The 924,683-nt window shown below is 36.8% G+C and overlaps 6 protein-coding genes, 1 non-coding gene and 2 pseudogenes across 16 annotated transcripts; 6 read left to right on the forward strand and 3 right to left on the reverse strand.

Annotated features, from left to right (window-relative positions):
• The first annotated feature begins 102,524 nt into the window (after positions 1 to 102,524).
• TAS2R16 (taste 2 receptor member 16) lies at positions 102,525 to 103,524 on the forward strand. The gene has a single exon (XM_012473979.2). It carries the CDS (start codon positions 102,591 to 102,593, stop codon positions 103,467 to 103,469), a length of 879 nt encoding a protein of 292 aa, XP_012329402.1. The 5' UTR covers positions 102,525 to 102,590; the 3' UTR covers positions 103,470 to 103,524.
• A 79,954-nt stretch (positions 103,525 to 183,478) lies between these two features.
• LOC135274501 (small nucleolar RNA SNORA61) lies at positions 183,479 to 183,607 on the forward strand. The gene has a single exon (XR_010342323.1). It is a non-coding gene; the product is annotated as a small nucleolar RNA SNORA61 (small nucleolar RNA).
• Positions 183,608 to 194,548: 10,941 nt separating this feature from the next.
• On the reverse strand, positions 194,549 to 221,687 carry LOC105732053 (large ribosomal subunit protein eL8-like). Of its 2 annotated transcripts, none has more exons than XM_064373946.1 (2): positions 220,269 to 221,687; positions 194,549 to 194,614 (listed from the first exon to the last, which is right to left on the reverse strand). In XM_064373946.1, exon 1 carries the CDS (start codon positions 221,619 to 221,621, stop codon positions 220,821 to 220,823), a length of 801 nt encoding a protein of 266 aa, XP_064230016.1. In that variant the 5' UTR covers positions 221,622 to 221,687; the 3' UTR covers positions 194,549 to 194,614; positions 220,269 to 220,820. The 2 variants fall into 2 exon arrangements, with proteins under 2 accessions (XP_064230016.1, XP_064230019.1); XM_064373949.1 differs by lacking the exon at positions 194,549 to 194,614 and having other exon boundaries at positions 219,278 to 220,369; positions 220,556 to 221,687.
• Positions 221,688 to 223,900: 2,213 nt separating this feature from the next.
• On the forward strand, positions 223,901 to 803,366 carry CADPS2 (calcium dependent secretion activator 2). 8 transcript variants are annotated; one of them, XM_064373909.1, is made up of 30 exons: positions 224,024 to 224,377; positions 364,685 to 364,798; positions 436,028 to 436,360; positions 475,070 to 475,150; positions 482,347 to 482,583; positions 489,367 to 489,485; positions 521,065 to 521,176; positions 548,170 to 548,309; positions 593,624 to 593,690; positions 615,156 to 615,264; positions 616,280 to 616,480; positions 632,087 to 632,223; positions 635,021 to 635,208; positions 654,654 to 654,755; positions 667,053 to 667,116; positions 670,154 to 670,277; positions 672,246 to 672,266; positions 693,100 to 693,203; positions 701,629 to 701,785; positions 714,934 to 715,075; positions 715,201 to 715,320; positions 719,698 to 719,853; positions 721,554 to 721,701; positions 722,427 to 722,441; positions 729,587 to 729,661; positions 757,703 to 757,786; positions 757,896 to 757,928; positions 775,423 to 775,530; positions 796,154 to 796,258; positions 801,474 to 803,366. In XM_064373909.1, exons 1-30 carry the CDS (start codon positions 224,024 to 224,026, stop codon positions 801,645 to 801,647), a joined length of 3,924 nt encoding a protein of 1,307 aa, XP_064229979.1. In that variant the 3' UTR covers positions 801,648 to 803,366. The 8 variants fall into 8 exon arrangements, with proteins under 8 accessions (XP_064229992.1, XP_064229997.1, XP_064229999.1 ...); XM_064373910.1 differs by lacking the exon at positions 722,427 to 722,441; XM_064373916.1 differs by lacking the exon at positions 715,201 to 715,320.
• LOC135270489 (transcription factor p65-like) lies at positions 257,133 to 265,734 on the reverse strand (annotated as a pseudogene).
• RNF148 (ring finger protein 148) lies at positions 399,807 to 400,739 on the forward strand. Its single transcript, XM_012474048.2, is given in 1 exon segment — positions 399,807 to 400,739. A coding segment is annotated over 1 exon segment (933 nt).
• On the forward strand, positions 402,970 to 404,331 carry RNF133 (ring finger protein 133). Its single transcript, XM_012474047.2, has one exon. The coding sequence runs from the start codon at positions 403,173 to 403,175 to the stop codon at positions 404,298 to 404,300; it is 1,128 nt and encodes a 375-aa protein (XP_012329470.2). The 5' UTR covers positions 402,970 to 403,172; the 3' UTR covers positions 404,301 to 404,331.
• A 13,892-nt stretch (positions 803,367 to 817,258) lies between the features above and the next one.
• FEZF1 (FEZ family zinc finger 1) lies at positions 817,259 to 820,616 on the forward strand. Of its 2 annotated transcripts, XM_012473966.2 has the most exons (5): positions 817,498 to 818,000; positions 818,151 to 818,372; positions 818,614 to 818,748; positions 818,994 to 819,126; positions 819,570 to 820,610. In XM_012473966.2, exons 1-5 carry the CDS (start codon positions 817,572 to 817,574, stop codon positions 819,926 to 819,928), a joined length of 1,278 nt encoding a protein of 425 aa, XP_012329389.1. In that variant the 5' UTR covers positions 817,498 to 817,571; the 3' UTR covers positions 819,929 to 820,610. The 2 variants fall into 2 exon arrangements, with proteins under 2 accessions (XP_012329388.1, XP_012329389.1); XM_012473965.2 differs by having other exon boundaries at positions 817,259 to 818,372; positions 819,570 to 820,616.
• Positions 820,617 to 873,089: 52,473 nt separating this feature from the next.
• On the reverse strand, positions 873,090 to 873,493 carry LOC110568923 (large ribosomal subunit protein eL31-like; annotated as a pseudogene).
• Between the last annotated feature and the right edge of the window lie 51,190 nt (positions 873,494 to 924,683).

Consider the following 924,683-nt stretch of genomic DNA (forward strand, 5'->3'; position numbering starts at 1 on the left):
TGCTGATATTCTTCACTTAACATACTTTACCTAAATATACTGTTATTAATGTAACTATTTCAACTTTATAATTAGTTTTAGCATGAGTTATCTTTTTCTATCCTCTTATTTTTAACCTATTTGTGTCTTTTTAAAGTGAGTTTCTTACAGACAAATGTCTTGCTTTCTCATTTTTCAATTAATTCTGACAGGCTCTGCCTTTTAATTTGTGTGCTTAGGTCATCTACGTTTAATGTGATTATTGATATGACTGCTATTTGTTTTATCTGTTCCAGGCTTTATTTTCCTCTTGTACTGCCTTCTTTTGGACCAATTAACTTTCTTATGATTTTATTTCATTTTATTTGTTGACTTGCTGAAATTTTTTTGGTTGAGAGTTTATAGTCTTCAACCTTTACTTATTACAGTTTAATTTTAGTAATACATCATTTTATGTATGATATAGTTTGGATATTTTTTCCCTCAAATCTCATGTTGAAATGTGATCCTCTATGTTGGAGATGGGCCCTAGTGGGAGATAATGGTGGTGGATCCTTCATGAATGGCTTGGTGCCCTCCCTACAGTAATGAGTGAGTTATTGCTGTATTAGTTCATGCAAGAACTGGTTGCTACAAATGGCCTGGCACCTCCTCCCCATTCTCCCTTGCTCCCTCTCTCATCATGTGACATGCCTATTCCCCCCACTTCAACTTCCACCATGATTGTAAGCTTCCTGAGGCCTCACCAGAAGCAGATGCCAACACTATGCTTCTTGTATAGTCTGGAGAACCATGAGCCAAACTAAACCTCTTGTCATTATAAATTACCTCATTTCAGGTATTCCTTTATAGCAATGTAAAATGGACTAAAACAATGTATAAGAGTCTTACAAGACTCCATTTTCTTCCTCACAATTTTACCCCATTGGCACATACCATGTTTGTATCATAAACCCCAGGATACATTGCTATTGTTTTTGCTTTAAACGCTCAATTATATTTTACAAAGATTTAAAAATCCAAAAATACCAAATATCAAATACCAAATATCAAAATGTTTTGTTTATTTCTCCTCGTTCTTTATTGTCTTTGGGTAGGCTTGTTATTTCTATTTCCATCTCATCTAATTTGCATTGTTGTTTTGTTTTGTTTTTATTATACTTTAGGTTCTGGGGTACATGTGCAGATCATTCAGGATTGTTGCATAGGTACATACATGTGGCAATGTGGTTTGCTGCCTCCATCCCCTCGTCACCTATATCTGGCATTTCTCCCCATGTTATCCCTCCTCAACCTCCCTACCCCCTGCTGTCCTCCCCGGTTCCCTCCAATAGACCCCAGTGTGTGATGCTCCCCTCCCTGTGTCCATGTGTTCTCACTGTTCAACACCTACCTATGAGTGAGAACATGTGGTGTTTGATTTTCTGTTCTTGTGTCAGTTTGCTGAGAATGATGGTTTCCACATTCATCCATGTCCCTACAAAGGACACAAACTCAACATTTTTTATGGCTGCATAGTATTCCATGGTGTATATGTGCCACATTATCCTTGTCCAGTCTATCATTGATGGGCATTTGGGTTGGTTCCAAGTCTTTGCTATTGTAAACAGTGCCACAATGAACATGCTGTGCATGTGTCTTTACAATAGAACGACTTATAATCCTTTGGATATATACCCAGTAATGGGATTGCTGGGTCAAACGGAATTTCTATTTCTAGGTCCTTGAGGAAGCACCACACTGTCTTTTACAATGGTTGAACTAATTTACACTCCCACCAACAATGTAAAAGTGTTCCTATTTCTCCACATCCTCTCCAGCATCTGTTGTCTCCAGCTTTTTTAATGATTGCCATTCTAACTGGCATGAGGTGGTATCTCAATGTGGTTTTGATTTGCATTTCTCTAATGACCAGTGATGATGAGCATTTTTTCATATGTTTGTTGACCTTTATATGTCTTCTTTTGAAAAGTGTCTGTTCATGTCCTTCGCCTACTTTTGAATGGGTTTGTTTTTTTCTTGTAAATTGTTTTAGTTATTTGTAGATTCTAGATATTAGACCTTCATCAGATGGGTAGATTGCAAAAATTTTTTCCCATTCTGTTGGTTGCCGGTTCACTCTAAGGATTGTTTCTTTTGCTATACAGAAGCTCTAGAGTTTAATTAGATCCCATTTGTCTATTTTGGCTTTTGTTGCCAATGCTTTTAATGTTTTAGTAATGAAGTCCTTGCCTAAGCCTAAGTCTTGAATGGTTTTGCCTAGGTTTTCTTCTAGGGTTTTTATGGTGTTAGGTCTTATGTTTAAGCCTTCAATCCATCTGGAGTTAATTTTAGTGTAAGGTGTCAGGAAGGGGTCTAGTTTCTGTTTTCTGCACATGGCTAGCCAGTTATCCCAACACTGTTTATTAAACAGAGAATCCTTTGCCCATTGCTTGCTTTTGTCCGGTTTGTCAAGGATCACATGGTAGTAGATGTGTGGCATAGCCTCTGAGGCCTCTGTTCTGTTCCATTGGTCTATATCTCTGTTTTGGTACCACTATCATACTGGTTTGATTACTGTAGCCTTGTAGTATAGTTTGAAGTCACATAGTGTGATGCCTCCAGCTTTGTTCTTTTTGCTTAGGATTGTCTTGGCTATACAGGCTATCTTTTGGTTCCATATGAAGTTTAAGGTAGTTTTTTTCAGTTCTGTGAAGAGGATCATAGGTAGCTTGATGGGGGTAGCATTGAATCTATAAATTACTTTGGGCAGTATGGCCATTTTCACGATATTGATTCTTCCTAACCATGAGCATGGAATGTTTTTCCATCTGTTTGTGTCTTCTCTTATTTCCTTGAACAGTGGTTTGTAGTTCTCCTTGAAGAGGTCCTTTACATAATTCACATTCTTTTAGCTTTTGTAAGTTTGAAAAATTCTCCATTTTGCCTTCATTTTTGAAAGATATTTCACTGGACATAAAATTATAGATTGACAGTGTTTTTCATTAGAGATTTAAAGATGCTTTTTCATAGTCTTCTGGTTTATATGCTTTCTGATAAGAAATATGTTTTCATTTCTTGCTCTGTTTTTCTTATGGAGTTTTGTTTTTATTAATGATTTTGAGCAATTTAATTGTGAAGTATCTTGACGTAGTTTTATTTGTGTTTCTATGTGTTCAGGGTACCTTAAGCTTTAAAGTGCTTATAGAGTTTTAAAAAACAAATTTGGAAAAACCTTATTCCACTATTTCTAAAAGTATCCCCTCACACCTCCTTTCCTTCAGAGAGAACTACAATGACACATATATTTGCCATTTGAAGTTGTTCCAATGTACACTGAATCTCTGTTTATTTCTGTTTTCCGGTCACTTTTGTCTCTGTGTTTCATTTTGTATAGTTTCTATGACTTTAGTTTCAAAAGTTAATTCTTCTGCAATGTATAATCTTCTGTTAATTCAATTAAGCATTTTTCATCTCATATATTATTTTCAACACTAGAAATCTGATTTGGGGTTTTAGTGTTTCAAATTAGCAAACTTTTTGAACTTTACCTTCTCAAACACATGTAATATAATTTTAATAATTGTTTTGATGTTCTTGTCTAGTAATTCTATCACTTGTGTTATTTCTGCTTCTATTCCTATTGCTTGATTTTTCAATTTTTGTGTCATATGTTTTCCTACCTTTTCTTCTTGGTAATTTTTAAAATTAGGAGCCAGATATCCCAATTTCAGATTTAGTACTAGATTTATTTTACACCTATGTATATTTTTGAGTGTTATTCTAAGAGTACCAAGTTATTTGGAAACAGTTTAATCTTTTCAATGTTTGCTTTTAAGATTTATTACATAATAGTAAAGGGTTCAGTTCAACAAGAAGTTCTAACTATCCTAAATATGTATGGATCCAACACAAGAGCACCCAGATTTATAAAGCAAGTAATTAGATACCTTCATGGAGACTTAGAATCCCACATAATAATAATGGAATTATTATTAATCTCATTAATAATTCAACACCTCACAGTATTATACATATTGTCAAGGTAGAAAATCAACAAAGATATTCAGGTCCTGAACTCAATATTGAACCAAATAGATCTGATAGACATCTACAGAACTCTGTACCCCAAAACAACAGAATATACATTCTTCTCATTGCCACATTGCACATATTCTAAAATCTACCACAAAATCAAACACAAAACAATTCTCAGCAAATAAAAAAATAATAATACCAACTACTCTCTTGAACCTTAGCACAATAAAAATACAATGCAATGTGAAGAAAGTCTCTCAAAACCATACATTTACATAGAATTAAACAACCTGCTCCTGAATGACTTCTGGGTAAATAATGAAATTAAGATAGAAACCAATATGTTCTTTAAACTAATGAGAACAAAGATACAACATACCAGAATTTCTGGGTCACAGCTATGGCAGTGGAAAGGGGGAAATTTATAACACTGTATGCCCATATCAAAAAGTTACAATGATCTCAAATTAACAGTCTAACATCACAAGTAAAAGAACTAAAGAAGAAAGAGAAAATCAACGCCAAAGCTAACAAAAGACAGGAAATAACCAAAATCAGAGCTGAACTGAAGGAGACTGAGACACCAAAAGCCATTCAAAAGAGCAGCAAATCCAGGACCTGACTTTTTGAAAAAATTAATTAGATAGACCACTAGCTAGACTGATCAAGAAGAGAGAATATTCAAATAAATACAATCAGAAATGACAAGGGGGATGTTACCACTGACCTCACAGAAATACAAAAAAAGCATCAGAGACTACTATTAACACTTATATGCACACAAACTAGAAAATCTAGAAGAAATGGATGAATTCCTAGACACATACAGCCTCCCAAAAGTGAATCAGAAAGAAACTGATTCCCAGAACAGACCAATAATGAGCTCCAAAATTGAATCAGTAATATATAGCCTACCAACCAGAGAAAGCCCGGGACCAGATGGAGTCCCAGCCAAATTATATCAGATGTACGAAGAAGAGCTGGTACCATTCCTACTGAAACTATTACAAAAAATTAAGCAGGCAAAATTCATGCTCAACTCATTCCACAAGGCCAGCATTATCCTCATAACAAAACCTGGCAGAGACAACAAAAAAATAAAACATTAGGCCAATATCTTTGATGAACATAGATGCAAAAATCCTCAACAAAGTACTACCAAACCAAGTCCAACAGGATGGCAAAAGGGTAATCCACTACAATCAAGTAGGCTTTATTTCTGGGATGCAAAGTTGGTTCAACATATGCAAATCAATAAATGGGATTCAACACATAAATAAAACTAAAGACAATAACCACATGATTGTTTCGAAAGATGCACGAAATGCTTCCAATAAAATTCAACATTGTTTTATGTTTAAAACTCTCAATAAAGTAAGTATTGAAGGAACATACCTCAAAATAATAAGAGCTACCTATGACACACCCACAGCCAACATCATACTGAATAGGCAAGAGCTAGAAGCATTTCCCTTAAAAAAAAAAACAGAAAAAGACAAGGAGGCCTAATCCCACCACTCCTATTTAACATAGTACTGAAGTCCTAGCCACAGCCATCAGGCAAGAGAAAGAAATAAAAGGTATCCAAAGAGGAAGAGAGGAAGTCAGACTATACCTGTTGGAGGATGACATGATTTCCTATCTAGATACCCAGTAGTCTCACCCCAAAACCCCTTCAGTTGATAAACAAATTCAGCAAAGTTTCAGAATACAAAATCAATGGACAAAAATTACTAGCATTTCTATACACAAATAACAGCCAAGCCGAGAGCCAAATCAGGAATTCAATCCCATTCACAATTGCCACAAAAAGATTAAGATGCCTGGGAATACAGCTAACCAGAGAAGTAAAAGATGTCTACAATGAGAAGTACAAAAACAATACTCAAAGAAATCAAAGATGCTACAAACAAATGGAAAAATACTCCATGCTCACAGATAGGAAGAATCAATATTATTTAAATGACCACATTGCCTAAAGCAATTTACAGATTCAATGCTATGTTCCTATTAAACTACCATTGACATTCTTCACAGAACTAGTTAAAACTATCTTGAGATTCATATGAAACAACAACAACAAAAAGCCTGAATAACCAAGGCAAACCTTAGCAAAAAGAACAAAGCAAGCATCATACTACCTGACTTCAAACTATGCTATAGGGCTACAGTAACCAAAACAGCATGGCTCTGGTTCAAAAACAGACATATAGACCAATGGAACAGAATAGAGGGCCCAGAAATGACACAACCCTACAACCATCTGATTTTCAACAAAACTGACAAAAACAAGCAATGGGGAAAGGACTTTTCATTTAATAAATGGTGCTGGGATAACTGGCTTGCCATATGCAAAAGATTGAAGCTGGACCCTTTCCTTACACCACATACAAAAATCAACTCAAGATGGAATAAAGACTTAAATATAAGTACCAAAACTATAAAAAGCCTGTTATGCAACCTAGACAATACCATTTTAGACATAGGAATGAGTAATGATTTCATGATGACAATGCCAAAAGCAATTGCAGCAAAAGTAAAAATTGACAACTGGGATTTAAACTTAAGAGCTTCTGCACAGCAAAAGAAACTACCAACAGAGTAAAGAGACAATCTATAGAATTGAAGAAAACATTTTCAAACTATATATTCAACAAGGGTCTAGTATCCAGCAGCTACAAAAAACTTAAACTAAGTTTACAAGCAAAAAGCAAACACAATCTCATTAAAAAGTGGGCAAAGGACATAAACAGACATTTTTCAAAGCAGGCATACATGCAGCCAATAAGCATGTAGGAAAAAAAGCTCAATATCACTGATGATTAGAGAAATGCAAAACAAAACCAAAATGAGATACCATCTCACACTAGTCAGAATGGCTATTAATAAAAAGTCAAAAAATAACAGACTCTGGCAAGACTGTGGAGTAAAGGGGATGCTTATCCACCATTGATGGGAGTGTAAATTAGTACAACTATTGTGTAAAGCAGTATCTCAAAGACCTAAAAAGAGAACTATCATTTAACCCAGCAATGTCATTACTAGGTATATATCCAAAGGACTATATACCATTTTATCATAAAAACACATGCATGCATAAGTTCATTGCAGCACTGTTCACAATAGCAAAGACATGGAATCAACCTAAATACCTAGCAATGACAGACCGGATAAAGAAAATATAATACATACACAGCATGGAATACTATGCAGTCACAAAAAAGAGTGCAAGATCATGTCCTTTCCAAGAACATGGATGGATCTTGAGGCCATTATCCTTAGCAAACTAACATGAGAACAGAAAATAAAATACCACATATTCCTATAAGTGAGAGCTAAATGATGAGAACACATGGACACAAAAAGGGAAACAACAGACACTGGGGCCCACCTGAGGGTGGAGGGTGGGAACAGGGAGAGGATTCGAAAAAATAACTAATGGGCACTAATGGTGACAAAGTAGTCTATACAACAAAACTCCATGACACCGTGACACAAATTTACCTATATAACAAACCTGCATGTATACCTCTGAACCTAAAATAAAAGTTTTTAAAAATAAGTAAAACCTGAATAAAATAGTAATTTTTGTTTTTTTTAAAAATGGAAAATTGGATGCTACCTCATGATCAGAGAGATAATTTCATGACTGAAAGCCACCTAGAAGGTTTGCCAAGGGGGAGAAAGTTTGGGGTGGTAACATAGTTTGAATGTCCCCTCCAAATCTCATAATGAGATGTAATCCCCAGTGTTGGAGGTGTGGCATGATAGAATGTGTTGGGTTATGAGCGTGGATCCCTCATGGCTTGGTTCAGTCCTTGCGACAGTGATCTGGTTGTTTAAAACTGTGGCACCTCCCCTTTCCCTCTCTTGCTCCTGTTCTGGCTACGTAATGTGCCTGCTCTCCTTCACCTTCTCTCACGAGTGAAAGCTCCCAGAGGCCTCCTCAGAAGACAAGCAAATGCCAATGTTATTCTTGTACAGACTGCAGAACTATGAGCCAATTAAACCTCTTTTCTTTAAAGAACAAAACTTAAAGATTAGTTGGGTAAGTCCGAAACCCTCAACAAATTAGGCATAAAGGGAACATACCTCCAAATATTAAAAGCCACGTATGACAGACCCAGACCCACAGGCAACATCACACTACATGGGCAAGAGTTGATAGCATTCCTCCTAAGAACTGGAACAAAACAAGTATTCCTGTTTTCATCATTTCTGTTCAACATAGTACTGGTAGTCCTAGCTAAAGCAGTCAAGCAAGTGAAAGGAATAAAGAACATCCAGTTTGGAACAGAGGAAGTTAGGCTATCCCTGTTTGCCAATAATATGATTGCATACCTAGAAAACCCTAAGGACTCCTCCAAAAGACTCAGAGATTTGATAAATGTATTCAGTAAAGTCTCATGTTACAAAATCAATGTACATAAATTAGTAGCACTGCTATATACCAAAAACAAACAAGCTGAGAATCAACTCAGTGCCTTTTACAATAGCTACAAAGAAAATGAAATATCTAGAAATACAGCTAACTGAGCAAGTAAAAGATTTCTACTAGGAGAACTACCAAAAACTGCTGAAAGAAATCATAGATGACACCAACAAACGAAAATACATCCCATGCTCAAAGATTGGAAAATGACCATACTATCCATAACAATCTACAGATTCAGTGCAATTCCTACCAAAATACCAAGATCATTTTTCACAGAATTAGAAAAAAAAAATCCTAAACTTTATATAAAACCAAAAAAAGCCTTCAAATAGCCAAAGCAATCCTAAGCAAAAGGAGCAAAGCCAGAGGAATCACACCATCCAACTTCAAATTATACTAAAAGGCCGTAGCAGCCAAAACAGCATGGTACTGATATAAAAATAGATACATTTCAATGGACAGAATAGAGAACTCAGAAATAAAGCTAAATACTTACGATTAATTGATCTTTGACAAAGCATGCAAAAAAGTAAGTGGGGAAAGACACCCTATCCAATACAGGGTGCTGGGAAAAGTGGATAGCCACATGTAGACAAATGAAACCAGATTCCTACCTCTCATCATATACAAAAATAAACTCAAGATATATTAAAGAGGCCATGCACGGTGGCTTGCTCCTGTGATCCGAGCACTTTGGGAGGCTGAGGCAGGCAGATCACTTGAGGTTAGGAATTCAAGACCAGCCTGGCCAACATGGCAAAACTCTGTCTCTACTAAAAATACAAAGGTTAGCTGGGCATGGTAGCATACACCTGTAATCCCAGCTACTAGGGAGGCCGAGGCAGGAGAGTTGCTTGAACCAAGGGGGTGGTGGTTTCAGTAATTCTAGATCACGCCACCTCTCTCCAGGCTGGGTGACAGAGTTAGACTTCGTCTCAAAAAAAAAAAAAAGTAATTAAAATTTAAAAAAAGATAGATTAACAAACTTAAATCTAAGAAGAAAACCTAGGAAAAGCTCTTCTGGACATTGGTCTAGACAAAGAATTTATGATTTAAAATCTCAAAAGCAAATGCAACAAAACAAATATAAATAAATGAGACTTAATTAAACTAAAAAGCTTCTACACAACAAATAATAATAATAAACAGAATAAACCCACAGAATGGAAGAAAATATTTGCAAACTATGTATCTAACAAACAACTAATGCAGAATCTATAAGGAACCCAAACAAATCAGCCAGAAAAAAACAAATAATCTCATCAAAAAGTAGGCAAATGATATGAATAGACATTTCTTGAAGGTATTCAAATGGCCAACAAATAAATGAAAAATACTCAACATCACGAATCATCAGGTAAATGCAAATGAAAATGAAAATGAGGTACCATGTTACTCCAGCCAGAATGGTCATTATTAAAAAGTCAAAAAAACAATAGATTTTGGTGTGGACGTGGTAAAAAGAGAAGGTTTATACACTACTAGTAGAAATGTAAATTAGTACAAATTCTATGGAAAACAGTAGGATATTTTGCAAAGAAATAAAAGTATGTCTACCATTTGATCCAATGATCCCACTACTGGATATCTACCCAAAGGAAAAGAAGTCATTACATCAAAAACACATCTGTATACATATGTTTATCATAGAACAATTTACAATTGCAAAGATATGGAATCAGCTTAAGTGTCCATCAACCAAAGAGCAGATAAAGAAAATGTGGCATATATACACCATGGAATACTCCTCAACCATAAAATAAGAATGAAATAATGTCTTTTTCAGTAACTTGGATAGAGCTGGAGGCCATTATTCTAAATGAAGTAACTCAGGAATGGAAAGTCAAATGCCATATATTCTCACTTATAAGTGGAAGCTAAGATACAGGTATGCAAAGTCATACAGAGTGGTATAAAAGACATTGGAGCCTCAGAAGTGGGGAGGGTGGGAGGAGGGAGAAAGACAAACTACTACTGGGTACAATGTACAGTACTCAAGTAAAAGTTGCACTTAAATCCCAGTCCTGAGCACTATACAATTTATCCCTGTAACCAAAGCACTTATTCCCCTAAAGCTATGGAAATTTTAAAAAACCACACATACACAACTACAGCCTTTAGTCTGGGCTACATTTTCCTGACTACTGATGTAATACTCCTCTGAGTATTGTGCCTGATTTCCATAAATTTTGAGGTTTTTACCGTGGCTAATGGAAACATGAATTATTTCCAGTCTTGTCTGAGCCCTTAGAATTGTCTCATCTGATAACTCTAAGTGATTATTTTTCGACTGTCAGATAGTTCCCTGACAGACATGTGTTGATCAGTATTTGACAAAATAGAGGACAGGAGGGGAGCAGGGGACTCTTCAGATTTCTGGGGCTCTCTCTGTGTATTTCTTTACTCTCTGGTTCTCTGCCCTGCAAATTCTAGCCACTTTGTCCTCTGACTTCCAGCTCCATCTGTTCAACTCAGGATGATCACCAGGATCACCATTATGGGGAAGCAATTGCTTCACATCAGGATTGGGGACCACTGGGAGTGATCTGTCCTGACTTCAGGGACTCTGGTAAGTTGCTCAGGGATGCCCTCACCCTCCTTCGGACTGAACTGCATAAAAAGTTCCCCGTATGAGCTGCTACATGTAAGCTCTCCCCATGCTATAAGCTGCAGCCATCACAGAATTCATTTATTTCCTCTCTTTCAGAAATCACTGTCCTGTGTTACCCGATATTCAATGTCTGAAAACCACTCGTTCATATTAGTTGTCTTATTTTTAGTTGTTTCAGGAAGAAGAGTAAATCCTAATGCTGCATCTTGCCAAAAGTGAAAGTCTCTAGAAGAGTTTAATTTAATTGTGATCCTTTTTATTTTCCCCAGTACAAATTGAATTAACGGGATGGTTATGAAATCTCCAATTTTAATTGCTGATGTGTAACGAAGCTCTTAAATGAGAGAATAAATACTTGATGAGGAGCGTATATGATGGTGTTGGGATGTGCAGTTACTTCACAAGTACAATTTGAAATTTATTCATTATCTATGCAAAAAATCTAAAGGAAATAACTAATAGGCATGTAAATAATTCAAATGTGAAGCTGAAGACAGCGGTCAGACCTACATTTCTAGTTTAAAATATACTGATTATACTGGATGAAGTAAACTGAGAACATTCCAAAATGCTTAAGAATACTCCGTTTTCTCTTCAACTTCAGTTCTATTATAGCTAGCTAATAGACATAGCTGAAATTATTTTATTAGTTTTTTTTCTAGATTTTTGAGGTATAATTGTTATACAAAATATACATATACTAAATGAATACAATTTGGTTTGGACATACATATGTACTATGTCCCAGGATCTAGATAGTAAACATATTCATCTAGAGGAACAGACACCTCTATAGACAGAAAAACAAAAACAAAACAAAGGGACACAAACTTAAGAACACACCTCTCTGAGTATCCTCGTGTTCCTTTGTTTTTATTTTTCTGTTCTCCATCTCAGATGGGGACATAATTGCTTTTGGTCAGATTTGGGGCCCATAGGGAGTAATCAGTCCTCCCTTCAGGGAATCTGATAGGTTATTCAGGGTTGCCCTCTCCTCTTTCAGCCTGAACTAACTCATGAGTTCTTTTTAGACTTCAAATAGGATCAAAATCTATCATCAAAGCTAGGACTTGATATTCTCTTATTGCAGCTTTTTTCAGAACTATATGAGGGATTTCATGTGCTAAATAATTTATACTTGGGTCAGGCACGGTGGCTCACACCTGTAATCCCAGCACTTTGGGAGGCCGAGGCAGGTGGATCACTAGGTCAAGAGATTGAGACCATCTTGGTCAACGTGGTGAAACCCCGTCTCTACTAAAAATACAAAAATTAGCTGGGCATGGCGGCGCAGCCTCTAGTCTCAGCTACTCGAGAGGGTGAGGGAGGAGAATTGCCTGAACCCAGGAGGCGGAGGTTGCAGTGAGCCAAGATCGCACCATTGCACTCCAGCCTGGGTTATAAGAGCGAAACTCCATCTCAAAAAAAAAAAAAAAAAAAAATTATACTTTGGGTTAAGGCCACTTAACTAGTTAAAATATTTTCTTTTTAAATTAATGTCATAATTATATATATTTATTGGGTACTTAGTGATGTTTCAATACATATAATGTGTAGTGATCATATCAGTATTATTAGCATATCCATCATCTTGAACAATTATCATTTCCTTGTTAGAAACATTCAAAATTCTCCTCTTAGCCAATTAAAACTATATTATTCATTATAGTCATCCTAAAATTCTGTAGATCACTAGAACTTATTCTTTCTATCTAGCTGTAATTTTTCATCCTATAACAAATCTCTCCAGTGGGATTCTGAAAGTGTTTCTGGACACACACATTGGCCAGGCATATCTTGAGCACTTTAGTGTCAGAGATGTTTTGTATTACTGAAATGGCAAGAGTAGCTGAAATGTGAGAGTAGCTGTAAATATATTCTTTATATTGTTCTAAGGTTTCATATTACAAATTATAAATTATAGTTTAAAAACATGCAGATAAAGTTTGGGACAGAAAATGTCAAAGGGTAGTGCTGCTGATAATGGGCTCTTAGAGGTACAGTACAGCAACATTCCAGCTACACCTGAACTTTGGTGAACCAAGAAGACAAATGCAACAATTTCTGCATGTGCAGGAGTGACATTGAACCTTGTTTTCCTGTCCCCATTTTTATTCTTCACAATCCATCTGTTTTTCATTCCTATTATCTGAATGACTGATGAAGTACCTTTTTAAAACACTCAGAATGTCAGCAAGTGAACTGAAAGATGCATCATACCATAATCTCACTTTCTCTAGGAATTTTCACATTGTTCATTTTTATTCAAGCCTGATTAAGTGCCTCAAAAGAGACAAAGTAACATTATCTGAATTAACAAAGTAGTCTTTGCCAGCATTACTTCTAACTCGTTTCCATGAAGAAATGTCAGCTTGTGAATTAGAAGACTTTACATAAATCACTTGTTGACATTTTCTAATCTCTCTTTTTATTCTATTAGACTATATATATATATATATAAAACAAATGATAATTTAATAGTGCTTGCTCTCAATTATTATCCCAAGTTTCTACGAATATGTATAGACATTCTCAGGAGAGTTGGAAATCAGCTATTTCTCCTCATTCAGAAGTAAGAATTTGTCACAGACTGATTCAATCCACTGTGCAAAGCATTATTTAAAAGCAAGGCTCTGATGGGTTCTAGCTCTTCATGAGAATGCACCATTGTAATAAACATTCCAGCCACTCTAAGAAAAAGAAAATCAAAATTGCCAGTGGTCTTCTGAAGAAGACCATTTATTCCACATTTTGACTTGATGAGTAAAGTAAAGATATTTGATTATGAAAAGCTCATTGATCAGTTGATTCTAAGGAATTTGTGACCAAGTAGTTTTGAAGGTTTGAGTAGAATTGTGAAAGCCTGGGGGTGGAAAGGTAAGATGAAGAGAGATTTCTTAAAAGGGTACAGTAGAAAGATTTTTATAGAATATTATCTAACATTATATTACATGTAGGCTATTTGCTAGAGTACTATTGTCTAGTATAAGATGAGGAAAGTCAAAAGTAAATGCCAAGAGCCTTGCTCTGGAGTTAAAAATACCAGGGCTTGAATATTGCCCCTAGAAAGTTGCATAACTGTGATCCAATATTTAATTAATTCTTACAGCCCTAGTTTCACGGTCTGAAAAATGTCATAATAATAATAGCATTACCTCATTAGAATTATAAGATATAGTACATGTGTTTAGTTTTAGGACTCACTTTAAAATAATACTATCTTGTTATTGTCTATAAGATATGTTTTTGCTTACATGGATCACTGATTTTATGTAAGAGAAGGATTAAGGATTCAACTCCTCTTTAAAATCCTGTTGATAATTTAATTTTTTGTTGTTAATGCTTAATTAACTAATAAAGATTATATATATTCAAGATGTACAATGTGATGATTTTAAATACATATGCATTGGGTAATTATTACCACCAGTAAATTAATTAACATATCCATCACTGCTCATACTGTATAATAGATCACCAGAACTTGATTATTTTGCAACTGACAGTTTGTGCCTTTTGACAAACATCTCCCTATTTCCCTCACCCCTCGGCTTCTGGTAACCACTGTTCTGCTCACTGTAGTTATCAATTCAATACATTTTTAGACTCCACATATAAGTGAGATCATCCAGTTGTTAGCTTTCTGTGTCTGGCTTATTTTACTTAGCATAATGTGTTCCAGGTTCATCCATATTAATGCAAATGACAGGATTTTCATCATTTGTATGGCTACATAGTATTCAGCCATCAATAGAATTTAGGTTGTTTCCTATCTTAGGTATTGTAAATAATGCTGTAACTAACATGGAGGTACAAATATCTCTGAGATATTTATTTCATTTCCTTTGGATGTAAACTTAGAAGTAAGATTACTGTATTAGAAGGTGGTTCTGTTTTTAATTTTTGAGGCACCTCCATACTATTTTCCATAATGGCTATACCAACTTACATTCCAGTCAACAACGTATATGAGTTCCCTTTTCTCTGTCCTCAACAACATTTTTTATCTTTCATTTTTTTTATAATAGCCGTCTTAACAGGTGTGAGGTAACATCGCATAGTAATTTGCTTTGCATTCCTCTGATGATTAGTGATGTTGAGCATCTGTTTATATGTCTGTTGGTCATTGTACGTCTTCTTTGAATAAAATAAATATTCAGTTTTTTTTGTCCATTTTAATTGGGTTATTTATGTGTGTGTGTGTGTGAGATTGAGTGAGCTCCTTATATACTTTGGACATTACCCCTTATCAGATATATGAATACATCACATAAATAGACTGAAGGATAATAATATGATCATCCTAATAAATTCAGAAAAAGCATTTGAAAAAGTTCAATATCTTTTTATAATAAAAAGTATCTCAACAAAATAGGCATAGGAGAAAAGTATTTCAGCATAATAAAGGTCATTAATTACAAGTCCGCAGATAATTTTATACTCAATGGTGAAAAGCTAAAAGTTTTTTCTCTAAGGATAAAAACAAGACAAGGATGCCCACTCTTACCAGTTCTATTTAACATGGTGCTGGAAGTCCTAGCCAGAGTAATCAGGCAAGAGAGAGAAATAGAAGGCATCCATCCAAATAGAAAAAGAAGTTGAAGTGTCCCTATTTGCAGATAACATAATTTCATATATAGAAAACCCTAAAGATTTCACCAAAAAATGTTAGAACTAATAATCAAATTTAGTAAAGTTACAGGATACAAAATCAATATACAAATTGTAGTAGCTTTATATACTAATAAACTGTCTGAAAAAAAATTAAGAAAATGGTCTCATTTGTAATAGCATCATGATTAAAATATTTAGGAATGCATTTAAGAAGGTGAAGGATTTGTACAATAAAAACTATAAGACACTGATGAAGGAAATTAATAATATGAATACATTAAATAAATACATTAGATATTCCAAGTACAAGGACTGGAAGAATTAATATTCCTTAAATGTTCCTAGTACCCAAAGTAATCCACAGATTAAATGGAGTTCATAACAAAACTTCAAAGACATTTTTCACAGAAACAAAAAATACTATCCTAAAATTCATTCCACAAAAGACACTGAATTGCCAAAAAAATATTGAGAAAGAATTAAGCTAAAGTCATCATACTCTTTGACTTTAAAATTAATCACAAAGCCAGAATAATCAAAATCAATGGCATTGTCATAAAAACAAACACGCAGACAAATGGAACAAAATAGAGAGGCCAAAAATTTTCTTACATGTATTTGGTCAACTAATCTTTGACAGGGGCACCAAGAATACCTAAGGGGAAAAGGAAAGTCTCTTCAGTAAGTGGAAATGGGAAAACTGAATATTCATATGCAAAATAGTGAAATTGGGCCCTTACACCACATACAAAAATAGACTCGAAATGGATTAAAGATTTAAATGTAAATTTGGAAACTAAAACTTCTAGAAGAAAGCACAAGAAAAGGTTCTTGGCCTTGATCTTGGCAAGTGATTTTTGAGATAAGACACCAAAAGCACAGGCACCAAAAACAAAAGTAAACAAGTGGGACTACATCAAACTTTAAAAAAAAAAAATTCTTTACAGCAAAGAAAACAATCAACAAAGCCAAAAAACAACTTATGGAATGGTAGAAAATATATGCCATATATATATTTTTTGAGACAGGGTCTTACTCTGTCACCCATGCTACAGTGCAGTGGCACAATCATGGCTTAATGCAGTCTCAACCTTTCAAGCTCAAGCAATTCTCTCACCTCAGCATCCCACATAGCTGGGACTACGGATATGCCTTTTTTTTTTTTTTTTAATGGAGTCTCGCTATGTTGCCCAGGCTGGAGTATAGTGGCATGATCTTGGCTCACTGCAACTTCTGCCTCCCAAGTTCAAGCTATCCTCCTGCTTCAGCCCCGCTAGTAGCTGGGATTACAGGCACTCACCACCATGCTTGGCTAATTTTTGTATTTTTAGTAGAGACAGGGTTTTGCCATGTTAGCCAGACTGGTCTTGAACTCCTGACCTCCGGTGATCCACCTGCCTCGGCCTCCCAAAGTGCTGGGATCACAGGCGTGAGCCACCACACCCAGCCCAGACATGCCTAATTTGAAAATATTTTTGTAGAGATGGAGTGTCACCATGTTGCCCAGGCTGGTCTCAAATTTTTGGGATCAAGATATCCTCCTGCCTCAGCCTCCCAAAGTGCTGAGATTGTAGGCATGAGCCACTGCACTCAGCATTCTTTCTTTTTTTTCTTTTTTTGTTTTTTAGAAAAGGAATGATCATTTATTTTAATCTTTATATTTTAAACTTATAACCTGGACATCTTTCCAAGAAAAATTTCAATCATACTGCAGATATTACAATGAACAGGATTTTTAAAAAACAGAGAAAGAGTGTAGGGAAAATCAGTTGAAGCTGAATGTAATACAGAACATTAAACATTGAATACAGAATACTGTATTACTTTGAATGTAATACAGAACTATACATTTTATATATTCCTGTGGCTTCTCACCATGGTAATATAAAAGAATCTATCTTTAAATACATTAATGTGGGTTTTTTTTGTTTGTTTGATTGGTTTGGTTTGGTATGGTTTGAGACAGGGTCTCACTCTATTGCCCAGGCTAGAATGCAGTGGCACCATCATGGCTCACTGTAGCCTCAACTTCTTGGACTCAAGTAGTCATCCTGTCTCAGCTTCCTGAGCAGCTGGGACTACAGACATTTGCCACCACACCTGCCTTTTATCTTTTTTTTTTTTGAGATGGAGTCTCACTCTGTCACCAGGCTGGAGTGCAGTGGTACGACCTTGGCTCACTGCAACCTCCACATCCCAGGTTCAAGTGATTCTCCTGCCTCTGACTCCTGAATAGCTGGGACTATAGGTACACACCACCACACCCAGAAAATTTTTATATTTTTAGTAGAGACAGGGTTTCACCATGTTGGCCAGGATAGTCTCAATCTCTTGACCTCCTGATCTACCTGCCTCGGCCTCCCAAACTGCTGGGATTACAGGTGTGAACCACTGTTTCCTGGCCCACACTTGGCTGACTTTTATACTTTTTGTAGAGACGAGATCCCACTATGTTTCCCAGGCTGGTCTCGAACTCCCTCAAGTAATTCCTGACTTGACCTCCCAAGAAATGGCCATTTTAACAATATTGATTCTTCCTATCCATGATAATGAAATGTTTTTCCATTTATTTTGTCATCTCTGATTTCTTTTAGCAGTGTTTTGTAGTCCTCATTGGAGAGATCTCTCATCTCCTTCATTAGCTGTCTTCCTAAGGATTTTATTCACTTTGTTGTGGCTTTGTAAATGGGATTGTGTTCCTGATTTGGTTCTCAGCTTGAACATTATTGGTGTATAAAGATACTAGTGATTTTTACATACTGATTATGTATGCTGAAACTTTACTGAAGTCATTTATTGGTTCTAGGAACCTTTTAACAGTCTTAAGGTTTTCTAGGTATATAACAGTCTTTAAGATTTTTCTAGGTATATAATAAGCCTTTAAGGTTTTCTAGGTATATAATTATATTGTCAGTGACTTCTTTTCTATTTGGATGCCTTCTTTTTTTCTTTCTCTTGCCTTAATTGCTCTGGCTAGAATTTCTAGTACCATGTTGAATAGAAGTGGTAAGAAAGGGCATCCTTGTCTTCTTCCAGTTTTCAAGGGGAATTCTTCCAGATTTTTCTTATTCAGTATAATGTTGACTGTGAGTTTGTCATGCATGACTCATTGTTCTGTGACATGTATCTTGAATGTTTAGCTTGTTAAAAGTTTTTAACAAGAAGAAATGTTGAATTTTATCAAAAGCCTTTTCTGCATCTATTGAAATGATCATAATGTCTTTGTTTTTTATGTGAGTCACATTTATTGATTTATTGATTTGTGTATGTTGAACCAATCTGGCATCCCAGCAATAAAGTTTACTTAACTGTGAGGAACTACTTTTTAGATGTACTGCTGGAATCGGTTTGCTAGTATTTTGTTAAGAATTTTTGTGTCTATGTTTATCAGGGATATTGGCCTGAAGTTTTGTTGTCATTGTTGTGTCTCTGCCAGGCTTTGGTATCAGAATGATACTGGATTCATAGGATGATTTAGGGAGGAGTCTTCTTCCTCAGTGTTTTAGAATAGTTTTATTCTACTCTATAGATTAGTTTATTATTCAGTAGGATTGGGGCCAGTTTTTCCTTGTATTTCTGGTAGAATTTGACTGTGAATCCATTTGGTCCAGGGTTTGGGTTTTTGTTGTCATTGGTTGGTAGGTTTTTTAACTACTGATTTAATATTAGATTCCATTATTGATCTACTGAGGGTTTCAATTTTTCCTGGTTCAATCTTGGGAGTTTGTATGTTTACAGGAACTTAGACATTTCTTCTAGATTTTCCAATTTGTGTACAGAGATATTTATAATTGTCTCTGAGGATTTTTTGTATTTCTGTGCAGTTGATTGTAATGTCACCTTTGTCATTTTTTATTGTGCTTATTTAGATCTTCCTTTTTTATTCTAGCTAGAGGATTATTAATCTTGTTTATTCATTCAAAGAACCAACTTTTGGTTTTGTTGATCTTTTGTTTGGATTTTTGCATCTCAATTTCATTCAGTCCTCCTCTGATTTTGGTTATTGCTTTTCTTCTGAGAGCTGTCTAAATTCTCAATGTAGGCATTTAGCACTATAAACTTATACTGCTTTAGCTGTATCCCAAAGATTCTAGTATGTTGTTTCTCTGTTTTCATTAGTTTCAAAGAATTTTTAAATTTCATTCTTAATTTTTTTCTTTGCCCAAAAGTCATTCAAGAGCAAGTTGTTTAACTTCCATGTAATTGTGTGGTTTTGAAAGATCTTCTTGGTATTGATTTCTATTATTATTGCACTGTGGTGTGACAGTGTGGTATTATTTTGATTTATTAGACGTGCCTTATGGCCAAGGATGTGGTTGATCACAGAGTATGTTCTATGTGTACATGAGAAGAATGTATATTTTGTGGTTATTGGGTATTCTGTAGGTATTAAGTCCAATGGATCAATTATTGAGTTTAAGTCCAGAATATCTTTTTTAGTTTTTTGCCTCAATGGTCTGTCAGTGGAGTGTTAAAATCTCTATTATTGTGTGGCTATCTAAGTCTTTTCATAGGTCTATATGAACTTGTTTTATGGTGTTGCAATGTTGATGTTGTTTTATGTTTTATGGTGTTGCAAATATATGCAATATGCATATATTTTTAGCATAGTTTTCTTGCTGAATTTAACCGTTTATCATTATGTAAAGGATTTAAAGTTCTTTTTGATATTTTTTAAAACTTGTTTTATCTGATATCCTTGCTTCTTTTTGTTTTCCATTTGCATGATAGATTATTCCCCATCTCTTGGAGCCTCCAGGTGTCATTACATGTAAGATGAGTTTCTTGAAGACAGCAGACAATTGGATCTTGTTTCTTTATCCAACCTACCACTCTATGCCTTTTAAGAGGAGTGTTTAGCCCATTTACATTCAAAGTTTTGTTGATATGTGAGGTTTTTATCCTGTCATTGTATTGTTAACTGGTTGTTATACAGACTTAACTGTGTAGTTGCTTGATGGTGTCTGTGGGCTATGTACTTAAGTGTGTTTTTGTGTTGACAATTATCATTCTTTTATTTCCATGTTTAGCACTCCCTTAAGACTCTCGAGTTAGGCATGTCTAGTCATAATGAATTTCCTTAATGTTTGCCTATGTGAAAGGGATTTCATTACTTCTTTGCTTATGAAGCTTAGTGTAGTGGGGAATAAAATTCTTGTCTGGAATTTCTTTTAAGGATGCTGAAAATAAGTCCAAGTCTCTTCTGCTTGTAAGGTTTCTGCTGATAGGTCTGCTATCAGCTTGATGAGGTTCTCTTTGTTAGTGATCTGTTGCTTCTCTCTAGTTGCCTTTAAGAATTGCTTCTTTTGCATTGACCTTGGAGAAACTGATGACTGTGTCAAGGGGAATAGTAATCTTTTATAGTATCTTGCAAAAGTTTTCTAAATTTCTTGAATTTGCATGTCAACATTTCTAGCAAGATTGGGAAAATTATTATGGACTACATCCTCAAATTAGTTTTCCAAGTTGCTTACTCTTTCTCCTTCTCTCTCAGGAATGCCAATGAATTGCAGGTTTGGTCTCTTTTCTCAATCTCGTATTTCTCAGAGGTTTTGTTAATTTTTTCATATTCCTTTTCCTTTATTTTTGTCAACCTGAGTTGATTCAAAGGAGCAGTCTTCAAGCTCTGAGATTCTTTCCTCAGCTTGGTCTATTCTGTTGTTAATGCTTCCAATTATATTACAAAATTTCTGTAGTAAATTTTTCAATTCCAAAAGTTCAGTTAGTTTTTGTCTTTAAATGGCTATGTCATGTTTCAACTTGTATCATTTTACTGTTTTTGTTTTTCTGGATTTGGTTTCAACTTCCTCCTGTTTCTTGTTCAGCTTCCTTGCCATACATATCCTGGGGATTTTTGCCCAGGAGACAGCTGTGGGAACCACCCACCTTGCAGTCCCTCAACTGGGTCTTCTTCCATTGATTGCCCTAGAATTTGGTCCCATTAGCTAGTTTTCTCCCAAGCCTTTTTCACCCAGATTGCTGAGGTGTTAGGTGTTCCAGGTCATGGGGCTCCCTCTGAGAGTGCGTGTGGCTAGCAGGCAGGTCATACCTCTACTGGACTGACCTTGCAGACAGAGGCACACCCAACTCCCTTGCCAGCCCACAAACCTCTGCCTCATTCTTCCCAGTGCTGCGAGAGTGAGGGCTCTTCCTCCACTAGAGTTCTGACAACAGATGCAGCTCAGTACTCCTGGGCTGTGTGTTCTACTGCTTGGGGGCTGGGACTAGGCCCATGGATCTGTTCTCTGGCCCCTCTAGGTCAGGCCCCAGCTGTGCTGGGGTAGGCAAGGTACTCCCAGACTGCCAGCAAAAGCCTACTGGCAGGGCAATGGAGCTTGCATGTGCTGTGTGCCTGCTTATATGGGAACAACCAGGCAGGGATCCTGTAAAGGCAGAGATCATGGGTAAAGTCAGGGGTGAGGAGTGTGGCACAGATCAGACACACCTTCGTCCTGTGGGAAAGACAGTCCTTCTCTCTCCAGATCCAGCAGTCAATAAAGGTTAGAGAATTTTAGAGTGATGGTCCCCAACCATTTTAGCACCAGGGACCAGTTTTGTGGAAAACCATTTTTCCACTGATGGAGGATAGGGGTATGAAACTGTTCCATCTCAGATCATGAGGCATTAGATTCTCATGAGGAGCGTGCAACCTAGGACCCTTGCATAGTTCACGATAGGTTTTGTGGCCACCGCTGATCTGACAGAAGGCGGAGCTCAGGTGGTAATGCTCCTTGCCTGCCACTCCTGCTGTGCAGCCCAGTTCCTAACAGGCCATGGACCTGTCCCAGTCTGCAGCCTGGTGGTTGAGGACCTCTGTGTTAGAGTAATATGAAGAACAGTGAGGCATGGGCACATATGGCCATGTTTTGTTGTTGCTGTCCTGCACAAAGTCACTTGGACTTCATGTAAGTTCAAGCTCAATCTCAGCCAACTCTCTGGGCAGTTCCCCTTGCCAGCTCAAATGTACGTGAGGATAATGGGGTTTCCTGGAGCTAGGATGCTGTAGGTTCATAGTGAGAGTGAGCTGCTCCATGGTTATCTTATTCAACACTTCCTCAGAAGCTGTTTAGGGCCAGGGATAAGTCCTGGTGCTCAGCAACCCTGTGCAGTGTTCCCAGCTACCTCCCTCTTCAGCCCTAGTATCTGCATCATCTCTCCATTTACTTGCAGTGTTTTCTCTCAACAGATCTGTTTGAAATTTGCCAAGTTACTCTACATTTTGATCTCTCTCCCTGGGAGAGGCTCTTCCTGGCTGTGTCTAGTCAGCCATCTTGTCTCACAAATTAATTTTACACAATGTCTTCTGACCACAATTAGTGCTTAATGGCAAAAAGATCATTCAAAACAGCCCCCATATACTCTGAGACTGAAAAAAATTATAATAGATTTTAACACAATGTGATTTGTATATTATGTTGTGTATGTTATATATGTTGTATGTATATATTATTTGCCATTAAAATCAACTGTGATCACAGCATTTATTGCTACCAACAATTTGTGGTTATATCCAATATGTATTTTTCTTTTGTACTACATTTGTTCAAGACTCATTTTGTCCTTTAATAAGATGCTGAAGTTTTATTTTTATAGTTATTATGCTCATTTTATGTTACTAATGTTATCATTGGAAGAATAAATACTTTTGAACTGTGTGAATTACTGTTTCTGTGGGATTCCATACAGAGTTCAACCAATTTGCTATACTTAGTACATGCCTCCTTTCACTTGTCTTAACAGGACTAAGCCCTGTCATCCCATCTGTTCTTGTGGTGAGAAGCATGTGTCACTTATTTTTATTACTCATATTTCTGTTCCTATTCAGATTACTTATTCTTTTTCTGACTCTGAAAAGAGGTTACTTGAAGAACATTTACTAGACACATAGAATGACAATTGTTCATTGCAGTAACTGGTATTGGTATTTTAGAAAAATATATTCCTCTTATCATTGAATGGGGTTTTCCCTGATATTTTCCCCTGATGTTCACAATCAGCAACATAAAGTCTTCCAGACTGAGAAGAATGTACTTATGCCTTCTTCATTTGGTTAGTCGCAAGATACTTATTCAATTTAAAGCAATATTGGGACCCATCCTTAATAAAAATAGTAGCTCATACTTATTGAGCGCTTACTGTGTAACAGGTATGGTTCTAGAGGATTTATATAGATTTACTAATACAGTTTAGATGTGGATATTTTATTTCAAAGTAATCATAAACAACATTTTACACTTCTTCCTAGAGTGAGATAGGCTTGCTGTTTGTCTCATTAATTTGTTTAAGGTGGAAAAATTGGTTTAGTTCAGATTAAGTGTTAGGAGAGCTAGTGATAAACAAGTTTTCAGCATTTTCCTCTTGCCTTCATTGTTATGATTAAGATTGTCACAACACATTAGAATAGTATAATTTCAGTTATTATTTGCATAACTATGGAAAAATATGCAAAGTCAGTCAAATGTAATATATTATTTGGCCTTTAATACACTTAAACTCTTGCCATTTACTGTAAGAGATTATAAATAATTCTTGCATTTTAAAAAATTTCCCTTCTCTGTTCATTTGATGCTATTTATGAAAGCTATATCCACTGCCTTTGCATGCTTAGTTTTTACTATTGTTTAGATAGATGAGGGGAAATTACATACACAGTTCTCATATACTCTATGGAGACAGGATCTAGCCTTATTATGTTTTCATAAAACTTATGTCTCCTATAGACAATTATTTGCAAATGTAACTATTCACTTGTACTTTCTTTTTTAGCTACATAATGTATCCAAAGGTCACAAAACCAAGAAATTCAGATTTTAACTCTCTTTTGATGCAAACACTTTAGGCTTGCCTTTAGTCTTCACTATTCTTGGCAAAAAGTTCATCTTTCTAATCACTAGATAGTGTTTGCCCTCAGGCAGGATCTACCCCACATTTATTCCTTTGTAGTGAATAGAACAGGGGTACTGCTACCAAACTCTTGCTGAGGGAAAGAAGTAAATCAAATAAGCAAAACATATAAGCTTTTAATATGCACTGAAATAGTTTATTTCAGGAGATTCTAATTTCTGTTATGTATTTGCTAGCTTAGAAGAACTAACTTGCTAGTTAGTTTTGAATGTTCATGTTTCATTTTTCCTCTTCCTTCAGTAAAATTGGTGTTATTTGGCATTTTAGTCCAGATAAGTCTTTTTTGTGTGTGAGGAGCCTGTCCTGTGCATTATTAACATTTTAGTGCAGATAAGTCTTTCTTTCTGTGTGAGTAATCTATCCTAGGCATTGCAGGATATTTAGCAGCAGCAGCCCTGGCCTCTACCCACTAAATGCCAATAGCAGCCTCCCTTCTGTTTTGATAACCAGTCATAGCTACGGACCTTGCCAAATGTCCCATTAGAGGCAAAAGTACCCAGAATTGAGGACTACTGTTTTATGTTATATTTAATTGTACATATTTAATTATGATCATAGATAATATTGATCTAATATGTAGAAATAAATAATTACAGAAAGTAAAGGTGGTTATTCTAACAAAATGTTTTCAAAGTCTGTATTTAAAAGCAAGTACAGTTTACCTGAGAACAACAGAAGTTTGAACCACACAGGCCCACTTACACTTGGATTTTCTTCTGCTTCTGCTACCCCTGAGACAGCAAGACCAATCTCCTTTCTTCCTATGTCCAAGAACATTGCATTATGGCCACCAGAGCAGAGCAGCTAGCTGTTAGGCCTTTTGTATGATAGTGACTGAGATACACTACTCATTCTTTCATTCAGCAATTTTGGAATGATTACTCTGCCCTAGAAACTGTGCAAAGAGCAGGAGATACAGAAATGGAAAAACAGCATCATTGCCTTCAGGTAAAATGTTGTATGACAAATAGTTTTTCTGAAGATATAATCTTTATAAACTTAAGAAATAGGATGAAGTAGACATTAAATAAAAGTTTAATTCTACATTTTTTCAGTTTTTGCCAAATTATTGCATACTTTTGGAGGTTTCCATAAAAAGTAATTTTTACTAATTTTAGTCAGTGAAAGATTGTTGTATGTTATCCAAAATCTAATAAACTTTTTTTTTGCCTTTTCAATAGTCAAACAATATTAATAAGAACTTTGCCAATTAGAAATTTTAAATATCTATTGCCATTACTCGATAAAAATTATTTGAAATTGATTTGTCATTTGTTTATGTTCATATACTTGTTTCAACTTGTGTATTTCTCTTAACACTGTATATACAAGATATATCATAGAAAATACATGTATCTCATTCATATACAATAAATGTAGAAAATGTCTTCATAAAAGTGTGCTATGCAGTATTTGCATTTGCCCCACTGTCTTAGTTCATTTTGTGCTGCAATAACAGAATACCCGAGATTGGGTAATTTATAACAAAGAGAAACTTATTGGCTCATGGTTCAGAAGTCTTGGAAGTTCAAGATTGAGGGGCTGGCATCTAGTGAGGGTCTTCTAGCTCAGTCATCTCATAGCAGAACGCAAGAGGGTGAGACAGAGAACAAAAAGGGAGCCACACTCACCTTTTTATGAGAAACTCAATCCCACAAAAAGAGCATTAAGCCATTCATAAGGGCAGAGCTGTCATGGCCCAGTCACATTTCATTAGACTTCACCTCCCAACACCATTGTATAGGAGATTAAATTCCCAACACATGCTTTTTTGGGGAATGCTTTTGAAACCATAGCATTGACTGATAGACACTGAAATCATTTCCAGTGGTTCCTTATTGCAAATGATACTACCATGAAAAACCTTATTTGTGATTTCTTGTGCACTTGTGTGAGAATTTCTGTACAACACATATCTACTGCTACATGTACAACTTTACTCTATATTCCCAAGTAGCTCTCTAAATTAGTTATGGCAATTTCCATTCCCAAAAAAATTCCTGATAGCTTCTATTTACCCTCATTCTTTGTAACAGTTGATATTATCCCTTTTCTTATAATCTGGGGCAACTTGATGGATGTATAATCATCACATCATGATTTAAGTTTGCATTTTCTTGGTGATTAACAAGAATGAATTTTGTTATTTCTTTTTCCAAAATTTGCCTGTTCATATCTGTTTCCCATTTATTTTTCTATTGAGTTGTTCGGCTTCTACTTACTACTCTGAAGAATTTCTTTATACTTGTATATACTCCTTTGTCATTTGTCTAAGTTGCATATATTTTCTCCTGGTGAATTACTGTCTTTTCCATTTGTTTATTTGTTTTTTTATCAAATTGAAGCTTTTAGCTTTATACCTTTATTAACTTTAAATTCTTATTAATTTCACCAAATTAACCCATTTCCTTTTAAGTTTTATTCTATGTGTATTTTATTTAAGAAAAGCTTTCCCTACTCTACTATTATAATTATTCTTTGTGATATCTTTGAAAATGTTTAATTTTTGCTTTTCACATTTGTTTTTAACCCATCCAAAATGTATTTTTGTAGAGACTGACAATAGGAATATATTTTTACTCTTTTAGTATGCCTAACTCTATTCCTCTAATAATATTATTTGAGAAATTTAGTATTTTCCAATTGATTTGTAAAACTACATTCCTCATATGCCAAATTTCCTTATAAGAATAATCCTTGTGAATGGATTACATCCTCTTTCATGGACTCATTGGTCCTAGTTTTCTAAAATAAAGTTTTAATAAAGTTTTTAAAAATAAACTTTATTTTTTAGAACAGTTTTAGATTTTGCAAAAATCTAAATTGCAACATAGTACAGAGTTCTCACATATTTCTTTTCTTTTGTTTCTTTTTTTGAGACAGAGTCTCACTCTGTTGCCCAGGCTGGAATGCAGTGGCAAGATCTTGGCTCACTGCAACCTCTGCCTCCCAGGTTCAAGCGATTCACCTGCCTCAGCCTCCCAAGTAGGTGGGATTACAGGCATGTACCACCACGCCCAGCTAATTTCTTTTTTGTATTTTTAGTAGAGACGGGATTTCACTATATTGATCAGGCTGGTCTCAAACTCCTGACCTTAAATGATCCACCTGTATTGGCCTACCAAAGTGTTGGGATTACAGGCATGAGCCACCACACTGGGCCCAGAGTTCCCATTTTCCACCTAATTTCCTCTACCATAATATATTAGTATGGTGATTTGTTACAATTTGTGAAATAAATTAATACATCATTATCTCCAGTCCATTCTTTAGTTATATTTTCTTAGTTTTTACCTAATATCTTCTTTCTGTCCCATGATCTCATCCAGAAGATCACATTACATTTAGTTGTCCTATCTTCTTAGGCTCCTCTAGGTTGACAGCTTCTCAGACTCTCCTGGTTTTTGATGACTTTCACAAGTTTTAGAAGTGTTTATCAGATATTTTATAGAATATCACTCCACTGGCTTTTGTCTGATGTTTTTCTCATGATTAGACTGGGGTTTTAGGTTTTTGGGCCCACTTCAGTTCCTGACATGCTCTCTTCAGAAAGCTTTAATATGTGAATAATAAAACTTTACATACGTTTTTGGTGCATGAGACTGACATCTGAACTAATTTTTGGGAGGAGGGGATAGTCAATCCTGTCTCATTAGGGTAATGTATTAGTCCATTTGCATTGCTATAAAGGGATACCTGAGATGAGGTAATTTACCAAAAGAGGTTCATTTGGCTCACAGTTCTGCAGGCTGTACAGGAAGCATGGCACCAGCATCTCCGTCTGGTGAGAGCCTCAGGAAACTTTTAATCATGGCAGAAGGCAAAGGGGAGGTGGCATCACATGGCAAGAGAGAAAGAGAGAGACGAGGAGGTACACCAGGCTTTTTTTTTCAAGCAACCAGATATCATAGCAACTAAGAGTGAGAAATTCATTGATGCTAGGATGACACCAAGCCATTCATAAAGGATTTGCTCCCATGACCCAAACACCTCTCACCAGACCCCATCTTCAACGTTGTAAATCAAATTTCAGCGTGAGATGTGGAGGGGACAAACATCCAAACAATATCAGGTAGCTACAACAATTACATTTGTGGAGACAACAGTGACTCCATCTTGGATGCTCTCTGCCATGTAGATTTTTGATTAGCCCCAGTCCCATGAATGCCTCCTGATTCTTACATTATTTGCTGTCCCTAGTGTAAGAATGTGTCAACCTTGATATTATTGCACAAGTTACAGGCTACACTGCACATAGCATTCTTACCTGTTCTGGCGGGTTGCCTTTAATTGTCCTTATATCACATATAACCTTTCTCTATGATATTTAAGCCCTGAGTCTGGGGATTAACAGTTTCAAGATCTACCTGTCTTGCTGTCACCCAAAACCATGCTTCTGTCTGTTAAGTTTTCCTCAATAAAACACCCTTTGCCAACAAACTGGATTTGTTTGCCTTGTTCTTTGGTTTCTGAGCTCCTTGGTATTTGGGGACAATTTTGCATACATGGCCCTTTAACATAACACATTGTTCACTGAAACAAATTTAAAAATCTTTGAATTAAGCTCTAAGCTATATCCTAGTGAATGCAAAATAACAGATTGTTCTTATAAATTTCTCCACAGGATGTCAGTTATGAATCTGTGGTGATAGTCTGTGAGGTGTCTGATTTTTCTCCTATAGTCTAACATGTTACCCTTCCTGAGATCAATTACCTTTTTTTTTAAGGCTTTACAACTTTGCTTTTAATATTTTAATATTCAGTATAGCTTGGATGTATTTTTTGCTCTTTCAGAAAAAGGTATAATTTTATTTTTTATGGACAATCAATTATGCCAATACTGTTTGTTGAATGCTCTGGTCTTCCCCCATTGATCTGAAAGACTCTGTCATAGAAAAGGGCCTTCCCATATGTTTGTACAATACCACTCATAGCCTCCAGAAAGGAGCCTCTGGCTTAGGATGCATACTTCAAACAGTCTAATCAGCTCTTCCTCCTGCCATATCACTTCATATAGTAAAAAGAGACTGCAAGACTAGGAACATTTCCATTCAGAACCCATGCCTCAGTTTTAAACCTACTTGGTGACACCTGGATGCTGGAATTTCCTGCCCAAATAATTCTGTGCTTACATATAGGACCTGCACAATCTGTTTCCCCTGAAAGAAGACCATGCCACTAATAGGCAAACTTTTAAGTGTGAGGTCTGGCCAAATGGAGGCTATTTTGGAGTGTGTGTGTGTGTGTGTATGTGTATAAAGAGCTTAGATATATAGGCTAGAGCTCTGGTGCCCACACATAGGTGTGCAAGAAACACTTGGGAATAGGAAGATAACAGGGTAGGTGAAGTCTCAGGAATGGTAGCCAGAGACTACCAATGTCTAAAGATATTTTTTATTGTCACAAATGGAGGTAGAGTTGCCACTAGCATCTAGTGGGTAGAGATCAAGGAGGCTGCTAAACATTCCAGTTCACAGGACAATATCCACAACAAAGAATTGTCTAAACCGAAATGTCAATAGTGACGATTTTAAGAAATCCATCTCCAGATAACAAAGGGACATGCAAAACTCATTATGAAACGTATGTACACATAAGTATATGTGTGTATACCTTTGTATGTGTTTGAGTATATTGTAATCACTATTTAGCTAACTACTTTCTTACTCTATGCCCTTCATCTGAGATTCTCAAAGCAATTTACCAATACTACCTTGTTAATCTCGGTCCAATGCTCTAGGATACATGACAACATGATTACCCTTGTTTTATTAATTCAGAGACACAGAAAGATTAAGTGTTTTACCTATGTTCTTTATAAGAGAAAAACTATTGAAAAACACATTTCACTGTCTTCTGTATCAACCATTATGTGATAATTGATAGTTTCTTCTTTTCTTCTGCTTATAAAATATGGTGACTTTTTTCAGATAACAAAACATTTTCTACTTTTCAAAATGCTATTGAATTCTAAGTACCTGATTCTAAATCTAATTAGAAAGGAATCTATTTTTTTTTTTTTGTCCCAAACTGAAAAATACCAAACAGTCCATCAAAAGAACAGACAATTAAATTCTGGTATATTTATATAATAGAACAACTTATACAAAAAAGCAGTAATGAGAGTGAATGAATTACAGTTACTGCATATTTAATCTTCGTGTGTGTGTGTGTGTGTGTGTGTGTGTGTGTGTGTGTGTGTGTGTGTATCAACAGTTAATTTTTTTAAATTATACGTTAAGTTCTGGAATACATGTACAGAATGTGCAGGTTTCTTACATAGGTATACATGTGCCGTGGTGGTTTGCTGCACCTGTCAATCTGTCATCTACGTTAGGTATTTCTCCCAATGCTATCCCTCTCCTAGGCCCCCAGCCCCCGACAGGCCCCAACTGATGTTTCCCCTCCCTGTGCCTATGTGTTCAACTCCTACTTCTAAGTGAGAACATGCAGTGTTTGGTTTTCTGTTCTTGTGTCAGTTTGCTGAGAATGATGGTTTCCAGCTTCATCCATGTCCCTGAAAAGGACATGAACTCATCCTTTTTATGGCTGCATAGTATTCCATGGTGTATATGTGCCACATTTTCTTTATCCAGTCTATTATTGATGGGCATTTGGGTTGGTTCCAAATCTTTGCTATTGTGAACAGTGCCACAATAAACATACGTGTGCATGTGTCTTTATAATTTTTTATAATCCTTTGGGTATACACCCAGTAATGAGATTGCTAGGTCAAATGCTATTTCTAGTTCTAAATTCTTGAAAAATTGCTACACTGTCTTCCACAATGATTGAACTAATTTACACTCCCATCAACAGTGTAAAAGTGTTCCTATTTCGCCACATTCTCTGCAGCATCTGTTGTCTCCTGATTTTTTAATGATTGCCATTCTAACTGGTGTGAGATGGTATCTAATGTGGTTTTGATTTACATTTCTCTAATGACCAGTGGTGATGAACTTTTTTTTGTATGTTTGTTGGCTGCATAAATGTCTCCTTTTGAGAAGTGTCTGTTCAGATCTTTCACCCACTTTTTGATGGGGTTGTTTTTTTCTTGTAAATTTGTTTAAGTTCTTCATAGATTCTGGTTATTAGCCTTTTGTCAGATGGGTAGATTGCAAAATTTTTTTCCCTTCTGTTGGTTGCCGGTTCACTCTAATGATAGTTTCTTTTGCTGTACAGAAGCTCTTAAGTTTAATTAGATCCCATTTATCTATTTTGGCTTTTGTTGCCACTGCTTTTGGTGTTTTAGTCATGAAGTCCTTGCCCGTGCCTGTGTCCTGAATGGTATGGCCTAGGTTTTCTTCTAGGGTTTTTATAGTGTTAGGTCTTATGTTTAAATCTTTAGTCCATCTGGAGTTAATTTTTGCATAAGGTGTAATGAAGGGGTCCAGTTTCAGCTTTCGGCGCATGGCTAGCCAGTTTTCTTAATACCATTTATTAAACAAGGAATCCTTTCCCCATTGCTTGTTGGCTTGGTTCCAAATCTTTGCTATTGTGAACAGTGCCACAATCAACATATGTATGCAAGTGTTTTTAGAGTAGAATGATTGGTAATCCTTTGGGGATATACCCAGTAATGGAATTGCTGGGTCAAATGGTATTTCTGGTTCCAGACCTTTGAGAAATTGCCACACTGCCATCCACATTTTAAAACTTTATTTGGGTAGATATAAATATTTTTGCGCTTGAAGTGAAATCTAAGGCAAACTTTTATAAAAGACTAAAATGGTTTAGGGATTTAGAATTCTCACAAAAACTAAGTGAAGAAATAGACCAATCAGGACAAAACACCACCATTACATCTTAGACTTAATATTTTAAAGCAAATAATTTTAGAGTCATTCTGAAAAGATTATTACTAAAATCATTGATTTTTAATGAATCATAAATCTATATGTGGCTCTTAGAGGATATTTCATGCTGAGGGTATCAGTTACAAGGGCAAGTCTGTCTTTCTCTAAGAGCCAGTGGGATTATTATATTTGAGTATGTAATAAAATGATTTATTAATTATGTATAAACAAGGTAAAGAAACATGGATTCATAAGTACAAATCTTGGTCTAAGTGGGATTGTATATAGTATTGAGTAGCCAGCCAGTTCCATTCTCTTTTATCCAGACAATTGGTTTACACACTTTTCCATCTTCTCTACTCTCAGATCCCATACAAGTGCTACACGCATCACAAAAATGTTAAAATAAATATTACCTACCCAATTCTCCTTTCCTTTCTGGACATGTGGCAAACTAAAGTTTCTAGGAGTTATTTCAGTAAGGCAGGCCAGTGTGACCAGTCCTGGCCAAAGAAATGTGAGGAGAAATAACATGTCACTTCCAAGCTGAGGTTAAGAAATACAGAAACAAAAACAAAAAAAAAACCTGTGCAATTCTCCAGTTTCCTTTCTCTGCTACTGCAGCAAACCCTAAACCTCATGTTGAGATGTCAGTTCCTCCCTTAACCAGGACCCTTGGCGACTGTAAAGCAGGGCCTGTTCTGTGCTTCTTTGACCATGTAATAAAGCTTTGTTGTATTAAACCACTGAAATTCATGAATAATGTTTTACTACAGCATAACCTCCTTTATCCTGACTGATGTATATGGCAACACTTCTTTGCTACATAAATACTAGAAAAAAGGCTGGTTGCAACTATATCTTTATGAAGCATGATTGTCTTCTCTAAAAGGATAATAACATGTAGAATACAAACTTAATGTAAGTCCTAATATTAGCACTACCACTATTGTCTGATACTACAGCTGAATTTAGATTTAAGCCTGTTCATGTGTATAGACATTTGCCCAAATCATTTAAATTTCCATGCCACTATTTTTTTTTTAACCACAATAGTTATAAAAATTAAGAAAAGGGGCTGGGTACAGTGGCTCACACCTGTAATCCCAGCACTTTGGGAGGCTGAGGCGGGTAGATCACCTGAGGTAAGGAGTTCGAGACTAGCCTGGCCTACATGGTGAAACCTGTCTTTACTAAAAATACAAAGATTAGCATGGCATGGTGGCAAGCACCTATAATCCCAGCTACTTGGAAGGCTGAGGTGGGAGAATCACTTGAACCCAGCAGGAGAAGGCTGCAGTGGGCTGAAATTGCATGACTGCACTCTAGCCTGGGTGATAGAGTGAGACTATGTCTCCAAAAAATACGAAAAAAAAAAACGAAAAGGGAAATGAATCATTTTAGAACATGGTAAGTGAGCTTCTTAGGGAATTTCCTTAAATAACAGCATAAAGTTTATTTTATGCTGATCTTCCAAGAGACATGCCAATCAAAATGTGATGATTATATAGTTTTAGATCCATAAATATATCATAGTGATATAAATTGACATTATGTGACTTAGTTCTTTTTTTCTACTTTCTGCCCTGCTATAAATTATCAGACACAGAGATATCATGATATTTCTCTATTTCCTGAGCCAGCCTTTACACTTACATGGAAAAAAGGATTTAATTCTCAAGAAACAACAACAACAAACTTTAAAGCTCAAACTTAGCAGCAACAGGCACAGCATCTTAGTCACTTGTATTGCCAAATGACTGGCAGATCATTTTGCAAACCCCTCTTCAAAATCTGAAAGTTGTTTAATGAGAAAGTAATAAATGTGTCTTACTTTCTGGATGCAAACTCTGAATCTAAAAATTACTAACTTTGTCATCCTAAACAAGCCATTTAATCTCCATTACCCTCAATTTCCTCGATACAAAAACAATTTCATAAACACGTAATTTATATGGTTGTGTCTAGCACTTAATAATGATTTAAAGTTATTTGTTGATAGAATAAGTACAGGAATGAATGGGTGGGTGGTAGCTAACAAGTTTGATTAACATAATGTTTGTAAAAATATTTCAAAAGGATTGTGTTGTAAAGATATAAGATATTATCAATAAAGTATTTAAAAATATAATTTTTAAATGTATGTTAGATATTAACCTAAGTCATGTTAATAACTGACTTAGGTTAACAACGCAGAATAATTCTTATGGACCCCATAAACATTGAGTGAACTACTCAGAAATTGGGGAAATCCCTGTCATTACAAGTGAACAGAAGGCAGCTCCTGTGTGCTGCCTTCACCTATCTCTGGAGATGCTTGTTCACTAAGCTTGGACTTCCTAATGGGGTGGAGTTTCTGTACTAGAAAGATAATATTTGTCTTTTGTTTTTAAATTGAGTCAGAAGTAGTTTGTGAGGGACCAGATGAAGAATGCCTTTAACCCTTAACCTTTATATTCACTTCTCAGACAAGAGGGGCTACCAGGATAATATCCACTTCTGTGGGCTCCAGAAGGTCAGTAAATATATATGAAAAACATTTGACTCTGAAATGTTGCAGTGATTAGTAGTGCAGTGATCTGCAGTATAATTTAGGACCTTGATATGATGGAAACCTCCAAAAGTTGAAGTGCTTCAAACCAGATCTTCAAAGAAAGCCTCTAGTGAGCTCAACCTAAAATACCTCAAAACAGTTGCAGACTCTGACATCTGTAAGTTCTGAAAAAGATCAATCTGCATCTGGTTCTGCTTTGCCACTGACTTAAAGAAAATGCTTTCTTTTTCCTTAGGTATCAAAACTTACTTTCATCGTAACCAGGAGTTTCCCATCTCTCACCACATAGACCCTAATTCCAACTTCATAGCCTCCTCCATTCTTTCCATAATTCTGAAAGTATTTCATCGTCAAGAAAGACTAACTTACACTTTCACTTTGCTTACAACTTTAGAGGCGTTAGGTAATTTACTGTTATATGTGAAATTGAGCTTCAGGTATTAATTTGTGCCATTATTATTTCTAGGAGATTGGGGCAGCCCAGTTAGATGATGGCTGGTGATTACAATCTTACCACCTTTTTTTTGTTTCAAACTCCACTCCTCTCCCAACTCTGCTCCCCTCTGCAATACACACACAACCCACCTCTTGGGTTTAATTATCATCTATGGGGATAGTTTGTAAGACAAACTATATAGTCCCAAGAAAAATAATGATGTGGCTAATATTTCCACGCCTCTTTAATTTTGTTTCTAATAAATTTTATGGAGTTCAATTCATAATAGCCACTGGAGGCCTCTAGATGGGTACAATCTTCTCTAAGTCCAAAGATGCTTCTAAAAATAGCACTCCTAATGTCATTATATTAAGTCAGAAGCAATTAAGGTGAGGGTAGGAAGTTCCTCCTCGTTTACACCACCCACCTCCAACAACCAGTATGATGTGGAATGTGGGAGACACAAATATTTCTTCCTCACCCCAGCTAGTAACTTTCCTGTAGGAAAACAAAACAGAATGCATTATTAACAGCAGAAGCTGTCAGGCTACTTGTGATAAAATAACTACACAAATAAAATTTAATTCATGATTTTATTCTGCTAGTTTCATTAAGATTAAATATATGAAGTGACAGAGACCTACCACTACCTCCAAATAAATTTTTTCCTCACCCCAATCTATCCCTGTCCTCCACTAAATGTCCTCCTAGTCACCTAATCTTACTGTAGGACTTATGATGTTCCATAAGAGGCTTTCATGCCAAACCACAGACGTTCACATTTGGGTGCCTGTCTAAGTCAGGTTCTTGGTGAGGGCCCTCTTTCCTGTTATCACATGGTCTTCTTGGTGTATGCACTGGAGTTGGGGGATGGGGCAGAAAGTGTTTTCTAGTATCTTTCCCTTCATATGAGAACACTAATGTAATCATGCAGACTCCACCATCATGACTGCATCTAAACCAAATTACCTCCCTAAGATTGTACCTTCCAATACTGTCACACTGGAGGTTAAAGTTTCAACATAGGAATTGTAGGTGGCGGGGAGCAGGCACAAACATGCAGTCCATAATTGCCAAAGCAAAAATTCTACCAAAGTTAAAACAAATAAGGAAGCCTTTACTCAAGGCTATTGCAACAGGTAAGAGACATCAGGGCTGAGTTTGAACTCAACTGCATTGAAATAAAAGGTGGGAACTTTTGTTTTGTTTGTTTGGGTGTTTTGGGGTTGTTTGTTTGTTTGTTTTGTTTTGTTTTTGAGAAGAGTATCACTCTGTCACCAGGCTGGAGTGAGTGGTGCAATCTTGGCTCACTGCATCCTCCGCTTCCCAGGTTCAAGCGATACTCCTGCCTCAGCCTCCTGAGTAGCTCGCACTACAAGTGTGTGCCACCGCGCTCACCTAATTTTTGTATTTTTAGTAGAGATGGGGGTTTTACCATGTCAGCCAGGATGGTCTCCATCTCTTGACTTCATGATCCGCCCACCTCATCTTCCCAAAGTGCTGGGATTACAGGGTTTTTAAGTGCTGCTGTGAGCTAGCGGAAGACTACTGGAGGACATCAGTAGCATAGAATGTGATTAATGCAATGTGTGCAGTATATTTATTCCTGAGTGTGCAAGTGTTTTTCTCTATGATAAGACCACAGGTGTTTGCTAATAGGCACCCATCGAAGTTAAACTCCTACCCTTTCCATAGAGCCTGGGTTGATGAAACTTTCTCTTTCTTGAGGATTACATTTCAAAAGGATAGCTTCAGGGTTCTGGAGAAAGACATTCTTGACTTGTAAAACTGGCAGGAGGCTTTTTAAAAGATTTACATCTCAAAGGAGGAGAAAGAGAATTCACATGTCTTCTAAAGTAAATGTTCCAAGAAAAGGGAAGTCAAGAGCCTGGAGTCAGAAAGAATCTTATCTAAAGTTAGGCAAGCTTACAGAAATGCCTTGGTAATGGGTCTTTTTCAGTTTCTGCTGAACCAGAAATTCTCTGCAGTATGATTTGCTACAAAACAAAATGTTGTGAGAAATGAATTTAACTTTATACAAGAAGGTTTAGCAACAGAATGGCCTCACTGGGAGAAGTTTCCCCTCTAAAGCAGAACTTTGCCCAAGCTTGCAATAGGAACTGTGTGATATCAATATAGTTTTCCAGAGCCTTACTGACTGTTGTGATTAAAGTGTAAATCTTACTTCCAAATGAAAACAAATTACCATGTCATTCAGGTGACCTGAAGAAAGAGTAATTCATTTCTGAGCACTTGCTTTACCCTCAAACATAGAAGAGAAATCCTTAGAAAATTTTTTAATGAAATGCAATAATGCTGGTTCTTTCCTCCCTCCCACACATCACAGAGTATATTTTATCATCAAGAATATGAGACTGTAGTTTTCATTCCTATCCAAACCCTCCTCCACTTCCACCCCTGGCACTTAATTTTTTGGGGTGACCAGGGGAAGCTGAAAAACTTAACATTTTGCTCTTAAAATATTGTTTGAATTATGTTTTTATAGGCACCCAGAAGCCAGAGGCCTCACATAAATAAAATTAACTGCAGTTTGAACCATGCTGTAAGCTGGTTAACAGAAACTGAGATAAATTGTTTCTGAATAGAAATCAACTATCATCCCTGCAATTGTTAACGCTTATCCCAATAAATAAAAGGACTATATTGTTTAAAGAACAATTTTCTGTGTATAAATTTCTCTGTATGTTTCTGATTCTACTTGTTGTCATACAAGCAAAGAAAAAATTAGAAAGAAGCTCACACTGCGGTAACATGGTCTTCATTTCTTAACACCACCCGCTAAACCTCTGTTGGAATTAATCACCCATACCTGCACAAATTGTTTCCCATAATATTTTTTGCTTCCACCAACTGTCATCAAAAATTACCCAAACTCTGGGCTAGAATGTTGCTCTAATTGCAATAACAAATTGTTCAATGCCAACCACCCATGGAACAGCTTTTTAAAAATAACTAACTAAATAAATAAAAAGACATATGGTTTCTTAGTATTCTCATGTATTTTCTTCAGAAGAAATTCTCTTCCTTTAGTATATGTTTGGCTACTTAGTCAAGGTAGAGGACACATGTTGCATCTTTTTAAAAACACTGATTGTCCACATTTACCCTTAATTCAGGTCTTAACATTTCTATAGTCATGATGGTAATGGCCATCTAACCAAAAGAATATAATTCAGCTTCACTTCTGCAGGGTATATGTTTGAGGCTGTTATGCTTTGCACTTGCAGGGTGCAGGGTTTCTGTTTTTACTTGCCTCTCATCCACCCATGTTTTCTTCTCAGTGTGTTGTCTTATCCTCACTTCTTTTATCTACTGTTTTGCAAAGTTTATGAAGGTTTGGTTTTACTTTATTTAAAGAACACACAAAAAAAAATTTTCTAAAGTTTCTTTCTGCTTCTTCTATATGGGTAATCTTTTTCCTCCCTCAGAATATATGTTTTCTACATGAGTGTAATGTTTTCCTCACTCTTATTTTGTTAGAGTAAACAGGCTTTTTCTTTTTTTCCAATTATTTATCCAGCCCTTATCCTATACTAACTTTCCACTTGATATTACTAACACTGAAACTTCCTGCTTGGTGTAACTAAACTTGGATTTTTGGTTGAATTTATGTTGAATACAGGATACATTAGTGTTAAATGGTGGCTAATTAGGGTCTAAATGATGTCAAATCCTCAAAAAGTGTGGGTTTCTGAAGGGTCCCCTTGATTTTGTTCCCATTGATGCTGTTATGTCTCAGAATAACCAAGGCAATTTAGCAGTTCCATCCAGTAGGTTTGCGTGGATGTTTCTGACACATGGATGATACCTCTTCCTACTTTCTAACACAGCTACAGGTTTTAATACTATTTAAACTTCCTTGATTGTTTTAATAAGCTGGGAACATAAAAGAAAAGTGCCTTTGCTTCTCCCATCCAAGTTCACATGGAAGTTTTATGGTTTACTTTTCTATTTTTGTTTTCTGGAATTGAACTTTAAAGGTCACAACAAAGGCACCTTTCATTGTTTTGTGGGAGTAAATTATGTGTGCATGTGTCTATATATATATACATATATATGTATATATGAATATATATATATGTATGACATACATATATATATATGTATGAATCATATAACTATGATTCCTACAGCAACTCAGATTCTAATTGTATTTACATGCTTTGGTTATATATATTTTTTCTGTCTTTGTAAACCTTGCTGGAACACTGTATAGACTCCCCTAAGTAGTACAGCAGCGGATGTGCAATGTCATTTATAAGTATGTGTGTTGCTGGAAATAGACATTGTTCAGGTCAAGGAATCCTGTGATGATGGTAACAGAAAATCTGTCTAAATAAAATATTTTCAGCAAAGTTATTCAAATAGTGTTTATCCTAGTAAAAGTATAATTTTGTCATCTTGCCAGGGAGAGCAAGACTACAAAGGTGATTTCTTGAATATCTTACAGTTTGTCAAACTACTAACTCTAGGAAATCTTAGTCATTATGTAAACTCAGCATGAACCTTCTGGCCTCATCATTTCTAATAGATTCTAAGAATTTCTCTGAGCCATCTCAAGCCCCCTTGCCCTTCGGGCACCCTGACTTGCAAACCCACAGCCACATTTGAAGAAGGAGAGTGGAATTTGAGAGTGGTAAAAGAGGAAGCTCATAAAGAGAGAACTTCATGCTATTTGGTTTTTAAAAGTTGAAATCTATAAAACAAAAGACAAAACTTGAACTGAACATTGAGGGGCACTGGATGGACACAATCTGCAAGGAAATTACCATACACTGGATTATTAGGTCCTTGAGGGGAAGAATTACATAGTGTAAACTGCTGTGTCAGAGCTCAAGAAAATGAATAAATCGCTTTAATACTTGTTCTTTAATAATTCACATTAAACCTAAAAATAAAGCTAACTCAATAAAAATGTTTTCTTGGACAGTTCTTGATAGCAACTGCTAAAATTTTTTTCTTTGTTTAATATCTACCAAATACATGTGTTCAAAGAGTAAGAAATAAAAATTAAAAATTTCTACTCCATTCAAGTGGTATGATAAGTAGATTCCATTGTACACAACCCTTGAGTTTTTAAAACATTTTAAATGATCCTCATTATATGTTTAAAAGAACCATATAAATAAACAGATAAAGTCATGATCCCTTCACCATCGTGGATCATCAGATAGAGAGTTGAATTATGCAAACTGATAAGTTTGAAAACCCAAGCATCTTATAATGAGATCAAAATAATCTGTTGTTAATTATCAGTGACAGATATTTTCTGATACCCACTATGTTTCTGGTTCCTTTCCAGAAACACAAACTAAAACAAGTTAAAGAAACAAAACAAAAAATCTAAAGCGGTAATTACTAGCAAAAATTTAAATACTAATAAAAAGTAACTACCTCCAGAAATATCATTTGCTCTAGCAATCCCATTACTGGGTATATACTCAAAGGATTATAAAAAATTCTATTATAAAGACACATGTGCATGTATGTTTATTGTGGCACTGTTTACAATAGTAAAGACTTGGAAGCAACCCAAATGCCCATCAATGATAGACTGGATAAAGAAAATGTGGCACATAAACACCATGGAATACTATGCAGTCATAAAAAAGGATGCGGTCACATCCTTTTCAGGGACATGGATGACTCTGGAAACCATCATTCTCAGCAAACTGACACAAGAACAGAAAACCAAACACCACATGTTCTCACTCATAAGTGGTTGTTGAACAATGATGACACATGGACACAAGGAGGGGAACATCACACACCAGGGCCTGTCAGAGGATGAAGGGGACTAGGGGAGGGATAGCAGGGGATGGGGGAATTGGGGAGGGCTAACATTAGGATAAATATCTAATGTAGATGACAGGGGGATGGATGCAGCAAACCACCATGGCACGTGTATACCTATGTAATAAACCTGCACGTTCTGCTCATGTACCCCAGAACTTAAAGTATAATAAAAAAAAAGGAAAAAAATAAAAAATTTTAATGCCAATAAAAAAGTGTTTATCACTTAGAGATGTAAAACAAAATATTGTAAATGAAATTATAAGATTTTGTTCAAAATAAAATACTAAAGACAAGAAAAAAAAAGTATCTAGCTCCAATTTATCTGATTTGAGACCTAGTTACATGATCGTCATTTTATTTTTATGTGTGGGCCCTATGTTATATACTATATTATTATTTCCTAACCTGTGCTGTCTAACAGAAATGTGGTGCAAGCTACGTGTGTAATATTAAATTTTATACTAGTATAAGGAAACAAAAAGAAACAGGTAAAATTAATTTCAACAATATATTTTATTTAATCAAAAATGTTATCATTTCATCATGTTGTATTAGCCATATTTCAAGTGCCCAACAGTGAGATGTAGTTGGATAGTACAGATCTAGATGGCTAAATATGGTAGATATTGTGCCATATTCAGACATATTTCTCCATGCCCAGCATAGGTCTTTGCACAGAGGTAGCACTTTACAAATGTTAAATAAATTGCCAAATTTGTAGCTGAAAGAATATCCTACTTGAAGTCAGTATGTTTCTTGGAGATTTAGGTTTCCATTAAGTTTGAGAAGTATTTGGCCACTGTTTTCAAATAGTTTCTTCTTTCCATTCTCATTCTTTTCTTATCCTGGGACTCAAGTAATATGTTTGTTACACTATTTTATGTTGTTACACATATTTCTGAATGAGAGTTGATTTTTTTCTCATTATATTCTTCTGACTAGAATACATCTGATATATCTTCATGATCACTGACTCAATTTTCCAGCATCTCAAATCTTCTGTTAAGCCTACATAGTAAATTTTTTATCTCAGATACTTTATTTTTCTGTTCTAGGATTTACATTTTAAAAATATTTTCCATTTCTTTGTTGAGATTTCTTATTTGTTCCCTCAATAAGAAAATATTTGTCCTTAGTTATTTGAACATATTTTCCATAAATTTAGAAATATTTTTGTAGTGTGTCTTTAAAATGTCTGTTTGCTAGTTTAACATATGGGCTGTTTTGTCAGGGGCTGGATCAGGGGTGTTGATGGCTTTTTTTCTTGACTTTGAGTAATGGGTTCCTGTTTCTTTGCATGTCTTGTAAGTTTTTATTATACTTGGGCTTTAGGGATGATTAATTATAAAGACTCTGGATTCTGTTATCTTCCTGTGAACACTTTTTGTAGCAGTTTAGTTATAGGTCAATTGCCTTGAACCTGAATAGCTTTGCTTTTAAATGTTGTTTGGCATATATGTAGGATGTCCAAAGTGCTTCCTAGGCCCTTCTGATTTGGTGGGTCTGGAACTCCAAAGGCTGTTTTCCTGATGCCACTCTTTCTACCCTATGGAACATTTCTGTGCAACAGCTAGGAGGACTTACACATTAAAACACAAAAGAGACCATACCACTTTCCTGCTTAAAACTCTCTAGTGTCTTCTCGTGGCTGTGAGAATAGAAGCCACCTATTATGGTCTATAAGCTTTGAGTGATTTGGTTTCCTCTACCTCTTCGATTTTAACTCCTCAATTCTCTCATTTATTTTCTACTCTCCAGTGTTTCTCTTAGTTCTTTATAAAGTTGAACCTCATTGCTGCCTCAAATGTTTTTCATGTATATTTCCTCCAGACACTTGCATGGTTGGAGTCTTAGCATTTAGATTTCAACAACATTGTCTGCAAGATCATGTCTAACATTCCAAAACTCACCTCTAAACATTCTCAAATATATTGCCCTGTTTAATTTTTCATAGCAATTACTGTCACCTAGAATTAATTTGTTAAATTATTTATTTCATGTCTCCCTAAACTTGAATATAGATTTCATGAGAGGAGGTAAGTACTGTTTGATGTTTCTAGCATCCAAAACAGTATCTGAATCACTGAGAGTGTGTAGCAAATATCTGTTCAAAAAAAAGAAAGAATAAATCTTTTCTTACCTTGAAAATTACTCATACTTGAGATATATATTATGCTATATAATATATATAGTGAAATAGACATTTATTGCACTATATATGTACAACACAAGTATAAATATATGTACATATAGTTTATATTTGAATGCCAGGAAGACTGTGCATGTGTGAGGTTAGAACTAGCATGAAAATGAGCCTACTTCAAAACTGTAAAACTGATAACTATTCAAAAAATCAACACAGAAACATCAGAATTGAATTATCTCTCCCCACTGTCCCATAGGTCTTGGCTCCTTCCAAAGGAGAACGAAGGGGTATTAACATTTTTTAATCCTTATGTTACACTCTGACATCAGGTGTCCTTCTTCACTGAAGCTTAAACAAAAAGGTATTTCCTTTTCTGGAGTTTGGGTACTTCTGGATTTATTTCTGAATGTCTCAAACACACTGATCTCTGCAAAGTGCCAGAGGACTTTTGCTGAAGTTTTATCAACAGTCTTATTTGGGAAACAATCTACTACTGAGAAAGCAAATTTGGGGGTGAATGGTAACCAGATGCCAAGATAGTTGGAAAGTGCTGACTCAGGTTAAGGATTTACCTTTTCCTGCTCACCCAGAATTTTCTGGCTGGGGATCTGACTTCAGGTGCCTGATTTGTACCTGCCTCACCTCTGGGCCTCCAAGTATACCCTAAAGTTCTAGTCACAATTTAGTCAATGGCACTGTTTTATTTTTACACTTCATGAGTAACTTCACTAATAGCAATAATTCAAGGGTTCTGGGGAAAATCTAAGTTCAGAAGAAATTGTTAGTCACCTTTCCGAGCTACATTGAATAATACAGGTGTTTCTGTTTCACTAAACTGCACTTTAGGTGTCTTGGGATCCCACACAGGAAGCTCTCTTTTTTTTTTTTTTCCCAGATTACCTTGAAGTACTACACTGGTACACACTTCTGAAACTGGAGTACAGTTTCAACTCTGTGCAGAGAGGACGCATGAGAACAGAATCTCTTTGGGACATCTTTCTGGAGCATCAATGTTACTACAGGATTTGGAAGAAAAAAATTAAATAATTTCCACGGGTGATAATCTGTACCACCTGTCATCTGAGCGTACTTCAGGCCATGACCAGCTCCAGCACCTCCTGATTGGCAAGGCATCAGAACTGATCCCGATACCTTCACAGCAGTAGCCTAATCCAAACAGCCTTTGCAAAAAATAAGGCCACCCAGACCATCCTGCTACTAAGTATGATTTTTTTTCCCTCAATTTTGAAAAGTTGGAGGGAGCCAAGATGGGTAACTGGATGCAGTCAGGAGGAACATCTCCCACCAAGGGACCAAGACATCAGGAAGACTGGCACACTCTGAGCAGACCTTTGAAGAGAAGGCATTGAAGGTGGATGTAGACACTGGACTGAAGGGAGAGAAAACTGGGAACCCTGTGCAGGGCTGCTGAACATTGGAACCTGCCCTTGGCTTCCAGTAACTCCTGAGAAAGGGGTGAGTTGAACAGATGAGGAGTGGCCTGATCTTGCCACTCACCACCGGAACCCTTCATGCAGGAGAGCCCAAGACACCCACGAATGCTTGAGCTGGCAGAGAGGATCACTTAGAAAGGTGGCAGGGGCAGGACTCCAGCCTGTATGGAGCCCAAAGGTTTTGGCGTGAGAACAGCTGCAGTGGAGTATTGCTAGGGACCTATACCTCAAGGATCCCCATGCTCCTCTAGGACACTTTAGCCTTAAGGTTAATGATAAAGCTTGACAGACAGTCTTACCTGTTGGACGAGGCCAGTCCAATCTAAGCACCCCCACTAGTGGCCTCTCCTGGGGCCCCAGCCTGGCTGTGCCTACTTGCCTTACGGCCGCAGATACCCAACTAGGGTGCTTCCCTCATGGTAACTCGTTCACTGGCAAACTCTGCCTAACCATGGGAGAGCTCCTGCAGACCAGTCCATGCTCATATGACCAGACCAGGCCACTTGCAGCTTCCACCCACTGCAGCTACCCCACCACTTTGCCGACATGCACTCGCCCATAGATCCCACCAACCACTTCACCAGTGCACACATAGTGGATCTCACTCCCCTTCCCCAATGCCGTGCATGGGTGCAACACCCAGCTGCCACACTGGTGTTGGGCATGCAAGCACAGCTTACAGCCTTACTTGCCCCAGCTGGGGCCACCACCACTGCCAGTACAAATGTGTGCACATGCTGAAACATCCATCTCTGCCATGCTGCCCCTGCCACCTCTGGCACAAGTGTGTACACAGACACCGAGCACCCCCACTAGTGCCCCACCACCACTGTACTGCTGTCACCTCCAATGTGGGTGCCTGTACAGACACTGGTGGACCCATCACCACCCCACCACCACTGGTACCCCAGTCCTGCAGGTGCCCCACCCCAGCCAATGCATGTGTACCATACTGCACCACCACAGCTGCTGGCGTGCCTCAGCAAGCATGGATCCCACTGCCACCACCCTAAGTGCTTTGGTTGGCATCCTCCATCAGAATTTTGGGGTCAGTGGAACAGAAACATTTTAGCCCTTTCAGGGAAGCTAGTTCCTAACCTTAAGTGGCCAGGGAACAAATTGGAGCTCTTAGTACCAGACTCCTAAAGTTAGAACATGCAGCCCAGGAATGCTGAGCTGAGCCTCAGCCCCTTGAAAACATCTATAATCAGAGTCAATTGAACGAACCCACCTTATACCACAATCAAACTTCCAAGGCACAAAGACGACAAAGGCCAAAAAACCATCCAAATTTCATCAACTTCAAAGATTAAAGGAACATCAGGCCACATAGATGATAAAGAACCAGTGCAACAACTGGCAACTCCCCAAACCAGAGTGTCTTGTTACTTCCAAAGGACCAAACTATTTCCCTAGCAATGGTTCTTAACGTGGCTGAAATGGCTGAAGTGACAGACATAAAATTCAGAATATGGATACGAATGAAGATCATTGAGATTCCAGAGAAAGTTGAAACCCAATCCAAAGAATCAAAGGTATACAATAAAATGACACAGGAGCTGAAAGGATGAAATGTTCATGTTAAGAAGGAACCAAACTGATTTGATAGAGCCAAAAAACACACTACAAGAGTAACATAATATGATTGCAAAGAGCAGAATAGACTTAGATGAGGAAAGAACCTCAGAGCTCCAAAAACAGTTCTCCAAATTTACTCAGACAAAAGTAAAGAAAAAAGAATAAACGAAACCTCTGACAAATATGAGATTATGTAAAGAGACCAATTCTACAACTCAGTGGCCTCCTTGAAAGAAAAGGAAAGAGAGTAACTTGGAAAACATACTTGAGGATGTTGTCCATGAAAAGTTACCTAACCTTGCTAGAGAGGTCAACATTAAAATCTAGGAAATGCAAAGAACCCCTGTGAGGTACCATAGAAGACAACCATCCCCAAGACAAATAGTCATCATATTTTCCAAGGTTGACATGAAAGAAAAAATATTAACAGCAGCTAGAGAAAAGAGGCAGGTCACCTACAAAGAAAACCCCATCAGGGTACACAGTGGACCTTTCAGCAGAAATCCTACAATCCAGGGAGGACTATATACAGCAGTCTTAAGAAAAGAAATTCCAACCAACACTTTCTTTTTTATTTTATTTTATTTTATTTTACTTTAGGTGTATACCATATCCAGCATTTCTCCCCAAGTTATCTCTCCCCACCCTCCCCTCCCTCCTCACCCCCCAACTGCACCCAGTATGTGATGCTCCTCTCCCTGAGTTCACCTGTTCTCATTGCTCAACACCCACCTATGATGAGAACATGTGTTGTTTGGTTTTCTGTTCTTGTGTCAGTTTGCTGAGAATGATGGCTTCCAGATTCATCCAAGTCCCTACAAGAGACATGAACTCATCATTTTTATGGCTGTGTAGTATTCCATGGTGTATACGTACCACATTTTCTTTCTTATCCAGCCAAACTACACTTCATACATGAAGGAGAAATAAGATCTTTTTCAAACAATCAAATGCTAAGGGAATTCATTACCACCAAACCTGCCTTACAAGAAATCTTTAAGGGAGTGCTAAATATGGAAATTAAAGACCGTTTCTTGCCACCACAAAAACACACATAAGTACACAGACCATAAAGCAACCATGCAATCAAGTCTTCATAAAAACCAGCTAACAAGACAATGACCAGATAAAATCCACACATATCAATATTAACCTTGAAGATAAACAGTCAAAATGCCACAATTAAAAGGCACAGAGTGCAAGTTGGATAAAGAAGCAAGACCCATTGGTTTACTGTCTTTAAGAGATCCATCTCACATGTAATAACACCTGTAGGCTCAAAGTAAAAGGATGGAGAAAATCTACCAGGCAAATGGAAAACAGAAAAATAGCAGAAGTTGTGATTCTAACTTCACATTAAAAAAAAAAAAAAAAAAAAAAAAAAAACTTTAAAGCAACAACAATCAAAAAAGGATGAAAAGGGGCATTACATGATGGTAAATATTTCAATTCAACAAGAAATAATAACTATGATAAATATATATGCACCCAACACAGGAGCACACAGATTAATAAAATAGGTTTACAAAGAGACTTAGATAACCACTTAATAACAGTGGGAGACTTCAATACATCACTGACAGTCATAGACAGATCATTGAGGCAGAAAACTAACTAAGATATTCAGGACCTGAACTTGACCAAATAGATGTAACAGACATCTTCAGAACTTTCTACCCAAAAACAACAGAATACACATTCTTCTCATCTGCATATGGTGCATACCCTAAAATTGACCTTACAATTGGTCATAAAACAATTCTCAGCAAATTCAAAAGAAAAAAATTACACCAACTACATTCTTAAACCATAGCACAATAAAAATGGAAATAAATAAGAAGACCATTTAAAACCATACATTCTGGAAATTAAACAACCTGCTACTGAATGACTTCTGGGTAAATAATTACATTAAGGCAGAAATTCTTAAAAATTGTTTGAAACTAATGAGAGCAAAGATACTACATACCAGAATATCTGGGACACAGCTAAAGCAGTGCTAAGATGAAAGGTTAGAGAATTAAACACCCACATCAAGATACAAAGATCTCAAAGAAAAAACCTAATGTCACACTTTAAGAAATTAATAAAACAAGAGCAAACCAACCCCAAACCTAGCAGAAGGCAAAACAGAACCAGAATCAGAGCTGAACTGAATGATATTCATATGTGAAAAAACATACAAAAAGTCAGTGAATGCAGAAATGAGTTATTTGAAGAAATTAATAACATTGAGAGACTGCTAGCTAGAATAAAGAAAAAACAGAGAGAAGATCCAAATAAACACCATTAGCATTGACAAAGGTGACATTACCACAGTCCCCACAGTAATACAAAAATACAAACAAAAAATCCCTCAGAGACAATTACAAACACCTCTATGCACACAAACTGGAAAACTTGGAAGAAATGGATAAATTCATGGACACATACACCCTCTTAAGACTGAACCAAGAAAAAATAGGAACTCTGAACAGACCAGTAATTAGTTCTATAATTGAATTGTAATAAAAACCTACCAACCAGAAAAAGTTCAGGACTCTACAGACTCACAACCAAATTCTATCATATGTATAAAGAGCTGATAACATTCCTACTGAAACTATTCCAAAATATTGAGGAGGAGGGACTCATCCCCAGCTGATTCTATGAGGATAGCATCATTCTAATACTAAAATCTGGCTGACACAAAACAAACAAACAGAAAAAAAGAAAAAAAAAACTTCAGGCCAATATGTTTGATGAACACAGATGCAAAAATCCTCAACAAACTACTAGCAAACTGAGCAGTAAACCTGCAGCACATTAAAAAGCTAATCTGCCAAAATCAAGTAGATTTCATCCCTGGGATGCAAGATTCGAACAACAGATGCAAATCAATAAATGTAACCCATTATATAAACAGCACTAAAAACCAAAACCATATGATTATTTCAGTAGATGCAGAAAAGGCTTTTGATAATGTACACTTCATGTTAAACATCACTTATGTTAAAAACCCTCAACAAACTAGGCATTGAAGGAACATACAACAAAATAATAAGAATCATCTATGACAAACCCACAGTCAGTATCATACTGAATAGAGAAAAGCTGGAAGCATTCATCTTGAAAACTGGCACAAGACAAGGATGCCCACTCTCACCTCTTCTATTCAACACAGGGCTGGAAGTCCTAGCCAGAGCAATCAGGCAAGAGAAAGAAATAAAAGGCATCCAAACAGGAAGAAAGGAAGTCAAAATATCTCTTTTGTAGAATATATATACGTGTGTGTGTGTGTGTGTGTGTGTGTGTGTGTGTGTGTATTTATTTAGAGACGGAGTCTTGCTCTGTGGCCCAGGCTGGAGTGCAGTGGCACAATCTCAGCTCATGGCAACCTCCACCTTACAGGCTCAAGCAGTTCTCCTGCTCTCAGCCTCCCGAGTAGCTGAGATTATAGGCGGCCACCACCACACCCATCTAATTTTTGTATTTTTAGTATAGATGGGGTTTCACTATTTTGGCCAGGCAGGTTTTGAACTCCTGACCTCAAGTGATCTGCCCATCTCGGCCTCCCAAAAGTGCTGGGATTACAGGCATGAGCCACCACACCCAGCCTGAAATGATTTTATACCTAGAAAACCTCATAGTCTCTGCCCAAAAGCTCCAAGATCTAATAAACAACTTCAGCAAAGTTTCAGGATATAAAATCAATTTTAAAATATCAGTAGCCTTTCCATACACCAACAACATCCAAGGTGAAAGTCAAATCAATAATGCAATCCCATTCACAATAGCCACCATAAGAAATGCCTATGAATATGCTAAACAAGGAAGTGAAAGATCTCTATAACAAGAATTACAAAATACTTCTGAAATAAATCAGAGATGACACAAACAGATGGAAAAACTTTGCATGCTCATTGATAGAAAGAATAAATATTATTCAAATAGCCACACTTCCCAAAGCAATGTACAGATTCAATCCTATTCCTGTGAAACTACTAATGGCAGTCTTCACTGAATTAGAAAAAAGCTATTCCAAAATACATGTGGAACAAAAACAAAGCCTAAATAGCCAAAGCCATACTAAGCAAAAAGAACAAAGCTGAAGGCGTCACATCATCTGCAAGGCTTCACACTATACTGCAAGGCTACAGGAAAAACCAACAAACAAAAACAGAATGGTACTGTTACAAAAACAGACATATAGACCAATGGAACAGAGTAGAGAGCCAAGAAATAATGCCACACACCTACAGTCATCTGATCTTCAACAAAATCCACAAAAACAACCAATGAGGAAAAGACTCTCTATTCAATAAATGGTGCTGGAATAACTAGCTAGCCATATGCAGAAGATTGAAACCAGACCCCTTTTTTACATCATGTACAAAATTCTATGCAAGATGGTTTAAAGACTTAAATGTAAAACCTAAACTTATAAAAAACCCCTGAAGAAAACCTAACAAATACCATGTGGATTCGGGTCCTGGCAAAGATTTCATGACAAAGACACCAAAAGCAATTACAATTAACAACAAAAATTGACAAATGGGACCTAATTAAACTAAAGAGCTTCTGCACAGCAAAAGAAACTATCAACAGAGAAAACAGACAACCCACAGAATGGGGGAAAATATTTGCACACTGTGCATCTAACAAAGGTTTAATATCCAGAATCTTCAATATCCAGAAACTTAAACAAATTGACAAGCAAAAAACAAACAACCCTCTTAAAAAGTGGGCAAAGGACATAAATAGACACTTTTCAAATGAAGACATACATGCAGCCAACAAGCATATGAAAAAAATGTTCAACATCACCAATCATTAGAGAAATGGTAATCAAACTCACATCAGTAAGAATGGCTATTTTTAAAAAGTCAAAAGTAACAGATGCTGACAAAACTGCAGGGAAAAGGGAATCTTATACACTGCTGGTGGGAATGTAAATTAGTTCAGTCATTGTGCACAGCAATTTGGAGATTTCTCAGAGAACTCAAAGTGGAACTACCATTCAACCCAGAAATCTCATTATTGGGTATATATCCAAAGGAATAGAATATTTCTACCATAAGCCAGGTGTAGTGGCTCATGCCTATAATTCTAGCACTTTGGGAGGCAGAGGCAGGCAGATCACTTGAGGTCAGGAGTTCAAGACCAGCCTAGCCAATATGGTGAAACCCCATCTGTACGAAAAATAGAAAAATTAGTTGGGCATTGTAGCAGACACCTGTAATCCCAGCTACTTGAGAGGCTGAGGCAGGAGAATCACTTGAGCCCAGGAGGGGGAGGTTGCAATGGGCGGAGAGCACACCATTGTACTCCAGCCTGGGTGACAGAATGAGACTTCATCTCAAAAAATATAAAAATAAGTAGACTGTTCTACCATAAAGACATTTGCACATATATGTTCATTGCAGCACTATTCACAATAGCAAAGACACAGAATCAACCTAACTGATCGTATTATTCTGTTTTCACATTGCTATAAAGAAATACTAAAAGCTGGATAATTTATTTAAAAAAAAAGATTTAACTGGCTCACAGTTCTGCAGGCTGTACAAGAAGCATGGTGGCATCTGTTGGCTTCTGGGGAGGCCTCAGGAAACTTCTAATCACAGCACAATTTGAATGGGGAAATAACACTGCACATGGGTAGAACATGAGGAAGAGGGTGGAGGTGCTATACACTTTTAAACAACCAGATCTCACCAGCACTCATTCACTCTCTTGGCAACAGTAACAAAGGGGTATGGTGCTAAGCCATTAATGAGAAATCTGACCTCATGGTCCAACCAGCTCCTATTAGGCCCCACCTCCAACACTGGAGATTACAATTTGATATGAGATTTGGGTGGGGATGCAGACCCAAACCATATAAATGCCCATCAGTGGTAGATTAGATAAAGAAAATGCGGTGCATCTATACCATGGAATTCTATGAGGCACAAAAAAGAATGAGATCATGCCATTTGCTGCAATGTGGATGAAGCTGGAGGCCATTACACTAGGTCAACTAACACAGGAACAGAAAACCAAATACCCCAATACTGCATGTACTCATTTATAAATGAGAACTAAACATTGAGTATATGTGGATACAAAGAAGGGAACAATAGACACCAGGATATACTTGAGGGTACAGGTTAGTGGATGAGAGGAGATTGAGGTTAAAAAACTACCTATTGGATACTGTGCTTATTACATGGGTGACTAAATAATCTGTACATCAAATTATTTGAGACACACATTTACCTATATAAGAAACCTGCACATGTACTGAAACTATAATAAAAATAAAAAAATAAACAAACTGCACTTCACACCATCTGGTTAATTGGAACCCTGTCAATGTCCCCTAAGCACATATGTAGGGCATAGGACAACCTCTCTCTATATGCACATACGATTCAGTGTACGAATCCAGCAATCACACCCCTTGTTTTAAGTTCTTTCTATGATCCATGATCATTCTTTTACACAATTCAAGGTAGACATAAATATTTCCTAATGCTGAACCCTGCTAACTATCCTGTTAACTCTCTGCTTAGCCTCCAAGATCTATAAGCCCTGATGTAATTCAATGCATTTTCCAACCATTAAGCAATGTCTTCTTCCCTCATCTCTGACATGATGATACCTGTGAAATTCCTGGGGTCAAACAACTTAGAGCAGTGGTACCCAAACCTACTTGATCTGGGTAGCCCTGTCTCCATGAGACCTAGTAGCAGCTATTAAAAAGGTCCCATCTATTTATGAGTTCTAGAGATTTTGGCTCCCTTTCCAGGAAGGACTCTAATACTTAAATGCAATGCTTCTCAGGAGGCAAGATAAAAACTTATTTCCAGCCTATAAGTTTAAAATAGAATTTCTTTTACTATTTCATTCTGGATATCTCACATAACATTTCCTAAATCTAATTCTGCCATGTGGGAAAAAATAAAAATATGGACTAGGAAATTTGAACTATGGTTTTTGTGTGTATTCTAGAAAACAATGAGAGCATCAGCCAGAGACTAGGGAGCGCCAAATATTTCTTGACATATGAGTGTGCAGTTCAACCCCAGGGCCCCCCATATATACCCCTAGGAAATGTTTTAGAATCCACAGTGTAGGGTGAACTTTTAACCAAAAGAACAAACCTCATAATGCTACCACATTTCAAAAGAGATTCAAAAGTATGCATTTTAAAAGAAAGGAAACTAAGATAATCAAAAGAATAAAAGATGAGATTGACATTGAAGGTCTATGAAAAGGTTTTAATGGATATTCAAGGAGGTAAACTATTAGGGATATTTTAAAATTAAATTTTTAACTTTTAGAAAGTGTGACAAAAGTTCTGTTGATTACAGGAAGCTTAATTTTATCTTCCGTTCATTAATACATCAATTTCCAGGTTGCATTCTCATAGAAGTTGTAACTCCTATTTCAGACTAGTTTACAATCTTCTTATTCTAAAATGGTTGCCTTCTATTCTTTTAAAGTCATAAATCAAGCATCCTGGAAAATGTGAAGTCAGAGGCTACCAACTAAATCAAAGTTGCAGGTAGGCAACTCTAATCATAGACCTTTTTTCTTTTTATTTATTTACTTATTATTATTTAGAGTCAGAGGATACATGTCCAGTTCATATTGCGTAGTGGGAAATTCTGGGCTTTTAGTGTAACCATCACCTGAATAATGAGAATTGTACTCAGTAATTTTGAAGCCCCCCCCCCCACTTCGCCCAGCTTCCTGCCGTTTGGAATCTCCAGTGTCTGTTATTCCCCTAAGCATGTTCATATGTACCTAGTGTTTTACTCCCACTTATAAGTGAGGATATGCAATATTTTATTTTCTGTTTCTGAGTTATTTCACTTAGGATAATAGCCTCCAGCTCCATCCATCTTGCTGCAAAAGACAATTTTATTCTTTAAAAAATCATAGATCTTAAATTTTAATATGGCCATAATAAAACTGGGTCACCTGGGGACTCAAAATGATAATGCATCAGAAAAACACACTTACACACCCCAGAGATCTGTTTAGATGTTTCTCTTTCTCCATACAGTTCTACTCTTGGACATAGCTGGCCAGAAATTGGGGAACTTTCCTCAAAAACAAACAAAAACAGCCTTGGAATTCCTCATCTTAAATGTACAGACAGAAGTTTGGATTTAGACTCTGCCATCCAAAGTCAACTGCAAAGCCTCTTCTTACTGCCATCTTAGGATATGTGGAGAAACCCATTCACTCCTGCCTCCAGGCCACTCTAGTTCTAAGTAGGAATATTTTCTTCTCACTCAACTGTGTTTTATAATAGCATATCTGTAGTGTAACCACTTTCTTTTCTTTTTCTTCTTTGCAGTGAATAATTTCAGGGAAAATAAATAAAATAGAGTATTATTAGATAGGGTAAATAAATAAGTCTAAAGATACAAAATTATATTCTAAAGTTTCATAGTTTGGCATCCCTTGCTCCTAAGTGAATTACGAAGTTTAATTTCTGACTTGGGTTTTCTAGGCTCCCTGTATCTTGTCTGTTATCTGATTCTGGTTCTCAGAGAAGCGGTGGTTTTGAGGGCAGGCCATGAGACTCCTGACTGCACACTTATTGGCAGGTTATTTAACCACTCTGTGCCCCATTTCTGTATGACAGATGATGATCAGTGGGAGGTGTTGGCAGCAGGACAGCTACTCAGCTGGCTGTGATGTGTCCGGAGATCCCTCTTTCCCATTTGTCTGTAAGATAGAGCCTCATCACCAGGTTTACCTGAGCACATCTCTTCTTTGCAATTTTGAAGATTCTAAGGCAAACTATTCTTCACATGAGAAAATCTGGAGGCTCTCAGTCTCTAGTTATTTTTTTAATGTTGGAAGGCACTTTAATTGTGCACAGAACAGTTCCAAAACATTGATCAAAAAGTAAATGAACTATACTCAAAATAATCCTAATGTTCCACCAAGTGACTTTTAGAAAATATAAGTACAGATTTATCTTTTTTTAAAAAAAAGCTAGAAAGTGATTTCTCAGTTCCAAGAGTTTTGAAATTTCATTCTTTGAGAAATTCTACGTATCTTAAAGGGGATAGTTATAAGACTTTCATTGAAAGTTTCTATATTAGTCAAAAGGAACTAATGCAGCTTTACTTCCTGAGATTTTTAAAATATATTATCCTTTTTATTATATGAAGACTTTGTAAAGAAAAAGCCAAAATAGCTAGAAACTAGCTCACCAACTTTCCTCTTCAGAGCACATACTTTTAGTGCCTTCTACAATGTCTTTTCTGTTCTATATTACTTTTAGCAAAGGTTTTTTAATTTGATGTGTAATTCAAGATAGGCTTGTGAACTATTTTCACTCTTAGATCACATATGAATAGACTTCCAAAGATATTATAATTAACAAATGGTATTTAGATGGCATTTTTCAATAGTAAAATAGAAGGATATGATTAATAGCCATTATTGAAATGTCAAAATATGAAAACACTGTTCTCACATTCTGTAGTCTATGATTATCCCATTTGGAGAAAAAAAATGTGTTCCTGATATGTTGCCTTTGTTTTCCAAATTTTCCAAAGATTATTTGAAATTATATTAGTTTCAACTTTCTGTTTAAGTGAAATTATCTCAAAGATTAGATTAAGTAAGATATCAGATGGCTGTCTGGAATGGGATTTTGCCAAAACAGTGTCTGTTTATCATGCCTTTTAAATCAATCTAACTCAGTGGTGTCAACTGCAAGCATACATTAGAGTCACCTGGGAAGGCTTAAATGTTTTCAGTATTAATAGAGGAGAACCCTTGAAATTTTAACTGAATTGTGCTGGAGTGGGGCTTCTAAAAGGAGCCAAGGTTTGTACCACTGATTCTTCCTAAAAGGGAAAATGGAAAAGTCAGGGGGAACTGTAGAATCAGGGGTGTCTGTTTGTATATTAGTTGATATTGCTTTATTCCATGAAAGATTTAAGGCTAACCAATCGTGCAAAAGTTTCTTATCTCCTTTCATGTATTTGCTATTCCTATATATTTTCTTAAATGTGATCTACCCAAGTTTTTGTAGGACCTTTATTTTTTAACAGGCATATGGAAGAGATAAACTTCACAGAAAAAACAAGAATGAGCCACCTAACTTTACATGTGAAGCTCACAGACAGGCTTCCTTACATATAGATACGAGGGGCTCTTTAGACAATCAGCTCAAGACTTTACCCAGGAGGGTGTAAGAGCTTGTAAAGGGTGACATGCCTCCGAAAACACTATGATTCTAAAATTGCAAGGCTGGAGAGGTTATGTATAATCTTCTGCTGATGCAGAAAACAATAGAAAAATCTTTAAAAATAAGAGTTCTTGACTGCGCCCAGGGATGTGGAAAGCCTGGGGAGAAATACGTACTCCTTACTTCCTGAAGTATTGAGTTCAGTAGCATTTTGCTCATCTGATTGACACCTCTCTGGCAACATCCCTCACTCCTGGCATATAACAGGTGCTCTGCAAATATTGGGATTTGATTAGAAAAATGGCAATATTAAAATGCTGAGTCCATGAGGACAGGAAGTCTTCTTCTGAGCCTCATATAAAAGCTTATTGATTTAAAATAATGTGGAAATGATTGACTTAGTCTAATAAACTAGGTCATCTTTGTACCTAGATTACATGAAACAGCCTTTTAGAAAGACCAACAGGACTGTTGTGCTAAATGGTAGTGCTGAGAAAGAATGGCTGATGTAAGATGCAGAGCTAGAAAATATAGAGTTTCACTGCAATCACAATAAAACCTCAAAAAATCAACTTTATCGTTGGGACTTAGCGGAGTAAGAGAAGTTTATATTTTGTTTGAAATACTCTGTGTAAAATGTAGGGAAATACTGTTATACATTTAAAAGATGTGGCTTAGATATCTAAATGGCTTAAGTATCCCAGTGAATAAATTCTAGGCCTCAATTGTTATAAAATTTTAATTATGGGAAACAACCCATTTTCTGATAAAGCTAAATAGATAAAATAATAGCCATTTTTTTCCTTTATGAAATTAAGACTCATGGTCCTAGAACAGATACATACACTGCATGCCCTCACTAAAACGCACACTTAATTGTCACGCTTTTTCTTATTACAGTTCTAGCAATGGATTCCACACAAGTCAATGTTAGCTACTGACTCCTGGGGGCTTCTGAAGCTTGCATGCTGACTCTGTAATTAAAAGTCTGTGTGAGGAAGCAACTGTCAGCTCAAGCCTAAACTCCTACTGTTGGATGTCTGTCAACTCAAGGATTTATTTTTTTAATATGAGAAAATGTCAGTTACCGTCTGAAATAATTTTTTGATGATTCAAGTAAACATTGAATTTCTGATGATTAAATAAGAAAAATATAAAAAATACACCATTGGTTTGAAAGCAACTCTTTGTTACATTTGGAAAATGATTTTACTTAAGAACTCAACATATATTATAAATGTTACATATTCCCATTTTATAGATAAAAGAATATATACGCATACACACATGCAAATATATGCACATATGAATATTCTAGGTTTAGAATTCTTTAATTGAAGAATTTAGAAAAACTTGGGATTCTTTTATCACTACATCTGTTCCTGTAAGTACAAAAACATTCTTAGTAAGAAAATACCGTGGAGCTTAGTTGCAAAGATGATATTTATTCATTGTGAACTTTAACACTTAATCAAACAACAGTATGCTTATTCTGACTACATGCCAAAATAGCAAGATAATATTTTTTGATTCTGAAAAAGTAGCTAGTTGGTATGACATGAATATATGCACATGGTTGTATTTCTTTACTGAATTCATTCATGTAAGTTTGAATATGCCTTATCCACATTTATTTATAACCACCAACCCTATGATTTTGATGAGAATAGAGTAATGTTAAAGCTCATTTTGTTTCTGTTAAACCTGTCAACTAAAACTTCCAGCTCCTGTAGATATACGTTAATGGTTTCTGGGAGTCCTATGAATCTCCATTATATTCCAAAACAATTACAATTCTGCAAGACATCATAACTGCTCCACCACATTTCTTGCCATTGAGATCTTCTAGAAAGGACCACTGGGACCACGGGACACTAACATTTTCACAGAAGGGTGGCTGCACCATTTCATGTGTTCATTCTTCTTTTCTGCACATCCCTTCTCACACAGAAGGTTTGGCTACAGCTATATATCACATCATCCCCTGCACTTTCTCCTTTTCTCTTCCTTCCTTTCTGAGCCCTTTTGGCAATTTTTCCTTCCTCTATTGTCATAAACAAAAGACTTGATGCAAAACAATTCATAAAAATCAATCCCTTTAAGATATATCCTAAAGTGCTTACTGAAACCTTAAGTCATAAGGAAGGATAGAGCCTACACATTCTTTTCTTCAATAAGCATTTATTGATATCTTTCAAGAGTTCCAGAGCATCATTAGAAGTACCTATACAGGATAAAGAGTAATGACAGGGTGTTAAGCACACCAAGATAAGAAAAACATGAAGTTCATTCCTCTTCCTAAACTAAATGAGTTCCTAAACCAGATATAGGTGTACATGTGTGGTTATATTCAATACCTGCTTTTATGAATTGCCTTTAGATGACTTTCATTATAAACCTTAACACCAACAATTCCATCTTTATTTCATGGTTTTATGACTATATCTAGAGGCCTGTTTGAGGAGTAAACTCAATAAATCCTGTTAACAGCTCATAACTCTCTAAGATCACTCAATTGCTTAAAGACGTTTTATTCATAGGCACTAAAATAAATGATTACATTCTTATTCCACACAGCTAGAAGTAGAGATTAGGAAAGATGCTAAACCCCGTTACTAATTTCTTTCTTGCAATCTATAAATACATTTTGACCTCCCACTGTATCTGAGAATAGTAGATATTTTGATGCATTAAAAATAAAAATAACCAATGACCTGAAGATACACAGAATCTAGTTTTGGAATACATCATATTCCAAATTAGTAGAATTGACAAAGTTATGGAAATTTAGAGTTTTCTTATATAACATGAACTTCTGACTAGTAACTGTTCAGAGAAATTTTCTGGGCTTAATCATTTGTCACATATTTTTTATGCAGCCTAGCAAAACTGACTAGTTGAGACTTTGTCATAGACATGTGAACTTTATTCTTTTTACATAGAAACCTGGTTTCTTTGAAATTCTTTTTGTTGTTGTTATTATTTAATAGATAATGCATGCACTTGGTAGAATATTCACAAGGTAAAGTGTATCAACAGTGAAAGGTAAATCCCAATCTCTTTTCTCTTCCCTGGTCATCAGGCCCTTTCCTCTGAGCCAAGACTTTAACCATTTTCTTCTATATGTTTCTAGAGAAATAGTGTGCCTTTGCAAACTATATATTCATATTCTAATTTTTAATGTAAATGACAGCATAATATAAACCCTCTTTTGTACCTTTTTTCTTCACTACATATATTAAAGGTCTTTCCAGATCAGTCCATATAAAAGTGAATATACCATAATATATTTAATCTATTCCCTATTGAAGGACATTTAGTTATTTTTCAAATTTGCTTGAACAAACAATGCTTCAGTAAATTTCCTTGTACATGTTACGTTACACATGAAGAGTAATCGCTAGGTAAAAGGCGATTTTAAATTTTGATACATATTAAATTTTGATAAATACTACCAACTGTTCTTCAGCAATACATTCTTAAATGGCAAATTACTTGAGACTAGCAAATCCATAGAAGATACATCTACCTTGGTATAATAAATCTTCTTGTTTTTCAGGGATATAAAGATCCTTGTCTTAATGAGCGGAAGTAGTTAGGATGCAATAGGTTCCTTGGAAATTACAAAAAGAATTTTATAAAGGGAGAAAGAAAGTCACTGTTCCCATCTATTCTATAAAAGTTAATTAACTAAACATGCAGATGTTTTTGTGACTTATCAAACTCTTCCTACTTTCACTCTAATTCCAGAGCATTGTAGTTACTGGGATGGACTGAAGATTTTAAAGCATTGCCAAATGATTTTACAGAGTATCAATAGTAAAGCTTATGGTGTTCAAAAAATACCAAACACCATGGACGTGTAGATCTTCAAGGAAGCCAAATATCTGTTTCCTCAAATAAGAGCCAAGTGGTGTCAAGCCTTATATTATACTGTAAGACTATAGCTATAACCAGAGTGATAAAACAAAATTTATTGAAGAACGATTAAAAATTTAAATTTTATATTAAAAATTAGCCACAGAGATGGGACTGGAGGAGCAAGATGGCCACATAGAAGCTTCCACCAATCATCCTCCCAACACAACACTAAATTGACAAACTATTCACACACAAAAAACACATCTTCCTGAGAACCAAAAATCAGACGAGTGATCACAGTACCTGATTTTAACTTGATATGACTGAAAGAGGCACTGAAGATGGTCGGAAAGACAGTCTTGAATTGTCACCACCACCCCATCCCCATTTCCTAGCAGTAACGACACGGCACAGAGAAAGAATCTATGTGCTTGGAAGAGGGACGCACAGTGATTGCGGAACTTCTCATTGGAACTCAGTGCTGCCCTGTCTCAGCGGAAAGCAACACCAAGCAGAACTCAGCTGGCACCTGCAGAGGGAGCATTTAGATAAGCCCTAGCTAACGGAGAGTCAGCTGTTAGAGCCTGGGTTCCAGCAAGCCTTGCCACTGAGGGCTAAGTGCTCTGGGGTCCTAAATAAACTTGAAAGGCAGTCTAGGCCACAAGGACTGCAATTCCTGGGCAAGTACTGGTGCTGTGCTTGCCTCAGAGACAGTAGACTTGGGGGGCACACAACCTAGTGAAACATCAGCTGCGCAGCCAAGGAAGTGCTTGTATTAGTCCGTGCTCATGCTGCTAATAAAGACATACCTGGGACTGTGTAATTTATAAAGGAAAGAGGTTTAATTGACTTACAGTTTCACATGGCTGGGAGGCCTCACAATCACAGCGGAAAGCGAAGGGGAAACAAGACACGTCTTAGGTGAAGGCAGGCAAGAGAAAGCTTGTGCAAGGGAACTCTCGTTTATAAAATACTCAGATCTCTTGAGACTTACTCACCATCGCGAGAACAGTAGAGGGAAACCAGCCCCATGAATCAATTATCTGCACCTGGGTCTCTCTCATGGCACGTGGGACTTAAGGGAGCTACAATTCAAGATGAGATTTAGGTGGGTTCAGAGCCAAACCATATCAGTGCTTGTGCAACCCTCACCCCCAACCCCAAGCAGCATAACTTGGAGCTCTGGGAGGGACTCTTTCTTTCCACTTGAGGAGAGGAGAAGAGAGAGTAAAGAGGACTTTGTGTTTCAACTTGTATACCATTCAGACACCGTAAGATAAGGCAACAGGAAGAGTCCTGAGGCCCCCATTCTAAGCCCTATCGCCTGAAAACATTTCTAAGCCCACCTTAAGCCAGAAGGGAACCTGCTGCTTTGAAGGGAAGGACCCAGCCTGGCAAGATTAATCACCTGCTGACTAAACAGCCTTGGGCACTGAATAATCAACAATGATAAGCAGGCAGTACTCCTCCAGGGCCTTGGAAGAGACTCAGAGATGTGTTGGCTTCAGGTGTGACTCAGCACATTCCCAGCTTGTTGACTATGGGGAGATCCCTTCCGCTTGAGAAAAGGGGAGGGAAGAGTAAAGGAGATTTTTGTCTTGCTGCTTAGATACCAGCTTGACAACAGTGGGGTAGAGTAGCGGTCCCCAACCTTTTTGGCACCCATGACTGGTTTTGTGGAAGACGGTTTTCCACAGACTGGGGTGAGGGGGATGGTTTCTGGATGAAACTTCTATCACAGATCATCAGGCACTAGGTTCTCATAAAGAGTACACAACCTAGATCACGCACATATACAATTTGCCATACGGTTCATGGTACTATGAGAATCTAATGCTGACACTGATTTGACAGGAGGCAGAGCTCAGACTGTGATGCTTGCTTACCTGCTGCTCACCTTCTGCTGTGTGGCCCAGTTCCTAACAGTCCATGGACCAGTACCAGTCCATGGTTCAGGGTTTGGGGACCACTGGGGTAGAGCTCCAAGTGAGATCTTGGGGTCTCCAATTCCAGGCCTTGGCTCTTGGATGGAATTTCTGGACCTGTACTGCATCATAGGAGAGCCCACTTCCCTGAAGGGAGAGACTGAGTACTGGCAGCATTCACCACAAACTGAGTGAAGAGTCCTCATGCATTTAGAGAACATTGACGTAACCAGATAGTACTCACTACAGGCCTGAGTGGTGGTGGCCACAGGGAGAGACTTCTCTATTCGTGGAAAGAGCTGAAAAGTGTGGGAAGAGCTTTGACTTGTGGCTTGGGTGCCAATTCAGCCAAGGTAGAATAGAGAATCAGATCGACTCCTAAGGATTTCAACTCCAGGCCCTGGCTCCTGGACAGCATCTCTGGACCTGCCCTGGGACAGGCGGATCTTGCCACCCTGAAGAGGGCATAAGCCTGGCTGGCCTCACCACCTGCTAATTATAGAGCCCTGGGGCCTTGAGTGAACATAGGCAGTAGCCAGACAGTGGTTACCACAGGCCTTGAGTGAGACCCAGTGTTGTGCTGGCTTCAGGTTTGACCCAGTGCAATCCCAGTGGTGATAGCCACAAGGATGCTTATGTCACCCCTCCCTTAACTCCAGGCAGCTCAGAAGAAAGAGATTCCATTTGTTTGGGAGAAAGTAAGGAAAGTGAATAAGAATCTCTCCTGGTAATCGAGGAAGTTCTTCTGGATCTTACCCAAGACCACCAAGGTGGTACATCTACAAGTGTACAAGTGCCACAGAATTACTGGGCTTGGAGTACACCCTAATGCAGATATGGCTGTAGTGATAAAACAAAACAAAACCAAAAACTTAGATCACAACACCAAAGCAGAATCAAGCAGAAATTCTAGAGCTGGAAAATGCAATTGACATAGTAAAGAATGCACTGGAGTCTCTTAATAAAACTAATCAAGCAGAAGAAAGAATTAGTGAGCTTGAAGTCAGGCTATTTGAAAATGCACAGTCATAGGAGTTACAAGAACAAAGAATAAAAAACAATGAAGCATGCTTACAGGATCTAGAAAATAGCCTTACAACAGCAAATCTAAGAATTCTTGGCCTTGGCTGGGGAGTAGTGGCTCCTGTCTGTAATTCCAGCAATTTGGAAGGCCAAGGCGGGCTGATCACTTGAGATCAGGAGTTTGAGAACCCCTGACCAACATAGAGAAACCTTGTCTCTGCTAAAAATACAAAATTAGCCAGGCATGGTGGCTCATGCCTGTAATCCCAGCTACTCGGGAGGCTGAGTCAGGAGAATCACTTGAACCATGTCATTGCGCTCCAGCCTGGGCAACAAGAGTGAAACTCTGTCAATTAAAAAAAAAAAAAAGGAAAAGAAAAAATAATTTTCTGCAGAGAAATTCAAGTTGGCTGCAGAAATTTTTGTAAATAACAAGGAGTCAAATGTTAATCACCAAGACAATGGGCAAAATGTCTCCAAGGCATGTCAGCAACCTTTGAAGTAGCCCCTTCCTATCACAGGCTCAGAGGCCTAGGAGGAAAACAATGGTTTCCTGGGCCGGGGCCTGGTTTCCCCTGCAGTCTGCAGCCTAGGGACTTGGTGCCCTGCATCCCAGCCACTCTAGCCATGGCTAAAAGGGGCCATGATACATCTCGGGCCATGACTTCAGAGTGTGCAAGCCCCAAGCCTTGGCAGCTTCCATGTGGTGTTGCACCTGCAGGTGCACAGAAGTCAAGAATTGAGGTTTGGGAAACTTTGCCTAAATTTCAGAGAATGTAGGAAATACCTCAATGTCCAGGAAGAAGTTCACTGCAGGGGTGAGTCCCTCATTAAGAGCCTCTGCCAGGGCAGTGTGGAAGGAAAATGTGGGGTTGAAGCACCCACACAGAATCCCCAGTGGGGCACTGTCTAGCTGAGCTGAGAAGAGGGCCACCATACTTTAGACCCCAGAATGGTAGATCCACCATGACAGCTTGAACCATGCAACTAGAAAAGTCATAGACACTCAATGCCAACCTGTGAAAACAGTAGGCAGGGAGCTTGTACCCTGCAAAACCATAAGGGTGAAGCTGCCCAAAGCCTGTGGGAGCCTACCTCTTTCATCAGCATGACCTGGATGTGAAACATGGAATCAAAGGAAATCATTTTGGAGCTTTAAGATTTGACTGCTCTGCTGAATTTGAAACTTACATGTGATCTTTAGCCCCTTTCTTTTGGACAATTTCTCCTCTTTGGAATGTCTATATTTATGCAATGCCTGTACCCCCATTGCATTTAGAAAGTAACTAACTTATTGATTTTATAGACTCATAGGTGGAATGGACTTGCCTTGTCTCAGATGAGACTTTGGACTTTCCAGTTAATGCTGAAATGAGTTAAGACTTAGGAGACTATTGGGAGGGCATGATTGCTTTTGAAATGTGAGAACATAAGATTTGGGAGGGGCCAAATTTCTGGAAACAAATGATAATGGAAACATAACGTATCAAAACCTATGGGATACAGCAAAAGCAGTACTAAGAGGGAAGTTTATAGCTCTGAGTGCCTTCATCAAAAATGTAGAAAAACTTCAAGTAAATAATCTCATGTTGCATCTTAAAGCACTGGAAAAAGAAGAGCAAACCAAACCAAAGATTAGTAGAAGAAAGGAAATAATAAAGATCAGAGCAAAAATAAATGAAATTAAAATGAAGAAAACAATACAAAAGATCCACAAAACAAAGACTGATTTTTTTTGAAAAGAAATAAAATAAAATTTTTATTTTATTTTTAAATAAAACTGATAGACCTTTAGCCAGACTAAGAAAGAAAAGGAGATAAGACCCAAATAAATAAAATCAGAGATGAAAAAGGAGATATTACAATAATATCACAGAAATTCAAATGATATTAGAGGGTATCATTAACAACTTATACTAACAAATTTGAAAACCTAGAAGACATGGACAAATTCTTAGACACATACAACCTACAAAGATTGAACCATGAAGAATTCAAACCTGAACAGACCAATAATAAAAGTGAAGCCATATTAAAATGTATCATTTTATTATGAAGCCATAATAAAAATGTATCTCAGCAAAGAAAAGCCTGAGACTTGATGGCTTCACTGCTGAATTTTACCAAACATTTAAGTAACTAATACCAATCTTCAAATCATTCCAAAAAAACAGAGGAAGAGGGAATGCTTCCAAACTTATTTTATGAGGCCAGTATTACCCTGATACCAACACCAGACAAAGCCACATTTAAAAAAGAAAGCTGGCCGGGCGCGGTGGCTCACGCCTGTAATCCCAGCACTTTGGGAGGCCAAGGCGGGTGGATCACGAGGTCAAGAGATCGAGACCATCCTGGTCAACATGGTGACACCCCGTCTCTACTAAAAATACAAAAAATTAGCTGGGCATGGTGGCGTGTGCCTGTAATCCCAGCTTCTCAGGAGGCTGAGGCAGGAGAATTGCCTGAACCCAGGAGGCGGAGGTTGCGGTGAGCCGAGATCGCGCCATTGCACTCCAGCCTGGGTAACAAGAGTGAAACTCCGTCTCAAAAAAAAAAAAAAAAAAAAAAAAAAAGAAAGCTACAGACAAACCTCCCTGATGAACATTGATGCAAAAATCCTCAACAAAATACCAGCAACTGAATTTAACAACACGTTAAAAAGATCATTCATCATAATCAAGTGAGATTTGTCCTGGAGATGCAAGGGTGTTCTAAAAGTTTAACACCCAGCAAAGCAAAAATTGCTTTACTGACTGAGAAATAGTGATGCCATTCATTGAGTTTAATAATAAAAATGAGGAAAAAAAACTTCTGTGACAAGGATAAGTTGAATTGTAGAGTCCCTGCATGTGAGATGCCAGTGGGACATAAAACATTATATGCGATGCCAGCAGAAGTATCAAATATTATCATTGGATATATGAGTACTTAAAATCCAGTAGTAAAAAGTATAGACCCTATCATTACACCAGTTTAGTTAGCAACATGCTCACTGTTAATAACAAATATGTGAAAAGTATATTTTAAAAGATAGGGATTTTTTTCCCCCATGTAACATGACTAATTTGAATTTGGATATTTCAGGGCTTGATGCATCAGCTCTAGGATGTCATGAATGACCCAGGCACCCTAGGCCTTTCCAGTCTTCTATCCTTTCTGGTGGTTTGTAATTTTAAGGTCACCACAAGGTCATAAAGTAGTTGTTTTAGTTCTAACCAAAGCATTCACATTCCATGAAGGAAGAAGGAGAAAGAGAGCAGGACAAAGGTTATATGCTAGTAGAATTTAGTCCTTCTTCTAAGGAGATTTTCCAGAGAACCTACCCAATAACTTCTATCCATACCTCTCTGGTCGAAACTATGAAATGCGGCTGCTTTTATCTGCAAATGAGTCGTTTGTTAGGCACTTTGCTATTCCAACTAAATTAAAGTTCTTTTAGAGCAGAAAAGCAAGAAATTAAATGCCGGTTGCATTACTAGCACTGCCTGCATTGTACCCTATGTTCAACCTACATATATTTAAAAAAGAAAATTTCATTTGATGGCTTATTTTAAGGATATGCTTTTCACCATTATATAATTTTTTTTGCACTTTCCAAAGCACTTTTACCTATATTTTTCTCATTTGGTCTTCACAACAACCTTATGAAACCAGTGGACACTAAAGTTTTCCCAGTTATCTTAAAGAAGCACCAGAAAAACCAGGATAGTAAGCAGTGAAAATAAAACTAGAAGCCCAATTTTATAAAATCAGGGCTTTTGCATAGTAAAAAGCAACAATTCTAATTTTTAACAGAATTGACAGGATGTTTTTAATATTACATAAGGACAGTTTTTCTACCCTTCAGAAAGTACAGAAATTATAACAGTTTATTTCAAAATTGATATTAAAAAAAGTCTTACAGTTTGCCTAAGTCACTCAAAAGCCAGTATTAGAAAGACATCCAAAGTCTCTTCAAGCAGATGCTAATCAAATATGTTTGGGAGTAAGGGGAGAGCCAGAGAATGCTCTGTTCCCTGTCACTCCTTTATTTCCACATACTCCTTACTGTGATGAGGAGGGTCTTTGGTAAGACAGAGACTTCATTTGCTTCCTAACATGTTACCATGAGATGAAACTGAACATGTTAAGGCCCAGTACGGTGGCTCACACCTGTAATCCCAGCACTTTAGGAGGCTGAGGTGGGTGGATCACATGAGGTCAGGGGTTCGAACCAGCCTGACCAACATGGTGAAACCCATCTCTACTCAAAATAAAAAATTAGCCAGGCGTAGTGGTGGGTGCCTGAAATCCCAGTTTCTCAGAAGGCTGTAACAGGAGAATCGCTTGAATCTGGGAGGCGGAAGTTACAGTGAGTTGAGATCGTGCCATTGCACTCCAGCCTGGATGACAGAGCAAGGCTCCGTCTCGAAGGAAGGAAGGAAGGGAGGGAGGGAGGGAGAGGACAGAGAGAAAGAGAGAGAGGAAAGAAGAAAAAGAAAAGAAAGGAAGGAAGGAAGGAAAAGAAAGAATGAAAGGAAGGAAGGAAGGGAACATGTATACGGTAGATGGTCCATTCTGAAGAGACTAGATAAAAGGAGCCTCTTGCTTTGAGGAATGATAAGAACCTATCACTCTCTGACATGGGAATTTTAAGTAACCCTGATCTCAGAGATCCTGAAACTGCCTCCAGAATGAAGGTGGATCTTATAAGAGTATCAGAAGGCTAGAGAAGACAGAGGACAATCTGGAGGAAGAGGAGAGCAGAAACCAGAGAAAGAGGATATCTTCATAGAAGACTGACTGACTCTGTATCTAACAGTAAGGCAATTTGATGTCAAGTAATTTTACTCACCCATATAGCTCCATTTTCATCTGTATCAGCTAGTCAAAGATTTGCTTTCTTTCTCATAATGGACTGTGCCCAAATTTATTTCTGGATGTTGTGAACAGGAATAAATCTATTTGTGACAATAAAAGAATAAATTTATGAAAATAGTTTTGAAGTATTATTTGAATTATAAAATTTGCACTAGCAGTCATACCTATCTAATAATGCCTCCTTTTCATAGTTCTGGACATCATAATATATATATTATATATTTAAATGGAGAGAGAGAGAGAGAAAGAGAGTACACATTTCAGTTGAAGAAGGAAATAGAAAAAAATGGAATATTTTGCCCTCTTTGCTGACCATGGGACCTGGATTCTTTTTGGTTTGCCACATGTTAGTGACATTAATCTGCAGGTCTATGGTTATAACCACCTTGTCATGCTACCTGCAGATTAGAGGTCCCTTCCAGCTGATGATTAATTTAAACATCTCAATATAGCTTGGAGAGTTCTTTAAACAAATCAAGACATGAACTTGTGACAACATAAGGAGGCACAGATGAGAAACGGAACTAGAATATTCTCCACTGTCTTGGTCAAATTAGAGCTTCGATATTTTCTACAAAATTTTTCAGAAGTTCATCAGCATCCATAGGTCAGAGAAAGTTAAAACAAAAAATAAAATAGAGAAGTATTGCTTGGAGGTCTTTTGGTTCTAGGGGAAAAAAAAGCAATGTGACTATGGATGCAACCTCTTTTCCTGTTACCCATTTCTTGAGCTTGCTAATAAATATGCTTTGTGTAAGTCAATTATCTTAGTTTATACTTTTGTCATTCTCATGACCAAATAAATGTTAGTACAATGACAAAATTTGCTACATATTGCATTTCCACCCAGAAAACATTTTGATATTCTTTGCCTAAGCAATTGCCCATTATAGAAAAGTCATTTATTAAAATAATGATTATATAAACTGATCAACTTTTGACATTTCTGCTTTAAAAACATCATTCCCACCAATCACTGTACTCCTTTCAACATTCCTCCTTTTGTAACTCATGTTTCCTTTTCATTACCATTCAATTTACCTTTTTCAATTAATACTTACTGAAAAATTAAGTGCTATGACAATGTTATAAAAATAATTCCACACGAAACCTTTAAGAATTATATTTTCCATTAAGCTCCATTGTGAAAGTTGTTTTCATCTTTTGAGAAAGGCAAATTTATCAACCATGAATCAGGGTGGTTTAGTAAACGGAGCCATTTCTTGTATTTGTATGCGCTATCTCAGCTCAGAAACAACACAACCCGGACTTCTTTGAGGTGACCACATCTCAGTGGACGGTTGAGTGCATCACAGCCTTTGCCCTTCTACAGTTCTTTCATTAATAATGGTGATTATGTTTTTCAAGTGGCAAATATTCTTGGCAACTCAGGTAACATTTCATATTATATATATATATATATATATATATATTTGCTACTTTGGGCAGGAATTGAATTATCTCTTTTGGGTTTATCTGTTCCTTCTGCCTTCTATTATCTTTTCCTACTTCCTTCAGCAGGAAATATAGAATTTGTCTTTTACTTTCATTTTCAAACTTTCAGTTTTTCACAAAAGCAGAGAGAAAAATGTCTGAAGTTAATGAAAGGCAATTTTTTCCTTTACCCACTGGGAAAATTGAAAATATGACCTCCCAAGAGACATACTGAGAGACAGCTTAAAGTCTGATAAAAAAAAATCTATTTCAAATTAAATGATTCCCCATCCCATATTGCTCATCAAGTAAGTTAGTGTGCTCAGTCAAGATTATTCAGGAGCCAGACTATCTTGTGCAATTTACAAATACTCTCTCCCTTGTCCCTGTGAAACATACCTTAGTTTCAGCCCCATTACTTCTTTCTGTCATTTTTCAGCTTTCATCCATTAGCTGATCAAATTCCACATAAGACACTGATAACCGTGAACACCAATTTCAAGCATAGCAAGTTGAAATGAAGATGCTCTTAGCAGTGTCTCCTTTACCTGAAAAGAACATCTTCATTTCTATGCTAAGAAGAAAATCTGTGCCCTATACTGAGTTTAGCTATGACTAATAATTTAACCGGCAGTTCATCTAATTTTTATATTTTAAAGTAGGGATGAATAATACTTTTAAAGTAGATATGAAAATGGAGAAGTTTCCTATTATATTATCAAAAAGGTTAAAATAGGAATATAATAATAGCAAGTAAATAACTGTCTAGGACTTTAAGCGATGCAAAAGGGTTTCACATGCATTTTATTTTTATATAAATATAAAACAAATTTTTTTATATTTATTTTTTAATTTGACATCACAACACACTAAAAATGTGATAGCTAATCAATAGTACAGTTGAGGAAACTTAGAGACTTTAATCAAAGTCACACATTTAGGAGTAAGTAAAACCTTTACTAAAACAAGGTCATCCAACACCACTCCTCAATGTCATTTGATAAATTAAAAATAAATAAATAAATAAAATTGACGTTATCTAAATGTTTTTATCTTCATTCATAAAATACTGCTTGTTTAATCAGTGAAAAATAGACTCTTTAAACCTGAAATGTCTTATAGCCCAGTCTCTCACCCCATCTAAAGATCTTTTCTACAATGTATCAGACAGAGGGTCCTCTGGCTTCCCCCCTCCTCCCCCCAAAAATAAATAAATAAATAAATAAAATACAAATACAAATAAAAATAAACTTCAATATCAGGGAGCATTCCACTCTATATATGACAACCTGTTCCACTGTTAGTTTGAGTTGTCATAGTTTCTGTGGAAACAGTATTTTCTTCTCTTTAGCTGCAAAGCACCTATACTATTTGCACTCTCTGTACAGTACCCAGCCTGGCACTTGGTTATGTTTTCCAGACCCTCTTACTCTGGCCCACTGGAAAACATAGCTCAATGATGGTTCTGCATATATTTTAAAACATGTTTCTCTTTGGTTTTCTCTTCTCTCAGATATATTTCTCCAAATCCTCTTTCGAGATAGTTACCTGGTTTCTCTCTAGACTTAGCATCTCTTTCTTTCCTAATTGTTGAAAGAACTTTGGGTGAAATTTTCAGCTCTCTTCTCTGTGAGACACGTGAAGATTCCCCTAGACATTTGAAAGCTTCACAACCCTCTTCTGCGCTCATCAGGGCTGAGAAAACGGAAGCCCAGCACTGTAGATGAGAACACTAAGAACGTAGAATCGTGGTGCACAATTCCTGGATGGATTTCAGTAAATATTGTCCTATCATTATCATGTTAATGATATGCAAGTTCTTAAACTTGCAAATATGAAATGTTAAAAAGTCTGTAGAATGTTAACAATCACTGAAGCAATGTGTTCAGTTGATTCTGTAGTTAAATTGTCATTTGATATACCTATTTCTTGGGGCTATACCTTTTTGATTTATTAAATGGAATTTGTCTAAGGATCTTCACAAACAAATCCCATCTTCATCCAGCTAGACATATCAGGTATTAGAAACATGTATCTAAATTCCAAGTCTATTCCACTACTTAAAAGTTGTGTGACTAAGGATGAGTGAAACTTCTCAAAGACTTAGTTTCTTCAGCAGTTGAATAGAAATACTAGTATTATTCCCCTGCTATTGCTGAGGTAGAAATGAAATAATGCATGTAAGTTTAGTTAAGTGTTTGGCATATGCTTACCTCTCAATAATCTAGCTATTATTAATGTAACTTGATTAGCTAACTTCTAGTTCAAAAGAAAACAGGTTGAGAAATATTTCTTTTTTGAGGTGCAGTATAGGGGAGTAAAGAATGGTACAAAGATATTTAAAAAACATGGGATTTACAATTCTAAAGATCAGAGTTAGAATCACATTTCAGCCCCCTGAAGTTTACTGACACAGCAGATTAAACGATCTGATACCTCCCTCATCTGTAAAATAAAAGTAATAATAATATCTATATGGCATGGGTGTTTCAAGAATTAACTGAGATAATAAATGTATTTAAAATGCCTAACTTCAGTGCTTAGCACATAGCAAGCACTTAATATATATTAGTTATTATCATTTGTTATTCTTGATTATATATCTTCATGGCCAATGAGGTGAGCTGGACCATCTATTTCTCAAGTGAATAAGTGTAAATTATTATGCCTAAAGCTTTCATCATTAAAACAGTATTGCTCAGTCCCTTCCCTTGTTGTTACTTGTAACTCATGTATACAGTAGTCACAGCTGTATACATGAGTTATCCTCACCAGAGTCAATTTGTCTTTTCCTATGGCTTCATCCCTTTCTTCTTAAAATTGACTTCTAATCTGCTAGATGCTTGGCAACCAGATATTCAAATTCAATCCAATTGTATATAGAATAAGAAGAAATAAATTGTGAATGAGGAGCTGAGAGCATTCCCTACACAGATGGATGAGCTAGAGTATCAAGACTTCTATGAAATTCATTTCATTCCCCAAAGGGCCTATTTACCTATTTCCTGACTCTGCAATATTTCCCCCATCAGAGAGCTGAGCCTCAGCTGAGATGTAGTTGTTAACTGCAGTCCTGTGTATGTAGAAGATGCCAGTTAAGGGTAGTTAATTGAATAAAGGGAAAATAAGTTGAATTTAATTAACAATATGGCCCCTCTCCTTTCAGGATAATATAGACCAAATGGTTTAGAAATCTCAACATTAGGCCAGGTGCAGTGGCTCATGCCTGTAACCCCAGCACTTTGGAAGGCCGAGGCGGGTGGATTGCCTCATGTTAGCAGTTCGAGACCAGCCTGGCCAACGTGGTAAAACCCTGTCTCTGTTAAAAATACAAAAAAAAAAAATTATCTGGGCATGGTGGCATGTGCCTGTAGTCCCAGCTACTAGGGAGGCTAAGGCAGGAGAATCGCTTGAACCTGGGAGGCACAAGTTGCAGTGAGCCGAGATTTCACCGTTGCATTCCAGCCTGGGCAACGAGAGCAAAACTCCGTCTCAAAAAGAAAAGAAAGAAAAAAAGAAATGTCAAAATTATTTTATTTCTATCAATCACTTCACATATCTGATCATGTGTCTTTAGTAACTTTGATTTTCTATACCAACAGAACAATGGAAAGGTTTGCTAGACCCGTTGCGTCCTCTGTGAGGACCCATTTCTGTGTCTGCTTTGACAAGCACTGGCATAAAACCTGCCTTTAGTCATGGCAAACATTATCTCAATGCTTGTTTGGCTTTAAAAAGGTTTGTGAAGTGTAAGTCTAGGTATTGTCTGCACTTCATTTTCCTTCTTTTCTAAGTGGCATTTAATACTAGACAAAAACTGATCAGAGGTTTAGAATTATCCTTGGCCTATTGTGTTTCCATGGTTACAGGTCTGTGTTGTTCATCTTCTGAATTCAGCCTCAATGACTTACCCTGCCTTTGTGACCCATGCTTATTAGTTCTTGATTACCATGTTCCATCTGTGTTGGCCTCTTACTTACACACCACAATCATTTCTAAAGGAGGCAGTCTTCCTGCGTTGTGATTGAAGCACCTAAACACAAACACCATTTTTTTCAATATTTCTCCCCTCACATGACAAAATCCACCCTAAAATAACTGACCCCTTTTCAAGCTACTCTTGCAACATTTCTTAACCTCTTTTACCAATGTTATTACTTTTCACTTCTCTGCAACATATGATCTATTTTTCTACCTTCTTCTGTAACAAAAGTATGACTTGTTTGTCTTGCTACCAGGATGATGAATGGATTAATATAATAAATGAAACAATGAGGTTGTGCTGCCAACTAAAATATTATAGCACTAATTAATAGCAAATATTTTGAAAATAAAAATGTAATTCAACTCATTTGGAGTGCTTGCTGCCCTTTGTGATTAAAATTTAGAAAATATTTAATAAGTATGTACATAAAGTTGAGAAAATTGAATTCTCAAAGGAAGTTAATTGAAAAGCATCAATGTCAGGTAAGCTTTGGCACCTGGTATGTAACTCTAGCAACAACAATAACAAGAAGGCTGGGCACAGTGGCTCATGCCTGTAATGCCAGAAACTTGGGAGGCAGAGGCAGGAGGATTGCTTGAGCCCAGGAAACTGAGACCATCCTGGGCATTAGAGTGTGACCTCATCTCTACAAAAAGTTTTAAAATTAGCCAACCATGGTGGCCTGTGCCTGTAGTCCCAGCTACTTAGGAGGCTGAGGCAGAATGATTTCTTGACCCTAGAAGATTGAGGCTGCAGTGAGCCATGATCATGCCATTTCACTCCAACCTAAGCAACAGAGTAAGATTCTGTCTAAAAAAATAAAATAAAATAAAACAATAACAAGAAAAATAACAATATCCTAAATAAAATAGCTTATTTCTCTCATAAAAAGAACCTAAAAGTAAGCGGTCCAGGGGACAGCAGCTCCATTGTCATCGGGCTTTTTGTACCTTGCTGCCACCAAATCCTTAGCAGACTTATTCAAGATCCAGTATAGCTGCTGAAACTCCAGCTCTCAAATCCACATTACAGGCAACAAGAAAAAAGGGGACTCCTTGTAATTTCATTTATCATTTGTGCTATTGGTCAGAACTTAGTTGTGTGATCACAAGTAATTGCAAAGTATCCTGGAAAATGTTGTCTCTTAAATGGGCTACAAGGTGACTGACATAGTTTGGCTATGTCCCCACCCAAATCTCATCTTGAACTGTAGTTTCTAAAATTCCCATGTGTCATGGGAGGGAACTAGTGGAAGGTAATTGAATCATGGGAGTGGTTACTCCATGCTGTTCTCATGATAGTGAGTGAGTTCTCATGAGATCTGATGGTTGTATAAGAGGCTTTCCCCCATTTCACTCTGCACTTCTCCTTGCTGCCACCATGTAAAGAAGGGTGTGTTTGCTTCCCCTTCCACCATGATTGTAAGTTTCCTGAGGCCTATCCAGCCCTGTGGAAGTGTGAATCAATTAAACCTCTCTCCTTTATAAATTTCCAGGTCTCCGGTATGTCTTTATTAGCAGCATAAGAATGGATGAGTATAGTAAATTGTTACCCATAGAGTGGGGTGCTGCTACAAGGATATTCAAAAATGTGAAAGCAACTTTGAAATTGGATAACAGGCAGAGGTTGGAACAGTTTGGAGGGCTCAGAAGAAGACAGGAAAATGTGGGAAAGTTTGGAACTTCCTAGAGACTTGTTGAATGACTTTGACCAAAATGATGATACTGATATGGACAATAAAGTCCAGGTTGGAGTGATCTCAGATGGAGATGAGGAACTTGTTGGGAACTGGAGTGAAGGTCACTCTTGCTATGCGAGCTAACCTTTTGAAGTGGTTATAATTATATTCCCATTTTACAGAAAACTAATTTAATGAGGTAGATAACTTCACCAAAGTCATGGAACTATTAAGTGGTGAAGCTAGGATTCTGATACACTCACTCTGAGTAGGAAGTTTTTCTTATCCCTATATCATTTAACCTCTTTACTTACTGTATTTATTTTTTGTGCTAATTTTGTATAAATTGCTTACCCCTTACTTTATGCTTTTCCATCCAATTACATTTTTTCTATCAGTTTTCCAACCAACACTAAATTAATAACGTAGCCTTTCAACTTAGAAGCAATCTAGGGTGAGTTGGTGTGTTTATTGTCTTATATTCCCTCTACACTGCCTAATATATTTCCTTGCATAAAGTAGGTGTTCACTAGATAATTAAGGGAAGACTAAAGGAAGGCTAGAAGAAGGTAATTGGTGATGCACTGGCAAGTGGTTTCCTCTGAGTGGTTTCAGGCAAATGGGGAGAAATAGCTTATAAAATGTGAGCATAAATAAGCATAAATGTTGACTGAGTCTATACCCTTGAGTTTTACATTAAAAGATCAGCAGTTAAAGACCATAAGGATTCTCAAGGCTTTGTGCAATTTTGGTTCTAATTGTTTGGTTTTGTTTTGATATTATCATTTGGGCATATTGAACACATTTCAGGATAGAAAAATCCTAAGAAGGTAGAGAGAGAGATACGTTTGCGAGGAAGAGGACAAAACATGAAAATAGTCTCAAAAGAAGTGCGACAGTATAGGATGAGGGTGCACATGTTGAACAGAATCTCAGCGAAAAAAGAAAAATCAATTTTCCTGAGTTATATGGAAAGAGAGATGCAGGAAGAATGATTAGCCTTCTTCACAAAGACTTAGGCACTATTGTTAGTTGAGGCATTGAAGATAGGAGATAAAATATAAATGAAAGTGAACAAAAGAGAAAAAAAAAGTTGGTGTCCAGCCAAGATGTGACTCATGGCTGTGGACTAGAGATGAGAAATTAAAGTATAGAAAAAAACATCAAGCATATTGCTGAAGGTGGGGAAGTCAGTATGGTAGCAAGAGTAATACTGAAGTAACTGATCAAGAAGTCACAAGGGTAAAGTGAGGCTAGTAATGTGAAAGGGAGCAAGAAAAATGGATGAAGATAAAGGGTTACTGGAAGCAGGGTTAGGGTATCTGGAGAAGGAAACTGGGGTGAGTGGGGAGATGAGAGATAAGTAGATTTTTTCTCTGATAAACAGTCTTTAGTTAGGTCACTGTATTCCAAGGTAATTTGAAAATAAATGTGCTATTTTAGTGATGACAACAGAAAAGAGAAAGAAGAACATCCTGTACAGATTTAATCTTTGAAGTTATTCAAAGCAACAGCATATCGTTTATTATCATATTTCATAATCACAGAGTCATTATACCCAACTGACATTTTTCTCAAGTACTCCTGTTTTCCTCACCAGCACTACATTTACTTCCATGATCCTGTTTACAAACTTACCTCTTTGGTTAAATTAAATCTTGAAGTATTGCTTCAAGAAATAATGAATGAATCAGTATATACTCCAGACACAAAGCTAAACTGCCACCAGTGGTAACATTTAGTTGTGTTAATGCAGATGCCAAATTTCTCCATGAAGACATTCCTATGTTTTCAGCACAATTATAGCATTTCTGTTGAATCATTTCCCCAACATGGATGGATTTTCAATCATCTGTCCACATTCCCTTGTCTGGTCTTCTTTGTAGTAATAAGCACACATTTTTAAGAACTTAGAAATAGCCCTAGGAAAGCCTAAGATAACATTATAAAACTTCAATAGACAATTCCATAAAATGTTCCCTAGGCTCTCATTATGATCTAAACACTTGAGGGCAGTGGAGATAAAATAGTGCACAAAACAAGATTTTTGTCCCTGTGACACTTATATTCTGATACATAGAACAGATACACTAAATAAATAAGTTAATATACAGTATTTCAGATGATAATAGGTGTCACGAGCAAAGTAAGAACAGAAAGATAGGTCTGATGAAGCAGGAATGAGGAGGGAAAAAACTATTATTTTTTTTTCATAGAGAATGTGAAGGCCTCCTTGTGAAGGTGATATTTGAACAAAGATTAGGAATCAAGACAATAAACTAGATACCTGGTGGAGGAACTTAAGTGGGGCTGGGAATAACAAATTAGACTGTAAGAGATCCTGAAGTTGGTCAGAGAAATGATAGGATGCGAGAAAGGAAGCTCTTAAGATGGGAAGCCATTGGAGGATTTTGCACAGAGAAATAACATGTCTGAACTACATTGTAAAAAGATTGCTCTTGGACACTGTGTTGAGAAAATACAGTGGATCGGCAAGAGTGAAATCAGAGAGACAATAGAAAGGCTATTGCTATAGCTTTGAGGTGAGAAAGGATGGCAACTTGCTCCAGAATAGTAGCAGCAAAAGAAGTAAGAAGTGATAGATTTCTGGGTATATTTTGAATATCAATATTTGCCAATAGGTAGACTATCAGATATAAAAGCAACAAGAAGTCAGAAATTATGCCAATATTTTGGCATGAGCAAATGAAAAGTTGGAGTTGCCATTTGCAGCAATGAAGACGACTGCAGGAGAAGCAAGTTGATGTTTTTCTATGGATAGAAAATTATCCTTTTAATCTGAGAAAATACATAGTTGAAAAAATCAATTTGAATTTAAGAAACACCACACAATTTTTCCAGATGGCTTGAGTTACCTAGAGGAATAAATACTCGAGGACATTTTATCCTAGCCTAGTTAAATACTCAGCAAAATTGAATACTCATCAAGCCTAAACTCTTGAAGCAAAGGCCAATTTTTTTTTTGAGTCAGAGTCTTGCTCTATCACCCAGGATGGAGTGCAGTGGTGCCATCTCAGCTCACTGTAACCTCCACCTCCCAGGTTCTAGGGATTCTCCTGCCTCACCTTTATCTCCCAAGTAGCTGGGATTACAGGTGCACACCATCATGCCCAGCTAATTTTTGTATTTTCAGTAGAGAGGGTTTCACCATGTTGGCTAGGCTGGTCTCAAACTCCTGACTTCAAGTGATCTGCCCCACTCACCTCTCAAAGAGCTGAGATTACAGACCTGAGTCACCGCTGCAAAGGCCAGTTCTTTTTGTTCCAAAGAACAAAGTAGAAGAGAAAAGCCCCAACCCCCCACTCCACCTCCTCTATCTGTCACTTGTGGTTTTATAAGAGCTTTCTCTCTCAGGTAGGGTGTCTTCCCTCAGGCTGAGGGACAGGCACAGTGGAAATAAGGCTCATTGTTCCTCTTGGAATGGGATTTTATTATGATGTGATTCAATAACATTTTCAAAGCAAGAGTAGACGGTGAGTAACCAGAAATTGGAGATGACTCTCAAATTTTTATTGAAACAAAAATTTTTAGAATCTTTTTTTCCTCCTGCTTCAGCATCAGAAATAAGGATGTGCACCTTGTTTGTTGCATCTACCATCACCTTCCATCCAAGGTTGTTCATTGGTAGCAGGAGCTCATTTCTAATTTGCATATTGATGTCTAAAAAATTAAATTCTGATAGAGAATTCTGAGAAGATGGCAGAGTAGAAAGCACTAGAAATCTGTCTCCTTACCTAGACAGCAATTTTACTGGAAGAACCTCTCTGATATAACTATTTTGAAATTCTAGAGTCTATGAAAAGCTTGCAACTTCCAGGGGATGACTGGGATGGTAATTTGTGGCTAATTTCAGTCCATTTCAACTCTAAATACAGTAGCAGCTACCTGCACCCCTCATTCACATAGCAGGCAGCTGTGTGTTCCTGGAGTTTATAAACAGCTTGCTGGAGCCAGAATGGGCCAAAAAAGGGACCCTTTCTCCAAATATTTGGGATCTGTGCTCTGATTGCTAATTGTTGCTTCTGATCACAGAGATGCAAAGAGACAGATGGCCATCGTTGTTGTACCTCCCCTCATTGTTACAAGCTCCTTTCCCTTTCACTGAAGTGACTTACAGGGAATTTACAAGGCTGGTGCCCTTTCTCCCACCCATCTATTTTTTTTTTTTTTATTTATTGTCTTTTAAAAGCCAGACTAAAGACTAGGGAATTTTTAAAACACAACTGCATATAGGGAAAATTAGAGAGTGACCATGCATGCCCAGGGAAAGACTAAGGAAAGACCTGAGAGGACCTTAAGTTTACACCTCAGGATAATCCTTAACACAAGGATCACCTACAAAGCAATTTAAAACTAAAAAGAGTTAACAAAACCATAACAAGACCCAGCAAACCTTAGGGAATCTGATTTCTGGAGTTGCTACATTATTAGATTCAGACATCCAGTTTTGACTGAAAAATGATAAGGTACACAAAGAAATAGAAAAATATGGCCCAGGCAAAGTGGAAATAAAAAATGAAATAAATAGAAATCATCTCTAGAAAAGACCTGATAGTAGATCTACTAGACAAAGAGCTTAAAACAACTGCATTAAAGATGCTCAAACAAGTAATGGAAGATGTGGAGAAAAAAAATTATAAACAAAAAATTGAAGTATCAATAAAGAGAGAGAAAATCTAAAAGTAAATTAAAAAGAAATTCTAGAGCTGAAAAGTCCAATAGCTGAAATGAAAATTTCACTAGAGGGATTCAAAGGCAGATTTAATCAGGCAGAGCAAAAACAGAATTCGTGAACCTGAAGATACAACAATGAGAAGTTTTCAGTCTGAGGAACAGAAAGAAAAAAAAATTGAATAAAATAAATAGAGCCTAAAGAACTTGTGGAACACCATCAAGTAGACCAACACACATTGGGGAAATACCAAAAGGAAGAAGGAGAGAAAGAGGCAGAGAGAATATTGGAGAAATAATGACTGAAAACTTCCCCAAATTAATGAATTACATGAATTGTTTAAGTACATGAATGTAAACATCAAGAAGCTCAACAAACCTCAAGGCGAACTCAAAGAGAATCAAAAAAGCAGCAAGATAGAAGTGCCTCATCACATATAAGAGATCCTCAATAAGATTATCAGCAGATTTCTCATCAGAAACTTTGGAAATTAGAAGGCAATAGCCAATATAGTCAAAGTACTAAAAGAAAGAAAAAAAAGCTTGGAAAACAAGAACCATATATCTGGCAAAATTTTCCTTCAGAATGAGGGAGAAAGTAACACATTTCCAGATAGACAAAGACTGAGGGAGTTTGTAACCACTAGAGCTGCCCTGCAGGAAATGCTCAAGGGAGTCCAGCAAAGCAAAATGAAATGACCCAATATAGTCACTCAAAATTTATGAAGAGAAAAAGTTATTAATAAAGGTAATACATGAGCAATCACAAAAGCTAATTTTATTGTAAAAATGCTTTGTAACTCTACTTTTTGTATTCTGGGTAATTTCAGAAACTGGGGTATTTAAAAGAATTATTAGCTTATGTTCTGGGGTGCACATTGGGTAAATATATAGTTTTGTGACATTAATAACAAAAAGGAGTGGCAAGGAAGCAATAAAGGAACAGAGTTTCTGTATGTTATTGAAGTTAACCTGGTAGAAATTCAAGTTAGAATGATAAATCTCATGATAACCAAAAAGAAAATAGTTATGAAATATACACAAAAGGAAATAAAAAACTTTAATATGTTACACCAAAAGAAAATCAATTAATGCAAAAGAAAATGAGGGACAAAACAGCTATTTGGCATACAGAGGACAAATAGTAAAATAACCAAATCCCTTCTTATCAGTAATTACTTGAAATGTAAATGAACTAAAAGAGATTGAAAGAATAGATATAGATACATGATTCAACTATATGCTTTCTATAAGAGACTAACTTTAGATCCAAAGACACAAATAGACTGAAAATGAAAGGATGGGAAAAGATATTCCATGCAAATTGTAATCGAAACAGAAGAGGTTTCATGTAAATTTTAAGATGGATTTTTCTATTTCTGCAAAAGACATCATTGGGATTTTGATAGGGATTGCATTGGATCTGCAGGTCATTTGGGGTAGTATTGACACCTTAACAATATTAAGTCTTTCAATCCATGAACACAGAATGTGTTTTCATTTATTTATGTCTTCTTTAATGTCTTTCAGCAATGTTTTATAGCTTTCATTGCACAACTGTTTCACCTGCTTGGTTAATCTTACTATTTTATTTTTTTGATGTTATTGCAAATGGAATTGTTTTCATAATTTTCTTTTCAGATTGTTCATTATTACTGTATAGAAATGCAATAACTGATTTTGTGTGTGAATGTAAATTAGTTTAGTCATTGTGGAAAGTAGTTTGGTGATTTCTCAGAGAACTCAAAGCAGAATTACCATTCCACCCAGAAATCCCATTTGGGGGTATATACCCAAAGGAAATAAATTGTTCTACCATAAAGACACATGCATGTGTATATTTATCACAGCACTATTCACAATAGCAAAGACATGGAATCAATCTAAATGCCCATAAACAGTAGATTGAATAAAGAATATGTGGAACATATACCTCATGGAATACTATGCAGTCATAAAAAAGAATAAGATCTTTGTATAAGGTGTAAGGAAGGGGTCCAGTTTCAGTTTTCTGCATATGGCTAGCCAGTTTTCATAACACCATTTGTTAAATAGGAAATCCTTTCCGCATCTTGTTTTTGTCAGGTTTGTCAAAGATCAGATGGTTGTAGCTGTGTGACGTTATTTCTGAGGCCTCTGTTCTGTTCCTTTGGTCTACATATTTGTTTTGGTACCAGTACCATGCTATTTGGTTTACTGTAGCCTTATAATATAGTTTGAAGTCAGGTAGTGTGATGTCTCCATCTTTGTTCTTTTTAATTAGGATTGTCTTGGTTATATGGGCTCTTTTTTGGTTCCATATGAAATTTAAAATAGTTTTTTCTAATTCTGTGAAGAAAGTCAATGGTAGCTTGATGCGGACGGCATTGACTCTATAAATTACTTTTGGTGGTATGGCCATTTTCACAGTGTTGATTCTTCCTATCCATGAGCATGGAATGTTTTTCCATTTGTTTGTGTCCTCTCTTCCTTGAGCAGTGGTTTGTAATTCTCCTTGAAGAGGTCCTTCACATCCCTTGTAACTTGTAATCCCAGGTATTTTATTCTCTTTGTAGCAATCGTGAATGGGAGCTCAAGATGGATTAAAGACTTAAACATAAGACTTAAAATCATAAAAAAAAAAAAAAAAAAAAAAAAAAAGCCCTAGAAGAAAATCTAGGCAATACCATTCAGGACATAGCCATGGGCAAAGACTTCATGACTAAAACTTCAATGTGCAACAAAAGCCAAAATTGACAAATGGGATCTAACTAAACTAAAGAGTTTCCACACAGCAAAAGAAACTATTATCAGAGTGAACAGCAACTTACAGAATGGGAAAAAATTTTTGGAATCTATCTGTATGACAAAGGACCAATATCCAGAATATATAAGGAACTTAAATGAATTTACTAGAAAAAAACAACATTCCCATCAAAAAGTGGGTGAAGGATATGAACAGACAATTCTCAAAAGAAGATATTTATGCAGCCAACAAACATATGAAAAAGAGCTCATCATCACTGGTTTAGAGAAGTGCAAATCAAAACCACAATGAGATACCATCTCATGCCAGTTAGAATGGTGATCATTAAAAGGTCAGGAAACAACAGATGCTGGAGATGATGTGGAGAAATAGAAAAGCTTTTACACTGTTGGTAGGTGTGTAAATTAATTTAACCATTATGGAAGACAGTGTGGCAGGGGATTCCTCAAGGATCTAGAACCAAAATACCATTTGACCCAGTAATCCCATTACTGGATTTATGCCCAAAGGATTATAAATTATTCTACTATAAAGACACATGCACACTTTTGTTTATTGCAGCACTATTCACAATAGCAAAGAATTGAAATCAACCCAAATGCCCATCAATGATAGACTGGATAAAGAAAATGTGGCACATATACACGATTGAATACTATGCAGCCATAAAAAGGATGAGTTTATGTCCTTTGCAAGGACATGGATGAAGCTCGAAGCTATCATTCTCAGCAAACTAACACAGGAACAGAAAACCAAACACCACATGTTCTCATTCATAAGTGGGAGTTGAACAATGAGAACACATAGAAACAGGGAAGGGAACATCACACACTGGGGCCTGTTGAGGGGTGGAGGGCTATGGGAGACACAGCATTAAGAGAAATATCTAATGTAGATGATGGGTTATAGGTGCAGCAAACTACCTTGGTATGTCTATACATATGTAACAAACCTGCATGTTCTGCACAAGTATCCCAGAACTTAAAGTATAATAAAAAAGAAAAAGAAAAAGAATGAGATCATGTCCTTTGCAATAACAGGGATGGAGCTGGAGGCCACTATCCTAAGTGAACGAACACCGGAAAAGAAAATCAAATACAGTGTGTTCTCACTCATAAGTGGGAGCTAAACATCAAGTACATATGGACACAAAGAAGGGAACAACAGACACTAGGGCCTACTTGTGGGTAGAGGGAGGGAAGAAGGTGAGGATTGAAAAACTGCCTATCAGGTACTATGCATGTTACCTGGGTGGTGAAATAATCTGTACAACAAGCCCCCATGACATGCAACTTATCTATACACCAAACCTGCACATGTACCCCTGAACCTAAAATAAAAGTTTCCAAAAAAAAAAAAAAAACATACTGCTAAGCCTTCACATTTACTGTTTCCTTTTTTCTCACTTTGACTTGAGTTGTAGAGCATCATAAAAAAAGGATAGTGTGAGTCAAGCAAGACCCTGGAGAGTCTGGTCTGGATAATGATTCCTCAGAAACCCTGTTCATGCTGCCATGGGATTAAAATTTTATTTATAAACTATTAAGTGACAGCAATTTCATCTAAGCTGTGCACCCTTACTCTGCATTGTGTAGGAGGGTACTTTCTCCTCTTTACCTAGATGCAAATAAAAAAAAATAAGATGATGAATCATACCCAAAATAACAGATTAATCATAGAAACCCAGGAAGGGATATTGAAACTGGCTTGCTGTATATTTTAACACAATTTGACTGAATCACATATATATGATAATATTTAAATTAATTTGTATCTTTTTGCACCCAATATCTTTCTTGAGGAGGAGACTAAAGGTAGATATAAGAGAATAAATTTCAAATATCCATATATATGAAAAAAGGAGAGAATACAAAACAAGTGAAAATTTATGCTGATTGACAGTCAAAATATGTTACTAGTTTGATATGGTCTCCAAAGACTATATGATTTGCTTGCTTCATTTTCTCTGTTAATAGAAATATTGTAGTATTTATAAGCTAATGAAAGATTGCAAATTACAGGTGGGAAATCTTGTCTTCAGAATTTTATTAGATGTTATACAAAGTCTTTGCTTTTACTAACATAATAGAAAGAATTTTTAAAAATTTTATATTTTTAAAATAAATATATTCTTTATATTTTCACGTATATTTTCGAACAAAACTATACAGAAACTCTTAGATATCGAGTCTAAAAACAATAAAAAAAGATTTCACATTTTAGAGACTTATTTTTATGCTTCTTTTTGTTACACCTCACACTGTTAAAGAGGATTTCTGGCAGAAGAATAGGTATTTCAATAATTTCAGACACTTTCATCATATTCTTAAATGCTTGTAGGTCATAGGCTACAATAGGAAAGAGCAGAGGCTCTGAGCCTGAATCCCCCCACCTGTACTAGCTAGGCAGCAGCTTCCTCTTTGGTAATCTAGAGTTAATGACAGTACCTATCTCATAAGATGATTTAAAGGTTATGTGAAAATACTTACAAAGTACTTAAAAGGGTCGCTGGCACATACATAATAAAGCATCCCATTTGTTAGATTTTATTATTTTTGATGTGATATTTTATTTACACAGAGTAATAAAGATGTCTGTCTCTTCCAGGCAAGTCAAATGGATGATGACAAATCATGACTGCATAGGTTGAATAATGGTTCTGCATTGAATGTATAAAATATTAAATATGTGCTTTGTTATTAAATCTTTGAGTTGTGATGATGAGGTAGGCAACCACTTATGTAAAAATAGCCTAGAGAAAACTACTGTAAAGAAGCCTAGAATGGCAAAATTTTTCCACAAAATAGGAAATACCTTAATCCATCAAATGAGCATATGCAAGTTGGGGAGAAAACTGAGAAAATATTTTTTTCTCTCAAGGCGGGCAAATATCAAAACTCACGTAGCCTCTTAATCATGATTTCTCTTTAATAATAAAAAAATTGCTAAACATTCAGATAAAAAAATAAAGTCTTCCATATTTTAAGCTCATTCTACGCAAGGCTAAAGCAAAGGGAAAGAATTGCATACCTAAAGACATAAAAAAAAAAGAAAGAAAGCTCATCGGTTACATAGATCTCATTTTATACAACAGTTATTACTGTTATGTTAACAAACAAGTATTCTCTAGACAAGCAAAACTAATTGATTAAAAGTTATTCCCTTATTCTTCTTTTGATTTATATAAGACTTAAAACTATGGTTAACTGAACATTTTATCTTTGCTGACAATGTCTTTCCCTAGTAAGTTTACTAAATAATCTCCTGTTCCCTCAAAAAAATCCCCTAAATCCCTCAAAAAAGATTTAGGTAACCATAAGTATTTGATATATTCTCTTACCTCTATTATGCCAGCATCTACACTCATTTTAGATTTTTAATTACCATTGTAATCTCTAACCTGCAACTAGGATTCTCTATGTATTCCCTCCTGCCACATAGTGTAAATTCAGCCTTACAACCTCCTGATTATCAGAGTCAATTACTCTGGCTGTGATGATGATATCTCAGCTATTGGTTCTTAACACAAGCAGTGTAAAGTGCCCTAGTGGTAGCTAAGTATTACAGTTCAATGGGACAGAAACATGCCCTTATTGGGATTTGGCCCTCTGACCCTGAAGAACCCAGAGTTGCAGGTATGTGAAGCACAGAATTCCAGTAGATTTTTTGGAATAATATTAAGTGACATCACTTCTGCTTTGGCTTCCAGATCCACATATTCTTCCTATTTGTGCAATTATGCCATAGAGAAGTCTCTAGTTTCAGGTATATACTACCTCCCAAATGATGGCATTCCATCCTTTCAAATTCTTGCCTCTGAGCTGACTCTGCAACTCTATCCTTAGAAGTCTATTTTTCCTGGATGTTGTGATATGTGATCAGTGGATCCCATGGTCATGGGTCCATTTCTGTACCTCCTTTGCTGTGATGTGAAATCTCCCGGTTGATTTAATTCTGTGCTGTACAAGATTCTGTACACGTGAATCAGGCATTTCGTTGTTTTCTACAGGAAAGCTGCTGTCATTCCTTTTTTTTCCCCCTCTATACTTATTGCACCTTTTTTCTCTGGCTAGTTTTAAGATTTTTTCTTTAGTCACTGATTTTAAGAAATTTGATTATAATATAATTTGGTATAATTCTCTTCATGTTTCTTGTGTTTAAAGTGAGCTTCTTAGACCCATGAGTTTATAATTTTTACAAAATTTGGAGATTTTGTCTATTATTAAGTGGATTTTATGTTTTAGAGCAGTTTTAGCTTCACAGCAAAATTAAACAGAAATTAGAGTTCTCTTATATCTCCTCTCCTCAAACATGCACAGCCTTCTCCATTAACAACATTCAGCACCAGAGCAATACATTTGTCACAATTCATTAATTTACACTGACACATGATTACTACCCCAAATCCATAGGTTACATTAGATCCACTCTTGACATTGCACATTCTATGGGTTTTGACAAAAGTGTAATAACATATATCTACCATTATAGTATCATACGTAACAGTTTGACTGTCCTAAAAATCTTCTGTGCTCTCCCCAGCCCTTGGTACCTACCGATTTTTTACTGTCTCTATAGTTTTCCTTTTCAAAAGGTCATATAGTTGGAATCACAGTATATAGCCTTTTCAGATTGGTTTCCTTCACATAGAAACATGCAGTTAGGGCTTCTTCATGTCTTTTTTGGCTTGATGGCTCATTTTTTTTTTAGCACTGAATAATATTTCATTGTATGGATATACCACAATTAATTTACCAACTGAATATACAATTTAAAAAAATCTTAAATTTCTTTTCTGTGCCTTCCCCTCATCTTGTCTCCTTCCTGTACTCCGATAATACATATATTGAATTTGCTCTACAGTTCTGTTCTCTTTTTTCTCAGCTCTTAATTACTCTGAGTTTTGTTTTGGGTAGTTTCCATTATTATTTCCTCAAGTTTATCAATCTTTTCATCCATAGATCTAATCTGCTATTAATCCACCTATCTAATTCTGTAGTTTCTTTTGTGATTGATCTCTGTCTCTCTTTTTTTTTTTTCTTTTGAGCCGGAGTTTCGCTCTTGTTACCCAGGCTGGAGTGCAATGGCGTGATCTCGGCTCACCGCAACCTCCGCCTCCTGGGTTCAGGCAATTCTCTTGCCTCAGCCTCCCAAGTAGCTGGGATTACAGGCACGTGCCACCATGCCCAGCTAATTTTTTGTATTTTTAGTAGAGACAGGGTTTCACCATGTTGACCAGGATGGTCTTGATCTCTTGACCTCATGATCTACCCACCTCGGCCTCCCAAAGTGCTGGGATTACAGGCTTGAGCCACCGCGCCGGGCCTCTCTTTTTTTTTAAATCAGGCCTGTCATGTCCCCATCTAGATCTTGCTGTGATTTAACCTTTGTTATCAGCCTGCCACCCAGGAGAGAAGACAGGGCAGCTGCTGTGGGTTGCATTTGGTGCTTTTTAGGGAGAGTATTCTGTAGCATCTCTTAGCATGGAAGATGTGCTAGCTCTTATAGTTGAAATACTTTTGAAAGTTCTGAGTGTTCAGTCGTGTTTGTATAGCCAACATTTTCAGAAGCAGACATTCAGATATCTTTTCATTGCTCAGTTGTGTCTACTTTTTGTTCTTTCACTGTGAGAGAAAAGAGCTCATTGTAAGCTGCCAAACATGCCTGTCTCTTACACTTGCCCTTTAACTGCTTATCAATGGCCCTCAGTTTCTTTTCATTCCTCTACAACTTGTATCTTTGAAATGACTGAAGCATTTTAACTGCATGGACAGTTCATTCAACTGGGATGTTTTCCCAGGCCATCACTTGTGTAATCTTCAGCAACTAGACCATAAAATTGTGTGAGAGACTATTTCTGTACCAGATAGTACTCAGATTGAGGTCCTCTTTGCCTAATGGGATAAGTAAGTGAGTTCCTAAGCCCCATCTTATCACCTGTTTTTTTTAGACCACTCCTGGTACTACTTGGAAGAACAGACTTCCAAGAAGCAGACACCAGAACAATATTAGATGTGCAAGAGGTTTATTGAGGAAAGTCATGCAAAACAAAAAGGGGAAGAAGCTATAAAAGGCAGAGATAGAATTCAGATTAATGTGCAAACTTGACATCTCTAAAGGAGAAGTGGAGGAAAGAAGAGTAGGTAGAAAGAATCTTAAACTACAGTTTTAAGAAAGTTTCACCAGGCTTGATAAGATTGCCCTAGAGCCAAACTCACACAGTTGAGGAGTTCCCCATCTCCCAGGAATGGACCTGCATTAATTCTCCTTCTACTCACTGTGCTTAGTTAATTACTAGGTGAGAATAGACCACAGGGAGCATGGTTTTTGGTGCAAATATGTTTGTGAATCTAGAATACCAGAAGCCGGGTACACTAGTAAATCAAATCTCCAACAACAGGGAATCTGACCAGCACATTTTCATAGGCAGAGCTGCCACCACTTCCTTGCTGACTAGTCTATGTAAATGCCACCCTCTAGAGTTCTGCAACACACAATCCCTAGGCATCTCTGACTTATAAACATCTACTGTACAAACTAATCTCTCTTTTCAAAATTTCAAGTTTCATCCCTTCCTTGTTCTCACTTAGTGGGATCTTGCTTTCTACTGTACAGAGAAAATAGGCACCATAAGAAAAGAACTTCCACATGCTATCACCATGTGTGTATGTCTTTTTCTTGCTACTAGGAGAAGAACAGGATTTTATACAACAAAGGCCAACTCCTTCTCTTGCCTACTCAAGGTCAAAGTCTCTCTCTCTCTCTTTCTCTCTCTTTCTCGTATCATCAATCCTTGTCTGTCTTGCATCATCAATCCCCCTACACTAGATCTCAATCACTTCCATCATATACAAATATGCTGTTGCTAATCTTTAAAAATGTTTACCCCCTTTCCCTTCCAGGAACAAATCAATATATCTGTTTCCCTGTACTTTTTTCCATTTCCTATCCTTATATTCTCTCTTGAGCCAATCAGACTACTAGTCCAGTCAGTGTACTAGTCCCACAATTTTTCCAAGACAGCTCTTTTCCATGGTGTATTAGTTATCTAGGGCAGCTTTACAAAGTACCACTGGGTAGCTAAAAAACAAACTTACTTTCTCATCACCCTACAGGCTAGAAGTCCAAGAGAAAGACATCAACAGGAGAGGTTTCTTCTAAGGCCTCTCCCTGTCTTACAGATGGCCATCTTTTTCTGATGGGTTTCCTAAATATGAGTACATGTCTGTGTCCCAATTTTCTCTTTTTATAAGGATACTAGTCATATCGGATTAGGGGCCACCCTAATGAACTCATTTTAGGTTAGTAACCTCTTCAAAGACCTTATCTATAATACAATGCAATTACATTCTGAGGTACTGGGCAATTAGAACCTCAGCACATAAATTTTGGGAAGACATAATTTACCCCATAACACATGGTTATCAATAACTTCCTTGTTGCTAAAATCCAATGGTCAGTTCTCAGGGGTCACTTTACTTCATCAATCAACTACATTTCATATAGCTGGTAACTCAGACCCCTGTGAAACACTCTTTATTTTCTGCCCTACTGGGCATGCCTTAGTGGTCTCCTTTGCTGGTTCTTCATCAGCTTGATCACGAAAGATTGAAGTATGCACAGGCTCAGTCCTCAGAATGCTTCTTTATCTACACTCATTCACTAGGTGATATCATGTAATCCCACAATTTTAAAGAACCTCTAGACATGCAGAGGAGTCCCAAATTTACATCTTCAGCCCAAACCTTATCCTTGAACTCTGGATCTGTATACTCAACTTCCAAAATAATATCTAAAATAGGTATCTCTAATTTAACATCCACAAATTCCTTCTCCTTTCCCTTCCCCAGAGCCCAGAAGAGAGCCAGAATTATAATATTTATAGATGCTTGATAAATATTTGCTGAATGAATAAATAAATAAACACGATTATGACTTACATAGATTTCCCTTTCTGGAAGAAATTATCAGACTTATGAAGTATATTAAGACCAGCTAAATTGTGTTTGCTTCCTTTTCTAGTTTGTGAAATTGAAATAGTAAGAAGGAACAGAATCCTCTTTGTTTCCAGCAACATTACCTGTATGGATCCTATTGTTAAACTTGGAATTTGTCTTTTATATAAGAAGAACTTTTTGAAAATTGTGTTCCATATTTGCATTTTAGAATTTTTTCATTATTGTTTTCATGAAAAGGCTTATATGGGTACATACTAAATCTTTCTAACCCTATTGACAAGCTTGTACCTAATGCGCATTCCCTTGTCAAATTGTTTTTTGGTTTTAGGGTTTTTTTCCTTGAGTGTTGTTTTTATTTATTTATTATTATTATTATTATTTTTTTTTTTGAGACAGAGTCACATTCTGTCACCAGGCACCAGGCTGAAGTGCAGTGGCGCAATCTCCGCTCACTGCAACCTCCACCTCCCAGGTTCAAGCAATTCTCCTGCCTCAGCCTCCCGAGTAGCCGGGACTACAGATGTGCGCCACCACACCCAGCTAATTTTTTATATTTTAGTAGAGACGGGGTTTCACTATGTTGGCCAGGATGGTCTTGATCTCTTGACCTCGTGATCCACCCACCTTGGCCTCCCAAGAGTGTTGTTTTTATTATTAGCTTTAAGTCATGTCATGGGTGGGGTGATTTAACTTAAAAACATTGGGTCCCAGACAAGACATTTGCCTGATAATTTTCAGCCTTCAAATTTTTGAGAAAAGAAGTGACATATCTATCAGATAAGATTTGATTAAAGGCAGTTTACACTACTGACACACTTTTTTCCTGCTGTGAAATTATTAACAGCTTCTATTCTTCTGTTATTTGTGTGTTTGGGTACTAAGGTCTGAGGAGTGGGAGATGGGTCTAGCAGGAAAATGGCAGGTGCCTGGCATTTTTACCCTTGAGAAGTGATTGTTTCAAACTCTTCTGGTGGAAAAGACATCATCCTTTGGTGCAGGGACATCATCCCAGCAGAGCCTTCCTTACCTCTGCACAGAGGTTGAGGCAGCCTGTGAACGACTCTGAATAACTAGGGTGGGACAAAGATAAGAAGTCTTGGGGACTCGTCCTCTTTCTCTTTCTCATTTCTTACTCTTTCCCTTTTCTTAATATTTATTTCTCTCCTTCTTGCTCTTCTCATTTGCCTGTTCCTTCTTACGTCTGCATATCTTTTGGGTCACACCAGGGTAGCCAATGCATCCAAGGCATCCATGAGGGCTGGCACCCAGGGCTGATGAGTCATCAACCTGGTAATTGAGAAGGAGCTGGGAGATAACCAGGGGAAGGTTTCTCACAGCTCCTCAGCAGCCCAGGTCCCTCTCACTCTTCGTTAGTATGTATTCTTAAGTAGGGATTTATTCAAAAACCTCTCTTTAGGCAGCTGAGTTCTGAAAATGTCTTATTTCCTCAAAATAAGAGCAAGGATATTTTCACAATAGGGAAACATTTTTTAAAAAAATAATTCACCTCAGCCAGCATGGTGGCTCATGCCTGTAATCCTAGCACTTTGGGAGGCCAAGGCAGGCAGATCACTTGAGGTCAGGAGTTGGAGACCAGCTCGAACAACATGGTAAAACTCCGTCTACAGTAAATATAAAAAATTAGCTGGGCTCGTGCCTGTAACCCCAGCTAGTTAGGAGGCTGAGGCAGGAGAATTGCTTGAATCTGGGAGGTGGAGGTTGCAGTGAGATGAGATCATGCAACAGCATTCCAGCCTGGGCGACAGAGCCAGACTTCTTCTCAAAAAAAAATACACCTCACTTCTTTTATATGTTTGGGGGAATCTCAGCTTGGGCCCCTTGTGTCTTCCACAGGAGTCAGACAAATCTATTTATAACAAGAACCTCCTGAGAAATAGCCTGAATGTGCAAGAACTGAGTCATCCCAAGTCCAGAAGGAACTAAATAGAGTGTTTTTGTATCCATGATTCTCAAATTTTATCAAGCATAAAAATCACCTGGAAGGTTGTTAAAAGTCAGATTGTTGGTTCAATCCCCAGAACTTCTAATTCAATATGTCTGAGACAGGAGCCAGGAATTTATATTTCTAACCATTTTTCAGGTGATACTAATGCTGTTAATCAATGGGAACCACTGCTTTAGACCTTAAACAAGAGAGATGTTTCTGAGGTTATCATTCTGTCCTAACCCCTCCCAGCCTCACAGACTTGTACCCTCTCCCTGGGAGAAAGAGGCAAAGTAAGTGAAACCGCTCTGAAGCTTGAGGGTGGGTGTTGGGCATTGGTAACCCTCTAACGGAATATAACCAGAAGGAGGAGAGTACTTCTCTGCCACCTTCCCACAGATCACCGAAAGCTCTGCATCTTCAGTGTTCAAAGATTTCAGGCCATCACGGATAGTGCTTGGTGAGAATGATGAAAGCAGGGGCAATGCCCATTGGGGTTACATACATCACCTGAATCTTAGATGCTTTGTTGTTGGTGGTGGTGGTCTTCAGCTCTTTTTGGTCAGAAGTTACCTAAGGATTTTGGGTGACTTCATTTTAGTATTAAGTTATAGTTCTTGTATTTTCTATAATTTGCAATTTGCCAGTTGGCTAGGTACCTGCTCCCAGGGTTTCAGTAATGCATACATTCAATATATTGGAGATTAAACAAATTAGGGCCATGATTCTTATTTAAAGAATGAGATAAAATGCAAAGAAAAAAATGTCTTGCTGCAGGCCACACAGGTTGGTGGCAAAATTAGAAATAGGAGAAAGAATGTTCTTTAATCTCATAGTTGAACAACCTTGCCTTTTAGTTACTATTAGATTTTTTTTTTAAATGCAGATCATTTGGGAGCCATTGCCACATGAAAAAAAAATATCAGTTCTGATTGTTATTGAACGCTAGTAATTCAGGAAGAAAATGTGTTTGCCTAATTGGAAAACATCTGAATCCACTGTTTTGTTTTGTTTCATAAATCCGTGATCGCTTTAACAAGGGTCAAAAGCACAAAACTTCATGACAGGCCTGCAGGGGAAAGGAGTTCCAATTTTCAGGAAGGGGATGTAAAAAGGGGAAGGCAGATAAACAAAATGTGCTGTTCCTTCTGAGGTAAGGATCAAATAGTTTTTCCCACAGTCTTGAAGGATAGTTGCAATCTTCTTCCACAGAACAGAAATATGTCCTGGGAAAAATGAGTCTGAGTCACAGGCTGAAAAGAAGCTTCTCCTACTATATGTAGAAGCAAGAGTAGATTTAGTTATCTCTAAAGCTGAATTATCTCTGGATTTATGTAACATGGGGTGGCTAAAAGAGACATACAGAGTGTAAATTTTCATAGGCTCTTCAGAGGAGAAGACTTTGTTTAGAAGCCATGGCTCTGCATTTGCATAATGTGCAGGCTCTAATGCTCTTAGATAATTAAAGCACACATGGAGTTGGTGAATGCTTTGAAAAGATTGAAGTACAATATACAGCAGTAAAAATTTCATTTGAAGTCACAGAAAAGGTGTAGCTTTTCTAGAATAATTAAGATATGGTATTTGGAGATGATATCAGAAGATTCTGATCCATCCTCACAAAATTGGAGATTCACATTGCAAGTATGAACTTAGGGATAAAACTGTATTTAAAGAGGGTCATCTTCATAGTATGGATCAACAACAATAAACAAATATTTTGCAGAGAATTTGACACCCCTGTATTTCTTCCAACTGCTAAAGTCACAAAATTAAGAACTCATTCTTCCCTACAGATTATTTTCATGGTAAAAGTATATGTAGCGTTTTTTAAAAATGTTTTCACCACCCATGCAGGGATGTTTTTTCCCACAAGGGTAGCTCTAAAGCAGTGGATTTGAAACTGAGCTGCCCTTTAGAATCAGGTGGAGAGAAAAAGGAACACTTACACATTGTTAATGGGAGTATAAGTTAGTTCAGCCATTGTGGAAGACAGTGTGGTGATTACTCAAAGACCTAAAAACAGAAATACCATTCGACCCAGCAATCCTATTACTGGGCATATTCCCAAAAGAATATAAATAATTCTATTTGAAGACACATATACATGTGTGTTCACTGTGGCACTATTCACAATAGCAAACACATGAAATCTAAACTCATCAATGATAGACTGGATAAAGAAAATATGTTACATATATATCATGAAATACTATGCATCCATAAAAAAGAACAAGATCATGTCATTTGCAGGGACATGGATGGAGTGGAGGCTGTTAACATTGGCAAACTAACACAGGAACAGAAAACCAAATACCCTATGTTCTCATTTACAAGTGGAAGCTAAATGATGAGAACACATGGACACGTAGAGGAAAACAACAAAACAACACGCACATACACTGGGGCCTTTCAGAGGGGGGAATATGAGAGAAGGAAGAGGATAAGAAAAATAACAAATGAGTACTAGGCTTAATAGCTGGGTGATGAATAATCTGTACAACAAACCCCATGACACAAATTTACCTATGTAACAAACCTGCACTTGTACCACTGAACTTAGAATAAAAGTTAAAAAAAGAAAAATTTTAAAAAAAATCAGGTGGGTGATTTTTAAAATCCTGATACCCAGTTACACCCCAGACAAATCAGAATATTAGAGACTGGATCCACACCTCAGTTATTGTTTTTGAAACTCCCTGGTTGACTTCAAAGGGCAACTCTGACACTTAAGTGCCTTTCCAGTGAGACTCAAGTATATAATAAATAGTTGCTAAACGACCTATCTTTTTGTGTAACCCAGTTTGCCTCAGTAGTCTCAGTCTCTTCTGTCTACTGTCATTTCCCTTGTGTAGGAACTCATTACTTTCGTAGTTACTCAGTATAGGTGCCTATAAATTACAAACAAAGTAACAACTAGAGTTTGGTTATCTGGCTCTTAGAGTTGGTATGTGTATTACTTTCCTACTGCCACTATAACAAATTACCACCAACTTAATGGCTGAAAACAATATAAATTTATTATTTTACAGTTCACATCTGCAAAGTCTCACTTGTCACATATGCTACGTAGTCACGGGTTTGGGGGATTAGTATATAAACATTTAGAGGAACCATAATTATTTTGTCTACAACAGTGTAAGGAAACTAACGTGTAATGGGGTCATGACCAGAAAGAATGATTGAATTCAGGTTATGTAATTTGACACATCCATTTTACCCATCTCATTGGTCTAAATACTGCTTTCTAATACACATTTCACAGCAGTGCAGATCATGGGAACCACTCTTATCATAACGCTACATAATGATCTATGATTTAGAAGAACTTATACTCACCATTTGTCTTGTTTAGTTTTGATGTATTTGTTCAGATGAAATGCCCCAAAATGTACGTTTCTCTCTAAAAAGAAGCCAATTTGGGCACACTTATGTTTTGGCATCTTTGCCAATTTCAGTTATTAGAATGACTTAGGAATATAATTACATGTAATAACAGTGCATGTTTCTCTACTATGTTAGGAGGCTTGTTATATGATTTTCTAGGCCCTTGCTCTTGTAATATAGTAAGTAGAATATAGAGTTCTCCAGTCTGTTCTCCTTGTACTCATCATTCATTCAACAGATAGCACCTACTCTGTGCTACCATGTCCTAGTTGCTGAATCAAGAGACCTATGAACACCTATTTTTGTAGCACTTCACCTTCAAACCAAAAATTAAACCTGATTGTTAGTGTTCTCAGTAAAAGCCATTGGTCTCTTATCATTCATTGAGCTTAAGCAAATATTTTAATTTCTATATAATTAATATATAATTTACCTTATATATTTTAAAATTCAGATCATTTGGGAGTCACTGCCACATGAAAAAATATCCATTCTGATTGTTATTGAATGTTAATAATACAGGAAGAAAATGTGTTTGGCTAATTGGAAAACATTTGAAAACTAGACTTTGAGGGAGCAGGGGAAATAAAGCTCTTTTTGTCTCTTTATCTCTTTAAGTCTATATTTTCATGTACAGTTTGTACAATTTTGTTATAAATTATTCTCCCTATGATTTCCTTGAACTAGGCCTGATCTTTAAATTTTTACTCCACAACAAATTGTAGAATCTTTTCAAGCTCTAAAACTGGTTAACACATGGTTAACACATGTGTCAAAGAGAGCTCTTTTCTTTACCTGTGGTCAGCAGTTAGACATACATGCTATCATATGCCAGTTGGAGTACTATTAGGTCTTAATCTACGAAGATCACACAGGGAGACCTGTACAACTGTGAGACCACATGTAACTCCAATTTTCCCTTGTATTCTCCATCTCTGCCAATGCTCCTGCAACATTTCAGTGGCTCACTCCCTTACAAACTATAGAAATGATCCCTGAAAGTATAGTCTTCCACTCCCTTACAACTTAGCATTTACCTCTCCAGTCGCTGGAACTCCATTCCATGACTATGTCACCGACTTCTGGTAGAAGAAGTGGCTCAATGCCCCCAAGGAAAGGGTCCCCATGGTTTAAAAATTGGCAAGCCAAAGGAGGATAGTTAACACCAACTTCCAGATTGTGTTTTAAAGAAGGAATATTTGAGACTCTGACAAATTATCATAGACTTGTGGGAAAAGGGGAACATTTGTATACTGTTGGTGATATTATGTTGGTGCAAAAGTAATTGCAGTTTTTGCCACTAAACGTAGTGGAAAAAAATCACAATTACTTTTGCACCAACCTAATATTATAAATTAGTATAGCCGTTTTGGATAACAGTATGGAATTTCCTTTAAAAAACTAAAAATAGAATTACCATATGATCAGCAATTCCACTTTTGGGTATACATCCAAAGGAATTGATATCCCTATGCTAAAGAGATGTCTGAACTTCCATGTTCATTGCAGCCTTCTTCACAAAAGTCAAGAAATGGAAACAACTGACGTGTCCATAATGGAATACGATTCAGCCTTTAGAAAGCAATAAATTGTGTCATTGATGATGACATGGATGAACCTAAAGGACATTATGCCAAGTGAAATATGCCAGGCACAGAGAGACAAATACTGCATGATCTCACTTCTATGTGGAATCTGAAAAAGTTGAACTCATAGAAGTAGAGAGTAAAATGGTGATTACCAGAGGCAGGGGAAAGCTGGGGAGTGTAGATGGGGAAAGAAGAGACATTAGTCAAAGGGTATCAAGTTTCAGTTGACAGGAGGAATAGGTTCTGGTGATCTCTTGCACAGCATGGTGACAATAGTTAATAATTATGTACTGTACATTACAAAATAGCTTAAAGAGTAGATTTTAAATGTTCTCACCACAAAGAAATAATAGGTATTTGAAGTGATGGAAATAATAAGTATTTGAAATGATGGATATTTTAATTAGCCTGATTTGATCATTACACAAAGTAAATATGTATTAAAACATCACATTTTATCTCATAAATATATATAATTATTTTTAATCAATTAAAAACAAAATGGGACATGAAAAAAATCTCTTAGACTAAGTTCATCTAGCTTTGTCTGAAATACCCTAAAAATCCAAAACAATACCTCTCTCATTCTGTAATGTTGTCTGAGCATTTCTGTTCATTTTGTCTGACTCTGGAATAGAATTCTAAGAAACATTCTGGCATGGTTCAGCTTGGCTTTCACTCCTCTGCACGAGTTTGTCAGAAATCAGAAATATTTACATTGTACTTTGGGTCATCCATCCTAGGATAATTTAATCCCATATATAGTTGGTTACCCTTGTAAAGAAACCAAAAATATAGCTCAATCATCACATGAGCCTTTGAGATCCGGTAAAGTTTGACTAAAATCCCAATTCTAGACTTAGGGCAGTCAGCTTTTCCAACAAGACCCGCGCCTCACTTTCTCAGCTTTTCAAGACTACACTCCTGAGTCCACAAGCATTTCTCAGTAGTTCCTCTCATCAGAACCAGATTCAGAGTCCCTTCCCTTTACAACTCAAAAGTATTGATATTTACATTAGTCAGGATCTTTCTCGTAGGTTTCCTGAGTTGAGCAGAAGAATCACATGACAAAAGGCACATTTCTATTTCTTGCTGGCAAACATTTCTCTGGCCTCTCAGCACCCAGTGCTCCCTCTGTGATGTCCTCCCTCCACGTGTAGCTGGGTAAAGTGTGATCCTGTTCCTTGCTCTGGCTGCTTTACCTTCTGGGAATGACCAGACACATTGATCTACTTTCCCCCAAATAAGTTAGAATGCTGGTGAATACGTTTCTCTTTATATTGTTTTAAATTTATATATTTTTACTGAACACATGATTATGAGCATATGAACACATTTACTACCTTATCTGCATATTATACTCTATGTTCTTAGTGAATCTTGGTGATCATTTTTATCATTCCTTATGTTTTACTTGTGGAACTGAGGTACACAGAAATAAGTTTATTCAATTAATTATACTCCTGAGTGAGGGGAAGATAGTATCAAATAAAACACTTTCTCTTTCTCCCTCTCAGTGTTATCTCACATGCTCAGTCCAACATGCTAGTTGTAAGTGGTTTAAACTATCAGGGTATATTCTGCTCATGTAACAATACTTCAGAGGTACTTCAGTCCAGAACTAATAAGCATTCAACAAAACCAGGCCCTGTGTTGGTTTCTTTGCAATTTTCCTTGCTTTCCCCTCAGAGTCACAAAATGGCTGCAACAGATCCAGCATCATGCACAATACAGAATAACATCCAACACAGGATGGAAAGGAAAGAATCTCTCCTCATGAATCTCTGTTCTTATCAGACAGAAATGTTTGTCACAGAAAGTCTCAGCAGATTTCTCCACTATACCCAGTGCCCAGAATTGATTCTCATGCCCAAACTGAACAAGCAAAGAAGACATTAAAACTAAGAGTCTAGCATTTTAAGCCTCTCCAGAAAGAGATAGGGTCTGCCTATAAGGGAAAAATGTAGCAAACTAGCTTGGGGGAGCCAAACATCTACATGGGTTTAAGCCATCATATGATTATTCCACATTTTATCTGTTACTTAACTGATAGTCATGTACATAGTTTTCAGTCTTTTTGTATTACAACAATTCTGAAATAAATAGATGAGTAAATTTCTTTTTTTGTTATATATGTGTAAGGATTTCTCTATAATATATCATATATATCTAGAAGTAGGATGCCTGTAGAGTAAGGTCTATACATTTTCTATTAAATATGACCAAACTGTTTTCTAATGTAACTATCTTAATTCATTTTCCTTTCAGTGATTCATAAAGACTCTGATTTTTTCATATCTTCACTTAGAGTTAATAGTCAAATTTTATTTTGTTTTTGCAATGTTAAAGCTGAAAAGTGTCTACTCAGTATTATTTGTGATTTTCTCATTCCTAGTGAGGTTAAGCATCTTTTTATGAGGTTATTGTTATTATTGTCTACTCTTTGGTGAATTGCCTGTTCTTTTATTTTCCTGTTTTTAAAATTTATTAATGAAATACGCACACATACACACACAAAAATTAGTATCTAGAAACACCTTTATTTTATATTGATATATATAAAATGTTTGCTTGATAATAGTAAAATCTAGAATTGAGCAGGTTACTCCTTCCAAATTTGCAAATAAGATACAACAGTCTGCCTCCCTCAGGGGGAAGTAAACAAAGTATTAGAGGAAACTAGGAGTATGCTCAGGGAAACCAGGAATGAGAAAAAGACAAAACTCTAATAGTGAAGATTGGAAGATTGTAGATGCCTATAAAGATAAATTGGCATTCCTTTTTCCAGTTGGACATTAGGAAACAAACTGGTGGGCCTTCCTTCACGTCTGTCTGAGAAGGGAGAAAGAGAATTAGGGAGATGACAGAGTAGAGAGGGGACACAGCATGGGCGAGCCCACTGTTTATCATTTTGACTGACGAATGCCTGAGTTTGCCATAGATCAAGTGTACACTGCAGAAGGCAGCTGAGCTTCAGTCACCTTGACAGCACCTGATCAACCAGGACTAGTTAATCAGCAACAATCCCGTCTGATAAGGTAAAGGGGTGTACTAAAGGAAAGTGGAAGAAGGCAAACCAGAATTGGGATCACTGCAATGAGGAAACCCCAGAGGTGGCCCCAGAAACTTCACATGCACACGTGATAAAAGAGCCAGACTCCTAACTCCTAACCCCAGGGAAAATCAATCACCATTCTGTGGACATCTGTATGTCTCATTTTCAAACTTTCCCCAAAAGAGTATCTGGGTTATTTAATCAGCCACTAGCACATAGAAAACACTCCAATGGAGCAGAGTAGTGCCAAGCCATCTCTCATGCTTCAGGCCCCCCAAAGGATCATGTGGGGATGCTTTGGACAGAAACTCATATCTGGTCATACTGTTGTGGCTGGCATCCAGTCATGAGGGGTCTAGTATGGCAGCCACACTTTCAGAACCCCTCAGACAGAGATTGAGGGCATCACAGTCCTTCCAAGTTTACTCAGAATGGAGCAGTGTATATAGCAGGCAACATACTTGGTATATTCAGGACATAAGACAGATGTTAATGCTATTATTGCATATTTCACATATGAACATTTCATATCTCATCTTTCTCCCTTCTTATGTCTGGATACATCTCAACCAATTTATCTTTTAATAATAGATATTGTTTTGTCATCTCAGCTTTTTATTTCCTGTTTCTTGCGTTTTATTGAGAATGCAAAGCAGATGCTTTCTTACACTTAATTCTGTTTTGGTTGTAATTTTTTAAGCTATTGCTTACCTTTCCATCATGAATTCAGTAGTTTCTTGTTTTGTCTTCAAGAATTCTAAGATTCATGTTTGCTTGCTTCTATGTTGTCTTCCTTGAATGACTAAAAGTCAGTACAGACTCCGAGTTTATCATGCGTAAGATCAATGACTTTCACTTTGTCTCCCTCACTAACTAGCAATTATTAGAATCATCTCTCATTTCTGAAGCCACTTATTAAATATTCGGTGTCTATTTGGAAGAGTTGTCCTGAACTGAAGGAAAATGTATTCCTTTTCTAGCCTGCTGGTACAGCTATGAAATGATTCCTGTACATTCAGAAGAAATGTGCTTTACTAGTGGTAAGAGGGTCCTCTTTCAATTCTTCCCAAGTAATGGGAGCAGTGACAAAAAGAACCTAGCCATGTAAGAGAAACAACAACAACAACAACTACAACAGTGATGCTAATAAGACAAGAATAATTTCCGAAAATATGTAGGGCATATGCTCAAAGCATTGGAATTGGCAGAAGAACAATAGCTAACAGGGGCTGTGTGCAGTGTTTTCTCTGCAGTTTGATTTCTCTGAGTGGGGGAATTCAATGGCAGTTATGAGAGTGGCCTGCATTGGATGGAAATACTTGAAGGTCTGGGGTTCCACCAGTTTTGTGGAGTTTCAGAGGAAAGACTTTTTATTACCATTTTTATTTACTCTCACACTTTGGTTAGAGCATCCACCACTGGCTGCCATGAGAAGGGGGAAGATAGGGCTTCTGAGATTCCCTTTCGTACCTCACTCAACACAGCAGAAACATCATGCAGGACATGAATGAACAGGGAAGGATTCATCTTTCCTGTAGCTCAAATTTTAGGTTAAAAGAGTGAAGATGTCATTTAAACAAGATTAAAAAAATAAGCTAAGTGCACCTCAGACAAAGAGGAAATAAACAACAGGGTTATGAAATACATATGCCTTTTTTGGAATAATCAAATCACCTCAGGAGCAGAATCCACATTTAAATAATATTTCCCTATATTCGGATGTAATAGCAAACCAGCAAGCAAAGCATTAACAAATTCTATAGATAGGAAAATGGCAAAATTAAAAAAAGAGCTTGGGAAAATTTGCTTCCAGAGGGAGGTGTTTTTTGAACCAGACACTGGTGGAATCAGGAACTCATTCTCTACCTGGAATTTGGTACGGAGATTCAGAGTCTTTGTCCAGGAAGATACTTTGGAGTAGAAGAATGATATCCTTCCAACTCACTGTCTTCTTCATGATCATCTATGTGCTTGAGTCCTTGACAATTATTGTTCAGAGCAGCTTAATTGTTGCAGTGCTGGGCAGAGAATGGCTGCAAGTCAGAAGGCTGATGCCTGTGGACATGATTCTCATCAGCCTGGGCATCTCTCGCTTCTGTCTACAGTGGGCATCAATGCAGAGTAATTTTTGCTCCTATTTTAACCTTAATTTTGTACTTTGCAACTTAAAAATTACCTGGGAATTTTTTAATATCCTTACATTCTGGTTAAACAGCTTGCTTGCTGTCTTCTACTGCATCAAGATCTCTTCTTTCACCCATCCCATCTTTCTCTGGCTGAGGTGGAGAATTTTGAGGTTGGTTCCCTGTCTATTACTGGGTTCTTTGATAATTACTTGTGTGACAATCATCCCTTCAGCTATTGGGTATTACGTTCATATTCAATTACTCACCATGAAGCATCTACCCAGAAACAGCACCGAAATTCACAGACTTCAAAAGATTCATCAGTATCTGTTCCAGTATCATAAAGCAGTCTCGTTGGTTGTTCCTTTTGTCCTGTTCCTGGCCTCCAACATCTTGCTCATGGCATCACTGACCAAGCAGATGCAACATCATACTGCTGGTCACTGCAACCCAAGCATGAAAGCGCACTACGCTGCCCTGAGGTCCCTTGCCATCTTATTTATCATGTTTACCTCTTACTTTCTAACCATACTTATCAGCATTATAGGTACTCTATTTGATAGGAGTTGCTGGTTATGGGTCTGGGAAGCTTTCATCTATGCTTTGATCTCTATGCATTCCACTTCACTGATGCTAAGCAGCCCTACACTGAAAAGGATTCTAAAGGGAAAGTGCTAGGCCTAGAGTTTGCCTGAGGCACAGAGTACAAGACTCCTGTGCAATTGATATAATTAGTATCAGTAAAGAGTATTGCTCTTATCAATCAATTCATTGTGAATCACCATGAATGCAGGCCTCATTCTCTTCCAGTTTTACAACCATCTATTTCTAAATAATCAACCCTTTCTCTCTCCTTTTTCCACTGCTTTTCTTTCCCTTTCATAATCCTCAGGTTGGTTCCAACTTCCTCAAGACCACCCCATCTTTCCTTCGTCTTTGCCAACTTTGGAATCGTACACCTGGTATATTCTACACAAGACAGTCAAAATCATGGGGTCTACACATTACTTTAACCTTCCTGTGACTGCCAGTTACTTCACACATGAATATGAATACCATCCCACAAAAACATATTGTTTGTACCCTGAATGCTTCACATACTAAGCCCTCAGTTAACTTCCTTTAGTCAAGGGGTCACTCTCTCTCTCTCTCTCTCTCTTTCGCTCTCTCCATCTCTTTCTTTTTCTCTCTCCTCCGGCCTCTTCTGGACTTTTGTCTAATAATATGAATTTTCTTATTTGTTTTTCTTACAGATATCATATCTTTATCTCTTTACAACTCAGGTCAAAATTTAACTCCTTCTCCATTTCCATTCACCAAAACATTGTACTCTTCCCCAGAATAGCAGACAATTTACCCAATCCAGATTCATCCTTAATACCGCTCCAAATATTGACAATTTAATTGTGTCAACTATAAATGGTTTCCATTGGCTCAATTTTTGCCTCTCTATTGTACTATAAGTTGGAGTTAATTTGATGGAACATCTCCATATTGAGACATAGTTGGTTTTTTTCCCATATACAATCCAGATGTCATCTGAGAACCATGCTTACCTCATAACATCTGAATGGCATTGGCTTACATTTTCTAAATCTTTTATTCTGTCCAAAGCCAAAATGAATAAGAATATAGGAATCACACAGTAATCAATGAAAAATCACTTATAAGACATACTCATTCTTTTGACATTCTTTCTGCCTCCCTATCTGACAGGTTTCTCTCATACCTTCTTCCCTTGCAGGATCCCATGTTGTCTTATCTCCAAAGCATCTCGCTCCTCATTTACCTCCTCTTCACCCTCACCTACTAGCAGCTATGTGTCTTGGTAATGTCCAACCACTAGGCCTTTGGGTCTCAGCCTCTGTCTATCCAAGATACTTATTAAAGTATGTTTCCTAAAGTCAGTTGCATCTCTTACACCATTCTGGTACCAAGAGTTAATAATATGATGTTTTCCACCATTTGAATATATTGGGCTTGTCTGGTGAACTGATCTTCAGTCTCTGCCATTAGAAGATTGAAACACCTCCTGGAAGCAAACCAACCTATGGAGGAAAGGCTGCAAGTATCTCAAGCTTGACTGTGAAAGAATGGCTTAGTCCTGGAAAGGAATGGAAATTCTGATCTGCTCGTGGGTTTATCACTCTGATTTTTCTCTATGTCAAATTCATATTTGAAACTGAGGGTGTGAACCATAAGTAAAAACTGAAAGACCACTTTCACCAAAGACTCTGTGCCATTTGGCATATCTCAGCAGCATTCCTACTGTTGCATAGGGAGGGGAGTGAAGCATGCTGTCCCACTCCACAGCAGCACCCTGTCAGCCAGGGCGTCTCCCCAGCTCCAATGGTTCCACTGCAGCAGAAGGTGGGACAAAACCTGGTGGATGCAGTAATGGCTGGGGATCAGAGTCCTAACCAGCTAAAATGGGTCCGAGAAGAAAAAAGGAAAAAGAAAGGTAGATATTGGCATTGAGTTATCTGACTAGAGGCTCCCAGGAATGCTTAGGAGGCTGGTGGAGACGTGGGTTACAAGGGTTTGGAATCCTGATAGAATAGATTGAACAAGAGCCAGTGAAATTAGGATTCTATTGCTATTTGCCATTTGTATCCACATCCAGATGAGGTCTTGCATGTTCAAAAACCTCACATAGCTGAAAGAAATAGAAACCATTCCCCTAATATGTGTATAAATAAAGAACAGGAAAAAAAGAACACCCCCTCTCCCTGTAGTCACATACACAGACACTATTCCAGAAGCTGTTAAATATTTTTAGTACTCTCACTGTCTTCTGAGTAAAGTGCAATGGAAAACTTATCCAGGATATGCATGAGGTGGGAGTGTTAGAAGCAGTTGAGGGGGTCCAGAAATCAGAAAAAATAAAATACAAACAGAAATAATAACTAACCTTTATATTAATGGCACCTAATTGGTCACAAAAAGATTTTACATACATTTTCTTATTTTGGACTGCAAGACAAGTCAAGATCACCTGATCCAAACTAGCTGCAAAATAAACCTTGATTTTCTTAGATCAAGTGATTTACCTAAATTCACACTGCTAGTTAATGCCAAATCTGAAGTCAATGGAAGACAGAAGGCACTAAGAGATAAATTTTAAAGGAACAATAATTTAATTTGGAAAAACGTATGATTTAAAAAGCAGATGCTGTGGGTGCGGTGGTTCACACCTGTAATCTTAGCACTTTGGGAGGCCAAGGTGGATGTATCACCTGAGGTCAGGAGTTCAAGACCAGCCTGACCAACATGATGAAACCCCATCTCTACTAAAAATACAAAAAAAATTAGCCAGGCATGGTGGTGGGTGCATGTAATCCCAGCTACTTGGGAGGCTGAGGCAGGAAAATGGCTTGAACCTGGGAGGCAGAGGTTGCATTGAGCTGAGATTGTGCCACTGCATTCCAGTCTGGGCAACAGAGCAAGACTCTGTACCAAAAGAAAGGGAGGGACAAGGAGGGAAGGAGGGAGAAGGAGGGAAGGGAGAGAGAGGGAGGATTAAACCAAAGGCCAAGGAATTTAGACAGACCAACATTAAATGTGAGGCTTCATCACAATACCTTTCTATACCTAGGAAATTTTAACATAGAGTTTTCCGTTCTCTTTCCGTTCTGGTGTTTGGGTTTATATTTTGTTAATGGTGTTTGTTTTTATTGTTCTTGTATTTTTATTGTAAATTATGGCAAATGCTTTTTGTACTTGATCTTGCTGCTTTAAAAAGGAGATGAAGAAAGAGCAAAAGAAAAGAAAGACTATCAAGGATAATGTTATGAGTAGCACTGCAGCAATAAAACAATAATGGCATAATTAAATGATAAACGAATTTTTTTAATTATCCAGATTTACTTTTGTTCCAGAAATGCATATTAAAGGACAGAATTTTGGAAACACTTATAAAGTTTAGAGGAGTGTGCACTTACAATTGGTGTTATTTAATGATTTTGTGTCTATGAATATTGCCAAAATTCTCCCTAATAGAAGGGAAAATGCATCTTCTTTGGCCTTTCTACACACAGCTTTTAATAGAATCCCTGAGATGCATTTACAACCCATGAGCCATGTCTCAAACTCCCAAAGTAACATTTATTTAAGACCACTTTTTCTATTTTTAATAAACTTACAAAACTGATGCCAAGTGTAAACTGGCTTTTTGCTAGTTTGGATAGCAAAGATATAGTACGATAAACTCAATTGCCAAGTTCCTTCAAATCATTTATGGGATATAAAGTTTATAAAAAAGTGACAGGCTATATTGGTTGAATAAGATAAATTTTGTATCATATAGTTTTTCTTCAAATTTTAATCTAAATGCTGAATTCTTAAAAAATAAACTTTTATTTTTAAAATAATTCAAACACAACCAAAGTGCAGTCAAAATGACTGAGAATAATCGTTCGCATTTGCAGGGGAAAGTAGATCTTAAATTTTAAGTTTAAAATTAGAGGCAAGATAAATTTCACAGGCTTCATTCTTATGGCCTAAAGATAGACTGTGTAGGTAGGTATTTCTTGAGAATCTTGGCAGATCAGTGTTGTCAGTACTTGAGGGATTGAATGAGGCTTACTCCAAGAACTTGGAAATAAGATTGTCTTTTGATGGGTAAATCAGGAAATCAAGTTGCCTTCCTACTTCTGCCCTAAATGAATCAATCTAAGAATTAACCAGAAAATGGGTGACTAGAAGGTTTTCCAGTCAAACCTTACGACTTAGGTCAAAACAGAGTCCAGATTGTAGTAAATTACCTAGAAGGAGAAGTAAAGCATGTGTTAAAAAAAACTTTAACAAGCAGATAAAAATGTAATAAGTTTGAACTTCATCGTGCTCATCAAGACCTGCGTAGGGTAGGGGGATGTTGGGTCAACCAACTTGAAGCTTTCTAGTCCTACTGCCAAGTCCTTCGAGCTGTTTTCTGAGGAATTTGTCACAGGGTCATATAAATTCCTTCATCTTTTACCCTGCATGCCTTCGCCCACTCATTTGATTATGATTTGGCATTTCATGTTGTGATTGTGTCCAGGTAAATGGAGGATGCAAAACACACGTGCATACGTGAGGATGGCACAAGAATTTTGGGGCCCAATTCAGGATGTTAGGACTGGTGGCTGATCCCCACACAGACCGCTTTGTCCCCATGCTGAGAGCCACCTTTGTCCCCATGCTGAGAGCATCCTGTGAAAAACCGAAGGGCCACATTGCAAAGCTGCACTCACTGTGCCTCCGTTGTTATGTTTTTGATCCTTGTATACATTGATATATTGGTGTCTGTGAGATTCCTTTTGGCCATCTTCACACTCAGTCCCAGTTTTCCTGACCTAGGCTTATGATCATGTAGGTGGAATTGAGGCGGAAATTTCCCTGACATCTCGACAATTTAATTAATTCATGGTTGTGTCCACTTCAGTCTTTTTTTTTTTTTTTTAGGACTTCAGCTTCAGGCATATGCATATGTTTCTAAACCTGATCATCCTGGAGAACAATAAGAATGGGTTTCTAGGCCCATAAAGGAAAGAAGCAGACCTAGCATGTGGCAGCATCATTTTGGTACTCATTGAGATATTATTTTGAAAATAACTCTGCTGAGATATAGGATTATTATTCTCACTGCCAAGGTCACAGTTCTTAGTTGTAGGTAATGAAATCTGGTCGAGATGCTCTGAGGAGAGAGAATCTACTACATATTCTTAGGCAGCATATAAAATTTCAGAAAGTACTAGGAAAATGGCAGAAGCAAGGCAACCAGAAGAAATGCCCACCCATACCACTGTGTGCCAGCAGCACCATCTGCCACTTGGCTTCCGTGACATTAGGGAACAGGCTGCAGAAGTTGCATCACAGCTGCTCCAGGGGTATCAAATGCCTCTGACCCAAGATCACACCTCACCTGTGCAGCCACTACCCTACCTTCCTAGCCACTTCCTCTGTGACTCCAATGGGTGCCTCTGCTTGGCTGAACCTAATTCACATATAGAACCTTAGCTCTTCTGTGTGTCTGAAGAACGTCGTGTTACCTTTCCAGCTTCCACTGAAGGCTCCCAGGACTGGGGCAAATATGGAGCAAAGTGAGACGAAGAGCAATCTCTCCACAACTTTCTTATGCAAATACTTACAATCTGTAAATTATAGGCTCTGGTGTACATCTCACATCTATCAATATTGTTCACTCACTTAAAAATTAGGTATCATAAAAATGTTTTTATACCTAAAATGGATATGAAAATAAATCATGAACATTCTCAAACAATTAGTACTGGGGAAAAAATCGAAAAGAAACAAGGATAATTAAATGTGGCTACCTTGGCAATTGCTATAATCAAGGGCCCTGAACTCTAATAATTTCAGGGCTGGTAACATAAATGCAGAAAGACCTGTAAGACAGCAGTGAGCCTGACACCTTCACTGTGGCTGTACTTAGCAACTCTCTTCTGAAGAGCAGAGTGCAAAAAGAGAGGAAAAAAACTATAGTGGAGAGCCTTGGCAAATATGTCAGGTGATCAAAATTAACCTTATCAGTGATATGTCATGCTGATAGAATGCACCATTGGTATGATGGAAGGGGAATGACACTTTGCTTCTGTGGTCTTCCCCCTAAAAACCCAGTCTAACTATGAGAAACACATCAGACAAACCCACATCGAAGGATGTTCTACAAAATATCTGACCAGTATTCTTCAAAACTGTCCAGATTATTGGAAAGTCTAAAAGTTATCACAGACCAGAGCAGGCTAAGGAAGCATACTGGCCTAATGCAATATAATAACTTGGGAAGGTTCCTGGAAGAAAAACAGGACATTGAGGAAACATTAGTAAAATATGAATAAATTTTAGAGATTAGCTAGTACTAAAATACCAATGTTGAAGCCTTAGTTATGACAAATGTACTATATATATCTCTCTCTCTTTATACACACACACACACACACACATGCACACACACACAGAATACATATATATATATACACACACACATATAGTACATATATATATATCCTAATTTACAGTAAAAGAACCAGGTGCTAATTCTCTTTGTATTATCTTTGCAACACTACTTTAAATCCAAAACTATTCTAAAATGTGAAGCTTATTTTATTAAAAAAAATTAAATTCCCTAATATTTCCAACATGTGGACTTTATTTTTTTGTCTCTTGAGAGTAGGTTTATTTTTCTTACTTCCATATCATATAATTTTTGGTTCAATGCCAAACATCTTGTGTAGACTAGTAGCAGCTAAAATAAATTATATTTGTGCCCAGAGGCCAGCAAGCCATTTCTCTGTCAGGGTGTATGTATGGTGGCTGATACCTCCACCCGCTTGCTCTGACACAGGTGATCAGTTCTACTCATCTCTTCCCCTTTTGAAGGAGGTTGGCCCTCCATGGATTTCAGAGGGCTCAGTGCCCTGTGTCCTCAGGTACCTGATGAGTTCCAGAAAAGTTATACTTTTTGTCATTTATTCATCTCTTTCTCATTTAGAGATGAGAGCAAATTCTTTTCAACTTTCTACATTCTAAGAGCAAGCAGAATGCCAGAGATTTTTTTTTTTCTCCTTAATCTGATATACACAACCATTGTGTAGGAGGAAGGAAAATAATTAGAATAATATATTTTAAAACAAGATATTTTAAATGTTTGAAAGCTAACAGAATCTTAATGTTGGAAGAAATATTAGAAGACATCTATCTTAGTTTTAAAATATTTAAACCATGTCCTCCTTTGTTAAAACTAAATTTTATTCCTCATCTTCCCTTCAAGAGGAGACTGCTTCTAGTTAAAAATGACTATGCCTTCTGCATATCTCCACTAATCAAAAAAATATTTGTTTTACTTTACCTTCAGCTGAAATCATGAAAAGCATAGAAATAATTGCTTCATTTTACAAATAAAAACTTATAATATTGAGAATGTTTTCAAACTATACATCCCTTTCCTGATTCTGGTTAAAAACACCATATGGAATTTTCTTCCTCCTCAGTTTGAAAATATTTCACCTATTCCAAACACCCACCAACCAGATTTTTTTTGGTCTATATATGTACCTATAGAGAGAAGTTTATTATATATCAAATTCTTTATATAGACACTGCATTATAAATATAGTAGTCACAAGGATGAGGACATATAAAATAGACAGAATGGGGGAAGTTAGGTTTAACCTTTTTTGCAAGGAGAAGGTTAAAAGATGGATGGTATAAAACAGAACTAGGCCCCGTCTAAGAACTCAGTGCATCTGAGGCAAATGTTACAAACACCAAACAACCCAAGTACTGAGGTGATGACACAGATTCAAATCAAACATCTGTATTCTCCTACCAGAGGCAAAAAGCTATGTGAAGGAGAAATAAGGAGCATGTACATGCTCACCTTATTTTTCTGTAATTCTCAAGAGTCAGAGAAAAAAGCCTGCAATGATTACCATTGATTAGTAACATCTAAACTTCTAACAGTGTTTTCTAAACTTTCCTTATAATAGGAATCATCTGAATTTTTATTAAAAATACAGATTCTTGAGATCCAGTCCAGATTAACAAATTAGACTCTCTGAGAGAATTGCCTCAGAATCTGTATTATTAAGCAAAGCCCATGGTATTTCTAAAATCAAAATCCTTTGGGAAAAAGTCTTAGAATACAGTCTCTTCACAATTTCTTGTCCTGGACAGCATTTTCTTATTAGTAGCTAATCATTTCTGATGATCAAGGCATGATAATACTGGTGCTTAACACTAAAATATTAAATACTAGGAACTGTTTTTGTGCTTGTTAAACTGTAATTTCCTTTCTGGAGGTATGAGCAGAAGAAACTCAATATTGAATACAACTTACGGTAAGTAAATTTTAGTGAAAAGTTGATAGCAAACTAAACAATTATTCTATTTATTTTTTCAAAGACAAGAGATAAGCTTTAAAAAAAACTATTCTAGTGCACTTTAAATTATGTAAGCAAGAACAAATCCAAATTTATTCATGAACACATGACTGGCGAATAGTGAAATCATTGCTATAAACCTCTTGAGAGTATGTCTCAAACTGAATCTAGTTTCAGAGCTTCTTTGTGAAATTTACAGGGCTATACTTCAATGGAAATATATTTGTTTTAGATGAAAGGGAGAGTGTCCAATGAGGAGAACTTTGTCTTTTGTAGGAAAGACAAAAAGGTACTGAGTTTTGGTTTTAATTTGGGAAAAATGGATGAAAATACTACACAGAGCTCTTTGAATTTTCCTACAAACTACCTCTTATGCCTTCATTCTTAACTCTTCGGCAGTGTTTATCAATGTTTGGCTCAAGATTATCTGATTACTTAAAGTGTTTAAAATGCTAAACCTCCATGAATTTACTGAGATTGATATTTCAAAAAAAAAAGGACTCTATATTTTTAGAAAGGATACCGAATGATTTAGATAAAGTGGGAAAATGAGTGCCAAAAGGACAGGTCAGCAAACTTTTTCTGGAAAAGGCCAAAGAGTAAGTATTTTAGCCTTTTTGGGCCATACAGTCTCAGTCACAACTACTGGAATAAATCTGCTACAAATCTACAAAGCAGCCATAGACAATATATAAACTAACAAAAAATGATTCTATTTTAGTAAAACTTTATTTACAAAAACAAGCAACCAGCCAGATCTGGTCTTCCTGCCATAGTTTTCCAACCCCTTCCCTAATGGATGAATCCTTGCTCTTTCTCACACTAAAGTCTGATAAAAGAAAAGTGAGAAGAGAGATGGGTTAGGGTTGTTGAAGGAATGGGGGAAATGGAACCATTATAATCCCCTTCTCTTTCTTTCTTGATCACTTAGAATAAGTTCTAACTCTGGCATAGCTATCCAGGAGAAGGGGTCTTCCTTGTGGATATAACCAGCTGTCATTAAAGTCTCTTTATAATGAAAAACAAGTCACTCAGCATTCTCTACCAATCTGTTTCCTGTCTTCCCAAGCAGCAGACAATAGGAGAAGGAGACAAAGAAAACATATCAACTACCCCCAACCCACACACAAAAATCTATACAGGTAGATAATGATCAAAATAATAACACAATTACAGTTAGTTTTATGTTTATTTTCCTGCATGTAATACAAAACAATTTCAAATATCTGTTTTTAGGAAGATAGAGTAAAAATGACTACTTCTCTTTTCTCTATTAAACTATGCCAAAACATCAGGGAGAATAAGAAGCTGAAATTGAACATTCATATTTGATAAAATTATGATTAAATTAAAAATTGTAAAACCTTAAAAAGTTTATTTAAGGAAAGGTAGAAAAGCACAATAAAAATCCAGCCAAGATAAGTTTAGATATCGAGACACCACATATATCTCAGCAAAAGCTCACAGAACCGAGTGTAGTATCCTATTAAATAAACACTTAGGATGACAAGGGCAACAAAATTGGATTATCTGGGCTACTTATAGAAGCCTCCCTGGTAAATATCTTTATATATCTCATCTTTTTTCAATTTAATAAAAAGACTAAACAAGCTCATCTATGCAGAGTCACAAAATCTATAACATGAAATCCATGTTATGAGCTAGATAAAACTTTTGCTAGCTCAGACCACTAAACTTGCTCCTATCACATACAAATCTCCTATAAATAGTTAATCCAGGTAGAACTCAACAGTATTCAATAATGGAAAACAATTTAATAGAAACCAATATCTAACATATGCAAAACACACAAAAATAAAGGAAAGAACAAGAATATAGATGAAGATTACACTGTTGCAAATGTCTCAATGCAGAAGATTAAAATTATGATAAAACGTATTTTAAAAAACTAGAAGAAAGCCATGAAAATATCCTTTCTATAAAACAAAAACTCAATAAGAGATATGAAACATTAGAGAAAAAAATATAGAAAAGTAAACTTGTGAAGTAAATGAGGACAATAAAATCACTACAGCTAAAAGAAAAAAAAATTTTAAAACTGCTGAATACAAACTAAGAAATATGGCAAACAGACTTGAGATAAGAAAACAAAATGAAATTGAAAAGAGAAAAGAGTTTAAGTTAGGACAGCCATTACTTTTGGAAAAGTAGAGGATTTGATGTGTTGAGTAATGTTTCATTTTTTGAAGAATAAAAAAGACAGTAGTTAAACAGATAAGTTCCACTATCATTACTCATTGACTATGCATTTATAATTTGTTCACTTTTATATGAAAGGTATACTTTGAGAAAAGTGAGTTAAAAAAAAGAGAAGAAATAACATCATAAATATGGAAGGAGATCCAACATATGCATTATTGTTGCTTCATGAGGAAGAGAAAAATCACCACTGGAAAAAATATTTTAAAACATAATTTAAGAAAATTGTTCTGAAACTAGAGAGATCTGAAACTACAGAATGAAAAACTCCAATTTTGAGAGAAATGAACACAAAACTTTCAACAATGAGGCATATTCCAGGAAAATTAATAAATTTTGGCCAGGCACAGTGGCTCATACCTATAATCCCATCAGTTTGAATAGCCAAGGCAGGTGGATCACAGGAGGCCAGGAGTTCAAGAACAGCCTGGGCAACATGGCAAAATTCCATCTCTACTAAAAATATAAAAATTAGCCCAGCATAGTAGTGCACACCTGTAATCCCAGTATTCGGGTGGCTGAGGCAGGAGAATCACTTGAACCCAGGAGGTGGAGGTTGCAGTGAGCCAGGATCATACCACTGCATACCAGCCTGGGTGACAGAGTGAGACCTTGCCACAAATAATAATAATAATACATTTCATGTAGAAAGAAAATGACCAGCAGAGAGCATTGAATTTTCAAAACATTAGTTGAAAAATAAAACAACCCTGAGGAAAATCATTGAACAATTATATTTATGTTTTAAACTATGCTGATATAGAAACAATAATATAACTAACACATTTCTGTAGTTAATGGTGAAATAAAATTTTATGTATTATATAAAGTTAGTTACAAAGGTAAATATTAGCTAACTATGTACAGGTAATAAGCTTTTCAAATTATTAGACTATAAATGCATTTACAAAAGTCAAGTAAATGTAGGTCATATATCAAAAGATAAAAAGCAAAAGACCTATTAAAATATAATGTTCATCCAAAATATATCAGAAATAAAGTCAAATGTATGTGTTACATCAATGAATTTAAATAAACATCTACTAAAAGAAAAAGTTTATCAGATTTGACTATAAAGCAAAATAAATTATATGTTAAAATCAAGAAAAACACCTAAAATTAAGTGACTCATGAAGTGAAAAGAAGGGTATGTTTGTAGTAAAATTCTATAATTTGCTTTTCCAATTTAATGATAAATTAAATAGATTAAAAACTTGGTAAAAATTAATAACATTTCCATGGATCATTCACAAAAAGTGATCACATTTAAGCAACCAAAAAAGCTTCTGCAAATTTCAAAAAGAAATAGCACAAACAGCATTCTTTTTTCTAGAATTGTAATGCTAGAAGTTAATATTAAAAACAAACAGCTCTACGAGATGGTGAAATTTTATTAATCTCTTCAACAATATTTAGTACAAAAGGAAAAGCAAACAAAAATTCTGTGACAATAGAGAAAATAGTAATAATAAAGTACTAAACATCAAAAACCAGGATATGCCTAAGGTGCACAAAGGTAACCACAAATATAAATACTTATATTAATAAGAAAAAAATGAGTATATAAGTATCCAACTCATTAAATTGAAGAATTAACTCTTAAGGAAATTATAAGGGAAAGATAAAAATAAAGTGAAATTAATGAATTTAATAAAATGTTTTTAGTTGACAAAAATAAAGAGCTATTTACTTCAAAAATAGAATACAAACATCAGGAAGTGACTGAATTAAGATAAAAAGGAGAAAGTACACATAAGTTTTATATGAGTAATCTTTAAAATGCTGCTGAAGAATGCAAAAGAAGACTTAAATGAAGGCAAGGGCATTTTCAAATCTTGGACAAAATGACTCATACAGATGTTGATTCTCAAATAAATAAATGTAATGATTTTTCTTTAAGAATGTTGTCAACTTTTTAAAATAAGATAAGCATTTTCTAAAATTTGTGTAGAAACATAATATGCAAAAATAAGTTCTAATAAATTATGAGAGTGAGAGGAGTAATAAGAGGATATAGTCCTCCAGATTTAAAAAAAAAAACCCACTATAAAGCTATAGTAATTTTTTAAAAGTGGTACTGATCCATCAATATAACATAAGAAACAACCCCCAAGATCATTTTAATGAAAAAAATAGAGTTCAATGAGCACTTATAATATATTCTCCTGTGTCTAAAACACTTAAGGCCATGTGATCTATCTTCAACTATGCAGAAACTACCTCTGGAAGATAGCACAGATTGTTTCTGGGAAGACAATGGAAGATTAAGGCACTGGAGTGAGGGTGAGGTGATTTACTTTTCACTACATATCTTATTATTTGTTTATTTTAAATTTCGTGTTATGATTACACATTAAGATTTAAAGTAAATAGTTAATTACAAAAAGTAAAGTTTCAATTACACAGGTTCATTCTAGAAAATTATAAAATTTAGGAAACCTTAAAAATTAAAACCAAAATTAATTGCAATTTTGTTAACTGTGGAACATATTCAAGATACAGCACCAAAATACGTTATGGCAATGAATCCATACAGGTCTGCAGTGAACTTAATTCTTCCCCCCTCAGAAGAAGGAATTCAACACAGGTGCATAAGGCAGAAGGAGAGATGGAGGCAAATTTTAAAGTAGGAGTGAAAGTTTATTAAAAAGGTTTAAAGCAAGAAGGAAAAGAAGTAAAGTACACGTGGAAGAGGGCCTAGCAGGCAATTTGAGAGATCAAGTGCACGGTTTGATCTTTTGACTTGGGCTGTTATACATTGGCATTCTTCCTGGGTCTTGCATTCTTTCTCCCTTGATTTTTCCCTTGGGGTGGGTGAACTCATGCTCACTAGTCAGCTAGCACCTGGGAGGGAAGCACGCACACACAGTGTTTCCTGGATTTGTTGGCATGCTCACCTTAGTCGTTCTTCCCTTACCAGTTGAATGTCCCTAGAAGGTCATATACCAATTAAACTCTGACATCTTGCCCTTCAATATACATGCTTGAGCCTAGGCGCCCAACTCCTGAGATCTTTTTGGGAAGCTGCTCATCACAAGTTTCAGGTGTTTCCAATTACTGGGAGACTGCCTCTTCCTGGTGCCAGCTGCAACCCATTGTTTTTTAAAGAGATAGTTAACCACCTGATCATCACCTGATGATTGCTGGTTTGTGGGTGGGGGGTGGGGGGGCTGGTGGGGGGCCCTCTCCTGCCTTACTTATGTCTGACTTGCTACCTACTGTAACAGTTTCATCATGAGGAGTTAACTACTGTAAAGATTTTCATTTGTTCCTCTTTACTCTTTCGTTTATGTGTGTTTAATACAGGCAATATTTCCTATGCGTGAGTGTGCCAAAGAGGCAGGAGATGAGCATTGAGAAACTGTGGTTCTAGATAATAAACAGCTAGGAATGAGGGAGAATGAGAGGGGAAAAAAGACTCTCTGGCCAAGACTTGAGGTTTGGAATATGTGCGACTGGAGTAGCTCCAGAGTACAAGAGAACTGAAGGAAATAAAAATTTATAGGCTGGGTGTGGTGCCTCATGCCTGCAATCCCAGCACTTCGGGAGGCTGAGGTGGGTGGATTGCTTGAGCTCAGGAGTTGAAGACCAGCCTGGGCAACATGATAAGACCGTGTCTCTACGAAAAATACAAAAATTAACTGGGCATGGTAGTGCATGCCTGTAATCCTAGATACTCAGGAGGCTGAGGTGGGACAATCGCTTGAGCCCAGGAGGTCAAGGCTGCAGTAAGTTGAGACGGCACCACTGCACTTCAGCCTGGGTTACAGAGTGAGATCCTCTCAAAAAAAAAAAAAAAAAAAGAAAGAAAGAAAGAAAAAAAATTTATGAGAAGGATTGCTGTTGGCTATCTGTTGGGGCCATTACATACCATTTAAGAAATATAGGGAATTATGTAGAGTTGCCTTTTTAATAAGTTGTGGTTCTAGGTCATTCTTCCTTTAAAATGACTCCTTATGTAGGCTGAGCCATGTGGAGCCCTGCCATTAATCACTTATTTAATGTAAAGCGTGTGTGTGTGTGTGTGTGTGCGTGCGTGCATGTAGGCATCTCTTCCTTAATAAACATTTATATAACTTTTTTTATTTTTAATCGTGTCTTAGAAGTATATATGCCTTTGCTCTTCCCACAGTTAAAAAATAATTTTAAAAGGATGGATGCAGCAAACCACCATGGCATGTGTATACCTATGTAACAATCCTGCACGATCTGCACATGTACCCCAGAACTTAAAGTATAATTAAAATAAGAAAAAAAACTTAAAAAAAAAACAATTTTATAAAATCACAAAGAAATGAAACCCTTAATGGATCTAATATTGTCCACTAGGGAAAATGTCCTATCTCAGAGAAAAACATGGAGTTAACATTGATGCTTAGCAAGAATTCCTGCAGCAAGGCCCAAGCGGTACTAATGCTTATGTGTAAAAAAAAGGTCACTCTTTGTAAGGTGCTACCAATGTGCCATTCTAAAAGCTCTTCACCTACTCCAGCCAGCAAACCACAATCTCCCACCCAACCATTTAGGAATCTGAGACATTTACACATCTACACATATCTAGTGACACTTTAGAATCGGAATTGGAGTGTGGTCACAAACCTATGATTCAGGAGTCACAGTCATTCATCTCTTCCAAACTTCCTTCTTTGTTGATTTCTCTCAGGTTGTCATGATAACTTTCTGTTCCATCCAGCCTCAACCCACCACTCAATCTCTAGTAAGTGCAAGTTGCCAAAACTAAATTATTTTGGCTCTTGGTTGCTTCAGAAAGTATGTGAGTGTTAGAGAGAGCTAGTAAGAAAAAGTTGGAGCATTTTGTTTTTTGCTGGCTTTTACAGCTAGCAAAAATGTACTGTAGAATGCAATTAGCTAGAGGGATAAACAAAATTGTACTTCTACCCAGAACATTTTTGTGTTGCTTACCTTTAAAACATTTAATTATTCTAATTACATTTTTAATAAGAAAAATCAGAAAATCTAGTAATATTGTGTTTATTTTATTTTAGTTTATTTAGAAAATGGCTATGACTTTTGAAGTTCTGGTGACAAAATATAATGTTCCCCATTAAAATCTCCACTCGAAGTCTTTTTGCCTGATGTCCTTTCACCGTATGACTTTAATATTGTTAAGTAGAAAATTGATAAATGTACTGTACTTTTACCTTTTTTAAAAAACGTTTATATCAAATATAAAGTTATAGAGTTTCGTATGCTTTTTTCTACATAATGTGGTGAGTGCTTTCTAATACCATTAAAATGCTAAAAACTATGATTTTTGATAACCACTAATTGCACAAAATAAGGTTCTTCTTGTACCCTCCCCCATCCCCAACATTAACCAAGTTTCAGGACAAATTTCACAAAATCACAGCATATAGGGAAGAAATAGCCTTTTTTTTTTCTCTTTAAGAGAAGGGAAACTTACATAGGCTATGGATCAGTAAGAGGAGAGAAGAAACAGGGCACCCAATCCTCCCATCATTCCTCAAGGACCCCTACTGGGTCTGGTATACTAAGGTAAGTGTGCATTCCAATGGAGCATACCTTCATGGAAGTTCTTGTTTTTTGTTTTTTCTAGAAAAAGGATAAGAAAGCAGGCTCTCAGTGTGAACATAAGCTGCATGCCAGCCATTCACAGGCATTGTCTGAGAACGACAGCAGCCAGGCACCTTGAGACCTGAAGACCATGGGAAATTGCAGTTCTGCCTGCCAGAGAAAGTACCCACCATCTAGTCTGTGGGGAAGAGAGCTTGGCTGCAGCCTCTCCTTCTGGGAGGAGAACAGAAATCCCAGGTACCAGCTGGTTAGTTGTCTAGACAACCCAGAGTGACTCTCCAGGACTATTTTCAGCAATCCTGTTCATTATGCTACAAAAGCATAATAATTCATCATATGAACTATCATAGTTTTATTTAACCTTTCTTCTGATTGTTGCTATTTAGGTTATTTTTCTATTTTTCACTTTTATTAATAATGTTAAAATGAACAACTTTTGCATAAATCTTTGTGTGCATTTCCAATTGTCCTTTAGGCTAAATTCATAGAAGTAACATCGCAAGGTTAAAAGGCAACAATTTCATTAAGATTATTTATCTCTCCTGCCAATTTGCCTTCTAAAAAGATTATGCCAATTTATAATTTAATAAACAGTATATGAAAGCGTCTGTTTCACCAATTCTTCTCCGATGGGGTATTATCTTTTTAAATGTATTCTCTATTTTGATAGATGAAATATAGTATCTTACTAATATTTATTTAGCGTTTCTTTCATTACTAGTGTGAAATGAATGTGGTCTTTAAAAATCGTTTGCTTACTAATTATGTAAGTTCAAATTGCCTGTTCATGATCTTAGTTTACTGTTCTATTTGGATATTAATGTTCTATTATTGATTTTGAAGTGTTCTTTGTATATTAAGATATTAAACATTTTTCTATTCTATCTGTAGCAAGTATTTTCCCAGTTAATTTACATTTTAATTAAAGATATAATTTATATTATTCCTTTGAGAGCTATACAGTTACTCACTGACTTCTGATCAATTATTCCTCATTTCAGACATGTTTGATATTATGAGGAATTTGAAGAAGGGGATATATATTTATATTTGAAAGTGATTTTTGTGTGTGTGTCTGCATATAATTAATAGTAAAATCAACTGCAGCCTTTGAAGAGAAAGAAAATCCAAGCAAGACATTTTAAACTCATTTACTAACATTTCTAGGAAAATATTTTGCCAATGTCAAAAGTAGTCTTTCTAATCAAATTTCATCTGGTTTCCAAATATGCACTCTGATTTTCTAGTTTGAAAGATATATAGTATGAAGCTTACTTTTATTTATTGAACAAGAACTGCATATGTAGTAACAGTGGAGAGAGGAAGTATTAAGAAAAGGCATACCTTGTGATTTATCAACTAGATAGTACGAACACAACACTTCTCAGAACCTAAAAATCAAATTGAGGCAATTTTTCTCACATTCATTTACCTTAAGCCTGAATTGCTATCTCTGATATTTGAGACCTGTCAAATTATGCAATTGGTAATTCTGTCAAAATCGTTTAAAGCTGGCTTCCTAATTTACTTTTTTCTCCCAGAAGGTGCGGAGGAAAAGTAAGTTGCCACCTATGTAGTTAAACAAACTGTAACTTTTCTGTTTCCACATATTAATTCTTTGTCAAGAGTTTGCATTTCTGAATTACCTATCCTAAACAAAGTCAGATGCTTAATTATATTCTACAGTATAGAGAGTCAGCTGCCTATAACTTTCTATGTCCAGTATCAAAACGCTAGCAGCATCAGCTTTACTTTTATTTCATACTTAAAAAGTAGGCTGGGCGCAGTGAGTCACACTTATCATCCAGCATTTTGGGATGCTAAGGTGGGCAGATCACTGGAGCCCAGGAATTCAAGACTGGCCTTGTCAACATAGTGAGATTCCCCATCTCTACAAAAACATACAGAAATTAGCCAGGCATAGTGGTGCACTCCTGTGGTCTTAGCTACTTGGGAGGCCAAAGGTGGGAGAACCACTTGAGCCCAAGAGGTCAAGGCTGTAGTGAGCCGTGTTCATGCCACTGTACCCCAGCCTGGATGACAGAAAAGGTTCTGTCTCAAAAAATAAACAACAAAGCACTATGTTCAAGAAGCCTAAAATGCTTTTCAGAGGCAAGCGTTTTCATACCAAAGGTCTTCATAAATACTAATGGTTCCTAACCATTGTATATTCCCTTTTTGCCTTTGCTATTCCTATTCTTCACTCATCTCTCTATCAACCACACCCGTAGATAAACTCACACTGACAGACACTGCACAGTCTCTCTTTTTTCACAGACACCTAATCACTGTTACCTGGATTTTGCCTACTTCATAATTAAATGTTTGCAAAGGAGAAGATTTAACCAATAATAACAGGGAAATAGGAAGGAAATTGAAAAGAATAGAAAAAGTATTGGTTGAGGAAAGCAATGAATGAAGTAACTGCATAAGAAAGGCATCTGCATATAAATCTCTGCCCTCATGAGCTTGAAAGAATCTGACAACATGAATGTGTTGATACAGATTTGAGAGCTAAGAGAAATGTTCAAGTCCTTTATTCCAAAGACTTTAGTTAGCAGATAAAGGAAAAACAGGATCAGAAAGTGGGTGACTTGCTTCAGAAATTCAAGTAGCTGTTGGTAAAACTAAAATTAGTACCTAAATCTGTCAGTTTTCAATTGAGATTTTATTTTTTTTCTATACATACAGCCTTAACAGAGTTTATTAATCTGAACCCATTGCATTAGGATTCTCCAGAGGGACAGAACCAATAGGATATATGTATAGAAATATAAAAGGAGTTTATTAGGGATAATTGGCTCACATTATTACAAAGCAAAGTCCTACAATAGGCCGTTTGCATTTGCAAGCTAGGAAAGAGAGGAGCCAGTAGGGGTTCTGTCCAAGTCTAAAAGCCTCAAAACCTGGGAAACCAACAGTGCAGCCTTCGGTCTTCAGCTAAAGGCCTGAGCGCTCCAGGGAAGCCACTCATGTAGGTCCAAGAGTGCAAAGACTGAAGAACCTGGAGTCTAAAGTCCAAGCACAGGAGGAGTGAAAGCAAGTGACCAGCCCAGGAAGAAGGAAGACAGCCAGAATTCTCAGCAAGCAAAGTTATCCCCCTTCTTCTGCCTGTTCTATTCTAACCATGCTGGCAACCAATTGGACGGTGCTCGCTGACATTAAGGGTGGGTCTTGCTGTCTCTTCCAGTCCACCAACTCAAATGTCAGTCTCCTCTGTCTACAGCCTCACAGACACATCCAGAGACAATACTTTACCAGCCATCTGGGCATTCCTCAATCCAGTCAAGTTGACACATAATGTTAACCATCACCCCCATGAAAGACAAGACTGATATTTTCATATCACTTCTTCCAGGATCATCATAAGCAAAGTATTAGTGGCAATGGAGTCCCCATTACTCAGGGTTATAGGAACTTCATTATATTCAGTGCGCTCATGCTAATTAGTCTTGGCTTATTGGATCAAATTATAGGAAAGTAAATAAAATAGTGAACAGTATAGACACCCTATAGTACTTCACAGAACACTGGAAGGTTAGTAGATAGAAATCCTAGCGACTCAATGTTTTTCGTTTCTATTCAGTGACAGGCATCCCTTATTCCCTACTCCAGTGTTTCAATATGATGTTGACTCAGCTAATTTCTAACTATAATGCTCTTGTTTTTACTAATAGTAGATTGCTTTTTCTATGTGTGTAAGTGTCTAATAACCAACTTCCTTAGAAAAATAGCAGTCATCATTCAATATAGAATAACCCAAACAGGCCAGAACACTTGTGTGTGGCCACTTCAAAGGCAATGACTTAACCCACAGAATTCATTCCTTTGAACTGGATGCTCATCTCTGCTTCAATCATGTGGGGCCTGGGTAATGGCACAAAACATGGCATCCTGTGACCTACGGATTCTTCAGTGGAAGCTATAGATATAGCAGCACTGCAGTTTTCTGAAGAGTTGTAACTGCAAGCACCTCACATGGCCTAGTCTGTGCAGAAACAAACTTTGAAAAAATAAACATACACAATGAATTTGTAGCTAATATGTATGTGTAATATGCATAAAGTGGAAAGTTCTGGCTGAAATTGAATGTGCATAGCAATCACTGCTTCCTCCTGAAACCACACTAAAATGATAATAAAAGTGGCAGGGTGGAGGTGGGGAGCATAAGCGTATACAAACAAAGAGGAAGAAAGAAAAGAAAACAAAAACAAGAGTTTGGAAGGTGGAAAGCAGATGTTTGGTAACTGACTTAGCATTATCGAGAAAGTCGAATCCTAAACTGGCAATATGAAAAGCCAGGAAACGAGTTTTTCATACCCATGAAAGAAACAAAGAACCAGGCACCTCTGGGAGTGAAGGTGAAGTCAGAGCAAGAGGTTTTTCTAAAGTCTATTTAAGCAATAGAATCCACAGTTCCCCTGCCTCCTCTGGCAGAACCTGGAGGTTTATTCTCTAGAGAGGATCAAACAGAGGGTTCCTGAAATGGAGGACACTGGCATAGCTGAGACAGAGTACTGTACTAAAATCTGCCTCTATCAGGACTCAGCGTAGAGAATCTTAGCAGCCAAGTTTATGCCTTCCAGACAAGAGATTTCCTGAAGAATTTGACAAAAACAAATGACCCAGCCAGACAGCTCTGCAGCTAATCCCACCTTTAACAAGCCGCAAACTGTGCCCAGAGCTTCCAATCAGCCTTCTAATGCTATACCTTTTCATACCATTAAACAGTTATCTCCAGGTATTTGAAGAATCTCCAGATATTTGAAGAAAGCTTTTAACAGGAAAGGCAAAGAAACAAGAACACAGTAAATAGGAACTTAGTAGAAACAAAAATTAAAAATAACTTTGCAATAAGTATGACCCTAAGAAATTGTATTTTTGTGGTCACACACTTTGCCAGAGTATATTGCTGATTCTCCCATCAACCATCATTTCTTCACTCCCTTGAATCTGATATAGCTTGTGTGCTTCAACAAGTGGACTGATGGTGGAATGAGAGTTTGTCTACCAAGCCTGTCAGCCTCTGCTCTTGTACTCTTGCAGCCCAGAGGCTGCCCAGCCAACCCACAGAAACAGGAAAAACAGTGAATAGTTGTTTCAACTCACTGATTTTGGCATGTGTTCATTTTTGTTTGCATGACAGTCATGATATTATCTTTTTAAAAACTCTACTATAGCAATAGCCAAATGTTCATCTTTCTCTAATCAAAGGATAATGCCTAAAATTTATTTTTATTTATTTATTTATTTTTGAGACAGGGTCTCACTCTGTCACAGGCTGGAGTGCGGTGGTATGATCTCAGCCTACTGCAACCTCTGACCACCCTACTAGTCCCTGACTCAAGCAATCCTCCCACATCAGATTCCCAAGTAGCTGGGACCACAGGCATACACCACCATGCCGGGCTGTTTTTGTGGGGTTTTTTTGTTTTGGTTTTTGTTTTTTCACCACTATGCTGGGCTATTTTTGTGGGGTTTTTCTCTTTTTCTTTTTCAATAGAGAGGGGTCTCACCATTTTGCCCAGGCTGGTCATGAACTCAAGCGATCTGCCCTCCTTAGCCTTCCAAAGTGCTGGGATTATGGGTGTGAGCCATAACAAAAATGTCTTTAAAGGCAAAAACAAGCATGTTACTTAGAGTAATGAGGTTAATATCAAGAAAATCCATTAAAACTTGAAAGTACCATTTCTCTTAATAAATTTTGTAGAACTCTTGTTCTTTTAAAGCCTTGTGCATGTATAAAGTGGATAAAAACTAAAACTAAGCTACATTTTGAGATATAAAAGCCAAAGAAGAAAGATTAATAAGAAAATACACCAAAATGTTGATTATATTATTGGTTGTCTTAATGGTAGTTTGCAATTGATTTTTGCAAAAAATCTTATCTTGCCATTTCTCTATTTTCCAATTTTTCAACAATAAATATTTATTACTTACATAATTAGAAGGTGGGGGAAGAACTTGGAGAAACAGAGAAAAAATATATGAAAAGAAAGCTCTCTTGACCAGTTTTAATTCCCAGGCTTTCTAATGCCCCACATTCTTTCCTATTAATTTTTAGTCATTTGAATGTTTTTGTGTCTTTCTTAAAAACACAATCAACTACTCTATGAAAGTAGAATTTATTCTAGGTTCTAGGTTATTCCTGAACACATGGTTTCTCTAAAAAATAAACTGGCCTATATATTTCAGCTTTCTTTGATTTCTAAAAAAAAAAAAAACCTGTGTTTCTTTTTTGCCTCTAGCCTATCCTAACCAAAAGCTACCTGGCTTTGCCTACCTATTCTATCCTCCTCTTCCCCTACCAGGAGATACAAACCTCAGATCCTCAATGTTCATGATTTGAAAAGCAGGTTAAATCGTGATTGAACATATCTGTGTGGAATTACAATCTATTTTCCCAGGCTGTTTTCCTCACAGTCTAGCTGATGTCTGCCAGAGGAGTGACAGAACATTCACTGTCTCTGGTTGAGGGGAATGAGACATTGAATGTCATTGTTCACCCTGTAATAGTGTAGCCCAAGCCCCCCACACTGTTGCCCAGGTTACAAGTTGATTTGCATGAAACATATAATATCCACGAATCTTAGTATCCCGCAGAGCCAATCATTTATGGAGACAAACCATATAAGAAAAGAAAGCTGTTTGTAGGGTGTTTGTGCTTTCATTCTTAGAAGAAAGGCTAATTTAAAAACAACAGCCTCGTGGAGACAGGGAAGGTGACAGGAAAGGGCAGATAAGGATTTGTTTTTACTAAAACATAAATATTTTATATGTGAAAACTGAAACCAGCTTCTGCTCTGGTGTTTGGGTTTTATTCTCCAGCTAACATTTGCTTTTTCAAATTTTAGCAGTAATATTATAATACGATAGCATTTCCTAATATTGCTACTATGGCCCACTCAACTATCATGGATCACCTCTTTAAATGTTGCTTCACTTACATATATACTCATTATTAATATTTCAGACATTGGCTTTATAAATTATTTCCCATATTTGCATTCTTAGTGTAACAAAATACTCCCTGGTCCTCTTTTCCTACCTATTATGGGGGAAGGATGGGGATCAGAGAGAGAAAATTATTATAAGCTAAGATCAGGATCACAAGTAAAGTATTCATTCCACTCTGAAAAGTATATTTCAGTCAATTGTTCAGTTAAACAATTCTAAGAGCATAAAAAGGTCCCTGTATTTACATAGAGCACAGCTTGTATTTATATACAGTTTAAGGTCTTGATGTGTAAACACTAGAAGCTGATGCAGTCTCTCCCTCAGGAAATAACACCTACTTCCTTTGTGCTGAGGAACTAGGAAGCTCTCTAGTGTGAAAGGAAAAAAATCATTCAAAGGAAGTGTATTAGGTCACTCTTGTGTTGCTATAAATAAATGCCTGAGTCTAGGTGATTTATACAGAAAAGAGATTTAATTGGCTTATGGTTCTGCGGACAGTACAAGTATGTGCCAGCACTGGCTTCTGATAGAGCCTCAGGAAGCTTACAATTACAGTGGAAGGCAAAGGCAAAAGTAATCCAGCATTGGGGATTACTTTTCAACATAAGATTTGGAAGGTACAAATATCCAAATCATATGAGAAAGGAAGATAAGAAAGAAAAAAGAAGGATTATGTAGTCATGGAGTGAGGGGCAGGGGAGTAGAATGACAGGCAGACAGGCTACTAATTTAAAGTCATTAACCAACTTTGAACCACAAAGAAATCTGAAGAAATAGTGACTTATATTAAGAAAAAATATTTTTAACTATTTGCGGGAGTAGTGGGGAGCAAATATTAGGTGTGTGGTCATATCAAAAAAGAATATTAAATTCTATCTTATAAAGCTGTGAGCAATCACAATATATACTTGAGACTTTTTTTAAAGACATAAAAGACAGTAAAAGACTGAAAAGAAAATTAAATCGATATTGTATCTCCTGAGTCTGTGGAACGGCCAACTGTGCACAGTGCAGCAGGGGCTGGAGTGGATGGGCACCGGGTCAGCGTGGGAGAGGTTGGTTATAGCACACTTGGATTTAGAGAGCTTTTGGAAGATGACAATCTGGTTTTGTTATTTTTTAGTTTTTATTTGTCAGAATGTCTTAAATGTTTTTAATTTTATGAAATAAAGTCAGACAAAGAAAACTGAATGTGATAGAGCTTAAGATATTAAAAGAATATCTATAAAGACTGGGAGTGGGATGGGGAAGTTAATTACCAACATTCTGATTCTTCTACCTATATTTTATCAGAGCTCTTGGATCTCATTTTAAACACACCTTTTCTTTTCCTTGTAACCTCACTCCAAATTTTCCATATTTTCCTTCCAACTTTTAATATTTTTCCTTCCACTTCTTTTCATCCTTGTTTTCCTCTAATTCCAATTTTTCTTTCCTTAATATAAGAGATATGCAAAGTATAGAACAAAACGAAAGGATCATTTTAAAATTAGATGGAGAAAAATTTGCAGCAACATGGCAGAACATTTGAGGTATCAGTTCAATTCTGTTCCTGCTCTCCTTTGCAAAAGCAGGACCAAAAAGAAGGAAAAAGAGGAGAGAAGAAGGTGGAGAAGGAAAGAAATGAAAAGGAGGAAGGGTAGAAAAGAAGGAGACGAGGAGGAAGAGGAGGAAAGAGAAGAAGAAGAAAGAAGGAAATTTCTACAAATAATATCCAGTGACCTGAGTTTGAAATACTCAGGAGTAACACAGCCAAATTGTTCTGCCTGGGAGTCAAGGGAGAAGAATAAGAATGAGTGGCAATGAGGAAGGCAGGGTATAGTATTACTGTTGAATATAAAACAAAGAAGACAATGTGTAAGTTGGATTGTTAAAATATATAGTCAATGCTTTTAGTGATGAAAGCAAAAGTAAGATAATCAATTATAAAAGTTCCTTTTTTGCCCATTGCTATCAAATGGCATACTAATTAGAAAGCAAATCATGGTGAAGTGCCTTGCTTACAAAACATGTTTGTAACAATTTATAGTACATATAAATTCTTAAATACTGCCCACACAACTTTTAATAATTCAATTTAGCATGTAGCTGCTAGTTCAGATAAACGGTTTCAGCATAGTTATTTATTAAATAACGAAAGACCATTTATTAAGGCTGGAAGTGGCTAGAAACATATTCAAGTTGATTTCTTTTTATATATTCTTATAACGAATGTTAAAATCTGGTAAGTTTAAGCAAAGATGAGATTTGCAACCTATTGGAACACCAAAAACTAAGGGTTGTAATATTGTCAAACATTTATTTTCACTCCATATAATGCCAACACTATAAGGCTTCACATTTTTTAAAATTCGATGATTATACCCCCACAGATTTTATGATCATTATGAATCCAATTGTCCTGTGGAATTTCTAAAGAATAAATTTTTAGAGAAGTGGAAATATAATCATTGAATAAAACATACTTTAGAATACATAGTGAAGCTATCAGTAAACTCAATTTCTATTAGGAAAACTCCGAGGGCAAACTACTTAAATGGTTCATAAAGAATAAATGTCTTTTTGAAATATATTCTCTAATTCAATCAAAATTGAAGACTCTATATCAGGTATTAAGGTAGATTAAATGTAACAGGCAAGAAAGAAATCCAAATAATTACAAAACCACACTTGCTTTTATGAATGCTTTAATAGTTCAATAGTATAAAGGGAGAATGGGTGTGGATGAGATGAAAATAATATTGGCAAAATCTGGAAAATCACCATGGAGAAGCAAGACTCATGCAGTACTTTCCACTGACATTACAGGAAAAGCAAATTTCAAGAAGACAGAAAATAAGGGCAAAGTCCCCTAAGTAGAAATGCTTTTACATCCAAAGTTTCTTCACTGTATCAATCTGAAATTTGTTCCCCTGTGATCTCAAGCCATTGATACTTCTCCTCTCTCTGGGATCATGTGCACTAAAACTATTCATTGCTTTAAAAGAAAAAGCCATTGCGACATCTTGAGCAATCTACTAAACCTTTCTGTTTCTCACTTTATCAACAGAATCAGGATAATAATAGTATTTACCTCGTAGGTTTGTTTTGAGGTTTGAATTATTTTTCATGTTGCATACTCAATATGGTTCTTGACACATTTCCTGAGTTCATTTATGTTATATACTCTGAACAGTGCCTAGGTCAGTAATGTTAGCCGTCATCATTATTATCATTATGTTCGTCATCAAAAACAATAATAAAAAGCCTATTAAATAAGAAAGCCTTTAATAATTGCTGATTGTATCGCTGAGTCTTCTGTAAATACAGACCAAATTTTTCTTGTTATAATTTTTTTAAACACTCATTTTTTTCTTTTATTTTTATTTGACACATAAGTATACATATTTATGGGATAGAGAATGATATTTCAATACATGTATGTAATGTGTAATGATCAAATCAGGGCAATCAGTATATCCATCATCTCAAATATTTATCATTTTTTAATGTTATGAGCATTCAAAATCCTCTGTTCTGGCTTTTTGAAAATATACACTAAATTATTATGAACCATATTCACCCCACAGTGCTACAGAACTCTAGAACTATTCCTCCCATCTGGCTGTAACTTTATATTTCTTAATCAACCTCTTCCTATCTTTTCCTCCCTACACGCTTCCCAGGCTCTAATAATCATAATTCTACTATTTTCTTCTATGAGCTCAATTTTTTAGCTCCCACATATAAGCAGGAACATATGGTATTTATCTTTCTGTGCCTGACTTAATTCACTTAATATTGTGTTATATAGGCTCATCCATGTTGATGCAAATGACAGTATTTTATTCTTTTTATGGCTGAATAGTATTCAATTGTGTGTGTATATCTCACATTAAATTAAACTTTTAAGTGTTTCTTAGCTGTCAAAGTTCTGAATCACTTTATTATCTTTATTATTTTCTTTTAAATCTGTTCATTGATCATCATAGTTCAAAGGGGGTTTGCAAAAAGTCTTTTTAAAGATGATAAGTAGGCCAGGCATGGTGGGTGACGCCTGTAATCTCAGCACTTTGGGAGGCCAAGGCAGGTGGATCACTTGAGGTCAGGAGTTCAAGACTAGCCTGGCTAATATGGTGAAACCCCATCTCTACTAAAAATACAACAATTAGCCCGTGTAGTGGCTCATGCCTGTAGTCCCACCTACTTGGGAGACTGAGGCACAAGAATCACTTGAACCTGAAAGGTGGCGGTTGCAGTGAGCCAAGATCACGCCACTGCACTCCAGTCTGAGCAAAAGAATGAGACTTGGTCTCAAAAAAGAAAAAAAAAAGATGGTAAAGCAAAACTGGATTGCAACACCTCCTGCTCCCAAGTGCAAATTAAATAAACAACAATAAAAAAATGACACATTTATTTTAAACAAAGAGAAAAACAGAACATTCTGGGGAGTTGGTATATGGCTTCAAACTTCCAAGAAGTGTCACTGAAGGAAAAAGTAAATTGATGAAATCCTAAGGATTTTCACTAATACTGTCACTGAGAAGAGAAATGCACTATAGGGTGAACAGAGAGCAGGAGAAACGGAAAGGGAAAACTTGGAGAGTAGAAGTCAATAGGACTTACTCCTTTTTAATCTGCCACAGATATTCACTTGGCTGCAATTCAGAACTTTATACCTGATTATTATCCCAATGTACGTTAGAACAGAGCTGCTTTTAATGACCTATAAATATGAATCACCAGGACTACAAGTTAGGGTACTTTGTCTATAGTCCTGATTTAATGATTAAGTAAATCAATAATCTTGGACAAATCATTTGAACTCTCTGAGCCTCAGGTTTTTCATCTGTAAAACACATTTTGGATGATTTTTATTAAGAGGCATGTGTCTTTTTTCTTTAAGTTTGGAGAGTTCGGCCTGTAGAGATGTTGATGCTAAAGTCCTGGAGAAGAGGGTGGAGAGGGCATGACTCTCCCTCCTGCTTGTTGTGTATTGCGGGAAGGTGGTGATGTGTTGCATGGGCTCGTGCAGATGTCAGGTAAATGCCTGGTTTAGACAGTCTCCGGTTCTGTTTCAGCCTTTACAACTATCATCTGTAACCTGATACTTTTGATCATATCAAGCTGCGTTTGTTTAGAGACTTCCTCAAAATATCAGTGGATTAACACAATAAAAGTTTATTTCTTGCTCACATGAAGTCCAGTCACTGAGAGGAAGGGGAGCTATTTATGTTCTGTAGTTCCACCATCTCCTCAGAACTCACAGTCCTCAGCTGAATTCTACAACACTAGAAGGTTGACAGAGGAAGAGGGAGACAACAGGGAAGATCATGCAGTTGCCCTTATGGGCTAGACCAGGGTGTTCAATCTTTTAGCTTCCCTGGGCCACATTGGTAGAAGAATTGTCTTGAACCAAACATAAAATACACTAACGACAGCTGAGGAGCTGAAAAAGAAAAAATAATCACAAAGAAAATCTCATAATGTTTTAAGGAAGTTCACAAATTTGTGTTCAGACACATTCAAGGCTGTCCTGGTCCACATGCAGCCTGTGGGCTGTGGGTTGGACAGGTTTAGACCAGAATGAAAGTGGCATATAACCCTTGCATTCCATTTACTAGGCTTCAGTTACATAATATCCCTCAAGGGTGAGCAGCGAGGTCTATCTGTGAGCCCAGGAACACAGGGAAATAGATTACTGTGAATACATAGCTATCTGGAACATAGGATAATCTTTAAATCATGGTGTTTTTCAAATCCAGATAAAATCTAAATGAAAACAGAAAAGAAAAATTTTTAATGTTTCTTCTGTGAGGGATGCATAATATAAAGTGCTAGATGAAGAAACTTAACAAATGAAACTCACACTCCTTTGGTAAGCGCTATGAAAAAAGACTGTTTTGTGAATGCAAAACTTTAAATTACAAGCAGAAACATTCATAAGATGTATTACAGATGTTGAAATGCTTCAAAACATGCTCAAGTTTCCTGTTAATGACAAATCTATGCCAATAAAATTATCAGATCTTTTTTGGTAACACTGCGTGTAAGAGAAGCCCTGTTGGGAGGCTCATATAACATCTGCCCACACCATATTCCTTTTTATAGAAAGCACTCTTATGCCTCCAGTTTTGTAGGCATCACATTTACAGGCCATTTCAGCAGTAGCACATCATTGTATTCTCGCAGTTTCAAAACAAGAATTACTCAAAGGTTTGGAAAGTGCTCTGTAATCAGACACCATTCAAATTAAACAAATCTGTATTTGCTTGTAAAATGACCCACTCTCTTTTCATCTTGCTCTTTAATGATGCTCATGATTTTCATGTACAAGGTTAAATGTCCATTCATGCTTAGCCAGTTTGCTCCTGATATTCATTTCACGCTTATACCACAGTGATGTCGGGATTTTACTCTGGGAATCACAAATTGGTTAGCTGAAGTTACTTATTAAAATTATGTAATGTCTAGTTCAAAAGCAAAAATTTGAGAAAATATAAAAAGCAGCAAGGACTGCTAATGTTCAGGTAGTTGACTACCTTCCCATTTACTTTCAGAGTGATGGATTATGTAGGAAGACAATAAAACAATGCTACATGCTAGAACTGTAATACCACTGACACATCCGTCTCCACCATTTTTCCGATCATTATTGTCTCTTATTTGTTTATGAAAAAAAAGAAACAACAGCATTTTCTGAACTGTACAATGTGTAGTCCTGAATGATTTTAGGTTTCATGAAGCATTACATAAAATTTAATCAAACAGATATAAAGATTTTCCCTTTTAATTATCTTTCAATTGATTACATAAAAAAGAAAGTTTCAACTTCTTGCTAGCATGTCTTAAATATGCCTCTAAATCTTTCTCTTTTTTTTTTCTTGAGACACAGTCTCACTCTGTCACTCAGGCTGGAGTGTAGTGGTGCAATCTTGGCTCACTGCAAACCCTGTGTTCCAGGTTCAAATGATTCTCCTGCCTCAGCCTCCTGAGTAGCTGTGATTACAGGTGTGCGCCACCACACCCAGCAAATCCTTTTTGTATTTTTAGTAAAGATGGGGTTTCACCATGTTGGCCAGGCTGGTCTCGAACTCCTGACCTCAAATGATCCACCCACCTTGGCCTCCCAGAGGATTGGGATTACAGACGTGAGCCACCACACTCGGCCTAATACGTCTCTAAATCTAACTGATCTCTTCAAATAGATAGAGATAAAGCCTCAGGTCCAAGGCCTTTGGCAGGTAATAGCAGTTTGTTTTAATTATTGTGTGATTTCAACACATTGATTTTTATAAATAATGATGTCTAATCCAAGTCATATAAGTTATTTAAATTAGTTATATTGGGCCAGGGAGGTGGCTCACACCTGTAATCCCAGCACTTTGGGGAGCCAAAACCAGAGGATCACTTGAGGCCAGGATTCAAGACCATCCTGGGCAACATAACATGACCCTGTCTCTACAAAAAATTTAAAAATTAGCTGAACGGTGTGGCATATGCTTATAGTCTCAGCTACTTAGGAGGCTGAGGTGAGAGAATCACCTGAGCCCTGGAGTTTGAGTCTTCAGTGAACTTTGATCATGCCACTGCACTCCAAACTGGACAACAGAGTGAGACTCTGTCTCTAAAAACAACAACAATAACAACAACAACAACAAAAATAGTTATCTAAAGTCAATTTTTAAACAATATTAAATCAATAATATTAAAAGCAGACATGGATCTAATAAGTATAATGAAGGTCGTATAAGACTGAATGAACTTTGGAAAATAACGCAAGGGGAAATTATGCGCTTATAGACCTATTCACAATATCTGAGGTTGTCATTACCATGAATAATACAAAGAAAGAGGCAATATCATTAAAGGTAAGTTTTTTGTACTAAATCTATCATATTTATATTTTGTATTATTCTTCATGGGAATATTCCATCCTAAAGAATAGTTAATTACATGTGTAAAACCAGATTGCATTATAATATGGGTTGAGCGGCTATTACTAGTAACTAAATTTAAAAACGGCTCGGATGTAGCCAGGCGCAATGCCTCACACCTGTAATTTCAGCACTTTGGGAAGCTGAGGTGGACGGATGACCTGAGGTCAGGAATTCGAGACGAGCATGGCCAACATGGTGAAACCTCATTTCTACTAAAAATACAAAATTTAGCCAACAGTGGTGGCAGTCACCTGTAATTCCAGCTAATTGGAAGGTTGAGGCAGGAGAATCACTTGAACCTGGGAGGCGGAGATTGCAGTGAACCAAGACGGCACCATTGCACTCCATCCAGCCTGGGCGACAAGACTAAGACTCCATCTCAAGAAAAAAAAGGCTCGAATGTGAAAGAAATTTTTTTTTTCTCCTGTAATAGGCATATTGCAAGTAGCCCAGGAAATTCTCATTTTTCTTTTTGTTCCTCTCTCATCCCTGGAGAATCTACAGATTCAAAGATACATTCATATCCTGTCTACATCCCAGGTAGCAGCAGAATGAATGAAGGAGGAGGCCAAAACAGAGAAAGCGCTCACCCTTTAAATGACAAATCTTGGTAAGAAATAATTCACATGGCCGCATTTAAATATCATGGAGACTGGTTGGTCAAATGGCTTACTGAAAATTCCATTAACATAGAAAAAGAAAGGAAAGCTTATTGATGAACAAATAGAAGTCTGCTTAAAGCTCCAAGGGATTTCTCAACCACAGAAGCGATCAAATTATATTTAGTATACTGTTATCATTACATTTTATGATATCTTTGTTCCATTGCATACCAAATTAAATACAAACCCCTTGACCTAATGTTCAAGTCCCTTCACAATTGTCCACAATATAAAGATATGACATTAAGCTGCAAAGACAGTTTGAAATGTCTAGAGCCGTTTCTTTTAAAAACCTGCACAATGTGACTGACTTTATCTAGGAAAGTCTGATAGTTAAGCAAGATGGGAATTTGAGCAATTAAGAGCATGTATTTAGGGTTTTCTTCCTGAAGATAATAACTGACACTAAAGCCTAAAATGGTATTCTCATACTTTTAGCTCTGCTAAATGACCAGCAGGTCATAGAAGGTAAATGTAAGACTCCTACAGAAGATGCTGACACTGACAAATGAAAATGAGGCTAAACAGAGTCATTATAAAAATCCCTCTGGTAAAACTTCAGACAAACAGAAGTTAAAGCCAGATTCCTCTATCACCCAGCTCATCCAATTTAAGTCTACTCAATAATCGATAAAGTTCTATTCTGAAATTTCATAGCAGGAGGCTTGATTAGCATTTGTCAGTGCTGGGATAGTTTTTAGGAGGTACCCCAAATCGTATCACTTCAGTTATGAGAAGTCCATGAAATATGTCCTAGATATAAGAATCTTAAATAACATCCATCAGGATATCACCATTGGGAAAATAACATCATACATTCCAATAACCTGGAAGCGACTGTGACGTGTGACAAGCAGAAAGCTGACAGATTCCTCCCCAAAAAGTAACATAAATTCCATTCCAATATAAAAGTGAAAACAATGATTACATAACTGGAATAACAGTGCTTATTACTCAAATGATACCAGAATGTAAGAATTCACTTATATTTCTGGACAGAGCATGTTCTCATTCAAACATATTTGACTCAACACCATTTCTTTTTCAAATCTTGGAATATTTTTAAGTGTGAAAAAATGTTTCTATCTATTCTTCAAAATTAGTCCTGAGGCCAGGCATCTGTAATCCTAGCACTTTGGGAGGCTGGGGAGGGTATATCACTTGAGGTCAGGAGTTCAAGACCAGCCTGGTCAACATGGAGAAACACTGTCTCTACTAAAAATACAAAAATTAGCTGAGCATAGTGGTGCATGCCTATAATTCCAGCTACTCGGGAGGCTGAGGAAGGAGAATTGCTTGAACCCAGGAGGCAGGGGTTGCAGAAAGCCAAGACTGCACCACTGCACTACAGCCTGGGCAATTAGTGCTAGATATGAGGACCTCTGCTCAATTGTCATTGGATATAGTTCTAAGCAAAATTGCAAAGTAGGCAGAGCCTATGTCTTCACTTCCAGCCTGGTTGTTCTACAGTTTCATCTTCTTGTTGGCCTCTTCTCCTAATCATTCAAGAAACTCCTTATGGTCTCTCCTACTATGTTCTTGTACTTCTTTCCCCTGTCCTAGCCTTGAATCTGCACCATTCTAGTCTAGTCCTCAGAAAAGGAGCTTATAGATAATGGTAACAGTATAATATATGTTATATTCAACTTTGGAGAGAAAAGACTGACTATAGACAGGGTAACTGGATATGTGTTTGATTTCATTCCTACCTCTTCCACCAACAGACCCTGATTTCCCATGAAACAGTTTGCTTTCCACTCATTCTTGGTCATGTAATTTGCTTTGGATGGAACCCCATCCCCAGCTCTAGGGATAAGCCATGAGATCACTTTTTGCTATTTGGAGACAAGTGCCTATGGAAGGTCAAAGTTTTAGTGGAAATAAAGAGTACAAGAATTATGAGATTGGTTGGTTGCTTTTAAGGAAAGGAAGGAAGAAAGAAAGAGAGGGAGGGAGGAAGGAAGGAAGGAAGGAAGGAAGGACGGACGGACGGAAATAATGAGGTTTGGGGTATGACAGATCTTGTCACCCAGGTACTGAGCATAGTACTCAAGAGTTAGTTTTACCAGCCCTTACCTTCCTCACTACCTCCTCTTCTAATAGTTCCCAGTGTCTTACTGTTCCTAACTTTGTGTTCACTTGAACAACAAAAATTTAAAAAAAAAAATGATGAGCTTTCAAGTCCCAGCTCAAGATATAAGGAATAAACCAGAAAGCTTCAGCTGTCTTCCTTCAAAAAGTCCTATATCCTATAGCTAAAGGGTTGAGATTTTTGTAAACAAACCCGAAGTCCAATCCTTCAGGTGGCTACATTATAATGTACATAGAGTTCACAGCCACAGATTCTCCGATGTTAAAGCAATGACATTGACTGGACAAAAGTGAGAACCATGAAAATTGCCATGAGGGCATCTGGGCACATTCCAGAGAAGCTAGGCACTTTGAACCTCCAAATTTCACTGTGACTGCCTTGCCATAAAAGCATCCCATTCTTGCAATCTAAGGAGATTAGATTCCTTTTGCCCAAATAATCTGCAGTATCCCTTCCAAGACAGTTGTCTTGCAGGAAAATCTTAATCTTCCTCTTCTCATTACTCCTAACATATAATTATATTAAAATCTAGAGTATTGAGCACAAAATATAAACTGTGAGGAGGTAGCTTACATACTAACTGCAAGATTTTGCCAATATACATGAACTAAAACCTGGAGAATATTTACCATAATGGATTCTAAGAGTTTCAAATCAGGTAGAAAAAGTGGCCAAATTGAATGATACAGTGGAATTCACCAGATTTCATTTAATGTGTTAACTAAAGTAGTGTGGAGTGGCTCTGTCGATTCAATTGCTTGACTGAAACTCAGAACTAAAGATGGTCTATAAGGACGGAAATTGAGAGATCAGAATTACCTTGGTAGTCTGTAGAAAAAGTTATCAAATATTTAGGGAAATTGAATGCTATAATGACTTTATAATGTATAACTGACTTACTCATCTTCTAATTATATATCCCAGGAAGTATACTTATACTGGAAGTGGAACACCAGCATCCTTGAAGTCCTCTGCAGTAGCTATTCTCTAGAGGCCAGAAGTAACAGTGGGAAATGTTGCTATTAAAATAAGTTATCTAAATTCAGTTTGGCATAACACAATCCCAGTATAATAAGAGCCAAGTTTCAGATCTTAATTGCCAGAGTCAAAGTATGTATGGTTATTATAATAGGAAGCAGACTAGTTTAAACAGCAATGATCTTTGGTACTGGTTTATTGATTATGACTATCTTAATTCTAAAATATATGACAAGGAGAATCTCTTGAACCCAGGTAGTGCAGATTGCAGTGGGCAGAGATCATGTCACTGCACTCCAGCCTGGGTGACAGAGCAAGACTCCATCTCAAAATAATAATAATAATATAATAAAAGTAAAATATATGGCAGGTTGCAAATGTACGTTATTTGAATAATCAGAACAACTCTTATCATAGTAAACAGAAATCTAACTTAAATAATCTCCATAGAGAGTCCTGGTCCTTAAACCAATTCCCAGACTTGAGCCAGTTTATAGACAGGCCTGGGTTTCCTTGAGGAGCGACCTTCCTACGTGGCCTAAATTTATCTTGTAATTTTTCCTCCTAGCCTTCCCCAAGGGGACTATGGACATTTACCAAAGGAAATGCATTGAAGAAAGGAAAACACCAAACTCTGAGGTAATTTTTGAACCCTAACTCTAAATTAAATCTAATTCGGGAGGAGTAAAAGCCCACTTCTTGTCCACCGGTCCAGACAGTCTTATTGAAGCCAGATGATACAGCTTTGATGTATGTCTGTCTGACAGTGGCTCCAGTAGGCCTTCTATTCACCACGCTGCAATAATTTCTTCAGTCCCAGAAAGCAAATTTTAAATAGATATATTTAACAATTGGCAGAGTCTTCAAAGCCGTTTCCTGGCTCATTAAGTGAGGGCCATTATAGTAGCAAAGGCCAAGTAGAAGCCACTAGAAATGTGAATGCACTGAATTATGATAAATTTAATCAGATGGTAACTCCAGTTGCAGCAACTATTCCAGATGTGGTTTCTTGACTAGAACAAATCAACATAGCCCTTGGTACTTGGTATGCAGCAATTGAACTAATGGGTGAATGGGTTTTTTTCCTTTTCACTTGCTTGTAAAGATGACCAGGATTAGTTTGTTTTCAACTCTTTGTCCTTCTGTCATTTTTCCTTTTCAAGCACTCTGATAACCTCTTCATCCCACAGAACATGATGCTGATCTAGAACAGTGACATCACATTGATTGGAACTTTCTGGTGAGCAGGAAATGGAAACATTGGTATGATATATGTAGATCAAAGGGCGGGAAATAACTCTCATGAAAATTCAGGGATCTCACTCATGAGTGAAATTTCTAGGAGTCCAGTGATCTAGGCACATTGCATTGGCCCTTATGGTGAAAAAGCCTCTCCTACCATGAAGAAAGAGACCTAGAGGTTTCTTTGTAATTTGGAGGCATCAACTAATTTGAGTGTGCTCTTTCAAACCATTTACTAAGAAATGTGAAAGGCTGCATGTTTTGAGTGGGCCCAAAGCAAAAGACAACTCTGCAACAGTTCCAAGCTGCTTCGCAAGTTGTTCTGAAGTTGGGTCATATGACCCAGAAGATTCACCAGTGTTTGAAGTGTCTGTGGCGTATATAGATGCTGAATGGAGTCTTTGACCAGCCACTACAGGTGAAATATAGCATAGACCTGTAAGATTTTAGTGCAATGTAATGCTATCCACTGTAGACAACTATTTCCCTTTTGAAAAATCGGTATGGCTTACCAGTGAGGCTAAATAGAGATGAAATATCTATCATTGGCCCTAAAGTTACCATGTTTTCTGAGCTGCCCATGATGAACTGGGAGTTATCTGACCTCCAAGCTATGAAGTTGAATGGGCACAGCAATACTTCTTCATCAGGAAAAAGTAGTAGAGATGGTATCAGGACTGAGTAGGTCCTGAGGTATGAGTATAAGCAAATGTATCCAACTCCTGTAGCTCCACTAGAGCTCTATTTCCTCTCTCTCAGTCTACACCAGTCATTTTATGAGACTTTCACTGTGACCAGTTGAATGATAAAGAAAATATTCAGATGAAGAAATTGTACTCTGCAAAATATTCTGGCATGACCTAAAAGTGAAGGGCTGCAACATTACAGCCCCACTTCAGGGGTATCCCTAACGGATGAAAGGAAAGCCTTCCAGTAGGCAGACTTTAGAACAATACTCCTGATTTTTCATTTTGCTTAGAAAAAGAGATGTTTTAGTATGTGGATCTACACAGATTCATGGGCATTGATAATGGTTTGGTCTGATGTCAAAAATTTCGATGAACACGGTTAGAAAATTAATGACAGACAGGTTTGGGGGTGAGATATGTGACGCCTCTGAATGGGCACAGATAGTAAGAATGTTTATATCATATATAAATACTCACTAATGAGCAGTCTCAGCAAAAGAGGAACTTCATGATCAAATGGCCCAGATACCTCATTTCTCGCTGTCACTCAGCCTCTTTCCACAGCCGACTCCATCCTTAGCAGTATGTTCATGCACAAAGGAGTCATGGCAGCAGGGGTAGAGTTTTTGCTTTCACTCAGTATCATGGCCTTCCACTCACTGAGACTTTACTACTTCTGAGTTCCCAGTTGGCCAACAGCAGAGATCAACACTGATTCTCTAAAATAACTCCCTGGGAGACAAATGGCACCACTCCACTATGAAAAAGAAAGCACTATGTTCTCATTGGAATAGGCACTTATTCTGGGTACGTATTTGTCTCCCTTACCATTAATGCTTCTAACAAAACCACCATTTTTGGATTTATGGAAAACTTATTTATCATTAAGCTATTCCACAGAGCGTGGCTCTCTACCAAGGAACTCATTGTAGAACAAATAAACTTCATCATTGGACTTACGCTAATGAAATCTACTGAGCTGGCCTGATACTATGATATAATGGACTTTTGAAGGCTCAGTTACAGTGTCAGCAAGTTAACAACATATTGTGAGGTTGGATAATGTCCTCCAGTATGGACTTATGCTCCAAATCAGAAATTAATACATGATAGTGATTCTCTTGTGGTAAAGATTACTGGATCCAGAAATCACCAAGTGAAAATGAGAGTGGTTCCTGCTATTAGTACTTCTAAGAATCCCCTCACAAGTATTTTCCTTTTTGTCACCACAACTTTAAACTCAACTGGTTTAGGTCCCAAGGGATGAATACTTCAATAAGGGAACACAACAAGTGTTCTTTAATTTTGAAGCTGAGAATGTGACCTGACTATTTTGAACTAATTATACAACTGAACCAACAGGCGAGAAAGAGAGACAGAGAGAGTGAGTGAGAGAGAGAGAGAGAGAGAGATTACAACATTAACTGGAATTTTTGATTCTATCTACCAAAGAGAATTTGAGTTATTACATGATGGGACAGGTAGGGATGCAGGAGATCTTTGGGGGTATGGGTCAGTTTTGATCATGCAGAAACAGATGCTAATTCAAAGAAGTATGAAAGAATTAATGAGGTATTTCCTGGAAAAAGTAAAGAGAGAGGAAGCAGAAATACATAGCAAAGGCCTTCAAACTAAAGGCAGTTCTGATACCTGAAAAAGGAGGAGCAAGGAAGGAAGGTTGCTAGATCAAGCCTACGCCTGTGAAGCCCCTTGAAAAAGTCTAGGTTGGCCCATTGAGGATCTTGAGCCAGGTCACCCACAGAGGAGTTCCACATTAGGCCAAAGTAGTTCCACATTAGGCCTAGTATTCCCAACATGCTCAGTTATTGGCTGGGAATTGCCTGGAAGAGCAAGATCTTAGCTTGAATGCTTGTAGAAAATTCTGAAGGTATCTCAACTGGAGGCTGTCAGCTAACTGTACTCCTTTGGCAGGTTGTCTCCTGAAGGAGATCAGAGTGGTACACCCCATGGCTGCAACAGTCTTCCCTCTACACTGTGCAGATCCACTTCTTCATACATACTCAAGAGAAATTCCTCCATGGTTCTGTTGGATCTCTATCTCTAAAAGGAAACTTATTAGTGGGATAAATGATAGTCCTCATCCCTGAAGTTTGTCTTGGGTCTGCAAATAGCACTCAGTGTCTTTTCCTTACACAATGTATTCTAAATATTTTTTACCCTTAGCCATCATCTTGACAGTTCTTCTGACTTACTGGTAGTGTGACTTATACTCACATTCCTAAGCAGTCTGTGCCTCATTCCAGAGGGTTCTGTCCCTATAGTCATCATACACTTCAGATGTGGATTACTTCACTTGTCCATTGACAATACAATAAGACAAGAGGCATCTAAGTGTATCACCTGAGTTCCACAATTATCCTACCTACCCCTATTGTTTCACTGCAGCCCTTCTTCCTTTTTCTGACTGGTGTCAATTACCCCTGCTAAGATGTTGACTGCTCTTCTCTCTGACTTGTGCATAGATGCAAGGACTCTAAAGTGCTTGGGTAGCAGCAAGGTTATACTTCAACGTGACCTTTGCTGTGTCTCCTATAAAAAGTGAGCATAATTTGGAGACTAGGCCATTTTACCTTGTAGAACAAACACAGAGTTGTGGAGATGAGAAGGACAAAGTCTCTCAGTAGGTTATTGTGATTGATAGTAAGAGCAGCTAATCCTGCATCCATTCCTTGGTTTCCAGACCTATGTATTCTTATTACTGAATTCCTATGCCAACAGGAGACAACTGGGCCTCTAAAAGCTTCATGATGTGTTCAGTTCCTTAAACTTCATAGGATTTCTCTCCTATCTTCTAGAGAGTGTGTGTTTTATTAAGGCCTTCAGCATGCTAGCACATTGTTGCTTTTTCTTTCCAATGATGTCATCACTGTAACAAATCATGTGCTCTTCTGCAGGTTGTACTTGTGGTCAACAATTCTGGCTGGAAGGGACAAGAGTGCTTCATTATTGCTCCCCACATGGCCTCCCTGACACATGAAAGAGGTGACCTCAATATCAAAGGTCAGTGGTAAAAGTCATTACTGTCCATTAGCCCTCCCTGAACACCAGCCCAGCAGTGAAAGGAAGGGATACCTCTTTACTGCTGGATGGGGCAGAATCTCTTCTACCAATATGGTATCCAATGACACTGTGGGGTGGAGGTCTCATTATTCCCAGTGGGAATGAAAGTTCTCACTCTCTATTGACTTTCTCTGACACTCTCCCAGCAGGGGAATTGGAACATTTCCTTACAGCTCGGCAATCAGTGGTGGAAGTCTAGGCCTTTACTAGTGTAGGAGGTGGGGAAATGAAACCACAGTTTTATTCCTGTGGCCTTTGTTAGGAGTAGAATAGCTATTGTCTAAAAGTTTTCTGTCTTACTTAGATGCTCATTTCATTGACGTTTGTCTAGAGAGAGGTGGCTTTCTTTGGGGCTATTTACGTCTGTGCCTATTGGCATATTCTGTTTGCTGACTTCTTTAACTATATGGCTAGCATATACAAGGCAAATTTAAACCTTAAGAATTTACCATCATGTTGTTTCTTGAGTCCCAATGTTCCTAGACTGTCAGCCTTATCTTCACCTTTCAGTGTTTTCTTATGTTTGCTTCATATATAATATCCAGGATTTTGAGTTACCTGGGGAGTGTATTTAGCAGAAAGAATAGGGAAAAGTACATTAGCTTCATCTTTCTGGAAGAGAAAGTCCAGTTTTTGTCCTTTTAAAATGTAACTCCTATCATTACATCCCATACATTAAGCTCTTCAATGATCTCCCTTGATATCTAAAGTAGAGTAAAACTCTTGAGTCCTGACAATGCTAAACAACAACCTACATAAATTAGCTACTTTCTTGCTTAACATTTTCCTCCTCACTCAATCTCTAGTACTTAGAAGAGGCCTTGCCCAAAATAAATAATCCATAAATACTCTTGGATTAATAAACTGAGTAAGTTATCTCTTCTTAATATTGAAATCAAACACTTGGCCTGATACCAGGAACTGTGAGTATGATGACATATCATACACATGAATATGGCACATTGCATGGTAAGTGGGACCTTGTAGAGGTAATTGAGGTTACTAATTAGTTGACATTAAAATGAGTGTCATGGATTATCCGGGTGATCACATCAGCCCAAGCAGCAGAAGAAAGCAGATGAGAAAGACAGAAATATGAAGCATGAGAAAGACTTCACATACTGGCTAATATGGAGGGGGCCATATTCAACAGAGAGTGAATTAAGAAGTTGAAAGAGGTCTCCTGGCCAAAAGCCAGGAAGAAAACAATGACCTCAGAGACTTCCAATTGAAGTAAGGCTTCCGCTTCTCGAACATTTTCCTTCCACTTCATTATTCTTATTTGCAACCTAACAATTCAATATACTTTTAACATACTTTGAGTTTATTTATTAGTTTCATTAATTTTTAAGAATTCCAAGAGATAGTAGAAGAGAAGTACTTTTCAAATTTCTACACTAATGCTGTCTTCACCGAACCACATTCAACTGGGAAGTACCTAAGTCTCTTACTGATGTGCATCTTCCTGGAAAAAAAAAAACTTTAAAATTCTAAAGAAATGTTCCATAAACATGCTCAGTGCATGATATCCAAGTGTAGAGTTTTGAGACTATTTTTTCATACAAATTAGAATTCTGGTTTTGTAATTTTTGCTTTGTTACTATTAAAAGAGAGCAGAAATAAACATAACTGGTCATTAGAGACCTAGATGTTTTTATAAAATGGAAATAGCTTTGTTTCTTTTACTGCTGGTGTCTTTCCTTTTGCTGGTCCTGAATAGCAAACTATTAAATTAGTTTTTATACAATTCTTTGTTGAGCTCTCTGAAGCTGCAAGGGAAAAACAAGCCTAATGAGATAGTAGCGGCTTATTGGAAGGTTGCGTGGGAAAGTAAAGCTTGAGAACCATCTCAGCGGCTTGACTCCTGTTCAAAGGTGCATCACTCAAATCAAAACCACAACAAGATACCATCTTACACCAGTCAGAATGGCAATGTGACTCCTGTTCAAAGGTGCATCACTCAAATCAAAACCACAACAAGATACCATCTTACACCAGTCAGAATGGCAATTTGACTCCTGTTCAAAGGTGCATCACTCAAATCAAAACCACAACAAGATACCATCTTACACCAGTCAGAATGGCAATTGTTAAAAAGTTAAGAAATAACAGATACTGGCAAGGTTGTGGAGAAAAGGCAATGCTTTTACACTGTTGGTGGGGATGTAAATTAATTCAACCATTGTGGAAGATAGTGTGGCAATTCCTCAAAGATCTAGAGGCAGAATACCATTTGAACCAGCAATCCCATAACTGGATATATACCCAAAAGGAATATAAATCATTCTGTTATAAAGATATATGCACTTATATGTTCATTGCAGTACTATTCACAATAGCAAAGGCATGGAATCAACCCAAATACTCCTAAATGATAGACTGGATAAAGACAATGTGGTATGTATACCCCATGGAATACTATGCAGCCATAAAAAGAAATGAGATCATGTCCTTTGCAGGGACATGGATGGAGATGGAAGTTGTTATCCTTAGCAAACTAACACAGGCACAGAAAACCATACACTGCACATGTTCTCATTTATAAGTGATAGCTGAACGAGGAGAACACATGGACACATGGGAAAGAACAACACACATTGGGGCCCGTGGCAGGGGGCTGGGGGGATTGGGGGAGGGAGAGCATCAGGAAGAATAGCAAAAAGATGCTGTGCTTAATAGGAGAATAAACCACCATGGCATATGTTTACCTGTGTAATAAACCTACACATTCTGTACAGGTACCCCAGAACTTAAAATAAAAGTTGAAGAAAAAAGAACAACAACAACAAAGGTGCATTACCTCCAGGACTAGGATTACACTGAGCTCTATGAAGAACCAGAACAGGCACCAATTTTTAGCCAGGATATTTCAAACTAGGAAGTGACTTCTTATTGGGGCAGTCTCACATTGATGAAATCACCCATTATGAAACACTCCAATTGTGCTGAATTTTGTAGCAGGTCATCTCAGTAGCAGATGGCATACTTTTATGTTCATCCCTTACATGTTTACTTTATGCAGGCCACCTATCCATTGGTGGATCCATGGGCAGCTGTATTATATAATTTCTGCACCTTAAATAAACCATAGTGACTTAAAGCATAAACTCATTTTTAAAGAAAGTGTCTGAAGGATGCACTTGTCCACAATTCCTCCATGGTATCGCTGTGTCTGTAGGTAGGTATTTTCTAAATAAAACATCAGTTCCCAAACATGGGTAAGATCAGCCTGTGATGTTTATTTATTTGTTTTTATTTTATTGAGGTGGAGTCTCACTCTGTCATCCAGGCTGGAGTGCAATGACATGATCTCGGCTCACTGCAACCTCCACCTCTCAGGCTCAGGTGATTCTCCTGCCTCAACCTCCTGAGCAGCTGGGACTACAGGCACCTGCTACCACACCTGGCTAGTTGATTTTTGATGGTGGTGTTTCAATTTTTGTTTGTTTGGGGTTTTTTTTGGTGTTTTTTTTTCTTTTTTTTTTTTTGCATTTTTAGTAAAGATGGGGTTTTGCCGTATTGGCCAGGCTGGTCTCAAACTCCTGACCTCACTTGATCCGCCTGCCCCAGCCTCCCAAAATACTGAGATTACAGGTGTGAGCCACTGCACCCAGCTTGTGATGCTTATTTAAAGTGCAAGTTTCAATCCCCAGTGCTTAGATGTTTTGATTGAACAGAGTTAGAGACCAACACCTTCATTTTTATAAACCACCTTTAATGTTCTGATGAAGGTGGCAAAGGATCATTCATTGAGAAATTCTGTATAGAGAACATTAAGAAATTGATGTTTTCTCAGTGTGCTGTGCTTTATCCAGAGTTACTTGAAACTATTTAGAGCTTTAACTGGCCACATAATCTTGCACTAAGTTTCTTTAAATTCTGCTTTTGTGTAGGACCAAGACACCCAGAGAGTGAGAAGAGAACTCATTAGAGAGAAAAGACACTTTTAGATGTTACCTATCACATCAAAACAAGAAGCAACGCTGTATCAAAGATTACTTTATGCAAAGTGGCTATAATTCACCACCATCATCATTTCCATGCTGTTAGATGCTGTCAAAATAAGGGTCATTAGAAGACCCTACTCAGCTGGGCTTGGAAACCTGATGAGATCATAGCCCAGTAGCAGGTGGAAGCAGGGAAAATGGAGTGAAGCACAACTCATCATAGAAGGAAATGAGGATTCATATTGGGAGAAAGTGCACCATAATCTTTGGCTAATCAATAAGAAACTAAGTTTAGTTAACTAAGATTATCTAAGCTTTCAGTATTATACAAGTTGACCCTTGAAAAGTATGGGTCTGAAACGTGTGTCCACTTATATGTTGATTTTTTTCAAAAAGTTGTATTGAGTGTGCCTGTCTCTCCTGCCTTCCCTTTCCTCCTCCTCCACCTCTTCTGCTTCTACTACCCTGAGACAGCAAGACCAGCCCATCTTCTTCTACCTCCTCCTCAGCCTACTCAACATGAAGACAAGCACAAAGAATTTTATAATGACCCACTTCCACTTAATAAATAGTAAACACATTTTCTCTTTCTTATGGTTTTCTTAGTAATATTTCCCATTCTCTAGCTTATTTTATTGTAAGAATACAGTATATGATATACACAATATGAAAAATGTGTGTTACCAATTGTTTATGTTTTAGGTAAGGCTTCTGGTCAACAGTAGGCTGTTAGTACTTAAGTTTTGGGGGAGTTAAAAATTACATGTGAATTTCTGACTGTGAGGGGTTTAGTACGCCTACCCCCAACATTGTTCCAGGGCCAACTGTAATATGAGATTTTAGAATCTTTGCAAAAAAAGAATAGATCATTTCTTTTATAGAGAACTTAAACATAACCGTGTGTCATCTTATATTGTTTATTAGAGATTTTTATTTCCAAACCTTTCTTGAAATACTTTTTAATTGACTAGTTCTCTAATAGGCAAGTGTTTTTGAATATGATTAGAAAGAAACATAAAATGTCACTGGAAAATGTTGCTGCTAGGTGACCATGTGAAATGTATGAACTACTTTATTAGAAAGCAGTAGAGGTGAACTCTTCCCAGCACGTACTTCCCCAGAAAACATTAAATAGGCAATACTTCTAAAATACTCTGGGAGAGTTGTTTAAAACTACATAATTCAGCATCTAGGAGTTGGAGAAGCAGTGCCAATAAGCAAGAATGAGAAGATGAGCTCTGTAGGAACACCAAGAAAAGTTAAACATGAAAGATGCTGGGGTAAGTGAGGAACCAAGGCAGCACAGGGTGAGGTGCCAGAAATGCAGTGGTTGAAAGCATGGAAATTTTTCCTTTTCCCTTTTCTTGCCTTGGTTTGTAATCCTAACTCTTCCATTCACTAACAGCAAGTTTTGGGGCTTAACCTCTCAATGCTTCAGCTTCTTTATCTGCAAGTCAGGATAATGGTAATACAGTAATATCAATTGCCAACCATTTCACTTTCTGCATTTTCAGTTACCCACCATCAACCACAATCCAAAAATATTAAATGGAAAATTCCAGAAGCAAACAATTCATATGTTTTAAATTGCACACCATCTTTAGTAGTGTGATGAAATCTCACTCCCTCCTGCTCTGTCCCACCTAGGACATGAATCATTCATTTGTGTAGTGGCAGCCTAGCCACACTGCACACTATTACCTGCCCATTAGTCACTCAGTAACTATCTGGGTTATCAGATCAACAGATCACAGAAGAAGAGTGAGTACAGTACAACCAGATATTTTGACAGAGAGAGAGAAAGATCACATTTACATAACTTTTATTACAGTATATTGTTATACTTGTTTATTAATCACTGTTGTTATTGTCTCTTTATGCCTAATTTATAAATTAAACATTATCACAGGTATATATGTATAGAAAAAACTATAGCATATATAGAGTCCAGTACTATCTGCAGTCTCAGTCATCCACTGGTAGGCTTGGAACACATCCTCCATGGATAAAAGGGGACTACTGCAAAGAGTCAATGAGTTAACATAGGTAAGCGGCTTAAGGCAATCCCTGACACATAGTAAGTTCCACGTAGCTCTTAGCTCTTATTAACTACAGGAGGTTCATGCTACTCTAAGATAGAAAGGTTTAAATAATAAAACCTTGCCATAGGTAAGCCAAATCCCTTCTTCTCTTTCAATTTAAACTCATATTATCTTATTCTGTCATTCATGGCAATAGGGAAAAGTCAGATACTCTTCTCTGCATGATGACCCTTCACAAGCTGAAGGCTTTCATGTAATCGGAAACATTTGTGAATGTAGAGCTCTTCAGAGAAAAGTGTGTCCCAATCTAATTTCACAAAGTAATGCCAGGAAGGAAATAATCAATGATGTTATACCAAATCAAAGGACTTAGAGAAAATCTTTTAATCCATCTTTAGTCCAGCAAAACGTGGAGAATCACTGATGTCCAAAAGATGTGTAGGGAAGGATTTTTTTTCACTTCTATACTTCTTACTATGATCTAAGGCTAAAATCAAAGGTTAGGGAAAGGTCTAATCTATTAAAATCAGAATAATTTAGAGTCAATTTCTACGTTAAGATATCAGAGTATTTATATTGATTCTTGAGTTTTATAACACACAGTTTATTTTAATTTTGATTTAACTTTTAATAGCAACTTAAAGGCAGTGACATCACCTACATATATGTGGACTCTCACAAAGCCTATCATAGGTATTCATTAAATATTATTGCTCATTGAGTTCACAGAAGTCAAATTAGAAATTTAGGAACTAACAATAATGCCTAAATGTGTTTATTGGAAATTGCAGCAATTGGCAAACATCAGACAGTAATATAAGCATCCCATATATACATGTTTCTTCAAATAGTGCAGACAAATAGGAAACAAAATGTAACTTTCATTTTCTTTTATGTTATTTTAGGAGATTTTTTAAAGGTAAAAACTTGACTTCTGTTAACTTCTCCAACTTAAAAGAATATAGTGAAGATTTTCCAAAGCAGGACAAAAATCAGGACACAAGGTATAATTTTAAAAATTATTTTCTGGTTTGGATGTATTTTCTAAAACTGTTTTTAAGCCACACTCAAAAAGTTGATTATTAGCATTTAAAACTAAATGCAAATTAATCCTTTAAAAAAATAAAGTTAGAATAATTTTAGAGGAGTTCCACCAAGATGGCCAAATAGAAACAGCTCTGGTGTGCAGCTCCCAGTGAGAGAGATGCAGAAAGCAAGTAATCTCCGCATCTCCAAATGAGCTACCAGGTTCATTTCAAAGAGACTGGTTGAACAGTGGGCATAGCCCAAAGAGGGCAAACCAAGGCAAGACAGGGTGCTGCTCCACCTGGGAAATGCATCTGACAGGAGGATCGGGGGACTCCCCACTCTGGCACACCAGTCCAGATACTGAGCTTCTCCTGAAGCCTCTGCAACCCATAGACCAGAAGATCTTTGCCGGCTGAAAAGTACCTGAGTTACCTGCTCAGAGTTGAATAGTAGCCCCAGCTGGTGCCACAGATTGTCGGCACAGATCTAGGTGGATGCATTGACTGGCAGGGAAAGCCTGTGGAATGGAGCTACTGGCCCCCCAGAGAGAGGGGGTACTAAAAGCAGGGAGACAGGCGATAAGTGAGGTGGGTCCATCCACCAACAAAGCCCAGCAGGATGAAGCCCTCTCGCTTGAGGGTTTCACAGCCAGCATTTCAGTTAGATCTCGACCCAGAAAGAACAAGCTCAGTGGAAGGAAGGGCATCCACCATTATAGAGGTGGGCCTAATCTCACCGTGTAAACAAAAAACATAGGAAGCCTACTCAGCAGCCGAACTGAGTCTGTGGCAGGCCAGCAGCACCTCTACAGGTAGATAAAGGACAAACTGCATCATCAAATGGTTCCCTGAGATCAAAGCTAGATAAATATACAAAGATGAGAATAAACCAGCACAAAAAGAATGAAACCATCAAAGACCAGAACACCTCTCCTCCTCCAAGGGATCACAACTTCTCACCAGCAAGGAAACAAAACAGAATGGAGAATGAATTTGACGAATTGACAGAAGCAGCCTTCAGAAGGTGGGTAATAACAAACTTCTCTGAACTAAAGGAACATGTTCTAACCCAATGCAAAGAAACTAAAAACCTTGAAAAAAGGTTAGATGAAATGCTATGTAGAATAAATAGCTTAGAGAAGAACATAAATGACTTAATGGGAATGAAAAACACAGCATGAGAACTTTACAAAGCATACACAATTTTAATAGCTGACTCGATCAAGCAGAAGAAAGGATACCAGAGATTGAAGATCAACTCAATGAAATAAAACGAGAAGGCAAGACTAGAGGAAAAAGAGTAAATTCAATGAACAAAGCCTCCAAGAAATATGGTATTTTGTGAAAAGATCTAATCTATACTTGATTGGTGTACCTGAATGTGACGGAGAGAATGAATCCAAGCTGGAAAACACTCTTCTGGATATTATCCAGGAGAACTTCCCCAATCTAGCAAGGCAGGCCAGCATTCAAATGCAGGAAATACAGAGAACACCACAAAGATACTCCTCAAGAAGAGCAACCCTAAGGCACCTAATCGTCAGACTCACCTGGGTTGAAATGAAGGAAAAAATGCTAAGGGGAGCCAGAGAGAAAGGTCAGGTCACCCACAAAGGGAAGCCCATCAGACTCACAGCAGATCTCTTGGCAGAAACCCTACAAGCCAAAGGGAGTGGGGGCCAATGTTCAACACCCTTAAAGAAAATAAATTTCAACCTAGAATTTCATATCCAGCCAAACTAAGCTTCATAAGTGAAGGAGAAATAAAATCCTTTATGAACAAGCAACTACTGAGACACTTCGTCACCACTAGACCTGCCTTACAAGAGCTTCTAAAGGAAGCACTAAACATGAAAAGGAAAAACAAGTACCAGCCACTAAAAAATGTACCAAATGGTAAAGACCAACAATGCAATGAAGAAGCCGTGCAAACTAATGGACAAAATACCAGCCAGTAACAAAATGGCAGGATCAAATTCACACAGAACAATATCAATCTTGTGTAAACAGTCTAAATAGCCCAATCAAAAGACAGACTAGCAAACTGGATAAAAAGTCAAGACCCATTGGTGTGCTGTGTTCAAGAGACCCATCTCACATGCAATGACACACATAGACTCAAAATAAAGGGATGGAGGAAGATTTACCAAGAAAATGGAGAGCAAAAAAAAGCAGGGGTTGCCATCCTAGTCTCTGATAAAATGGACTCAAACTAACAAAGATCAAAAAAGACAAAGAAGGGCATTACATAATGGTAAAAGGATCAATACAATAAGAAGAGCTAACTATCCTAAATATATACGCACCCAATACAGGAGCACCCAGATACATAAAGCAAGTTCTTAATGACCTACAAAAAGACTTAGACTCCCACACAATAATAGTGGGAGACTTTAACACTTCACTGTCAATATTAGGCAGATCAACCAGACAGAAAATCAACAAGGATATCCAGGACTTGATGCAGATCTGGACCAAGTGGACCTAATAGACATCTACAGAACTCTCCACCCCAAATCCACAGAATATACATTCTTCTCAGCACCACATCACACTTATTCTAAAATTGATGACATAATTGGAAGTAAATCTTCACTCCTCAGAAAATGCAAAAGAACAGAAATCATAACAAACAGTCTATCAGTCACAGTGCAATCAAATTGGAACTGAGGATTAAGAAACTCACTCAAAACCACACAACTACATGGAACTGAACAACTTGATCCTGACTGTCAACTGGATAAACAATGAAATGAAGGCAGAAATAAAGATGTTCTAAGAGCAAAGACACAACGTACCAGAATCTCTGGGTCACATTTAAAGTAGTATCTAGAGGGAAATTTATAGGACTAAATGCCTGTATGAGAAGCGAGGAAAGATCTAAAATCGACACCCTATTGTCAAAATTGAAAAAGCTACAGGAACAAGACCAAAAACACTCAAAAGCTAGCAGAAGGCAAGAAATAACTAAGATCAGAGTGGAACTGAAGGAGATAGAGACACCAAAAACCCTTCAAAAAATCAATAAAATCAATAAAACCGAGAGCTGGTTTTTTGAAAAAATCAAAATAGATGGTCCACTAACCAGACTAATAAAAAAGAAAAGAGAGAAGAATCAAATAGATGCAATAAAAAATGATAGGGGATATCACCACCAACTCCACAGAAATACCACCATCACAGATTACTACAAACAACTCTATGAACATCAACCAATAAATCCAAAAGAAATGGATAAATTCCTGGACACTTACACCCTCCCAAGACTAAACCAAGAAGAAGTTGAATCCCTGAATAGACCAATAACAAGATCTGAAGTTGAGGCAGCAATTAATAGCCTACCAACCAAAAAAAGACCAGGTCCAGATGGATTTACAGCCAAATTCTGCCAGAAGTACAAAGAGGAGCTGGAACCATTCCTTCAGAAACTATTCCAAACAATACAAAAAGAGGGAATCCTCCCTAAATCATTTTATGAGACCAACATCATCCTGTTACCAAAATCTGGCAGAGTCACAACTAAAAAAGAAAAACTTCAGGCCAATATCCATGATGAACATTGATGCAAAATCTTCAATAAAATACTGTTAAACTGAATCCAACAGCACATCAAAAAGCTTATCTATCACAATCAAGTAGGCTTCATCCTGGGGATGGAAGGCTGGTTCAACATATACAAATATGTAAACATAATCCATCACATAAACAGAACCAAAGACAAAAACTACAGGATCATCTCAATAGATGCAGAGAAGGTCTCAACAAAATTCAACAGCACTTTTTGCTAAAAACCCTCAATTATAGGTATCGATGGAATGTATCTCAAAATAATAAAAGCTATTTACAATAAACCCACAGCCAATATCATACTAAATGGGCAAAAACTGGAAGCATTCCCTTTGAAAACTGGCACCAGACAAGGGTGCCCTCTCTCACCATTCCTATTCAACACAGTATTGGAAGTTCTAGCCAGAGCAGTCAGGCAAGAAAAATAAATAAAGGGTATTTAATTAGGAAAAGAGGAAGTCAAACTGTCTCTATTTGCAGATGACATGATTGTATACTTAGAAGACCCCATCATCTCAGCCCAGTGTCTCTTTAAGGTGATAAGCAACTTCAGCAAAGGCTCCGGATACAAAATCAATGTGCAAAAATCACAAGCATTCCTATTCACCAATAACAGACAAACAGAGAGCCAAATCATGAGCAAACTCCCATTCACAATTGCCTCAAAGAGAATAAAATATCTAGGAATACAACTAACAAAGGATGTGAAGGACCTCTTCAAGGAGAACTACAAACCACTGCTCAAGGAAATAAGAGAGGACACAAAAAGATTGAAAAACATTCCATGCTCATGGTTAGGAAGAATCAATATTGTGAAAATGGCCATACTTCCCAAAGTAATTTATAGATTCAATGCTTCCTCATCAAGCTCCCATTGACCTTCTTCACAGAACTGGAAAAAACCACTTTAAACTTCATATGGAACCAAAAGAGAGCCCACATAGCCAAGGCAATCCTAAGCAAAAAAACAAAGCTGGAGGCATCAGGCTACCTGACTTCAAACTAAACTACAAGGCCAAAGTCATCGAAACAGCATGATACTGGTACCAAAACAGAGATATAGACCAATAGAACAGAGACATAGACCAATGGAACAGAACAGAGGCCTCGGAAGTGACACCACACATCTACAACCATCTGATCTTTGATAAACCTCACAAAAACAAGCAATGGGGAAAGGATTCCCTGTTTAATAAATGATGTTGGGAAAAGTGGCTAGCCATGTGCAGAAAGCTGAAACTGGACCCCTTCCTTACACCTTACACTAAAATTAACTCCAGATGGATTAAAGATTTAAACATAAAACCTTACACCTTAAAAATCCTAGAAGAAAACCTAGGCAAAACCATTCAGGACACAGGGATAGGCAAGGACTTCATGACTGAAAGACCAAAAGCAATGGCAACAAAAGCCAAAACAGACAAATGGGATCTAATTAAACTTAAGAGCTTCTGCACAGCAAAAGAAATAATCATTACAGTGAATGGGCAACCAACAGAATGGGTAAAAAAATTTGCCATCTACCCATCTGACAAAGGCCCAATATCCAGAATCTACAAAGAACTAAAGCAGATTTACAAGAAAAAAACAAACAACCCCATCAAAAAGTGGGCAAAGAATATGAACAGACACTTTTCAAAAAAAGACATTTATGAGGCTAACAAACATGAAAAAATGTCCATCATCACTGGTCATCAGGGAAACACAAATCAAAACCACATTGAGATACCATCTCACGCCATTTAGAATGGCGATCATTAAAAAATCAGGAGATAACTGATGCTGGAGAGCATGTGGAGAAATAGGAACACTTTTACACTGTTGGTGGGAGTATAAATTAGTTTGACCATTGTGGAAGACAGTGTGGCAATTCCTCAAGGATCTAGAAATAGAAATTCCATTTGACCCAGCAATCCCATTACTGTGTATATACCCAAAGGATTATAAATTGTTCTATTATAAAGACACATGCACATGTATGTTCATTGCAGCACTGTTTACAATAGCAAAGACCTGGAACCAACCCAAATGCCCATTGACGATAGACTGGACAAATAAAATGTGGCATATATACATCATGGAATACTATGCAGCCATAAAAAAGGATGAGTTCATGTTCTTTTTAGGGACATGGATGAATCTGGAAACTATCATTCTCAGCAAACTGACACAAGAACAGAAAACCCAATACTGCATGTTCTGGCTCATAGTAGGTGTTGAACAATGAGAACAGATGAGCACAGGGAGGGAAGCATCACACACTGGGGTCTGTTGGGGGTGGGGCTAAGGGAGAGACAGCAGAGGGTGGGGAGGTTGGGGATGGATAACATGGGGAGAAATGCGAGATATAGGTGACAGGGATGGAGGCAGCAAACCACCTTGCCTTGTATGTACCTATGCAACAATCCTGCAAGATCTGCACATGTACCCCAGAACCTATAGTACAATTTAAAAAAAAGACAATAATTTTTAAAATTTTGAATACATTTTTGATCTGTAATCAATCAATCAATCAATCAAGTTATGTGAAACTGCTTGCCTATAGTTTGGTTTGGTTTTAACTGCTACACAATCACCTTTTTTTTTTTTTTGCACTAATGATCATGTTTGCTTTAGAGGATTTCTGCTGCCCTGGAAATATTAGAGTAGTGAAAGCCAAGAACCAAATGATGAGTGAAGAATCTGGTTAGGTATGACCTAAGACACTTGTCAGCTGTGAACTGCTGCTAGTCTCCCCTCCATGGGAATAAAGAGGCCAGAAAAGTCGGTTAAAGTATCCATTCCCCTCCCCTCCCCAACTGCTGAGTAAATACACTTCTAAAGTTGATTCCAGAAAAACCCAAAGTTTTTCCAGAACATATCACAGGCAAGACTTTCCCAACTTGTCTAGGTATGAGCCTGTGCTTTTTGACTTATCTGAGTTACATTAAAACCAAATTATTTTTCAACTGTCTTTATACATATTTAGGAAGCATATTTTTCATCTTAATTAATTCAGGATAGTTGGGTGTAGGGTATTCACTCCACAAGAATTTAGGTAACTCCTTTTTTAATATAAAACATCCAGAGAACATGAGGGAGAGGGAGGGAGATAGATACCTTAGTGAGATTTCAGAAAATTTAAACACAAAGTCTTAAAAACCAGCAGGCATAATATAGCATACTATCATATGACTATGCCATAACTTATTTAACAGATATCCTAATTTATGATATTTACATCGTTTCTGATTTTCTATTGTGCTAAATGATCTTATGATGGTGTTGTAAATAAAACTTTATGTATGTCCCTTATTATTTCGTTGTAATAAATTATGTAAATTAAATCAATGTGTCAAAATGTTTGCATTTTCATACATACATAAAGGCCTTCATACATATAACCTAATTGTCTTCTAGAAATCAATTTATACTTACTGTGTATGATCATTCTCATCTCTTAAAAAAATTGTAAAACATACTTTAAATTGTTACATATGTACTTCATTATTACATATCCAATGTCAATCAGTATAATAAACATTTATGTTAGCAATTTCACAAACACTTATGTGGTCAACATTTGCACCGAATTGAACATATTTTGTACCAGCTTTTAAATGTATCTTCCCTTAAGTATATGACAATAAATATAGATCTATTTCAGTTCTTATTACTTTGCCTTGTCCTTCTCCCTCTCTGTCCTTTGGAAGAATCTCCCCAATAAATATCTTTCATGTCTATTTTGTATATTTTGTGATATGTTTCTATAGATGAAAAATGTTACCATCATATACATTAATATGTTTTTCCTTGATACTTTATTGTGGAGTTTGTTTTGAGGCTTATGTTGATTATCACTTGCTCCAACAATTATTGTATTTATTTTTTACTTTTATTTTCTGCCAAACAGTTGAAGGCACTACACGTAATGGATGTGTGGGCTGCAAATCCATCTTGGGACCACATTTTGGCTATCAATTTTCTAAGGTGATATCCCTGCCCACTCAACCTAGAGCCAAGTTTTGTTACAATAAATTTTTCTCAGCAGTCCTATTTCTGAGTTTCCATCTTGGCTTCTTTTTTATCTAAGCTCAACAATGCATTTAAAAATTACAAATAAGGGGACCAGGTGCAGTTGCTCACGCCAGTAATCCCAGCACTTTGGGACACTTAGGCAGGTGGATCACCTGAGGTCAGGAGTTTGAGACCAGCCTGGTCAACATGGTGAAACCTCATCTCTGCTAAAAACACAAAAATTAGCAGGGCATGGTGGTGCGGGCCTGTAATCCCAGCTACTAGGGAGGGTGAGGCAGGAGAATCACTTGAATCCAGGAGGCAGAGGTTGCAGTGAGCCAAGATTGCAACACTGCATTCCAGCCTGGGTGACACAGCAAGACTCTCTCTCTCTCTTTCTCTGTCTCTAATATATATATATATGTGTGTGTGTGTGTGTGTGTGTGTGTGTGTGTGTATGTGTGTGTGTGTGTGTGTAATGCAAGTAGCATTTTATCCAGAATTTTAACTGTTTTGGTGACCATGTCAATCAGGGTACTAGCCTTCCATATTGCCAAAAATAGAAGTCATATTTTATTTAATGATTCAATTTTGTTGCAACAATAATGACATGAAAATTATGCACAGTATATTTGAAGTACAAAAAGTAGTATGATATCAGTTATGTAAAGTCTACAAACTATAGTAGAGAGTTGTAATATCACAGGTTTGGGAAATAAATGAAATTGTAAATCTGATACTCTTCAGTTTGTGACTTGTGGCTAGTGTGGGAGTCACAATGTGTTGCTCAGACTTGCTTTCAAGAGAATTTGCTTTGAGGTATGAAGTTGGCTAACAGCTGCCCCATCATTAGATCTATCCCAAATTTTACTATGACAACAGTTTCCCCAGGTGGCCTCCAGACAGTATAAATGCTTGTTGTAGTGATTGGCATTGGATATGTAATAATGAGTATATATGTAACAAGTGAGTATGGCTAGAGAATGAGAGCCAAGCCATTTCTCCCAAAGGCAGAATTCTCCTCTAAGAGGCAAACTTTGCCCCAGAAGACATCTCTACACCACCTCCACCTAGAGCCAAGATTTGTGACAACCTGGCTGAGATTTTTCAAGAGCTGCACTATGGTTTGAGTTTCTTCCTGTACAACCATCCTTCCTTCTCCTCCCTTTTCACAAGTGCCTGAAGGCTCTCCATGCCTTCCCCCTTCCCTTCCTCCCTGGATAGTTCACAAAAATCTCCCCCAATAAATCTTTTGCATGTCTAATTCCATCCCAGGGGACCCAAATTAACACAATAATTTACCTAATTTCTTTATTTTTCAGTTCCATTATGTATAACTGAGGATAATAATACCTATGTAGCTGAGGTTTTTAAAAATTGAAATAAATAATTTATTTAAAGCACTTATCACAGGGCCAAGAACATAAAAAGTACTCAGAAAAGGATGCTGCTGTTATAATTATCATTGAAAAAAACAACAGAAAAAAAAATACAAATTGGGTATTAGATTGGGGTGATTTTTGTTTTCCCTCTACTTGCTCCTTCTCATATTACCTAAATTTTTTTCAATAATTTTTTAAAAGGTAAATATAGGCTCAGATATTAGATTTGGGTGACCTTAAGCTCAGGATTTTTTTGCTAATGAATTTGGTAAGAAATTTTCAACTAACTGTTACAGACATGATAGATTAAATATTTACAAATTTGCCCTGACAAAATTTTCCATTTGTATCCATACCCCAAAACAGCTTTTTAAATCAAAACAAAACAAAACACTATCAGGAAAACTATGTTTCATAAGTAAAACACATTTGAAATGTTACCCAAAGGCCTTATGTTGAAAATTTTACACCTAAAGTAACGAAGAAGATTTAAAAACTATGTAAACTGTAACTCCTTAAAGGATTCTTCATAATGTTTGTGTTTAATGTATTTGCTGCAAAGGTAGCATCTTTCTATTAGTAAATCATGTTCTTAGAATTCAGGGGATTACACTTTTGGTCGTCCTCATTAGAAAAATGTACATGCCTTTAAGTTTTGAGATTTGTCTCAATTTTTTCTTTCATTTAGGGCCTACCACATGTTACTATCTTCAGAAAACAGTTTTGTTTTAAAACTATCAAACCATTTTATAATTTTTGTGAAATTCTTAGGCTTCAATAATCATATACTTGCCAGTGGAAACTAAAAAGAAAATAAAACTCTAAGAAATAGTCATATGAAGATTTCTGTTTATGAATTTTCATTTTTCAAGATGCGTCATAGTATGCAGCAACTCTACAATTGCTAACTACTACTTTTTGTCCCTCTTTTTCTTTGCCAACAGATACCTAATTTTATTAATGAAGTCAATGTGCTCAGGTGAAAACTCACTTCCCATACTCCTTTGCATCTAATTGTGTTTATGTGACTGGGTCCTAACCAGTAAGATTAAAGCAAAAATCTGCAGGCAGGGAAAAGAGGTGGACTAGGAAAGTCAAAGCTTTCTTGAGAAAAGGGTGACAAACAAAGACAGCTGGTGGTACTCATCCTCTCTACTTCCTAGAATTTAAATGTAAAACCTTGAGCTGAAGCAGCCATTCGTGACATGAGGTAAGAAGCATAGGAGGAAAACAAAGGCGCAATATAAGGGTGGAAAGATCCTTGTTCTTGATAGCATGTTAAACAACTGAAAATATTCTCTACTTTTTGAGACAGGGTCCTGTTCTGTTATCCAGGCTGGAACACAGTGGCACAATCATGGTTCCCTGGAGCTTTCACCTTCCAGACTCAAGGGATCCTTCCGCCTCAGCCTCCCTAGTAGCTGGGACTACAGGTGCATGATGCCACACCCAACTAATTTTTATTTTTGTAGAGAGGGAATCTCAACATGTTGCCCCAGCTAGTCTCAAATTCCTAGGCTCAAGTGATCCTCCTCCCTGCCTCTGCCTCCCAAAGTGCTGAGATTACAGGTGTAAGCCACTGCACCCAGCCTGAGCATATTCTTAACTGATACAGATTCCTCCCTAATTAAGAATTATACTTTGTACTGATGCAGCTTCCTCCCTATTTGAGAACTATACTTTGTTTCCTATGTTCTAGCATCATCTGTCTGCATTGAACCACTACCAATCTCAGGCCTTCCCAGACTTAATTCTCATCAAGTCTGAAGTTGTTTCATTAGACTACTCTAATTCCTATAAGATAAGTCAGAGTCTTTGGCAATAGCAAGAGTTCTTTCTTTCAAGTAGTGCCAGGATAAACATTGCATGTGATTCACTTGTTGTTCACAAGACAGAATTGGAAGATATATAACAAAAGAGAATCAGAATGTTTTGGAGTGATTTTTTCCTAAGAAGCCTAACATATTTTTTAATGTTTTGTATTGCTGGTATTATCTCTGCCACACGTACAAGGAAAATGGGCAAAGGGCTTTAAATTACTTGAGACTATGCAATGTGAATATAAAAAATTAGAAAAGAATGACTACAAACTATTTGAATTACAGCTTTGCAATAATCTTCCAGTAATTGCATAGGCTTAAAATGTTTCCCTTGCATTTTGAATTCTTTAAATTTATGCTTATTTTATATTTCATGTTCTATAGGATTTTACTTTGCTTTTACTTATATTTGTTTTCATTTTCTGTATTTAAAGTTTAGCCAATTCTCTACTGAATTGTCATCTCCAGATGAGCTTGGTGAGTGACTGCTGATGGCATTTGAACAGTAGAGAACATACAAGTGCCCAAAATATGTCTTACTTGCATAAACTTTATGAATTTTTATATTAAAATATTTAGTCTCCAGAAATATCCTGTTAAATTTAAATGTGATACTTGGAATAAATATTTTAGCCCTTATCATTCACTAACACATCTTGTAATCAAATTAGTTAATATACATAGTTCATTGAACCTTAAGTAGATAAGCTTTATAACTAATTCAATTCCTCTGTTCATGAATTTATTATTTTTACTGATGTTTATTAAGTGATCTGTATTTTAGCTTTTGACCACACTTACAGAAGGTTAATGTACAATTCCTGATAAGGTAATGAACATTTCTTTCAGTGATAGAATTTTTTTTTTTAGCTAAAATAGGAGATTAGGAGGTGAAGGGAGAGAAATTAGCTTAAACCTCGGTTGTACTTACAAAGTTAATATAATATGAACTTTCAAAGTTGATGGGTTCAAAGATCAAACATTAAAGCTTAAAATGAAAATTGAATATCTTCTCTTACTGCTACAAATTACACAAGTAAAGAACAACTAGTGGAAGGGGGTAACTCATGACCAAAAACTGTGGTCAACAAATATTAATAATTAATGACTAAATATTTAAAAAGAAAATATACGTGAAAATACCAATAGGACATTAGGGCTGTTTACTACCTCACAAGTTGCCATATATTAAAAATTGATAACAAATACTGTGTTAAAAACAAAAAAACAAAAACAGATAGTGCCTTATATTGATGGGGGCAGTGTTAATTGATATTGCCTTACTGGCAACTGGGTGATATGTAAGCAAACTTTCTGGCAATTAAAAATTATATGTCAAATATCTTGAAGTATATATAGATTCCTAAAATTATTTTACTGAGGAAATAATTACTAGTATCTATAAAAATGTAACTACATTATTAAGGACTGAAAATGTCCAATAATCCAGGATTGGTTCATTAAGTAACTGTGCTTTGTAAATTATTGAGTAGTTCTTTTACAATGAAATTCTTAAGACATGCTTGTTGACATGTAAAGTTATTCAAAATAATTGCTAATAGGAAAACCCATCTTGTAAAGAATTTTTAAAAACAGTAAGATTTACATATGAATCAATGTAATTTTGGTAATATATATCAGTGTGTCAGTTTGTGTGAGATCTATATTTTTTATTTCCACTAATCTATATTTATAATTTTGTGCAGTGAACATGTACTTAACAAAGTTTTTTTTTAAGTGATCTAGTAACTATTGTACACAATGGATTATGCCTCAAATATATCCTCCGAAAAATCTTAAGGTTTGATCCCTTTTAATTTAAAAAAAAAAAAAGGAAAACAGAAACTCTTTGAACTGTACACACAGCACAAAGTTTCTCTCTCTGACCACTGCCCTTCTTTACCCCAGTGAGGGAGAGCAACATCTGTGTTTGTAAGGACTGTAGGTGGTGAGGCCAGGTACAGACATTTCTGCAAACAGGAGCACTCAGGGTCTCTTTCCTCCTATCTGAAACTGGGCTTCCAATTAACTAGTAAGCATCATTTGACCCGAAAACAAACCCAGAGCAATGATGTGTTGTGATATAAAGGTGAAGAAACTTACTACTAAGAGACTTTTTTTTAAGGTAAGGAAATAATAGAAAAGGTGAGAGACCACATAGCTTCAGAGAAACAAAAAGGAATAACCTTAGTTACAGGCTCTTCTCCAAAGCTTACAAAGCCAAATTATACGTCCTGTCCCAGGATTCCAGGGGAAGCCTATATTTTTATGATAAAGTCTGTTTTCTTCTTAACCCAGTTAAAGTAAGTTTCTTTTATTTGCAAAAAAAAAAAAAAAAAAAAGCATAGATTAAGAAATGTTCTATCAGTCAGAAAAGCAGAAATCACACCAGTGAGTTTAACAAGAGAATTTAATAGAAAGGAGTGTGTTTAACAGGCACTAGAAGATGAAACAGACAAAAAAGGAACACTGAAGTATCATAAAAGTGGCAACTACAGTAAGCAAGTTACCACTTCTAAGGCTGGGGTAATAAAGGGCTGAGTGTGGGAATACTAAAAACTAGTAGTTTGAGGAGAGATTGCCTGGCAGTGCTTGTAATTCATGATCTTAGAGGAGAGGCCTCAGGGAGCCAGGATTCTGAAGATAGGATGTCAGCCAACTGCTGCTAGTCTCTTTAAGAAGGCAAAATGAGGCTGGTTGTAGGAATTTGGGGGAAATAACCGAAACCAATTGCTATTGTTACTATCATTTCCAGGGTGAAAAACCATTGCTCAGGGGATACTGACAGTCGAAGGAAGGAAATCAGAAAAGCTTTATGTCCTTTTTTCTTCCTCCAGGACTCCATTCTTCCTTTAGCATTCACTATTGTGGAAGCCTAACAGGAAGGCAGCTGAAAAGGTGGAAATGCAGTCTGCAGAGCCCCAGACCCCCTAAGACAAGGCAAAATATAACAGAGTATGTTTAAAACTAAGTGACAGTGGCTTAAAAACAGGCACATATGATAAAAGTAAGTTTTGTTTTACTTCTTAATTTCATGTTTTACACAGTGCAAAAAAATAGTCTCAAAATGAATAAATAACATTGTAGAGAAACCACAGGAACCCCTCCATAGAGAAGTTAAGTTCAGAGGATGTTTGCTATTTTGGCAGCCTGTCTCATACTAAAAAAGTCTTTTAATTAGCTTTGCTTAGTTCTAAATATAATTAAGTTTGTGAATTTAAAAGGAATTTCATGTTTTGGTTGAAGAAAAAATGAAAAATTAAGTTAGTGTATTTCTTTGTTCAAACATCAAATTTTGATAGTATTTGCAGGTTAACATTCTATCAACTGAGATGTATCAACTAAACAATTTTATCTTATTAAAGTCCAAAAATAAACACACAATAACACTTAAATAGCATCACAGGTTTGTAACTGTGCATGGAGTTCTTGCTCCAATAGCAAGTCTTGCTATAGTAGATAGCGGTGGCCTAGCAGTCACCACCAACACACCTAAATGAAAAAACAAATGAATTTCAAAAATTATACTTTTAAGAATGTTTATGCTCTAATAGGAAGAACCTAAACTCTGCTGTTCTTAGGTAGGGTGTTCTGTAAATGTCTACTAGGTCCATTTAATCTAAAATCCAATTAAGTTCAGGTTTTTTTGCTGATTTTCTGTCTCCAGGATCTGTCTAGTGCTGTGAGTGGGATGTTGAAGTCCCCCACTATTAGGCTGGGCCACAAAGCAAGTCTCAATAAATTTTTTAAAACTGATTTTGTGTTCTTGTGTCAGTTTGCTGAGAATGATGGTTTCCAGGTTCATCCATGTCCCTACAAAGGACACGAACTCCTCGTTTTTAATGGCTGCATAATATTCCATGGTGTATATGTGCCACATTTTTCCTGTCCAGTCTATCATCGATGGGCATTTGGGTTGGTTCCAGGTCTTTGCTATTGTAAACTGTGCTGCAATGAACATTCGTGCGCATGTGTCCTTATAGTAGAACGATTTATAATCCTTTGGATATATGCCCAGTAATGGGATTGCTGGGTCAAATGGAATTTCTATTTCTAGGTCCTTGAGGAATCGCCACACTATTTTCCACAATGGTTGAACTAATTTACACTCCCACCAACAGTGTAAAAGTGTTCCTATTTCTCCACATCCTCTCCAGCATCTGTTGTCTCCAGATTTTTTAATGATCGCCATTCTAACTGGCGTGAGATGGTATCTCAATGTAGTTTTGATTTGCATTTCTCTAATGACCAGTGATGATGAGCACTTTTTCATATGTTTGTTGGCCTCTTGTATGTCTTCTTTTGAAAAGTATCTGTTCATATCCTTTGCCCACTTTTGAATGGGCTTGTTTGTTTTTTTCTTGTAAATCTTTTTTAGCTCATTGTATATTCTGGATATCAGCCCTTTGTCAGACGGGTAGGCTGCAAAAATGTTTTCCCATTCTGTTGGTTGCCGATTCACTCTATTGACTGTTTCTTTTGCCGTGCAGAAGCTGTGGAGTTTGATTAGGTCCCATTTGTCTATTTTGGCTTTCGTTGCCAATGCTTTTGGTGTTTTGGTCATGAAGTCCTTGCCTACGCCTATGTCCTGAATGGTTTTGCCTAAATTTTCTTCTAGGGTTTTTATGGTGTTAGGTCTTATGTTTAAGCCTTTAATCCATCTGGAGTCACAAAATCAAACACCACATGTTCTCACTCATAGGTGGGTGTTGAACAAGGAGAATACATGGACACAGGGAGGGGAGCACTATACACGGTGGTCTGTTGGGGGGGAGTGGGGGGGACAGCGGTGGGGTGGGGAGTTGGGGAGGGACAGCATGGGGAGAAATGCCAGATATAGGTGAAGGGGAGGAAGGCAGCAAAGCACACTGCCACGTACGCACCTATGCAACAACCTTGCATGTTTTTCACATGTACCCCAAAACCTAAAATGCAATAAAAAAAAATAAAAAATAAAAAATTTTTTAAACTGAAATCATACCAAGTATCTTTCCAAACAAGCAGAATAAAACTAAAAATAAATCAAGAGGAACTTTCAAAACTAAAAATACATGGAAATTAAACAACAGGTTTCTGAAAAATCTTTGGGTCGATAAAGAAATTAAAATGGAACTTTTTTAAATGTTTGAAATAAATAAAAATGGAAATAACATATCAAAACCTCTGGGGCACAGAAAAAGTAGTGCTAAGAGGGAAAGATTATAGTGCTAAATGCCTACATCAAAAAAATTACAAATCAATAACATAATGTCCCACCTCAAGGAACTAGGAAAACAAGAACAAGCAAAACTCAAAGCCATCAGAAGAAAAGAAATAACAAAAATCACAGCAGAACTAAATAAAATTGAGACCAAAAAGCAAATAAACAAACAAAAAGATTGCTAGATACAGTGGTTCACACCTGTAATCCCTGATCTTTGGGAGGCCAAGGTGAGAGGATTGTTTGAGCCCAGGAGTTTGAGACTAGCCTGGGCAACATAGGGAGACCCTGTCTCTACAAAAAAAAAATTGAAAAATTAGCCTGGTGTGGTGATGCATGCCTATAGTCCTAGCTACCTCGGGAGGCTGAGGTGGGAGGATTACTTGAGCCCAGGAGGTCAAGGCTACAGTGAGCCATAATTGCACCACTGCACTCCAGCCTAGGTGACAGAGCAAAATCCCATCTCAAAAAAGAAAAAGAAAAGGATCAACAAAACAAAAAGTTTGTACATTAAAATATCAACAAAATTGATAAACTGCTAGCTAGACTAACCAAGATAAGATTTCCCCCCACCAAAAAAAATAAGAAACTAAAAAGAAGACATTACGACTGATAATCACAGAAATTCAAAAGATCATCAGAGACTTTTACAAACAACTCTACACTCACAAACTAGAAAACCTAGAGAAAATGGTTAAATTCCTGGAAACATACAAGGTCCCAAGATTGAGCGAGGAAGAAATAGAAATCCAGAATAGACCAAAAAGAAGTAGTGAAATTGAATCAATAATTCAAAAATCTCCCAACAACAATAAAAAACCCAGGACCACATAGATGCACAGCCAAATTCCAACAAATGTACAAATAAAAACTGGTACCAATCCCCTTTGCACTGTTTCAAAAATTGAGGAGGAGGGAATCCTTTCTAACTCACTCTACAAAGCTAGTATCTCCTGAACACCAAATTCAGACAAAGACACAACGGGAAAAGAAAATTACAGACCAATATCCCTGATGAACATAGATGCAAATATGCTAAACAAAATACTAGAATATTAGAAAACCAAATCCTACAGCACATAAAAAAATACATCATAATTAAGTAGATTTTATTCCGAGGATGCCAGGATGGTTCAATATATGAAAATCAATAAATATGATTCATCACATTAATAGTATTAAAAATACACATATATGATCATCTCAATAGATACAAAAAAAGCACTTTATAAAATCCAACATCCCCTCATGATAAAAGCCCTCAACAAACTAGGCATCAAAGAAAGATGCCTCAAAATAATAAAGGCCGTGTATGACAAACCCACAGGCAACATTATACTGAATGGAGAAAAGTTGAAAGTATTCCCCCAAGAACTAGAATAAGAGAAGAATGCCCACTTTCATCACTCCTATTCAACATAGTACTGGAAGTCCTAGCCAAAGCAATGAGGCAAGAGAAATAAATAAGGTATCCCAATTGGAAAAGAGTTAGTTAAACTATTTCTTTTTGTTGATAATATGATCGTTTATCTAATAAACCCTAAAGATTTCTCCAAAAATCACTTAAATTTGATAAATGAATTCAGTAGAGTTTCAGGATGCAAAATCAACATATGAAAATTAGGAACATTTCTTTTTTTCTTTTTATTTTTAAGACAGAGTCTCGTTCTGTCACCCAGGATGGAGTATAGGGGGCAATTACAGATTACTGCAGCCTTGACTTCCTGGGCGCAAACGATACTCCACCTTAGCCTCTTGAATAGCTAGGACAACAGGCATACACCACTATGCCCAGCCAATTTTTTTTTTCTTTTTGGTAGAGACTGGGTCTCCCTATGTTGCCCAGGCTGGGCTCAAGCAATCCTTCCATGCTGGCCTCCAAAAGTGCTGGAATTACAGATATGAGCCACTGTGCCCAGCCAATAATAACATTTTTAAACACCAGTAACAGTCAAGCTTAGAACCAAATCAAGAACCCAATCTTATTTATAGTAGCTACATAAAAATAAAATAAAACACCTAAGAATATATTTAATGAAGAAGGTAAAAGCTCTCTACAAAGAAAGTGTAAAGGACTGACAAAAGAAATCAGACGTAACATAAACAAATGGAAAAACATACATGCTCACTGTGGGAAAAATCAATATTCTTAAGATGAGCATACTACCCAAAGCAATCTACAGAGTCAACACAGTTTTTATCAAAATATCAATGTCATTATTCACAGAATTAGGGAAAACAATCCTAAAGTTCAAATGGAACCAAAAAAGAGCCCAAATAGCCAAAGAAATTCTAAGCAAAAAGAACAAAGCTGGAGGCATCACACTACCTGACTTAATCATACTGCAAGTCTATAGTAACCAAAATAGCATGATACTGTATAAAAATAGACACACAGAACAGTGAAATAGAAAAGAACACCCAGAAATAAAACCACATACCTGCAACAAACTGATCTTTGACAAAGTCAACAAAAACAAAAACTGGGGAAAGGATACTATTATCAATAAATGGTGCTGGAGAAATGAATTGCCATATGCAAAAAAAATTAAAATAAAACTGGACATCTATCTCTCACCATATGCAAAAATCAACCTAAGATGGATTAAAGACTTAAATGTAAGACATGAAACTATAAAAATATGTTAAAATAAAACTAGAAAATACTCTTCCAGACATTGGCCTAGGCAAACAATTCATGACTAAGACCTCAAAAGCACAAGTAACAAAAATAAAAATGGACTAATGGGACTTAATTAAACTAAAAAGCCTCAGCATAGCAAGAGAAATAATCAACAGGATGAACAGATAATCTGAAGAATAGGAGAATATAATTGTAAACAATATATCCCACAAAGGACTAATATCCAGACTCTGAAAGGAACTAAAACAATACAACTACAAGAAATGAATAACCCTATTAAAATTGGAGCAAAGGACATGAGTAAGGATTTTTTAAAAGACACACAAATGACCAATAAGCACATGAAAAAATGCTCAACATCACTAATCATTAGAGAAATGCAAATCAAAACAATGAGATTATCTAACACCAGTCAGAATGGCTATTATTAAAAAAGTCAAAAATTGATGTTGGCAAGGATATGGAGAAAAGGGAACATTTATATACTGTTGGTGAGAATGTAAATTATTACAAGCTCTATGGAAATCAGTATGGATATTTCTCAAAGAACTAAAAATAGAACTACAATTTGATCTGGCAATTCCACTACCAAGTTTCTACCCAAAGGAAAATAAATCATTATATCAAAAAGATACTTGCACTTGTATGTTTATTGCGGCACTATTCTTTTTTTTTTTTTTGGAGATGGAGTTTCTGCTGTTGTTACCCAGGCTGGAGTGCAATGGCGCGATCTCGGCTCACCGCAACCTCCGCCTCCTGGGTTCAAGCAATTCTCCTACCTCAGCCTCCCAAGTAGCTGGGACTACAGGCTGTGCCACCATGCCTAGCTAATTTTTGTATTTTTAGTAGAGACAGGGTTTCATCATGTTGACCAGGATGGTCTCGATCTCTTGACCTAGTGATCCACCCGCCTCGGCCTCCCAAAGTGCTGGGATTATAGTGCAGCACTATTCATAATAGCAAAGATATGGGATCAAACTAAATGTTCATCAATGGATGATTGGATAAAGAAAATGTAGTATATATGCACAATAGAATACTATTCATCCAGAAAAAAAACAACAACAACAATGAAATCATCTTTTGTAGCAGCATGGATGGAACTGGAGGCCATTATATTAACTAACTCAGAAAGAGAAAGTCAAATACCACGTTTTTCTTATAAGTGGGAGTTAAGTATATGTACGCATGGAAATAGAGTGTGCAACAATAGACATTGGCGATTCAAAAGGGTTGGAAGGTGGAAGTTGGTGAGAAATGATAAACAACTTAATAAGCACAATGTATATTATTCAGGGAATGGCTACGCTAAAAGCCCAGACTTCACCACTGCAATATATCCATGTAACAAAACTGCACTTGTACCTCTTAAATGTATACAAATACAAATAAAAATAGCATACTTTTAAGAACATTGTTTAATCAATGAAGACCATTTGATTTAAAATATCAGAATAAAAATCTCCCTTCATTGCTAAGCTGACAGTCACCAGCTATTTTCTCCCCAAAAGACATTTGCCAATTCTGGGAATCCGTTGCAGATTGTTTGCAAAAATGGTCATGATAATGCATCCCATTCATGTATGCATGCCGTTGGCAATGTGACATTGACACTTCTTCCATCAAGAAGTAGAATCTATTTCTCAATCTCTTGAATAAGGGCTGGCTTTGTGAGTTGTTTTGAACAATATATTGTGACAGAACTATAGTTGCGAGTTCTGGAGCCTAAGACTCCAGAGGTCTTTTTTTCTCAGAACAATGACCGGAGACTGTGATATAACAATGTCTAGTATATCCCACTAGATTATGATAAGCCAAATAAAGGAGAATGGAGATGTCCAAGTCTAGAAGCTGCACCATGTCCCAAATATGGGAATGAGGCCCTCTTGAACCATCCAGTCCAAACTGATCTGAAGGATGGTCATAGCTGCATGATGATTCCAAGTGAAGCCAGTCAATAAGTCACCTAACTGATTGGAGCCCAAATTGCTGACCCACAGAATTACGATCAAATAAATGATTGCAATGGGTTGTTAAATAACAGATAACTGATAAAATTGTATATGACCTAGGCAGAGGGACTCTACTGGAAGAAAGAGTAACAAATGAAATTTTGATATCCATGGGAGCTGGCATGATGGATTAGAATCCTGAAGATCCCTAAATATATTCCCATGTTTCCTTATGGGAGTTTCTGAGGGATGGGTGAAACAGGAAGGTAGGGTGTGGCTAAGCCAGACACTTCTAAGAACAGAAAGGAAATTCTCACTATCTTCCAATGCTTAGAAAACAAAGTCTTGCCAGTGGGAGAGAGTTTGTGTCAAACACATGTACAGTATCATACTCAAGATTTTGAAGCTACATAATGTGGAAGGACACAAATTTAAACTTCTGAAAGTGCAAACCTACATTAAACTTCTGAAAGGCAGCCTGCATCTTTTATATGCTTCATGTCTGAGGTCACAGAGGACTGCCAGCCTCTTCATCAAAAACCCAGAAGCCCTATGCTCAATAAAACAGATAAATCAGAAGTAAACTGAGGCTTAATAAAGAGCAACTCAATTCAATCTTTGATTAGATTGAGGTTATCAGTCCCTCACAATTTCTACCTAACAAAACCAAGGACAAAATCACCCTTGGAAAAATAATATCAACTGTAGCCTCTGTAATTATTTTCTACATAGTGTCTAACATGAAGTAAAGTACATCAAGGCTTTCAAAGAGTCAGAACAGGACCAATAATAAAAAGGATATAGCAGAGAACAGAGGCAGACCTACAGGTAATCCAGATATTGAAGTTGGTAAATGACAATTTAAAAATAATTGTTTTAAATAAAACATTCCATAAAATGGACAATAAGTTGGAAATTTTTCAAAAGATAATTAAAATTTATAAAAATAATTAATCAAAAAATCTAGGATAATAAAACATATTATATACCATTAAGAAGTTACTGAATGTGCATAACAGTAAACTGGACACAGCAAAAGGTACTATAGGACAACAGAAAATATCTAATTAGAAACACAAAGAAAAAAGAATGGAAATAATAAAATTCATTTATAATAAACATATGGGAGACACATTGTCTAAATCTGAGTAACGGGAGAAGCAAAAGGAAAAAAGAGGATAGAAAATAGGTAACATTTAAAGATAATGGCTGAAAATCAGCCAGGCGTGGTGGCTCATGCCTGTAATCCCAGCGCTTTGGGAGGTTGAGGTGGGTGGATCACCTGAGATCAGGAGTTCAAGACCAGCCTGGCCAACATGGTAAAACCCCGTCTCTACTAAAAATACAAAAAATCGTCAGGCATGGCGGTAGGTGCCTGTAATCACAGCTACTCAGGAGGCTGAGGCAGGAGAATCTCTTGAACCCAGGAGGTAGAGGTTTCAGTGAGCTCAGATGGTGCCACTGCACTCCAGTCTGGGCAACAGAGTGAGACTATCTCAAAAAAACAAAACAAAACAAAAAAAAAAACACTGAAAATCTTATAAAAACTAATGAATGATGTGAGTCCACAGATTGAAGATGCTTTGTAAAACCTTCACAGGATATCACAAAGAAAACTACACAAAGGCACATAATAATAAAACTGCTAAAAAAAAAAAAAAAAAAAAAAAAAAGAGGAAAATTTATATATAGGTAGAGAAAGATTATGTATTTATTTCAGAGAAACAATAAGAATGATGATTGACTTCTCAACAGAATTGCAGAAAGCCAGGAGACAACAGAATACCATCTTTAAACTGGCAAAAGAAAAAACAAATTTGTAAAATATAATGAAGTGACCATTCTAAAACCGGAAAAAAAAAATGAGTATCTACAATTAGAAACTTGTTCTAAAAATTTTACAGCAGACTAGACACAATACAAATTATTATGTCAATCAGAAAATTAAACAAAAAAAAAACCGCACATAACCTAAAGCACAAATAAATAACTCAATGGAAAACACAGAAAAGTGTATAAGAAGCATTGAGAAACAGGTAAAGGCCTAAAATATGTATAATCAAATTTCCTGTAGGGATGGAGATAAAAAAAGAGACAGATGCAATATTTGGAGAGCTAGTAAGAAAGAATTCCCCAAAATAGACAAAAGAAAGTAACTCACAGATAAATAAGCAGAATAAATACTAAGGCAACCTCATTAGGCATGACAGAAAAAGAAAAAAGAAAAATTGAAAAGCATCTAGAAGGAAAGGCACACTACATTTACAAATATCACAATATGGCTGCAAGTGCCTGTAATCCCAGCTACTCCAGAGGCTGAGGTTGGAAGATTGCTTGAATCTAGGAGGTCAAAGCTACAGTGCACTCCAGTCTGGGTGACAGAATAAAACTCTGATTCAAAAAAAAAAAAAGCATAACACTAAGACTGTTAATATACCCTTATCAAAATGATAGAAACCAAATGACAATGGAACATAATCTTTAAAGCTTGGGGAATAGAAGAGGATAGCCAAAGTAGAATTCTATATTCAGCAAAAATATTTTTCAAAAATTAAAACAAAACAAACGAGAATTCATTACAAACCTAAAATAAAAGAAATAGTTATTTAGATAGAAGAAAAATTATTCTATGGAGAAAAAACTAGAGGAAGGCATAAAGGATAATACTATTGGAAACTGGGGGATAGGGCATAAATAGAAAATAGTCCTTTACAAAACAACATTAGTAATGTCACTGGGGCTTTACACACATGTAGAATTTAAATTTATGTCAACAATGATTCTAAAAGCATCATTATAAAAATTATCAATATTAGAAATAAAAGAGCCCTACCAGAACCAAAGACGTAAAAGAACATTAGAAAAATTTTACATTAATGAATTTGACAACTTAGAAGTAATGAGCAAATTCCTTGGAAAATACAATACACCAAAATAAGTACAAGAAAAAAATATAAATAAATACTCATAAATCTGTTGAAGAAATTAATCAATTATTTTTTAAAAAACAAAGAAAACTATTTTCCCCAAAAGCTTCACTAGTGAAAATTTTCAAATAATTAGGGAAGAAAACACGAATCTTAGACAAACTCTTTCCAAAGAATTAGAGAAGTGCATATTTTCCATTTTATTTCATACATACATGGATATTACAAGAAAAATAAATTACAGGTCACCATCTCTTATGAATATATACATGTATGCAAAGATCTTTTAAAAATTTTATCAAATCAAGTATAGCAACATATTACAAAGATAATAAATGCATTATTACTAACTGGGGTTTATCTCAGGAATGCAGGGTTGTGTAGATTGATTGATGCAAAATCAATCAGTATAATTTGCTATATTAATAGACTAGAGGAGAAAAAGACATAATTTTAATAAATGTGAGAAAAAATGTTTGGTGAAATTCAATACCTACTCATGATTTTAAAACAAAAATTATTGACATACTGGGACCAGAAAGGAGCATGCTTGCTCTTATACTAGTTGTCTGTGAAAAATCCACAGCTGACATTGTACTAAACAATGAATAAGTAAATGTTTTCACCCTGAAGCCAGGAACAAAATTCTCACAATTTCTATTCAACATTGTATTAGATGCCCTAGCATGTATAATAAAGCAAGAAAAAGAAATAATGGGTAAAAAAATTAGAAGTAAGCAAACTGTTTATTTGCAAAAATATGGATGTGCATATATTTTAAAATACAGAAAAGTGTATAAGGAAACAAACCAATAAATGGATTTGTCAATGGTGCAGGATTAACAAAGTTAATATAAAATATCAATTATTTTTCCATATGCCAGCAATGAATAATTGCACTGCAGGGGTGGAAATGGCCTGTAGTCCTGTCTTCAGAACCCCTGGTGGTGCAGAAGGGGCCTTGGCCATGGTGGTCAGGGGCAGGGTGATGCCCAGGCTCCTGATGGATTGCTTGTGAGTGTGACTTTGGTTGTGCTGCAGTCCTCCTGCTGGGCAGGCAAGGTAGCTGCCAGTGGCTGGGGATTTAGCCATGTTGCAGCGGCAGCCTGCAGCCATGGCAGGTGTGGGTGGGGTAGGCTTTCCTCAGAGCACCTGAAAATGCACAGCCACCCTGTTGCTGGGGGGACAGGGGTCGCCGCTAGGGTCTCTGGCTTTGGCCCTGGAAACACTGCCAGCAGGGACATTGGCTACCAGCAGAGGATGTCAGTAGGGCTACAGGAATGTGGAGATGCAGGAGGTGTAGGACCTTAGGAGAGGATGCAGTCTGGTGAGGACTGGACTTTCAAAATGGCACTGTGCTAACTGGGGGTTAGGGAGATACTCAGTGTGATCTCCCTCTCTGGAGCAAAGCCCTTGTACTGTTTTCAGGCAGCTCCCTAAGTCTCAGAGGCCCAGAGGCTAGAGGGGCTCTCCTGTGTTTAGCATTGCAGGAGTCCACCCTGGGAATCCAGACCGCTGGAAGATCTCTCACCTATCTTTTTTTTCCACACTGAGAAGCCTCTCTGGGCTCCTAGCAATTCTGACCAAGTAAGCTACCTCAGTTAACTACTTCCTTGCTTCAGGTGTTTTCTGTCGCTTCTCTGTTGAATTCCACTGTTCTCTTTTAGATGATCTATTAGACATATGATTATATACTCCCTATTTGGGTTCTTCTTTGTGGAGGAAGCAAATTACAGCTGGCCCTCTAGTCTGCCATTTTGAGGTCCCCAGATTTGTATTTTTATTTTCTATTGTTTTATTAATTAATATTTTTGATTTATGGTTGGTTGACTACACACATTTGAAACTCACAAATACAGATAGCCAATTGTGCTTTAAATACCATCTGCATTTCTCCAAAAAGTCAAAAAGACCATAGTTGGTATTTGTGATTTCTTTCCTTCATTATCTATTCAATGTTGCCTTTGCCCTTAGCCACCAACTCATCTGATCAAGGTTTTTTGACAGTGAAGGAGAACCAAATTTTATTCCTTAATGAAGTGACCCCTTGATGACCCTGCCTGAATGGATTTGCTCTCATATGCCATTAACTCTAGTGGACATGATAATACAAGAGGGCACTAGGAGATCACCAGATTTCAGCTATAATCAGCTCAGCACTTATTGTTTATTTTGCTACAATATACTCTGCAAATGCCTTCTGCTGCTTTTTATAATCTTAAGAAGAAAGCAAAAATACATATATGAACACAAAATTGTCTTTAGACCACATAAATAATATGACTTCCCTACTGAGACATTACTATTTTTCAAAAATGTGTAGATGTACTTCTGATTAATAACATTCAGTTTTGTTCTCACATATAAGTAGGTTAAATAATGAGTACATGAAATAATAGACATTGTAGACTCCAAAAAGTGGGAAGATAAGAGGGGGGTAAGGGATGAAAAATTACCTATTGGGTACAATGTACACTATATGGATGATGAGTATACAAAGAGCCCAGACTGCTGCTGTGCAGTTCTGTTACCCAGATAACAAAACTATTGTATCCCCTAATACTCAGGTAACAAAACTACACTTGTATCCCCTAAATCTACAAAAATAAAAATCTTTAAAGCAGTTTATTATTTCATTCATTTAGCAATTATTTATTAAGTACACACATGTGATATTTGCCATTAGGCACTGTTGTTACAGCTGTCTACATAACACACACAAAATATAACCATAAGCAAAATAAAAACAAATAAATCACATTTATGCTATACCATATGTTGTCAATGCTATGGAGAAATATCAAACAAGAAAGACAAGTGGGGAGGGCTGGAGTGGGGAAGATCAATTTAAATAGGGTGCCCAAGAAATTCCTCGATGAGAATGATTTGGGCAAAGACCTATAGAAGAGAAGGGAAAAAGTCATTGCAGTTGTCTAGAGGAAGCACATTCTAGGAAGAAGGGAAAGCAAAGGCCTTAAGTGGAAATGTGACTACCATTATTGGGAAGCAGCCAGGGACTCTCAATAATGATGGGAGACATGGTATCAACAGTGAATATCATGAGCATAGCCCCTTGCCTTGCTTCTGGCACTGTAAAATGAGTTCCTTGGATGGAAACAGTGTTGTGCAGACTGCCATAAAGTAGGTCACCTATGCATAATGTTGTTTATAAGAGCATGGAGTCAGGAAGTCAAATATAAATCCATAACATTTATGTGTTGCATTGAGGACATAGGACTTCTTTCCCAAAATAGAAAGGATCTAAAGTAATAAACTTGTCACACAGTGGCTCCCCATTGAGGGGAACAGCTCCCTGTTGACACCCAGCAATCTTGCACTCATCTACAAAGGTCATGTGAGCAAGGCAGGAACCATGGCAAATCTGAGACTCAGCAGAATGCCTATGATCCTCCTGGAATATTAGAGTTTGAGAAGCTTGTGAGGAGCTGCTACATGACCATTTTTCTCACTCAATTTCTTATCTACCAAGGAGACTATCACCAGACAGTTTCTCATACTTCTGGGTTCTGATAAGGAGTGAGGTTTTTCTGTCTTGCTCTTTCTAGGCTTAGCTGCTGGATGTAGAACCCCTTAGTTGCAGTCTAGAATGAACTCTTCAGCAATGCATGTCCCACACCTCATCTTTCAGTCATGCGGCCCCTTTGGTCTTAGTGCCATCTTTTTGGTGTGTGAAATAAGGACTGTGGGTAGCTGACATCTTTGGCTACCTTTGCTTTTGCTGTCTATGTATGTCATAAACTTGAAATCTAAAAAGGGCTCACTCTTATTTGACTGCCCAAATCTGCAGTCTGGGCCTGGCCTTGCTTTGGTGCATGGCACTTCCTGGACTCTGAATGTATGGATTGATGGAGGAATAGCCATGTGAGAGTAGGCGCCTTGGGGATGCAAACTACTTTCATGAGCCTTCCTTCAGCCTTCATGACCTGCCTGGTCCAATCACATTGCTGGACATGCTAGATGAGTGACTTGATGAAATAATAACATAAAATTTACAGTAGGAATCTCAGGCCTCTAGAATATATGAGACCCTGGGGAAATATTGTTTTGCTGGGACCATCTCTATATAAATAATTTCATTAAAAATATATCATAAAATAAATGGGCATAGTGAGGTACAGTGTCATAAAAAAGAAGAAGAAATACCTACTTATTTGTTTATTGTTGAATCAGTAGTTTCCAGGTAATGACTTTTCCTGGTCCAGCCTAGGAACCCTTTTCAACAGGCCCTTTTCATGTTTGTTTTTGTCAAATGTGCCATTCTTGTCTAATTTCACATCTCCCACCACAAGGTAAAAGCAGCAACTATTTATTATTCACAGGGCCATGTCTCTTTAGAATTCACTATATTGAAACAATATAGATCTTCATGCCTCTGCAATCTCCTAATATCTCCTATTAGGGATGGTTATATCATTACTTATGACACTGTGTTATTCATCTAACTATCCCTCAATGCAGGCTCCCAATAATTTTCTTAAAAATTGTTATTGTGCTTTACTGATAATGACCACAAATGCAGGTATTAACCACAGCATGTGGGGAAATATGAACAATAATTTTCTTTCTGATTATGTTAAATTTACTGTTTAGGATTTTATAGTTATATGTTTATGTAAACATATAACAACACATCTTACAACAATTTCTTTTTTTGAACTCCTTAAGCTGTAATTGCTGCATTCTTAGATAACTTTGTCTGTTGATAGTGAGCTCATTCCTACCTTTCATAAGACAACAGTGGGGAAAGATATATAAAGGGACCTTGGGCAGAGTGAGAATAATGTTTCTGTGTTCACAAGGACTGTCCATCTTTCAGCTCGCATGGCCTAAGACTGACTCCCGGCCGGGCGCAGTGACTCAAACCTGTAATCCCAGCACTTTGGGAGGCTTAGGCAGGTGGATCACGAGGTCAAGAGATCAAGACCAACCTGGCCAACATGGTGAAACCCCATCTCTACTAAAAATACAAAAATTAGCTGGGCGTGGTCGCGTGCGCCTGTAGTCCTAGCTACTCGGGAGACTGAAGCAGGAGAATTGCTTGAACCTGGGAGGCGGAGGTTGCAGTGAGCCCAGATTGTGCAACTGCACTCCAGCCTGGTGCCTGGCGACAGAGTGAGACTCTGTCTCAAAAAAAGAAGACTGACTCCCATGAATACAACCTCATCACATTGATCAGGGGAAAAAAGACATGAGCTGAAGGGGCTTGTGAAAGTTGCAAAGAAATAGCCTTGGAAGACTTTAGATGAGACAGATGTAGCCACTTGCAAAGGACTGCCTGACACCTGGTACAGAGCCTTAGGAGGAACTGAGTGCCAGTGGCGGGGGTGGGGAAAAAAGGAGGGTACACAAAGAATAACTGCCATCACTCTTACTACCCTTAGATGCCACAGACCAGACACAGTACCACATCAGCACACAAACGGATGAGAGGCAACACATGGGCATAGACACGCAACTCAAGAAACAGCAGCTGACTGTCAATAGCCCAGACCCCTGTGCTTGTTCTCTGTCCAAAATGAAGGTCACCCAAAATCAGCACATCAGCACTATTCTGTCTTCAATTGAATCTTAAGGGGTCTTATGAAAGAAACACTGTGTCAGCTAGTAGGAATGACTTGCTCACAAAGCCACCTTCCTGTAACCAGCACCTGGCTACACAACCATAGCATGAATTTGGAGCTTCTCAGGGCATCTGGTAGATGTGGGGCAGAGGGTTGTGGAGCACACCAAAGATTAACAGGAAATGGAGCACAGAAATCCCTTTCCAGACTCAGAGCATACCACCCAGATAACACTACAAGCTCCAGCTAATTACAGACAGCACAGGGGCACTTAGAAAATATGAAGAAAAGCAGTCCGAAGTGTGGCCCCCAATTCCTGAGGTTTAGGGCACAGCACAAAGGCCTGCTTACCTAGATCTAGGAGAAGCATGCTCCTGGAATCCTGTGATCCAAACTTTGGTCTTTATCAGAAGCCAGCAACAAATGAGAAGCTGTTTCTTAAAAGAAAGATATTTTCCAGAGACAACATAAAACATGCTGTTTGTTTTACAGCATAGTTGAAAAAAAAGGTAGAGGTTTGTGCATTATTTTCTTATCCCACAGATTTCATAAGTTTGCCAAAATTTAAGTGCCAGTGCATCTGCTGGGTCATGTGTGCCAAGAGAGAGTAATTTGCACTCCATTCTCAACCAGGTAAAGAGACTTTTTGCTCCACATCCCACTCAAAGCAGAAGTCTTATGGGATATCTGCTAAATATGTTAGAGTAACTTACTCAAATAAGATACCAATGGTTTCCAAACCTCAAAGAGGTTCACTAAGCATTGTGCCTCTTTCTTAACAATGAGGAGTGCAAATTACAGCAACTTTTAACTTTGGAGGGGCTATTTCAACTTGTTTTTGATTACTGAACACCAAGAACATCATTGAGGTGGCAGGCTACTGTACTTTTACAGGCTGTGTTTCCCATTCCCTACATGCGTGTGTGTATCCATGACATCTGCAATACCTGATACCTGCTCTGATGATGTCAGCAATATAGTGGCCTAGCATGCTATCATGTAGGATAATGAGATGATTGAGGTTCTTGTGGATTAAACTGTAGCTTAAAGCAAGGGAGTCGATATTGTTTTTAGGTAGGATAACAATGTTATGTTGCTATGTTTGCTAGATAAAAGCAAACTGCTTTTGATATTCTCTTTGTTGGAAATAGAGTGCAATTGTTGCCAGCTAAATTGCTTCACAGAAAGCTTTGTTGATTTCACCACATAAAGAGAATATATCTACATCAGCTGTATTTGAAGTCATCACCTGATGAAATTTACAATTATATTCTACCATTCTCTAAGACCCTGCTGTTTTCTAAACAAACCAAATAGGCAAATCGAATGGGGATATGATAGGAATCACCATCCCTGCATATTTCAAATTTTAGATGGTAGAACTAAACTTTGCAGTTCTCCTAGAATGAGTTTGATTTAGGATTCAAATTTTGGTAAGGGGAAGGAGTTCCAGAGGCTTCCATTTGACCCTTCCTACAACAGTCACGACTTCATGTGCTAGGCAGCCAACACAGCAATTCTACCAGGTGTTAAGTATATCTATTTGAAACACACACACATACATACATAAATACATGGAAGCACTTGGAAGAAAAACCAATAGGCCCACTGTGAGATGGTTTTATCCAAAATTCCTTTTATCGCCCTGTGGCCTGGTTGAGAAAAACATTCTGGGTCCCCAAGAATTGGAACTGGCTCATTATTGGCATCTAATTACCTCTCCCAACGAAGTTTTTCTCTTTCCCAGCATACATTTTTTTCTCTTTTAGTAAATGTTATTAATTTCTTTGGATTGAGCTGGGAAAATTTTCTGGTACATTTTATGATGGTATTGCCTACCCTTAGTTAAGGTGTTTTAGGTCTATGAAATGCATTAAGTGCGTGACCTACCTTGAATCTAGTAATAAGGTGAGGGACAAGGTTGGGACTGGAGTGAGGCAAGAGAGATACCTAGAGCACAAAAATTCACTCTGGTTTGTGCAAGTGCTGTTACTGCATCAAACCTTGAATCTTAGATGATTTTCTTACCTCATCCTATTCCCAGCTTTTCAAGCGATAATGGTTGCTGTGGTCCCTGTGGTTGAATGTGTCCCTGAAAAATTCATATGTTGAAATCCTAACCACCAAGGTGATGGTATTACAATTTAGGGTATTTAGGAGGTGATTTGGTTATAAGGACAGAGCCCTCATGAATGAAATTGCTCTCCTTATAATAAGGCCTCAGCGAGACCATCACCCTTTTCATTATGTGAAAACACAGCAACAAAACACCATTTATGAACTAGAAAACAGGCCCTTGCCAGGCACCAAATCTGCCAGTGTCATGTTCTTAGACTTTCCATGCTTCATACTGTAAGAAACAAATTTCTCTTATTTATAAGCCAACTAGTCTGTAACATTTTTTATAGCAGCCTAAATGGACTAAGACGATGGTTCTTTTATTATGCTTTTTTTTTAATTCAAGTATTTTTTTGACAGACCTAGAGTGTTGTTTTTGTTATTATATAGTTCAAATGAAATGTTAATAGATTGCCCATACAATACAATTTAGTCTTAAAGATCTCATCATCAATAAACCCTATGTGTCAGATAATATTGATTATCTCTACAACTATTGTCTTAGATTGGAGAAATGCCAGTTCTCTTTCATGTATGATTTTATAACCTTCACAGGAGAGATTTGCTGAGACTATAAATTCAAATGAAATTACAGGCCAGGCATGGTGCCTTATGCCTGTGATCCCAGCACTTTGGGAGGACAAAGCGACTGGATCACTTACTGTAAGGAGTTAGAAACCAGTCTGGCCAAAATGGTGAAATCCCATCTCTATAAAAAATACAAAAGTTAGCAGATGTGCTCGCTTGAACCCAGGAAGTGGAGGCTGCAATAAGCTGAGATCATGTCACTGCACTCCAGCCTGGGCAACAGAGCAAGACTGCATTTCAAAAAAAGAAAAGAAAAAAGAAAAAAAAATTACAATCTTAATAGGTTTTAGGATCTGAGTTTTCTGCTATACCAATTAAATTACAAGAAATCCTTTTAGAGCAGTCATAGAAATTCCCTGATACTTTGACTAAACCTTAAACAAAAACTTAACATGTGACTTTGTTGTTTTCATTCTTTCTTTTCCTTTCTCCACTACAGTTAGAAGCAGCCTTACAGTCTCTCCACGCTTTATAAGGGTCAACAGGCACAGACTTTTCTGTCTGCAAAGCCTTACCTTCAGTAGGCACTTATCTGTTGAGCACAGATGGTAATATAAGTAACTTTTCATAACAGAAGGTCATGGACGTCTGGAGCTTCTTCATGGTCACTGGATCCTTGCTATTCTAAAATTTAATCAAGTAAGATAAACAGTCTCAACTTCACTTCCTTGAGGGTCCATTTCCTGCTGCCACTTCTGGTACCAGTAAATGTATTAGTCAGGGCCCTCAGTCATAACACAGTCTACTATCATGAGTCTAAGTGAAAAATGAATTTAACAAAGGACGAGTAAGCTAATTCACAGACTCTCCAGAAGGGCCGGGGAGCCACACCCTGAAATCACACAGCTGGAAACAAATGCCCATTCATGCTGTGCAGGCTGTGCTAGACTTGATACAAATGAAGCTCAGAAAGCAATGCTCAAAGCTCCTCCAGTACCACCCCATAGAATAAAACATAATTTCCCCACATCCAGCCATTTCCTCACATTATCCACATGTATACATCTAATTGTAGAATCTAGTCAAAATCAACACGTTTTTAGAAGGCAGTCTAAGATTATGAGTTTTCTGTTTTCTGTCTTGGGAAAGCACAATTCATGATAGATGGAAGTGATCAAAATAAAAGGAGAGTATTTTAAGAAGTTGGGCAATCATAACTGATACATATCCAGTAGTTTCAGAAGCTAGTGATAAAGTAACAGTTTATCCCATCATTACGTACATTTTCATTATTTTCCAGAGGATATTTAAAATTCTTTTTTGAAGCTAGTTTCTGTATCTATCTATCTATCTATCTATCACCTATCTATCTACTTACCTACCTACCTATCTCTGCACGTATCTTGTGCTCTCTCAGAAGCAGAAAATATGTTTTTCCTCTTGGTATCTGACATAGCTCCAACAATAGCACCTGGCCCATAATAGGTTGTCAACACCTGTTTGTAGAAATAATGAGTGGATGGAACTATGTCAGATTTATCAGAGTCATGGCATAAAAGCCATTCTAAAGTATGGGGATTATTTATTCCTCCAAATTATGCCATTTCCTGTACCTCCAATTATCCCCATTACAGTCCTCTGCACTTTTTTGGAAAATCTTTTAAAACTATAAGACGTTCCTCCTGTTCCTTTTCCATCGGATCTGAAAGTTAGTCTTGGTGGTCGTGAAAGGAGGAAAACTAATACTGAAGCTGGCCTCAATGTTGTAATCTGGTATATAGCATGTGGGCTAGTTTCAAACAGGTTCATAGAAAATAAAATAAATAAATAAATAAAAAGAAATAAAGGAAAAATAAAAAAACCTATAAGAGGTTTTATCACATTATTGCTTATAATAAAGAGACATTAACTGGCAAATTGGATAAAAAGTGAAGACTCATTGGTGTGCTGTATTCAGGAGAACCGTTTCACATGCGAAGACACAAATAGACTCAAAATAAAGGGATGGAAGAAGATTTACCAAGCAAATGGAGAGTAAAAAAAAAGCAGAGGTTGCAATCCTAGTCTCTGATAAAACGGACTTTAAACCAACAAAAATCAAAAGAGACAAAGAAGGGCATTACATAATGGTAAAAGGATCAATGCAACAGGAAGAACTATCCTAAATATATATGCACCCAATACAGGAGCACCCTGATACATAAAGCAAGTTTTTAATGACCTACAAAGAGACTTAGCCTCCCACACATTAATAATGGGAGACTTTAACACTCCACTGTCAATATTAGACGGATCAACAAGACAGAAAGAGAGAGAAACTTAACAAGGATATCAAGGACTTGAACTCAGATATGGACCAAGTGAACCCAATAGACTTCTACAGAACTCTCCACCCCAAATCCACAGAATATACATTCTTCTCAGCATCACATCGCACTTACTCTAAAATTGACCACACGAGTGGAAGTAAATCACTCCTCATCAAATGCAAAAGAACGGAAATCATAACAAACATTCTATCAGACCACAATGTAATCAAATTAGAACTCAGCATTAAGAAACTCACTCAATGAGAACACATGGACACAGGGAGGGGAACATCACACACTGGGATCTGTTGGGGTTGGGGGGCTAGGGGAGGGATAGTTGGGGGTGGGGAGGTTGGGGAGGGATAACATTGGGAGAAATGCTTGGTGTAGGTGACAGGGGGATGGAGGCCGCAAACCACCATGGCACGTGTGTACCTATGCAACAATCCTGCAAGTTCTGCACATGTACCCCAGAACTAAAAGTATAATTTAAAAAAATAGAAACATTAGAAACAACCTAAGTGTCCAATAATAGTGAACCAGTTTAATATGTTTATGTATATTATCTCAAACAACTGACTACTATCTAATTATTAAAATTGTCACAGTGATCATCTCATTTTAACTGCCACGAATTTTTCTTTCATTTAATAGTAGTATCCCAATTTTTCTTTAGGATAATATCCCTGCTAACATTATACATAACCCTGATGGTGACCACCTTTCCTTGGTCCAATGGTAAGCCAGGATTGGATAGATGTTCTGGGCATACAATTTGAAAGACAAGAGCTCTGAAGTTGCAATATTCATTCTATCTTGAATAAATTATGTATTGCATTCTTCTTTCTCGATTCATGAAGCAAGATGATTCCTTAAAACTCTTCTTTATATTTCCTTAAATTTTGCAAATTTCCCTGCATTGTACACGTAAATTATTTTTCTGTTTAGGATAACTAGAGCTGGTCTTTTGCAAACAAAAACCCTAAATGATAAAATTGGGTTTTAGAAAAACATTTTGTTGACCTGGAGAAAGAGTTACAACAAATTACTCCATGAATAAAGTAACTTGCAAAACCATGTAATGTACAAACCATTCATGTACAAATTAGTACATGAATACATGTATATAGAAAACATTATAAATGCATCTGTAAAAATATAATTAGTGTTTCTAGGAGATAGTGTTATTAATTTTTATTGTCTTTTTTAATTCTTCTTTTTCAAATATGTTAGAATACCTATATATTACTTTGTCAATCAGAAACATACTTTGAAACAGAAAAAAAAACTCTCATTCTTGATTTTAAATGTCAATTACTTAATTAAAAAACTTAGGAAGAATGCTAAATTAATTTAAGAACCAAAGGAAAGAATAAATCTTAGTTTGTTTACTCAAATAAGAACCTGAAGCTTCAACATAGAGTAACAAGTTGACCATAGCCAGTGTACTTGGTTTGTGACTTAGGCAGGCCTGAGGTAAGTGGGGAACGTGACTAGCTCTTTTGGAGGATTTAATTCTACTGCTAACTTTGAGCATGGCTGATGAAATTCAAATATTCCTCACAATAGCCCCCTAAATTCTTTCTGTGTCTTCAACTCTTATATCTTCTCCTTTTTTTATTACTTCATTACAACTTGCAATAAACCCAATTCAAATCTCCTTAAGCAAATAAATAAATAAATTGGATTTATAAACTACAGCAATAAAAAAGTCCAAAGATAGAAAAAACTTCATACATTCAAATTATATCTTCAGGAGTCAATCTCTGGATATTAAATCAGTTTTCCATTGTGTTGGCTTAAAATATATAAAGGCACTCTTGGTGATGCCCCAGAAGCTCCAAATCTATGTGTTTTCTGATTAAGTATAACATATAAGATATTTTTGTTTTCAACAATTCAAAGTCCCAAACTGAGTCTTCTGGTACAATGAGTCATGTGCCCATCTATGAACAAATCACTGTTGACCAAGGGATTGTGATTGACCAGGCAAGACTCACCTACCCATTGGGCCAGAAGGGGAGTAAGTCTATTCCATTATGTGGAATAAGAGCAGGGGTATTCCATTATGTGGAATAAGGTAGGTGAGTGGATGCCCAAGGGAAACACTAGTTCTGTTACCAGGAGGGTAGTCCATTTGGAACAGGCAAAACTAGCAAATATTTACCTCGCCATTTCTTTTTAAGATCTATACAAGTGTGAGAAGATAAGAGTGAGGACTGAAGTTTTGAAATTTGGCAGTTCTTTGCTCTTTGAAGCTCTGTTACAAAGAAAATGACCACCATAAAATAAAAGAATGTCAGGAAATCTGAGCTTTGCTCTTAGCAATATCAAAACAAGCTTATTAAATATCTCTGAGCATCGGTTTTGTCATTTGAAAATTGTGGGAGGGAGGAAAGGGAGTAAAAGAACAGTAAGATGTGCTCTGAAAGGCCCTTTTGACTTCGTTGTTTGGCTTTAAATTACATTTCAAAACTTTTTTGTCTTCTCTCTTGTATTAGCCTCGAAACAGACTTTGAAATTCTTTGTGTCCCTCCTTTCCCACTAGGAACTCCCTTGTACTGCGCTTGCTTTCTATGTGCTTGCTTAGGAAGCTAATCTTAAAATAAAACAGGCATGAAGACCTAGCTATGCAATTCTCCCCATCTAGAGATTGCCTCAAGGATGTTAATCTACAACCAGCCATTGTCAACATGTCATCAGCACACACTGGAGGTGGACAATAACTCAAGACAGCCATTGGAACAAGACACACAGATGTGCACTCTGCCCCACTCCTGCATGTTTCACACACCAGTTTGCCCTTTTTAAATCCCTTTGTTCAGCCTAAACTTTTGAGATGGTTCTTTTGAGGCCTGCGCCCAGCCATCTCCCAACTGCTAGCACCTGATAGAGTTGTTTTCCTTTCATCACACCTTACTTCTCCTATTTTGGCTTTTCAACAGTGAGCAGCCACACCTGAGTTCAGTTATACCATCAGTTCCAAAATTCTATCTTCGGCCAGACCTGATTTCAGTTAAGATTCTTGATTGATAAAATCTTTGTTTTTTCCCTTTAAGAAAGTGTTATTTCTAATACATCATGCCTTATTTAAAAAATATATATATATATATATATACACACACACACACAGCATGAGAATAAGCTTATTGCTTGACGATCAGGTTTTGAGTAAAAACAAAATGTATTATCTGATGACAAATATGTAAGGAACATTTTTTATAAAAGCATGAATATATATTTTGATGGGATTGCTTTTCAGATCTAACAGACTAACACATGATTTGGATGCTTTTGCAGGAAAAGGATAATGTGTTAGGAACAAATTAGAGCTTGTTATGAAAACATGGTGCACTAATACCAGGTACAGAAATTATGCCATCAGAGTCCAAAGAGTGCCCAGCAAATTATAATTTTCATTTCTCAGTGCTCTCTAAAGAGGATACTATAGAAGCTTTGATAGAAAAATTTGAGCTATCCTTTATTGAACATCTGCTATGTGTGTGTTCTCCTTAACACTCTATTATAAAGCATATTGTGGCATTACGTATAGTGACTACAAGGTAAAATACACATATGAGAAAATTAAGGCTCAAAGAGATTAAACTTACTCAAGCTCATAAATCGGGTAATCAGCAGAGATGGATATGTTCTCAGGTCTCTTGCACCGTCTGAATGTGTTGTTGTTTTAACTTTGAGACCATTCCTTTTTGTAATCTCCAAAGAGAGAGTGCCTCACAATCTTGCCTTGTATTTGGAAAAGTGTCCCCTAGAAATATCTTTGGCACATTTGAATTTCAAGCAAATGTATACCAATTGATGGACAGTCTATAATAATGCAAGAGGAGTTACAGCTTTTTTCTAAATTGCTATTATCTAGCAGAGAATACAAAACTTTGAGTTTAAAAAGAGTGAATTAGCTCCTATTTCTAAACCCAGACATGCAGTTAGTAGTGATCTTACAGAAACTGTATTACTAGAATGTCTTGCAGAAACATTACATTTGGTTGCTAATGTAGGATCTGTTTTTTAATATAGCAATATTAATTTCTCTTTGTTTTTCATGTTATCCTTGGCAAAATAAATAATAAAAATAAAAATAAAACCCTCATTTGAAGGAACATGCCTCTGAAGCAAGAAGCACAAACAAACTTAGCAGCTGAAAGTTTCTTATTCTCTTAAGAATGGTGATTGTTTTTTATTAAATCACTGGACATAGGTCAGCAGAGCTGCCTTCAATGGTAATTTTGGGTGAATCGAGCCCTAAGGCAATCAAGGCAAAGATTTCCTATGTGCCTGTTAATTTGAGTGTCTCACAGTGCCAAAGGCAGTAGCAGAACCCACAGCAAAGAACATGCTAATAAAGTAGCTAGATAGTTGTACAGGGAAACAGAAGCTGAATAGGTCACTAGTCTTAGTTCAGCCACAAGATTTCTTTCTATTCTAAATTTTCATAGCAAAGTATTATACAAGCTCAGGTAAATCTCAAGAGGTTAAATAATGATTCACGAGCCAATTGGAATGTTTCCATTTTAGATGTAGTCATTATTTTGGTAATGTCATTGATTGCTTTATTCTGCTAGTTTCTTTAACAGCAAAGGGAAATGGAAACCATTCCTGTAATTGCCAATATACAGCTTTACACAGAAACCAGTTGAACTGGAATGAAACCTATGCCAGGCTTTCAGTCAATGAGGTTTCTCAATCAATCCTCAATTGTTGCTGAGTGCCTGCTCTAGGGTACTCCAGGTAAATTCTGTGCCGTCAGAATTTTTTATGTAGTACTATATAAGAACTTGGAGGAAAAGGAAATGAGTTTGCCTTAAGAGACCAACTTTGAAAATCAATGTATAAAGCATCAGTAAGCAAATTTGCCTCAGATTGAAGAGCTCCCCCGGCTAATGGTAATCTGATTGAATGAAACATATTAAAGGAAGAATGTGTTAATGGATGGAAAAGTGAATTTCCTGGTGGTGAGTGGGGAGTGGTTGTAAGAGACTAAAAAGCAAAGGTAGAAAGTAAAAATCCAAACATCTAGAAGGAAATCCAGCCAACTCAAGTATGATGCAAATTCAGCACTGGAATACCCCAACTCTAAGGGCAAATACAAATTAAAAGAAAGAGGCTTAACTTTCCCTGTTAAAAATAAGAGAGGAGACTATTCTCCCTTTTCCTTTTCTTCAAGTATTTACTTTTAAAAGCTTGTAAACTCTTTCTCTTCTTTTTATAATATATGTGTGAACCCTTTGACAAATTTAATAAGCCTCTTGCCAGCCTAATGACCCAAAAATGTCTTTCTCAAGGACCTCAGAACCATCTCTTTGAAATGTAATCTTCAAGGAACATAGCGTCCCTACCTCCCAGTTTCTGTAAGAAAATGGGAGCTAACATCAGTGGAAGCCTCATTCCAAGTTGCAAAACTATCTCCTGTCATAAATATGTGAGAAATTGATTTTTCTTTTGAATAAAGCCAATAAGCTGACACAGAGTCACCCCAATTACCAAGTGAAATGAGGACAAACCAGGTGTGACAAATGGTGCTGTTAAGTTCTCTCACTGGAAACCTAGTTATTCTTCATCTTGAGAACATGTATGGAATGGACTGTAACTGTTGGCTATATAAGAGGGTGAGATCTCTTTTTGCCTTTGCAGGCTCTTTAATAGACTGCCTGTGATTCACATCACATTGTGGTTTAATGCATTGTCAATAATAAACTTGTTTTCTTTCTCTTTACATCTTTGCAGTAAGGTTTTCTGGATTGGGCAGAGGTTTTGTTTCTAATTATATTTTACCAACACAACTTCCTTTCCTATGGTCCCCAGTTTATTCCAAACTTCTGATTATAAATGATTTTTCCAAAAATGAATGTGTCCAATGCATTACATAGGTGCAAAAATGTTGACTTGCACGATTATTCTTTTTATTAGAAAATAATAAGGCTTTATATAGATCAGCTTCTATGAGTTTGATTATTGTCAATACATTCTTAAGAGTTTGTTCTTGATATGCTATCAAATTTCTATGTTTGTAGGTCTGAGAACCAGTCTCCAGTCTCTGAAATTGCCAAGGTTAATGATATTCTGTGAGGAATAAACAACCAACAGGCTTCCCTAGTGAATTTAGACATGCACATTTTCAAACAAAATTTCTTCAGAAACAAGAAGATATTAGATTGGAAAAATTGTCTACCTATCAGGAATTGATAAATGTTCAAACAAATGTTATCTGGTCAGGTGTTGCTCTTACTTAGCTTTGGACTGAAAAAAGGTAAACATTGGTGAGCCTTCAAATTTCAATCTAAGATACCCAACTGAATTTACCAAGGTAGAAAGAAACAGGTATTCTACTAAGGAATAAAGAGAAAATAAACTCATTATTGTACAGTGTTTCCTTCCTAACATCTCAGATACAGGGATTGGTAGACAGCAGATGGAGGATACCACTTTATTTTGACCTTAGCATTACTGTCCACTGTTTCATGTGTACAAAAGTGTTGTGTTTTTGGTTTTGTTCTTTAACTCAACAACCTCACCACTAGCAGAATGTGATAATCTACAATTTATAGAGGTTTATGTTATGTACCTATGGAAATGCCTGAGAAGTGTGCTTCAGTATCCATACTCTTAAGTAGTGCTGAAAGAGAAAAGAAACATCAATTTTTTGAGATACTTCAAGTTCCACTGATTATCTGGAGCTGACATTTTAACTTGATCACATATGTGGCTTCTTCACTTGAAGCCCTAATGAAAAGCTCTCAATTTCATTTCTTCTATACTCATTTTGTCATCTAGCCTCTTAAAATAGTAGCATTCCTTTTACCAGAGCAAGTTGATCTTAATATATCAGTTTTTCTCTGTTGACAAAAAAAAAAAGCAAAGTCCGTACATATATATATATAGGTTTATTCTGAACCAAACCTGAGTGACCGTGGCCCAAAGCACAGTCTCAGGTGGTCCTAAAAACATATGCCCAAGGTGGTGGGGTTACAGCCTGGTTTAGCACATTTTTTAGGGAGATATAAGACATCAATCAGTATATGTGAGGTATACATTGGTTCGGTCCAGAAAGGCAAGACAACCCAAAGAAGGGGGGATGCTTCTAGGCCATAGATAGACCCAAAGATTTTCTGAATGACAATTGATTGAAAATGTTAAGTTATTTTCTTAAGACCTAGAATCAATAAGAAAGGAGTGTCAGGGTTAAGATAAGGGGTGTGGAGACCAATATTCTTGTGAAGTCTCATAGGTGGCTGCCCTTAGAGACAATAGATGGCAAATGTTTCCTATTTATACCTTTAAAAGGTGCTAGATGCTAGATTCTCGGTTCATCTCTTTGGGATTGGGAGGGCTTAAAGAGGAAGCATCTAGTTATGTCCATAGAGATCTTTACAGATGCAACTGTCCCCCAAAAAAGATGACTTTGCAAGGCTATTTCAAAATATGGTCAAGAAACATATTTGGCGGTAAAATATATTGATTTCTTTCATTATCTGTCATGGGATGTTATGCCAGAGTAATGCTGGAAAGTAAGACATGCTATATAGGGATATATAAAACCCATCTGATAAGATATTACGGTTTGCAGAGCATGACTCCCCAGTCCCCTTAGGAATTTGAGCAAGAGAGAAAAAAGGTCAGAGTTTAGGCCTCATTTCTATACTATATATAACCTAAACCTATGGATATAATTTCACCTAGGCATACCCAGGCTGGACACCTATGTATTGCTTAAGATAAAAAGCCACTGAAATTTATTTTTATTTGAAGTTTGAGGTACTTAATTTAGATTCTAGAGTATCTTACTCTCCAGCTTTTCAATTACTGTTTTTTTTTTTTTAACTAAGAAATCTTTTAGTTTATGAATTCTTAGTTTTATATTAGCTTAAATTTTGGTCATGAAACATTTTGGTGGTGTGCCATGGACTAAATTAGATTTTCAAAATTATTATCCATTTGAACTTTAGCCAGAAACTAAAAATATTAATGAATATAGTGGCTGGTTTCATTATAATCTCATCCCTAGTTTCCATGCTTTGTAAGAAAAAAGGTAGTAGATGACCAGGATAATAATCTCTAAGACTTACTCCAACTTCAGTCCCCAAATGCATAACATATATAATCATTGTTCATCATACTCATCAAAGAAGAAAAACAACAAATATAGAGAAAACGGCCATTTGACAATGGGAAGAATAGTCTATACACTTACTTCAATCTTCCATATGTTTTTAAAATGAAAATTAGGCAGAGGGGAGAATGAATGAGAATGAAGAATATTAAAAACTCACTCTGTATTTCTAGTCCTAAATTAAACAGAGCTTCTTAACTTCACCATAATACCTGTTTGTCTATCTATCCATCCATCCATCCATCTACTTCTATATATAATCACATGAAAATACATACAACATATGTATGTGCACACATACAAACACACTTAAACTCACATACACAAGATTTCTCCTTTCTTTTCTGAATTACCCATAATATTTTGTACCTTGCTTGTAATTGAGATCCATATTTGAAGTTTCCTTCCTAGAGTTTTTTAATAAATTCTTAATCTTTTCAAAAACAGTTTTTAAAACGTTCTATTTTATCATATGTTGTTACAGGAGTTAAGAAGAAATTACTGGTGGGGTGCAGTGGCTCATGCCTATAATCCTAGCACTTTAGGAGGCTGAGGCAGTTGGATCATGAAGTCAAGAGATGGAGAACATCCTGGCCACCCTTATGGTGAAACCCCATCTCTGCTAAAAATACAAAAATTATCTGGGTGCAGTGGCACGAACCTGTAGTCTTAACTACTCAGGAGGCTGAGGCAGGAGAATCACTTGAACCCGGGAGGCGGAGGTTGCAGTGAGCCGAGATCACACCACTGCACTCCAGCCTTGCCACATAGAGAGAAACTGTCTCAAAAAAAGGAGAAGGAGAAGGAGAAGTAGAAGACCTGCAGCAGCAGCAGCAGCAGAAGAGAAAGAAGAAATTACTTAGGCAGATAGTGAGGGTACAGAAATCCTCAGTAAAGTTTTCCTTTTAATGAAAAGCAGCTCCAGATAATTTTTCTTTCTAACAATGAGCAGCTTATAAAGTCGAGCTGCAGACATAGATGCTGGCAGTTGTGCCAATCATGTTCAAAATGGCAGTCCCATCTTCCCTTCTCTTTATCAGCCATGTGTACAGTAAGGAACAGACTAGATGGCGCCAGCCATCGGGTGAGTTCATTTGCGTAAGATTATGGCCAGTCTTTCCTTCCTCCACCTCCTCCAACTATGTAAATGTCATACCTGTGGGCCCTACATACATCAGACACCTCCTCTCCTCTATCCTGCTTATAAAATCTGCTGCTGTCCAGGGCCCTCTCCCTTTTTTTGGATGTCTCCCTCTCTCTGGAAAGGAGCTGTTCTCCTCGCTCCTTTCTTCTGTCCATTAAACTTTCAGCTCCTTTAACTTACCCAAATGCGTCCCTGTCCTAAATTCTTTCTGGCATGAGACAAGGAACCCCAGGATATATACCCCAGACAATGTAGCCACTTCAGTGTTGGGTACTAAGATGGCCTTTTGCTTCACTGTAAAAGGTCACAAATCTCATTTTTTTAAAAAAAGTGTATCCCTATGTTCACTTTCCAACAAATCCACCTGATTTTTAGTTACTCTTCAATTGTAAGAACTCTTTTAATAGTAGCCTTAATTATCTTTTTATCTTACCCTTTTCAGTGCTAATCAAGCAAATTATACATAGAAAATGTGGCTATTACAATTAAAATAAGATCTTTATACTATTACATCATAAGGATGTGATTTATTCAAGAAGTATAATAAAATTTGTGATTTAAATAACTAGATTATGATTCAGCAGTTAAAATGTCATTTTATCTCATATTCTAATTGGAATGCTCCATGTAATCATCAAAACAGAAAGAAAAATTGGGAATTAAATTGAATTCTGATAAATAGTAAGGTTCACTGACATTCAGTAATACCTAACTAAGATGCCATGAAAAGTAAAAGATCAATTTTTTAAAATGTTATTTTAGTATACCTGGGACTCAGTTGCAAAGAATTAAAATAATCATGTCTGATTACTTAAGCTTGTTTCTGTGCTGGCTGAGTAATGCCAGAAGAAGTTACTGAAATAAAGCAGAGTATGTTATGGTCTTTCTTAGGACCAGGGCAGGTGGTTGGTTATGCACAGCTCTAAGGGGGTGCCATTCACATTCACAGTTGTCCTGGACTTGTGTATTTATTACTATAGAGACAGGAGACAGCCAAGGGTCTGTGGCAAAATTCTGCTTTCAAGCCTAAAACAGTCATAAGTCTGAAAAACCAGATTGCTGGTCCTGGATGAAGCCCCTCTGTTGGTCCTGAATGAAGCCCCCCTTTCCTGACCTATTCTTTCTGAATAATGCCCACCTGTGCACTGGGAGGAATGGGTGGAGTCTCAGGAATTTCAAGCCGTTTGCAGCGGGGGGATGAGCTTGGCCTCTTCAGTTCCAGGGTGGTGACCTGCAATGATTCAATAGGTGAGGCAGGAAACCTGCTAGCAGGACTCTCTCTCACTTTGCTGAGAATTATTTTTCCTTTTTTCCTTTCACCCAATAAATTCCATTCCCCACACCCTTCAATGTGTCTACATGCCTAACTTTTCTGGTCCTGACACAAGAACCCAGATTTAGCCGAACTAAGGGGCAGGAATTCTGCAACATTACCATCATTGTCTGTCAGGTAGCTGTATGTGTCTGGAGAAAAAGGAGGCTTTCTTCCAATATAAACAAAAGCACTGTTCAGGCAACAGTAGAGCTAGACTCTGAATCTAGATACACATGGAAATACAACAAGCTGAAATCTCTACCTGCCTACATTACAGCTTCAATTAAGCCTTTATTCCTTGTGAAAATATATGGAAATTCAAATGTAATCTTTCCTCAAGAAAACTAGTAACAATCAATGAGAATACTATATTCTGAAATAAAATAATAAAAATCGCATAGCTTTTATAGTTAAAAAAAAAAAGTAGAAATCTAATGAATTATTACTTGTTCTTCTCTGTTGCAGTCAATAGTTCTCATACTTTGAACACCATGACCAAGAACTTTGAACATTACATGGAATACAATTAGGCAAAATACTGAAAAAATTTTAATGAGTTATGTATTCAAAAAGTAATGTAAGAAATAAGGTGAAAATAAAAGTACAACTAGAAAAATAATAGTATTTTGAAATACTTAACAATATTATAGAGAAAAAAGTAATTGTCCATTAAGTGCTGTTAAAAAGAATTATATAACAAATAACTTGAACTCAAAACAGTATGTTAATAAAAAGCTATGAGGAAAGGTAAAATCCATACATTAACACTTATTCTCTGATTAAGAAGATATAAAAATGAATGTAACAAATGCCCCCAAACAGAAAAAGGACAGTTATAAATAGGACAGTTACAGATGTTCATAATAGACAGAATAAAATATGTGGTAGAGAGACCTTGAATAATAGAAAACCAGTGGAAAACCGTCCTGTGGTCAAAAGATCTTTGGGGAGCTCACTGCAAAAGATAGACAATAATGAAGGCATCAGAATAAACCGCAGAAGTAAGAAGTAAGGAAATAGTGGACAGGAAGGAGAAAAGAGTAGCCCCCAAAGTGAGGAGGAAAGTATTCTATGAGTTAGTAAGGTATAATTTGAAATAAGAGTATAGTCTTCACATCTTAGCTCACAGTTAAGCTGCCTATGTGACTTTGGGCAAGCTACCAGCCTTTAAGGTTTAAATGTATATATAGACACACATATATATATAATTTACTTATTTATATGTATTTATAAATTATTATTGTTATTTTACTGTGTGGTAAGAAAAATAATGGCCTCCTAATGATGTCTACATCCTAAATGCTGGAATCTGTGCATATGTTATGTTACCTAAAGGAGAATTAAGGTTGCCAATCAAATGATGTTAAAATAAAGGATATTATCCTAGATTATCCAGGTAGGCCCACTGTAATAAAAAAAAAGGTCCTACAAAGTGGATAAGGGAAGTTTAATGGTGATTGTCAGAGTGATTTGATGTAAGAAAGATTTTATTTGTATATATATGTATATGAGAGTTTACTATATATATATAAAAGGAGAGTTTACTAAGTATTAACTTACATGATCACAAGGTCCCACAGTAGGCTGTCTGCAAGCTTGAGGAGCAAGGAGAGCCAGTCCAAGTCTCAAAACTGAAGAACTTGGAGTCCAATGTTTGAAGGCAGGAAGCATCCAGCACGGGAGAAAGATGTAGGCTGAGAGGCTAGGCCAGTCTCGCCTTTTCAGGTTTTTCTGCCTGCTTTAAATTTGTTGCCAGCTGATTAGATTGTGCTCATCAGATTAAGGGTGGGTCTGCCTTCCCCAGCCCACTGACTCAAATTTTAATCTGTGGGGATCGCTCCAGTGTCGAGACCACTCAGTGTCCCCGCCATAATGGAGCTTGAGCCCGGACACGTTTCCCACCCCCTGGAGGCAGTCGAGACCAGTGAAAGAGAGATTTAATAGAAGTTTGAGTTTGCAGAAGCCTATTTCTGGTCCACCGACCTAAAGGCTGGGTGAAGGCTGTGTGGTTTTACTAGGCATTGTTTCTTGAAGTACCTGCTCTGGGCTAGTTTTATGACATTGTTTACTCTCTATTGATGGGTCCCGTGCTTTTTCCTGTGACTGCTATTTGCAAAGTTAATGGATCTATCGCCTCTCTGACGACTTGCATAGATCATTAACATTTTAACTATAGGTTTCCTCACCCTGATAATGAGACCCACCTGCATGACTTGATTGTACCCATTGTGTGTTTTCCGCTGCCTAAGCTTGTAGCTGGATGGCTCTCTCTTCCCTTTATTAAGATAATGGCATCTGTTCTAATAATTGAGATGGGACTAAGAATGCTTATGTAAATGAGGTGGGGCAAAGAATGTTCCTGTAAAATGAGGTAGGAAAAGATATATATACTAACTCTGTGTACAATAAAGTTGCTGGTTTTAGGCATTGCTAATTGGGAATTGCCTGGCCAGCCTTCCAGACTCCAGCCTGTTCTGTCTTTTCTTTTCTTCCACGCACTCTCTCTTCCAGGTATTGGGACCCTCTTGCAGGTCAAGAGACTCCGGCAAACGTGCCGTTCTCACCGGCTCCCAACATTAATCTCCTTTGACAACACCCTCATGCAGGATTAATACATTGCATCCTTCAATCCAATAAATTTAACACTCAGTATTAACCATCACAGACCCCCTTCCACCAGCTTAAAGTCCGTGATGGCTTGTGAATCACAGGCATTCTCTAGAAGCTAAAAAAAGGCAAGAATATGGATCCGCTTCCTAGATCCTCCAAAAAGGAATGCAGCACCTTGATTTTAGCTCATTGAGATACATTTAGGACTTCAGACCTAAAAAGCTATAAGATAATAAATTTATATTGTTTTAAGCCACTAAGTTTGTGATAATTTATTACAGTAGCAATAGAAAGCTAATACAACCATGTTGAAGTCAATACGGTATAGTAAATGGAAATTTTAAAAGGGGAGAGTAGAAAAGTAAGATATAGTAGTGTTCCTCTATTACTGTTAGGGAGAATATATATTCTATTGGTTAACCAGTATATCCCATTTACTTACAAAGAACATTTGTAGGAAAAAAATTGCATTAGCTTAATACAACTAGATGAAAATGTCACTTGTTTGATATCCACATATATCTGAAATATTTCTGCTTTTTATTTTATTTCTGAAATAGGTTTCAGTATTAAGAAGACACTGAATAACTATCTCACAGCTAATTTTTCCAGGAATTTTAGAAATGAACTCTGCAGGTTACTAATCAATGTATTACAAGTCAATGTATATGGATTTCTTATTTGGTACACATCTGTCCTTTGATAATCTCTGTCTTGCCTGACAAAATAGTTTCTGAACTTATAAAATTGTTCCATGAAAGTACACTAAACCTTTGAGGAACAGCCCTTTACTCATGGTGAGATGGATGGACATCTCACGTGTTTATAGCAAACTCCAGTAGAAGAGAAGATTAATGTAGAAACCAAGAAGAGTGTTTAGAGGAATTTGAATCTCAGTCTGTAAATCCCTAGATGCAGAGGAAACAGGATGATAGATACTTCTTGTAATATGGTTAATAATTTGAATATGGTTAATAATTTAACTGATTGGTTGAGATGGGATTTCATGCTGCAGTTCAGGCTTGAGTATACCAGTGCAATTATAGCTCACTGCAGCCTGGAATTTCTGGGCTCAAGAAATTATTCTGCCTCAGCCTCTAAAGTAACTGGGACCACAGGTGTGTGCCACCACATCTGGCAAGAATATTATTAACTGTGATTTTTTTCATCTCTATGTAGTTTTAAAAAGGAGCCATTCAGACTGTTGGCTACCTAGCACTTTCCCTTCTTGGGAGTTCCTTTTCTCAGCAATTCCTCAAAATTCTCTTGAATATTTAGCATAGGAAAAAGACAGTTTCATGGTTGATAGTGATTGTCTCTATCGTCCAGCCCTTTCTCCCTTCCTAACAGAACCCCATCATATATTATCCCTTCTGGCAGCCCAAGTACCTCAGGATAAGCTGACTTTTCCCCCAGCTCTAGGGGTTGCTGATTGGTTTAAGAAAGAAGGTGAATTCCAGTGATTGGTTCAGAGATCCAGGCCTAACCCAATCAGCACATGTCATGTCTCTGGCTACAAAATTCAATCAGAAATGGCTATGAGGCCAAATTCTGGATAATTGGAGAGGTTTGTTGAAAGCTTCTGGAGGAAAAAAAAAAATCCCTCCTATCATAAAACAGCTCCCCGAATCCTTACTTTTGTTCTCTGATGGGGGGTTAGGTGATGTGCTATTGCATTTTTACTACCACGAAGGGTGTAGCCTTAGGAAAAATACACCACTCAAAGGAAGGCACAAGATGGGAAACTGAAGAAACAGAACTAGAGTTACTGAGTTAAATGGGCCTAAAGTCTGTCTGACCTCTGGACTTCAGCCACATAAGACATTAAATGTTCTTACTGTTTACGCCATTAAAATTGGATTTTGAGGTGTTTGTGTGTTACTTGGGGTAACATATTTTTAAAAAGCTTTGGTTCAATTTCAGAACAGATTGCTCTTGATCCAGTTTGCTTCACCTTACAAAATAGTGTACTTTAGTCATGGGGATTACTGGTCATAAAATCCTGAGGGCTCTCCAGATCAATCAGTCTTACAGTGATGGGTTAGAGAATGGACAAAATTTAAAAATTTCTTAGATGCTGTATTAGTCCATTTCCACACTGCTGATAAAGACATGCTCAAGACTGGGCAATTTACAAAAGAAAGAGGTTTACTGGACTCACAGTTTCACATGGCTGAGGAGGCCTCACTATCACCACAGAAGTTAAAAGACACGTCTCACATGGCAGCAGACAAGAGAAATGAGCTTAGTTTTTCCGGGAAACTCCCCTTTATAAAACCATCAGATCTTGTGAGACTTATTCACTATCAGAAGAATAACAAGGGAAATGACCAACCCCCATGGTTCAATAATCTCCCACATGGTGCCTCCCACAACACACGGGAATTTTGGAAGCTATAATTCAAGATGAGATTTTGGTGGGGAAACAGCCAAACCATATCAGATGCCCTTTTTAAAAAAAAATTTTTTTCCATTGGTTTGCATTAATTTGTTCCTTTTGTTCCAAATTAACAAGAAAACAATGGATTTATTTCTCATGCTTTCTTTTGCTAATGTAAGTGGAGCTTGAAAGTGATGCAAAGTAAAAAGATGTACCCAGTGGTTTTCTTGAGTCCTTCCTCTTTTAGATTAGTATATGGTTAACATAGGGCTTCTATATTCAGAACTGTCATTCATAGAAAGCAAGCTACTGGGAGAGAAAAGCAAATGATTCAAGACTTAAAAAGCTTTGCTTAAATTAAAAAAAGTAAAAAAAAATAAATTAAGTTAAAATGAATGGATCATAAAATTTACACTGCATTTTAGAGTGAATAAGAATGTATGCTGTGTGTTACATTAAATATTTTGAAATTATTGCCAAATTAATAACACAGATAGTTCAAATTAAAAAAATGTACACCAGAGGAAAAACAGTTCAGAATTAGTGTCTCTCTTTTAAAGAGTCAAATACATTTTTTTTTCACTTGGCTCTTCAAATCACTATTCTTTCAAAATGCTTTTGATTTCCAATCCATATAAATGTTACTCCATTTCTTTAATTTTATTGGTAATTTTTCTTATTCTTTATTAACCAATACTTAGTCAATTTACTCTCCAGAAATAAGCTGTAGGGGAAAATATTAACAAATTTCAGAATTAATTTAGTTGCTATTGTCAGAGGCATGTGAACAAGAACAACTCCATCTTGAATAGGGGCTGGGTAAAATGAAGCTGAAACCTACTGGGCTGCATTCCCATATGATTAAGGCATTCTAAGTCATAGGATAGATAGGAGGTCAGCACAAAATACAGGTCATAAATATCTTGCCAATAGAACAGGTTGTGTAAAAAAGCCGGCTAAATCCCACCAAAATCAAGATGGCAATGAGAGTGACCTCTGGTCATTCTCACTGCTACACTCCCACCAGCCTCATGACAGTTTACAAATGCCATGGCAACATCAGGAAGTTACCCTATATGGTCTAAAAAGGGGAGGCATGAATAATCCACCCCTTGTTTAGCATATAATCAAGAAATAATCATAAAAATGGGCAACCAGCAGCCCTCAGGACTGCTCTATCAAGTAGCCATTCTTTACTCCTTTACTTTTTTAATAAACTTGTTTTGCTTTGCCCTGTGGACTTGCCCTGAATCCTTTCTTGCGTGAAATCCAAGAACCCTCTCTTGGTGTCTGGATTGGGATCCCTTTCCTATACCACTATGACACAGTATTATGAGCTTGATATTAGTGCTACAGGCTCTGCTTCTAGTAAGTGATGTTTTTTGTCTTATATCTTTCTTTACAGGTGTCTGGGTCACATTTTTTAGATGATTTGCCAAGAAAATAACTCATTGATGAGTTCAGATATCACCTCCTCTGGGAAGGCAGTATGGATTCTGCTAAAGCCCTTCAATCCTCACGGTCTTCTGTGCTTCTCTAGAACTGTCTTCGTACCTCCATAGTATAAATTCAACTCATTTTCTTTTATTTAAATTTGCATATAACTGTCTCCTTCATTAGCCTATGATATCTTCAACAGTAGACTACCAGTCTTATGAAATTTTGGACTTCAGTGATCAGCACAAAATCTGACACAGGTGCCATCAATACAAGTTTCTTGCACCTCTGGTTAAATTAAGGTCTTTTGAGAAATGTGCCTAGTTTCTGACATTTTTTACCTAAAGTTCAGAGAGTTACCTTTCACCCCCTCCATATATTGCAAATATTTGCAATTCATAGTGATAAAAAGACTGCATTCCAGAGTTAGACTATCTGCATTCAGATTTCAACTCTGCTGCTGAGTAACCTTGAAGAATTTTACTGAACATCTCTCTAAGTATCCATTTCTTCATCTGTAAAGTTTGAAGCTAATAGAACTTACTTCAGGGGGGTTTTGTAAGAATCAAATAAAAAAATTATATAAAGCTCTTAGTAGGGTGCCTGGCATGTAATACACATTTTCGCCTTTATGTAGATGACACTGTTTCTATGTTTAACATAAGCTGTCATTATTACTATTGTTCCTATTAGCTACTGAAATATTTTACTTTCTGTGTTATTAGATATTAAATTTTAAATAACAATGAAGTTGTTTTATGGAAAGGAAGGCTGTGAACTTAAGGTAGCTTTGGAAAAATTCCAGGTAATTTTACAGCTGAAAATTAACTATATCAACAAGAATTTGCCAGGATTACACTTTCATTGTTCAAAGACTGTCTTTTTGCAGGAAAGCAAGTTTTATATTTGCCATCAGTCTTGGACCCCTCATTTGAATTCACTGGTGGCTGTCTGCAGGGTGTTAGCATGTGGATATCTTATTGCACTAACTCTAGAATTCAAATAAGCTGTTGATAGTGATGAGAAAGAATATTAATAGCATTTTGCTGTATGTTCAAAATGCTGCAAACTTTTCCATATTTCCATACATGATATATTGTTGTGGATAAGACGGAATGGTGGATAAGACGGAATGGTGAAAAAGGTAAATAATGGACTATTAAATTGGTCCACTAAAAATGCAGTTAAGAAATGCTGGTTATTTAGTATTGTCCTATAATTTTTTTCTTCCCAATTCCAGCTCTTGAAAATGTATGACTGTGGTAGGCATGTGTATAGGTACATGTGTGCCAGAGGAAGATTTATTTATATGTGGCAATGTTTCTGAAATCTCTAGATATTCAGATTCTATTATAATTCCAAAGAATTTCATGTGACTATATTTACAAAGGTCCTTTAATATTAGTCCTTTGAAATATTCTAGTTGAAAAAATTAAATTAGCTAGAATTCACAGAGACTGTCTTATTAAGAAAATTAATGGTGTCTTTTGGCTGTACTGCAGTAAAATCTGAGTTTATTTTAGAAACGGACCTTTAAACTCTGCTCTATTCTTTGTAGACATCCTAAGTAAGAAAGAAAAAAAGAAAAACAAATGTAAGATCAATTTTTCAATTAAAGTGTGGCAATTGTGAGGGAAAGCAACTAGAAACCAGCAATGGTTTCCTTGGATATATACTACATTAGGTCTGAATTTTATGAGCTCTTGAAAGCACTTATGCTTTACCATGACCTTGGGAGTACTTTCCCTGAATTCTGGAGATTGTGTATGAAATGTTTAATTCATTTTTTTTTTTTTTGCCACTACTACAATTTATTTAATAAGATTACATGTACTACTTCTAGTATTTTAACTTTATACCTGAAAATGCTCTCCTAAATTAAAAAATAAAACCCTTTAATCAGCAGTGCCTAAAATAATATATACGTTTTTCAACGTGTGGAGGGGAAGGAAATGAAGAAAGAAGGAAAAAGAGAAAGAGAAAGCAATGTCCATCTGTTCACTTAAGGAAATAAGGGAAGAAAAGATGAAGCTGGAGAAAGAATTTTATAGGACCAGAGAGTAAGTCTGTTTTTAAAAATTATATTTGCTAACTCCATGCTTGTACAGTGTTAATTTTTAAGCACTAAGTAAAGTATTTTTGTTTGTTTGTTTTTTGAGATGGAGTCTCACTCTATCACCAGGCTAGAGTGCAGTGGCCCGATCTCGGCTCACTGCCACCTCCGCCTCCTGGGTTCAAGCAAGTCTCCTGCCTCAGCCTCCCAAGTTGCAGTGATTACAGGCTCATGCGCTACCACGCCCAGCTAATTTTTGTATTTTTAGTTGAGAAGGGGTTTCAGCATTTTGGTCAGGCTGGTCTCAAACTCCTGATCTAGTGATCCGCCCACCTCGGTCTCCCAAAGTGCAGAGGCACGAGCCACTGCCCCCAACCTAATAAAGTATATTTTTATAAGCGTTCAGCAATATTGCCTTTTCTCCTATTTTGTAATAAATATTATCTGCTGATAAAAATGTTTACTCTTTTTATTTAATAAATCAACTTTTTAGGGCATTATTTACAAATGGTGAACTGCACCCATATGAACTATACAATTTGCTGAGTTTTAACAAATACATGCATCTATAAAACTACTGTTAGAAATCAAGATACAGAATGTTTTCATAATCTGCCAAATATTTCTTATGGCCTCTAATAATCTTTCCTCTACCCCTTGCCCCAAGCAAACATTGACCTGCCTTCTGTCATAATAGGCTAGTTTGCAATTTCTAACATTTTATGTAAATAGAATATATGTGTATATTTATATGTACTTTTTGATTCTAGCATCTTTCACTCATCATGACATTTTCATGTATGTTGCATGCATCAGTAGATAGCTCATTTTATTGCTGAATAGCATTCCATTATATGGATTTACCTTTCTTTAATGTATCCATCTGTTGATGAACATTTAGATAGCTTCTAACATTTGGTTAAATACAAATAATTTTGATCTAAGCATTCATAAACAAGTCTGTATATGAACACTGGGTTTCATTTTCTTTGGTAAATACTTAGGAGAACTACTGGATCATATGGTAATAATATGTCTAGCTCTATAACAAAATGCCACTTTTCCAAAGTGGTTGTGCATTAGATTCCCCTGAGTTGAGTGTATGTTCTAGTTGCCGTCCCATTCTCACCAATACTTAGTATTGTTAGTTTTGTTAAAATGTTAGTTTAAATAGATACATAGTACTACCTCACGGTTTTAACCTGCATCCCTTCTAAAGGTGAATGATGTTGAGCATCTTTCAATGGATATATGTGCTATTTATATATATTTTCTTGTGACATAACTGTTTAAATGCATCTGCCTATATTTAAGTTGGGTAATTTGACTTGATACTAACGAATTATAATGGTTCATTATATATTCTAGGAATAAGTCTTTTGTCAAATATATGAATTATGAATATTTTCTTTCAATCTGTAAGTCTTCTTTACTTCTTAATAGTGTCTTAGGAGAAATATTTTTAATTTTGATAAAGATATTTATCAGTTTTCCATTTGATGTTTCATTTGTTTATGCATATGATCTAAGAAATCTTTGCATAATCCAAGGTCGGAAAGATTTTTCTCATATGTTTTCTTCTAGAAATCTCATTGATTTAGCTTTGCTTTAGGTCTATCATCCATTTTATGTTAATTTTTGTGTATGGTGTGAGAGGATGGCTGTCCATTTGCTGTATGAGCATCCAGCTGTTCCAGCAGCATTTGTTGAAAAGGCTACTTTATGCTACCTTCCAAACTCTTCAGTACAATGCAGAATTTTCTAGTACTATTCAAAGTTAATGTTTTAAAAGTGTTCAGCAATATTATTAATAATTTATATCCATTTTGCAATAAATATCATATTTTAATAGTAAAAAGCATGCATCCCTTGCCTTTTGGGAACCTCTTTTTAAAACCCAAATTTATTGAGGCTTAACTTACAAAGAATAAACTGTATCTTTTAGTGAGCATCACTGTTAGAAGTAGAGAAAAAGTGAAATCAAATGATCATTTGCTAGATTCCATTTCTGTTTTATTCTTATTTCTAGCTAATGAATATTATTGATCACCTACTTTGTGTCACGTGCTGTGTTAGGAAAAAGACAGAAATAAGAAACCATTTCTTAGATGTTCTCACTTAGGGAGACAGGCATAAAATCACATCACCTTTAACTAGTCAATGCAATAATAAAAATTAAAAAAATATATATTGGCAATTAAAAAGAAAGGAAGTTAACTTCCTAGGGAAGTTGAAGAAGACTTCACAAAGGTGGTGACATTTGAATTATGTTATCTTTATTACAATCTCTTTTGTCTTCTTTCAAAAAAGAAACATTCATTGCAGATATAAATATTTACTTCATTAAGCCGAACATCTCTGGTTCACAAAGTGTAATGAAGAGATGTGCCTTAAATAAAAGGGGACATATGTATGATTTGCCTCAGAGACACTCCCTTATAGATAAGTCTTTTTACTGATACAGTCACTAGAGGTAGCCTCACCTAAGTGTAAACATTTCATCTTGGGTCAAACAAATGTATTTCCCAAGACAAAGGGAGTGTATGTGAAAGGAAACAGGAAAGATTTGAGGGGCCTGGAGCTGGGCCCATTTAATGAGCAGAGAAACATAGAAATAGTAATGCCTACTGTTTAGTTAGCATTCACCACATGCCAAACATCCTAAATGCTTTGCTGAATTCTCACAGCAACCTTATAAGAGTTTTGCACACAGATAAACTGAGGCAAGAAATGTTAAGACCCTATGGTAGATTATTCTTCAAAAACACCCACTCTCTCTCTCTTTCACTTTCCCATCCCATTGATGCTTAGTTTGGTCATGTGACTGGCTTTGGCCGTCTAGTGGACAGAGTGCACTTTTCTATCCCTTTATTGAGAAAGACTTTGGGCTTGCCCATGTGATTTGCTTTGACCAATAGGATGTTAGTGGATGTGATACAAGCGGCCTTGAAATAATCATGCGGCAGTGGGTTCTCCTCTTAGGTCTCTGCTATCACTGAGAGAAGAACCTTCCGTAGATAGCCTACTGGTCAAAAGAGTTGAAAGATAAACGGAGCAGACCTGGAACCAACTTGTAACTTAGAGCACAGCCTGACCTCGTTACCCACAAATGAGAAAAAATACACAGTTGATTGTTCTTTATTCCACTGAGTTTCAGGGTGCTTTATTATTCAGCTACTTAAGTGGCAAATCAAATCCTTTCGATTTGAGCTCTAGCAATATAGGTGCAATATCTGTATCACATGGCTACTAATACAGGAGATAATCAGCTATTTTCAGACACCCAGGTAAAACTAATCAGTTGACTAATGAAGTAGAGGTCTAGAGAGTGTCTATGAACTAATGATCTAAACCTTGCCAAATCATTTTAATTTCTCGGTGCTTTCCTTATAAGAGTATTGTAAATAATAATAATAATAAAGTAATAGCCATAGAGGTTCTCTGAAAATGTTAAAAGTGTTATGCATATCCAAGATTTTTTAAAAGTCTGTTTTGTTTTCTGCTGTATCCTCAGTGCCTAGAACAGTGCGAGCTGTGTAGCAGGTGTTCAGTAAACATTTGTGAAATGAAATTAAAAATAATTTTTTAAAAATAGTATCTTCAGCTCATAAATAACAAAACATAAAGTACGTTTATAATTAGGGAAGTAATTAACTTTTATTCTTGAAAAGAATTGGGGAAAAAGCCAAGGAAGTTGCTTCCTCTTACTCTCCTGTGGATTCCAGCTCAGTGTTATATTTAGAGGAAAAAAATTAAATGCACACAGAGGCTGTGACAGTACTGTCCTTTCCCAGTGTGGCCCAAAGTCAAGACAAGTCAATCCAACCATTGCCTCTTCCCATCACTTACTAAAGTTGCTTTTCACCTAACTTCAAGAGCTCCTAGTCTGTGGACATTCCCAAATAAGCCCAATTCCCTGCTCTGGCTGAGACTGAAACCTTTCTGGCTTCCACACTGCCAATCTTTTGCTGATTTGGGAACGGATACACATTTTAATGTATGTCCATTTGCATTCAAGTCAGATGGGACTGGATCTCCCAGATCGCCTCTGACAGGAAAAAACCATGTGTGTGAAGGACACGAGAATGACTGATCAGGAAAACAGACCCTGCGATGACACAGTGTCTTCAAGGTGGGACAATATATATATATGTGTCTTAGGAGGAAGGGAAAAGATGTGAAGTTATGAAAGAGTAAACAGAACGGAGTAAGAATGAATGATAGTCAACACGGACCATATTTAAGATTGCTAGATGCTAGTTTGTAATAGCAAGTCTAACAAATGTGCTTAGTTTCCTACCTTTACTGTCCAAACTAATATTCTGGAAATCCTAACATTAAATGAGACTGTTGTTGCAGTCTTATATTAGCTTGCTTCTGGTCTAGAATGTTTTATTAGCAGGCAGCTATTTGATTTTAATATTTGTTCTGCAGTTTTAAAAAAAATGAGCTTCATTTATAAAAATACAGATAGTTCAGAATATGGTCAAATGGTCATCTGAATTGAAGAGTCAGGTCACTGCGTTAGGAAGAAAAGATCCATTTACTGTTTTTCCTTCTTTGTTTACCATAAAGCAAGATATAGTCTAATGAGATGTCTTACTTTTAAGACATTTGCATTTAATTCAGTAGGATTTAGGTGAGGGCCATAGTTAGAGTTTTGCTCCTCATATCAAATTGCAGAAAAAAATCACACTAGAGATGTTATTTGACTTATTCTACTTTCTATTATAACATAGGCTGCCTTTTTATCTCAAAACATCTCTGGTGATTTCCTGAGAACATTTTCGGTGGCGTAAGGATTATTTCAGCCCCAAACTTTCTTGTTAAAATGTTAAACTGGAACATTTGAACAGTATTGCATCACTGACATGAAACTGACTAACAATCTGGAAGCAATAAATTATACTTAAGTATCCTTCATTGTAGTGAGTGCTTCATCCTGTGACAGATATTCTCTAGTGAGAGTTTCGGGTAAAACTCCTTCTGTCTCTGCTAAAATTTTTAAATAGCTACTGAACCATTTCTGGCCTCCAGTTAATATGTCCTAGTAATACAATCTGTCAGTGTCATTAGTATATTAAAAATTATAGACTAAACACACAATATTGAAAGAATAAAAGGAAAAGATCAATCCTCTCATTTTTGCTATAGATTTTCATAATGATTTCTTTACTTCTTGAATATATATTTTATCTGCCAAATGACCATATATTTGCAACTCTTGACTTGGAAAATATATAAGATAATAGAAGAGAAATAAATAACATAAATATAATTCATATCCTGGATTTCTTAGCAGGATCCACAGTATTATTATTTTTCTTTCTTTTATATAAAGATGGGGTCTTACTATGTAACTATGTTGCCCAGGCTGGTCTTGAACTCCTGGGCTCAAGGGATTACTCCACTCCCCCAACCCTCTACACATACCACCTCACCTCACCTCAGCCTCCCAAAGTTTTAGGATTACAGGAGGCATGAACCACTGCACCTGGACAGGAGGATCCAGAGTATTAAAGCTCATTTTACCCTATTCATCAAAGCTTACCTAATTTTATGTCCCTCAGACTCCAGATGAAACTGAAGCTAAATGGAAAGAATTTAGCACTATCAATTATATAAATTGTATAAATTTAGTAGGTACATAAATCTTTTAAATAAGAAAAGAAAATAAATTGCTCAAGTTTCTATGAGAAAGATACTAAGATTAAAGAGGGTTTTTTTTTAATCTGATGAAAACAAATGTTTTAATTTAAAAAAATTTCCTAAGTCCAAAGTTGCAGAAACCCAAAAAATTGGGACATATTCTTAATATCTTCATCTCATCTTTACCTAATATCAATTTTTTCTTCAAGTTACTTCAATTGTATATCCTATATTTCTTTCCAGTCATTTTATTTCCTCCATTTATATTGCTTTCATCCATTCTTGTATTCTTCTAATCTCTACACAACCTGAGTGATTTTCATTGTAAAAAATAAAACATATGAATATAACTCTGATGCCTAACACCAATTATTGCTCTTAGGATAAAGGCCAAAACCTTTAGTATGATCTGTAGGCCTTACAATATCTGCCTTTAGTCTTCTGTTTTCCAGTCACTCTGGCTTTCTTTTAGAAACTTAGAACAAACCAAGTTTCTTCTTGCCTAAGGGACTTAAGCACGTCTCACCTGGCTGGGCACAGTGGCTCACATCTGTAATCCCAGAACTTTGGGAGACCAAGGCAGGCAGATCACCTGAGGTCAGGAGTTTGAGACCAGCCTGGCCAACATGGCAAAACCCCGTCTCTACTAAAAATACAAAAATTAGTCAGATGTGGTAGCACAAGCCTGTAATCCGAGCTACTTGGGAGGTCGAAGCCGAGGATGGCTTGAACCCGGGAGGTGGAGGTTGCAGTAAGCCGAGATTGCACTACTGCACTTCAGCCTGAGCAATAGAGTGAGACTCTGTCTCAAAATAAATGAAAGCAAAACAAAAAACATATCCCACCTTCTATCTAAAATACTGTATGTATGTGTGTGTGTATATATATATACATATATATATAAAGAGAAAGAGTATATTTATATATTATATACATTTTAAGTATTTGTTAAAATTATTTATTAAAATTAAAATTTATTAACATTTTAAACAATATATGTGAAGTATTATTCCATCTATAGCACCACTAATCCCACCCCAATCCTAGTTTTGATGCCAATCCCAGACATACTATGAAATACTCTCCAACTCATACTGATCTTCAAGATGTCTGCTCAAGCTTTATTTAATTCCCTTATGAAACTTTTACTTTATGAAAATTATGTCAGCATGGATTATATGTTCCTTTGTATGGTTTTTGGATTAATATCTTCTCCCCTAAACTTTATATTCCATGAGGGAGAAATTTTGTCTATTTTGCTTATCATTCTGTCTCTCCACATATCAGTATGCCTGGCTCAGAGTGAATTCTTAATAAATATCTGATGAATTAAGCTGTGGGGATTTCCATAACAGAACTCCTTATGTGTTGCTGCCTTTTTAGTATTTTTCATGGTCTTTTAACTGATGTCAGAATATTTCCCTAACACAGCCCTTGCCCTGTGATGCCTTAAGTCTCTCCAAAGAGACTTAAGAGTCTTGCTCTGTTGCCCAGGCTGGAGTGCAGTGGTGCCATCGCAGCTAACTGCAAACTCTGCTTCCTGGGTTCAAGTGATTCTCCTGCCTTGAGTAGCTGGGATTACAGGTGCTTGCCACCATGCCTGGCTAATTTTTCTATTTTTAGTAGAGATGAGGTTTTGCCATGTTGGTCAGGCTGGTCTCAAACTCCTGACCTGAGGTCATCTACCCATCTAGGCCTCCCAAAGTGCTGGGATTACAGGTGTGAGCCATTGCACGGGACCCATTGGTCTATTTCTTAAATGAATGGACAAACAAAGCTTATCAGTAATGTTCATCTTCTTAATCTGTTTAATTCTCATTAGATATTTCTTATACATCATAACACTATTTTCCTCCACTGAATATAGAACAACATTGTCAAAGAAAGTAATTGGTGGGAAGGTACTATTGACATAAATGTTTATTATGTATCATGGCATAATAACTTTATGATCAAATGAGTCTAAAAATAGTCAAAAGGTTGATGGATCATCTTAATGAAAATGGTTAACAAAATTACTTGATTTTAGTTTCTTAATTTTAATTTTTTACTCTAAGTTAAATGAAACTGACTTTTGCTGTCTCATTTTATTTGAATAAACCCCAATATTAAAACTTGCTTTTATTTCTTAAAATTTTTAAAAGACCAGTATAGTTTTCTGACAGAAAACGTAGCTTAAATGTATAAAAGTTCTTGACAATAACTGCTCATTAGGTTTTGCAAGTTTGTAGTATAATGCTATACAGGATTATCTTAGTAGTACTTCATAATTCCTACTAATCAATTCGAATTTTTCTGCAGAATTGGATAGCATCATTTTGGATTAAGAGATATAATGATTGTGCCATTCAGAAAGTGGCACTGTTCAAAGGTAGAACACATTCTGAGCAACTGAAAGACAAATGTATAAAATTAAATATGTCTTGAAATCTCAGCAGTAAATATTTCATTGGAGATTTTCATGTGGTTATGTGACGAAGATTTGATTCCTGCCTTGGATACATCTAGTTAGGTATCATTGCCTTTCATGACCCCAAATATTTTCTTTCACAATCATGCTTTTCCTTATCACCTCCATTACAAAATGTTAGATTGTTCATCTTAAAGATAAAGGATTATATAATCAGGTTTTAAACACTCTACTTATTAGATCTGTTTGTGAAGAATAATCAAACAGGAAATGAAATACTGTTTCTCCTGATGGTATCAACCTATATTAGAAATATATAATTAGCATATCTTAAATTACCTTTCCCTCACTGGATAAATAACCTTGCTAGGTACAAAAATTATTAAGTTAATTCCTCTACAGTTCTTCGACATTTGAAAGAAAGTGCTTGCATGTAATGTCATTTCTGATTTCCATGAAATTGGATGTTTTGAAGGACTTTTAAATACTACTATTGAGCTTGCTGAAAATTGATACTGTATATAATTCAATTGCTTCATTTGTCTAATATGGTATGTGCAAAGTGGCTCTTCTTCAGAAAATGTCAGTTGGAATGAGAATTTTAATTATTTTTTTCAGTTATACTTGGCAACTAGATCTGGAACAAAGATACTGTAGCAAATGTATGATATGTGAGAAATAAGTTTCTGAAAAGATTCTGATTAAACTTACATTGTCAGCTGCCCAGCATAAGACTTATTAAAGATTAAACTCTAACCCAGTCTTTTAACCACATTTGTAATAGATGTACTGTAGCACCAAGTATCTGACCGGATTAAATTAAAGATACAGCACCATCTTATGGATATTTCTATATTTGTAAAATCTGGAAATACAAAAATTGTTTTGAGTTTGGGAATGGAAAACTTTATCAGAAAAAAATGTGGGAGGAGAACATTTTAATGTATAAGGGAAAAATTATGCAGTATTAAATAACTCCGGTGTGAGTATGTGCACGTATATGTGTGCACATGTGTGTTTGTGATAGGATGGTAAATAAAGGTACAAATTAGATTTGTAATTATTTTTTTCATTAGAAAATGAAGAATTCTACTAAAAAGTAAAATAAACTTTCATTACAATATAAATTTATAACTTTTTGAAATAAGACATTTGTTCTTCACATGTACCCCAAAACCTAAAATGCAATAAAAAAAAAAAAGACATTTGGCCAAGAATACTGTCAATCTCTACAGGATACTGGGATGGACATCACTATATATCACCTTGCAAGGATAGTCAGGGAAATATTGATAAGTAGAAATGTTCTTAGTAGCCAAGGGCTACTTTCCAAAGAGTGCTGAGAAATTTCAACATGATAATAAACCAATTTAATTATCTGCTGAAACTGTATAACTAGTAATAAAGTCTCCTTATATTCAATCTAGTATTTAATTATTTTTATAAGTGATTTATGTTCATTATTATTGTTTAGATTTTATATAAAGATATTTTAAAATAAATACTTCCATAACAATCCTTGTTATTTTAATGTATAACACATAGCCAGTCTAAGGTGGTTATAGAAAAATTGATGGACAAAACTCCTCAGTGAATTATTAAGGCATGGTTATGTATGTATGTTTAATATCTTTAATCTTTAGTTCATCTTAATTATCAGATATGGACCTGAAGCATCACATAATTTATCTAGGTCATACAGTATAGAATTACCTCATTCTAACTAAAATACATATACCATGGCTCTTATCTTTTTGTTGTTTTGAACCCCATGATAAAAATTTTGAATCCTTTATTTAGAAAAAAAGGCTATCGATATGATACATTTCACATAAGAGTTTCTAGACCCTCACAAGCAGGGTCCCCAACCCCCAGGACTCAGAAACGTACTAGTCAGTGGCATGTTAGGAACCAGGCTGCACAGCAGGAGATGAGTGGCGGGTAAGCAAGTGAAATTTCACCTGTATTTACAGCCATCTAGTTGCTTGCATTAGCACCTGAGCTCTGTCTCCTGTCAGATCAGCAGCAGCATTAGATTCTCATAGAGGGCAAATCCTATTGTGAACTGCACATGTGAGGGATCTAGACTGCACACTCCACATGTGAGGGATCTAGATTGTGCACTCCTTATGAGAATAATGCCTGACGATCTATCATTGTGTCCCATCACTCCTAGATGGGACCATCTAGTTGTAGGAAGACAAGCTTAGGGCTCCCACTAATTCTACATTATGATAAGTTATATAATTATTTCATTATATATTACAATATAATAATAATAGAAATAAAGTGTACAATAAATGTAATGTGCTTGAATCATCCCAAAACCATCCCTGCACCCACTGTTCATGGAAAAATTGTCTTCCGTAAAGCTGGTCCATGGTGCCAAAAAAAAGGTTGGGGTCTGCTAGACTAGAGCTCATCCATGGCTTATGGTTCGAATAGTATTCTTCTTTTTTTGTTAAACTGTATTTCCTTCTGGTCATAATTTTGATGACCAGTAGCCAGGGGCTTAATTATAAAGATTTGAACAGTCTTCTTGTAATTTTTTTCAAATACACACTTTTTCACACAGAAACACACACAAACACACACACTTCTATTTGGTTTTGACTCATTTCTCCCCACAATTAAATTATATATTAAAAAGAGCAGTAAAAATAGAGGCGTTCTTACAGATTTATTTTCATATATATTATTTTTATGATACTACAGAGGGAGATGTAAAAATATGATGTTTACTACAAATAATACAGAATTTTTGGCTTTATCCTCACATAATACAGGTTCTAATCATGTTTCATTAGGAGTCACGTTCTATATGATGTATACTCGACTGTAAATATCTAAATTTTGTTTCAAATATAAAATTGTCACGAATTTAATAAAATTAAGTACTTCCCAGATATCCATATGAAAAGAAAAAAACATAAAGTTGAAAAATTCTAAATATGCCATATATGTATTTTTGCATTCAGTTTTCAGATGTAGATAGGCAGTTTTTAGCTTAATGAGAAATGTAGGGAAATTTAGGGGAATAAAAGCATAATGTTTAAATTTAGATCCAAGACACTATATTATTATATAAAAAATTTCAGATTATCAAATGCAGAACTATAGGTAATTTTTTGTTTATTAATATTGTAGAATAATCTTGTGAGTTGAATCACTGCTTTTATAATAAAGGGTAGATTGTATTAAAATTCATTAAAAAATTAGATGCCTGATCATTTAAACTAGGAATAAAACCATTTTCAGAGTCTGTATCTTTAAGAGTAATTAGATCCACTAGATACATTTGCTCAACATAGTATAATAACTACTTTATCGTTAAATCAGTCTGAGAGAATATTTAAGAGTGAATATTTGCTGAGTAATAACAACATGTTCGTTGTTCAATGGCAAGATTAAAGACATAACCCTGAAGACTGGGTTTCTCAAAATGTAGTCCTCAAACCCCTGGGGGGTCACTGAGACCCTTTCAGGGGAGCCTACAAAGTTAAACTGTTTACATAAGAATATTAAGACATTATTGTCTTTTTCGCTGTGTTGACATTTTATTGATGGCACAAAGGCATTGGTGGTGAAACTGGTGGTGCCTTAAGCATGAATCAAGACAGTGGCACAAAAATGTGCTAGTCAGCCGGGAGCGGTGGCTCATGCCTGTAATTCCAGCACTTTAGGAGGCCCAGGAGGGCGGATCACCTGAGGTTGGGAGTTTGAGACCAGCCTGACCAATATGGAGAAACCCCGTCTCTACTAAAAACACAAAATTAGCCAGGCGTGGTGGTGCATGCCTGTAATCCCAACTACTTGGAGAGGCTGAGGCAGGAGAATCACTTGAACTTGAGAGGCAGAGGTTGCAGTGAGCCAAGATGGCACCATTGCACTCCAACCTGGGCAACAAGAGTGAAACTGCCTCAAAAAAAAAAAGTGCTGGTCATCACGTGTTATTCACTGGTACACACTCACAGGAAACAAAAATGTCAGTTTCACTTATTAATGAACCTAGTTTAGTAGTTAAAATTATTAATTTTGTTAAATCTCAATGCTTGGGTATATTTTATTTTGAGACCCTCTACCACCTAGGTTGGAGTGCAGTGGTACTATCAGGCTCACTGCAGCCTCCACCTCCTGGGCTCAGGTGATTCTCCCACCTCAGCCTCCCAAGTAGCTGGTACTACAGGTGTACTCCACCACAGCTGGCTAATCTTTTGTATCTTTTTTTCTTATAGAGATGGAGTTTCACTATGTTGACTAGTCTGATTAAAAATTTTAAAAATATTTTATGAGGCAAAAATGGGAAGTATGGATAAAGCCCTTCTTGTCACCTAATGAAGTATAATGGTTGTATCAGGGAAAAGCACCTGTTTGAGTTGCAAGTTGAATGAGCTGTTTCTTCATGGAAACCCATTTTTACTTAAGAAAACAACAGAGGCAAATTACCATTATTCAGACTGGGATATTCTGCAGAATTTTTCTCAAAAGTGCATGCATAACGCAAGATTATCACTTTAAGGAAAATAACTGACAGTATCGTTGCCAGTGACAAAATTCAAGCTTTCAAGCAAAAATTAAAATTTTGTAAAACTTGTAGTGCCACAGTGAGCTTGATAGTTTTCCAAGACACTTTGCTTAAGAGATTAGTGGTTATTGACAAATGTGATTTTTTGATACAATTTAATAAAAAATCTTTCAAAGGTGTCAACCTTTGAAAGATCTATATTAATCAGTGAACCAGTGTTTTCCAGATGACCAATAAATGATATTACAAAATAATGCATAGGTAAAAAAAAAATCAATTCAAGATCGACTAGTATGCTATATTTTTTAAATATCACAGAGTAAGAAAAGCTTATTGACATGGTTTTCCATTCTACATTATACCTAATAGTTAAGAAACTACCACTTGTTGACTTGTGGTGTAATATCAAAGAAGAATGTCCACAATTATATTAAAAGACTATTAAAATACTCCTTCATTTTCAACTATATATCTATGTGGTGTCAGGTTTTCTACATCTATTTCAATCAAAATAACACATTACCACAGACGGAATGTAGAAGCAAATATCAGAATCCAGATGAATTCTATTAAACCAGACATTAAAGAGATTTTTACAGTATAAAAATAGTACTAATATCCTCACCAAACTTTTAAGTTTGGAAATATAATAGTTTTTTCATAAAAGTATATAATTTGTGTTATATAATGTTATTTTAAAATAAACTAATAAATAACTATTTCTAACTTTTCTTAGTTTTATTTTCTAATATGAGAAATACTGATAAATATAACCACACAAAAAAGTTCTTTGGGGTCATTAATAACTTTTAAAGGTGAAAATGGGTCCAGAGAACAAAATGTTTGATAATAATAGCTATAGCCTAGAGTAACAGTAAATAGTATAAAGACACATCTTTTTTTTCCCACCTGATATCCTTTTCACTAGTCTTATAATTTGTCCATAAAAACTCTACTTCACTTTAGTTGAATTTTCTTGAGCATTATTGTTAAAATGGTATAAGTTATTTTACAGTAGAATTTTCATCTCTTAAGTGAGACATTGGTTGAATTCCTAGTCAATCAATATAATTCTGTCTTTACAATGTCCTAGTATAGTGCTTAATTTAGATCAGGCACTCAATACATGCTATTGACTGGCAGAAAATGTGTTTAACAACAAAGTCAATATAAGTATAAAAACCTATGAAAGCTGAAGGAACAAAAAGCCTCTGGCTATTTATTGCTTTATCCAAGTATAAGCATAATTCCTATGTTTTATCCATTGCCATAAAAATCTCACATGGTTTATGGCTTTATTAACATTTAAAAAGCCCAAACATTCTCTTCTGGGTTAAATATTTGCTTATCTGGTGATCATAATAATCACTACATATATATCTTGAATTGATGCAAGACTTTTCTTGTGACACTTTGAATACAGGCCACAATGTGCTTCTACATTCCCTTCCTCTCTGTACTTTACAAGCCAACTCATTTCTGTCCATTTCCTTCAAATTTCTCATAACATGGAAAATTAAAGAACAATGGAACTTGTTCTTGTGTCAGTTTGCTAAGAATGGTCTGTCGGGGGTGGGGAAATATGGGAGGGACAGCAAGGGGCGGGGAGTTGGGGAGGGATAATACGGGGAGAAATGCCAGATATAGGTGATGGTGAGGAAGGCAGCAAACCACACTGCCATGTGTGTACCTATGCAACAATCTTACATGTTCTTCACATGTACCCCAAAACCTTAAATGCAATTTAAAAAAAGAGAGAAAAGAAATATCATATTCCATTTTCCTACAACTTATGTTATAATTTAGCTCTATATGTAATTTGGTAACTTGTCATTATTTCAAAGAATCCCAGACTTCACATCTTTTTAATAGTGATCTTTGTGGGGGAAGTTGGCCTGAGAGTTCATAAGGATTCATTGCAATTTGAATACATTAAAAAAAATTTGACATCCTAGAAACCTGTAATTTCCTATTTAGATAGGACATTTTACTTCCATTTTTATCTTCATTTCTACCTTAAAAAGCTTAGAGAGAGGTATGAGTAGACTTAAATATTTTTTCTATTCTTATTTATTTACTATTTTATGTACAATGGAAAGAAGTAGCTGAGGCCATGGATATAAACGGTAAATTTTACCTGCAAAAAAAAAAAAAAAAAAAAAGAACACTAGAACTGTAATCAGTTGCTAATGAATGCCCAAAGATTGAATAGGAACAAAAGGATAGTAGCTTCTTATTTGGGGTCAAGCCTTCTTATAAAAATTATGAAATCTCTGAGATCAAGATATTGTAACATTTGGGAGTGAGTCTGATTGTTTATAGGTTAATGATATAGTAATACAGATTCTGAGTTATATAAAATCCAATAAATAAATGCATTGAACAATTTGCAACTTTACCTATATTTTCTTTCTATAGCTCTATGGCTAAAAGTGAGCTTAATAATAAAGCAATTACTGTATAATAGTAAAATAGTTGGCATGAACTGAGAACTTACTATATACCAGTACTTTGTATGCATTATCTTATTTATTCTTCACGACAACCCTTTGAGTGTACTTTGTGTGTGTATGTGTGTGTGTGCATGTCTGTGCGCGCGTGTGTGTGTGTAACTGGGAACTACTCATTTGTCAACTTATGCTTATCATCTGCATATATTTTTACCCATTACCTGCAAAATGTGTGGTCCCATAACAGTTCTTCATTACTGACTCAGATTCTAATTGGAGAGGAAAAAAGGCAAAAGCAGACTAAAGGGAGAGAAGGGATTTAAATGCGGTTTTCAAGAGGATGATTGCCTCATAAGATATAAATAGTCATCATAAAATTTCAAAAAAATATTGTTTGTATCTTACTTTTGTAAGGGCATATTTCTTCGTGAGCTGACAGTTTTCCCATAGATGTTGCAAAATTGATTCTTCCATTTGTCCTAAAAAAGATTCTTCTTTCTGTTGTACAATCATTTTAGTTATAACTATACTATAAAAGATAATAGACTGTCTACTTTCAAGACATTTAAGGGATATTTTGAGAATTTTTCTCTAATGACATATGAGCATATATTATCATAATTGTTTAATTTGTTCTCATGTCTGTTTCATATACATTCTCTGAGGGGGTAAATTTTTAGTTTTTTTGCACTCAGAATAATGCATAACCTAAAGTGGGTACCCAAATAATGTCTGTTCTATGAAAAAAAAAAAAAAGATTTCATCTGTGAGTTGAAAGAGTTAACATTTTACTTTTAGGCCAAATGCACAAACTAATTCTCAGCCAGAAAACAGCCCACCTATGGTATTCAGGTCACACACCTGTTTCCTTAAATATTATTGCCAAAAACACATTTTATATTCCATTTTATTACTGTGCATCCATCTTTCCTTAGCATTAGAGATCTTTCATTAAAAAGCAGTATAAATTCAATTTGTTTTTATGCTCACCTTGACAAAAGTAAAAATGAATCACTGAATAAGTTTAAGTGTATTGTGTGCATTTATGCTGTGTGACCAATGAAGACTTATTTGGGCATCATTTAATCAATTATTCCAGAGCATCAACCAATATTATAATGACTTGAAAAGTTAATACATAAGGTAGAAATTTCGCACAAATATCAGTGCAAGCACAAAATTTAAAACCTTAAAATTATTTGGGTACAATTAATTAATGATCAGGTCTTCTTTTCAGGTACCTTTTCTTCAAACCATCCCTTAATTAGAGGAGAGGCAAGGAAGTTTCCCCAGAGACCCATCACTGGCCCTCTTCTCACTTTGAACACATAATTTCTGAACCTTATCATCCATATGTGTACTTTAAACTCCTCAAAGACCTGATGCTTCTCCAAACATACTTGTCTTCTAGAAGACCATATTTCATCAATTACTAATCAAGTTACCATATTCTGACAAGCATCTTCTATGCTTGACCCTCTTCCTCAGCACCTCATACATATTCTATTAATTCCTTTGTCCATCTCATCAACTTTCCTCCTCTGCTTGTCCTCACTCTTAAGTTCAAAGCCCCATTGTTTCTCTCTCAGATGTCCCTAGTAATCTTCTCTTTATAGTTTGCCTCTGGTTTCACTGCCCTTGACTCTTAAGAGTTACGCATTACAGTATGTCTTACCTTACTTAAAACCCCTTCTGTATTTCCCCATTTTCTGCGGGATATGTTTAAACTCCAAAGCCTGGCACATAGGACCAATCCTGAATTTGCCTATGCTTATTCTCTAGTCTCATCTTCCACATTTTCATATTACATGCATTCTTCACTTCAGGCATGCCAGTTTACTTGTAGTTCTCCAAATTGGGAAACAATTTCACACCTTTGCAAATAATTATCTTCCTATCTACAGTGCCCTCATCTCAACAGCTCTAAATTATTCTTCAAGATATATGTCAAGCAACCTGGAAGCCTTCTCTTACATATTAGTCTGTTTCCACACTGCTATAAAGATAATACCTAAGATTGGGTAATTTATAAACAATAGAGATTTACTTGACTCACAGTTCCGCATGGCTGGGGAGGCCTCAGGAAATTTACAATCATGGCAGAAAGCAAAGGAGAACCAGGCACCTTCTTCACAAGGCAGCAGGAAAGAGAGAGAGCTGGGGAAACAGCCACTTTTAAACCGTAAATATCTTGTGAGAACCCCCTCACTATCACAGAACAGCATGGGGGAAACCACCCCCCATGATTTAATCACCTCCCACCAAATCCCTCCCTCTACACACGGGGATTACAATTAGAGATGAGATTTGGGTGAGGACATAGAGTCAAACCCTATCACTTACTGTCTTCTGAATGAAGTGTTTCTTCTCTGTATTGCCATTATCTTCCGGATTATTAGAACAATCATCAGATTGCAATTCAAATATTGATTTTTTTAAATAAATGATTTTTTTCATTTGTGGTTCCTTAACTGATTAACTTCTTGAGGCCTATATCTTGTTTTTTCTAAAGATATCCAGAATAGCTTTAGCATATGTTAATTTTTTTTGAAGGAAAATTTGTATTGTTTTAATTATTTTTATGTACAGAAAACTCAACAGTGTACATTTAAGCCAGTTTAGTGGCAAGTTCTTTAGCCTTTGCCTTTTTGAGCTTGACGATGCAAGCCACAGATTTGGGACCCAGGACATTGCCTCCCCAGTGACGGCAGATCTCATCATATCTGTCGTTGTAATTGGTTCTGATGGCTTCCACCAGCTTAGCCAAGGCGCCTTTGACTTCCGAGTTAACCTGTATGAGGGCGACAGTGGTGCAGGTCTTCCTGTGGACTAGATGTCCCAGTCTTGCCTTCCTCTTGGTAATACAGTAAAGGACTCCCATTTTACGACACAGGGCAGGCACGAAGACAACCAGCTCGATGGGATCCACGTCGTGTGCGATCACCACCAGCTGAGCTTTCTTGTTTTCCACCAAGGTGGTGAAGGTGTTAACTCCTGCTCGAAGGACAGGTGGTCTCTTAGTGGGGACGTCCCCTTTGCCAGCAGCTTTCTTCTCTGCCCAGGTCAACAGGCTCTGCTGCTTCTCTCGTTTTGTCTCTCGTTTATACTTGTGGGCCAGCTTAAGTAGCTGAGTAGCTGTTTGGCTGTCCAGGGCCTGGGTGAATTGGTTAATTGCAGGAGGCACTTTCAGCCGCTTATAGAGGATGGCTCTCTGCCGCTGCAACCTGATGTAACGAGGCCATTTCACAAAGCGGGCGAGGTCTCTTTTGGGCTGGATGTCCTGTCCAATGCCAAAATTCTTACGCCTTTTCTGAAACAGGGGATTCACCACTTTCTTGGCCTCCTGCTTCTTCACGACAGCGGGGTCCAGAGCCACCTTCTTCCCCTTCGCCTTCTTTCCTTTCGGCATCTTGGGCGGCAGGAGGAGAGCAGCATACGTTAATTTCTTAAACTATGTATGTTTAATTAATGAACTGCTTAAAACTCTTTGTTGTCTTTTAGATATTTCTTTAATTTATGCCTCTTAAGCCATTTATATCTTCATGGAGGAAACACTATATATGCTATGCTATTCCAAATATTATTAGAGGTTTTCCTGTGGGATCCTCAAGGCTTGGAGATCTTTGATTTATTAACCACCTTTAATGGGAAAAGAATAAGTGATAACATCAAGTAGTATTAATAAAAGAAACTGAAAAATATACCTATGGTTGGCAAGAAAAGGGCAGTAAAGTTGCTATATTCAAATCATACATTTATGTCCCTAGAAATTTTTATTAGTTTAGTAAACCTCAGATATTTGATATACTGACTTATTATCAGAGCAAATTACGGCAGAAAATGACACTGTTTGAAACTAGAAAACTGTTTTGAGTCCTTATTCCATTAGGTGCTGGTTCTGTGCCCTAAGGAAAGGATTCTCTAACTCTCAGGTTCCTTATTTGAACAATGGAACCTAAAATAGTGAGATAATGTATCTAAAGAGCTTAGTGCAATATCTGGTTCAAAGGGCAATCATTAATGATATCACCTGCCTCAGAAGGTTACTACTTTGATAAGGATATGAGATAAACAATTTCACAGATCTTTGCAAACTGCAAAGTGCTAGATAAGCATCAGATATTAAGACAAATGAGTAAGATTGCTATTTGTTTACCTTGCCAAAAATAAAACCTTGCTTTTAAATACTCGGTGTTTGAGATTTCCTATTTCTTGGCAATTAGTGATAATCCCACAGCCATGCTCTTGCTGAAGACCTTTTATTACTAGGGGACCTCTTAAAGATTAGGCAAAGACAGACAGGCAAGACTCCTCTGGAGTAAACGCCTCCTTGTCTTCTACCCTATCTAGAGAGAATGTCAGTAAATGCAGGAGGAAAGTCTCTCTTGTGTACCTAACTATATGAAAGTGGCCTGAAAAAGCTAAAACTGCTGTTTGACCATTGGGGTAGAGGAGCTCAGAGCTGGTCGTTTATTTGCCCTGTGTTACTTTCACTGAACTTCATCACCTCCCTGTCCACCTGGTCGCTGCATACTCCACCTGGTGTTGAATGCATTGTTTTCCCTATTTCACTCTGTCAGGACTAAGTACACAAGATACAGAATTACTACAAGAAACTCCTAGGTGGTTCCAGCACTAGGACTGAGAAAACTGCGCAGATAAGGCAGGCTTCTGTGCAGCTGCGAGACGCCCACTTGAGGCCAGAACCATCAACGTCTGAGTGTCCTGTGCCTTAGTCCACCGCGGGCTCCGGAAAAGGCTAACAGTGCTGGACACCGGGAGGGCGCTCAAATATCTGCTGAATAAATGTCTACACTACACAACTTGTTTTGAGTCAACTGCATCGCAACCCAGAAAATCATCGAGATATGTCTGAGCTGAATCAGAGTCGTCTGCACATATAAAATCTCTCTTGCTGTGAGTCTGCAGGAATAGAACAGTTTAAAAAGTACGCCTCGTTTTTTCTTTTTTCCCTTTTCATTACTCCGACTTTTATAATTTAGGCTTCAGCATGAGCATCAAACGGCAGCAGAGCAGAGCGAGTGAGACTTTTCAAAGTCCTGTCGCAAAGCTATTTCGTGGTGAAGGGCTCCAGTCCCTCTTTTCCGCGCTGGGGTTCAACCCTGGGCAGCAGGTTAGGGTTGGAGAGACGTCTCGGCCGCTCCACCTCACCTCTGTTTAGTGAACAGTCCCTCCCCGCTCCCCATTCCACCTGCACCTGCGGGAGAAAAGATCCTAGGTGGTGGGGTGAGGTATTTGGAGCAGCCCCGGTGCCCGCTCCCCGCCTTTGCAAACTGTGCGCCAGGGCACCAGGCGCCGGGGCACTCGGGGCCCGGCCAGCGGCGGCGGCGCGCGCACGCGCACTCCGCGGCCCCGCGCGGCTCCTCAACATTCCATTCCACGTGTTGCTTGTTGTAGGCGCCACAGGTTCCTCACCTGCGTCCGGGAGCTCGGGCCGCGCTGCCTCTGCCGGCGTGCTCTGAGGAGCCGCTGGGTCGGCTCGCCCGGGGCTGGCTGACCAATTCCTGAGGCGCTCAGGCGCACCCCCAACGCTAACTCCGCCTATTCAATCCCTGCGGCTCCCCGTCTCCCCCTCCCAGTCCTCCTCCTGGCTCCTGCCCGCCCCCTTAGCCCTGGCGGTAGGAAACGCTCCTGAATTTAACTCGACGTGTCCGGAAAGCCCTGGCCAGTTTTCCTTTCGTTCTGCGGCCGCTGCAGCCAACCCAGCGGCTCCCTCGGACCCGCGGGCGCAGCTGCGGTGGGTGAGGCGCCTGGCGACCGCGGGCAGAGAGCCGGGGACCCCCGAGCACCATGCTGGACCCGTCTTCCAGCGAAGAGGAGTCGGACGAAGGGCTGGAAGAGGAGAGCCGCGATGTGCTGGTGGCAGCCGGCGGCTCGCAGCGAGCTCCGCCGGCCCCGGCTCGGGAAGGGCGGCGGGACGCGCCGGGGCGCGCGGGCGGCGGCGGCGGCGGCGGCGGCGGCGCGGCCAGATCCGTGAGCCCGAGCCCCTCGGTGCTCAGCGAGGGGCGAGACGAGCCCGAGCGGCAGCTGGACGATGAGCAGGAGCGGAGGATCCGCCTGCAGCTCTACGTCTTCGTCGTGAGGTGCATCGCGTACCCCTTCAACGCCAAGCAGCCCACCGACATGGCCCGGAGGCAGCAGAAGGTGAGTTGCGGGACCCGGCGCCTCCAGCCACCACTTCTTCCCGGGATTTTTTCTCGGGAGAGCTCTGGGGCGCCTCCCGTCCTTCTGCGAAACGCAGGACGCCGTATTTTTGTTAGTCTTTGAGGGCAGAGGAATCTTTGGGGACAAGACGGTGCTTTCACCCGCTGGGTATGGGGCTGCAGCGGACACCTCTTCTCCTCCTCCCCGCCTGGGCTGGCAGGAGCTGTCAGCTCACCATCCGCGAGACAGAGACCCACAGCGCCCGCTGCGCTGCGGTTGCACCCGGCAGGCGCAGCTCTGGCCGGATTAGAATGCAGCTCCCATCAACTTTAATTTCCAGCAGCACTGGTGCATTCCTGCCCACCTAGCCCGGCGTGATATTGCTAGAGCTGGGTTTGCCGAGGGTCTGATTGAGTGCTGTAGCTAGGCGAAACAGGTAGAGCCCTAGTACTTTTCTTCTGTTAGCTAGAGAGAAAGCTTCACTTAAGAGGGGTAGAAATTTTCCTCAGTGAGTAAAAAGCAAAGTTAAATTCATACGTTTCCTGTATTGCCATACAGCCAGGACGTCAAATCCAAACACTGAAGAAGGCATGCAGCTTTGTAGGGTGGCTGTGGGTATTTGGGCAGGCCTAATGAATGAAACACACTATTACTGATGAAAGATAAAGGATTGGTGCATAACCACTTAATAACAAATGCTTTCCACATGCTTTTGGAGGGGGGAGGGTAAAATGCCTTTTCTCCCTCAAAAGGTAAGAAGTTTGTTTCAGGTGAAAGGTCGGCCAACTTTAGTTTCAAAACAAGAACCCAGTTGTCCTAAGTGGTTAAATGTTTACAATAGCAACTGTCTAGGAAATCTTTTTAGTAGAATGCTGAATCTGTAGAAATGGGTAACAGTTCCCTCAGTTTGTGACAAGACCTGGAGATCCAGAAAGATTGTAGTTTGCTTAAGGCGTACCTAGCTGCACAGACATTTGTTAGTTTTCTGAAATATTAAGTGTGTGAGGCATTTTTAGAAATTTGCAGAGGTTTCGAATTGACTTTATAACTGTAGTTCAGGGTAAATTCAGTCTGCCTACACTCTCCTACTCTTATTTAGCTAACCTTTGTTTTTTGAGGTCTGATTGACATGTAAAAAGCTATACATACCAGTCAATCCTGTTAGTGGTTTCATAGGTGTGTAAGTATCATGGAGGTAAGTGCACGCCTATGAAACCACCTATAGTTAACACTGTTGTATGCTTAAGATCTGCCCTCTTAGAAAAAAATTTAAGTGTTCTAACCCAACTTTTTGAAACACACACAAACTGAGCACCTATTTTGAAATCATTTATTCTAAGAATGCTTGCGGGATATTTCCCTACAGCTGGAGACTAGTAACACAGTTCCTTCAGGTAACCTAACGTTAGGTATTGAGTCACAGAATGTTACAGATGGAAGAGATCTTGAGATCCTAGGGAGACTCCTCATTTTGGAGAAGAGAAATAGGTCGTAATAGCATTTCCCAATCCCAAACAAATTGCCACAGAGAAAGCCACCATTACTCAGGTAAGTTTTGAATGCCCTGTGGTGTTTTTGTGAACCTGCTACTCCACTCCTGGGTGAATCCTATACTTCCTAATCAGTTGCTCCAATTGAGTCTGTTCTGAGGCAGTCACCCATGGCCTCTTCTCAACTCTTCTAAACTAAAATTTTGTATACGTTGTGGTATGAGTTCATATCATCCAGTCTCTAGTTTTACCATTTGTATTGCATTTAAGCCTATTTTTAATGTATTCAAGTGTAAAAATAATGTTTGGTAAAATTACACTATTTTCTCCTGGTAATTTTATCCTTGAAGATGCTTTTGCAAATTTACTACAAGTTGATTTATACTGTGAATACTTGTTGCATTTTGTTAATGAAGCAGACCCTCCCTTGGCTGTTCAAATAGTGCAGTTTTCTCTGACTCCTTCTGTTTAAATATTATGTTTGTTCAAAATTATTTGAATTGGCAAGCAGGTGCATTCACAATACCACTGAGGAGACTACCAGGCATTACCAAAATAACCTTATCCAGGCATTACCAAAGATAATTTCAAACTACAAAAAAAGCAAAACACTACATATATTCTATGAAAAAAATAATTAGAATGCTTAGGAATTTCTGTACTCTAAATGCTGAGAGCATTGAGCACAGGTTAACTTTTGTGAATTATGTTCATTTTTTTATTAAGATGGATGCCACATAACCTAAGCATTTATTCAACCCTCCCCACGTTTTAAAAAAATGTGCTGCTTACTAAAGGGAGCTGAAGCAACTCTTGGCAGTCTGGTTTCCTCCTAGGGCAAGATGGAATGTGAATTTAACTATGTTCATGTGAATTTGATGCACAAGCTAATAAGTAATGCCAAAACTTCCTTGAAGTCTTGCATTATACAGTTAGATTATCTAAAAGAAGTACCAAGATAATTGCAAAATCACTAATCTATTGTATATTTTATTCTGTATCTTCAAGTAGTCTGGCATCCAGTAAAAAGATTTAATAGCTTAAATTGTTGTCATCGAAATGAATATTGCTGCTTACTTACTTCTCTCAACTTTGAGAATTTAGAGACTCAGAAATTGAGATCTGAAAGTGTTCTCATTTTATGAAGAAAATTAATCACAATGATAAGAGCTTTACCCAGGAGGCCAGGACTCAGGTTTCTCTTCAAAGCCCTTTCACTATTACAGCTGGTGAGTTTCTATTAATCAGAACTGAGCAGCACTGTTATTTATTTATTTTTTCCACTTGGCTGAAATGGTCCACAAAATTAGTAACAGGTTGTGTCTGAGCTATTTGAGAAAGCTTAGTAGCATTAAACACAGTTAACTAAAACACAAATTTCTTTACTTTTGTCTAGAATATTTCCATTTAGAGGAATAACAGTGGTCAGTTTATGACATTCAAGCCCTCTGATTGACCACTGATGGTTTTACAGAAAATTCTGGGGTGCATATGGAGTAGACATTGTGACAGAGTGCCTTTCCAGGTGCTACACCTCCTAAGTGAACATATCCAGGGGTTCACACGTGATATGAGTATGAACTAACAAACTGATTTAAAAATGATGTCAGTAGTGATAGTGCTTGAGTCTGTAATGCTGATTTACCTTAATTACCTTTGCACCACCGCAATGCTAACAATAATGATGATTAACTTGGGATGATTCTAGCTCTTTGGTTAAAGGTAGGATCAGTGTTGAAACTAAAAAAACAATAATACAAGTCAGGTACTAATTAATAAAGGCAATTTGTTTGTTAGACTTTTGAAAAATATTGAGACCTCAGAGGAAAAAGTAACAAAAGGATTCCTTGGTTTGAAAGTTAGAGAGACCCTAATAAGCATAATGACCAACATAGATGAGATTAAGTACCTTTACTCATAAATGTGAGTTCATAGACTTCAAGTCTAACTTTGTAACTGTATTTAAGATGTATATGACTTAAAGTGCTGATAGCTTTGGTTAGTCAGAATCTATCAGTTTCTAGTCACTGACTGCTCTTTTCATAATTTTAGTTTTTGTTTATTTTTTAACTAGAAATAATGAAGAGAGGATTAAAATGGAACCTACTAACCTTCCATGTGATTCATATACCTATGATTTTTACGTTTCAGTGTGTGTCTCCACTGTAACCACACTAAATTGTGCCTTATTAAACCATTTTATGTAATCACTCCTACCACTTGGCATAATTTTCTGTAATAATTCTAAGTTGGAGAAATGTATATAAATAATACTGTGAGATTGCAGATGGTGGGGAAGTAAACAGGTAAAGTTGATCTGGAGAAGAACATTGTGGGGAAATAGTATTGGGTGAAATAATACACCTCCAACTCGCTCATTTGAATAACTACTATAAAGTGGCCAGTTTTATCTCCCTTTGGACATAGTGATAGTTTCTGGGTTTTATTTTGTTTTCATCTTCTGACTACTTAGGTGATGTCTATTGTATATATGTAAGTGTCAGATTCAGTCCATGCCTTAAATAATTAATGAGGTATAGGATGGAGTAAAGATAATATAAAGGCAATGTGAAAGAGTCTTGTACTTTTCTGTGGGAAAGTGGGAACTAGTGTTCCTAAACATGTTTTAAGACCTGTCAGATTCACCTTATTCTCCTAAAGAAAGCCATAAAAATGGTAATACCTGTTGGTGTAGAACTAACGACTTCAAAGTGACATGTTCCCAATGTTTCTAGCAAGCCCCAGAGACAAGTTAGCAGTGTTCAAGCCCCATCGTATGCCTTTCTTTCTGGCCTGCAGGTTTCCAGCAGATCTGATGATAGTCCAAAATGTCATACTCTTAGGGAGATGGGATGATTTATCCTTTGTGCTCCTTGGGCTTTGATATATTATGGTGCAAACACAGAAGGGATGGGTTGTATTATTTGCTGCTTTTAATTATAGGGAATACCTTGCCCTGTGGGGAGTGAGTTGGAAATCACATATTAAAGTAAAACCTCACACTAGACTTAAAACAGTATCTCAGGGAAAATTGCTTGTTGCTTCGGCTGATTCTTTTAACCTTCCACAGGGTATCCTGAGACCACAGCACTTAATTTGGTGGAATGAGTTGTGCTAATGAGAACTCAGACAGATTAAGTGATGTTGGCATTGGCTTCTTTCCTTGAAAAATGAAATCAGCAATTTTGATGTATACTGACTGCTTATAAAGTGAAATAAAATATTTTAATGGTGTTTTTTCCCTTTTCAGTTTTGTTTTGCTTTTAATGGAAACAGCTCTCTTCATTCACACTCTCACAAAATAAACAGTACAGTTTGTAAGGTCATTAAAGACTTTCAAAACAAAATAAGAAAGCTGACTGCCAGATTATAAAGTCTGGGAATTCTGAATGGAAAATTATTTATCATTTGCTAGTAAGGTAGGCCACTTTTGACTGATTGTGCTACTTTATATTCATTTCAAATTAATCGAGACCTTTGGGAAGGAAGAGGTGGATTGCATAGTCATGTGACATTGCTATTTCAGTTTTTAGGCTAGGAAAGACTTAATGATTGTAAATACTGGACATATCAATGGGACAAATTACATATTTTCTAGAGTTTGAAGAGCATCATTCAAACATCAAATTATAGAATTGTTGTTCAAAATCTGTCATATTTCCTTTTATGATCCCTCTGTTTCAGTTACCTAAAATTTTTGATTCGATATTCTTAAGGGGAAAAAAGTGTGATTCTTACCTTAACTGCACATGAGAATCACCTGGGGAACTTGAAAAGCAAGTCCATTATCCAGATTGTACCCCAAGGTAATTCAGTCAGTCTCAAGGGGTATAGTGTTAAAGGGTCCCAGGTGATCTCAGTGTATAGCCAAGGCTGAGAACCACTGTTCTAAAGAGAAGGTACAGCAAAATGGCTTATTTTCACCTAGGCAAAATGAAAGTATTTGCAATAACAAGTCAGATTAGTGAGTAACTAAGCTGGCATTCCATGTACAGGAAAAGGTAATAGGGGTACTCTAAGGAACAAAACACACAATATTATAGAGTTTGTGCAGTCAATACAGTGGAGAGGCTAGTGGATATTTATTGAAACTTCTAAAACATATAGGTGATATGCTGGAGGCTTTTATATTCACAGTAGTGTCATTTATTCATTATAAAACCATAGATAACTCACCACATCTGTAACAGAAAATATATATTGAATGCTGAGGGTAAGCATGTGTGTGGCTTTCCATTCCAGAATGATCTAGGAAGAAGAATACTGTGAAATCTCCAAGTTGAGGCTGACACTAATTCCTAATTGAACAGTATAGTTAACAAAGGTCCTACAAGACCGTTAGTAGGCAAACTGTTTCCTCAGTGTATGTAGTAGTAATGCATACAGGTTTTCCAAAAGTAAACTTTAGTTCTAACATAATTGTCTTATTAAATAAAGTAATTAAAATGACTTAAACAATTTAATTTCTGATGTGTCCAAAATTATTACATTAGGTGGACAGTAAGGAAAAGCTTCTATTTTCCTCAAATTTTATTAAAAAGGTACGTAGTTGGTTTGCGTTTGGGAGGCTTTTACTTTGTACAGCGTTATTGATGCTCTGCTTTTTGAATTTTTATTATAACACTTTGTAGATGTCGTGATTTCAGTATTTTCATCTTACAACCTTCAAATTAGTGATGGATTTTTATAATGAAAATGTTACTGGGGCAAAGAGCCTGAAATTTTAAAGGCTGTCTTTGTCAATCTAATAGCAGAGAGATTTAATTTGCTCCTTTCTGCTAGTATGCTTTTCCCATTTTTCTTTTCTTTTTTTCCTCTTTCTTTCTTTTGAGTCTCACTGTGTCGCCCAGGCTAGAGTGCAGTGGTGCAATCTCGGCTCACTGCAACCTCCGCCTCCTGGGTTCAAGGGATTCTTCTGCCTAGGCAAGAGTGCAGTGGTGTCATCTTGGCTCACTGCAACCTCTGCCTCCCATGTTCAGGTGATTATCGTGCCTCGGCCTCCCAAGTAGCTGGGATTACAGGTGTGAGCCACCATGCCCAGCTAATGTATTGTATTTTTAGTAGAGATGGGGTTTTGCCATGTTGGCCAGGCTGGTCTCGAACTCCTGGCCTCAAGTGATCTGCCCACCTTGGCCTCCCAAAGCACTGGGATTAGAAGCGTGAGCCACCATGCCCAGCCTGCAGCCTGACTTTTGATGAACCTTTACTTTCATTACTAAGATTTATGGCTCAATTAAACATGAATTATTTCCTTGGTAAACTATTTATTAAGCCCTTATTATGTGAATTTAACAGTTTCCAATATGTTCTGAGGATATAGTAAGAAAATAAAGCAAGCAGAAATCCTCTTGTGGGCTAATGTTCAATATTTATAGATTGCATGTCTGTAAGTTTATTCATGTAATTCTTTTTTCAAATTACCATGTAATTTTAACTTATGAAAACTCTGTATTTTAATTTCTGGTGTGGTTAGTTCCCTCTCTTCTATGTCAGAAATTTTTTACTGGTATCATTCTTCCTTCTCTTCCCACTTTTTAAAACTGGTCCACTAGTATAGCATCTTTGTTAGGAAAGAACTGTCTTCCTAGAGCCTGGGCTTCATCTTCCCACTCATTCACTGTGTGAACAAGGCACTTCATATTTCTGGGACCTGATTACTCCTTTAGTAAAATGTGGATAGTGACCTTATAGGATTCCTGTTGTGATGAAATGAGATGATGCCTGTAAAGTACATGCTCCTGATTAGATGCTATTGTTTCTAGTTGTTAATTAAACCTGTTTGGGAAACAATGATACTATTACTGTATTTAGCATGTAGGAACATATGATATCTTCAATTAGTCAAGCCTCTTGTTTTCATAACTTTTTGTTGTTTTCATTATATAGATCTCTTGCATTTATAATTAAGGTAATTTTTATATTTTTTCTTATTGTGACATCTTTTAAAATTATCTCATTAGGGATAAATGGGAAGCTTTTTATGTTATAACTAGTCATTGATGGTGCTTAATGGTTGTCTTCAGTATTGATCCTTTTAAATTTTCTAGGTAGGCAGTTGAATCATCTGTTGATAGTGATGGCTTTCGTCTGGTGCTGTCCAGTAGCTATACTCTTTTGTTTCATATGTCACCATACTCTTTAGAACAGAACAGTATTTGTACTTCTTGCCAAAACCCTTGTTTTGATCCAGTATTCATTGGGGAATGTTTTTGGTGCTTTACCAGTGAATATACTGTTGGTTAGGATTCTTGGAGAGTTATTCTTTAAGGTAAAATATATCAAGAATTGATGCTAAATGTTATTAAATTCCTTTTTTGTATTAATAGCAGTGAATGCCTAGTTTTGTTTTACTGATGTGACAGATCAGATTACTACATCTCCTATTAGTAAAGCATATTTGCATTTCTAGGGTAATTTCTACCTCATTATGACTGTTTTTTTTTTTTTTTTTTTTTGAGACGGAGTTTCGCTCTTGATACCCAGGCTGGAGTGCAATGGCGCAATCTCGGCTCACCGCAACCTCCGCCTCCTGGGTTCAGGCAATTCTCCTGCCTCAGCCTCCTGAGTAGCTGGGATTACAGGCACGCGCCACCGTGCGCAGCTAATTTTTTATATTAGTAGAGACGGGGTTTCACCATGTTGACCAGGATGGTCTCGATCTCTTGACCTCGTGATCCACCCGCCTCGGCCTCCCAAAGTGCTGGGATTACAGGCTTGAGCCACCGCGCCCGGCCATTATGACTGTTTTTTTTATACACCTTTGAGTTTGAGTTTCCTGTACTTTTAATTCTTACATATATATTCATAAGAAAAAGGTCTATCAATAATGGTGTTAACAGAGAAACATTTTACCTTTATATGTGCTCTAGAATAGTTTTGTTTTTAATATGTAAAGCATCTGATACATGGAGTTTTGGAAGAATTCACTTATGAAATTACCTACCTCCAGACCCTGTTTTCTTTAGCCTATTATTTTTTCTTCATCTTCAAAATTAAAATATGATTGCATGATTTCAGAAAATTGGCTATTATCAGATATATTAACATATATAAACATATTTTTTACTTATTTTTCCAATATCTTTTATGTTGCTTTAAGTCTTATTTTAGATTATACATATATATTATATGCATGCAATCCCAGCATTTTGGGAGGCTGAGGTGAAAGGATCACTTAAGCCCAGGAGTTGTAGACCAGCCTTGGCTATACAGTGAGACCCAGTCTATACAAGAAATAGAAAAGTTAGGCAGGCATGGTGACTCATGGCTGTGGTCCCAGCTACTCAGGAGGGTATGGTAGAAGGATCACATGAGCCCAAGAGGTCAAAGCTACAGTGAACTGTGATCGCACCACTGCACTTCAGTCTGGGTGACAAAGTGAGACCCTGTCTCAAAAAAATAAATGCTGGATGATTATTATTATTATTACTATTTTCGACACAGAGTCTGGCTCTGTTGCCCAGGCTACAGTGCAGTAGCACAGTCCTGGTTCACTGCAACCTCTGTATCCCAGTTCAAGCAATTCTCCTGCCTCAGCCTCCCAAGTAGCTGGGATTACAGGTGTGCGCCACCATGCCTGGCTAAGTTTGTATGTTTTAGTAGAGTCGGTGTTTTGCCATATTGGCCAGGCTGATCTCAAACTCCTGACCTCAAATGATCCGCCCACCTCAAACTCCTAAAGTGCTGGGATTGCAGGCATGAGCCACTGCATCTGGCCAGATTCCTTTTTTTTTAAAGTTATATCTGTTAACTTGATAAGTTCTGCTATTTTAGAAATCAATAGTTCCTATCCTTTCTTTATGTTTTCCTTAGGGTTGTCTTTTGTTGTTGCTTTTAAAGAGGACCAAGGGAATGGGAGAGAGACATGAGAGAGTGGTTCTTTCATCTAGCTTCTCTTTTAAGATTACTTATTTTTTGTGTTGTAATAAGATAATGAGAATATATGAAAGCTATGAATTTATCTCTGAGTACAGTTTGGCATTAGTCCTTATGTTATCAAACATTTTAATTTAAATATTCTCATTTTAGATTTCACTGTTTTCCCTGAATCAGTATTTACATATTTAATCAGAAGAGTGATTTAGAAATTTCAGTTGAAAAATTTGTTTTCTCTTTAGTAATAAATTTTCAATTTTATGTTGACAGAGAATGTTGCTTATGGCACATAGCATTGTTGTATGTAATTTAAGTTTTTCATCACAAATTAGTATACTGACTTGAAGATTAAAAGTTTGCTATACATCTAATAATTAACATTATTATAGTAAGCATTTCTATTACTTATATTTGTCTTCTTTGACGAAATCATCTTGCTATAATTGTTTTAATTTATTTTGCATTTCTAGCGATATTTAATTCATATGTTTTGATTCCAGTCTCTTAGTTGTGTAAAGATTCATGAGTATATACTTACAGTCAGTGAAAAGTAAGTTCCTTTGATCCATTTAATGTGTGTGTGGGACAAGGATTCTAATTTATTTAGATTTAACATTATTTTCTTTTGGTGGAGTTTGTCAGAGATATTGAAAAGTATTCATAATTTGTATACACCCACACTCTTAGATTCACCTAGTTATGCATATAATATAAACACGTATGTACACATATGTCTTCAAATGTATACATACATTTCTGGATTGCTTTATATTGAGGAAAATTATGCAACAATTTTTGCCTAGTGTATGCTTTAATAAGAAGGTTTAAACATTTTATTAGTCATCAATGAGGTGTTTAATCTTATTTTCTGTTCAGTGTTTCTCTTTTTTTAAAATTTGTGCCTTTTGCAACATGGACTCCATTTTTTTTTTTTTTTTTTACTTATAACTTTTATATATATATATTTCTTATTGTACTTTAGGTTCTGGGATACATGTGCAGATCATGCAGGATTGTTGCATAGGTACACACATGGCAATGTGGTTTGCTGCCTTCATCCCCCCGTCACCCACATCTGGCATTTCTCCCCATGTTATCCCTCCCTGACCTCCCCACTCGCCCCCCAGTGTCCCTCCCTTGGCCCCCTGCAACAGACCCCAGTGTGTGATGCTCCCCTCCCTGTGTCCATGTGTTCTTATTGTTCAATACCCACCTATGAGTGAGAACATGCGGTGTTTGATTTTCTGTTCTTGGGTCAGTTTGCTGAGAATGATGGTTTCCAGATTATCCATGTCCCTACAAAGGACATGAACTCATCGTTTCTTATGGCTGCATAGTATTCCATGGTGTATATATGCCACATTTTCCTTGTCCAGTCTATCGTCAGTTGGCTTTTGGGTTGGTTCCAGGTCTTTGCTTTTGTTAACAGTGCTGCTATGAACATATGTGTGCATGTTGGACTCCATTTTTAAAAACACATATCTGGGAAAAAGAAATGCCAACTACAGTAGGTGGGTTTTGCTTTCTCCAAAGATCGTTCTCCTTAGGGAGGCATTTGGTTGCCTGTGTTTGAGAACACTTCTGCTCTCCTTTCCTGGAGCTAGGGACATGTAGGGTGAAACAATATAACTCTTCCTCTGCCTTATGCTTGTGCTTACTATTCTGATTCAAATGGCAGGACACATGTGTTTTAAGAGGCTGTCTCCAATTTTGTGCTTGGGTTGTGAAGTCAGTGGACTTTCCTCTGGGAACTGGATTACAGTTTTATCTTTAGTCTACAATGTTGTTACCCTATTACAAAAATTTTTTTTTCTGGATCTGCATGGAATTTTTTAGTAGAACATAGGAAAAATAAATTCTGCTACCATGAAAGCTGTATTCTTACTAGTTTAACATATTTAGGAAAATACATTCCAAATTTTATTTAAAGAGATGAGAGCCTTAATTTGGTTCTCTAGAAAAGCTTAAACTAAAAATACTGCTTAGTTAAAAAGGCTTACAAAATGCTGAATATCATCATAAAAAATTCTGAAATGTAAAAAGACAACTTTAGCCTACACTTTGTGAAGCTCTTCTTTTCTTAACCAGAAGGATTGCATATATTCTCGAGCAGTAGTAAGTAGGGAGATTGAGGTAAAGCCCGTTCTTGTTCCCTTGTCCTTGCTTTAACTAGGTCCACTCTGTTTTGACATGTTTTACATCATAAGCTTCTGTATAAAGCCTTCTTTGAGAAACAAAGGTTTCTATAATGAATCTCATTGTTTTTGACTGGAACACCTGAAATGGCAGAGAGGGAGGCCAAAATGTTCAAGTAATTATGAAAATTTAAAATTACGTGGTTAAAGTGTGCAATACCATAAGAATTCCTGTAAAGTTTGATGACCAAATCTTAGAGTCCTAGGCTTTGGACTTTATTCCTTTTCTTTCCTTTAAATCACCTTACAACTGTTTAAGAGATAAGCAAGGTGGGGATATACAGTTTAATCCACCACAGATCCTGGTATAAGAAGCTGAAATCTAATAGGTGAGATGCTAAGTTTGTGATCCTTCAAATAAAGAGAGATTTTTACAAGTCAGTTGTTTGGAGCTCAGGGGAGAGATTTGGGCACAAGAGTTAAATTTGAGTGTTGACATATGGATGATGATTGAAGCCATGAGTTTGGATGAGGGAGTCCAAGGAAAGAGAGTCTATCAAGGAGAAGTTTTTAAGGACTGGTCTTAAAGAACTACTGGATTTAAGACAGGAGAGAAGGCTGTGCTGGAAAAGGAAATGGAGAAGAAATAGCCAGATGTATTAGAAGAAAACTAGGATGGTCCATGTCACAGAAACTAATCAAAGAGCTATTTAATAGGAGGAGTAGAAAACAATGTCAGGTGCTACTAAGTGATCAAGTAAGATAAGGATTGAAAATGTTAATTGGATTTAGCAATATGGAGATTACCCTAACATTGGTGACCCAAGGAACTCATTTTAGGTTCCATTTCACACAAGCCACATTTTCAGACATTGACATTCCTAAACTGTATTTTGTATGCTGAATCCAGCCTTTCTTTCTTTAGCTGAAGAACAGCTTGAGTTATTACTTGGTGGCTTTGCTGCTCAACAGTTAAGCTTCAACAGTGTTACTCTTTTTATATCTCTTTTTCTTGGGGGGGAAGGAGGAATACTGTATAAATATAAATGTGCATTTATGTATTTGTTATGACTTTGTTTTATAATAATGAATTAAAAGTTGTTAGTGATAAGCATATATTTTGAATGTGGTACCACTCAGGCCAAGATCATGAAGTATTCTGAACATAGAAAGTCTTTGACATTGAGTACTTATTAAGATTGGTGGTTTTTCATTTCATTTGGGAATGAAAAGAGAAAACTCAAAGAACATGTATAAATGCTGGAATACATAAATCAAAAAGTGGGATGAAACCAGGGTGTAATTTTTTTTTTTTTTTTTTTTTTTAGCACTGTGGCAATCTTTCCCCTCCTCCATTGTCCCCTGTCTTTGACTTTTCCATTTTCAATTTTCTATCTTATGGGGACCCTATCTGTTGTAAAGGTATACTCTTCTTTGTCCTTTCTAAATTGCTGTATCTTCATCTGTAAAATGATTAATACTTGCTTCAGTGAGGTGGTGGGAAGATACATAAAATAATTTCTGAAAAGCTCTTAGTAGTGTCTGACATGGACTATATCTTCAAAAAGTTTCCTCTTAACATTTTGTAATAATTTACATTCAGTGGAAAAATGTTTTCTGCAATAAAGCATATTGCATTTAATCAACAAATATTGAAGCAATATTTGAACATATTTCATATAGTAGAAACTATTTCAGGCACTGGAATATAGACATTGGAATATAGACATGGACAAGATAGCCCTTTTTATTTTTAGTTGACAAATAATAATTGTGTATATTTGGTACAATGTGATGCTTGCATCTATGTATACATTGTAGGATGATTCAGTCAAGCTAATTAACATATCCATCACTTCACCAACTTATCTTCTTTTTGTGGTGAGGATGTTAAAAATCTATTTGTGTACCAATTTTGAAATATACAATACATAATTAACTGTGGTCAGTCATCATGCAGTGCAGTAGATCACTAAAATTTATTTCTCCAGTTCAACTGAAACTTTGTACCCTTTGATCAATATCTCCCCTTTCCCCATCCCTCCCACTTCCTCCAGCCTTTGATAGTCATATTTCTAAACAGTTTCTATGCATATATGTTTACAATTATTATAACTTTTTGATGAATTGACCCCTTTATTATTATATAGTGACCTTCTTTGTCTCTTTTTACAGTTTTTGACTTAAAGTCTACTGTGCCCGATATGTATAGCTATCTCTGCACTCTTAGTTTTAATTTGTGTGGAATATTTGTTTTCTTCCCTTTACTTTCAATCTGTATGTGTCCTTAGAGATGAAATTAGTCTCTTTTAGGCAGCATATAGTTGGGTAGTTGTGTCTTTTTTTTTTAATCCATGCAGTTATTTGATGTCTTTTGATCAGATAATTTAACCCATTTATTTGACAGGTAGGGATTTACTATTGAATTTTGTTAATTATTTTCAGGTTAATATGTATTCTTTTTTCCTCTCTTCTTTTGCTATGTTCCTTTGTGGTTTGAAGATTTCTCTATGGTATGCTTTGAATGCTTTCTTTTTATTTTTTGTGTTATCTACCAAGAGTTATTACCTTGTGGTTACCATGAGGCTTCCATAAAACATTTTATATTAATAACTGGCTATTTAAAGCAGATAATAACTTTGATCACTTGCACAAACTCTATACTTTTACACTTCTCCCCTTCACAATTTATTATTCAAGACACATTTTGTATCTTTTATTGTTTGTGTCACTTAGCAAATTATAGCTCTAGCTTTTAATAGTTTGGCTTTTAATTTTTATGCTAGAGATATATTTGGTTTTCACACTGCCATTACAGTATAAGAGTGTTCTGTGTTTTATTACCTACTTTTACCAGTGAGTTTGATATTTTCATATTGCTCCTTAGTGATCTTCTTCTTTAGCATGAATGATACATTTTAGCATTTTTTTTTTTGTAAAGCAGGTCTAGTGGTGATAGTTTCCTTTAGCTTTCGTTTGTCTGAGAAAGATTGATCTCCCCTACATTTTTGAAGGACAGGCTTACTGGGTATAATACTATTGGCATTTTTTTTCCTTTAGCTCTTTGAATATATTATCCTATTTACTTCTGGTCTTCAGGGTTTCTGTTAGAGCCATCTTTCCCAGACTTGGGAAGTTTTCTACCATTATTTCTGTAAATATATTTTGTGTTCCTTTCTGTTTTCTTCCTCTGGTACTCTGATAATACATGCTTTATTCGCTAGATGATGTTCCATAATTCCCTAGGTTATCTTCACTCCTTTTCCTTTTTTTCATTTAGCTCCTCAGATTGGATGATTTCCAGTGATTTTGTCTTTAAATTTGCTAATCTTCTCTTCCTCTTGATCTAGACTGCTATTCAACCTCTCTACTGAATTTTTGAGTTCAGTTATTATAGTCTTCAGTTCAATGATTTCTGTTTAGTACTTTTTAATATGTTGTATCTCTTCATTGAAATGATCATTTCTTATTCTTACTTTGGTGAGCATCTTTATGACTGTCCTTCTGAATTCCTTATCTGATAAGATATATATCTCCATTTCATTAGCATAAACTTCTGGAGATGTATCTTGCTTTTTTATTTGGAATATATTTCTGTTTGTTGATTTTCCTTGACTCTTGGTTTCTGTGCAATTAGATAAGAGAACCACCCCTTCCTGTCTTGTTAGAGTGGTCTTGCCTAAAAGATCTTTCTTTCCAATTAGGGATTCTGTGTTCTAAGCTCTTTGTGTTTGTCCAACCTGATGTCTTTGTTCTTAATGGCTCCCAAGGAATGAGAGAGTGTCAAGTCATGATATTGCCTTGAGAGAAGTGAGAGAAGACAGTCCCTTGAGATGTAGCTGGAGAGGTTGGAATGTTAACTGTACATTTCTGTTCCTTCTTTCCTTGCAGAAAAGTGGAGAGCCGTTTATCCTCCACTCATTCTGCCCTATACCAAGAAGAGAGTCTGAGGAATAATCCTGTACTCTTGATCAGACTCTTCACTTTTATTCTGGGGAGATAGTTGCTGAAGGTTTGCAAGTTTAAAAGTCACCTTTGGGGGCTGGGTACGGTGGCTCATACCTGTAATCCCAGCACTTTGGGAGGCCGAGGTGGGTGGATCACGAGGTCAAGAGATCGAGACCATCCTGGTCAACAGGGTGAAACCCCGTCTCTACTGAAAATGCAAAAATTAGCTGGGCATGGTGGCGTGTGCCTGTAGTCCCAGTGACTTGGGAGGTTGAGGCAGGAGAATCGCTTGAACCCGGGAGGCAGAGGTTGTGGTGAGCCGAGATTGCACCATTGCACTCCAGCATGGGTAACAAGAACGAAACTCCATCTCAAAAAAAAAAAGTCACCTTTGTTCTCTGTGGTCTGGGAGACCAGCAGTGTAGAGCTCCATCAACTTCGAGAGCTAGGTGATTTAGGAGTCAGTCAATCAGATGAAGGCTGTAAAAGTTGGAGCACTCGATGTATGCAGAAACTACTTCCAGGGAGAGTCTGCAGATACAGATTTATTGCTACAGCAAGTCAGAGAAGAAAGATCAAGGAGTGCCCACTCTGCTATTAAGGCAAGCAGAAGTCTCACACTATTCTAGCAGGAAGAGATTTCTAGTTGGGAGTTATCATTGAAATGAGCCAGGGAGAAAGGCGCAGAGTCTGCTCACTTTTCCCTTCAGGCATGAAGAGGTCCATTCCCCAGCTTACTTCCAATGAGAGATTGCGGGACTATATCTCAGAAGCAAGCCAGGAAAGAAGGCTCAGAGGCCCCACACGTTTTTTTACAGAGAGATTTTACAGGAGTCTGGAGTTGTCCCTGGGGCAAAGGGAGTGTCATGCTTCCCATTTAGACTCAAATAAACTTATTCTTTATTTGCTATGTAGGTTTATAGAAGTTGGGCTGATCCTGGGGGCTACAACTGCTGGGAATGATCATGCAGTCGAAACTCCCTTTGTTCTTTGTGCTTGAGGGAAATCATCCGATGCCCTTTCCCTGCCATTCCTCAGGCATGGTGATTTAAGAGCAAAGCCCTTCATCAGTGACTCTAAAAGTTGGGCAGTATATATGTGGTACAAGACCCTTACCCTTTAGGAGTAAGCTGGAAGTTGCTATTTCCTTTCTATGTGTTCAGGGCGGAGTTAGTGTGCACATATATCTCAGCTTTTTCTACCCATTTTGACATGGGTAGAAAGTTGTCTAGTACACAAGAATCTCAACTGGATTCTGATTTTCTCTTGGAAATAATTGATTCCTCAGTGTGTGAGAGGAGAGATAGTCAGGAGCCCCCTATTTTATCATGTTGCTCAAGAAAGCCTTATTGAAGCTTATATTCTAGTAGAGGAGATGGGTAAGGAACGGATAAATACATGTATATTCCTCCTAAGGGAGAATGACTGTGGGAGGGGGTTTGGTGTCAGTGGCTATTTTAGATAGGGTGGTCAGGACAAGCCTCTTGTAGAAGCAGGTAGCTGTTGATCAGGATTAATTAAGTGAAGGACTGAGCCACTTGGAGATGGGGGAGGAAAGAGTATCCATGATGGCACTCATAGCAAGAATAAAAAGCCCTGAGGTGGAATAGAATAAGCTTTTCCTATAAAAAACAGCAAAGTGGTGCAGGATGGCTAGCATGGTGTGAGAAGAAGAAAGTGGGAAGAATTGCATCTGGAGACGTATGCAGAGGCTAGCTTATATGAATTTTTTAGGCTGTGGTAAGATGTTCAGAATTTAGGTGTGCTGGGAAGCTGTTGGAAGGTTCTGAATAGTTTCAGGATTAGTCTGATTAAGATTCTAAAAAGATGTCTTGGTCTGATCTGAGGATGACAGTGCCGCTAAATGGTACAGCTCCAGGATTATTTTTGTTTGTTTGGTTGGTTGGTTGGTTTGGTTTTTCTTGAGACAGTCTTGCTCTGTTGCCCAGGCTGTAGTGCAGTGGCACAATCTCAACTCATTGCAATCTCCACCTCCGAGGTTCAAGCAATTATTCTGCCTCAGCCTCCTGAGTAGCTGGGACTACAGGTGTGTGCCATCACACCTGGCTAGTTTTTGTATTTTTAGTAGAGATGGGGTTTTACCTTTTTGGCCAGGCTGGTTGGAAACTCCTGACCTCAGGCGATCCACCCACTTCGACCTCCCAAAGTGCTGTGATTACAGGTCTGAGCCACTGCACCCGGCTACCAGAGGCATGGTTTATACGGAATTTAAGGCACCCTCTTAGAGTTCTGTGGTCTTGAGAATAGACTGTAGGGGCAAGAGTAGAAGCAGAAAGACCAGTTCAGAGACTGTAGCAATGGTTAAAGTTTGAATAGGTGGTAGCCTGGAGATGATATAGAATATAGCCAGAAAATATTTACTCAATATTATTTAAGTTTATAAATGCAGTAGGGTAAAACTGCTATTTTGAGATTGTAACATGGCTAAAAATGTTTAAGCTATTTCATTAAAATAATAAATATGTTTTTGTGGTTAAATATCTAAGTCTTGCAGAACTTAAAATAGAAAGCAACAGTCCCTGATCCACTTTTTCCCATTCCCAGTCACATACCTAGAATAAACTCTTCTAACTATTAATGTTTTTAATTATTCCAGAAAATACTTCCAACATCAAAATAAGATGCCTATACCACTTTTCTTCATTCATTCTTCTTAGACTTTAGCCATTACAGTACTTCCTGCAGAGGGTGCTGAGTGGGGAAGATTTAGCTCACTCACACAAAAATGTTGCTCCCCTTCCTTCTACTTGGGATATGGTTACCTACTACTAGTGGACCTCCAAGAGGTTCTCACTTTCTTATGAGCAACAGAATTTTTAGTTGGGTAAATGCTGTGTGGCTGAAGTCTACATTTCTCATTTTCCCTTTCCCCCTTTCACTAACAGTGGGACTGAGCATGATTGTCTATAGAAAATGTGGGTCAATAACACAACCCCAGGAAAGACCAGCTTGGTTATTTCTACCATGTGAAATAGGACCAGGTCCCATAAGACCATCAGTCTTAATGAGGAATTGCAGAGGCAATGTTTGTTTTTACAGAAGTCAGGGACAAGTCAGAGACTGCTGATACTTCTCTGAGGAGAGTAAAAAGTGAGTCCTTGCTGGAATAGTAGCAAGAATTGGTTTACAATTGTTACCTCAAAAATCTGTCAGTAACTGTCTGGGGACAGTCAGGGTCTCACATTTGTCACAGCATCTGTTCCATTGCAGCTAGCTATAGCCAAGACTTGAGTTCAGTCTAGTACGGTATCTTAGTCTGTTTAGTGTTGCTGTAAAGAAATACCTGAGGCTGGGTAATTTATAATGGTAAGAGATTCTGCAGACTGTGCAAGAAGCATGGTGCTGGCAACCGGCGAGAGCCTCAGGCTAATTCAACTTATGTGGAAGGTAAAGTGTTGCCAGTGTGTGCAGATATTACATGGTGAGAGAGAATGTGAGAGGAGATGCTAGAATCATTTTAACAACCAGCCCTCATGGAAACTAACAGAATGAGAACTCACCACCTACCACAGGAACGGCATTAATCTATTCATGAGGTGTCCACCCTCATCGCCCAAAAACCTCCCATTAGGCCCCTGCCTCCAACATTGAGATCAAATTTTAATACAAGGGTTGTGGGACAAACATACAAAGAGAAGTGATGAGTACATACCTATGGGGCATTTCCTAAAACGGAAGAAATGGTTCCTCTCTGGTCTCTTTCCCTTTCCTACTGGCTGGAGTATCAATGTCAGTGTGGTAGGAGTTAGAGCAGCCATTTGGACAAATTGATTTTGCTACTTATTGAGAATAACAGAGCTACAAGTCGGAAGGAGTCTAGGGCCCATATCTTAACTACAGTTACAGTGTAATTTAAATAGTTTATGTATCTCCTTGTAATTTAAGTAATATACTTATCCCTTTATGTCTTATTCCTTCAGGCAAAGACATTATGGCCATGCAGTTCTTGCTGACAGTGTTAATTGCCTACTTGATAGTCATTTTCTCTACTTCTTTCTTGTTGTAATATTTCCAGCCCTATGTAAGATACTTGCTTTTCTAACTTTCCTGAGAGCTACAGGTGGCCATGGACATAAGATTTTTTTTTTTTTTTTTGAGACAGAGTCTTATTTTGTTGCCCAGGCTTGAGTGCAGTGGCAATTTCATGGCTCACTGAAGCCTTGATCTCCTGGGCTCAAGCAATCCTCCTGACTCAGCCTCCCAAGTAGCTGGGACCATGGGCACATGCCACCACACCTGGCTAATTTTATTTTTGTATAGTTTTGGTGTATGACAGAGAACACATTTTTAGCCTTGCTGCCTCCATCCAATGTCTGGAGTTGTAGCAATCATATTATGACTCTGAGGAAAATACTAACGGAATTTCAAAGGTACTGGCTCAGACATAAGAGAGTCTGAAACAATTGCCAAGAGTATCTCCATCCCAGACTTATTTTTTCTGGAAGTTGAATGTTTTACGTTCTGTAATCCTCCTAAGGTTGATTATTTTATGTTCTGTAATCCTCATGAAGATCTCTACACTTTAAGTTGTTGATTCTACAAGTTGAAAACCTCCTAATGGAGTTTATATGGTCAAGATCTACCACATTTGTCTGCATGATGTATATGTTAGTTTGACCTATTTTGTAGTTTTAACTTTTTTTTCTTTCCTACCCATCTTCTTTTGTTGCCTCCTTAAGTTGTTCCAGATTATAAACTTGGTTCTCAAGGGGACTATTAATACTCCCTGGCAGACATTTAAAACATTCGTGGGGGTGTTTTTAAATTTTCTCAGTAACTGGGCATTGCTACAGTATTTAGTGGGTAGGGTCCAGGGATTCTAGAAATTCTGAAATGCATGATGAAGAATTGTTCTTCATCTTACATCACATCTCAGTCACCTCTTAGACATTATGTAGGTAAAAGCGTGTTCATAATTATTTAAGCCTAGAAATAATTATTTACTTATACAATGCAAAGTATATTTTATATGATTTTAATATATGGCAAGTTTTTGAAAATATGTAGACACCTAGGTAGATTGAGGAAAGATTGACATTTTTTTATTAGCAACTTTTCTGAGAATTGCTCACTGTTTTGAAAATTAATGTCACCACACAGCAATAATGGTTGTGATATTTGTTTTACCAATACAGAATGCTTGTGTCAGCCTTCATTTTAGGTTGTCACATTCTTCTTGATTTTATGGCTATGTACAAAAACTATTAAGCCCTTATTTGAAAATATCAAAAAAAATAGTGTTGACAGCATTCAGTTCAATATTTCTTAACTTCCCCTAAACCCAGACTTCTTTATAAGTGAGTGTACACATCTACTTTATCTTCTTGACCAGTTATATCTAAATGTTTACATATTAAAATACACATTATTTCACTTATTTCATTGTTTATTTCTGTTTCAGTTAGGATAATGTATTTATTTATTTACCTGAAAATATCTATGCAGATAATTTAGCTATACATTACATTTCTGGATAGCAAAAAAGAGTTACTATCTTTTTAAAAAATTCAAAGGGGAGCATATTGATTATTACTGAGTTAGGGTCCAGCAGAAAATAGTTGTCACACTCTAAAGAGCAGTTCACAAATTACAGAGGGTTTGGCAAGATTTAGGGAACCAATGATGGGTGGTGAGTCATTCAGGGATTGACTATGGAGGGAAGCCCTTACTCCTCCTAGGCCTCAGTAGGCAGGCGGGAGCTGTGGCCAGAACTGGGTGGGAACTATAGCCAAGAGAGAGAGGCTTCCTTATGGAAGCTGAGGTTTCTAGTGAAGCCTCTGGTCACTGTCCCACCTTCTGTGGGAGGGAGGGAGCCAAGGGATAAATCTCCTGTTTTCTTTCTCTTCTTTCCTCGGATTATGTGATGACATTTCACCAAAAGGGAAACCAAAAGAGAATCTGAAAAGGAAAAGTGTCCACCGTTACCGTTTCTTAGCCTCCCAAGGCACAGAGCAGAGAATAGAGGACAGCGTGAATTTGAGGACCAAGGGAGGGTATCCAGATGTGGGATGTTGTGTCTGATTTAGTTTGAGAATCACTATTCCAAAGGACAGCAGTAATGTCTCCATTTTTTGCCTCTCTCTGCAGATATATCCTTCCTGTAGCCTTCCTATTGCTTGCTCTTGTCTGAATTAGTGTTTGGACAGCAGGCTGAGAGTTGCTGTTATTTCTTTCATAATTCTTTTGAATTGGAGCCTCTGTTTTCTAATCTGCCACCTTTGTAGGAAATAGTGTGTGATAAATTTTCTGATTCTATGCAGTTATAAAATGTTCCTCATTTTAATGGGGAAATTGGCTGGGCATAGAATTCCAGGTTGAAATCATTCTCCCTTCGAATTTTGAAGGTATTACTCCACTATGTTCTAGCTTCTAGTGTTGCTAATGAAAAACATGCAGTCTGGTTTTGTTCATTTTAAAATAAGTTTTGTTTTGAATGGACACATAACGATACATATTTATAGGACACATGATGATGTTTCAATATATATGCACAGTGTGTAATGATCGAATCAGAGCAATTAGCATATCGATAACCTGAAACTCTTGTTTTTTCTTTGTGGTGAGAAAATTAAAAATCCTCTCTTCCAGCTATTTTGAAATATACATTATTGTTGACTATGGCAAAAGTAGACAAATAGAATTATATCAAATTAAAAAGCTTCTCCACAGCAAACGAAATGACAGAGTGAAGAGACAACTTACGGCATGGGAGAAATTATTCACAAGCTATGCAGCTGACAATGGTTTAATATCCAGAATATGCAAGGAACTCCAACAATTCAATAACAACAACAACAAAAAAAAAACCCCAAATAATCTAATTTAAAAATGGGCAACAATCTGAATAGGCGTTTCTCAAGACATATAGATGGTCAACAGATATATGAAAAAAATGTTCAGTATCACTAATTATCAGGGAAATGCAAACGAAAACCACAGTCAGCTATTATCTCACCCCACTTAGAATGGCTCTGATCAATTAGATGAAAGATAAATGCTGGCAAAGATGTGGAGAAAGGTGAACTCTTATACACTGTTGGTGGGAGTGTAAATTGGCACAGCCATATGGAAAACAGAATGGGAGTCCTGCAAAAAATTAAAAATAGGACTACCATGTTATTCAGTAATCCACTACTGGGTATCTATTCAACAGAAATGAAATTCGTATGTTGAAGATATATATATATATCTATTTCTATGTTTACTTCAGCACTGTACACAATAGTCAAGATATGGAAATCAACTTAAGTGTCTGTCATTGGAAGAATGGATAAAAAAAATGTGGTGTATATACTCATACCATTACTATTTAACTGTAAAAAGGACTACTATTTATAATAAAAAGAGAATGAAATTCTGTCATTGGTGACAACATGGATGAACCTAGAGGGCCATGTGTTAAGTGAAATAAACCAAGCACAAAAGGACAAATACTGCATGATCTCGTTCATGTGGAATCTAATAAAGTTGATCTCATAGAAGTAGAGAGTATAATAGTGGTTACTATTATAGGGCTGGGAAGAGTAGTGGGTACAGGGGTTTAGAGATAAGTTGGTCGACGGGTACAAAATTACAGTTTTATAGGAGAAATAAATCCTGATGTTCTATTGCATAGTAGGGTGACTAGGTTGACTATAGTCTGTTTATTTTTAAATAACTTGTTTTATTCTTTCTTAAATGTTTTAATGTTCTTTATCCTTGGGTGTTCTAAAATGTTACAATTACCTTTAGCTTAAAAAATTTATTATGGCTGTGCACAATGTCTCACACTGGCAATCACAGCACTTTGGGAGAATGACAGGAGAGTTGCTTGAGGCCAGGAGTTTGAGACCAGCCTGGACAACAAAGTGAAACCCTGCCTCTACAAAAAAATTAAAAGTAAAAAAATTAGCTAGGCATGGTGGCACATGCCTGTAGTCCCAGCTACTTGGAAAACTGAGGCAGATGATCACTTGAACCAGGAGTTGAAATCTGCAGTAGGCTATGATTACACTCCTGCAATCCAGCCTGGGTAACAGAGCGAGACTCTGTCTTGGGAAAAAAAAATGTTGTGCCAGGCATTTGTTGGTGACAATCTAGAGATAGGAGCATGTTCTTCCAACTTTTGGCTAGTCTCTTATTTTTTATGAACTTGGGATGGGAGGAAGTTGGGAGGTAAAAAGTGGAGTTTGCTTTTCTTTAGGGTGAGGTAGCTCCTTGAAGTTATCCTACTGTTTTTGTTAGTGCACTTATAAATCCCAGCATGTTCTATTTGTATGAATTTTCTGATCATCCTTTTAAGATTGTTTGTCATTGACAAAGAGGTGTTTTTATCTGCCTTTTGACTTTAGTGGAGGTATACAGAGGTATAACGTTTGCTTTGGAGAGTCATTATACAGTTGGCCCTCCACATCCATGGATCCAGGGATTCAACCAACTGCAGACTGAAGATATTTGAGGAAGAAATTACAAATAAAATTACAAATAAAAAATAAGTCAGTATAGTAATGGTTTACATAATATTTATATTGTATTAGGTATTATAAGTAATATGGAGAAGATTTAAAGTATACAGGAGAATATTATATGTAAATACTATGCCATTTTATATAAGGTTCCCAAGCATCCATGGATTTTGGTATTCAAGGGGGTCCTGGAACCTATCCCTCCTGGATAACAAAGGATGACTATAATATTATAGTCATGTGTATAATTAAAATATTGTCTACTTTTCATTTTTTGAGTGACTTAATTGTTTTATCTTTGAATTCCTGTGTCCTACTGGAGCCATTAACTAGAATAAGACCTATAGGTTCTAAAATGACCTTGATATGATGAAGTAAACAATTGACTGGAGAAAGCAATTTCAAAAGCAAATTGTAACTCATTCTGCGGCATGTTTTTGCCTAGAGGCATAACCAGGTATTGTATACATTAAGACAGGAATAAAAAATTAAAAGGATGTCACCAAATTAATTATCTAATTCTGTTCAACAGATGGCTCCCATATTCAATTGTCTATAAAACTTTTAAGAGTCCTTTGGGGTATTTTTCTTTAATGTAATATAATGTAAACTTTCAATTAATTAAAACCCAGCGAAATTGAAAATATTAAGCAGTTTTAGGAGCAAAACAGGAAATGAAGAGTAAGAAGGGGAATCAGGAATGTATTTTGAAAACTAACTTCTGAGGTTGAGAGAGACCTGAATTCTATTATAAACTTTCTGACAGATGTTGCCTAATTCTTTTTATATGCCTGGCCCTCAGGCCCTGTTCCCTGACCATATCAATATGTAATGGTTTCAGTAGGTAGTACCATCTGTGTTTTTCCCCAAGGGCCAAATGCAAATTAACATTTTACTAGCAACTTATTTTTTCTCATTAAAGATAGCTAGCTGTATGTAGCATATTTGCTTAAATACCACACTTTTTACTTGTTCTCACCAGGGACCTCACTATGCTCCCAATGTTTTCGTTTATTTTAGAATTATATATTGGTGTCCAGTGGCCACACAGCAGAACAATCTCTGTAATGTCATGAAAATATATAGTTTAAAATGTCAACTAAGTATAATGTTTTTCAAATATTAATGCTTACCAAGTTCTGAGATGTTGTTCTTTAGAGAATGAAGGTTAAAAGCAAGCAATAAAACACATACGGCTTTTAGAAGAAATGAGTGTAATAGTTGTAACTGACACTTGAAGTCTTAGAAGTTTGAGCTTATCTTTTTCTATTTCTGTATTTGCTCAAAGAATGTAAACAATCTGAGTAAGGTCATACAGTTTATAAATGATGGTGTTTGACTTTGAACTGAGGCTTTTGTGCCTCTAAATCCTTAGATCTTTACCTCAGGTGTTTCTCAAGGTGTCTTTCTTTTTTTCTTGCAAAATAAGAGCTTTGTTTCTTGTATGAAAACTCTATTTAAAACCATTTTATTAGATTACACTGAATTTGAGAGTGTGTGGGTATATTGCAGGACAAATCGTGGGCCACTGAGGCATTAATACACACAGCTAAAGCCTGATGTGAAGTAACTTGAGTCTTTTTGTCATTTTCCACAGTGGCTTTATAAAGGGAGTTATTTAGGATTGTTTGGGAAACTTGTTTTAATAAGAAATCTTAAAATGTCAGGACCTCATAATTGGGATTCTGAATTCACATAAGCTGTAATAGACTCTGTCTAAATGCTCAGGTGGTTATTGATCCTGATTGCAAGTCTCTGCCCTTAGGGGCTTCGTACTCAGGGCTTCCCACTTCTTTCCCAAAGTAACATTGAATCTGGTTATGGCAGGTTACCATCATTTAATAAATAAGCTGAATTTCTCTTTTACTTTTTCACTTTTTACTATTTACTATTTTTTTGTTTATTACTCATACATCTCCAGACCTGTAATATATTTTTCTGAATGCAGAAATGCCTATAGTAAAGTGTTTGGAAAGTACAAAAACATAAAAAGAAATAGAGGGGGAGAAATGTGTGAACAGACCGCCGTAATAATGAGCACAGAGCAGTTCATCCTTATCATTATTGTTGGCATGCCTATTTTCCCCCATTAATGATGCCATGAAAACAATTTTGAATATTGCTTTTCCCTTAACATTGTATTCTAAATATTTTCCTATTCAAAAAACTCTAATATTTCAATGGTTATATATTCTTTCCTCATATCATAATTTGTGCCATGATGACTGTCTGCAAAAACCTTATGAGGAGAGGAGGGATGGATTTCACAATATTTCTAGACTGGGAATATTAAATTAGGAGTGTATACTTTTTGACACTTGTAACATACTGAATAATTCTCTGGAACAAGTGAGCTGATACATATAATACTAAGAAGAGTTTGTAAGAATATACACCTCAGTGCAGCATTGCTAATCTTGAAATCATATTAAAGTTGTCTTTGTAAAGTTGGCTTATTTCATTTTTTAACAAAAAAGTATGCAGTGCTTACTATGCTTTATAGAGAATTTGTTAGATGTCTTTGTATATTTCATGAACACAAAGGATGTCTTGTTTTACTTTGTATCTTTACTTTTTTTTTTAATGTCGGTTAAAATGTCCACTTGGCATATTTTTTTAGCCATTGTTGCGCCCCAGTGTGGTGAGGGCTCTTGTGAAGCAAGCTGGGAGCCAAGACTTCAAGGTTTGAGGTGTGTGTTAACTTGTAAGTAGAAGTCTGGGTGTTCCGGGAAGATTAGTGGCAGAAAGAGGAGTTTGGTGGCATTTTAGTAGTGTAGACAACCACACTACTACAGTGAGGTGGTGAAGGTAAAGATGGACAAGATGGAGAAGAAAGAAAAAGTTTGGAAGAGAGATTTCAGAAATAGAATGAGAAGCAAGCGAACCAAATGAGGAGGATTTGGAGATTATTCCTAGAATTTTGCTGGTGCCACTGTTGGGATGGGGATGCCATTACCAAGATGTGAAACACTTGAGAAAAAAGAGATTTGGGGATATTCCAATGAGGCTTATGTTGGCTCTGAACAGAAAGCATTTCTAATAGTAGTTTAAACCACTGGGCTTACTTCACAAGAACACAGGGACTGGGATGTTGGCTCAGTAACACCATCATAAAGCACCCTCTGCCTGTTTTCCTGCTCTTCTATCCCTAGCACGAGGCTTTTGCTTTCATGATTGCAGCTACCTGCAAAGGTATCTGTGTTCCAGGCAGAAGGAAAGGGGAAAGGGGCCATGGGCTCCATCATAGAGACACTTTGTTATGGACAGGGAGCACCCCTCCCCACACCTCAACTTCTTTTTACATCTTACTGGCAAACTGTAACTGTAAGGAAGACTGGGATATTAATATTTGCATGACCAGTCTCTGTCCTGGAGGAAAAGAGAAAAGAAGGGATTTGGAATGAGAGTTAAGTAACCAAAAATATGCAAACATGGAGGTAGATAATAAATTTAATTTTGACCATGTTTGTGGAAGAGACTTACGCAATAGAAAATAGTGCCTGGAATTTAAAAGAAGTTGTCAGGGCTTGAGATAGATGTAGATGCAGTCTGCATTTGTTTCATATTCAATTGTATGTCTAAAGGACTTAAAAATTCCTGTTTCTAGGCTTTTCCTGCTGTTTCCATGGCTTCTCTTGTTTTCTAAATTCCATTCATTAGGTCTTATTTCACATTCTTCTTTCAAGATCATACTTTGCTCCTACTAGCCACAAGGTCAGATTCCCCATGACATCCTACCATCCCTGTCAGATTTGCCACTGTTATTTTTTAATTCCCCTCAGAGTTTTCTTGGGTGTGCTTATAGTATAAATGGAAGGACACTATTTGTGTTTGGAAGTTGAATTCTAGAGTCTATTTTATTAGAGGTATGACAATTACCACATTTTTCAACCTTTCTCTGTATGTATCTGTTTGTATCAAGGAATGGATTGCTATTAGGATAAATAAATTTAACATGTGTTTAGTACCTCTCACTTTCAGTGTCTGCTCCCTTCCTTTCTTCATGTCCACAATTTGATATAGGGAGAATTGGCTTCCAGGCAGAATACTGATAAGGAATATTACTGCTGATACTAAAGAAATGATCTCTCCAGGAAAATAGCAACCCCTTTTTCTGGGGTCTTGCTTTTTCTCCCATCAGTGTTCTTCTCCTACCCTGACTACAGCAGATGGGGATCAAAGTCACACTTTAAAAAGCTTTCAGACTCTGCTACAAACTATGTCCTCTCCATGGAGAAAAGCTTTTAAATAATTTGAAGCCTTTTATGGGTTCTATTTGTATGGGTTATATTTTCATATATAACAAGTCAGTAAACATTATCTAATTTTTTTAGGTCTCACACAAATACAGTGATGTCCCTTTATACTATGATTTTCAAGGACGTAATTCCTTTTTAAATTAAACTAAGCGGTATCTAACAGCTGTAGTGCTGAAACAGTGTTTCCATGTTAGTGAGAGTACTGTTCCTAGGGTCGATTCAGCATTTCCTTTATACCAAACACTTTTGGAAGACTATCACTTTAAGTGTTTTTCTGTGGAAGCTTTTGCTCTCTGCTCATACTTGAAGCTAAATTGTCTATCATTGTTTTGCATACTACTTATCTGCAACAGTAATAAGCATTAGTCCTGAGGTGGCTCATGAGAATCTCTCTTGTCCTTGTATGTGTGCAGCACACCTTGTTCTGGCACAGTTAGGCAACATGCTACCTGGTGAGATGTTTGGTGATATTCTATTGTAAATGAGGATGGTGTCTTTACATTGACACTTGAGTGACTCAAGTTTCTCTCTACTACCTTTTCTGTTCATCTGCTTCCTCTTCTTTGACTTTTTCATTATTGAACACTGTGAGTAGAGGGCAGATGAAGGCAAGACCTTCATTTCTTTTCTTCTTTTTTTTTTCCAAGACAAGATTTTACTGTCACCCAGGCTGGAGCTCAGTGGCATGATCACGGCTCACTGCAGCCTCAACCTCCAGGGCTCAAGTGATTCTTTCCTCTTGCTTCCCAAGTAGCTGGGAAGCTGGGACTACAGGCACAAGTCACTCACCACTCTTGGCTGATATTTGTATTTTTTGTAGAGACCAGGTTTCACCGTGTTACCTTGGCTGGTCTCAAACTCCTGGCCTCAGGTGATCCACCTGCCTCAGCCTCCTGAAGTGCTGAGATCATAGGCATGAGCCACCACACCCGGCTAAGACCATCATTTCTGGCAGCTCCAAGGACATTGTTCCAGCAGTTACTATGGCCTGGAGTCTGTTGGTGTTGATTGATTGAGGTGGGCTCTTTGAAGGAAGGACAGGGCTGGGGTTTTCTATGAGTGACTCCTCAGAGTACAAGGAGCTTCTGGGACTTTGCCTTGGGCTCCAAATAAGAGAATGCTTGCAAAGCACTGAAGCTTTGGCATGTACTATATGCCCCTCTACCTTTTCTCCTGCTCCCTTCTCCACATCCCCTTTTCATTCTTGCCTATCTTCAAGATTTAAATATATGCCTATCTTCAAGATTTAAGCAGTTATATTCATATACATTTATTTGTAACTCTTGATGTAAGGGTATACTAGTCAGGATCTAGTCAGAAAAGATATATATATTACCAAGTAGTTCAATAGGGGGATTTGGTATAGGGAACTAATTACAAAGGTATTGAAAAAGCTAAAAGAGCAAATAGATATCTTTTATATAATTCAGAGGTTACCAACTGCAGGTAGCCATTACCACCCTTTGGGCTAAAGGAACAAAGGGAGGAGTTGTTATCAGAGCCAACAAGGGAGCTGCCTGGTGTGAACTCAGCTATAGCACAGGAACTTCTTGGTGAGAGCAGAACTGAGGATCTAGGCCACCCAGGGGTAATTGGAACTGTGGAGAGGGTACCCCACAGGGGGCTGGAATAATGGAGGATGTGACCACTCTGCAAATGCCACATGGAGTAGAGGAGGTAGGGGAAGAAATACCCTGACCTTTCTCTTCCTCGTTTATCTGATCTCCTGCTAGTCTCTCATTAGTCTATTGACATCAGAAGCCAGCTGTCTAGGACTGTAGTTTGTAGGGTTCAATCATGTGAAGTGGAAGGCAGGAGAATAAATGGGAGACCAAACAGACAGAGGACTGGCACAGAGGCCAGGGCCTTTTCCTTAACTATGGTTCCTATGATTTTAGTCGTGCATTATTTTCCTAATGCAAGTCACTTCCCTAAGCACTTTCTATCATTTCCATTTTAGATATTTTTATGGTGGATTTTTGGAGTGGAGATTGCAAAGCAATCTGTATGTAGGATTCTGCAGTAGTCTCCTAAATTTGTTTTCCTGCTTCCATCCTTACCACCCCCAACCCTTATCTGTTCTCTATATGTAGTCAGAGTGACTCCTTTTATAACAGAAATCAGTTTGCTTCTCTGTTCAGTACCTCAGTGGGTTCTATTTCACTGCCAGTAAAGTGAAAGTGTTTATAGTGGCCCACCAGACCCTACATGATCTGTCCTCCCACCTCTCCCCTTTGCTCTCTCTGCTCCAGCTAAACTTGCCTTCTTGCTGTTCCTGGAGCCTCCAGGCATGTTCCTGCCTCTGCCTTTGGGCTTACTGTTCTCTGTACCTGAATGCTTCTTCCCCAGGCATCCCTCCTTTGCCTTTAATTAACCATTAACTCAGTGAGGCTCTCCCTGGCCTACACACACACACACACACTCACACACACACACTCACACATACTCACTCTCTCTCCCTCTCTCCCTCTTCCTGTCTCCCTCTCCCTCCCTCCCTCCCCTCACCCATCTGTAAGCTTTCTACTTTCCTTCCCTGTTTTGCACTAATTACCCTGTGATATACTATATAACATTCATTATCCTTCCCCCCCACACATAAATGTAAGCTGCATGAGGGCAGAAATTTTTAAAAATTCTTCTGTCAGTTTTGTTGATAGAACAATGCCTAGTACCTGTTGTAATTGAATGAATGGCTGAATTCAGGCATTATTGAATGACTCTCTAGATCTAGGTAGAGTCCTTCCTAGATTTTTAAGATTTCATTCCCCTAATCTTTTTCAGTTGTGTTAATTATATTTAATGTGACAGCAATAATTTATCAACTTGCTTTTAATGAGTCTTTCCAAAATGTTTAACTTAATGTTTAATAGGAAAAAACTTTTTCACTGAAATTTTTGAGTCAGTAAAGACTTCTGGATTCAAATTACAGTTCTGCTGCTTACTAGCTGCATGGCCATGGCTTACTTATGCCTCAGTTTCCTGGTTTGTATATAGGGGTGATAATAGTACCCATATCTTTGTGGCTATGAGTATTATATAGATGCATGAAAGATACTTTAAATAGTCTATACAGTAAGGGCTCTGATATGGTTTGACTGTGTCTCCACCCAAATCTCATCTTGAATTGTAGCTCCCATAATTCCTGTGTGTCGTGGGAGGGATCTGGGGGGAGGTAATTGAATCATGGGGTTGGGTCTTTTCCATGCTGTTCTCATGATAGTGAATAAATCCCATGAGATCTGAAGGGTTTATGAAGAAGTGTTCCACTGCACACGCTTTCTTGCCTGTTACCATATAAGATGTACCTTTGCCCTTGCTTCGTGTTCTGCCATGATTTTGAGGCCTCCCCAGCCACATGGAACTGGGAGTTCAATAACCCTCTTTTTCTTGATAAATTACCCAGTCTTGGGTATGTCTTCATTAGCAGCATAAGAACAGACTAATACAGGTTCATTAAGTCTTAGCTATTAATTTTAGTATTGGTTTACATGCTGAGACAAGGAAGAACACACCCCTCAGGCTTCCTGCTGTGGGGAGCATAATTGACTGATAGCTGAATTGCTGCTCCTCTGAGTCCACCTTCACTATGAAGCTATGCTTTCTATGGACTTTTCTGAGCCAGTGATTGGGCACAGAAGGGACAGCTAGACCCACTCCTGTCCTCTATTGGGTGATTTTAAGCTCAAGGACTCCTCACTGGCCCAGTTGAACGTCCCTGGGGACTGCACTATAGTACAGTCCCCCTTTCTTCCCTCTTTCCTTGTAGACATCACTCCTGCACCTTGTTCTGAGTGTTCTCCTGTTCCCTACTCCAAGATATCTTTTGCTTGTTTAATTTTGTGTTGGTGTCTGCTTCTTGGCAACCCAAATGAATGCACATGACATTGAAATATTAGTAATTATAACTCATTATAGTGATAAGTAACTGACATATATGACTTGAGAAACACAACTGTCTTATTGTAGGCATACAACTTAGCTGGTCTTAGTGGGAGCAGAGATACTTGGCCAGTGCTCACTAGCTGTCATAAGCTGGGCAGGGTAAGCATATTGGCAGAGAACATCAACTAAACTGGGTTGCAAGGCAGGAAGACCAGCCCCTTAAACTCTGGTGTTAGGCACAGGGACAATGCCAGTGTCATAGAGGGGCTGGTAACTGGGGCGTTATTTTGATCAAGGTGTAATGAATCCATGATGGATGACAATTGCTAATAAGGCTTTGTGGGCTCAAGGGCCTTAGCTGCAGCCTACTTCTCTCTCTAGGAGAGTACTAGAAGCTGGAGGATGGGGATGGGTGACCCCAGAGTTCCCTACAGAGAAAGCATCAGGAAAGGGGAAGAAAGAGTTGAGATCCCCCAGCTCCCCCCTTTCCAGAGAAGTTAATGCTTCTGGTTAAGCACCTCCAAAAAGAGAGAGAGATACAGATATTGCCAATAAAATGATAAAATGTGCCTCCCTGCCCCAAGGAAGGCATCACCAAGGTTGGGGGCAGTTGGAACACACCCCACCAGAATCTATAATTGCTTTAGGAGGGCTTCAATCTCCTGCAACCCAGTGCTCTGGGGAGGGCAGGTGTCACCCCCTTAGGAGGAGATCTGACTAAGCAGGGCTGAGAAGTTCATGTCTGCAATGGAAGAGAAGTTTTTAATTCCCTGAAAGGAGGCTGTTGGGGAGTCCCCGGGCCCCTAGTAGAGGAGGAGCTAGGTCAGGGGGCCTCTAGGCCACTGTCACTAGGCAAATTATAGCCTCAGGGTACTCCATCAACATGGACTTAGTTGTATGGGGGGCCATGGGTACGCCCTGGTTCAGCAGCTGCTGAAACTCAGACTTGTTGATGGATGCCAGGTCTGTGAACATGGCTGGGTCTGTGCTATTGCCAAGCAAGGCACCCAGGTCTTCATCAAATTGCAGCTGTAGCAGGGCTTCTGACAGCATTCCTTCCCCAGCCAGGGCAGGTGGGCCCACAGCCTGAGGAGGGCCTGGGGTTAGGACTGGGCCAGGAGCTGCGGCGTGGGCCAGAGCTGATGCCATGGCGGAGGCAGGGGCTGGGGCCTGGGCCAGGACTGGGGGAAAGGCTGGGGCCCAGGCTGAGGCCTGGCTTGGGATCTACCCAGAAGGGAACACCATGGTGGGAAACTCATCATAGTTGATGGTGCTCAGGGATGATGTAAAGGGACAGGGCTGGGGGGCTGGCTTGGGGACAGGGTTTTCACTGGCCGTTGTTGGAGCTTCTACTGAGAAATTGTATTGTCTTTTTAAATTGAAGGCTCCTTGAATGCAAAGACCCAATCAAATGCCTCTTTTATAGCAGCCATAGCAGCTGGCTACGGTAGTAAACATATAAATGCTTAATAACAATTTGTTAAATCAACATTCCTTATGCACAGACTGTTTTCACTTTGCTTGGAAAGTGTGAGTAGGTGATAAAGATGTTGCCAACAGCTGGGGACTGCAGAGACTGAGAAGCTCCAGAGTTTATGAACTTTGTGACTTTACCAAGGAAACGTCCTTGGAAGTCTATGGCAGTGGCATTTCTGATGTCCTGAGTACAAAAATAACCAAGCTTTCAAAATTTCTTCTGTGCTCTAAGTATATCTTACAAGAGATTTGGTAAAATACAAATTAAAATGGTTTTTGGTGATTTTTGACTAAGCAAATTAAATGTAAGTGAAAAAATAGTTTCCTCCAGATATTTTACAGATTGAGGAGAGCTTCAGAATGTTCCAACGTTTTTTGTAAAGACAGCTTAAAAGTTTTTGATAAACATCAGTCAGATTTGTGTTTATGAAAAATAGTGGGCAACCAACATGCTTAAGCTAATCATTGATAGAAATGCAAATTTCTGAGTTGTCTCTGGATAGTTTAGTAAGAGGTTAAGTTTAGGCTGAATTTTACCCTTAGTCTTCGAATGAAAACTGTAGATGCAGAAGGTTGAAAGGTGTAGTAATTATTCGTTAACTTGCCTGGGACTTTGGAAAGCAGGTTTCATGCTTTTGCATGAAAACTCTTAATAGAACATGAAAAGCTGTTCCAAGATACCTCAAGAGTTTTTTTTTTCTTAGTAAAGTCTTCAGAAAGATAGCTTTTGTGTGTAAATCCCCAGGTTCCTAAATGTAGTTCCTCTCCCTTTCCCATCTTCCTTATCTCATGTGAGTTGTTTGAAGCCGCTGGTTACTTAGGTGTCTGAAACTCTTGGGGAAAAAGTCACATACGTCATGGCATTTTACACACAGATGCAAGGTATTAATACAGTCCATTAATGTGGAAATACTTATTTTAACCTGCAGTAACCTGTGAATGAGAGAATGAAACAAAATATAATGGGGGTAAAAACACAGGCATTTGAGACTGTGGCATATGTTTGAATTGCAGCTTTGCCACTTTCTAGCATTGATCCTTTTTTTTTTTTTTTTTTATGAAAGTTCTTTATTTTTTACCAACCAGAGACAGATACCAACAGCATCTGATCTTGAATATATTAGAGCCTTTGGAGGTCCTTGCTCCTCCACTGTGAGGACACTCAGCCTAGACTTGGCCCATGGTAGCCCGTAGATAAATGGGCTTTTCTCTAGGAGGTTGTGCAAGTGTTTGCCGATTTAAGGAGGGCCCTTTTACCTCTTGAATCTTTCCTTTGCAACTGAGGAGAGATTCAGTTTCTCCTTTCCCCATTGTTCCAGCAGTGACCTCTGAGGGCTCTGTCGCAGAGGAAGGGTTTGTCTTCCTGCAACACTGCCGTACTGGGTACTTTTCTCTTGGTTGTGCTGGTTACTGGGCTTGAGAGTAAGAGCATTGCTTTTATCAGAGACATTCCTAAAACTACAAGACCTTAGCTAAAGGCAAAATGTTGAATATTCTAAGATTAAGACCTTAGCTATAGGCAAAACATTGAGTATTATGATGAGACTTAGCTGTAGGCAAAGTGTTGACTGTTCTAATGAGATCAGGTTCAAATCTTCTGTCCTGGCAAATCACCATGCAGTTGCTCTAGAAGAGTACTTTTCTTTTGTTCCCACCTCATACTGTTGCTTTCATATAAACATGATGTTTTATTGGCTTTGCTACATTGCTTTCAACCACATGCATTTAACAAGTGATTTAATATATACCATCACCATTCTAACCACTACTACTCCTATTGAGTTTTTTGTTCCTTTCCATAAGTGAAACAATTTGCATTAAGAAGATTAAAATCTAAGTAAGTATGAGTTCAGAGCAGTAACCAATACGACTATGGTGGGTTGGCATTGCAGCTTCACAATTTTCTAGAAATGGGAGGTAAAGCAAATTTACTTTGGAAAATCTAAGTTTTCCCATGGCCATAAGCTTAGAATCTTTCCCATAAAAATGTTTTTAATGATTACAAGAAAAAAAAAATCTAATTTAGGTAGATACAGCAAAGGCTTCATATGTTTTGGCCATTTTTTGTAACAAACGAATGGTATGAGAACAATACAATAAAATGGCAAAAGATACACAGCTCAACACATAATTATTGAAGAAAGTAAAAGACTCATCAGAGTTGAAATGAGTTTATCACAGAAGACAGGAGGTGAGTGTTGAGCTAGACTAGAAGAAATGAATATAGGCTGGGCTCGGTGGCTCACGCCTGTAATCCCACCACTCTGGGAGGCCAAGGCGGGAGGATTGCTTGAGCCCAGGAGTTCTAGACCAGCCTGGCTAACATGGCGAAACCATTTCTCTAGTAAAAATACAAAAATTACCTGGGCACGGTGGCATGAGCCTGGAGTCGCAGCTACTTGTTAGGCTGAGATAGGAGAATTGCTTGGACCTAGGAGGTGGAGGTTGCGGTGAGCCAAGATCATGCCACTGCACTTCAGCCTGGACAACAGAGAAGACTCCATCTCATAAAAGAAAAAAAAGAAGGGATGAATATGGAGAATAATGGAGAAAGCAGACAATTCAGGTGATGAGAGCTGTGGCTTTCAAACTCTAACTCGTGTAGTTACTGGTGGAATGTTTTAAAATGCATGTTCTTGAACCTGCTGCCAGGCATACTGGGTCAGTAGGTTTGGTATGAGGCATAGGAATCTGCATTTTAATAAGTACTCCAGCTTTGGCTACTGGCTATACTAAGAAACTTTTGACAGATTTGCTGCAGGGTCATGCATAGCATGGCATACTTTTATAAGGGAGTGGTGCTGGCTTGAAGATCATCTCAGGAAGTGTAAGAGAGCTGTTATGGTCCTTGGCACTTAATTGGCTTTAGTACTTTTGTGTTTTGTTTCCTGGTACGTCATTTTTGCATGCTCAGCCTATTCACTCTTCCTTGCTTCTTATTGAAATGTAAATAACTGGTCAGCCATTGCCTTAAAATTATTGGCTCCTGTATTTAAAGAGTTGCCACAACATAGTCTTCTGCTTCATAACTAATATTGCAATTCCTTTATCTGTATATATCTTTATTTGTATTATCTGTATTATCTTTTATCTTTATCTGTATTTTCATGCTGAATCTGAATGTATATATAGTTCATTTAAATAATCTGAGAGATGGCATTCCAAACACCTCGTTCTTGGCTTTAGCTTGCCTTTGTAACGCCACTTTTGAAGCTAACCAAACTCAACCTAAAGTTTACTTTTGAGATTTACAAAGCATACCTGTAAAAATTTGCAACATTTGTAAAACATTTACAATGCTTTAGGCTGCAATTTAGTGTACAATCTTTCCAGCTATTTTTCTTGCACTAGGTTGTTAAATCAGTTTTATATCTTTTTATTCCTTGGAGTAAAGATGAATACACCTTGCTTTACTAGATTTTGTAGTACCTTTATCACTTAATATTTGAACATCCTTACCACTTTAATTTTAATATGGCTAAATGGAATATGTAAGATGCAATGCTTACCATTTAGTTTACCCTGCATTGCAATAAATACTTTAGAATATTAACTATGAAGTCTTACAGATAAACAGCCAGAACTCATCATGTTTTCTTACTCCTGATACATAGATACTCCAGTTTTCCTCTTTGAGGTGTTTAACCATTGTGTTGAATGAGGGGCCACACACTGTTGTTGATGAGCAATCGTAATGCTATTTTGTGTTTTCTTCTCTATTCCTTCCAGGACTTTTTGACTAACCTTTCCCTTTGGATGGAATCTCGGATTGGTGCAATAATTTTGGTTGGGTATTAACATGGACAATATATCAAGTTCTCCTATTGCTTGTAGTCCCCAAAAGACTCATTTCAATTCATGCCCTGTACTATGTCATAGTTAAAAGTCCAAACTTCATTTAACGTTGAAGACTCTCCCCTGTGCATGTGAGCCTGCTCTAGGCTGGAAGCCTGCAGTGGGATAGCTCTTGTGGAGGGCTTCTCAACCCAAGCTTGGGCCTGGTGTCTGACTCTTGAGGGGATATGGCAAGGAGAAAGGGCAGTGCCACTAAAGAGAGACTATTGCCACGTGGCATTGGCATACTCTGGGCTTGGCAAGAGTTTGAAGTTAACTCTCTTGTGTGGATGTTTTCCAGTTTTCATTGCCATTGTTGCTGGAAGGTTTCTTCCCAGGGGCATCCAACTCTGGCTCTGTGTTGCTGGCACTGCCGCACTTGTAGGTGGTTTCTATCCGATGTCAAACCTTTACCCACTTTCTTTTGAAATCATCTTATGCTGGACAAGAAGCTGCTTTGTGTAAGGTTGCTTTTGGAATGAGTCCTGGGTCTCTTCTTACCACAGTCGTGGGTCACATCTTAGCACACACACAGCTGGACCCAATAATGGGTGGAGGCAGTTTGCAGAGCTACCACTCTATGGACGTGAGAGAAAGGCATTTATCACCTCAGATCTTTTATGTTCATTATCCTGCTTCTGACTGACAGCAATACCCCCTCTTCTCTCTTATTTCTGGGATTTGCGATAGAGAATGTAGGTTATTTATTTGCCTTATCAGCAGGGAATAGTGACTAGGAAGCCTTATTTGAAATTTTAAGTCTCTCAAAAGCATCTTGATCTTGCCCATACTATGAGCTTATAGGATGATAAAAACTTGGGGAAAAATGCAAAAAAGTAGCCTTGGATTAAAATGATTTTTTTTTTTTTTTACCTTTTTTCATTTTGATGTTGTTTTAGGTCATGTCTGTTTTTACATCCGAGCTTTGCTCAGTCTCTTAAGCCTTATGTGAATCCTCCCTACTCACCTTGTGTCTGAAACTTAAATATTTGTCTGACATTTTTAATCACACCAGACTTCCTGGATTTCTGGTCCTTTATCTGATGTGACTTGGGATCAGCTCTTTATTGTATACATTATACCTGAGCTGCTGAGCATAAACTACATAACTTAGGATACATTACTATAGATGTATTTTTTAAAATAGGTTTTTCTGTTTATTTAATCAATATTGTTTTCTATGCTAATATTTGAGTGCCAGTCTTCTAAAATGTTTCCTGTGCATTAATATGATAAAACAGGATATCCCATGATATTTTTAGTTTCTCTCACAGTTTGAATATTATAGATGTTTTTTGAGAACAAAACTCTTAGAAATAAAAAGTGATTAAAAGGATATGTCCTTTAGGTGATTCATCTCCCAGAAATGAGAGTTTTATTAGTGAACAAAGAATCCTGATTTTTCACATATCATTGAGTATCCCATTGGGAGTCAATGGCAAGTGGGGTGTTTGTTTTAACTTTGTGAAAGGACCTGTTTACCACTAATTTTAAAGAGTAAATTTTCATACGAATGTGAAATCCAACTTAGTTACATCTGGATTGTGTTTCTGTTTTGGATTGTGTTTTGGCTCTTGCCTTGTACTTTTTTTTTTTTTTTTTTTTTGAGATGGAGTTTTGTTCTTGTTGCCCAGGCTGGAGTACAATGGCGTGATCTCGGCTTACTGCAACCTCTGCCTCCCAGGCTCAAGCAATTCTTCTGCCTCAGCCTCCCGAGTAGCTGGAATTACAGACATGCACCACTATACCTGGCTAACGTTATTTTTTAGCAGAGATGGGATTTGTCCATGTTGATCAGGTTGGTCTTGAACTCCCGACTTCAGGTGATCCACCTGCTTCGGCCTCCCAAAGTGCTGGGATTACAGGCGTGAGCCACTGTGTCTAGTCTCTTGGTTTGTACTTAAACCAAACCTAGGGGCTTAAGTACAAGCCCTGCCTAGGGGCAGTAGCTTCAGTCTCATCCCTAGGCGGGGCTTCCTGTCCCTAGTGGGGCTGTATGAGCAACTTCTGGAAGCAGAAGGCCAGGCCACAGATTCACTATGGCTGGGGCTTGTGTTTGGTCCTGTGCTCACCTTGGTGCCCAGTTGCCTGGAAACTGGATTCCTGCCTTACTCATCTATGATCACATCTCTGCTAGTTATCCCAGTTTCCTTTTAGACTCAGTGTGTACTCATCTTTCATTCTTTGTGTCCCTTTTTGTTGGGCCTCTCTGCTCATAATGCCTTCTAAGCATGCTGGTCCTCACCTGGTTCCTGCCTTCACTTGGAACTTTTGCCTCCTGTTGACTCCTGCCTGCCCTTTCATTGTGTAGACTCATCTGCCCTTTTCATATCTGCTGTTAGACCCATGGCCCTCTTTACCGTCTCTTCATTAACTACCTCTCCTTTTTTCTGGCTCTTGTGTTCTCATCAATGTGCAATTTCAAGTCAAACATTCTCCAGTCTCTCTTGTCAGACTGCTCAGTTTTATGGTAAAGTTACCTTTCTTTTGTCAAATGTCATAATCTGGCATGATAATGTCATAGCTTCCTAAAGAACTGGACTCACTGTTGAGAACTCACACATCCATTGTTTGCTGTGCTGGAGTTACCGTCTATTGTCATTAAGTACTAGTACATCTCAAGTTGTGATCTCACTATTTGTTTCAAGTATTCCCTCATGCCAAAAGTTGGTTATAGCTTTTTGACAGTAGACAGTGACACCACTTAGGTCAAAGTAATAGGTCAGTCAGTCCTCCTAAACTTATCATTTTGATGCTGTTTCAGTAGCTTTTTTTTCCATTGTGGCAGATATATGTGTAATTAAATCCTGTAGCTATCTCCATCTTTATATATTGTTAAGAAGAAATTTCATCTGCTATGTGCTTATATTAGGAAAGAAAAATCTCTCGTGAGGTGATTAAGTGCATGCGTTTGTCTAGCATTCGTTAAAATATGAGAGCTATCTGGTATTCACAGAAAGCACTGCTCCTTTTAATGAAGCCTTTTGTTTTTCCAGTTTCGGTATCCTAAGCTAATTCTGAAAATCAACACAATCTCTTAAGTACCTTAATTATTCGAGATTAAAGCATTGTTTTCCCTTGTGTCTTCTACATTCAAATATGATAGTTTGTTTTGATTTCTGTCCTGATTATAGTTCTGTTTTAAAAACATTTTCCTAGTATTGTGGTCACTGAAAACTTTGAAGGCTCCCTAGCTTATTTCCTTTAATTTTCCTTAGAGCAAAATCATGATTGTCCAAAACCTAAGCATTGCCTGGGCCCTTAGTGGATAGTGTAGGCAAGGGTTTTCTTTTCCTTTCTTGTTTTCTTGCTCCTTCCTTTACACCTTCTAGCTATATTTTGTGGCATAATTATCTTTGAATTTCTAGAATATATTAAAATATACCACTTTTTAATATCAACTTTTCATTTTTTATTTAACCCATTTATTGTTCAATTTAATACAATTTAATTTTAATTTAATAAAATTTCAATTTAAAATGTCATTTGTTTTTCTTATACAGTAATGTAAGCATTTTCTACTTTGGCCTTTATAATAATGAGTTTAATGATCATTTCTATATTGTCATATTGTTGGCCAATTGGATTATTTTTTAATTTTTGATTTTTGATATTATGCATCAAAGGCTTTGTGATGGCTAAAGAGGAAATAGGAGAAGTCATCGTATTGTCAAGGTCCTGTCACTGGATTTCAGGACAGGGTTGAAACTGGCAAGAACACAGCTGCAAACCAGAACTTGAAGCAGAAGAGAACGTTCATGAGAATGGACACACAATGAACTTACCCCGTTGTACCAGATTTTTTTCATTTACTTTTCTAGACCCACTTTCTACCCTCTTCTGTCCTGCTTTCTGCTCCAGAGGCTTACCTGTCTGGATGGCTCTAGTTGAGTTTGGTCCATGGAGAGCCTGGCAAAAGTAGAGGGAGGAAAGAGAAGTCAAAATGTTCATTCTCCTGGCTCTCCACTTGCAAGGGCATCTGGAGGGGGCCATGTTCCTGAGCCAAAGCTCATGCTCTTCATAAAGCAACCACATGTATGACTATTCCTGGGGTTTCAGTAACTGCTCTTCATCTCTTCTTTTCCATCTGAGAGTGGTTAACAGTTTACCTGCTGCTAACCCCCAGGCCAGTGTCCCATCTCTAATGGTTCTTGTTCAACCACACTTTGTAAATCATCCTTTGTAAATAAACACTCCACATTATCCCATTTTGAGTGTCCCATCTCTTTCCTGTTGGGACCTTGAGTGGTCATGCTGGAACTTTCCCTAGAGTGGAAAATTCTGGATACTACCTCTAATAGGAATTAGGATTAAAAAGGTAGAGTAGTAAACTTTGATTGCATTGACTTAGGCTGATGGTCTTCAGTTCTTCCTTCTTAGAATTGTTTTATAAGGAACAGCTGAAAATTTAAGGCAACTTTTCATTTTCTTTAGTTATTTAATGGCATGTGGAGTGTTTCTACACTTTTTTGCATAATCAGATCTTTCGATCTTCTCTTTTTCAGCTTTGTGTTTTCTCCTACTCTTGCAGCAAAGCTTGAGGGAAATTAATATCTTTACAGAAACCTAATAAATGCTCAGTTTTCATTTCTGTCTCTACTTTGATAAGTTGGTTTTCAAATTTATCACTACTATATCATATTTTATACACTAAGGTATAGGTTTAAGTTGAAAGTATCCTATGGTGTTACCTAGTTATTTTTCAAGTAATTCTTCCCAAGCCTTTGGCTTGGTGATATCTAATTTAGCATACATTAAACTCTGTATAATTAGATTTCTTTTCCTGTGACTCCTACTTTTTACGTCAATCTCCTTTTCTGAATTCATGACAGTACACTAGGGTTTTAATGATTGGTACTTTTAATAAATATATCAAGGGTGCTATAATGCCTTGTCTCTTCCATGCTTCTCTTTTAGGGTATTCAACAATATATTCTTTCAGATTAAGTTTTGATTTATTTTGTCAGCAATTTGATAGTTTGACTAATATTCCAAAAAATGTAGGCATTAGCTAAAAGAGAATTGACATTTTTGCCGTATTTACCTATTTCATAAAGAAACACGTTCTTTCTCCATTTATTTGAGTTATTTCTATTTTGAGTAATTTGTTAAATTACAGTATTATAATTTTGTTACATAAACTCTTGCTCAGTTTAAGCATTTTATAACTTTTGTTGTTCTTGTGGGTTTTCTTCTTGTGTTAATTTTTACCTAGTTAGAATAAGAGAATGCAATTTTTAAATTATGTACATGGCTTCTTTACTAAACATTGTTAATAGATTTTCTGTAGATATTTATTATTTCTGCAAAATAATAGTCATTTATAGTATTTATCACTCTGTTTAATATCATACTCAAAATTTTTAAAAGAACACTAATCATGGTAGTGGGCTTCTTTTTTGAGACAGGATCTCCTTGTGTTTCTCAGACTGGTCTCAATTTCCTGGGCTCAGGAGATCCTCCCATCTCAGCCTCTGGAGTACCTGGGACTACAGGTGCACACCACTGTGCCTGGCTCTCCTGGCTAAATTTTGTTAATTCAGCCTACCTTCAGTTTTTTCTTGCTACTTTGATGACTCTTGTTTTTCTTGTTTAGCATTTCAGATTTCTTCAACTTGATATTTGGGGTAATTTGCCATAGGTTAGACTTTGAATTTTAGTTATTTTCCATTGAAGATTTATATTTTTTTTACCTTCTACCATATTACCTTCTACCATCATGTTAGCTGTCATCTCTACTCTTCCAAGTCTGTCTTGGTTGTTAATTTAAAGGGCACACCTTCCTGAACAGTTTATAAGTTTACTTTAACCAAACCTGTTTGTTAAGTTGTTCTCTGGTTCCTGGATGTCTGTCTTTTTTTCCACCCCAGCTGAAGCCTTGTTTAAGAACAGCTCAAATCTGTTTCTCAATTGAAATCTTTCTAGAGCACTCCAATCTGATATATTTTTTTGAATTCTTACAGTAATTGTTATGTCATGTTCCAAGTAATCAAGGACTTTTAACTTAAACTATGCTTTAAAAAAATAATTTAACGCTGTTGGGGTGAATTTTTTAAGGATACAGTCTTTGGGTACATGTTGAACATTGAGAAGTAGAAATATACTCCTATCCCTTACCTTTTAAGAATACTTCATTACTTAACTATTTCTCTTTTTTCAACTTTAGTATTTAAACAAAGGCCAGTGTGGTGGCTCATGCCTGTAATCCCAGCACTTTGGAAGGCCAAGGCGAGTGGATTACTTGAGGTCAGGAGTTTGAGACCAGCCTAGCCCACATGGTGAAACCCTGTCTCTACTAAAAATACAAAAAAAAAAAAAAATTAACTAGGCATGGTGGTGGGCACCTGTAATCCCAGCTACTTGGGAGGCAGAGAGGAGTGAATTGCTTGAATCTGGGAGGTGGAGGTTGCAGTGAGCTGAGATTGTGCCATTGTACTCCATCCTGGGTAACAGAGATTCTATCTCATAAATAAATAAATAAATAAATAAAATAAAACATGGAACATATCAATTCCTTAATTCTTTTTTGATTAACAATTTAGTGTCGTGGAAAATGGTCAATTTTAGTAGTACTTAAAATGGCACAAACAACTAGATACCATTTTCATCTATTAAGTTAGCCAAAGTTTTGAATTCTATAATCACCTGTCATGTTACCATGAAAATAGTGTCTCATGTGATCAAAATTAGGTAAAACATATTATGGACAGAACAAAGGCTGGAAAGAAATATGAAAATGTTAGTAGTAGTTGTGCATGGATAGTGAACCTTTTTTTTCCCTTCCTAGATAATTGTTTCCCACAATTTTTCATAGGAAATAGATGTTAGAATACCATACTGCCATTCTGCAGTTCAAGAGCAGAAATGCATTCACATAATCTGGGAAGGGAAACAAAAGTGAAGAGAAATGCATTATTTCATTATAATTAAGCTGTCTTTTTAAAAAAAAGCCAGCAGTCTCTTTCTCAGTATAAAAATTGCTTTATTTCATGGGAAAAGGGGAATTTGGGTTATACTTGCAAGGTTCTCACTATCTTATGGCAGTTCCCATATTGTACTGTGATTTCTTGACTATTACAGTTTTGCCAGACACATTTTTGAATTACTTCAGTTTATATTTGTAACCAGAATTTTAACATCTGCTCAGTTTAACATACTTGATGTTTACTTTCATTACCTTTCAGTGGTTAAGCCAGACAACAATACTGCCATCCACTCCCACAGATATGCTGGTAGGTCTCTGGTAGCACAGGCAAAGGAGGTCTAGTTGCCATTATTTAATACAGATGGAAGACTAGACCCAGGGAAATATGCCTTTATATCTCCAAATGACTTCTAGACAGAGATGGCTGCATAAGATTAACATATAGATAAAAGACTTTTTGAAAATTTGTATGCCACCACATTTTTCTTGCACAGTTAATACAAGAAAAGGGCCACTTACAAGAGCAGATCTCTAAGCTCATACTTTTTAAAAGTTTTATTTACTATTGTTTGTGTGCACACATGGGTGGGGATTTTTTTACACACTTTTTATATTTGTCTATCTCCAGTTTTTTTTTCTCTTTTTTACCTAAGACTTTGATCTTGAAAACTGATTTTGCCTAAATACTTTAAAGAAAATCCTGCTGATGGTTTTGAGGGGATTACGATATTTTTAAAAATGTTTGTTCACCATGAGACTAGAATTTCATTAAGGGCAGAACTGATTTTTCATCCATGTGTCTTGATAATGCTTGATTTGGCAAAATTGCCTTATTGTGAGAGTGATGAGTTTCTTCACAAGTACAGGCTGTGGCCTCTGCTGAGATGGAAAGTCAGGAGTGAGATTCAGGCAGTTGAAATTCTATTGGCAGGAATTCCAGGGACTTAATGTAAAACAGCAATTCTCTCTCTCTCCCCAGGAGAAATTGTTGAAGTACGTCCCAATTTGGGGATATAATTCAGGTCCTTTTACTTTAAAAATGAGTTTTATTTACGTCTCCCATTGAAATACAAGTGTGATTATAAATTCTGATTGGAATCTCCATAATTGAAGATGCTGATAGTTTTTGAAGACTGGAATGTTTTTCTTTTTCATGGTACAAATGACTTAGGGTTACATTTCCATTTGAGTGAAAAAGTCCAAATGACATCACCAGTAATGAATAATTGTTTTGTTGCTTGAGATGGTGATGTAATACAGGACTAGTTGCTTAAACCTTTCTTGATGATGTGATGTTGGACTTGGTTTCCCTTTTACAGTAAGGACAGGAGCTGAATAATAACCCCAGTTGATTAGCAAAGGATACTGAATATTTTTCAACAATTTGCATATTTCAAATTTGTAACAACTGCAAAAAAAAAATGGATTTGGAAGCTGGGATATCTTCAATTTTCTATCTCGTAGGTTATTCTGAGAACAAACAAGAAAAGCAAAAAGTCTCATCATAAAGCAATCTGTAGACTGCAAAATTAAAAGAAGGTTCAAGATGGTTTTAAGTCCAGAAACAAAATATCTTATTTAGCTATAAAGTAAGGTTGACTTTCTAGTAGGTCTTTGAGTTTTGCATAGCAAAAGGAGGCTGACTTTCTAGTAAGTCATTGAGTTTTGCATGGCAGTGCATCTTCTAGCACATTTTCTAAACTTCTCTTTCTCTCTTAGTAGCCTAATAGCAAGGCTCCTTAATTTTAATTTCTCCATTAAGTTAAATAAAACAATATTCTGATAGTGGACTTTCTTCCTGTTTCCACTCAAATCCTCTAGTTTTCTGTTTGTTTTCAAGTTTTGTCTGGTGACAGTTCTGTAATTGCTTTTTTATAAGGATGACATTTTATAAGTACCTTATTTGTAGTTTCATGGTTTTATTACCAGAGATTTGCAGATGGAAAGCATCAGGTGATTATTTTTATTAAATAGAATGAGATTGTTTTAAAATAGCTAAAACATATTTTGTTTCTGGACTTGAAACCATCTTGAACCTTCTTTTAATTTTGCAGTCTACAGATTGCTTTATGATGAGACTTTTTGCTTTTCTTGTTTGTTCTCAGAATAACCTACAAGATAGAAAATTGAAGATACCCCAGCTTCCAAATCCATTTTTTTTGCAGTTGTTACAAATCTGAAATATGCAAATTGTTGAAAAATATTCATTATCCTTTGCTAATGAACTATATATGGGAACAATTAAATTTCCTTTAGTTTATTTTGGTACCTACTGTTTGCTTATTTTAAAATTGTTGCATATTATTCAGGATTATTTCACTTCCTTTCAGACCTTTTGAGATCAGTGAGATTTGCATCCTTTGATTTTTTCTTTTAGAAGTGTCAGAATAAAGAATAGTTAATTGATTTTATGCTACATTTGTTGCAGTGTCAATGAATGGAATGCAATTTATTTTGTCCTTATTTATCTTAAAATAGAATCCTTGTTTTAAAGCTTTGACATTTATTTTGCCTTTTTATCTTGCAGCCAGACATGCACTCCTTTGGTGATTTCCTAGGGCTGAAGTCTCTCTGCAGTGTGTTGTTTGGTTAAGATCAGAGACCTTGGAGACAGACTGCCTGGGTTTGAATAGCGGTTCTGACTGTTACTTGCTGTGTCACCCTGGGCAAGCCAGTTAACCTTTCTGTGTCCAAAGTTTTCTCTCCTTGAAACAGTGATCCAAAGTTTTCTCCTTGAAACTTTTCTCTCCTTGAAACAGTAATGGTCCCTACTTGTGCTATTTTAAAAAATATATATGATAGTATGCTATAAAGCATAATGAATAGTTATATAGCACACCTCATTTTATACATTAATAGGTATTTATTTGTCTCTCTTACTCTTCTTACTGTATATCACAATGTTTGGAAAAGTGGCTGCTCTTTTGCTATTTTGAATTAGCTTGGCTTAAATAAATTATTTGATTGGTGACTTTTGAGATATAACACCATCTTTGAGGCACCATAGAAGAACTTTGTAATTAATGAAGACTTTTAAAAATAAATTTTATAACATACAGGTTTTATTTTTACTTCTGAGCTCAATGTTTTCTTAAAAGATGCCTTTCAAGTTATATTTTTACAGTGGTTCTAAAACACATTTAATACATGAAATGATGGAAGCTGATGGCTTAAAATTAAAAGTGAAGTAGACTATATAACTGTTGAACTATGTCACAAGTTTTTGTATGCGTTTTTCACATGATGTCGTATTTTAAAAGATAGTTGAATCTCTTGCCAGTTTAACATTTACTTTTCTCCACAGGAAAAATAAAAAGTTGATTTGAGTGTGGATTTTGCACAGAAGGGTAGGAATCTGGGGAGTTGGTGTTATAATTACTGTTATATAAGACTTATTTTTCGGGAAACGGAGGGAGTCAAGATGGCCGAATAAAAACAACTCTGGTGCACAACACTCAGTGAGAGAGATGCAGAAATCCAGAGATCTAGCTCCAACCGAGGTACCAGATGCATTTCAACAGGTCTGGTCTGATGGTGAGCAAAGCCCAGGCAGGGAAGACCGAGGTGGGGAGGAGTGCCACTTCACCCAGAAAGTGCATCTGACTGTCAGAGGCTCCCCCTCTTGCACTCCAGTCCAGATACAGCACTTCCCTCAAAGCCTCAGCAATACACAGAACAGGGGATGTTTGCCAGTCAAGCACCGGGAATTACAAGCACAGAGTTCAATAATAATCCAGGACGGGGTCCCGGATTGGCACACAGATCTAAGCAAACGCATACACCCATAAGCCGGCCAGGAGAGCTTGCAGACGAGCTATCACCCCCTCCCCCTGCCTGGAGAAAGAGGAGCTGAAAGCGGGAAGACAGATGGAGCAGATGGGCAGGCCCTTCCCCCATGACCAGAGAAAGGGAGCTGGAAACTGGGAGACAGGCAGTGTGGCTGGGTGGGTCCCTACCCTCCCCTACAAACCCCAGAGGGCTGAAGCACTAACTCTAGCGGGTTGTGCAGCCAGTGCCGCAGTCTGAGCTGAACTCTGAATGATCCAGCCCTGCAGAGGAAGGTCATAGCCCACGATTAAAGGGGTGGGACTAGACCTCAGGTTTTAACAGAAAACACAGGAAGCCTACATAGCAAATGGACACTGCTCTTGATCACCCAGCAGTGCCTCCAGGTCAGTGGAAGAGGCGGGCTTAATCTCCCAGTATAAACAAAAAAGGCACAGGAAGCTTACCTAGAAACCTGAAGGAGTCCATAGAAACCAAGATGCGCCTTGATAGGCAGGCAAGCGACCTCATCAGGCAGTTCCCTGAGACAGCAGTCAGGAAAATCCATGAAGATGGGGAAAAAAAGTGCAAAAAAGATGAAACCATCAAAGACCAGAACACCTCTTCTCCTTCAAGGGATCGCAACTCCTCAACAACTAGGGAACACAATATGACCAAGAGAGAGTTAGACGAATTGACAGAAACAGGCTTCGGAAGGTGGATGATAACAAAGTTTTCTGAGCTAAAGGAACATGTTGTAACACAATGCAAAGAAATGAAAAAAGATTAGACGAAATGCTAACTAGTATAACCAGCTTAGAGAAGAACATAAACGACTTGATGGAGTTGAAAAACACAGCACGAGAACTATGTGAAGCAAACACAAGTTTTAATAGCTGACTCGATCAAGCAGAAGAAAGGATATCCGAGATTGAAGATTAACTCAATGAAATAAAAAGAGAAGGCAAGACAAGAGAAAAAATAGTGAAAAGAAATGAACAAAGCCTCCAAGAAATAGAAGATTGTGTGAAAAGACCTAATCTACGCTTGATTGGCATACCTGAGTATGACTTGGAGAATGAATCCAAGCTGGAAAACATGCTCCAGGATATTATCCAGGAGTACTTCCCAAGCCTAGCAAGGCAGTCCAAAATTCAAATCCAAGAAATACAGAGAGCTCCACAAAGATATTCCTCAAGAAGAGCAACCCCAAGGCACATAATCATCAGATTCATCAGGATTGAATTTGAAGGCAAAAATACTAAGGGCAGCCAGAGAGAAAGGTCAGGTCACCCACAAAGGGAAGCCAGTCAGGCTCACAGCGGGTCTCTCAGCAGAAACCCTAAAGCCAGAAGAGAGTAGGGGCCAATATTTGACATCCTTAAAGAAAAGAACTTTGAACCCAGAATCTCATATCCAGCCAAACTAACCTTCGTAAGTGAAGGAGAAATAAAATCTTTCATGGAAAAACAATTACTGAGAGATTTCATGACTACCAGGCCTACCCTACAGGAGCTCCTGAAAGAAACACTAAGCCAGGAAAGGAACAAGTACCAGCACTACAAAAGCACACCAAATGGCAAAGACCAAAAATGGAATGAAGAAAATGAGACAGCTAACTAACGGGCAAGAAAACCATCCAGTAACAAAATGGTAGGATCATATTCACAGATAACAATATTAACATTGAATGTAAATGGTCTAAATGCCCCCAATCAAAAGACACAGACTGGCAAACTGGATAAAACGTCAAGACCCATCAGTGTGCTGCATTCAAGAAACGCATCTCACATACAAAGACACAAATAGACTCAAAACAAAGGGATGGAAGATTTACCAAGTTAATGGAGAACAATAAAAAGCAGGGGTTGCAATCCTAGTCTCTGATAAAAAAGACTTCAAACCAACAAAGATCAAAAGAGACAAAGATGGGCATTACATAATGGTAAAAGGATCAATCCAACAAGAAGAGCTAACTATCCTAAATATCCGACACAGGAGCACCCAGATACATAAAGCAAGTTCTTAATGACCTAAAATGAGATTTAGACTCCCACACAATAATAGAGGGAGACTTTACCACTCCACTGTCAATATTGGATCAATGAGACAGAAAATTAACACGGACATCCAGGACTTGATTGCAGAGCTGGACCAAGCAGACCTAACAGACATATACAGAATGCTCCACCCCAAATCCACAAAATATACATTTTTCTCAGCACCACATCACACTCTAAAATTGACCACATCATTGGAAGCAAATCACTCCTCAGCAAATGCAAAAGAATGGAAATCATAACAGTCTCTATCAGACTGCAGCCTAATCAGATTAGAACTCAGGATTAAGAAACACATTCAAATCCACACAACCACTTGGAAACTGAACAACTTGCTTCTGAGTGTCAACTGGCTAAACAATGAAACGAAGGCAGAAATAAAGATGTTCTTCGAAACCAATCAGAATGAAGACACAACCTCTAGAATCTCTGAGACACCTTTAAAGCAGTGTCAAGAGGGAAATTTATAGCAATAAATGCCCACATGAGAAACAAGGAAAGATCTAAGATTGATACCCTGTCATCAAAATTGAAAGAGCTAGAGGAAGAAGATCAAAAACAAAAATCAAACAAACAAAAAAACTCAAAACCTAGCAGAAGACAAGACATAACTAAGATCAGAGCTGAACTGAAGGAGACAGAGACACAAAAAACCCTTCAAAAAAATCAATAAATCCAGGAGCTGGTGTTTTGAAAAGATCAACAAAATAGACTCCTAGCCAGACTAATAAAAAAGAAAAGAGAGAAGAATCAAATAGATGCGATAAAAAAAGATAAAGGGGATATCACAACTGATCCCACAGAAATACAAACTATCATCAGAGATTACTAAAACAGCTCTATGCACATAAACCAGTAAACCAGGAAGAAATGGATAAATTCCTGGACACTTGTATTCTACCAAGACTAAACCAGGAGGAAGTTGAAACCCTGAACAGCCCAATAACAAGGGCTGAAGTTGAGGCAGCAATCAGTAGCCTACCAACCAATAAAAGTCCAGGTCCAGATGAGTTCACAGTCAAATTCTACCTGATGTACAAAGAGGAGCTGGTCCCATTCCTTCTGAAACTATATCAAACAATCCAAAAAGAGGGAATCCTACCTAACTCATTTTGGAGACCAACATCCTGATAGCAAAACCAGGCAGAAACACAACTAAAAAAGGAAACTTCAGGCCAATATCCATGATGAACATCGACGCAGAAATCTTCAATAAAATACTGGCAGACCAAATGCAACAGCACATCAAAAAGTTTATTCATCACGATCAAGTAGGCTTCATCCCGGGGATGCAAGTCTGGTTAAACATACGCAAGTCCATAAACGTAATCCATCACATAAACGGAACCAAAGAGAAAAACTAAATGATTATCTCAATAGATGCAGAGAAGGCCTTTGACAAAATTCAAGAGCCCTTCATGCTAAAAACTCTTGGTAAACTGGGAATCGATGGAACATAGCATAAAATGATAAAAGCTATATATGACAAACCTACAGCCAATATCATACTGAAGGGGCAAAAGCTGGAAGAATTCCCTTTGAAATTAGGTGCTAGACAAGGATGCTGTCTCTCACCATTCCTATTCAACATAGTATTGGAAGTTCTAACTAGAGCAATCAGGCAATAAAAAGAAATAAAGGTATTCAATTAGGAAAGGAGGAAGTCAAACTGTCTCTATTTGCAGATGACATGATTGTATATTTAGAAGACCCCATCATCTCAGCCCCAAATCTTCTCAAACTGATAAGCAACTTCAGCAAAGTCTCAGGATACAAAATCATTGTGCAAAAATCACAAGCATTCCTATATACCAATAACAGACAAACAGAGAACCAAATCAAGAACGAACTGCCATTCACAATTGCTACAAAGAGAATAAAATACCTAGGAATACAACTAACAAAGGATGTGAAGGACCTCTTCAAGGAGAACTACAAACCACTGCTCAATGAAATAAGAGAGGACACAAACAGATGGAAAAACATTCCATGCTCATGGTTAGGAAGAATCAATATCATGAAAATGGCCATACTACCCAAAGTAATTTATAGATTCAATGCTGTCCCCATCAAGCTACCAATGACCTTCTTCACAGAACTAGAAAAAAACACTTTAAACTTCATATGGAATCACAAGAGAGCCTGCATAGCCAAGACAATCCTAAGCAAAAAGAACAAAGCTGGAGGCATCACACTGCCAGACTCAAACTATGCTACAAAGCTACAGTAATCAAAACAGCATGGTACTGGTAACAAAACAGAGACATAGACCAATGGAACAGAACAGAGGCCTCGGAGTCAACACCACACATCTACAATCATCTGATCTTTGACAAACCTGACAAAAATAAGCAATGGGGAAAGGACTCCATGTTTAATAAATGGTGTTGGGAAAACAGGCTAGCCATGTGCAGAAAGCAGAAACTGGAACCCTTCCTGTCACCTTACACTAAAATTAACTCCAGATGGATTAAAGATTTAAACATAAAACCTAACACCATAAAAACACTAGAAGAAAATGTAGGCGAAACCATTCAGGACATAGGCATAGGCAAGGACTTCATGACTAAAAGACCAAAAGCAATGGCAACAAAAAGCCAAGATAGACAAATGGGATCTAATTAAAATTCAGAGCTTCTGTACAGCAAAATAAACCATCATTAGAGCGAACTGGCAACCAGCAGAATGGGAAAAAATTTTTGCAGTCTACCCATCTGACAAAGGGCTAATACCCAGAATCTACAAAGAACTAAAACAGATATACAAGAAAAAAACAAAAAATCCCCATTCAAAAGTGGGCAAAGGATATGAACAGACACTTTCAAAAGAAGATATATATGAGGCCAACAAACATATGAAAAAATGCTCATCATCGCTGGTCATTAGAGAAATGCAAATCAAAACCACATTGAGATACCACCTCACACCAGTTAGAATGGCGATCATTAAAAAATCTGGAGACAACAGATGCTGGAGAGGATGTGGAGAAATAGGAACACTTTTACACAGTTGGCGGGAGTGTAAATTAGTTCAACCATTGTGGAAGACAGTGTGGCGATTTCTCAAGATTCTAGAAATAGAAATTCCATTTGACCCAGCAATCCATTACTGGGTATATACCCAAAGAACTATAAATCATTCTACTGTAAAGACACATGCACACGTATATTCATTGCAGTCTTGTTTAGAATAGCAAAGACCTGGAACCAACCCAAACGCCCATCAATGACAGACTGGACAAAGAAAATATGGTACATATACACTATGGAATACTAGGCAGCCATAAAAAAAACGATGAATTTGTGTCCTTTGTAGGGACTTGAATGAATCTGGAAACCATCATTCTCAGCAAACTGACACAAGAACAGAAAACCAAACACCTCATGTTCTCACTCATAGGCGGGTGCGGGTGTTGAACAATGAGAACACGTGAACTCAGGGAGAGGGGCATCACACACTGGGCACAGTTGGTGGGGGCTAGGGGAGGGACAGCAAGGGGTGGGCAGGGTGAGGAGGAATAACATGGGGAGAAATACCGGATATAGTATGCACCTATGCAACAACCCTGCATGACCTGCACATGTACCCCAAAACCTAAAGTAAAATAAAAATAAAAAAAATAAAGACTTATTTCTCCTTGTAAAACACTTTTGTGAACGAAATGGATCCAATTACTTCCTTCAAAGCATGAAGGGGAGAGTGTTTCTAATCTTTTGGATTCTCTGCTTCATCCTAGTGTTGAAGGAAAAATATGGCATGTTAGAATTTGTTAGTGCTAGTAGTATAAATTTTATATATTACCTTAAAATGTGGTGAGTGGAAGATTGGTGAGAGTGAAGGACAGTGCATTTTGATGATTAACAGAATACCTAGGTTCTGTTATTATTGACCTCAGGCTGAGTACACCCAGACAATAATGGACCTGTTCCTTCCTAAGGAAGAACAGAATAATATCATCATATTTTTGGTATCTGATTTTATATTTTAGAATGTTCATTTAGAGATGAAACTTTTAAATATATAATGTTTTTAAAATGATTTAAAACATTTGCACACATTAGGTCCAGAAAAGTTTATAGAAGATAATGAAGGGAGAAGTCCAAAATGTGGTAAGAAGGTGATATAACTTAGGACAGCACAGTGGCAGGATATATTCTGTTCCCCTACTCAACAGAATTCTACCCTGAGCTAGTGTTTCTTAACCCATGGCTTAGAATATTTTCAAGTGCTAGATGAACAGAGCTATCAGCTGCAGGTCTTGTATTCAGTAAAACTATCATTCAGGAAAGTAAAAGGGGGAAAAATCAGTCTCAGATAAAGGAAGACAAAGAACTTGTTATCAACAGACTTTTGCTTAAAGTTTTTGCTAAAGTTCTTCAGAAAGAAAGGAGATCCTAAACAAAGAAATCTTAGAGAACCAGGAAAAAGAAGGAACAGATAACTTAAATATGAGTACATACAATAGATTAAACTTGTCTCCATGACTTTTATAAATTATATTTGATTTATTGAAACAAAAATTATAGTGCCACATAATACTCAAGACAATGACATTTTAAAGTGATGAAGGTAAAGAGAACTAAGTGAAAGTAAGATTTCCAGAGGAAACTAGCGAACATGCATCACAGACTTAATACCAACATATCAATAATTTTCTTAAAAATGAGGGTTCTAAGCTTACAAAAGACAGAGAGAGAGAGTGGATTAACAAAAAAGAACCAATTATATGTTGCTTACAGGAAACTCACTTCAAATTCAATGACAGGTAAGTTGAAAGTAGAAGAGAATAATTATACCATGCAAACAATTAAAAAATAGTAGAAATGGCTATATCAACACCTGATAATTTACGCTTGAGAGCAAATAAAATGATTAGAGATGGTACTTATAGACAAGAATTTATTAGAGACAACGTAAGGATGACAAGGTAAACCCACCAGAGAGACGTGATGATCCTAAATGTATATGTATCAAACAACAGTGCCTCAAAATGAAGCAAACATTAATAGAACTGAAAGGAAAAGCAGACATCCACAATTTTTGGTAAGGACTTAAGCCCTCCCCTCTTAAGCCAGCATTGATAGAACTACTGGGCAAAAATCAGCAAGGTCGTAGAAAATGTAAACAATACAAACCACCATTGAATATTGAACCAGCCTTGCTCAAACTCCACTTGACCATAGTGTAGAATTCTTTTTAAGTGTTGCTGAATTCTGTTTTGTTAAGGACTTTTGCAATTACAGACATGAGTGATACTTGTTGATATGGGGTGTGTGTGTGTGTGTGTGTGTGTGTGTGTGTGTGTGTACTGTTTTCGTCAGTGTTGAAATCGGGATAATGCCACCGTCATAAAATTAATTAGGAAGTATTCCTTCCTACTTTTTTTCCTGGAAAAATTGTTTAGAATTGTAGCCAATTCTTTAAATATTTACTAGAATTTTCCTTTGAAACCATCTAGGCCTGGAGATTTTGTTTTTGGATATTTTTAAATCACAATTTTAAATTTCAATTTCCTTAGTAGTGAGAGGGCTGTTGAAATTATCTTTTTTTTACTGGGTGATCTGTAGAAGATTGTGTTTTTCATGAATTTGTGTGTTTTTCTGTAAGCTGTCATATTTATGAACATCAAGTTTTTCATAGTAGTCTCTCATATTTTAATGGTTATAGGATTTATAGTAATAGCGCCTATCTCATTCTTGACATTGGTGGTTTCTGTTTTCTTATTATTGTCTCTTCTTTTGTTACTCTTGCTAGAGGTTTACCAATTGCTTTTCTCCCCCAAGATCCTGCTTTTGTTTAATTCATTTTCATCTGTTGTTTTTGTTTTTAATTTCATTGATTTCTGTTCTTATGTTTATTATTTCCTTCCTTTTGTTTGCTTTGAATTTATTCTTTTTCTAGGTTCTTAAGGTGAGAGATTATGTTATTGTAGACATTTTTTTTCTAATCTGTACATTTAATACTGCAAATTTTCCTTTCAGTAATGTTTTAGCAGTGTTCCACAAGTTTTAGTATACTGGGATTTTCTCTTGTCCTATTTTCCATTTCACCTATCTTTTCCCCTGTCTCATCTTCTCTGCCACTGAGTCCAACCAATGAATTTTAATTTTGGTTATTGTATCTGCATTTCTAAAATTTCTAATTTGTTTTGTCTTTATAAATTCTGTCTTCTTGCTGAGACTTTCTGTTTCTTTGCTGAGGCTTTCTATTTTATTCATTTGTTTTAGGCATATTCATAATTGTTTATTTTTTATCATGGCCACCTTAAAATCTTTGTCAGATAAATCTAATATCTCTGTCATTTCTGTTGATTATCTCTTTTCATTTAGTTTGAGATTCTCTTGGTTTTGGTTATGATAAGTGAGTTTCTGCTGAAATCTAGCTATTTTTGTATTATGTTATGAGATTTAGAATGCTGTTTAAACTTTGTGTTTTAACTTGTGGTTTTGGATACCACTCCAGCAGCATTTCCCATGATAAAGGAGAATGCTGCCTTCTTACTTCCAAATGGAGGTAGAAGTCCAGGTTCTTCACTCAGCTTTCATTGGCATAGGAATGGGGGCTCTTTTTTACTCCTGGGTTGGGGTGGGGTTTCTGCCTGTCTCCTGTCTACAGATGCCATCGTATTCCCACTGGGTGATGATGAAAGTCCTTACTGTCCACTAGGCCTACTCTGTCAATGGGAAATGGGAAGATTCTGCCTTGCTATATCAGAGCTAAAGTTAAGCTCCCCATGTTGTCTCCATGGACATAGGAGGTAGGATCTTGTTACCATCCAGTGGGCACCAGAGTTCTAGCTTGCTACTTGGCCTTCTCTTACACCACCCTGCTATTAATGTTAAGTACTTTTTAAAATTCTCTCCAGAGCAGGATTCTAGGCTCCCACTTGACCTTGGCTGTCCTGGAGGGGATGTGGGCAAATTTGAATTAGTCAGGTGGATCGTATCAACATCAATATACTGGTTGTAATATTATACTGTAGTATTGCAAAACATTAACATTGGGCATGCTGACATTGAATGTCTTTGTGTTATTTCTTACAACTGCCTGTGATCCTGCAATTATCTCAGTAAAAATTTTAATTAAAAAGAACTTAAAGAATTTAAAGATAAAACTTAAGGAAAAAATTTGTTTTCAGAGTCAAAACTATATATAATAAGATATATTCATGTTAAATCTTTCTTCCATCCCTGTTTCCTTTACATTGTTCTTTCTCTGCTTCTGTAGGTAACCATATTAACCATTTTTCATCAATCTTTCTATTGTTTCTTTTGACAATCCTTTTTGTTTTTTTGGCCGATTTTAATTTTCTCTCTCCCTCCCACTCATAACAATGGTATTATACTGAAACATTATTTGTGCCGTGCTTTTTCATTTAGTAGTTTGCCTTGAGATCACTCGGTGTTAGAGAACATAGAGCATTTTCTCATTGCATTGAATGGATGAACCACAGTTTATTTGCTCTTACAATTGATGGCACGATATCCTCATGCTTGGGTTATTTTGTATTTTACAGAGGGTATTTTGGGAAATACTACAGATGGCATTTCTGAATAAACAGTAAACATATTTGTAACTTTGCCACAATTTTTAATTGCAGAGACTTTATAACATTTAATATCTGTTAGGGGTAGACAGCTTTCGTCCTCACCCAATTACTGCACTTTTTCTAACTATTTTTGCTATTTGTTTTTCAACCTTGAACTTTTTACTCAAACTTTGAAGGACATCTGGATTGTTTTTAGTTTTTGTCTATTGGATAATGTCTGTGTTACTTTTTTTGTTTCCTTGGCCAAAAATTTAGTATATGAAAATGATAGCATCTCAGATCAGCGAGAAAAAGATGGACTTTTTAATAAATAGTTTTGGAGAAATCAGATAGCCATATGGAAAAAGATAAAACTAGATGTGTTCTTCACATGATAAACCAGAACAAACTCCAAATTCCAGATACACTCTAAATATAAAAAATTGTACGAGCACTTAGAAGTGGGGGAAACTTTCCTGTATATGTTAAAAAAACTGAGAAACAATGAAATCTTAATATCTCCTAAGCAGAAAACCTCATAAGCAGAAAATCTTACACCTCATAATACCAATAGTAGCAATCTTAGTACCTCATAAGCAGAAAACCTCAGAAAACCTTATGAGCAAGATTAAAGTACTCTGATAAATTTTGGGAAAAAAATTGCAGTCTATCGTAGCTAAATGTCAAAAAGTATTTATTTGTAAAGAACTTTAAAAAATCAAAAAGAAAAAATATAACCAAATAAGAAAAAAAGAGCAAAAGATGAACACACAGTTCAAAGAAAAACAAATACAAATGCCCCTTAATTGTATAAAAATATACTAAATATTCAAAAAAAATTAAACTATAATGAGATGTCAGATTGTCAAGAATCCAAAAGTTTAATAATATTTTTTTGCTGGCAAAGCTTCAAGAAAACAAATACTCTTAAACATTGCCTTTGAGTTTAGATTCACCAGTGCGTGTAAGAGTTGTGTCTTGGGTGTAATGGTTAGAAGCATGAACCTTATATTGAGATGGACCTTAGCTCTTACTAGTCATGTGATCTTGCACAAGTTCCTTATCCTCCCTCAGTTTTTGTCTTTTCATCACTGAAATGGGCAATCATAAAAATATTTATCTTGGGTGATTGCCATGAGAATCAAATGATATAAGCAAACACTTAGTTCATTGTATTATCTGTATTTTTTCAATGTTTTTCTGTAAAATGTTGGGTGATAATTTTTAAGGGATTAGGAAATTCAGAGTAAGCCATTAGCTGCAGATCAAAGGGACAAAATAATATTTTGAGTTTGGGACTGGGAAAGTACAAGCCAATGTCTTTTGCATGTTTAAGTTACTGGGCTTGGAATATTGAAGTGTGGAAATGGGGCTCTCTTTTGAGGGGGTACAGTAGAACTCGCAGTGAGCTTTTTTAAAAAACAAGGAACACCCTCCCCGACAACCCCCAAGTCTGATGCTTACCTACTGGAATAGATGGTGAGGAATCTGGGCAGAAGAGAAGGGTGAACAGGTGCCAGGTGGAGGAGAGAGACTTCCAGATAGTTGGTTTCGGAGTTAGGTCTATTCCAAGTCATGTATTTTTTTTAATTTTCTGAGTTAACTCTCAGTGAAGTTTCTGTTACTTGCAATGAAAATATTCCTTCTAGTTGCATCTATTCTTCATTCATATTTAATTATAGAGTCTTGCTACTGAAAGTCCACCAACAGGCAAGATCAGCTTTACCAAAGAGTGTTAGAAATTCAGATTCTCTTGTCCCACCCCCGAGCCTACTGAATTAGAATCTGCCTATAAGTAAGTTCTCCAAGAGACTTGCATGCACATTAAATCATATGAGAGGCATTTCATATCCAATACTCTTATAGTAAACCTGTCTGGGGGGTAGAGGGTGAAGTAAACGAGGGGGAGGAGAGCAGGAAGAGAGAGATTCGCTTATGTTAAACACAGTATGCATATTATGCACTAAATATCTTACATTTAGGATATAGGTTTGGATCTATAAATTTATAGAGGAGGAAACCAAGGCAAAAGGAAGATTTTTTTTTCTCTAAAATAGAATGGCATTGTACAATTAAAAAATTACTACGAGATGACCATTAAATGTTTCTTAAATGATGAAGATTGAAATTTTTTGAAGCATACTCCTCGCTATAATTTTTTTTACAGATCATCAGAATAAAAATGTAGAAAAGATCTGAATAGATTTTCTCAAAAAGAAGAGATGCAAGTGGCCCACAGGTATATGAAAAAAATGTTCAATATCACTAATTATCAGAGAAATACAAATCAAAACTGTAATTAGATATCTCACCCCAGTAAAAAATGACTTTTATAAAATAAAAAAAGGGACAATAATGGATGCTGCTGATGATGTAGAGAAAGGGGAACTCTAGTGTTACTGAGAATGTACATTCACAAAGCTACTATGGAAAACAGTATGGAGGTTCCTCAAAAATAGGACTACCATATGATCCAGCAATCCCACTGCTGAATATATGTCCAAAAGAAAGGAGATCACATATCTAAGAGCTACCTGTACTTTCATGTTTATTGCAGCACTATTCACAATAGCCAAGATCTGGAATCAACCTAAATGTTCACTGATGAATGGGTGAAGAAAATGTGACACATGTACCCACAGGGATATTATTCAACCATAAAAAAGAATGAAGTCCTGTCACTGGCAACAACACAGATGGAACTGGAAAACATTATGTTAAGTGAAATAAGCTAGACAGAAAAACAATTTCTCATATGTGGATCTAAAAAAATGATTCTATGGAGATAGAGTAGAATGATGGTTAGAAGAGCCTGGGAAGGACAGTGGGTGCAGATGAGTGGGGGTGGGGAAAGATAAAGAGTTGATCAGTGGGGCCAGGCACAGTGGCTCACGCCTGTAATCCCAGCACTTTGAGAGGCTGAGATGGGTGGATCACCTAAGGTCAGGAGTTTGAGACCAGCCTGGCCAACAGGGTGAAACCCTTTATCTACTAAAAATACAAAACTTAGCCGGGCATGGTGGCAGGTGCCTGTAATCTCAGCTACTCGGGAGGCTGAGGCAGGAGAATCACTTGAACTCAGGAGGTGGAAGTTGCAATGAGCTATCATGTCACTGCTCTAGCCTGGGTGACAGAGCAAGACTCCATCTCAAAAAAAAAAAAGTTGATTATACAAAAATACCGTTAGGAAGAAAGGATAAGATCTAATGTTCAGTAGCACAATAGGGTGACTGTAGTTAATAATATTTTATTGTATATTTCAACATTACTAAGTCAATGAAAATAAAGCATGGAATTGGAATATTTGTAGCACAAAAAATGATAAATACCTGAGATGATGGATATCCCAATTACCCCGATTTGATAATTACCCTGATTTGATAATTGTATGCTTGTATCAAAATTCACATATACCCCTAAATATGTATAACTATTAGATATCAATAAAACTTTTATTTTTTTTTTAATATAACATTTGAGAAAGCAGAACTTAGTTGTCTTTTCTTTCTGTTAACTTGGTTAATTCTTTAGCAAAATGATTTCAGTTGGAGCTGCTTTCTGAGAGTAAAAAGGAAATAACTTGTTTTTCTATCAATGACTGCTAGTTTAGTGGTAATAACTGATGTGGCTTTCCAATGATGTAGAAATTTATATGGATTTATGCTGTATCAGCTTTGTCCATGTCTAATGATTTGCTGCTATATATTATGAATATTTTGTATTTCATTGTTAGCCATGAATTTTTTTTTTTATTGTACTTTGGGCTCTCGGGTACATGTGCACATCCTGCATCCTGCAGGATTGTTGCATAGATATATACATGCCATGGTGGTTTGCTGTCTCCATCCCCGCCCCCCCCCCACCCCACGTCCCCACCCTGTCACCTACATCAGGCATTTCTCCTGGTGTTATCCTTCCCCATCCTCCCTGCCCCCACCCCCACTGTCCCTCCCTCCCTGCTCTCCACCCCCTCACCTAGCCCTGTGAGTGTTGTTCCCTTCCCTGTGCCCATGTGTTCTCATTGTTCATCACTTGCCTATGAGTGAAAACATGCAGTGTTTGGTTTTCTGGTCTTGTGTCAGTTTGCTGAGAATGATGGTTTCTAGATTCATCCATGTCTCTACAAAGGACATGAACTCTTTTTTTATGACTGCATAGTATTCTGTGGTGTAGATGTGCCACATTTTCTTTGTCCAGTCTATCATTGATGGGCATTTGCATTGGTTCCAGGTCTCTGCTGTCATAAACAGGGCTACAATGAACATACTTGTGCATTTGTCTTTAATAATAGAATGATTTGTAATAGCCATGGATTTTTTTCCAGGTTTATTGCTGTTGTGTTTCTTTGTTTTTCCCTCTTAGAACATGTCTTCCTTCTTGAGTGAGACAAGGAAAACTTTTACTTATTTTCATTGACTCCTAAATGTGGGTTAATGTTTTGATCTTTCAGTACAAATCGTGGATGAACTTTTCTGAGATAAGGCTTTGTGAAATTAGCAGTTATCAGCTTTTCCAGATGTAGGATAAAAGCATTCTCATTTGAATAACTTTATAGCCCTTGAGTATTACTTGGGACTTAGAGCACATTTCTTGCCAGAAGCAAATTAGCTAACATTTTTGTTTAGATTAGGAGTGCATCTCCAGTAGATGAGCTTTGTAGTCTGACTATTAACAGTTTAACTAGAGGAAACAAACCTTACATTATGTGTAGAATGAAAATTTAATAATTTGCAGGAGTGACACACTCAAACCACTTTCTTTGTTGTAGCTTTGTTGCAGTCAATATGGAAGTCTCTCTGTTTTGTTAAACCTCTTTTCTTTAGATCTTAACTCCTTGGCATTTGCATATAAAACTGCATGCTTCTGCTTCTTTTTTGTTTTTAACCTTTCTGCCTTCTAACTTGGGTTCTTTATGCCAGTTCTGGGATTGACATAGGCATAGGAATAATTCCACACAGCTCGTAATAGTAAACAGAGGCTGAATCCAAATTGTCTAAAGGAAGTTTCTACTTACCCAGAATATGGCAAATTTAATGAAACAATGTACATTCCGTTTGATGGTTGACATCATAGTTTCTTGATTCACAGTAATTCTTCACTGTAAAATCATGAAATGCTGGTTATTTTCAATTCCATATAATGAAAACTTAATGGATTCAATTTGATGTATGCGTTGGAGTAGAGGTTAGCAAATTTTTTTTTTGTAAAGGGCCACATGGTAAATATTTTATGCATTGTGGACCAGATTGTCTGTCTTGACAGTTCAACTCTGCTGTTGTAGCACAAAAGCAGCAATAAATGGTACACAAATGAATGGGTGCAACTGTGTTCCAATAAAACTTTGTAGACAGTAAATTTTCTTATAATTTTTACATATGAAAAATGATTTTCTTTTTAGCCATTTAGACATGTGAAGATATTCTTAGCTTGCAGGGCTCCACAAGAGCAGTTTGCTGACCTCCAGTATTTAGAGTTTATGATTTCTGCCAACACTGTTATGGATCTAGTAGTGTGATTCAGATGCTTCTCTGAGTAATCCATTTGATGTATCAAAAATCTGTTTTGATCTTCGCTAAGTTAAGAAGATATGTCATCATTTTGCTTATGTGATCTGCTTAGTATAAGTTTCCTTAATTTAGTTATTTCTTTTATGGTTTTGCTAGTCATATTATTGCCATCAAAACTTCTGCTTGAGTCTTTTTTTTCTTCAAAATTCTTACCGAGATATCATTTAGGAACCAGAATAGCTTGGGGGTAGTTAAGGACTTTGAAGTCAGCTTCCACATGCCCAGCTCTGCTATCTGGGTCAAGTTGTTGAAAGTTTTCTCAGACTCAGTTTACTTAGCTATAAAATGAGGATAACATGCTAGTTATCCCCATTTTATAGCTAAGTAAACTGAGTCCCTACATCCTTGTATACACATTGACAAAGTAATTTTCAAATTAAAAAATAAAAGCTAGAATGGATAGTCAATATTATCTTAAAACTTCCATTCAGATCTCACTTCTCTCTAGTTAACATTTTATGGGAATTATTTATTTGTTCAGCATTAATTTAAGGGAAGATATTTGGGAAAATAATGGGAAGTTAGTACATATATGGTTTAAAAAGAAATACAATCTATTCATTAACTTTTTTCCAATATCCATTGTCTTTTATTGTGCTCTACAAGAAATGATGTTACCATATAAAGCCTTAAAAAATAATTGTGATAAGGCTGTTCCTTAGAATCATGCAGTTTTTATGCAATGACGTAGTCAGAATGTGCTTTGCAGCTTCCATGCATTTCCAGGTATTTACTTAAGTCCAACTTGATGATAATAAAGTTCTGTTTTAAAGAATATTTCTGCATTTGAAAGACTCAGCATAAATAAGTGAGGTAATTTACAAGTAACAGTAGTTTTGAATGGTTTTTTTCACTAGAGAACTATAAACACTCCACTGACGGTAATAAGCAGTTTGAAACGATGAGTTATGTAATTTCACAGTAACATTTTAGCAAAAAGACTTAAATGTAATTATTACAAATCAGCATAATTAAGCAATATAATTGCTGTAGGTTTTTCATATAATTAAATCTAAAAATTGAACTTGTATAGAAAATTAAAGTGTTTGTTCCTTTTCATGATTTTGCTTTAAGTATTGTTTTTAATTGGGAGTGGGAAAAGAAGAAAAATATGTAAAATATAGGTATTGACTTACTTCTTGCAGGGAAGGTCAAAAGAAGCTTGGTACTGATGGACATAATTAGCTTACACTTTTCTCTAGGATAATAATATCAACTTAAAAAAATTTTTTTTCTGCCTGTGCTGCTTTGAAATCTGATTGAGCAGGGGAACAAGAATGGGAAGTGATAGGGCCTCAGTCTTGTTACTGAAGCTTTTCCTGCCATGTCCCATATTGGATATACCACCAAGGAATCTGATTTCTCAATTTTGGGGTCCAGGGCACAATTGGCAAGTAGCCCATAGAGAACCAACTAAAAATGTCCAATATGTTTTCAGTGTGCATTAAACAAACAGTAATGTTGGTGCTGTAGAGTAAGTTTGTACTAGGTCACTGTAGTTACTTTAAAAATGGCCGAAATGGGCTGGGTGCAGTGGCTCATGCCTATAATCCCAGCACTTCGGGAGGCCAAGGCAGGTGGATGGCCTGAGGTCGGGAGTTTGAGACCAGCCTGACCAACATGGAGAAACCCTGTCTCTACTAAAAATACAAAATTAGCCGGGAGTGGTGATACATGCCTGTAATTCCAACTGCTCAGGAGGCTGAGGCAGAAGAATCACTTGAACCCAGGAGATGGAGGTTGTGGTGAACAGAGATCATGCCATGGCACTCTAACCTGGGCAACAAGAGCGAAACTCCGTCTCATAAATAAAGAAATAAAGAAAGGCTGAAATGGTAGTGCTAGAACTGGGTTTTATTTTTAGCATCTGGTCTACCATAATACCTAGGAGGTGGTAGGGATTGTATTATTTGTTGAATGAATAACCATCATGTGCTGGGGGCACTGTGGAGAAAGTCTGAAGATAAATAAGACATTGATCCTATCAAAAAGAAAGTAAACTCTCCTCTCCCCCGCTACCGCTAGTATACACACTTTTTTGAGGAGGAAAAATAACAGCCTTATTATTAGAAAAATGAATTCCAATACATATTTTTGAAAATAAAATTCAAGCCATTACCTAGGAATTCCGTTTGATCCTACAGTTATTCCTACCTAATTCATGACAGGTCCTGGGGTAGCTGCTGGGCCAGAGCCTCTACTATCCTTTTTTTCTTTCTCTTTTTGCTAGCTCTCTTATTATTTTACAAACAAGTATTTTTTAATGGTTATGATTTCCACCTTAAGACATTTAAAAATTATTTTTATATTTGTTTTCTACATTTATCATCTAATAGATGTTTTAGGTTTTAGCATTTGTTCAAAATTGTACAACATTATAGCTGACCAGAATAACTAAGTGCTACTTATTTTCTTTTTTACTTCAATTTTTTATCAGTGGGTCATGAAACTCTTTCAGAACAGTTTTTTACCAACATATATAACCTCCACGAATATACTAATTTTCCATCTTATAGATGGGGAATTGATTTGCTTCAGGTGGAAGATGTTAGGACAAGTAGAATCTTTAGTCCTTTGGGAGTTCTATCTGCTAAGTTCTGTGAAAGGAAATATGGAGGAGTGAAAAAAAATAGGTGAATTCCCAGATTAACTGAGGACTGAGAATACTGAAATTATATATATAAAAAGGAAAAGAACAGTAAATAAGTGATTGAGTAGGATAATTAAATGAAAGAGAAATTTCCTTCGTTCAGCAAATTATCTGCCTAATCAGTAGTTCTGCTTAGCACAGTGTCATGTAATAAAATGTCCTTGGAAAAAAATTGATTCTTTTATCGCCATGTCTAAGAAGCCACTTTTATCTGGTGAGGATATCAAAGAAACATGTTGATGTGCTTAGGTATCTATGACATAGGAAAACATGGTAATTTTGTCTAATATGCACCAAAGACATCTTTTGTTTTTAAAAATTACCATTATACTTATATGCCATCCTTATTTTGTTTTAAAATGTTCAGATTTAATAACTATATTATAGATACATGAGTTTTCAAATATTGGTGACTGAAAACCTTTCTACTGGCAAGTTTATTATCTTAATCTTAGTTAAACCCTAAAATGCAAATAGTTTAAATTACTTTAAAAATAAATGGCATAATAACATGTAAAAACATGAAAAATTATTTCAAAAATCTAGAATCACCCAGGTGTTCAATTTACTAGAAGCAGCTATGTTTTGGACTCTAGAAAATCATGCTAGATGTTCATCAACATATCCAAAGATAATTTTATAGCTGTGTTATTTTGCTGATTAGGAAATAGGGACAGAAAAGTTAATCTGCCTTCCAGATTAACTTGGAAGGCAGCCATATGCTACTTCCTAACTAAAGGATCTTTGTAATTTATTTGTACTTACTTTTCTCATCAGCTAAATGGGACAGCAGTCATTTACAGAGTGTTATTGGGAGAATTGAATGAGATTATGTGGATAGCACACTGCCTGTGGAGAGTATATATTCAGAAAAGGGTGATTCATTTGCTTATCTTGTCAGAGTTAAAAATAGCTATTATTTATTAGAAAATGCTTTTCTTCCCTCATTACATGTGTTTATCAGAGTGACATACTCTAATTTACCAAAGGGATCTTGCTTTCATATGTAGTTTACACAAGCACTAGAATATGTTAGTTGTCAACATCTAGCACATTAACAGAAGTAGAAGGCAAGATGGATAGCAACAGCTAAATCAGTGTTAAACAGAATTTTTTAGGCTGGGCACAGTGGCTCATGCCTATAATCTCAGAACATTGAGAAGCTAGGGCAGGAGAATCACTTGAGGCCAGGAGTTCGAGACCAGCCTAGGCAACATAGTAAGACCTCATCTCTATAAAAATTTTTTTAAAAATTAGCCAGGCATAGTTGCATGTGCCTATAGCCCCACCTACTCATGAAGCTGAGGCAGGAGGATCACTTGAGCCCAGAAGATCAAGGCTGCAGTAAGACATGATTGTACCACTGCACTCCAGGCTGGGAAAAAGAGTAAGCGCCTATCTCAAAAGAAGGAAAAACAGTATTTTTCAGAGCATGACCTATGGTTCATTTGCTCTGAATCTCCTGGGGTGTTGGCTAAAAAAGCAAATTCCTGAGCACCAGAACTACCTAACAATATAAATAAAACTCTGCATATAAATGGTTACATTGCTTTCTTAAACATCATTACATAGCCTGTTGGGAATCAGCTCCTGGAATCTGCATTTTAAATAGGACTTAAAGTGATTCTTTTTACTTTAAAGTTTGAGAATCCCTGATCACTGTGGTCTCCAAAATTCCTCAATTTAGGAACAACCAGTTTCTGGAGAGTTTCTTAGAGAAATGACAAATTGTGCCATGACTAATATAAAAATCATACATATGACCTGGAAGACACACACCAACTTCACCTCTGGTCTGAGACCAGGACAAGTGCTGTGTGCACTAAATGCAAATGGGTCTTCCAAGTAGTGGAGGTAGGTCAACAGGAGCCACAGCTTTCCTTATACCCACTTACTAGAAAATATGAAGAGTTCTGAGAGTGGAAGAAATAATATGCTTCTTCCTAAATTGTTTTTAGAGGTGAAGCAAAGTCATTACTTAGTAGAACATTTTCCATACCTAGTTTTCAAGACAGACAAATGCTAGATGTAAATATACTTGGGCAAAAGCTAGACTAAACAAATTTAATGAGGTTCCTCTACGGCAAGGTATAACTGAGATCTTAGAGTTCTGGGTCTTCAAGTAGAATATACCATGAACTATTTTCCGGCTCTTTTGACATAGAACACGTGTGTGTGTGTATGTGTATGTGTATGTAATACCCATTAGCATCTGGTATTAGTACCTTCTGATGACTGTAATTTTGGAAATTCTGGCCTAGAGGTTGATATATGGGGAGACAAAAGGAGAGAATCTGTTATCTTTAGAGTTGTATATATAGGCAACAAGCTCTTACCCTATGAGAGTGAATTGGACACTTGCATGAACTTACACATTCCAGGTTCTGTATATCCTGGAAATAACAAAGCAGGAGGAGACGGTATTTCCCTCAGGATTTGTTAGTGTTTGACCTCTTATAATTAGTCTTTCCTTCGGCCACTATAAAATTGCCAGATTAGACCAAAATGTTTAACTGGGGAACATCATCTTGAATTCCTAGTATTGGGCAGTCTTTTAAATGGATGATTGTAAATTTAAAAAGATACCATTATTGCAAGGCTGATTCACACTAGGAGGTGAGGGAGCACACTTTCGCCTTAGATCCTTGCCATATTTTTAACTTTGCCATTTTAATATTATAAAACATTGCCTTATGAAACAATATGCAATATACAGAAAACAACATGAAGCAAAACATCCTTGTTTTGGTAACCAGGTGATATAGAACCTTGCCAAGTCTTCCAGGAGTCTGTCTATAAGTGTCCCCGCCTGTTAAGAATATAAGCAACCTGGCCAGATGCAGTGGCTCATGCCTATAATCCTTGCACTTTGGGAGGCCAAGGTGGGCAGATCATGAGGCCAGGAGATCGAGACTATCGTGGCCAACATGTGAAACCCCGTCTCTACTAAAAAAACACAAAAATTAGCTGGGCGTGGTGGCATGTGCTTAGAGTCCCAGCTACTTGGAAGGCTAAGGCAGGAGAATTGCTTGAACCTGACAGGTTGAGGTTGCAGTGAGCCAAGATAGCACCACTGCACTCCAGCCTGGTGACAGAGTGAGACTCCATCTCAAAAAAAAAAATATATATATATATATACACACACACACACACACACACACGTACATACACACACATATATACATATATATAAAAGCAACCTGTAGTCATATATTTAATGAAAATTATTAGTATGACAGTCTGAACTTTCATTTATATACATACATATATCATGCATATTTACCATACATATATAAAATGAAAGATAAGTAAGCTCATATTTCCTAGATCTTTTCTCTTTCTACTGAAAATGTATAGAAACAATAACCAATCTAGTAATAGCATTTCTAGTGTCTAGACAAAAGTTCTGAAATAAGACTTTCCAGAAATTTATTCAGTATCTTAGTTGTATTGAAGCAGAACATTATTGTGGTAACTTCTGGGATTTCAGAAAAAGTCATAAGGGCATGAGATTTGTTTTACATTTACAAGGAAAACATCAGATTATGTCTAAGAAGAAGACAGTTTAACATCTAACTTCCTATGCCTCAAAGCAACACTTTTAAGTGTCTGTGTGGGTTGTCTTATACCAAGCAGGTAGTCTATGTTTTATCACCCTAGCAATAGGTAATGACACTGTTATCTTGTGCATTAATGTTATACCACAGGACTTCATGCTCTTGATCAACAAAGTTGTCAGGGAAGATAAGATTAATAAGTGGCAGAGAATTTAAATGCGCTACACTTTAATATTTCAAAACCACATTTTTCTTTCTTAATTCTAAATCAGAAGGGTACAAAACTGCAGAAATACCGAAGTTGTAAAAACATGAACATAGAATGTTGGCAGGGAAGCAGTTTAACAACACAACTCTACCTTTAATACGTTATCAGAAAGCCCACATTTCCTAGCTTTTTTTTCTTACAGAGGATACATAGAAGCAATAACCAATCTAGTAATCATGAACACTCCTAGTACAAAGACTGAAGTCCTGAAATACTGCTTTCCATAAATTTATTCAATATTGTACTTGTATCGAAGCAGAATTTTATTGTGGCAAGTGCTGAGGTTTCAGAAAATGTTGGAAGGATATGTGCCTCTGTTCAGAGCTATCTAAACTGGGTTTGTTTTACATCTACAGTGAAAACTTTATATCTACATCATTTATTGAAGTCCTAAGCCCCAATACCTTCTAATGTAACAGTATTTGTAGATAAGGTCTTTACAGAGGTGATTATATTAAAATAAGGCTAAAATAAGATCCCTAATCTGGTCTCACTGGTGTCCTTCTAAGGAAAAGGAAACTTGGGAAAACAGACACCACCATTCCCCCCCATCCCCAAGATTGTGTGTGAACACAGAGGAAAGCCCATGTGAGGATATAGCAAGAGGGTGTCCATTTGCAAGTCAATGAAAGAGGCCTCAGAAGAAACTGAACCTGCCAACACCTTGATCTTGGACTTCCAGCCTCTAGCACTGTGAGGAAATAAATTTCAATTGCTTAAACCACCCAGTCTGTGGCATTTTGTTATATTAGTAGCAACCTTAAAAGGAACAAACTTGGAACAGGAGCCCCCTCTCAAGGCTGAGTTTCACACCTCATTGCAGATGTTATGATTGTGGCCAATTGGATGTCAGAGAAGTTTGCTGAGTTGTCCAGGCCAGAGTTGGTCCACAGTTTCCAGGAGATGAGAAAATTTCTCTCCAGATTATATGCAACTTGAGGCTGGCAGGCCTGGAACATGGGTTCAGGTGGGCCCAGCCTGGTGGATGCACACATGGAGGGATTCAGATGTGGGGGATATGCCCACTGGCTAAGTGATGTGTCTTAGAGCCTGCAGTGTATGTGTTGGGATAGCCATGGTGACATGTTCACTGGGCCAGGGTCGGGCTGTGAAACTAACGAAGGGTCTGTGGTTTGGGGCCTGCAGCTGGGGTAGACTACCACCATATGCTCCCTGCATTCACTGCTTGTAGCAGGGTGGCAGGAGCATAAAGAAGCTAACACAAATACTCTGTAGTTAGGAAAGAAATCCCCTTCCTCTTGCTGTGTACCTACAGTATCCTCTAATGACAAAGCTTAGCATCATGTTCACTACAGAGGAGGAATGCTTACCTCTAGTGGTCAGCCGTCTTTGTAGAAACAGGGAATGAACAGTGGATTTGGTGCTAAGAGGCAATAAATTGGATAGTTGTCACATGTATTCTCCTCTGTCCCATACCTTAACACACTCTTTAAGGCTCTTTGGGAATCATAAAACAAAAACAAAATTTCCAACTTATTTTATTTTTAATATCATCCATCCTTAGATAACAAGCTAACAGATTTCTAGATTTGAATATTATTAAGTAATAATAGAGGAAGAGATTACCTAAGTCGTAGCTCTAGGGGAAATTCTTAGCACTAACTTAATCACTCATGGTTTAAATAATCTGTATTATTCACTGGGATTACTATGATAGAATATTTCATGGACTGCATTAATGTGAAGCTGTGAGAGAAAGCTGAAACCATTAGGGCTGTTGTTAATAGGTGGCAGGACTCTGGCGATTAATTTAATGTTTTAGACTCCTTAAGATATTTAAGTCAGTGTTAAAGCAACATTGGTGTTCTAAATCCATTAACTGTCGATGCCAATATAGTGAAGTAGCTAAAGAGAGAATTAATTATGCAGTAAATTCTAGATTCTGGCCCTTATTTCCCAATCAGCACATTTTGTTAGATTTGTTTTTAGTTCTGTGGGTGTGGTAGTAGAAAAAAATGTCAGAGGTCAAATTATTACCAGTTCTAAGCACTTTTATTTCATTGTAGAACTGAAATCATCATAATACTGATTTATTCATTCAAAAGTGAACACTAATCTTCCACATCCTCAGAGATAAGGAAACATTTATGTAGTCAGCTTTCCTAACTTTAATTTATAATTTTGTAAATTACTTATGAATAGCTTCTAACAACCTAAGTCTCATTTTTGTGACTGTGGTGTTAAGAAAATCCAAAAAACCTCAAGAAATCAGGGCTAGTACTTCTTATTTCTATTTTCAGAAATGATCATAAAACAAAGGTTTGCACATTCAGTGCTCTAATATAAATATTAATACATATATAAAAATCCATACTTCCTACTTAAAAGAAAAGCTCTATTTTATTGGCAAGTTCAGATTTAAAAATATTTAAGACATCCATGAAGAGCTAGTGTTAATAGGTGTGGGTCTCATTTTGCTGCCCTATCTAAATTTAAGCATTCCAGGACTGTAGCAAATTAAAAGTATCCATGTGCATTTTTTTCTTCCTTTTGGGATAGAAGTCTCTCTTGTGAGTTATAGGGCACATATTTTCTGGTATCTAACTGGTGCCTTTGTATATACTAGCAGCATTGGCCTTTCACCAGCCCCTCACATTCAGAGGCCCTCTGATATGGCTTCTCCTGATACCTGGTTGCTTGAATCATAACCAGGAATGGTGATTATATGACATGTCTGAGTAAAAGAGATGGCAATTTTGGAAGGACCACAACTTAGGTTGTAAACTGATAAATATAGAGAGTTTTGATCTTTGGTTCCACTGTTCAAATTACTAGAACATTACTCATCTGGACCTAAACTACTTAAAATATAAAGGAAGTAAACAATAAAAATAATTGAAAATGCTTTCAGCATTTATCAGAGTATTTTGCTGGGAGTTAGCTATGGGGTTAGAAAGAGGATTCATGTGGTTCTTGTTCTTAAGAAACTTTAGCTAATAAAGGAAGACAAGATACATACACAATTATTATTAAATAGATTACATATTTCTAAATGAGTATAACAGAGTTTTCCCACTAAAGTACACAGGCTTGGGATAGATGAGAATTCTCCCTACCAGTTCCCAGAGCTTATTCATTGTTTCATGTGCAATTTTAGTAAGCTTATTTGATTTTTAAGTATATGATATTAGATAGCGAATAGATGAGGATAAGAATTTCTACAGGCAGCATAGTAAATTAGCATGAAAAATGACAGCTGACTTCAAGGCCAGACCTAGGAAATCTTATAAAGCATGTAAGAATGTGAAAAGGATGGCAAACTAGCATCATTTGATATAGGGACACTGACCCTTTATGATGCTTTGTGTCCTGAGGTATCTCTGTATCATAATATTGAGTAGTAATTGCCCTTCACAAGATAATTCTGCAGTTTAAGAAAGGCTTAAATTTTGCTGCTTTTCCTTACACTACACACACTAGTTCTACCAACATCTTTGGCATTTCCCTAAAAATGTCATTTAAGAAATACTCTATTAAAAATGATAAATTAAATGAGCTTTGTCTTTAAACCAAACTGTCAGTGATTCTAAAATTATCAGCCATTCATTTGTATAGGATTTTAGAGAGCAGATGGATGTTTAATTATATTGAGTATTTTCCTGAAAGAAAAAAAAACCTAAATGCACAGTTTATACCTGTGGTTGGAAAAATGCAACGTGCTAGTCCTCAGCAGTTGTATTTATTTTAAGTCATGACTGATAGATAATGCCTTGTCTTGGCTTATAAGAAGTTGTTTTAAAATAAATTCATTAGTTTTCCCTATGGAAAAATACTGGTTCTGCTAATGCTTTGGTACTGATGTGAGGAAAGGAAACTGGGTTGGGTGGGGGGGGCGGGGGCGGCGGCTAGGATTAAAGCTTCACTCCTAGACTTTTCTGAACAAACTAGAGTGCAGGTCAGTTGGGAATCAACCATATAACAGCAGTGTAGTAGCTGGGGATGAGTGACCACAGTGTACTAGCCAAAGTAGAGCTGTCCCTTAAGCAAAAGCTTCAGACTGTGCTTAGCAGTGGTTTTCTCTATTCAAGGCTGGTTTTAAAAAGACAGGACAAGTACGAAGGGATCCTAAGTACAGGAATTCTCACTTTATTAAGTAACCCATCCCCCAGAGAAATTTGAATATAAGGTGTGTATTAGGAAAACCAGGACTTAACAGGACTTAAGTGTAATAACTTTGGTTATTTTAAAAAATGTTTTGATAGCTGTCTGCATTTGACTTGTATAATGCTTAATTGCAAAATACTTGTTTTCCTCATTAATTTTTTAAAATGAATAGAGTGGATATCAGATTTCTCAGATGTTTTTGGTTGAAGAGACCAATGATCTGTGGCATGAGCTGCCAAGCCACAAGCTCACCATCTAGTGGTGAAAGGTTCCTGTGATTTATGGTTTATGTCATTTTCATACATGATTCTGATAGAAAACACCATAGAAAATGGCAAGCTCTATGTCACAGAGGCAGCAATGTAGCATTCTTTCAGACCCCAAAGTGAGATTCCGTCACAGAACATTCTCTCTTCTACTCTTCCTCTTACATCAGCAAGGTGAGAATTTAGGGAGGTTTTGTTCTTATTCCTACCTTCAAAGGGAGAAAATTAGTCTTTATGAATTGTGATTTCCCTTTACAGAACAAATACTGGCAGTATTTACCCTTTTTCACTTAAGATTTTGCATATTTTAAAGCAGCAGGACAGGGATTAAGTGGGTTTCTATGAGCAGCACTGAGCTGTATTTCCAGTGTGGCTTGTTGAGTTCAAGGTTATAATTTTGAATGTTGTTTTTTCTGAGTTTATATATGTTGTGACAAAGGTAATAAGGGAGTTGGAAGAAGTGAAGAGGCCAATTTCCTTAAAACACATACCTATGTGTACAATAACAACAAACCTATGTTGAGCTTTTCTTCCTTTAAATATAATTCATGCTTTCTTTAGAAAATGTGAAAATAAAACATTAAATACAAATAAAAGTCACTTAAAATATGAGTAGAGGTAATTATTGTATTATGTGCATCCTTATATAAGTCTTTTGTGTACATAAACTTGATTACAAAAATGGAATTGTGCTCTGTGTTCCATTTGCTTTATTAGTTGTCCCTAATTCTTGAGCAATATCATTTTAATGACTGTATATTATTCCACTGTATTTATGTAATTGACTGACCTTGTAGACTTTTAGATTGTTGACAATGGTAAAAATGTAGACACGTGCTTTAAAAATTTTAAGAACAACAAGCTCATGTATCAGGCATCATGATACCAGTTATCTGGAAATGACAAGAGAGCCATGATTTCTGAGCTCTTGGAACACAGTTCTGATGGGAGTGCTAAAGGATAAACATTGTTTAGTTGTTTAAGAGATTAAACATCTTGTAGATGAGATGGTCATAGTTTGAGATTTATGATTGGATAGACCGCACCTGGGGTGTATATGGGCATGTATGTGCTTGGCTACCTTAAATAAGGAAGTTTAAGAAGAGATTTTTGGGGGCTGAGATCCAATTAGTGAGACTGACCAGCAATTACAGAAGAGTGGAGGTACACAGCCTGTGAAACAGAGGGAACAGGAAGTACATTAGGCAGCCCCTGAGGCAGGAAACGGCACAGCTTGTTCTAAGACTGGAAAAATTGTAGCATCTCTGGTATTTCTTTTTTTCTCATTGAAAATGAATTGTAAATGCTTGTCAGTTTTTAAGAACTAGGCTTTTTTGGGTGCATTTGTACGGTAATCAGGGGGATATTTCACATATTTATGGTATAGACTCCTCCAAAATAGAAATATGAAAACTCTTACTCTACTTACTTGGGGTTTTTAAAAAATGTCCTTCAGTAATTTGTTTTTATAAATAGATTTTGTATATGTTGTGACACTATTTAGACATTTTATAGCTTTTCTATTATGAGAGATTTTTAAGTAATACTTTTTAATTATTTGAATGTTGATTTTACATTTGTATTTTTACCAGAGTCTTATCAATTCTAATAATTAAAAAAAAAATTGATTCTCACCTGGGCAGAGTGGCTCACACCTGTAATCCCAGAACTTTGGGAGGCTGAGGTGGGTGGGTTGCTAGAGCCTGGGCTACAGAGAGAGACCCTGTCTCAATAAAAAAAAAAGAGAGAGAGTCTCGACTTTTATCATGTCATTATATAATTTTTTTAATTCTTACATTTTTTCTTTCCTATGTATGCTTCCTTGTGATGAACATTTTCTTTTCTCATTGCATTTACTGAAAGTTCCATTATGTAACTTAATAGTAGCAATGTTAATAATAAGTATCCTTGTCTTTTTCCTGATCTAATGGGAACGTCTAATATTTCTTCACTATTACATGTGGCGATTTGTGCTAGATATTTTTAATACTTTTATTAAATGAAAGACCTTGAATACTGTTCCTTGCTTGCTAATACATTTTGTCAGCAAAGTGATTTATTTCTTAGATCAAAACCTTTCAAGCACTTATTGATATGATCACATGTGTTTTGTCCTTTAATCTGTTAATGTAACAGATTTCTTTAGAATTGTTTTAATACATATTGGACCACTTAGGCATATCCGGTATAAACATTAGTAGGTTTAGGATTTTTGCAGCATTTTTTATAACGTACATTGGTTTTTGGTGCTGTCTTTGTCTGGTTTTGGTTACTGGATTATGTTAGTCTTACAGTTGAATATTCTATTTTGGTCTCTCTCTCTCTTTATGTGTGTGTGTATATATATGTGTATATATGTATGTATATATATATTTATGTGTGTGTATATATATATGTGTATATATGTATATATGTGTGTGTATATATATGTGTATATATGTATGTATATATGTGTATATATGTGTGTGTATATATATGTATTTGAGTACTGCTTTGGCTTGTATCATTTCTAGTTTTAAATGTAGTGCTTTCTTTGCCTAGGTTTTATGTACAATCTTCATTTTAATTTCCCCTTTAGCCCAAAAAGATTTTCTTAATTACCCCAAGGTGAGAAGTTTACTTGAATTTTTTGTTCGCTTTTTTTGTACTTTGGTTGTAAATTCTTATTTACTGTACTAGGTGTATGATTGAAACCTCTTATAATGTGTTTTCTTTTTTCTTTGTGATCTAGGACCCTACTATTCAAAATGTGGTCCCCAGACAGTTAGCAGCATTGCCATCTGGGAACTTGTAAGCAAATTCTCAGCCTCCATCTTGTATCTACTACTTTAGAATCTCCATTTTAAGAAGATCCCAGGGTATTCCTATGAATTTTAATGTTTAGAAGTCACTGCTCCGGACGTTGATCAGTTTTTGTAGAGGTTGGAGGTTACAAGAGTGTTTTCATTTTGAAAGCATATCTGTTTATGAGGTAACATTTTCTCTCTAATAATGTATTTTGGCAACTTGTTGTGTTGAACACTCTGTGGTTTTTATTTTGAGAATTCTGAGAGATATATTAAATTTTGGAACATGATTTTACATTTATCAAAATATTTCCTCATAAGTTTTATATTGTGAATCAATAAATGTTGAGTAGGAATAGAACTAGTAGTATAACCCCGGATGTTTTTGCATGTTATTTTATTGAATGTGTAATATAGTCCAGGCGCCGAACTAGCTAGTTGATAGTAAATAATATCTTTCGTGTGCCATTTTTCCACTTGTGAAATACATTTATGCCATTTAAATGCCATATGCAGTGTTTGCATATGATGTGGTTTTCTACCCAGGATAACCAAGTGGTAGAGTTTACACATCTTTTTTTCTGAGGAGCTGCCAGAGGCAGGCTTTCTACAGTCACATAGTTTGTAAGTGGCCAAGTGAGAATGTAAATTTACACTCCATGATTTGAGTTTCAGTGGCCTTTCCCCTATGCTGATAGATGTGTTGACTGAAAGAAGTGTGAACATGAGGCATTGAACACATCTTCTATGAGAGAAAGTGAACATTTGAACAATTAAAAAACTGTTTTTAATTGCTAGGTGTATTTTGACTAATATGAGTGCCAGTGTTAACATTTTAATCTCCTTGTTCAGATTCTTTTTGATACTTACATAAATTATAATCTTGCATATGATTCCATTTAAATTATTTAGGTGAATTGTATATTATATATTTATCTGACATAGTTATACTTCTTAAAAATATGTTTCTCTCTTCTCTCAATCTAGAAAGAAAAGAATAATGTTGTGTCCCTGTTCTGTTGTTTCTTGCATTAGTCACTACATTTTAAGGTAATATTATTGCCAAGTCAACTGGCAAAATCTCAGAGTGGATATTTAAAGGAAGTGGCAATATTTTTGAATGTGCAAAGATTACAAACTTGAATCTATTTAAGATTTGTTTATAAGACACTTTATCTATCTTGTGACTGTATGAAGATGTGACAGCATTTTTACAATCAGAACACCATTTCTCTAAATGGGAGGCACACCTGAACAAATGATTGCACTTGTCCTCCTTGACACAGGGATAAGGCTGTCTTTTATTAGGTGACCATCTAGCTATCCAAGGTAACTGTGTTAATGAGAGCCTTCTGCAAAGGGAGCTTTCTTCCCCTCCTGACTCCCTGTCTTACAAAAATCAAGCAGAAGTTGAGGCAAGTGTATATAAATATTTTCTGTGAGCTCAGGAAAACTCAAACATTCCTTCCGTAGTGTAACTCTTTTATTTTCCTTCTGGAACAAGTTCTTGATGAAGTAGAGTTTATAGTAAAGTGGAAGTTTCTCTAGAATTTTAATATAATTAAGTCTACCAAAAAAAAAATGCTTGTGATGGAGGCAATGGTAGAGTTTCCTACAGTGATTTCAGTAAGGGGCCCTCATCGAGGCTTTAGTTGGGAAGATTTCCTTGTAATACTACATATCAAGAGTAAAATAAAAGTAAGCTTTGTAAAACTAACCTTTGGTTGGCTTTGTAGCATTTGAGATAATATAGGACATCTATATAAGTTGATGTAGATGCAGAGGCTATAAGCAAATATCCTCTGGGTGGTCCTGATTCTGGTTTAAATGAAGAACTTAACATTGTTTCAGTTAATACTTCACACCTTAGATGGCCTAGTTAGACTGTGGTGAAGTTTATATGCTTATGTTGAACATTCATCAGGGAGAGTAGGCATTTTACCTTGGTCTAGAAGCTGGGTGAACTGCAACCCTGGGCAAGCATTGATGTTTAGGTTACGGAGGAGGATGTGTTTAGGGAGGATCACACCACCTTTTTCTCGCGTTTTTGCTTTTTGATAGAATAAGGAGTTAAGGAAGGAGAGGGAAACCTCATTGATAAGAATTGTACTGTGGTGTTAAAATGCTTTATAGACTTAAAAAAATGCAACAACTACATTTGAAAACTGTTATTCAGTTTCTTATAAAATTGAACTTGCTCTGTGACAAAGCAATTTTACTCCTAGATATATAACACTGAAAAAAAAAGAAAACATAACCTGCACAAAAAAACTTGACACACATGTTAAATAAACGTGTATAACCACTCAAAGTAATGCAAATGTCTGTTAATTAGAGAATGAGTTAAAAATCATATGTTCATATGATGAACTATTTTATTTATTTTTCAATTTAACTGTTAAGTTCAGGGGTGCATGTGCAAGTTTGCTATATAGATAACCTTGTGTCATGGAGGTTTGTTGTACAGATTATTTTGTCCTCCAGGTATTATGCCAATACTTATTAGTTATTTTTCCTGATCCTCTCCCTCCTCCTCACCTCCACCCAACAATAAGCCCTGGTGTCTGTTTTTCCCCTCTATGTGTCCATATGTTCTCATCGTTTAACTCCTACTTATAAGTAATAATATGTGGTTGTTTCCCATTCCTGCATTAGTTTGCTAAGGATAATGGCCTCCAGCTCCATCTGTGTCCCTGCAACGGACATAATCTTGTTCTTTTTTATGGCTGCATACTATTCCATGGTATATATGTACCACATTTTCTCTATCCAATCCACCGTAGATGGACATTTAGTTTGATTCCATGTCTTTGTTATTGTGAATAGTGCTGCAGTGAACACACACATGCATGTGTCTTTATAATAGAATGATTTATATTTTTTGGATATATACCTGGTAATGGGATTGCTGGGTCAAATGATAGTTCTGTTTTTAGGTCTTTTAGGAATCGCCACACTGTGTTCTACGATGGTTGAAACAATTTACACTCCCACCAACAGTATATAAGCGTTTTTTTCCGCTGCAACGTTACCATCATCAGTTATTAGACTTTTTAATAATAGCCATTTTGACTAATGTAAGTTGGTATCTCATTGTGGTTTGATTTGCATTTCTCTAATGGTCAGTGATATTGAGCATTTTTTCATATGATTGTTGGTCACATGTATATCTTCTTTTGAAAAGTGTCTGTTTATGTCCTTTGGCTACTTTTTAATTTTTTGTTGTTGTTGTTGTAAATTTTAAGTTCTTTATAGACTCTGGATATTAGAATTTTGTCAAATGCATAGTTTCCAAAAATTGTCTCTTATTTTGTAGGCTGTCTGTTCACTCTGTTGCTAGTTTCCTTTGCTCTACAGAGGCTGTTCAGTTGATCCCATTTGTCAATTTTTGCTTTTGTTGCAATTGCTTTTGCTGTCTTCATCATGAAATCTTTGCCCACTGCTCCTTCCAGAATGGTATTGCCTAGATTGTCTTCCAGGTTTTTTTTTTGTTTTGTTTTGTTTTAGTTATGGATTATACATGTAAGTCTTTTATCCATCTCGAATTAATTTTTGTATATGGTATCAGGGAGGGGTCCAGTTTCAGTCTTCTGCATATGGCTAGCCAGTAATATCAGCACCATTTATTGAATAGGGAATCCTTTCCTCCTTGCTTGTTTTGTCAGGTTTGTTGAAGATCTGATAGTTGTAGGTATGCAGACTGATTTCTGGGCTCTTTATGCTGTTCCATTTGGTTTATGTGTCTGTTTTTATATCAGCACCATGCTGTTTAGGTTACTGTAGTAACTGTAGTAGTATAGTTTGAAGTTGGGTAGCACAATGCCTCCAGCTTTGTTCTTTTTGCTTAGAGTAGTTGCCTTGGCTATTTGGTCTCCATACAAATTTTAGTTCCATATGAATTTTAAAATTGCTTTTTTCAAGTTCTGTGAAGAATGTCTATGGTAGTTTAATGGAAGAGCATTGAATCTATAAATTGCTTTGGGCAGTATGGCCAATTTAACAATATTGAGTCTTCCTATTCATGAGCATGGAATTTTTCCTATTTGTGTCATCTTTAAGCAGTGTTTTGTAGTTCTCCTTGTAGCGATATTTCACCTTCCTGGCTAGCTTTATTACTAGGTATTTTGTTCTTTTTGTGGCAGTTGTGAATGGGATTGTGTTCTTTATTTGGCTCTTGGTGTAACTGTTGTTGGTGTATAGGAATGTTAATATTTTTTTCTCATTTATTTTGTATCCCGAGAATTTACTGAAGTTGTTTATCAACTTAAGGAGCTTACAGGCTGAGACTATGGGGTTTTCTAGATAAAGGATCATGTTGTCTGCAAACAAGGATAGTCTGACTTTCTCTCTTCCTATTTGGATGTCCTTTACTGCTTTCTCTTGCCTGATAGCCCTGGCCAGGACTTCCCATACTGTGTTGAATAGGAGTGATGAGAAAGGGCATCCTTGTCTTTTTCCAGTTTTTAAGAGGAATGCTTTCAGCTTTTGCCCATTCAGTATGATGTTGGCTGTGGATTTGTCATAGATGCCTCTTATTTTGAGATATATTCCTGCAATACCTAGTTTATTGGAAGTTTTTAACATGAATAGGTATGGAATTTTATTGAAGGTCTTTTCTACACATTGAGATAGTTGTGTGGTTTTTGTCTTTAGTTCTGTTTATGTGATAAATCACATTTATTGCTTTATGTTGAACCAAGCTTGCATCCCAGGGAAAAAGCTGACTTGATCATGGTAGATAAGCTTTTTGATGTGCTTCTGGATTCAGTTTGTTTTTTCTGGTTGGTAGGCTGTTTCTTATGGACTCAATTTTAGAGCTCATTATTACTCTGTTCAGGGATTCAATTTTTTCCTGGTTCAGTCTTGGGAGGATGTATATGTCCAGGAATGTATTCATTTCTTTTATATCTTCTAGTTTATGTGCATAGAAGTGTTCATAACATTCTCTGATGGTTGTTTGTATTTCTGCAGGGTCAGTGGTAATATCCTCCTTGTAGTTTCTGATTGTGTTTATTTGAATATTCTCTTTTCTTCTTTATTAGTCTAGCTGGTGGTCTATTTTATTAACTTTTTTCAAAAAATTGGCTCCTGGATTTGTTGATCTTTTGAATGTTTTTTTTTTGTGTGTCTCAATCTCCTTCAATTCAGATCTGATTTTGGTTATTTCTTGTCTTCTGCTAGCTTTGGAATTTGTTTGCTCTTGGTTCTCTAGTTCTTTTAGTTGTGATGTGAGGTTGTTAACTTGAAATCTTTGTAACTTTCTGATATGGGCATTTAGTGCTACAGGTTTCCCTCTTAACACTGCCTTAGCTGTGTTCCATAGATTCTGGCATGTTGTACCTTTGTTCTCATTAGTTTCAAAGAACTTCTTGATATGTGCCTTAATGTCATTATTTACCCAAATTCATTTAGGAGTAGGTGATTGTGTTTCCAAATAATTGTATGGTTTTGAGTGAATTTCTTAGTCTTGATTTCTAATTTGATTATGCTGTTGTCAAGAGAGGTTTTTTTTATGATTTCAGTTCTTTTGCTTTTGCTGAAGAGTGTTTCACTTCAGATTATGTGATTGATTTTAGAGGATGTGCCAAATGGCAATGAGGACAATGTATATTCTGTTGTTTTGGGGTGGAGAGTTCTGTAGATATCTGTCAGGTCCATCTGATCCAGTACTGAGCTCAGGTCCTGAATATCTTTCTTAGTTTTCTGTCTTGATGATCTAATATTGTCAGTGGGGTGTTAAGGTCTTCCACTATTATTGTGTGGGAGTTGAAGTCTGATGGACAAAATAGCTAGTATAGAAAAGAATGTAAACAACGTGATACAGCTGAAAAAACACCACATTAATTTTATAATGCAATTACAAGTATTAATATCAAAATAGACCAGGTGGAGGAAAGAATATCAGAGCTTGAAGTCTAGCTTTCTGAAATAAGATGATTAGACAAGAGTACAGAAAGAAAATGAGAAGGAAAGGAACAGAACCTCTGAGAAATATGCAATTATATAAAGAGATCAAATATATGACTCATTGGTGTTCCCAAAAGAGATGGCAGAATGGTATCAGCTTGATAAGCATATTTTAGAATACCATCCATTAGAACTTACCCAATCTAGCTAGAGTGACCAACATTTAAGTTCAGGAAATGAAGCAAGAAGATCATACCCAAGATATGTAATCATCAAATTCTCCAGGTTGAAATGAAATAAAAAATGTTAATGATAGCTAGAAAGGTCAGGACACCTACAGAGAGAAGCCCATCAGACTAACAGCGAACCTCGCAGCAGGAACCCTGCAAACCAGAAGAGATTGGGGATCAATATTCAACATTCTTTAAGAAAAGAAATTCTAACCTAGATTTTTTTATTAAGGCAAAGTAAGCTTCATAAGTGAAGGAGAAATAAGATCCTTTTCAGAAAGGCAAATGCTAAAGGAATTCATTATCACCAGACGTGGCTTACAAGAGCCCTGCAGAAAGCACTAAGTTTGGAAAGGAAAGATCATTACCAGCCACTACAAAAACACTCTGGAGTACATAGACCAGTGACACTATGAAGCAACCACTTAAACAAGTCTACAAAATAACCAGCTAACATCATCATGATAGGATCAAATTCATACATATCAATACTAACCTTGAATGTAAATAAGTTAAATACCCCAATTAAAAGACACACAGTGTTCAACTGTATAAAAAAGCCAGACCCATTGATATGCTGTCTTTAAGAGACCCATTTCACATGCAGTGACACACATAAGCTCAAAATAAAGAGGTGCAGAAAAATCTACCAAGCAAATGGAAAACAGAAATAAGCAGGGGTTGTGATCCTAGTTTCAGACAAAACAGACTTTAAACCAATAAAGGTTTAAAAAAGATAAGGGCATTACATAATTGGTAAAGGGCTCAATTCAGCAAGAAGCTCTAACTATCCTAAATATATGTACACTCAGCAAAGGAGCACCTAGATTCATAAAGCAAGTTCTTAGAATTTTTCAAGAGATTTAGACTCCCACACAATTGTAATCAGTTTTGAACATATTATAATGAAAATTTGGGGTCTGAACTTCAAAAAAAGAATTATGTTGAAAAATAGGGGTTGGAGGGATGGACCAAGAAGTTTCAATCAATGCAAATGAAAAATGAAGAGAAACAACCATAAAGGAGGGCCAGAATGGTCCTTTTACAGATTTGATATAACAAATCAGTGTTTCTTTTAGAAAGGCTTTTAGTGCATATAATGATATGGCTGAAAGGTACAGGCTTTTAATTTTTTCATTTGCACTCAGGACCACTCAAACAAAGATCCAATATTAATGCTTTAATTTGTATAAATATGTAGTTGGTGGTGAATTCAATTAGAGTTGTACAAATTCAGGATGTATTGCACAAGAAGTTGCCAGGAGCATAGTGCTATTAGGTGAGCAGTTAATCTGGAGAGACCAGATGCTTTGCTGTTAACTGTTTCTTGGCCTAGGGTGAGCAGTTTACCTTTGTTTATTCACTCTATTCACTTTTAACAGTGAATATCTTATAATTGGTTAAATTTTTTTGCTTTGTTTTATAAAGAAAATACACTATTAGAAAGATCACCAAATCTAATTTACTTGATATCTATAATGCCATATTACTAAATAATTTTGTTAATCTTATAGGTATATCTCTAAAGTCTGTTGCATTTTTCAATATAGTGTCTTAGTCTGTTCAAGCTGGAACAGCAAGATTCCATAAACTGGGTAGCTTATAAAGAACAGAAATTGATTTCTAACAGTTCTGGAGGTTCAGGTCCAAGGTCAAGGTGCCAGAAGATTTTACCTCTTGTGAGGCTCCGCTTCTGGTTCATAGATGGTGGTTATTTCACTATTAACTTCAAATGGCTGAAAGAGGGAGGCGGTCTCACTCTAGGGCCTAGGGCTTCCTTATAAAGGAGGCCCTAATACCATTCATGAGTTCTCCACTCATGAACTAATCACTTCTTAGGAGCCTACCTCCAAATACCATCACTTTGGTGGTTAGGATTTCAACACATGAATTTTGGACACATTCAGACCATAGCAGGTAGTTTAAAATGAAATGTTTTATAGATTAGTTTTTCTCAGGATGTTACCAGAATAATTGTGGTCTCCTTTGTTTACCGAAGGGAGCACTTCACAACACATTTTGCTTGGTACAGGGTTATGGCTTGATTGGCAGACATTGAGTTTGCCTTTGAGGTTCCTTCCATTTTTGTATTAATGAGAAAGCAAATGTGGTATCTGGGAATTGATCTGTTGTTTACAAACTGCTTTAGCCACTTAACTTGGTTCTTTTAGGGCATCAAAAATTAATATAAAATGTATTTTCTTTACCAATGACGAATTTTCAAAATAATTGGATTCCTACAAATCAGACTGTTTTTAATGGTTATGTAGATGAGATAATTGAGATAAAATGTATTTGTGATTTAGTCAACACTTTTCATTGGTAATTTCTGATAGGCCTCTAATTTTGAACTAACATTTTAGATTGTGGGTTATAATTAGATCAAGTTCATTTTTAAAAATTTTAACCTCATTCAAATTGAAAAACTTCTAAGATAGGCTGTTTTTGTAAAAATTCTTTTATCCTGTGTTGCTATGGTTAGTGTTATTAAATAGCAATGAAATAAATATGTTGATAACATCATTAAATCACAATGCACTTGTTGATGGCACCCTGTATAGTCTTTCTCCAGATTGTGTTTGGAAAACTGCTGTTAATGGGCAACTATTCTCAGTTGCTGTGCTGGTATGTCTCAGTATGCTTTACTTTCTTATCCTTTTCTCAGTTCAGGAAAAAAAGTCAAGATTTAGTTTATATTGAGAATCAAAGAAATGACCCATGGAAGATTAGAATATTTAAAAGAAAATCCAAGAATAGCAAACTTTAAGAAATCAGTGTGTGTATCTGAGAGACTCTTAAGGAAAAAGCCCAAGGGGCATAGTTTCAAAGGCAGGAATTTCCCAGTGCCATGCCTCCATCCACGTCCCCATTGGGGAATGTAAAGTTCTTTGTCTGACTTTCCCTTGCCCGGGCTAGGTAGAAATTCAAAGTTCTTTGTTCCAAAAAGCCAGTGGAAAACTCTGGGAGGAGGTGGCACTGACTGTGGGCTGGGCAGCCAATCCGATATCAAAGTCAAAGATCAATCACTCCAGAGGAAGTTTGAAAGAATTCCTCTCACTGAACTAGAACATAAATGGGGCGGGAATAATTCCCAGGTTAAAATCCCAGTGCTCCTTACCTGTGCGAATATCCCCTCCAGATTCCCCTCCCACTGCAGCCTGGGAGCTCGCTCACTCCTTTTTTTTTTTTTTTTCTCTCTCTGACTGTTAAATCGCTCTCTGCTAAACTCTTTGGGTCTGCAATACTTATTCAAACAGTAAGCTCACTGCATCCCCAGGGCGCTTACCCATTCTTGAGGCAAGAGAGGTCAAGGACCTGGGCACATCTGGAAAACATCGAATCGGAGAACTGGAAGTATCTTTGGGATGCTCCTGCAGCTCTTCTCCCATCCCCAGTTATGACTTTGGCTTGCCTGGGGAGGGAGCTGAGCCCCTGGACCCTGCCCTGGTTACTTATCTTTGAAAAGAACTCCATCTCATACCATCTGTGGTTTCCTTAGTATTTCTTTCAGTAGTTTAAAATCTGAACATCAACCAATGTTATTTCATACCTAAGAGGGAGAATAATTTATTATATGTCTGTGATGTCAAAATGAGAACTTAAGCATCTGAATCTCATACATTACAAATTGTTTTATTGTACTTTTCCTCGCCCTGTTGATAACAATCTTATACAACTTTATTTTCCTGTGGTAATCAACCATAGCCCACAGTGTTTAAGAACAGATATTCAGACAGCTAGGGGAATTGATGTGCCTGTGCATACACTATGGGCACACTGCATATTGAAATCTGAGTTCAAAATGATTTGTACTCTTTCCCTTTGTTTTCATATTTGGGGTGTGCTACCATTTCTTTATGTACCTGATCATAGTTAATATTCCTAAATCCATTAGTGTTGAGACTTTGTGGCTAGCAAAAATTATAATAATGGGCCCTTGGGAGAGCTTGGCTCTACAGAAACTTGGATTTTATGACTGAATTTTCAAGTGGTAGATCAATTAGGCAGAACTAGTCATGCACTGCAGTATCTTTAAGAGCTATCTTGAAACAAATTTCAGACCTGGATGGTGTTCATGAGCTATAATTTGAAGAATGACTGAGGCTATGAGTACTAGATTTAGGCACTTTGAAGGAAAAAACAATTTCATATGGATTAAATTGAATGTTTTATTCATAAGAAGAGCTGGCTTGATCTTTATATGCCTTGATATTTTTAAGTCCTATAGTTCCTGTGTTTTAAATTTATTACTATACAATCTTTATTTTCAACAATTTAATTGGCCAGGGGTGGATGGTAGTTAAAAACATTTTCTTGGATCATAAGAACATTAATAAAATCCCATTTGAAGTAAAACTCATCCACTCAGAGACTTTATTCCTTTCTTTTGCATTTTTAGAGAGGGTGTCTGGCTCTGTCACCTTGGCTGGCATGCAGTGGCACAGTCATACCTCACTGCAGCTGTGAATGCCTGGGCCCAAAGGATCCTCCTGCCTTAGCCTCCTGAGTAGCTAGGAATACAGGCGCACATCACTGCACGTGGCTGATTTTTAAAATTTTTCTGTAGACACATTGACTCCCTTTGTTGCCCAGGCTGGCCTCAAACTCCTGATGTAAAGCAATCCTCCTTCCTTGGCTTACCAAATTGCTGGGATTATAAGCATAAGCCATTGCTCCTGGCCTCTTTTCTATTTTTAGTTCACAATCTTACGTTTGCCAACTTTGATACAAGGACCTCTGTTTCTCTTTTCAAAGAAAAAAAAACTTGCCTAATATTTGCCTGCTTATTCTTATGTGAACATGTATAATTTCTTATGTTTCTTTCCCTTAGTATTCTGTCTTTAAATATAGTTCTTTTTTTTGCTAAAAAAATGGATAAGGGCTATTTTTATTTCATTTTCTATGACCTGCCTATTTGTGTCCCTGATCAGCATTGCTCCCAGTTTAGGAAACAAGCTCTTCATCTCTCAGCATGGCAGATCCCACACATAGTTTCTGCCTTTCTAAATGGTGTGTTATGTTTTGTTTTCGATTTCTGTAAACAAACTTTAAAGTTTTATGTAGTCAAATTATTAGAGTTTCTCTTCTGGCATCTGGGATTTATCTGTGAATAACTTTTGAAAGCATTTGTTAAATGTACACATTTATCTGTAGACATTTTTAACTGTAAGTTAATTTCTTAGAGCATATTGTGGTTATTTTGTTAGTCTGTGTGGGAGGGGGAAATTTGTATTTGTGTCATCTAGGTTTGGGAACTAAAGATGTTTTGAGGTTAGAGTGTAATGCATATGGTGAATGGCTGAGCTTTTTATATTCCTTAATAGATACCCCTTGCAAGACTCTTGCTCTTCTGAATGCTTTCCAAAGCAAGACAAAGTAGTTGAGGGAATTATATAGCAGCTCTTACTACTAATTATGGAGCCTTTGTGGTAAATGAACCAGTTAAAGGCCAACTCTTCCTGGCAATGTGCTGGCCTTGGGGGAGATGGGATAGTAAGGCAGTAAGCCTTCCTTTCTGATAAGTCAGAAGGGGGTTATAAAAACACTGAACCCTGAATAGACTATTCTGGGCTGCTCTAGTTGGCATTCTGCACTCTTCCAGTTTGCATGATTTTCTGATAAATGAAATCTACTTCTCTGCTGACATTCCCTTCACCTCTTCATGCTCCTGCCTCCCTGGGGTAATCAGTGCAGCCAAGCTGAGGACCAAGAAAAAACATTACCATTTCCTCTGCCACCCATCACTGAGGACATACAGTCTCTGAACATCTTAAATTCTGGGACCAAGAGTTACAGAGGGCGAGTACTGCTTCCTCCTTGTGGGCAGCATCCAACAAGAGCCAAGGTGTTCTAAGTGTTGAAATCAAGGGTTAGTAAAAGGGAAATGATGAACTGTTTTCATGGCTGAGGCAGACCTTTCCTCAATGCTGGTGACTGGTTAGGGACTTAAGCCCTGAGGAGGACAAGTTCACTTAAGCCCGAATGAACACAAGGAACAAAGTGGAGCTCTGTGACCTCCAGGAGACCAGTTTTATTGTATAAGGCTTTGCTTGAATCTAAACTAAATCACGGAAAGGTGGATACCAAGATTTAACTCTTGGCATAGCCCAATCAACCTAAAACCATCAGATTGAAAGCTATAGCCCAACAAAGACAAGATTGTTGACTTATGACAATGAGGTAGACACTTCAGTAGAGAAACCACTCATAAAGCTGCTCACTAATCAAAGGAAAAGAGTCATAGGATTTTTGAGAAGGGTAAAGTTTTAAGTGAAATCTAAACGAAGCAATTTTTTGTAGGTTTAGGGTGCAGCAGGGCTTGTTTGTCAAGGGCTCACACAATTTGCATCAGTATCACTGCAGCATGGATTAGGGTCCTATTTCTTTGCAAACTACAAAGTTAAGAGTGATGTGAAATGCCATTTCTAGAACCCCCTTTTCTGAAGCTCTAGGTCATAAATCAAGTCCATTTCTCTGTGTCAAAGTAACTTAGATCCTCCAGACAAAAGTGATATGCTTCATTCTGAGTATTATAATTTCAAACAGCAGAGTTTCTGATAGTCTATGATTTTAGAGCACAAAGTTTCTCAGTAAGTCAGAAAACTACCAGTAGACAAAGAAAGGGGTTATTATGACACTTTATAGTAGCAGAATGTCCTTGAGAAAAGTATTGTTTCCTATTAACCCTGAAGCTGGCTCTGTGTCTGTTATTCTCCAGTCTGATGAATGGCTGGGCAGATTTTTACTTTCTTTATCTAAGTTAACTTTTACTTTCTCAGTATCCTATAGTGTGCTCTTATTCTCATGGGGGGATGTTTATTGTCAACTAGTCTTTTAGTTCTATTTGTCAGGGTCTTTCTTTCTCTAGTAGGACCGTCTAAGTACTGCCTAAAAGCCTTCCCGGTTTTTTAAGCTGGTGTCTGGACCTTGGGAGATGTTTCGTGAGGATGAGGGATCAGATGTTTGATAATATTTTGCTTCACTCCCTGAGTGGGGTGGACTTTTGTGAGTAAAGAAAGATGTTCCTGAAGGTTACTCTAACGGCTAATACCAAGTATCCTGGAATGCAGTTACTTTGTTATGTTTGAATTCTGCTCCTTTGTCCTTACCATTGGGAGCCTACAATGTGCTTTGCATTGCACTAGGCACTTAGATTGATTACTAGGGTGAATACAATGTGATTTTCATCTTCTAGGAGCCAGCTGTCTATTGGGGGAGATGTATATGGAAGCAAATCATTGCAGTGTACTGTAATATTAGAGTAAAGATAAATAAACTCTGTTGACTAACTGCCCATTCCTAACTTCCCTTTGAAGTTTAATAATTCTTCAGTCATCTGGAATTTGGGCTTTGCAGTGAAATATGTCTGGACTTGAAGAGAAAGATAGAATGAGAGGATCATCCAGAAAGTTTTATAACTGATAACAAGTAACTGGCTGGTAGGCCTGTGGTCTCTTCTGTAATTCTCCGAGGAAGTATATATATATGCACAAGTACATGATACTTCTACATTGCTGTCAAATGGCATAAAACACAAGTGATAAAACTTTCAGCTTGTTCTTGGATTGAGGGGTATAGAGGCACTTTATAAAACCCTCATGAGATTAAGGTGCAGGATGTTTAGATATCTAGCCTCAAATCACTCATTTGATATGCACATTAGCTGTTCCTCATTACTTGAAGTTTACATTCCTTCTGGAGTGGCTTCTCTAGATAATATTTAAATGAAAGGGTTGAAAATAGTGATTTTCAAACAGTTCTGCATACTGCTACAGGATTTGTTTCTTAAATACTGAGCAAGGCCTACTACCTGCCTTATTTTCTAGCACTGAGGATGTAGCTGTGAGAAATGCTGCATCCACGACCTGTTCTCGTGGAACCTGGTTTCTAGTGGGAAGATGCTCAGGGCTGGAAGGATGGGGTCACAAGCAGGTTCAGTTCCACACTCATCTTTTTTTCTAATATGAGCGTTTGGTTAAGCTCTCTTTTGAACAAAGCATGACCAAACAAGTCTGAAAACCACTCTTATAGAAAAAAAAATAATAAGGATATGGTGATGCTTTACTGTCCTTGACTCAATTCTTATATACTGGAGCGGGCTCTGAAAGTAGTAGTTGTAATCCTGTCTAAAACATGAAACTCATAACATTAGTAAAGACATTTACATCTCAAAATTGAAAAGTAAAGTTATCCACAAAAGTTGTGCCATACGAGCACAACACACTCAATGTTAAATTCATAATATCAAAGTTCTTGATAAATTCTTACAGGCCATATTTTCTAACATTGACAAATGGTAGAAGAGAAGGAAGGATGTCACTCCCTATTCATCCTACTCCAGCTAAACATTTACGGATTTATAAATGTACTGCTTATCTATCTATTTATATCTGTAAATCATTTTAACTTTGCTCCAGACATTATCTGAGCAGTCTTTTATGCCAGTCTTTTGACTGTACTTAATCCCACCTCTCTCCTTTGAAACTTGCTATTGATATTCTAATGTTCATTATGAGTAGAACAATCATTCCTCCTGGCTTCTCACTCATCTTCCTGATAATGCTAATTTTTCATTTACATGAACAAAAATTGTATTGAGATGTTTACTACAAAGATTGGAAGCAAGAAAATCAAAGTTCATATTATCCCTTCTAGGAGTTATAGTTTGAAGATCTGAATCTGGTTTATTTCTTCTTCTAGAACCACATTACCTGTATCTTGTGAGCCAGAAGGACTTATGGGCAACTTACCTCAAGGAACCCTTCTGCTGCATGGGCTTTCGGGAAAGGAAATGCTGTGTAGGGGTTGAGGCAGGAGGGCTTTCTCTAAATGGTCTGAGCCCTAGTGAGAGAATAGTGTTGGAACCTCAGGATAAAGAGTTTCATGCCCTTGAGCCCAAGAGGGCAGAGAGACCTGAGAGAAAACAAGCCTTCCCCTGCTATTTCTGAAAGGCACTGATAGCTTCTGGTTTTTACACATCTCAGAAAGATTCAGACCCTTCAGGGGTCTAGTTCAAAATTCACCTGGGGTATTTACATAAGTACTAATGCCTGGGTACCTCCTTTAGAGATTCTTATCAAACTGGTTCTAGGCATTATCAGTTTAAACAACCCACAGAACAACTCCCCAAGTGATTCTAATGTGAAGCCAAACTAGAGAACCAACAATCAGACTTTAGCCCCGACAAAATGACAGTCTACATGAGAAGTCCTGCAGGCAAAGAGAGGAACACCATACAGTCAGAATAAGTATGATGTGAAGTAGCAATGTTGGAAGAGACATATGAACGTTTGAAAAAGTAAAAATAAAAGTATAATACCTAGGGAGGTTCAACTGTATCACCTACAAAATCTTAAGCATGATTCCTAAGTAAGTAATACAAGGGAAAAGGGGTGGCTGCTGAGACCTGATTTACTGTTCTGGTTGATCAAATGTAAAATACATCTCAAATCCCAAAGCATAAATGTGAAAATATAATTAAAAGTTACAAATCTTGAGGGGAAAAATAAGAGTCTTGGAGATTTGACTCCAGGGACCTGAAATGAAAATAATTGGAGTTCAACAAGGTGAAAAAAATATATAAATAGGAAAGGTAATAATTATGTAATAGACAATATTCTTGACCTAAGCTAATGGAACATTTTGGCCTGCAAAGTGAAAAGGCTTAGTAGGGTCTAGATTCACCTGATGAGAAAAGACCCATGTCCAGACACTGTTTGATAAAATACTCAAGTTCTCTAATGATATGTATAGATGGTTCCAGAAAAAAAATTAGAATTAAATTACCTTAAGAAAAGGATGAAGGGTGAGAACCCACTTGGCACTGGTTTTCTCATCTGCAAGGTAGGAAGATGAGGCATCCACACACTACTGAGAGAAATAGACCACAGTCCTAGAATCTTAATTTCAACTTGTATCATTTTCCTGCCTAGGTTAAAAAAAGGACTTTAGAGATACGTAATCATTCAGAAGGTATCACCCACATATTGTATCCAAGAGTAAATGTTAGCCAAACAGCAAATGAACCAGAACAGAGACTTCAAGGTAGGAAAACATGAAGAGGCAATAACCATGGTAAATCTTAGCTCATGAATACATACACATTTAGAAATTAAATGGATGGAGATAGCTGTTGGGGATTTGTAATTTAAATGCAAAATAAGGATATATTCAACTTCCTCAGAAAAATCTAAAAGTAAACAGTACCCAATGACCTAAAAGTTGGGAGTGGTGAACAGAGAAGTAGAAGCATTCTAAAAGATCTTAGGGAGGAGGATGAGATAGTGAAAATAAAAATATTCAAAAAACTGAGCTTATTAGGGGATATCAGATGATAAATAGTGGGTCATGGTGGGAAAAATAATTTTATCTTAATGGAAGTTAATCTTATTTTCAAAGAATAGAGTTATACCATCTAATTATAGGAAGAATGAAATAGACGTGACTACTAATGGAATGAAAGAATACGCAAAATTTCCAATTTAGTGAGGGAAAAATGGTAACTTGATCAGCCCCTCAAACATAAGGAAGAGAAACAAGACCAATATAAAATGACTAATAAACAGAAGGTAAGATGGAAGGAATAAAATCAATGACAATAGCTATTAGGTTAAAGAGAAACAGATTGAATAATGAAAAGTCAGATATCAGACTGGGTTACAAAAGTAAACCTAGCTATATGCTGTTGATTGCTTTGTCATTAGTGAATTTATAAGAACATTTCAAATACAGAAATGCATACAAATGATACTGGGAAATGCAAAATAAGTCATTCAATAGAGTCAATATAAGAAAAGGAGAAATAGCATAAAAAGGAATATTGAGTAGAAATAAAAGGCAAATTTACTTTAAAGACAAGTTTAACGGATGTACCAAACAACATGCCAACTAAAATATTTAAAAAAAAATACAATGTTACTAAAACAGAAAATCCATATATCAGTATATTTGGTTCAGGTGACCAAATACTTTCTTACTATCTATCGATGTGCTATAATTTCATCTGTCATTTTCAATGAAGACTAAGCAAAGAAGGAAATTAAAAATAAAAATTTTTGTTTTTTGAGACAAGGTCTCACTCTGTCACCCAGACTGGAGTGCAGTAGCATGATCAAGCCTCACTGAAGCCTCAATATCTCTGGTTCAAGTGATTTCCCCACCTTCGTATCCTGAGTAGCTGGTACCACAGACAGGCATTATCACACCCTGATAATTTTTTTTTTTTTTAGAGAAAGGAATTGACCATGTTGCTCAGGCTTAAAAGCCAATCTTTAACATTTAGAATAAAGATTTGCTACTAGTGTTGTTTTAGTAAAGAGCAAGATACTGAACTTGCAATGTTATTTAACATTTCTTTGAAGATTTTAGCAAATGGATTAGCAAAATAGCCACAAAGGCATGGCAAGAGGAGATTATCCTTGTTACTAATGTGTTATTTTGTTCCTAAAAACCTCAAAGAGTCTAATTTTTTAAAAAGTAGAATTATGAGAATTTGCTAAGGTTGCCAGATATAGGGTAAATGCACAATATCAGTAGCTTGTCTTTATTCTCACACTAAGCATTTAGAAATGAAAATGCTAATAATTATTTAGAATAATATGATACAACTGTGAAATAGTGAGAAATTCAGCAAGATAAGCATAAGACCTATGTGATAAAAACAAAAATTTTTCTGACATAAAATCTGAACAAATGGATTGACATTTCTTATCCTTAGATGAAAGTTCCAGTAGCGTGTAAATGTCAAGACACCCAAAATAAATAGACAGATTTAAAGCCTTTTTATTTCGTATTTCACTATGGTTATTTTTGAAATAGGATGGAAAAAATATAAAGGTTATGTGGAAAAATAAATGCCTAAGAAAGAAAATTTACTGAAGAATTAATTGGTTACCCAAATGAGATTTAATAAATAAAACACTATAAATTCATTACAATCAATATAATATTAGAAATAAGTAGGTCAGTGAAATAAAATTTAGAAATGTATTTTTGTATATAATAGAACTGAACACGATGGTGATAATCGATTAGGAAAAGGATATATTAAGAAAGGATAAATTCTTTATGAGTGTTGCTGATACTGTTGAAGGAAATAAATGTGAATTTTCTTATGTATTACAATACAGTGAAGTACAAATGGGATAAGTCAAATTAAAAAATAAAACAATCTTGGATTTAGGGTCTAGAAACACAAACTATGAAAGAGAAAATATTTGAGTTTGTCAAATAAATCTTTTGAATGGCAGAAGAGGCTATAAACAAGGTCAATAGGCTAAGACAATAATACCAACCTTGCATATGTAATGTAGATGGCAAAGTATTTATAGCAATTATATGGAAAATCCTCTTATAATAAATAATAAAAAGATATTTTAATAGGATAATGGGTAAAAACTGAAAATAGTTCAAACGAGAACAAATTGAAATGATCAACAAGTTTATGAAAAAATTCAAATTAAATGAACAACAAATGTTACTTTCCATCAGACTAATATTTTGTCATGAATGTGGTAAGAAGGTATTCTTACATGTGATTTTCTTCAAAGTGATTTATTAAAATATATTGACTCTAAATGCATCTACCCTTTGACTCAGCATTCCCACATGTGACAGTTAATCCCATAGAATAAAAGCAGCCTTATATAAGAACACATGTATACGAGTGATTTTTGGTGCATTGTTTGTCGTCACATAAAACCAAAACAAATATAAATGCTGTCAAAGGGAATGGTATATGAATTGTGGTGCAGCCACATGTCATATACGATTATACAGTCCTTAAAAGAATGGCTAACACTTCGGGAGGCTGAGGTGGGAGAACTGCTTGTGCCCAGGAGTTACAGACCAACTGGGCAACATAGTGAGACTCCCTCTCTAAAAAAATAATAAATAATAAAAATTAGTAATGTGGAGACACACACATGTAGTCCCAGTTATTTGTGAGCCTGGAGGTCGAGGCTGTACTCCAAATAGAGCAAGACCCCATCTCAAACAAACGAACAAACCCAGAATGGGTCAGGACTAAATCAGATTATTGATGGGGCAGGGTGGTGGCAGTGGTGGTGGTAGTTCCTAGAGGTATGTTAGACGTATAGTCTAACAAAGGCGAGGTAATTTCCCATCTTTTTAAAAGTTGTAGCTATGAAGAAAATTTCTTTTATTGTAATTTATGTACTTGGATGCATATTTATATCTGTAGAATTATGAATTTGGAGCAAAATATTCAAAGTTGTATCATCAGTTGTTAGCAGTTGCAAGGGTGGATGTTGCTCTGGGTTAGTTAGAAGACTCAATACACAGAAGGTCAGTGAGGGACTTTCAGTGGAATCAAGTGGAAAAGAAAACAAGTGCACATGGTAAAGAATCATGATTGTAGTTATGTTTATATATTTATGTAAAATTATATGTGTACAGAAATAAGATTTTAAAAATTATAGTCTCTCTTTTGGACTTGTGATTTCAGGTTAAGTTGAGCCTACCTACCTTACCTCTTTTCTCCTTAAAATATGTAAAGAAACAAAAATTACGTAAAAATTAGAAAATGGCAATATGGAAGGATGCCACTAAGTAGCCTGAGAGTTTGAAGAATTTTTAGCATTTCTGCAACAGACAGAATCAGATAGAGAAATGCCCTTCAGGGCTGACTGACTTTTGATTCAACACAGGCAAGGAATGGCTACCCAGGAAGTCGGTGGATGGGATTCACCCAGAAGTAAGTAGGTCCGTAGGTATAAAGTAGCAAAATATTGGAACATGATAGGGAGAGGGAGAGGATAGAGCGTAGACAACCAAATGAAGTCCCTCGAAAGATTATCAATAGATTCTACCTGTGAGAATCCTGATTTCCTGCAATGGGCTTTGCTTGCCATGACATTCAAATCTTGAAGACATTGAAGTAATATTATAGAAGGGGGAAATAAAGTTTGTGAATCAAGAAGTCGATACTCAGTTCTATATGATGGGTGAGTATTGTAGTTTAGATTATTGTTCAGCAAATGCTCACTCTCTTTCTTGTCCATTCTGGGCAGAATGTACTTTTCTGCCCTCTTTGAGAGGGCAGACTTGAATTTGGCCTTTTGACTTGCTTTATCCACTGAAATGTTTGTGGGCATGATGTGAGCAGAGGCTTGAAATGTGCTATATGGTTGGGCTTGGTTCCCTGAAGTCTGCTGACCTCCACCACAAAAAGAATATGTCTTGCTTCCAGTCTTTGTACCTGATCCAAAATGAGACCAGTAGAATAGTCACCCTAGTTGGCTTGCAGCCTAAAGTAGAGCTGTCCCACCTGAAGTGTGGGAACAAAGGCTTATTGTGTGCACTGAGATTCTGTGGTTGGTTCGTGTATTAGTCCATTATCATACTGCTATGAAGAAATGTCCAAGACTGGATAATTGATAAAGAAAAATAGCTTTAATGAATTCACAGTTCCACATGGCTGGGGAGGCTTCACAGTCACAGCAGAAGGCAAAGGAGAAGCAAAGGTATGTCTTACATGGTGGCAGGCAAGAGAGCGTGTGCAGGGGAACAGCCCTTAATGAAAGCATCAGATCTTGTGAGACTTATTCACTATCACAAGAAGAGCATTGGAAAAACCTGCTGCCATGATTCAATTACCTCCTACCATGCCCCTCCCATGACACATGGGAATTACAGGAGCTACAATTCAAGATAAGATTTGGATGGTGATACAGCCAAACCATATCATTCCACCCTTGGCCCCTCCCATATCTCATGTCCTCACATTTCAAAACTAACATGCCCTCTCAATAGCTCCTGAAGTCTTAACTCATTTCAGCATTAACTCAAAAGTCCCAAACCTTAATTCTTGACCTCTGTACCCATAGGCTCAACACCACATGGAAGCTGCCAAGGCTTGGGGCTTGTACCCCCAAAAGCCACGACCCCAGCTGTGCCTTGGCTCTTTTAGCCATGGCTGGAACAGCTGGGACACAGGGTACCAAGTTCCTAGGCTGCACACAACAAGGGGTCCCTGGGCCAGGCCCATGAAACCATTTTTTCCTTCTAGGCCTCTGGGCTTGTGATAGGAGGGACTGCTGAGAAGTTATCTGCTATGCCCTGGAGACACTTTCCCCATCATATTGGTGATTAACATTGGGCTCCATGTTACTTGTGCAAATTTTTGCAGCAGGCTTGACGTTCTCCCCAGAAAATGGGTTTTTCTTTTCTGTTTCTTTTATATTGTATCATCAGGCTGCCAATTATCTAAACTTTTATGCTCTGCTTCATCTTGAACACTTTGGTGCTTAGAAATTTCTTCCAATAGATACCCTAAATCATCTCTCTCAAGTTCAAACTTCCACAGATCTCTAGGGCCGGGGCAAAATGCCACCATTTCTTTGTATAGCAAGAGTGACCTTTACTCCAGTTCCCAAAAAGTTCCTCATCTCCATCTGAAACCACCTCAGCCTGAACTTTATTGTCCATATCACTATCAGCAGTTTGGTCAAAGTCATTCTACAACTCTCTAGGAAGTTCCAAACTTTCCTACATTTTCCTGTCTTCTGAGCCCTCCAAACTGTTCCAACCTCTGCCTGTTACCCAGTTCCAAAGTCATGTTCGCATTTTTGGGTATCGTTTTATAGTAGCACTCCATTCTACGGGTACCACTTTATTGTATTAGTTCATTCTCACGCTGCTAATTAAGACATACCTGAGACTGGGTAATTTATAAAGGAGAGAAGTTTAATTGATTTACAGTTCCACAGGGCTAGGGAGGCCTCAGGAAACTTACAATCATGGCAGAAGGGGAAGCAAACACACCTTCTTTAAGTGGTGGCAGCGAGGAGAAGTGCAGAGTGAAGGGGGAAAATCCTCTTATAAAACTATCAGATCTCATGAGAACTCACTATCATGAGAACAGCATGGAGGTAACCCTCTGATTCAATTATCACCTACCAGTTCCCTCCCATGACACATAGGAATCGTAGGAACTGCAGTTCAAGATGAGATTTGGGTGGGGACATAGCCAAACCGTATCAGTCACCTTGTAGCCCATTTAAGAGACAACATTTTCCAGACTCCTTTGCAATTACTTCTGATCATACAACTAAGTTCTGACCAATATGTAGCGCACATAATGAATACAGTTACAAGGAGTCCCCTTTTTCTCTTGTTGCCTGGAATGTGAATATGAGAGCTGGAGCTCCAGCAGCTATGCTGGATCTTGAATCAGTCTGCTAAGGATTTGGTGGCAGCAAGGTAAAAAAAAGCCTGATGACATTGGAGCTGCCATCCCTTCCCTGGACTGACTACTTTTAGTTTCTTTTTATGAGAGAAATAAGCTATTTTACTTAAGATATTGTTATTTTTCTTATTGTTTTAGTTATTTTTAAGACAGGATCTCACTCTGTTGCCTAGGCTGGAGTACAGTGGCATGATCGTGGCTCACTGCAGCCTCAATATCCTAGGCTCAAGCAATCCTTCTGCCTCAGCCTCCTAAGTAGCTGGGACTACAGGCACATGCCACCATACTTGGCTAATTTTTAAGCTTTTTGTTGAGATGGGGTTACACTGTGTATTGCCTAGGATGGTCTCCTTTTCCTAGGCTCAAACAATCCTCCTGCCTCTGCCTCCCAAAGTGCTGGCATTACAGACATGAGCCACTGTGCCCAGCCTTCTTGTTATTGTTGTTGCTAGAGTTACATGTAAGGTGCCACCAGTCTCTTTGTATAGCAAGAGTGGCTTTTACTCCAGTTTCCAACAAGTTCCTCATCTCCATCTGACAACATCTCAGCCTGAACTTCATTGTCTATTTTACTATCAGCATTTTGGTTAAAGCCATTGAGCAAGTCTTTGGGGAATGCAAAACTTTCCCACATCTTCCTGTCTTCTTGAGCACTCTACTTCTCTAGGAAGTTCCAAACTTTTCCACATTTTCCTGTTTTTGTTCTGAGCCCTCCAAACCATTACAACCTCTGCCTGTTCCTCGGTTCCAAAGTTGCTTCCACATTTTTGGGTATCTTTATAGCATTATCCCACTCTACCAGTACCAATTTAGTGTATTAGTCCATTTTCATACTGCTATGAAGAAATTACCTATACTGCTATAGGTAATTTATAAAGAAAAAGAGGTTTAATGGACTGATAGTTCCACATGGCTGCGTAGTCCTCACAATCATGGCAGAAAGTGAAGGAAGAGCAAAAACATGATTTACATGGCAGCAGGCAAGATAGCATGTGTGGGGGAACTGCCCTTTATAAAGCCATCAGATCTCATAAGACTTATTCACTATCATGAGAAAAGCATGGGACAAATCTGCCACCATGATTCAATTATCTTTCTCCAGGTTTCTCTCATGACACATGGGGATTATGGGAGCTACACTTCAAGATGAGATTTGGGTGGGGACTCAGCCAAACCATATCAGTTGGTATATAACAATAGTTGAATGAAGCAATATTAAAACAAAAAACTCCTTTCTGTTGCTTTTATGCAGACCTAAGGAAGTATATGCCCATCTAACTTCTCTAGAAGAAAAAAATTGACCTTGAATAAATACTATGCCAAATGAAAACAAATTATAATAAGGAACAGAGAAAGGAGTGGAATGAAAGAAATCACAGCAAACACTGAAGCCAGTAAAATTTGTGATTAAATTTGACTGACTTCATAAGAAAATTGTAAAGCTTAATGCAGTTTTTAGGAAAAGATTTTCAAAATCCAAGAGCTGTACTGCTAATTAAAAAATTGGAAATCTAATGTCAATATTATCCAGGAAGGTGACAGGGAAAGGAAATTAAAACCACGTTTATGGTCATATTTTATTAGAGGGTAAGATCATATATAGTGTTAATTCTGGATGATGATAATCAAATATAGGTTCAGATATGCTACTAATACAAAAGAAATATGGCACAGAGGGTGAATTTGTTTCCTAACCAGGGTACCAGATAAATATGTTACCTTTCTCTTGGGCAAAGTTTGAGTAGATTTGCTAGTAGCCCCTTTAAAATAATTGGTATTTCCTGAACTCAACATCTGCTGCACCTTGAGGTACCTTGAGTCACCCTTTGGGACTGGGCAGCAAAAGAGCCCCTGAGAACGTGAAGCTAATACTGCCTTCTGTGTTGTGAACAGTAACATCTTTTATCTCTGACCCAGGAGTCTCATGACTTGTGTCAGCATCTGTGAAGCCATTGGCAGACTAATTTGTTATCTTGCAAATAGTCTAAGATTTTAGTTTTAGACTCTTAGACTCTTCACAAACATTGTGCTGCACCATTTGTTAAATGTTTTTAATATAACTGTTGGATAAAAGACACAGTGTACCCAGAATGAATATAATTTCCATAAAATTTTTATAACACAAAACAACCTAGGAACTGAATATATAGAATGAAAACTTCTAGAAGTAGGTTAATTTTGTATTTAAAAAAAAAACACATAGTTGAGAGACTAACACAATTCTTTGAGAATTTAACAGATAAAATGAGCAAATGTAAGTAATTTTCAGAAATTTGGCCATCATCCTCAAAAAGCTTGAGTGGGTATGTATTGATTATTTGTGAATATAGATTGGCACACACATACATACCATCTTATTTAAAAGGTAATGTAAATTAAGTGCCCATGAAACAGTTAGAAACGTGAAATATATATTGTAGGCCCCAACAGAAATTTAATAAATTCTCGAATAGAAGCAATTCAGTCTTTGTTTGCTTTCCTACGTCCATTTAAACTAGAAATTCAGAATAACTAAAACTTCTAACAGAAACTAACCACTTTTCTAAATAATTTGAGGATCAGAGAGGATATCAGATGTGAAATTAGACTGCAGAATTGATAAGAAATGTACTCTATAGAAGAGATTATGGTAATTGGGCAAACCATAATTGGTAGGAAATGTATAACCTATGCTTTTATTAAACAAACTGATCCCAAAATAAATGAAGGAAGAATTCAGGCCTAGAAAACTGTCTTAACTAACTTTTTCTTGGAAATGATTCTCATTCTCATGGCTAAATATAAGCCTATGTTAACACGTTGTTCCATTTTTAGAAAAGAAAAAAATACAGCTCTTTACACTTTAAAGGAAATAATTTGGTTTGAGATGACTTTTTTGTCAGTTATTATGTTTCCAGAGTATGTGTGTATGTGTGTCTCTGTGTGTGTATGTGTCTGTATCTGTGTGTCTGTGTGTGTGTGTGTATATATATATTTTGTTTTTGTAGAAAAGATGAATAAATTTTAGCAAAATAATTTTTAACTTCAAAATCAACTTTCAATAATTTACACCTACCTTTAGAGATTAATATATATGGCAGTAGTCAGTGGCTGAAATTGGAATGTAATTGAAAAGTCATTTTCTTTCTCTTTTTTTATTTTAAAATCTAAAATGCTTGCAAGACTTTAGTGTCTCTGAACTACATTGATTTTTCTAGCTATTTTTCATTTTTTGTAGCCTATTAATACAAATTTTGACCTATAATATATAAAGATTATGCAAGACAGAAAACTAACCAGACATAAATTTATAATCTGTCTAGTGTCAGAACAAACGGGGTGAAGGACAATGTGAATGCCAAACATTCAGAGAGCAAAACTAGTAAGAGCTAGCTGTCTTCATTTCTTTAAAAATGTGAAAGGTAATTTAAGGAAAGCTTTGCAAGAAAACTGGGATGATAATTTGAAGTACGGTTATGAAAAAGTAGTTTGCTACAAGTAGAAAAGAAGGTTTTTAAAAAAGTTCTTTTTATGCCAACCTTTCTCTATGATTAAAGCAATGCCTGAAAAAGCAATACTTGTTCACTGCACAACATAAAGGATATGTGTAAACATATAAAAATAGTTTGTATGAATCCTCCAGCTCTTTTAGGAAGCCTTTTCTGAACTTCTGGTCTGGGTTGCGTACTTTCCTTGTTTGCCAAGATAACGTCTTCATTTTTTCATAATGTTTAATGCACAGTATTAAGGTGATCTGTTTATCTTTTCTATCTTTTCTATAGGTATCTTTAAAGTTTAAACAATGTTTCCATTTTCATATTATCGGCAGTTTAGTGCTGATAAATTTAGTGCTGTAATTAATAAATGGCATTAAGTAAATGAACATGGATATTATTAATTACAATAAAGATTGGTTTATTATAGAAAAGGAGTTACTGGTTTAAGTAGTATAAACAGGCTTTAGGCCTTAGGCCAAGGAGTTTTTCAGAAATGTTCTATCAGTTTCCATGTTCACCAATAAGATTTGAGTTTCCATATCACCATGTCCTTGGCAGCATTTAATACTATAATTTTCAAATCTTTGTTAATTTAATCAATAAAAACAACCTTTAATCAATAAAAACAACCTACTTTAATGTGCTTTCTTTTCATTACTAGAGCAGTTGGACATTTAAAATAATTTAACAACTCATGTGAATTGTTTGTTTTCTGACCTCCATTATAATGAGATCTAACTCTAATAAAGTTATTTTTTGCTCATTTCATGTAGTGCAGTTTTCTTCCCATTTGTTTGCTTTTTAATTTTCTTTAGAATCTATGTTGATAAACAAGTTTTGTCTATTTAAAATTGTTGATTTTTTTTTTTGTCATCTACTTTGCCTGGAAAGTCCTTCTTTGTCAAGAGCTCAGATTTTTACCTTTATTTTCTTGTAACTTTATATGGCTTAAGTATCTTATCTAGGTGTTGTCTGTTGTAGTTACTGGATCTGCAATAACTGTGCATGTGGATTTGAGAACTGACATCAGCTTCCCATCTAGAAACATATGGTATGCCTCTCCAATTTTTAAGCTATCCTTTAAATCTCTCAGTCAAGATTTTTTTTTCTTTATATAGAATCTTTGAGCTTTTTTTTTTTTTTTTTGTATTTTAGTTTGTGATTGCTTTTGCCAGTGGATTTTTCTGTTACCTTAAACAATTATTCTTACTATACAGGAAAGCTGTTGATTTCTTGCAAATTTAACTGTATATATTGAATTTACCAGACTCCCTTATTGGCAAATAAGTAGTTACTCAGTTCATTCTGGTTTTCTGTTGGAATGTAATATCTAAAAGTAAAATGGCATTTTAAAATTTTGATCTGGCTTTCAATGGGACTCTCATTAATTTTTTACCTATTAGGGATACTGTTTATTTTTGCTTTAAGATTTATTTTGTAATGTTATTCCCATGATTTCTTTATTTTAATTTTTATCAAAAATGACTTTGAATTTGATAAAAAACCTTTTGGGCACGTATTAAGATCAGTTTGTGGTTTCAAAATGTTTGGACTATTGAAACGTGTTGACTACATTTTTACTATGAACCATTCTTGAAGAAATATGACAATCTTGATGGATACCTATTTTAATATAATTGATTCCCTTTTAATCTTTCAAATATTTAGTGTAATCACAATATTCAGGGGTTTTTAAAGGCTTTTGAAACCACACCTCTGTTCTTCGGTTCTCATCTTAGTAGTATTACTTGATCACTCCAACTGATTTCTAAATTTTGTTTTCTTTCACTCCTCCATGTTAAGCGTATCAGCTCAAAACCAGTTCTTACGCTAAATAACTGAAATCTCTTCCTCTATCCATCTCCCCACTGTTCCTTACTATTCTTCACTTGGTCTGTTGGAACTGTCTCCTGAGTTGTTCCCCCACTTGATTTTTCTCTTCCTAACACAAATCTGATTATGCCAGTTAAGTGGTTAAAGTTAAGTGATGGCGTCACATTACCTTCACTGTGAAGTTGAAACTCTTTTTCTGAGTTATTTCCAGCCTGGACTGTTGTCAGGTCTCCACAGTTTCTCTTTTTTAGCCTTACTGCATCACAACTTTACAGAAACGTGATACGGAGTCCTCACAGCCTAGAATGATCCACTGCTTTGTTTTCTTGGTGACCATAACTTCCCTCTTTGGCTTGAAATCGACTTCATCCTGGGAGTGTTTTACAACACTGTGGCTATTCACACTGATTTTAGATGTCTTTCCTTTCTACTCCCATTGTATCCTTTACATTTATATTCTACTTATTGCACAGTATTTCAATTAATTTCCTTGACTCTTTTTCCACTGGGAATTTCTTTAGAGGAAAAATCGTATGCCTTATTTATCTTATTCAGTGTGCCTCCTAAATAATAGAGACTCAGTAGATATTTGTTGGGTGATAGGATAGATGCATGGGTGAACAAACTACCCATAGCCTACATTATTGTAGCACCCATCATCTTCATTATAGCAGTACCCATAGCTTACATTATAGTAATATCCATAGCCTGATATTTTCCTGTTCCTCATTGCTATCAGAGTGTTCTCTCTGAAAGATTAGTCTAATCCTTTTACAAAGCATAACAAATCCTTCAATGACTTTCAACACCCATATGATAAAGTATTTTAAGCAATGTTTCTCCAGACTTTAACAGCCAAAGACTGTTGTTGTGAACCCCTACTGCAGGTTATGTTTCCCTGGAGAGCTTTGAAAATTCCAAGATATGTAGACCCTGCCCTAGACCAATTAAATTGATCCCCGAGGTTGGGCCTCAGTATGGGCATTTTCAAAAAGCCCATGATTCTAACTCTGCAGCTGGATAAAGCTTGCCCTGTCCACAGCTTCAGAATTTCTGGCAGCCTCCAGTCACTGAGTGTATCTGGAAGTGCCTAAGTAAAGGCTTATGGAGCACTGAGAATTTTTCCTGGCTTCCTGGCTCTCTGCTGAGACTTGCCTCATTACTCGATGCCTTAAAGCCCTTTTGCCCTAGTTGTCTGGAACCTGCTTGAGTGCCCTGCAGCAGCTCCCACTGCGCCTGCTGATGCTTCTGCCTCATGGTGTGGCATGGTTGCTGTCCAGGACTGCCCTGCGGGTGTCACTGGTTACACCACCAGCACCTATAGATCCTAAGCATGCAGAAGCTGGGCCATGTTCTTTAAGACCCTCCAGATAATTTATTTCTGCATTTGCTCCACTCAGGCTGTACTGGGCACTGGTTTGAGAGGAAACTGTGTCTTTCTTGTCTCTTCCATGTTATACTCTGTTAAATGGACATCAGATGAAACTAAAGTATCTTATTCTCCCTTAAGTACTGAGTTCAGATGAGTGGGGCCAGAGGCCCTTGTGAGCTGCAGCAGATACTGTGTTCTTTGTAGATTCCCCTCTAAGGAGGTTACTTTGTCACTGGCTAAAGTAGAAGGTGATCCTTCTCACTCTATTCTTTAAAGTGAGGTTTTCCAAAAATAAAAAAATAAAAATAAGAGTTAGAAGATCCTCTTAGTCCCTCATATTTTCTATACTTTTTTTCTATAGCAGTGATGTATTCCTTTCCTACTTGTTACATTGATTTCATGATTTGCATGATATAGCGTGAGTAGAGAATGGGGATAAGAAAGAAGGAAAAGAAATGAGCATTGTATGGCTGTCACTGCATAAACAGACTGTACACACAGAATTATTATTTAAGCAAGGCAAGGTGTCCTGAGAGTTGAGGTCTTCAGGCAGACTTGGTTCTAGTTCTTGTTCCCTCAGTTATAGTTGATGTTCTTGGGAGTTGCTTAACCTTTCTATATGTCAGTTTCCCTATTTGTAAAGCAGAGTTACTACTTCCTATCTTATGGGTGGTTGTGTGGATTGAGTTAATATTCGTAAAATGCTGAGAATAATACCTGACCCATAGAAAGTGCTCAATAAATATTAGCTCTAATAAGAATCATGGCAATTATAATTTAACCCTCACAGCAGCGGTTTGCAGTTGTTATTACTGTCCCTTTTGGGGGGTTAAAAATTGAACATTAGAGAATTTAAATCACATGTCCAAGGTTACATAGTCAAACACTGGCAGGTTCAAATCTGTGTCTGTCTCACCCTAAAGCCCATGCCTTTTGTGCTATCCCATATTGCCCCTGAAAGAGATGGAGGTAGTTAATCCACTTTCATTTTGAAATATATAATTAGGCTGGGCATGGTGGCTCACGCTTGTAATCCCAGCACTTTGGGAGGCCAAGGTGGGTGGATCATCTGAGGTCAGGAGTTCAAGACCAGCCTGACCAACATGGTGAAAACCTATCTTTACTAAAATACAAAAATTAGCTGGGCATCGTGGCAGGTGCCTGTACTCTCAGCTACTCAGGAGGCTGAGGCAGGAGAATCGCTTGAACCCAGGAGGTGGAGGTTGTAGTGAGCCAAGATCATGCTACACTATACTCTAGCCTGGGTGACATAGCAAGACTCCCTCTCAAAAAAAAAAAAAATATATATATATAGATAGATAGATAGATAGATAGATAGATAGGATATATTTAGTTTTTATTTGATCTGAGAAACTTGAGAAAATGACTTTTAGCAAATGGGTGAATAATATTTGCAAACACTTGTGTTCTGTGTATAGCATGATTTAAAGGAGAAAGGGGCTGTTATGGGTTGAAGAGTTGGGGATGTAAGGGATGGGCTTGAATGAACACAGAGAGGTGGAGTGAAGGAATATAGGGATTCTGTGGCCTGGAGGGCTCAATGAGTCCTCAAAATTATGCCCTTGCAAGTTGTCAGTCCATGTACAGCTTTCCCAAGGTATGGAAAGCTCTACCCTGTTAGGAATTTGGAGTGAACAGAAATGATGCCGGAGCTCTCTCCAAAGGGGAGGGTGAGATTTTGATTCTAATTTTTAGCTGTGAATTTTAAAACCATGTGTTGGCAAAAGAATAAAAACTAAGAGTCTTCTTATCTCATAATTATAAAACTAAGCTGAATTGTCTTGAGAACAGTGCTAGTAAAAAAAGCAGAAAGTTACATTAGTTATAGTTGCCTTACTCAATTATTTACTTGATTCTCTGAAACACTTGTGGTCTGTATCTCACATTAAACATAGACCCAATTTGACAGTACTGTTTGAATGGCACCCTTGTTGTGATCTGGAAATATAGATCTGACAGCTGTGACCTTTTTTTTTCTTTCTTTCTTTTTCCTTTTTGATAGTGGCACTTAGCAACATATGCTGTCTTTCAGGTTATCTAAATTTTCTGTCTTAAGCTCTGTGCTTTGAAACTTGGCTGTTATTCTTCCTTTGTGTTTTCTTTTTAGCATAAAATAAGTCTTCCATGCTCTCTTGTGGCTTTCTATGTATGGGATCTTTAGGCTATTCAGTACTGAAATATAAGACATAAAAGAGAAAATATTTGCTTATAAACCTAAACATAGGGCTTCCAGGGGAACTGTTATTACTTATCTAATTATCTACAATATGATTTTCTTCACATTGAAGAAGAAATTTTAAAAACGGCATGAGTTTTATTTCTCTGAAATGTTGAAAACACTATTTTGATTCCTTTTTACGCATTTTGTTTTCAATTTAAAAAGTCAGAATCCTCTTTGTTTGATACTGTTTTAAAGATTACTACTGAATGATCTGTGGGTAAGGTAACATGGCATTTCTAAAGCCTTTGAGGTTCCTGGACCTTAAGATTAAGCAGTCATCTATTTGCCTCCTATATTTAGTTTTAGAAATTTCTTAAATCAGTTTTGAAACAAAGTAAGAATATTTTAACAATTTTTGTTTTTCTAACAGGATGATTTTGCTTAGATTTATATATGACTTTGTTGCATATTTCTGATGTGGATAACTAAATATGTTACCTTCACTTTTGGTACCCTTCTAAAATAGTAATTAGGAAATGAAGATCAGATGAGGGTAGGAAATTTGGGCTCACCAAGATCAACTGTTTTTCTATGACTAATATATGTTGGGTGCTTGTCTCACTCGGCCAAGTTGGTGATTAAAGCAACAAAGGTGTCTGCTTTAAACCTTACTTTATTAAGGGAAGGGTTGGGTTTTCATCACATTTTACTTTGTTATTCTGTGATTGACAACTGGCTGCAGATGATAATAAAAGCTGTATATAAGGCCAGAAACTCATTTTAATTATCTCTCCCACCTAATATCACTTATTTTTCTAGAATTGTGATCAAAAAGGAATGTAGACTTATTGTCTCTCCAGTGAAATAACAAGAGGCAGCAGATCCGTGTCACAGGTAGGACCCCAGAATTCTAGAAGGTTGATTTTTCAATGCAGATTATCTACGTTCTACTATAAAATACTTTTTTTCACCCTTTTTGACTCCAACCCAATGAATGACTGAAAATCTGGGAGTTCTTCAAATTAGTAATAGCTTCTATTCTCATATTTTACTAAAGGTACTTGGAATTAGATTATTTGGAATATCAATAAATGACTAATTTACAGTTACTAAAATTATTTACATACCATTCTATGGGTAGGTCATGGGGAATAAGAGAAAGACACAAAGGGTGTGCCAGATGAGCAGAATTAGGGCCTTTGTTGGTCTAACTGCATGCTTTTGAATGCCTCTCAACTACTGACTTTTCCTTTTAGAAATAGTCACACATTAATCCCTCTCCAACTGAGAAGCTTAACATTCCTGAAAAACACTATGGTTGACACAACTATGGTCTCTGAGGAAACAAGGGATTAGGGTAGCATACTATTTCAAAGCATAGCCTTTGGAATCAAATAGACCTGGGTTTTGAATCCCAGCTCTATCATTTATCTGCATGGGCACTTTCTTTAACTTCTGAATCCATGTGTTCTCATCTTTAAAATAGGAATAATAACATCGACCTCACAGTTGTAAAGATGACATAAGGAAAAAAGTGCTTTTTAGTTTAGTGTCTAAAACCCAGGAAGCATTTTATAAATGTGGATGCTTGAACTATGTAGGGGAAAAATTATAAATGACATTAACTATAATATGTATTTAGAAATGCATTAAATAAAATTTCTAGAAACATCTGCTTCAAAACAATCGATTTGATTGCACTAAAACCTGCTTTATAAGGCAGCTGTCTCTCAACTTTTTATTGTTTTAGAGAATAATGATTTTTGTATTAAGTATTTAATAAGTGCTAGACATGTTTTTTATATTTGTCTTTTGTTCTTTATATGTATTCATTAATTTCATTCTTATGTCAGTCCTGTCAAATAGATACTGTTGTTATTCCTACCTTATATATAGGAAATACAGCTTTAGAGAATATGAGAATGTGTTACTTTATCAGTAACTAGCAAATGATAGAGCTGGGATTTAGTATCAGTTCTGCTGACAGGGTGACGGTTACCTGTCACTCCTTATCTTGTCAGCTAAGATGTCATGATCTGCTGACACACATTCTCCTACATCTCTGTGTTCTACAAAGTTTTTTAAAGTTTTTAAAATAGACAGTAATGTTTTGAGTTTTACTGTCTTTTATACTGGTATACACATACCTTATCATAGTTGTGAGCAAGATGGCTTTTCAAGATTATCCTGATTTATTAAAGGACATACTCTCCTAAGCCGAATCTGTCCATATATTGAAAGCGAAAGGAATGAACAGTTTTCCTACCCTGTGGTTCAATAAACTTGCTTTTAGGGCTGGGTAACAGGTTTGCGTGTGGGGAGTGAACTAAATGGCAAATGTGTAAAATGATTAGAAATGTAGAAATATTCTTATCAGTATAAAATATTTCTAAATTACAACTAGCTAAAAGTCACTCTATGTTGTATTTATGTGACTATGGTTCAAATAATTCAGAAACCTTCTACCTATTGTCTGCTATGGTTTGGATGTGGTTTGCCCTCTCCAAAACTAATGCTGAAATTGGATTCCCAATGTGGCAGTGTTGGGTGGTAGAGCTTAGTGGGAGATGTTTGGTCCATGGAGGTGAATTCCTCATGAATACATTAGTGCCTTTCTCCGGGAGTGAGTGCTTTTTCTCTTGAACTGGGTTAGTTACTGTGAATGTGGTGTTCCTTTCCTTATCTGGTCTCTTTGCATGTGCCTGCTCCCCCTTCCGTTTCCCTACCACAAGCTGAAACAGCATGAGACCCTCACCAGAAGGCCTTCCCAATCTTAAATTTCCTGGCTTCCAGAATCACAGGCCCAATAAACTTTCCTTTATATATTACCCAGTCTCAGGTATTCTGTTACAGCAACACAAAATGGACTATGACATTGTCTATTTATCTTCAAAGAGATAGAGGAATTGAGCCCAGAAATCAAACAGACCTGGAATTTGTATAGTAGCTCCACAACCTGCCAGCTCTGTGTGATGTTGGCAATGTCACCTAACTGGAATATATCTCCTTAACTATTAAATAGAGATAAAATTACCAGATAATTTGCTTTGTTGATTAAATGAGTTGACATTTCAGCTAGCATAGTATATATGAGGATGTCTATTACTGATAGCTGCTACTTCAACTATAACTTTTATTGTTGTTCTATACAGTCCTCTATGTAGATGACATATTATGTTCTTAACCAATGGAATATACTTTAGTTAAATAAATATTATAGTTTTATTTTAAGTAGACATTGTAACACTGTTGTGAAGTGGATACTGTAGGAAGATCTGGAATCCAGAAAAAGTTGATACCATGGTCCTTCAGATAGGCACTTGTGATTCGTTAGTTCCTAACTGGTCAGTCATTTATCCATGTACTCATAATTTTTATTTAGATTTCTACTGTGTTCTAGGCACTGTTCTGGATGATGGCTGTTCACCCTTAGCTCCCAGAGTGTGTTGATTAATTTATCATTTTTAAAAATACAGGTCAGCAGTAAGCAGTATAAGCATACTAGGATTCTCCATAGCCAAATTTAAAACTTGAATTAGAGTCTTAGACCCCTATTTGATGGAACTGTAGTTTAAGTCCCGACTTTGCTGGAGTAAAACACAACTGTGAGCCTTCTAAATCCTGATCTGGCTAACACACTATTTGGAATGCCTGAACTTTGTTACATGCCAGAACATGTACAGCCCAGTTGGTATAATCCATCAAAGTGTCAGATGAGCCACTATGTTTGTAGTATATTCATGAGAGAATGATCAGGGTGTGACTCCATGTGTTTCAGAAAGTGCGTCTACTTGGCGAACCATCTGATTGTACCAACCTCAGCTGTGATAGGAGGTACAGAAATAGCAAAGTCATTTAGTAAAGTAACTGGGCTACAAGTGTGGGTTTAAGTGTAATAGACTTCAGATTTTGTAGATGGGGAAAATAAAGCTTAGAAAGGCGAAATGGCTTAATGGAAACTATCCAGTTAATGGAATGCCTGCTTGCCTGCCTGCCTTCCTTGAATGCACCCAGTACATTTCCTTCTCTGGGCCTTAATGTTTGGCTATTTCTTCTACCTGGTCCATTTTTCCCACTGATATTATTTGAATGACTTATTTTTTCACTTTGGTCTCTAGTCTTACATCCTTTAAGAGTTCTTTCCTCTCTCACCATCCTATCTAAAGTAGCACTCTTTCGTTTCCCTCTCTGTTGCTATACCCTGACTGATTTTACTTCATTCCACTCAGCACCATCTTATATTGTGTTTATACATTGACTTGTTGTGTCTTTCTGTATTTACATCTAGACTGTAAGTTCTACAAGGGCAGGCCGTTTGTTCTCTTTAGGATTATATTTTCAATGCCTAGGAAAGCGCTTGGCACATTTTAGGAGCTAAATAAATATTACTCAGATAAATAAACAAATTTATTTATTAGTCAGATAGTTATGTGTCTACAATTGTGGGTGCTGAGGATACAGTTATAAATAGGAAAGTTACTCTGATGAACATCTTATTTTCAAGGAGAGAAGAAATGCGTAAAACAGGAAATTTAGTGCATGTGCTCTTCTGTGATAAGGATATGAATAGGGTAATGTGGGTACATATAGGAGTGTCTTCAACCTTAGGGATCAGAGAAGGCATTCTGGAGAATGTGATATCTAAGCTGAGTCAGAAGAAGCTGTGTAGAAGCAGCTTGAGTGAAGCAAGTATGTGGGGAATTGGGCGGGGAAGGCAAATGAGGCAGAGGGAGCCCCAAATGGAGGTGCCTAGAGGACCAAAAAGCATAGAGCATCTTAGAGGTTATAACTGTGTACCTAAATGAGGAAATCTTAAAAATGTTTTGTAGCCAAGTTGAATCTATACACTTTTGGATATGTCAATGAAATAAATATGTAATAAATATTTATTTGGCTATAATAAATCCCATCTTATATAAAATAGTGCATTGGAAATAGCACAGTCTACGGCCATAACACCCTGAATGTACCCCATCTCGTCTGATCTCAGAAATGGTGATGTTTCTGCTTTCATGATTTGGAAAGATCTTGAAAACATTTCATGTCTCTCTTTCATGTCAATATTGTCATGAATAGAGCCCCTTTGGAATTATCAAAATTTTCCAGAGCTTGTCATACTTACTTTCCTGGGTTTATTCATTTATTAATTTAGTAAGAAGCATTATAGAGCAACTCCTTTTTGCCAAGCACCATGAATTAAAACGGACAAAGACCCTTATACTCAAGGATGAAGTTTACCTTTTGAGTGTTTATGATACAATCAATTTTGACAGTATTAGCCCCAAATATATCAATGTGCGTAACAGTAGGAAAACTACTTTGGCTCTTTTCTCTGTTTCTTCTAATAATTACACGTGACCCCATATTTCTGAATAATGTTCATATACTGCTGTAACTAACTGAGTTTGTAATTTTTAGCCATTATTTGATGGTTTCTTATTGTCATGGATTAGGATTTAGCACTCTCATCCCACTATCCCCTTTGCTTCTCTTTCTTTCTCTCCTGGGGAGGAATCCCTTAGTGTCATAGACTTGTATTCATGTTTTTTGCTTAGATCATGATTCATTATTTATATTATGCACATCCAAATATTATTTTCACTGGAAGTTGCTATACAGTATGATTATATGTCCTTCCTTTTGTTTTTCCTAAATCAAATGATGACTTGGTTATTTGTATGCTTAGTTTTCTCTGTACTAGTCATTAATTTTCCCATATCACCCAAAGGTCTCTTAACACAGCCCACCACAAGGTTGAACATATCCAAGAAACACATTTGTGTGTATGTGTGTATGTGTGTGTGTATGTGTGTGTGTGTGTGTGTGTGTATGTGTTTCCATCTGCTATCGAAACTGGTTGCTCTGTAGGTTACCTTTGCAAGTCTCCTGAAATTTCCCTTTGCCTTTTTTCAGAGTCCTTTTCCCTGTTACCAAGATCCTCCTATCTTTCTCTTTTTTGGTCTTTTCCTTGTTTGGGTGGAACACATTCTCTGTAGCTTCATCAGATTGGAAGGAAGGTAGGATGGTGAAGTGTACTGGGATGACACTTAGCAAATCTGCCATTTGAGTCACACTGCTCCCATCTGAACTGGTGGCCTTCTGTGATTGGTGCTTATCTGTCATCCTAAGATCTCTACTGTCATCTTGAAAATTGCCTTTCCTTCTCTCCTTGGTTGAAGCTTTTGTGTTTTATGATTTTATTCTTCTCTTTCTTGAGAGAAGTACATGGGAGAAATATTTTTAAAATTTTTGATTTTGAAAAATGGTTTCTTTTTTCCTTATCCAACTCAACTGATAGTTTAACTGGGTAAGGAATTTTAATAGCAAATCCGGTTTTTTTTTCAAATTTTCAAATCTTTTCTCTGTTCTTAGTTTCTGGTGAAGAGTATGAAGCTATTCTAATTCTTCATCTTTGTTTTGCCATGATGAGCTTTGATTCATATTAACTTTCATCCTTGTTGGGAACTCAGCATTCTTAATTTGTTAATTCATGTGCCTCCATTCTGGGAGATTTTCTTGAATTATTTGTTAATGACTGGCTTTTTATTAATAGTTTTCTCTGCTGTCTTTCTGAAATTCCACTGAAACTGCTGTTGGACTGCCACCTAGCTTGTTCTCTGATTTATCCCTTCATTTTTATTTTCTATATCTTATTCTTTTTTCTCTACCTTTGGGGGATTTCTTGAACTTTATCTTCCAGCATCTTTATTGAGTACATATTTTCTGTTGTTTTATATATATACACATATACATATATAAACATATACACATGTATACACACATATGTACATATATATGTATATGTAAAAATATATGATATATGAGAGAGAGAGAGACAGACAGACAGACACAGAGTCTTACTCTGTTGCCTAGGCTAGAGTGTAGTGGCATGATCGTGGCTAACTGCAACATCGGCCTCCCAGGTTCAAGAGAATCTTGTACCTCAGCCTCCCACGTAGCTGGGACTATAGTTGTGTGCCACCACATCCAGCTAATTTTGTGTGTGTGTTTGTGTGTTTTTTGTTTGTTTGTTTTAGTAGAGATGTGTTTTTGCCATGTTGACCAGGCTGGTCTCAATCTCCTGATCTCAAGTGATCTGCCCACCTTGTCCTTCCAAAGTGCTAGGATTACAGGTGTGAGCCATCGTGCCTGGCCTATATTTTTAATTTTCAAGAGTCTTTTTTTGTTTGCTTAATATATTTTTAGAGCTGTATATTCTTGTTTCCTGTTGTATATTTTATTTTTCAGATAAAGTAAGGATAGGGTGGTGGTGATTTTTATCATTTGCTGGTCTGATTCTTTTAAGTTGTCTTTTTCTATTTATTTTTATTTTTACGCTTTTGTATTAGAGACTTTTTATACTTCTCAGACAATCCTTGCTTGCCTGCACACTTTTAAGAGTTTAGGGGATTAAAAAATATTTGAAAGGTCTTAGCATATAGGTGAGGCTTATTAATTTGTGATCTTGCTGAATTACTTTGTGAGCGTCTCTGGGGATTAGCTGTATTTATTTTTTCGTCTTCTAGACTTAGTTTGATTCCTCAGAGATAAGTATTTTCCTGGCTGCCAATGTTCCAGGAATGAGTGGAGGAAGGTTTCTTTTCGACGTTGCATATGGAAACGTTCACTTAATTCTTTCCTTTTCAGTATTGCATCCCACTTTCAGTTATGTCTTCGTCTCCCAGGCTGGATACCCTCTTTTTCCCAGAGAAGAAGTCTTCAGTGTTTTCCCAAAACAGTGAGGGACAGTTGCCCAGCAGTGTGGAGTTGGGCAGGAGATATAAGGATATATTTCATGAACAGTTTTCAACAAGAATATTTTATTCACCTCCCTCCCTTGCTTTTACCTTACAGTCACAGAAGTATCAGATGCTGACAGTGTCTGATGTTTTCAAGGATTCCTTGGTATTAATCAGGGTTGGTACTTAAATCTCCATATTATCAGGTTAGGATTTGACTTTTTTGGAGTCTGCTAGTTCAGTTAATAGTTATCGATTTGTTTTCCAGTTTACAAAATTTTGTTGCTGTTGACTCTTACTGCTTTTATTCTTATAGTGTGTCTTAAAATGTTTACTTTTAGTGAGATGTGTTAGGAATGAATATAATTTAAGATTATATATATCTACTAAAGATGAAAAACAAATTATTAGTTGACTGTATAAATAATTATCTAAACATACATATACAGACATTTATAATTGTAGATTGTTGTACAATATGATTTTATTTTCATCTTTTTTCCCTAAGATGATGACTTGTTTGCTTAGCATATACGATGCTTAATAATATGTTTTACATGTACAGTTAATGATAATTATATAGTTTGCTTAGTAATTATACAGTGTATCTATACCCATGTATGCCTTTGTATATGAAACGTATAAACATACTGATTCTAGTATAGTCTATGTGTAAAATTATTCATTTTACTATCAGTGTATGCATGTATATGTACTGTGTGTGTATATACACACGCACACACACACAGTACATATACATGCATGTATATATATACACATGCACGCACACACACACACACACACCCCTGTATACACTCAAATACAAATCTGTGACTGAATTAAAGATTTATATTAGCTGTATAGTTGGCTACTATTTTATATGCTTACTTAGGAATAATCCTATTTAGATTTTGATTCTTCCTTTGCTAGCTAGTTTTAAGCATTTACCATATAATTTGAATAAAATTAGGCAATATAATATTAAAATAATATTATAATGATAAGTTGCTTTCTTCAGAAATGATGACAATTGGATTAATAGCAAAGATCTGGGCAAGAAGGAATTTTGGATTCCTATAGTCTCATTTCTGAATACTACTCAGTTAATCCATTAAAATCATTAAAGTCCTTTTTAAATCAGTATAATGACTATGTGGTCCTTAAATTAAGCTCTTCTACATAATATACAGAAGTTTCAGAAGGCTTTTTTTCTGAAACCCCAGACAATTTCTGAGAACTCAGAAACACTACTTCTATTATATCCCTTTATGAACAATGTGACTTGCATGATGACATGTACAAAACTAGCAGTCTTTTTCTATTTTACTTTTGAAAAACTGGAAAAGAAATGTAACTTTATTCAAATAGTCTTTGATTTCTTCCCTAACCTTTACATTTCAATCCACCCCTTGTCTTGTGTCTTTAATCCTGCCTTTTGCTGGCTGACATCTACTTCATTACTCTTAAGAGTATATGCTTTTTTTTTATAAAATAATTGTTACTCAGGATCATAATAATTTCATTACATCCCTGGATCCTGACTTTCAGGCAGGTGCCTATGACGTCAGTCAGATAAACAAAACCAAACTGACAAGCTCCACAGTATTTTGACAATGGCTCCTAAAACTATGGACTCTGATTCTCCACTTAGAGACAAAACGGCAAATTTTTTGTCTTACTCAACTTCATAGAAATGTGGTTTCCTGCTCTGAAAGTAAAAATTTCTTGGCTCATATTTTTTCTTTAAGGACCTTTAATATTTTTTCCTGAAATAAGAAAATCCTTCGATGCTGTTTTTGGTTTGTGCTAAGTAAAAATTCTTCTTAACAAATGTATGCTTTAAATACATTAACCTCGGTGCTTTCATTTATTTATTGATTTTTCCTGTTTTGTCTTCTCCCCTAAAGTCTGTTGATGAAGATTAGTTTAAAAACATTAATGGTTTGCAGCTATTACTTTGTTTTTTAATCCCTAAGGCTTTCATGGTAGAAAAATAATTGAATGAATGAACCCAGTACTTTCTAATTCTGAAAGGTAGCTTAGTATCTGCTCTGAGGGCCGCTTAGGGAAAGGTCAGTAAATATATGCAAATCACTTCTTCCTTGGGGTTTTTGAAGCTTTTGCTCCATGTCTTTGAGTATCTGATTTCATATTCTAAGAGTAATAGAGATGATTTGATGTGATTTGATATGTCATGCCTGTTTAAAAAGTGGCAACAGTTTTTTTTTTTTTTAAAGGCATGGATACTGAAGTTCATGTGGTTTATAGCTGAATCAGACTCTTAATTCCAGTATTTGGAATGCATCTCAAAAATATTATTTCACATAATCATGGTGCTTTACATCAAATATAAGAGGCCTTTAAAAGAGATGTGAGATTGCATTTGCTTTGTTTTACCCCTGTGGTCATTATAATACATATGCGATGTTTATAAGAATATTAATATGAGTGATTGCAAAGAATTGGTTCTATTTTACTTCAGCCTATACAAGGTTTGCCTTATTTTCAGCCTGAACTTTTCTTTGTTCTCCTGAGATGGATGCATAATACCAAAAGGTGTGAGAAATTCATTTCACTGAGAACCTGCAGGCAATATGAAAATGAATAAGGCTTGGCAATTTTCAGCAGAAAGAACTTATAATTTCATGGGCATGGGACAGTAGTACATGTATATTAATAACAAATTTTATCAAGAAAGTATCTAAAAATTATCAGGAGGTTATTAACAAAGTATAAAGAAAGGGAAGCAAGCTCGACTTTTCTTGATTCTGTTTGCTGTTATCATAATAGATTTGATGTTTCTCTATTAGGAAAATATTAAACTGTGAATGTCATTTTTGTCAAATGATGTTGATTTTTTAAACTTAAATTTAGCATTTTAGGTAGTAAAAGTGTAATTATTTTGGAAAATCATAGCTAGAGTTATATGGTTATCTCATGCCTCTGTTGCTCTTAGTTTTTTTCCCTGTACTATGTGAATATATTCAGAAAAACATCCATGCTAATTGAGCCTGGCCTAAAAAAGACTTTTATCAATTTCTCTTTAGTTTAAAATGGATTCTTTTTTGCACAAAAGCAATATTATGTGAGTAATGACTACCTTGGGTTTTTGGTGTTTTTTCGAGATGGAGTCTCGCTCTGTGCCAGGCTGGAGTGCCGTGGCCTGATCTTGGCTCACTGCAATCTCTGTCTCCCAGGTTCAAGGGATTCTCTGGCCTCAGACTCCCCAGTAGCTGGGACTTCAGGCGTGCACCACCATACCCAGCTGATTTTTGTATTTTTAGTAGGGATGAACTTTCACCATGTTGGGCAGGATGGTCTCAATCGCTTGACCTCATAATCCACCCACCTTGGCCCCCCAGAGTGCTAGGATTACAGGCATGAGCCACTGCACCTGGCCCTACCTTGATATTTTTAATAAAATTACAATTTTTCTTTATTTCTCCTAATCGGCAAGTATATAGTAGCTGCTAGTTAGTTGTTTTAAAAAACCCAGCTAGAGCTTGAATGTCCAAACATAAGTGTTACTAGAGTATTGATCAATAATTTTTAAAATTTGGGCCTATTTTTTAGGACATGGGTGTCAGGGCTGCCTAAAATTGTGAAATAAATCACCACAAAGTATCTAGATTGGGACTGGAGTTTTTAGCTTGGCAGAATCTCAACCAGAAACATTACCATCCCCTGGGCTGCTAAATTTATTGTAGTACAGAACACTTTAAAAAATATTCCTGGCTGGGCAAAGTGGCTCATGCCTGTAATCCCAGCACTTTTGGTGGCTGAGGTGGGCAAATTGCTTGAGCCTGGGAGTCTGAGACCAGCTTAATCTCAACTTGGTGAAACCCCGTCTCAACAAAAAATACAAAACTTAGCTGGGCGTGGTGGCGTGTGCCTCCCAAGTCCCAGCTATTTGGGAGACTGAACTGGGAGGATCACTTGAGCCAGGTAGGTAGAAACTGCACTGAGCCATGATTGTGCCACTGAACTCCAGCCTGGGCAACAAAAACCCTGTCTCTAAAAAATAGATAGATAGATAGATAGATAGATAGATAGATAGATAAGAACTATGCTTAACTTATGTTAACAGAAGCAGACCAACATTGTTCAAAAACATTGCCTTTTAGTCATGTTTCAGGGCTTTCCCACCTTTGTGCAATGTACGGGTTGCTCAGGAAGTAGTACTCACACATATTCAATGGTAAAGATGCCCCTGGAGTTGTGCGGTGTGGCCATTCCTTCCTACACTTCAAGATATATACTTGAAACTGGGGTCTGTAGGAGGTCTGAGGAAATAATTTTTTTTTTTTTATTGAGGGAGTATTGTTGTGTCACCCAGGCTGGAGTTCTGTGATACAATCTTGGCTCACTGTAACCTCCACCTCCCAGATTCAAGCAATTCTTTCTCAGCCCCCCAAGTAGCTGGGATTACAGGCGCTCACTAACACGCCCAGCTAATTTTTGTATTTTTAGTAGAGACAGGGTTTCATCATATTGGTCAGGCTGGTTTTGAACTCCTGACCTCAGGTGATTCACCCACCTCTGCCTCTCAAAGTGCTGGGATTACAGGCGTTAGCCACTGAGCCAGCCCTTAGGAAAAAATATATGCCATTTAAAAAATAATACATGATTATGACATAGCATAACATCAGAGTATTTGGAAATTCAATTATATATCAAGGATACAGATATTCTTTAACATGTATCTCTTCCTTTTTTAAAAACATAACTTCTTATTTTTATGCTTCAAATTTGACGTCTCTTTTCTAAGAAATACGGTTGTATACATTTCTTTTGAGAATGTAAATAACTTTCAAATTGAATTGAACTTTCTTATATCAAGAATTTGAAAATAAGGACTATTCTATAAGTATATGTAGATGTTCTACATTATTAGGATACAAATGGTAACTAAGCAACATGTGACTAGTTTTAGCCTCACTTTTTCTAAGTTGGATTTTTGTTTTGAATCCATAAACTTGGTACATATCAATATATATTAATTCAGTCCTTGGTATAATTTCAGTTCATTCTGGTGTTCCAGTGCCAGTTAAATTAGTCACCTTTTGTAACCAGTAAGCATTCAATGAATCTGAAAGAGGAAAGTAAAGTATTTTCAGTTTTCTAAGAAACTTCAAATGTTGGCTCATAAACTCTTGATTAAACCTAAACTTTTTTCTGTATGATCAATGTGCTGTAGTAGGAAACAATAACAAATGATCCCATTTCTTCACATAAAAGCTAAAAACAGATGGGACAGTAGCAGCTTGGATTTTATTATATACACTATTTTGTTAGCATAATTTAATGTGGAATCCAGGAAAACTTCTACATCGCAAAGATTCTTTGGAAGAGAACTATGTGTTACTTGAATTGCAATGTTTTCAGAATAAGCTCTTGATGTTGAAGCCTTTGCATATTCCTATCAGAATAGAACACAAACATAGGCTCTGTTTGTGAAATGTCATCTTAGTTTCCCTTTTTTTTTTTCTTTTTTTTAACTCTAAATTTTTTCCTGGTAGTTTGTTTGGGTGTTTCTCTGCAAAACAAATAATGTTCTTTCAGGCATTACTTTTCAGGGATTTTCATTTTTATTTAAAAATAGAACACCTATTTTAACATTTGGGGATTCATTTTATGCACTGGAAGTTCTTTTGTTTTAATTTTTGAATTAGTGTTGTCTCTGTCATCTGACAGCTCTGTCTTCACTAAACATTTTGACAATTGATACCTTTTCAATATTCTCTGCTTCGTTGATCCCAAATACAATACAATATTGATAATATTATGTAGCTGATAAAAAAAGAGATTTTATAGTTAATATGAGGCATTTTGGTTTTAGCTATTCATTGCATGAGCTTAGTTTAGTCTGATACTTATATGCCCTAGTTCATAAAATGATTTTGAAGATCTTTAACCTCCTAGCCTTTTAAGTTTAACATGAGCTTATTAAGGAAAAGTGTCAGCATGTTTGCTTGGTACCTTTGTTTAACTTGATAATGTTTACATGCAACATACAAACAAGACATTTAGGCTGCAGGAAAGAATCATTAGAATATACAGATCTCAAATCTAGATTTGGTGGAATCATCATCATACTGCTCAGTGGCAAATGTTTTTGTTTGTTACTGTTATCTGAAGACATTCTTGATTAAAAACAAAAATGAAGCTGCCTATTTTAATGGAAAAATATTTGTAAAAATTAAATCTATTTAGATATAAATTTTTAAAGGAGACGGTGAGCCATTATGAATTCAGAAACTTGATTTAAAAAAATTAAGTTCTCCTGTATTCTTAAGAATATGTTTTAAACAGACTATTTGGAAATGTTTAAAAGTAACATTAGGAGATACTGAGGTATAAATTTTCATTTAATTCAGTAATTAAAATTTAGATATTTACATTATATAGCTATTATATTCATAAGATTAAAAGTTTGAAAATTAGGGGCCAGGCACGGTGGCTTACACCTTTTCCCAGCACTTTGGGAGGCCAAGGCAGGTGGATCACCTGAGGTCAGGAGTTCAAGATCAACCTGGCCAACCTAGTGAAACCCCATTACTACTAAAAATAAAATTAGCCGGGCTTGGTGGTGGGCACCTATAATCCCAGCTACTAGGGAAGCTGAGGCAGGGGAATCAACTGAACCTCGGAGACAGAGGTTGCAGTGAGCCAAGATTGTGCCATTACTCTACTCTGGGTGACAAGAGTTAAACTCCATCTCAAAAAAATAAAATAAAAGACATTTCATAAAAACAGTTTCAAAATTACATATTCTGATGCTGTCAAAGCCTTTTAGTAAATCATTTTAATTAAATTTCATTGATGATTATTATTTACTTTAGAAGCAAACATTTTTCTAACTTTTTATCAAATTCCTTCAAGAGTCACACTTTGGTTAACGATTAAGTAGTTATCTACTTCTACTTAGCAGAAATAGATAAAGAAATACCAATTGATAAAATGTACTAATTTAAGAATCTAGTAAGAGCAGTGATAAGGAAAAATAATAGTAATAGTGGTAACGATAACCAGCAGCACTACTTTGTTGACAGGGAAAGTTTTGAAAAGTGAAAGCAAATTTATTGCAGTGAAAACTAAATACTTCACATATGTATGTAAACAAAACTTTTTTGGGTGACTCAACTAACCTTACTGACTGAAGGATTTAGTGGGAAGTTAAGGAGAGACACAATTTTGTGTAGCACTGCACAACTCCTACCTGGTGGGGAGTGCTCTATACCACATCTTAAATGAAAATTAAGAAGGTTTATGGAAGAAGATGTTTAAGTAATGCTAAAATATGATTCAACTGTTTTAAAGCTTTGAATGGTGGTTTAAAAGGGTAAAAAAAAAAAAAAAAAGTTGGCCGGGCGCTGTGGCTCACGCTTGTAATCCCAGCACTTTGGGAGGCCGACACGGGTGGATCACGAGGTCAAGAGATCGAGACCATCCTGGTCAACATGGTGAAACCCCGTCTCTACGAAAAATACAAAAAATTAGCTGGGCATGGTGGCACGTGCCTGTAATCCCAGCTACTCAGGAGGCTGAGGCAGGAGAATTGCCTGAACCCAGGAGGCGGAGGTTGCGGTGAGCCGAGATCACGCCATTGCACTCCAGCCTGGGTAACAAGAGCGAAACTCCATCTCAAAAAAAAAAAAAAAAGTTTTTGGTGACCTAATATTGGCTGGGAAAATTATGCTCTGTAAAATATGTAACACTCCAGTGAGTGAGTAGGGGAGTAAGTATGTGTGTCCCCAAGAGCATGCAAGCATTTGTGTGTTGATATATACACAACTGAGCTTGCTTTAGATTAGTCATCTAATTTTTGGCAGCCACGGCTGTTGGCTAAAGTGTACTGTTTTACAAACCAAGATCATAGGAAAAGAAAATTTCAGTTTCTTCAATCATAACTGTATTTGAACATTCCTTTCAAAATGTCTTCATTTATCTTACAATGTGTTGGAAAATGGGGTATGCTTTTCCTAAAATATCACTAACCATTATTAAGATTAGTTTTATCTCACTTTTTGTCTCCCTCATCCCTGTCAGAGTACAGGTATGTAGTGGGTTCTCAATAAATATTTGCTGAGTTAGTGAATTGCTGGATGTTTGAATAAACACTAAATTGTAACTTAGTCCCTTTAGATAAAAGTTGAGGTAGTTATGGCTTTAAAAAAGTTTGAAGTTTCCTGTTTGCATGCATTTAGAAAACTGTAGGGTGGATGTAGTAATAGAGAAGTGATGTGTGAAAGGCTTTAGGCTTAAACGATGAATAATGTGAGAATGAATTTCTGTGCTCCATGTGTATGTAGCATAAAATGCATCTCTTTTTCCTAGAAAAGTAATCTTTGACTTAATTATACCCTACTAGATTTTAATTCAAAAATGTGCTTGTAAGATGTGAGCACTATTAAGAAACTAATTTATATAATAAGTACTGGTTGCTTTCAGTAATAAGTACTTATTTTACCCCAGGGCCACTGAATAACTTTGATCTATTGCCAGAACATCAGCAGGTCACTTTCTTGGGGTGTCTCCCTTTGGAGAGCAGAAATTCCAATCTCAGTATCTTATTAAGAACTCCCATTTATCCTCCATCTTCTTCTTGCTTCCTTCTTTCCCCAGCCATCTGGCTGCCCTCTCTTCTTTGTTTTCTTTTCTCTTTATCTGCCCTGCCCAATTTCTAAACAACAGGGGAAATTATTATTTGATGTGCCCTATTCCTTTTTGGTAGCAGGTTGTCAGCCTGTTGAGCTAGTGTTAAGCCATTATATACTTTAAAGGACTGAGGGGTTTACATATTAATATATTGCAGGAAGTTTCACAAGGAAGGAGTTCTGGAAACAATACCATAACTGAAAGGGTTTGTCATTGCAGAACATTAGGCATTTTGGTAGGCAAAAATAAGGGTGTATGACTAATGTTTAGGAAGATGTGAGGAGTCACAAACTATCACATCGATGTCTCTGAGTTATGTAAAATTAGCCCTATGTGTTGAAATTTTATTTGCTTCATGTAATTTCTTACAGTATGCAAACAATTTTGGTGTTAAATTATATTTTTAATTGTTAATATATAACTTTAATTTCTCCATTGAGGTTATAAATGTTTCTCTACCTTATAGCCAAATTTCACAATGTTATCCAGGTATAAGGATTTATAACACTCAGGATTTCAGAAACTCTTCCAGAAAGTATGAGAATGTGTTTATCTGTTCTTTGCTGTAGAAATAATTTTGAGTTATTCTATAATTTAAAATATAAGTAGATATCTGTATAGGGTAAACCAGGTTTCTTAATAGAATTTTGTGCAAGAGAAATTAACAAAGAAACTAACATTAGATAATATCTTCCAGTATGAAAAAAATTCAGATCCACTTTAGCACAAAAATATTTAAGTTTTTCTGTTCTATTTATTCACATCCTAGATTATCTTTCAGTTTTTAGCTTCCCGAATCATTTTTTAGTTTTCTTGAATTTTCTTGAACATCTGTTTTGTGAATTCAAGTTTCTCCTGTAAAATAGAGTGGATAATACTTCTAAATGCTAACAGAGAGTGACTAAGGACTTGCTCTTCTTTAGGGTGACCTGGCCCTATTATCTGTCAGTGTGTCGGCAGCAGATGGGAGGAGCCAAAGGCATACCTTTTACCAATAGACTTAGGACCAAAATGCATATACCATAGCCTGAGTTACATAGCATTTCACTGTGTAGCGGCCTTATTAATATGTTTAGTATTGTGTATGTTTTCTCTTTAGTGTAGCATGTGGCAGTGTGTGGGATATGTGGTCACTATTGAAGGGTAGCATGCAGTGACCCTTCTCCATCCCTGTGGTTTCTGTTGGCTATGGAGACTTTTATGTGCCATGTATATTGTGAGACCCTTTCCATGTTTGTTTGAATTACTTTAATTTCTTACAATATGTCAGTGTTGTGTTACAAAAAGTTATTGTAGGTTTTGACAGAAGGTCATCATTTACCTTCTGCAAGATTCAGGCAGGTTTTGTGTGAGGGAAATTGTCCTGGACATCAGGTGAAGGAGATCAGACTTTCAGTTGCCACCAAACTATGCTCAGTCTTCCGCTTACTGGAATAGATGCATAAATCTTAGGGAGTCCTTATTTCATTACCCATTCCCTGGACATGATTTTTTAAAGATCATTATTTCTAATCAGAATTTGTGTATATGTTAGCATTTTAAATTGTTTTTCAAGTAGACAAAACATAAAGACTCTTAGGAAGCACCTAGCACTTTAGGAATCCCAGGCAGGAGGATTCCTTGAGCTCAGAGCTCGAGACCAGCCTGGGGAACACAGGGAGACCCTGTCTCCACCAAAAAGCAACAACAAAAAGAAATGCCTACATCTTAAAATATGATTTATAATTATACAAACCAGAAAGTGAATCTCCTCATATTTCTTTGTCATGAGTGAAAGCCTGATTTAAAAATTGGTTTGAGTCTTATTCTGTGTATCCCGTATATTTATCTTTTCATTTTATGTTGGTCCAGAAAAAATTTTGGGGGTTACAGCAAAGCATTCTGTTATTTAAATCTACTCACTGATCTCTCCCTAGCTTTTAGTAGATTTCTTAACTCATATTTACCATCTCCAGAAAATCCCAAACCTATGTGAACATCAGACTCCTTCAGGCATTTTAAAACTATATAGCTTTCCAGGCTCCTCTTCTCAACATTCTGAAATATTAGATGTGGGGTAGGCCTTTCATACCTGCATTTTTTTAAAAAAAAGCTCTTAATGGGATTGTAATGAGCTGGTTTTGGGATTTGTTCATTTCTTCTTTCTTTAAAAATGATCACACATGTCTCTTAGTGTCATCTTATCTATTTGTCTGGTTTTAGTCTTGCGCAGCATGTCGAGTTCTGTGGAAATTTCCTTTGAGCTTCTTTTTCAGACAACATTGAAAAGATTAAGGAACTGGAGATGACTGGAGCTAGGAGACATTCTTAAGTCCTAAGAGGCAAAGGCATTATAACTGGGCATAGAAACATAGGACAATCCAAAGAACAGAGGAAGATATTGTCAGACATAGAGAGAGGGGGCATCAGAAGATACAATACAAATGCAAATATAGGTTGCCCATTATATTTGAATTTTAGATAAATAATGGATACTTTTTAGTGTATATCTCAAATATTGCATAAAACATTTATACTAAAAATTTATTCTGCACAGATAATAATAATTACATAAAAATGACATATTGTTTACCTGAAATTCAAATATAAATGTAAATGGGAATCCTCTATTTAATTTGGCAACCCTATCTGATGTGAAAAAAGGGCATGGCATACTGTTGAGACTCAGCAGTGTAGCATACGATAGTCATTCACTTAAACTAGCCCCAGAAGCAGCCTTCATTTTAAAATATCTTTATTTTTTAGTTTGTTTACTGTTTCCTTGATAATTACTTGAATGATAACTTTGTAACTGATAGAATAAAATTCTATTTTCTTGTCCCTCTTCCTGAGAAAATTATTATATATTCTCCTTTTTTTAACCTCACAGGTGAACAAATGTGGTAAAAAGTTGCCTTTTCTTATTTGCAGCATTCTCTGTGTGAATTCAGAATTGCTTTTAGAACTAAAAATATGAAGCACATATTTATGTCACCTTAATGTAGATATCCAGTTTTTTTAAAATGCTAATTCTGAAGAGGGCTTTTATCTGTTTAATCTTCACAAATCCTTGAATTTGCTAATATAAATATGTTAACAATGATGTGTTGAAGGTAGCATAGTATTTTTGCCAGCTAAATTTGGTAAGGTTAAAGAAGATAATAAATATAAAATGATTTGCATTATTAAGGTAGTAATAAGATCCTTGTATTTTATGCCCCCAAATACATGAATATAAATGCAATAACTAATCAATATAATTTACTTTACTTGAAATGAATTATTTTAAAGTGGGTTGCATCTAATGTTTCTGTCTTAGGTACTGAGCATAATTTTGTTATTTGTTAGAGAAATGTTTAGTTAGGTATAAGAAGGTGGTAGTCTCAGTATTTTATGTACAGTTTACTAGTTCAGGCCTCCTTACTGGAAAGGCCAGGAGAGAGTAGCAATGCTGGTTGCCTACCCAGTGGCTGTTCTCTGGCTACCCTTCTTCATTCACAGATCGTTTGTTTTATTCAGCTATTAAGCACCCATTATTATACAGGGGTGGCTGGGTTCCTCTTGAGTCCCCAGAGTGAATCTTGATTGGCCAGTCATGACATTCCATTTCTCTTACCCCAGTGATTTCTTCAGGAATGCACACTTGAATCAATTCTAGCCAGTGATATGTGGGAGAAAATATGATAGAGGGAGGATGCTGCTTCTGGGAGAATTTTCTCCCCTTTTTCATAATAAAAATATTTTCTTCTTCAATCTTTGGTTATTGTTGTATAAGGACGCTTTGCACAGAGTTAATGTGGATTTCTTTGGAGGCAGTAAATTTGAAGACAAAAGCTAGCACATGGAGAATATAGACAGATGGAAAAGGCCTGGGCCCTAACCTACTTCATTTAACAACTAAATTAATTAACTCTGGAACCGTGTTACTTTCTCGGACTTCTTGAGATATCTGATAATAAACTCCACTTATTGCTTAACAGGGTGTTTTGAGTTGGAGATTCTGTTACTTTCAGTAAAAAGCATCCTAACTACATTAAAGGTGTAAGATGCACCTTAATGTTTATCATATTGTGAGTCTGCTACTCCTTATCCCAGAAGGATGGTGCACAAAGATGATGAACTGAAAGTCCGTTGCCTTCTGCTGCTGCTTTTCTTCCTTTCCAGATAGCCACTTCTCATCCATGTAATACCTAGTCAAGAAAGAGAGCAAAACCTCAGACCTTTCTGAGGAAATTAATTTTATATCATATTTTCTTCTTTGGAAAGCAACTCTGTTAAGCCACTTATTACCTACTGGAAAAGGCTATCGTGTGGCATGAGTTGGTCAGCATCTTTATGCTTTTACACTGGCACAGAGTTATCTGCTTCTGAGGCTGTCCGAATACTTTGTGATAAACATAAAATCACTGTTTCTTGCAAATATGGCTTCAGCATATGGAACTGTGCCATGAAATGCCAGATGGTAATGAGGCACAAAGTTCTTCCTGCCTGAGAGTGATATCATCTGCAAAACAGAGCTACCCATGCTGCAGCTCTACAAAGAAATCTTTTGCTGCTCTTTTGGCCTCATTGAGTCTGTCCATGAACTTATTATTTAGACAACATACAGCTATCTTAAAATTCTTTTCTTAGGCTTTTTCTGCTCCCTCCTCTTCATTCACTTGCTTCAGTGCTAGAGTCTGCTCAATGGTTATGACAAGATACATCCTTCAAAAAGAAATAGCGAATGGTGAATTTTCTTTTACTATAGATGATTCACACCAGCAAACACTATACTTAAGGTGGGGTGTATTGATGGTTGGCATCTGTGTTTAAGGAATCTGCATCCTAGTAAGGAAAAGGCCACATAAGCAAGTGACAGATGTATGTATGAGGTACAGAAATGGCACAAAGAGGATAAGATGACATAATTTAGGGGCAGCAGGAAGAAGGGGATTTCTTGGAGGTATCATCTGAATTAGATTCTAATAAATGAAAGGGTATTCTAGGCAGAGGAAGCAAACTGTGTGTGCAAAGGTACAGTGACATAAACAACATGAATGGGGTGGTGTTTTGAAGGTAAATTGGGAGGAGAAGAGCTTTTAACTCTTCAAGCTGATGAAATCATGTGATTGGCCCCAAGCGTATCCAGTGGCTAAGAGCATATCAGTCAGATGTACCTGGTTCTGCCCCCAAGTTTTGTGAACTGGGCCACTTTCTTAATTTCTCTGGGCCTTAGCTTCTTCATTTGGAAAAAACATTGAACCCACCTTATAGCGAGCTGACATTAAAAATCTATGTAAAGAGGTTAGAATTGAGTTGAGTGCATAGTAAACAGTCAAAAATGTTAGCTGTTATGACTGATTGTTACATTAGACATACATTAAGGGTGGTCAAGGGGAAATCATACTGTTTCTAAAGGGTGAGCCCCTCATTATTTAACTTGACATAGCCCACTGGAATTATTTGTAGAAAAGTGTTGGGTAGAAATTTTCTCTGGCATAAGACAGACTCTGTTTTCTGTTTTGCAGGATGGTAAAAGGTCATAGAGTGTGTTGCACGCCCTTCCTTCTGCTTTTTCCCATAACACATGTCTGAAAAGACTTGTTGGCAAAACCTCCTCGATTTTTTCATATATTAATGGGTGGCTGAGTGTTGGGTGGCATGACTTTTGGTTGCAATAAGAACTTCTCAGAATGGCTCATTAAAGTTTCATTTCCCTTCAACTCTCTACCTCCACAGTCATCTCTCAATTGCTGGTTGCAATAGAGATCACTCAGGCTGCTATTTGTGATAATTGGTTTATATTTGCTTTCAATGATGTTATATTGTTAGTGGGGACCTTTAGAGAGTATTATCCTGATCCTTTATACTCTCAGAGAAGTGAGTGAGACAGATGCTGTCAATGAATAAGAGGGTCCTAAAGCAGAATTTTGGAAGATAATGACCAACAAAACTTGCCTGTTTTCTCTCTTAGCTACTTATCACCATGTTCAGGAAGAGTCCTGTTGAATAACTCCTCAGCACTTACTTTGATTATTGTTTTTAAGGCTCAGGTGAATGAAGACATAGAATCAAAGAAGAATATACTAGTGGGTAGGGGGAATGTGGCCCAGGATGGCTTTCAGTGTGGCCCAACACAAATTTATAAACTTTCTTAAAACATGAGGGTGTGTGTGTGTGTGTGTGTGTGTGTGTGTGTGTGTTTTAAGCTTGTCAGCTATCGTTAGTGTATATTACATGTGGCTGGAGACAATCTGCTTTTTCCAGTGTGGCCTGGGGAAGCCAGAAGATTGGCCACTCCTGTGATAGAGTAAAAACTGTGGATTGGGGTTCAGGAGACCTAGGTTAGATTCCTAGTTCTGTGACCTAACTCGGTTTGTACCTTAACCTCTCAATCTGTTTTCTTATCTGTTACATGTGGGTTGGGGGATATTTTCTATTTTTTTGTGTGTGGTTCTGAATGTTTGAAATCTGGTTATTTCAGACTTAGAATGTATGTTAACTTGGATTTGCCACATTTCAAGTGCTCAATAGCTGCATGTGGTTAGTGACTACTGTGTTGGACAGCACAGCTGTGGATCCATCTATTGTTAATTATTCATCAGCATCCAACTTAATATTCATTTTTGTTGGTGGCTTCTGAAATTGTTGAAATAAAGTGATCATGTATTTCTAAAATGATAGCAATTACAAAGCCTTTAATATGTGTTAAGTACTTTTATTTCATCATCTCATTTAATGCAACAGCCCTATTAGATGTCAATTATTACTGTCCTTATAATGTAAATGAAGAACTTGAGGCACTGAGGTTAAGGCACCTGTTTAAGACCCTACAACTTGTAGGGGAATCTTGGATAAAAAAAGTTGTAGTCTGACTCCAGAGCTCTTACTCTTTCTACTTCCCCATTAGTATTACATAACCTTACTATTTAATAAAATAGGTTAAGATATCTATGATAGACTGTTTTCTGATTCATTGTGGTGGGTTATGGTTGTCTGGAAATTTTATTATTGAATGATAGTTACTTTTTTTGTGGGGTCAGGCAAGCATGAGAATAGAGGATGTGGCTATCTTGGTAGGGAACTGTTTTATAGCAACCAACTTATATTCACTGTCCCTTACTTCATTTATTCTTTAAAAAATTGAGGATATTCTATGTGCTAGGCCTTTTAGCTAAAACCTGAAATCAGCAGGCTAAAGCCAAGTTCTTATCCTACAGCAGCTTTCATTCCAATGGGAAGTTTTAAATAATAAGCAAATAAATGCATGCAAGCTGTATACAACACATTGCATAGGGATAAACACATTTTGTTGAAAGAAGTCTGTAGCTATGAGGGAAATGGAATAATATGGTACTTGGAAAGAATATAGGCTTTGGGATCAAGATACTGGTTGCAATTCTATCCCTGCCTCTTACTAGATGTGAGGTTAAGTAAGATCCTTAACTTCTTTGAGCTTAGTTTCATCCTTTGTAACAAATATAGAGAATTTTAAGAAGATTAATGAGATGTGTTAGAAAAGGGCAAAGTTTCAATTTTGCAGGATGAAAACCTTCTGGAGATCTAGTACAGCATAGTGACTATAATTAATATGTTATATTTTATACTTGAAATTTGCTAAGAGTAGACCTTAAATGTTCTCACCACTTCTGCCACATGCACACACGAAAGATAACTGTGAGATGATGCGTGTGTTAGTTAGCTTAGTTTTAATTATTTAACAGTGAAACTTATATAAAAACATTGTATACCTTTGTATACCTTCAATATTTACAGTTTTTACTTGTCAGTTATAGTTTAATAGAATTTAAAAAAATGAGATCTACATGGAATGTGGTTAGTAGAGCATGGCAAGGAAACTCATGGAGTAATTCATGGATTTAACATTTGGAGCTTGGCATTCACCAGCTCCCTGCCTGCCAGACAATGCCATAACGACATGTGATTTTTCTGAGGTTTGAATTGGACTGGGAGGTCAATGAGAATGTAGATAAGGAGTCATTCCTTTAGTGCTGAGAGAGCCTAGACTGGATTGGGGTCCATTTCACCACAAAGCAATGGGATTTTGCGTTCTGTATTATCACTTAGTTTACATTTTATTGTAAAATATATTAAAATGGTGTTTATAAATTTGGGGCTTTTAAATCATCTTGTCAACACTGTGTGACAATGGAATTCAGTTTGCTAAAATAACTTTGTTTTTGATCTATCTCAGGGCAACTCAGGTGTTCATGGTTTGCTGGGGCAAGTTCATTGGATAAGGAGTTTTTCATGTGAAATAGCATGGAAAAATGTTTTAGGATAAATTAAGATGAACTTTACCCACAAAAAGCCACAAAATAGTACCATGGCATTTTCCCTCGGGTTAGGTAATGGTAACTCATTGGACTTTTTATTAGTTAGGACTTAATACCGTAGTACTGTTTACTGCATATTACCAACAAATCCCAAGTAAGAGTGGTCAGGATGTGTGGAGGTTCTACTTCTCTCTCATGTCAAGGAAATTGGGAGGTAGGTGGTCTAGGGTTGCATTGCTGCTCCACTCTGTGTGATGTCAGGCTCTTTTTATCTTGTTGCCTCACCATCTACATGAATCTAGGTGACACTTCAGCTAGCACATCGGAAAAGAAAAAAGGAAACAAAATGTGTTTGCTTCAGCCACCTCTTATGGTTTCCTGGAAGTCAGACATAACATTTGCTTACATCTCTTTGGTCTTAACTTAGTCATTTGACCATGTCTATACCTATTGAGTGAGCCTGGTATTTGTAGTCTTAGATGGGCATATTCATTGTCCCAAATATCTGTGCTTATGGAAGAGGACAGGAAAGTTTATTTGAATAGGACACTGTTAATATCAGCACATCCTACAGGATTTATAATGTATGAGATGTAGCTGGAGCCCCCTATTATTCTGATATACAGCTTGGGATGCATTGTTATTTCAAAAACATGGAAGGCACTGATGATTTTGCCAGGGCTTTGATGTAGATATTTTTGACAGTGTTGGTAGGCAGGGAAGAAGGAAAGAGTACTGATCCTTTAGCATTTTCCTGTTAATATCTTTCTTTAATTGACAAACCTTAAAGCTATGCCTTTTACCTTTTTGAAAAACCTTTCTCATTTTTCCACTCTTTGACATGAGGTAAATGCACACCCATGCCCCAATCCGGGTTGGACCCACGAGTTTCCTGCCACGTTGCTGTGGAATCTGACTGTGATCACCTTTACTTGCTAAGATGTCACACAGCTTCCACTGTAAGTACTGAGACTCCTGATGGGTTCTGCAGGTCAGGGCAGGCTCCACACAGCCATGGTTGCTAGGTTCCTGAGTCTCCTGCCATAGTGTAAATCCTGGCATAAGTCTTTAGTTGATTTATAATTTAGAATGAAAAAGATGAAATCTAATTTAAATATGAAAAAAGTACCTAAGAAACATGAGACATCTCTGAACCCCAGAATCTAAGTGTTTTTCCAGTGGCAGTTATTATTGTGGATGAAGTATCACAGCCAGCTCAGATTTATAAAAATTTAGCTTTTTCTTTTTACAAGATTATTCTGTTGGTTGTATTTAAATGTTTGCAATGATATTATGTTTTAGTTAAGTTTCTGCAATTTAGTTTTATATAGGATGTGCCTTATAAATTCCTGCTAGATAATTTCTGCTGGTCAAATTTTCCTTTATATTTAAAAATATTTTATTCATTATTAAATATAGTAGTCTGAAGACAAAATATGGACAAAATTAAAACATGCTAAATAATAAATCAACTGCCTCAAATAATATTAGTTGATTGATGATGTTAAACTGAAGGAGTATATATAATGGCAGGATTCAGGATTCTTTCCTTAATCCTGAACTGGTGAATATTTTTTAAATGACCTCGAGGAAGACTATGGATAATACCTTATTATGTTAGTGATTATAACAAAGCTAAGAGAGCTCCGTAGTCATTGGGTGAAGGGATCAGAATTCTAAAAAATTCTGAACTGGAACAGTGGCCCAAAAACATCTAGCAAGATAAAACATGGCTTACTGAGGCACATGTAAGAATGTTTTAGAAGTTTTTGTTGACTGTAAGCACAATGTGAGTCAGTTGATGTGACTGCCAAGAAGAGTTAATTGGTTTTTAGTTTGAATTAATAGACATCAAGTGCTTAGAATGTGGGAAGTGGCCCTCCCACTTGTCTCTCTGTTGGCCATACTATCCTAGGAGAATGGTGATCAGTCTATCTAGTACATTTTAAGAGGGACATTGCCATTGATAGTGAGTTTCATTTGCTTAATCTTATAGTTTTCAAAATGCTTTCCTTTTGAATTTTTATGTCAAAGGACATTATTATTACATATTTAATTAATTTAGGTTTTTGGTTTTTTTTTGATAGAGTCTCCCTCTGTCGCCCAGGCTGGAGTGCAGTGGTGTGATCTTGGCTCACTGCAACCTCTGCCTCTCTGGTTCAAGCAATTCTCCTGCCTCAGCCTCCCACGTAGCTTGGATTACAGGCAGACACCACCACAACTGACTAATTTTTGTATTTTTTTTTTTTTCAGTAGAGACGGGGTTTCACCACATTGACCAGGCTGGTCTTGAACTCCTGACCTCAGGTGATCCGCCTGCCTTTGCCTCTCAAAGTGCTGGGATTACAGGCATGAGCCACTACGCCCAGCCTGTTTAGATTTTTTAAAAAGCTATGATAGCAACTCTGCACATCTGTAAACTCAGAACTTATGATCCATTGGATCCAAGTATCCATCATACTTAGTTTTATTTAACATGCTAATTTTATGGCAAACTGGAGTGTATCCTTAGGAGAGTACCCAGGATATTGGAGTGAACTGGCAAAATTTATTCTACAAAAGGGAAAACTCATAAATAATGAATATTTGTCTTCAGAGTCTTAAACTGCTATATTAAAGAATGAAAGTAACAGTCTGTTTTATCTTAGTGTATCATACCAGAGTTGTATGGAAACCATATGGAAACTGATTTAAATTTTTATAGTTGTTACAAATTAGAATAGGATTCACTGAGGTAACAAAAGGATATATGTTTGTGTGTGTGTGTGTATTAATAGGCCCAATTGGAATCTGAAAGACTACTTGCATGGATTTTGTATAGATTAATGCATTGATTAGAATGTTGAATAGGATGATTACTGTAGTAGTTTCTTGGTCTAAGCTTTTTTGAAATCCTCAAGATTGAAATGTTTAAAAAGATAGACACAAAGTCAGGTAAGTTTTTTACCTAAAAGGAGAATTGAAAAAATAGATGTGTTGTCCAGTCTCCATGTAGGATAGGATTTAAGCTCTTCACAGTTCTTCGTAACTGTTCCGAGTTTAAAAATGTACAGAGTTGCTGTTACAGCTTATTTTAAATTTAAATTAAAATTTACAAAAGGGTTTTTCACTTGAAAATTCAAAATAAATAAAGTGCTACATGTTGAAAAATCTCATTTACCTATTATTTTCTGTCTGTCCAGTTCCCACAGCCATCCTTCTTCCCTCGTTTCTGTCTGTATATGGAAGCAAGTTCACATACATGTTCTTATTTGCCCATTTTCTATGAGTGGTGACTTATTTTAACTGCTGTTCTATAACTTGCTTTCTGCTCTAAGATATTTTTAAAATCTTTAAAATCAGTACATAGAGAACATTTACATTCTTTTAATGCAATGAATAGTATACCACTGTTTAGATGTAGCATAACTTAGTCTCCTATCTATGAACATTTAGGTTGTTTTTCATATTTTTGCTGTTAAGAATTATGTGGTAAATAACCTCATACACATGTCATTCTGCACATGTGCAGGTATATCTGTAGTATTTATCCAATCCCAAAGTGGACTAGCTGATTCCAAGAATATCTACATTTAAAATGGCTTCTCATACAGTTTTCGTATATTTTTAAAATGACTTGGAAGAAGACTATGGATAATACCTTATTATGTTATCTTTACTGCCCAAAACATATCAGTTTTGTCCATTTTTCTGTTGGCTTATTGGTGATGTTCTTATCAATTTCTAGAAACTATATACTTAGAAATGGACTCTTTGGGTAATGAGTTGCAAGTATCTTCTTTTCTAGTTAATCTTTTCCTATTTTGCTTATGGTGTTTTTTGCCATGTAAAATTTATTTTTTATGCAATTAAATTTATGACATTTAAATATTTTTAATAGAGTTTTTTTTTTAAAAAATTTTAGTTTCACAGCAAAATTGAGCTTGAGTGGATGGTAAAGAAATTTCCCATATATATCCTGCCCTCACACATGCATGGCATACACTGTTATCAACAGCTGATCCTTTTACTGTCTCCATAGTTTTGCCTTGTCCAGAACGTCACATAGGTGGAGTCATACAGTATGTAGCCTTTTTACATTGGCTGCTTTTGCATAGTAATATGCATTTAAGGTTCCTCCATGTCTTTCCATGGCTTGATAGCTTATTTCATTACTTGCTGAATAATATTCCATTGTTTGGATATACCTGAGTTTATTCATTCATCTACTGAAATTTTGGCAATTATGAAAAAAGCTACTCTAAACATTTGTGTCCAGGTATTTGTGTGGAAATAAATTTCCAACTCCTTTGGGTAAGTACCAAGGAGTGTGATTACTGGATCATATGATAGAAGTATATTAGTTTGCAAGAAACCATCAACCTGTTTTGCAAAGTACCTATACCATTTTGCTTTCTCACTAGCAAAGAATGAGAGTTCCTGTGGTCTACATCCTTGCCAGCATCACGTGTTGTCTGCGTTCTGGATTTTGTCCATTCTAATGGGTTTGTAGTAAATCTCATTATTTTAATTTGCATTTCTCTGATGACATGATGTTAAACATCTTTTATTTTAACACCATTCATTGAATAGACCATCATTTACTACTGATTTGAGTTGCTATATAGGTGTTTTATAGTCCATTTCTGATTGTATTTCGGTGTATTTCTTGGATCTGTTCCACTCGTCTCTCTGTCTCTTGGTATACAGTATGGTTTATCTTGATAATGCAAATAGCTTTTAGGAAATACTGCTTTCTGACAGCTACCCCCAGTGCTAGATTTTAAGTTTAGTTTTCTTTTCCTACCCCTGTCTTGCCTATGTCAAAATTTAGACTCCTTCTTTATGTTAATAAAGTATCAATTTATTTGCTTTTTGTATGTAATAGTAATATTTGATCCATTTTATGTCTTAAATATAACTGTAATATCTTCTATTCATAAAAATGTTGAAGCCTGATATTTGTCCAGGTGTCTCTGGCATATTTTATGAACTATACCAATTTTGTTGGAGCTTCCAAGAAGATGATTTGCTCAAATCTCCTTTCCTTGATTCATATCCATGAATTTCTACACTGTAATTACCAAAAAGTAACTCATTGTTATAATAGCTGAACTTAAATACTAATCATCTAGAAATTTCAAATAGGGTAGTTTAGAAGAGTTTTTAAAGAACCAAAAGAATGCCTTTGATAAAATAAAATTGAATGAAAAAATACACAGGTTCTAGCTTTTGAACAGTATGTACTTTGTTTATCAAGCAAAGGAGTTGGCACAAGTGAGCAGTAAAGTCTCCTTTAGTTCATTGTGATTCTTGCATACATTTTCATTGCCATCATTTCACTTGGTTTGCAAGGTGAAGCTCTTCTTGGCAATTTCCAGAGCTTAGTAAATATGGTGCTCTCAGCTGCTTCACTCTTAGCAACTGCTGTTCCATTTCCATTTGGTCCCTTTTGTGAATCGTGCTTAGAGAGCTAAAGTCATGAACTTAATTTGCCTTGCTAGTATACACACATACAAAAGGTCCCTGCTTCCATTTTCTTCATGTTATTAAAATGGAGATTGTAATATATTGTCGATGTTCCTGCACCTCAGCTTGGTTTTAGCTTTCTCTAAAATGAAGGAGATTAACCTTAGTAAAGAAATGGAATGGTCTTCTTTCTTCACTGCCCAGGGCAAAATGTTTCCCCCGCCACCCTGGGTACAATAGGACACTTTTTTATTTTTAAAATCAGTCTGTTACTCCCAGCAACAGTTTCTTTACAAACTGTCTTATTTGTTAGAGTCCTAAATAGAACCCAGTTTTTGAAAGAGCCTGCCTTCCTTATATTTGAATGGCATTTTAATAAGCCTTTTGAACAGATTTATGCTGACTTCATGTCAGCTTTCTTTTCAAAGCCAAGCCATACCAGTTTGTTTAGTCTTTCTAATCCTTTAATCATTTTATTCTCAGCATGTTTCCAGATGCTTCACATCCCTCTGTAGATTCCAGAACTGGAATGAGTTTGTTAATAAAGTCTGATCAGGATTGAATGAAATGGAGGATAATTCCTTTGCTGTTTCTTATTTTATTGTTTATAATTTTTGTTTTTTTAAATATTAAAAAAAAATTTTTAATTATACTTTTAAATTCTGGGATACATGTGCAGAACGTGCAGGTTTGTTACATAGGTATACACGTGCCATGGTGGTTTGCTGCACCCATCAACCCGTCATCTACATTAGGTATTTCTCCTAATGCTATCCCTCCCCTAGCCCTCCACCTTTCAACTTACGTATTTTGGAATTTGTTGTTTTATCCCCCAAGACTATGGTGTTTTCTCTCCAGTTAAGCATCAAAGAAAAAAAAATAGAAAGCTTCTGCATTACCTAAGATGGCTTGCTTCTAGTGAAGTACATACCCGTGTGTGTGCAGTTGTGCAGGGTTTAGTGCCTAGAAGGGCTCTGTACTTGGCTTAATGCTCTCTGTTCCTGCTGTCTTGAAATTCTTAATAATTTTTTTACTAAGAAGCTCCTCATTTTTATTTTGCACTGGGTCCTACAAATTAAATAGCTCACCCTGCTTGTAGTTGTTGACTAGAGGACATGATTGGTAAGTCACATTTCATGTCTAATTCACCCTCCGTAATAATTACGGAAGCTAGACTCAGGGTAAGGACCCCTGGTTGTAAACTTTCCAAGTTCTCAGCTTTTCCTCCTTTGTGCTTGAAGGCCCATTCACTGCCTACCTGCCGCCTCTCTGTTCTCTTTTGGATTTGTCTTCTTTATCTTCTCCTTATTATTCCTTCATTTATCTAAACTCGGGTGTTGATGAATGTTTGTTCATGGAATCCAAATTTTGTCAGGCAATAGTTGTTCTTTCCAGAGCGATCTTTCTTAGGGTCCATTCTGTCTTTTCAGTCTTTCTTCCTATTACCTCTTGTCCAAGGCATCCCTCCCTCACCTCTAAGCTTTTATCTTCTCTACTTTCTCTGTTTAGAACAGCTGGCAATTTTGTATAATATTAATAGTTAATTTCTTATCCAAATTTCAGATTTTTTCTGTCTCTATAAAGAAACTGGGGTGGCAATCACAAGAATTCTGTATGGGGTAGAAGTTTCCATATCAGGATTATGAAGTACATGAAATGACAGAAGTGTTTCAAAGTCTAACCATTAATGGCTGGGGGCAGTGGCTCATGCCTGTAATCCCAGCACTTTCGGAGACCAAGGCTGGCAGGTCATTTGAGGTTAGGGGTTTGAGACCAGTCTGGCCAACATGGTGAAACTCCATCTGTACTAAAAACACAAAAATTAGCCAGGTGTGGTGGCAGGCATCATAATCCCAGCTACTCAGGAGACTGAGGCAGGAGAACCCGGGAGGTGAAGGTTGCAGTGTGCAGTGATTGTACCGCTGCACTCCAGCCTGGATGACACAGCTTGACTCCATCTCAAATAAAGTCTAACCATTAATACAGGTAGTAGGATATTTTAGCTTTTGTTTTTCTTTACCATAAAGTTAACTCTAGGTGTGAACTCTAATATATATACAGCAGATATGACTTTTAGTCGTCATCATTTTTCATATACTGGCCAATTGATCAGCTTATTTTCTCTTTTTCCTGTAGCTTAACAAGCAACAGTTGCAGTTACTGAAAGAACGGTTCCAGGCCTTCCTCAATGGGGAAACCCAAATTGTAGCTGATGAAGCATTTTGCAACGCAGTTCGGAGTTATTATGAGGTAAGTTTGAAGAGTGTTGTTTTTGGCTTTCTGATGCATTTTAAAAGGTTTTTTATTATTTTTATGACTTTCCCATTTTAAAGAAGCTCACTGGTCTGACAGGAAGACTGTGAGTTTGCAACCTTTTTGAAAGCATTGTCGGTTCTATTTTGCAATTTAAAAGCTCTAATTCCATAGCCTGGTTTTGAGAGATAAACAGAATTGGAAATTAGTCACATCTTTTGAGGAGAAGTAAACTATTTAGAAAAATCTCCTGGCAGTGATTAATACAGCTGAGTATAGCTATCTTTAGGTACACATGTCTAAATTATCATTAAATCTGGATTTCAATAGTACATTGCTATCTTAGGCGATTTTGTTCACTAAGCTTTATAATAATTAAAGCTGGTAACTAATTTCAAGAGGATGAATTGAATTCTCTTTTCTTCCTAGAGATAATACTACCAATACCATCTTGCTGTTTCTTCTGATTCTAGCTTGTGACTCATAGAAATTCTCTATGGATTTTCTATGAGCACCAGTTTTCACACATGGTCATTAATTGCTTTAGTGAGTTGCCCTGGCTGTTAGTTTAGAGAGCTCCTTTTTTGCCTAAGCGTTTCAGAGTCATTTGAGGGAATGAATTCCTTTCATTGTGCAAGTACTTCAACACCTTTCAGCTGAAGAAGCATAATATATAAATATATATTAGACTAATAAGCAAGGGAAAATGTGGAGATACAGTGGGTTTGAACTTACCTCAGGCAGGAATATTTTTATGTAAAAATATTAAGTAATTGTATATACAGTTAAATGATTGGATTTGTAATAGTGATGGTATGCATTAGAAGTTAATTCTTGCAACTCTAGAGAAGTTTACCTTACCCCAAGCCTCAGCCTATTGAATTAAATGAAAGAATGGAAGTTTCACTTACTAAATATATATGTGACATAAATCTAAAGGCAAGAGTGGGTATAACCAACTGGACATTGACTTAGAATATCTTAACAAGTATAGGAGCCCAAAATTTTAACACATATAGGACCTATATTTCACTTTGTAAGAGTCAGAGGAAGATTTCATCATGTAAAATTCAGGATTTGAATCTTACAGTATTAACTGTAAATTTCTACATTTGCCTCATGTACTTAAAGAAAAACCAAAAGTCTCTATTTGGGATGAAGAAAAAGTAGCTCAAGGAAGTAATTTGTATAAAAAGATACAAAGTTTTTTTTATGAAACAACAGGCTCATATTGGTTTTGATAAATGCACTGCTGCAATCAAAGATGATAATGTTAGGGAAACTGAAATTGGGTGAGCAGGGGGATGCGGGAATTTTTTGTACTACCATTGTAACTTTTGTGGAAACCTAAAAGTATTTCAAAATAAGTGAGTTTTTAAAAGTAAGCATAATATGATGTGGCCACAGGTTAGAAAAAGGCACACATTTAAACAATACAGATTGAACAAAAAAAGACACACAAGCTGTGCTAATAAAAGTATTGTATTTCCAGTGAAGGAGAGAGTATCCTCATTGTGTTCTACATGAGGATTATGTTTTCTTCTGGGTATGATATGTAAACATAAAAACTGTAGACAAATTTAGGGTGATCAGGCTTGAAACATACCATGTGTAAGCTGAAGGAGCTGGGGGTGTTTGGCCTGTAGACAGATTGAGTTTGTGGTGTTGTATGCAATCCCAAGAGTAAAACTAGGACTTAATTGGAAAGTGAAGTTGGGAAGAGTTCAACCTAATATATATAGAGTTTGGTTGCACTGCCCCAAAATAGAATGGACTGGTGAGTATTTCATCACAGTTTGATTCTGATGGTCCTTCACAGTCACTTGGGAAACATACTACAGTATGTTTTCAGTTCTCTGAAAAGAAATTTTATTTATTTTATTTTAATTTTTGATATAATTTATTTTTTGAGACAAGGTCTTATTCTGTCACCCTGACTAGAGTGCAGTGATGTGATCATAGCTCACTGTGGCCTAGAAATCCTTGACTCAAGTCATGGGCTCTGATTTTATAGTGAAAAATTTTGCACTAGGTTTCCAGTCAGGTCCATCTATGCAACTAAAGGATTCAAACTTGCTTAGTTCAGATTGGTCAACACAACCAATATCTGACTGGTTGGATACAACTGGGCCCTGATTGGACAGGGTAGGTGAGCTCTGATTAGTGGGTTCAGGTGAGTTCTTAAAGTCCTAAGTTAAACAGAGGTGTGAATTTTCAGGGAACTCAGAATAACATGAATGACTTCTAGTCAGCAAATGGCCACTTGATTCAATTTGAGTGTAAACTGAGTTAGCCACGGGATCTATCTTGAAGAATTGGCTCTTTTGGGATCACATCCATTCACAGCTTTGATAATTTTGATTCACACTGTCATTTGAGAACCATATTGATCTAGATCTTATGACTTCTAGAATCTATGTTCCATGAAAGAGCCATTTCTGTTTACCATTGCATCCCCAGTTTAGCACACAAATATATTCAATGAATACTTGTTGAGTGAGTGAATGGGTATTGCAGCAGTCATTGCTCTATCTAGAAACTGTATATTTTGGTCTTGTTTTATTCTTATTTTCTCCATAATTCTCTTTTTCTAAAAGTTTCACTTTTGTATTATAATAAAATTTCTTTTGAATATGATTGTTCTTAATTTCATGGTTTTGTGTTTCCTTGAAGATGCTAGATATATATGAAGCATGGTTAGGCTTTCATGTTCTTTCTAAGCTAGTTATTCTATGATTCTGTGATCTGTTGTGGCTTCTTACATCATTTGAAATCTGTGTTTTCAGGGATGTTATATATATTGTTTTTTGTATGCAGCTGTTTTCAACTATTAATAATTTTTAAGTGGTGATTTGCTCTCTTATTATATTTACTATCCTTTAGTTGCAATAGCCATTTCTGACTATATATAATATATGTTATACATAACACATAATATATAATGTATATTGTATAAATATATATGAACAATCCTAATAAATATGTGTTACCAATTAAATTGGAAAGATATCTTCATACTCTTAGTATACACGTTTTCCCAAAATCTGTTTGTTATTATTTTTCTCTCTCAGCTTTGTGATTGCTACTTCTTGAATGATTTTTATGAATAGCCTTTTCCATCTTGATTGTAGGTCTATGTATTCTGTAGACAATCGAGAGTCATCTGTCTTCTATTCTTTTTTTTTTTTTTTAATTGCATTTTAGGTTTTGGAGTACATGTGAAAAACATGCAAGGTTGTTGCATAGGTGCATAGGTGGCAGTGTGATTTGCTGCCTTCCTCCCCTTCACCTATATCTGGCATTTCTCCCCATGCTATCCCTCCCCAACTCCCCACCCCCGCCCCCGCTGTCCCCCCATTCCCCCCAACAGACCCCAGTGTATAGTGCTCCCCTCCCTGTGTCCATGTGTTCTCATTGTTCAACACCCTCCTATGAGTGAGAACATGCGGTGTTTGATTTTGTGTTCTTGTGTCAGTTTGCTGAGAATGATGGTTTCCAGGTTCATCCATGTCCCTACAAAGGACGCAAACTCATCGTTTTTGATGGCTGCATAATATTCCATGGTGTATATGTGCCACATTTTTCCTGTCCAGTCTATCATCGATGGGCATTTGGGTTGGTTCCAGGTCTTTGCTATTGTAAACTGTGCTGCAATGAACATTCGTGTGCATGTGTCCTTATAGTAGAACGATTTATAATCCTTTGGATATATGCCCAGTAATAGGATTGCTGGGTCAAATGGAATTTCTATTTCTAGGTCCTTGAGGAATCGCCACACTGTCTTCCACAATGGTTGAACTAGTTTACACTCCCACCAACATTGTAAAAGTGTTCCTATTTTTCCACATCCTCTCCAGCATCTGTTGTCTCCAGATTTTTTAATGATCACCATTCTAACTGGCGTGAGATGGTATCTCAATGTAGATTTGATTTGCATTTCTCTAATGACCAGTGATGATGAGCATTTTTTCATATGCTTGTTGGCCTAATGTATGACTTCTTTTGTAAAGTTATCTGTTCATATCCTTCGCCCATTTTTGAATGGGCTTGTTTTTTTCTTGTAAATCTGTTTTAGCTCATTGTAAGTTCTGGATATCAGCCCTTTGTCAGACGGGTAGGCTGCAAAAATTTTTTCCCATTGTGTTGGTTGCCGATTCACTCTATTGACTGTTTCTTTCGCCATGCAGAAGCTGTGGAGTTTGATTAGGTCCCATTTGTCTATTTTGGCTTTTGTTGCCAATGCTTTTGGTGTTTTGGTCATAAAGTCCTTGCCTACGCCTATGTCCTGAATGGTTTTCCCTAGGTTTCCTTCTAGTGTTTTTATGGTGTTAGGTCTTATGTTTAAGTCTTTAATCCATCTGGAGTCAATTTTAGTGCAAGGTGTCAGGAAGGGGTCGTGTTTCTGCTTTCTGCATATGGCTAGCCAGTTTTCCCAACACCACTTATTAAACAGGGAATCCTTTCCCCATTGCTTGTTTTTGTCAGGTTTGTCAAAGATCGGGTGGTTGTAGATATGTTGTGTTGCCTCCGACGCCTCTGTTCTGTTCCATTGGTCTATATCTCTGTTTTGGTACCAGTACCATGCTGTTTTGATTACTGTAGCCTTGTAGTAGAGTTTGATGTCCGGTAGTGTGATGCCTCCCGCTTTGTTCTTTTTGCTTAGAATAGACTTGGCTATGCAGGCTCTCTTTTGGTTCCATATGAAGTTTAAGGTGGTTTTTTCCAGTTCTGTGAAGAAGGTCATTGGTAGCTTGATGGGGATAACGTTGAATCTGTAAATTACTTTGGGCAGTATGGCCATTTTCACGATATTAATTCTTCCTAACCATGAACATGGAATGTTTCTCCATCTGTTTGTGTCCTCTCTTATTTCGTTGAGCAGTGGTTTGTAGTTCTCCTTGAAGAGGTCCTTTACGTTCCTTGTTAGTTGTATTCCTAGGTATTTTATTCTCCTTGTAGCAATTGTGAATGGCAGTTTGTCCTTAATTTGGTTCTCTTTAAGTCTGTTATTGGTGTATAGGAATGCTTGTGATTTTTGCACATTGATTTTGTATCCTGAGACTTTGCTGAAGTTGCTTATCAGTTTCAGAAGATTTTGGGCTGAGATGATGGGGTCTTCTAGAAATACAATCATGTTGTCTGCAAATAGAGACAATTTGACTTCCTCCTTTCCTAATTGAATACCCTTTATTTCTTTTTCTTGCCTGATTGCTCTGGCTAGAACTTCCAGTACTATATTGAACAGGAGTGGTGAGAGAGGGCATCCTTGTCTATTGCCTGATTTCAAAGGGAATGCTTCCAGTTTTTGCCCATTCAGTATGATATTGGCTGTCGGTTTGTCATAAATAGCTTTTATTATTTTGAGATACGTCCCGTCGATACCTAGTTTATTGATAGTTTTTAGCATAAAGGGCTGCTGAATTTCGTCGAAGGCCTTCTCTGCATTAATTGAGATAATCATGTGGTTTTTGTCTTTGGTTCTGTTTATGTGGTGAATTACATTTATAGATTTGCGTATATTGAACCAGCCTTGCATCCCCGGGATGAATCCTACTTGATCATGGTGGATAAGCTTTTTGATGTGCTGTTGCAATCGGCTTGCCAGTATTTTATTGAAGATTTTTGCATCTGTGTTCATCATGGATATTGGCCTGTAGTTTTCTTTTCTTGTTGAGTCTCTGCCGGGTTTTGGTATTAGGATGATGTTGGTCTCATAAAATGATTTGGGAAGGATTCCCTCTTTTTGGGTTATTTGGAATAGTTTCAGTAGGAATGGTACCAGTTCCTCTTTGTATGTCTGGTAGAATTCGGCTGTGAACCCATCTGGACCTGGGCTTTTTTTGGGTGGTAGGCTCTTAATTGCTGCCTCGACTTCAGACCCTGTTATTGGTCTATTCAGGGTTTTGACTTCTTCCTGGTTTAGGCTTGGGACGAGGCAACTGTCAGGAATTTATCCATTTCTTTCAGGTTTTCTAGTTTATGTGCATAGAGTTGTTTGTAATAATCTCTGATGATGGTTTGAATTTCTGTGGCATCTGTGGTGATATTCCCTTTATCATTTTTTATTGCATCTATTTGGTTATTCTCTCTTTTCTTTTTTATTAGTCTCGCTAGTGGTCTGTCTATTTTGTTGATTCAAAAAACCAGCTCCTGGATTTATTGATTTTTTTGTAGGGTTTTTCGTGTCTCTATCTCCTTCAATTCTGCTTTGATCTTAGTTATTTCTTGTCTTCTGCTAGGTTTTGAGTTTTTTTGATCTTGCTCCTCTAGCTCTTTCAATTTTGACAATAGGGTGTCAATTTTAGATCTGTCCTTTCTTCTCATGCGTGCGCTTATTGCTATATATTTTCCTCTAGAGACTGCTTTAAATGTGTCCCAGAGATTCTGGTATGTGGTGTCTTCGTTCTCGTTGGTTTCGAAGAACATCTTTATTTCTGCCTTCATTTCATTGTTTATGCAGTCAACATTCAGGAGAAAGTTGTTCATTTTCCATGAGGCTGTGCGGTTCTGGGTTGGCTTCTGAATTCTGAGTTCTAACTTGATTGCACTGTGGTCTGAGAGACTGTTTGTTATGGTTTCCGTTCTTTTGCATTTGCTGAGGAGTGATTTACTTCCAATTATGTGGTCAATTTTAGAGTAGGTGTGATGTGGTACTGAGAAGAATGTATATTCTGTGGATTTGAGGTGGAGAGTTCTGTATATGTCTATTAGGTTTGCTTGTTCCAGGTCTGAGTTCAAATCCTGGATATTCTTGTTAATTTTCTGTCTCGTTGATCTGTCTAATATTGACAATGGTGTGTTGAAGTCTCCCACTATTATTGTGTGGGAGTCCAGGTCTCTTTGTAAGTCTTTAAGAACTTGCCTTATGTATCTGGGTGCTCCTGTATTAGGTGCATATATATTTAGGATCGTTAGCTCTTCTTGTTGCATTGATCCTTTTACCATTATGTAATGTCCTTCTTTGTCTCTTTTGATCTTTGTTGCTTCAAAGTCTATTTTATCAGAGATGAGAATTGCAACTCCTGCTTTTTTTTGCTCTCCATTTGCTTGGTAAATCTTCCTCCATCCCTTTATTTTGAGCCTTTGTGTATCCTTGCATGTGAGGTGGGTTTCCTGGATACAGCACACTGATGGGTTTTGGCTTTTTATCCAATTTGCCAGTCTGTCTTTTGATTGGGGCATTTAGTCCGTTTACATTTAGGGTTAATATTGTTAAGTGTGAATTCGATCCTGTCATTTTGATGCTAGCTGGCTGTTTTGCCCATTGGTTGCTGCAGATTCTTCATTGTGTTCATGCTCTTTACCATTTCGTGTGTTTTGGGGGTGGCTGGTACTGGTTGTTCTTTTCTATGTGTAGTGCCTCCTTCAGGAGCTCTTGTAAAGCTGGTCTGGTGGTGATGAAATCTCTGAGTACTTGCTTGTTCTCAAAGGATTTTATTTTTCCTTCACTTATGAAGCTTAGTTTGGCTGGATATGAAATTCTGGGTTGAAAGTTCTTTTCTTTAAGGATGTTGAATATCGGCCCCCACTCTCTTCTGGCCTGTAGGGTTTCTGCTGAGAGATCTGCTGTGAGTCTGATGGGCTTCCCTTTATGGGTAACCCGACCTTTCTCTCTGGCTGCCCTTAGTGTTTTCTCCTTCATTTCGACCCTGGTGAATCTGATGATTATGTGCCTTGGGGTTGCTCTTCTAGAGGAGTATCTTTGTGGTGTTCTCTGTATTTCCTGGACTTGAATATTGGCCTGCCTTGCTCGGTTGAGGAAGTTTTCCTGGATAATATCCTGAAGAGTATTTTCCAGCTTGGATGCATTCTCTTCGTCACATTCAGGTACACCTATCAAACGTAGATTAGGTCTTTTCACATAGTCCCATAATTCTTGTTGACTTTGTTCATTCCTTTTTACCTTGTTTTCTCTAATCTTCCCTTCTCATTTTATTTCATTGAGTTGATCTTCGACCTCTGATATCCTTTCTTCTGCTTGGTCAATTCGGCTGTTGAAACTTGTGCATGCTTCGCGAAGTTCTCGTGTTGTGTTTTTCAGCTCCATCAATTCACTCATATTCCTCTCTAAGTTGTCCATTCTCGTTAGCATTTCGGCAAGTCTTTTTTCAAGGTTCTTGATTTCTTTGCATTGGGTTAGAACATGTTCTTTTAGCTCACGGAAGTTTCTTATTATCCATTTTCTGAAAGCCGATTCTGTCATTTCATCACACTCATTCTCCATCCAGTCTTCTTCCCTTGCTGGTGAGGAGTTGCGCTCCCTTGTAGGAGGAGAGGTGTTCTGGTTTTGGGTGTTTTCATCCTTTTTGCGCTGGTTTCTTCCCATCTTTGTGGATTTATCCACCTATCGACTTTGTAGTTCCTGTCTTTCTGGTTTTGGTAATTTTAAGTCTGCAGCAGCTGAACTCATAAACCCCCTTTTCTTCCCCCAAGGTGTTCTGTCCCAGGGATTTAGGGCTTTATGATTTCCCGCTGTCTTGCTATCGTTTTCCCTGCCCACAAAGTGGCAGCCTAGTCACACTCCGCCTGCAGAGGCTTCGCTGAGCTGCTGTGGGCTCTGCCCAGCTTCCATGTGAACTTCCCTGCAGTCCTATTTATATGGGTGTAGTTAGAACTGCTTCCGCTATGTTGGCCCGCCCCTGTAGTGACGGAATCTCTGTAGTGGCGGATTACTTTGGTTACGGCAAATTGCCCTGGGAACTGCAGGGTGTTTCCCGGTGGGGGACGCCCCTCCCCCACTGAGCTGGACCGTCCCGGGTTCAGCCGTGCTTTCCGTGGCGCCCTCTTTGCCCGGGAATCTCTTAGCTTGACTCCCTGCCTCAGCTCCCCTTGCTGGCCCAGAGGGGACCCAGTCTTGTTCACTCTGCACAAGGAGCCACTGTCCCGTGCCCCAGGTGTTGGCTGAGCGGCCGCTCCGTTCCAACCAGCGGCACTGGCAACCCGTGGAGCTCCTCCGTCTGTGAATCTCCTGGTCCGTGGGCAGTAAAAATCTGCTGCCCTGTGAGCCACTGCGTCAGCCGAAGCAGCGGCTCTGAGATTCATGGTGCGCCCTTGCCCAGGAATCTCCTGGCTTGACTTCCTGCTTCAGCTCCCCTTGCTGGCTCAGAGGGGACTCAGTCTTTCTCACTCTGCTCAACGAACCGCTGCCCCCCGCCCCAGGGCATAGGCCAAGCGGCCACACCGGTCAGACCAGCGGCGCTGGCGACCTGTGGGGCTCCTCCTCCTGTGAATCTCCTGGTCTGTGGGCAGTAAAAATAAGTCTGGAAATGCGGCGTCCACTCACTCTCTGCGCCTTCTCTCGGAGCTGCAATCCCGACTTCCTCCTAATCGGCCATCTTGGATCGATCCCCCTGTCTTCTATTCTTTTTACCTTTGTTTTTTGGTGAAAAGATATACATATATTTAGAATTAGCCAGCTGGACTCAATTTAGATGATCCCAATTTTGTTGGCAACATCCAAACCATCATAATCAGGAGCCAGTCGAACATATGCCTTCTTCTCTCCATCAGGCTGAATTAGGATATTGACCTTGGCCACATCAATGTCATAGAGCTTCTTCACAGCCTGTTTGATCTGGTGCTTGTTGGCTTTAACATCCACAATTAATGCAAGTGTGTTGTTGTCTTCTATCTTTCTGTCTTCTTCATGGCAGACTCAGTGGTCAGTGGAAACTTGATGATAGCATAGTGGTCAAGTTTGTTTCTTCTGAGGGTGCTCTTCAGAGGATATTTGGGCTGCCTCCAGAGTCACAGTGTCTTGGGCCGCCTGAAGGTGGATGACATGTGGATCTTCTTTTTTATTGTGGCTGTGGACACCGTTCAATACTGCCTTATTGGCCTTTAAAGCCTTCGCTTTGGCTTTGGCTTTAGGAGGGGCAGGAGCTTCCTTCTTCGCTTTTGGCGCCATCTTGTTTTCAGGGTCCTGTCTTCTATTCTTATAGTGGTTTTACCTTCAGATATTTGGTTTACTTTAATGGGATCTTGGTATAAAACCCAAGATATATTTCTTTTTCTCCACATTATTTGACAAAAATCATTTCTTCTTGGTACATTTTTTTAAAGGACATAATTTCTTTCAACTAGATTATTGCAGGATTAGTTTTTTTTTTTTGTATCTCTATATGTATTTTCTTGGGTGGGTGTTGTCTGTGTGTGTCTATGTCAGTTATAATTAATATTCACTATGAATACTGTTCAACATGTTACATAAAAGCCTATAATGAGGAATGACAGTGATTTTTATGTAATAAAATTTATATCACATTTTTAATAGATGCCTCAAGTATTATAAGTAACAAGAATAATAAATATGTTTGTGAAATTTTATCAATATTTCTTCTCATGCAGTTGGCATAATTAGAAAAAAAAGGACCCAAATATCTAAACCACCTAACTGGGGAGACATGATGGTAGAGGGAAGGACCAGAATAGGTAAAGAAGAAAGAAATGGCAGGCAGCATACCTAACTACTAAGTGTTTGTTTAATTCTGCTGCTGTACTTTCATCATTTTTGTTAATTGAAGGGTTTTTTTTCCCCCTCTTCACTTTATTTTTTCTTTAAGCATGTCATTGTCTAAAGGAAGTCCTAAAATGGACAAATATTCTACAAGTGTTTTCTCTTCGTTTTTGGCCTTTTTTTGTTTTTTGGTTTTGGTGTATTCCTTTTTCAATTTAGGAAACTTCAGCTGACTCTGCAGATGGGTAAACATAGGTTTATTGCAGTTTGTTGCTTTCCAAGCTGTTCTTCCCATCAGATAGTTGCTTCCGTTTCACAGAACTCAGGGATTTTATCCAAATATAACAAATGACAATGTGATTTATAGTGGTCATGTGGAAAAGTAAATGGTCTTTCTCTTGAAGATATCCAAAATACAGTGTACAGTTCCTTACTAGCTACTTTCAGCATCATACAAACTTTCAAGTTCTGCTATCATATAAAATATGGATGCTAGATCTTTCTTTTTTTTTTTTTTCAACTTTTTGTGACTTGGCTTTGTTCACAACTTTTAGAAAGGTTTTATAGTTTTCTCATTGTTTTCATTTGTTTATGTTCTATCTTGTCTCCAAAGAATAAATGAGAGTTAGAGAGGTATTTAATCTTTTAAAAGTTATCAAAGAAGTATTACAGTAAACCTTGTTGCTACCACCACCACCACCTCTTGTTGTTCAGATTTCCTGCTTTATAATGGGACAAATGAGCATTCTTTCAATAAATCTTAAAAAATTATTTTCAATATTTTTATTATGAAATTTGGAGAAAAGTACTTTTTTTAATTCCAAAAATTTAGTTCTAATTCTGGCCTATTTTTGCAAAACGTCTTGAATTTTATTGAAATTCAGGAATTTTCTACTTTGATATTAAGAACACTTTTTAATAGAAGTAATATATGTTTATGTTGGAAAATTTAAGAAATATTTAAGCAATGTTTTTGTTATCCTAAAACTGCTCTAAAATAGTATATTATATAAAGAGAGAAAGAAAAATATACCACCCATATAATTCGATAGCTGTAGACAACTTTTAACAGTTTGGTGTTTCTGTTTTGTATGCATAAAACTGGAGTCTGTTTTATATGTCATGAGCATTCTTTAATATCAGATATTCTCTATAAACACAGTTTTAAGTAAATGCATAATAGACCATTGTGTGCTTGTATCTAAATATTATTTAATATCCTTCTTATTGTTAGACACTTATGTTTTCATTTGTTACTATTAAAAAGTAAATGCTGAAATAATTGTTTCATATTCTTAAATTTGTTATCTTTGGTACATTTCTGTAAGTAGAATTACTGGGTGATAGGTGCTGAGCATTGTTTAAATTCTTTATACAGATTACCAAATTACCCTCAAGCAAAGTAGTAATAGTTTTTTCTACCTTAACCATATATGACTGCTGTTTTTACTTGCACACTTAGTATTATCATAAAATAAATGCCAACTGTTAGGTTTCCTTGTTTTTATTTTACTATTAGTGAAGTTTAATGTTTCTATATTGGTCATTCATATTTCTTTGTGAATTATCTGTTCATGTCCTGTGTCCCATTTACATGTTCGTTTTCTTAATACTGATTCATATAGGCATTCCTTATACTCTAAGAAGATGCTTAACCCTCTGTTATGATGTGATTATTTTCTTCCTTTTGTTTTTTGTATTTTGCATTTTTTTACCTCGATATTCACTCATTTTCTGTTCTCTTAGAATGAAAGACATATTCACGTTTCACGTGGAGAGTAGCTTCACTGTATTTTCTTTGGATTCTATTTTCATAATTATAAATCACTGATGATAGTGGTTTACATTATACTTCCCTCGGCTGATGGTCCTCTTCATTCCAGTTACCAACCCTCTGGGATTAGTACCTCTGTGACTTAGGTTCTACTCAAGAGCTGACTATCTTGGTGCAACTTATGCCACTGCTGTGGAACCATTTCCCTATCTGTAGAAGGTGGAAGATGGGACTAATATCTAGAATATACAAGAAGCTCAAAGAACTCAACACTAAAAAAAAACAAATAATGCCATTAAAAATGGGCAAAGGGCATAAATAGACATTTCCCCAAACAAGATATGTAAATGGCCAAGAGGTATGTGACAGAATCAAAACCACAATGAAATATCCTCCTACCTCAGTTAGAATGGCTATTATTAAAAAGGCAAACAATAGCAGATATTGGCAAGTATGTGGAGAAAAGGGATTTCTTATATATTATTGGTGGGAATGTAAACTAGTACAACTTCTACGGAAAACAGTATGGAGATTCCTCAAAAAATTAAAAGTACACACACCATAAGATTCAGCAATCCCTTACTTGGTATTTATCCAAAGGAAATTAAAATAATATATCTAAAGGATACATGCATTGCCATGTTTATTGTGGCATTATTCACAGTAGCAAAGATATAGAATCAGCATAACCGTCTATCAGCAGATAAATGGATAAAGAAAATGTGGTATATATACATAATAGAATACTATTGACCATAAAAAAAATGAAATCTATCATCTGCAGCAACATAGACTGAACTGGAGGTCATTGTGTTAAGTGAAATAAGCCAGACACAGAAGAACAAATACTACGTGATTTCCTTCATATGTAGAATCTAAAAAGTTGATCACATGGAGGTAGCAGGTAGAATGATAGATACCTGAGGCTAGGAAGAGTGGGTGTGGGGTAAGGGGTAAAGAGAGGTTGGATAATGGCTACAAACATACAGTTAGAAAGCATAAGTTCTAATGTTTGATAGCAGAGAAGGGTGCCTATAGTTAATAACAATGTGTTTTTCAAAACAGAAGAGAGGTGACTTGTAATATAATAAATACTTGGGCAATAGACATCCTAAATACCCTGACTTGATCATTACAAATGTAAGAAAATTATCATTCGTGTTGCCTTATGCCTGTAACAGAATATCACAAGTACCCCATAAATGTGTACAAATATAATGTGTCAAAAGATAAATAGAAAATTAAATTGAAAGAAACAAAGCTCCTTCCAGTTGCACAAGTGTTTGAATGTTAATTTGTATCTTTGTACTTCTTCTTCCCTTTATCCTGTGTGTTCTTGCAGTCCCCCAAAACTTAAAGAACACGTAAAGGAGCATGACTTAATACTTTAGTTTCAGGACAAATCTTTGGGTCATCGTTTTTGAATCTTTATACACATTCCTTCTTCCCAAGGAATTTGGGAATATCTGCTCCAATTTTCCACCACCAGCCATCATGTTGGTATCATTTCTTTTCACTTATCTCCCTTCTTCCCCTAACATTATACCTCAACTCTTCATATTTACTTAAAAATAATTGCAGTTGTTTATTGGTTTCTTTGTGAAAACTAACAGCCTTTTAAGGCTTTTTAAATTTTATTTAATTACCTAACTTTTTTAGCCTTGATAGGTATATTGTGTTGCTTGTTCTTATGTTTGTAAGCTAGAGAGAGAGAGAAGCTGGGAAGATTGACATTTAAATATTTTGATGAAAATTTTTGTCATTTTACTTTGGAATAGAAAAATTTACTTTTCATACTTCAAGGGATGTTTGACCTGTCAAAATACCTTTTAAACTTTGCAATAATGCTGTGGAAAAGGCCTATTTTTTTTGTAGTGAGTTGGTGATCACTAAGTAAACCAGGATTGGCAGCCTATGGCAAGAGGAGATAAAAAATGTCAACACATTCATAGATGAAATCCATAACCAGTAAGGAGAAGTGAGATTCTAAATTTGCACTGAGCTCTGCAGATCTCATTGTATTTGTTATTTTTGATATTAACTGTTGTATTTCATTTCATATTTTCTTATATTCTAAGGATGGCATTTTACTTTTTTCCTTTTCTTTGCACAATGTGTTTTCATGTCTGAGATTTCTGTTGCTGTATATGATATCTGGGTGTCTGCTGCCTGTGAGTGTGTTCTGTAAAGTTGCCTGCATTCTTGATGTCATCCATTTTGTTATGAAGACTGGATAATGAATGCATGGATTGTAGAATTTTGTTGCTTGAAGATAGCTGAGGAAATCATGTTGTTTGAGCATTTTCCTCCTCTCTCTTCATGCATTTTTAGGTGAAACTGAGAGTGTTGGTTTTTCATGCCTACTTAGCAAATTTATGGCAGAGGGCAGGGCTAGAACTCGATCTGTTAACTCTTTATTCTTCTGTTTTCTTCTGCTTCCATATTCTTATAAAAGAATAGTTCATGAATATAGGTGGGGTGTGGATAAGTAAACCTGGTGTGAATTCTCAATTTCACCAGTGCCCTAGATATTTGACCCAAGCTACGTAGCCACCAAGAACAGAAACACACACGATTTACTTCAATAATTCCCAGGCCCAAGGAGAGGGTGCTCAGTTTAGCTAACACATTGCAAAGGTAGGACCTTGACAGATCTGAGATGCTTATGTTTGTGCTATGCCATAGTCTTAATACTTTAAACTGGCACCATAATTCAGAAAGAGTTTATGCTCATATCTGTTTATAATCCTTTTAAGGGCACGTTTGTTCATCAGGCTCTTTGATACTCTTGGTTCTTTAAACCCGGCGTCAGCAAATCTTTCATGAGGGAAAAATGCCAAGTTAGTACTTAGAGGAATTCTGAGCCATGGCACCACTGCAGCTTTCTGATGAGGAAGTCCATTTGATCACAGATGCCATTTTACAGGATTACTCCTTCATTAATCAGGGAAATGCTCTTTAACTTTAAATGCCTTTCCTCAGGAAGTTATTTAGTTTTATTCGTTTTATCTTGTCAGCTTAAGGTTAAGTAACATTTCTTTGAACACCTATAGTTATCCACCTCATTAAACAAACTCTATCTTATATGTGGATAGTTTTTCTTTTTTTGATATCAGGAAGCTCTTCCTAATTTCAGAGTTAAAATTTTCTTTTATGTTCTTTTTAAAAAAAGTTTTAATTTAAGAGGAAATAATCCCATTTCCCTGGCTTTATGATCCTGAAAGCATCATAAGTTTTATACATCCTCAAATGTTACTCTTAAGTCAGTTTCATGCATGTCCTTTGCTAATCCTCTATCAGATTTACCCAATAGTTCTTTTTATCATTAAGCTTCTATTTTTAAAGCTTTTTTCTCTTTTCTTTGACTTCAGGGATAGATCTTGAGAGAAAACACATGTATCTGTGTTAGCATAGTCACGGTGGGGGCTGGCCTCACCTTGATGTATTTAAAACTTTTCTCTCTCATTGTCATAAAAATCGATAGATTAAGCTTTTGGAAAGCATAGAGCATTAAACAAGTAACATATGCAAACCTATGACTAGCTAAGACAGTCATTGATCATCTGTTTCCTAGTATGCTATTGGTTTTGTTTGTAAAATTTAATTACTTTTATATTGATTACTATAAAAGTACTTATTGGGAGGATAATTTTCATTTGACACAAAATAAAACATACTAAAGACATAGTCCCCCTTACAGTTGTCAAAAATACTCATTTTTGTCCTTGACTGTTTCTATAAGACAGTACGAAGAATCTTTTCATAAGATAATTGGGAAAAGCATTCTTTTGCATCTGAATCCAGATTGGAGATAGGAGTTTTATTTAGAGTGGTTAAGCTGGTGAGTTAAGATTTAGTGTCTTGAATAAACACTATTTCCAAAAAAAAATTCAAGCTGTTTAGGAGATACCCAGTCTTTTTTTTTTAAAATTGTACTTTAGGTTCTGGGGTACATGTGCAGATCATGCAGGATTGTTGCATAGGTACACACATGGCAATGTGGTTTGCTGCCTCCATCCCCCTCCCCGTCACCTACATCTGGCCTTTTTCCCCATGTTATCCCTCCCTGACCTCCTGCTGTCCCTCCCTTGCCCCACCCAACAGACCCCAGTGTGTGATGCTCCCCTCCCTGTGTCCATATGTTCTCATTGTTCAGCACCTGCCTATGAGTGAGAACATTCAGTGTTTGATTTTTTTGTTCTTGTGTCAGCTTGCTGAGAATGATGGTTCCCAGATTCATCCATGTCCCTATAAAGGACACGAACTCATCATTTTTTATGGCTGCATAGTATTCCATGGTGTGTATGTGCCACATTTTGATACCCAGTCTTTTTAAGGACATGGAGATGATATAAAATGTGTATAAATTTATCTTGTAAATAGGTAACTACTATCTGTGAGGTGCCATCCAGGCATCTTCCAGAACGTATTGGTTCTACTTTGCTCTTAAGTAATTTCTGTTTCAGTATGGGTTAGGGCAGATTCCTGGCATTTGTAATCAACATGTGAGTCAGGACCATGGTCTTACTCTGTGGTCCAGGTTGCAGTATACTGGAGTGATCATAGCTCACTGCAGCTTCAAACTCCTGGGCTCAAGTGATCTTCCTGCCTCAGCCTCCCAAAGTGCTGGGATTATAGTACTGAACCACTGCACCTGGCCATTGTTTGACTTTTTAGTAATAGCCATTCTGAGTGGTGTAAGATGCTATTTCATTGTGGTTTTAATTTGCATTTCTCAAAAGATGAGAGAGTGGGATGGAAGTGAGGGATGAAATACTATCTGTTGGGTACAGTGTACACTCTTTGGGTGATTGGTGTGTTAAAAGCCCAGATGGTCCATGAAATATATCCATGATATAACACAACTGCACTTATACCCCAAATCTATCTATCTATCTATCTATCTATCTATCTATCTATCTATCTATCTATCTATCTATGCATATATACCTACTTATTTTTATGCGTTTAAAAGCATAATCCTGAGAAGAGATCACAATCACTAGGCTTCAACAGACTGCCTGAAGGTACATGCTTCAAAAATGGTTAGAAATCTCTTGACTTACTGTGTGGAGGTTTCAGCACAGAGGAAATAGAATTTAAACACATGGGGAAAAAAAAAACAAACATGAAAAAGTGGTAGAAGTTTTGTTCTATCTGGATTGGACTTCCAGATCTGTGTGACTGATGGCGTTTATGTAACCTTCCTATACTTGAGTTTATTCATCTGTAAAATGGAGATAATAGTATACTTGCTTCTAAGGATGGTTCATGATTAAAGCAGTTAATGAAGTTAAATTGCTAAGTACACTGCCTGAGCTAAATGTTAACTGCTATTACTATTATTACCTACAGCATTGCTTTCCCACAATTATCTGCCATGGTTTTGCAAAATTCACTTAATTTATATTATCATGTGTACTACTTTCTGATAGTTATAAGCTGCTTCAGAGCAGGATATCATGGCTTATACAGTACTGAACATATAGTAGACACTAAGCAATCAATTTATCTGAGTAAATAATTAAATGAACGTATGTTTAAGTGCTAGTCAGGTAATGCCATATGCTCTGGAAATAAAAAGATGAACAAGGCAAGGTCCTTGACTTCTATGAGCCCACAGTCCACTGGGAGAGACAGATTTATAAACAGCAATTAATTATTAGAATTGTCCTGTCCCACTTTACCATCTTGGAGTGGGGTACTGTTGAGGATGATGTCTTTCTTTTAAGTTTTCCTTTTTGTGTTGAGCAAACTTGGAGGACTTGAATGTGATGATGCCCACCTCAAAATGAAAATATTATGCACATAGAAATTGATATATTAATTTCTCATGAAGCTGTGAAAATTAAGATTAAGCATGTTAACATAATTAACACATTTCAAATGATAGCTTTTGTGTTAAATCATATGAAACTGCCAAAATTTGGCCATTTTTGATGTATAAAAAAACACCCAGCTTTATAACAGTAAATTTAATATTCAAAACAGCAATAATCAGTTCAACTTGTTATCTCTCATTGGTGGTTCTATGTGTGGCAGTAATCTTATGAACATTCAGTTTTCAATCAGAAACTAGGTAATTCACTTTTAGGAATATTACAGGAGGGGTTTTTTGGGGTATATTAAAAGACCCCAAATGTTCTGTGTGTGTGTGTGTGTGTGTGTGTGTGTGTGTGTGTGTGTGAAGTTATCTTTTATACTTTCACAGTACCTTAAACCTTATTTACAGTCAAGGTGTATTTAAGAATATACAATTATAACAGCATTAATACTATTTTCATGTGTTTTTAATTTTGTTCAGAAATATTTTGCATGTCCTCTCAAATTACATCTAGAAATTATAACTAAAAGTGTAATTTAATGGTATTGTGGTTTTATTATGGCATACATTTACTGTCTTTAAAATAGTTTACTCTAAAATGACCCTTTAGGTCTGATTGGCACCTTTAGTAAAGCAATCCTCTCTATTTTATTTCTACTCAGCCAGCGTTCAAGTATCCACTGATTATTTGGAATTGAAATAGTCCAGTGCTTCAAAGTTAGGAGGAGACTGTAGTATTTAATTCAAGCCTAATGTTTAGGAAATATTATTTTAATAACTAGAGTTTCCATTGCAATAACTCTTTTTTGGGCAAGTTCTTTCCTCTTTGAGATGGTTTATATGAGCTTGTATTTTCTAAGTTACAATAAATGATTGCAGAGAGGTAGTTTTTCTTTCCCAAATGATCTTTAATCTGTGTAAGATTTTGATGAAGTCATAAATGATGATTTTTTTTTCCTTTTTTCAGTCATGATTTTTTTCAGTCACCTTGGAATATATTTAATTATTTACATTCTGCTGAGATTTTAGCTTGGTTATTGAGTTTTCTGTTCTAAAAGTTATTATATCACATAGAATTTAATTACCATCCTGATTTTCTACTTTTCTAATCAAGTTATATGCACATTTGATGGTGTAGCGTGGACTGAAGTTACTAAGTCAGTGTTTGTAGATGGATGTGAAAGATTCTTCAAGAATAAAGGTATTAAATACATTTAACCTTTGCTCATGTGTGTTAGGAAGGAAAATGGAGACCAGCCTTTTCTCTCTCTCTTTCTTCCCAGAATGCCTTTGTTTTTAAAATTGGCGTCATTGCATGTGCCAGTGCACTCAGGTGGCAGCCCTGGTGTGAACTTGCCCCCCTTGCCTTTTTTTAACAGAAGTATAGGGGGATAGATAGTCAGAGGAAGTGGATGATTTGAACAGGTTCAGAGCATAGAGGAAGGGCTGTGTTGGGGACTTACAACTTGCTCTCCTCATGCATGAAGCTTCTAGTTCCCTCTCTCTCCCACCCATTTCTCCCCTCACTTTGTTCCTTTCCCTCCTTCTCCTTTCCCCTCTTTGCAGAGCTCTTGGCACCAGTCAAACTGCCCCACCCCTCAGGGCCCTCTGCAGTGACTGGTGGCTGTAGCTCCCTCCTTCTACACCCAGAGACCCTGGCTTGCCCATGCCACCGATGAAAATTCAAAGGGAACTGTAACTAATGTAGAGGGATATACACTGTGGCTTTTCCTTTACTCAGTTCTTCAAAATTGTCTATGTTTATGACACAGGATTTCAGTCCTTAAAAGTTTTGTCATCAAAACAGTAGGTGGCAAGTAATTATTATCATCAATGCAGTAGGTTCTACAGAAGCCAAATTGGAAGAGAAAGCAGGATAGAGTCCACCATAACCGTTGATTGTTAGGCAGATTCTTTCTAGGAAACAGATTCATTCCATTGTATCTGTTCTCTGTTATCCCATACAAGCTTATGATTAGTCTTGAGCTTGTAACATGGTCTTCTAATAGGTAGTCAGTGGTCAGTGCTTCAGCATGACCACAACATTTGGTTCTTCCTTTAGTGTTGTGTTGTAATGCTTTGATTATAAAAGCCTTAACATGGCCCTATTTGATTAGTTCCCTGCCAACTCTTGTATACTCATTTCACTGAGCTTTGTTACACTCTCTTGACTGTTAGCAATGGAGAAAAACCTGTGGTTACCAAGTATACAATATACAACTTGCTTTTTCTTATTCTGTCCCCCATTTAGAAGGCCATGGCTACCCTTATCTACCTGAGAACTCTTCCTGTCCTGTAAGACTGAGCTTACTGGCCACGTCCTATAGGTTACTATCCCTAAGCCTCCCCATCTTTCTTTCTCCTTCTTTCTACTTCTCTCCTACCTCCTTTTTCCCTCTCTTCCCTACCCAACTGTTTTCCTTTTGCCCTTCCCACATCATTTTCCCCCTTCTCATCATTTTTCCATGTCAAGAAATTTCCAAATGTGTAGGAATGTGATGGAGAATGCTGACAAGAAGTGCTTCGAGTAGTCAAATTAAGATGTAGTGGTTAAATTGTATAATGACAATCACATAAACTACATATATAAAGCTTCTACCTTAGTATCTAAATGTGTTTTGTTTTGTTTTTTTTGAGATGGAGTTTCGCTCTCGTTACCCAGGCTGGAGTGCAATGGCGCAATCTCGGCTCACCACAACCTCCGCCTCCTGGGTTCAGGCAATTCTCCTTCCTCAGCCTCCTGAGTAGCTGGGATTACAGACACGTGCCACCATGCCCAGCTAATTTTTTGTATTTTTATTAGAGACGTGGTTTCACCATGTTGACCAGGATGGTCTCGATCTCTTGACCTGGTGATCCATCCGCCTCGGCCTCCCAAAGCGCTGAGATTACAGGCGTGAGCCACCACACCCAGCCTAAATGTGTTTTTTTTTAAAGCAAAGAATGAGGGGGCCAGATGTGGTGGCTCACACCTGTAATCCCAACATTTTAAGAGGCTGAGGCATGAGGAGACCAATCTGGGAAACAAAGAGAGACTTTGTCTCTACAAAAAAAAAAAAAATTAGCCAAATGTGGTGGTATGCACTTGTAATACCAGCTTACCAGATACTTGGGAGGCTAAAGCAAGAGGATCACTTGAACTTGGGAAGTTAAGGCTGCAATGGGCTCTGATCATGCCACTGCACTCCAGCCTAGGTGACAGAGAAAGACCTTGTCTCCAAACAGAAAAGAATGTAGGATATACTGCTCTTGTGCTAGGAGAATTGACTTGCATTTCAATACCTTCTGCCTAGGAATTTTACTACACAGGGAAAATGATTATGCCTTCATCAAGGTACATTTATACATTTAAGGCCCATTAGCTAAATGATGAAAAAGATGGAAAAATTTCAGTTGCTGCAGGTTGTATAAGAAGATTTTCTATATTAGAGTGTTGTTTATCCTCCTGAATCTTGAAGCTACTTCATTTTTACTATTTACATATGGGTATGAAAGTTAGTTATTACCCTTTCAGTTCCGACATAACTTCCACATAGAGAAATTTAAGCAGTATCATATGTAAGTTGTGTCATAAGTGTCTTGTAATTTTTGGAAACATTTTTATGTGGTCTTATCAGTTTAATGTTCTTATCAATTCTAAAAGTGTTTGAAAAATGCAGCAATTCTAAAGTATTTGAAAAATGCAGCAATTCTAAAGTATTTGAAAAATGCAGAATAAATATTTGCAGTCTGGTTTTTATGTGTTTTTACACTCAATTTACACAGCTTTGAAGTTTGTCAGACAACTTAGGCATTGCTACTAAACATTTGTCATCTTTACTTTCTTGGTGGGACCAAATTGAGATATAACTTCTTAATTGGGTTTTGACAAACCTATTTGAAATAATTAACTCAAAATTGTAACAAGTAGAAGATAATGACGTGTTGAAAATAAGCTGTAGGATAAATTGTACCCTGAATGAGAATGAAGACACAGCATACCAGAATCCCTGGGACACATTTAAAGCAGTCTCTAGAGGAAAATATATAGCAATAAGTGCACGCATGAGAAGAAAGGACAGATCTAAAATTGACACCCTATCATCAAAATTGAAAGAGCTAGAGGAGCAAGATCAAAGAAAACTCAAAACCTAGCAGAAGACAAGAAATAACTAAGATCAAAGCAGAAATGAAGGAGATAGAGACACGAAAAACCCTACAAAAAATCAATAAATCCAGGAGCTGGTTTTTTGAAAAAATCAACAAAATAGACAGACCACTAGCCAGATTAATAAAAAAGAAAAGAGAGAATAACCAAATAGATGCAATAAAAAATGATAAAGGGGATATAACCACAGATGCCACAGAAATTCAGACCATCATCAGAGATTATTACAAACAACTCTATGCACATAAACTAGAAAACCTGGAAGAAATGGATAAATTCCTGGACAGTAGCCTCCTCCCAAGCCTAAACCAGGAAGAAGTCGAAACCCTCAATAGACCAATAACAAGGTCTGAAGTCGAGGCAGCAATTAAGAGCCTAACCACCCAAAAAAAGCCCAGGTCCAGATGGGTTCACAGCCGAATTCTACCAGACATACAAAGAGGAACTGGTACCATTCCTACTGAAACTATGCCAAATAATCCAAAAAGAGGGAATCCTTCCCAAATCATTTTATGAGACCAACATCATCCTGATACCAAAACCCGGCAGAGACTCAACAAGAAAAGAAAACTACAGGCCAATATCCATGATGAACATAGATGCAAAAATCTTCAATAACTACCAGCAAGCCGATTGCAACAGCATATCAAAAAGCTTATCCACCATGATCAAGTAGGCTTCATCCTGAGGATGCAAGGCTGGTTCAACATATGCAAGTCTATAACCATAATTCACCACATAAAGAGAACCAAAGTCAAAAACCACATGATTATCTCAATTGATGCAGAGAAGGCCTTTGACAAAATTCAACAGCGCTTTATGCTAAAAACCCTCAATAAACTAGGTACTGGTGGAACGTATCTCAAAATAATACAAGCTATTTACAACAAACCAACAGCCAATATCATACTGAATGGCAAAAACTGGAAGCATTCCCTTTGAAATCTGGCACTAGACATGATAAAATTCTAAGTGGCAAATTTTGTTGGGATATTGAAAATTAGAAATAATACCATGTTACAGAGTTTGTCAACATTTGAAATTTTATTTTGTGTTCTAGTAGGAAAAGTAATGTTCACATTCCAAGTAGGGAATAAACCCCATTATTTCCTTTGGATTCTGCTTTCTTGTTTATATATCAGTGTTTCCCTTTCTGGGCCTCCCTCCAGTCCATACCCCTCCCAGGAACTGTATTAGTACAGTCAGTGCCCCTGGTCCCACTGTATCTTTGACTCACTCCTTGGTGGGTGATTAACCTGGTAGATGAGGTTGGAAGGAGAAACCAGGCATGGCTGCATTTCTATGTGGAGCTTTCTGCTGCCTCGGAGCTCTCTTGCCTCTGCTCTTTTAGGCAGTGAGCTTTGCAATGGATTTTGTCTGGGAATGGAGGTATAGGTTGTATTTGTCTGCCTTTTTGATAGTGGCGGCAGCAGTGGGCCTGCCCTTTGCAGGGTGGACCATTGTTTTGGATATCAGAATTGTAGCATAGTGCATACAGCACATGTTAGGTAGTACCCCAGTAAGGTCCAAGGCAGGCTTTTTTCATAAAACAAATATTCCTGTAGCAACATATATGAATAGTCACACTGAATGAATACATAGACTTCCATTACTTCAAAACAGTTTTTAAAAAATTTATTTTATATTTTTAATTGACAAGTTATAATTATATATGTTTATGATGTATAATGTGTTGTTATGACATATGTATGCAATATGGAATGAGTAAATCAAGATAAGTAACATATTATCACCTCACATACTTACTTTTTTCATCATGAGAGCATTTGACATGTATTCTTTTAGCAATTTTGAAATACCAGTTTTTTTCCCCTTCAATGAATTTGCTGCATACTTATGAGGAAAAATATTTTTAGTGTTTTCATATTGAATAGTAGATAAAAGATTACAGCTCTTAGGAAAATCTAGAGCAGCAAAATCATGCCATTATTGTTTCTGTTAGGGTCAGGGTGGATGACTTTAAGCTTTGGTGTGGTACCTTACTAGGAGTGGACCATGTGGGGTTTTTATTTTGGAGCTTTGCACTGTGGTTGGTTTTTATACTTCTTCAGTTGGCTTTTTTTTTTCCTTTGCAGTGCATTGTTTAGAGAGGTTTTAAGCCTTATGTGAGGGAGAATTTTGATCATGGAAGATGAGTGAAGCTGTCTTTGTCCATAGGAAAGCAGCTCTCGTTTTAGAGGCAGACCTGTATACTCCAGACCTTATTCAAAGCAGAATGACCTCTGTTTGCACTGTATATAGAAAAGAGAATCTTTTCATGTTTTTAAGGCATGAGCAGAGTAATATTTGCTACTTTTTAAATTACAAGGCATGGAAATCCTATGTGGGTTATAGAAGAGCCAGTCATGGATTCATGTGTCTTGTCCATAGGCTGATGTAACCACCCATCTGGATTCTGGTAGGAGAAACCTTACCTAGGAGACAGGGTTATGAGGCCTAACCAATCCTGACTAGGCATTTTGGCTGCCAAAGACTGAGAAAGATATTACAGTGCTTACAGTCAACAGAGGCTTAAAATCTAAGGTGTGTACAGAACTCCTGTATATCAGTATGAAAACTCAGATACTCCCTGAACAATATGAATAAAGGATATGAATAACAAGGCAAAGAATAGGAAATTTAAATAACCAATAAGCTCTATTAATTTCATATAGCTGCTGTATCAAATTGCCATAACTGAATTGTTTAAAACAACAGAAATGGCCGGGCACAGTGAGTCACGCCTGCAATCCCAGCACTTTGGGAGGCCGAGGCAGGTGGATCACAAGGTCAGATCAAGACCATCCTGGATAACATGGTGAAACCCCGTCTCTACTAAAAATGCAAAAAATTGGCCGAGCATGGTGGCACGTGCCTGTAGTCCCAGCTACTCAGGAGGCTGAGGCAGGAGAATTGCTTGAACCCAGGAGGTGGAGGTTGCAGTGAGGCCAAGATCACACCACTGCATTGTAGCCTGAGTGACCAGAGCAAGACTCCATCTCAAACAAAACAAAACAAAAACCAGAAATGTATTGTCTCACAGTTATGGAGGCCAGAAGTCTGTAGTCAAGATGTCGGTGGGGCTGTACTCCCTCTAGAAGCTCTAGGGGAGATGCCTTCCAGTGGTTCATCCACCTAACTAGCTGTACAGCATTTAACCAATTACATGCTTGGTTTCCGTTTTCTCATTAATAAAATGAGATTCTGATAGTGTCTACTTCATTGCAGTGTTGTGAATTTTAAATGAGGTAAGACATAGAGTGGTAAACACCAAATGTTAAGTAAAGACTCAAATCAGAACTTATTAATGCAATAGCTCTGTGAGTTTCTATTATTCAACAGATTATAAGTACTATACTTGAAATATTAGCTAGTACAGTTTGTAAAAACACTATACTAAATACCTTGTGAGTAAATGGACTTATGCGTGGCAGTGGATTTTGTGCTAGTCTCGTCTTGAAGATTTATTCTTTACTCTTCGTAGCCCATCTTGTATGTATGTGTTTTGGTAAGACATAAACATGCAAAAAGCAAATTTTTGGTTTTTCCATGTCTCCACTTGACTATGGATTCTATCTGTAACTGTTTTACTCATAGCCGTACTTATTGTTTGGTTTGTTAAAAACATGATGGTAGTAAAACATTAAAAGAAGTTGTTTACCAAATATTTAAAAATGGAAATGTAAGTAAAATGAGACATAGGAAATCAAGCTAAAAACCTAAGACAACTAGAAACAATCTGAAAGTTGTAGATTTGTTAGAAACAGTGAATACTATATCCACTTAATATTCTTATAGGTATTAAGACTGCTACTCATGTATTTTCAGATTAACCATGTCATTTTTCTTCTTAATTTATATGGAATATCAATCATTTACTTTTCTCATCTGAGTAATCTATTGGTATAACCTTACCAATTAAATAGACACTAACCAGAACAACAGTAATTTACCTCTACGTCTTGCTAAATCTAGTTGTTTAGGTGGCTTATACAAACACTTTCATTCCCTCATGATAGCCTCCTCTTTTCCCTAAATCTCAAACTAAATTTTGAATCACTGGTGACATGATTGTTGTTCTTGAAGTTAGACATGGATTATGAATGTAATAATTAGTTGGCGAAACCAAGCTCTTTGTCAACGTATTGAAAAATATTGTGCCGACAGATCTAATGAAAAGCTTTACTTCTTTGTTTTACTCGTTTTTATGTGTGGTCTGTGGATGTGAGAGGACAAAAAAAAACCTTTTTTTTCTTTAAGTTGGCCTGTACATTATAATTATAAAATGTGTAAAAAGTAAGTTCTACACAAAATCAAACACCACATGTTCTCACTCATAGGCGGGTGTTGAACAAGGAGAACACATGGACACAGGGAGGGGAGCACTATACACGGGGGTCTGTTGGGGGGGAGGGGGGGATAGCGGGGGGGTGGGGAGTTGGGGAGGGATAGCATGGGGAGAAATGCCAGATATAGGTGAAGGGGAGGGAGGCAGCAAATCATACTGCCACGTATGCACCTATGCAACAACCTTGCATGTTTTTCACATGTACCCCAAAACCTAAAATGCAATAAAAAAATAAAATAAAATATTAAAAAAAAAAAAGTAAGTTCTAACACTGTTTTCATGCATCCTCTATGAATCATGAAATATTTTGTCCCTAATGTGCATTCAAATATTAGCTGTTAAGCTGGAGATATTCATAGGCAGTTGCGTAAAGAGATCACTAGTCTTCAAGAATGTATGTTATATATAAAGTGATACCAACATATTATGTCAAAATAGAAACTTCCCCACAATTATAAGATTGAAAAAAATTGTTACAGATCTTGGCATCATCTTTAGTAAATTGGGTGAATAAGACAATGATTGAAATATAATGATGGGTGGTGGCAGTGAACACACATCATTGTGTGTATGAGCCAAGCAGTGTTCTAAGTGCTTTAAAGACTGTGCATTGTTTCTTTTAATCCTCATGGGAGTCCTAAAAATTTGGTACCATTGTTATCTCTGTTTTACAGGTAAGGGAACTAAGGCACACAAGTTTAGTTAACTTGCCTAAGTTGTAGAGCTAGCCTGGGTACAGAATTTAAACTCAGGCAGTCTGGCTTAAGAATTAATTAAACTTGCAGAATTCAGCAATTTCTAAAACTATCGAGACCTTAGACTATGAAAATTATATAAAACAAAGCTTTTTTTTAAGATATAAAATTTAAAAGCCCATGAGATCTGAATGAAGGAAACTTTATGAATAGATGTGCTGTAGGGACTGCTTTATTTTTCATTGCATGAAATATACTAGGAAAAGTGGTACATTAGGGTATCAGAACTATATGTTGATTAAACTGTCCTACCTGGGGGGCAAGATTTATTTTTCTGTGTGCCACGATCCAAATCTTTGTGTTCTCCTTGAAATATTGAAATCTTAACCCCCAAGGTGATGGTATTAGGAAGTGGGAACTTTGGGAGGTGATTAGCTCATGGGGACAGAACCCTCATGAGTAGAATTAGTGTTCTTATGAAAGAGGCCTGAGAGAGACCCCCTTACCCTTTCTACAATGTAAGAACAGAGCAAAAAAGTGCTTTCTACTAGCCAGAAAGCAGGCCCTCATCAGACACCAAATCTGTCTTGATCATGGACTTCTCAGCCTCCAGAACTGTGCAAAAATAAATTCCTATTGCTTATAAGCTACACAGTTTATGGTATTTTATTATAACAGCCCAAATGGACTAAGATACTGTGTTTCTCTGGTACTTGCTTCATACCTTATTTAGCATATTATTATATCAGAAGGTCAGTATCTTGGATAAAATACAACCATGACCTCATCTTTGAATACTGGGAACACAAAAGAGTCATTAGGACAGGAAATTGTTCCTTTGTGATCACTGCTGTGGCCCTAGAATTATATGCACTTATGATTAAGTATCATGCACATGGTAGGGTCTTGATAAATATTTGAATGAGTAAAATCAATAATGTAGACATTTTGAATAGATGGTTCTTAGATTGTGCTTCTAGAGTGAATATGAAAAACAATAGGACATGACGGGTCCTTAATCATGCCAGAGAAGTACCTTTGTTATATTAAATCAAATAAGAAATTGATTTTTTACAAATCGGTGCACTAGGTCCTGCAGGAATGTGAAGGAGTATAGTGAAGTTCTCCCCTCAAAAATCTTATAATTTGAGAATTAAAAGTAGCAACTTTTGTAAAATGGGAAAAAAGTAACATTGTTTTCAGAAAAAGCTTTGTGGGGATTACAGGATTCGACTGTCACTTGGGGTAGAAATAGAAAGCATTCTGGATTGGAGAGAAAGTTAGTTGCAATTAGAAATTTTTTTCTTTAAGTATTACTCCTGATGTAATGTTAGAATTTTCTTTGAGGTACCAAGGTATACGTAATTGGTATCGTTTTCTCCTGATAATGACTATTTGGGGCTCATGACTTGTTATATAGCTGTAGATCTGTATTATTCGTTTACATAAAAATAATTAAAGGAGAATTTTTATCCCTGTAAAGGCTGTTTCTTATATACTAGAAATGATTATTACTTTATGGCTGCATATTATTCCACATTTAGTCCATTTTTCAGATACAGAGATGTGGATGAAATTTATTCTTGACTTTTGGAGAGAAAATGTAAGACAGATGGCCTCTGATCCTGTGATATTAAATAAGTCTTTTTCTGGACAACTGTTGTCAATGTAATTCTTAGCTGAGGGAAGACTTGTCAAATCATTGCCTGTTCTCTTTTTTTTAAAAAAAAAATGGGTAGTTGTATAAAGCAAAGATTGCAAAAGCTGCAGATATGTCTTAATATTTTGAAGAGAAAGTACTTGAAAAGTCAAACATTTTGTCAGGGACCTTGAGTAGGTTTTATTGTGCTAGTGTAGGGACAAAAGGGAGAAAACCGGATTTTTTAAAAAGTGAATCAGATAAGACCACTGCTCACAAGATATTCTAAACCAAGTGCAAGTATAGACCAACATATATGCATCTATATGCATCTAATTATATATAATATGAGACAAAATTAAATGACTGCCAAATAGGTACAAAAATAAAGTGTCATAGGAGCAGGTGTTTTTGGCTAGGGAGATCACGAATGAAATTGAAATAAGTCTGTAAAGATGTTGAGAATTAGGTAGAAAATGGAAGAAACACGTTTTTCAGGATTGGGAAGAGGAAGGAAGGCCCATTTATTGAACACCTACCAAGCTAAGCTGGCAGTGTGCTTGGTGATTTACAAACAGATCTGAAATATGTCATCTAATACTCAACATGGCCCCTAGAGGCAGACTTTACTTTTCCATACTACAGATGAGAAAACTGAGGCTCAACGTGGCTCAGTTCAAATGGCTAGCATGTAGCAAAAACTGGATTTCAGACAGATCTGTCACATAGCCTGGTGCTTTGATATACTGTTCACTGTTTCTGCTAGTGTGATGACTCTATATTCATGTTGTCCTCGTTTTTCTCTGCTCCTTCCCAGGAGGGATTAAATTATATAAGAAATAAGAAGGGGTTTTGTGATCTGTGAATTGGAAAAACGTAAGGAGAAAATCTCCTTAATCACATTTTCCCTGTTATTTCTGACTGCTAGGAACTCAGAGTTAACCACAGACTTACTCAGAGTTAACCATCATAGGTCTTGTTTTAGCAAAGCAAAGCTTATGCAAACCTTCAATGACTGACAGTGGCTTAGGAAGATTTAGAGTCTGTTTTAAGCTTTAGGACAACTTTGAAATGATGGAGTCCCAGAAGCAGCCTCCAAACCCATTTGGTCCTCGTCGCTGGATCTTAATCATGAGAGGGGCAGAATAAACTGTTACATGAACAGGACAATTGCTGGTGGTAATTTAAAGGATTCTGTTTGGGTGTATTTTTTCCTCTTTTGAGTATATTGCCTATTCACCACCACTTCAAACAAAAATCCAGTCTAAATGTTTTAGTTAATACTAAGATATATTTTGTTCCAGGCTCAAACAAAGATAATAATTATACTAATGCCAAATATTGTCCTTAATCTTGTGTTTATTTAAGAATATTCAGTTCTTCCTTCTATCTTCTAGTGCAAAGACTACAATGTGAATTTTTCCCCCTTACTTCCCAGAGCAGTAATAATGAGTTTCTACTCTGTTTATTACCATTCTATCTTCTAACTTGGTAGACTGAATGAGGAAAATATTGTTTTCAATTTATTGTTAAAGTTATGTAGAGTATGACTTGAATTCAGAATGAAGAAGAGAGTGTAATTTATGTTTATTTATGCCCATTACAATTTAAAGGAATTTGGTCATATTCCAAATGCTTATTTGTCTTTGTATTAAGGTATGGCTAAGGAATCAAGTTTTATAATAAAAGCAAAGAATATATGTAAACATACATACATACACATACACACACATATTCTATGTGTGTATATGGAATAATTATAAGTTGAATTCATTATGCATATTCTAACTATTCTATACTCTTATTGAAATGATCACCCTTCTGAAGTAAAATTAAGTAGATACAATTTTGCATAAGGAATATTACCAGATAGAATACAGAGGGTAATGACCCTATCATTTTAATTCAACTTTTATTGAGAACCTATGATGTGCTATTACCAGATAGAATACAGAGGGTAATGACACTATCATTTTAATTCAACTTTTATTGAGAACCTATGATGTGCTAGATACTGTGCTAGAAGCTGGGTATTAAAAAGATGAGAATAAGATTTAATCCTGTCCCTCAGGAAGATTAATAGAATAGGTAATTTTGTAGAGGGAATTATATTAGGATTTTTGCTAAATGGGTAGATTACAGCTGCATTTACAACAGGAAGACAGATGGATAACTGTGTGAAATGACAGATATGTTTATTTGTTCCACTATAGCAAACATTGTACTATATATGTGTATCTTATAGCATCATGTTGTACACATTAAATATACACAACAAAATTTATTTAAAAAAAATATAAATTAGAATTAATTAGAATTATAGTTGCTACTATCCAGAAATGCCTTTTATATAAACTACCTTTGTTACATGAAAATATGAAGTTTTTTTTAACCACTGATATATTAGCTGTAATTAAAGGGAATGCTTGCAAATTTTACACACACACATATATATGTACTCATATACACACATATATGTTAGAAAACATTAAAAATTGTAAAAGTAAAGATTCTGCTTTCAGAAAAAATAGTAGTAGTACTGTTTGCTTTTTTGTTGCTCTCAGTGAAGTACCTTAGAGTCAGTATTTTGTTTTCCTCAGATCTCATTATGATTCATTTAATTTCTTGCAAAAACAAATATATAGTTGTAATTTTTGAACCTGAATGCAAAATAAGTGTTTTGTGAATTCCTAGAGATCTCTCATGATATCACAGCCGTGTATACTGACACTCGTGAGGTAGTTTATTGGTTTTCTTTACATGTTAGAGATGCTGCCTGAACAGTGACCTGTGATTGTATTTATCTGTTTTGCTTTATCAGAGTAGAGATTTCTGGGAGTGTGGCATTCTTACCCATAGAGAGCAAAGAATAGCAGAGGGATAGAGATCAGTTAGTTGATATTTTTTCCTTTAATAATAGTTATAACCTCCTCGAAATTTTAATTGGAACCTAGAAGTTATAGGATACATACACACATATATATAACTTGCATATAACTCTTTAATTCTGCCTGGATAATGTCCTCCTTAAGGTCAGAGCCATGTTGTGTCCCCATTAACGTAGACTCTGGCTCATGTCAGTGCCTTGTGTATAGTGCATATTATATGTTTGTTGTGGTTAATGATTAAGTATTATTCCTTTGGGGGTACTTCAGGAATGCAGAGCCTGTAACTGCCATTGTGCCTGCCTACTTACCTTCTGGTTCATGTCTTTCCCCTTGGTAACAGAGCATTCAAATCTTCACCCTTCCTCTGACCATGTGCTCAGCCAGGGAAAGAGCTCTCTACAGCAGGATAAATCATGATTAACCTAAGACCATCATGTTGACTCCACTCCAGCTTCCAAGGATTCCATTAGGCATGGATTTGTGAAGTAATTCTAGCCAAAGTGAGATTGAGAGACATCTGGTAACTTCCTGGAAAAAAAAAATGTGTGTGTGTGTGTATTACATAATATATATAAAATATATATAATACATATATAAAAATATATTTTTTATTTATATAAAATATTTTTATATATAAAAATACATACATATATATTTATATATATAAAAATACACACACATATATTCTTGCAAAAAAACATATATAGTTGTAATTTATAGTGAAAAAAATGATTTTTTTACACCTACCTCAGTGATCCAGTCTCTCTCCTCCCCCATTTACATGCTGCTCCAAGAAGACTCTTAGACCTCATTCTGATAAAATAGATGCAATTTGACATCATACTTAATGGACTAATAGGTAACTTGTACAGATCTCTGCTATTTCTATTCCAGGGAAAACTGGGGAAATTGAATTGCATTGAGGGCATTATCCTTGATGGAGACATGGCCAATTATAAAAGCTTATTCTGTGTCAAGAATTTATACCTGACCCATCATCAGGGATGGAAGACTTTTGGGATTCTTCTCTCCTTTGGCTCATTCATTAGATCAGGGTTTCTTAACCTTACTATTGATGTTTTGGGCCTCATAATTTCTTATCATGTGGGAATACTGTGTGCGTTTTCAGATATTTTAGCAGCAGCCCTGGTGTATTCTTACTAGATGCTAGTAGCATTCTCTAATTGTGACAATAAAAAATGTCTCCAGAAATTGCCCCTAACTTGAAAACCACTTTGTTAGAGATAGATGATTGTTTCTTACAGGTCTATTTTGTTCTAAGACTGGGGCAAAAGAGAGGGCCGTTCTATCATTGCTTTAACCACTTTATTTTATAATGAGAAAAACAGAATGAATTAGCTGAGTTCTTCAAATTAGTCTTTTCAACCATACAGAGAACCTTTTGATGTGAGATACATTTTAAAACAAAATGTAGTTACAAGTTAAACTCTTCACCCACAAAAAAAATCTGCAAAATAAAAAAGGCAGAATTACATTATTTTGTAATTCCTCTTCCAAAGGTTAAATAATCACAGACCTAACAAATTGCCTCTAATATTATGATGTTAAACGATCTTCTTAATGAGGCTTCAATTTGTCACTCTTAATAGAATCAGCCAGGAATTCACCCCATTTGAACAGGAAAAAAAAAGTCTACCTGTAAGGACAGTTCAGATGTGAACTGAGTCATGCTTTAATAGAATTGTATGAATGGGACAAGTAGACTGTTTGCTAGGTTTTTTTTTTTCTAAAAAAAGGAAATATTAACTAAAATACAATGGTCCAGGGAATATAATAAATGCTTTTGTCAAAATGAGAAAACTCTATCATGTCTATGATTAAATGTTCATGTCCATTTTGCACACAGGGAAATCGAGTCTTTTCTTTTTCTATCCCTAGGACTTTGTGGCCTGCTGTGCACATAGAAGATGTCTTATACATGGTAGATGATATTTGAGTGGGTGTTGTCAATTTATTGACTCCCTGAAATGGACTTTAGATAAAGATTTAAAATAAATGTAAACAATAAGGCATCTTTAAAGCAGTAAAGATTCTGTAGTTTGCAAAAATAATGTAGTGATTTGTTATCATTGTGGCCATCCTTTCCTCTTTCCAGTACTATCCTTCCAGTTACTAAATCTGTTATTCAGCCTTTGTCTGTGTCTCTACATCTGTACTGCTACTTCAAGTCCAGGCTACTATCTTCTTTTGCCTAAGCTCATCTCATGTTACTCTCTCTGTCCAATACATTTTCCCCATAAAGCAGCCAAAGTGAACATTTTGAAACACATTTGTCACTTCCCTGGATTAGAACCCTACAGTGTGTTTCTCTCGTCCTTAGGACATCATCTAAAATCCTTAGTCTCTACAAGAGTAGGGCCATTTCTATTTTCTTCTCCAACATATGCTCCACTTTCAGTATTTGCCTAGAACATAGTAGGTTCTCAGCAGAAAATGAGGCTGTACCAGGCTAACAATCTGAGTTTACACTCTGTTTTCTTTGTGTTGAATTTTTAGATGTGGGATAGACATTTAATGCAGAAAGTAGGTGGGAATGGTTTGCTCCTGCTTCCCACAGAATGGTATATTGGGTAGTGTTGAACCATACATAAAAACTGGCAGCTGGCCCAGGTACATGCACTAATATATGAATTATTTTTATCTTTGCCATTGCCTTACAGCTAGAAAAAAATTTTACATGACTGGGTAGATTTCCTTCATCTATTCAGGACGAAGGAAGAAACCCAAGGCTTTAAAAAATTCCTACCAATTTATTTATTGCTTTACAGCTTATTCAAATTGTTATATATCTTTGCTCCGAGGCTTTAAAAAATTTCTACCAATTTATTTATTGCTTTACAGCTTATTCAAATTGTTATATATCTTGACTCATTGCTTAGCTTTCTGGCCAATAAGATTTCAGGATGCAATGCACTAATATAAACACTTGGATTGGTTTAACTACCTCTGATGTCACAATTTCCCCATTAGGATGTCATAATTTTTTTGAAATCATATGGTACCAATCACAACTCCTGTTATTTTGTTTCACTATGAAAAAGATAATCTACCAAATATAAAAATTCTGGAAGGAGCAAGATACCTTTTATCCAGGGAGACCTTTTCCATTTATGTGCTTTAGTAATCTACTGCCAACAACTGTCTTCTTTATGTTCTTTTACAACTAATGTTGTTTTGTTTTCTCGTGTTTGTCTGTTAATGACAAATGGAGGCATGAGCTTCGTTAGGATTACTCCTTCGACTCATAGTTCTGTTTCATCTGGACTTTTGAGGCTTAGTATCTGTCTACTACTTAGCCTTCCTGACTCAAATGGAAAAACCATTTGGACAGCTCACCTGAATATAACATTTCAGGTGGGAAATAAGATCATATCAGAATTAGGAGAGAGTGGAATGTTCGGGAATCATTCTCCTCTGGAAAGGGTGTCTGGTGCGGTGGCACTTCCTGAAGGATGGAATCAGAATGCTTGTAATCCTTTGACCAATTTCAGCAGGCCCGAACAGGCAAACTCTTGGCTGGCCCTCATTGAACGAGGAGGCTGTACTTTTACACATAAAATCAACATGGCAGCAGAGAAAGGAGCAAATGGGGTGATCATCTACAACTATCCAGGTACGGGCAATAAAATATTTCCCATGTCTCACCAGGGGACGGAAAATATAGTTGCGGTGATGATAGGCAACCTGAAAGACATGGAACTTTTGCACTTGATTCAGAAAGGAGTCTATGTGACAGTCATCATTGAAGTGGGGAGAATGCACATGCCATGGCTGAGCCATTATGTCATGTCTCTAATGTTTACCTTCCTGGCTGCCACAGTTGCCTACCTTTTCTTATATTGTGTCTGGAGACCTAGAGTGCCCAATTCTTCCACCAGGATGTGAAGTCAGATAAAGGCAGATGTGAAGAAAGCTATTGGCCAGCTTCAACTGCGAGTTCTCAAAGAAGGGGATGAGGAATTAGACCCAAATGAAGACAGTTGTGTTGTTTGCTTTGACACATACAAACCCCAAGATGTAGTACGCATTGTAACTTGCAAACATTTTTTCCATAAGGCATGCATTGACCCCTGGCTTTTAGCCCATAGGACATGTCCCATGTGCAAGTGTGACATTCTGAAAAGAAATCCTGAGAATTTTCTGTAGTTGTAACCAGATCTTTCCAAATATTAAGTTTAGATAAATTCTCTTATTGTACTTTATAAAGAGAGAAAATTTCAGCTTCTCTACCCAAGTACCAACAAGGGTGAAATTTGTGTTTCAAAAATAAAACTCCATATCATGCCCAGCTATTTGTACTTCTTGTCTTTCTAATCAGTTTTAAGTGTTATACCTTTTTGTCCTTATCCAAATAAGAACATTAGTATATGTTACAAACAAAATGTTTTTTTTCAAGTTACTAGGATTGTGACATTGCTATAGAGAATTAGCCATGCTATTTTAAGTTTCCTTTTTTAATACTAATTCTTGTACTTTGTTTCACATTTTGACTAATAATTTATATCTCTGATTCTCCATGGTTAATTAATTTTATTAATACCCAGGAAATCTAGTTTCCAAAGCTAGTCATTGGATTGGTAATGTGTTCTAAGTAATTATTTTAGATGATAATACTTTGGTTATGTAAGGAAACGTGTTCTAAATTATTATAGGCCTCATTGCAAACATTCACCTTTGTTTGCCAGAGCTCTTTAAGTCCTTGTTAAGTCCATAGTGACTCAGCTATGGTAGCAGATTTCTTTCCTAGAAGTGTCCTTAATAAATGCTTCCTTTTTCCTCTCCAAATGGTAATGTGTGTTTCTCTGGGGCATTTTGATAACATAGAGCAGAGCTAAAATTTTATTCAGTTGCCTTTCCATGTTATATTCTTTGCCTTATTTTGCATCTTCCTTTTTTTCTAGTAGATGAATAAACACCTATATAATAATGAGAGACAGAAAGATTTAAGTATTGTTGTGTCGATGAAAATTTCTCTTTCTGGATGATATGCTAAACCTTTGATGCCTAACTCAGTGGCACTTCATGAGTATACACACCATGTACTACCTTTTAAAAAATACAGGGACATATGGAAATAAAACTGGATTAATAGGCTTTGGGAGAGAAAATCAACCATTGTGGGTAGGTTTTATATCATCAGTATTCTTTTTATACTCGTTTTAGTTGGGTTCCTAGGGCCGTTTCTTGTCTCAAATTATCATGTTGTAGATTCACATTTCATAAGAAGTAGCAGCTCCATTAGTCTTGGTGAGATCCAATCAAGACTTTTAGCACTTTACACATGGAGGCCAGAGACATTTATGTTCAATGTCAGAATCTTTGGCTTTGGTTTCCTAGCTGGTGAGAAACAAAACAAACACTGAGATTCGCCCCAAGACAGTGTACCAGGAGCAGCGCGGCTGCTTGTGACTATGCTTGTGAGTTCACACGTTATCCTTTAGCTTTGCGGTCATATTGTGCCACTGACATGATTGTAGCAAAAACGTAGACAGAGTGAACAGAGTGTAGAATCTTCCAATAAAGATATTTGTAGAGTTCTGCAAAAATATTTGATAAGAGATCTACTTATTGCTGCTAATGGTTAAGTGTGCACATTGAAGTTTTTCTTAATAGCTGTTTTTAAAAAATGAGCTGTGCCAAACTAATATGACTATATTTAATCTTTCCCTGGATGCACTTTCTCTTCCTCTTTCAAAATATTGTTTGATTAATAATGGATGTCAAGGTCTGCAGAGAAATTAGCTTCCCTAGATGTCAGTCCTGTCTTTACTCCTATCAGACATACTCCATTTGTATAGTCAATGAAAGATGGAGAAAGTTAGGCAGAAGTAAACTAAGCAGGATCCCCTACTTTAAAACATCAAAACATTAAAAGAACAAACTTCTCAGCAAGCTTAAATAAATGCAATACAAGGGTTTATGTGATGAATCAAAAATTAGCACTGTGATTTTACTTTTTGATATAAAAATAATGTCACTGAGTTCACCACTTTTGCCTCACATCTGATCACAGCACTAATTTTTAATTATCCTTTTTTTTTTTTGCTTGCCACTTTGTTAGAAATATCTCCTTCACTTGCTATTAAAAGAAAGTATGTAGCATTCTTACATGTGCTTTCAGGCTTTAAAGAGCGTGCCTTTTTATGAATTTTAGATTTAATTTTTAGTTTAGTGTGCTACCCACTACCATTATATGTGTAGCTCAGTGATTATATCCATCTTATACAACATAGAAATCACCCATAACAGCATTTAAGTTAATAAATTCACAGTTTGCTCTAAGCTCTTATCTAATTGGCTGCCTGATCTTGCATGTCACAATCACATCACACAACAGTAAGCAGTACTAGAGTTAACAGTAGGGGATTTATTTTTCAATCTAAAGTTTTTCTCCTCTCTCTAATAAGACATCTGAAACTCATAAGCCACATTTAAGAATTTCTTACAAAAACATGCTGGAAGACAGTGGATCTTGTTTGAATCCTGAAGATTTTCTTCTCTTTGTTATTTTAAATTAATTGTCAACAAATGTGGAACTGTTTGTTGGGTTGGTTGCTAAGTCACTAGGAGAAGAGAGAGATGCATCTACTCAAGATTGGCACTTGGAGAAACAACACTGCGTCTTCCTGGCTTGTAAAGTTCAGCATTCTTTGGCTTGTTGGTCAGAACTGTTGCAGAGCAAGTGTTTGGACGGCTTACATGAATATATCATTTCATGTTGGGAATCATGTGTTGTCAAAGTTGGGAGAGACTGGAATCTTTGGAAGAAGCTCCACTTTGAAGAGAGTGGCAGGAATTATAGTACCACCGGAGGGAAATACCCAAAATGCTTGTAATCCCAATACCATTTTCAGCCGATCAAAGTACTCAGAGACCTGGCTTGCCCTTATTGAACGTGGAGGTTGTACCTTCACACAGAAAATTAAAGTGGCAACTGAGAAGGGAGCCAGTGGAGTGATCATCTATAACTTTCCAGGAACTGGCAACCAGGTGTTCCCCATGTTTCATCAGGCATTTGAAGATGTCGTTGTGGTTATGATTGGTAACTTAAAAGGCACAGAAATTTTCCATTTGATTAAGAAGGGAGTTCTCGTTACGGCCATGGTTGAGGTGGGAAGAAAGCACACCATCTGGGTCAATCACTATTTGGTCTTTTTTGTGATTGTCGCAACTGCTACCTTAGCATATTTCATCTTTTACCACATTCATAGACTTTGGGTAGCAAGGATTCAGAACCGGAGATGGCAGCGATTAGCAGCAGATCTTAAGAACGCATTTGGACAACTGCAACTTCGAGTGTTAAAAGAGGGGGATGAGGAAATAAATCCAAATGGGGATTGCTGCATCATTTGCTTTGAATTCTATAAGCCTAATGACATAGTTCGTATTCTGACTTGTAAACATTTTTTCCACAAGAATTGCATTGACCCCTGGATTTTACCCCATGGGACATGCCCCGTTTGCAAATGTGATATTCTTAAAGATTTGGGGATTCAAGTGGATGTTGAAAATAGAACAGAAACTTTGCAAGTTCTAATGTCAAATGAACTGCCTGAAACCTTATCACCTAGTGAAGAGGAGACAAATAACGAAGCTTCTCCTGCAGGAACCTCAGATAAAGTAATCCATGTGGAGGTAAATCCTGCTTCTCAGAGTAATGACAGCCAGCCTCATTTAGTAGTGGAAGATGTTCATCCTTCACCTTGATGGCATGACTTTTGAGGAAGTGGATTAAACCCATTTGACAAGCAGTTTGTCTGTTTGAAATGTGTTTTTTGTGTCCTTTTTTTGTTACTTCAGTAATTTTCTGCATCCTTTGTCAAGCCTCAAAGACAGAAAAAAATTCTTAGCAGGATTTTTTTAGTTTAATTTTGGACCTTTGCTACATATAATTTTTTGTCAGTGTATGTTATTCCTGTGAATGCACATGTTTATATGTACACATCCATGTTGAAGCTAAGGACAAACTTATTTTCCTAATTATTTTCTGTATGTATATGGGGCTCTATTTTGGTAAGAAAATAATGGATATACTTGTATGTTTGTTCTAATACAGAAACAATTAAGTTTGAAAACCATAAATTATCTTTTATGTGCTAGGAAGAGTAAAAATTATCTTTTGATAATATATTTATAGTATATCTTAGTTGTAAAGTCATTGTGCTATTTTTTTTCAGTCTTGGCATGAACATTTTATAAAATTTTATTACTGTTGATAGACAGTTCTGTTCAAGCAATTAGTACTTTTTTTGTGATACGTATCTGTATAGTAAAATTTTAAAATACTGGTATTCTTTAAGTGAAGAGCAAATATTTCAGTGTTACATATAATAATTGTTACATGTTCATAAAACATAGATATAAAGAATTCATTTGATACTTAGTCATGGCATATTTACTTCCCATGTGTTTCTTCCACTCCCCAATTTATTTTTTTATTAAATAAAATGTTTATGCCAGATAATTCTGGAGATAAGTAGTACAGTATAGAAATTATTGCTATAATGTCTTGTGATCATTTTTCTTTTGTTCACTATATTCTCAGGGTCCAGCAGAATACCTGGTACTCAACTATTTTTGAATGAATGAGTAAGGGAAGAAATAATGATAAATCTTTGTTGTAATACAACTGTTATGTGTTAATCTGAAAAACTTGACTATTTTTCCCAATTATACAAAACAGAAAATTCTGAAAATTTTCACTCTAAATTACTTTGAAAAAATATTATAATTTTAGCCCAGAATTTATTATTACAGTTTAGCATGCATAATTTTAATGAGCAGCTTTGAACTCTCTAAGACTAACACTAGGATTTGAATTATTGGGCAAAATTCCTAGTGAAGAGGAATTTTGTGAGTTGCTTAGTATTAACAATAGTGGAATTCAGAGACACGGGTAGAAGGGCAGTAGTTGGCTATAACTGCCACCCCATGGAAGACTAAAGGAGGAGAGGCACTAATCTAAGGCCATGAAGAATCAGGGCAAAAGCTGGGCAAATGACCAGGTGTGAGGCATGCCTTGTTTGGTACTAAAGACTTTTTTACATGCAACTTTAGAGACGTTTGACTGTGTTAATCACAAGAGCTGTTCTTTAAAGGAACTGCATAGCACCAGGGCAACTGGAGGATTTAGCAGGAACACTATTTTGAGTGTTATTTTGAGCTTCCCCTGGGAGAGAAATGTCATTTCCTGATGGACGAGGGACCACACTGAAGAGAGAGGACACTGCTCCTAAAAGTATCAGCACCTAATCAGGATAAATTGTCATTCTTTGGTCACTGTTAATGTTTCTGCCACTAGAGGATAGCAGCTGGTGGGGATGGGGTGGCTAAAGTGATTTATATCATTTGCCCAGGAAAATCACTGAAGCTATGACAATGAATGCATCTGTAGTGTTAGCAGTCCCTGAACCTAGAGTTCCAGGGTCACTGCAGCTTTCTGTACTGTTATGTGGGATATTTGTATCATGACACCTGGCACTTCAGGAATGTGTTTGCTATTCACACTGATAGTGCCATTGTGTTCTTCATTCTCCCTCCACATCCTCACTGGTTTTTCCTTTTCTTTTTTCTCCTCCTTTTCCTTTGTTCATCATTGTCAGTCTTAGATCTGAGTTACCCCCATGTGTAAGAACTTAGCATGTGCATACTTCTATAATATAACCTTTGTTAATGTGGACATTTAACATTTAACACTGTGTGCTTTTTTGATCTGATAATTTTCTATGGTTGTTTTTTAAAGGGTGGTTATAATCTATATTTGGAGTGGGAGGGGAAGGGTCAAGTCAGTGAAAATGGGAACTGTCTGCTGAGTGGCTACCGTGTGCCAGGTCGTGGACTAATTGCTTTACATAGCTGTTTCTTTTATGTCAGAACAAAACAGTTTTAATCTTAGTGTTTAGAATGTTGTAAACAGATCAATAAACCTCTTTTACTCTGGGTTTACTAAATAGAACTTGGAAATAGCACTGCTACATCAAATGTTATTCCTTATAACAGATTTTCACCTATTCTGTAGGCTATACACCATTTTCTCTTGTACCTAGTGATGCAAACATATCTTGTCATAATGACATGAGACTAATAAGGTGAATTACAGTAGGGAGTTGATGTTCCTTGTATGAATTAAGCTTACTTTTTTCATCACTCCTCAGATAAGTTTAATATTTTACTACAGTGAAAAATATTCTAAAGCACTTCAACTCTTTTTGGGTGGTTCTATAGGTAAAATGCCTTACTCCATCTATACAGTACCTCTTGTTATAGGACATACTACATTGATAATATCCCTATCTCTTGCTATAGAATTATTATAATGCAATTTTCCTGTAGAGAATGTTAGTCAGCTCTTTTTTTTTGCACTAGTGTGAGCCCTTCAAAGATTTGGTAAGCCAGGGATTTGGCTTTTCTAATGAGATTTAAACTCCTTCAACACACTCGCCGGGTTTTAAAGCAGCTTGCAGGTATCAAGTGGGGGAAAGATCAGCATTTGGGAAGGCACTGAAACAAGCAGAGGATGTCTTCACATGCTGGTACTGTGAAGGAGTCCTTCTCATGCCGGTTCCATCCTCCCACTCCATCATTTACTATGAGCACATGTTTTTGTATTTTAAATATAAATTGTTTTTTTTGGCTTTGTACTTAATGTATTTTTTAATGTTTAATTCTTAGTGATGAAAAATAAAGATTATAAATTAATACTTTTACCAGCACAGAAATATCTTTAAATACATACTTGGTTTTACAAATGGGGGGAAGGGAGTGTACTTTAGAAAAAGGGATGATCTCTTTCCTACCAATGAGTATTATTCTACCACAACTTTTTACCTCCCCTTTTCATAGCCACACCACTGCTTCTAACCCCTCACTTCGTAATTATGGTGGCATCTTTATCAGATCTCCAAGTTGCTGTGTCCCTGGATGATTTTTACATGCTGCCATGCATATTTTTCAACACTGTTGATGAGCAGGGTGACTCTGATTTCAAAACTCCTCTACAAATGTCCAGTTTAGCAACACACTGTTGTTGCCATATATCCTGTTCTGTCATCTTTGAAAACTTCACAACTTACAGCATCTTTTTCAGAATTCCCTCTGCATTTGCTTGACCGCTCATCTCCACCACTTCTTCAGACTTATTCTTGGTTCTCATTCCAAGCAGTTTCCCTTAACTGTTCTCCCTTTCTTCCCAGTCTATCTCTTCTTTTTCAACTTCAGGCTAGAACCAATTGTAAGTCATTTTAGTTTTACCAAGTGCCACCAAATTCTTTGCCTCCTACACTTTCCTACAATATCATTTGCCTACCCTGAATCACTCCTACATCTGCTTTTGATACTTCTAAACAGCCCACTATAACTCAAGTTGTAATATTTATTATTATCTGATGTCAACTAGATCTTTGCTTCTGTTTAAAAAAATGCCTTTAGTAATCTCTTTTTTTTTTTTTTTTTGGTGAAGACAGAGCCCTTGCTCTGTCACCCAGCAGGGGAGGGCAGTGGTGCGATCTTGGCTCACTATAAATTCCACCTCTTGGGTTCAAGTGATTTTCCTGCCTTAGCCTCCCAAGTAGCTGATTACAGGCACACACCACCATGCTTACATTTTTTTTTTTGTATTTTTAGTAGCGATGGAGTTTGGCCATGTAGCCCAGGCTGGTCTTGAACTCCTGAGCTCAGGCAATCTGCCCGCCTCAGCCTCCCAAAGTGCTAGGATTACAGGTGTGAACCACTGCGTCTGGCCTCTTACTCCCTTTTATAGTCCCCATAGAGCAGTACTTCAAAGCCTTGACTGCACATCAGAATCACTTAAGCTTTTCCAAGTTTCAATGCTCAGGCTGCATTCATGACCTCTGGGCTGGGACTCAGGCATTAATAGTTTTTGAAGTCGCCCAGGGGATTTCAGTATGCATGCAAGACTGAGAACCACTGCCAGAGGACTGTTCCAAAGAGCCTTTAATCAGGTCCCAAATTTCACCCTCTGTTTCCTTAAGTTTGACTTATTTTCACTTTACTGAAAAGTATCTTGATAGAACTCAAAATATGAAGGTAGAAACTGTTACATTTCATGGAGAGGAATTGATAAAAGCCTGTGGCATTATGAAGGGAAGGATTTCAACTAGAGAATTAGGAAACATTTGAAGAAGGAAATCATACTTTAAATGAAACTCTACTTTCATTTAAAAGAAGATATCCTAGTGGAGAGGACAGTGTTAACATTAGTTTATAAAGGAGCTTTGAGTGTCACATGCAATTTTGGTTAAGAAACTTGAAGACACAGTATAAGGAACCATGGCTGTGCTTTGGTCAAGGATAGGCTGAGGTAAACATCCAGAATGACTCAGCGAGTTTAGAGCACAGGCATATGACACCTCCTGTTATCATAGCCATGTGGCCATAACATGGGAAGGCTTATCATTTGGCTCTAAGCCACTATTGTCTGTAAAAGGTATAATTGCTCTGCTTACACTGTATAGGCAGGCTTGTGTCCAGGGAGAGAAAGTTGAGCTGCTTACCCTGAAGGCAAAGGACAGCAGGCCGTGTAGCTGTGCATGGGAGCAGCCAGCTCAAGCAGCCAAGACAGAACGATGTGTGTGAGCTGTTGATGGGAGAGCTGCTGAATAAAACTACATTTCACCTGCTTATGGCTCCCCGAGTGTTCTTTCAGTGATCTGCCTATCTACTTACTCCCCTTGGACCTCAGCAGGGGCTGGACCCTGGGCATGACATTTGGTGTAGTTGTGAACCTGACAATTGGCATAGTCAGCAGGATGAAGTCCCGGGTCGGCTATGTGGCCACAGCATGGGCTGTGGTACCCAGTGACAGTGGTGCTACTGCTTGGATGGGCCCTAGTGGAAACACAGGAGGCAGTGACAGGGTCTCCCACAAGTATGGAGAAGGTACTGAAGCACCTGGAAGTGCACAGAACTGAGGAAAAGCATGCCTTTCCTGGCAGAGTGAGATAGGCATTTGTAACTGTGCTGCAAAAAGTGCATACCCAGTCCCTGTGGGACACAGCGCAGGGAGGAGGAAGAACCTACGTTGCAGGCTTCCCTGGTAATCCACCAGAAAATAGAGCATGAACAGCTGTTGGGCCCCAAGAGTGAGCCTAGGGACCCTTCCCCCCACCACCGTGGTGGAATACATTTCATATGGAGCCTGCACCCCCACTATGTTGCAGGAGCCAAGCAAGTAATGTCTGCAGTCATGTATAGACTTAGGGCAAGTCATTCGGGAGAAGGATGTTGCTGTGCAACCTGGTCCTGCCCGAGCGTTCCAGTTCACAGATTGCCTGCTGCAGTCAGGCAGAAGTGTAAAGCCTTTTCTGTTCGATAAGAAACTGGCCAAGTTTCCTGGCTTGGAGGGCACCGGAGAACTAAAGGCTATATGTGGACTTGGCAATCCACTGGTCCCTGAACCCGGATAAGTTTCCAGGCAGAGTTGTATTTATTAAAGGTTATGAAGGCCAGTCAGTTAAAGTGAAACGTTTGTCTTTGCACCTTGGCATCAGCCACTTAGCTCTCCACTTGTGCACTGTGTATGTCTCTTCCATGCTTGGAGACATTCTGAGGGTGGATGTTTTGCATGGCTTGGCAGATGTGCCATCTGTCATGGACTTGCCAGACCGATTGACAATGGAACTGGGATGGTGCCACTGTGTGGTGGACTTGACCAATACATTCCTCTCAATCAACATTGTTCCAGAGAGGCAGGAACAGTTTGCCTTCATGGGAGGGCAACAAAGGACTTTTACAGTGTTGCTGCAGGACTGTATGCATAGCCCCATCATATATCATGATCTTGTTGATGATGTTATGTGAACCTCTGATTCTCATGCAGATTTAGAAGTGGCAACACCCACTTTGCCTGGGATTGGATGGTGAGGTGGAGATAACCAAGCAGGCTATTTAGTAGGCACAAGCCCTATGGGTAGTTGACCAGGGGTGCCCATTTAAACTGAATGGATATGTGACCACAAATAATGTTGGCTAGGGCCTATAGCAGTGCATAGAGACCTTGGAAGTGCCAACAGGCTTTTGGTCTCAACTGTAGAAGAGAGCTAAGCTCCAGAGTTCACTAACAGAGAAACAGTAATAGCGGATGAGTGCATTCATAAGTAACAACTCCCGTGACTGGCAAGGCAGTCAGTAAGTTCATATGCTGCCCCTCAGGCTCATAAGAGCATGGCAGAATGGGTTAGCGTCATCTTATGGACAACTTACCTGAAACTGGGATGAGTGTGTTCATGGGTAATGACTCTCCAGATAGGGACAGTGCAGACATCCATTTTAGCTAAGTGAAGTGCCTGCTTAGAACAGTGGAGTACACTGAGTACAAGTCCCTTAGCAGCAGAGCTCTAAGAAGTCTTGGGACCTGTAGTCCTAATGCAAGATAAGTCCATGGGGCCGGAGCACCCCTAGACTCTGAAGCTTCACCACAAGGAAGGGCGTCCCCCTATTCCTAATGGGGCACAGTACACAGATAGGTCTAGTCAAGGTGCTACTGCTTCCTGGACTGTTGTCTCAGTCCAGCCTAGTACTGACACTATATGGTTTAATACCAAGTGTGGGCAAAGTAGCTAATGAGTTAAACTTAGAGCAGTATGGAGGGTGATCACCAAGGAGGTGACACCTACAGTAATCTGCACCTATAGCTGGACAGTTTATCGAGGACTAACTTTGTGGTTAATTACCTGGAAGTTACAGAATTAGCTAGTCACTAACCCATGTAGAGCTAGGCCATGTGGCTGGATCTATGAGAGAAAGGATGACCTTCTCCAACCAGTTATGGGGATGAAAAGTAATCTGTTATTACCTGCCCCAATGCCCCTACAGGTAGGGAGACAAAAAAACCCTGTTGTTAGCCATGAACTCTCCAAGCCCCGCATTGCAGATGGTTGGTGATTGTAGCCCCCCGCAGGGAAGGGTCTGCAGTATAACTTACATGTTACTCCTTGGGTATTTAATGTATGATCTTCACAGCCAGTCATAGGGGAACAGCCAGAGAAGGAACCCTCTTCCAGGGAACATGTGTACTGTCCTTGTGACCTATCATAAACTTCCTTGTGACTTTGGCATGGGTGCAAGACCCACGGGAACCATAGAAAGCTGATAAGGTGTAGTATCATTGCCCAGGGAGAAGCCCTTGGTGGCTGCATTGTTACCCAGAAATGAAAAGCTGATTTGTATTTTTCCTGAGGGACGTGATTTACCCCTGTTAGTACCCGTGCTTTCTTTGTTGTTTCGTCTGTAAGTTGGCATACTCCAATTAGCATTGTGGACTGGGCCCACACCTACACCCAGGTGACCAGTGTCTCCAACTGTTGGATCTGCACTGCCCTTTCAGCAACAGCTGTGGATGGCTTGCCCTGGCACATGCATCCAGCTTCTGTGCAGAACTGGACATGGCTAGAAACTTGGGGCCCCACAGACAAAGGATGGGATGCAACATAGCAAGCTTTGAATAGGGGGCATCGCGAAATCCACGGCAAGCCTGCCCCTTGGCTGACTCTAGTGTCCACAATGGGTGGAGCTGGCTAATGGGAGAACACGTGGTGCCCCCATTGTGGGTACCACGATGGATAGAGCAGCACTGGGGTAAAGTCACTGTGGGATGGTTGCCTGCTGAAATTTGTGCAAACATAACACATGTCACTACACCAAGGGTGTGATGGAGTAAGTGGCCTTACCAAGGCTGGGCCCCAGTGGACTTTGTGCTCCCCTTGGAGTTGATGGGTCTGTGGGGGCACAGGATGGCCATATCTGCCAGCCAATTGAAGTGTACCTGGGGGTGGCCCTATGTGCGTGCCACTGTGCTTCCCACATTGCCTAGTCACCTGCATGACTACAAGGTGCTTAATTCCCAGTTTTTACGAGTGCAGTGGGCCTCTTGGTGGTTCTATCCCTTAGCAATAACTATCCCTAGAGTAGGTGTCATTACTGTGGAAATGCAAGTTACAGCCCTTGCAGAGCACACACTGGGACCCTGAGTTACATCTGAGTTGCCCTCCTTTTGTCAACTGATAAGGTTAATCAGATTAGGAAGGTGGTGCTGCAAAACTGGATGGCCTTAGACATAGTCACAGCTGCCCAAGGTGGCACCTGTGCCCTTATAGAGACACAATGATGTACATTCATCCCTGACAACCACCATAACATAATGGCAGCTTTACAGGGGGTGTCACAGGAGGTTAAAGTGATTGAACACCTTACTGATGACTCCCTGCAGAGACGGTGTATCTCTGGGCTCTGGCCTACATTGAGTTCTAATAATCATGGGTAGCATAGCAGGAATATTGGGTAGAATAGTAGGTTATTGCTTCCAATATTGTTGCTGTGGCCTGTGGGTCCAAGGTGCTGCCCTATGTGCACAGGTCCCCACTAAAAGGACTCCCTCAGTCGAGTGGGTAAGGCCTGACTGCCAATGCTGTATATCAAATCTATCAAACCTATGTACCCAAAACTTATGTATAAAGCCTGTGTGTGTGTATATTGAGCCTGTGTACCAAAGCTTATGTGTATAACCTGTGTATCCAAAGCCTTTGTCTCCCTCAGCCTAGCGGGTAGAGTGTAAGGAACATGGCTGTGCCTTGGTCAAGGATAGGCCGAGGTAAACATCCAGAGTGACTCAGCGAGTTTAAAGCACAGGTGTATAATTCCACTTGTTACCATAACCATGTAGCCATAAAATGGGAAGGCTCATCATTTGGCTCTAAGCCACTGTTGTCTATAAAAGGTATCATTGCCTTGCTGACACTGTATAGGCGCCCTCGTGCCCAGAGAGACAAAGAGTTAAGCTGCTGACCCAGAATGCAAGGGAGAGCCAGCCTTGCAGCTGTGCATAGGAGTGGCCGGCTCAAACAGCTAAGAGAGAGCGGTCACTGTAAGAGAGCTGCTGATGAGAGAGCTGCTGAATAAAGCCATATTTTACCTAGCTACAGCTCCTCCAGTTTTCTTTCAGCTATTTGCCACTCATCCACCCACTCTCTCCAGACCTCAGCATGGGCTGGAACCTGACCCTGAACCTAAGACATGGAACTTAGAAGGCTGTTGCAATGATCCAGGAGTGATAAAGTGAAAATGTGAATGAAGGCAGTGGCGAGTGAATTGGGGGTGTCGCCTACAAGATAATATGTTCTTTGATTTTACTTACTGGTGTGAATTTTCTGCTTCATTTTTACATGACCAGGGTAACACTGATTTTAAAGCCTCTCTATATCTATAACCTTTATCTTCAGTTCATCTCCAGTTTAGCAAAACACCATGGATACAGAAGAGGTGGGTATGGATCAGGGGGAGTAGAGGAAGAGTGAAGAGTTAAGGATGACTCCCTGTTTTCTGTCTTGGGCCACTACCTTATCATAATGCCATTCAGTGAGATGGAAAATGACACTGAGGTGAAGCAAGTTTGGAGTAGAACAGTACAGATTTTGAATATGTCATAGAACTTCTGGATGATGTTCATGGCACAGCAGGAAATGTAGCTCTATAGTTAGACTGATTAACTGAGAAAAATGTTAGCAAAAGGCTTGATACATGTAAGTACTAAATTGTAATTTATTAACAAAATTTAACCACCAATGGCAGATTAGTGGTGATTTTACTGTTATATAAATTTCAGTATTACTATTTTGGGCTCCCTGAATTTGTAGTATCCCTATGTACTATGTTATAAGACTTTTTTGTCTCCCAAGAATGGTTAGCTGGCTGAGTAAAGCTGGCAAGTGTGGTAGGAATAGAGGGAGGGGTGGTAATAATAATAGCTATAATATACACAGTGTTACTACATGCCCTTAACCGGTAGAATCTCATTTAATCTTAACAGTCATGCTATGAGATGGGCATTATTGGTATCCTCATTGTTGAGATGAAGCAAAGAGGCTGAGTAACTTGCCCAAAGTTAAATATCTGGCTTGTGACAGAACCTATAATTGAACTTGTTGTGATTCCACAGCTCATGGTCTTGACCACTACCCTGCAGTTAACTTGAAACACTAGTTTTTAAGTAAAGGACAAAACATTAGGATGAGTCCAGCTTTAAGAACTTAAATAAATGCACAGTGGAAGAAAAATCCCAGCTAAAGGCATTGGAAGTGCTAGTTGGAGGGTAATTGAATGATATCTTACGTGATTTCAACATAACTAGGAAAGAAAAAAGAGTTATGTGAGAGTGAAGCTGTGATAAGGCTATGTCTGATTTGAGTAAAAAATATTAAGCTGTAGGAATGAATGGATGCTTCCATTTAGGAAGTACTGATTCTGGAGTTGGTAGCTCTCTTGTGTAAAAAGTATTTAGTGTGAAGTGTTTTGATGTAGGCTGCCTTTCTGCTGAAATTCAAAGGGGTAAAAAAAAAAGTGTAATTGTCCTAATAATTGATATCAGTCTTTTTTCAAAAGTTTAGGCTTAAGAAACATAGGTAGGCTGGGTCTAGTGGTTCACACCTGTAATCCCAGCACTTTGGGAAGCTGAGGCAGGAGATCACAAGAGACCAGGAGTTCAAGACCATCCTGGCCAACACAGTGAAATGCCATCTCTACTAAAACTACAAAAATTAGCTGAATGTGGTGGCACATTCCTATAATCTCAGCTACTGGGGATGCAGAGGCATGATAATTGCTTGAAACTAGTAGGTGGAGGTTACATGAGCCAAGATTGTACCACTGCACTCCAGACTGGCAGAAAGAGACTGTCAGAGGGAACAAAAAGCAGCACAGAGCACAGTTATATTTTAAAAAGAACATGTGCCTTTTACATCAGACCACCGACATTCATTTTCTGTCCCCAGGGAAAAGCATCTTAGAGTAGCATTCGCATCCTCAGATCAGCAGCATCGGCATCACCTGAGAACTTGTTAGAAATTCAAATTCTTAGGCTCACTGCAGAGTTTACAGAATCAGAAACTTGAGGAGGGGGCAGCAATCTGGTTCACCAAGTCCTCCAGCTAATTCTAATGCATACTCAAGTTTAAGAACCTCATTTAGATCAGATAGTTTATTTTCAGCAATAATGCATCACAATTGTAATAAAAAAATAGTGTAATAGTGTAATTGAAAGTCTCAGATAGTAGTTGCTATTATACATTAGGTTGTTACAAGATACATTTAGGCATATTTCACATGTACAATTGGTTTCTGATTTCTATGACTGTGCATAGAAATCCTTCTTTACTCTCCCAGTACTGGTTTCTCTACCCACTACCACTATCACAGCTGTCAAGGAAGTTGTGAGAAAACTAACAGATAGATTTTAGATAATTTGCAATTTATAAATAGAAGGACAGAAAAAAACTGAAAAGTATGAATCGTTTTGGGCAATACACACCCTTTCCATTGTGGGGCAGTCCACAATGGACAAGAATAGTTTTTAATTCCATTATATTCACTAAAGGTCTGATATCAATATTCTAATAACGTGGACCACAGGTAAAATTCAGAAGGAATCGTGTAAATTTCTAGGTTTGGGTCCATAAAACCAGCTTCACAGATACTGGTGGGATACTCAGTTTAGCTACCATAATAATATAGCTGAAAATAAGTTCAAGGTAAGGCATTGGGAATGTAGGTAGGCCCTCCAGAGGTGTTATTCTGGTTTAATAGAAGCGTCTTATTCTGCTTTAATAGAAGCGTTGCTTCTCTAACTAGAACTAATTACTTCATTCAACAAATATTCATTGCCCAGGAAATACAGTAGTGAACCATATAAAAATGCCTGCTCCCATGGAACTTACTTGCTAGTTGGAAGAAAATACTATAAATGTCATGTGCTCCATAGTTATAAGTGCTGTGGAGAAAAATAGAAAACAGAATAGGGAGCTACAGAAGACAGAGATGCAGCTTTAAATAGAAGAGACATCACCAAGAAGATAAAGAGCTGAACAAAGACCTGAAAAGAATCAATGAAGGCTTTCATCTAGCACCTGGGCAGAGAAAGTGAAACCCGTGTTGAGGAGAGCTAGTAGGATAGTAAGTGGGTCTTGTCATCTGAGAAATGTCAGGAATGTTTAACCTGCAAGACAGAAGATAGTGTTAGCTGCCATCAAACACTTCAAGAATGGACTTGGGAAGAATTTAGATTTTCTTTGTTTTTGCAGGGATGAGTACGCAGTAAGAAAATCACAGCTACAGAGAGAGCACTACCTCTTGGAAACAACTTTCATGATGTTGGTCCTGCCTGTAGACAGGATATTGCCTTCAGAGAGCCTAGTTTATCTTCCTTAAAGGAGTTTGATATTGTTTGGATGTCACTTTAGTGGTGGTAATGGTGAGGGAATTCGAGCTTTAGAAGGGTGATTGCATTTATGCCTTTGAGATCACTCACTATTCCGAGAATCAGATTCTGGGATTAAAAAGCAATAACATTGTTATTCCACACGTAGTTGCCATCTGTTAAAAAAAAATAAATAACTACACTGTATAAACTATAAAATCCATTCAACAAATATTTATTGAGAGCCACTGTATGCCAGGGAAATTTAGTCAACAAGTTTGGGGTTCATTTTTCTTGAACTTAACAGAATGTTTGCCTTTAAAATTGATTTACTTTCCAGACATTTTCTTTTTTCATTTTTATTTTGGAACTTCATTTCTCTGCAGCAGTCCTTTGGATTATCAAGAGTAAATAACTTGCTATCCTTAAGATTTATGTTTTATAAACCTAGGATTTGAGAGGGTAGCAACTCGTTCTCTGGTGCCTTGGTAGTATTGTGGAACATGAAATGGTTCGGCTTTTAGAAATATCTTTTCTCCCAACCTCCTTGTTAACATTGGCATATCACCAGTTTTCTCAAAGAAAAGGTTTTTTTGAGGTATTTTGTCTGCAGCAAAGGACTGGTACTTATTGATTTCTCATCCACTGTGGAATATTTTATAAAATTAAAATGTGTTTGACTTATTCTAAAATGCATAACAAAAATAATTTGAATTGATGAAGGATTGGGTCGATATGTGAAAGAGCTAATAGAATAAAATGTTAATTGTAGAATTTAGGTAGTAGAGGTGTGTGTGTGTGTGTGTGTGTGTGTGTGTGCGCGCGTGTGCTTACTACAAACTTTTTTCAACTTTTCTATATGTTTAAACCTTTTTATAATAAAATATTGGGGAGAATTATGCTTTTGGATACTATGGCAATGTCAAATCAATTCAGATTTTCTATAAAACTATGCTTCCTATACAGTAAATGCTCACAGTCCTCACTTAACATAGTTGATAAATTCCCAGAAACTGGTTTTTAAGTGAAATGACATATAATGAAATTGATTTAACCATAGGCTGATTGATATAAATAAGAGTCAAGTTCCTACAGCCTATTTCTGGTCACAGAAATATCATCAAACTTCTCAATAAAAACCAAAACACTTCTAATATTTAGCATGGAAATAAATGTGAGCTCTACATACACTTAATAAAGATAAATAAAAACAAGTAGGACAATTATTTATCCACATAGTTCAGTTCAGGGTCACAGGTGGTCAGAATCCAGCAGCTCAGGAAGGCAAGAACCAACCTAGACAGGACAGACACCATCCCATCACAAGGCACACTCCCACACACTCCCACACTAACTCACACCAGGACAATGCAGACACAGCGAACCTCACATACACGTCTTTGGGATGTGGGAGGAAACTGGAGTACCTGGAGGAAACCCATGCAGACTCGGAGAGAACATGCAAACTCCACACAGATAGTAGCCCCAACTGGGAATCTGTTTTTTTTCCCGCTTCATTAACACTATATCAAAGCAACCTTATCAGAGGACCACCTTCTGTACTTGCTGAGGGAGAGGTAACAGTCTGGGTACTGGCATTGGTCCACAGAAAACATTTTTAGTAGCAGTGATTTTAAAATTTATTTTACTGTATTATCTCATATAATACTAAAAAAAGTGTTGAGAAAAGTATCATTTCACATTTTAAGCATATATCAAAACATCACGATGTACCCAATAGTATATAAAATTGTTACTAAATAAAAAGTTTTTTTAAGTTATATTGACACAGAATGGCTGGGCTTCCAGCCAAAGCCCCACGCTTAATTCTGGAATGGCGGCTGTTAGTGAAGACAGCTGACCCCATTTTTCCACCCAAATGTTGCCTTTTTGCCCTGCCACATCTCTGTCTCTGCCCTTAAAAAGCAACTGGCAGAGCAGCACGAGCTGCTGAGCATCAGGGATACAAGTGGCTGCACAGTGAACTGAGAAGCAGCAACTGAGCATCAGAGACTACAGATAGATGTGACTAACTTCAGATGGTGTGGCTTCAGGGAAAGATCACTTTCTTCTTCCCTCACCATTACCTTTCCAACTCCCATCCCGCCAAGAGCCACTTCCATCACCGAATAAAATCATCCACATACACTATCCTTCATTCATATGACCTGTCTCTTCCTGGATGCCAGACAAGAACCAAGAGTGCAGGGGCTTGGAGCTGCTCCAGGGCCTACACATCCTGATCCCACAAGGGGGGGATTGGCCGGTTCCAGTGTTCATTTGTTCCAGTCCCTACACACGCTTGCTCACACATTCTCTCTTGTGAGGAGTGGCCAGTGGCAGTCTGAGTGAAACAGATCACTCAGTTCCTGCCCAAAAATGGGCTCAACGTCAAGGGAATTATCCCATCTCAAGATTATCTGTATTCCATTAATGAGGAAACTGACCCGGAATGGTTCAGAGTCTTTTAGCTTGAACTCTCAGGTCTCCTGATGCCTGAGATACTTTCAGTTTTGTCACATTATTTCCCAGCTGATGAGAGGAAAGTAGCACAGAAGTAAGGATGAGGAAAGTAGCACAGAAGTAAGGATGAGGTAAATAGAATTCCATAATTGAAGCTGGAATGCTGTAAAGCTGTAAGACAACAGGGGAATACTTTTTTTTTCAGATATTAAACATAAATCATTTTAAGAATTTATTCAACATTAGATATATTATGAGACTTCAAAAGTAATACACTAGGCTGGGCGCAGTGGGTCATGCCTGTTATCCTAGCACTTTGGGAGGCTGAGGGTGGTGGATTGCCTGAGCTCAGGAGGTCGAGACCAGCCTGGGCAATGCAGTGAAACCCCACCTCTACTAAAATACAAATAAATTAGCCAGGTGTGGCAGCATGCACCTGTAGTCCCAGCTACACAGGAGGCTGAGGCAGGAGAATTGCTAGAACCTGGGAGGCAGAGGTTGCAGTGAGCCGAGATCATGCCACTGCACTCCAGCCTGAGTGGCAGAGTGAAATTCCATCTGAAAAACAAAACCAAAAAAGTAAAAGCAATACACTAAAGTTTTAAGATTTATTTTCTGTATTATTACAGTGAGGGCAAAACAAGGAAAGCATTTTCTTTATAGAATAGATGGAACAAGGTAGCCCAACCAAGAAACATTCAGACTTTTCCATCACACTGAAACACATTGAATAAAGGTGGAAGAGATGGCTTAGGCTGAAGACATGGCTTTGGAAAACTAGTATCTTCTTTGACCTTGTGTCTATAAACATAGAACCTTTTCTCTACAAATGCATATTTGCCATGCCATTGCTCCCTTTTCCACGATGAACAGCATGATTTTTTTTCCCCTTCAGGGTCTCAGTCTTTGTTGCAGTGTCATACAGATTGGAAGCCTGAGTAGGGTGCAGTGATCTTTGTGTTTATGCAAGTGGCTTGGTAAATCTTCACTTTCAGTCTCATAATTACAAGGCTAAGGAGAACTTGCTATTGGCTTAGAGAAATTTAAGCTAAGCATTTGCTTGGGAAATACCTAGAAAGAAAGACTCAAAAATCTGCTATTAGCTGATATTAGAAGAAAAACATTTTAGAGAAACTTCATAATATTGATAAGATGATGGTAATATGATGTGTATGTATTTTTTTCTTTATACTTTTCAAAGCCCGTTTGTTTATTTGTGTTTATTAGGGTATAGATTCATTTCAGTTCTTAATACAGCATATAAGAAGGCATGGGCAGCTCAGGTCTTTATATCTGGTGTAAGGGTTGTTTTTTAATTTAGATTTTTTTTTTTTTTTTTTGAGACAGAGTCTCACTCTGTTATCCAGGCTGGAGTGCAGTGGCATGATCTCGGCTCATTGCAACCTCTGCCTCTTTGTTTCAAGTGATTCTCCTGCCTCAGTTTCTCGAGTAGCTGGGATTACAGACATACACCACCACGCCCAGCTAATTTTTATTTTTATATTTTTTTGTAGAGATGGGGTTTTGCCATGTTGGCCAGGCTGGTCTTGAGCTTATGACCTCACATGATCTGCCCACCTTGGCCTCCCGAAGTGCTGGGATTACAGGTGTGAGCCACCACGCCTGGCCTGGTCTAAGGGATTTAGATTTGATATGAGGGCTTTAGATTAATTACAAGTGATTTAGATTAGTTGGAAGGGTCTTTTGAAAGCAACTGTCTACTAGTTTATAGATAAGGGTCTAGAGATATTTCTTACCAAAATTTATTTTTTAGATAAAATAGATTATTTGCTATCAATTTTAAGTTGTGATTCTTCGTATTTGATAGGTAAAGGAATGGATTGGTTAAACTAATGCTTTTCATATCTTTGGAATTCATGGATCAGTAAGTAAAAACGGAGGTCAGATATTGCACTTTTTTGTGTGCCAAGAAAGGTAATTAACCATTACAACAACAATAACACTGCCTTTGCAAAGATTACGACAGAGAAATCTAACATAGCTGACTCTATCTTGCTTCTAGCCTCATAGGCTGGCTGTCTTTGTTCATTCCTATGCATAGGCCAAGCTAACCATGGAAATGATTTAGTTTATAGTTTAACTTGGAAGCCAAGATGATGATAAACCCAAAACTAAACCCCTTCTTGCTCAGGGACCAAAAACCATCTTTGTAAAACTAGTGAAAATCCACAAGATTAGGATTGTGGGAGGGGCCGGAGTTGGGCTAAAATGTAGGCTTAGTTTCTATAATCCCTAACTGCACTGTAATACTATGGCCAGAGGTCACAAGATTTGTGACTTCCCCAGTTGCTCCTATAGATAACATCACTTTGCAGAACCTAAGATTGGCCTTTTGAGGTATGTTTCACATTTTGCATTTTTGACCACCAACTAAATCTTCCCAGACCCACAGTAGTGATGCATCCCATCCTGTGGCCCCTACCCAGAGGCTAAGTGCAGGAGGACCGTTTTCCACACCCCTGTGATTTCATCTCTAAGCAGTCAACATTCCCCATTCCCCAAACCTTTGGCCACCAAATTATCCTTAAAAAAAACCCTAAACTCCAAGCCTTTGGGAGATTAATTCAAGTAATAACTCCATCTTCTGTGTGGCCAGCCTTACATTAATAAACCTCCTTCTCTGTTGCACAGTCTCAGTGAATTGGTTTTGTCTGTGCAGCCATGTGGGAAGAATCCATTGGATGAATATAACAACAAAACCACACATTTACTGTTAATAACATTGTATTATAAAAAGTGACTTCTTGCACCTATAGTTTCAACTTTTAGAATATTAAATAAAGTTAGCTTTATTAAAATGTACTTTGAAATCCTTGTATTTGTTTTTTTTCCACCTTGAATTCATGAAAACTTCATCCCACACTGGTCAACACACTAGCCTTTGGATTCAATAACTTTCCAAAGTTCGTTACTATAAGGACATGATGATTTCCTTTAAAATTCGAGTATCTAGCCAGGTGTCGTGGCTTATGCCTGTAATCCCATCATTTTGGGATAAGATGATGCTAATATCATGTGTACGTATTTTTTCCAGAAAAAAAATAACGTTATACTACTTTTTTAGTATATAGTATAGTAAAAAAAAATAGTATAAAGCTATTACACTAAAATAGTATAAAGCTATGGGAGGCCGAGGAGGGTGGATCACCTGAGGTTGGGAGTTTGAGACCAGCCTGACCAACATGGAGAACCCCCATCTCTACTGAAAATACAAAACTAGCCAGGCATGGTGGCACATGCCTGTAATCACAGCTACTCAAGAGGCTGAGGCAGGAGAATCGTTTGAACTTGGGAGGCGGAGCTTGTGGTAAGCTGAGATCACGCCATTGCACTTCAGCCTGGGCAACAAGAGTGAAACTCCATCTCAAAAAAAAAAAAAAATTGAGTATCTAATGATAGTAGACACTACAGAGGTTTTAAAGGTGCAGTTTGCAGTGTAAACAGGAGAGGTACAATGATGTATCACAGGACAGCAGTGTTTTATACCTTCACAGAGCATGGGGAAGTGTTAAGATGGCTTAGAATAGAGAAATACCATCAAGCTGTGGAATGCTTGGCAAAGAGGTGAACAGGAGCATTATCCCTCCTAATCCTTACCAATTCATTTACTGCTTGGCCCTTCCAGCTCAGTCGAATGAACCATATATTGATAAATTTTCATACTTGATTGCATGATGGTGAAGAGGGGAGCTCTAGAGTGAGACTGGGCTTAAATCTCGACTCTTCCACACTCTGGCTGTGTGATCTTGGCCATGTCTGTTTACCTCTGTATGCTTGTTTGTTTGTTTACCTTTTAGATAGACACTAGCACCTTCTTTATGCAGTTGTGAGGGTTAATACACATGAAGTCCCTAAAATAAATTTTAGCTATTTTCAAAATGTGATTTTTATCATGTGACTCTGCCTTAAATATTGATGGCCTTCCATGCTCCTGGAATAAAGACCAGAGCACTTTCCAGGCCTGACAAAGTCCACCCATCCTCCTCAGGCACCTCCCATTCCACTGTACTCTCGGGCCCTTCACTGTAGCCCAGGAAGCTGCCTTAAGGCCACCTTAGATAGGCTGTGTTCCCTCCACCCACTGTCCCCTGACTTTTTGGTTCCTTTTTATTTGAAAACACTTTGTCTTCAGATTTCTAATCACCTCCTCAGGGAAGCCGTAATGACCTTTTCAACTAGATTCAAACTTTGTTACAAACTCTTCTGGCATCAGAAATTCTCACTAATATTTATCAAGCCACAGGCATATCAGCTTGTATAACCATTCGTTTGCCCCACTGTAAGCTGTAGGAAGGCAGCAAACCCTTGTCATTTTGCTTATGACATCTGATCACATTGCCTGGCACTTTGGTTTGTCTTGGTAAACATTTATTGAACAAGTGGATAAGCTGTGGGGGTGGGAATGTACTCAGAGTGTGGAGGGCTACACAGGTATGCCCCTTTAATGGAACAGAGAATATGTTCTTGAGAACAATGGAAGAGAAGGCTGGAAAGGTAGGTTGAGGAAGACTTGGATGGATAAAGAGCCTGGCACAAAACAGTGCCAGCAAAGAATCCATTGACTGGCTTTGGGCATACAGTGACCTGAAAAAAAAATACTGTCACCAAGCGCTTAAAGTCCGTGGAATGAATCTCGTCCCATGGAAATGATGGTTCAGTTCACGGTCCAGAGAGGTTTCTCCACGATAATCTGGATGTGCCTCTGCGTTGACCCCATGTCCTTCCTGTACAGTACCTCCAGGATGTGGCTGAGCAGCTGACAGCAGGCGTCCAGATCCTCTTGTCTCTCCAGATGGTACTTGAACTGATGGGTCATCATAGGAAGCAGGGTATCTCTGTAGTCATGCTGTGTGAAGTGCATATTTAACTAGGGCTAATAGCATTCTTCTCCAAATGCTGTATGAACATAAGTTATCATACTGCAGTGTAGTGAGCAGTCATGATACAGCCTGGTATATTAAATGTCCTCATTTTCCAAATGAATGTCCAAGTTGAAGGGTAAGCACACCAACTTTAAAGGCAGAAACATTTGGGTCTTGTTTTCTCACTACTAGTAGCAAAAGACATCTATTTTCTGCTAAGTCCTCATTCTTTTGGCTGTTTCTCTATAGTGTTTACATTTAAGGTGCCATTAATAAAATTTTATGAAGGACCCTAAAAAGTAATTGAGATACTTCACCTTAGTTATTATATTGTCTACTCTAATGTATTGTAGGTATTTCTCTTAAAGAGAGTAATCAGGTAGGAACCCATTCTTTTTTTTTTCCCAAGAATTTTTTGATAATTTAGTCCATCAGGTTTCGGACCATGGTGTCTTTTCTCAGGGTTTACTGCTCTCCTCCCCACCCTCTTACCTTAAGTTTGTTTCCTTAGGTAAAAGATGCACAAGTAGGTCTTGTTTCTTGCTTTTTTTTTTTTTTGAGGGTCAAGAGGTTATAGTTTCTTTTTTTTTTCTTTGGGTTCTGGGATGCATGTGCAGAATGTATAGATTTGTTGCATGGGTGTCCATATGCCATGGTGGTTTGCTGCATCTGTCAACCCATCATCTAAATTTTTAAGCCCTGCATGCATTGGGTTTTTGTCCTAATGCTCTCCCTCCCTTTGCCCCCCACACCTCCAAAAGGCCCCAGTGTGTGTTGTTCCTCTCCCTGTGTGCATGTGTTCTTGTTGTTCAGCTCCCACTTAGGAGTGAGAATTTGTGGTGTTTGGTTTTCTGGTCCTGTGTTGGTTTGCTGGGAATGATGGCTTCCGGCTTCATCCACATCCCTGCAGAGGACACGACCTCGTTCTTTTTTGTGGCTGCATGCTATTCCATGGTGTATATATGTGCCACATTTTCTTTATTCAGACACATGCACACATATGTTTATTGCAGTACTATTTACAACAGCAAAGACATGGAACCAACCCAAATGCCCATCAATGATAGACTGGATAATTTTTTAAAAATTTAGTACATGTTATCATTTAACTCACCTTGGTGGATGACCTTTCCAAAAAAATAACTTGAAATGAAAGGAGAGAATGTCCCTTTGGAGTTTTCACTTGAATCAGAGGCGGCACACTGGTCTTTCCTGGTACGTGACCATTGTTCTTTCTGCACATCTAGGGCGTGAACAGGGAGGCAAAGTGTGTCCTCTTGGACAGCATAGTCAGAACAGAGCACTGGGCTCCTTTGTGTTTCTGTGTCTGGTGTCATCACAGAAGACTCTGTTTTGTGTGAGTCACACACAGGTCCTGCAGATGGACAAGTACTGCCTTAATGTGTTTCCGTTCAGTAAAACAGTTCATGTCTTGGAGCTTCAGCACATGCGAGGCTCAGATTTTCCTTTTTAAAGTATATCTCTTTTAAGTTTGTATTACAACATGTATGAATCAGGAAATGAAATGTTTCTGTGTAAAATAATACTGGTATTTACATACTGGAAAACCAAAAAATTATTTGATTTCTAGTGATACTAAACTTCACCACAGTTACAAAGCTTCATGAATTGATAACACCTGAAAAATAGTTTTAAAAACTATATCACTGTTTCTCCAAGGACAGCATAGGTTATGGAAATTATGAGACAGTATATTATTTGGCATTATTAAGGAGAAAAAGGCATGTCTTATCTGTGGGACTCTTGTAGTTTTCTCAACGTTTTGTTGGCTGAACACATGCTGGCAGCCTTCCCGGAAACATCTCATAGCCACAATGATTTGGCAAGCAGATAATGTTTTTCTCGTCATTATAAAATCCTTTTAAATCAAAGAAATAATGCGTGGTTCAGATCAACAGCAATGTGTGAACAATAAGGGCTTCCGTGGAAAAGTATGTTTGAAGCCTTGTTTGGACAGCTGGGCAGACTTACCCTTGGCAGATACAGTTTCTTGTTATAGTAATCACATTTCACTTTTGTTTTTAGTTCACCATGACATTGTTAAGATATTCAGTGACTTCTTTGGTATATAAGCTGAGCAGATTAATGGGAAGAGTGGCAGTTGGTGGTGCTCAGATGGAAGGATATATGTCAGCTAAAATTCACTGAAACGTAAATAAATGTAACATACATAGTATGTCAGTTTTCCGACGTGAGGTTCCTAACCCCCACACTGAATAAGTTGTGTGCTCCATAGCATTTCATAAGAAAGTCACTGGTTGATAATTCCATGGGTGTTGGCCAGCACCCAGCAGGACATCTGGCTGCCAGAGGTGCACTTTGCTGGGTGAAGGAATGGGACAGAAAGATAGTAAAGGAGTAGTGTTTTTAGAGTCCCAAAGCCCAGGATTCGGTCTCTATTCTCCCCATAGCCATGTGACCTGGAGCCAGTTGCTCATCTCCTCAGCTTAAATCGCTTAAGCTTTAAAAGAGAATGGTTTTGGAGAGGGTAATGGAAGATTATGAGGAGTAAAAGAGATAATATAGGAAGAGCTCTAGGGAGACAGAATATCTGCTCCTTGGTGAGTTTGTCAGTGTAAGGAGTTCCCATGGCAGCTTTGATACCAGTATGGTACCCTGCTGGTACTCCAGGCAGACCTTCACTGAGGATCCTGGGTCCCACAGCAGAAAGTTGGAGGGTGACCACCGATGCCTGGAGACCAGCTCTGGAATGAATTTCCACATGTAACCACACTTTACCTGCCTTTAACTTGATAACTATTGTTATGAAAGGATGGAGGATTAAGATATTTTATATTTAGTGAGATTAAACCCATCATTGTGAGTTTCATAATTGATAAGCCTGAAAGATTGTCTTAAACTCTATTATTATTTCTGTAAGAACACAGATTATAGGAAGTATTAGATAATATATTTATTAGACAGTATAATTTATTTTACTCACAAAACTAATCTCACTCCTCTGGGACATTACTCATTATATTTCCATCCCTCTGATATCTTTTCCTTCCCTTTTCATATGGACAAAGTCCATGTTTTTATACTTCTTTCCTATAGAGCGTATAACAGGAAATCAGTAAACCTTAGTGGTTAATTAATTATTTAAATTATAAGTGCATTGACAGGTTTCACAGCTTTAAAGTCTGCCCTAGTTTTGCTCACAATTCTGCCTTCCTATCCACTACTCCTCTGCTAAATACTCTCCAAAATAATCTTTCAACATGTCACTTCCTTACTTCTTTAGTGTTTTCCATTGCCACCTGGATCAAATTACATCTCTGTACCTATCCTTTTTTGCTTATCCAGGGGTTCTTTCTCACCATTCTGTACTGTGAGCCCTGCTCTCCAGGCACTTGATCAGCTGCTTCTCACAAGATTAGATTCACCCTTTCCCTTTTTCCTCTGCAACATTCTTCTTATTATTATTATTTTAATTTATTTTTAAGCGACAGCCTTACTCTATCAGCCAGGCTGCAGTGCATGGTTCACTGCAGACTCAAACTCCTAGGCTCACGTTACCCTTCCACCTCAGCTTCCCAAGTAGCTGGGAGTACAGGCATGCACCAGTGTACCTGGCTATTTGTAAATTTTTTTGTAGAGATGAGGTCTTGCTTTGTTGCCCAGGCTGGTTGTGAACTCTTGGGCTTAAGCGATTCTCCCACCTTGGCCTCCCAAAGTGCTGGGATTCCAGGCATGAACCACCACAACCCAGCCCTTCCTCTGTGACGTTATTCATTTGGTTTCTTCCTTCTTCAGTATTGTTCCCTCTTCCTGATTCATTAAATATTTAAATTATACAAGTGCATGGATGGGGGCATGAAATAATTGGTTTAACCATCTGAACCACTCATTGACTCATCCAGTGGATATTTTCTGGATTCTTGCTATGTGTACTTGGACTAGTGCTCGGTGCTACAGATAGAATGGTGAATGAAACAGTCTGACTTCATGGAACTTACTGTCCAGTAAGTAAAGGAGATGGGAATTAAATTTTTCACTTAAATATTACAGTAACAGTGGGATCAGTATTTTAAAGAAAAAAAAAAAAGGTCCTGTAACAGCATATGACACAGCATCCAGCCAAGCCTGGGTGACTGGGGAAGAAATATCTGAGGAAGGGTCAACTGGGCAGAGATCTGAATGGTGACTAAGATAATTAGGGAATGGTGAGGTAGACAATGGGAGGTTTTTAAAAGGCCTATGGGACTGGAGCATGGAGATCCAACAAGGAAGAATAACTTGTGATGAAGCCAGAGAGGAAGTTTAGAACTTTTATTTTTTATTTTTGGTATGGGGTTTTACTGGTGGAGTGCAATAGTGAGATCATAGCTCACTGCAGCTTTGTACTCCTGAGCTCATGGCTGGTCACTGTGGCTCACACCTGTAATCCCAGCACTTTGGGAGTCCGAGGCAGGTGTGTCACTTGAGGTCAGGAGTTCAAGACCAGCCTGATTAACATGGTGAAACCCTTTCTCTACTAAAAATACAAAAAAATTAGCCAGGCGTAGTGGCTTGTGGCTGTAATCCTAACTACTCAGGAGGCTGAGGCGAGAGAATCATTTGAGCCCGGGAGGCAGAGGTTGCAGTGAGCTGAGATGGCGCCACCACACTCCAGCCTGGGTGACAGAGTGAGACTCAATCTCAAAAAAAAAAAAAAAAAAAAAAATGCTCCTAGGCTCAAGTGATCCACCTGCCTCAGCCTCCTGAGTGGCTGGGACTACAGGCATGTGCCACCACACCTGACTAATTTTTAAATTTTTTTGTAGAGACAGGGTTTTGCCCATGCTGATGTCCAACTCCTGAGCTCAAGCGATCCTCCCACTTTGGCCTCCCGAAGTGCTAGGATACAGGCATGAGCCACTGTGCCCAGCCTTGTTTGAGACATTTTTGAAGTGGGACCTCAGAGGCCATGGTGATGATTTGGGTGGAAGACCAATAAAAAATTTTAAGCTGGAGAAGAATTTAAATGATCAGTGTTTTAAAAAATATATATGCCAATTGAGAATAAGTTTGGAAAAAATGGTGGTAGGAATAGGGTGGTAGCTGCCAGAAAAACTTCTGAGGCACAGAGACCCACTGCAAGGCTGTTTGCTGTCATCCATTGAGTCCCAGGGAAAGGGAAGGAGAGCTGTTGTGGAAGATGGAGAGGCAAAGAATGGCTTGAGAGGAATTGAGGGGACAGAATCAGCAGGGTGCAGGGACAAGTTGTATGTTGGGAAATGTATAACATGGAGGATGTGAGGAGACAGGAATAATTTCCAGGCCCCTCGGGGATGGCAACTGGGATCTGACACTCACTGAGATAGGCAAGCAGGAGGCAGAACAAATATTGGAAAAGTCATGAACTCTGAGACTTATTTAGAGTGCCAGTGGGACACCTAAGGAGAGATGTGAGTTGATAGTGGAGATCTAAATGTGGAGCTTGAGTGAGATTAAAGGTTGATGGATCAGGTTTCGTGATGGCCTTCACAGTATGTATGATGTGGAAGGCCCCACACCTAATCAGCCGACTTAGAACAGAGGGCATATGCAGCCTGCTTATGACTGTGGTCCAGCCTTTCATTATCCTCTACACATAGGGCCAAGATAATCGGTCTTCATTTCTGCTTTAAGATCATTACTCTTCCTCCCTCGTGCGAAAGCTCATTTCCTTCTAGAGCTCATACCTTTCAATACATCACTTCTAGACTTCCAGTTACTGGATATTTATCCATCCCCTGGTTCTTCTCCCACAGTCATCAGTATCATAGGACACCTGTGAGCGAGATGCCTGTATAATTCTCCTCTTTATCTCTGGAGATTTTGATGTGTGGGGTAGTAATTAGTTTTTCTCAACAAATCTTTTTTTTTTTTCCCAAAGACAGGGTTCACTCTGTCACCCAGGTTGGAGTGCAGTGGTGTGATCACGGCTCACTGCAGCCTCCACCTTTCGAGATCAAGTGATCTTCCTACCTCAGTCTTCTGTGTACCTAGGACCACAGGCACGTGCCACCACACCTGGCTAATTTTTTCTATTTTTGGTAGAGCAGGGTTTTACTGTGTTGCCCAGGGTGGTCTTGAACTTGTGAGCTCAAGCCATCTGCCCACTTTGGCCTGCCAAAGTGCTAGGATTACAGGTATGAGCTACTGTGCCTGGCCAACAAATCTTTATTAAGCTCCTACTAAGGGACAGGCTCTGTGTTAGGTACTGGATTCATCAGCAAACAAAACAAAGTTGCTGCCAAGGTGCTTACCTTCTATTTTGGCTGGGGGATGGTCAATAAATGCATGCCAGAAGATGCTATATGTGAAAACAAAAAACAGAACAAGATGAAAGGGTAAAGTAGATGAATGAGGTGGTGGGGGAATACAGGGCTTCCTCTAAGGAGATGACTGTGCTGAGACCCAAATGAAGTAAGAGCATAAGCTATGAGAATATAGGAGTGTATCATCTATTGCATCGTATCAAATTATCCTAACACTTAGTAGCTTAGAACAATAAGCATGTATTATTTCACCATTTCTCAGGATTAGGAGTCTGGGAGCAGCTTACCTGGGTGTTTCCGCCTAGAGTCTCTCAAGCTGTCTGCCAAGACTGTGGTCATCTCAAGTCTTGATTGAGACTGAATAATTTGCTTTCAAGCTTACTGACGGGTCTTGCAGACCTTAGTTCACTGAGGGCCTCAGTTCCTTGCCTCATGGCAGCTTACTTCCCATGAGGCAAGTGATGAGGGAGAAAGAAAGCAAGAGAGAGTGCCACAGTCCCAGTCTTTTATAACCTAATCACAGAATTGGCATACCATTCCTTATTTTTTTATGTCTTCTGTACTTTCCATTGCTTCCCTTTACTGACTTGTCATCTCCATTGTTTGAATGTGATTTTCCAGACTAGCTTTTGCTGCCTGTTCTCCCATTTCCTTTTTCATTAAAGCATTCTAAAAGAACAGTTTACATCTGCTGTCTTAGTGTTATGGTGCCTTGTCCTCTCCCCTCTACTGCTGCTGGCTTCTGCTCTTCACCACTCCAGTAAATCTTGTGTGTCAAAAAGACCTGATGGTGATAAAAACAAACAAATCTCTCTTCATTTGACCTGATTTCTATTGTGGCACTTGGTAATCCTTTCTTTCTCTATCTCTGTCTCTCTCTGATGATGAGATGGACAATGGGAGGTTTTTAAAAGGCCTGTGGGACTCTCTTATCTTGACTGAAACTGTCTCTGTCTCTCTCGTCCTGAAACCATCTTCTCCCTTTACTGCTAGTAAATCCATATTTTTTCTTCTACTCTGACACCACCAACCTGCCCTGGATTCAGTTCTTTTGCCAAATTTTAAAATGTAGGCATTTCATAAGGTTTTGTCTTCACTTTTTTCTTTTTTTTTTTTTTTTGCCATGCTTTGCCTTTAAAGCTGTACCAAAACTAAACTGATTTTACATGACTGCCAACACTCATCACCATATACAAATGCACACACATGGGCTTCCACCTGTGTTCTTTATTTTTTGTTACTGGAATCTAGATACCCCAGTTAAAAAAAAAATGGAATTTTCCAATTTTCCCTGTCTTATATTTCCACATTTTGTAAATTACCAAGACATACTCATTCTGTCTCCCAAATCCTTCTTAACTCACCTTTCTCTCTAGCATAGTCCTAGCCCTTATTGTTTTCTACCAGGTCTGTTGTGTTCATCTGATAACTGATGTCCCAGTGTCTGCTCTGGTCACTCGTTGTCTACCCTTGTTGCTGCCACCAGTTATCTAACACATGCTTCTTACCATTTTATCACCTCTGCTACCCAGCTACTCTTGATCTTTGCATCTCCAGATAGGACCCAGAGTCCTGCCTCCCCTCACATGGCCCCCACCACGCCATAGTGAATGTCCCTGCTAATATGAAAGTCCTCACATTTCCCTCAAAAGGCCTTGCTATGTTATTCTTTTGTGCTTTATTGCCCTTGTTCTTTTTTTTTCTTTTTCCTGAAGTATTCTTTGTTTCTCTCTATCCCCCTCACACGACTCATGGGTTGTTCAAAACCTGTGTCCCTTTTCTCTGCCCTGTGATCTTCTCGTCTCCCACTCTGGCCCCCCAGCAGAGTTAATAACATCTTTTCTTTTGCCTTTTCTCCCTCTGTGTGGGTTTCCATTGCTGCTGTCAGGCTATTATATTTTCATGTGTATCCTGTCTCAGGTGGTGTCAGTGTTTAAGGGCAAGGTCTTTGGCTCATTTCTCACTGTGCCCCCAACATTTAGCAGAATCCCTGAAATGTTGTTAATACTGAGTAAATGTTGGTTAAATTACATATAATTGAACTAAGTATGGCTTCAGGTATGGTTTTGTAGGGGAAATGAATTCAAAAATAAGATTCTTAGTGTCCTTGTTTCAAAAATGTGGTTTGGTTACTTGGTGGAATCTAGCTCTGACTCTGTTAGGCAGAAGAACTTGGAAAAAATAAAATGCCTGCCAACTTAGAGTATTAGAATTGAAGCAATTAAAAGGTTTTCTGATGTCCCTCCTAAGACATTCATATTTCACTTTATATCTTGCTGGTCAAACTTTATACACATTACTAAGTTTCTCAAGGTTGGTTATCTTTACTTTGAATATTTTCCTATAGGGACAATGTTGCACTTTGTATCAGTTCGGGTACACTATAAAGACAGGGAAAACACAATAATTGAACAGGGAATGCTTAATATAAACAGTAACAAATTGTTTACTATGGGTAAATAAAACTCTAAAGAATATAGGAGTAGCAGAAATAGGAAGTCAAATACCCAAAGAGGTACCACCCCCCTCCACCCAGGGCTGGGATCCAGACCTCACTGGCGAACATGTGTCATATTGCATGGCAGAGAGGTTCACCAAAGTGTTATAGTAGTGACACTTGCAGATAATTGATGTTCTGGGATTCTAGAGGGAAGCTGTCCACAGGGAGGTGCCACACTGCAGAACTCACTGGGAATCTGCCAGTGGGGATGGTGCACCAGAAGGCCATTCTCAGGGGTCTGGAGAAATGCTGCCCATGGTTGATGGCATGTGCCTTCAGGTAAGAAGAGAACCAGGAAGAAGACCCCCTTTTCTTCTAGTGTACGTCCTCTGGCACCCTCTATCAACATTGCTTAGAGTTGTGTTAGCCGACATAGGTAGGGCAATGGAAAGGTGGAATTGGAGCTGAAAAGCAACAGATTGACAGCTGGCAGAGTCCATCCGTTTAACTAATGAGTTTCCCTGTATTCCAAGTTGAGTTACAACTATCACAGAAATTAGGGTACAAATAGACCAAAAAAAGTGTATATATAATGTAATGTATAAGATCATATGTGTAAATATTTAATATTTGTGAATATAATTCCAAATTGCATATAAATCTTATGCAGCTTATAAATATCTAATTTATTTATGTTAAATGTCACTGCTCAGTGAGAGTGATTAGATGAGGTTGAGAAGGGAGATGGAGACATATCTTTGAGTTCTGAAGTAGTTCTTGTCATTCTTAGACAAAACATACTGTTAAACATCTCAATTTCATTGTCTTTGATATAGAAACATTTAAAGCACGATTCCTGTACCTGTCACTCAAGAATTAATTTGTGTTGCCTTAAAAACATAAAAAATAAGACAGGGAGGCTTTTCAATAGTAAGTAATTGAGCTAGAACTGGTAAAGAGAGAGGAAATATTTTGGGAATGTGTTACACACGCAGAGGGTCCCTAATTTATGACAGTTCTGCTTATGATTTTTCGACTGCCATGGTAAAAAACTGGTATACATTCACTGGAAACCACATTTCGAGTGCCTATACAGATGTTCTGCTTTTTGTACTCAGTATAATATTTGACAGATTACATGAGATGTTCAATACTTTATCATAAAGTAAGCTTTGCATTAGATGATTTTGCCCAACTGTAGGCTAATGTGTTTTGAGCATTTTTCAGGTAGGTTACATGTATTAAATGCACTTTTGACATGATACTTTTAACTTAAGACAGGTTTATTGGGACATAACCTCACTGTAGTTTGAAGAGCATCTTATTTAACAGTGTAGAATTTACTACCACTGTTTCAGTACATAAGTCAGTCAACCAAAATATTTGAGTTCCAGAAATCTTGTTGGCATTGAGCAAAGATAGGAAACAAGGAAAACAATTTGTATGAGTGATTTTAAGAGGGAGAACTAAAGTGGTAGGAGAAGGCTTGGGGTCAGATAGTTGAGCTTGCCAATCAGTGGTTCAAGTGAGTCCACTTTGACTGTATCAAGCAGGTGTGCTTCCTGCCCCATGCAGACAGGAATGGTAGTGTGGTGCGAGCAGTGTGGTCATAACTTGGGAGTACTTCAGTATAATGAGTCAGTTCTTAGGGTAAAAGTTGAGGCCAGGCATGGTGGCTCATGCCTGTAATATTAGCACTTTGGGAGGCCAAAGCAAGAGGCTTGAGCCTAGGAGTTTGAGACCAGCCTGGGCCACATAGTGAGACCCCATATCTACAAAAATAATACAAAAACTAGCCAGGCACGATGGTGTGTGTTTGCAAGTCCCAGCTACCTGCAGGGGCTGAGGTGGGAGGATAGCTTGAGCCTGGGATGTCAAGACTGCAGTGAGCTGTGATTATGTCACTGGGCTACAGCCTGGGCCACAGAGTGAGACCCTGTCTAAAAAAAAAAAAACGGAAAAAGAAAAAGCTGACATGAATTTTTGTTCTGTAAGCTCAATAACAGCATATAATGTATGGAAGTGGTATTAAATTGTCCCGCAGGCTCTTCTGGGAGAGTCTTTTGACATTATAGAAAGAAGAAAGCAAGAATAAAAACAGTCTTATATGACCCATAGAGGATTCTTAGGAATATTGACAACATAATAGATGTTTAATGAATCTTAACTGATACTTAGATTTATAACTTAGCAGAATGAAGAGATTTAAGGCCAACTCTGGTGTCTCTTTCCAACTATAACCTTATTATTGTACTTACCTTTACCCAACTCTTGCTACCTGTCTCATGAACATGTTACTCTGTTGTTGTCATTGTTTTTATTTTATTTTATTTCTTTTCCAGTAGTAGTGGACAATTAGAAGTCACTTAGAGGTATTGCTTTTCAAGCCTCCATTCTTCCTAGTTATGATAAGTGTGTGAGAAGTTGGGGAGGTGGTAAAATCAGGGATGGGGACAGGTATATTCTAACCACTCCCCCAGCTGTTGGGCAATTTTGAGTAAAAATTACTTACGATAAATATTAACTTGGATACTAGACTTGCCCTACTATTGGTCTTCAAGTCCACATTCAAATGTTAGAGGATCCTCTCCCTGCTGAAAAACCAGCTAGAACTCTCAGACACAGGTAGGGATGTTGGGTTCGTATCTGCAGTTGCTTTCCTAATCATCTTTTTTCTTTTTTGGCTTATAAACAATGATCATTTATTTCTCATAGTTCCAGAGGCTTAGGCAGTACAAAATCAGGGTATTGGCAGATTTGGTGTCTGTGAGGACTTGCTTCCTGATTCACAGACAGCTGTCCTTTCACTCTGTCCACATGTGAAGAGATGAGAAGAGGTGGAAGGCATGAGAGAGTTCTGGTGTCTGTGTATAAGACCATGAATCACATTCATAAGGATGTCACTGTAAAGGATTCAATTGTAGAGGTGGCAGACATACAGGGTCAAAGTAAACCATCTTATAGGTTATTTTTTTACTATATACTGTGTCTCCTAAACATTTTAACATTTTAGAGAGATTTGGGGTCACCATTATATTAATTACCATGTATTATAAAACATTTTGAATCATTGTGGAATATTTGGCTGAAATACTTGTAGAAAGTCTGGCTGGATTGTTGAAAGCAAGTGGTGTTAGTGTTCACACCTAATTGTAAATGGGTTTTGTTTTGTTTTTCAGGTTTTTCTAAAGAGTGACCGAGTGGCCAGAATGGTTCAGAGTGGAGGGTGTTCTGCTAATGACTTCAGAGAAGTGTTCAAGAAAAACATAGAAAAACGTGTGCGGAGTTTGCCAGAAATAGACGGCTTGAGCAAAGAGACGGTCTTGAGCTCATGGATAGCCAAATATGATGCCATTTACAGGGGTGAAGAGGACTTGTGCAAACAGCCAAATAGGATGGCCCTGAGCGCAGTGTCTGAACTTATTCTGAGCAAGGAACAACTCTATGAAATGTTTCAGCAGATTCTGGGTATTAAAAAACTAGAACATCAGCTCCTTTATAATGCATGTCAGGTAAGTGATCTGTATTTTCCATTCCCCCATCTGACTCCTGGAATGAACATGAAGTATTTACAAGCATATGAAGATGTACTTTACTTGCTATAATCACTTTACTGGGAAAGTTGAGCAAAATTGAATTTTAGTAAATCACATAGTGGTATGTGAGAGAAGTTTTGAAAGAAGTATTTGGTAAGAATTTCAGTACTTCTTATCCAGTAAATAATTATCCCCATGTGCCCTATGTTAAGACATCAGATCTGTGCCTTGGATATATGTGGGCCATGCCCTGTAGAGTAAAATGAAAATCATCTCCTATCTGAAGAAACTTGACAATTTATAAAAAATAGGCATTTCTCACTGCAAAATAATCTTTTATAAATATATAATGCTGGTCTTCTGAGTTTCCTGGAAATAATGAAATTTCAAATTGTTTAACTCACACAGATAGAAATAAACTGTGGATGATTGTTGAACTACATAATTTAAAGAGATGACAGAGTTAATATTATATTTTCTCTTCAGTTGTTATTCTAGTTATACATATAAAATTGGGATAAAGGCAGGGCACAGTGACTCACATCTGTAATCCCAGCACTTTGGGAGTTGAGGCGGGTGGATCATGAGGTCAAGAGATCGAGACCATCCTGGCCAACATGGTGAAACCCCGTCTCTACTAAAAATGCAAAAATTAGTTGGACATGGTGGAGTGTGCCTGTAGTCCTAGCTACTTGGGAGGCTGAGGCAGGAGAATAGCTTGAACTTGGTAGGTGGAGGTTGCAGTGAGCCAAGATAGCACCACTGCACTCTAGCCGGGCAACAGAGCGAGACTCAATCTCAAAAAAAAAAAAAGGAATAAAATTACATTTCACATTTTTTATTTTTTAGACCCAATGAGTTGTCTAATAATGTAGTCCTTCTGTATTTATATTTTGTTTGCTTATTTTGGGGTATAAATTATTTAACTATCCCTAATATACTACTTAAATTGATAAAATTCTGGCACTTAAAAATTTATGTGTTCCTTAAGAGTTATACTTCTGTAATGTACATACGTTTATTTTTAATCTTTTTGCAAATCTTCTCTTAATTTCTGTATTATGCCCATATTGGTTACTTTGCATTGGTAATTTGTGGATCATTTCAAACATTAACAGTTAATTAATAGTAAATCAGTGTGGCACTTTAACCCTGTGAACAATTCAGGTACTCACCGTAATGATTTCACTGTTTTATTAAACCAGGTGGTTATTTGATAATAGTGGAAGATGACAATAAAACCAGAATCTTCTACTTTAAAAGATAGCTTCAACTGGGACTTGGTATTTTCAGTGAAACTGTAGCTCACTTGTACAAATAAATGTTCATGAACATAATTTAGTGGGAAAATTCAGATTCAGACAGTCAGTAGATACTTACTGAGCTTTATTCAAGTCCAAGGCCTCTGTAGGTATTAGGGAATCCAAGTTAAGTGGGAAAAAATTTTTTTTTCCTCTTTAGAGGCTAAAGTCCCTATAAGGTAAGACTTGGTAGGTCTAAGAAAAGTCATTTATTTGCAGCTTGCCCAGCTTTTTATTCTGAGGATAGGAGTGATGACTTCCAAGCTCTTTATATGTCTCAGCAAAAGCTATAATTCCTTTCAGTTCTGAGATTTGAAAGAAAAGCTTATGGATTTTTTTTATTGATTTTAAAACACAAAGAAATTTTAAGACCTCTAAATGAATTATTACATACGGATTAGAGTATACTAAATGTTACAAAGTTATAAAGTATCCATGTTTCTATGAGGTTATATTGTTAACTTAAAATATGTTTAGGTCGTCTGCCTACTAGAGAATCAGCTGAGGTATGGACATCCTGGTTTTAGTCTTCTGTGATTTGAAAGCTGCTTGCAATTCAGATCTTCAGCTTAAACAGTGGATTTGTTCTTGCTCAGGATTGGACTGAACAACAACAAATAGCAGATTTGTTTATTTGTCCTTTCAGCTCTATCAGTATTTATCTCATATATTTTGATATTCTGTTAGGTATATATATTTTTATTAGGATTGTTATGTCTTTTTGTAGAATTGACTCCTTTATCATGATATAGTATTCCTCTTTATCCCTGATTATCTTCCTTTTTCTAAAGTCTACATTGTCTTAAGCTAGTAAAGCCACTCCTGCTTTCTTTTTATTAAGGTTAACATGGTGTCACTTTCTTTATCTCTTTACTTTTAACCTAAGTCTTTATTTTATTTTTTTGAGATGGTGTCTCACTCATGTTGCCTAGGCTGGAGTGCAGTGGCACAACCTTGGCTCATTGCAACCTCTGCCTCCTGGGTTCAAGCGATTCTTCTGCTTCAGCCTCTCAAGTAGCTTGGATTACAGGCATCCGCCACCATGCCTGGCTAATTTTTTTGTATTTTTAGTAGAGATGGGGTTTCACCATGTTGGCCAGGTTTGTCTTGAACTCTTGACATCAGGTGATCCACCAACTTTAGCCTCCCAAAGTGCTGGGGTTACAGACATGAGCCACCATGCATGGCTCATCTTTTAATGGGTATGTTTAGGCCATTCATATTTAAGGTGATTACTAATGTAGTTGGATTAAATTTTAAAATCTTTGCAGCTTTTACCACTTCATGCATTTGTTCTTTGCCCTCCCCTACTTTTTATGCCTTCTCTAATTTTGATTGAACACTTTATATGAATTCCATTTTTCATATTATCTTTTGGTGTACTGTTTATACTTGTTTTTTTTAAACAAAACAAAATTTTAGTGATTAATCTATAGTTTAAAATACACATTTAAAAATATTCCAAGTTCACCCTCAAATAACACTTTATTATAAGGCAGCTACTCCATAGCAGAGTATACCGAATTCTTCCTTCTAGTGTCTCGTGACATTGCTGTCATTCACTTCACTTATAATATGCTACAACCCCCCAATATATTGTTTCTATTATTGCTTTGAACAGTTATCTTTTAGCTCAATTTAAAATAAGAAAAATAAAAGATTATATATTTTACCTTCATTTATTCCTTCTCTGATGATGCTCTTTTGTTTCTTTATGTAGATCCAGATTTCTTTCTGATACTATTTTCCTTATCTCTGAAGAACTTTTAATATTTCTTGTAGGCCAAAACTAGTGGTGATGAGACTAGTAGTCTCTCAGTTTTTGTCTGAGAAAGTCTTTGTTTCTTCTTCACATTTAAAGTATAATGTCACTGGATAGAGAATTATCATTTTTTTTTTTCTCTTTTAACACTCTGAAAATTTTATCATCACACTGCTGTTTTGCTTGCATGGTTTCTGATGAGAAGTTTGATGTAGTTCTTATCATTTACCCTTGAGAGGTAAGGTGTTGTTTTCCCCCTATGACTTCCTTCTAGATTTTTTCCTTCTTTCAGTTTTCTGCAATTTGAATGCTTTGTCTAGGTGTGTGGGGGGCAGGGGGTGGAGTGCGGTGGGTGTGTATTTCTTTTGCTTGGTGTTTTTCTGAGCTTCCTGTATCTGTGGGTCAGTGTCTATCATTAAGTTTTGGAAAGTTCGCTGCTGCTATTCAAATATTCCTTCTGTCCTATCCCCTGTTTATTCTTTTTCTGGTATTCCAGATATGTTTATGTTACCCTCCTTTGATGTTATCCCACAGTCCTGGAATGTTCTGTTCTGTTTGTTCAGCTCTTTTTCTCTTTGTATTTCAGACTGGGAAGTTTTTATTGACCTATCTTCAAGCTCACTGATTCTTTCCTCAGCAATGTCAAGTCCACTAATGAGCATATTGAAGGCATTCTTCATTTCTTTTACAGTGTTTTTTTATTTCTAGCATTTCCTTTGGATTTTTTGGTAGAATGTCCATCTCCTGCTTGTATTATGCATGTTCTTGCATATATTCAACTTTTTACATTAGGGCCCTTAGCCTATTAATAATAGTAATTTAAATTCCTTGTTTGATAATTCTAACATCTGTCTCACACCTGAATCTAGTTCAGATGCTTGCTTTATCTCTCCAGACTGTGTTTCTTTTGTTTTGTTTTGTTTCGTTTTTTCCTATTGGCATGCTTCATAATTTTTTCTTGTAAGCCAGATATATTAGGTAACGAGAACTGATTACTGAGGTAACTAAGGCTTTCATACGAATATCTATGTTAATCTGAGTAGGAGTTGAGCTATGCTTAATGTTTAATGTTTCTTGTAGCCATAGGTATGAGAAACTTCAAATTCCTCCAGTATCCTTGTTTTTGTCTCTCTTGACTGGGCCTCCCTAAAGACTCCACCCCAGAGAAAGTCTATATCCTGCAGCTGTTTTGGCTGTGACCAATCCACTCTTGTCATCCTGCAGCTCTGTTGATGTTGTGGTAAGGTCTTGAAGAGGTGGAGTGTCCTCTAATCTGATTAAACCCTCAGTCTTTTAGTGGACCTTTAACCTTCAAAAGTGTTTCTGTCCCTGGTCCAGGAGTGTATTGCTCCCTCTCATCACCATGTTCTTCATTCTCTTCCCTAGCTGAAGATTCTCAGTCTCTTTTCTTGAAGTCCTGTCTCCTGTTCACTCTGCTTTTGTTTGTTTGTATTTGCTTTTCAATTATGAGTCAAGAGAGCTGGAGTGGGGTGGTATTCTCTTCCTCCAACTGGGATATGTTTTCAGTGTTTCCCTCAAGCAAAATCTTTCCCCTTTTGTTAGAGAGAAGAATCTGGTAGATTGAACAATGGCTTTCTCCCCCTTTTATTTGCCATGACCATACAGGGATCTTATTTGGATCCTCACTGTGAGAACTTGGTGGGGTAACTGAAAGCAAAGTAGATCAAAGTGTGGGGGCCTGTTTATGATTGTGGCTCCAGGAATGTCTTACACTCTGCAACCAGCTCATAGTAATTTGTCAAAATTACTAGACATGTAAGTGTTCCTACCACTTATGGCATACAGCAGCTTCTGCTCCAAGTGCTTTATCTTTCTGGATTTGCCTATCTTTCTAGATTTTGATGAGTGGTTTGCCCTGCACCATTAGTTCTCTGAGAAGTCCAAGAAAAGTCAGTAATTTGTAGCTTGCTCAGCTTTGTATTCTGAGAATGAGAGTGATGACTTCCAAGCTCTTTATATGTCTGAGCTAAAACTATAATTTCTTTCAGTTCTAAGATTTGAAAGAAAAGCTTAAGGATTATTTTTGATTGGTTTTGAAACAAAAATAAATTATAAAAAGTATTCCTATAAATAAGGACAAAGAATAATCATTTTATAGAAATTATGAAAATAAATTAAGAAAGCAGCTGAGGCACTTTTTTTTTTTTTTCTAAATAGCATGCAAGCATACCTCGGCAATATTGTGGGTCCAGTTACAGCCCACTTTCATAAAGTGAATATTACAATAAAGCAGGTCAGACAATTTTTTTTAATTTTACACTGCATTAAAAAATTTATGTTTGCACAGTACTGTAGTTTATTAAGTGTATAATAGCATTATGTTTAAAAAATAACATATGTACCTTAATTTAAAAATAATTTATTGTTTAAAAATGCTACCAATCATGTGAGCCTTCTCCAAGTTATAATCTTTTTGCTGGTGGAAGGTCATGCCTTGATGTGGATGGGTGCTTACTGATGAGGTTGGCTATAGCAGTTTCTTTAAATAAGACAACATGAAGTTTGCCACAGCAATTCACTCTTCTTTTCACAAAATATTTCTGTATAGTATGTGATGTTGTTTGATAGCATTTTACCCACAGTAGAACATCTTTCAAAATTGGAATTAGTCGTCTCATACCGTGCCACTGCTTTATCAGCTATATTTATATGAATATTCCAAATCCTTTGTCATGTCAACAGTGTTCACAGCATCTTCACTAGGATTAGATTTCACCTCAAGGAACAACTTTCTTTGCTCATCCATAAGAAGCAGTTCCTCATCCATTCAGGTTTTATCATGAGATTTTAGCAATTCAATCACATCTTTAGGTACCACTTCTATTTCTAATTCCCTTGCTATTTCCAGAACATCTGCAGTTACTTCTTCCACTGAAGTCTTGAATCCTTCAAAGGCATCTATGAGGATTGGAATCAACTTCTTCCAAATGCCTGTTGATGTTGACATTTTGACCTCCTCCCTTGAATCACAAGTGTGTTAATGGCATCCAGACGGGTGAATCCTTTCCAGAAGATTTTCCTTTACTTTGCCCCGATCTGTCAGAGCAGTCACTATCTGTGGCAGCTATGGCCTTACAAAATGTATTTCTTAAATAATAAGACTTGAAAGTCAAAATTGCTTCTTGATTCATTGGCTGCAGAATGAATGTTGTGTTAGCAGCATGAAAACAATGTGAATCTTCTTGTACATCTCCATCAGAACCCTTGGTTTACTAAGTGCATTGTCAGTGAGCAATACTATTTTGAAAGGAATCTTTATTTTCTGGGTAGTCTCAATATTCAGTAAACCATGCTGGAAAACATATGTGCTGTCATACGGACTTTGTTGTTCTATTCATGGAGCACTGGCAAAAGTAGATTTAACATGATTTTTGAAAGCCCTACGATTTTCAGAATGGCAAATAAGCATTAGCTTCAACCTAAACTTACAAGCTACATTAGCCACTAACGAGACAGTCAGCCTGTCCTTTGAAGCTTTGAAACCAGGCATTGACTTCTTCTTGGTAGCTATGAAAGCCCTAGATGGTATCTTCCAATAGAAGGCTGTTTCGTCTACATTAAAATATGTTGTTTAGTTTAGCCACTTTCTTTATTTTTTCTTTTATCATTTTAAACATTTTATTAAAATTTTTTTTTTATTCTACTTTAAGTTCTGGGGTACATGTGCAGAATATGCAGGTTTGTTACATAGGTACACACATGCCATAGTGGTTTGCTGTATCCATCCCCCATCATCTACATTAGTTATTTCTCCTAATGCTCTCCTTCCTCAATACCCCCACCCCCTGAGAAGCCCTGGTGTGTGATATTGCCCTCCCTGTGTCCATGTGTTCTCATTGTTCAAGACCCACTTTGTATTTTATTTTATTTTTATTATTTATTTTTTTAAATTGTACTTTAGGTTCTGGGGTACATGTGCAGATCATGCAGGCTTGTTGTATAGGTACATACATGGCAATGTGGTTTGTTACCTTCATCCCTCTGTCACCTATATCTGGCATTTCTCCCCATGTTATCCCTCCCCAACTTCCCTAACCCCACGCTGTCCCTCCCCTGGCCCCACCAACAGACCCCAGTGTGTGACGCTCCCCTCCCTGTGTCCATGTGTTCTCATTGTTCAACACCTACCTATGAGTGAGAACAGGTGGTGTTTGATTTTCTGTTCTTGTGTCAGTTTGCTGAGAATGATGGTTTCCAGATTCATCCATGTCCCTACAAAGAATATGAACTCATCCTTTTTTATAGCTGCATAATATTCCATGGTGTATATGTGCCACATTTTCCTTGTTCAGTCTATCATCGATGGGCATTTGGGTTGGTTCTAGGTCTTTGCTATTGTAAACAGTGCTGCAATGAACATATATGTGCATGTGTCTGTGTAATAGAACAATTTATAATCCTTTGGTATATACCCAGTAATGGGGTTGCTGGGTCAAATGGAATTTCTATTTCTAGGTCCTTGAGGAAGTGCCACACTGTCTTCTACAATGGTTGAACCAACACCAACTTATGATTGAGAGCATGCAGTGTTTGGTTTTCTGTTCTTGTGTCAGTTTCATCGATGATCTTTGCTAGATCTTCTGGATAACTTGCTGCATATTCTATATCAATACTTGATGCTTCACCCTGTACTTCTATGTTATGTAAATGGATTATTTCCTTTAATCTCATGATCCAACTTCTCCTAGCTTAAACTTTTCTTCTGCAGCTTCCTTACCTTTCTTATAGCCTTCAATTTGGCTGTTTGGTGCAAGAAGCTTAGCATTTGATCTGTCTCTCCTTATGACATGCCTTCCTAAGCTTAATCATTTCTAGCTTTTGACTTAAAGTGAGAGATATGCTACTCTTCATTTCACTTAAACATTTAGAGGCCATTATAAGGTTATTAATTGGGCTAATTTCATTGTTGGTGTGTTTTAGGCAATGGATAGGCCTGAGTGGGGAGGAAAGAAATGAGGAAGTGGCTGGTCAGTGGGGCAGTCAGAACACATATTATCATTTATTGAGTTTGTTGTCTTATATGGGAGCAGTTCATGGTGCCTCAAAACAGTTGCAATAGTGACATCAAAGATCACTCATTGTAAATCACCTTAACAGATAAAATAATAATGAAAGAATTTGAAATATTGTGAGAATTATGAGACACAGAAGTGAGACACAGAATGAGACACAGAAGTGAGCACATACTGTTGGAAAAATAGCACCAATAGACTTGCTTGACTCAAGATGGCCACAAACCTTCAATGTGTAAAAATCATCATATCTGCAAAGTGCAATAAAGAGAAGCTCAGTAAAATAAGGTATGCCTGTATATTTTTTCTTTTGTTGTATTCCAACAAAGGTTAAAAATAAAAGATAAGGCAAAGTAATAGAAATTACAGAAACTAGCCTGCCCTTTATAGAAAGGAATAATCCGAGAAGAGAAATAGAAGAGCAGGCCTTAGGAAGGCAGGGAGGATCTAAAGCCAGAGGAGCTTCTGGAACCTGGCTCGGGTATATGTTAGTGAGATTTACCTCACCTTCTCCATGTTTCAGGAAAAGCTTTGAGATTCCTCCTAATTGTAACAGTCTCACTTCTGTATTTGTTTACCTTATCTGGCCCTGTGTTTTTGGCTGCACAAATCTCCTACAAAATCTGAAAGATGTTGCCTGCTTAAAAGTCAAGCTCAGGATAGAGGACTGTTCTGGTGAGGTGTGCAGGATGGCAGCAGCCAGGCAATGTCTGGAGACTTGAGAGGGAAAGGACACGAATGAGAAGGGAGCCTTGTCAGGGCTGCCACATGACATCGATGGCCATCATTTGCTCATATTTTTCCCCAGAACTTCAGGATGACCATCAGGAGTGGAAAAATAGGAAGCTCTCTTCTGAAAAAGGATATTTACATTACTTTGAGTTAGAGCCAGTAATGTATTAATTATCAAAATTAAGGCATGAAGGAAACTCCTAAAACACTAAGATAGAAGATAGCACATACCACAGTTAAGAAATGAAATCAGGGATAATTGAAAGACAAATTATTATTGTTATCAAGAAAACATAAAAAAGAATAAAAACAACCTAAGTAGGTCCTAGGTTAGCTATTGTGCTATTACAATTTCATACTTTAAATTCTTTGATTTGAGAATAATGTATCTACTGTGGTGCACATTCATAGAACAAGATATTAAGAAAAAGTAAAGAGAGTTAACATGTACAGTCTAAAATGAGTGGCATAACAGTACAAGAATCTGAAATTGTTAGCTGTGATTTAGTTGAATCAAGATATTATAAAAAAGAACAGGAGTGAAAGAAGAATAATCTATCGTGGAAAGTTTAACTTCAGAATAATTTTAAAGAAATGCAGTGCATTTCAAATAGATACATTCTTTTAGTGAAACAATGTTACATAATATTAAAACTGTATATTTTATAGTCTTAATAAGAATAATTTTACTTCACATTTTTTAAATGAAAATTCTGTGACTTAAGAGATACTAATCAGCTGTCTTTCCTAAAACAAATGTTTATTAAAGGTTATTTTTAAATATGACATAAGGTAATGCAGTATGTTCAAATTAATTAGTTAATCCATTATTTATAATCATGCAGGGCATATATATAGTTTGCACTAGGCATTGTGTTAAATGATAGGAACCTAGAGACAGGTAAAACCTAGGTTTTTGCAAGGTTTATAAGAAAATGCTGTTGAAATGCTACAGTGGTGTAGGAACCTAGAGACAAGTAAAACCTAGGTTTTTGCAAGGTTTATTTTTTTAAAAAAAAATGCTGTAGCAAATGCTACAGTAGTGTGGTTAATACCTGGTTCTGGATACATCATGAAGAGGTTCACCAAAATGAGAAGATACTAAGATATTCTAGGCAGAGAGACAGGTACATGCAAAGTATGGAGGTGTGAGATGCTTGGCTATTTCGGGAACTGCACATCGTTGACTGCTGGAGTATGAGCAGGAGATGGGGCTGTGTTTGAGATATTAACAGAGGTAGGTAAGCATCTTATGGACTGTAGAGACACATGCAATCCTAAATGAATAGAGTCTGAAGATTGGGATACATAGTACCATATATACTCCCATAACTTCTTTATCTGTCTCTTAAAAGGATTAAGTAACTGAATTTTACAGCTATCTAGATCCTGCTCTTTTCTGCCAAAAGCAGCCTTCATTAATCTTTTATAATCTAATTCCATTAACTGAAAAAAGTGACTCACCCAGTTTTACCCAAGTGTCAAAGCAAAGTTAACTGAGATCTTGTTCATGTATCCCTCCTCCCACTCAAATTCTTTGTATCTGAAGACTACACCACCCACGTTAAGTAACATCACAGAACTGTTTGGGTTTTTGTAAGGGATAAACAGAAATATGTGTGACTAGTTAAAAAGTAGACTTCTAGTTTATGATTCCCTTTGCCTAGAAGTTTTTGCTTTGGAGATTAAGTACTTTGAGTCTAGGAGTTTAAAGAAATCAATAAACGGGCAGTTACTGTTGTCACTGTAGGTGTCTTCCCATTGAAGTCCAGAAACCATGATGCATTAACCATTTTGAACATCTTCATTCAAGGTGTGCAAAAGGAAAATAGGGAGAGAAATGTGAATCTCCAAAGGAAATGGGAACTGCCTTCCACCACTGTCTTCTTTTTTTTTTTCTAGTAGCCTGTGATTGATAATATGTTTTGTTTAACATAAAGTAATTTGTCTACTTCAGCAGAAATAATAGCACATTCTCCTGACAGTTACAGTTACATTTGCTACCTTTCAAAATGACTTTCAAAAATGACTCTGAAATAAAAATAAATGCTATGGTAATCAAAATTAGGGAGGAGTAGATTTTTCTCATATATAATTTAAAATCTCAAAACATTTGAGAAGACTAAGTAAATGTATGAAATAGCAGGTTTTGTGTCTGGGAGATACAGCAAGGGAAAAACTTAAGATCTTAAGAATAGTTTGATTTTTATAATATATGATTTTTGAAATTCTGAAATTAACCATTGAAGTGGCCATGATATTTATATATGTGTTCACTTTTTTGGTAAATAAATTTATCATTTAAATTCATCCAATTTATATTAGTAAATTGGTAAATTGGATGAATTTAATTTTTTTAATATGTATATTTTATTGCACTTTAGGTTCTGGGGTACATGTGCAGATCATGCAGTATTGTTGCATAGGTACATACATGTGGCAATGTGGTTTGCTACCTCCATGCCCCCGTCACCTATATCTGGCATTTCTCCCCATGTTATCCCTCCCCAACCTCCTACTCCCTGCTGTCACTCCCCTAATTCCCCCCAACAGACCCCAGTGTGTGATGCTTCCCTCCCTGTATCCATGTGTTCTCATTGTCCAACACCTGCCTGTAAGTGAGAACATGGGGTGTTTGATTTCCTGTTCTTGTGTCAGTTTGCTGAGAATGATGGTTTCCAGATTCATCCATGTCCCTGCAAAGGACACGAACTCATCATTTTTTATGGCTGCGTAGTATTCCACGGTGTATATGTGCCATATTTCCTAATCCAGTCTGTCATCCATGGGCATTTGGGTTGGTTCCAGGTCTTTGCTGTTGTACACAGGGCTGCACTGAACATATATGTGTATCTATCATTATAATAGAATGATTTATCATCCTTTGGATATATATGCAGTAATGGGATTGCTGGGTCAAATCGAATTTCTATTTCTAGGTCCTTGAGGATTCACCACACTGTCTTCCACAATGGTTGAACTAATTTACACACCCACCAACAATGCAAAACTGTTCCTGTTTCTCCACATCCTCTCCAGCATCTGTTGTCTCCAGATTTTTTTATTTTTTTTATTTTTTATTTTATTTTTATTTTTTTAATTGCATTTTAGGTTTTGGGGTACATGTGAAGAACATGCAAGATTGTTGCATAGGTGCACATGTGGCAGTGTGATTTGCTGCCTTCCTCCCCTTCACCTATATGTGGCATTTCTCCCCATGCTATCCCTCCCCAAACTCGCAACCCCCACTGTCCCTCTGCTATTTCCCCCCAACAGACCCCAGTGTGTAGTGCTCCCCTCCCTGTGTCCATGTGTTCCCATTGTTCAACACCCACCTATGAGTGAGAATATGCGGTGTTTGATTTTGTGTTCCTGTGTCAGTTTGCTGAGAATGATGGCTTCCAGGTTCATCCATGTCCCAACAAAGGACGCGAACTCATCGTTCTTGATGGCTGCATAATATTCCATGGTGTATATGTGCCACGTTTTCCCTGTCCAGTCCATCATCGATGGGCATTTGGGTTGGTTCCAGGTCTTTGCTATTGTAAACTGTGCTGCTATGAACATTCGTGTGCATGTGTCTTTATAGTAGAACGATTTATATTCCTTTGGATATATGCCCAGTAATAGGATTGCTGGGTCAAATGGAATTTCTATTTCTAGGTCCTTGAGGAATCGCCACACTGTCTTCCACAATGGTTGAACTAATTTACACTCCCACCAACAGTGTAAAAGTGTTCCTATTTTTCCACATCCTCTCCAGCATCTGTTGTCTCCAGATTTTTTAATGATCGCCATTCTAACTGGCGTGAGATGGTATCTCAATGTAGTTTTGATTTGCATTTCTCTAATGACCAGTGATGATGAGCATTTTTTCATATGTTTGTTGACCTCATGTATATCTTCTTTTGTAAAGTATCTGTTCATATCCTTCGCCCACTTTTGAATGGGCTTGTTTTTTTCTTGTAAATCTGTTTTAGTTCTTTGTGAATTCTGGATATCAGCCCTTTGTCAGATGGATAAGCTGCAAAAATTTTTTCCCATTCTGTTGGTTGCCGATTCACTCTAATGACTGTTTCTTTTGCTGTGCAGAAGCTGTGGAGTTTGATTAGGTCCCATTTGTCTATTTTGGCTTTTGTTGCCAATGCTTTTGGTGTTTTGGTCATGAAGTCCTTGCCTACGCCTATGTCCTGAATGGTTTTCCCTAGGTTTTCTTCTATGGTTTTTATGGTGTTAGGTCTTATGTTTAAGTCTTTAATCCATCTGGAGTTAATTTTAGTGTAAGGTGTCAGGAAGGGGTCCAGTTTCTGCTTTCTGCATATGGCTAGCCAGTTTTCCCAACACCACTTATTAAACAGGGAATCCTTTCCCCATTGCTTGTTTTTGTCAGGTTTGTCAAAGATTGGATGGTTGTAGATATGTTGTGTTGCCTCCGACACCTCTGTTCTGTTCCATTGGTCTATATCTCTGTTTTGGTACCAGTACCATGCTGTTTTGAGTACTGTAGCCTTGTAGTATAGTTCGATGTCCGGTAGTGTGATGCCTCCCGCTTTGTTCTTTTTGCTTAGAATTGACTTGGCTATGCGGGCTCTCTTTTGGTTCCATATGAAGTTTAAGGTGGTTTTTTCCAGTTCTGTGAAGAAGGTCATTGGTAGCTTGATGGGGATAGCGTTGAATCTGTAAATTACTTTTGGGCAGTATGGCCATTTTCATGATACTGATTCTTCCTAACCATGAGCATGGAATGTTTCTCCATCTGTTTGTGTCCTCTCTTATTTTGTTGAGCAGTGGTTTGTAGTTCTCCTTGAAGAGATCCTTTACATTCCTTGTTAGTTGTATTCCTAGGTATTTTATTCTCTTTGTAGCAATTGTGAATGGCAGTTCGTTCTTGATTTGGCTCTCTTTAAGTCTGTTATTGGTGTATAGGAATGCTTGTGATTTTTGCACATTGATTTTGTATCCTGAGACTTTGCTGAAGTTGCTTATCAGTTTCAGGAGATTTTTGGCTGAGATGATGGGGTCTTCTAGATATACAATCATGTCATCTGCTAATAGAGACAATTTGACTTCCTCCTTTCCTATTTGAATACCCTTTATTTCTTTTTCTTGCCTGATTGCTCTGGCTAGAACTTCCAGTACTATATTGAATAGGAGTGGTGAGGAGTGACATCCTTGTCTAGTGTCAGATTTCAAAGGGAATGCTTCCAGTTTTTGCCCATTCAGTATGATATTTGCTGTGGGTTTGTCATAAATAGCTTTTATTGTTTTGAGATATGTTCCATCAATACCTAGTTTATTGAGGGTTTTTAGCATAAAGGGCTGTTGAATTTTGTCGAAGGCCTTCTCTGCATCAATTGAGATAATCATGTGGTTTTTGTCTTTGGTTCTGTTTATGTGGTGAATTACGTTTATAGACTTGCATATGTTGAACCAGCCTTGCATCCCCGGGATGAATCCTACTTGATCATGGTGGATAAGCTTTTTGATGTGCTGTTGCAATCGGCTCGCCAGTATTTTATTGAAGATTTTTGCATCTGTGTTCATCATGGATATTGGCCTGTAGTTTTCTTTTCTTGTTGAGTCTCTGCTGGGTTTTAGTATCAGGATGATGTTGGTCTCATAAAATGATTTGGGAAGGATTCCCTATTTTTAGATTATTTGGAATAGTTTCAGAAGGAATGGTACCAGCTCCTCTTTGTATGTCTGGTAGAATTCGCCTGTGAACTCATCTGGACCTGCGCTTTTTTTGGGTGGTAGGCTCTTATTTGCTGCCTCGACTACAGACCTTGTTATTGGTCTATTCAGGGTTTCGACTTCTTCCTGGTTTAGGCTTGGGAGGAGGCCAGTTTCCAGGAATTTATCCATTTCTTCCAGGTTTTCTAGTTTATGTGCATAGAGTTGTTTGTAATAATCTCTGATGGTGGTTTGAATTTCTGTGGAATTTGTGGTGATGTCCCCTTTCTCTTTTTTTATTGCATCTATTTGGTTATTCTCTCTTTTCTTTTTTATTAATCTGGCTAGTGGTCTATTTTGTTGATCTTTTCAAAAAACCAGCTCCTGGATTTATTGATTTTTTGAAGGGTTTTTTGTGTCTCTATCTCCTTCAGTTCTACTCTGATCTTAGTTATTTCTTGTCTTCTGCTAGCTTTTGAGTTTTTTTGATTTTGCTCCTCCAGCTCTTTCAATTTTGATGATAGAGTGTCAATTTTAGATCTCTCCTTGCTTCTCATGTGGGCACTTATTGCTATATATTTTCCTCTGGAGACTACTTTAAATGTGTCCCAGAGATTCTGGTAGGTGGTGTCTTCGTTCTTGTTGGTTTCGAAGAACATCTTTATTTCTGCCTTCATTTCATTGTTTATCCAGTCAGCATTCAAGAGAAAGTTGTTCAGATTCCATGAAGCTGTGCGGTTCTGGGTTGGTTTCTGAATTCTGAGTTCTAACTCGATTGCACTATGGTCTGAGAGTGCATTATGTTCATTATGATTTCCGTTCTTTTGCATTTGCTGCGTCTCCAGATTTTTTAATGATCACCATTCTAACTGACATGAGATGGTATCTCAATGTGGTTTTGATTTGCATTTCTCTAATGACCAGTGATGATGAGCATTTTTCATATGTTTGTTTGTCTCATATATGTCTTCTTTTGAAAAGTGTCTGTTCATGTCCTTTGCTCACTTTTGAATGGGTTTGTTTGTTTGTTTCTTACAAATCTGTTTTAGTTCTTTGTAGATTCTGGATATTGGCCCTTTGTCAGATGGGTAAATTGCAAAAATTTTTCCCGTTCTGTTTGTTAGCAGTTCACTCTAATGATTGTTTCTTTTGCTGTACAGAAGTTCTGGAGTTTAATTAGGTCCCATTTGTCTACTTTGGCTTTTGCTGCCTATGCCTTTGGTGTTTTAGTCATGAAGTCCTTGCCTATTTCTATGCCCTGAATGGTTTTGCCTAGGTTTTCTTCTAGGGTTTTTATGGTGTTAGGTCTTATGTTTAAGTCTTTAATCCATCTGGAGTTAATTTTAGAATAAGGTGTCAGGGAGGGGTGCAGTTTCTGCTTTCTACATATGGCTAGACAGTTATCCCAACACCATTTATGAAACAGGGAATCGTTTCCCCATTGCTTGTTTTTGTCGGGTTTGTCAAAGATGAGATGGTTGTAGATGTGTGGTATTTCCTCCAAGGCCTCTGTTCTGTTCCATTGGTCTATATCCATGTTTTGGTACCGTACCATTGCTGTTTTGATTACTGTAGCCTTGTAGTATAGTTTGAAGTCAAGTAGAACTTATCTCAAAATAATAAAAGTGGCTGGGCGCGGTGGCTCAAGCCTGTAATTCCAGCACTTTGGGAGGCCGAGGCAGGTGGATCACAAGGTCAAGAGATCAAGACCATCCTGGTCAACATGTGAAACCCCGTCTCTACTAATACAAAAAATTAGCTGGGCATGGTGGCGCATGCCTGTAATCCCAGCTACTCAGGAGTCTGAGGCAGGAGAATTGCCTGAACCCAGGAGGCAGAGGTTGCGGTGAGCCGAGATGGAGTTTCCTCTCAAAAAAAAAAAAATAATAATAATAATAATAATAAAAGCTGTTTATGATAAACCCACAGCCAATATCATACTGAATGGGCAAAAACTGGAAGCATTCCCTTTAATATCTGGCAGTAGACAAGGATGCCCTCTCTCACCACTCCTATTCAATATAGTATTGGAAGTTCTAGCCAGAGCAATCAGGCAAGGGAAAGAAATAAAGGGTATTTAATTAGGAAAGGAGGAAGTCAAATTGTCTCTATTTGCAGAGGACCTGATTGTATATTTAGAAGACTCCATCTTCTCAGCCCAAAATCTCCTTAAACTGATAAGCAACTTCAGCAAAGTCTTAGGATACAAAATCAATGTGTAGAAATCACAAGCATTCCTATACACCAATAACAGACTAAAAGAGAGCCAAATCAAGAACGAACTACCATTCACAATTGCTACAAAGAGAATAAAATACCTAGGAATACAACTAACAAAGGATGTAAAGGACTTCTTCAAGGAGAACTACAAACTACCTCTCAACGAGATAAGAGAGGACACAGATGGAAAAACATTCCATTCTCATGGTTAGGAAGAATCAATATCGTGAACATGGCCATACTCCCCAAAGTAATTTATAGATTCTACACTATCCCTATCAAGCTACCTATGACCCTCTTCACAGAACTGGACAAAACCTTAAACTTCGTATGGAACCAAAAGAGAGCCCGCATAGCCAAGACAGAGGTAAAAAAAAACAAAGCTGGAGGCATCACGCTACCTGAATTTAATTTTACTAAAATGAATTTGAGTCTCTGGTAACTAAGTTTCCTTTCTCAAAAAATTTTAATTTGTCAGTGTAACTTTAACATATTCCTAGCAAATTAAATTATAGGCTTTATTTTATATTTAGCCCATTTGACTAAATATGATATAAAGGTAAGAGACAAAATAATGCACAGCCAAATGGAGTATTGATCTATTATTTTGTTTCTTTCCTTTGACTTACGTGTGGAAGAATAACATAAGAATATTCTAAAATAAGGTTTCTCCTAAAATGTTTTGTTGAATTTGTCTTTGCTTTCTCCAGCATCTCACTAATACTGAATATAGGTTACCTTTAGTCATTTCTTGCATTTAATTTTAGATTTTTCTTCTTTACCTAGTTCTAGCCTATTCAAATTAGAAAGTTACCCCAACTTTTCCACTTTTTAAAAATAGGAGGCCAGGCGTGGTGGCTCACACCTGTAATCCCAGCAGTTTGGGAGGCCTAGGTGGGTAGATCACTTGGGGTGAGGAGTTCAAGACCAGCCTGGCCAACATGGTGAAAACCCATCTCTACTAAAAATATAAAAATTATCTGGGCGTGGTGTTGGGTGCCTATAATCCCAGCTACTTGGAAAACTGAGGCAGCAGAGTCACTTGAACCTAGGAGGTGGAGGTTGCAGTGATCTGAGATTGTGCCATTGCACTCCAGCCTGGCTGACAGAGTGAGACTCCATCTCAAAATAATAATAACAGGAGAACACAGCTTTATAAAGAAATCAGGCATCTTTGTGGTAGTAATACTAAAAAAACTATTTCGCTAAAGTATTTTTCATGATTGTTTAATGAAAATAATCTAACAAATTTAAAATTACATATTTGATATATATTTTTATTCAGAAATGTTCATTGGCTGGGCATGGTGGCTCACGCCTGTAAATTGCAGTACTTTGGGAGACTGAGGCAGTTGGATCACTTGCAGTCAGGAGTTCCAGACCAGCCTGGCGAACATGGTGAAATCCGTCTCTAATAAAAATACAAAAAAAAAAAAAATTAGCCAGACATGGTGTAATCCCGGCTACTCAGGAGGGTGAGACAGGAGAATTGCTGAACGTGAGAGATGAGGTTGCAGTGTGCCGAGATCACACCACTGCACTCCAGCCTGGGTGACAGCGAGACTCTGCCTCAAAAAAAAAAAAAAAAAAAAAAAAAAAAAAAAGAAAAGACAAAAAAAGTTCATTGAATACCTAAGAAAAATATCAGCTCCTAGGTTAAGCAGTGAAAATACATAAATGACAAGGTTTGATTCCTTCCCTCAAGGCATTAGTGTGTCAGTAGACAGATGTATAAAATGGTCTAGTTGTATAAATGGTACAGACATATAAAAAGTAATAGTATAGTTGATCAGTGCATTACTGGAGGTATGTATACTATACAGCAGGAGCACATGGGTGGCAGTACCTTCATTTGATACTGGATAGTTGGCATGTATTTCTTCAATGCTGTACAACTTTGTATGCACATTAGAATGAATATAAGAACTTTAATACTTGTGTCTCACCCCAGACTAAGTGAAATGGCCTGTGGAGGTCAGACCCAATACCCCTTTTTTATAATTTTCCCATATGGTGCTGATGCAAGTGAGAGTTGAGGACCCCTGGCCTGACATCCCATCTGAGGACCTTGTCCTGTGGTCACATTTAACGTAAGGGAGGCTGGGAACAGTCTAGCTGGGTGCCAGGAAATAAAGGTGATTTGGGAGTATGGAAACCCAATTCTTTCTTGGATATTTGATTGAAGTTTAATGAAGGTTTTAAGAAAACAGTAATTCTGAGTTTTGGATGATAAACACAAAATTAACCATAGGGAGAAAACAGCATTTACAAAGGCACGAGGAGCATGAAGTAGCAGAAGAAGCTAAAGAATTAGGAAAGGACTTGAATATTAAGGGCCTTATATGCTAGATCAAAGAGCTTGGAATTTACCTTGTGGTACAGAACACTGTTGGGGTATAAGCAACGAAATGACAGGAGCAATTGGGAGTCTAGAAAGATCCTGCTCTGTGATCTGAAGAATGGATTGCAGGTGGCCTCAACCTACTGTGGATATGGGCCAGTGTTGTTTAAAATGACCAGGAACTCCATATTAATCCTTCAAGTAATCTCTCCAGGTGCCACTGATTGTCCTGCTGTAGAACTTTTGCTTGTGGGCCTGGTTTTACCTCTGTGTTGTCTATGAAGTTCTTAGGCTGCTGGACTTCATCTAGGAGACTGTTCTTGCATCCTCTTGGGTCTGCACTTTGTATTGTCCTTTGAAATTCCACTCTGCTTTCACACTTGGTAACTATGGCCTGGGTCAAAACACTGAACTACCTGCTTTCTTGTAAAGGGACAAGATGAATGTGTAGGAATTTCTGGCAGAAACTAAAGATTGTCAGTGTTTACCTATGGAGATTTTATATCAACCATAGTATGATGGGGCACCTCTGATTAGAGTGTTTTTGTTTTAACACAGTGCCCATTCTAGTCAGGCACTTTTCTAGGCTCTTGGTATACGATGGTCCCTCTTCTCATGAAGAACATTATTTTGGTGAGGTGGGGAGAGGGAATTAAGAGTTCCGTTTTGTGTATGCTGAAGTCAAATATTGAATGACCATGTTGAGATTGCAGGTGATGGCTGGTTGTAGAAGATTGGAATTTTAATCTGTTTAAATTTTAGTTTTAACAGATTTGGGAATCATTTAGATAACATCAGTAGTTTAAGCCATGGAACATCTTGAGAACTCTTTGGGAGAGTCTAGAGGCTCAAGGAGAAAAGGAGCCCAGGACAGAGTTCTGTGGACAGAAGGATTTAGAGGTTGTACAAAGGGGAAAGAAACAGTGGGGCGGGAGAAGAAGTAGATAGTGAAGCATCAGGGAATCCAAGAGAAGCCATTTCAAGAAGGAGAAAGCTGTTGTCTGTGCCACCTGCTGCCAAGTCCGGTGAGATAACAATGAAGTAATCTTTGAATTTGTGAAGTTGGAAGACATATTGACTTTGATAAAGGGAGACTCCTTGGTTGGTTGAGAGCAAACCTGATTGGGGTGGATTTAGAGAAGATCCAAAGAGGTAAGGAAATAGAGTTAAAAGGAAAAGGTTCAGGGAATCAGCCAGTAACAAAAAACATTGTATATTCAATAAATTTCTTCTATACAGTACATTCTATTTAGTTTAAAAAATTTATTTGACACTATATGCCAGACTCACAGCATTAGATTTTCTTTTCTTTTTTTCTTGAGATGGAATTTCACTCTTGTTGCCCAGGCTGGAGTGCAATGATGCAACCTCAGCTCACTGCAAACTCCGCCTCTCAGGTTCAAGCAATTCTCCTGCTTCAACATCCCAAGGAGCTGAGATTACAGGCATGCAAAATTACATGCCCGGCTAATTTTCTGGATTTTCATGTTGGCCAGGCTGGTTTCGAACTCCTGACCTCAGGTGATCCACCTGCCTCGGCCTCCCAAAGTGTTAGGATTATGGTCATGAGCCACTGATTCTGGCCTAGACTTCATTTTTAATTTTTTATTTCTTCTGGTCAGAACAGCTTCTCTCTTTTTTTTTTTAATATAAAGCTTTTTTCAAAAGCATTTTGGAAAGGCTGTGGCTAAAGAGTTTCTATGTACTCACAAAAGAGTATCAGTGATATTTAATGCTTTTTAGCTGATTCTTGGTTCAAAATATCTTACATTATCTGTGCTTTAGACTAGAAAAAGTTAAATGCTTCCATTTTCCCTAATCACTCTAGATAGTGCAGGGCCAACTGATGTTATCTTAGCCGAATATTACTTATGTAATAGGTGGCAGTGATTACCTCTAGCTCTTTGTTACAAACTAGCAGAAAGAGTTCTATTATTACTATTAAATGTCTAGAACAATTTCATTGCCTGTGTGCAAAGTATTTTCATGATTCCGATATATGATGAACAAGGCTTAAATCTCAGTCTATGAACCATTGTCAAAAGTTTGTATACTCTCTGTATACATGATCTGATACAAAGAGCAATAGGATTTGAAAAATATAGATAGGTTCACTACCCTTTATAGTTTGAGAATTTAGAAGATATTGGGATTGTTGTACTTAGATCCACTGGAAGAAAAAACTGCAGTAATAAAGAACAAGTTCACTGTGCTTACTGTGAACATTGCTGCCCCCTGCTATCCTCACCTTTTCAGGTAGATCAGCTCCTCATTTCACAATCTGTGTCACTTAAGCCCATGGTAAACTGATGGATATGAAACTTCTCCAATTCAATAGATTTTAATGTCACTTTCTTTTTCATCCAGTGCCTAGTTCTTCTATTAATGTCAGATTGACCCTTCTGACTCATAATCACAAGCCCTTTCTTTTTTATTGCCTTTCCAACCCAATTACTCCTTACTGCTGGTTACTCTATAATACTGCATTATCTGTGCCTCTTGTCTTATTTCATAGCCATTGCCATAGCTGGAGACTTCATTATCTCACATATGGAGCATGACAGCAATCTCTTACCTTCTGTCTCCTTCCAATCCTAGATATTTTTGCTTTTAGATAAACACCATTGAAGCACCTTTCTGATCTCATCAAGACCTAACTTTGAACATCAGGGAAAAAAATGAAATTCACACTCCTTGGTTAAGCTTTCAGCAGTTGTGGTGTTCATTGTGGCCCCATCTACATTTCAACTGTTCTTCCCATGTAACAATTCTTTATAGCCTGTGTTCTAGATAGTGAATTACTCCCTGTTCCTCATTGACACTGTGTATTGTCTTGGATTTTAATTTTACCTCACGTTATTCTCTTCATTTGGAATTCCTATTTCTCCATTTTTCATGACCCAAGAGAAATTCCACCTCCTTTAGAAAGCCTTCCTGCCCCTGTGTCTGTTCACTTTTGTTATACTGGGGGAGAGAAAAAAAATGTATGAAGAGTTTACAGTTCCCCATTATAACCCAAAAGCCTGTCATATAGTACTTTGCATTATAGATATTTATATATGCCTCTTTTACTGCATTTTACCATCTTAAACATCAGATAAATATTAATCCTTGTACCGTTATACAGTAATGTTACTCGTATTTCCTATTGTGGGCACTTTCATATAGTAAATGACTGAAAGAATGAAAAATGAGGCCAGGCGCAGTGGCTCATGCCTACAATCCCAGCACTTTGGGAGGCCAAGGCGGGTGGATCATGAGCTCAAGAGATGGAGACCTTCCTGGTCAACATGGTGAAACCCCGTCTCTACTAAAAATACAAAAAAATTAGCTGGGCATGGTGGCACGTGCCTGTAATCCCAGCTACTCAGGAGGCTGAGGCAGGAGAATTGCCTGAACCCAGGAGGTGGAGGTTGTGGTGAGCTGAGATCACGCCATTGCACTCCAGCCTGGGTAACAAGAGCGAAACTCCATCTCAAAAAAAAAAAAAAAGAATGAAAAATGAAATCGAGACATGGCTCTGGGGTTGAAATGAGATAATGTATATAAAAATGTATATAATGTTTATAAGTGCTATATAAATTGAGCTCTTACGATGAAACTAGAGTTCAAATCTGCTTAGGGAAAGGTCTGGAAAAGTGATAGTGTCTTTGTTATTTTACTTAATGCTAAACTTTTAAAATCTCAGTATCATCTCATTATTAGTGTGAATACAGATTCAACTATTTTATTGAGGTAAGTATAGTTACTGAATAATTGTTTTAAAACCCTAGCTCATTACTCTTTTCCAGAAGATGAAATGTTAATACCAAATGGAATACTAAAGAGTATTTCATGATGTGCAAAAATTTGCCAAGTTATCGCTACTATTTTGTATATATACACACATATATATATGCATATAAATGTATACTTAGAGAATATATATGCATATTCTCTAGGCTATAGAAGTCCCATGGTTTTTATGTTTAAGGTTAAACTTATGTTCTTGCCTTTGAACATTTTGATCCATTATTTAATATAGTTTAGTTCAGTTCACATAGGGTAATTTTATATCTAATTAACTCATTCATCTTTTCCCTGTTTTAAGTTTTCAAAGGGAAATGTGGTTTGGGAAATGCATTTTTAAGACTTTTAGAACTGTTCTACAAGTATCCATGGCAAACTACTATTTCTGAGTCAAATTTTTAATGCATAATTTAAAAGGTAGTTATAAGAGAGGTAAAAGCTTTGCATCTAGCAGACAGAATGCTACCTGATTCTTTCATACATAACATCACACAGGGAATGTGTTGCTCTTGAGAGTTGGGAAATGACTTCATTTCCTTATGTTCTTTTTGCTGGATGAAATTACAAAAAGAACATAGTTACCTTGTAGTTGTTAGCTAATTCTCAATGATCAAGAAAAAGGAAGGAGCGGTGTTTATTTTTGTTTTTGAGGGGGGCTGACTCTGGAAAATGGGTCACCATAGAGGGGATATTAGAGTCCAATAACCTTTCAATACAGGTGGAATTATTCTGTTTTGGAGTAAAATTAAGACAGGTTGTTCACTTCCCACCATTAGAGATGAATTTGTGTTATTCCTATCATTAGGGTAAAGGGAAATAAATAAAGGGCATGCATTGCAGTTTAGATAAAGGTCATAAATACCTGAACATTTCCACAGTGAGAAAACTGTGAAGGCTGTGTCATCAGATAGTATGAGCTTTGTTGTTAAGTAATTGGTTTATCGTCTTCCAAGAAGATTTGGAGATTGATCTGGACAATGAAGGTATTGGAAAAGAGGATCCCAGATAAGAGAAATACATGATTCAGAAAATGTAACATGTTTGGTAAACAATGAATAAATCTGTATGTGTAGGTAATGCAATTATCCAAGAGGTTAGAAAGGTAGATTGGTATAAAATGTGGGAGGTCCTGAATGTTAGACTAAAGTGTTCGGTGTTTGGTCATCGTTCTTTCTAATTCATAGTCTTATATTCTTTTTTTTTTTTTTTTTGAGACAGAGTCTAGCTCTGTTGCCCAGGCTGTAGTGCAGTGGCACGATCTTGGCTCACTGCAACCTGTGCCTCGTGTCTCAGCCTCTGGAGTAGCTGGGATTACAGACGTGTGCCACCACACCTAGTTAATTTTTCATTTTTAGTAGAGAGGGGGTTTTGCCATGTTGCCCTGGCTGGTCTTGAACTCCTAGCCTCAAGTGATCTACCTGCCTTGGCCTCCTGAATTGCTGGGATTATAGGCTTGAGCTACTGTGCCAAGCCCATGGTTATATATTCTTATTCATTTGCTTCCTCCCTCAGTGTTTTTCATCCTCCTCTTCCCTCATTCCTCCTCACTCTCCTTCCTCCCTCTTTTTTTCTCCCACGATCCCCTGGGAAATTTTCACCTAATCAAGGGCAATGCGAATCACATGCAGAAATAGAGAAACCACATTTGGGAGTGGGTGATAAAGCAAATCAGTTCAGTTTTAGTTTGAAGTCATTGTGAGATGTCTGAAAGCAAAGGCCTGGCCTTCAGTTGGAAGTGCAAAGCTAGAACTCAAGGAGAGAGGCCAAGCTGTGTGCTGACGTATGACATTGCATTGAGAAATTACTGCAGACACTCTGAAGTCTAGAACAGCTGAGGACAGAGCTTGTGTGTGTTTGTGGCTGAGAGAGTAGGGAACCAGCAAAGAAAACAGCAGAAGTGATCACAGTCAGTTGGATTGAGTTGTGCTCTATCTTTATTGTAAATAATTTTTGATTCAAGTGATGGTGTAGGATCAATACTTACTGATAAGGTAAATTAATTTGCTAATACTTAATAAAGCTTTTGACCAGTGTTTTGAGGCTGTGTTGCAAAATCCATGTATATTTGGCATTGCCAAATGAAACACTGAGCTGCTAGATATGGTAAACAAGAAAGTGTTAGGAAGAATGTTCTTTTGGAATCAGCATTAGGTTTGTACTGATTATTTCTTATAATATATTATCTAGTGATTTACAGATAATTGTAATTTACAGATTGTAATATAAATCTAGTGATTTACAATTAATATAAATATAGTGGACCAGCTAGGAATTAACCTCAGGAAGACACCAAATTTATATAACATCTATATAAACCCTAGTCTACTTATATTTTCACAATAAAGGATAAAGATAAATATAAGAAAATAACAGAATGCAATTCACTCAAAAAGAGTATGCTGTAATTGGTGTGGGGACTAAGAGAAAAACTGATTGATTTTTTTTTTAGTAGGAAAAGGAAGAGTGCAGTTAACTAGGATTCGCATATACAAAGACATCATTATGGAAAAACACAGTTATTAATCCCCCTTTTCAGTGATTGACAATATTAATATAAGGACATTTATTTTGGTTCTAGAAAACAGATTTATTAGAGCGGGCAATGATGCTAAACAGTGAAAAGCATTTTTTAAAAGATCTTTTCTCTTTAAGATATAAGTAAGTTTAATGAAATTCAAGGGTTTGATGTTTGTAGTTTTTATAGTATTAGAAGAGCAATATAACAAGTTGTAAAAAAAAACAAAGCTGTTGGGTGAAACTTAGTAAAGTTATTTTATGCTATATTTAACATTTTCTTAATTGTAAGGTAGTTGGCTGCCAGCACAGCTTCCAGTTCTCCCTAGGACATCTGCAAAGGGAGATTTGCTGATCTCAAAGACCTTCGTATTTCCCAGAGCTGCTCCCAAGGAACAGGAGAGTAACTGGGCAAGGAGAGCCTAGGGTTGATATATGTAAGGGAAGAGTAACCGACTGTTACATTAGGTCATCAATTTCTCTCTCTCTCTCTTTTTTTTTTGTGATGGAGTCTCACTCTGCTTCCCAGGCTGGAGTACAGTGACATGATGTTGGCTAACGGCAACCTCTGCCTCCTGGGTTCAAGTGATTCTCCTGCCTCAGTCTCTGTAGTAGCTGGGATTACGGGTGCCTATCACCACATCTAATTTTTGTATTTTTAGTAGAGATAGGGTTTCACCGTGTTAGCCAGGCTGGTCTTGAGTGCCTGACTTCCAGTGATCCACCAGCCTTGCCCTCACAAAGTGCTGTGATTACAGGCGTGATCCACCACTTCTGGCCTCAATTTCTCCATTTTTAATATTTCTATCTTTGCAAATCTATCCTGATGCTATCAGTCCAGAAAAAAAGTTTAGAATACCCATAACATCTGTTTCACTATTACTTTTTTTTAAAACATAAAATATGAACTCCTAGAGAGCCACAACTTTTGTAGTTACTGAAAATCCTACAACAGAGTATGCTCTACAGTAGGTATAGAAAACATGTATATAGAATTAATAAAATCATGTACTATTGAGGTTGACATTATTAAGACCATATGTCTTAGTGTTCCTTTACAAAAATTTAGAAAATCTCTGTCAGTATAAGTTTGAAGATGTGCAGGGCTGAGGTGACTGTTTTCCCTGGTTTATGTATCAAAAGTCATATGGCCTTTCCTAGAATGAAATAATAGAGGCCTTCATACAGAAAAGTTATGGTTCTTTATCTCTTTTCAGTTAATCACCCTTTTGAGAACCTTGGGTAAGCTATGAAATTCAAATAATTCCCCAAGGGGAAAAATATGCATCTTTACAAAACTTTGCTCACAACTTCAGTAGTTTCACAGACTTCCAAAGGTCCAATTCAAGAATCTCCTAACCTAGAGAATTCTGAATGTGGAAACAGTAATCCCTGTGTAATAAATAGGAGGAAAATAAAAGTACATTTTCCCTAGTAAATATTTGTCAAGCCAGTGAAATAGTTTGGTAATTGAAGTGATAAAATTGTCTGTGTAATAGAAACTAGAAGCTTTGCAGAGAAAAAAAGATATATTGGATATTTGTCATAGTCAAGGATGAACAGCCCTTTTAAAAAGACCTGTCAAATATTCTCTGCTAGGAAAAGACATCTGTGAGGAAAGTAATCTATTTTTAAATAAAATGTTGAAATCAGAAGTTAGAAGTAAAAGAAAATGACATTAAAATATGAAATTGCCCTGGTAGAGTAAAGCCTCACCTCTGACCTCTATTACAAACCCCAGAGTTCACATATTCTTATTTTATGTATCTCATAGCCTAAATCCAACACTAGGATCTAGTGGGTCAACAGCGTTTTTACTTTTTTTTTTTTTTAATTTTTCTTATTTGTTAGGGAACAGCATGGAAACATTTTTAATTGTAATGCCCTAGATCTATAATTGTCTCTTCAGGCTTTTATGTATTTCTTCTCCCCTTCCCTTCTTTCTCTGTGTGTATTTGTGTGTGTGTGTGTGTGTGCACGCGTGCGTGCACTTATTTAAGTTTTACTGATGGTTCAGGAAAGAAAGATAATTATTTTCACTGTGACAGAGTTTGCAACCATACTGGAAAATTGAAATAGTGCTTGAAGTGCCTAGAGAAACACTGTAATGTACATAAACACACAAAGAAAGAGAGGGGGTGCAGAGGAGGGAAAGGGAGAGAGAGACCTGGCCAGGGACTCATAATACCTGAAAATACCTGCATTCTGGTCTGCCTAGGTCTCAACTATGTGGTTCTAGGTTTTGCTCTATATGACTCTAGGTGGATTGGATGTGGACTGTGAAGGACAGAGATGTTGAAGATGATGTGTAGGTTTTGGGCCTGAGCAACTGGTACAGAGGCATGCCATTTATCACGTGGCATTACTCATGAATGATTGGGGTATGAGACTGAAAATCAAGATTCTATTGTGGACTTGTTTAGTGTGCCTTATCTTCATGTAAGCCAAAACTCTAGTAGGCAATGGGAAATGTGAGTCTGGAACTCTTGTAAAAAATCTGTGGTATAGATACACACTTGAAAGATCAGAGACTAGATATTGCTTACGATCATAGGCTTTGGGGAGAGCACCCAGGCAGTGAATATTTAGATTGAGAAAAGGTTAGAGGCCTCAGATGTGAAGTCTTCACTGTTTATGAGCACTCATGGGAACACATCTCCAGTTTTCTAATGACAATTAAAAGAAAATCATATTTGGCCTAGTATAATTTATTTTGAAGTATTTTGTAAAATGGGGCACATCATTATTAAAACTAACCAACTGGGGACTGGCTAGAGGGAGAAGGGTGTGGGTATAAATGGGTATCATGAGGGTTCGTTGTGGTGTTTGAACTGTGAAGTGTCTTGATGATGGTTATTTATGTACCTATGTAAGTATAAATTGTGGAGAACTGAACACACACACAAAGGAGTACATGTAAAACTGAGGAAATCTGAATAAGATGGGTGATTCCATCACCAAAGTTAGGATCTTGGTTTTGGTAGAATACTATAGTTTTATAAGATGCTACCATTAGGGGAAAACTGGGAAAAGTGTATAATGGATATCTTTCTACTTTTTACCATTATATGTGAATCTACAGTTGTCTCAATTGAAGAAGTCTGCCTTTAGGAAAATGTTCATAACAATTATATAAACTTTCAATTAAATAAATTATATGGAAAAAAGTAAAAAAAAAAACCCTCAAACTCAAAAGAAAAGAAAACATGTAACATTAAACTAAGATTTTTACATGTAAAAAAAAATTAAACAACTAATTTACCCCCTTCAATTCTAACATTACATAAAATGAAGATAACTGATTAAATTTTTATCCATTGCCTTCATTAGCTTTTTTCTTTTTTGGTAAATATGTTGCTTGGAAATCTGCTTTTCCAATTTCACAAAATCACACCAGCAGTCATCAAAGTTAGTACCCTTTGACCTCTGAAAATTTAGCTTTATGAAGAGAAGGCTACTAAAAGACACGTAGGACATACTGTTCAAGGTAGTGGACTAGAAGGAGCTAGTGTGCACCACTCTCCTGGAGAAGAAACAGTGACAAGTAAACATGGACTCTCTATGTAGATCATCTAAGAAACTATATCAGAATACATCAAGTGAGCAATGGGACATTGAGAACAGAAAAGATTGAACCTAGGCAGCTGCCTAGCTGGGACCAGCATGGAGCCAGAAGAAGCTCCTTAACACAGGGAAAGAATGAGTGAACAAGAGTCCTCAGGGGATCCACATTTCCCACAAGGACCTGTGCAATCCTGGGAATGTGAAAATCCCATGACCCCCTTGGGCCTCTACACTGATACACAGAGCCACCCAGATTTTTTGTAGAGGCAACACTCAAGTCCATGGGTACCCCCACAGGTCTTGGAATCCAGAGCAGTTGGTTGGTACCGGGTACCACGGCCCTGACAGAGGCTGTAGTCATGGTGCTGGAGACAGTCAGATTGCTCTACACCCTCTTGATGGAAAAGGCTTGGTGCCTTCTTCCAGCACAGCAGCCCTACCTCTGCCTGAACTCTGTAGGCAGGCACAGCTCTGTTTCCCCACGGAGCACCCAAACAGTGGAGCAGGTTACTCCACCCACTTCTACTCTTCTATCCAAGCAGGACTTGGCAGTGGGTGCTCCCACCTCTGAGGCCCTGTCTTAGGAAAAAAACAAACAAAAAACAAAATTTCTTAATATAGTCATATGCATTACAGCAGAATAGACCAAACTTAGGAAGGAATCTCAAAGCTTAAAGACCAGTACTTCAAATCAACTTTGCCAGCCAAAAAGAAAAAGAATTAACAATTTTAAAAAATAAGCAAAACCTTTGAGAAATATGAGTTTATATAAATACACCAAATCTACAACTCATTGGCATTCCTGACAGAGGAAAGAGAGTAAGCAACTTTGAAAATATTTGAGGATATTGCCCATGAAAATTTACCCAATCTCACTATAAAGTTGGACATACAAATTTAAGAAATACAAGAACTCTGGCAAGATAGTATACAAGATCACCATCCCCAAGGCACATAGCCATCAGATTCACCAAGTTCAACAACAAAAAATCTTTAAGGCAAGCTGGACATGGTGGCTTATGCCTGTAATCCCAGCACTTTTTTGGGAGGCTGAAGCAAGAGGATCACATCAGGTCAGGAGTTCAAGATGAGCGTGGCCAACATGGTAAAACCTTGTCTTTACTACAAATAGAAAAATTAGCTAGGTGTAGTGATGTGCACTTGTAATCTTAGCTACTTGGGAAGCTGAGGCAGGAGAATCACCTGAAACTGGGGACAGAGGTTGCAGTGAGCCAAGATTGCACCACTACACTCCAGCCAGGGCAACAGAGTGAGACTCCATCTCAAAAACAAAAACAAAAAGTAGGCACACTTCTTGTAGAAAACTTAGGAGCCAGAAGAAGATGGGGGCCTGTTTCAGCTTTCTTAAATAAAATAAATTCCAGCCAAGAAATTCATATCCTGCCAAACTAATCTTCTCAGTGAAGGAGAAATAGAATACTTCTCAGATAAGCAAGCACTAAAGGAATTTGTTAACACTAGACTACCCTTATGAGAGGTCATTAAGGGAGTGCTAAACATGGAAATGAAACACCAAAACCTGCTACCACAAAAATATGCTGAAGTATACAGCCCACAGTTAACATAAGGCATTTACACAGTCAAGTCCACAAAACAACCAGCTAACAAAATAACAAGATCAAAATCTCACATATCAATACTATCTCTGAATGTAAAAAACCCACTTAAAAGGCAGAGAGTGGCAAGCTGGATAAAAAGACAATAACCAACTGTCTGTTGTCTTCAAGAGAGTCATCTCACATGTAATGACACCACAGGCTCAAAGTAAAGAAGTAGAGAAAGATCCTTTATGCAAATAGAAAAAAAAATGTGAGAGCTGCTATTCTCATATCAGATAGAATAGATTTTAAACCAATAACAATGAGGCAGGACAAAGAAGGGCATTACGTAATGATAAAGGGTTCAATTCAACAGGAAGACTAAACTATCCTTAATATATACACATCCAACACTAGAGCACAAAGATTCATAAAACAGGTTCTTTTTGGCCTGTGAACAAATTTAGCCACACATTAATAGTCAGGGACTTCAGCACCCCACTGACAGCATTAGATTATCCAGGCAGAAAACTAGCACATTCCAGAATTAAACTCAGCATTAGACCAATTGGACCTACTAGACATCTACAGGACACTCTACCTAACAATCACAGAACATACATTCTTCTCATCTGTACACAGAACATATTCTAAGATTGGCACATGCTTGGTGATAACACAAGTCTCAATAAATTAAAAAATTTCAAATCCTACCAAGCACTCTCTTGGACCACAGGGCAATAAATGTAGAAAGTAATACCAAGAAGATCTCTTAGACCTACATAAAACATGGAAATTAAAAAACTTTCTCCCAAACAAATCTTGAGTGAACAATTAAGACAGAAATCAAACACTTCCTTAAAATTAAGGAAAATACACACAGAATTTACCAAAATCTTTGGGATACAGCTAAAGCAGTGTTAACAGGAAAGTTTATAGGGTGAAACACCTTCATCAAGGAGTTAGGAAGATCTCAAATTAACGATCTAACATTAATCTGGAGGAATTAGGAAACAATCCAACCCCAGAGCTAACATAAAAAATAACTAAAATCAGCAAAGAACTGAATGAAATTGAGATGCAAAAGTTTATAAAATAAAATTAATGTAATTAAGAGTTGGTTTTTTTGAAAACACAAACAAGATTGACTCCTAGCTGTATTAACAAAGAAAAAGGATTCAAACAAGTGTAACCAGAAATGACAAAGATGGCATTACAGATGATCTCATAGAAATATTAAAAAAAGATCCCCAGAGACTATTTTGAACACCTCTATATATACAAAATAGAAAATCTGGAGGAAATGAAAATTACTGGAAACACACAATCTCCTAAGATTGAACTAGGTAGGAAATAAAAACCTGAACAGACCAATAACAAATGCTGAAATTTAATCAGTATTTTTAAAACTATGAACCAAAAAGAGCCCTGGAACAACAACATCTTAGCTCAGCATTCATAACTGAATTCTATCAGATGTACAAAAAAGAATTGAATACTCCTGAAATTATTTTTTGAAATCTTCCCTAACTCATTCTACAAAGCCAGCATCATCCTGATACCAAAATCTGGAAGAGAAACAATGAAATAAGAAATCTGTAGACCAGCATCCCCAATGAATTTAATCACAAAACTCCTCAATACAATACGAGCAAACAAAATATAGCTGCATCGCAATAATGTTAATTCACCACAATCAAGCAGTATTCTTGGGAGGCAAGTTTGGCTCAACATAAGCAAATCAATAAATAGAATCAAAAATAAAAAACACATAATCTCATTAGATGCAGAAAAAGCCTTCAATAAAGTCCAATTTTCCTTTATGATAAAAACCCTCAACAGGCTAGGCATTGAAGAAATGTATCATAAAAATAAGAGCTATCTATGAAATACTCACAGTCAATATCATGCTGGATGGAGAAAAGCTAGAACTATTCCTCTTGAGTACTGGAACATGTTAAGAATGCCCACTCTCACCATTCCTGTTCAACATAGTACTAGAAGCCTAGCCAGAGCAATCAGGCAATAGGAAGAAATAAAAGGCATCCATATAGGAAAAAGGAAAGTCAAATTATCTTTTTTGCTAATGATATTCTATACATAGAAAACCCTAAAGACTGCCAAAAGGCTTCTCACACTGATAAATGACTTTAGTAAAGTTTCAAAGTACAAAATAAAAGTACAAAAATTAATAGAATTTCAATACACCTACAGGCAGAACTACACAACACTGTTTAGAAAATGACAAAGATGACACAAATAAATGGAAAATTATTACATATTTGTGGAATGGAAAAATTAATATCATTAAAATGGCATACCGCCCAAAGCAATTTACAGAATCAGTGCTATCCCTATCAAAATAGCAACATGATTTTTCACAGAATTAGAAAAATCTGTTCTAAAATTCACATGGAACCAAAAAGCTGAAATAGCCAAAACAATCCTAAGCCAAAAGAACAAAGCCAGAGACATTATACTACCCAACTTCAAAGTACACTATAAGGCTACAGTAACCAAACAGCATTGTACTAGTACAAACACAGACACATAGACAAATGGAACAGCATAGAGAACCCAAAAATAAACCTGCACACCTACAACTATCTGATCTTTGACAAAATCAACAAAAATAAGCCATAGGGAAAGGACTCTCTCTGCAATAAATGGTGGTGTAATAACTGGCTAGCTATATGCAGAAGAATGAAACTAGACCCCTACCTTTCATCATATACAAAAAATTAACTCAGGGTGGATTAAAGACTTAAAGGAAAGACTTCAAAATATAAAAATCCTAAAAGAAATTCTAGGAAATACCCTTCTTGACATCTGCTTTGGCAAATAACTTATGTCTAAGTCCACAAAAGCAATTACAACAAAAACAAAAATTGACAAGTTGGACCTAATTAATCTAAAGAGATTCTGCACAGCAAAAGAAATTACCAACAGAATCAACCAACAGCCAACAAAATGGGAGAAAATATTTGCAAACTGTGTACCTCATAAAGATCTAATATCCAGAATCTACTAATATCCAGAATCTACAAGGAGCTTAAACAAATTAAGCAAAACCAATCCAATTAAAAAATGTGCAAAGTACACAATCAGACACTTATCAAAAGATATACAAGGGCCAAAAAAAAAATGAGCAAATGCTCAACATCATTAACCATCAGAGAAATGCAAATCAAAGCCACATTGAGAGAGATACCATCTCACAGCAGTCAGAATGACTATTATCAAAAAGTTAAAACAAACAAAAAAACCAGATGCTGGTGAGGCTGCAGAGAAAAGCAAATGTTTATATGCTGTTGGTGGTAATGCAAATTACTTTAGCCACTGTGGAAAGTAGTTTAAAGATTTCTCAAAGAAGTTAAAACAGAACTACCATTACACCCAGCAATCCCACTACTGGGTGTGTACCCAAAGAAAAATGACTCATTCTATCCAAAGGACACTGGCACCCATATGGTTATTGCCACACTAATGACAATAGCAAAGACCTGGTATTAATCTAGGTGCCCATCAATGGTGGGTTGAAGAAAATATTTTATATATACATAAAATATTGATAATATGAATATTATAAATATATAAGTACACACACACACACACACACACACACACACACCATGGACTATTACACAGCACTAAAAAAGAATGAAAGCATATTCTTTGCAGCAATGTGGGTGCAACTGGAAGCCATTACCCTAAGCAAATTAACACCTGAACAGAAATCCAAATACCACATATTCTCACTTATAAATAAAAGCTAAACATTGAATACACATAGACATAAAGATAGAAATAGTAGACACTGGGGACTGATTGACCAAGAAAAATGTGGGCTGAAAAACTACCTATTGGATACTATGCTCACCACTTGGGCGATGGTACCATCTGTATTTCCAAGCTCAACCTCAACGGCAAGTAATATACCCATGTAACAACCCCGCACATGTAGCCCCCTGATCTGAATTTTGTGTTGTGTTGTTTTGTTTTTAAAGACAATGTAGTGTCCCAATGCTCTACTTTTTGTTTTTTGTTTTTTTGCTTATATTTTTTTTTCAGAAAAATTTCATCACGGCATTATGTTTTTAAAAAAATATAGACCAGGTGTGGTGGTTCATGCCTGTAATTCCAGCACTTAGGAAGGCAGAGTCAGGAGGATCACTTGAGCCCAAAAGTTCAAGACTAGTTTAGATAACAGCAAGAATCCCATCTCTACAAAAAGAAAAAATAAGTAGTTGCAAATTTTCTCTTACAAATAAAACTCCCAAAATTCAGAAATAATTCAATTTTACTTAAAATTAAGTAAGAGCTATTAATCTGGAGATATAAATACATAAAGATGATAGTGTTTCTAGTGACATTTGGAAAACTATGGATTTTTATTTAAAGATATTAAATGCTATTTTTTGTTGGAGGTGTGAGAAAAAATATGATTCCCTTATATGCAAGTAACTTTTTTATTTCTCTGTAAGAAATATATATCAGCATTTAAGCAAAGATTATATTTCATATTACATTTAGTGCATTTTATGTATTATTATAGTTTCAGTGTTCTTATGGTTCTCTTTAGTTTTTAGGAGCTTGAAATGAGAGATTTCTGTTAACCTGGAACACATACTTATTGCATATTGTATTTCTTCGTAACTACATTAGGTTTTAATTTGGATCATTTTTGTTTTAGACACAGTGAAGATAAACTCGTTTCTGTTTGATTTTTAATCATATTAATCAATTAAAATTAAGTTTGTTAGTTTTATGAGATAGCATAGAAACTCCTTTATAATGAGAATTTAAGAAAAATCTTGTCTGTTATTTTTTAACTTACTTTAAAATGAATTTGGTTTTTTAAAAATCAACTTGGGAACATAGTTTAGACAGGTAATCTCAGGGTTTTTACATATGTATTTTTTTTCCAAGAGAAAATTAACATGGATATCCTCAATTTAATATTTTGTGTGTATCTATTAAAGAGAACAAAATAAGAAGACTTTCTTCTGCCTCTCTGACTTATTGTTTGTGCTGGAGACAGAGTAATCTTTCCTTTCAAAAGCTTAGATCTGATCATATCACTCCCCAACTTTATTTTTTTGTTTTTTTTTTTTTAATGTATCTTTTATTGTATTTTAGATTTTGGGGTACATGTGCAGATCATGCAGAATTGTTGCATAGGTACATACATGGCAATGTGGTTTAGTGCCTCAGTCCCCCTGTCACCTATATCTGGCATTTCTCCTCATGTTTTCCCTCCCCAACCTCCCTACCCCACACTGTCCCTCCCCTAGTCCCCCCACAACAGACCCCAGTGTGTGATGCTCCCCTCCCTGTGTCCATGTGTTCTCATTGTTCAACACCCGCCTATGAGTGAGAACATACAGTGTTTGATTTTCTGTTCTAGTGTCAGTTTGCTGAGAACTCATCCTTTTTTATAGCTGCATAGTATTCCATGGTGTATATATGCCACATTTGCCTTGTCCAGTCAGTCATCAATAGGCATTTGGGTTGGTTCCAGGTCTTTGCTATTGTAAACAGTGCCACAATGAACATAAGTGTACATGTGTATTTGTAATAGAACAATTTATAATCCTTTGGGTATATACCCAGTAATGGGATTGCTGAGTCAAATGGAATGTCTATTTCTAGGTCCTAGAGGAATCACCACACTGTCTTCCACAATGGTTGAACTAATTTACACTCCCACCAACAGTGTAAAAGTGTTCCTATTTCTCCACATCCTCTCCAGCATCTGTTGTCTCCAGATTTTTTAATGATCGCCATTCTAACTGGTGTGAGATGGTATATCAATGTGGTTTTGATTTGCATTTCTCTAATGACCAGTGATGATGGGCATTTTTTCATATGTTTGTTGGCCTCATATATGTCTTCTTTTGAAAAGTGTCTGTTCATGTCCTTCACCTACTTTTGAATGGGTTTGTTTGTTTTTTTCTTGCAAATCTGTTTTAGTTCTTTGTAGATTCTTGATATTAGCCCTTTGTCAGATGGGTAGATGGCAAAAATTTATTCCCATTCTGTTGGTTGCCAGTTTGCTCTAATCATTGTTTCTTTTGCTGTACAGAAGCTTTGGAGTTTAATTAGACCCCATTTGTCTATTTTGGCTTTTGTTGCCAATGCTTTTGGTGTTTTAGTCATGAAGTCCTTGCCTACGCCTATGTCCTGAATGGTTTTGCCTAGGTTTTCTTCTAGGGTTTTTATGGTGTTAGGTCTTATGTTTAAGTCTTTAATCCATCTGTAGTTAATTGTAGTGTAAAGTATCTGGAAGGGGTCCAGTTTCTGCTTTCTGCACATGGCTAGCCAGTTATCTCAACACCATTTATGAAACAGGGAATCCTTTCCCTATTGCTTGTTTTTGTCAGTTTGTCAAAGATCAGATGTTTATAGATGTGTGGCATTGCCTCCAAGGCCTCTGTTCTGTTCCATTGGTCTATATCTCACTCCCCGACTTTAAACGTCTCAAGGAAGTTCCATTGTGGTTGGAACTAACTCCAAATTCTCTAATGTGACTTGTGAAGAGTAACTTATGAAGTTGCCCTGCTTTTCTCTCCAGTCCTGTCTCCCACCCTGCCTCTTCTGGTATCTCATTCCAAAAGAACCAGTGTGTGTGTCTAGTTTTACCTCCTCTACTCCAGACTTTTGGTGTTCTTTTAAAGGAACATCTTCCTTTTTTTTTTTTTTTTTTGTCTCTTCTTATGAATTGCTATACCACCATCCTGTTAATCTGGTTTGCTTCTACTCATCTTTTTGAGGACTTTCTTATTTGAGGGTGTTTTAAAAATGTAAGCTGGTTAATTTGTAGTTCTTCAGGAAAGGGACAAACTGTTACCATTTTTGGTGTTTAATGTTATGCTCAGTCCTAATCAAATCTTTAGATGGTCCTTTACTAAAGTGTATTGTGCAGTCCAGGCTTCTTTGTGATGAGAGGGTGAAAGGAGAAAAAACTAAAGTCAAGAGAAAAATTAATATTTACCATCCTCGATTTAATATTTTTATAAAGGAACTAATAAATACTGAGTGAGTAAGTGAAAAGGTATCATGAGTAAAGTGAAAAGAAGTTATAGCAAAAGTTAAGGATTATTTCATGAAATGAAAATTTCCCATGTAAATGGGAGATTTCTTAAAAAATTGATGAGAGGGCCGGGCGCGGTGGCTCACGCCTGTAATCCCAGCACTTAGGGAGGCCGAGGCGGGTGGATCACGAGGTCAAGAGATCGAGACCATCCTGGTCAACATGGTGAAACCCCGTCTCTACTAAAAATACAAAAAATTAGGTGGGCATGGTGGCGCGTGCCTGTAATCCCAGCTACTCAGGAGGCTGAGGCAGGAGAATTGCCTGAACCCAGGAGGCGGAGGTTGCGATGAGCCGAGATCGCGCCATTGCACTCCAGCCTGGGCAACAAGAGCGAAACTCCGTCTCAAAAAAAAAAAAAAAAAATTGATGAGAGAACACTTTTATTGTTTTCAGTCAAATTTACAACAGGAGAATGGATTTCTAATATGGTGCCAGTCTGTAAAAGAATGGAAGGATTTCTTGGTGGTATTAGTCTATTGGTATTAGAATGAGGCGTATATGAAGACTGAAGTGGTAGAAAGTTATTTCAATCAAAGAATACTTTTATAGTTTAGCACTAATACAAACTTATTATTAAAATGAAAGGAATTTTTTTAAAGTACAAAGAAGTGAAATATTACTCAGCATCTCATCCTCCAGAAATACATGACAAGAACTTGAAAGAACAAAACAGGAGGTTCATTTCTCTGGAACTATTTAGGATTGACCTTCAAAAGACAGGAGGATGGACTGAATAAACTTAATGACAACTTAATGTAAGCTCCAGGAAAAAGGACCTCTTGGTTTAGAGTTGTTGTGGACAAGTTGCAGAAAGAATTTTTTGTAATAATTAAGATTTCTTGAAATCTAAATCAAGAAATCTAATTTCAGTTTAGAACTGACCTTCATAAAGACAGAAGGATTTCTTGATTTTTAAAACCACAATGAGAAAGTACCCACGAAATTTAACTGGATTCAAATGAAACAACCTCCTGTATTCTCTTTGTAATAGATATTTGATAGAATCTATTAAACATTTTTGAGTCGTTTAATCTTTGCCTTAGTCTGTGGATCACTGCCATTAAGTAATCACATATGTGTAACTTCTGTTTTATTTTTAAGCTGGATAATGCAGATGAACAAGCAGCCCAGATCAGAAGGGAACTTGATGGCCGGCTGCAATTGGCAGATAAAATGGCGAAGGTAAATTATTTACTTGGAAATACTATACCCCATTCCTTTCTTTACCTAGATTTCTGTGAGCTGAAAGAGTGTTTTGTATAGGTGAAAAAAAAAGAGCCAGCATAATTTTAACATTTTCTCCTCTACTCATAGACCTCTTAATCCCAAATATCTGAATGCATATTGTCTAAATGGAGCATATTATTCATTTTAAATATTCATTCTTAATATGTTAACTGTTTAATTTTAATGATAAATTTTATAAATTTTTTTTAAAGCAATGCCTGAGTTTCTTAAACTGCCATATCTAGAAGAGTTTCAATGTTGTGCTAAGCAAATAGAACCAGGGAGAAAAAACTCCTCCCTGCAAAATCATGTAATATATTTGTAAGTATACAGCACAGTTATTGCCACATGGTAGTTCCAATTAATATTTAATTAAATGACTAAATGCATGAAAAAATGTAATTTGAAGTAGTAGAAAGTCTGGCAGATAAGTATGTTTGATACAAGAAATTCATTATATTGTACTCATTTTATTTGTGTGATCATTATGTATTGTGAATAGAAATAGATTTCAGGCAAAAGCCGTGAGTTTTTTCTAGTACTTAAGGTTTTTAGAAAGAATAGAACCTAATTGTCTAAATCATTCTTTAGTGAATTGATTGATTAACTTACTTTAATGGTATGAAAATTTTCATTCTTTTCAATGGACTTGCAATTACAGTGCTGTTGATTGCTCTGAACATAAGATTCTCTCCCTTTCCTTTCTGCTAAGTAAAAACTTACAATATTTGATGGATAGTCTCTCTTTCTCTCTCATAACATGTATACAATAAGCTGCACACATCTTCAGTTTACAATTTGATGAATGTTTATGAATACATCCTGTGTAGCTACCTCCCAAATCAAGATAGTGAACTCTTCCAGCATTCAAGAAGTTATATCCCATACTAATTTTGACAATTATTTTTGTGCTTCTGCAAAGTAAATGTGTATTTGTAAATATTAATATATATAGTTTTAAAAATGCTAATAACATTTAAATATTTATTAAAAAGTAGAGGAAACTTTGAGAAATTAGAGATAAACAATGATATAGAAAAAAATTGAGAGAAATTGGGTAACAAGAATGTCAGTAAATTGTAAGATCATGGGGAAGAATCTCTAGATGAGTGAAGACACATTGTGCTATAAATCAGGGGCCAAAGAGTTACATTTGCGCAAAGGGCAGTGGCTGAAAGGATACCATGCCTTATTTTTGTCCTCTGGGTTTCTACAAAGGTGCTATTTCATTCTAGATATTTGAATGTGGACTTCATATAGTAGAAACCGAGCAGCTTGAGGCTGTTGGAACCTTTAGAAAGAAAAATGTTTTAAATGCCAAATCCTATCCTGTACTGAGACTGGCTGGAAAAGAAATTGCTTTTCTGAGACCTAAAGCTAACAAAGAACCTGGAGAGATGTGCCTGACAGCAGTGGGCGGGACAGTGAATCTGTGTTCAGCATTTGAGAATTACCTACTTGTATATAGATTGTACCTGAGACTGGGTACATTGTCATATCTGATGCTTCAGAATAAAGTTTAAGTGACCTTCTGGAGAGTTATGAGACTGGAAAAAAAGCCTCAGACATGTTCTCAGGTTCATGTCTGAGAAGGAAAAAGCATGTTCATAAACTACTAGGCTGAGTCAGAAGAAAGATTTAGTTCTCTCCTTGAGAGAACTCTAATGGTTTCATCAGAGATGTTGATAAAGTGGAAAAACCATGGAGAAAGAAACTGATGGGGTTGGGAGGCAAAATATACCTCTAAAAATAGGATACCTTTTGGTGAAAATATTGACACAGCAGATTGAGCAGGTTTAATTGCTTTCTGCTTGAAGGTCACCAAAGTGAAGCCCTCTTAATGAAATGATTTTAAGGCTAATAACAATTTACTGACCTCGTTGAATTACATTCCTACAATAATCCTAAAACCTTGTAAGGGCAAGTGATATCATGAAGTTAATTTCATAGAAGAGGAAATTGAAGCTTAAACAAGATTATTTATTTCACCATGATTACGTAACAAATAAGTGGCTGAGGCAAGCCTCAAATCCTGGCCTTGTCTCCAGAGCCTGGGCTCTCTCCCTTACATCCTGTTGCCTCTGCAATCTGATAATGCCAGAAGTGTGGTTAATAAATAGCTGTTAGTTGACAATCAGAAACACCCCTTTCCACATTTCACAGAACAGTACAATATAATAACAATAAAACTGAGGGCAAAAATCTCTGCTTCAAGGGAAATGTTGACTTTAGTACTTTAGCCAAGAGGTAATTAGGAAGTAGTGGACAAAATATGTACAGAAAGACCTGTGACCAAATTCATGATTGCTATTTTCTAGATATAATAGTAGGCACATAACATTTTAGAGCCTCATTTTTTCTATCAAATTCATTGAGCAGATATTTATTGAGCACCAACTATACAGCCGGGTGCTGTCTTAGGTACTTGGGATATATTGGGTTAAAACAAGACAAAAATATTTCTTCCAGGCCCTGGTGGAGCTTACATTTTATTTGGAATAGCCCCACAGTAAGCAGTAATCATGTCATGTAACTAAATTATATATGGTGATCATTGTTACTTAGAAAATAGGTCAGAAAAAATAGGATATGAGGAGTGTAGGAGGGAGGTGGTGGGAGGTTACAGTTTTCGGTCAAGTGGTCAAGGCAGGCCAGTTCTTGATAGTACAATTCTTCCAGATACTCAGACCAAAAAACTTGTAATCATCTTTGATTCCTTTTTCTCATACCTCATGCAAAACTTGCCAGGAAATCCTTTTATCTCTACCTTCACAGTATTTCCAGAATGTGACTATGGCTGCCATCCTCCACCTTCCAAAATGTGGTCTAATCATCTTTGTCTGTTGTCTGGATCATTGTTCTGTCCTTTTAACTAGTCTCCTGGATCACTCATCTCCATTAACACAACAGCCAGTGATGTTCTGCACTAAATCTGTGATGATTCCCTGTGCTGCTGAGAGAAAAAGAAAAGTTCCTAAAATGGCCTGCAAAGTCCTGTATGATCTGGTCTCTGTTACCCCTCTGACTTTATCCTTCACTAAGCTCTTGCCCTTGCTCAATCCACTTTGGCTATGGTGGCCTCATTGATTTTCCTGCCACAGGGCCTTAGGCCTGACTATTCACCTGCAGTTATCTTCCATACATGGCTTTTTCTCTGCTGTAGTCAGGTTCTCCAGAGAAACAGAGCCAATAGATTTATCTATTTATTCACATATCTAAACCTATATCTAGATAGATATAATAAATATGTACATAATATTAAAAAGTAGTGTTATACATACATACATGTTATATGTGTATATATATTTATAAAATACAGGGCATGCACGTGCACACACACACACACACACACACATGTGGGAGGGCAAGTAGAGAGAGAGAGAGAGATTGAGTTCAAGGAATTGGCTCCCACAGCTGTGAGCATTAGCAAGTCCAAAATTCATAGGACAAGTAGGCAGGCTGGAAATTCAGGTGAGAATTGATGTTACAGTCTTAAGTCTGAAATCTGTAGTGTGGACTGGCAGACAAGAAACTCAGGCAGTGTTTCTGTGTTTTAGTCTTGAGGCAAAATTGCTGCTTCTTTCGGAAACCTTTGTCTTTGCTCATAAATCCTTCAGCTGAGTGAATGAGACCTACTACAGATGTAGGAGGGTGATCTGATTTACTGAATCTACTGATTGTAAATGTTATTCACATCTAAAGAATATTTTGATAACAACATTTAAATTCGTGTTTGGCCTAACAACTGGACACCATACCCTAGCCAGATTGACAAACAAAATTAATCATCATACTTCCTCATCCACTTATATGCTCAAAGGGCATCATCTCCTCATTGAGACCTTCTCCAACCACCTTGTTTAAAGTTACAGCCCTTCTTACCACTCACTCTATGTCCCTTCTAGACTTTTTCTCCATGGTACTTACCACTTTCTACCATAAGAAATTATTTCCTTGTTTATGAAGTCTGTAAAATACAGGTTCCATGGCAGCAGAGGATTTTTGTCCATTATCTTCATGGTTCTATCCAGGGGCCTGGAGCAGAACACATAGCAGGCACTCAGGGAATGTCTGTCGAATGACTGAGTCTTTACATGCTGTCCTATTTGTGAGATAGCCAGGACTGTGAAGAATTCTTGAATTATTTATAGACTCCCTCCCTTTTATCCCACTCAAAGGCATATTTGAATTGAAAGGAAGAGAGAGTACCAATATGGTAAGAATAACTGAATCTGCTCTAATTTGTAACAACAACAACAAAAATTAAACACTTCAGCATTTTAGTTAGGATTGGAACCAGCTTCAAAATCAGTAGTTCACTTGATGCCATGATGCTGAGATTAGAACCAAAAATTAATATGGGGGCATGGGAAGCAGCAGAGATCAGCTTAGAGAAACTATCCTGTGATATGAACCCAAGATGTCATCTAGTGGAAGGTTAAGAGCACTTAAGAAAAAGTGATTATATTTGAATAATGAAAAAAAAATTTAAAGAAGACAGCTTTTTTTGTGTGTGTATACCATGTGTTAAGACCACTAGTGACCTATGTTGTACAGAGGACCCAATTAGAACACATGACTTGTAAGAGTGACTCACAGTTTGACAACTAAGAAATAACCCTATTTCTGATTCAATTCTAGTTTAAAAGAACACATTTAAAATGTATAATTGTCTGATATACAGTTGGTTTTGTTGTTTGCCAGTCAGGGACAACACAAGCAGGTTAAATAGAGGTGTTGAAATATTATCAATAAACCTCAAAGCTTTAAAACAGTATTTGAGCTTTTTCAGGGAAAAAAAATCTGGTATAGTCTATTCCTTGAAAAGTTTGAAAATACTAATAAGAGAGTCAATTTTGGTGTTGCCTGCTTTTCTCCTCTTTGACAGATGATAGTTAATGAAGCACTTATAGTTAAAGCTAAATACAAATAGATTATTTTTTTTCTCGTCCTAATGCTGGATTTTCCATAACATGTTGAAAATTTGAAAGAAAAGCATTGGCACATCAGGACTTTCAGATATATGATATGCTCGTCTTTTGCTTTGTTACACTATAATTTTTTAATGGAAAAATTATGACTTTCATACAAATATAAAATGGACACACAATAGAGATTTTATTCAATGCGTAATTACTAAGCAAACAAGTTAGATATTAAGACCACGCCAAAGAGCATATGAGAAGCTAGGTATTTGGGGGCATTACTAAGATAAGATTAATGGATTCAGTTAAAAATTGGTTAATTTCTAATACAGATTTAAACTGAAACTTTGACTTATATTATTCACCAGGCAAACATTATTTACATCTCTTTCAGATGCAGTTTTACAAAGTAACATGTAACTTTATTGTCTTGAACCTATAGTCAATAATAAACAAGATGAACTAAGAACTTTTCCGCAAATGATCATTGGATGGCCTTCACTTCCATGTGACATTGAAAGGATCTGCCTCCTCGTTGTTTGCCTTATTTCTCAGTTTTGGATGCTTTTTCTGACAGCCTTAAAGTTAATCCAAAAACATAAAATATGTTTTTTATGGATCATTTTACTTGTTTCTCCCCTCTTTGCTTATATTGAAAAATTATTCTAAAAACAATTCCTTTCCTCCCCTGCCTTGTCAAAGGAAACCCAGGTATTCTATAGCTGGGTAGTTACATGTTTTCTTAAGGATACAAATTTGCTATTTTTTGAATGTTGCATCAAACTGTAGAGAATTTTTAAAAGGATACTTAAGAACCTTCTTTGGGAAAGTTAATTTTTAATGTAGATATTTAATCTGTCTGTGACATTATGCAGTTTTAATTTTGATTATATGTAAATTAGTTTAAAAAGAAATATGTGAAGGTTATCCTGGGGGAGAAGAAAAACAGGTGGCCTGAGACTCTGGGACTGATCTGTGAAGTGGTGCCAGATGTTCCTTCCCATCCCATGAACGAACTGGTGCAAGCAAGTCAGAGACTAGATGCAGGTTGAAAGGAGCACACTGGATGCTTTCCAGTCGTACTAGAGACATGTAGATTTCTTAGGTTAGATTTTGAGTGATGTCAAGGGAGGCAACAGTAAAGACAGTGATTTTCTGGAGCATTCAGCAGTCATTTGAAAGATGGCTGCTTTAGGCTTTCATCCTCCAGCTGGTTCTGAGCAGTGGTGATCATTTCATACTGGGCTTTATGTTGTAAAACTACATACCCTTTGTCTTTAAGAGAGAAAATCTAAGTGCCAGGTTGGCAAACATTAAAGAAAGAGCCAAGAGTGTGAGGGAACAAAGTGCTCTCATTTGCTGTTCTGAAGAATGTAAATTTGTTGTAATATTCTCTAAGAACAATTTGGCACTATCTAAATATCAATATTTGGAATGTCCTTTTAATTGAGCAGAAGAAACAAGTCTGATTGCAGAGTTAAAAGTATTGAATGGTAATGCTGTTATAATTTAGCAAGAAAATAGAATCTTCAAATTGATATTGTTACTTTTTCCCTTAATCATTTTTAATCATAAATTTTCCTTTTGCTTTAAACTTAACTTTATCTAAGCCTTTAGTGAAAAACTGAATTTATAGCCACAAGATATCTTGGCACATTCATGTAATGTGCAAATTTACTAATTTTAGAAATATGACCATATCACTGTTCAATAATATGAGGTTTTAGGTTTGAATGCCTATTTATGAAAAGCATACTCTCCCAGCAATGCATATCTGTGGTAAGAAATTGAGCTGTTGTTAAAATGTTTGTTTCCTAACTGGCAAAGCAGTTGTGTCCTCAACATTTTCTTACATACCAGTTATCCTAAGCATTGCAAAGCTACTAGTGGCTAACTAAGGTTCATCTATACACTAAAATATCTTCCATGCATGTTTTCAGAGTTTGTTTTTCCTTAAGCAAATCTTATCACAAATCAAGTTAATGTGAAAATATATGTGATTTTTTCATTTTGTTCTGCAGTGATCCTCAATAAGATATCTGAAGTACCTTTAGATATAATCATAAATGCCAATGCCTGAGGATTTTAAAGCCTAGTGACTCAAGTAGGGTAGATATATTGAGAGTTTTGTAATTTCTAAGAGCGAAATATATACATCATACATTTTTTATGATTAAATTGAAATATGACTTATGTAACACTACTATTTTACAAATTATTTTCAAGGAAAGAAAATTCCCCCAATTTATAGCAAAAGATATGGAGAATATGTATATAGAAGAGTTGCGGTCTTCAGTGAATTTGCTAATGGCCAATTTGGAAAGTCTTCCAGTTTCGAAAGGAGGTCCAGAATTTAAATTACAAAAATTAAAACGTTCACAGAATTCTGCATTTTTGGACATAGGGGATGAGAATGAGATTCAGCTGTCAAAGTCTGACGTGGTGCTGTCATTCACCTTAGAGGTAAGTAGCTTTATCTCATAGTTGCCTCTAACAGCATAAATGAGGCTGCATAATAATTTCTGCTGACCTTTGTGGTAACTGCTAGAATTTAAAACAGTGCAATATATGTTGGAGATGTTAAATTATTCTTCATTTGTTGCATACTCGACCTGTATATGCAAATGAATGCAAATTTTTCTTTAAATATAACAACAGTATTAGAACTAAGTAATAAAATAATAAAAGTTTTAAAGCACGTCTTCTTTATGCCAGACTAGTATAAGTTTACTGATACAATAGGATGGGCATGGTGGCTCACACCTGTAATTCCAGCACTTTAGGAGGCCAAGGCAAGAGGATCACTTGAGCCAAGAAGTTTAAGATCAGCCTGGGCAACATAACAAGACCCGGTTTCTAAAAAAACAAAAAAGTTATTTCATCATGATGGTGTGTGCCTGTAGTTCCAGCTACTTGGGAGACTAAGATGGAAGGATTGCTTGAGCCCAGGAGGTTGAGGTTACATTGAACAGTGATCATGACCCTGCATTCCAGCCTGGCAGGCAGAATAAGACCCTGTCTCAAAAACACAAGGATAACAAAAATTCACTGATAAAATAAGCATCAAAATGCACTGGGGTAGAAATAGCAATTCAACATATAAGTGAATTCTTGGTAATTTGGGAACTTTTTTCAGGTTTTTGGTTAATCTTTCTTTTTAAATCTACTTTACCTGTGGGATCATTTTTCTAGGATCATATTAAATAAACCAGTTATAATGAACATTATTAGATACCATGGATGATGAGAAATAGATAATTCTTCTTTTTCAGGACTTCAAGTTTTATTACAGGGACAATACATATTAGAGCAAGAAGAAATGTCATACATTTAAAATTGTGTTCCCCAAAACTTCAGAATTTCCTATTTCATGCAAATCACTGGAATCCAAAGACTAGTACTCTTTGTACAGCTTCCTGTTGATGCTTTACATAATTCTTCATTGCTGATCTATGCATATGGGCTTATCTAGTTATATGTCTGTGGATTTGTACACCACCACACATAAACACACACCCCTGACAGACATCTTTAGTTCCTAGGAGAAAGAATGTGTGTGAAGCATTAAGATAAAAGATTATTATAATATAATAATTTGGACTGTCAGGTCGCCATTTGGCTTAAACTCAAGCTCCCCCTCCCCGTAATTTTTATTCTATGAGTAAATACTAAAAATGTGACACTTTAATTCATAGCTCTCTCAAAAATTACATTGAGGCTTATAGCTCCTTCCTGTTATCCTCTCTGCTGGTTCCCCATGCTGCCATTTTCATTTGCCGATTGACAAAGAAAAGTAAATACAGTCTTACAAAGAACAGTTTTCAATTTCTTTATTGAAACTTGAGTTGCTTAGTTTATGGAAGAAAAAGAAAACTTCTATTTTTATTCTTTTTTTTCCCATATATTTAACTCTGACATAAATTCAAACTTGAGGATGACATCTGCTTCTCACTTTCTTAATTTCGGGATTAATGATTTATTTGTAGATTAATAGATTAAACTTAGTGTCAGATTAGAACTATGAGGCTTTCTTTTGACTCAAGATTCAATTCTGGGCTTACGTAATGGCTTTGCCAAATGGCTGCACTACTGGCTTTCTTCTCAGACTTTTCAGGCTTATAACATAAGGATGTCTAATTTGAAACTACGTAGTATGTTAGCTGTAGCATTTCCTTATCATTCCTGCCTCAGATCTCCTGCTAAGTGAAATATAAAAGGTCAATTGTTTTCTATTTTTTAAAACTTTATACAAAACATAATTCATTTAATTATACTATAATTTTTCCAATACGAGTTTATCTTATGTATTTATTTAGTTAGTTTTGTGGAGACTGAGTCTCTCTCTGTCACCCAAACTGGAGTGCAGTGATGTAATCTCTGCTCACCGCAACTTCCACCTCCCAGGTTCAAGGGATTCTCCTGTTTCGGCCTCCTGAGTAGCTGGGACTACAGGCATGCAACACCATGCCCAGCTAAATTTTTTTTTGTATTTTTAGTAGAGATGGGGTTTCCCTATATTGCCCAGGCTGGTCTTGAACTCCTGAGCTCAGGCAATACACCCACTTCCGCCTCCCAAAATGCCAGGATTACAGGCTTGAGCCACCATGCCCAACCTATCATTTAAATTTATTGATGGAAAAAATAATTTGTAGAGCAAATAACTTTTATGATGTACAAATCTACCATTGTCTTTATATGTAAACATTCAGAACTAAAAGCTCAGAACATTTTCTCTTTTCTCTATTGTTCAAAAATCTTAAACAATTGTAATAATTAACTTCTTATGAATTATACTTTACCTATTGAAAACAAAATTAGGCATTGAGTCAATGTTTAAGTGAAATGATGAATTGTTATTCTGTGCTTTATTGCCAATATGTTTAGGAGAGCTGTTCAGTTGGCAGTAGATTGTTAGGCAGAGAATATAAGCTAAAACTTTATTTTCCATGGTCTGAGAAGTTTGCATATTTATAAAATTGTTTTGACATCCTCTGTTGCTGTGTCTCTCTAAGGCAGATATTTCCTACCATAGCATAATACAAATCTGTTCTCTGTGTCCACAGTATTTTAAGCAGGAGTTATGTGTCCAGCAACAAAGTAAAATCATGTTAAGTGATGATGGTTCAGTGCATGTTTATAGAACACCAGAAAGAACAGATACACCACTGGTCCCAGGGCCAGTGACATCAGCCAAGCTAAACTGAATAATTATCCCTAGCCCTTTAAGCAAGTCTTGCTCCTCAGACCCTATATTTCAGCCTAAGTAAACTCTGAAAGGCAAGCAGTTAATCCAATTTAAAGCGCTCACATTTCATTAATCGGGCTTAGAAGTGGTCCAGTGGAGGAATCTTTTCTAAGAACTTTACTGAGCCAAAGGAATAAGGTGCAGATTCGAAAAACTCTACTTAAATTTCATCTTCTCTTTAAAATTGCTCCCACATCTCCCTTCTCTCACTATACCTTATTCCCTTACCAAGTTCAATTTTTGCCATACTATTTACCAACTAACATATAGTTCAGTTATTTATTATGTTTATTGTTGATTATCTGGCTTTCTCTACCAGAATGTAAGCTGCAGAAAGGTAATATTTCTTTCTCTTTTTTGTTTACTGAGGTATTGAAAGTAACTAAACAGTGCCTAGCACACAACTGACTCAGTAAATACTTACTGAATTAAAGGATTTTTATGGTACCAAAAAAGCAGTTAGCCATACAGGATTACTTTTAGGTCTCTCTGTTTATTAAGAGAGAAATATTAAAGCAACAAATGAGCTAAACCACAAAATGCTAAGCTATTAAATAATGTTAAATGCAAGCAAAACTAGAAAAACAAATGGTCCCCTAAGAAGTGGAAAGTGGGGAATGATATCAATGGCATGAATATAGTTGATTTTTTTTTTTTGAGACTGAATCTTGCTCTGTTGCCCAGGCTTGAGTGAAATGGCATGATCTCGCCTCATTGAAACTGCCACCTCCGAGGTTCAAGCAATTCTCCTACCTAAGCCTCCTTAGTAGCTTGGATTACAGGTGCATGCCACCACGCCTGGCTAGTTTTTTGTATTTTTAGTAGAGACGGGATTTCACCATGTTAGCCAGGCTGCTCTTGATCTCCTGACCTCATGATCTACCCACCTCAGACTCCCAAAGTGCTTGGATTACAGGCATGAGCCCCCGTACCCAGCATGCAGTTGATTTTTTACAATTAATTCTGTTATCGATTTTAGGTTAGCATCCCATGACTTCCTCTGTATTTGGTGCTTTATGGTTCCCAGTTTCACCATACTGCCCAGCGTCATTTTCTAATAAACTACACATGCTTAAGTGTCTCCTAACTCTGTGGTCAGTGTTTTCTTGGAAGAATGTTACCTAGTTTCACATTTTATACTTATCTCCCTTCTTTTTGCTTCTAGGACAACTTTATTTATCCCTATGACATCAGCTATGGAGAGATTGGGGAATAAAAGATTAAAAATAGGTCAATTTAGTTTCTGTAGGTCCATTAGCAAGTTTTGCTGGGAATTGAAACACTATTTAAAATTAGATTAGCTGATGGTCCATGGAATTCTTGGCTGTCTATCACTAATTACTAAGGCCACCTATTTTTTATTTTTCTTTTGGATATCAGATCTGTAGAATCATGTTGTTTTATTTATACATATAGATTCATCTCAGAATATCTTCTGAAAATGACAATTCTGCAGGTTTCCCAGCACAGTTGAAAGTATTGTTTTGAAAAGCAGAATGCTGTTTCACAAGTTGTATGTTTTAGGAGGTCATGTTTATAGTAGCTTGTAGTAGAGGTGACAGAAATAATGTCAAGCAGATGCTTCTTTTCTTCTCTTGCACTTTGGCTATTTAAACACACTGCAGAAGAGATGCAGTGTAAACAATAATATTCTGAAATATGAAGCAATGCTCTTACAATTTCTAGGCTTGTGGTACACAATTCTATTGTTTTGTACATTGTAAATGACGATCACACATTTTTATTATTAAGAAATGGCCGGGCGTGGTGGCTTACGCTTGTAATCCCAGCACTTTGGGAGGCCGAGGAAGGCAGATCACGAGGTCAAAAGATCAAGACCATCCTGACCAACATGGTGAAACCCCATCTCTACTAAAAAAAATACAAAAATTAGCTGGGCATAGTGGCGCACGCCTGTAGTCCTAGCTACTCAGGAGGCTGAGGCAGGAAAATTGCTTGAACCCGGGAGGTGGAGATTGCAGTGAGCCGAGATCATGCCACTGCACTCCAGCCTAGCACCTGGCAACAGAGAGAGACTCTGTCTCAAAAAAAAAAAAGAAAAAAAGAAAAAAAAATTATTAGAGTAATGGTGGTAAGTTCAGATGAGGTTGACTTTTAATTAATATGGTTATATATTTGATTTATCTCAGTTTCTGGTTTTATTTGTATAAAAATCTAACAATTTTTAATATTACTAACAAAAAAACTTGAGTCATTAAAAATGCATAACTTGGTTTGCTTATTTTCCTTAATCAAGATTTAATATTTCAGCCAGGCTTAGTGGCTCACCCCTGTAATCCCAGCACTTTGGGAGGCTGAGGAGGGCAGATCATGAGGTCAGGTGATAGAGACCATCCTGGCCAACGTGGTGAAACCCCATTTCTACTAAAAATACAAAAATTAGCTGGACATGGTGGCACGAGTCTGTAATCCCAGCTACATGGGAGACTGAGGCAGGAGAATTGCTTGAGCCAGGAAGTCGGAGGTTGCCAACCAGTTCCATCTCAAAAAAACAAAAACAAAAAAAAAAAAGAAAGAAAGAAAAGAAAAAAGATTCAGTATTTATCCCAGTTTCCCTGAGCAGTATTAGAACAGCTATGAAAAATATTTCTTTTCTCTATCAGTTCTTCATTAATTTTCTTAGTCTGTTTTCAGGTAAGTCCTTATTTTTATTTATATGCTGGTATGCATTTTAATGTGAGAAAATGACATATCTCTAGTTGAGGAAGAAAACTTGTTCTGAGTTTGACCTTTTTTCTTATTGATAAATAAATGAGTGGTCACTTTCCTATGTATTGTATGAAAACAAAATTTAACAAAAACCAAATATACACTCATATTTACAAACATAGTCCTTCTCTTGTAACAGAGCTGAAAGGAAGAACAGTTTTAAGATGATTTGTTTTTTGAGCCCTTTGGATCAAAATTCTTTTCATGACTCTATAAAAAGTATAATGACTGTAATAAAGTATTTCATGATCAGTAATTGATACAGATTATGTTTATGGTAGATATTTTGGTAGCTACCTAACATGAACTTTATTGTTTGTACAAATACAACATGAGATCAATGAAGAAATCAATGTGTATATTTAAAAATGCATTTCAATCTATTTTATAAATTAAATTTTGAGAATTTAGAAGAGTTCATGATATAACTTTTGACTGAAAAATGTATAGTAAATAATATTTATATTTGATGTATACATTCAATGAGAATGTTAGGTTACAGTATTTTAAGATTGGCAGTCTTTTCAATAAACATTAAAAAGCACACTTAAAAAATATACATTGTTCTTTCTCCTAGGAGTTACAAATACATAAAGCAATATCAGTTTTTCCACCCTTTTCCAGTGTACCGATTTAAATTAGTACATAGCTTTAATGAACAGAAAAATCATTTTTTTCTTATGAAGTGAGTATTAAGATGTTCAGTAACAAGTTATAATTTCCATTTAATAAGACACAGACCACAAATAAAACTCTTTTTACATGTAGTAATAGTCATCTCAAATAAGTGAATATAGAAAATTTCTGATATCACATACTGATATCAATGAGTTGGTATGATGGCAATAATGTCTACCAGTAATATGTACTATATTACCTATGGAACTTACCATGTACTGCTGATATCATCTGCACTGAATTTTCATTTGTGATTCTGCTTAACTTCATGCAGACTTGCCTTTACTCATTAAGGATCTGAGTTTAAATTTTATTTAATTCACTAGGGCGTATATTTATGACATTTGACTTACTTTGTTTATAGCTGGCAGGAGATAAATTTTCAGGTACTAGACTTCCTCAAAATATTATTTACTATACCTTCTATGAATAGAGGTGGATTATAAAGAAGATAAAATACCAGTGATGTTAACAAATAACACGTTTTTTTTTCAGTTTTGTCAGTCTTCCTTATTACACTTCATGCTGCTATTTTTGTATATTGCTAAATGTTATCAGCTTGATGCATTATTTTAAAATCATTTTGTCTTTAGATTGTCATAATGGAAGTGGAAGGCTTGAGGTCAGTTGCTCCCAATCGAATTGTTTACTGTACAATGGAAGTGGAAGGAGAAAAACTGCAGACAGACCAGGCTGAAGCCTCAAGGCCACAGTAAGCCAGTTGAAAAAAATGTATTGTTGTTTGTTTGTTTGCTTAATCCTCCCCAAGAAACATGCTCTATTTATGTGCATAAATGTGTGGTATTACACTCTGAAACTGCTATTTGGCTAGCTTTGTCTCAACTGTGTTAGAACTAGTGTGTGCCTTTTTGGATAATGATGTTACAATTAGAATCTTGGCAGAATCCCTGTGTAGTGCAAACAGAAAATCCAACATGCAAACTCAAAGCTAATCATTAGACAATAAAACGTTTATAAGTCATTTCTTAGTAAAGCATATTTTATCATCATGTGTTATTTGAAAGGTAATACATAATTGTATTTCAGTTGCACGAATTGTATTCTAATACCCTTTCCATTTTTGTTTGTTGTAGCTCTTGGTGATTTAACATTAGATACCATGATTCTGCACAATGATTTGGAATACTTAGTGAACAAGCTAGAGAAACAGTTAATGACTACCGCACAATAATCCAAGTATAAAGCTGCTTTTTGCTGGCAGTTTTATGTTTCAGACTCTAGCAATGAGTTAATTAAATTAGTAAGATGTTCTCTTTAAGTCATTCTAACTTGGGGAAGTATCATGGTCTCTAGTAGAAATAACCAGGCTGGCCTGAGGAATTCAGATGCAATTTGCTGGGCCTTCATTTGTACATTACCTTGAGAAAACATTTCTTTTTCTTCTATTTAATCTTTATTCTAAATGTCCTGTAAGATTTAGGATTTTGCCTTATTATAACACCAATACGCGACCTGTTCATTCAGGAAACCTCTGCTGAGATCTTAGTTAGGCACTGAAGATGAATGAGAAATTTTCATTTTCCTTAGAGCAGGCAGGATAGGAAGATGCAGACGGTTATGTGTAACAGCAGAGAGGTGCACAGAGTAATAGGGGGTTGAAAAGAAGCAAATTGAAGCTTCTCACCCTGACCTAAAAGCCCTGCAGGCCTGCCTTTGACCAATCTCTCATGACCTGTGGGACCTTGCCTTCTCCCTTTGTTCCCCCAATCTTTTGCTATTCATCCACCCTGGACTTCATGCAGTCCCTAAACACTTACCCACCTATTCTCCATGTCACACTTGCTTTCCCCTCTGCTTGTAATCATCTTCCCTCTTATCTTTATATAACTGTTTTGTTGGCATTGAGAATGCCAATTTAACCATCACTGAGAATAATCCTTTCCTTTAACCCAGTGGAAGGTCTCTGGCTCACCACTTTTTAACTTTTGGACTGCGTTTTTATCTGTTTATTTTGCAGTGTGTTTGCTCCTGAGAAAATGACAAAACATCCCATTTAGTCTTATATCTGAGTACTTAGTAGGCACTCATGTGGAATTTATTAATCCAATCGACTGCACTTACTTTTGTGACCTAGTCACAGTACATATTTGGGGGGTAATATATACGTATATTCACAGAATTGTGTAATCATCACCACCATCCATTTTAGAATATACTCATCATCTCAAAAAGAAACTGTACCCTTTAGCTATCAACCTCCAACCACTCTAGCCTTAAACAACCACTAATTTACTGTCTCTTATAGATTTATCTATTCTGGACATTTAATATAAATAGAATTATATACAGTCATGTGTTAGTTAACATCAGGGATGCATTACGAGAAACATGTCATTAGGTGATTTTGTTGAACATCATAGAGTATACTTACATAAATTGATATAGTATAAATATTTTTCCTCATATATATTTTTTATATGGAAAGCTAAATGTCCCAGCTCCATTACATTTTCCCGGCCTGATGTGCAATGCCAGTATCAAGTGCCACATATCAAGTTTATTCAAGTCCTTTGTCCATTTTTTAAATTGAGCTGTTTGTCAAGTTTTAAGAGTTCCTCTGTTTTGTATACTAGGCCCTTATCATATATGTGATGTGCAAATCTTTTTCCTCTGTGAATTTTTTAACTTTCTTGATTTGTATTTTGAAACACATTGTGATGAAGTCCAATTTATTTTTTCTTTGTTGTTTGTGCTTTTATTTTCACTGCTAAGAATTCGTTGCCAAAACTAAGGTCACTAAGATTTAGCTGTATGTTTTCTCCTAAGACTTTCATGGTTTTAATCCTTATATTCAGGTCACTGATCCATTTTAAGTTGATTTTTGTATATGATGTAAGAGTCCAGTTTCCTTCTTTTACATGTGACTGTTCAATTATCCCAACGCCATTTGTTGAAGAACCTATTCTTTCTTTATTAAATGTTCTTTGCATCCTTTTTGAAAATCAGTTGATCATAGATACATGAATTTGTTTCTGGACTCTCAATTATGTTTTACCAATCTATATATCTGTTCTTATGCCAGCACCACACTGTCTTGATTACCATTGCTTTGCAGTAAGTTTTGAAATCAGGGGTGCAAGGCCTTCACCTCTGTTATTTTTCAAGATTGTTTTGGCTATTCTGAATTTTGATATGAATTCTAAGAACAGTTTATCAACTTCCGTAAAGATTCTGCAGAGATCACCAGCTGAGATTCTAATAGGGATTATGTTGTAACTGTTGGTCAATTTGGAGCATACTCCCATCTTAACAAGATTAAGTCTTCTGATCCGCAGACATGGGATGTCTTTCTATATATTTAGACCTTCAATTTCCCTTTCAACAATGTCTTGTAGTTTTCAAAGTAAAAGTTTTATTTTTTGGTTACAGCTATTTTTATTGTTTTATTCTTTTTTATGCTATTGTGAGTGGAATTGTTTTCTTAATTTTATTTTTAAATCATTCATTAGAAGTTATAAATATTATTTTTGTATAAAAATATGATGATTTATATGCATCAATCAACCTTACTGAGCTTGCTTATTAACTCGTAAAATTTTTAATGGATTATGTAGACTTTTCTATGTATAAGGCCATGTCATCTGCAAATACTCATAGTTTAAATTCTTCCTGTCTAATTTAGATTTACATTATTTGATTTGTTTGACCAATTGTCTCCAGTTCAATGTTGAATAGAAGGGGTAAGAAAAGGCATGTTGGTGTTGTTCCTGATCATAGGGGGAAAGCATATAATCCTTTATAATTACATGCAATTTTAGCTCTGGATTTTTCATAGAAACACTTAGCAGTTTAAGGAAGTTCCTTTCTATTACTAGTTTTTTGACTGTTTTTATAATGAAAGAGTGTTTGGTTTTGTCAAATGCTTTTCCTGCATCTATTGAGATGATCATGTGGATTTTGTCTTTTATTCTGTTGATATAATGTAATACATTATTTGATTTTCAGGTATTAAATGAAGCTTGCATTCCTTGCGCAATTCCCACTTCTTCATAATATAGGATTTTTTAAATTTGTTACTGGATTTGGTTTTCTAGTGCTTTGTTGAAGATTTTTGCCTCTATATACTTAAGAGATATTATCCTTGTAATTTTTGTGTGATGTCTCTGATTTTGTTATCAGGGTAATAGTGACCTTGTAGAATGAGTTTTTAAGTGGTCCCTTCAATTTTTTTGGAAGATAAGAATAATTTGTATTTTTTAAAGCGTTTGATAGAATTCACCAGTGGAGCTATCTGGGACTAAGCTTTTCCTTGGGAGTAATTCTCTGATTGCTAATTTGGTCTCATGTTATAGATCTATTCATTGTCTTTCTTCTTGAGTCAGTTTCACCATTTTGTGTTTATCTATTAGGTTGGTGCAAAAGTAATTGCAGTTTTTGCCTTTAAATGTTAATGCCGTTAATTTTTCAATTCATCTATGTTATCTGATTTTTCTCTCTCATTTGATCATAGTTTTACTATTATTTTTAGTTTCTCTAAGGTCAGTAATAATGTCCTCTCTTCGGTTTCTGATTCTACTAATTCAAATATCCTTTCTTTTTTCTTAGCCCATCTAACTAAAAGTTTGTGCATTAAAAAACTATTTTAAATGACATTTCTAGGATGATTTCCTGGACTCTCTTCTATTTTTCTATTCTCTATTTTATTAATTTTCATTCTGCATTATTTACTTCCCCTTTTTAGGTTTAGTTTGCTTTTTATTTTTACAGTGTGTTAGGTGAAAAGTTAGGCTTTTGATTTGAGATCTTTCTTTTTTCTTAATATAGGCAATTGCAGCTATAAATTTCCCGCTAAACACTGCTTTAGCTGAATTCATAAGTAATGATATGATCTCTCTTCATGTTCATTCATCAAGGTGACTTTGATCAGTAAAATATTTTGTTTCTTTAGTAAATAGAGTCAATGGAAGAAGGTTCTTAGCTGCAGGAAATACAAGCCCCAGGTCCTACCATATCACTTCAATGGCTGAGAGAATTGAAATCTAATCAGTCTGAAACCCACTGGATGAACACTAGTGTCCCACCGCTTGTTGGGAAGCTCTTTCATGCTCCTTAGGTTATTTTGTTTAATCTACTCTACTGATTCATGAGATTTCGAGGGAGTGCAACTTCTCTAATAATCGCAATACCATGGTTTTTTCCCCCATGTAATCTTCTCTGTTTTATTTAGGCACAAAATAAAATCCATCTATTGAAGGTTAGATGATTTTTAGTAAATTTATACATTTGTGCAGCTGTCATCAAAATTCAATTTTTAAACATATCATTTCAGAAAGTTCTGTCATGGCCATTTGCAGTCTATTCCTGCACCCACTCTCAGTTCCAGGAAACCACTCAGCTATTTTCAGGCTCTGCAATTTTACTTTTCCTGGATAGTTTATATAAATGGAATCATGCAATATGTAGTTTTTGTATCTGGATTTTTTTTTTTTTTTTGCTCAGCGTACTTTCTACAAAATCTTACATTTAATTGATACTTAAATATTTGGTTCATGATATCAATTAACTTTTATCTGAAAGGTTATGTTATTTTAACACTTTTTTAAAATAAAAGTTTCATGGGCTGTTATTTAATTTTCAGTATGTTCATAATGTATTCAAAAGGACTTTTGATAATGGGGAATGTGTACATGAACAATATAAGTGAATTAAAATATTTAGAAATCTGAGAGGAAGTATTATAATAAGCCCCTAGTGTTTTTTTTTTCTATTACTCTTTTGACTAAAATAACCTGTGTTTTCCCATGAACACTGAGTTAACTTTTAAAATAAATTTAAAGATTTGTATTTATCATTTTATCCCAGGAACAGATTACCTTAAAAATATATCTCATGAATGCTGACCAACTGCAGCTTTTTAGCAGTGTCATTATTTTCATACTGAACTCATCTTGCACCACAGGAAAGAGATTCATGTCCTCCATCATCATAGTGAAATATGGCTCAGACACGTTTTCGAAATTTTAATACTTCAACAGTTTGTGCTTTGTTGGAGATCAATTCATCCTTCTGTCTGATACTAATTACAGTACCTTATTTAGTCCATATTTCCAGAAAACTTAATCAAGATTTCTGGCCATTGCCTATTTCATTCCTGTAGTTCTGGTTTCCTGCCAGCAATTAGAAGTAAACAGTGTGTGAGGTTGCTACATGACTTAGAATATAGGACCTGGGGTCTAATAAACATGGTGTCACTAGACAAGTTTGATTTACAAAGAGTGATGGTGTGGCAATCTAATTTATGAAAGTTTCATTTTCATTTTAATTTTGTAAAACAGGGAAGGGGGCGTGTATAAACTATATTTTTCAGTTATGGAGAAAATCCTGTTATTTATGGACTTTTAAGTCATTGTTTCATAGTCTCTTAATGAACCAGGAGAATTTTTTTATGAATGAGATACAGAGGAATTGTTGCTACATTTTATAGCATTTTACCCTTTCCAGATGTTTCATTTTAGTGTTAGCCCATACCCTTGACGATACCACTAAAATGGAAATAAAGGGATAGTAGGGGGGATGACCAGCTGTGGGGTAAAGGGGGAAAAAGATTTGTCGTGGTCATATAGTAGTCCTAAATGTCCTAATATATACTTTTTTTTTTTAATTCCCTACCAGTGTTGAGTATCCTTTGAGTGCCTAAACAAACACAGGAGCTAATAATACCCTATGGAAGGTGAAGATAGATCTTGGTACCAGGGAAATAAGGAAACTCATTATTAAATAAGGAAAAACATTTAACATGATATCTAACCTTTTTTTATTTTTTATTTTTTTGTAGAAATGTGATATCACTGTATTACCCAGGCTTGTCTCAAACTCCTGGCCTCAAGCAATCCTCCCACCTCAGCCTCTCAAAGTGCTGGGATTACAGGTGTGAGCCACCCAGCCTTGAAATCTGACCTTTTAACAAATTTTTAGATGTCCAGTGCAGTAGCACAATAAAATATAAGTGCACTGAAAATCATAGTAGTGAATTAAATATTTATAGCATTTGTTAGAAAAAAAATAAAAATACCAAGAAGCAACACTCTTTTTGCCACACCCTGTCTCTCCTTCATTGCATGGTGCTATTTTATTAAAAGCATTTGAAGATTAATGGGTCTCTGCTGCCCATCCCCTGAAAGTAATAAAAAGACAAGAAGCAATAAGAAAAACTAATGAATTGGGTATCATTAGAGAAATATATTTATGGACATTATGATAGAACATCTTTCTGCTTCATGAAAATGATGGGAAATACAGTCTCCAGTACCAATTTCTGGAGACTTTAAATTCTTAACCAGAATCATAATATCTGTCAAACTATTGAAAGAACGTTGCAGCTACAAATGGAATGCTTATCAGAATGACAGTACTGAGACAGTGTTTAAGAAAGATTAAATACAGACTGCATATAAACCAAGAGAATCTAACCATGCTTTTAAAAGCATATTAGTTTTCATTTTAATTCAATAATGTCAGAATTATTTTTGAAATATAATTCATTAGTCAGCTATTCTTACAGACTAAAATATGCTACGTTTTTGTATGATCTATCAAAAACTGTGCCTATTTTTAATGAACCAAAGGCAAAACCTCAAACCACACAAAAGTTTCCTCTCCTCTCATTTCCATCTTCAAAATCATGACAGATTGCTTCTTTTTATATAAATAAATTCACTAGAGGTAACATTTCTCTAAGACTGATACTGTTGGTGCAGATCAAAATGAAGCCTAAAGAGACAAGCATTACCCAAATACAGAAATTTACATTCATTGAGAATTTATTTACAGTAAAGGGAGCAATCAGGGGATCCTTATAATTAGAGGCATCTGAATTAATGAGAAAATATGATGGATTTAGATTCTAGATGTTAGCTGAAGAACAATCATGAGCTCCAGTAAAAAACAGTATGAGAAAATTTGAGAGAAAGTTTATAGAATTATGATTAATGATATTTATTGTGGATTTACAGCTTAAAATCACCTTATGTACTGTGACAGTTTTTTTCAGAACAGTCTTTTATAGTTACCGTTATTACTTGATTTGGTTTATGTAACAAAGTATCAAGTGGTCTAAATTTGGAAGGGCTTAAATAGGAAGCTTAATACTTACCACAGCACAATCCACAAATACTCTAGGATTTCTCTCCCATACCGTCCTTGAAGCAGATACCGTATCATTTCTGGTTATTATGGGTGAAAGATAACATGTTCAGGTATTAATTTTTTCAGAACAGTTTAAACCAAAACTTACACATTTCAGAACTTTTTTTCTTTCGTTCTAAATCACTCAGAAACCTATAATTGGAAAAGGGAACTTTAGTGCCTTTTATTCACTCTTTTCTTTCCTGCTCATCTAATCTTTCAACAACTTTGGCTTAGGGTTGCAGTTGGCAGCAAGGGGAGAAGGCATGAAATCTCTGTGTATGTAGGTGCTTTCCTAGTTCTCTCTTGGTTAGCAAATGCCCTTTTGTCATAGCAAATGTCCACATGTAACTCTTCTCCAATGAATTCTTAGCAGCCCTCCCACTGCCAGGGACTTCTAACATCACACCATTCCCTCACCAAATAATATATCCTATGGCTGCCCTCTTTCCTCTTCCCCTGGGCTACTGGTTTAATAATATAGCCTGTGTATCCTCTTTCTGCTTAAATTTCATTTCCTTAACAGATAGCTCAAATAAGGTAGAAGCTCCTTGAAGATAAGGGCTATGTATTATGTCTTCTGCTTCCCACTAGTGCCAGCTAAATAGTATGCCTCAGTAGGCACTCAGTACTCTAGTACTTTAATCATAGTACTTTATCTACTATTTAGAGTATCAAAAAAGAAAAAAAAATAGCCTCTTAGTCGGTCTTAGACTACGACACTTGGGCCAGCATCTGCCCAGATTAGTAGAAAGTTCATTCCTCATTCTCCTACCCCAAGCTCCAAGTTTTTATAAATTCCATGGAAAACATATTCACCATAAAGGACCAATTCTTTTTCTCATGTGTGCTCACTTTAGGCTGTAGTTCCATGGTCACTTCCAGACTTCTGCTACCCTAACTGGGACAGCGTTTTTCAGACTGTGAGACTATCTGGATAAACAAGACAACTTCCCCAGGGATACATAGGCACATGTATATTTTCAATAGGACTCATTAGGAACCCTCTAGTTCCATAAGGACCATTTTCTAAAGGTCTGCTCATTCTCATTCTCAGCCTCCCTTTCACAGTCATCCTTCTCCCACTTTACAAAAGAAAGGTACACCTCTCACCCAACTGAAGTCTTAACAGTAGTGGTTCTTGTCCCAGAGTGGAAAATCCTTCAGGGTACCATTCAAAAGACAAATGTTTAATATTACTGTGGGTTTTGAGAAAGTGATTGATTGATGACATAATAAATTCTTCTGCAAATTAGATGGCTTATATTTTACTTTCAGTAAAGTTGGCTAAGAATTTATACAAGTATTCAACTGCTAAATAATTAAAGAATTTTTGCTTATTAATCACTGTGTGGTTTGGGGACATTTAAATAGGCAGGAATTAAATTGATGGACATTGCTATAATAATGCTCCCATCTACTTATTTTATTAGTGCTTACAAAAGAAAAAAAAAAACCTGGATTTAAATTAGTGCTGAACTCTGTCTCAATCTATGGATATAGAAACTAATTGGAAGAAATAGCACTATCCATTTCATTGAAATTCATATCTAATAAACTGATTTACTTTTTATACGTATTACAAATGCACATTTGTGTAATATATTTGTTTTGGATCACTTGAGCATTACTATGTAACAAAACTTCAATTCAGTGATTTTTAGGACTAGAACCTTATGATCAGAGAAAAAATTAATATTTTGAACATTAATGACCCTATCATGATGATCTGTGCCAAATTTATATATATAATTATATGTAATTATATATATAATTATATGTGTATAAATTTTTATATAATTATATTTATAAATTTGGCATAGGTAATCATGATAGGGTCATTAATATTCAGGCATTAACATATATTACAGTAGAAAACAATTCTAAGTTTCTGGGGGAAATGAAATCAAAGTAAAGAGTTCAATGAAAAAAGAAATATTGTAAATTTCTGTAAAGAGTTTTGCAGGTATTTTTCAAAATCGGTGGTGGTGGGATCATATTGTTACAAAACAGTCCTACACTGCATAATGATGTTTTGGTCAATAATGGACTGCATATATAAATGACCAGTCCAATAAGTTGATAATGGAACCAAAAAATATCTGTCTCTTAATGACATCATAGCCATTGTAACATCATAGTGCATTTACTTAATTTATTTTACTAATTCAGTGTAGCCTAAGTGTGCAGTTTTTATAAAGTCTATGGTAGTGTGCAGTAATGTCCTTGGCCTTCACATTTACTCACCACTCACTCACTGACTCACCTTGAGCGACTTCCAGTCCTGCAAGCTCCTTTCATGGCAAGTGCCCTATATATGTGTACCATTTTGTAATGTTTGTACCGTATTTTCACCGTACCTTTTCTATGTTTAACTTTGTTTAGAGATACACATACTTACCTTTGTGTTACAGCTGCCTACAGTATTCAGGACAATAACACGCTATACAGGTTTGTAGCCCAGGAGTAATAGGCTATACCAGATTGACTAGGTATGTAGCATGCTATACAGCCTAGGTTTGTGTAAGTACACTCTATGATGTTCACATAAGCAAGCACAAAATTGCCTAAGGGTGCATTTCTTAATGTGTATCCCTGTCGTTAAGCAATGCATGACTGTAGTTAGATTCCACTGGATTTACTTAAGAGTGACACCACAGTTTTAGTTAAATGTCAATGTTTCAAATGTACCAGAAGTTATATTCTTTGCAACTTTGTTAAAAATTTATAAATGTCCACTTAAAATTGTGTAAAGAAGGTAAATTTTTCAGAATTATTTTGGTAAGTGCATGAAGAAAAGTTTGAAGGTTGCTTGTCTGGGATATGCCATTTATTTGAGCCTGAACTAAGTCCTGAGGGCTAGAGACTTTACTGTTTTCATACTTCACATGCAAACTTTTGAACCCATACAGTTAGAAGAAATGCCTTTATTCTAAGATGCTGCTCCTCTTATATCTAGAGCTCTGTCCAGCAGTCCAGGAGTTATGCCCGGGGCTGGCCCACCCTCAGTGCCACTGGTGCAGATCCTTATCCAGAGCAGAGTTCCTTAGGGGGCAATAAAGTACAAATCTTCTGTTGGGTCTCGAGCACAGTAATAACTACCTGAGAGTATTGCTGTGAAGAGAAAATGGGGATAGCACATGTAAAGGATTTGTCAAGATCTTCAACAGTCAGTGAGTGAATAACAATGGTGATATCCACAAGTTAGGAAAGACATTTTAAGAAACCTAGTTGCATAGTTCTTGGTATGAATTGATAAATAAGTTCATGATTTGAAAAATTACCAGAATTCATAATATTTAAAAACAGAAAGGAATACATTGAATGAAAGATAAGGAAGTAGAATTTTTCTCTTTAAAATTTTTAAATTATTTACTTAACAAATAAAGATTGTGTGTATTCCAGGTGTCCAACATGATGATTTGATATATGGATATATTGTGTAATGATTATTACAATCAAGTTAATACATCCATCATCCCCTGTGTTGTACAGAGATTCCTAGAACTTGTTCATCTTATAACTGATAATCTATACTCTTTGATCAACATCTCATTTCCCTCACCCTCAGCCTCTGGCTACCAACTGTCCTACTCTTCATTCCTATGAGTTTGACTTTTTTAGATTCCACATATAAAGACAGTAGTAGAATTTTTCAAGAATTCAGAATTTCTAGGTTTTAAAATGTTAATGGTTTTAAAAGAAAGATTGAGACATTCCAGAATATAAATCCTACCTTTGCCACAGGTTAGCTGTGCGACTGTGTCTAGTTACTTAAATCTGTTCGAGTCTGCTTCTTCATTAGTATAAAGGAAAGAGTGGTACCTATTTCAGGGACTATTTTGTGAGTTAATTGGGGTAATATAGGTAGGAACACTCAATTCTGATATTCTGCAGGTACTTCTGCCCATACATTCGCTGTTTTTTCTTTTAGCCTTTGCTTTGCATGTTTTTAAAATTTTATTTCTCTATTCATGTATTCATTTTTCTGTTTTCTCTAAACCTCTTCTTTTAGCATCCTATTTTTAAGTTCAGGAAATTTACAGGAAGAATTTCATACTTCATAAAGGATTGAGTGTTTGTAACAGTACCAAAAAGCAAACACTATTTTATGAAGTGGAATGTGCTTTTGTTTCTCAAGTCCATCTGAGATTTTTGGCTTGCGTGTTTGTATTGTCATTTAATATTTATTTGGTAAGCACCTTATAATCATTTTTTTTTAAGATTTGAGAGGTAGCTACTCTCAAATGGAGATAGTTTTCAACATGAATAATACCCGAATGTCAGTTATGAAGGGAAAACATTCTTTGGTTGTCATATATTCTCTATCAGCATTGGTTTTGTGTCTCAATTGATGTCATTGAAGATTTATATCTGCTGTGCTAAAGTGCAGCTGTCAAAGGATCTCCAGAACTGTGCAGCATTGCATCCTGCAGTTGTTGACAGTAACTTTGCAGCCTTGTCTTCCATGCTGGCACCATGTTAATACATTACATGAAGAGCACTTGACTGTTACTTGTTCTGGAGTTATGGAATTAAGGTGCAGCTGGGAACTTCCTCTGTAACTGACATGTGGATTAGCAAAAGAAAGGATAATCTTAAATTGAATGCCACCTTATATTATTGCTATTCTTTCAGATATAGAGAAATCTGAAAGAGTTCACAAAAATATCTTTTGAACTCTGTAAGTCCTCAGTGGTAAGAAAAGAATAGAGGAGGTTATTTCTGTGAATCAGAGGATGCAGATGACCTTGGTAAACTAGAGATCCAAGCAGAGGGGAAGCCAGAAATGCCGTACTGTCTCATACCTTTGTATGTACATATGGTGCCTCCATGGTCTTTCTTTGTCCAGGACCTCTGATTGATGTTTCAAGACCAACTTGGTGAAGGTTTTGCGCCCACATTGATCTCAGAACTCTCTCTTTTTATTAGCACAAATCAATACAATATATTGCATTTCCATTTATATATTTATTCTAGTGACCTACGTATAGCTTCAGAGCAAAAATGTTCATTTTTTAGTTTCCATAGTGTGTTTCTGTGTATACACATTATATAGAGGTTTTTAGTTATGTAATTGTGTATGCAGTATAATTGCAATGGTCATAAGATGAAGATTGACATTCTTTGCAGTGAAATGTATTTTAAATGTATGCCCTACACCTCCCATCTCACACATTCAAACTGGGTAATTCCCATCTGAAAAAATAAGCTTTCTTTCTTTTTCTTAATTTGGCCATGATTCTGATCTATGCATTATGTAATTATTTTATATATATGTGAATCTGCTACAGGTTCTCCTCCTTTAATGGAAACTTTTAGCTGAAACCACCTAAGTAACATATTTTTCCTTACTGAGACACTATTACTTATATATCCGTGACAGTAATTTTTCTCCTTTTACTTATAAGATTTTTTTGTCAGTAAGTTATTTAGTAAGATTAAGGGCAAGCTGAATGTTTTTAAATTAATACAGTTTAAAAAAAAAAAACAACATGATTTCTAAGCCTTCCTGTTAAAAAAGGAGACTTAAAATAAATCTTCTATAGTACTGACAATTATCAGGTAACTTTTGCATCATGAGAGCTGTTGTCCACAGTAATTTATCCTTCTCTCTGAAATTTGAAGAACATTTTCTAAGTATAGAAACTCTGTGACCTGGAAGATCCAGCACTATTTTTTCTTAAGTTTTATTTTGTTTTCTGGGAAGAATAAGTCTATGTAAACTTAGGATTTGGAGAGGCTTTTGCACTTACATGTCTTCCAAATTAAAACTATAGGCTCTAGAAACATTGCTGCAAAGTTATACATATAACATTATTTAAAGAAATGTTTTTTAAGGAAGAAAAGATGATCTTTTTAATTTGTTTTGTTCCCAGAACTTCATTGACTTAAGACCACCAGAGAGGTCACAGTGGTGGTTAAGTGTGGCAATAAAAAAGTTAATAATAATAAAAATGAAGAATTAGTCAATTTTTAGGCAAGTAACACTTTTGTGTTCCTGGCTCAGATTTGCCTATTATATAAAATGCAAGATGGATCTGGTTGGCGAAGATGTGAAGTCTTTTGGCTTATAAAATAGCAAATTTTACCTGAAGCAAGTCTGTGAAATTCTCACTGTGTTCTAATGTTTAACTTTCCTTTTTTGCCATAATATAGCTTTGCTGGCAGATGGCAGCATTTGGATCATATTGAATTTGGCAAATTCTCATAAGAATCTTCAAAAATTTTAATATTTGAATGTGGAAAAAAAATCATGAATTTTATACAATTCTGCCAAATGGTCGAGATGAAATCTATATCTATTATGCCCTATATTACTTCATTTTCAAGTAGGGTAGATGTCTAGGAAAAAAAGTGAAACAATATTTATGCACCATGAATATGATTCTAATGACGTAAGAACTTAACCTATCATTATCCACATTTAAAAAATTGTGTTTCTAAGGTGGTGCACTATTTTTGTTAAAATAAAATCAGTAGCTAAAGGTCAACGTCTACATCAATATTAACTTTAGCTGTTGGTTCCCTCTGAAAACTCAAAATGTTCACATCCAATTATTTGTTTTACATGTGAGCAGTGTTTCAGGTTGCCTCATTCTCATGTTCTCTCTGTGCAAATACCAGATTCTGGGTGAAAGTCACTGAACCAACAGCTGGGAAAGGCTCATTAGTTTTTTAGTAAATGAAATTTGGTAAATAGGACTAAAACAGGTGTAAGTTGTTTTAAGTTCAACTATGAACAAACTCATGTCATAGCAAGTTTTTATTGGACTTCACTGTTTATTTTTGCTTTTTGCTAAGCATATACCCTACTAATAGTAGGAAGAGAATTATAAATTGCTTAGAGCAAGGATCTTGGTTTCTGCTGCGGCAAACTCATTAAAATTGCAAAAGTAACAGTATTTCTAGAAGGCTCAGAGGAAGTTTGTGGACTTAATGTGATTAGTCACTTTTATGTTGAGACTTACTAAATGTTGGATTTGTTTCCTCTATAATCAGACAGATTGGTGATTACATGAAAATTTCATTATTAATATTTTGTTGGGCATGTCTGTGACTGTTTCATGGCTCAGTTTTTTTCAGAGAAAGTCCCCAACCTAGCCAGTGACCTTTGCAGTTTTCCCACAGTTGGCGGGATCTTTAGAAAGAGAAACTTGTTTACACCAATCTAGCTTGGCTTTATTGCTTTGATTCCATGGAGCTGTTCACAAAGGGCTAATTCCTTGACTTAGCTACTGCATACATTGCTTGCTTTGTTTTCTTTCCATCATGTAGCTTCTGGTGGCCTGGATGAAAAGTGTCCATCTGTTTTTATAGTCATCCTTTTCTTAAAACCAATCTGAAGATGTAAATATCAAACAGCACATTCTTATAAGTTGATCAAAATGGTTCACAGTTTTATAGCACCACTTGTGTGAATTAAGATATATTACAAGGAAAATAATCTGATCTAGGAATATTTATCCATATGGCATGGATGAGCAATAATTTCACAGTAAAATATAATCACTGTGTTTAATTAGATAGGAGACAGTATAGGTACTGACATGATAAACAGAAAAGGAGGAGTGTGTTTAGAGGTGAAATATAAATGTTAAAGTAACAGAATATAGTATATCTATACTGTATCCCATATGTGTGTATATTTCATTGTATGTAACATTATCTGTCTGAAATAAACTTTTACAACGGGCCTAAACCTCAACGGGCCTAAACCTGTGAAAGAATACAAAGAAAAGCTTAAAGTTCAGAAAGAAAACTGTTTGTAAAATAAATTCTACAGTTGACAGAATCTGCTTTTTAGTTATCCAGATTAATACTAGGCAGCCAATCTTTCTTCTCTCTGGATATCTTCACATGGATAACTTACTCAACATATTCAAAATAGAAACATTTCTATTTCACCTTTAAACACACTCCTCCTTTTCTGTTTATCAACTCAGTATGTGCTATTTCTAGCTATTGGGATTCCTTAGCCAGAGACTTGGGTATTTATTATCTCTTCCTCTTTTTTATCTCTATATGTAAATTCTGTTGATTCTGCCTTCTTAATGTCTAGCAAATCTTTCTTACATCATCCTTGCCTGACCCTTGGTTTGGGCTGTTGCTAGGTTTATTTCAGGAGCCTTTGTCTGGTTTGACTCCCATTTACTTCTGCACCTCTTGCATCTCCAGTTTAGATTCTATGCCCTCTAGTATTTTCAAACAGGAATTCTGTTGCATTTTGGAGGGAGCTGTTTTCATCCGTGGAACTATCCCCTGCATCTGGAGTTATTATTGAACTTCCCTGGTCTGTGTCCACACATTTTTTAATGCTGCTCCTAACCAGGAGCAGGTCCCATCCCTGGGAAGAACACTATCCTTGCCCATAGCCTGCCTTCCTTTCATTCTGCACCTAACTACTTTCCTTTTACTTTTCTTTGAAGGCTCAGTTTAGGATGCTTTTCTCTGTGAGGCCTTCCCTGAGCCCTTGCTTCCCTACTCCCCCAGAAGGCCTTAGTGACACCCTATATGTTCTTAGTACCCAGAACTCTCACTGTATGCTCTAGTTGTCTCTCTTTTTGTCTGCTGCGCGTCAAAATCTATGAGCTCCCTGAATACAGAGGCAGGTCTTATTCAACATCATATCCTCAGTATCTGGTTCTGTAACTAACTTTATTTGATGAAGCATTTGACTTCTAATAACTGACAACAGTATTGTATTGAATCTATTAATGAAGTATGAGTAAGAGTAGTTCATCTGTAGGGAGGATTTTTACCAAATTAGTTATACCTATAAAACTATGGATATTCACTGACTGGCCTGCTGGTATTAATGCATGAGAAAGTTAAATGAGTCTGAATGGACTTAATAGCAGCTGGGAGCCAGTTGTCACCCTAATTTCCACCCACTACACAATTAAATGCAATCTGCTAAGTGACATTGTACAAATCACTTTCTGTGGCCCAAATCTCCCTTCACAAATTGCAACATTATTATTCCATCTTACATATCCAGAATATTTTCACAGCAACAAAAATGGTATATATTATTTAAATTTCCTTTATATATCACATGGGGGTTCTTGGAGAAACCACTTTTAAAATGTAAGCTAGAATTTCAACTTTCCTAAAGCTATTATAATATTCTCATTTAAGAAACATAGGGGGTATTTTCCTTTTTCTCTCCACTCTTATGTGTATACCCAGGGTATTTTTCAAAAAAGACATCTTTGTGGCAAAGGTAGAATATTTCTGTTTAACCAAATACACAACTGTGCTTGTTTTCAATTAAAATTTTTCTACCCACATTGCTTACTTCTGACTTTTGCCTATGGAAATAAGGACAAAAAAACAATTGCTAGAAATATATTTATATAGGGACTTTAAGAAAAAAGAAATGGTAGTTCTCTTAGATTCCAAAGTCTATGTTATTTCTGCACATCATGGTCTTCTCTCTTGAATATGTAATATGTGCCTTTTATGTCCAGAGCACAGTGTTGTTTACAGTGGAGAAGTAGCTGTAATTGCTGAGGAAAATCATAAACATACATAGGTAATGACTTCTGTCTTAAAATGAAGGTCATTGTGAAGCTTTTCTCACTGCTATAGTATTTGTTTACATTCCACACTTTTTCTTTTAACACAAGCCCAAGTCATGAAGGCCAGAGTCTGTTTGCCTTCATCTTTGTGTTTTCATCATTCATACCCATAAATGGCTATTCACAATAGCAAGGACACAGAATCAACCCAAATGCTCATCAATGATAGACTAAATAGGTGCATATTAAATATCCTTTCAGATTCTGGACAAATAAGAACAAGAATGAACACAGTGTCATTATTTAAATGTTCCATTAAGTGCCAGGTAGGTAAATGTTGGAGAAACATAGATCATAGCAGTGATTTCCATCCCTTTAGATTCTTAGTGGAGCTCCTGTTATAAGTATCAAGAAACTTTTTCAAACAAAATGAGCTTAAATGTTCTTAAGCTTTAAAAGCCTGTGTGTATAGCAATTTTGTTGCAAGGTATCTCAAAATTTAGTTGTTACTGGCCATTGGAAATCCACAGCAGGTGAGGGTTTCCTTCCCTGAGTAACATGTAGGTAGGCCTCACAGGAACCAGCAGCAGCAGGATAATTGGCAGCGACTGTCTGGTCTGTGAAGATTACCAGGTCTTGCTGTTTGACCAGACTCCTCCTGAGCCTGCTTGTGATGTGTTACTTCAGTACAGTGCATCGCATTGCTAGTATTCCTCTGGATATTCCTGGGGCTGGTTTTGAATCCTCACCTTACACTTTATTATGCACTTGCTTCTACTCTGTGCATCATGCTTTTGTTGAATGTCTGGTGTTTTTGACTCTTTTCAACTCTCAAAAATAGTCTCCAGTGATCCTGCCCTCTCTGGCATCTGGGATGTTTGTGTAATGCAGGGACTTTCCCTGTTGCTTCCATACTACTTCTGTGTAGTTGGAAATTGTCTTTATTTCAACTAAAGAAACTGTCATTTAAGAAAGAAAAGAAAAGTCGTTTTATCTGCAGGGGGAGCCCCAAAGGACCATTCCCAGGGGAAGTGCAGTAAACCCATGTAGATGGTCCATCCTGACATTCCCCCTGTAAAGCCCTCCATGTTACTGCTCTGATACAGAATTAAGACTCTTTTACTTTTGAAGTAGCTAGAAACAGCTGAGGAATATTTCCTTTTAGATGTAAGCAATTGAGAATAGTATGTACTGACATTATAGTACTTGGCAATTCCAAAATCTTCAAATTAAGGAAATGTAAAGCAAAACATTTTTATGCCCTCAAAATGACCGGCCTGATAATTTGCAGGTAGATTTTCATATTTCTGCAAAATGTTAACCCCACTTAGAGTTCACTCAAATTAGATATTAATTACTGGAAGATATGTTATAAAGAAAGTACTGGTTATTGATGGACTTTCTTACTTGTAGTATGCTGAACTGATTACTTAGTGATAATTATAACCTCATAGTTTGCAACCCTGTATTTTAAATTTCTCTAGTACTTTTTATCTTTAAAACGTAATATATTTTGCTACATTTGAAATGATTTTTTTCAGTTCATATAACACATCTAACTCTGGTGCCACAAAATGGGAGCAAGTACGTTGAGATTTTTACTTAAGCATCAAAGTTGAGAGTATGGGAACAATATGAACATAACATATTGGTAAATTTCTGTAGATGACTAACTATTGGTGTATACAGTATAGTTGAGCACACTTCCACACCATTGCATTTTATTATTTAAACCTTCTTCTGGGAGATTTGTGCATGTTCTATGCTTTAAAGTTAAATTAACTTATGTATCGATTACTTAGCCTTTCCTATATGTAAGTTTTTAAAATTTTGGTTTTCATTTTATAAAGCACTATATACTTTTTTGTACTTTCTTTGTTTGTCACATCTCACATTACAATTTTACTCGACCAAGTAAAATTGTAATGTGAGATGTGACAAATTGTTCTCTTTAAAATTAGATGCTTCAAGCTAATGTCTTTGAACTGTGCTGCTATAAGCACGAGAAAGGAAAATGCTTGTGAGAGATAATCTCTTCTGTTATTTCTGAAACCTTATTTTGTGCTAACATGCTTGCTAGACTTTCCCAGAAGAAAATGGTACAAGTGTAATATGATTTTTCCACTCTGGATATGGAGGTTTAATGGCATGAATACTTCACAGAAGAAATACAGACTTTAAAGGACAATTTTATCCTATTATTATTGATGCTTTTGCAATCCTTAGAGAAACAAAATGAGCACTGCCTCTTTGAAGGGAAAGGGAAACATCTATGAGACAATAATGAAGAGAAGGAAGATAAAGCTTGTAGGATTTTTCTCTTATTATGAAGGTTATTTCCCACCCCAAGCCATTGCCCAATATTTTTCTGCCTTAAAGTATGAGATATCATCTCAGGATTTTATCTCTTCTTGTCATGTTTTTTTGTTTTGTTTCCTTTTGATATTGGGTATCACTGTGTTGCCCAGGCTGGTCTTGAATGTCTGATCTCAAGCAATCCTCCTATCTCAGCCCCCTAAATAGCTGGGATTAAAGATGTGTGCTACTACACCCAGTTGTTATGTTTGAAGAAACAAATAACTTTGTGTTATGTTTCCATCATAATAAAAAGTTTTACTCAGTGTTTTTGAAAGATCCTTCCAAAAGCCTAGAGGGATAACACTTAGTTACTTTAAGGGATGTTTTCTAGTTCTTCTATTAAAATTTATGTCATTTTAGTATTATAGACCGTAAATTATTTTTTAAAGGAAGGTTAAAAAGATGATATACTAAAGTACGTTAATATTAAAAGTAAATCTCAGTTTTTGTAACACTGCCTATTATAAGTTGTCCTTTCATTAATCATCTCATTTCTTCTCCCCTTTCTCTTCCTCTCCTCAAATTCTCACACTGCTTCTTTCTCTTCCTCTCTCTTTTTTTTCCTTTGCCATGTTTTACTGTTAGTTAATGTTTCTATTGCGCTCTCTTTTTTGATATTTTCTGGATTTTAGTGTCACCATTTTATGAAACAGAAGAAAACTTTTGTTCAAAATTGTCAATTTTTTTGGGTAGATATTATTTAGTAAAGCTAAAGTAGTATTACTAATATGGATGCGAATAAGAATAACGAACATTCTGTGTGCACTTTCTATGAGACACGTGCTGTGTTCTTATGGGTGTTAACATGAATTATCTTCGTTGATGCCTCAATTGTATTATGAGGAAGGCATTATTAGGTTGTGGTGAAGTTGCTTGCCCTGTGTCCTTTGCTTATTGATGGTCTCCAAGCCCAGATTCTGTCTCTAGGGTTTGTACTTTGTAGCCCTATTTCTGCACCATTGTACTCTGCTATGAGTGAGGGCTCATGTACTAGCTCTTTTTTATTTCCTTTTGTTATTTAATCAGTCTTTTTCACAATGTTTAAGTGAAACTATTTAGAACAATGTTGTGCTATTTATATCACTAATTTCACTTAGATTGTTATCTTTGATATATTGCTATGCAGAATAGTTTTATTGTTTTTGTTGAAAATATAGAGTAGTATAGTTCGATATCTTAAATAACAGTATGATTTGTGGGATAAATGTTATTTTCATGGCCTAGAAAGCCATGCCATAGTCTTATTCATTGTCCTCACTGTATTGCATTCAGTATATTATTAACCTCTATGTAGTTCAATTTAGATATCTCAAGTTGGAATTTCAAATACTTTTATAGTATGTCAACAACAGTGATGGTGATAAGTTAATGAAGTTTTTATAAACATTATTGATGACCCAATTTAAACTTATTTAATTAGATGTATAGAAAAATTTTTTAAAATACATTCAGTAAAAGGAGTTTAAAACCTGCTCTACAAATGAACAATTAAAGGAAATAATATTTGTTTATAATAAAATTTTCAAATTCTAGCTAGTAAACTTGAATTTTGTATTGCAATTATTTAAAATTTTTGACAGGATTATAATGGAGCTATTTTTTGTAAATTTTATTTATTAGATAGATAAATTTTTAATGAATCAACCTGTTGGGACAACTTTTTTATGTTTAATAGAAGTTTAAAGTGTTGGTCTGCCTTAGAATTCTGTCCCTGATCTTTTGTTCTTTTCATTATTTATGTAAAAACAGCTGAATATATAAAAATATGTCTGTTGCAGCACTGACTGCCTGTAATGGTTAAGACTGTGGAAGCAACCTCAAAGTCCATCATTAGAAGAGTGATTGAATAAATTGTAGCACAGCCATACAAGGGGAATACCTTAGAGTTTTGAAAAGAATTACCTAAATCCACGTACTGACACTTGAAGAAGTTCAAGATACAGTGTTACACAAAAGAACACATTATAGAACAGTTTGGATATCCCATTAATTTTTAAATGAATAATAAATATGCATTAACCTTTGATCATATGTATAAGGGTTGGTTTCTGGGCTCTGTGTTTCAGTCCATTGGTTTGTTTATCTGTCTTTTTGCCAGGACCACACTATTTTGATTGCCATCACTTTTTAGAATGTTCTGAAATTGGGACGTGTGACGCTTTCCACTTGGTTCTTTTTTTTTTTTTTTTTAAAGATTGTTTGGCTACTTGGAGTCCCTAGAGATTCCTTATGAATTTTAGGGTAGATTTTCATATTTCTGCAAAATGTTAAGATTTTGATGGAATTCACATTGAACCATCAGTCATTTTGCATAGTCCAAACATCTTACATAAGGAAACTTTTTGGTGATGGAAAAGTTCTGTATACATGATTGCATGCATTTTTCAAAATTCATGGTGCTATACTTGATTACAGTTTACTGCATATAAACTATCCCTCAATAAATGATTGCAAACCTTTGAAATATATACGCATTAAGTACACATATAAGCATAGAGATACATGTATAAGCCCACACTTGTAAGGTACAAGTCCCTACCGTCATGATGTATTAGTGGGCACCCTTCGTACTCTCTTTCATTTTCCTTGTTTCTACAACAGTTTCTGTATTAATCATTCCCAAATCTGTATCTGGATTTTTAGCAGCCTACTGGAATCAAGTGCTTGAATTTCCCAAGATAAGTTCCTTTGTCTGTTTTAGTTTGGATCAATGTGTCAACAGCCACCCATGTTCTCATGAAAACTTAGTTATCTTCACCATTTTTCCCTGAGTCTTTGGCTTAAGTTCATTAGTATTGTAAAAGCCTTTTATACACCTGGGCCCTGTGTCGAACTTTTAAAATATTAAAAGCTTCTCTTCTATAAGTATTTTCTTCTGCTTAGAGTTTTCCACAAGACTGTCTTAATTGCTCATATTAATCAATAATGCTATTTTAAAAAAACATTTGTACAGTGCTTAGCATTGTTTCGTAAGTCTTTTGGTGTTTTATTATTTAATTTATACTTATATAATTAATAATCAACCTCTTAGTAATTCTCTCTTGTTAAACTTAATTCCCAGTTTTCAGGTGTTATTACATTATAAAATTAAAAAGAGATAGTACTATTTATTTGTAAGAGTGGGATATTGTGTCTACTCGGAATATTTTACTCATCTATTAATATACCCGTTTTACATACACCTTTCCCAGTGGCTTCAGCATGGCTTTAGAGTACGTGTGGCCATCACATGCAGGACAATGACCAATAGAAAGATACAGACACATACAGGTTTCTTTAATGAAACTGAAGGATACTACAGCTCAGTGGGATAAACATAGCTGCAAGAGCAGGGACACAGTTGTATGTTCTCAGTCAGGCAAGTTTCCTGGCTCCCAGTCCTCAAGAAGGTGTAAAAAAATGATATTGCTTGACATCCTTGAGGATACCACCAGGGCTTTCTGATCAAGTCACTATCCTAATTTCAAAAATCTTTATTTCCTCTTGATCATCATAATGAGTTTGGGGAAGTTGCCCATCTACCTTCTCACCAAATATGATTGAATGAAAAGAACACAGTCCTTACTCATTTTCATGAATTGAGTGAATCGAAAGTCAGTTTCTTCAGCAAATCTCCCATAGGACAGCAGAAAGACCATAGATCTACTTAAAGTCCAGCACAGGAAACTTTTGGAAAGATTTTCTACTTCTCAAGAGAATATCTAATTAGTGCTACCAAATAAATACTGGATGTTTGAGTTTTGAACCAAAACTTTTATTCTATTCTTGGATCAATCTGTTATATCGTTTTAATCTTAAAATGACCAAATTTTGAGAATGATAATTTAACTATAGTTGGATTGTTAAAAATTTTTCAGCACGACAAACCTAACAAAAATGAGCAATCCAGAAAGGATTTCCTATTTAATAAATGGTACTGGGGAAACTGGCTAGCCATATGCAGAAAATTGAAACTGGACCCCTGCCTCACACCTTATACAAAAATTAACTCAAGATGGATTAAAGACTTAAATGTAAAACCCAAAACTATGAAAATCCTAGAAGAAAATCTAGGTAATACCATTCAGGACCTAGGCACAGGCAAAGATTTCATGATAAATTCTCCAAAAACAATTGCAACAAAAGTAAAAATTGACAAATGGCATCTAATTAAACTGAAGAGCTTCTGCACAGCAAAAGAAACTATCATTAGAGTGAACAGGCAGCCTACAGATTGGGAGAAAATCTTTGCATTCTGTCCATCCAAGAAAGATCTAATATCCAGAATTTACAAGGAACTCAAACAAGTTTACAAAAAAAAAAAAAAAAAAAAAAATTCCATATACAAGTGGGCAAAGGACGTGAACAGACACTGTTCAAAAGAAGACATTAATGCAGCCAACAAACAGATGAAGAAAGCTCAACATCAGTAACTATTAGAGAAATTCAAATCCAAACCACAGTGAGATACCATCTCATGCCAGTCAGAATGGTGATTGTTAAAAAGTCAAGCAACAACAGGTGTTAGTGAGGTTGCAGAGAAATAGGAATGCTTTTACACTGTTGGTGGGAATGTAAATCTCTCAAAGATCTAGAACCAGAAATCCCATTACTGGGTATATACCCAAAGGAATATAGATCATTCTATTACAAAGATACATGCACATATATGTTCATTGAAGCACTATTCACAATAGCAAGGACACAGAATCAACTCAAATGCTCATCAATGATAGACTAAATAAAGAAAATGTGGTACATATACACCACGGAATACTATACAGCCATAAAAAGGAATGAGATCATGTCCTTTGCAGGGACATGGATGAAGCTGGAAACCATTATCCTCAGTAAACTAATGCAAGAACAGAAAACCAAACACCACATGGTCTCACTTATAAGTGGGAGCTGACCTGTGAGATCACATAGACACAGGGAGGGGAACTACACACACTGTGGCATGTCAGGAGGTGGGGTGGGGAAGGTAGAATATTAGGAAAAATAGCTAATGCATGTTGGACTTAATACCTAGGTGGTGGGTTGATAGGTGCAGCAAACCACTATGGCACACATTACCTATGTAACAAATCTGTACAACCTGCACATGTACCCCAGAATTAAAAATAAAAAATAAAAGTTAAAAAATAATTAGCATGAAAAATCTTAAGAATTTTTTTGTAATACTTTATAGGCTTTCATTTATATCCCCATGTTTGGATCCTTACTTAATGTTTTCTGTTGTAAAATTGGTGATGCATTTGGAATTCTATGTCATTTTTATTTGATAATTTTAATAATCTTTGTAATAGAGTTAATTGGCCATTTGGTGACAAATACATAATTTTTAAAGGCACTCACTGGGCTGGAAATGAAAACAAAAAAATCACTTGAAAAACCTAGAGTTTAGCCATAACTTTCTCGCATATGCACACTAGTCACATGATATAGAAGAAATAGATTATTTAGAACCCCAATATATAAAATACTATGAAATAAATTAAGGAATTTGTGTTTTTTCTACATAAGAGAAAAACGTTTAAGATTCCACTAGTAAATATTAGAACAGAGTTTAACAGAAAGATCACCTCCCTTCCCTTTTTGTTGAATAGAAATAAGATGAAAATGTCTGTTTTCTTTGTGTTCTAACATATCATAACATCTTGCAAAGCTGCAATAATTAAAACAGGGTAGCACAGCTCAGGAGAGATCTGTAGGACATAAAGCTCGAAACCAAACCCAACTTTATATGATTGTATAAATATATTTGATTTCTTAACCAAATGAGTTTAGGATACATGAAAAATTAAAACTGTCATTTCATGTCACTATCAACTTTGAGACAGCTTGAATATTTAAGTAATGAAACATTAAGAAGAGATGAAGGTTAATATTCGTATAATATTTGATTAAAGAGGATGTCAAAATCAGAAATAAACTGAACTATGTTGTGCTTTTAAAGTATACATTAATAAATTCCATAAATAAGAGTTAAATAGAAAATAATGGACGATAATTTTTGAAGTTATATATGCTATAATTCTGTATTGCTGGTCATAGATCAGAAATGTAGATTTAGCCTACTATTTTTCTTTTTTTTTTTTCTCTCTCTCTTTTGACACAGGCTCTTGCTCTGTCACCCAGGCTGTAGTGCAGGGGTGGGAACACAGCCCACTGCAACCTCAACCTCCTGGGCTCAAGGGATCCTCCTGCTTCAGTCTCCTAAGTAGCCAGAACTATAGGCACACACCACCACACTAGACCACTTTTTATTTTTTGTAGATGTGAACTCTCACTATGTTGTCCAGGCTCATCTCAAACTCCTGAGCCCAAGTGATCCTACTGCTTCAGCCTCCCAAAGTGCCAGGCTTACAGGCTCCAGCCATAGTGCCTGGCTGAGCCTACTTTTAAGTGCTTAACTTCTCCAATGATGGATACATTACATGTTGTGTGGGCATGAATTTGGAGCTAAGGGATTTGAATGCTTTTTTTTTTTTTTTTTTTTTTTGAGACAGGGTCTCACTTTGTCACCTAAGCTAGAGAGCAGTGTTGCAATCATGGCTCACTGCAACCTCCACCTCCCAGGCTCAGGTGATCCTCCCACCTCAGCCTCCTGACTACTTGGGACTACAGGTGCATGTCACCATGTGTGGCTAATTTTTGTGTTTTTTGTAGATGGGTTTTATCATGTTGCCCAGGCTGATCCTGCTGGAGCAGTCCTCCTGCCTCAGCCTCCCAAATTCCAGGGATTACAGGCATGAGCCACCATGCCTGGCTTGATTTGAAAGTTGTTGACAATTGTTTTACTGTGCATGATTTTCAGTAAATTCTAAAACAGAAACACTTAACATTTTTGAGAATCCTTTAGGTCCAAGTTATTTAGTGCTCTAGCTACTGTAAGAGACCATGGAGACCAATCTTACCTGTCGAGAAGGCAGGGCAGGGATGAGAAGGAATATATGTTACAGTATAATTATTTATTACCTACAATCTCCTATTAGAATAGAAATTCCAAGGGGGTAGGGACTTTGGTTGCTCATACTAGAATGTCATCTGCCACATAAAAGGTACTCAGTTTTTTAAAATGAATAAAACGTACACATTCAGTTGTGTATCCTCCCTTTTTTTCACTTTATATCATGCATGGCTTTATGTTGCCATTACAGCGTTTATTGTAAATAGCAGCAAATATTTCATCATATGCCCCATAATTTACATAATCACTCCCCTAATATTTTTTATTTATCTTGCTTAAGTGTTTACTGTTATACATTATGCTGTCATGAATATGTTTCTGCTTATACTTTTTAATACTTACAATTATTTTGATAGGAAAAGCTCTTAGAAATAACCGTATTAGGTTAAAAGATATGAACATATATTTTGGCTTCTGATACAAATTTCCAGTACCCTTTATTTAATAGCAACTGCGTAATTAATGTCAGTTATTTCAGTTGGTATATGAATTACCCTGTTTTCAGAGCCAGAAAGTCTTGCTGTTCTCATAAAGGTGCTTTGTATATTTTTATTCATTTGAACATTTACCTTGGAATTCTGATCCTCATAAATAATACATTCAGAGAAGTGGAGAAAGGCAGTGCATTTTGAGTCAGCACAAACGGGCAGCAAGATAATGTATTCTTTTATCACAGAATATTGAGAAAATAGGAAGACCATAACTGGTATTAATTACTGAGAGGGTTTAAACATGCCAATTAAGTAGGAAATAAGGAAGTCTTGGTGAATATTGAAGATAGGCCTATGATCTTCTTTCCTCTTTTCCTGCTTTTTTTTGTGGGGTGGGGTGGGGATCAGGGGAAGCTTGTGTTTTTAATTTATTCATTCTAGAATTTATGATTTTTTAACTGTCCACATTTTTTTAACATTTATTTCCCAAAGAAGAAATTATCAAATTGGTGCCAATTTATGCTTGTATCCTGGAATGTTGGGATTTATAGTTTCCTTAAAAATAAATTATATAAAGAAACTATAAATCTCAACATTCCAGGATACAAGCATAAATATATATAACTATTTATGCATCCCCTTAAAATCATAAATTTTTGTTGAATGTGGGTAAAAGCTTTGTCTTTTGGCCTGCTACGGTCAGGATCTGCTGGTCTCCTGTGTCTCAGCTTTTCCTTTGCCTGAGAACCCGTTATTTAAGCCTTCTTCGTTTCACAGGAATTGATCATTAGCATTTCCTCCCTTTGACTCAGCAGTCCTAGACCTTATAAGTAGAACTTCTGGCCATAAATAAATGCAATAATGTACCCAAAATGGAGAGTACTTTTTTCTTTGTGAACACTCATGGAAAAGTTACACACACAAAAAAAATCTGGAAATTAAAGTCCTTTTCAATTGTTTTACATGAACAGTATTATGCAGGCTATGTTATCTAATGTGATATAATAAGAATATAACTTAATAAGAAAAAGGAAAAGATATATAGGAAGAGGAATTCTAAATCACACCTGTAAATAGCTGAATGACAGTAAAAGTAGCACATTATAAATTTATTGGGTGCTGTAGTTAAAGTGGTTAAGGCAAATTTATAGTCATAAATGCTTGCCCAAAATGGAAGAAAGGCTTAAACTTAATGACCATGCATTCAACTTAAAATTTTAAACAGCAGGATTAAAACAGATAAATTAGAATAATGTAGCAAAGAGCAAAATGTAATAAAATTAAAAACGATCATGAAGTAGAGAAAGTCTTCAAAGTCATATGACAATTGTTTGAAAAGAATAATAGAAGTGATGAACCTCTGTTAAGTTTCAAAATGGAAAAGAAGAAAACATTAAGAATGAAGAAAGACATAACAGATGCTATAAGGATTCAAAGATTAAAAATTTACAACTTGTATAAATACTTTTAAAAATCTTAGATGAAATAAATAACATAAAACTAAGTGCTTAACAAAATTCACTCAAGGAGAAAGAGAAAAACTGAGTAGTCCTACAACTACAACTATTAAAGAAATTGCTTCATTAGCAAGTATCTTCCCATACAGAAACATCAGGTTCAAACAGTTTAATAGTTGAGTTCTAAGAACAAATAATTATAATTTTTTGACAAACTCTTTCAAAGAATAAAAGTATAGCACTTTTCAACTTGATAAAACCAAACATGAAAAATCCAAGAAAGTAAATTTACAGGCTAGTCTCAATAATGAACATTTATATAAAAGACTAAACAAAGTATAGCTTACTGATGCTTTTATTAGTTTTTTTATTTAAAAAAAAGTTTATCTCAGGAAAGGAAGACAACTTCACATTTGTTTTTTATTTTACATGTGTATATATGCACATATATACATATGTATGTGATAACGTGATATATATGATATGAATGTATGTTATATAAGTGATATTGTGATGTATATGATGTATGTGTGTTAGGATGTAATGTATATGATATTGTAATGTATATGATATGAAGAAATGTATGTATGTATATACATAGTATCTCCTTCATATATGTCCGTATACATACAATATCTCCATCATATATATTTGTGATATATATTTTATATATCATGTATATATTTATTTTATGCGTATATTACATATATACACACATATATATTTATCCTAATATATTTATGTGTGTATCTAATAAAGATGAGAATTTCTTTTATCTATGAAAGACTATCTACCAAAAACCTAGAGCAATGATAACACTTAGAGATAAAATACTGAAAATATTCCCTTTAAGAAGAAATTCAAGGGAGTGATAAATATAAAATTCAGGATGCTAGCTATGTCAGAGTAGTGAGGGGTGGAGAGGAGAGGAAGAGGAAACCAGGGGCACACAAGGGCTTTCCTAATGTTATAGTGCATTTCCCATCTTAACCTGAATGGCAGAAATGTTGGTTTTCACTGTATTGTTATTCTTTAACTGAATCTCATTTTATGGACACTTTAAAAATGTATCATTCTATAAAAATATTTTAATGCAGCCGAGTGTGATGGCTCATGCCTGTAATCCCAGCACTTTGGGAGGCCAAAACGATCACAAGGTGAATCACGAGGTCAGGAGATGGAGACCATCCTAGCTAACATGATGAAGCCCCATCTCTACTAAAATTACAAAAAAATTATCTGTGCGTGGTGGCGCATGCCTGTAATCCCAGCTACTTGGGAGGCTGAGGCAGGAGATTAGCTTGAACCCGGGAGCTGGAGGTTGCAGTGAGCTGAGATAGAGCCACTGCACTCCAGCCTTGTGACAGAGCGAGATTCTGTCTAAAAATATGTATGTATGTATGTAGTATGTATGAATGGATGGATGGATGGATAGATAGATAAATAGAAGCATAGCTGGATAGATGGAGAGATAGATATAGATAAATACATGCAAAAATGAGAAATGTGCTATAGTGATAAATATTGTAGAATAGTTTTTGAATATACTTGTGTGTGAAGAATCAAAGGTAAAAGGTAGTTTTCTGGAAGTTCATGGAACCATGAGTGAGCAGGTTTTTTTCCCCCATATTCATTGTTACTTATCTTATTTTATACAGCAAAGTGGAATTGGAATGCATTTCAGAAGGACCGGGTTAAAAGAACAAAGCTCACTTTTCTCTTTGGGTAATCATATATTGCTGAAGGTTGGGAACCACAAATGAACATTTAGTATAATTACTTCCAAAGGATTTCGAAATTAGAGGAGAAAACATATTAGTTTAATACATAGAAGTTTTATCGGAAGAATTTTAAAAGTCAGCAAATTCTGTGGAAAACTATTAGACGGTTTCCATATGACTATCAAAAATCTTTTACTTCAGTTATAAGAAAATGTCTCCCAAGGTTATTAGTCTTCTAAATTTAACAATGTGACACTGAATTAAAAAAGAGCATCCTGAGAATTAGCTCCCAGGCTGTTAACTAGATTGCTTGACTATATTCAAGACTTAAGACTCCACACACTAAATTGAGAATTTTTTCTTTATCCCTTACTTTGGTTCTGAATCTATTTTTGTTTTTATTTCTATTTTACTGTTGCTTTATGTAAACCATCTTAATTATATGAAATGGCAAAAAGACTCTTTGCTAACCCCATTCTGGAAGTCTAAAATAGAAATTAAGCTGTTTTTCTTCTCTAATTGAATCTTCTCTTCCCTCTGGCATATGATGTTTCAAAAAAACAGACTGCATCTAGATGCTAGTTTCTTTAGTCATTGAAATGGTCTCTGCTTTACTGTACACATTTATTATAAATGGTGTGATAGGAGAGGAAGATATAATCACCATTATTTGTTCAATTTTATTAATACTTGCTTTACTGAGTTTTCTGTATGTTGTAAGCTTTCTGAATGAGATTTATAAAATAAAATATAGACAGCTCCATGAAAATGGTGAATTGTTTTGTTTTTTTTTCAAGACAGCATAAGAAAATTGATACTTATTTGTTGATTGAATCTGTATGTTAAATCTCATTTTTTTCCCCTCTTCTGTGGTATTTTGCTCAATGGCATTTTCTTCATGCTGTGCTGGGTCTCATTGCATCTGATCTCTCAGAGTTGTGAAAAATATTGATGATTGTTTAATATCAGGTGTGCGCCAGTTAAGTTTGTAAATAAGCTGGAATGGTCTATAGTAAAGACGAGATGCTATTAGTTAAAAGATAAGCCAATAAAACATGTTATTTTGTTGTGATGATTTTAAAAGCCAGATGTCGACAGACTTATTTCCTTCCTAAGAGAAGGTAGTGGGAAATTAATTACAAAACATTCAGATTCTTATGATGCATATTTCTTTCTTTTTGATAGGAGCTTTAAAAGTCATATAAAGTAATAGATCTGAAATAATTATGCTTACTTTAAAAAATATATAATGTTTAATAAAGATCTCCCAAAAAGAGATGTGATAAAGTCTTTAGTATACAAAAATCATTTTCTGAAAAACTATCTCTTATGTAAACAAACCCTTAGCAATTTTTCCCAGCTGCCAGTAAAAATGGTGCTATAATTTGCATTTGAATTAACAAAGTAATAGATTTCAGTAGCTACAACTATATTGCTTTACCTTAACCTAAATTCTCATAACGTGCTATGTTTTGTAGTCCAACATGCTAATTTTTTGAACAGCTGAGTAACTATTACAAGCTGTAAAGCTTATTATTCTTTTCCTTGACTGTGCCATCTGCTAGAACAAAAGCAAAGACAAAAAGCTCATTGAGCACCAAAGATTCTATATTGTTTAATTTGCCTTCTATGGAGACACATCTCCTTGGGGGGAAAAAAATTAAAGCTGCGTTTTAAGAAACATTTTTGTTACTTCATTACAGATGGGGGACTCAAGGAGATTTTACCACCACCCATCCTCGGCCTGTGGTCAAAGTGAAACTCTTCACAGAAAGCACTGGAGTTCTGGCCCTAGAAGATAAAGAACTGGGAAGGGTGAGTTGTGGTCAGCCCTGTGTGTCCACAGTAGAACAGTTTTAACTTTTTTGAGGTAGACCAGTATGCAATATGTGAACTTAATGTTCATAAATTACGTAAAATCATTTATCATTTCCCAGAAGCCCAATTTACACCTCTAATTTATTAAATCTAATTGTCTGTAACACAGAAAGTATTGTGATAGGCTTTGGGTGTGTAAGGGGTACATACAAGTTCCTTGTCACCAACTCAGTCATTCTCACACATATGCTTCACTGGCCATTAAATTTGAATGGTGCTGGCCAACTTCTTTTTGGTGAAAGGTAATTCTCATGTAATGTATTTCTGTTCCTGGGTTATATTTCTGATCCAAATATAAAGGATCATCTTTATATTTGAAGTCATCTGTTCTTCATGTTCATTGTGATTAATCACAGAATATCTCCGAAGTGCATCTATCTCTTTTATGTTTTCCATTTTCCTTGAGAAAAGGTCTTTCTCTCACACCTTTTAACATTAATTATTTCTTTCTATAGTCACCTCTTCATACCTAGAATATATTTACCTTCTAATCCCAGTATGCCCTTACTATACTCAACTTGTGCTGGCAGTAAAGGCATTAACATTAGGTGAAAGGTCATCTTCAGACTTATAAGTGAAGTCAGTGTTCTAACTAAGTAGGCTATATGAAGGTGTATTCTGTAATGTGAATTTTTTTAATTAATTAATTTATTTATTTTGAGACAGAGTCTCCCTCTGTCATGTAGGCTGGAGTGCAGTGGTACGAACTCGGCTCACTGCAACCCACCTCCCAGATTCAAGCAGTTCTCATGCCTCAGCCTCCCAAGTAGCTGGGACCATAGGTGCGTGCTACCTTGCCTGGCTAAATTTTGTGTTTTTAGTAGAGACAGGTTTTCACCATCTTGGCCAGACTGGTCTCGGACTCCTGACTTCAAGTGATCCACTCCTGTCGGCCGCCCTAAATACCGGGATTACAAGCATGAGCCACCATACCTGTTCTTAGTAATGTGATTCTGTCTTACCCAGACCTGAAGACTATGTTCATATATATTTTCCAGAAAATAAAACCTTCAGAAATCTTACTTGAAAATTTCTGGTGTTAGTGGACTGCTTGTGCAATGCTAGTAGATGCTAAAGGATGCTAGGATCATTCTGTATACTAGAAATTTTTTTAAAACTGAAGTCAGGATTTCTATTAGTTTCAGACCCTCTTCTTCTACCTCCTTTACACTCTTGGACTTTTTCTATTTCTAGGGATTTTGTAAGTCTGTATCTATACTCCAGCGATTTTGAATCTTCATTCATAATCCAGATTTCGTCTTCTGTTTTCTTGGTACATGTATTTGTTAATACCTGAGAGTGCTGTGTTATACTGTTCATTCATTCATGTGCTTATGTATTTGTGCATTTATTTTCATTCAACAAAGGTCTGCAGGTCACATAATCTAATACAAGAGCCTTGGAGGCAACATATGGTCTTTATGGATTTATTAATCAGGGTTTTTTACTTAAACTATTGTTATATTAACTTTAAAGGTAGAATTAAGTTACTTTTCTTATTGTAACTATATTTCACTATTTAACAGCAGCCATTTTAAGTCTAGTGCTGTAATTCTTGAGCTATTTTTAATTTATTTCTCAGCTGGTCAAATAATATTGTTAAGCAGTTTTTAAATTGGATACATAAGTGATATCTATTTGATGCAATTTCATGTCTGAGAAACCACTTATGCTCCCTTACTCTCTTCACACCAGAAAGACAACTTTTCTATCTATTACAGTAGATAGAACCTTAGCACTATTGATGTTTTGAGCAGGGTAATTCTTTGTTATCGGGTGCTTTTCTGTATATTTTATGATATTTGATAGCATCCCTAACCTCCTGAAGAGTGGTGCAAAGTCCACCCTGCCTGAGAACCACATTGATCTATACTAATGACCTCAATAGATTCCAAGATTATAAGTATCATTTATATCTAATGACTTACAACTTGTAATAACAAGTTGTCTTCTTGTAGATTCAGATTTGTGTATCTGACTTCAGTACTTAGTATTTCCAATTGTATATTGATATCTCAAATCACATATTTTTGAAACAGAATTTGTGACTTGTATCTCATAAAGTCTTCCATAGAGGCAGTTGTTAAATAATCCTGTGACCTAGACATCTCCCTTGTTTCTCTTTTTCTCACCCCAGCACCCAATCCATTTGCAACTTCTGTAAGCTTTTTCTGTATTTATTCTGAATCCATCCATATATTAATACTGCCACTACCCTAATTCAAGGCACCATCATTTCACATAAATAGTCTGTTTGCTATTATTCCATTGATCACTTTATCCTCACTGATTTGACCTTCACACTTCAGTCACTATGATCTATTTAAAATTCAAAATAAATCACAACATTCTGTCCTTAAAATATTCCGATGTCTTCCAATTTATTTGGAATAAAAATCATACTGCTCATTATAGTGTAGCAGGCCCGACAGGAGTTTCAGGTGTGGTCTTGCACCAACAGTATCAGTAGCACCTGGAAAATTGTTAGATATGCAAATTCTCATGCCCCACTCTAGATCTGCTGAGTCAGAAACCAGGTGCAGGGCTACTATCTGTTTTTTTTTTTTTTTTTTTTTTTTTTTTTTTGAGACGGAGTTTCGCTCTTGTTACCCAGGCTGGAGTGCAATGGCGCGATCTCGGCTCACTGCAACCTCCGCCTCCTGGGTTCAGGCAATTCTCCTGCCTCAGCCTCCTGAGTAGCTGGGATTACAGGCATGCACCACCGTGCCCAGCTAATTTTTTGTATTTTTAGTAGAGACGGGGTTTCACCATGTTGACCAGGATGGTCTCGATCTCTTGACCTCGTGATCCACCCGCCTCGGCCTCCCAAAGTGCTGGGATTACAGGCTTGAGCCACCGCGCCCGGCCTACTATCTGTTTTAATAAGCCCTCCTACTGATTTTACGATACATCAAAGTTGGAGAATCCCTAATCTACGTGAACTGACTTCTGTTTCCAAACTCATTTTCTGTTAAAACCTCCTTGCCTACTGTTATTCTTTCCTTTCACCATGCTTGCTTTCTTTTCATTAAACATCTTAGACTCATACCTGCTTTAGACTTTAGGTCTTTACGTGTGTTTTAATCTGAACATGTGCACACACACAATTGGAAGAAATTGACGTTCATCTCTGGATGCTGGAGCTATTAATAATGTCTTACACATACACACACACACACACACACACACACACTCTTTTATAATTAGAAAAAATAACTTTTAAGTTAAAAGAAAAAGCTTTACATCATCTGACATCTGTAGCTTAAAATTTTATGAATAGCGTATCTGGGGTGCTTGAAATTTAACATGAAGTTTTTTAAAATTAAAAATTTTTGTAGCATTTAAATTTGAAAATGAACAACAGAGCACTAAAATAGGTTGATACCACAGCAAGATACTACTGTACACCTACTAAAATGGTGAAAATACAGAAGAACTGACAATAACATGCTCGTGGGAAAGCAGAACAGAAACTCTTACTCATTGCTGGTGGCGATGCAAAATTGTACAGCCACTTTGGAAGACAACTTGCCAGTTTTTTGTGTAAAGTTAAACATAGACTTACTATACAATCCAAAAATTGTACTCCTAGGTGTTTACCAAAAGGTTTATGAAGTTTGTGTCTACACAAAAATCTGTGTGTGAATGTTTAAACAGCTTTATTCTTAATTGCTAAAACATGGAAGCAGCCAAGGTGTTCTTTAGTCAGAGAGAAGAGTGAATAAAACCATGGTACATTCATACAATGGAATACTATTCAATTATTAGAAACAAGCTATTAAATAATTCATGCAGTGGCATAGATGAATGTAAATGCAAATAAAGTCAAACCCAAAAGATGACATATTTTATTATTCCATTCATTCTAGAAAATTATAGGGCTAGAAAACAGTTGAGAGTTTGCCAGGGATTGAGCTGGGGTGGGTTGTTGGCCAGAAAGGGGGTACACAGGGCACTTTTAGAATAAAGGAACTGTTCTGTATGGTACTGTGTGTTATGTGCTATATTAACCCATTCTCACGCTGTTATGAAGAAATACCTAAGACTAGGTAGTTTATAAAGAAAAGAAGTTTAATTGACTCAGTTCTGCATGGCTAGCTAGGGTAGCCTCAGGACACACAGTCATGGTAGAAGGCACCTCTTAACAGAGTGGCAGGAGAGAAAATAAATGCAAGCAGGGAAAATGCCAGACGTTTATCAAACCATCAGCTCAGGCCAGGCACGGTGGCTCATGCCTGTAATCCCATTTTGCGAGGCTGAGGCGGGTGGATCACCTGAGGTCAGGAGTTCAAGACCAACCTGGCCAACATGATAAAACCCTGTCTCTATTAAAAATACAAAAAATTAGCCAGGTGTGGTGGTGGGCACCTGTAATCCCAGTTACTCGGGAGGCTAAGGCAGGAGAATCACTTGAACCTGGAAGGTGGAGGTTTCAGTGAGCTGAAATTGCACCACTGAACTCTGGCCTGGGCAACAGAGCTAGACTCCAACACACACACACATACACACACACACACACACACACACACACACACAGAGGAAATTAGATCTCCTGAGACTCACTATCACAAGAACAGCATCAAGAAAACCACCCCTGTGATACAATTACCTCCACCTGGTCTCTCCCCTGACATGTGGAGATTATGGGAATTACAATTCAGGATGAGATTTGGGTGGGGACACAAAGCCTAACCATATCAGATTCATAATTCTGTGTATTTGCCAAAACCTACAGAACTCTATGTTACAAAGAATGGACATTAGTGTATGCAAACTGATGTGAACACACACATTCCCCAATGCATACATCAACCAGGAGCATCAAAAGGATGCTAGCATGGAATACAGACTGAGACAGATGAAATTAGTTGTACTGTACAGATGTGACATAGCTCCACTGATAGGGGTGATGAGAAAACAAACAAACCTAAGTAACCTAAAGGGAAAAGATATGTTGCAGTACTCTCTTGATAACCAAGTGATGAAGATGACCACTACCAGTTATGTCATGTGGCTATCCGGTGCTCTCTACTATGACGTTTTGAGAAGGGACATTTTGCCTCTGGTATTCTTCCCCCAATCCCCACCGTAAACCCAGGCTAATCATGAATAGAACATCAGACAAATACAGATTGGTGACATTATACAGGATAAATGGCCAGTACTCTTCAAGACTGTCAAGGGCATAAAAAAGGAAAGTGAGAAACTGTCACAAATCAGAGGAGACTAAGGAGTCAAGACAACAAAATGCAGTGTGCTGTCCTGGATTGGACCTTGGGACAGAAAGAAGGCATTGATGAAAAAACTTGTGAAATCCAAATAGAATCTAGAGTTCAGTTAATAGTAACGTGCCAATGTAAGTTTCCTGGTGTTAATAGAGGTACCATGGTAATGTATGCTGTTCATTCAGAGGGAAAGTGGATTTACAGGAAATCTCTATACTATCTTTGCAGCCTTTCTGTAAGTCCTAAATTATTCTAAAATGTAAAATGTCTGTAATTTTTATTATAAAAATTTATAATAAAAAGGCTTTTAAGTATTTTATGAAATGCCTCAGCATATATTGTTTAAGAAATGAACATTTCTGGCTGGACACAGTGGCTCACACCTGTAATCCCAGCACTTTGGGAGACTGAGGTGGGTGAATCACCTGAGGTCAGGAATTCGAGACCAGCCTGGCTAACATGGTGAAAACCATGTCTATTAAAAATACAAAAATTAGCAGAGTGTGGTGGCGCACACCTGTAATCCCAGCTACTCAGGAGTCTGAGGCAGGAGAATCGCTTGAACTCAGGAGGTGGAGGTTGCAGTGAGCCACAATTGCACCCTGTACTCCAGCCTGGGTGACAGAATGAGACTCCATCTCAAAAAAAAAAAAAAAAAAAAAAAAATTTCCTTACATCACTTTAATTTCTTAATTATACCTAAGAAATTTAATATTGACTCAGGAATATATACTATGCCATAAATACTCAGAGTTCTCTAATTATCCCAACATGTCTATAAAAGCTGGTTTTCTCCCCCATCTAGGACACAATCCAGGATCACACATTGCATTGGGTTGTTATGGCCCTTCAGTCTCCTTTATTCTAGATGTCCCCACCATCTTTTTAAAAAATTTTTATTATAATGACATTTTTAAGCTTCCAAACTAGTCTTATAAAATGTTCTTTATTCTGGATTTGTGTTGTTTTTTTTTTATGAATGGTTTCAGGTAGACATCTTTGGCAAGAATCTACCTACGTAATGTTTTGTGCTTCCCATTGCATCTTATCAAGTTATAGAATGACAGTTTTCCCCAGTTTTGGGAATTTTAATTAAGTATGATCACTTGGTTAAGGTGGTGTCTGCCACTTCTCTCCATCATAAGGATACCATTTTTTGTTTTGATTCTAATAAGCTTTGGGGTGTTACTATGAGAGTTTCTCTAACCACCTTTCGCTCAGTGTTTTAGCTAAAGATTCATGGATTTAAAAAAATTTCACATGTTATAATCAGTGTCTGTCATTCTTTTTTGATAATCAGATTCTGTCAAAGTTGTATATATGCTTTTGTATATGTGTGTTTCTTTACTATTTTTCTTTTCCTTTTTTTAAAAATTTCCCCCACAGCACTAATATGTTTTCTTTTTCTTTTTTATCATGTACTTATTGGGTTTTGCTTTCTGGGACATGAAAGCTTGTACACTCCCTTCCCAAGGCCTGTTATTAGCACTGGTTGTTTTTAAGAATGATGGAATTTAGAAACTAACATTCTACATATGTATTAACACTGCTTAGTTGAGAAATAATACTTTTTTTTTTTTTTTGGAGACAGGGTCTCGCTCTGTCACCCAGGTTGGAGTAGAGTAGCACAATTGTGGCTCACTGTAGCCTCCATCTGCTAGACTCAAGAGACCCTCTCACCTCAGCCGCCAGAGTATCTGAGGCCATAGGTGTATGCCACCATGCTGGGCCCATTTTTAGATTTTTTTGGTAGAGACAAGGTCTCACTATATTGCCAAAGATGGTCTCAAACTCCAGAGCTCAAGAAATCCTCCTACCTCAGCCCCCCAGATTGCTAGGATTACTGGCATGGGCCACTATTGCCAGCCCAAGAAATATACATTTTTTAAAATCATGAGTTTACTGCTTCTCCATAAAATCAATATATTTACTCATTTTGCATCATATAATATATGCAAAATAATTTCACAAATATCATGTCAGTGCAACTACCAACAATAAACTTACATAGTAAATGTCAGCATATTTTTTGCTGTTCGATTTGTCTTTAGAATGTATTCCAGTAAGCGTGTATGTCTGACTACTCTGTTCAAAAGTAACCCAGTGCAATAGAAGATAAAATTTCTTATTCTTACAGTGAAACCCATTTGAAGAAATTGTAGGTTCAATCATTGCAAAGATTTTTCAGAATTAAAAATTATTTAAGCTGAAATATTTTTATACATAGTCATTTTAGAAATACAGTTTATATCATTTTATACAATGTTTGAATCTTCTTAGGGTACTATATAGCTGCCACTGTACTTTTATTTGTGAATGAATTGTTGTATAATATATTCCTGGTAACTATTTAGTTTGTTGAATGGTATTCCTGAGTATAAAGTACATTTTGGATATTTTACCAAAATGATTTTTTAATTTTAGAAGTGTTGCTATGAAAACATTCTTTCTGACAGCTGTTAGAAAAAGAACTGCCTGAAGAAGGGTTTTTGTTTGTTTGTTTTTGTTTTGTTTTGTTTTGTTTTGTTTTTGACAGTCTCACTCTGTTGCCCAGGCTGGAGAGCATGGCTCACTGCAGCCTCAATTTCCCAGGCTCAAGCGATCCTCCCACCTTAGCCTCCCAAGTTGCTGGGATTACTGGTTTGTGCCACTGTGCTCAGCTGATTTTTTTTGCTTTTTTTTTTTTTTACAGATAGAGCCTCACAATGTTGTACAGGCTGGTCTCCAACTCCTGGGCTAAAGTGATTCTCCCACCCCAACCTCCCAGAGTGTAGGGATTACAGTCATGAGCCAATGTGCCTGATCAGAGAAATTTGTAAAAAGATTCAATTTCTAGGTCCAAATATTTCCTTTAGTTGGTTTGGGGAATGACCAGGAGGGAGTATTTTAAACGCTTCCAAGTAGTTGCTAATGTGCATACAGAGTTGAGAAACACTGGTACAAATAGTATTGTTGACACTAATGTACAGACAGGTTCAGCACCTAGTGACTCTTGAATTTAAGAGAAAAAAATTATAGCATGTATGTTTGTAAAATTATAGCTCAAATTTCATAGACATTGGGCAGTTGAAGGTTATATTCTTTGGCAAGTACTTGGCATGCAGATTTTGTTTGTGGATGGCAGATGCAAATACCTATTTATGGAAATAGAAGTGGCATATGGAGATTTTTCATCTGAATTGGTGGCCAACCCTCCACCAGGTGCTAAGGGAATACCTGAAGGCAGAGTAAGGATTTTTCTCGGAAACAATTATGAGTATGTCCTAGCAGGTAAACAGCTGCCCAGTCAAACATCCCAAAGTATATAGTTTATCGTAATGAAGATAATTTTGTCCTGAAAATTTGTAAAAGCAATTTTTGCCTAACATGGCCGTATAAAAATCTAAATAGCAGTCACAAGGCACATCTATTTGTGTGCAGTGTATTTTCCATTGAGTCTTTCAGAGTGAAATATTGGGTAGTATAGATAAAGGATCTATATAAAAGTATATATAAAGGATCTATATATAAGTATAGATAAAGGATCTTGATAAAGGATCTTCTTGAGTACAAAACAAATTTGGAGCGTTTGCCAAAATAACTTTTTTTTTCATTTTAGAAATTTTGCTGTACAAACATTGCTTCAGACAGAAGGAGCCTATTGTTCATTCATAGATAGAGTTCATGGCCTTGGTACCACATCTTTAGTATATACAGAAGGATGCTGCGTCCTCTGCTTCCATCGGGATGGGAAAGCATGCAAATCAGATAATCTGTTTTTTTTTTTAGTGCATTGGAGCTAGAACATATTGTTTTTCTAATTTGATTAAATAATATTCAAGACAGAAAAAAGGCTGAAAGCCTACTCACCTCTTAGATACATATTTTAACAGTAGTAATATTCCTGAAATTGTGGTTTTCATTTTATATATTTCATCTATTTTTCCTGTGTGTCTATGCAAGGTTTCTTAATATAAAGGCATTTATACCTAATAATTCAAAGTGATATAGTCATTATGCTATTTTATAAATATAAATACTATACGGAAACAGAAAATGGTGGTGAATTTTAGATACCTTTTAAATATTAAGATAAATTAGTGGGGGATAGGCATAGTGGCTCACACCTGTAATCCTAGCACTTTGGGAGACTGAGGCAGGTGCATCACCTGAGGTCAGGAGTTCAAGACCAATCTGACGAACATGGTGAAACTTCGTCTCTACTAAAAATACAAAAATTAGCCAGGCGCAGTGGAGGGTGCCTGTAATCCCAGCTACTCGAGAGGCTGAGGCAGAAGAATTGCTTGAATCCAGGAGGCAAAGGTTGCAGTGAGCCAAAATCACACCATTGTGCTCCAGCCTGGGCAACAAGAGCGAAACTTCATCTCAAAAATAAATAAGTTAATTAATTAATTAAGTAACCTGGCTGAAGGGATTGAAGGGATTATCCTTCTGAAATGAACTATTATCTTTCAAGTAGCTTGTTACATGTTAATGTGGCAAGTAAAAATTTGCATGTATATTTGTCTTTTTCATCAAGTTATTTTGTTTGCTTTATTAAGCACCATAGGAGACCTGTCTGAGGAGTTAGATATGCATAATTTTTGTTTCTGAAATTTGATAAATGAGAAGGTATGTAATGGTATGTTCAAACAGCTGTCTTCTTGAGAGGAAAAAAAATAATTCAGCACATTTATCCCAGAACTTAAAATGTAATAAATTATTAAAAAAGAGAACCAAAGCTTTTTTAAAATAAACATAATCACAGTTGAAAAAATAAAAAAATGAAAGAAATACTATTAGAAACTCTAATGACTGATCAGTGTACTTTTTCCTTTCTCGACCCTCTTATTTTTCTGAATAAGAGCCTATTGTTTTAGGCTATCCTTTAATTTTGTCTCATTTATATAGTTGAATTCTCTATGTTTCTCATTTATGTTAAAAATATTTTAGAAGCCACATTATTTTTTTAAGTCAAATGTAGCCAATACATATAACTGGACAACAGATTTTTTTCTCTAATACCTAGTTTATAAGTAGTTATTTTAGAACTAATAATAAATATGCAAAGTAATACATCAGGAATAGGTTAAAGATGTTTTATTGAACAACAATATTAATTTTTCATAAATAATTACAAAAAATAATAAAAATCACTTTAGACATTTCCTTAACTCCAGTAGACAAAATTTATATTGAGGATTTAAAAAGAATGCCAGCATTATACATCTTCACGTGAATCAAAAAAGCATTAGAAAAGCTGCTGGCTAAATCATAATTGCAGGTATTTTTCTTCAATTTGAAAGTAAAATGTAATGTCTAATTTTATTGAAATAGCCAGCACTGAATAACTGACTGATGCCTTACCTAGTGAATTAATATCATTTGCTGCAAGACAAAATGGAAATTCTGTTGCAAACTGTGTATGCCTAATTCAACTCTTCATATATGAGACTCATATTTGTTGTGCAGCTTTTCTGAAACTTAAATTCACAGAAAAGTTATTCTTCCTCCTTAAAGCCTTTCAGATAGCAATTTCTTATGAGACTTTATAGTCCAATCTCAGTCACCACACCAGTGACAAAGCAGAACCACAGACAGGGAAAGGTCCAGGGCTAAGTCACGTAAGGTGCAAATTCTTTCTAATTAGGTCTGGCTTATTAATCACATGATTTGAAGGTTGCAGGTTTCTACCTGTCATTCAATGCCTGACTTTGAAGAAAAAGAGACTTGATAACACACACAGTTTTGCTTGGTGTGTCTACCTTGGTCATTCTCTGAGAAGTTGGTCTCGGTCTTCACTGTAGATTTAGAGGAAAGTATTTTCTTTCCTTCTCATCACTTGTAGGGGCTGATCATGTTATGCACAGCATCCTCCGTGGTGTCCTATGTGGGTAATTATAGTAAGAATAGTTGACATTTTACTATTTCCTCAGAATAAGAGAGGTCTTCTTCTGTCTCGGATAGAACAAATATTAGACATGCACACTGTACTAATGCCCTCTAATAGGTATACATTGTTACTTCATTATGGTTTTAATTGGCACTTGCCAAAAACATATACTAATGATGTTTAGCATCTTTTTGGCATCTGCAGCTTTTCTTTTATGAAAAATCTGTTCAAATATTTTCCCTAGTTTTTAATTGGGTTACTTGTTTTCTAATTTTTGAATTTGGAAAGATCGTATTTTATGAATTATACCTTCTTTATCAGAGCATGATATAAATACTTTTCTTGCAGTCTTTGGCTTGTCTTGTTGTTTCTTAATTATATTTCAAAGAACAGAAGTTTTTAATTTTGATCAAGTCCAATTTATGATTTTTTTTTCTTTTTTGGCTCATGTTCTTGGTGCCATATCTAAGAAATCTTCACCAAACCTAAGGTTAGAATTCTCATATGTTTTCTTCTAGAAGTGATATAGTTTTAGATTTTTAATTTGGTCTGATTTATTTTTAGTTCATTTTCATATCTAGAGCTACATATAGATCAGAGTTCTTTTTTTGTATATGAATAACAAATTGTTCTAGCACAGTCTGTTGAAAAGCTTTCTCCACTGAATTTACTTAACATCTTTGTGGAAAATCAATTGTCTATATATCTGTAAGCCTATTTCTGGACTCTCTATTCTGTCCCATTCGGCTATTCAGTGTGGATGCCTGTAGCACACTACAATAATAACTGTAGCTTTATAAGAAGTCATGAAATTAGGAGTGATAGACTTCCAACTTTGTTCTTTTTTTTTCTTCAGAGTTGTTTTGGCTATTTGATGTGATTTGCTTTGCCCTCTGAATTTTAAAATCAGTTTGTGGATTTCTACTTTAAAAAAAAAAAAAGCACTGTGATTATGATTGTGACTACACTGAATCTGTAGATCAATTCGGGAAGCATACACTTCCTAACAATATTGAGTTTTCTGACTCATGAACTTAGTATTTTCCTTCATTTAGTTAGGTCTTCTTTAATTTCTCATAGCAACGTGTTACCATTTTTAGTGTACAGGTTTTACATTACTTTTGTCAGATTTATCACTGATTATTTCATATTTATATGCTATTCTAAATGATACTATTTTAATTTTGTAATTTAAATACTTAGTATATTGAAATATGATTAATTTTCTGTATTGATCCTATATCCTACAACATTGTTAAACTTACTAGATCTAGCAGCATTTTTACAAATTTTTTTTCTTCATAGACAATATTGTTAACTACAAATAAAGACGGTTTTGCTTTTTTCTTTTTAATCTAGGTGTCTTTGTTTCTTTTTGTTTCCTTACTACACTGGCTGGAACCTCCAATACAGGGTTGAGTAAAAGTGATGAAAAGCAGACACCCTTGTTCTAGTCTTGATCTTATGGGGAAAACGTTCAGTCTTTCACTGTTTAGTGTAATATTAGCTAGTGACTTTTGGTAGATCAGATCGATAAATTTCCTTCTGCTGATTTTTTTTTAAGATGGAGTTTTGCTCTTGTTGTCCAGGCTGGAGTGCAAGGGCGCAATCTTGGCTCAATGCAACCTCTGTCTCCCGGGTTCAAGTGATTCTCCTGCCTCAGCCTCCTGAGTAGCTGGGATTACAGGCATGCACCACCATGCCTGGATAATTTTGTATTTTTAGGAGAGACAGGGTTTCTCCATGTTGGTCAAGTTGGTCTTGAACTCCTGACCTCAGGTGATCTGCCTGCCTCGGCCTCCTAAAGTGCTGGGATTACAGGTGTGAGCCACCATGCCCAGCCAGCCCTTCTGCTGTTTTTTATTTAACCTCTTTTGACTCTGATCTTTATTATTTTTTATTCATTTTTTGTTTGATTTTTGATAGTTTTTCTGTTTATCAAAGTAAAAATTGAACTCATTGATTTGAGAAATTTCTAATTTTCTGATATAAACATTTAGTGATATAAATCCTTCCCCTCTGAAAAATATTGTCTTAATGCATCCCACAATTTTTTTTCTTCTTTCCATCCTGTTTAAAATACTCTTACTTTTATTTATTAGAAATGTGTTATTTAGTATCCAAATACTTGGTTTTCCAGAGTTTGTTTTGTCATTGATTTCTAATTGAATTGTATTGTACTTTGAGAATATAATTTATATAACTTTAATCCTTTTTAAAATTTATTGAGGCTTGACTTATAGCCTAGAATATGATCAATTAGGTCACAGTTTAATATGCACTTGAAAGACTCTGTATTCTTATATTGTTCATTAGAGTGCTTTATAAATGTCAAATAGTTCAACTTGTTGTTCAAATCTTCTATATCTCTACCGATTTTCTACTTCCCTTTTTAAAATCCATTTTTAAGAATTAGTATTACAATATCTTGCTATAGTTTTTATTTGTTTTATCATTTTTTGCCTCCTATTTTATGAAGGTCTCATATGGCAGCTTATAGATAGATGGGATCAATATTTCCTTCTCATTAACTGACATTTTATTTTTATGCAATGACCTTTTTTATCCCTGGTAGTATACATTACTTTAAAAATCTACTTTATCTTAGGTGCCTCAGCTTTTGTCTTTTGTTGTCATTTTCGTTTTTGTAGAGACAGGGTTTTGCCATGTTTTTCAGACTGGTCTTGAACTCCTCAGCTCAAGCAATCCACCCACCTTGGCCTCCCAAAGTGCTGGGATTACAGACACGGGCCACTGTGCCCAGCCCCTAGCTTTCTTTTGACTAGTGTTAGCATGGTATGTTTTTTCCCATTCTTTAATCTGTTAGTTTCTTTACACTTAGACTATATTTCTTGAAGCAACATATAATTGTGTCTTTATTATCCATTTTGACACACCTCTGCCTTTTAACTGGGATATTTAAATTATATTTTAATATGATTAATGATATGGTTAACCTTAAATCTGTCATTCAAATATTTTTTCTTTGTGTCTTCTGTTATTTATTCCCTTTTTCCTCTTCTGCTTTTTTTAGGTTGAATATTTTTAAAGATTCCAATTTTTCTTCTTTGTTGCCCTATTACTGATTAATGTCTTGTTACTTTATGTTGTTTTAACTCATCAGAGGCTAACTCAAGTAATATTATAGCATTTAATGGATATTTAAGAACCTTACAATATTATGCCTCTATTTCTCTCCTCCCATCATTTGAGTTATTGTCATGCACTGTACTTTTACATATATTACAAACCCACACTACATTGTTATTACATTTTTTAAATGGTTAGTTATCTTTTAAACTGGTGTCACATTGTCATCTTTAGGTTCAAAAAATGTTTAGGAGATTGTATATTTATTTAATTAATTGTTACTTTGAACAAAATTAAAATTGTTTCAGGAAGGAAAAAAGGGGATGTTCAGGAAGCTGGTAGGAGTTTCCTGCATGTGTGCATCACACCAGAGTCGATGCTTTTGTAATCCTTAGGACAAATAAAACAAACAACCTAGCCAGAATAGTCACTGCCTTTTTAAAATACAAATTAAAAGCTGAGTCTAGTGGTGAGATAGTAGAGGTTATCTTTCAGGGTGCTGATGGAACTGTGTTAGCTCCAAACTGTACTTCCTAAGTCAGTGAAACTTTAATACTTAAATTTGATGTTCAGCTGAATTTTGAAGAAAAACTACTAGATAAATTATTTTAGTTTTTATATAATTCATGTGATATTTTTTCTATAATTTTTTAAAAAAAAAAACATTGTTATTTTGGGCTATTTTTGTTTTATTGGTAAGTAGAATTTGGAGTTTACAAGGACACTGGAGCTCATTTAGTCCAATCTCTTCATTTTCTAGATAAAGCAACTGTGGCACAAAGATGCAAATTAAATTCTTCCAGTTCATAGTGGTATCTACTGTATTGTTATCCCTTTGAGGGTAAGGCCCTGGACGTATTATCTACTTTAGCATCCGCGGCTGTCTAGCAGTTTCTGACTCACAGTACATGTCCAATTAATGTTGGAGGGATGGGTGAACAAATGAATAAATCTGAAATTTGCTTAAGCCAGTTTCATTTCTCCTATGCAAAGTTATGGTAGAAAGTAGAATGAGTTGCTTTAGTTTGGATGCCTGAACTCCCCAATCAAGTAATAAACTGGTATAACAATTATGGAATAATGTACAATATAGATCCTACAGCAACTGAAGTTCTAGTATGTTTAGTCTTCTACCTAAAATAGAAGCAAATTGAAACATTCTCAAGTCTATTACTAAGCTCTTTTAGGCACTACATTAATAAAATAACTTCTGTGTATCTTGGAGCTATTCAATGTCACTATAGAATATCCACCCTATTTTATTCACTCATTCTTTGGTGGACGTTTAGGTTGATTTCATATCTTGGCTATTGTCAATAAAGCTGCAATGAACATGGGAGTGCAGATATCTCTTCTACATACAGATTTCATTTCCTTTGGATGTATACCTTGAAGTGGGATTTCTGGATCATATCGTAATTCTGTTTTTAATTTTTTGAGGAACCTCCATACTATTTTCTGTAATGGCTATATTAATGTACATTCCTACCAACAGTATGCAAGGGTTCCCTGTCCCCACATCCTCACCAATGCTAATCTTTTATCTTCTTGGTAATAGCCATTTTTATATTTTATCTTATTGGTAATTACCATTTAGGTGTGAGGTGGTTTTATTTGCATTTCCCTGATGATTAGCAATGTTGAGGATTTCTTTCATATATATAGTGGGATTTTATTCAGCCTTAAAAACTAAAGAAGTCTTGTCATTTATAACAACATGTATCAAACTGGGAGACATTGTGCTAAATATGCCAGGCACAGAAAGACAAATGCCACATGTTGTCACTTACATGTGGAATCTTAAAAAGCCAAACTCATAGGAGCAGAGATTAGGATGGTGTTTACCAGGGTCATAGGCTTGGAAGGGATGAAGAATGGGAACATGTTGGTCAAAGGGTACAAAGTTTCCATTAAGATGAATCAGTTTCAGAGATCTGTTATATAGCATGGTGAGTATAGTTAATAATCATGAATTATATTCTTGAAATTTTGCTAAGAGAATATATCTTAAATGTTTGCAGTGCATACAAACGCAAAAACTATGTTAGATGAATATTAAAACATCATGTTATATACTGTTATCAAGTATGTTATCAAGTATACCCTTAAAACTGGAAAAAATATTTACCTTTGTTGCCTTTAGTAGTGGTACCAGAAAGCACTTTTATTCCCTGATGGTTTGTGTTATATGCATTGTATGAGTCAAGAAGTATTTAGGTCAAAAGCACAAGATTCAAATTGGTTGTTCAGCATGACAAACTGAAAACTTTGAAACCTGATTTTGAAGACATTAATTCTGGTATTGGCTCTGCCATAGTAGCCATGAGGCCATGAACAAGTCACACAACCTCTCTTCTTCTGCCCATGAGTCTTTCCATGCCCTGACCTTATTCCCCACCATCCTCCTATGTTATTTACTTTTCTGAATGTATTTGATTTTTTGAGCATATGAAAATGTATCACAGAGATTTCTCAACCTCATACTCATCTGTCCATCTTCCTTTCCTATTTTTTAAGTGACTACTGACTAGTTTGCATACATATAAAATGGCAAATCAGGAAGTTTTTTTAAATTCCTATAAATTTAGGGGGTATAAGCACAGTCTTGTTACATGGTTATATTGTATAGTGGTGAAGTCTGGGCTTTTAGTGTATCCATTACCTGAATAGTGAATATCGTATCTAGTAAGTAATTTTTCAGTCCTCACCCTCCTTTCCCACTGCCCCCTTTCAGAGTCTCCACTGTCTATTATTCCCCTCCTTTCCATATATCCATGTGTACCCATTGTTTCACTCCTGTTTGTGAGAACATGCTGTATTTGACTTTCTGTTTCTGAGTTATTTCACTTAAGATAATGGCCTCCAGCTCCATCTAAGTTGCTGTAAAAGATAATTTCATTCTCCTTTATGGCTGGGTAGTATCCGTGTGTGTGTGTGTGTGTGTGTGTGTGTGTGTGTGTGTATTAAAAGTTTTATTTATCCAGTCATCTGTTGATAGACGTTTAGGTTGATTCTATGACTTTGTTATTGTGACTAATGCTGCAATAAAAATATGCATGCAGGTGTCTTTTTGATAAAGTGATTTCTTTTACCTTGGGTAGGTACTTAGTAGTGGGATTGCCAGATCTAGTAATAATTCCATTTTTAGTTCTTTAAGAAACCTCCATACTATTTTCCATAGAGGTTGTACTAATTTACATTTCACCAACAGTATATAAGCATTCCAACTTGGAAGGGTTTTTATTATTGTTATTTTGGTATAGTATTAGGTTGTGATTGTAGACCTTGCATAGATTCCTTATTTATATGAAGAGTAAGACCTCATCTTCACACTTTAAGGTGGTACAGGTTGAGTATCTCTTATCCAAAATTCTTGGGACCAGAAGCATTCTAGATTTTTAAAATTTTTTTTTTCAGAATTGGAATATTTGCATTATACTTATTGGTTCAGCATCCCTAATCCAAAAATTTGATATCCAAAGTGCTCCAATAAGCATTTCCTTTAAGCATGACCTTTGAGTATCATGTGGATGCTCAAAAATTTTATGGTTTTGGAGCATTTCTGATTTCAGATTTTCAGATTAGGAATGCACAACCTGTAGCTGGTTTTTAATATAAGTACCCACACCTATCAGTAGTCCATGAATTAGCTAGCCAAGCACAAAACATTTTGCTCTAGCTGTATGTTCCATGCACTTTAAGGATACAGCTGAAATAATTGTCCAAGTCTAGACATTGTTTATACCTCCCTCTTTTCCATCCTACCACCATATGTTGTGGATTAACTGAAATTGACTTGGCTTTAAAAATTCCCTTAGTACTTAATAACCAAAGAGTAAGAACAAAACTAAATTTGTTATTATAATATTTATGAAATAATTAAGGAAATAATACGTTGAATTGAGTGGGGCGGTGTAAAATTGAAAGTGTCTGTTGTTATCTTGAAGTGATTTTCCTCTAGGTATTCATTTAACTTCAGTGCCAAGTTATTTACATAACAAAATAGTGCCTACCTTTGAAGAATGATGTGGGAATTGATTTAAATTTCACAAAGCATTTCGAGACACTCAGTTGTTAGGTTCTCCATAAATGGCAGGCATTATTATAATCAGACTAGTAAAAAGGAAAATGATAAAGCTACTCATGCAGTGTCCTCTAATAGAAACTGTTTTGGTAAAGTAATATAAAGGTTATGCTATTCATAATTTATGGCAAAGGGCAATAGATCAAGAATAATGATGGCTTCCTGTCTATATAAGTCTTAAAAACACAGATATGGCTGTGTTGGAGTATATTGCTCTATCAAAGACGACTGAAATCAGTATCTTATACATAAGAAAAGTGATGCACGGAGATTAATAAAAGACACTATCCTTAATTGAGCCTTGAAAAACATAGTGACTGACAAGCTTGATTTTGTCTTTCAGAATCTTCCAGAAAAGCTTTGAAATAGCAGAGATAATTCTTAATCATTAGGTTGTATGGAACTTGAACTTTCTTAGTAATATAAGCATAATAGTCTTCATTCTAGGAACCAGAATAGCATAATAGTCTTCATTCTAGGAACCAGAATACTCACTTTCATTGTTAAACCTTTAAAAGATTTTCTGCTTCATTATAAGAAAAGTCAAAACATTGTTTAACTACATTAATACAAATAAATTTGTATTAATGAGATAAAATTAAACATTTTCAAAATATTTTTTACAAGCAGAATGCTTCAGGTGTGTGCAAGATGTAAGCACACACAAAGTAAGCAAAGCTGACAGAAATCTATATGTAAAAAAATCTTTGAATCACACACTTACCAGGAGAAATTTAAAAGGTAAATTTAATTTTCTTTTATGATTAAATCTTGGCTTTTATTGTCTACACATTAGTTTCTTGTTGCTACTGTAACAGTTTACCGAAACCTTAGTGACTCAAAACAATAAACATTTATTATCTTGTAGTTCTGAAGTCAGAAGTTCAAAATGGATCTCTGTGGGCTAAAATCAAGCTATCGGCAGGGTTCTGTTTCTTTCTAGATGCTCTAGAGGAGAATCTGGTTTTTGTGTGTTTTGTTTTTCCTTTTCACATTTCCAGAGGTTGACGGCATTCTTTGGCTCTTTTCCTCCTTCAATTACAAAGCTAGTAATGGCTGAGCAAGTCCTTTTCACATCACTTCGACACTGACTCTTCTGCCTTCCTCTGCCTTGTTTCAGAACCTATGTGATTGTATTAGACCCACCTGGATAGGTGGATAATTGCCTAATTGGCAACCTTAATTTCATCTGCTATCTTAATTCTCCTTTGCCATTTAAGGTAATATATTCACAAGTCCTGGGGATCAGGATGTGGGTATCTTTGGGAAGCCAGTATTCTACCTATTATGTTCCAGATATGGAAGGATGAGAGTTTCATAGATTTTGAGAAACTAGTAAGTAAATGACATACTGTAGAATTAACTCTATTATTTTCTATTATCAAATTTTGGCAGTAATTTTGTTGTCAAGACTTTTTCTTTTTTCAACACTATGAGGTATCAATTTTAGGTTTACATTTTTATTTCTAATTTTTCTAAGTGTCCTCCTACCTGTTCATTCCTCCATCCATCTTTCCAACCAACCATCCAACCAACAAATACTTGGTGAGTGTTTATAATGGACTGTGAAGGAAACTGTGGTTAAAAAGGCTTAGAGATATATTTTTTTTAATTGACAACAGTCAAAAAATTGATATGTTAATTAGCTGGACTGTAGTGATCAGTTCACTATATGTATGTCTATCGGAACATCAGGATGCATACTTTAAATATATGTAATTTCAATAAAAATGGACAAAAAAGAATATCTTAAAGATATTCATTTAAGTAACCCTATGTACTACAAATGAATTACCCTGTCTAGTACACAATAGCTCTTGCTCTCAAGGAGCATAAACTACTAAGGGTGTGCCAAATGCCCCCTTCATATTATTATTAAATAGAGATGTCAGGCAAAACTGGAGAATGATTGACACATCCTACTTTTCTTTTCCTTGCTTTATCCTTAATCTTCCCATCATGCAAATAACCAAGGTTCTAATCTTAATGTTTTAACAGGCTATTGTCAAGGAAAAATTATCTATTTAGGATGATACTTTGTTTTTCTTCTACCTCATTTTATTTTTTCAAAAAAGGCCTTTCTTAAAAAAAAAAAAAAAAAAAAGTACTGTATAGAAGGAAGGACATGCTTTGTGTGGTTTTCTGTTGGGCCAAGTACACATTTGGTAAGACTTTGGGAGTTTGATCAATTCCATATTGTAAATTTCAAAATTCTTTCCTACTTTGAAAATAAAGGAACTGGATTTAGCCCATGGACAATAAGGTTGACAGAAGACTTAATGCTAATCTTTCAGTATACAAAAGAGCATTGTGTTTGTGAGAGTGAGCAGGTGTTCTTTGTTTTCACTAAGTAGGACAGGAAGTCGTGATATTAAATCGAAGAATAAATAATTTAGATTAAGCAACCTCAAGTGTATTAAAACACAGGAAACTGTTACTAAGGAATAATATAGTTTTCCTTTAAGCAAATCATCTGATCCGTGTTCACATATTACAGGTGCTCTGATATTAGGCAAATATTAATATATGTAGTTATTAACATTTGCTAAACAAATATTGAAGTGAAAAAAACTTCAGGTAGTCCTTTTGTAATATGTGTTACCTGAGGTCCTAAGCTCTCAAGAAGGTACTTGAAAGATTCACTAGGGAATGTCATTATGAATCTTGGCTAAAGTATAAAATCTATGTCAATTGAAAGAAAAAAAAAGGGAAACATCAACTAACCTCAAAAAGTCAAGATTTCTCATAGAGGTAGGTTCTACTTATCTGGAAAGATGTTCCCTAAGGCATTTGCCTTAAATATCCTTTGTCTCAAGGATACCTGTTTGTAAGCAAAAATGATTTTTTATGAAAAATTGAACCATGAGTTCTGCTAATTGCATTTTTAGTTTCTTCTTACTCTATTTGAGCCTAAGGTCATCACTTAGTTGAATATGAGAAACCTGATCATTGAGTCACATGACTCATCTCTAAGATGTGTATCACTAGAGAGAAGGGGATTATTCTTTACTCAAGTATGAAAATTTGATTTTCATTCTCTATTTTATAAACTTGGTTTTACTGCATGTTACCTATATAGAATAACACAAAGTTAGCAAAACACGTATATGGTCTATCCCTAATCTTCCATAATTACTGGTTTTATCCATAAGCTTAACCTTCCTATATCCCCTTCAACCTACCTGTTTCTATTGTTGTCCACCCTGCCTTTACACACAGTAAACTTCTAGCCAAAATGATTTTGCCCAATTTACCTGATTTTCCTGACTTAAGCCTTAAATGAAGTCTTATTCTGTTCCTCAAACATAATATGTTTCTCACATCATTGCTATCATTTTCCTGCTCAGATCTCCAGCCATCTCTATGTTTTTTAACCAAGCAGTAGCCTTTTAAACTCAACAATGTGTGACCTCTTAATCTCCTTGTGACACTGATGCCCCCTTCCTACTTCCTAAAGCACAGTCCCCCTTAAATTTGGCACATCACAACCTTCAGTTTTCTTCTACCTCCTTGGCCACTGGTCTGAATTATAGAGTCTTGTTCCTTTTTCTAACTCTTGCAAAGTAGTGCCCAGAGGGTTCTCTTCTCTTCTTATCTTTTGAGAACATAAAGTAAATTGACATGGCAGAAAATGTAATGAGTGTTTGTACTGATTGAAGTTCTTTTGGTGGTGAGCAATGGAAGCTGACTGAGGCTAAGTCCAGGGAACAAAGAAAGAGCTGAACAACCAAGATTGGGGAAGAGCTTGAGAACCTAGAGTAATGTTAGGAGTGTCAGCATCGGAATTATGTGCCTTTTTCTAGGGTGCCACTCTTAAAGTGTTTGGTTTCAACAGCCCCCATATCTTTATATTTCATCCCCTTGTCAGCCTTATAAATCTTATGTATTCTTTTAGACTTCCAAATGAAACAGTAATTCCTCTATGAAAGCTGTCCTGACTTTTTCAGGACTTGCTGAGTGCACTCATTTTTGAGCTAGAATTGCATCAACTGTGTGTCTGTTATTTTGCCGTAAGATGTGGTGCAATTATTGTCGTCCCAGTAGAGTCTTCTTTCCTTTCTCTAAGCTGAGAGACATTTATGGGAGAAGATAGTGAATTGTCTGTCTAGCCCCTCTGTTTTTCTAGCTTGTCTCTCCTAGCCCCCAGTGCTGTTTTCTTTTTTGTTTTAGTTTTTCAGGTGCTTGTTGAAATAGAGTTTAGCGATTTAAATAGTCTTGAATTCACAGGTCACAAAGTTGAATTACACACAAATGCACATAGCTTGGCCTCAATCAAGTATATCAGTAGAAAAGAAACAATGTAGAAGTGATAGCTTGTATAAGTATATTTTAAGAGAAAGCTACTTCTGAACCCCATATCACTCTAAACATATCTGTATGTAAATGTGTACTTTATATTTCATTCTTTAAAGTCTTAGTTTTCTTCCTGTATATTAAATTTGATGGAATCTTAAATCCTAAAAAATCATTTTGTGTTTTCCATTACACCTTAGCAAAGATGACAAGTAACACTGACATTTTATTATGAAGAAGATACATTGGCTTTATGTTTAAGATGAAAAATCATATTTTTTTGTGTCATGCAGACAAGACATTTAAAGTGTTGGTGACAAAAATTAACTAGAAGAAGAAGAAATATATATTGAAAGGTTAAAGATACATGAATGGTAAAGAATAAAATAGTTTTCTAAATAGTATTAAAAGTTAACTATTTGTACAGAGCTATACTTTAAATGTGAACTTAGGATACAGAAGGATCCTTAGTAAACTTTTATGTCTATAAAATATTTTAATTATTATGACCGTCAACATGAGACACACCTCTCTATACATAAACTGAGTCCTACTGAAGTGAAAGTATTTCTAATATTAAAAAAAAAATTCTTTAGCCACTTACTTACTTTTGAAAGATTTTGGAACAAAACACCCTGTTAATGTACTAGTTAGAACACTGCCTAAATACTGTAACAGGAAAGTTGTTACATTTCAATCATTCAAAATAATATCAGGTTTCTAACAGTGTACCACAGGTATTCCTGAGAGAAGTATGACTTTCTTCCTCATGGTGATTCAGGGCTCTGATTTCTTTCATTTCCTAGGGTATTGGTTTTCTCTGAACTTAGCTGGCAGAGGAATAAAGTGAGGTAAAGATATCATACCTGTATCTTGATCATCTTTTCTGAAGGTGACAGGTGTCACTTCTCACTCACCCCTTTAGCAAGAACTTTTATGTCTCTACTTAGAAGCAGAAAGAGTTAGAAAACCTGGTTCTTGGCTAACTGGCTGTTTAGTAGCAATACTTCTATACTGGTGAAAGCATGAATCATGGTAGATAGCCAGATGATGTGCCATAGTTCACCCTTGTGGCCACCAAGTTATTTTGTTGCCCTTCTTCCTACACCTAAAACACATTCATCTCAACTCAAGAGAAATAACTCAAGTCCTATTCCATCTTTATATCCAGTCTAATATCTGCATCACATTTAGCTGTGGCACTTTGCAGCCTGGCAACTTGTGAACTTAAGTTTATAGTAACTGCCTACTATACCCTCCCTCCTCATTCTGCCTCAGCACAAATCCAATATAAGTAACAGAACAGGGACAGGAAAGCTACAGGTAAGTTTGCCACATGGAAAAAGGAAAAATGGCAAATGCACAGCAGTGATTGTCCAGTTGCAGTAATGAAATCCTATCTGGCAAGCACTGGGAAAACACCCTACTCAGGAAGTGTTCAAGATCTCTTGATTAGACCTGTATTGTGTATTCTGAACTCCGTTGTCCTTTATTCTCCATGGCCCTCTGGGTTCTACACCTTGGAAGCTTCTTCCTTGTCTCTTTATTTATGGTTAAATTCCATAAAGGAGTATGACTGCTTTTTGCCTGTGCAATTTGAGAGCCTGAAAACTATTTTACAGACCACTTTGAAGTTTAAGTGCAGCATTTATTTACCAATGCACTTCTCTTAGAAAAGATTTCGTATCTGTGGACCTCCACTTGTTACATCTGCCAGTTTTCACACTTTTATCAGTCAGTCCGTCCAGAAAAACAAACGTTTCCAGTGTGGACCTCCACTTGTTACATCTACCAATTTTCACACTTTTATCAGTCAGTCCATCCAGAAAAACAAACATTTCCAGGTATTTCCATTGGAGGAAACATAACTTAGGGAATTAGCTGTACATATGACAGGGAGAAGCCAAGCAGAAGACCGTGAATATACACAGAAATTAACGAAATCATAGGAAGAAATCATATCGTCAGCGCTAAGAATGCTGCTAATAAAAGACATAAACTAAGTTCTAATGAAGAGGAACTGAGCTCCTTGAGAGATGTGAGCCATTCATATCATTTAATCTTTGTGTATCCCCACATAGTAAGAACTCAATGTTTATTTAATTGAACAGAGCTGAGCAATAAATCCTTCCACTGACTTCAGTTAGAAATACTCATAAAATGGACACAGGGAGGGGAGCACTATACACTGGGGTCTGTTGGGGGGGGAGAGGGGGGGATAGAGGGGGGTGGGGAGTTGTGGAGGGATAGCATGGGGAGAAGTGCCAGATATAGGTGAAGGGGAGGAAGGCAGCAAATCACACTGCCACATATGTACCTATGCAACAACCTTGCATGTTTTTCACATGTACCCCAAAACCTAAAATGCAATTAAAAAAAAAAAAAAAAAAAAAAGAAATACTCATAAAAAAAAAAAAGGAATGGTATGTGATAGTGGGATAACCTTTAATTTGTGCATCAGCCAAAAGCAGTTATCTTGAGACCTCATTTAGTAAACCATTATCAGTATTTACAAAATGAGAAATTGTCAAAAGTTTTAATTTAAATATTCTTTTCCTGTATAAGAGTTTAGAGTTTGGAACAATACCAATTTTTATGTAAACATAGAAGGAATAATTAAAAACCAATAAAGTCTGTAAGTGGCTCATGCCAAAATAATGTATTTTAAAGTTGGAGTCAGGGATGGGTGTGGAGAAAGAGAAAAAGCTTTCCAGACTTGTTAGAAGCATAGCAGCTATAGCTACAGAAGATACAGAGCTCTATCTTAGTCTTTTATTCTTTTTTGGAATAACTTTCTAAGTTGATAATGATATTCCTTTGTCTACTGGTTTGAGCCAAAAACTATCAGCTTATTTTTCTTTACTGTCATTTAAGAAAGAATCTGTAAAATATTACATTGGCTATTTTAGCAGTTGAATTAATTCTAGAGTATGATCATAATTGTGAAAACATCGCAAATGTCATTTAGTTTGTACTTAGATGTCCTTTATATACTTGAGTATATAGATGTGCAGGATTCGGCACATCTATGGCTTTTAGGAAAGGCTTGAGAAAAGTCTCAAAATAGTAGATACATTTAACAACTTGCAAGTTGAGAATAGTTTCAGAAGATTTTATGACTGTTGTCTTTCCTAGAGAGAAGGAGAGTCTTGCTTAAAGATTTCTCGGTGAACACTTCTATTTATACTGTAAATGAAGATTTGGAGGTAGGGGAAGGGCATGACAAAGTCAGTTGCCATGAATGCTTTCAAAACATTTTACTATTAGAATTCAAGAATAGAAGGCTGCCTTATTAAATTGATAAACACTATAACAACTTGAGACTGGACTTTTGTTTTGTTATATTAAAGTCAAATTGTAACAATATTACAAAGAAATTTGAGATTCACAATCACTTTGTGTTGCCTCAGGATTTATGCACAGGAAGATATGTTGCAATATAGTTTTAATGAAAATATTAATTTTGTTTGTAAAAAAATTTAGCATACCTGAGAATGTTTATAAATCTTCCATTCATATCTAAACTTCAAGTTTATGGCTTAAAATATAACACAGTGTACTTCGTTTATTTGTTTTGTCTTTTAACCTATAATGCTCCCATTTAAAAATACTTATTAAGGCTGGGATGTAAACTGTGTCTAAAATATGTTATAACTGATTTTAAAAGGAGGAAAATACCTTGTTTTATCTGCATGGCACCTAACATCTGAAGAGTAGGCTTCTCTTTCCTGGGCTGACTCTGTGAAGTAAGGGTTGTAAAATAATCACTTGGTAATTTGACAGTTTTATTAAAAATAATTTTAATAAATTCAGTATCTATAGTTTTGAAAACATGTCAGGAAAAATCCTTTGGTATTGATCTGCAGCAGAAAATATGTTGTTTTCCATCTCTAATTGAGTTGATTTCCTTTACTACTATTTTACAATGAAAATATTTAAACATGAGGCATATTTGTGCTGCTTCAAATAATTGGTTTTGCTTTTTAAGCATGTTATCCATAATTTCAAAGAATATCTTTCTGAACTTCTTTGCCCTGAGGAGTTTAGAATTTTCTTGAAATTGCAGGTGTCTCTTGAGTATTTTTCAATGTCAGTTCAACTGTAGCTTGTTGTGCTATTAATTCATTATGAAGTGACACAGGAAGAAAACTCATTATGTGATAATGTGAAAACATATTTGTCAAAAAATAAATTGAGTCTGTATTGAAAATCCATCAGCTATGGTAGTAGGAAGTCAAATGGTTTGTTAGATTCATTTGGGTGTTGACACCATTTTTTCAAATGAGAAAACATAGAAAAGTTTGTAGTTCCAAACCATAGGCACTCTGTATCATGCACTTAAATATGTTTTCTTTTTTCCATCCAGGTGATATTATACCCAACTTCTAATAGCTCCAAATCAGCTGAATTACACCGAATGGTAGTTCCAAAAAATAGCCAGGACTCTGACTTAAAGATCAAACTGGCAGTGCGGATGGATAAACCAGCACATATGAAGCATAGTGGGTGAGTGTATATTTGAGGATTTTTTCCCAAATTATTGGATTTCATTTCAATGTATTATTTCTGTCAGTTTAGTAAGAGAACCAGTATAGCAGGCTTTTGCATGGAGTTTTCTCAAAAAGTGACATACATAAGTTATCTTATTCAGTGTTTTTAGACCGATAGATGGCTTTATCGCTCAAGACATGGGTCTTTAGTTAACTGTATGTGTGCTACCACAGTATTGGTACTTGATTGTATTAATATTACTTATCAGTCATATTGATGGAGGGCACTGATACCTTCTAAGAAACATTCTTCAAATTGCAGTAATAGGTGAAACAAGCTTAGCATTGAAGTCCCTAGAAATAGTTACACTTCCATAGAATATGTGAAAACTAAAGCATAGTTTAGCTATGACCCATAGTTTATCTTAGACTGTATATATTTTGACAAGAGGGATATGAGTATTCATCCAAACATGTGAGTGAGAACTGAATCAATATTGGAGAAAACTGCTGCTGTTGCATGGAGAAGAAATTCAGGGACTGTCTCCTGGGAATCACCAGGGATCAGAGTCAGACTTCATCCCTGCCAGGGTTCTTTGTCTGTTGCAGCTGGTGAGGAAACAAGTCTGAACTCTTGAATAAAATAAAGTGAATTTCCAAAACTCCAGGAGTTTCTCAGAATAACACTTTGGACTAACTGTTGCCAAATCCCAGTATAGGGGTGTTAGCCATTAGGAAAGCAAAGGAGCCATTTTTCTTACTAAGGAGAAAAGCATTTGTTGAAGTGGCTTACTGAGTTTAGCCACAAACACAGAGCTCTAAGAAAGTGCATCCTTGTAACAAGCAGACCCTACTGGCATTAGGGCCAAATCACTAACATCAGGGCGGAGCAGACTGATGATTCAAAAAATGGGGATAATTCTTTTGACGACCATTAGGGGAAACATGGTTAGGCTCTGTGTAGGGGGCAACCCAAGGTATACATTACAGTTGGAATGGAACTAAAGACTGTATTGCTTTTTTGTTTGTAGGCAGCATGTGCAGTATCAGAACAGACCTCACCAAACGGAAAAAGCACATGAAAGGGTGGGCTCTTAGAAAGGGAACCAGGATTTGGATACCAACATTATGCATCTTTAATGTAGTAATGTAAAATCTACTATGACACAGATGGAGTAGGTGGGATTTAATATTTAGGTCATGCATCCATCTACCTGCTCACCAGTAATTTATGCAGCAGGAATGTATTGAGCACTTACTATGTTCCAACTAGGACAAACTTTAATGAGATATCATTACAGGCCTATAGGAACTGGCTAGGCAGGGATTCAGACTTGTATGCAAATAATTATGACAGTGAATGATAAGTGCTGTAAGACGGAAATGGAAACCCAAGAGAAATAATATCTGATTTTGCTGGGTATAGTGAATGAAAGTTTCACAGGACACCTGACTTTAGAGATAAAACTTGAAGGATAAATTTATCAGGCAGTCTGGGAGAAATGACATTCCAGTTACATGATAGCATATGCAAAGGCAGGAGTCCTGGAAGGGCTTTTAGCTGATGATGACAAGTTCAGTTTAACTGTCAGAGAGTGCTAGGGCTCTAAAGTGCTTAGAGATTAGTAGAGATGCACATAAAAGAGCACAGTATGTTCCAGGAACTGCAGTTGTATCTCTACTCTTTTTTACTCAGTCCCTTTTTCTTTTGATTAATAACACAATAGAAAAACAGGAATCTATAATAATGCCAAGGTGGCCCTAATTTACTCATAACCAGTACCGTGCCATGGTGAATACTCCTGGAGCCTTCAACTTGTCCCAGAAACAAACACTGAATATGCGTAGGGCAGGTTCTGTAACCTTTAGCTCCAGTGGGAAGAAATCTTTGCTCTAACCTGGCAGTTTCTTTGTTCAGCATACTCCAGAATAGGTGAGATAATCCAGACCCCTTACAAGACTTGATTTTGGGGTAGAGTTTGTTTTTATCACATCCCTTCCACTAAATCAGTACCCCTGGAATGGCCCTGCAGTTGACTGCTGCCCAAGACTATAGGTGAAGGAAAAGACTGAAAAGGATATATTATAGTCTCTTAATTTAATCCATAAGGCTCAGGAACTCACTGAAGGACTCAGACCAGAAATACATCATAGCCCAACCATATAAATCATTATCTAACATTGCTAAGGGATACAGGCATTTCCAGATATTCAGGTATCTCTGTAGTTTGTGAAATACAAATTGAAACAATGTTAGAACTAAAAAATGCCATACATGTGATTATGTTGTGCTAAGATAGTATGTTATGTAGCAAAATTAAGAATATCATATTCCAAAATAGTGGTTCAATTAAAATATTTTAATGTTATATTAGAAGTAATCTACCAGAATTAAAAGTTTTCAACATTGCTATAATAATAATTGATCCCTATGGGCAGGGGCAGTTAGAGGTGCTTTAACCTAAGCATCTGTTCTGTTTTCTCAGTACCCGTGTGGTAATAGTTTTAAATATTTTGAATAGTACGCCTATGTGTAAATATGTATGGGAGACCATTTCACCTACAGCATAGCTACATTTGTCTTTTTCTGAGGTATTTGGTAAATAGATTTTACTGCACTTAATTACATTCAAGAAGAGAAAGAAAGATAATCTTTTTCTTCCAAGTATTTCATCATACACCAAAGCAATAATATAACAGGAATAGTAGATTAATAGCATTTTGTTTTGGTCCTGGATCGTGTTTTGTTAGTAATTTCTCCTATAATCAATTATTAACAGATGGATAATAATTTTAAAAGAGACAAGTCAAGTTTTTAAAAAGATTAATTTATCTTTAAAACATAGCAAACTCCTGTTTCAGATAGAATTGTTAGGTGGATTAAACAATAAATTGGAGGGTAATGGATTTTTATCTCCAGAGCACTTTAGACTTTGAAACCTTTTGGGATTTAAGTAGGAAAAACCTATTCTCTGTTTTAATAATGTGGGCATCAAATATATCTTTCTTGTGTGAACTATTGTAACATGTATACTGTTTTATTCATTTATCACTTATCTATGGCCCCTAAAATATTTTTATCAAAGTTATTTACGATTTTGTGTGTGTTCTCAACTGTCCTCTAAGTTTCTTAGACCTACTTGAATTCTCAATGCCTCCTGCAGTGTATAATCAAATATAGATATTAATATGAATAATGATAATCAGAATGTAATATTGTGCTCCCTAGAGTATTAAGGGAAAAATAATACAAATAAGGGAAAGCCTCATTTACACATTGAAACTTAAAAGATTCTAAACACAGTTTATTTGAAATAGGACATAATTTTAATATAAAAAATGCCTAAAATAAATGAAATAGTATTTAGTTCTCAATGTTGCATTTTAAAATGACTATTTTTTTTAAGAGTAAAATGCACCAATCTAAAGCTTATGTTTCCGATAACTAATCAGTCCATGAATATACATTATAGTTTATTTAAGTAGGACTAACTACATGTAAATAAAAACAGACATTTAATTTAAATCAAATAAGCATAATGATGATTCCATCCTTTTAAAACCAAACTGAGCATTACTGCAAGATGCGTATTTAGCAAAAACTTGAATTTATTCTTTTGGAATATATCATATAAACTAATTATGGCAACTAACCCTAGATGAATCTGTTAAACAAATTACCAGCTAGGTTTTGAAGGGTTAAATGATTCACATCCAGCTCTTGAATTAATTTTTCCGGTTTGTGCTTGTGTGTGTAGCATGAAGTTAGAAGTGTTCTTAAACAAATGGGCTATACTTTAGCGTAGCCTAGTGGCTAAGTAACGGTATTAACTTAAAACTCAAATATTCTTCCTGTTTTTATTAAATAAAATTATTTTCCTAATTCAGAGGTTATTTTCTCAACCAAAAAAGATAAAATAAAATGGAACTAATAAATGACTGTTATGACAATTACATCTATAACTGAAAAAGAGAAAATTGGCTGTCACAAATATGTGGAAGCATTATGACCATGATCTATGGGACGTCTGCATGCAACTGATCACTTTTGTAGTAAAAAATTAGAGTTTCATAACTATATAACTATAGAAGATTCTTATCATAGTTTCAAATTGGTAGGACAAAATTTTAGCAAAAATACTCTCACATAAATCTCATATTTCTCTTTGTAGAGTCATGCTTGGCTATTTACACATTTGTTGAATGAATGGGTGGATTAAAATATTTTGACATTGTCACAAATAAAACTCTCTAGTATAACTTCCATCATAAAGATAGAAAAGGGGCTGGGCTCATCTCTTGTTGCAAGGAGAGACAATAGTTGAGCTTCCAGCAGGACAAACAGGCCCCACACCAGCTGCATTGTGACCCCACCCTTTCCCAGAGAGACAGCCAGCTGGGCATCCAGAGGTTGGGGCAGCATGCCTACATAAACCACATTCACACATAAACATTCAGACATTGTATTTCTCATAAAGTGAAATGACTGCACTTTAGTAAAGTTGTATTATTTAGCTTATCATTTAAGGTTTATGATTTCCAATTAATTTAGAGGAGGAAAATCTTAGCTGTGTTGAGGTAGTATTTACTCAGAGGGTCCAGGAGAGAAAATACTGATATATCATTTTTAAAGGCTTCTTTTAGAATGACTTTCTGCCATGTCCTTGTCTAAAATATATTTCAAAATCTGACCTTAACCTGAACCTACGTATGTGTTGGTCTACTTGCATTCCCAGGTTGAACTTGGCCCAGCCTGGCTTATCCTGATTTCACAGAAATCCTACTTGAGTACCTTGAACTATAATAATAATATTCTGTTTTAAATTTTTTTTTTATTTTTTTTAAGACAGGGTCTCACTCTGTCACCCAGACTGGAATGCAGTGGCACCATCGTGGCTCACTGCAACTCTACCTCCCAGGCTCAAGCAGTTCTCCCACCTCAGTCTCCCAAGTAGCTGCAACTACAGGTGTACGCCACCATGCCTGACCAATTTTTTTGTATTGTTATTAGAGACAGGGTTTTGCTATGTTGCCCAGGCTGGTCTCAAACTCCCACACTCAAGTGATCCTCCTGCCTCGGCCTCCTACAGTGCTGGAATTACAGGCATGAGCCACTGTGCTCAGCCTTATAATAACATTCTTCTAGTCTTCTAGTTTTAACCACATCATTTGACTTTATTCAAAAGAAAATGCTTAAAGATAGATGAGAAAAATAGAAATGTACAAATCATCATTAATTCCTTGAGAGTATAAAAGTTACATCCCTATTAGGGCCCTTTGCTTAATTGTTAGATTTAATTTACATTTTTATTTGACAGCTATTATGGATGTAGGTAAGATAGTTTATTGCTTTTGTGTGTTTATTTTTCTGCTAACTTTATTTTGTCTTCTCTCTATGTCCAAGGGTGAAAAATGAAAATATTACATAAGCACTTTCAACCATGACTTGAATGATTTATCTAAGAAATAAGCTCAGATTCTAAAAATAAAGAGCACCTAGAGATTATTTCATGGCAAGTGAGAGGAATAAGAAAGCACTTTCCCTTTATTTCAGTCTAATGCTCTCTAACATTTTTTAAATTACAGATATTTTCAGCACATATTTTAAATAACTGGTGGCGCTTTTTGTATATTTTACTACAATTTGTTAGTTTAACTTTTAATTTTCTCACTTAAATTATTAAACAAGTATGATTTGGTCTGTACAGCTCTAAATAGTCTATCAAGTCTTGCTAGTTGTGCTATTAAAATTTGTCAAGTTTTTTTTTTTTTTTTTTTTTTTTTTTTGAGACGGAGTTTCGCTCTTGTTACCCAGGCTGGAGTGCAATGGCACGATCTTGGCTCACCGCAACCTCCGCCTCCTGGGTTCAGGCAATTCTGCCTCAGCCTCCTGAGTAGCTGGGATTACAGGCACGTGCCACCATGCCCAGCTAATTTTTTTTTTTGTATTTTTAGTAGAGACGGGGTTTCACCATGTTGACCAGGATGGTCTCGATCTCTTGACCTCGTGATCCACCCGCCTCGGCCTCCCAAAGTGCTGGGATTCCAGGCGTGAGCAAAATTTGTCAAGTTTTATAATACATTGTTGATCTCATTAAATATACATACCAGGTAAGTTAGTTTTAATTTCATCTCAGGGTATTTTTGCTTATTTTTAATTACAGTTTTATGTGTGTTTCATTTTTATTTTAATTTTTTGATTTAAAAAATTTTCAAGATGAGGTCTTATTCTGTCTCCCAGGCTGGAGTGCAGTGGCATGAACAGAGCTCACTGCAGCCTCCACCTCTCAGGCTCAAGAGACCCTCCCACCTCAGCCTCCTGAGTACCTGGGACCACAGTTGTATGCCACCATACGTGGCTAGGTTTTTTTGTTGTTGTTGTTGTTGTTGTTGTTTTGTAGAGATGGGGTCTCCCTGTATTACCCAGGCTGTTCTTGAACTCCTGGATGACTCTGGTGATCCTTCTACCTCGGCCTCCCAAAGTGCTGGGCTTACAAGTGTGAGCCACCACACCCAGCTAAATTGCTTTATTTGAGGAGGGATTGATAAACCTGAACAGCTGACCTTAGCTACATGACTTTTATTTTGTAGTTACCATCACACCCAAGACATTCATGTGATTGTATAATTAAGCTAATTAAATGTTTTGTGAAAAGAATTAGTGAGAGAGATTAGTGTCATTGAGATTAGGATTCTGAAGACCTTTGCCTTTGCTAACTCTACTATAAAATGCTCATAGTACTTACCTCCTCTCTCTCTCCTGTCTCTGATCAGATGCTGTATCTACAGCAGCCCATCCTGTTCACCCTACAAAGTACCGTTCTCTCTCTGCTTCCAACTCTACTTTTAACTGGCTTCATTCTTTTTTTTTAAGCTCTTATCATTATCTGATGTGACATTTATTGTTTATTAACTGTATCCCCAACTAGAATGTTATCACCATGGTATGATTTGCTATTGAGGAGCTTCTCAACTAAACTTGATTCCCATGGGGTAGGAATCTTGTCTCACTTGCTATTTTTAACCTCAATTTTTAGAACATTGTCTAGTACTTAGTAGAAGCTAAACAAATATTTGTTGAATTGATAAATTTTTTTAAGGAAAGAACAGAATGCAGAAATTAGCTCACAGTTGTAAGTGTTGGACTGATTATTTGGATATGAACTTCAGATTATCTAATTGATACCACTGTAAGGTGGATTTGTTGGAGTGTGTTTCAAAACATTATTGCCTCAGAAGAGTTACAGGAAGTCTCCTTTTTCCACAAATTTAAATTTGACTGTAAATCTAAAGACTGTATTATAAAGAAATGTATTATTTTCCAAAAATTTTAAATTGAAAGTAATTACTCTCTGCAGGGAGGCTTGTTGCCTGTCAACATTTATTCTTAGACCATCCCAGTGGTTGGACTGTAGGAGGAAGTTTTAGCAACATTTCTTGTGGGTAGAGTATACGCCAGGGTTAATATGTTTTAATTTGTAAGAATGATGTATTATATAACCAATACTTATCAAAATTCAAGACAGAAAATAAAAACACCTGAGATTTGACCTTTGTTCATACTATCTTTATGGACTCAGTAAAGGTCGTTTGCTTTCTTTCTGCAACAGTAATCCCTGAATTTGAATAGTCATGCTATATTTATTTGAGAATGTATTCTGCCAATTCTATTTAGTGTACACTTTTTTCCCATTTAGATAGGCTTAAAAATAATTCATGAAAATGTTTTCCCCAACAACCGACAAAGAAAAATGAGGGGAAATATACAAAGAACTAGTTTTTTAATGATTAGACAAGCAGGAGGATTCCTAGACTGTATATGGAGAGGAATGGACTGAGCAAGCAAAAGCATGGGCTGACAGTACGAAGACTTGCAAAGATTTCAGCGTCTGAGCATGGCAGTGGGCCAAAGTCAGGATGAAACTTAGGAGCAGAAGGTTACATAAACTAGAAAGCAGGAAGATATGTGGCATTAGTGAAGGGCAATAGCAGCAAAAGTACCTGATCAACTACAGCATATGGCAGCAGAGCTGGCCTTACTTGAAAGTCCCTGAAAAAAGGAAAGTAAAGACTTAGAGGGGATCAGTAGAGGTCTAAAGAGGAGAAAATGAGTGTTTATGGAACATAGTAAAGGATAGGACAGGGCCTAAAAGTATAGGAATGATGAAAAGGAATCTCTTCAAAAGTAGTCTAAGCTTGTCTACTAGTTCATTTAATTTTGGCATTCTCTCCATAGATGTTAACATACGGGTATAAAGTTCCTAAAGAGTATTCCTACTCTTCTCTATATAATCCTAACCAGCACTTACTTGAATGCAGCATTGGTAATAGGATATAATATCACAGCCACAGCCTCCTATGTAGACTGTATCTGAAGCACTTGAAAATCATAAATAAATAATAATGGGGAAGATTATACAATGAATTTGCTTTAGTATGAAAGATGTGTGTTCAGATTATTAAAAGAAACATCACCACAATTTTAACATTAATACCAATGTCAATGACATGAACAGAGAGGAGAAAGAGTTTACAAGCATTATATTTCTAATTATTCATCCTGCATTCATTTATATCCTTAAGATTAGTACATTAGTAATTAAATCAGAAGAGAAAAGTACATCTTATTCTCATGATTAAAAAAATCGGTTTGTTACTTAAAATAATACAAATGTATTTTTAATGTCTGTGTTTATTTTATATATCAATATTAATACTTCTGAAACACATTTTTTAAAAATGTTTTTGACAGTGGATTAGAAGGATATAATAGTAGTCCAAAGGTCAATCAGAAAAGTTGAATACCACCTATTTCCACCTTTGTGAAATTGGCAGCCTTATCTTTTCTGCCAGTTCTATTGATCTTTAGGTTTATCTTCAGTTTACCACTTCCCCTTCACTTACATTAGTTAATTTCTATCTCTCTGTAATGTTTCCCACAGCTAAATCCCTTTCCATTCCTTCTGCCGACCCTTCTTTAGTCTCTATCCTAAAAAATAAAAACCTGTTCATTGACTTTCCTACTCATCATAGGTACTTGGGAAACACTTGATGTTTATTTTAGTAGAGATATAACTGTATCCCCAAATTCCTAATTGGTGTGAAAAACAGGAACATCAGTAGAAAAGTCAATGGTGCAAATCCTTTAAGCTAGAGTTCAGATTCTTCAAAAATCTGGTTCAGCTAGATTTTATACCCATCACAAACTCCCAACTTTGCCAGGTGGATCAGTTCATATACCCTGAATATGCTTTTATTTGCTCAAATATATTTCTTTCACTCTTTTACCCAGTCCTACCACTCTGGTACCAGATTATACATTTTCTTACACATAAGTGCCAAGAGAGGCAGTTCATTTTCTCTACAAGCTTCCTCAGAAGCAGACTCCACTAACTGGAAGCCACCTTGTCCCCACTCCCTTGATTTTGAGAGAACTATTAAGTCTTTTTTATACTAGTGTAATCTAAAGAGATTCTGGCCCTCTCTCTGCCTCATCAAGATTACTCCAATTTTTTTTTTTTTTTTTTGAGACAAAGTTTCCATCTTGTCACCTAGGCTGGAGTGCAGTGGTGCAATCTTGGCTCACTGCAACCTCTGCCTCCTGGGTTCAAGTGATTCTCCTGCCTCAGCCTCCTGAGTTGCTGGGATTAACAGGCCCCACCACTAAGCCTGGCTAATTTTTGTATTTTTGGTGAAGATGGGGTTTCACCATGTTAGCCAGACTAGTCTTGAACTCCTGAACTAGGTTATCTGCCTGCCTTGACCTCCCAAAGTGCTGGGATTACAGGCATGAGCCACTATGCCCAGCCACAGTTGTTACCTTACAAGCTGCACAAAAGAATCTGGAATGGGAGGTAGGGCAAAAGCCCTTCTACCCAAGTCACTCTCAACCACCTGTGTACCCTGCTCTATCTCTCTTCTTTTTACCACAGTCTACAGGCACCAGAAGAATGGACTTTCTCCCTTTTTAAATTGCTGTCTAGGACCTTATTTATGTAAAACTTTTGATTAAATCAGCCAGACATACCCTTTACTATATCAAAGCGGTAGATAAGTGAATTATAGTTATCTATATGTGTGGTAGGTTGATCACGTGAATAGAACCAATAAACAGGCTTCCTAAATTCATGCCTTGTGCCCTAAATCTTTCTTGTCCCCTCCAACTTTGGGTTTGACCATGTGGTTTGCTTTGGGCCCTGGGACAGGAACAGATTTGAGATAAGCATATACTTGAAAAAGCACATGTGCATTTTCACTTCCTTTCTTACTCGCTTCCTTCACCATGAGGACCCACATGGACTAGCTCACTGGTAAAGCAGAACTACATTTGCCTGGTTGTGCTGATCTGGATTTCAGGCATATGAGTGAGCCCAGATGAAATGAAAAAAGCCAGCTAGCTAACGTGAAAGTGACCACAGACCCAGGCATTGGTCATAGCCAGCCCAGCTCAGATCAGTAGAACTGCTTAATAAACTATAGGCTGGTAAGAAGTAATGAATGGTTGTTATTTTAAGTCACTAAGGTTTAGGGCAGTATGTTATACAGCAAAGGTTAGATTTTGTCTTGCTACAAAATCCTATTCACTTTTTTTTCCCTATTATAAATCAGATGCATGGAGCTGGATTAATCATAATCCTTAGCCCATGATATATGTCACATTGATTTATACATTTATTTGTGTATAGATATAATCTTTCCTGCACAATACGCCTTGCTACAAGCATACTGTACTCTATCCATTTCATCAAAATGGACATTTGAGTCATTCCAGATTTTTGCTATTTCATATAGTGCTACTGTGAACATTCTTGTACATGTCTCCTGGGATATATACATATATACAGTTTCTCTTGAGTGGGTACCTAGGAGTGGAATTGCTGAGCTGGTAAGAATATGAATGTTTATCTTTACAAGGCAATACTAAACTTTTTCCAGTTTTATTAAATAGTTCTACCAATATACATTTCTTCCAGCAATGTGTAAGATCTTTCTGTCCTTCTCTTATTTGGGTTTTACCATCTACTATGTTCTTTTGAAAAATGTGAAAAACACAAACTTTTCACGTTTGTGTTTATATCTATAGTTATATTATCATCTCTTGAAGGCAGAGATCCTGACTCTTACTTCATTACTTAGTCCACATGCTTCAGAATACAGTGGATACACATTATTGTTTGATAATTGGTTGATTAGTATATACTTTTTCTAATTACACAGAATTTCAGATTGAGACAGTATGAAAATTTCCTTGATATTCTTCATTTTTCCATCACATATTGACTTGAGAACCTCAAATTGTACTCCCAGATAACCTTATATACTCTACTATAAAATTATAACCAGCTACACTCCTGTTTATCTCTCAGATTAACTCCTTGTTGACTGGACCTTATTGTTCACCATTATTTGGCCAAGCTCTGAAGGCATGCTTGGTTTCATCAAGTCAATTATTCAACACATGTTTATTGATGTGTCAGACTCAATAAATGAGTGAATGAGTGAAATTTGCTGTAAAAATAGCGATACTTTAAAAATCATCAAATGCATTAGATACCGTAGAGTTAATTACTTGGCCCACTGAAAAGGAACAGCTGTTAACCAAATAGCATAGACTAGAAAAATTCAAAAACTGTAAAATTGAAAACAGTTTAAGCTGGCAAAACATAGCATAATCATATGTAAAAAGCATGATATACTCTTAGATATGAATTACTTCTTCCATGGCTTTGACATCCGTTTGGAAAGATACCATAAATAAGTGGTTCACATAATCTATTTTAATTGATAACTTGAAGCTGTTTCCAAAATATCCTTATACCAAAATTCACAGACAATTAAAAAAAAAAAACTTACTTTACTCTTCCTTGAGTGTTAATATATCTATACACAATAGTGTTGCCCCAAGTCACTTGGGTGTAATTTTCATTGGTCACTCTAGTCAGGGAAATAACAAGTATACAATGATTATTTGAAAACAGTAACTAAAAAATATTGTCTTTGTTGGTAGTGGTTGTAACAACTGTATGTGTTTAAGGATGTTTTTTAAATTAAGCAAATATGGAACATATTTAAGAATGGAAAGGGCTTTGCAGACGCTGCTGCTGCCTGGAGCCTTGTAGTATCAGCCATGTCAACCCCATCATGTTCTTCGACATTGCCGTCAATGATGAGCCCTTGGGCTGCGTCTCCTTAGAGCTGTTTGTAGACAAGGTTCCAAAGACAGCAGAAAACTTTTGGCTCTAAGCACTGGAGAGAAAGGATTTGGTCATAAGGTTTCCTGCTTTCACAGAATTACTCCAGGGTTTATGTGTCAAGGTGGTGACTTCACATGCCACAATGGCACTGGTGGCAAGTCCATCTGTGGGGAGAAATTTGATGATGAGAACTTCATCCTAAAGCGTACAGGTCCTGGCATCTTGTCCATGGCAAATGCTGGACCCAACACAAATGGTTCCCAGTTTTTCATGTGCACTGGCAAGACTGAGTGGTTGGATGGCAAGCATGTGGCCTTTGGCAAAGTGAAAGAAGGCATAAATATTGTGGAGGCCATGGAGCACTTTGGGTCCAGGAATGGCAAGACCAGCAACAAGATCACCATTGCTGACTGGACAACTCTACTAAGTTTGACTCGTGTTTATCTTAACCACCAGATCATTCCTTCTGTAGCTCAGGAGAGCACCCCTCCACCCCATTTGCCCACAGTATCCTAGAATCTTTGTGCTCTCGCTGCAGTTCTCTTTGGGTTTCATGTTTTCCTTGTTCCCTTCCATGCCTAACTGGATTGCAGAGTTGAGCTAAGTTTATGATTATGAAATGAAGACTAAATGACAGCAACAAAAAATAATAGAAAGGGCTTAACTCCTCTTATGAAATGGGAAAAACTATAGGAGGAAAGATGATAAAACCCAAGTGATCAGAGAGATTCTAGACCGATGTATACTATGATGAACAGGACAGAAAATAATTACTGAGTAAAGTGAGTGAGGATTGGACCTGAAATGCATAAAACTTTAAAATGAATCAGATAGCTACAATAAAACAGGAAAGTAGTGTTACAGTTGAATATACTGCAAAGAATATAGGTAAAGTTATGCTCTACAATGTCTCTTTGTCCATTAGACACAAATATGCATATTTTATTTATAGAAAGACAAGTTCCCATTTGTTTAGCCTTTGCTTTGACCTTAAAATGAAAGTTATGAACATTTGATAGAATCTGCTTATACCTTTGCTATCTTGCACTTAGTTATACAGAACTGTGTGTTGTTTACCCAAAGATTTAACCATTAGACTTACTATCATATCTGAGAGAATGAGGGTGTTAGGGGTGTTCATGGTAATGTATATGAATAATGAAATGTTAATACATAATTAAAATTTACTAAAGGACAGTGTAATACCCTAGCAGGACAGCTTAATTGTAGTACTTAGAGCCTGCAGCCAGCATGCCAATTACAGCCTCATCACCCTGTGATCTTAAGGCAAGTTACTTAACCTCCTTGTACCTCCCTTCTTCTTCTGTAAAATGGAATACAACAATCACCAATTTCAAAAAGATGCTGTAAGGATTAAATGAGCTAATATCACTAAAGTGACTAAAACAGTCCATTTTAGCTGTTATCATTACACAGTAGATAATTTAAATTATGATTTACAAATAAATGTCGATTATACTACTTTATGATATATTCCATGTAACTCTGAGATATTATTTTGTTGCAATAGTAATATGTATATATATATTCTATAATGAATACGTGTGTGTGTGTGTGTGTGCGTGTGTGTGTATAATATATAATAGAAAACGGGAATTACAAGCATTAAAAAATACAAAAATTGGCCAGGCACAATGGTGCATGCCTGTAATCCCAGCACTTTGGGAGGCCAAGGTGGGTGGATCACCTGGGGTCAGGAGTTCAAGACCAGCCTGACCAACATGGTGAAACCCCATCTCTACTAAAAATACAAAAAAAAAAAAAAAAAAAAAAAAAAATAGCTGAATGTGTTGGCGAGCACCTGTAATCCTAGGTACTTGGGAGGCTGAGGCAGGAAAATCGTTTGATCCTTGTAGGCGGAGGTTGCAGTGAGCCAAGATCGTGCCATTGCACTGCAGCCTGGGCAACAGAATGAGACTCCGTCTCAAAACAAAACAAAAAACAACAAAAATCATCTCATAATACCATTTTAAAAAATATTCTTAGGTATATGAAAGTTAAAAGTGCCGTTTTTCCTCTTTCATTCTGAACCACAGTATCAGCTATTTGGTGTACATATTTTGTTCCTCCGTGTATTCAAAGATATACAATATGATTGTTAAAATACTCAATTTACAATAATTTTAGACATTTTCTATTTCCAGCACTGACATTTTCTGCTCTCATTAAGTAGTGTCTATGTATTTATAGTGTTCAGACTATAAAAGTTCGTATCATGAATAAATAGGTTAAAAATTATTTCTTAATTAAAATCACTGCTATAACTTACATTTCTGTAAAATCAATTGGTTGTTATAAGTCATATAAAATGAAAAATAGACTTTGTGATACAGAGTAAAAATTGCATTAATGATTGATAAGTATTATGTGTGAAATGAAAAATTACTAGACAAGGAGAAGAAACTGTTTATCTTGCTACAAAATATTCAGTGAATGGATTATAGCTAGTCTTGTCTTTAATGTTTCCCGTGGTAATTGTCAGGAAGAGGTATGAAGAATTGTGGGACCTTAATAATATGCCTTGCCATTTTAATTGCTGAGAGAAGCAAGAGAATTTTAATTGCCAGGAGATACATTACTAATTAAAATGTCATTCTATATTCATTCTAAAATAATTAGTTTGAATATTTGTAGGAAACGAGATATAAATTTAGTTCCAAATTCAGGAGCATACCAACAACAGGCTTTGTTAAAATGATTTATGGTTAAGGAAGGTTAACAATCATAAAACTTTAAATGTTTCTTTAATTTGGTACAATTAAATTTTTTATTGGATTATACAACTTGAAAAGTGGAATTCACAGTATCTTAAAACTTAGTATTCTTTTTAAATTACTATAACATTAAGTTAAAATCCTAAATTGCTTTCAGATTTCTGGGGTATTGGTTTTTTAAATTTTTTAGTTTTAGCATTTATTACAGTTCAGGGGAAAAAAATCTTTTTTATAAATCGTACAACATGGTTATAATATATGAATTGTAAATTCTGTTGACATTACATGGAAACTTGTAAATGTAGTCATGCTTCAGTGGACTTTCAGAATTCTAGATTAAGTCTCAAATACTCAGCTAAAATAAATTAATTGAAAAGGACATGTACTTGAAAGGAGCTTAAACAGTAAACTTACCACAAAAATAGTAAATAAATTAAATATAAAATGTGACTTGAAATATTTTGAATATATGGTTGCCTAAAATCATCAGTTGAAGTTTTATGAAGATAAAGGTATTAGGAAAATGAAAAAACAAATGAAAGATGAAAAACTTTTATTCATATGATTATTGCATAAAATTATTGATGCTTTATACTTGGCTTAATAATTACAAGATTTACATTTAAATTTACAAAATTTTAAATACTCATTTTTTCCCTTTGTAACTTGTGCACAATTATATTTGTTATAAAGGCAATGGATGGATTTACCTTGATTGCCTTTTTGTTTTCTTAGGATTTGGGGCACAGAGCATTGAATACTTATATTTCTCTTTTAATGACCCACCATCACCAGTCCCTCTTTTGTTTTACTTAAATATTTCATTTCTGATCCGTCTCTTATTCTGCTCTTCCCCATATGGGTATCTGTCTTTGTCCATTTTGTGCTACTTTAATGGAATACCACAGACTGGGTAGCTTATAATGAACAGAAATTTATTTGGCTCACAGTTTTAGAAGCTGGAAAGTCCAAGATTAGGGGGCCAGCATCTGGTGAAGGCCTTTTTGCTGTATTAAAATATGGTGAAAGGCATCACATGGGTAAAAGAGAGAGGGAAGGAGGCTGAATTCATCATTGTATCAGAATCTCACTCCCATGATAATGGCATTAATCCATTTGTGAGGACAGAGACCATCATAATCTTAAAGGTCCCACTTCTCAACACTGTTGCATTGGGTTTTAGGTTTCTGACACATGAACTTTGGGGGACACATTCAAACCATAGCAGTATCCACTCTATATTGGATAATATAGCCGTGGATGTTGTGTATCTTTGTAAAATGTGTAGTGTTTTGTGTGTGTTTTAAATGTAGATGTTTTGTGCTGTAGATATTTAATTTTTTTTCATTAAGCATCCAATATTTAAGACCTATGTTGTTATACATTCTTTTAGGTCACTGCTTCTTGTACTACCTGGCATACTCAGTGTCTACTACATTTTACCTATTCGATTCTCTAAGGATAAGCACCTGAATTGTCTCCCATTCCCATCATAAATAGTGTTCCAGTAGTTGTCCTTGATCAGGCCTGTGTAAGAATTGCTCCAACATATATAACCAGGAACGAGGCGTATACATACTTAATTTCACTAAGTATTTCAAGATTGATTTCCAGACTATCTGTTTCTGCTTACAGTACTACTTTCCTATATCCTTACCCAAAATTGGTTTTACTGACCTTTCTAATTTTTGCTTTTCTGATAAGGGGAAGCAATGTTTTATTTAGTTTTGCGTATTCCTATGCTTTCTCACTAGACTTCCTCTTTTGTGACTCATATGTTTATCTCCTCTGCCAACTTTGCTTTTTTGTTTTCCACCCCTTTGGATTGTTTTACAGCTTTTCTTCTCTAGATACCCATGGCTTAATAGAGCTGCAATGAGGGAGATGTGTTTGTGGGCTGTGTAGCAGGTTAAATTACTATAACACTTAATTTTGAAATTGCTTTCAGATTTCTGAGGTACTGTTTTGTTTTTTTACATTCTTTTGTTGCAGTGTTTATCACAATTTGGAGAGCACTTGTGATTTGGGGATACATGAAATGTGGCCAGTACAACTAAGGAGCCAAAAATTTAATTCTGTTTGACTAACATTTAAGTGTAAATAGACACATTTGTTTACTGGGTTGGACAGAGAATCCTAGGTATGAATCCTTTGTTGGCTTTAGCTATTACAGATGTCTTCTCCATTTGTTATCTGCTGGATAACCTTGTTGAACAGAAATGCTTAATTAGCATTTTAGTCTAATCCTTCAGCTTTCTTCCTATATATTAGTGCTTTTGGAGTTGTTTTTAAATTTTCCTGTACCCTTGAATCACAGAGATAATCTCCTTTGTTTTCTTCTTTTAGGTTTATTGATTTATCTCTTAGGTCTTTAGTCCACATAGAGAGCTTCCTTTTGAATATGGTGTAAGGAAGGCATCCAACTTTACTTTTGTTCCACAAACTAGTTTTCCTACTTTTGAGATCTTTTCCAAAACCAACAATCAGTTTTCTGCTGCTCCATAAACCAACTGGAAGTCCAGCAATTCAATTCAATGTACTAATTGCTTGGAGTTAGTACAGACTCCACAGGTCAAGGGATAAATCTCATGAGACTGCCCTCATTTCAGACATCTACTTCAAGTCTTGCGCCACCGATACTTCTGACTAACTGGCTATAAATTGGGTGTTACCACAACCTCCTTCTCAGTTCTGATAACCTGGTAGAATGAGTCATAGGACTCAGGAAGGTACTTTAGTTTTTTATTTTTTTGGATTAGGGATGCTTAACCTGTACTAGTTTTCTTTCTTTCTTTCTTTTTTTTTTTTTTGTTTAATTATAAAAGTAAGATTTTTTTTGTTTGTTTTGGAAGAAAGAAAGAAAGAAAGAAAGAAAAAAAGAATGAAGAAGAAGAAGAAAAAGGAATAGAAAGAGAGAGAGAATGGGAGTATTGCTTTCTTGCCCAGGCTAGAATGCAGTTTAGTAATGGGTATTGAAAACCTCTTTTATACCAATAATTATACTTAATGTTGTAGACAGGAAGGAATAAGGGAAGAAAATAACAAACAAGCAGCCAACCAATATTTCATTTAAACCTATGAAATGCTATGCGATTACTGAGGAGTGATTTACTTCCAATTATGTAGTCACTTTTGGAATAGGTGTGAGGTGGTAATGTATGTTTTGTGTATTTGAAGTGGAGAGTTCTATAAATGTTTATTAAGTTTACTTGTTCCGGGTCTGAGTTCAAGTCCTGAATGTCCTTGTTAATTTTCTGTCTCGTTGATCTATAGAATTGTTAGCTCTTCTTGTTACATTGATCCTTTTGCTATTATGTAATGTCCTTCTTTGCCTCTTTTGATCTTTGTTGCTTTAAAGTCTACTTTATCAGAGGTGAGAATTGCATCTCCTGCTTTTTGTTTATTTGTTTATTTTTACTCTCTGTTTGGTTGGTAAATCTTCCTCCTTCTCTTTGTTTTGAGTCTTTGTGTATCGTTGCATGTGAGATGGGTCTGGATGCAGCATACTGATGGGTTTTGGCTTTTTATCCAATTAGAATATATATAAGTTTAATACTGGCATTTGATGCTAACTGGCTGTTTCGCCCATTAGTTGGTGTACATTTTTCATTGTGTTAATGCTCTTTGCTTTTTGATATGTTTTTGGAAAGGCTGATGTTGGTTGTTCCTTTATATGTATAGTGCTTCTTTCAGAAGCTCTTGTAAAGCAGGCCTGGTGGTGGTGAAGTCTCTAAGTACTTGTTTGTTCGCAAAAGATTTAATTTTTCCTTTGCTTGTAAAGCTTAGTTTGGCTGGATATGAAATTCCGGGTTGAAAGTTCTTTTCTTTAAGGATGTTAAATATTGGTCCCCACTCTTTTCTGGCTTGTAGGGTTTCTGCTGAGAGATCTTCTGTAAGTCTGATAGGTTTCCCTTTATGGGTAACCTGACCTTTCTCTCTAGCTGCCCTTAGTATTTTCTCCTTCATTTCAACCCTAATAAATCTGGTGATTATGTGCCTTGGGGTTGGTCTTCTTGAAGAATATCTTTGTGGTGGTCTCTGTATTACCTGGAGTTGAATATTACCCTGCCTTGCTAGGTTGGGAAAGTTTTTCTGAATGATATCCTGAAGAGTATTTTCCAACTTGGATTCATTCTCTTCGTCACATTCAGGTACACCTATCAAACATAAATTAGGTCTTTTCACATAGTCCAATATTTCCTGGAGACTTTGCTCATTCCTTTTTATCCTTTTTTCTCCAATCTTGTCTTCTTGTTTCATTTCACTGAGCTGGTCCTCGACTTCTGATATCCTTTCTTCTGCTTGATCAATTCGACTGTTTAAACTTGTGCATACTTCATGAAGTTCTCGTGTTGTGTTTTTCAGCTCCATCAATTCACTTATATTCCTCTCTGAATTGTCCATTCTCGTTAACGTTTTGTCAAACCTTTTTTCAAGGTTCTTAGTTTCTTTGCATTGGGTTAGAACAAGTTCTTTTAATTCACAGAAGTTTCTTATCACCCACCTTTTGAAGCCTGCTTCTGTTATTGGAACACACTCGTTCTCCATTAAGCCTTGTTCCGTTACTGATAAGGAATTGCGATCCCCTGTAGAGGGAGAGGCATTCTGATTTTGAGTATTCTCTGCCTTTTTAGGCTGGTTTCTTCCCTTCATTATATATTTATCCCTCTGTCGTCTTTGTAATTACTGACTTTCTAACTAGGTCTCTGAGCGGACGTCCAACTTGTTGATTCCCAGCGCCGAAATCTGAGCAATCCACTGCGCCGGCCAAAACAGCAGTGTTAAGCTTGATGGTGCTTTTCTGCCCGGGAATCTCCGGACTCTGCACCAAGAACTGCTGCGCTGAGGCGCCTGCAAAACCACCGCGCCGGCCACAAGAGTCGCCCTGGCGACCCTTCGGGCTCCTCTGCTGGGATTCTCTTGGTCCGTGAGCAACAAATATTTGTCTGAAAGTGTGGCGTCCTCTCGTTCTCTGCGCTTTCACTGGAAGCTACGAGCGCGAGCTGCTAGTGATCAGCCATCTTGGATCTCTCTCAGGAAGGTACTTTATTTATAATCAACTGGTTTATTATAAAGGATACGAATAAACAGGTAGACTGAGGTACATATGGCAAGTTCTGGAAGAGTCCTTAGCATAGGAACTTCTGTCCCTATGGTGTTGGGGTAGGATGTAGATATATTCACCAGCCTAGGAGCTCTCAGAAATTCAGTGTTCCAAAGCTTATATAGAGCTCACTGTTTAGCCCCATACTCTCCCTTCCCTTTCCTGAAGTCAATGGGTGGGGCTGAAACTTCCCTGTAATCACTTGATCTTTCTGGAGACCAGTCTTATCCTGTGGCTATGTAGGGGGACCCACCTTAAATTAGCTTATTAGCATAAATTCATTGAAAGGGGCTTTTTAAGAATAATAAAAGGCACTACTTTCACTCAGGAAATCCCAAGGATTTTAGTACCTCTGTGCTAGGAACCAAGGACAACCACCAATATATTTTGTATTATAATACACCTGTACTATTGTGTGGAAGACAATTTATTGTTCCACCTCTGCTTTTGTGTTGTAGAAGCACACTTTTAGCAAGTTGACTTACTTGCTCAATTCTCTTATTCTAACACTTATTTTGTTGTATTTTCTCTATAACAAAGGTGATTATGTTATCCACAGATAATTGTAGTTTTATTTTCTTCTTTTATTATCTTTACTCTTTTTTTTTCTCTTATGCAATGGGCCAGAGCTTCTAGTGCTCTGCTATTTAGAATTGACAGGAGGCAAATGTATTTTTTTACTAGTTTCAGGAGAACTGTATGTTATACAATCATGTACCATGTAATGATATGTACAGTAGTGGTCCCTAAGATTATAATGGAGCTGAGAAATCCCTATCTTCTATTGATATAGCCATTATAATGTCATTAATGCAACATATCACTTGTGTTTTAGAGGATTGTGGTGTAAATAAACCTATGGTCCTGCCAGTTGTAGAAAAGTACAGTAAATACATTTGTGTGCCCTACATAATAAGTGAAAATGATAAATCACTGCATTACTTGTGTATTTACTTTTTATGGTTATTTTAGAGTGTACTCCTTCTACTTATTAAAAAAACAAGAACAGTAACGTTAAAGCAGCCTCAGGCAGATCCTTCAGGAGGTGTTTCAGAAGAAGGCATGGTTGTCATAGGTGACAGGTCTATGTGGGCTCTTCTCCCTGAAGACCTTTTAGTGGGACAAGTTATAGAGCTGGAAGACTATGATGTTAATGGTCTTGACCTTGTGTAGTCCTAGGCAAATATGTGTGTTTGTATCTTAGTTTGAAAACTAAAAAAAAAATTTAAAAACAGAAAAATGCTTATGGAATAAGGATGTAAAAAAGAAAATTTTTTTGTACAACTATAGTATTTGTGTTTTAAGCTAAGTGTTACTACAAAGGAATTTTAAAAATTATAAAAATGTGAAGTTTATTAAATAAAAATACCGTAGTTAGCTAAGTTTAATTTATTCTGGAAAAAAGAAAAATATTTTTAAATAAATTTAGCTTAACCCAAGTGTACAGTGCTTATAAAATTAATGAGTGTACAGTGATGGCATTTGCATTCATTTACTACTCACTCACTGATTCACTAAGAGCTACTTTCAGTCCTGAAGGCTCCATTCATGATAAGTGACCTGTAGAGATGTATCATTTTTTTTATCTCTTGTAAAGTATTTTTACTGTACCTTTTCTATGTTTAGATACACAAATTCTTACCATTATGTTATTATCGCCTATAACATCCAGTACAGTAACCTGCTATACAGGTTTATAGCCTAGGAGCAATAGCCTATACCATATAACCTTGTTGTATAGTAGGCTTATACCATCTAGATTTGTGTAAATATACTGTGTGATGTTTCCACAATGACAAAATCACCTAATGATTCATTTTCAGAATGTATCCCCATCATTAAGCAATGTGTGACTGTATTTATAAGCATAATACTTGCTTTATGTTTTTGGTATATAGACTTACTAAATAAATAGTCTTTTAAACCACAAATTTTAGAGCTTTATCAAATGCTTCCTCATAACTATTAGGATAATGATATTTTTCTCCTTGAACTATCAATGTAGTAAATTATATTGGTGGGAGTTTTTTTAATGTTAAACAATCCTTACATTCATGGAAAACAATTGTTTATTTAAATGTTATGAAAATTATTTAAAATTAAAATTTAAGTAATACTCTTCCATTTATCTGACTGCTAATGAGTTAAGGTAAACATTCTTTGTTTTTAAAAAAGGTAGTTAAACTTCTTCTTGTGTGTTTATATTCTTCTCCACTGCCAAATTTCACAAATCTGCTTGTAGGTTAAATTGGTCTATAATTTTTTTTTCTTCACTGTTCTGAAGTGGTTTTCAGTCTGGGAATCAAAGGTATATTAACCCCATTAAATCAGTTGGACAGTACTTTTTTTTTTTTCACATTCTCTTTTTCCCTTTGTTTTTCCTCTCTCTCTCTCTTTTTTTTTTAACTGAAATTTTGTATAAGAGGGATTTTTCTGTCATTGAGAGTTTGTTAAAAACTTATTTTTAATAATGTCTGGATTGGAAACTTGGGTTGGAGGTAAGGGGAGGTATTTTTGAATACCTTTGGTGGCCATTTCAAGTTTTTTAGTAATTCTTGGTCAGTTTAAATCTTTGTATTTTGTATCAGTTTTTCCTTTGGAAAGTATTTTTTTCCGATTATTCTTAGATTTAGCTATTAATATTTTAATATTTTAAAATATTATATTGTGTTTTTATCTATCCATTTTAAAATTCTTTTTTCACTTCATTTTTCTCACTTCAAATATTCTTTGTTTAATTTCTATTATTCCTGCAGAGGTTTGTCTGCAATGCTCATTATTTCAAAAGACCAACACTTTTTGTATTAATTTCCTTTCTCTTAAAAAATCTTGGTTATATTAATTTCCTCCCAAGTCTTCATTATTTCCTTTCTTCTGTTTCCCTAGCATTGTGGGTTGTGTTATTTCCAAGTTCTTGAGTTGAATAATTCAACTTATCTTTCCCTGTATTTCTTATTTTCCAATAGCCTTGAGATTTTAATATGAAATTTTTGTCCTCGTTTTTATTTTATTACTCAAGTAAAAGCTTTTTTCCCCAATTCTTTTGCAGTTGTTTCACATCAAAAGAGCTTTTTTTTCTGCTTATGTTGAGAGTATTTGTGTAAAATTTTCACTTAGTTTTATCTTTAATTTCATTCTCTATTAGCATACGGAAGCACCTTTTCTTCATCATAGCATTGCACTTTATAATTTTCTCTTAGAATTTTTCCTCTGTTATGTGGTGCTTCTGTATACTCCGGAGCATAATCTTTTGGTTGTGTTTATTTTTGCTTGTATTGCCATTTATAGATACGTGTCTAAACAACCTAGAACAAATAGTTGTAAATATACTTCTTGGATAAATAGTTGTGTATATGCTTCTTGAAAGTCTTTTTTTTTTAACTTTTATTTTAAGATCAGGTTACAAGTGTAGGTTTGTTATATAGGTAAACTTTTGTCATGGGGTTTGTGGTACAGATTATTTTATTATCGTCTGCATATTAAGCTTAGTAACTAGTTATTTTTCCTGATCTTTCCTCCTCTCATTCTCCACCCTTGGAAAGGCCCCAGTATGTGTTGTTCCCCTCTATGTGCCCATGTGTTGTTATCATTTAGCTCACACTTATAATTGAGAACATGTGGTATTTTCACATATCAAACTTCCCCTAATCCCATTCATTCAGGCTTTTCATTACTCTCATCAATGAATTGTTTTGACCAGTGGTGACCAAGTCTGACCAAGGTAGCTTGAGAGCCTGGTCTTTTCCTTTAATCTTAATTAGCACCCTTCCAGACCTTTGATGTGAGAGTTGAGGTTTTCTGAATCTTAACATGCTATCAAAACTCAACTGATAAGAGTCCTCTAGGTCCCTCTTTTCCCCTGACATCCCATTCATATAAAAAGATTGTTTTCCAGAAGACCTGTGTAGAAATTTCAGACTCCAGTTACTGACCCTCATCAGTAAATGGTCTCTCGCCTGATTGTGTGCTTATTTTTTCTCCCTCCATTAAGCTTCTAGTTTGGAAATGCAATGGGTTGGGTACTTTTTCATCTTTTTAATCCTCACAGATGTGATTTATACTCAAAGTATGAAGTAACCTTGATCTTTTATGTGCTCAATTGATAGGAAACAGATTTTCATCTTCAGAATCCTGTAGCACTTTCTACTATACATTTATAATTATATTTGAAGATATCTTTCTTAGCTCACTTACTTGTAAGTGTCCTGTGGCAGTGATCTGTGTAATTTTCATCTTTAATTTTTCATTTTAATTCATAGCACACTGTTTTGCAACAACAGGTCTCTAATAAATAATCTTAAATATCTCTAATTGTCTAGTCTGTTCATTATTCAGTAAATATAATTTATAACTATTCTGCAACTATTCTTTTTTCTTAAAAGCAAAAGGATGTCATTTGTCTAATACTGGTTTGTTTGTTTGTTTGTTTTTTTGCTTTATTTTGTGGAGATAAATTTACATTATAAAATTTAGGTTTGGAGAAACCCAATTACAAAAGGCAGTTTCTATGAGGATGCCTTGTCATGCTACAAGTTCTGTCTCTCTTCACAGTAACAGATCTAGTTTAGGACTGCCTCACAGCAGCCACTTAGTTCAGTTGGATAGAGCTGCTGCTAATAGGCTAAGGTTTACTCTAAGGTCTTGTTATCCTTCTTTATACTCAGTTTATCAAATGCTTGAGAGTAAGACTTGTGGTGGAGTTCTTGTGAAAGCCTTAAAAGGTCCCAAGAGGCATGAGTCACTTTCACTGATGTGGGGCGCAGTATATCATCCCATCAACCTACAACTCTTGCCATTAGCCTTTAAAACAAAATTTATTTGTCATGGAGTTCTTATCATAAATTCAAATATATATGTGTTTTCATCAATGATGCATCAATATGCTCTACTAGTTCTTACAGGAATGTGTGGTCAATATCAATAGGATAATTCTGATTAGTATGCCTTTTCTGTAAAAGTCTTGTGAACATACTGTAAAGATTCTTTAACAGACTCTTTTTTAAAAGAATAAAACCTGTTAATTATCTGATATACTGTTACCTTTTTAGAGTACTCAGCTATTACTTTAATTAGCAAGCTGTTGTAAACATATGACATCCAAATATAGCATATTGCTTTAAGTACATTTGAAGAATCTATCACATTAAATAATATTCTTATTTAGTTCTTACAACACTATGTGATAGGTATGATGATACCAATTTACAGATAAGATTACTGAGGCATAAGGAGGTTAAGAAATTTGCCCAAAGTCATATAGCTAATAAGTGACTGTGATTTGAACTCATTTGTCTGATTCCAGAGCTTGTTCTCTAAAGTGCTAGGCAACACCACTTAATAATACAAAATACTTTTCTCCTTAAGTGATCACACTGTCAGTTCATGATACTCAAGTACCACCAGAGGCCAGGCAGGCCAAATACTTGTGTGAAGTGATCAGGTTAAAAGTCGTGAGGAGTGGAAGTATCAAGATTATAGGAATCAAGAGAACATGTACTGCAAAAGGGATTTCAAAATACATTTTTAAATGCTGAGCTTTCAAAGCATATCTGCAAGCCAGATTTGGCCCATGAGGTCACCATTTTTTATTATTTGGTTTATATAAACATCCCTCCCCATTACTACTTTTGAACAATTTTGAGGCTCTACTAATTGCCACATACTCAGTATTTATTTAATTAATGAATAAGAAACCTTAGATAGTCACATATTTTGAAATTGATTTCATTGAAATAAGAGAACAAAAGGAATAAAAATGCACTTTTTTCTTTTGTAAATCTTTCTTTGTGTCATTATTTATTTAAAATAATGACATTTTCATCGATATGCATGACTGTTACTTTGACATCAAATCAAATCTTTCTATTATCTCTTCTGTGGCTACCTGAGGCCTGCCCTATTATTTACTCAATAATTTGTAAACTCTAAATATTAAGGTCTTGATTTAGGACATAAAATTTGGCATGAGTCTGACATTTATTTCTCAGAATTGCATCAGTCTGTAAGTTTGGCATGGGGCATATCTCAATTTATAACTATGTCTTAAGCATGTGACTTTGTAGTGAATTATACGAAAAACAAATCTACATAATATCTTTTAGCCTAGTAAATATATTTGATCTCCTCTGTGTAGTTACTTTGCTGAAATATGTTGGGAGGCATTGTTGAAATAGGCTTGATACGGTAAAAACTTAGCCTATTTTGAAGTGATATTATCAGTTCAAGGAATTTACCTTACTACAAAAGCAAATGGTTTTGATTGTTTAAATGTAAGATTAGGAAACAAAATCTCTCATGTTAAAGTCCTCTAGAGTTTACATAAAAATCAAAATCATTATTTTAAAAGAATTCAGGTACAATAAATAGAATTCAGATCAACAAATGTTCAAACTCCTAAATCATTGGCAATTGAAGTAATACACAGAGCTGGAGATGTGAATATTATATAATGAGGATAATAAAGGAGTTGAATGTGATGTGCCTCCGGTGCATGTTAGTAGCTAATTCCAATATGAATGCTTTGCAATCATTTGTCAGCAGAGATGCATGTGTTCGGCTAAATGGAAATCTTGGACGTTCTCTCATACACCCCATTATTTGTAATTGAACACCTGATTTCTATCATGAAACAAATTAACATCTGCACTGGATCTGTCTTTTATGCATATGGATGCACTGATTAGAATTTTGCAGATAGGCAGATACTTGAAAACATAAAGACAACATTGTGAAACACTTCCAGCCATAATTTTTGATTACATATTGAGAATCGTTTAATTATCTTACTCCATATAATTAGCTCTTCTACTTAGGTCAATTGCTTTTTTTATTAACATGTTAGCAATTTGTTAATTGGCATAAATAACATGAGACTTTTCTGGATATTTCATATGAGAAATACATGTGCTTAAAGAAGCTAAGGGAAACACAAAAAGGTAAATGTATTCATTAGCCCCATTATAGCATTTGCCAGTGCCACTGCTTGGTGCCCCCAAAAGCAGTGTGAGTTTGTTGATTTGAGTGGTTATAAAAATTTAAGACCATGGGTGTACATTTAAAATCAAAGAGTATTTTCTGAAATTAAAAGAATGATAAAGGAATGGATATAAAAATACTAGGTGGTGGCAGGGAGCTAGGCGGAGAGTTACATACATTCAGGTAAGACAATTATTAATTATTAAGAAAGTGATTTAGTTAATATCAAGCCTTTAAGCTCCAGGCCATTATTTTAACCACTGCTTTATATTATAAATAATTTCTACATATTAATAAAGATGTTATTGGTTATATCTAGAAAGAAAATTTTATTTCAAAGAAGTTTTCTAGTTTCTGGCACAAAGACAACTACCAGTATCCTACATTTTAGATATGTAGGAATTTAAGAGCTAAAAGAGATTTGGGGGTTACATAGCCTAGCATCTCTAGAGAGCAAGAGTGATAGACCTTTCTAAAAATGGAGGTAGGGGTAGAGACATTTATTTATTAACCCTGTTACTGAATATATTCTGGGCAAAGCACCGGGTTGGGCATTCTGGCAAATAAAAAGATAAATTATCATAACCCTATCCCAGTGAGAATATTTAGTGTTCTTTTTTTGTAAGTAATGCTTGTATCCACTTGAGGGCACTACGATCAAATTTAAAAAGCAAACAAGAAAATGTTATTTTGGTTTATTTCCATTAAAATTGTTCATTGTACTCTTGGGAATATAACTATATACTTTTAGATAAAATACTTTTTAAATATACAGAGATGGTTGGTTTTTGTTCATTTTTGTTTAAGTTTCAGAATAGGTACAGATTAAAACAGTGGTTCTCAAAGTGTAGATACTGGATACCAGACCAGCAACATCAGCGTTACCTGAGAACTTGAACATGCAAATTCTCAAGCCTGATCTGTCCAATTTGGAACTCTGGGAGGTTGATGGGGGCAGAGGTCTATATATTCACAAACTCTCTATGTATGATTTTGTTGCTTAGTAACATTTGAAAACCCCTGAATTAGAATATGTACAATTTGAAATACTTTTTTTATTTCCAACTGTTGAAAAATTAAGTTAGCAATTAACTTATCAATATGTTTGAAATATTGTGGAAAATGTGTTTAGGAAAGTTTCCTATATTAGCAATAGATAAATAAATAAGTCTGAAGACTAAAGGTAATTTTTTTTGCCCATAATTTTACGACCGTGTCCATATGAGTCAGAGTAGTTAGTTGAATGGTCATTTTTATCTCCTCCTCAAAAAAGAACAATTTGAGATAAATCATTTGTTATGTAGAAAAATCAGTCAATTGACAGAATTTCCAAAATCTAACTTTTTGTGGTGATGTTGGGAGCATAGTCTAGATGTCAAGATAATGCTAACAGTATGTATTTTTAACATCGCTATAGTATCTTTATACTTATTACTCGGGATAATACATATATTAGGTCATTTGATCCTCTGGATAATTCTTGGAAGCAATTAGGAAACCAATCATTACCTCCATTTACAATTAGAAAAACTGACTCAGACTCAACTGAGACCAGTTTTAGAATTCTTATCTGTAAGTGTAATATTAGTATAGGGACTCTACTCATTTTCTTTGAAATAAGTAGGTAATTTTGTTGCCCTTTTCTTAAAGAGTTAGTGGGAACAACTGAAAGAGAATACTATTGCCCTGAAGAGAAGAACTTCAGACCTCTCGTTTTAGGAAGGATAATCTCTCCAGGTGTAGCCAACTAGACTGTGAGGCTGGAACTTGAATTCTGAGGGTTCCCCTCATGGAGGGATTCTCACATCCTTTTCTTAATACTGTGCTGGACCTCAGATGTGCCCTAACTTCACCTCATCTTCTGTCTCTTTCATTGTGGACACTCCTTCCTGTGACTCTTTGTACAGTTAAAGCAGTGTAGAACTTCTCTAACTCTTTATGCTAAGGAACAACAAATGAGAAAGGAATCACAAAGAAAATAAGGAACTCCAGTACAGCTTGCTGTCACTGTTGGATTCTGAGCTGTTTCGCTACTGTGATGTGACACTGTCTGCTCTAGCTCGCTGACTTTAAATGGTACCTCATGAGGCTTCCCTACTACTTAACTCTTAGTTGTTGTTTTCTCAATGAAGATTGCTATCTTACATCCACAAGGGATGACATTCTATATATGTGAAGACTTTCACATTCACAATCAATCCAGCATCTAGCACAGGATGTCCCTCTTGCCAGAATGCAAGTGGTCTTGATCGTGTTGTTCTGAGATCAAGACCATTTCCTCCATATATAAGAAGTAAAAAGCTTACTTGAAGACAGTTTTATATATATATAGCAGCTGGAGCTCATTGCTTTAAAATAAATTGAATGCTGAAGTGAATCTAGTAGCAAAGTCAGAAAGAATAAATGTTTAATGAATATTGTATATTAATAGTTACATGTTTTTAGCATAGTCTTTGTAGTATTAAAAGTATCAGAAGTTGGCTATAACTTATTGTCTGTAGCAATAATTGAACCTACCTTATAAGATTGTTATATTAACTGAAATCTGTAAAGCATAAAGCACATGCTTGTAACATAGAAAATCTATTTTTTAAAAAGTAAGTTGTTATAAGGAAAATAATGTGATAAAATGAAGTGGAGATAGTTATTTAACAACATTAGTAGAATATGCTATGGCATATAATATTTTATAATGTAACGTAGTCTCATTTAACTCACTTTTTAAAATTTGTTTTCACTTTCAGATAAAGTTTAATTTGCTTGAATGCTAGTGAAAAAAAGGTTAACTTAAGCCTAAATGGAAACCTTTACTTATTTCAGAGCTTATTGAGGAAAACTGTATTGAAATTTGTTAGAATTTTATGCTTTTTAGAGTTCACAAATTTATTTTTAGTTTACTAAGTATCATTTACTCATCTGTGTTCGTCTGTCTGGAAGTCTCTCTTGTAGGAACTCCCACAGTAGTTTATCTTTACCTTTTATAATATCTTCTATACTATTTTGGTATTAATGATGAACATATCTTCTGTTCTAAACTACCAAAGTTAATATTAAATAAATTAATTATCACTGAAGAGTACTAATTCCAAAATGTGTCTTATAGTGTCTAAAGTAAGCTTTTCTTGCCAATTTTCTAATTGTAGATCAAAGGAAGGAAATAAAGAAAAACCTCTGAGGAGCTAAAGATTATTTGGATTCTAGTCTGTTAACATTATAGTGTAATTCTTGTTAACTTTCCAATTATTTATGTATCTCCCTGAAAAGCAGATATAAATGGTCACAATTGAATCAAATCTCATAACCAGGCATGTAATTTTGCCATGAATCTTCAAGCAAGATTCACATTTTATTTTCCTGTGGAAAAATAATCTACCTTCTTAATTGATACTGAATAGATCTTATGTTTCTTTTCCATTGTACTGTTTAGATAGTGCCATCTGAAAGAGAGGGAGGAAAAATATATTTAGAAGTCATTTTCTTCCTAGGGCTGATTTTTCCCCCCATTCCATTTAATGGTTGTTACTTATTAAGAAAAATCCAGAGACACCATCAGACTGGTTTTAACTCTTTTATTCTTTCTGTTAAGTAGTCTCATTCCTCTACAAGTTCATGTAACAGATTTCTAGTCTTTTCCCCTAGTTTTATATCTAAAAGGAGAGGGATTTCTGCTTATAATAGTTTTTAAATTAGGGATGAGTATACTTTTTGCATAAACTGTGAAATAAATGCATTACTTATTTCTTTTACTCCAAATGTATTTTTTTCTGCCTCTTTCATTTGTATGCCTGTGAATGTTTGACTGTGAAATGATTATATTAAAATAGAAATATTGAGTTATTTGAACTAATATATCTTAGTGTTGCTTTTCTGAAGTGGGAAGGTACTGATTTCCTGTGCTGAAATGTGCCTTAAGAAAAAAGAAAGAAAAGGAGCAGATTTTGTTCCAGAGTTGTTTATAAGGAACAACTTCACAAGTACCTTTGGACGTGGCATTGTAATTCTTGTTGGATAAAAGTAATATGTATGAGTCCAGTAGATGGCGCAAACATTCCCCCAAATAGAAAATAATTATCTTAAAGTAGAAAACTTGGTATTAATAATAAAAGTGGCACTATTTAAGTCGAATCAAGTAATTTTCAAGACATTTTCTTTTTTAAAAATATAAATAGAAAAGATTAAAAGGAAGTGAAATGGTAGTTCATTTTGGACATATTAAACTTGTCAAGATACTTTTTCAAATTAATATAGAAATACTTTAGTAGTATATGAATAATGAAAGATATCACAAGGTCAGTTTTAAAAAAAATATCTGAGAGTTGAAATTTGGAATATGTTGTGTAAATGTCAAAAGTTATTTTTTCTACTGACTATCTTGGTTTTATTTTTATGTGTCCTGCATTTGTAAGCAGAAGCACTGTGAATATAGTTTTGTCAGCAAATAAACAAATGGAACTCTTAAGCTTTAAGTTAAAAAGGAAAAGAAACATTGTGCAAATCGAGCCTGATGTAGTCCAGCCTTATTGCAGATTGATTCATTATTATGACTAGCTTTACTTTGTTATTCATTCTTCTCTAAATGAATAAAGATGAATGAAAGAGAAGCTGAACGTTATAGTTTTTGTAGTAGTCTCGAATTTATTAGTTGGTTGATAAGTAGCAGTTTCTTAAGAACTTAAGAAATTCAGTAGCTTGAAACATAATACAGGTACTCTATAGGAACATTGCTTTCATCTGATGAATAAGAAGAGCTAGTTTTTGTTGTTGTAACGTGTGTGACATTGTAGGTATTCTTCGTTTTAGAAAAAGATGTACTTAAGTTTTTGCCCCATTCTTGGAAAGCTTTTTTCCTTGAATGGGACAAAGTTGAAAAGTTTATTGCCAACTCCACACCCCAAAGAGTCCTTCAAAGAAGTTAGGTTGAAATATTTTCTGTTCTACTAACTACCACTACTACTACTACTAATGCCTTGATTTACATTGTACTTTATAGTTTAAAAGGCCTCTTTATATACATCATTCCAGCAGATTTTTGTAATGACACCATCTATTATATCAGGGCTAATATTGGTATCCCTGTTTTACACATGAGAAAAGTGAAACTTTACCTAGCATTTAGCCATTTAGAGAATCATTTGTGTTCTCTCTCTGTTTATCTCTTTTTCTCTGTTTCTCTCTCTCTCTCTCTCTCTGTCTCTCTCTGTCTCTCTCTCTATCTCTCTCTCTCTCATTTTTACCCTTCCCTCTGTTTTTGGGGAAACATTTATTCTCCATTCCCAATACTTGCTTCCATGTGAGGGATATTCATTGCCATAATGAATGTTCTCTGTTCATTGTGTATACGTCTTCTCATGGATAGGCCGGTCCTCTTACCACTATCTGTGACTGGGCTGAGGAAAATACATGTCATAATAAAACTGAACCTCATAAAGAAGGCCACTACTTGGAGGAAGAAACACACACACACACACACACACACTATTCAATCTTATCTTTACCAGTATTAAAGGTGATGTTTTGTCCTCTGTCAACTCTTAAGTGAATTTGTTCAGAACTCGGGCAAAGGAAAGAGGCACTGAATTATTTGGCCTCCTCAGTGATTCCAACAGTTTTCATATATCAGTCAGTTTTTATATTTAACATATTAATGAGAGTTAGAAATGTGGTAGCGTTTTGAGATCTTTAGCTATCTAATATATTCTGTTCCATTTCGACTGAAAGGTGCTTGTGATGCTGTGAGATTGAAGCCATTTTCAGCAGAGGTTCAAGAGCCCTGGGAGTCCCTTTTTGGGATAAAGGGGTTTAAGGTGCCCTGAATTCCTGAACCTCTAACTCTGCTGTCACAGCAGTGGCTCCATGCTTCCTTAATGTTTTCATCATTCACATTAAGTTAAAATTCAGGATAATATTCTGCTGTTAAAATTATTTGAATACTCTTGATCCAAATAAGTATAAAAATACCAACTTTATGGAAAATCCAAAGACTATCCCAGACTTTTTAAAATTTTTGGTATATGTTGTATAATTTTTTTTTTTTTTTTTTTTTTTTTTGAGACGGAGTTTCGCTCGTTACCCAGGCTGGAGTGCAATGGCGCGATCTCGGCTCACCGCAACCTCCGCCTCCTGGGTTGAGGCAATTTTCCTGCCTCAGCCTCCTGAGTAGCTGGGATTACAGGCATGCACCACCATGCCCAGCTAATTTTTTGTATTAGTAGAGACGGGGTTTCACCATGTTGACCGGGATGGTCTCGATCTCTTGACCTCCTGATCCACCCGCCTCGGCCACCCAAAGTGCTGGGATTACAGGCTTGAGCCACCGCGCCCGGCCATGTTGTATAATTTTTGCAAAATATTTACTTCCTTTATTATAGTTTTATTACAGTTGTTCCTAATGACAAACTAGGAACAATCATTTAGTCATTTCAAAAATGTTTATGGAGTATCTGCCATATAAAGGAACAGTGCTGGACAGTGAGGATGTAGTGAGTCACAACCAGTATGGCCCTTGCCCGCATGGAGTTTGCAGTCTTGTATGGGGAATAAACATTAGTCAAACAATCTGCTGGCCTGACTTTGTGGAAAAAATGTCCACATGTCACCTAGTTGGTATAACAAGGGAATATGACCTAATTAAGGATGCAGAAAGTTCTGCTCTGAGACAATGGTAGTTGAGCTATGGAGATGGTATTAAGTGGGAAATGTGAGACTTAAGAACTAAATCAATTTAAAAGTGAGTGTTGGAAATGAGATGACATTGTACAATGTGCAGGACTGGTGGAGTAAAACAGACTACATGTGAACAATTGGAAGAGCGTGAGAACCCAGAGAGTATTTGTACAAAGAAGTTATTGGTGTCAAAGTAAGACAACAAAAATATCAAAGGAGGCCTGGAGGGAGAGCTCATGCCTATAATCCCAGCACTTTGGGAGGCCAAGGTGGGCAGATCACCTGAGGCCAGGAGTTGGAGACCAGCCTGGCCAACATGGTGAAACCCTGTCTCTACTAAAAATACAAAAAGTTAGCTGGGCATGGTGGTGTGTGGCTGTAATTCCAGCTACTCTGGAGGCTGAGGGATGAGAATCACTTGAACCCAGGAGGTGTAGGTTATAGTGAGCCAAGATCTCACCAGGGCACTACAGCCTGGGCAACACAGTGAGACTTTGCCTCCAAAAATAAACAAAACAAAAAACCTTAGAAAAAGAAAAGTATCAAAGGATATCAACACAGTGTTTATAGACAAGAGCAATTGCAGAAATGCCTATGACTAACTAATATGTCAAGAATTCAAGTGCAGAGTATCAGAGAAAGGTTACCAAGAACAAGAGCAAAGCTGTGTCCTCAGCCTGGAGTATTGGGCAACTTATCAAAACAACTGCTGGCATACAGTTCATAATGATATTTTGTCAGTGACTGATCACACGTATGACAGTAGTCCTATAAGATTTTAATAATTTTATTCTGTAGCCTTTCTATGTTTAGGTATGCTTAGAAACACAAATACTTACCCTTGTGTTATAATTCCTATAGTCACAAGCTGTACAGGTTTATAGCCTAGGAGCAATGAGCTATACCATATAGCCTAGGTAAGTAGTAGGCTATACCATCTGGGTTTGTATAAGTTTACTCTATTATCTTCTCACAATTGCCTCATGATGCATTTTTCAGAAGGCCCCCATCATTCGTCGATGTATGACTGTATTTAAACACAAGGGAGCAGAGCAGAGACTAAGACACTGAAGACGAAATGATATCAGAGCTGGATTAACAGCAAGCATATTTTACTGCTCAGTTCCTCTAGCCTTGAATAAGAACTCTACAAGCCTCCTTGACTACAGACAAGATTGGTCATAAAGTATAAAGCTGAAGTTCAAGTGATGTAGTTTCCATAGAAGAGGGCATTGGGAAGGGAAGTCTGTGAAACACACTGAATGTTAGGAGGATTTAGATACCTTTGTAAATAAGTTACATGAAGGTGTTACTCTAAAGATGAACATAGTTTGTTTACTAAATTTCAGAGCTCTCCCAAAATGTCCTCATTAACCAAGACCAGAGAGCTACGTAATAGAAAAGAGGCCTTTCAGGAACCAAACATAATCCATAGAAATTATAAAATTTTTAAAGAAAACTTTTCTTTTAAAAAAAAATATATATATGTGTGTGTGTGTGTGTGTGTGTGTGTGTGTGTGTTATTTTTTTTTTTTTTTTTTTTTTTTTGGCGACAGGGTCTCACTCTGTTGCCCAGGCTGGAGTCCAGTGGCACTATCATGGCTCACCACATCCTCCTGGACTCAGGTGGTCCTCCCACCTCAGCCTCCTCAGCAGCCGGGACCACAGATGCATGGCTAATTTTTTAATATTTTTTGTAGAGATGGGGATTTTGCCATGTTGCCCAGATGGGTCTCAAGACCCTTGGCTCAAGGGACATGCCCACCTCGACTCAAGGGACATGCCTACCTCAGCCTCCTTAAGCGCTGGGATTATAGGCGTGAACCACCACACCCAGCCTCAAACATACATTTTTATAGATTCGCAGTAAAAATATGTTAGAAATGAAGATGGTATTTTAATTATGACTAGGATATTAGTTAATTCAAACAGAACATAAAAACCCAGTTATGTCATTTTATTGCTTAAAGCCTCATTAACAGTAACCTAGTCCAGGTAATTTCTCAAAGTATGTGCTAGAGAACATGACTGATACAGATATTTTATGGAAGACATTCTGTACTTTCGAAGATACCACATACACTACTCTCCCCTACCTTTGCACATGTCTGCTGCAGGCTCTTAGAAGTCCTTAATATAGAACTTGCTTAGTTTTGTTTAACTGAATATTCCTCACATTTATTTGCCATTCTTTTTCTTCAGAGTACTTCCTTGTATCCAGATGTTCCAAGACACACACTGTGGAAAACATTGTATCTCAAACTGTCATCTTAATTATTTTTTTAAAAGTGTATATAGTTTATAGAATGGACATTTTATGTACATCTTTCACTTGAAATTCTCAGTGTGAAAAAGGGAGACTGATACCTGCATTTCTAAAAAAGGAAATGGAGGCCTATAGTATTGGTGTTAATTCAGGATTACCTGTATTACATATAATATTAAATAACATTTGAAAATTTTGTTACACCTTGGGAATAATGCGCCCTGAAAGAGATGGTGTTTTTATTAGTCAACATGATATGGTTTGACACATACATAAAAGCCTTTGCTAAACCTTTTTTTCTTGCTAAACGATCTACATTTTCAGGGAAAGGAAAGCTTAATAGAGTATCTTACAAAAATATCTAGGATTGCATAAGTAAATCATTTCCTTTTAATTGTTAGATACCTCAGGGCCTTTTTGCCGAGATTTGCAGAATGTCCTTTTCTTTGGAATGTGTTGTAGCCTTACTCCCAGAGACACTCAGATCTTTACATCCCAGTCCTCTTCTGGATGATGGAGGCATAGACCTCTCTGCAAGTTTGCATGTTTAGGGTAGAGGGGGCTATTCAGTAAATTCTCTGGGCATTTTTTCCACTATTTATTTACTTCTGAGACATTTTATAATCAGCTTGGAAAATCTAATTTTCTTTAACTTAAATAAAATAAAATGAATCATTTTGCAAAAAGAAAAAAAAAAGAATGATCACCTAGAACTACATCAGTAGTTATTGATGTCTTATCTGAGGGTGGAATGGGGTTTTATGGTCTTATCTGGTCAGTTTGTCTCTATTCATTTTCTAGATTTTGCTATAGCAAGCCAAATTTCAGAATAGTTTTATACTGTTTTAAACTGTTTTAACTGTTTTAAACTGTTATACTTACTTGAAAGTGCTGGTATGAGCTGAGGCTTAACTCTGATTTAACTTAGGTGAAACTAACAGAAGGTAGAACTTCTCAGGAAAGGCAAGAGGGACAATTCTATAAAATGTGATAAAATAAGCAAAGAACTCTATGTTTCATACATTTGCTTTTAGGAATCTCCTGTTTATATAGCACAGAGATTTTAAGTTATTGCTCAACAATAGTAGTGATTATTATATACAATAATAATAGTAGTAGTTATTAAAAATGGTAGAGTATTTTTTTAGAGTAACTACATACACTCTAAAAAAAAAATTAAGATGACAGTTTGAGATACAGTGTTTCCACAGTGTGTGTCTTGGAACATCTGGATACAAGGAGGTACTTTGAATAGTATGACTATTTTCTTTAGTCATAATTTCTCCCCAAATATTATATAATTTTATTTGATGAAGATCCTTTCCATGCATCCCTACCTCTCTTATACTCTTTCCCATAATAATTCCAGTACTATAATAACCAACCAGAAAGTATTTACTTCTAAGTTTCTTAATGCCCAGGTCCCAATGTTGTCTTGAATCAGTTTCTGTTTTCATCTTTAGTTGAAGCAACCCACCCCACACAACCCCCCAAAAAATGTCTTAATCTTGTGAGGTTAAATAAAAGAAAGAATGTAGTGAAAGGAAGAATCTTTTTATGTAAGCAGCAGAGAACTTGTAGGGATGACTGAAAGTGCCTGAGGGCATTTGGTCTCTATTGGTTTTCACTTCAAATGCAATGGTGCCCACAGATAGCCTGTATTGTTGTCAGTTAAATGGGATCATGAGTGTCTGAAAGGTGTTTGAGAATGAACCGAAAATCATTTTCACAAGTGGATGATTACTTCTGCCACATGTTAACCGAACTCTATCCGAACGGCCCAGATTTTTGAGCCTGCATTAATTGCTCTTTCAACCTTGACTGAGGCTTCTCTTATGAAAGCCCTTTCCAGGACTAAGCTACTCTATATATTGATTTTTTTTTCTTTCTGTATTTTTCCTTGAAAAATGAAGGCTTGTGGAAGAAAAGGCTTTATCATTCAACATGTAAATTGATTGTTGCATTTCTTTGAATAAAATGCTAGACTCATAAGTGATCCACCAAAATTAATAGTACTTTTTTTCAGGTACCAAATAATTCCCATCTTCTGTATACAATTATGTTTTTCAAATATTCATTAATGATGATTTTTCATCACAAAGTAAAACCATGACTCTCACAGCATGGACTCGGTGCAAATAAATTGTCATATTCTCATTTCTATTAGAACTGTGTGCCACCACTCTAATTGAAACTAAACTACAATATTTAGTAATGTGTTTGGAGAATTTTTGTGTGTTGAAGTATTCTTTGAACAATCTTCAAGTAAGAAAGGTTTTATAAAGTGCTTTTAAAGTGGTTGGGTAAGCTAGTTCTTTATTTCATGTTACTATTTTCTGTTTAAAATCTGGCATAAAGAATATTACCTATGTCTTCACTATTACTGGAATAATATGGGATATAGTTCAAACATATTGTGATATGAAGATGAGTTAAATCCCAATTTTTAATCAGAAAATTAGTTTTTAAAATGTCATTAACTTTGGTGATTATAAATGTTAGCCAAGAATATATAGTATTTAAAAGAAAATGGCTTAACAGTAAAACTTACTTCTGAGGTTTTTGGCTTAAAAGAAAACAAATCAGAATAATACATGTGAATATAATTTTTTAAAAAATACATTCAAAGGGGTGCTATGTAAAAACAAGCATTTAAAATAGTTTTGTTTTATAAGCATTGAAGCATTAATACTTGAAATTTATTTTTACTAATCTTCATTTTACTCAATAAAAGAAATCTATTGCCAAGAACCATTTTATTGGTACTATAATACATATGTTAATGATCAGCAAATTTTTCTAAGGAAAAGTTTTTATTCCTGCTGTCACACAACATTCTGATGGATTTCATAAAGACTATTTTTGTTCGCAAATGAAAGCTTATAGAAGTAACTGTGGTGTATCTTACAGCTACCTTATTAATGATCCTTTTAAGGATCATGTTGACACAAAAAAAGGTTGTATAATTTTTAATATAGGTACTGCGATACTCTAATGACTATATGTAACTATAGGTATAGATTTTTTAAATATACTGTTTGCCTTATTGGTAGTAACTATCTTGGCTTAAGGACTGGCCATTTCTTTAACAAAAGAATCAATTAGGCAAATACCATTTAAAAAACAGTTTTCTCTTGACTTTTTTCCAAACAGTATAAAGTATATTCTACATATCTACATCATATTTTAAATGTATCATAAAACATTTGAGAGTTTAGTTTCTTCATATCTCTGGTAGTTGAGGATACAATATGACCTAAGAATAGCTGGAATTTTTTTTAAGTCATAGGTGAATGAAACTGGTTCATATTTAGTTGTCTTTGTGCTTTGTTTCCTAGCAATCAGTTGTGTGTTTCTTCAGAGCAAGTAGTACTCTCCATTTGAAATAACCCAGGAGAGGGATTAATACTTTATGATTATTGCTATGTTTATACTGACGGATAAAACCAAATGCTTCAAGGCTTTACTCTTGTGTGTTAAATCTGAGCTTTGTGTCAGTGCTGCTAATTTCTTTTACCTAATCCCATGCAAGAAGAGAAAATTTTAAAGTTTTAAGCAGGCAACTTTTGTTCAAAGGGAACAACTTCTTAATACCTCACTTGAGTTGGATGTGTTCATGAAAACAGATACTTTAAATACTATCTGAGCAGCTATTTAAAAATAATCCAAAACACTCTAGTTACATGAGTATTGTGATACATTGGAAATAGCTCGATGGATAAAGTGTTATATTTAAGTTAGCTTTGGAGATATGTGCTTGTGAAAATGTTATGTACAATGGAATACCTCTTTTAACCCCATTCAAATAATTATTGGATCAAATTTAACTTTGATTAGGGATTTCCCCTCCCAGGGCCGTTTGCTAACAGGGCAGTGGAGAATGTAGCATGGCCATGAAAACTGATATTTGTGTTCTTTCATTTTTCATTCGTTTCTGACTTAACTAAAAGAATTTGACAAACATGATAAAAATATAAACCAAATTCTGTAGGTTGTTAGAAATGAATAATGTTAAAAAGCTCTTAGACACACACACAAAATCTACTTTCCTCTTCAAAATAAGGTGAAAAAAATTCACGGTACTCATTAGAAAATTCTTCTCTCATGCTGTGTGATAAATACTTATTTTATTGGATAACATTATAAATTGTCACATAAAAACTAGTTAAATATGTGTTTGTAGTTTAACTGGTATTTGGCAGGTCTCATTTACATACCCTTAAAAAAAACTTTTTTGAGTTACTCATACAATCATGAGGAAGCTAGTTATGACTCAGCAGATTACAAAATATTGAGGGAGAATGCAGCTGCAGCATAGACCCACTAGCAGATCTCTAGTACACTAGCTGAGGTACTCACACTTCAGCATGACACACATATTTCTTAGATAATATTCTTCTATGTGTTTATTTGGTAGACTCATACTTTATAAAGCAGTAAAATGCCAATTGCTCAGAATGCAAATGATAATAACATTAAAAACAGATTTTTTTAATGCAAGTAAATAGCTATCAAAGATCTGATAAACTAATTGTATTTCCATTATATGTCAAATAAATGGTTAGGTTTTATTTTATCAGCTGTGCCTTTTCCTTTTACAGAATTATGCAGTTATAATTTATTTTTATAACAATGACTCTCAGTTACTATTAGAGCCTTTCTAATCATTAAAGACCCAGTTACATTTTTTAACTGTTTAAAGTCAACTCCATTTTTATATGCAAATTCTTTAAAGATTGGCTGTAGATATATATACAATCTTTCTATATAGAGTAACTCATTTTTCAGTAATTAAAGATACTGGAACCTGTAAGTGTAATGAACAAAATCTATTGCCTAGTAGAGCGTAATATCAGGTTAAATGTAACTTTTACAAATTTTTCTGAAATAGGAATCCTTTTGGACTTAGATGCCATAAAAAAATTATAACACTGAATATTAAGAAACAACAAAGAACAGTAATTCAACAGCAATGCCAAGTATAAGATAGGTTAGGAGAAAATACTTTTTTAGTTTTGTAGATGTTTTCTAATAAATGGATTATCAAATATTTACCAAATAGTCAAAAGATTTTGGCTCCATTTTCCTCATTCCACATTGCAGCTCTCCTGAGGTAAATTCCATCTACAAGGAATTTAGACTATTCTAAATTCGAAAACTTGAGAATGACCTTGAAAACTAGAAAGCCCATTTAAGCCTGAAAGGTTATAGGATGTCTCCACTGTACTCAAGATAATGAGATAAAGGACTTTATCTTTGGTCTTTAAGTATTTGACTTAGTCATACCAGAAATGCATATTTATAGTCATAATGACCACATCCCCCAAATATTTAATAACGGTAACTTTTTCTGATTACAAAAGTAAGATGTACTCTTAAATATTTGCTGTTGGTAACTCAAAATGACATAGGCGGTTTGGAAAAGAGTTTGACAGTTTCTTGTAAAGTTAAACATATACTTTCAATGTGACCCCACAGTCCCACTGCTAGATATTTACCCAAAAGAAATGAACACATGCATACACAAAAATACTTGTACATAAGTGTTTATAATAGCTTTATTTATGATGTCCAAAGAAGTGGAAACAACTTAAATGTCCACCAACTAGTGAATAGATAAGCACATTCTTGTGAATCCCTACGGTGAAATATCTATTAGCTAGCAATGATGTTAATTACATAGAACAACATGGATGAATCACCAAAGCATAAGGGAACTTTTGGGAAGGTGGAAATGTTCTATTAGTTGATTGTGGTGGTGGTTACATGATTATGTCAACACTTAATCAAATTAGACATGTAAGCAGGTAAGTTTTACTTTATGTAAACTATACCAATAAACTTTATTCAAACAGAAAAAGGAAGACATGGCCAATGTAGGCATTGTGTAAATACAGAAAGGCCCAAAGAATAATATGAAATTCATCTTTAATTTCACTCGCCAGATATTAACTATAATTTTAACATTTTGTTGCATTTTCTGGATGTTTTTCTATGCATTTAATATGAACTTGTGTGACTGCATTTATAAAACTTAACATTTTAAGAATTTGCCCATATCATTAGTAATTCTTTATTTGGTCTCACTTTTAATGGCAAACTTATAAGTTTTTAATATTTGATTTTTAGATTTTTTGGGTGTTTACTCTTAAATAATATTGATGAACATTTTTATCTTCATTTTTCCTTTATTTGTTTATTTATTCTAAGAGACAGGGTCTTGCTCTGTCACCCAGGCTGGAGTGCAGTGACATGGTCATAGCTCACTGCAGGCTCCAACACCTGGGTTTAAGGGATCATCCCACCTCAGCCTACCAAGTAGCAAAGGCGGGTGTATACCACCACACCCAGCTAATTTTTATTTTTTTTTTTTTTATAGAGACAGTCTAGCTATTTTGCCTAAGCTGATCTTGAACTCCTGTCCTCAAGCAGTCCACCTGCTTTGACCTCCTACAGTGCTGGGACTACAGGCATGAGCCACTGCATCTGGCTCATCACTCATTTTTCAGTGCATTTCTTATGCTAAGAAACTGCTTTTAGGGCAGGGCACAGTGGCTCACGCCTGTAATCCCACACTTTGGGAGGCTGAGGCAGGTGGATCATGAAGTCAGGAGATCAAGACCATCCTGGCCAACATGGTGAAACCCCATCTCTACTAAAACTACAAAAATTAGGCGAGCATGGTGATGGGCGCCTGAGTCCCAGCTACTCGGGAGGCTGAGACAGGAGATTGACTTGAATCCAGGAGGTGGAGGTTTCAGTGAGGAAGCAGCTAGACAGGGATACTTGATACCTAATCCCAGAAATCATTATTTAAATGCTTACCTTGGTTCCAATCACAAATTTCATTTTTATTCTGTTCCTCATAACATCTTCTACCGACTCCTTGATAAAATATGTGTGTATCCATCTGTCCCCCTGCTTTATGTCTTTAAGGAAACCATACATTTTAATTCAAACTTGTTAATCTATCATTTTGATGATGATGTAGCTGATTATTATTCTTTACGCAGGACCTTCACCGTCAGTAAGACTGACAGTTAGTAGCTTGTGGTGTTGATGATTTGTGTATCACTATTTACTTTCACTTGTGTGTGACCCAGTTGTCCAGCAGTCTGCAAAGAGAGACACTTTGAAAGAGTTGAGAAGCAGGCTGTGGTTCCAGGCAAAGGTCCTTCCACATGCTCTGTGGCTCCTAGCCAGCTATTTGGTGCACATCTTGCTAGTGTACTTTTTTATAGAGGGCGTCTGTCATGTCCACAGTATCTGGCTGCCAAGGTCACTGCTGTTAACCCTGAAATAAGAGTTTGGGTATGTGCATTTCAAAACAGGAAATTGCAGAGGAAAGACAGAAAGAGAGCAACTAATTATCTGTCACTAGAACCATAGAGAAGAAATTAGAAGTTAGAGCAAAGGTGGAGCAAAGGGTTTCTAAGGGGACCTTGAGAAGAAACAGTGAACAGGTGAGAACAAAAGCAGTAATATCTCAACCAGTCATTAAATAAATTCACATTCCATCCACAAGCACAGATGATGAAAGTAAGGGTATCATGAATGCTGAATAGAAGTTCACCAAACACTTCATTTAGCTGATGTGCTGAAAGAAAATATGTAATTGTTTTGGACCATTTGGGTGATGCTTTCCAATGCAAGAACTTTGTTTTTATTCTGACTTTTAATAACTCCCCTGGATTCTGAAAATTTCTGGGAATTTTAGGCAATAAAGAAGGAAACTTGAATCTGCCATAACTCCACCACTCAAAGATACAATTAGTAATATTTTGGAATATTTTTATTCTTTTACAAGTTTCAAATCGTTAACTATGTGTGTGGTTTTGAATCCTACTCTTTTCATATAATATGATACAATGTGATACTTTATATATTATTAATTTTATTAAAAACATAATTTCATTGGCAGCATGGTATTTCTCTGTGTATATGCCAGCATGTATTGAATAATTTCACTGCTATTGAACATTTGTTATCAATTTCCAATAATATAAACAAGACTGTCCTACATATCTATATAGCATACATCTTTATGTTCATCACTTTATTACTTTAATGCATTCAGGAATGAAAGAGTATGACTATTTCTATGTAAGGACATGTCATCTTACAGAAAGATCATCTCCCAAGATGTTACACACCACTAGCAGTGGATGAGTACCCATTCATTCACCACACCTTAACCAACTTCTTATGTCACTGTTTTTAAAGCGGGGAGCAAACAGTATGTTTGTGGTGTTTTGTAAAAGAGATTATTTAAATAATACAGAAACTAAAAATTCAGCCTAAGGTTTTAGCTTTAAAAATTGTGAAAGTCTAAAAATCTTAAGCCCCTAATAAACTGTTAATCATAATGCTTTTTTTAAAAAAACACCCTCAGAATTATATATAAATTTAGTTTGAACAGCCTCTGCACTGTAAACCTTCCTTTCAGAATAAAGAATTGTGATAAAATATTTTTTAAAAATCTTTATTTTTAAAAGGGCTCTACCTGTCATATTTTAAACTTCCAACAATATTTTCCACTTTTGTAGGAAGTGTGCGTGTAATTTTGTGGCATAATTTTGGAATAGCTCTCCACAAGATTGCACTAATTTTTAATTTCTTCTTCCTCCATGATATTTCAGTATATCGTTTATATATTCAGTAAGAATAATATTCTCAAATGATTGGCTAATCATTTCAATTTAGCTTACTAAGGTCAATGCAAAGGTAAAGAAAACCCACGACTGAAACTCTATAAAACCCCACAATGGCATCTTTGTTACTATCTAAACTTTGTAGTTAAAAAATTTGCAGCAAGACGCTTTCGTAAGTCATGTAAATTCTATAACGATGGAGTTGGCAGAGACCTTAGAAATCAGCAAATCCATCCTTTCATTTGATAGGTGGGGGCATGGAACTGAGATTGGTGCAGGCACATTTTGGGGTCACCCAGCTGGACAGTGTCCCTTCACCCTGAATTCTTGGCTGTGCAGCTGGTTGCTCCTCAGGCCACAGTACTCAGCTCCAGTCATTGGAGAACTGAAGCATTGAGAACCATGTCCTCAATTCATAGCCTTTGTCTCTTCTAAGAATTGTATGTAAGAATAAAATTCCTACTAGTTCTTTGATTATCGTTTCTAACTCCTACTTTGCTCAATTTGTGGTAAGAACTGACAAATTGATAAGCCACATAAATCAATTCTCTTTCAAGAACCCAGAATAAGCTAAGCCATTTTGTTACACAGAAGCTGCATGTTGTCTCACATTCCAAATGAGCTAAACTTTGCCTTTAGCAGGCTGGTCTCAAAAATAAATACCTGTGGAAGAAATGTGATTACGTGGAAGCACAGCATTATTCATCTAAAGTATTCTTTGGCTTTTTGTTTTTCTTTCCAGATATCTGTATGCCCTTGGACAGAAGGTTTGGAAAAGATGGAAAAAGCGTTACTTTGTTCTAGTTCAGGTTAGTCATTTTTTTCCTGTTAAATAATCATTCTAAGATAGCAATTCTCAAAATTTGTTTATGTGGGTTATATCTATCAACATTTACATCATTTCAGAAATTAAAATATGTTTAAGTCACTTTAAATAAAAGCAGTACATTCATTACATGCTAACACTAAATGTAACTGTTTTATATTTATGTAAAATAATTTTTCCAAGCCAAAGATTTTAGTGATATAAGTGGCATTCTTTTATGCCTTTGCGCTCTTTACTCTCTGGCTTAATAGAGCGTAACTGTATTCTTGCATCAGCTTCTGCAATTTGTTGTAATATCAGATAAAATGTAGCCTCTTAAAAACTCAACTTTATACTCATGGGAGAAAAATATCAAAAAGGGAAATAACTTCTGAATATTCGTATAAAGATAATTTTGACCTTATAGACCCTCTGAAAAGATTTTGGAGATCTCTGAGATTCCAAGACTATACCCTGAGAACCACTGCATCATTCTATATTTTATATATAAAGCATAATACATATAATCACTCATTTTAATATAAATATTTATACTAACTGGCATATTTAATGCAAATACACTGCCATTTAATTCAAATATGCCACATTTAATACAAATAAGCTGACAAATCACCTGTTCACATGAGTATGTTTTTAAGTCAACTTGACTGGTGTATATTTATAGATGATTGGATTCTGAACATAGATTATTAGAACATACAGTTTGGCTGATTCCTCTTTTGTAATTGTGGATACGTTTGCTCATAGGCTATACTAATTAAGTTAAATTTATATTAAAGAATACCTTTCTAAATAATTGTCATTCCGGTCCATGACAATCTAAGCTATTTTGTTCCCAATATATGAAAAGAGTATCACTATTGGAATTTTTAACATAAAACATTCTGTAAAATCTCATTGATTCCTATATACACATTAAACAAGCTTAACTGGGCTAATTCAGAATGACATGGTAAAATGCCAAGGAAGGAAAATTATCATTTGCTGGCTTCCAGCGATACTTACAGCCATCCATCAATTGCTGGATAAAATTACATTATTGATATCCCATGATAGCCTGGTAACTCCTTGAAAAGTGTGAAAACTCAGTGAAAAGTAGTTTTATCTACATGGCAAACACCAGTCTATTTTTCTTTTCTGACTAAAAGGTAACTACTTCTTACATGATTAGAACTAATATTTGATCCACTTTAGTAAAAGATACATACACATGTACACACAGTTAATTTTTTGATATAGAGCCCAAGCATTTGCTTTGAAAAAGGTGACCTATTTGGGTTTGTGGGTGATCTATTTTTCAAAAACCTTAAGGCATCTTCTACAGTTTCTAGGTTTAGTTTTTTACATTGGTGCATGAATTTAAATGCATTTTGTAAGCAATTTTAGTAGATATTTCTGGACATTTATTTATATCTTATTGTCATATCTCACCCATATCTAATTTGACAAGGTTGTGTTAATGATTTGTCTGTATCAACTTTTTCTAAAACATTCAGCTGATTTTTCATAGAAACAGCATCTTCTTTTTTCAGTTATTTTATGCATTTACGTAAAATCTCATTTAACTACATAATTTCAGTAGCTAATGTTAGCATAAACTAGTTTGGGAAGAAACTCAGCTAACTTAGTAAGCATAGATCTTAACTGGTGGAAATAGGTATGAAAGAACATGGGAATGTAACCCAATAACCAGAGATGTTCAGCATGTCATTTGCATTAGTCACTGATTTTTTTTTTTTTTGGATTATTTTTAACTAATTGTTTTAATATGAAAGTTAGGCTTTTGTAGATCAGTCTTAAGAGGTCAAATGATCACCTCATGCTTTTGACCAGGTAAGGTTCAAAGTAACTCTTTGCTCCTTATCTTACTTTCTAGCACATGATCATAAGAATCAGAAGTTATAGGACAAACGTGTATACTTTGATTATTATTCATAAGAGAGCTTAGAAATGAAGAAGGAATTGTAATACTTTGAGATTGTTAATTGGTATGTTTTTGGGGGAATATTAGCCATGTCTTTGGGGAGCTAAAATTTTTCTCATTAACAAAAATATGCTTTACATTTTAAAGGCAAAATCCAACATAAATCAAAGTAGGCAAACTCATATGTTTCATAATTTAAATTTTAAAAAATACCACCAAATTGTAATGGATTTGAATTTATTCTACCTGAGATTTCTTAAAATTTGAAGTCATATTTAAGCATTACATAATTAGTTTATACACATATATGTGCATATATCCACATGCATTCCTAAGAGAATTCCAAGCCCAAATTTACAGAGAATCCATGCCAGTATTCTGAGAAGTTTTAAACACAATTGAATCTTCCATTCAATTCAAAATGTAATGAGAAGGTAAATTGAAGGCACACACTTCAAAATCAAGATGGATATGTATGGAGATTCAATAAGAATGACCCATTGGGAGGAACTGAGTAGTTTTATTAGTATTTTTAAAGGCAGCTCTGATTCTATCCACACACAGTTTGTAGGCCCATACCTGCAGGCTGCATTATTGAAAGGTGAAGGAATCATTTTCATAAGGAGGACAGTATACCCCTGCTGTGTCTGCCGCTGCCATCGGCAGAATGGTGCTCTGTTGATAATGTGAATCTCATCACCACTTGTGAGTGTGTATTATATGAGTGATATCGCTGAAAATCCAACCATCAGCTCAAGAATTTGTACTCATAAAAATTGATTGAGAGTTAGGTTTGGCCAGCTGCAAAGTCATTGTTCAAAATGAACACTCAAGGAGCCACTGAGGTGAAAAGACTTTTCAAAGACTCTCATATAAACATTTAAATTGGAGCCAAAAGGTGGGAAAATAAATGATTTGTTAATATTGAGTGTTTACTTGGCTTCTAAGTAAGATCATTTTGGTCTCTGTTTATATTCTGATGCCAATGTGGTTGTAATAATAAGTAGATTTTAATGCTTTCTAAGAGGCTGCATTTTTTTAACGAAGGTAAATTTTGGTTCAAGCCAAATTGAAAGAACAGTGATTTTGAAGAATATGCTTGAAATAATATCAGAATGAAACTTGTATATGTTTGTTATTAATTTTTATTGTGCTTGTTTAGTGTTTTAATATTAGATTTGGAGGATATCATTGGTATAAAATGCTTATGATACTTTAATATATTGTAGTTTACTATAATAAAATAATTTAATACCTTTAAAACTCTGTATTTGAGATTTGAGCAAATGAATTATTACTTCATTCTATATTCTACTAATTCCTATTCAAAAATGTATGTCCCAGGTATTACATATTCTGTAGTAAAAAACTCTGAATCACCCCCCTATTAATATAATTACTGCTATATTTAATCTAATAATCATTAAGCAATTACTTTATGGCAAGCATTTATGTAAAACATTTTTAATACTTAATCAGAATAAGCCTATCAGGATAGGTATTATTATTATGCCCACTGTATGGATAAGAAAATAATGCAGGGAGGGGTTATGGAACTTAGTATATTGCAGTTTAGTAAGTGGTAGAGTCAAGCAAATCCAGTTCTGTCAAACTTGTATTTCCTCTGCCATATTGCTATGATTACATTGATGCACATAACTACAGCTGATCTGAAGACAAACAGATATGTGAATAATCATATCTGTTTGGATCATTCATTTCATGAGGTACAAAACAGTGTTACTCTATTAGAAAAATGGCCAGGGAGTGATGGCATAATGAGTCCTGTGCTCATGAGGCCACTGACTGCGTGACATCATTGGAAACTGAGTAGATGTCTGTGTTGTTTTGGCCCTGTATCAAAGTGTTCACTGCTTGTTGTTGATGTGTCAGAATCATGACTTGAAGTTGCTGCAAACAACAGCAGGCTATCAAGACATAATGTTAATTACATATCAGCTGAGTTGGCACAGGATGTAAACAGTCAGCCATGCCACAGAGTGATCCATACCTGCTGCAGATGCATGAGAAGCACTCTTGCTAGTGAGATGTCATCAAGATCTGCTTTCAATATAAAGTGGCTGCCCATCCTATTGATTTCTGAAATATTCAGCCCACATGGGGACCCACTACAGCAGACTCCTCTCACTTGAGAATGAAACTACTGCCTGAAGAACACAAAGTTCAGTTATATGCTCTAGGTTTAGTCTGGGACTCTAACTAGTGTTTGCTTATGACAGTAAGATAAAGTGAAGTGAACAGACACATTGTTGCCAAATCAAGAATATCATGGCATAAGACTTTATAGCTTTCTTTATGCTTTAAGTTGGATTAAAATTTACAAACCCAGGACATGCTCAATGTAGGATAAAAATCAAACCATACAATGTTTATGGTAGAAAATGAGAGGCCCCTTTGACATTCCTGCCACCACTACCACATTATTCTACTATCCTTTGCAAAAGCAGCCAAGTAGCCATTGTTAACTAATAGTGTGGCCTTAGGCAGCTTTAATTTATCATTATATGAAACATACATCCATTCATTGCTAATGAAATCATTTCATATATTTTTATTTTATGAGTTGCTTTGTTTCTCCTTTAAAAATATATCCGTGAGAAGCTACCATATCAAGAATCTACTTTAGGCCAGGTACAGTGGCTCCTACCTGTAATCCCAGCATGTTGGGAGGCTGAAGTAGGAGAATCACTTGAGGCCAGGAGTTCAAGCCTGCAGTAGGCCATGATTGCACCACTACATTCGAGCCTGTAGTGGTACAATCATGACCTACTGCAGCCTTGAACTCCTGGGTAACAGAGCAAAACCCCATCTCAAAAAAAAAAGAATCTTTATTTTAATTGAATAAATAACTGGATTATATACTGTAAATTTACATAATTTATGTAACAGTCCCCCTTATTTAAACATTTAAATTTTTTAAATCAAAGAATGCCACTTTGAATGTGATTTTTGTTGCAGAGGAGAAAAAAACAATGCCACCATCAATATATGTCCAATTCTTGTATATTAATCTTTTTGTATATGTGGGAATATTCCTATAGAAATGATACTGCTGGCCAAAAATGCACAAAAGTTTAAATTTTGTGAGCTTAATTTTTTTGAAAATTGTTCTACAAGACTCCATTTCAAAATGCTCTGAGTGTGTGCATGTATGTATTGTGTATATGTATGTATTCATATGCATATATACATCTTTATATCTACAGGTATGTGTATAAAATCTTCTATACAAGTAGTGTGCCTGCTACATAGTGGAGAATCTGTAAATAATTTGTTAAATAAATGAATATTCCTCCTTTAATTTGGTTCCTTCACAAATCTCTATGAGGAATATAAAATTGACTTCTACTTGAGCATACTTACATCAAAATCTAGGTGTCATGTTTGATCCCTCTTTTTTCCTTGCCCTCATGGCAGAAAAGATTGCTGTTCCACAGCAAAAACAGTATTCCGTTTACATCCAGTCATCTTCATCTTCACTACCACCATGCTAGTTGAAAACACCATCATCCTCACATGGATTCCTACAATGACATCCTAGCTGGGCATTCTCTCTACTTCTACTTCCATCCTTTGTAACAATTTATTCTTCACATTGTAGGACCATCTGTTTGAAGTGTAACTCACATTATGACAATTTGCTGCTTAAATTCTTCCAGGGACTCCCTTTGCACTTAAAATAACCCAGAACTGTATCTTAGAGGAGGTACATTCTGGCCTCAAGCTTCCTCTTTGAATAGCCATTTCCTGTCATTGAGCCACATCTTGACATCTAAAGCTCTTCCCTCAAGTTAATAACAGTACCAAGAGTAGGAGTTTAGCACCTTCAAGTCACCAGATACCCTCGCCAAAATCACCTCAAATAAATATATAAACTAGGGTTATTTTAAACTGTAATTGTTGTGTAAATACACCTTTGGATTTAGTCCCTTACTTTTCTTTCACCTAGATTGTCAGACCACCCCTAAACCCCTCTATAGTAATTCTGAACATCCTACAGCATTTATTTTCCCCATGTCCAGCTGATTCCTTCATGTCCATTTAGATACCAATTCAAATGTCGCCTTTTCAAATGTGCCTTTTCCACCCAGGAAATGTGAAGGTACCACCAGCTCATTCCCTGTCACATTATTCTGTTTGACATTGTTAGGTGCATTCATCTCCAATTAAAATTATCTTTTTACATTTATATATTTATTATTTATTTTTTTTATCTCTTTATTTCTTCTAGAATGTATGCTCCATGAAAAGAAGGACCTTATCTTTCCTTTAGTCTACTTTATCTGTGGAACTTTAAACCGAGCCTGGTGCATGAGTAGAAACTAAGTATTTGTTAAGCAAATGAATATATGAAAATCATTCTCAGCATTGTTGTGAAAAGACTGACTTTCCTTTCTCTAATTTGTACACTGATTACTAAATCTTTATGCCATTTTGACAAAACATTTAACAATAAGTATCTGCTCCTGTCCAATCTATCTAGATCTTGAAGATTTATTCATTTTTCATGATTAAATTCAGCTCTAGTTTTGTTTTGTTTTGTTTTTTCTTTAAGTAACTAGCAGCACCTTTGGCCTCTGCTAAAAACATTTCCAGCTAAGGATTTTTAAAGCCTTAATCTTCACTGAAATTAGATGGTGGCAGTTGCTAAGCTGCCAGCTGTTAACATGATCCCTGCAGTAGGAATACAGCATACAAACCTGAATGCTGTGGTCTCTAAAATCCCTTAGTTAGCACTTACATGTGTGGACACAGACAGGTGTTGCACAGGTTGGCAGTTGAGAACAAAATGGGAGGTTTCCTACACCAGATGCAGATACCATGTGGTACTGCAGCAACTTAGGTACCCTATCAAAAGCAGTGATGCTGAAACCTGATTTAATGCTGTCCTCAGATTAAAGTCTGTTTATATCCCCCAATTCTCAACAAATCCATTCTTTACGGAGTTATTAAGAGTGGATTGGGTAAAAGATATTGAATGTTTGTCACTGCTATGCTTCCACTCGAGGGATTTTCAATTTCAATATAGTAAATTATATAAGCTTTGTTCAGTAATACATAAGTAAGCTTGTAAATGAAAACAAATATCAGATCAGAATAGGCCAAACCACCTGCTTCTGTCTAATTCCCTGGCGTATTGTGAGGAGGCACAGTAGAGGCTGCAAGACTGCCTCTAACTGGGAGCACAGGGAGCAGGGTGACCCCTGCTAATGTTTCCCCAGCATATTTTAACTGTTAGTGCCAACTTACACAGTTCTGAGTACAACTTCTCCAGATTACCCATGAACTGGTAACTGGCTAGTAAACCAGCAGCTACAGGTGTTAATCTATTCAGGAACATGTGAATCTACCCTGTGGGTTTGTTCTAGGTCTGGCCTTGGGAATAAGATTTATCATGACCTTGCAAAGGGAATGGGTAACAGTAAGGTCTCTTGGGGAACTAAAAGAATAATGAAACATGGCATCGTTTTACGGAAATAGAACCAAATTTCAGTGAGCCCAAAAGATCACATTAATAGGTTATAGCTTCTGGAGTGGAATATTCCAAAAGCCAGATTGCACCTTTTTCAGTTGTCTCATGGGTCGCATTTCCTAATTGTCAGCGACAGCTTTGTTTGTCATTGGTATTTTGTTACTCTTCCATCTGTACTCTTTGGTATATCTCTAGACCCAACTCTCTATGACAGATTCTAGGTCTGTTGGGTGATATTTTAGATTTTAAACAAAATATTAAGTTAAAAACTAAAAGCAAATGTTTCAATACTCTATCAATTAAGTGGCCATGCCTCTAGAAATGGAGTGATTCCTCTAATCCTGAAGTTTTTGAGTTGTTCTTTTTTGTTGTTGTTCCTTCAAAGACTTGTTAAATTGGTGCTTAAAATTTTATATCTCCAACATGTTAAAAAATAATTGTATCATTTAAAAACTGGCTAGAGATACAATACTTACAGCATAAAACAGCAACTTCAAGTTGTACTTCAAGTTATATAAAGAAAAATGCACATTAATGTAATCATTTCACCTCACATGCCTTTTGACAACTAATTTATAAGGCTAGATCTTAAATAGCAAGTAAATTTTTAGCATTTTGGGTGGGTTACACACATCAAGTCTGTACTCTTTAACACATGATAACATGAACATGTTAATTATGTAAAGAGCTTTTGAGCATAATCAACATTTGGTTTTTAAAAGGCATTATAATGTATATTTAAGATAATGTCCATTAGAAATAGACAAATGTAGTATCTAAAACTACATTTTAGATGTATTATCACTTTTGCTCACTTTTGTAGTTACTTATAAATTTATGTATTGTTCCACCAAACATTTTCATCAGCACAGCCACTGCGTTCTTTGTTTGCCAATAAAAATGTGAAAACAGGCTGGGCATGGTAACTGAAACGTTTAATCCCAGCTACTTCAGAAACTGAGAATTGCTTGAGGCCAAGAGTTTGAGACAAACCTGTGCAATGTAGTGAGACCCTGTATCTACAATTTTTTTTTTAATTAACTGGGCATGGTGACATGCACCTGCAGTCCTAGTTAATTGGGAGGCTGAGATGGGAGGATCACTTGAGACCAGGAATTCGAGGTTACAGTGAGCTATCATTACACCACTGCACTTCAGCTTTGGTGACAGTCAGATCCTGTCTCTAAAAAAGAAAAAAAGAAACATCCTCTGAGAGTGAGAAGAAAGATAGGGGTGGGGAGAGCCAAGTGAGGCCAGGAGACAGAAGATAGAAACATGGAGCATCAGCAGCCCTCAGCTCATTCACAATGTGGAAGCATGTGGTTTGAAGAGAGTTCCATCCCCAAGTCAATCAGCTGCTCACAGTATTATTAGTAACATCTGCATCAGTACCCAAAATGAAATGATTCTTATGAGGGTCAAAAAGAATAAAGTGAGGGAAGGATGTTGGCTCCCTGACAACCAAATTAGATTCACTGGGAGACTACTGTGCAACAGGCATGCATTGTGCTAGGTGCTCCCACATCAGTTCTCTCCAATTCTCTCAAAACCCTGTAAGTTCTATTACTGCTTTTCTTATGTTACAGAAATATTAAATGAGGTATATAAGACTTAAAGTGATTTTTCTAAAGCCTTGTCAAAAATGAAAGAATAAGGATAAGTAAGTAATTGAGGGGAAAAAATGAAAGTGGAATTTGCATTTGAAATGACAGATTCGTCTGTTAAACCTGATTTATCTTCCTTTCACTTCCAGTTGAAATACCTTAATATGATTGTCTTCAGAGAGGTCTTTCTGACCACATTTGGAATACAATATTGAAAATAGAATATTTTTAATGTCTGTCTCCTTTGTCTGCTTTGTTTTCCAGGAAAACAATTTGCCACCCAAAATTATTTTCAATACCTCCTTAATTGTAATTAGTTTATCTCCTTCATTTTCACTCTGTGAGATGGCTTCCTTCTCCCAATTCTGAGGCATTGTTGTGTACCCAAAGCCTGGAAAAGTTCACTGTAGATGCATGATGAATATTTGGTGAATGAATAAATGCATGGATGAATGAATGAGCGGGAGAAAAAGTACCTATAAGAACATAGGGGGAGATACAGAGGTTGTAAATACACAGGAAACTAAATTCAGTAACTTACTATTTGGTTTAGTATGACTAATTCAAAGATCTCAAAAGACATCAAGGAAGGACCAAGTATGTCTTTCTAAAAGACAAAATAGGAAACAGCAATCATATTAGTCTTTAACTATTTTGCCAATGTGTCCCTTAAAATAATTTTATACAACTCTAGATCCTCCTAAGCCTTTCATCATGAGTTTAAATAGTTACGATGGATACCATTTTCTAATATAAAACCACTAAATAATTCAGCAACATTTTCAATAGACTCTAAATACTTTTGTGATTTTGTATCTACTTGCAATCATTGAAAATTTTTTTTGTCGGGGCACAGTAGTTCATGACTATAATTCCTGCACTTTGGGAGACCAAGGTGGACGAACAGATCACGAGGCTAGGAGTTTGAGACCAGCCTGGCCAGCATGGTGAAACCCCTTTTCTGCTAAAAATACAAAAATTAGCCAGCTAGGCATAGTGGCATGTGCCTGTAGTCCCAGCTACTTGGGAATTGGAGGCAGGAGAATCACTTGAACCCAGGAGGCAGAGGTTGCAATGAGCTGAGATCGTGCCACTGCACTCCAGCCTGGGCAACAGAGTGAAACTCTGTCTTAAAAAACAAACAAACAAAAAATTATTTTAGTTTTTTTTCTCCTCGAAGTCTTATTTCCATTGTTCTTTCCCAGCAGAATTTTATTCTTATGAAGTAAGTATTATGCCTCAAAATCTTGACCGCTCTGTCATGCTCCTCTACAATTAAAAAAATCTATAAAATTGGACTTAAAAAAATTTATATAACCAAAAGGCTCAAAAAAAAGAAAAAAAATACAGTTCACCTTGCTGAACATATTTAAAGGAGAATTCTTGATATTTGAGAGATAAATGAGAACAATCTCGGAAACATGAAACTTAAGATGTAGAAGAATTACAATAATCATGAAATAAACATATATAGTTTAATTTACTGTTGCAAAATATTTTGGTGGATCAATTAAACATAAACATAAAACATGATTCCTGAAATAGGTTATAGAAATATAATTAAATAATGATTACAAATGTGAATTCGAAACTCTAGATTTTGGCAAAATAATGAATGAAACAATCAAACAGGTTCTATTCCTCATGTTATATAGAGCCAGTGAAAAATTTTGTTTTTCAATAAATAGAGAAAATATGGGTTATGTCTTTAAAACTTTTAAATAAACTATTATAGTTTAAAAACTGAATGCTAAGAAGACTTTACCAAATAATAGAAGATAAAGAAAAAAAAGTATGACAAAATATATTAGTTCTTATTATGAATAAGTTAAATGAACCTGTTAACAATCAGATTCTCAGAATGAAATAAAATACAAAAAAGATGACAATGTTAATTTCAGACCCAGTGAAATTTAAAAGAAAAAGTATTAAACACCTCCAAAGATTACAATTTTATGTTAAGGATATTAACAATTACTATAAAACAAATGATGGTGATTTATTGAACACATATCTGAGAAAAGAGAAATAATAAAGAGGTAATGCCTTGAATTAGTTTCTATTCAATTCACTTTTCTCTTTCTCCAACACCTTTAGTGGTTTTTAATCATAGATTTAGTGGTATCTGAAATAATAACTTTGCCAGAAATTAAGAGGCAATTGGGTCGCTATTTGGAAATACAGTTATTTTTAAGTTTCAGAATGAGAATGTATAAAATAATATGATATATTGAAAGGAATATCCATTGAACTATGGAGAGTTGTTTTCTAGACTCAAGGTGACCATTTTTTTCTAGGTGACCTTGGAAAGTTACTTCTTTCATTCATGAAAGCTGGAGTTGAAACTATAATATCAAGGGCCCAGACCTTGTCTCTCAATGCCAGTGTGAGAGAATTACTCAGAGTGTAATCTTTCATTTTCTTTTCAATGAAGCTTGGTTCTTTATTTAACTATTTATGATTTAATGAGTTTTGAACCCTCTAAACATTATAGTTTTAATTTCCAAATGTAATATCTGCAAATCCTTGCTACATAATCAAAATCTGTAATTCTATCACATGTAATAATGATTTTTTGTTTTGGAGACAAAGTTCACTCTGTCACCCAGGCTGGAATGTAGTGGTGCCATCATGACTCACTGCCACCTTGAATCCCTGAGATTAAGTGATCCTCCCACCTTATCCTCCCAAGCAGCTGGAACTACAGGCATACGCCACCATTCCTTGTTGATTTTTAAAGTTATTTTAGAGATGGGGTCTCCTTTTGTTGCCTAGGCTGGTCTTGAACTCCTGTCCTCAAGTGATCATCTCACCTCAGCCTCCCAAAGTGCTGGCATTCCAGGTACAAGCCACTGTGCCTGGCCTAGATTTAGATTAAATTATACATTTTATTATGTTCCATTACAATTCCAAAGATACCACTTTTTTTTCTGACCAGTTTTCAGTTCACAATACCTTCCAGTATTTTCGCTTTACCTTTTTCTCTAAGTACTAATATATAAAATACAAAAATATCTCACCACTTACATGAATCAAATTATTTTTGAAAAGGTAAGACTATTTTTGTAATGTGAATGATAACTCCCTAATTAGTTGTTTCCTAAGTTATTTTTTGATTCTTTGTTAATTTTGTTTCTTCCCCCAATTTCTTTAATATTTTGATGGCTTTCTTATAACTATAGTCATATCATAGCTGTCTGTGTATCTTGAAAGGGTAAGCCTGGTTTCTCCAAGGCTCTGACAACTGGGCCCATCATATAATGGGGTGCTCAAGACCTACTTGCATGAGGGAATGTCTATTGTTTCTTGAGTGTTTTCAGTGGAGTGTATGACATTTAAAAATCAAATGTCATTTGTTATGATAAGTGGAAGAGGATACATTTAAGAATACAAGTTGAGTTATGTGTGCTGTTAAACTGTTAGTGTTTTTTATTTAACAAGATAAGTGTGGTTTATACTTTCAAAAAAAATACATTTTCAAATATGGCAGAGTAGAGTATTTACTGACTTGAACTACATTTAATTTCATGCCAAAATACAGAAGTAGGGACTCTGTGGCACACACTGTGGAAGCCATTTTATATGTATTATGAAGAAACTGAGTCAAAAACAAAGAAATGACAAACAAGTTGATGCAGTTAGAATGGTAAAGGGGACAAGTTTGTAAAAAACTTGGAAGAAGGAGTAGGGGTTTATTAGATTGAGAAATAGAAAATGGAATTTTAAACATAAAGGTGATATTTTTCTGCTTGGCAGTTCAGGTGAAGAACTAAATTAAAGTGGGCAAGTCTTGCTGGTTGGTCCGTCTGGAGTACTTCACACAGCAGTAGCTATAGATTACGGCTAGTCATTGATGGAGATGTTTGTGAACCATACAGGGTAGGCAGACCTTCTCATGCCCTTCATCTCTTTCCCAGCAGATTCCAGATTGTTCATGTGGTGATGTGTCAGGAGACTTTTTTAGTCAGATTTTTAAGATTCTTCCGAATTAGAGAAGGAGATGCGAAACTTATGAGTTAGTTGCTCAGTGTATTTTCTATTATTTCAATAATTGATTATAAAAGTGTTACTTTGTAAAGGTCCCCTGGTGTTGAATAATTATAATTTAAATATGCATAAGACACATTTGACACAGTGTGTTTAGTTGCATACATTAACCCCATCATCATAGTTTCTGCTTTTCTTTTCTGAAATGTACTAAAAAGACTTACACAGTCTTTTTCATACATATAAAAGTTAGACTTACTCTTCAGAAAGCTCATAAAGCAAAATTAAAATTAAAGGATTTGTCAAAAGATTTAAATTGCTAGTTTTGGCTAGTCTTAAAGGTAATGTTAAGAATTCCTTTTTGGCCAATACCTAGAAATGCTGAATAAAATGTAGTGCCCATCTTTTTAAATGTGTAGATCAACTGCAAGAAAAAAGGAAAACCTTAGAGACCAGAAACAACCAGAATGGTTAAGATTGTGAGTTGACACTGTGGCTACAATAGTGCTGAAGTATGTGATTAGTGGATGTTGGTGGTGTTATACAGGCACTTGAGATTTTATAGCTCATGCAGAGAAAGAAAACCTACCATGAAGTATTCTTAAAGTGGATATTTGAAACAGAGATCTTATAAAGAACTTAAAAGAACTAGATCTCAGTGAAATGATGGACTAGAAAAAAAATCTGCCCTGTGGCAATTAATCTTGTGTTTGGGCTTAAGCTTTGAATGTGCAGGAAAATTAACCCTCAGAATTTTTAACTATTAGCTTGTACTCAAAGAATGTTGAAGTTTCAGTTTATTTTATTAAATATAAGGGAAATACCTAAGTTAGGAAATTAACATAAAAAGTATTAATGGATTTGTGGTAACTGTGGAGTAGCTGGCATTTTAAAAAATTACTTTTTCTTGAAAGGTGAGCCCTTCAGCTAGGCTTTGATGGATGTCCACAAATAACAATGTGTTGATTATTAGCTTACAATCTAAAATTACAAAACTAAGCTGATCATTTACACCACTAAGAATTTCAGCAATAGAGCTATCACATACATAAATTGTAAAGTAATTTTATTTAAGCGATACAATTTATAAGCAGGTTCAAAAATAGAACAACAAAAAAAGAAAATAACAGTATGCAAAGTGAACCAACAGATTTGGAAAAGGACCACATAGAACTTCGAAAACTTCAAAACACAGTCACTAAAACCACAACCTAACTACAGAGTAAGCAGTATATTAGACACATCTGAAGAGAAAATTTATCATGTAATTAATGATGGAATATTGGTTATAATTTGAGGAAGCTGCCTATAACTCAAAATGAAGAGGTGAAAAAATATATACATAAGAAATTAAAAGATATGGAGGAAAGAATCAAAGCTCCAAGATTATTTCTGATAGAATTTGAATAAAGACATTAAATAAAGGAAAAATGAGACACAGGCAACATTTGACTAGATAATAATGGGAAGATTTTTAATTGATGTACTCATGAATTATCAGATACAAGAAATACAATAAATATTAACCATAACTCTATAACTTGTAGAAATGTCATGATAAAAGTACAAAATGATAAAGATTAAGAGAATATTTAAGAACTGTCATAAAGAAAAGGCAAATAAGCTGGGTATGGTGGCTCATGCCTGTAATCCCAGCACTTTGCAAGGCTCAGGCAGGCAGATCACCTGAGGTGAGGAGTACAAGACCAGCCTAGCCAACATAGTGAACCCCAGTCTCTACTAAAAATACAAAAATTAGCCAGGTGTGGTGGTGAGCACCTGTAATCCCAGCTACTTGGGAGGCTGAGGCACAAGAATGGCTTGAACCTGGGAGGTAGATGCCATTGCCTTCCAGCCTGGACCATAAAGTGAGATGTCTAAAAAAACAAAAAAAAGACAAATTACATGAGGAGAAATGTAGCTGAACTTTGTAAGGCTTTTCCACATGGATGTATAAGCCTTCTGACAATGGAATATCTTCAAAAGTACTGATCGGCTTGCTGGGCTAAAATACTATAAGTAACTACCCATCATGCCTTCATGCCTCAGTAAGAACAAATTAAAGACATATTTTCAAATATTCAGATATTTCAAAAGGATATACTTTCAAATTAAAGGAAGAAAGGAATTGAACACAGAATGATAGTGTGTGATTCAAGAAGCAGTGGTCACCAAGAAAATGGGTAAACCCAAAGGTAAGTTTAAATATTGGCTTGTTGGCCGAGGGGAGTGGCTCATGCCTGTAACCCCAGCACTTTAGGAGGCTGAGGCAGGTGGATCACCTGAGGTCAGGAGTTCAAGACCAGCCTGGCCAACGTGGTAAAACCCCGTCTCTACTAAAAATACAAAAATTAGCTGGGTGTGGTGGTGGGTGCCTGTAATGCCAGCTACTCCAGAGGCTGAGGCAGGAGAATCACTTAAGCCCAGGAGGTGGAAGTTGCAGTGAGCAGAGATTGTACCACTGTACTCCAGCCTGGGTGACAGAGTGAGATTCTGTCTCAAAAAAAAAAAAAAAAAATATATATATATATATATATATACACACACACACACACACATACACACACACACATAAACTTGTTAAGATTATTTTAATAATGAATTTATTACAAAATGCTAATATACTAAACTTTACTAAAATAAGGTAGAACTAATATAATGAGGACTGACTTAACAGATGGGAATGGGTAACGGAAGTAAAGCACTCAAAGTTTCCTGTATTCAGGAGGAGACTTAAAAACAACATTTGAGGAATCAGTGAGAGAAGAGAAATATATAGTTTCTATACTGTCGAGGAAATACGGAGATTTTGTTAATGTTTAGCAGAGACAGGAAATGAGAGAAAAAGAGGCATGGCAAATACAAAGGGCAAGATATAATAATAGAAATCCAAGTATGTCAGCATGTACAGCAAATATAACTTGTCTTTAAATCTTATTAGAAGACTAGATTTTCAAGGCTTTAAAAATCCCAATTACTTGTTGTTTATAGAAATCTAAAATATAACACAGAGTAATTGAGACTGAAGAGATTTTTTAAAAATTTACCAGGTGTATACCAACCAAGAAAGAAAGATTGTATAGTTTTGTGATTGTACAGGAAGATAGACCTCAAGGCCAAAAGCAGTATTAGATTTTAAAAATGCTCACTACATAAATACAAATAGAACAACTTACCAGGAAGATAGAACTGTCCGAGAAAGAAGTAACAATCTCAGGCATGTGTATGAGATTATTTATCTTAAAATATATATATAAACATTTAAGAGAAAAGCATGAAGAATCCATAGAAGAATAATCTTGATGGGAAATTTTAACATTTCTCAATACTTGATGCATCGGAAAAATATCAGATATAGAATATTTGACTACAGTTAGTAAATTTGACCTAATGTACATGAATTATCACTGAATAATTACAAGACATGCATTATTTTTAAGCAAACAAAACATTGATTAAAAACTTAGTCATGTGTTAAGCAGAGCAAGTCTCAAAAAATACTAAGATTCAGAATTATGCTGATTGCAGTGACATTAATTTAAAATTCAAAAATATAACCACAAACCCAAACTTAAAAACACACTTCTAAATAGCTCCAATATAAAAAATAAATAATAAAAGTAAGAAATATTTGGAATGGAACTCAAAAATGCTGCATGTGAGATGAGGCTAAATGAACTTAGAATAAACTTAAATGCATATATTAAAAATGAATTAAAAAATGAATAAGCTAAGTATATGAGTTTAAAAAAGCAATTAAGGCCAGGCATAGTGGCTCACACCGTAATCCCACCAATGGGAGGCTGAGGCAGGTGGATCACTGGAAGTCAGGACTTTAAGACCAGCCTGGCCAACATGGTGAAACCTCGTCTCTACTAAAAATACAAAAAATTAGCCAGACCATGTGGGTCACATCTGTAATCAAGCTGCTTGGGAGGCTGAGGCAAGAGAATTGTTTAACCCAGGGGGTGGAGGTTGCAGTGAGCTGAGATTGTGCAATTGCACTCCAGTCTGGGTGACAGAGCAAACTCTGTCTCAAAACAAAACCAAAAAAAAAAAAAAAAAAGAAAAGATATAAATCTCCCAAATTGAAGAGATAAGAAATATGGCAGAAATTAAGGAAATAAACAAACAACAGAGAGGATTAGCAAAATGAAAAAATATTTTTTGAAAACTTTAAAAAGGTGAATAAATCTCTGGCAGAATTGATTATGGAAAAGGCTATAAAATGGCCAAATGAATGATACATTTGAAAAATGAGCAAATTGTTTCATCAGAAAGGAAGACAAAACTCCAAATGACTAATGAACAGAAGGGAATATTCTTAGTCCTATTGGCAACAAGAATTGTAAACTCAAATAATAGTGAAATGCCATTTCCCATCCATCAAAGTTGGCAAAAAAAAAAAAAAAAGGATTCAAAGTACCAAACTTGGCAAAGATGTATTAATATTATATCTGGAGTGCTCATATACCACAGGTATATATAGTACATAAAAATTGGAAAGCAGCTAGGCAACATTCAGTAAAGATAAAGATCTGCACGCCCTACAACCTAGCCATTCAGTCCTTGACATGGTACTAGAGAAACTCTCACACTTGTGAACAAGACAAGGTGTACAAGAATGTCCATCATGGCATTGTTTATCAGGGCAACAAGTGAAGGAAAGTGAAGGGCATCACTAGGAGAGTGGTTAAAGTGTGGTAATTCAAGTAACAATATTTATATCAAGATGGTTAAGGATCAGAAACACTGAACTTTTGGGGAAGAAAGTTGCAGAATAATATGTATGATCCATTCATAGGAAGTTTGGAAACACAAAAAGTACTTATTGTTGTTTATCAATTTTCTTATATGTGGTACACATTTCAAAACATCATGGAAATAATCTAATAAACAGAAAAGTCAGCATGGTGTCTGTCTCTGAGAAGAGAAAGGAAATGGACTTGGCTGGGCGTATATAGGCATTAATTGTATCTATCCTTTACAAAATATGCTTTAAAGCATATATATCTCTAAGAAATATACACATTCATTTATTATTGTACTTTATATTTGAGATATTTCATAATATTTTTAAGATAATGCTGTGTAAAATAGCTTTATGAAAGAATAGTGTAACTTTGGACTGTTATTTTTCCAGAGTAAGAGAATGGACTTTTTAGAACAAATAGAATCGGACTGTTACTGTTTACCTCTCAACACCCCTACCTCCAACCCCTTAACCCTCATCCCCCAAAACACCCACACAATTATACCTTTTTAATGTAAGGAAACTGAAACCTTTAAGTGATAATAATGTATTTTTTAAAAACTTTATGGGAGCCACTGGCTTTCATTTGTAAGCCTTAGACATATGCAGGGGGAAAAGTAAATTTATTGACAGTCTATAAGATGAAGAAAGAGACAAGGAAAATTTAGTGTAGCAAGAACCACAAGTATCACAAGATATTGGCCTCAATCTCCCCTGGTAAGGCTTAATGTCGTTTTTATTTTTCAAAATAGAAATAACTTTATTCTTTTTTCCAATTTAAAATAATGTACATTCTTTTTAAAAAAAAAAACTCAACACTAAAAAAAAACTATCATATCACCGTTCTATAATAATCACCATAAATATTTTAATATATATGTCTAATTCATATATATATAATGTTTACTCACAGAATCACATTCTACATTTTTGCTTTTAATTTGCTCTTTATGTTACAGCTTAGGAATAGTTCTCATATTAAGAAAAAAAATCTGTCATGTCTCTTTTAATGGCTCATAGTATTATAACATATAGTCATGCCATGATATATTTTAACCAAACCGCTTATATGCAACACTGCAGTGAAGACAATGCATATACATCTTTGAGTACTTCTCCATTTGTTTGCTTGAGATACGTTCCTTGCCGGACAAAGGAATGCATAAGAAATAGTAAGGCTTTTGGTACTGTATCAGTAAGAGTTCTCCAGAAAGGCCAGCAGGCTAGAACTCCAGCAGAGGCTGATACTGCAGTGTTGAGGCATCACACAAAAATGTCTTCTTTTTCAGGAAATCTTAGTTTTTGCTTTTAAGGCCTTCAGCTGCTTGTATGAGACCCACCCACATATCAAAGATAATCTCCTCTACTTAAAGTCAACTGAACAACTGTAGATGTTCACCATTTCTACAAAATACTTTCCCAGCCACATTTAGATTAGTGTTTGATTAAATAACTGGATGCTATAGCCTAGCCATGTTAACACACTAAAAAAGTGAGTAAACCTCTGACAAAATTGATTATAGAAAAGGGTACAAATGACAAAATAATATATTAGAAAATGAGCAAACTATTTGATCAGGAAACTCAGAAAAGAAAACTTCATATGTTTATCAAATATAAGGGAAAATTCTCAGTCCTATTGTAATGGGAATTGTAAACACAAATAACAGTGAGAGCTTTTCCCATTCATCAAAATTGGCAAAAAGATAAAAAGATTCAACATAACCATGCTTGGCAAAAATGTGTTGCATCTTTGTACCTATGTACTGTGATGTATGTAAAGCGTAAGTGTGGCACAGGACCTGTTGCCAGAAGGCCTTCCACAAAGTCTGCCCAAGTTTCCATTCAGTCACCCATATGGTGTAGGTATGGGTGAACCATTTTCATTTTTGCTAATCTAATCAGTATTTTTTCTAATGAAGTGTTATGGTTGTGTTGATTTTCGGTTCTAAATTAAGAATTTGTCGTGCAACTTAGCAGTCTCTAACATAGTAATTTCCACAACGATCTGCACCTTTTGCTTTGTAGAAGAGTAGACAGGAGCAGAGAAAAGAGCTCCTCTTTGCTCAGAACAGAAAATGTATTTACTCCTTTTAAAAGTAACAATGTTGGTCTTTGCATTACACCTGTCACTACCTCAAATCTCTCTTTCTGGCCTCAGGTACAGAGAGTGGATGTGAAATTTAAAAAAGAAGTCTTCTTTTACCTATTTTTTACCATGTATTCTGAGTTTTTTCTGTTGATTTGTAGTTCTTTATATTTCTGATGTGAATTATTGATTCAATATATGTTTTGCATACATCTTCTCTTAGTCTGTTGCTTTGCCTTTTTTACTTTCTTCATGGTACCCTTTAATGAAGATAATTCCTCAATTTTGATGTAGTCCCGTTTCACTGTTTTTCATAATTAGTTTCTCTTGGGGTCCTATTGAAGTAATCACTGTCTATTGAAAGGTACTATGTTTCCTTAGTTTCATTTTATGTTTAAAAACAGAAAAAGGAAATAATTAACATTAACCAAGCCTGGGTAACATAGAGAGACCCTGTCTCTACACATGATTTTAAAAATTAGCTGGGCATGGTAGCATGCACCTGTGGTCCAGCTACTCAGGAGGCTGAGTGGGAGGAATCACTGGGTCCCCAAAGGTGGAGGCTGCAAGTAAGCCATAATCATGCCACTGTCCTCCATCCTGGGTTACAAAGTAAGACCCTGTCTCAAAGAAAAGGAAAAAAAAAAAAAACCACGAACACACTATTTTCCATGGACTCTGTATTGTAGGATATTTTGCAATTTAGATGTATATCCACCAAACAGCCTTTTCTCCTGCTGGGAACAGAACCTCCCTCTGTCTCTGTTGGGGGACCTTGTAAGAGCCTACCTGTTGTACAATCTAACATTCTTTGCTGAGTACGTGAGCTCTTGACCCAAACTGGGCTAATGAAACATTCCCCCCTTATAGTATTTTGTTGACATATGGCCTTATGGTCCAAGCAGGCACACTCAGGGAGGTGACTTCAGAGCAGCTATGGTTCTAGTAAGACTTCAGCACAAGGAAATGAAGCCAATTCCAAAAGACAAGAAGAATTAAGAGGCAGAGCAGATCTTGAAAGTCTTGTCACTGGCTGCCCAAAATTTACTCCATCCTTGCCCTGCCTGAGGGTTTCATTATGTGGGCACTAAATTCTCAACTTTTACTGAGATCTTTTTTTACTTTGTTAAAAGTCTTGATAGAAATATTCTTGAAAATGTGGTCCTATGGTTATGTAAATCTAGGACTACTCCTAATCTCACTCTTAGATATTTACAGTCTATGTTAGCATATTAAAAGCCATAAGAAACCATAGCAAAAGAAGGCTATTTATATTCTTAATAGGTTAATGATCCCAAATGTATTAACATGAATACTTATTTATGGTGCTTCTATTAATATAGAAGCTTAAGCAGCAAATTACTGACCTGGGGAATGCTGGATCATAGGCACAGAAGACCCGGCAAATGCAAGCTGATGAACAAAAAGTGCTTTAATCTCTGAGCTAGGTTTTGAAAAATGCTAAAATTTACTAATTTATGTGCAAATTATGTTATGTTTTTATTTGGGAAAAGAGTGGTTTGGTAAGAAAAAAAATCAAAAGTTAAGTTTGGCAAATATGACCAATCTTTAACCTTTTTTTTTTTTTCTCGAGCAGGTTAGCCAATATACCTTTGCTATGTGCAGTTATAGAGAAAAAAAGTCTGAACCACAAGAATTAATGCAGCTTGAAGGCTATACTGTGGATTATACTGATCCCCACCCAGGTAAATCTTAATTGAACCACTTTCCCTGCCATGCAATTCTTATAAATATCCTGCGTCTGTTCTACATTTTAAAAGCTTCTCGATGAATAGGATGCATATTTCACTTATATACCTGGGCAAGACTTTATGAGATTCAAATTATCTCTTTTGGATGGCTTTTATTTTTAGCCGTATTTCATCATCTCCATTATTATTACAGCACAAGGTTGAAATGTGTAAAAGTCACTGTAATGGAATAATTATATGAGAATAGCAATGTTTTCAGAAACTTCTCTCAAAAGCAAAAGTTATAGCAGAAATAGGCAAAAAAAATGGCAAATGAATTATTATATTATAACTACTAATTTTCTCCCAACAATACATTCTTGTACTTCTTTCTTTCCCTTCATATTAATACTGGAAAGAGTACTGGACAGCTGATATCTAAAAATAGTTAGTGAATAAATATTAATGACATTAATATCTAAGATCAAGAAACACAGATATTAATAAACAAATGATTGGTAAATAGAGATTTAAGAAATATAAATCTATGACTATATTAACTAATTGTTCAATTAAAATGCAAAATATCTTCTCTGTGAAACAATTTTATAAAAGATAAAATAACATGCAATACGAAATACCATTTTTGTTTTAATCATTATATACTTTTCCTGCATGTAGAATGGCAAATATGCTGACAGATAAAACTTCTTTTTCTGGCATGAAATATCAGATTGTGCTATGCATTTCTGTGGAGTATGTTTATATGTCTTGCAAAATGCTACTGTGTTATGGACTGTTTGTTTCCCTAGGTTATTTTTTTTTTATTTCTGAGGTGATATGGGGACTTAAACCTTTTTGTTATTGTTTTTCTTCAAATCATGGATTGTGGATTTGATCCTTTAAACTAAATATTGTTTAAAACATTGAACTGCTAACATCAAATCCATTCTTTTCCATAAGGTCAGTTAGTGAATGAGACTAAAATCTGCCAATCCTATTTTTAATGATGTCTTTCTTTCCTCCACAGGGCTTCAGGGTGGTCGTATGTTCTTTAATGCTGTTAAAGAAGGAGATACTGTAATATTTGCCAGTGATGATGAACAGGACAGAACATTATGGGTTCAAGCCATGTATAGGGCCACAGGTCAATCATATAAACCAGTTCCTGCAATTCAGACCCAGAAACTGATTCCTAAAGGAGGAACTCTCCATGCAGATGCTCAGCTTTGTAAGTTTTGTTAAAAAATAATTTATCAATTAATAGCCTTAATAAGATATAAAATTGAGGCAAATTTGTTCAGTATTATAGTTTACATCATTAATTGATTCCTAATTAAATAAAAATAGTTCATATTAATAGTCATATAATCAGTTATCTAATTTTTCACATAAATCTGGAGTAAATGGTACATCTGCTTTCCAATCATGGATTTGTCAAGCATTAGGATATTTATAGAAATCTCAAGAGCAAATAAGAACATTCTCCAAAACTTCTCAAAGGAAAATTTATTTTAGTTTATTATGATTTTGACTTAAGTCTCCTATAGGCGTGGAAAAAGTATTGCAAAATCAAATTTGCTTTGATAGGATTTCAGAATACCAAAATGATGAACCATTACTTTCTAGAGTTGTTCTTAATAACCCAGAAGGATAATTTAGGGCTATTTTTTTGTTGTAGATTAATAAAAATATTAAATCATAAAGCCAACTTTTTTACCCTCATGCCTTAAAAACATATCACTTTTTGAATACTAACTTTAGTCCTTAAGAGCTATATTTTTAATTTTTATTTACTGATGTTTAATAATTATAGAATTATGGTCAAAACATTTTCAAACATAGCTTTGATAATTACTAAACCAAATGTTTTAGCTTGTTATACTCCTTTACAAAGCTTATCTCATTTTACCTGTAATAAACATTTGTCCTTAACTTTAAGCTCAATTTGGGGCTTTTGATTCTGAGATTCTTCTCCAAGGGAATAACATCTTGACATGCATTATTTTCTTCTTCTGCTTTTCATGCAACAAGTGACTTTTCTCTTTTCTTTTTAGATATCCTTTAGTATCATTTCTGGCCATCCTAAACAAAGACATTTAGTTCAAATAATTAAATGTGGACCATGAGCTTTTCATTTCTTTATTTTAGAAAACACAGACCATACTACCATACTCATAGGTTATAATTAGATTGGGGCACATTTTTAATATGTAGTAAAAACTATTTAGGACTATTATATATTAATTTTTTCATTTATTTAAAATTTCTTCTTTAAAATTAGTAGCATTGTCATCCTAAAAGGATGACACATACCTTACCTAATTTGTAATTGGGTTATTTTCTTATTATTGGGTTTGAGAGGTCTTTATACAGGCATGCCTCGGAGATATTGTGGGTTCAGTTTCAGGCCACTATAATAAAATGAATAGCTCAATAAACTGTGTCACACAAATTCGTCGATTTCTCAGTGTGTATAAAAGTTATGTTTGGCTGATGCAGTGACTCAAGCCTGTAATCCCAACACTTTGGGAGGTCGAGGTAGGAGGATTTTTTCAGGAATTCGAGACCAGACTGGGCAACATGGTGAAACCCTATATCTACAAAAAATACAAAATTAGCTGGGCATGGTAGTACATGCTTGTAGTCCCAGCACTTGGGTGGCTGAAGTAGGAGAGTCATTTCAACTGGAGAGGTGGAAGTTGCAGTGAAAATAGTGCCACTGCACTCCAGCCTGAGTGACAAAGTGAAACCCTGTGGCAAAAAAAAAAAAAAAAAAACCTGGCATGGTGGCTCACACCTGTAATCCCAGCACTTTGGGAGGCCAAGGTGGGTGGATTAGGAGGTTTGAGACCAGCCTGGTCAACATGGTGAAACCCCATCTCTACTAAAAGTACAAAAGTTAGATGGGTATGGAGGCTGAGGCAGGAGAATCATTTTAACCCAGGAGACAGAGGTTGCAGTGAGCCGAGATTGCACCATTGCACTCCAGTCTAGGTGACAGGTAGAGACTCTATCTAAAAAAAAAAAAAAAAAATATGTTTACACTATACTGTAGTCTATTAAGTATGCACTAGCATCATTCTAATAAGTATTAATACATAATTTTAAAATATTTTATTGCTAAAAATACTAGCAATCATCTGAGGCTTCAATGATTATAATATTTTTTTCTGGTGGAGGGTCTTGCCTCAACGTTGATGGCTGCTGACTGATCAGGTTGGTGGTTGTTGAAGGTTGGGGTGGCTGTGGCAATTTCTTAGGACAAGGATGAAGTTTGCTGCAGTGACTGATTCTTCCTTTCACAAAATATTTTTCTGTAGCATGTGATGGTGTTTGATATCATTTTGCCCAAAGTAGAACTTCTTTGAAAATTGGGATCAGTCCTCTAAAACCTTACCTCTGCTTTATGAACTAAGATTATGTAATATCCTAAATCCTTTATTGTCATTTCAACAATGTTCATAGCATCTTCACCAACAGTAGATTCCATCTCAAAAACCACTGCCTTTGCTCACCCAAAGGGTCCAGCTTCTTATCTGTTCAAGTTTTATTCTAAGATTGCAGCAATTCAGTCACATCTTCAGGCTGCCCTTTTAATTCTGATTCTTTTGCTATTTTCATGACATCTGCAGTTACTTGCTCTACTAAAGTCTTCAGTTCCTTAAAGTTATCCTTGAGGTGGATTCTTCATTCCTCCAAACTCCTGTAAATGTTGATATTTTTACCACCTTCCATGAATCACAAATGTTCTTAACGGCATATGGAATGGTGAATCCTTTCTAGAAGTTTTTCAATTTACTTTGCCCAGATGGCTCATAGGAATCACTATGGCAGCTATAGCCTTACAAAATGTATTTCTTAAATAATAAGACTTGAAAGTTGAAATTACTCCTTGATCTCTGGGCTGCAGAATAGATGTTGAGTTAGTAGGCATGAAAACGTTAATCTCCTTGTACATCTCCAGCAGAGCTCTTGAGCAACTAGATGCAGTGTGAGTGAGTAATAATATTTCGAACAGAATCTTTTTTCTAGCATTGGGCCTCAACAGTGCACTTAAAATATTTAGTAACCTATGTTGTAAACAGATGCACCTTCATGAAAAAATGTACTCATTTTTTCCTTTATAGAGTACAGACAGGGTTGACATAGCATAAATCTTAAGGGCTCTGGGATTTTCAAATGGTTAATAAACATTGGCTTCAACTTAAAGTCACCAACTGTATTAGCCACTAATAAGAGAGCCTGTACTTTGAAGTTTGAAACCAAGCATTAACTTCTTTCTGACTATGAAAGTCCTGGATGGCATCTTCTAATAGAAGATTATTTGCCTACACAAAAAAAATCTGTTGTTTAGCATAGCTACCTTCAGTCATGATCTTACCTGGATCTTTTGGATACCTTGCTGACATTTCTGCATCAACCGTTGCTGTTTAACCTTGCACTTTTATGTAATAGAGCTGGCTTCTTTTCCTTAACCCTCATGAACTGACCTCTGCTAGCATCACACTTTTCGGAGGCTTCTTCACCTCTTTCAGCCTTCATAGAATCCAAGAAAGGTAGGGCCTTGCTCTGGATTGGGCTTTGATTTAAGGGAATGTTGTGGCTGGCTTGATCTATGCAGACCACTCAAAGTTTCTTTATATCAGCAATAAGGCTGTTTTGCTTTCTTATTATTTGTGTGTTCATTGGAATAGTAATTTTAATTTACTTCAACAACTTATCCTTTGCATTAACAACTTGGGTGCTTGGTGCAAAAGGCCTAGCTTTCAGTCTGTCTCAACTTTTGACATGCCTTGCTCACTAATCATGATCATTTGTAGCTTTTAATTTAAAATGAGAGGGATGGGATTCTTCTATTCATTTGAACACTTAGAGACCATTTCAGGGTATTAGTTAATCTAACTTTAATATTGTTGTGTCTCAGGAAATAGGGAAGCCCAAGAAAAGGCAGAGAGATAGGGAACAGTCAGAACACATATAACATTTAAGTTTGCCATCTTATATGGGTGCAGTTTGTGGCACCCCAAAACAATTACAATAATAACATCAAAGATCAGATGACAATAATAGATGTACTAATAACGAAAAACTTGGAAATACTGTGAGAATTACCATAACGTGACAGAGAGTCATGAAATGAGCATCTGTTGTTAAAAAAGTGGCACCATACGCTTGCTTGACATAGGGTTGCCACAAACTTTCAATTTATGAAAAACACATCTGCAAAGCACAATACAATGAAGTTTGCCTTTGTGTTCTGAATACACGATGTTTGTCAGATACATGATTTGCAAGTATTTTCTCCTAATCTATGGCTTGTCTTTTCACATCTATTAATAGTGTCTTTCAGAAAAACAAAAGAAATTCTTAATTTTGATGAAGTCCGTTTTATCAATTTTTTTCATAAATGTGCTTTTGATGTTATAACTAATGGATCTTTGCCTAACTCAAGACTGCAAACATTTTCTTCTATGTATTCTTCTAGAAATTTTACAATTTTAGCTTTTACATTTTACAAGCTTTTGAGTTAATTTTTGTATATGGTGAGAGGTATCCATTAGTATTTATGGATGGCATATTGATGTCCAGTTGTTCTAAAACAAAGAGTTGAAAAGAGTATTGTGCCCTGAATTGCTCTTGCACATTTGTGAGAAATCAAATTAACTACATATGAGTTTATTTCTCAGCTATCCTTTCCTTTCCTTTGAAAAGTTTATCTGTCTTGATATTATTACCACACTGTCTTGATTACTATAGATTTGTAAATCTTACAGTCAGATAATCCAAGTCCTCCAAATTGGTTTCTTTTATTCAAAGATATTTGGCTATTCTTTGTCCTTTGTATTTCTCTATGAATTTTAAAAATAAATTTATTCATTTTTAATTGACAAATAATGATGGTTTATATTTATGGGGTGCAATGTAAATTTTTAAAACATCTTGACATTCCTTGCTGGGGATTTTATGGGAAAAAATATATAGGTTGATCTATAGGTCAGTCCTTGGAAAATTCTGGAAAACTGACTTCTTAATATTGAGTCTTCAATACAGTGTATCACTTCATTTGTTTAGGTAGTCTTTAATTTCTCTCTGGGATGTTTGTAGTTTTCAGTGAACAGATCTTGTACATCTTTTGTCAGATTTATTTCTAGGTATTTCATTTTTGTTGCTAGAATAAATGGAATTTTTTATTTCAGTCTAATTGTTCTGTTATCTTTGTGATTGCTTTAGAATTTAAAGTATACATTTTAAATTTATTATACAACTTCATGTATAATATGTGAACTTTACAATAGTAAACTTCTATTTCTCCTCTCTTGGCTTTTGCACTATTCTTGTCATATATTTTATTTCTATATATGTTGTAAACCCCACAATACATTGCTATGATGATTATTGCCTGATTCAATATCTTTTAAAGAAATTAAAAGTGAAAGAAAAATATTATATACATGTTCATGTAGTTACCATTTCCACTGCCTTTCATAGTCTAGTGCACATATTTTTACTTCTTGAAGAACCTCCTTTGACTTTTCTTGTAGTGCAGATCTGCTGGTAATTAATTTGTTTGTCTTCTTTTTGGGGGGAACTTTATTTATTATTATACTTTAAGTTCTGGGGTACATGTGTAGAATGTGCAGTTTTGTTACTTACATAGATATACACGAGACATTTATGCAGCCAACAAACATCAAAAAAAGCTCATCATCACTGGTCATTAGAGAAATGCGAATCAAAACCACATTGTGATACCATCTCATGCCATTTAGAATGGCGATCATTAAAAAATCTGGAGACAACAGATGCTGGAGAGGATGTAGAGAAAAAGGAATGCTTTTACACTATTGGTGGGAATGTAAATTAGTTCAGCCATTTTGGAAGACAGTGTGGCGATTCCTCAAAGATCTAGAACTAGAAATACCGTTTGACCCAGCAATCCCATTACTGGGTATATATCCAAACGATTATAAATCATTCTCTTATAAAGACACATGCACACGTATGTTTATTGCAGCACTGTTCACAATAGTAAAGACTTGTTTAGCTTCTTTATATATGAAATGTCTTTGTTTTACCCCCATATTGAAGATATTTTTCTTTTAGTACTTTGAAGATGTTGCTCCACTTTCTTCTAGCTCGCATTTGTTTTTCCAATGAGAAATGGGCTGTCATTTTCATTTGTTCCTCTATAAATATTGTCCTTTTTTCCTCTAGCTGCTTAAAAGATTTTTCTCTTTAACATTATTTTTGAGCAATTTGATTATGATGTCCCTTGGTATAGTTTTCTTCATAAAAATGCTTGTTCTGAGACATGGTTAAGTTACTTGTTAACAATTTGATCCTTTCAAGCTTTGCTTTCAAGTTTTGTTAGGTGAGACCAAGCAATGTTTAGTCCAGGATGCATCTCCCATTTCTGGACCAGCATCCTTCTTAATACTCTAACTGATAACCTGTAAATTATGAGATTTTATATTCATTTTTTTTTTTTGAGATGGAGTTTTGCTCTTGTTGCCCAGGCTGGAGTGCAGTGGCACGATCTTGGCTCACTACAACCTCCGCCTCCCAGGTTCAAGCGATTCTCCTGCCTCAGCCTCCCGAGTATCTGGGATTACAGGCATGTACCACCATGCCCAGCTAATTTTGTATTTTTAGTAGATGGGGTTTCGCTATGTTGGACAGGCTGGTTTCAAACTCCTGAACTCAAGTGATCCACCCACCTCGGCCTCCCAAAGTCTGGGATTACAGGCGTGAGCCACCACGCCCGGCCGAGATTTTATATTCTTGCTGTTGAGAAGCAGTGCTATTCTAGGCTGTGTGAGTTTGGGGCACTGTCCTCTCGAATCCTTTAGATTCCTTCTTTCCCTTTCTACACATGCATGAGCTGATGGGTAGTCAGCTGAATTCTTGTGGGAGGCCTTCTGCAGATCTTGAGAGTTTCTTGCTGTGCAACTCTCTTTTCTCCAGTACTCTCTCCTAAAAACTCTAGTTACTGTGGCCCTACTTAACTGTCCGCTCCATCTTCTTAACTCGGAGACCACTGGACTTTTCTTGAGTTACTGTTCCTTGTGCCATGGGCTATAGAGCTTCTCCTGGCAGTAAGCTGGGATGACTCTAAGGCTCACCTTGTTTCCCATTTCTTAGGAATCACTCTCCTGGGTTGCCCAACATGCAGTGTTTAAGATTGTAATTTTTTAAAAAAATACTTAGTTCAGTTAGGAGGGTAAATTTATTCTCCATTATGCCATCATGACCAGAAGCAGAGTGAATTTTTTGTTAGTTAGAACATGGTTTCTCAATTTCAGCACTATTGACATTTTGGGCTAGATAATTTTTTGCTTCAGGGCAGGAAGTTGATTAAAGGCTTTTTCTGTGCATTATGTGATGTTTAACATCATCCCTGTCCTCTCCCCACTAGATACCAATAGTTTTCCACCTGGAGACTGTTTTTGGTCCGACAATCAAAAATATCTCTGGACATTGCCAAATGCACCAGAGGGTAGGGTTGCAGTTGGTGAGGAATCACCCCAGTTGAGAACCACAGAATTACAGTGACTTGATAGCTATTTTAAAAAATAAAATAACATGGTGAAACCCCGTCTCTACTAAAAATACAAAAAATTAGCTGGGCACGGTGGTGCGTGCCTGTAATCCCAGCTACTCAGGAGGCTGAGGCAGGAGAATTGCCTGAACCCAGGAGGTGGAGGTTGCGGTGAGCTGAGATCGTGCCATTGCACTCCAGCCTGGGTAACAAGAGTGAAACTCCATCTCAAAAAAAATAAAATAAAATAGCTATTAAAAAATAAATATTGTCACCCTTCTTCACTTGTGTTCCCATATTTTTTCTTAACGTCCTGAATGCAAGGAATGCCCAAGGAATGTGCTGAACTCATGGCTATTGTTGCTTGCACACAGTGGCAAGAAAAGTGGTTAGGAACCACTAACATAGAACTTTAAGACCGTAGCTAAATGATACAGAACTTTTTGAGACAGAGTCTGCCTCTGGGGAGAGAGGGAGAACAGTGGTGTGATCTTGGCTCATTGCAACCTTTGCCTCCAGGGTTCAAGCCATTCTCATGCCTCAACCTCCCAAATAGCCTCCCAAGTAATCTCAGTAGCTAGGATTACAGGTGTGTGCCACCACACCCACCTAATTTTTGTATTTTTAGTAGAGACAGGGTTTCTCCATGTTGGCCAACCTAGTCTCAAACTCCTGACCTCAGGTGATCTGCCAGCTTCAGCCTGCCAAAGTGCTGGGATTACAGGCATGAGCCACTGCGCCTGGCCCTGTAATCTGTTTCTAACAAAACTTTTCTATTATTTGATATCAATTTATAATCAAGGCAGGATTGATCAGGCTACGGAATTCTTGTGTCTCAGCCTCCCAAGTGGCTGGGATTACAGGTGCATGCTACCACACCCGCCTAATTTTTGTATTTTTAATAGAGACGGAGTTTCTCCACCTTGGCCAGGCTGGTCTCGAACTCCTGACCTCAGGTGATCTTGCTACCTTGGCCTCCCAGAGTGCTGGGATTACAGGTGTGAGCCACTGCATCCGGCTCTGTAATCTGGTTCTAAAAAAACCTTCCTATTATTTGATATCAATTTGTTGTTAAGGCAGAAATGATTAGGCTGTGGGAACTGAACTTACTTGTTATAACTACAAAGCCAAACGGTTTTAATTTATTAACAATAGCTGACTTGTATCCAGGCTAGCAAAGTTTTTAATCAGGGCAGACCTCTGCTGCTTCTGCTTTATCTTTCTTTGAAGAAAAAAAAAAGGTAAAACCTCGGTCTCTACTATAAATACAAAAATTAGCCAGGTACAGTGACGCATGCCTATAATCCTAGCTACTCAGGAGGCTGAGGCAGAAGAATATCTTGAACCCAGAAGGTGGAGGTTGCAGTGAGCTAAGATTGTGCCACTGCCCTCCAGCCTTGAGACACAGCAAGACTCCGTCTCAAAAAAAGAAAAAGAAAAGTGAAAAGAAAGGAAAAAAGAAAATGTTCTACCTCATCAGAATGAGATTACTGACCCTGACCTATCAGAGAAATGCCATGAATTCCTCCAGAGAGTAGTTTCTCCCATAGTATTTTCCTCCCTCCATTGACTTCTATAATCATTTTTGTTTTCTTTCCTAACAATCTTTTAGAAGAACAACTTTTAAAATCATGAGTAGACATTGAGAAAATAAAATAAAATTTTAAATGTCTAGTTGTATAAATATATATAGGCCAGATGCAGTGGTCCACACCTGTACTCCCAGCACTTTGGGAGCTGAGGTAGGGGGATCATGAGGTCAGGAAATCAAGACCATCCTGACCAATGAGGTGAAACCCCATCTCTACTAAAAATACAAAAATTAGTAGGGCATGGTGGCACATGCCTGTAGTCCCAGCTACTGTGGAGGCTGAGGCAGGAGATTCACTTGAACCCGGGAGGCAGAGGCTGCAGTGAGCTGAGATCATGCCACTGTACTGTTGCCTGGGTGACAGAGCGAGACTCCGTCTCAAAAAATATATATCTATATATATGTTCCCAATTCATTTAAATATGCTCTGTTTCTCATTTCTTTGCTGACCTGTAGCTGGTAAAGGTAAGTATTTTCATGATTTTTTTAAATGAAATATTTTTAAATAATTTTAATAATATGAAGTTTGAGGAATATCATCATCTTGTTTATAGGGTCAATCTTCTACTTTCTAGCCAAACCCAGAACATTTAGGTTAGCTTTATTGTTTACAAAACAAAAATGTCTATCACAACAAAAAAAGTAGAAACAACCTAATATCTACCATTCATACAGGCACAAAGGTAATAGCCACGAAGGTGTTGTAATAACATGCAAAACAAATGGTCAATATGTTAAGTGGAAAAAATACTGAATTAGACATTAGACATGTATTATTTTCACTATATTAAAAAGCCATCCAATTTATAAAGCAAAATATAGGTAGAATTACACCTAAAATATTCAGTGGATGTGTTTTATTGGAGGCACTAGTTGCTACTCTATTTCTTCTATATTTGATTTTTCTTTGAAGTATGTATTTTTATTTATTTTTCACAAACTCAGTGCTTTAGAATTAAGTATGAATCTTAAAAAGAAGCTTATTTTTTTCTGTGCATGATGGCGTGTGTCTGTAGTCCCAGCTATTTGGGAGGCTAAGGCAGGAGGCGGAGGTTGCAGTGAGCTGAGATCACATTACTGCACTCCAGCCTGGCACCTAGCAACAGAGCAAGACTCTATCTCAAAAAAAAAAAAAAAAAAAAAAAAGCTTTTTTTAAATACTAAGCATATTAATAACTAAGAAAAATAAAAAATTTATAAAATCTAACTTACTGGAAGACAACCTTATCTCTTTAGGACATTAATAATTTGTATGTATAGATTTCTCTAATAAGCAAATCAAGTCCACTTATCTTTTTTTTTTGTTTGACTCTCTGGATATATAAAAATTCTAAGGGAAGAGAGTGAGCTGAAGGGGTGGGAATGAGGCTAGTAAGCAATTTTTCACTTCAAATATAACGTACTACCATTGCCAAATTGACTAACATTCTTTGGTTAAACTGTCCTTTGTTCTCTCCAACCAAATTTCAGTGCATGTACCCTGGTTTTCACTGTCCCTCAGTTATATATGTAACATAATACAATCTGTAGGTCACATAATACAATATGACAGTAGTAGTTGACTTCCAATAATAATATCAAAAATTAACCAGAAAAACTGCCATTTTTTTATTTTTAAGTTAATATTTTTAAATTCTTACATTAAAATACAAACTGACATTTAATTTTGTGAACTTATTTTCCTGATTGATCTAATATGTTAAATTTCACACTTCATAGAAAATGCATTTGTCTTTCTTTTCATTGAACATATTTTTTCTAATAAATGTTCAATATTTGCTTTGCTTATTTGTACTTCTAAGCTTCTGTGTTGATCAAAGTTGTCATCATGTGAAAGTATTACTTATGTGTTATTTGCTGCAGAAAGCAAGATATGTTAATTCATATATCAGGTTTTGAATCAATTTAAGCAAAAGAAGCTAAACAGTTATTTGGGTCAGTAATAGAGGTGTGAACAAACTCCTTTGCTTTTCAGCAGAAAATGTGTACATAAAATGTGGACATACTATCCAGACTGATCTAAGTAAAATTTAAAAATATTAAGCTCTTCCTATTAAAGCCTACATGGATGGTATAAAAAGAGAAGTGACACCTACTTTGCTGTGTCACTTTTAACTTCCTGTACCTTCTCAAGCTCTATGAGCATTTGAATTATAAAAAGTGTATAATCAGATGTGAGTAGTGGTAAATGCAGCTACAGATGAACTCCTAAACACAGGACAGTACATTGTATTATATTTCAAAACCTTCGTTTGCTGCTTAGTTTAGCTCAGTGTTTTGCAGAGAGCAGTCTTGGCTGACAGCATCCTCTTAGTCCTTTTGATACTAGAGTCCCACTCCCAGACACTGGAGTGACCTCAGAAAGCTAATAAATGGCCTCCTTTTCTCCTCTAGAATGCCCCTTTACCTTTTATTCCCCTTTTCCTTTTATATCCATGATTTTTCATGACAATGGGAGCAGCAACAAATGCAGTATCATGAGAATTTGTGGCAAAGAAAGAAGAAATATTTCAGTTATTTTTTTCAATCTCACATTCTCTCTGACTTAGATGCCTTTCCTGGGATTTGGATTTTTGAGCACTTAAGGGGCAGGCTGTGGTCAGTGCCCACCAAAAAGCCCCCTCACCACAGTGGGGTCTACTAGCTCACTGATAGTCCTCATGTCATTTCCATACTAGCTATTTTCAAGTCTGTATTAAGTCGATACTGTCAACTTACTTATTCTTTTCTCTTAACTTCCAGCAGCTGTTATCCTAATGAAAAAGCTTAATTTTTAGGTTTCACTTGCATAAAGCCTCTATAACTTCTTAAATCTATAGCAAATAGTCATCTTTCTAAATTTGGGTTTCATTCCGTCTACTATTAGCACACCTGGTGACAGTACCGCCTAAAGATGCTGGAGCATATATCCAAGTGTTGCCATAGAAACTCCACCAGTATCCTCAATTACCGTGTCTCACATCTGTAGTTAGTCCATAGGTTAATCATCACAATTTATGACAGTTTTGCAGCATATTGCTTAAGCTCATAGCTTGTTGGTTTGTTTTGATAGTTGTCATATTGTTTCAGAAGATAGATTGAACTGAAAATTTCCATTATCAGAGAAATTTTTCTAACACCATGAATAATTTTCTGTTTAAAACTAGTTACCATCATGTTGTGTTATAGTAACATTAATTGAAGATAATCCAGTATAACCCTGTTTTGAAGCCTTGGATTTGGTAATTGACTAAAAGCATGTTTTGCATTTGATTTAGATGATGCCTATGTCTCTCAGGAGTTGCATACAGATATGTTATGCCTGTAGAAAGCTATGTGAACATGTCTTTATAAAAATAAGAAACTAGATAATATTTTAATGGTATCTGATTTCCTATTTTACATTAGTTCATGAGAGAACTTTAAAGCTAAAGATGGCAGGGAGGAAATGGGGAGATGTAGGTCAAAGGATAGAAACTAGCACATATGTAGAATGAACAAGTCTAGAGATATAATGTACAACATGACAACTAGAATCCAGGAAATTGTACTGTTAGTGATTTTTGTTAAGTAAGTAGATTTTAGCTGCTCTGTCACAAAAAAGTAGCTATGTGACATGATAGAATTGTTAATTTTCTCCTGTATATAACCATTTTACTATCTATGTGTATCCCATAATATCATGTTGTAATGCTTAAATACACACACACACACACACACACACACACACACACACACAATTTTATTATTACAAAAGCATTTCAGTAGTATTACATCTGTTTCACTCCTCCTAGCTTTGATGCTATTGTTGCCTTACATTTCACTTTTCAGTATGTTTTTGTTGCGGGGGCAGCAGATGGAGTCTTACTCTGTGGCCCAGGCTGGAGTGCAGTTCGTGCAATCTCAGCTTACTGCAACCTCAGCCTCCTGGGTTCAAGCATTTCTCCTGCCTCAGCCTCCCAAGTAGCTGGTGCCCACCACCAAGCTAATTTTTTGTATTTTTTAGGAGAGATGGGGTTTCACTGTGGTGGCCAGGCTGGTCTCGAACTCCTGATCTCAGATGATCTACCCGCCTCGGCCTCCCAAAGTGCTGGGATTACAGGCATGAACCACCGTGCCTGGCACTTTTCAGTATGTTAGAAACACTTGTATACATTTGCTATTTTGTTTAAAACAAGGGCCAGAGGGACAGCAAACTGAAACTGACTGCCTGTTCTTGAAAATGAAACACAGCCTACCTACCTGCCTGTCTCTCTCTCTCTCTCTCTCTCTCTCTCTCTCTCTCATTTTTTCATTCAGGGAGGTCAAGACTGTTACTTTTTTGTTTATTTTATTAATAAATTCATGGAAACTAAGGCTATACTGGCACATGGTGATGTATTTTTGCATGAAATGTTCCAAATGGTGCTGATCTGATATAGAAAGAAAGAAGTAAAGATACTTGGTCTTCACAGCCTGTGTTTTAAAGATAGAATGATTCCAAAGAGCACATTTCACTTTCATAAAATTACAGCTCTAGAAAAATTGAAGGTTGTTGATTTTCTTAAATAAAAAATTTAGTGGGTTTGTTTGCCTGTCTGTTTTTTCCAAGTAGAGTCTGTATTTGTGACTCAAAGTGCTATCGTTAATATCGTTTTTATCACTAATAGTAATTGTTTGAAAAATAATGTTCCATTCATGTATGCGATTTGGTAAGACTTGTTACCTTAGCAGACATATGGTTTGGAATATGTATTACCTGAGGAAAGTACTTTCTAAATTTACTAAAGTATGATTTAATTATAGAAATGAACTATAGACTCTTTTTTCAGAATGACATTTTTATTTAAAGATTGTATGCCCATTTTTTAATTGCTTCTACAAATCTTTATGGTAGGTCTTTTTCCTGTGAAATTTATTGCTGTCTTGTTCTCAACAAATTAACCATTAATTGGCATTATTTTTAACTCCTATTATAACCTTCTCTGGTGCAAGAAATAAGGTATAAAATTTAGCAGATGTTTTATAAAACTAGTAATTTAATTTCATAATAATGATACTAAAAGAATGTTTTGCTGAGATAAATGGAAAAGAATATTCTAAGAAAATTTTTAAAATACAAAAAAAATTCCAATTTCATGTGAGCTTTACAGTTTTAATATTCTGCCTCCTACTCATCTGATATTATTTCATGTTACATTATCATGTATTTAACTTTATAGTAAAAGAGACAGAAGAATAAAATACAAAAGAAGTTGAATTGTATATTAGTTCAGGAAAAGCTGTTTAGTTTTGTGTTCATCCAGTTAATGTTAATTTGTCACATGTAATGTATTTAATCATTCAGGTAATTATTAAATGTAAAGGTATATATATGCTATTTTCTCTATGGATTACAGCCTCACACCCTACATATCAATAAGCTGCCATTCATTGATTACTTGCTATATTCACCTTTTCATATCTGTCATTGATGTGAGATGTACATTAGTTTGTGTATCTTTTTTTTTTTTTTTTTTTTTTTTTTTTTTGGTGTGATTCTGAGGACCCTTCAGCTTGAATTATACAGTTCTTCCATCTACAAATATGGCTGAAAGTTGAACTTGACATGGATCAATATGATCTGGGCTAAATATCTAAATGTGACTGATTATGTTAGCATCATGTCCACAGATCAATATTGAGTTTTATTATGAGTCCAGCTCCATAATTGGATTTAATCAATAAACTTTTGTCTCTTTTCCTTTACAATTTTAGGATTGTACTATATAGGTTTGAGAGACTACACTTAGCTTACATTTAGAACTCTGCTTTTCTTATGATGACCAGAAAGAGATCTATCTATGAATTTTAAGGAACAATGGGGCTTCAGTTTTACCATTGTGAGAAGAGACCACTTTTATCTTTATAACTGATTGCTTGCTCAATATGCGCTATGTTTCTTACAGAGCTAATGTAATAACACCCCAGCACTCCTTTGGGGTAGTGTGTGGCTTTTTTTCCCTATACTTAGTAAATAACTCACATTGAAGACTTTGACAAAACATACCATTAATGAAAGCAATCATAAAAGCTTGCCTTTTGATAAACCCGCAGGGTCTACAGGCGTTGAAAGATGCAATCTGTAAAGAACAATAAATTTGGGCCTTTGATTGAAGTGCCATTTGGGACGTTATGCTTTGTCTGCATATTTGCACAAACATGATGCTCCCTTTTTTATGTCTCTTAAACTTGAAGCTCGAGAGCGCTCATTGCCATTTTTACATTAAGGATGGTCCCATTAAAAGCTCCATACAAAAAGAAGACTGGAAGTGATCCAGCTGAAGCGTGTGTGTTCATTTCTGCCCTAGTTTGCCATTTGGAAAGCAGTCTTCTGGCCATCGTTGCTGTTTTTTATTAATAGACCTTAGTTCTTTTCTAGTCAATTCCATCAGTAAATGTAGACTTAAAATACAACTTTTCTCAATGTTGGAAAATAAGATTATTCCTCTGATAGATATTAGCAGTAGCTTTGAATGGAAACAGAATTACTTCATTCTAAATAATTTGTAGATTTTTCACTGTCATTTTTACTTAGGCTTCAAAAAGTTTCCAATTTATGTTAATATGCTGAATTCTTGGCATCACATTTAGAAGACTACAGATATGTAGCCTTCTGTTATGAGTCATACATTTTTTGTTCTTTACAACCTGTATCTGTCCATCATTAAGCCTGAAAAGTAAATATACTATACCTGAATTTACAGATGGAGATCGTTTTCAGAAACATGGCATAGATGAGTTTATTTCTGCAAACCCCTGCAAGCTTGATCACGCCTTCCTTTTTAGAATACTCCAGAGGCAGACTTTGGATCACAGACTGAATGATTCCTATTCTTGCTTGGTGAGTACAAGTCTATCTATCTAGTACCCTATAGGTTGGAATAAAAGATTTTAGAAAGTGAGAAATATTTCTTATAAAGCAGCAATTTTATCCCTGACTCATTTAGTAATGGTAGTTGGAGTGAAGGATAAAGGATTCCAATCGATTGCTTCCCAATTTGAAAATTATACACTTGAAGACCACTGCTGTGCCACTCAATAGACAGGAGAATAGACCCAAATAGATGCTAAACTGTGGTTTGTAAGTCCTTTTAAAGAAGACTCAGTGAAAATAGAAGGCTTTAAATGAAGACTTTTTAAAACCTCTGTTATAGGACTTACATCTGTACAGACATTTTAAAGTTGAAGTTCTGTTCTTCAGATGTTGACACCTCACATTTCTTTCTTTGGCTCTTATAAGGATAACCTAAGTGGCAGGGGAGAGAAAGAGTGAAATTGAAAATATGACAGGAGCTATACATAACAAAGGAAAGTTTTGGTTTCATCTAGCCATCTAAAATGTAACTTGAATTCCTTGACAAAAGGAAAGGAGTGAATTAAATTGAGTAAACTCTTTCTTGGTATGTGTTGAAATTGTAGCCAAAATTTAGGATATGAAGTATAATTTATTTAAAAGGAATGCTTGACACCTCAGAATACGGGGACTAAACTTTATAACCTAAGAACTATGTGTGTTTTTCCAAGCATTTACGTTGTTAATAGCAATTCCTCTGAAATTTTTACAGCCAGAATATGCCTATTTCTATCACCACTTTAATCTCTTGGACACTGAGCATAGTACAGGTTGAATATTTCTCATCCAAAATATTTGGGACTGGAAGTGTTTCAGATATTGAATTTTCTTCAGATTTTAGAATATTTGCATTTTATATGCAAGGTGAGCATCCTTAATCCAAAAATCCAAAATCAATTTTCTTTGAGCATTGTTTAAAGAAAAACCTTAGCCAAATTAAGTTTAACAGAGCTTAATTGGGCAAAGAAGAATTCATGAATCAGGCAGCCTCCCAAGCCAGTGTAGGTTAAGAGACTCCAGTGCAGCCACATGGTAGAAGAAGCTTTATACACAGAAAAAGGAAAGTCACTTACAGAAAACGGAAGTGAGGTACAGAAACAGCCAGATTGGTTACAGCTCAGTATTTGCCTTATTTGAACACAGTTTGAAAAGTTGGCCACCTTTGATTGGCCCAAACTCAGTGATTGGTGCAATAGTAGACTACAGTCTGTTTACAGTTCCATTTAGTTTATAATTCATGATGTACAGAGAAACCTTTAGGCTGAACTTAAAATATGTAAGGAGGCAGCTTTAGGCTAAACTTGATTTAAAAGCATCATGGAAGTACTCAAATATTTTGGATTTTGGAGCATTCCAGATCTGGGACTTTTTAATTAGGGATGCTCAACCTGTAACTTCATGCAATAAAATCACATTCTCTTTAAAATAAGATTTCAGACAAAATGCCCTCCCGCACTAAAGATACTTCAGATAGGAAAAAGTGAAACAACTTATTGCCATGCTCATCCTAACAGTTCACTAATTCATTTATGTATTGTTAATTGAGTATAATTTCATCCTGATCCATCTCAAACTTTACAATCACATGGAGAGTAAAACAAATCATCTCAAAATCCTATTCTGTCTTTTCGTGGACAAACACTTAGTAGTGGCCTCTTGGATTCCACTCAAAGATATTATTCAATTATCAAAAGTTGTTTTGATTTTGTTGATGACCCTAAGTGTAATATGGAGTCTGAGGAAAATGCTACAAGATCTTCCACTGCACCTAGAGGGGAGTGAGTATGACTTGCTTAGAAAGTGTTTGGAGTCAGATGACTGTGAATATAAATCTTGACTCAATAGCTGATTTGCAGTGTGGTCTTGGACAATTCACTTAACATCCCTGAGCTTTATCTTATTTATCTGCGACATGGAAACCATATAACTACCTTGCATGATGGTTCTTCTCTTCCTCCTTTTCTTTTCTTCTTCCTTTCCTTTATTGTCCTCTCACCTTTTTCTCATTATTCTTTTCTTTCTCTTACATGATTACCCTGCCCCTTTTTAAAACTCTCTATACTCCCCTATTTTCTTTTATTAAGTTAATCTATGTAAATCCATATAATTCATCAAGATATTTTATAAGCCAGCCCCACCTAGCCCTGTCCTCTACGTTTAGCCACATAAACTGCCTATTGTGTTCAGGTGGCAGGCACACACATACATCTAACATCTCATTTCAGGAGGGACAGAAACTGCTAATATAAAGCACTAACTCTGTTATAATAGTCATAGGAAGACAAACAAAATGAGAAAAATATCCCAGATATTTAAGTTCCCAAATAGTACATATATACTGCTGCTAGACTTAATGACATTTTCTTTTGGTTCACTTTATAAAACTTCTGGTGAGTAGGAAATTTCGTCTATAATGTTTTCTTTCTTATTGTCTTTTTAATTGATTCATAAAGAGTGAAATTTTTGGAGTAACACTCTTTGTGTGTGATCATTTAGATCCTATAAATAAATGTGGCTAATTTTGAATGTTAGTGGGGAAGCACAAGTTACCCATGCCTTGCTGTGACAGTAAAGAGAGAATAGCATTAGGTCGCCAGTGTCCTAAATCAGTTTAACAATTGATGACATTATCTCTTCTGAAAATAACATGAAATGCACCACTAATATAATAAATGTCAAGATCCTTTCATGCAGCTTCTGTTTATAAGGCCCAAAAGTGCCTTCAGGAAAGCAAATCTTAGTATAGAAAGAAAAAACATATATCTATTCTTTTTCTACTTTGCAGGGTTGGTTTAGCCCCGGCCAAGTCTTTGTGTTAGATGAGTACTGTGCCCGTTATGGTGTAAGAGGCTGTCACAGACATCTCTGCTACCTTACAGAACTGATGGAACATTCAGAAAATGGTGCTGTCATTGACCCTACCCTGCTCCATTACAGCTTTGCATTCTGTGCCTCTCATGTGCACGGCAACAGGTATTTTTACTTGCAAATACAAAGTGAAATGTATGGGGTTGACTATGGAAAAGAGAGAAAAATGTGCTTTGCTCTTATCACCTAGTAACAGATTTTAAATAGCAAACACTTCTTACAGGGGAAAAAAAATGACAGAGAAAAAAAATGTGCATCAATATGCTGTTGATTTAGGTGGGCTACACTTTATGTTTCTTTTTGCTGGTAACACCACTTGAAAGAGAGAGAGGGAGAGAGAGAGAGAAAGAGAGAGAGAGAAAGAGAAAATATCTATGAGATTAGAAACTACCTTTTAGTTCTTATATACCACCTAGTAGCAGGTCTGAACAGCCTTAAGTATCCCTAAGATTCCTATGGTAATGCATACATGTGCCTGGGTAGAATGTGTTGATAGGTCTGTGTGTAACTAATAATCATGGCTTTTCCTCTGTGGACTAAATTTTCACTGATAAAACAATATAAATAATGGGGTGTATGTAGAGTCTCTTCTCAGGTCCTTTTCTAATCCACACTTTAGGAACAAGTACTCTTGCTTTACCAAGATGGCAAAAAAATTGCCTAATGTTGGCCTCTACAACTATGTATCTCTGGGCTTAAAAATCTGTCTATATCATGTGGGATGCAGTGGCTCATGCCTGTAATCCTAGCACTTTGAGAAGTGAAGGAGGGTGGATCACCTGAGGCCAGGAGTTTGAGACCAGCCTGGCCAACTGAGTGAAACCCCATCTCTATTAAGCCAGGCGTGGTGGTACATGTCTGTAATCCCAGCTACTCAGGAGGCTGAGGAACAAGAATCACTTGAACCTGGGAGGTGGAGGTTGCAGTGAGTCAAGATTGTGCCACTGCACTCCAGCCTAGGTAATAGAACAGACTGTCTTCAAAGTAAATAAATAAATAAAAATCTATCCATATCACTCCCCTTCTATTACTCTTGCTCAATACATATTTGATGAATGAATAACTTAATATTTGTGTTAATATTTGTGTTAATATCTACTACCTTTTTCTTTCTGTAGTGTTCTACCAATCAGTCAAAAAAATTATAGATTAACTTTTACCACACTCTTTTTCAAAAAGCTTAAGTGATTTTTTATTATTAAATTAAAAATAGATTCCCAGTGATAGCATCAACATTTTCCCATTATCATCCTGCTCCATCTCACCAGTTTTATCTCCACATAATTTTACTCCAGAAAACCTGTTTATTCTCCATGTTTTTCTTTTTTCCAGTTTTAAAAAGTCAAATATCACGAAACTCATCTTAGAAGACTTCTGTTAACTCATTCAGGCACTAAGAACTTTTTATCTGTACTTATCTCATTACCTTTGTCATATATACTTATTGCTACATGTGCGTGCACACACACACAGACACACACATACCTGCTTCTGTTCCACGAGATCATATTTTAAAGGCAAAAATCAGTCTCATTCACCTGTTATCCTCCACATACCTTAAAACACTATGTCGCATATTGTAGGTAAACAATAAATATTTGTTGAAGTCCCCAATGCTACCATTTCTCAGCCTACAATAAAATTAGATTGATCCTTGTCTCAGAATCTATTCAGGTTTTCACTTTATTTTGGAGTCCAGCCTTGATTTGAAACTAGGAAGATGTTGCTGATTTTAATAGTTTTTTTTCTACTGTCTCCACTCAACCCTCTACACTTAGAAAATGTGGGGGTACAGGGGTCAGCCAGGGTGGCTAACTGTTGATAGTCAGGAGCTGTTTTACTAAAACTGTCTCTTGTCTTCTGACTCTGTCTCAATTTGTTCTCACTAATGGATATCAAAAAATAGACATTCCAGCATCAAGTAGCTCTCTGAAATGCAAGAGGATGAAAAGGTTTCGGTGAGACAAACCCAAAGCAAATTGTATAATCAGATTATTTTATTCATCAGCACAGAAAGGTAAAATTAAATTGAGAACATTAAGTAGGGAATTCAGCTAATGTGCCTTAAAATGTATGTGTTTGAGACACATTGTAATGGAAAGTTACTGAGGCAACTAGGAGCTACTGCTGCTGCCTGGGAGGCAGCCTGATTTGACTCTATAGGTTGCCATAGTTACTTTTATTCTTTAAAACTATTGTTTTCTTTATAATGATACTCTGTAAGGTGTAATTCAAGGTATGTTTATATGTTTATGCATATATTATCTTTAATATTGTACATGAAATCCATTTTCCCAAAGATTAAACTATGTACATATTCAAGTATCTCTGGTAGTATTTTAGAATAGAAATTTGAATCAGTCTCTGATTCAGCATTGAGGTGTCATATAGCATAAGAAGAAGAAAAGAAGAAGTATAGGGTTGAGGGAAATTTGAACCTCAGTTTAGGATAGAAATTATCCAAGATAATCTGAAAGTTATGATGTTTCCTGTGATGTTTAGAGTCCAACAGATGTCATTCAGGAATACTATGCTGCCACAGTTAAAGACCAGAAAGAGGCAAAGATCTTTACTTGAATCCTGGCTCTGAAATTTGTAAACTGACCCATGTTCAGCAAATCACTTAACCTTTCTAAAACTCATATAAAAGGGCCAAATACTAATATGAAGGTACTACGTAATTATAAAATACTATCAATATTAATTACTCTTAACTATTCTAATATACTTTCCTTTGCCACTTAACCCAAGAGGATATAAATTGTGAGAAGAAGAAAAATGTAAAAAACATGTAGTTAGGACTGTTCCTCATGCTAAATAGAAATATTTCAATGTGTATGTAATTATACTCCTAATTTCTTTGCTAACGGAATATTCAGATTTTGGCAACCTCCCCTTGTGAGAATGTGCTTCTCTTATTCATGTCTGCAGCATCTGATATTTATACAGACTTTTGTTTGAAAATACTGTCAATGTCAAATCTGACTTTTCTACAGTGTTTGCCATAGTCTTTTTTTATGGTCATTTTACATCTGTCAGGACACATATTCAGAGAGTCGTTTTGCTCATTACCTGAGGTACCTCTGTTATAAATTCAAAAGGAGAATAGATTTGCTTCTGTTATTGACTGAAGTGAAGGACAACAGTGCTGTCTGGATTTGATATTTTTCAGGGAGCACATCCTATTGCACAGTGTTGAGCTCTCTAGGTGTGTTCTTTCTGTACAGATACATCTCTGAATAGCACTGTGAGTGTTTCAGAAATAAAAGAATAGAGTTAAACAGAAAAGGTCTGGCTGGTACTGAGACTGAGGAAGAGAGAGAAAAAGAAAGGAAGGAAGAAAAAGTGAGTCAAGGACAGAAACAGACCCACTCATGAAGGATGATAGCCACACACATCTGTGAATAACACAACCACTCATTCAGCCATAGTGCCGCTGAGGACTGACAGGAAGGAGAAAAGAGGCTTTCAGAGACAATGCATCATAGGGCAAAGTTCTAGGTTGATATGTGTGGTTATACATCTTGGTTTTGTAAGTCAGGCTGAGGGTGGAGAAACTGAAGCAGCAACACAAAATGGCTTTTATGTCCCAATTTAATGTAAGACATACAGTGTATTCACTGACTCCTCTACAGTTTCGCAGGGCCGTCTTAGAGCTGCTGCATGCCTGACAAAGGCCAGCTCAGATGTGTTTGCTTTCAAGTACAGGGCACAAGAGTACAACATGACTTGAGTTTCACATATAAAATAATCTTAATTTCTACAGATTCAGGCATCAGTCAAATGATCATATCATAATACCTCTGTCTTCATAGATGCTAACATTTCTCCTTATCACTTCAGAAATTATGCTTCAAACTTCCTATCTGTAATTTTAGAGACTGTGATGCATTTTTTGAGAAAAACCACAGATAATTGCATCAAATAGGGTCATCAAAACTGTTCACTTAATTCTAGTCTTGGATATGTGACTATAGAGAAATTAAGTATAAATGACACACACGTTGTAAATGGAGACACTTTTGGGGCAGGTGAGCAACCAGATGAAAGGTCATAAGCAAGGTTATTCTTAGGTAATGTACCTGATATGACAGGTTTCATGCCATGTGCCAAATGAGCAAAGGCAGAAGGGATGGGTATCGAGAGGTATATTTCAAATATTACTAGAGGATTTTTTTTATTTTATCAAAAATAATAGAACAACCCTAAACCTACCTTAATCAGACTTTCCTAGCAATATCTATACTCACCCAACCTCAAGTTCAGTAGTGAAGCGAGATAATTGTGCCTTTCAAAGCAAAACAAAATGGACAAACTAGAGGGAAAAAAACGGGGGAAGGGAGAGACTCAGTGTGTTGGAAATATCTCTGAGTTAGGAATCAGAACATCTGTGTTCCTATTCTGGTTCTTCTACTGATGAACTACTTGACTTTGAGCAATTGGTTTTAACCTGTCTGGGCCTCAGTTTTCCATGTGTACCTTGTGAGTAATAACATCATTGCTACCTACTCAATATGGTTTCTAAATAGGTCAAATAAAATTCTGTAAGTACTTTGTAAATGATAAAATATTGCTTAAATTGCATGTAGTAATATTTTATATGCAGTTTATTAGCTAAATGAGCTTTTGGGGATTGTTCTGTGAAACACTGCAGTGCTCAGGTGAGTTTTGTTATGACAACATACCACAAACAAGTTTCAATCAGGAGGATGAGACTGGAAGAACACTGATAGCAGATAGCCTCACCTCATCTACTATCCATGATCATGGGGAAAAGCCATACTGAAGTTCTGGAACGTCCCTGCCTACCACCCCCGTGTTGCTGGAAAACACTGTAGGCCCCAGGGGGCAGTGGCAAACAGGCAAAAGCATGAGCCAAGAACCCCATCCTCTAGGGTAAGTAAGTAGGCAGACCGCAATTTGGGAAATAGTTGCTAACGTCACCCAATTAATTTCCTGTCTTCCTTCCACACCTTCCGTTCAAACCATGCAACTCGTGGATTTTCTGATATATTAAATAAAACAGCCTACTAAAGGTCTGAGGAAGAGACAAGGCAAACAAAATTTTTTAGTATGTGTTAGACTATGTCAGATTAACCATGAACAGAAATAAGAGCTACACCTTGACATAGTTTTTCTTAAACGTCATACATTTAGAGCCTTCTTCTCGTCAGTAGTTAGATATGGGACAGAGTTTTTGGGTCTTGACTTGGATCTCTATATGATTGTTAACACAGTAACTTTTTCAAAACCAGTATGTGATACTGTTATGTAGAAACAATCAAAGAAAGCTATGTATGTACATATGTGCCATTTACCACTACCATTGCCATTGCAGTTTGGTAGTTTTAGATCTATGTTGGTGTACAAAATTGGCTTGTTATTTTACTTCCTCATACTGGTTTTATCAGGATTGGGTATCCAGGTTATTGTACCTACATAAAATGAACTGGGGAGCTTTTCCACTTGCTCTGCATAAGACTTGAATGGCTTTTTAAAGTTTACTGGTAACTCATCTTTTAAATCAGTCGTCCCCAATCTTTTTGGCACCAGCGACCCATTGCATAGAAGACAATTTTTCCACCGATGGGGCAGAGCAGTAGTGTCAGGAATGGTTTGGGGATGAAACTGTTCCACCTCAGATCATCAAGCATTAGTTAGATTCTCATAAGGAGCACATACTTGCATGCACCATTCATGATAGGGTTCAGGTTCCTATGAGAATCTAGTGCCACCACTAATCTGACGAGTGGAAGTCAGGCAGTACTTGCTTGCCTGTTGCTCACTCCTGCTGTGTGGCCCAGTTCCTAACAGGCCACGGACTGGTACCGGTCCACAGCCTGGCTGTTGGGGATTCCTGTTTTAAACCATCTGGGCTTGGGAATTTATTTGCGGAAAGATTTTTAACTGTTGTATTAGTTTGTTATATGTTGTAGCTACAGAAATATTCAGGCTTTCTACTTATTCTTAAATCCATTTGGACAAGTTATGATTTTCTAGGAAATAGTAACTTTCATTTAAGTTATTAAATGTATTGATATTAAGTTGTTCAAGTTTTTTTTTTTTGTATTTTTTTGCTCAATCTACAATTCCCTCCTTCCTCATTCTAATATTGTTTATTTTTACCTTCTCTCTCTCTTTTTTTTGTTTTTTTGTTAATCCATCAAGTTTATTGGTCTTTACAAAGGAGCAACTTTTGGCTTTAACTCAATTGTTTCTTTTTTAAACATACTTTTTATTTTAGGATAAGTTTAGATTACAGAACGATTACTAAGAGAGTACATAGAGTTTTCATATTTCCTTTTCCTGTAATGTTATTGTCATATATTTGTCAAAACTAAGAAACCAACATTGGCACACTAGTATTAACTGAACAACACTACTAGACATCTGCTCCAAGATTCAATTCAGGATACCAAATTGCACTTAATTGTCATGATTGTGACAGTTTCTTAGTTTTTTGTTGTTGTTGTTGTTTTATCAAATGCCCCTCAATTTGGGTTTGCCTGACATTTTCATGATTAGCCTGAGATTATGGGTTTCAATAAAGAGATAAAATACCCTTCTCATCACAATCTATCAGGGAGTACATAGTATTCATGTGACATCCTGGTAGTGTTTGTCACATTTCTCTACTGTAAAGATATTACTTTTATTTTTTTAAACTCTATTTTGAAGAAAATAGCTAAGTCCAACACACACTGAAGAGGAGATGAAATAAACCCCACCTCCTAGAAGGAGGACTATCTGCGTACATTATTCAGAATTCTTCTGTAAGGAATATTTGTCTCTTCTTACCAATTTATTTAACCATTTGTTTATATCCATATAGATTCATGTACAGTTGCTTTATACCTTGGGTTACAATCTAATATACCTAATACTTTGTTGCTCAGATTGTTCCTGCTATAGCCATTGAAAGCTCTTTTATACTGGCTCCCTTTGATATGCCCAACCCATTTGGTTTTCGAGCACTTTCTTAGGATTATGGTAATCTGACATGCTGCAAGTTCATCTTTTATTTTCCCTACTCCAGCCCGAGAATTAATCAGTTCTCCAAAAAGCTCTTTTGTTGTTGTTGTTAGATAATGGTATTTAGAAACCAAGATCTAGGTGACATGTACGGTCATTTCTGCTGGAATGTCATGGTTTCCAGGCCCTCTCAGTGGACAGAGCTAGGTGGTATGTGATGTATGCTAATCCATGAGTTCATACAGACGTCTCCAACTGGAATCCAGGGCAACAACATTCATTTCAGCATCCTTTTTTCCCTTATCTTTAACTTAACCTTTTCAACAGTGAGAACTCTTACTTCCACCATCCATTTACAAATTGTTCAACCTCTGAACTACACTCAAAACAGTTTTGGAATTCGCCAACTAAGCTATAACACTTGTCTACAAAACCTTGCAGTTCCCAGTCAAAACACTGTTTTCCAAAGATCAGTAGGAAAGCAGCTTTTTCTCCTACCCTCCTTAGTGAGGTTGTGTCATCTTTCCTAAATTCTTACATTAGATGTTTAACTCAGTACTTGTCAGCTTTTCTTTTCTAAGAGTTTAGGGTTGTAACTTTCCCACTAAATTCTGCTTGTATTATGCACTATTTGATTAAAATTCATTCTAAGTAATTGTAACTTTTCATCATAATTTTTTGACACAAGATTATTTATAAGTATGTTTTAAAATCTAAGAATATAAAGCTTTTTGGTTATTTCCTTGAGAACTGATTTCTTACCTAATTCCTTTGTGTTTAGAGAATGTGATCTGTATGATACCAATTCTTTATAACTTGTTAAGATTTCCTTTGTGGCCAAGTATGTGTCAAATATTATAAATGTTTTCTGTCACTTGAAAAAAATATATGTATTCTTTAGCTATGTAGTGCAAACAGGATTTGTGTGGTTAAGATATTCTAAACTCTTACTGAGTGTTGCCTGTTTGATCTGTGGGGTTATGACCAAGATGAGTGGTAATCTACCACCATCATGGTGGTTTTGCTTTCTATTTCTGAAAATTGTTTTGTATACTTTGAGGCTGGTTTTTGAGTGTTTTGTTGTTGTTGTTGTTGTTGTTGTTGTTGTCATTGAGACAAGATCTCATTCTATCACCCAGGCTGGTCTCAAACTCCTGGGCTCAAGTGATCTTCCTCCTTGGCCTCCCAAATTGCTGAGATTATAGGTATATGCCACTGTGCCTGGCCCAAGGCTGTTCTGTATTCAAGCTTAAGATTGTTAGATGTTGCTGGTGGATGGACATTATTATCATCATTTAATGATGCTCATCATAACTAAAACTGATTTTTGCATTATATGTAGGTGATTATTAATGTAGCTTTCTTTTGATGAGTGTTTGTCTGATATATGTTTGTTCATATGGTTAACCTTTCTATGTTCTTGTATTTTAGTGTGTTTTATAAATAGTAAACTAAATTTTTATTCAATTTTCCAATATGACTATTTCTATCTTTTAAATAGTTTGGTCCACTTACATTCATCATGTAATTGATAAAAATAAATCACATATTAATAAAAGTAAATCCATTTCTACCATTTTATTTTAGGCTTTCTTTTTTGGCTCATATTCTATAAACTTTTTCTTCCCTTTTTTATTGGCGTACTTTTTGTTTCATTGAAGTTATTTTAATTCTATTTTTTTCTAACAGTTTATATTTTCCAACAATTACATTTGAAATTTACCAGGCATGATGCTGAAATTTTAAAGGCTTATGCTAATCAGCAAATTTCTCCTCCTAGATAATTCAAAGTCCTTAGAGTATTACCCTCCAGTCACCCCCTTTCTGGCTTACATGCTTAAATTTTGTGGTATTTTATTTTTATCCTTTTTTTTCCTAAGCTTATAAATTAAATATTACTTTTATTATTTTGTACCCAGTACTTGCTTAAATTTAGAAATGATTTTCCTTTTTTCTAAAGATTGTTCTTTGGAATTTTCTATAAATGGACCTCTATACACTGTGAATTGTTACTGGGAATTTGTTTTGTTTCTTCCTAATTTTTCAAAGCAAGTTTTGCTAGATGTACAGTGCTATGTTGATGGTTATTTTCTCATAGTACTTTTAAGATATTCATTTTCTTCTGATTTTCTTTATGAGTATTAAGAAGGTTCTTGGCCACACAAATGCTAGTCTTTTGAAAATGATTCCTCTTTTTTCTCTGGATGCTTTTTTTAAAAAAAGACTATTTTGTTGTTTTGTGTTTCATAAGTGCCCTATAAAGTATCTCTGTATGGATTTCTTTTAATTTATTCTGATTGGGGCATATGTGAATTTCTTGTCTACCCACCATGATATTGGATAAGTGTGAATTTCTTTTTATTTACCCTAATTGAAATATAAAGATTTATATTTGTCATCAGTTCTGGAATAGCATTATCTCTTTAAATGTTGTCTCTTCTACAGTCTTTTTCTTTCTGAAACTCCAATTACCCATGTACCTAGGCATTTTTTCTTCTATATCTTTTAATGTCTGTAATGTGTATTCTATCTACTTATTTTTCAGCTGCATCCTACGTAATGTTTTTAATTCTGTCTTCTAGTTCAGGAGTTGGCTAATATTGTGAAGGGTTCTACAGTAAACATGACAACTATTTTGGGCTTTGTAACTATTCAAAATATTGTAGCTATTTTTGACCATATAGTCTGTGTTACAACTATACAACTCTGCCATTGCAGTGCAGAAGGTCATGGACAATGTATAAATGAATGAGTGTGATTTGTCCCAACAAAATTACATTGACAAAAGCAGGTGATGGGCCATAGTTTGCCAACCCTTACTCTACTTCTTCAGTTCTCTCTTCAGCTGAGACATCTACTTTTTTTATCCACTTATTGAGTTGTTAATTTCAATTAACAAATTCTTTAGTCCTGCAAATTCTATTTGATTCTTTTTGATTGCTGTTTGATTACTTCTGAATATCTCTTATTCCTTTCTTGGTTTGATTCCAATTTTTGTTTCCTTAGGTCTTTTATAATTACTTCATATTATTGTTCAAATAACTGAACTTTTTATTGTTTCTGCCAACATTTTTGCCAAGGTCACTTGTTTGTTTGTTTTTTAATACAACTAGCATTTTTTTTTGTAGTAACATACTTGAGATTAATCTGTGGGAATTCTTGTAAGGCCTGGACCGAGAATGCTTCCCTCTGAAGAAGACTTGTTCTTGTTTTTCCTTGATGTTCGGGAGTGCACTATCCTTTCACTGATACTATAGCCCATTCAAGGATCCCGTTTTTATGCAGGCATCTCAGGCTTAGCAGCCCATCCAAATTAAGTCTATGGCCCAGTGATCCAGTCCCTTAGACACAGCTGTAAAGCTTTCACAGTATTGATATTTACCAACAAGGCAGCCATGTTGTTCACATTCACCCCTGCTCTGCTTTCATCAGGTTCATTTTTTGTTGTTCTCTTACCCTTGGGAGAATTATTTTACTTTCTTCTAAGTGCTGAAAAACATTTAACATATAATTATTGTGGCTTATGCAGTACTTAGGTGTTTTGTAGTGAATAAGGATTTGGGGAGTATCAAGTTAGTCCACCATACTGGAAGCAGAAGTCACATGGTAAAATTTGCATTTAAAAAATTATTTGAACATCTCTGTGGAGAACACACTGGGTGCCTCCTCAGACTGCCCTCTGCCTGAGATTTTACCTAAATAACTTTTGCCCATTCATCACACTTCAGGTTAAGTATCATTTCCAAACTGAATCCTCCTCTGACACTCCAAACTAGATCAGATACTTATATTTTTGCCCTTCTTACATGTAATTATATACTTGTTGTCTAATTTTTATTTTGTGTGCATTTTCCTACTATAAACTCTACTGGAGCAGAAACCATTTCTGTTGTCCTTACGTTATATCCCATGACCTGACCAAGTGCTCCATGAATACTGATTGAATAAATAAGTAAATGACATTGGACCATCTGTTTACAAATTTTATAGGGGACATATTATGGACCTTCTTAAGTAAGTTTACAATTAAATGTTTTTAAATTAATCAACTGCAATTATTTTTATGGCACATGATAAACGCCCTACCTAACCAGCAAGATAGCATCATTTTACATCATAGAAATTAATATATTAAAACAGATTATCTTTTTAGTATATAAAATTGAAAATGATTATAACAAATGATAAAGACTACAATTGGTGAGGTTGCAGGGAAATTAATAGTTTCATGCACTGCAGGTCAGAGTGTAAGCTGATAAGTGCTTTCTAAAAAAGCAACTTTGCAATATGTATTGAATACCTGAAAATATCTTGCATTTAACATAGCAATATACCTTTAGAAATTTATCCTAAGAAAACAATTGGATATGAGTTAAAAATACATAAGATTAATTATTGAAGCACTATCTGTGATGGCAAAAATAGAGGAAAGATGCCTACATTTCTAAATAATGGAAAATTGGATTAATAAATTAAGGCACATCTATATATTAAAATATAATTATTTCATTATAAATTAGAATATTTATATCATATTTTAAAAGTTTACAGTTCATTAAAAGAATAAAATTATGAGTCAGAATGTACAATATAGCTATAGATTTATAGAAACAAATTATAATTATATTTATAAAATATTTCGGTTATTTCTAATTGGCATATTTATAGGAAATTTTCATTTGGTCTTTATTTTTCCAAATTTTTCTTCTCATAGTATGATATATATGAAGTTCTTTAGTGACAATATATGTTGTTTTTAAAAAATATTGAATATAGAGCAGAGGCTGATATTTAGATCAGCGAAGCTCTGTACCAAATCTCTCTGCTTTTGTATTAAATTCCTCTTGGAATTTGTTTCTCTTGAATTCTAGAATTATGTACAGCAATGATTTCAGTTTGGATTAGTTCAAGAAAGTTTTCTTATTTGTGTGTTTGGTCCCAGGAGAGTCCAGTTATCAAGCACTTTTTGGTCCTTGGCCTATTCATCACCACCCTAACACAAAAACTAAGTTACGGTCTTACACTTTATAGAGTCAAGATGATTGATACCACCAGTCAGATCAGTCTGATCAGAGTCAGAGTCAGATACCACTGTGGTATCTGACTCTTTTTAAAATAAACATCCAAGGAAATTAGAATGCAGTGCAAAATCCAGACAAGGAAGCGAGGAGTGTTTGTAAAAACATAAGAACATGTTTCAGAAATTCATCTTCTAAAATATTTTCTCATAGAAAATCTGTTTCTTTTATCTCAATGATCATATAGAGACACAATTTCTTCTTCTGGATATTTAAAATTAGAGGGGCAGTAAAAGGACACTGAGTCATATATTTGTAATATATGACCGTCCAAATGATACATCATTTGATTGAAACAATAGGAGGTGTTACAGGTTAGGAAACAAAAAAGAGGAGATTATTGTTTTCTTCCTCATCATCTTTCGTCATTTCTTATTCTCGTGCTGTGACATTCTCTCCTTTCCATTCTGTTCACAAATGGATATTGGTGGGAAATACACGAAGTGCAAAGTGACTTTTACCTGCTGTGCTGCAGGCAGAATTGACAATTCAGAAATACCACCCTCTAGGTGTCCTTACCCTTCTCACTTTCCCTAGAGGAAGCTAAGATGTCATGCATTCCTCATAGCAGAGGCAGGTGAAAAGAAGCCTATAAGAAACTCAAAAGCACCATGTATTTTGTCATTTGCCCATGCATTGCTTGTGAAATAATCTTTTACAACAAACCACCAGATTTCCAGGACAAACTTACGTGATGAGTTGGAGATGGGGTGGGGGAGCATTTAAAAATCAATTTAACCACATTAACTTAATTTAATGTCTCATTAATTTAACCACACTTTGCTATATGGTGTTAATCCTGGTGTCTTCATTCAACCCACAAGCTAGCTAAGTACTCTATACCAGGCAATATGCAGAGTCCTAGAGATTGTATAGGAGAGGCAATATGCAGAATCCTAGAGATTATAAAGCCAAGGGCACATTTATCCCTCAAGTGTCTAGAAACTGTCCAGGTGATAAAAGTGACTGAAAAAAAATAACTCTAGAATATGTTATCATTTTCATTAAGTAATAAAACGGATGTTCATCCGCACTAAATAATGAATTTGAAGTAGGAATTGTGGGTATATATGACCAAATAAATTTGGAAGTGCTATTGAAATAGAGTTAAACAGATTTCTTTACTGTGAGGCTTCTCAGACCACTTCATATGCTGTGATTGTTCTGTGAACCTCCAAAAGGGTTGTGTAATTTGCATTGTTTACAAAATATTTGGGCATCCCTAAGGGTCATTATTCCTTACAACATCTTTTGGAAAATGTTAATAGTCATTAATTCATCTTTACTAAAATTTACTCCAAAGGAATGGATATTAAACATGCCAAATTAGTTTTTATTGGTGTTACAAACTTCTGAAATCTTTCATTATACTGGAAAAGGGAACTATAAAATGTGTGAATACAAACTGTTCAAACAAGGGAAGTAAAGCACTAGGTTTGCACAAATGTGAATAAGCAGATTTCCTCATTGATATTCTTTCTTCTGCTCAAATGCCTGATTCTACAGCCCAGTTTTGTACCCTTTTTCTCTTAGATACTTCTTAGCCTGTAGTGTAGTTGTTATTTACCTTTATAGAAACTAAATTTTTAATTTGTTCTACCCCAGAAGCCATCAGAAATAATAGAAAATGGATTAGGATTAGTAATTCTGTTTACTTCTCTCATTCCTGACTTTTCCTTTAAAAATATTTTTTTTCAGTTTAGAGCTTATTACAAGTCACACTTGTCATAGGAGGAATTAATAATCATGACAGGATGTTCAATATATATATAGAAGAGTTTTTGCATTTGTTTTAGAATTCAGTAATCTGTCAGATTTGTGAATAGCACAAATTATAAAATTGCTTAGTTCATGGAGAAATTTAAGAAAATTTGTAGAGAGGCCTTATCAACTATTTTTTGGATGAATCTCCCTTTCAAAAAGTATCATGTGTGTTTATGTGCACACATGTTTATGCAGCTTGCGGGGGGATGTACTTGTGTGTGATGGCTTCTCTGAAAACAGAATGTGACCTACAGGCAGACGTTAAGATCAGGCCTCAGTGGCAGAAGGTTCTGTTGTACAAATTCTGTTTTTTAAGACTCCTTGAAGTAAATTAACACAGACACAGCTGCATTTGGTGTTTACTTGCTTATCGTTTAAGACCAGATAGAAGTTTTATGTCATAAGTTGTTTCACTTTATATATAATTAAAAGAATTATATCTACTTTTAATCTGTATTTTATAATTTGTTTGTATGTATAGCCTTTTTCACAGAGCACCCTATTTTTATTGAAATCATGTAACTTCAATAACTATAGGCCCCAGAAAAAAAAGAGAACATCACATCTTGATACGTGAGAATACTCTTTATTCTCATCAGAACCACTTTAATATTTAATTATTATCATAGGATTAAGTCCCACTTCACATTCGAATGAGAAGATTGGTCTTTTATGTTAGAATTTTAAATAACCACATTTTAACAGACCCTTTATCAATATCAAAGTGGTATTATGTTTACTTATATCTAAGGAGAAAATTTCTATTCTTGAGATTTAAAGTAAATTATTTTACTATTAAAATAGAACTAAACACCAAAGGTTTTTCTGCTAAGTGTAAATACATACTAACTTTAATTAGAGATCTCTTTACCCAGTGTACTTAACTACAGTTCCTGCTTCTGTTTGCTTTTCACAAAATTTTCTATTTTGCCAACTATCATATAATAAAAACATTCCAAGCCGGGCGTGGTGGCTCAAGCCTGTAATCCCAGCACTTTAGGAGACTGAGGTGGGTGGATCACTTGAGGTCACTTGAGGTCAGGACTTCAAGATCAGCTTGGCCAACTTGATGAAACCTCGTCTCTACTAAAAATATGAAATTAGCCAGGTGTGGTGGCACGCTTCTGTAATCCCAGCTACTCGGGAGGCTGAGGCAGGAGAATAGCCTGAACCTGAGAGACAGAGGTTGCAGTGAGCTGAAATTGTGCCACTGCACTCCAGCCTGGGTGACAGAGGTAGACTCCATCTCAAAATTAATTCATTAATTAAGTTAAATATAAAAATATTCCAAATAATCTATACCCTGTTAATCCTAATAAGCAGTAATAATTTGTCATATTACTAATTCATGAATTCTTATCATCTTAAGTAATATTTATATTGTATATATCACTCATTTTTTTCCTCAGCATATATGCATTAACTATAAACAATATGCCAGCTGGTGTTCTAGCACTAGAAATACATCACAAAGGAAGCAGACAGTAAACAGATAGGTAAAAATATCATGTTAGATGGCAACCATATGCACAGTGGCCATCAATAAAGCATATTGAGAAAAAGGTCTATGGGAATGGGAAATACACCTTCATAGAAGATGGTTGGAGATGACCTCACTAATCCCAAGTTATGTAAGTAGAGACCAGAAGAAAGGGAGTGAGCAAGCCAGGTGTGCATGTGTGCACATATGTGTGTTTGTATACACCTAGAGAAAGTGCTCTCAGACAGAAGCAGCAGCACTTGCAAAGGCCTTCGGGCTGGAGCTTGCTTCGTGTGTTTGAGGACTAGCTAGGAGGCCAGCATGGCTTGAGAGGAGGGGAACAGGGCAAGTCATGGGGTAGATAAGGTCAGATTGTGGGAAGCAGGCCTCATAGATCATGTAGACCATTGTAAAGGCTTTGGCTTTTACCTTGTGTGCCACCATTACAGGATTTTGAGTCAAGGAGTACTGTAATAATGACTCATGCTTGAAGAGGCTCAGAATAGCGTGTGGCCAGTTATCTGACAAAGCACTGGGAAAGAGCAAGGAGGCGGCCTACATACTCAGGGATAAGCTGATGGTGTGTGGGATCAGTGGATCAGTGGTAGATATGGTGAGGGACAGTCAGGTTCTGGGTGTGTTTTGAAGGTAGAGCTGGCAGAAATGAATTTCTAAACTGAGCTCATAGAAACTATAATTTTTAAATCTCAATTACTCTGGGTTTACTAAACATTCATAAAATATAACTGGTTTAAATTTATCTCTGGCAGGGCATGGTGGCTCATGCCTGTAATCCCAATGCTTTGGGAGGCCAAGGCAGGTGGATCATGAGGTCAGGAGTTTGAGACTAGCCTGACCAACATGGTGAAATTCCATCTCTACTAAAAATACAAAAAATTAGCTGGGCATAGTGGCAAGTGCCTGTAATCCCAGCTACTCGGAGGCTGAGACAGAGGTTGCAGTGAGCCAAGACCACATCACAGCACTCCAGCCTGGGCAACAGAGCAAGACTCTGTCTCAAAAAAAAATAAAAATAAAAATTCTCTCAAGGCTTTTGTGAAAACATACTTTATAATGTATGAAATGACAAGTTTTAGGACTTCCTTTCTTAGGGTCTTCTTTACCTGACTTGCTGATTCAATGGTAAGCATTTTATTTTACGTTTCATTGGTTTTTAAGGTCTCCACTTTAGACAAGTCAGGTGGAAAATGTCTAATGTAAGTAAGGATATTCAAAATACTCCATTATTGCTTTTCAAATATAGTTTTCATGGTTTAATTGGGTTTCTATTGTTCCTTATTTTTTTCCATCAAAATATAGCAGAAAGAGAGTAAGGATAAGAGCATCATCTTTGAAGGGCAAGAGACCTAGGTTCAAGTCCAGGCTCCTGCATTTCCCAGCTGTGTGACCTTGGGGAATTAACTTAACCTCTCTGAGCCTCAGCAGCCTTCTCTTTTGGAAAGGAGACAGGATTGCTGTGAGCTTGATGTGTTATTCTGCATATAAAATAATCAGTACAAAATACCAGACACATATTTAAAATTCTCTAAGTGCTAATCATTATGTTTATTTTAATAATTACAGTGACAAGATGTTGATGACATGGGAAGTATTTGCATTTTTTGGGAAGAATTATTGTAGTAGGAACTCTTGCCTTTAGACTTGACTACTGCAAAGTTACCATTTGTTACCAATAATTTAGATATAGAAGGCTGCTTCATATGCCTACTATTCAGTACTTAGTCTGATATATATACTATAATAAGGATATGTAAATAAAGGCAAGTCCAAATTGCTAAACATCGTATTTAACCTGTCAGATTTGTACCTGATGTAGTAATAAACTCAGTAAAATTGTGGTCCTTCACTCTATATAACAGTCTTTTCTTAGTGAAGGTTGACACAAGTGAGCTTCCCCTGACTTACCTTTTTCACTTGTCATCACCTGACCCCCTGGCTCCATTCTGTAGAGCAGGCAGTGTGCCACAGTGAAGTCTAATATGATAGGACAACTTACACTGTCACTGAGGATGACAATCTCATTTGACAGTTGAACCAAATAGCAAAGTTTACTCACATTTAATCATATAGCGTCTGCCGGGTAGCTAAGCCAAAGGATTATATCAATCAGCAGAATAATAAAGATAAGTTATTTACTCTTTTTATCAAGTTTGCAGACAGAGTCAGTGAAATAATCACTCATAACTTTATGATATGAGTTTTTATTGCTGTCTACATAATAATGTAATTTAGGTATAGTTTTTATCTGAATACTCAAATTCCCAATTTAATGGTTTATAGAGAATTTTCCAGTTGAACTTTTGTAATTATTGTCAATGCTTATTCATAGGTTACAGTCTGTGTTTTGTATTAACATTTGCTCAATGGAAATTGATTTTAAAATAATATATGAAAAATCCATTATTAAATTAATATAAAACATTAGGATTAGCTCATAGTTCACTGCCTTATAATTTATGCATTAGACTTTTTCTCCTTCCTAAAAATGCTTGAAAGACTAATATTTGGCTGTTATTTTTTCCATAGTTAACATTCAAAATGCATTCAGATGGAATAAATGTGATTGATATATTATTCTGCATGTGAAATTAAATAATGTAAATAATGTTTCCCTCTTTAGGAATAAAATATTGTAAGGAATGTTTTTAAAGCATAAATTTCCAGCATGATGTGAGTCTCTGAAGTAAAAATTATGTACTCTATACTGGAAAAAAATCTCTTGTACTTAAATGATACTTTGATTTGACTGAAAGGTCATTATGTCAGTATAATTCAGGTATATTTAAAATTAATAGCTTTCATCTTAATTGACTAGTTAACAAGCTTCAAACATATACACACACATACATATCACTATATGTATATCTATAAAAAGGAACAAATAAAAATCTTGTTAGGAAAGTTATTTTAGACATTCATTTTTCTTTGTTTTCAATAATTCTTGTTTCTACCTATTTTATACATAACCATTAAAATTAGTACATTGGAATGATAAATGCACAAGTCTTTGGGAATTAAAATATAATCTTTAGAGTACACATGTAATCCTAGCCCTTTAGGAGGCCAAGGCGGGCTGATCACCTGAGGTCAGGAGTTCCAGAGCAGCCTGAAGAATATGGTGAAACTCCATCTCTACAAAATATACAAAAATTAGCCGGGTATGGTGGCAGGCACCTATAATCTCAGCTACTTGGGAAACTGAGGCAGGAGAATTGCTTGAACCCCAGGAGGCAGAGGTTGCAGTGAGCCGAGTTCATGCCATTGTACTCCAGCCTGGGCAACAAGAGCAAAATTCCATCTCAAATAAATAAACAAACAAACAAAGAGGTGGGAAATGATTGGTGTTCATTATCAAGTGCAAAAGGCTTATTTTGTTGTTAGGATATATAAACAGGCTTTGAAATTAATATGAGATTCATATGTTTTTCCTCTGCATCAACAGAGACAATTACGATTTATATATTCAAAATTTTCAATGATTGCTATTCAGATACCTAAATTGATACAGAACAAATTCCAAATTTCTATTATTTGATATATTTTATATTTTTAATCCTAATCTTCATAAAATAAATTTCTTTTCAGTCTTTATAACTACTTTGTAAAATTCTAATGAAACTCACATTGATTTTACAGGAATATTTAAACAAAAAAAACTTGAAAAGAAATAAGCTCTCTTTCTTTCCTGTATATTTTAATTCTAATATTTATTTTTGTTCATATGCCCACGTTTAACCAAACAAAGAGAGAGCAATGAACTTCTACAGGTATCCAAAATTTCTATATTTCTTACAATAATTAAATCTCCAATTCTGTGAAGAGAAGTAGTTAAGACACTTTACCTTACATTCATTATTTTTTAATAATATTTTCATTCAGGGGATTTCATTTAGCTGGTCAAATGTTTGGTACTACTTTAAATCACTTTTCACTGACATTTTCAAGGACTAATTGTTTTTGGTAGGTCTGAAAAATATTTATTGTAATCTTTTACCTTGAAGGCTGTCTAAAAGAGAGTAATTCCATTCCATTCATTCTAAGTCAAAATATAAAGCAAATGACTGCAAATATTTCCAGTATATTTCCACAGTAAACACAACTAATATGTATACAGTGAACTGGTATGCCTTTTCCTTAATTATTTGGATTTTTGAAAAATATATAAATGTATAAAATATATAAAAGTAAATGCTCTATCAATATAAATTATTGATTCTTCTTTTTTCTTTTTTCAGGCCTGATGGAATTGGGACTGTTTCAGTGGAAGAAAAAGAAAGATTTGAGGAGATAAAAGAGAGACTTTCTTCCCTTTTAGAAAATCAGATAAGCCATTTCAGGTATATATTTTATTCATTAATATAAATATTTCTTTTCATACTTCACTCAACCCTTCCTTCCCCCACAAATTGTTTATTATATCATTCTACTAGTACTCAAGATCATCAATAGCCCTCCATTGCTAGCAGAGTAAGGTTCACATTCTTCAGTCTGTGGTCTGCTGCTCAGCCTATCATTCAGTCTCTGCTACTCATTTAGGTTAGCTATTCCCCGTACAATATACATTCCACTGCACCTCTTACTTGCCTTTTGCATTTCTCAGTCTTGCATAGTCTCTTCCCCCTAGGTCTGGTGACTGTTCCTCCTGCTTTCTGTATCACCAGGTAAGGAGCCCTCAACTCTCACCTCCACAGTGGAGCCTTTCTCCATTATTCCAGCAAAGAGTATCCTGAAGTCTTTGAGCAATTATTGTCTGTACCATTGTCCTTTCACTTATAACCCACATGGCTTTAAAGTCATTAGTTCTCTTTTTATATACATTTGGTGAGAACACAGGTCACACCACTTAGCACCATTCCTTGCTCACAAACTTAGATATCAGCTGGTCACACCTCATACCTGTAATCCCAGCACTTTGGAAGGCTGAGTGGGGTGGATCACTTGACACCAGAAGTTCAAGACAAGACAGGGCAAAATGGCAAAACCCAATCTCTATAAAATACATAAAACTTAACCAGGTATGGTGACGCATGCCTGTAGGCTCAGCTGCTCAGGAGGCAGAAGTGGGAGAATCACCTGATTCTATAGAGGTCAAGGCTGCAGCCTGGACAACAGCATGAGACCTTATCTCAAAAAAAAAAAAAAAAAAAGTCATCAATACTAAGAAATATTTCAAACATTTGCAGAGTAAAAGATAAATATCTTGATAATATTTATTTTCCCCTCATTGTAGTTAGTTCAACAGAACCTAATGATTAAAAACAGAAATATGTCAATATGTTTTCTTTTTCTCTCACTCTTATTATTAGGCCTTATAAAATGTCACCACATAATGTATTGTGTCTTACAGCGTGTCTGCCATGTTGCATGCATGTGATTTGGAACCATTTCATGTGCACTTATTTAAAATATAAAGTTAGTGAATATGCTCATAAAAATATTTTATTTAACCTTATGAATGCTATATGACCATCCTGAGGCTGTTTCCTTATCTTATTCCTGATTCCTTATTGTCTTATTACTATTATTCCTTTTTATTATGTTTTCTAATAATGTAAAGGTCTTAGACTCTGGATTTTTAAAATGATATTGAAAGGAGAAATTCTCATAGTATATACTATGAATCTATTCCCCTACATTAGTGATTTTTTAACTGAGGCCGGTAGCACTCCCTTAGGGTAAGTGAATGAGGCAAGATTTTCCTTGTCGTGATAACCAGGGGTAGGGACAGTCATTTAGTGCTGGGTTTAAAAGTACAGTGCATGAGACAGTCCCACACTGGAGAATTATTCTGCCCAAAAGGCCAGTAAATTTACATTAGGAAATACTGTTGTAGACAGCATAGCTGAATTCAACTTACAGAGTTACGATTGAATTCTCTGCCTGAAATGATTTTTGAGTTTTCAAACAAAATGGAGACATAAAAAATTCTTTTGCATTTGTAGAAATGTGTTTCTGCATTTGCTGTTGTTCAAGCGTTGCCTTAGCCAGGTGCAGTGGCTCACACCTATAATCGCAGCACTTTAGGAGGGTAGGTTGCTTGAGCCCAGGAGTTCAAGACCAGCCTAGGCAACATAACATAACCCCATCTCTACAAAAAAGAAAAACAAAAAAAATTAGCTGAGTGTGATGGTGTGTGCCTGTGGTCCCAGCTACTCCAGAGGCGGAGGTGGAAGGATCACTTGAGTCTGGGAGGTCAATGCTGCAGTGACTCTGTCTCAAAAATAAATAAATTAATAAATAAATAAAAAGGAAAAAAGTATTGTCTCCTAGGTTGTATAGAATCCTTTAAATGTATTTTATGTATCTTTCAGTGAAAATCAGTGTAATTTTTCTCTTTTTTTGCTATCGTTGAGACCCAGCCATCATTCAATTAGATATTTATATTAGTAACTGAATAAGTCTCTATTGTTATATTAATGATTTCAACTGCAAGGAATAGAAATTCTACCTCAAACAGGTTTAAACAATAAATAAATTTATATGCTCACTTGCATGCAGGTCTCCAGCAGGCAAGCTTTAAGACAAGGTTTCAGTAGCCACAGCTCTCTTTCTTTGTGATTTTCACATTGCTATTCTCTTTTATTGGATAGCTTCATCCCTAGACTGGTAGCAAGATTACATAATTTTTTGATTTTTTTCTCTTTATCTCACTCCTTTGCCATTAAGCCTACAGAATTTCTTGGCCTCTCATTCATACATGTCAGTGTTCAAAGGAAGTTACAGAAGCTGTATTTTTCTGTAGTTTTCTCTTAAGATCATCCTTGGAAGATCCTAGCAAACTATTATTTGTATCTTATGAACCTAGTTTTGAACCAAAACCAGTGGCCAGAGGAATTCTATACACCGGATGCCTCAATCAGTCACTAACATTGACATGGGATTGCTATACTGAGTTTGACTAATCAGAACCATCCACCAGGGGATTTCAATCCCCCATACTGCCACCCAAAAACTACAACTACATAGTAGTGGACAGTAATGTCCACATCATTTATTGTATTCATTTTGTATTAGTATCATTTTAGTTTCATTTCCTCTCGTAAAGTTTTGTTTCTCTATTTCTCTTATACGTACATCATCTTTGGATAATTTCTCTAAATATGTACTTTACAATCCTGATATGATTTGGCTCTGTGTCCCAACCCCAATCTCACCTTGAATTGTGATAACCTTCACATGTCAAGGGCAGGACCAGGTGAAGGTAATCGTACCATGGGGGAGGTTTCCCCCATGTTGTTCTCCTGATAATGAGTGAGTCTTCTGAGAGCTGATGGTTCTATAAGCATCTGCCATTTCCTCTGCTTGCACTCATTCTCTCTCCTTCCACCCTGTGAAGAGGTGCCTTCTGCCATGACTATAAGTTCCCTGAGGCCTCTCCACCCATGTGGAACTGTGAGTCAGTTAAACCTCTTCTTTTTAAATAAATTACCCAGTCTTGGGTATTTCCTTATAGCAATGTGAGAACAGACTAGTACAAATCCCTTTCGTTTTATGTCTTTAATGTACTGAGGACTAGAATTGAGATTAACTGGCATAGACTTTTTGGGCTGACATTTTTCTTTTTTGATGTTCATAGAGTTTATATAAATTTTTACCAATTTTATCTTTCCCGAGTCTATAAAAGACTAGATTAGAGGAAATGGGATTAAAATGAAGTAGAAATTTAACTGACCATATAGGCAACTAGAAAACAACATATTAAAATTGTCTGTTAGAACTCATATTCTGCCAAATTACCCTCCTTAGCCACTTAATGTTAAAATTTAGAAAAAAAAAATTCTTTAGAATTTACATTAAAGAAGTAAAAGTATTACCATTAATAATTCTTGTATAGGAATTTATTTAGGCCCAACTGTATTCTAGAAATGGTTTTGAAAAACAGGCAAAATAGGGCAAACTAAACCATTAATGAGGAACTTCTGATTAAAGATGGGAGATTGAGCACATGTCTAGCTCAGTGTCCTCATAGAACCTAGCTAAAACAATAGAACAGTATTTTTCAAGAAGATATAAACCCACAGGACAGCAAGAGTAAGAGGAGAAAATGGCAAAGACAAAAATTTGAAAAGAAAATAGGAAGTCAGATGGATGATTGGTATCCAATCTAGCCATCCAGGAAAAAAAAATAAGTCATAAACTGACAGTGTGAAATCAGAGAAGCCATCTGATTTATATCACATAACCACCAGAATGTTTAGGAATTACCCCATCTAGTATCAAACCCCACAAGAAAGTAAGAGTGGCCAAGCCCAGTGGCTCACACTTGTAATCCCATCACTTTGGGAGGCCAAGGTAGATGGATCATTTGAGCCCAGGAGTTCAAGACTAGCCTTGGCAATATGGCAAAATACCATCCCTACAAAAATATTAGCCAGATGTGTCACATGCCTGTAGTCCCAGCTACCTGGGAGGCTGAGGCGGGAGGATCACTTAAGCCCAGAGGTCAAGGCTGTGGTGAATCATGATCTCACCACTGCACTCCAGCCTAAGTGATAGAGTGAGACCCTATTTCAAGGAAAAAAAAAAAGTAAGAGAGAAGGATAGTGTATGATGCTGTTAATGAAGCCTCTGGAGAAGGTAAAATTCGATGTTGCCTGGATTGGATTAGAGGAGGGGAGGAAACATCAGGCACAGTTGAAGGTAGAAACAGATTAAATAATTGCTTATTCTGAAATTTGAAAATCATAGACCTCTCCCAACTAACACACTTGATTCTCAAATGGTGGCACACAGGCTTATACTTCCCAGGCATATTGCAAGTGTTTTCCTCTGTGTCTCTGACTAGCCCAAGAGAAAAGACCTAAAGCTATGGACAACAAAGAATTCCCAGTATAACAGCCCAGCCAGATTTCCTTTCTGCAAAAACCATGGTCTACATGTGCTACTAAAAGGCATGTAGCTTCCATTCAGTAATACCGTACTTTTGAAAATCATCAAGTAGCCCAGATTATCAGACGTTGCGGAAAAAAAAATCAATATAAAAGAGCCTAACACAAGTAAATACAAAAAGAAAAAGCAATTTGGAAAGACAAAGATAATATGGGGAGAAGAAAATCAGAGGAAAATGTATTACTAATATCCTTAGAGAATTTTGAAAATACAAGTGCATTTATAAAACAAAAACAAGATGTTACTAAAACAGAAAAAGAAAACTCAGAAAACAAGAGCGCTTCAAAAATTTTATGCAAATGCTGCATATGCAGCATACAAATGCACATTAGTGAAAGATTAGGTTAACAAACCTCCCAAAAAGTAGACCAGGGCTGAAAAACAGGAAAATAGAAGCACAAAGATAAGAAAAAAATGTCTGCCTATGAGTTTCATCATCATGAATAATAGGAATTCCAGAAATAAGGCTGAAGGTAGGAAATTGTCAATAAAATTATTCAAAAATTTCCAGAATTAAAAGAGGTAAGTTTTTAGATTAAAAGAGCCTGTTGAGTACCCAGCACAATGGATTAACATATATACACATCAGGGTATATTTTCACAATTTTTCAGAAACTTAAAATCCTAAAATCTTCCAGAAAGAGAAACCAGATTTTACACAATGAATTAGAATGACTTCTCACTCAGCATTGATTTATTCTACAAATATTATTGAGTTCCTACTATGTGTCAGACAGTGAACAAAACTTTAAAAGGTCCTTTTCTTCAACTTTCATTTTGATGTGAGGAACAATACTGATACCTGGAAAACAGTGATATCATAATTCTGAGAAACTATAATTTCCAAACTAGAATTCTATAATAAAATAATTTCTATTAAGAGCAATGGTAGAATAATGATATTTTCAGACATACACTCAAAAAATGTGCCTTCTTTATTCCCTTTGGTGAATTGTGGAACTTACCAAAACCAGGATGAAACAAAGAGGATCTAAGATCCCTGAAACTGGCCGGGTGTGGTGACTCACACCTGTAATCCCAACATTTTGGGAGGCTGAGGTGGGTGGCTTACTGGAGGTCAGGAATTCGAGACCAGCTTGGCAACATGGCGAAACCCCATTTCTACTAAAAATACAAAATTAGATGGTCATAGTGGTGCATGCCTATAGTCCCAGTTACTTGGGAGGCTGAGGCATGAGAATCACTTGGACCTAGGAGGCAGAGACTGCAGTGAACTGAGATTGCCTGCCTGCACTCCAGCCTGAGTGATGGAGTGAGACTGTGTCTCAAAAAAAAAAAAAAAAAAAGATGCCCAAAACAAGAAATCAACATGAGAGAGAAAGGAATCACTAGAGTGATGGTTAATTGAGACCCTCAAAGTGACAGTTGATTTTAGAGAGCAACCATTTCTGACTAAAGCATGATAGAAAATGCTTCAAAGTAGGTTAAATTGATAAAACATATTTGGACATGTTGAGAGATTTGCCCACTTGGAATAGAGTTTGGAGTTATATGAATTATATTATACTAATTACTAGAATTTGGCATTGTGTTAGATTAAGCATATAAAGAGAGGACATCAAAAACAAATATAAGTATGAATTATGAACAAACTGTTAAGCAAGGTATAGAAAGTAATCATAGAAAATACTGTGTCTCAGTTGTCTAGGACTTTCTCATAACTAATGTAATGTAGATACTCAATTTAGATCTAACCCCCTGCAAAATGATGTCACTGTATTAGAAGTAAGGAAGGGATAGGAATTTTGTTTATAGTGAGGGAAATAAAAAAAAAAAAAAAATAGGGAGCTACTTATGTCCAAGATGGAGCAGTAGGGAATTACGTTTACCCTCCCACTGGAAACAATTTAAAAAGTCCCCAAAAGTGGGAAAATATTTTCAAGACATCAAACATAAAGCAGTGAAAGTGATTCCTGAGAAATGGAAAATAAATTAAACCCTTTAGTTGGACCGGCTTACTGCCAAAAGAGCATTTCCAGGCCATGACCCAGAAAGGAGGAACCTAGGTAGAGCCTAGTGGACTCTCTGACTTGAAGAGGCAGAGCTGGAATTCCAGGGAGGCCAAGGCAGCCAGAGTTTTCAGGCCAGAGTTCTAAAAGAGAGAGGAGAGCTACAGGTATTTGTAAATGGTTCCCTGGAGTCTCCGGTTAAGTATTGATCATTGCATATATGTGTGGAAACTATCCAAAGTCTGGCAAAAAAACACAGGAAAGGATTATGGGGAAAATCTCCAATGCTAACATAGAACCAAGAGTAGTTCCAGTTTTCATTACCCAGAGAGGAAAACCAACTCATGGGCATCTGTGGAGTACTATAAGCTATAGAGTACTCATTAGGTTTTGCTTCAGCAGTGGGAAAAAAATTATCCTTAAAATAAGCACAACCCTGATATCACCTAATGGGGATTAAAATCAAGATTCAAATAGATCAAACTGTTTTCAGGTAATTTAAGTGCATTCCTGAATACAGAGATCAAGCATATTTAAAGAATACAAAAATATCTAGACATCAATAAGATAAAATTCACAATGTCCAGCATCTAGTCAAAATTTTAAGTATACAGAAAAATAGTAAAATATGATCAGTGAAGAGGATTAAAAAGCCAACCAAACAAAACTGAGAAGACACAGAATATAGAATTAGTAAACAAAGGTATTAGAAGGACTGTTATTATATATACAACCAGTTAAGGGCATGTATGATAGACCTACGGCTAAAATACTTAATGGTAAAAGACTGAATGTTTTCTACCTAAGATCAAAAACAAGGCAAGGATATCTGCTGTTACTACTTCTGTTCAAAAACATACCAATGGTCTATCCAGTGCATTGATTCTGAAAAAAAATTGATTTTTTAAAGTCATCCAAATTGGAAAGAAGAATCAAAACTATCTTTATTTGCAGGTAGCATGATTATCTGAGTAGAAAAATCTTATGGAATCTAAAAAATTCTACCCTAATATTGAAGTTGCAAAATCTTAGATTAAATTTTTTTGAAACAGGGTCTTACTCTGTTGCCCTGTCACAGGACTGATATAGAGTGGTGTGATCATTGCTCACTGCAGCCTCAACCTCCCAGGCTAAAGTGATCCTCCCACCTTAGCATCCCAAGTAGCTAGGACCACAGGCAAATACTGCCATGCACAGATAATATTTTCTTTTACAGAGATGGGATCCCCTGTGTTGCCCAGGGCTACTCTTAAATTCTTGGGCTCAAGAGATCCTCTTGCCTGGACCTCCCAAAATACTGGGATTACAGGCATGAGCCACTACACCCTGTGATAAATATATAAATATTAATTTATTTCTATATACTGACAGCAATCAGAAATTGAAATTAAATAATAATATTTACAGTAGCAACAAAAATATAAAATACTTCAGGATCAACCTGATGAAAGATATGTAAAACCTGTACACTGAATAGGTTAAACCATCGCTGAAAAAAATTAAAGAAAACCTAAATAGAGGGAGAGATACTATACTTATGGGTCAGAAAACTCAATATTATTGTCAATTCTCTCTAAATTGACCTATGGATCCAAGGCTATTTCAGTCAAAATCCCAGTATGATTTTTTTTTAAGAACTTATCTCGATAAGTTCTTATCGAGATAAGAATTATATGTAAATGCCAAGTATTTACTATAGCCAAAATAATTTTTTTTTTGAGATGGAGTTTCACTCTCGTTGCCCAGACTGGAGTGCAGTGGTGTGATCTTAGCTCACCGCAACCTCTACCTCCAGGGTTCAAGCGATTCTCCTGCTTCAGCCTCCCAAGTAGCTGGGATTACAGGTGCCCACCACCATGTCTGGCTAATTTTTTGTATTTTTAGTGGAGACAAGGTTTCACTGTGTTGGCCAGGCTGGTCCCTAACTCCTGACCTCAGGCGATCCACCCACATCAGCCTCCCAAAGTGCTGGGATTACACCATGCCAGAACCAAAATAACATTTATAAAGGACAACATTGGAATGTTAACACTGATTTCAATATTTATAATGCTACAGTAATCAAGATAGTATGCTATTGAAAGTCTAGAAGTAGACTCACACACATATTGTGAGTTGAGTCTGTTGATTTTCAGTGAATGTGCAAGGGCAATTTGCAAAGTATACTTTTTTCTGATGGATGGTACTGGAACTATTGGATATTCCAATGCAAACTATTGATCTCAATCCATACCTCACCCACAATACAAAAGTTAACTCGAAATAGGTAGACCTAGAAAACTTGGGAGAAAAATCTGTGTCTTTGGGCTAGGCAAAGAATCTTAAATAAAACACTAGAATCATAACTCATGAATGGAAAAATTGTTACCTTGAACTTCCTCAAAATTGAGAACTTTTGATTTTCCAAAGACATTGTTAGAATAAAAAGATAAGTCATAGAGTGGGAGAAAATATTTAGACAGTGCATTTCCCACAGTACACTTTTATTCAGAATATATAAAACTTTTAAAATTCAATTATAAAAAATTAACCCAATTTAAAAAATTGTTTTAACAGATATTTCACCAAAGGAATATTGTAGCAAAAAGACATATGGAAAGATGCTCTGCATCATTATTCAATAGGGAATTACAATATGAAACCACAGTTAGGTACCACTGCATATCTAGTGGTATAGTTAAAATTCAAAACAAAACAAAAACTGACCATATCAAGTGTTGACACAGTTGTGGAGAAACTGGAACTCTTATATGCTGTTGATATGAATATAAAATGCTAGAAATCACTTTGAAAAATAGTTTGACAGATTCTTAAAAATTTAAACACTTAAAAGCCAGGTACCTTTAAACATTTTCAACCATTCTAAGCCTCAGTTTATTGATCTGAATTTCTGGCACAGAGTAACCATTCAATAAACAAGCATTTATATAGGTTTATTCGTTTGCTTGAAACTATATAGATTTTATTTTCCTTAGTAAAAGAGTATCCTTTAAAAAAAATTAAACACTTATGATATGATCCAGCCATTCCATTCCTAGGTATTTTCCCAAGAGAAATGGAAGCATGTGTCCACACACAGACTTTTATATGATTGTTCATACCAACATTATTCATAGTAACCAAACTATGAAAGCCAAATGACCATCAGCAAGGAATAGATACACAGTGTATTCCATGCAATAGAATACTATCCACCAATAAAAAGGAATGAACTCTTGATATGTACAACAGCATGAATAAAATCAAAATAACTATGCCAAGTGAAAGAAATCAGACTCACAAAAGTAAATACTGTATATTTCCTCTTACATAAAATTCTAGACATACAGACTAATCCAAATTATAGCAAGGAAATGAATAGTTGCCTGTGGTCTCAGCGGAACACTTGTAGGCTGTGATTAACATGATTATAATGATGCTTTCACAAGTGTATACATATGTCAAAACTTAACTATATATTTTAAATATATACAGTTCCTGAAACAAATAAAAGCTATGTACTTCTCTTCCATAGTGGAAAGTTAGTAAGATAATATTTAAAATGGAAAAATCAAGAAGTAAAAATATTAATGTATAACTGAGGGATATAAAGTTTAAATACCAAAGAACCAGCTAAAAGTTCACAGCATTTGTTTATTTTATAGAAAGCAGAAACTGGAACTGACATAAAGGATTTCTGGTTTTCATTTAAAAAAATAGATAAAAGAAGTTTCCTCTTTAAGCTATATATCACTTTGGTGAAAAAAAAATGCTGTATTTAAAAATAGGTAGAAAACAAAAAGAGCTTAATTATAAGACAAATCTATGCTAGTTTATTTATCTGTACAATTAATTTACAAAAGCACGAATAAGGGTGACTTCAGTTTATTCATGTTGTGTATAAAATAATGTGGCTGAATTTTATTTGCTAATTGAATGTTTTGCACTTTGCGTGGCTGTTATAGAGCTGCCAGAATGGTAAAAACCCAAAATATTTAGCCTGAAAGGAAGAACAAAATGATTCTCTTCTTTTAAAACTTGTTTTGTAAAGATTAATTAAGCTTCTATACAGTTATTTTCTGTACTTTATTGATTCAGGATTACTTGTACTCTGTAAATGTGTTGAATTATTTACACATCATGGGCAGCTAATGCTAATTTAGAACATACCCAGTGGGACCTCAGAGCCCTGAAATGCTAAATGTAATCTGGGAATCAGTAACATTCCATTCATAAAATGTGTCACCCACAGGTTAATGGAAATAAACAATAGGAAAGACAATGGATGGATTATGCAAATGCACTGAAAAGATTAAGGAGGGGGAGGGGACTACAAGAACTCAATTTGTGTTTTATTTAAACGTGGATTAAGATTTATAGTATACAAAATGATTAAAGGTACTTTGCTAATTTGCTAATGCTCTTAAAAGCGTCACTGCACAGGAGAAACTATCAAAATAAATTGGTTATGGCTTTTTTTGTGCCTGTGGGTGTAGGGTAGCAGAGTACATAGCGGCAAGATTAAGAAAGGACATTTTTTTTAGCAGTAAATAAAATGATAAATGCAATATTCTGTTAAATAAAACTTGAGTGACTGGATTTATATAACATTTATTTGCATCTGTGTGAAACTAATGAAAGTTTCATGAATATAAAATTCAATCCTAATATAAATTAAACTGCTTTGTTTTAAAAGGAGAAATCAATCTCTTTTTTCTTTAAAAATTAGTTCTATAAAACAAGTTAAATGTAACATGTGCTTTTGGGGGAAATATGTTTAAATTACAGTGTGAGAAACATAATTTTATTATTAATTATATCTGAGAAAATATGTCCACTAAGTTCCTGAATTATGCAAGAGGACATGGAGATACGCAAACTTCTTTCCAAGTTATTAGTTTGCAGATTTCTAAGTCAGAGCAAGGTGGCATCTTAAAGACAGCCCAGCTGCCTGTAGCACTTGATCCTGGGGTGGGAACTGCAGTCCTGGGAGAAGATGCTTTGCTGAATCTTGTTGAACAAAGCAAGGGGCTCCAAAAAGATAAAATGGCCCTGTCGTTCAGTGTTGTTTCAGTGGAAATTGACCTGAAAGCAGGACGCCCTGGTAAAGAGCAATAAACCTGTTACCATCATGTCGCAATGAAATTCTGAGTAGCCCACTCACTCTCCAGCCTGTCTGGCATTGCTTTCAGAACATCCCCATGACCTGCCCTCCATTTGTTGGTGTGCAGTAGGAATATGTAGGACTAGAAATACTTGGGACAAGTAGCTGTAGACAAAAGAACTGCAGAGGGTATATATGTATTGTATGGGGATATGGAAAAGTTAGACACCATGGTAGACAGGAAAATGTCAGCAAAGGGAAGAGCTGGAATCTTGTGGTGGTGTACGTGTCCACCCTAAGCCACACATCGCCGCAGGAGAAAATGGGAGAGAAAGTTCATTTTCTCTTAGAACTTGAATAACAATTCTTAAACAGGAAATTATTGGAGAATGCATATTATCGCTTTAGTCATGACCCTTGAGGTACTTTTCTTTACTGTATTCGTTTAAAACATGTATCATCAAAACATACAGAATCTTTTTCATCACAGCTTATGCCTTTATTGTGTAAGTCATTGAAATCCTAGGGTTAGGTAGACTTTTAACAGTTAAAATTTCCCTGGATGAGTTGATGCTAAAATATTTTCAGTTTGTTTCATGGTTCTCCATTAATGCCAAGTAATATAAGCAGGAATTATTTCGCAGTCTTGGGTATTAAATGTTTGACTATTGTTCTGTCTTTTGTTTTTAAAGATACTGTTTTCCCTTTGGACGACCTGAAGGTGCTCTAAAAGCTACACTTTCATTACTTGAAAGGGTATGTTTGAACATTACTTTATAAATACTATTTGCATTCTCAGTTGCTGTGTACTTTAGTTATTGAACTAGGGAGACAGAACCCATTAGGCTATACTCTCTACTGATTCCATCATATTTCATGGGTTTCTCACCTTTTCTTACTACATTCAGATTCTGTCTATAGCACTTCGTTCTCGCTGAAGCCTTTCTGAAGCCTGAAGCCTTTCTGAACACTGCCATCCTATCCTCAGATTATGGCATCTTTTTGGTAGTATTCATTTTTCCTACCTCTTTATTTCCCTCATGACATACTCTTTTTTCTTGCTTTTTGGACTTCACAGTTGTCTTTCATTATCCTCCAACTTTATTTGTACTTCTAGTACCTGTCATAGTCCTCATGCCAACAAGTTTATCATTTACCATTCACAAACATATCATTTCTTTCATTCAGCATTCATCTCAGAATGTCTTTCTATTACTCCAATGTGTGTGTTACCTTGAATGAATTCACACATTATAGAAATCTCTCCCCTCCAAAATAACCAGCAAACAAGATTTTAAGTCCAGGTGAAAAAGTCATTTTTTAAAGAAAGTATATTCTCTATTTCTATTTTTATCACAATTGAAGTTTCTAAGAGCAGTATTTTTTCATCTGCCTATAAATTTATTAGTATACTTGTTAGATGCTAACAGTTAAATAATGTCAACTCCTATTTCTTACCAGAATTAAAACAAATTTCTAGACTCATTTGTAGCTCATAATTTGATTATCATGATCCTGATTTATTGACTTCTAGCACTTGCTCTTGTCCACTTTCTGCCGAATTAATTTTAGATACTATATTGTTTATTAGCATCTCTATTAAAAAGCAAAGAGGAAAGACATTACTCAAATATTACATTTCCATTTCAGTGATTTAAGAACTTGGGAGATGAGGGCTAGGACTGATGATTAAAATGAGATCTTAGGATTACAGATTTATTTTATTTTTATATCCCTGTCTTATCCCTGATTATTGTGTATTGTGTGATAGAAATATAATTGTAGTAATTATGTTTTATTAGAATTTTTATAATACTGAAAGCTGCTCATAACTCAGATTTTTCAAAGTATTTCTGTCATCCTATTCATTAAGGTATTATGGATAAAATAAAATATTTAAGTATTGCTTCATTTTTTGGAACAACATCCCATCGTGGGTACCTAATACAGCTTCTCTGTGTCCTGGTTTCCATGGCAGAGCCTCCTTTCTCCCCCGAGCAGGGAAGACTTAGTAATAGCAGAGATGCCCTCGTGCCCTGCATTGACAGGTGGCAGGATGAACAGGGACCTTTATTCCAGTTATAGTCACTAATCACATCTCCTGCTGAATTGAGACAGAAATGTTAAGGACCATTCCTTCATTTTTATGTCTCTTTACTCACTGACATAGAAAAGTAAAACAAAATATGCATGTGAATTCTTGAAACCTATGATACCTTGGAAGAACAAGGGAGGCAGCCTAAAATCAAGGTTGGCATTTCCCTTTTTACATTTGCTAGCCCTTTACCTGTACTTTGCCAGAAAGTAAGTTTCTGGTTCCCAGATAATATGCAATTTTACCTGGGAGACATATGCATTCTAATTTTAGCAACATTTTTGTTATGTAAAGTTTGTCACCATGGGAAGTATAATAGTAACGTTCCTGATTCTATATATGAAACAAAATTAATCTTAAAGTTTAGTAATAATCACATTTAATGGTGCGTGTATGTTCTTTACTATGCACAAAAGAATTTTTCTGGCTGCAAAACCTAATGTGCAGTTTTAATTAAAGTGCTAAATATTTGTCAGAATAATTGAATTTGATAGAGAAAGTTTTTTTAATGATAAAGCTTGCTGTTTTCAAAAAAGAAAATCTTGTCTAACAAAATATTTAAAATATTATAAATGAGTAGCCTTTAAAAAATGTTGTCAAAGGTCCCTGATATTTAGATGATTGAATAAGTCAGGGATGATAACATCCTTAGCGCTGAGGCTGAGTTAAAGGAGAATGAAATAATACAGCATGAAATGGATGTTTTCATGTTCTTTCAGTATTCTTTTCAATATAAAAGACATAGAGCACTTACAAAAGCATTGTCTTCTCTAGATTAACATTCTGCAATATATTTTGTAATTTGAATAAAAGCAAAGCAAGAAAAAATAAATATGGAGAAAATAGTTTTACTAATAATCCAATTAAAACTTAATGTGAGCAGTTTTATTACTATGAAGGTTTTAAAGAAAATTATCTATGAGTTAATATAACAATGTTTATAAATACATTTTGAATCCTGGACATAATTGTATTTTCCCCTTGCCCAGTAATAAAACTTTAAAAAAAAAAAAAAAGTCTGAAAACACATTTTAGGAGCCCAACAGAGAATAATCAGTTTTTTAAAAACCATAGAAAGTTTTTATGTATTTTAACATTCAATACTCCATCAGCATTTATTTCACTAAAGCAAAGAGGTTTTCTCCTCCCTCTTTGATAGCCTGCCATGGTATTTTCAGCAAATCACAGTCATTAAAGTTTAGTGAAATTAGAGGTCTTGATTTTTTTCAGAATTAAAGATTATGCTTATTCTTAATAGAATTTTTGTTATTTTTCTCGAATATATTGCTCAAAAGATTCAAGGCTTTTAAATTAGGGATGTCCAAAACAAACTTTATTTTTTGTTCCGAGAAATATAATCTTGATCTGAAACAGCTGCTCTAATGGTGTCGTGCGTCCCTGGAAGAAAAGTGACAGTCACACTGAATGATGACCTGGTCTAGGGGAAGTTTTGATATGCATAAATTAGGCTTAGGAGGAGCTAAAGTTGGAGCATTACATCCCCAGTTGTGAACTGCAGTACAGACCCATTACTCCCCACCACAATACCCAGGACCCCTCTCCCCTTCCTAGTAATAGTCAGATCGAGGACAATTTGTGTAATTTGTCTTTAGTATTTGTTTTATGCAACAACTATCTTCTTTCTTCTGTCTGTCTGCCTGTCTGCCCCCCTCACCCTTTCACTCCCTCTCTCGGTAGGTTTTAATGAAAGATATTGCCACTCCCATACCAGCAGAAGAGGTGAAGAAAGTGGTCAGAAAATGTCTCGAGAAAGCTGCCTTGATCAATTACACTAGACTCACAGAATATGCCAAAATAGAAGGTCAGTGCAGTGAGCAATTGTGGAAGTGGCAGTGAGAGCCAACAATGCCTATTAACTGAATTTTCTATGAGAAGTCCTTTCCTTTCCTGAACAATCCTGTGCCATGGCAAAGGGAAATGTCTCATTAAAATCTCAGCTGGTGAACTGAAGAGCTTTTTCCTATTCATTGCTTTAATATGCCTCCTGGGACTCTGCTTGAATGAAAGACCCAGGATTCGTGCTTAAGTTGTCCTTTGTTCTTATTCTGAGTTTTCAAAAAACCAAAAGGTGTTTTCATGGGTTGTATTTTTTGGCATTACTGTAAGTATGTCTAACATTTAAACTACAGGCATCAGATTTTTTCCCGATCGGTAACAGTATAGTATTATGTAATTTTATTTTCTGTTCTGCAGTGTCACTCAAAAAGGAAGAAACTTGTTGATTATTGTGAGGGCTGAAATAAACTCATAGAACTTCCTTGGGTTTTTAATTGCTTGCATTGTATTGATGCATTTGAAAGATTAGATCTCTTGAGAAAACTGTGCTTTTTGTTTTTCTTTCTTCAGGCTTTATTCATTAAGGATACTGTTTTTTTTAATGTTTAGAAATAAATAGATTGGATTTGTGGCAAAGTCACAAAATCAGCTTTTATACAACAGTTTTATTTAACAACATTAATTTATATCATTAAAAGTAACAGAAAGGCCTCAAATTTTGTGCTCAAATTATTATAAAACTGGCTTACATAATAATACATGAAGGATTAACTAGTATAGGGAAAAAAATCTGCAGTTAATGTTAAATACTTACCTGAAAATAAAAGTTTCTTACCTGAAAATAAAAGCAAGTCATCCTTTACAAAATTTTAGTAGCTTTTGATATAAAATGATACTTAAGGAATCATAAATTTATGAAGTAGTTGATATTAGGATAGTTTTACCAAAATTCAGGTAGGGAAAAATATTGATAATTGTTTGTGTTATTATTCCTTTCTTCTCTCCAAATATGGTCAAGTTTTCTAACAAGCATACGATAACCAACCTCCTGAGTGATTAACAAAAAAGCCATCTCATCACTATAGCAACCAATATTATATCACAAGAGTAACAACATGAAACCTCCTTAGTTACCAGTTTAACTTCATTAATTATGATATCATGTTGTGTTAAAGCAAAAGCAATGTACATTCAATCATTCAGGGAAAGTGGAAGATAAATACATTGAGTTTCAGTCTTAAATACTTATTCAAATAATTTTCATGTTTTGGGAGTATTTAGTATTCTGATACAGATTGGAAGGGATGATGTTAAAATAGACATATTAAAGCTTTACAAATCTGGCAAAGAGAAAAGTTGTGGGAACTTAAATAAACACTGTATTGTTTTATGTAAATGTTATGTACCCTACCCAAAAAAACCTGTAAGAATCATTTTGCTCTTAACTGAGTTAATATTTTTGTCTATTACCTTGTCCAAGGATACAGAAAAGATACATGCAGTATACTTTATCTTTGTATTTTATAGCCACAGAATTCATTTTAAGTGGATAGAAAACCTTTTTTTATTTATACACATAAAAACAAGTCTGTGTTAGAGAAAAGCCTATGGTAGACCCCAAAAGACAGTGAGCAGGAAACTCTCCTACCTATTTTCTTTTCTGAAGTCAATTCTCTCATATCTCTGGTCTAACGGAAAAATATTCTGGAAAATGGATCCTAGCAACCCACTCAGGTAGGAATGTGGAGCAGTCTTCTTTAAAAAGCAGCAACAACAAAATGCTTGCACATTAGGTGAGAAAAACTTCTATGCTTTTTCATTATCTCCCTCTCTCTCTACTTTTTTCTTTAAAAAAAAGTATTTTTGTTTTATTCTCAGGACCAGACCGAGAACCAAATCAAACTTAAGTTAGAAAGAAAATGGCCTATTACATTATATGAGCAACAAGGGTAGAGTTTGCTTTTCTCCTAAATTCTCTTTTCTTACGTTTTAGGCCCAGCAGAAAAGGAAACAGGTAATTAATATTTTTGCATGCACAAGGCATTATTTCTCATGTGGTGGCATGATATTTTTTAAAGCACTTTGTTGAGACATGATTGACAAGCTAGCTGTACGTATTTAATGTACACAACTTGATGACTTTGGAGGTAAATAACTATGAAATGATCATTGTAATCTATACTTGAAACCTGTTCATCACCTACAGAAGTTTTCTCCTGCCTTCTTTATTTATTATTATTAATATTTTATGATAAAAATATTTAACATAAGAGCTACCCTCTTGCAATTTCTTAAAATGTACTATATTGTTAACTATCGGCATTCTGCTGTGTAGTAGGTCTCTAGGACTTACTTATCTTGCATAACTGAGACTTTGTGTCCTTTGAATAATACCACTTCATGTTCTCTTCTCCTAGCCCTTGGCAGTCACTGTTCTACTCTCTGCTTCTATGAGTTTGACTCTTTTAGGTTCCTCATATAAGTGGTATAATATGTTATTATATACTGTGACTGGCTTATTTTACTATTAAGCCAGAAATTCCTTCTTTCCTAAGGCTGATAATATTCTATTGTGTGTGTGTGTGTGTGTGTGTGTGTGTGTGTGTGTGTACATACTGCATTTTCTTCTTGCATTCATCTCTCAGTGAACATTTAGATTGCTTTCATGTCTTGCTTATTGTGAATAATGCTGCAATGAACATGAGAGAGCAGATATCTCTTTGAGATCCTGATTTCAATTTTTTTGGATGTATATAAAGGATTGATCCATATTTTATTTTTTCAGAAACCTCCATACTATTTTCCATAGTGGCTGCACCTAATTATATTTCCACCAGTAGTATACAAGAGTTCTTTTTTCTCTACATCCTTGCCAGTACTTGCTATCCCTTGTTTTGTTTTTGTTTTAAATAATAGTCATCCTAACAGGTGTGAGATGATATCTCATTGTGGTTTTGATTTGCATTTCCCTGAAGATTAGTGATGTTGAGCACCTTTTTATATACGTGTTGGCCATTTGTATGTCTTTTGAGCAATGTCTATTCAGTTTCTTTTTTCATTTTTAAGTTGGGCTGTTTGGGTTTCTGCTATTGAGTTATAGGAGTTAGATAGTTCGGATATTAACCCTTTCTAAAATGTACAATGTGCAAATATTTCCTTCCAGTCTGTAGATTGTCTTTTTATTTTGTTGTTTCTGTTGCTGTTGGTGGTGTGATATTTTGTCACTGATGAATAGCTCTCTTTTTCTCAGGGCTTCTATTAAATCAGTTTGATTAGGAATACTGAAAATGCTTTGATTTTATCAGAACTGTTGCTAGTGCCTTGTAGGGAAAGTATAGGCCATTCATCTCTAAAAGTTCAGCAATTTTTTTTTTTAAATAAATTTAAAGGAAAAAAAAACCTGAGGCTATATGAATGGTATGCATTATGTTTTAAGCATATCCACTAGTCTTATTTGGAAGCTGTCACCGATATTTGAAGGGCTCTTACAACAAGAAAAGAGGACCATCTTCCTTTATCACTCTTGAAAATAACAGAATAAAAAGCATAAATGCTATTAAATAAAAAGTAAGCAGTTATTAACTTTGAAAGTTGTTAATCGCAGGAATGAACAGAGGTTATGAAATCCCATCAGGAAATTACTAGGAAAGAGTTTACTGAGTCGCTGAAATTTTTAATGTTCTATTATTTTTTCTTGCACCCCTTATCACAATTATTAATTTAACTACCCCTGCCTGTTATTATCTGTTTCTCCTCTCTATCCTTTCTTCAGCCCCGTGCAGGCAGGGTGCTTACTGACTTGTTCACTGTTGTATTCTTGGCACCCACCACTGTGCCTGCTGACACAAAGTAGGCACTCTGGACTTTGGAGAGAGGTAGGAGATTAGCTAGTTCCATCTGAAAACAATGGAACGAGAGACAAGTGAAAAGCTTCCAAATTCTAGCATTCTAATTTTGGTCCAATTTTGTGTGCAATGTTATAAGCAAGTTTACTTGGATTGTTTTTAACTGAAATCTTCCATTAAGGGCTCTATTTCTTTTTTTTTTTTTTTTGTTCTACCTTTTTCAATATTTGACCCTAGAAAGTGACAGGAACAAAACACTCGGAGCCACAAAGAGGAGAAAGAACATACCTACAATGATTGCTAAGTGCATTTTAGAGAAAAATGAATTAGAAAAAAATATGGGACTGATTATCCCCTCTTATGACAGTACATTGTAATAGCAGTAGTCCCATGCTCTTTAGCAAACTTTTTCAAAACCTCTTAAGGCATTTTATCCCCCACACTCCTGTTGCAAAAACAGCTTTCATCCTAGTTTACGTACAAGAAATTTAGAGTTGTTCACGGCTTTCTCACTGCCATGGAGTAAATAACTCAGCCAGCTGGAACTGGACTTAGGTAATCCCTAACCTGCAGAAGCTATGCTTCTTCCCCTGGGAGATATGAAAGGGTCAGAGGATGCCTTATTGAAGCCTGGGGCAGAGGCACTGTGTAGAGTTGCGTGATCTCCTTAAAAAGAAGAGAGAAGAGGAGGGAGTTGTCCCCTGTGTACCTTGCTTCCATCAGACAGAAATCTTCTCCTCATAGTGACTTAGCAGTCCATACAGGTCAGCCGTACAGGTCGGCAACTCCAGGAAAAATACTTTTATTAAAATGAAATGCTTGTTTAGAAAAGAGAAAAATCAGCCAGGCACAGTGGCTCACACGTGTAATTCCAGCACTTTGGGAAGCCAAGGCGGGTGGATCACCTGAGGTCAGGGGTTCCAGACCAGCCTGACCAACATGGTGAAACCCTGTCTCTACTAAAAATACAAAATTAGCCGGGAGCAGGGGTGCATGCCTCCAAACCTAGCTACTTGGGAGCCTGAGGCAGGAGAATCACTTGAACCTGGGAGGCAGAAGTTGCAGTGAGCTGAGATCATGCCATTGCACTCCAGCCTGGACAACAAGAACGAATCTCCATCTCAAAAAAAAAAAAAAAAGGAGAAAAATCAATGTAAATTTATGTAATTTAAATTGATTGAAGGGAAATCTAATCTTAATTTACAGATGTTCTGAAGTAACAGAAGAGGGGGTTTTTAGAAATGTTATATTCCAGGGTGGGCATGGTGGCTCATACCTTTGATCTCAGAACTTTGAGAGGCTGAGGCAGGAGGATCACTTGAGCCCAGGAGTTCAAGACCAGCTTGGGAAACATAGTGAGACCCCATCTCCACACACAGACACACAGACACACACACAGACACACACACATACACACTCTCTCTCTCTCTCTCTCTCTCTCTCTCTCTCTCAATATTAGCAATCTCACTGCAACTTCCTGCCTTAGCCTCCTGAGTAGCTAGGACTATAGGTATGTGGTACTCTCAAGATCTCCTGCTTGAACTCAGGAGTTTAAGCCTGCAGTGAGCCGTGATAATGTGGCGGCACTCCAGCTTGGGTGATAGAATGAGACCCTGACTCAAAAAAAAAGTTATATTACGTTATTAGCATTTGGTAGCAAGTTAACCTAGCAGGGTTACCTTGTAAGTGTTCTTGGTGGGAAGATGCTTTTAAAAGTGGGTAAGAATGAAAATATCAATTGCATGTGAAAAAACTCAAATGGCTTGATAGTACTTTAACACAGTAGTTTCTTGAGCATTCTAATAATTTTCCTCAGTTTATACCCTCTAGAAAAGAGTCAAGCTCTACCCAAAATTTAACATAATTTTGTCATCTACTGACTGCCTATGTGTCCCAGACGTTTTCTTTTCTTTTTCTCTTTTTTTTTTTTTTTTTTTGAGACAGATTCTCACCTTGTTGCCCAGGCTGAAGTGCAGTGGCATGATCTCGACTCACTGCAACTTCCGCCTCCCAGGTTCAAGTGATTGTCCTGGCTCAGCTTTCCAAGTAGCTGTGATTACAGGCGTCTGCCACCATGCCCGGCTAATTGTTTTGTATTTATAGTAGAGATGAGGTTTCACCATATTGGCCAGGCTGACCTCAGGTGATCCACCCGCCTCAGCCTCCAAAAGTGCTGGGATTACAAGTGTGACCCACTGCACCCGGCATGTCCCAGAGGCTTTCTATTTATACTGCTTCATTTGTTCCTTAAATAGCTCTACAAAATAAGTATTTTGTGGAGAGGTCACTGAGACTTTTGAAAAAAAAAGCATTAACCTGTACAAGATCTTGCTGTTGCCATTAAAACTGAACAGACATGAGATTCATACCCATGTCTCTCAGACACCAGAGCCCTCTTCACATTGTTTTCACTGGCTGCCATGCCTCCAAGACTGATTCAAAGTAATGGCATTTTATGATAAACACTTCAGCTGCATCACAAAAGCCAAGGATTCATATTAATAAAAGCCATTCTTTCTAAAAATAATCATAATTATTTAGTAAAAAGAGAAAATGCTTACGTACCAGGCACTACTTTTTTTTAATACTTCAAGTTCTGGAGTACATGTGCAGAATATGCAGGCTGGTTACATAGGTATACAGGTACTATGGTGGTTTACTGCTTCCTTCACCCCGTCATCTACATTAGGTATTCCTCCCAATGCTGTCACTCCCCTATCCCCTGCCATCCCTTCCCTAGTCCCCCAACCCCAAATGGGCCCTGGTATGTGATATTCCCCTCCCTGTGTCCATGTGTTCTCATTGTTCAACACCCGGTTATGAGTGAGAACATGCAGTGTTTAGTTTTCTGTTGTGTCAGTTTGCTGAGAATGATGGTTTCCAACTTTATCCATGTTCCTGCAAAGGACATGAAATCATCTTTTTTTATGGCTGCATAGTATTCCATGGTGTATATGTGCCACATTTTCTTTATCTGGTCTATCGTTGATGGGCATTTGGGTTGGTTCCAAGTCTTTGCTATTGTGAACAGTGCTGCAATAAAGATACATGTGCATGTGTCTTTATAATAGAATGATTTATAATCCTTTGGGTATATACCCATTAATGGGATTGTTGGGTTAAATGGTATTTCTATTTCTAGATCCTTGAGGAAGTGCCACACTGTCTTCCACAATGGTTGAACTAATTTACAATCCTATCAACAGTGTAAAAGTGTTCCTGTTTCTCCACATGCTCTCCATCGTCTGTTGTCTCCAGATTTTTTAATGATCACCATTCAAAGTGGTGTGAGATGGTATCTCAATTTGGTTTTGATTTGCATTTCTCTAATGACCAGTGATGATGAGCTTTTTTTCATATGTTCATTGGCTGCATAAATGTCTTCTTTTGAGAAGTGTCTGTTCATATCCTTTGCCCACTTTTTGATGGTGTTGCTTGTTTCTTTCTTGTAAATGTGTTTAAATTCTTTGTAGATTCTGAATATTAGCCTTTTGTCAGATGGGTAGATTGCAAAAATTTTTTCCTATTCTATTGGTTGCTGATTCACTCTAGTGATAGTTTCTTTTGCTGTGCAGAAGCTATTTAGTTTAATTAGATCTTATTTGTCAATTTCTGCTTTTATTGCCTTTGCTTTTGGTGTTTTAGTCATGAAGTCCTTGCCCATGACTATGTCCTGAATGTATTGCCTAGGTTTTCCTCTAGGGTTTTTATGGTGTTAGGTCTTATGTTTAAATCTTTAATCCATCTGCAGTTAATTTTTGTATAAGGTGTAAGGAAGGGATCCAGTTTCAGCTTTCTGCATATGGCTAGCCAGTTTTCTCAACACCATTTATTAAATAGGGAGTCCTTTCCCCATTGCTTGTTTTTTTCAGGTTTGTCAAAGATCAGATGGTTATAAATGTGTGGTGTTATTTCTGAGGCCTCTGTTCTGTTCCATTGTACCAGGCACTATTCTGAGCACTTTGTATGTAATGTATCAACTCATTTACTCCCCACCTCCTCACCGAAAAGGAAATCTGCTCAGTCACCCAGGCTGGAGTGCAGTGGCATGATCTTGGCTCACTACAACCTCTGCCTCCTGGGTTCAAGTGATTCTCCTGCGTCCTTCTCTAGTAGCTAGGATTGCAGGTGCCTGCCACCATGCCCAGCTAATTTTTGTATTTTCAGTAGAGATGGGGTTTCATCATGTTAGCCAGGCTGGTCTCAAATTACTGACCTCATGATCCGCCCACCTCTGACTCCCAAAGTGCTGATATTACAGGCAATTCATTTACTTCTTAAGACAATACTGTGCAATAAATGTATCATTATTATACTCCTTTTTTAGAAAACTGAACCAGAGAGGTTACATAATGTGTCTACAGTCCCATAGCTAGTAAGTGGGAGATCAGAGCCCACTATCTGTCTGTTGATCTCTTTTTACATGCCCCACTCTTGATGAGCTTGTCTAGTTAAATTTGCACTTGATTAAAATCTTTTTGTTTATTTTTCCCCATACACTTCACAATGTCAGGTGTCGAAAGTAATTACAATTTACAAAACTTACCCTCCCAGCCCAGATTTCTCTCCCTTTCCTGCTTTATTTTCTTCCACAGCCTTGTTTTATAATCTAACACAATGTATAGTGCATTCATCCCACTTTATTGTCCTAGAATGTTAGTTCCAGGAGGACAGAGGATTTTGCATTTTAACAACTTCTTATCCACAGTACCAAGAAATGTGCCCGGCACAAATTTGGTACTCAGTAAATATTTATTGGATAAACAAATGAATTTATGGTACAAAATTTTAATCAGGCTACTTATAGCAGAAAGAACATACATGAACTGGCCAGCTGGCTTGCAAAAAGTAATTCAAACCAATTACTGAATAATTAAAATTTAGGGCAAAAACCAGCCACTAAAATAACAGGATTGGAAAAATTAAGCTGTAATTTCATGCCCTTATCATGGCAGGGAGAAGCGGGGAAGCCCTAATGCTGGATCAGAGAAGCCAGAGGTTATAAATAGCAGTTGCATTAACAATAATCTAGCCTGATTTGATTGTTTTTGTAATCTAGCGTGCTGGTTATTTGTGACTCATAGGTCTCTTCCATCATCATAGTTTTTTCCATTGAGAATTCTTCCAATTCTCCATTGGCAGCACAAATTTGCAGAATAAAAGGATTTTAAAATTTTGTAATGGGTTAAATAAATCAAAGAACTTCCCTCTGAATATCTTCTTTCTTTTTTTGGAATTATTTGTATGTTTCATAGAAATGGTTAAACTAGACATTTCTAGAAAGCAGTTCTTATTAATCTTAGGGTTATAAAATGATACCATTTCATCGAATTGCCTTTTTTGTGCTAAGAAATCTTTGACTTACACTGTTAAAAAATCAACTAGTTTTTTCCTTTAATTTTATCGCTAACCATACTAGCTATATAATAGTGAGATTTTTATTTTATTTATAATCTGGCATTCAAAGATGACACTAAAACATCATGTTCCTAATTGTTTTTTAATCACATGCCTTGTTGATGCAAGTTAGATATTATTTTAAAAGAATAATCAATTTGTTCTTTAGTTTAAAGACTTTCTTACAGACAAGAGTGCAGTCATACATCTGATAAGAGTCCCTGCTGTTTCCTGAAAATTATATAGCATATTGTGATTTAAGATAAAAAAGGGGGAGACTGCTCCTTGGGACTTGCCTGGACCTGAGATCTTTTGCATAGATTTGGTACCTAGGCTTATGGTGAACCCAGAGATGTGGAGGTGCCCTGAACAAAAGGTAGCATGGAATGAATAAGCAAAATCTTTGGCGGTAAGGATTTTTCTTGGCCCTCTGATTGCCAGGTTCCCAGGTTTAACTGCCATGATCTTATTTTCAGAGCCTCAGTTGAATGGGGTAGAGATGCTTTTCCAGATGCCCATAGTGCCTACTCTCTTTGAGAGGAGAAATTGTACTGTGGCGGTCTTACATCATTAGGATGTGTGTTTCCTGTGGGTGGTGTTTTAATTTAACACTCCATTGTCACATGATAGCAACAAATAATAAAATCTGTTCTACTTAGGAATGTTTGTGTCTAGAGACCACGTGTTTATAAAAAGCTATACAATTGGTGAAAATGTTTAGTTAGTGATGAATAATTTTTACTAATATTTCTAAGATTATATAACAATTTTCTCTCATAAGAGTTTTATGTGGTTCCTTATGAAGTTAATTTGAATTTTGAGTATCATCTGTCTCTATGAACTGAAGTTTCTAAAACCTAAATAACTGACCTCAAATTTCACGTTTCTGTAGGCAATAACAATAGCAAAAGGTAATTTGTATCTTAAACCAAATCCTCACCCTAAAAAGAATTGAATAGATAATTAAAGAATTTCCATTCAGACTTTTGGACAGTGTGGCTTGGATAATGAGAACTTGGCCTGAAAGTAAAACCTCTGTGACCTTTTCTGCATGTAAGTCACCTGCTAATTAAGGACAAATTGATAGATCCAAATTGTTTGCTTTAAAACAAAGAGAATTACCTATTGTCTTTTTCTTTAGAATATTTAGGAAATTATAAATTTGTTCAAGGTTTTAGTTTATAATGCAATATATGTATGAATTGTAAAAACTCATTGGTTGAGCTATACTGATCTAGTATTCATGATCACCTGGATCACCTGGATAGGGATATATATATATATCACAAAAGTAACTTTCAATTTGATATATATATAACACACAGTTCATATACATGTATATATATACACACACATATACGTGCATGATTTTTCAACTTCATTATTGGAAAATACTGTTTTTCTGAGTTATCTGTGTTCATAATTTTTCAATTTTATATATTATTGGGAAAATACTGGTTTTCTGAGTTATCATCCCAGTGTTAGCAAGTATTATATAATATCAAAAATATCATCACTTTTAATATCACCCTTATCAAAGTATTGAGAAGCTATCAAGTTTATAACAGATACGAGTTTTCTAAAATTCTCACTTTCCTTGAAGACTAATAATAGCATTGTGGTAACAAACACTGGTTTTTTTTCTTAAAGTGACATGTTTACTTTATTCATTTTCTTTCAGAAAATGTCTGCCAAATATCCAACTCTGAATAACTATATGTTGTCAGTACTCTTTTCAACCAAAAATGATTCTGTAAGGGGGAAGTATGGAGGGAAGCAGTCAGTTTAGTCCTGGATGCAAATAATCACACAAATACTTTTCCTTGAGACAGTCATTCATTATACTTCAATATGCAAAAGTGCTTTAGACAGACTTCCCATTTTGTCACATATACTATTTAAAAATATATATGTAAGGGCAGAGATTTAATCAAAATAATAATTTTCACTGTTTCATTAAGAACAGCTTCAAGTGATACTTTCTTTTTCTTTTACTTGAGTGCATGGTAGTAAAGAATACAATGACAGTTATAATTTGCAACCACAGCCTTGATTCATGAGAAGACAACAGTGATATATACATACCATTGCTTCTGCACCATTAGTGTAAATGTCAACAGGGTTTAAAAGACAAAAACATTTAGTATTATCTGTGAAAGTAATTTTGATCTTTCAGATCCCTGAAAGGTCTTAGGTGGTCTGCCCAGTAGTCCATTGGCTGAGAACCATTGCTCCATTCCATCAATCAACTAGCTGAAAGATATTAACCAAAATAAGATGAGTTTCACGGTAACAACCAAACTGTAAGGTATCCAGGAATTAGCTTTGACAAAAACAAGCAAAACTTTATAGACCTCTATGAAGAAAAACTCACAAGTCATAGAAAGTAATCTAGATAGAAGTAGAGCTATTCCATGACCTAGGAGGGATGTCTTAATGATATAAGATATAAATTCTTCCCCCAAATTAACCTATAAATTCATTCTAGTATCTATGAAAATTCAAGTTTTTTAAAGAACTTGATAAATTTACTTTAAAATTTAAATATAGTATACTGAGTAAGTCAACTTAGAAAAAAAAAGTGTTAAAGATATGTTTTACCAGATCTAAGACAAGTTACAAAGCCATCACTAAAGCCCATGATCCAGCCCACAGAATAGAAACATAGGGTCAGATCCATGTATAAATGAGAGCCTGATATACTTCATCTGTAGCAAATGTGGAGACAAATCAGTGGTAAAAATGTGGAGACAAATCAGTGTTTCGGAGGTGTTATTTGAAAGATGGGCTTATTTAATGGATACAGATGAACTCAATAGAAACCTATTCTCCAGAGAGATGATAGATCTAAATGAAAAAAAGAAAATATCTACCACTATAAATTTAGTATTTCTCTTTATTGTAACTGTCCCCAATGGTTATTTTTACTTTCTCACTTCTTAGATGACTTTCCAAGTTTGTCTAATACCCGAGTTAAAATTGTTTTAACTTTCTTATAAAACATAGAGTGCCCCCATTTTAGTTCATTTTCTACATAGAAATAAATAAAACACTTAGATAATGAATCAGAAATAGTTAATCAAGTATATCCAAGATTTTCCAGGATCTGAAAAAATGATATACTTCAAAAAACTTCTCTCTAGTAGATATATGTCTCCTATTAAAAAAAAAAAAAAGAAAGAAAGAAAAAGTTAAAACACACACATACAAAGTATTCATGTAATGTCTTCAGTTTATTCCTTACTTGGAATTATTCTCTTGGCCATGATCTGTAACACTCTGAACAGCATGTTCTTCCTTCCTCCTTCCTCCTCCTTCTGAAGATGCAGGGAAATCTCATTACAAGTGTTCAACACCTGTTTTCTAAAAGGTCTCAAGAAAGATGTCAGTTTGCTCAGCTCACTTGACAGTGTGTCATGTACTTGTTGTTTGTTACTTTTGTATAGAATACGATTCACAGATAAATGCAGTCTTGAAATAACAAGGCTTCTTCCTTTCACAAGCAATTTTATAGAATTTGTCAGTCTCCAAAGACAGAATTTGAAAGCAACTGACTGGTGACCCCTCATTTACTTAGTAACAGGTGCCAACAGGTACACCAAGAGACATAGCAGCATGACTTTCATGCCACCTTGTTAATCTGAGTAGGTTACATGTATGAAAAAGTCTTTTCCAATTGTACAAAACTAGAGTGATGTAAACTGACAGGTTTCTACCTCTTTATTTATCAACAGGGTTTATAAAGACCCAAAGACTGCACAGATGAAAGAGTTTGGCAAATTAAGAAGGGTTCATTACTTGTAGGCCATAGCTAAATGACTATATAGCTTCAAGCAATAAATTAAAAGGCTAATTGAAGGGTTTTAAAAGACACATACACACACATATTTTAATTTCAAAGAAGAGCCCTTTAAAATATCCATGAGGCAGCAATGCATGCACATACATTCACAGTGACTGGCAAATTCGGGATGTTAGAGCTGTAGAAATATTCAAGGTGGCACTAAGCCCAACCCTACTTTGTAAACGTGGTCTTTTACACTTGCCAACTGGAAGACTCTCTAAATCTTTGCATACCCTAAAACTTGATTATGTATCAGAGGAAATAAAGACATACATACAGACATCTAGATCTTTTGACTCATTTCTCATCATCCAAGGCTGCAAATCTTTTCAGCTGTTATCTTTCATATTGTGGTTACTGTCTCCAAAAATATTCTCTTTCCTTCTCCTTCACCTTGCCCTGTAGCTGGCAAGACTCTGGAGTCCCTGTCCCCTGCCATTGCCTATTGAACAGACCATCTTCACCTTCCTGCCTTGCTGTGCCCTGCCTTGCCTGTATCCCCTTTGTTCACAGGCAGACATTCTCCTGGAGTATGGAAAAAAGAGTTAAAGCAAGGGTCAGGCAGGAAGTGAGAGTGGAAGCATGATGGTGCTCCTTTTATGAATAAAACAAATGACATGGAAAGGTTGTATTAGGTAAATAGAATTAAAAAACAGGAAGGAATAGGCATGAAATTAAAGATGCTGTAGACTTTATGTAATTCAGTATTTTATTTTCAGTTTCTGAATTTGAATAATATTTAGAAGAAATGGATACAATGTATATATAAAGAACAATATACTAGGGAGGGGACTATTCATCAGTTTCAGCTATTGAATGTGTATGTGTATATATACACATATATACATATATTGTGTATATGACATGGCTTAAAAACAGTCTTTTTTGAGACAGGGTCTCTGTCACCCAGGCTGGAGTGTACTGATGTAATCACAACTCACTATATCCTCTGTCTCCCAGGTGGGCTCCTCCCTCAGCCTCCTGAGTAGCTGGGACCACAGGCACTCACCACTATGCCTAGCTAATTTTCTTTATTATTATTATTATTTTAGTTAGGGACAGGGTTTCACCATGTTGCCCAAGCTGGTCTCAAACTCCTGAGCTCAAGCGATTCACCTACCTTGGCCTCTCGATGTGTGGGGATTATAGGCGTGAGCCATGATGCCCAGCCAAGACCAGTCTTTAAAAAAACATATGGCTGAGTATCGTGGCTCCTGAATGTAATCCCAGCACTTTGGGATGCTGATACAGAAGGATCACTTGAGCTCAGGAATTCGGGAGGAGCCTGGGAGACATAGTGAGACCCTGTCTGTATAAAAAGAAGTATAATTAGTTGGCTATGAAGATCGCTTGGGCCTGGGAGTTTGAGGCTACAGTGAGACATGATCATGCCACTGCACTCCAGCCTGGGTGACAGAGCAAGACCTTATTTAAACAATTTTTTTTTTTTTAAAAGCTATCACACAATTAACTGACAAAATTACCAGTGGAAAAAATTTATGCTATCATTAAAATCCTATAACGTAGTTATATCCAGAGCTAACCAGAGCAAACTAAGTAGACAGCATAGGCAACTTTGTTTTTTTCTCATGGTGAGTGCCTGTGGTCCTAGCTACTCAGGAAGCTGAGGGCGGAGGATCACTTGAGCCCACCTGGGAGATAGCGTAGAAAACTTTCTTCTCCCTCAAGCCTTTATAGTCTTTGCAGCCAGCAATGCTGTAGACATATTCATCCCTGTGAGCAGTGCTGTAGGCATATTCGTTCCTTAGCTTTTCTTACTTCATAAACTTCGGGAGAGCCAAGGTCTCAATGAAAAGACAACTTTAATAAAATTCAAATTGAGGTGTCTATGTTTCCTGCCTCTTGTAAATCACGTATGAAAAGAAGCCTGTGACAAATGATAAACCAAATAATTTTTGCTTGTGGGTTCTAGAATCTTTTCTCTGTAATTCCATCACCATCATCTCCTACTTTAGAATCTTAAAAGGAAATTATGCCTCAATATTCCACCCAAAAAAAAAGTCTCACAGAGTCACTGACTTTCACCTCACGTGTATCTGACATTTTATGGCTCACCACTCATGCGTCAACAATTACTGTTGACTTATGGAGACTGTTCAGTTTGGATTCAGTCCAGCTGCCATTGGCCTATACTCTAGTGGCCAATTCTCCTTTGTTCAACAGTGGGCCATTGGATTAAAAATGAATTTACTGATATGAAAGATAATCTGGGTAAAGTAGTTAATGTGACTGTAATCACAAAACAGTTATTCCAAAGCATATAGCATGGTTAATTCCAGGGAAATATTAAGTAGAACCCTTACTTTAAATGACAGGGTCATTAAGTGAGTTGGTCCCAAAAGGAGCCATGAAAGTAGGAGGCCACAGACCTATTGTTTTCAAACAAATGCGGCATTAGTATTTGTATGGATTTTAAATACCTATCAGGAGGCTATAGCATCCTGGATTAATTATTTTCATTTATATATAGGATTGCCCAAATATGGCCACTATCCTATCTGGGAATCAGTTCAGATTCTACAGAAAAAGTCACCTTTTGCCTGAAATGAGGTTTATATAAAGGTATAGCTTAATTTCAGAGGAAGGGGCAAATAATCGAAGTTTACATAGGTCACCTTTGTTTTTAACTTTGTTTTTCATAACTACAGGTAGTTCTCAAAGTGCATTCCCTACACCAGCATCATGAGCATCACCTGGCAACTTGTTAGAAATGCAGATACTTGGGCCTTGCCCAAGACTAACTGAATCAGAAACTTGGAGTGATGCCAAGCAAGTTGTGTTTTAGCAAGTCCTCCAGGTGATTCTGATGCATGCTTAAGCTGAGAAATGGAGATCTATACTGAAGGTACTCCATTCATTGATGAAAGCAGTATGTAGTCCAGTACTTGTGGAACCATAATATCATTTGGGTTGCAGTCAGATAAACCAGGAGAGAGTCAGTGATTCCTCACTTTCTTTCATTAGTTGGTAGTGCCAGGTCTGGGAGATGTCACAGATAGTGGAGCAATTACAGGCCAGTTGACCCTAAAGAACTGAGAAAGTAAGTTGAGTTTTGGGAACCCTCTCGCCCCCAGATTTTGAGGCAGTCTTCTTACCAAGTTATATATATCTCCTCTAGGGTACTGAGTCCAAAATTTCCTTAGATGCATCTAGTCACAAGTTCTAAAGAAGTGGCAGACAAATGGCAGGGGCAGGAATGGATTGTTTTGTTTAATGGGTAAGGAAGTGCCTAATTTCCCACCCTCCTATCTTGGAGTAAGAAAGCTTAAAAGTATTGAGATCTGGCCAGGATTGACCTCCTGGAGCCTACTTGTCCTAGACTTTGGCACCATGTCACTTACCACAGGTTGCTATGGCTGGAGCTGAAGGATGGGTCAGAAAATCTAGATAAAAGTTTAGACTTTCCAACTGAGTCATCAGTCTGGACTATGCGAAGAGGAAGGACATTGATATCAGAGTTAAAATTCAAATTAGAATAGATTGGGGACTAAAGGGGCTTACAGTTTATAAAGGAACAGAAGGCATCTAACATTGATGAGTTACTTAAGATATTTTCTGATCTCTATAATTACAACAATTTTTTATGTGCCCATAGCATTGTGTATATATGTGTGAGAGTGTGTAATGCAGTGGTGCCTTATATTTATTTCTGCAGGGGAACAACTAGGGGATCAATCACTATCTACTTTAGTGGGGAGAGATCCATTCCACCATTTCTTCAGCTGGGACTAAGGGTAGATAAGTCTTGCCAGCAAGGAGTCAACAAGAGAGGAGGCTGACAGTCCTTGTTACTGGCTGACATTCGGGGTTCCTAGTAGAAGGAATCAGATGCTGTGCCTTTTGCCCGATTTCCTTTTTCTTTACAAGCTCTCAAGGTAAAGCCTTACCTCAGAGAGTGCCCCAGGTGACTGCTTCCATGTGCTCATACTCCAGCTCTTGCCAAACTATAGTCCTGCCTTTAATTTGTTTCACTAGATAGTGAAGATTTTCTCATTTTCTCCCTTTTTCCACACCTCTTTTCTGATTTTCCAAAGTTATCTCTACAGTCCCTTATTAAGATTTTTGTGTTTCTCACCTCAGCTATCTCCTGAAGTTTGTTAGCTATCAGGAGTTTGTTATCATCCATCTGATTTATAGTCATTAGCTGGAGAGGGAAGCAGCAGAGGAGTGAGCGAGTGCTTTTCTCTGAATGGGAAGGGAAGAGGTGTAAGACTTCCACTTTGGACTGTTGCTAGCTTTCTAAACTCGAACACACACTCCCCACAATAATTTCGTTCTGAAAAACTCCATATGATGTATATAGCAATTTAAAGCCCTCTTGTTGATGCATCTTTGATCCTATTTCTTGCAAGCAAATAACCCTGTTCTTGCATGTGGATTACATTTAGTTCACTCTCTTTACCGACTTTATAACAGATCTTCTTTATGTTGACCAAAAATGAATCATAGGTTGCCATGTTCTACCTTATAATCTGGTTAGAAAGAGATATATATGAGTTCTTTGAAGGCAGAAATATCTTTTAAATAATTGTATCCCCTCAGTGGCTAGCAAAGTACCTTACATGGAATGAAATATTTGTTGAATCAAAGTCAGGCCCACAGAATCTGGGGAGTTTAAAAACAAACAAGAAATGAGTGCATATACAGGAATTATTTTTTTCATGCTCCCTAGCTGATCATCATGGCCTAGATGCAAAGGAGGGAAGAAGATAGACAGTATTGGGATGAGATTATTGCCATAGTCCTTCAATCTAAAACCATCTTCAACACTGTTTATTGTTTAGCTGCAAGTACAGATACAATCTACTCATTAAAAGTTACGGTCATGGTGAGTGGAGGTAAGGACATTTAAAATCTCTCTTTTCAAAATCAATGTGTGACAATTGTTACATAATATGTGCATATGTCAAATCATCATGTGATGTTATTAGCAAATACTCTTTTTATTCTTCAATTAAAAATTTTTTAAAGTTAAGGCCAGAGCATGACAAGTTACTACATATCATATACGGATAAAAGGAAGGGATCTCTTAGTCTTCTTCCCACATCCTGGCATAAGCTTCACCATGAGCATCATTGTGCATCCACCACTAGGGACTTTGACAGGAAATAGCAGCAAGGGAGGCAACCCAGTACAGTGTACCAGGAGTATGCCCCTTTCAGAGGCCATGAAACCCTACCAAACCAGTCAAGCTGTCTTCTTATATCTTTCCATCTCCTAACCCCTTTTCCAGTGGGATCGCTTCTTAAATATACAGAGGTATAATTAAAAATTAATTGTTTCAGTGAGCCAAGTACTCTTTGGTTTTCTATTTTGGTTATAGAAAGCCAAAAGTGTTCCAGAGCAAAGAAGAATCATAGCCAAGAACAATGCATTGAAATTCATCAAGAAACCTTGCTACTTTTAGCATGTTTGTTTTAAATGTCACTATTTGAAATGTATTACAACAATCAGCAATTTGGTGTGAAGCTTAAAGGATGTAGAGCCATCTGTAGTGCTTCGGAAATGTTACAAAATGAGTGAAAGAAAACATTTTAAAGAGGAATTCTTAAATATTTCCAATGTTCAGCTCTTTAGTGGAGCTATTGATAACCTTGTTATCTAATAGAGTTATGACTACAGAATGCATTAAACTTCTTGGCCGTAGCCAAATGGATGAAACCAGAGACAGAATACAGTGTACTTGATAAAAATGCTATCTATTTAAAGTATTAGAGTGGCCATTATGTTCAAGTACAAAGTTTTGATGCTCTCAATAAACTTAATCTAGGAAGAATAAATGTTTTAGAACTTTTAAAATTTCACTAGGACACAGGGTACTCTCAGAGTTTGTACTTAAGATAGTGTCACATGTAAAAGCTGATTCTGAAAGATTCACACATAATAAGTTCTAAGGTTGGTTCTGTTATTCTTTTCTATTATTGTGTACTTGTGGCTAAGGATGTGGAGTAGGGGGATTTGTATGTGATTTTTATTCAGAAAGTTAAAAAAGGAAAAAGAATTCAAGTATTGTAGTAATATTACTTCTGTCTGTATGACATCAGAGGTAAGATTTTAGTGTCATCTCAGCCAGCAACAAATTGTATGGACTCAGACACCTTTAACCTCTCCAAGACTCTGGAAATGGAGAATCATGATTATCTAATTTACAGAATGCTTGTGAGGATTTGATAGAGTATGTAGGATTTATTTTTCCTACCTACTTTAGTGATTTAAAATAAGTTAAATATTCTAAACTGAAACAATGTTATACATTGTAAAATCTGCAAACATGCATAGAGTTAGACAAAGATTCAAATAATGCTAGTCCCTAGCACTAAAGTATGTAGGAAAAGTAAATTCTTAATCTTTGATACATAAATACATTTTATTGCCTTTCCCTTTCTTTAAGAAAAACATGTTATACACATTTATGAGTACATTAAAGAATATAATGCAGTATATAAGTGCAACATTTATAGGAGGCATAGATTGCCTCAGCTAGAAGGAATTTTAGAAATTATCTGGTTTGGTGCTTCTTAGCATTTGTTTGGTTTATAGACAACTTTGAGAATCTGCTGAAAGGTACGGCCCTTCTCCCTCACCCCAAAAATGGCTCTACACAAAAATTAGTACATAATTTAAGAAGTTCAAGAACCCTCTGACTCCCAAACTTAATACTCTTCATCTAAAAATGGAGAAATTAAGAAAGATAACTGATATCCTCTTGAGGCTTAAAGGTTATTTTGAAGACATTTTCTGAGAAAGTTTTCATTTCTGAAGAAAGCTTTTTCTTTAAGAATTTCAGAACTAAACAATTTATCAGTTATTTGAGAAGGATTCTCAGGCTACAGCTGCATTTTATTGTGAGATTGCTTTCGTATTCACCCTTGATGTATTAGATGCAGATGAGATCTTTGCAATCCCATGAAAAATTTAAAAATTGGAGTATTGATTGAATTTTTTTTATCATGCTTCTCCTCCCATAATTATTCTGCTGCATTTTCAGTAAACATTCATTAAATACCTGCCATGGTCCAAAGCCTGCACAAGATAATTGTATGAATGAGACTCAATTTCTGACTTTAATCTAATACAGTTTAGCAACAGACTCATGAGCCTGTAATAGGGAAGTTCAGAGAGAGGAGCAACTCCTTCAGCCCCAAAACTCAGAGAAGGTCCAATTTTAAAGTAGCATTAAAGTAGAGCCTTGAAGGAGAGTAGGAGTTTGTCAGGCAGAGATTCAGATAGCGTTAACTCTGCATGTTTGCAGATTTTACAATTCACAATTATATTTTTTAGTTTAGAATATTTAACTTATTTTAAATCACACTTATGTGGAAATGTAGTTAGTGCTAAAATATATGGGATGTTTCATTGAAGACTGTGCAGCATCATTCTCTAAGCCACGAAGTCTCCAAACCTCAGAGTCATACTCCTCTCTGGCCTGCAAATTCTGGCCAGTCAACAGTGGCTCACAAATTCTTCCTTTGGAGTATCTGTGCATCCTTCCCTTCTTTTCTCTTCCTAGTATCGTCTGTCCATAGCTCACTATTCTATTAAACCAGATTCTCAGGATCCATGTCACACACTTTCACCAGTCCTTCTTGCACACAACCACCAAATACATTTTCCTAAAATTAATTTATTCGGAGACCCTTCTAAGAAACATTTTCCCCAAGTTATTCATAGGATGTAGTCATCTAGTCTATTTACTATCTTACTTAAAGTCTGCTGTGATCACCCATCATTCTTGGGACCTTCTTACTCCAGCCAGACAAGTACAAGAGCCCACATGTTCAAGTCTCACCTTCACTGCTTTTTAGCTGCAGCATTTATCTCTTTGAGCATGTTTCTGTATCTGTGAGTTACATGAATAAAAAACAAACTTCTTAGGAAAATGTGTGTGCTAACACATGGGAAGTGCCTTGGGTTGTGCCTGACACATAATTGGTTCTCAAGAAACTGTATTATTTCTAACCATTATTACCATCATCTTCCTCCAAAATGCACCCTATCTGTGTCATACAATATTTTTTCTCTGAAAATCCCTTCTCCTCTTCCCCAGGTCATTTGTTATTTCTTTAAGACCATGCTTCCGGCTTACCTTCCCCCCATGTCTCCCCTAGACCTGCTTTCATCAGTCTTCCCTCACATTTTCTGTATCGCCAATAAATTTGTCTCATGTTGCTTCTGAACTTTTCCTAGGGCCCTTCTCTTCCTAATAAAGCTAGAACAGCTAGAGCTGCCCCTAAGTTAAGTAGGTTGTCATGCAAAATCTTGAGCCTCCTGGACCTCACCCTCATTTGAGGATGTTGAAATATTCATGAAACTGATGAAAGATTTGATCATTGATGTCTAAGGATCTTTTCAGTCATGAGTTTTCGATTTTGAATGTTTGAGAATGAAAGTATGTCTCATACTGCCTCTTACTTCCTACAGCTAATAACATTGAAGTCACACTTGACTATTTGGTGTTTCACACTAATTTTTCTAAAGAATCATTGTAATTTTTTATCCTTGTCACAGAGGAGCAATGGCTTTCCATTCCTCAGGAGAATATAGTAGGAAGTGTATATGGCTTGAGGATTGAGGGATGTGAACCTCACATCAGTGCATTGCACTGTATCTGAGCTACAGTGAATGTCTAATGAATATTTAATGAATAAGCACCAATCATAAGCAGTGTTTTACTGCATCATTGTACATCCCTTGGGAACACGTTAGAACAGAGCAAATGGAAGTGTCTCTTCCAAATTTAAAGCTGATGTTTTAGGAAGAAGGACGTCAAGGGAAAAAATCTGTTGCGGGGAAAAAAAATGGCCTTTAAATTCCCCTGGAAGAATATCTTTTACTGAAAATTTGATTTTCCTTCCTCACAACCTCCTTACTGAGCAAAGAGAAAGATCCTGTGACTCCCAGACAACATTTATCTTTAATATCCTTATTGGAAACTCTGTTCTTCACATTGTTTTGGAACAGTTTCATTACACAGGGCATCTCTAATTTCTGCCAGCTAGTTGAATCTTAGAAAATAACTACTTTGCCTTCTCTGTAGCAGAATTTCAGGTAACCGCACTTAATCTCATTGTGATCTCTCCTTTTTATACCAGTTCAGCTTACTGCTGAAAGAACCTTCAGTTTCAGAGAACACTTCCTGCTTTCCTCCCCCACAACTCCCTCAGTTGGAAAGGTGGGGTGGGATGGTGGCTGGGAAATAGGGAGGAAATCAGTCAATTGCTAGCTGTCAGAGTTGTTTTAGGTGACTTTGTACTTCTTGAATTTAAGATCAACATGAACTATAGACATTTCTGGCTGGGAATTTAAATAGCAACAAAAAAGCATGGGTTTTGCTAATGCCAGGAATGACTCATCTGGTGAGAATGGTATTGTACTGATAATACAATACAGAGAGAAAGAAAAGACTGTTGTATCTGCTTTCTTTGTGCTGCTGACCTTGAGGAGAATTATAACTTGTTTGTTGCAGAAGTTGAGCATCTAATGTGCTGATGCACCTGTTCTTATATATTAAATGGCAAAGCACTTGCAGTTCCCTGTCATTGCTTTGTGGGTGAAATATTTTCTGTAATCTGGTGAACTGCTTTTTTTTTTTTTTTTTAACTAAATAATGTATTCATTTGTATTTCTCGTATTCCTTATTTCTCATTCTGTTTAAACATTCTAGTCTCATCATTATGTCTTCGAACATGTTTGGCTTTTTGTTTTCAAGGTAACATGATTATGATTTTTTTTCATTTAGAGACCATGAGCCAAGCATCTCCTGCTAGAAAGCTGGAAGAGATTCTCCATCTAGCAGAGCTCTGCATAGAAGTCTTGCAGCAGAATGAAGAGCATCATGCAGAGGTGATGACCTGTTTTCACTGTAGTATAAAGCTATATGTAAGACTTTGCTGTGGTGGGGGCTACACTGAATAAGTGGCCTGCTCATAGTCTTGATTCATATCTGAATATTTAATGAATAAGCACCAATGATAAGCAGTGTTTCACTGCATCATTGTACATGCCATTGTACATTCACATATGAGAGCATATGTGAATTTTCCAAAAACCTAACTCCCATATATTAAAAGCAATTGTGTGTGTGTATAATTTCATGTTTATTCCTGACAACAAACACCAATGGGATCTGTCCAAGGATGCGTAACTGGTAAGAAGCAAAGACAGAACACAAACCCGTCTTACAAGGCCGCATTGCATGCTTTTCCCCCTGTGCCGCGATGACTTTGGTTTAGAAATGTAAGTTAATCAACGTGGAAGTGGGAAATTTGTGATACACTATAAAACAAAATTTTAGAAGAAGACAATCATAATTGTATGGTTGATAACTCTAGGCTTTCACTCTTATGTCAAACTTTTCACTTGTTTAAATTTTCACCAAACCCGCATTGTTTATAATTTTTTAAAATTCTAATTGAATATTAACATTCACTAAATATTTGGAGTGGCTTTTCACCAGGCAAACTGCTTATTCTGAGACTTAAAATTCTCACTCTAATAGTCATGAGTTTATTCACAGAAACAAAAGAATTTTCTGACTTTGAGTTGGACAGGGAGAATGTGTAGCATTAAATAAATATAATAAATGTCAGTGCCCTAACAGTGCTTTTATCCTTGAGAAAGCACATGAAATAAGCAAGAATAAAAAAGACTAGATACATATGAGTTTACGGAATATTTGTATTTAATGAAGCCTGGTTCCAAAAGATCTAAGAAACTATAGGAACTACATTTTAAGCCAATTCATAGAAAAGAGTATTCATGAATTCTTACTATAGGTAACTAAGATTTATTGTATCTGGTTATAAATATGATCATATCTGGTTATAAATATGATCATTCAAAACATCTGCTTTTAGCTCACACTGTGGAATCTAGTTTTTAACTTGCATCTGTCATGTGTGAACTTGTTATGGATATTTTATTTTAAACTGAAGAAACAGCTGCTTCAATAATTTGAAATGAATTCCCAGGAGGTTCTTTTCTAGGCTGATACCACAGCTATGTTACAATGAAAATGATTATATGGTAAAATATATATATGTTTTGTCTTTGTCTTTTGTTAAAAGGCATTATTGTCAGAGTATTAGGATTTTTTGAATTAAAACATCTATTAATAATTGGATATTCAATTGCAGTATATATTTCAGCAAAACAGGTATATCTAATATTCTCATTTTACAAAAACTAAAAATTAAATGTTATTTATACCTCATGCAATCACTAAAATGCTTGTCGAAGTATAATGTATCCAAACACAATTAAAATGTATATATGATTAACTAATCCACAGAATACAGGTGACTTTATTAAATAGAGATAATCATTATTCACAAATATCACTAAACTATATGCTGAAATGTAGGACTATTATGATGACCTTTTTTAAGATGCTTTGTAACATTATGGCAATTGTTCTACTCTGCAATGCTTCCAAATTCTTGGAAACCCTCAGGGAAGAGAGGTGAGTAAATGATTTCCACTATTATATTAGCATAGGATACCTCTTTTATGTGAATTTAAAATACAGTCCACTCTGACTGTAGTTCATTTTAGCCAATTAGTCCTTTCTTTGAAATTAAAGAATGTATGTTTTTCTTTGAATATGCTAATTGTTGTTATACTGTTTGGTACATGTATCTTATAATAATTGCATGCATAATTACTGATAGCCATCATGACTGAAGGGATTTTGATATTTGGTTTGTGTCTTTGGTTGTTTTTTGTCCTTTAAAAAACAACAACAACAACAACAACAAAAACAAAACAAAACAAAAAAAAAAAACAGAAAATCTCACTTTTTCTCTGAACAAGACTGGGGGTGAATTGGTCTGATTCCAAACTGACTTCCAGAGTGAATTGGTGGACTGCATTCTGCACTGATACTTATTTTGCCAGATGTTCAAGCTAGGGTTCCTTTGCTCCATGAAAGAGCACCTGACTCAGCTCCCTTGGTGGAGGTTAATGTATCTGCCTCAAAGAGACCTTCAAGTGGCTCACGTGTCAGTTCCTTTTATTTTCATTCTACCTCTCTCCACAGTGGCAGTTTGCTTTACAGGGCAAAGAGGTTGTTTCTATCCTTCAACAATTTCTCAGTTAAGCAGGTTTTATGTCCTTCAGATCTTTGACAGTAACTTATCAGGCAGTTTTCCCTTCTCTCTGAAGGCCCCTTGACCTCTCTTCTCAGGCTTTTCTGCAGAACTCCTGTGTTTTCTCCTTAGAGAGATAGTGTAAGTTCCTTTCCAGAAAATCTTTAAGGCTGCCTCCACATTTCGGTGACCAGACTATCTCTGACCAGATACTTTAGGCAAATGAATCTGACAGCTCTCCATCCAAAAGCTGCATGCTTTGACAGAGCTAGGAGGTGTCAGATGCCTGCTGGAAAAGCCATAGTATCTCACCAGTGTGCCCTTTCCACACACAGAATTTTACTGATAAGAAAACAGACCCAGGAAAGTTGAGCAACTCACCAGAAGTGCACAGCTAGTGAGTGACTGGGTGAAGACCCAGGCCAGACTCCAGACCTGGACATTTTCCAATAAACCACATTGTTGTTTTGCAATTAAGTAGAAAGGCAGGAGTGATTGTCCTGCCTTGGTTCTGCTGACAGACTTGAACCGAAGCATTAAAACAGGGATGCAGATGCATGGGGTGGTGATCACAATGGAAAGGGAGATGTCCCTTTCCATTCTGTCATTCTCTTCTTTCCTTGTACTCTGGTATATTCCAGGACTCTGCCTAAGGGAGATGGATGGAGTGCTGAGAATATCAATAGAAAGGATGAGAGAGACCATGAACAATATGAGCACAACTCACGTCATTACTTGGCTGCTTATTATTACAGCAAAATACTGACTTAAGATCCCCAAAATATTTTAAATCTGATGTCATCCACCATATCCATTCCACCATGGGCAAAAAGGTTGTTTGGCAGTAATTTGGTATTTGCAATGTACAAAGCTCTCAGTTCACTGTAGATGGTTGATTCATTTGCTGGGTTGGATCAACAACAAAGCCTGGACCGTGAGAGTTCACAAACATCAGTATCTGAACCAAATTATGCTTCTGATTGGATTCTAATGTAAAGAGAAAGAGTATTTGATTTTTTAAACTTATTTTTGCTCATGTGTATCCTTATTCCTCTCCAACTGGCATGCATGCCTAAGGAATATATTAAAGTGTGATTATACAAAAGAATTGACCATGAACAAAATCTATTTACTGTCTACTACTGACTAGACTACAATAATCCCAACAGGTGAAATGACCTCAATTACACATTGTTTCTCTCTGAATAGTCAGTGAGATACACCGTTTTTAGGATGGGTTTAAATTTAAGATTATATTAGCCTCTGGACCAACAAATATCCCTCATCTTGAAAGAGGATGACCAACAAGTGGCTTTCATGTGGCTCAGGTATAGAAGTAGAATTCCCTTTTCAGCAGTGATTCTCAAAAGCAATTGCCTGGGCATGAATGCTCTACCAAAAATGTTTTTCATTATTTACTGATTTTTAAATATATAAGAATGAGGATAATACTTTATATTCTCATATGTTTTGAAGCATTTTGAGCTCATCATCTCATTTCATTATTGCTTATATCTATGTTTATTTATGAACCTGATTATCAGTGAATCACAGGAGTTGTAAAAACTTATGATTAGACAATAGTTGTGGTGTTACCTGTTTATTCTACCTGTCCCTTAAGAGAACTTAAATCATTCTAGTATTTGGCCCTCAGAATCACGTGACTGTGTAAGTGAGTGTGTGTGTATGTCTGTGGCAGGGGCAGGGGTTACTATAGACACTGGATTGTCTCCAGGACCTTTAGGATCATCTAAAGGTACAGGATTGCAAACTAATCTTGTCTTGGGTAATAAACAAGCACAAAATACATTTCAAAGTCAGGTTCACTGTTTTTGCTCATTTAGGCAGCCATCTTCCTTTTTTGTTTTAAATTACAAATTTTTATTATATTTTGAGGATAAAAATAATCAAGTCCGGGCCTGGTGGCTCATGCCTGTAATCCCAGCACTTTGGGAGACTGAGGCAGGTGGATCACCTGAAGTTAGGAGTTCAAGACCAGCGTGGCCAACATGTCGAAACCACATCTCTACTAAAAATAGAAAAAATGGCTGGGCATGGTGGTGGGCGCCTGTAATCTGGGACTCAGGAGGCTGAGGCATGAGACTCACTTGAACTTGGGAGGCGGAGGTTGCAGTGGGCTGAGATTGTGCCACTGCACTCCAGCCTGGGTGACAGAGCGAGACTCCACCTCAAATAATAATAATAATCATCATCATCACCATCATCATCATCATCATCACCATCATCAAAAGCCTCAGGCTTTAATAAAAATTAGAAATTATATAAAGAAATTAGACCATAAATTAAAAGATATTAACAGTGATCTGATGTGCTGATGATTGATGGATGGATGGATGGATGGATGGATGGAGAGAGAGAGATGATAGGTAATGTTCCATATATGTCTCTCTTAAGAAGGCACTATATGTATAAGGACTTGGTCTCTAGACTCCAGCTGACTTAGAGTCAAATCATTGCTTTTTTATCTACCAACCATATGACTTTGGGCAAGTTATTTAATCTCTGTTTGGTAACCTATAAAGTAAGGATAATTATACCATCTACCTGAAAGAGTTGTTTGGGGGATTAAGTAAGATGATGTTTATAAAACCTTTAGTATAAACAGTACTTGGCACATAAATACCATTTAATTCATATTGGACATTATTTTTAAAACACTTAAGATTTGTATGAATTTCAACACATATTTGTAATTACTGATAGCGATATTCAGTTATTACATTAGTACAACAAGAAACGTTTATATTTATTTGATTTTCACAACAATGCTGGGAGAGGTTAGGGTAACTATTGTTATTGCCTATTTGCAGATAAAGAAATGGAAATCCACCTGCCCATGGAACTGATTTGCCCATTATCACTCAAGTATCACCACTAAGTTTAAAAGTTCAATACTCTGCTTCTAGGTTCAGAGTTGATTTTCACCTGCTACCATTGTAAACTACATTTACTAAAAAAACAGGCTTTCCTAGTAGTTGGGATTGCAGGTGTGTACCACCACGCCTGGCTAATTTTTGTATTTTTAGTAAAGATTGGGTTTCTCCATGCTGGCCAGGCTGGTCTTGAACTCTTGACCTCAGGTGATCCGCCCTCCTTGGCCTCTCAAAGTGCTGGAATTATAGGCGTGAGCCACTGTGTCTGGCCAGTAGGAAATTTTTTAAGCTAAAGGACTTAAAATAAAACTTTGTTTTGTATTTCCCTCTTAAACAAATTAAACATTGCCTTCTGCCTCTTCCATCTCATTTACACTAATTAGTGGCTTAGCATTAGAGCCAAAAGAACTTTAACCCAGATAACCATGACTTCTGTTTAGTACTCTGTAGATGGATGCATTTCTGTAGACTGATACATCTCTGACAGATGTACCTCCCTGGTGGAGACCCTGATGCTGTTGAAACTTAGCCACCCCACAGGAAATAATACCCTAGGGAAGGAATTATAGAGCCCCTCATCTTCCTACCAACCCAGGGCAGGATGGCAAGAAAGAGAAGACGACAGGTGGTAGACTAGACCCTGTGTTCTCAAGGTAACTCCAACTATTGCTTTCATTTTCAAGGACAATGATTGCTTAAAGCTTTCTCTAGCCATCATTAGAAGAGGCATTCATCACAGATTGGCTTACATTCATTAAGAATAGCATCATCAGGATTACAAATTGAGACATAAATCTATACTTCTGCAAGACAATGAAATTTTCTAGTTGATGGCAAAATGTTGCCAACCTCAAGCTGTTTAGTAAAAACAAAACAACAAAAAAAATGTATATTCCATTTTATTTCATTCCTCACCTTGGCTCTGTCTTCCAAGTTAACGTTAAGAAGACCTTTAGGAATTTTTCTCAGAGTCCTGAAACAATCCTGAGCTAACATGACTGTTACTTTCTTAATTTTAACCTTTTGCAAAGATACTGGCTGTGAACTGGAAGTGAGATTTTGAAAATGTCTCTTTGCAGTGCTGCATTTTTCTATGCTGCTCTACTCAGAGTTGGGAATCTCAGGTTTTTCTTTTCTTTGTCACCACTATAGGCTACAAAAGATAGGAGCAAGATCTGTATAATGAAATCATGTAGAGAGAGTGTGTGTGTGCGTGTGTGTGTGTGTGTTTGTGTGTTTTGAGACGGAGTTTCACTCTTGTTACCCAGGCTGGAGTTCAATGGCACAATCTCAGCTCACTGCAACCTTCGCCTCCCAGATTCAAGCGATTCACCTGCCTCAGCCTCCAGACTAGCTGGGATTACAGGCGCCCTCCACCATGCCTAGCAAATTTTTTGTATTTTTAGTAGAGACCAGATTTCACCACGTTAGCCAGGCTGGTCTCAAACTCCTGACTTCAGGTGATCAACCCTCCTCAGCCTCCCAAAGTGCTGGGATTACAAGCTTAAGCCACTGTACCTGGTCTTTTGTGTGTTTTTATATTATGTCATATACCCTTTTTATCAGATATTTAACCAAAAAATATTCAAAGATAATATTTGCAAAAAACAATATGCTCAATTTTCATCATGCATACCATTCTTTTAACCAGTTTTCACATTCATATATTGGTCACAGCATTGAGCCAGGCGATAATATGTCCCTAACCTTTAAATCTATTATTTATACTACACTGTTCTTCCTTAAGTCAACTTTTACCATCTGCTAATTAATTACATGGCAATTTTTTAAACTTACTAATTATTATTTTATATCTGTTATTTTAAGGCCATATTTACTGTAAACTTGAAACATGAAATGTTTATAAACATGAAAAGTTCTTAAGAAAAAAGGTGTGTCAAAATTTTGCAATTCACTTTTTTGAGGTTGGTCTCTTCCTGTTATAATCTAATTCATATTTGAGGCCAGGCGCCATGGCTCACACTAGTAATTTCAGCACTTTGGAAGGCCAAGGCTGGCAGATCACTTGAGACCAGGAGTTGGAGACCAACCTGGCCAACATAGTGAAACTCCATCTCTCCTAAAACTGCAAAAACATTAGCCAGGCATGGTGGCATGCACCTGTGCTCCCAGCTACTTGGGAGGCTGAGGCATGAGAATCACTTGAACCTGGGAAGCAGAGGTTTCAGTGAGCTGAGATCAACCTACTGCACTCCAGCCTGTATGACAGAGTGAGGCCCTGTCTCAAAAAAATAAATGAAATGGGCCGGGCGCGGTGGCTCATTCCTTGTAATCCCATCACTTTTGGAGACTAAGGCGAGTGGATCACAAGGTCAAGAGATCGAGACCATCCTGGCCAACATGGTGAAACCCTGTCTCTATCAAAAAATCAAAAAATTAGCTGGGCATGGTGGCACATGCCTGTAATCCCAGCTACTTGGAAAGCTGAGACAGGAGAATTGCTTGAACCCAGGAGGCGGAGGTTGTGGTGAGCCAAGAATGTGCCATTGCACTCCAGCCTGGGCAACAAGAGTGAAACTCTGTCTCAAAAAAAAAAAAAAAAAAAAATTAAATGATGCCTCGATGCTGAATGGAGAATGGATGTGAGCAAACACTTTTTGTGAAGAGCAATTTGCAATGTGTGAAGACTCTAAAATGCATACCCATTAATCCAGTAATTATTAGAAGTTATCCTAAGGAAATAATCAGTACTATATTCAAAGATTTTTATGTAAAGATATTTAGCACGATATCATTGAGAATGGCAAAAAATTGAAAACCACCATTTTAATAGGAGAATATGTAAATAAATAACAGTAAATCCTTATAGTAGAAAATTATGCTATTATTAAAAGTGAAATCATATGAAAATATTATAAAGTGTGATACCAAATGTTTTAATGTTTCTATTCACAGAAAAAAAGAAATATTAGAAATAGATACATCATAAAATTCAGAATAAATACGTTTAAATTGTGAGATACATTTTTTTTGTTTTATGTATTTCCTAAATGTTGTAAACTAAGCATGTATTTCTTTTATAAAGGAATAAATGTCCTTGTACATTATAATTTTCTGTTTTGTATTTCATTAATCAGTGCCAAATTTATTATTTAAATGTGTATGTACCTATAAAATTTTTCTCAGGTTAAAAAATATTACCTTTTGTTTGTCATGTTTGTTTGTGAAACTAAGACATGTTATCAAATATTTTCACCTGGCACAGTACTTGTGCATGTTTCTAAAAAGTAAGCTGTTTCTGTCCTTTATGTTTTTATCCTTTTGTAGGCATTTGCCTGGTGGCCTGATTTGTTGGCTGAACATGCAGAGAAATTTTGGGCTTTATTTACAGTGGATATGGACACTGCACTAGAGGCTCAACCACAAGACTCCTGGGATAGTTTTCCTCTTTTCCAACTCCTTAATAATTTCCTCCGAAATGACAGTGAGCACTTATGTTTTCTTTAGTATGTGAAATGGGGAGGGGCGGGAGAATGTTGAATGTCAATGTATTTTTACAGTGTCCCAGCACCACCCCAACAAGAGTTCAAATGGGTAACATTTAGGTTTGCTTAGCCTGCCCAAATATGTCAGGCCAGAGACTAAGGGAGCCTGGGGACACTCCCATATCCCACTGGGCTCTGGAAGTTTCTCTTATTCCCATCCTCCTGCCTTTGAGGTCTGATAACCTAGGCACCCTTCTTTATGAACTTTATCATACCTTATGAAACTTAAAATCTTCAAAGGCTGGCATTTCTAAAGTACTTGAGAACATTTACATCTTTGAAAGACACCTTAATTCATTATTCTAGAAATCATGTTATGTTAAGGCTCCTACTTAAATCCATCTTGGTAATATTGCTGGCCTGAGAGTCAGTTCATTTCTACAGATGATAGGCAGATATTGCTATGTGGTATGACTTGCTCATTCAGTATTTAGAAATTAAGGGCCAGGCATGGTGGCTCATGCCTGTAATCTCAGCACTTTGGGAGGCCGAGGCCGGCAGATCACCTGAGGTTAGGAGATCGAGACCAGCCTGATCAACATGGAGAAACCCCATCTCTACTAAAAATACACACACAAAAGAATTAGCTGGGTGTGGTGACGCATGCCTGTAATCCCAGCTACTTGGGAGGCTGAGGCAGGAGAATTGCTTGTACCTGGGAGGTGGAGGTTGCAGTGAGCCAAGATCACGCCATGGCACTCCATCCTGGGCAACAAGAGCAAAACTCCGTCTCAAAAAAAAAAAAAAGAAATTGAGCTTGTAAAGGCTCTCTATTGAGACTTTTATTCTCAATTCAATAATAACTCTTACAGGTCTTCTAGCAAACAATATAAACTTTGTTTTTTATCAAGATTTTACCATGCAGATTCCTAGGCCTTTTCTGTGATTTTTTTTTTTTTTTTTTTAGTTTCACTTAGTCTCAAGTTTGGTTCCCATTGACAGTCTTTGTTTCAACACTTGAAGTGACCATGGGGTCACTAATTCTCTATTAAATAAAATTCTTGTCATGATGCACCAAGGTGAACTCTGCCTCCTCCTAGCCTCTGGTTCTGACCCATTCTCTTTGATCAATGTTACAGTTGTCTTCTATCATGTATTTTCTTCTGCTGCTCTTTATTCCCATATAAAACAACTCTATCTTATGATAGGGTTTCCATGCCCACTGCCATTCTCATCACCTTAACCCTGAATAGACCTCACTCCATTTCTCAGTGTTGTTCTGGAGTATGATGCTCAGAAGAATAACCATGTGACCTGAATAACCCAGACCCAAATGAGAGGCCTTCCTTCTTCCCTGTCTTCCTGCAGCCCAAGGCTACTCTGACTCTCCAAGGAACTTTCTTCACGCTATTAATACATATAGAATTTTTTTTATTATACTTTATTTAGAACTTTTTACATTCTAAAACTGCACGTGTTTTTGCCTCTCTCTTCCCAGAAGGCCACTGCTGTATCTTTCTGGTTGTAAACCTAAATTCATGTTTTTATAGTTGTCTTTGTTTAAAAAAAAAAAAAAGTCTTTCTTGGTTTTGTTCATGGATCTACTCCAGAGTTTCTTAACTTTCTTTGGTTGTTCACCCCTTTGAGTCTGTGATAAAACTGGGAGGGGGGTGGAAATCACATAAATATGAAATCATTTGTAATATTGTACTTTCCATGGACATCCTAAATTTAGGCTACCAGGTTAAAAACCTCTGTTCTAGGACCGGGCGCGGTGGCTCAAGCCTGTAATCCCAGCACTTTGGGAGGCCGAGGCGGGTGGATCACGAGGTCAAGAGATCAAGACCATCCTGGTCAACATGGTGAAACCCCGTCTCTACTAATACAAAAAATTAGCTGGGCACGGTGGCGCGTGCCTGTAATCTCAGCTACTAAGGAGGCTGAAGCAGGAGAATTGCCTGAACCCAGGAGGCGGAGGAGCCGAGATCGCGCCATTGCACTCCAGCCTGGGTAACGAGCGAAACTCCGTCTCAAAAAAAAAAAAAAAAAAAAAACAAAAAAACCTCTGTTCTAGTAAGAGAGCTATCATGTTAGAGTAATTAACAATATGAGTTTTGGTGCCAGACAGATTCACGTCTCTCTGGCACTTACTACTTGACCTTTGACAATAGCTTAACCTCTCCAAGCTCTAGGTGCTTTATCTATAAAAGAAGGAAAATAATAGCACCAACAGTGTCATTGTCAGTGAGCACTAAATAAGATAACGCACATATAATAGATAATAAAGAAATATTTGAGATTTTATTAGTCTTACTCATTCTCCTGTCCAATTTTGTTTCATTTTCAAAGATGCTATTATAAAGACAAAGAACTAAACATACAATTCCTACCTGAGATTCAACCATAAGTTGTCCTTTCAGTAGTTGCTAATAAACCCACATGTAATTATTCATATGTGAATCATTCCTTCTGCAAATTATCCTCAGACAGATTTTGTTTTTCGTTTTTGGGTTTTTTTGTTTGTTTGTTTGTTTTTGTTTTTGTTTTTGAGACAGAGCTTGCTCCATTGCCCAGGTTGGAGTGCAGTGGCACTATCTCGGCTCACTGCAACCTCCGCCTCCCAGGTTGAAGCAATTCTCATGTCTTAGCCTCCAAATAGCTAGGATTACAGGCGTGAACCATCATGCCCAGCTAATTTTTATATTTTTATTAGAGATGGGGTTTCACCATGTTGGTCAGACTGGTCTCAAAATCCTAACCTCAAGTGATTCACCCCTCACGGCCTCCCAAAGTCCTGGGATTGCTAGTGTGAGCCACTGCGCCTGTTCCTCAGCCAGTTTTTAAGTACCTATTTGGTTCCCTCCTACCAGCTAATAATCTTGAAATGACTCTCTTTCTTTCCCAGTCATCTATCATCATTCATTTTCTGCTATGGAATTACAGTCAGGGTTTTAATATTGTCTTAAGACAAATGTATAACAATAAACCTGCTGCGAAAAATAAATAAATAAATATATATATATAAAAAATGCATTAAGTCCCCTAAATGAGAATAAATAAGTAGGATTTTTTTTAACACAGTTTTCTCCATTTGAATGAAAACTCAATCAAACATACTTAGATGTATCTTGGGGATTATTTAAAAATGAGGCATTTATTAATGTTCACCATCAAGCAATTAATTAAGATGATGAATAATTTAACTTACTCAAAATATTATATTTTTTATAGAGAAAACAAAATATATTGTGGATTTCTTGGAAGCCTTGTTGGAGGACCTCTACTACAACTCCAATGAATTAATATCTTTTCATATTTTTTTTTTAAGAAGAGTTTTTTCAATGCAATGGAAATTTGTGGGATAATAAATTAGAACTACATGATTTTCATAATTAGAACTATAAAAATAGAATTTTCAACCATATTTGGAAATATTTATCTCACATATTAAAGTGTTTTATATCTCTCTTCTAATTTAACCATTTCTATAACATTGGTTACATACCATCTTATACTATTTTGTTGTACAGTACTCAGTCAAAATAGAGAAGCATTTGTTACTGATCTCTTTCAGGCACTGTCAGTTTTGAGGATAAGTCTAGATCTTGGCTTTTATATTATGGTGATTTGCAGATTTTAGAAAACATCAGTTAATTCTGAGAAAAACAGCTCCTCTATGTAGAGAGGTAAACAGAAAAGTTCCCTAGTGCTGTAATTTCCTTTTGGTACTGAGAGTGTGGTGTGATCTGGGGAACTGAAATAAAATGCGGTGACTTTTATCCCAAACTCACAAGTTTCCATCTAAAATCAAGACCACTGAGTAGTTGGTAAAACATAATTCTTCTAGCTATTAATATCGCCCTTGGTGATAGTGAAGTCCATCATTAATAATTGTGTGTTTGTTTTATTACATTCCTTAGATACTGAGTGATTTAGTGAATTCTATTCAAATGTTTAATGTCAGCCTGCAGCTGCCCCCAAATTGTCCTTTTGGAAAACTATGAAAAAATATTGAACTTCTATTCTTTTAGTACCAAGAAAAATTCTTACATTGTGGCTATGGCATTATGGTTTTTACCAGTTTGACCCAATTAGAGTTATTGTCTAAATTCCAAATAATTACAACTTTACAACTAGACAGAGGTAATAGGACAGAGAGCTCTGAATGTCCAGTCCTGGGAAGAGAGTTAATTTGTTGAAAAACAGTGCTTCTTGCTTACATGAGTATAAGTCAATGTGTTACACAAAATAAGCTGCTAATTATATATGAGTTTTAAACAGTTTGTGATTTCTTACTAATAATGTTGCATATTTATGTTTGCTTTCCCAAAATTTGAAATTACTAAGATCTCTCAAACTAATGGAGATATTAGTTAGAATTTGCACTTTATTAGTGGCTTGAAAACTTTATATCTTTGTTGGGGGGTGGTTCATGAATAATTCAGATGTCCTAATAGGTTGCTTATCTTCCTTATGTTAAAAGTTTTATGCTTTGATGTTTAACAATAGCTTTTTATCTTTTGGAGTATGGAAGGGATCCTAAACAAAACTCTTCATTTTCTAGCTAAGGAAACCTAATGCCTAGAGGCAGGAACTGGGAGCGGGAGGCGGGGGCTTGACTGCAGGGAGTTAGGGACAGAGGTGAGTAGCAGCCTGACTACTGGATCTCCTGTTCCATCTCATTTCACTTAAGAAAAGCAGATTCTGGGGGTATTTATAAAATAATAGAACCTTTTTAAGGAAGACAAGAGAGTCCTTGAACTTTTAGTTTTTAATTAGCAAGAAAAACAGCTGAGAAAAACAGCTCCTCCATGTAGAGAGGTAAACAGAAAAGTTTATAAGGGCATTGTGTTGTGGGGGACAGAGGAAGGGAGTTGGTTATCAGAAAGGACCATACATGTGGTCTTAGCATGTATGTTAGGAATCATCTGTGACAAGAATTCTAGGGATTGAACTAATTAGTGAGGGAAGGTTCAAGACAGCAAATTTGGTTTCTGTTTTAAAGAGAGAAACACATCTGCCTTCAGTGTGTGCCTTTCCTTCTTTCCTTACAGTTAGCCGTGATTAGGGAAAGTCGTACCTTTAAGAACCCTTGGAGATGACATGTGGTTTTTCTCAAGGGAAGAGCACCAGCTGCATCACAATTTTAGCAACTGTCCCCAATCTCTCACCCCTCACAGACTCAGTCACTGATTCCCAGAGCAAGACTGATGATGAAAACAAACTCAGCCTACATTTCTGGCCAAAAAAGACTAAGCTCTTCATTTCGCTCTCCACCCTGCCTTCATCCACCCCAATCCACTCCCCCTACTAAAGAGATAATTTAATAGGCAGTCACTTTAAATGCTATCTAAAGAAATAATTTTAAAAGAGAGATGTATTAAAATTGAGGGAAGATAAATGTTTTCATAATGAAGTAATTAGCATGATAGTTCGATGATACTGAGTGACTATAAAGCTAGTACAAACAGATTCTACCCTTGCACGCTATTTCCACAGTTGTTCTGTCAATAATATATAAGGCAAGTGACTGATTCTGACAAATGAAAGCCGTCTGCAAATGGCACAAATCATTTCTTTAAGCACTACTGAAAGGGAAACCCTTGGAGCTAGTCACCTTTTAATCTGTGGATATGCTAGCAAGTGGCAAATGACCATTCTATTGGGAACTGATTCCCAACTGAAAAATACCACAGTGCTGCTTCTTTAATTAACAACCTTTTCACATTGCTAACACATTAAAGCCATCCCAAAGAACACCCGTGCTTATATAATCAATGTCACAGCGTCTCTGCCTAAACGAATAATAAATGTTCCATCTCTACACTAAGTGAAAACCTATTCTCCAAGACTTTCACCTTCATAAAGATGGGCTCATAAAAATCGAAAAAGGAAAAATTGGAATGTGGTCTCATGAGGATAAAAAGGCTAGTGTTAATAATTAACAAGGAGAGTGAAGTGGAGTCAAATTAGCCATAATAGAGCCCAGAGTGACTGGCAAAGTCACCTCTCATTATCAAAAAACTCATTAAGAAATGAAGAGGTGGAAATCCCGCTGGGTTATTCTCACACTTAGGCTGTATCAGAGATTATTTTTCAGATTTCTTTCAAATGAAGAACTGTTAGGTCACCATATTGTATATTAGGTTAATCTTCAAGCTTTGAAATATGGAAGGCTGACACCTGCGTGTTATTCTGTTTCAAGTGCTTAAATGAGCTGTGCATCTGAAATTCACGACTTGGTGTTTATAGATATATCTGGATATACATATACCAGGGACAATGCAGAAAGGGTATAACATCTAGATTACAGCAAAGCTGTGTGTGCCATCTTACTTTTATAAGTTTGGACTTTACAAATGATGAAATAAGTGCCAAAATGTGAAAATGTATTTAACTCTCATCCCTAGAGTTGATTGAATTCAAAATTGTGTGTCAGAATTTGCTTTAATGACCAGTATAGTAAAAGAAATATAAAAGCAAGGAGTCACTACCTTTTTCCCCTCAGTTGAATTCCACAGTACTACTCAAATTTCTGCTCCCTCCCTCCCTCCCTCCCTCCCTTCCTTCCTTCCTTTACTGAGATAGAGTTTTGCTCTTATTGCCCAGGCTGGAGTGCAATGGTGAGATCTTGGTTCACCACAACCTCCACTTCCCAGATTCAAGCAATTCTCCTGCCTCAGTCTCCCGAGTAGCTGGGATTACAGGTGTGTGCCGCCACACTCCACTAATTTTTGTATTTTTTGTAGAGACAAGGTTTATCCATGCTGGTCAGGCTGGTTTCAAACTCCTGACTTCGGGTGATCTGCCCACCTCAGCCTCCCAAAGTGCTGGGATTACAGGCGTGAGCCACCATGCCTGACCTGCTCTAATTTCTTTACTACTTGTAGACTTTTTAAACATTTTAATCTGCTTTTTATATTTTCTTAGGGTGTAGTGGCTTAAAGATAATAACCTACTGTAAAATCCTAGTATGTTTTTGTAACAGATAACAGGAACACCTGTAACTTCTGAAAACCATGGGCATCAAGAAACCCACCATTGAGAGAGTTATTGATTATGATATAGCTGTACTCAATCATTCGCATGGATGGGGCAAGTATTGTAGGACATTAACTCAAAGATTAGAAGGCTGGGCATAGCTTGAGTAAAATTACAGGCTTTTCTATTTGCCTTTAATAGTAAATAATCTCATATAAAACAACATGAGGACTGCTGGACCATAACACTTCTTTGTTTATCTTTGTCTTATAAGCTTTGGTTAAGGTTTATATTGACTTTCCTGAATTAATCTCACAGAAACAAGTGTTTAATGCCTATAGTTTACAAATCCTAGGCCCCGTGCAAATGCGTGGATGAATAAGAAATGATTCCTCTACTTGAAAAACATAAAATCTAGTGGAAGACACACACATATATACACAAATAAATTGACACAATATAGTGTAGAAGTATAACTCAAATTCTGTGTGCCATCCTATGAAATTTTTTCATTATAATTTTAAACTTGGATTTGTTGCCTAAAAAGTAAGAAACATTGTAACAGCTGTGTTCTAGCACTTCTTGTCACTTTCTCTCCCTAGGTAGGCATACATGTGTATGAATATATATTAGCAAATACCCCAAGGGAAAAGGAAGAGCTGGGTATGGTTGTAGGGGTTATTATGGTGGTGGTTGTAGGGGTTATTATGGTGGTTAATGTATACATTAATATTACCAAACTATAAAATTACTTATCAAATTTTTAATTAAAAGGAAAATAGAATCTAATGTGTTTCCTATTCTACTTAAATGAGATGCTCTCAGAGTTTCCCTTAGGAGGTAGATTTTTATTGATATTTATTCAATAATCAGACATTTATTGAACACCTACTTAATTTGCCAAATTCTTAGCTGAGTGCTATTCCTAGATCTTAGGGAAGGAGGGAAGAAGAGAGAGAGAGAGAGAGAGAGAGAGAGAGAGAGAGAGAGAGAGAGAGAGAGAGAGAGAGATAGCACGCAGCGTGCGCGTGCAGGCAAGCAAGCGTGTTTTCCTTTTTTTTTTTTTGAGACGGAGTCTCGCTCTTGTTACCCAGGCTGGAGTGCAATGGCGCGATCTCGGGTCATCGCAACCTCCGCCTCCTGGGTTCAGGCAATTCTCCTGCCTCAGCCTCCTGAGTAGCTGGGATTACAGGCACGCGCCACCGTGCCCAGCTAATTTTTTTGTATTAATAGAGACGGGGTTTCACAATGTTGACCAGGATGGTCTCGATCTCTCGACCTCGTGATCCACCCGCCTCGGCCTCCCAAAGTGCTGGGATTACAGGCTTGAGCCACCGCGCCCGGCCGCGTGTTTTCCTTTTACATAATGTTGTTCTAGACTGCACTTCTCCTGGCTTTTCTTCTGAAGCCCATATTCATATTTTTTGTGTTGGGGGTCTTCATTATATGCATTTGTCAACATGGAGAGCAACCTATTAATTTTCTTAGTCTGCTGTGCTTGTATTGCTCAGGGTTGATACAATATGTAGTTTCTTAAATAATTGTTTTATGGCAAAGTCTGTTGATTTTGTGGTTGGTATTGTCTGTTTGTTTTGCTGGTCATGAATTACTCATTTTCTTCTGAAATGCCTGATTAGAAGTTTAAGGAGAAAAATCATTCTTTCTAGTAATCCACTAAAGCTGGCTAATTGGAAAAGGATGGGCAATATAAAATTGGATTATATGGGTTTAAGAGTCAACAGCATATTTTTACCCTAAAAGCAATACATGAATTCTTTTATTTGCTTATTCTTTATTTTACCCAGTGATTATTGTCTCAGAAATTGTTATTAATTGAATCATAGTTTAAATTTTAATTCTCTGTTGAAATCTTACCACTAAAAGCCTATGACAAGTACTTTTGTAAATGTAAGACTTTTTGGTATGAAAATAATCAACACTAATAAATTAATTATTGGGATTTTCAAAATAATTGGGCATATTGCATCCTGAGTTTGCTTATATTTAAGCCATTTGTTTTCTTTTTGCCATTTCTGATTGTACCATAGGGCTCGATGTCATTCATGCTTCATTATTTTCTAACAAGGTGATATTTGGAAACATGCAATCTTTTGAGAAAAAAGTTATTATTATTTTTTAAATCAGAAAAGTGATTGCTGGTTTTCCCCTTAGGTGGTAATCACTTTTTGAAACTCACTCTGAGCAGCCTTTTCACTCCCACATGCTTAGATACGGTTTCAGAAGTGCTCTCCGATGAGGCTGCATTAAGAACTGGCCTATTTGAATGAACTGTTGTAATGGGTGCCTTGTAAATGCTTGATTTGGACAGGTGACAGCCCCAAATCATAACCTATCCTTATTAAACCATATGGAGAAGATAGAAGCACTTACTCTGATGCCTCGGGCTACATATTAAGAGGGGCTTTTGACAGTGTCTGATAGGAGTGGAATGCAAGCTGCCATATGGGCAACTAAGGAAGGAGCATACATTTACATAGACAAGTGTAGTGTAGTGTATATTTCTGTAGGCTTGTCTTTTGAAACCAAATATTCTCTTTCCTTTCTTTCCCTCTTTGTGTATTTCCCTTTATTTCTCCTCTCTTTTCTCCCCTACTCCCTCTCTCCCTCTCACCTCCATCATTTTCTCTTTGCCTGTCGCCCCCATTTCTCCCCCACTCCCTCCTTCCCATTTCTCTCTAATTACCAAAGAAATAATACTGCCAATTTTCTAAAACTTTCAAATGTGAACTTACAGTTTGATTTTTTTTTCAAATAAAAAAGAAATTTTTGCTGAATTCTAAGCAAACTTTTGACTAGAATTTAAGATATTTTGTAGTTCATAGGAAATATAGGTAATCCTCATTTTCTTTAAATTCTACAGGATGTAATCATTTGCTATCAAGAGTCATAACTGACCAGAGAAAATCCTTTCTTTGCCACATTCATTAAAATAAGAAACATAAAATAACCAACTTTTATATTCTTAGAATTTTTTGCAGTCTGATCGTGTACATATGGGTTAAAAATAGAACTTGTCATAGCAGTATTATTTAATGCCATATTTTATACAAAGTATGAGGGGTATACATAGGCCTCAATAGGTTTTATAGGTGTAATTTAATACAAGCTCCTGAATAATAATGTAGTAATCTTAGTATTCAGGTATTCATTTATCTAACAAACACTTGATTACTTGCTCTGAGCCAGGGACTTTTCTGGAACTAAGAATACAGACATAGTTTCTGCCTTGGGAACCTTATATCCTTGTAAGCAGCGAGAAATATGTCAGCAAGTACGAAGACCACTTTTATAATAGGAACCACAGTGGAAACCTGCCCAGGGTAGAGAGTAACAACAGAAGCCAGTAATTGGGCAAGAGGACAGCAGAATGAAGCATTTCTAGAAAGGATTTGAGGAGCAAGTATATATCGAATCATGACCATACCGCAGGAAAGGAAAGGTGAAGCAACAGAAATGAGCACGAGAAGTAACTTGAAGACAGATTCTGGAAAGCTTTCATACCATGCTCATGCTTTTGAAGCTTGTCATAATGATCCTCTAAAGAATTATAATCTTAAGAGTGACATTCTTAGTTTTATGTTTCAGCAAGCCCCTCTGCTGACGATTTTGAGAAGATGGATTGGCAAAGGGAAACTTAGGATCCTAAAATTAGGTGATTATTGCATTAATCCAGACAGGAGATGAGAAGGCCAGATTGGTGCAACTGCAGTGGTGATGAAGAGAGCTCAATAAGATATTAAGGATATAAGATACACAGGTCTTGATGACTAATTGGATGTCAGAGTGAGGAATGGTAGTTTTATATACCACAGAGGTTAACATGCAGTTTTTATATCAAATTCTGGTTCCACTAATGACTAAATCATCTTAAAGAAGTATCCTAAACTCTCTATGCCTCAGTTACCTTATTGATAAGTTTAAAAAAAAAAAAAAACTAGTTCCTCCTTCACAGAGTTTTTGTGATGATTAAATGAGATAAGGCCCATATAGGACTTCACATAGTGCTTAGTACCCCAAAAATGCTAGAGGTGAGAAGGAGGAAGAAGAGAATGAGAGTTCCCAAGTAGAGACCCAATACATTCAGATATCAGTATATTTTTTAATTTGCCTACTACAGTGAATTAGATGGTTTGAGTGAGAATATTTTATCCTTAAAGTTTAGCATGCTTATTTAGATGGCATTTGGTAAAAGTAACTGAATTATTTAAGCTATAGTACCTTCTAGCTCGATGATTAAATATCTAGGAATAAATAAAGCTTCTTTCAGTGTGCTAATGAAAGCATCATTAAGATAATATTAGTCTCCTAAATAAGATACCAATCATTAAATATGATTATCATTTGCAATTTAATGGGAAATCTTTTAGCATATACCTGAGCTGGGAAACGATTATTTAACCACAAAAAATACTAACCCGTATCAATTAGAGGTAGAAAAAAAAATCTGTTGTATTTCCTTCTGTGTTTAGAATTACTTCCCACACCAATTTATGTGTCTGTAGTTGTCCAGCCTTTGACAAATTTCAGAAACACATAAAGTAATGTATGCAGGGCGTCTTCATATACATGCCACAGTGATAAATATCATATACTTTGCCCAAGATCTAAAACACTATTAGGCTTTTGGGAAGAAGATAATGTGGGAAGTTGTCATAGTGAGTATTTTATAAGACACTGCTATTGGAGTCGCTAGTAATTAGATTTAGTAACTATAAGCAAATACAGCTATTACTGACTTTTTCCCAACTTCTATCTTTTCACCCTAGTCAAAGTCACTATCGCCCTTTACTTAGTCCACTGCAGTAAAGAACTGAGTACTAACCTTTTTCTCTGTTTTTAGCCTTGGCTGCCTACTCTGTTTTCTACACAGCAGCCAGAGAGATCATATCATGTCACTTCTCTGCATAATCATAAGCATCATAAAGCTTCCCATCACATCCACTAAGAACATCACTCCTTACTCAGTCCTAGGATCTAGACCCCCCCGCCCCCGCCATGGGCTACCCATCCCTCAGCCTATTGCAGTTACTCTGGCCTTTCAACTTTCTGCAAAGACACAAGCTTATTCCACCCCAAAACTTGTTTTCTAGCTGTTCCCTCTACCTGAAAATCTCCCCTTTAAGTCTTCCATGGAAGGTTCTTCTGTCACTTAGATTCAACTAAAGTATCATCTCTTGGAAATACCTTTCCTGACCACAGAGTATATTTTTAAATTAACACGTTTTCACTTTGAGGGCCACAGTGGGACTTAGGACATGTTCTTTGAGAAATATTTATAATCTATAGTACTGGCATCTAAAATAATTTATTAAATATTACTTAGCATTACTGTTTTCCTATAGATTCTCTATTTTTTCATGGTGCAACTTAGGCACATACTCACCTATTAATAAAATTGCATCATCTTCATAGAAAACATTCATCTCCTGAAAAAGGTGAGTGTACCTTACCCAGCAGTCTTGTAGCACAGATTCTAAGACTTCTGTGACTACTTTAGGTAGAATGTTTCATACTACCATTTATTAAAGACAAATGGAAAACCAAAAAATCCATGTGATGTGCCGACTGTTTTTAAATACAGATATGAAAAATTGAAAGACTAAAAAAAAATCCACAATAACTATAATGTTCATGAATCGAAATAGATATTCCCAAACACACAGACACCCTCCTAGTGAATTAAACAAGAATAGCTCTTACAAGTAAACAAGCTTACCTCTTAGAATTGAGTAGAGTTAGCTCCTCTGTGATACATAGCATAACACAGAGATTGTAACTCTGCTTAATTGCTGCATTTACATGTGTCAGGACCTTCAGGGGTGCTGGCAGCTCCCTTGAATTTCCAGCGAGTGGTCATGTGCCTATGTGTTAAACCTCTTAGAAAATAAAAACATACCACCTGCCAGGAGAATTGTAGAGAGATGTAATCTACTTGTGTTTTGACAGCCATATATAGAAGGCTAATTATACTTTTTGATCAATTTCCATGATATGATATTCAGTATGGGGGATAGGATCTCCTCTCATCGGCATTTTATCAGTTCTTCTGTGTCAGACTCTCTCAGGAAAAGGTTTTTTTGCCCATATTTTCCAAATGTCTGATATTATCCCTCTGACAAACACTGTTTCTGCTTGGCTATTTCAGCACTTTTGTGTAATGGAAAATTTCACAAACACTTGCAAGAAATCTTTGTACCCTTGGTTGTCCGCTACGTGGATCTCATGGAGTCCTCCATCGCCCAGTCAATTCACAGAGGTTTTGAGCAGGAGACGTGGCAGCCTGTCAAGTAGGTATATTACCCAGTGCCCCTAGAGCACCTGCCTCTTCAACCCTGACCTTCTGACTTTACACATGGCCATCTGTAGTTATTGCTTATGGTGGTCCCTTCCCACGTTGTTTGTTTCTTTACAGGAATATCGCCAACAGTCTTCCCAATGTAGCTCTTCCAAAAGTTCCAAGTCTGCCTCTTAATCTTCCACAGATTCCTAACATTTCTACTCCTTCGTGGATGCCTTCTTTATATGAGTCCACGTGTGTATCCCTCACTTATTTCCTGGTGGTGTGTTAGCTGGTGCATGGCCTGGGCTGTGTTCTGCGCAGATGTGTTTAGATTGCATGGCATTTATCATCGTTGGTTGAGGAATACTGCTTTTGGTTTTGTTTACGAGTTTTTTAAGCTAGAAGCTAAGCTTAGCATAGCTGTAATGAATGATGTCAGTTAAAAAGAAAAAACACACTAGTTTAATGTAGTTCGTATGTAATCTGTGGTACAGGAATCATTTGGTGACCCAGGTTATACATTCTACCCTAAGTAAAATAACCAGAGTTCTCCTTATTGTAGACAAAGCATTTCAAGGATTCTTAGCTCCAGCTTTATTACTGCCCACATGACTTATCTTATACAAGTTGAAAACCTTTGGAAGAATGGTTTCACAAGAATATAATCTTTTTTCTATTTTTATCCTAGTCTCAACTTTTAAAAAACAGTACTGCATCATGCAGGGAAGGGGTTGTCCTTTCATTGCCAAAACCAGGAAAAGTTCTTTTGTTCTTTTAATATAGAGTTGGTACATCTTGCTATTTTAAAATAGTCTTTTTGTTATCCAAAGCCATGTTTATTAACTTCACATCATGATGACCTTGCCTGTTGCAGAATCAGAAACTAAGAATCACTAAAGTGAACAGGAATGGGCTTTTAAATTGATCAGGTCTGAATTTAGATCTTAGCTTATTAATTGTAAATCTTTCTTAGCCTCAGTTTTTTCCTCAACTCTAGAACAGTTATGACACTTAATTGAAAGATGTTTTTGTGATGATTTTCTGAAAAGAAAACTATATTGAGGCACATTCTAGGCTTTTAATAAATGGTTAGTACTGTTGGCATATTCTAGGCACCCAGTAAATGATAACTGCTGCTACTCTACATTGTTGTTTTTGTTATTATTACTATCATCAGGCATCATTATTATTATTTATAATGGTATACTTCTTAAAACTATGAGCCTCACAGAGATCAGAACTAAGTAATAGTCCCAGTTTACAAATGGGAAGACTCAGGCAGTTACATACTTTGACCAAGATCTCATATGAAATGAACTAGAAAGAATAATCATTAGAGGAAGAAAAATAGGTTCCATTTATTGAGAATTTACTATGTTTCCAACACAGTGCCACATTCTCATCTCATTTAATCTTTATAACAACCTTGTGTCATTATCCCCATTTTACAGTTAAGGAAACTAAGCCGCAAAGAAATTAAAAACAAAATTTGCCGATATCTCACAGCAAGTAAGTGACAGAGGCAAAATTTGAACCCAGGTTTGTTTGACTACAGAGTCCTCACTCCTGTCATTAATTTGTTCTGCTCCCATAGAACCTTGTGTTTAAGAACTTGCTACCTTTCCACCTATCCTACCACCAACTGCAAATCCACACCTAGTCAGGTATGCACACAATCAAGAAAAGAAAGAGGAAAAGACCACGAAAGAGAGTAACTTGCAAGTAATTTGGCAATATTTCTCCAAGTTAAACATCATCAGTGTATTCATAATACTCACTAGGATATTATGTTACATGTGAATTTTTTTTTCTTACAGGAAAGTGCTTTGGGCCAATAGAGTGTGTAAAGTGTTGTCTGTGTGTGCTCAGGAAATTACCTACAAAGTATAATGAACCTTTCTAAGTATATGATTTTTTTGTACTTTTTTACACTGTTCTATAATTTAACTCCTCTTCTTCCTAATTTCTCATCTATTTAACACTCGATTTTAGCTCAGAACACTATCATGGGCATTATCCTGTGAAATTTAGCTTTTTGTTAGTACTCTTCTATTAACTTTGGGATTTGTATGAACTCTGAATCCCTTATTGAGGACACTTTTTACAAGTATCTTAATCTCAGGACAAGAATAATGACAAATTGGAGCTTTGTAAGTAAAATGATTGTGCTTTCACCATTCTGCGGAAAATTAAAAATGCATTTTACAAGTTGATCACTGTTATCTTTACCCACCAAGGTTATCAACATTAGGTTCTTCCTCAGAGTGTCCAAAGTTACTCATAATGTTATGATGTTATTGCCATTTTTTTGAAGTTTAAAACATTAATAACAAAGATTTATATTTAACATAAACAATTAAAGATACAACTGCTGATTAAATAAGAATATCAAAGTAACCATGATTTTGAAGATACATCCCTGCCTACTAATGCATAAATCATGCAAGGATTGCTCATCCACATATCTATCTGTATATAAAATCTTCCTTCTTTTTTTTTTTTTTTTTTCTCTAGAAATGAAAGCCAGTGAGGTAAGTTTTCTGCTGGCATTTTTAGGAAATTATCTGAGTCCATTATTCACATTCAGATTCTTTAATCTGTTAATAATACCTTTAGGAATAGGTCACTGATTAGAAATAATTTTAAAATGAAAAAGCTCTGAATAAATTGCAGGTTATATGTACCAACTCCAAAGAAAGCCTATTCACATTTTTTTCATATGTATCTCTAATTATAACAAACACTTTTTATCTTAATTACATTCCCAATTAAACTCATTTGTTAATTAAACACAAGAATCAAACAGAAGAAAAATGTATCCATATTCTCTATGAAGATTGTTATATATTATTAGGAGATCTATTTTTAGTAGAATTCTGCCTTTACCATCAGAGATTTTGTTTTATAATGTTGTTTCTTGTCATTGTGTTGTTAAAGAACATATACATTTCAGATAGTTACATTTCTCCAAAGTAAAAAGATTATAAGAAGCAGATTTGCTTCTTTGCCAATTGTATTCAGTTATTTTTAAAACTTACCCAAACTGCATACTGTGGATATGAAGGGAGATTTTGTTTGGTCTTTTTTTCTCTTATTTTTATGATATATATGGCAGAAGGAGAAATAAAAGTAGTGTTTTTTAAACACTTTCACTGTAGTATCAGCATGGTGTTGTCTGGTTCTCTCATTTAATGGTGCATTAGAGGCACTGAATATTAAGGTGAAGAGATTTAAGTGAGTAAAGTGCTATGGGAAGTGTTCACTGCTTTGCTGTGATTGATCCCTAGAGAACTTAACTCTGAGGGCATTTTGGCTAGACAAGGAGATCAGGAGGAATTACTGGCAGAATGGGAATAGAAAAGCAATGTAGGCTGGTGATAGAGCTTTGACGCTGAGGCCAGGGTGGACGGTAGAAATAAGCTTTTAATTAGCCAGAGCAAGAGGTGACTTTGTTTCTAAGCTAGCTCATTAAGATGTATTTAGCTAAACAATGTGGTGCCTTAAACAATTTATTATTTTTTTAAATTTTTAAGTTCTGGGATACATGCACAGAATGTGCAGTTTTATTACATAGGTATTTTCCACTGTGCTCTTGTGATAAATGTTTATTTTTTAAATTTTCTTTTGTAAACTAAAAATATAAATTTTAAGTTAGTATATGTGAAGCAATTGTTGGAAAGCTGAGAACAAATTAATTCTACAGCAGCTTTTTTTTTTTTTTTGCTTTTGCTTTTATGCTCTTTTATACTTAAATTTCAATATGTTTTAATGTAAGAATATTTTACTTTCAAAACATTTGTTTCCGTATTAGCCTATGTACTTGCATAATGGAAAGTAATAGCATGACCCTTTGCCAAAATATTATATGCAGTCTTCTGTAAGTTATCTTCATACATAGGGTGATAGCACAGTCCTCTAGAGTAATTTTACCATAGTAGTGAATGCTTAGCGAATCTTGGCTCCACAATTAGATATAAGGACCTGAAATAATTATTTTTCTCCAACTTCAGAGCACCCTGAATGTCATTTCTCTGTCAGACAATACCTTGGATTTTAATAAGCCAGAAAAGACGAAAAATGAAAATAAAAGTTTGCTTCCCTACCTAGCCCATTTTATTTCTGGTACCTTTCTCGCCTTTACCTGTAGTTGAGAAATTCAGGGACACTATATTCTATACACATGTAAATAGACACCACCATGGTGACAGAGGCACATATGCATGAATAACAGCAAAGCTACTGGTTGCTAATATAAGAACTTTCTTGCATAAAATGTAATTTTGAAGGCTTGCAAGAATGTTTATTCTAGAGATTGGTAAAGAACACTTAACAATGTTTGTTCTTATGTATACAGTATAATTTCCTTAGTAAAGTATACGTATCCATTTTACCTCTTTGTATGAAACCCTACCACCATATTTATTTCTATTTTGTTCTCCTTGTCCTGCCTTATTAAGAATGATAAAGGAAGAATTAGAAGGCTGAACAAAGAAAATATTGCATCATTAGAGATTTTATGTGGTTTTTTTCACTGATAGCAATTGATACAGAAAAGGAAAAACAATGTATTAATGGTATACATCATTAACAGGGAGAATTCATGATGTTCATTTTTTCTTTTTCTTCTAGCAACGGCTCAGCAACGTCAGAAGACCTTTTTTGGAAACTTGATGCACTGCAGATGTTTGTCTTTGATCTACACTGGCCAGAACAGGAATTTGCCCACCACTTAGAGCAAAGACTTAAACTAATGGCCAGTGACATGCTAGAGGCCTGTGTCAAAAGGTATACATGTATTTTCAAATTGCTGCTTAATGTGCCAGCACCCAAAATATCACTTATCAAGTACCTAATATATCATTGTCACAGCAAAGGTTTCAATATGCATTACTGTTCCAACATTTAATGAGCATTAGGTTATCTTGACTAAATTCTGGGGACGCATATAATTGATGAAAATGACTGAATACCTCAAGCCTGTAATCCCAGTACTTTGGGAGGCTGAGGCGGGTGGATCACAAGATCAAGCGATCGAGACCATCCTGGTCAACACGATGAAACCCCGTCTCTACTAATACAAAAAAAATTAGCTGGGCATGGTGGTGCGTGCCTGTAATCCCAGCTACTCAGGAGGCTGAGGCAGGAGAATTGCCTGAACCCAGGAGGCAGAGGTTGCCGTGAGCTGAGATTGCGCCATTGCACTCCAGCCTGGGTAACAAGAGCGAAACTCGGTCTCAAAAAAATAAAAAGAAAATGACTGGGTACTTTTTTCCAGGTCTCCCAACTATTGCCTTAATCAGTAACATCTATACTATATTAATGATTTCTTTAGGGCTTACTGTTACCTCTCTGGGAATACTGTGCTTTAAATTCCCAAAGCAATATTTCCTGAGACATCTGAAAAAGGTCTGTTATGTTCTGTATGCATTATGTACTGTGTTTGCGTGCTGTGAAATGGCATAGTAAACTCAAAATAGCATCAGCACCATCAGTTGTTCTGGGATTACTAACCGTATTCTGGTATTTTCTGTCCACATCAGATGAGTTCCAACTATTGGCTTAGATTCTTTAGAACTTAACTGGAAATAAGTTATGAGGTTTTGTATTCTTCCAAATGTGCTTTCATTTTATAACAGTTTTACAAAATCAGCATTGCATCCTAATTGGTCAAGTGTTGTTTTTTTCATTATCCTGGTTCGTTATATATACAAGGACAATATGTAGCCACGTATTAGAAAAGCATTAAAACACTGGTTAGACCAATTGGATATTTCCGAAATCTTTCAACCAAGAAAAATTCTGTCTTTAGAATAACGTTCAGTGGCCCCTTAAGGCAAGGCCATGGATTAGGTAGATTAATGTTTTTTAAAAATCATCATTGATTTTGATGTCTCAAATCTTTGGATGTTCATAGGATAATTTAGCAAAACCAACTCCAAATTGCCCATAATGCAATTTCTTTCAAAAAGCTGTCTGCAATTTTAGGTTTTTGAAGGAGAATGTAAGTGACATAAAAGAATTACACATTGTCTGTTGTACATTGATTACCAGGTTTTAGAGTTTTCTAGACTTGTGCTTATTTTTTCTAATTTGGTAAGCCCTTATACAGAAAATATATTCTGCTTAAATGAATAGAATTGTGTGATTTTTCTACTTGGAAATTAATTCAGACAGTTAAGCGAAATTATGAGTTTTTTCTATTAAATGTGGTAATCTAGATACAACAAAAAGCTTCGTCTGGGTGATGATACTGTCTGAATGACTGCATGAAGCTAGGCTTAATATAAAAATATCACAATCTGATCTTTCATTGAGACACCTGAAAAGAAAAGCCTCCCCCGCCCCAGCTCCCAAGCACTGCCACACTGCTTACTCCTTATTTGCATGTTTTAAATTAGCATCTTGTAGTGTTGATTTCACTTTTTACAAAACAGGTAAGGTGTATAGCAGAATTTCTTACTCTGAATTCATGTTTTTAAAACTAGAACAAGAACCGCATTTGAACTCAAGCTACAAAAGGCAAGCAAAACAACTGACTTGCGCATTCCGGCTTCCGTTTGCACAATGTTTAATGTATTAGTCGATGCCAAAAAGCAAAGCACCAAACTCTGTGCTCTGGATGGAGGACAAGAGGTATGTAGAATGGGCCATGTGGGAAAAGGCAGCACAGGGTGCCTTGGCAGGGGAGATGCTCTTTCCATAAGGCATTCTCTTGATTGGATTGAAAAGACCCAAGTTCTCCAGCACCAAATGTTTGATCTTTTCTTTACTGGAATAATAGCATACCCTTTATCCTTTGCTCATATCAGTTTCTCCTTTTTGATATAAGTTCAGTCTAAAATTTTATAAGTGACCATGAATTTTAGATACAGCTTTTAACAACTTAAGTTGTGTCATTTACATAAACCTTGCCTTTTACAAGCAAATGAGAAAGTTGGAAAGCTACCTGTTTTGTTTATACAAATCTAGAGTATCCAGAGTTTGCATCTATAAAAGTAAGACACACCAAAAAAAGTATGAAATAGTTTATTTACACAGTAGTTTCCATTTTTAAAAAATTAGGTAGAAATAGATTTGTAAATCCAGGCCTAGTTCTTATCAATAAATATCCTATTCTTTTCATTTGATTTATATTTTGTTTGGTTTTATATTCAGAAGTACAATTTTATTTTACCCCATGACTTTTTGTTGAGAGTGGTGATTGTTTGAAAATTTATGTATTTATTTTCAATTAATTCATTTAAGTTGACATTTTGTTGTCTTTTTTCCCCATGGTAATTACTTTTTCTTAATTTCTTTATTCTTTCCTTTTGTTCTCTTTCATCACCTTTTTTTTTCCCCTCCATGGCATGATCCAGTTTGGTAGTCAATGGGTAAGTCTAATTTTTTTTCTAAAAGCATATTTTCATTTGAGTTATTATTTTTGGAAATGTGTATTTTTTATTTTTATCTTTTCAAATTAAAACTATGTAAATAATTTTATTTTCAGATTTTTGGCTTCTGTATTTGCATGTATAAGGCTAACTGCTTACAATAACATAGCAATAGCCCAAAGATTCATTAAAACACTAAGTACTTATACCTTAAATAATGATGGGGGACTGTTTCTCCCCTGTTAAGCTACAGAATTTATAAACTATCCTTAGAATTTTAAAGATAAAATCATTTAAAACCAAATTAATTTACCTTCTTTTAAATTGAAATCTAAGTAACTGTAGAAGCAGGGTGATCATTAACATTTTTTAAGCATTTATCTACACTATACTTTTAATACCAAAAAATTTCAAGTTTAGAGCTTTAGATGACATATAGCTTCTAAAAACTTGAAGAAGGAGGCCACACCCAAAGTCACTTCATACAGATGAACCCAATGGTGGATTTCAGTGAGGTACAAGCCCACCAGTGATACAGTCTTTCCTCCCACTCATGATGTCTTAGGATGTGACCATCATCAGAGGTAAGGAAGAGGGATGCCTGTGTCATGAGACGTCTGCCTTCCTCCACAACAGGTCGTCCTAAAATACCACCTCCCAGAATCCCTGAGGTACAAGATTAGAAAACCTTTATGCATAAAGGATTGGCTAGTGTATATATTTTTTCTTTTCTTTTCTTTTTCGTGATCAGAATGTGTTTGTGTCCTGTAGGTAGGTTACATCTTACAAGTCTTACAGTTGACAATTGGGAATCAAACTCAGGGTGACTCTTCCTGAGCTGACAGTTCTCATCTAAGCAGAAGGGCTTAGTTAACTATGAAAGTAGATGGGAGCTGGGTGCGGTGGCTCATGCCTATAATTCTAGCACTTTGGGAGCTGGGTGGATTGCCTGAGCTCAGGAGTTTGAGACCAGCCTGGGCAACATGGTGAAATCCCATCTCTACTAAAATCCAAAAAAAAAAAAAGTCAGCCAGGTGTGGTCAGGGGCATCTGTAATCTCAGCTACATGGGAGGGTGAGGCATGAGAATTGCTTGAACTCAGGAGGCAGAGGTTGCAGCGAGCCAAGACGGTGCCACTGCACTCCAGCCTGGGCCACAAAGTGAACCTGTCTCAAGAAAAAGAAAATAGATAGGAAGGTCTACTACTTGTGAATGCTATACCTTTTGACCCAGATATTTACATTAGCTATTTGGCCATAATTTATATTTATGCATGGATACACAATTTTATTCTTTGAGCAATTCACCAGAAAAAAATGTATTTATAATATCATAGCATACAACCTTACAAATATATCAAGTAATTGATATGTGTTATAGACTGTTCAGTAATTCTCTGATCACTTATAACTTGATTTATTATATCTAATTATCTGAATGAGTAGGCAGCTGGCTTGGATAACAATGGCTCCTATTTACCTCCTCATGTTTTCTAGTACCCAGATGTAAGCCTTTGATTGTCTGCCTGAGAATATTATCTTAAGTTTCTTCATAAATCCATTCTTTCCTCATCTGGTTTGTAGAATCATCTTCCATTAATACTGGGTTTATCCATTTGTTCTTATTTTAACATACACTGCAGGCACTTAGTAAATGTTTGCAGAGTGAATGAACAGATTTGTCACTGCTTTAAAAATCCTCCCTGTAAGAAACAACTTGCTGTAGTACTTAAAAGGAAAAACAGGCACACACACAAACAAATGACAAGCATTGTTACATTGTCAAATGATTCTTTACATTAATAGGTGGGTGGTTTTGAAGAGTGATCTGCTACTGTTCATTATATATGCACCTGTATGTTCACACCAGAGACAATTAGTTCCCCACAACTTTCACACAATTAACATAGTTCAAAATGTGCAAGTATAAAACCCATTAGCAACCCTGAAAAAGTGGTAAACAAGAATTTCATTGCAAAAGAAGAATTTTATACTTTGCTTTTTCTCTTCAGTAAACATACCCACATAATTGCATAGGCTTTCCCTCTCTATATGTGCCGAGATAAGTTTTGGAATTGTTGAAAATTAGTATATATATTACAAATACAGGTGAGCCAGTGGCCTCCATTTAAAAGCAACAAAGTTGTTGAAAAAGCTAGATTATTGGACAATCTGGATCCATGTAAAATATATATACTATATAGTTAAACATAGCAGCAATGTTTTTTCTAAATTATAAAGAAATTACCTCTCCAAAATGTCTAGTGAATTTGTTATTATTATCATCGCTGGGATAAAACTTGCACAACTCCTTCCCCACAATGCAGTCCCTTCTGTGCTTCTAAATTATGATTCTGTTTCTTACATGCTACATGATGATGCAAACATGCTCCACTGAGGCCCAGAATTGGGTTTAATGGAGTGATTAGTGAGTGAATGATCTGCTCATGTGACAGCTGTGTGAAATGAGTCAGCAATCTCAAGCCAGTCCCTCAGGGACAGATGTTGAGATCACAAAACCACCACAGTGTTTAGAATCCTCATTATCCATTACTGCACAAAAGCGGATGACTAGATAGGCTATAGGCATTCATCAGCCATCAGAACCACTTCATTCCATGGTCCCATTAGTTGAGGATGAAGGTGAAAACACATTAATACAGCAAATTCAGGGGAGCAAGTGGCCTTACTTGTGCCAAATTTGTTCTCAGTTAAATTAAAATGTTTCCATTTCTGGAACTAACAATATAGTACCTTTAAAATATCATATACCCCAAGACAAAGTCCAAAATCTTTTAAGAAAACTGGAATTCAGTAACATCTGATTAGTCATTTCATGAGTGTGTTTGTGTGACAACAGTTAGGTGAAATGGTGCTGTTCACCTGATTGTAAAGAGGCCAGGATTTCAGACTGTGCCTGACCTCTGATTTCCCTGGGCTTCATGAAGTAAGGATTCCTGAATGGTTATCTTAATGTAAGTTCAGAGTCATCTGCTAGCTGCCTTTGAGGGCAAATGTGGGGAGACTTAGCTTAAGAATGAATTGGAATCTACCAAAGCCCTAGTATCTAAGATAATCAATCCAACTTGAAGTATTCTAAGAATTTTATTTTATTTTTCTCTTTTTAAATTTTAACTTTTGTTTTAGATATGAGGGTACATGTGTAGTTTTGTTACACAGGGGTATTGCACCCAGATCATGAGCATAGTACCCAATAGGTAGTTTTTCAATCCATACCTCCTTTCCTCCCTCTCCCCTCTAGTAGTCCAGTGTTTATTGTTCCCATGTTTATGTCCATGTGTGCTCAGTGTTTAGCTCCCACTTATAAGCAAGAGCATGCAATATCTAATTTTCTGTTCCTGTATTAATTTGTTTAGGATTATGGCTCCAGCTGCATCCATGTGGCTGCAAAGGACATGATTTCATACTTTTTTATGGCTGTGTAGTATTCCATGGTATATATGTACGATATTTCTTTATCTGGTCTACCATTGATGGACACCTAGGTTGATTTCATGTCTTTGCTACTATGAATAGCATGACGATGAATATACAAATGCAAGTTGTTTTTGCTTTGTTTTGTTTTGTTTTTGGTATAGTGATCTGTTTTCCTTTGGATGTATACCCAGTAAATGGGATTGCAGGGTCAAATCGTAGCTCTGTTTTAAGTTCTTTGAGAAATCTCCAAACTGCTTTCCACAGTGGCTGAACTAATTTACATTCCCACCAACAGTGTATAAGCATTACCTTTTCTCAATATTTGTTCTTTTTTTGAGACAATGTCTCCTTCTGTCACCCATGCTAAAGTACAGTGGCATATTCATAGCTCACTGCAACCTGGAACTCAGGCTCAGGCGATCCTCCCACCTTGACTTTTCTAAAGTGCTGGGATTACAGGCATGAGCCACCATGCCCAGCCTCTAATAAGAATTTTATAGGTTTTTATTGTTGGAAACAAAAATGTTCCAAATTCTTATGAAAAATGCTGTCTGTTATAGTAAATAGGAAGAAATGATCAATTTTAACTAATATAATATAAATGTCTTTGCAGATAAATTGTTTTTACCTGTGATCTCTTTTTGCTTGTGTTTGTCTGAAAGTTATCTGAAAATTTCTAAAAAGCTGCTTTTGTAAACTAGTTTAAGCACACCACTGAACTTAGAATGTTTTAACCAGCCACTGAATACTCCTGTCCCCACCCCAGATGAACACACAATAACCATTGTTATTTTGGCAGTTTTTGACTTGCTTTATTTTAAATGTATGCACACACAAATATTACTTTCACAGATAATCATTAATTACATTTATTGACATGTTTTAATTTCTGGTTTTGTCCCTGTTCCTTAATTCTACAACTTGCTTGTATGTTAATTTGTCGTTTTCCTGAAATGCATAATTTAATAAATCTTTTAGCAAAATTAAAAAAAAAAACACACAGAAAAAGAAAAATTTTTCTGGGTCCCCTAATGAATGACTTTTTCTAGCTAACTTTGTATTATCTATGTGTGGCATATGTGGGTTATCGTCGGCAGAATATATCTGTAAAATGAGAATTCTTGGGCCATCTTTTCTCTTACACTCATGCACTTATCCCACCTCCACCAACTGTGCAGCCAGAGCAGATTCTGAAAGTTCTCAGCAGTTGTAATATTCGTGTAAGTCAGATCTAATCAGATATATTTACAGTAGCAGAATCCCATATTGTAAAAATCTGAAAACCTCACACTATTTGGATTTACCCCTTTGATATTAAATTTAAGATGTATACTTCTTTCTTTATTTCTTTTAACATTGTATGTGTTTGTGTTTTTGTTCATTCATTCTCATTTTCTCTTCCTCTCTCCCCATCTCTTCTTCTTTTTCTCTTTCTCTCTGCTTATAGCTAGATCAGGTATCAAAGCAAGCAACAATCTACAGGTGTATATTATAGGAGAATTTAATGGCTCCTAGTATCCATTGACTTTCGCTGCTTTTCAAGAAAAATGAGTATAAATGACCTGTTTAGTGGCTCATCACTTGATTTTAAGATATGCCAAAATCAATACAACCCTAAAGTTTAACATATAGAAGCTCTGTATTTTATATATGATAGCTTTCTGATGACATTTGATCACTTTGAGTTCAAAAAATGAAAGTTATGAAAATAGAGAAAAACATTTGGGATAAGGCATATTTAAGAACCTGCTTGGAAGTCTGGATGCCTCAATGCCTGTATGCTTTGGAGCACTTTCCATGTAAGAGGGAAGTGAGATGCTTGAAGCCCAATTCCTGTATCTCTTTCCTCTTCTACCCCAAAGAGAAGTCTCACGTGGCATTTAGTTTCCTCTTGCTGCTCACACTGACCTGGAGCAAGACGGATGTGAAAGGAGAGTAGCAGAGTGGGAGAGCCAGGCAGAGCTTATTTGCATAAGCTTCTCCATCACTCAGTCAGCTGCACAGCTTTCAGCCAGGAGCTGGGGGGCCTTTTTTTGTAAGTGTGTCTGTAGAGGGATTACCCTGCCCATCAGCCCGTGCACTGGAATTGTTCAGCTGATCTCAGATATGTTCATGTGAGGGCCTGCCTGGCTCAGAAAATTATTAATAATTTAGACTGGATCAGAACTTTAACAGCCAGCCAGCTTTTTCAGGCTTTTTTTCTTCTACCTGTTTTTCTGTCTTCTCTCCTCTTTTCCTTCTCTTCAAGCTGTCTCGAAAGCAGAAATATCAGCAATAGTGGTATAGAAATCCACTCTGTATGTTTCAATTCCATTTACCCTCTAGGGAGCACAAATTTGGGAATCGATAAAGGCTTTAAGTGAGACAGATATGCTTTAGTGGGTGTAATATGTACCCAGAAAATTCCACATTCACATAGATGTGGTTAATTTTAGATCACTCATCATTACACACTTAGACTCACACCCACACACACTCACACTCACACAGAAAAAGAAAATAATTCAGAGACTCCAAAATTCTTCCTCCTTTATTATTTATGCAGGTTGATGATAACGACTTGTAACTGTCAGAACCCTTGGGGAGAGGGGTGGAGTGTCATTCCTGAGTAATCCAAAGCTGACCTAAGTTGATGTTTTGTTCTGTGTGGAAACTTTGAGACATGTTTTCAGCACAAAAAAAAAATAAGCTTTCAAAAACTTACATCTTAAGAAACCATTCAACCAGCAATGAAGTTGGTCTAATGTTTATAATGACCTGAGTACTTTTACTCGATGCATTTTGTTAGTTGTTCCAAGAAGCCTTGAACCATCAAGATAGGGTTAGTCTTTACAAGTCACATTTTCTGTGAAGTGGCTATTGGGGACAATCAGCTGTCAGATAAATGCTTCTAAAGGAAGAATTACTGTTTAAATGGATGTGGCTTCACAAGCCTTGGAAGCCCCAGCTCCTGCTAATTTGAGAATGGAGCCCTCTAGTATTCTCTAAAGAAAGAAAGAAAAAAGTCTTTCAGGTTGATTTTAAATACATCTTTTTTTGGTATTTATTTAAAGGCATCTTTTTCATGAGGAAGCGGTAATAAAACTATAGGGAGTGAGTGATGTTTCATTATACCTTTTATGGCCTATTAATTTGTTACCATCTATTCACCTTTGTTGATGAAATTTTAATTTTGCCCTTGCTAGAGCATATTGTAAGAATTGTATAAACTGCTGCTCCCTGTGCTGACAAAAAGGTCCTTTTAGAGTGAACAATTGGGAGCTCATTTTATTTCTAGAGCACATTTAAAATAACTTATGAATGAGAGTTGTCAGACATGAAATGCAGTATTAATTAAATCTTTTTCTAGTCTTTTTGCTTCTCCAGCTAAACCAACCCTTTAGAAAAATACATGGCCACCTTAATTATAGAGGAGAAGACAAAAAATATCCTTCACATTCCTGTGCCTGAATAAGAATAAGAACTCAATTCATCTAAATAATAACCCCATTAGCTGCTTAACTCAACAGTGCACATGGGAAAATTTTCAATCCACAATGTAAAAAGTGTTTATTGGGTGGATCATTTTCAAGGTTTTGTTCTTTTAATGTTCAAAATGATCATTTTAAATAAATCTGATAGGTCATAACTAGTAGATTTAGAGCATTTATGACTTATGACAAAAGTTTTGTGTCATGTCAACTAATGAATTTTTCTTTTAATATCTAGCAACAATACCATTCAAAAATAGATGATCTGATCGACAACAGCGTAAAAGAAATCATTTCACTGTTAGTTTCAAAGGTAATGTATTGTTAATTCACCTTTTAAAATCAAATTGAAAAATAATTTTCAATGGATACTTTTTTAAAATGTCGTGTTTAAATATCTAATTGAAAAAAATATAGTTTAAAAGATTAATGCAGGAAAAATTAGAATTTTCAGGAAAGTTAGCAAAAAAGATTATGAACACTATGTCAACAACATTTGATTTTTTTTTTTTTTTTTTAGCTATAATAAATTTTGGCTTTTCTTACCATTGTTGTCATTTTAAAACTAACTCTTCTTCCAGTAAAACCTTATTATGTTACATTCATGTGCTTGTACTATTTAACTCCAGAGCAGATTTGAGTAGTCATAAGTCCTTGAATTTAGCCCATCTGTGGTGGTGATGGCACTAAGGCTCTATATCTGGTCTTGGAGACAGAGAAAGCTGGCAGGGTGACATCTGAGGTCCTCCACGCCCAGGAGTTTCCCAGGATTTCCAATTTGATGCTCAAAATACCTTTGACAAAAGCCATGATCTTTCACTGTATAAGTAGAGATGAAGCAATGGATGCATCATTTAGTGATTAGATGATTTAGATTCTAACTCTGGTGTAACAGACGGTCATGAGTGGCATTTCAGATCAGGGGCTGATAAGGAAAGGAAGAGAGAACATGAGAGCACAAGGTTAAAAGGATGAACAGAGAGAATAGGCATCTCCTAGAGGCAATTTCCTATGAGCAGATAGATCCCATGCTCTCACAAGACTTCATCAAAGAACCCCAAATCAAGATTTGTAAAGCAACTGGAAGGATGACAAAAAGCAAAGGAAAAACCACCCTCAATTTAATAAACAGACAAAAGACATCCTGTTTAGAAAAGAAAAAAACAGAGATGTCCCATGAACATGAAAAATGTTCTATCCTCTGTTTCTATTATTTTTATTATTTTAAATTCTTCATATAATTGGTACTATGTAATATTTAGTCTTCTGTGTCTGCTTATTTCACAGAGCATATTATACTCCAGGTTTATCTATTTATCTCAAATGGCAGGATTTCCTTCTTTTTTTGAGGCTGAATAATATTTCATTGTAGCATGTAACTCATTTTCATTATCCATTCACCTGTCTGGTGGATATTAAAGTTCCTTCCAAGTCTTGCCTATTGAGAAGAATGCTGCAAAGAAATGAGTGCAGATATTTCTTCAATATATGAATTTCAGTTTCTTTGGATATATGCCCATTAGTAGGATTGCTAAATCATATGGTAGTTCTATTTTTCATGTTTTGAGGATCCTACATGCTATTTCCCATAGTGGCTGCACCAATTTATGTATCCAACAACAGTGGGCATTTTCTCCACATTCTCAGCAATACTTGTTATCTTTTGGGTTGTTGATAGTAGCCATCCAAACAGATGCCAGCTAATATTTCAGTGTGGTTTTGATTTGCATTTCTCCAAAGATTAGTGATATTAAGCTCCTTTTCATATACCTATTGGCCATTTATATGTGTTTATTAGAGACATAGTGCTTTGCTCATTGTTCATAGAGACATAGTGCTTTGCTCATTTTTTTTTAACTTTAATTTTTTTTCTTTTGTGTTTTAGGAGTTTCTTATATATTTTAGATATTAACTCCTTATCAGACAATAGTTTGTAAACATTTCCTCCCATTTTGTAGGTTGCCTTTTCATTATGTTGATTGTTTCCCTTGCTGTGCAGAAGCTGTTTTACTTGATATAATCTCATTTTTTTAAAAAGATTTCTTGCCTGTGCTTTTTGTTTGCAGCCAAGAATCATTGCTAGGGCCAGTGTTTTCTTCTAGAAGTTTCATGGTTTGGGGTCTTATGTTATTTAATCCATTTTTACTTGATGGTATTTAGTTGATGATTTTGTCGATCCATTTGTTGATGGTGTAAGAAAAGGGTCAAATTTTATTCTTTTGTATGTGTACCTCCACTTTTCCCAGCACTATTTATTGAACAAACCATCCTTTTCTGTTTACACCCTTGTCAAAGATTAGTTGACTGTATGTGTGTGGGTTTATTTCTGAGCTCTCTGTTTTGTACTGTTGGCCTATACATCTGCTTTTATGCTAGTAACATTGTGTTTTGATTATTTTAGCTTTGTAATGGATTTTGAAATTAGGAAGTGTGATGCCTCCAGTTTATTCTTTTGCTCAGAATTGTTTTAGTTATTTCAAGTTTTTTGTGGTTCCAGATTAATTTTAGGATTGCTTTTTCTATTACTGTAAAAAAAATGCCACTGGGATTTTGATAGAGATTACATTAAATGTATAGATCCCTTTGAGTAGTATGAACATTTTAAGTATAATAATTATTGTAATTCATGAACATGGGATTTTTTTATTTATTTGTTTTCTGCTGTAATTTCTTCAGTGTTTTATACTTTTCAGTGTACAAGGTTTTCACTTTCTTGGTTAAGTATATTTCTAAGTACTGCATTCTTTTTGATGCTATTGTAGATGGGATTGTTTTCTTAATTTCCTTTTCATATAGTTACTTGTTAGTGTACAGAAATATGAATGATTTTTGTATGTGGATATTTTTTCTGCAACTTTACTGAATTTGTTTATTCTAACAGTTCTTTTTTGTAGATTCTTTAGGGTTTTCTATATATTAAGATCATGTCATCTGCAAATAGAGATAATTTTACTTGTTATTTCCTGATTTGCATGGCTTATGTTTCTTTTCTTTTTCTTTTTTATTTATTTTTATTTTTTGTCTGCTTACTCTGGCTAGGACTTCCAGTACTATGTTGAATAGAAGTGGCAAAAGTGGGCATCCTTGCCTTATGCTGTATCTTAGAGGAAACAAATTGGTTTTTCCCCATTGAGTATGATATCAACTGTGAACTTTTCATATGTAGCCTTTATTATGTTGAGGTAATTTTATTCTATTCCTAATATTTTGAATGTTTTTTGTCATGAAACATTACTGACATTTGTCAAGTATTTTTCTGCATCTATTGAGATGATTTTGTGATTTTTATCCTTCATTCTATTAATGTGGTGTATCATAGCAGTTGACTTGCTTATATTAAAAAATCCTTGGATCCTAGGGATAAATCTTACTTGGTGATGGTGTATGATTTTTTAATATGCTGTTGAATTCAATTTGCTGATATTTTGTTAAAGATTTTTGTATCTATGTTTATCTTGGCTTGTAGTTTTCTTTTCTGGCAGTATCTTTTGTCTGGCTTTGGTATCAGGGTGATGCTGGCCTCATAGAATAAGTTTGGAAATGTTCCCTCTTTGTTTTTGGTAGAGTTTAAGAGAATTGGCATTAATTCTTTTTTAAATGTTTGGTGGAATTCACTTCATTAAATGTTTGGTAGAATTAACTTTTGAAGCCATTTCTTTGTTGGGAGGTTTTTGAATACAGATTCAGTCTCCTTATTGGTTATTGGTCAGCTTTGTTTTATTCTTTGGATAGTGTCATGTTTCCCTGATTCTTCATGATCCCTGTGGCCTTACATTGGTATCTGTACTTTTGGAGAAACAGTGACCTCTTTCACTATTTACAGTTTGACTTCAGCAGGAAAAGCCCTTCATCACTCAAACCAGCTAGAGATTTTGTGTGGGCCAGCTGTTAGGGCTTGTGAGCAGGCCTGCTGCCAGGGTCCAGAGGCAGGATAAATTGTGGTTTTATTTCATTAAGAAAAACTAAAACATCTTGTAAGGCAATGATTCTTAAATGTTAGCACACATGAAAAAAATTAAGAGCTGTTAAAATGCAGATTTCCATACCTATCTTAATCACCAGTGATGCTGAGTCTTAAGTTTGGGGAGAGGGGAGGGACTGTGCATGTTTAACCAGCCACCGTGGTTATTTTGAAATAGGGGACCAGGAGCCAGATTTTGAGAAACACTGCTCTGGTGAATCTTCTTCCAGACTGGCATGTAAATCTTTAAACTTCAGAATATTTTTTTAAATGGCCTATAAGACAGTTTGTTTACACATATTTCTTACCAAGTAAGAAACAAGTGTTTCTTATTTTTAGCCAGGCATGGCGGCTCATGCCTGTAATCCCAGCACTTTGGGAGGCTGAGGCAGGCAGATCACAAGGTCAAAAGACTGAGACCATCCTGGCCAACGTGGTGAAACCTCATCTCTACTAAAAATACAAAAAATTAGCTGGGTGTGGTGGCGTGCCACTGTAGTCCCAACTACTCAGGTGGCTGAGGCAGGAGAATCGCTTGAACCCAGGAGGCGGAGGCTGCAGTAAACTGAGATTTAAAAAAAAGTGGGGGATGTGCCAAGATGACTGAGAGGAGGCAACACCAGAATGCAACTCCCAGCAAATGAGATGCAGAGGTCTAGAGGATTTCACGATTCCAAGCGAAGTGCTGGTTTCATTTCAGTGGGACTGGTAGGTCACTGAAAATAGCCCAGGGAAGGCAAGCCAAAGCTGAACTGCAGCAAGAGCAGCCCAGGGAGGGCTAACAGAGACAGGGCAGGGTGTGTCCCCACCTGGAACGTGCAGTCAGCTTGGAGGGTCAGGGACTTCACCCCCTCAGTGCTCCTATTAGGATCCTGTGCTTACCTCATCCCTCCTGCAAACCACAGTCCACAAGAGCCCCACTGGACTGAGGGGCACCGTGGGTTGTTTATGCAAATCTGAGCGATAGATCCTGCCTGGTGCTGCAAGTTGTTGGCATGGACCTGGTTGGAAGTTTGGACTAAGGCCAGAAGGACGGAACTACCCATCCCATAGAAAGAGGCAGAGTTGAAAGCGGGGAAACAGATCCCAAGGCCTGGCAGGCCCCACCTCCACAAAACTCAAACTGAAGCCGGTGTGCTAGAGAGCTCCACAACAAATAACACCAGTGTGACCCCAACAAGGAAAATCAAGCTCGGGGAAGGAGAGACGCCATTGTGAAGGTGGAGCTAATCTCACCTGCATAAACAAACTCAGGAGGGTGGGGGGAGACCACCCACTCAGCAGCCTGACAACAGGCCAAAAAGGTACAGCTCCAACCTCAACAGAAAGGGAGTCCACTCAGAGATTGCTCCTGAAATCACCAACTTTGAAGATCAAAGCAAGATAAATCCACCAAGATGGGAAGAAACCAGCGCAAAAAGGATGAAACCATCAAAGACCACAACACCTCTTCTACTCCCAGGGATCACAACTCCTCACCATCAAGGGAACAAAACAAGATGGAGAATGCGTTTGACAAATTGACAGAAGCAGGCTTCAGAAGGTGGGTAATAACAAACATCTCTGATTTAAAAGACCATGTTCTAACCCAGTGCAAAGAAACTAAGAACCTTGAAAAAAGGTTAGACAAAATGCTAACCAGAATAACCAGCTTAGAGAAGAACATAAACAACTTAATGGAGCTGAAAAACATAGCACAAGAACTTCACAAGGCATACACAAGTTTCAACAGTGGAATCAATCAAGCAGAAGAAAGGATATCAGAGATTGAAGATCAAATCAATGAAATATAACGAGAAGGCAAGATTGGAGAAAAAAGACTGAAAAGAAATGAACAAAGCCTCCAAGAACTATGGGATTATGTGAAAAGACCTAATCTACCCTTGATGAGCATACTTGAATGTGATGGGGAGAATGAATCCAAGCTGGAAAACACTTTTCAGGATATTTTCCAAGAGAACTCCCCAACCTAACAAGGCAGAACAACATTCAAATCTGATACAGAGAACACCACAAAGATACTCCTCAAGAAGAGCAACCCCAAGACACATAATTGTCAGATTCACCAGGGTTAAAATGAAGGGAAAAATGCTAAGGGCAGCCAGAGAGAAAAGTCGAGTCACCCACAAAGGAAAGACCATCAGACTCACAGTGGATCTCTCAGCAGAAACCCTATAAGCTAGAAGGGAGTGGGGTCCAATATTGAACATCCTTAAAGAAAAGACCTTTCAACTCAGAATTTCATATCCAGCCAAACTAAGCTTCATAAGTGAAGGAGAAATAAAATCCTTTACAGAGAAGCAATTGCTGAGAGATTTTGTCACTAGAAGACCTGCCTTACAAGAGCACTTGAAGAAAGTACTAAACATGGAAAGGAACAACCAGTATGAGCCACTGAAAAAATGTACCAAATGGTAAAGAACAATGATGAAATGAAGAAACCGCATCAACTAATGGGCAAAACAGCCAGCCAGTAACAAAATGCCAGGATCAAATTCAAACATAACAATATTAATGTTGAATGTAAATGGCCTAAACGCCCCCCAATCAAAAGACACAGACTGGCAAACTGGATAAAAAGTCAAGACCCATCAGTGTGCTGTATTCAGGAGACCCATCTCACGTGCAAAGACTCACATAGACTCAAAATAAGGGGATGGAAGATTTACCAAACAAATGGAGAGCAAAAGCAGGAGTGGCAATCCTAGTCTCTGATAAAACGGACTTTGAACCAACAAAGATCAAAAGAGACAAAGAAGGGCATTACATGATAGTTAAAGGATCAATGCAACAATAAGAGCTAACTATCCTAAATATAAATGCACCCAATGCAGGAGCACCCAGATACATAAAGCAAGTTCTTAATGACCTACAAAGAGACTTAGACTCCCACACAATAATAGTGGGAGACTTTAACACTCCACTGGCAATACTGGACAGATCAACAAGACAGAAAGTCAAAAAGGATATCCAGGACTTGAACACAGATCTGGACCAAGCAGACCTAATAGACATTTACAGAACACTCCACCCCAAATCCACAGAACACACATTCTTCTTAGCACCACATCACATTTACTCTAAAATTGACCACATAATTGGAAGTGAATCACTCCTCAGCAAATGCAAAAGAATGGAAATCATGACAGTCTCTCAGACCACGGCACAATCAAATTAGAACTCAGGATTAAGAAAAGCACTCAAAACCACACAATCACATGGAAACTGAACAACTTGCCCCTGAATGGTGAATGGATAACAAAATGAAGGCAGAAATAAAAATGTTCTTCGAAACCAACGAGAACGAAGATGCAACGTACCAGAATCTATGGAACACATTTAAACAGTGTCTAGAGGGAAATTTGTAGCAATAAATGCCCACATGAGAAACAAAGAAACATCTAAAATCGATACCCTATCATCAAAATTGAAAGAGCTAAAGGAGCAAGATCAGAAAAACTCAAAAGCAAGCAGAAGAAAAGAAATAACTAAGATCAGAGCAGAACTGAAGGAGATAGAGACACTAGAAACCCTTCAAAAAGTCAATAAATTCAGGAGCTGAAAAGATCAACAAAATAGACCACTAACTAGACTAATAAAAAAGAAAAGAGGGAAGAATTGAATAGATGTAATAAAAAACCATAAAGCAGAGAACATCACAGATTCCTCAGAAATACAAACTACCATCAGAGATTGCTACAAACTGCTCTATGAACATAAACCAGTAAATCTTGAAGAAATGGATAAATTCCTAGACATTTGCACACTCGCAAGACTAAGCCAGGAAGAAGTTGAAACCCTGAGTATTCCAATAGCAAGGTCTAAAGTCGAGGCAGCAATTAAGAGTCTACCAACCAAAAAAAGTCCAGGTCCAGATGGGTTCACAGCCGAATTCTACCAGATGTACAAAGAGGAGCTGGTACCATTCCTGTTGCAACTATTCTAAACAATACAAAAAGAGGGAATCCTTCCCAAATCATTTAATGAGATCAACATCCTGATGCCAAAACCTGGCAGAGACACAACTAAAAAAGAAAACTACAGGCCAATATCCGTAATGAACATTGATGCAAAAATCTTCAGTAAAATACTGGCAAACTGAATACAACAGCACATCAAAAAGCTTATCCACCACAATCAAGTAGGCTTTATCCCTGGGATGCAAAGCTGGCTCAACATACGCAAAGCTGTAAATGTAATCCACCACATAAACAGAACCAAAACCAAAAACCACATGATTATCTCAATAGATGCAGAGAAGGCCTTTGACAAAATTCAACAGCCCTTCATGCTGAAAACTCTCAGTAAAATAGGTATTCATGGAACGTATCTCAAAATAATAAAAGCTATTTACGACAAACCCACAGCCAATATCATACTGAATGGGCAAAAACTAGAAGCATTCCCTTAAAAAACTGGCACTAGACAAGGATGCCCTCTCTTACCACTCCTATTCAATATAGTATTGGAAGTTATAGCCAGAACAATTAGGCAATAAAAAGAAATAAGGGACATTCAAATAGGAAAAGAAGAAGTCAAATTGTCCCTATTTGTAGATGACATGATCATATATTTAGAAGATCTCATCATCTCAGCCCAAAACCTCCTTAAGCTGATAAGCAACTTTGGCAAAGTCTCAAAATACAAAATGAATGTGCAGAAATCACAAGCATTCCTATACACCAACAACAGACAAACAGAGAGCCAAATCATGAGCGAACTGCCGTATACAATTGCTGCAAAGAGAATAAAATACCTAGGAATAAAACTCACAAAGGATGTAAAAGATCTCTTCAAGGAGAACTACAAACCACTGACCAAGAAAATAAGAGAGGACACAAACAGATGGAAAAACATTCCATGCTAATGGTCAGGAAGAATCAAGATTGTGAAAATGGCCATACTACCCAAAGTAATTTACAGATTCAATGCTATCCCCATCAAGCTACCATTGACCTTCTTCACAGAACTGGAAAAAAAACACTTTAAACTTCATATGGAACCAAAAGAGAGCCCACATAGCCAAGACAATCCTAAGCAAAAAGAACAAAGCTGGAGGCATCATGCTACCTGACTTCAAACTGTATTACAAGGCTACAGTAATCAACACAGCATGGTACTAGTACCAAAACAGAGATATAGACCAATGGAACAGAAGAGAGGCCTCAGAAGCAATGCCACACATCTACAACCATCTGATCTTTGACAAACCAGACAAATACAAGCAATGGGGAAAGGATTTCCTTTTTAATAAATGGTGATGGGAAAACTGGCTAGCCAAATGCAAGAAGCTGACACTGGATGCCTTCCTGACACCTTACACTAAAATTAACTACAGATGAATTAAAGATTTAAACATAAGAACTAACACCATAAAAACCCTAGAAGAAAACCTAGGCAACACCATTCAGGATATAGGCACAGGCAAGGACTTCATGACTAAAATGGCAAAAGCAACTGCAACAAAAGCCAAAATAGACAAATGGGATCTAATTAAACTTAAGAGCTTCTGAACAGCAAAAGAAACAATCATTAGAGTGAACCAGCAACCAACAGAATGGGAAAATATTTTTGTAATCTACTCATCTGACAAAGGGCTAATATCCAGAATCTACAAAGAACTAAAACAGATTTACAAGAAAACAACAAACAAACCCATTCAAAAGTGGGCGAAGGATATGAACGGACACTTTTCAAAAGAAGACATTTATATGGCCAACAAATGTATGAACAAATCATTAGAGAAATGCAAATCAAAACCACATTGAGATACCATCTCATGCCAGTTAGAATGGCAATCATTAAAAATTCTGGAGACAACAGATGCTGGAGAGGATAGGGAGAAAAAGGAACACTTTTACACTGTTGGTGGGAGTATAAATTAGTTCAACCATTATGGAAGACAGTGTATCGATTCCTCAGGGATCTAGAAATAGAAATTCGATTTGACCCAGTAATCCCATTACTGGGTATATACCCAAAGGATTATAAATCGTTCCATTAATTAAAGACACATGCACACATATGTTCGTTGTGGTGGTGTTTATGATAGCAAAGACCTGGAACCAACCCAAATGCCCATCAATGATAGACTGGACAAAGAAAATGTGGCACGTATACACCATGGAATAGTATGCAGCCATAAAAAATGATAAGTTTGTGTCCTTTGTAGAGACATGGATGAATCTAGAGACTATCATTCTCGGCAAACTGACACAGGAACAGACAAGCAAACACAGCGTGTTTGCATTCATAGGCGGGTGATGAACAATGAGAACCCTTGGGCACAGGGAAGGGAACGACACTCTCTGGGCTAGGTTGGGGGGTGGAGGCGGGGAGGGGAGGGACACCAGGGGAGGGACGATAGGGAGGGATAACACTAGGAGAAATGCCTGATGTAGGTGACGGGGGCATGGGGATGGAAACAGCAAACCACCGTGGCATGTATGTACCTATGCAACAATCCTGCAGGATGCAGGATGTGCACATGTGCCCCAGAGCCCAAAGTACAATTAAAAAAAAAAGAAGTGGAAACAACCCAAATGTCTATCAACTGAGGGAAGGATAAACATGGTATATCTATGAAATAGAATATGATTTTCCAATAAGAAGAAAGTACTGATACAGACTACAACATAGATGAAACTTGAAAAGTATGCTAAAACCCAAAGGGCCACAAGTCATATGATTCCCTTTTTATAAAATGTTCAGAACAGGCAAACCATTAGAGACAAAAAAATAGATTAGTGATTGCCAGGGGCTGGTAGGGATTGGGAAAGGTGTTGGGAGGAATGGAAATTAGCCACTAATGGATAAAGGGAGTTTCTTTTAGGAGGGACAAAAATATTCTAAAGTTAGATTGTTGTGAACATATCAAAAATCACTGAATTGTCGACTTTAAATGGTACATTTTATGATATGTAAAGTATATCTCAATAAATCCATTTTTTTAAAAAAATAACTTTTTAAAAACATTATGAAGTACTTACTGTGAAATAGCCACGGTAACTGTACATATGTGACTGTATTTAAAACTTACAAAACCTATAAAATGGGCAGTCTCATCCTCAGTCACTGGTAGGAGCATAATTCCCAAAAACTGACAACAGCCAAACAATTAATTAATTAGTGAGAGTCAGGATTCAAACCTCCGAGCTTCAGATCCTTAATCCAATGCACTTAACTGATTCTACATCTCTGGGAAATCTGTAAAGAGCAACCAGCCCATAAAAATTAAAATATCCAGTTTCTACATTAAGTGTTTCTACCCTGTCAAATTCTAAGAGTCATGTCATAGACATTTTGTATCATAATAATTAACATAAAGTAGATGAAAAGAACAGTGAATTTCTTGTATCCCAAATATTTCTTCCCATATTTTAATTTTCTGCGCATATTAATACATATATTTGCTACATCTGGATAACTAAAAAGTCACACTTTCTTTTTACCTCTCCTCTTAATGCCTACCTTTATATCCTCTTCTTACCTCACATGCTTTTACAAATAACATGAGAATGAGCCCAGGTTCTCAGTCACACACAGTAGTCAACAGTGTGTGTCCCTGCCTCCTATGCACACATTTTATGTGCCTAGAAAAGATCTTGGCCTTCCATCTCTATGCCCTTCTCTCTCCTTCAGCAACTAAATGCAGTTACTCCTTGGGCACCCGTCATTTGAACTTTTTCTACAAATTTCTGTGACTTTCACACTTCTGGCTTTAACTCTATGCTTGTGGTTTTCAGCTCTGTATGTGAAAAGGCAGTGCAGAATCACAGTTAAAAGCCCAACTTCAGACCTGGGTTCAGATTTCAACTCCCCTACTAGCTGTCTGACCTTAGTCAAGTTACTGAAACAAGCTTTCTATGGCTCAGTTTCCTTGCCTGTGAAGTAGGAGTAATATAATAGTAGCATTTATTATATGAATAGTAAGTGAATAGTAATAATAATGTTAGTGAATAATAAGTAAGTTAATACAGAGTCTTAAAACAGTGACCAACACAATGTAAATATTAGTTGATGTTGTTATTATTGTTCCTCTCATTTTTTATCACCTAAAACCCTGTATTTCCAGTCGCTTTCTGTACATCTCTACAAGGTCAGTGTCTAAAAATATCCACATCACCTCCACCCCACCCAAAGTGCCTCTTGTTTTGCATTTGCTGTCTCCATCGGCAGTACTAATCACCCCATTGTAAAATCTCATCCCTGTCTTTCTAGAATCTGCTCAAGCACTTCATACAAGAGGACATCAGGACCTTGACTCAGTCTCCTAAAACTCCCTTTTCTGCCTCACTCCATTCTCACTGGCACTACTACAATCTTCCAGGCCCTCATCATTTCCCCATTTAAATTCTTGCCTCACTGATCTCCACCATGGTGCCCCACTTCACCCTTGATATGGTTTGGCTGTATTTCCACCCAAAATCTCATCTTGAATTATAATCTCCATAAATCCCCATGTGTCAAGGGTGGAGCAGGTGGAGGTAATTGTACCATGGGGGTGGTTTTCCTCATCCTATTCTCATGATAGTGAGTGAGTCTCATAAGATCTGATCGTTTTATAAGCATCTGGCAGTTACCCTGCTTGCACTCATTCCATCCTGATGCCCTGGGAAGAAGATGCCTGCTTTTCCTTTGCCTTCTGCCATGGTTGTAAGTTTCCTGACGCCTTCCCAGCAATGCAGAACTGTGAGTCAATTAAACCTCTTGTCATTATAAATTACCCAGTCTCGGGTGTTTTTTCATAGCAGTGTGAGAACAGACTAAGACAACCCTGAAGCCAGAGCATCTTTCCAAAATACAGATTTGATCATTTCTTGCCAATGCTTCATATACTGTAGGCATTCCTTGCTCCCTGTGCCCTCATTTCCTAAATTGAGTCTCAGGGAATCTTGTACTCGAGTTTTGTTGATGTCCCATGAGAAGAGGTTGCTAACCCATTTGGAGAACACTGTATTCCTTGAAATTCAGGATGAGGTAGTGTTTGAGTGTGCAGTAATTTTACACCTAACCTGTCCTGGGGCCCTTTATTCCAGAATTCCTAATAATATCTTGCAGGAATTAATATTCCTTAGAATATAGTTTGTGAAAGTTTGACCCACAAGAAAAACTTTTTAGCATCACCTACAAGTCCCTTCGCAGTATAATTACTCATCCCTACAACACTCTCCCCCACATCTTAAACTGTAGCCATTTCAGAGTTCTATTGGTTTTACAGTTGTTCAGAACACTGTGCCTTTTCACATTCTGCCCCCTGCATGAAGAGCCCTTTTTTTCTTTCTTCTTATAATTCAACTAGAAAAGTCTTGGTTTGCTCTCCTTTCTAGAAGACATCTCACCTTCCTAAGCAAATTTAGGCCTCTCCTCACCCAGTGCCCTCTGTGTCCACTGTCTGCCATTTTTTTCATGGTTTCGTGTGTCTCTGAATCCTCTTTATCTATTATTCTTTCTACATGCTTGTCATATAACCCAATGAGTATTTGCTGAATAAGTGACATTAAGAAAAGATGAAAGTAAATCTGGAAAATGCTGAAGAAATGTGCTCTGGCATTAATACTCCAATTCTGTTCTCTAACCTAGAACATAGAATAAAGTACTTTACATAAAATTATATGATATACTGTGACTCTGCCCCTAATGAAAAAGGGCAATATTCATTTTTAAAAAGGATTGAAATTCGCAGCCATGAGGCAGCGTAGAGTTTCAGGATGCAGCTCTGTGCCAGGAAGTGTGCTCAATGCCAGGGATACAGCGCTAAGCAAAACAAACGAGGTCCCTGCCTTCAAGGAGCTTGCTAACCCTTGGAGGAAACACACTAACAAACATAGAATGCAACCCACACAAATGTGTCAGGTAGGATAATCTGTGACAGAGTGACTCATTTAGTCTGGGGGGACAGGAAAATTTTTCCCAAACAAGTGAAGCTTGAGCTGAGTTCCTAAGAATGAAAGAGTTAACCTGGATAAGAGAGATAAAAGGACCATTTAAGAGAAACTGCAGACACCAGGGCCTGGAGCAAGACAAGGCTGCAGAAGTGAGCAGAAGCTTGTAGGAAGTACTAAGGAGCTTAAAGTCTTTATCCCAAGAGCAGTGGGAAGTCACAATTAATCAGATTTGCTTTATAAGAAGATTCATCTGACTGCCTGTAGGGAACAGATTGGAGGAGGGGTAGTCTAGAAGCTGTTACTTGGTCTTTGGTGAACTAATCCAAAGACATTTAAGATGTACAATGGAGAGAAAGGGAAATAGTAAGGAGTACTCTTAGGCTTATCACCTGTATGTTAGTATCATTTCCAGATTCAAGGTGTCCTGAAGAGAAACAGATTTGGAGAGAAAGACCATAATGTCAGTATTGGACATGTTGAGATTGAGCTGCTTTTGAGACATCTGAGGGAGGAGATGTCAAGAAAGACATTTGGCTATTTGGGTCTGGAGCTCAGAGGAGGGATATAGGGTAAAAATATTGATGTGATTATAAGATTTCAGCAATTGAAAATGATACTGTATCAGCAACAACTGTTCTCAGGCCAAGGTACCATAACTGGAACACCTATGGAAAAAAGGGAAGGTAACCTTAAAAGAAAGGGGAAAAGGGGCCAGGCGCGGTGGCTCACACCTATAATCCCAGCACTTTGGGAGGCCGAGGCAGGTGGATCACGAGGTCAAGAGATCGAGACCATCCTGGTCAACATGGTGAAACCCCGTCTCTACTAAAAGTACAAAAATTAGCTGGGCATGGTGGCGCATGCCTGTAGTCCCAGCTACTCGGGAGGCTGAGGCAGGAGAATTGCTTGAACGCAGGAGGCAGAGGTTGCGGTGAGCTGAGATTGTGCCATTGCACTCCAGCCTGGGTAACAAGAGCGAAACTCTGTCTCAAAAAAAAAAAAAAAAAAGAAAGGGGGAAAAAAACAAAAATTCTTCTGGCCAGAAAAACCTTCAATAATTTTTACCAACAGGAAAAAAAATTGGAGCATTAAATCTTACTAAGGAAAGGGTACAAGAAATGTCATATTTATTGCCACTTTATGTTAAAATTAAACCAACCAAAGTGTGGGATCATCAGAAAAACTGGGTTCTGGTCCCATTTCCTCATGTTACCAGCTGGGTCTCCTCACATAAATCATTTTCCTGATAAAAAAAGTGGGTGTATTGGTTTTTTAAAAAACTAACAGCCTTTTCTCAGTCTAGAGCAAAAGTCCTGTGCACATATTTGCAGGGAGCCTGTTGGTAGCCTGCATCTGTTGTCTCCAGGTTCTAGAAACTCATAGCACATGGAATGCTGGAGTTAGAAGAGTCCTGAGGTCATCTACTAGGGACTTTTCAAAATTTTCAATAAAGTTTTTAAGAGATATTTTTATATGCTTTAAAAATGTTTATAAAATATATTAATGTCTCAAATATATCTTAGCACTGCAAAATATAACACCAGTCAAAGTAAAGTGTTAATATCAGTCTGATTAAGAAGGGAAGGGAACCCTGGGGCCCTGCCTGGGTGGCCTCACCTTTCAAGGCCAGGCTAGTCACCAGTCCAGTCTCCCCATTCACAGATGAAGAAACAGAGGCCCAAGGCCACACAATAGATGTCAGCAGAGCCAGGATTTGGCCCCTGTGGTCCCTAAGCCTATGATCTCTCCACAACACCATGCAGAATCAGCAAGACCAGGGAGGGGAAAAGTGGCAGCTTCACCCTCCAGTCCTCTTGTGTCTCTATAATATCTGGGTTGTTCCAGCCAGCCTGTGGGTCCCTCCATGCAGGTATGCATTCTGTGGGACCAGCTTGTAGAGTCCAGCTAATTAGAGTAGCCATGTGGGGTAACTCTAAGGTAGATGAAAATGGAATACATTATATATAGTGCAGTGGCTCACACCTGTAATCCCAGTACTTTGGGAGGCCGAGGTGAGCAGATCACTTGAAGTCAGGAGTTGGAGACCAGCCTAGCCAACATGGTGAAACCCTGTAAGATAACTGAATTATTCAGGTGGGCCCAATGTAATCATGAGGTCTTTAAAAGGGGAAAGAGGTGGCAAAAGTAAAGAGCCAGAGAAAAAGATGAGATGCACTGGGTGCAGTGGCTCACACCTGTAATCCCAGCACTTTGGGAGGCTGAAGTGGGTAGATCATGAGGTCAAGAGTTAAAGACCAGCCTGGCCAATATGGTGAAACCCCATCTCTACTAAAAGTACAAAAATTGGCTGGGCATGGTGGCATGTGCCTGTAGTCCCAGTTGCTTGGGAGGCTGAGGCAGAAGAGTCGCTTGAACCTGGGAGGCAGAGGCTGATGTGAGCTGAAATCACTCCACTACACTCCAGCCTGGGCAACAGAGTGAGACTCTGTCTCAAAAAAAAAAAGAAGAAAAAAATTAGATGGCAAAAGCAGGATTAGAGACATGCTACGTTGCCAGCTTTGAAGATGGAGGACAGAGACCATGAACCATGAAATGCAGGCAAGAAATTAGAAAAGTCAACAAAACAAATTCTGCCCTAGAGCCTCCAGAAAGGAACTCAACCCTATTGACACTTCGATTTTAGCCCAGTGAAGCCTTTGTTGGACTTCTGAACTACAGAACTATACCATAATAAACATTTGTTGTTTTAAGCCAAAAAAAAAAAAAAAAAAAAAAAAAAGAATTAGCTGGGAGCAGTGGAGCACGCTTATAATCCTAGTTACTCAGGAGGCTGAGGCAGGAGAATCATTTGAACCTAGGAGGCAGAGGTTGCAGTGAGCCAAGATCACATCATTGCACTCCAGCCTGGGCGATGAAGTGAGACTGTCTCAAAAAAAAAAAAAAAAAAAGGCAAAGAAAAACTGGGGGAGGGCTGAGAGTATGAATATGGTTAACAGAGCCAAGAGTGAAAAAAATGACAACTCTCAGAAAGCACACCTGAAGAAGGCCTCGATCAATTCTGGGTATGAATTAAGAGATCATTTCTATAATGCCCAACTTCCTAGATTCTCAATTAATTGCAAAAACAAAAATGATTTAGGAAAGAATATACACTTTTTCCCCCAACTATATTGATACAGATATACGGGTGTGTATACACACACTCTCTCTCTCTCTCTCTCTCTCTCTCTCTCTCTCTCTCTCTCTCTCTCTCTCTCTCCTCCCCCCTCCCCCCACCCCGGCTCTTTCTGGTAACTTAGAATATTTTCCCTAAATTTCTCTTAAAAATAGATTAGATAGAAGACAAATCTGATCTGACTGCCTAGATTATGTAATTAAAATTTCTTGTTAACTTAGCCTGGTGAAGTTAATTTCATTACATTTATTCAGTTTAATTGTTTGGATCAAGGCCATATATTCAGAAGGCCCCTGTTCAAACCCAAGTATGTGCCCAGAAGGAATAGCATACAATATTAAGAGCCTTTAGCAAAGAAAGAATGCAAGTAAAATAGTCCACTTTATTTACGCGGGCAAGAAGAAAAGGAACAGTGTGAGAAAACAGTGTGGTAAATTCACCAACATCTGGTCTAGGTGTGCTGTTTTAGAAGTTGTCCTAGATACTTTGCAGAACAAGGTGCATTATGAATAAATACATGCTGTCAAACACTCCCTCGTTCCTATAGATGTGTAGGATTCTGGTAAAACCTTTTAGGAGTGTGTTGGAACAAAGCTTCAGAAAAGTAGTTTCACAGCTGGATTCACATAGAGAGGATGGGAAAGAGAAAATTGTATCATATTTTTATATTATTATATATTAACATTCTGACTTGGGTAAGATAACTTATTTTCTCCTACTTCATGACATTCTGGTTCTATCTTCACTTTTTTTTAGAGTATGTTATCAAAACATGTTTATTTTTAATTTTAAAAAGTTTTAAATATAGATTCAGGGATACATGTGCAGACTTTTTGTATTGCATTTTAGGTTTTGGGGTACATGTGAAGAACATGCAAAATTGTTGCATAGGTACACACATGGCAGTGTGATTTGCTGCCTTCCTCCCCTTCACCTATATCTGGCATTTCTCCCCATGCTATCTCTCCCAAACTCTCCACCCCCTGCTGTCCCCCCCCATTTCCCCCCAACAGACCCGAGTGTGTGATGCTCCCCTCCCTGTGTCCATGTGTTCTCATTGTTCAACACCTGCCTATGAGTGAGAATATGTGGTGTTTGATTTTCTGTTCTTGTGTCAGTTTGCTGAGAATGATGGTTTCCAGGTTCATCCATGTCCCTACAAAGGACACGAACTCATCGTTTTTGATGGCTGCATAATATTCCATGGTGTTTATGTGCCACATTTTCCCTGTCCAGTCTATCATCGATGGGCATTTGGGCTGGTTCCAGGTCTTTGCTATTATAAACTGTGCTGCAATGAACATTCATGTGCATGTGTCCTTATAGTAGAACGATTTATAATCCTTTGGATATATACCAAGTAACGGGATTGCTGGGTCAAATGGAATTTCTATTTCTAGGTCCTTGAGGAATCGCCACACTGTCTTCCACAATGGTTGAACTAATTTACACTCCCACCAACAGTGTAAAAGTGTTCCTATTTCTCCACATTCTCTCCAGCATCTGTTGTCTCCAGCTTTTTTTAATGATCGCCATTCTAACGAGTGTGACATGGTATCTCAATGTGGTTTTGATTTGCATTTCTCTAATGACCAGTGATGATGAGCATTTTTTCATATGTTTGTTGGCCTCATGTATGTATTCTTTTATAAAGTGTCTGTTCATATCCTTCACCCACTTTTGAATGGTCTTGTTTGTTTTTTTCTTTTAAGTCTGTTTTAGTTCTTTGTAAATTCTGGATATCAGCCCTTTGTCAGCTGGGTAGACTGCAAAAGTCTTTTCCCATTCTGTTGGTTGCTGATTCACTCTAATGACTGTTTCTTTTGCCATGCAGAAGCTGTGGAGTTTGATTAGGTCCCATTTGTCTATTTTGGCTTTTGTTGCCAATGCTTTTGGTGTTTTGGTCGTGAAGTCCTTGCCTACACCTGTGTCCTGAATGGTTTTGCCTAGATTTTCTTCTAGGGTTTTTATGGTGTTAGGTCTTATGTTTAAGTCTTTAATCCATCTGGAGTTAATTTTGGTGTAAGGTGTCAGGAAGGGGTCCAATTTCTGCTTTCTGCACACTGCTAGCCAGTTTTCCCCACACCATTTATTAAACAGGGAATCCTTTCCCCATTGCTTGTTTTTGTGAGGTTTGTCAAAGATCGGGTGGTTGTAGATATGTTGTGTTACCTCCAAGGCCTCTGTTCTGTTCCATTGGTCTATATCTCTGTTTTGGTACCATTTCGATGCTGTTTTGATTACTGTAGCCTTGTAATATAGTTTGAAGTCCGGTAGTGTGATGCCTCCTACTTTGTTCTTTTTGCTTAGAATTGACTTGGCTATGCGGGCTCTCTTTTGGTTCCATATGAAGTTTAAGGTGGTTTTTTCCAGTTCTGTGAAGAAGGTCATTGGCAGCTTGATGGGGATAGTGTTGAATCTGTAAATTACTTTGGGCAGTATGGCCATTTTCACAATATTGATTCTTCCTAACCGTGAACATGGAATATTTCTCCACCTGTTTGTGTCCTCTCTTATTTCGTTGAGCAGTGGTTTGTCTCCTTGAAGAGGTCCTTTGAGTTCCTTGTTAGTTGTATTCCTAGGTATTTTATTCTCTTTGTAGCAATTGTGAATGGCAGTTCATTCTTGATTTGGCTCTCTTTAAGTCTGTTATTGGTATATAGGAATGCTTGTGATTTTTGCACATTGATTTTGTATCCTGAGACTCTGCTGAATTTCTTATCAGTTTCAGGAGATTTGGGGCTGAAATGATGGGGTCTTCTAGATGTACAATCGTGTCATCTGCAAATAGAGACAATTTGACTTCCTCCTTTCCTATTCGAATACGCTTTATTTCTTTTTCTTGCCTGATTGCTCTGGCTAGAACTTCCAGTACTATATTGGATAGGAGTGGTGAGAGAGGGCATCCTTGTCTAGTGCCAGATTTCAAAGGGAATGCTTCCAGTTTTTGCCCATTCAGTATGATACTGGCTGTTGGTTTGTCATAAATAGCTTTTATTATTTTGAGATACGTTCCATCAATACCTAGTTTATTGAGGGTTTTTAGCATGAAGGGCTGTTGAATTTTGTCAAAGGCCTTCTCTGCATCAATTGAGATAATCATGTGGTTTTTATCTTTGGTTCTGTTTATGTGGTGAATTATGTTTATAGACTTGCGTATGTTGAACCAGCCTTGCATCCCCAGGATGAATCCTACTTGATCATGGTGGATACGCTTTTTGATGTGCTGTTGCAATCGGCTTGCCAGTATTTTATTGAAGATTTTTACATCTATGTTCATCATGGATATTGGCCTGAAGTTTTCTTTTCTTGCTGAGACTCTGCCGGGTTTTGGTATCAGGATGATGGTCTCATAAAATGATTTGGGAAGGATTCCCTCTTTTTGGATTATTTGGAATAGTTTCAGAAGGAATGGTACCAGCTCCTCTTTGTATGTCTGGTAGAATTCAGCTGTAAACCCATCTGGACCTGGGCTTTTTTTGGGTGGTAGGCTCTTAATTGCTGCCTCAACTTCAGACCTTGTTATTGGTCTATTCAGGGTTTTGACTTCTTCCTGGTTTTGGCTTGGGAGGATGCAAGTGTCCAGGAATTTATCCATTTCTTCCAGGTTTACTAGTTTATGTGCATAGAGTGTTTGTAATAATCTCTGATGATGGTTTGAATTTCTGTGGAATCTGTGGTGATATCCCCTTTATCGTTTTTTATTGCATCTATTTGATTATTCTCTTTTCTTTTTTATTAATCTGGCTAGTGGTCTGTCTATTTTGTTGATCTTTTAGAAAAACCAGCTCCTGGATTTATTGACTTTTTGAAGAGTTTTTTTGTGTGTCTATCTCCTTCAGTTCTGCTCTGATCTTAGTTATTTCTTGTCTTCTGCTAGGTTTTGAGTTTTTTTGATCTTGCTCCTCTAGCTCTTTCAATTTTGATGATAGGGTGTCCATTTTAGATCTCTCTTTGCTTCTCATGTGGGCATTTATTGCTGTATATTTTCCTCTAGAGACTGCTTTAAATGTGTCCCAGAGATTCTGGTATGTTGTGTCTTCATTCTCATTGGTTTCGAAGAACATCTTTATATCTGCCTTCATTTCATTGTTTATCCAGTCAACATTCAAGAGCCATTTGTTAAGTTTCCGTTAAGCTGTGAGGTTCTGAGTTACTTTCTGAATTCTGAGTTCTAACTTGATTGCACTGTGGTCTGAGAGACTGTTTATCATGATTTCCATTCTTTTGCATTTGCTGAGGAGTGATTTACTTACAATTATGTGGTCAATTTTAGAGTAGGTGTGATGTGGTGCTGAGAAGAATGTATATTCTGTGGATTTGGGGTGGAGAGTTCTGTAAATGTCTATTAGGTTTGCTTGTTCCAGGTCTGAGTTCAAGTCCTGGATATCCTTGTTAATTTTCTGTCTTGTTGATCTGTCTCATATTGACAATGGGGTGTTAAAGTCTCCCACTATTATTGTATGGGAGTCTAAGTCTCTTTGTAAGTTGTTAAGAACTTGCCTTATGTATCTGGGTGCTCCTGTATTGGGTGCATATATATTTAGGATCATTAGCTCTTCTTGTTGCATTGATCCTTTTACTGTTATATAATGTCCTTCTTTGACTCTTTTGATCTTTGTTGGTTTAAAGTCTATTTTATCAGAGATGAGAATTGCAACTCCTGCTTTTTTTTGCTCTCCATTTGCATAGTAAATCTTCCTCCATCCCTTTATTTTGAGTCTTTGTGTATCCTTGCATGTGAGATGGGTTTCCTGGATACAGCACACAGATGGGTTTTGGCTTTTTATCCAATTTGCCAGTCTGTGTCTTTTGATTGGGGCATTTAGCCCATTTACGTTTAGGGTTAATATTGTTATGTGTGAATTTGATCCTGCCATTTTGATGCTAGCTGGCTGTTTTGCCCATTAGTTGATGCAGTTTCCTCATTGCGTTGATGCTCTTTACCATTTGGTATGTTTTTGGAGTGGCTGGTACTGTTCCTTTCTATGTTTAGTGCCTCTTTCAGGAGCTCTTGTAAAGCAGGCTTGGTGGTGATGAAATCTCTGAATACTTGCTTGTTCACAAAGGATTTTATTTTTCCTTCACTTATGGAGCTTATTTTGGCTGGATATGAAATTCTGGGTTGAAAGTTCTTTTCTTTAAGGATGTTGAATATTGTCCCCCACTCTCTTCTGGCTTGTAGGGTTTCTGCTGAGAGATCTGCTGTGAGTCTGATGGGCTTCCCTTTATGGGTAACCAGACCTTTCTCTCTGGCTGCCCTTAGCATTTTCTCCTTCATTTCAACCCTGTTGAATCTCACGATTATGTGCCTTGGGATTGCTCTTCTTCAGGAATATCTTTGCAGTGTTCTCTGTATTTCCTGTATTTGAATATTGGTCTGCCTTGCTAGGTTGGGGAAGTTTTCCTGGATAATATCCTGAAGAGTATTTTTCAGCTTGGATTCATTCTCTTTGTCACATTCAGGTCCACCTATCAAACGTAGATTAGGTCTTTTCACATAGTCCCATATTTCTTGGAGACTTTGTTCCTTCCTTTTTACCCTTTTTTCTCTAATCTTGCCTTCTCGTTTTATTTCACAGAGTTGATCTTCAACCTCTGATACCCTTTCTTCTGCTTGGTCAATTTGGCTGTTGAAACTTGTGTGTGCTTTGTGAAGTTCTCGTGTTGTGTTTTTCAGCTCCATCAATTCACTTATATTCCTCTCTAAGTTGTCTATTCTCATTAGCATTTTGTCAAATCTTTTTTCAACGTTCTTAGTTTCTTTGCATTGGGTTAGAACATATTCTTTTAGTTCACAGAAGTTTCTTATTACCCATATTCTGAAGCCTGATTCTGTCAATTCATCACACTCATTCTCCATCCAGCCTTGTTCCCTTGCTGGTGAGGAGTTGTGATCCCTTGTAGGAGGAGAGGTGTTCTGGTTTCAGGTGTTTTCATCCTTTTTGTGCTGGTTTCTTCCCATCTTTGTGGATTTATCCACCTGTCATCTTGTAGTTGTTGACTTTCAGATTGGGTCTCTGAGTGGACGTCCAGTTTGTTGATGATGAAGTTATTTCTTTCTGTTTCTTAGTTATCCTTCTAACAGTCTGGCCCCTCTGCTGTAGGACTGCTGAGGTCCACTCCAGGCCCTGCTTGCCTGGGGATCACCTGCAGCAGCTGCAGAACAGTAAGGGTTGCTGCCAGTTTCTTCTTCTGCTATCTTTGTCCCAGAAGGATACCCGCCAAATGTCTGTCTGAGCTCTCCTTTATGAGGTGACTCTTTGGATGTACGGGGGTCTGGGAGCTGCTTGAGGAGACAGTCTATCCTTTATAGGAGCTCAAGTGCTGAGCTGTGAGCTCCATCGTTCATTTAGAGCCGCTGGGCAGGTATGGTTAAGTCTGATGCAGCAGAACTCATAAACCCCTTTTATTCCCCAGGTGCTCTGTCCCTGGGAGTTAGGGCTTTATTTATGAGTTTCCGTTGTGCTGCTGCCTTTTTTTCAGGGCTGCCCTGCCCAGCCAGTAGACAGCCTAGTCACTGTCTGCCTGCAGAGGCTTTGCTGAGCTGCTGTGGGCTCCACCTAACTGCCATGTGAACTTCCCTGCAATCCTGTTTATACGGGTGTAGTTAGGACTGCCTTGGCAATGGCAGCCCACCTCTGTAATGGCAGACTCTCTCTGTAATGGCTGGCTGCCTCGGCAATGGCGGGCTGCCTTAGCAATGGCGGACTACCTCCATAGTGGTGGAGTGCCTCGGTAATGGCGGACGCCCCTCACCCACAGGGCTGGACGTTCCCGGGTTCAGCTCTGCTTGCTGTGAAACTCTCAACCCAGAGCGTTTCCAATTGCTGTTTTTTTGTGGGGGCGGGACTGGCCGAGCCTGATCACCTGGCTCCCTGCCTCAGAGCCTTTTTTTTTAGTTGAACGGTTGACTCTCTCCCAGGTGTTCCAGTTGCCTGTTGAAAAGGCACCAGGATCTATGTGATTTCCCGTGCAGCGACCCACTGCGCAGGCTGAAACAGCGGCGCTGAGATTCGTGGTGCTTTTTTGCCCAGGAATCTCCTGGCCTGGCTCCCTGTTTCAGTCCCCTTTTTAATCAGATGAATGGGTGACTGTGCCTTCCCGGAGCTCGTCTCGCCAGCTAATATGGCACCGAGACCAGAGTATTTTGTACAGAGAACCACTGCGCTGGGGTGCCGGCAAAACAGCTGTGCCAGTGAAAACAGCCACGCTGGCGACCCGTGGGGCTCCTCCGCCTGGGAATCTCCTCATCTGTGGGCAATAAAAATCTGTCTGGAAATGCAGCATCCAGTGACCTTCTGCGCTTTCACTGGGAGCTGTAATCCTGAGCTGCTCCTAATCGGCCATCTTGGATCCCTCCCAGATTTTTAACTATACTAGTTAGTCCTGATCTTAACAAACAAAAACTAAACAGCTAATGAATACCCCTCATCCCATTCTCCCCCACAGAAAACATTTAGTTTTTCATTATCAGTCATACTGGGGATGGTTGTGTTTTCTGTGGAAGATTTTATAACTTGCAGTGCAAATAATGCAAATATTCCTTGTTTACTTCATGAAGTGTCACAGCTAAAAAAAGCAAGAACTGTGAGTTTTGAACCCTCACTGGAATCCTCCCTGTCACTTAGAATTTATGGTTCTGCCATCCATATGAATTTTATATGCTGTCAAAATCAACAAGAAATGTAAATGCACATGCCTTGAAGCACTCTTCATGTTTCTTTCTACCAGTCATTTCCAAGGGCTTCCTGGGACAAAGTCAGTAATTACCCAGACAGACTTTAGGTGTTAAATATTTTTCAAACAAGCCCAGTTAATGGCATCAGTAATAAAGAGCAGGGAAACAAAGAGATTATAGTGTTTCATTCCAACCCGACACCCTCAGGAGAACAGAGAGCACAAGGCAAACCCATAAGTGTTTATATACTCCCTGAGCTGTACAGGCAAAGTTCACAGGAAGCAGTTAAAGATGAAGCAACTAAACCCAGCATTTAACTGGGTTTCTTTGGAATCGTGCTGTTTTATGCAATTAAAAGCCTGGTGGAAGATATATCATTACTACTCAATCTTGATGTTTATAATAGAGTTCGATTTTTAAGGTAGCTCTTCTACTAAGTGTGCCTCAACAAAAGTCTTACAAAGAAAACCTTCCTGCAGGAACTGTACGACTCAGCTGGTTAATCCCAGAGGTGCTGTCACTGCTCACTACCATGTAAGCAATTAGATTCCCTGCTGTACTGAGCCTCCCCAGGGACCTATAGGGATAGGGAGGAACCCAGGAAAGACTCTCCACTACTTTTGAAATGGAGACAAAGAATGCTGTGGCATGATTGCAGCAGACCACAGGTTCACACCAAGGACTAACTTGTATATAAGCCAATAATGCTTCATGCTCTGAAGAAGATGGGAGAGACAGGCTGCCAGATGCCACAGTGGAGAAACTTCTGCCCTAAATGCATGTGCCAGAGACCTTCCTACAGAGTCATTTTAGCCACTCCATTTCTGCTATCCTTCGACTCATCTCCTGTGCCACCTCATAAATGAAGCTGACGCCATATCCTATAATCAAAGACATTCTTTTCCTCTTCTGGTTTCACTTATACTGCTTACCTGTCTACACTGACCATAACACTTCTGCCTTGTGTCTTGTGCAGTTGTATTCATGTCTGTCTCTCCCACTAGTCTGTATTTCCCAAAGGGAAAGGTCTAAGACTATTGTATTTTTGTATTTCCTATCTTAGGTACTCATTAATAATTATAACAAAATGACACTTATCGAGCTATGTTTTTAACTTGAGACAGGGTCTTCTTCTGTCATCCAGGCTGGAGTACAGTGGCACAATCATTTTTCAGTGAAGCCTCTAACTCCTGGGCACACGCCACCATGCCCAGCCAATTTTAAAATTTTTTTGTAGAGATACGGTCTCACTGTGGTGCCCAGGCTGGTCTTGAACTCCTAGACTCAAGCAATCCTCCTACCTTGGTCTCCCAAAGTGCTGGGATTACAAGTGAGAGACACCACCCCTTAACTCTTGTGTACTTATATGCTGGGCACATTGCATATATAGTATCGTTTCTTATAATTCTGTAGCATGATAGGTAAAGAGCATGGGCTTTGGGGCAAGACCACCTGTGTTCAAAGTCTTCCTCCTTCTGTGGTCTGCCAAATAACCTTGAAACAGGCAGAATCCCAGTGGTTTTCTGATTCATAGCCTCATCTCTATTCTATCTCCTTAGAAGCCCCATAGATTTAATTGAATTAGACCCATTAGCTTAAAGAGCAAACTCATTCCTCTTTATCACTAAGTAATCCTAAGGCAGCCCCCTTTAACTTGTGACTTAACGTATTCAGGTTTTTAGACACAGAGAGTGATTTTGCTAATCATATGAATAATATTAATTTTTATATTTCTTTAGTATTTTGCCATTTTTACAGTTCTTTTATGTAAATTACCTCTACTGATCATACCATTCTTGTAAGGTGGGCAGGATGGCTGTCCTTTTCCCCACTTTACTGAGAAGTACAATGAAGAGAGAGAAGCAAAATGACTTGAAATTTATCTCGTAGCCAGACAGTGGCAGAGCTGCAACTGAATCCAAGATACAAATTCATCGACAGGCTTCCTGCCTCTATCTTGCTTTGTTCCTCAGCAACACACACGTGTATATGCACAGACTCACTAGCAGGCACCAAGAACCAGGTGCTGAGCTAGAGCTTCCATGGTTCAGGCTGTCTAGTAACCATAGCAATTACCGCTGTCCTCATGGCAAGTGAGATCACCCAGCACACACTTGCTCCAAGATTTGAGTTACAAGAGATGAGGCATTTTCCACTGAGGGCCATTAAGTTTGGAATTCTCTTGTCTTGGTCTGACATAACCCTAGAGTATTCATCTTCTGGGTTCTTGCAAACCATATCAAGTTGAGTTAGCCAGTCATGATTGGCAAGAAATCCTAACAGGCAGGAGGAAGGTGCTAAACTGACTTCTACATGTGAGCAATTTGCAATTTTGTGGGTGGATTATTTTTCCCTAGGTATCCTTTAGGATAGCTACCCAGGCATACATTATTCTCATTCTTTAAAAATGCATTTATAGTTCATAGTCTGCATGGTTTTGTTTCTGTGTTCTTACATCATGTCGCAAATGATGTGATGGAGAAACCTATAGGGAAGTTTTTGTTTCTTTTGCATAAACTATTTTGCAGTAATTGATCAGCCATAGAGAAAAGATTATCTCCTGTGCACTCATAGCAAGTTCTCTGGTCACTAGAGACCAATAAGCTGTGTCCCTAGAACTATTATCACTTTGTTGAAGAAGCTGCTATGTGAACAAAAAACCTCCTTCGTTAATTTCCCTTTTCGTATTTAAAAAACCTTGTCAGCATTTTCCCTTTGGGAATCTATGATTTGTCAATAGTGCATATAATTTTAGTTCTAAGGAGGAGAGATGTAGGGCAGTATGTCCTTATTAAGATCTCTCATTCATCGATCTTCATGCCAAATAAAGTAAAATGCTTCACATCTTTACTGTGTTATAGCATATTTTTTTCATTTCATAGAAATATAAATATTTAGATGTGTAATCCACTTTTGAGACTAATTTGAATTCTACATCTTCCACCTCACCCTCGTCCATTTAACTGATGGAGGAAGGCTGAGAAGTAAGGTGGTCAAACTGAGCCTGCATTCTCCTCAGTGATGGAATCGGGATATACATTCTGAGTCTAGTACTCTCTTCCATTGTACCCTGCAGCATGTATCTGTTTTCTCTCCATAACCGTTATGTAAGCTTTGGGAATCAGGGATGATCCTTATATGTACCAATTAGAACTTCCTGGCAAATGCTTGTTAACTAATGTCAGCCATAGTGTCATAGTTATAAGAGCCCACATGTTACACCTCCATTTCATTATCTGTTCTTTTATATGCAACCTCCTGTGTAGATGTAGAAAAAGTTAAAATATGCCAAGTAATATATGATAGAAAGAAATCCGATTAAGCTTGCCTGCCATTGTTTCTTAACATCCACAGTGAAGTTGAAAAATGTTTTAAGGAGAAATCTCATGGACTTAAAGTTATTTATGAATAGTTTCAATGGTCTCATATATATAGTGATTAGATTCCAATGACACATTATAATTTTTTTTAATTGTGTATTATTTCCAGCCATGGGAAAGGAAAGGATGGTAGAGTTCGTGTTTAGAATGAAATAGTAAACATCACAAGTTAGTCTGACCTCAGCTGTCAGTTTATTTTTCACTGTGGATTTTTGTGCCATGGAAGAAATTTTTTCAGGAATTGTTTGCTCTGCTATTAGTTTGTATGCACAGTAACATTCTAAATACTCACTATAAACTGTATTATAGTTTGTTTCAGTGTTGGAAGGCGTGTTGTCTAAGCTGTCAAGGTATGATGAAGGCACTTTCTTTTCATCCATTCTGTCATTCACTGTAAGTATTTGAATGAGTTCTCTTCTGTGGTCTTTTAACTGTTGTCGTAGTACTTATACAGTAGTTAAAAAAATAATCCTCGTAATTATCTCTTTCTTTCCCACTTAAGGTGAAAGCAGCTGCAAAATATGTTGATGTTCCAGTAAGTATTTTTTAAACTATATGTAATTCTTTAAAAAAAACAATAATTACAGTTCATCATGGGTTTATTTCAAATCTTTAAACCAGTGCCATTTTCTTAGGAAGTAGTTTATTTTCCTTAAGCTAGCACTAACCTTCATAATAAGGCTTAGCAAGGTTATTTCAGTGACTTTTTCTGTTGTAACTCAGAAACTCTTAAGGAGGTCATTTCATCATGAGAACATGTCACCTGAGTTGTGGAGGAAAGTTACAGCACTCTAGGATGGGATAGAAAATGCCTCACACTATTTATAGAAAAACTGCTCGCTTTTCCTCCCCTTTATATGAAAACTGTAACAGGTTTCTTACAGAAGGTAAAATAACGATAAAGATGAGCCAGTTAAATAATTGGTTTTCTAAATATAAAAGTGTTATATAAATCAATAGTCACTCATTTTAACATTTAGCTTTTCATAGAATTATTGGGAAATAACTCATAAATTTGTTCCAAAATTAAGATTCCATGAACAGAAATCATGAAACTGACTTAGCTACGAGGACATTCACATGGTAAATATAACCAACAAATTGTGCAGCATTTTTAAGCTGGTCATCATACCGAATTAGTTTTTTATTTAAATTCTATTATCCCATATATGATCAAGGCCTAAGGTGTTCTGTTTTATCATTTATTTTGACATATATATCAATTTTCAAAGACTTAGAGCACAATTAAAAAAATAAGATTTCAAACTAGATGGAATATGGATGTGCTGTTTGTATCTGAAGAAGATCATATCTCTACATTGTCATTATAAATGATAGCAGTTTTGAGTACTGGCAAGCTTTATATATTAGTTGTAGATAGCACTTATTTTTAGGATGTATATACCACATTTTGTCTCTGGCTTTATTGCTGCTGTAGTTATAAATGAATATTTAAATGAAAAGGCCCTGGACTTTTCTAGTTTTACATGGGGTTTTTTGGAACCAGACTTTTCATTTTATAAGTGATTCCCAAGGAAGTCTTCACATCCTCCTCATCTTGTACCTAGAATCAAGGAATCAGTGGTGGACAATAAGTTGAAAAAAATCACATGTGTAGAGTCCCACAAAGCAGCAGCATGAAAGGGAGAATTAAGTGGAGATTTTATATTCGATATCTCAAAAAGAAAGAGATAAATAATCTTGTATACATCTGAACTTCATTGGCCTTCCTAACATGCGTCTTGTAGTTTTTGTTTGATTTTGAATTGCAAATGGACTGTGACATCAAAATTATTAATATTCTTAGAGATTTTGAGGTTTTTAATTGACCCTATACTAGTTTATTATCTCCAGAGAATTTCAGAGTTGAAGGAGACAGAAAATGGTTCATTTGCTTTCCTTCTCAGTGCAAGTAACCTCTCCTCTAATATCCCTTACAAAGATTCACGAAGGTTCTGTTTATTTATTTCAGTAGTTACGAGATCACTATATGGCAGCCTACTCTTAAGTATTATAAGTTGAAATTCTGTGTCTGTGAATTGTACCCATTATTCCTGGTTCTGATCTCTCTTCTGCCTGGTAGCTCTTTGCATACTTGATGACAATTTTCATGCCTCCTCTTTCCAGGAGGTGTGGTAGCTATTCACAGGCATATATTGAGAGAGGAGTGAACGCTTATTTTCTAGATTAAACATTCTCAATTTATTCACTAAACCCACTAATTAAATATTTATTTGGCACATACTAAGTGCTAGGTCCTGGACATACATGATGAAATATACATTTCTTGCCCTCAAATGGTTCACAATCTTAAAGACAAAACAGACAGAGAAACAAACACATCATCATGCACACTGCTATGGCAATCATACCCAGACTCTTCATCATGGCAATTACTACCCTAGAGGAATTCTAGCTTATCAACATCACCATTAAATCAAGTTGCCCTATAGAGCAGAACATACGATACCATAGATGTGGTTTGACCATACCAGATTACAAAATGATGAGTTTCTCCCCAGTTGTGAACATTCCACTTCTATTGTTGATGCCTGTCAATGTTAACTTTATAAGCTATGAGGTCTTCTTGGCCATTATTCTTTTTTATGCTCAAACTCCAGCAAGTATGCCTCTCTGAAGCTGTCTCTTAAGGAGAGTCTCATGAGAAAAAGAGTGCTGGCTCACCTTTCACAAAAATTAATTGAAAACAGATACTAGACCCAGATACAATGCAGAAGAACTATACAACTTCAAGAAGAAAATATGAGATGAAATATATATGGCCTTGGATTTGGGGATGAGTTTTTAGATACAGCCCCACATAATCCATGAAAGGAAAAAAAAATGGATAAATTGGATTTAAAAATTGCTAAGTGTACTCTTATTCACTGTTAAGAGAATGAAAAGATAAGCCACAAATGGGAAGAAATATTTGCAAAACACATATCTGATAAAGGACTTGAATCCAAAGTGTTCTAAGAATTCTTAATACTCAACAATATGAAAACAAACAACAAAACTTTTTTAATAGGCAAAAGATCCAAACAGACATTGCAACAAAAAAGATATGCAGATACCAAGTAAGCTTACGAAAAAATGCTCAATATCATTTGTCATTAAGAAAATGCAAGTTAAAAGAAGATACCACTATGCTCTTATTAGAATGGCATAAATCCAAAATAAACTGACAGCAGCAAAATATTGACAAGGATAAGAGAGCAACAAGTACTCTCATTCATTGCTGGTAGGAATGGTACAGCTATTTTGGTAAACTGTTTGCTAGTTTCTTTTTAAGCCAATTTAAAAAGGCTGCAAACTGTATGATCCCATTTATATCACATTCTAGAAAAGGTAAAACTGTAAAGACTATAAACAGATTAGTGCTTGCCATGAGTTCAAGGTTAGGGAAGGTTGAATTGTTTAAGTATAGGGATTTTTTTTTTTTTTTTTTTTTTGGAGCAGAGCACCTGTTCTGTATGATATTGTAATGATAGATACATGACACTATGCACTTCTCAAAACCAAACTTTATAGCAAAAAAAAGAACCTGAATATATTCAATCATTTAAAAATCAATTAAGTGATCATAAAATCCCAGGATGGAAAGTAAACTATAATAAAATAATTCTGTTGTGAATGTATGAGATAATCTCACTGAAAGAGGAGTGGAGAAAGTACTGATCTTAGTAACTTTGGAAATTAGTAGAGTCTGTAAAAATAAGGGAAAATGGAACTAATAAATAAGCATTATACTCTGGCTGATAAAGTTTTTCCCCACAGTTTAACAATTCTGAAGCCACGATACATGTATATTAGAATTGAACAATTAAGTAAATGGATGGCAGTTGATAGGAGCCAGGTTTCTCACTGTTGGAGTGAGGTTAGAGGCAAGCAAAGGAAGGGGGCTAGAATGATCCTGTAATAGATCAGAGTTGGAGATATCAGTGTGAACTTATCATTAGCTTAATACAGTAGGAACTGGTTACATTTTACAATATTTTTAGATGTTTGTATATGCATGTATTAAAGTGTTCACATACATTTTCTTGCTCTATTAGCTCAGAGGGCCTAGAAGCAGTGATATCCCAGTAGCAACAAGCCCACACATCACTCAGATATTGATCTCTAATATTTAATGAAATAAACCAGGGCTCCTTGGAGCAATGGCTGATTCTGGAAAATATACAGAATGAACGTGGAGCATCTTGTAGTGACAAAGTAAGGAGATGTTCACAAAAGGCACAATGATTGGAGGTGTGTCAGAGAGACACAGAAGATAATGGAAAGATCTTCCAGTGGCCTAAGCTAGGACAATTTGATCAAATACATAAAGTAATATTGGATTATAACACAAAATATAAAATAAATACCAATTCGTCCATACTGATACAAATAAATATTGAAGTACATAAATGGGGAGAAAAGACGGCTCTCTCATGCAGAAGAATTCCAAATAATTAATATAGATATTTCCCTCTCAAGGAGGTGGAGCATATATCCTCACTCCTTAAGTGTGGGAGGTACATAGTAACTTCCTTCTGAAGAGTACCATATGCAAAGGAAAATAGGGAGAATAAATTTACAGTGGAGAAATTTGAGAAATATTATGCCAGCCAGTTGATCAAAGGTCAACATCCGCAGTGATAAATTATATTGATAATATCAGCCCTTGATAGGATGTGATGAAAATGGTACTTTATGATCTTCCTCTAAAAAAACTTGTAACTACAGTCTAATTATGAAAAAAAATCAGACAAATCTCAATAGATGATATACTACAAAATATCTGCGAGTACTCCTTAGAATTTTCAAGGTCAACAAAAAGAAGGAAAGTCTGAGAAAGTGACACGACCAGGAGTAGTCCAAGGAGACCTAATTATTAAATGTAACATGATTTCCCGAATGGCATCATGGAACAGAAAAGGGATATTGGGTAAAAATGAAGGGAAACTGAATAAAGTGCACACTTCAGTTAATAATAGTGTGTCAAGATATGTTCATTAATTGTAGCAAATGTACCATACTCATGTAAGATGATAATAATAGGGGAAATTGCATGTGGGTTATATGGAAACTCTATAATATTTCCACAGTGCTTCTGTAAATCTAAAATTTTCTAAGATAATATGTTTATTAAAAGAAAAGAGCACTGACCGAGGACTAAATAATACCTTACTTTAGTTGATTTTATGTGGCTATGTGCCCTTGAAACTGTATGACCTTGGGCATTATTTAAACTTTAGTTGATTTTATGTGGCTATGTGCCCTTGAAACTGTATGACCCTGGGCATTATTTAAATGGCCCCAGTCTAGTCATCTATAAAATTAGTGAATAAGCTATGTAACTGCATTAGTTTTTTTAACTGTAACATTCTGTTCCCTTGTGAGTTCTTGTCCAATTCTATGAGACAACAGAGCCCAAAACTGCACCCTGGAAGGCAATAACTTCTTATAATACTGTTACTTATCAGAATTTGTTTTGTTTTTGTTTTTTTATTTGGTTGGTTTTTGTGTGTGTGTGTGGTTTTTTGTTTTGTTTTGTTTTGTTTTGTTTGTTTTTGTTTTTTGCAGTCTCACTCTGTCTCCCACGCCAGAGTGCAGTCGCCTGATCTTGGCTCACTGCAACCTCCACCTCCTGAGTTCAAGTGATTCTCATGCCTCAGCCTCCCAAGTAGCTGAGAAAACAGGCATATGCCACCATGCCTGGCTAATTTTTTATATTTTTAGTAGAGTTGGGGTTTCAACGTGTTGGCCAGACTGGTCTGGAACTCCTGACCTCAGGTGATCTGTCTGCCTCGGCCTCCCAAAGTGCTAGGATTACAGGCATGAGCCACCGCGCTTGGCTGGAATGTATTTAAAGCAATAAATAAATTCTATAAGGTGAAAATTACAAATGAAGTTAACATTCCTGTGCAGAAAAGGAGGAATTCATATTCCTAGAACATACTTATTTGTCAGATATTCCTTATAATTATAGCACAATTCAAGATGTATGAGTTAATAGAAAATGACCCATATCAAGCCATTTAAATATAATGAACATAGTCTTTTGTATCTTTCTGATGTATACTTCTCATGACACTTTATGAATGAAAAAATTCATACATCGGAGAAAAATGCTTCAATATGATCCTGAACAGAAATAAATTCCAGTCACATGCCTCTTGGCAAGAAGTCAGTAGGATTCTCCTTGATACCTTTCTGATTTAGTTGATGAATGGTGCCCTTCAGTATAATTTGATAGATTGCTCTTGACTAGACAACCCTATCCTGGGGAGAGTTCTGTGGAAGTTATACAGTTTATGGCCCCATCATAGAATCTTGGAATGTTCATGTTGGCAAATACATCAGACACTAAAAAAAAAAAAAAAGAAGAAGCAGCAGCAGCAAAACCTGGCTAAGGTGTGTCTGTCCTATTCAACAGTAACTTAGAAGGGAACTCAGATTTGACAGAAATTAGATGAAAGACAAGCATGAAAATGTTCACATTAGCTTTGCAGATAGGAATACTTAGCCAAAACCAAAAATTCCGCAGATTTAAATTATAGTAAACCCCCCTTAAAAAAGTTTTTTTTGCTCACTTATGAGATAGGTAAGATGTAGCTGATAGCAAATGTATGTTAAAAAGTTGTATAAAAGATTATATTTGACAATAATATGGGTACTTTTTTAAAAAAATAATATAGATCTATGGAGGCTGCATAACAGAGGAGTTACAAACGGGTTGAGGAATCAAACTGCTGGTGGTTGAATCCTTACTCCATCACTTCATCTATTATCAATGTGAACTTAGGCACCAGTTTCTTCAACCATAAAATGGAGGTGTAATTACACCTGTTATAGGCTTATTGTGCATATGTTAAGCACTTTTCAAAGTTCCTAGAATGGAATTAGTGCACAATAAATGCTAGCTATTATCATACATTACTATTATTATTGATTAGAATAAAATCTAGTATCTACATTCTAGAAAATAATCATTTCACTTATACTGTGCATCTGTATTATTGTGGATAAATCACATCTGTATTCTTTTAAGACAACACTTTCTTTTTACTTTACTTCCTCCTATAGAGAGCAACCAGGCTAGTTAAGGGGATCTGGAAATAATGGCTTATGAAAAGAAGAAGGAAATCTGACTGTTCCTAGAAAGATGAAAAAAAAATCTAAGAGATAAGATAGCTCTTATGGATATGTAAACAGCTCCTGTTGGGAAAAGGAACAGCCTAAGTCTGTGTCAGTCAAGAAGATAGGACTAAGAACAGTGACTAAAAACGAGTAGGAGCAGAACTGAAATCAGTATAAGGCAGAACTTTAAAAAAAAATAGTTATTTACAAAAGTGACATAGTAAAAGCTGCACCACTGTTTTGCCAGGTGTGGTCCTGAAGATTTCTGATTATGTGGGAAATAGAACTGGATGAATTTAAGGTTCTTTCCCACTCTGATTCTGGAATTTTGTTCTATTGTCATACTAGTTACAGGACATTTTGGGGTTTAAGGATGTGTGTCGATGTGGAAAATGCCTGCTTAGAATGTTCTTGTTAACATTATCTCACACACACTGCATACCAACTCTGTGCTAGACACTAAGGTGAAACAGCTAAAGAGACCTGGAGGACACAATAAAGATTACTGTGGCCAAGAAATGACCAAAACAATGAGGAAGAAAAGAAGAAACTGTCCCTGATCATTGACTTAATCGTACTGGTGCCTGATCCTGGTGGTCTGTCCTAAGATGATGGAGATGGCTAATCTTTGTCTTACCTTCATTAGGAATTCTCTCAAATATTCTCTTTTCTTTATGATACTTGCCGAAGATTTCTCATTTTCAAAATCCTCAAAATGTGGTTCTTACCCACCTCTGTCCTCTGCAGACCTGACGTGGTGTCCAGGATTTGAGTTCACTTTCTGCCTTGCTCCTTTCTTGCTCTTTGATCTGTGTGCTTCCATTTTCCCACCCATGCAGTGAGGATAATAGTATTTAAAAGTCTTGCCATTACTTTTAATGGCAAAAACCACAATCACTTTTGCACTAACCTATGATCCCTGTGCTGTCTCCCTCAGTAGCTTCTTATGAGAATTCAGAATTTAATGAGCATATGAACATGAAGGGGCTTTGTAAATGTAAAGCACTGTTGCAATAAATTGATTCTACCTGGAATGATGCTTCTGGCTCCCATGCATTACTCCGCAGTTTACCCCTACTACTTAAGAACATGACCAGTTACTAAAAGGAAAATCAGTTGCCTTCCACAGAGTGGACAATATTAGCTTTTTTTTTTTCATTTATGTTCCCTTTATTTTAGAATAGTACATACTGTGTATATCACTGGTGGCTTTTAGGGTATAATCAGCAAGTTCAGTGACGTTAGTGTTTTACCTCCTCCTTCCTTTGCTCGCTTGCTTCTGATATTGTTTACTACTTCGACAATGCCACCTGAATACTCAGAGCTTTACATCTTCCTGAGAGCCAGGCAGAACTTAGGGAACAGAGTTCTTGGACCCCGTGGGACATACTAACCTGGAGAGAGGGATGAACACCAGGACCAGATTAAAAGCCTCACTCATCTAGGAGTGGAGGAGGTTGTGTGTTGTGCTTTCCTGATGAATGTTTTGCTTCTTTATTCCTTTGTATTTTGTCTGTCTGGCTTTTCTCTCTTATGTAAGGTAAATCCATGAGCTGCCTCTGGACACTGGCATTCTAGCACCCTGAGGCTTCACTTAAGCCAAAATCTGAAAGGTTCCAAATTGAGCTGAGTAAAATCCATCCCAGTCCATCTAAACTTTAAAAGCTAAAAGTGAAATAATGCAGCATTTTAAATTCACTTCTTCAAGTCCTCGTGCAGTATTTTCTGATTGACAACATAACAACTATAGATAGATGAGGGAAAGGCTAGTGAACTGAGAGATTTAAAACCTTCATCATCGTTACAATTGTTATTCATGAATATAATATAGTATAAAGCTCATACGTAGTGTACATATTAGCACATGTGTTTGGTGCTACTGTATTAGCAGCTATTCCTCTAAACTTTGGGATTTTAGTGATTTTAACCATAGATCAGAAATAACAAGATATTTAATCCTCATCATCCCAAATGGGGAAGGCATTGTAAAGCCATAAATCTCAATTGAAAATTAACCTGCCTTCTTGAGTATTTCAAACTAATATCTTAAACTATCATTCAGTATTTTGTTTTAGTATTTAAAAGAAACTTCTCTTTGAAAGGATTTTTCCCAGTGATACAATAAAATGTAACATACTAATGCTACATAATTCTTTCTAGACTTATAAATGTATAAATCATGTAGCTACTTAGAAGAAATAGTGTGAAATATTCATGTGACTGTTAAGAATAAAAGTGATATGATTACCTAAGTTTTAGGAACATTAATTATAACATTCTGATATCAGATACTTTCATAACATTAAGGTAAGATTCTGTCTATACTCAAGTAACAGACAGAAGACCCTGATCCAGGGCAAGAACTCTGCAATAATAGAACAGCTCCTTAGAAATGTGGGACTAAATGAATTGTACGCATGTTACAACATGTGCATGTTAAAATACACATGTTACATGCTCCAAATCTAAAAGCTGTTTTCAAAAGGATGTGGGTGTCATTATTTTTAATTCAGAATTTTCTACTCCCAATTTGAAGTAAAAAGTACCTAAATGTATAATAATAGTAATTAATAGAATTTTGAATACTGCTAAATTTAACAAAAAGGATGTTGACTGGCTGCTTCATTCTTGAAATAATAGTTTGGAATTTTTCTAAATAACAATGAGATTTTTTTTTTCTGTCATGGTTTTTAAAAATTAGATAATCTGTTTTTAAAATGCATATATTTGTGACTTGTTCATTGTTTATATTTCTTCTTCTTTGCTCCTTTTTAAATTATTCTTAGAGACAGAGTCTCACTCTGTTGCCCAGGCTAGAGGGCAGTAGCATGACCATGGTTCCCTGCAGCCTCCCACCTCAGACTCCCAAGTAGCTGGGATTACAGGAATGCACCACCATGCCTGGCTAATTTTTTACTTTTTTGTACAGACAGTGTCTTGCTGTGTTGCCCAGGATGGTCTCACACCCCTGGCCTCAAGCAGTCCTCCCACCTCAGCTTCTTAAAGCACTGAGAATACAGACATAAGCCACTGCACCCAGCCCTCTCTTTATCAACTGTTTCTCTTCCGATCATATTTATTAAACATTTAAATTGGCATAAATGTAGTTCATACACAGAGATTACAAAAGGCTCTGTATTTCCTTTTGGTTTTCTGTGTGAATACAATATAATAATTCTACTTTGTAAAAACTTGTCAAACTATATTTAGTTTTTTACAATGATCATGAATATATGAAAAACCACCTTTTTAAGTATGTGAGAACATACTTAAACTACTTCAGATGCTTTTGAAAAGTTTCAGAACATTTTTATTCAAATATAATGCCAGAACATTAAACGATATATTAAATAGTTAAAGAAAAATATTGTTTTCAAGAGAGAGATCCAAGATGGCCGATTACTAGCAGCTCAGGATTGTAGCTCCCAGTGAAAGTGCAGAGAACGAGAGGACGCCACACTTTCAGACGAATTTTTGTTGCTCACGGACCAGGAGATTCCCAGCGGAGGAGCCCCACGGGTCGCCAGCGCAACTCTTGTGGCTGGCACAGCGGTTCTCAGTGCAGAATAAACAGGACTGGGTCCCATTCTGGTCGACGTTTGGAGCTCCGGGAAGGCAGAGTCACCCGTCCAGCTGATTGAAAAAGGGACTCAAGAGGGAAGACAGACCAGAGATTCCCAGGCAGAAAAGCACCATAAATCTTAATGCCGCTGTTTTAGCCAGCGCAGTGGGTTGCTCAGATTCCGGCGCTGGGAATCAACAAGTTTGATGTCCACTCAGAGACCTAATTTGAAAGTCGGTAATTACAAAGATGACAGGTGGATAAATTTACAATGATGGGAAGAAACCAGCGTAAAAAGGCTGAGAATACCCAAAATCAGAATGCCTCTCCCTCTACAGGGGATCACAGTTCCTTATCAACAGGGGAACAAGGCCTGATGGTGAACGAGTGCATTCCATTAAGAGAATTAGGCTTCAGAAGGTGGATAATAAGAAACCTCTGTGAGTTAAAAGAACATGTTCTAGCCCAACGTAAAGAAACTAAGAACCTTGAAAAAAGGTTTGACAAAATCCTAACAAGAATAGACAATTTGGAGAGGAATATAAGTGAAGTAATGGAACTGAAGAATACGAGAACTCCACGAAGTATGCATAGGTTTTAACAGTCGAATTGATCAAGCAGAAGAAAGGATATCAGAGGTCGAAGACCAACTTAATGAAATGAAACGAGAAGACAAGATTAGAGAAGAAAGAGTAAAAAGGAATGAGCAAAGTCTCCAAGAAATATGGGAATGTGTGAAAAGACCTAATTTACTTTTGATAAGTGTACCTGAATGTCATGAAGAGAATGAATCCAAGCTGGAAAATATTCTTCAGGATATTATTCAGGAAAACTTTCCTAACCTAGTAAGGCAGGACAATACTCAACTCCAGGTAATACAGAGAACACCACAAAGATATTCCTCAAGTAGAGCAACTCCAAGACATATAATCATTAGATTCACCAGGGTTGAAATAAAGGAGAAAATTCTAAGGGCTGTTAGAGAGAAAGGTCAGATTACCCATGAAGGGAAGACTATCAGACTCACAGCAGATCTCTCAGCAGAAACCCTACAAACTAGAAGAGAGTGGGGGTCAATATTCAATATCCTCAAAGAAAAGAATTTTCAACCCAGAATCTCATATCCAGCCAAACTAAGCTTCATAAATGAAGGAAAAATAAAATTTTTCGTGAACAAGCAAAAGCACTCAGAGATTTCATCACCACCAGGCCTACTTTACAAGAGCTTCTGAAAGAAGCATTACACACAGAAAGGAACAACCAGTATCAGTCATCCCAAAAACTTACCAAAAGGTAAAGAGTATCTCCATATTGAATAATCTATATCAATTAATGGAAAAAATAGCCAGATAGCATTAAATGACAATATTAAACTCACAAATATCAATATTAATCCTAAATTTAAATGGATTAAATACCCAATGCCCCAGTCAAAGACACAGACAAGCAAATTGAATAAAAAGTCAAACCCATCGGTATGCTGTATCCAGATCCATCTCATAAGCAAGGACACACAAAGACCCAAAATAAATGATTGGAGGAAGACTCACCAATCAAATGGAGAGAAAAACAAAAAACAAAAAAAAACAGGAGTTGTAACTTTCATCTCTGACAAAATAGACTTTAATAGTAACAGACTAAAAGAAACAAAGAAGGACATTACATAATGGTAAAAGGATCAATGCAACAACAGGAGTCAATGATCATAAATATATATGCACCCAATATAGGAGCACCCAGAGACATAAGACAAGTTCTTAATGACTTATAAAGAGACTTGGACTCCCGCACAGTAATAGCGGGAGACTTTGATACCACATTGTTAATATTTGACGGATCAACAAGATAGAAAATTAACAGGGACATCTATGATTAGAACTCAGACCTGGAACAAGTTAACTCAGTGAATATTTATAGAATTCTTCACGCCATGTCCACAGAACATACATTTTTCTCAGTATCACATTAAACCTCTTTTGAAAGTGACCACATAATTGGAAGTAAATCACTCTTCAGCATTTGCATAGCATTTCACAGACTTAAATGAAATATTGGTTGGCTGTTTCTTTGTTATTTTCTTCCCTTATTCCTTCCTGTCTCTGCTGTTAAGCACAATTATCGGCATAAAAGTGGTTTTTAATACCTATTTTTAGATAGTGTTCCAGCCTGGGCAATAGAGCAAGACTCCTGTTCTCTCTCCCCCTTTCTCTTTCTCTTTCTTTCATAAGGAAAAAAAAAAGACCCCATCTCTAAAATAAAAATAAAAAAGAGACTGAAGTTGTAAATGGTGTGGTAAGCACTGATGGTATGTCCCAATGTAAAAAATAATAATAATATTGTTTTCAACAATACCTGGGATAAATTTTGTTTGTAGAACTGTATTCTATGATCAATTATAAACTTTTACTGAATCTTAAATGCCAGAGTTGAGATATAAATTGCTTCTACTACAATTTTAAATTTTGAAGACATATTATTTATTGTCTTACATCTTACTGATCCTTTTTTCTCAAATGGTAATGAATGACCAGACACAGGTATTTCATTTACAAAGCATGCAGATAATCATAAATCAGGATATCACACTTCCACTCTTGGTTGTTTCTTCAAGGCGAGCTTTTCTAGGTTATGAGAAGTGCACTTTTAAATTAAGTCAATTACACTGTAGCTTCTAGTTAAGCTTTGAGACTGGAATAGTATATTTAAAAATTTGTCTCCTTGTTAAATAGGTACCATGACAGTGTTTGTGTAGTGTATTGTTAACCTCCAGTGGAAGGTTAAGCAGCTTCTTCTGTATCTAAATCTGTTGCCGTGAAAAATGACTGCAGTGTTGTACCCACCTACCCATGAATAGGGAAAGCGAAGACTTGCACCTGTGGGATCAGGTGTAGCAGCAGGAAGCAAGAACGTTTGCAGCATATAATTAACAAGGAATTTTTTTCTCTTTTCTTTAAACAGCGTGTTCATCTTGCTAGGTTAACTAGTGATTAACGCTTGAAAAAAATTGCTGGAGCCTGCACCCTTTCTTAAACTCATTCACTCACTGATGTATTTGGTTACTTATACAGTGTCAGAGGAACTCACCTTAAAATACTTCATTTCCTCCCATAGTTCTTGATTCCTTTATGCTCATGGGATAATTTTTTTGGATTTTTGTGTTTTTTTTACTATAACTTTGCTAGACAAATTCTATTATTTTTCTGAATGAAATTAAAATAATTTAGGAACTGCTATTTTGATTTAGAGATTACTATCTTAATAAACAAGATGGAAGAGTTAGTGCGTAGTGAACTGAGAATCCTGGAGATTTAAATGGGAGTATGAAAAAAAATCACTTCAAAATGGCATTTAATATATAGAGTACTTACTGTATGGTTTTTGTTATTTTTCTCATTAAGAAAACTATAATTACCAATTTAGAAGAGCTTTCTAAATATAGCTCTCTAGAATATAATATTCTTAATTAAAACTAATCCAAATCCACAGTTGTTGAAGTTTAACTATATCAAAGGCCACTCCTTTGATATAGTTGGTAGTCATACATTTGTATCAGAATGTGTAGTTATAGGTTGTCTTTACAATGCAATCATATGCATTGTTTTCATTTACACACCAAAAAAAAACCCCACAAAAATGTACTAGCATGCTTAGTTGTTATTTTTTTTTCACTAAACTTCCTTTTCTAATAAGATAACACTAAATAATGGAATTAGATGCAGTGACTTTCAGTGTGTAAATTTTACTGCTGTAATAAAACAGAGTCTTAGCACATGGGAGCACTGAACCAGTGATAATGTGTTCTATCCAAACACGTTTGTACTGTATGTAGAAACCATTTAAAAGGAAAATTACATCTTTTTCAACAATTTATCAGAGATAATTACCCTTCATACACCAATTGTAGGATAAAGTGTTTTAAAGAACTATAATTCTAATTGGTAAATGTCACCAGCTGTTGCAGTTACTCTTACGTGTGTATATTCTTTTAATGATTATACTCTCATGCCACAAGCTACATGAAAATATATTCACTAGGTGTGAAATTCCCATATGTCACAGTTTCAAGAATAGGTAAACAGCTCAATGATAAAGGAAGAAATAATTCCAATGAAGAATGTAAAAATCCTGGGTTTGTTTTTTAGGCAAGTGAATCTTAAGTTGCCAAAAGGAGAGAAAATGCAATTTTTAAAAGAAAAGGAAACACTTAAACTTCGTTACAACAAACTTTAAATTAGCTTTGCCTCATATCTTCAACCAGAGAATTTTATTTCCTTAGAAAATTGTGGAACTGTCTCAACTTACAGATTTCAGTATTCTATACCTTGGATCTGCCAAATAGGTAAAAGCATTTTGTTTTCTTTCAGGCTTAAACAGTAAAGGGTTTGTTAGTTTTAGATGGTGGAAGATAAACTCTTCTGGACAGTGTTTCATGAGAGCCTAATATTATCTTGTAAGTGATCAAGGAAACAAAAAAGAAATTACCCTAGTGTCTGTGGTGAATGTTTAAAATGATTATTATTCAGTCTTCCTGGCCAAAACTTAGTTTCCACTGAGACTGATGGGTCTAGTGACTGGCTGCACTGAATATCTAAGCAGTGGCCCTCAAAAGATGGAAACAAAAATGGGGTTGGGGTGGGGAGAAATAGAAGGCCAGGCACGGTGGCTCATGCCTGTAATCCCAGCACTTTGGGAGGCCGAGGGGGCTAGATCACAAGGTCAGGAGATTGAGACCATCCTGGCCAACATGGTGAAACTCCATCTCTACTAAAAATACAAAAAGTTGGCCAGGCATGGTGATTCGCACTTGTAGTCCCAGCTACTCAGGAGGCTGAGGCAGGAGAATCGCTTGAGCCTGGGAGGCTGAGGTTGCAGTGAGCTGAGATTGCGCCATTGCACTCCAGCTTGGGTAATAGAGCCATGCTCTGTTGCCAAAAGAAAAAAAAGTGAACACAAGCCTCTCATTTGTCTGTTCTTCAACTCCCAGTTCACCTGGGCTGTACCCAACTGCCTTGGTATTATGAGCATCACAGCATCCTGTTTCCTGGTACTTGCCTGAAAGTCAGATGCTGAGGTAACTTGATATTGTGTATTGAAAATTGTTCTCATGTCATTTTTGTTCTGCAGCAGTAGGTTTTCTGAATGTTCTCATTTTCAGTGTTTTGGCAAAGTTTGAGAGGCACAGAAATACATATCTTATGAGTTAGTTGCCTTCGAGTATTAATAGTTATAATCTTTGTACAAATTACCCTGCCTCTTCACTAGAAAAACTAATGTATAATCTCTGCTCTTCCAAAGAAGAAAACAATCTAACTTTTTTATTGATTATGTTTGTAACTGTTTAAACTTTCAAACATTGTTCATAATAATTATTGAAATAAGGAATGAATTTGATAAGTTGCCTCCATTAGGTTGAAAATGTATTGCCTACATTGTTTATGAATGCCCTTGAAGGAGAGACCAGTAAAGACATTTATATAGTTATTTCAAGTTACAATTAATGTTGTTGTGTCAGGATCATGTTGAAAGATACTTGAATTTACGTGGTATATGTTTACCTTTAGACTAAATATAAGAGCAGTAAGAAATTGCAGTAATTCTTACTGCACAGAAATAACTTTGTAACAAAAAATCAAATTAATTTTTATAAATGGAATAAGTAAGATATGCTCATTGCCTATACTATATATTGGTTAAGAGGTGGACAATTTTATTACGTTATATAAAATATACCCCTCCCCCCAAAAAATGGCAAGAACTTTCTTTCATTAAAGGAGAAGATGTGACCACTGTCCTAACATCACTTACATGTGTACCTTGAGCTGTTTTTTCCAGCAGTGGTAATAGTTAAATGAACCATATCCTCTTTCACCTAATTTTCTTATAATATTTACTTTTGCAAATGAGTCTGCTGACAAAGGTTATAAATGTGTTCTGTGAATATGAAATGATGCAAGGCTAACTGGCTTACTTGGGCATCAGTTCTACCTGTCTATCATTAGGTAGATGAATCTACCTAATCTAATAGATCTACCTATCTAATTCATAGCAGATCTACCTAATGATAGATATTTATCATTTTGTTCTTATTAATACCATACTCCAATCAATAACTCAATACAGATTAGGAACCAACCACAGGTATAGATGACACAAGTATTTTCATTATCTAGTCCAGCTGTATGAAGTTCAGGAGAGAGCTAAACATAAATCAAGAAGGAAAACTCTTTAGCAGCTATGCAGGCTTCCATCCTTTCCTAGAACTGACTTTGTAGAGTCTATAGCAAGGAGAAATTTTATTACCTCCTCTATTATTAGAAGACACCAAATGTTAGATAACTTTGGAAAGGTATTTAATGCACATCTTTGACTCTACGTAGGAAACTAATTTATTGATACTCTTATCATATTTCTGAAAGGAAATAAATTCTTCAGATAATGTTAGTAAATATTGAGTAGAAGCAATGGACAATCCACAAGGTATTTTATATTTCATTTTGTAACATATTAAATCTTTTTCCCCAATATCTTCCTCACAATATTTTACTCAGTTTAATAAAAACAATTAGTCTATATTCCTTGAACATTCATAGCAGTTGAGGGAGGCATCTTAAGGAAAGCTAACATTTTTGGCTTGGTTTTATTTTGTTTCATTTATTTGTTTGAGACAGGGTCTGGCTCTGTTGCCTAGGCTAGAGTGTGATGGCACAATCATAGCTCACTGCAACCTCAACCACTCAGGCTCAAGCAATTCTCCTGCCTCAGCCTCCTGGGTAGCTGGGACTACAGGTGCCCAACACCACACCCAGATAATTTTTTTTTTTTTTTTTTGTGGAGATGGGGTTTCACCATGTTGCCCAGGCTGGTCTGGAACTCCTGGGCCCAAGCAATTAACCTGCTTTGGCCTTTCAAAGTACTGGGATTATAGGCATGAGCCATGGCACCCAGTGCATTTTTTAAATATTATTGATAAGCCAGCCAGAAATGATGCAAAGTAAATTGTATTTGCAATTAGAAAATTATAATTACAAGTGGAAATTTTTTGTAAAAAATCATTCATTTATACTGCTTGACATACTGGCCTTTCAAGATAGCCATTTAACAAAGATGTCTACAGATCTACAACTCTGTATTTTCAATTTGACCTCAAGTTGTGAACATCAGTAATAAATTTTTGTTTGCTCTAATTATGGAATGTATTGAAAGTGCTCACTGTTGGTTTGGTCTTATGCTCATGTTATGACTGTAATTATCAAAATTATTTTTCAGAGTGTGATTAAATAATAATTTCACAGTTGAGACCTGATGTTATTTTGTTCCCCCTGCTTTTCTTTCACAACAGAAACCAGGAATGGATCTGGCAGACACCTATATTATGTTTGTTCGGCAAAACCAAGATATTCTTCGAGAAAAGGTCAATGAGGAAATGTATATAGAAAAGTTATTTGATGTAAGTAACTTCCCTTGCAAGGTATGCTGGCACCATAGATAAACTGCAAAGAGAAAAGTTGAATTTTGATGGTATGTTTGTAAAGCAGACTCTCCTTATTTTGATTCTTTATCTTCTGTACTAAAAAGTTGAAGCCTGCCAGGCACGGTGTCTCACGTCTATAATCGCAGCACTTTGGAAGGCTGAGGCAGGTGGGTCACTTAAGGTCAGGAGTTCGAGAGCAGCCTAGCCAACATGGCCAATCCCTGTCTCTACTAAAAATACCAAAAAACAAAAAACAAAAACATAGCTGGATGTGGCAGTGAATGTCTGCAGCTACTTGGGAGACTGAGGCAGAAGAATTGCTTGAACTGGGAGGCAAAGGTTGCAGTGAGCCAAGATTGTGCCACTGCACTCCAGCCTGGGTGACAGAGCGAGACTTTGTCTCAAAAATATAAATAAATAAAAAGTTGAAGCCATTCTAGAAATAGACCATCATGGATAGATTTGTTGGTGTGTGGGCAGGGGTCCGGTGGTGGGGTGCCTTCTGAACATCTTCAATTTTTTGTCTTGGGAACCTATTTATTGCAATTAATTTTTGCCATCAATTTGTTATAAAGGTAGAAGTTTTTCCTCCTTGAAAGTTATTCTCCATTTCGAACTACTCTTCATTTGCAGCTAATATAGTTGATTTTTATACTTCTTTGACTGCTGATGGAAGCCTTAATTAGCTTCCTTTTCTACATGAAAAGTATCACCATTAGAATTAGTCTCAAAAACCTGAGGTTTGTTATAACAAGCCAGATAATAATCATTTTACCATGGTGTTCAGCATCTTTTCACTTGCCTTTTGCAGCATTCCATAAACAGAATCCTGTTAGAGAGGATGTGGTCCCTTCTATAAGATGTTTTAAGTCAGTATGATACTCTGTAGTTAAACCAACAAATAAGCTGCAGTAAAGCCAAATATCTGCCACTCCACTGTTGAACATTTTTATCTTGTTTAAAGTACTGATGTATGCTAAAATATGCAGTATTACAGTTTTATCAGCACGAAGGTCTTCATGTAGGCATGACAGTGCCTAGAAATGAGGATCGTGGTTTTGTATACTATGATCATCGTGTTTCATTTATTCAGTATCTGTAAAGGAGACTAAGAGAGCAGTCAATTTAAATAACCATGTTGTCATTCATTTGTAATTATTTTATAGTCAGTTCAAAGGAATTGATACTTTGCTTGTGACATAACTTTGCATAATTCACCACAATTTGGATTCTGAAATGTAATATTTGCTTTGAAGTTTATTTATTTATGTACATCTTCTCTGCATTTTAGAAATGCTTTTCTGGCAGTTTGATTTAATTATGCAAGTTACTGCAAATGTTTTCATAACAGCAATTCACGGGCTTCATGGTGACACTTCAGCTGTGGCAGTTACAGAAGGTCCCGCTATGCCGTCCTCTCTGCCATGGTCTCTCATGTCAGTGTTCATTGTCATTTTGGGTGGTCAAAATGAATCTTATCTTGCATGCTTTATGTTTCTACCCTTTACTCAGGCCATCTTACAATAAAAAGTATCATCTGTTTTAATAAGCTAAGTGTTAATATGTGTGAAAAAAATGATTTTCTAAAAGCTTTGATGCCCTGCAGGGGTAGAAAAATTATCATTCATCCAGCTGGCTCTTTTACAAAATACTGAAACCGTATTAGCAACTTCTGCTTCTGTTTGGTATTGTTCTGAATTTACAAACATATGTTTCATTTCCAAGTTCTCTTTTACTTTTTCTGCTAATGTGGTGATTTTCAAAACTGTTAAACAGAAGAGGGAAATTGAGTTGATGTTATTCCCATTATGTTTCTTCTTAGAATAGCTAAGCACATACTCTGCGATGAAAAGTTAAAGCCATTCTATAAGTAGATCATCATAGATATATTTGTCAAGGGGAGTGGGTGAACTTTCTGAACATCTTCAGTTTTTTGACTTGGAGACCTATTTGCTGTAATCCATTCTTTCCATCAGTTTATTATAAAGGTAGAAGTTTTTTTCACCTTGAAGTTATTTTCTACTTCCAACTCCTCTTCATTCACTGAAGTTCTTTGGAAGACTTTATGTGTGGCAGCGATAACAGACAGAGGGAACTGAAGTGACTCTAAGGAGGCCAAAATTAAAATATGACACAAGTTTTATTGTCCAGGTTATATATACTTTCATTCAGTACGTAAGCATCTGACATGGTTATGGGTCTAAAAGGAATTCTTAATAAGTAACCATTCTGTTTTGGTTGTGAAGGTTTTGTATTTTAAATATCCCCAGTAGAACACTGGACTTGTTATTTGTAAAATAGTTGTAATGTCCTCAAACACTGCACATTTTTATTACTTTATTTAAAAATAAAAATAGACCCTAGTTCTGTTGATTTGTCATCAAGAATAACATGTATGAGGGGATACTAAGAGCCCCTAATTAGCCAAAACTGAATTTGCCTCAATTACAGTTAGAAAATGAGAGGTTATCAAGTATGTGTTGAAAGGTAAAGTAGAATGTGTATCTTAAGAAACAGATCATTACTGAGAGACATTATATAATTATTTGAAATCCACTTGGCTGGAGCTTAAAATAATATTGTTAGGTGTCGAAAAACAGTTGAAAATAATGACCCTATAAATACTGTTAGGAACCTTAGCCTATTACAGATAAAAGATTGAAGAGAACAATTTCATTCAGGCATCATGACAAACTTCTGCTATTCCAATTAGAGTACTTTCTATATAAGTAAGTAAATGGATCTTGTTAACTTCAGATGCAGATGAAAACACACTTACACACACATTACAATAAGTTAAAACTTAGTCATTTTAACCAACCCAGATAAGAAAACAAGGGCCACAGTTTCTGAGTCACATACCATGAGGGCTTAAAGTTTTCAAGAAATTCACTTAGTTTTGGAAATACCACATTTAACACTATTTTTATATAAAACAATTAGTCTGCAAAACAGATATTCACCCTGCCCCCAATATTTTTGGAAAGTATGTTTTACTAAATAATCTTTGAAGGTGATGTGGCTATGTTAAAAAGTTTGTGGAACTTTCCCTGGGTGTAGGAAAGTATCCCTGACCTCTATAACTTTTTGATCATTTAAACATCTTGATTGTTCCTGATTTTTGTGGTGAAATACCCCAGGGTTTGGTTTAAATAAGGTGCTGTTGCTTAAGATCAAAAACATAGCATTGCCCTACATTTGTACCCATTGTTTTAGGAATGAGAATGATATCTTCAAGAGTTTTCAGTGTGCAACCTACACAGACATTTACCATACAAAATCTGCTTCTGGAGCATTCTGCACTGCTGCTATCATTCCCATCTCCATTAATAAGTCATTAATGTCAACTTATGAAAGAGGAAATGAGTTAAATCTGCATTGTCTTAAAGGTCATAAATAGGATAATCTTCAACTTTTACATCAAATCTTGAAATATTAAAATTAAAAAGTATCCTTTGAGGGTCACAAAAGCTAATATTAGGACAAATGTGAAGGCATTGTATTCACCTCATAAGTAGTTACATTTTACATTTTACTTATGTAAGAAATTACATTTTACATAAGTAAAACATTCTGTTTTAAGCAAAAAACACTTTTTGCTTAAAACAGAAATAACTTTTTAAAAGTATAAATAAATTATGGCAGGTCCAGGATGTTAACAGAGAAATGTAAATTTGTTTAAGGTACATCCTTAATCTTTTCAAACTATCAAAATAATAGCTATGGCTTTCACCACTACCATTCCCTGGGCACCTCCGTGCTCCGGGAAATGTGCTAGGTGCCTCACCTATATCATTTCCAAGCTTCTAGGCTAGATCCCATCAATCCCATTTTATCCCTATTTTTAGGTTAAAACATCTCCCACTCAGAGAAGATAAGTGACTTGTGGATTGTCTAGTCAAACTTTGAAATCATATTTCTCTAGTTTCAAAGCCCATGCTGTCTCTACCTTACCTCTGAATTACAAAATTTGAAATGATAAACTAGTGTTATGGGAAGAGCTCTGGTTTGAGAATGCAGAAACCTGAGTTCCAACCACAGTTCTGCCATTAAATATCTGGGTGAGTTCGAAAAAGTTACGCCATCTGTGTAAGACTCAGTTTACTTAATACATGTAAACTAAAGATGTTGGTCTGGAACTCCAGATGATTTCTGAAACTCTTCCAGATTTTAAATTTATCATTCTTTTAGGTTTTTTTGTTGTTGTTTTGTCTTATTTTGTTTTTGAGATAGAGTTTTGCTCTCATTGCCCAGGCTGGAGTGCACTGGCGCTATCTTGGCTCATTGCAACCCCTGCCTCCTGGTGTTAAAGCGATCCTCCTGCCTCAGCTTCCGGAGTAGCTGGGATTACAGGCATGTGCCAGCATTTCTGGCTAATTTTGTATTTTTAGTAGAGATGTGGTTTCTCCATGCTGGTCAGGTTGGTCTCAAACTCCTGACTTCAGGTGATCCGCCCACCTCGGCCTCCCAAAGTGCTGGGATTACAGGCATGAACCACCACACCCAGCCTCTTTCAGTTTTAATGTTAGCAATGATGACAGAAATTACTGGGTTTGTTACATAAAGGGTCTTGTACTTCAGAATAGTAATTTCTAAGTTATTTTGTGATAGCCAAGTGAAAATAAAGTGTCCCACCTCAGACGCAATAGCACATGTAGTAGAATAATAGAAAAGAAAATCCATCTACAAGAATAGCTGTGCCATATAATGTTCTGTGTATCTATCACTATAGTTCTGAAACCCAATTTTTATTTTTCTTTTTTTAGACAGCGTCTTGCTCTGTCACCCAGGCTGGAGTGCAGTGGCCTGATCTCAGCTCACTGCAACCTCTGCCTCCTGGGTTCAAGCAATTCTCCTGCCTCAGCCTCCCGAGTAGCTGGGACTACAGGCACATGCCACCACGCCTGGTGAATTTATGTATTTTTAGTAGAGATGGGGTCTCACCATGATAGTCAGGATGGTCTTGATCTCCTGACCTCATGATCCGCCTGCCTCAGCCTCCCAAAGTGCTGGGATTACAGGTGTGAGCCTGGCCCCAATTTTTTTTTTAAAGTTGTAATCTGTATTCTCTGTATTCAGACTCAGTGTTTCTGGGTAACCAGGATGTTTTAAACAGAGGGTATCCCTGCCTCTCATATGGCCACTGAGGCACATACTAAGTTTATAATCTACATATAACATTTGCTTTTTTAATTTTAAAACAGTGACTTACTGGATAAGAAAAACCTAAAGAAGTTATCCTGTAATAGGAAAGATCATGGATATACCAAAAGAAAGTTTTTTTCTGCTTTGTAGGCTTTCTCTCCTACCCCGTGTCCTTTTTTAACACATAAAGCATCATTGTCAGCAGTCTTTTAAAAATTTTTATCAAATCAAAACCACCTTTAGCCTAATCTCAATATAAAAAGTATGACAAAGATTTTATAAACCTTCAATTCCACTTTTAATGCCTACTATGATGTTTCTTCCCGAGCAGAGTGGCTGCTCACTCTCTCAGGTTTCAGAACATGTAGCACAAGTCATGGGTGTCCATGTGTCGGGAGAGATGCTGGTACATTTCTCCAGAGCTTTGGTTCTCTGGGCTGGAAAATAGTGATGCTTCAGAAGTCAAAACTGACATCTGTAGTAATGACTACAACAGCACTTTTGTTGTCATTTTCTAAGGTCCAAGAATGTTGAAATGTAGAGGCAATTGACAGTTGACTGAAGCACATCTTATTTTCCAAGGCAGACACTATACCTACCTCTCTAAACCATTGTGCGTTTATTCGGCCCTGCCTACCTTGAATCCCTTGGAAACTATCTCATTTTAGCTCTCATGTTGCTGAAGACACATCAGAGTATAGTATTTAATTGGCAAATCATGCAAATTAAACATGCTCTTTGATATAAATTGATTAAATGTTTAATTGTGGAGGAGTTTCATCTCCACAAGATTATTTTAATGTTATGATGTCTTGTAAAATTTAAAGTAATTCTTTAAATGATAGTTAATCAGTTATATTCATCCAAATAGTGTTTTACAAGGATTAATTTCCCAGGACTTTCTGTGAAAAGAATGCCTACTTTCTAGTAAAGAAATTCTAAATTAAACATTTTGAATAAAATTGACCTATACTATATAAATGGATTCGGCAGCCTATTAATGTAAGATAAAAAGAAAATAATGAAAATATTATAGGTAAATGTGCTTCTCAAAATGAAACTGATTTTGCACTTACATGCTCTTGTTTGTCTCTGGACTCCCAAATTTTAAAAAAGGGGGAAACGCCCAGAACATTTTTTTTTTTTTGGTTGGAGTTTCGCTCCTGTCACCCAGGCTGGAGTACAATGGTACAATCCCAGCTCACCGCAACCTCTGCTTCCCAGGTTCAAACAATTCTCTTGCCTCAGCCTCCAAAGTAGCTGGGACTATAGGCGTGTGCCACTACACCCGGCTAATTTTTCTATTTTTAGTAGAAATAGAGTTTCACCATGTTGACCAGGCTAGTCTTGAACTCCTAACCTCAGATGATTTGCACACCTCCACCTCCCAAAGGGCTGAGATTACAGACATGAGCCACAGCACCCAGCCTGCCCAGAACTTTTGAGTTAGTGTCTCACATCAACGCCCAAACTTTTTGATGTGAGAATTTACTCATTCTTGGTAAGAACAACACTGCTATTCTTAATGTATTTAAAGATCATTTATTACTATGTTGATTTTCTAAGAATAGTTGAAGTCAATAAAACATGCATAAGAATGACCATTAAATAGCACTTTCACAATACACTTGGTTGTATGTATTTAGAGCTGATAATGTACTTTTTCAATCATATTATTTGGGTGAGTTTCTTTGTGTATGTAATCAGCCTTCTTACTAGGAATGCAGGCTGGAACTCATTGAGATGGAAGACCATCTTTGCCTTCTTGCATTTCTTATAATACTACAATATTATAAAAGTATTCTGGTGAGCAGGGTGGCTAATGTCTGAAATCTCAACACTTTGAGAGGCCAACATGAGATGATCACTTAAGTCTAGGAGTTCAAGAACAGCCTGGGCAACATAGCAAGACCTTGTCTCTAGACAAGAGAAATTGTTGTTTTTAATTAGCCTAGCATGATAGTGTGTTCCTATAGTCCTAGCTACTTGAGAGGCTAAGGCAAGAGGATCAGTCAAGTCCAGGAGTTTGCAGCTGTGGTGAGCTATAACCACACCGCTGTACTCCAGTCTAGGCCACAGAGCAAGACCCTGTCTCAAAAAGAAAAATAGGAAACTTTCTTATACATGAATATCAGTTTTAAAATAGCAGTTTTCCTCTTTTCAGTTACTTTTCACTTTCGAATAACTGTATAGTTGTTATATGGTTTTCATAAATTAGCATAGATTCCCGTTAGAGTATTTTTGTTTTGGTTTTATTTTTATATAAACGTACTCAAATATAAATCATTAACTGTTGTACCAGTATGCCCAACCATGATTTTCCTGTCAACACTCAAATACTAATATTATTCCTGTGTCATAGCCATTCTTTTCCTTTTCCATCAGTAAAAAGGGATGTATGATATGAGTTCAGTTATGTACTTGAGGCTGTTTGAGGTAATTTATTTTTATTTTTATTTTTATTTTTTTTCCGAGACAGAGTTTCACTCTGTAGCCCCAGCTAGAGTGCAGTGGTGCAATCTCAGCTCACTGCAACCTCTGCCTCCCAGGCTCAAGCAATTCTCCTGCCTCAGCCTCCCAAGTAGCTGGGACCACAGGCATGCACCTCCATGCCTGGCTAATGTTTTTTTAGTGGAGACAGGGTTTCACCATGTTGCCCAGGGTGGTCTTGAACTCCTGAGCTTAGGCAGTCCACCCATCTTGGCCTCAAAAAATGCTGGGATTTCAGGCGTGAGCCACTGCGCCCAGCCGAGGTAATTTATTTCTCGAGGTAATTTATTATTGCCTTTAGTATACAATGAGGTAGCTTGTGTACTAAAGATAAACTAAAAGGTTTGACTAATCTTTTGGTTATATATATGATAGGAGCAGTGTCTCGTTCATCTCACATATTGTAACACTGTGTTACTTAGCTGCTTTTAACATGTTGTTTTTCAGCTGTTGTCATTATTGTGTTTCATTGTATATCTATTTCTGCTTTGGTTTACTATGGTATTTGGAGCACACTGAAGTTGTTTGATCTCTTTTAAGATAGTCATAGTCAAGCCTGTTTCTATATTGTCTTCTCTGCCTCAGTAGATGCCATACAGAGCTGCTCCTCAGCCTTTTATTTTTTCCCTTAAAGTTTGTTTCTCTTTAAAACCTCTGCTCTCAAATTACAGCAGTCTGGTTCATTTGAGTTAATAATCCTCATTGTAATGTTAAGTTATTATTTGTAAGTGTAAGAATTTATAAAAGGATCAACTTTTGATGTATGGTGTATGCCAAAATAGCTTTGGCAAGTCCAGACGCAGTTCAGAGAGGCCAAAGGCTGTCATTTGAATCGGAGCTGTTGGTGAATTAAAACCTGAGAAAATTGAGATAAGCATACCTAATTGCCTAAAAGAAACTCAACCAGAAAGTGTATTGTAGCTTGTTGATCTTATTTCTTTGAAAATTCAAAAGAATCTTCAAGAAATATGTGGGCTTCTTGGTTAGATTCTTGAAATGTGATCGTGGAACACAATTGTCATTTGGCACATTCCCAGAAATACACATCTTTGCATGAGGCACCTGGACATATGTGGCAGGTCTGGTAGAATCAGCTAATTAACAACACAGGCTTAAACAGGCACCTCATCTGGCAGTGCAGTTAGTTGCCTGATGGTGCTCAGCAGGATTTGGTAGTGCTTTTTATTTTTCTATCCTAATGGTCTGCTGCCCACCTAATTTTGCCTTATTGTCAGTCACTACTTACCACAGCTTGGGGCCCTCCCAGGAGGCTAAATTATTATCAAAGGATTAGGGAGATGTAGCCTTGCAGCTCTGACATTTCTGATTACTTGTCTATGCCAGAACACTAATTAGCTGTGACTAATTAAGAAAAATGTTCCTGCCATAGAAAACCGTTTAAAAGAACTGAGAAGTAGAAAAGCAATTCAAAAGCTGAGCAGTGCTCAGATTTGCTGATGCTCTTTAGATTTCCACCAGAGCCTTAACTTACCTTTAATTGTGCTCAGAATTAAAAAAAAGGAAATTCCACATGCAAACTGACCAGACGTTTTTGCTTGAAAAGGAAAAAGAAAATAAAAAGTTGATCACCTAAGCTCTCTTAACAATGGTAAAACTGTCTGTGATGAATGGAAGGTGACACAACTTTCATTTTCATGGAGAAATTTTTCTAAACACCAATTGCATAAATGTATATTCGCATTCATCCACCTGAGCCAGTAACAAAGGCTTAAGTCATTGAAGAAATTAGAACATTCTCTACTGATTTTATAAATGACTGTTGAATTGATTATAAGGAATATGTTGAGCATTTTGAAAGTTAGTTAGGATTGCTTTCATGTATCTTTCATCTTTAAGATGGTCTGGAAATTCTGACCTCTCTATGTAGAGCCTGTGACTTTGTATGCTTGCACTTCAACTGGTCACTAGTGCCTTGTTAATGGGAATGTCCAGGCTTCCCCTGAGACTAGCATTTCTATCAGTTGACCACTGCAGTGTTTTCATAGAACAGATAGCTACTACTCTCCATCCCTTCCCTCCTAACTTCTTAAACAAATGGCATGTGTGGCTTTAAAGCCATTTTCTGTGCTGGCTTTTTGTATTCTTCCTCTGTGAACCACGCCTTCTACAAGGTCAGCACCATTCACAAGTGGGCACAGCAGTGGCAGCCAGGTCACCAATGCTGAATAAATCCAAGTAAAGAAAAAATAAATCTGTGTAAGGAAAAAGCAAAACCATCATTACATGTGATTATTGAATGCATTGGCAGGAGACTATAAAATAATTTTAAACTTTCTTATAAACACCTAACCTTTAAGAGAGAGCCCTCAATTTCCTGAGCTTAGCCCAGCCCTAGATAACACATCATCTAAATTTTGCTATCTTAATATGGACAAAATATTTCATTTGGGTAAAAAAAAAGTTCTCACTCCTACCTCACCTACATTCTTCATGCTGATTGTTAAACCCATTTCTCTTTTTTTTTTCTCAGTGGAGAACAAAAGGCAGGTAGCCAGCATCCTCTAAGGATAATCCTTCCTAAATATGAAGACTGTTATTAAGGTACCTGTCATACTTGTCTACTCCAGGATACATAATCCCTATTTGTTTAACTTCACTTCGTAGGCCTTTTTTCTAGCCCTTTAATCATCTTTGTGGCTGTCCTTTGAAACTTCTCAAAGTGTTCTCTGTCATGCTTAGGGTTTAGAGTCAAGAATAGGATGCACTATTTGAATGTGGCTGAACAAGATTCTTTCAAGCCTTCTATTTATTCATTTTAATATACAACTTTCCCATACTTTTGCTCTACTGATCTCTTTACCTTTAGTTCCATATATTCCCTATATTTGTTTTTGTTGACTTTTCTCTCAGTTGCTACATATCTTAAAGATAGGCAATAACCTGAGGTCAGCTGTTCGAGATCAGCCTGGCCAACATGCTGAAACCCCATCTCTACTAAAAATACAAAAATTAGCTGGGTGTGGTAGCACACGCCTGTAGTCTCAGCTACTCAGGAGGCTGAAGCAGGAGAATTGCTTGATCCCGGGAGGCGGAGGAGATTGTAGTAATCTGAGATCCTGTCACTGCACCCCAGCCTTGGTGACAGAGCAAGATTCCATCTCAAAAAAAATAAAAAGGATAGGCAATAAATGTATTAATTTATTGATGTAGAATATTTATCTTTGAGGCAGTAAAAGTACATGTTTATTGATGTAGAATATCCATTCCGTTGATGTTTTACATTATAAGATCTAGAAAACAAACTCATCATTCAATTACTACGTGTAAAAATTGGTGAGGAATGTTGAGATTAAAACATTAGGCCTTGGCTTTGCCCAAAGAGATGGCTATTTATGTCACAATGACTCAGTAGGAATATAGTGAGAATAGAAAGTTGAAACCCCTCTTATTAATTATTTATTCATTGACCCTATATTTATCAAACACTTTTTAGACCACACACTTTGACAGAAGCTGGAAATACAGTACTAAACAAGGCAAACCAAATCCTTGCTCCAAGGGCAAGGGTATTTTTGAAAGTTTTTTATTTCCACATAAAATATTTTGCTTTATTGTCTGCAGAATAGCTATCCACAATTTTTTTTTAATGGAAGCACTCTGGTGAACTAAAAGTCAATAATGTTTCAAAATAGATACTAGTAATTATCTGTTAAATTATTTCTTTCTTTCTCCCTCTGCTTCAAGTGGATAATTGTAAACTTGCTAAAAGTTTACAGCCAACACAAAGTTTGTATACAGTTCTAGTGCCTGCATCAAATGACCTGACTGGGAGATAAGAGCACACTCGTGCGTGCTCTCTATTCTTCCTGGGTCCTTAGCTCAAAAGCCAGGCTTATATCAGCTCCCAAACAAGCTCTCATATCCCTTTAGACAGAAGTCACCATTTCCACAGCAACAATATTTTTCTGCTTTTCTTTAAAAACAGCTCACAAAGCCAACAAGCATAGATGGCACCCAGACATGTCACTTAGTGGTGAAAATACACACAGGCAGCACAGCCAGCCATGCCTCCTAATATGCCCGACAGCCTCAGAATGGGTACCAGTAGACCTGAGCATGTGCTAGAGAGGCAGCTCCCTGCTTGAGGGACAGCCTCTGGAGGACTGAGTACATCAACATCTGAACTCTTCATGTTAGCAGAGCTTTAAGAGAGAGAGAGAGAGAGAGAGAATGGATTCTCATATATGCACATAGATATAGAAGTTTATCAGTGTATAGTACTTTCTCTTTTATTTCATTTATCACCTAAAATAAAATTAGACTGTCACATTTTAAGCACCATTTGAGTCCTGTTCTAAAATTTTTTGGCCAAATGCAACTGTTTACTTTTCAGTGATTTCTACAGCTTTAACATGTATTAAATTATTTTTCTATTAATGAAATATGTGATTCAAGTCAACAATGAATCTGGCTCTGCTTTTCCTCTGTCCTTTGTTGAAAAGCTACCTGTCTACTATCTCATATATATATATACACACACACACACACACACACACACACACACACTATATATATAGTATTTTATATTTACAAATATTTAAATACATACAGTCCTTTCATCAAAATTGAATGCATGCTCTGTGCCAGACATTCTATTAAGGGCTGGAGATAGCAATACAAGTACGATTTAGTTAATGCCTTGTGTATACTCACAGCTAATTGAGGGAGACATAAACTACATTGTGCAACATTTTTATAGACACCTCTCTAGAGTTCTAGGAGCAGAAAATAGATGAGCCCCTAATTGTACCTAGTAAGAGATAGTATTGGCTAAAAAGTAGAGATAATGAATGGTTGAGCTGAGTCAGGCTAACACCAATCTGGCCAGGGGGTATGTAGTTGGGAATAAAGTCCAGACAGAGGAATGGGCATGCACAGAAACCAAAGGTATAGAGAAGCCTAGCATGTGTCACAGCTGCAGGTGGGTCAGTTTGCTGAAAATGCTTCCTATGGGAGTACACCATGACTCAGAGACAGAAAGGTAGCTGTCTACTCCCATCCTTAGGATACTCTTAATAAAAGATTTTGGAATGTTTCCCATTTTTATAAGGAAACTGAAGCAGAAGACCTGCTAACAGTTCATTCTCAGGCGTGAGTTTTATCTCAAGACTAAATTGTACCAGTTAATAGCAGTTCCAGGAGTCCAATATACTTTCATAAAAATCCTATATTATTGATTTAAAATGTAATATTTACCAAAATTTTATATATGTTCAAAATAAGTTAACCAGATGAAAATGTTATACTGCCCAAACAAATCATTCATAAAGGTGATGTCTGCACCCCAGACTAGTACACACACCATTATAACTGGATTTATCAATGAGCCAAACCATTAACTAGTCACTTCACTCAAAGATTAGCCAAACCAGTATGCATTACATCAAGGCCACTAAGAAAGGGAGGGGAGAACAACTGATTGTCTGAAATTTTCACTTTATAATTACTGGTCTTTTTAGTACTAGGAAAGGAGCCACAGAATAAACATACAGAGGCACTTGCCTACTTGATAATAAAGAACAGTATTTTTAAAATTCTTTCCATGTAATGTGAAGAAAGAGGTAGTATATTACTTTGAGGACATTTTGGAATGAAGGGTATTTTGGGAATGAAGGGAATTTTGGAAGTAGTTATGAACTGAAAAGAGCTTGTGCATCTCCCAATTTATGGAACTTGTCCTGTTAATCAAACTTATTGTTATATAACTGAAGAAGATCTGATTCATCTGGAAATATCTCAGTTATATTCATGTATTTTTTAAAAGAGGAAGTATGGAATTCCAAAGGTAGTGAAGTTTTTTCAGCATTCAACAAGCATTTATTAGGCACCTATTATATACCAACTTTCCCTGTGTTAGCACTTTTTACATTTTTCATTCCTTAATAGACATGATACTCTTAATTTGCAAACTTCCTGATGGAGTTAAAAAATGAAAATTGCCCTGAATATGACTTTATTCAACATGAGAAAAAAAGAAAAAGCATGAATCACATGCTTCTGTGTTCTGAATAAAAAGATAAATAAATAAAAAGATGATGAAGAAAGTCACATATATAGAGTTCCCTTATGGATGAACCAAGGATCTTCTTTCCACATTGCATTGTTTTGCTACAGTAGAACAAATATTTTCCAGTGTTTTCAATCATTATGGTGTACAGCACTTAAAAATGAGTCTTAAGAATATATGAGATGTATAGCATAATAATCATTTGACTGGTTATCCTAATTGGGAGTATGATTCTTCAAAGAATTTATTTACATTGTATACTACATTATTGTATTTACAGATATGTTTAACCTTTAGAAATGTGGATTGCTTCAACTTTCAAAAAAAAATTGAATGGGCTTTTTTAGATATAATTAATAGGCATCTTCTCTATTTGTGCACAATTCTATGTTGTAGTGACTGTCAGTAAGGACCAAGAATGGTAACGATGCTTTTCCTAGTTTTCTGCTAGAAGTACCAAACTGCTCTTAAGAATCGAAGCTGTTATTGATAAAACAGAAATCCAGATGTCCTTCTAAAGAGAAATGAAATAACACAGGAGTTATGAGCACAGACTCTGGAGCATAAATATAAAATATAAATCTTTACCCTACCACTTAAATCATACTTGTTGTATAAACTTCAATAAGTAAATTGCTTAATCTAAACTAAGTTTTGTACCTGTGTAAACTCGGTTCCAGATAAGCAAAATAGGAATAATTACACCCACTTCATCAAGGTTGTCGTAAGAATTAAATAATTTTTCCCAGGCTGGAGTGCACTGGTGCAATCTCAGCTCACTGCAACCTCTGCCTCCCAGGTTCAAGTGATTCTCCTGCCTCAGCTTCCCAAGTAGCTGGGATTACAGGAACATGTCACACCAGCTAATTTTTCTCTATTTTTAATATAGACAGCGTTTCGCCATGTTGGCCAGGCTGGTCTCCAACTCCTGGCCTCAAGTTATCCACTCACCTCTGCCTCCCAAAGTGCTGGGATTATGAGCGTGAGCCACTGCACCAGCCTAAATCAAATTTTAATTAAATCACTTGAACTTCCTATGGAGGATAAAATAAGTATCAGATGCCTTTATAATTAGAATTTATAAAAATAATACTAATAAAAAACAGTATCTGTAATTCACAGGTCTTTTTAAGTCTCATTCCTCAGTACACTTTAGTGCTTCGTTTTGTCTATACATTAAGAGGTGAGATGAATAAGTTAAAAACATAACAGACAGTAGAAAGTTCTGGAACTCTAGATGATTCTTCTTTATTCTTGAAGAATAAAGCTGTATTGAAGCAACATATAAAAACAGAATGACAGTTGGGTTTTTCTCTTCCATTCATTTTTACAAGAATCACAAGCCCATCGTGCCTTTTCCTTTAAGGCATATTTCAATTCACAGTATTTCTACAGAGCATTCAAATCTTAGTAGTTTAAAGCTAGGTTCATATAATCTACCCCACATATTACAGATGAGAAAGCTGAGGCATAGAGAAGGTGCCTAACAGGCTCAGTCAAGCAAATAGTAGCATAAGAGGAGCTAGCACTGCCTACCCTCACGGGGTCTGCATTTGTGTTCTTCTCTGGTGGGTTGACAGTCAGTCCACAGCTGCCATGTCCAGATGCAAGTCTCTTCTCTTCCTTCACCGTGAGTGCCTCTGGATCAAGCTGGGAATGTTGATTGGTGTAGGTTGGGTTAAACACTACCTATATTTTTAACCCTCATAGGCTGATTTCAGTTTTCCTTAAATACAGCCCTTACTTCTATTCCAAGCCAGGAAAACATTCACACTTAAAACCTGCAAAATGCTTGTGCTTGTGGGTCTGGTTTTATGGAACCAGGTATGATAATTTCCATGGGATGCCTTGAACAGGGTGGAAGAACCTTGACATTATTAGATTAAATTTATCATTAATATAACATTTGCATTTTAGTGTTTAGAAATGGGAAGTGAGTGAAACAGAGCCACAAATTTAGTTACATTATTAAATCAACGTACTGTTGACAAAATGAACACTCAATGTATAATGAAGCATTTATATTTACTTTTTAATATAGTGGTGAAATTGTAGTGCATTAATGTTTCTAAATATTTTGTTGCTCTTTAAAACTACTAAATGATCCTAAAGGATGGCTCATATGTATCAAATTTATCAAAGCCTTCAGCATTTAAAAAATATTGTTTGTTCTTTTATTTAACTTTACATTTAAAAGGTACACATTTCCTAAGGTGAGAGTTTCTAGGCATTATTTCATTTTAACACAATGACTCAACTCTTTTCAAACATATGAATTCTTTTGAAAAAAAATGAAGAAATACATAATGTGGAAATTTAGCCATTTCATGTCTTAATTCACTAAAAAATGCTGGTTCTTTGGTTCTTTTTCTTTTCCTTTCTTTGTCGCCTATTGAGACAAGCATAGCTGGCGAAGAATAAAAATACATCAACTAGTTGTACCAATTCATAATCAATAAAAAGCTAAACACTTGAGTAGAAAATATGTTACAGATTTGTGCCCTACCAAAGCAGCTATTTTTACCTTGCCATCATCATTAGAAGCCACATTCTGACAAAAATCATTTGCTTGAAGCACCGTGATATACAAACCCTATGTGGTCTTGTGATTCAGATTTAGGAATATCAGCCTTGGAGGGTCTACAGGCATTGTGCATTAGTATGTATTGAGACCTCATTCCAGGTGGCAAGCAGCTGGACTTTTTAAAAATAAAACTTCCAAAATAAAGGTGAAGTGCTTGTTTCCAGGCGATGCACGTTACATTTAATTTAATCATCCTCAAAATGTTATAAATTAGGCAAAAAGGAGAGTTGTGCATATTTAATATATTTGTTTTGTATTTCCACTAGTCAACAGAATAATGAAATTCCTTAACTACTTCTCTTTAACTTGCATGAAGAAAGCACGGTATGTTGCTAAATCTCTTTTCACCAGCTCTGCGGAGAAACAACTTTAATCCTTGTTAGAAAATTGCCGAGTCTGGGACTGACAAAGAGCTCATGCTTGTTCTATTGTTAGTGCTCCCCGGCCCCAAGAGCAGAGCCCTTTACAGCTGCGTGGATCCCGCCCGGCTCAGCTGCACTATTTAGGAGAGGAGGTTTGTCAATTTCTATTGACAATGGAAAGAGTTTTTCAGGGCCTGTAGCAGTGCTGACACAGTTGGGGATCAATGCCAGCCATTCAGACTGCACCCTCTTTCATTGCTTTGGTTTGTTAATTCAAGACTAAAGGTCCACTGAGGGGGTTCAGGGTGTTTAAGAAAGCTGATGAACTGTTTAAGAAAGCTGATGAACTGCAAGCGTTTATAGCCCTGGTGTGGCAATTTCCATAGTCAGTGGCAACTCCTGGCACTGAGGGAGCTGTGTCCTTGTTGACCCTCTTGTTATTAAAAATGCACAAGTGCTGCGCTTCTCAATATTTCAACACTCTTTCATTGTCAATACCACCTTCTGAGCCCTTCAGCTTGTTGCTTGCTCTAAAGATCTTCTTAGATTGGGTTTGAAAACTTCACCTTAAACACTAGATTAGACTGATGTTCTGTTTTCCGTGCTCCTGTTGATTTGTTGAACCTTCCCAGGGCTGGAAAGCAAGTAGCAGCTTGATGGGGAGACGGGCTGCTAATATGATTTACCAGTCTACAGTCATGCACAATAAGTGTGAATAAATACAGGGGTCTCACAGAGTCAACCGTAGCCTTTCCTTTTCTTCTATTTTTGCTTTAAAAGATATCTCAAGAAAATGAAGTGAGTAACGCATGCCCTTACAGGAGTTGAATGAACCACAAAAAGAAGAAAGAAAAAACATATTTTTGCTAAAGCGGTATGCTGCTGTCATGGATTGATGTAGAAAATATTTGTAAAATATACACTTACTGCTTTATTCCTGTGTAGACCGAGGCAAAGAATAAAGCAGTAATGCCATACCCATACCTTCTGTGCAAGCTCCCGCAACCCTTCCTTTTCATCCCCTGAAGGGAAAAGTGAATGGTCAACCAAGTTGTTTTATAAAATTAACTTTTCAAAAGTGAAAAGACACTTTCTAACATGCAGACTTTACTGCACATTCACGCTTTTCCAATTTTTCGTTTGGTTTGGTTTGGTGGAGGGGGTTGAGGAATGAAGAGAACCTACCTTTGACCTTTTTCTCAGTGTGAGAAAATGGGACCTACCATATTCAGTACTCAAAAGAACGACATACTAATTCCAGCACCAGAAATAAGAAAGTGCTAGAGGTTTCTCTTTGGTGGCTTTTGTTTGTTTGTTTGAGGGTGTGTGTGTGTGTGTGTGTGTGTGTGTGTGTGTGTGTCTGTGTTTTACTGTATACAAGAAAGCAGTCATAGTGGGATTTTTGTTGTTGTTAGCCTATTCTTAGTGGCAGCAAATATTCTGAGCTAAGTTACTGCTTTTCCTTAGTCATTTGCTTTATTTAGCTAAAATGCCTCTTGAAAATGCTTTGACTTAGGAGTAAAAAGTATACATTCTTACTTGATAGAATAATTTTTCCTAGAGGCTTTTGCTTATAGAATGATTTATTGACCTTCAAAATAAGATGATGATAAAGTAGCTTAAACATTTTACTTAATAATAGTTCTCTTTTTTTTACAGTTAACTTTAGATCATTTTATTCCCAAATTCTTTTTCTCTAAAATTATCATTTTGGCATTGTATTAAATAAGTTATATATAAATGATTTATGTTTTTTCAATTATCACTTAATAAGTCTCATATATAATGTGAAAAGGGAAATTAATTTTAAATTATATAAGGATTTTTAAAAACATAAAGATGCATATAGAGTAATTTTAAGAAAGTTTTCTCATTTCCCTCAAATTTATACAACTTGCCTTGAACACAGTAACTGCGCAGTCTAACGGAGTAACTAGTATGTTATGCTAGGCTTCGTAAAATACATATACTTTCTTCTATTTTTGCTTTAAAAGAGATATCTCAGGAAAATTGAGTAACACATGCCCTTACAGGAGTTGAATGAACCACAAAAAGAAGAAAGAAAAACCGTATTTTTGCTAAAGCAGTAGCTTTAAAGCAGTTGAAAAAAAGGAAAAAAATTCAACAAAAAAGAAAAATTTACTAGCCCTTGCAAAATGACTATAATGTTTAAGAACCACTTCCATTATGACAATATTTTCACTTTCAAATTATCTAGAGTGTGGTGTGGGGGAAGGGCCTAAATTGAAGGTACTGAATATCACCAATCCTTGTGAGTGTTTACCTGTATTAAAATAGAAATTAAGAAGCTGAAGCTATAAATAATTTGAAACAAGTATAGAATTTTATTTCAGAAATTGTATCTATAAAAGATTTTGAGATTGAACGTACCAGCAAAAGTACTGAATTTACTAGAAGTTTACTTTTTTAAGAATTTTGGAGTATGAATGTCTTGTTTTATAAAACTTATTGCTGAAATTTTTACATGTCCTGAATATTAAGAAAGTAATCGTTAGGAAGGACCAATATTAGGTACAGGAATAACATATTTTTTAAGAAATCATAGTTCATCTCACATTTTAAAAACTTCAAGCTTTTATTTATCCATTTGATTGTTATTATTTAGTAAATTGTTATCCATTTAAATTAACTTATCTCATGGTATGCATTATACGTTCATTATACTAACAAATTAATAGAAAAAAGCATGGTAAAATATATAATTTATTTTTTATTTTTACTTAAAGTACCATTTATTATTAAGCTAAATTATATTGGAACAATGTTATTAAATATAAATACAGATGAATTTCAGACTTGGATCCCTGAAATTTTATTTTAAAAGTTGAATTTACCGTTTTATTATGTTGAGAAAGTATTCTTCTAAATTTGTTTTTCTGTGTTTAAATTCTTAAGAACCTATGCACACACATATGTGATCTGGACTGTCACTATGTTTGTGTATACAAGCAAGGCACAAAATCTCCTGTTTTTCAAAAATTCTTTTGTCATTTCCTAAATGCTGAGTGTACATTGATATTTCTCACTGTTATCTGAATGAGTAGCATTATTCTTAGAGTGTTATCTAAACCTAGCTCTGAGTCACTGTATCCCTTAAAAATGTCGTCTGTAATGGCAGAATTTTTTTTTGGAAAATAGTAACAATTTTTTTTTACTAGACTGACAGACATAGAAGCAGAAAATTGCATTAAAGAAGAATTTCAGTTTTTCTCTTAAGAAGTTTGTAATAAATGGAAAAATTATGAACCCTCCAAAAATACAAAATGAAACACATCCTTTTCATTCATAATTTGGTCAACTGATACCTATTTTGTGATTCTTACAAGAATTCTATCTTGATAGTGTTCCCTCCTAAGATCTCAATAAATCTTTATTTTAGGTGGTTTTAAAAGAGCTTGGTAAATACTTAACTGATAAAGGTGTGATTGAGGATTACTGTTTAGAAAGTTGTAGTTTTTTTTTTTTTTTTTGCCCATTGCTCCTTTAAAATGTAATTTTTAGGTGTTGACTGTGTGACTTATAGCATAACACATCTTCGTTTTGATTGTTACTTAACATGTAGGCTAATAGAAAATTTACCTTTGAAAATAATTTACCTCTTTTTTCTTGCTGCTTGGCTGTCCATTCAGTCCTATAACATGTATTTAGGATCCATTGTTACCTACAAATTACAAAGCAGGCCACTAGGCTGCAAAGTGCAAAAACACTGTTTCCATGAATATGTTACAGCTGAAAGACTGTAATGTTAATTCATTTAAAGAACAGCCTAGGTCAACTTAACAGATTTTCTAGCAAAGCATACAATTCTGTTAACAGGAAATTATAGCATTATTGACTTCAAGTGCTGATCTGTGGTCATTTCAGAGTGTTTCATTACCCCCTCATTACCGAATCTGTTAAATGAATACTGCAGAGGTTGTTCTCTTTTTTTTTTTTTCTCCTCCCCTGTGCCCGAATTCTTCTTTCCAGCAATGGTACAGCAGTTCCATAAAAGTCATTTGCCTGTGGTTGACTGATAGACTAGACCTCCAACTCCATATTTACCAGCTGAAGACACTCATCAAGATTGTGAAGGTAAACAAAATGTATTTAGATATGAATTACCCACCAAGCTATAAGGAATAATGGCAAGATACTGACATACAAGAAAGCTGTATTTGATGAAACTAAAAAGCATCACTTATTAGCAACGATGTGCTCCTGTTTACTTCCATTTTTAGTTAGATTACTAAATAAACAAATTTATCTTTTTTGCACTAATAAATATTTGCTAGCAAATAATCACAGTTCAAGATTATATACACAGTTACCTGGATGAATTAGGTTCACAGTAATTTTACATTTACTTTCTTGAGCATATAAACATTTTCTTGCAATACACTTACTTCATATTTATTAGGATCATATATCATTGTGAGGGCTTTTGAACTATATTTGCCAGAAGAATAACGAGAGTCTTTGTTATTTTATCATATGCTGGTACAAAAGTAATACATTGTCATTGCCCAAATTCTTCTGGAAGCAGGTCTCTTCTTACATGTGAAAGGTAATCAGTTGGAGTGTTGGGGACCATCTAAAACTACTGGCATCTGTGTCACTTAAGGTCAGCAAGGCCATTTTGACTTTAGCTCTTCAAAAGAGAAGCTAATAACTTACATGTTATATTTACTGAGTAAGATCTTTAATATGCAAAATTTTTCACACTTTATAAATTCTAGTGGAAGCACAGAATTTATCCCAAGTGTAACCTTTTCTTAAAATTGGGACATAAATTTCACCTTATAGCAGAAAACATAACTCTAAGCTATTGAGAATCACCTATTTATTTAAACAAGAGGTCTTTACTTCCATTTTAGTACCATTTATTAGTGGTACATATGTGCATATGTACCCACACACATAGTGTGTATACATGCATCTGTGTGTATATGTGTGTATATATGAGTATACACAGTAGTTTGCAAAGTGTTATTCCTGACCTACGACTATCACCATCACCTGGGAACCTGTTAGACCCACAGATTCTTGGGCCGCACCCCAGATTTACTGAATCAGAAACTCTAAGGGTGGAACCCAGTAATCTATAGATTAACAAGTCCTCCAGATGGTTCTAATACATGAAAACATGCTAAAGTTTTCAATGACCCACTGTGTTACATCATTAAAAGATGTTTCTAGCCACATTAATATATTTTTGTTATTCGCTTGGTTCCTACAGTCTAATTGGAATACAAATTCTTTATGCCTGCTTGTTAATCTTGTTAGGCCCACAAATAGGAAATTCTGTTCCGAAGTCAGAAAGTGGCAAATCTACTGGAACGTAGAACCAGACCTAAAATGTCACAATAATAGCAATTATGACTACTCATAAAAAGTAAAATTTTGGCCACTCACAAAATTTTAATAGTATCTGCTACACATTACATATCAATGGAGAAAATACCTTTGATCCAGAACACTTCTTATTAGGTGTTATTTATTTTACAAAAAATCTGAAAGGACAATATGATAGGTTTATAATTGGCTTAGTTCTCCATTGTTTCTTGTTTCTATAAACATGACTTGAAGAGCTTTCACATAAAGATTGTTTTCCAAAAAAGAGAATCAGAATAATATACTTGCCTTCTAAATATATGTGTGTGTGTGTGTGTGTGTGTGTATAGATATATACAGTTGCACTCTATATGGTGATTAATATTAGGATTAGCTGTTTATACTTCTGATAAACCATATTTTCAAGCTAATGCCTACTGTGTTCAGGATGTCAGAAGTTACATATTCAGCCATCTGGTGTTAGCTGATAGATTTAATTTAAGATCTTTGTTTTTAGAATAAAAATCTCCATATTAGCCCATAATTTGTTTCTTTAAAAGTTATTACTCACATTCACATATCTTTATAGTTAAAGATCAAGCAAGAGTGAAATTTTTCCATTTTATTGAGGTATAATTGGAAAGTAAAAATTTTTATATACTTAGGATATAGTGTGACTTAATAATGTATACTTGAAATTTGCTAATAGATAAGTATTCTCACCAGTCAATATTTTACCATAAGAGAACAAAAATTTTATGAATTATATAGTGACATTTCCATTGTACTGTAAGCCAGTGAGTATATCTTCTTTTAATATATTTTTCCTAATGATATTCAATAGTTGACCAATAAATATGAAATTAAATATCATGAATATGTTTGATTTTCCATGCTTTACTTTTTACAGGCAAGTCTCCAGGCTCAGCCAATGTGTTCTTGGGCTGATACATTTAATCAAGTCATAGGGCTCTATTTAATAATTAAAAACGATTATTTTCACAATAAAAATCAAAGTGATTCAATAATTTAATGTTCTAATTGTTTTTCTCTACTTTGAATATAAACAGACTTTAGGCAATTTTATACACAGATTCATTATTCTTCAGAACTTACATGGTTTTGCTCATAATGATCATTTCCTAATGAATTTAAGAAGCTATTGAATAACACATGTAGAGGATTGTGAAGACCCATAACCAGACTTTCCTTCCATCCAGATGACCCAGACTTGGCCTGAGTGGTACAGCAGAGTAGTGTCTCCTACTCAGGACTCAAACTACTTGACTCCAGCAGTCTAGTCCTTACTACTCACAGGAATTGCCATTCTTCTATGCCTGTGGAGACCTAGATGCCATCAAAACTTACATATGCTTTTTTTTTGGTCTTTTTGTTTTTTTCCTTTTTGTGGAGAACAGGGTCTTGCTATATCACCCAGGCAGGTCTTGAACTCCTGGGCCCAAGCTATCCTCCCGCCTCTGCCTCCCTAAGAGCTGTGATTACAGGCATGAGCTACAGCACCCAGCCCAAAACTTATATAATAGCCAGCTTTACCCTAAGCAAAGATACTTACACACTAATTGATACATTCATGTTGCCCACTAAGAAAAAAACAAATCCCAGTAAGAGTTACACAAAAAATTAAAGACTGAAATAATTTGTTAAGTTTTCACATCAGAATGGTTTATTTAAGGAGAGGGAAAGTAAAACCGTCAAATAATCAAAATGATTGTTATATTTGTGTTCTCCATAATGGCCGCATGACATTAAATGCAGTTAACATAAATCACCTGCTCCTTTTTCTAGGTGAGAAAAAGTGAACAAAACCCTGTGGCAGGCATTTGTCTTAAGTAAGGGCCAACCAAACCTTCGTCGAAACCACAGAGAATGTCCAAGTGTCAATAACATTGTATGAATTCTAAATAGAAAGAGATTGCAAAGATGTCTCTCTAGTACCTCACCCAACTGGTTATTGCTTACTAATTGAGTAAGAAAGTAGTCTTAATTGTATATAAATTGGAAAGCCTTCAGAACTGCAGATCCACAATTCAGATCTGTTCTGGCCAGCTTATTGGTAATTAAGCTAAGTCAAAGAAAAATCATTCCAGTAAAATAAAGTTGAACTCACAAACTCAGTATATAATTGTCAGTGGAACAATAATGCTTTATATTAGATGCATCATCTGTAGATGAATATTTTATGCTTGACATTTTTAATCTAATTACAAAAGAGTTATAGGAATAAACACAAATCTCTGTGGTAATAATGACATTTATATCAGTTTCCAGATTATCTAGACAAAACTTACCTTTCAGAGTAATCTCACTGGTTCTGATGCAAATTATCATGAGTTTTGGTGTAAGAGAGTACCTTAGTCATAATAATTTATGACTTACAATGTTCTTATTATGACAAAATCATACCCCACAAAATGAAATATATTCATTTGCTGTTTCCCCATTTAACTAACTCTGAACTTTTTCTCCTACTTTAAAAATCAATAATAAAATACCAGTTATGTTTAGCTGCAGAAAATTATATGTGAAGAAAATCGCACTTTAAAAAGTGAACATAGCTGGGCACAGTGGCTCATGCCTGTAATGCCAGCATTTTGGGAGGCCGAGGTGGGCAGATCACCTGAGGTCATGAGCTTGAGATGTGTCTGGCCAACATGGTGAAACCCCATCTCTACTAAAAATACAAAACTTAGCTGGGCGTGCTGGTACGCGCCTATAATCCCAGGACCTCGGGAGGCTGAGGTGGAGAATCACTTGAACTGAGGAGGCTGCAGTGAGCCAAGATCATGCCACTGCACTCCAGCTTGGGTGACACAGCAAGACTCCATTTCAAAAAAGAAAAGAAAAAAGTGAACATGGCCAGACACAGTGGCTCGGGCCTGTAGTCCCAGCACTTTGGGAGACTGAGATGTGAAGATCATAGGAGGCCAGGGGTTCAAGAGCAGCCTAGGCCGCATGGCAAGACCTTGTCTCTACAAAAAAATTTAAAAGTTAGCCAAGTATGGTGGCACATACCTGTGGTCCCAGCTAAGGTGGCAGGATTGCTTCAGCCTGGGAAGTCAAAGCTGCAATAAGCAATGATCACACTACTGTTTTCCAGCCTGGGTAACAGACTGAGACCCTATCTTAATCAACCAATGTAAACATAAGGGAAAGTTTATAGATTAATATTTTAAGTGCCACAGAAAAATGGCATTGGGTTTTGTTGTTTCGAACATCATTATAGAAACAATAACATGGTATTCTATTTTTGATATACACAAAATTTTAATGTATTGTTTTAAGAAAAAAAAAAGTAAATACTTGTTTTACTGTCCCATCTATGGAAGCTTTATACCAGAATTTGGTACTTCACATCCCAAGGGAATTTCAGAAGAAAAGGGCAAAATTCATACCAACATTTAGATGTACATGAATTTTTACCCAGTAGTACATGTAAATAAATTTTATAATTCACTGAAATACTGAAAATCTGAACCGCTTTTACCGATAATAGGATTAATCCTCTTCCTCCACACAACTGCCCCCAAAAATTAATGCATTTTATAAAATAAAATGTATTTTTCAGTATTAAAGGAAAGTCCCCTCAATTAAAAAAAATAAAACTAAGAATTTCTTCATATTAAAAACTTACATAGGTACATATTTTATTTTTGCTATAGGTTATTCAAAAGGTAAATTGTGTGCAATTAGTAATGGTTTGAGGGGAAAGCAAATTCGTCATCTGATAGTCACAACATTTTGATCTATTTATAGTAATTGTTGTTTGAATAGCAATAGCCAAAGTCTGCCATTCCATTTACTCCCCAGAAATACACCAAGAAGATGATTGGCATGGGCAGCCACATGAACCTGTCAGTGGACTCCCAAGATCATTTTTGAAATGCTAGCTGATTTTATATCTATCTACATACATATAAACTAAGTTATCTAAGCAAATTTTATCTTCTTTCTTCAGAAAACCTACAGGGACTTCCGATTGCAGGGTGTATTGGAAGGAACACTGAACAGTAAAACTTATGATACTGTGCACAGACGTTTAACAGTAGAGGAGGCCACAGCCTCTGTTTCAGAAGGAGGGGGACTTCAGGGCATTACTATGAAAGACAGTGATGAAGAAGAAGAAGGCTGATAACACACAGCTTTGCAGAAGGAAGGAAGACCTTGGTTGACATTATTTTTTATTTTTATTTTTTTAACCTTGTCCTTGTAATTACATTCATTGCTTGTTTAGGCCAAATAAAACTGCTTGTATTTAAAAAGTAAAACTGAATGTAGAGTACAAGGGAAAATGCCAAGTGTTTTGTTTTCTTTTGTTCTGTTTTGTTTGGAGAAGAGCATCCTCTTTTGTGTAGCTTGACCTAAAAATGAACCTTGGCTCTGCTTATGATTGGAATATGAACTTTTTTTAAAAAGAAGATTTGAGCATTTTTCTGTAATCACATCAAAATGATGTTTTCTGTGTAAAATGAGATACATATTTCTCATAATGCAGCATTGTGAGAAGTCACTTCCAATCACTGCACCAACTCTATCGTATCTTGTTAAAATGTTGTGTACCTTACAAAGTATAATTTATGTGCCAGGTTTGTTTTGTACTTAATTTGCCATTGTTGTGACGTATATAAAATCTTTAATCTTGGTTCTTAGTACTTTGAATTGGCCTACAGGTATATTCCTGGGCTGAAAGGATTGCCAAACCCAAATATAGACTAGATTATCCAATGGGTTTGTGTCTTTGTTCCATTCTCAACATTTCTTCTTTCAACTATAATCCCCAGATGTGGGGTAGCAAGTGTGCTTCTGTCAAGATACCATATTCTCCTACTCCTAAGTATAACAGCTTGCAGGCAATAAAAATCTATTTGGTCATAACTACTTCTGTATTTATTAGAATTGTATAGAGTAAATGCAGTAAAAGATGTTTGCAGTGTTTCAAACATCCCAACTATCTGACTCTGTGTTTTTGTTTCTTGTAATTTTTGTAATATTTTATTTTACTTTTAATCAAATGAGTAAAAAGATAGTAACACTGCACTTTGTACCTAATAGGCACACACATTGTTAAAAGAATTACTATGACAGCTTATTTCCACAGCAGAGGAAATGTATATTTCATACTCACGTATTATTAGTTAATATTAGTAATCAGTGTTAACTAATAATTAGTAATATTAGTAAGGTTAACTAGTATTTGGCATTAGTAGTGGTTGTTCCCGCAAAATATTTTCTTGCTAGGATTTTGAGAGATAATTGTATTATGTTTTGTAAGTTCTCTATGAATTATTTTTGTAATATTTCCTAAAATATATTGGCAGATTGTGTTGCATGTATTAATAAGTAATTTTTAAATGAAGTCAGTTAATGCAAAATAAGTGGAGGTATCCCTGAATTTATGAAAATGTTTGTTCTGAAACTTTAGAAATGAAGCAACGTGGACCTCCAGATTCGTTCTCCCATGGTGTAATAAGTGGTCACTAGGTACCTAGACTGGGCTTAAAAAATCTGTTTAATCCACAGTTACTATTTAGCATTGTTTTGGCTCATTTTCTGGGCTCTAGGGGTAAGATAACAAACATAAGGAAATTTTTTCCTTTTTCCTGGATTAGAGACTCTACCAACTAATATTTCTGAAAGGCTGTTTGTCTGTGAATGTTCTCCCTCCTTTTCTTCTCTATCCACACACTGAATACCCTTTTCTCCAAACCCTCAAATGTGCAGTCACACTATCCCAAACTCTCCAGTGGCACCCTCCTCCAGCTTGCTGTTCCACCACAGATTGCTCTGTGCTTGGTAATTACCCACGCTTCTTTTTCTTTCAATAAAATGTCCATGTCCTTGATATAATTCATCTCCAAATAATGGATCTATTTTGTCCTGCAGTGTGACTAACTGATGACCTCAACTGTATTAAAAGTCTTCCTTTTTTAAAGGAAAGTGTATTTACTCTAAGAAATAATAGCTGACAGAATTAAGAAATGAAGAACAGATGGTACAGGGGAAGGTATTTGGGCCTGGAGGTTCTTGCTGCTGACCTGGCCTGTTTAACCCATCCACTGGCCCACTTGGCTGGTCAGCCCCTTTGAGGTTCTTTCCAGATATTTATGTTCTCTGCTCCTCCCCTTCTACACCTAGGAGGTTTCTAAAAGCCCATCCCTACTCTTCACTCCCAGTAGCCTCCAAAGCAAAGGCAATAGCAGTCAGAGGCAGGTAGTGGAACTACTGGCATCCTTATGAGAAATTCCAGGACCAACCTTTCAGCCATAAAGAGATGTATGAAAAAAATCATAAAGTATCTGAAATGAAAAGTGGTTTTTAAGTTTTTGCCCCAAACTAACTGCAAATTGCAACTAATTGTAAAGTGCTTAAAATTACTTAATTGTTCATTGGTGTGTATAACTATTAGGATGAACACCCAAGCATCTGTTCTATTAAAGGATGTCTTATGTGGTGTTATTATTCTTAAAGTATTATTTTTTAAGAAAATGAATTTAGTCAAAAGCCTAACAGCTCTTGCAAAATTTTCTAAGCGAAACTTAATTTTAACTTAAAAAAAAGCTATACCAGTCTAAATGATTTGGGAGAAGGACAAACAGCTACATTCTTTGGACAGTTTGCTTAGCGTTACAGGAGATAGTAACTAATACCGTCTAACATCCAACTGAAATCGGTTTGTTAAATTATACGTCTAGAAGGAAAATTTCTTCAAACACTTGGGAGAAAAAATAATAATAATGCCTATTCCCGGAAAAGGAAGGAACCATGCAGAGCTTAATGTAAACCTCTGAGCTCCATCAGTGAGATCTCTGAGGTCGTTCTTGTATTCAGTGATTTTTCCATTTGAATTCCCTTTAGTCCTTGCTCATTGTCCCTTTCTCAGAAGGAGTTCCCGCTTCTTTTGCAGTAAACGCCGGTGCAAAGCGTCTATATGTTGCAATCCCGCCACCCAGGGTCACAGCCTGGCCTGGCCTGGCCTGGCGCCGCCCTCCGCCCACAGCGACCGGCAGTGAGAGGGTCCATTCGCTCCTTGAAGCTGCGCTTGAGTGGGAAAGAGGTTTACTCAGTCGCGCTCAGAGATCCCTGAAGCCCCTTTGCGCTGCCGCGGTCTGCCTCCAGAGAGGGTCTGGGGACAGCGAGCGCGGGGACCGAGCGCGCGGCGAGTTCACAGGACCCCCGGGCCCCCGAGCGCGGACCTGGCCTTCCGATCCCCGCCAGCCTGCGTGGAAGGACCCGCGGGGGCAGATTAGAGCAAGAGCTTGGTCGCTTTAATTTCTTATTCCCAAAACAGAAAATATAAATTTCCCGGTCCGGGTCCTTAAAGGGAGGTGATAGATCGATGTTCCGGAGAGATGTTCACGCGCGATTGGCGGCGGGGCATCTGCGCGCCGGGGTAGCAGCCCAGCGGGCCAGCTTACGCTCTGCGCCTCTGGGCTCTCAGCAACTCCAAGCCCCCGCCACGGTGCCGCGCCATCCACCCCACTTTTGTGCAGAAGTTGGAGGCCTGGCGTATGGGATTTCCTGGAGGTCGGTGCTCATCCAGTCTTTACACAGAGTTCCCCCCACGACCATCACCGCTACCCTGTCCCTTTACTACGCAGGGAAACGAAATGGCTAATGCCCCTCCTTTTTCCTTCAAGTCCTGCTCTCAGTAACCTTGGAAGAAGACCCGCGACCCATCCTCCCCGCTCCCCGACTTTGCTGCAGATGGAGTAGTGTCCACAGGCCTGGGCAGCCGGCAGTCGTGGAAGGGGTTGAGAGCAGCGACGCGCGCGAGGCGCGTGGCTGAACAGGTGCCCCAGCAGGAACTCAGGGCGAGCCTTTCTCTGAGATACCCCAGCTTCGGATTCAAGATGAGGTGCAGGGCTGCCTTAAGCTATTCTCCTTTGTGACATTGAGTAAGATATTAAGAGAGTAGAGGCGGGAGCAAAGCTCTGAACCTGGGTTCTCTGGTTGACCAGAGAGTCAATGGCTCATTTGCTTTCAGGGAGTAGTCACTGGAGTGCGAGCATGTGCCACGAGAAATGAGGGGGTAAGGGAAGAATTTGATCTGTTTCCCAAGTGTAGAAGACATCCGATTTTACTATCCAGATTTGGATGTACCTGACAGCAGCTTGGACAACCGCAGAGCCCCGAGCCTGCAGTCAGAAAAGTCTGAGTTTGGATACTGATAGCCACATATCTTCCCCAAATCTGAGCCCTGTGGACTTTGACAAGTTACTTAACCTCTCTGTAAAATGGGCACTTCATAAGGAAGGTTGCTGGAAGGATTAGAGACATAAGTTGTGGCCGTTATTAACTATTTCTTTCATTTTTTTATTTTTATTTATTTTGAGACAGTCGCGCTCTATCGCCCAGGCTGGAGTGCAGTGGCGCGATCTCGGCTCACTGCAACCTCCGCCTCCCGGGTTCAAGAGCATCTCCTGCCTCAGACTCTCTAGCAGCTGGGATTATAGGCATGCGCTATCATGCCCAGCTAATTTTTGTATTTTTAGTAGAGACAGGGTTTCATCATGTTGGTCAAGATGATCTATATCTCTTGACCTCTTGATCCTCCCGCCTCGGTCTCCCAAAGTGCTGGGATTACAGGCGTGAGCCACCGTGACCGGCCAACTATTTCTTTATGTATGAATGAATTCGAAAGATCGTGGGAGGTTTGCCTCTGCCAACGTGCACCACCAATCTCACCAGCCATTCTCTCTGGGGTTGGCACAGGATCCTTTTGGATCACACGTAGCTCTGAGGATCTTCAGCCTAGCCCCTGAAGTGTCTGTGAACTGGCTAGAATTGTCCAGTTCTCCGGTTATATATATGGCCAGCCCAATGGGAGGAGAGGAGGAGACGGGGAGGAGCAAGCCAACCCTGGTCTCAGAAAGGGCCAGCATCGCTAATAGCAGCCCCTGGAGCTGCGGGTTGGGAAAGGAGGTAGCTGGAGATGTGTTATTGAGTCCACTTGGAGATGATATTGGTCGGGGGCTCTGAAATGGGACGGGGATGATGCAGGAGGTGCCAGTCTGCAAGCCAGGAATCTCAGGCCTTGGCTGCTGTAGCCAGTAGATTGAGTTCAAGGGAATTTCAGATACAAATGGTGTTCATTAGTAATTTCCAAGGCTTAAGAGAAACCTTGAACGATGTCCTGTGTCCCAAATTAGGAATGCAACAGAAGGATGCGCTTGCAAACTGCAAGCGGAACCGAGAGAGAAAGGCAGAGGGGGTCACACGCTTCAAGGTAGCCCCAGCTGCTGCAACGAAGCAAAAAGAGAGAGAGTGCAGGCGCTTAGGGCGACAGCCAGCACCGACCCCTGCCTGGAGTTGCTGGACTGCAAAACTTCTAGGCTCCCAGGAAAACTTGAGTAACGCGGCGGCACAGGGTGGGGCAAGGGCGCGCCCCCGGTCACAACCCAACACGTCAATGGCACGGGAGACGCGAGCCCCGGCGGCCCCGGGGTCCAGCACGCTGTTGCCTTGGGGAGGTAGGAACTGAGCACTCGGGAAAGGGGAAGAGACGGTGCTCGGCATTAAGCTGGGACTGGAGCCACTTTTTTAACCCGACTGGTGGTCTCCATCCCAGTCCTTTCTTTAAAGTAGCCGGCGGCAGCTTCTGAGTCCTAGACCCAGTGACTCAATATGATGACGTCTTTTATCTCCCTGTACTTAGCAGTTTTGCAGTGAGGATGGTTGTATTTGTGTGCTTTTTTTTTTTTTTTTAAATAAACGTATTCTAGACTTGTCCTCAATCTCTGTCTACCTTGACTCTCCCTAGGATCAATGGTTCTCACAACAAGAGGAAGTGAAGAGTTGATTTCAAGAACCATCAGACAAGGCAGTTACTCTTCCTATAGCCCTGGCCTAGAGTTGTTATAGAGCCCCTACTCGTAGATGACATCAGTATTTTTCCCAGTGCAAAAATTTGAAGTGGGTGCCAAATTCTTTTCTACTGTAAATCCCTGCTTTCCCCTTTAGCACTACCTCTCTCCTCTCTCCCTACAAATAACATCTCCTTTGGGTGAGATTATAAGAAAGGAGACCTGATTAAATGCTGAAGAAATGCTAAAGTTTATACTGTAGGGCATTTCCTTAATATGCCAAGGAAACAAAACCAATTGTAATGGAAGGAGATTTTGGTAGGGAGGTAGAAGACGTTTCAGTAAAGAAAATTACATAGTAAAAGATCAGAACCTAACAAGACTAAACCTCAAAAAGTAGAAAGTGAAACATGGAAAGGTCAACTGAGCCAGCAGATTGTGGGAGAGTAGGGCTCTTGATAGGTCCTGCCTGCTGGATGATTTTAATAATTTTTAAAAACAACTTCAAAGTTGCTATATTGAAGAAGCTTATTCATTGTCATTTATTCGAATCTTTCGTTACTTCATGTGATTACTAGGCATGTTCTTCCATAAAATTAGAATGATCTATGGAAAATTGAATTATTTTACAAACACATAACCACTTCTTAAGAAATGAAATCTGCTTTAATCAAACTGGGATTTTTTTTGACAAGTTTTGTCAAGGTTAGTTCCTGAATCTACAGAAGAAAGTGCTCCCCGGGCACACAGTACTGAATGTGGGAGAGCAGACGTCTGAGGACAAGGAAAGTGCTTGACGTTGTGAAAAATACACAGCAAATATGATTCCTGTGTATATTTTAACATTTCCATGTAATTAACCTGAAGTCTATCATTAAGCAGAGGAACTGTTTTTAAATACAGTTGTCTGAATAATATTTTCAAAAGTTTTATAGCCAACTTTTTAATAAGGTGATAACTTTTCATAGGTAAAGTGATTTTATTTTAAAATCTCTTTTCGATGCCAACGTCTTCCCTGAATGAAGAGGGCTTTGATTTAGTCTCATTTTACAGAAAAACAAAGCAAAGGGGAACCACCACTATCCACTGCTCAACAAGGACTTCACCAGCTGCGTGGCCTTCCTCAGCTTGGGGTACTTGGGCTGGAAGGCCAAGACAGCACCAGAAACTAGCAACATTTATTCTAGTGCTCAGAATGTCTGAGACAAATTGGCCTTCTGCGTATTTATGAAGACCTTTCTCAGAAAGGAGGCCCAGTAGCTCTCAATTTCAACAGATAATTGAATAATTCAGCTTTAAATGGATACTGAGGAACAGGGTGGAGAAAGAGGGAATATAATTTACCCTTGATCAGGGCGGCAATATTAGTGGTAAGGTGGGGGCAGAATAGATAGCATATTTTTTTGGAAAAAAAGTTCAGATTTTCTCATCTTAAGTTCCCACTTATATGTCTTAATTAAAATATTTAGAAATGTATTTAAAATAACTGCAAACTACTGATGGATTAAATGTTAGAAAATATGATCAACTTTGGCATGAATTTCACAGAGAAATAGGAGCCAAAAAAGCTAAAATTCAGAAGGCAAAGAAGGGAGAAGAAACCTGTTTTCCATTTCTGACTTGCAGCCACCACTACTTCCATAATGAAACAATAAAAGTGAAGGACACAATTGCGCACCCCCTTAAGCTTTCCAAGCAACTATGGGTCAGGCTTACTTGGAGGAGGCACAGTGAAAAAGACCAAAGGGCACCTGAACCTCTGCCCCTCTCAGCTAAAATAAGGGGATACTGGGATCCTACCATCCCTGCCCCTGGCTTTCCTTTTGCCCTGTATTCCACGGGGTGGAGGCAGGATGGAGGATGGGGGAGTGGGGGGTGGGGTGGGGAAGAACTGCAAATAGAGCTCCAAAATTTGAATTACTGGTGAACTCTAGAACCTAGAGTTCAAATGTGGGAGAGAGGGATTGAGGGGATTCAAAAAGCAGCTACAGCAACTGCTTGTATTTTTCTGCTACCGTATTTTACTTTTCCATCCTCTATTTGAGTTGGCAAGTAGGAGCTGAGTTGACAGCAGGGTCTCTTTTTCAGTAGACATTGTGGCCTTCACTTCTTTAGGGAAATAATAAATTGGCGTTTCCTATTAAAGGGCAATGACTTTGCTTTTAAAATGAAATGCTCATGCCAATCAAATAAAAAGGAAATAGATAGTTTGGAGAATTAAGGACCCCAATTATTACCATGCCTGAGCCTTTTGTACACAGCATATGCTCTTAAGTTTTAGAAAATCCTTCACCATTATTCAAAATCTAAATCAGCATCATTAAAGGCAATTTATCTTTCTCTCCCTCTTTTCCTCTCATTTCAACAGTGGTGTGAGAGTTCAGATATTCTCTGTCGTGAATAAAAAGCTCTGGAAATCAGCTAATGTGCCAACACCGGGAACATATCCAGGCTCATGGTGCGAAAATGAAATATGTGCTGTTGAATTATTATTTTTGTCCTTTAGGTTTACATCTACACCCTTGTATTATGTAAATTTCTGAGAAGCTGTGAATCACAAGGTTAGGTAAAGGAGGGTCCCCGCCCAATCCCCTCAACTCTCCCCCCTCCCCATTCGTCTTCGAAAGCAACAGGAGCCGACCTCACTTAATCTTTGAATGATTCCCAGCCTCGTTCCTTTCTTTTTCCGGCTTTTTACCCCAGACCCGACTTCCCTTCCCAACCTCGGCCGGAGGCGCCGGCAGGGGCCAGGCGTGGCGGCTGCAGCCCCGGGCGCCGCAGCTGGCCGCGTTCGTGACGTCATCCGGTCGGCCCCTCGGGTCACCGCGGCCGCGGGACGCAGTTCGTTAGTTGCCAGCGCCAGCACCCGCGCGGAGTGCTTAACGCTTCGCGTTGTTTCCAGGAGCCTTTTCCTCTGTGTGGGACTCCGGAGAAACTATGAGGGCAGCCCCACTGTACGTGAAATTCAAAGAATTAACTGAACTTGAATTAAGAGGAGATAGTGGAGAGAGAGAGAGTTCCAAATTAATTTAAAGTGAGAAGGCAATAACATTTAAAACGCTAATAAGATTCCTTAATGATGGATCAAGCCTCTTCTTGGAGTTTTCTCGGAGTGGATCTTAGAGCTCAACTCTTGAAACGTGCACAAGGCGTGTAGAATCTGGTCTAAGAGAGGCCTAAGGGCGCGAAGGAAGGAAACAGAACAGCATCCACTTCCACCAAGAAAAGGGGGCCTGCTGGTGGCTGTTTCCTCTTTTTCAGAGGCTGTGGAGAGGCCGTCAGGAGGTGGCCAAGGGGTATCGCCCTCTTTGGACAGCCATGAAATCTTCTCTTTTAGAGGAGATGCAGGGCTTAACTAGGAGAACTCAAGAATAAAAGGACAAATTGCAGAGTAAAGCCACAGAAGGGAAGGTAGGCCTTTCTGTTAAGGTCTTAAAACAGGAGAATCTAGTTACAAAATTCTCTTTGCTCTGAGACCATCAAGAGACTCTACTCTTAAACACAGGCCAAACGGCTTCAAAGGGAGGATGCTCGGAGGAAGGAGGTCGACTAAAAAATACCTGAAAGGTTTTTGGAAGAGATACTCAGAGATGCTCCCGAGACATTCTTAAAATTTGATTTAAGAATGTATTTTCCGGGAAACTGAAAATGACAGGCAAACCTAGTAAAAAGATGCTCTAGTTCCTTCTTAGGTATGCCACACCCCCGGGCCTGTTTTCTTTCACCTTGCATCTAGATTAAATGACCCTTCAATTACACCCTCAGTCGTCAAGGCAAGTCTATTAGCGAATGCCTGTTCAAAAACTTTTCATCCAGGAGCTCTCCACCATCTGTTACGCGGTCTCTTAAACCGGATCCGGCGCCCCCTCCCTTGCCATCTCCCAGCCTTGGCGGGGGATGGAGCCGCTCCAGGACCCGCGGGGATGCAGAGGAGAAGGGGAGGAGCGCGATCGCGCCGGGGATGGGTTTCGGGGCGGGCCGGGGCCGCGGTGGTCCGGAGGCCCGAGGTCGGAGGGACCTGATCGAAGGCAGCGCCGCACTGACCGACCCCGGGAGTCGGACGCTTGGGAGACCAAGTCCGGCCGCGGCGCCCGGTCGCTGAAGTTGAGCCCCAACTCCCAGCCGTCTCCAAGCCTCTCGAGCCACCGCTCCTGGCCCCTCCTAGGGAGTCTCACCGACCTAAGTGGCCCTCGGCCTTGCCAACGTCATTTTAACTGTTTGGAACTCGTGAGCAAGAACCGAGAAATGGAGAGCCCGACCGGGGAGGTTTCAGCTTTTCTGTTTCTCTTCGGGCTTCTATTCAAATGGCTCTGCGCTGGCCGCCGAATCCCGAATGAGGCGGGGCGCCTCTGCCCCAACGCCAGCAGCGGGAACTCGGTTCCCCTTGGCAGCCGGGGCCACGGGGCACGAGGCCGCGGCGATAATGAAGGCTCAGACGGCCAAGGCCAGCGGGTCGGCGCTGGGCGCTCCTGGGCCGGAGTGGCCAGCGGCCGGAGTTCAGGAGGTAACTGAATTTATAAGCGGTTCTTAGAGATTTCTGGGTCAAGGATTTTTTAATTTATCTCTATTGCGTCTCCATTTCTCTAAGCTCGTTCTCTGCTCTATGTTATTTGAATTTCTATGATCGACTTATTTCATGGGATCACTTAAGAAAGTTTGAAAATAACATCAAAACTGCTTTAAACCTCGTGGGTAGTGTGAAGGAAAGAGCCGAACTGTATCTTGAATATGACTGTTTTGTGGTTTTGGTTTTTTTTTTTGACTGCAAACACAAAATGTCTTTAAAATTGTCTAGGAACTGCTGCAAAACGCTAATCAACCAATTGCAGGAAAATAGCTTTTTCTATCATTGGAAGCAAGTGTTTCAGTGTAGAGCAATAGAGCATGTTTGTGCTGTCTTCTAAATGTTCACCTTCTAGATTTCAGTAACACCCTTGTAAGTGACAAGCAAAACTTTGCTGGGTTTTATTGCTTGATGTTGTTGCTCCACAGAAAAGGTTGGAGAAACTGGGTTACTTGGCTTATATACTTCTTTTTCCATCAGGTCCAGCCCTGAGTCGTAGCCTCTCAATTGGAGGGACACACCTCACAGGCCTGTGGGAATGGGTGAGAAAAATCTCAGCATTAGTGGAGGGTTAGAAACAAACTGAGCCCAAGTGATCGCTGTCTGTATTGCCTGCCGCCTCATTAACAGCTCTCGCATTTGAGCTCTTCATTTTCTTTCACAAACTGATTTGCTATGTAAATTCTGTTTTGAGAGAAATGATTTCACTGGGTTTAAATGAAATCCTAATATAAAAGAAATAGTAACAACAAAGGTCTAGAGACAACAACTCGCCCTCCCACTTCTTCCCCAAAAGAGAGGAGGGCTCTGTGAGTTAACCAACCCTTCCCACATTTATAACCTGTAAGAGTGTCCTTCACAGGCTTTAGGAAATTAGCAAGAATTCTTTATTTGCTACCAAACTAACTAAAAGCACATTGGTAGCCTTAAATTTGAACTTGTTGCAAATATGTTTGCTAATATGCTGGAAAGTTAGTTCCCATCATAGAGTGAGTAATCTGAGGCACTCAAAAACTCTCTCCTTGAACCTTACAGACCCTTGCTATTTGTGTCCCTCCCATGGCCCTCCTTCCATCACACACTGAAAGAATTAACAAAAGACCTTCCAGAGATAAAGACTATGAGGAGAAAATGTAGAGGAATTAAAAAATGTGTTTTTCCTTCTAGAAGTACAGTACGTTGCCTTTGGTGCTGTGTATTAAACAGGAAAAAGTGTAGATGTGCTTGAACATCAGGGCTGGGGTAGGGGTTGATGTCAGAATAACAATAATGCCTTCGTCTCCCCTCCCTTAGCTCACAAGTAAAGCAAAGAGAAAGCAGACTGCTGTTTTTGGTGAAGGGGCTGTGGGTCAGAGATGTTGAACAGGCTTGAAAACTCTAAAAACATGATCAGGGACAAGTCCATGAACTAGGCAGAAGGTGGAATTAGTTATAATATTTGCCAATTCATTTTTAATTAGAAAAATTCAATAGTATTTTGTGACATATCAAATAAGCCATAAGAGATTATGGCTTATTTGGTAATGTATGGCTCTATTATCTCATTACTCTTTATTTTGAATTGCAGTAACCATAGCCAGAAACTGCATTTGCTTGTGATAGGAACTTCAGCAAAAAGCTTGTGAAAATTACTCATATTTTTTAGTGATGGAAAGAACCCTGTTTAAAAAGTATTGAAGTCAAAATTAGATTCCTTAGAAAAAGATAATTTTAAATTATTTTAGAAGAGTAGCACTTTTTTTCTTATTTTTAAAATATATCTTAATCCAGAGTTTGTTATCTGGCCTCGTTATATCATGACCTGTTGTGGTTTCCTCGGGATATTTCATAGAGGACAAACCATACACTTAAACTCGCTTTCCATCAGGATTTGAGGTTATAAATACTGCCCTTCCATGGATGGAAGGTGGAGGCACACTTAATCATCAGCTCTCAACAAAAAAGGGGGATTATAGGATTCTCGAAGAAAATCCAAAGAAACTATAAGAGTTTCTATTTTGCCATTAACAAAACAAACAAGGCTCCTTTGCATTCTTTTTAGTAAATTAAAAAATACTTGTGTTGAACTGTTTTGAAAGCTTCCGAATTTGCTGAAGATACTCTGCTTTTGTTGCCTTTTCTGTGATTTTCAGATATATTTTGGAAATAAAGTACTGGATGGACAGATTGGACAGTAAGATAGAAACCCTTTCTGAGTACATTTTGTGTTTTAAGACAATTCTTATTGAATATAGTATTACTAATTAACACGTGTTTGTGGTTTGGTTTTGAATGGAAAAATTAACAAATGTTGGATATCAAGGCCTGGAGTTGCAAAGCACCTTTTCAGTCTTTAGATTAGTAAACTCAAGGCTATCTTACAGGAAGAGCATAACTGATGCTTTGCCGTATTTGTGTTAACTCAAATGACCATTTTCAAACACTTGCCAAAAGGGCGAATCCTGAAAAGACCAGCGAAAAGCAAACGGTTGAAATATAAACTATTCAAAGCATGCATACCTCTTAGCAAATATATATATATTTTTTTCCTTTTTAGTTTGGTACACCCCAAAGGAGAAATTTACAGAGGTCAAATAAACGCTCTTTTGCAGTTAAGGAGAGGGGAGGAGCAGAAGAAGGGGAGAGGGAGGGACACACCGTAAACGTAAAACAAACTGGTGGCATTCCGTCAAGAAGGCAGGTAAGGCTCCAAAGGCCGGCGAATTGTGGACAAGTCATCTGGACTCTCCAAAGCCTTCCGGAGCCGGGCTGTTTCGCGCTTCTTTGCTTTTTCCTTTCAACCTAGCCCTTTGACGGAGGAGTGCAGCAGGAGGGGAATTTTCGCTGTTGGGAAGTGGCAGGTAGGAAAAGGAATCTGATCCGGCCCAAAAGTCAGCAATTAAAGTCTTAACTGCTACCCATCTGTCGTGGGACAGAGACCTCCCCACACCCGCTTTGCTCCAGCTAAGCCCGTCCCGCGCCCTTTGTCTGAGCAGGGAAAAGGAGGAGACTGGTTCTGCGGCCCCAAAAGCAAAAGGAAAGAGATTTTCCAGCGTTGACCGATACTGAGTGTCGGCGCCCGGGCCAAAGACAACTCCGAAGCACCTCTCAGGGCTGTGGCGATTCTTCGCTTGCTCTGCGCGGGTGCTCTGCCCCGCGGCCCCAGCAAAAGGAAACAAAATGTGCAGCCTGGGCGAATCCCCAGTAGCTGCACGCGGGCCAAGGGCCGCTCCAAAGCGCCACCCTGGAGTGTAGCACCTCTTTGCCTGCTCCGCCCGAGTGCTCTGCGATCGCCTCCTACCCTTCTCTGCTGCCTCAGTTGTCCCATCCTGAAGCCACCTCGAGACCTGAAACGAGTCACTCCCAGGCCTAGCTGCGGAGACCGGTCGTATTCAGCCAGACCTCTCCCCCATCTTGCCCCTTGGCTGTCCTCAACTTCCAGTAGGACTCACTCCTCCTCCCCCATTTCTTCAGCCTTTGAGTTTTCCCACCACCCATCCAGCTGCCGCTGCCTTTCCGTTAGACTTCAGGCGCGTTCCCAGCACAAGCTCTCTTCATTTCCACCCCTCTTGGCTCTTGGGGCAGAGGCGGAACTGATTTTCGCGGAAAGCTAGAGTGGGACGGAGGGGCCCGGGTGGCTTGCCTGGCATTTGCTGAGAATGGGGTAGAGAAAAGGGAATACTTTGAGGTCAGTTTTCTTCGTTAAAGGCCCAGCTTCGTATCTTTGAGTGAAATTGGCCAGGGACTTAATAATCCTAGGGTTTCTATTCCGCCGTTACCCAGACTTACGCTGCCAACCCTTTTCAGGGTTCTTGCAGAAGGACGCCCACACTACTCTTGGCCCAATACCTGACACCCGCCACCACCTGTTCCACACCCACTTGGGGTTAACTCACCAGGCAGATGGCACCCTGAGCTGCTGCTGTCGGCCCCTCACCTCAGGGTCCATGCCCCACCGCCCTTTGCTTGCAGCTCTGCTCTCTCCCTTGGCCTCCTCGCGCCCGCTCACAGCTGCCGCATGTTCCAACTCTGTGCAGCCCTCCGTGCGCGCCTAGCTCCGGAATCCAGCTCTGGGTGATCGCAGGCTGGCAAGGGACTGCGCCGGGGAAGGTGAGCGCCGCAGCTTCTAGGGCGCTCCTGGAAGCGCTAGTCTGGGCGGCGGGAACCCGCACAGTCGGAGCAGGCAGCCACAGACGTCTTCCCGGAAACCTCCACCCGCACCGTCGCGCCGCCCCAGGAGTTTGGGCCGAGGCGCCACACCAGGCGGGTGCTCGGCTGGGGGGCGTTGCAGTGGAAACTGTCTCTAGGCGCGCTCTTTGGGAGGCGCAAGGGTACCTGTGGACACAACTCCCGCGCCGGCAGCTCTCCTTGTAGCGCACAGACACCCAGGTTGCCGCCTGCGCTGCTTAGAGGAGGCTCGTAGACGTCGGCAGCCGGGCTGGGAACTAATAAATTCTGTTTCCCTTCTCCTCTCGGCATTCAGTATTTAAAATGCTCCAGGAGAGCTCTAGCTGAGAGCAGGTACTTAAGAAAGAAATGCTCTTTCCAGACTCTCAATGGAAACTCGGAAGCGTGCGCGCGCGCGCGCGTTTGTGTGTATCCTGGGTGGGGTCCGATCGAGTCAAGGTTTCTTGTGGTGTGACACCCGATTATTCCTTGCAACTCCTTAACTTTGTGGATGGAAGTGCGACTTTCCCAGGCCTATTGCCACGGGCATTGCCTTTACAAAACCACAAACACATAACAAGCCTCCCAAGGCTTTTAATTCTCAGGGGCGTTTTGGAAGGCCAGTTACCTGCTGGCGTCTTCTAAATGGTCCAGACTCGGTTCGGGCCGCGGAGACTCCGGGATTCCGGGAGCGCGCAACCCCGAGCCCTGGAGGAAGAAGGAGGTCTGCGAAGGAGGTGGCACAGACACGACCCCGGCCCAGCCCGGCCCAGCCAGGCCCGGCGGAACCAAGCAGCGAAACCTCGGATTTCGCTGCCGAGGCTTCCTGGCCGAGGCTTTCTGGAGCTTGGCGTTTGATAAATATAGCCTGGCGTTTGCCCCTGAATTAGACTCCGTTTCCTTATTTAGCCCTTGCACAATGATTTTAGATGATGTCACTTAAAGCTAAACGAGAAAATTGATCTCAGATTTGCTTGGCCTCTAAAGCCTGGTTAAGCAGATTGAGAATTAGAAAGACAGAGGAAGCAAAAGGGGGGGTGGGGGCGGCGGAGGGTAGTGAAGTGTGCGCGGCAGAGTGTGTGCGCGGAGGGGAGGGCGCGCCACGCGGGTGAAAGCGCCCCCGCCTCTTCTGGGCGGGGAACCTCACTCACCAATGAAAAGTAGTTACTGACTGCAGAGGAAAAAAAAAGTTTTCCTGTTGACTGTTGGAAGCGAATTGAACAATTATCTAGTTTACCTTCTCCTCTTGGAAGTTAACGATTGGCGAGATCTTGGCTGCGTTATTGACACAACACTTTCTATTGATAGAAATAAGTAGTGATTGTTCCCGAGTCATTGGTGCGCCAAGAACTCTGCGATGGGCTGGCAGGAGTCCATTGGGCTGGGCAGGCAGGTTCGGCTGGTGATGCTGGGGAGGAGGAGGAGGAGGAGGCTACTGGTGGTGATGGTGCCCGTCCCCCTCTCCGCAGGTCTGTGACAAGCAGGGAACCAGGCGACTGACGGCGCAGCCCAGCCCCGGCTGACGGACGCTGGCGACTCAGACATGGACAGTAGCTGCCACAACGCGACTACCAAAATGTTAGCGACTGCTCCAGCCCGGGGCAACATGATGAGCACGTCCAAACCCTTGGCTTTCTCCATTGAACGAATCATGGCGCGCACCCCTGAGCCCAAGGCCCTGCCAGTACCCCACTTCCTGCAGGGAGCTTTACCCAAGGGGGAACCCAAGCACTCTCTGCATCTCAACTCGTCGATCCCCTGCATGATCCCCTTCGTGCCTGTGGCGTACGACACGAGCTCCAAGGCAGGAGTGACGGGCTCCGAGCCGCGGAAGGAGAGTCTGGAGGCCCCGGCGGCGCCTGCGGCGGTGCCCTCGGCGCCGGCATTCAGCTGCAGCGACCTGCTTAACTGCGCACTGAGTCTCAAGAGCGACCTGGCCCGCGACGCGCTGCCACTGCAGCAGTACAAGCTGGTAAGGCCGCGTGTGGTCAACCACTCTTCATTCCACGCTATGGGCGCCTTGTGCTACCTGAACCGAGGTGACGACCCGTGCCACCCGGCAGCCGGCGTGAACATCCACCCGGTGGCCTCCTACTTCCTCAGTTCCCCTTTGCACCCTCAGCCAAAAACGTATTTAGCCGAAAGGAATAAACTGGTGGTCCCGGCAATGGAGAAATATCCTTCCGGAGTGGCTTTCAAAGACCTGTCTCAGGCTCAGCTGCAGCATTACATGAAAGAAAGCGCCCAGCTTCTGTCGGAAAAAATCGCGTTCAAAACCTCGGACTTCAGCCGAGGCTCTCCTAATGCCAAGCCCAAAGTTTTCACTTGCGAAGTGTGTGGAAAGGCAAGTACTATGCAAAACGGCGATCCTTTCCCTCCCTCCCTTCCTTCTTTCTTTCATTCCTTCCTTCCTTCCTTCCTTCCTTTTTTCCCCTCCTCCTTTCCTTCCTCCCTTTTTAGTATTTGTGGGGTAATTATTTGTATACACTTTTTGTAAGATTCTCTTCCTCCTGCCCTCCCTCTGCCCGGTTTGATTTCAAAGTTACTTGATCAGCTAACCTGTTCTGTGTGTGTTTAATTTTAAGGTCTTTAATGCGCACTACAACTTAACCCGTCACATGCCAGTGCACACAGGAGCCAGACCCTTCGTTTGCAAAGTGTGCGGAAAAGGTTTCAGGCAAGCAAGCACCCTGTGCAGGCACAAGATCATTCATACGCAGGTGTGTTCATACGTCTTAATTTCGCCTAGTTTGCTTCGGAACTGTTTGCAGAAAACAGCCGATAAAGCCTTACTCTTGAGGATAAGGTTCGTTTAAAACGTGCTAGCTGAACAGGGCGAATGCCATGTATTGTTTGCCTTTGTTCTGCATAGAAGTATTTAAGCAATACTGTGTTTTGAGTTTGCAGAACTTCACATAATAAGAAAATAACCTTAACGTCTCTGCTTTTTCTTTCTCCTGCTTAGGAAAAACCTCACAAATGTAACCAGTGTGGCAAAGCATTTAATAGAAGTTCCACTTTAAACACACATACCCGAATACACGCGGGCTACAAACCGTTTGTGTGTGAATTCTGTGGCAAAGGATTTCATCAAAAAGGTAGGGAAACCAGGAAATGTTGTATCTCACGGTTAGTCTTATGAAAAGCCATACTCAATCTTTTGGGGATGTTTTAGAAGACGATGTTTAAAGTGTAGTTACGTGGCGCATTTGTTGCTATTCTAACCCCCTACCCGAAGTTTGTTTAGTATCAGAGAAAGACATAGTTCATAAAACAAGGTATTTTTTTAACCGCATGTTCTCATTCTATATAATTGGACTGATAAATGTGTATTAAGATTTAAAGGAAGTGGCATCACTGTTGATGCGATGTTTGAAAATAAACTTGGAGAGACAAGTGCAGGCACGGATAGCAGCCCTGCACTGGTTGTGGGACCTGTGGCGGCTCTTCTGTTTGTCTGGCGCAACCTTCGACATGTCCACTCCTCCCTTGTTAAGGTCTTTTTTTTCAGAACCACATCCCTGTCATTTGTCTGTTTCAGGGAATTACAAAAACCACAAGTTGACCCACAGCGGGGAGAAGCAGTTCAAGTGCAATATCTGCAACAAGGCTTTCCACCAGGTTTACAACCTCACCTTCCACATGCACACTCACAACGACAAGAAGCCTTTCACCTGCCCCACGTGCGGCAAGGGTTTCTGCAGGAACTTTGACCTCAAGAAGCACGTCCGCAAGCTGCACGACAGCAGCCTGGGGCTGGCCCGCACGCCTGCTGGCGAACCAGGCACAGAACCGCTGCCCTCGCTACAGCAGCAGCCGCCCGTGACGCTGCCTCCTCTGCAGCAGCCGCTGCCGGCCCCGGGGCCCCTGCAGCCCGGGCTCCACCAGGGCCACCAGTGATCGAGGCCAAGATTCCTCCCAGCCTCAGCCGGGGCCCCCACCGCTGAGGCAGCGGCAGACTAGAGCTCCTGGTCGGAGTTCGTCTGCAGACCCCAGGGCCTGTTGGGTCCCACACTTTAGGGCCGACCAGAAGCCTCTACATCCCCTGGCCTTTCGCCTCTTGCATGCACCTGCTAAATGGTTTTGTGTATTATTTCTATATAGGCACTAACAACATTGAAAAATTTGGAGGGTTTTGTTTCTTTCTATTTTTCTTTTCTTTTTTTGATTTGGAAAGACTTTTCATCTTGGGTGGAGAGATGGTGTTCGTTTTGTTTTGTTTAAACAAATTTCTGCTATATTTATTGAGATCTGTATTATTCTACCCGGGAATGCTGCATCGATTTAATTTTATTATTGTATATATTTCCACTGTGTTGGTTCTCCGGTCTCAAAATATCTGCTGGTTGTTTATTACCATTTCCTCCTTCCCTGAAGTAACAAAACACTGTGTGTATGTCATATATACACGCATAGATGTGTGCGCCCATAAGGGTACATTCCACATTCGTGAGCACACACACATACACGGTAGATAAGGGTGGTTCATTATGATGATTTTGAATTTTACTTTTGATTATTGCACGTGAAAATTGATTCATTGACTGTTGGAAATAAATACTTGGAACATGCTTATTTAATCAACAAACTTTAGGATTCTGTTTATACAGCTAAAGATCCCTGACTCTGACCCCCTCATTAATCCTCCTTCTTAAAATCTAAAACCTGAATTAATAACACTTAATGTTTTGGTCTGAAAATCCATCAAGTGCAAACAGTCTCTTCTAAATGGTTACACCTTTGGAAAAAGTTATGAAATCTGGTAAAGTTCAGAAGCAGAAGACATGGAGTTTTCTAACAAACATAAATTCGGCTTGGACCACCTGATGTTTGTAGTGCACAGTTAAATGGGAACAACATATCCAATAGCTGCGTGCAATGTACATCTCCTCAAATATATTACAATCATAGACAGGTATCTATTGTTTGCATCCTGAAGGCACAGACTGACTTGTACACAGCTGGCAAAGGGAGCCTCCGTGTATTTACATGGGTATATATGTTTATAAACGAATATACTTCCATTCAAGGAGGAAACATGGACGAAAACCAAACTGTGGCTGGTGCCAGGTCCTTGAAATTCTTCAAGTGTTAATCAGCGGCTCCGCTGTGAGCTCGGGCTCTGGTGTTTCTAACTGCAAGTCTCTCCTGTTTTCTTGCCAAAACAGTGAAACAACTGCTAAAGACTTTAATTAAGAGGGGTAATTAGTTCAGATTTATCAAAGCCGGGTTGTTATACTATTAGCTGCTCAGTAGAAGCTGCCAAACTCACAGCCCAGCACAATCGTGCTACTGCAGCGGGGCAACATCATGGGACCGCGACTCGGGGGAGCGGACCCCGGGGTCCCCGCGTCGCCGCCGCGGTCTCCATCACCCAGTCAGGCCCGGGGCCAGTGAGGCCAGTCCTGTAGGCCTCGGGGGTGCATCTTGGCCCCTCCCTGGCCCACGCGCTCCCTCCAGGGCTGTGGTCGGCCGAGATTCCACCGTCTGTCCACACCGCGGGCCCAGGTTCTACAGAGTCCAAGGATGTCCTTTCTGCACCCACTGTAGGGCGTCCTCGTCAGCTCCGGGACCGCCCTGACAGTTGCGGGGAATGAACTTAAATGTGCGGCGCCGCCTCATTTCTACGCGTCCTGCTGCGCCCAGGAAAAGGCGGTGCAGAGCGGCGAGAGGCGAGACCGAGAGCGGACTTGTGCAGCGGACACCGGGGGCGGGGGAAGAGGGGGGCGCGGCGGCGGCCACCCGAACTCTCATTTCATGGCGGGGAAAGACTGACGGCTCTGGTCACCAAGAGTGGGTGGCCTGAGTGCTTTTCGACAACCTAGGAAGCAAGGAGATGACGAACAGCCCCAGTGGGGTGATCGCGGGCGGGCGAGTGAGCGGGCCCCGGGGGGACCCCCACCCCACGTTTGGCCTGAGCCCCTTATGGGTTGTGGGGAGCAAGTTTGAGAATCTAGAGGGCATGGACCTGGTGTGGGCTGGCAAGGTCCCCAGAACAGGGAAGTCCTGACACTTCCTGCAGGCGTTTGGTCCAGACCTTTCTCAACGCTTGTACCAGGACGCATGCCCTTTGTGGACACGGGGGACAAGTTCCTGCCCAGACGTGATTAGATCGAATCCCGAAGTTTCTCTTTTCCTGACCTCCTCACTGCCCGCCCTTGTCCATTGCTGAGGCCAAATCCATGTTAGATTTGACTTCAGAAAGCGATGGAGCGTCTTGGAATTCCACAGCTGGCTGGATTCCGAATCCACGCGGCCCGAAGTAGCTCCATCTCTCACTGAATTTTACAGCTGATTTGATAATCTCGTATCAGGCTCTGGCCAAATTCCTTGACAGCTGCCTATGCCTCCGAAGGAGTTTTGAGAGATGCTGCAGAGTTTATGAATCACCTTTTCCAAAGTGGCTTAGTCAGATCTTGGAAGCATTTGGTTTGAGTAAATGAGAATGAGATCAGGAGTCATTATAATTTGCAACTTACACGTTTCAGTGAAAGAGCAGGAAATGGCCTTTGCTTCTTGAACTTGTTGTCAACACATATTTGAACTTATTCTCAAAACCCAGAGTGTAGATTCTTCTAGACATTAGAGATGATGAGATTTTACTGGTGGAAAGCCAAGTGAACATTATTGAGAAACATGACTAAACCATTAAATACCCCATGCCAGTGCACTTTGACATATTCAGGGTGGGGGGGACTCTTCTATGGAATAAAAGAATTGGTTTGTTTCAATCCAGAAAAAAAGAGAGAAGGGAGGGAGCAGAAGGAAGAAAAGGGGGGAGGTTGAGAGCCAGAGAGAGAGAGAGAGAGAAGGGGGGAGGGGAGGGGAGAGGAGAGGAGAGAAAAAGAAAGCCTGAGAAGAAAAGGAAGATGAGAAAGAATAGAATAAAAGAATGAAGGAAACAGAAAAAAATGGAAAAACCGTTATTGTACATTCCACATTACAATGTGGAATGACTTTGCTATAAGATCTGATCTGGGATGGTGCAATAGTTGCAGTGAAGGCAGGCACAGGAAATTATTGCTCACATGTTTGAGCAGCCTGGAGTGTTAGTGATTAAGTAGAGGAGGCCAAAAGGAAATTCTCTAAAATGAAGCACTCAAGAGAACTACTTTTCAGGAGGTAAATTATTGGTGAACTTTGATTTATGATAAAGCTATTAGAGCTTACATGAAGGAGAATCTCCTTAAAGAGAGTATAAGCTTAGGGATTAAGTTTATGGGAGAAAAAAAATTGATGAAGTGGAATACTTAACTAATAGTCAGGGAAAGACCTGCAATTCTCTCCCCTCAACTAATATTGAAGGGTGATTTTTTTCCCTTCAACTATCTAACCTCTGCATGTGTGTATGTCTGTGTGTACATGTCTCTGTGTTACATGTGTCTTATTATAGATTTTTATGCTTGCTCATGAAACAGATTCCCTAAATTGAAACTTGGTTTTGTCCCGGTCCACCTTCTTTTGATCAGACGTTAGCCAGCAAACTCTCTCATGTTTAGTGAGGAAGAGAGGCCACTGTCAAGATTATGTGATGAGGGAAATGGTTTACCTTCCACTCCCTCTGTTGGAATTAACTTTTGGTATAAGGAAGATGGCCTTCCTCTGGAAAGGGCAGCAGAGACTAATTTTAGAAATTTAGTGATTCACTGAGACCTTATATTTAGTTCAGTTTTGGAAATCAGAACATATAAAACAATTCACATTATAAATACTGATTTCCTATCCTTGTTTTGTTTTGTTTTGTTTTGTTGAATCAGGGTCTTGCTCTGTCACATAGGCTGGAGTGCAATGGCACACACATAGCTCACTGCAGTCTCTGTCTCTGATGCTCAAGCAATCCTGCCTCAGCCTCCCAAGCAGCTGGACCACAGGTGCATGCCACCATGCCCAGCTAATTTTTGTATTTTTGGTAGAGACGGAATTTTGCCATGTTGCCCAGGCTTGTCTTGAACTCCTGTGCTCAAGCAATACTCCTGTCTCCACTTTCCAAAGCGCTGGGATTACAAGCATGTTACATGAGTTTTACCATGCCTAGCCAAATTCCTGTCTATTTTATTTTAACACAGAACCCAAATCCCGATTTATAATAATCTCTTCCAAAGGTAACAATTTGTTTAGATTTCCCAAATTTTAGTTTAAGAACAAGTTATTATGCAAGAGTAAGACTAAAGTGTCCATTGTTAGTAGTAAATGAAAGCATTGCATATGTGTCTCATCTAAGCAGTTACTTGTTAGCGATGTTGGAGGCTTAGTGAGTTTCTTATGAAACTTTGCTCTTCTCCAAGTATAGAAGAAATTAATCCACAAGATGCAATGGAGTCATAATTCCCAGAATCTGTGCATCCTATTTCACAGATTTCCCCCCCATCAATGTTAGAAATCCTAATTTTGCTAGAACTGGTAATACTCAGAATAAACTAAGGTATAACTGTAGAGGGTATATTTTGTCTTGTAAAATATTTATTGTAAGACATGCAGTATAAAATACAAGGATCTCAAATTCAAAATTGGAGCAGAAACAAAAATGTTTTCTTTTTTACTTTATAAACCCATGTACTGGGTAAATCTCTTATTCACGAGGTTTATGATTTTAAGGGCCCATGACTTGTTGTTACCAGAGTGCATTTTCAACAGCATTAAAACTAAAACCGACCTAAATTTCAGTAGGTAAAAATATAAAGTTGTTGGCTGTTGAGATAAAAAGTAATTTTGAACCCAATAAAACATCGTTGTCTTTTTGCTATATTTTTGCTAAAAAACACAGATTACTCTCACAGAAGAAGTTATTTGTGTCCATTAGGTTAATTAAAAACCGAAAAACAAACTGTATTTGTTAGTAGAAAATACCTTGTTTTGAATTTCATTGCTGGCCAGGCATGGTGGCTCACACTGCAATCCCAGCACTTTGGGAGGCCTAGACAGGTGGATTACCTGAGGTCAGGAGTTAGAGACAAGGCTGGCTGACATGGCAAAACCCGTCTCTATGAAAAATACAAAAAACTAACCAGGTGTGTTGGCAGGTGCCTGTAATCCCAGCTACTTGGGAGGCTGAGGCAGGAGAATTGCTTGAACCCTGGCTGCAGAGGTTGCAGTGAGCCAATACTGTGCCTTAGCACTCCAGCCTGGGCAACAAGAGTGAAACTCTATCTCAAAAAAAAAGAAAAACAAATTTATTGCTTCTAGAAATTAATGCCTGTGTCCATTTCAGCCTCAGGACAAACTAAAGACAAATAGTGATATAGTAATCAACACCCTGGTTATTTGTGTAATTTTGATGTTAAAGCAATTGCCATTTAAGCTAGCCTAGGTTATCTCACTCCATGCAAAAGAGAAGAGGATGCCTAGGGTTTAAATGACCTTGATATGAAAATGTAACTCTGTTATTGTAATTTTCTCCATACATTTTTACATATTGCCTACAATGAACTTGGAGAAAAAGTCAAAATTCATCATGTAATTGAATGAGTATAAAGTTATTACAAATCATCATGTACATTTTCTGTTCAAGATTGAGGTGACATTGGTGTCAAATGAAATCATGTCACTGTTGGTCTTATGGAGATTAAGTTACTAAGTAAAGATTAAATAAAATTCTGCCAATACAAGTCTCTAGAGTTAATATTTTGCTGTCAAACAAACAAATGTTGCTTCTGGGTACAAAGGTGTGGAAATGGAGAAGGAAAGCATGAGGTATCAATGTCTAACTGCAGCTAGAAATCTATCACAAAATGTAGAGCAGATCACTAGTTTGATTTCACTTTATTCTTAGTAGGAATAATGCAGATTGTTTTTGTCTGAGAACTCTGAAAGTTTAGATCAATGCATGACCATCTAGTTACGATAACAAGGTGAAGTCTTTTGACAAGCCACAATAGCAATGTAACTTATCAATTAAATATAACAAATATGATAACCAAATCTGGAGCATGTGTCTTAGTTAGCACAGGCTGTTGTAATAAAATATCACAGGCTGGGTGACTTAAACAGCTGAAATTTATTTTCTTACTGGAGGCTGGAAGTCAGGTGTGTCTCAGTTAGCTCAGGCTGCTGTAATAAAATATCACAGGCTGGGTGACTTAAACAGCTGAAATTTATTTTCTCACTGTTCCGGAGGCTGGAAGTCTCAGATCAGGGTACCGGCGTGGTCTTCTTCTGGTAAGAGTTCTATTTTTTGTTTGCAGATCTACCTTCTTGCTGTGCATTCACATGACTTCTTCTTTGTGCCTCCTGGGAAGAGAGAGAGAAAGCAAGCTTGGCATTGTCTCTTCTTATAAGGGCACTAATCCCATCAGACCAAGGTTCCACCCTCACAACCTCATCTACCTCTGCTTACCTCCTAGAGGCCTTATCTCCGAACACCATCATATTCTGGGTTAGGGCATCAGCAAATGAATTTTGGGGGGACACAAACATTCAGTACATAGTGTGCAACATTCCAAAAGTGTACCTTATTTACACAAAGTTCTTAATAAAAGTGGACTTACACTTGTAAAATTTCAACAAAATCTGCATTTTGAGAATCTCCACCGGATAAACAACCAAGCAACAACCCAACCCATTTTCTCCAACATATATCTGTAAGGAAGAGAGAGAAGTAGAGGCATAGGGAGGGGACCAGAGAGAGAGAGAGAGAGAGAGAGAGAGAGAGAGAGAGAGACAGAGAGAGAGAGACAGAGAGAGAGAAAGAAAGAAAGACAGAAAGAAAACAAGAAACTTATTTTTTAAAATACTTGAAAAACAGAATAATCAATTATTATATGTGAATCTTATTTTAATCCCAATTCGATAAATAAACTGTAAAAGTAGAAGTCATATATGACATCTAAAACTACTGGGAGTTTGAACACTGGGCCTTTAATAAAATTAAAGAATTGTGCTTACTTTTTAAGATATGAAAAAAGGTATCATGGTTGTGTCTTAACATAGTTCTTTTAGAGCTCTGTATTCTGTTATTTAAGTTACAACTAGCATCTACCTAATAGAGACCAGGGATGTTGCTAAAATTTCTTAAATGTATAGGATAGTCCATACAATAAAGAACTTTCTGGACTAAAATGGCTATAGTGTCAAAATTGAGAAACGCTTACTTAAAGGTTCTAGTTCCCAAGGTAGGTTCTAATAGCGTCACTCTGGCCTCTTTATCTGACCTATTCATCTGGGTGTTAATTCATGGTCTACTCAGTTGTGGTCAGAGTATCAATTTAGGTTTCTAGTGACCTCTCTTAAAGTTTATTGACTTTTTCTGCTGCATTGTCCAATATGCTATTAGAGACATCTAGTAAAATTTCGGGTTTATTTCTCAGTTTTAGAATTTCCATTTGTTCTTCTTTTATAGTTTCTGTTTATTTTCCTGCTGAGATTACCTATATCTTTACTCATGTCTCATGCTTTTTTGAATTATTGAAGATTTTTATGATAGCTGTTTTAATGTCCTTGCCTGCTAATTCTGACATCTTTGTCATATTGGGATCTATTTCAATTGCTATTTGTTCTCCAAATTATATAACACATTGTCTTGTTTTTTAATATGAATATTAATTTTTATTATATTCTAGATATTATAGATTTTATATTATTGAGACTCCAGATTTTTATAACAGTTCTGCGCAGTCTATTGTTAAAATACTTAAAAGAAATGCTTCATATATGTTGCCTAATTATGTTTGTTTGTTTGCTTTACAGTGGGAGAGTATCTCTGATAACCCTTACTTCATTATTGCAGGAACTGAATGTTTAGGTAAGTTTCTTCCAAAGCACTTGGTGCAAACCATAAAAACTGTACGTAGAAAGATCTGTATGAATTTTTTCAGGGTCTATGACAAGGCAGACAACTGGACAGTTATGAACTATTTAACTTTATGAAAAGTACACAACTTTTAATGCATGTTTTAATTCTTAATTTTTGAAGAATATTTAACTCTTTATTTTTAACCTTGTCTAATTTGTTTAGCTATTACCCCATGTCTGGAACAGTGTTTGCCACATAGCAGGTGCTTAATCATTGTTGAACTTAACACTGGATCATCAGTATGAGTGTGACTATTGATGGAGGGAGATAGAGTCAAGTAGCTTTGAAGAGGTTTAAGTTTACAAGCAGTTAATGATAATATAACATTTGTATGTTGTTTTATAAATAAATCAGTATTACATATTTAACATATTTTATACACACACACACACACACACACACACACATTAAACAACAAGAGACAGTTATTTTTTCATGGTTCTGAAGACTGGAAGTCCAAGATCAAGGTGTTAACAGATTTAGTTACTGGTGAGGACTCTCTTTCTGGCTTGCAAAAGGCCACCTTCTCGCTGTGTGCTCATATGGCCTTTCCTTAGTGGTTGCAAAATACAAGTAAGGTGTCAGTCAGACTGAGTTCCTTCTGGAGACTCTAGGGAAGAAATTTTGTTTTTTTTCCAGCATTGAGAGGCCACCTGCAGTACTTGCCTCTTGGTTACATTCTTGTGTTATCTGTTTTAAGCTTTTATGTATATACCCTTATTTGATATATTTGATTTTATGTATTAAATCTTATTTAATTTTAAAAATTATGAGTTAGACCAAGTTTAACAGCACTATTTTATAGTTGAGAATTTTGAGGATTTTAGAGATGAAGAGACATGCTCAAAGTCACCCAGCAGTCAGAAGACAGAACTAAAAGACAGAAGACTAGACCATGGTGACTTCAAGACAAAGATACTTTAAGCTATCACAACAGAGAAATATTGGAGTCAGCAATCCCTGACCCGTTTTACAATTGGTACACTAATGGAGTATGGCTTGTGAAAGCCAGAACCAGAACCAGAACCAGACATGGCCCAACTTTATAATAATAATAGCCAGTGGGGGCTGGTCCTTTTTTAAATATTCCTACAATTAGAAATGAAATTACACTCTCAAAACTCACAATTGGACATTAAATATATAAGAAGTAACTTCTACTTGTAAAAAAAATGACTTTACAGCTGGATGCATTAGCATGACCCTGTAATTCCAGCTAATTAGGAGGCTGAGGAAGGATAATCTCTTGAGCCTAGGAAGTTAAGACCAGCCTTCACAATACAGTGAGAGCCCATCTCAAAAAATTAAATAATTAAATTAAATTAAATGATTCTACAGTAGTACAACCAGGAAAGTTATAGAGTCTTTATAAATAGTGGTAGACAATGAAGTACTATATGATTAAGTTGGTTGGGTACTCTTTGCCTCTGAGACAATTTACATTCCTTTGAGGCATTTATATAATCAGTATATTGAATGTGGCATATAAAAAGTTGGAAAAGTAGTATGATTAAAAAAGAAATAACTAGAAATCAGGACTATTCTTAATGTTGTACAAAGTAATTGGCAGAAAATGTTAAATTCTACTGGATAATCCTTAGTGAATCTTGATACATAGCTATACAGTTCAAATAAATGTATATTCCTATCCAATTAAGTACAGATATTTTACAGGGTGAGTTAAAAATATTACATGGAAAATCAAATAAATTTCAAGTATGTAGTACACTGCTTCAGTCTTCATCACAGAACTTAAAGGACATTTAGAATAGAAGCTTGAAAGAAAGATTTGAGAAGTACTAAGAAAGATATATCAGTCAGTCAACAAAAATGTATTGTGTGCCTACCATGAGACAGGACCTGTACTAAATGATGTTGAAATGGTGATACAATAAAGAACATTATCTATGCTTTGATGGATCTCAACCACAATGCATTTAATAAGAAACATCCAATAAATAATTATATGCATAGAAAATAGTATGAAAAAGGAGTAAGAGTTTCTGAAAGGAAGATCTAATAAAGTCAGAGTGAAAGAGGTAGGTGTTTGAAAAAGCTTTCCTGAGGAAGTGATTTTAACAGGAGTATGTTTACCACCATCTGTATATTTCTTGAATATAAGCCACTTATATAAAATAAAAGACTTAAATCTTAGGGAAGAGTATAAAATATATTTCTTGAACAAAAAGATTATCTTTGTATTTTGACTGTACTTTGAGTCTCAGAGTTAGTCTTTAGGATCCATAGTTAGATATCTTAAAATCTAGGCTTTTTAAGGAAAAAAACATTTTTATTAATCTCAAAGTCATATCTGGTCCTGCTGAATATCTTGAGATAGTTTCAAATATTAGTACCCAACACATAAGAAACAAATGTAATTATGTATATAAATTCATCTGTTTGGCCTGTGTGAAAGATAAGTCAATTTTGGAAAACGATACTTGAATCATGCAACTTAATCGGGGTGATTCCAATTTTAGCTGTTGTCCCAGTTACGGTTTCTTCTGGAGTAAACATATCCCATGGGCCTGGCATACTGCTATTAATTTGGAAAATATTCCTTCTCTTTGGTGATGATGAGTAAAGATTGCCTGACAACATTTGGTTTTACTTGGCAGGGGTAGCCATACACTTTCCTCTTCTTACCACAGAACTATGTGAATTCTCACAATGTCTGTGCAATTTATACTGCACAATGCTCACTTCAAGTTCCAAAATGGCAGCATAGAAGTAAGCTGACTTCACTCCCTGCCCCAAACAGAAAACCAAAAAAATATATACAGCACCAAGATTATCACCAGCAATATTCCAGAACTCAAATATGAGAAGGAGATAGATAGTTCCTAGGGCCACAGAGAAGTGAGAAACTGCAAGTAGTTGGTAAGATAATTGGATTTTCATATCTGTGATGTCCCTCCTCTCAATCTGCTCAGCACCATACTCATGAAAAATTAATATGGGAAAAAGTAATATGGAGGTGGACACTCAGCTTTCCCATCATCTTGGGCTACCTGACAGGATACCTGTTTCTGCCTTAGCCCACAGGCAGCATTGGAAGTGTCTGAAGGAAGAATTATCTTTGAGGATGACCAGAAACAAAGGAGAGAGGTGAGACTACCATTCTCAGCCCTGGAAACTCTGTTCTATAGCCCAACAAAAGGAGATTCCAAATTGGAGTGGCTGTTCAGCAGCACAAGCTGTAGGACGTTTATTTGACAGGTGCCTTGAGCCTAAACCCCTAGCCAGCCTTTCCACATTGTCAGGCTATCCCTGCTTTGGACTTATTCCATGTGGAATGGGTAGTACCCTGATTCTTTCCTAGAGCTGAAGCAAACCTGGGCTTAAGATGCCATCTAGTGCCAAAAGGGAGACAGTGACCAAGTGAAAAAAAGAAAAAAAATCAACACATGAATTACAAAGAATCTCTGTGCAAACATATCCATAAAAACCAAAACAAATCAGACAGAAAAGATGGATGAATAATTCATATTTCAATGTGAAAGACCTACATCCACAGAAAACAGTAGTAGACAGGAAACTATAACCTCCCCAAATGGACAAAGTATGGAACCAGTCACTAACACTAAGACAGTAATATGTGAACTCTCTAAGTAATCAAAATAATAGCATTAAGGAATTTCAGTGATCTCTAAGATAACACAGAGAAGCAATTAAGACATTTATCAGAGAAATGTAGCATAAAGATTAATATTTTTTAAAAAATCAAACAGAAATCTTAGAACTGAGAAATACATTTACTAAATTGAAAAAAGATAATAGAGGTTCTCAACAGCAGAATGAGTCAGAGAAAAAGAATAGGTGAGCTAGAAGACTAACTATTTGAAAGTACATAGAATTGGAGAAAAAAGAATAAAAAGGAAGACCAGACCCATTTTACAAGAAATCCTAAGGGATTTTTAAAAATCCGAATAAAGAAAATCACTGATGTGCAAAAATAAAACATTTGAAGGTATATAAAACCCACTGGCAAAATTAAGTAAATAATACTGTAATTGTGGCGAGCAGTCCACTTATAACTATAGTATGAAGCTCAAAAGACAAATCTATCAAAAGCAAAAATAACTATCACAAACTTTTAAGAGATAGGTAGTATGAAAATATGTAGTGACATCTACATCAAAATGTGGGGGCAAGAGTTAACGTGTAGAGTTTTTTAAAAATTATTTTTGTCATCTAAAATAAGTTGTCATCTATTTAAAATAACTCTTTTATATATAAAATGTTTTTTGTAAACCTCATAGAAACTATAATGCAAAATCCTATGGTAGAGTCCCTGAAAATAAAAAGCAATAAACAGAAACACACTAACAAAGAAAATCACCTTACCACAAAGGAAGAAAAAAAGAAGGGAGTTAAAGCAACCAGAAAACCAGCAAAGCAACAAAATGTAGTAGTAAGATCTCACTTATCAATAATGCTGGATGTAAATGGTCTCATTTCTTGAATTAAAAGGCATACAGTAGCTGAATGGATAAAGAAACAAGACCCAACTATATGCTGCCTGCAAGAAACTCCCTTCACCTATAAAGACATGCATAGTCTGAAAGTGAAAGAGTAGAAAAAGTTATTTTATATAACTGGAAACCAAAAAAGCAGAAGTAACTATAACTTATATCAAATGGACTACAAATCAAAGACTGTAAAAAGAGACAAAATATGTCACTATTTAATGACAAAGAGACCAATTCAGCAAGAGGGTATAACAGTTAAAAATAGCTATACATCCAACACTGGAGATCCCGAAGATATAAACCAAGCATGAATAGATCTAAAAGGAAGCTGGGTGCAGTCGCACATCTGTAATTCCAACACTTTGGGAGGCCAAGGCAGGTGCATCACCTGAGGTCAGGAGTTTGAGACCAGACTGGCCAACATAGTGAAACCCCATCTCTACTAAAAATACAAAAATTAACCACGCATGGTGGTGGGGTGCCTGCAATACCAGCTATTCAGGAGGCTGAGGCAGGAGAATTGCTTGAATCCAGGAGAGAAAGGTTGCAGTGAGCCGAGATGATGCCACTGAACTCCAGCCTGGGCAACAGAGCAAGACTGTATCTCAAAAAAATAAAAAAATATAAAAAAAGAAAGAAAAAGAAAAGAAAGAAATTGAAGTGGACATAAACAAACGGAAAAATATTTCATGCTCATGGATTGGAAGAGCTAATATTATTAAAATGGTAATACTTCCCAAAGAAATATACAGATTCAATGCCATCCCTGTCAAAATACCAATTACATTTTTCACAAAATAGAAAAAATCCTAAAATTTATATGGAATCACAAAAGATCAGAATAGACAAAGCAATCCTGGCAAAAAAGAACACAGCTGGAGGTATCACACTACTTGCACTCCCAAGCTTATTGCAACATTGTTCACAATAGCCAAAGTGTGAAATTAACCTAAGTACCTGTCAATGGATGAATGGATAAATAAAACGTGATAATAATACATGATGGAATAATATTCAGCCATAAAAGAATGAAACTTGCCATTTGCAGCAACATGGATTATGTTAACTGAAACAAGCTAAGCATAGAAAGACAAATGTCACAGACTATCACTCATATGTAGGAAGTAAAATAGTGGATCTCATTGAAATAGGGAGTAGATCTGTGGTTACTAGAGGACAGGGAGGGTAGCAGGTAGCAGGCAATAAAAGAAGGCCGAATAATGTGTGGAAATATACAGTTTAATAAAAGAAATAATACCTAGTATTTGACAGATTAGTAGTTTAAATGTAGCTTACAATAATCTATTTTATATTTCAAAGTAGATGAAAGAATAATTTGAATGTTTCCAGTGTTAAAAAGCAAAAGTTTAAGTGATGGATATCTCAATTATACTAATTTGATCATTAAAATTATATAAATGCATTAACTTATCACATGTACCCAGAAAACACGTACATCTATAATGAATCAATAACAAATAGGCTGGGCACAGTGGCTCACACTTGTAATCCCAGCACTTTGGGAGACTAAGGTGACAGTATCACTTGAGCCCAGGAGTTTAAGACCACACTGGGCAACATACTGGGACCCTACCTCTACAAAAAATTAAAAAATTAGATGGGTGTGGTGGTGCATGCCTGTGATTCTGGCTACTCAGGAGGCTGAGGTGGGAAGATCACTTGAGCCTGGGAGGCTGGGGCTGCAGTGAGCTGTGATCATGCCACTGCACTCCAACCTGGGTAATAGAGTAATACTCTATCTCAAAAATTAAAAATTAAAAGTAAGTAAAAAGATTTACTGATTAAGTTATGGCAATAAAGAGAATTAAATATTTTTAAAACTGCAGGACATTTGACACTTTTGCCATCTGATATGGTTTGAATGTTTGTGTTCTCCAAATCTCATGTTGAAATATGATTCCCAATGTTGGAGACGGAGCCTAGTGGGAGGTGATTGAATCATGAAGGTGGATCTCTCATGAATGGTTTAGCACCATCCCCTCAGTGATAAGTGAGTTTTTGCTAAGACAGTAATCTTGTCTTAGCAGAGTGTAACTTGTCATTTGCAGCAACATGGATTATGTTAATTGAAACAAGTTAAGCATAGAAAGACAAACATCTGGTTGTTTAAAAAAGACTGGGACCTCCCACTTCTCTCTCTTGCTCTTGCCATGTGACATGCTAGCTCCCACTTTAGTTTCCACCATGAGTATAAGCTCCCTGAGGCCTCACCAAAAGCTGACCAAATATGGCCTCATGTTTCTGTACAGTCTGCAGAACTGTGAGCCAATTAAATCTCTTTTATTTATAAGTTACTCAGCCTCAGGTACTTCTGTATAGCAACACAAAAATGGACATAACACAGGAAGTTATGTTGATCCACCATATTGATTACAAGTGCAGTAATTTGCAAGTCCCTTAGATGCATGTTTAAGACACATTTGTCAGAAGTTTAGAGATAAACCAAATGAAAGTTCAGGAGCCTGTGACTTCAGTGGTGTTTTAGGTTGTGTCTGGGATATGTTGAGATAGCATCTCCAAAGTGAAAATGTTGGATCTTACAATTTCTATCTTTAAGAAAAAAAAAAAGCACAATATGTAGTGCTTTTGGATCGTACAGGTAACATATAATGCATTTGAGGCCTCTTCAATGAAGCAATTTCATCTATTTTATTCACAAAGATCTAGCACAGTTAGTGGGGTTGAATAGGCTTTACTAGTCCATTTGCATTGCTATAAAGGAATACCCACATCTGGTATAGGAAGCATGTTATCATCATCTCTGTCTAGTGAGGCCTCAAAGCTTCCACTTACCATGCAAGACGAAGGGGAACAGGTATATCACATGGAGAGAGGGAGCAACCAGCTCTTGTGTGAACTAATAGAGTGAGAGGTCATTACTACAGGGAGGGTACCAAGCCATTCATGAGGGATCCACCCCCATGACCCAAAAACCTCCCATCAGACCCAACCTCCAACATTGAGGATCATATTTCAATATGAGATTTGGAGGAGATGAAACATCCAATCTGTATGCTAGGTACTCTCATACATTGCTCATGGGTAGTTTAAATTGGTAAATCTATGGAGGGGAACTTGGCAATATCACTAAAATTCTAGATGCTATTCCCTTTGTTACCAGAATTCTACCCCTAAGAATTTATCTTACATGTGTGAAATGCTTTCTCTATAATTTATTTTAGTATAATTTATAATAGTAAAGACTGGAAACAACCTATCCATCTGTAGGGTTTGGTTAAATTTATTGCACTACACTTATACAACAGGAACCAGGCAATCATAAAAATGATGAAAAAGTGCTTTTTAAACTTGAATGGAATCATCTTTAAGTCGGCTTTTACAAAGTTAAGTTACACACACCCACACAAACACACACACACAGAGAAAGTTTTAAAGCAGTCTACTAGCATGCTATCATTGTAAGAAAAATGTGTTCTGCTTGTATATGCATATAGTATTCCTGGAAGGATAGAGTACAAGAAATAGTGACTTTGGTTACTTATTCAGAGAACTAGTTGATTGGAAGGGTGGGAAAGTAGTGGGGAGAGAGGAAAGAGTGTAATTTTGAGTTCTGAACCAACTGAATGTGTTACCTGAACTGATCAAATATGTTTTAAATGACTTATAAGATAGTTGAGAGAATAAAGTAGCTGGACCAAGATGATACTCTTTTCTTACCAGGCACACCCTAAGGTAAAATTCTCAGCTTTCCTTCCTTAGATGTAATCATGTGACCTGGTTCCAGCCAATGAAAAAGGCCCAGAAGTGCAGTGTTTGATTTTGGGTCACTGCTATTAACAAGCAAATGTTCCATCAAGCAACTGTGTGCTTGATGGGTGCAAATAGTGACAGGGACAGTGGAGCCTCAGAGTGAAAGGAGCATATGGATTCTTGAATAACCATGGCGACGTGAACAACTCAGATATCAGGAACCCTTATATGGACTAACACATAAGCAAGAAATAAACGTATTTGGTTGGAGCTATCACAAATTTTTTAGTTATATTTATTAGCTCAGATTTACCTCCCTTAATACAGAAATTGTAACTAACACAGGTGTTGCTGTGAAAGAATAGTAACGTACATGCCATTGATTTAGATGATGTGTGGCAAGAAAACAGTTACCATACGCTATTGAGTTGGAAACATGCATTTTCTTCTGCAGTGACAAAACACTTGATAGAACTACCACTGCAATAGATTGGAAGGCAAACACGTGCCTATTGAGCCAGAGTGTTAGTATATGTTGGCTTTTACCTGCTGCTTTGAAAAGGGAAGATGAAAAGAACACAGAGATCCTAAATTGGGTCCCTAACTAGGATGGAAAAGACATCTAAACCCCAAAGAGCAAGTTTGTATGCTTCTATATTTCCAACCTATGTGGTTAGTTCAGTCAGTATCATTAAGCTGAGAGAGAGGCATACTGGATTATATAGTTTGGGCGTCCCTCCGCAAATCTCATGTTGAACTGTAATCCCCAATGTTGGAAGTGAGGTCTGGTGGGAGGTGTTTGGGTCATAGGGGCAGATCCCTCGTGACTTGGTGCTGTCCTTACAATAGTGAATTCTTGCAAGATCTTGTTGTGAAGTGTAGCATGTCCTCCCTCACTCTCTCTCTCACTCACATACTATGTGATGTGCCTGCTCCCTCTTCACCTTCCTCCATGATTGTGAGCTTCCTGAGGCCCTCCCAGAAGCAGGCAGATGCCAGCACCGTGCTCTCTGTAAAGCCAGCAGAACTGTGAGCCAATTAAACAAAACTCTTTTCTTTATAAATTACCCAGTTTCAGCTATTTCTTTATAGCTGTGTAAGAACAGCCTAATACAGTGGAGCAAATATGAAACTCATTTAATCAAGTATAAAAGTTACATCTGGAAAACAACTTTGAATATGGTTATAGGCACAAGGAACTTTCTGGAAGCAAACAGGCCAGAAGTCTACTAGTCTGAGGGTTCTGTACTTCTAAAGAATCCATGAAAACAAAAACCCCAAAACATTTGATTATTTTATTTTATTTATTTTTTATTGCATTTTAGGTTTTGGGGTACATTTGAAGAATATGCAAGATTCTTGCATAGGTACACACATGGCAGTGTGATTTGCTGCCTTCCTCCCCTTCACCTATATCTGGCATTTCTCCCCATGCTATCTCTCCCAAACTCCCCACCCCCTGCTGTCCCTCCCCTATTTCCCCCTGACAGACCCCAGTGTGTGATGCTCCCCTCCCTGTGTCCATGTGTTCTCATTGTTCAACACCCACCTATAAGTGAGAACATGCGGTGTTTGATTTTCTGTTCTTGTGTTAGTTTGCTGAGAATGATGGTTTCCAGGTTCATCCATGTCCCTACAAAGGACATGAACTCATTGTTTTTGATGGCTGCATAATATTCCATGGTGTATATATGCCACATTTTCCCTGTCCAGTCTATCATCGATGGGCATTTGGGTTGGTTCCAGGTCTTTGCTATTGTAAGCAGTACCACAATGAACATACATGTGCATGTGTCCTTAGAGTAGAACGATTTATAATCCTTTGGATATATACCCAGTAACGGGATTGCTGGGTCAAATGGAATTTCTATTTCTGGGTCATTGAGGAATCGCCACACTGTCTTCTACAGTGGTTGAACTAATTTACAATCCCACCAACAGTGTAAAAGTGTTCCTATCTCTCCGCATCCTCTCCAGCATCTGTTGTCTCCAGATTTTTTAATGATCACCGTTCTAACTGGTGTGAGATGGTATCTCAGTGTAGTTTTGATTTGCATTTCTCTAATGACCAGTGATGATGTGCAGTTTTTCATATGTTTGTTGGCCTCCTGTATGTCTTCTTTTGTAAAGTATCTGTTCATATCCTTCGCCCACTTTTGAATGGACTTGTTTTTTTCTTGTAAATCTGTTTTAGTTCTGTTTTAAACTTCGAAATAACCCTTGGATCCTCAAACCTGCATGAGCAAAAAGTTCGCTGCAAAAGCTATATTCTCCCATGGAGAAAATACTCTACAGTACCTATTTCACCTATGATGTAAATGATGAGGACCAGGGAGAACTTGCCAAAGGAAAGTGCCGGGGCAATAGAAAAGTACAGTTTAATTTCAGGTTTATCTTTTTATCCTTTTGGGCTTCTCTTCTCCATTTTGGTCCTCCACATTCTTACTACCTTAAGTTTTCTGATGCAATCAGATAGACTTGGAACATAATTTCCTCCAATTTTTCTAATTGTATTTGTGAAAGAATTTTTCTGTGTCAAGTTGTCCATAATTGCTTGAAGAAAAAGTGTTTTTTTTTTTTGAACAAAGCTTCCCAGGTGATTATATTAATAATATGCAGCAAAGACTGAGCAGACTCTGTCCTTCTTAGTACTTAGGTCAGTCACAGAAAATGGGAAAGCTCTGACTCAATAACTCTAGTTTCGGTATATATCCACACACAAAAAAGAATTTCGTTGTTAATAAAGAGAGGGCTCTCTCCCCTCTTTAACCTGTTTCAACAAATTATTGTCTATAACAATACACAGTTTCTATCCATTGGTTTAATCTAGGGTTTTATCTCTTATTAAAAATGCAACATGTGTGTAAGTAAAATATATTGCCACTTAATTTTACACTGAAGTTAAAAATTAGATCATTAATTCACTGAAAAAGTTAGTGGGTACTGTGGTTCATGTCTGAACATATAAGCTTTGCAAATGTGAAATTAAAATGTTTAAAGTATCAATGTTTATATGACACATATTTAATGATATATATAAATATCTGATATGATAATTTGGTTATAAAGATTAAATGGTTTAATCAATGCCTATAATTTGCTATCAGTATCAGTGTGTGACAGACAGTGTTGTTTGCCTGTCATTAATCATTTTCATTTTCTTCCATGCTGGAAAAAAAACTGATTCAGGTATTCATATTCTGACTTCTAACTCAAACACTTTTTTGCTTAATTTGTACTATTGGTTTTCCTTTTCCTTACTGGGGGTTTGCTGAGAGTTGGCAGTGGTGTATTGGTAAATGTTTAACCACTAGCTCTCAAAAGAGAGAAAGAAGGAAAGAAGAAAGAGAAAGAAAGAAAGAAAGAAAAAAGGGAGAAAGAAGGAAAGGGAGAAAGGAATGAAGGAGGAAAGGAAGAAAGGGAGAAAGAAAGTGAGAAGGCAGGAAGGCAGGAAAGAAAGAAGGGGGGAAGGAAGGAAAGAAAGAAGGGAAGAAAGAAAGAAAGAAAGGAAGAAAGAAAAAGAAAGAAGGAAAGAAAGAAGGAAAGAAAGAGTCTCTGATTTGTAGCACGTAACACTTTCTCTGGTGTGGCCAATTTGAGCTACCAATGTGACATCAACTAGCTCACAAAATTCTTGGAAATTTAACAATTGGCTCCTTCAAGCCAGTATGAACCTGCTCCAACAGAACAGTGAGGATGATTATCTGTGTGGGTCCCTGCCAAGGAGAAATGAGAAAAGTTTGGAGATTACTTTAGAGACAGTTTTTATTACTCATAAAAAAGAGACTCAGAAGAATAAGACAATCCTTCTCTTTCTGGTATTTTTCCAACTTTTTATTATGAAAAAACATTCAGCAAATTTGAAATAATTTTACAGTAAACACATACACTTACCACCTAGATTCTATCGTTGACATTTTTGCTATAGCTATTAATATACTTTATCAATCCAACAGTCCACATTATTTCATAATTCATTTCAAAGTAAATTTCATATATTAATACCCTTCTCACTAGATATTTCAGCATTTGTAGTATTAAATAGAGTTCACTGTATTTTGTAGTTTTTCTTTTTTTCACAGTAAAATTTACAAATTAGATGTAAAAATCCTAAGTGATACATGTGTATACTTGCATAGCCCAAACTCCCAACAACATGTAGAAAAAGTTCACCCCCAAAACTTCTTTTGCTCTTTTTATAAGTTAATTCCCACCTTCTTACACAAGAGGCAACAACACTGCTGATGTTTTTCTAAGGTAGATTAGTTTTGCCTTTTCTAGAACTTCATATAAATAGAACCATACAATATGCACACTATTGTATAGGGCTATTTTCATCCGGCATAAGGCTTTCAGGATTCATCTACGTTGTTGTGTATGTGTTTTTTTTAAATTGTGCAGCAGTATTTCATTGTATGAATATATTGCAGTTTCTTTATGCATTCTCTTATGGATAGACATCTGGGAATTTTTTCCAGTTTGGGCTATTTTGAATAAAACTGCTATAAACATTTTATACAAGTCTTTTTGTGAACATGTTTTTGTTTATCTTGAGTAACCACCTAAAGTTGGATTGTTGGATCATAAGAAAGATATATATTTAATTTTATAAGTGTTTGCAAAAGATATTATAACAATTTACACTTCATCAAAAATATTTGTGAGTCCCACTTGCTTTGCATTTGGCCAATATTTGATGTTGGTAGTCATTTTAATTTTAGCCATTGTAGTGGGTTTATGGTGATATCTCATGTCCTTGTTGACTAATGATGTTGAATCCTTTTCCATGTGATTATTCATTGTTCATATATTCTTTTTTAAAAAATGAAAAGTTTACTCAAATATTTGACTTATTTTTTATTGGGCTGTTCATGTTTATATCATTAAGTTACAGGGATTATTTACATATCCTAGATATATATTCCAGTCCTTTGTCAGATGTTTTTCAAATATTTTCTTCCAGTCTGTGACTTGCTTATTAATTTTCTTAACGATGACTTTTAATAAGCAGTTTTTAATATTGGTGAAATTTAACGTTTTAATCTTTTGCTTTTAGTCATTGTCTCTAAGAGATGTACTCTTTGTCCCAATTTGCTAAAGGTTTTTCCTGTTTTCATTTAAATATATTCTGTTTTAAACTTTTATATTTAGGTCTATAGTTCATCTTTATTTCATTTTGGAATATGATTTGAGATAAGGGTTGAGGCTTATTTTTTTCATATGGAGTTCCAGTTTTCTTAACACCATTTGTTAAAAATAATCTTTTATTTACTCATTGGATTGCCTTGGTGCCTTTGTAGAGAATCCAATATGCATGTAATTGTGGGTCTATGTCTGGGCTTGGTGTGCTATTCTTTTAATATATTTGTTTATCTTTACTATAATAGTATACTGTCTTGATTATTGTAGCTTTACCTTTACTATTATTTTGCTGTTTTAAAAAATTACTTTTAATGATTTTAAAGATTATTATCAATATTCTAAAGCTTTTGGATTTCCACACATATTTGTAAATCCACTTGTCAATTCATAAACATAATTCTGTTGCAACTACATTCTAAATTGCATTGATCTATGGATCAATTCAGTAAGAATGGACCTGTTAACAATATTGAGACTTTCCAAAAGAAACTGATTGTAAATACATAGCCAAGCAGAACAGTGAGTTGACTTGTTGTAGACAACTGTCAATTTGGGGGATTGTTCATCTTCAAATTGAAATAAGTAATTAAAGTATAATGAAGAGGAAAAATAATCCTTATTTTACATGCCACCTACCATCTGGCAATTTTTATCTAATGTCTGCTAGACTGATCCTGGAATTTGGTCATGAACTTAGAAGTTTTAAGAGTCCGTGTAGTGTGCCTTAAAATTTGTTCCGTTCAATAAATTTCAAACATGAGAAAAGATCAGCAAAAGCCCCAAACAATTTTTAAAACAGCTTTAATAAATAAATACATACATAAATTTCAATTACTTCCAGGCTGGAGTACAGTGGCATGATCATAGTTCACTGTAGCCTTCAACTCCTGGATTCAAGTGGTTCTCTCAACTAAAATTCTGGAATAGCTGAGATTACAAGCAGGAGCCACTGCCTTTGGTTTAAAGTAGCTTTATTGAGATGTAATTCACAAATCATACAATTCATCAAAGAGTACATTTTTTCAGTAAATTTACAGGGTTGTGTAACTATGGCCAAAATCTAAGTTTAGAAAAACTATGGCCAAAATCTAAGTTTATTGTCTGCATGGAAAGAAACCCTATTCTCATTTTCATCTTCCTTCCTCAAACCCCAATATTCTACCCCTTGCAGCACCTGAGGTGGCGCTTCCACCCTATGAATCAGAGCTATTTGGGGGATGGTAGGCCAGATCCTCTCAGTCCTAGAATAGAACTTTTGCAATATGAGGCTGTGTAAGGGTGAGGCAGGGAGAATAAATGATGGCAGCTTGTGCCTTCTAGGGCAGACTGGAGCCTCAGGCTGGGGGGTGGAAAAAGAGGGAACCTTGTCTTCCTGGCTGCACCTGCCTGGAATAGAGCACCCAGGGTAGAGCTTTCATAACATGGAGCTGAATGTGGGTGACAAGGGAGTGGGTCATAATTCAAATGCCATAGACTTTCACTTGTATTAGAAGAAAATTTGGCTGATTTTCTTGAATGCATGTTTCTCCATTTGCTGTATGCCCTTAAGGACAATTTCCAGAGGTTTTAGCTATTTTAAAAAATATACATGTATACAATTTTTACCAGTTAAGTTGTTTTGCTGAAACACAGAGGTCACTGAACTCCTTACTATGTTATTCTGAAGTCTCAAAATATTTCTTGGTCATCCTTAAAGATACCTCTGCCAGGTTAAAGATGAAGTCTTTTACTAAATCCCTGCTCATTCACTCCATGATCCTCACAATGGTGTGTGTGTGTGTCTATATATAAACATATATATTTTATGTGTAAATAAATATATATATATATATAAGCTCCTTAAACATGAAGGAAGATGTGGTGACATGCCAAGCTCTTTCCTACCACAGGGGTTTTGCCTGCATTATTGTTCTTGTTGGAGCAATCACTCCTTTCTGCAAAGACCTTCCATTCTCACCTCCTTAAGTTCTTACTTTTTGAATCTCAGGTTAGATATCAATTTCTTGAGCAATGAAGTGTTTCTTCGCTCACTAACACTACATCAGTGACTCCTTTATGGTTTTACAGCTTTTTGCGTGTTCACTAGCCATTTACAGATTTTTATAATTTTCTTTTGCAGCACCCACCTATCACAGAGTGGGATAAATTCTGTGATTATTTGATTAAACTCTCTCTTCCCCACTACACTGTAAGCTTCTGATAGCAAGGATAGTTTCTATTTTCTATCTATCAGTGGGCATAGCATGCCATAGTAACTTGTGGAATGAATGAATTAACATGAATAAATTTGATGTGGGTTATATATATATATATATATATATATAAACATATTATATATAATTACATATTATGTATAAATATATGATGCTATATCTTTATTTTATAATATATAAAAACATGATGTATATATAAAATATATGATGTCTGTATGTATATGTAAAATAAATATAATAAACATATTTCTGAATAACATTCAGAGATGTTTTCACTCATACTCTCACCATTCAATATTTGTGGAATGAATAAATGAAAATGAATGAATTATATATGGCTTATATATATATATAAATAGAAACATATATATAAACTAATATATATAGACACACATACATTTCTGAATAACATCCAGAGATGTTTTCACTCATACTTTACCATTCAATTTGTGGAATGAATGAATAAAAATGAATGAATTATATGTGGGTTTTATATATACAAATAGAAACATATATAAATTAATATATATATAAACACATATTTGTGAATAAACATTCAGAATTGTTTCCATTCACACTCTTGCCAGCACCATGACTATGTATAACTCTGCCTGCATCTTATTGGGTATCAATCAAGTACCATTCTTGTAAACGTTGGGACTAGTATTATTTTACTTATTTATTTATTTATTTATTTTAGAGATGGGGTATCACTTTATCACCCAGCTGAAGTGCAGCAGTGGCATGATCATAGTTCACTGCATCCTCAAGTTCCCAGGCTCAAGCGTTCCTCCAGCCTTGGCTTCCCAAAGTGTTGGAATTACAGGTATGAGCCACTATACCTAGCTGGAACTAATATTAAAAAGCATTTTAATATGCTTTTTTGTGATTTGATAATGAGTTGAATAGCTTTTGCATGTTCACTGGCTATTTACAGATTGTTGTCATCTGTGTATTGTCTTTTCCTGTCTTTGTTCATTTTCACTGCTGCTGGCTACTTGCTGGTCTTTCCTAAGTGTCTAAGGACCTGTCTCTGCCAGAGGGTGCAACTCTTGCTTCTGACCTTTCTCGCTATCCAGCTGTAATATCCCACAGCCACTTAGCCAGTGTCGTTTAGGACTGATGCTCTCTTGGGTTAGTGAGGAATCAAGTGAAGGGCAGTACATTCTTCCCTGTCAAGTTTTGTATTTTTACTTTTTGGCTTGTTTGTTGTTGATGATGCCTATCTCCGTCTGCCTGCTTCTCCTTGGTTTCCTGCATATTTCAGTTCCTATCAATCTCCTGCCTTCTAGATAGTTGCATAACATTGATGTCGGCCTGTCTTTTGATTTCTGTCGGCACCTCTATTTTGCTTCTCCTCCTTCACTAAGCTCCAGCCTCTTATGCATTTTGCTTTTATTTCTCCTAGCTTCTTGCTTCCTTTTCCTTGATTGGCAGCCACTAAGAGCCCACTTCGACAATAGCATTATGAGATCATCTGGCAGCATTTGTCCTTAAGTATGGAACAGAGGAGTATATCATGGTGGAGTGATGAAATGAATTGGACAAAAAGTCAGGTCACAAAATTAAAAAATCCTGGGCAAATATAGTCAAGAGTAACATTTCATTTAGCATTACTCTTGCTATCTAATTAATGTCAATCAGGATCAATTCCATTAAAACAGTCCCCCATAGACTAGTGGACAGAAATTTCTAGCTGAATATGGAGGAATCTTTTGAATTACTTGCTGCTGCCAGACCCTTCATTTCAATCCCTCATTTACTCCCCCAGTCTTTGAATTAATGGATGTGGTTCATCAATTCGGGCATTTTGGATTGGCAGATGTGGGTTAAAATTAATAATCTGAAGCTCTCCTACTCTGAGTCTAGTTAGCATTGACTTCCCTTAGGACTATGCTTCTTAACTAGTCTTACTTATGATTAGCAATTATTTCAGACCTTCTATTAATGCATATCCCTATTAATGATTAGCACTCAGATCTGCTTAGTTTTCACTTATCAGTGATCCCCTCTGTGGCCTGCAGTGCTCAGGAATATTTCTTGAAAATTTATAACTGAAGGGATCAGACTCCGAAAGGATACTAGGCAATTCTAGAACAATAATATTATAGTACTTTGGTCTGCAACTTCTAGTGCTCTTAGGAAGAAGTGGGACAAGTGTGTCATTTCCAATTCCTTTATTGAACATATACTTGGTGAATATCCATGACTATAGTATAAAGGAAATAAAAATTTGGGCAAAATGTGAATTTTGCCTTCATGGAAATCACATCTTAATATTATATTTATGGAAAAAATTTATAATGGTATATAGACTGTGTTCTATTCTGTAATAGAAATATAAACAAATGCTTTATTTACCAGCCTGGGCAACATAGTGAGATCCCATCTTTATTTGTTCATTTTTACACTGCTGATAAAGACATACTTGAGACTGGGTAACTTATAAAGAAAAAGAGGTTTAACGAACTCACAGTTCCATGTGGCTGGGCAGGCCTTACAATCATGGTGGAAGGTGAAAGGCACGTCTTATACTGGCGACAGGCAAAAGAGAGAATGAGAGCCAACCAGAAGGGGTTTTCCCTCATAAAACCATCAGATCTTGTGAGACTTATTCACTACCACAAGAACAGTATGAAGAAAACCGCCCCCATTATCTCCCACTGACTTCCCCCAACAACATTTAGGAATTATAGTAGCCATAATTCAAGATGAGATTTGGGTGGGGACACAGCCAAACCATTTCACTGTCTCTTAAAAAAAAAAATGAACTGGGTATGGTGGTGCACATCTGTAGTCCTGGCCACTTGGGAGGCTGAGATGGGAGGATCACTCAAGCCTGTTAGGCCAAGGTTGCAATGAGCATGATTACCCCACTGTACTCCAGCCTGGATGACAAAGTCAGACTCTGTCTCAAAAAAGAAAAAAGACTTCATTCATTCATTCAATAAATATTATTGAGTGGTCTACCAGAGTCTGAAGATAAATAAGTGTTTTGTTCATAAGACCTATAGGTAAGGGAGAGATTGCTTACATTTGCAAAAATTAGAGAAGCCTTCTTTAAGAGGTGGCATTTAGGCTGGGCGTGGTAGCTTACACCTGTAATCACAGCACTTTGGGGGGTTGAGGTGGGCAGATCACCAAGTCAGGAGTTTGAGACCAGCCTGACCAACATGGTGAAACCCCATCTCTACTAAAAATACAAAAATTAGCTGGGCATAGTGATGCGCACCTGTAATTCCAGATACTCAGGAGGCAGAGGCAGGAGAATTGCTTGACCTTGGGAGGTGGAGGTTGTAGTGAGCCGAGATCATGCCACTGCACTCCAGCCTGAGTGACAGAGCAAGACTCCATCTCAAAAAAAAAAAAAAAAAAAAAAAAAAGAAAGAAAAAGAGGTGGCATTTAAGAGGGTCCTTAAAGTAATCTTTGTCTGTGTAGAAAGACATTTCAGGAAAAGGGAATAAGGACAGGCATGAGGATCAGACAGGCCAGGAATGTTCACCAAATGGCTGCCAGGTTTTTTGAGTTTGAGCTTAGAGAAACAAAGAGGCAGAATAGGAGGAAACCCCAAGAAATTAAGTTGAGGTCAGACTATGGAAAGCCTTATTGTCCGTCTATCCATCCATCCATCCATCCATCAACCCATCCATCCATCCATCTATCCAACCACCCAGTAAACAACCTGATGTGAAGCTGCCATCAAAGAAACTGATTACAAAGCAGCAAAGGAACAAAATTTGTGGTGGAATATGTGAAGGTTTTAAAATATGTAGCTTGAATTACATGTGGCTGAGCAGGGTTCATTTTCAAGGGGGTGAGTTATTTGCCTTTACTACTTCACCCTGTGTCCTCTTTGGGGACTGTATGTTCTTCACCCTTGGAAATGAAAGACTCAGACTCATAGTCAATGCAGGATGCTGCCAATGTTTCTGAGAAATAATCAGCTTCTCTCAAGTGGGTGAAAAATTGGCAGTCTCCAATTTCAGCTTCTCAAAAAATGCCAAGTAGTTTTTCACCATCTTTTAATTTCTGACACTAAACAACAGAGACAACCTGCTTGGTGGGATTTAAGGTGGACAGAGTACATATCCTTTAAGGTCTGCAGCTGATATCCTTAAGATCTACAGTGACTCCACTTTAAAGCTCAGACTCAAGGCCATTCGGTCTTGCTGTCTTCTCATCCTTCAATCCCCTGCTACACTCAAAATGCGAATTTTCCCTGGTCAACAGTACTCTTACACCAAGTCATCCTCATCCCTTATGCCACTCTTCAATTCTATTGCTGGCCTCCATTTAATCTGTTTTTCTGAGACCTCTTTTATCTTCTTTTCATCCATGTCATTGCATTCTTATGGCCTTGTATTAGTCTGTTTTCACACTGCTATAAAGAACTACCGGAGACTGGGTAATTTATGAAGAAAAAAGATTTAATTGACTCACAGTTCTGCAGGCTTAACAGGAGCATGATTGGAAGACCTCAGGAAGCTTATAATCCTGGAAGAAAGCAAAGGGAAAGCAAGCACCTTCTTCCTGTGGTAGCAGGAGAGAAAGAGACAGTGAAGGGGCAAGTGCCACACACTTTTAAACAAACAGATCTCATGAGAACTCACTCACTATCACGAGAACAGCAACAGGGAAACCGCCCCCAAGATCCAGTCACCTCCCACCAGGTCCATCCTCCACTTTGACATGAGATTTGGGTGGGGACACAAATCCAAAACATATTAGGCCTCAACTCTTTCCCTACCTAGCCTACACATTCTAATGCCTTCTAGTGTATTATGTCAACCACTTGAGTGCCACCATGTTCAGCATCCTAATTTCCTTCTATTTCTACTGCACCCTTACCTCAAACCTTAATCTTCAATCAAGCCATATACTTGCTTTCTCTCTTTCTAAAGTGCTGATGAGAAGACCACAAAACTGGGTGGATTTATGCCACTGTATGTATATACCTGGTTTCCAGCCTTTAGGTGAGGAGTTCCAATTTCCTAAAGGTATAATATCAACATAAATTATTTGAAATTCTTTTGCTTAGGAGATTTGTCTATTCTCCGTTATTAGTTTATTTATTCAATCATTTATTTATATCACTATAGACCCATAGATGTTTGTTTTGCACTTTGGCTGATAATCCAATACTTCTTAATTTTGCTCAAATTATTTTGGCTTTGGCCGTTGGGAGCTCTTTCATTTAGCTCCAGGGTCCCTTTGACATGCACCCATAATTGTGTGTGTTTGTGTGTGCATATGTTTGAGTGCTTCTTTACGTACTGGTATTCCAAGATGTTCCAGATTCATCTTGCATATTTTCTTCCCTACTCCTAGATTCAGCCATTTTTCCCCCAGGAGCCATTTTATTCTTCCTTTTATTAAAGCATTGTATTAGAAATCAAGATTTGGGCAGTTGGTGTGTTCTCTACTACTGGGCTATCATGGTTCCCAGGCTCTCTAATCTGACAGAGTGTATGTGATCACATGCATGCACGTGCACACACACACACACATATACACACAAATTGGTGTATGCACACATAAATATTTCTAATGTATTAATATTTATCTATATTAAGCTAAACATAAGTTCATACTGATGGTCTCAAAGGAGCCAAGTACTACATGGTTAATTCCAGTCCTACCCTCTTTCTTTTCTATAATATTCTACTCCAACAGTGAAAAATATGCTTTCTACTATCCGTCATCCATTTATTTGTTTATGTATAGTGGTTTCTAAACTGGTAACCTATACATTGGGTTGGAAAAAGCTTCATCCAACTAGGGCATGGTGCTTGTATACCGTTTCTTTTGCCTTTTGTTTTACAGCATCCATTTATTTCCAACATTATTTAGGTCAGCACCTTTTCCCCATCCCATCCAGTAAGTTTGTTTCAGTTATTTGTAATGCATTTTGATTCTCTTGCCCCAGTCTGCCTTCTTTTCTGAAATTCCAATATCTCCTAAGTGAACTTTTAAAAAAATGACACAAATTAAAGTTTACTACTTGTGCTATAAAGTCCTGTTGTGTTTTCATGAGTATATGCTATTGTATATCTGCCGTTATAGTACTATACAGCATTGTTTCACCACTGCCAAAATCTCCTGTGCATCATGGATTCAGCCCTTTTCCCCTTGAATTCTTGGCAACCACTGATCACTTTCCAATCCATGGACACAAACTAGCTTTCAATTTGTTCAGCCTTCTTTAATTTATTATGCTGATGTTTGTTAGATTTTTACCTACAGATTCTGTATCTATTATGTTATATTTATACCTAGGTGTATAATTTTTTGGTGAGATTGTAAATATTAAAAAAAATTTAGATTACAATTGTTCAAGGCTGCCATATATATGTGTGTGTGTGTGTGTGTGTGTATACGCAGATACATATACATTTTTTATATATATATATAAAAAACAGCGATTTTCCCTTTGTACACGGACCTTGTTTCTAGTCATCTTGCTTCACAAGCTTTTTAGTTCCAGGATTTCCTTGAAGATTCTTTAGAGTTTTCTCTGTAGACAATCATGCCATCTGTGACTAAAGACAGTTTTCTTTCTTTCTTTCCAATTTCTACATCTTTTAATTTCTTTTTCTTGCCTTACTGCACTTTTTAGGCTGTTAGTAAAATGTTGAATAGAATTAGTGAGAGAATAGCCTTGCCTCATTCTCAGTCTTCGGGGAAAAGCATTAGTCTCTTGCCATTAAGTTTGATGCCAGCTGTATATTTTTTGTAGATGTTATTTGTTAAGTTCAGGAAGTTCTCTACTCCTAATTTACTATTAATTTTTCAAAATCAGAATGAGGGTTTTGAACATTGTCAAATATTTTTTCCGCATCAATTGATATGATCATATGATTTTTCTTCTTTAGTCTATTGACATGGTAGATTCTACTAATAGATTTTTGTATGCAGAATAAGCCTTAAATCCTTGGAAAAGTGCAGTAAGGCAAGAATCTCACTTGGCTGTGGCATATAATTCTTTTTATACATTGTTGGATTATGATGCACTGTTAAACAATTTGGGGGATACAACTTTGGATAAAACCATCTCCTACCTTAAACAATCTTATAGTCAATTAGAGGGAAATAAACAGATAGACACACTCTTAACTATAATCCAAACCAGAACATAGCAAGTTTTCTAAAAGAGGGGGAAAACAATCTTACAAGTTTTTAATGGAGGGAAAGATAACATCTTGTTTGGAGGAGTTAGGAAGCACTACTATATGTTTCTTTCTTTTTCTACATTTCTCTAATACTAGGCCTTAGGAGGCACTGATACATAAAATGTGGCTAATGTAAAATCAGACTTTGAGGGCTGGAAGTAAGCTCTAATAATCTAATGCAAAGCTTTCTCTTCTTTTATTAATGAGACAGCACAGTCTACTCTGTAGAACCAAGATTTGATATCAGATACCTTGTCCTTTTGTCAGTAAGCTTTACTTTGTCTCACACAGTCAACCACTTAAATAGGAAACATGAATCTATTTTACTTGGTCTTAAAATTGCTTATTTAGAAAATGAGCATGACTTTTCCTTTGAATTTCCTCATTCCTTCATTAAAAGGAATACTGGAGGTACTAGGTGGGTATGGAATTGCCTAATTCTGCAATTGAGTAACTCCATCATGTTCTGGTGCTTCAGACCCATAGAACCAAATAAAGAAACTATAATCCGCGTTTGCTACAATCTGTAGTTACCCTGCTCCCCCCGAGGGAGGCAATTCTTGGCTGATGCAGCCATTACTGTATGTTGTCTGTATGGACTTGCTTTTAACATGTGAGTTAACTTGTTGCTTTTCCCCTAGATTTGTGCCAATCTTTTTTTCAGAGAAAAACTCACAGAGGAACTTAAGTGGAAGTTCACTTGTGTTTGTCCTTTGCAATTTCAAGAGCTAAATTTCACATTGCCCTGAGGGCATTATAAATAAGAAAGTTGCAGTAGCTTATTTCAACCAAGGTGTGATTTTTAAAGTTGTTCAATATGAAAACAGCATGTGTCATAGTTTATTGATGATAATCAGATTCTTATATCATACCATGTACAATAATGGGTGAATATTTCTATATATCTCATATAGAGAATGCAATTACTGAAATTATTATAATAATGAAGATAACAATAGTGGCTAATATTTATACTTAATCTAAAAATGGTTCTGTACTTTATGTAGATAATTTATTTAATCCCTTCAACCTCCCTATGAATTAGGAATTGTTAATATCATTCCCTATTTTAGAGAAAATTAACTTTGCTTTAAAACTGAAAAGTAACTTGCTCAAGGTTGCACAGTTAGTAAGTAGCAGAGCCAATATTTTAGCTGTGCTGTGTCTGACACTGGTCCTTAGGTTTTCATCATGGTGCTCTAACTAGTGCCTCTTATTAGCTATCCCTGGTTATCCCAAGTCCTTGGACAATATCCATCTCTTTCAAACACGGGTGCGCACGCGCGCGCACACACACACACACACACACACACACACACACTCTCTCTCTCTTTCTCATTCTCTCATCCTAGTGGCTTCTTCCAATTTTCCTAACATTCAAGTGTCTTTACAACCTGCCTCTTCTCTATGATGACTTCCCCACAGGAATCCTTCAAACCAGCCAAAGGACTCACTTCATTTTTTCCCTCTCCATGAAGTCTACCTTACCTTTGCTCAAAGACTCCCTTCAGCTGCAATGCCCACTCCCACCTCCTCACCAACTGTCTACATTTTAACTGGGTCAGCTCAAAGGAAAAATTTCCAAGGATAAAAAGAAGACAGGCAGTGGGTGGCTGAGCCCAAGGTGAAATAAAATAATGTTTTCTTTTATTGATTTACCAATGTTTGTCTTTTAATTTCTGGAGAGCCTCTATTGCATGCAAAAATGTTAATAGTTGAAGGTCTCTTATTCATACAGTTCCAATCTATTCTGCAAATCAAAAGCAGTGAAAATGATTCATACAAGAATAATTCCCCCAAACCTTTACTTATTAAAATGGATCAGAGATAATTACTAGGTTGGAGAATCTGCATCCACACAATTTTCTGGTCTCACAAACATAATTTTCTTTAGAATGAATAGAAAATATTTGCTCTTTTAAAAGCTGTTGTGAATTATGAAACTGTTTTTCCTGTGTCTGCAGAAATGTGGCTATACCATCTGTGGCTGCTATTCCTCATAGCTGGGGATTTCTCTCTCCCCCCCGGTCTCCACCATCGTGGAGTTTAACTGATTTGTTTAAAAACTTCCATCTGTATTCATCTCAGTATGGAGATCTGTGTGTTCTGTTGGTCATTACATCCACTAAGATGAAGTCAGTGAAAGTTTGGATGTTTATAATTTCTTCCTGCAAAATGACTTCACATTCGCAGGCAAGTTGGGAGGGGAGGATAAGAGTAATCTGTCACACCTCAGGAGTTTATGTGACCACCTAACTTTTAGTGTTTAGCTGAGAGTCACAGGAAATTTTAATGGGAGTTGCTCTGAGAAAGGGGTGGGGATGAAAGCTTTTTTTGTCTGTGATCCTTCAGAACCATCTGGAATACACATGAGATTTGTTTTCTGCTATTGTCTCTCCAAAGCATCAGGCTGTCGTTCCAGGTGTGTGAAGTGCCTGTGTGGCTTAGGTTTAATACTTGCTTTTCATTATGCCCAACAGCTTGGTCCTTTATTCTCTGAGGGATGTGTTTTCAATACCGCAGGGGATCTATTTATGCCCAACCAAATGAATCTTTACAAACAGCTCAACTGGTGTAAGGCCTCAGGTGGGCTTAAGGGACCCACAAGAACAAGGTTTATGTGTAGGCAGAGGGAGTATTCAAATGCGGCATTATATTAAAGGCATTTTGAATTTCTCTGTTCTGGTTTTCTAGAAGGAGCAGCACTGCTTCTTCAGAGAATAAACAAGAGATTCCAGGGTTCCTTGAACTGTGTTGGAAAAAAAAAAAAGCTAGGCATATGAAAGACATTGAATAAAGTAAAAATGGAAATTGTGGAAGAAGAGAGGAGGAATAAAGAAAACATTTTGTAAAAAAAATTAAGGAATAGATACTTAGCAGAATGAATGAATACAGCTGCATATGATAATATGGGTGAATTTTAGGAACATAATTTTATGTGAAAAAGTCTCTAGAGCTTATATCTTATGTGATACCTTAAATAATTATTCTTTATTGTGAAATATAACACACTAAAAGTGATAAAGATCCCCTTTTTATAAACTTAAAAACAACCAAAACAAAAGTATATACTATTAATAAAGTCATCTAAGTGTAATCAAATTGTATCAAAAGGACAATGAGGCAACAACACACAAGTTTTAAGGTGGAAGACAGAATAGAATGGACAGAGATGTTATATGGGTGTAAGTTGCTGTCATCATTTTTGTTTTCTGTTGGTTGGTGATTTTACAATTGTTTATATTATTAAAACCAACCAACAAACAACAAACAAATAAAAGACAGCCTTTTATGTACAAATGACACAAGCCTGTCAATGGATTTGGGATTATGATGAATGCAGTTCTATGCACTTGAAATCCAATAAGAAATAATTTGTCAAATAAAAGAGGAGAAGAAATATTTGCTTTTTGAGAAACATCCTCCAGATATGGCTGTTTGTATACTGTCTAAGTCCTTTCCCCACAATATTGGATGTTGATCACCCTCCTTGCCTTTAAATGAAGGTTTATATAATAAGTGGATCTCTAGAGAACTCTCAATTCCACCAGCAAGCATTAGCCTTTTGGGAGCTACTCAATCCTTGCTGCAGAAAAATATTGAGAAAGTAACTCATTCTCATATGTTCCAGGCGAAAGCGCCCTCTGCTTTCAGATAGTGGAGTGACAGGTCCCACTTAAAACATCTCCATCTATGCTAGAGCTCCAGGTGCGTGTCTCCACTTTCGGAGAGAAGGAGTATTAAAAAGAGCAAACATTGGAATGGATAACTTGAATATCCAAGCAGGATTAACATTCCTTCCTGCCTCCTAACAAACTTTCTAAACTGTAGAACTTTTAATCTTGACTCATTATATTGATTATTTTTGTTAATTGTTGCAGGTTGGGTTTCCTGGGAAACAGACTGAAATTGAGATTTCAGGGCAGGTAGGTTATTGGGATGTGCTCTTGGGAATACTGTTGATAAGGATGCAGGAAAGCAGGATTGAGCAGAGGGAGAGGCTGAACTGTGACATAGTTGCAACAGAGGCCTCAGCTGATCTCACAGTGCACTGGAAAGCAGGAATAGTTCCTCAGAGATGTCCCAAATTAAGACAAGGGGGATAAGCTTTTGAAGACTCCTTCTTGCAGGGCAGTCCCTATCTGAGGCTGTTTTGGGAGGTGATTTTCCTGTCATAACTTTCTTTCCAGCCTCTTCTCCCCACACCCTTCCCCCAGTTGAGGATATAGTGCAATTGCAACCAATTTTTGGCTTGGACACACATACTGAGCCAGTACATCTGTGAGCTAAGATTTTTTTTGCCTCAGTCCTCTGGTATAAGGCACCACCTGCTATAGGTGTGAGCTGAAGGAGAGGCATCTTTGCAACACTTGTGGCTATCATGAGAGTCTGGGGCATCTCCTGCAGCTTATCTGTGCCCTCTGGTCTTGCTCATGATGTACCACTTCCATCTTATTATGGCTAATTCTTTTCTGTAGACTCTATAGCCTTACTCTAGGACTCCAGATGTCTAATGTTAGGATTCTCCTACTGGACTTGCTGTAGAATTCACACAGCATTGTTTCTTATCACAGATACCTTTAGTGCCATAACATCTGCTGAGTTATAAGGCCCAGATGTCAAGGCTGCTTGTAACACAGCCTAAACCTGTTGCAGACTCATTTTTTCTCTGAATCTCATTAAAAGCTGTCAGCCTTCCACATCACTTAGTAAAGAGATTGGAGCCGTATTTCAAAAGTGAAATATGCCATCTCCAGAACCTGACATAAGAGAATCCTGGCACCCCAGCCCAGACAATTGAAATCCTAAAATTCTTGACTAATGTGGTGAACTTCTAAATCTTTGTAAGGTTTATCTCAAACTCTCTGAAAAACAAGTGTTTTACCAAAGCTTCCAATGAGCCATGTGAGTTCATCTAATCTAATTGTCATATCTTTAACATAGTAGAATAATGTTACGTCTTGCTGAATGTCCAGATGGTCTAGGTCTCTTTGGGCTGTATTATGATGGAGAGAAGAAGAGTTAATGTAGCTTTGCAGGGAAATCATAAATGTATAATGTTGCGCATCTCACATGGATGGATGGATGGGAATTGCTTCTGGTCCTTCTTGCAATGGATGGGAAAGAATGTATTTCCCAGACTAATAACTATATATTCTGCCTCTGAAATCATGTTAATCTGCTTCAATGACTCTTTCACAATTGGCATCACAACTCTGTCATTTATCCCAAAACAACAAATAATTAATTAATCAAGTAACTTATTAATTAGTTTAGTTGGTTGGTTCAATTGACATATGATTCAGATACAATCAAATGGACATATTTTAAGTGTATAGTTGAATGAATTTTGACAATTGGATCCAGCTGTGTAACCTATCATAATTAAGATACACATTTATACTCAGAAAGATCTCATGTGCCCTTTTCAAGTTAATTCTTCCTTCTCAACCTTGACTCTAGACAACCATTGATCTACTTTCTGCCTACATATTATATTTGGCTTTTCTAGGGTTTTACATAAATGGAATCATACAGTATGACTTTTGTGTTTTGCTTTTTCTCTCACCAAAATGCTTTGAGATTAATTCGACATTGTTGCTAGTATCAGCTGGTTGCTCCGTTTATTACTGAGTATACCTTCCAATTCATGGTATATCCTAACTTGTTTATTCATTCTCCTATTGATGGACACTTGAATTGTCTCCAAGTTTGACTGTTGTGAGTAAAGCTGCTATTAACATTCATGTGCAAGTTCTTTTGTGAGCCTATATTTTCACTGATCTTCAATTAGTACTTAGCAGTATAATTGCTGGATCACAGAGTAGATGTTTACCTTTTTAAGAAATTTTGCCAACAGTTCTCCAAAGGGGTTATATTACTTTTCACTCCCGCTGGCCATAATATGTATGAGAGTGATGATGCTCCACATTCTCACCAACATCGTGTATTGGCAAACTTTTTGACTCTAGCCACTCTGTGAGGTAGGAGAGGTAATCTTACTGTGGTTTTAATTTGTGTTTCCCTGCTGATTTATGATTTTGAACACCTTTTCATGTGATATGGCTATAACTATGTCTTTTTTTTAATTAAGTTTATGTTCAAGTCTTTTGACCATTAAAAAATTTAAGTTATTTTTGTTAATTGTTGAGTGATTGTAGTTTAAAAAACTATATTGTGGTTATGAGTTCCTTGTTAAGGATATATTCTGAATATTTTCCTCAGTCTGTGAGTTGACTATCCATTTTTTAAAGTTCCTTTGGTGAGTAGACATTTTTATTTTGTTAAAATCTAACTTTCAATTTTTTCCTTTATGGTTAATGCTTCTTGTGATCTAAAAGACCTTTTACTATGTCAAAGTCATAAATGTAAGGTTTGTTCTTGGGTTCTTGCCAAGTTAAAAAGAAGAAACTGAGGCCAGCACAAGATCCAATGCGAAGGAATTTATTCGGGCTCCTGGACGAGGTTCTGCGGTCTGACAGGAGGAACTGGAAAAGTCGCACGGACTCCTCTCAGGCATGGGGTTTTATAGGGAGTGAAGGAGCTCGATTGGTTGTGGGAGAGCAAGACTGTCACTGGGTAGAATTACAAGCCTTCAGCTAGGACTTGGCTTGCCGTTGGTTAGAATTACTTGGCTGCCATTGCCTAGAAAGGCTCGGCTGCTATTGGCCAGAAAGACTTGGCTGCTATTGGTTAGAAAGACTTGGCTGCTATTGGTTAGAAAGACTTGGCTGCTTTTGGCTAGAAAGAGGCTAGGGTTGCAGTACCTTGTTTGCATACTGGGCTTTTTAAGGGAAGGTCAGGCTGTGTGAGCATGGGAGAAGGGAACATGCCTGAGCATGTCTGAGCTTGCCCGAGCTCATCCGGGCTTTGGAAAAAAGGGTGGGCGGGGGTCTGCGTCCATGCTCCCGGCGAGGCTACTGGCCTTACAATAAAGATATATGCCTATATTTTTCACAAAAAAGTTATAAATCTAGCTTTCATGTTTATGTCTATGATCCTTTTCAAATTAATTTCTGTGGATGCTTATGTAGAGACGGAGATGCGTGTTTTCTATGCTTTTATTTATGACTTTCCTTTTCCTATTGAATTGATCATTTATGTGTTGGTCTATTTCCAGAGTTCTGTTCTGTTCCATTGATCTATTCATCTATGCTTAGGCTAATACAACATTGTCATAATTATTGCATCTGTAGGGTTATTAAGTTAGGCTGTGTATGATTTCTACTTTTGTCTTTGTTTTTAAATATTGCTTTGGATACTCTAGGTCCTTTGCATTTTCATAAAAATTTTAGAATCAGCCTGTAAGTTTCTATAAACTGCTTACTGTCACCAGCATTTCCTTGGACAAATCTTCCCTATGCACTTGGTGAAAGCCCGTGGAAAGATGTTAGATTTGGGTAGGTGCAGACTTGCTTTTGGCTGAAGCTCCTTGGGATTCTGATCCACATGTGCTGTAGCATGAGGCCTGTTAAAGGTTTGGCTGAACCATTGTCAAGGGAGCATTCCTCCTCTTCCCACTGTTCTGACAAGAATGGAGGCAGCTCATCACTTTTTTTTGTTTTTAAGTGTAAGTTTCTTTGTGTCCTCAGGTCTCTGATTAAGTAAATCCCTGGTTTTTTAAAGCTTATGCTAAGCCATCAGGTTGAATCGAAGGTCTGCTGTTGCTTTCTATATCCTAACTGGAAATCCCTTGCTTTTTATTCACTATCTCAGCTAGAGAAGAAGGATTCAGCAGCTTTCACCTGGCCTTCTTCACTGTAACAGCGCTTGTCACGCATGTAAAAGAAAGAAATATGTTAATTTTGCCAAATACCAAGTATGTACACTCAAGGATCAGAAAAGTAACCAAATGGGTGGGTCCATTGGCCAAAGGGATCCGTGGACCCACTACAGATCAAATATAGGCCAGAACACTACATGTATTTATTACTTTGTTCCCATATGTTCCCACTCTAATATGAGGCTCTAATGGCATTTGTTCAAAAGTTCTAAAACAAAACAAAAACAAAAAAAATCTCTCTTCCCAGTGCAGAGCTACCTAAGTAACTGGCAGTTTTAAAGAAACTCAAACCATGTTTCTTCTGCTCTCACAGCACACAACAATCAACAAAGAAGACTTCTGTAAGGCTGGGTGTGGTGGCTGACTCCTATAATCCCAGCACTTTGGGAGGCCAAAGCAGGAGGATTTCTTGAGGCCAGGAGCTTGAGACCAGCCTAGGCAACACAGTGAAACCTTGAAACTATAAAAAATAAAAAATTAGCTGGGCAGTGGTGGTGTGTGCCTATAGTCCTAGTTTCTTGGGAGGCTGAGGCAGGAGGATCACTTAAGCCAGGAATTCCAGGACGCAGTGAGCTATGATCGTGCCACTACACTACAGCCTGGTGACAGAGAAAGACCCTGTCTCAAAATAAATAAGTAAATAAATAAAGACTTCTGTGACCCCAAAATAGGTGGGGATTTATCCCCAGCAAGCAAGCAAGTTTTGCAGTGGATACCGGCTGGGTGTCCTCTAATTCAATTTCAACATTATCTAGCTGGAGATAGTGTCAGATCCCACATGTTGAGGACTACGTCCCCAAGTCTGCCCCCACCTTCAGAAACGTGCTGTAAATCCAGGCCTCTGAAACTTCTGCCCAGCTGGCTTCAAACTGGGGTTCCTATGACCCTCACTTTGATTAATTTACTGGATCAACTGACAGAACTCAGGGAAACACTTATTTGCATTACCAGTTTATCATAAAGGATATGAAAAAGGATATAGATGAATATATGCATAGAGTGAGGTATAGAAGAGGCAGAGAGCTTCCATGCCTGCCCTGGCCACGCCACCCTTCAGGAACTTCCATGTGTCCAGCTATTCAGAAGCTCTCCAAACTCTGTTGTCTTGGGCCTTTTGTGGAGACTTCATTGGGTAGGAGTGACTGACAGCCATATAGAAATGTGACTAGACAGAAAAGGTATGATCTAAACCCAGCAAGATCTGTCCGTTCAGATTCTTCTTGGCCTTTCTGTGCAGTATTCCTTCCTTCAGGGTATGGGGCAAGACCCACTCTGGAATGAGGTTCTTATGACCCACAGTCAGATTAGAATCCTGCCTTAGAGAGGTAAAAGGAGGGCAGGTAAGGTCACGGGGAGAGATTCTGCTTCTGAGGCCTACTTCTGATGCCTCAAGTGCCCAATATTATAAAAACCTATACATGTATATACTATCACACTGATCTTAGGATCCTTTGATGCAAGATTGGACGAATTATTATCATGTTTACTTTCCGGAATTTGCAAGGCTCTTTGTCACCGTATTTGTCTCTAGGCTACATTACTCTTTGACTCTTTAAAATTGTAATAAAATGGGAAATTGCTAAAACATGCCAAAGAGTTTCTGAGTCCATTTATTCTCTATCAAATAGAATACCATGCAATATTGAGATGTTTTATGGCTGCTTCAGCCCTCTGCCTGAGGTGGGATTTTTCAATTGTTGAAGGATGCTGGGCTATGAAGTGACATGACCCTCTCAGAATTAGGGATAGACTACCACAGAGATTCCTGAACCCTCCAGTTGAGTCTCTGCTGTTTGAAGTGCTTACCTCCCAAAGGAGGAGATTTATGAGCTCTTTTTGTTGACTTTCCTTGGGGTACCTAATTCAAGAAAATGCTTCACGTAACCTGGTAGTCTAGCCAGCACTCATTTCCTTTGGATAACTTTTATTAGACAGGACACTATAGGCAAAGTTTCTCGCTTTTCTCAAGAAGAAACCCGAAGACTAGGTTATTGCATAATTTAAAAACTTATGTATAAGATGTATATAACACAAAGAAAGACTTGTAATAGGAAATTTCCAAATATATGTTCTCTTCTTTCATTGCAGTATGTAGCTTATTTCCTGGAAAAGAAGCCCACAAATCTTATAGCAATAAATCTTAGTCCCATCCCAATCTATTCATTTCATGTCCTTCTCATGCATGGAATGACAGTTATATGACTGTCAAAAGACATTGACCTATTAACAAATATTTGTTGAGAGTCTGCAATCATGTGTGCATTTCCCCAAGTGTTGGGAGATATTTCGTTCACAAAAAAATGTTCCAGCTGTCATGGAACTTACATTCTGGTGAGGGGAGGTAGTCAACAAATAAGCATATATGTGAAAGGGTGATAAGTGCTCTGGAGAAAAATACAACAAGGATGGAGGAAAGGGCTTTCTGGAGCTGGTCATGGTTGTAATGTTAAGTAAAATAATCTGGAGTTGCCTCAATGAAAAGGTAATATTAAAAATTATCTGTGTGAGGGTGCCAAGGAGTCTGAAGCCCCCATGAAGAGACTTCTAACCATCTCCCCTAATACCTAAATTGGTAGCCAATAGGGACCAAAATCCAGGTATCGAGATCCTCTGTCCCATGCTTTTCCCATTTTGTGACACTGTAAGAAGGACTCACAAGGGATTCACTGAAGCACTTTATCAAGCAATTCGGTGTAGCTGCAAACTGTTGGCAAACAGTAGTGGCAAACAAATTAGCCTAACAAGTCCTTATTGATTACCTACTGTTCAGAGAAGATTACCAGTCCCCCAGGGAGCTCAGAGGAATACACACTGGATTTCCTGCCTCCAAGAAGCTGACAACATGGAGTGGGCGTGGGAGTAAATCATAAACAAGTAAAGCAGATGTTTTGAGGATACTGAATGAACAGTGCAGCTGCAAAAATACAACCAGGGATGCTCTTAGGACAGTGTCTTTTGCCAGAATCCAAATGACATTCTTCACAGGCTTGCTGAGTGAAATAGAATCCTGCTCACTCACTTTCTTTTCAGCCTTGCCCACATATGTGGATTATCATACTGTCAACGGCATAATCTAATAAGAAGGATGGCAATATATTGTCTTTTGTTAGCTGGCTGAAACCCAAGGACTGTGGCTGTTGAATACAGAAGGGCAGACAGAGAGAAGTTTCATGCTGTCCTGTAATTGCAAAGTGGCCTTATATTTGAGAGTCCTTTAGAGAACAGCATCTATTACCTGTGGATAAGTTGGGATGGTACATTTTAAAATAATATGGAACAGACCTACTGGTAAAATGTGTTACTGATTAGATCTAGCAGAGGGAGAACTTACATCAGGCACAGTGACTTAACTAATTGGATGACAGAAATAAAACTGTCATTATAGTTAAGCGTAGTAAGGCTGTCAATATATTTGCAAAAGCAAGCAGTTGTTTTAGATGTCAGGTTTTACACTGCCTGCAGAATAGAGGCTAGAAACCAGGGCACTATATTACCACCCTGTGCTGTGTACCACGGTGCCTGAAGTAACAAATAGACAACTCCAAAGGTGTTAAAAAGTAGTTCCAGCTAGAAGCAGAAAAATTCAGAAAATCTAAGATAGATCTATTTTGCAGCAAACCAGGGTATTTATTTGCTCAAACAAGTCATTTAAAGAAAAATTCAGCCAAGTCAGCCATTTCTCCTTGTATTGTCATAAAAGCTTATAATGAAGATGCTCTGGTATTTGTCTTTGATACTTTAAAGGAACTCAGTCTCAGTTTTTAAAATATATTTTGGTTATTTTAGCTTCACTTTCTTCCTTAGTTTTAAAGAAAATATACATTTAAAATATTTCATGATTTTATTGCCCATTTGAATAATTCCTCTTTCACCATGCTTCTTGTCTAGTAGGAATTATCAAAAGAAAAAGAGAGACAGCTATATTCTAGCTTACATAAAGCATTTGCTAGAAGGTGGTAAAGATCTAATATTTGGGATTTTAAGCTTAACTCCATCTATGATTTTGTGTTTATTCGCCAATACCATAAAATGAACCAACTGGGCATTCCTACACAAAAATAAATATATTTAATTTATGTATATTAATTGTGCATATGATTTTATCTATGTACATATATATGATTTTACATATGCATATATATGATTTTTTTCTTACCATATCATACATTTCTTGTGGGCTCTTTGTGGTCTGCTGGGTTTTCCTACTATTAAAATATTAAGTGCCTGCCTTTTAAAGTCTTTTTTAAAAAAGTCTTTTTGGCCGGGCATGGTGGCTCACCCCTGTAATCCCAGCACTTTGGGAGGCCGAGATGGGTGGATCACGAGGTCATGAGTTGGAGACCAGCCTGGCCAACATGGCGAAACCCCGTCTCTACTAAAAATACAAAAAATGAGCAGGGCGTGGCAGCAGGTGCCTGAAATCCCAGCTAGTCTGGAGGCTGAGGCAGGAAAATCACTTGAATATTGGAGGCTGAGTTTACAGTGAGCCGAGATCGCACCACAGCACTCCGGCTTGGGCAACAGAGCGAGACTCTGTCAAAAAAAAAAAAAGTCTTAAATTCCCAGAACTGTTCATTTAAATTAGGTATAGCATATTGGACTTTGGAGACTTTATTTAATTGTTTCAAGGTAATCCACTACAGGTCTCAGAAAAGGTGGTTTCTGACTGCATTCAGATTAGGTCAGATTCAGAAGAGACCTATCTATGTTTTATGGAATCAGGTGCCATTGAAAGACTTGGTTTATTCTAATTCTCTATAGGCTTCGGATTTGTAGGTAATCAGAAAGACCAGGTCTACCACCCCTAAAGTTGTCTTAATTAACCATGGTGAGTTGGAATAAAGAATTGTTTTGGCCTCTCCTGTTGAGTCATTCTTTCTACTTGGGGAGTAGAGGGAGGTAGTCTGGTGGCCAAGCCAGGGGCTGATTAGAAGTAGAATTAGGCTGTGTTGTAATTAACAAGTAATAATCAACATGCTTAGCTGTGCATGTTGCGGGTGGTGAATGTGTTATGAATTGGAAACAACTGTAGAGTATGATGGTGGTAGTGTGGAATCAGAGAGTTGGTTGGGGAAGACACCAAAATCAACCCTAAAAGTGACTGCCCAGCAATTCATTCCTTCCTCCACCCCCAAATGCCTATAACCAAGTGATAGGCATGGGCATAGGATAGAGCATATGGCATCACAGCCAAGAAAAGGCTTTTTATTTTATTCTTCTCCATTCTCTTTTATTAAGACTTTGGAGAGTAAGTGGTGGGCTTCAAGTTAATCCAAAGAACCAAGAACCCTGCAGAGGGCTTGAAAAAATGATGCTGTAGTTTCCTGGAAGAAAAAGAGGTAAGCCCGGGGAAATGTGTGAGGGGCTGAACCACTGTTACTAGGACTGATAGGAAGAATATTCAAAAGAGGGAAATATTGGTGGCATGGGGAGTTTTCATTTCTGATGTCAATAACCTAGTTAATGTCATTTGTATTTTCTCTTAAGGAAACTTTCTTTTTGTCCCTAATAGACTTGCAATAATAGTGATAGCAGGAAGATTGGGTAGGCTCTTCCTATCCCATATTTAAAATTTTTCTGAGCTGGCAGAGTGAAGGTTGGGATAGGGAAGGTTTGTAAAGTAAAACATTATAGCTAGGTAATTATCCCACAAAGCTAATTAATATGAAGACTTGTAGAACACACTAATGTGGTTGTTATAGGAGAGTGCTAGTCCACTAAGCCACTGAAGAAGTATCATTACCAGCATCGTGAGTGAAAAGGTGACAGAGACAGAGTGGTACATATATTTGATCACTAATTCTCTCTCAGAATGCTATCTTACCAGCATCATGCCATGATTTAGTTCAAGAAATCGGCCTTTGGAAACTTTGAAGTTTTATTGCTTATAACATGCAATAAGGGAAATTGCCTTGATGAAAGAATAACAAGGAACAGTCTTAACCACATTGTGAGTCTCCCTTCCATACTCACCTAGTCACAGCAACACTTTGGCTAAGATTGTGAGTGGTCACATCATTAGGGTAAAGGTGAGGGAAGTCAAAATCAGGCAGGGCTTATGGAAAAGATTAGTTACTTGGGATAGGGAGGAAGGAATGTATGAGCATAAGGTAATAATTGTTAATGTTTGCTAAGTGCTATTCTAAGTGTTTTATGCATATTAACCCATTTCATCTTTCTAACAGCAATATAGTGTAGACACAGTATGCAGTATATGCATAATCTCTATTTTCTATGTGCCAAAGTAGCCACAGAGAGGATAACAAACTTGCCCATAATTACACAGCTTGTAAATGGCAGAGTCAGGATTAGAAGCCAGGAAATCTGGTGCCACAGTCTGAAGTCTTCGCCACTACACTATACTGCTATGAAGCAGCAAGATAAGGATGTGGATGAAAGTCTAAGGCAGTGGATCTATCCTAGGAGAAAGACAATGGGAGATGGATCAGAGAGGAGCCTAGCAAGGGTGCGATATATACCCGTCTCTCAGGGCTGGCATATACAGGATTCTTGCCCAAGTGACAACTGCAACTGAGGGCCCCCCGAGGTCCCTCCTGAGCCCAAGGTCCTGTGACCCTGTAATGAACTGGAAAGATAGAATAATGCAAATATAAAGTGAACAGGAGCTGGGGAAGTGGGTAGGAAGTATATATTGGAGGTCTCAGGCAGAGATTTTGGTCAGGAATGAGTGACTCGCAGATTTTTATTCACAGAGTGGTTATTCTCCATCTGTGCATGAATCTTTTCTCAACCGTCCCTGGCAAGGAGTTAAAAGACCTTGCTGCAAATGCCAGCTCCAGAGAGAGCTAGCTCCGTGTTTTCTGTTCCAGGTATTTTCCATAGCTCCAATGGTCACCAACTGCCTCTTTGCTTTTAACAGTATTGGTCTCTCTGAAACCTCTAGCTGCTGGTTTTGGCTGTACTTCTTAGGATCATCAAAACAAGTCTAATCAATTTTCTATACTGTGGCCTTTCAATCTTTTAGTTCTGTTTCTTCTGACAAATCCTTTCTAGTTTCTAGAGTGTTCTTCCCCATGTGAAATGATGTAAGGTCTTTCATCATTATGGTACTTTTCTTTGGAATAGTCTCAGTTTGGCAGGAGTCATTGGGAATATGGTACCTGAATTGAACTTAACACATTAAGTTTGGTTTGACCATCATGAATTGGAGTGAGACAATCACCTCTTTCCTTTTGGACTTTATTAATGAAGGCTGGGGTCTTATTAACTTCTGGACAGTCTCTTTACACAGTGGACTCCTAGTGAGCATGCAGTTAATGAAAACTCACAAATCATGTTTATTCATGCATTTCTTATCCTACACTAAAACTTATTTTAAACTAAGGACATGACATTACCTTTTTGTGTGATGTATTTCATCATTCAGGTTTTAGACCATGGTTTAGTGTGTTTTGGATATTGATTCTGTCACATACCAATTAATCATTCCTCCACATTGTGTTTCATTCAAAGTCTGGTCAATCTGACATCAGTCTCCTCATGTAACTTATGAAAACACATGAAGAGGCAGGTAAGAGCCTTGTGGTATGAGTCCATGGAACTTTCATCAGAAGCTTATTTTCTCTCTCTTCTGAAAGATAAAGCTCTCTATAAGCCAGGATAAACAGTTTTTTTCTTAAATTTTAGCTTTTTCCTGAATTGTAGCTAAAAAGAATCCTTGCAGGTGTCTAACGCCAATGGCTTCTCCATCTTATCTCTGTGCCTGTGGAGGACTCTGACTCTGGGATGAATCACCTAGTTGTATGTGTGTTTGTGGGTCCTGGGTGAGGTCCCTTCCGTGGTGTGCCCCTTTGGCCCTCTGGACGAATAATCACAATGTTCCCAATTGATGGGACTGTGGGCCTTAGCTTTTCTTGCAGATTTGTGAGTTCTCCAAATGAGGATTGGAGAGCAGCCTCACAGGAAAATCTTTTTAAAGTATACTTTCCGCTTTTCTGTTCCTGGGCCCCCAGCACTTTGGTGCCCCCTGAGAATACTCATGTACCTTAAAACCATTTTCAGCCTCAGATGCCCTTGGGCATTGACACTCTTGACTGCAATAGCCAGAAATTTCCCTCCAAACTTTGTCTGGGGCTTTCTCACATTCCTCCTCCAGCATCCGCTAGGAGGGTGTCTCTCAGTAATAGTGACCAGTACTTTATGCTTTGCCACCCAGCATTTTTTTTCAACCAGCTGGTAGCATGCTGAGGGAAAGGGAGGAAGAGGAAACTTTGTTGGGCTTCTGTGGTTCCAAGCACAACCCCACACTGCCCCTCCAGATGTCCTTTTGGCGTTTGTACTCCCTCTAGAGACATTTTTTTCCTCTCTGTTTTCTATATCCATTAATGCAACTTGGTTTCCACTACACTCTCTTGAAATATATTACACTTGTCAGCTGTTGTCTGAATCCAGATTTTCAATGAGGTTTAAGCTTTTTCCCACAGGAATCTTTCACTCCAAGCAAATCAAGAGATATATACAGAACACTAAGCATTCTGAGACAGGTATAGAGGAGTCATCTTCCCAGATTCCAGAGAGAACCTCTAGATGGATACTGTCCAACAGAAATACACTGTGAGCCACAAATGTAAGGCATGTTGATAATTTTAGTTTTTCTTATAGACACATTTTAAAAAGTAATGGTAGAAAAGTGACATTAATTTTAATAATATTTTAATTCATCTCAAATACCCCAAATGGTATCATTTTAACATGTAATCAGTATAAAAGTTATTGAGATACTTTGCCTGATTTTTTTCCTTTTTCCCAAAAATTCAGTGTATATTTTACACTTACCACGTCTTTTAATTTAGATCAGCCATATTTCAAGTACCCAGTATTTACAAGTGGCTAGGAGCCACCATATTAGATAGAACAGCTCTATACTATGGTTTAACTCAGTTTTTATCTATGCCCTATTTATCCAACTTCCAACTGATTAATGAGTCTTAGAGACTTATCCCAAAGCGATATACTTTTCTTCTTGCTGTTTATCCTAATTCATATGATAAATTTCAGAATTCCATCTTTAGGCTCAGAGTTTTCAGGTAATCATATCTTTAATCTCTGCCACAATGCCATGTCACCTTTTCCCACATGTAACAAAAGAAGTCTTTCATTGTTCTTTACAACTAATAATTTCATACCAACAAATGCAAGTTTGCTAGGGTTGCTATAACAAAATACCATACATGTCGTGGCTTAAACAACAGAACTTCGTTGTCTCACTGTTCTGAAGGCTAGATGTTGAGATGAAGGTGCTGGCAGGGTTGGTTCCTTTTAAAATCTGTGGAGAATCTGTTCTCTGACATTTCTTAGCTTCTGGTAATTTTCTGGCCCTTTTTTATGTGCTCCTTGGGCTACAGAAGCATCACCCACATCTCTGCCTTCATCTTCACATGGTGTTTTCTCTGTGTGCATCTGTTTCCAAATTCCCTCTTTTTATAAGGACAACAGTCATATTGAATTAAGGGCCCACTTTACTCCAATATGCCTTCCTGCTAATTAATTACATCTGCAATGATCCTATTTCCAAATAAGGTCACATTCTGAGGTACTAGGGGGTGAGGAATTCAACATATAATCTTTAGGAAAATACAACTCATCCCACAACATGTGTTGAACATGGGATGTGCTGTCCAGACCCCTGTTAGCTGCTGGAAATAGTGCTGGACAAGGGTCTGCAGCTGTCAAACCTATTTGGGATTACCTCAACTGAAGAAAATTGCCTTGCCCAAAATCTGGGGTCCTTCTAGAGCAGCCTGCCTCCAGTGACTGCCTCCAGGAGGTATAATTTCTCAGTGCCTTTCTAGCAAAGAAAGAAAGAAAGAAAGGAAGGAAGGAAGAAAATCTCATAATATTTTTACAAATTTGTGTTGGGCTGCATGTAAAGCTATCCTGGACCACACATGGCATGTAGACTGCTGGTTGGTCAAGCTGGTATTGGTTAAGGACAGAGGTAATAGAAAGTATGAATTGCTGATTTTCTTATTTATTTCTGCAAGGAATAGAACCATTTAAAGTTACTAAATTTAAAAATAATTAACTGTAATATTATATAAAGTGCTATAAAGGTAAGTAGAAGTTTTAAAACAGACAAAAATTGTTGAACTTATATAAAAAAACTGCACACATAAACACACACACACACACACACATACACACACACAATTCCAAGGCTGAGTGTAGTGTCTCTTGCCTATAATCCCAGCACTTTGGGAGGCTGAAGCAGGAGGATCACTTGAGCCCAGGAGTTCAAGACCAATTTGGGCAACGTAGTGAGACCTTGTTTCTACCGCCTGCAAAAAAAAAAAAAAAAAAAAAATTAAATAGCTGGGCATGGTGACATACACCTGTAGTCTTAGCTACTTGGGGGGCTGCAGTGGGAGGATCACTTGAGCCTAGAGATCCAAGGCTTCAAAGAGCTATGATCACATAACTGCACTCCAGCCTGGGTGGCAGAGCAAGACCCTGTCACCAAGAAATAAAGCCAATATGTTTATTGTATCAACATATATAAATGGCATATATTCATCTACTAAAAGAAAAACTCTCATTGGGTAAGTTTCTAAATTATATATTATGTATATGAGACATCTAAAACAATGTGATTCACAAAAGATTAAAAATAAGAATATATAAATACGGTTACATGAAGCTAACAAAAAACAGGAGTTAAAATATAATCTTTTACATAAATATTAATAAGACATCACATTTGCTGAGTGCTATGTGGCAGCAGTGTGCTTTACATAAATGATACATTTAATCCTAATAACAACCCTCTGAAACATATTGGCAACATTTTATAGATGAAGGAACTGAAGCACAGAGAGATTAAAAATGTATTCCAAGTTGTATAACTGGTCATCAGAGGAGACAGAATTCCAATCCAAATTTTCTAGCTCTAGATCCTGTCTAGCAGCAATGTTTTGTCTTCATAGTTAAAAAAATAAAAGAATTATTGAAAATGTGTAATTTTAGTTGCACAGGACATTTGTTAGAAAGGATATACTAGAAATTATCAAAATGTAGTTACCTTGACAGAGAATGCCTCGGAAAGAAAATAAGATTTTACTTTTTATTTCTTTTTTGTGATTTATTTATTTAGTAGTGGGAAGGAGTTAAATATTGCTTTTTATGTATTATTGGATCCATACAGAGGACTATATGTACATTTTGAAGCCTATCAATAAAATAAATCTCTGAGAAACAGCTTAAAAACATAAACATTGCTAATACTATTACATCTATATTAATACTGTATTATAACCTTCAAAAATCACGAATGTTATACGTTAATTTTTTAAATAAAAATTTTAACTGGCTGATACAACTATTCCATTATTATGTTTTTTTCTAAATATTTTTAAAGAAACCAAAAAATGAGGAGTTCATGTCCTTCGTAGGGACATGGATGAACCTGGAAAACATCATTCTCAGCAAACTGACACAAGAACACAAAATCAAACACCACATGTTCTCACTCATAGGTGGGTGTTGAACAAGGAGAACACATGGACACCGGGAGGGGAGCACTATACACGGGGGTCTGTTGGGGGGGAGGGGGGGACAGCGGGGAGATGGGGAGTTGGGGAGGGATAGCATGGGGAGAAATGCCAGATATAGGTGAAGGGGAGGGAGGCAGCAAATCATACTGCCACGTATGCACCTATGCAACAACCTTGCATGTTTTTCACATGTACCCCAAAACCTAAAATACAATAAAAAAAAAAAAAGAAACCAAAAAATAAGGTAAAGTGGGGAGGTGGATCAGAATGTGATTTTCCCAAGAATATAATTACTGAGTCCCAGTCCCACACAGAAATGTGGCAACACATTATGTACAGCAATGCCCTTGATGAAATTCATGTGTGTCTTGCTTAAGGCAATGTAAGACACTATTAAATATCCATTGTATATTTATATAACAGGTTATTTTACAACCTCTCAAAAGGTAAGTGAGTTCCAAGAGGAAAAATGCAACTTTATGCAAGTACTTCACTTAAAAATAATGTGTATGAAAAAAATTTACCCATGGATAGAGACTCTTATCACTATTAACGATAACATCAGAACTTATCTCAGCAGGTGCCATCAGCTTTTGTCACTCTACTCTTTGCCTTTGCCAACATCACTTTTAGCTAAAAAAAAAAGAAAAAGGAAAAAAAGCATCCGAAAGCCTTGAAGCCCAACAATCTTTCTGTGATGAACAAATACATATTGTTCAACTGTTCCATAATAAGGTTAAGGACCTCTAATAATAATTTCAGCACATTGACAATATTATCAAACGCTTTATTCTAACTCTGAACACAGGCAGAATAAGTTGTGTCACTGGTGCTTTCAGGTGTTCTTTTAGAAATCTGTTTTTAATAATCTGGTACCATATAAAATCTTTAGCACTTAATGGAGAAGTTTTCATTCTTGAGACAGCTACTTAGATGAAATAATGTTTCTTACTAACAGACTGAGTGCTAACAGAATTTTTAATAGATTCACATTTCTTAGAAATACATTTTGTATAATACATTATTTTCAAGTGATAGTTTATTTCTTTCACTGTGAACTGTTGAAGTGAAAATTCAGGAAATTTGATGTGAAGATGCTATTTGAAACACTCCAAAAAAGAAAAAAAAAAAAAACTCCACAAAACTTCAATCCTTTAGTAAAATCTTGGCACTGCTAGCATCAATATGACTTCAGCAAAAGGATCTTAAAAGTATTACCTATCTACAACAACTTATGTCTCTGGAATAATCTATACATTGTTACATTCATACTTTAGAATACATATTAAATACACACAAAGGCCACTTATGATAATCATTCTACTTCCAGATAAGTAACTACTATTATCATAGAAGTACAATTTATTAAGGATATCATTAGCCAAGACTCTCCTAGGTGTCTTATATACACTTTAGTCTGCACAATAGTATTACAATTCTTTGAGAGAAAATGAAAGATGAGAGAAATTAAGTAACCTGCCTAAGTTCCCACTGCAGGAAAATGATGGCACTGCTTTCTGAACCTGAGTCTGACCACCTTAAAAGTCTCTTTTTATTGTCCCATGCATCCTCTACCATTTTTGGTGTGTAAATCTTAGTTTTTCATCTAGGTTGAAAATCAGCCTAAAATGTAATTTGTGTAATAATTTAGAGAAAAAATTATGCTTTGTTTCACCAGGCTGCATTTTAAAAAGTGATGCAGCCAATCAGTTTTTTGACAAAGTGGTATTTTTATTCCTTCCTGCCATGAGCTCCAGCAATCTGCCTTTTGTCTCTGATACGGTTTGGCTCTGTGACCCCACCCAAATCTCATTCAAATTGTAATCCCTATGTGTTGAGGGAGGGACCTGATGATGGGTGGTTGACCATGGGGTGGTTTCCCCATGCCCTCGTGACAGTGAGTGAGTTCTCATAAGAACTGATGGTTTAAAAGTGTGAGGTGGTTCCCCTCTCTCTCCTGCCACCTTGTGAAGAAAGTACTTGCTTCTCCTTTGCTTTCTGCCATGATTGCAAGTTTCCTGAGGCCTCCCCAGCTATACAGAACTGTGAGTCAATTAAACCTCTTTTTTAATAAGTTACCCAGTCTTGGGTATGTCTTTATAGTAGTGTGAAAATGGACTAATAAAAAGTTTGTACAGGGGATTTGGGGAACTGCTATAAAGACACCTGAAAATGTGGAAGCAACTTTGAAAATGGGTAATGGGCAGAGGTTGGAACAGTTTGAAGGGCTCAGAAGATAGGAAGATGTGGGAAAGTCTGGAACTTCCTAGAAACTTGTTGAATGGTTTTGACCAAAATGCTGATAGTAATATGGACAAGACTGAGGTGGTCTCAGATGGAGATGAGGAACTTCTCAGGAACTGGAGCAAAGGTCACTCTTGCTATGCTTTGGCAGAGACTGGTGGCATTTTGTACCTGCCTTAGAAATCTGTGGAACTTTGAAGCTGAGAGAGATAATTTAGGGTATCTGGCAGAAGATATTTCTAAACAGCAAAGCATTCAAGAGATGACCTGGCTTTTTCTGAATGTGTACAGTCATTTATGTTCACAAAGAGATTATCTGAAATAGAAACATGTTTAAAAGGGAAGCAGAACACAAAAGTTTGGAAAATTTGCAGCCTGACCATGTGGTAGGAAAGAAAAACCCATTTTCTGGGGAGAAATTCACACTGGATGCACAAATTTGCATAAGTAACTTGACAATGGAGAAAATGTCTCAAGGACGTTTCAGAGATCTTCACAGCGGCCTCTTCTATTACAGGCCCAGAGGCCTAGCAGAGAAAAATGGTTTTGTGGGCTAGGCCCAGGGCTCCACTGCTCTGTGTAGCACCTCAGGACGTGGTGCCCTGTACCCCAGCCACTAGCTCTAGCCATGGTTAAGAGGATATCAGACCTTTGTCAGATGCAACTTTTTTGTTATTAATTTATAACATAATTCCGTTGTCATGTGAAAATATAGTCTGATAGCAATTTTTTATTTTTTTTGACTTAAATGTCAAAAAACTTGCTTGTGGCCATTTTTGTTTTGTTTTGATTTTACTTGTTTCCTATGTGCTGGAGAAAACTTTGTATTTTCTCTTTTAGGTGAGGGTTCTGTATATGTCTAGCCTGTTTCATTGTTCAAATCTTTTCTATCTTTTGGCTTCTCAATAATAGAGAGAGCTGTGTTGACATCTCTTCCTTTAATGATGATTGTCCATTTATTATTCTTTTTTTTGCAATTTTATAACTTTATTTGATATATTTGACAATCAGTGATTAGTTCTCATCCACATTGACTGTAGATATTTGAAAGTGGTAACTGGTACATAGATAATCAAAGTATAGAGCTTATTTGGTGAATCTTCATCCTCATTATGTTTTCTAGACAACCGCACACTGATATGGTATGGGCCATTTTTTATTCCTTTGGCCCAGGCAGCTTTGTTGAGCCTGATACCAATGTGCACATCTGGAATTCCCATCTCCTTCATGGCAAATTTCCAAATCTCTTTGAGTTCACAAGGGGCATGCTTCTTGAAGCCCACTCTGTGGATGCGCTTGTGAATGTTGATGGTGTATTCTCGGCTCACCATTACATTGATGGGCTCTTTTTCTTCTGGACACACTTCTTTGTGGGAGCCAATTGCAGGGTCCAAGTTGGAAAGCTGTCCATTTCTTATTAGTTTTAATTACATTTTCCTTGTATATTTTGAAGCTATTTAACTATATATATATACAAAATTAAATGTTTAAATCACCTTGACTAATTGAACTTATCTTCATATAGTGAATTTTTAAAATAAATTATAAATAAAATTTTCTTTAGTTTTAAGGTCTATTTTGTCTGATATTGAAACAGCTATCCAGGTTGTCTTTTGCTGATATTTTTTGCCTGCATAATACTGAAATCTTTTACCAGTTTCTACCACATGACTTTGTGCTTTATATTTGTCTCATTTATTGTTCTTTTTTTCTTCCTTCCTTTTTGCTTATTTTGCTTTTTTTTTTGTATCACATATTTTTCTCTACTAATTTGGAAGTTATACATCCTGTTTCTATTTTATTGGTGAATATCCTTAAAATTTTATAGTGTATTTTTAACAAAATCCGAAATCTCCATTAATTTACAGTATATTTTTAACAAAATCCAAAATCTCCATTAATTTTCAAATGGAGATTAATTCCTAATCTCCATTTGAAACCAGGATCTTATCACATCTTAATTCTAATCAATATTTCCTTAGATTTATCTACAGTTATATATTTTAAAAATTTTCTTTCATTCTTGCATGCAAATCTTTTTGTCTGGGCTTGTTTTCCTTCCTCCTGAATCACATCTTTAGGAATTTCCCTAGTGGAGATCTATCACTATGTACTCAGTTTTCTTTATCTTCCCACAAAGATGAGACCAGGAGCAGGCATTTTTTTGAGAAACTTCTGAGGTCTCCACAAATTCAGGTTGTGTGTGCGTGTGTTTTTTTTTTCTCAATAAACTCTGGATATATTATTATATTATTCTACTGTTCTCCATCCAGCATCCTTTTTTTTTTTTTTTGAGATGTAGTTTTGCTCTGTTGCCAGGCTGAAGTGCAGTGGTGTGATCTTGGCTCACTGCAACCTCTGCTTCTGGGTTCAAGTGATTCTCCTGCCCCAGCCACCTGAATAGCTGGGACTACAGGCACGTGCCACCACGCCCAGCTAATTTTTGTATTTTTTTTTTAAATAGAGATGGGGTTTCTTCATGTTGGCCAAGATGTTCTTGATCCCTTGACCTCGTGATCCACCCACCTCGGCCTCCCAAGGTGCTGGGATTCCAGGCATGAGCCACTGCACTCGGCCTCCAGCATCCATTGTTACCATTAGTTTAGTCATCTTGTCTTCCTCCCTAGCTATTTGACAAATACACAGTTTTAAGTTTGAAATGTTCAGGCCAGGAATGGTGGCCTGTGCTTGTAATCCCAGCTACTCTGGAGGCTGAGGTTGGAGAATTGGTTGAGCTATGATACGACCACTGCACTTCAGCCTAGGTGGTAGTGTAAGACCTTGTCTCTAAAAAATTTAAAAAAAAAAAAGAAAGAAAGAAAGAGAGAAAGAAAGGTGTGCTTCAATCTTCTTGTTCTCAATTTTATTATAACATTTTAGGTATGAATTTCTATATAATCAGCTTTGATTTTACTGGGTTTTTAAAATATGATACTTGATATCCTTTATCAGTTCTGAAAAAACTGTGAGTCATTATCTCTTGGGATTTTGCCTTTTCTCCATGTTCTCTATTGTCTTTTTCTTAGACTCCATTTAGACCATCATATGTGAACTTTCTTATATCTTAAATTTCCTTTTATATTTTTCTCATTCTTTTCTTATTGTCTTGCAATCTGGTAAATTTTTCAGCCCTTTCTTTTGATTCTTTAATTCTCTGTCAAATATGGTTAATATATTGCTAACCAATCCACTAAGGTATTATTATTATTCTTGAATGTAAGTTAACTGTTAATATTTTAAGTTCTCAGGTTTGGTGATGAGCTGAGGTTTTGTAATGAATTTCCAAGTGTTCATTAATTTTTTAGATGAAATAAAACAGGCCATTCTTGGTTAAATGACTCTACTGTGTCATAATTCAAGGGTCATGATTAAGCCAGTTTTGTACACTTAATTTCCACCAAAAAATAAGTTTCAAATAGTCTCAGATTTTATTTTATTTTTTTGAGAGATAGGGGCTCACTCTGTTGCCCAGGCTGGAGTGTGTGGCCATGACTCACTGCAGCCTAGAATTCCTGAGGTCAAGTGATTCTCCCACCTCAGCCTCCCAAGTAGCTGGGACTACCACCATCATGCCCAGCTAATTTTAATTTTTTTTTTTGGTAGAGATGGGATGTTGGTTTATTGCACAGGCTGGTCTTGAACTCCCTGGCTCAAGCAATCCTCCCACCTTATCCTCCCAAAGTTCTGGTATTACAGTCATAAGTCACCACCCCTGGCCTATTTTTAAAGTATTTTCTATCTAGTAATTATATATTACATATCTTAACCTATGAAGCCCTTAATTTTCTCAATCTATTTTTTGTTTCTAATGTTTGTTACTCATGTGGCTTGTAAATAAAAATTTAAAAAATTGATAAATTGGACCACGTTAAAATCAAGAACTTCTATATATTAAAAATAATTAAGGAAGTAAAATACAAGGTTCAGAGAGAAAAAAATTACATCCATATATCTGATAAAGACACATCCAAAGTACAATATATTAAAAAAAAAAAAATAGCTGGACTTGGTTGCTCACACCTATAATCCCAGCACTTTAGGAGGCCAAGGCAAGAAGGACACCTGATGTCAGGAGTTTGAGACCAGCCTGGCCAACCATGGTCAATATGGTGAAACCTTGTCTCCACTAAAAATACAAAAATTAGCCAGGCATGGTGGTGTGCACCTGTAATCCCAGCTACTTGGGAGGCTGAGGCAGGAGAATCGCTTGAACCCAGGAGGCGGAGGTTGCAGTGAGCTGAGATTACACCACTGCACTCCAGCCTGGGCAACAGAGTGAGACCCCATTTCAAAACAAAACAAAACAAAATCTATAAATCAATGAGAAAATGATAAGCTAGTAGACAATTGGGCAAATAACTTAAACAGGTACTTCACAAAAGAGAACATCCAAATGATCAATAAGCCTATAATAAGGTGCTCAAGATCATTCCAATCCAGAGAAATTAAAATTAAACAATTAGATGTCATTACACCCTCATCAAAATGGCTAAAATGAAAAAGAAAAAAAAAACAGACTGGCAAAACAGAGTATTCACAAGCGTGTGAAATTCCCTTATATTGTTGCTGGGAGTGTAAATTGTTACAACCTCTTGGAACAATTTAAGCATATGTTTACCTCATAATCCTGTAATTCCACTCCCAACAGAAATTACATTGAAGACAAATGTGTATATATGCGCCCTAAAAAGCATGTACAGAGAATCTTCATAGTAGTACTATCCCATATTATCACCATTGTTAATGGTCTTCATAATAGCATTATATAGAACTAAAGAATGGACAAAACTAATTTATGGTGTTAGGAGTCAAAAGATTGATTACCTTTGAGAGGGTGGCAGTGACTGGGAGGAAGCACAGGGAGTGGGCTTCTGGAACACTGGTTCTATTTCTTTATTTGGTTATATGAGTGTGTTTATATTTAACAGATTTAATGAGCTATTGAGCTATGTGTGGTTTTTGAGTTACATTTATGACTTGTGTGTTTTAGTACATGTAATTCTCAATAAGAAACTTACTTGAAAAAATGACCTGCATATTCTTGACTCTAAGGTATGGCATTAATGCATTTAAAATTTGCTTTCAATTTTTGTATGGCTCAAATTGACCACTGTGGGTTATATTCCATCTAACATTCATTCTTTGCTAGTTAGTATATTAAATAAATTATATTCATTATGTTACTAAATCTTCACAATAATCCTGTAAATTGGAAATTAGGTCCATTTTGTCTATGAAGAATTAAACTCAGAGAAACTAAATGATTTGCCCAAATCATACAACTAGCTGTCCTGCTCTAACAATATTTAAATCTACAAATTAATTTTTAGAACACAAGCAGTTTGTGGATTGGAGTCTTGCCTTATGCCTATTTGGAAAAAAATGTGAGGGAAGAAAATGCTGATGACAAATCACAATTGGATGGGTGTGGAGACATGGATAAGTTACTTAACGGTGTGTGTACTTACTAGCTATAATATAAATTACCTTTGACAAGCAGAGGAGTGCTTATTTTTCTTTCTTTGAGTTTTAGAGCTTCGAAAAATGAGAGAAAAGTCCTAAATAACCACCAATAATGCTAAATATTTTACTTGGACATGCTCCCTTTGAATTGCTTTCTGAGTAAAATACTTGGAAAATGAACATTACTCTGCATATGTCCTTTGTTAAGCAAAGACTTCCATCCAATAACTGGACTTCTGAGGCTGTGATTAAATAATTGCTACTGTTCGTACTTTGAAGTTTTTTTTATAGAGAGGCAAACCACCTAATACTCTAAAGGGATTCTGTTTCTACTAGGAAACGTTGTCTGACATTAAATTAAATAGCTTGAAAATACTATATCCATTGATGCACAGTTGTTGTTAAAGTATCTTAGAATCAGTGAAAGAAATTAATAAATAAAAAACCCAGTCTTAAGACAGATCTCATGGTTTCCTAGTAAAGAAAAAATAAATTAGCACTCTCAGCAGGCGGAAAGCAGTAGATTATGTGGAACTCTTTTGAAAAAGGAGAACTCCACTCTCAATGTTAATTTAATTTAAGTGAAGTTCTGGAGAAGTCATTTATCACCTTATTATGCATGTACCTTGGATAATATTTATGCTTCTATATAAGCTTTTAATAAAATATGTTACTATCTCTGGAATACCAATTCAGAACCAGTTAACATGGGAAACATCTGAAGGAAAAGTTTGATAAGAATTTGGAATAACCCCTTCACATATCATCTTAGGGATTATTCCATTAGTGTTATGATCAAAAACTGCAAACAAGGAAACTTTGATTGTATTTGTCCTTCCCTTGTGTCGTTTATGATGCCCTGAGCTTTTTCTTTGATTTCTCAAACGCATGCTGTTATCCCTACACTGACTCTGTTTTCAGCAGTCATTAATTTGGGTGCTCAGATAAGGTAAAAAGACTAAAGCCGATTTCCCATGCAGAATCTGAGCAATATTACTGATGACAATGTGAATGAGGGTTTAAACAGTCTTAGCTTAGCTCCAGAATGAATGTGTTGAGCAATTAATCATATCAGAAAGTGAAAACCCCTCGACCTTCTTATTCTGTGTTTCACCCCTGATTGGGAGTTGCTGTTGTTGGGATGCCTCTCCTGTCTTGTTCTCTTCACAAACTTGTGAGCACTCAGCTTCATGGTGCTCTCTGCTTAAAGGACACAGGGATCTAGTCTTTGCTAGACATCTTAGTGCTTTAGTCCCCTCTCTCATGTAAATTGTGGTCCCAGCACGCACCTCACTGTAGTACTCTCAGTTAGTAGATTGGATTATCAAACTTACTTCCATATTTTATAGGAAAAAAGTGAAGACCAAATATTACATTTGAAGACTAAAGGGACTGCGGATGTTTATACAAAAACAGTAGAAGACTGGCCAGATGCAGTGGCTCATGGCTATAATCCCAGCACTTTAGGAGGTTGAGGCAGGTGGATCACCTGAGGTCAGGAGTTTGAGACCAGCCTGGCCAACATGGTGAAACCCCTTCTTTACCTAAAAATACAAAAATTAGCTGGACGTGGTGGTGCACACCTGTAGTCCCATACTCAGGAAGCTGAGGCATGAGAACCTGGGAAACAGAGGTGTCATTGAGCCAAGATTGCACCACTGCACTCCAGTATGGGTGGTGGAGTGAGACTCTGTCTCAAAAAAAAGAAAATAATAATAATAATGGAAGACAAAAAGAAAGCTTTAACATTGCTGTCAGCAGCACAGTGTAACAGTAAAGAGGGACTTAGACTGTGCAGGTTTAGGTCCCCATACCTCTTCACTCATTGGCATTGAGACCTTGGAGGAAGTTTCTTGTTCTCTTTAGTTCTCAAAGTTATCATCTATAAAGTGAGAATAACACCTAATTCTTGGGGTTGATCTAGGGATGAAAAGCAATTCTATAGGTAAAATGCTTACTAATTATATTGCTTGGCACATTTTTTAAATGCCTAATAAACATATTAGTTAGGTTTTGTTGTTGTTGTTGTTAGGTACATTTTAAGGTCTGTTTAGAGCCCTCTCCCTTCATCTTGAGAGGGCACATGACATTGGCAAGTGATTCAGGCTGCTCAGTCAATCAGTGTTCCAATCTGGGGCAAAGTGATTAATTTAGGTTGGGCAAGTGACTAAAAGGCTCCATTACTCTGAATCTTTCTTTTTCCCCATTAACAAATGTAGTTGCTTAATACAGCTTTTATCATTAATAAGTGTACTTAGTATATGCCATAGTGATGAATAATTAGCTTATATGTTTATAGAAAATTCTGGTAAATAACAGTGAACTTATGTGGCACATTTTATAGGTTAAATGAGAGAATGGAAAAGCAGGTTCAGGATTAAGTGAACATTAGTTTCTTAAGAAACTAATAATTATATGAATTTATATAATTTCCTTTTGTTTTATTTTTTAAGCTAGTTTGAGTCAGAGTTCCGACTCTTATTATCAGAAAAGTCCTGACCAATATTAGTAGATAACAGTTGTAGTTTATGTCCAGAGACATTATTCGATGGGCACTGGGAACAGTTCCCAGAGTAGCTGAATCACAGAGCTGAGTGAAAATAAGTTGAGGGGCAGATTTGAGTTTTTACTAAAACCAGGTAAACCGATCAGTTTGGACACTTCAAATTGGAATTGATAGTGTTTTCTTTGGGATTTTAATAACTTTCACAAATCAGTTATAGCAAACATCAAAGGCCAGGATTCTAGGATAACTAACAATAAAGATAGGACATTGCAACTCCTTCCTTTTATTGGAAAAGAGCTGCTCCCTGCCCCTCTTCCTTTGCTGGAGGCCTCAGATACTATGGTAAAGTGTCTTCTTTCATACAACGTGGAGTTCGTCATTTTAGTGTTCACCAATGTTCCTGACAAATGTTTTTAAAATTCTATCTCACAATTAACTATAATGTAGTGTTTAACAGTTCCTTAATTTTAAATCTTATTCATCTTTTTTTGCATCTCAAGTTATAAAGAAAAATATTATTTCTAATTTCAGTTTTTAAAAATTCAGTGGTAAAGCAGTTTGGACTGATGAACTGATTGACTCGCATGAAGAATTTTAAACCTCTTAAATTTTATTAGTGTCATCTTTTACCCACTGGTGAACATCTCCACCTAATCTTAGCTTTTAGTACTTCATTCCAAAAACAGTGCTTCTAGGATATCTGATGTCTCGATAATCATGAGACTGGTCAATGACATTTAGCAATTGTGACTTTTTCCTTTACCTAGTTTTCTGTTTCAGTCACACTCATGTGGTTTCATTGGTCATTCCAATATCTAGTCCATTCCTGCTTTTTCTCCTCAACAGAAACTTGCCTGTATCAGAAAATGCTGTAAGTAGCAGTGGGCTGTGGAGCTCCTCACTGACTTTTGAGTAAATAATCTTTTTTTAAATAAGAAGATTGTGCAATTTGAAGGTCACATTATAAGGACTCGCTTTAGTCTTTAATATGACCAGCGTTCGGAGATGGAGTTAGCAGTGAGATCTGGATAAAAAAGTTCCACAATTCTGTTTTTCATCTATTCCCCTTGGCAATACTTCCTGAGAACAGTGTGAACGAAATTCTAGGACTAAATAGCCAATAGCATAACACACTTTCCAACATGCTGTGAACTAGTGAGTGAAGAAAATTAGAGCTCCAATAGTTTCCTATGAAGGATTTCACAAATTATTTTCTAGTACAAAAATGAGGTTGAAATAGCTGTCATCGCATTTTTTTATACTCGTACCAGGTTCAGAACTATGACAAAAATCCAAAATTATGAAGGTATTCACATTTACAGAATACATTTAAATATGACTAAATGTAATTTTAATTATAATTAGCATGTATTGAATAATTACTATTTTCCAAGTACTGAGTTGAGTGCTTTATAGCTTAAATGAGTGAATTAGCTCATTTAATTCTCCTAATAGTCTGAATGTGGTAGCGACCATGAGGGTTCCAGCCCAGGTCTGTTGACTTCAGAACCTGGGCTTAACAATGCTATTTTATGGAACTATTAAACTTTTTCATTTGCTTTTCTCCTCTACAGATACCGACATATTTATCATCTCTCACAACTAAACACAAATTTTTAAAAAACTTTCTGCACATACACACACATTTTTTTTTTTATTTTTTAGCGTTTTATTTTGAAACAGTAACAGATACACAGTAAGCTGTGCCACAACAGACACAGAGGTACTGTGCACCCTTCACTCAGCTTCCACCAGTGGTAACATCTTGCAAAGCTAAGGTACACTATCAAAATAAATAAACTGACATTGGTACTTTCCACATAGCTAATTCAGATTTCACCAGTTCTACAAGCACTCTTTGTGTGCCATAGTTTGTCATAGGTTTGTAATGCTTTCCAACAAATGAAAGTTCCTTGTTTTATCTAGGCAAACATTTCAGTCTTTTTTTTCTATAGCTCTGACTTTCATGACTTGCTTACAAAGAGTTTCCCCATCCCCAAATTATAACAATATTTCTTCAATATTTTCTTTTAGTATCTTAGTTCTTTTAGAGTTTGCTTTTGTGTATAGTGTGAAGCAGAATCTAATTTAGGTTTTTTTTCCCTAAATGTACCATCAAGTTGTAACACTATTTATTGAATAGTCAATTCTTTCCTACTGATTAGAATGCCATTTTTATCATATTAATTTATCTTTTTTCTACTATATTTTGTTATATGTTTATTTTAGTCTTTGACTGCATCAATATTATGCAATTTAGATGTAATTTTCAAAAGTATACAATTATTGTACTTTTAGAAAGAAAATCACACTCATGCAAGATGACAGAGCACAAATAACTTCTTTTTTAAAATTCAGTGTGCTCTTGTGCTGGGCCCTAACTCAAAAGCTTCTGGAGACCATGCAGGTGTCATAAATATATGATAAAGTCAGTGGTAAGTCAATGAAGATTGGTTTATATCATAAAAAGGTGATTCCATGATGCTTCTAAAAGCATGCCAATTCAATATTTTAACATATTTTTCTGTCCAAACAAATCTATGGCCTCTAAATGTCCACCTCTACCCTAGTGGAAATAATTCTGTATTAGAATCAAACATCTTCTCAAGCTTTATCATTTATTAACTGTGAAACTTTGAGCAAATCACTTGACCTCTCCAAATCTCAGTTTCCTCTTTCAAAGAAATAAATAACAATAGTTACTCACAGGATTGGACTAATTATCACATGACATAATATGCATTACAGTACAACATATAGTGCCTTAGACATGAATTTTACTCAAGGATGTTAGTGTAATTTAAATGGCAACTTATTAAAAGAAAGCAATGTATCTTTTGATCTAGATAAAGGCCACTTTTAATACACTAAATTGGGGAAGCTAGAAAATCTGTAAATATGAGTTTATTTATTAGCTTTTATATATAGCACTTTTTTGGGTATTATTCAAGAAATAGATATTATTAGATGTAGTCCTTGCTTTTGATAAGTTTATAGTCTGATTAAGACACGGACATTGTAAAGTCTTTTTTTTTTTCCCATCCAGCATTCTTTCTTACATTTTGAGAACTTGACCACTCCACTGTCAATTCATATGCTGCTTTGGGGTTCACCCACAGGCAGGCATACGTGTCACAGACCTGGCCTTTTGGATGTGTCCACATTCTAGCTACTGTGATTGCTTCAAATCTGGGCAAGGGGCCAGCTCAAGGAATTCTGAGACTTTTGCTGGAGCTACTGGGAAAAAAATATTTCCATGAATTGTTACATTAGTAAAATTTAAACCTGAGCTGCTCATCCCTTGGATGGTCTCATTAAAACAAAACAAAACAAATCGAAACAAATGCTTGAGAAGGAAGTGAACACAGAAGGTGGCAGAGGTGAGAGATGATAGGAGAGACATAGGCTGATGCCATCACTGGAGACCCTGAATTCATCTGCACCTGTATGTTCAGCTCCCTTGAACTTCTGAGTTATTTTTTTAGATAGTCTGAGCTGTCTTTCAGTTATTTTCAACCAAGACTCCTGACCAATATAGAAATACAATACAGACATTAAAAAAAAAGAAAACACATAAGAGAGCTTACAAAGCAACATAAACCTCCATCCTCAAGAAATATGAAAGTCCATTTCTCTTTCTAGGTAGAACTATTCCAAGTTTGATGCATACAAACTGGAGAGGGCTTCTGGGAGGAGATAATAAGCACCATACAATCTTTTAAATCCTTGGTGATTGAAGTTTCATTGACCCTCAGTTATAAGGAATTCCAGCTTTAATATAAGGGGAGGTTCTATTTATGACCAGCCTGTGTCATGTAACCTGCAGTTTCAACATATTTTCTGAACACTTCCAGCATATTTCTGGGGAGTCAGGGGAAAAATGGAACTGAATAAAAATATGGAGTAAGAGAATTGATTTTGGTGCAGTGTTTGGAGTAAGAGATTGATTTAGTGGGGCAGTGTTACAGCAAGGCAAGAAGGGGTCTGGGGTGGAAGTGGCCTGCAGAGGGAGGCGTTCTTCTGCTGTTTCCACTCTCCCTGCTTCCCACCTTCTCACTGGGAATATCTTTTGGATGTTGTAAATCTGTCTCCCAAACATATTTCCTGGCCACAGAACTGAAAGCCTCAGAATCAAGGCCGAATTTCTTCCTTCAAGACATTACATCATTACATAAAGACAATTATATCAAACACATATAATTATGTTTGAAAGAAACATTAGAATCTATTAACTGTATGCATTTTGGATGATGAGATTAGTTAATAAAACTTCCCCAGCCCAGATCTAAGGCATAGAACTGGCAAATTCCTATCCAAGTGAAGTGGAAAGCATGGAAAATCTGGAACATGGAGAAGGACAAGTCATTGTGGCCTCTGGTCTCTTTGGGGCAACATAAGAGTGCATTATGAATACAAGCACATTAAGAATCAGGCTGATTTAGATTTGAGTCATGACCCTATGTTTATCTTGGCAGTTACGAGGAACTCTGTGTTCTCATCTGTAAAATGGGGTAATAATGATACCTGTTTCATATAATGTTAAGAACATTTGATAAGGTCATGGCCATAGACTATGGTGCCCGGGCATATCTATAGATGCTCAGTATATGTTAACTCTTGTTATTATCATCATCATCATTGTCTTGTGTTGATGTTGGTTTTATTATAATAGGAAATGTATATACTTTAAGAAAGGGGTTGTATTGAAGGCAGATTGACTCACTTTTTAGGTCTGCTCCACATGCAATACTGTCTGTTTGAGAACCACATGGGGATTAGATGAATAAAGTTGCTCCAGACCATAGTGATTTCAGAGAAGAGGAATGAAAGAAAATTCTGCCACAGAGAAACAAACATCTGTTCTTGAAACATGTACTACATAACACAAGGAATTTTGCAGCCTTATTTTTGCCTTATCTCTACAACTATATTATAGATTACAAATACCAACAGTATCTGAGTGCTTTATCTGGCCCAAATAAACAAATGTTTCTATTGTTACCAGCTTTTCTTCTTACTTGAATTACAAATGCCACAATTAATAGAAACAGCTCTTTGGGAACCCTGTACATGCTCAATCACATTCTGTTATTCTTCATCGCCCCCAAACATCCAGAGGAAATGTAAAATATTCATTCCATAGTTTATTACAAAAATCCAAATGTCCACTTATGGAAAGTATTGATTTGTGTTACTGTGAAACCAAAATATTTAGATGCAAGGGTGGGGATTTTCTCCTTCGTTCTTGCTCAGAAAAGAACAAACTTAACCAGAGTCTAGACCCTGAGTCTCACAGAAGCCAATTAGCTTCCATATTCAGATGTTGTCAACAGAATTATTTATATATGTATAAAAGCACAACACAGGATAATGAATGCAACTTTTGTGTTCATATGGACTTTGATTTGACTTTTATTTTGTATACTCATTAAACACGTGGAATCTGTCTACTTACCATAGCTCTTTGAGACTCATTAATCTCATCTACGAGATGGAGAGAATCATCTCTGCTGTGGCCAGGGGACATGAGGGGCTTTGATTTCCATGTAGAACCTGAGAAGAACTTGGGGGAGGAGGTGGTTTTCCTTACAAGAAGGACTGGAAAATAAATATGGCAACTAGGAGAAATAAGGCAACCACACTAATTTATGTCTCTTATATCCTGTGGCCCAGGAATTTCACTTCTAGGAGTTTATCCACAGACATATACTCATGTGTATACAAAAATTCTTGTGCAGTGATGATCACTGCAGTATTGTTGATAAAAAACTTTCTAAAATAAATCCAATGTCCATATATTGGGCACTGGTGAAACAAATCACGGCAAAATCATTCAATGAACCATTGTGCTGCAGCTAATAAAAAGAGTGAGGTAGTTGTGTGTGTATATACAAATACAAGGTGGAATAGAGCAATGTCCAAATATATAAAATTAAGCCAATAAAGTAATTTGCGAAGAATATTATATTATAATCCCATTTGTGTAAAATGTGTATCCATATCAAACTGTCAACCGTAGTATTTACTAGGAAGAGAAAGTTACTTGGGAATTTCACTATATTATCAATTTTAGAAATGATGGATTTCATTACAATGAGGATGCATATTTTTGCCATAAGGAAATATAAAGCTTTAACCTAAATGTCACAATTTTTCCAACCAATGAAGATGAGAAATCCATTGGAAGACTGAACAACAGAGTGATCTATCACATTTAACAGGATCACTGTGGTAGCTATATTGAGAGTGGATGAGGGAAGCAAGGTGGTAGCAGTGAGACGAGTTATGACACCATTCAAATAACCGAGGCAAGAAGCGATTGTGGCTTAGACTGGAGTTATAGTAGAGGGGGTGGAGTGAAGTGACATGTAGTGTACATGTTTGAAGACAGTTAGTGAGCTCTGCTAAATAAATTGGATCTGCAATGTGAGAAAAACAGAGGAGTAAAGGACAATTACAAATATTTTTGGTCTGCTCATTTTTTTTTTTTTCTAAGATGGAGTCTTGCTCTGTTGCTCAGGCTGGAGTGCAGTGTCATGATCTCAGGTTCACTGCAACCTCTGCCTCTCAGGCTCAAACAATTCTCCCGCCTGAGCCTCCCGGTTAGCTGAGATTACAGGCACCCCCCACAATGTCCAGCTAATGGTCTGTCACTTGGAAGAAAGAAGTGGTCTCACAAGGTTCTTGGCTTCCCTTCCATTGTATTACATTCTTCTGGTTTTCCTCCTTCTCTTGTGCACGTGTTTTTTGAGGGGTACTATATGAAAAGACTGATTATAATGCACAATCAGCCAGCATGTACAATTTGGGCTTCAATGTGTAAATTCCCTTCAGAGGGAAGAGGAAAGAGGAAGTCTGAGCCAGGAACAACTGCATCTTGAAGGCTTATTACCTTCAAGTGAAGGGCACATTGATATGAAAATGATAGACAATGGCAAGACTAGAAAACTCACCAAGGGCATGAAACATCAGAGTGAACTCTGAGTAGATTGTCCAAGAAAGTAGGTGGTTGCGGTAAACTTTAGATATTGTCCAACCTAAATTCTTTTGATTGGAGCATATTTGTATAACTTTCTTTGTTTTCATACTGAAATTTTTTTAGAATTTGCTGTGCCTCATTTATTTTAATTGTTTTCCTTTGATTTATCTAATTTCAAACTTAAACACCCATTTTGATGTTGTTACATGCAATACTCTTTCAGTCAGCATTTTAGAATTGTAATGTTCATTTTATGTACATAATTTGTTTCTTCAGTTACAAACGTGGAACAATTATGTTGGTTTTTAGCATTGACTTGAGGATTAGGGTTTGTATTTGCCTGATTATTCAGTTTTTGACCAACTTCTGTAACCTTAATATGTACTTTTCTGCTGTACACCACTCTCAGTTTTAATGGAAATTAACTTTAAAAGGTAAAATTTGGTGCCATCCAGTGTCATAGTTGTGAATTGCAGCATAAGCTCAATTGTGAGGAAAATAATTTCAAATTGAAACTAACCATAATTTGCAGAAATACCAATAATGATTTTAAAATAGTTTAAATTTGGAATTAAATTTAACTGCAACATGACATAATATAATATAGAAAAAAACATGGAATTAAGAGAATTTAAACATGTTCTGGAATTGCTTTATTTATAAAATGGAAATATGTTACCTACATGGTAGCCAAGAGCTAGAAAATTTTTATTTTTTAAGGTCTAAATACAAAACACATACTATATTTGACCTCTACTACATTAGACATATATTATCTCTATATTGCACTATGTTAAATAATATCTTTATGTATTGGAGAAAAATAATATTTAGTTCAACTTACAGGGCATTATACAAATCTGAACTTTTCAAAGTCATTCCCAGGACAAAATATAGGGCACATCTCCCTAGGCACTAAAATTAAGAATGAAAATCTCTGCTAAGTATAGACTGTTGGTCTTCTCACAGAAGTTTTTGGTCATTCAGATACAGTAACAATGGTGTGTATTTAAAACGCTTAATTGAATAAGAGATATTCTGTTAGCAAGACTACCTGGTCATTACTTGTGATAGGATATAAGTTTGGCATTGAAAGAGACCCTGTAATAACTATGGTTTAAATGAAATAGGGAAATAGTTCTCTTTCATGTTAAAGCCTGGGCAGGCAATTTAGGACTATGGGACCCACAAAATTATCTGGGACCCAGGATCCTTCTATCTGTGATACTGGGGCCTTGAACCTGTAGCTTCTATCTCATGTTCCATGACGACTGCTCTGTTTCTCTTCTCATCTACAGCTTTATCCGCACTTACCATCCTTAAGACCATATGAGGTAAATGGGCAGAGGAGGATGCTCAGAGCTGATTGTATGGTTCACATCTTACTCTGCCACTAAAATTTTTGCCTCTTTTCTAGGAACATTTCTGCTCCTGACAAAATATCTGGTACAAAAATAATATTCATATATGCTTCTGTCAATGAAACATACATACAATAATTTGTTTATGCCAATATTAACAAGAAACATAAATTGATACGTCTTATTTTTTAGTTATACATAGTAATATTAAGAAGGGAAGTAAATCAGTGTTATTTGTTCCATGAGACCAGTGGCTCCAAAGCGTGGTTCTCAACTTTGGCTGTATATTACAATCACTCCGGGAGCTTTAAAAATACTTGTACCTGAATCCAGCAATCCAAGTTTCTGATTTAATGGAGCCAAGATGTAGCTTGAGCTGCAACAGTTTCCTCCCCAGGTGATTCTAAGTGCAGCAAGATTGAGAATCATTGTTGTAGATCCTGGTGCAGAACAGGGTCACCTGAGGAGCTTTTGGGGCAGGAACCAAAAGTTTTGCTCATGGATCACTAAGGCCATTAGGGAGAGGAGACAGTTCCATTTTCACCTCTTGATTGTTGGACCCACAAATCCTGTCTAGAAGAGAAACAGCATCATATAATGGTTGTTGATTTAGGGTGCTACTGAATCCTGGAGGACAGAGCTTTCAATATATCACTTAGCTCATACAGTAACTGAGTCTTCAAAAAGACCATTTTACCGTTCTAACAAGCCAAGTGCTTCAGGATAAAGGGGAACACAGTATGATTCATGAATTCCACAAACATGAGTTAATTGCTATACTTCATTTGCTATGAAATAAATGCCTTGGCTCATTGTGATACTGTGTGGTCAGAGGTGATGCTAGGTAGAATACAGGTAATCCATGAATTGTAGTTTTGATGGAATTATTGCAGAAAGGAAGGAAGATCTCTCAGAGTAAGTTTCTATTCCAGTAAGAACGCAGGGGAACATCAGCTACCTTGTAGGTCACATGTGGTTTCACTGGCTAGTTCATCTTCATAGTTACTGGGCTTGTAATTGCTCCCCATTCTCTGCACCTTCCTTTAGCTTTTTAAACTTCTATGCAGGTGTGTATGTTCAGAACACATCTTCCAAACTAAATATATTATTGTGGTCAGAAGCAATAAGAGCTGTCAAGAGTTTAAGTTCTTCCTCCTGGATTCCATCTTGTGCTTTGGGGTCCAGCTTAATCTTTTTTGCCCCCAAATTTATATTTACTGTCCCTTCCCTAGTGACTGTCCTGTGGACTTCATACTCCAGCTTCAGATATGAAGACAACAATCTGACAGAGACTGTGTGTGGCTGCTTCCACAATTATATAAGATCAAATTCCTATAACAAGTATCTTGATAGATAGATAGATAGATGATAGATAGATAGATAGATAGATAGATAGATAGATATTCAGACAGACAGATAAATAGACACATAGGTAGATGTAGATATAGATACATGCCTCCTAGTGGGTCTGCTTTCCTGACTGAATCCTGATAACAGAATTGCGTACTGAGAGCATTTCCAGAGAACAGATTCTTAAGGATGATTTATCTACATTGGTTTTGGGTTTTCTAGTATTGGCTCTCTGATCTGATTAGATTTAAAGACATTAATGACCATATCTCCAGTGGTAAAGGGAGCACTGGTAGTTCATGGCATGATGTAGTTCATGGCAAAATTCAATACAGAGCAAACTGTTAGGAAAGCTATTGAAGCTGAACATTTAAGCCACATCCTCCATTCTAGCTTTTATCAATAATGTTCATGCTTTAATCTCTATTAGATTCCTGCATCTAGTGGGGTGGGGAAGAGAGGAGTGTTATTTATTGACTCCCTAAAGCCACAATCACATGTTCCAGAAAAATAAAATATTTTATTAATTTTTGAAAAATTTTAATTTTCAATTTTCATGGGTACATAGGATGTGTATATATTTATGGGGTACATGAGTTGTTTTGATGTATTGATAGGCATGCAATGTGAAACAAGCACATCATGGGGAATGGGGTATCCATTCCTTAGACATCTATCCTTTGAGTTACAAACAATCCAATTATATTCTTTAAGTTATTTTGAAATGTACAATTAAGTTATTATTGACTATAGTCCTTTGATTGTGCTACCAGACTGTATGTATTATTCATTCTTTCTATATATTTTTGTACCCATTAGCCATCCCCACTTCTGTTTCAGCCCCATTACACTTTCCAGTCTCTGGTAAACATCCTTCCACTATCTATGTCCATGACTTCAATTGTTTAGAATTTTAGATCGCACAGATAAGTGAGAACATGAAATACAATGTTTTTCTTCCTGTGCCTGGCTTATTTCACTTGGCATAATGATCTCCAGTTCCATCCAAGTTGTTGCAAATAACCAAATCACATTCTTTCTTATGGCTAAATAGTATTCTATTGTGTATATGTACATTTCCTTTATTCATTCATCTGTTGATGGACACTTAGGCTGCTTCCAAATCTTGGCTATTGTAAATATGGGAGTGCAGATATCTCTTTGATATACTGATTTGCTTTCTTTGCCTTTTTTTTTTTTTTTTTTGAGACAGAGTTTCGCTCTTGTTACCCAGGCTGGAGTGCAATGGCCCGATCTCGGCTCACTGCAACCTCCGCCTCCTGGGTTCAGGCAATTCTCCTGCCTCAGCCTCCTGAGTAGCTGGGATTACAGGCACGCACCACCATGCCCAGCTAATTTTTTGTATTTTTAGTAGAGATGGGGTTTCACTGTGTTGATCAGGATGGTCTCTATCTCTTGACCTCGTGATCCACCCGCCTTGGCCTCCCAAAGTGCTGGGATTACAGGCGTGAGCCACCGCGCCCGGCCCTATATAAGCCAGTTTAAGTGCAATGATATGGTATCTCATTGTAGTTTTGACTTGCATTTTTCTGATGATCAGAGACATTGAGCATCTTTTCATATGACTGTTTGCCATTTGTATGTCTCCTTTTGAGAAATGTCTATTCAAATATTTTGCCCATTTTAAATTGGATTAATAGATGTTTTTCCTGTTGAGTTGTTTGAGCCCCTTACATGTTCTGGTTATTAATCCCTTGTCAGAAGGGTAGTTTGTAAATATTTTCTCACATTCTATGGTTTGTCTCTTCACTTTGTTAATTGTTTTGTTTGTTGTGCAGAAGCTTTTTTAACTTGATGTGATCCCATTGGTCAATTTTTGCTTTTGTTGCCTGTGCTTGTGGGTGATACTCAAGAAATCCTTGCCCAGACTAATGTCCTAGAGATTTTTCCCAATGTTTTATTATAGTAGTTTCATAGTTTTGAGGTTTCAGATTTAAGTCCTTAATCCATTTTGATTTGATTTTTGTACATGGTGAGAGACAGGGGTCTAGTTTCATTCTTTTGTATATGGATACCCAGTTTTTCCAGCACCATTTATTAAAGAGACTACCTTTTCCCCAGTGTGTTTTTGGCAAGTTTGTTGAAAAATGAGTTAACTGTAGGTGTGTGGATTTGCTTCTGGGTTCTCTGTTCTGTTACATTGGTCTATGTGTCTGTTTTTATGCCAGTACCATGCTGTTTTATTACTATATGTAGTATAATATGAAGTCAGGTAATGTGATTCCTCTGGTTTTGTTCTTTTTCCTTAGGATAGATTTGGCTATTCTGGGTCTTTTGTAGTATGATATAAAATTTAGGATAGGTTTTTCTATTTCTGTAAAGAATGTTGTGATGATTAATACTGAGTGTCAACTTGATTGGATTGAAGAAGGCAAAGTATTGATCCTGGGTGTGTCTTTGAGGGTGTTGCCACAGGAGATTAATATTTGAGTTAGTGAACCTGAAAAGGCAGACCCACCCTTAATCTGAGTTGGCACAATCTAGTCAGCTGCTAGCATAGCCAGAATAAAAGCATTCAGAAGAACATGAAGAGACTAGACTGGCTTAGCCTCCCAGCCTATATCTTTCTCTGTGCTAGATGCTTCCTGCCTTCAAACATCAGACTTCAAGTTCTTCAGCTCTGGAACTCAGACTGGCTTCATTGCTTCTCAGCTTGCAAATGGCCTATTGTGGGACCTTGTGATTGTGAGTTAATATTCCTTAATTAACTCATACACACACACACACACACACACACACATATATGAGAACTATAGGATATATATATATATATATCCTATTAGTTTTGTCCCTCTAGACAACCATGATTAATACAGATTTTGGTATCAAGAGTGGTTCTAGAGGAACAGAATATTAAGGATGGAGTTCTTTTGTTGGTTTTGGGGTTTCTGGAGTTGGCTGCTTAATATGATTAGACCTAAAAGTGCTAATGACCCTACTTCTAATAGTATGGAGAACATTGATAGTCCTTGGTGTAAACTGTTTAAACAGTTATGCAACATAAATGCATTTTATGCTCCTGATTCACTACTCATGAGAGGCAAGAAGTTTAGTGACTCTACACATAATACCTTTGACTATATGTGGAGAGCCGAGAAACATAATGACATTGGTTGGTTGGTTGCTTATAAGTTCACTGGAAAATGTGATGAAAGAAAATGTTGAACTAGGGATTCTAACTCCTGGGTTCAGAAGCAGATACTAAGCCTCAAATCTGCTAATCTTGCCCTGAGTGAGAGTCTTATCTCCCATAGAAAAGGAGCTGAAATGGTGGAAAATCAGACACAAGCTCTTATCAGATTAGTGGCTGACCGGCAATGAAAGGTGCATGCACAGCCTCACCAGATGTCTACTGCTAAAGTGAGGGCATTGTTTGAAAAAGAATAGAACCCTGCTCGTAATGGGGATGTGTGAGAGGACCCTGATGAACCTGTAGACACTGAGCTTGTAAACTCTGATGAACATTTTAGACAGAAGAAACAGCTTCCCCATCCCCAGTAGTGGCAACATCCCCTCCCTGATCCATGCTGCCATCAGCTTCTCCCACTTTGAGGAGATAAACCCTGTGCTGCCTGAGACAACAGTGATGTCCTCCCCGATGCAGTTGCCAGGCAAGACAATGCTGATTCTCCTCAGGAGCCACCCCCAATGCCCCTGTTTGCTTCTAGACCTATAACTAGCCTGAAGTCCAGGTGGGCTTCTAGAGTTGAGGTTCAGAGTAGGACCCATGAGGAGTTGGACTACAATAGAAAGAACTGCTTGAGTTTTCTAATTTATATAAGCATAAATCTGGATAACAAACATGGGAATGGATATTAAGAGTGTGGGTAATGGTGGAAGGAACATAGAGTTGGATCAGGCTGAATTTGTAGATTTGGGCCCACTAAGTAGGGACTCTGCATTAATGTTGTAGCTCGGGGAGTTAAGAAAAGGTTCTAACAGATTATTTGCTTGGTTGGCTGAAATATGGATTAAATGATGGCCCACCGTGAGTAAGCTGGAAATGCCTGATTTTCCTTGGTTTATGTAGAGGAAGGAATCCAAAAGCTTAGGGAGATTGGGATCCTATAATGGATTAGTCGCTTTAGACCTACTCATCCCAGCTGAGAGGGTCCAGAAGATACAACCTAAAAGAGTGCTTTGTGAAATAGCTTTGTGTGGCAGCACCTGCATTTTTGAAGAGCTCTGTGATTGCTCTTCTCTGCATGCCAGATGGGAAAAGGAGCTGAAATTGTGGAAAATCAGATACAAGCTCTTATCAAATTAGTGGCTGACCTGCAATGAAAGGTGCATGTACAGTGGGAACCACAATCAACAACAGAATTTACATGCAGTGGGAATAACTGGATCCCAAGTTGGCAGGGGCCAAGTGGAGGCACTCAACCATCAAAGGTAAGGTAGGCATAGCTACTGTAATGGACAGCAGAGGCAAAACAGCAATCAGACTAGTCTGGTGTAGAGCTCTGGCACTGGCTAGTTGATTACGGTGTTCTTTGAAGTGAAATTGATGGGATATCTACTGCATTCCTACTTAATTTATATAAGCAGAAAACTTCCAGGTCAAATGGACCAAAGACTAATTTGAATTATAAAAACAGAGCATCACAGCCCCTCAATCAATTTCCACACTTGACCCAGTTTATAGACCCAGAGGCCTGGTCCCCTTGAGGAAAGACCCCACTACCCTACTATCAATTTATGCTGTTAATCTTTCTCCCAGCCTTTCCCAAGGAGACCTCTAGACTTTTACCAGGGTAACTGTACATTGGGGAAATGGTAATGATAAGACATTTCAGGGGCTACTGGACACTGGCTCTGAGCTGATGTTGATTCCAGGGAGCCTAAAACGTCATGGTGGTCCTCCAGTTAATGTAAGAACTTATAGAGGTCATATAATTATGGTGTTTTAGCTTAGGTCTGACTTACAGTGGGTCCAGTGGGTCCCTGGACTCATCCTGTGGTCATTTCCCCAGTGCCAGAATGCATAATTGACATAGACATACTTAGCAGCTGGCAGAACCCCCACATTGGCTCCCTGATTGGTAGGGTGGGGATATTATGGTGGGAAAGGACAAAAGGAAACCATTGGAGCTACCTCTACCTAGAAATATAGTAAATGAAAAACAATATTGCATCCCTGGAGGGGCTGCAGAGATTAGTGCTACCATCAAGGACTTGAAAGACACAGAGGTGTTGATTCCCACCACATCCCCATTCAACTCTCCTATTTGACCTATGAAGAAGACATACGGTTCTTGGAGAATGACAGTAGATTTTCATAAGCGTACCCAAGTGGTGACTCCAATTGCAGCTGCTGTACCAAATGTGGCTTAATTGCTTGAGCAAATTAACACATCTCCTGGTACCTGGTGTGCAGCCATTGATTTGGCAAATGCCTTTTTCTCCATTCCTGTCCATAAGGCCCACCAGAAGCAATTTGCCTTCAGCTGGCAGGGCCAGCAATATACCTTTGTTGTCCTACCTCAAGGGTATATCAACTCTCCAGCTTTTTGTCATAATATTATTCAGAGAGACCTTGATCACTTTTTGTTTCCATAAGATATCACATTACATTGACTACATTATGTTGATTAGATCTAGTGAGCAAGAAGTAGTAAACACACTAGACTTATTGGTGAGACATCTGTGTGCCAGAGAATGGGAAATAAATCCATAAATCTAACTAAAATTCAGGGACCTTCTACCTCAGTAAAATTTCTAAGATTCCAGTGGTGTGGGGCCTGTTGAGATATTTTTTAAGGTGAAAGATAAGTTGCTGCATTTGGCCCCTCCTATAGCCAAGAAAGAGGCACAACACCTAGGGGACCTATTTGGATTTGGAGGCAACATGTTCCTCATTTGGGTGTGTTACTCCAGCCCATTTATCAAGTGTCCTGAAAGGCTGCCAGTTTTGAGTGGAGTCCAGAACATAAGAAGACTCTGCAACAAGTCTAGGCTGCTGTGCAAGCTGCTCTGCCACTTGGGCCATATGAGCCAGTAGATCCAATGGTGCTTGAGGTGTCAGAGGCAGATAGGGATGCTGTTTGGAGCCTCTGGGAGGCCCCCATGGGTGTATCACAGTGGAGGCCTCTGGGATTTTGGAGCAAGGCCCTGTCATCTCCTGCAGATAACTACTCTCCTTTTGAGAGATAGATCTTGGCCTGTTACTGGACTTTGGTGGAAACAGTGTTTGACTATGGGTCATCAAGTCACCTTGCAACCTGAACTGCTTATCATGAACTGGATATTTTCTGACCCATCTAGCCATAAAGTGGGTCATGAACAGCAGCATTCCATCATCAAATGGAAGTGGAATATATGTGATTGGACTCAAGCAGGTCCTGAAGGCACAAGTAAATTATGTGAGGAAGTGGCTCAAAGGCCCATGGTCTCCGCTCCTGCCACCCTGCATTCTGTCCCTCAGTCTGCACCAATGGCCTCATGGGGAGTTCCCTATGATCAGTTGACAGAGGAAGAGAAGACTAGGCCCTGATTCACAGATGGTTCTACGTGATATGCAGGCACCATCCAAAAATAGAGAGCTGCAGCACTGCAGCCACTTTCTAGGACATTCCTGAAGGACAGTGGTGAAGGGAAGTCTTCCCAGTAGGCAGAACTTCGACCAGTGCACCTGGTTGTGCATTTTGCATGAAAGGAGAAATGGCCAGATATGCTATTATGTACTGATTCATGGGCTGTAGCCAATGTTCTGGCTGGATGGTCAGGACTTGGAAGAAGTATAATTGGAAAATTGGTGACAAAGAAATATGGGGAAGAGGTATGTGGATAGACCTCTCTAAATGGTCAAAAACTGTGAAGATATTTATATTTTATGTGAGTGCTCACCAAAGGGTAACCTCAGCAGAGAAGGATTTACTAATCCAGTGGATAGGATGACTCATTTTGGACACCACTCTGCCTCTTTCCCCAACCACTTCTGTCATCACCCAATGGGCCCATGAACAAAGTAGCCATAGTAGCAGAGATGGAGGTTACACATGAGCTCAGTAACCTGGACTTCCACTCACCAGGACTGACATGGCTATAGCCACTGCTGAGTGCCCAATTTGCCAGCAGCAGAAAGCAATACTGAGCCCTCCATATGGCACCATTTCTCGAGGTGGTCAGTCAGCTACTTGGTGGCAGGTTGATTATATTGGACCTCTTCCATCATGGAAAGGGCAGAAATTTGTCTTCACTGGAACAGACACTTACTTCAGATATGGGTTTTCCTATCCTGCAGGGAGTGCTTCTGCCAAGACTACTATCTGTGGACTCACAGAATGCCTTATCCACCATCATTGTATTTCACACAGCATTGCCTCTGACCAAGGCACTCACTTTATGGCTAAAGAAGTGTGGCAGTGGGCTCACTATGCTCCCATCATCCAGAAGCAGTGGATTGATAGAATGGTGGAATGGCCTTTTGAAGTCACAATTACATTACCAACTAGGTGACACTACTTTCAAGGCTGGGGCAAAGTCCTCCAGAAGGCCATGTATGGTCTGAATCAGTATCTTATATAGGGTACTGTTTCTCTTGTAGCCAGGTTTCACTGTCCAGGAATAAAGCAGTGGAAGTGGAAGTCACACCACTCCCCATCATCCCCTAGTGATCCACAAGCAAAATGTTGCTTCCTGTTCCCGTGACATTACTTTCTGCTGGCATGGAAGTCTTAGCTCCAGAGGGAGGAACACTGCCACCAGGATACACAACAACAATTCCATTTGTTGGAATTGTTAAACTGGAAATTAAGATTGCCACCTGGACACTTTGGGCTTTTCCTACCTTTAAGCCAGCACACTAAGAAGGGAATTACAGGGTTGGTTGGGGTGATTGACCTGGACTATCAAGATGAAATTAGTCTATTACTCCACAATGGAGGTAAGGAAGAGTGTGTGTGTAATACAGGAGATCCTTCAGGGTGTCTCTTAGTATTACCATGCCCTGTGATGAAAGTCAATGGGAAACTACAACAGCCCAGTCCAGGCAGGACTACAAATGGCCCAGCCCTTTCAGGAATGAAGGTTTGGGTCCTTCCACTAGGAAAAAAACCATGACCTGCTGAGGTGCTTGCAGAAGGCAAAGATAATACCAAATGGGTAGTAGAAGAAGGTAGTTATCAATACCAGCTACAACCACATGACCAGCTGCATAAACTAGGACTGCATGTAATAGTCATGAGCATTTCCTCCTTCTTTGTTAAAAACATGTTTGTGCATATATACACTGGTACTAAAAAAAATCTTTATTTTATTTCCTTTTTCTTTTAACATATGATATAATATTTATTGACTTTATATCAGCATTTAAATATTGTTAACTTTATGTAATAGCATTTGTGTTGGCAATTGGTGTGTTTTCGTTTGCATGAAAGATGGTTGTACTATGTTAGGCATAATTATGATCTTATTATTGTCTTTATTTGAAGATTATGTATAACCTCAGGAGATGTATATGGGTTCAAGTTGACAAGGGGCGGACTTGTGATGGTTAATACTGAGTGTCGACTTGATTGGATTTAAGGATGCAAAATACTGATCCTGGATGTGTCTGTGAGGGTGTTGCCAAAGAGATTAACATTTGAGTCAGTGGTGTGGGAAGGGCAGACCCACCCTTAATCTGGATGGGCAAAATCTAATCAGCTGCTAGTTTGGCCAGAATAAAAGCAGACAGAAGAACATGAAAGACTAGACTGGCTTAGCCTCCCAGCCTACATCTTTCTCCTTGCTCGATGCTTTCTGCCCTTGAACATCAGACTCCAAATGTCAGCTTTGGGACTTGGACTGGCTTCATTGCACCTCAGCTTGCAGATGGCCTATTGTGGGGCCTGGTGATTGTGTGAGTTAATACTCCTCAATAAACTCCCCTTCATATACATATACATATATATATCCTTTTACTTCTGTCCCTCTAGAGAACCATGACTGATACAAATGTCATTGGTATTTTGACAGAGGGTGCATTGAATCTCTAATTGCTTTGGGTAGAATGAACATTTTTATTCTTCTAATTCATTAACATGGAACACTTTTCCATTTTTTTGGTGTCCTCTTTAATTTCTTTTGTCAGTGTTTTATAGTTTTCATTATAGACATATTTGACTTAGTATTTCATTGTAAAGTTATACCCAGTTCAAACCAGTGCAAAAATATTTGTGTCAATGTTTAGGAAGCTGTCCTTTTAGGACTTGTACTGAACTCACTGAAGCTCTGAATTTTCAGGGAGCCCCTTACACATGTTTGTGTTTTTTTATTGGGATCCAATCAAGTCCTTACACTGACATAACTGTTAAAACCTGTGTCTTAAACCCTCAAAATTGCCATAACTCAAGTTCCTTGTGGCTTATAGATGTAGTCTTTTCTTAATTTAATTCACTATAAAGTGTTTTTTTGTTTAACACAACGTAAGGAATGTTGCCCCACTGTATGTTTGCATAGAAAAAGATGATTTGTTTGGGGGAAAAAATGTACAGTGACAACAGTCTTTTGAATTCACCTTATAGAGTATTTACTATATCTGAAATATTTTGTACCATTTTTTTAGTCATACACACTTCTGCTTTCAGAATACTTTGACAATTATAATCAGACAAAAAGAATAGAAATTTAAAAATAAAATTGCATTTATAAATCATTTGTATCAGAATATAATAAATTTCTACTGAAGTCACTTATTACTTGTTTCAAAAGCTACTGCATATTTTAATTGCTAATAACACGTTATATGACTGAAACAAAAAGATCATCTAATCCAATCTAACTTCCTTTTCAAGAAAAGCAATCAATGATGTTGCCAAGAAAATGGAATAGAAAAACAGTTCACCTTGTAGCCATTATTGCATGTTCAGTGCTTAGACTTCTGGTCTAGTTGCCATTGAGGGATTTTTCTTTGAAAATGTGAAAATCAAGGTAACGGTTTATCGTTAGACTTTTGTTGCTATGGAACTATTCGTTATCTTGGAATACCTAATGCAAAGGAAACAAATAGAATTATTGGAGACATACCTGGAGAATGAACTTGTGACCTCCTACATTGCAGCTAGACCAAGTCTCCTTCTGTATTTTGCTTAATAGATTGTCTGAAGCTGATCTGTGAAAATACCAGATGGTTGTTGGAGGTAATGCCTGTTGAGCAGTGTCTTGGGGAGCTAAACCAGGACTAGACTGCCTGTTACTGCTCATGTAGAGTTGCAGTCTAGGGAATAGAGAGGCAGAGGGACAAAAGAGGTGAGAAGTTTGGGGATTTGGTTTGGTAATGTCTATATGAATAGAGCCTGGTCCTCGTGTCTTTTGGAACTTTAGGTAACTGATCCAAGCCTCAGGATTGGTCATTTCCTAGGTCCTTCAAGTGGATCTAGGCAACAAAGGAGACATGTCATAAAGATCATGTGAAAGCCTGATTTCTGTCACTAGTAACTGTTTCTAATACAATTCAGACAGCATCCCATTCACTCTTTTTAACTAACCACCTCCTTGTTATTATCTTAGCTGACAGGATTGGCCCTTGGGTCTGAATACCAATCTCAGTATGAATCTTAGATTTCATCTCCTGATTTTGAGAAACGATTTTAGTTATGCTTTTGGTTCTATTAAGTAGAATTTTGGAATTTGACCTTTAGCTTGTGCAGCTTCATAATTTCTATATGAGAAAAGCATAGGGGTGGCAAGAATGTGGGAAAGCAGGGCCTGGGGGATCTACAAAGAAATTGAATGTGCATGGCACACATGTTTTTATTCATCTTGTTTGTTATAGAGTAATTAAAATGCCAAGTTTTAGAAAGTTACTTTAAGCATAGTTAGGAAAAAATTGAGAAAGTATCCTTATCAAAGAATTTTAATCTTTCTTAAATGTGTGATGGTTTAGAAAAGAACAATTAATGGAGATTATACGGAGAAGGGGAATAAAGTCCTGGCATACCCCAGACTTCCATTTTCAAGTACCATAGCTTCTGGCAACTTGCTCTCCACCCGAATGACCTTGACTCACCATCAGAGGGATCTGATACAACTACTAGCTGCACCCAGAAGTGACAGGGTGTATTGCCAATACCACAAAACCTTCTATGATGTATCAGATAGAGGTCTTATAGCTGTGGGTGGCAGAAAACCCAACCCAGTTGGCCTAAGCAAAGAGGAATTGGTCTACTATAAGAAACGCACATGGGGCAGTTCTAACTTCAGATCCACTTGGCTTCTGGGGCTGAGCATAATCTATCTCTGTCCCTTGGCATTGTTCTATTCCACAATTCGATGTCATTTTCAGACAGGCTCTTATCTTGCAGAAGTGACATGACTGCATCAGTTCTAACTTTACTTTCTTATCCCGAAGAGACCAGGAACGTTACTGAGGGTGGGGGAATCTGGACGTATTGAATATAATTGTGGTGATGTTTGTGGAAGGATGGGGAATGGATGCTGGCAACACTGCAACTGCCCACCTCACATGACTCACTGAAACTCAGACATTGAATATTTTCCTACTTTTTATTTCTACCTTGCTCTTAATTTACACATCATCCGTTCTATCACTTCCCCTTTCACTCTAAGTGACTACAATACATTAAATAGAATGTGCCTGGGATTCTATGCAGCACCTTAAACGCCTGTCTTAGCCTGTCATTTTAAATTCGGTAAATATGTATTAGGTGCCTTTATGTAGTGCATTGCACGAGGTAATGCTTGGCTGTGGAACAAGAAGACCCAGACTCTATTTTTTTCCAGATGGTAAGTGTTTATCTCTGGGTAACATAATAATTTGAGGAAGATACTCCTAGTTGACTTTTTACCCATGCAACAAATTATGTATCTAGACTCTTTCCATCTTGTGGCATCACCATTCCATGGACTTACAATCATGTGACTCTAGCTGGTGGAAAGAAAAAGAGATAAAGAATTTACATGTGCTTCCTAAAAGTCTTGGCCCCAAAGGAGGACTGTTCATCTCATGTTTCATTGGTGAAAATTAGTCAGATGGCCATGTTGTGCAGGTAGGTTCAGGAGCGTTGGGAAATATCATTCTTAGCCCTCTCTGCATCCTCACTGCATGCATCACAGTGTGAGGAAATGTGCAAAATATGCAGTGTCTTTCTTTAGAAGGGAAAGCCGATTCCTATTGATACATAGCAGACAATAACTCAGAGGAAGAAGTTTCACAATTCGTTCTAGAAAACTGAGCATTTTGATGTTGTTTTAGGTTCTAACCTCCTGAGCGCTGGTTATATAATATGTTGAAATTTTTTGGCATACTGCCGTTCCCCAAACTATGCACAGGTGGAAGCTTAGTAAATGCTGCTTGAAGGTTATGTTCTTCTTTCTCATGGCAGGATCAGATTTTTTTGAAACTCCCTGTTTGCCTGATACAATGGTCTGCTCACAGCAAATATATAGGAACAGTTAGCAGGTATCCCAGGACAGCTCTGCTTCCAAGATCTTAATCTCCTTTCTGACCTTGCCCTTTCTTTCCTTCTGGAGCTGCCCTTGGTTTTCACCATAAGCTTCATTCCTAAGACTATCACTACAATGCTGGGGTTTTTTCCCCTTCTTTTCAGAGCAGCCATTCAATAACACACAAAGTGGCACACTCAGATCTGTCACTCCCTTCTATAAACATTAGCAGAGTGATATTGCCTAAGTATTATTTAGAATAAGATTCCTAAACTATTGCATGGGGATCTATTCCACCATATTAGAATAGGTTAGACATTTAGTTCATTAACCACTTTACTATGTCCACTGTCATATTTTTTTAAACCTTCCTGCCAAACCAGAGCATACATCATTTCAGATTGTTACATATAGTAGAATGTTTGCTTTTTTATTTTTTATTTTTTTTATTTTATTTATTTATTTATTTATTTATTTTTTTTGAGACGGAGTTTCACTCTCGTTACCCAGGCTGGAGTGCAATGGCACGATCTCGGCTCACCGCAACCTCCGCCTCCTGGGTTCAGGCGATTCTCCTGCCTCAGCCTCCCGAGTAGCTGGGATTACAGGCACGCGCCACCATGCCCAGCTAATTTTTTTTGTATTAGTAGAGACGGGGTTTCACAATGTTGACCAGGATGGTCTCGATCCCTTGACCTCGTGATCCACCCGCCTCGGCCTCCCAAAGTGCTGGGATTACAGGCTTGAGCCACCGCGCCCGGCCTGCTTTTTTATTTTTTTAGATCAGTGCCATTTACAGGTGTCATTTGTCCAAAGCAAATTTATTCTTAGAAAAATCTCATAATTATAAAATAAGGGCAAATCTTTATTTTTTGGATGTGAGTTGTTTGCAATGTTATATTAACATAGCACACATTGAGGCATATTTAGCTTTGAGTCTTTAGGTCAAACTATTCTATAATTTCTAGCAGAGAAGATAATCCTAAAAGAATGCATTTAGAATAAAGAACAAGCTCTTGTAATTATAGATGTCTCGTTTCATATAATCAAGTGCAAACACCTATTCAATGCTGAGTCACCTGATTGCAGAGCTCCCCTTTATAATCATCTCTGCAATTCCAGCCCTGGAATTTTTGTTGCCATAAGGTTTTGACAATGGCATAAATAATGGCTATTCCTTACTGTTTGTGGAAGAAAAAGGAAATGGGAATTACGGAGGTGAGAGTATGTTTCCAGTGGGAAGCTCTGGGCAGTGTGATGAAGCAGGGAAAATATTAAGGAACACCAAAACACACACATAGGTGGGTGGAAGATCTTGAATTTGTGAGAATTTAAGATTATATAATTTGAAGAGCTCTCTTTAAGGAAAGAAATTCAGAATTGTAAATTCATAATTTTGTATGTATAAAACCTAATATCTATCTAGAATGAAAAAGAAATCACAAGTTACAAATCTTTAAAAGGTGGTAAATTCAACAAATGTCACAAAATCAATAAAAATTACGTAATTATTAGCTACCTAACACACTTGTGAAATACTTTTTTGTCTGTAGTTTTGACCCCGTGATCACTTCTTTGTAAGAAACAACATTTTGTATAAAGAGAATGAAATGACAATTCAGTATTTCCTTAGCATGATTAATTGAAATTTACCTTTTTATTACTGATTGTTGAAAGGTGTGACAGGAAATTTAGACACTACTTGCAGTGCTGCTACAAGTTTATACTCTATTAAACATAGAAATTATGATAAATTCTATGTATGCAGTTTCCATCAAAAAGAAAAAGGTTGCACTGCTTATTCATGATTGTACATACAATGTGTTATTTAATATGTTCTTATCGAAAAAAGGTTTCCATTTTCATGAAATGTTTATAAGCATCAACTGCTTTGCTTACGTTTTACATGCCTGACAACTGGAAAAATTTCCCATGGACCAGCTCTGGCTCATACATTACAAGTTTTTAAAATTTTCACTACCCACATATGTCTGGACCCAAATGCTGTAGGACATGTTCATGTTCTGATATAATCTAGATACTTTGAATCAAAACCCAGGTGTGTTTTCACAGTGATAGTAGGAATATTTCTAGAAGATGTGGCTAGAAATAATTATTCATGAGCATGACTTCGAATTATACACAAATTTTAGCAGACTCAAACTAAACATATCTCTAACTCAACTTCTGAGCAAGATCCTCAGACTATCTGTGGCCACTGTAGTGCTACTGCACCTGTGTGGCAAGGGGCAAGTCAGAGTGTAAAGGAATAGTCTCAATTCACTGAAATTAAAATGTTACTTTTGTGAATTAAAAAAAGGAAAAAATGCACATATCATTAGGCCTATATTCATCATCAGCATTCAGCCAGAGAAACAGAACCAGGAAGAGATATATATTAAGAGGTTTATTGCAAGGAATTGGTTTACATGCTAATGGCAAGTCCAAAATCTTTAGAGCAGACTGGACTCTCAGGCATGAACAGCAAAATCTACTGGCCACAGGTGTAATTTCTTCTTTATTAAGGAAGCCTCAACTCTGCTCTTAAAACTCAACAGATTCAATCAGTCCTATACAGATTTCCTAAGATAATATCCCTTACTTAAAGCCAACTGAGGATGGAATTGAATCAAATCTACTCAGTACTCTGACAGCAACATCTAGGTTAGTGTTTGATTGAATTTCTGGTGACCATAACCTAGCTAAGTTGACAAGTGCAACTAACCATCATAGGGATGTTTCCAGGTTTTAAAAGTGGTCTGTGCAAAAGAGGAAGATGTTTAAAATGCATTTGTTTTAGATAAATGCATTTTAAACCTTGATGTTCAAAATGCACTTATTTTAGATAAATCTGCACTTGGAGAGGACAAAGGGAATGAAAGAAAGTATTGGAGAATACCTAGAACTGCTTGGCAATTTTGCATCAGATACATCTTACAGATCTATTATTTTAATCTTATTTTATTTTATTTTATATTTTATTTGCAATAGAGTCACAGTCTTGTTGCTTAGGCTGGAGTGCAATGGCGCATTCTCAACTTACTGCAACCTCTGCCTCCCAGGTTCAAGTGATTCTCTTGCCTCAGCTCCCAGATTAGTGGGAATTATAGGCATGCAACACCATGCCTGGGTTATTTTATTTTTTTACTTTTAGTAGAGACAGAGTTTCACCATGTTGGCTCAGGTGATCAACCCACCTCAGTCTCCCAAAGTGCTGGGATTACAGGTATGAGCCACCACATGGGGCCAGACCTATTTCTTTATCCTGGGTTACATACATTTCAAAAAGTCTTCAGGGATTGAATTTATAGAAGGAACTAATTGGATTCCTCAGAAAGATTCAGAGTTTGACCCCCGAGGAATGGAAATTTGTGGCTATATTAAGTAGCACATTACACAATAGGGGCATAGAGTTACTTGCTTCTATTTTTATATATGTGAGAATAATAAGGGTCAATGCCAATGAGTAGCCTCCTTAGGAGAAATTGTGTTCATTCCCAATGCTCACAAAATCATTTACCTGAATCTTTTTTTGTGTGTGTGTGAAAGAATAAAGAATTTTTAGGTATGAAGAAAGCAATAACAATTACCAGGATTTTGAAACTAATGCTTTTTCAAAACCAATGTATTTGATAGCATTTTCTCATCAAGTTAAGAAAATATTCTTTTAAAATAAATACCAGAGACATCATAAATAATGCTTTTGAAATGTTGGACATTGAAGGCAAGGCATTTAGTAAGTTTTTTTTGTTGTTATTTGTTTTGTTTTTTGGTAGATAGACTCTAGTCAGAGTAATGTTTTGTGAAAGCCACAGAAATGTTTATAAGTGGCAATGTTAAATATATTTAGACCTTGGCTTTGAAATATCAGTAAAAGTGTTTGAAGGATTAAATTTTGTGCCTTTTGTTCAAGGGTAAATAGGCTCTGGGGCGGTTATGCATCAAAGGGAACAGCATCATTGTTATCTAAAGTATGTCACTGAATCTTTATGTGCATTTGCAATATCAATTCTTTTAGTTTGCCAGTTTGTTTTGCCTTAGGACTCATAAACCCCCCTTTTTTTTCCCCAGGTGTTTTGTCCCAGGGAGTTAGGGCTTTATGAGTTTCCACTGTGCTGCTGCCTTTTTTTTTTCTTCAGGGCTGCCCTGCCCACAAGGAGGCAGCCTAGTCACTCTCAGCCTGCAGAGGCTTCGCTGAGCTGCTGTGGGCTCCGCCCAGCTGCCATGTGAACTTCCCTGCAGTCCTGTTTATATGGGTGTAGTTAGAACTGCCTCAGGAACGGTCACCCACCTCTGTAATGACGGACTCTCTCTGTAATGGCAGGTTGCCTTGGCAACTGCCGGCTGCCCCAGGAATGGTGGACTGTCTCTGTAGTGGTAGAGTGCCTCCGTAATGGCAGACGCCCCTCCTCACAGAGCTGGACCATCCCGGGTTCGGCTGTACTTGCTGTGAAAGTCTCAACCCAGAGCGTTTCCAATTGCTGTTTTTTTGTTTTTGTGGGGGTGGGACCAGCCGGGCCTGATCACCTGGCTCCCTGCCTCAGAGCCTTTTGTTTTTTAGTTGAATGGTCGGCTCTCTACCAGGTGACCTGGTTGCCTGTTGAATAGGCACTGGGATCTGTGTGATTTCCCTTGCGGCGACCCACTGCGCTGGCTGAAACCATGGCTCTGAGATTTGTGGTGCTTTTTTGCCCAGGAATCTCCTGGCCTGGCTCCCTGTTTCAGCTCCCCTTGCTGGCTAAGAGGGGACACAGTCTCGTTTACTCTGCACTGGGAACCGCTGCGCCAGGGCGCAGGCAAAACAGCCGCGCCAGCCAAAACAGCCGCCCTGGCGACCTGTGGGGCTCCTCTGCCTGGGAATCTCCTGGTCTGTGGGCAGTAAAAATCCGTCTGGAAATGCGGTGTCCACTCACCCTCTGCGCTTTCACTCGGACCTGGAATCCTGAGCTGCTCCTAACCGGCCATCTCGGATCTCCCTCATTTAAGAGTTTATGTAACTTTCTTCATGTGCTCCTATTTTCTTTGTTTTTTGCTTTTCTTCCTTTTCAGCTTGTTTTTCTCTGTGCTTATTTATGAAGGTTCTGCATAGCATTTTTTACATTTTTCAAAGTCTCATCCAAAGCCAAAGCTTTCTTCCAGTGACTTTCAGCATTTAAAAACGTTTCTTTTTCTAACTACTCTCCTTTTTCTACAAGTGTCTGTGAGTTGAAGAGTTTTGTAACGCAAGCTCAAAATCTTCTGTTGCTTTGGTCAGACTTTCCTTTGTTGCATATAATCCTCCATGACTGCCAGCGTTTTGTTTGTTTCTAGCTTTATTGTATTCAGTCATGTTAATATTTGAACTAATGATACATATTCATATAGTGGTTTCTTTTTTTTTTTTTTTGAGGCAGTGTCTCACTTTGCCACATGAAGTCTTGCTCTGTCACCCAGGCTGGAGTGCAGTGGCACGATCTTGACTCACTGCAACCTCCACCTCCAGGGTTCAAGAGATTCTCCTGCCTCAGCCTCCCGAGTAGCTAGGACTACAGGTGCACACCACCATGCCTGGCTAATTTTTGTATTTTTAGTAGAGACAGGGTTTTGCCATATTGATCAGGCTGGTCTTGAACTCCTGACCTCATGATCTGCCCACTTCTGCCTCCCAAAGTGCTGGGATTACAGGCATTAGTCACTGCACCCAGCCCTAAATATGTTTTTTTTAAGGTGGTGGATTAGATTAGTCTATTCCTACTTTTTCTTCTTTTATTTTTTTAAGACCGAGTCTCACTCTGTCACCCAGACTGGAGTGCAATGGCGGCTCACTGCAACCTCCACCTCCTGGGTTCAAGCAATTCTTCTGCCTCAGCCTCCTGAGTAGCTGGGATTACAGGTGCGCACCACCACACCCAGCTAATTTTTTGTATTTTTAGTAGAGACAGGGTTTTGCCATGTTGGCCTGGCTGGTTTTGAACTGCTGACCTTGTGAGACACCCTCCTTGGCCTCCCAAAATGCTGGGATTACAGGGGTGAGCCACCACGCCAGCCTATTCCTACTTTTTCTAGAAAAAATTCAACTACTCCTGGATTAACAAATCCCACTGAACTCTGCATATTTTTATAGGCTCCAGAGAATTGTTGTTTAGTTCAACATGCTTCCTGTAGTACAAAGGAAGTTCTTCAGGGCTAATTACACCTAATTTAATAACAGATAGGTGTGGCAGAAGAGACAAGGTATCCAGAGACAGTGCAAGCTTTGCATGGCATCTATCGATATCCTTGATTCCAACTTGAATGATGTCACTGGTTTGATAGTATGATAAAGAACTCCTATATTGTGAGAAGAAAGACACATTTCTTAATGGCCAAAAACTTGTGATTTCTAAGTGGAATGTATCTCCTATGATGTCACTTCATCAACAAATCAACATCATGAAAATTAAAAGTTCCTGTACAAAACTAGTTTTTCCAATCTCTAAGTCACCATGCTCAACAGCTTCAAAAAACAACTCTTTCCAATCTTCACTAGGTATCTCCATAAAGCATTTTAAAGGCAGCATGGCCACATAATACTCTTCATTGTCTTCCTTAATTTCAGAAGTTGCAGTTATCTCTGTTTTCCAGGGTTGCAAAGAGCAGATCTGCCTTTTTGAAGAAGAATTTTTGCATTTTATTGTTGTCAACTGTCTTCTCTTTTCTGCTCTGTAGTTGCTGCTGGGGCAGAGGGCCTAGGAAGGCTTGGCAGCTGACCCCAGGAGCAGACTGTCCTGCTGTTTGCTCTAGAGCAAGGACAGCAATGATGGCCCTATGGCAGATCAGTGACTGCTGAAGAAGGTCTCAGCCCATGGCTAGAGATTGCTGGGCCTGACAGCCAGTGGGAAGCTGAGGAGAAGCCTGCAGAATGCTGGAGGCACACAACACAGTCACTTAGATGATCTTTTGCATTGATTTAGAGGGATAACTATTGGTGTTTTTACTCTGTTATAAAGATTTGTCTTCTCAATCTTAAATTTCTAATTCAGGAGTTATAAGTTAAAAAACAAACTTTTTTTTTTTTTTTTTTTGAGACGGAGTTTCGCTCTTGATACCCAGGCTGGAGTGCAATGGCGCGATCTCGGCTCACCGCAACCTCCGCCTCCTGGGTTCAGGCAATTCTCCTGCCTCAGCCTCCTGAGTAGCTGGGATTAAAGGCACGCGCCACCGTGCCCAGCTAATTTTTTGTATTAGTAGAGACGGGGTTTCACCATGTTGACCAGGATGGTCTCGATCTCTTGACCTCGTGATCCACCCGCCTCGGCCTCCCAAAGTGCTGGGATTACAGGCTTGAGCCACCGCGCCCGGCCAAAAACAAACATTTTTTTTAATGCCAGTGTGACCAAGAATGCTGATTATTATCTGAGTGCTCTATCGCATTCAGATTTCTCTGCCTTGTTCTTTGCCCTGGAGGCTAACCTCTATTAACTGCATCTGCAGAATTTGCCTTAGAATTTCCTGTTGAAGTTGAGTTAGTGAGATGCTCTGGCCAATGTTTGGAGTATGGAAAGAAAAGATGCCAAGGGATCCTTTGAATGAATCATCATTTTCCTGCTGAGACCTGGCTGATGTTGGTCCTGGAAGTGCCCTCACTAGGCAGGCTCTCAAAATAGGATTCCAGGATTAGGGCACTCACAATATTTGAATGCATAGGTAACATTTTTGCTGGGAGGAAATAGGATGCAATGTATCATGCAATGGCATCACATTACTTAAGTTGTTACTGAAAGTGACAAGTGATGAAGTGCAGGGAAAGGATAGAGTGGTGCCAGATCAAATAGATGGGGCACTTAGTAGCTACAGCAACAATGCAGTGGATCATGGGAGTGGACTAGTCAATTCTGGCTACTCTTGGGAGTGTACATAAAGAAAACAGATAACCTTAAAGTCTAGAATACATGGCTCAAAGCACATCAATGGAAAATTAATAGCTTGAAAATGTCAGAAGCATCTAGGAAACATATTTTGTAGGAAGGAAGGCTTGAGTAACTCTACCAGATAAAGAATTCTGGTAGAGTTCTTTATCTGGTAGAGATAAAGGTGCTGGTGAACGATAAAAGAATGGATGTTGAAAGTGGGAAGCTGTTGTTGTCAGTTTAGGTTTTGTGACCAGATATAGAACAGCTAGTTTTAAGTTCATTGATTTTCCCCTTTTCCATCATACATTTTATAAAGACAACTAATGGTAGCTAATATTGATTTAGGTTCCAGTAGTGTGATAGAACTGACATCACTCAGCAATGACACTGTGCTGATGAGCATTTATCCTTCTCCTATGTTGAGGTCAAAACTTTTTCATCCAGGTGAAGGTCAAGAGTGAATGCTGAGTGACAGAAGAGGTGAACTGCCCTGGTTATTCTGTTTGCTTCCCCCTGCTCATGCCTTGATTCATAGCATGCTTTTTACCCTGGGTGTCCCGGGACACTGACCTCTATGAATTCCATTACCAGGATTTTCTTGACCTTTTGCTTCCAGTTACATTTGACCAAAGAGATGCCAGAGCAGGTTGTTGGAGGGCAGGAGGAGAAAGAGGCTGGAGTTTTCTTTTCTCTCTTCTACCATTGCTTGGCCACAGTTTTGGCAGTGGCTGCATTGTATGGTTACAGCTTCTATCAAGCAATTTCTCTTCTATGGCTCAAAATTTTTTCCAGGCTCTAGAAACACTATTTCCCATTCTTGCCCCTTTAGTTCTGGGGTGACAATGATTTCTCACTATTGCTGGTCCCTAAGTGTTACATCACACTGCTTTTGTTTCCTTAACCTTGTCCAGAACTTTTTAGATATTATTTTTTATTAAACTCATTCAGTTACAGCCTTTGTGTTTGCCTTTTATTTCCTGCTATTCCATTGAGTAATATGTTATGGAAAGGAGGAGACATTGGGAGGGACCAGATGAAGGCAACCATTGGCATTGGGATGCAGTTGCAAATCGTGGAGCAGAAGCAGCTAAGGCAGCAGAAAAAATAATTCAGAAAATATGGGCACAGGTTGGGTGTCATGGCTTACGCCTGTAATTCAAGCACTTTGGGAGACTCAGGCAGGAGGATCACTTGAGGCCAGGAGTTTGAGACCAGCCTGGGAAACATACCAAGACCTCAACTCTACAAAAATTTTAAAAAGTTAGCTAGGTGTGGTGGCACGTGCTTGGAGTCTCAACCACCTGGGAGGCTGAAGCAAGAGGTTGAACCCAGGAGATAGAGATTGTAGTGGGCTATGATCCCACTACTGCACTCCAATCTGGGTGACAGAGCCAGATCCTGTCTCAAAAAATAAAAATAAAAAATAAAATAAAAATTTTCCTGAGAAGACAATAGGGTCTCCAGATAGAGACCTGGGAAATTTCTTAGTACCTTCAGTAATTCATTTAAAAACAGTTTTTAAAGTTGGCTATTCTTCCCTTCATTTTGTTACTGTTCATCTGCTTTATTTGACAGTGATATATTTTGACTTTTCCTTACATTTTGAAGGTTTTTGGGCCCAGTGTCATCATAATGACAATGATGCTTCAAGATACATTTTCAAGATAGTATTTACCAATTCTTTGATAAGCTTTTTGTGAGCCTACTTAATGAACAACCATGGGTTACAGACTTGTCAGTGATCCATAATTAAAAACAAGTTTACTTTCACTACTTTATTTTCATATATTTATTGTGAGATACTTTTGCTAAATGGGTCTGTAGAAATTTCAGGCTGTGTGTCCCTTTCTGTCTTTTATATGACATGTTCAATAGCTTTAGACCCCACTCAAATCCAGTATAATCTGAAAAAGAAAGAAAGAAAGAAAGAAAGAAAGAAAGAAAGAAAGAAAGAAAAGAAAGAAGAAAAAGAAAGAAAGAAGAAAGAAAGAAAGAAAGAAAAAGCAAGCAAGCAAGCAAGCAAGCAAGCAAAGGTCTTGATATGTTACCGAGGCTGGAGAGCAGTGGCACGGTCATAGCTCAACATGAATCTTGAACTCCTGGGCTTAAAGGATCCTCTTGCCTCAGCCTCCTGAGTAGCTTGAACTTCAGGGTTTCATCCAGCTAATTTTTAATTTTTTTGTACAGGCAAGGTCTTGTTATGTTGCTCAGGCTGGTCTTGAGCTCCTGGCCTCAACAATCCTCCTGCCTTGGCCTCCAGGGCTGGTAATTACAGGCATGAACCACTATGCTCAGTTGTAAAATCTCATCTTGATTCTTATATCTGCAAACACCTTATTTCCAAATATGGTAAAATTCTAAAGTTCTGGGTGGGCATGTATTTTAGAGGGGTCTCTATGAACCCATTTCAAGGCCATTGAACTTCATTAGGTGCTAGGGACAGGGTTGCCTTCTTGCCAGGGGAGCTGGGATGAGCTTAGCAGGTAGCACAGGCAGGCTTCCACAAACTACAGAGATGCCAAAGCAGCCAGGATCCTGGGGACGTAGGGAGGCAAGGGTAGGCTGTGTGCAAGGGAAGCAGAAGCAGCAGAAGTTGTTTCTAGCTGTGAAAGATGTTCTGAACTGAAAATTCAACAAAGGTATTCTAAGGTTTGGGCCTTATTTTATTTTTTTTTTGGTTTACAAAACCTTTGACTTCTTTCCTCTTTTTGAAATACTTTTCTTTTCTGTTGTCTATGAAAGCCCATTCTTCTTGCTCTCTCACGTTGGGCTGAGGGATCCATCTCAGATTTCTTTCCTGGCATGTTTGCCTACACCAGACCTTAACGGCTACTGTCCTGGACCCACCTTCCTCTTCTCATGATTAGAAACTGTAGGAGATGATACATCATGTGAATGTATCATAATTAACTTAGCCAATATCCTATTGATGGTCATTTATATGTTTTGAATTTAGGGCTATTAATACTCTGGTGAACGTATTACATATTCTGATGGACAAACATGTATAATATACACACATACTGTACAGATCATATACATGGAAAATATATTATTAAACATGTAATTATTTTCTTAGGATGAAGTCCTGGGAATGTCTACAGGCATTCCTATTTGTCACACCTGAGTTGTGATCTAGCAGGTAGAGCCTAGGGATGCTGCTTAACATTCTGCAATGCCCAGAACACCCACTCCCGACTCCTTCACCCACAACCCCAACAAAGAATGTTCAGCCCCAAAATGTCAATAGCGACTAGGTTGAGAAATCCTGCCTATATCCCTGCTTTTGACAGTTACGAGGGGAAGCCCAGGAATTTCAGGTCTTTCTTTGTTTCTATACTCTAATGCACGTATGGTTTTGTACATATCCTTTTTTGCTCCATCTCCTGCCTCTGCCTATGTCCTAAAACCCTTTCCCTGTGTCCTCTGGAATTCACCATTATCAACAAAATACTCCTTTCTTCACCATCTTTTCTGAATGATCTCTTCACCTTCTTGCTCTCATTAAACCTGGCTTCTGGTAATACTCTTACCCCTGCAACACTCTTTAGCAATGGCTGTTTTCTCTGCTACATCCATTATACCACCAGGAATGGAGTAGTGGCGTGTTACTTGCTGTTCTCTGAAGCTTCCAAACCCATATCACTCTATCCCTAAAAACACACAGCTTTTAATCACACATCATTACATCTTAATATTTACTATTTCTTTTTGTGGGTAGGCTTTACCTCAACCCAATTCATTGCCCTTAGTCTATTAAAGATTCTAGCTCCTGGCTCACTGTAATTCCCTGAAATAATATTCTTATCACAATTATTGTTTATCTCAGCACCTATGCAGATAATCCTTTTAACAACCTGGCTTCTCATTTCCCTGGCTTTTTCTCCTTCTCCCTACCTCAGTTACTCACTCTGAATCTTGTCATTGTCAATAATGGCCAATGATGGCAGCTCCTCCATTATTTTCCTTATAAAGATCCCACTTTCTTACCCAACAGCCTCTTTTCAGCTTTCTTTCTCCAGTACTTCAGCTCCAACAATTCTTTGGCTCCACTCCACCAGACAAAAAAAAAAAAGCCATTCATTCTATCACTTGTCTCCACCTCTTATCTCTCTCAAGTCCATATCTCCTTCTGTGTCTGGCTTAAATTGCATAGTCAGTCATTAATATCTTTCTTTTGCATGTACTCTACATACCCTTGTTCTGCTTAATATTTATCTTCATCTACTCTGTGCCAACATCTGAGAAGTTGAACACAGATGAAGAAAAGTACACTGTTACGGTGTGGTTTTGATTTGCATTATTCCTAATAGCCAATTATGTTGTGATTTTGGGCATTTGTATTTCTTTCTTGGAGAATAACAGCTCGGATCCTTCATTTTATTTTTGAAATTATTGATTTATAAGAGTTCTTTACATATTATAGATATAAGTCCTTCCTTTATCACAAATATGTTTTGAAAATAATTTTCTCCCATTCTGTGAGTTGTTTTCCAAATTTCTTACTGGTGCCCTTTGGAGCATAAGTTCTTAATTTCAATAATACCCAATTTATCTATTTTTAATTTTGCTTGGTGTTACATTTAAGAAATCATTGTCAAGTCTGAACTCAAAAGGATTTGTACCTATGTTTTCTTCTAAAATTCATAGCTTTAGATTGAATATTTATGTCTAAAGTTGATTTTGAATTAATCTTTATGTATGGTGTGGAGTAGGGATCCAAGTTCATTCTTTTGCTTGTGCTATTCAATTGTTGTTGCCTGTTTTCATAAACGATGTTTTATTGAAACTTAGCCATGCCCATTCATTTACCTATGACTTATCAATGCTTTAATATTACAACTGCAGAGTGTGCAGTTGAGACAGAGGCTGTATGGCCTAGAAAGCCTGACATTTTTATTAGCTAGTCTTCTGCAGAAAAAGCTTGCTGATACCTGTCCTAAAGGATGAATTTGTATTTTCTTGTTTCCTCAAACCTCTAATACTTGCTTTGCACCTAATTCTCACTTGAAGGCTCTGCTGATGACTCTGTGAAATTTAAAATGATTATTAAATAGAAAAGTAGTTCCACAAGTTCCCACCACTAGATATATCAACTCTGTTACATCTGAGCTCATATTTTTTATCTTCTTCCATGCTTCTATTAAGGCCAACCTTCCACTTGTGTATGAGGTTACCTACCATTAATTTTTCGCTCTCTTGAATCACGCCTATCAGCGTACAGACATGCTATAATATTAATCATCATTAAGAATAACTTTTCCTGATCTCACTTTTCTTCTTCTAGTAACCACTACATTTATCCCCCTTTACTATAATACTCCATGGAAGGGCTGTCTCTATTTACTATGTAATTCTCTCTTTATATTTCTTTTTTAAATGTCTTTAAGTTTTTCTCCCATGCCGGTTGATTGAAATGACTCAAATCCACACCTCAAAACAATAAGCCATCTATAACAAACCCAAAGCCAATCATACTGAATGGGCAAAGCTGGAAGCATTCCTCTTGAAAACCAGCACAAGATAATGATGCCCTTTCTCACCACTCCTATTCAACATAGTGTTGAGAGTCTTGGCCAGAGCAATCTGGCAAGGAAAAGAAATAAAAGGTACCCAAATATAAAGAGAGAAAATCAAAACATCCCTGTTTGCAGATGACATGATTCTACATCTAGAAAACCCAATAGTCTTGGCCAAAAGCTCTTTAAGCTGATAAACAACTTCAGTGAAGTCTCAGGATACAAAATAAATGTACAAAAATTACTAGCATTCCTACTCTCAATAACAGTCAAGCTGAGAGCCACATCAGGAATGTAATCCCATTTACAATTGCCACACACAAAAAATAAAATACCTAGGAATAGAGCTAACAGTGAAGGTGAAAGATCTCTACAGTGAGAATTACAAAATGCTGCACAAAGAAATCAGAGATGAGACAAACAAATGGAAACATTTCATGCTCATAGATAGGAAGAATCCATATTGTTAAAATGGCCATACTGCTTGATATGGTTTGGCTCTGTGTCCCCACCCAACTCTCATCTCCAATTGTAATCCCCATAACCCTCACATGTCAAGGGAGATGATTGGATCATGGGGCCAGTTTCCTCCATTCTATTCTCTTAAGAGTGAGTGAATTCTCATGAGATCTGATGATTGTGTAAGTGGCAGTTTCCCCTTCTCTCTTTCACCTGCTGCCATGTAAGACATGCCTGCTTCCCCTTCTGCCATGATGGTAAGTTTCCTAACACCTCCCCAGCCATGCAGAACTGCGAGTCAATTAAACCTCTTTTCCTCATAAATTACCTAGTCTCAGGCAGTTATTTATAGCAGTGTGAGAATGGACTAATACACTGCCCAAAGCAATTTATAGATTCAATGCTATTCCTATCCAATTACCAATGATATTTTTCATAGAACTAGAAAAAACTATTTTAAAATTTATATGGAACCAAAAAAAGAGCTCAAATAGCCAAGTCAATCCTAAGGAAAAGGACAAAGCTGGGGGCATCACACTACTGACTTCAAACTATACTACAGGGCTGCAGTAAACAAAACAACATGGTACTGGTAGAAAAACAGACCCACAGACCAAAACAACAGAATAGACAGCCCAGGAATAAGGCCACACACCTACTACCATCTGATCTTTGACAAAGGATCAGATGCCAAAAAGAAATGGGAAAAGGACTTCTAGTTAATAAATGGTGCTGGGATTGGCTAGCCCAATGTAGAAGATTGAAATGGGATCCCTTCCTTATACCATAAAGTGAAATCAACTCAAGATGGATTGAAGACAAACACAAAACCAAAAACTATAGAATTTACCTATTTAAAGTGGAATCCTGGGAGACAAGTTAGGCAATACTATTCTAGACATAAAAACTGGAAAAGATTTTATGATGGAGACATCAAAGCAATTGCAACAAAAGCAAAAATTAACAAATGGGATTTAATTAAACTAAAGAGATTCTGTACAGCAAAAGAAACTATCAACAGAGTAACAGACAACTACAGAATGGGAGAAAAATTTGCAAATGATACATCTGACAAAGGTCTAATATCCAGTATCTGTAAGGAATTTAAATTTACAAGAAAAAAAAAACCAACCCTATTTTAAACTGGGCAACACTTTTCAAAAGACAACATACATGCAGCCAACAAGCATATGAAAAAAAGCTCAACATCACTAATCATTAGAGAAATGCAAATTAAATTTTCTGTCTTCATTACACCTCCAGGAAACCACATTTTCCTGGAAATGTGATTCTAAAGCCTTTTAAAATAAACTTCCACTCTTGCACTGAAACTTGCTTCATTCTCTTTTTCTTCCTTATACCCCTCAGTTGAATTATTTCTTCTGAGGAGGCAAGAATTGAGGTTGCTGCAGACCTGTAAGGATTAGCCACCGGTAACTTGGATATTATTTACTGGTGACATAATGAGAATCTCAAACCTGAGTTTTTCAAAACGAAACTCCTGATCTTTCTCCTACCTTGCCCTGTGTCTTCCCCATTGCAGTTAAAGGCACCTTACTGCTTCTAAATTGTTGTGGGCTAAAATCTTAGCGTTACTTTTGACTCCTCTTTCTTTCAAATGCCACATCTGAAAGTTGGCTGGTAAAGTTTTACAAAGACTGCTCCTTTTTTATTTTTAGTTTTTTAAATTTTCTGTCTGGAGGGCAAAGCCCTAGCTGCAGGCATTCTGGAAGCAAAGCGAGGAAGGGGTTTAAGTTTCCCCATGCACTAAGTGAACTTTGCCTTAATCCTCCTACTGTCAGCCCCTCATCCTCCACTCACTTTACTTTTATCCTTGCTTTCTCCACCCTCCCCCATTTTGTTCCTTCTTCATTTCTCTGCTTTCTCCAGGTTCAAATCTACTTCTTCACATAACTGCACAGATCCCTCTGACCCCGCTGTGTGTAGGGCAGATAGTTGATCCTGGTGGATTTCAAAGACACAGAACTCAAGTCTCCGACTTTTAGAAGTAAAACCATGAGGGCTGGGCGAGGTGGCTCAGGCCTGTAATCCCAGCACTTTGGGAGGCTAATGTGGGTGGATCACTTGAAGTCAGGAGTTTGAGACCCAGCCTGGGCAATGTGATGAAACCCATATCTCTACTAAAAATACAAGAAAAAATTAGCCAGAAATGGTGGTAGGTGCCTGTGGTTCCAGCTACTCAGGGGGTTAAGGAAGGAGAATCACTTGAACCCAGGAAGCAGAGGTTGCAGTGAACTGAAATTACATCACTGCACTCCAGCCTGGGCGACAGAGGGAGACTCCATCTCAGAAAAACAAAAAACAGAAAACAAAACGAAGTGAAAACATTAGTGAGGTGTTTGTTTTGACACATCTTTGGCATATTAGGCATTCCATTTCTTAGGATAGAAGGAGTATTTATCTTAACTATGTTTACAGAATAACTAACAAACATTTTGGAATTAACCTGTGTATAAAGGTGCAGACAACACCCTATTAAATTCTTGCCTTTTTGTGTCTGTGTGTGTGGCTTACTGTTGTTTTGTTCTAGAAGCGTCGGACTGTTCAATAATAGTAAGTGATAAGACAAAAACGCCTGTTTCTATAGGTTTACCATCCAATGACAGCATCCTCCTCTGAGGTTCTTTTTCTGTCCCTTTTAAATTCTATTATGTTTGTTTCTGAGGAGCTGCACAGATAACAGTTATCATGAGTCAGTTGAATGTCAGGGATACTTTCTCCATTTTACATTTTTTTTTTGCTATGACTTTGCCTATACTTTGATTATTTTTCCTAGCTACTGCTTCTCACACTGCTATATATATATGTATATATATATATATATATATATATATTATTTTTATTTCCTTCTCATCTCAATAGTGAAATGACTACTGTAAAAGGTTGCTTTCATTCTGTTGATCCAGACTGAGACTGGAAGGAAAAATCCTGATTCCTCTTTTATTTCCTGAGTAAAGGAAAATAGTTCAGAGCAGTCTGAGGAATGTGAGATGTGCAAAATTTATCAGGCCCAGAGAGACATGAGTATGGCAGTTACCCATAGCGGTGGTGGTGGTGAAGGGGGACAATTACTTAAAGGAATTTTGTTCCTAACTAGCTGCCTTGTCCATTATCTCCACGTTCCTGGAGTTTGCGTTACAAAGAACAATGTACAGCCAATCAACAGCTTATATTATTTTAACATAAATTATTGGTAAATAACTTAGGTACTGTCTTTCCTTTTCCTTTAAAAATTTACTTGTAACTGCTGCTAATGGGAGTATATATTTAGGGCAAGTTGAATATATGCTCTCTGGTTGTAGTCCTCAAACTTCAACCCAATAGACTCTTCATTATATTGTTTGTTTCAGTATTTTCCTTTAGGTTGACACTCCTAAACCTGGTCTGTTAGCTGTCTGCAGCTCAACCCCCAGAAAGATTAGATTACCTGTGTGTTTTCTTTGTACTTTAATTTTTTTTTTTGGAGACCGAGTCTCTCTCTGTCACCCAGGCTGGAGTGCAGTGGCGCAATCTCAGCTCACTGCAACCTCCGCCTCCCGGGTTCAAGTGATTCTTCTGCCTCAGCCTCCTGAGTAGTTGGGATTACAGATGTGCACCACCATGCCTGGCTAATTTTTGTATTTTTAGTAGAGACGGGGTTTCAGTATTTTAGTCAGGCTGAACTTGAATGCCTTGTGATCTGCCCAACTCGGCCTCCCAAAGTGCTGGGATTACAGTCATGAGCCAGAGTGCCAGGCATTTACTTTATTTTTTTTCCACCTTCCTCCCCAATCTTTTCTTAGTTCTTTAAAGCATCTTTTCTTTTGAGACTTTGGCTCAAAAGAGGATGGGGAAGGGAACACTGGATTTCTTCCTTGATTTGAATACAATAGATCTACTTTATCAGTGAGACGTATTCTGAAATTTGCATTCCCCAAATTTGCTTATGTTAGTATAAAATATAACTTTCATGCATTCATTATAGTGATGTGTAACTGCAAATTCCAAAGTCCTGATATACTTGTGGTAACAGTTACTAAGTGGGCAGTAATGGGCAGCAAATCTGCTGAGTTAGGTGCATTGCACCCATAACTTTTAAAATAAGCCACAGAGCCATGGGAATTTTTTTAAAAACATTACAAACCAATAAAAATTGGCCCTAAAAATGCCAAGAGGCTTGGCATTTTCTTGAATTTTTTTTCCGGAAGGATTCCCTAAATATGACTAATGGCAGAGGAGTTGAAATAGGAATTAATTTTCTTTCCTTCTTTCATCTAAGGGTGGTGGTTGTGGGGGAGAACAGTCCTGGTTGCAGGAAGTGAGATTTAGATTGATCTTTGAGTGGTTCCTACTCTTGTTTTATCTGAATTGATTTTTAAATTCTTTGCAGGTAAAAAAGGTGTGTGCCATTTCCAAGATAATATGAGTTGACAACAGTAATTGTCGTTTAAAACTTTTCTTACCTAAGTTACTTCTTATTTTGAATTTGCACTTTCTGCCTGTAAGAAAGTTCTATTTATAATAAGTAGAATAATGTATTAGGGTGAGTATATCATAAATGATATCGTAAAAATTGCTGTTCATTTAAGAAATACGGTAATTCTTGACGTGATGTCATCCATATGTTCTTGGAAACTGACTTAAAGCAAAATGACATATGTATATGTAACAAAACCATTTTTTCTTATCAATATTATAACAGAACTATGTAGAATAAAATGATGTTATTCAATGACCTGCTGCATGTTTGTTTAAAGTCACAGTTTCCAAGAACCCATCAATGATGTTAAGTCAGGACTTACTGTACAAAATTTTGAGAAATAAATGTAACAAATGTAGGAGTATGCTGGATTTCTTCCTCCTCCTCCTCGCAAGTACCCACTCATTTTCTCTTTACGGCAAAAGTTGTTTAAAAGTGAGACTGGGTTCTGAATGCAATGAAAGGTGAGAGGGTGATAAAACAGAACAAACTAGTAAGGCTAACATTAGCTTATATATATTAAGATCATGCCACATTTAATCTTGACAACGCTGTGATGTTCTCCGCCATTCTGATGGGATAAAATGAGACTTAAAGAGACAAGGTGGCTTGCCAGTGAGTGGAAAAGAAGGGATTAAATCCAACTCCCATTCACTCTGGTGCTCAAGTGCCAAACCACTACCTTTCAGGACCTCACAGGAAGAAACAGATGAAAGCAGAGAACAACCAGGGGAGAGAGAAAGCCAAAGTAGGTGGGGGAAAGAGAGGCAGTCAGAGTGGCCTAGAATCAACTTTCCAATTTCAGGAGCATTGACCCAGCCCCCAATGTGGATAGAATGGTCTCCCTTATTAAAAACTTCTGAAGGGTTGACTGCAGGAGCTGACTTGAGGGGTATCCAAGGTTTGTTTTTGTCTCTCATCTGTTTTCCCTTTTTATTATAAAGAAATTTCTGAGATCTGTCACACTCATTACAACAAATGTCACTACACTGAAAAATGTTCAAAATTTCTCATTTTAAGAATCAGTATTTCTCATGTGTATATTTTGCAAAATTCCTAAAGTAAAGCAAGAGAGAAGCATACTGAGCCTCAGGTCCTCATTGGAGTCATGATGGTACAGAGCCCTTTCCCAGCTTTTTCTATTTAGGAATTAAATTTTGGCACTTTTTCCATGAGTGTTCAACCATTTACAGTGGGATTCACAGTGAACCGTCATATGATTCATTCATTTCAACAAGCAGTTGCTGAAAAGATTTTCTGCTGAATATTCTCCTTTGAACCTTCTAGAATTTCTGTCCCCTTCTAGAAGTTCTGCTCTGCCCCCAGAATGGGAGGTGACCTTTTTGGACTGCACTAACAATCTGGCTTTATTTATGTTCCATCAGCAGAGGGGACCAGCAGGAGATGTAGGGGCAGGAGGAGAGTGAAGTAAGATTATTCCTTCACAATGGAAGGACAGGGGTCTTCAAACTATATAGCCCAGAGGCCCTATCTGACCTGCAGCCTACTTTTGCAAATTAGGTTTTATTGAAACATAGCCACACACATCCATTTAAGTATAGCCTATAAATACCTTTACACTCCAGCCAGCAGAATAGAGTAGTCATGACATGACAGATATGATATAATGTGAGAAGCCTAAAATATTTATTTTCTGTCTCTTTACAGAGAAAAATTTATTGACCCCTGCCTTAGGTCTCTTCAGGTAGGATTAATTTTTTTTTTGTTTTGTTTTTTGAGATGGAGTTTCACTCTTGTCACCCAGGCTGGAGTGCAGTGGTGTGATCTCAGCTCACTGCAACCTCTGCCTCCTAGGTTGAAGAAATTCTCCTACCTCAGCCTCCCAAGTAGCTGGGATTACAGGCACGTGCCACCACATATGACTAATTTTTGTAGTTTTAGTAGAGACAGGGTTTCACCATGTTGGCCAGGCTGGTCTCAAACTCCTGACCTCAAGTGATCCACCCATCTCGGCCTCCCAAAGTGCTGGGATCACAGGCATGAGCCACTGCTCCCGGCCAGCAGGATTGATCTTTAGGCAGCTTTATTCCTGCCAGAAACCACTACTGTCGGTTGAATGGCACTCCCTACAGCTGCAGCTACACTACAGGTAGAACTATTTCTGCTGAGCAATATGGATAAGATAAGTGTGAATAACTATAATAAAAGGAAGACTGATAAGTATTATAAGAGAGGCCAATATACAAGGGAGAAGGGGAAAAATCACATCTGGTTGAAATATTCAGGAGAGTTTTCATTATTGGAGTGGCATTTGAGCTGAACCCCAAAGAATTGGTTAGTTTTTGAAAGGTGAATATTTTTTCAGATTAGAATTACAGATAAGTGTACAACATGAGATATTTGGAGGAAAATAAATAATGATTTCCAGTTTCTTCAGCTAGATGCTTGCAGAGCACTTTGGCCATTATCTCATTTTGTTCTCATGACTTCATGAAGTCGTTGCTATTATTAGCCCATTAACAGATAATGGAACACAGGCTTTTTTTTGAAAACGGAGTAACTTGCTCATGATTTACAGCTTGAAGGATAAAAGTAAGGATTCTCACATTCTTACCCAGACACTTAATCCTTAGGAAGATAGCAAGGCATAAATTGTGTTTCAGTGGTGGTTTCAGGCCAGTTCTGCTGCAGAAATTAAGCTAAGTTGGTTGGTTTTGGCCATATCTGAAACAACTAATATTGTGTGAAGAACTTTATGCTGATGTTCTAAAAGTACTGGGTAGTTTCTAAGACTTTTTGCTTAGGGCGATGAGACAATTAGAGTTGTATGCTTAAAAAAATATGTATGGGCTTACGCCTGTAAGCCCAGCACTTTGGGAGGCCAAGGTGGGTGGATCACCTGAGGTTAGGAGTTCAGGACTAGCCTGGCCAACATGGTAAAACCCCATCTCCACTAAAAATACAAAAATTAGCCAGGTGTGATGGTGGGTGCCTGGAATCCCAGCTACTGGGGAGGCTGAAGCAGGGGAGTTGCTTGAACCCAAGAGGCGGAGGTTGCATTAGCTGAGATCGTGGCATTGCATTTTAGCCTGGGTGACAAGAACAAAACTCTGTCTTAAAAAATATATATACGGTCTAGGTTGTATACAAAAGGGTTTGAAGTAGGGTGATAGTAGTGGGGTTTTGGTTTTTTTTTTAGACAGAGTCTTGCTGTATTAGACTGGAGTGCAATGGCACCATCTCGGCTCACTGCAATCTCTGCCTTCTGGGTTCAAGCGATTCTCCTGCCTCAGCCTCCTGAGTAGCTGGTATTACAGGTGCCCGGCTAAATTTTGCATTTTTAGTAGAGACAGGGTTTCACCATGTTAGTCAGGCTGGTCTTGAACTCCTGACCTCAGGTGATCCACCCACCTTGGCCTCCCAAAGTGCTGGGATTACAGGCATGAGCTACCATGCCCAGCAGTAGTGGGGTTTTTAAAGAAAAGCGTCAACACCAAGGGTAAGGCTGAGGGGCCAGGGGAAGAATGAAGTGACCTTGGCTTTTCAAGTCTGGACAGGTGGTGAGTAGGAAGGTAGTGATATTAATAACAGAGCTGGTGAACACAAAAGGGAAGGCTTTATTTTATTTTATTTTTCGAGACAGGGTCTTACTCTGTCACCCTGGCATGATCAGGACTCACTGCAGCCTTGACTTCCCCTGGCTCAAGTGATCCTCCTGCCTCAGCCTCCTGAGTAGTTGGGACCACAGGCATGTGTCGCCACACCTGGCTGTTTTTTTGTTTTGTTTTGTTTTTGTAGAGATAGGTCTTGCTACGTTGCCCAGGTTGGTCTTAAACTCCTGAGCTCAAGTGATCCTCCAGCCTCAGTCTCTCAAAGTGCTGGGATTACAGATGTAAACTACTACACCCAGCCTTTGGAAGACTTTCTAAGAATGATAAGAGATTCGATTTTGGAAATGTAAAGCTAAGATACAGAGGAAAATTCCAACTCTACTTACAGATAAAATTCTAATTTGGAGCTGAGCATAGTGGCTAACAACTGTAATCCCAGTGCTTTGGGAGGATGAGGTGGGAGGATAGCTTGAGACCAGGAGTTCCAGACCAGTGGCCTGGTCAAAGTAGGGAGACCCCGTCTCTACCAAAACTAAATAAATAAATACTAATTTTCTCTGCAATTGGAGATATGAGTGGAGTCTCAAGAACGTTCTGAGTATAGATTGTTGACATAAGAGTTCAGTAGCTAAA

The sequence above is a fragment of the Aotus nancymaae genome, unplaced genomic scaffold, assembly GCF_030222135.1.
Source record: "Aotus nancymaae isolate 86718 unplaced genomic scaffold, 86718_ANA_hifiasm-v0.15.2.pri h1tg000002l, whole genome shotgun sequence".
In the NCBI taxonomy this organism is placed as follows: domain Eukaryota; kingdom Metazoa; phylum Chordata; class Mammalia; order Primates; family Aotidae; genus Aotus; species Aotus nancymaae.

What these genes read in the sequence shown, in the direction of transcription:
- RNF133 (XM_012474047.2), top strand. Translation starts at nt 403,173, where the DNA reads ATGCATCTACTCAAGATTGGCACTTGGAGAAACAACACTGCGTCTTCC.
- LOC105732053 (XM_064373946.1), bottom strand. Translation starts at nt 221,621, where the DNA reads ATGCCGAAAGGAAAGAAGGCGAAGGGGAAGAAGGTGGCTCTGGACCCC.
- TAS2R16 (XM_012473979.2), top strand. Translation starts at nt 102,591, where the DNA reads ATGATATCCTTCCAACTCACTGTCTTCTTCATGATCATCTATGTGCTT.
- CADPS2 (XM_064373909.1), top strand. Translation starts at nt 224,024, where the DNA reads ATGCTGGACCCGTCTTCCAGCGAAGAGGAGTCGGACGAAGGGCTGGAA. An exon ending in TTATACTGATCCCCACCCAG is followed by an intron (nt 615,265 to 616,279) that starts GTAAATCTTAAT and finishes TTTCCTCCACAG; the next exon opens with GGCTTCAGGGTGGTCGTATG. An exon ending in CCATGCAGATGCTCAGCTTT is followed by an intron (nt 616,481 to 632,086) that starts GTAAGTTTTGTT and finishes CTGAATTTACAG; the next exon opens with ATGGAGATCGTTTTCAGAAA.
- FEZF1 (XM_012473965.2), top strand. Translation starts at nt 817,572, where the DNA reads ATGGACAGTAGCTGCCACAACGCGACTACCAAAATGTTAGCGACTGCT. An exon ending in ACAAGATCATTCATACGCAG is followed by an intron (nt 818,749 to 818,993) that starts GTGTGTTCATAC and finishes TCTCCTGCTTAG; the next exon opens with GAAAAACCTCACAAATGTAA. An exon ending in CAAAGGATTTCATCAAAAAG is followed by an intron (nt 819,127 to 819,569) that starts GTAGGGAAACCA and finishes TGTCTGTTTCAG; the next exon opens with GGAATTACAAAAACCACAAG.